The 976,620-nt window shown below is 36.7% G+C and overlaps 12 protein-coding genes, 1 long non-coding RNA gene, 1 other non-coding gene and 6 pseudogenes across 78 annotated transcripts; 12 read left to right on the top strand and 8 right to left on the bottom strand.

The window, feature by feature from the left end:
* The first annotated feature begins 16,275 nt into the window (after positions 1–16,275).
* Positions 16,276–17,893, top strand: Gpr33 (G protein-coupled receptor 33). Its single transcript, XM_004864208.2, has one exon. It carries the CDS (start codon positions 16,276–16,278, stop codon positions 17,266–17,268), a length of 993 nt encoding a protein of 330 aa, XP_004864265.1. The 3' UTR covers positions 17,269–17,893.
* Positions 17,894–38,956: 21,063 nt separating this feature from the next.
* Dtd2 (D-aminoacyl-tRNA deacylase 2) lies at positions 38,957–52,550 on the top strand. The gene is made up of 3 exons (XM_004864029.3): positions 38,957–39,140; positions 42,883–42,952; positions 47,719–52,550. The coding sequence occupies exons 1-3, from the start codon at positions 39,030–39,032 to the stop codon at positions 48,042–48,044; spliced, it is 507 nt and encodes a 168-aa protein (XP_004864086.1). The 5' UTR covers positions 38,957–39,029; the 3' UTR covers positions 48,045–52,550.
* A 10,735-nt stretch (positions 52,551–63,285) lies between these two features.
* On the top strand, positions 63,286–64,922 carry LOC147822348 (RNA-binding protein 7 pseudogene; annotated as a pseudogene).
* Positions 64,923–70,946: 6,024 nt separating this feature from the next.
* Positions 70,947–191,206, top strand: Heatr5a (HEAT repeat containing 5A). 16 transcript variants are annotated; one of them, XM_087197245.1, is made up of 39 exons: positions 70,980–71,085; positions 79,460–79,512; positions 80,888–80,968; positions 86,771–86,969; positions 89,526–89,737; positions 91,164–91,272; positions 93,824–93,973; positions 94,862–95,036; positions 102,471–102,631; positions 103,875–104,130; positions 104,618–104,773; positions 106,544–106,794; positions 108,992–109,103; positions 114,927–115,079; positions 116,292–116,391; positions 122,448–122,557; positions 126,463–126,626; positions 126,804–126,979; positions 135,871–135,976; positions 136,593–136,783; positions 138,849–139,005; positions 141,007–141,196; positions 142,399–142,568; positions 145,437–145,463; positions 147,746–147,884; positions 151,264–151,443; positions 153,262–153,501; positions 155,589–155,770; positions 159,158–159,226; positions 165,338–165,517; positions 169,767–169,989; positions 170,723–170,971; positions 173,449–173,576; positions 175,189–175,336; positions 176,139–176,411; positions 179,412–179,636; positions 186,423–186,577; positions 189,280–189,493; positions 189,768–191,206. In XM_087197245.1, the coding sequence occupies exons 4-39, from the start codon at positions 86,844–86,846 to the stop codon at positions 190,073–190,075; spliced, it is 6,165 nt and encodes a 2,054-aa protein (XP_087053371.1). In that variant the 5' UTR covers positions 70,980–71,085; positions 79,460–79,512; positions 80,888–80,968; positions 86,771–86,843; the 3' UTR covers positions 190,076–191,206. The 16 variants fall into 16 exon arrangements, 14 of the variants coding, with proteins under 14 accessions (XP_021099487.2, XP_021099481.2, XP_012920731.2 ...); XM_087197249.1 differs by lacking the exon at positions 89,526–89,737; XM_021243823.2 differs by lacking the exon at positions 80,888–80,968 and having other exon boundaries at positions 70,981–71,085.
* On the top strand, positions 159,279–160,853 carry LOC110345646 (excitatory amino acid transporter 1 pseudogene; annotated as a pseudogene).
* On the bottom strand, positions 176,081–266,564 carry LOC147822346 (uncharacterized). The gene is made up of 5 exons (XM_087197264.1): positions 265,790–266,564; positions 260,095–260,164; positions 254,411–254,474; positions 185,763–185,833; positions 176,081–176,443 (listed from the first exon to the last, which is right to left on the bottom strand). Exon 1 carries the CDS (start codon positions 266,332–266,334, stop codon positions 265,843–265,845), a length of 492 nt encoding a protein of 163 aa, XP_087053390.1. The 5' UTR covers positions 266,335–266,564; the 3' UTR covers positions 176,081–176,443; positions 185,763–185,833; positions 254,411–254,474; positions 260,095–260,164; positions 265,790–265,842.
* Positions 191,312–199,568, top strand: LOC147822347 (BTB/POZ domain-containing protein 7 pseudogene; annotated as a pseudogene).
* Positions 266,482–365,171, top strand: Hectd1 (HECT domain E3 ubiquitin protein ligase 1). 16 transcript variants are annotated; one of them, XM_087197236.1, is made up of 44 exons: positions 266,482–266,620; positions 267,943–268,101; positions 292,589–292,823; positions 297,507–297,734; positions 298,696–298,977; positions 299,076–299,346; positions 300,333–300,409; positions 300,689–300,787; positions 303,958–304,072; positions 304,974–305,148; positions 312,187–312,325; positions 312,528–312,698; positions 318,633–318,855; positions 319,464–319,727; positions 319,827–319,903; positions 325,876–326,010; positions 326,669–326,815; positions 327,997–328,091; positions 329,952–330,057; positions 332,364–332,498; positions 333,501–333,640; positions 333,907–334,230; positions 335,785–335,951; positions 336,044–336,220; positions 339,821–340,516; positions 341,147–341,368; positions 345,291–345,424; positions 345,693–345,785; positions 346,695–346,817; positions 348,059–348,215; positions 351,364–351,586; positions 353,056–353,110; positions 353,323–353,505; positions 354,171–354,378; positions 354,459–354,544; positions 354,746–354,873; positions 356,563–356,764; positions 358,669–358,806; positions 359,127–359,734; positions 361,940–362,018; positions 362,145–362,238; positions 363,043–363,193; positions 363,974–364,118; positions 364,234–365,171. In XM_087197236.1, exons 2-44 carry the CDS (start codon positions 267,962–267,964, stop codon positions 364,369–364,371), a joined length of 7,785 nt encoding a protein of 2,594 aa, XP_087053362.1. In that variant the 5' UTR covers positions 266,482–266,620; positions 267,943–267,961; the 3' UTR covers positions 364,372–365,171. The 16 variants fall into 16 exon arrangements, with proteins under 16 accessions (XP_087053362.1, XP_087053360.1, XP_087053368.1 ...); XM_087197234.1 differs by having other exon boundaries at positions 339,680–340,516; XM_087197235.1 differs by having other exon boundaries at positions 266,484–266,620; positions 267,948–268,101; positions 339,680–340,516.
* LOC147822345 (uncharacterized) lies at positions 289,361–303,515 on the bottom strand. Its single transcript, XR_015445810.1, has 3 exons — positions 302,695–303,515; positions 290,804–290,858; positions 289,361–290,355 (listed from the first exon to the last, which is right to left on the bottom strand). It is a non-coding gene; the product is annotated as an uncharacterized LOC147822345 (long non-coding RNA).
* Positions 310,195–310,301, top strand: LOC147822344 (U6 spliceosomal RNA). The gene has a single exon (XR_015445816.1). It is a non-coding gene; the product is annotated as a U6 spliceosomal RNA (small nuclear RNA).
* On the bottom strand, positions 341,365–431,849 carry Ap4s1 (adaptor related protein complex 4 subunit sigma 1). 17 transcript variants are annotated; one of them, XR_015445801.1, is made up of 9 exons: positions 431,188–431,334; positions 416,153–416,467; positions 404,906–405,095; positions 401,543–401,629; positions 399,356–399,424; positions 391,429–391,497; positions 390,529–390,682; positions 388,969–389,099; positions 358,412–386,268 (listed from the first exon to the last, which is right to left on the bottom strand). XR_015445801.1 is itself a non-coding variant. In XM_087197259.1 (7 exons), exons 2-6 carry the CDS (start codon positions 405,041–405,043, stop codon positions 389,003–389,005), a joined length of 375 nt encoding a protein of 124 aa, XP_087053385.1. In that variant the 5' UTR covers positions 405,044–405,095; positions 431,188–431,386; the 3' UTR covers positions 358,412–386,268; positions 388,969–389,002. The 17 variants fall into 17 exon arrangements, 7 of the variants coding, with proteins under 7 accessions (XP_087053389.1, XP_087053385.1, XP_087053387.1 ...); XR_015445802.1 differs by lacking the exon at positions 416,153–416,467 and adding an exon at positions 423,288–423,418 and having other exon boundaries at positions 431,188–431,332; XR_015445803.1 differs by lacking the exons at positions 416,153–416,467; positions 431,188–431,334 and adding an exon at positions 431,677–431,849.
* Positions 411,213–414,085, top strand: LOC101700015 (uncharacterized). Its single transcript, XM_087197251.1, is given in 1 exon segment — positions 411,213–414,085. A coding segment is annotated over 1 exon segment (1,788 nt). The 5' UTR covers positions 411,213–411,703; the 3' UTR covers positions 413,492–414,085.
* Positions 430,582–526,829, top strand: Strn3 (striatin 3). Of its 6 annotated transcripts, XM_087197250.1 has the most exons (19): positions 430,582–431,071; positions 469,484–469,553; positions 471,304–471,407; positions 471,858–471,931; positions 475,864–475,945; positions 478,354–478,527; positions 485,486–485,615; positions 487,592–487,733; positions 493,086–493,196; positions 501,498–501,638; positions 505,667–505,800; positions 507,121–507,296; positions 507,457–507,504; positions 507,773–507,894; positions 516,806–516,973; positions 518,294–518,434; positions 520,615–520,722; positions 524,863–524,949; positions 525,121–526,829. In XM_087197250.1, the coding sequence occupies exons 1-19, from the start codon at positions 430,893–430,895 to the stop codon at positions 525,288–525,290; spliced, it is 2,361 nt and encodes a 786-aa protein (XP_087053376.1). In that variant the 5' UTR covers positions 430,582–430,892; the 3' UTR covers positions 525,291–526,829. The 6 variants fall into 6 exon arrangements, with proteins under 6 accessions (XP_087053376.1, XP_004864092.1, XP_004864094.1 ...); XM_004864035.4 differs by lacking the exon at positions 469,484–469,553; XM_021243898.2 differs by lacking the exons at positions 430,582–431,071; positions 469,484–469,553 and adding an exon at positions 431,418–431,563.
* LOC147822343 (NADH dehydrogenase [ubiquinone] 1 alpha subcomplex assembly factor 4 pseudogene) lies at positions 438,688–469,477 on the top strand (annotated as a pseudogene). Its single transcript, XR_015445809.1, has one exon. The product of XR_015445809.1 is annotated as an NADH dehydrogenase [ubiquinone] 1 alpha subcomplex assembly factor 4 pseudogene (transcript).
* Positions 526,830–529,709: 2,880 nt separating the features above from the next.
* Coch (cochlin) lies at positions 529,710–543,241 on the bottom strand. 3 transcript variants are annotated; one of them, XM_013065263.3, is made up of 12 exons: positions 543,135–543,241; positions 542,736–542,792; positions 542,594–542,641; positions 540,541–540,697; positions 539,532–539,665; positions 538,984–539,046; positions 537,357–537,401; positions 537,121–537,268; positions 534,604–534,707; positions 533,707–533,933; positions 533,010–533,526; positions 529,710–530,681 (listed from the first exon to the last, which is right to left on the bottom strand). In XM_013065263.3, the coding sequence occupies exons 1-12, from the start codon at positions 543,211–543,213 to the stop codon at positions 530,506–530,508; spliced, it is 1,755 nt and encodes a 584-aa protein (XP_012920717.2). In that variant the 5' UTR covers positions 543,214–543,241; the 3' UTR covers positions 529,710–530,505. The 3 variants fall into 3 exon arrangements, with proteins under 3 accessions (XP_012920717.2, XP_021099559.1, XP_087053378.1); XM_021243900.2 differs by lacking the exon at positions 543,135–543,241 and adding an exon at positions 542,917–543,086; XM_087197252.1 differs by lacking the exon at positions 538,984–539,046 and having other exon boundaries at positions 543,135–543,240.
* A 134,135-nt stretch (positions 543,242–677,376) lies between these two features.
* LOC101717494 (N-alpha-acetyltransferase 40 pseudogene) lies at positions 677,377–678,369 on the bottom strand (annotated as a pseudogene).
* An 85,879-nt stretch (positions 678,370–764,248) lies between these two features.
* Positions 764,249–857,717, bottom strand: Scfd1 (sec1 family domain containing 1). Of its 8 annotated transcripts, none has more exons than XM_087197074.1 (26): positions 857,653–857,717; positions 853,166–853,236; positions 850,330–850,418; positions 849,279–849,361; positions 847,062–847,152; positions 837,748–837,870; positions 836,244–836,331; positions 833,382–833,471; positions 830,604–830,659; positions 829,589–829,674; positions 826,456–826,555; positions 812,933–813,072; positions 804,020–804,110; positions 803,227–803,300; positions 802,209–802,290; positions 791,278–791,374; positions 789,158–789,228; positions 787,258–787,337; positions 784,124–784,186; positions 782,361–782,436; positions 778,168–778,221; positions 775,535–775,587; positions 773,740–773,773; positions 772,944–773,009; positions 769,118–769,186; positions 764,249–764,459 (listed from the first exon to the last, which is right to left on the bottom strand). In XM_087197074.1, the coding sequence occupies exons 5-26, from the start codon at positions 847,095–847,097 to the stop codon at positions 764,436–764,438; spliced, it is 1,653 nt and encodes a 550-aa protein (XP_087053200.1). In that variant the 5' UTR covers positions 847,098–847,152; positions 849,279–849,361; positions 850,330–850,418; positions 853,166–853,236; positions 857,653–857,717; the 3' UTR covers positions 764,249–764,435. The 8 variants fall into 8 exon arrangements, 7 of the variants coding, with proteins under 7 accessions (XP_087053200.1, XP_087053201.1, XP_087053196.1 ...); XM_087197075.1 differs by having other exon boundaries at positions 850,330–850,401; XM_087197070.1 differs by lacking the exon at positions 849,279–849,361.
* A 741-nt stretch (positions 857,718–858,458) lies between these two features.
* LOC147822342 (uncharacterized) lies at positions 858,459–918,569 on the top strand. Its single transcript, XM_087197077.1, has 2 exons — positions 858,459–858,670; positions 918,068–918,569. The coding sequence occupies exons 1-2, from the start codon at positions 858,618–858,620 to the stop codon at positions 918,567–918,569; spliced, it is 555 nt and encodes a 184-aa protein (XP_087053203.1). The 5' UTR covers positions 858,459–858,617.
* On the bottom strand, positions 861,150–918,648 carry G2e3 (G2/M-phase specific E3 ubiquitin protein ligase). 4 transcript variants are annotated; one of them, XM_087197069.1, is made up of 17 exons: positions 918,550–918,626; positions 918,200–918,283; positions 915,508–915,618; positions 903,042–903,082; positions 898,324–898,421; positions 896,224–896,325; positions 893,684–893,808; positions 891,227–891,392; positions 888,006–888,112; positions 887,148–887,264; positions 884,623–884,747; positions 884,399–884,528; positions 877,036–877,340; positions 875,107–875,288; positions 872,182–872,354; positions 864,230–864,420; positions 861,150–863,247 (listed from the first exon to the last, which is right to left on the bottom strand). In XM_087197069.1, exons 4-17 carry the CDS (start codon positions 903,076–903,078, stop codon positions 862,991–862,993), a joined length of 2,115 nt encoding a protein of 704 aa, XP_087053195.1. In that variant the 5' UTR covers positions 903,079–903,082; positions 915,508–915,618; positions 918,200–918,283; positions 918,550–918,626; the 3' UTR covers positions 861,150–862,990. The 4 variants fall into 4 exon arrangements, with proteins under 4 accessions (XP_087053195.1, XP_021099472.1, XP_021099476.1 ...); XM_021243813.2 differs by lacking the exon at positions 915,508–915,618 and having other exon boundaries at positions 875,098–875,288; positions 918,550–918,648; XM_021243817.2 differs by lacking the exon at positions 915,508–915,618 and having other exon boundaries at positions 861,150–863,202; positions 875,098–875,288; positions 918,550–918,648.
* On the bottom strand, positions 882,698–883,566 carry LOC101704521 (claudin-10 pseudogene; annotated as a pseudogene).
* Positions 918,649–976,620: the final 57,972 nt, after the last annotated feature.

Raw genomic sequence — 976,620 nt, 5'->3', positions numbered from 1 at the left:
GTTTCATTGCCTGCTGCGCAAATGCAAGGACCTGAGTTTGATCCCTGGTACCAAAAAAAAAAAAAAATTAACCTTAATATATACTAAGCTTCATAAATATTTAGATAGCTAGTTAACTCTATGCTATTACTATTAAATACTGTTCTATTGGAGGTTTTTTGGATTTTGGGTTTTGGGGGTGTTGGTACTAGGGATCAAACTCAGAACATTGTGCTGGCAAGGCAGGCATGGCACCATTGAGCTAAATCCCCAGCCATACTGTTATACTGTTAAATACTGTTCTATTGTTAGTGGAGGTAAAGTTGTTCCATTTAGTAGATATTTACTGTAGGTCAATATTTGGTCTGTCTTACTGTTTATACTATAATTACAAATCTCTTTATAATGGTAAGAAGGGCAAATTATTAGACAAGTTACAGCTATCTAAAATTAAAACTTAATCCCACTGAAAAATTCTGAGAAAAGAACTATAACACATACCACTGGTTACTCCACCTGAGATGTGAAGAGCTGTGTATTTATATAGTGTCATTCATTGGTTGAGGGAGGGTCCCAAGGGGTGGTAATTTCTTGGTTATTTCTCTGCCACACACATGAACAGAGCGGGCTTCTATGGCTGAAGAAAATTTAAGGGAGGAGTGTAGTAGGTTCCAGCAGAAGAAAGTCTGGCCAACAAACACTAAAATGGTAAGGACAAAGACTCAGGAGTGTGTGTTGAAGATCTGCTACATTTGCTAAAACGTTATTATAGAGTTAGGGATTTACCTCAATGGCACCATGGCGGCTTCACAAGCACAAGGTCCTGAGTTCAAGCCCCAGTACCACCAAAAAACCCCAAAACAACAAAAGGCTATTATATTAGTCCATGCAAGACATAGAGGTGGTATCATGCATGGCGATGATGAAGAGGGAGAGAACTGAAAAGGCTTTGAAGAGGAGCATGTGTGCTACTTTTGTGCACATTGATTTCACCCTCCATTTCATTAATTACAGTTGTTAAAGTTCTTCATTTTCTTTTTATTTTTTGGTACCTGGGATCGAACTCGGTACCGCGCACTTGTGAGGCAGGGGCAGAACCACTGAGCTACATCCCCAGCCCAAGGTTCTTGACTTTTGAGCCTCTTTAAATTGTAAGAAGCTGGGTGTGGTGGGGCATGTCTGTAAGCCCAGTACTCTGGAGGCTGAGGCAGGAGGATCACTTCGAGTTCAAGGCCAGCCTGGGCTACATAGCAAATTCAGGGCCAGCCTGAACTACCAAGTGAGACTCTGTCTAAAAAAAAAAAAAGTAAATTGTAAGATATCCCAGGGAGACAAGAATAAAATCTGTTACTCTTACTCCTGATCCAGATTACTAATACTAATAATTTGCCCTTTGTTGCTTTGCCTTTTCCTCTCTCTTTCCCACCCTTACCAGGTATCCTGGGGTCCTTTAGCAAATAAGCCACTTGCTCTTGAACTCTTGCCCCTGGGACTGCTTTTAGGAGAACCCAAATCAAGTTATTTGATCTTCCCATTTTTACTCTGACCCCTCACAAGTCCAGCCATTCTCTACCTCACAGGGTAGGCTATCTTTATAAACTATCACTATGACCAAATCACTTCTTGCTTAAAACTTTTCGGTGATTGCAATTGCTCTGAGGATAAAGACCATCCAATGCTTTAGTTTCAGGTTTGTTTTTGGTTTGGTTTCACTATTGAGGATCAAATCCAAAACCTTGAGCATGCCAGGCAAGCACTATACCACTGAACTACATGCCCAGCCCATTTTAAAACTTTCATTTTGAGAGAAGGTCTTGATAAATTGTGCAGACCAGAAGGCAGGCATGGTAGCACATGCCTGTAATCCCAAAACTCAGGAGGGTTAGGCAGGAGGATTGCCATGAATCAAGTTCAGACTGGGACACATAGTGAGTTCAAGACCAGCCTGAACTACATAGTAAGACCTCATCTCAAAAAAATAAAGAAAGAAAAGAAAAGAAAGACAATTGTCCAAGCTGGCCTTGAACTTGTGATCCTCCTGCCTTAGCCTTCCAAGTAGCTGAGCTTACTGGCATGTACCACCATGCCTGTCCCCAGCACTCAAGTTTCTTCATGTGAGTTCCAATGACTGCTTTGCTACCTTACTTCTGTTGCAATATTGTAGAGACCTAGCCAGCACTCAGAACTGCTGCACCTCAAAAATGTTAAATTCCAATATCCCACACTTTTCTATGCTTATACAAACATTACTACTCTGCCTGCCAGTCCCTCAGTCTCTCCCTTTCTCTCATCTGGCAAACTCGTCATGGCTTTACACACTCCCTATTCCACCTAATTCTTGGCAATGTCATTTATTCTCCTATCAGCCCTGTCAACTCAGCTGGCTTCCTTCCTTTAATATTACCTTGAAAACCATCAGCCCAGAATATTTGACAATCTGCTTCTGTTCCTGCACTCAGGCTGGAAGCAAATACAATATACTAAAGTGCTCAAAATTTGCATGATGAGGCATATTCCCCCTTCCCTGGCAGGTAAACCCACAAGTAAGTGGTCCCTAATCTCCAATCCTTAACACACTCTGTCATTTTTATATTCTTCATTGCTTTCATAGGAAATCTGAACCATCATCATTTTCCAATATCCTGTGTTTGTTCACTCTCAATAGATTAACTCATGTCTGAAGTTCCAGAGAAACAAACCTATCCAAAGCCTTAACACTGGGACTCTGTACAAGGTCTTCTGCACCTGTACTTCAAAGCCCAACCTTGTTTCCCCTGACACTGACTAGAATCTAAATCCTTTCATAATCAAGGTGTAGGCAACTTCCTCTTCCTCCTCCCTGTTTCTGCTTTAGGTATATCCTGCCTGCAGTGCTGAGAATGCTGTTCAGCATGAACAGGATCTGAGGCTCGACATGGTAGATCATGTCCAATAAGGCTGGAAGCAGATTGTCAGTACAGTCTCCTGAATAAAGCTAAATTTATGCTTCCAAGAATCCTATCATACAAGAACTGTGTATTATTCCACCTTCTGTTACTATACCAAAAGACCAAGGGATAGATAACTTTGACAAGGAACTTATTTAGCTGATAGTTTTGGAGGCTAAAAATCCAAACATCAAGGCTCCAGCTATGGTGAGGAACTCTCTGGCTGCATTACCTCATGGCAGATGTCATCATGGTGGAAGCACAGGGGAGAAAGAATGATCACAGGGTGAGGCAGCAAGCCAGAGCTTGGAGAGGGTCCAACCCTAACAACCCTCTCATGAGAAATAATCAGGGTCCCACAAGCACTCTATCAATTCCTTCTCAGGGCAGCACCCCCAATGACCTCGCATTAAGCTTTATCTCTTCAAGGCTCCACCATCTCCCATTTTGCCATCCTGGGAACCAAGCCTCTACCTCATGAATCTACATGAACCCTTGGTGGACACAGTCAAGCCATATTTAAACCGTAGCATTCTGCTAAGGAAGAGAACTCGAAGCTATAAACCACAGGAGAAATTGAGAAGTCATGCGCCAAAAATTCTAATGAAGAGGAAGGCCCAGTCAAGAGAGCAAGAGCAGACAGGAGGTATAAAAGGGCCAATATGGAGTAAATAGACATGGAACAAGATGCAGGTTCAGGGTAATGCTCTTCCTCTTGATCACTGCTTAGCTGGCTCCTTCCTGTCATTCCAATCCCATCAAATGTCATTTATGGAAAGCCCCTTAACTGCCCTATCTAAAGTAGCCACTTAGTTGCTTATCACATTTTCATGTTTTAATATCCTGCATTGCACAGTAGTGCCAGCTGATGTTTCTTCTTTATATATTTATACACTAATTTATTGTCTGTCTCTTCCCTCTAGAATGTAAGATCCATGAAAATATAGCTCTTCTCATTTACTCTGTATCCTCAGTAGCAAGAATGATGCTTCAAGTACAATATACCCACTAAATAGTGGATGAATGAACTAAAGCTCATGAACACTCCATCATTATTTAAAGATCTTCAGAAAATTCTGGCTTTGGACAGACTGGAAACCACTAGCCTAATACCAAGAGTTCCTTCCTATGCTACTTAACCAATTTTTAAGAAAAAGGAATTTGAGCTGGGTTCTTCTTCCTCACCTTCATTCTATATTTCTTAAATCTATAATTAATACAATCATAAATAACAAATACTTTAGGGATTATGCTTAATTTTCCCCAGAGTAAAACAGGTACTGGGGCTCATACCACCCAAGGTCGCCCAAAACTGAATTCTTTTTTTTTTTTTCTATTAAATTCTTTTATTGGTACATTGTAGGTATACAACACAATTACATTTCTCATTGGGAATTGTACCTTTACATAATGCATCTTGGTTCTTATTTTTTCCCCACTCCTAGCCCTCACTTCACACCCTCCACCCTTCCCTATTTACAAAGACTTTATTTCCATTTTTTCCATTTCTCAGCATTTTTCATTTCCCTTCTTTCCTTTCCCCTGCCCCTCCCACTACCCCTACCCCTTTGGACCTTTTCTTTCTATTTTACATTTTCAATTATTCATTCTAATCATTGGTACATTTTAGGTATACAATATAATGACATTCATCATTGGAAATTTGCACCTTTACATAGTCTCTCTTGGTTCTTATTTTTCACCCTTGCCCAGCCCTCCCTTCAACCCCTCCAGTCCTCCCTATTTACAAAGATTTTGTTCCTATTTTTCCATTTTCTCATGTTAATCCCATTCCCTTCTATCCTTTCCCCAGCCCTCCCACTTCCTTCCCCTTTGCCCCTTTTCTTCCTATTTCACATGACCTATTATACATTTAGTCCTTATTTACACTTTCAGTTTCTCACACTAGAGAAACTATTCAGTATTTACACATGTGTGTCCTATTTATTTCACTTAAGAGTATTGCCTCAATGTGGATCCACTTAGCTATAAATGTCTCTAATTTCTCATGTTTTATGGCTGAGTAGTACTCCATTTTATAAAAAAACCACATTTTCTTTATCCAGTCTCCAGTTGATGGGCATTTGGGCTGTTTCCAAGTTTTAGATATCACAAACTGTGCTGCTATGAACATGGGTGCACATATATCACTGTGGTATGATTCTTTTAATTCTTTGGGGAAGACCCCCAGCAGTGGAATAGCGAGGTCAAGTGGGACTTCCAGTCCTAGTTCTTTGAGGTATCTCCATACTGATTTCCACAGTACTTGCACCAGTCTACACTCCCACCAGCAGTGGAGCAGGGTTCCTCTTTCTCCACAGCCCCACCAGCATTTGTTATTGGTTGATTTCATGATAGCAGCCATTCTTTCTGGAGTGAAGTGGAATCTCAGCATTGTTTTCATTTGCATCTCTCGAATGACCAGTGACGTTGAACATTTTTTCATGTATTTATTTGTTATTTCTACTTCTTTTTGTGAGAAATGTCTGTTCATTTCAGATGCCCATTTTTGGATTGGGTCTTTAAATTTGGGAGGTCTGATCTTTTTAAGTTCTTTGTAGACTCGAGATAGTAGACCTTTGTCTGAGGAAGAGCAGGTGACAATTTTTTCCCACATTGGGGGTTGTCTCTTCACACTGCTGGTGGTTTCTCTTGCTGTGCAGAAGCCTTTTAATAAGAAGAGATCCCATTTGTTGATTGTTTGTGCTAGTTCATGGGCAACTGAGGTTTTGTTCATAAAATCTTTTCCTACACCGATGTCTTCAAGGGTTCTACCTAACCTCTGTTCCAACTGGTTCAGAGTTTCTATTTTAATATTTAGATCTTTAATCCATTTTGATTTTAGTTTAGTGCATGGTGAGAGATATAGGTCTAGTTTTAATCTTTGGCAAGTTGAAGCTCAATTTTTCCAGCACCATTTATTAAAGAGGCTATCTTTCCTCCAGCGAGGATGTTTGGCTCCTTTGTCAAAGATGAGATGGCTGAGTGTGTCTGGCGTTGTTTCTGCATCTTCTAATCTGTTCCACTGGTCCTCTAGTCTGTTTCTTTGCCAGCACCATGCTGTTTTTATCACAGTAGCTTTGTAGTAGAGTTGCAGGTTGGGGATTGTGATACCCCCTGCCATGTCTCTGTTACCTAGAATTGCTTTTGCTATTCTGGGTCTCTTCTTGTTCCAAATGAATTTTTGGATTGTTTTCTCAAGGTCTATGAAGTATGCTGCTGGGATCTCAATTGGAATTGCATTAAATCTCTATAGCAGTTTTGGAAGTATGGCCATTTTCACTATATTAATCCTTCCTACCCAAGAGCAGGGGATGTCTGTCCATTTTCTGATATCATCTTCAATCTCTCTTTTCAGAGTGCCATAGTTTTCAGAGAAGAGGTCTTTGATTTCTTTCTTTAGGATGATTCCTAGGTATTTCAGTTTTTTGGATGCTATTGTGAAAGGAATTATTTGCCCTATTTCTCTCTCAGTGAGTCTGTCATTGGTGTAGAGGAAAGCTATTGATTTTTGTGTGTTGACCTTGTAACCAGCTACTTGACTGAATTTGGTTATTAAGTCTAGAAGACTTTTGGTGGAGTTCTTGGGGTCTGCTATATAGAGTATCATGTCATCTGCAAATAATGACAATTTGACTTCTTCATTACCTATCTTTATTCCTTTTATTTCTTTCTCTTGTCTAATTGCCATGGCTAATGTTTCCAGAACTATATTGAACAAGAGTGGTGATAGTGGACATCCTTGTCTTGTTCCTGATTTGAGTGTGAAGGATTTCAGTTTTTGACCATTTAGTTTGATATTGGCTGTTGGTTTTTCATCGATGGCTTTGATCAGTTTGAGGTAGAGACCTTCTATTCCAATTTTTTGTAGGGTTTTTTTTTATCATAAATGCATGTTGGATTTTGTCAAATGCTTTTTCTGCATCTATGGAGAGAATCATATGGTTTTTGGCCTTGGCTCTATTGATATAGTGTATTACATTGATTGATTTGCATATATTGAACCACCCCTGCATCCCTGGGATGAATCCCACTTGATCAGGGTGTATGATCTTCTTGATGATCTTCTGCATTCTGTTTGCCAGTATCTTCTTAAGGATTTTTGCATCTATGTTCATTAGTGAGATTGGCCTATAGTTCTCTTTTTCAGTTGGGTCTTTCTCTGCTTTGGGGATCAAGGTGATGCTTGCTTCCAGGAATGAATTTGGGAGTATTGCTTCCCTTTCCATTTCATTGAAGAGTTTAAACAGTAGTGACAGCAGTTCCTCTCTAAATGTCTTGTAGAATTCAGCAGTGAAGCCATCAGTACCTGGGCTTTTCTTAGTTGGTAAGTTTTCAATTACATTTTCAATTTCATTGGTTGATATTGGGTTGTTCAGAATTTTTCAGTCTTCTTCATTCAACTTTGGTAATTCATATGTATCTAGGAATCTGTCCATTTCTTCTGTGTTGTCCATCTTGTTGGCGTATAGGTTCTGGAAGTAGGTATTGATGATCCTCTGGATTTCTGCTGGGTCTGTTGTAATTTCACCCTTTTCATTCCTAATTGCATGCATTTGGGCCTTTTCTTTCCTTTTTCTGACAAGGTTGGCTAAAGGTTTGTCAATTTTGTTGATTCTTTCGAAGAACCAACTCTTGGCTTCATTGATTTTTTGTATTGTTCTCTTAGTCTCCATTGCATTGATTTCTCCTCTGATCTTTATAATTTCCTCCCTTGTATGAGCTTTGGGGTTGTCCTGCTCTTCTTTTTCTAGCAGCTTGAGGTTCAGCATCAGGTTGTTTAATTGGGCTCGCTCTGTTTTCCTAATATGTGTATTCACTGCTATGAATTTCCCTTGTAAGACAGCTTTCATTGTGTCCCATAGATTCTGACATGTTGTATTGTCATTGTCATTTAATTGAAGGAACTCTCTGATTTCTTCTTTAATTTCCTCTGTGACCCATTGGTTATTCAGAAGTGTGTTGTTCAATTTCCACATGTTTATGAAATTTTTTGAGTTTCTTTTGCTATGGATCTCCAATTTCATTGCACTATGGTCTGATAATGTACAGGGGATAACTTCAATTCCTTTGCACTTACTTAAACATGTTGTATGTGTGAGTATGTGGTCTATTTTTGAGAATGACCCATGTGCAGCTGAGAAGAATGTGTATTCTGATTTTGTGGGGTGGAAAACTCTGTAAACATCTGTTAAGTTCATTTGTTCAAGAGTTCAATTGAGTTCTAGTATTTCATTACTTATTTTTAGTCTAGTTGATCTATCTATTTGTGACAGTGGGGTGTTGAGGTCCCCCACTACAATTGTATTAGTGCATATATGACTTTTCATGTCCATTAGTATTTGCAAAACTGAATTCTTTTACAACTCTTCAGACATGATCTCAGTAGTATCTTCTTCCAATAAGTAATTAAACCAGTGATATTAGCTCTCCGAAAATACACAGGCTGTGTTTGAAGAATTAACTTCTCTTCTGTGGCTTTAGGGATGTGGTTTCATTCAGTTCACTTCTCATATTTCAAATTAAGCCAGATGATTTCAAGAAAAGAACTCATAGAAATGGAAACTGTTTTATGTTGTTCTAATATAACTACAGTATGAAATATATTAGAAACGCAGAAGTAGATGATCTTCCTGAGAAGTCTTTAAACATACAGTTTCCAAAGCCCAGAATATAATCTCCCCAACATTCCCAGGCTATTTGGTTCAGATATTGTGTTCTTTAATAACTGCAAACATTAAAGGAATTACTGTAGAGCCGAGGATGTAGCTCAGTGGCACCACCCCTGCCTGGCAAGCACAAGGTCCTGAGTTTGATCCCCAGTAAAAAAAAAAAAAAAAAAAAAAAAGGCAATTACTTTAAATTATTTGTTTTCCTTTTCCCAATCTCAAACATTATCTGGTATGCAATAGATACTCAAGAAATATTCCCTGAATTGCCCTGCTCAGATACTTGCTCCAGCCTACTGGAACTGCTAGCATTTTCTCTTAGAACTTGTACAATATTAATATTACCTATCACTTTTTTAATATTTTGTACTAGGTACTATACTAATACCTTATCTATGTTATCTCATTTAATCCCCCCAAGAATACTATTTGTCATTGCTAGACACTGACACTAACAAATGAAGAAACTGAAACATAAAAGTAACAGGGTTTGGATTTTATCTAGGTTTTGCTTTCTATCCTATATTGCCTGTGCAATCAATATAACAAGTACTTTTAGTGCATATTATTTCTGCTTCAACTTCTTCATTAACTGATTAACTGAATCTAGGACAAGTTCTTATATATCTCTAAAGATCTTAGTCTCTTCACCAATAGGACAGGAGTTTGATGAAAACCTATTGTGATTCATTTTACCTTTGTGTGTCTCTTTTTGCTAATCTGCAAAATTAGTAGGTTTGAACCTCACAATACCTGTACTGGCTTCTTGGATCTGTGTATTAACCCAAGAGGCATGAAAACTTGGTTTTAAAAAAATCCCTTTTAAAATGCAGTAGCATGTTTGAAAATTCATTCTCAACCTGCAAAGATCAGTTCCTAGGTTAAAGGTCACAGCTAAAAATGGATTAAGAACTAAAAGGTAAGCCTATTTCTAATAAAGCTTCAGTCTAGAAGTGAAAGTTTTAGAAGTCTGAGTATAATGCAGACTAGATAGCAGTTTTGATTCCCAAGTCTTTTGATGTATTTTCTCCACACCAGTGATGGGATGAAAAGGAAAGAAAGCAGGAAAGAAAGCAGAACACTGAGGTCAGCACAGAGGTGGATCCAAAAACTTTCAGAGATGGATTAGTGAAAGGAAAATAGGAAATACAGCACTGAGCCAGTAATGGTTCATAAATGTATGATCTGTATGTTAGTGTTTCTTGTAATAAGATCATCTTCTAAGATGTGGTAGCCAACTCTATTTTTTTCCACTCTTCTCAACAACTGTACAGATGCAGATGATGCTGTCTGCCAGTCATCTTCCCAAAATGAATAATATAAATCTTTCGCCTGTCCTCATGTTTGTTTTCTCTCTCTCTCTCTCTCTCTCTCTCTCTCTCTCTCTCTCTCTCTCTTTCATTTTTTGAGACAGGGTCTCACTATGTAGTCCAGGATCTCACTATGTAGCCCAGGCTCACAGTGGTGATCCTCCTGTCTCAGCCCCCTGAGTGCTGGGATTAAAGACATCCACCACCATGCATGGCTCAAACATTCCCTTTTAATGTGAAACTTGGTGTTTAAATTTTTCTCTGTAACCATTTCCTTTGAAGATCAGGTAGCTCACTTCCAGGTTCTATTTTTGTCTATGGCTGATATTTACCACCTCCCTACGTACCCAACGTCATCCATCCATATGCCAATAAAAACCCTAGAATTGAGGCAGAGTGGGTGCCTGGTGGGATGACTGACTATGAGAAAGTAGTTGTTAATCAGTATTTTAATACCTGAAGTTAGCTTATTGACATTAAATAGAAATTACTTTGTTAATGCAATTTTTAAATCCTCCTTTAAAATGAAGAAATTATTTGAAGAAGTAATACTCTCTCTGCTTCCACCTTATAGAAGTACTTTCCCCAAAAATACGGAAGAGCAAGAAGACTCACAAAATATTTAAGCTTAAGGTTGAGACGTTACATCAGCAAGAAGAAAGGCAGATGAAATGAAGACAACATGTCACTGATTTTTGCCTCTGTCCCCAGGAAAAAAGATTGCTGATTAAAGTCACTTTGGCACACTCAAGGCCATCTGACTTGAAGACTGATTTTGGAGGTAAGATTCCCTGGGCCTGCAGGTTTCTTTCGTGTTATTTCCTGGATAGATCCTCTAGGCTTACTCCTGATTAGTTTCTTGGGGTCCCTGTGACCCTTCCCCCACAAAGTAGCTCAGAGTACTTTTGTGAAAGTAGCATCTTCCTGCAAGCCACTTGCACCAAAGGGTATCATTACATCAAAGTCTCAAATAACTCTGAATCTGAGAGCTTTACCAGAGGAGATGGACATGTAGATTTTTCAGAAATCCCTGGAATACTTCAGAATTCAGTACCAGCACCTTGAGGAACAAAGAAGTGGGGCCTATAGGATTCAAAGGTCAAGATGAGGCTATTATCATCCTTAATTTAACAAGTTGAACAAAATAACAGGATGAAAAAATTACTGAACATTTACTATATGCCATGAAGGAAGCTAAATAATTTAAATGTATTTTCTTAGACTTCATAAAAACTCATAGATTCTGGAGAAAGAGGATTAAGATTTGGTGAAGAGGTTAAGCTCACAGGGCTAGTAAGAAGGTCAGACCAAACTGAGGACTGTGGGATGCCTGGGCCTGAGCTCTGTCCCAAGGACTTTATAACCATCTGAAATACTCAAGGACTATAAAACCATCTGAAAAAATGTTTAAGAATGAAGACTTCTCGTGGTTCCAGAGAATACATCAAAGTTCCCAGGAAATGTGAAATAATATTCAGAACTACTACCAATCCAGATCAGAAAAGCTTCACTTTGATTTTACTCATGCCCTCTAGTATTTTCAGATGCCTTTCTGGAGCTTGGTCATGCAGTTTTTTTTAATCCCCTAAAATTCAGTTGCTCATATGTATGTACACAAAGAGATCCCCATCTACACACAACACACAGGTACACAAACACCACACACATCGTTCCACAGATAAATACAGACAGCAGGCACACCACACACACCATTACACAAATACATTATAGATACACATAGACTGTACACACACATATATACACGCACAGATGCAGAAAGCTTCAAATATAGATTCATTGATAAAAACACACTACAGAGACATAGTCAGAGATCATATTCCCGCCTGCATACACACAAATGCACCACAGATACAGAGAGAGACCAGACATAACCTACACACACACACACACACAATTGGAAAATCTCCAGGAGATTTTATTTCTTCTTGTTTTCTCAAACCCCAATATCTGTCCAGTTTCCACCATATACATCACCTCATTCACATCTCACCTCCCACTACTCTTTTCTCTCTATCTCACTCCATTCCAAATAGGTAACACAAGCTCTCTTCTTTGATTCTCCAGAACAACTGCCAACATGACAGTTGTAAGTTAATCAAAAGAAAGGACATCACATCATATCAAAGCACAGCAAATAGATTAAAATGGAGTATTAAATACCAAGTTTTACACCTTTGTGTCATTTTTGCTTCTCAAAATATCCCATTGACCCTTTCTCCTCTTCAGGCCTTTTAACCTTCTGCTGAGACCCTTCCTCACTTGAGACCATCCTCAATTTCCTTCCCTTCTTGAGGTCCCAGGACCTCCACACAGTCTCTTTCGAGAATTTGCACTCTTTCACTGGGCATTGACTATTCATTCTATACCCTATGGACTTCACTTTTTATTCTCAAAGCAAACTATTAAGGTATTTTTCTGATGAGGGAACCACTTTTCTACTTTAAATGAAAATTCTGCAACTCTCTTAGCAATTATTTTCTTTTTTCTTCATATTCTTAGAATATTTTTGCTTAGTGAGAAAATGCATCATTAGTCATTTCTACTGCTTTACTCAATTTATCAAAAATGAATTTGTTGATATGATTCTGTTGTAATAGCTGTTTTCCAAAAACCATTCTCAGGTTTGTATTTTCAATATTATCAAAACCATTAACCAAAAAATTGGATATTTCAGATACTTTGATATTTAGAGACTCTGATTCACAGAGCATTATCAGAAACACTCCATACAAATTACCAGTTTTCAAAGATGCTGTATAAAACATTGTAGGGTTCTTCACCTACCATAACAGAAGACGCGTGGTAGAGATATGGATGGATACAAGAAATCTAACCTTTTTAAAAATGTTTTTATTTTATTAGTACATGTTACATGAAGTTTACATTCTTCTCAGGGAGTAGGTACATGTACTTAATATATCTTGATTCTTTTTTATTCTCCTTACCCTTCCCACACACTTCCCTTTCAGTCCCTAGATCCCTTTTCCCCATTTTTATGTTTCCCCTATTATTATGCTTAATTCATATTTATGACATGAAATGTTTCTAGTCATTGTATTTGGTACATGTACTTGCCACATCTTCAATTTTTTTATGTCCCCTTCCCATCCTCCCCTCCCCATACCTTTGGTCTCTCAAGACCATTTCCATTTGCAAAAGATCTATCTTCCTGTTTCCTTTCATCAATCTTTTATTTTGCTCTTTATTTGTACTTTGCATTACTCAAATGAGAGGAATTACATGGTGTTTAAGTTTGTGTATCCAATTTTTTACTTAACATTATGTTTTCCAGGTGTATCCATTGTCCTACAAATGCCTCACATTTATCCTTCTTTTTAGACAGGTAGTATTCCATTATGTATAGGTACCACATTTTCTTTAGCCATTAGTCTGTTGATAGACATATAGGCTGTTTCCAGGATTTAGCTATTATGAGTTGTGCCTCTGTAAACATTAGTATCCATGTATCTCTATAATATGATGTCTTAGCTCTTTTGGGAAAATACCTAGAAGAGGAATAGCTGGGTCAAATGGGAATTTCTATTTTTAGTTCTTTGAGAAATCTCCAAACTGATTTTCATAATGGTTGTATGGTGGTACCTTGGTTCATGACCTTAATTTGTCCTACAATTTTGGAAAAGATTATCACATTTGTATTTGTGTGGGAGAGATGACCATGGTTGTGTTTGCCATCCAAAGCACAGTTTGCAAACAAAAACAAAATTTTGCCAAATGCTTCTGTTTGCAAGCCAAATTGTTTGCAAATGAAAGTGTTTGTGAACTGATACACCACTGTACTGATTTATATTCCCACCAACAATGTAGAAGGGTTTCTCTTTTCACGGAAGTCATATTAGCATTTATTATTTGGTTTCTTGATGATACCTGTTCTTTCTGTTGTAAGATAAAACCTTAATGCTATTTTTATTTTGCATTTCTCTAATGGCCAGAGATGTTGAACATGCTTTTGCATATGCTCACTGGCCATTTGTACTTCCTACTCTTTTTTTTGGTACTGGGGATCAAACTTGGGTCCTCGCACTTGCGAGGCAGGTGGTGGAACCACTGAGCTAAATCCCTGGCCCATTTGTACTTCTTCTTCTGAGAAGTGTCTATTCATTTCACTTGCCTATTTTTTGATTGGGTCTTTTATTTTATTTTATTTTATGCGGTCTAACTTTTTAAATTCTCTATATAGTTTAGATATTAGTCCTCTGTCTAAGGAATAGCTGGCAAAATATTTTTTCCCATTCTGTAAGTTGTCTCTTCACTCTGAGAGAAATCTAACTATAGCATCTCTTGATTACTAATTTACAACAGTTGCTGTTATTTTTGTTGCTTAGTTCATTAGCAACATTTGTCCTCACCAAGTCCTCTTAGTCAAGTAAAACTGATTCTAAATTCCCTTATTCAAGAAGTTTGTGCCCATCAAAAAGGGCCAGACTTCTGGTTCATGCCCAAATAGAAGATTCTTAGCCACCTAAATTACTTAACAATTGTCAAAATGTCCCAACCTTTGTCTTTCACATTTTTTTAAATGGGGTCTTTCCTCAAATGTTCATCATTTTTTAATGTTGAAAATCCTTTCTTCTTGCTTTTTTTTCCCCATTAAGTTTATTGGTACATTTTAAGTATAAAATACATTTACATACATCATTGGGATCTTGTACCATTACATGAGCACCTTGGTTCTTATTTTTTCCCCCTTCTCTTACCCTCCCTTCACCCCCTCCACCCTTCCCTATTTGCAAAGACCTTGTTTCCATTTTTTTCCTTTTCCCATATTTTTTCTTTTCCCTTCTTTCCTTTCCCCTATCCCTCCCACTTCCCCTGCTCCTTTAGACCTTTACTTCCTATTACACAATATCAATTATACATTTTTTAAATTAAAATATCAAGACCTAGGAGACATTACCACAGATTTTTCATAATTTAAAAGGATATAGAAAGCATATTACAAAAATCTGTTTTAAAATAAATTTGACAACTTCTAAGAAGTACCTTGGAAGACAAATTAATGAAACTAACTCTGGAGGAAATATAAAATTTGAATAGCACCTATTAAAGAAAGCATATTCCTAGCTTGAAAACCTATCTATATGACAACAGGCTCATATACATTTTAACTGATAAATTATATCAAACATTTAAAGCAGAAAAAAATAGGAACACTTCTCCCCTCATTTTAGGAAATCAACATTGTGCTAAACCTAAAACTGGGTAAAGATAATAGAAGAAAAAAATATGAACATAGATAGAAATTTGTTTAACAAAACAAACTATTAGAGTCAGATCTGGCAGTATGTAGAAAGTGGTTTTATTATAGGGATGGCAGTGTTGGTTCAGCACTGGAAGATCCACCCCCAAAAGTCATCATTTTAACAGAGGAAACGCAAAAGCCATATGATCCTGTCACTAGTTGGAGAAAAAGTATTGGACTAAATTCTACAGCTGTTCATGGTAAAAGCTATCAGGAGACTAAAAGTAGAACAGAACCTTCTCAACAGATTAAAGACATGTACTCCATGCTTTCAGCAAGAATGCCTTATATGAACGGAGAAGATACAATGCTTTCTCCTTAAGGTGGGGAACAAGGGCTCCCCCCGCCACCATTCCACACTCCTAGAGCAGAGAAGGTGAGCCAGTCCCAGCACCCAGAAGGAGGCTCCCCCACCACCATTCCACACTCCTAAGGCAGAGAAGGTAAGCCAGTCCCAGCACCCAGAAGGAGGCTCCCCCGCCACCATCCCACATTCCTAGGGCAGAGAAGGTGAGCCGCATGTGCGCCAGAAGCACCAGCCCCCCCACCATGGAAATGAGAAGACAAATAAACAAGCCTCAAAAACAGACTTCCAGATCACCTACAGCAACCCCAAAGGGAAACAAGATGGAACAATCTGATACTCAACCACCTGGATTCTCTGAACTGGCAACGAAAGAGGATCTGGGAAAAATGAAATCAGAAATAATTTCTTACATAACAGTGAAGATTGTGCTCATAGTGCAAGACATGATTAATCAATCTAGAGAGGACACAGATAAAAAAATAGAGGATCTGAGGAACATGATAGAATCCCAACATAGGAAACAAATGGAATCCATAAAACAGATGCAAACAGATTTCACATTTATTTTACCTATAATATTTCTATTTTTCATGTTCAGATTACTCTGATCTTAACACCTCATATAGCATTAAAATATAGGCCTTAGACAAGTATTTGAATTATTGTAGAAATATTATGTTTATACTCTTAAAAACATTGTCATTTGTGGACTATTGCTATGCAAAAAATACACTTTAATTTCTATATTTAAACTTTTGCTTTGTAGTTGTAATTTTAACTGTTTCTCTCTCCTTAGGTAATTATGGATGTGATCAACTCTACCAATTATCTGATCAATGCCTCTACTTTAATAAGAAATAGCACTCACTTTCTGTCTCCTGCCTCAAAAATGATCATTGCCCTTCTTTTGCTCATATCATCTATAACTGGTACCATCATCAATGGACTCTACCTATGGGTGCTAAAGTTCAAGATGAAAAGGACTGTTAATACCCTCCTATTCTTTCATCTCATTGTCTCATATTTTATTTTAACATTGATCCTGCCATTTATAGCCGCCTCCTATCTTCAGGATCACTGGAACTTTGGAACTGCCTTGTGCAAGGTTTTCAATAGCACTTTGTCTGTGGGGATGTTTGCCTCAGTTTTCTTCCTCTCTGCCATCAGTCTTGATCGATATCTTCTCACTCTTCATCCAGCATGGTCCCAGCAGCACCGAACCCCACGCTGGGCTTCCAGTATTGTCCTGGGAGTCTGGATCTCTGCCACTGCCCTTGGGGTACCCTATTTGGTTTTCAGGGAAACACATCATGACCATAAAGGAATGGTGACCTGCCAAAATAACTATGCTGTGTCCACTAATTGGGAAAACAAAGAGATGCAAACATTAAGGCAACAGATTCATATAGCCTGTTACATCAGCCGTTTCTTGCTGGGTTTCTTTCTGCCTTTCTTCATCATCATCTTTTGTTACAAAAGAATAGCCAGCAAGATGAAAGAGAGGGGTCTGTTTAAATCCAGGAAGCCCTTCAAAGTTATGATGACTGCCATTGTCTCTTTCTTTGTGTGTTGGATGCCCTACCATGTATACCAGGGCTTAATTCTCACTAAGAACCAGTCGCTACTTTTAGAGTTGAGTCTGATAATGACGGTGGTGACAATTTCTTTCAATAATATCTTTTCTCCCACACTCTATTTATTTGTTGGGGAGAATTACAAAAAGGTTTTCAAGAAATCCATTCTCACTCTGTTTAGGTCAACATTCAATGATGAATTTTCTTCAGAAAGAATATAAAACCTATATTCAGAAGGTTAAATTTAAGTTCTGGACCCTTAAACAAACATGGACTCTATTAATTATATCACTAGAGCTATGCCCTCTATTTTTGTATACTATACACCCTATATTAAAGAGATAGCTAAATTGTACTATGGCTAGATCTATGAATATTGTCTTAGTTACTTTTCTTATTACTGACACAAAATACCTGATACCCAAAGTTAAAGGAGAAATGGTTTATTTGGCTCACAGTTTGTAGAGGTTTCAGTTCATAGTCAGCTGGCTCCTAGGCAGGGTGGCATGGCAGAGGGGCATCGTAGAGGAGAAACAGTTCACGGCAGGCAGAAGACAGCAAAAACAAGCAACCAGCAACAAGTGACAATAGCGGCTTCTTTCTACCCCTTTTATATTCTGTCTAGGCTACCCAGCTTAGGGTGAAGTGCCAAACCAATCAGTGGACTAATTTAGTAATCATACACCCTTAATCCTAGCACCCTTGATCCTAGCATTACACCATGAATCAATCACACACTCTAGATCCAGTCACCTCTGAAAAATCCTCATCTAAGATCACTTGAGGCTTTGTGGGGACATCTAGACACAAGCCATACAAATATTAAAAGGGCTTCAAGGAAACAAGCAACAGGTCATATTGCAAATGTGATTTTTTAAACTTCTAAAATTATGATACAATATATGTAACATAAAATTTGCCATTTTTGCCATTTTTAGAGTATACTTTGTTGGCATTAATTATATTTGTTATGTTGCACAACCATCACCATTATCTAGTTCTAAAATTTTTCATCAATCCAAAGAGAAATTTTGTAGCCATTAAGTAATAACTCCCCATTCCTCTATCCCCATTCCCTAGCAATCTCTAATCTGCTTTCCATACCTATTATTCTCCTATTCAAGATAGTATATACAAGTGAAATCATACAATATTAGTCTTTTGGGGTCTGGCTTATTTCACTTAGCATGATCTTTTCAAGGTTCACACATGTTATAACATATATCAGAACTTTATTTCTTTTTATGTCTAAATTATATTCCATGGCATGTATATGGCACTTTTTAAATCCGTTTATCTGTTGATGGAGACATGGGTCATTTCCACCTTCTGACTATTGTGAATAATGTTACTATGAACATTTTTGTGCAAGTATCAGTTTGAGCTGGGGATTTAGCTCAGGGATTCCACTGCCTGACTTGCAAGCGCAAGGTCCTGAGTTCAATCCCCAGTACCAAAAGAAAAAAAAAAAGCAAATATTGGTTTGAGTTCTCTTTTCAATTATTTTATAGCTAGAATGAAATTATTGTGTCAAATGGTAATTCTATGTTTAATTTTATGATTAAACATGTTACATTCACACCAACAACATACAGAGGTTTCAGTTTCTCCTTATCTTTACCAAAACTTATTGTTTTCCTTTTTAAAATTATTGTCATAAGGGTTGAAGGTAGGGGAGGAGAATGGGAAAAAAATAAGACATATTATACAAGGACAAATTCTCTATGATGAATGTGATCATTATGTATGGCAAATATGGACTAATAAAAAATAAAATTATTGTCATCCTCATATGCTAAAATGGTAGCCATGAGATTCTTAACCTTTAATTTTTAAAGTTAAGAATATCGATTTCTAAATGTCAATAGTATCTATGGATTTAAATTTTCTGTCCCAGAATCTTCTAGCAAACAGACAATATAGCCCTTTATACTTTAATGTTTTAAATATAAAGATATCTTAAGTGTTTTGTAAAATAATTATAGATTAAGCTGTCTCTAAAATACAGAACTAAGACATTTAAAATATTTAAGAATCTGCCTGTAATAGTATATTTACTTTTGTAATAGCAATAACAACAGTAATTTGTCTTCCCGGGTTTTCAAGTTTTGCTTCAAGCTTTTTACAATACATTAAAGCACTAAGTTATATGGGACCACATAGTATTATAAACCTATTCATTTAGTTTTAGTTAGCTTTTGATCCCTGTGACCAAATACGTGATATAAATCAACTTACAATGAAGAAACCAAAACCAAAAAAAAAAAAAAAAAAGAGTTACAGAAAGGAATAGAAATTTGATTCTATGATCAAGTTTTTACAGAAAAAAAAGTAACAATAGTTTGATGCCCTAAAAATCCTAAGTGGCATGGTGTTGAGGCTTAATAGGACAACTGGGGATTCAATCTTTCCCTCTTGAAATATGACCCAAAAAACCCCTTCAGATAGATTAAAAACTTTCATTGTTACTCCTTATTTGAAGTTTTGGAGCTCGAACAGTTTTCTCAGAGGGAGGGTTGTGGTTCTGAATGGCCCTGCAGTGAGAAGAGCTAAGCACATCTTCCCTCCCCATATTCTCCAAGTCCTCCTGACAAACCCACTGAAGTTTTATAATTCAGGTCTAAAGAAGAAAGTTACTGGGTAGAATTTAGGATCCTTTGCAACAAAAACTGTACTTTGGAAATGATGACGGAGAGTGCCTTTTGTCTCCCTCTTCAGACCTGCTACAATAAAACAAACATGCACTGGAATGTGTTGCTTGGGTTGTTTGTTAGGCTTATGGCATCATTCCCTGCAGATGTCTGTTTACACTTATCTTTTTCATGAGGGCTAGTTTCAGGGATCCGTGTGTGTGTGTGTGTGTGTGTGTGTGTGTGTGTGTGTTACTGGAGACTGAACCTAAGACGTTTGCACTGAGCTAAATTCTCAGCTCTTTTAAAAATTTTTAATGTGCTTTGTTCCATCTCTCAGCTCAATTAGACTGTAAACTCCTCCAAGACAGAAAGAAGAGTATTTCTTTTCTATAATATTATATACAATTGATATTCAATAAAAATATTTAATGAAAGTTAAATATGGGAAACCACAATATATAAAACAACTATAACACAATACACTATAATACGCTATATAAATATAAGATATTATTAGACTTTGTTTTAAAAAGAAGTCACTTTATGTGCAAGAAAATAGGGTATAAATTTAAGAAAATTTTTCCCACATGCATTTTTAACCTCCTACGAAATTATGGTTAACTTTTAGAAAATCTACAGGTTGATTTCATCAACCTCCTTGATATTTTGAATTCACGGGACCCAAGAGGTTTATAAACAATTAGTGGCTTTGTTTTATGGAACTGGTGCATGGAGACAGTGTTTTAATATGATGTCTGTATTAGTATCCAATTATATAAACCTGCTTTGTTTTATTAGCATGAAACTGGCTCAGAAAACAGGGGTGATTGGAGATGTTTCATGCTAACCCAAGTTCTTTCCTGAAGGCACAGCTCTTTGTTTTAATGAGATGAGTAGGCATCTATATATACAAAAGTTAGTGTATAAGGTAAGATGGTATATACAATACAAAACTGATTATATATTCCTGAGAAGCTAGGGCCCACACTTAGGTACTACAGTAGTGTATGTACCTGGCACTATGGTAAGAACTGGGGCTACAAGAGTAAATAAGACACAATCTCTGTCCCCAAGAAGCTCAAAATCAAGTGTAGCTGTTTTGAATTTGGCTCTGCTTTATAATCATCTGAAATAATTTTGTTAAATTCCAATATCCAGGCCTTACCTAAATCAATTAAAACCAAAATTTCTAAGGGCAAGACATAGGAATCAGTATGCTTTTTAAACTCTCAGATTAACTCTAAAGTACAACCAAGAAAGAAACCCCTGTTTAATAGAAATGGAAAAGGAGTATAAGGTAATTATAGCACAAAATAGAAAGCCATGTTGGGGATACTAAGGGAATGTCCTTCAACGCAGCCTTTGCCAATCAAAAAGCTTTCCTAGAATAGTAGTTGGCACATAAAGGAGGCTAGTTTAAAAGAGGAAGCGGACTGTGTAAAACCCAGGGAAGAAAAGAGTACAATGCTATAAAGCAGCAGTAATGAAATTTCAGTATGCAAATGAATCACTTAATGATCTTGTTAAAATGCTGGTTCTAATTCAATAAGTCTGGAATAGGGCTGAGATTCTGCATTTTTAACAGGATCTCAGGGGATTCCATTGCTCCTGGTCAAACTCAGCGAAAAGGATAATTGGAACATAAGTATGGGAAGCAGGCTGGTGAAAATGAAATAGAAAGGTCAGCCAGGGCTAGATTCTGACAACCTGTGCTAAGGAATTTAGATGTGAGCCTCAACTTTATCCTGAGGGCATCAGTCACCGAAGGATCTTAAGCCAAAGAGTGATAGAATCAGATTCGCATTTTAGAAAGATCTCTCGGGCTGCTATTATAGAGAGAGGTCATAACTGGAGGTGAATCCAAGTATAGTGGTACATGCCTGTAATCCAGCACTCTGGGAGGCTGAGGCAGGAAGATCCAAAGTTTGAACCCAGCCTGGAGGACTTAACAAGACCCTGTCTCAAAATAAAATTAAATAAATAAATAGAATTGGGGGTGTAGGCTTTGGAGCGAAGGCTCTGAGTTCAGTCTCCAATAACACAAAGAAAAAAAGAGAAGGGGGAAGGAGGGAGGGAAGAGAAGAGAAGGGAAGAGAAAGGAAGGGAAGAGAAGAGAAGGAGGAGGAAAAGGAGAGAGAGAAAGAGAAAGAAGAGAAGAAAAGAGAAAAAGAAATACTGGCGATAAAGGGCTGGATGGAAGCTCAGTGGTAAAGTGTGTGCTTAGCGTGTGCAAGGCCCTGGGTTTAACCCCAGCTCTGTAGTGTCCTATAAATTCTGTTGGCTTTGGAGTAGAAGGAAAGAAGGTTGAGGATGATTCCTGTATCAATTAATGGTTTTTGTTGCAAATAGATTTTATTATGCTATTTTAACCAAAACTAGTTTGTTAACCACTTAACAGTTTACCTCAAGCACCACTCAGGCAGCACGTTTATGTCCTGACTTCCCTAAGCATTTCTTGGGCACATGGCATTTCAACCCGTCAATTCTTGTATTGAATAAATTTGAAAAAAATTGTCATTTTTTATATTTCCTATTATATTTTCTTATAAAAATTAATGAAAAAAATGTCCAATTTTTGGTCGTCCTGTATTTAAATAATTGGACTGGTAAGTGGTTAAAAGATAAGAAGTAACTTACAAAAGTTTTGGGAAAACTGGAGAAATTTTCAAGGCAAAGCTCCCAGGAACAATGCCCAAAACATGTCATAGAATGATTTTGGATCAGGAATTTGTCACTGGCATTCCTTATTTCAGTAAATGATACCAACTGCTACTGCTGCTGCCACTGAACCCAGCAACCTTGGTTTTACTGCAACTGCTACTGCTACCAATATCATTTCTGTATCTGGTCTTGAGTCCCAAAAGACTGACAGTTTCACCAGCAAGATGGAAGACACATGAGAGCCTGTTTGTTCACATTGTTCATATGAAATTTTAGTTTTGGATGAATGTGGGAGACCAGATAGGAAGATTGAGGCCTAACTGGCCCCCTCAGTGAACACTAAGAAGAAAGGCAGCATGCAAGTCCATTGACATGCTTGCAGGGAAAAGTAAAAACAGCTGAGATCCTAATGTTTACCCAGACAAGTACCATGGCAGGTAGGAGACAGATGAATCCTGTGTAACTCTAATTGCTTCTACTCGTATCTGAGTGAATAAAGCCTAGGTGCACCAGTCACTCAGGGCTCTCTGTCAAAGGAAGACAAGAGCCCCTATGCCTTCACATCTTAAACTGATTCTGTGTCTCTTTTCATCCTTATCCCTCATTGGTCAGGTCTGAGTTCATAGGATAGTTCCTACACATGAAGGTATCTAATTGGGATGCTTGTATCCTACCTGCAAAGGAGGCTGGGTGTCTGAGTCCTGATTTCTACATGAATGAGAAAGGATTACTCACCATGTCGGAATTTCCCCAAATATAAAAGCTATTTGAAAGATGATGAGTTAAATATGAAAAATGTGCATTTTCCTATCTTGGGAGACATATGGTGCTGTCATTTTCAGAAATAAAGAATGAGAAAGACAGAGACAGAAGGAGAGAGAGAGAAACTGAACAATGGGTTCAGTTTTGAACATATGACATATAAAATTTCAGGTTCTTGTGGCACATCCAAGTGGGTTATTCAATAGGATTTTATCAACTTAAAAATGGGAAAGGTTTATTTGGCTCATGGTTTTGGGGGTTTCAGTTCATGGCTGATTGGCCTTGTTGCTTTGAGGCCCATAGTGAGGCAGCATATCATGAGAGGAACACATGGCAGAGGCAGCTGCTTTCTTCATAACACCCAGGAAGCAAAGAGAATGTTGCCAATGACTGAACTTCCTTCCCATTAGGCCCTACCTCTTAAGGTTCCATCAACTCCCAGTAGCACCACCAGGTAGGGACTAAGGCTTTAACACATAGGCTAAAGCATAGTAGGATCTAAAGTTCAAGAGATAAATTGATACTATACAAGTTTATAATCCTTTACTCCATTCAGACTGATCGGTTGTCATCTTTCCAAGGGGCCCTGTTGAAAATGATACTTTTACACTGCTGTTTCTCTTCATAGCCCTTATCACTACTTAACATTGTATTAGATTACTGTTTATTTGTACATTGTCTATCTTTCCCAGTCTGTATAATCACTTCATGTGCACACATTTGCAGTTGTGTTCATGGCAGTATGTACATTGCTTATAACTATATTTAGCACACTGTACATACCCAATAGCTATATGTTGAATGAGTGAATGAATGAATACATGAATGAATGACAACTAAAGCCACAGGAGTAGACAGAGAGTCTCTGGTGAGTGTGCATGGTGAGAAATCAAGGCCAAAACTGGAATACTGACATTTAGAAACAAGCAGAAAAGGTGTTCCATTGAAGAAAACTTCAAGATGAGTATGAAGAACAGAGAGAAAGAGAAAGAAAACCAAGTCTTCTGACAGGAAAAACAAGATTTCAAGACAGTACGCAGATCGGTCAAGGATAATATCTGAAACATGTCCATTGAATTTAACCTCAAAAGGCTTTCAACAAGATTACTTCAGGAAAACAAATAAAATTCCACTGTGTGGAGAAGTGACTGGGAAATGAGACTCCAAACACTCTAAGAGTAGTAACTCTTCTAAAGTCAAGAATTGAAGAATAATTCCCACTCTTCTTCCCACAATAAAGTAATTCACACAGTCTACCAGTTAGCAATTAATTTGTGTTAAAGGACTGCTATTAAAATGCAAATATAAGAAGGGTAAGTTTCATTCACAGGATATTGGGAATTACTTTAATCAGCTTCACACCCAACAGAATACAGCTAGATACAGTGGTATTTAAAATATTAGACTTTTGATTGTAGCCTAAAGGAAGGAAACAGTTGGAGGTAAAGGTTAAGCCTGGAACAAATTTTGGACACCCTGAAGACAGGTGAGTACTATGGAAGAATAAAGAAGTAGAAGTGTATTCTGAAGAGAAAAGCTGCAGTTGACTAAGAAAAAATTTGCCCAAAAGTGACATAATCCCAAAAATTCATTTTGTGCCAAACAGTTTGGGTCACAAGCCTTATTTTTCCCCAAGTAAGGGTCAGTCACCCCAGTTTAGTCCACATCGTGCTTTACAGGATATGGCTCCCCTTCTAAGTCCTGTTCTTCCCTTATTGAGAGGCTGAAGGGAGGAAAATAATTCAATGCTGGGGGGAAAAAATAAATTTTTCTAATACTCTCCATTGTTTTCCTTTGTCTTGTCATTAAGTTTTAAACTTCTTGAGGCAAAGAATATCATCGTGTTCCTTACATATCTCCAATACATACTTCAGGATCTGGCATGATGAATGAATGTTTATTAACAATTGGATAAATACATAAATGCATTATTCATTAATTCTATATTTGAAATTTTATATTTGTGGGATCTTTATTTTTATTTTTTTGTGTGTGTGGGGTCTTTATAATGTCCTTACTCAACCATATTGAAGACCTATGATACCTCCTTTGCCGAAAGTAACAGAGAGCTGCCATCTGATAATACTACCCTCTTTTCCATCTCAAGCAAATATACTTGAGCATTCAAGTATATATTAGCAATTCATTATTGAAATTTATTTTATTTGTGTATGTCCTTCTGGAGTAAGTAAAATCAGAATAGTATAGCCAGGCATGGTAGTGGTACATGCCTGTAATCCCAGCACTCTGGGAAGCTGAGACAGGAGGACCACAACTTCAAGCCAGCCTGGGCAATTTAGTGCTCTCTCTCTCTCTCTCTCTCTGTGTGTGTGTGTGTGTGTGTGTGTGTGTGTGTGTGTGTGTGTCACCCTCTCTCACCCTCTCTCCTCTCCTCCTTCCTGGCTGCCATAGGTGAGCAGATTTCTCTGCCATAGCCTGCCACCATGATTTTCCCTTTCCACAAGCTAAAAACAATGGAGTCAGCTAACTATGGACTGCAACCTCTGAAATCATGAGCCAAAATAAAAATTCTCCTTCTTTAACTTGTTTTTCTCAGGTATTTTGTCATAGTGACAGAAGCTAATTAACACAACCAGTAATAGAGTACAACTAGTTCAAAAGAGAGCTCAGGGGGCCAGGGATTTAGCTTGGCAGTGCTGCTGCCTGCCTCACAAGCGCAAGGTCCTGAGTTTGATCCCCGGTACCAAAAAAAAAAAAAAGAGAGAGAGAGCTCAGATTTCCTGTACTTAAAGAATTCCAATCATTTACATACATATTCCCTACTCAAATAGGTATTTTTACACCCACCCCTTGAGTATTGACTGTGCTTGGTGATTTGCTTCCAAAGAGTAAAGTATGAGGAGCAAGGGTTTAACTTTACAGTGAAAAAATCTGACAAACACTACCTTACCCACATGATCAATGTTAACATCACCAGCAGTAAGATAGTTAACAGCATGTATCCTTGATATGAGGTGATAACAATGGCACTTCACTCCTGTGATCTTCCTCTGAAAACCTATAACCCCAGTCTAATTTTGAGAAAAAAATCTCCAATTCTAATAGAAGAGAATCCTATAATATACCTGACAAGTGCTTCTCAAAACAAGGAGCAAAAGTCATTAAAAACAGGGAAAGTCTGAGAAACTGTCACCGCCTAGAGAAACATGATAACTAAGTGGAAGATAGTATTCTGGGTGAGATCCAGAAGAAGACTGTTAGGGGAAAGCTAATGATATCTAAATAGTGTATGAAATGTAGATTCTGTAGTCATTATAAATGTATCATATCAGCTTGGGGTGTTAAATTTGGTTTAAAACTGGGAAACTGAGTAAGGGGCAAATGAAAATTCTCTGTACTAACTCTGCAACTTTTCTGTAAATCCAAATCTATTCTAAAATAAAAGGCTTTATTTTTTTCCCATTAAGTTTATTGGTACATTTTAGGTATAAAATACAGTTACATTCATCATTGGGATCTTGTACCATTACATGATTATCTTGGTTCTTATTTTTTTTTCCCCTTCCCCTGCCCTCCCTTCACCCCCTCCACCCTTCCCTATTTGCAAAGACTTTGTTTCCATTTTTTTCCTTTTCTCATATTTTTTTCTTTTCTCTTCTTTCCTTTCTCCTTAAAATAAAAAGCTTTAAAAAGGAGAACTCAAAGTAGTTTACATTTATATTCAGGTAAAGAATGCTGAGATGAATTTACAAATGAATGAAAAACTGGCAAAGGCTGTCAGTATCCACAGAGTAATAGTCGCATTCCATTGGAGATAATTTTACATTTTTATAGATAGGAATAATTTGAAAAAAAATTATCATCTGTCTCTATATAGAAAGTTATTATGTAGTCTGGTCAAAAACAAACACATCTGGGCTGGGGATTTAGCTCAGTGGTTCCGGCACCTGCCTCACAAGCAGAAGGGCCCGAGTTCAATCCCTGGTACCAAAAAAAAAAAAAAAATGGGCTGGGGATTTAGCTCAGTGGTTCCACTTCCTGCCCTGCAAGCAAAAAGACCTGAGTTCGATCCCCAGTATCAAAAAAAACAAAAAAAACCCCACATCCCATATGGTCCTATAGGACCAAGTAGATCCCAGAGACTCCAGCATTCCACTAACAAGATATCCAAAAATCTCTTTTGCCCAATTTACCATCTTTCACAAAGATTTTTACAATCTTTCTAAAAGGATACAGGTACCAAAATTATAAAACAGACTAGCATGACTTGGCAAAAAGACTAACAGACATATACAAATATTAAAAAGGTCTTGGAATGTTTTGCTAAGTTATCACAACACTAGAAACTTAAACAAAAAAAACTAAGATCAAGATAATTTATTTGCCTTCCCTAGGGAATCCCTACAGACTGCCAAAGTTACACATCATTGCCTTAGCCTTAAAAGCACTTGCTATATTATGTTACCTAGACAACACACTAGCAAATAAATGCAGTAATAAATTGAACAAAAGAACAATCAACACCAAGTTCCAAACTAAATGCTGTCCTCTACCTAATTTTACAAATTATTCATGTGAAAGAGAGACTCAACTATCAGGTAAGAACTGACACTTTCCAAGCCTCATATTTCCAGATGGTGGGGCTTCAACCAGACTAACATTTCTGGCCTCAATCTCTGCCTATGGTAAAAAGCAGCTCCGTGACCAAAGTTGTGATTGAGGTTTGAACCATTTACCCTTGGGATTTTTTATTTCAGATTCTTATTTGAATCTATTTTGTCAGGCTGGCTCAATAGTACAACATTTCCCTAATGTGTGCAAAGCCCTGAATTCAATCCTCAGTACTGAAAGAAAAAAAACATAAATAAATCTGTTTGTTTCTTCTTTCCTCAGAGTTGTAATGGATATGGCAAGTGTCTACAAGTTAGAACTCACACAGGCCTTTCACACTTCAGTTTCAGATGCCCTGGTGGAAAACTGATATGCTAGCCAGCTTTCTCTTGCTGTGACAACATTTTTGAGAATGACAACTTAAAAGAAGAAATGTTTATTTTGACTCATAGTTTCAGAAGTTTCAGTTGATGGTCACTTGATCCCTTCATTTCTAGGCCATGATGTGGTAAGGCCACATCATGGCAGAAAGGCATAGGCAGAGAAAAGCTTGTGACAATTATGAAGCAGAGAGAGGAATAAAGGACCAGAAACAAAATATACCCTTTCAGGGTGTACCCCCACTGACCTACTTCCTTCAACTAGGCTCCATTTCCTACAGCTCCTACTACCTCCTAATAGTCCATTCAATTATGAACCCATCAGTGGTTTAGTTCATTGATGAAATAAGAACCCTTAGGATCCAATCACTTCCCAAAAGCCCCACCTCTGAACATTGCTGCAGTGGAAACTAAACCAACAGATAAGCTTTTGGGGAACCATAACAACTGTCTATCTCCTGGTGACTCAGTTGGGAATCCCCTAAAGTGAAATTTGCACAGGCAAAATCAGATTATCTCAAACATTCCCTATGATGTTGATGTGATGCAATAACAAACAGAAAGTTAATTTCACTTTTCTAAGTACAATTTATCTGACTGGTTTCAATAAATAATTGTTCTATGGGGCCAGGGATTTAGCTCAGTGGTTCAGGCACCTGCCTCTCAAGCGCAAGTTCCCAAGTTCGATCCCCAGTACTCCTCCCCCAAAAAATGGTTCTACAGTCATAAACTAAAATAATTATTCTTTACCGATGTCATCCAAAATTTAATTATTTCACAAAATGACCCCTTGTAATTAGACAGCTGGGTATGTAGAGGTGAGGGATATGTTTTTGTAATTAAACAATCCTGCAGGAAGCCAGGCATGGTGGCACATCCCTGTAACCCCAGCACAATGGAAGGCTGAAGCAAGAGGATCTCAAATTTGAGCCCATCCTGGGAAGCTTAATGATTTAGGAAGAACCTATCTCAAAATTAAAAATAAAAAAGGATTGAGTATATACCTCAGGGTGAAGGGCCTGAGTTCAATCCCCCGTACCAAAAAAAAACAAAACCTCCTGCAGGATAAAAAACTAAACGTTAATATTTTTCTCTGGCCGTGGAGTGATTCCAAGAGCAGTTGCTTCACTGGGTGTTCTCCATAAATCCTTTCAGATACACTCTTTATCTTTCTGTATCCTATTCTGTATCACAGGAGGTTATTCTTTCTACACTGAATCAACTCTTGCTCTCTACCTTCCTGCTGGGTTCAGCCAACAGGAGAAATGGCAGGAAATCAAAAAGCAGGAAGAGAGGGAAAACAGGCTGCAGATTGGGACAGCATTTCTCTATAGGGGCCACAGGTCCTGTCAAGTGTCTAGTTCCAGGTCCTACTTTTCTTGAGAAAAACTATTTCTTCCACTTACCCTTTCAGAATGGTAATGACTTCCTCCTTTTGCTAACCCTAAGTCCTTCATGATCCTGTTGGTTTACCTTATGCTATCCTTACATAAAACATACTCGCTTAATGGTTCTTTCATTCAACTCTCCTCAGCCACCTCATTAAAGCGTACTATCTGTCTCCTGTCAAGAGAGCTGCCTTGACATATTGTTGAAGCCAAAATTATTTCTACCATTGTATGGAACTTTAGGAACCTAATTTTTCATTTGCTATATGTGATAATGGACACAGTGCAACTTCAGAAATCCTTCACTTCACCTTCATATATTAGAACCAGTATGAAATTCCTAAGTTGACTTTTCACTTTTCAATAAAAAGTGTATCCTTGCCATTTGCTCTTTTGATCTCTAAATTGGGTCAATATGGAACACACTACTCTGTAAACCCTTGACAGGGCTTGAGTAATCTTGAGTGATCCCACTGTTCAACCCTTCTCAAAAGACCAGGTGAAAAAATTAAGATTGGGTAAAGTATAAAAAAGGCTATATAATAATCTACTAGAGCAGGAATGCCAGATCAGTATATTGAGACCGTGTTACCTCTGAGGACTTGCTTTCATTTTAGGAGGTTGTATGAAGAGAATCTAATTGTATTAAGAGACAACTTAAGATATTGCCTTAGAAAATATGGTATTACATTTGCTATAGGGTCATGGTTCACAAGATTTCTCACTGTTTCCTATGGTTTGTATTTGTGATCATATTTAAGTGTCTCCCTCGGAAATTGTTTTTCTAACCTCCCCCCTTGTTTTGATTCCACTCACCAAGAAATATTTTGATTTTTGTGTTATTCTGCTTACATAAAATGTTGTAAATATAGACTTTAAGTATTTTTCACAGCAATTTAAAAAGAGATTTTTGAATGTGATCTAGTACCCTATGCTTAACCATAGGAGGAAATGTGCCAAACATACCATTTGAGAATACACACCGTGTCATGGCAATATATCTAATTATACATGACTAAATTAGTATTCTGGATCTACTCCAATCTCATAAGCATTTTATTCATGTAAACTGATTTCTCAGAACTTAATCATCTTCCAAACCACTGAAAAAAAAAAATCTCTGTGCTTTGAAGAGGAAGGCTAGATTTCATCCAGCCTTTCCTATGATAAAACATCTACTCTTCCAGATGCACGTCTACTTATTAACATACGCCTCTGCAAAGTTTCAAGAGGCTCATTTTAGAAGTAAGTCTTAGGAAAGTTGTGCTTATCCTAAGAATTATGAAGTAGATATTTCCCTTTTTAAAAAATTATTTCCTCTTTATAATCAGGAAGCTTTGTGTCAACTGTAAAAGATCTTTTAGAAGTGGCTCTCAAACTTTTCATGTTTGTGAAACAGTTTTGGATTTTTTTTTTCTTTTGGTGCTAGGGACAGAACTCAAGGCTATGCACAAGCTAGGTAAGTCCTTCACTACTGAGCTACATCCCCAGACCCAGGAAATACTTTTGAATATTAGAATTTGGAGCAGCCAATTTAAAAGAATCAAATAACTGGATTTAGCTCAGTGGTTCTGCTGCCTGCCTCGACAGCACAAGGTCCCAAGTTCAATCCCTGGTACCAAAAGAGAAAGAAAAAAAAAACAAAGAATCAAACAACTTAAAAATAATTCTAAATCAATTGTTATACCATCTCAGAAGGGCTAGAATGCATCCATCATTAATCCACTGTCCATATGGTCCCCCTTCTACACTGCAGTTGTTTGAGAATTATCCCTGTCCAGACAATGATATCTCAGATACCCCTTCACCAAAGCTCTCTTACATTCCAGTGAACTACCATCTTCTTCTTTAAAGCCAATTTAACTCTGTGCTTTGCCTTTACTTCTAACTTGGAGTAAGTTGTACAACCTGCTCCACCTCAGCATTACATATGATGGACATGACTGTTTTATAGCAAAAATTAAAGTACATATCTATAGAAACTTTGCTACATCCTCCATCAGAACACTAGTCAGGAACCATCATCTCAGCTTGTTTTCAATTTCTCCCACTGGGAATTCCTGACATAATTCTATTTTCTTTATTCCAGGCACCTTGTTTTCATTCATATTTTACTATCTCCTCACATGTGTGACTTGCTTTCTTAAATTCTTTGTGGAATGAGAGTAGGTTTCACAAGATAAAAGAAAAAGGAAATGCTTTATCTGCCGCCTACTCTCTACTGTCCTCTGCAGGTTGAAGAAAAGAATACGTGAGCCCGACAATATTGTACATTCCTCCAGCAATGTAGATTCTTAACCATCAGGAAGATTTAAAGTAATTGGTAATTTTTGAGACACTAATCATTATTACTCAGACTCCATCTATTAACAGAAAGTTTTCCAATTATGACAGCCCCTCGACTGTGGGATGATCTCTGGAAACCATATACCCTATTTTCAATAGATATTCCCAGTCCCTGCACCTATAAGCAACTATTTGCATATTGCCTAAATGTTCATCACTGAAGTCCTGTCTTATTCTAAGACATAACTAGAGTCTCCATGTACAGATCCTTCAAGACTTGTACATTCTGCATCTGAGAGAGAGAATAGCAGCTCAATCCTTACAACGATAGGACAGTGCAGACATTGTGCTGTGCAGACAAACACCAACAAATGTCAGGACCCTTGTAATACAGCAACAAAATAATGTGAGATTTTGCTTTGTGCCTTTACTAAAAGGGCAAGGCAGGCTGCAAGATAACCATAAACAGCTTCAATTTTATTCACAAAGGACCACTGATTATGCATGGATTATTTTCTTCTGACACACTATTTTGTATGGATAGTAACACTGCCAGTGATGTCATCTTCTAACATAGACCCGAATGTATAGACATATTGTACCAAATGATCTCAAATCAATGACCTGGATAATGCAATCAGGGTCACACTATTATTCCTTGTCTAAACCTTCCAAGCCTGTAGAAAAATAAATGCTAATCCAATGCAAGTTTAAGGAACGCATTGCATGGGAAAGGAAATCAAGTCCTTTTTACTTTTATTTACATTCTAACAAATACTTACAGAAAATGATTACAGAATTTAATATGACTGTGGCTATCCAAATATGTTGTTTTACTTTTGTTTTAGTGTCAGGTTAAATAACTTCTGAATAATCACAATGCCTAGGATAAAGGTTTTTTTTCCTAAAGAATTGATCTCCAACTATGTAATCATGTAGTAATACCTTTCTATAATTGCAGAATCAGAACAATTCATAGCATTCCTGATAGAGCAGGCATTGCTGTTTTATTGATTGGGTAAGAAAATTTTTTGAAAGATATATAGCTTCAAGTTCTGTCTGCAATTGCTTTGTGTAGCAGGTGATTCATTCCATTTATCTTCATAATGAGTACAATATGAGCTTAAATCAAGCAGGCTTAAATTTTTCCAACTTATGAAATATGAAAGCCCAAGCTTTCTGAAGTGAAAAATATTTCTTCAGAAGGTTTGTAGGAAAGAGATCCATTAGGTCTTTTCACTCATTTCAAAGAATACACTGAAGCCTGTAATCCCAGCACTCCAGAGGCTAACACAGGAGGATCTACCCAAGTTCAAGGCCAGCTTGGGCAACATAGTGAGTTCAAGGCCAGACTGAACTGCATAGTGACATCCTGTTTTTAAAAAACAAACAAGCAAAACAAAACATAGTGAGACCTCGCAAAAACAGGATAGAAAACAGGAAACAGGTCAGCATGCCATAGCTCCCAGCACAGAGGGGGCTTCCAGGTCAGCATGCTACAGAGGAGGTGAGCCACACAGAGGAGCGCAGAGGAGGTGAGCCACACAGAGGAGGTGAGCCACGTGGGCGCCAGCAGCATCCCCCCTCCAGCAAAATGAGAAGACATGTAAACAAGCCTCAGAATCAGACTTCCAGATCATCTACAGCAACACCAAAGGGAAACGAGATGGAACACTCTGATATTCAACTACCTGGACTCCCTGAACTAGCAATGAAAGAGGATCTGGAAAAAATGAAATCAGAAATAATTTTTCACATAACAGCACAGATTGTGACCATAGTGCAAGACATGATTAATAAATCTAGAGAGGACACAGATAAAAAAAATAGAGGAGCTGAGGAACATGATGGAATGCCAACATAGGAAACAAATGGAATCCATAAAACAGATGTAAACAGATTTCCAAGAGACTAAAAACTCCATTGAAAGTCTATGCAGCGGAAGGAACCAATGTGAGGACAGAATCTCAGATAAAGAAGATAAGATTGCAATTAGTGACCAGGAAAAGAAAAATTGCTTTAAAATTGTACAGGACCATGAGAAATCAATCTGGCAGCTGCTAGACAATGCAAAGAAAGATAACATAGGACTGACTGGAGTCAAAGAAGAAACAAGAGAGAGTGCAGATGACATAAAAAAAACTGTTTACAGAAGTAATGGCAGAAAACTTCCCAAGCAGGGGAAAAGAGCTTGACATACAGATAAGTGAGGCATATAGAACTCCAAATAGCCTTGATCAAAAAAAAAATCTACACATAGGCATATAATTGTTAAGATTCCAGAAACCCAACAGAAGAACAGAGTTCTAAAAGCAGTTAGGGAAAAGAAACAAATCACATATAAAGGAAAGCCCATCAGAATCACAGCAGACTTCTCAGTGCAAACCCTCAAGGCAAGAAGAGCTTGGAGTGATGTATTTCAAGCCCTAAAGGAAAACAACTTCCAACCCAGATTGATGTACCCTGCAAAACAATCTTTCAAAATTGATGGTGAAATAAGATACTTTCATGACAAAGAGCACCTTAGGAACTTCATGAATACCAAACCAGCACTCCAAAAAATTTTAGACAATATCCTAGGAAAACACAATGAGGATCAAAACCAAAGGAAGCCCAGTAGAATGAAACTACTGGGCATGACAAGAAATTAAAAGCAAGGGGGGAGAATCCAACAAAAAGAAAAAGTCATGACAATGATAACTCCATATGTATCAGTTATAATCATCAATGTTAATGGTCTCAACTCACCAATCAAAACAAATAGGCTGGCAGAATGGGTCAAGAAGCAAGATCCAACAATATGCTGCATACAAGAAATATCCTTAATTCAAAAAGAAACTCGTAGACTGAAAGTTAAAAGATGGAAAACAATACTCCATACAACAGGAACCCAAAAAGAAGCAGGAGTAGCTATCCTCTTTGCAGACCAAGTGGATTTCAAACCTACACTAATTAAGAGAGACAAAGAAAGACACTACATCCTTGTAAAGGGAACAATCCAAGAGGAAGAAATGACAATCATTAATATATATGCACCAAACACTAGTGCACCCAACTATATAAAATAAATACTAATGGATATGAAAAATCATATAAGTACTAATACAATAGTAGTAGGGGACCTCAATACCCCACTGTCACAAATAGATAGATCAACTAGACAAAAAACAAGCAACGAAGTACTGGAACTCAATCAAACTCTTGAACAAATGAACTTAACAGATGTTTACAGAGTGTTCCAACCCCAAAATCAGAACACACATTCTTTTCAGCTGCACACGGGTCGTTCTCCAAAATAGATCACATACTCACGCAGAGAACATATTTAAGTAAGTGCAAAGGAACTGAAGTTATCCCCTGTATATTATCGGGCCATAGTGTGATGAAATTGGAGATCAATAGCAAAAGAAACTGCAAAAATTTCATAAACATATGGAAATTGAACAACACACTTCTGAATAACCAATGGGTCATAGATGAAATTAAAGAAGACACTAGACAGTTACTTCAGTTAAATGACAATGACAATACAACATATCAGAATCTATGGGACACAATGAAAGCAGTCTTATGAGGGAAATCCATAGCAGTGAATACTCATATTAGGAAAACAGAGCAAGCCCAATTAAACAACCTGATGCTGAACCTCAGGCTTCTAGAAAAAGAATAGCAGGACAAACCTAAAGCCCATAGAAAGGAGGAAATTATACAGATCAGGACAGAAATCAATGCAATGGAGACTCAGAGAACGATACAAAAAATCAATGAAGCCAAGAGTTGGTTCTTCAAAAGAATCAACAAAATTGACAAACCCTTAGCCAACCTTACCAGAAAAAGGAAAGAAAAGGCCCAAAGCCATGCAATTAGGAATGAAAAGGGTGAAATTACAATAGACCCAGCAGAAATCCAAAGGATCATCAATACCTACTTTGAGAAGCTATATGCCAATAAGATGGAAAACACAGAAGAAATGGACAGATTCCTAGACACGTATGAACTACCAAAGTTGAACGAAGAAGACCTAAAAATTCTAAACAACCCAATATCAACCAATGAAATTGAAAACATATTTAAAAACTTACCAACTAAGAAAAGCCCGGGCCCTGATGGCTTCACCACTGAATTCTACAAGACATATAGATAGGAACTACTGCCATTACTGTTTAAACTCTTCAATGAAATTGAAAGGGAAGCAATACTCCTGAATTCATTCCTGTAAGCAAGCATCACTTAGATCCCAAAGCAGAGAAAGACCCAACCGAAAAAGAGAACAATAGGCCAATCTTACTAATGAACATAGATGCAAAAAATCCTTAATAAGATACTGGCAAACAGAATGCAGAAGATCATCAAGAAGATCATACACCCTGATCAAGTGGGATTCATCCCAGGGATGCAGGGTTGGTTCAACATACACAAATCAATCAATGTAATATAATATATCAATAGAGCCAAGGACAAAAACCATATGATTATCTCATTAGATGAAGAAAAAGCATTTGACAAATCCAATACGCATTTATGATAAAACCCTACAAAAAATTGGAATAGACGGTCTCTACCTCAATCTGATCAAAGCTGTCTATGAAAAACCAACAGCCAATATCAAACTAAATGGTCAAAAACTGAAATCCTTCACACTAAAATCAGGAACAAGACAAGGATGTGCACTATCACCACTCCTGTTCAATATAGTTTTGGAAACATTAGCCATAGCAATTAGACAAGAGAAAGAAATACAAGGAATAAAAACAGGAAGTGAAGAAGTCAAATTGTCATTATTTGCAGATGACATGATACTCTATATAGCAGACCCCAAGAACTCCACCAAAAGTCTTCTAGACTTAATAACTAAATTCAGGAGTGTAGCTGGAAACAAGGTCAACATACAAAAATCAATACCTTTCCTCTACACGAACAACAGACTCACTGAGAGAGAAATAGGGCAAACAATTCCTTTCACAATAGCATCCAAAAAACTGAAGTACCTAGGAATCAACCTAACAAAGGAAATCAAAGACCTCTTCTCTGAAAACTATAGCACTTTGAAAAGAGAGATTTAAGACCATATCAGAAAATGGAAAGACATCCCTTGCTCCTGGGTAGGAAAGATCAACATAGTGAAAATAGCCATACTTCCAAAAACTGCTACATAGATTCAGTGCAATCCCAATTGAAATCCCAGCAGCATACTTCATAGATCTTGAGAAAACAATCCAAAAATTCATGTGGAACAAGAAGAGACCCAGAATAGCAAAAGCAATTCTAGGTAACAGAGACATGGCAGGGGATATTACAACCCCTGACTTGAAACTATACTACAAAGCTACTGTGATAAAAACAGCATGATATTGGCAAAGAAACAGACCTGTGGAACAAATTAGACAGATTAGAAGATGCCAAAACAACTCCAGAAACACTCAGCCACCTCATCTTTGACAAAGGAGCCAAACACCCTCACTGGAGGAAAGATAGCCTCTTTAATAAGTGGTGCTGGAGAAATTGGTTTTCAACTTGCCAAAGAGTAAAACTAGACCTATATCTCTCACCATGCACTAAACTAAAATAGAAATGGATTGAAGATGTAAATATTAAAACAGAAATGCTGAACCAGTTGGAACAGAAGTTAGGTAGAACTCTTGAAGACATTGGTGTAGGAAAAGACTTTATGAACAAAACCTCAGTTGCCCGTGAACTAGCACAAACAATCAACAAGTGGGATCTCTTCTTATTTAAAACCTTCTGCACAGCAAGAGAAACCACCAACAGTGTGAAGAGGCAACCCACAATGTGAGAAAAAAGTTTCACCAGTGGTCCCTCAGAGAAAGATCTACTATCTAGAATCTATAAAGAACTTAAATTAATCAGACCTCCCAAATTTAAAGACCCAATCCACAAATGGGCATCTGAAATGAACAGACATTTCCCACACAAAGAAGTAGAAATGGCAAATAAGCATATGAAAAAATGTTCAACATCACTGGTCATTCGAGAAATGCAAATGAAAACAACACTGAGATTCCACCTCACCCCAGAAAGAATGGCTGCTATCAAGAAATCAACCAATAACAAATTCTGGCAGTGGCTGTGGGGAAAGAGGAACCCTGCTCCACTGCTGGTGGGAGTGTAGACTGGGGCAACCACTGTGGAAATCAGTATGGAGATACCTCAAAGAACTGGGGCTGGAAGTCCCATTTGACCCAGCTATTCCCCTGCTGGGTATCTTCCCCAAAGAATTAAAAGAATCATACCACAGTGATATATGGGCACCCATGTTCATTGCAGCACAGTTTGTAATAGCTAAAAACTTGGAAACAGCTCAAATGCCCATCAACTGGAGACTGGATAAAGAAAATCTGGTTGTTTTTTTTTTTATAAAATGGAGTACTACTCAGCCATAAAAAATGAGAAATTAGAGACATTTATTGCTAAATGGATGCACATTGAGGTGATACTCGTAAGTGAAATAAATAGGATACACATGTGTAAACACCAAATAGTTTCTCTAGTGTGAGAAACTGAAAGTGTAAATAAGGACTAAAAGGTATAATAGATAATGTGAAATAGGAAGAAAAGGAGCAAAGGGGAAGGGGAAATGGGAGGGGTAGGGGAAAGGAAAGAAGGGAATGGAATTAATATGAGAAAATGAAAAAATTTAAACAAAGTTTTTGTAAATAGGGAGGGATGGAGGGGCTGAAGGGAGGGCAGGGAAAGGGGGAAAAAAGAAGAACCAAGAAAGATTATGTAAAGGTGCAAATTTCCAATGATGAATGTCATTACATTGTATACCTAAAATGTACCAGTAAAAGGATACACAGTTAAAAAAAAAAGAAAAGAAAAGAAAACAGGAAACAGGGAGACAGATCTTTTGCAGTGGGGAAGGGGATGGAGAGATGAAGGAAAGTGAGAAAGGAAGAGACATCGGGAAGTAATAAGAATCAAGATGTTCTATGTACGTGTACCAACTTACCAAGTAATTGGGAACTTTTCCTAATGTAATCATTGTGGACTGCAGACATGTATTGATCTAAATTTAAAAAATAGATAGCTACTGATTAAAAAAAAATAAAGTTTACACTGAGCACCTGCTACACACGAGGCCCGTTCCAGAGCGGCTCTGAACACTATTGTCTTGGGAGATGGCACATCCGGGGCTCTTGGAGCAGAGACACCCACCCTTTTGGGGGCGGGGCCATGGGCCGCTAGGACTGTCCCCCACCCCGTCATTCCCGCCCATGTGCCGGGGGCGTGGCTTGCGCGGAGAGTGGGCGGAAGCCCAAGGAATATACAGCTTCCAGCAATGGCTGACGGAGGCTGCACACCTTTGGCCCGGGCGCTCCTGCAGCAGTGCCTGCACGCCCGATTACAAGTTCGCCCAGCCGAGCAAGACGCCGCGGCTCAGTGGGTGGAGGTAATGTCAGCCTGGCAGCAACTCTCGTTATCCTCTGATGAGCAGGGTCGGCTCTTTACCCGTCGTCTGTGATTCGCATCTCCTGTATCCTCCTTCGAAGACCCTGGGAGCTCGGGCTTGTGCCGTGGGATGCACAGGACTTCGGGCCGGTGCTCCGGACACGGCCCACGGGGGCCTGCCTGGCTGCAATTCTTTCTGCGGTCCTGCACCTCTGTTACGGGCGCCAGACCTTGGGACAGAGGCAGAGGATCTCTCTGTCGTGGATCTGAACCTACTCTCACCCTCTGCCTACCTGAGCTCGGTGGACTTTTGGCCCGAGTGTCTCACCTGCTTGTGGCATGGACAGGTTCAAGTTTATAGGTTAGATTTGCTCCAAGAATTTAAGACCTGCAAACTGCTTTGACTTGTGTCCTATCTAATGTTGACTGTAACTTGGTGTTAGCATAGAAATGAGATTTCCCAAGAAACAATTTATTTTGTGTGTGTGTGTGTGTGTGTGTTGCTTTGTTCTGTAAGTTTTTTCTTTGTCTTGGTGCTGGATGATCAAATATAGGGCCTCACACATGCTGGGCAAGCATCCTACCATGGATCTTCAATCCCCAACCCAACAAACTCTTAAGTTTTTTACTTATTTTAAACTAAGAAACAAAGACTACTACTTTTATTATAATGTTGCATTATCGAACACATTTCCTCCAATGAAATTTAAAATATGTACAATCAATATGAATTTCTTATTGCATACTTGCCTTTTTAACACAGCCTGCCCCCTCTCCATTGCTAAAAGAAAATATTAAGTCCCTTGACATATTTTTGGAGTAAGTTGAAATATAAAGAAAATGTTAGGGGCTGGGGATTTAGCTCAGGGGCACGGCATCTGCCTCAAAAGTGCACGGTCCTGAGTTCAATGCCTGGTACCCCCCTCCCAAAAAAAGAGAGAAAAAAAGTTCATAATTAAGACTTGGAGGTACTCAGAATCTTCAGTGTAGAAGCTCATTCACTTATCTTCTCTGCTAAATTGGGTCCCAGATTTAGCACTTTTAAACACAATTCTAGTCGTTAGTTTAAATACTATCCATGAATTGTGATATGTGGCTATTCTTACATCGGAATTTGTTACCCTATGCTAATTTGGAAATATTTATAAACATTAAAATTTCCTGTATTTTCACCTCTCTTGAGATATTCTTTTTCCGTGTATCTTGTTTTTGTTAGAACTTTTCAATGAAGTTTTGATTTCTCTTCTGTATTTGAAATTTTTGGTTTTTAAACTAGTTATATTACCTATTTTGATTGTTGCCCTGTAGTGCTATAAATTCCTGATTATTAATCATTCAGTCTTTCCATGCTGCTTTATCTTTTTTATGTTCTTCGTGCCACATTTCCTCATTCAAAATCACAGATCTTTTATTGAAGCCTTCCAAACTATCAGTTTGTGTTTGTAAACTTCAAAAGCTGTTTTCAAAGGCTTTCCCTTCCACTCCCACACACACTAATTAAAGAGTTGACAAGTAATTAGATGGTGAGAAAGTGTAAATTCTTTCGTCTTTCTCACACATCCTGTACCTTGTTCTATTATCAAAGTTATTGTTTTTTAGAAATGTCTTAATTGTTAAAAGATTTGAAAGTTATTCTCCTTGTTCTTAGTTTCATTCATGTCGAATTTTGTTGTCATAGATTTTTTTCTTCCAGGGAATTGAACATTTTTAAGCTACAGTATGAATTGTGTGTATTTTTCTATAAATTTGAAATGTTTTATACCAAAGGAGCTACAAGGAAAGTGATTTTGACTTGAAGGAATCTATAAGTCACAATTTAAGATCTATTACTTGAATAAACAAAAACAAAGGAACGTAATGAGGAGATAATGTAGTATGTGGAAAGAACAAGTATCTATTTCTGCAAATAAATAAGTACTTAATTCTGACATTGCAAGTGTCCAGCTATGAATGTGCTGAAGATTAGGGTTTATGCTGGAAATAATATCAAAGGAGAAGCCTGTGATAGTGAAGTAGATTATCTGAATCATTCAGCTAGCCAGTGCCTTGTTATGAGTTGCACTGGAGACCCTTGTCTGACATTCCAGAAGCACAACTGCACAATGTTAAAACTGACTCCTTTAGGCTGGGTGAGGTGGGTGAGATTGCATCTGTAATCTCAGCACTCTGGAGGCTGAGGTGGGAGGATTACTTCGAGTTCAAGGCCGCCTTGGGCTACATAGTGAGTTCAAGGTTGTTAGCCTTAGCTATATATTGAGAAGCTGTCTCAAAAAAAAAAAAAAAAAAAATCAAGTGTGAGTACAAAGCTACTTTTACATTGACATAGAAACCATTTATATAACATGTAGAGCCTGGAAGATACACTTGAATTTTAGTGCCATTAACAGATAAATCAGATCCCCACCCACATAAAAGTCTGTAAAGTGCTTGGAGGGTTAAAATGTGAAATAAATTGTGTTTATACCTTTAAATTTAATTTTTACATACTAATTTTTTGGGGGGGTACTGGGGATCGAACTCAGACCTTCTGCTTTCGAGGCAGACGGTGGAACCACTGAGCTAAATCCTCAGCCCTTTATATACTAATAAACACACATGAGCCAGGTGTAGTGGCACATGCTTGTAATTCCACTACTATGGGAAACTAAAATAGGATTCCAAGGTCTAGCCCAGCATGGGGAACTTAGTGACTTAGTGAGATTTTTGTCTCAAAAATTTTTAAAAAGTAAAGAAGAACTGAAGGCCGGGGATTTAGCTCAGTGGCCTTGTACCTGCATCCCAAGAGCAAGGTCCTGAGTTCGATCCCCTTTACCAAAAAGAAAAAAAAAAGAACTGAGAGTGTAGCTCAGTGCCAAGACCTGGGTTCAATCCCTAGTACCAACAGGTGGATGAATATATAGATAGACAGAGATCACCTACTATGAACCTTGCACTGTTCTAAGCACTTTACAAACATTACCTTGTTTAATCTTCTTAATAGTTCCTGGAGTCAGTGAGGCTTTTGGAGTTATCTAAGTTAATACACAGAATCAAAAGTGAGTGATTCACTTAGCAACAGAATCACATTTATCAAGTGTTTCTTATGGTCTCTGTCTTACAAGAGATAATAAATAACCCAGGCATTATATAAATTAAGTTTATGCTCCTGATGACATCCAAGCTGTCCTGTAAAACTTATTATCATAAATGTAACTTTCAAAGCCTGATCGTTATGTTTATTTAAAGCTTTTACAACAATACCAAAAAATAATTGGACAGTTTCCTGGAGTTGATAAAAAAAGAATCAGACCCTTATTTTGCTATCTGCAAATAAATAAATTAGGAAGAATAAACAGACAAAAGACATCAGTCACACTGTTGCTTATTCATCGGTCCTATCTGGTTTAATGGGAATTCATTTGGTATTGTATAAGCGGTCTTTGCAAACTAAATGTTTCTGAGTCCCAGTATCACTTTCTTAGTGGGAAGGAAACTGGTTGAAACTTCTACTGATGTTGAATAGAGGCAAATATTTGAAGGTATAACTTTGGTATTCACTGCTCTTGACTATTGAAGTTTAATTTTTGAAAGAAGTAATTCAAACTTGAAAAAGACTTTTTTTTTTCTCATACATTTATTTAGAAACCAAATCTATTGTAAATCTGATTTCTAGGATTGCTTGTAACCTCTGTGTTCATAATAGTTGTACCAAACATCTCTATATAGAATCTTTTCTAATTTGAGTTTACTGTGATTTTTCATAGATTCAGAGAGGATTAGTGATCTATGTGTGTTTCTTCAAGGGAGCTGACAAAGAACTTCTTCCCAAAATGGGTATGTTTGTCTGTCTTTTCTTTCTTTCTTTCTCTTTCTTTCTTTCTTTCTTTCTTTCTTTCTTCTATTGAAAAAAAATAGCAACATACATTTATGAACAAGGACCAAAAAGCAAAATCTTTTTTCTTTCCTTTTTGGATGTGTTGGAAGTTGAACTCAGGACCTTATACATGCTAGACAAATGTTGTACCACTGAACTACATCCCTACTCCAAGGAACACAAGTTTAAATTGTCCTGGTGTTTAAGTTATTAACTACTTACTTCCGTCTTGTGTTACTGGCTTTAGCTGTTCACCTATTGGAAAATTTAAAACATGCATGTATTGTAGACTTCTTTTAAAACACTACAACATTTCAGATGGTTTATAGATTGATTTAGAAGAATAAATACATGTAAACATACATATAACATAATTCAGCCAAGGATACAGAAAGTTGTTGGAGGCATAGTTGCCTTATAGAAAGAATTAGATTCTGCATTTCTTAAATAGTTTTCCTTATCCTCCAGATAAGAGTCCCTAAAAGAGCAGAAGATGACATGAGATGTATAAGGTGTGGGTCCCATCAAATCTGGAATAGCTCAGGCTTATATCATTGTTACAGAAGAATTTACATTAACCAGTTATGTACTTCTTTGTAGGAGATATGTATAAATACAATTCTCCTATTCTTGAACCACACTCTGTTGTGATAGCCACATCCCCTGCAGGGGTATAGAAAGATTCAGGAATCTTTAAACAGTAATTTACTTGGCTGCAGCCTTCTAGTATCCTGGACAATCTATAGTACTGCACATTCTATCTGATAATTTACACATTCATATAGACCAAATCAAATCACATGCTGTCTCAAAGCAGTACTCAGTTCTAACAATTATGTCCAGAAAACCCCCCAAAAACTGGGCATAGTGGTACATGCCTGTAATCCCAGCACTTTAGGAGACTGAGACAGGTGGATCCCAAGTTTGAGCCCAGCCTGGGCAACTTAGTAATTAGCAAGACCCTTTCCAAATAAAAAAAGGGCCGGGGATTTAGCTCAGTGCAAAGGCCCTGGGTTCAACCCTTAGTACCACAAACAAACAAAAAACTGAAGTAATTAATGGTGCTATCCCTAAAGTTAGGGACAATTTAAAGGGCAGCACCCATTAGCTATTTTAATAAATATAAGCTGGCACAGTGGCACTTGCCTGTAGTCCCAGCTACTCAGGAGGTTGAGGCAGGAGAATCTCTTAAGCCAAAGAGCTTGAGGCCAGCTGGACAATATAAATAAATATTGTCACAAATAAATAAATTATACAAATACATAATTGAAGTTTACAGAAGTTAACCTGGGAGAGGTTCAAATAATAGAACTCAGACAGACAGCCCTTTGAGAAACACCTTAGACAAATACCTAAAGCCTACAGAGGAAATTTTATATTGATAGATCAACATTTTTTTTTTTTGGTACCAGAGATTGAACTCAGGTCCTTAGCTTGCGAGGCAGGTGATAAAACCACTGAGCTAAATCCCCGGCCCCATAGATCAACATTTTTGACAACTTTGTCAAAGCATGAAAATGATACTTAAGAAAAGACATATAAAGATGAAAAACCAATAACTGTAATAGTTTGAAATTTTAATCCAGAGGATAGCAAGGAACCTTGGAAGCATTTAAGAAGAAAATGAGGATTAGGCCTGGTGGTGCATGCCTGTAATCCCAGCACTCAGGAGGCTAAGGCAAGAGGATCACCATGAGTTCAAGGCCAGCCTGAACTATGCAGCCAGACCCTGTCTCAAAAACAAAAAGAAAGAAAAGAAACTAAAATGAGGGCTTCTATTGTGGAGGGTAATTTGTAAGGTCCTTGTGCTGGAGTGTTACATATTCTTTTCACCCTTCTGAAGATATTTTGCCTTGGATTAAATCTTTATTGGCCATAAAAAAGTAGAATTCTGCAAGAGCAGAAATAAAATTTTTGTTATTCTGACATAGGATTGATTTTCGACGTTATTTCATGAAGGGTTAAATGGATCTTTATCATAATAGGATAAAATAAACCCACCAAGGGCTGGAGATTTAGCTCAGTGGTGCCACTGCCTACCTTGCAAGCACAAGGCCCTGAGTTCGATCCCCAGTACCGCCAAAAAGAAAAAAAATATATATATATAATAAACCCAGCAAATCCAAGCTGTATTTTTGCCGTAAATTCCTGTGTGCCTCTATATATGTCTTTGTGAGTTCACTGCAGATACATCCATAAGATTGTGGTGAATTAAATCACTTAGGAGGTCTACTTTAACTCTTTTAGGGAATAGTATAACACAAAGGTTTATATGTCATGATTCTCAGTAAAGAATTATGTGACTATAAGAATCACATTCTGGGGCCAGGGATTTAGCTCAGTGGTTTCGCCACCTGCTGTGCAAGCGCAAGGACCCGAGTTGGATCCCTGGTACAAAAAAAAAAAAAAAAGAATCACATTCTGGCCGAACATGGTGGGGTACACCTATAATCCCACCACTCTGGGAGGCTGAGGCAGAAGGATCAAGTTTGAGTGCAGCCTGGGAAACTTAATGACTTAGCAAGAACCTGTCTCAAAATTTTAAAGGGGCTAGAAATGTAATTCATTGTGAAGGCCCTGGGTTCAATCCTCAGTATTGGAAAAAAGAATCACATTCTGCCAGTTTGAGTTACAAGCAAAATAAATACATCTGTTATTGATAGCATTGATACGTACTCCCTTCTAGCTGGCAGAGTATGTCAATGTGATGGGATTTTCTTAAATCCCACTTTATATTTATTACATGGATTCAAATCTTTCCAATCAAATCTTATATCCCTTGGGAGTATAACTAGTTGTATCCATCAAGTCTGAGATAGTATAGCTAACAAAGAGATGTTACACTCTTCCTCAATTCATCTTCAGTATAATTGGCTGAGTTCCAGGGATCTGTTGAAACTGCCCGTATACATCATTGGAGATATGTGATTGAAAACCTATCTTAGGATCTTTGAGTTTCCAGCATGATGTTAATTTATTGTCGCATTTTAATTCTATTTACTTATATTTATATTTTTTATTTTTATTAATACAGATTTACAGTACTTAATGATTATACTCATTATGGGGAGCTGGTGCATATACATAATACATCTTCATTCTTTTAATTTCCCCTTGTCCTCCCCACCCTCCTCCTTGTTTGCATTGTATTCACTTTTACATGCAGATATTTTTATGCTTACAGCATTAATTGAGTTCTCAGTTATAACCAGTAGAGGGAGGTATGTGAAAGTATAATAAATTGTATTATCGCTCATGGCCTATTATTCCAAAATTGCCTACTTTGTCACTAGCTTGAGGCCTAGATAGCAAGATAGTGATTTCCATTGGCATGGGAAGTGTTCTGGAGATCTACAGTTTCCTTAGGAATCAATAAGGATTCCTGGCTACATAGCAAAATCCTATTTGTAATGGAGAAAATTAGAGGCGTTTAAAAATAGATGTTAAGTGAAAATTGATGGTGTTTAAAGCATATCTTAGGAATTCATTTGAGTGCTTACCTTAGAAGATTTTTACCAGGTTAATTCTACAATTTATTGAATGGAGTAACCATACTGAATCATTAATAACATTTACTACTGATCCTCTAATAACTGAAACCATTGACCACACTGCCAGAAGGCATGACTCGTAAAGCCTAATTGGAGGCCAGGAATATGAGTATTATAAATTTCTATACTATTTGTCCTCTCAAGACTGTTATTTGCATGCAGAATTCATTTATACCTCTAAGAAATAGGAACACCCAAAGCTTATTTATACTAGACAGTTCTTTTGGTTATTGTTTTGAAAATGATTAATGTAAGGTATAAAAGCTAAGTTTAGGTTTTTAGCTACACATAGATATGTACAGTGGTTTTGACACTAGTTATGGTCTTATAGTGCTATAAAAATATTACCATGTTTTCTTGTATACATATGAAGATAGTGCCAGTAGCTCTGTACTTTTTACTTTTTCATTTGTAACAATGAATTTCATTTGTATGCTTCTTCCATGGGTTATATTTGTAAAAGAATTAGTCCATGTTAATAGTACCTTTAAGGTTATAAAACTACAAAATTAGCTAATTTATAATGGAATTGAACCTGGAAACTTTGTCACAGCCTAAAACTCTAGGTAGCCAAGTTTAAAATAATAGATGCATTATAATTTTTATTTAATATTCTTTGTTATAGAGCAGAATTTGGTATGAGAAGGATTTATCAGTCTTTTACAGTGAGATCTATTTTTGAAATAAAAGGAGCAAGGAGACAAAATATTTTCATATATTCCCAAGGAAACAATATTTAAGGTTCCATGTGCAGTTAATTCTTTGAAGTACTGAGGATTACTGAACCCAGGGCCTTCGCACTGAACTACATCTCCACCCCATCCCCTTTTTTAAACATTGAGACAAGTTCTCACTAATTCACTAAATTTCCCAGGCTGAGCTCAAACTCTGCAAGATGTGTAGTGCCTAGCTACCATTCTAGATGAATTTATTGTTAGGCAATGTTAACTGCCAAATCAGATTTAATAGCATGCTATTTTCTACGTGAAATTTGCATTATTTTTCCCACTTGGGTTAGTGTAGTAAAGCAGTTTTTAAAATTTAAATAAAGACTGTATGAGGATCAAGAGCTAACAAATTGAGTTCTAAACATGAGCTTTGCTAACTAAAAAATTTATGGTTTCCTTCATGTTTGTTTTTCACTTCAAAGTGTTTTGCTTTTCTTCCCCACCCAGTTAATACACTGTTAAATGTGAAGTTGAGTGAAACAGAAAATGGCAAGCGTGTCTCTGTACTGGATCTCCCTGGCAGCGTTCTTATCATCCCTCAAGCCACCCTTGGGGGCAGAATAAAAGGAAGAAACATGCAGTATCACTCTAACTCTGGAAAAGAAGAAGGATTAGAACTTTATTCTCAATTCGTGTCTCTATGTGAAAAAGAATTAGCTGCTAACAGCAAGTGTGCTGAAGCTGGGGTTGTAGTGGAACATGGCACTTACGGGAATAGGCAGGTATTAAAGATGGATACCAATGGACCTTACACACACCTAATTGAGTTTTGAAAAATTAAAAATTAATTTCCACAACAGTTTTCTAGTGTATAATGATCTGAACTATAATTTCCTTCCCCTTCGTTTTAAATATAATAATCTGCAACTTTTTTTTCTTTGTTGTAGTGGGGATTGAATCTAGGGTCAGGTAGACACTATGCAAGTGCTCTATCACTGGGCTATATCGCCACCCACAGTCTGCAGCATTTTTAGATAAGAACATCCTGGGTCCCCTAAACTACTGCAAATTGCTAATTAGATGACTTTGCCAAATCACCTAGGCTCTGGATCTCAATCTTTTGTCCTGCTTTCCTCCACCTTTCCCCTTGAAAACTTGAAAAATGCTGTCTGTTCATTTCACTGTCACTAAAAAAATCTTAAGCATGATTTTAAAATGATGAAATGGGAGCCGGGGATTTAGCTCAGTGGTTTCACCGCCTGCTGCGTAAGCAAAAGGACCCAAGTTCGACCCCCAGTACCAAATAAATAAATAAATAAATAATAAAATAAAATGATGAAATGTATATAATCAAGAAAAATAACATTTCTTATACCCTCAAATATATGCATATGTAATAAAAATAAATGTTTGTGTTAAAATTAAGTAAAATCCAGCAAAAATTATAACTTGGCCAATTTTATTTTACTATTTCAAATTTCTGGTTTTGTCGTTGTTGCTTTGTGGGAGTGTTGAACCCAGGGCCTTTGCAATAAATTACATCTCCATCCTTTTTATTATTTTTTATTTTGAGACAGGGTCTTGTTGCGTCACGAAATTGTCCAGGCTGGGCCTGAATTTGCCTCCCTCCTGCATCAGTCTTCTAGAATGTCGGAATTACAGGCATGTACCACCATGCCCAGCTAAGTTTTTTTGTTTGTTTTAGATTGTTTGTTTTCCAAGGCTTTGTTGTTTTTTTGGCTTTTTTTTTTGCTTGGTTTGGTTTGGTTTGTGGTGCTAGGGATGGAACACAGGGTCTCACATGTGCAAAGCACATATTCTACCAGTGAGCTCCATTTCCAGCTCAGTTCTCTATATTTTGAATGAAAGAATATATGACTCACTATTCCTTTTTATTTCTATGAAAATGTTATATGGTAATATTATGTATTGTATTACTTTCCATGGATATCCAAATGGTTTATTTTAAGAATCTTTAATACCCTATAAATATATATAATTATTATGTGTCAATTAAGATTTTTTGATGTTGTTTTGAGACAGGGTCTCACTATGTAGGTCAGGCTAGGCTTAAATTCACCATGTAACCCACACTGGCCTAAAACTCATGGCAATCAGCCTTCCTGCCTCAACCTCCTGAGTGGTGGAATTACAGGAGTACACCATCACACCTGACAAGGTTATTTTAAAATAAAAAAAAAAATCTTTAGTTCATATAGGAATAAGGTATAGAATATTCATAATTGTTTTTATTAAGCATGCCCACAAAGATAGATTAGTATTAGGGGGCTGGGGATTTAGCTCAGTGGTTTCGCCACCTGCTGCGCAAGCGCAAGGACCCAAGTTCGATCCCTGGTACCAAAAAAAAAAGATAGATTAGTATTCTTTTTCTCAGTTTTTACCCAAACCATATATGTCACAATTTCCATCTTTGGTTTTTAAAAAATTTCATAGAATTAATGCTAGTTCATAAAACTTTTTAGGAAGTTCTTTTCCTGTTGAATTAGATTGATATTGAAGGAAGAAAAAGGAAAACTTTCTACAAGAGTAGTTTGCTTTTAATTAAATTGTATCAATTGTTTTTAATCAGTTTTTCATCAGCCTGATGATTTGGAGCCATTTTGAGTTTTTCTGTTAGTACATGTTACATACTGACATTATTGTCCTCCCCCAAATTCATATGTGCACATCCTAATCCCCAGTGTGATAGTATTTCTACTTGAGGCCTTTGGGAGGTGATCAGAGTTGAGATGAGGTCATGAAGATGGGGCCCACCTGATGGGATTAGTGCTGAAGACAGGAGAGTGCCAGCTGTTTCCTCCCACCATTTGAGAAGGTAATGAGGTGTCCATCACAAGCCAGGAAGAATCCTCCCCAGAAACAGACCACACTGGCACTTTGATCTGGAACTTTGAGCCTCCAGAGCTGTGAGAATTACATTTCTGTTGTTTAAACCACAGTCTTTTGAGCTGACCCAGACAGTGACATAAGATAAAGTGGCTAACACGCTTTTTAAAATCAAGAGAGAGAAGTATATAAGAAATTGAAAGAATAAATAAGTCTGTAAAAGGTAGTATGTTTTTGCAAACTCATGTGACTTAAAAATATTTTTAAGAGTGGAAAATTCATTAAACATCCTGAGTAGCTGCTGAAAATTCTTGTCTTATAATTTTTTTAAGTCTGTGTTCCTAAGATATTTAAAATTCTTATTACCACAAAAAAAATCCTATTTTCTCTATAACCTTCCTGTACTATTCTATTTTGGAACTTGAGAATCAATAACTGGCTTGGAAATGAGCTCATTGTCCTTAACTTTTGCTTTATTGATTCACGATATACTTATTGAAATGTAATAAACTATTCATAAACTTGCAAAGCCCAATTTTTCTCACAGCTTCTCCAAGGAGATGTATATGTCTTTCAAAAAAGATTATATTACCTATTCTAAATCATTTTGATTTTTATGTCTAGGTAAAATGCTGACTCACAGCCCTAGATTGCTATTTTATAGTTTAGGCAATTTTTTAAAAAGTCACTTGAGATTCTTCTGGAGAACAGCAATTTCAAGTGCATGAAGGGGTATTAAGCAGAAGGTGATAACCTACTTTGCTTCATTTTCAGGGAAGCTACAAGAGGGAAGAGACAAAAGAAATAGTGGATATGAAAATAACTTCATCTTGGCTTTCTGTGGCTCTTCTGGCCCAAAGTGCTTTAAAAAAATCATAGATATGCATAAATATATGTTTATGTATACCTTAACTTCACAGTATATCTTAGGAGGATAGCATTATAGAAAGACAATGCTTAATTTCCGCAAGATCATACAATAGGAGGAGTAATTTCCATCTTCTAACTTTTCTTGTTAAAATTAAATTCATCTTGGGCTGGGGATTTAGCTCAGTGGTTCCACCACCTGCCTTGCAAGTGCAAGGACCCAAGTTCAATCCCCAGTACCAAAAAAAAAATTTTAAATCATCTTGATAAAGTCTTAGGATCTCACAGAGTAGATCACTTAGAAAAGGATAGCAAATAAATTCTTTTATTTACTAAGTTAGGTAAGTTTGCACCTAATTTATGTACTTTTTGCCTGTGTTTTTCTAAGATCTTAGGATGTTTCAAATAGAATATAATTCCTAAATATTTTTAATCTATTTAGAAAAATCCTGGATTCAATTATAAAAAATATTGTATATAGATTCACAATGGATATGGCTTTAATATCTTGAATATACTCATATAAAGTAAAAAGAAATGCACTTTTTTTGCTACTGGAGACTGAACTGAGGCCTTCACACATCCCAAGCCCTTTTTAAAAATTTTTTATTTTGAGAGAGGGCCTCACTAAGTCACTGAAATTGCCCAGGCTATGTTCAAACTTGCAGTCCTCCTGCCTCAGCTTCCCACAATACTGGAATTACACAAATGCACCACCACACTCAGTTAAGAAATACATTTTTGTGGGGCTGGGGATTTAGCTCAGTGGTTTCACCACCTGCCTCCCAAGCACAAGGTCCCAAGTTCGATCCCTGGTGCCCAAAAAAAAGAAGTACATTTTTGTCATTCCTTCACTAGTTCAAGTTCTAGGAGAAGGCATTCCATTTTTGAATAATATCCCTACTAATGATTTGTTGACCACATATGAAAGAATTAAATGTATCAAACACCAAAGTCAAATACTACAGAATTCTACACCACTTGTTTTGGAGAATAAGAATTCAGTATTAAAGAAAACAATGTCATGTCAAATTATTATCTGTCCTTACCATTGCAGAGGACCTGGAGTGTTATAGGACCTGATGTGTTTATTTTTTTGTTTGTTTTGTTTTTGCCATACCAGGGATCAAACTCAGGACCTTGTGCTTGCCAGCCAGGTAGGGCACCACTGAGCTACATCCCCGACCTCTTGTGTATTTTTGATAAATTTATTTTTTTAAAAAGACCGAATAATGAAACTCCAATGTATTTAGAAGTGTCTTTCTGATTAACTTATGGAAATAAGACTAGCTTCTGAAAGAGAAGAACTACTAGACAAGTAACATTTTCATTCTGAAGCCACATCTTGGTGACAACTTTAAATGTGTATTTATACTGCTAATCTCTTATTTGTCCTTCTTCCTATTTTTCTTATCTTTAACCCCTTACTGCAGACTGTGTCCAAGGCATGGTGACACACATCTATAATCCCAGCCCTTTGGGAGACTGAGGCAGAAAGATCACAAGTTCAAACCCAGCCTGGGCAACTTAATAAGACCCTGTCTCAAAAGGCCTGGGAATGTAGCTCTGTGTGAAAGCCCTGGGGTCAACCACCAGTAGCAAAAAAGGAAAAAAAGAGGGCAAGGGAGTGAATGTAGGGAAAGAAGAGAAGTAGAGAGGAAATAGGGAGGGAAGGGAACAAAGTGTGAAAGGCCAGTGGAGACTAGAGATACCAGAGGCAGAGAGAGAACAAGAAAAGTTCATTCATTGCTAAGCAAACATACTTTGAAGATGTAAATAGGCAGTGACAAAGTCAGTGCCAAAAACTGAAGAAAAATTGGATAACACAAGGACTGAGAGACCTCTGGCCTACCAGTGAGGTGTTTTCAGAGTTTATGAGGAATTTGGGTATTTGCAATGGCTGACAGTAGGGATTCTTAATCTTTTATCTATGAAGTGTCTCAAAGTGTGTCAGTGGGCCACTTTGATCAGAAACACCTGGGGAGCCTGTTAAAAATGCAGTTTTCTGGAACCATTCTAAAGATTCTAAGTTAGAATCTTAGGAATCAAAGTTCTGTTTTGTCCCATAACTCCCTTCCAGGTGATCCTTGTGAACACTGGAATCTCAGAGCCATTGTTATGCAGAATAAAGCCCAAATTGCTGAGAGGCTGGTCTCAGGGCTTTATAACCTGGCTCCAGCTCAACTTTCTAATCTTTTCTCCCACTAGTCTCCTACAGAAATTCTAGTACAGCTCTAAGTATATTTTTCTTAAGTAATCCCCTTACCTAAATTACCTTCTGCTCTCTAAGTCCACCGTCATTCAAATCTAGCCCAAGTCAGTCTCATGGCCCCACAGTAATTTTCCCTGCCTCTGTCTTTCTTGGCATTATGGTTGTGCCACTCTTGACACTGTGATGTGTCTTATGAGATTGAGTACTTTGTATTTTTTGTATATTTCTATATCTTGATTGTAAGAGTGTAAATAATAATGTGAAGAGACAGAATAATAATGGACAGACATAATAAAGTGTAAACTTTTTATCTTCCACAGTTTCCATAGTGCTGGGCCTGTTCACGCTTAGTTCTCAGTGAATGTTATCTGAATTAATTTGGATATATGTCAGTGAGCAGAATACTCCTCTTGATTTTGGTTGAGTATTGCTACTAGTTCACACATAGATTTCTTGGTTAAGGAATACAGGTTGGGTATGCAAGAGGCAAGTTTAATACAGCTACATTTTGCTTTTATATATAATACCAGAAAAGTTGGGTACAAGCTAAAAGGAAGTGCTTTTGAGTACTTCAACACAAATATGGGCATTATTGTTTCTATTTTATTATTGTATTATATCAAATGTTCACTTTACATTTTCTAAGGTTCACTACAGAATCTAATAGAATGCAACTGCATTTTCGTAAGAGCTCTATACCTAAAATGGTCTTCAAAAAGCAAACTATTCTTAAAGTGCAAAAATGAAAAGTTGTTTCATTTAAGATAACCTGTATGTGAGTCTTTCATAAAATAAACTTTTTTTGAAACAAAAATGTTATTTATTTTGTTTATAAATATAAATTTTTGATGCAGCAAGCTTTATAACCCCCCCTATATTTAATCACAAAATAAAGAGGATCTGTGGGATGCGTCACAAATAACCAACTTTGAGATAATATGGCCCTTCTCATTATTGGACTTTTCCATATGAATGAATTCTTTCCACTGTTAGCCAGCATTTTTCTCTTTAAATCAATTATGTATTTTTAATACATATTTATCAGTACATAATGATTACATTTATTGTGGGGAATTTGTACATATACACAACACATCTTTTAAGAAGTTTAATAAACTTGACCTATTATATCAGCCTTTTATCTGAATGCAAAAAGAATTTATATACAGAATATATCATGCCTTATGTAACAGTATTTGGGAGCTATTAGCTATTATTCTTACAACATTTGTGGTTGGGAAAGTAATTATAGACTATTTTGGGAGGAAGTATAGAGATTTTTTAGGATATGACTGACCATATTAGCAAAATGTAATTCTTGGCTCCAACTTTGGGATATTGTTTACTTAAACTTTCTACTAATGTAGATAGACTGAACCATACTTTCCAGGCAGGCGCTGTGCCACTGAGCTACATCCCCATGAAGCATACTTTCTATTCCTGGCATTCTTTTGATTTACTTTCAACCCCAAGGTAAGTCTTTTTATGAGCAGATAAGATCATCTTCAAAGTATAATTTGCTCAGTACCTGGAATTTGCTCAGTATCTTATCTTTTCTCCTGATAATAATCAGATAGTCCTCAAGACTTTTATTTCTTTTAATTGTATACATAGTTACCTTTTTTACCCAGATGTTGAAAATGTTCTAACATTTGGAGATGTGACCCCAAGCCCCCAAGGAACTTACTTCCTACAAGAGAACATGTTAGACACAGAAATACATAAGGGAATATATGGTCTGTGACACCTGGATGATGATGTCTATGAGGTATAAAACAGAACCAGAGGGAAAAGCTACTTCTGGCTGGTGTGGTAAATCTCTGTGTTTAAAAAGGCATGGCAAACAGGGCATGGTGGTGCACTCCCAGCACTGGAGGCTGATTCAGGAGGATTACCTTGACTTTGAGGCCAGTCTGGGCTGATAGTTCAAGGCCAGCTTGAACTACGTAACAAGACCCTGTCTCAGAAAACAAACAAAAAAAAAGCATAGCAAACCAAACCATTCTTTGAAGAATGGAGAAAATTTTTACAGGTATTAGAGCTGAGGGAGGGCATTTTAAGCTTTTGACTAATAGGTAATAAGATACCACTGAAAGCTTTTAAAGAAAATAGTGACATAGAACAGTTTTTAGGAGGATTCACCTGATAGTGATACATAAGGATTATAGAGAAAATAAAATTTGGTGACAAGAAGAGATTTTTTTTTAGTAGATGTAAAGGGATTAGGGCTCACATAAAAGGCTGAGGGCTGTAGAGATGGACGTAAACATAAATGGAAATATTGACTGAGATTGTGCCCATAGTGCAAGACATGATTAATAACTCTAGGCAGGAGCTGAGGAACAGGATGGAATCCCAACATAGGAAACAAATGGAATCCATAAAACAGATCCAAACAAATTTTCAGGAGATTAAAAACTCCATTGAAAGTCTATACAGCAGAATGAGCCAATGTGAGGACAGAATTTCAGATATAGAAGATAAGATTGCAATTAGTGACCAGGAAAAGAAAAATTGCTTTAAAATTGTAAGGGACCACAAGAAATCAATCCAGCAGCTGCTAGACAATGCAAAGAAGAATAACATAAGACTGACTGGAGTCAATGAAGAAACAGGAGAGAGTGCAGATGACATAAAACTGTTCACAGAAGTGATGGCAGAAAACTTCCCAAGCAGGGGGAAAGAACTTGACAAACGGATAAGTGAGGCATACAGGACTCCAACTAGCCTTGATCAAAAAAAAAAAAACTACACATAGGCATATAATAGTTAAAATTCCAGAAACCCAACAGAAGAACAAAGTTCTACAAGCAGTTAGAGAAAAGAAACAAATCACATACAAAGGAAAGCCCATCAGAATCACAGCAGACTTCTCAGTGCAAACCCTCAAGGCAAGAAGAGCTTGGAGTGTTGTATTCCAAGCCCTAAAGGAAAACAGCCTCCAACCCAGATTGATGTACCCTGCAAAACTATCTTTCAAAATTGATGGGTAAATATTGACTGATGTTTTGAAGAAAAATACACTTCATAGTAGCTGATTTGTTGTGATGAGCTAAAGAAAAAAATTTAAAAGTCACTCTACAATTTGATATATTGGAGAAGATGGATTCAGATTTTAGCATGTTCAGTTTTAAGGCCACTGTAGCTTTATTCAAGTAGAAATGTGAAGCAGATTTGAATTTGAATTATCAAAATTATGGTTAAAGTTAAGACAAAATTAACCATCCAGTCTTCACTGAATGCCTACTCTGGTAAGTGTAAGGAGACAAAAAAAAAAAAGGTACAGTTTCTATGCTTTTGTGGAACATACAACATATCTAGGGTGTTAAAACAGTTAACTGGAAACACAAAGACAGTAATTGTTCCAAAAGAAATGTAAAAAACTGAAACACAGAAGATTCCATCTGATTAAGGAAACATTGACATTTCAACATAATTTTGAAAATCAGGATCTAAGGCAAAGATGACATAGCAAACAAAAACAAAAAAATAGAGATCCAACCAAATTGAGAGCTACAAGAGGAAGAGAAAAAAAATGACAAAGAGAAAGAATCAGGAAGTCAGGGAAAGAGGAAATAAGTGGAAACACCGGTGTCCTGGAGTTTGTTTCAGAGGAGTTGGGAAAGTGGGTACAAACAACAAAGTTGAAAACATTGTATAGTTAACATCCATATAGCCACCACCTAATTTTACAATTAGCATCTTATATTTATTGCCTGTATACCCATCTGCCCATTCTAAGAACAAGGTTATTTTGTTTGCCAGGTTTTAAATTCATTTATCTTCTTTCCTCTCCTTTTGCTCCTATAGGTTATCTTCTGTTAAGGGCCAGATTCTGTGTGAGTCTGCTGCATTTCACAAAAGCACCTAGATTCACTATACTTAATCATAGGAAAGCCTCTCTACTTAGTGTGTCTGTTTATCTTTTAAGAAAGGTCCCAAGTGATGGTCCATGGGAGAAATGACTCCTCCACCCTCCCAGTATGGTTAATTAGCTATCCCTGTAAGTCTGAGCCTAGAAATAGAGATGAGCCTATGTCTAAGTGACCCTGTGATTTGTCCAGCTTTCCACTACTCTATCAGAGTATGATCTGAAGACCCATCAGACCTAGTAGAACATGTTAAAAAGGCAAATTTTTGACCCAGATATCCTGAATTAGAATTTCTGAGAGGGGTCTTAGGGTCTACATTTTAGTTCTGCTTCATTTTTTGTAGTGCAGGCATTAAGCAAGTAGATACTATCAAGCCTGAGGGAAAATGGAGGAGTCTGAAATAGCTTGCTTTACCAGTTATAGTTAGGTAAAGAAACAAAGTCTTCAATGTATAATACATTTATAATCATTTATTAGATCTCAGACCCAAAGACAGGGCCACACCAGTGACTCTTACAGGGACCAGCATGCCAGAGCTGGCTGTACTAGCGTTGATGACGCTGAACTGAGAGTCAAGAGGCCTGACTGTTCAGAGTCTCAGCTTTCCCGTGGACTGAATGTTACTCAGTCCCTCTAGGACTGGTTACAAAAGGGAGGGAATTGTACTTCATAAATTCTGAGATCCCTATTAGCTCTACCATTTTGTTGTACTAAGCAAACTGAATCTTTTATACTAGGAGTTAAGCGAACTGAAAAATGTTATATTTGTGTTCATTTGGGCTACTGTTGTTCCTTTCAATTCAACTAGTGTGTGAGTTAATTATTAAATAAGTATGTATTTATTATATTGTAGGCATTTTCTCTTGGTTTTTTTAAAAGCTGAAGCACAGAACAAGTCCCAGGCATTTCACATACACAGCCTTTTGCCATTTCATAGCTCCATGTTTCCTTGGTGATTCAGTGTTTACAGTCTGCCAGGCCCACTTTGAGCCACTGTCGCTCCACATTCCTTTTCCATTGTTAATAATATCCTTTTTTACATTTTCTTCTTCCTATAAAGAAACTGATTTGTTTTCTTAGGGCTCTGAGTTGGCAGAAGTGACTGCAAGTTTAAAGCTGTTTACTAACAAAAGAGAAAAGTGTCAAATAGTGCTTAAACAGTGATTAAATTTTGTACACTCAGTCATTTTGGCATTAGGCAGGGTTTTTTTCCCGTTACAGATATGAGTAATTTTAGTTTCAAGCTGATTTCAGAATATTGTTTAAAAGGTCCATCAGTGCTTTTGGTACCTTGTTGTAAATAATAATAAAGTCCATATCCTTCAACAAGTTTCTTTTAAAAAATGCTTTTCTTCCCCCAGTGGTAATATAAATTTGGCAATGGCTAAACTTTTCATAAAATTTTATTGGCATATTTGATTTAACTAAGGACATCTAGTATATAGCTCATATATTTATCTTAAAATATGCGTAGGATTATAGTAATACCATATTAATTCCTTTATTTTCCTATTCTTTTTCCTCCCATATTTTCACTAAGAAACAGGAAAAAATATGCAAATCTTCAGTCCTAGGCTACTACCATTCTGTTTGATAAATATTTGAAATCAGCACCTGACTTAATCAAATAGTTACCTCATATATGCAAATTAATATCTATTATGTGCAAAGCACTGGTAGGCATTATAGGCAAATAGCAAAGTATATTGCATGCTGCCTACCATTAAAAAGCTTACAACATGTCATAGTGGCACAGTTTGTAATAGCTAATACTTGGAAACAGCCCAATTGCCCATCAACTGGAGACTGGATAATGAAAATTTTTTAAATAAAACAGAGTACTACTCAGCCATAAAGAATGAGAAACTAGAGACATTTATAGCTAAATGGATGCACAATGAGGCCATACTCTTCGGTGAAATAAATAGGACAGACGTGTAAATACTGAATAGTTTCTCTGGTGTAAGAAACTGAAAGTGTAAATAAGGATCAAATGTGTAATAGGTAATGTGAAATAGGAAGAAAAGGTCCAAAGGGGAAGGGGAAGAGGGAGAGGTAGGGGGAAGGAAAGAAGGGAAAGGAATAAATGTGAGAAAGGAAAAAATGGAAACAAAGTCTTTGTAAATAAGGAGGAGTGGAGGGCTTGAATGGAGGTCAGGGGAATGGGGGAAATAATGAAGAACCAAGAAAGATTATGTAAAGGTACAAATTCCCAAAAATGAAGGTCAGCATATTGTATACCTAAAATGTACCAATAAAATTAATGAATGGAAAAAAAGCTTACAACAGTAATTCATCTAGATTCACATGATAATTGGTAGAAAAAAAAATAGACTTTGGCTCTCTAGCATACTTTGGGAAATGCTCAGAACATCAAAGGCATAGTCTTTTCAGTACTGAAGTGTATACTTTTTAAAGTCACCAAAGTAGATAGCATTGCCCAGACACAGAGTATGTGTGTACAAAAGATGTCTATGAAGAAGCAGTAGGAAGGTGAATATTTTAAGAAAAGATTTAAAAGACATCATCAAGAAGATAATGATCAATGGCAAGAAAGGAAAAAAATTAGAAATGTATTCTCATGGAATCCAAGAAAAGCGATCATTTCTATTCAAATAGGTTGTGATGAACAATGTCTAATCCACCAGCAAGGTCAAATAAGAAAGTACTGTAAAAAGGATTGGCTGGGAGGCATTACTTAGTGGTAGAACATTTACCCGGCATATTTAAGGACTTGAATTTGATCCCCAGCATTGGAAAAAAGTTGAGATTGACAATAATCATTATTGAGTGCAAGTGTCTTAGATTACATGAACCAAATCTCTTGAGAATTAAATAGGACTTAACAAATTTTAGTAAGGGTAGACAACTCTTTTTTTTTTTTTTTTTTTTAGTACCAGGGATCAAACTCAGGACCTTGTGCTTGTGAGGCAGGCGGCGGAACCACTGAGCTAAATCCCCGGCCCAGGGTAGACAACTCTTTTAGAAAGTCAGAGATGAAGGAAAGGAAATAGAAGATCAATAGTTCTGTAGGAGTGACATTTTAATTTTAATTTTTTGTTTATTTGTTTCTGTTTTTTTGGTACCGGGACTCAAACTCAGGGCTTCTGCTTGCCAGGCAGTCATTGTGCCACTGAGCTACATTCCCAGCCCTGAGGTGACTTTTTTAAATGCAGAAAATCTCAGCATTTTTTTACAGGAAGAAGTCAAAAATTTTAAGAAAGGAGAGGCAAAAACTTATGGAGCAGCCTGAAGACATAGCTCAGGGTTAGAGCATTTGTCTAGCTCGTGCAACACCCTAGATTTGATCTTCAGTACAATAATGATGTAATAACCCCTATCAAAATCATATATATCATATATCAGCTTCCTTGTTACTGGGACAAAATAGCTGACATACACAAATTTAAAAGACAAGGTAGCTGGGTGTGGTGGTACACACTTATAATCTCAGCACTTGAATTTGGGAAGCTGAGGCAGGAGGATCGCTGTGAGCTGGAGGCCATCCTGGGTTACACAGTGAGACCCTCTCTCAAAAAAAAAAGAAAAAAGGAAAGGTCTATGGCTTACAGTTTAAGAAGTTTCAGCTCATGGTCTTCTGGCTCCAAGGCAGAAACATTATGGGAGAAGGGCACAGCGGAGGAAGGCTGCTCACCTCATAACGACTGGGAAGTAGACCAGGCGAAGAACCAGAAAGGAAGGAGCTGGGATCTGATATAGTCCCCAGGCCACACCTCCATGACTCACCGAGATGCACCCAGAGTGCACTTTACTAATCTCCTAGGTGTCACTCAAGACAAATTGACAGTCATGCTGGGCATGGAGGTGCATGCCTGTGATCCCAGCACCCAAGGCAGGAAGATTGCCACAAATTCAAGGCTAGCTTGGGCTGCATAGTGAATTTGAGGCAACCTGGGCTACAAAGTCAGTTCAAGACCAGCCTAAACTACATGAGACCCTGTCTCAAAAACAAAAAAAACAACTGTCATACCATAGATGAAGGGATGCTTTTGGAAAATGTTAGTTATACCCTGAGATGAGAGGAAAAGATGCCTAAGTTTAGATGAAAAGGGAGCTCTGAAGGAGTTCAGACATTATGCCTTCTACTTTTACTATAAAACACAAATCTTAATTATCTTTCAGAGAAGAAAATAACATGGAGTATTGGCTTGAGGACTGTAGTGAATATTGGACATAGCCATATAAGATATGGGCTAGTGAGCCAACTAGCTGAGGCTAAATCATAAATAATGCAGTAAACTAGAAAGCACTGTTACACAATTTTCTTGGCAATCCAAAACATATTGGGAAAAGCAGATGGTTGTGTTGATCCACATTCAGGGATTGGAAGAGACTTGAGGCATTAAGGTCATGAAGTAGAAGAAATTGTTACCAGGTAGTTCCTTCTAAAAGTGGCTTGCCAGATAAATCTTACTGGGTTCTGGGTTGCTCACCTCTCCTTCTAGAGTTGGATTCCAGGTTGTTCTTGTTGAACAAAGAATTGAACATAACGAGCAAAAAAAAAAAAAAAAAAAAAGTGACAAAATTTATTTTAAAAAGTGAAGAGTGAGGGAGAGATTGGCTCAGCAGAGTGAGCTTGGGCTGAATAAAAGAGGAAAAAAGCAACATAAAAGTACATCCCTGAAAACACAGGGAAGGCTATCCTGAAGAAAGCCACAATAGTGGTTTCTGGGTGCCTGTGTCCTTTTATGCCATCCAAAGGAGAAAAACTGCACTAAGAAATTACAGAGAAAACTTTAAAAAATGTTTTCCCAGCTGGGCATTGTGGCACACACCTGTAATCCCAGTACTCAGTGGGCTGAGGCAAGAGGATTGCCGTGAGGTTAAGGCCAGATTGGGCTACATAAAGATTTCAAGGCCAGTGTCTTGGTTACTTTTCTCATTGCTAAGACAAGGTATCTGTCACCCAAAGTTAAAGGAGGAAAAGTTTATTTGGCTCACAGTTTGTAGAAGTGTCAGTTGATTGGCTCCAAAGCAGGGCGGCATGTCAGAGGGGTATCACAGAGGAGAAACAGTTCATGCAGGCAGAAGGCAGCAAGGCAGCAAGTGACAAGCAGCAACTCTCTTTCTGTCCTTTATATCCTATCCAGGTTACCCACCCTTAGGTAGCACTCACACCTAGGGTGGGAGAGCCTTAACCCTAGCATCCCACCATGAATCAATCCTAGATCCAATCATCTTTGAAAAGCCTCACCTATAACCCCATGAGACTTTAGGAGGACATCTAGGTACAAGCCATAACAGCCAGCCTGAACTACATAGTGAGGCACTGTCTAAAGAAAAAAATTCCTTACCTTTTTATAAAAGCAACATAACATTGAAAAACATTAAAAAGATTAAAAAAGTACATAATCTTATTGTTCAGATATAATTATTTCATTTTTAATTTATTTCCCTATAATCTTTGTTTGTAATTACATATATTACTCAGCGAAAGGAATTATATATTTTTGCTTTTTAAAAAGTTAATATTTATCATATATAAGAAAATTTCTGTCTTTTTGATCTCAGAGAGTGTAAGAAAGAGGAAGCAAACAAAAGGAAAAATGTGTAAGTCAATAAAATTTTATTAAGATGAGCAAGTATGGTCTATAAATGGATTTGTGCTCTGCTCTGTCAATGCCTGTAGGTTCACAAATTGAGTTCAAGAGTATATAATTCTATTCCAAATTATTAGCAATTTTCTTTTGCTCCCTAATCTATGAGTCAGGCTCCACTGATTATCTTAACCATATTATATTGGTAATTTAATTTCTAGCTGTTGTTTATACTGGTCAGTTAAATTGCATCTAGATAAGTTTCTTTCCTCTTTTAGTGAAAGAAGAGGTTTGACTAATATAAACTAATTTTTATTAGAATTTTCCTCAAGAATAATGTATCCTAAAGAAGTAAATAATAGATCTATAGTCATAAAAACAGTAACTGAGAAGAATTTCCATGGGTATTTTTATAATATTGTATAGTTTTTCCTCACATATGATAATTCAGCAAGAAAACTATCAACTAATGTTGAGTTTTGCATTTTTACTAAGTTCAATTTCTTGAACTAGACAAATAATATTAAATTGTGAATTTCATTACAAATTATTTGAGTTAATATTATCTTGTATTATTCCAGTATATTTGATTTTTAAGTGAATGATCATTTGTCATCAGTTTTCACCTTCAAGTAAATCTCTAATTGGTAAATAAGATTTCTTTGGGAGGTCCTATATGGTTCTTATAAATAATGAACCATCGCTAAATGAAAGCATTAACTTATTTTCTGAAGTTACCTGTCTACAGGCAAATAAGTGGATAAAGAACTTACAGCAGAAGTCAAGGATTTGTGTGATATTTAAAATAGCCCTCCTTCTCATTCTACCTCTGGCTTGACCTATTCCTCCTTGGGTTTTGGCTCATGTTTAGAATAGAGCTGCTAACATCATTATATTTTGCTGTTCCTTCACCTTGATAGATTAACTCTGTAATTAATTTGGCGAAGGATGCTGTTTCCCGTGGTTTCCATCAGGGATTTTGTGGCAGGGAAAAATTGACAAGCAGACCAAGGACTCTCTTCTAATTCCTTTCAGCTCCACTTCTATTGATTCCCCACAGACATCTCCTGCTCCCTTCTTAGAGTCTGCTCTAGATCTCATTATCCAAAGACTCCTCTCCCTGGCCACTGCGGGTGTGTGACTGCTTGATCTTGTCCTCTCTGCTGGAATATTCCTGTCCTGCTGCTTACCCTACCCTTTCAGGGTCACATCCTCCACATCTTCCAAGTTGAAAACTATATTAAAGCAATAAGCCAGCTGCAATCTCCAAGGTCTTCTCTCCAAGCCCAGGTTACAGCATCCTAACATTGGCTTCCTAAAGTTTCTCTCCCTGACTTTCTTAAAAACAAACAAATAACAACAACAACAACAAAACAGAGGAATGGTTCTACGAGATTTTAAGCCCAATATCAGGGAAAGGGGTAATCATAGCAGCGTTCAGAATCACTTTAAATTCTATTTACATTTACTTACATGTTTTTCTCCTATGTATAAATGATCAAAGTAACTTTCCTTTCTCATCAGACTCAGGTCCTTGCATTTGCTAGTCTAGTCCTCTACCGATGAATTTCATAAATGCAATCATAAAGATAATCTATTGTTTTCGGTTTCACATATGAATGCTGGTTGGAACGTAAAACCATTGCATTAGATGTGTTTGAACTGTAAATTAACACAGGATGTCGCTGCATCTTGGCAGAGACCCTTCGGCCTGAGTGGGGAAGGGGCAACCTTGAGATGGGGGCAGTGGCTGGAGAAGTGGACTCCACTCTCTTTGTGGGCAACCTTGAAACTAAAGTGACTGAGGAGCTGCTTTTCGAGCTGTTCCACCAGGCTGGGCCAGTAATAAAGGTGAAAATTCCAAAAGATAAGGATGGTAAACCAAAGCAATTGGCGTTTGTGAATTTTAAATATGAAGTATCTGTTCCTTATGCAATGAACACTTAATGGAATCAAACTTTCTGGAAGGCCCATCAAAATTCAGTTTAGATCAGAAAGTAGTCATGCCTCACAGGATGTCAGTTCATCATACCCCCAGCATCATGTTGGAAATTCAAGCCCTACCTCCACATCTCCTAGCAGATATGAAAGGACTGGAGATAACATGACACCGTCATCACAGATAATTCAGAGATCATTCTCTTCTCCCGAAAATTATCAGAGACAAGCGGTGATGAAGAATGTTTTAAGACAGATGCCATATGGTGGGAAATTTGGTTCTCCACATATGTGTATGGATCAATCAGGATTTTCACCATCAGTTCAGTCACATAATTATAATTTTAACCAGTCTTCAAGCTCCCAGTGGCGCCAGAATACACCACCATCACCGCGTAAAATCAGACAGAATTCTCATCCCTACCTAGCAGATAGACATTATAGCCGAGAACAGAGTTACACCGATCATAGGTCTGACCACCATTACAGAGGAAGCAGAGAAGATTTCCTCTGTGACGATAGGAATCATGATGGCTGGAGCCATGATTATGATAACAGAAGGGACAGTAGTAGAGATGGAAAATGGCGCTCATCTCGACACTGGCAAATATTAAAAGGACATTGTTTTATAGGGCCATTTTAGGCTCTTTTGACTAAGTTGAGCTGAAAATATTTTGAAAAATTGTACAGAGAAACTTTTCCAGTTGCCACATTTGTTTTTTTAAAAAACGTATTGCTGGGGCGGGGATTTAGCTCAGTGGTTCCGCTGCCTACCTCGCAAGTGCAAGGTCCTGAGTTCAATCCCGGGTACCAAAAAAAAAAAAAGTATTGCTACAGTTTAATACAGAAATGAGAAAAATTGTGGTTCCAGTCTAATTTCATTAATAACCTTTCACTTCAGGGTTTTATGAAGAGGAAAGGGTTTTATGCAAAAGAAAGTGCCACAGTTCCTAATTAGAAGGGTAGATTGTATACCAGGCATGATTTTAAAAAATAGTGTTTAGATTTTGAAAAAAAAAATTTATGGTAAAAGACATATCTCTATAATGCCATAATAGCATTGTGTCTTTTACTGTAACAAATTTTAAAAATCTAAACATTCCTATATACTTTGATCAGACCTCATAGATGGTTGTATTATAAAACATGTATTTGAATTTTTTGTACTGCAAGAAATTCTGTGCTAAGTGAATCCAGTTTTGGTTTATATAATAGGAAGTTCAGTTTCGCCTCCTGCTGCGCAAGCGCAAGGACCCGAGTTCGATCTCCGGTACCAAAAAAAAAAAAAAAGGAAGTCCATATTGACAGCTACCAGCTAATCAGATGGCTATCTGTATTTTGTTAATAAATTAGAAAATATAATTTTTGAGTGATTTGTTTTCTTAAGTTTCAGAAAGTTATTGGTTGTTAGAGGATAAATCATTTTGGTTTACTTAGAGAATTTAAGTATAGGTTCTGTGAGATGCTCTTTGTAGCTTTACCTTGTACAAATATAAATCTACATATGCTATTTCATTATAAAATTTTAGAAATTTTTTATTAAATCATGTTTGATGTATGACTGGTCACACAGGAAGTTAAGTATCTGTATGTGAAATATCTGTATGTGTATATTTTTACATGGAAAACTACAGTATTAATGTAAATTCACTTTTTCAGGAAGAACAAAAATCAATGCATACTCATAAAATAGTAAAATATTTTACTGAAAGTATTCTTTTTGGGAAAAAAGATTCATGAAGTCTTTATATGCTGCCTCCATCACTCAAATTTCAGAAATTTTAACATTTTCCAAGTGCCCAAGACCTGTACCAAGGACACATTTTATTACAGAGATTATACAAGTTGATTTTTGTTTGAACATTGAAAAGAATTTAATGTTAACATTTTTCTGCTTTTAAAATTTTAAAATCTTAAAACTTTATGTATCAAGATGCTATTTCCATTTTACTACAAAATTGTTTATAAAATTCATTCCTTGAAAAATTTGGATCCTTTTTAAATACTAATCTCAGCATTTGTACCGTTACTTTTTAATATATTTCTCCCCCCCCCCCGACCCCGCCTTTTTTTTTCTTTTTTGGTGCCGGGGATCAAACTCTGGTCTTTGCGCTTGCAGAATCACTGAGCTAAATCCCCGGCCCTTACTTTTTAATATATTAAAAACATAAAAAGGAAAAAAATAAATTAACACAGGATATCACATAGCAAGCTAAATGGGTAACTACTGTCTTCATAATTTTACGTAGGTCATTAAAAACCAATAGTTCTGCTTCTGAGAATGTCTCACATATTGGTGAGAAATTATTTTGTTATAGAAAGCCGAGAAATGCAGTATAATGTTTTATAGTGATCAGAAAATAAATAAAAAGTTTATACAATGCTCCATTTCTATAACAAATCTAATGATTGCCTTCCTATGCCAGAGAGTAATAGCAACTGAAAAATTGGAGTAAGTTAGGGTGAGAAGTTAAGGTAAGTGCCTAATAATTCTAGCTATCATTTGACAATAGACAACATGCTATTTATATTGCATCTTGACTCCTCAGAGCATCTCCATAAAAGGAAATGGCATTCTCATTTTATGAACAAGGAAACTGAGTTTAAGAGATATGAAGTAGTTTTTCCTGGGTTATGCCTAAGTGGTGAAATTAGAATTTGAATATGTCACTGATTCCAAAGCTACGTTCTTTCCAATAATTATACAGTTTCTTCTTCTTCTTCTTCTTTTTTTTTTTCTTTTGGTACCAGGGATCGAACTTGAGTCCTTGCACTTGCGCAGCAGGCAGCGAAACCACTGAGCTAAATTCCCGGCCCTATACAGTTTCTTCTTTATTGTGACTCACAATTTCAATTTGAGATTAAACGAAGTATAATAGTAGATGAAAGGTGGAATATATTTCTATTTGGTTAGGACAAGGAAACTGGTGCTTTTTTTTTTTTTTCAAGAGTTCTGTCCTTGTCTTCTTGTAGTTTGTTTTTATTTTTATTTTTCTCTCTCTCTCTTTCTCTCTTCATTGTGTTTGTTGTCAGGTCCAGGTGGAAAAGTTCTTAATCTGTATCTCTAGCTTTGACTCATATTCTAAGCCATAGGTCCACATTTCCCCTTTCACGCCTTACTGTGACCTCAGCTGTGACATGTTCAAAGTTAAACATCATTTTCTGCTCCACGCTGACTCCTTCTAATTTCATTCTCTTTGTTATTTAATTGAAAATTTGGGGACATCTTTGAATACTTTGAAAAACTAGTGATTGTACTTGATGTATCATATCATTTCCAGCTGAAAATTCTACTGTTGTGACTTTGTACCATTTACTCAGTCAAAAAAGAGTTGTTTTTTCTGCTGTGGACCTACACAAATTATTTTCTAGGGTTTCAATATTTAATAAAGTATAAATAATATCCTATTCATCCATGCTTATCCATTTTTCAAAGCCTATATTATTTGTTTTGACATGGAGTCTCACTATGTTGCCTAGACTGGTCTCAAACCCTGAGCTGAAGAGAATGTCTTGCCTTAGCCTCCTGAGTAGCTGGGACTACAGGTGTGCACCTGGCATCAAACTCCACTGTAAATGTCATCTCTTTCTTAAATCCCACATTGCCTCCCAGCTGGACTTCATAATAATTGCTCTCTTTCACAATCCCATAACACTTTTGTACCTTTCTCAGGGCATTTTACAGTAGCCTACATACCTCATATGTGTAAATATAACATTGGTACCCATATTATATTCTTTAGAGTAGCCTATAAACACATACTGTAATATAAACACACATACAAACACATAAATACTATATGCACATATATAGGCATACATATACACACATATATTATGTATGCATATATTTATGTATATGCAATGTGTATGTAGAGTACTGTAAAGATCAGTATATAACTATATTTGATGCATAACTAGTTTAAATAGTATGTATTTATAAAGTGCTTTAATGACTGACTATACAAATATATATATATATATGAATAAAGAGACTGCCAAGGGGGATGAGTGGCAAGGGACATTGGAGACTGAGCAGGATGGAAAGGGATTATATGCTGGGCATGAGCACAGGAAGTGGGACCAGGGGTAAGGAAAGGGAATGGGGGTGGGGCTTGAGGTGACTGACTTGGGGATTTCAGAACCATCCTCCAGTGGAACAGAGGGCAACTACAGGTATTGTTTACAGGTAGAGGTTGCTCAAATAAGTAAACATCTTTTTTTTTTTTTTTTTTTGAGACAGGATCTCACTATGTGGTTTAGGCTGACCTTAAACTTACTATGCTGCCCACGCTGACCTCCAACTCACAGCAATCCTTCAGCCTCAGCCTCCCAAGTCCTGGGACTACAAGCGTATGCAACCATGCCTGGCTAAGAAAACATTTGAAGGATATTAGGAACCAGGTTACTCCACAGGAGAGAAGACCTACAAATGTGGAAGGACTGAAACTAGAATGAACCATGTGATGCTGGATTATAGGTATTAGTGAGAAAATATGGATTTTCAATACAGATTATTAAAAAACAGAACTGTAAATATGTGTGTTGAGTATACATATATAGATCTGTATGAGTAGGAATCTATAAATATTCCCAAGCTGCATGCATTGAGGCAGCTTGGCTGTAACATCTCAATAGCAGTGAGCAAACCTAGTACTCTACATTCTCGACTAAAAATAACCGGACTTCTGGAGAAGTGGCTGCATCTAGGCTGGGGCAAGATGAGCCTGTAGTATCTTGTTCAGCGAAAAAACAAGGGAATGCTCAAAGAATGACGTTTAAAGATGTCTAAAGGGCTCAGAATAGTAAAATGTTAATGTAGAATCTCAATGATGGGTATATGGTATATAATACTTTTTTTTTTTTTTTTTTGGTACTGGGGATCGAATTCGGGTCCTTGCGCTTGTGCAGCAGGCAGCGAAACCACTGAGCTAAATTTTTCCATATTTTTAAAATGTTTTACAATAAAATGTTGGGAAAGAATTTAAACACACACATGCAGAGAAGCCAGAATGAATGAATCTCCTATTGACCAAATTTAAAACAACTTGAGCATCAAAATGTATAATGATAGAGGGCCGGGGATTTAGCTCAGTGTCACCTGCCTCACAAGCACAAGGACCTGAGTTCGATCCCCGGTACCAAAAAAATAATAATAAAATAATAATGATAAAAACATATTATAATCTATTTGATGAAATAGGAAACTCTGAATATATACTGATACAAATATGTTAATTGTAAGTTTGATGAGAAACAAGATTATTTACAAAATACCTTGAAACAAGGTAGCTTCAAAGAATCTCCCTGGCCCCAAACACACATTCATTATAAAGGTTTAGAAAGTAACTTGACGGTGGAAAAGCCTGGCAGGCACCACCTTATTAAGATAAACATCAATTATGAGAGAAATTAAATTGTGCCACCTGATAGGATGTGATGAAAAGAACACCCTATCACTTCTGTGAGAGTCCTAGCAAAGATATCTATCCTAAATCTAATAGGAGTGAATATCAAGACAGACCCCAAGTGCAGGCCATTCTGTAAGAATAATTGGCCAAGGCCAGGCGTAGTGGCACACACACACGTAATTCCAGCACTTTGGGAGGCTGAGGCAGGAGGATTGTAGGTTTGAGCAGGATTCTCCAAACTGTCAAGGACATAAAATTCAAACAAAGACTGAAAAGTGTTCCAGATTGAAGTCAATTAAAGATAGGTGGCAAATAAAACGCTTGATTCAGAATTGAATTTTTTTTTTACCATAAAGAACATTATCGTGACAACTGACAAAACATAATGTATCAGATAAATAATTTTATTCTGATTATGATTCTGATTATTGTGATTATATAAAAGGTGCTTAGGGACCGTGTGGCTTGGTAACAACAACTTAAATCTCAAAGGGTTCAGGAAACAAATGTTCTTTGTACTGTATTTGCAACGTTTGTGTGACCTCGAGATTGTTTCAAAATAAAAACTGAAAAGTGGGAAAACGGACATGACTCAGGGCCTAGAGGTTGTTAGTCCCAGTTTGGCCATCCACTCAGTGTGTGACCTTGGGCAAGTCATTTTACTTCAGTCCCCAGAGTCAAGCCTCTGTAGGGTCCATTCCACGCGGAACATTTCACCATGTAAACCCACAGCACTGGTCCGGCCTGAATTTCTCCAGGCTCCAGCTGTGTCCTTGCCTTCAGATGCCCTAGTGTTGTACCCACGGATTCTGGCTGGCTATACAAACAGCCAAAAATAGTTGTGGCCGGAATCTCCGGACTGCAAAGCCACTGTCCTAGACTCAACTTGGGCCTCAGGCGCCTCCATCGTTCTTTCGGTGGTGGAGCAGTCACGCCTGCCACAGTGGGCGCTCGATGGCTCGACGGCCGGCTGTCGGGGCTTCGGACCTGCGGCGCGGCCCTGGGCGCGCTCCCTATCGCCAGCCGCCTCCGCTCCCCAAGGAGAGCTTTCCGGCCCCGCCCCACCCGCCCCTCCCGCCTGTCTCGCAGCCTCGCAGTCGCCGCCGCCCGCGAGACCAAGTGCTGACCTCCTTTGCGGAGGAACCTGTAACGTGGCGGGACCCACTCAGGTACTGAGTCTAGAGAGATCCCTGAAGGCAAGCTGTCGGGGATCCTGGGACAGGGGACGCGAGGGGGCGGTGTCGCCCTGCCAGCCTTGAGGGACAGCGCACCGGGTCCTCACGGTTTCAGGAGCAGCTCTGGGGTCCCGGTGTGGTCGCGGCAGCAGTGTGTCGCTGAGGACGCCGGGACTCCGCTTTCGGGGACTGGTGGAGGGGTTTGGTGTCGTGGCCCACGGAGCCAGAGCCGGCTTCAGGGGTGCTGACGAGGGCACGGGGCCGGCCGGTGGCCGGTGCGAGCCGTACTTCCCGCGGGCTCTGAGAAAGTCTGGCTTCCCCCAGCACAACAGGTAGGCGTGGACCGAGTGCAGCCGGGACGCTGGCCGGGCGTGTGGGGAGGGTCGGGAGGTCGCAGCTCGCCGCGCCCGCGCTGCTCCCCGGACCTCCCCGCGGCGCAGTCAGCCCTCCTGGGCTTCTGGGGACATTCCTGCAGGCCGTCCTGAGACGAATTTCCAGAAGGAGCGGTGCAGAGGGGGTAAATACTGCCTTCCGTGTGGAGTACTATTTCCAGTCTCCTCTCAGGGAACCAAAGGCCTTGCTGGTTGTGGCATTTGCTTAGTATAAGAAAACATTTCTTTTGCTCTACTGCCAGCCAGCACAACGTCGTTTCAAGTGATTTATACATCTTTGGAAAGACCATAAAGCGCTTTGTGGTACTTATTAATCACAATAATGCATACGTCTGGCAAGTTAAGATAATTTGAACTGTCAAGTCAGATAAAAGTCAGATGGTCTGAGCGCCTTCCTTAAAGGCCATAATTATATGTTGTTATATGGATTCATTTATTCAACAAATATTTAGCACTTTTTATGTGCATACATGGTTCCCTTACGGAACTTACAGCCTGAAGGAGTCGTTAAAAGTTTAAGGAAGAAAAAAAGGGACCTACAAGTTCAGTCAAGAACTTTGAAAAAAAATACCTTCTGGGAGATTATCGAAGGTTAGGGAAAGCAGAAGTGTCATCAGAATTGGGCATTAGAAGACTTGGGTGAGGAAAATTGTTTCATTTTCCAAACCTTTTAAAAAGTATGTCTTTGAGAAATTGATTTTATTTAAACGTTTTTAAACTATGGACTTTTTTTCTTTAATAAAATGGATAAGAATGGTGACAGTTGGCGAATACTGGAGGTTGGATTTGTAGTTCTTTAGGATGCACCTATTTACTTAAAAAGGAAATAAAATAGGAAAAGACCCCTGGACATAGGAAGACCAGAATTCTAGCTTAAGCTTTTTTACTACTATTTGTAGATCTTAGAGTAAGTCGCTTTTCCTTTTTCTTTGCTCATTATTTTACTTTAGTGACACAAAAATATATACTTCCAAAATACCTTTTAAATTTTTAACCAAAACTAACTACATGAAATTAATAAATATATTCTGTACAGAAAAATTATTTCTTTACTTGTCTTTACCCAGTGCACTTTTTTTTTCCTTCTTTCCAAATTTATTTCAAAAAAGGGATTGAAGTACCTTAATTATGAATAAAATAAGAGGTTAAAGTCTAAATTTTTTTTAATTATAAAATTCTTTTATTCCAATGGTATATTCATTTTTTTAAAAAAATATTGAGTCTTGTGTTTATTAATTATCTCACAGAATTGGAGAGTTTAAACAATTCTTTAATGGGACCATAGTTCCCTTAAAAAAAAAAAAAAGCACTTCTCCATTTTAAGGAGATGTGGAGAAATTGTTATAGGTTTCACTTAAGAAGTGATTTTACAGGGGCCCAAGGAATTAGTAATAACTCCTAGTTTTTTCATTGAATCCATTATCTAGTTCTAGTGTGAAGTGTTTTTTTTTTAATTTTTTTGGTAGCGGGGATCGAACTCAGGACCTTGTACTTACGAGGCAGGGATGGGCCACTAAGCTAAATCTCTGGCCTTCTAGTGAGAAGTGCTGATTAAAACAGAAGTTAACCATCTACAGCCTGTGGATCAAATCCATCCTGCTGGCAGTTTTTGTAGACAGTTTTACTGGGACACCGCAAGGCTCGTTTGGTTATGTTTTGTTTATGGCTGTTTATATATTGTTTATGAATAGTTGTGATAGAGCTGTATTCCCTACAAAACCTAAAGTACTCTTTGATCCTTCATTGAAAAAAGTGGTGGATCCCTCAACTAGAACTCTAAATGCTTAATCATGAAATCCTTTGTAGGAGGAAATAGGTTAAATTCTATTTTAATTCTTTTTTTGTTTTGTTTGAGACAAGATCTAGCTGTATATTTTAGGCTGGCCTTGAACTCACTGTGTAGTACTACTGCCTTAGCCTCCTGTGTGCTGGGATTACAGGCATGTGCCACTGGGCATCTATTTTAATTCTATTAGATAATGCAGGATCCATAAATGCTGCTTCTTCCTAGATGTGTAATGCTAGAATAGGGGTGTGGCTTTTTTCCTGCATTTTGCTGGTATAAAATTTTCTCATTTCAGCAACTCTGGTCTTTTGGAAGGGTAGAAAAGGGGACCGATCTTTATGTTTACTCTTAGCTACCTTCTGATTCATAGTTTTAATGTAGATACAGTGTGGAAGAACAATTTTTGTCATTGCTTAGTAGACTTTACCATTCAGATGTTTATCATAAGCAAAACTACTTTGTTTTCAAAACTTTTTAACCTGAATCTAGTGACAGCATGGGTTACAAGATCAGATAGAATATTACTGAAAGTATAAATATAAACATGAAGTCAAACATGTATCTATAGTAAGACTCAAATAAGAAATTAGAATTCTGAGCAAATAAGCAGCAAATTAAAATTGTACCATGTATATACCATCAATCTTGGACTTTAAAAGAAATCATAACAACTTAAAAGGTTTTTAGAGAAGATATGTAATAGGCAATATTAAAGCACTATATTATCTGCCTAAGAAATTAGAGCTGGTTGTGTGATACAAAAGAAAAACTTGGGAGAGGTGATAATATTTAAAGCTGTATATATACTTTTCTATTAAAATAATATTGTGCCAGTTTTACTAAAAATATTTTGTGTATGTTTTCCAGTATTTCCCAAGTAATGGTTCTCTGGGTAATAACAACAACAAACAACAACAACAGTGTTGATATCCTTTACTGTTGCATTTTCTTTTCTTTTTTTTGAGACAGGGTCTCACTTTGTAGTTTGAGGTAGCCTTGAACTCACTATGCAGTCCAGGCTGGCCTCAAACTCATGGCGGTCTGCCTGCCTCAGCCTCTGTAGTACTGGAATTAAGGAGGGTACCACCATGCCTGCCTTGAAGGTTTCCATATGAAGAATATATGGATGTTTAAGTAAAATCACTAGAAGAGTGAAATTATCCACTGAAACACCAAAACTTCAAAAAATATATATTTTAGGAGGAAAGGGAAAAAACCAGATATACAACTACAAAATTCTTCAGTCTTAATTCCAGAGTCCAAAAGCCTCCGGAAAGCTTTATTCTTCATTAATTAGGCAGCAAACTATGGCTTGAATTGATACAACTGCTATTTATAATCATTATTTATCCCATCTTATGTGAATGTGCTTATTTTTTGCTGCAGAAATGTGAGTTAATGACAGAGTGCTTCTCAAACCAAATCTGGGTTGACATAACAATAGATAGCATGTTCATTCTGTTGCATGTGTGGGCCATGGCAGTGACAGCCAGAAGGCAGAGTAATATGGAGTTATTCCAGAGAGCTATACTTGCAGAATGAAGAGGCTAGCTAGATGTCTGGCTGGAAGTGAGAAGAGTGTCTGCCAAGGAAAGCCCTTCGGTCGGACTCCAAGTGGTCAAAAATAAAGCTAAATTCTAGGCCAAGTGTGCTTTTTTTTTTTTCTTCATTATCTGAAAAATGCATTTTCTTTTTTTTCCTACTACATGTTTCCACTACATAATGTTTACATTTATCACAGGGGACTTGGACATGTATATAAAACATCTTAATTCTTTTTTTTTTGTTCCCACTGCAGGTCTTTTTCCCTTCCGCATTTGTAAAAGCTCTATTTCATTTTTTTCTTCACCTTTTTTTTTTTAAATCTCTTTTCCTTTCCTTCCCTCCTTCCTCCCTTTTTTTTTTTTTTTTTTCTGATGCTGGGGATTGAACTCAGGATGGAACATTCTTGATATGAACCATAGAACTTCATTCAGGACAATAAAAACAGTAAATTGCTGTATAGACCTTTTTTGTTTGTTTTTTACTTCCTGGTTCCAGATTCTCAACTAGGTGCCAAGTAATGAAACTCTTGGGTAGTGCCTTTAGATGAGTATGGTAGGAGCTACAGAAGACTAAAGCTTTTCTTATTTTAAAATCTGCCACTGAGGCAGATATGGTAGTGCTACACACCTGTGATCTATCCAGAACTCTGGGAGCTGAACATAGGAAGATCTCAACTTTGAGCCCAGCCTGGGCAATTTAGTGACTTAGTGAGACCCTGTCTCAAAATAAAAAATAAGGGCTAGGAATATCGCTTAGTGTGTGTGTGGTGGTGGTGGTGGTGAGGTGCCTCTGGCTTTCCTAAATGTCCAGAATGAAATCTCCTTTCCTAGGAAAAGGTGGAAAAGTTTGATATGTGGAATGGAGAGTGAAAAAATTGTCAAGAATAACCAAAGACTAGGGCCGGGGATTTAGCTCAGTGGCACCACGCCTGCCTTGCAAGTGCAAGGTCCTGAGTTCGATCCCTAATACTGGGAAAAAAAAAAAAAAAAGAATAGCCAAAGACTAAACTAATACCTTCAATACTTACTGATTTACTGTCCAGGTAGAAAGGTCTCTTTGGAACTAATGTCTCTAGAAGACCTAACACTTAACAGAAAGCCTTGAATTACTGGAGATGTAGGAGGAATAAAGGGATGAGAAAGAACTACAAAGTTACAAGGATTAGATGCTTCAGCAATTGTGGTAGTAACTGTCAGGAATAGCAGTGATTAGAGATTGTATGAACTAAAAGAACATGGACCTTGAAACTAAATATGGTGTTAACTTTCCTCCACTTTAATATCATTTTAGCCTTGGACAAACTTTTTTCTTGTAATTATTATTATTATTTATGTGTGTATATATGTTGGGGATCAAACTCAGGGCCTTGTGAATGCTAGGCAAGCTGTCTACCACTGAGCTACATTCCCAGCCCAAGGACAAATTACTTAATTCATTGTTTTTGTAAAATGACAACCTTAATTAAATCCAGCTTCTGCCATTTTTTTACATCCCTAATAGTAATAGAAAACTTGCTGTTGCAGTACTTTGGAAAAACAAAAAAAGGAAAGCAAACCACTTTTGACCCTTCCTTAACCCCAGCTTCTTAAAATTCTTTGTTCTGTAACCCCTCTACATGTCCTGTTCCCTCCTAGCTTTTCTGCACTGTAAGATAGGCTCCCCATCGCTTCTTGGAGCTTGATGTATTTGCTCTTCCAGTTGCCTCATATTTTTCAATGGAGAGAAACAACATTCTTCCCATTTCTACCAGGTTTGAGGGAAATATTCTTGGAAACCTTGGTATAATGAATGCAGTGAATGTCTGTCTGTCTATTTTTTGAGGCAGGATCTTACAGTGTAACCCAGACTGGCATCAAACTCACAGTGATCCTTCTGCCTCTGCCTTCTGAGTACTAGGGTCACAGGTGTGCACCACCATGCCCAGCTTCCATTATGTATTGAATTAAGGTATTAGTGTTCTTCCTGGGCATATTACAAGTTAGGCTTTTGTAGTATGACTAAGGAAACATAGATTCATTTGATTATGTGGGAATTTATGTTCAGAATTTCAAAAATCAAATTTTAAAATTTATGGTGCAACAAACCTTTTTGGAAAAGATGTACATAAAACTTAAAAATATGAATAACAAATTTTTATGTGAACTCATGAATTTTGAATATATTAATTAAAACTTCATATTCTAGGAGTAGTGAAGAGAATATTCTGTTTATATGTAGGACTCTTAATGTTAGATAATTTGATATGAAATATTAATCACATATGACTCCTTTGAAGTAGAAGTATGTTATATATCCGTCATTGTTATACGTCCTCCTACTTCTAATAAAAACTATCATAGTATGAACAAAAAGGAATTTTTAAATTTTTTTAGTCTTTATTGATTGTATTCTATAGAATACTAGTTACGTGAGATATTCCCAGCAGGTATAAGATGAAAAAGGTAGTAGTGGAGGAGAGATCTGTAGTTAGACTGTGTTGAGAAACATGGTGATATATCATGCTACATCAGAACATGTGTATGGAGAAACCCTGGTAAAAAAACTACTGACCTCAGCATTTTCCAAAAGTATTTCAACTTGGAATCTCCCCACCCCACCCTCCTCCCATGAGAACACTTGTTCTCATTCAGAACAGTGTTGTTCTCCAGAACATTGCTTTATCTGTGTCTCTTGGCATGTAAAACCTCTGTCCTTGTAGTTTTCATAATTATAATTTTTAATAAAAACTTAATATTCTTTGAGTATGTCAAATTGTAACCATTTCTCTAGTATTAGAGTTTTAAGTTTTCCAGTTTTGGCTTCTACATTGCTATAATTAACTGAATTTTCTATTTTCTTTCTCACAAAATTCTCAAAAATTGGACTCTTAAAAAAAATAAAAAAGGGCTAGGGATTTAGCAGGGATTTAGCTCTTGAGGCCCTGAGTTTGATCCCCAGTACCAAAAAATCTCTTGCCTAATGGTTTTGATAGTTTTATAACTTTTGATACATTTTGTTGTTTTGCAAAAGAGCTGAAACATTTACCACTATTCATATAAAACTATTAGCTTTTCTAAAATCTCGGTATTGGCTCAGAGTTTTTATATTTATCATATTTAGGTTTCATGTATGTGTAATTTTGAACAGTTCAGTTAAGTCAAACTTTTTTTATTTTTTTGACTCAGGGTCTCGTTATGTAGCCCAGGCTGGCCTCGAACTCGCAGCAATACTCTTGCCTCAAAGGCCTCCTGAGTGCTGGGATTACAGGTGTGCGCCACTGCACCTGACAAATTATTTCTTATTAAGTTTAAATCACTAACATTTTAAAGTATTAACTAATAATGACCAGTTTATATTTAGGGTTGTTACAGAGCATATAAAACAAACCAAGTTCATACAAAATGTCATAAGTTTGAATTTCATTGTCAGGCATTTCTGTATTTTCTGATGCAGTTGATTTTTTTAAGGTAGATTTTTAAATAGTGAATTTATTATGGAAAGAAAAGAAAAAAGAAAAGAAAGAAAGAAAAGAAAAGAAAAGAGAAAGATTCAAAGGTGGAATAAATGCAGACCAGATTTTTAAATCATCAAACTATAACTTGAACTCTAAATGACTTACTTTAGTGTATATTTTACCTAAAAGCCAGAAAAGGTAATGAATGAGTCAGCAAACCAACTTTAGGATCATGCCTAGAGATGGGTCCAGTAGGGTAATAAGAACACCTCATTTTCTCTTTATGAGAGGGGCACAGCTTCCCTCAGGCAACATTTCAAGCATGACCTAATGACCTAGATAACCTATAATTTTGCAAAGCCTAAATCACAAATGGGAACCTGAGAACAGGGTAGAATGATTCAGCTTCTTTCTAGATTAAATAATTACTGTATTTTTGGGAAAAATTATTTGGATTTTAACATTTATGAATGTTTCCTAAAGTGTGAGTCTAGAGAGTTGGGTTTTTTTCTTTATTTTTTTAAACAGAGCCAGAAAAAGTAGGCTAGAAACTGAGTGGACGTGTTATGTCTTTAGAGAAGAGAGAGTCGGAGAAAAGTAGTTGAAATTTAATATGAAACATGTTCAAAACCTCAGGCACTTGATACATTCTTGAATTAGTTTCAATTACTGTTTAGTAATTTTGTGAACTACTCTTTTTGAACTTTAGAAGGAAAAAACAATAAACAATATTTATTGTTTATACAATAAACCTATCTTGTGTCTGTGTTCTCTTTGATTAGTTGTAATTTTCCTCTTTTCCTCTTCAAGATGATTTTAGGAAACAAAAATGACCAAAACGATTAGGAATACTTCTTTCTCCCAATAAATTTCAGCATATTTCCTTCTCTGCCACTGTGATGGCGAACCTTTTAATGATGAGTGTGCAAACTGCAACCCAAAACTCACTTATTTATTACAAAGTGCTAACAGTGCAATTAAACTGGAATACTGACATTTTAGTTTGAAAAAACAAAACAAAACTCATACCTTGACATCTTTTGTCTTAAAAGAAAAATAACGTGTGCCATATGTTCGCTACCACTGATGTATAAACACTGGGTAGAGAAAATTGTGTTTGGTTGTCAGGACTGGCATCAGCAGCCTGTATCAGTTTGTTGAAGGTACTTACATTAACCTGCCTACATAAATTTGATACTACCTCATTTTCAGATGGAAAAGTAATTCTTGCTGATAATAGCTGTTGACTGCTCTTGGACTTTGAGGTGAGTTACTTTAGAAAACTCTGGTCCTGGAAGATTGACCCTCAGCTCTTTTCTAACAATAGTCAATAATATCTGTCTGTTTAACTCTAATCTGGCTAATAAAGTCACCAGAAGTAGCATGCCAAGTGTAGTCATTAGCCTCTCATACACTATGCCTGATCTTTGAAGGCTGATTGTGGGTTGAATCATGAGTTGCCAACATTCAGCCACTTTTTTTGCCTATATGAATGTTAATTTCATACATCAACTTAGGGGTTGATTAGTGGTTTTTTTGTTTTGAGACAGGATCTTACTTTGTTGCCCAGGCTTGCATTAAACTTTAGACTCAAATGATCCTCCTACATTAGCCTCCCAAATAACTTGAGACTACAGGCGTACACTACTGCATCCAACTTAGCTTGATGATTCTTAAACTTTTCCATTAAACTAGTATTCTTATCATCTAAGGGTAGTTGTAGGGAACAGGGGAAGGGGATGTTACCAGAACCTCTGCAGTAAGTCCTAGTCTCCTGTGAGCCATGGCAGCACACGGTGAATTACAGGAAAGGTAGACAAATGAGACTGAGAAGAAGCTGAGCTTTGGGTCTGATCAGTGCTGCTCTGGGCAGCAAAGACAAAAGCCCCCTAGCTTGCAGCACCTTTTATTCAGTACATGGGGAAATAGATGTAACAAGTGAAATATCAAGTTCAGTACTTCACATTGGGATAAACAAGGTGTAACAAAAGGCTGGGTGGGGGCTGCTGAAATTTAAGAACAATGAGGAACTATGCAGATGAAGATTTGGTTCCTCCCAGGGCCTCTCTCGCAGGTGTGGTCTTGTCCTGGAGCATTACAGCATCACAGGATCATTGAGATCTCCCTTGTGACCTCAGGCCAAAATGGAATTATGTCTTGGAGTGTTATAGCTGGCCTGTAGGCAGGAGAACCGGGCCTACTCAAATGATTTTTCCCTAGAATTATGTAGCATTGCTCCCAACAGGTAGTAATTTTGTTAGAGGAGCTCTAGAAAGACACTGTCGCCAGGTGTGGTGGCTTGGTGGTGCACATTTGTAATCCCAGCACTTGGGAGGATGAGGCAGGAGGATCACTGAGTTCAAGGCCAGCCTGGGCTACATACTGAACTCAAGGCTAGCCTGAACTATGCAGCAAAAAAAAAAAAAAGAGGAAGGAAGGAAGACAAGGTCATGCTCAAAATTTCCTTGAAATCACATATTTTTATCTTGAAATATTTTATTAGTTTTTGCTTTCTGTTGCATATTATGTGTATTTTGTTTATATATAAAATGGTGTTTTAAATTAATGTCAAGAGAAAATCTTTAATGTTTGTTCGTTTTAAGTCTAGTAATACGCCTCTTGTTTGTTCTGTTGTGTAAGACCGAGGGCCTTACCAAACGCTCCGAGGAGCTGACTGCAGCGACGATCACCCGGGAAGGAACACACCGGACAAGTTGGAAAGTAAAACAGACCTTTATTAGTCTGGCCAGACGGCACTCCCAAAGCAAAGTAGCTAAGAGAGGCAACTGGCTCAGAGTCCGAGGCTGTTTTTATAGGGGGTTGAGGGGGAGGTTAACATGTAGATTTACGGAAAAAAAAGGAACAAAGGTTGGTGGTCGACTGTCACGTACTAACGGTCAGCAGACACACAGTAATGGTCACGACCATATGGTCACGACCGTCACGTACTGATGATCAGCAGACACAGTGATGGATTGTTCTACCGATAGTGGGTCCGGGAATTTTTGTTCTCCGGACAAACAAGGGGTTGAATGATTTACTTAGGAACTTTGCTTTGTTACAGATTTTATCTACTATTTCAAGACTAACAAGCACATTTTAACCATTAAATTTTAAACATAACAGAGGCTAGGGGAATAAATGAATTTTGAATCATACAGTCCCACAGTTGGCACACTGCTATGAACATCTGTTTGAGAAACATGATCTGGACAATGTCTTAGTACCTTAGGTCTAGTTCACAGTGCTTTGTTCAATGGAGAAGACCTTAGGGGGGAAAATTATAATTACTACCAAAGGAGTATCTCCCATACACAAAGTAGAGGCAGTATTGCTAAAGAAGTAAATCCTGCGCAAGAGAATCATTTAAGAAGCAAGGTCCTGAGTTTGATCCCCAGTACCAAAAACCAGGGCAACTAATACTAATTTATCTTCATTTTGTTTGTGAAAATAACCTATAATTTTGTGCTACAATCTATAAACACTCTTTATCATAAGTACATTACATATAATTTTTATACTTCTCAGGGTCGGGGATGTAGCTCAGTGGTTCTGCTGCCTGCCTTGCAAGCACAAGGTCCCAAGTTCAATCCCCAGTACCAAAAAAAAGAAAGAAAAAAAAAAGAATTTTTATACTTCTCCAGAACTCAGTGAAACTCTTTTTTTTGAGACAGGGTCTTGCTATGTCTTGAACTTGTAGTAATCCTCCTGCCTCAGCTTCCTGAGTGCTGGGGTTACTCAGTGATATTCTCTTACAATACAAAACTGACATATTTGGGACATTGAGACTGAATAGGAAGGAAGTACCAACAGATCTACAAAAGAAAAAATTGAAGAAGGGAGAAATGTTAGCATATCTAAGAAGAAAAGTCTGTGCTATGAAATGGAAAGAAAAAAAGACATCTCCTTGTTGTCAACTATCCATAATGTAGAAATGATAGAACTTGAAAGAAGAAATGAAACTTAAAAAATTCCAGTAGTGGTCAGTAATTATAATAATTCTATGGGTGGTGTTGACAGAGTTGACCAACATCTAACAAGCTAGCCTGTAATCAAAAAGTGAGGGGAAAAAGTTTTACTTTATTTTATTTTATCACATTTTCTCAGGCCCCCTACCCTCCCTACGTACAAAAGCTCTGTTTCCATTTTTTCTTTCTATTTTCTCTAGGAAAATAAGTATTATAAAAATTTTTTTTTTTTTTTGGATATTGGAGATTGAATTTAGGATGTTGTGCTTGCAAGGCAGGCATGGTGCCACTGAGCTAAATCCCTGGCTCCTAAAATTTTGTTTTTTGAGACATGGTCTCATGTAATTCAGGCTGGCCTTGAACTCAGCATTCCTCCTGCCTCAGCCTCTTGAGTGCTGGGATTATAGGCATGTGCCACCATGCCTGGGTGTTATAAATTATTTATGGACCTTCTAGACCAGACAATATGGAACTCGTTATTTGTTCAAAAGGGGATTCAAAAAGTCATTTACAATTTAGATTAGGTCTAATAGACCAAATAATTGAAAAATCCAGGATAGCAAAATGCAAACCAGAATGTCCATCATCAATGTCTCCCCATCACTGTTTAGTGGGTAGGCATTTTATTGAAATTATACTACCCACACAAAAAAAGGAAAGGCCAACACCATAGTGTAAAGTGTATTGTTCAAAGAAAGACAGTAATGCAAAAAGAATTTGGAGAGCCAGGGATTTAGCTCAGTGGCACCACGCCTGCCTGGCAAGTGCAAGGTCCTGAGTTTGATTCGCTGGTACCAAAAAAAAAAAAGTAATTTGGAAAGAGACTAGATACTATTGTTCAGATTGTAATGTTGCATTATGTATTGAATGTTTTAAGATATACTATACACAGAAAAATTATTGAATAAATTTGATAAAATTATTGTTTTTAGATTTTTGTATTCTTATAAAAATTAACAAAAAATATGCAATATTTGGTCATCCTGTATTTAAGTAATTGGACTGGTAAGTAATTAAAATTTGCAGCAGACTGCATTTGTATCTGTCTTCCTGAAGTGGGACCTAGGTAAGAGCAAGAGTATCTGTTATTTGCAAAATGCATTTGCTTATCCCATTGATAGCACATTTGTACTTTAGACTTGGGGGTTTAGAAGTGAGATTTCCACTGTGAATTGGCTGCTTCTTTTAGGAGTAATTTATATGAGGAATGTATTGAGGGTATTAGAGGTAGCTTTTTTGCCCTGCTTATATCTGAAGCTATTTATTGAATTATTTATTATCACTCTATTAGCTATTTTGCTTCTTGATAGATCATTTTACACCACAATGTTGCTGCTGCCTAAGGAAAAAAATGTCTCTTCAGCAGTCCTAATGACCTCTAGAAAGGGTAATTTGATTCTTACAATACAGTTTTCATTTGCCCTAGTGGTTATAAGAAATTTTCTCTGTGATACTAAGGTTATTTTTTCCACAATCATAAATATTGTGTACAAATTTGCTTTTCACCTTCTGTATACTTAGTAGATTTCTTCCAGAAATTAGTTCTCTAGCATTTATTAGCTTAATTGTGAATATTCTGGCCAGTTCACTTTAATAATTTAAGAAAAGAGGGTTTCTTTATTTTTTAGAATGTTTGTTTTGAGACAGGGTCTCGAGCTATGTATTTCAGGCTGGCGAAGATCCTCCTCCCTCAGCTTTGAGCAGTAGTATTTTAGGTGTGCACCACCATAGCCAGCAGGAGGGCTTTTTTAAACCAACCAGAAACTAGAATTCATGTTGCCTCTGTAAAAATGAGTTTCATGGCAGCATTCTTGTTTTGCTCTCTGTTCTTTCCTCAGCTCTTTTCTTTTCTCTCTTTTTTTTTCCTCTCAGTACCAGGGATCAAACTCAGGATTTTGCGTTTGCCGGGCAAGCACAGCACCACTGAGCTAAATCCCTGGCTGTTCTCTGTTCGTAAAAGTTACATTTCCGGGGATTTAGCTCAGTGGCACCGAGCCTGCCTCATAAGCGCAAGGTCCTGTGTTCAATCCTCAGTACCAAAAAAAAAAAGTGACATTTCCAAAAATAATCTAAATTGTGTTTGTTTGTTCTTGTTAAAGGACTGTCATTGCCAGGTCATAGGCATAGATGAACAGAACTTCCTGGGAGGGGAACCACCCAGATCAGATATCTAGTTCCTTTTTAAAAAAATTTTTTGGTACCTGCAATTGAATTCGGGTCCTCGCACTTTCGAGGCAGGCAGCGGAACCACTGAGGGCCAGATCAGATATCTAAAGCAGAGATTTGAGAAGATAGGGATCACTGGTGAAAGTGGTTCCTTGGCCTCTGGGATTAGTGTCCTATAATCTAGATTAGCCCAAGGCAGAAGACACAAATAAGACACGAAACAGGAGTTGAAAATTTAAATAAAAATCCAAGCTAGATACAGTAGTTCAAAGCCCTTGGGTTCAGTGCCTAGTATAGCATGTGCGCATGGACACACATACACATATCCATGGAATAATTTCTTTCTACTTTTTATTGTGATCTTTTTTAAAATGCAGAAATAATTGAAGACTAATAAAATGATTGTTCACATGCTCACTAATTACATTCACCTGTTAATATTTTGCAGTTATTTTATGGTTGATTGGTTACTTAAAAGTGCTTTATAGCAACATATTTGAGCATGTACTCCTAAAAATTGAAGAAATGTCCCATAATCACAATGCCATCTTATAGATGTGTATGTTTTTATTTTATTTATTTATTTATTTGTTTATTTTTGGTACTGGGGATCAAACTCGTGACCTTGTGCTTGTGAGGCAAGCAGCAGAACCACTGACCTAAATTCCTGGCCCTTATAGATGTGTATGTTTTTATATAGACACTATTTATATATTTATGTTCTGGAATGCTTTAGAGTATTCATAGGAGATACTGATGAATAAAACAAACAAAAACCTGCTGTTGATTATTTGCTACAGCAAAATTAAAGCCACATTGGCTCTGGGTCATAACAGATATAATCTACAATGGACCCTTGACTTACGAACTTGTAACTCACATTGATCAGTTGAAGACTCAGGCTCCTCTACACAGCCTTCAGAGTCTCTCCTGTATATAGGCAGATCTCAGTGTCCTTAGACATTGGCCCAGGATTTCTCAACCCCACATAAGAAAGGATGTTGTGCTGTTCTTTCCAGAACAGTTCTTGCCAGGGTTAAATCTGTATCTGAGACCATCTGGAAGCACAAGCAGCCAGCATTGGGGCCATAACTCAAGACTTTGGTCATAAATTAAAACTAAAATTCTGGTCATAATCCAAGTTGTTTGTCAAGCTGGTTGTAACTCGAAAGAGTCCCCTATACATTGTTAAAATTCCTAGACAACATCCTCCAAGTGCCATAAAAGAAAAGTTTGCTTTGCTTTTATAAGAAGACTCACAGAGATAAAAACACTGTCTGCTAGCTGAGATGGAACTGTTTCCTAAATTCTTAGCCTAAAACTGTTAAGTAGTATCATTATTAGGCTAGGAAATATGTACTAATGAGTGTAAGTCCCTCTCTTTCTGGCTTGATATCCAAGTAATGATAAGGCAAAGACCCAGGAAAGAGGCAAGCTTTACTAATAGAATTGTAGTAGGAGATCTGGATATTGGTTCATTTTATAATATATACCTATCACCCATTTTAGTAAAAGGATATTTAGGAAAAGAAAGAAAACTGAAAAAATAATCCTGAATAATCTGGCCTTAACTGTAGAATTTCCTATAATCTCAGCACTCTGGGAAGCTGAGGCAAGAAGATTGCAAGTTTGAGCTCATCCTGGGCAATTTAGCAAGTCTGTATCTCAAAATAAAAAAAAGGGCTGGAGATGTAGCTAATTAAAAAACCTTGGGCTCAGTCCCAGGAACAACAACACAATCTCTACAATTTTAGTGGAATATCTTTTCTGTTTAGCAAGTTTTTACATGTAATGCTAATAGTGCTGTTCTCCTTTGTCTAGTCTGCTCTTTAAAAAGAAGCACTGAACTGAAGTCTGCTGGAGCAGTGGTGGTGGCACACATGTGTAATCTCAGCTAATTGGGAAGCTGAGGCAGGAGGATTGCAAGTTTGAGGCTGGCCTGGGCAATTTAGCAAGACTCTCTCAAAAAGTAACAAGCTGAGGGTGTAGCTCAGTGGTAGAATACCCCTGGGTTAGATCTCTGGTACCACTAAAAAAAGGAAAACAACTAAATACAAAGGTAGACGTGTGTCAGTGTTAATGATAACTTATTGAGGTTTTCCCAGATTTACCATACACCAGTTATAAAAGATGTACACATTTAATTATTGTATTTTTACTTTTTTTCTTTTGAGACAGAATCTTGCTATGTAGTTCAAGCTGGCCTTGAACTCATTATGTAGCCCTGTCTGACCTTGAACTCACTTCTGGCCTCAGCCTCCCAAGTGCTAGGATTATAAGCGTGCACCACCATGCCCGGCTGTTTTTACATTTTGATATAAGATTTCTAGTGTTTTCATTGCTTCCTTCATACACTCCTTTTAAAATATGTTGTTTTCTTCTTTTGCAGATTTTTGTTTGTAGATATACTGACCAGTTCAGTGAGAAGAATCGGGACCAGCTAGGAGAATTTGCTGCAAGGAATGGAATTAGCTCATAGCTTATTGCTGAATGAAGATGCGTATAGCCAACTAGGAGAAGTTCCGAAGGCTGAGTTTATTTTTGAATGGCTGAGATACTTGGAGAAGCTCTTGATAGCAACTAGCAGGGTGGGTAAAATTACAAAAGATTTGTGTGTGTGTGTTTGCTTATTAAGTGCCAGATAATTTTCAATTCCTTTAATTTGCTTTTCCAGTTCTGTCCAGAGTAGCCTGAGTTAGCTTTAAAAAGCTAGACTTTGTAAAGACTTATAATAAAAATAGTAAATTTTGCCCCTTCCTAAATTGACATTTTCATTATTATGAGTTTACTGTGTTCAAAAAAGCAAAGATATTAGCCAATACTTTTGATACTACTTTATATGTGACATCTAACTCCAGCCTCATTGTGTTAAATTTTTATTATCTTCTGCATCTTGTGTTCCTTTGTATACATAAATTTCTGGTACAGCATAATGCTAAATAATCTAGTGGAAACTTCACCTGAAAAAAGCCAAGTGTGGTGGCTCACACCTGTAATCTCACATACTCAGGAGGCTGAGGTAGGAGGATCACAAGTTTGAGGCCAGCCTGTGCAACTTAGCAAGATCTTGTCTCAAAATTTTAAAGGGCCAGGGATTTAACTCATTGGCACCGCACCTGCCTCATAAATGTAAGGTCCTGAGTTCGATCCGCAGTACCAAATAAATAAATAAATAAATAAGGGCTTGAGATATAGCTCAGTGATAGAGCACTTCCTCAGCTTGCTTTAGACCTTGAGTTCAGCATTTTTTTTTTTTTTTTTTGGTACTGGGGATCGAACTTGGGACCTTGCGCTTGCAAGGCAGGCGCCAGAACCACTGAGCTAAATCCTCAGCCCTGGACCTTGAGTTCAGTAACCAGTACTGAAAAAAAATGATATGAAGAGTGTAGGAAAAGATGAATTATAAAGCCTTTGGATAAGCATATTCCCTTTTTAAAGAGCTCATGGAATAGAACAAAAAAAACCTGGTCATTCATACTGTTGAACTACATTCTGTGGCTGCTAATGGTTTCCCTTGTTTGATCCGAGGTGGCACTTCTAAATAATCTAGCACACATCCAAAACTAAGGACATTCTCTTACAAAATTACAGTACGTATTTTTTTGGTACCAGGGATTGAACTTAGAACCTTGTGCTTGAGAGGCAGGTGCTGGCGCCACTGAGCTAAATCCCTGGCCCTACAGTACCATTTTTTTTTGGTACCGGGGATTGAACTCGGGTCCTTGCGCTTGTACAGTACCATTTTTAATACATAAGTGGTTTTTGATACATTTCTTTTGGTACTGGGGATCGAACTCAGGACCTGCGCTTATGAGGCAGGTGGTGGAACCACTGAGCTAAATCCTCCAGGCTACATAAGTGGTTTTTAAGACATTACTATTAACCAGATGGTGCATGACTGTAATTCCATCACTCTGGGAGGCTAAGGCAGGAGGATCACAAGTTCAACCCCAGACTGGGCAACTTAGTGACTTAGTGAGACCCTGTCTCAAAATTAAAAATTTTTTTAAAGCGCTAGGATGCAGCTCAGTGTGAAGGCCTTGAGTTTATTTCCCAATACTGCGAAAAACCCAAAAATACACACACACACACACACACACACACATACACACACACACACGACCCCATGTTAGGGCCTGCCAACACTGCCAAACAAAACCCTACTCTGTGGAGAAATTTAGAACTTAACAAAAGACAGATTTTTGTCAAAAGACAAAGAAGAAACAGCAGCATTACAGAACACATTCTTGTTGTGAGACGGGGTTGACTAGTTCCCATGGTGTAAGACATTTGTCAAGTTTGCTGATTTTCGCTGGAGATTTAGCTCAGTGGTTTCGTCTCCTGCTGCGCAAGTGCAAGGACCCGAGTTCAATCCCCGGTACCAAAAAAAAAAAGTTTGCTGATTTTCAAGAGAAGAAAGAATAAAAGCAACTTCTGCATTTGAAAAATAAATTTAACCAAAGACAAATTCTGTATACTAATTTCTTTGTAGAATTAGGACTCAGTAAACATCTGAATACCAGTAGCTTTCTAATGACATAATCTACTCTTTTTTCCAGAGGTTAGACAAGTAAAATGTATTAACATTGCATATAATAATTATATATATAGTAATATTGCAAAAAATTGCAATAAATTTAGAAAAAAACTGTATAAAACAGGAAACCATTATAAGATTAGTTCTTATTATAGATTACTGCTTTATGCAGATATATTTGGAGGAGATAGCTCTAGTTAAAAATGCAAATTTATTCTATCCTTCAAATATATAAAGAAAGATTTAGAAGAAATAGCATACTTGTCCTTTTTTTTTTTTTTTTTTTTGGTACCAGGGATCGCACTCAGGACCTTGTGCTTGCGAGGCAGTCATGGTGCCACTGAGCTAAATCCCCGGCCCAGATCCTTGTCTTTGTTAACAGAGATTGGCATATTGTGATTCAGCATTTATTTTTTGGAGATAATCAGAAAGACAGCTACTTGTTGATAAATGTCCTTACCATCAATTTATTTGTAGCTTTTATTCAAAATAATTTTGTACAGTATTTTCCTAGAGTCTTTAGTTCTTAAATAAATGAAAGAAAAATTTGAGAATTACATATAATTAGGTTGACTTTGAATTGCCTTTATGTCACCTTTCTTTCCAGAATGATTTAAAGGAGAAACAGAAGATCCTTGTTGAACAGCTCCTGTCTTTGTTAAACAGTTCTCTGGGGCCTCCTACTCGCAAACTCCTTGCAAAGAATCTAGCCATACTTTATAGTATTGGAGATACATTCTCTGTTTATGAAACAATTGATAAATGTAATGATCTTATTCGTAGCAAAGATGATTCTCCAAGTTATCTTCCCACCAAACTGTAAGTTGAACATTAAAACTGAGCAGAAGCTGGGCATTGTGGTGCACACCTGTAATCCCAGCACTCAGGAAGCAAAGGCAGGAGGATTCCCACAAGTTCAAGGCCAGCCTAGGCTACATAGTGAGCTCAGGGATAGCCTGTACTACAGAGCGAGACCCTGACTAAGAAAGAAAAAGAAAAAGAAAACAGTATTGCTTCCTTAATTGTGTGATTTTTATAAAGTACATAGCCTACTTGGCAGTTATTTTGAAACTGGATACACATTCAGTTTAACTCATTTTTTTAATCACTTAAAAAAAAAATACCATTTTTCCCTTGACTGAAAAAGTCTTTTAAAAAATATTTTAGCTGTATTTGGGGATTCAAAAATCTTAAGATTTTTAGCAGTTAAATGTTTAAAATATATAAGATAAATAATTCAAATTTTGGATGTTTGCCATTTTTTAGTTTCTATTAGTGAAAATTGATAATAAATAGAAAAGTACCCTTCTAAGATTCTTTTTTTTTGGTACTGGGGATCAAACTTGGTTCCTTGCGCTTGCACAGCAGGTGGCGAAACCACTGAGCTAAATCCCCAGCCCACCCTTCTAAGATTCTAAAAACAGCTTAGCTTCTTTCTTCATAGGATTCTGACCATTTTATCACCTGTTATTTCAGAGAAGGTATTGAGCCATGAATGGTTCCATGATAGTAATTGTATATAGATATTTTTGTTGATCTAATATTTAGCTTACAGTAGACTGTATTCTTCCATAAAGTTTTCAAATTTAAAACTTGGTAATATTATTTGTTTTTCTTTTATGTTAAAGTCTGTTCTTTAAAGTCTGTTCTTGATTATCTAATATGAAATTATATTAAAATAATTTTGCAGAATTTTGTCTTGTAACAAATTTGAGGGGGTAGAATCTGAGCTAAGATTAAGATTAATTGAACATCTGTTTATCCATTTAAAATTCTTATTAAAAATATTATTTCATTTTCATCTAAGTATCATGCCTCATGATTTAATAGAGTAGATTCTTGGAAATTTTATCTTTTCAAAGTAAAATTAGTCGCTGGCATCAATATATAATCCTGGGGCAACTGGATATTCATATACAAAAGAGTGAAATTGAACCCTTCCATCATGCCATATACACAAAATTAACTCAAAATGGATAATAGGTCTAAATGTTATAGCTAAAACTGTAAAACTTTAGGGAAGAAAAGCATATTAAATACCTGTGGCCTTGGATTAGGCAATCTTTTGTTAGATATAAATGACACTTTATGACAATTGAAAACATTTGTGTTTCAAAAAATGCTCCCTTGAAAGTAAAAACAAACAATAGAATGGGAGGAAAATTTTAAGTCAATTTTATATAAGATTTCTCTTATTCCTTTTTTTTCCAGCCATGACTAATTTGTAATTTAAATGTCATTTCAGTGCTGCTGTGGTATGTTTGGGTTCCTTGTACAAGAAATTGGGTAGAATACTTGGTAACACCTTTAATGATACAGTGGGAAATATTCTTAAAGCTATGAAGAGTGCAGAGGTAAGTAACTATAAGTTTAACTAAATAATAGCAACATGATAGCATTTTATAGATTTATGCTTTCTTCAGCTAATAAAAGAGCTTTATGTACTACAAGCATGCATAGATGCCTATGTAAATATATCTAAATTTTTTCTTTTATCTTTATATATCTATAAATTAAATATTTCTAAATTATGCATAGTATATACTCTGTATATTGAACCCTTATTATAAAAGTAATAGTACAGAACTTTGTATGTTCATATAAATCCTGTTGTGCAGAAGCTATTCCATTGAACAGATCCATCTCTACTTCTTCCTTTTACTCCACCTTTTCCTTTTATTTTTTTGGTACCAGGGATTGAACTCAGGACCTTGCACTTGGGAGGCAGGTGGTGGAACCACTGAGCTAAATCCTCAGCCCCCCACCTTTTCCATTTAATACTACTTATTTACTTGTACCAGAGCAAGTAGTTATTACTGGAGACTTTGTATTTGGTAACTAATATAAACCTAGTGAATGGATTAATTGCTATACCAGCATTAGAAAGGAATAAAGAATATTGTCAAGAAGAAAAGGCATAGAGGAATTAGGTGACCTTTTAATTGCCATGGGAGTATATCCTTAGCCTTGTCCTCATTGATGAGTTTGCATCATTTACTTCCCTGTAGCATTGTTTTAAGACTTGTCTTGTCATTTAATTTGCAAGATACTCCAATCTCTTGATGACTGTTGTTTCACCACTTTTGACATTATGTTACACATATTTCAAAAAATTTAAATCTGTGACTCCTAATATATAAAGGTAACTCAGCACCTTTAAATATAAAAAACCCCCACATCTGTTACTCTTCCTGCCTTATGAAGAATAGTCTAGAAATAGTTTATAGACATGCTTCTTAGTAGTACATTTTTTGGCATGTAACAAGACAGAACATGAAAAAACTATAAGCTGTTAAATTTCAAAAAGTATATAACTGGGCTGGGGATTTAACTCAGTGGTGCTGCCACCTGCCTCAAAAGCTCAAGGTCCTGAGTTAGATCCCTGGTACCAAAAAAAAAAAGTATGTAACTAATTCACAATGTCAAGTCATAACCAGTAAGGGAATCTGCTGAGTAGATCACTTCTCAGCAGTAGTTTCCTGAAAGATCGAAGATGATTCAGAAGAGATTTTTTTTTTTTGGTACCGGAGATGGAACTCGGAACCTTTGCTTTTGCAAGGCAGGAAGCAGAAACACTGAGCTAAATCCCCAGCCCCAGAGATTTTTTTTTTAATAAGTATAAATTGTTTTCTTAAAAAGTGGATGTCTATAAAAACTTTTATTTACTGGGGTATAGCCATTTAAAACATTTTTCTCCCTTTTATCTCCATTGATTGAGCAATACTGCTTTTTAGGCCACGTGGTTAATAGACAATTATTCTGCTTGTATCAAAAAATTTAAAGTTGAGTATTTTATTACTTATTTTTTTACCTTTGTGTTTTAGTTGCTCAGGTACTATACCATTTCATTGATATCGAAAGGAATTCCTACTTTTACCCATACTCTTCAGTGATACACAACATTTGAAACTGATAAAAGAGAGTTCAGAAGTTTTCTAATAGCAATCATTTTATTATGTCCACCTATGACTATTGTGCTTCTTTATTTTTCTTTCTTTTTTAAATAAGTTTTATCCCATCCCCTCCAAGCTCCTCCCTTTTGTGCTCCTTTAAACAAAAATAATGTTACTATGAAAGTGATGCTTGCTACTGATCTTTTGTCTTGTTCCAGTTTCAGTGACCTTAACTTCTAGGGATATAAAAATTATTTTGGGCATTTAATAAAACATCAGTAATACAAGCACAAGCAGCTTAATTTCTTGCTTATTTACTGTACATCAGATGCAGTAGTGAATGTCTTATCCTCAAAAGCGTATTTATTTCTTCCACTAGTTCTGTGACCCTCATCTTAGTCTCATTTTATAGATGAGGAAATTATAAGAACAACTTAAAAGTCATACAGCTACTGAGAGACAAGATTTAAACTTGAGTCTTTTTAAATTCTGAATTAAATTATACCACCTGATAGAGTATTAATAGCTGCTAAATCTATTGAATTTTTGCTTTATGTTTGTTATTCTAAGAACTTCACATTTATTAACCCATTTGTTCATTATAAACAGACTATGAGTTGGTTTCTATTGCCTCCATTTTATAGATTTTCCCAACATTATGTAGCTAGTAGGTAGCTAACCCTGCATTCTTACTATGTTATCTTTTATTATAGTAGCCATTTATTAAATTCTTAATGGTATACAAGCTCTGTGGTAGGCACTTGCCATGTAATTTCATTTGATCTTCACATTAACCCAGTGAATTGTATGATTTTGAAATGTTACATATACAAATAACACTTTTCAAGTAGTAAATAGAATTATTGGTTTTTTTGATGTCAGAATGGCTTGATTAATATGGACAAAAACAAGTATTTTTGTAATATGTGAGATAAATATCAGTGCTTCCTGCAATATTCACAGTGGATTTTTTTTCCTATTCTTCTTTGAATTTTTCTTTTTCTTTTGGTAGTCTCAAGGGCGATATGAGATTATGCTGAGTCTTCAAAATATTTTGAATGGGCTAGGAGCTGCTGCCACATCTTGCCACAGGGATATTTATAAAGCTGCTAGATCCTGCTTGACAGATAGATCCATGGCTGTGCGTTGTGCTGCTGCAAAGGTAAAATATCCAATGACAATTAATATAAAGAAAAGTAAATTGGATAATCTCTGTAAAAGTATTAATAACAGCTACATGATTGTTAGAGTTTCAGCTTTGGTAATCAGCTAGGACTGTCTCATTTTAACATATGAGAAAAGTAAGGCCCAGAGAGTTATATGGATTTCCCAAGGTTCAAGCAGTTAGTAACAGATTGTCAGAGGGTGGGAAGTTAAGGGCTTAGGTTCTTTTTAGGTATTTATTCTACTCTACTATTCTCCCTCTCCATATATAGGTAAACTAAAGTTTATATATAAGGTTTACATTTTGAAATTATTTTATTTTTGTTTTTAATCTTGGCTTCTTAACATAGTTGATTTGGTAGTACATTAAAGAGTGTGTGTGTGTGTGTTTGTGTGTGTGTGTGTTTAATGTTGGAATTATTCTCACGTTTGCTCATAGCCAACAGATTTATTGTAAAGGCATTTTCATAAGCTACTGAGTTACAAGTGGTTACTCTTCCCACCTTTTGTGGTTTTATATAGTATAATCTTTATGGCTTTTAGTAAGTATTCATTTGTTATTTCTACAGTCATTATATAGATACTTTGTACCTGATAGCAGACCCTGCTTTCTTATTGTATAACCTCATATTTTAGCAGTAATTTATTGAATGATTAATGACAGGCAAGCTTTGTCTTAGGCACATTTACATGTAATTTCATTTAATCCTCATAATCTTCTTATTGACCCAGTGAATTGTATGGTGTTGAAATTAATATATACAAATAACACTTTTAAAATAATAAAATTGTGTATTTCTCAGACTCATAATTTCTACAATTTATACAGATTGAGCCTAGCACTGTATTTTATTTTTCATTAATTTCTGTTTCTCTAATCAAATAGTGTCTTCTTGAGCTTCAGAAAGAGGCCACCTTTATGTGGAGTACAGACCTGGACAGTGTGGCCACTCTATGTTTTAAGTCTTTTGAAGGTTCCAATTATGATGTGCGGATTTCAGTTTCAAAACTACTGGGCACAATATTGGCTAAAGCTATAATTTCTAAACATCTAGGAGCAGGTAAAGTCATGTAATCATTTTCAAGATATCTTCTGTAATTTTTTCCCAGTTGATTTAAACAAATACGGACAAATACAGATAGCATTACAGCTACCCATTATTACTTTTAAAAGAAGCAGAATATAAATCAAGTTGAATTTATAAACATTGATATAGATTCCAAGACTTATTTCTCAAACAGTTCAGTAAAAATTTGAGGAAAAAAAATACAAGGACTCTTGAAGTATATTTATTTAATCATTGTCTTTTTAAAAAAATAAATTGTAGAATAATTGTGCAGTCCAATAAAAGATCTAAATCTCAGATTTCTTTTTTAAAGCAGCATATATCTGATTACATTTTTCTAACCATTTTCTAGATTGGTACAAGGAAGCGAATAATGTAGGTGTTTGATATTTGAAATTACTATATTTGGAGAATTTGCTTTGTGTTAGATTTTATTCCCTATTTATACACTTCTAGGCAGTAAGCAAGAATGGACTATTTTTAAAAACAAGGAAGTTTGTGTTTAATTTATAGTATACATAAAGCAGTGGTGAATAATTGAAAACTTACTTTATAATTCTGTCTCCAAAGAGTAGACGGTTTTACAAATGAAAATGAAAATGAAACTGTCCATAGACCCTTCCTTCCTCTCCTAAACATTCACATTCCAGGGGCACTGGCATCACCTGGAAGTTTATAATAAAATGCAGAAACCCAGGCCCCACCTGATTCACTGAATCACATTCTCATTTTAACAAGATCCCCAGGTAATTTGTATGCACATTAAATTTTGATAAACGTTAGAGCCAGGCATGGTGGCATATGCTATAATCCCAACATTCTGAAGGCTGAGGCAAGAGGATCACCATGAGTCCAAGGCTAGCCTCTGCTACATAGTTCAAGGCCAGCTTGAATTACATAAAGACCTTAACTCAAGAAGGAAAGAAGGAAGGAGAGAGAAAGAGAGAAAGCAAGCAGGAAGGCAGACCTTGATGAGCATTGCTGTAGAAGTCATTCACTGTGACATAATAAGTGGATTGTAGTTTTTTTGAAAGCAATGTTTATCAACCAGAAATGAGAGAGAACAGAGCATACAACATATCAGAGTCAATCAAAAAACATTAACAAACTATACAACTTATTTATTCTCAAAACCTTTAAATTTAAAATTTAGAATGAGACTGTTTTTACTGTGGTTCTTCCAATCTTTTTTACTTATGGAGGGGGTGGGGTGCAAAGGAAAAAGCCTCCAAAACAACAAACCCAGACCAGGAGTGGGAAAAAGGAAAAAAAAAAAGAATTATATTTAGAGGTGAACTTTTTTTTTTGTATCGGAAATCGAACTCAGGCCCTTGCATTTGCCATGGAAGGTGCCATGCTGCTATAAGTAGGAGACTGAATTAACACAGTACTGTATTATTTTTGAAAGAAAACATGATGAGAGTTTGAACAACTCAAACAATATACAAAAGGTATAAGGTAAAAAACTAAAATGAAACTTACAGACTTTATATAGATAGTATGTTATAGCGAGGCACTTAAGAAAAAAAGGTACGACTAAGGACATTTTCCTGATGTTCTGATAAGTTGACAAAAATTTATGATGTCTTTGCAAATTACTTCATAACTGTGGCTTATAGTTGCATTACTATTTACCCAGTCCATTCAGTCTCTTCCTTTCCTAATTGTCTTATACCTTCTGCTTGCCTCAAACCTCTTCCTCCATCTTATATTTGTTTAATAGCCTATTTTCACTAGGTTCTCCTACCACATCCTTACTATTAGCATCTGGACCTACATAATCCAGCTTTCCCACTGTTAACTAAAGATGAATTATCCTGTCTTTTAGTAGAGTTCATCCTCTGACCTGCTCAAGGACATTGTTCTCAGAAGTCTCTGTTTTGTCTTTCACATCAGTTTTTCTCTTTAATGAATTGTTCCCTACAAAAACATACTTTTGTTTTTCCATCTTAAAAAGTCTTTTTATCCCTCTGCTTTTCCAGCAAGCAAGAGCCATTATTTCTCTTCTTTCCTTCCCAAAAGAATTCCTCAGAAGAGTTACTTATGCTCACTGTCCTTATTTCCTTCTCTCCTACATCTTTCAAATGCACATCAAATAGAGTTTTTTTCACAGTAACTCCATCAAAAGTTTTTGTTAAGGTGTCCAGTAACTTCCATATTCATTCATTCATTGCACAGATTTGTGTGTGTATGTTAAGAATACTTAACATGAACTCTACACTCTTCACAGAATTTAAGTGTATAATGTAGCATTGTTGACTGTAGGTACAATGTTATGCAGAAGATCTCTAGAATATATTCATTTTGCTTATCTGAAACTTCCTGTCATTGTTTGGTAATTCCCTATTTCCTCCTCCTCTCAGCCCCTGGTAAGTACTATTCTACTTTTTTTTTTTCTCAGTACCAGGAATCAAACTCAGGACCTTGCGCTTGTCAGGCAGGCCCCTGAGCTATATCCCCAGCCCTTCTACTTTTTTTTTTTTTTGGTGCCAGGAATCGAACTTGGGTCCTTGCGCTTGCGTAGCAGGCAGCAAAACCACTGAGCTAAATCCCTGGCCTCTACTTTTTGATTCTATGAATTTGACTACTGTTTCAGATACTTCTTTTAGATGGAATCAAGGAATATTGTCTTCATATGACTTATTTTGCATAATGTCCTCAAGGTTCATCCTTGTTTTCCCATGTTATGTAATTTCCTTCTTTTTTTTTTTTTTTTTTTTTTTTTATGGTACCGGGGAATTTCCTTCTTTTTAAGCCATTCATGTGTTGATGGGCATTTAGATTGTTTCTTTTTTTTTTGTACCAGGATTGAACTCAGGCAGGACCTTGCGCTTTTGAGGCAGGTGGCAGAACCACTGAGCTAAGTCCTTGGCCCTAGATTGTTTCTAGATGTTGGCTACTGTGAATAGGGCTGCAATGAGCACGGGTATTTGAATATCTCTTTGAAATCTTGGTTTCAATTTTTTGGATAAATATAAGTGGGATGGCTGAACCATGTGGTAGTTATATTAATTTTTTAAAGAACTTCCGTATTGTTTTCAATAATGACTATTATTTTCTACCAAAACAGTGTACCAAGGTTTCACTTTGTCCATATCCTCACCAATATTTTTGTTGTTGTCTTGTGTTTTTTTTTGTGGTACTGGGTATCAAATCCAAGGCTCACACTAGGCAAGCACTCTACCATTGAGCTATATCTCCAGCCCAAACATTTGTTTTTAACAGCTTTTCTGATAATAGCCTTCTTAACAAGTGTGAGGTAATATTTCATTGTAGTTTTGATTTGTACTGTAGAACACGTTTTCTTATTCCTGTTGCTTATTTGTATGTTTTCTTTTCACTCAACAGTTTGTTGAGTGCTGATGCTGGGCCAGGACTTGTTCTGAGCATGTGGAATATGTTACTGAACAAAACGGATAAATGTCTTTGCCCTTGTGGAGCTTGTGTTCTTATATTTAACCTTGCTAAGAGGTGGGCAGTTCTCAGTCATCTTATGTGACCATTCAGCAATATTTAGTTCAGTTGATCCTCTTCCATATCCTTTTTTTCCCCTTAGCTTTTGTGCCCTTAGATGCTCTCTTGGTTTTCCTTCCCCCTCATTAAAAATTTCTCTTTAGTCTAGTTCATTTGTCAGATTTTTCCTTCCTCTCTCCCTCCCTTTGTTCCTTCTCTCTCTTTAATTCTTTCGTACTGGGAATCAAACCCAGGATTTTTGCACTGAGCTGTGTCTCTGGCCCTTTATTTTTTTTATTTTGAAACAAAGTCTCATTAGACTGACTGTCTTTTAGTCTCCTGGAGGAGATGGCTCATGCCCTAGTACTTGGTTTTGTGCTCTCCTCAACATATGCTTGCTCCCATGTTCTTATTCAAACTCATGGCTTAAATTTCGTTGAATATCAGGGATTCCTAAATCTTTTAGCCTAGTCTTCTCTTTTGGGTGCCTGATTCCTATCCAACTGCCCATTTGACATCTCATTTGGATGGCCTTTTAAGTTTCAAATTAACTTGTCCTAAACAAAGTGCTTGTCCTCTTGCTCCCCCACACATACACATACTTGCTCTGCTTGCACACTTAACTATCTGAAAACACCCAGAATTGGGACTCCTTGGAGAGTGGTTAATTCTGGGATTAGGACAGAAAGTCCAAGTTGAGCCTGGAAGTTTGGAACATCTTAGGCCAAAAAGGAAGAAGCTCATGCTACTAGCATTCTTTTTTTCTGGTACCAGGGATCAAACTCATCTGCACTTGCCAGGCAGATGTGGTGCCACCGAGCTATATCCCTGGCCCTTAGCTACCACCATTTTATAGAGACTTCCACTGGTTAAATTCAGGACAGTGTTAGCATGAAAATGAATAATAAAAGAAATGGATTATAATCTATTAAATAGAACAGGAATCTGTGCACATATAGTTAATATAAAGAAAAGGGAAACTTTTATGGTGAAAGATTAATAACTACCAAAAGAATAGTTGGTAAATATGATCTTTTTTAGCTGTGCCTGATGGTGTATGCTTGTGATTGAAGCACTTTAGAAGGCTGAGGCAGAAGGATCACAAGTTCAAGCCCAGCCTGGCCAACTTAGACTCAGTGTCAGTCACTTTCTTGTCACTAAGACACAAATCCCAATACCTGCAACTCAGCTCAAAGGAGGAAAAGTTTGTTTTGGCTCACAGTTCCTAGAAATTGCAATGCATGGTAGGCTGGCTCTGAAAAAGAAACAGCAGGGGGTTGGGAGGTGGTTAAGGAAAAGCTTCTCATGTCAGTCAGGAAACAGAGCATAAAGGGAAGAGCCAAGGAGAGAGATACTGTATACCCTTCCCGGCCACGCCCCCAGTAACCTACCACTTCTACCAAACCCCACCTTCTAATAGCACATTTAGTTATAACATCATCATGGACTAATCCACTTGTGAGTATGACACTCGCATTACCCAATCACCTCTCAAAAGCCCCACCTATAACCGTATGAGTCTTTGGGGAAATGTCTATATAAAAACTATAATACTGTCTCAAAATAAAAAACAAAAAGAGCTGGGTATATAGTTTAGTGAGAAGGCCCTGGGGGGGCCGGGGATTTAGTTGGGTCAGGGATTTAGCTCAGTGGTGCCGTCACCTCCCTCAAAAGTGTAAGGTCCTGAGTTCAATCCCCAGTACCAAAATAAAAGAGAAGGCCCTGGGTTCAATTCTTAGTACTGCCAAAAAAAAAAAAGACCTTTTTTACAATCATGGTAATAATTTATGATTGTAGGGATCCTCAATATATTCTTGAGGAAAGTCTGATGGGTTTTTTAGGTCATTTTTGCCATCTTCCAAATGGTAAATTTACAGTGAACCCATCTGGCAGGCTGAGTTTATTTGTATGTTCCAAGCTAGTATCACCAGTGCAGGGACAAACCAGTACCTTGCTTGACAGTGTTTTCTGATGTTAGATATTGAGGAACACACAGTTATGACTTAATGTAGCTCTCTACCAGAATTCTGAGGAAATGCCAGATACACTCACATCAAGAGTCATTCTATAAAACAGTTGGCCATAAATCTGTTCTGCACAAGAGAGAAATGACAAAAATATGGTGAGTTAGGTGAAAGGAACATGGGAGTTTATTGTACTATTCTTGCAGCTTTAAAAAAATAATTTTGAGGGTTTTAATTGAAAAAATATATATATATATATATTTCTAGATATATATCTCCAGACTCTTGTCAGTCTTCTTCACTGAACCACCTTGATCCTCTTGCCTGAAATAATCACTCCTACTGGGTCTCCCTGGTTTTGCCTTTGCCCCCTTTATAATCTGCTATTAGCACAACAGCTAAGTGACATATTTTATCCTTCCTTTCTCAAGGTCCTCCACTGGTGCTTCATTTCAGTCATGTCCTTACCATACTGATCTACAAGGTCCTGTGTTCCACCCTCTCCCATCTATAGGCTCTAGTCCACCTCCTAACTGGACCTCCTCCATTCACACTGCTTTGCTTGAACACATGGACATCATATCCCTCCTCAAGGCCTTTTTGCCACAGCTGGTTTTTCTGCCTAGAAACTCTCCAGATATCCTCATGCCTAATTTCTTCAATATACTCAAGCCATGTTCAAATAGCACTCTTTCAATGACTCCTACCCCAACAACTCTATTTCAGATAACAATATTTCCTTCTACTCTAGTATTCCTGGCCTCATTTACTGTATTTAGTGCATGGTTTTTAAACACTATTTAATGACTTAGTCTCTTATTACATTTATTGCCTCTCCCTAGAATTTATGATCCATGAAGGGATTGATTGTGTACTATTTAATAATATTTCTCTTCCAAATGCTATGATAGATTTTCATTTGTCTCAGATGTTTTTTTCCTCTTTGGACTGGAGTGTACATTTTATGTTGTTGTTTATAACATTAATGAAAGTTTATTTCTCTTCTGCTGTACGATTTGAGTCTGTAACAAAGGTCAGAGATTGTTACTGTTAATTTTCAGAAGAAAAATGAAAAGGGTAATGTGGAGTCTTTTTTTTTTAGAGAAGATAGTATTCTGTAGATAGTCACAGTGAGAAATTCAGCTGTGTCAAACTGAAGTCAGTCTTGACCATTCCTGCCCTACCTAATCTTTCATTATAATCTGAGAGCCAACTGAGTAGTTTTGGTAGTATTTAGCTTTGATTTCTTCACAGACTGAGAGAATAACAAAAATTGTATTGCCAATTGAGTCTTTTTAGAGACAAAATATGGTGGTTATTTTATATAACTTTTATTAAAAGTACAGAGCATTTGGAAAAAGAAAATTATATTTTGGCATGTTTAGTATTTCAGAAGAATTTTTAAAGCAGTGTATACTATTTTCATTTGTAGAAAAGTAGAGCAGCTTTATTTATGTTTTCTTTTATACCTGAACTAGGGATGTAGCTCAGTGGTGTAGAGCACTTGCCTAGTATGCACAATGCCAAGGGCTCAATTCTTACAGCAAAAAAGATTAGCCTCTTAAATTCTTGTTTGAGGAAAGGGAACAACGAGTCAGGATCTTAAAGAAACATACACTTTTAAGATGTCCTTTTTGAAGCCCTGTCTGACTTTTTTTATTAATGTATAGAATGGCCTGTAAATTTTGTATTTTGTTTGAATTTTTAATTTGCTTGTTAATATTCTGGCTCTTTACAAATCAAAATTAGTCATTAATGAGGCTTGGGTGTAGCTCAGTGGTAAAGCATGTGCTTAGCATATACAAAGCCCTGGGTTCAATCCCTAGCATCCCACCCAAATAAAAACATGCACTATGGGCCGGGGTTTTAGCTCAGTGGTTCTGCCACCTGCCTCGTAAGTGCAAGGACCTGAGTTCAATCTCCGGTACCAAAAAAAAGAAAACATGCACTAAAATTTAGTCTCATAAAATATAAATCATAAATCATAGTTTTGTTTTGTTCTTTGTCATAGCAGCCTCACGTCAAAGCATTCGCAAAGTGTCTCTGGAGGAAGTTTTGGAATTACTAGGAACAGGGTTTCTACGTGGGAGTTCAGGATTTCTTCGAGCCAGTGGAGATATGCTGAAAGGAACCAGTTCAGTCAGTAGGGATGTTCGAGTTGGAGTTACTCAGGTTGGAATTACAAATTAGTATCTAAATGTAATTGTCATAGGCTGTAATGAAAGTTTTAGTATCTGACTCTACAGTAATACTATGTGGATCACTCCTTATGTGCTCATATTTATAAATAGGTAAAACAAGGCCAAAATATTTTTTAAAACTAGGTTATAATTAAGAAAATCTTAATACCTACAATATGTTTAAGTTCCTAATAAATGGAGGACTTTTATTTCCTTTGAAACATGGATAACATTTTTCCAGCCCTTGAACACCAATATGACTTGTGATTTAACATTTCTTCCATTGTGTTTATCTGTGCTTATACTGTTCATTTTAAACTATTAGGTAATTATTATTTAGCATGGGTTCAATAAATGTTTTTATATGGTTAACTATTTCTTTTCTTTTTTTTCTTTTTTCTATTTGTTTTTACATACAGATAACTCTTAAGTAAAGGAAAATGTAATGTATTTCAGTGCTTCAATTATGGTCCTAAACAATTTTAAAAACTAAACCCTTAGAAGAGGTATCTTAGAATGAAACAACACAAAGTTCCCTGTGTTCTTTCCTCGAGTTATCTTTTTTTTTTCTAAATGCCATTATGATTTTAAAATCTTACACTTTAAAAAACTTAGTATTGTTTTATACTGTATGTAGACCTCGAGAATGTCAGTTTCATAGTGCATTCACCAACTATGTGTTTCTAAGGAAGAGATTACATATTTACTAAAAGTACTTGTCTTTGTACATATGAAGTAAGACAAACCATTAACATTGATGACAATAAAGAGCAGTGATTTATCACTATAAACATTCCTCAGATTCCTAGAACTAAATTCCCTCAGTTTTGGTGTTGGAGCGCAGTTAATTCTTAGAATGTTTTCATATGTTTAAACTTGAGTTTTCCTGTCCAGAATGGTAAATAGCTTGGAACTTTTTTCAGAACAGCCATAGGCACATCTTGCAAGTTAGCTGGCAATACCAGCTATCCTGAAAATTTAGAGTCTGACCAAAATAAAACAGAGGGACAGCATAAATGAAATTTCACTTGAAAGACTATGCTGTTCTGTTTTGTCTTTAAACAAACAAATAATGCTGTGTTTATATTTATCAAGTGGCTGTAAATGAGGAAAGAGTACAGTTTGTGGGGAATATTTTATGTATTTTTTTATTTTACGTATTTTATAGAAAAGAAAATATTAATACAGAGTTGAAATGATTAAATTTTAAAGATAAAACTCCTTTCTTTTTTTAGGCTTACGTGGTATTTGTTTCAACATTAGGAGGAACATGGCTAGAGAAAAATTTTGCTGTTTTTCTTTCTCATATCCTGAGCCTTGTGTCACAGTCACACCCTAAAGCCACCCAAACTCATATCGATACTGTCTGCTGTCGCCGATGTGTTTCATTTATCCTCCGAGCTACCATAGGAGGCCTTCTTGGAGAAAAGGCTCAGATGGCTGCTGCAAAGATTATCTGTCAGGCCATCTGGAAGCAGAAGAAAGTTGTGGGTATGAATCTATGAAGGCAGTCTGTTTTAACAATGCTACAGCTAGACTGACACATTACTATATTAGTAAGAAAATCTTGAAGGCTGGTGATAATGGTTCCTCAGAATTCATGTTGTGCTTCCTATAAGAGGTAAATTATTTTTTGAAACAATTAGTCCATTTCAGATCCTATAATACTATTGTAAGTCCACTCAGCTTATCTTGATGTCAATAATATTGGAATATTTTTTAGTTTCCCATGAGTTCTCCTTTTCAGTGCCTCTTTCTAAAAGTAATAAAAGATCAATGATCAGGCTGTGTTAGTTAATTTAATCTGTTGTATTCAGTTCATTCTCCGTTTAAGCATTTTCGTTACTGCCTTAAGGGTTTCATATTGATCAAGTGGCATTGTATTAGTATTTGCCTATTTTTCCTACTCCTAACACCTACTCCCTTTCTATATTTTTATAAAACAGTGATGCATAATTAATTCTTATATTTCTGTCAGATGCTGTATTGAGTGAAGGTAATTTGGAAACCCGGTTTGGTTCCACAGATGTATCAGCCAGTCAGCATATGCTAGTATGTGCTTTACAAGAACTCGGAAATCTCATACATAATCTTGGTACCACAGCTGCCCCTTTGCTGCAGGACTCAAGTACAGGTATACCTATTGTGTACATCTGAATACCTTATATTTTGTTTACATTCAAGTAAGGAAATCTTCAGATACCTTACGCATTATAGATTGCACTGTAGACATAAAGATTTTTTTAAATTGTGATCAGGATTATTTAAAACATGAATATATATGAGGAGGTTTTTGCCTATTTGTCTTGCTTTTGTAATTAAAGGCTATTCTCAAAGTCTTTCTCTGTCCCTCTTTCTTGAAATGTTTAAGATAATATGGAAAAACTTAAAGAGAAATAAACCTGAATTCTTGACTCTCAGCTGCAGTTAAAACATTAATATCATATGGCACATGTAAGTCAGTTCCTTAAAGTTCTTTTAAAGCAGGCTTTGTTTTCTTTCTCTGAAAAATTAATAATTTTTAGAACAATTTTATTGAGATATAATTTTATTGGGATATACTGTAAAGTTCACCCTCTTAAAAGTATATACTTCAGTGATTTTGGTGTAGAGTTGTACAATTACTACCACTGCTATCATCACTGCTACCACTATCATCACCCCAAGAAGAAATCCATTAGCTGTCATTTTCATTTATCTTTCCCCTAGATTCTGAAAGACGAGTCTACTTTCTGCTTCTATGGATTTACCTATTTTGGACATTTCATATAAATCAAATCATATAATATATTGTCTTTAGTGAGTAACTTCTTTTTTATAGTCACTTTTGAAAATCACTTTTTGTGCAAGGCATCATGGGGGTTGCCTATAATCTCAGTATGCAGGAGGCTGAGGCCGGAGGATCACTGGGAGTTTGAGGCCAGCCTAAGTTATGTAGTGAGTTCAAGGTTAGCCTGAACTTGTATATAAGGAGACCCTGTCTCAAAAAAAATAAAAAATCAGGGCTGAGGATTTAGCTCAGTGGTTCTGCCACTTGCCTTGTAGGCACAGGGTCCCAAGTTCGATCCCCAGTACCAAAAAAAATATCATTTTTTGTGGCTTTTGTCCTTTTTGATAAACATTTCCTGCTGAATGAGGTTTGTGCTTATATTTGTAAGTAATATAAATCTGGAACACGTTATTTAAGAAGCGGTTGATGTGAAATATGTTTTGTTCTTGTTTTGGGGTGCTAGAGCACCCATGAGCTTGTGCATGCTAGGCAAGCACTCTACACACTTCTTTTTTTGTTGGTGGTGGGAGGGAGGGGATTAAACACAGTAGCACAGCTGTGTCCCCAGCCCTTTTTTACTTTTTATCTTGATCAGGGTCCTGCTAAATTGTCCAGGCTAGATTTCAACTTGCAATCCTTCTGCCTCAGCCTCCAAAGTGCTGGGATTACATATGTGCGCCACTGTGCTTGACTTGAAGGAATATGTTGAACCATAAAAAGTATAGACTTTTTTTTTCTTGCTGTTGACTGTATTCCATTTCCTTTTTTTTTTTTTTCTCTTGGCAGTTTTGGGGATTGAATCCAAGGCCTTCATACTGACCTACATCCCTAGTTCTTTTTATATTTTTTATTTTGAAAAAGGGTCTTGCTAAGGTGTCTAGGCTGGGGTCAAACTTGCAATCCTCCTGCCTCAGCTTCTGAGAGCTAGGATTACAGGTGTGTGCCACCACACCTGGCCTTAACTTCTAGGTTTTAAAAAAACTATTTTTAGTTATATATTACTTCAATTTTTTTTCAATCTGACTGGCTTTTAATAATATCTTATATCCAGGTGGCTATTTATTCTTTTGACAATTTTATGGCTGAATTTTATCTGTGTTTCTACATCATTTTGTATTTGTTCTGTTCTTTCAGGTCTTCTTGACAGTGTCATTTCAGTTGTTCTTCATCCTAGCATTTCTGTTCGACTAGTGGCAGCTTGGTGTTTACGCTGCATTGCTGTCGCATTACCTTGCTACTTAACGCCTCTCTTAGATCGCTGCCTTGAACGGCTTACTGTACTGAAATCTTCACCTGAAGCAGTGACTGGCTTTAGTTTTGCTGTGGCAGCTTTGCTGGGAGCAGTGAAACATTGTCCTTTGGGAATTCCTCATGGAAGGGGCAAGGTAATAATTTCATCTTTTATATATAATAATAATGTTTCAGGTTTTTCCTAAAAACATCATAGTCTTTGTATATAACATAGTCAGAGCCATGCAGGACAACCTAATGATTAGTTAGCTCAGTTTTAATATAGAAAGAATTTGGGCCAGGGATTTAGCTCAGTGATTTCACTGCCTGCTGCGCAAGCGCAAGGACCTGAGTTCGCTCCCTGGTACCAAAAAAAAAAAAAAATATATATATATATATAAAGAATTTGGGAGAGAACTTAAAAAAAATTATGAAATATAGAACATAAAATAGGCAAAGTATAGTGCTTTTTTAATAATTAGGAATTGCAAGGTTGGTTGGTTTGTTTGTTTTCCTGGTACTAGGAATAGAACTCAGGACCTTGCACTTGTGAGGCAGGCAAAGCGCCACTGAGTTAAATCCCCGGCCCAGAATTGCAAGTTTTTGAAGAATTGTTTGATAGTACATTATAACTGATACCTCACACATTTTTGAGAAAATAAATCACTATTATTTCTTCCTTTCTCATTGTCACTTCTGTGTCATTGTTGAATTTTATAGTATGTCCTCCATAGCAGAGGCTCTATGAAAGATAATTTTTTAAAATTAAACTTTATTTTATCCCATCCTTCTCCAAGACAATTTTACAACTTTAGAAATTCCAAAAATATTTGAGTATTGACAATGCCATTGGAATAACATTGCATAGACAATGCATTGGTTACAACTTTAGGAGGTCATATTCCTCATTTAAATTTACTCATTTAAATTGGTTGAATGGACAATGCATTGGTTGCAACTTTAGGAGATCATATTACTCATTTAAATTTATTATTTTAGTTATGTTCTGAACTATCACATTATATGTTTTTAAGAGTCTTCATTGCATATATTTAATTAAACTTATCCTCACATCTCATTAATTCAGATGAGATTCTCATCCCCACATTGTATTTGAAATTAATTAGATAATATCCACTTGTCCTGATTTGAACTAAAATGGTTTATTTTGTCCTTATTTTTTTTGTGTGCCATCTATTAATATAGAGACTGCAGGTAGTCCTAAATTAGTAGTAAGTTAGTTGTTTTAACATGTTTTCCTGGCTTGAACCACTGATGCTACATGTATGACTGTTCTATTGGGCAGCTTGTACCCCTGGTGGTACAAACGAATCTAATAACTTTCATCAATCCTTTTACTAATAAAGTTAATAAAAAGCCACCCAATGGGACAGTTGTGTATGTAAGACCAGTGGTTCAATCCACTTGGGAGCAAGACATATGAATCACAGCCCCATCATGAACATGTTAAAATACATTAGTCTTCCTCTTTATGAAGCTATATACAATTCTTAATACATCCTGCATTGGTGATTGGTAACAGAAGTTTCTCAAGCATATTACATCTGGTTCTGTTGTTTCATACTTTTTTTACTATGACATTTTAATGAATTTCACTCTATTCTAAAACTTATCTCAATATAAGACTATTTTGACTGCTTTACCCTGGTAATATACTGCCACTGACGTATCACAAGTTGTATTGTCAAATTTTAAAAAGAGTGTTATATAATCCCAACACTAAGGAGGCCGAAGGCTGGAGGATCCCAACTTCGAAGCCATCCTGGGCTACTTAAAAAGTTCAAGGCCAGCCTGGACTATATAATGAGACTGTGTCTTAAAAATAAATAGAAAGGAAGATTATTATATGAAAGAAATTTTTCTGGTAATTCTGATCAAGAAGATAGTTGGTAATTAATGATCCAAATGGATAGTTGATTAACAGTACACAGCAAGGCCAGGTGTAATGACTCATGCCTGTAATTCCAGCACTCTGGAGGCTGATGCAGAAACATCTCCATAAGTTTGAGGCCAGCCTGGACTACATAATGAAACCCTGTCACACAAAAAAAAGTCTATACAGCTATGTTTGAAGTCTTATGATATTGTCACATATGCTCCACATGAAATTATAGAGTTGCTGAGATGCTCTAATATACCTGTATTTAATCTTAAAATTTTAGTATTTTTATACTTTTCCTGTATATTTATCATGTAGTCTGCATGAATGAATCTTTCATTACTTTATTATATGTAAAAATTAATTTTTCAAGAGCTTATAATTAGTTGCTGTTATTTGTCCACTAAATTATAAAATGATTTTTATTGCCTTATTCTTCCATACATAAACAGATTATTATGGCATTAGCAGAGGATTTGCTGTGTTCTGCTGCTCAAAACAGTCGCCTTTCAGCTCAGCGCACACAAGCTGGATGGTTGTTGATTGCTGCTCTTATGACATTAGGTAACAGTCCTATAAAAGGTTGATAGAATTATGAAATACTTTGTTTTCTGAGCAAAATTCTTAGTAGATATTATTTGTGGAGGTTAACTTTAATATGTATCAAGGCCGGGAATTTAGCTCAATGGTTCCGCCTCCTGCCTCACAAGCGCAAGGACCTGAGTTCAATCCCCAGTACCAAAAAAAAAAAAAAAAAAAAGGAAAACTTTAATATGTATCAATTTAAATAGCCACACAAATATTTTCCTCCTAGTGGTCACCTTAAAAAAGACATTTACTACCGTACACCCTGACACAGACCTGTAGTCTTAGCTACTCAAGAAACTAAGACAGGGGCTGGGGATTTAGCTCAGTGGTGGCACCACCTGCCTCACAAGTGCAAGGTCCTGAGTCAGATCCCTGGTACCAAAAAAAAAAAGCTAAGGCAGGAGGAGGATCACTTGAGGCCAGGAGTTCAAGGCCAGCCTTGGCAGCATAATGAGAGCCTGTCTCAAAAAAAGAAAAATCACATTTACTTTATTGCTAAAAAATGTTTTCAGATATCTCATTTGAATTTCATTTCTCTTCCAGATCAGTTTATAAGCCTTAAGTAGGATAAACCAACTTAATCATTTTTCAGGCTTAAAATGACTTGAACATTTCCAGACATCATTCACATCTATCTTCAGAAGAAACACTTCCACTGTATAAGGATAGGCAAGAGAACACACCATAGTCTAAAATTCAGTTTTATAATTAATTTTAAGATTGGTGCTGGGCGTGTTGGCACACATATATAATCTCAGCACTCCAGAGGCAGAGGCAGGTTGATCACCGCCAGTTCGAGGCTAGTCTGGGCTACCTAATGAGTTCAGGGCTAGCCTGAACTACAAAGTGAGACCGTATCTCAAAAAACCAAGAAAAAAAAAAAGATTGGTAACACCCAATAAATAAGTTTACAACATTCAAGAGGATAGGGTTCATTTAAACTGTATTTATTAAAAATCTGTAATTGCGGGCCAGGGATTTAGCTCAGTGGTGCCCACACTTGCCTTGAAAGCACAAGGTCCTGAGTTCAATCCCTGCTGCGGGGTGGGTAGTGGGGGAGATCTGTAATTGAGCCCAACAGTGTGGCACATGCCTGTAATCTCAGCTAGTAGGGGTTAAAGGCAGGAGATCACAAGTTCAAGGCCAGCCTGGACAACTTAGCGAGACCTTGTCTCAAAATAAAAAAATTTTAAATGAGCTAGAGATGTAGCTCAGTGGTAGAGTGCCTTGGGTTCAATCCTCAGTACCACCACCAAAAAAAAAAAAAATAAGTAATTGCATTGTGGTCGTGACCATTTACATCCTGTAACTTAATTTTATTATTTTATCATAGTTTTTTTTTTTTTTGGTACCTGGGTACCTGGAATTGAACTTGGGTCCTTGCATTTGCGAGGCAGGCAGCAGAACCACTGAGCTAAATCTGTGGCCCCTATCATAGTTGTATTTTAAGTTTAGTATATGAGTTAGTGCTAAAATATGAAATAACTGGTTAGATTTGATAAATAAATCATTTTGGAACCTGGCTGTCTATGGAATAATTTGATCTAATGGGATCTTAAAATAAATAATCATTAATAAAAGAGTACTTTAATACTTTTTAGGATGATTAAAGAAATTTATTGGACTAGATCAGGTTCAGCCCAGAGGTAAAATCTGACTTGCCACCTGTCTTTTGCCAATTTTTTATTTCTTTTTTTACAAAAACACCCAATTGAATCTTTATTTTAACAGGGCCTGTTCTCTGGCACAGAGGGATAGTACACAGGACCTAATAAACTAAAACCCAAGAAATGGCTGGGGAGCACTGCCTACATAGTAACTTGCACACCTGTTTCAGTGAGGGTCAGGGCTGAAAGCTTACTATGAATGTTATAAGGTCTGTGAGCCAAGAATGGCTATTAAGTTTTTTAATAGTTGCAAAAAAAACAAAAGGAGAATATTTTGTTACATAAGAATTATATGAAAGTCAGCTGCTGTGTCCCTTCACTGTTGCCCACTCTCTCTTGTAGAGCGTACTTATTTTCCTACTTTTACTTGGCCCAAACTCACTCTGTGGAACCTGTTTCTTTTCCTGCCTTTAATAAATGCAAACCTTGGGCCAGGGATTTAGCTCAGTGGTGCTGCACCTGCCTTACAAGCACAAGGTCCTGAATTCAATCCCTAGTACCCCCCCCCCAAAAAAATAAATGCAAAACTGTGCTATCATTAAAAAAGAAAGTAAAATAAAATTTTTTAAAAAATTATATGAAAAAAGGGGCCAGGGATTTAGCTCAGTGGTTTTGCCGCCTGCTGCACAAGCACAAGGATCAGAGTTTGATCCCCAGTATCAATAATATATATATTATATGAAAAAAAAAGAATTACATGAAAGTCAAATTTCAATGTCTAGAAAAAAGTTTGCCTGTGGCCATCAGGTACTGCAGTGAAAGGTTGAGTACCTAATTGTAAGTATATGACTTTCTAAGACTAAGATACTTTCTCAAAGAAAATGTTTGTTGGCCCCTAGCATAGACCATTATTTCACAATATTATTGAGGTAATGTAGCAAGCTTTTATTTACTGTTTGGTAGGTGTTTCCATGCCTGGCATATTGATATTGTTAGTGAATTTAAATGGGAATAAACTAATAAATATAATATTTTAATAAAAGCTCTTGAAACCAATGTCATTCCATTTGAAGACTACAAGAGATACTTTCTCCTTTTAAAAATTAGAATATCATATTGTATATAATCACTATAAAAGATTTAAACTTTTGACAAATGTTTTAATTACATTTTCTGGGGCTTTACTTATTTTTCTTATGCATTTTTCTTTTCCCACATTGTCTATTTTTAGACTACAGTATATTAGAGTCCTAGCAACTCTCAAAAGGGATCAGTGAAGTTTTTAAGTATCATGAATTCCAAAGTATCGTGAAATTCCAAGTTTTAAGTATTGTAAATTCCAATAATAGTTATTATTTCTTTGATCCTCAGTTTGTCTCATCTTTGGTCATTGGGAACGTGGTTCATGTGTCCTTTTAACATGAACCTAGATTCTTTGATAAAAATTTTGTTTTTGTGTGATGGGATATCCCAAGTGTTATGTGGTGCATTAACTGCCTCAGGCTTGCCATCAGCCATTTCTTCAAGGAGCCTTGATTCATTTTTGAAGGAAATTTTAGCTAACAGTCTGAATGCTTTATTAATTCTTGCCTTTCAGGTTTAATATCTCTTCTGTATTTTCATCATTCCCTTCACAATTTATAATTTCTTCATTATTTTAAAACAATATAAACTGAAGTAAACCACATCAAATCTGCTCCTTGAATGTGCACTACAGCAGTTTGTAAGCTTTCTTATTATACTTTCCAGTTTATTTGATGTCATATAAAACAAGGTGGGTTCACCTACAGATATCTCTATGTCTTGTGTATCTGTGGATGGCTCATGAAGTAGGTATATGTTGTCTTTGATAGATGTAGAATTTAACCTTGCAATTACAGTATACTCATTTTTAGTTACTTAGTTCGTAGGCCTCTGAAATGACATTATCTTAGTGCTTCTTTAGTAAGACATGGTATACTGTCCAGTATTAATCTTGTGAGATATTGTGAAGGTACAAGGTAAATACTGTACATATGAAACTCAATTATGGGTACTTTCAGTGACTGCACACTTATTTTGTTTTCTGGTGTGTGACTAAATTTTGCTTTCAGAGTTTTCTGTTCCTATTAGTTCATTGTGTACAAGTAGCAATGTGCATGCCTACGTAGTTAGAATGCACACAAACCTTTTACAATCACTTATCCTTCATTACCTCACTTTTGTTTCCTTCTTTTATTCCAGTTCTAGTTTGTTGGGTATCTTGTTTTGTTGGTACTACTTTATTAAGGAAGTAATGAGTGGGCTGGAGATGCAGATTATTGGTAGAGGACTTGCCTAGTTGCATGAAGCCCTGGGTTTCATTCCTAGCACTCCCACCCCTAAAAAAGTAGTGAGCAGCAAGTGTTTTCCCTTTTCCTAAAAATCAAGTCTGAAGAAAAATGTACCTGTTATTCCAGCACTCTGAGAGGCTGACACAAGATCATGAGTTGAGGTCTAGCCTAAGCAACTCGGTGAGACCTTGTCTCAAAATACAAAATTAAAAATGATCAATACGGAGGCCTTGGGTTCAAGCCCCAGTACAGAAAAAAAAAAAAAAGAAAAATTGAGAAATTTTTAATCTACTAAATTGCATATATTAAAAAATTGACTTGCAATTGCTTTTTCATTTTATGATTAGGCACACTTGTTCCTGTAAAAATAAATGAAATATTTGAGTGATGATTGCATGTCAAGTATTATGTAAATGCTTACAATGAGCCAAACATTGTTCTGTATATAAACTTCTATAAGCCTTAGGAACTCATCTGTGAGGTAGATACAGTTATTATCATGGGGGAAGAGGCACAAAATAGTCGTTACTCTTTCAGGCTTACAAAACTAATAAATAGCCAGAGCTAGGTTATTAATCTAGGCCATATCCTTCCAAGGCCCAATTGAGTTCTATGCTCTGTGGCCATAGTATGGAAGGAAGATCTGCAGTCAACATTATGTGGGAATAAGAGAGGAGTGCTTACTTATAGGAGAATTTTAAGGTGACCCCATGATATTGCTTGGTGAGAAAAGCTGTGGGTTTTACTTTTTATGTTTCTTTCCTAGTTTCTTTCTCTTTTTAAATTACTAATGTTATCACTGTACATTGCCTTTTATTACTGGGATTTTATTACTGGGTATTCATATCTCAGTTCATTAATGTGTTGCTCTCAAATATCTCACATCTAATTCTTTGGGGGGTATTGTTTTTGTTTTTTGAGGGGTTTTTTTTCTTTCGGTTTTTTTGAGACAAGGTCTTGCTTTGTTGACTGGCCTTGAGCTCACTGTGTAGTCCACCCTGCCCTCAAACTCGTGGTGATCTTCCTGCCTCAGCATCCAAGTGCTGAAATTACAGATGTGTGCCACTTTGGCCACATCTGATTCTTGATCTGAACAAGTTATGGTCAGAAGTTAACATTGGAGGCTAAGGATGCAGCCCAGAAGTAGAGTGTATGCTTATCAGTCCCAGCACCAAAAAACAAGTACCATTATTCTGAAGATTGGGAATATATTATTTGTTAACTTAACAATTATATCTTCCATTAATGTAATGTCTCATAGATTTTCCAAAAACTTGCAAAGGGTATGCTGTCATCTGTATCTGACAAATGCTTGGAGACAAAAAGCGCAGGTGGTACCAGCTTTATTTTATACATATAATAAACTGAGTCTCAAATGGGACACAGCAGTAGTGGAAGAGTTTACACAGAACCCAGGTTTTACCCTTTGTTCCTTGCTATTCCTCTCTGTCTCCAGCACTTTCTCATAGTAATTCATTCAATGGTAGATTCATTTAGAATCAGAAGGTTAAAAGAAACTATTGTAGTAGTAAATTAAAATACATTTTGGGTTTTTGTTTGTTTCTTTGGGTGTTTGTTTTGCTAAGATGAAATCTCAATATGCAGCCTAGCCTGGCTTCAAACTTGAGATCCTGCTATCTCTGTCTTCTGAGTTCTGGGATTAAAGGCATGTGCCACCATGTCTAGCTAAAATATATTTAAGAGGAAAATTCCTGTTTAATAATAGAATTTTAAGGGACTGAGATTTAGCTCAGTGGCACTGTGCCTGCCTCACAAGCACAAGGTCCTGAGTTCAATCCCTAGTACCAAAAAAAAAAAAAGAATTTTAAAGAGTAACTTCTTTGAGTTATTTTGTAAGTGATAAGTTGAATAATTTGCAGGTCCTGCAGTTGTCAGTCATCACCTTGCTCGAGTTCTGCTGTTGTGGAAGTGTGTCTTCCCAGCATCTCCTAAAGATCTGGAAACAGAAAAGAGCCGAGGAGATTCATTTACATGGCAAGTAACCCTGGAAGGACGAGCTGGTGCACTCAGTGGTAGGTTCAGTTTAGTCTTTTATCTCCCTTTTCTTCGGCTTTTTCTCCACCCTTTGTCTTCACATGTACTGTATATTTCACTTAATTGGGGGAGGGGGGAAATCTACCTCAAATGATTTTTGTAACAACATAGTTGATTGGTGATGGTAACTGAAGAATGAAGTAATAAGCCAAACTTGAGAGTTCTAATGTTTAGGCTAATCCGTGGTGCAGTCCGGTAGAGAACTATCAAGATTGCTTTCTTTATCTTAAATAGATCTCCACCTCTTTTCATAAATAGTAGGCTTTGATTTAAATAGCACTAATGAAGCATAGTTTCCATTTAATCTGTACATGCATGAAAGTTGTGCCTTTTGACAGTACAGTATATGTAGAGTGTTGAAAATATTCCACCATTAAAATTTTAACAAAGATGGGTTTTCTGGAAAGTCTGAGAAACATTGATTTAGGTTTTGTTTGCTCATGAAATTTTTACACTCTTAAAAGTGAAAAATCAGCTGGGTGTGGTAGCACATGCCTATAGTTCCAGCTCTCGGGAAGCTGAGTCAGGAGGATTGCTGTGAGTTCGAAGACAGCCTGGGATCCATAGTGAGTTCAAGGCCAGCCTGAGCTACATAGTGAAACCCTGTCTCAGGAAAAAAAAGTGAAAAATCAACTGTGAATGTTATCTTGAAATTCATACTCATATAAAGTAACTCCTGATAGAAGGCTCCTGGTTTCATAACATCTTTAAATCCTAACCTGCTCAGTGTTGGGGATTTATCTCAGAGGTGCCACGTCTACCTCAAAAGTGCAAGGTCCTGAGTTCAAGCCCTGGTACCAGGGGGTGAGGGGGGGAGATCCTAACATACAGACTTGAGTGTAGAACTAGAACTAGTGTGAAATTGACAAACTTGAAAGTCTAAGCTCATTTGTTTTTTAACCTCTGACCTCAAAGGCTGAGTAAAGCCCCAGGAGAGCAGCATTGTCTTAGTTATTGATCCCTTTTAGTAGGCCTAGAAAGGTTTTTTTGATTTTTGCTTTAGTTGTTTTTGTTGTTTTAATGATTAGGGATAGAAAGCACTAGCTGCCTGTTTATACTAAACTTTCAAGAATTGTTTTCTGGTTTGGGGACTTTATTTTCTAATAAAACTGCAAATGCTGTACCATAATCAAATGCTCTTTTCCTGGTTGATTACACTATGCTGAATAAAAGTATGTTTTCTTTTTCAGCTATCAAGAGCTTTGTTTGCCACTGTGGTGATCTCCTTACTAAAGAAGTAATTCAGCATCTTCTTCCACCACTTCCTTGTGCTGTGGATTTGTTAACTCAGTAAGGATTACCTGTTTGTTTGTTTGGGGTTTTGTTCTTTTGTTTTGGGCTTTGTTTTTTTTTTCTTTTTGGTACTGGGGATCAAACTCAGGACCTTGCGCTTGTGAGGCAGGAGGCAGGCGGCAGCACCACTGAGCTAAATCCCCGGCAGGATTACCTGTGTAGATTGATAAAATTTTCTAAGAGCAATTAGTTGTTACCCTCTGATTTTGTAATATCTCTTGAATGCACTGATAGAGCAAGTATCTATGGTTGGATAATTTTCTGTTTGCAAAGGAAAGCAATCATTTAGTTGTGTTTTTAGGATAGGATCTTGAGAGAAAAATATGTATTAAAAGGGAAGGAATGAGCCTGGGATTTAGCTCAGTGGCACCATGCCTGCTTGGCAAGCGCAAGGTCCTGAATTCAATTGCTGGTACCAGAGGAAACCAAAAAAAAAGGGAAGGAAAATTATTTGGGGAATAATGTACTTTTCTTACTGGTAGATTTAACAAGAAATTAAAAATTAACCCTGTTAACCTTTTCAGGTAGGCATTTTATTGGTTTGTTAGTGCTGTTCTGTGTTCATAAGAGCCAGATACTTGTTAATAGGTTCAGTTTTTTGTTTGCTTGTGTTTTTAAGTTTGAGTTATACGTATATGACAGAAATAGAAAAAAGGCAATATATATCATGAATACTTTCCAAATTAATAAAATGTATAGAGAAATTCTTCCCTCAAAGTGTTTAATGATATAATATTTTACACATATAAAAATACATTTAGATAGGGTTTATAAAGCATAATAATAAAATGAACTCCTGTGAATCCAGCATATGAGGTGTGATCAAAATACAGTGGTACATTGGATTATGAACTTAATTTTGTTTTACGATTTGGGGGAAGATGACTGTGTTTGTGTTTGTGTGGGGAAGTTGGCCATGGTTGTGTTTGTCACCCAGTGCATTTTGCATACAGAAGCAAAAATTTGCCAAATGCTTTGTCTGAAAACAGAAGCATTCATGAACCGAGTATTACTGTATATGGTGAACATTAAATTTTTAACATTTATTACAATAAAAGATAGTTTGCTGTTAATCCCCCTCAAAATACTCGGCCTTGCTGCAAACACTCTTACCATTTTTGCCAGTTTTTTGAAGCAATTCTAGAAGTCCTCATTTGGGTCTTTATACAGTGTAATCAAAAGTATGGTGAATGCTACTGCCAAGTGCTATCCAACAGATAGGCAGTCTTGTAAAAACATTATGCTGTGTCATCATCCACATTATTTACCAGATCTGGTACTATGCAACTTCTAGCTCTTCCCCAGAGTCAAAATAACTACAAAAGGTAAATGTTTTGAATTGATTCAGGACATTAAGGCAGCCATGATGGTGCAACTAAAGAGGACTTCTAAAACTGCTTCAGAAAGTGGCAAGAATGATGGGATCACTGTGCTTTGACAGGGTGGAATATTTTGAGGGAGATTAGTGGCAACATGAAAATTTTTAAACATTCACCATAATTTTCAGTCATCCTTATAAGTGAGCAAGGGCTATAAAAGCTCCTATAAAGTGCCAAATAATAAATATTTTAGAGCTTTTATAGGCTACAGTGTCTATGTTACAATTGCTAGACTCAGTCACTGTTGCCCAAAGGTAATTGTAGCTACTGAATGTGGCTATGTACATTAACACTAAACATATCTTTAACCTATTTCTCTTTTAAATTGTCCAGTTCTTTTGCCATTCACCAAAATACTAAAATATCTTATAGTTTTTTTGATAAATAGGCATTCTTGATTTAAATATCAGGTGTATCAATCTTTTACTTTTTTGGTTCATACTTTTTGTCTTTTGGTTTAAAAAATTTTACTGCAAGGTTATGTTTTCTTATATTTCTCTCTGAAATGTTTCAAGTTTTGTCTTTTCATATTTAAGTCTTTAATCCATCTGGAACTGATTTTTCCTCTTTGGAGTGAGAGAGAGATCTGTCTTTGTTTGTGCTGCCACAACAAAATACCTGAGGCTGGGTGATTTATAAAGATCAGAATTTATTTCTCAGTTCTGAAAGCTAGGAGTCCAAGATCAAGATGCCAGCAGCTTTGGTATATAGTGAGAGCCTGGTCTCTGCCTCCAAGAAGGCACCTACTGCTGCATCCTCTGGAGAGGACAGATGCTGTGTCTTCACATGGCAGAAAGGACAGAGGGCAAAAAAAAGACCTATATGTCCCCTGTCAGACCTTTTGTAAAGACATTAATCTCTTTGTTGAGATTATTAAGTAACTGGTCATGTGTTGTGTTTATGTTTATTGCTTCTATATTTGGTCTGATATCCAGCCACCTTGCTAAATTCTGCTAAACATAAATTTGTAGAATGTTTTGGATTTTTTCTTTCATATTCTCTGTCTCGCATTATGTGCTAGCTAGATAACTGTCAATAAAACTGGCTAGAAGCTACTTGCACTGGCATATACCTGTATTGTCCCACCTACTCAGGAGGCTATGACAGGAGGATCACTTGAGGCTAGTTTAAGGCCAATATAGTGAGATCCTATATTTTTTTTAAAAAGAGAGAGAGTAGAAGGGGTTAAAGGGAATGCTTTGTATATCTCACTAATAAGTACGATGTTTACTCTGTACTGTTAGTAATCAGGCTAATGTTCTTATGTTCACCATGTTTTTGTTTTTTATCGTGAATAGATTTTGATTTTTATGAAATAGTTTAATCCAATAAACTTTAACGCAAGAAAGTCTTGTGATCAAATTTTTAATTTAAATAAACTGAGCTTGGAAATACTACCTTTTAAAGTTTTTTTTATTTTATTGGTACATTTTAGGTGTACAATATAATGACATTCATCATTGGAAATTTGCACCTTTACATAATCTCTCTTGGTTCTTATTTTTCCCCCTTCTCCTTCCCCTGCCTTCCCTTCAACCCCTCCATCCCTCCCTCTTTACAAAGACTTTGTTTCCATTTTTTCACTTTCTCATGTTAATTCCATTTCCTTCATTCCTTTCCCCTACCGCTCCCACTTCCCCTTCCCCTTTGCCCCTTTTCTTCCTATTTCACATTGTCTATTATACCTTTTAGTCTTTATTTATACTTTCAGTTTCTCACACTAGAGAAGCTATTTGGTATTTTTACACATGTGTGTCCTCTTTAGAAAATATTACCTTTTTTTAATAAACTTTGGAGATTTCTATGCAAATTCATTAGTGGGACAGTCCTAAAATTTTCTTGCACTGTCCTTGTCAAGTTTTTAATGAATTTCATTATTATCCTCATAGAATAAGATGAGTATTTCATCAAGTTCTTTGGGAGTGTTTATTGAGTTAGCTGTCACAGTCATTTGTCTGTAAAACAGTCAGTAGTTGGTTTTTTGTGGAGGGGGAAGACTTTCATTTCAAGTTATATATTTCATTTCTTTGGCTGCTTTTTCTTTTAGTTTACAAGTTTTATTTCATATCAGTAATTTGTATATAAAACAAGTATTTTGGGGAGTAAAAAACAAATATAGAGAAGGGACAGTTTCCACCCAAGTATAATTATAATTCAGTGGAAATGCTTAGAAACATAACCAGTATTATATACAAAACATTTTAAGAGGTTTACTGTTATTAAAATATGTATCTATGGAAAGCAAAAGGTTTATTTACAGTGTAATATCAATACTGTACCCCCCTTATGATGCTAAATACTGAATGCACAAAAAGGTGGCCATCTTCCCAACACTTCATAATCCTATAATCTTCAAAGTGATGTATATTCATTCATTCAGTCTGCTTATGTGTAGAAAGCACTGTGAGAAGCAATTTGAAGGATGGAGGCATGATTTAAACATAGTTTCTGTCTTCTAGGAGTAAGGAAATAGCTGGCAAGCTAAGTGGAAAAGAAGTATCAGTAAAGGGCTGCAGAGAACACTCAGAGTAGTTATTATGCCCTGGGATTTGGAAGGGCTTCACAGTAGAGTGGCACTTGAGCAAAACTTGTAAAAGTGAATAGCCTTTAATGGTAGAGACAAGGGGAGGGCATCTCAGAAAGAGAGATCATTGAAAATCAAAGTACAGAGGTATGAAAATTAATGCTTTGGGAAAACTAAGCAGACTGGTGAGGCCAGAGCTGGGAATTGAAAAAGGGTAGAGGGAAATGACACCAAGAAGTTGAGATACAGCCGGTGTATGGAGGGTTTGATGCCACATTAAACCTACTAATTCTATTCAGCTAACAGTAGGGTACCAGTGGATATTCAAGAGGATGAGAAAAAAATCAGGGACTATCTATTTGATATCAAATGTAACTTCTTGGGCTGGGGATTTAGCTCAGTGGTTCTACTGCCTGCCTCGCAAGCACAAGGTCCTGAGTTCGATCTCCGGTACCAAAAAAAAAAAAAGTAACTTCTGAAATTAATGACTGGCTAAGGAATATTCAAGTAGGGTGGAAAGAATTAAGACACCAAAGTATAGGGGCAACAGGAAATGTTGTGTGGGGATGTATTAATACACTTCAACTAGCCAACTCCAATCTGCTCTTTGTTTCTCAAAGTGACTATTTCTCTACTTTGAACCAAGTTTCTCTATTATGTACCCTCAGTGGTCTCTGTACTTTTTCTTTGTACCCTATAGCAGATTTTATAATTATACTGTATACTTACTTGCATGTAATGAGTGTGAATGACTTCCATTGATCTGCTGTTTTTCTGTAGATTACCCACTGTGCCTGACCCAGAGGAGGGACTAAAATATTCAACAAGTCAATGAGTGAATGAATGAATGAATGAATGAAATGTTGGAATGGGCACACTGTGTTGAAGGATGATGAGACAAAAAAATTAAAAATTAAGACAAGTATTATGTCTCTCCCCCTAATGTATTGTTGAATTCGGTTTGTGAATATTAAAAATTTTTGCATCTATGTTTATCAAGGACATCGGTCTATAGTTTACTTTTTTATTGTTCTTGTGTCTTTGTCTAGTTTGGGTATCAGGATGATATTAGCCTCATAGAATGAGTTTGGAAGCATTTGTTCCCTTTCTATTTCATGGAATAGTTGAAGGAGTATGGTATTCATCCTTTAAAGGTCTGATAAAATTCACCCATCTATCTGGTTCTGGGCTTTACTTTATTGGAAGTCTTTTTTTTTTTTTTTTTAATAAATTATTGCTTCATTTCATTGCTTATAACTGATCTTTTTAGGTTTGTTATACCTGCTCCCTTCATTCAGTTTTGGTACATCATATGTGTCTAGAAATTTATCTATTTCTTCTAAATTCTCCAGTTTATGAGAATATAGTTTTTTCAAAGTAGTTGCTGATAATCCTTTAGATTTCTGTGGTATCTGTTATAACATTCTTTTTCATTTCTAACTGTGTTGATTTGGGTCTTCTCTCTCTTTCTTTTGGTTAGTTTAGCTAAGACTTTTTCAATCTTGTTTATTTTGTGAGGTGGGGAGCTTTTTTTCTGGCCCTGCCTGTTTGGACGTCTAAATGGCTCCTGTACCTACCTGGACGTCTGTATCTTTCCCAAGATTTGAGAAATTTTCTGTTATTATTTTATTTGTACCTTTATGTTCATTAAAGAGATTGGACTGTAGTTTTCTTTTTTCTTGTTCTTTTTTATTTTTGGTACCAGGGATTGAACTTGGGTCCTTGTGCTTGCGCAGCTAGTGCACTGAACTAAATCCCCGGCCCTAGTTTTCTTTGTTAATTGAGTCCTTGTCTGGTTTTGGAATCAAGGTAATGATAGCTTCCAGAAATGACTTTGGCAGTACTCCTTCCCTTTCAATTTTGTTAAAGAGTTTGAGGAGTATTGGTGTTAGGTCTTCCCCAAGGTTCTTGTAGGATTTGTGGTAACTCTACTGGGTTCTAAGATTAGTTCGTAAGTTTTTTATTACCTATTATTTTTATTTTTTATTGCCTATTATTGAATTATTCAGGGTTTTTACATCTTCTTAGTTCAGTCTTGGTGATTCATATGTATTTGGGGTATATAGCTAATGTATTTGTCAACTTGTTCAATATTTGTGCACTGTCATATAGCCGACATACTTAAGATACACTTTTTCTTTCATTTTAAGGCTTTCTTCTATACTAAAATCATATGGAAATCCCTTGAAAACACCATCAGTAGTTTACAGACAACGACTTTATGAACTGTTGATTTTATTACCTCCCCAAACCTATGAAGGTATGTGCTTTAGACCAAAATGTTTTATTGTTCGTGGGTAGTCTATAGTTGCTCATTAAATACTTGAATAAATGAATTATGACATTTATTTAGTACCTTGTTTCTAGGAGGTTTAGACAATCCAATCTTCTGTGTTTAGAATTTTTATAATAAGTAAAATATATTTTTATAAAACCTACTTCTTTATAGCTTGCTTGCTTCTCTCCTCTGAGGGAGAAACAATCCCTAATTTTATTTTATGAGAGCACATGAGTCACAAACACTGATCTTAATTTTACTCTAAAAGTTTGTACAGAATGTATAATGTAAATCTGATACAAATTTGGCTACCCCTAATTTCCTTCTGGAGAGATTATCTATAGTAATCATTCCTTTCCATTATTCTGTTCATAACTCTGCCAAGAAAAAAGTTTAATATTGAACTATCAAGTTGTAATTGCTCTCTTATATAATTTGTAATTAACTTTTGCTCTTATTAGGTTCAGAAATGACTTGTTTACTACAGTGATAAAATAAACTGGCAATAAATAAAATAAACTTGTTCCTCCTTTAAAATTAGTCTTAAAATCTTTACCCTAAATATTAAATATAGTTTTAAACATATATATTGCTGCTACAATAATTCAGGATGTTTGTTCTAAAAGTTGACACTTAGAAATTGTCTTCAATGGGAACTTTTATATTTTTTTAGTATTGACAGTTTTCAGCCAAAAATTATTAAACTGAATGCTACTTAAAATATATTTCTTGTACGGGCTGGGGATTTACCTCAGTGGTTCTGCCACCTACCTCGCAAGTGCAAGGACCCGAGTTTGATCCCCAGTACCAAAAAAATATACATATATATTTCTTCTAAAAATACTACATTTATTTGCTTATGTTCTTCTGCAAATAAATCCAGCATAATAAATAGCATATTAATTCAAAATATTAACCTATAGTTTCTGTCTTAGCCTTTATCTTTATGTGAGTGGTACTGTACCCACTTTCTCCTGGTTCACAGATGTACTTATAAAATGTTCACTATAAAGTAAGCATTTAGTATATATGTACTTCTAAAGAACTGAAAAAAAAAATGTAATGCCATTTCTCAGAAACTTCAAAGAACCATTTCTGTATGCTAGACACTGCTACAAATTGTATATAACATATTTAATTTATACATTGACCTGGTTATAGTTTCCTAACTTGGCAGATAAAAGCTAAGTCAGTAGCCAGGTGTGGTGGTATGTTTCTGTGTTCCAAAGTACTCAGGAGGCTAGGACAGGTACATCCTTTGAGCACAGGAGTTCCAGACCAGCCTGGGCAACGTAGTAAGACCCTGTCTCAAAAAATCAACTGAAGAATACATATCCAATAAGTAAGTAGAATCAAGACTGAAACAAAGGTTTACGTCATGCTATGCTGCCTCTCCACTTACAAATAACCTGCTAGAGAACTAATTAATAAACAGTCACAGCTTAATGACAGGTGTGTCTTATCTGTGTTTCATTACGAAAGTGACCATTTATCTACTAAAAAACTGAGTGGTAATTTCTGTGTTTCATGGCTTTGATACCTGTTAGGTTGTGACAAAAGTAATTCTCAGGGGCCAGGGATTTAGCTCAGTGGTTCCACCGCCTGCCTCACAAGCGCAAGGTCCCGAGTTCGATCTCTGGTACCAAAAAAAAAAAAATTGTCAGATTTTTTACCATAGTATAGTACTTTGCAAATTATTTTCAAACTACATTTTTAAAAACATTAACTATTTAGGAATATAAGAAGATCAGCTTAAAATCTACAGCGTTATCTTCTAATAAATGATGTAATTAAATAATGTAAATCTACACTTTGGATTTAGGGAGGATGAAAAGCATTTTCTCAGAATTGGAGTTGAGGAATGCAACAAATATTGTGAATGTTACATCAGTTCCAAGATGTTCATAAAGAGACCAAGTTAGGGCTTACTCTAAAGAAAGGCAAAATCACCAGGTATGGTGCCACATGCCTGTAATCCTAGTACTCAAGAGGCTGAGGCAGGAGGATTGCCTTGAGTTTGAGGCCAGCCTGGGCTACCTGGTGAGTTTAAGGACAGCCTGAACTATACAGCAAGACCTTGTTTAAAAAAAAAAACAAACAAAAAGAAAACACAATAAAAATTAAATTTACCCTCTGTGTCTTTTCATGTAGATCTACTTTTATAACATGTTAAAGAAAAATGATTGATAGACAAATGGTAACGTAGTTGTGTTATGTTTATGTTTCAACCAAAAGTAAGCATTTTCCAATTTTACAACTATACCAATAGAAATTTTTTTTTTTATCTCCCACCCTTAGGACTTCAATTTAAGAAAAAAAAATTTGTTTTTTCTTTTTTGCAGGGACAGTGCTAGGGATCCAGAGTTTTACACATGCTAATCAAATGCTATATCACTGAGGTACATCCCTAGTGCTGTTTCTATTTAATGTATTTGTATAATGTGAATGGAACACAATAGCTAGAACTTTACCATTAAAATATTGACATTTTGAATAATATAACCCATAGTGTAGTAATAGCTGATAGTAACTTACAATTCTTAACATACAAAGAGTCTTTAAATTTGCTCATCTAATTAATTTGGAAAATGAGATGAACAAAACAAGTTTAAAGTTCTGATCATATAAGCTACTCCAACATATTGTCAAAAAGTTATCTTATAAAACATTAAAAATATTGCTTTTATTATATGAAAATACTTAAGAATTGAAAGAAACAAGGGAGGGGAAAAAAAACTAAGTCCAGTGATCCTGGCCAACTGTCAGGGAATACTAAGGGCACAAATCAAACTGCCAGCTCCTTTTTCTGAGTCAGATCTTTCACTTGTTTACTAAAAGCTTCAGCAGTGTATCTGGGAAAAAGATCATTAATAAAAAGTTATTCCAATTCTTTTTTTTTTTGTTATCCAGCAGATAGAGACTTTTGCATTAAGAAAGACTCAGTTTTCCAAAGGTTGTAGAGTAAAAATTGAGTTCTTAGTTTTTATTTGCTATCTTAGTTTTGGTGTAGATGTCCTTCAGATATTTTAATATTCTTCTTATTGAAAATAATTCCTCATTACCATTAGAAAGCCAATGAAGAATTTCTATAACAAAAGCATGTTTGCATTTCAAATTCTAATCATCTTTAAGTACTTTGTCCAGTGACAATCAAACAGGTAGCGAATGAGTAATTCTATTCCAGTTTCATCTAGGAGGTTTGTATATAAAGCTTTTAGAAATTTTTCTGACACATATTAAGTCTTTAGTAAATGTTTGTTGTTACTAGTGTTACTGCTAATAATGATACAAAAAAATAACAGGCACTGTTGCCTGTGCCTATAGTCAGTCCCAGGTACTCAGAAGCCTGAGGCAGTAGGTTTGATTAAGGCTAGCCTTGGCAACATAGTAAGACCCCTTCTCCAAAACCAAAAGAGAGAAGGGGGGAGAGGGATATGATGACATTATAGCATGTGAACCCTTCCTGCTGCTTATAATAGTAGACACCACATCCAGTATTCAGTTCACCCTAAGGCTATTGCTCAAAGAAATATTGCTCAAAAGTGAATATTTCTCTATGATGATTTTTACTCATTTTGGTAGCTTAGTGCTAAAAAACTGGCAAAAGCCAAATTTAAGCTCAGCCCTTTTTTTTGTTGAGACAGAGTCTCACTAAGTTTCCAAGATAGCACTAAATCAGCTTCAGCTTCCCTAAATCTGGGATTATGAGCAAACCTGGACTCTTTTTTTTTTTTTTTGGTACTGGGGATCGAACTCAGGACCTTGCCCTTGCAAGGCACCACTGAGCTAAATCCCTGGCCCAATACCTGGACTCTTTTAATCCCATACTCTCACCAGTCAGCTGCTAGTACTAAATTGCTAATTGCTCTTTCTGTCTGACTCAACAGGAAACCTCTGTGCTATCCTCAGAGAGCTGGCTGCTGACTTGACTGCCCCTGATATCCAGGTGGCAGCATCTACATTTTTACTTCCACCTCTTTGTCATCATGATGATCTTTTGATATTAAGTCCTTTGCTACAAGAGACTGACCATAGATTTATTGAAGAACAGGTATGGCTGGGGTTTTTTTTTGTACCAGAGATCGAACTCGGGTCCTTTCGCTTGAGAGGCAGGCAGCAGAACCATTGAGCTGAATCCCCACCCCTGGCTATTTTTAAATAACTCTTGAGTAGATTCAATCTTTGAATAGTAATTTTTAAAATTTAATATACGCTTTTTTCCTTTTAGCTCCTGCTTGGTAATGGGGTTGCTTGTGGAAGCCTTGAATATGACCCTTATTCCATTTATGAGAAGAATGTAGAGGGAGATTCTATACCTAAGCCCCTGCCTCCAGCACTGTCAGTTATTAGCTCTGCAGCCAAACTCTTTGGGTTTGTCTGTGCCCATGTGGGAGAAACTCAAAGGTAAATCTCTTCAGTGGTTTACTTATCCTCAAATATTAATATATAACTGACTCAGTGAATGCTTAATGGAGCACTCATGGGAAGAAGAATGTTGTCAGAAGATCTTATTAACATAAAAAATTTCTCATAAATTACAGGTAAAGGTAACATAAAGGTTCTTGTCTGTTCATGTGGCAAAAATGAACAAGAAATTATTAAATCCCCCAAAACATTGGGTACTATTGTGGATACAGTACTGTGCCTGCTATTAGATCATTATCTAGCTGAAAATATAAATTAAAAGGTCAATAATAACAAAAGATTATTGATTTATGAGTAATTGTTATAAAGAAAAACTAATTTTTTTGCGTACACTAGGTCTCCCAGGCTTACTTTGGAAATTTTATGCAACCATTACAAGTTCAAGTATTAGTCTTCATTTGGGTGGATTTCAAAACATTGATTCTGTCAGTTCACTTAAAATGAACCTTAGACCACAAATAAAATGAGGTGATGGATATGTTGATTAGCTTGATTGTGAAAATCATTTCACAGTAAAACATATTGTATACCCTAAATGCCACACAGGTTTTATTTCCCAATTGTACCCCATTAAAACTAGGGAAAAAATTAATACCATTAAAACATAGTATTCCCCACAATCAATGTATCAACATATACTAATTTTTTTAAAAGGAATAAGAAAAAAAATTATGTTATATAGGGATTTCCATCTTATGCTATTTTAAGAAAATTAAAAGGGCTGGGGATTTAGCTCAGTGGTTCTGCCGCCTGCTGTGCAAGCGCAAGGACCAGAGTTCGATCCCCGGTACCAAAAAAAAAAAAACAACAACACCAAAAAAAGAAAATTAAAAATACAGGATGCACTCCCAAAAGAGAATTGTGGTTTTTCAAATCCAAAGACTGAATCCAGACATGGTGGCTTATAGGCACAAGCTTGTAATCTCAGCACTCAGGAGGCTGAGGCAAGAGGGTTGCTGCTAGTTCGAGGCTAGCTTGGACTACATAGTGAGACTGTGTCTCAAAAAAAAGAAAGACTGATAATGCTTTCTCATTGAGAATGATAGTTTCTTCATTAAAAACTAGGTGTATACCTTTCTTAGGAATCAGAAACCACTGTCCAGGAAATTCTGTTATCTAAGAAACTAAATGAGAAATGAACCTCTCCCATAGATTATTCTAATAGTTGATAAATTATTACAGTCCTCATGCATTTATATTCTCTCCCTCACTCCATTCCTCTCTATTTCCCTCCTTCCCTCTTTCCCTCTCTCTTCCTCCCTCTGTCTCTTCCTTTCTCATGCTAGGCCAGCAATGCTTTTGACTATATCATTTTATCTAGTTGTATCTCCCAGAGGATACCAATTAGGTTGAGATTTTACCTTGGCCTCATTTTAAAGAGTTAAATATTTTAGTCTTATCAGCAATATATTTCTGAAACAGGTCTTGGAATAGTTTATTTTCATTTCACAGAAAAGTGAATGAAAATTATGTTGAAGTTTATTGGCTTCAGTTTCAAAAGAATGTTTTCCCAGAATTTATTTGTAGCTTGTAATTCTGTGTATATACTGTAACTATAAAGTTATAGTCCTATGATACTTAAGATAGTATGTAAATAATAAATGAATAAAAGATATGAGGAAAATCACAGAGTCTGGAATATTCAAAGAAAGGTTCATGGGAAGGATGAGATTTGAATTAGTTTATGCTATTTTATAAAACATACAATTTTGTATAATTTAGATTAATGTAACAGTAATTAACTGTGGATGAAACAGGGATGGCCTTTTAGGCAAAGGATTTAAATTAAGCATGTTCATGAGTAGCTCCACTCTTCTATAGATCTGAGGTAAAAAGCAAAAAAAAACAGTGTACTTTTTACAACCTTTCCTTTTAAAAATAATGATTTCATTATTCTCCTAGAGAATCTTTTCTTTTCAGATTTGTTACCCAATCGTAGTTTCAATCAGATGCATTCTTAGGCATGGTGGCACATACCTGTAATCAATCCCAGCCACTTGGAGGGAGAGGTCAGCCTTAGTAAGATGCTGTCTCAAAATAAAATTGAAAAAAGTCTGGGATTACAGCTTAGCAGTAGAGCACTTGCCTAACATATGCAAGGCCCCAAGTTTAGTCCCTAGTATCACAAAATGATGGGGGCAGGTGATTTCTTGTTTTATTATATAAGTTTAATGAATTTTAAAATGTGCTTATAGTTCCCCACCATAACCAAGATTATAATATTATAATAATATTCAAGGAAGGGGAAGTTTTATTTTAATAAAATAGTTAAGAGAGTTCGATCCCCAGTACCAAAAAAAAAAAGTTAAGTCTTAATAAAAGCAAAACCTAGGACCGGGGATTTAGCTCAGTGGTCCCACCGCCTGCCTCGCAAGCGCAGGGTCCCAAGTTCGATCCGCGGTACCAAAAAAAATAAAACCAAAACCTGTCATTCTGTTTTGGATTAAAAAATAGTCAATGGTGTGGGGTGTGTGTTTGTGTGTATTGGGGATGGAACCCAGGCCGTTTGCTTGTTTTTATTTTTTATTTTGAGACAAGGTCTAAATAGCCCAGGCTAGAATTGAACTAGCAGGTCTCCTAATTCAGCCTCCCTGTATGTTGGGATTACAGGCATGAACCACCATGCCTGGCTTGGAGATTTTTAAAAGAGATGGTCTGGCAGGATACCAGATACTACAAAATAGGTCATAACAACTATCAGCAGCAAACAGTTAGTAGCAAGAGGCAGAGGAGAGAAACTTCATAGTAATGTTATCCCAATTTTGATACTTGTTTATGGGATAACTTGTTTTTTTCTTTGGGCCTTGTATTTGCATTTCTAGATATGAAAGATTTTAAAGTGTCCTTTTTTGTTTGTTTGTTTTTTGAGATGGAGTTTTACTACGTAGTTCAGGCTGGCCTTGAACTTACTATGTACCCAAGCCAGCCTCAAACAGCGATCCTCCTGCCTCAGCCTCTTTGAGTGCTTTTAAAGTGTCCATATTTCTAGCACACATAAGGCCCACACATAAGTTCACTTCCCAGCACTGCAAAAAAAGAAGAGAAAAAAGAAAAAAAGTGTCCATGTTTAATAGCCCAATACTTCAAAGTATTTTGTGTTATTGTGGTATCATGTGTAAACAGTTTAAAAGAAATCTTTTATGAGATTACCTTAAATTTGGAAATAAGCTTTTTATGTATTCTTTTTTGGGGTTTTTTTTCAGGTTTTTTTGGTACTGGGGATCGAACCTCGGGTCCTTGCGCTTGCGAAGCAGGCAGCGAAACCACTGAGCTAAATCCCCGGCCCTTTTATGTACTGTTTTTGCATTTAGATACTAAATTACCTTTAAAAATAGTTGATTCATGATGGGTGTGGTGACACATGCCTGTAATCCCAGCACTGGGGAGGCTGAGGCAGGAGGATTGCTGTGAGTTCGAAACCAACCTGGGCTACAGAGTGAGTTCAAGGCCAGCCTGAACTACATAGCAAGACCCTATCTCAAAAAGCAAAAAATAAATAAAAATAGTTCTCGCAAGCGCAAGGTACTGAGTTCAATCCCTGGTACCAAAAATAAAAATAGTTGATTCTCTCTATTATGACTGTAGAATTCTCCACCCCCCACACACACACCCAACTGGGGATTGAACTAAGGCCTTCACACTGAGCTATATCCCCAGCCCTTTTTAAATTTTTTGTTTTGAGACAAGGTCTTAAATTGCTCAGGTAAAACTCAAACTTACAGTCCTCCTGCCTCAGCCTCCCAAGTCCTGGGATTATAGGTGTGTGCCACTGTGCTTGCTCTGACTGTAGAATTCTGAAAATAAGAAAACTTTGCATTGTTAATATTAAAGCACTAAGATTAGAAGGACAAAATATTTTATACAGAAAAGAAGTATTAATCTTGTTCATGTGTTGTCTTGACCTATGAATGTGATCAAAAAAGTAATACAGGTATTTCTGTTATGATTTAGATCTACAATTTCCCCCAAAGTCTCATGTGTTTGGAAGGTGATTGAATCATAGGGGTGCTATACTTATTAGTGGATTCATCCATAGAGGAGTTCATTTGCAGAATGTGCTGTTAAGAGGTTGGGCATCAATGAGAGGTGCATGCATTGGGGGCATGACCTGGAAAAGTATGTGCTTGTTCCTAGCTCGTGTTTATTCTGTCTGCTTCCTGGCTTCCATGAGTTGAACAGCTTTTCTGTTCCAGGCCTTGGATTGAAACTATGAGCCAAAATAAACCACTCCTTTAAGTTATGGGTGTTGGGCAGTTTGTTTCATAAATGAGAAAGTGACAAAGATAAGGTCAAATTATATAATATTATAACAAAATTCTCAAGCTCACACCTTAAGCAATTGTAATAACATTAGACAATTACATTATAACATATCTAGTATATGATCTAATAATGTTTTAGGTCTTTAAACTTCTGAGCTTGACCATACAGTTAATTCTTCCTTTACATCCTGTTTACCCTCTATAATCTTCCTAAAAGGCAATTCAGCCATAAATATGTCCTTGAAAAAAAAAATGCCTTAAACAACGGGCAGAGAATTTTTTATTTTGGTACTGGGAATTGAACTCAGGTCCTTGCGCTTGCGCAGCAGGCAGTGAAACCACTGAGCTAAATCCCCGGCCCTGGGCAGAAAAATTTTTATATGTAAGATATTTATTTTTTCTTTTCTTTTTTTTTCCCTAGTACTGGAGATCAAACTCAGGACCTTGCACTTTCGAGGCAGGCATGGTGCTACTGAGCTCAATCCCCGGCCCCTATTTTTTCTTATAATAAAAATTAAAAGTGGCCTTTAAGTCCCAAACTAGGGAATTGGTTAAATAAATTTATTACCACACTAGTACTGAAAATTATTTTACCACAGTAGTTAATAAGATGAGAAAATCCACAGTAATACTGTTTAGGAGGAAAAACAAGCAAGTTATTAACAAAGTATGTATAATGTTTTGTTTGGTTAGGTTTTGGTTTGTTTTTTCTTTTGATACTGGGGATCAAACTCAGGACCTTGCGCTTTCGAGGCAGGCAGCGGAGCTACTGAGCTAAATCCCTGGCCCCGGTATTGTTTTGTGTGTGTGTGTGTTTTTTTTTTTTTGAGACAAGGTCTCACTGTGTAGTTCAGACTGGCCTTGAACTCACTATATAGCCTAAGCTGGCCTCGGAACTCATGGTGATCCTCCTGCCTCAGCCTTCCAAGTGCTGGGATTACAGACAGGCACCACCACACCCACAGAGTATATATAACGTAACCCCAGTTTTTTCTTTTCCTTCCTTCCTTCCTTCCTTCCCTGCATTTTTCTGTCTTCCTTTTCTTTCATTGGGGATTAAACCCAGGTCCTCAAGCACACTAAGCAAACACTTTACCATTGATCTATGTCCCCAGCCCTTTTATATAATTTTGAGACAGGGTCTCACTAAGTTGTCTGAGGTGGGTTCAAACTTGGATCATCCTGCCTCAGCCTTCCAAGTAGCTGGAATTATAGATATCATTTTTCTAAAAATTACTTCCATAGGCCATTGAGAAAGTTAAGAATGAAGATGCCAAAATGTTAGCGGTTGCTGTTAATACATGGTAGGATAATTGATGAATTTTGGAATAGTGTGGTTTTCTAAATTCTTAGTGATCCACCATTTTTATTGTACTCTGTGAATTGATTTTATATATACTGCTTTGGGGAAATACATATGATTTGCACATAGCCTCACACCTTCCTTTTTCTTTTAACTTCTTGCACAGTTGGACTTTTTATACCATATCCATTTTGCTTTAATAACAGAATTGTCATTTGGAACAGAACTATATCTAAGCCTTTTAGCCTCAGCACAATGATAGGGATCTAGTTCAGGACTCAAGGATATGATTAGAAATTCACTAAGGTTAAATAAAATACTCAGTTTTTACCTACTCAGTGCAGTTGCCTTTTATGTTCTACAAGTACATTTAAAAGCCTGCTGGGCCAGGGATTTAGCTCAGTGGTGCTGCTGCCTACCTTGAAAACCCAAGGTCCTTAGTTCTGTCCCTGGTACCAAAAAAAAAAAAAAGCCAAACACAAAATAATAGAGGAATGAAGATAAATTATGAAGTATTATTACTACTATCAAGACAGTTCACACCCTGCATAATAATCTTCAGTATTATTTCACCTTTCCTGATGTAAAGGGAGAGAAGGGATGAAAGGAAATACTTGAGTTAGAAATAGTATTTTAAAGAAGAAATTGATAGAAAAATGAGGTGGTTTGTTTCATGGTTATGTATCTTTAATCTCAAGGAATTTAAACCTCTGTACTATAAGGACATGAAAAATGATTAATATAAGCTGTATAAATAGCTGTTTCAACATTTAGACCAGTCATTCAACCCTAGACCAAAAATGATATGTATATTTATTTTTTTTGATATATATATTTATAATTAGGATTGTGATCATTGGAAAATTCCTCTCACCAGTGGGAGAATAGCTAATAAATTATAGAAGGTATGTACAATGAATTTTAGGTTCACCAAAGGTATCAAAAAATAAAATTATTTGAGAAGTGCTAAAGAGGTAATGTTAAATGAGAAAAACAAGGTTAAAATTGTATTATATATGGTATGATCCCAAATACATTTTTAAAGTATAGTTGGGGTTAAAGGGTTGTGCTGCTTCTCCTTAACTATAGATGATATAAGTTGGTGCTGTGTTTAAAATGAAGCAGTGGGCCGGGGATTTAGCTCAGTGGTTTTGCCGCCTGCTGTGCAAGCGCAAGGACCTGAGTTCAATCCCTGGTACCAAGAAAAACAAACAAACAAAATAAATAAATAAAATGAAGCAGTGCATTTGGAACTAAGAAGTACTGGTATTAAAATAAATAGTTGGCCAACAGTAAAACTTACATAGAAATGCTTATTGGGCAATAGACTTTTGAGTTCCTCATAATCTATTTCTTTGTTGAATTGGCTGAAACTTGAACTTTTGATAATTTTGGGTTCATGTGTTTTTGCTGGGTGACAACTGAGGGGTTTTTTTTTAATTAAGAGGAAAAATCATCTGTTTTAGACACCTAGTAAAAAGCTATGAAGTGTTGGTTCCAACACTTTCTACTGGTTAGGGCACAAAAACAAAGAGAGATTTATATAAGCCACCTTGTAAGAAGGCTAAATTTGGTACTATTAAGCATCATATGTTACATATAAATTTTTGTGTAGTTATATCAAGATTGAATAAATTTGTGGGTATAATTGAAATTTTAGCTTCCCACTTGTGTTAGTCAACTTTCAGACTCTATAACAAATACCTGAGATAATCAGCTTATAAAGAGGAAATGTTTATCTCGGCTCACAGTTGTAACGATTTCAGTCCATAATTACTGGCACATGGCTTTGGACCTATGGTGGCATATTATGACAGGAGTGCATGGCAGAATAAAAGCAAACATCTCATGGTCAGGAAGTTAGAAGGGAAGAAGAGACCAAGTTCCCATAATCTCCTTCAGGGGCACATGTCCAGTTACCAGGAGACCTTATAAGGCCTCACTTCCTAGTAGCTCCAAGCTGGAAACCAAGTGTTTACCATGTGGACCTTTGGGGGACACTTACCTCAACCATAGCACCAGTTATTGAAATGGGTGTTCTCACCCTTAGATTCTACATAGTAGAGCCAGGAGTGGTGGCACACACCTGTAATCCCAACTCGGGAGGCTGTGGCAGGAGGATCAAGAGTTCGGGAGTAAATTTAAAGCCAGTCTGCACTACATAGTGAGACCCTGTCTCAAAACAAACAGCAAGGCCAGGGATTTAGCTCAGTGGCCTGCACCTACCTCAAAAGCACAAGGTCCTGAGTTCATTCCCTGGTACCAAAAAACAAAAACCCCACAGTTCTACAATAATTTGTTTGTTTTCCACTACTGGAGATTATTTGTAAAAAACTACATCCTCAGTATTTTTTTTTTAGACAGGATCTGGCTAAATAGCTGAGTTGTCCAGGGTAGCCTCAGCCTTTCACAATGCTAGGATTATAGGTATACGCCAATACACTTGGCCTCTGCAGTAATTTAAAGAATTTAGAATATGAGGTTTAAATAATGTTGAGCACTTGGACCCATTCCTTCCCAAAAATGTTCCTGTTTTAGAAATCATAGATAAGCCAAGGTTAATGATGTTAGCTGTAATACCTATGCTACATGCCCCACTTCCCTATTGGATCAATATTACCTAAGTGGCTATACTTGTAATCTTTTTGGTTGATTATAGTTTGATCCATGTTGTACCCACATTGTGACTTTGCTGTATAAATTACCCCTGACAAAGGGCCTCGGTGGCAACCCACTCAGGACTCCTCCTGTCTTTCAGGAGCTATCTCTCAAGAAACCTTTCCTGCTTTTAGGTAGGTAGCTAGGTAGGTAGGTAGGTAGTTAGAGATAGATAGATAGATAGATAGATAGATAGATAGATAGATAGATAGATAGATAGAGTTGAGGACCATTCTGCTTTTAAGCATCCCTTGTATCCAGTTTTTAGAGGGGAAAATAACTAACTTCTATTGGAAGTTAGTTACTCAATGCAAGTAACTTCTACATATTTTTTGTTTAGAAAGTAGTTACTGAAATACCTTATTTTGCCCAGGTAAAATCTTTAAGTGATGCATTTGTAATTAGTTTTCACAAAATAATACTTTTTCCCTACTATCAGAATGGCCCATAATTAAAATATTTTTCTGTTGCTTATTATGTTTTCTCTTTGTAAGGTATTGTGTTCAATGATAATTTGTCTCATTTTAGTAGTTCCAACAAAATAATGCAACAAAGCAAATTAGCAGTAGATACTCAGCTTCCCTTTGACTTATTTTATCTTTTAAATCTTATCACTTGCATTTAAATCTTGTTCTTTCTCATTTTAGGCTTCTTATATTGGAACAGCTTACAAACAGTATAAAGCACACAAAAGGAGCTCGTCAGCAAATAGTTCAATTACATATAGTTTCTTCCATTTCTAATTTCTTGAAGGTAATTCTTTTTTAAAAAAAAAACTAAAATTCTGTTTAATTTTTTTAAAAACATGGCTAACATAGGTTTGGGTATGATTTTTTTTTTTTGTACCAGGGATCGAACTCAGGTCCTTGCGCTTGCACGGCAGGCGGCAAAACCACTGAGCTAAATCCCCGGCCCTGGGAATGATATTTTTAAAGAGCTTTGTTTTCCTCGTTTTTATCTCTTGAAGAAAATGTTTCAGGATTTGTGATTCTCCTTTTACTTTTTCTCCACATGAAAGTAGACCAAGAATTGATGAAACAAATCCAACTTGCGGTTATATTTATGACTTAACTGTTTCTAAGTAAAATATTGTAAGCTTCATTGATCATTCCTGTTATAGACTATGAATGTTCTGAACATTTTTATGCTACCATGATAATTGATTGCTATATTGTTTGCCTGAAGATAAAATTCTAAAGTGCTTTTTGGGTGATGGGGAGGATCAAAGTCTATTTATATGGTCAATGTACATTTTGTGTTCTGATTTTTTAAAAATATGAACATACTTGGTTAACCAGAATATACATTCTAAGCTAGATATGAGAATTTGTTGCACATGTAAGTTTGGATTCTTTTTTATGTACTTCAGTACATGGCTGGTTCCAAGGGAAGTTTAGCCTCAGAAGAAATGAGAAGACTTGCCCTAACATTAGTGATGGGAGCCCTAGAAAGTCATAACCCCCTTTTGAGGTGTGCAGCTGCAGAGGCATGGGCTAGGCTAGCCCAAGTGGTTGATGATGGAGCTTTTACTGCTGGATTAGCTCAAGTTAGCTTTGACAAGTAAGTGAATTTCTTATTTTAATACTCATGAGCTACATGTCAAAACTGGACATAGCTTGCTGGTTTGTTGGAACTAGTTAGAACTTCATTCTAAGATTGAGGGGGAACAACAAAAAGATTGCGGGGGGAAAGATTGCCACAGGTGGTGGTGTATGCTTGTAATCCCAGTTATTTAAGAGGCTGAGGCAGAAAGATTGCAAGTTCAAAGCCAGTTTATACAGTTTAGGCCAGTTGCAAGTTCAAGGCTAATTTACACAATTTAGTGAGACTCTGTCTAAAAATAAAATTTTGAGGGCCGGGGATTTAGCTCAGTGGCCCCACACCTGCCTCGCAAGCACCAGGTTCTGAGTTCGATCCCCAGTACCAAAAAAAAATTTTTTTTTAAATAGGACCGGGGATGTAGCTCAGCACTCCCTGATTCAATCCTCAGTGCTGCAGGAAGAAAAGAAAAGAAAAACTGACATATATGAGTGCTTTAAAACAAAGGAAAACCCTCTTAGCTTGCTGTCTTACTTTTCTTGTTGCTGAGACATACCCAACACCCAAAATTAAAGGAGGGCAGTTTTATTTAGCTCACAGTTTGTAGAGATTTCAGTCCATAATCAGCTGGTCCCAAGGCAAGGTGGCTGGCAGACAGGCATCATAGAGGAGAGACAGTTCATGACAGGGAGAAGGTAGAACAAGGATCAACCATAGCTCTTTCTAGCATTTATATCTTATCCAGGGTAATTAGGGCAGTAGCACTCATACCCTTAATCCTAATGCCCTTGATCTAGCATTGCACCATGAATCAATCCCAGCATCACACACTCTAGATCCAAACATTTCTGAAAAACCCCACCGGTGACTTCATGAGGCTTTGGGGGACATCTAGACCCAAGCCATAAAACCTGCTGATTTTGAAATTTAAAATTATTACTTCAAGCTAGGTGTCGTGCCACATGCCTGTAACTCTAGCACTCAGGCCAAGGAAGGATTGTGAGTTCAAGGCCAGCCTGGGCTACATGGTGCAAGACCCTGTCTCACATCCTGCCCCCACACACATACACAAAAGATACTACCTCAGCTTTAATCTTTGTATATAGCAAGAGAAAGATCACTGTTATGTGAATGTTAACTGACCATCAATGGAATGGACTTTAGGTTAGTGAGAAATTTACTCAATGTTATATTGTCAGATATAGATGATAGTAAGAATAATCTACAGGAAGAGGAAAAGCTGATGAATGTAGACCAGGAAACATAAGTAGCTTTTGGTAGGTTACTTTATCCTCTCACCCAGTTTTTCTTTATTCCAACTAGAAGGTTGTTAATACTGTATTGTCCAGTCTCCTTAGGAATATTAAGATAAAGGAGGTGATAAATATAAAAGTAATATGAAAAAAACCAAAACAATTACAAATAAAAGTTTATGGTTTTAAGATACGGTTTTGTATAGATCAGACTTCAGTGACACATGCCTGTAATCCCAGCCATTGGGAGTCAGAGACAGAAGGATTGCTGTGAGTTTCAGGCAGTCTCCAGTTCAAGCTGGCCTTGAACTCACTATGTAGCCTAGGGTGGCCTCAAACTTGCAGGCATCTTTCTGCTTTGGCCTCCCAAGTGCTGGGATTACAGCCATGTCCCACCATGCCTGGCTGTCAGCATGTGAGTTTTTAAAATGTAACTTAATGGTAAAGTAGTAATAATGCCTACCTTATAAACTGTGTCTATGTGTGTTTACATCTGAAAGACATAAAACTGGTTATACTGAAACAATCAATAATGTGAAGACCTTTTTTTATTTATAATGTTTTCCTTTGTAAGATACCTGTCAGCTTATTTCAAAATTTTTATCAGTTTGTAGTAAATGTATTTCTTAATTTTGTAAATATTCTTATAAAAAGCTTTACCTAGGTGGAGGATTTAGCTCAGTGGCCCCACGCCTGCTTTGCAAGTGCAAGGTCCTGAGTTCATCCCCTGGTACTGAAAAAAAACCTTTGCCTAAGTGACAACATAGATGCATTAGTTTTTGCTTTGTTTTGTTTTCAGTGCTTGTCATTTATTTTTGTTTCATAATTACCAGATTGAAATCAGCAAGAGATGTGGTTACCAGAACAGGACACTCATTGGCATTGGGATCTCTACATAGATATTTAGGAGGAGTAAGTTCTCAACACTTGAACTCTTGCGTTGGAATCCTTTTTACTTTGTCTCAGGACAGCACTTCTCCAGATGTGCAGGTGAGTGCCTTATATGATATCTTCCTTGAAGCTCATGCTTTTTATAGATTATGCAGATTGTTTTTACTGACCACTAATAACCTGTGAATAATATTTCCCCCATAGTAAATGTCAAAAATTGTTAACTTTGGTGAATTTTAAAATTCAAATCTATATTCTCATACTCAAAGTGTCTAAAGTCAAGTTCAGTATCTTTTTCTGAAAATGAATCACCTTTCCATCATAATAATAGCTCCTATTATTTTGGAGAGTTTAATAGATACCAATCATTACATTATATTCTTCTAAATATTTAGCATAATTATCAAGATTATTTTACATACATAGTCCCTTAAAGGGAAATTAAAACTGGGGATTATAGAATGTAATAAGTAACTTAGTCATAGCTAAAAAGCTAATCATGGAATCTGGTCATGACATAGATCATATGCTCAAAACCCATGTTCTTTGCCACCATACCATATTATTGTACATATATTACCTGTTTCAATAAAATATCATAGTAGCTGGGTTTGATGCTCATCACTTGAGAGGCTGAGGCAGCAGGATACCCAGCAGTTCAAGGCCAGCCTGAACTACATAGTGAGACGCTGTCTTAAAAAACCAAAAATATAAAATAAAATACTGCAACATTACCCATGGTCAATAAAATTATTACTCTCTTGATATCATAATCAACTGGGATGAGTTGATTCCTCCTATTCTTTTATTTTCCTTATCTTACCTCTTCTTTAGTTTCACATGTTATCTGATTAACTCTTAATGCCTCCTAATAGGTAATGTTATTTCTAGATTCTTTTCTTTCCACCATTCTCTAGAGATGAGCTCAAAGTTGTTATTTTAAAAAACTTTCATTTTGCCACTCCCCTACTGAAAATCTGGACAAACTGCTTTTTGCTTCTTTAGTCAACTTCTCATTCCAGTCCCCAAAACCACCTGTTATTTCCCCAAAGTACTGGCGTCTACAGATGATCTATCCACTTCCCTTCTACCCATGTCATTCTGATAATTGCACTTAAGTTGTTTCCTTTTACTTTTCTCCTTCCCTTTCTTACCTGATAATTCAAATTTTTTAGTATTTTAAAGATTGAAGTTAACCTCCATCTCATCAGACTTTAATATTTCTAATTTGGTTTTCCTTCTCTGAATTAGCACATTATTAATAGTGTCCTCCATATTGTCTCGTACCTAACTGAACCTACTTAAAATTCAGTTTCAGTGAATATGTGGCCAGTTTTGGTTCATTTAAACCAGAATATGTACTAATAGATGTAAATGATAGTGCACTTGTCATAAGTGTAATGTATATGAATACAGTGTATAAACTGGGTACACTGTATAATGAGCACCTAGGTCCCTAAACAGTGTATTATCAGTACCCCCAGTCATTCTTCTCATGCTGCCTTCTGGTTAACTATATGACCCATCAAGAAGAGTGACCATCTTCATTTATAATAGCATAAATTATTTTTGCCTTCTTTTATACTTCACAAAGTGGAATTATACAGTATGTTGTCTTTTATGTCTGGCTTTCTTCATTCAACATTATGTTCAGGGAATTAGTCCATGTTGCACGTAGTTGTAGATTTTGTTGAATCTTTGTGTGTGTGTGTGTGTGTGTGTGTGTGTTGAATCTTTTTGAAAATTTGAATTTGCACTTTTTCTATAGATTAAACAATAAACACTTTTCACCAAAGTATATTTGATTCAGGCTATTAGCTAAAATACCAGACATTATCTTGGAATTATAAGGCTGAGTTATAAGGCTTAGTTATATCATTCTAAATTTGATGATTGTCTCTGAGTTGGTTTTATACTGGATATAATAGATATTTAAAGAAGAGAATTTTCTCAGACTCTTAAGGGTCTCTATTTCTCTTTCCAAATTAGTAGTAGAACACACATACTTTGCCATTACTTTATCACTTTCTTTAACAAAGAACAAGTGAATGTCCTTTATGTTTCTAAATGCTAATATGTTGTTTCTCTTTGTCTTCACAGACCTGGGCCCTACATTCTCTGTCACTGCTAATCGATTCTGCTGGCCCACTCTTTCATGTACATGTGGAACCTACCCTTTCTCTCATTATAATGTTGTTGTTAAATGTGCCTCCTACTCATGCTGAAGTTCACCAAAGTCTTGGACGCTGTTTGAATGCCCTTATTACCACATTAGGTCCAGAGCTGCAAGGTATGCATAGGCTGCTTTTGTGATGTTTTACTTAAAAAAATGTACACATAATAATGAATTTGGTTCTTAGTCTGCTTGGCACATGGTAGATGCTTAGTATCTTTTGTTAAATAAATGTATAAATGTCACTCAGCTTTATTTCTTTTACCATATTTAGAAAGGTAAGATATGTCCTAAAGATGCTTCCTTGTTTATAATCCCATCTACTTGGAAAGCTAAGGCAAAATGAGCCCAAGTTCAAGGCCAGCTAGCTTGAGTAACTTAGCAAGATTGTTGTTAAAAATAAAAAATTTAAAAAGTACTACAGATGGCAATTCAGTAGTAGAACACTTGCCTAGAATGCACAAAACTCCAGGTTCAATCCCCATTTCTACCACCAACAAAAAACAAGAAACCCTTAAAAATTACAGACATGAAGTAGAGTAGTTTAAAAAGCTCTGATCCCTTTTTAAGAAGTAAATAAGTCCAGGGCTGGGGATTTAGCTTAGTGGTTCCACCGCCTGCCCCACAAGCACAAGGATCTGAGTTCAATCCCCGGTACCAGTAAATAAATAAGTCCAAAAACTCATGTTCTGATCTATTCAAATTACATGGTGTATGATTATAATACATGAAAGTAACTCAACTAATATAAGCAGGGCTAAATTTATTGGCAATTTCTAATTCCACTTTTCATGAAAATTTGTTAAAACTTATAATCTTAGGTTGTTCTTTGCTTAATGATTTTTGCTGTAATAAACATCTCAATTAAGAATAAGAAAATTGGGCCGGGGATTTAGCTCAGTGGTTTTGCCGCCTGCTGTGCAAGCGCAAGGACCCGAGTTTGATCCCCGGTACCAAAAAAAAAAAGAATAAGAAAATCTGGGGCTAGGGATTTAGCTCAGTGGCACCATGCCTGCCTCGCAAGTGCAAGGTCCTGAGTTCAATCCCTGGTACCAAAAAAAAAAAAGAGTAAGGAAATCTAAATATTTGTGACCTACATCATCCTTGCTGTTTGGGAGTGGGGGGAATTGAACTCACGGCCTTGCACATGCTCTACCACTGAGCTATGCCTCTAGCCCCTATTCCCACTTTTGTAGCAGAAATTTTGCTTCACATGGATCCTTAAATTTAAAGCTTCAAATAAATTTTAAACTGATAATGTGTTCAAAGAGTAATGATTTTAGAGATCAATTATTAAAAATTTTTGGCATTTACTTTAGTTAACAGTACTTCAGTTTCTACCTTGAGGACTTCCTGTCTGTTGGGTTGTGCAGTTATGCAAGATAATCCATACTGCCTTGTTCAAGCCCAGGCCATCTCTTGCCTTCAGCAACTTCATATGTTTGCTCCACGACATGTCAACTTGTCTAGCCTGGTTAGCTGCCTCTGTGTGAGTATAAAATTATAAATGAGCTCTCAGTTTCTTTTATTTGAAATTTAATTTATTCAAGTTTAATTATTTTTTTAGTCTGTGTGCAAAGTTATATGTTATATACCTGTTTTCTTTTGGTGTTTTTTGGAATGGGGAAGCAACTTTCATATAGTCAACACTTAAATCATATAAATTCATTCCCCCCATTAGTTTTTTGAAATACTTATTTATTAAGCAGTAAGCATATATTGGGTATTTATATTGACCCAGGCAGTGTATAAATGCTGTAGGACATGCAAATATTTATGGTAATCTCCTGTCTGTTTTTCTTCTTCTCTTCTAAATTATTATATACAAAGTTCTTTCCATCTCAGGTGGAGAAATACTTTTCTTTAATATTTTAGCAACATATGCATCAATATCTGTATTCTAATAATGTATCCAACAAATGTAGAAAGATGCAGGCATCCAACTCAAAAATTCTAGTGAAATGATTTGTAAACATCATTAGTTTTAAATTTTTCCTTGAGTATGACCAATTTCTTTATGTACTTGCCGCAAACATTTAGTTGCATTTAGGATTGTAACCTGACACCATTGCTTTTCCATTTTTCTGCCTGTGTAGCATTCACAGCAAACTTCATTAATAACATGGTAGTTTGGAAGCATTACTTTAAACAGTCCTTTTATTTTCAAGATTGAGCAAAAATAGGCAGAATTTCAGAGACTGAAAAGACCTCACAATTTGAAAATCTATCACATAGATTACCCCTGTTTTTGTAAAATGATGTTTGCATCATTAAAACCAGTCTCAATAAAAAGATTATCTAAGGACCACAAAGGCAAATAACTTGCTCAAGGAACCATATCTAGGTAGTTAGTGGTAGCTAATTCTTAGACTCCATGTTTTTGGACTTCTCATTCAGTCATCATTTCATTATTTTATATTGCTTTTATGGATTTGTTTGACTAGATCACACATCTGCACTCTGTCAGCCCCCTAGCTGTGTGGCTGTAGGGAAGCCCCATAACCTCTTCCAGTGTCACCTACTTTATCTGTTGAACATAAGGATTACATAAGATGTTGCATATCCCAAATATTTAGTTAGCACTCAGTAGTGATAATCATTTTTATTGTGTTGACATATATCTTAAGCATACGTGGTATTAATTGTTGATACTGATAGTCATATAAAACTTGAAAAAGAAAATGTGACCAACTTTTCTAGCAGAGAATTCTGTTTATTTTTTAAGATTAGGTCAATTATGTATTTAGGGGAAATACCACTTAGAAGGAAAGAATTTTACCTTTTCACTTAAGCACTTTAACCCAGTAATGTTACTCTTTATATTTGAAGAATCACTGCCAAAACCAATTATTGAAAAAATTTCCCCTCCTTTGCAAGTTGATCTGACTTCTGGTCTCCATCTAAAATTGATACTGCTATTTTTTCTTCATGAATTGTAAAAAATTTTCATTAATGGCCTTTTAAAATTTCTCCTTTAACTTATACTGAATTCATTTATTAAAATTTACTGAGAGGGCCGAGGATTTAGCTCAGTGGTTTTGCCGCCTGCTGCACAAGTGCAAGGACCCGAGTTCGATCCCCGGTACCAAAAAATTAAAAAAATTTTTAAAAATAAAATAAAATTTACTGAGAAATGAATGAAGGATAAGACTAACAATAATTCATGATGAATAAGACCTCGTCAAACTCATTAACTTTTTTCCTTTCTCAGACTAAAAAAAAGTACATATAAAGGGCTGGGGATTTAGCTCAGTGGTTCCGCCTCCTGCCTCGCAAGCGCAAGGTCCCAAGTTCGATCCCTGGTACCAAAAAAAAAAAAAGTACATATAAATGATAGAGACTTATTATGAAGATTTTTCTTTTAGCTATATTGAGCAGTTAAAGAAATTAGTAGTAATCATTATGAATCTTATTTAACTCATAATATTCAAGCTGTAAGTTGATTGTTTTCTTACTTAGAAATCATATTCAAAATAACAATCACTCCAGGCCTGGTGGTGCACTCCTATAGTCTCAGCACTCGGGAGGCTGAAACAGGAAGATCACAAGTTCAAGGCCAGCCTGGACTACATAGTGAATTCAAAGCCAGCCTGAACTTTGTAGCGAGATCCTGGCTCAAAAAAAAGCATTACACTGTATGTCTTAATATTTTAGTTAGTAATTCTAAATTTACTAAAGTATTCTCTGAAGTAAGGAAATTGCATTTCATCATTAGGCAAGAACCATACTATAAAGATTTCCTTGTAACTACATGCTGTTTATCTTCCATTCTGAACTTGGCCTTAGCTACACTAACAGTTCTGATTACTCTCATTTTTAAAACTTGGCTTCCAAGCATTAAAAAAAAAAAAGTCTAGGGCCAAGGATGTAGCTTAGTTGCCATGCGCCTGCCTGGCAAGTGCAAGGTCCTGAGTTTGATCCCCAGTACCGCCAAAAAAAATCTATAATTAACTTTTGGTGAGGTAAACCATTATTTTTATCTCTTGCCAGACACCTGTTCTTGGGAGTGCAGTCCAGATCATTCCTCTCATAGACATGTCTGCTTGATCTGGTTCTGATACTGAGGCTTAATCAGAGATTCCAAAGGAAGACCTGTTTATTCAAATGTAGATCTTAAAATTGTCGTGTATTTTATATCTTTACATCTTGAAAGTCTTGAGTTGACTATTTTTAAGATCTTACCTCAACTCTTAAGTTGGGAAATAAAGTATTTATGCCATATTCTTAAACTGGAGCTAAGCCAATTTGAGTAACTATCAGCATTTATATTTTAATGCTTAGGTGATTGTTGTCAAAGTCATCCTAGTACTTATCTTTTGGTTTTGTCATGACTGGTCTGTCATTTGTTTTTGTACAGGAGATCTTGTTGGATAATTCTGTGTTGGTAGGTCCCTGACCCTTGATTCCTAACTTTTTTTGAAGTTTGCAGTGCTGTTTCTTTGTGTTGTTTTTGATTGTAGATGTCCTTATTATCCTCTGCATCTGCTAACCATCAATGTAAATTCAGAATGTATAGCATGTTACATGGTGTTTATTTAATACCAATACAAACATATCCTGCCTAACCTTCTGCAGCTGGAGCACGCACTCCTTGCACTGCATTTTGCATCATTTTGATTTAATATGTTCATTTCAGAAAGGTCTTGTAGTTAACAGTTTGATTTAATTTCTGCATTTTGCCTGCTTTGTTTGTTTGCCTTAATTTACTCTGTTCCTCTTTCCAGTTTAAATGCTGGAGAATGACTTGGAAATATTAAGCCTCCTGTTCTGCTTTGTATGATAGCCTCCAGTCTTTTTTCTACCAGAGTAGACCTAAGCATGCTTTTTTAAAAGATTGTTTGACCAGCCTAAATAAATGCCACACCTGCGTTGTATTATGTGCTTGTAAAGCTCCAGTTAAAATAGCTAGTAGATTCATTAACTTTTTAAAAAAATTGTCTTGTAGAATGCTTTGTCATTGTTAAATACAGCAGTAATCTTGGGTATGAGTGAGCTTAATCTTTTTATATTTTAACTTCTCTCTTATCCTTTGTGTTAGTTTCTAACAACAGAAGTTCCTAAACATGACTGGAATTAACATTTACAATGAGACTACTGTGAATGGTATTCCTCTCTATCCACTTTTGAGTTAATCATATGGCTTGAGGGAATAATAGAACATACTTACAAAGCAGTCCCCATCCATATGTTTCAGTAATGATACATTAACTTTTTCTGGTTTTTTGACTTCTGATAAAATTTACAATTCAGCTCTATTTGCATGTGTTTCTTCTTAAACATTGAAAACTAGCTGCTATCAACTAGCCTTTTTTTCCCTCATAATTTAGAAACTACTTCTCACTACCTATTTTTCCCACATAGCCCAAATCACCATATATCACTAGCAAAATTATGCCATTATTTCTCAAATTTTGCTTTGAAAAAATCACTATCAAAGATACACATTATCTAGCCATGGTGGTACACAGCTGTTAATCCCAGCAATTGGGAGGCTGAAGCAAGAGGATCACTGGGAGTTCAGGGCCAGTATCGGCTACATAATGAGTTCAAGACCAGTCTAACCTATGTAGCAAGACCCTGTCTCGAAAAAATTAAAAGATGCACATTGGGCTAGGAGTGTCACTTGGTTGTAGAGCACATGCTTAGCATGTACAAAGCCCTACATTTGATTCCCCAGCACACCCCCAAAAAAGTGCATATTTATTGTTATAGACTACATCAAACTCTGCTAGTTAGGACAAAATGTATTTTTAATTTCTAGACCTTCCTTATTTCACTTACAAAATTACTGAGTAAGAGTTTGTATCCAGAAACCTCAGACTTAAAATTGATCATTTGAGGTATATCACCAAGCTTATCATTTGCCATAGGTAGATAAAACTTACTGAAATTTACATTGTAACTCTGTGGGTCTGTGTGTGTGTATGTTTATATATATATGAAATTTGCTGTTCTGTAATGTTTCTAGAGAGCATTTTTTGGTGAATATATTTTCTGAATAAAATTTTTTTATTTGAAAATACATTTACTTTGTATGTTTTCTGAATAAAATTATTGTTAATACTTTAATAACAACATTGATTGAGCATTACTATTTGCCAGGTTCTCTGATAAGCACTTTGCACACTGTTTTAACTTCAAAACAGTCCTCTGAAGTGGGATAGTGTTACAAATAAGGAAACTAAGGCACAGAGAGGTTAAATAACTTGCTCGAGTTGCAGAGCTATTATTAATTGGTGGATCTAGGATTCAAACTGAGACAGTTTGATTCCTGGGCATCGGATTTGACCAATATGCTATATTGTTACATTTGTTTGCTATGTAGAGAACTACAAAATATAGTTGCATGAGCACAAATATATAAACCCTTTTTATTGTGTTTCTTTTATGTCAAAACTGTTTTTACTCAAATTCTCTGTCTTCTAACATTGTCGGGAGGCTTTTGCTTGGATTTGTTTATGAATAGCACATAATTTAGCACATGTATTACTCCTTAAAATAGTTTCAAGTTATATAATCACATACTAGAATAATTTTAAGAAATTTCTATGTATGTAATAAACGGGGCTGGACAAAATCAGAAGAAAGTTTTTATGAATACTTGTTGGACTTATTAAATGCCATCAAGAGTTTTAGCTCTTTCATTCCTCACATGGTATTTTTCAGGTGAATCTTTGTAGTCCCTATTTGTTACTAAGAAGAGCGGTTCTGGCTTGTTTACGGCAGCTTGTACAGAGAGAAGCAGCTGAAGTTTCAGAACATGCTGTTATGCTTGCTAATGAAGGCAGACAAGAGTCGACTCCAGGTAATTCTTTTTTATCAACATTAGGTCCAGTTCAAGTGACTGTTTAATCTTAAATTTTGCTTATATCTATGTAGAGTTTTTTAAAACAAAATTTAAAGTTAATGTATGTTTTAAAGTACTACAAGAAATTTCCAGCAGGTATTCCATCAAGTAATTTTACTGATTTATTGGCAATGATTCTCAAACTGAGGTCTCCAAACCAGCAACATCCACCTCACCAGGGAACTTTTAGAAATGCAGATTATTGGCCTCAGATCTACTAAGCCAGAAATCTGGGAGTGGAGCCCAATAATCTGTGTGTGCAGTTATATTCCTACCATCATTATGTTAGTACTAAAGTTGAGAGCCATTATTAGTTTACAACAAGATTTATTCATAATAATCAATTAAAATTGTATTTAGCCCTGAGGTAATTTATTACATATGATTCTTTTCCCTTGAACTCTCATTTTAGTAATATTTATTACAGGTGAATCTTATAACAATTTAATTGATTTTTATGCCCCCCTTCAACATTTTAGACCTGAATTAAAAGATTTCTTAGCCAGTAAGATTTAAGTATATATCTTTCATTTTAACTATGATATGAGTAACACAAATGTGTATAAATTCAAAGAAACTGTTAGCCTACAAGAATAGTAACAATGATATCTTAAACTAGTACGTGTATAGTTTCCAAAGTACTTTTGTGTGAAGGTGTGGGGTTTTTTTGAGACAGTCTTGCTATGTGATTCAGGATAGTCTCGACTCCTGGTGATCTTCCTACTTAAGCCTCCCAAGTGCTGGGATTATAGGCGTTCACCATCACGCCTGGCCAATTTAATACTTTAAGAAAGTCACAGACTTCACAATTCTTTCCAACATCTTAAAGATCCATAATGTGCTTTACTGTCAATATTCTATGCTCTTCAAATAAGTTTTATTATTATATTAACACATGTGCTGGCTTGGGTTAATCAGCATGACTGGACTGATACAGTAATCATTACACAGGTTGCAGAACTCATTTTCAAATTATTCTGTGATAGCTGGCCTTAAAAGGAAAATTTTTAATTTTCTAACACTGTCAGATATTTTCTCTAAAAGGACCTTCAGTGTATATTCACCACTGAAATTATCCGTGTCTGTGCCTTAAGACTTTGTGTCAACATGCTGGCACATATTCTTAGAAATACTATTGAATTGGCTTTTGAGTAAAATTAGAGTAAGTCATTATGTTAATTACTTTTTAAAAGTTTTGTAATTTTTCAAGCTCATAAGTTGTAAGAACCATGAAACAAGCACATAGGTTCACCTACTCTTTTTTCTTTCCTTTTCTTTTTTCTTTTGTCCTTTTTTCTTTTTGCTTTTCTTTCTTTTTTGTGTGCATGGGTGTGTGTGTGAGGGGGTGTATGTGGGTGTGGTACTGGGGATTAATCCTTCCTTTTGTGCTTGTATATGTGTATGTGTAGAGCCTTCACACTGAGCTACATACACAGCCCTTGTTATTTTTTATTTTGAAACAAGATCTCACTGAGTTGCCCAGGCAGGACTCAAAACTTGTGTTCTGCCTGCCTCAGCCTCCCAGGTCCTGGTATTATCCCAAGGTGTATTGTGACACACAGATCCAAATTTTGGTCAAGTCATTTCAAAGCAGGATACAGATCTGACAGTTCACTCCTATATACCTCAGTTTACATTTACCAAGAAGGACCTTCTGTGTAACCACACATCATTTCTACACCTAAGAAAATCAGCATTGATTTAGTAGTATCATAGAATTTATAGTCCTCGGATTTCCCAAGATATCCCAAAAATGTCCTTTTTGTCTCCTGCCCCACCCAAATTTCAGCTCTAGTCATTACTCACACAGTGCACTAATGGTTATATCCTTATAGACTGCTAATATGAAACATTACTTTCACTTCCTTCTGATCTTTCAACGATCCACTCTTCGGCTGGGGATTTAGCTCAGTGGTGCTGCCGCCTGGCTCGCAAGCACAAGGGCCTGAGTTCCATCCCCAGTACCAAAAAAATAAAGATAAAAGATCCACTCTTAAAATAGTCTAACATAATCTGTAGAATCTAAATGATTTCATGAATGCTAGATGATTTAAATCTTTAAGATGAAATTCATTTGGTTGGGCTTTTTGTTTCTTTTGCATTTTCAGAATTGAAATGATATTAATCAAGGCTGGTATTTCCTTTAAGATGCTTTATTGCCTTGCAGTGAGAATACTGTATAGTGTTAAAAAAGTTAGAAGCTTCATACCAGAATGGGGGAAGTTATTATGTTTAGTGACTTGAAATTAACTTTAGAGAAGAAACTAAATAATACCAAGACACAGTAAATAAAATTTATATGTACTATATTGAACATTAATTAGATAATATTTAACTATTTTTAAAAGCATATTAATGATTTTTAATAAAGACATAGTCAATGATAATGTTATGAATGACGGGTCCTGGAGGAATTCTTTCCAGGTTCTTGGTGTCCTGAACAAATTGGACAAGACACACAGAAAAAGTAGCTTAGGGGAGGGGAGATTCCAGGTATGGTAGTGCACACCTATAATCCCAGCATGTAGGAGGCTGAGCCAGAAGGATTGCTGGGAGTTTGAGGCCAGACTGGACTACATAGTAAGTTCAAGATGAGCCAAAACTACAGAGCAAGACCCTGTCTCAAAAAACTAAAAGAAAACGAAGCAGGGATGTACATTTGTTGAAGGTGGAAGAGCAGGGCACCTGTTGTGAATAGACTCACAATACCCACAAGGGTAAAGGAAAGGGTTCTTTTGTATTCATAATTCCTGATTTGGTTTCTTCCTCATGCAAATAAGACATTAGGATGATTGTCCTATCAAAAACTCACTTGGCCTGCCAGATTTAAACTGTCCTATTGAAGTCTTATTTTGTTTTGTGAAAGTATTGAAAATAGCACTTTTCTGATTAGGTCCCTGTACAGGGCACAGGAACTGCAAAGTCATCCTGGATCCTGTGTTCTGGACAAGTGCCCTAGGTCTGCGTGACTTTGACTGATTTTGCCCAATTGTTTGAACAGTTTTGTCCAGCTCTAATCTCCTACTTCAAGATAAATCAGGGCTGGGGATTTAGCTCAGTGGTTCCGCTGCCTGCCTTGCAAACGCAAGGTCCTGATTTCAATCCCCAGTTCCAAAAAAAAAAAAAAAGATAAATCAAAAAATAGCTATACATAATCAAAGATGATCCCAAAGTTCAGTTGTGAACTAAAATTGACCTCAGTAGGTTAAGGTACAATATTTAGGATAGTTCTTTAAAATATATTTATATGTAATATTTAATAACTACTGAATGTGTGTGCCTGTCATGGCAGTATTGTTTTCTGTATTACTTAGATCATCGGTTTTCTTCTTGTCAGATGCTAACATCAGAGAAGTGGGCCTTGAAGGGGCATTATTGATCTTACTAGACAAAGAGACAGATCAGAGGTTATGCCATGACATCAAAGAGACTTTAAATTACATGCTCGCATCTATGGCAGTGGAAAAACTCTCCCTTTGGTTAAAGCTTTGTAAAGATGTACTTGCTGCATCAGCTGGTAAGTACTGGGGATTAACAGTTTAGTAATAAACTAAAAGTAAAAATCATATTAAGGAAAAAAAATCGGGGCTGGGGATTTAGCTCAGTGGTTTCACCACCTGTTGCACAAGCACAAGGACCCGAGTTCGATCCCCGGTACCAAAAAAGAAAAGAAAAAAAATCATATTCATTGTTTGCCAGTGATAATTCATCAGTCTTACCTGACTCTTTGAATTATAATTGTCTGATCCTTGCTTTTTTCAAATGAAGATTTTTTTACTTCTAGTGTTTAGAATTTTAATTTGAACATTAAAAAGTCTAACCCTGAAGGTTGCTTTTCCCTATTGTGATTGTCTTAAATAATTTTTCTGTATCAAAATAAATTTAACAGTAGAGCTACTGTTTCTGCTCTAAAAGGTCTGACCTAATTTATAATGGCCCTATTATTTTTTTCACACATGATAAATATTTGAGGGATTGCCATGAATCAACATAATAGAAAACTTACCAAAGGTGACATTTTGAGAAAACTAATTTTTCCACATCTTGTGGTGTTAATTTCAAATATAGTGTTAGAAAGTAATGTATCCCTAATGTCTTTGCTAATACAACATAATTGTAAAATGTGTATTTGAGCTTTTAAAATATATATCCTTGGGACTGGGGATTTAGCTCAGTGGTGCCACCACCTGCCTCGAAAGCACAAGGACCTGAGTTCGATCCCCGGTACGAAAAATAAATAAATAAAATATATATCCTTAAAGTAAGAGAGAAAATAAAATGAGAGGAAGAAAAAAGATAGACACTAATTGTGTTCCAAGAACTGTACATACTTTATGTTTTAATCCTTTAACCTAACCTATGAATAAGCAGGTCACTCCATTTTACAGAGAAAAAACAGACTGGGAGAGATAAGTAATATATCTGAAGACACAGATTCAATTTTAAGCCTTCATAACTTTTAAAGCCATGAATTTTCTACTACTGTATACTTCATTAGCTCCCAATTTAGTTATACAAGCTTTATAAATTAATGTAGCTCTCATCTCTGAATTATGTATAAAGGAAAAATCTATCATAAAATTTCTGCAGTTTTTTTATTCTGTCTGCCTTGATTTTTTTCTCTTTTTTTTGGTACCGGGGATTCAACTTGGGACCTTACGCCTGCCTTGATTTTTATTGGCTTTCATCTTTTCTAGTGATCTATACCTGCTCTTTCAACTATAGGTTCTACATGTTTTCTGTCTTTAATGCTGTCTTCTATCAACAGTAAAGAATTTACAAGAACCTCTCCTTTAAAGGAAAATCTATGTCCATAAGTAGACGGGTATTTCATCTTATTTTAATTTTATATTCATACTTCTTGAGCTTGCTAGCTCAATTTTATTTTGCCATTAACTTCTTGTGTTCTGTAGTTTGGCTTCATTCTTTCTTACTAGAATCATTAAGATATAGTTTACCATAACTATATTAGTGACATCTTTGCTATCGTAATACACAAAAAAATGTCAACATACAAGATAGTTTAAGAAAAGCCAGATGGTTTAGATTCATTTGAAGTTGAGTAACATGCAAGAGATTGATAATTATTTTAGGCTCTAATATTGTATTTTCTTTTTCATTTGGATTATAACTTAATAACTCATTCTGACCTGGAATAGCTCTTATTTCCTATAGACAACATTGTTACCTGTAGAACTATTAGACTTAATTATTCGACATTATTATATATGACTGATCAGTAGTAATTCTAGACTACATTTGAAGTCATTTTGTGTTCCTTTATAAATATATCTTCCCATTGATTGTAATTATCTGTATTCTCCCCTGATAAAAGATTTTGCAGCCGTATCTTGTGTGGATACAATGCAAGAGGAAGAAGGAGATAAAGGTGATGATGCCCCAGTCCTGACCACCAGAAATGATGAAAAATCTCATCCTTTTATTAATCCCCGATGGGGGACTAGAGTCTTTGCTGCTGAATGTGTCTGTAGGATAATTAACCAGTGTGAGAATGCAAATAGCATGCATTTTGACATTGCATTAGCACAAGAAATGAAAAAAAGGGATTCAAGAAGTAAGTGCCGTATTAATGAAAATACCAAATGACATAAGTAATGATGCTGTCTGCTTAAGTTTTTTTTTGTTTGTTTTGTTTTGTTTTGTTTTGTTTTGTTTGTTTTGTTTTGTTTGTGGTACCAGGGATCAAACTCAGGACCTTGGAGCCACTAAGCTAAATCCTTGGCCCAGCTTAAGTTTTTTTGTTTTTTTGGGTTTTTTCTCAGCTTAAGTTTTAATATTAACTCAAAAAATAAAACTAGGGCTGAATATACACCTTAGTAGTGGAGCACTTGTCTAGCATGTCCATGGCCCTGAGTTCAGTCCCTTGTACTGGAAGCATAATAATAAAACTAAAAGGTTATTTTTATTCTTTCAATCAGTTATGAAACTTGGTTACAATATTTATGAAAGCCATAGGTTAGTACATTTTTAATTTTCTTTTTTTTGGTACCAGGGATCGCACCCGGGTCCTTGCGCTTGCCAAGGCAGGTGGCGGAACCACTGAGCTAAATGCCCGGCCCTTACATTTTTAATTTTTAAACACATTTATAATGATTCAGCTTAAATTTGCATTCACTTTTACTTAATGAGTATGTGAAATGAGTTAAGTTTATAGAAAATAATCTTGGGAAATAGTGTATACATTAAATAATTCCCAAAAATTATTCTGTGTATTGTAACTTCTACCAGTTTTTGCTTATAGATTTTTTTGGTTGTGGCATAGATATTACCTAGAAACATTTGAGCCTATCTCAGTGTAAACAATTCCTGAATATAAGACCATTTTGACCTCTTGTTCAATTTTATTTTTACCTATATGTGTATGTATTTATGGGTTGATTTATAATTTTTAAAATTCATGTAAGGACATATGTTCCAAGTCACAATGCACATTTCTAAATGCCCTTGGAATATTTTTATCAGATAGAAGAATCACAAAGCAGGTCTGGGGATTTAGCTCAGTGGCACCGCGCCTGCCTTGCAAGTGCAAGCTCTTGAGTTCGATCCCTGGTACCGAAAAAAAAACAAACCAGAATCACAAAGAAAAATGTTGCTATTACTAGTCTGAGTATGAATTCAGTACCTGATTTAGTGAGATTCCCCCAGCACCAGAGATCGAACTCAGGACCTTGAGCTTGCAGGGTAGGCACAGTGCCACTGGGTTTAGTGATTTTTTTTTTAAGCAAGCATGTATTGAGACTCTTACTTGGGATCAGCACTTGCAAGATTATTATGGGTATAAAATTAGTATGCCAAAGTTACTAATTCCTGTCCTCCCAACTAAAACTGTAGTTGAGAGCTGGTGTGTGGCTCTATGTAGAGTGCTTGCCTAGCATGTGCAAGGCCCTGGATTTAGCCCCCAGCACCACAAAAATAAAATATGGTAGAATAGAATCAAGTAGTAGCTGACACTTGCTAAGATACATTAGTTCTTCAATATGAGCTACAACTCTGTTCTTTGAATTAGTCTCAGATATATTCCTGGCAAAGATTGAGTGTGTCCCTAAACATTACTGAAACAGTTAAATTATTTTCTTAAAATCTCTTCCCAGAATTTTCATACCAAAGAATGTTGTAGGAATGAAAGAAATTTTCATTATTTCTATTGCTAGAGGTGTTTTTTATACTCTCATCATTTGTGTATTTGCCAAGACATGCAATAATAAGATAATCTAGTCCATATAAAGAGCCACATGATTTTTTTAAAGGAAGATTAAGTCTCTTAGCTTCAGTTTAACAAGAAGAGAATAAATTACTGTCTGACTCATCAAAACTGAAGGACTCTTTAAGTACCAACTAATGAACTTTTATCAGAAAGTCTGAATGAAATATTTATTGAAGAGTCTGTTAGTACTCTTTGTAAAGCATAGTGATTCTGCTTTTGGCTTTTGAATAACTCCATGTAATTATTTGGTTTGAGATGTGTGGGTATGTATTTGAATGTACGTTAAATTCAATTTTAAAGCTTGTATTTAACACAGAGTAAAACAGTCAAGTCAGGTTTACCTAAAAGGTCTAGGCTATGAAATTGAAAGGAGAAATTATCACTTAACACAAATTTCAGCAACTCTTTTTCTTAATAAGATACCTTTAATCTTGTAGGTGACTTTCTGGTGCTGCACCTTGCTGACTTGATTCGCATGGCTTTTATGGCTGCCACAGATCACAGTGACCAACTCCGTCTTTCTGGCCTTGAAACACTATTAGTTATTATTCGGCGATTTGCAGCTATTCCAGAACCAGAGTTTCCAGGTCATGTGATTCTGGAACAGTATCAAGCCAACGTAAGTATTTTCGGTTAGAAAATTTTCTTATCAAATAACACCAATAAAAAGTCTGTATTGGGACGGGAATTTAGCTCAGTGGTGCTGGTGCCTGCCTTGCAAGTACAAGGTCCTGAATTCAATCCCCAGTACCAAAAAAGGGTCTGTACAAATATTTGACATATCATCTCTTACTTCAAAAATCTCTTCTAGAAGTTAAACTGTCATTATTTGCTGATGATATGATACTTTATATAGAAGACCCAAAAAACTCCTCCAGAAGACTTCTAGACTTAATTGACAGATTCGGTAGAGTAGCTGGATACAAGGCCAACACTCAAAAAACAATAGCCTTCTTGTACACAAATAACACACTCACTGAGAGAGAAATTAGGGAAACAATTCCTTTTACAATAGCATCCAAAAAAATGAAATATCTAGGAATCAGTCTAACAAAGGAAGCAAAACACCTCTACACTGAAAACTACATCACTCTGAAAAAAGAGATCGAAGAGGATACAAGAAAATGGAAAGACATCCCTTGGTCCTGGGTAGGAAGAACCAATATAGTGAAAATGGCTATACTTCCAAAACTACTATATAGATTCAATGCAATGCCAATTGAAATTCCAACAATATACTTCACAGAACTAGAGAAAACAATCCAAAAATTCATTTGGAACCATAAGAGACCTAGAATAGCTAGAGCAATTCTAAGCAACAGAGACATGGCTGGGGATATCACAATCCCCAACTTGAAACTATACTACAATGCTACTGTGATAAAATCAGCATGGTACTGGCAAAGGAACAGACCTGAGGATCAGTGGAATAGATTAGAAGTTGCAGAAATAACTCCAGACATGCTCAGCCACCTCATCTTTGACAAAGGAGACAACCACCATCATTGGAGGAAAGATAGCCTATTTAATAAATGGTGTTGGAAAAACTGGATTTCAACCTGCCAAAGATTAAAACTAGACCCATACCTATCACCATGCACTAAACTAAGATCGAAGTGGATTAAAGATATAAATATTAAGACAGAAACACTAAACTTGCTGGAAGATAAGTTAGGTAGAACTCTTGAAGACATTGGCATAGGAAAAGACTTCATGAACAAAACCTCAGCAGCATGGGAACTAGCAGAAAGAATCAACAACTGGGATCTCATCTTGTTAAAAAGCTTCTGCACTGCAAAAGAAACCACCAACAGAGCTAACAGACAACCTACAATATGGGAAAAAAATTTTAGCAGCTGTACCTCAGACGAAGGACTACTATCTAGAATATATAAAGAATGGAAAAAAAATCAGACCCCCCCAAATTCAAAGACCCAATTCAAAAATGGGCATCTGAAATGAATAGACATTTCTCAGACAAAGACGTAAAAGCATCAAACAAATATATGAAAAAATGTTCAACATCACTGGTCATTCTAGAGATGCAGATGAAAACAACACTGAGATTCCACCTCACCCCACAAAGAATGGCTGCTATTAAGAAATTATCTAATAACAAATGCTGGCAGGGGTTGTGGGGAGAAAGGAACCCTTCCATTGTTGGTGGGAGTGCAGACTGGTGCAACCACTGAGGAAGTCGGTATGGAGATACCTCAAAGAACTAGGACTAGAGGCCCCATTTGACCCAGCTATTCCCCTGCTGGGTATCTTCCCAAAAGAATTAAAAGAATCATACCACAGTGATATATGTGCACCCATGTTCATAGCAGCACAGTTTGTAATAGCTAAAGCTTGGAACCAGCCCAAGTACCCATCAACTGGAAACTGGATCAAGAAAATGTGGGTTTTTTATAAAATGGAGTATTACTCAGCCATAAAGAATGGAAAACTAGAGTCATTTATAGCTAAATGGATGCATATCGAGGCCATACTCTTTAAGTGAAATAAATAGGACACACGTGTAAATACTGAATAGTTTCTGTAGTGTGAGAAACTGATAGTGTAAACAAGGGTTAAAATGATTAAAATGAATAATTGATAATTTGAAATAGGAAAAAAAGTCCAAAGATGAAGGAGTGAAGGGAGGGGAAGGGGAAAGGAAAAGAGGGAAAGGAAAAACTATGAGAAAAGCAGAAAAAGTGGAAATGAAATCTATGTAAATAGGGAAGGGCAGAGGGGGTGAAAGGCGCACAGGTAATGGGAAAAAAAATAACCAAGATATATCATGCACAGGTACAAACACCCAATGATAAATGTAAACAAATTGTATACCTAAAATGTATCAATAAAAGAACTAAAAAAAAAATCTCTTCTAATGTATCACTGAATTCACAGTGTATAGAAAATACATTTGTGAACGGAATAGAATATTTTATAAAGCTTTAAGTAAAAGCAAAATAGTGCATAAAAGAGGCCTTTTATAACTTTAAGGTTTAAAAATCTTTTTGTTAATTTGAGGGAATAGAAGACTTTAGTAATGAAATTTTCTGTAAAATGTCTCATTAAACAACGTAACACTATATTCTACTTAGGCTATACATGTTTTATCTTCATTATTTCCAGAATAGAACATTATGTGTAATGTCCCTTACTATTTTTTTCTAGATTTAGGAAAGAATTCAGATTTCTTTTACTACTTTTATAATCTTTTTAGCTGATTGTGTTCGTGTGTTGAACAATCTTGGAAAAATAAAGAAGACAACAAAATCATTATGTGTCTTATAATCCTCTAGCAGCATTCATCCACTGATATATCTCATTGTGGTTCAGATGCACCTTCTGATGTCTAACAGTCAGGCAGACCAGAACAATTTACTAGTTTGTTAGCAGTCTTCACTTCTTCCCAGCAGGTAATGCCAGCGTATGCTTAGGGAGACAGCAAAAGGAAGGGATTGACGTTATAGAGAACTACAGTATACTGTTAGAGTAAGATATTATAACTGAGCTAAATTAAGGGGAGCTCTTATATTTTTAGCCCTCTTACAGTTGCAAATGCTAAAAGTACAATTATAGCTCACTTAAGCAGCAGAAAGAAAATTATTGTCAGGAATCTCTTAGTTGGCTTGCTTTGATCTACACTTTATTTATTCTCAGATTTGCTTTTTCCAGGTGATAACAAGATGGCTATCTCAGTGCCCAGGTCCTTATAAAAAGATAGTGCTTCTTTCCCACTATTTGCAGCAAAAGTCTTGAGAGCTTTCAGTATCCCAGTATGGGACAGTGCTGTCAGCTCCAGAGCAACCACATGGACTAAGAGTTGAGGAAAGAGATAGTTCCCCAACGGAAACACCAGGATGCCATTATCTAAAAATAAGGGAATCTATGCAGGGCAGGTAAAAAATAACACAGCCTATAATAACTTGTAAATAATGTAAAAGTAACATTAAAAAGAGGGGAAAGCTTGTGCTCTTTTATTGATGTTTGTTATGTCATAATTTCTTGCCAGGTAGGAGCAGCACTTAGACCAGCCTTCACTTCAGAGACACCACCTGATGTCATTGCCAAAGCATGTCAGGTAAGTAGGTAAAAAGATGATGCTTAAGAAATGATCTTGAGAAACAATTCAGTTAGTGTTTGATACCAGTGTTCCACTTTATAGTTGACTTACTATCACTCTCAGCTTACTGTTTCCCTTTTTAAATATAATTTCCTCTTTTAGAGAACTGCATGGTAACCTAATATATGGATGAATCATAATTTATTTAAACAGTTCCGTACCTGTATTGATGGACGTTCAGGTTTTTTTGTCTTTTGCTATTACAAATAGTGCTTCTGTAGGTGATCTGCATAGGTCCTTTCACTGGAAACAGGTATATCTGTGAGATAAATTCTCCAGACTTGAATTGATGGGTTAAAGAGTATATTATAGGAATTTACTGATTTAAACTCCCACTAGCAGTGTATGCAAGGACCCATTTTCCTAAAGTCTGAGAAACACTGTAATTGTCAATTTTTAGTTTTTAATCTGGGCAATAAAGAGTTAAAATGACAGTTTCCGAGCACATGCAGATTGCCCGGGCTAGCCTGCTGCTCGCTTGGCTTGCCGAGTCCTACTACTCCATCCTACCTGCCCAGAGTTCACCTTGTCATTGCCTGGGCTGTCTTCCACCCGTCGGAAAATCGGAGAAGTTGTGTTCTCTCATGCCAAAGAGGAGATTTGACTTTGTGAGTTGGTTCCAAAACACTGAAGTACAAAGAAGAGACACTCTCAGAAAAGTAAAACATGACCAAAAGCAATGGGGAAGAGCCTAGGATGGGAGGCAGGATGGAGAGATTCCAGCAAAGAGTCCGTAAATGCACACTTTTGGCTAAGAAGAAAGTGCAGAACATCACAAAGGAGGATGTTAAAAGTTACCTGTTTTGGAATGCTTTTGTGCTGCTTACTGTCACCGCTGTCATTGTGGGTAAGTCCTTTGAAAAAAACAAATACAAACACAAACAACAACAACAAAAACCCTGTATCTTGTTTCTCTGGGGCATCTGGCTGCCTGACAACATTATTACATGGATTGATCATAGATATTCAAAATGATAGCCCAGGTTCTCCTTTGAATTTGTAGATTATTTTTTCCAGCAAAATTAGCTATTGACATGTTTGTAGCAATAGATGGTAAACACGTGAAAATCTGAAAGAAGCCTCACTCGGCATTATGTAAATCACTTGATTGTGAGGTGAGGGGAAAAAAATCAAACATTTTCCCTATTAGGAATAAAGGACTATTTTAATCATTAGGGATGAGCAGTTAAGTAACAACAGAAACAACCAAACATGCTAGATTTGGCCAACATCTAATCATTATACAGTGTCACTTTTACTTAAAACTAATTTATACAATTAGTACCCCCAAAATGAGATATGGTTCCTTAATAGTAATTATATTCTAATTGGTACTGATTTGGAGGTGAGCATCAGTGCTTAAACACATAAGCCATATCTTTTATGTTTTTCCATGCTCTCACCCAGTGGCTGGAAAAGAAAGGTAAATTGTAGTTCAAACTGGCCTTGAACTCACAGCAATCCTCCTGCCTCAGCCTCCAGAGTGCTGGGATAACAGGAATGCACCACCTTGGCCGAAACCCTCCTATATCTTTTTTTGAAACATTTCAGTCCCTTACTAATTTAGCAGGTTGACAACAATCTGTACTAATAAAACATTGTTTTCTTTAGTTTAAAAAAAAAAAAAGTTAAAATGATATCTCAGGAAAATTTAGATTGGTATTTCAAGTGAGGTTGAGCATTTTTTGATATCCTAAGAGCCAATATAATTCAGTCTTAATTGCTTTTCTTAGAGTGGATTGTCAAACACTCAATATCCAACCCTAGGTGATCTGACATAATTAAAAGTAGGACTGGTATGAATAAGTTAATTATAAACATAGTGTACCCACAACAAATGTAATCATTATGTAATGCAAACATGTACTAATAAAAATGAAATCTGGAGAGCATGACAAAGTGGATGCGGAGACTGAAGTGATGTGGTCTTGAGGTAGAAGCACAAAGGAACAAGAAATTGATTTTTCATGAGAGCCTCTAGTAGGAATTGGCCTTGCTGACATCTTGATTTTAGCCTGGTGACTAAGCCAGAAGACTTGGGTTTTTCGATGTCCATGAAATGCTGTATTAAATAGAAGTGGTAGAGAAGCTCAGCCGGTCCCAGCACCCAGAAGGAAGCTCCCTGCCTCCATCCCAGGCTCCTAGGGCAGAGAAGCTTAGCCGGTCCCAGCACCCGGAAGGAAGCTCGCCCTCCTCCATCCCAGGCTTCTAGGGCAGAGAAGCTGACCCGGTCCCAGCACCCTGAAGGAAGCTCCCTACCTCCATCCCAGGCTCCTAGGGCAGAGAAGCTGAGCCAGTCTCAGAACCCAGAAGGAAGCTCCCCCACTGCCATCCCAAGCTCCTAGGGCAGAGAAGGTGAGCCACGTGGGCACCAGAAGCATCCCCCCTGCCCCGTGGAAATGAGAAAACACATAAACAAGCCTCAGAAACAGACTTCCAGATCACCTACAGCAGCCCCAAAGGGAAATGAGATGGAACAATCTGATACTCAACCACCTGGACTCTCTGAACTGGCAACAAAAGAGGATCTGGGAAAAAGGAAATCAGAAATAATTACTCAGATAACAGTAAAGATTTTGCTCATGGTGCAAGACATGATTAATAAATCTAGAGAGGACACAGATAAAAAAATAGAGGAGCTGAGGAACATGATAGAATCCCAACATAGGAAACAAATGGAATCCATAAAACAGATAGAAACAGATTTCCAAGAGATTAAAAACTCCATCGAAAGTCTGCACAACAGAATGAACCAATGTGAGGATAGAATTTCACATATAGAAGATAAGATTGCAATTAGTGACCAGGAAAAGAAAAATTGCTTTAAAATTGTAAGGGAACACCAGAAATCAATCCAGCAGCTGCTAGACGATGCAAAGAAGAATAACATAAGACTGATTGGGCTCAATGAAGAAACAGGAGAGAGTGCAGATGACATCAAAAAACTGTTCACAGAACTGATGGCAGAAAACTTCCCAAGGAGAGGAAAAGAACTTGACATACAGCTAAGTGAGGCATATAGGACTCCAGCTAGCCTGGATCAAAAAAAATCTACACATAGGCATATAATAGTTAGGATTCCAGAAATCCAGCAGAAGAACAACATTCTACAAGCTGTGAGAGAAAAGAAACAAATCACATACAAAGGAAAGCCCATCAGAATCACAGCAGACTTCTCAATGCAAACCCTCAAGGCAAGAAGAGCTTGGAGTGATGTATTTCAAGCCCTAAAGGAAAACAGCCTCCAACCCAGATTGATGTACCCTGCAAAACTATCTTTCAAAATTGATGGAGAAATAAGATACTTTCATGATAAAGAGCACCTCAGGAATTTCATGAATATCAAACCAGCACTCCAAAAAATTTGAGACAATACCCTAGGAAAAGACAATGAGGATCACAACCCCAGGAAACCCAGCAGAATGAATTCATTGGGTGTGACAAATTAAACGCAAAGGGGGAGAATCCAACAAAAAGAAAAAGTCATGACAAGGCTTTTAAAACTTTTCACTTCATCTCCCTAATGAGTGTATAATTCAATCTTGTTATTGTACTGATTAGTATTTTTCTGACTCTAGAGTTTCACACATTTCCTTGTGTTGTACTAGCTATTTATCATCTTATGTCTACTTTTTAATTGGGTTGTCTATTAATAAGCTCTAAGAATTCTTTATATATTCTGGTCATAGGTTGTATGTATTGTAAATATGGTCTGTTTAAGGACTACTTTTCATTTTAATGATGTCATTTAAAGTTCTAAATTTTGATGGAATCTCATTTATCAATTTTTTTCTTTTATACATCATGTCTTTTGTATCCTAGGTAGTTCTTGCCTACCCTGAATTCATAAACATTTTCCCTTATAATTTCTTCTTAAAGTTTTATACTTTTAGGCTTTCATATTTAGGGTCATCGATCCCTTCAAGTTATTTTCATGTATGGAAATAAAGGGTTGAGGTTAATTTTTTACATATGGATACCAGGTGTTCTAGTGCTGTTTGCTGAAAACACTATTTCTTCCTTGGCTCTTGAATTGAGTTTATATTCTATAAAATGCTAATGTTAAATAATCTTTCAAAACTCAGTGGACCATATATGTGTGGTTCTATTTCTAGATTCTCTGTTTTATTCAACTGATCTATATGTCTTTCCTTACACCAACACTGCCTTGATTACTGTAGCTTTAGAAGAAGTCTTAAAATTAAGTACTAAACATCTTCCAACACTGTTTTTGTTATTTTTTTTTAACTTTTCTAGGTCCTTTGTACTCCTACATAACTTTTAAATTTCAATGTCCAATTCTTCATTTATAGCAAGTATGCACAGACCTGAATTTTTATATATACCTTGTGTTTTCTAATCCTGCTAAATTCAAATACAAGTTCTAGGGGCTCCTATCTTAGTCTTTTCTCTGTAGATGATCATTTCATCTACATATAAAGATTTTGCTTCTACCTTACCAATCCTATCCTAATTGTGTCATTTTATTGCCAGACTATTTTGGTTTGGGCCTATGTTTCAAAGTTTAATGGACAGATGAAGAGTAGACATATCTGCCTTTGTTCCCCACCTTAAGGAGAAAGCATTGTATCTTCTCCATTCATATAAGGCATTCTCTCTGGAAGTATGGAGTACATGTCTTTAATCTATTGAGAAGGTTCTGTTCTACTTCTAGTCTCATGATAGCTTTTACCAGGAACAGCTGTAGAATTTAGTCCGATACTTTTTCTCCAACTAGTGACAGGATCATATGGCTTTTTCCTTTCCTCTGTTAAAATGATGACTTTTGGGGGTGGATCTTCCAATGCTGAACCAATACTGCCATCCTTACAACAAAACGACTTTCTACATACTGCCAGATCTGACTTCTAATAGTTTGTCTTGTTAAACAAATTTCTATCTATGTTCATACTTTTTTCTTCTATTATCTTTATCCAGTTTTAGGATTAGCACAATGTTGATTTGCTAAAATGAGGGGAGAAGTGTTCCTTCTTTTTTCTGCTTTAATTGTTTGATATAATTTATCAGTTAAAATGTATATGAGCCTGTTTTTGTCATATAGGTAGTTTTTCAAGCTAGGAATATACTTTCTTTAATAGATGCTATTCAAATTTTATATTTCTTCCAGAGTTAATTTCATTAACTTGTCTTCCAAGTTACTTCTTAGAAGTTGTCAAATTTATTTCAAAACAGATTTTTGAAATATGCTTTCTATATCCTTTTAAATCCTGTAAAATCTGTGGTAATGTCTCCTAGATCTTGATATTGTAATTTAAAAAATGTGTAATTGATATTGTGTAACGGGAAGAAAAGGTCTAAAGGTGCAGGGGAAGTGGGAGGGGTAGGGGAAAGGATAAACGGGAAAAAAAAATGAGAAGAGGAAAAAAAATGGAAACAAGGTCTTTGCAAATAGGGAAGGGTGGAGGGGGTGAAGGGAGGATAAGAGAAGGGGGGAAAAAAAGATCCAAAATACTCATGTAATGGTAAAAGATCCCAATGATGAATGTGACTGTATTTTATACCGAAAATGTACCAATAAACTTAATGGAAAAAAAAAAGAAAAGAAAGGACAAGAAAAAAAAAGAATGGAAGGAAAAAATGGAGACAGCTTTTGTAAATGAAGGGAAGAGATGTTGAAAAGGAAGGAGGGAATGGGGAAAAAAGAAGCAAGATATATCATGTACAGGAACAAATTCCCTATGATGAATGTGATCATTATGTATAACTAAAGTGTACCAATAAATGTTTTGCTTCAAAAGAAGGTTAACCCAAACATTTATGATTATGATTTCATAATATCGTTTCTCCTTATTAATAACATCTGAAATTCCAGTTTACATACTAAATAACATTTGTTTCTTCACTTCTATCTTTGATGATATCCCTTTAGAAAATATGGCTTTTGACTCATTGTCAGCTGCATTCCATTGTGTTTCTTAATAGGAAGATAGTTTTGATGACCAGTTTTTTCAGATACAGATGAGCTTTGCTTTGGGAGATATTTATACTTTCTAAATGAAACTTTTTATTTATTTATTTTTTTTAACTTTTTATTTTCTTAAAAACCAGGTTTGTAGTGCCTGGATTGCAAGTGGAGTTGTAAGTGACATTAATGATCTACGAAGAGTTCATCAGTTGCTTCTTTCATCATTAACAAAAATACAGGCTGGAAAAGAAGTTCCAAGTCATTTATACAGTGAAAGCGCTTCTACCATGGAGATTTTAGCTGTTTTAAAAGCCTGGGCAGAGGTTGGTACTTTTTAATTAATAATTGGGATTTGGGAAGTTGTTAACAAACACTTTCAGCCAAAAACTGAAATGCTGTTTAAAATTAGTCATTTTGTTTGTTTATTTATTTGTTCATTCGTGTTTAGACACAGGGTCTCACTGTGTAGTTCAGGCTGGGCTTGAATTCACTATGTAGTCCAAACTGGCCTTGAACACACATCAATCCTCCTGCCTCAGCCTCCCAGTGCTGAGATTATAAATGTGTGCCACTCCTGGCTAGTAAATTCATTTTTAAGGTAAACAAAAAGATTTCCCACATGAGATTTACTTACATGTTAATTGACCTGTTAAGCAAAGCATTCTAAAGAATCCATATTGTCTGTCTACTGCTTTAAGCAGAGGCAGTTCTCAACCAGTGAAATTTTATTAAAATCAGTTCATGGACAGCTGTAGAATTTAGTCCAATACTTTTTCTCCAACTAGTGACAGGATCATATGGCTTTTTCCTTTCCTCTGTTAAAATGATGACTTTTGGGGGTGGATCTTCCAATGCTGAATCAACACTGCCATCCTTATAACAAAACCACTTTCTACATACTGCCAGATCTAACTTCTCATAGTTTGTTTTGTTAAACAAATTTCTATCTATGTTCATACTTTTTTCTTCTATTATCTTTATCCAGTTTTAGGATTAGCACAATGTTGATTTCCTAAAATGAGGGGAGAAGTGTTCCTTTTTTTTTTTCTGCTTTAAATGTTTGATATAATTTATCAGTTAAAATGTATATGAGCCTGTTGTTGTCATATAGGTAGGTTTTCAAGCTAGGAGTATACTTTCTTTCATAGGTACTATTCAAATTTTATATTTCCTCCAGAGTTAATTTCATTCATTTGTCTTCCAAGGTGCTTCTTAGAAGTTGTCAAATTTATTTCAAAACAGATTTTTGAAATATGCTTTCTATATCCTTTTAAATTCTGTAAAATCTGTGGTAATATCTCCTAGATCTTGATATTGTAATTTAAAAAATGTATAATTGATATTGTGTAACAGGAAGAAAAGGTCTAAAGGTGCAGGGGAAATGGGAGGGGTAGGGAAAAGAAAAAATATGAGAAAAGGAAAAAAATGGAAACAAAGTCTTTGCAAATAGGGAAGGGTGGAGGGGGTGAAGGGAGGGAGGGAAGGGGATTAAAAAAAAAGAACCAAGATACTCATGTAATGGTACAAGATCCCAGTGATGAATGTAACTGTATTTTATACTTAAAATGTACCAATAAACTTAATGGGAAGAAAAAAAATCAGTTCATGGATGTATGTGTCTGCTTGTCTATCAGCTGTGTGCCACATACTTTAATGTTTTTAATTTCTCTTTATAAATCACTTTGAAATATTAAGTAGCTATAATTTTCTTAAAAATGAAGAAGTCTTCGTGAACTAGCACAAACAATCAACAGGTGGGATCTCTTTGTACTAAAAAGCTTCTGCACAGCAAGAGAAACCACCAGCAGTGTGAAGAGACAGCTCACAATGTGGGAAAAAATTTTCACCAGCAGTCCCTCAGACAAAGGTCTACTCTCTAGAATCTATAAAGAACTTAAAAAAAATCAGACCTCCCAAATGTAAAGACCCAATCCAAAAATGGGCATCTGAAATGAACAGACATTTCTCACACAAAGAAGTAGAAGTGACAAGTAAGCATATGAAAAAATGTTCAACATCAATGGCCATTTGAGAGATGCAAATGAAAACAACGCTGAGATTCCACCTCACTCCAGGAAGAATGGCTGCTATCGTGAAATCAACCAACTACAAATGCTGGTGGGGCTGTGGGGAAAGAGGAACCCTGCTCCACTGCTGGTGGGAGTGTAGACTGGTGCAACCACTGTGGAAATCAGTATGGAGATACCTCAAAGAACTAGGACTGGGCGTCCCACTTGACCCAGCTATTCCCCTGCTGGGGATCTTCCCCAAAGAACTAAAAGAATCATACCACAGTGATATATGTGCACCCATGTTCATAGCAGCACAGTTTGTAATAGCTAAAACTTGGAAACAGCCCAAATGCCCATCAACTGGAGACTGGATCAAGAAAATGTGGTTTTTTAAATAAAATGGAGTACTACTCTGCCATAAAAAATGAAAAATTAGAGACATTTATTGCTAAATGGATGCACATTGAGGTGATACTTTTAAGTGAAATAAATAGGACACACATGTGTAAATACCGAATAGTTTCTCTAGTGTGAGAAACTGAAAGTGTAAATAAGGACTAAAAGGTATAATAGATAATGTGAAATAGGAAGAAAAGGAGCAAAGGGGAGGGGGAAGTGGGAGGAGTAGGGGAAAGGAAAGAAGGGAATGGAATTAATGTGAGAAAATGAAAAAAAGGAAACAAAGTCTTTGTAAATAGGGAGGGATGGAGGGGTTGAAGGGAGGGCAGAGGAAGGGGGAAAAATAAGAACCAAGAGAGTATGTAAAGATGCATATCTCCAATGATGAATGTCATTATATTGTACACCTAAAATGTACCAATAAAAGTATATACAAAAAAATGTATTATATATAAATCTACAAAAACAAAAAGAGAAGAAGTCTTGGGCCCGGGATTTAGCTCAGTGGTTTCGCCGCCTGCTACGCAAGCGCAAGGACCTGAGTTTGATCCCTGGTCCCAAAAAATAAATAAATGAATAAGTCTTATAGTAAAATACTTAGCTTTATATAATTTCCTAATCAGGAAAAAGTTATGTCATTTTTAGTCTACTATGGAAATGTTTAAACTTATACAAAAGTAGATAGAATAGTGTAATGAACCACATATAATCACCCAGGTTGCAAAGTTACCAACCATGTGCAGTCTTAGTTCATGTATCATTTTAATCAAAGTACTGTATATAATTACAGACTGAAGCTCAGAATTAACCAACGTGTACAGAAGGATTTCCTTTAGTACAGCTATTTTAAATCTGCAAGTTGTAGTATCTCTACTTTTCTTGTTATTTAGAGGTTGACAAACCTTGGTTAGGAAATAGTTCTGCCTAGATTTAGTAAACTAGATCTAATTAATGTTAAAAATCAGTTCTTTATGTTTTTAAACATAGATTTTAGTAAAGCAAAGAGAAATTCTCTGTAACCTATTTTACAAATAATTCTTTGCCCAGATAGTGTTTAAAACAATATGAATCTCTTGATCAAGCCCATTGCCTCTTCTTATTCTTTCTTAAGTAAAGATAGTTATTGACCAACATATTCTGTGTAATTGAGGTCCATAATTCCTTATCTGAAATCCTTGGAGCCAGATATATTTGGAATTTATTTTTTGTTTTTGTTATTTTGGTATTTGAGACAGTATCTCACTTTGTTGTTCTGGCTGGCAGTGAAATCACTGTGTAGCCCACCTTGGCCTCAAACTCAAAGTGATCCTCCTGCCTCAGCCTCCCAAGTAATAGGATTACAGGCATGAGCTACCATGCCCAGCTATATATTGGGAATTTCAAATTTAGGGGACTTTAGAAAAGTTATATAGCACATCATTGTATGAATCCTAGGAAATCTGAAACAATACCATAAACTATAATCAAATACATTAATATATCTATGGTAAAATGTTTGAATATTCAAAGTCCAGCCAGTTTTGCCAATAGATTGGTTTACTATAATATTACATTTTTCAGTTTTTTGGATTTTAGAGTTGTAGATAAAGTGATAGTACATATCATACGCTATGTTGAGAAGTTTAACATTCTATAGTCTGTGGTAAACCTATTCTGTAAATGTTTTGTCTTCATTTAGTAGTAAGTTTTAATAAAAATATTTCCATTACTTCAGCTTTTTTCAGTTGAGAGATTGTTGCTGATAGCCATATTGCGAGATGGATTATGAAGCCACAACCTAGCTTAGTGAGAAAGAGTACTATGATCAGTTATTTGTAGTTGTCATGGTCGTTAAAGTACAAAATGATAACATATTTACTACATAATTGTTAATCCTGATGGATCTCAGTGAAGATGATGTTTTTGGATCTTTTTATCCTACTTTTTTTGTGTGCCTTCTTGATTCTACAATGCTTTTCAAGTTCAATATGCTCAAAGTTAACTCTGCCTCTTTAGGAAGACATAAAAATATAGCACCTTTTCATCAGACATAGGATTTTCCTAATTATAAATTAGCCTTCAAGGGGCTGGTGGTGTAGCTCAGTGGTAGAGCACTTGCCTGGCTTTCGTGAGGCCCTGAGTTTGATCCCTGGCACTACAAAAATTAATTAACTTTTTACAGGTCTACATAATTGCTGTACAAAGACATAAAAATCACAAACAAACTCTGAAGACTGGCACCTGTTTAGAAGACAGTGTTAAAAGTGGGTCCCACTCACCAGATGGACTGCTTGACCTAGTCTGCACTGACCTTGGCACACTGAGCAGACTTTGGCTTGCTGCACTTCAGGATTATGCTCTCTTATCTTTGCCTTCAGAATTTGCTGCCCAACTTCCTGCTGAAGGTAAGGAAATAAAATAATCACATAATTCCTAGAGTAACTGTTTTTATGCTTCCAAAGCTTCTCAGCACCAAGGTAATATTTGTCTGTCTGAGGCAGGAGGATACTGTGAGTAGAACCTGTCTCAAAAAAAACAATAAATAAATAAATAACAAGGCGCTTGCAAGGTAGGTCAGTGCAGAAGCCCTGGGCTCAATCTCCAATACAAGAAAAAAAAGAAAGATTTAAGAAAATAAGGCAAAATACTAATGTCAACCTTGAAGTTGGATAAATGGTATTGGTATCATTTTAAACATATATACACATATTTTTAAGTATTATGGTTAAATTGTAAAAAGTTAGGAAATAGCATGGAAATTTTTAGAAGGTTAAATAAATTAGCCCTGTAGCCCAACAGTTGTACTCCCAGAAGAAATAATATTGGTAACAAAATATTGATAGAATAGCAGCATGAATGAATCTCCAAAAGTATGATTAGGCAAAATAAAGTCAGTCACAAACAAGAACATAGTATTGATATGATTTCATTTATATGAAGCCTAAGAACAAACAACTCTGCTGATAAAATCAGAAGTTGCTTTGAGATATATGAACTTTCAGAGTGATAAAATGGTCTTGTAACAAAGAAAAAGGAACGTGTACTTGGAGAAATCTTTTTTTCCACCTGAAACTACTTCCTTTTCTTTTTGTTTTTCTTTTTTGTTGTTGTTTTGTTTTGTTTTGTTTGTTTCTGTAGGTGGCACTTTCTATACAGCAGAGACTACTGAAAATGCAAAACTACATTATTATAACTCCTGGGCCCTCATCCTCCATGCTACGGCACTGTGGCTTACAAGCACAGGCTTTGTTGTTGCTGACCCAGATGAAGGAGCGTCTAATCTCTCTAGGCCTGTGACACCAACTTCCATGTGTCAAGGTTCATCCTCCCGGGCTGCAGTCAAGTCCCCTGAGGAAATCTACACTGATAGATTCCATCTGATTTTAGGTCAGTAAAAGGCTTATAAATTTACAAGGCTAGGCTAGAAGCGTTCTTCCTGAGTTATTTCTCCTTGCCTGTGTCCTTGATTGTTAGTGATAGCCTTGTTGTAAGAAGGTAAATTTGTATATGTATATATTTTATAAACTTGCAGATTTTATTATATTAAGTGTACAGTTCTATTACAAATTGACATGATGTCTGCTGGGTGTGGTAGTGCACACCTATAATCCCAGCATTCAGGAGGTAGAGGCAGGAGGATGGTGGCAGGTATGAGGCCAGCCTGGGCTACATAATACATTCAAGGCCAGCCTGGCCTACCTAGCAAGATCCTGTCTCAAAAAACAAAACAAAAAAAAAAGGTTGACTTTAGTGTCAACTTGAATAAATTATAGAAATTGCAGGAGAGGCTTGGTTCTTTCCACAGAATTTTCAAAAGATCCTTGTGGTGTCTATAAATATTCTTAATTTCTTGGGCCAGGGATTTAGCTTAGTGGTTCCACTGCCTGCCTTGCAAGCTCAAGAACCCGAGTTTGATCCCTGGTACAAAAAAAAAAAATTCTGAATTTCTTAATACATACACCAAAAAAAACCAATAGTTGGCTGAGGGGTTGTCCCCCTGTTCTCTTTTTTTTAAAATTTTAAAACAGTTGTTTTTTTTTATATAACAAAACCTTTATTGGTACATTTTAGGCGTAGATAATGATAACATTCATCATAGGGTATTGAGGTTTTAAGAAAGTGTATGTTCAAGCCAGGTATAATCCCAGCACTCAGGAAGCTGAGGCAGAAGGATCACCCTGATTTCAAGGCCAGAGTGTAGCGAGTTCAAGGCTAACCCGAACTCTATAGCAATACCCTGTCCCAAAACACAAACCAAAACAAAAGTATGTTTAAGGTGGACAAGGTGGCAAACACCTGTAATCCCAGCACTCTGGGAGTCTGAGGCAGGAGGTTTCCGGATTCAAGCACAGCCTGAGCATTTTAGCAACTAAGTGTCTCAAAATAAAAAATATAAAAAAGGGCTGGGGGTATAGTTTAGTGCAAAGGCCCTGGGTTCAGTCTCTCATACTGGAAAAAAAAAAGTATGTTCAATGGTGTGGAATTGCAAATAAATATTAAAGGTCATAGTTCAGAAAATTTGAGATTTATAAAGTTGAATCCGTTTTTTAGTTTGTGAGAACTTTTTTTTTTTTTAGGTACCGGGCATCGAACTCCGGTCCTTGCGCTTGCGCAGCAGGTGGCAAAACCACTGAGCTAAATCTCCGGCCCCTGTGAGAACTTTTTTTTCTTTTTCATTGTTGGTGGTAGTGCTGGGCCAAAGCTTCGCACATGCAAGAGCTCTACCAAAACTACATTTTTAAAAAAGGGTTTTTGTTTTGTTTTGTTTTGTTTTTGGAGAGAAGGTCTTGCTGTGTAGTCCAGACTAGCCTTGAACTCACTGTGTAGCCCAGGCTGGCCTCAAACTTGTGGCAGTTCTCCTTCCTCAGCTTCCCAAGTGCTGGGACTACAGGTGTGCGCCGCCATGCCCAGCCAAAACTACATTTTTAAAGTAAGATGTTTTTCTAAGATAACACAAGTTTGTAGGGTAAATGGAATAAAATTTTAATTCTAAGGAAACAAGGTGTAAGTTTATTACCTATAAAGAACTTACTTAGTAAATGAAATACGAGGATTATAAAGGTAAATAATTGAAGATTCTTGGCTCATACTGTTTCTATTAATTATTCATTCCCAGGTGAGACATGCCAGATTCCTATATCCTTGAGCCTATTAAAAAGGTATTTTCAAGGGCTCGAGGTGTAGCTCAGTGTTGAAGTATATGTTTAACATGTGTGTGGCTCTGGCATCAAAAAAGTTGTCAGTTGCCTTAGTATGAGAGCTTTTCTTAAAACAATCTTTAAAGAACTGCAGGTGTGGTTCAGTGGTTGAGCACTTCTAGTACACTGTACAAGATCCTAGCTTTGACCTCCAATCCAGCAGAGTCAGTTGATAAATAAATAAAGGTAATAGTAGTGTCTGCTTCCAACAAGTATTATGAGAATTTAATAAACCAATTTATGTAAAGCATGGTGCCTGATACATGGTAATTACTCAAATTTTAGTCGTTAAATAGTACAAAGTTCTTTAATACAATTTTATTATAATTTTTGCATCTTTGAACTGTGGCATAGCAAGTAAGCAAATTGTATACAAGCCTGTTTAAGATTATTTTTGGTGTATGTGTAGATTAAAAAAAACAAGTTTTAAGAGATTTGCCTTATAAGCTTTGCACAGTGGTGGTATCAGAGCTAGTGAAATTTATGCAAGGTGTGATTGTTGCTAATTGAAGAGATTTGCCTTATCACTTATGTCTAGTCTTAAATTTATTGTAATTTAACTTGTACTACCTTTTTGCTAAGCTTATTTGTATAACTTATAAAAATAAAAGATTAACTTCATAAGCTAAGAATCTCAAAGAAGCCTCCTCTTTTTGCTTTCCACAGGAATCAGTGTGGAATTTCTGTGTTCATTACGCTCAGATGCAACTATGGAAAGCATTACTGCTTGTTTACATGCATTACAGGCTCTTCTAGATGTTCCCTGGCCCAGATCTAAAATTGGCACTGATCAGGTGATTTCTTGGTTTTTGTTAGGCTTCTGTAGATTCTAAGGGAACAGGAACATGTTCAGGTTATAGCAGTGAATAAAGAGAAGTAAAAATTAAAGAGCTACAGAGATAGGCCTTAGAACTGGAATGCTGTTAGCATATGTGCTACTGACTCAGGAGTAATCATGCCTCTGATTCTGTTACTTTCTGTCTTTCTGCAATGATGGGAAGGTTCTCTGTTGCTTTGTTCAGTACAGTAGCTACTAGTTATATGTGCTGTTTATTCTTTGCTCCATTTCACTGAATACTGATCTTCACATTTATGTGTATCTTTTTTTTTTAATCTGTATCTTATATTCCATTTCCCCAGGAGATATTGTTCATTAGTTCTTGTAATTATTGCCAGTTACAAAGTATTCCTCTTGGCTGTGTTCTTCCCTCCTAGTTTTCTTCCCCCCACCCCCAGAGACAGGTCTGGTATGTCACTCAAGCTGGCCTTGAACTCACTCTGCACTCCACACTGGCCTAGAATTTGTCTCATTCTTCCTGCCTTAGGCTCCTGAGTCCTGGGATTACAGGCATGTGCCACTATGCCTGGCTGTCCCTCCAGGTCTTTTTAAGACTGCTAGCTAGCCTGTAGATGGAGTCAGATACTCATATCTGACCCAGTTGTGGCCTTGGTAAAAGGATTGCTGCACAAAGTGTGGCACTTCTTTTGACTACTCTCCTCATGGGTAAATATGCATTTGTAGGTCTTAGCATCATGTATTATTCAGTATATTAATTCTGTTGTCATTAACTTGAGTGTTAAGGTAAATGGATACTATGATTTCCTTTCTACATAGACTAATATTTAACACTATCATTTATTATATTTAAAGCATTAGTCAAGTTCTTACTTAACTTAATTGGACATGGATAAATCCTCAACTGTGCTTGTTTTCTCTGTATGTTAAAACAAGCATAATGATAGATTTACTGTTATTTTCAAAGATGAAAGAAAGTGATCAAAGTAACTAATAAAAAGAGAACATAAAATAAGTGATTTTATTCATTAGAGAGACATCTGTTTTAATGCCATACCTCTCCCTCATTTTGTTTGGTTTGGTTTTGTTTTTTGAGACAGGGTCTCATGCTGGCCTTGAACTTGCAGTGATCCTCCTGCCTCAACCTCCAGAGTGCTGGGACTGCAGGCATGTGCCACCACGCCCGGCTACTCCCTCATTTTTTATTATTACTAGAAAACCTTAATATAAATTTAAGAATCAACATGTCAGCTCTTGTATTCTTTTGCCGAATTTCCCATTGTATTTTGGGAATTTCTTTTTTCTGTTTTCCCATTTTAGAATTTGTATGAAAATGACCTTTCATCATAATATCAAAGATTGGACTAAAAGAAGTTTAGAGTTGGTTTAAAGTGTTATTGTGTTGACATATTTTTTTTCTTCTTTGTTTTTTTGGATGCTAGAATTGATACCAGGGCCTCATGCATGCTGGGCAACATCTTTATTTCTTATGAGAAATTTGTCATATTCTCTTTTTCTGAATTTGGTCAAAATAATTTTGCTATATTTAACAATAAAAAAAATAGTGCATAGTTTGCCTTACAGTTTCCACTACATGTTTTCTATGATAGGACTTGGGTATTGAGTTGCTGAATGTTCTACATCGAGTAATTTTGACCAGGGAATCACCTTCCATTCAATTGGCTTCTCTTGAAGTGGTAAGGCAGATTATCTGTGCAGCTCAAGAACATGTGAAGGAAAAAAGACGAAGTGCAGAAGGTAAATATTAACCCTTAATTCCAAATTAGTCACATAGCATTATTATTTTTAAGGTATTACTTAATATATCTATGAAGTGTAGATAATCTATTGTCTATAGGACAAATGGAAAATCTCTAGGTATGGCTTTAAATCTTCTTGTTCTTTTGTGCATGTTAGTACTGTTCTTTGGGAAAATGAGAATTTTAGCAAAACTTGGGAGAAAAAAAATCCTTTATACCAATAGAGTACTTATTTTAGCTCTGTTTACTGACATGCATAACACAAACAACTGATAATTTTTTAGTGCCTTGAGTTGACAGATTGCTTGTTTATAAGCCTAATATGGTATTGGTGAGTTATCATTTAAGATTATATTTGGCTACATATAATAGAAAATTCAATATAATGTAGATTTAAAACACAAGAATTTATTCTCTCATCTAACAAGAAATTCAGAGGTAGGGGATCCAGCAGTAGGGCTGGTATGGCAGCTTCTTAAAGACATCAGGGACCTAGGTTCCTGTCTTTGTGCCCAGCCACTGCTAATACCTAAAGTGCTTATATTCCTAACAGTAAGGAAGAGTTAACCAAGCAATATTTTAAAGCTGATGAGGTTACAAGGATTTTTTTTCCTTATCCATTGCAATAGTAAATCATAATAAAGATAACTGTTAGTACCTCCATAACTGCTTTCTCCTTAAACAGATCCACAGTTTTAGCCATTAAATATGTTACCTATAACAGAAATGAATGATTGCCATCTGCCAGAAGCAAAATAAGCACAGAGTATTTATTAAGTGCTGTTCTTTCTGTCTTTTAGTTGACGATGGGGCTGCTGAAAAGGAAACCCTTCCAGAGTTTGGAGAGGGAAAGGACACAGGAGGACTTGTGCCTGGAAAGTCTTTGGTCTTTGCAGCATTGGAATTATGTGTATGCATTCTAGTTAGACAACTCCCAGAACTAAATCCTAAGTTGACAGGTACCCCAGGAGTGAAAGCTACAAAGCCACAGATTCTGTCAGAAGAGGGAAGCCGGTTGGTTTCAGCTTCATTGGTTATCCTCTCTGAACTTCCTGCAGTGTGCTCTCCTGAAGGTATGCTGTGGTATGTGAAAACTTTACTTGACCTAGAAGGAAGAAAAATGGCTTTAGTAAATGGGGCCTAAAATAGAAGGAAAAAATGGAAACAAATCTTTTTAACATAGGGAGGGGAGGGGGTTGCAGGGGGGGAATGGGATAAAATAAAATTTATTTTAAAATAATAACAATTAGGCCTAGTTGCTAATCTTTTTTTTTTCCTCTGTATTGACTGAATACAGGACCTCATGCATGCTAAGCAAGCATTCTACCACCAAGCTGCCCTCCATCACCAAGTCCATACTCTGTAATTAACATAGGTTTTAAGGCTTTCTATAAGGCTCTCCTGAGTCTCTGCCTTTACCATCTGTGCAAACGTAAACCTAGAAGGCTTCACGGTCATCCTTCTATACCATTATCTATGCTGTTACTTGATCTGCAAATCCCCGTCCTCTCTTTGCTTTTTAAAAGTTTTCATCCTTTGAAGTTCAGCTGGAGAGCTGAAGCTGTAACCCAGTGGTAGAGCACTTGCCTAGCATGTGTGAGACCCTGGGTCCGATCACCAAAACAGAAAAAAAGAGGGGCAGGCTTTGGTGACTCTAAATAACCTCTGGCTGTTCACAGGCCCCCTGTGGCAGCAATGACCCATTTGAACGGCTGCCCTATCAACTGTCAATGGTAGTAGCCATGCCGACCTTAGTGACCACAGGTGACAGAGAATCAGGGTTCAATTCCAGAGAGGGAGCCTGAGAAATAGCTACTACATCCAAGGAAGGCAGCAGGTACACAAATTACCCACTCCCCACCTGGGGAGGTAGTGATGAAAAATAACAATACAGGACTCTTTCAAGGCCCTCTAATTGGAATGAGTCCACTTTAAATCCTTTAACAGGGATCCATTGGAGGAAAATCTGGTCCCAGCAGCCGTAGTAACTCCAGCTCCAATAGCATGTGTTAAAGTTGCTGCAGTTAAAAAGCTCATAGTTGGATCTGGGGGGGCAGGTAATAATAATAGTAGCTCCATTCCAGGCCTAACCCATCTGTAAAGAGTTCCTTTAAAACTTAACCTCAGGAAGGCACAGTAGTAAGTATCTACAATACCAGCTACTAAGGAGGCTGAGATAGGATCTCAAGTTTGAGCCAGCCAGCCTGGGCCAATTAGCAACACCCTTTCAAAACAGAGGGCTGAAATTGTAGCTCAGTGGTAGAATGCATAACTAGCATGCACAAGACCCTTGGTTCATTGCCAGTATTACAAAAAGCAAACAAAAAACTCAAACTTATACTGAGGTTTGTGAGATAGATAGGTGTGTGTGTATGTATAAATAATTTCTGTACATAGGTATATAGTTTTTATCTGTCTGAGAGGCATTATATGTAGTTATTTTATATGAAAAAATATGCACACACAGAGATGCATGTGTCTTCATTCCAACTTAATGTTGTATACTCTATAAAATACACCATATAACAGGTATTCAGTATTTAATAGATACTTAATTGGTAAGCATATTTTTGCTTAAATATGTCTCTTGTACTTCTTGTTTTCACACAGTCTTAGACCAAGAGTTGAAGAAAAGGTGATTAGCAAAAGATTAGAGGGGAAAACACACAGTATTGATTTTGCTGAGTAGGCTTCAAGAAAATTAAATACATTTTAGCTTTAATTTTTTCACATTCATTTGAAACTTAAAACTAATTTTTCAACTCCTCAATGGCCAATGAATAGATCCACATACTCTTTGAAAAGTGTCAGGTAAAAAAGCCAAAAACCAAGACCAGACCAGGCCACAAAAAGCCTTTATTACAGGGACGATCTGCTGGGCTGTCTCTGAACAAAGGAGAGACAAAAGCAATATGGCCAGGACAGAGCGCTGGGGTGAGCCTTGTAGGAGCTGGGGGGGGGGGGGTGAGGGAGGTAGTGGCTAGGGACTAGAGGAGCCTGTGACGTCACTAGCTGTTAGGAGAGCAAGTATTAGGTTACTCTTTTGGTGGGAGTAGGGGCATGTTGGGAAGAAGGTTGTCCTTTGGTGGGAGAAGCCATCTTGGGGTGGCTTTAGGTGGGGAGCAGGGCATTATGGGAATAAGAAGGCATCTATTATATATAGCAGCCACCCTACATTGGAGGGAAATCTATCAGAAAGGAGTTTAATATAAAATGAATACAAATAGTACTGTTGTTATACCACATTGTGAATAGATATAATGACACTAGACTATACTTAAAAATGATCAAAATGGGAACGTTTGTTATTTATGCTTTACCACAGCAAAAGTAAATTATTTATTCACTACCAAATAAAACAAAACGAGACAGTATAATAATGCTAAGTAATAGAATTTAAATATCTCTAGAGCCAGGCATGGTGGCACATCCCTATAATCCCAGCACTCAGGAGACAGGAGGATCACAAACTCAAGCTCAGCCTGGACAATTTAGTGATTTAGTGAGACCCTATCTCAAAATAAAATTTTTAAAGGGCTGGGGATAAAGCTCAGGGCAAAGGTCCTGGGTTGAATCCACAGTACTGCAAAAAATAGTCATAAATAAATAAAAATAAAAATATCTCCAATTCTAGTCATCCAAATTTAATCCAACCTTAGCATGGCATGATGGCACATATCTGTAATCCCAGCACACTGGAAGACTGAGGCAGGAGGATTACAAGTTTGAGAACCTGTCTCAAAATTACAAAGGGTTGGAGATGTAGCTTAGTGTGAAGGCCCTGGGTACAATTCCCAGTATCATCATCATCCAACCTGAATAATCTTAATAAATTACTTAAATTACGCCAGGTATTGTGGTGCATGCTTATAATCCCAGCACTCAAGAGGCTGAGGCAGGATTGCTGTGAGTTCGAGGCCATCCTGGGCTACATAGTGACTTCAAGGCCAGCCTGGAATACACAGCAAGACCCCATCTCAAAAGACAAAACAAGTTAAATGATACTAAGTTAAAATATAAACATTCTGGATTCAGCCTTTATATATAGTGTGTTTAAAATTTTTATCTTACAGGAAGCATCTCAATTCTCCCTACCATATTGTACCTCACAGTTGGTGTCCTTAGAGAAACTGCTGTGAAGTTACCTGGGGGCCAGTTATCTTCAACAGTGGCAGCTTCCTTACAGGCTCTAAAAGGAATATTATCTTCCCCCATGGCCCGTGCAGAAAAGAGCCACACTGCTTGGACGGACCTTCTCCGAAGTGCTTTAACAACAGTTCTTGACTGTTGGGAACCAGGTAATTAAAGCTGTTGGGAAACATCTGCTCAGTTTATTTTAAAAAGTGAGAGGAACAGTATTTTGAAGCTAAGCTATTTACTTGATCATAGTTGGTCACCTGGAGACCATACAGTGTGTTTAGAGAATATGTACACATTTTAATATTTTAACCTTTAATATAAATGACCAGAAATCTATATGTTGTCAGTGAGAGACCTTTAAACCTAATAATCTGTTTATCTTAAAATGTGTGATCATCAGTGATGATGAACCTTTTAGAACATTCAATGATACAAACAGCCCACTGCAGCACATGTGCTGTAGATTTTCCACCGCTGATCTATATCTGACAGAACTTTTTAGTATACACAGTATACTGAAAAGTGTATAAGCCATACGTTACAAAGTGGAGTTAATCTGGTTCATCACTCCAGTATTTACTAGCTAAATAACTGGCCAAGTTACCCAGTTTTTCTGAGACTTACTTTTCTCATTAACAAATAAGGATATTATTTTTTGTTTTAGTTTTTTGGGGGGGAGGGTTGGGGATTTTTTTGTTTTTTGTTTCTTTGTTTTTTGGGAGTTTTTTGTTGTTTTTTTGGAAATAGGGTCTTCCTATGTTGCCAGGCTAGCCTTGAATTCACAATCTTCCTGTCTTAACCTTTTGAGTAGATACAGGCACCACAGCTCCCAGCAAGGACATTATGTTGCAGGAAATTGTTAGGTTAACATAAAATATAAAAAGCATCTCACTTATTACCTGGCATATATCAATAAATGATAGTATTATTTTCCATATCCATTAAATATATTTTGTCTTAAGTCTGTATGTGGGCGTTGTTTTGGGAATGTTTTGTTCTGTGGTGTGAGCATTAAATACAGGACCTTATGCATACTATTAGTGGTAAGTGATGTACCACTGAGCTGCACTCTCATTCCTGTTGTATGGTTTTTTATTCCAGTAGTATGTTATAGTGGTTGTTAAAAGTCTTCTGACATACTAGACATTATTCTGCCTTTCTTGTCCTGTTATAAATGTCAGTTTGAGTTTATGGAGCAAGAAGAGGACCAAAATCAAGATGGAATGAAATTTAGAAGATAGTGTAGTCACAGAAGCCAAATAAAACTTTTAATAGAGAGGGGATGGTCAGCAGTGTGAAACACAGTAAAGAAGCCAAGCAGTGTAGGGGATGGGCTTACAGTGTAAGAGACAATGAGAGCCAAGGAAGGGGAAAGACACAGACTTCTCTTGATAGAAAGAAGAAAAATAGCTGAAAGGAAGGTGTTGGACCAAGGAATAGTTTGTTTTAAAGATGAAACTAGTATGAGTTCATACTTACGGGGTAAAAAGAAAGTGGAAAGGGAGTTGCTAATACTAAAGAGGAAAGCAACATCCCCATGACAGCACATTCAGGATTAACCTTTGCCAATATAAGAGAAGGAAGATAAGGTAAGCATGAAAAGTAATAAGTTTTTATACTGAAGGTTTTAATGAGCTTGCCACTTTTATAACATACACAAAACAGTTTTGGGATTTTTTGTTGTTGTTGTTTGTTTTTGGTTGTGTTGGAAGGAATAAGGTAGAACTTAGAATTTAGACTAGTTACTGAGAGAAGTTAAAAGAGCTGATCATGGCAGCGCATACGTATTCTGTGTAACATATTGCCTCAAAACTTAGTGACTTAAAACAGCAAACATTTACCATCTGACAGTTCCTATGGGTTAGGGATTTAGGAGCACCTTAGCCAAGTGGTTGTGGCTTAGTGTGTCTTAGGACATTACTGTTAAACCATAGGCCAGGATTCCAGCTGGAGGATCCATCTCCGAGATGACTCACTAAGTCAGCTGGTGACAAGAGGCCCCATTTTCTTAGGACAAAGGCTGCTCCATAACACTAATACTAAGGGAACTTTACATCTATCCAAGAATTTTAGAAGAAATGGAAAGAGGAACCCAGAAAAACTTTGTCTTACTGAGAATAAAAAGATAGTTTTACCAAACTAAATATGATGCAGTTTCCATTTGCCATAATAATTTAAATTTGCTGTATGGGGAGCAATATAGCTGCTGTCTGAATCAAACTGTCTGCCTTACTAACTATTTGGCTTTGGCAAGTGACCAAATTTCTGTTTCTCATCCATAAAATGGAAGGGAGTAGAGTACTTATTTTGTGGCGCTGTCTGTTGTGAGGGTTAAATGTTTAATGCTTGTAACATAGCTATCATTTGAACTTTAAATTTTACCTGTGTACTAATTATACCTTAAAACTACTCAAATGTTTGATCCTCGGTACCAAAAAAAAAAATTTTTTTTCAAACATCTTTTTTTTTCCCTCAGTACCAAGGCTCAAACTCAGGATCTTGTGCTTGTGAGGCAGCCACTGTGCCACTAACCTAAATCCGCGGCTCTCTTTTATTTTCCCAGTTTATAGTATATCTTCTGTATAAATTATATTCTTGGTGCCTAAAAGAGGGCTGGCACTTTATTGTTTAAATATTTGTTGAATGAGTTTGACCAAATGCATCAGTCAGCCTTCTATCACTGGAACAAAACACCCTCAGTTCGGAGGAACAGAGGTCCTTCTTAGCCTACAGTTTCAGTGTGTTCAGTCCATGATCTGCCAGGTCCAAGGCAGAAGTGGTTTGGTGGAGAAAAGCTACCTATATTATGGCTGCCAGGAAACAGAGAAGGGAAGAGCCAGGGTGAGACTACACTCATCCAAGGCATGCCCATAGTGATCCATTTCATTGAGCCCCTATCTCTTAACAGCACATTCTGCTACTGAACCCATCACTAATGAGCATAGCACCCCCACTATTTAATCACCTTCTAAATGCATGAGATTTATCAGGCATGATGGCACACATCTGTAATTCAAACACAATACTTTTAGGGGACATTTTAGGTCTAAACCATAACTTTCTGCCCCTTATCTAAAATGCTTATGTCCATTTCATTATGTAAAATCCATTTAGTCCATCTCTAAGAATCACCAAAGGCTTAACAACTCTGGATTTGCTGAAAAGTCAAATCCAAAGTCTCCTCTGAGATTCAAAGCAAATTCTTAGCTTTGAAAGGTGGTGTGATGCCACCTATAATCTTAGCACTTGGGAGACTGAGGCAGGATGATTGCTGTGAGTTTGAGACCAGCCCAGGTTAGTCAGTTAAGACCACTCTGAACTATATACTGAGACCCTGTCTCAAAAAACAAAAAACAACTCTTAGCTATGAGCCTCTATAAAAATCAAAAAGAAAGTTAAATACTTATAACATTGATGCAGGGCAAACATTTCTATTCCAAAAGAGAGAAATAGAAGGATAGAAATAGTAGGACCAAAGCAAGACCAAAACCCAGCAGGGGAAACATGAAATCCTGTAGCTCCCTATCTAGCATCTGGGGCACATAACAGTGAGATATGACTTCCAAAGGGCTTGAGTTGTGTAGCCCATCCCTGTAGTTTTGCTGATTGCAGCCCCCTCTCTTGGGCTGGCTTTGTTTGCTGCCTGTGGCTTTCCTCAGTAAATATTCCACGTTGCTGGCATCTCCAAATTCCTAGCGTCTCCACTGCACCTTTGGCTTCATTCTCACAGCTTCACATACATCCCTCTGAGAATAGCTTCCCAGGTATTCTAAAGTCTGGGTACAAGCCTCCCTGGCCCTACAACTCTTGCATTCTGGATGCCTAAAAAAACAGCAACATATCGATGACATCAAGGTCTACCACCAGCTCCAGTGGTAGCCAGCTCCCCTTGGACCATGGCTGCGGTGACCTCTGAATGCTTGGCTGAGCACAGTGAATTGAATCCTGGGAATCAATTCCCTAGGCCAAGAGTCCCCAAGCCCTGGGTCACAGACCAGTCCATGGCCTCTTAGGAACTCGGCTAAGCACTTCTTAACAGCAGGAGGTGAGCGGAAGGCAAGCAAGCAAAGCTTAATCTGTTTGCAGCCACTCCCAATCACTCACATTACCCCCTGAGCTCTGCCTCCTATCAGATCAGCAGTGGCATTAGATTCTCATAGGAGGACCAATTCTACAGTGAACTGTACATGTGAGGGATCTAGGCTATATGCTTATGAGAATCTTAATGCCAAAACTACCACCTGCCCACTCAAACTTGGTCCATGAAAAATTTGTCTTCCATGAAATTGGTCCCTTGTGCCAAATAGGTCAGGGACCACTGCCCTAGGTGACCCTTCTCCAGCAGGGAACCCAGGGACTCTTTTCAGAGCAAAGCTTTATAATTTTATACCCTTACACCTATAAAAGGTAGGGTCTGGCTAATTATGAGCTGCCTTCAAGCCATCTTTCTTGTTGTCCTAATGCAAAGTACTTGGCTTCTTTTTAAAATACTGATCTTTTTATGATGGCTAATCCTTTTTTTTTTTTTTTTTTCTTTTGGTACTGGGGATAGAACTCAGGACCTTACCCTTGCAAAGCAGGCGGCGGAACCACTGAGCTAAATCCCCGGCATAAAATACTGATCTTTTTAACAACCATGTTCTCTTTAACTCTTCTGGACCCCAGTTTTACAGGCTCTTCTGGCCATGCTTCAAACTTTTTTGTATCTTTTGGCTTTGCTGTATTGCTCCTGATTCTCACCATAAATCTGGCTGTAAGCAGCCATAAGTATTGCATACCACAGCCTGAATGCTGGGCTGTCTTGAAATTTCCTCCACCAAATCAATTAGTCTCTTGCCCTTAATCACTCTTCTCCAAAGTCTCAGGATATGGGCAAAAAACAGATCAATTTTTTGCCAGAGTATAACGCACATGGCTTCTAGTCCAAATGCCACCAGAGAGCTTGTTCCTAAAATGTCCTGAGTCTGACTTTTACTGTCCACATTCCTATCAGCATTCTGGTCTTCTGAGCTCTGACCAGGACCATGCATCAGACTGTGTTTACTGTATTCTAAGACGTCTCTGGCCAATCTCTTTCCAGACTCCTCTACCAAACCATTTCCAAAGGCTTCTAAATCACACCATCAGGTATGATCACATCATTGACATTATTCTAGGTACCAATTTTCTGTACCAATCAGCCTTCCCTTCACTGAGACAAAACACCTGACACTTGCAACTCAGAGGAGGAAAGGTCCATCTTGGCCGATAGTTTGGTTGGTTCAGTCCATTGTTGGCTGCTCCAAAGCAAAATGGCATGGTGAGGGCTGGGGATCTAGCTCAGTAGTTTCACCACCTGCTGCACAAGTGCAAGGACCTGAGATCAATCCCTGGTACCAAAGGAAAAAAAAAAAAAAAGCACGGTGAAATGGCATGAGAATGGAAAGCCATCCATATCATAGTGACCAGGAAGTAGATAGAAAAGGGAAGAGCTAGGGCAAGAATATACCCTTCTAAGTCAGGGCCCCAGTGAACCACTTCCAACTAGGCTTGACCTGCAAGCACCACGTTCAGCACTGAATCCACTGATGAGTATAGCATTCCCATGAGTCAGTCACCTGCCAACCACCAGAAACTTTTGGGGGCAGTTTAGTGTAAAAAATAACACTAAAGCTACTATATTTGTATGTTATTTTTCACAAGCAACAGTTCACTCATAAACAGTTTAATGAATTGTATTTGCCACACTTCTTTCTCAGATAACATTAATTTTTCACAATAGGTTCATTTAAATTATTCAGAGAGCATTACTTTGAAAAATGAAACAGTATAAGATTACTTCAAATAGAAAAGTCTTCATAAAATTGTGGCCTCCACAGCTATTTTGTCTGATTTTCTCTACTATTAAAAAATGGTGGGCTGGGGGTTTAGCTCATTGGTTCCGCCACCTGCCTTGCAAGCGCAAGGTCCCGAGTTCAATCCCTGGTTCCAAAAAAAAAAAAAGAAAGAAATGGTATGTGGCTGGGCATGGTGGCACATGCCGGTAATCCCAGCATTTGGGAGGCTGAGGCAGGCATCCTGAGCTACATAGTTCAAGGCCAGCCTGAACTACACAGTGAGACCCTGTCTCAAAAACCAAAAAAAAGAAATGGTATGTGTAAACAAAGTGCTAAGGTATTTTTACTTGGTACATGCATTATCTAATAGTAAAGAAAAAAATAATTGCCCAAGTATTTTGGAGTTGGTGCATAGTAGAAATAATAACCCAGGTACCATAGCACACTACTATAGTCCTAGCTACTCACGAAGCTGCACCAAGAGAGTCACTTAATCATAGGAGTTCAAGGCCAGCCTGGGCAACATAACACAACCCCATCTGTAGAACAGAACAAAAGATACTGTTATTAATAATATAATAGCTAATCCATATTGAGGATTATGTGTAGCATGTATTCTAAATGCATCACATAGTATGGTTTCAGATAATGCAATTCTTGCCTTTTCCTAATGTCTCACATAAGTTGACTCATTTATTCTTCATAACCCAATCAATATGAATACTGTTAATTCCCATTTTACAGATAAGAAAACTGAAGAAAAACTTCAATATCGAGGATCACAGAACTAGTGGATGTGTTTACTAATGTCTTTACCTTTGAAGATAATTGCTTTGCTAATTCTTGACTCTAGAATTACTTAAAATGCACATTTGCCAGGGTTCTTGTTTTTGTTTTTGTTTTTTTCCAGTACCAGGGATCAAACTCAGGACCTTGTGCTTCTGAGCCAGGTGCAACACCACTGAGCTAAATCCGTGGCCCTTCCCAGGGTTCTTAAAGTCTTGTCAAATCAGTGTTTATTCTCTGCATCTGTTGTATACACAAAAATAATTGTTGCTACCAAAAACAGTTTCATATATGTGCATAAAGCTTGAATATGATCTGTTCTAATAGATCATTTCTCTTTAGTCAGTGGAGCACATGAAGACCTTGATGAAGTCAGTCTGCTTACAGCTATCACAATATTTATTTTGACTACCAGTCCAGAAGTAACTACCATCCCATGCCTTCAGAATCGCTGTATTGAGAAATTTAAGGCTACTCTCAAGATAAAAGATACTGTGGTGAGTATCTTTTAGCAGAGAAGGGTTTGTAATAAGAATGTGTTCCAGGGCCAGGGATTTAGCTCAGTGGTTCCGATGCCTGCCTCGCAAGCACAAGGACTCGAGTTCGATCCCTGGTACCAAAAAAAAAAAAAGAATATGTTCCAGCTTTTGCAAAACTTTGTACTTTTGCTGACTCCAAAAAGAATTAACTATAATTTTTGGATTTGGGATTAATGCTTTTTCTTGTGGTAACAAAACCAGATAATAATGGTATTTATTCTTCTACTCTATGGGTAGAAATAGAGAAGAAATGTTAAAAATCTAAATTTGAAATGAAGAATGAATGTCTATCTTAAAACTGATGGACAGTATATCCCCATAAAGTCACGGTTCAGAGTTCAAGGCCTCAGTCGTTGATAGATTTTTCCTTAGAGCTTAACTAATTGTTTGTAGAAACCAGAAATATCCTCTGCAATTGTTTTTTTGGTAAGAGGTTTGCAAGTAGCCAGTCCAAGGGCATTACTCAGTTTTCTTTCCTGATTGGCGGCTGCCCTGTAACCCATCTCTGGCAGATACACCACCATTCCTGCATCATAACAGGTTGCTATTCCATGTGTAGCTATCTCAAGTGTTCTCAGTTTTGTTCTTCTTAAAGCCTGAAGATGTCCCAAAATGTCCTGCACCTTCTAAACTGTAAAAATAGGCATTTAAACTGTAAAAGTAGGCATTTTTAAACTGTTTAAACTGTAAAAATAGGCATTTTTCTGACCATATATGAAATTTGCAGTTTTTCATAATTCACGGGTACTCTAGGAACATAACCCCCGCAAATTTCAGGGGTCCACTGTAGATCTAGAACTTTTATTAATACAAAGTTTTATTGATAGAACTCTGTAGAACAAAGAATTTTTAGAAAATACTTTTGTGGCCAGGTGTGGTATTGCACACTTGTAATCCCAGCACTTTGGAAGGCTGTAGCAGGATGATCACCAAGTTTGATCCCAGCCTGAGCAACTTAGTGAGACTCTGTCTCAAAATTTAAAAAATTTAAAAAGGGCTGGGGATGTGCTTCAGTGCAACAGCCCCTGGGCTCATTCCCCAGTACTGCATAAAAAAAGGCTCTAGGGCCAGGGATTTAGCTCAGTGGTTCCACCACCTGCCTTGCAAGCACAAGGTCCCAAGTTTGATCCCCGGTACCAAAAAAAAAAAAAAAAAAGAATAAGGGAAATATTATAACTCTCAACGTGCTAGATGTCTGATTTGCTGAGTTCATGTTCTCTAAAATCAAAGAATGAATTTTAGGGACAACTGAGCTTTAAGTGTAGGAAGAATTTATTGAGAGAAAGATAGCTTCTAAGAGACAGAAAGGGACCTGTAAAGTGGATTGCCTGCAGACCCTGCTTTCCAAGGGAGTCTTACAGAGCAAAACCACATGGTAAGGCAGATATAAAGTGGGACAAAACTATAGCCAACTAAGATTAGAAGTATAGTTACTTAGGTAACAGTGGTTAAATGGGGATCAAATGGGGAAGCGGTAGCAGGCATACATGGAACAAACACTTTTCCAGGAAGGGATGGGTTAAGGTCTTGGTCCCCCACCCAGGTGATTGATGCCTATTTAGAATGTCAGTTACTGCTGTTCATCCCTATGGGAAATATGTAGGTATAGCCAATATTTTTTGTTTTAAAACCTGGCCTTCAATGAACTTGCTTTCAGCCACAGCTGTGATGTGTTTCCATCTTCTACATTGACTTTTTCGAGGGCCCAGCCCTGTCTGATTGCCTATAATATTTCTAACTTAGCTGTTTATCCTAATGTGATTGTGAAATAATGGGACCCATTTCAAAAACAATACATACAAATTGATTCCATTCCCTTATGGCCATTTCATTTATTAGATTAATTTCCTATTTTATGGATATGTAGCCCATGCTCACAAATATATCTAATCCCAAAGATATAGAAACCAAATTTTCTCTTAGAAAAAGATAATTATTCAAATACAATCATAAAATAAAGGATGACTCATGTATTTGATATATACTTGTTTTCTTCTATTCTTCTGTCCCATCTGTTGCCTGCTGCTTTCATATTTACATAACAGTCTCCACATAGTGGCTGTGATATGTGATCACACATACATGATTCCTTAAAACTTTCATGCCATGACATTGAATGTCAAATGTGTGTGACATGTCTTCAGTATTTTCTGAAATCACCAAATACTTTATAAATTTGTGTGTGTTGTTGTTTCTATTTGTTGTTGTTGTACATTATAGAGAGTGATATGAGGGAGAAAATGGGAACTAGGAAAAGAAGAAAAAAGCAACCATTCATAGTTACTCTTCCCTATTGTACTAATGTGCCTCTCTCCCACTCCAAACTGTTACAACCACTATTACCATCCAAGTTTGACTAACAATTGGTATTTAGACTTCCAAAATTAAAGATGAGTCAGAAATAAATTTTAATATCTTTGCTAATTTAACTGCAGAGAGTCTTCAGGGACTCTCCACCCCCCCCCCCTTTTTGAGGGAGGATCTTGCTGTGTAATTCAGACTGACCTTGAACTCACTATGTAGCCCAGGCTGGCCTTGAACTTGTGGCAATCCTCCTGCTTCGGCCTTCCAAGTGCTAGGATTACAGGAGTGCATCACCACACCCAGCCTTTTTTTTTTTAATTTACAGTTTATAGTATTCTTATCTCTTTCCTGACTAGGTACAAATCAAGACCTATCAGCTCCTACATTCCATTTTTCAGTATCCAAACCCAGCTGTTTCCTACCCGTACATTTACTCTTTAGCATCTTCTATCGTGGAAAAACTGCAGGAAATAGACAAAAGAAAAACTGAAGATATTACTGAGCTTCAGATTTTTCAAGAAGGCATAAAGATCTTGGAAGCATTGGTTACCATTGCTGAAGAACAGCATCGTAAGTGTCAACAATGAGTTCATACTATCTCCGAATCTCACCAGACTCTGAATTTCAGTATTAAATTGTAAAACATTCACTTACATTATGTATCAGTATTTCACATTTATTAAAAGTTCTAGATATTGATATTAATATTATTTAGTATTAATTTGGCAGAAGAGATTGGAAGAACTGTTTTCTCCCTAAGGGAAAAATGTGTACAGTTGGAGGGCTTTTGCATCCTTGTATAATAAACATTTATGTTCTGAACTTGCATTTATTTACTTTCTAGGCTCTCAGCTGGTGGCCTGTCTCCTGCCTATCCTCATTTCCTTCCTTTTGGATGAGAATGCTCTGACATCAGCACCTTCAGTAATGAGAAATTTACATGATTTTGCTTTGCAAAATCTTATGCAGTTTGGGCCTCAGTATTCATCAGTTTTTAAAAATATAATGGCTTCTTCTCCAGCCCTAAAAGCCCGCCTGGAGACTGCTATAAAGGGCAATCAGGAAAGTGTCAAAGTCAAGTTACCATCATCTAAGCATACTAAGCACTCTGGAAAGAATTCAAGCATCCAATTAAAGACTAATTTCTTCTGATTTTACTTGTTTTTGGAATAGTAAGCACCTTAATGTAATACTTGATCATTTGCTTCTCTTTGGGGACAAAAGAGAAAGTTTAGATACAAGTGCACTTGAAGATCTAGTTGATCGTTTTAACTTAAATAGCCCTGACTCTGAAATTGACAGCAGACTTAACATTTTGTGGGATTTTTTTCCCCCACTTAATTAGGCAATTGAGCTATCAGAACTTTAGCTGGAATTCAAGAATATCTAAATAATTAAATTTACTAAACAGTCCAGTGCTTTAAAATGGATTTCTTCTGTGAGCCCATATACATGTCATATACTTAATTCTTGACAGATATAGATTTAACTCTAGTATAAATTATCTGCACATGTATTGTATCCCAATCACTAATAGAAGATTCTGCTTTAATCAGTAATATTATTAAACTTCTTTAGATTTCTCCAGCAAGATTAATGATAGGAAAGCTATTTAGGAAACTTGGATTAGAATTATCCAGTATATTATGGTAAAAATTAATTGCAGCACTACAGTTTGACATGAGAGTTCATGCCCATAAATAGGACTTTACACCATCTTTTGGGTTAGTTTATATTGTGTTCACAAAATGAAAATTTTACTTATTTTAAATGGAATAGAGCATCTTCACTATTTCTTAAATGAATCTGTTACCTCTAGACATTTATGGCAAACATTTATTTTGATGAGTTTAATATACATTCATATCTATATTGTAAATATGGGTTTATATGAACGCCATATTTATACAACAAGTTTAGATCATCAGTAAATAAGTTTTTTTTAATAGGGAACATATTTTAATACAGAAAAAAACTAATGATCGAATCATTGGTTGAAAAATATTTTTTAACTGTGTTTATGATCATTGATTCTCCCTCCATTTTAGTGTTATACTGTGAATCACAGTACGTAAAGCATCTCCCTGTTAAAAATCACAAACTGAAGTAATAGGCATGTTCAGAATTGTGAAAACATGTTGATTGAAGCAAGGGCAATGTGATATACTCTATTTTATTATGTTTGTATCTACTCTTGTAAATTGTTCAGAATGGAAAACATTTGACAAATCTAATACTATAATCAATTTTTCTAAATTACATAAATAAAACTAATTTTCTTTATCTTTTTGTGTTTTAAATTATTTTACTCAGAAAAGATGACAGATTTCAGAAAAATTAATTCTATGGAGTAAATAAGATCCCTGTGTAACTTGGCCTTTTTTCTCAGAGGAGCCTTTCCTAGAGCATTCTTTGCAATGATGTAAATTCTGTCTTCCTAGATGTCTCTAGGAATTGAGTATCTATTTCTTACTCCCTTCACCCAGTATGCTCCTTTTTCTCCCATGTTCTATCTGGTGAACTGCAGGCCTTCTAGGCCTGGTTTAAATGACACTCCAGTTGTTAACACTCCTCAACACTATCCTCCTTACACTGAAAAAATGTAACAGCTTCCTCATGTGTGTTCCCATAGTAGTTAATACCTTCTTCAATGTATGAAACACCACAGTGCATTTCAGTATCATCTTAACTCCACTTACACTGTTCATCCTCATAGGGAGAAATGTTATCTTCTGTAACTGCCTCTGTAGAATCAACTAGGTGCTTAATAGCTGGTGAACTACACTGCTATGTATGGGTTGGATTTGGACCCAGAAATAACACTCTTTTGCCAAGGCAAGTCCTGGTCTGCACTGTTTTCTGGAAATAATTTGACTTGGATTTTTTTTTTTAATCTGTTTCAGTTGGTTCTTATGGTTTGTTCTTAATGTTAAGATTTTCTTTTCTTTTTTTTTGTACTGGGGATCGAACTCAGGACCTTGCGCTTGCGAGGCAGGTGGTGGAACCACTGTGCTAAATGCCCAGCCTAATGTTAAGATTTCTAATACTCATCATTTAGTGGCATGATGACCTGAATTGTTTGGGTTAAAGATTCTGTATGAAAGCTGGGCGTGGTGGTGCAGGCCTGTAATCCCAGGCAGGAGGATCACTGCAAGTTCAAGGCCAGCATGGGGTACATAGTGAGCTCAAGCCCAGTCTGAACTATATAGCAAGACTATATAGCAAAAAAAGAAAAAAAAATTCTGTATGACTGTTAATAGTTATAAAAAACTATTATATCCAGCATCATGGGGTTAGGAACTTTGAGTTAGGCAGTATCATCCAGCCTTTTAATATAGAGCCATAATAACACTGAATTACTGAATGTTTCCTTACTGATAAGGAAGTTAAGGATTAACTGCTGAGGTTTGAACCCATTTCTGTGATGCCAGCATTCATGCTGAGACAGGCCAAGTGCTCTTGAGGTCCTTACTCCCCAGCACTAATAAATAAATAAACAAAGTTGATTAACAACTTCAAACAAAGTAGTATAATATCTGTCTTGAGGTTTTATTGTTGGTTTTTGTTTTGTTTTATTTTTGCTTATGGGAAGAAATAGACATAAAGCTACTAGTTGTTATTCTGTTTAACCTATTACTTAAAAGTTTATCATGAAAACATTGGTTATAACAGATTTCTCCTTTTTTTGATGGTACTGGGGATCGAACTCAGGACCTTGTGCTTGTGAGGCAGGCGCAGCACCACTGAGCTAAATCCCCAGCCTGTAACAGATTTCTACTAATTAAAACTAAATTTTACTTCTGTAAACTTCACCATCAACTCAGTAGGAACATTAAGGCACTTAAAAAGATATAAATAAGTGGTATTAAAAAGGCTCCATGTAGAGGCACATGCCTGTGATCCCAGCACTCCAGAGGCTGAGGCAGGAGGATCACCGTGAGTTCAAGACCAGCCTGAACTACATTGCAAGATCTTGTCTCCAAAAAAAAGAAAAGACTCCATATGAGACTGTGAGAGCCCAGAGAAGAAAAGTAGAACTTCCAAGATGAACTTTATGGAAAGAGTATCAGATGATACAGGTTTAGGGAATAGCATTTACTTGATGGAAGAGATAACCCAAGAGTCTTCAGCAACACTTTTGAAGGGAAGAATTAACTTTATTCTGTTACTATAATACTACCATAGATTTACATTATGAGGGAAGAAATTCAGCCTTCAAACTGTGATGTTAATACAAAACCAACAATATATGAATTAACTCTAGACTCCAACGAGCTATAAAGTTAAAATGTTGAATCACTGTTGACAGTTTAATGATTGTATTCTCTTATTTTGGCCACAATAGTAAAGCCTTACGTGTATCTTTCCAAGGCTCATTACTCTTCATAACTGTAAAATTGGTGTAATTACATACATTGTATTTTCTTCATCAATTGAATCTACTTTCTCCATTACAAATAACTTGCTAACCCTTATAGGGCCTCAATTTATCAAGAAAAATTTACCTTCATGTTTGCTAGAAATACAGTTACCCAACTACTGGCTGACTGACAGTGATCAGCCAGTAGGTAAATTGTGCCATTGTTGACTTAACTCTTCTTAGCCACAAATACAATCCCAGGTTGTGTAAATTCAAAAATGCTAGCTTCCCTTAATTGTATTTTCCTTTGTTTGGTGCCCCTGTGGTGTTCCACTGTGGAGTTTTTAAATGATTCCACAGGCTACTTGGGGAAAATTACTTTTGATAGCCAATCTTACATGTCCACATGTCATGTAACTCTTTAACATGTCAATTCTTTAAGCAGTATATTTTTCTTAAACTTTTTTTGAGAGAATACTATTCCTAGCCAAACATGTTGGCACACAACTGTAATCCCAGCACTCAGGAACCTTATGCAGGAAGATCTTGGCAAGTTTGAGGTCAGCTATGTAGGTCACTACATAGTGAATTCAAGGACAGCCTGAACTACATAGCTAAACTGTCTCAAAAAAATTCTATTGCAAGTATCCTTTTTTTTTGGTAATGGGGCTCGAACTCAGGACCTTGCACTTGTGAGAAAATAAAAAAAAGATATATATATATATTTTGTACTGGGGATCGAACACCTTGTGCTTGCAAGACAAGCGGCGGAACCACTGAGCTAAATCCCTGGCCCAAGAGTATGTTTTTTAAGAAAAGGTTATTGCTATCAGAAACTGATATTGACAGTATCTTGCATAATGAGATTGAAATTTAACTTTTTATGAAAAAATATAGAGAGGAAGACAATACACATACTTCTTAGAAATAGCAGTATGTCTTGTATTCCAAGAAGAAACAAGATATTTTTTAAGTAATTTAAAGTATGCTAGTGACACAGCAAAAGCAGTTTTAGAACTCTGTTGGAGGAAGTTCAAGCGTCCTTGGGGGGAAAAAGTGTGTAAATGCAAACAAAACTGAGGCTTTCTGGTGGACAGTGAGGCCTCTCAACCCCAGTGGTCCTCTGTTGATTGTTTCTGATCTTCACTGAGGAAGCTTTGGGCCTTCTACTATGATCTCCACTCCCTGCACTGCCAGGGTGACTGCAGTCCCCACATCCTTTCCTCCCTAGTAGTGTCAAGTACAAGACACATCATCTAGGCTTTTATTTAAACACAAAAGCTTTTTAAAATAGACTTTCTAAATTATGGAAATACTTTTGTTTTAGCAGACCCATTGTGAGTCAACATCAAATGAGAAGGGATTAGACTGCACTTCCCATTCTCCAGTCAGCAGTATTGTTTGCCTGTCATTTGCTACAGTATTCATTGCAGATGCTTTCTCTTTAACAACATGACCATTTTGACTTCTCATGGCTTTCTACAAGATAAAAATGATTCCTTATGGTCTGATTTTTTGGTTTCTCTTTGTGGTACTAGGGATTGAACCCAGAACCTTTGCTCTAAGCTGTATCTCCAGCCCTTTTTAAATTAATTATTTTGAGACAGTGTTTCATTAAGTCACTAAATTGCCCAAGCTGAGCTTGAATTTGTGATCCTCCTGCCTCAGTGCCCTCAGAGTTCTAGGATTACAGGTGTATACCACCATGCCCAGCTCTGATTTATATTCTTAACATAGTACTGGAACTTCCAGAATCACCTTAGAACTTCTCTCTAAACACATGCCAAAACCATTTAGAACAATTTATTCTATTTCAAGAGACTGGGAGTTTCCATTGTTCTTTCCTGTTAAACTGTGCCATATCACTTAGTTTCTCTCTTTTTTTATTTTGAGACAGAGTCCGCTAGGTAGCCCCACACAGGCGTGTGCCACCACCCCCAGCACTTAGTTTCATACTCTTCTACAATCATTTAAAATGCCCACCAGAAATCAGCCTGAATCTCAGGGGACTGCTGCTGGGTTGCTGAGACTAATTGACTTAGATCTGCACACTGCTGCCCATGTTGTCTATTGTGACCGCAGAGACATACCCTGAAGGAGGGCCTTCATTTTTATTTTCAATTTCTTTCTTATTTTTAATTTTTTTTTACTTTTTTCTTCTCTTTTCAAAAATCTTTTTCTTTTTCTTTTTTTCTTTTCTTTCGCTCTCTCTCACTCTCTTGCTCTCTCTTTCCCACCTTGTTCTTCATCTCCCCCAAAAGTTCTTGTTCCTGCCCTAATTCAGATTTCTTTTTTCTTCTTCTTCTTTTTCCTTCTTTCAATTGTCATTAGTTTGAAAGGAAAGTGAATACAGTTTCTAGCTTCCCTGTTGCTGTTAGGTTGTTCTGTTCTTGTCTTTGTTCTTTCATTCTGTCTTTTCCTCTTGTCTTCAACAGTTTCCTAGAGTTTGTGTGATCTTCCTGTGTCCTTTGGCCTCACTTCTAACCTTTCTCTATCCCACCTATCTATCACTCCCCAACTGCTTCTAAGTCCCCATCCCAAAGGATAAAGTTGCTATACTGAAGAGTTTATTCACTATTAACATATTTTGGCCTGGTCCTCGATTTTGATTTAATTCACACGGTTAAAGTTTAGATTAATAACTACCATAAATTGTCATTTTCCAAGCTGTGCTTGATGCTATTGTTGTTGCTGATTGTATCACTTGGGCTAAGCTGTTGTGGTTGATCTAATCAGTTGTCCCTGGTATACTGAAAACGAGATTGCCTCAGAGTCATTAGAGACTCAAAACCTAAAGACCAGCTATATCTGGAAGACACCTCTGAGAAGCAATTGTTCCATAAGGGTTCTAAATACAAGGAACAAAGATACTTACAATAAGCAATATTGAAGTATCAGCCCAGGAATTAAACCAAAAACAGTACCAACAACAAAAATAGAAATGAGAAGACATTTAAGCAAGGCACAGACCCAGATTTCCAGCTCACCAAAGGCAAAGCCTGGGGGAAACGAGGTGGAAAAGTCTGATAATCAACTACCTGGACACCCTGAACTGATACCACAGGAAGTAACAAAACAGATGAATGAGGCTCTAGAAAAATTCAAAACAGAAATAATAACTACAGAGATGGTGAGTAGAATGAATGACATGATTAAAGACTCTAAAACAGAAACAGATTTTTAAAAGATGAGTTCAGGACCATGATGGAAGCCATGAATGCCCAGCATAGGAAAGAAATGGAATCCATGAAACAGATTCAAACAGATATCCAGGAAATTAAAAACTCTATTGAAAGTATTCACAGCAAATTGAACCAATCTGAAGACAGAATATCAGATATAGAAGACAGGATGGTGGTCACTGACCATGAAAAGAGAGATCTCTTAAAAATAGTAAGGGACCATGAGAAATTGATCCAACAGCTCCTAGATGACACAAAGAAGAATAAGATAAGACTGATAGGAGTCCACAAAAAAGCAGGAGAAAGTACAAATGACATAAAAAAAAAAACTGTTCACAGAATTAATGAAAGAAAACTTCCCAAACAGAGCAAAAGAATTTGACATACAGATAAGTGAGGCATATAGGACTGCAACTAGCCATGCTCAAAAAAAATCTACACCTACACATAATAAGATCCCAGAAACCCAACAGAAAAGCAAAATACTACAAGCAGTTAGAGAAAAGAAACAATTCACATATAAAGGAAAGCCCATCAGAATCACAGCAGACTTTTCAACACACACCCTCAAGTCAAGGCAAGCCTGGAGTGAGTTATTTCATGGCTTAAAAGAAAACAACCTCGAACTTAGACTGATGTATCCTGCTAAACTATTTTTCAAAATCGATGGGGAGAGGAGAGAGGGTGGTGGGGGCAGGAGGAGGATGGCCACGGGTGCTGATGCCAGTGCGGACAGTGGTGCTGGTGGCGGCAGTGGCGGCAGGGGTGACAGCAGCGTCCCGAGCAGCAGTGGTGGGAGGAGCCTCCGGGAAATGGATAAAAAGAGGCTGCTGGATCCAGGGTTGAAGGTTAATAAAGGCCTCTGGGATCACACTCTGAAGAAGCAGCAGATCAAATGTCTGAGTGACTGAAGAAAATGGGTGCTAATGCATCTAACTATCCTCATTCATGTTGCCTGAGGGTAAATGGAAATTCACAAGCCTGGCAAACTTTTATAAGGACATCATCCTATTCTCAACAAGGCTATGGTTGTGAGTCAAAATTGTAGAGCCTTGACCATGGCCATGAGAAACCACCCAGACAAAAAAAAGAGAACCTCTGGCCTTGCTACCCTCAAAAAGAAATTTATTAAAATCTAATCAAAAATCTAATAGGTCTGCCGATCATGCCAAGCAGATGCGAGAACTCCTCTCTGGATGGGATGTTAGAGATGTTAATGCATTAGTAGAGGAATATGAGGGACGTTCAGCCTTAAAGGAGCTTTCTCTACAAGCCAGTTTGTCTAGACCAGAAGCCTGGACATTGCAGAAAGATATGGCTGATCTTTATGAGTATAAGTATTGTACTGATGTGGACTTAATATTTCAAGAAACTTGTTTTCCTGTTCATCATGCCATTTTGGCACCAGGGGGTCCATTTTTTAAAACACTGCTTCCTTCCTCGCCTGAGTATGGGGCAGAGATAACAATGGACATCAATACAGCTGGTATTGATATCCCCATGTTTTCTGCTTTGTTACACTACCTTTATGCAAGAGAGTTCAGAATGGAGAACTCAAGGTTTCAAAATGTCGACATCCTTGTTCAACTTAGTGAAGAATTTGGAGCACCAAACTCCCTTGACGTAGATATCCATGGACTCTTTGATTACATGTGTTATTATGATGTTGTCCTTTGTTTTTCTTCAGACTATGAAATGGCTGAAGCTTTTGGGGGAAATCCTAACTGTTTAGATGAAGAGCTGAAAGCCCACAAGGCTATTATTTCTTCACGGTCTCCATTTTTTCAAAATTTATTACAAAGGAGGATATGGACTGGTGAAGAAATCACAGACCAAACTTTGAGGACTCCCACAAGAATTATATTAGATGAGTCCATTACACCAAAAAAGATACTCAAAGGTGATACTACACTGTATGTATACCGACATGGTAAACCTCTCTGTTTTACACTGTAACCCCTCTGTGGGAGTCTCAGTGAAGTTCAGGCTCTAGTTGCAGGGAAGCCAAACGTAACCAGGGCAGAAGAAGCCATGGAACTTTACCACATAGCACTGTTCTTGGAATTTAACATGCTTGCACAAGGTATGAAATTCTGATTTTTATTTGTGAAATTACAAATTTGTCTTCCACTTTGAAAACAGCCAATTTGTTCTATGATATCAGTGTTTGGGATGTATAAGGTCAGTTTTTTTGAACCTACAATTATGACATCTGAGACAGATGAAGGGTCAGTATTAATGTGACTCTGTTTTTAATATTAAAATCAACCATTTAGGGGCCAGGGATTTAGCTCAGAGGTTTCGTTGCCTGCTGCGCAAGTGCAAGGACCGGAGCTCAATCCCTGGTACCCACCCCGCCACAAAAAAATCAAGCATTCAGTTCTAACTAAGCATTAAATGAGACTTCAGACTCTTTCCTAATGTAAAATGATAGGTATGAAATATATAATTATCCAACTACACTCTCCACCCAAGCTTTGAAACTAGCCCAGTTTTCCTGATTGCAAGGTTAGATTCTCATATTTACATTCACTGCTTTGTTAATGTTTAAATGTTTGGAATTAGAATAAATTCATTATAAAAATGAAGACAGCCACATTTATATATAAATTTATTTGGATGAGAGAATTGAGTAGGCCTTCTGATTTAAATTTTAAAGTACCTTGTATCTTTTAATCAACTTGTATATCAGACAATAGCATACAGTATATGAAGCACAGTGCTAAACACACATACCTTATTAAGTTACTTTCAACCTAAAATTTTAAATTAGGAACAGCATATTTTTTGTGATAGGCAAATGAATATATAAAAGTTACATTTGAAAAGTAAATATCTGTTGATAACTATTAAGAATCTTGATATTGGCCAGGGATTTAGCTCAGTGGTTTCGCTGCCTGCTGCGCAAATGCAAGGACCTGAGTTCAATCCCTGGTACAAAAAAAAAAAAAAAAATGCAAAGAATCTTGATATTTCAGAGCTGGAAAGAGATCTTTCATGAGAGAATAAAGGACTTTGCTGGCCTACAGAAAGGGAGAATACAGTTTTCTGTGACCATATATTAAACAAGCTATATGACCTGACATTACTTTAGAAATGTAATTAAGTTAGTGCATGTTAACTAAAAGAATGTTACAAGCCACCAATTACAATGTTATCAGATAATAATCAAGCCAGGCACAAGGACACAGAGAAAGGCCCAACCAAAAAAGAGAACTACAGGCCAATCTCCCTACAGGCCAGCTACTGTACTTGGAAGGCTGAGGTACAAGGATTGTAAGTTTGAGGCCTGCCTGGGCAACTGAGCAAGACATTACCTGAAAATTAAATTTAGGGCTGGGGATTTAGCTCAGTGGTTCCGACGCCTGCCTCGCAAGCACAAGGTCCCGAGTTCAATCCCCGGTACCAAAAAAAAAAAAAAAAATTAAATTTAAAAAGTGTTGAGGATGTAGCTCAGTGAGAGTGTTCTTTTCTAGCATACTGGAGGACCTGGGTTCAATCCCCATTACTGCAGAATATGAATCATGTAATAAAAGACTATTTAGATATCAGACCATAGAAAAATATGTTGTCAAAAATAACCTAGCAGGGCCAGAGATTTAACTCAGTGGTTTTACCGCCTGCTGTGCAAGCGCAAGGACCTGAGTTTGATCCCTGGTACCCAAAAAATAAATAAATAAAATAAAATAACCTAGCAGTGTGACCTACCATCTTTAAAATCAAATTTGTCAGAAAAAGCTTCTACAGAAAAATTTGAAATCTGCAACAGTACTAAAAAGGTACAACAATCTTTATTTTCTGTAATAGTTTTTTAGTTTTTAATGTGCTTAAACAGTTAAAAATAATGAAATGTTTCCATTCAACTCAGCTGTTCCCCTTCTAGGTATCTTCCCAAAAGAGTTACAGACATCATATTACAATTATACATGTATACCCATGTTTATAGCAGCACAAGTAATAATAGCTAAATTTTGGAAGTGGCCTGTATGTCCATCAGCAAATGAGTGGTTAATGAAAATGTGGTATTTATACATAATGGATACTGCTCTACCATAAAGAAGGATAAATTTTAGTCATTTGTAGGAAAATGGATGCACTATAAGACCATAATGTTAAGTGAAATAAATCATACATGAGTATAAATATCACAGTTTTTCTCATATAAGAAAACCCAAATAAAAATAAAGAGCAAAAAATAAGTTAATAGAAATGGGGAGGTAGATCTTCCGGAAAAGGGAAGGGGATCAAGAGATGAAGGGAGGGAGAAGAATGGAGAGGAGAAAAAGATGAAAAAAAGAATTAAAATGTGTTTATCATACCAGCTCCCTACAATAAATGTACTTATGTGCCACAAACATGTACTAATAAAAATTAAAAATTTAAAGCATAAAAAATAACCAAAATGTATCATATATAGCTTGCATATTTAAAAAATGAGAATATATTCCTTAATGTAACTTTTTAAAGTTTTGAGTGAAAAGTAAAATTGTGAGGCAGCTCTTGAAAAAAAAAATTGATGGGGAAATAAGATACTTCAATGACAAAAAAATACCTGAGAAACTTCATGAATACCAAACCAGCACTCCAAACAATTCTAAATAATATCCTAGAAAAAGACAATGAAAGTCACAACTCCATGAGGCCCAACAGAGCAAATCTGTTTTTTTTTTCCCAAACAGCAAATCTTTCAGTCAAGGCAAGAAACTAAAAGGAGAGAGGGAAAAATAAAAAATAAAAGACCCAACAACAGGAAAATAACATGACAAGGATAAGTCAATACATATCAGTTATAACCATCAATGTTAATGGCCTCAATTCACCAACCAAAAGAAATAGACTGGCAGAATGGATTAAGAAGCAAAATCCAACAAAATGCTGTATACAAGAAATGCACCTAGTTCAAAAAGAAACCCATAGACTGAAAGTAAAAGGCTGGAAAACAATGCGACAGAAACCTGGAAAAAAGCAGGGGTAGCAATCTTATTTGCAGACAAAGCAGATTTCAAACCAAAACTAATTAAGAGAGACAAAGGTCACTACATCCTTGTAAAGAGAACAATCCAAGAGGAAGAGATGACAATCATAAATATGTATGCACCAAATACAAATGCCCCCAACTATACAAAACAAATATTAATGGACATGAAAAACCAAATAAGCACTAATGCAATTATAGTGGGGGACCTCAATACCCCACTGTCACAAATATACAGATCATCTAGACAAAAAATCAACAACGAAATGCTAGAACTGAACCAAGCTTTTGAACAAATGGACTTAATAGACATCTACAGAGTGTTCCACCCCACAAAATCAGAATATAAATTCTTTTCGGCTGCACACGGGTCATTCTCCAAAATAGACCACATGCTAGCTCATAGAACATGTTTAAGTAAATGCAGAGAAACTGAAGTTATTCCCTGTATATTATCAGACCACAGGGCAATTAAACTGGAGATCAATAGCATAAGAAACCGCAAGAATTCTACAAATACATGGAAATTTAATAAAACTCTCCTGAATAACCAATGGGTCACAGAGGAAATTAAAGAAGAAATAGATAGTTTCTACAATTAAATGATAATGCCAACACAACATACAGGAATCTATGACACAATGAAAGCAGTTCTACAGGGAAAAGCATAGCAGTGAATGCCCATACTAGGAAAACAGAGCAAGCTCAAATAAACAACCTAATGCTGAATCTTAACCACCTAGAAAAACAAGAGCAAGACAAACCCAAAGCTCATACAAGGGAGGAAATTATAAAGAGCAGAACAGAAATCAATGTAATGGAGACTAAGAGAACAATACAAAAAAAAATCAACAAATTGAAGAGTTTGTTTTTTGAAAGAATAAATAAAATCCATAAACCCTAGCCAACTTTATCAAAAAAAAAAGGAAATAAAAGGCTCAAATTCATGCAATTAGGAATAAAAAAGGTGAAGTCACAACAGATCCAGCAGAAATCCAGAGGATCATCAATACCTACTTCAAGAACCTGTACTATAAAACAATGGAAAACAGAAGAAATGGACAGATTTCTAGATACATATGAATTACCAAAGTTGAACGAAGAAAATATAAAAATTCTAAACACCTTAATTACAATCAGAGAAATTGAAAATGTAATTAAAAATTTTCCAACTTCACTGCTGAATTCTACAAGACATTTAGAGAAGAACTATTGTCACTATTCTTTAAACTCTTCAGTGAAATTGAAAGAGAATCAATACTTCCAAATTCATTCCTGGAAGTAAGTATTACTTTTGATTCCAAAAGCAGAGAAAGGCCCAACCAAAAAAGAGAACTACAGGCCAATCTCCCTAATGAACATAGATGCAAAAATCCTCAATAAGATACTGGTAAACAGATTAGAGAGGGTCATCAAGAAGATCATACACCCTGACCAAGTCGGATTTATCCCAGGGATGCAAGGATGGTTCAACATGTGTAAATCAATAAATGTAATACACTATATTAATAGAGTCAAGGACAAAAACCATATGATCATCTCAAAAGGTGCAGAAAAAGCATTCAACAAAATTCAACACCCATTCATGATTTAAAACCCTGCAGAAAATTGGAATAGATGGTCTTTATCTCAAACTGACAAAAGCTATGAAAAACCAACAGCCAATATCATACTAATTGTCAAAAACTGAAAACCTTCATGCTAAAATCAGGAACAAGACAAGGATGTCCACTATCACCACTGCTGTTCAGTATGGTTCTGGAAATATTAGCCACAGCAATTAGACAAGAGAAAGAAATAAAAGGAATAAAGTTAGGAAAGGAAGAATTTAAACTGTCATTATTTGCTAACGATAGATACTCTACATAGAAGACCCAAAAAAACTCCACCACAGGACTTGTAGAGTTAATTGACAGATTCAACAGAGTAGGTGGATACAAGGTCAACACTCAAAAATCAATAGCCTTCTTATACACAAATAACAGACTCACTAAGAGAGAAATTAGGGAAACAATTCCTTTCACAATAGCATCCAAAACAATGAAATATCTAGGAATCAATCTAATGAAGGAAGCAAAAGACCTCTACATTGAGAACAATAGCACTCTGAAAAAAGAGATTGAAGAGGATATAAGAAAATGGAAAGACATCCCCTGTTCCTGAGTAGGAAGAGCCAGTATAGTGAAAATGGCCATACTTCCAAAACTGCTATACAGAGTCAAGGCAATCCCAATTGAAATCACAACAGTATATTTCACAGAACTAGAGAAAACAATCCAAAAATTCATTTGGAACCAGAAGAGACCTAGAATAGCAAAAGCAATTCTAGGCAACAGAGACATGGCAGGAGGTATCACAATCCCCAACTTGAAACTATACTACAAAGCCACTGTGATAAAAACAACATGGTACCAAAGCCACTGTGATTAAAAAAAAAGAGCATGATACTGGTAAAGAAACAGGCCCAAGGAACAGTGGAATAGATTAGAAGATGCAGAAACAAGTCCAGACATACTCAGCTACCTCATCTTTGACAAAGGAGCTAACCATCCTCACTGGAGGAAAGATAGCCTCTTTAATAAATGGTGTTAGAAAAACTGGATTTCAACTTGCCAAAGAATAAAACTAGACCCCTATCTTTCACCACGCACTAAACTGAAATTGAAGTGGATTAAAGATCTAAATATTAAAACAGAAACACTAATCTTGCTGGAAGATAAGTTAGGTAGAACTCTCAAAGACACTGGCATAGGAAAAGACTTTATGAACAAATCCTCAGTAGCACAGAGACTAGCACAAAGAATCAACAACTGGGATCTCATCTTACTAAAAAGGCTTCTGCACTGCAAGAGAAACCACCATTAAAGCTAAGAGACAACCTACAATGTGGGAAAAAATTTTTACCAGCTGTTCCTCAGACAAAGGTCTACTACCTAGAATATATAAAGAACTCAAAAAAATCAGACCCGCCCAAATATAAAGACCCAATTAAAAAATGAGCATCTGAAATGAACAGATATTTCTCAGACAAAGAAGTAAAAGCAGCAAATAAACATATGAAAAAATGTACATCACTGGTCATTTGAGAGATGCAGATGAATACAACACTGAGATTCCACCTCACCCCAGAAAGAATGGCTGCTCTCAAGAAATCAACCAATAACAAATCCTGGTGGGCTGGGGATTTAGCTCAGTGGTCCCAGTACCTGCCTTGCAAGCACAAGGTCTCGAGTTCCATCCCTGGTACCAAAAACAACCTCAAACAAATGCTGGTGGGATTGTGGGGAGAAAGGAACCCTTCTCCATTGTTGTTGGGAGTGCACGCTAGTGCAACCACTGTGGAAATCAATATGGAGATACCTCAAAAAACTAAGATTAGAGGTCCCATTTGACCCACCTATTCCTCTGCTGGGTATCTTCCCAAAAGAATTAAAAGAATCATACCACAGTGATATATGTGCACCCATGTTTATAGCGGCACAGTTTGTAATAGCTAAAACTTGGAAACAGCCCAATTGCCCATGAACTGGAGACTGGATAAAGAAGATGTGGGGTTTTTTGTTTTTTGTTTTTATAAAATGGAGTACTACTCAGCCATAAAGAACAAGAAACTAGAGTCATTTATAGCTAAATGGATGCACATTGAGGCCATATTCTTAAGTGAAATAAATAGGACACACATGTGTAAATACCAAATAGTTTCTCTGGTATGAAAAACTAAAAGTGTAAATAAGGATCAAAATGTATAATTGATAATGTGAAATAGGAAGAAAAGGTCTAAATGAGTAGGGCAACTGGGAGGGGTAGGGGAAAGGAAAGAAGGGAAAAGAAAAAATATGAGAAAAGGAGAAAGTGGAAACAAAGTCTTTGTAAATAGGGAAGGGTGGAGGGGGTGAAGGGAGGGTAGAGGAATGGGGAAAAAATAAGATACATCATGTAAAGGTACAAGATCCCAATGATGAATGTAACTGTATTGTATACCTAAAATGTACCAATAAACTAATGAAAAATAATAAAAATAAGTAAAAGTGCCCATATTAGTTTCCTAGAACTAGTATAACAAATTACTACACATTTGGTAATTTAAAACAATCAAAATTTTAGCCAGGCAAGGTGGTACACACTTGTATTCCCAGTACTTAGGAGCCTGGGGCAGGAGAATCATTGCAAGTTCAAGGCCAGCCTGGGCTACATAGTGAATTCAAGGCCAGTCTGTGATACATAGTGAGTTCAAGGCCAGCGTGACTACATAACAAGACCCTACCTCAAAAAACAAATCAAAATTTCATTTTCTCACAGTCTGGAGGCCAACAGTCTCAAATCAAGGGCCATGCTCCCCACAAAGACATTAGGGGAGAATCCTTCCTGGCCTCAGCTTCTGGTATCCTTGCTATTCCTTGGCTGGTATTCCAATCTGTCTCCCTCCGCATATGGCCTTGTCCATCTGTCTCTTCCTTTTTTTGGTACCAGGGATTGAACTCGGCTCCTTGCGCTTGTGCAGCAGGCAGTGATGTCTCTTCTTTTTGATGCTCCTCTAAGGATAGTTTTTACTGAATTAGGGCCCATTTAATCCAGGATGATGTTATCTCAAGATCCTTAGTTACATCTGCAAAGACCTTCTGTCAAAGTAAAATCATATTCACAGATTCTGGGACATGGATATACAATATCTTGGGGGGATCATCCAACCCACTACAGTGCCCTAATTCCTAAATTAAAACCTAGCATTCCAATGAATGCAATTCTTATTCATCAAATACATCATTTATTTTCATTTGCTCAAATAGCTTTCAGCTAAGCAATTTATGAGGAATTCAGTTATAAGCTGAGACAAGCGGATAGCTGCATGCAAAAAAAAAAAAAGTGAAGTTGCACACTTATACCATATACAAAGTAATCCCAAATGGATCAAACATCTTTTAGGTAAACTAAAATTATAAAACTTGTAGCTGAAAACACAGATGTAAATCTTTGACTTGGATGTTACAGAAGAAAATAAAATGGACTCAAAACTTTTGTCCTTTGATGAAGAGCATCAAGAGAGTGAAAAAACCCACAGAATGGAAGGAGAACTTGTCTAGTCTCCAAAATTCCTAAAATTGAACACTGAAAAGATCACCTAATTTTAAAATGGCAAAGGACTTCAATTAACATTTGTTCAAAGAAGATACATAAATGATCAGTAATCAAATTAACAAATTATCAGTATTATCATAGGTCATTGGGGAAAAGCATACCCACAATCTACTAGGATGGCTATCCATTCCTCCCATCCACCAGCATGGCTGTCATCAAAAAGCACAAGAATTAGGAGAATTTGGAGAAATTAGAACCTTTGATGATAACAATTTAATTGTGCAGCTGCTTTGGAAAACATTTCTCAAAAGTTCAACAATTATGATTCAGCAATTCTATTCCTAGGTATGAAAGAACTGAAAACATTCACACAAACACGTGGACATGCAAATTTATAGTTGCATTATTCATAATAGCCAAAAAGTGGTGACAACCCAAGTGTCCATCTATTGATGAATGTATAAAAATGTGCTATATCCATAAAGAATATTACTCAGCCATAAAAAAGAATGATGTATTCATACATGCCACAATGTGGATGAACCTTGAAAACATATACTGAGTGACAGAAGCTAGATGTAAAAATCTTCTTACATGGTTTGTTTTATATGAAGTGTCCATTTATATGGACAAATAGGCAAATCCATTCAGTCAGAACGGTTAGTGATTGCCCAGGGTTAGGAGGGAGGCTTGGTAATGAACATGGGGTTTTCTTTTGTAATTAAGAAAATGTGCTGAGTTAAATAGTGGCAGTGGTTGCACAATCTTGTAAATGTAACAACCACTGAGCAAAATACATAGGGGGTTCAGACAGGGTCTTGCTGTGTAGTCTCGGCTGGCCTTGTACTCACTGTGTACCCCAGGGTAGCCTCAAACTCATGATCCTCCTGCCTCACCCTCCTGAGTGCTGGGATTGCAGGTATGTGCCCTCATGCCCGGCCACAAACAATGTATTTTTAATAGAAGTCTTTTATTGCTTCATTAAAATGTCACAGATTGGTCTTAGTATATGTGCTGCTGAAGCGAGCACTATCACAGATTGGTCTTAACAACCCTGGATCTTATTTCTACAGTTCATCAGCCTGCTGAACTGTTCTTTTTTCAAAGATATAGATGCCATCCCCAAATCTCCTAATACTGTATACTTGTTTAACTGCTGTGGCTTGCTGACTCAAAGCAGCTGAATTTGAAACAAGGATTCAAGGATTAACTTATTTTTCTTTCTTTTTTTTTTTTTTGGTACCAGGGATCAAACTCAGGTCCTTGTGCTTGCGCAGCAGGTGACGAAACCACTGAGCTAAATCCCCGGCCCTATTTTTCTGCTAAATGTACAGTGCCTGGTCTCAACCAAACCCTGCAGGTGTACTTTTCACCTAAGAAATTTCAGATTTCAGCAAGAGACCCAGTGCTGAAGATGTGTAGCTCAGTGGTAGAGTGAATGACACCATGGATTCAATCCCATACTGCATAAACAAAACAAAAAAACAAGACTCATCTTCTGAATAACAACCTTGATGGAGAAGTGAGCGCATGTAGACCTCACCTTGTAGTGGAAGCCTGGTGTAACCACCCATCAGATTTCATGCACAATTACAGAGAGTGTGAATGGTAGCCAGCTCTGTTTTCTTTCCCTACTATTTGTTACTTGGAGTCTCTCCTTTTACTTTCCAATAAGACTGAGTTTTACATTGATGTGAATGAAGTCCCTTCAAAGGTTTCCTCTAGGGCCCTTGACAGTAACTTCAGAGTAGTGCCAACATTTCAGACTGTGCCATTCAGCTGAGAATGGTCTGCATTCTCACAGTCTCACAGCAGGCTGAATCATACACTTCTACAGGGTGAACCTTAGGTGTGTGAATTTGTTTTGGATTCAACTATATCTCCCAAAGAGACAGGTTGAAGTACTAACCCCTAGCACCTAAGAATGTGATCTTTTTTGAAAACAAGGTTGTTGAAATGACATCATATTGGAGTACAGTGGGCTCTTATGCTCATCAGACTCAATTTCATGTGAGAAGATAACACCAGGTGAGGACTCTGGCACAGATGCAGAGAGACGACGCCTGTGTGAAGGTGGAGCAGAGATTGCAGTGACACTACCACAAACCAAGGATCACCTGGGACTGGAAGCTGGAAGAAGCAAGAAGGGCCTCCCCTGGAGCTTCTGCTGAGAGGACTGCCAGCCTCTCTTTTTGGAGTTGTACACTTTAGTACTGTGTGATGATACTTTTTATTTTATTGATCAAGGGTTCAAGGCCAGCCCGGGCTAAATAGCAAGACCTTGACTCAATAAATAAATAAACAAACAAATAACAAAATTTGGATTCAGTATATCTGGGGTAAGATCTGATAATCTGCATTTTTACTCAGCACTCATTTCCCTTGCTATTTTTTCTCCCTTTGCCATTCTGGGAATTGAACCCAGGGCCTCACATATGCTAGGCAAATGCTGTTCCCCTGGGGGGCAGTCAGATAGGGCTAGGTCCTTGAGAGAGTCAGGACAAAGGTAAAAACATCACAACCATGGCCAGAGACACATCTGTTAGAGACCAGGTCTCAGATAAAGACAAAATGACCAGGTCTGCCTTCTTTCTCAGAAGATAAACACCAGGCCTAAAAAAGTCTAGATAGACATCAGTCACGGAGGTAGGTGACCAAGAACTCCGGACCCATCATTTCCTAGAAAAAGTCCTTGTTCTTTCCATGCACCCTTGATATGTGATTTATTTCCCCATTGGGTCATTATTACCTAAGCAACTATACTTGTAACCTTATTGGTTAATCATAGCTATAACCCACATTGAACCCACGTGGGTCTTGCTCTATAAAACTTCCCTGTGTAGTGGGGTCTCTGGCTACCCATTCCAGTCCCTTCTTGCCTCTCAGGAGCTATCCTCTTAGTTACTAATAAAATTACTAAGTTGATAAATATTAATAATTACTAAAATTAATAAGTTACTCTCAACTTTTGTTTTTCCTAGAATTCATTCTTTGATTTTAGAGAACACAAACTCGACCTGTCAGACATCTAACAGATTGGGAGATACAATATTTTCATATTTCATCTCGTATCATAAGTACCAGTGCTAAGTCATCTCCCAGTCTGACCTTCAGCCTAAAGTAGAACAGCTGTGAAGATAACCACTGCCTTCAGTCAGTTTGGTGACTGGCACCACAACTGGTATTCACAAAGTAGGTCAACTCAGCCTCTGTTCATCTGCATTTTTAGAGATTAGTCAGAAGAATGGGTAACTTGCCTTTGTCACCAGCAGGAAAAGGTGTGGCTAAATAGACAAGTAGGTACCTGGCTTCTATTTTGGGAGTAACACCCATTGTAATGAGTGTCAAAACACCTTAGTCACTTCTATTTTGTTTAAGGAAGTACCATCTTCCTTAGGCTCCATCCCAAAGAAAAGAAATCAAGCACCAAAGCACAGCCCTACAAAATGAGTTGGTGAAGATGGCCCTAATATTTATTTATTTATTTATTGGTACTGGGGATCAAACTCAGGACCTTGCGCTTGCAAGGCAGACACAGTGCCACTGAGCTAAATCCCCAGGCCCGGCCATAATATTTTAAATAAAGTTGTTGCTGGGCACTTGTTTCCAATAGTCGTTCCTCCAGTTTTAATCCTCAACAAGTCACTACCTTAATGCTTTGTTTCCTTTACCTAGCACATCTGTGCCTCTTGTTGGTGAGGAGCCACCAACACTGAAGAGCATAGAAGAGAATACAGCAGTGTTTAAGTGATCACAAAGATCTATGCATAACAGACTAATGATTCTAGCAGTTTGCACTACTTTATGAAAATTCAGTATCCAGGGGACAAAACTGGCCAGGAAAAAAGGGTAAATCTCAGATCTAGGAGGACAAAGAGTACTTCTGGGAGTTATGTCCTTTTGAAGACCTTGAAAAACATATAACCATGAATGTTAAGTGGTATCACTTTTCATTACATGGTCCTTACTAAGAGGGGATGGTAGGGCTATGTCTTGGTTACCTTTCTTCCTTGTCAGAAGAACTATAATAACATCCTTTTCCTCTGAGAAGAGGGAAATAATACTTCCTTCTCATTAGTGTTTACACTCCATGTCATATTTTCTTGCTAAAGTGTTGTTCAATCAATCTGCACACATAGGTCTCTTCATCTTTGCACAATGGTTGTTTGCTTAACTACTTCTGTTATTACTCACTGAGCTTCCCACCTCTTTGTTCACACTCTTCAGAGTCTAGAAGTTGAGACCGAATTTCACCACTGGTTCATGATTACCTCAAGATCCATTGGTAATTAGGAATGGTCATATCCGAAAAATATGTCCCTTGAACTCAAAAAAACAATAGAAATGCCAGGTGTGGTGGTGCACACCTGTAATCCTAGCACTCTGGAGGCTGAGGCAGGAGGATCACTGAGATTTCAAGGCCAGTCTGGGCTACATAGTGAGTTCAGTGCCAGCCTGAACTACAAAGTGAGACCCCACCTCAAAAAAATAAAAAAATAAAAAAAATTTTAAAAACTTATCTAATAAAAAATGTATTGCAAAAATAAACAAACAAACAGAAATGTCAGCACCTATTTTGTATAATGCACTGTGGGAATAAAAGAAAGTTCCAGCATAAAAGAGCACTAAATCCTAGCACTATCAGATCTGGATTTGAATCCTAGACTTGCCACTGACAAGTTGTGTGAGTTTGGGCAAATGAAGCTCCTGGGAGTTTCTTCTCTGCAAAATAGATGGGAACAGTGTGACCATCTGTTTCCATTTGCCTAAGATTCCTCATTTTAGGTCCAAAAGCTCTGTATCCCAGGTAACTTCTCAGTACAGTGGACCCTTGACTTATGAACTCAATTTGTCCCCGAGGACTGGTTGTAACTCAAGTTGGTCAGTTGCTTTCAGAGTCTCTCCTGTATGCAGACAGATCTCAGTGTCCTTTGAGAGACATTGACCCAAGATTTCTCAATTAACCCCACACAGGAAAGGACATTGTAATGTTCCTTCCAGAACTCTTTAAGGGTTAAATCTGTATTTAAGACCACCTTGAAGCACAAGCAGCCGGCATTCAGGTCATAACTCAAGACTCTGATTGTAAATTAAAACTAAAATTCTGTCATAACCCAAGTTGTCCGTATGTCAGGCTGGTCAAAACTCAAAGGTCCACTGTTCTCGGCAAACCATCCTTTCTGGTTCTGATACTGTTGGCTTTAAGCCTCAGGTGCTTCTCAAGCATGCTGTCTGTGCCATGGGAGAGTATGGACTGAGTCACAGAGAGGGAGGGTGGAGGCTGAATGCAAAGCACTTGGAAGGCATCCGCTTCCTGACCTCTGACTCACATGGGGTTTGCCAGAGACCATTCTTAACATCTCATAGGAAAAGACATTAGCTGAGAATGGCATTCTCAGGCAAGAGACATTCTCCAGTTTCCCAGTGGAAAAGAAATTCAAAAACAATTGACTAATGAGAAGAATTTGTAGCAAATGTTGAGTCTGCGAGCATTCTTGCAAGTGAGCCAATGACCTTTTAAAGCTACATCTACAATTGACTAACTTCTTGGCCATCATCCCATTCCCAGTTCATACTGTATTCAGAACTGGCTAGCAGTAAGGCTTTCAGCATCCTCAGATACAGATTCATTCCAGCACGGGATCATATGAAATCAAATCTCTAATAAAGACCTTAAAAAACAACAACAAAGACAAACAGAGCGAGCGACTTCCAGGGCCAGTGCTGACAATTGAATCTGTTGTCCTTATTGCCATGACTTTCAAGAGAAAGATCCTTGGATGACTTGAATGAAGGAAAAAGACAGCTGAACTAAAAGTCTTGAGCACATTTACCACACTGCAAGGAATGACGGAGCCTGGAAGCTGGCTCTTAGCTGACTGAAAGAACTGCAGCTTGCTGCAGATTTATATTTAATTTGGAATCAAACTTCATAATCACCTTGTGCTCTTTCTGTGTGCCTGACTTTATTTTGGCTTCATGTTTAAGTCACTGCTATTTCAGTTTCACCTCATAGAATAAATTTTGCCTAACTTGTTTCTTCTCAATCATTTTTTCCTCAGCAGCTGGATCTAAAACATAGCTCCAAATAATTATTAAGCAGTGATTGAAGGCTCATGGAAAAAAGTCAAAAGAGCTAAATTAACACAAGCTATTTAAGGTTACTAACAAGTCAAAGAACTTCTCTAACTCAGCAAATTAAGACGCAGTTATTTAAAGACTCTTCCTGCTCTTGACCAATCAAAAATACCGTAAAAATCAAGTCAAATTGGTTCAAATACACAGTAAAATCCAGTTAAACTTTTTAAAAAGGTATATCAAATAGTAATATTTCCTCCAACTAAATATTCTCTTTCCCTTTTTGTGAGTTTAGTTTTGGTGGAATCTCAGGCTATTAACAAAGGTGATTTTCAGCCACAAGTTCATAAATTAATTATTTGGAGATTAATTAGGACTCAAACGAAAATCCCTCCTTACACATAACCAAGATCTAGTCTCATGAGTATCTACAGAAGGTGTTTTTAGTGATGCATGGTCAATATGGGAGAGACAGACAACATAAGACTGCCCAGGCATGCAACTTGAAATTCTTTCAGTGGAAGGATATTCCATGTTAACTAAAGGATTGTGCAGATGAAAAGATGTGTGTTCATTTGCTTTGTACACTGAGGCAAGTAGCCAAGGTTCTCATAATTGGCAAGACTGGTCCACCTGCCTTGTACCCTGGACCTTGAGTTTGTTAACTTCTCATCCATGGAGCTGGAAGAAGGGTGGGGAGAGATTTTAACTTCTTTAAATCTTACCAGAAAGGAGTTTCTGACAATAGGTCAGATAACACGAAAGAGGCCCACAATCAAAGCCTGATTTGGGGGTGTGGGGAAGAGAATGGAGGTGTAGCTCCATGGTGAGATGCTTGTTTAGCAAATGAAAAGCCCTGTTCATATGCCTGTTCAATCCCAGCGGCGCGCGCAAACACACACACACACACACACACACACACGCACGCACGCACGCGCGCGGCTAGGGATGTGGCTTAATCCCCAGTACTGGAAAACAAAAAACAAACAAACCCTGATCTCTGACACTTGATACTCAGGGGTTCTGTACCCTATACAACTTCATCCTAGGCCTATGAAAGCAGTTTTTGTTTCCTTAAGTCATTCAAGTTAATTTGCATACCCTACTTTGTTCCCCTCCAAATCTAATGCAAACCTTAGGCACCATATTGTAAAGAGGAAAAACAGACTAAACTCATGCCCAGGTTGACTGGAAATGAGGAGGTAAGGATCTACTACACTAGAAAAATGCCATTCATTCTGGGTCCACCTGCTCAAGGATGGGGCTTGTGGTGTACCCACCACAAACACCTTCTAGTGCCAAGCTCTGGAACTGCAGAGTGTAAAATGCAAGAGACTGGATCTACACTGTGCCTCCCAAACGGGAACATATATTTTAGTGTGCTTCCAAATTTTCCAGGAGAAACTAAACATTATTTTCTGCTGGTCAGTGACTTGGCCTGTTTGATCTGAAAGTCCTATAAAGTTCTGTTTCCAGTAGCTGACTAAAACAATCGCCAACTGCTTTTGAAAGTTACAGCTGTTCATCAATATGAATGTGAGGCTTAGTAATTAAATAAAAATGCTGTATTAGGGAATCCCACAGATCATTATTCCCTTCTCATTTTTAGGGATGAAAAATAACAAAATATCATTCTTGGGGGTCAAGGATGCAGCTCAGTGGTAGAGTACTTGCCTAGCAAATATCTCAAAAAAAAAAAAAGTTTGATCCCCGGTACCCAAAAATAAATAAATAAACAAAAAAATAAATAAAAATGTAGAAATCACTCCTTCCTAAGCAACTCAATCTTACTAAGTTATTTTGGTTTTTGTTTATATATATATATATATATATATATATATATATATTTTTTTTTTTTTTTTTTTTTTGTACCAGGGATCAAACTCCGGTCCTTGAGCTTGTACAGCAGGTGGAGAAACAACTGAGCTAAATCCCCGGCCTTGTTTGTTTATATTTTTAAGTAGAGTTTCCTTGGAAATATCCTATATGGAGAAAGAGAAAAGAACTATATTCTCTAGTGGTTACATCTAGTCCTGAGATTCAAAGTTTCTGAAAATTTAGTATAAAAGAATAAATTCAATAGCACTTATGTTTATGTATCTTTTTTTTTTTTTTTTGGTACCAGGGATTGAACTCAGGACCTTGCGCTTGTGAAGCAGGTGGCGGAACCACTGAGCTAAATCCCCGGCCCCATTTATGTATCTTTTTAAAAAAATGTCTTATATATATTGACAATGTAGATTGTCTGTACTGATATGTGTAAATGTCCAACATAACATAATTGTATAACAAAGGTTGCAAAACAAAATGAATAATATATTTCTATTTTTTATTTTAATTATACTTATACATTTTTTGTATATAAATTTGGGTTGTTGAAGCCAAATTATAAGTAGAGTAAGGATATATAAGAAACTACTAATGGTGGCTAAGGGTTCATGATCAGGAAATCACCACATAACCTTCTTTATTATTGAATTCCCTTACATGGGCATAACTTCTTTTTTTTTTTTTTTTTTGGTACCGGGGATCAAACTCTGGTCCTTGAGCTTGCGCAGCAGGTGAGGAAACCACTGAGCTAAATCCCCAGCCCAACATGGGCATAGCTTTTTAATCATTTAAAATAGTAATTAAGCTGAGTGTGGTGGTGCACATCTGTAACCCCAACACTGAGGAGGCTGAGGCAGGAGGATTGCTGTGAGTTCAAGTCCAGCCTAGGCTACATAGTGAGTTCAAAACCAGTCTGAACTACATAGTGAGTCCCTGTCTCAAAAAATCTAAATAAATAAATAAAGCCTGGCATGGTGGCACATGCCTATAAATCCAGCACTCTGGAGGCTGAGGCAGGAGGATTGATAGTTTGAGGACAGCCCGGAATACATTCTGAGACTCTGTCTCAAAACAAACAAACAAAAAAACTAATTAATAAACAAATTTAAAATCATTTAAGTTGTTACATTATTCATCATTCTGGAAATAATAACCAGCCTTCCTAATGTTAAAAATGAAGAACTGAGAGCTGGGGATTTAGCTCAGTGGTTCCGCCACCTGCCTTGAAAAAGCTCAAGGTCCCAAATTTGATCCCCAGTACCAAAATAAAATGAAGAACTGAGAATTGGGCCAAAGTTTAATTAAATTTGGCCTTTTGATGGCAGTGTTTAAATCTCCATCAGTCTACTGAAGCCCCAGTGAGAAGCATTAGTGCACCAATCTACTACTAGCTTCTGTATTTGAGTAAATCAGTGTAATTCTCACATCTGGAAATGAGAATGTGTCCATCATGGTGTTATGAACCACTATATACACATCCCAAAACACACACCTTTTAGTTTAGATGTTTAGATGTTTTCAATGCCCTTCTCATGAGGCAACCAAGGCATATGAGAAGATCCTTCTGGATGTTTCTTAGAGAGGAGGGTAGTTAGGTCCCTAGATGACTGTGTTTTCCAAGTATCCCGCCAAGCCATTGAGAGACTGAAAGAATCAAGAGGACTGGGGACTCCTGGGGAACTTTTTCCATATTGCTGAGTCCTTTTAAATATCTCTTACTTCTTTTTCTTTCTTTTTTTTTTGTGGCACCAGAAATCGAACTTAGGACCCTGCACTTGAGAGGCAGCCGCCCACACCACTGAGCCAAAGTCCCAGCCCTCTCTTCTTATTTCTAAGGTATTGATTTCTTCTGCCTCCAAACTATGTTTTCATAGCGGGTTATTTATATAATGATAACAATTATTTGCATGAAATATTGCTCACCGGTCCTGAGGAACTCTATTGATTTAAGTGCTGTGTCAGGCAAAGAGGCTCACACTGTCTCCCTGCTGTCTTCCCACTGCCAGTGAACACAAGCTCGGAGCCAGGCTGGTGAATGAAGAAAGTAAGGACTGGCACCCAGACAGCCAGGGAGCACAGCCTCATAGCTTAGCTGCTTGGTTGAGGGAGGAACCTCAACAGAGGCACCTAGCTCTGCCCCGCCCCCCCAATCCTGGGGGCTGCTGAGAAAAATCACACAGTAGGATCTGACACAGTCACACACAGGCCCACTGAACCCTGGTGATGAGCCAGCCTCTGGGCCCCAGATCAAATCTGGCACTGGGCCATTATCCACTCAGCACACTGGCTTTTTTGATCTACTTTTGAGGACACCAGAGAATTCTAATCTAGAATTTGTTTTTCTTTGTTTTTGGAAGTACTGGGGATTAAATTTAGGGATCACAGAGCTTCATTGCAAGCACTTTTTATGTATTCTGAGAAAGAGTCTCGTTAAATTGCCCAAGCTGGCCTTGAACCTATAATAATCCTGCCTTCTCTGAGGTAGGTGGGGAAATAAGCATGGGCTACTGCACCTGATTGGAACTTGTTTTTAAACTGAGTTATTAATCTGGGTAACAGGAAAAGTAACTGGGATACTCATCTGGAGGCCTCACAGTGCTGACTTTACTATTTGTCAGGATATCCTGTTCTTCTAAGTATACTTGAGGTGCCGAGTCTCACATACACACTGAAGGGTCATGAGGATGAAGTTCCCCTAAGGTGTTTCTCCCTCTGGCTTTAGACACAAATTCCCAAATCTGCTGGATTTTGGGTTATAGAATATAATGGGTTTGGGCTGAGGATTTAGCTCAGTGGTTTTGCCACCTGCTGTACAAGCGCAAGGACCAGAGTTCGATCCCTGGTACCAAAAAAAAAAAAAAAAAAAGAATGTAATGGGTTTTTATTCTGTCCCCAAGGAACAAGTTTCTTATTGCACTTGGTAAAGTATTCTGAAAAATAAATGAAATAACAGACAGACCAAAAATAAATTGGGCAGCTCAAGAAACTAATGAGTCTGAAAAAAAAATTTTTTTTTCCCTGCTAAAGAGTTTGCATGTGTTTCTTGCTTTTTTTTTTTTTTTGGTACTGGGGAGAGGATCGGACTTGGGTCCTTTCGCTTGCAAGGCAGGCGCCAGAACCATTGAGCTAAATCCCCGGCCCTCTTGCTTCTTAAATTATGATAATTTTATATTGTACATTCTGTTCTGAAACTTTTCCCCCTCTCATCTCTTATTTTGCGTTTCTACTTTCATCTCTTGTCTTTGCTTTATTCCAGCTCTCTTTCTTTTCCTTCTATCCTCAATCTTTTGTTTGTTTTGGTACCGAGATCGAACTTGGGAACCTTGTGCTTACGCTTTTGAGGCAGGCAGTGGAACCACTGAGCTAAATCCCTGGCCCTGTTTTTTGTTTGTTTTTTTTTTTGAGACAGGGTCTCACTATATAGCTCAGGCTGGCCTTGACCCATAGCTGATCCTCCTGCCTCAGCCTCCAGAGTGCTGGGATCACAGGCATGCACCACCACGCCTGGTTTATCCTCAATCTTTTGTGAAAGAGCAAATCTGCCACCATGTTCAGAACAGAGAAGCAAACTCAAAAATAGTACACATGAGGGCCGGGGATTTAGCTCAGTGGTTCCACTGCCTGCCTCTCAAGTGGAAGGACCCGAGTTCGATCCCCGGTACCAAAAAAAAAGTTACACACAATGAGAAAGAATATTGTTAACAGCACAGATTCTGGACTGTTTAAGGTTGACCCCCAGCTGTAGCACCACGCTGGCAAATTATTTAACCTCTGTATTTCTGAATTTCCTTAGAAATGGAGTTGAGAATGGGGATGTAGATATTAGTGACCCTGCTTTATGAGTATGTTGAGTAGATTGAACAACACATTTAAAGCAGTTAGAGCAAGCCTGGAGCATGAGAAGTGCTCAATATGTTTCAGTTCTCATTCACTAAGTGCTTCCCTTTCACTGTCTGCTTGTTTTAGTGTAGCAGTTCTTGAAGCCAGGCATTGTAATGCATTCCTGTAATCTCAGCAATCTGGGAGGCTAAGGCAGGAGGATTGCAGATTTGAGGCCAGTATGATCAATTTAGCAAGACCCTGTCTCAATAAAAAATAAAGAGCTGGAGATGTAGCACACTGTGAAGGCCCTGGGTTCAATCCCCACTACCTCAATCAATCAATCAATCAATCAATCATAGCAGTTCTCTTTCTAGCTATCTCCTATTGGCAACATAAACCTTTCCAGGCAGGAAACATGCTGACTTTACCGGACAGGGCTGCATCTCTGATCTTGTGTTCACAGGTTCTCATTATACCTAGGAGTTTTCCAAGCCTTTGCATCTCAAATCATCAGTCTTCTTTTTGGACACCAATCATTTTCATTCAACATTTACCATCTCTTCATTCCAGGGATCATTCCAATCTGGAGAATCTGGACCTGTCAGGTTATTTCTTGCCAGAGCTAGAAATGCCTACAAATACAGGGCAGCCATCCCCCTTACTTTCTCTCTCTAATCTCATGACCAGAAAAGCTCATAGTTGGAGAAATGGAAAGAAAGTGACGATAGGGAAATCATCTACACTAAATCACACAGAGTATCCTGGCTAAGAGCACAAGCCTTCAAAGCGCTAGTTTGTGGGTTGTTTTTTTGGGGTACTGGGGATCTGACTTGGGACCTTGCACTTGTGGGGCAGGTGGAAGAACCACTGAGCTAAATCCCCAGCCCTGGGGTTTTTTTTGCTTATCTGTTTGTGGTGCTGGGTCTCATGCATGTGAGACACTTTATCACTGAGCTACACTGGTAGTCTTCAAAAGCTAGTTCTAATCCTGACTTTGCCATTTACTAGGTCTCTGAAAGCAAAGCATCTGTCCTCTCTCATCTGCCCATCTATAAAATGGGAAAAATCATAATAGCATCATCTACCACATAAGGCTGTCAAAGATTAAACAAGCACCAGTAAATGTGGAACCAGTAAAGTTAGGCCTACAAATTCAGATGTAAGAAGCAATATTTATAAAAATATTTATAAAGCAAGTTGGTATCTGATCTGGCCCCCATTCTCCCATGGTGATCATTCTGGAGGTTTCCCTTGCTCTTCTGTGGGCTTATACCAGCGACATGACAAAGTGGTCAGGTTGATGTATGTGTATGTGTATGGGTTTCCTTTTGAGCAATAATCACAAATCCCATAAACAACAACTGAAAAGTCTGCTTTCCCTGTCCCTCAGCGCTCTGCAGCTCCTATACCGAACTATAGAAATGATCCCTGAAAGTATAGCCTTTGCAGCTCCTAAACCACTGTCAAAGCAATGGAAGCTTTTGCCAGAGTTTCCTATAGTCTCCCCAGTTCCACTATGCAGCCATCCCTTTGGGGGTTTTGTTGCTTCCCCCACACCAGTACTAGAAAGTAGCCCCTTTTCTCTCCGCAGGGACTGATAGGAATTCCTTTTCCCTCCTGCTGTGTACTGACTGGGGGAAACATCTTTAGCTATTGTCTCTGCTTCTCCACAACACTCTGGTTTAGTGGTTTTCAAAGTGTAGTCCACAGACTCCCTAGAATCTCCCAAAGCTTTTAAGGGGTTGGGAAAGTCACAACTATTTTCATAATTTCAATATAATATTATTTGTCCTCTTTACCATGTTGGCATTTCTAATAATGACACAAAAATAATGGTGGGTTAAACTGTTGGTGCTTTTCACTACTGAAGACAATGACATCAAACTGCATTCATAGTCCTTGTATTCTCTATTGCCTCACAATTTCAGGAAAATAAAAGTTAACAAGGGCTGGGGATTTAGCTCAGTGGTTTCGCCACCTGCTGCACAAGTGCAAGGACCCAAGTTCGATCCCTGGTACCAAAAAAAAAGTTAACAAGACTAGTTGCATTGAAAAATGTCCTTGATGCCAAGCATGGTGGCGCATGCCTATAATCCCAGCACTTGGGAGGCTGAGGTGGGAGGAATGCCTCGAGTTCAAGGCCAGCCTGGACTACATAGCAAGACCCTGTCTCAAAAAACCAAAATAAATTATTTAATTCAATTAAAATAAATAAAAATGATCTTGATGAAGTAGTAGAAAGTACTGATTTTATTAAATGCTGATCTTTGTGTGGTGAAATGAAAAATATACATAATGTGCTTCTATTATATATGGTAGTATAAATCACTTAAGCAATTGAGTCGTGAACTAAACTAGCTCATTTTTTTTTCATGGAATACCATTTTAATTTGAAAGAATTACAGACAGGTGGGCATGGTGGTGCATACTTATAATTCCAGCTACTTGGGAGACTGAGGCAAGGAAGATAACAAGTTCAAGTCCAGTCTGGGCAAATTAATGTGACCCTATCTCAGAAAATTTTTTTAAAGGGCCAGGGATGTAGTTCAGTGGTAGAGTACTTGCCTAGCATGTGCAAGGCCCTAGGTTCAGTCACCAGCAGTGCAAAATATTACTGACAAAGATCTTAATCAGACTAGGGCAGTGATGGTGAACCTATGGCATGCGTGCCATAGTGGGCATACAGAGCCCTTTTTCTCAACATGTGAGCCAAGTCTACTAGTTGTTTTTCTAAACTAAAACCTCACTATTCAGGTTTAATTGCAATGTTGGCATTCTGCAATAGAAAAGTGGGTTTTGGGTTGCAGTTTGGGCACTCAGTCTCTAAAAGGTTTGCCATCACTGGACTAAGATATGAAGCACACATATTTTTAAAACGAATGATATATAGCCAGGGATTTAGCTCAGTGTTTCTGTCGCCTGCCTCACAAGCACAAGGTCCCAAGTTCGATCCCGGGTACCAAAAAATAAAAAAATAAAAAGAATGATATAAACCAGGCATGGTGGCACACACCTGTAATCCCAGCACTTGGGAGGCAAAGGCAGGAGGATCGCTGCAAGTTTGAGGCCAGCCTGGGCTACACAGTGAGTCCAAGGCCAGCCTGAACTATACAGTGAGACCCTGTCTCAAAAAATAAACAAACAAAACCAAAAATGAATGAAATGAGCCTACTCCTTCAAAAAATAGTCTTCTCTCAGTATTCATGGGGGAAATTGGGAGGTGATTATAAGTAATTGCCATTTATTTAAAAAACTGTCATTTATTATTGCCAATGAAAAAATTTAGAATTTTAGAAAACCTATATCCAGTATCTTGTGTTTGACATTTTTCCAGTGAAATAAATGATAATGATAATACATTTGATCTTTTGATGTTAGAAAATAAAATATAAAATTTGGACTGCATAATTCCATAAGCCAGTATTTTTCATAAGGCCAGTAAATGATGTCATAAAATCATGCTGGCTTAAATGAGCCACTCAAAGTACAACACAGACCAGTGGATTCTAAAGTAATGGTATATAAAATGTTCACACATCTGGTTTCAGATTCCACATTGCAATTAAAGTATAAGAAAATTACCACTTGTTGAATTTTAGTATAGTACTCAAAAGGAATAGCACAAATTATCTGAAAAATCTATTAAAATATTACTTCTTTTTCCAATTGCATATCTGTGTAAGGCTGGATTTTTAAAATTTTTTTTGGCTGGATTTTTTTTTATATATACTTCAACAAAACATATTACAACAGACTGAACACAGAAGATGAATATCCAGTTGTTTTCTATTAAGGTGGACATAAAAGAATTTTCAAAAATGCAAAATACCACCATTCTCCTAATATATTTTTGTTTTGAAATTTTATTTTTCAGAAAAATCTGCTACTTATTCTATTACTTTCTAACCTAGTAAATAATGGTAGATATAATCCACAAACAAGAGCTGTTTAGAACCCTCGGTAATGTTTGTTTGTTTCAGACAGGGGCTCACTATCCAGTTCAGGCTGGCCTTGAACTCACTATGTAGCTCAGGCTGGTCACAGCCTCCTGAGTGCTACGATTATAGGTGTGTGCTACCATGCCTGGCAAATCCTCAGTAATGTTTAAGAATATAAAGAGGGAGAAAAAGAGTACAGATGGGTCCTGAGACCAAACAGTCTGAAGCCGGATGCTCTAACTCATCTTGGAAATCTACTACTCCCTTTATATCATAACTCTCCATGTTCTCTTGAAGACTTAAGGTAAGCAAAAGCCAGAGAAACTTGCAGGCCACTTTTATTATTGGTCCTGATCATTACCTCTTCTGAAGCAACAAATGAGAGGCCTCATTAGAATAAGAGAGGAAAAAAGGAAGAGAAGGAAAAAAGTTAATGTCTCACAATATTATACACACATGTAAAAAGCACTTTGCCGAATGCCTACTCCTAGTAGCACTCAATAAAGCCTGGTATCATCGTAATCATCACTGTAATCACCATCATTTTCTTTTTCCTCATCATTATTAATTCATCTTGTCCATGTTTCCCATAGTCTTTATTTACAGTAATTTTTTTTTTTTTTTTTTTTGGAACCGGGGATTGAACTCGGATCCTTGCGCTTGCACAGCAGGCAACGAAACCACTGAGCTAAATCCCCGGCCCTTTTTTTTTTTTTTTTTGAGACAGGGTTTCACTACACAGTGCAGGCTGACCTCAAACTCAAGGTGATCCTCTTGCCTCAGCCTCCCAAGTGCTGGGATTACAGGCGTGTGCCATGATGCCCGGCCACCAGTCATTCTTAAATTTTCAAACTCTTAAGGCAATATATCCTACAATCCTTAATGTAGATCTTGCCTTTTCCTTAAGAATCAAAATATTCACCTATCCAGAGTGACAGACCCCGGCGTGGTGATGCACACCTATAATCCCAGCACTCAGGAGGTGAAGACTGGAGGATTGCTACAAGTTCAAGGCCAGCCTGGGTTACACAGTGAGTTCAAGGCCACCCTGAACTCACAGTGAGACCGTTTCAAAAACAAAACAAAATAAAACAAAACGAGAGTGGGAGCCTGTGATGCTTGTGAATAAACCATGCTAGCAGACATGTTTCCTTTTTTAGCAGTGGGGAGAAGTTGTTAGTTCTCTGGATTTCTTTTAAACTAGGCGATAGTCTCAGGAGAAAATAACCATCAAGACAGCTAGAATCATAAATGAAACCCTAAAAGCAGTGAGGGGGTTCAGAATATGCCACTCTAAAATACACAAAACTTGCATAAAGATTATTTTGTCCTAAGATTTGATAGATGCAGAAAAAAAGCTTTCTCAAAGCTTCTCTTATCTTTTTTTTTGGTACCAGGGATCGAACTCAGGTCCTTGCGCGGCAGGCGATGGAACCACTGAGCTAAATCCCTGGCCCTAAAGCTTCTCTTATCTGATTAAAAGCAGCAACTTTTGGGAAATAAGGCTACCATAAATTTTGGGGGGAAATTTGAAGGCCCTGAAGGAGACAAACCACTTACAGTTGTGCAGACAAACATTACCACAAACTTTCATTTCTTGTCTGCTCTCTCAAAGACCCATTTGTCTTTCCTAAAGAAGCTTATTTTTTCTACCAATAGGAGTCTTTTCTTCTCAGTACTTTTCCCTTAGTAAGTCTGATGTGTAAGCCCCAAATTCTAACCACCTCTTTGAGTTACACCCCACTCAGCACACTAACGTGTATGAATGTAAACTTGTGCTTTTCTCTTGCAACTCAATGCATAGGCCCCAGACCCTGAAACTAAATATAGTAAAAGATCTTCCTTCCCTACAATAGCAGGACAAGGAAAGAGTTCAATAAATAATTTCCTCCCATTCCTGAAAAAAGAGGATTCTCATATTGCAAACTCATAACTAAGGAACAGCTATTAAGAATGTGACTTTAGGTCGGGGATTTAGGTCAGTGGCACCTCATTTGCCTCACAAGCACAAGGTCTTGCGTTTGATCCCTGGCACAAAAAAAAACAAACAATGTGACTTCAGCTGGGCATGGTGGTGCACACCTGCATTCCCAGCACTTGGGAGGCTGAGGCAGGAGTATCACTGAGAGTTTGAGGCTAGCCTACACTACATAGTGAATTCAGGGCCAGCCTGAACTATAAAGGGAGAACCTGCCTAAAAAAAGAGAAAAGAATGTGACTTCCTGTTATGGTACAATTCAATGGCATTTTTAGAAGCATAACTCAGTAATTGATTTCTGAGCCAAGTAACATTTGTTAATTTAAAAAATGACAAGTTTTGAAACTGGAAAGGCCTGGGTTCATATTCTGCCCTTTACTATTTGTGTGATGCTTGCAAAAGACTGGCTCCCTGAGCACTATTTTTTTCAACTTTTCAGTATAGACTCCACATGGCTCAATCTCATCCTAAAAGAAACCGTCTGAGGGCCAAAATTGTTTTATAAGGAATTCCTATCTTTACTTGTTTTTCTCAAAAAAAAATTAAGCTGTATGAGGTGGTGCATGCCTGTAGCTCTGAGGTAGGACAGAAGAAATAAAGACAGGTAGACAGGAGACTAGGAAACTTGAGTTTTCCCCTTAATACCTTTAAACTCTCAGATAACTGCTCAGCTCTGCCTGTAGCCAGGAGCACTGTTTATCAGCCTTAAATTTACCTAGTCCATCTCATGTTCCTTCAAGCCTCGGGACACCAAGTTAAGAGTGCTAAAGTAACTTTCAGAGTTTGCAGGAACACTCAATCACAACATCCAGTTCCAGACCTGCTGGAGCAATGCCAAAATTTCTCCAAACACAAACACTCCAGGAAAAGCAGAGCCTCATGAAACACCCAAGAGAGTATCACTTCCCCTGAGCAGAGCAATGATCCCAGGACAGGATCTGAGGCAGCCCCCTTCCAAGCGGGACCTCTCTCTACCCTGAGCTAGGAAACCACAATTGAGATAATGACCCACCAGACTCTGGGCCACCTCTGCTGGTCCATAAAAGCTGGCTCATGCTTTTCTCAGCAAGCAAGCCAGTCTGAACTGCAGCAGAGTGAGCCCCTTCCTAGAGCTCGAGCTCAAGTCATTTTCCTATCCTCTCTTACTATCCAACTCTCACAATCCTCAAATTATTTTTCCATTACAAGCGTCAAGAATCTATTCAGTCTGGTGGGAGGGGGGTGCATTCCTATAATTTCAACAATCTGGGCAGTTAAGGCTGGAGGATCTTAGGTTGTAGGCTAGCCTGGGGCAGTTTTTGATTAGCCAGACCCTCCTCTCTCAAAATAAGAAACACTGGGGATGTAGCTCAGTGAGTGCAAAAGCCCGGGGTTCAATTCCCAGTAGTGGAAAAAAAAAAAGGGAAGCTATTTGGAGGAGGTCACCATCTTCTCTTTGGGAAACTACCTCAAACCCCAGCTACTTAAGGGGGATCATTTTGCTCAAGTCAGAAATTTAAAGCCAGTGCGGGCATCATAGCAAGACTCCCCCACCAGAAAAATTTTAAAAATCAAAAATATTTAAAAGGACCCAATGTGTCACCCATAGCAATATTTAAATTTCTTCTTTTTCTTCTCTTTTTCCAAAAATTGCTCCAAAGCTCATCCATTTTCTAAACTTCCACATATTAATAAATCTTATATCTGCTTCAACCTCCAAGAGCTGTAAAGATTATGTGAAATGAACTACTATATAAAACTAGACATATAAAAGAGCTTCCATACATGTGTGACATTTTCCTCATTCTCAATCCCTACCAGCAAACTTTTTTTGAGGGGACAAGGTCTCACTATGTAGTCCAGACTGGCCTTGAACTCACAATGATCCTGCTGCGATTACAGGCATATGCCACCATACCTGGCAGCAAACATTTATTGAAAGCCTATTTATACTACAAATAAAAGAGTGAGTAAAGCATGATCCTTTAAGGAGAAAGTTAGAAATCAAGCCTCAAGACAAGAAGACCAGTTTTAAAACTGTAATTGTTCAAACTTGGAAAGGAGTTCAACTAGGAAATGAGAGAGAGAGACTGACTAGCAGAGACACTGGGGATTGGACCTGAGTAATGTTTAGAGGTAGAAAGTGGAGAAAATAGGGAGTTGAGTTTCAGATTGATAGCCTGGTTTGAGAGAAGACTGAAGAAGGAGCTGTTTCAAGTATCAGCAGCATCCTTACATAGCTGCAGTTGAAATGCTCTTTTTGAACTTGGAAAAAGTGGTTAAGTCTACTCGACAAACTTCTATTGCCAAGCCATTTATACAGGGAGCCCGACAGGTCTAGAAGTTATCAAAATGAGTCTTGTGCTGAATTTTTTTGTGCTAGAAATGCAAGTGTGCATTTTAGAGTTTTTTCTCTCCAGTACTAGGGATTGAACTCAGAGCCTTTGCATGCTAGGCAAGCATTCTATCACTAAGCTATATTCCCACCCGTTTTTCATTTTATTTTGAGACAAAGTCTCAAGTTAAGTTGTCCAGCTGGCTTCTAAATTGTCATCCAACTGCTTCAACCTCCTGAGTATCTGAGATCACAGGTACTCTGCCCACTCAGCTGTATCTTAGTTATTAATGTGTAAGGTAATGACAACATTCACCCAGTTCCTAGAAAATGGGCATTGTGGAAGGTCACATGAGATTTCTTTTTAATTTTTTACATCTTAATTGGAGAAAAATAATTATTTTATAAAAAATGTTTAAATCAAATTTGCTGGTCACCTGAGGCAGGACAAGGTCACTCTGTGTGACCTCTTCTCCAGGGCTGTACTGTCCTTGTCCTTGATGCCGGCTCTGCAAGAGCTGCCCCTATGCAGGCTTCCCCAAGCTCTGCTGCATTCTGAGTGTGAACCTCACCCTCATCAGTACAGTCCTTGTTGTGCAGCTTCTGTGCCATGCTTTCCTTGTGTGTGGCACTGAGAAGGCTGTACATGTCCCTGAGTCACAGTGGCCACAGAAACTGGGAGAAGTCCTCCTGACTCTGCTTTAACATTAAGTATCTCCTATGCTGAAGTCAGAAAAAGCCCAAGTGGACCTTTCCTTCTCTTCTTCTGAAGCTGTTGTTTAGGAATAAATCTCGATGAGACAGAAGATTTTAATCAAAACCATCACTACCATGGCCACAGATATGGCCAAGGTGGGTCTGTAGTTACAGCCCTGTCCTGGAACTTCTCAGTGTGCTCCCTTTGGGAAGGAGATAAGGGTGTGAGGGAGACTGGCTGGCAAAGTGGGTGAGGTCACATGATGAGATGCCCTGAAGGTTTCTATGGTTAGGTTATAGTTTGAGCGTATCCCATAAGGAGGGTTCATGTGTTGGAAGGTTGGTCCTTACTGTGGCATCACTGGGTAATAGTGGATTGTTGTTGTTTTTGGCAGGACCTTGTGCTTATAAGGTAGGCAAAGCACCACTGAGCTAAATCCCTGGGCCAATAGTGGAACTTTTAAGAGGTGGGGCTTAAAAGCAATGTAATTAGATCCCAGGGGGCACTGTCCTTGCAAGAGATTAAGATAGTCACAGAGAATCCCAATTAGTTTTCAGAGAATATGAAAGAACCAGACCAGACCCTCATCCCACTTTCAGGCTTTCTGTTTCATCAGGTGACTTTTCCCTCTTCAGGGTGTTCTCAACATGATGCCACTAAGCCATAAGGCCCTCACCAGAGACCAAACAAATGGGTATATCTGATCTTAGATTTTAGTTAAACAAACCTCTTATCTTTATAAAATACCCAGCTTCTGTTTTTGTTTTTGTTTTGTTTTTTGGTATTTTGTTATAACAATGGAAAACCAACTAATACTTTAATAATTAATCCTTTTTGGATTTTGCTTTTATAGACCGATATATTAGGACTGGCTGAATCATATGCAATGAATGACTTTCTACCATTTTGATCTAGAAAAAGGACAGTTTCCCATGTGTATTAGTTCATATTTGGTTACCATAATGAAATGCTAGAGGCAGGGCAATTTGCTCTTACAAGAACTCAGGCCAGGCGTAATGGTGCAAAACCTGTAATCCCAGCACTTGGGACCCTGAGGCAAGAGGATCATTGCAAGTTCAAGGCCAGTCTGAACTACCCAGTCTCAAAAAAAAAAAAAGAGAGAGAGAACTACCTCAGCAACTACTTTAATGCCTCCCAAAGGCAGCACCTCCATCTGACCTAAGGACTTCCCAGTAGGTCTTACCTCTGAAGGATTCCACACCTCTTTCACACTGCCAAACTAAGGATTACCCTCTAATATATGAATCTTTGTGGGACAAATCATAGTTCCATGGTTTTCTTGAAGCATGCTCTGTAATGCAGAATACTTTTTTGAGTGAGGAGTATCTGATTATGGTCACATTACTTTCCAAATCACTGCAGTGGGCACTGGTCCCAGAAGGTTATTACCAGAGATAGTTTAAGACTTCATTTGAATTTTAATACACATAATCATTATAAAAGATTGATATAAAAATGTACAAATTTTTGTCTAAAATCACAACACACACATACACACACTCCGCCCAGTACCAGTATCAGGGATCAAACCCAGGACCTGGCACTTGCCAGGCAGGTGCAGTGCCACTGAGCTAAATCATCAGCCAACATTTATATTTTGTTTTATAATTTACAGAAAGTTTCTTATGCTTACAACTACACTATGAGATAAACTATGCCTATTTGCCCCCATTTAATAGATAAGGCAATAAGTTGAGTGAGATGAACTGACAACAATTAAAACCTAGGTTTATTGTTGTTTGGTGTTTGGATGCTGAGGACTGAACCTCAGACCTCATGCATCGAAGCCAATGCTGTACCACTGACCTATATCCCAGCCCCCTAAAGCACAGATTGTAAGTAGCAGGGTCAGGACTTGAAGCGCGGGTTAGAGGTCCACATAGACAAATGAGAAATAATGATACACACACACACACACACACATACACTTTTAAAATAAAAAGCTAGCTGGGCTGGGGACTTAGCTCAGTGCCTGCCTCTGAGCACAAGGACCTGAGTTTGATCCCTGGTACCAAAAAATAAAAATAAACATAAAAAAAGGAAGCTATAGACTGCTGGTTTGGGAGTATTGGTACCTTTGAGATGAGAGCATTCTGAATGGAGTGTTGTGTTGGGAGGAGGGGTGTAAAGGAGGGCACACATTGTTCTGAGGTAAATACTTATTATCAGGTCTTCCTTCCCATATACTGTCTTCCTTTTTTCAACAGACTGACGCTTTCCCTTTGATCAAACTTCACTCAGGCTTATCTGAACCCTTTTCTCAACTAGGCCTTGACATTTGGACTTCTATGTCCTGCTTTACATCATCAGTTTTAGCAAGATTTCTTCCAAAAATGACAACTGCGGATCTTACTCCTTTTCACTAGAGACCAGAAAGAACTCGGGGATGAACTAGCACCTAGGCATCTTATGGATATATCCTATAGAATGATTTAGTCAAGGTAAAACTGAACACAACAAAGACCCTCTTATATCTCTTCTATTTTTCATTACTAAGACAAAAATCTCAACACATTTAGTTAATTTATCTAATTGTTTTTTATTTGTGATTCATGAATCAGGTCACATCTCAACAAAAAACAGAGAGCTGCTAAACTGGACATGTTGGAATAATTGGTTTTTATAGGGTAGCTTGAGCAGAAACAAAGGAACAGCATAATACAAAAAAAAAAAAAAGGAACAGCATAATACAAAAAGACAGAATGGCTAACATCAGGTTTTATGAGGTTACTTTTCTTGTAAGGGATTAAAGCAGAGGGGTCAGCCTTATCTCAGATAAAACTAGCTTGTTCGGGAATGTGGCTAGTATCTCTCTCTCCTGATTTCTTGGAAGGTCAGATAAATAGCTCAGTTTTAGTTTGGTAACACGGAACTTTTTTTTTTTTTAGGCAGGTCCCTTTTTAAAATTAAATTTTATTTTATTTTATCTCTTCCCCCCTCAACCCCCTCCCCTCCCTATGTACAAAAGCTTTGTTTCCATTTTTCCTTCTATTTTCACTTTTTTTCTTGTCCCTTCCTTTCTCAAGGCAGGGACTATGTAGTTCAGCTTGCCTCAAATTTACCATGTAACTCAAGCTGGCCCCAAACTCACAGCAATCACAGCCTCCCAAGGGTCGGGATTCCAGGCGTGTGCTGCCATGAAACTATCACATGAGTGACTCCATTTTCATTTGATTTGTTGGGGTCTAGTGTTGGAGCTCAGTCCAAATCAATGACCTCCTGTAAGTTTTATTTAAGAAGTGCATCTTGGTTAAATCTTTGATAGCAACTCTGTGAGTTTATCTTTAATGAACAGAAAAGTCTTCTTTGCCCCCAAAATTCCACAAAAATTCAAGTGTTGGGTAGTTCCAGCTTCACAATTAAAATTAGTATTAGGGAAGGGCTGGGGATTTAGCTCAGTGGTTTCACCACCTGCTGCGCAAGCACAAGGACCGGAGTTCGATCCCTGGTACCAAAAATAAAATAAAATAAAATTAGTATTAGGGAGATCCTTAAGGAAAGTTAGGGCTTTGTGTTTCCCATGATCTCTACCACACTCTGTAGTTCAAATGCTGTCTGGAGTTTACTATTGTTTTTCAAGCCTGTGTGTGGGTGATGTGTGTGGGGTGTGTTTGTGTGCGTGTGCATGTACGCGGGTATGTGTGTCTGTACCCTTGTGGTCTAGCAAAGAATAGACTGTCAGGGCTGGGGATTTAGCTCAGTGGTTCTGGCGCCTTCCTTGCAAGCGCAAGGTCCCGAGTTCGATACCTGGTACCAAACAAACAAACAAACAAACAAAAAAAGAATAGACTGTCAGGTGAAAAAGCCACTTATTGTATTACTTCTGCTTCCTTTCTCCAAGAGCTATTAAGCTACTAAAACGGCCTTTAATTTTAATATAGATCAAGATTTTCTTAGATGATTTCCTTGTGAGCCAGAAGCAAAAGACTTAGGAAATAAAATGTCACTGTTCTTAAAAGAAAGTTAACTTATTATCCTTACTAAAGTTTTTGCTTATAATTTGAAGTTATATGTTACAGGAAATTTAGAAAAAGACAAAATAAAAATGACCCATAATTTCACCACCTGAAGAAACCTCCATTAACATGTGTACAATATTCTATTATTTTTCTACTGATACATACATAAAATTTCAAAACTGGGATCAGGTTTCATTTTTTTCCCCCAGTATTGGAGATTGAACCCATGACCTTCATGCTGAGCTATATCCCTAGCCCTTTTTTATTTTTTAAAATGTTGTTTTTATTAGTATGTTTCCCATACATAATGGTCACATTCATTATGGAGAATTTGGACCTGTATATAATATATCTTAACTTTTTTCCCACTCCCCACCTCTCCCCTCCTGTCAACCCTCTTCCCCTCCTGTTTTCAAAAGCTGTTTCCATTTCTTCCCCTCAATTCTCTATTTAAAAAACCCTTTTCCCTTCCCTTTCTCCCCTCCCTTGTTCCTCTTCCCATTTGAACAAGTTCTTCCTACTTCCTAGTATCTATCCTGTAGTTTGCTCTTATTTATATTTTGGGTTTCTCACACAAGAGAAACAATGCAATATTTAGACTTGTGTGTCTGATTTATTTCACTTAAGATTATGGTCTCAAGATCCATCCATTTACCTAAAAATATCTCAAGTTTATCCTTTATGGCAGAGTAGTACCCCACTGCATATAAGCACATTTTCTTTACCCATTCACTGTTGATGGGCATATGGCCAGCCCTTTTTTATTCTTATCTATTTATTTTTGGTTTGTTTTTCTGAGACAGTACCTTGCTGTGAAGCCCAAGCTGGCCTTGAACTCATGACGATCCTCCTGCCTCTGCTTCCTAAATGCTGGGATTACAGGTGTGTACCATCATGCCAGGCTTCTTCTTTTTTTAGTTTGAGACAGTCTTGCTAAGTCACTAAGTTTCCCAGGCTAGGCTCAAACTTGTGATCCTCCTGCCTCAGCCTGGGATTACAAGTATTCATCACTATGCCCAGCAGCTAACTTTCCTGTTTTTAATGAGCTTTTCCCATTTGTAATCATATAAGCAAAACTTGATTTTTGAGCTGTTCTGTATTGTATCCTACTGAAAAAAAATATGTATTTAATTATTCTCTGGCTTTGGGTTGTGTCAAGTTTTCAGTATTGTATAAAAAGCTGTGATAAATGCTCTTGTACATCTTTGTTCATGCCTCTAATTTCTCATTAGAATAAATCCCCATGGATGACTGATTAAATCAGTGGTACAGTGCTACAGTGGTACAAATCCTTTATTTGAAAGGATTTTGATACAAATTGCTCACCAAAATGATCATTCTCATCAATGATGTCTAAAAGTTCCTATTTCATTGCAATTACCCAGCACTGAGTATTTCATTATTCTAAATTTTGAACAATTTGTTGGTGGAACAATAGTATTTTGTTTTTGTTCGCATTTCTTTCACTATTACTTTTTTTCATATGTTTGCTGGTCACTTTCATTTATTATTTTGGAATTCTTTAATATTTTTGTGGTTGATTAACTAATGGTCAACTTGGAACGCCCAGCTGAACTGAATCAGTGTGGTTCTGGGCTGGAAGACCCACCTGAGGATTGCTGCCAACAGCATAAAAAGAGAACTGCAGAGCTGGGAATGTAGCTCAGTGGTGCTGTGCCTGCCTGGCAAGCGCAAGGTCCTGAGTTCAATATTGGTTACCGCAAAAAAAAAAAAAAAAAAAAAGAGAGAGAGAGAACTGGAGAAGATCATTTGCTGTTGATTTTCTTGGAGAAGCTTGCCACAATTGGTTTTCCTGATGTTCACTGTCACTGGGAACAGCTGCTGTTCTCTTTTCCTTGAGTGTCGCTTCCTGTCTCCAGTGTAGATCCCTCAGCCTGGTAGCACAAATCCTCTACCCTGCTGGCACAGGCTTTCTAGCTTCCACCACTGGCCTTTGGGCCTTCCCACTGCAGATCATCAGTAAGGACTTGCACAAGACATTGCCGTAGGCTCGAGGCCTTTAGCTGGACCTGTGCGGGACATTGCCATGGGATCCAGGCCCTCAGCTGAATTCTTTGGGTCTCTAGCATGTGGACAGATCTCTTGCACTCCTCTGCATTTGATATTTTTGGTGATTATTATAAAATAATCCTATAAATTATGTGTCCTGTATTAAATCTACTCCCTTGCAAACCCTGACTTCAACAATCATTTTTATGTTACATGTTTATTTAAAATTTTTCTTTTTCACATTTTATGTAGTCAAAATTATTATTATTATTATCATTATTATTATTATTTTGCAGTATGAGGGATCAAACTTAGAACCTTGCACTAGCCAGACAGGCATGGTGCCACTGAGCTACATCCTTAGCCTTAAATTATTTTTTAAATCATTTGCTTTATATTTTTTTCCTTTTCTTTCTTTTTCTTTTTTGTTTTGTTACAGTGATGAACCTTTTAGAGACAAGTGCCCAAACTGCAATCCAAAAGTCACTTAGTTATCACAAAGTGCCAACACTGCAATTAAACCTGAATACAGAGGTTTTTTAGTTTAGAAAAAACAAATCCTACTTTAACTTTTTTTGTCTTAAAAGAAAAACAAATAACACACATGCATAGGTTTGTTATTACCGGATTAGCAAAACTCTACCCTGGTGTCAGATTTATATTCATCTGTAAGTTCTTCTAAACATTTCTATAATTTTTCTTTGTGAATAGTGTCTAGAATTTCCATTATAAGATTAATAAGGTAGGAAGCCTTGCTTTATCCCAACTTTGCTTATCATAATTTTAATTGTTTTGTCAGTTAATATGATGTTAACTATTGGTCTGAAATTCCTCTTTGTTGTTATTGTTTTTCGTTTTTCTGTGACAAGGTCTTGCTATGTAGCCCAGGCTGGCCTCAAACTCATAGTGATCCTCATGCCTCAGCCTCCCAAGTGGTGGGATTATGGGTGTGCACCACCAGGCCCAGCCCCAGCACTTTTTATTTTTTATTTGAAGTCAGGGTCTTGCTAAATTGCTAAGTCCCCCAGGCCAGGCTTCAATTGCAATCCTTCTGATTTAGCCTCTCATAACAGGTATGTACCACCATGCCCAGCTTCCAAAAAATTTTTTGAGACTAATCTGATATTTTTCTGTATTTTAGAGTGAGAATTTAACCCAAACCACTGATAACCAACTACCTAAACATACATTAAAAAGAGATGGGGCCAGGGATTTAGCTCAGTGGTTCTGGCACCTGCCTCACAAGCACAAGGACCCGAGTTCGATCCCCAGTACCAAAAAAAAAAAAGACATGCTGAATATGAAATTTTGATTATTTTAATAGCTTTCATAAAATGCAAAATATACATATAGTTTGTTATTTGGTTCTCAGTCCTTATGTTATTACTGTTACTATTGTCACTACAACAGAATATTAGTATATTTGCAACATATTTGATGTTTTACAAATTAGCTCATCTCTATTTCATTTTCTCTGGGTTAAATATTATGTTCAAATTTTAAGAGAGTATAATAATAATAATTATTACTATTATTATATTTGTGATACTGAGGATATTATATTTGAGGTACTGAGCACCCAGGGGTGCTCTGCCACTGAGATCCATCTCCAGCTCTTTTTATTTTGTTTTGAGACAGGGTCTTGCTAAATTGTTGAATTTTGCTTGCATTTTCCACCCTCCAGCAACAGCCTCCCAAGCAACAGGGATCACATACATGCATCATGGTGTCTGGCTCATATTAACTATTGAAATGTATAATATCCTGAATTATTATTGGTAGGTTCTTTAATATGGCAAATTTCTGACAGCTGAGGTAGAAAAATGAGATGAAAGATGCCAGGGAAACTTTGTCACATATTACTTAGTTTCAGCAATAAGTATTTTAGTAACAGTCATTTTCAAAGCGGTTGTCAGCTACAAGGAACTCCGTCACTGTGCCAGACAGCAGGTTAACATTAACTAGAACTTCAGACCCATTTTCAGAAGGGGTATTTTGCTTAGTATTTTCCCAAGCTACATTAATGCAAGGTGAATTTTATTTTTATTTATTTATTTGTTTTTTTGTTTGTTTATTTATTTTTTGGTACCAGGGATTGAACTTGGGAATGGAAGGTGAATTTTAATAACTGCAGTGTCGTCAGACTCCTTCTTTTCAGGCTCCACTTGGCTATTTCTCCTTTAGTGTTGCTTCTCCAATCCTTGTCTTCTAGCTTTTCTTCTTAACCATTCATTTTTCCCATTTCTCTTCTTGATAAAAGTGCCTCTAAGCTTGGTGATTTTTGCTTCAAAGATGATTATTGTGTAACCAGTGCTATGCAGCCAATGGATGGATGCAAAACAATTTCAAATACTGTATCAAGATCACAGACAAGTGCACTACTTAAAATGGAAAAGGAGAAAGACTAGGTGTAGCAAAAGCTAACTGAACTCTAGTCTTTGTGTCAGACAAAATACATTCACTTGCACTGATCTTATATCTAATTATTTTATCTCGGCCAATAGTAAATGAAAATCTATCACTAATTGGACACAAATAATTAAAGTGCTCCTAGACTCCACTCTGAGTAAGTGACTTCTTCCCCTGATAATAACATTTTAGTGGTGTGGTAAAGAACTGGGTCTTTCCATTCTCATCCAGCAAAACACTTCATAATGGCTTCTACGTGGAGGATCCAAAATGGATGCACAGCGGGCAGCGTAGCCCAGCGGTTCCGGCGCCTGCCTCGCAAGTGCAAGGTTCAGAGTTTCATCCCCGGTGCCAAAAAAAAAAAAGAGGAGAAAAGGAGATATTTAGGGGCCGGGGATTTAGCTCAATTGTTCTGCAGCCTGCCTGCTAAGCGCAAGGACCTGAGTTCGATCCCCGGTACCAAAAACAAAACAAAAACAAAAAACAAAACACCAAAATGGATGCCCACCCCACACCTCAGTATTGAATAAACATAAACACTGGAAAATACAGGAATCCTTGTCTACCACTTCTTTCCCAGGCATTTATCCCCGGAGTAGGATAGTGCCTCTCACGTTTAGGATACCAAAAAGTTATCTAGGGTACTTATTAAATTGTAGATTCTTGGGCACTACACACACAGAATCTGATTCACTAAGTATCAAGTAGGGTCTGGGAATTTCTAAGTTTACTCTACAGCTGGTTAAAACATTTGTGAGTTTTACTTGTGATCTGAAGACCAACCATCCCTATTGGTTCTATTATTGGCCAATTCTTAGTATTACTTTTGGCACTGGGGATTGAATACACAGCCTTGTGTATGCTAGGCACAAATTTTACCACTGAGCTACATACCCAGCCCAATTCTTTTTAGATAACTTTAGTTTCTCAATTTTCAAAACCAATAAGATAATTCTGACCAATCTGATTCCTTGGGGGTCACATAAAGATGAAGACACTTATGTTGGCATTTTTTCCAGAAGACAGTTACCAATAAGCTTGGGAAAGAGGTTTTTTTGGGGGAGGGGGCTAGAGATAGAATCTAGGGCCTCATTCACGCTAGGCAAGTGCTCTACACTGACCTATGTATGTCCTCAGCCCCAGAACTGCCAATTTTTAAGTGAATAAGTGATTAAAACAATAGCATTCAAACAATAAACTAAAAATTAAGGAATGGAGGAGGACATGGAATGGAGGAGGAGGAATGGAGAGAGGGTAGAGAGGAAGAGGATAACCCTTTCAAAGATAAAGCAGAATTTGTTCCTTCTCTAGGGTAGAAGCTCTCTGGCCCCACTCCCCAATGCCCTCATGTTGCAGAGAGTTGTCACAGCATACTTCTCAGGAGGCCAGTGTTTCTCTGGTCTATCAGCCCACCCTATGTATTTGGGTGTGTCAAACCTGGTAATTTCTGGAATAGAAATGTAAACCCATGTTTGCCACAAACAACAGAGACTAGCTTGAGAAACATGCGACCTACTTACCTTAACTATCAAATTCTTCTAGAAAGAACCTATCCTATGGAAAAATCTAAAATATAGAAAAATTATGCAATAAACAAAACATTTAGACTGGTGGTTAATCCCATGGAAGAAGTGAGCTTCTAAATTATAAGCAATGTTTTATTTCTTACATCAGAAGTAAATACTTGGAGCCAAGAATGGTGGCACATACCTTAATTCCAGCACTTGGGAGGCTGAGGCAGAAGGATCTCTGTAAGTTCAAGGCCAGCCTGCACTACATAGTGAGATCTTAGAGAGAGAGAGAGAGAGAGAGAGAGAGAGAGAGATTCTCAGCTGTTTTATTCTTCTTCTTTTTTTTTTTTTCCATACCGGGGATCAAACTCAGGACCTTGCACTTGCAAAACAGGTGCGGCACCACTGAACTAAATCCCAGCCCCTATTATTATTCTTTTTAAGCTGTTTATAGATGTGTTATACAAGTTTTATTTATTTATTTTGGGGGGTACCAGGGATCGAACTCTGGTCCTTGCACTTGCGCAGTAGGCAGTGAAACCACTGAGCTAAATCCCGGGCCCTACAAGTTTTATTTTTGATATAAATCAACTGAAATTTATTTTTTTTTACTTTTATTCTTTTATTTACTATTTTAACCAATTTGCATTTACTGTGCAATACAAACATTCAGTCCAAAAAGAAAAATTTCCTTCTTTAGAACTTCAAATTAGAAAATAATTAAGGAACTAAGAGATATAAAAAACACTAAAGACAGCTATATTTCAAGTTATGTTCACATAAGTGTTATTAGTAATAACAATATAAAGTAAAAATAATCTATTTGTTGCCTTAATTAGAATGAACCTTAGTGTCTGGGGTGTGGTAAAACACTTGTTTAGTATGTGTAAGGCCTTGGGTTTGATCTTTAGCACTGCAAAAATAAACTAATCAATCAATTAAATTAATTAAAGTGAACATTAGTTCAAACACATGCTGAATGGAATATTATTTAGTTATTTAAAACATGATTAGGTAGACTATAAGGAAAAAATCTTATAAATTATTCCCAAATCACATGACAAGTATAAACATGAGTACAATCATGTAAAAAAGTTCTAAGAATAAAAATGCATGTTCTAGGGCCGGGGATTTAGCTCAGTGGTTCTGCTGCCTGCTTCACAAGTGCAAGGACCTGAGTTTGATCCCTGGTACAAAAAAAAAAAAAAATGTATGTTCTGGGGGCCGGGGATATAGCTCAGTGGCGCTGTGCCTGCCTTGCAAGCGAAAGGTCCTGAGTTCAATCCCTGGTACCTGAAAAAAAAAAATGTATGTTCTATCCTAGCACATGGGAGGCTGGGGCAGGAGGATTGCCATGAGTTCAAGGCCAGCCTGGGGTACATAGTAAGTTCAAGACCAGGCTGAGCTACACAGCAAGACCCTGTCTCCAAAAAAAAAAAAAAAGAATTATGTTCTGATAATACAGTTGGCTTTTTAACAAAAAGGATTATGTTTTTCTAATTTTCTATAGTATGGTTATATTATTTTTAATAATTAAAAATTTTATTACCAAAAGAAAAAAGTTTTTTCAGAGAGTATATTTTGGTTCCACTACAAATTAAGATGGCCAGAAACTGCACTGGCTCCTAAGATTTTATGCAGAGGAAAGTTTTCATGGGAAACAACAAAAAGTCAGAAAATGTTTGTCTGTAGTTTCTGTCCCTGCACCTCAGAGATCAAATGCCTGGTGCTAAATCAGACTCAAGTGTTTGCCAAGAAGTGAATTTCCCCTCCTTCTGGTTCTTGTCATTGGCCAGCCTGCCTTTCTATCACCACCAACCTCCAGTATCTTGGTCACACACATCTCACAGCAAGGAGCTGACTAATCCCAAACCCGAGTGACTTGTTAGGCAACCTTTCACACAGTGCCCATGGCTACCCATTGCACAACATGTTTGACTGGGAATGATAAACGCCGTGGTTTACATTTGACTCCAGTCACCCTGTGGGTGCCTGCAACTTAAGCGTGTAAACAGCACCCGCTGCCTTTGAAAGACTTTGACATTATGTTCCTGGCTCCTAACATTGTGTAACGTTGGGGAGGAGTGGAGGAGGGGAAGAATCAGAAGCAGATGAGGTTGCAAACTTATAACCACTTTCTGGATTATTTTTGAAAGAAATGAAAAGCTGGATTTACAGGTTGTAATTTCAAATAAACTTAATTTAAGATTTAGAACTTAAGAACTAGAACAAGCTAATTAATGTTTTTTTTAATCCATCAAGAAAAAATAAATCTGGCTGAAGTATGTACACTTTTTCAGCGCCTAAAATAGGTTAGTAGGAAAAGCAAGCAATTTTCCTCATAAAAATTCTGCTGTAATTTCACCAATGTTACAGTTTAGAATGTATTTAATTGATGACAGTATTATGAAAAGTAGGTTCTATGTTTTGTTTCTTGAGACTGAAAGTTGTCTTCATTCAAAACAAAGTGAAAAAACCCTGGGTCGGGGATTTAGCTCAGTGGTTCTGGCACCTGTCTCGAAAGCCCAAGGTCCCAAGTTTGATCCCTGGTACCAAAACAAAAAACAAAAAACCCTGCAGCTGCTGGCTATAGTGGCCACACCTATAATCCCAGCCATGTGGGAGGCTGAGGCAGGAGTCCAAGTCCAGCATGGGCAACTTAGTAAGACCTTGTCTCAATAAAAAGGCTTGGGATATAGCTCAGTGGTAGAGTGCTTGCTTAGCATATATGAGGCCCTAGGTTCAATCCCCAGTAGTCAAAAAAACAAGCAAAACAAAAACCACTACAACAGCTATGCCTCAGACTAGGAGGAAACAAAGAGGGGAAAACCCTTATTGCTTGTTTCAGAAACAACTATTTTCTTACTTAGATCTTCAAGTCTGTGGGAATATTCAGTGCACAGTTTGGTCCACCATACCCCTGAGTATGGTGGTATAGTATCATGAATATAAAAGCCTCATGCAAAATCTGTTTACTAATGATTCCAGACTACTATTGAAAGGACAGAAGTTGTTATAGCTAAAGAAAACAAGTCAGACTATCTGTATAAGATTCTTTTTAGTGTGAAAAAAGAGCAAAATGTTTCATTTTTATTTGGCTATAAAGGATTTATTTTTTTCCATTTATTAATTTCTTCAGTGCTGGGTATCAAAACCAGGTCCTCAAGAATGATAGGCAAGTAATTTAGCACTGTTCTACAACATATATATATATACACTTTTTTTTACAAAATATATATATATATATATTTTTTTGGTACCGGGGATCGAACTCAGGTCCTTGCGCTTGCAAGGCAGGTGGCGGAACCACTGAGCTAAATCCCAGGCCTACAAAGAATATTTTTAAATAGCTGGAAGTGAGTATAAAGCAAAGGCTGGCTACCCACTCATAAAGTAGGATCATATGAAAAAAAAAATCTTTTTGTTTTGTTTTTTGCAGTGTTGGGGATCGAACCCAAGCCCTTGTTCATGCTAGGCAAGCCCTGATACAGAAAATTATACAATGGTTACTAAGATTACAAGATAGTAATTTAGCTACCTTTCCCCAAGATGGAGCAGGTCAATGAGAATGCCTTAGAATGAGTATCATTGCATAGTAAATTTGAATCATATAGTCACATACTTACAGGTCATCTATTTCACTTGCTTGTTTGTTAATACTTAGGAATTTTTTTTTTTTTTGTACCAGGGATCGAACTTGGGACCTTGCGCTTTTGAGGCAGGTGGTGGAACCATTGAGCTAAATCCCTGGTCCTGTTAATATTTAGGAATTTTGGTGGTCAGAACCTCATTAACCAACAACACTCATACTGAGGGTATTTCTAGATTGGACAGGACCAAAAGGTCAAAACTTACCTTCTGAACAATGAATAACCAACAACTACCTTGTTATTTTAGGTAGAACTGGTATTCCTACTAAAATGTAATCTTTAAACGTGTATGATGGAGAACTTCACCTTTAGCTCTTAAGTATACAAGACATGTTTTCAACTTCATTTTACCAGTTTTGTGTGTGTATGTGGGGGTACTGGTGAGTTAACCCATGACCTTTGCACTGAAAAAAGAGTCCCACTCTCCTTTTTTTGGTTGAGGCAAAGTCTCACTATGTAGCCCAGGCTGGCCTCAAACTCACGGCAACCCTGCCTCAGCCTCCCAAGTGCTGGGATCACAGGTGTGCACCACCCCCAGTCCTTTATTGTGAGACAAGTTTTCGCTAAATTGGTTTGTTTTTTTGGTACAGAGGATTGAACTCAGGACCTTGCACTTTCGAGGCCAGCACCACTGAGCTAAATCCCTGGCCTAGTCTTGCTAAATTGGAAAGTTGCCCAGGATGGGTTTGAACTAACCTCAGCCTCCCAGGGTGCTGGGGTTACAGATGTGTGCCACCACACCTAGCTACTGGTTTTTGTTTTGTTTTAAATGGCGCAAATGAAAATGGCTTAAACAGATTTTATAGATTACTAGGTTACACACTCTAAATGATACTGCTTTATCCCTTAAAAACTAATATCTTACTTGTTAAAATCATTTTCAAGGTGAAGATGACTATTTCCTGCCTTTAAGAAAGTTAACAGGAATTGTTGACCTGAGACCCTTAAAAATTTCAGATTAAAACAACATGTTGGGTCGGGGATGTAATGTAGCTCAGAGGCACAGTGCCTGTTGGGCAAGCTTGACGCCCTGAGTTCGATTCTTGGTATAAAAAAAAAAGACAACATGTTAAATTTACTCTGGAGAATCAAGTATTTCTCATCCTTATGGTGAACTATAGCTATATGTTTTAAATAAATGTACCTGAGGAATGGGCATTTATGATATTGTTGATAGCAATCATGAGTGGATACTTTTAGTTATATTTAGTTATATTTGTTTTCATAGAAATGTAACAAGAAAGCAATTTGCAAGATGAAGGTTTTGTATTACAGCATATTACAAATAGCAACAGACCATCTGAAATAGCTTTTGTGTTTTCAAATTTGTTCTTGAACATTTCTCTCTTTATTGTTGAACTACACTTGGTAACGCTTTGACCTTTTCTCTGGACGTCAGCTTATACACCAGAATTACATCCAAACTTGTCTAATCTGTAGTAGGACCTATAGTTGAAAAGTATTACATTTGAGCTCAGCAGGCATACACTGCCAGATGCTATTCTCTCCACCTTTGAGTCAAGGAAATTAGTAATTAGAGGGCTTAGTTCAGATTATAAAATCAGTCGATGGACTGAAAGCCATTGGTAGATGCTAGGACTTCTGATCAAAATCCATTGGCCTTTCCCTAAACCACACTACTTTATATAATTACAGTATAAAAACTATTGAAAGGGGAAAATATCTGGAACAAATAGTAGATATAAACTTCATACTTTAAAAATTCTAATAACAGCTTAAAATAAATACGTATTTATTTAATACAGAGCGCTGGTAAATATACAGTCAAATATAAAGGACAGTGAGCCAAGGATTTAGCTCAGTGGCACCGCACTAGCCTCGCAAGCGCAAGGTCCTGAGTTTGATCCCAGGTACCACCAAAAAAATATATATATATGTATATAAGATAGTGTAAATATATTTTTATTTGCAACTCATTTAAGAGAACTACATAAAGTAATAATCATAAAACTATGTTGACTGGTGTACAATGTATAAAGATGTAATTTGCATGTTGATAATAGCAGAAAAGAAGGGAGAGGAAACAGCAATATTGGTAATTTGTTTTGTTTTGTTTTTTGAAACAGAATCTCACTTTGTAGTTTAGGCTGGCCTCACTATGTATCCCAGGCTAGCTTTAACTCTTGTAGATCCTCCTGCCTCGACTTCCCAAGTGCTGGAATTACAAGCACGTGGCACCAGGACCAGCACTGGAAAAAATGTTTCTACCGCTGAGCTATACCCCCAGCCCTGAACTAGATTTTTTTTAAATTAAGATGTTATCACTGGTCATTTGTGAAATGCAAATTAAAACAACACTGAGATTCCATCTCACTCCAGAAAGAATGGCTGCTATCAAGAAATCAACCAATAACAAATGCTGGAGGGGCTGTGGGGAAGAAGGAACCCTTCTCCACTGTTGCTGGGAGTGCAGATTGATGCAACCATTGTGGAAATCAGTGTAGGAATTTCTCAAAAAACTAAAACTAGAGGTTCCATTTGACCCAGATATTTTTCTTCTTGGTATCTTCTCAAAAGAATTAAAAGCATCATAGTACACCAATATATGCACATGCATGTTTATAGTGGTACACTTTGTAATAGCTCAATCTTGGAAACAGCCCAAATGGCCATCAACTGATGAATGGGTAAAGAAGATGTAGGGGTTTTTTTATACAATAGAGCGCTACTCTGTCATAAAGAAGGACAAGCTCAAGACATTTCTAGCTAAATGGATGTGCCTTGAGACCATACTCCTATGGGACATAAATCCAACACACATGTTTAAATACTGCATTGTTTCTCCGGTGTGAGAATAGTGGGATAAGGACTAAAATGTATAATAGATATTGGGAAATGGGAAGACAATGTTCAAATGGGAAGGAGAACAGGGAGGAGGGTAGGAGAAAGGAAGGAAGGGATAAAAAAAAAAAAGCAAAAATAGAAGGAAAAAATGGAAACAAAGCTTTTGTACATAGGGAGGGGAGGGAGCTTCAGGGGAAGTGGGGAATGGGAAAAAAGAGACCAAATGTATCATGTACAGGTACAAATTCCCTACAATGAGTGTTTTCATTATATATGCCTAAAATGTACCAATAAATGTTTTAAAATAAATAAATAAAGATGTTAATTGTAATCCACAGGACAACCACTAAAAAAAAATTCAAAGCATATAATAAAAGAAACAATGGAGCATAGCTACCACACAATTCTCTCACACCTGGTCTTCCACACTTTCCATTGTCCTCTGAGCCAGCTGACTGAGAAGAGGCAGCTGTTAGGTGGTGATATGGAACACAGTGTTTTCCATCAAAACCAGAGAGGACTAGGTAGGGATGGGCAAACTGAAAAGGGGTGGAAGGAGCTAAGGGCCTCTGTGGGCTCCCTTGACTGCCAAACCCGTGGCTTCAGTCTTCCTGCCTGGAGTCCCCAAAATTGAAAATCTCGAGTGCCGAGGAAGGCAAGCTCTCTCCTCCTTCCTGGAATCTGTGGAGTTGACTCCAAGGACTAGTATGTTAAAAAAAAATTTTTTTTTTTGGTACTAAGAATCGAACTCAGGTCCTTGCGCTTGCAAAGCAGGCAGCTAAACCACTGAGCTAAATCCCCGGCCCAAAAAAATGGTTTTTACCTGAGGAGAGAGTGTGAAATTAGTGGCATCCAGGCAAAAGAAAATGTGCGTGAATAATTTTGGCTAACTGTTCTTTGTGGAAACCTTAAACCACATATGGAATTGCCTCTCCTAGGAGGAGGAGGTTCTAGTGAGTGTGTATTGGTGAGGGTGGTGGTATTGTAGTTAAATATAACTCTGTTGTGAACATAAAGCATTCACTGTACTTATTCATGAAGGCCTACTAGAAACTGGACTCCAGAAAATTCTAGAAATAAAAAGAGAGAAGTAGAAAAATCTGTATTGAAAGGAGTGCTTGAGGCCCTGAATATTGTGGTTTTGGACCACTATCTGCTTCTGAATTGTGAAACTTTGCAAGAATCACTAGGTCACTCATTTTGAATCACAACTTCCTTATCTACAAAATAGGCATAATTAATGCTAGGAACAAAGATGATATGTATTGTGCTGGAAATACATAGATTTTATAACCAGTGTAATAAGGCAAGAAAAAGAAAATGCACCCAGATTAGAAAGAAATAAATAAACTAAATTTAGTAATAAGCAATTTAGTAATCACTTATATAGAAAATCTGATGAATTGTTTTAAAAAAAGCTACTAAAAGTACTAAGTGAACTTTGCAGGGTTCCAAGATGCAAGAGCTGTATTGGGCAAAATTCTAAGTATTAGCAATAAACAATTGAAAATTGAAACTCAAAATATCAATATAATTTTCATAATATCAAATTTATGAAATATTTAGAACCAAGTTTGACAAAAAATGTGGAAGACCTGCACACTGAAAACTACAAAATAATGGTGAAAGACATTAAAGAAGATATTTTTAAAACAGACACCACGTTTATTAGAAGATTCAGTTTTGTTAAAATTTTTGTTTTCCCCAAACTCATATGTAGATTTCACACAATCTCCAATCAAGATCATAGGGGCTGGGGATTTAGCTCAGTGATTCCGGTGCCTGCCTCGAAAGTGCAAGGTCCCGAGTTCGATCCCTGGTACCAAAAAAAAAAAATTCAAGATCTTAGCATACTTTGTGTGTTTGTGCGTGTGTATGTGTAGAAACTGACAGTTACAAATATGGTGAAGGGCCAGGGATTTAGCTCAGTGGTTCCTCTGCCTGCCTCGCAAGTGCAAGGTCCCAAGTTCGATCCCTGGTACCAAAAAAAAAAAAAAAATGTTGAAAATTTTACCAGGGACAGTACTTAATGAAAAAGACAAATCACAAGCACATGAAAGACATCCAACATTTTTAGTTAGGTAAATGCCTATTAGACCCATAAGATATTATATGCCCGTTAGAAAGCCTAAAATGAGGAAGACTATTTCAAGTATTAGCCAGCATGTAGAGAAACTGGTACTTGAATATATTGTATGTAGGTAGCAATACAAAATGGTATGACTGCTGTTGGAAAACAGTATGGCTGTTTCTTTTTTTTGTTTTGTCTTTTGGTACCAGGGATCGAACGTGGGTCCTTGTGCTTGTGAGGCAGGAGGCGGAACCACTGAGCTAAATCCTCAACCCATTTTTTTTTTTTTTTTCTGTACTGGGGATCGAACTCGGGTCCTTGAGCTTGCAGGGGAGGCAGCGGTCCTGGCTGTTTCTTAAAACATATGCTAGATGCCTACCATATGACCCAGCCATTCCACTTATAGATGTTGAAAAATAAGATAGGTTTATACTAGTACAAAGACTTGTAGTGTGTTGTTTATGGTAGTTGTATTCAAAATATTCCACACTGGAAACAACCCAAATTCCATCAACAACTGAATTTACAAGTTGTTACACAATTTAATACTTTTCAGCAATAAAAAGGAGTTAATTTATTTATTTTTATTTATATATTAATTGGTACATTTTAGGCATACAATACATTTACATTTATCATTTGGTGTTTGTACCTGAACAAGATGTATCTTAGTTATTTTCTTTTGTTTTTTAGTTCTTTTATTGGTACATTTTAGGTATACAATTCATTTACATTTATCATTGGGTGTTTGTACCTGTACATGATATATCTTGGTTCTTTTTTTTTTTTTCCCCATTACCTGTGCACCCTTCACCCCCTCCACCCTTCCCTATTTACATAGATTTTATTTCCATTTTTTCTTTTCTTTTCTTTTCTAATAGCTTTTCCTTTCCTCTTCCCCTCTTTTCACTCCTTCGTCTTTGGACCTTTTTTCCTATTTCAAATTATCAATTATTCATTTTAATCATTTTAACCCTTGTTTACACTATCAGTTTCTCACACTAGTGAAACTATTTGGTATTTACACATGTGTGTCCTATTTATTTCACTTGAGCATGGCCTCAATATGCATCCATTTAGCTATAAATGACTCTAGTTTTTCATTCTTTATGGCTGAGTAGTACTCCATTTTATTAAAAAACCCACATTTTCTTTATCCAGTTTCCAGTTGATGGGTACTTGGGCTGGTTCCAAGCTTTAGCTATTACAAACTGTGCCGCTATGAACATGGGTGCCCATATATCACTGTGGTATGATTCTTTTAATTCTTTTGGGAAGATACCCAGCAGGGGAATACCTGGGTCAAATGGGACCTCTAGTCCTAGTTCTTTGAGGTATCTCCATACTGACTTCCACAGTGGTTGCACCAGTCTGCACTCCCACCAGCAATGCAGAAGGGTTCCTTTCTCCTCACAACCCTGCCAGCATTTGTTATTAGTTGATCTCATGATAGCAGCCATTCTTTGTGGGGTGAGGTGGAATCTCAGTGCTGTTTTCATCTGCATCTCTCAAATGACCAGTGATGTTGAACATTTTTTCATATATTTACTTGCTGTTTTTATTTCTTTGTCTGAGAAATGTCTGTTCATTTTGGATGCCCATTTTTGAATTGGGTCTTTGAATTTGGGGGGTCTGCTTTTTTTCAATTCTTTATATATTCTAGATAGTAGACCTTTGTCTGAGGTACAGCGGCTAAAAATTTCTTCCCATATGGTAGGTTGTCTCTTAGCTCTGTTGGTAGTTTCTCTTGCAGTGCAGAAGCTTTTTAATAAGATGAGATCCCAGTTGTTGATTCTTTGTGTTAGCTCCCGTGCTACTAAAGTTTTGTTCATAAAGTCTTTTCCTATGCCAATGTCATTGAGAGTTCTACCTAACTTATTTTCCAGCAAGTTTACTGTTTCTGGCTTGATAGTTAGCTCTTTAATCCACTTCGATCTTAGTTTAGCGCATGGTGATAGGTATGGGTCTAGTTTAATCTTCGGCAGGTTGAAATCTAGTTTTTCCAACACCATTTATTGAACAGGCTATCTTTTCTCCAATGAGGGCGATTGGCTCCTTTGTCAAAGATGAGGTGGCTGAGTAAGTCTGGAGTTGTTTCTGCATCTTATAATCTATTCCACTGATCTTTGGGTCTGCTTCTTTGCCAGTACCATGCTGTTTTTAATCATAGTAGCTTTGTAGTATAGTTTCAACTTGGGGATTGTGATACCCCCAGCCATGTCTCTGTTGCCCAGAATTGCTTTTGCTATTCTTCCAAATGAATTTTTGGATTGTTTTCTCTAGTTCTGTGAAGTATATTGTTGGAATTTCAATAGGTATTGCATTAAATCTATATAGTAGTTTTGGAAGTATGGCCATTTTCACTATATTGATTCTTCCTACCCAGGGACAAGGGATATCTTTCCATTTTCTTACATCCTCTTCAATCTCCTTCTTCAGAGTGCTGTAGTTTTCAGTGTAGAGGTCTTTTGCTTCCTTTGTTAGGTTGATTCCTGATTTCATTTTTTTAGGTGCTATTGTAAAAGGAATTATTTCCCAGGGCCAGGAATTTAGCCCAGTGGTTCTGTCGCCTGCCTTGCAAGTGCAAGGACCTAAGTTCGATCCCCAGTACCAAAAAAAAGGAATTATTTCCTGAATTTCTCTCTCAATGGGTCTGTTATTTGTGTATAAGCTATTGTTTTGTGATTGTTGACCTTATATCCAGCTACTCTACTGAATCTGTCAATTAAGTCTAGAAGGCTTTTGACAGAGTTTTTTGGGTCTTCTATGTAAAGTATCATATCGTCAGCAAATAATGACAGTTTAACTTCTTCCTTTCCTATCTTTATTCCTTTTATTTCTTTCTTTTGTCTAATTGCTATGGCTAGTGTTTCCAGAACAATATTGAACAGGAGTGGTGATAGTGGGCATCCTTGTCTTGTTCCTGATTTTAGTGTGAAAGTTTTCAGTTTTTGACCATTTAGTATGATGTTGGCTGTTGGTTTTTCATAGATAAGCTTAATCAGGTTAAGATAAAGACCTTCTATTCCAATTTTCTGTAGCGTTTTCGTCATGAATGGGTGCTGGATTTTGGCAATGCCTTTTCTGCATCTATTGAGATGATCATATGGTCATATGGTTTTTGTCTTTGACTCTGTTAATATAGTGTATTACATTTATTGATTTATGGATGTTGAGCCATCCTTGCATCCCTGGGATAAATCTGACTTGGTCAGGGTGTATGAAAAAAAGGAGTTAATTTATGCAATGGGAATAAATCTCAAATAATCATACTAAGTGAAGAAGCTAGACATTCCCACATAGAAAAGTACAGTTGTACTCAGTATTCATTTCACATCTGTGGATTCGACCAACCTTGGATTAAAAATATTGGAGAAGGTTGAGGGTAAACTTAGTGGTAAGGTACATGTTTAACATGTCCAAGACCCTGAGTTTGATCCCCAGTATCCCACACACACAATATATACATTTATATACTGAACATTTTATAGTCTTTATACACAAATTACATTGTTAGGTATCAGTATAAGTAATCTAGAGATGATTTAAAGTATGCAAGAGGATTGTGTAGGTCATTCACACAAATACTAGGTCATTTTATATAAGGGACATGAACAGTCTCAGGTTTAGGTATCTGTAGGGGTTGGAGGTGGAGGATTCTTAGGCCAATTCATGTATTATATGTGCTATATGTTGTATGTCTCCATTTTTATAAAATTCTAAAAAACATGAAATATTAGTTACCTGGAGATAGGAGGTTGTCTGGAATAAGGAAAAGAAGCCTGAGGACATTTGGAGGAATGGTAGTATGTATAGGAAATAGGGTCTTTGCAAACTTCATCAAGTTAAGATCAGGTCATTAGTATGAACCCTATTCCAAGACTACTGGCATCCTTCTAAAAAGAGACCGTATGATGACACAGAGACAAGGAAAATCCCAAGTGAAGATAGAGTTGGAGATTGGAGTAATACATATGCAAGCCATGGAATGCCAAGTTTTCAGGCCCTCACCAGAAGCCAGGACAGAGGCATGGAGGAGAATCTCCTTCAGAGTCCTCAGAAGACATCAACATTGCTGAAACCTTATTTTGGACTTCTAGCCTTCAGAACTGTTGGACAATAAATTTCTGTTATAAGACACCTAGTTTGGGAATGTTTTCTCTAGTTCTGTGAGGTATGCTATTGGTATTTTGATTGGGATTGCATTAAATCGGTGTAACAATTTTGGAAGTATGGCCATTTTTACTATGTTGGTTCTTCCTACCCATGAGCAAGGGATATCGTTCCATTTTTTTGATATTCTCTTCGATCTCCTTTTTCACAATACTGTAGTTTTCAATGTAAAAGGTGTTTTACTTTGTTAGATTGATTCCTACATATTTCATTTTTTTGATGCTATTGTTAAAGGCATGTGCTTCCTAATTTCTCTCAGTAAGTTTAGTGTAGACTGGTGCAACCACTGTGGAAATTAATTTGGAGAGTCCTCAAAAAACTAGGAGTAGAGGGCCAGGTATTTAGCTCAGTGGTTCCGGAGCCTGCCGGGCAAGCCCAAGGTCCCAAGTTCGATTCCCGGTACCAAAATAAAAACAACAACTAGGAGTAGAGGTTTCATTTGACCCAGCTATCCCCCTTCTCAGTATCTTCCTGAAAGAATTAAAAGCATCATACCACAGTGATATATGGACACCATGTTCATATCAGCACAGTTTGCAATAGCTCAATCTTGAAAACAACCCAGATGCCCATCAACCAATGAATGGATAAAGATGTGATTTTTTATACAATGGAGTACTACTCAGCCATAAAGAAGGATAAACTTGATACATTTATAGCTAACCAGATACACCTAGAGACTATACTCTTAAGTGAAATAAGTCAGACACACGTGTAAATATCACATTGTGTGAGAAACTGAAAGTGTAAATAAGGATCAAAATGTATAATAGATATTGTGAAATAGGAAGAAAATGTTCAAATGGGAAGGGGCACAAGAGGGAAGGGAAGAAAAAAGAAAAAGAATGAGATAAAATGGAAACAAAGTTCCAGTAAGAAAGGGAAGAAGGACAAATGGGAGGGTAGGGGAATGGGAAAAAATATGAATCAAGATATACTATGTATAGGTACAAATTCCATATGATGAATGTGATATCATCATCATATGGAATTTGATACTAATGATTATGTATATCTAAATTGTACCAATAAACTTAACAATAAAAAAGAAACAATGGAGTAATTAAAAGCAATATACCAGAAAATAACTAACACAAGAGAAAAATGTAATTGAGAAATAGAGGAACAAAACAGATAAAAGACACACAGCAAATAAGTAACAAAATACAGATGTAAATCTTATGCTATTAATAATTATATTAAGTGTGGGCTGGGGATTTAGCTCAGTGGTTCCAGCGTCTGCCTCTCAAGCGCAAGGTCCTGAGTTCAATCTCTGGTACCAAAAAAAAAAAAAATTATATTAAGTGTAAATGGGCTAAATGGTATGATCAAAAGCAGAAATTTTTAGAACAAATTAAAAAATGATCCCGCTGGGCTGAGGATGTTTCTCAGTGGTAGAATATATACATAGCTTGCACAAGGCCCTAAGTCTGATTCCCAGAACTATGCCCCCCTCAATCTAACTATGTGCTGTTCATTAGAGACAGACTTTAGCTTCAAAGAACAGGATGAAAGGAAAAGGAAAAAAGCTACACTACTCAAACAGTACCCCAAACAGAGGTTAACTAACTATACTAATATCATTCAAAATAGAGTTTAAGACAAAAATTGTTACAAGGGCCAAAGAATGATATAGTATACTGATAAAAGGGTCAATAGATGAGAAAGACTTAACAACTATACACACACACACACACACACACACACAGACACACACTAACAGAGGGCTGAAGCTGTAGCTCAGTGCTAGAGTGCTTGCCTAGCATGTGTGAGGCCTTGGGTTCAACCCCCAGCACTACAAAAATAAAAACAGAAAACAAAAATAGACCAAAAAAAAGCACTAAAAGAATTGAAGGGAGAAATAGATAATTCAACAATAATAGTTCAGGATTGTAATACTCTACTATTCAAAAATGGCTAGCACAACTAGGCAAATGATCAATTAGGAAGGAGAAGACTTGAACAGTATTATAAATTAACTAGACCTAACAGACACCCACTCAACAAGTCCAGAATGCTTATTTTTCTATTATTATTATTATTTTTTTTTTTTGGTACCAGGGATCGAACTTGGGTCCTTGCGCTTGTGCAGCAGGCGCCGAAACCACTGAGCTAAATCCCCAGCCCAAGAATGCATATTCTTCTAAAGTGCACATGTAAGATTCTCTAGGATTAAAAAAAGAAAAAAGCAAGCACAAGACTCATATATTGAAAAATTTAAAGTATCATTGAGAGATTAAAGAACTAAATAAATGGAAAGATGCAAGGATGCAGTTTGACATGACTGCAGTCATCACAAGTTGCACCTGTTATGATTGCACCAAACTAACCCTAGCTAGCTGCATTGTTTCCCAGCAAACTACAAACAGACAGAACAATTAGAGAGGTATGCGGAGGTTTACCCTGGACCCTGGCTCCCAGAATGTACCTGACTCTGATACTGTCTTAAGATAAACCAGGTACAATCCAGTTAGGATGAAGTCACTATTTTTGCAACCGATAAACAAGCTCCTCTTTCTGACTCAAACTCCAGGGATCCAAATGGTTTTTCTATCACCTAGGACCACTCTTCTATCAGTAAGTCCCCCAGTAAACTTTACTCTGTACAATCCTAGATCTGACTGCTTCTCTTTTTGGTCTCACAGCACCTTGGGGCTTATCCTCAAGAACTAGGATGGGGTTATAGTGCAACAAAAGGTGTTCCGTACTCATGAATTAGAAGATTGAATACTGTTAAAATGTTAATACTTCCCTAACAGATTTTTAGATTTAGTGGAATCGCTATAAAAATCATAGCTATGATTTTTTTGGGGGGGGTTCACAATTGACAAGCTGATCTGAAAATTCATATGGAAATGCAAGGAACCTAGGGTAGCCAAAATAATCTTGGAAAAGAAAAACAAAGTTAGAGTCACACTGTCTGATTTCTTAACACACTAGAAAGCTGTAGTAATCAATCCAGTGTGGTACTAGTATAAGGATGGAAATGCAGATGAATGAAACAGAATTAAGAGCCCAGATAAACTTTTATACTTATAGTCAACTGATTTCCCCCTCGGCAATTCATGGCAAAAGAAAAGTCTTTTCAACAAATGGTGCCCAGATGCTTGGATATCCATGTGCAGAAAAAGAATGATGTTGTATTCCTGCCTCACAACATACATAAAAATGAACTCAAAGCCAGGCTCAGTGGCACAGGGCTGTAATTCCAGCACTTTAGGAGGCTGAGACAGAAGCATTCCAAATTTGAGTCCTGCCTGGGCAACTTAGCCAGAACTTGTCTCAACATAAAAAAGCAGGGAGGGCTCTTTTCAGTCCAAAGACCTTGGGTTCAAACCCCAATACCACCAAACAAATACAAAAACCTCCAAGTGGATCCTAAAACTATAAAACTCTTTGAGAAAACATAGATGTAAATCTCTGTGATCTTATATTAGGAAGTAGTTTCTGGGTTTTTTTTTTTGGTACCAGAGATCGAACTCGGGACCTTGCGCTTGCCAGGCAGGCAGCAGAGCCACTGAGCTAAATCCTTGGCTAAAATTAGTACATTTTTCTTTCTTTCTTTTTTTTCCTCTCTTTTTTTTTGGTACCGGGGATTAAACTCAGGACCTTGTTCTTGCAAGGCAGGCGTGGTTCCGCTGAGCTAAATCCCAGGCCCGGGAAGTGGTTTCTTAGGTACAAAAAACACAAACAAACAAATAAAAAGTAGATAATTTAGATTTCATCAAAATTAAAAACTTTTGTGTTTCAAAAGACATCAATAAGTACTTGAAAAGACAACTCACAGAATAGAGAAAAATCCATTTTCTCTACTGCAAATTATTTATCTGTCAAGAGACATATCCAGAATATATAGAGCTACTACAACTCAACAATGGAAAAACAACTCAATTTAAAAACCAATAAAGGATTTGAATAGAAATTCCTCCAAAGAAGGTATGTGAATAGCCAATAAGCACATGAAAGACACTCAATAATCAATATACATTAGAAAAATGCAATCAAAATTGCAATGATTCTCATCATGGTGACAATAACAAAATTACATTGAAAGGGCTGGGGATATAGCTCAGCAAGAGAGTGCTTGCCTAGCATGCACAAGGCTCTAGGTTCAATCTCCAGCACTGCATAAAAACAAAACAAAATCATGAAACTCTACTTTACACCCATTAAGCTGAATATAATAAAGGGCTGTAACTTAGTGGTAGAGCACCTGGCATGTGAAAGGCCCTAAATTCAATCCTCAGTGCTGAAAAATATTTGAAAAGTCAAAAGCTGAGCACTATGGCCAACGTGCCTACAGTCTCAGCTACTCAGAAGGCCGAGGCAGAAGAATCATTTGAGCCTATGATGTCTAATCCAGCCACAGTAACTGTGCGACCCTGTATAAGAAGGAAGGGAGGAAAGGGAGGAGAAAGGGAGGAAGGGAAGAAGTCAGATTAAAACAAGAGCTTAGGGTTGAGAAATTAGAATTCTACACACTGGTATTATACTGGGAATATAAAATGGTACAGACACTTTGGAAAACATTTGGCATTTTTGTGAAACGTTAAACATACAGTTACTCTATATCTCAGCGATTCCATTCCTAGGTATATAACAAAAAGAAATGAAAAATATACACTTACCTAAAATCTTATGCATAAATGTATATAGCAGAATTATTCATAATAAGCAAAAAGTAGAAATGACCTAAAAATAAAGAAATAAAAAAGAATAAAAATTTTAAAAAGATACAATAAATATCCATTTATAAATAGATAAATAAAATAAAGTGCTATACACCCATGAAATGAAGTATTATTCACTCCATAACAGGGAATAAAATTCTGATACAAGGGATTCAAGGGATGAACCTTGAACATATTATGCTACATGAAAGAAGCCAAATACAAAAGACTACATATATATTATCCTATCCACATGAAATATCTATGTAATCCATAGATACAGAAAACAGATTAATGGTTTTCAGAGACTGGAGGTTGGGGAGAATGTGGTGTGACGGCTAATCGGTATGGGGGTTCTTTTTAGGGTGATAAAAATGTTCTCAAATTAGATAGAGGTACCTAAAACACAACTGTGTTACTATAATAAAAATCACCAAACTATATACTCTAAAAGAGTAAACTTCATGGTATTTGAATTATATTTTAATAAAACTATTATATCTTTATCAATATCCCATCCACATATCAGAAAATTAATGTAAATATAAAGAAATTGAGGAAACACTGGAAATCATATAGTTATGAGGATTTTCAAAGAACCACTAACATAGATAATAGTTCCTTGAAAGTTTGTTAGGTAATTTCCTTGGTGAAGAAGTACCTGGCCTTATGGAATATCTCAGCATATCCACATTTCTACATTAATAATATGTATCTGTAGTCTGCAGGTATTATCAGCCATTGGCATTTACCTAGTAAATCAAACATTATTCCCTGGGCTCTGAGTTTACATTAAATTTTGATCCACCTACCTAGGTCTTATAATCAAGGATTCAGATAATTTATGGCAAATGACCTCCAGGGAAGTAAAAGATAATTTGTGTTTTGAATAACCTAGATGGTTTTTTCTGCTAAGCAGCTTTCTTGGATAAGAGCTCACCACTTTAACTCTGCTATCATAGACATACTGATCTCTGAGGGTAGAAGTGTAATCCTCATGGCTGAAGTAAAGTTGCTACTTTTTTGGATTCTTCTCAGAAACCCTGGGCCTTAGGCTTCTTTAGTTAGCTGATAGGAGGGATAAAAATGATCATAGAATAATAGATGAGCTTGGATGGTGATATATAGATGAAGTTTGGACTTTGGTGATTAAAAAAAGTCCAAGAAAAAAGCTCAAGATTTTTAAACTCCATATTACTTTCATATTGCTAAACAACATGATTATAGTTTAATATATAAAATATTATTTTATACATTTATATTTATACTTAGAAAATAGAGTATAGAAATAATACTTTTATTCTATATGAATTTTTCTATTCACTTCTTTAGATTACAAAATGATTATGAGAAGTCAAATACTACAGAGGGATTATAAAATATCAAAATTCTCTCCCTTATTCCCCTTCTTACACTATACCTTTCAGAGGAAATCACTTAATATGTATACAGTCTTTTAAAGTACCCCATTATGTTTATGCAAACTACATACAATATAAAGCTTTTTCTTTTTGTTTTTTGCAGTGCTGGGGCTGGAACCCAAGCCTTGCATATGCTATACCCCTGAGCTATACTACCAGTCTCAAGAGAAAGTTAAAAATGGGATCTTTTTGGGGATGGGGGTGGGGGGGTGGGGGGGGTACCAGGGATCGAACTGGAGTCCTTGCGCTTGCACAGCAGGCGGCGAAACCACTGAGCTAAATCCACGGCCCTGCCTCTGCACCAGGAATTCTGTTGCAGTTTTTTTTTTTTCGTACGGGTGATCGAACTCAGGTCCTTGCCCTTGCGCAGCAGGCAGCGAAACCATTGAGCTAAAAATGGGATCTTTAAATGTTTGATTCTGCAACTTTCCATTCTAGTTTAAAGTAATTGTAATTTTTCTAAATCAGCCTTTTTATTTTTAAACATTTTCACAGGTTTCTTCACTCTGCCACTGTTGTGATATGTAGCCTTTTCCAATATTCAATGAATACAAAAATGCTACAATAAACATTTTGGTGTATTTACTTTTTGCATTCATACTATAATTTCTATAGGTTTGATTCTCCACACTTTACTACTTTTTCTTTTTGGATTTTTGAGGCAGGGTATTGCTATGTAGTTCAGGCTGTCCTTGAATTCACTATGTAGCCTAGGCTGGCCTTGAACTCGAAGCAATCCTCCTGCCTCAGCCTCCTGAGTGCTGGGATTACAGGTGTGTACCACCATTCCTGGCTAAATTAATTTTTCACATAATCATTCTTTTTGTTTTCCCCTAGAATAATGTTACCTCTTTACTTTATAAAAAAGTAAATACTATATAAGAACATACTTACTGAAAATACTTAGAAGTTTAAGAAGTTGAGTGTGGTAGTACACGTCTGTAATCCCAGCACTTGGGAAACTGAGTCAGGAGGATCACCAAGAGCTCGAGGATAACCTGGGTTATAGAACGAGTTCAAGCCCAGTCTACACAGAGACCCTGTCTCAATAAAATATATATGCATATATATGTATTTACATATATATTTATCTCTTTCCATAAATATTACGTTAAATGATGCTTTTTATGTCTTAAGACATATTTCTATCAGATTATCTCAAAATAATGATGTCAGTGTTGCTCCTCTTATTTTGGTTTTGGTTTTTTGTTTTGTTTTGAGATAAAGTCTCACTATATGGTTCAGACTGGCCTTGAACTCACTATGTAGCCCAGGCAGGCTTCAAACTCATGGTGATCCTCCTGCCTCAACTTCCCAAGTAATGGGATTACAGTTGTACACCACCATGCCCAGCAGTACTGTTTCTTTTATCCTCCCTAGTCCCATATGGAAAAAATTTTTATCATGAGATTTCCAGTCATACACAAAGTACAGTCACTAGTATATTGAACTAGGAGGCAGCCATTACCCGGATTTAAGAGAAATATTTGTGTTTCAAGTGTTCTCTACTCATTAGCCCTTCAGATGATCTTGGAGCAAATTCTAATTATCATATCATTTTATCTGTAAATATTTTAGTATGTATCTCTAAGCAATTAGGACTCTTTCAGAAACCATAACCATAGTGCTATTACTGTAGATAAAAAATAATAATCCCTTACTATGAAATGTCCAGAAGGAAACTTTTCAAAATTAGGTAATATAGTAATTATATATAACTTTCCCCTCAATATACATTTGGCAATCCATAATAAGAAAATATTTCTTAGAGAAATTTGGATTTTGAAAGTTTTCTATTGGATGAAATTTTGAAAATTAGATCCTACTTTTCCTTTAACTAAGCTTATAAAGTAACTATTATGCATCCAACTATACTAATGCAGAGTAACAGTCTTTTACACTTGATCTTAGCCAAAAGGCCGAGAAGTGATAACAATCTTTTTATTTGCTAGCAAGAATAATTTTTCTCAAGACAAAATGGACAGGATGTTAGCAGCTTATAGAAGGATTTATTTGCCTTAGAACAGGAACAACTAGGGAACATAAAGCATACAGCTTTTACAACTATTATTTGTGTTTTGTCTTTATTACCAAGGGATATGCTAGGTATAGTGAATCATGTAACAAACTGTAAAATTTCTAGAATTTATTTTTAAATACATCAATTAAAAAGTCTTTAGAAAAAATAGTGATTCCTAGAAGACAGCCTTACTAAGAATTAGTCATCCTGAGCTAAACTTTCCTAATTTTTAATTCTGAAATAAGTTCATATTTACAAGAGTTGCAAAAACAATTTTAAAATTCCCTTATAGCCGGGCATGGTGGTGAACACCTGTAATCCCAGCAACTTGGGAGGCTGAGGCATGAGGATCATCAGGAGTTCAAGGGCTACATAGTGAGTTCAAGCTCAGCCTGAACTACATAGCAAGACCTTGTCTCTAAATAGCAACAACAACAATGAAACAGACTGTTCAGAGAATACATGCTCAAAAAATTAGTTGCTGCATCATCATCATCATCATCATCATCATCATCTTGACATAGGCCAGTAGTTCTTAGCTCTTCAAAAATTTCTGGGGGGCTGGGGATTTAGCTCAGTGCTTCCACCACCTGCCTCTCAAGCACAAGGACCCAAGTTCAATCCCTGGTACCAAAAAAACCCAAAAACAACAACAAAAAAATTTCTGATTCTATGTTGAGACAACAGCTATGGACATAATACCATCATATGAGCTTAGAAGGGTAGAAAAGCAGAAGTCTGTAAAGGGCATTGAGTATGATGTTGACAGCTTTTGATGTCTTTTTTCCTTTTTCCCACTGTGGTAAAGGGAATGGAATCCAGAGCTTCAAGACAGATTTCATTTTTTTTTTTGTAAGATTTCATTCTTGAAGTGGAGGAGCTGTGTAATAGGTATGGGTAGAGATGTTCAGGCAGGGAAATAATACTATTCAATTATTAGATGTTTATATTTTATAAATTTAACTAAAATTATGTGGAAGATATATAAAATATAGAAAGTTTAGTATTTTTCAATGCCAAGACTTATTTAAAGAGTATATAAGAGCTAAGTATGGTGACACACACCTGCCATCCTACCACTCTAGTTGGCTGAGGCAGGAGGATCATAAAGTTTAAGCCCACCCTAGGCAACTTGGTGACTTAGCAAGACCCTATCTCAAAATAAAAATTTTTAAAAGGCTGAAGCTGTAGTTCAGTGTGAAGTCCTTGGGTTCAATCCCCAGTAACCACCCTCCTCCCAAAAAAAGAGTACATAAAGAAAAAACATATACTGATGATTGAGTCCTGCCTTCAGAGATTCTGACCAAGGTGCTGGTCAGAAGAATGGCTTGCACATCTAGAATTTTCTAAGTTCCCCAGGTAGAGAATATATTTGCCAACATATCTGACAAAGGACTGTTACAAAAATATACAAAGAACTCAATCCTTTTTTCTATTATTTTTTCAGTGACAGGGATTGAACCCAAGGCCTTTCCACATGCTACACAAGCACTGTACCAGTGAGCTACAACTCCAGCCCTATAAATAACTTTTTTTAAAAAAGATACTAGAAGTTGAATCCAGGCATGTTCTATAACTGAGCTACATCCCCAGCCATTTAATATTTTATTCTGAGACAAGGTCTTGATAAGTTGCACAAGCTGGGCCTTGTTGCCTCAGCCTCCTAAGTAGCTAGGACTACAGGGATGTTTCAATACACCTAGCTTCTTCAAAGAGCACTTAAAAGTCAACAACAGAAAAATGAATTCCCTGATTTAAAAAATGGTAAAAGGGGCAGGGATTTAGCTCAGTGATTCCGCCCCTTGCCTCACAAGCACAAGGACCTGAGTTTGATCCCAGGTACCAAAAAAAAAAAAAAAAAGGTAAAAGATCTGAACAGATATCTTACCAAAAAGATACACAGATGGCAAATATGCATATAAAAGATGCTTAATATCATGTCATTGAGGAATTGAAAATTAAAACAATGAAATATCACTAAACGTCTATTAAAATGATAAAAATGAAAAGTGCTAATAAAACCAAATGGGAAGGATGTGAAGCAAAAGGAACTTGCTGGAGGGAGGACTGCAAAATGGTAAAGTCATTTTACAAGACAGTTTAGCATAAAATTAAACATAATCTTATCAAATGATTCAACAATTACCCTTCTCGGTATGTACCCAAAGAAGCTGAAAACTCATGTCCACACAAAAACTTACACAGACTTGGGAGGCTGAGGCAGGAGGATTGCTGCAAGTTCAAGGCCAGCCTGAGCTACACAGTGAGGCCCTGTGTCAAAAACAAAAAACAAAACAAAACATAAACAAACAAAAAACCCGATGTTTATAGATGCTTTCTTTTTTTTTTTTTTGGTACCAGGGATCGAACTTGGGTCCTTGCGCTTGCGCAGCAGGCAACGAAACCACTGAGCTAAATCCCCAGCCCTATAGATGCTTTCTTCACAATTGTTAAAACTTTGAAGCAAGAGGTTGGGGGTGTAGTTCAGTGATAAGAGTGTGGCATGTACAAGGCCCAGTGCCAAAAACAAAACAAAAATGAACAAAACTTTTAAAAACAGCCAAGATGTCTCTCAGTAAATAAACTGTTGGACATCCAAACAATGGAATATTATCCAGCATTAAGAAGAAATTAAGCCGGACACGGTGGCACACACCTGTAATCCCAGCACTGTGAGAAGTCTGAGGCAGGAGGATCACAAGTTTGAGCCTAGGCTGGGCAATTTAGTGATTTAGAGAGACTGTGGCTCAAAATAATTTTTCAAAGTGGGGACTGCGGATGGGGATATAACTCAGGGCAAAGTCCCTGGGTTTAGTCCCCAGTACCAGAAACAGGAGGAGAAGGAGGAAAAAATGAGCTTCGAACCCATGAAAAGTCATGGAAGAGCCTTAAATGAGTATTACTAAATGAAAAAGCCAATCTTAGCCAGGCTTGGTAGTATACACCTGTAATCCCAGCACTCAGGAGGCCGAGGTAGAAGGATTGCTGTAAGTTCAAGGCCAGCCTGGGCTACATAGAGTTCAAGGATAGCCTGAACTGCATGGTAAGACCCTGTCTTAAAAAGAAAGAAAAGGTAAAAGAGAATCTGTAAAGGCTGTATGATTCCAACTGTATGACATTCTGAGAAAGGCAAAACTGTAGAGAAAGAACTATAGAGATCAGTGGTTGACAAGAGTTGTGGGAAAGAGATGAACAGGCAGAGCACAAAGGATTTTTAGGACAGTGAAACTATTCTGTACATTATAAAGCTGAATACATGTCATTAAACATTTATTCCAATCCATAAAATATACAACACCAAGAGTGAACCTTCATGTAAACTGTGGAGCCTGGCTGATAATGTGTTGATGTAGGTTCATGTAAATTATATGGAGAAGGCTATCGTGTGGAGGCACGACATATATGGGAACTATTCAATCTGCTCTGAACCTAAAATTGTTTTAAAACTAGTTTATTTTTTAAAAATAAGTTTGTTAGATGAATCTAAAGTGCAGCTAAGGCTGAGAACAAACAGCCTAGGATCTCTATATGTATAATATCCAAGAATCTGCGACTGGGATGGGTTAAATAACTTCCCCAAGTTCACCTAGCAAGCAAGATGAACGCTGGTCTACTGATTATCATGTGTATATCAGATCACTGTGTAATAACTGAAGCTAGTACATCAAAGTAAAATGCATTGCCTCATTAAATAGAATATTTCAACACGGGAAATACCATAGAAGAGACTGGATAGAGTCAGAGATGAAAAAAAAAACAGAGATGGAAAGAATACTGAATTGGGGTGTGTGTGTGTGTGTGTGTGTAGTACTGGGAGTTGGACCCAGGGCCTCATGCATACTAGGCAAGTGCTCTGCCACTGAACTACATTCCCAGTTCTTTTTAAAATTTTGAGACAGGGTCTCATCATGTTGTCCAGCCTGGCCTTGACTTTACAGTCCTCCTGCCTCAGCCTTCTGAGTAGCAGGGATTACAAGTATGTGGCTCCCTTCTTGGTTATTGTGTTGATTTTCTCTGAATGAGAGAAAGTAGAGCTGATACCTATTTTTTAAATGGAATTGGTTTTTAAAACTGGAATTGGTTTTTTTCAGGAAGAGGGAAAGTAGAACAGATACCAATTCCAGTATTGGTATTGTCTTTATTTTACACAGAAAGAAAAAGAGAGAAACTAGGTGGCTTGCTCAGGGTCTCACAGCTAGTAAGGGGTAGATCTTATTTTTTTTTTTTGTACTGGGGATCGAACTCTGGTCCTTGTGCTTTCAAGGCAGGTGGAGGAATCACTGAGCTAAATCCCCGGCCCCAAGGGTAGATCTTGTTTTTAAACTCAGGTCCTCCAAACCTCAGTTTGGAAAATTACATCCAATCAAGCTCAGTGTTCTCTTTCAGTCACTAATACCATTCCAGTTTCCAGTCACATACATTTATTTATTATCATTATTATTATTACTCTATTGGCTTTTTTTTTTGGCACCAGGGATCGAACTTGGGTCCTTGTGCTTTCGGGGCAGGTGGCAAAACCACTGAGCTAAATCCCTGGCCCTGTATTGGCTTTTTGAAATGGAGTCTTGTTATGTAGTTTAGGTTAGTCTTGCACTCTCTAGGTAGCCCTGGGTGGCACTGACCTCATAGCAATCCTCCTACTTTAGCCTCCTGAGTGCTGGGATTACAGGTGAGCATCATCACATCGGCTGTTAAGAGTGTAAATGTGTATGATGAATATTCTTCTTTCTGGTCCTGTGAGTGGATGCCAGTGACTGTATGTATATTGAAGATCCGTCATGAAGGCAGAAGCCAAAAGGTAGTCCGTTGATTCCCTTCCTGCAAGAGGAGCCCTCCACACACCTGCCCACATGGTCTTGCAAATATCTGGTCAGTTGACTCAACATCTGAAATCTAATACATACATCATTTTTTAAACCTTTCAAGATACCACCTCCTGATATTGGTAGAGTGTACTGACAACATCAAGTAATAGTACTGTAAGAAAGGAGACACAAGAGAATGTTTGTATTTATTTCCCCCTACACTTTTTTCAGTTTACTGAGGATGAGGTTGGTGACTTACTCAATGGGTCTTACGCTGTAGCTGGCACACAGCAGTTCTCAATAGGCTGTGATTCTTGGGATCAAGGTTGAATATCAACATATAAACACTTCCTGGTTTCTGTCTTTCTGTTGGGGGGGATAGTGATGGTGACCTAACCTGGGCCTCATGCACAGTAGGAAAATGCTGTATTACTGAGCTACACACCCAGCCCTTCCTGGCTTCTTCGGACGTGTACTCAAGTATGGTCAGTTGCCTTCATCTGGATCTTTTATTTTCTTCAGGACTTCACTCCTTTCTGTTAATACTCTTGTTTTGACATTTCATATGTGAATTCTTTCTTCATGTTTGAGTTTAAAATAAAAACATGGGCTGGGATAAAGAATGAGAAACTAGAGACATTTATAGCTAAATGGATTCATATTTAGGCCATACTCTTCAGTGAAATAAACAGGACACACGTGTAAATACCGAATAGTTTCTCTAGTGTGAGAAACTGAAAGTGTAAATAAGGATTAAAATGAATAATTGATAATGTGAAATAGGAAAAAAAAGGTCCAAAGGGGTAGGGAAGTGGGAGGGGAAGGGGAAAGGAAAAATTATGAGAAAAGGAAAAAATGGAAACAAAGTCTTTGTAAATAGGGAAAGGTGGAGGGGGTGAAGGGAGCACAGGGAATGGGGAAAAAATAAGAACCAAGATGCATCATGTACAGGTAATAGCACCCAATGATAAACGTAAACATATAGTATACCTAAAATGTACCAATAGAAGAATTTAAGCAAAAACAAAAACAAAAACAAAAAAAACATGGGCTGGGGCTGCAGTTCAGTGGTAGAGCACTTGCCTGGCATGATGAAGGCTCTGAGTTCAATCTCCAGCGCAACACACAACACAACAATTAACATCATAGGGGCTGAAGATATAGCTTAATGGTAGAGATCATGTTTAGCATATGCAAAGCAAAAGTTGTTTTTTAATCCCCACAACAACAACAAAAATATGTATATGATAATACATCCTTTAAAAAGCACATCCAAAGTCACAGCATGCTTGGCCAGTTGTGGTGGCACACACCTGTAATCCTAGCCCTCCAGGAAGCTGAGGCAGGAGAATCTCAAATTGAAGACCAGCCTGGGTACCTATCAAGACTCTGTCTCAACATTAAAAATTTAAATAAAGGACTGGTTATATAGCTTAGTGGGAGGTCCTTGAGTTCAATCCCCAGTACCACACACACACACACACACACACACACACACACACACACACACACAGTCACATTTTTTTTTAGACAGGGTCTCTATTAGTTCAGGCTGGCCTTGAATTCATCATGTAGCCCAGGCTTACCTCAAACTCATAGCAATCCTGTTGCCTCAGCCTCCCAAGTCTGGAATTACAGGCATGTGCCACCACGACCATCGATGACATTCTCTTAAAGCACAGTATTATTATTAATCTTGGGAATAGGAAATAGAAAGTGTAGGTAGAGATGGTGCAGGAATAAGGAGACATATACTTTAAAAACTTTAGGCCACTTTTTTTTTTTTGGTACTGGGGATCAAACTTGGGACCTCGCGCTCTGGAGGCAAGTGGCGGAACCACTGAGGAAAATCCCCGCCCTGAGATCACTTTTCTATTTTCTGTTAATAGCATCAGAATTTTCCTGACTTCCAAGAGGGTAAGGGTTAAAAAAAGTCATTTAAATTCTGATGTATGTTTTTCTTTGTAGTGCCAGGAATAGAACTAGAGTCTTGTGCTGGGTAAGTGCTCTACTTCTGGGCTATATCCCCAGCTCCTAATATGTCTTCTTTTAAAATGTTTTTTATTTTTACTTTTTCTCTGTCCTTGTTGCCAGTATCTGTGTGCTTTCCTTTTCTTCACTGTTAGAGCATTTCAGCAACTCCCACCTAATCTCTTGTTTATGTAGCTCCATTTAGCCATTCTGGACACTCTTGCTAAATAAGTCCTCTGAAGCCTTATCTAGATTTTTCCAGTATTCTAGTCCAGAATTTGTTACTTAGCTCAGCCTAGTTTCTGCATTCATTCTATAGCCTAAAGGCCCTTCATACTATAGCCCAAACTTTATCTCCCTCCGGTTGCTTCATGCTGGCTCTCTGCTGAGGACTCGTCCTTTTCCCTTTCCCTTTCTTTTTAGTGTCCATTCTGTGCCCTTGCAAGGTCCAGAAGGAAAGCCTGCTACTTCCTCCTTTGAAGATTTTCCTAGTAGCTGCAACTCGCACTCACAGCTTCTAAAAATTGTTATACTGAGATAACAGTATATATTATCTTATGTGATAAGAAAGTTAAATCTTCTATCAAGTTCTTTTGATTCAATTTGTTATGGGAGACTGAGGGATCTATTATTACCTGTGATAGTGGGATATGTGCCCATTGGTATCTGAAGTGCAAGTCTGTAATTTCCAAATATTGTTTCTTTAAGAATACATAGCTGCTTACATATAAAAAAAATATATAGCAGCTTCTTCTGATTAAGGGATCCTGTCTCAAATACTATCATGAAATGAAATATTTGGTTTAAAATATGAAAAAAATTAAAGTACAGTAGAAGCCTGGGGTAGTTTCACTTATCTCACAAACCTAGGGAATTAATTTTTTGATTTAAAAAACTATATTCAGTTAATTACATACAAGTACATCCTACAGAAGGCATATTTTATTTTCAAGGTGTGTGAAGTAAGTTTGAAGAAAATAACCATGAAGTACTTGTGACCACAAACCACAGAAAAAGGAGCTGAAAATGCACTCCGGGGCTGCTTCCATCGACCCTGAAAGTGTGCTTCCATCTCCTCATCTGTGCAATGGCGATAATACCGTAGTCTACCACACCGTACCTACTTCCCGGTTCGTCGTGAAAGGCTTTCATTCTGTTGAACTGCAGGGCGGTTTAGAGGACCAAAGGGAGGCGCTTTTCCTCACGCGACGCACTTCCGTGCGCGCGGAGAGGCTCGCGGCAGAGCGCGGTCGCCCGCGCGGGGCAGGTCGGGCTGCAGCCCCGGTACGGAGCGGAGAAGCGCCAGACGCGTCGCAGACCCAGGAGGACGTGCGCGCGGGGTGCTGGGGGTGCACTCGGTTTGATATCGAAGCCAGAAGAACTCCGGGGCGGAGCGCAGAAAACCCTCAGCGAGGAGGACGCGGGAGGCCGAAAACGCTGGGCTAGCGCGCCCGGCGCCCGCGGTTGGCGCCCCAGCGCCCCGACAGGCAGTCTCCGCAGCGCCCCGGGTGGCCACCCGCAGGTCGTCGCCGGGAGAGCCGAGTCGCTCCGCCTTCGCCGACCCCGTGGGCCTCGTCCGCTCCCCCGCCCGGAGCTCGCTCGACCCGCCTCCCTTCCCCCTCCTGGGCCGCGATGGACGCGGCCTCCCCTTGCCTCCGCCGGCATCCTCACACGGGCCTCCCTCTGAACTGCAGGGCCTGAGGAGCCGCGTGCTGGGGCCGGGGCCGGGACCTGCGCTAGCTGCCGCCTCTCAGGAGGAAGCTCTCGCTTCCCTGTCACCAGGCCCCCGCGAAGGAATAGTAGGGGCGAGACGCGGCTTTTCCTGTGCCGCCTGCCCGGCCTGACCCGCGCGGCCTGCGGCTTCCTGGGAACTCGAGGGCCGCGGCCGGGCCTGGCTCAGCCCGCGGCCTGCTCGGATCTGGACCGGAGCAGTTTGGGAGGACTGGCCTGGGTAAGAGACTGCGGGAAGGGAAGGCCAGAGCGCCTCGGGGCATGAGAAGGGCCGGGCCTGGGGCCGGGATCTGCAACCCCCGCGGCGGGCGGGGACGAGACCCAGGCGGCGGGTGAAGTCCACCGTGCCGCTGCCGACACCCAGGTTTGCCCCCTTTGTTCCCCTCCCGGCCCCTGCCAGCTGCCGGGCCTGGCTTGTCGGCGCCTGAGCCCACGCCGGGCTCCCTGTGCCCTTGAGAAGGGTCTGGCTCCCAGAGGGGACCAGGGACGTCCCGCCGGGCCTCTGAGTTCCGGGCGTCCGGCTTGGCGGCCACGTTTGGAGCACGCAGACTCGGTGCTTCTCCACAACTTCCCCCCTCCTATACACAGGTAGTAACTTAGTGGGTTTTCTTGCCAGCGCCTCCGGGTCAGGGTCGGCTGGGCCCAGGATGGGTCATCCCCTCTGGTGGCCGCTGTTGGGTGCCCAAGGCGACCCGCCGCTTGGTTCCCGCATCTGCACCTGGGTTACGTGGGACACAAGTCTGTCTTCCAGTCAAGACGTTTACGAGGAGCATTTGTGATGGCTTTACTGTTGGGGTTGCTTCTCTGTTTTTTTTTTTTAAACTGCCTCATTCCTTGGGGATGGAGAAAAGGCCATAGATTGACCTATATTCTGATTTGTAACGTGTTAGTACGTTCATTGCATTTATTTTTAGCATTTCTTTTTTAAAGTTTTAACAGTGGCAAGGTTACCAAAATTCCTAACCAAATTTTTATTTGTACATGGATTTTGTATGTAATTATTGTTTGTATTTGAATATCTTTAAAATGCAAGTAAATTGAGAATTTGTGAAATTGGAGGTAATTTAAAGAAGAAACTCACAGTGCTTAGTCTCCTTGGAAATACCAGATCTGACCTTTTTATCTGAAGATAAGTTTTGGGTGAAGAGGGGAAGAAGCTTGTTGGGAAAAATAAAAAAGAACCTTTCGTAGGTGTTCTTTGCCTTTTGGCACAGACGTTAGTGATAGCAGTAGTGGGATCCAAAGCTTGTTTGACTGTCTTTGACAGAGACAGATCTGGTTTCTAGTTAAGCTGCAACCTAATCAGCTTATACTGTTGTGCAAAACTGGTTTTTATTTAGTATATCTGAACATTAAACCCAGGGATTCGGGAAAGTTGGAAACTACGTTAAGCACTTTATTCAAACGTACTTAGGAGTTTTTGATTCCTAGGAGAGTATCACAAAAGTTTGGTTCTAATAAATGTGAGAAAAAAATGTTAAACTCAAGTTGATCAGTCCTAGATATTTAAAGGACTTTTCCCCTGTACTTTTTAAATTTAAGCACAGGCTTTTAAAAAACCATGGCAGATGTGGATCCAGATACATTGCTGGAATGGCTACAGATGGGACAGGGAGATGAAAGGGACATGCAACTAATTGCCCTGGAACAGCTATGTATGCTCCTTTTGATGTCTGACAACGTGGATCGTTGTTTTGAAACGTAAGTACATGCCTTCATCTTCCTTTGGAGTTGGTGTAGTGTGACATCTGTTCTCAACCATTTGCTGATTTCGGTTTGTGTAGCAATTTCTCTAGTGAATTTTAGAACATATCCTTCAAATTTTTTCTGCAGTTTTGTATTTATACTTTTCTAAGAAGTAAAGACAAGGGCCGGGGATTTAGCTCAGTGGTTCCGGCACCTGCCTTGAAAGTGCAAGGTCCTGAGTTCGATCCCCAGTACACCCCCCCCCAAAGAAGTAAAGACTAGTGGATGAAGTAACTCTAGTAATGAAAATTGTGATTATCCGAATACATATTTGTTAAATGACTGGGAATTAAGAATACTAATATTAGCCCCCAGCTTGGATGATTCATTTAAAAAATATGTCAAAAACTGGGGAGAATACAAATATTTATCTTTTTAAAATATTTCTGTACTATAAAATTGACTTATAGAAGAAGAGAAATGATAATGAACCTGTTTTGAATTGCCTATTTCTAAATTGGTGTGTCATATGACATTATACTTTTGCCATTGTTTTATAAATTTTATTTTGTGAAAGTAAGTGTGATGTCAAACATGTAGAATACTTTTTAGTAGAAATGTTCTCAGGTAGAGAGCTTAAACAATATATTTTTTTTAATTTGGTACTGAGAATCAAACTTCGGACTTTGAGCTTGCAAGGCAGGTAGGGCACCACTGAGCTAAATTCCAGGCCCTTAAACAGATTTATTCAGAGATTAAAATCGAGAATTTGTGCAAAAATGTAAAAGAGAATTCATTAATAGATAGGTTATTAAAGCCATGATGCTAGTCCAGTCAGATTAACAATTTTTCTGATTGCTGAACATGCTTGGGTTTTATTGTTCAATTTATATGTACAATTCTGAATTCCAATAATAAGTAATTGAAAACTGTTTCTGTATTTGTTTTAGTGCAATTTTAAGGTGACTAGTAGAAAATGTTTGAGATATTGACCTAAAATTTAGGATAGCTGTCTTAATGTTTTTGAGGGGGAATAAAGATAGTATTACTCACTAAATTGACAAAACATTTCTGTTTTTAAATTTTTTTGTGGTGTTAGGACCTCATGCATGCTAAGTAAGTGCTCTACCAGTGAGCTACATCCCTGGCCCTGACAAAGTCTTTTTATTTGTTTTTGTTTTTAAAAAAATAATTGTTATGTTAGTTGTAAACCTATTAAAACAGTATTATTTTGATAAAAGTCTTTATAAATGAGGTTTCCAAGTCACAGAGTTCCATTTCTTTTAACTACTTTTTGTTATCAGCAGACTGAATGCTAAGAATTATTTAGCCCTTCTTGACACCATTTTAGCAAAATTTATAGAAAAGTGAAAAATAGTCTTGAGTATTCATGTTTCATTAGAGGGTCTTAATTATCCTGAGAGTTATTTTTGGTATTTTAGAACGTTCTGCTTGGGGCTAGGAATGTAGATCTTTGTTAGAGTGCTTGCCTAGCATGTGCCCAGCCCTGGGTTTAATCTCTAGCAAGACAATAAAAAGTTATCCTTGCCAGTCAAATCAACTATCATCTCATATATCCTATTTAGTACTCACATATAGTAGAGGTATGTGTAATGGCATTTTTTGGTATCAGGAATTGAACTCAGGACCTTGTCAGGCAGGTGAGTGCCTCTAAGCTACATCCCTGGCCCCCTGTAATGGGATTTTATTTTTTTAATTTATTTTGTACCAGGGATCAAACTCGGGACCTTGTGCTTGCAAAGCAGGTGCTGCACCACTGAGCTAAATCCCCGGCCCATTGATTAAGTTTTTGTAACAATTTTGGTTTTTTTTTCTTCATTCTGCAGCCATATTTTCTTGTCACAAGGAATAACTATCTTGGTTCCTTCTTTAAATCAGAGAAGCGGCATAGTGAGATGGGAAGAATTGGTTGTATCATCAGAGATGTGGGCTCAAGTTCTTAGTTTGCTTGTGTTACTTAACCTCTGAGAGCCTTATCTTATTTCAGTGGGTTTTTTTGTGACAGTGAAGGTGGGAATTGTGTGTGAAAACTACTATGAGTAAAGTGGTCTACTCATCATTATTAGTAAGTATCTAATTTTGAATTTTATTTGGACACTTATTCCTTGAAACACAATGACTTTGGAGAGTCTTTTTTTTTTGGTACTGGGGATTGAACTCGGGCCCTTGCTTGGCACAGCAGGCAGCGAAACCACTGAGCTAAATCCCCGGCCCCGGAGAGTCTTAAAATGCTTTTAAACAATCAGTAAGGCAAGTGAAAAGCAATAATGTAGTGTGTATATTTTTAATATTGGTGAGAATCTTCCATACTAATAATTTGATTTTATAAGACAAATGGCCCTTGGTTATTTCTAATAGAGCAAAAGAGGCCTGTATATTCAGATAAAGCGTGATTAAAAAAAATACAGTATGTGTTTAGCTTTTAAAACATTACAGTAAAAAACATACTAATTGCCTTCAAAATACTTCCCCATTGTTCTTACCACTTCCCAAAGCAGATCTGGAAATCCTTGTTTGTGAATCTTTAGTTGTGTGCCTTGGTGGTTGCCTTGATGTCCTGAATCAATTAAAAACTTTTACCTTTCATGATCATTTTGACTTTGGGGAAGAGCCAGAAGTTGCATGGTGCCAGGTCCATTCAATAAGGTGAATGAAGATGAACTTGTAATATTTTTAGAAGCCTGCTTTTCCGCTGGATGACACTCAGTAGCAGCATTCACCATATTTTTGGCCATATCTTATAAAGACACAAAAGAGGACTTCAGAGTGGCAAGAATGATTGGATAAGTCCATTCAAAGCAAGGGGAAGTATTTTGAGAGGGATTAAGGGTAATGTGCCTTTTACTATAATAATTTTTTGAAATTTACATTTGCCATATCATCCCTTGTTCATTTTTGCTTTGTTGCTTGTATTAAGTGTACATCTGCTCAGTTAAATACAGGTGGTGTATTAAAAACAATCACATTAGTAATAGACTAAACCTGGGTTCAAATGCCTGCCTTTACTGCTGAATAACTAGGTTATACGATAGCCTTTCAAGGCTGTTTCCTTATCCTTGCAGGGGTTTTTTACAAAAATTAAATGGGCTAATACATGTAAATGGCCCAACACAGTGCTTTTCTAATAATATTTGTAGTTTTTTTCCTTAAACTTGGTGTTATTCATGCCTCCTCATTTTTTGTACTGGTTTTGACAGTGTTTTAAATTAAGGAATATAACTTTCATTTTTGTTGTTGTTGTTTTTGGAGACAGGGTCTTGCTATGTAGTTCAGGCTGACCTTGAACTCATTGTATAGCCCAGCTTGACCTCTAACTCTTGACAATCCTCCTGCCTCAGCCTCCTAGTGCTGGGATTACAGGTGTGTGCCACCTCACTCAGCTGAGGAATGTAACTTTCTGTGGTACTGCAGTCCTTCCTATTAGTACCTGAACTTAATAAGAAAAGTAAAATGGATTCACTTAGTTTTTTGCTTTTATCTGTGATATATCACTAAGGTCTAAAATATAATATGAGTTATTCGGGAATGAGTATGTTCTTTTGCATTCACATCAAAATAGGTGTTTATTGTATGTATTAATTTATAAGTAAATAATAGTGTGTCTTCTGGGAAAGGGATAGATTTCAGAGAGATTTAAAAGGTAGAATGGTCAGGATTTGCTGAATGATTGGGTATGAGAAAAAGTAAGGGCTGGGTGTAGTGGTGCATGACTGTAATCCCAGCACTCCATAATCAGAGGCAGGAAGATTGCTGTGAGTTTTCAGGTAGCTTGGGTTACGAAGTGAGTTTAAGGCTGGCCTGAACTGCATAGGGAGACCCTGTCTCCAAAAAAAAGCAAAAACAGTAAGAAAGTAGAAAGAGGAATTATGAATAACACAGGTTACAGTGAATAATGATGCTATTCACTGAGAAGAAATTAGAAGGCTACGCCATGGTGTGTTGTGTCTGTCGGTCGCTACCCCCCCCCCCCCCCCCCCCCCCCCCCGCCAGTATCGCTCAGCTTTGAACTCAGGACCTTGTGGTTGCCAGGAAGGTGTGGCACCACTGAGCTAAATCCCCCACCCAAGGCTATGTCTTTTGTTGTGGTTTTTTTTTTTTAAACAGATATTTGCTTCTGCATTTAGTCTGTTACATTATGTTGTTTTGATTGAATTATATAAAAATCATCTTCTACAGATGTATTTGGAACATTGTAATAATTTTATATAATTTTACGTGTCCTGTTTTTGTTTTTGCAACATGTCTTGCTATTAGTCTAGGTTAGCCTTAAACTCAACCATGTACATCAGGTTGACCTCAGACTTGGAATCTCCCTGCCTCAGCCTCTTCAGTGCCAGGGTTAGAGGCATGTGCCACCATCCTGGATAGGTGTTGTTCTTTAATACTATATCAATACAAAAGTCTATTTTATTTTTATCTTCTAATATTCGAAGACACAGAGCCTTGATATTACTGGATTCAATTTTAGGTAATGTTAATTTTTAATATTGGAATATACACAGTGGAAGAGGGTAGGATATGGGGATCAAAAATTAATTTATTGGCCAGGGATTTAGCTCCGTGGTTTCGCCGCCTGTTGCGCAAGCTCAAGGACCCGAGTTCAATCCCTGGTACCAAAAAAAAAAACAACATTAATTTATTTCCAAGACAGCTATTTTCTTAAAACTCCTGCTGTTCACTTTCCCCCATCTTTCAATGAGAAGGTTATCTTTCAGTTATTCAAATTGACTCTCCACTTCCAAATAATTTTTCCCAAATGGATGATACCTTTACAAAAGAAGGAAACGAAACCTTGGTTGAAAAAAAAAAATTAAACTATTTTTAAGTGGAAAAGGAAAGTAATTACAGAGTATAAAGAGATATCAAATGAGAGTGAATCCATTTTTTAGTATCAAAGAACCTAGGAATGGTCTGGACAGAAGAGCAGAAAGGAAAGACTTCCTGAGGTTATGAAATGCCAAGTGCTTTTGAAAGCAAGTCAGCCTTCGGAGTAAAGGGATCCCTTGCTGCTCTCACTGAGTTTACAGTGTTGAGTACTTCACATAGTTTTAATGAAAGCACTTATATCTGCAATAGTTTTATTAGAAAACAAAGTTTCTCTTAATAAAGATCTAAAAAGTATTTTTTTAATCCTTTTTAATCCCCTTTCTGGGAATGAGGAATAAAACAATATATTTCCCTTTAAAGAAAACATAGTTTTTTTAACATTAGATTGCTAGAAGAAAAAGAATCAAGACTACTAGTGATATTTTTAATTTTTAGTTTTCATCTGCTTCTGAGGAAAACTCCCTTTACAAAACTTTTTAGTCTTATGTATGATCACAGTTGCTTAGAGTTCCAAATAAATAAAATACTCACATCAGAAGGCATATTTAAAGTTCAAATGGTTAGCCACATTATCTGTTAACATTTTTGGATTTTCTAAGAGGGTTGTCCAAGTCTGTGTAATACGTATATAATACAGTTTAAGTCAACATGTGTCATCTGGTTTGCTCATGACTTACAACACTGATGATATAAAAAAAAATCCTGATTTGGGGGAGACGGGGATATAATAAACATTTTAAACTAGAAGAGGTAATAGGACAGTAAAGTATAACTACACAATTTAAAATCTCTACTCTTCATCTACCACTATTGTCTCTCCTCTTCCAATGGTATTTAATACTATATCAAAACACAGCAAGTGTTACCTGCTCAAGATTTAGTTACAGTGTAGATTCTGATATATCAGCAGACTTTTTGCCTTGCTACATTACATCTATTGGTGTATCTTGTACTTTGAATATCTTACACATATTTAATTTGTTAAAATCTTCTGTTGGTCAGATATTCCAAATGTTGACATATGTCATTCCACAGTATTAAAAAACCTGTGTTTGTTAGTATGACTGCTAATTTCATCAGAAAAATTTTTATTGGGATGTTATCAAGCTCTTGGTAGCAAATTTGTTTTCCAAAATTGTAATTTTTGTTTTAGAGCATGAATATTATGAAGAGCAACACTTCATTGTTTTACTTGAGGTGAAAGGCATACTTGATTAATTTTTGAGACGTTGCTACCAGATATCAGAGTATAGTTTGATATTCTTTCAAGGAAGAGTGGTGTTGCAAGAAAAAAGGTACTTCTGTGGCTCTGAAACAGGTGTAGAGGTGGCTGGACATGGTGGCCACAGCACTTGGGAAGCTGAGGCGGGAGAATCGCTGTGAGTTGGAGGCCAGCCTGTGCTACATAGTGAGACCCTGTCTCAAAAAAATCAAAACAGGGGCTGGGGATTTAGCTCAGTGGTTTCGTCACCTGCTGCACAAGCGCAAGGACCCGAGTTCAGTCCCCCATACCAAAAAAAAAAAAAAAATCAAAACAACAAAATAGCGCTTGTCTTTAACACAGGCATTGTGCTTTTGGTAAGTGGAACTGCTTTATGCTTCTTATTTCCTTAAGTAGAATATATGTATATTCAAAGGCTTAGATTTTTAAAAATTAATTTTATGACTTCATTAAGGTTATTGTTTAGTGAAACTAGTGCTTTTTTAAATGCCAGTTTTTCGCAGTGCAGAGTACAATTAGTAGTAGTACAGTTTAGTGCTACTGCCTAAATTTATTCTAGGGCACCAACAGTTTTATCTAACATTGCTTATGCATTGTTAGTACCCATATTGACATAAGAGACAGTGAGTGATTTAAGAAGAAAAAGGGCAGTTGTGTTGAATACTAGTAAAAGGTCAAGTCGGGGGAAGACTGAAAGGTGTCCTTTGAATTTTGGCAACATTCTCAAGGTCATTGATCTTAATGAAAGCCAAGTGGACTAGCATTGAGGAGCAGATTTGAATGGGTTGAAAAGTGGACATGTGGAAAACTTTGTGATTTATTGGAAAAGGAGTATGGGACTTTTGTTTGTTGTTGTTGTTGTTGTTGTTTTGTCAGAGAGCTAGGAGAGAAAATAATCCCTAGAGTAAGGATACTGAAAAACTGGAGACAATGGGTTTTTGTCTAGACAAGTCCTTCTCAAACTTTAATATATATAATGAGAATCACCTGGGACTCTGGTTAAACTGCATATTCTGATTCAATTGGTCTGGTGTGGTGCCTGATATTTTGCATTCCTAATGTGCTCAGAGATAATGCTGAAGTTTTGCATTCCTAATGTGCTCATAGATAGTGCAAAAGTATTTATTTGGTCAGAAAGTCCCCTATTTACCAGCAAAGCCTTTTGGTAGAGAGATTGATTTTAGCTAGAAAAAGGTTTTATACTCTGTTGAAACAAAGAGAAGGTGAAGAAGTTAGGTTTGATGGTAAGAAGTGGAAGGGATTTCAGTTTGATAACTTATGTTTTCTTCCTGAAGTAGGAGATTAGTAGGACTGGTATGAGGAAATGTGTATCCTCAGATAGCTTCATAACAGATAGTACTTCCTCTAAGCTATAACCAGAGTTACGTTCTTAAAATACTGATTGGATTTTACCATTACCCTTTGCAGAATCGTAATGGGTCAAATTTAAATGCCTTCAGACCCCACCCCACCCCCCATCTCACAGACATACATAACTACTATTTTACTCTGCTTTTGAATTCTCTGCATGACTATGACCTCATCTTTTTTCCTCCCATTGCTAAGCATAGTACCTGGCACACAAATATCTAATATCCATATAGTGAACGAATTGAAGAAATTCTTTATGTTGGACCTGTTTTCCACTTCTTATCCCTAAAATGCTTAAAATATTTCTGGAGTTGTGAAACTGGGAGTGTGCAGGAGGGAAAGTGTAGGATTCTTTTCTGTAGTGGAAATAGTAATAATATCAATGTGTATTTTCCCTACTCTTTTGCAACAGTGAACCTGCTTTTTATGTTTTTGTTTTGTTTTGTTTTGTTTTTTGAGACAGGGTCTCACTATGTAGTAGTTCAGGTTGGCCTTGAACTCACAGTGATCCTCCTTACCACAGCCTCCTGAGTGCTGGGATTATAGGCATGTGCTACCATCGGGCTGATGAACCTGCTTTTCCATATGACCCCTTTTTCTCCTACACAATGGCAGAGTAATAGGCAAGTTAAATTACTTTCATTGATTAATCCTGCCAGCTGATCTTTCCTTGAATAAGGAGTGTTCATTAATAAATCAAATATATATAATCTTGTAAAGTTAAATAAATTAATTTCTATAAATAGACAGCAACCATGAATGCACAGCAGAGGAAAGACCTGGAATGAGAAATGTTCTCTGTCAGGGTTCTTAATCTGGGACTCGAGGAAGTCCATAGGTGATGAACTTCAGGGAGCTTTTGTTAAGATTACTAAAGTGTCTGTCACCTAAAATATGTTAAAAAAAACCACAAAACCCTAACAACAACAACAAAACACCACCAAAATACTGTTCTAATTTCAAGAGAAAAATGCAATAAAAATTTTTGGAAGTTTTAAACTTCTGACATTTTTTTGTATACATGTGACCTTGTGTTTGTATATATATCTGGTTTACTTAATTGATTTGAGTTGTCAAAGACTATTGAGTTCTTTAAAGTCCAGCACTGTATCTTACTCATCTTTTTGTCCTGCCCCCAATACCAAGTACAATGTTTCACACAAAGAGATATTCAAATAAGCAAGGCATGGTGATATACACCTGTAATCCCAGTGCTCTGGGAGGCTGAGGCAGTAAGATTGCAATTCAAACCCAGCCCAGGCAATTTAGTAACTTAGTGAGACCCTGTCTCCAGAAAAAAAAGGGAAGGGTTGGAGATATAACTCATTTCAAAGGCCCTAGGTTTCAATCTCACTGCTGCCCCAAAAGGTTACTAGACATGTGTTGGATGAATTGCAGCCAAGGTTGTGTGTATGTATTTTAATGGAAGAAAATCAAGTTTTACATTACTTATCTCTTATTCCTTTTTGTTGGAGAGTGAAAGCAATAATTTTCAGCTAGTATAACCAGTAGTCACTTTCAGTTGAGTACAGCAAGTCAAGGCTGGGAGCAGAGGCAGAAATTGAATAAAAAATTAAATGGATCAAAACATACCATTTATTATCTTTAAACTAATATTAATATTTGGTATGTTAATATTTAATATTAATATACTAAATATTTGTTACTAAATATTATTAAATATTCACTTATTTTTAAATACAGTGTTCCCCTTACAGACTGTAGTTTTTAAAAAATAAAGTGAATGGCCCAGGATTTAGCTCAGTGGTTCCGCTGCCTGCCTCAGCAAGGTCCTGAGTTCGATCCCCAGTACCAAAAAAAAAAAAAAGAGAGAAATTTGTTCATGTTATCAGTCTTCTGAAATCATGGCCCAAATCCAGCTGATGTCTGGAAAAAGCATATGGTAGTTACAGTACAGAAAATATTAGCATTCCTAGGGAAACTTTCTCTTTAGCACCTCATGAAATGCTTTTGGTTTGGGGTTTTTTGTTTGTTTGTTTTTAAGATACTGGGCTAGATAGCAAGACCTTGACTCAAAAAAACCAAAACAAGAAAAGATACTTCTACTTCTGTATTAGTTAGGGTTCTCCAGAGGAATAGAATCAATAGAACGTATATGTATAATTATGCAAAGGCATTTGTTAGGGAAGCTTAAAGGATCAGAGGCAGGCGACTCCATGGTGGCTCTCTGGATGATCAGAGGCGGAAGAATCCTTAATGGCTGTATGCATGCTAGAGCTAGAGGGTCCAGCAAGCTGTTCAGCCCAAGAAGATACAAGCCACAAAACAAGAGGGATCAAGGATGCAGCAGTAGTCCAAGGTCAAGGCCTGAAACTTTCACTGTAGCGTCACCAGTGCAAGTCTGCATTGGAAAGTTGAAAGAACTGGAGACTGATGTTCAGAGACCATATCAAAGATGGGAGCTCTGTAGAAATATGCACACTGTCTTTCTCTTTTTATTCCATCTGAGCTATAAGTCTGTTGGTTGGTGCCACCCACATCCAGGGTGGATATTCCCTCAGTTTTCTGGCCTACGTGTCAATCATCCAGTCATACCCAGAGCTGTGCTTTACTAATGCTAGGCATTTCTCTTTTTTTGGTACTGGGGATCAAACTCACGACCTTTCGATTGTGAGTGAGCTGCCACTAAGCTAAATCCCTGGTTCCATGCTAGGCATTTCTTACCCATTCAAGTTGATGCAATTAATGTTCACAACTTCCATTGAGGAAAGATTCTGATGTCATTGCAGGTAGTATTTTGGAAAATTGTGCTTACATTTGAAGTCATCTGAAGATTTTTCTTCATCTCATTAATACAGTTGACTAGTCTGCCACGGGTTCTATATGTTGGGGATAATCTAAAGTTTGCTAATTAGATTAACAAGGTCCATCGGTTGGTATTAATAGTACTGGTTTTACAATGTGCAACTGGTTTCTACTAAAATATAAGGGGTAAATATTTAGCAAGTTAAAAAATTTCGAGTGACTGTAATTATATATAAAATTAGTAGCTCCCAACCTTTTTGATACCAAGGACCAGTTTTGTGGACGACAGTTTTTCCATGGACTTGGGGTTGAGGGTAGGATGGGGTAAAGGATTTGGAATGATTCAAGCACACTATAATTATTGTGCACTTTTTGTATTATTATTGTATTGTAATCTATAATGAATAATTCATACACCTCACCATCATGCAGAATCAGTGGGAGTTAAGATAGATAGGGTCACACTGTGTAATTAAGGCTGGCCTTGCATCATGACAATCCTGCCTCAGCCTCCTGAGTGCTGGGATTACTAAAATATGCCAACCACACCTGGCTCTAGTAACTATTTTTCTTTTTTTCCCTAATGACTGTTGTTCTAAAAGAAATCTCTGTAGTAGCTCTTGAAACTCAAAAACTCTGGCCAGTAATCTACCTTAGAAAGCCATCTTAGTTCTGTGTTTAAGAAAAGACGTGTGGGACTGTGTGGGACTGGGGATTTAGCTCAGTAGTGCCCTGCCTGCTTAGTTTGCCCAAGGTCCTAAGTTCAATCCCCAGTACTGCCAAAAAAGAAAAAAAAAAAGACTTGTGTACTCTGTGTCCATCTCCTGTACTTTTATGTAGTTGACTTATTTTTTGATTCTTTTGAGACAGGTTCTTGCTAATTTCTCCTGCCTCACCCTCCCAAGTGCGGGGATTACAGGTGTATGCCACCATGCCTAGCTTGTAGTTGATATTTTTAATCATATCCTGTAAAACATTGTTACATTTAGGTGACACTTTTTGGCTAGCCAGCACTTCTCTATGGATGACACAGTACTCAGATTCAGAAGTGACCTCTTTGACCTGAATTGTGAAACTGAAATCCAACCGGTTATGGCATTTGTTCTATCTGTGCATACCAATACAAAATGACCAGTTCATTTTTCCTGGTATGTAATCATTCAGAGATTTGAATAGTTTTATAAGTGTGGTGTTGGTTGGCAACAAAATTGCATATATCCTCCTGAACCTGAAATACATATTGCACAAAAACAAGTATTGCCTTGTCTACATCAGATTTGTCAATCTAGATTGTATACCACAGTGACTCATTAATCCTAATAATTGTGCCTCAATATTCTGTGTTACAGCGTTTATCTAAATGTCTCTCCAAAGCCTCACGTGGTCATAGGTGGGGCATTTCAGAAGTGGCTGGAGCTAGGGTGTCTGATGCTGGGATTAAGGATGTGATGCTGGGATTAAGGATGTGATGCTGGGATTAAGGATGTGGTGCCAATCAATAGCCTTACAGCTTGGATAGAATATAAAGGGACAGAATGAAGGCTGCTGATGCTGTTTCGCTGTTTGCTGCTTGTCTGCTACTGCTTTCTGCATACTCTGAGATGTCCCTATGCCATACCACCCTATTTTATGAAGCCAGCCAATTATGGACTGAAACTTCTACAAACTGTGAGCCAAAATAAACCTTTCCTCCTTTAACTTTGGGTGTCAGGTATTTTGTCTCAGCATTGAGAAAATAAGAGAGATTATTTCATCAATTTGTGTAGTTACAGTGCTAGCCAAAAGAGGAACACATACCGCCTTTCCTAAGAGTTCACACACCTCCTTAGCAATAGACAGGATCTACTCTTCACAAATAGTAAAGAGCTTCTTAGCTTTAGCAGTGGGTTAGACACTTAAGAATGCCTTCAATGCAAAAACATTTGTTCATGATTGCTTCTTCATGTTTATATGTTTTTCTTTTGAAAAGCTCCAAAGAAGTGTGTCTAATACAAAGTGCTTACCATGAAGCAGTTTTCAAGGTTTTATGGTTTTGTTGGCTAGCTGGTTTCTGGCTGTTATAAAAAGTAGACTTGGAAAATATGAATCACCTGTTTCACTGAACCCAGAAATTTAAGAAGAACTCTTGATATTTCTTTTAAATGCAGTTTTGTTTTTATTTGCAGTTTTAGAATCTTCTGTCTCATCATTGGGTCTTTCTCTCTTTTCAAAGAACTCTCCGGTGATGTTTGCTGTTTACTAATTTTGGCTAGGGTTAGGATCTTGGCCTCCTTTGCAAAAACTGTGACTGAGACAAGTGAGCAGTATAGGAAAGAGGCAAGGGTGGAAGTGGTAAATAAAATAATGGGCAGCCCATGAGCAGACTAAAGTGTTGGATTCTGACTTAAAGTGTGCTGCCACCAGATGTACTGTACAGTTGAAATATATGAACTCACTTGCCACTGTAGAGACTACCAAGAGATGCAGCTAATTGTCACTGATAGGATTTTGATATAAATTTGTAAGCAATTGATTTATTATGGTCTCTGCATAGACAAACCTCTCTGCTAATGTTTTTGTTGTTTGTTTTGGTACTGGGAATTGAACTTGGGACCTTGCACTTTCAAGGCAGGTGGCAGAACCACTGAACTAAATCCCCGGCCCCCGTTGTTTTGTTTTTGTTTTTGTTTTTTGAGACAAGCTCTTGCTTTGTGTTTAGGCTGGCCCTGAACTCACTTTGTAGCCCAGGCTGGCCTTGAACTTGCCGAGATCCTCCTTCCTCTGCCTCCTGAGTGCTGGGATTACAGGTGTGCACCACCATGCCTGGCCATGTTTTTGTTTTTTGAGACAGGGTCTCACTATGTAGTTCAGGCTGCCTTTGAACTCACTGTGTAGCCCAGGTTGGCCTTGAACTTGCCGAGATCCTCCTGCCTCAGCCTCCTGCCTCAGCCTCCTGCCTCAGCCGCTGGAGTGCTGGGGTTACAGGTGTGGACCATGCCTGGGTCTGCTAATGTTAATTTATAGTCACTCCTGAGGGTTAGCATCACTACCTCAGCTCTACTTCAGATCATCAGGCATTAGATTCTCTTTCCTTTTTTTTGTTTTTGTTTTTTTCAAGACAGGTTGTCAGTTCAAGCTGGCCTTGAATTCATTATGTAGCCCAAGCTGGCCTTAAACTCTTGTGGCAGTCCTACTGCCTCAGCCTGCTGAGTGCTAGGATTACAGGTTTGCACCATCACGCCCAGTGTTTTTGGGTTTTTTTTGGTACCAGGGATCAAACTCCAGTCCTTGCACTTGCGGGGCAGGTGGCAGAACCACTGAGCTAAATCCCGAGCCCATCCAGCATCTGGCGTTTTTTTTTTTGAACTGAGCATATTGCATTTGAATTTCATCTACACTGCTGTCTTGTCTTGTCTTTTCTTTTCTACTATGAATCAAATCCAGGGTCTTCACAGTGAATTATATCCCCCCTTCTTTTTTTCCTTTTTTTTTTCGGTACTGGGGATCAAACTCAGGACCTTTTGCTTGTGAGGCAGGCAGTGGCACCACTAAGCTAAATCCCCAGCCCCTTTTTTTCTTATTTTTAAGACTGGGTCTCACTAAGTTGCTGAGTTGTCCAAGCTGAGCTTGAATTTTCAGTTCTCTTTCCTCACCCTCCCACAATGTTGGACTTAGAAGTGTGTGCTGCCATGCCCATCTTGCTCTTTGTTTCAGTAGTTCATTCCCTTTAATTGCTAACTAATACTCCAATTTATAGATGTTATCTGTTCATCTATGAAAGGATATTTGACTTTTTCTAGTTTGAGTGATTATAACCAAGTTGCCATGGACATTAGCATATAGATTTTTATGTGAATATGAGTTTTCATTTCTTCCGAAATACTTGGATATAAATCTGAAAAGATGTAGGAATTGAAAAATTGATTTCAGAATTCCTAAGAATATGTAAAGGCCATAGAATAACCAAAACAACTTTAATAAAGAACAAAATTGGAGCACTGAGATTACCAAATTTCAATACTTAGTATATAGCTATAGTAGTCAGCCCACTAATATTGATACAAAGATAGACAAATAGATAAAAAAAAAATACAGTTCAGAAGTAGATTCATATATATGGATAAATGGACAAAGGCAGTTTAGTGGAGAAAGGATAGGTTTTTTTTTCATAGTGCTGTAACAGTTGGGTATGTATATATGAAAAAACAGTTGATTCATATGTCATTCAGAAATTAACTCAAAATCATAAAATAAATATAAAATATAAAACAGACTAAAAACAAAATCTTTGTGACCTTGGATTAGGCAAGTGTTTAAACACCAAACATACAATCCATATGAGAATAAATTTACATGATTTAATTTCTTTTACTACTAAGATACAGTTTTATTCAAGTTATCTTAATTCTTCTTGAGTGAGTTTTGGTAGAATGTCTTTAAAATTTAGTGTATTTAAATTAAAATTGATACTCATAGAATTTGTGATATCCCTTTCTGTCCTTTTGTTATCTGCAGTGTATGTAATGATAAATTCCATTTTCATCCTCGTAGTAATGTTTATATATATATATATATATTTTCTTTTGTAATTCATTTTATTTTTGTTTTTAAAAATTTGACTCAAAAATTATTTTACAAATTCATAGGCATTTTAATATATTAAGGCATTAATCCTATCCTAGTTGTGTCATTTTATTGCCAGACTATTTTGGTTTAGACCTATGTTTCAAAGTTTAATGGACAGATGAAGAGTAGGTATATATGCCCTTGTTCCCCACTTTGGGGAGAAAGCATTGTATCTTCTCCATTCATAGAAGGAGTTTTTGTTGGACGTATGGAGTACATGTCTTTGATCTTTTGAGAAGGTTCTGTTCTACTTCTAGTCTCCTTATAGCTTTTACCATGAACCGCTGTAGAATTTAGGCCAATACTCTTTCTCCAACTAGTGACAGGATCATATGGCTTTCTCCTTTACTCTGTTAAAATGATGACTTCTGGGGGTGGATCTTCCAGTGCTGAACCAACACTGCCATCCCTATAATAAAACCACTTTCTACATACTGCCAGGTCTGACTTCTAAGAGTTTGTTTTGTTAAACAAATTTCTATCTATGTTCATACTTTTTTCTTCTATTATCTTTATCCAGTTTCAGGATTAGCACAATGTTGATTTCCTAAAATGAGGGGAGAAGTGTTCCTTCTTTTTTCTGCTTTAAATGTTTGATGTAATTTATCAGTTAAAATGTTTATGAGCCTGCTGTTGTCATATAGGTAGGTTTTCAAGCTAGGAATATACTTTCTTTCATAGGTGTTATTCAAATTTTATATTTCCTCCAGAGTTAGTTTCATTAATTTGTCTTCTAAGTTACTTCTTAGAAGTTGTCAAATTTATTTCGAAAAAGATTTTTGTAATATGCTTTCAATATCCTTTTAAATTCTGTAAAATCTGTGGTAATGTCTCCTAGATCTTAATATTGTAATTTAAAAAATGTATAACTGATATTGTGTAAGAGAAAGAAAAGGTCTAAAAGAATGGGGGAATTGGGAGGGGTAGGGGAAGGGAAAAAAGGGAAAAGAAAAAATATGAGAAGAGGAAAAAAATGGAAACAAGGTCTTTGCAAATAGGGAAGGGTGGAGGGAGTGAAGGGAGGGCAAGGGAAGGGGAAAAAAAATAAGAACCAAGAGACTCATGTAATGGTACAAGATCCCAATGATGAATGTAACTGTATTTTATACCTAAAATGTACCAATAAAGTTAATGGGGAAAAATATATATATAAAGGCATTTTATTTATTTATTTTTTCTTCAATTCTTTTATTGGTACATTTTAGGTATACAATACATTTACATTTCTCATTGGGAACTTATACTGTTACATGATGCATCTTGGTTCTTATTTTTTCCCCATTCCTAGCCCTCCCTGTAATGTGTGTCCCTGTAATGTGTGTGTGTGTGTGTGTGTATATATATATATATATATATATATATATATATATATATATATATTTCTTTTTTTGTACTGGAGATCGAACTTAGGACCTTGCGCCTAGCCCAGTGCCACTGAACTAATCCCTGGGCCAGTGTTGTCTTTTTTAATGTATATGTGTGGTCAGTCTGTTTTAAGAACTAGGATTTGACTTTGTTTTCTCTTATTTTTCTATTTTAAATTTCATTGATTTCTGTTATTTCCTTCTGCTTTGATTTTGGGCTTTAAATCCCTCCTCCACTTTTTTGTTTGATTTTTGAGACAGTCTCATTATGTAGTCCACACTGGCCTTGAACTTATGTAGCCTAGATTGGCCTTAAACTCATGGTGATCCTCCAGCCTCAGCCTCATGAGTGCTGAGATTATGCTCTTGCACCACTGTGGCTGGTCTCAGTTCAGGCCAGTCTTGAACTCACTGTGTTATAACCCAGGCTGGCCTTGGACTTGCAGTGATCCTTCTGCCTCAGCCTCTTGGGTGCTAGGATGACAAGCATATGCCACCATGCCCAGCTTCCTTGAAACTTTTTCTTTCATTGGTTTAAGTTTTTTTATTTGTTTGTTTTTTAGGTTTTTTAAGACAAGGTCTTACTAGGCTGTTCAGGCTGTCCTTGAAGTTGCTGTGTAGCAGGTCGGCCTTGAATGCAGGTCGACCTTGAATTCACGACAGTCCTCCTGCCTCAGCCTCTTGAGTGCTGGGATTACAGGTGTGAGCCATCACGCCTGGGTAAAATTTTGTTTGTGGCCCAGGATGTATGAGCAATTTTTGGTGAATGGTCCACATAATACTTGAGAAGATTGTGTATTCTGTTGTTTTATGGCAGAAGTTTCTGTGTCACATTGAGTCAAAATGATTGATCATGTTCAAGCCTATATCTGTGTTGGTTTTGTTTGTTCTGTGGGTTACTGAGGGGCAGGAGATTGAAGTCTGCAAGTAGTAGTGTGGCTTTTTCTATTTCTCTTTTCTGTTCTCTCAGTTTTTGCTTTATATAATTTGAAACCCTGTTAGGTATAGTCAGGATTAATTATAATGTCTTCTTAGATTGACCCCTTTATTATTATGTAATGTCCTTTTTTTCTCCCCCGTGCTGGAAATTGAACCTAGGTTGTCATACTTGCTAAGCATATAACATCTGCAGTTTGTAATGCCCCTCTTTATAATTGGTAACTTTCTTTGTTGTAACTTTCCTTGTTCTAAAGTCTGGTTTTTCTAATATATAAATGTAAATACTAGAACTTACTTTTTCTTCTTTTGGCTGTACTGGGGTTTGAACCCAGGAGCTTTCAACATGGTAGGCAAGTGCTCTATCACTGAAGCACATCCCCACTCCCTGTATTTTTTATATCTTTTTTTGGTTTGGTTTAGTTTTGTTTTTTAGATGGTCTCGCTGTATAGGCCAGGCTGGCCTCAAACTCACAGCATGATCCTTCTGCCTCAGCCTTCCGAGTGCTGGGATTACAGGCATGTACCACCATGCCTGGCTGTATATTTTTTATTTCTTAAGTTTTTGTTGTTATTTTTCATATTTTCTATTCTTTGTTGAAAAGTTGTTTCATGGATGTTCACATTTACCTCATAGAGTAGTTATATTTGGTGTAAAGTCTTATCTGATAATTTCCACATGTTAATTGTTTGGCTTGCATCTGTTGATTGTCTTTTTCTTTAAGTTCATTATATTTTCCTGATTCTTTGTATTTCTTCCTTCCTTCCTTCCTTCCTTCCTTCCTTCTTTCTTTCTTTCTTTCTTTCTTTCTGTCTGTCTGTCTGTCTGTCTGTCTGTACTGGGAATCCAACTCAGGGCCTTGTGCTTGCCAGGCAGGCTCTGTGCTGCTGAGCTACATCCCTGGCCCTGATTCTTTATATTTCAAGGCATTTTGGATTGTACTTGGACATTTGGAACATTATATTACTCTGGGTTTTATAAAAATTCTTTGAAGAGTGTTTATTTTGTTGTTTTGCTTTAATATGTAGTCAACCTAGTTAGATTTAGACTGCTAGTTTTCTCTTACTCTCTCTGGGTGGTGTCCAGTGTCATTCCAGTTTTCAGTCTTTGCTGTGTTGCTGGGGTCTCCTCTATGCATATGCCACTCATGATTTAGTCTGGCAGAACCTTGCGCTTTCGAGACAGACGCAGTGCCACTGAGCTAAATCCCTGGACCTGAGAACTGCTTTTTAGCCTCAGCCTTTGTAAGTGCAGCTTGGAGATGAATTTGGGACTTGTACAGTATCGCAGATTCCTTTTTTAGTTCTTTTTCTCTCCAAGTGTGAGGGCCCCTCCAAATTCTTCAGCTCCCCCGAATCCATTTTATTGGTCTTCTGATTAGAAAACTGAGACTCTGAGGTTTTAGCCACTCTCTCCTTCACTCTTCACTCATTCAATCATCCCCTCCTTTGTGCTGTTGTACAATTTCTGACACCTGGACTACTTTCTGGGTAAAAGTCGTAAGGGAAGGAGAGATTAAAAAAAAATTCTTCTCACGCTTTTTGAACCTCTGGCACTCCTTTTCACATTTCCCCCGGGTTTTGAGGCACAGGTAGTCTCCATTGCCACGAGGCATATATCATTCAGGATTAGTTGGAGATTTGTACCTCAGGGCCATTCTTGGCCAGGTTAGGAGGTGAAGACCCAGGAATTTCTCCCCGTACCCTTTGGCTTATAGTGGCCCTCCCAGTTTCTGTTGTGTTTCTGCTACATAGTTTTGGGACTTGGCCTATCCAGGGTCGTGTTAGTGCTCTATCACTATGACAGAATACCTGAGAAAAACAACTTATAAGAAGGAAAGATTTATTTTGCCTCATGATTTTAGAGGCTTCAGTCCATGATCACTTGCCTCCATTGCTTTTGGCCCTGTGGTGAGGCAGAACATGATGGTGGGGAGCTCATAGTAGAGCAAATCTGCTTACTTCATGGTGATTGAGAAGCAGAGAGGGGAAGGGACTGATGTCCCAATGTCCCTCTCAAGGGCACACCCCTAATAACCCTACATTCCACTAGACTCTACCTTCCCAAGACTCTGCTACCTCCCAGCAGCACCATAGGTTGGTGACTAACTTTGAGCACATGAGCTGTTTGGGGACATTCTGTCCAAATAACTGCTAGGAGTCAAAAGTCTGGAGAGAAAAAAGGTAAGAAAAACAACCACCACCACCTTGAATTTCATTTCCATTGTCTATCTGCTCTTGGCTGCTTCTTGGAGAGTCTTGGGTACCTGCTTTTTGTGCCCTAATCAAGGTTTTTGGTTGTAATCATCAGGTATGATAGATTGTAATAAGCTTACTCTGTGCTGACTGGCCCCAAAGTTTAAATTTATTTTTGTGCATGACTAATTACATATATCTTTGACTTAAGATGTGTTATATCCCATTAAACCTATTGTTAATTGAAAATAACAATCAAAAAATGCATCTAACACACCCAAACTACCAAACATAGCTTAACAATGTAATACACTGTGGAGTATGGGTTGTTTACCCTTATGGTTGTGGGGCAGACTGGGAGATGCTGTAGCTTGTTGCCACTGCCCAGCATCATAAGAGAATATTGTACTGCATATTGTTAACTCAGGAAAAAAAATCAAAATTTAAAATATGGTTTCTACTGAGTACATACTGCTTTCATACCATTATGACATCAGTTGTTTTTTGTTTTTAATTACTATTTTTTATTAGTACACGTTTGTGATTACATTCCTCCTGAGGAGCTGGTTCATGTACATAACATAACTTAATTTCTTTTTCATCCCCTTCGTGTCTCCCCTCCCTCCATCTCTTGGTCCTTTTCCTTTTGCAAAAGATCTGTCTCCCTATTTCCTATTATCTAGCTTTAATTTTGCTCTTTATTTATATTTTAGGTTTTTTTATATGAGAAACCATGTGATATTTAAGCGTGCAAGGTCTGATTTATTTCACTCAGCATTATTGTCTCAAGGTGCATCTGTTTTCCTACAAATGACTCAAGTTTATCCTTCTTTATGGCAGATTGTAAGTTGAACTATAGTAAGTTGAGGACCATCTATATGTTTATTTTTCTTTTTCTGTATATTGAAAGCCATGAGTTCATACCAGTATCTCCAGTTCCAATCTGATGCTTCAAATTCATGGTAGTTTTCTTTCAATATTTATTTTTATATCTCATTCCCTACAGTGAGAAACCTGGCCCCCATTATCCTTTATTTATTTATTTGAGGTATTTCCCCACACGGTTGCCCTCCTCACCTTGTTCATGGCTCTGACACCCTGTGCAGAATGACCTCCTTCCCACGAGTCCCTTCCTTGTCACTAGTTCTGGATATATCTTTTATGTGGATGTCTGAGGCATTATTTCAATAGTCTGTAAAAGACTTGGAAGTTGACTTAGATTGGGGTTATAAAAGAGGATGTGGAGAGAAGTGGAAAATGTGAGATTTATTTTAGAGGGCTTAATTGATGGGATTTAACTGAGAGATTGGCTGTGTAATGCTAGGAAGGCAGAGGAAGAATCAAGGATGGTTCTTGGGTTTCTGGATTTCTGGATCATTGACACGTATGATGGAAATTTGGGGGTAGAGCACAAATCAGGAGTTTTGTTTTGTGTGTATTCGTTTTCAGATGGCCATGGTAATTCTAAATGAAGAAAGTGAGTTGTTCTGGGTTGGAGATAGCACTTGAGCTTTTATGGACTCTAGATGAGATACCTTTGGTGTCTGAACTAAGGGAATGGATTAGATAATCAAAGACAAATAGCAGAAATGAGAAGGGAATCTTAATAGTGATAGCCACAGTATAAAAACTAAAAGAGCCAAGAGAAAATTGAAGAAAAGGTATGAAAGAATCATTGTAGACAGTAGAATAAATGTAGGGGTATTATAATCATAAAGCTCAAGTTGAATTCAAAGACCAAGTTGGATTATATAGTAACATAGGGTCTGTATGAAAAGTAAGCATAAAAAATTTTCTAACTAACTGGGCATGGTGGTATGCACCTATAATCCCAGCACTCTGAGGCCAGCTTGGGTTGCATAGTGAGTTCAAGATCAGACTGAACTACATAGGAAGACCCTGTTTCCAAAGGGAAAAAAGTTCCCTAAACAACTGAAGGGTCAGTTTTAAAATCTGATATATTTATATTACAATGGCTATATTAAAGCAGGATGTCTAGCAGAATATAAATCAGGCAATAACATTTGTTAGTAATTTTAGGTCCAATATGAGCTTTTAGATAATCTAACCGTATTTCTTTGAATTATTCTGTAATTTAGAATTAATTTACATAGACCTGTTTTTCTGTACCTCTTTGCTCAATTTATAGTTAATTTGTGTCATTGAAGTTTTGTAATTGGCTTTTTGGTTCTGAACAAATATTAATAATCTGTATTTTAATTGAAAACTATTACTAGGAATCCTGTTATAGTGTTTCCAAGTTTTTAAAAAGTTTTTTAGGGCTGGGGATTTAGTTCAGTGGCGCCACCCTGCCTCTAAAGCACAAGATCCTGAGTTTGATCCCCAGTTCTGGGTGTGGGGAGTTGGGAGGTGGGTTTAGAACTGTATATGATTATGTCTCCTGTTTTCACTTGAGTGTAGTATGTTGTAACCACTTACATTTTTATCACTTCAAAGGTTCAGAGATTTAAGCTGGCTAGTGATGATTTTTTTTACTTTTTCATATGTAAATTGTAGTTATTTTTCTTTTTTACTTTATTATTAATATTATTATTTTGCAATAGAGTCTCACTATGTGGTTCAGGCTGGCCTTAAACTCACTGTGCAACCCAGGCTGGCCTTGAATCCTCCAGTTTTTGTCTCTCAAGTGTGTGTGTGGGTTACTGGCAATTACTTTCCATTAAAAAAATAATTTTCAAAAATTCAGCTGTGATATATTTGCCTTAAATCAATTGTTCTATTACAGGGATATTCACACAAATGAAATTTGTCTAATCTAGCTCTTCACTACTTATTACCTTTCAGATTGACAATTGATGTATGGATAATAGATGCATATAGTAATGCGGGTTCTTTTTTGTTTTGAGAGAGGGTCTCACTATATAGTCCAGGCTGCTCAAACTCATGATTCTTCTGCCTCAGCCTCTCAAGTGCTGGGATTATAGGTGTGTGTCACCATACCTGATGTAGAAAGAGAAAAATCATTATTAGCTAACTAGTTCTGTAGGAATGCGGAAGACATAACTGTAGTTCTCTTTGAAGCTTAAATACAAATCAGTGTTATTACATACATAAGAGTATACTATAAATATCTTCTCACTGTAGAAAAAGTAGCTCAGGGTAGAAAAGCAGTTTTTTTCATTACTCAATAGCCAAAATACAATAGATTCTTTGTATTTCATTATACTTGCATAAAATAAGCAAACTCCTACATATTATGTAAACTCTTTTAGTTTTTCTCTTAGGTATAACATTAATCACAATTAAAGTGAGAGTATGAGATAAGAACTTAGTTTCAAAAAAAATTTTTTGTGATGCTGGAGATTAGACAGGGCCTCATTAAGTGCTCTACCACCAAGCTACATCGTCACCCCTGTTTGTTTTAAATTGGTTCTTTAACTGTACGTACTTGTTTAGGAGATCATTTACATTTTGATGGACACAGCAGGAACCAGCATCATTCCCTAAATTAACAAAAACAATGAAATGTAGAAATTTTATACATTTCTCTTAATACTTTTTGATATGCTGTTTTTGCACTGGATAAAAAAGGGTAGATGGATAATTTTCTTTTTAACATAAATCATAAATCATAAATCTATTCTTGTCATTTGATGTGAAGACTGTCAACTTCATTTTATTCTATATTCAAAAGCTATTTCCTAAAGAAAAGACATTACTCTTTTGGGACTATGTTTTTCTATACACTTTCAGTCTTATCTATTCCGTTTACTACAAATGGGTACATACCTGCTATATAGAGAACACCAATATAGTCCTTAAGATTCTGGTATGCTAGACATTCTTGTGATTTTACCAAAAACTAAGGGGTGAGCTCTTGTAACTTGGCCCCAAAGGATTTGATTTTTAACCTGGGAATATTGCAAGAGATTCTATTGTCATAGGTTGCCAGTGTTGTTGTCTAGTAAAAAACCATTTACGTTTAGTTATTGCTCAGTCATGATTAAGAGAAGTCTTCTAAAACTGTCCTTGATAATATTTCAGCTGCTGGACCCTGTAAGTTAAAAATTAAGTATATAGGAAAGAACAGATTTAGAGATACTCTGACATGTGTACAGGTATTTTTAAAAATCTGCTGAAGGTATGAGAAGTACTTAATTGCACACACTGAAAGTTGAAGGAAAAATAATTCCAGTAAAATATTAAAAGTACCATATATATATATTTTTTGTTGTTGTTGTTGTTATCGGGGATCAAACGCAGGATCTTGTGCTTCTGAGGCAGGTGGCAGAACCACTGAGCTAAATCCCTGGCCCCAAGAATACTACATTAATCTATTCAGAGTTAGAGTAATATATTTGATGTAATGTAACAAATTTCTACTAAATGTAGACATTGAGCTTTCATATTTTAGGTGTTAATAAAATATGTCTTATTGGTACCTCACAGATTCTGTTTTTGATAAAACTATCTTATATAGGTATGTATAACAGATATTAGACTATTCATACCAGCTAAAGTTAGTTTAATATGGTACCAGGAACTGAGCTAAGTGTCCTAATGTCTAGGATTTTTAATATGTATGATTTAATTTAACCTTTATAACAGTCACATAAAATAGGTATTGCTTAGGTGTTTGCTGTACAAATGAAACAAAGATCACACAGCTGCTGTTTTCTGTTTTACTCTGGTCTTTTAGACTCAAGGTCAGTGCTTATTCTCATAAAACATGAACTGGACCTTCAGGGACTCTTGTATAAGTAAGGAAATTAATACATTAAAAAGTGTGTACACTGATTTTATGAAGTTTTGGGAGTGTGAAAGTACCATTTAACCATTTGGGAAGGTTAGGGAAGGATTTACAGATGGAGTTGATGCTTGAGTTGAATAAGAATTGTTTTAGAACATGGTTTCAAGTTAATGCTGCTACTTTAAACTATTTCTGTCTTCTTATTTCCAGTAATGATGAAGTTTGCATCTGAGGATTGTAAAGGAAGCAAAAACTGAAAATATTACCTAATGAACATTCAGATAGGGTATTGAACACAATGTTAAAGTGTTTTTATTATTATGTATTATTTTATTAATGTTTTGGGGCCAGGGATTTAGCTCAGTGGTTCCACCACCTGCCTCGGCAAGGTCCCAAGTTCGATCCCTGATAACAACAACAACAAAAATTCTGTAAATGTTTTGTTTAGTGATCCTAGGTATAATATGATTTCTTTTGTTACAGATGTCCACCTCGCACTTTCTTACCAGCCCTCTGCAAAATTTTTCTTGATGAAAGTGCTCCAGACAATGTGTTAGAGGTGACGGCCCGCGCCATAACATACTACCTGGATGTATCTGCAGAATGCACCCGGAGGATTGTTGGTGTAGATGGAGCAATAAAAGCACTTTGTAATCGTTTGGTTGTGGTTGAACTTAATAACAGGACTAGCAGAGACTTAGCTGAACAATGTGTGAAGGTAAGTATCATTAATTGACCTATTTGAACATCATTTAGAAAATAAAAGTATATTTTACTAAAAAATTAAAATTATTCCTATCATCAGTCTTACTTTATTCAGAGTGATTGAGAACAATGGAGAATACAAACCTTTGGGGCATCAAAGGAGGTCCTGTAAGGCCTGGAGAAAGAATCGTTATCTGTGAACAAAAATTGTAGACCACTAATATGCTTTTTTTTTTTTTTTGGTACCGGGGATCAAATTCAGGACCTTGCGCTTGTGAGGCAGGCAGCGGAACCACTGAGCTAAATCCTCAACCCCAAGCACATTTATATTTTGTTTTATTTTTTGAGATGGAGTCTTGCCGTGTTGCCCTGGTTGGTCTTTAATTCCTAGGCTCAAGTGATTGTCCTGTCCCAGCTTCTCCAATGATGGGACTACAGGCATGTGCCTAGTCATGCTTCTTTTTTTTTTTTTTAATGATTTCTGCTTTACTCTTTTTTTTTTTTTTTTTGCTTTACTCTTTTTATGATTCTTGTTGCTTTAGGTTGGCAGTTCTCAAAAGTGTTTTATTTCAGGATTCCTTTACAAGTCTTAAATTATTGAAGTTCTTTAAAGAGTCTGTGTTTCTGTTACTTTATATTTGTTTTTTCCAATTATGTTAATTTATATTTACTCTTAGTACAACTAAGAAATTTTAAATATTCATTAATTTCTCTTAAAATAACATTACATATTAACATGCAAACAATTTTAATGAAAAATAACTTTACAAAATGAAAAGAACATTAGTAAGAGACTGACATTGTTAGGTGTTTTTGGAAATCTTTTGAAAAATCCCTGACTACAGTAGCTGAATCTTCATATCTGCTTTTCAGTGCAGTCTGCTGCAATATCACATCTTATCACATCTACAGTTGGAAAGTTCTACCCCATATTCTGAGAATGAGAGCGAAGCAGACTAATAATTTTATAATGTTATTATGAAGCAAATTTAACATCAAGACTCCTTGAAAATGTTTTGAGAACCCAGGGTCCTTGGACCATATTTGAGAACTTCCTTCCTCTTTGCTTGTAGAAAATTACTTTCTTCACTGACCTGTTTTCTTTCTCTCTCTCTCTCTCTCTCTCTGTCTCTCGTTTCTTTGTTTCTTTTTTTTTTTCCCCCAGTACTGGGGATCGAACTCAGGATCTTGTGCTTATGAGCCAGGCACAGTGCCACTGAGCTAAATCTCCAGCCCTTCTTTTCTTTTTTTTTTGGTAGTAGTAATAGGAATCAACACCTGGGGACTCTTTCCATAGTTACAACTCTAGCCCTTTAAAAAATTTTTTTTGTTTTAAGACAGGTTCTTGCAGAGTTGCCCCAAGCTGATCTGGAACTCATAATCCTCTTGCCTCAGCCTCCAGAGTAGCTGGATTTCAGGCCTGGCTACGACCCATATTTTCAAATTCTTTGTTACCTGTCCTCACATTTCATATTTGTAGCATATAAGCATGCTGAAGTCATGAGCAATCTCTTTTTTTGTGTTTTGTTTCCTTAGCTGTGTGTGTGTGTGCGCGCGCGCGCGCGCGCGTCTGTGTCTGTCTGTGTTAGTGTCTGTTGTCTGTGTGTTGTGTGTGTATGTGTATGCTGGAGATGAAATCTAGGACCTTGGGCTTGTTGGGCAAGCACTCATCTACTGAGCTAGCCTACTAAATCTTATTTTTTATAATTTTAAAATCTACAGTTGAAAGACCCAGTATAGTTTACACCTTACATCCACACAGATTTGCCAGTTGTTAATATGTTTTTCCTCCTTCCTACCTCCTCTCCTCCCTCCTTTTGTTTTCACTGAACCTTTGAAAATACATTGCAGTCATCATATTTCATCCCTAAATATTTTAGCATTGTTTAGTTTATTAGCATATTTAGTTTTTATCCAAAGACAAGAATGTTCTACAAAAACATAATGGCATTATTCCATGTATAAAAATTAACAATAGTTCAATAGTATATGTTGTGCAGTTTATAGGCCCAGTGGTTCCCAGCATATCCTTTATAACTTAAAAAAAAATAAAATCCAAGCCAGGTGTGGTGGCACATGCCTGTACTCTCAGCACTTGAGAAGCTGAGGCAGTAGTAACACCATGATTTCGAGGCCAGTTTGGGCTAGTTAAAGTCCAGCCTGAACTACTTAGCAAGACCCTGTCTCAACACAACAAAAGCAAAACGGATGTATATATTACTTTTTTCTTTTTTGTTTCCAGACTGAGAATTGAGCCCAAGGTCTTCATACTGAGCTACATTCCCTTTTTCATTTTTATTTTGAGGCAGTCTTGCTGAGTTGCTAAGTTACCCAGGCTCAAATTTGAGATCCTCCTGCCTCAATTTTCCAGAGTGCTGAGATTATAGGGATATGCTGCCATGCCTGACTTACACATTGCATTTTGTTATTCTTTTTATTCTCATGTAATGAAGAATAGTCCTCTTCCATGATACTAACCTCTTTATGAAGTCTAGGCCATTTGTCTTGTATAGTGTCCCATATTCTGCATTTGTTTTTGTTTTACTATTGGTGATCCACCACTTTTTTTTTAAAAAAAGCAAAAATAGGGCTCTTTGACTGGATTCTGTTTCAACTGTCTTCCTATTCATAGGCAATCTCCTAGAAAGAGTACAAAAGGTTTGCATTTGCTCTTCGGCCCACTAAAATCAGTACCATTCTTGCTTCCTTCTATCTAAAACTGTGGGGGATAAGGTCACCAGCTGAGCATGGCACAAGCTTGTAATTCTAGCTGTTGTGGATGCTGATGCAGGAGATTTGGACGTTCAAGGCCCTGATCAAAAATAAATTTTAAAAAGAGGTAGAGTTCCCTAGTACTGGAGAAAAAGATGTAGAGAGTCTGGGATGTTGCTCCATGGTGGAGTGTTTGCCTAGCATGCATGATGCATGAGATCCTGGACTCAGTCCCCAGTGCAGGGGCACAAAAGGTCATCTGTGACATCACTGTTATAAACTGTGGACTCTCGGCAGCCATTAATTTATTGGATCCTGATGATGTTTGATATTGTTAACTATTTCAGTCTTTTTGAAACTTTATACCCTTTAGATTTGGCCACGCCCTGCTCTCATTTTTTCTCTGTCTCTGAAAATTCTTACTTAGTTCATTCTTTTTTGTTTGTTTTTTGTTTTTTGAGGCATAGTCTTGCTATGTAGTTCAGGCTGGCTTTGGACTCACTATGTAGCCCACGTTGGCCTTGAATTTGCAGCAGTCCTTTTGCCTCAGCCTCTCTAGTATTGGGATTACAGGTGTATGCCACCATGCTTTGGTAGTTTGTGTTTTTTTTCCCAGTACCGGGGATTGAACTCAGGACCTTGCATTTTTGAGGCAGGTGCAGTGCCACTGAGCTAAATCCCCAGCCCTCTAGTTCCTTCTTAAATGATAGTATTTTGTGAGGTCCTATTTTACTTCTTGAAACTATATTACAAATATTTTGCCTAGGCAGTCTCATCTATTACTTTAATATACCATTCGTACACATTTATCTCTCATCTTTAGCCTTTACTTCAGTCTTGAGTTCTAGACCCCATATTCAAGACCCGTCTGGACATCTCTGACACTGTTTTTCACTGCAATCCTATTTTGTTAATCTACTTCCATCCATTCATTTAAGACAGAGCAGTGTTTTTGTCCTTTACTTTCTTTCTTCTGCTCCACACTTGTAGTTGATGGTCATTTTCTAGTTTACTTCTTCCTGTTTGTCCCTGCTGTTACTGGCTTAGGCAGACCCTGGTCTCTTACATGATAATGCTTAAATATTTGCATTTGCCTGTAAACTTTTCCTTCCCCTATTCTGCATACCTTTATTGACTAGAAATTTGATTTTATTGTTTCTCTGCTTAACACATTTTTCTTGCCTTCAGAATAAAGTGTAAATTTTGGGTGTAACTGTAAGGTTGATAGACCCTGTTAACTTCTTAGTTGTACCTGAACACCTTAAATATCGATATAATTTAGAAAATAAGAATGAAGTTTTTGTCTTGATGTGGTAAATTGAGTGAGGATCATGAGTAACAATAATAATAGCTAGAATTTGTCCAACTTTTTTTTTTGGCAGTACTGTGTGTTAGACCTAGAGCCTTGCACATAGTAGGCAAGCACTTTACCACTGAGCTACATCCCCACCTCTTTTGAGACATACCTAGCTAAATTGGCCTGGCTGGCCTTGAATTCATGATCCTCCTGCCTCAGCCTCCTGAACTGCTGGGATTACAGGCTTGTGCCACCATACCCAGCTCTTTTTCATAAAATGTTTAGACACTTACATGCTTTGCTAAATTACAGGTAGTTCCTTAGCTTGCTGTGCAAGTTTCACAATTTAAACCTGTGATGTTCAGTATGGTAGCCATACGTGACTATTGAGAGTGTCAAATGTGACGACTCACAATTGAGATGTGTTGTAAATATAAAATACACATATGAGTTTGAAGTGAGAACATAAAAGAATGTGAAGGATATTAATTTTTATATTGCTTTTATGTTGCAATGATTTGCCTTAGATATATTGTTAAATTAGAAAACATTGTTAAAATTAATTTCATGTTTCACTTTTTAAAATACGGCTACTGGTAAATTTGGAGGGAGCATTACATTTTCCATGATTCTAGCAAATTAAAATTAGACTTGTATTCTTGTGTGAATTTTGTTTTATTAATGTAGGTGTTGGAACTGATATGCACTCGTGAGTCAGGAGCAGTCTTTGAGGCTGGCGGTTTGAATTGTGTGCTTACCTTCATTCGCGATAGCGGACACCTGGTTCATAAAGATACCTTGCACTCTGCTATGGCTGTGGTATCAAGACTTTGTGGGAAAATGGAACCTCAAGATTCTTCTTTAGAAATTTGTGTAGAATCTCTTTCTAGTTTATTAAAGCATGAGGATCATCAGGTAAATAAATAGCTATTGTATACTCTTTTTCAAAAAGTGATTTCATAATGTTTTGTATTTAGAACTATGATAACACTGTTTTGAACTTCTCATTTGATTAAGTAGAGATAATCCCATCTTTTCTTTCATGTTATATTTCTTCATATGTATCTTTTTGGATGTTTTTTGTTTTTTGAGATAGGATCTCACTATGTAGTCCAGGCTGGTTTTGAACTCACTATGGAGCCCACACTTGCCTTGAACTCACAGCAGTCGTCCTGCCTCATCCTCCCAAGTGCTGAGATTATAGGCGTATGGCACCCTGTCTGGCCTCATATATCATGTTATATCTTTCTTGGTGATAAAATTTTTTTAAATTATAAAAGTGATAATGTATTCCTACAATTTAAACGTTATATAAATATGTAATTTCTACATATACTTTTACTTATTATATTTTACATTTACTTATATTTTTTTGACTCTGCAATTTGCTTGACTGAAAATAAGGTCTTACTAAAGTAACAGCATTTATGATCTTATTTGTAATCTTTTGTTGAATTAGCATACTTTAGAAAATGAAATTTGACTTTTCATGCCCTTTTACTATTTAGATACTATTTCAGTGGTTAAGTTGGCAAAGTTGTATATAGTAGTATTAATAGTAGTTAATATTTTTGAGGTTTTATTTTCTATCTATATTTTATATAGGTGTTTTTGCATGTAAGCTGACACTGAAATAAAGGCACAGTGATTATTATATCTATTTTATATGTGAAGGAACTGAGTCCTGTAGCAGTAAAGTAACTTCCTCAGGTTATATAGTTAGCAGATTGTAGAGCCATGCTTCAAATGTAGATAAATTGTAGACCTCATCACTTTGCTGCTACAGCTACCTTTCTTATAGTGTTAGTATTGAAATGATCAGTAGTAGTGCTTTTTAGGTGAATTTTATCCATGTGTATAATCTTTATATCATTAGGTTTCAGATGGAGCTCTGCGATGTTTTGCATCACTAGCTGACCGATTTACCCGTCGTGGTGTTGATCCAGCTCCATTAGCCAAGCATGGATTAACTGAGGAACTGTTATCTCGAATGGCTGCTGCTGGGGGTACTGTATCAGGACCATCATCAGCATGCAAGCCAAGTCGCAGCACCACAGGAGCACCTTCCACAACTGCAGATTCTAAATTGAGTAATCAGGTGTCAACCATTGTAAGTCTGCTCTCAACGCTTTGCAGAGGCTCTCCAGTAGTAACGCATGTAAGAATGTTTTCTGAATCTTTGTTTTCTGATCTTTTAGAAAAAATGCTTTTGTACTATACAGTGTGTTAAACTTTTATCTCTCATTCTCTTTGTAGGATCTCTTGAGGTCAGAGCTTCCAGATTCAATTGAAAGCGCATTACAGGGTGATGAAAGATGTGTGCTTGATACCATGCGTTTGGTTGACCTTCTCTTGGTGCTATTATTTGAAGGACGAAAAGCTTTGCCTAAGTCTAGTGCTGGGTCTACAGGCAGAATTCCAGGACTCCGGAGATTGGATAGTTCTGGGGAGCGCTCACATCGGCAGCTTATAGACTGTATTCGAAGTAAAGATACTGATGCACTTATAGATGCAATTGACACGGGAGGTCAGAAAATATTTTTCAAATATAAAAACTGTGAGATAAGCAATGACAGATAATTTCTAGTTTCTTATTTTTGGATAGTATTCTCAGGAATTGTGGCATGCTGCGGCCAGTTCCTTCAAATACTCTCCCCCGCTCCTCATGTATAGTTGCATAATTGTCAGTGGAGTGCAAAACCTGAATAAATGCTTTATTGAATGAGTAAAACTTCTACAGAGTTGGAAATTTGCCTGTTTTTTTTTTTTTGTAAATCCTTTTATTGGTACATTTTAGGTGTACAATATAATGGCATTCATCATTGGAGACATGCACCTTTACATACTCTCTTGGTTCTCATTTTTTTCCCCCTTTCCCTGCCCTCCCTATTTACAAACACTTTGTTTCCTTTTTTCATTTTCTCACATTAATTCCATTCCCTTCTTTCCTTTCCCCTACCCCTCCCACTTCCCCTTCCCCTTTGCCCCTTTTCTTCCTATGAAATTTGCCTGTTTTATTACCTGAAGGAGATTTTGCCAATTCTAAGTTGAAGTGTAGGTTGAATTTAGCTCTGTTTTATTGATTAATGGAAAGTGACATGAGTAAATTATAATAATACATGGTAAATTTTTGTAGATTACTCCATGAGGTGAGGAGCAAATGTAAACTTGTGAAAAGTGCTGTTTAGTCATCAGACTACATTTTAATGCAGCTAGTACTGTGAACTGTGTTATACTTCAGTTTTTTTCTTCCTTTCATGTAGTATTTTTAAGGTTTAAAGCCTTATAAATCCTCAGTGGTTTAAAAGTTTTAGAATATTTTTTCTCAAATTATCTTAGTTTTGCTGATTATTTGACTGCTTTATGGTTGACCTCAATATTTAAAACTTACCTCTTCATTTTGTATTTAGTGGACTATTAATGACAATCTTTAAATGAGTCAAACTGTAAAAAAGTTCAGTATTATTTTATTGGCTTTAAAAATAAGGTTTTTTTTTCCTTTCAAACTTTCAGCCTTTGAAGTAAATTTTATGGATGATGTTGGTCAGACTCTATTAAACTGGGCCTCTGCTTTTGGAACTCAGGAAATGGTAAGCTAATAAAAGCTAGAATTTTAAAACCAAGGATATCACCTATAATCCCAGTACTTTGGGAGGCTGAGGCAGGAGAATTGCAAGTTCCAGCACAGCCTGGGCAATTTAGTAAATTAGCTAGACCTTGTCTCCAAGTAATTAAAAAGGAGTGGGGATGTAACTCAGTGCAAAGGCTCTGTGTTCAATCCCCAGTACCACAAAAAATTAACAATAAAAAAAAAAAACAAGGATAGAAGTACTAATGAAACAACTTTATGATTCTTTACTGTTTCACAGGTGGAATTTCTTTGTGAGAGAGGTGCTGATGTTAACAGGGGTCAAAGATCATCATCATTGCATTACGCTGCATGTTTTGGAAGACCTCAAGTAGCAAAGGTAAAGTCTGAGTTTTTAAAGTACTGATTTCTAACAATTATGTGGTTCAGAAATTAGACTGATGTACAAACTTTTATTCTGACAACTTGTGCTAGCCAGCTGTGGTGGCACACATCTGTAATTCCAGCATTTGGGAGGCTGACACAGAGGATTGCTGCAAGTTCAAGGCCAGCTTAGACTACATAATGAGTTCAAGGACAGCTTTAACTATATAGTGAGACCCTGTCTCAAACAAACAAAGAAATGATGCTTCCATGTTGTCTCCATGTACTCCGTTCTTCCTTTTCTACTATATATGTTTTTTTTTTTCCCACTATACATATTTTTTTGCTTATCCTTTATTTCTTAATATAGATTCAAGTATAAACAATATATATGCTTATTTCCTCCTTTGCATATGCAAAATAAAATATATACACTAATCTGCACTTTGTTTTTTTAACTTAATATATTTTGGAGACTGCTCCCTATTAGTACATAGAGAAATTCTTTACATCTGCATAGATAATCCACGTGGTTCATACTATAAGTTAATTCAACCAGCAGTTATTAGTGAACATGTGTTTTTTTCTAATTTCTTAGTCTTGACCATGAATAAGTTTGTACATTTCTATGGTTTCTGTTCATCAGTTAAGCAAATACTCTTGTTTGCAGAAGAATCTGTGTCTTTGACTACTGTTTTGGAGATTTCTTTTTACAGTTAGAAAATTAAGATTCAGAGAGGTAAAATGAAAAAGGTCAAATCAAATGTATGACCCAGGACTCTAGAATCTGTCTTTTGTGAACTAATTTGGCATGGTGGAAGGTAGTCCACTCTGAAATCAGGCATACTTGGATTCAAGTTTCAGCTCATGTACAATTAAGGCTGTGTGATGTTGGGCAAGATTTTAAAGTTTGACTTGAAGTTTTGTCTGTAAAACAGACATATATATGTATTTTTTTCTAGGGGTATATATATATTTTTTCTATGTATATATATATTCCTAGTGAGATTATTGTGACAATTAGGAAAAAATACTTGTAAAGCACTTATTGTAGTATTCAGCACATTTTACATGTTCAAATGATAGCTGCTATTATAGTTACTTTTATACTACAGATAGATAGTTTAAGGACTGTTTGGACTTATGACCTGTCTCTTTTTTTTTTGGTACAGTTTTGTACATCTTGTTTATAGAGCCTCAGTGGTTTTTTTTTGTACAGTATACTTTGTTTATACAGTACTGTAATTTTTGTTGATTGTACTGCACTGTGGTGTTGTTATACATTACAGTACTGTGTGTAAGAGTTATGCCAATAAAAGCAAAGTCATCAAAAATGTTTCCTTTGACCGTTTCTTTGTTCTGAATATTGTAATGTACATACTACATACAATTCCTTATTTAGTCACTGATTTAGTTAATGACTAGTTGCAGGAACAGAACTCAGTCATTAGATGAGGAATATCTGTATATTAAAATTTTTTATAACCACTTAGTAGCTTTCTGGCCTGAGAAGGTAGTCACTTCAATTTTTTTTTTCCCCATCAAGTTTATTGGTACATTTTAGGTATAAAATACAGTTACACTCATCATTGGGATCTTGTATCATTACATGAGTATCTTGGTTCTTATTTTTTTCTCCTTCCCCATCACTGCCTCCACTCTCCCTATTTACAAAGACTTTGTTTCCATTTTTTCCTTTTCTCATATTTTTTCTTTTCCCTTCTTTCCTTTTCCCCTACCCCTCCCACTTCCCCTGCTCCTTTAGACCTTTTCTTCCTATTACACAATATCAATTATACATTTTTAAAATAACAATATCAAGATCTAGGAGACATTACCACAGATTTTACAGAATTTAAAGGATATAGAAAGCATATTACAAAAATATTTTTTGAAATAAATTTGACAGCTTCTAAGAAGTACCTTGGTTTTTGTTTGGTTTTTTTTTTTTTGGTACTGGAGATCGAACTCGGGTCCTTGCGCTTGCAAAAGAAGTACCTTGGAAGACAAATTAATGAAATTAACTCTGGAGGAAATATAAAATTTGAATAACACCTATTAAAGAAAGTATATTCCTAGCTTGAAAACCTACCTACATGACAACAACAGGCTCGTATACATTTTAACTGACAAATTATATCAAACATTTAAAGCAGAAAAAAGAAGGAACACTTCTCCCCTCATTTTAGGAAATCAACATTGTGCTAATCCTGAAACTGGATAAAGATAATAGAAGAAAAAAGTATGAACATAGATAGAAATTTGTTTAACAAAACAAACTCTTAGAAGTCGGACCTGGCAGTATGTAGAAAGTGGTTTTATTATAGGGATGGCAGGGTCACTTCAATTTTGAATTCTGTTTGAATCAGTTTGAATTGATTACTTAATAGAGTGATGCTTCTATAAGGGTGATTAATAATACTGAATAAGGGGCTGGGGATTTAGCTCAGTGGTTCCACCGCCTGCCTTGCAAGTGCAAGGACTAGAGTTCAATCCCCGGTACCAAAAAAAAAAATAATACTGAATAAGCAAAGCAGGTTTTAGAGTTTCTATTTTAGGGTAATACTCAGTGCTAGGCATCAAATCCAGGGTCTTGTGCATGCTAGGCAAGTACTATACCACTGAATTACATCTCCAGCTCTATTTCAGATATTTTTTAAGTCAACCATAGAATTAAAAAGTTAAATAGTCTCAGTAAAGGATTGTGAGAGGTTTAGGGTGATACTAGTGGTAATAGGGGAAAGAGTTCCTGTTAACTTTTTGGGTCAAATAAATAAATTGTTTTTTGGTACCAGGGATTGAACTTGGGGCCTTGCACTTGTGAGGCAGGTGCCAGAACCACTGAGCTAAATCCCTGGCACAGAAATAACTTAATTGACATTGTATAGGAATTGATGAAGGTGATTGCCAGTTGAAAAACTGAATAGTATCTCTAAAGAAATTGGGAGTACAGATTCAATGGAGGAGGTGACAATAGATAGGAACATAAGAAACTTGATGGATAATAACCAAGTGAAATTAACCTATAATCTTTAAAGATATGAATAGCTGCTTTTAAGGTGATTAGTGTAAAAGCAGAGGTTTGAGTTAGTACTGATAAACTAATTCTGGAAAATCTTTAGATTGTAGAGTTGAATATCAAAGAAATAAGCTACTGTATTCAAATTAAATGCTTTTCTTCTCAAGACTCTGTTACGGCATGGTGCAAATCCAGATCTGAGAGATGAAGATGGGAAAACTCCATTAGATAAAGCTCGAGAAAGGGGCCATAGTGAAGTAGTAGCTATTCTTCAGTCTCCAGGTGAGTAGTGAATTCTTTCCTTCTAGGCCACCTGGTATCACTTTTCAGTTTCAGTTCCATAGAAGTAGCTATTTGTAGACACATTAACAGAGTGAAGTAATCAACTTAGAGTCAAATAGTCATATACATACATGTATTCTTACTTTTGAGGAGTCTAACAGTTTTTGTTCTTTTTTTTTTTCCCTTGGTACTGGGGATCAAACTCATGACCTTGCACTTGCAAGGCAGGCATGGTGCCACTGAGCTAAATCCCCAGCCAGGTTCTATATTAAGACTATGGCTACATAATTCCAGAATGACCAAAACCTAAAGTTCAGGGGATTTAGAGATAGCCGGAGAAAGAATATTTGGATATTCTGTAGATGAAGTAATCCGGCCAAGTTTTGTTTTATTGTTGTAGTTGTTTTTGAGTTAGTCTCACTTTGTAGTTCAGGCTGGCCTTGAACTCATTGTGTAGCTCAGACAGGCCTTAGACTTGAAGCTATCCTCCTGCCTCAGCCTCTCAAGTGCAAGGACTACAGATGTGCAGCACTACACCTGGCAATTTGACCAGATTTTTAAGTTTTCACAGAACTGATGAATGCAGAACCTCTGAAATAATTTATAAAATTATATGGAATATTTGGAATTCTCCTTTAAAAAACACCGTCAGTAGATACAATGCCCTGATTTCAGTTTATTGTTAGTCAGAGATCATCATAAGTTGTTTTTTTGTCTTTTGTTTTCTTAGTGCTGAGAATTGAACCCAAGGCTGCTTGTATGCTAGGCAAGTGCCTTACCACTAAGCTATATTCTCAAATCTTAAATAATCTGTAGTTTGAAGTGGGTATTATCTTAAGGTTTATTTTCCTTAGAGAAAAATTTCTAAAAAAGCATGTTTTAAACAATACTTTATCTGCAGGTGACTGGATGTGTCCAGTTAATAAAGGAGATGATAAGAAAAAGAAAGATACAAATAAAGATGAAGAAGAATGTAATGAGCCCAAAGGAGATCCAGAAATGGCACCAATATACTTGAAAAGGTTATTGCCAGTGTTTGCACAAACATTTCAGCAGACTATGCTGCCTTCAATAAGGTAGATATTTGTACTATTTGTACTTGTTACTAAAATTATACCAATTATATGGTTTTATTGCCATTTTCCAGAAGGATTTGAGCTTTAATGTTAAAAAGATATAGTAAGAATAAAAATTAGATTGGATCTTTGAAAGTCATAATATCTTTTCTTCTAGTGATCTGTTTTAAGAGAAAGTGTTTGAAAAATCAGGATCAGATTCTTAGCCTATTTTTTAGCTCTTTGAATACTAACTCATTAGAGAAACTTGAAGTATAGCAAATTCGTATTGAGCTCTGTGGAGGCCTCCACACACTTAACAGGATCAGTGTGAGATGGCCACTGGAGGAGTTACACACTCAGCTGGGCTCATTTTCACTGTACCTTTGCAAGCTTGTGGGGAAATAAGTAACAATACAGGGTGGTAGGTGACAGGCAAGACATTGTATTCCCAAAGAACTGTCATGAAATATCTTACCACTCTATTGTTACTTATTTCCTCACTATCTTGGAAAGAGTTAGGGTTAAGGGCTACTTACTAATTTTCTAGGGAGATGTATTTGGAAGTATGGGTGGGAAGCAGTGTGGACAGATAATACTAAGTTGTGAATTAATCCATCAGCAAGTCCTGGTGGCTTTCCTTTTATCTTATATCCACAGTGTGTGCCATTTATTCCATCTTTTTGGGGAAGGGGGTGGGTAACAGGGATCCAACTCAGGACCTTGTGCATACAAGGCAGGCGTGGTGCCTGAGCTAAATCCCCAGCCCTATTCCATCTTTTGTCAGTAATGTGGTGCAAGCTGTAGAGTAGCTTGGTTGCTATAGTATCCTTTTAACTAGTCTATTTTTCTTTTTCTCTTGCCCTTTTATAATCTGTTCATACATTTTAGGCTGAATTATATTTTTAATTACATTGTGTCACTGGTTCTGTTTCAACACTGTATAGATTTTGTTTGGCCATGAGTAAAACTTACCTCCTTAATCCTCAGGCTTGCATGGTTTTATGTTATCTTCAGCCAGCTCTTTAATTTCATTTATCACTGTTTAACTCTCAACATATTACACTTAAATTATGCTAGCATTTTTTCTGTTTTTGGAACACTGTAAGTATATCTCTGTCTAGGGATTTTGTACTTGTTTTTCATCTGCTTGAGATTTTTGTACCCAGAACTTTTGAATAGATGGTTGCTGGGCTGGGGATTTAGCTCAGTGGCACTGCTACCTGCCTCAAAAACTCAAGGTCCAAGGGCTGGGGATTTAGCTCAGTGGTTTCACTGCCTGCTGCGCAAGCGCAAGGACCTGAGTTCGATCCCCTGTACTCCCCCCCCAAAAAAACTCAAGGTCCTGGACTGGGGATTTAGCTCAAAGGTTCTGCCGCCTGCCTTGCAAAGGACCCAAGTTCGATCCCCGGTACCAAAAAACAAACAAACCTCAAAGTCCTGAGTTTAATCCCTGATACCAAAAAAAGAAAAAGAATAGATCGTTGCTTCATATTCATATCTCAGTTCAAATGTTAACATCCACTGAAGTTTGTTCATCCAATTTAAATTTATTCATTAGTAATGTTTTACTGTCTTCACAGAACACTATCTCAAATATTGTCCCTTCTTTGTTTGGTTCTTTTTTTGGAGTCTCTCTTCTTTTACTGTGATGCTGGGGATTGAATCCAGGGCCTTGGCACATGCTAGGCAGGTATTCTGCTGTTGAGCTATACTTTGGTCCCTCTTGCTCTTCTTTTCTTTTGTTTTAGTCTCTGTCTCTCCTCTAACATAAGTACCATGAGCGCTGGCTTTGTATATGCAGTATTTCTACGGAGGGCCAGGAGATAGAGAAATGAGCCTGATCCTTTTGTTCACAGTAGATATTTAATGAATGATTAAATAAATATTTTGTTAGGAATTGCAAGTATTTTATTATTAATGAAGTACAGGATATATTTAGAAAGCTCAGTGAATAATATTAAGAAGGTAAACAGGAGCTTTTTATCACCTATGAAGGCCTTTGTAGCCAAGATAATGAGTGTGGACTTGGACTCAACAGTTAAAGGATTATTAAAGATCTGTGAGGAAATTTGACACAGTTAGATTTCTGATTTATAAAAGCTAATTTGGCAGCCGGGGATTTAGCTCAGTGGTTTTGCCGCCTGCTGCGCAAGTGCAAGGACCTGAGTTCAATTCCCCGTACCAAAAAAAAAAGCCCTTCTAAAAGTTACTTTGGCAGCCTGGTGGAAAGATTGGAGTTGGTTAAGAATGGAAACAGACTTCTTAAGTGTTCATGCAATAGAAACTTTAGGCAGTAGTAGCAAGTACAAATTCAAGAGTTGGGAGATTGATTGCATAGGGATTGGTGACCATTAGATGTGAAGGTTGAAGAAAAAAATTGAAGAGTAACTACCAGCTTTTTAGTTGAGTGATTGGGAATTTGAGTTTAGTCGTTTTATGTTTAGGAGGTTTGTAATTTTTTAAGACTCAGGTGCCAGTATTATGAGTTGACATTGAAGTTCAGGCAGTATGCTTTAAGTAGTAGAGAAATGGCTGCAGAATAATTGACTGAGCATTTAAGAGCATAGTTTTTTAGGGCCAGGGATTTAGCTCAGTGGTGCCACTGCTGCACAAGGTCCTGAGTTCGATCTCTGGTACCGCAAAAAAAAAAAAGAAAAAAAAAGTTTTTAGTTCTTCTCTCCACATAGCTGCAGGGCTGCAGGAGTTAGTCAGAGCTTTTTTTTTTTTTTAAAGACTTGTATTGTTCGATCCCTGGTACCAAAAAAAAAAGAAAGACTTGTATTGTTTTAAAAAATGAAGTTTAATTTTTTAACAAGAAAATTTTAGAGGACTTGCCATCCTGCCATTAACAGAATATTGAGATGTATTTGGAATAGAACTGCTTTGTGAAAAGATATATACTTAGCACAGTTCCTAATATGTTAAAAGTCTATGAAAAATGGTAGTTCATTTTTGGGAATTACTTAGCAGTATTAAACAAAGGAGAATAGGTAGGCTGAAGTTTTACAGTTTCAGATTAAAATTTTTTCAGAAGATTATAAACAGTTCTGAGTCAGATAGTTAAAGGAATGTCTGTATATACTGACATTAACTATTTATATTGCCTGTGCAGTATACAGGAAATAAAAGGTAAACAGCAGATCAATGAAGTCTTCATAACAAGATAGCAGTGTCAGCTGGGGAGCAGTTTGTAAAAAACCTGATTTTTCTTTTTCTTTTTCTTTTTTTTGAGACAGGGTCTTGCTATATAGCCTAGGCTGGCCTTGAATTCATTGCAGTCCTCCTGCCTCAGCCTCCCAAACGCTGGAACTACAGGGATGCGCCACTACACCTGGCCAGAAGTTGTTTTAGAATATGACAGACTCCAGAGTCATCTGAAAAAAATAGATGAGATTATTCAAGAAAAATATTGAATAGACTTAAACCTTTAATAATGAAGTCATTATAACTAGCAGAAGAGTGTATATACATCAGTGGAAAAATAGTCCCTCCACAAGAGCCAGTTATACATATAGGACTTGAGTTTATTTATTTATTTTTCCTTTTTTGGTACCAGGGATCGAACTCAGGACCTTGTGCTTGGGAGGTAGGTGATGCACCACTGAGCTAAATCCCCGGCCCCAGAACTTGAGTTTATTGAATGAATTTTTCTCAGGTTATTTAGGGGAAGGTTATTCATTAAATGGTACTACAATATCTGCTTTGTAGTTTGACTTAAAAAATTAATTTAGTTCATTACCTTATATTCTAAATGGAAAGGAATTCCTGAGAATTCAAAGTATATTAAGATGGGTACAGTGGTGTACCCCTGTAATCTCAGCACTTGGGAGGCTCAGGCAGGAGGGACATGAGCTCAAGGCCAGCCTGGGCTACCTGGTGAGTTCAAGGCCAACCTGAACCTGTCTCAAAAAACAAACAAAAAAATTAAGTAAAGTACAATAGAAAACTATAATACATAAATACCAATTTTATAACTGACTAGCTATTAACAAAAACTGGTAGGAACTAATCCTGTTAATTAAGGGAGTTTCTCCTTTGTCCACCCATGATTTTCTAGACGATACTTGAATTTGTAATAAAACACATTATTTCATTACAGAAAGTTGAATGTTCTAAATGGAGCTTGAGAGTTAGAAAATACATAGAAATCCCATGCCATAGAAATAGCTTTGTTAGGTGTTCTCTAGGATGTTAATAGGAAATTTTGTCTCTCTTTCCGTTCAGTCAACTCAAAGGTAATGATATCTGCAGCTTGGTTCCTAGAATATTGTTAGATGATCAGAAAATAATTATTACATGAATTGATTATTTACTCATATAATAGAACAGTCTCTTTAGTCTAGTGCAGTGGTGGCAAATCTATATGCACCTGTGCCCCAGCAGGCTGTTTGTATCGTTGAAAGCTCTAAAAGATTTGCCATCACTTGTCTAGAATATTTTCAGTGTTTGTATACTTTATTGTGTGGCTTTATGAGGTATCTCCTTTGTTCAAAACAAAGCAATGAGTGGACCAGGGATTTAGCTCATTGGTTCCGCTGCCTGCCTCGCAAGTGCAAGGTCCCTAGTTCAATCCCAGGTAGCAAAAAACAAAACAAAGCAGTGAGTGAATAGAAGGAAACAGGCCTATCAATTGTTAGCAATGGGAATATTTTGGGGTATGGGATTATTAGTTTCTTATTTTTATTTATATGGGAAATAGGTGTAGTGAGCATGAATTTTAAAATTGACAAGGCCAAAAATACTTTAATTCACAATTTCTTTTTTATACAAACTATCAGGTGTTTAAAATTTAGTTTTGTATTGTGTTATAGGAAATTTTAGATTAGTTACAATTTATATCATTTATTTTTGTAGTACAGTAATTATATTGCTTTTTACTTGATTTTCTAAAGTTACGAGGTGTTAAAAATAATGCTGGTTAAATGTAAAATAGAGTAGCACCTTTTAAAAAAATTACAGAAATGGGCCAGGGATTTAGCTCAGTGGCACCACACCTGCCTCACAAGCACAAGGTCCTGAGTTCATTCCCCAGTGCCAAAAATAAAAAAATTACAGAAATGATAGGTGCTTGCTTTGGCAGCCCATGTACTAAAATTGGAGCAATACAGAGACAATTAGCATTTCCCCTATGCAAGGATGATGCGCAAATTCATGAAGCATAATGTATTTTTCTGGAAGATAAAATAAGTACAACCCTTGAAGACATAGATGCAGGCAAGGACTCTGAACAGAACCCCAGTGGCAGAAGAAATAATGAGAATCAACACATGGGATCATATCAAATTAAAAACCTTCACAACAAAAGAAACAACCAACAGAGTGAAGAGACAATTTACAGAATGGGAAAAAAGTTTTGGCAGTTATTCCTTGGACAGAGGACTAGTATCTAGAATACATAAAGAACTAAAAAACAAAAAATATTAGACCCCTCATAATAAAAGACCCCATTCAAAAAAAAACAAAAACGGGCAACTGAAATGAATAGACACGTCTCAAAAGAAGTACAAATGGCCAATAAATACATGAAAAAATGTTCATCAGTGGTCATCAGAGAAATGTAAATTTTAAAAACTACCATGATATACCATATTACCCCAGAGAGAATGGTTATCACTAAAAAATCCAATTACAGGGACAGGGATTTAGCTCAGTGGGTTCCCCGCCTGCCTTGCAAGTGCAAGGTCCCGAGTTTGATCCCTGGTACCCAAAAAAAATCCAATTATAAATGCTGGTGAGGATGTAGGGAAAAAGGTATTCTGCTACACTGTCGATGGGAATATGAACTAGTACAATCACTATGAAAATCATTGTAGAGATTCCTCAGACAACTAAAAGTAGAGCACACCTGTAATACCAGCACTCGGGAGGCTGAGGCAGGAGGATCGCTGTGAGTCCAAGGCCAGCCTGGGCTGCATAGTGGGTTTGAGGCCAGGCTGAACTACATAGTGAGACCCTCTCTCAAAACAAAACTAAAGGTAGAAATTCCATTTGACCCAGTTATTCACCTCTCCAAGGTATCTTCTCAAGAGTTAAAATCATCATATTATAGAGATATATGCATATCCATATTTCTAGCAGCACAATTTATAATAACTAGATCTTGGAAACAGCATATATATCTATCAACAGATGAATGGACGAGGAAGATGTATACGCAGTGCAGTACTACACTGCCATAAAGATAAACTTGAGACATTTGTAGGTAAATGGATGCAACTTGAAAACATAATGTTATGTGAAATTAGCTACACAAATTCAAATACGTCATGGTTTCTCTTTCATGAACCCCCCCCACACACACACACGCAGAGCAATATAGAAGCGATAAGTAGAAAGTAGGGAGAAATTGAAATACTTCCCATAGTTAAATATTCTGTTGTTTAAAAATATTTCAGTATATGCTAGTTTCATTTATACTAAAAGTTTATAAAGTTTATTGAAAAGAAAGTTTGTGTTATCTTTTTTTTTTGGATATGGGGATCAAACTCAGGACATTGACCTTGTGATGCAGGCACAGCACCACTGAGCTAAATCCTTGGCCTCTGTTTCTTTTTTCGTAAGAATCTTTTGGCTTATATCTTGTACTGGTAACTATTTTGAAAATGATGATACACAGTGTAATAACTATTGTTCTCATTATTTGCTTATAAAATGTTTTTTTTTCATAAAAAGGAATAACAAATCAAGTCCATTTAATGAGCTCGATGTAGTAATAATGGAAAGAAAATTACCTCAAAAATAGACATAAATTATTGTGCTAGTATTTTTTTCCATCCTAACCCCTGTGCTAGTATTGTCCTAACTTTTCTGTATTGTTTTATTGTTTTTTTAGTGTACTTTTTTTTTTTTTTTGATACTGAGGATCAAACTTGGGACCTTGCGCTTGCAAGACAGGCAGCAGCACCACTGAGCTAAATCCCTGGCCCCTTTTATTGTACTTTTTAGCAGAGTAAATAAAACTTAGTATTGGACACTTTGGTTTTTACTAAAGCACAGTTGCATTTTGGTATAATTTAGTTTTATAACTTGGCTTTATAAAATTCTTTTCTTTTCAAGGAAAGCAAGTCTTGCTCTAATCAGAAAAATGATTCATTTTTGTTCTGAAGCACTGTTAAAAGAAGTTTGCGATTCTGATGTTGGTCACAATTTGCCTACAATATTAGTGGAAATCACTGCAACTGTCCTTGATCAAGAGGTCAGTTTTTCATCTTCCTTGAAACTCTTGTACCTTTAGTTCCTTTTAGATAATAGTTAGTGAAATAAAAATTTTGTTTTAATTCCAGTAAACCATTTTGTCTGTTCCCATTACTGAATTTGTCTGTTTTATGAAACTTGTTTTTATCTTATTTCCTTAATTTCCTTGCTATCATGTACTCCTTTTCTTTTCCCCCCTCCAGGATGATGATGATGGCCACTTGTTGGCTTTGCAGATCATAAGGGATTTAGTAGATAAAGGAGGTGATATTTTTTTGGATCAACTAGCCAGACTTGGTGTAATTAGTAAAGTGTCAACCTTGGCAGGTCCTTCCTCTGATGATGAGAACGAAGAGGAATCAAAACCAGAAAAAGTAAGTGGTCTTAATTGTAATAGTATCAGGAACAGTGTTTTGAGGAAATGAATTTACAATTTATGACTGCTCTTGCTAAAACAATGGCAATATGGAATAGTACTACCTGTACTATTTTAGTTGATCAGTTTTCTTTTTAAAGTTTTTTATTGATAGGATTTGAATTGTGCAAAGTTCCAAATATAGTTAAAAGGGTGTCAGGATACACTCTGCATTCACTCGTTAGTAACATTTTGCCCCATTTGCTTTATCATTTTCATAAAACCTATCTCTACATTTTAAGAATATTATTTGAAGATAAGCTGAATATAGTGTGTCCATTTTGTGTCTACTTTACCCAAAATACAGCATGTTGTGCTTGCTTCGGCAGCACATATACTAAAAAAACCCCAACAAAACAGCATATTCTTGATAGGCATAGTCATGCATATTGTGATCCTAGCACTCCAGGAGGTGGAGGTAGAAGAATTTCAGGTTTGAGCGCAGCCTTGACAATTTAGCAATTTAGTGAAACCCTGTCTCAGAATTAAAAAATAATAATAAAATGGACTGGGGATATAGCTTACTGTGAAGGCCCTGGGTTTAATTGACACTACCACTACGATAACCACAGTAAAACGCAGCACGTTTTCTTGTGTAGTCCTGATACACTTAACAAAGTCAGAATGTTTAATATTTAGGAGCTGAGGATATTGGTGATACACTTGCCTAACTTACTTGAGGCCCTGGGTTCTATCACCTACATTATGAAAAAGTTTTCTTTAAAATACTTATAGAAAAGTAATGCCTAATCCAGAGACTGTGTTAAACTTGACCATCATCCTTAATATCCTTCAAAACAAATTTTTTTCTGGTCCAAAATCCAATCCAGGCACACATATTACATTTACTGATCATGTTTCTGCCAACCTACAGTAGTTTTGACAGCCTTATTTTTTCTTTTCTACCCTTCAAAGAGGGCAGACCAGTAATTTGGACAAAGAGCTTCACTTTGGATTTGTGTTATATTTTTTGTGATTAGATTCAGGTTATATGTTTTAGTAGAAGTACTATAAAAGTTATGCTGAGTTCACCTTGCATATAAAATGTTTTCCCTTTTGTTGATGATGTTAACTTGCATCACTAGGTTACACCACTTGATTTTTTTCCTGTATTCTTTTTCCTTTGACAATTAATAAGTTTGTAAGGAGATAACTTGAGATTATGTAAATATGCTGTTTTTATTTTATATACTAGTTCCAGTATTTTTAGATAATTCTTTCTTAGACTGCAATTATGATATACCTCATCTATCACTACTAATTACTAGCAAAACTTATTCCTAACAATTGGTCAATATTTATTTTATATTTATGCAACATAGTAATATTTTTGAGAAAATGGTAGGGCTAGGGTTTATGATTCCAAAATTCTAAGGGAGGTGAAAGTGTGTGTGTTTCCTAAATCTGGTTAATGATTGACATTAATGGGAGTTTTAAGAAAAAACAAAACAAAAACTATTGTCAGTGTTCATTCCTTGTTTTGTTTTGTTTTTTGTACAATTGTGGGTATTGTACCCAAGAATTTGGACATACAAGCAACCCCCTGGAATTCTTTCATTCGAGAAATAGGTTACTGCCAGACATGGAAGCACGTACCTTGCTGAGTAAAGAGGATTGCTGAGAGAGTTCAAGGCCAAATGTACATATAAGCCAGGTGTGGTGATGCATGTTTGTAGTCCAAGCACTGGAGGCTGAGGCAGGAGGATTGCTGTGAGTTCCAGGCCAGCCTTGGCTACATAGCAAGACCTTATTTCAGAAAACAAAAGATAAAAAATAGGTTATAGCAAAACCAACAGAGACTTTGAGCAATCTTTTTTTATATGTAAATGCAAAGGATTTATAACAGCCAAAGCTACCATGAAAGGAACAAAGTTGAAAGATATACACCAATGAATTTCAGGTCTTTTATTTTTTCCTTTTTTTGCAAGTCTTCTATAAAGCAATAATCAAGGCAGTATAAATGACAATAGTATAAAGGTAAACTAATGACCACATATATGTGGTCAGTTGATATTCAGCAAAATTGTCAAGACAATTCAGGAAAGAGGGTGATATTTTGAAAAATGCATAGCATATGTACAACATTGAACCCCAACAGTTACCATATACAACATATATAAAGATTAACAATGGGGCTGGGGATTTAGCTCAGTGGTTCTGGCGCCTGCCTCACAAGCGCAAGGTCCTGAGTTCGATTACCGGTACCAAAAAAAAAAAAAAAAAGATTACAATGAATCTACTAAAGGAAAAAAGATTTTTTAATGGTTTTTGGCCTTGGCAAACTTTTCTTAAATGGATCTTTTTTAAAAAATACATTTTATTTTATCCCATTCCCTCCTCAAGCCCGATCCCTTCCTTCCCTATGTATGAAAGTTAAAATGGATCTTTTAAAGGTTATAGTATAATTTAAAAATCAGTAATGTGAATTTCATCAAAATTTTGCTCTTCAAAATCACACTTAAAAGCCAGTGGTGGTAATGCATGTCTGTCTTCCCAGAACTTGAGAGGGTGAGGGAAGGCCTGCCTGGGCTGCATAGTAGTTCAAGGCTAGCATGGACTACACATAGCAAGACTTCTCAAAAAAGTAACAAAAAAATTGTTAACTAGAGAATTTTGCCAGATTTTTCCTATCTGAAAATATCTGGATTTTTTTGTTGCTGTTTTTTTTGTTTGTTTTGCTGGTGCTAAAAATCAGATGCAGAGTCTTGTGCATGCTAGGAAGAGCTTTATGACTGAGTTACATCCATAGCTCCTTTGGCTGTCACTGTTCATGGACAATGAAGTGCCTATGAAACTTATATTTGATTATTTTCCAAGCTGGTCTTGAACTCGTGGTGATCCTTTTGCCTCAGCCTCTCAAGTCTTGGGTGCTGGGATTTGAGGCATGTGCCACCACACTCATTTTCCAGATCTTTAAGAATGTTTCATTGTTCACTGACTGGCATAATTTTCTTTCCTTCTTTCTCTTTCTTTTCTTTCTTTCTTTCTTTCTTTCTTTCTTTCTTTCTTTCTTTCTTTCTTTCTTTCTTTCTTTTTCTTTTTTCCTTCCTTCCTTCCTTCTTTATTTCTTTTGAGATTTTACATTTATTTATTTTATATGCAATTGCTTATTATTTTTATTTTTTAAAAATTTATCCCATTACCCCTCCCAAGCTCCCTTCCCCCATGTACAAAAGGTTTGTTTCCATTTTTTCCTTCTATTTTTACTTTTTTCTTGTCTCTTCCTTCCTTTCTCCTTCCTGCCATAGTTTCTGATGAGAAATTTCTTGTATATAATGTATCTTTTCTTCCTCTACCTCTTTTTTATCATTGATTTTTAGCATTTTCACTTTGATGTGCCTTGCTATGTTTGGGGGGCAGTACGTGCACTTTCTGTACCTTTTTGAATGTGTGTACTTATGCTTGGTATTCCTCGATTTTCTTTGATTTATGGACTAAGTTTTGGTCAGATTTGGAAAATTTTTGGTTGTTAGTGCTTCAAATATTTTGTCTCTTTTTGTTTGACTAGTTCTCAAATTAACTTATTAGACTATACTGTCATACAGGTCAGTGAAACTCTGTTCTCTTTCTGTTTTTTCTCCAGTTTTTATTTTTGTTTATTTATTTTTTGCTTCATGTCTGATTGAGTCTACAAATTGTTTTCTTTGCATTGATTTGTTCCAGTGAGATTTTAATTTTATGTATTATATTTTCATCTTTTTTTCTGTTTTTCCATTATGTTGATATTTCCCTTTAAAATCTTGGAAATAGTTATCTTTTAACATTCTTGCCTCATAGTTCTATCAGCTCTTATTTCTGTGTTTCTTTATATTGACTGACTTTATTTCTAATGACGTGTCATATTTTCGTGCCTTTTTAGTAACTTTTTATTAAGTACTGGATATTATAAATGTTATATTGATGAATTCTGAATTTTGTCATTTTTCTTAAAGAATGTTGAGGGCAAGTCATTACTCTTAGTAAAGAATAAATTCCTTTTAGGGCTGATTATAAGATTTACTCAAGTAGATGTAAAATATTTAATGATCCCTAATACGTACGTCCTCTGAGATCTTCACTGCCTGCCCTGGATGATCCATAAGGGCTTTCTGTTCTGGCTCTCTAGAACAACCCCGTTGGCTGCCTGGCCACCTTTGATGACCTCTGGAAATTGTTCAGCTGACAACTTTCCAATTGTTCTTTTCTCGGTCCTATAGAGTATCATTCTGTGCTTACTTCCTTCCGCAGCACATACGCTATCGTATACCCATGAGTGGTCTGCTACTCAGTGGAAATCACTCTGCTGACTTCTGTAGGTCTTTTCTGCTTAGCTCCCTAACCCAAACCTAACCCAAACTCAGTTTCCACATAGACCAACTCAAACTCCAATCTCCGTTTTCTCATTTTACACTGCTGTACTCTGTTCTCACTCTTCTTGATCCCAGTCAGAAAACTGTCTCTGTGTCTAAGAGGCTTATTTTGTTTCCATTTTCTTGGAGATCACAGACCTGTGTTGCTTACTGCCCATATTTGAAAACACTTATTTTTCATATATTTTGTAAAATTTTTAGTTCATTACAATGGATAAAAGACTTGGTCCTTGTTAATCCGTCATTGCCTGGAGCAGAAATTTTTATGTTTAGAGAAATTCATAATCCTCATTTTGTGTAAATATTCTCAGTCTTTCAATGTCACTATAAACTTTTAGAATCTTAGGCTAGGCTATAAAATGTTTACAGTCTAATTTTATTCCATGTTTTGAAAAACATGCTCTAAACAAAATATCAGAATGATCATAGAAATGACCCTGTATATTTGATTTACTTGACTAAGGGATGGGTCCTTAGAATTTATTTTTCATTGACACATAATCATTGTGCACATTATATTATGGGTAAAGTGTGATAATTTCATGTATATGATGTATATAATGATCAAATCAGGGTAATTAGCATTTTGATCTCCTTAAACATTTGTCATTTCTTTGGGTTGGGAGCCTTTAAACTCCTCTCTTCCAGTTATTTTAATCAATTTGTTGTACACTTTAGTCTCTCTCTTATGCTACAGAACATTAGCATTTGTTCTTTCTATCTAACTGTATTTTGTTATCTGTTATCCAACCTCCCTCTATTCCAACTGTCCTCTTTTCTCTCTGCTAGTGACCACTATTCTACTCTCTTCTTTTAGAAGGTGACTGTATTTTAGCTGTCACCTCTGAATGAGAATAGGCAGTATTTGTCTTTTCTGTGGTTGGCTTTATTTGGCTTATTTCACTTAACATAATGTCCTCCATTTCCATCCATGTTGCCATAAAATACATGATTTTATTCTTTTTTAATGGCTGAATAGTATTCTATTGTGTATATATACCACATCTTTTTTTTTTTCACATCTTATTTAAAAATTTGTTTTTTTGTTTTTTTGTTTTTTAATGATGCTGAGTATCAAACCCAGGGTTTTGTATATGCTAGGCAAATGTTCTACTTCTCACTTACATCCCCAGTCCAGAATTTACTTTTGAAAAGCTTTTCTGATGATTGTTATATCTAATAGTTTTTTGGTGGTTTTTTTTGGTACTGGGGATCAAATTTGGGACTTTGGGCTTGCGAGGCAGGCAGCAGAACCACTGAGCTAAATCCCCAGCCTATACCTAATAGTTTGAATACCAGTGATCCAGTCTAAGCTTCCATTTCTTATAAATAATGAGTTAGGTCCAGAAATGTAGTGAGTTTACCAAAGTCTTGGAGTATTAAGTAAATATATTAACTAAATGTATGTAGAGCTCTTATCCATTGGTATTATGCATAGGATGTTTAAATTCTAAATTTGATTTATAGTCATGTTTTTAAAATACTTAAGAATATTTGAAATAAGATTATTTTTCATATTTTATTGACTAATTTTATGTATTTAGGAAGATGAACCACAGGAAGATGCTAAAGAATTGCAGCAAGGTAAACCATATCATTGGAGAGACTGGTCAATCATAAGAGGAAGGGACTGCTTATATATTTGGAGTGATGCAGCAGCCTTGGAATTATCTAATGGCAGTAATGGATGGTTTAGATTTATATTGGATGGAAAACTTGCCACCATGTATTCAAGTGGTAGTCCTGAAGGTGGATCGGATAGTTCAGGTAATACTTTGTTTCCATATTTTCTTAGCTTCTATAATTTGTTTTTATGCTTATATTTTTGCTGCTGTTGTTGTAGGAGCAGTGTATCCTTGATGATCACATACCCAATTTAGTAATAGAGAAAAATCAGTATACTATGAAAAAGTGTTTCATAAATACTTTTTATTGTATGAGACAAGGAACAGCACTGTAACTATTTTTAATTTCCCCAGTCTTTTAGATAGGACCGTTTTTTGGCATTTAATTGTAAATTGCATGGGTATATTGCTATCCCAAGTTATATCTTTTCTCAGAAATCTCAATTTAAAAAAATTAACACCTGTAGAATTGGTTTTATATCTTAAACTAAATAAATCAAACCAGTGAGAAGATGTCAAAGAACAAATCCTCATTCTTATTTTATAAAATGGATATTCCAATAAGTTTCTATTTTCTTTCTTTTTTTCTTTTTTTTTTTTTTGTGGTACTGGGGATTGAACTCAGGTCCTTGAGCTTGTGAGGCAGGTGATGGAACCACTGAGCTAAATCCCCAGCCTAAGTTTCTATTTTCTAAATTATGGAATATTTAAAAGGAACGAGGTTTTAAAACAAGTATTTTGTCTCTGTAGAAAGCAGAAGTGAATTCTTAGAAAAGTTACAGAGAGCCCGAGGCCAAGTAAAACCATCTACTTCAAGTCAACCTATACTCTCAGCACCAGGACCCTCTAAACTCACTGTAGGGAATTGGTCCTTAACATGTTTGAAAGAAGGAGAAATTGCCATTCATAACTCAGATGGTCAGCAAGCTACAATATTGAAAGAAGATTTACCTGGTTTTGTATTTGAATCTAATAGAGGAACCAAACATTCATTTACTGCAGAAACTTCTCTGGGTAAGTATTTAGCTTATGTAAGTTTAGCAAGTAAGAATAAATATGTTAAATTGTAATAAAGTGTGTTCTATGAAATGTTTTTCTGTCCCCCTCCCTAAGGTTCAGAATTTGTGACTGGATGGACTGGAAAAAGAGGAAGAAAACTGAAATCCAAATTAGAAAAAACAAAGCAAAAGGTATATTTGTGGAATGTGCTTTTTTTGGTCTTTTATACCGACTAGGTAAATTTTCAAAGATAGATAATAAGCATTGAAGAAAATGAGCCGTATATCATAAGCTTCCCAAATAAAACAGTTTTACTTGTTTTGTTGTTCAGTATTTTCACAGTATTTATAATTTAATAACTACAAGTATATTAAGTACCAACATTAAAACTGAAGCAAAATAGAAATTAATGAGAAAAAAAATTTAAATTGGTTTAAATTTTTTTACTTATTGTCACAAACCTTCAAAGATATTGAGATTATTAATATTTTGATATCATGATATTTTTTGGTAATATAAAGGGATAAAAATATTTTAGAATCTAGAATTAATAGTGATGATATAATTTAACTGCCTAGTTCTAAATTTAAATTATGTTAATGCTTAGTATGATAGCCATCTTAGATGAAGTCTTTACAGTTACATACCTTGGTACTCAGTTGCCTTGAAACTCGTCAAATTTGGTACTCATTTTAACACCAAAATTTTGTCTCTGTAATCATTATTTGGTTGGTGCTTAATGCGAATGCTGAAACTTATCAGTGAGAGGCTCACTCAGCCAAAACTGATTGGTGCTTGTTGGGTCTTTTAGTGCCCACCATACTTCAAAAAAAAATAAATAAATAAAGAGCTCAATATATAGCACCGTGGTAGAGTCCTTGCTTAGACATATACAAGACTCTAGGTTTGCTCCTTGCCATTTAAAAATATCAAGGGATCAAATGTATTATTGGCTCTCCAAATGCATTATTGAGTTTGAAAAAAATCATAATTTTTATATTCTGTTCTCTGGGTATGGATTATTCTTTTAAAAGAATAGCCCGTGTAGTTCCATCTTTATCAAGTATTCATTTTTTTTAAGAAAAAAATTAAAATATCAGTTCGCTGGGCCGGGGATTTAGCTCAGTGGTTCTGCTGCCTGCCTTGCAAGCACAGGGTCCCAAGTTTGATTCCTGGTACCAAAAGAAAAGAAAGGTAAAATATCAGTTACCTTTAACTAGAAAATTGAGTATTTTATAGTGATAAATATGTTTGTTTTAGCTGGGCTTGGTGGCACACACCTGTAATCCCAGCACTTGGGAGGCTGAGGCAGGAGGATTGCTATGAGTTTGAGGCCAGCCTGGACTACACAGTAAGTTCAAGGCTAGCCTGAACTTCATAGTGAGTCCTTATCTCAAAAAAACAAAACCCAAACAAAATATGTTTGTTTTACCTATAATGGTAATATAAAAAAGTTTTAAAATATAATATATAAAGAATGCATGTAGGTAGTTCGAATTAGGGGAGAGTATAGTACTGGCTTTGTTGAGAGCAATTTATTTTCCATTTTTTAATATAAAGAGGCTCATGTCTTCAGTTTTTGTTGTGAGTGAGTGTTCTGGGTTGTCTGGTTGTCTGAATGCTATTTCCTACAGCTAGAGTTTGGAAAGAACCTAGCTTCAGTTTTTTTAATGCTTAAAAGTTACCCCTTACAGCTAAGTAATTTTTTGATTGATTGTCCCTGTGGTGTTTTGTTTTGTTTTGTTTTGATTTGATTTGTTTTGTTTTGTTTTTGAGTGTAAGGTCAGAGATTAGTTCTAATTTAAAATATATTGAAAATGGGGCCGGGGATTTAGCTCAGTGGTTCCATCGCTTGCCTTCCAAGTGCAAGGCCCCGAGTTTGATCCCTGGTACCAAAAAAATATATATTTGAAGGGCTGGGGATTTAGCTCAGTGGTGCTGTGCCTGCCTCACAAGCTCAAGGTCCTGAGTTCGATCCCTAGTACCACAAAGAATATGTACATTTTATATACATGTAAATTATATAAATGATATACATAAAATCATATAAAATATATATCATATATATTTAATATATAAAAATATATATCACATATATTTAATATATAAAAATATATATCATATATATTTAATATATAAAAATATATATATTGAAGATGTTTGAGCAAACCTCCCTCAATTGAGATGCTAAATGGAAGTTAAATACAGTCAGTTTCATTATTCTGCTTTGTCACCTGGTGTGTGTATGACCTTGTTTTATGTATATTTCTGTGTAAAGACACCTGTTTAAAGACACCTTGTTTAACTAGTCAGCAACACAACTAGTTAACAGTAAACTGGCCAACAGCACTGTCATGCCTCAACCAACCATTGTTTTCTATAAGATATATCACAGTCTTGTATTTAGAAACGAGACAGGCTGTCAGAACAATATAGGTGGGGGATTTTAAACAGTGTACCTTCAGAGCCTGAAAATATATATATAACATTTAAAATTTTATACATAAAACAAAGTTTCAAGGTATAGAATGATGTCATGTTGGCACTCAAAATATGTTGGCATTTTGGAATATTTTGAATTTCAGATTTTAGGATCCAGGAATGTTTAATCTATATGTTGTATTGATCAAATAAATTTAGACTAACAGAGAACTGAGATTTAATAATACCAATGACAGGGCTGGGGATTTAGCTCAGTGGTTTTGCCGCCTGCCTCATAAGCACAAGATCCCAAGTTCAATCCCAGGTACCAAAAAAAAAAGAAAGAAAAAAGATTAATGAAAAATACCAATGACAAATCAATGAGAATGTTATTCCAATCCTATATTTTCATTTCTTATAAAACAGGATTGGTAGCCAGGCATGATGTTCTCATTCATAATCCCAGCATTCTAGGAGGCTGAGGAAGAAGGATCAAAAGTTTGAGCCCAGTTTGAGCAATATAGTGAAATCCTGTCTCAAATTTAAAAATGGGCTAGGGATATAGCTCAGTGCAAATGCTCTGGGTTCAAGCTCCAGTACCTGAAACAATACTAAAAAATGAAACCAGGATTGATAGGCACAGTGATCCAGGCCCATAATCCTAGCTACTTAGGAGGCTGAGGCAGAAGGATGGAAAGCTCGAGGCTATCCTGAGCAATTTAGCAAGACTCTGTCCCAAAATAAAGAAAGGCAGAGAAGGTGCATCTCAGTGGTAGAAGCTTACCTGGATTACTGATTTACTTTCACCTTTTTTTTTTTTTTTTGGTGGCACTGGGGGTTGAACCTAGGGCCTTGTGCATGTTGAGTAAGCACTGTACTACTGGACCATCTCTCCAGCCCTTGATTCACTTGCTTGATTTGAAATCGGTAGCAATTGACCAGCTGGCTATTCTTTTGCATATAAAAATGCATTATGTTGCAAAGTACACTTATTTAATTTTTTTTGGTACCTGGGATCGAACTTGGGACCTTGCACTTGCAAAGCAGACAGTGGAGCCACTGAACTAAATCCTTGGCCCTACATTTATTTTAAATAGAAGTGATTTTAACTTTTAGTTTTTGCCTCAGGTTTATTTATTAACACTGTTTTTTAAATTTTCTCAAATAAATATCCTTTATTAAAAAAGAAATATTGTTAAGCAACAAAACTATATGTTATTACGTTGCATTTACAATAAGAGAAAGGTGATTGCAATACCTGGTATACCAGTACTGAACTCTGAAGTCATGAGTGTGAAAAACATGAAATATAAAGCAATACAATAATTACAATGCAGAAAATTTGTGCTAATCAGCAAAAGGCAGTGTTGTAGATGTCCTAGTATTGCTATAAATGCTTTCTTAGTGTTTTCTTTTTACTTTTAATACTTAAGAATGTTAATTGAGCATATTTCTTGTAAATCTGCAGAAGATGCATTTGCAGTCCACTATGCACACTGTCCGTTTAATGTTATGGTGAGAAAGCCATCCATAAGCCAGGCACAACATTCTAGTGTTTCTGTTTCTACCTTTATAATATTGTACAAAGCTAGTAAATCATGAATCAGTTTGCCAGCATACTTTTAATGTACCCAGAATGGGTAGAAACATGTCAGTTTTGTTAGCTCTATTCATGCAAAATGACTTGTGGCCTTTGACTTTTCTTGAACTACATCTGGCTGCATGCTTGGCAAGACACATAGCTCAGTGAGAAATCCCATGAGCCAGTGGGGTTTTGACAAAGCTGCAGAAACCAGAGGTCACTGGGTTGCACTGTCTTGAAAATGCCACCTTGTGATTATGGAGACTTCTTAAAAATAATGAGTGTTGGGGGAAGCTGGAATGACTATTTACATTCTTTGATAGTTAACCATAGAACATGCACATTTTTTAAAAAAAATGCCCTTGGGCTGAGGATTTAGCTCAGAGGTGCCACCTCCTGCCTCACAAGCACAAGGCCCTGAGTTTGATCCCTGGTACCCGCCCCCCCAATGCCTTTGTTAAAACTGAACTCTATAACCCAATGCCATATGTTTTTACATCTAAACATTATTTTTCATCTTTCCTACACACCCTAACCTCCCCAACTGAGTCACACTTTGTTATAAATGAATTAAAAAAAAAGAAACTTCCCCTAACTCTCAGAACATGACTTGAGATTCATTGTGATCTAACATCCATAAACTCTTCCATAACTCTTCCATAACTTCCATAACTCTTCCATAACTCTTCCGTAACCTCTTCCATAAACTCTTCCATAAACTCTCATCCATAAACTCATCCATAAACTCTTTAATATTAACACTGTTATAAAGGAATAGTTTCTTTGAAGTTGCCCAGTTTCCAGGATTTGCCATCTTTTAATTCTGAAGGACATGCCACAGTGGAGTGTACTTATGGAAGAAAAGATTTTTCTGTTGCATTAAAGTTGTGTTCAGTTAGTTGATGATTAAAATACAATCAGAGACTGTGAATTTACATTACTTAACATTTTTTTTTTTGGAGGGTACTAGGATTCGAACTGAGGTCCTGGCACTTGCTAACCAGGCACTGTGTCACTGAGCTACATCCCAGGCTACATAACACATGTATTTACAGACAGTGTTGATTAATAAAATTCATTGACCTAAGTCTAGGTCATTATTCTCCCAGATAACTATTTTAAATTGAATGACAGATCATTAATGCCAAGACTGACAGTAAGATCATTTTTTCTTATGGTAAAATATGGAAATTTTATGAGTATCATGTATACTATGTGTAAATAATATTTAAAAATTAAGATATATCCCAGAATGTTATTAAAAGGGTAAACCTTTGTTGATGGGATTATAATTGTTTTAATCTTCCCTTTTTGAGGGGATGGTGAAGTAAATACTTATTTAGCATGTTAATATGAAGTTTAACCAAAAAGTACAAATTTAATACCAGTTATTTTAGCTAACATTTAAAATCTTTTAGAGTACCCTTTCAACCATCACAACCTTGGATATACAAACAGACATGGTAACAATTTTGGGAAGTTGACATGGCACAAAAATCATATTTCTTTTTTTTTTGGTGCTAGAGATCAAACCTAGGGCCTCTTGCATGCTAGGCAAGCATTTTACCACTGAGTTATAGTCCCCAACCCCACAATTTTATTTTTTTCTCCTTTCTACCAGGGATTGAACCCAGGCCTTCATGGTTGCTTGGCAAGCACTCTAGTACTGAACTAGAGCTGAACAGTACATTACTAGCCCTTTTTTATTTTGAGACAAGATCTTACTTAATTGACTTTTTTTTTGGTACCGGGGATCGAACTTGGGTCCTTGCGCTTGCACAGCAGGTGGCGAAACCACTGAGCTAAATCCTTGGCCCTTAATTGACTTACAATGTAGGCTCCTCTCCCCTCAGCCTCCTCATTAGCTGTGATTTTAGGCATGTCAACCTAAATTTTTATTTCTTAAAATTGCACGTATCTGAGCGTGGTGGCACACGCCTGTAAGCCCAGGACTTGGAAGGCTGAGGCAGGAGGATCACTGGGAGTTTGAGGCCATCGTGGGCTACATAATAAGTTCAAGGCCAGCCTGAACTGTATATCAAGACACTGTCTCAAAGAACAAATAAAATTATATATATGAGTATAAAATAGAATAGTAAAATTGTTAATTATAGTGAAAATTTACTTTGTTTTGCTTATTTGCTTTGATTACTTTGGTAGGTACGAACCATGGCTCGAGATTTGTATGATGACCACTTTAAAGCTGTTGAAAGTATGCCACGTGGAGTAGTGGTAACACTCAGAAACATAGCAACCCAGTTGGAATCATCTTGGGAACTTCATACAAATAGACAGGTAAAATCAACTTCTTGATTTTATGACACAGTGAAATTTAGTTCATTTCTCCCCCTTTATCCTTTGTGTCCTGGGTAGTAAGTATCAGTAACCTATGGCCCACAAGTCAAATCTGGCCTGCTATCTGGTTTTATATGGCTTTGTGACTTAAGAATAGTTTTTATATTTTTAAGTGATTAAAAAATCAAAAGAAGAAAAATATTTTATGGCACTTGAAAGTTATATAAAAAATTTATATAAAAATCAAGTTTTTATTTTCTTAAATAATTTCAGTGCACATGGCTGTGTTCATTTATGTAGAGTCTGCGTATGCTTTGGTATGTTAAAATGCAGGGTTGAATAGTTGTCACAGAAACTATATGGCCTGCATAAAGTATTTTATAAGGGCCCTCTACAAAAAAGTTTGCTAATCTCTGGGAGAGATAATTTGAACTTTTAATCTTGCTTGATATCTAATTTATATCATGAAAATTGGTGGTAATGGTGATGATAACAGGTGGTAGTTATATGGGAGGGGGTGTGGTGCTGGGGATAAACCCAGGGGTCTAGTGCAGGCTTAACCAATCACTACCACTGAGTTACATCCCAGCCCTGATAAACTATTATAAGGACAGTGATTTTTTCTTTTATTGTCCTCACTAATTTTTTTTTCTTTCAGTGTATTGAAGGAGAGAACACTTGGCGAGATTTAATGAAAACAGCTTTAGAAAACCTAATTGTTCTTTTGAAGGATGAAAACACAATTTCACCATATGAAATGTGCAGTAGTGGTTTAGTACAAGCACTTCTTACTGTTTTAAATAATGTAAGTTTATTAAATATTAGAGAATAATAGTATAATATAGTTTTCGTATGGTTTTTTCAAACAGTTTAAAAATCATGGCTGTACTTTTGGTAGTTATTTTTCATATTAAAAAACTGAGTAAATGTTAATATTTCTAATTTCTTCTGCCTTTTAAGTTGTATCATTAACTTTAATGAAATAATTGATTGGGTATTTTTGGTACCAGGGATCGAACTCAGGACCTTGAACTTGTGAGGCAGGCGTGGGGCCACTGAGCTAAATCCCTGGCCCTTGAATGAAATAATTGAATGTATTTTGACTTCTAACTTCTCCAATTATAATTTATACAAGATTTTGTTAAATGAAACACTGGCTAGTTTCCTCATAAATTATGTAAAATATGGTAAATCTTAAATTCCTAAACTGTATACATAAAATAAATAATGATGTTTAGGAATTTTATGTGAATATTTGGCAAGAATTTGGTAATAGCCTAATACAACTCTTTACCTTGAAGATATTTTTATTGTAGTACATTTTTTCCCTATTTATTTTATTATTATTTTTTGGTACCGGGGATCGAACTCGTGTCCTTGCTCTTGCGCAGCAGGGGATGAAACCACTGAGCTAAATCCCCAGCTTTTCCCTTTATTTTAATGAAAGAAAAGGTTTCTATTTCCGTTCTATTTGTCATTTTACTTTCTTGATTTTAATATTTGTATATGATGATATACTTTGAAATTTCTTAGTTTACTTTATTTTCAGTGAGTCTCATATTTCCTTCATAAATTTTCCCATTTGCATTTGTTCCCATTAAAATTAAAGGGATACATGACGTATCAGTTAGTAATATCTGTGAAACAGTGATATTGATATATTAGTTTTTTTGTAAGGCTCTTTAAAATATTTAGTATTGTAAAAATAGAAAATGTTCATTTATATATAACCTGAAATCACTTTGCATGCTTTGGGAAACATTGATTTAGCAGCCCAATTCCTGACTACTTAATAACAGTAAGAAGGAAAAGTATCTGTATGTAAAGTAAGACCTACTAGCTATACAGTAAAAATAATTTTTATTGAAAGAATAAATGATTAATACCATCACTCAAATGGATAACTTTGTAAGATTCTAATAATAATAATTTTTTGTCTTCATTAGTTTTTGATAAATTTTTGTTCTTTGTACTATTCTCCTTTAGAGCATGGATTTGGATTTGAAACAAGATTGTAGTCAACTGGTAGAAAGAATAAATGTTTTCAAAACAGCCTTTAGTGAAAATGAAGATGACGAAAGGTAAAATCCAGGGGCTGGTGATGTATCTCAATGGTAGATCAGTTTTGGTGAACTTATGGCACATGTGCCACAGCGGGCTGTTTGTATCATTGAAAGCTCTAAAAGGTTGCTATCACTGGTGTACACAATGTGCTTAGCATATAGAAGACCCTGAGATCAATCTCCAGCACCAAAACCAAACAAAAAGCCCTAATTTTAAAAAATGTGATGTTTATAATATTTACACAGTTGTTATACTTCTTTAAGTTTAATACAGTGTTTGTCAATACAAAGACATTTATTTAATTAAAAAGTAGCTTTTATTATAAATGTATAAGGAAAAAATTTAAAATATTTTCTTAATCCAACAGAACAAAAGAAAATTTAAATTACATATCTAGTATAAATATAGCTGATTACTTATAGTACATGATTAAGAGAATTTTTTTTTTGGTACTGGCGATCAAACTCCTCGGGTCCTTGCACTTTCGAGACAGGGGCCATAACCACTGAGCTAAATCCCTGGCCCAGTAAAGTACCTGATTAAGATACAGTTGAAAATTGGAACACTGGCTAAATATTTAATGATAGCATTAAGTAGTGTTCGTTTTATTTTTAAAGAATTCTTTTAAAGAGTTTCTGTAGGGCCGGAGATTTAGCTCAGTGATGCCACTGCCTGCCTCACAAGGGCAAGGTCACGAGTTCGATCTTCAGTACCAAAAAAAAAAAGAATTTCTGGAATACTCAAACTATTTCTAGATGATATGATAGACAGTCTTTTTCTTCAAGATATATGGGAAGGATAGATTACTGGAGTATAAATAGAAACAAATTAGCCATTGGTAGCAAATTGTTGCCTCTAAATAATGGGTCAGTGAGGATGTATTATATGTAATATTTTGCTACGTTTTTGTTATTTAATTTTTAAGTATTTTATTAGTACAAAACGTGTACATTACACATCTTAATTCTTTGTATTTCCCCTCTCCTCTCCATTTTGCCTACTTTTGAATGTGATTGAATTATTTTAATAAATGAAATTCAACTAGTTTTGTACATTTCAATTAACATTCTATTGAGTATATAAATCTATGGATAATTTATTGAAATATTACTGTACTGGGCAAGGGGACAAAAAAGAATTAAGATGTATTATGTACATGTACTAACTCCACAGTGAATGTAATCATTACATACTGCAAACATATACTAATAAAAAAAGATTAAAAAATACTGCTGTTCTAAACATTTTAAGTCTTTGCAAATTATTACTAAATACTAAAATATACTAGTCTCAGTGGAAATAACTTTTTACATAAATTCCTCAAGTGGTATTACTATGATAAATGTTATTGGTAGTTTTAAAAGTTCTTCCAGGTGGGGATTTAGCTCAGTGGTTCCGCTGCCTGCCTCGAAAGCACAAGGTCCCGAGTTTGATCCCCGGTACTAAAAAAAAAAAAGTTCTTCCAAATTTTCAAATTTTTTCCAGAAATATGCCAATTTATGCTTTCATAATGTGTGAGAAAGAGTATAAGAGTATAAGATACTTCCGTGAGGTATTTTCATTTTTACAACTTTAATGTTTTATATTCTTTTTATGTAACAAATAGTAGATAAGAAATTGTTTAAATGTTAAAAAAAACTTCTACATCTGCTTTGAATCCAATTAATAATTTTATTAGAAAAATGAAATATTCTTAAATGAACAAAATTGAATAATGAGCATATCTCTGACTGCTTGGAAGTACTCTATTACCAAATCAAATTTGGGTTTGTACTCAATGAAGCAGAGGAGTATGTCACCTTGGTTACAGTAATTTCTGTGTGAGCATTTGTGTGCAGTTATAAATAAGCTCTTAACAATTATTTTTTTCTTCACAGTCGACCAGCAGTTGCATTAATTCGAAAGTTAATAGCTGTACTAGAATCAATTGAACGTCTACCTCTCCATTTGTATGATACACCGGGATCCACATATAACCTCCAGGTAACCATGAAAAAGGCAGTAGTTAATGTAGCTGATATAAATAATGATATAAATAGTGATATGTTTTTCTTTCTTAAGATAAGAATGATTTGCTTAATCTTTAAGATTTTTAGAATAAATGCCATTTGATTGATCCTTTTGGGGGGGGGTGCGGGGGATTGAACTCGGGACCTTGTGCTTGCGAGGCAGGCGTCAGAACCACTGAGCTAAATCCCTGGCCCTTGATTGATCCTTGAATCTATTGGCATTTCAATTTGTCTTTTTTTAAGTCTTGTTTTTTGTTTTGTTTTGTTTTTTTCTTTTTTGATACTGGAGATAGAACTCGGGACCTTGCACTTGCAAGGCAGGTGCCAAAACCACTGAGCTAAATCCCCAGCCCTTGTCTTTTTTTTTTTAAATGAGGTAACTGTAGAGTAAATTACATTTATGCATTTAAGAATATTTTAAATAATGAATAACATTTTACAGGTCATAAATCAAAAAATATTTTATCAGTGGGAAATGCAATAAGAGAGTTGGTCTAGAATTTTGAGTTGAGTTCTGTCTTAGTCCATTTGGGCCGCTGTAACAAAACACCTTAGAGTGAGTAATTTACAAACAGCAGTCATTTAATGGTCACATTTCTGGAGGCTGGAGAGTCCTTTGTCAAGCACCAGCAGATTTAGTGTCTAGTGAGGCCCTCTTCTTAACTCTGTGTCCTCACTGCTGCAGAAATGAACAAGATCCTGAAGTCTCTACACTTATGACTCAATTACTTCCCAAAGGCCCTGCCAACCCTTACCATTGCACTGCATAGTAAATTTTAATATATCAATTTGGGCTTGGTGGGGGTGGGAAACATTCAGAGCATAGCAAGTCTTTTCTTTGTCTCTGTGCGAAATATGAAAAAAAAGCGATAATATTTTAAGTATAGTTTCTTTCATATCTCTCTAGAGCCAGATCACACAAGCCTTTGGTAATTGTATTGATCACATGGCTTGATCCCTGTTTCTTCTGTTTGTGTGTCTCTCTTTCTCTCTCCCTCTCCCTCTCTGCCTCTCTCCCCTTTAGAATTTCTCATTTATTCATTCCATTATGTTTTTGTTAGTAGCTAGGCTTAAGATGTGAACAAATAAAACAAACTTTGACTACTAATATCCCAGCTCAGATTTTTACCATATCTTCTGTGGGTTGCTTTAGTTTTTCCTTGCAAGTCATCTGCTTTGAATATTACCTTTAATTTCTTTTAAATACAACCTTTAATAAGTGACTGAAGATTTGTATTTTCTAAAGCATTGCCTATTTAAAGGAAACAAAACTTGACATATGCCTGAGAACCTGGTAGAGTTGCCAAATGCACTAGATTCAAACACTAGTGAACTTATCCATGGAGTTCCAGTGTAGTTGGTGTACCCAATATGTATAAATATTTAAAATTATAAAGTGCTACTTTGTGTTTTGTTTAGACAGAATAGTTAGGACCATGGGACTATATATAGCACATCCTTTTTAGGCTGTATATCCTTGGTAATTGAATTGGAAAATAGTCTCAAGGACTGGAAGCTCACCTGCTTATATAGTTGCAGGAGTATCAACATCTTTTATTATGCACTTTCTGATGGAGGAAATTATGCAGGCTCCAAAGACAGGAAGGCCACAGTTGTGTTCTTTGGTAATTTTGAGTATACAGTGCTACCAAAATGCACCTATAAATATTTAATATTGTATCTGTAGGAGTCAGATAAGATTTATACAGAAAAAGCTACTAGAAATTGCTAATTCCATACTTGTTCCTTAGTAAACTGTATTGGATTAAAAATTATCTATTTCCAAAAGTTTATTAGCCTTAGATCGCATATAAAGGCATAGCTACTTTTTAGAAACTTACCTAGAAATTGAGTTTTAACTTAGAAATTTAATACTTCTGTAAAATGCTTTATAATAATTTTTAAAACTACAGTTGTAGCTCAGTTTACAAACTTAATTTATTTTACGATTTTGGGGAAGACGGCTGAGGTCATGTTTGTCACTTGATGCAATTTTCAAACAGAATTGTTTGCAAACAGAAGCATTTGTGAACTGAGATATTACTGCATGTATATTTGAAGTTACTTAGAAATCTTAGTTAACTTTTTTCTCGATAGGCACTATCACTTATTCAGTGGTTCTTTGTATAAAAAACATTAGAAAATGGGTATACTCATTTATCTTTCCTTTATGATTATACCTTATAAATCTCAGTTGTATGGTTGGTATTATGTGTCATTTTTATAATTCTAAGAAAAAAGAGAGATATTTTCTAAAGAATTTTGATCATTTCTGTACAGATACTTACAAGAAGATTACGATTTCGGTTGGAACGGGCACCTGGGGAAACTGCATTGATAGATCGGACTGGCAGAATGTTGAAGATGGAACCCTTAGCTACTGTAGAATCTCTGGAACAGTATCTTTTGAAAATGGTGAGCTTCTTTCTGGCAAAGGCATGGTGAAATAAGCATTGTCTGCTGTGGTTTAACCCTTTAGAATAGTAGTTTGGGAAGTATGTATCCAGAATATGATAATATATTTGATCCAATAATTCTAATTTTAGAATTACATTTGTTTGTTTTTTGAGACAGGGTCTCACTTGTATTCCAGGTTGGCTTTGAACTTACCACGTAGCCCAGGCTGGTCTTGAACTCTTGGTAATCCTCCCACCTCAACCTCCCAAGAGTTGGGATTATAGGTGTGCACCACCAGGCCCAGCTTATTTTTAGGAATCTTTTAAGAAAATAATCTTATACACTGTATAAATGCCTTCTACATAACAGTGTTTATTACGATTTTTTGTAATGTTGGCATAGTAAGTAAAACTCTCATACCAGTCTGATGTGATGGCACAAACCTGTAATCCTAGAATGCAAGAGGCTGAGGCAGGAAGATCCCTGCACGTTAAAGGTTAGCCTGAAGTACATAGTGAGACCCTGTTTCAAAAAACTGGGAAGGAAAAAAAAAAAAGTTACTTTCATGCCAATCCAGAAAATAATACTAAGTAGATTTCTTTTACTCTTTTTTTTTTTTTTTTTTGGTACTGGGGATCGAACTCGGGTCCTTGAGCTTGTGCAGCAGGTGGCGAAACCACTGAGCTAAATCCCCGGCCCCTTCTTTTACACTTTAAATTGATTGATGATTGTTCGTTTGTTTTGAATATTATATAGCTCCAATAGTGGAAATGTTTTTATATACCACAGTCAAGCCTGTTTTATTCTGTCCATTGAAATAATAGACTAAAAAAATATTGTGAAATTTTTTGGTTGTGGAATTTAAAATTTTTTGTATAGTGCTTTTTGTGGTGACATTATCTTTCAAATATGAGCAGTTGTTGTAATAAAACAATTTAAAGAGAGAGGAAAAAAAGTGGCTAATATGTTTAAAAATAGTGCTAAAAAGGTGAATATCTTCCACTTTTTTTCTTGGTTTAGGTAGCGAAACAGTGGTATGATTTTGACCGATCTTCATTTGTTTTTGTTCGAAAATTAAGAGAAGGCCAAAATTTTATATTTCGACATCAGCATGATTTTGATGAGAATGGAATCATTTACTGGATTGGGACAAATGCAAAGTAAGTCGTTCTGTTTAAGCTAAAGTGACTATTTATCTGGAAAAGAATACTAGGTGTATGATAAAATTATTAGCAACTCCTTGAGTATCTTGCGGTTATTTTGTGTTATCAGTTAAAAAGATGATTCAAATTACTTTCTGTAAAGGAAAAAAGTGAGTTGTTAATTGTAGAAATTTATTTAAATTAATATAATTTTATATTTGAAAACTAATGTGACCAAATGCAATTATTTTAAAATTATTAATTTCTGGGTTTTTTTTTAATAGAACTGCATATGAATGGGTAAATCCTGCTGCTTATGGACTTGTAGTAGTAACATCGTCAGAAGGCAGAAATCTACCTTATGGTCGCTTGGAAGACATACTAAGTCGAGATAATTCAGCTTTAAATTGTCATAGCAACGATGATAAGAATGCCTGGTTTGCCATAGATCTGGGTCTCTGGGTGGTACCATCAGCATATACACTTCGTCATGCTCGAGGTTATGGAAGATCTGCACTGAGAAATTGGGTTTTCCAGGTATCCAAAGATGGACAGAACTGGACTTCTTTGTATACCCATGTTGATGACTGCAGTCTCAATGAACCAGGGTTAGTTGAGGAGTCTTTGCAAATTGGAAAGCTCAATAAAGAGTTTGGCATATTTTTATAATTGTATAATGTAGAGCTCTCTTCTTTGTGAAATATTGAAACAAAATTTTCTTTCTAAAAAATTATTTGATCTCAGGTTCAGGTTACATGTGACTGTGAAGCTAGTATGTGTGTGTGTGTATATGTGTAGCACACAAAGAGAAATGGAATTAGCTTTTTGTAAACTTGCCATATAGTCACTTAATACACATGGACATTCAACGAATTAATGGTTGCTATTGCTGGTTATAGGATTATGGCTGACTTGCAATTTTATTTTTATTATCTCCCCAAATTTTGTGTATTGGCCACATACACATACCTATATATCTGTAGTTTTTGTTTTGTGTGTGCTCTTTTTTTTTTTTTTTCTGTGCTGAGATCAAACCCAGGGCCTCATACATACTAAGCAAATATTCTACCACTGAGCTATATCTTCATACTAGACTGTATATTATTTAGTAATTATATTTCTGAAAGATTAGTTATACTAAGTTTTAATTGTATGGCCCATTTCAGGGGGTAGAGTTCAGTTGCTTTCTGCATTTGATACCTTATGAAAGGAAATTCTTATTGTTAAGATTAATAGGTAATGTTTTCAATTTTCTTAAGCTTTAATGTTAAAAATTTTAATACATTATTTTAAACTGGCTGGGTATCACATGTCTGGGGAGGCTGAGACAGGAGTATCACCACAAGTTAGAGGCCAGCCTGGGCTACATAGTGAGACTCTGTTTCAAAAAACCCAAAGGGCCAGGGATATTGCTTAGCTGCACAGAGCCTGCCTGGCAAGCACAAGGTCCTGAGTTCAATCCCTGGTACCAAAAAAAAAAAAAAGCTTTGTAAGAATTTTTTAAAATACCTTTTCATCAAAAGCATATTTCTTTTTCTTTGACTATTAATGTTATTAATCATATTAATACAATTTCTCTTTTTTTAAAAAAAAAGTACTGAGAATCAAACCCAGCATCTTGTATGTGCTAGGCAGTTGCTCTTCCACTGAGTTATATCCTCAGCCCTCTTTTATGTTACTTTAATTTTTTATTTTTAATTTTTTTTGGAACCAGGGATCAAACTCTGGATCCTGCACTTTGGAGGCAGGTGGCACAACCACTGAGCTAAATCCCGGAAACAGGGTCTTACTTAATTGCCTAGGCTGGCCTTGAATTTAGAATCCTCCTACCCTGGTGCCTCAAGTACCTGGGATTATAGGCATGCACCACCATGCTGGGCTGTATTTTATTTTTACCATATCTGCCTTCCATTTGTTTTCCATCAATTTCTTGATTCTTTTTGTTTTGTTTTGTTTTGTTTTGGGGGGGGGTACCAGGGAATGAACTTGTGCTTGTGAGGCAGGTGGTGGCACCACTGAGCTTAATCTCCAGCCCGATTTCTTGATTTTTATAATAAATAGTTGAGTAAATACAAAAGTTCTCTATTATGTAAGAAATATTCCCCACTCTGAACATCTTGTTCATCTGTTTTAAAGCATTGTTTTCTGTTACACATTTACAGGTCAACTGCAACTTGGCCTCTTGATCCACCAAAGGATGAAAAACAAGGGTGGCGACATGTGAGAATTAAACAGATGGGGAAGAATGCTAGTGGACAAACACACTACCTCTCACTATCTGGATTAGAACTTTATGGCACTGTAAATGGAGTATGTGAAGATCAGCTAGGTAATAAGAGGAAATGAGGTTTTTCCAACTTTACAACATTTACATTTATAAAAGGTGATTTGCTGTCTTTTTCTCTCATTATTATCTTATAGGGAAAGCAGCGAAGGAAGCAGAAGCTAATCTTAGAAGACAGAGACGTCTAGTACGTTCCCAAGTTCTGAAGTACATGGTTCCTGGAGCTCGTGTTATCAGAGGCCTAGATTGGAAGTGGCGAGATCAGGATGGCAGCCCACAGGGAGAAGGCACCGTCACAGGAGAACTACATAATGGTGAGTAGGTGCTTAGCACTTGTGATATAGAGACCAGGAACTTAAATCATAAAATACATTTTCTTTTGTTATCTTGTGATAATTTAGGGTTGATTGTATAAACATCAGAACTATATGGAACAACTGATAACTTACATTAAAGCTGGTTTTTTCTGAGACAGAGTCTTGCTATATAATTCAGACTGGCCTTGAACTCAGTCTTTCTGTGTCAGCCTCCCAAGTGCTTTAAGTGGGATTAGAGGTGTGCCCCACTTCGCACAGCTCTGGAAAAAATTAATTTAGAAATGAGGGAAATATTTAATTCTTGGGTTTTGATTAGAATGTTGTTGCTCATATTTCTAAGTGATTATTGAGTTAGTATAAGTTGAATATATTCAAGACATTTTTTTTTTTATTTGCAAGTTTCCTTTGGATTTGATTTTAATTTCTCAAGGTTTTTATCTTGTTTGCCTCACAAGAATCAGGTAATTTTTTTTACTATATTAAGATCATATAGAAGTCCTTTTAGTAGATGATTATTTCAGTGTTTCTCAATCTGCCAGCTTTTTGGGAGTTTAAACTTTCATGTTTAGTAGGGCTTATTGTGTAAATCAAGTTCACAATTAGGTTTGTTTTTTCTTTTTGTTTTTTTTTTTTGGTACCAGAGATTGAACTCAAGACCTTGTGCTTGCAAGGCAGGCGCAGAGCCACTGAGCTAAATCCCCAGCCTCACATTTAGCTTTTGATTCTTAGAGATTTTAGTGGTGTTATTTCCACTTAATAAGTTGCTGTTAACTCCCAAAGCAACTGTACTGACCAATTTTTTTTTTTTGGTACTGGGGATCGCTTGCGAGGCAGGCAGCAGAACCACTGAGCTAAATCCCTGGCCCTAATTTTTTATAACTATATGATTTATCAGGAGATAATTTGGCTAAACAGTAGTGGGTTTATTCCTTTTCATTTGCCTTTATTAAATTTAAAAAAAGAAAATGTTCATTTTTCAAAACTTACCCCAAATATTTAAAAAGTCTTAATAGAAGTGCTGGTGCTTAGGAGAATAGCTAGTATTTAATTTCATAATATATTCTTGTATTATATGATAAAGCATTTATTTAAAGAAATCCTATTTTATTGTCTTTGAGATTTTGTTCCTTGAATTGCCACATTACCTAATTTCTGTAGCATCAAATCCTAATTTTAAATTACTATAAATCATTATAATCAAATCAGGTTTACAGTCAGGCAAAATTTATAAATACCAGCTCATATGATAATACTATTCAACTCAGAAATTTAAAATGTTATCCTGGTGATTCTTAAGTTCATAACCTGTCTCCCACATTGTTTTGGCCTTGAAATATGTAACTTGGTGAGAGGCTAGTTTGGGTCATGTTAATGTAGTTCATTTTTCTCTGGATGGAGTCAACCTGGGAAGCAACCATAAGAAAATCAGATTCTTAATTCAAGAAAGCCTGTTTTTGCTGATTTACAAATGTAGAGATTGAGTTTTGACTTAAGTCCTTATGTTACAGAGGGTTCTTAGTTTTAAAACTTGAGTCAACCATTTCTAATAATGATTAGTCTTTACTATTCTCTGTATGTATCTTTTGGGCATAGGTTGATTTTTAATTTTTTTTTATTTTATTTTTTTAATACTCCTACACTTGGTTGTAGTATGTATGTACTCCTTTTTAGTTACATTAGAAGTTTGAGTACCAGTTTAAACAACGTTACCAACTTTAAAATAAATGATTGAAATTTTAAATTATTTTTCCACATTATATCATTTACTTCTGTTTCTCTTCTGAAGTATGTGTGTTGGTAGAATATACATTTATTCATTTCCAAAATATTTAATGCCTACTATGTAAAACTACTTTGTTAAACTTCAGATATTCAGTGATCAAGAAAAAGTATGAGCCCTTGTATTCACAGTAAAACAAACTACAATTAGAAATTTTGGTAAGTGCTGTGAAGTTATCAGTATATTTTTGGATCATTTAATATAATACAAAGCTAATTTTTATTTAGGATTGGGATATGTTCTTGAACCTTTCCTTTGCTCATACTTTACTGTATAGCAAGAGAGCTAGGTAAATGTTGGTTCTTCAGAGGTTATTTCAGCATACAGAATAATTTGGTTTTTTTGTTGTTGTTTTGGTTTTTTTTGGTACCAGGGATTGAACTTGGGACCTTGTGCTTGCGAGGCAGGTGGCTGAACCACTGAGCTAAATCCCCGGTCCTATACAGAATAATTTGAAGCAGTTGATCTCACCTAAACTACTTAATGTAGATTTGAGGCAGCCACTCTTCCTTTCAAAGAACTCATTTACAAATAATCCTCATAGGTGATTCGGTATTACTTATGCCCCTCTGAGCTTCATCATAAACATATGTATGGGTGGTTGGATAGCTGGATATGTTGGTGGGTGTGTTAAGGTGGAACTTACCCTCTGTGGATGTGTGCGTAAAGTATTTTTAAATTTTATAAAACCTTGTTATACTTTAAAAAATGTTTTTATGTGTTATGTTTTTCTTGGAAGTAGTTTATAACATGGAAGAAAGATTGTAAAATTTCTACTAATTTCTTTGTAGTAGTCAGTTTACATCTTTGCTTTAGAATTTAGGAGTTTTGTTTATTATTTTGAAAAGAATATCATTTTCCAAGTACAAGTAAATATAGATTGAATATCATTCTTGTCATTAGTTCTTTACATGATAATAGCTTTAGCATATAGATTCTAATACAAGCTCAGCATGCTTTTTAAATTTTGTTTTAAAAATTTTCTATGTTTATTCATAGTTATTGAACTTAATCATAAAAGAATCAAGTAAACACTGAACTTTGAGAACACAACCGAAATGCTTAGTGTTTTATTTGAGCTAGTAACCTGAAAATTTCTCCAGGTGATATATGAATATTTTATGTTATTTAGAGGGGTTAGCTCAACCTTAGAAATTAATGGTAAGCCAGCACTTTTTCTAGAAAGAACATTCAACCTTAGTAATTTAAAAATTTTTTCATTTACTTGCTGAAGTTGCAGTATGAAAATACTTGTATCAGTCTTAACAATTTAAAAAATATTCTTCCATTTAAATATAATACAATAAATGTAAACATGACCCTTACATTATTTTTAAATATCACCAGTCTTTAACAGTTCAGAAATAAGGAAAATAAAAGGAATTTTAAAGGTTTCCCAGAAATGTGTACAGTATATTTATCTTTCTTTCCTTAGTATAATTGTCATTAGAGTTAAATAATAGAGACCTTCAGATAGCTAGCATAATTATAAATAGTCAAATATCATTTCAGTTGATTGGCATCCAAAAATTTACATTTTAGCTAACACGTTAAATAACTAGAAATTCAGAGAAGTTCAACACTGATGGAAATGCTGATCCCATATTGTGGAGCTACTGTCTGACACGCTCCTGTCTGCTTTCTGCTGGGTCTTACAAACTCCTGTCCCTTTCCAGGCTGGATTGATGTCACCTGGGATGCTGGTGGCTCAAACTCTTACCGTATGGGCGCAGAAGGAAAATTTGACCTCAAGCTTGCACCAGGGTACGACCCTGATACAGTGGCATCACCCAAACCTGTTTCATCCACTGTTTCAGGCACAACGCAGTCATGGAGCAGCTTGGTGAAAAACAACTGTCCAGACAAGACATCTGCTGCTGCAGGCTCCTCAAGTAGAAAAGGAAGCAGCAGTTCTGTGTGTAGCGTGGCCAGTAGCAGCGACATCAGCTTGGGTTCGACCAAAACGGAACGGAGATCAGAAATTGTAATGGAACACAGTATAGTTTCAGGAGCTGATGTCCATGAACCAATTGTTGTTCTTTCATCTGCTGAAAACGTCCCTCAAACAGAAGTAGGGTCATCTTCCAGTGCAAGCACCAGCACCTTAACAGCGGAGACGGGAAGTGAAAATGCTGAAAGGAAGTTAGGCCCTGATAGTTCTGTTCGTACTCCTGGAGAGTCTAGCGCAATATCCATGGGAATTGTTAGTGTTAGCTCTCCTGATGTTAGTTCAGTATCTGAATTAACTAATAAAGAAGCAGCTTCACAACGACCCCTTAGCTCTTCAGCAAGTAACAGACTATCAGTGAGTTCTTTGTTGGCTGCTGGGGCCCCTATGAGCTCTAGTGCAAGTGTACCTAACCTGTCCTCAAGAGAAACATCTAGTTTGGAGAGTTTTGTAAGGAGAGTGGCAAACATAGCACGGACTAATGCCACGAACAACATGAATCTAAGCCGAAGCAGCAGTGATAACAACACTAATACTTTGGGGAGGAATGTGATGAGCACAGCAAGTAAGTGAGCTTTTCCTTCTGGAACTCAATGCTTTTTCCACTCTGAGGGATACACTCTTGTTCAGTGTGTTCTGGCTGCTGTCTTTAACTAGATAGTTAACCATGTTAGAGACAACTACCTCAAATTTAATGCTTCAGAGTTATGAAGTTAAGTTGAACAGAATCATATTTTAAAAATTGAGATCAGCTATGAAGATTCTTATTGTGAAAGGATAAAACAACACCTGCTTTTTTCTCTTTTACGATAAATGGTTAAGCAAAGTTGCATGAAGAAATATGTAACTATTAAACATTGAAACCAGAGCTTCCACCTGGATACAACTTTTATTTAGCCCCTAAATTGAATGTAGCCCCTGAAAGTTATTTAATTCTAATTTAAGCTACTAATGGGTCAAAGTAAATATATTTGAAAATATATTGGAAATTATTTTCATTAAGCTAGGCTTAATATTTTGAAAATAACAGTGCTTTGAAAGCAAGAATTTTTAGTTGGATTTCAGTTGGGTTCCCAAAGTTGTTGTTTTTCCATCTTTTCATTATTAGTGTGTTTCATGATCTCAAAAATATAAATCTTTGTTTTAATAAGGTTATCCTACTACTAACATTGATTTGCTTTATTTTTATCTTTAGCTTCTCCTCTAATGGGTGCTCAGAGTTTCCCTAATCTGACCACACCTGGTACCACATCCACAGTGACTATGTCGACATCCAGTGTTACTAGCAGCAGCAATGCAGCTACAGCCACAACTGTTTTATCAGTTGGCCAGTCATTAAGTAATACTTTAACTACCAGCCTCACGTCAACATCCAGTGAGAGTGACACAGGGCAGGAAGCAGAATATTCCTTATATGGTGAGTTACACTTTAAATAAATAGATGTAAATATTGATAAGATGATGCTTTTATGATGTTTTTCTCCTGGGAAAGTTTTACCATTTGCTTAAAAAAAATTCTCTCCTCTCATAAATGTGAAATCGTCCTTTAAGATAAAAAAGCTCATTGATATGAAAGACTTAAAAATTATGAGCTGGGCGTGATGATGCATGCCTGTAATCCCAGCACTCAGGAGGCTGAAGCAGGAGGATCACCTTGAGTTCGAAGCCAGCCTGGGCTACATAGCAAAATCCTGTCTCAAAAGAAAAAAAAAATTACGATTATAAAAATCCAGACATCACCAGCACCTGCCTCACAAGTGCAAGGTCCCGAGTTCGATCCCTGGTACCCGCCCCCCCCCCAAGAAAATCCAGACATCTAGGGAATTTCATGTGTCATCTTTTTTTCCTTTTGTCACTAATGCAGTTTTGATAACCTTTTGGAATAGAAGTATAATAGATTAGTAAGCTTTGTACAGTGACATTTCTTATACTCTATTGTGGCCTTTTGGAAATAAGTCCCTTGTTAGGTAACATTTGAATTTTTCAAATCAATTAAATTTTGCTTAGAAAGTATTTTTTTTTTGGTACCGAGGATCAAACTCGGGTCCTTGTGCTTGCGCAGCAGGTGGCGAAACCACTTAGCTAAATCCCTAGCCCTTGCTTAGAAAGTTTTATAGTTCATCATCATAACTTCTATGCTGTAGCCAGAGGTAGAATTATTTGATTCAATTAAAATCTCTTTCTTTTGACTTATCTGAAAGTAATTTTTTTTCTAATTTTTTTTTGTACTGGGGATGGAGCTCAGGACCTTGTACTTGCAAGGCAGTTGCGGTGCCACTGAGCTAAATCCCTATCCCCCCCCCCCGCCCCCTTTCTTTTTTTTCCCTAATTTGATGGTGCTAGGTTTGGAGCCAGGACCTCCTCATACATGCTAGGCAAGCACTGTCACTGAGCTATATCCTGAGCCCAAAGTAACACTTTTTACAGGAAATGCAAAAAGTAATTAAATCTATAATTACTACCTTCCAAATCTGATTTGCTGCGTATTCCATTTTTTTTTTCTTTTTAACAAAAAGGGTTATATCCTTTCAGCCAGCTGTTTTTACTAAATACATTTAATAATATTTTCACCTTATTGGGATGGTTTTGACAACATTTGAAATGGCTGCCAAACATTCCACAGTTTGTATGGTCACTGTTTAATGAATTCTCTATTTTGTATATTTAAGTTACCCGTTTTTCATTCTGTATAAATACAGATGTGCATTGCAGAATTGTATCTTTAGATTTCCTCAAGATAAATTCCTAAATTGCCTTTCAAAAGGTTGTGCTCCCATTCTAATTGAAAATACCCTTTATCACACATTCTTGATCACATTGTCTATTTATTGTTTGTTTTGGTGGGAGGGGCCGGTTCCAGGAATCAAACCCAGGGCCTTGCACATGTTAGATGAGCACACTTCTACTGAGCTGTATCCCCACCCCTCTATTTTTTTGAAAATTATTTTTGATAATTTTAAAGATAAGAAAATTTATATGAAGATACATTTTAAGTATACCTCATTTTAATAGGTTTTCTTTTTTTTTCTGAGAATATGGCCTCCTATTTCAAGCCAAAGGTTTGATTTGATATTTTATAATTTTAGGATAGTTATCACATTTCTGTTTCTATGAAGTATGGAGTGTTTTCTATTAAGTGGTGCAAAATGATGGTGATTATTACAACAAAGTCTTTTAAACTCATAGAGAAAGTTATTTTCCAACTTATTATTTCTCATGAAAGAGATTTTTCATGTTTGCCTTCAGTCATTTGTTACTACTTTAACCTGAAGCTTTAGTTCCTGATCATGTAATGTTTAAAAAGGCTGTAGATGTACTAGTGGGTAAAACTACTAAAATGTTAGGGCTACTGGTCGACTTTTAATAATTAAGTGATGAAAATTTCCTTTTCTACTCAAAGAAGCTTTAAGACTTAGTATGAAGGATCAGAATGACATCAGTTCTCATAACATCTGTATATATAGTGCAGATTTTTACTTTTCTACATGTTGAGATACATGATTTGACTTTATGATGTCAAATCTATGACATATGGAACTTTTATGGTCTTAAATGCTGATAAAACAAAAGGAAGATGAGAAAAATGGACTTGGGGTAAATTATAACATATAAGAGATAGAATTTCAATACATGAAGTTAGTGTGTATGTTCCTCAAAAAATAAATCATTCTGGCTGGGTATAGTAGCACACAACACTCTGGAGAATGAGGCAGGAGGATTACAAGTTCAAACCGAGCCTGGGCAGTTTAGCAATTTAGTCAGACCCTGTCTAAAAACAAAAATTTTTTGTAAAAAGCTGAGTATATAGCTCAGTATGAAGGCCTCGAGTTCAATCCCCAGTACCACCAAAAAAAGGTGAAACATACTGGTGTGGTGGTATACTTGTAATACAACCCACTCAGGCGATTATAGCAGTAGAATCACAAGTTCAAGGCTAGCTTGGGTTACATAGCAGTATCCTAGCTTAAAAGAAAAAGATAAACCTACAGTTTTGATTGGTTTATTTTGTGTACCACCTCATTACCGTCATGAGAACCACAACGTAAATTCAAAGATGGCCCTTCACTAAATTGAAAGATAGCCCTTCACATCTGTAAAGGGTAAAATATTTAAGATTCCATTAGTTATAAAACACTATTTTTTTGTCACTAAAGCTAAAAATGTTAGCTCCCACTTGATACTGATTGCAAAACACATTCTGATTTCAGAACATTAAGTGTTAAAATATATACTTTAGAAATTTATTAAATATAATATCAGGCCTCTATCTTATATAAGCCACCCAGTAAATGGCACTAAATATGTAGTCCTTTGTAATTATCAAACTAAAAAATATTTGGTTCAAAGGTCTATAAATGCAAGTTTCTAAATAATCTCTTAGATGTTCTTCAGGAATATATCGTGTTTCCTTCCTTTGTTTAATTCTGGTATTATGTTAGAAGAGGGTTTTTTTTTTTTTGGCAGTACTGATTGAACCCAGGGCCTTCATACTGAGCTACACTTCCAGCTCCTTTTTTATTTTTTATGTGGAGACAGGGTCTCGCAGTCATTTTGTTGTATTGGTTGGTTCAAACTTTAGATCTTCTTGGCTTAGCATCCTAAAGTGCCTGCACTACAGATGTGTGCTGCTATGCCTGGCTTTGTTAGCAGGTTTTTTTCCCCTTCCAAGTCCAGTTTTAATCTCATTAGTCCTTTTTTTAATTCATTTCTATGAAGAACAGCTTGTCAACCAGATCTAAGCCCAGGTTTCACTGGATTAACTTAAATTCTGTTTTCCTTTATAAGCTCTTTCATAGCTTATACATACATACTGGTTTGTTTATTTGTTAGATACTACTGTCCCCTGTAGGCTACATAGAGACTTAGACCATATCTATTCTGTTTACAACTATATGTATCAGGTGCCTGACACAGTTCTTGGCACACAGTGTGTGCTCAGTATATATCTGTGGGTAGAATGAGTGAGTCCAAAGTATTTTCTTTGAGCTTCCTGATACTTAGAGAATAGCAATAGCGTTTTGGGAGTGTTTTTCTGTTGTTGTTGTTGTTGTGTGTCTTAACCCACGTAGTTGACCCTTTATGTTATACTTTTGTAGGTTCAAATATAGTTTATGGTCATCTGTTATCCTGGGTTGTTTTTTGCCATACTTACAACTTACTGTCCATGGTTAACTTATTCTGTATGTGTGGTAATAGACCATGGGTGGCATCATTAAGTGTGGTCTTTATACTTAAATCTTTTGAATTTTACCTTTGTTTTGTGTAGCCCAGAATGCAAATTTATCTTGCTGTCCTTTGTCAGTCATGTTGATAATAAGGTTGTTGGTTTTATTTTCTAGATTTTCTTGATAGCTGTCGTGCCAGTACTCTGTTAGCTGAGCTAGATGATGATGAAGATTTGCCTGAGCCTGATGAGGAAGATGATGAGAATGAAGATGACAATCAGGAGGACCAAGAATACGAGGAGGTTATGGTAGAGATAGTCTCCTATTTTCTTCCCTCAGATAGGGTATTAATAATTGAAGGGAGCAAAAGCTAAGTCATAATTAAACTTTGAAGGAAGGATATATGGCACCAGTACCAAAAATGTGCTTAATGAAGAAAAGCACTCTTATGCTTAGCATTTATGAGACTCTTTGTATTTGAAAAACACTACAGTTTACATGTTGATATTTTAAGGCTTAGAGGTGTGTGAAATTAGAGAAAACTACAGTAATCTTACAGAATATACTTTTTTGTAGTTCTTAGGCATGGTGATGCATGCCTGTAATCCCAGTGCTCAGCAGTCTGTCAAGGAGGATCGCTGTGAGTTTGAGACCAGCCTGAGCTACACAGTAAGACCTTGTCTCAAAAAACAAAAACAAAAAGCAACAACAAAAAATTTTATATTTCAGTAACAATTTTAGAAAGGATATTTTAGGGCTGGGGATTTAGCTCAGTGGTTCCAGCACCTGCCTCGCAAGTGCAAGGTCCCGAGTTTGATCCCTGGTACCAAAAAATAAATAAATAAATAAAAAGGATATTTTAGTACTTATTTTACAAGCTGTATTCGTATATATTCTCATTAATCCTAACACAGATGAATGGGGTAGAGGCATAAAAAAATTAAAATTGCCCATATTATCAGAGTTAAGTAGAAAAGTGGGGACCCAAGGCTAGGCACTGTGATTTAGAACTCTCCGTGTTTAATCACTATGATTATCTTCTAATTGACAGGTGTGCCTTAAATACCCTTTATTGTAACTTCTGTATATTTTAAGTTTCTCTGTATAACCAGGCTTGGTGGTGCTTGCTCATAATCCCAGAACTAGAGTCTGAGGCAAAAGATCCTAACTTCTCGGTCACTCTTAGACCCTGTCTCAAAATGTAAAAAGGAGTCTGGGTGTGTAGCTCAGTGCTGCCTGGGTTGAATCCCCAGTACTGCCAAAAGAACAAAACAAAAAACCTGTTTAATATTTTTAAAATTGAAATGCTAAGTTTAATGAGGTAAAAAAATTTTAAATGCTTTGAATATATGTTGCTTACAAACCACATTATTATTTCTTACAAACAGATTAGTATAAAATGTATGATGCATTAAACCATTCAATCTATGACTTCTCTGAAGATGGTAATGAAGAAAAGATTTTTCAGTGACACTTGTAGATACAGATTGATAGTTTCAGAGCAAGGCAGAATGTTGGCGATAAACATGATTAAAGTAATTAGACATATATCTCTCGACATTTTTTTTTTTACTTCAGATTCTGAGACGTCCATCCCTGCAACGTCGAGCTGGCTCCCGCTCTGATGTAACACACCATGCTGTCACCTCACAGCTACCACAGGTCCCTGCTGGAGCAGGGAGCCGACCTATTGGAGAGCAGGTGATACTGTTGTGTTTGTTGTCCCTACTGCATACTTTTACTTTCACAGGAAAATACCAAACAAAATGGCTAAATACCTATAATCGTGTAGGTAGTGTGGGGAAGAGGAAAAGGGAAGGGAGCGACTAGTGTTACAAAAATAAACTTCCCCTATTGCATAGGTTCCATATTCCAGCTAGAATCCTTGATTGCTCTGGCATAATGCAAGTGCCAGTTACTTACTTGAAACCCCTTCATTTTGGCCTTTAGGTAATAGTAAGCACATAATAACAGGTATTTGTTGTAGTAGTGGTGCTGGTGGTGATAGAATATGTAGCAATAGTCTTACAAACATTGGTAACTAATAAATGATAGGCATAGTTCTCAACACTTTGTATGTATTGGCTTATTTAATTTATTCAAGAACTCTTTGAATGTTTATTATTAGCTCCAATTTTCAGATGAAATGATTGCTAAAAAGCACAGATTTGGTGGCTCCTAGATGCAAACCCGGATGTTCTGATTGCAGAGCTGTCAAATGGTGGTTTAATCTGTTGTAAAAGTTAATTTCAATTAAGTATGCAAACTATGAGGATGTGTGTATCTATCATCTGACTGACAATTATCAATACTTTGTCTATCATATCATAACTTAATGCAACTCTGAGGGATTCTTTTTTTGGTTTTTTGAGGCAGGGTTTCCCTTTGTAATTCAGGCTAGCCCTGAACTTACTATGTAGCCCAGGCTGGCCTCAAACTCAGTCTCCCAAGTGCCTGCTGGGATTATAGGCATGTGCCACCATGTCTGGCTGAGGCATTCTATTTTGTATGCAAATAATTCAGTATGAAATGAACTTTATAATTTAAAAAAACTTACTTTGAAATAATAAGCTCATAGGAAGTTGTAAAAATAGCACAAAAAGGTCTTATGTGTCTTTTATCCAGTTTTTCCAAATGGTTAGTTTCATGTTTCACTATAATATCAAAGCTATGAAATTGATGTTGGTACAGTACATGTGTATGGTTTTTTGTTGTATTACCACATTTGTAGATTTGTATAGCTGTCACTGAATGCCATTTACTTTTGATAAACTGAAACCATTAAGCAAAATATATACCTATAAATGTTTATGTTAGCTTATTCTGTACTTACATAATATGGCAAAATAAGGAAGTATAGAGAATATAAAGAACTTTACACATCACTTTTGGAATAATAGTTTTCATCTTGTAATGTTTAATTATATATGGAATTTTAATAGGAAGAAGAAGAGTATGAAACTAAAGGAGGACGCCGGAGAACATGGGATGATGATTATGTGCTAAAGCGGCAATTTTCTGCTTTGGTTCCTGCTTTTGATCCTAGACCTGGTCGTACTAACGTGCAACAGACAACTGACCTAGAAATTCCACCCCCAGGTACAGTATATTTGAGTTAGATGATTTAATTTTAAAAGATACCTACTAAGATTTATATAGTTTGAAAAGTAAGGTGCTCCTTATGCATGCAAGTTATAAGTAAAAATTTCCTGAAAAGCCCTCTTACTAGTTCTCCAAAATATATATATTTTAGGAGGATCACCTTAGTTTGAGGCTCGCCTGGGCTACATAGTGAGTTCAAGGCCAGCCTGAACTACAAAGGGAGACCCTGCCTCAAAAAGAAATGGGCCAGGGATTTAGCTCAGTGGTTCTGCTGCCTGCCTCACAACCATAAGGTTGTGTCCCAAGTTAGTAAGGTCCCTGGTACCAAAAAAAAAAAAATTACAAATTTTTTATTTCATTTTATTTTTGTGTTCCTGGAGATTAAACCCAGGGCCTAGTGCATGCTAACCCTGCATTCAATCATAGTCTACATTGATAACTCACAAATCATTTTAAACTAGGCCTGGTGGCTCATACCTATAATCCCAGCACTCTGGGAGTATGAGGCAGGACGACTGTAAATTTTGAGTCACCCTTAGTGAGACCCTGGGTCAAAATGTAAAAAGTGGGGATTGGGGTTATAGCTCAGTACAAAGGCATTCAGTCTCGAGTACACAAACACATGTATGTGTACAAAAAAAAAAAAAAAGCACCGTGTGTTTTGTATTTTCACTATCTTTAATGCATCGTGTCCAAATGGGAAATTTTTTCTTCTGTTTTCTCCTGGATAAAAACTGTTAAGAATTTATTCCTATCAACTTTGAGTAGTGCTCCATTGATTTTAGGAGTCAGTTGGCCTGGGTGACACCTTGATCACTTAAAACTTTTATAAGGTATGATAGGCACCTTAATGGCCTCCCTAAAGTTATCCAGGTCTTGCCAGGCACAGTGGCTCATGCTTGTAATCTCAGCAGTTTGGGAGATGGATGCAGGAGAATTGCAAGTTTGAAACTACCTCGAGCAATTTAGTGAAACCCTATCAAAATTTAAAATGTAACAAAAAGGGCTGGGGATGTAGCTAATTGCTTCCTGGGTTCAATCTCTAGTACTATAAAAAATTTGAAAAAGGGTGGGGTAGATTTCCAGGTCCTAACCTCTGGAACCTATAAATATGTGAAGGTTTTCTCAGTATGACAAAGAGACTTTGCAAATATAATGAAGTTAAAACTTCTACACATGGGGAGATTATCGTGGATTATCAACTGGCCCCAGTATAATATAAAGAGTCCTTATAATTAGAGGGCAGAGGGATGTGACAAAAGATCATTGAGGGGCCAGGAGCTAAGAAATGTGGATAGTATTCAGAAGTGAGAAAAGGCAAGGAAAGAGATTTCCCCAGAGCTTGCAGAAAGAATGAGCCATGCAAGTCCATTTTAGACTTTTGATCTCTAGAACTGTGAGATAATCCCAGTAAACTTGTGTTTTTTAAACAACCCAATTGATAGTAATATTTTACTATCAATAGGAAACTAATGTAGTTTAGGTACATCCCCTAAACTGTCTAATCCTTAATTTTCATATCTCTTACATAGAGGGAATGATAGTCTGTTTGGCAAGGGATAGTCTGATTATACAAGGTAAAATATTTAAAGGGGTTAGCATGGTGCTTGATGTGTGCCTCAGTAGGTATTAGATACTGTTAACTAGGTCATAATCCTTACAAAAGAAGACTTAAATTATTAAGTCTGGAGTGTGCTTTTTAGTTAGTAGATACTGTTTTAAATATGAATGTAGGTACACTTTATAGTGTACTATTCCATGGATGAAGGTGAATTTAGGTTGAATTAAGATACTTAAGGGTCTCTTCAAAAAAAAAAACCTAGCTGAGCATGGAGGTGTATGCTTATAATCTCAGCACTTGGAGCCGTGCCTGGTGGTGGATGCCTGTAATTTTAGCATGGGAGGCTGAGGCAGGAGGATTGCTATGAGTTCAAGGCCACTCTGGGCTACATAATGAGTTCAGAGGCCATGTTGAACTACATAGGGGGACCTTTTCTCAAAAACAGAAATATAGTCTCAGCACTTAGGAGACTGAGGTAAGATTTCCACAAGATCAAGGCCAGCCTGAACTACATAATGAAACCCTGTCTCAAAATAAAAAGCCGGTGCAGTGACACATGCCTGTAATCTCAGCTGGTGCTGTGTCACTGAGTCACATCCCTAACCCTAAGAATATCAGTTTTGAGGCCAGGCTGGGCTATGTAGTGAAACTCTACCAAAAAAGAAGGAAAGAAAAGAGAGAGGGAAGAAAGGAAAGGGAGGAAAAGCAAAAAGGAAAGGAAGGCAGAACCTATTGTAGGGATTATGAATAGGTATAGACCTTTTGTAGAAGTTTTTGGCAATGTATTTCATATATTCTAATGAAGTATTTTTCCCACTAGTAATTATACTAAAGAATATTAGCTGTTCATTGTTTTATATACATTGATGACTACAAATTATACTAATTATGTTATCAAAATATTGAAAATGTCCTTATGTCCAGTAACAGCTGTATATGATTCAGTTATGGTACAGTAGGATGTCATGCATGAATATTTTAGAGTGGCTATTATGATAAAGATTCAGGACCTAATAAAAAAAGAGAGCTCCCCAAATACATTATCAACCTAATTATATTTGTGTGTGTTTACCTTAAAGCTAACTTATTCACATAGTATAAGTAAAAGTTTGACTGGTCTTTGGCCAAGAATAGTTTTCTCTGAATACAGATATTTTTAGTTTTCTCATTAATAAAATAAAAAATGCTTCCTAAGTATTTGTAGAGTTAATCTGCTTCCAAAAAAAAAATTCGTATCATACACATATATTCTGTTCTAGCACTCTGTCTTTAAAAAAGTTATGTGTAATTATTTCCAGTTTTGAGGAAAAAACGGACCAGAAATGTTCAAGCCAGAAAAGTCTTAAGTAGCTGACATCATTTAGCTAATATATGCCAGAATCGTTTGGCTTTCTCTCCCCTGCCCCCACCACTAGAAATTGAAGTCAGGACCTTATGTTTGCCAGGCAGGCACAGCATTCACTGAACTACATCTCCAGCCCTTCATTTGCATTTCATGTTACCTTTTCCTGCTTAGTACAGTTTTCTTTTCTGGACTCCTTTTTTCTGATATGATTTTTTTTTACATATCTTCCCAATTTTCAGGAACACCTCATTCAGAGCTCTTAGAAGAAGTTGAATGCACTCCATCTCCTCGATTAGCCCTCACTTTGAAAGTAACAGGTCTTGGAACAACTCGTGAAGTTGAATTGCCACTCACCAATTTCAGATCAACCATCTTTTACTATGTACAAAAATTGCTTCAATTATCCTGTAATGGCAATGTGAAATCAGATAAACTTAGACGTATTTGGGAGCCAACATACACGTAAGAGATTTTAACTTTTAAGTAGATATCGTCATAACATACGAGCCAAGAAGCATTGTGCTCGTGTATTTCAGATTGTAGAAGCAGATAAAAGCACTTTTGACTGATGTAGAATGGCTCAGTTTTAGAACTAGAAGGGCATTTAGAAATAGTGATAATCATTGAAAAGAGTGCTATTTGAACTCTTTGATCAATATTGTGTATGAGATCCTAAATATTTTGTTTAGTCTTTATTTTGATTGTGTGTGTTAAACTTACTCTCTTCATTTGTTAACAATTATCAGCGACCTTGGGCATATTTAACATTTGTATGTCTCATATCTGTAATTGTGAAATGAGAGTCGTTGTGAGGAGTTGATGAATTAATATATGTAAAAAGTTTTTAGTATTTTCAAGGATGTAGTAAGTGGTCAATAAGTATTACTTAAGATGGGCTTAATGGTGCACACTTGTAATACTGTCATTCTGGAAGGCTGAAACAGGAAGATTTAAAGTTTGAGCTTAGCCTGTGCAATTTAGCAACTTAGCAAGCTCCAGTCTCAAAATAAAAATTGAAAAAGAGCTGGGCATGTAGCTGAGTGCTCTGGTTTCAATCTTCAGTACCACAGAAAAAAAGTATTATAAAATACTCACTTTCATCATAATAATGTAAACAATAAATTATTGCTTTATAATAATTGTTGTTTAACTTGTTAATGTTTTTTTATATTCTCTTAACATCATTGATAATCATATAATGTCCAGTAAAAGTAATTTAAGTTCTTTTGAGATAGAACAGAAGATAATCATATTTTCCCTCCCTTCAATTTTTCTTAGATTTTAAAAACTGACTTCAATCTCTTATATGAATATAAGCACTCCTGATCATTGTTATTCCTAGCCTTTTCAGGTAGACACAGAAAAAACATCCCATTTTATTTTTACAACAATATATGAATGTCATTTTGCTTTTACAACAATATATAAAAGTTATTAAACTTGGCATATAATATATAACATTATATTTTATCTTGAAAAGGTTTAGATTTGATGAGTCCTTTTTTTGCAAAAGTGCTAAATTTATAAATCATAATTTGGGAATATAGTTTCTGCTACTTTTATGTTTAACAAGTTGATACTGTTCTCTTAAAAAATTTTCTTAAAGCTGTGTGGCACACAGCTATAAATCTTAGCTTCTCAGGAAGCTGAGGCAGGAGGCTCACAATTTGGAGCCCAGCCTGGGCATCTTAGTGAGACCCTAATTCAGAAAAAAATAAAGAAGGCTGGGGGTGTAATTCAAATGGTAGCATGCATAAGGCCCTGGGGTTCCATCCCAAGACTGAAAAAAAATATCTTGAGTTCAGTGTTTAATGCAGCATAATATCTAGTGAATGATATCATGCATGTATTTTTTTAAAGAATTGGAGCCCTACTGGAAGTAACTATAAATCATTTGATTTATGAATTAACTTTAATATCTTCACGTTTAGAATCATGTACAGAGAAATGAAGGATTCTGACAAAGAAAAGGAAAATGGGAAAATGGTAAGTTATTTTTAGAAAATGCTTATTACTCTTGACTACTAAAATAAAAGGAAAAACTAACTTTGTTGCATTTGAACTTTGAGGGGAAAAGAATGACTAACTGGAATTCTTTAGATTATGTGCATGATCTTAAATCTATCTCATGTAATGCATGTGAACTATTATAGGCTTTATATTTTGGAAAGGCCAACATTTGGTTTTTCCTGTTGTAGGGTTGCTGGTCTATAGAGCATGTGGAACAGTACCTTGGCACTGATGAATTACCAAAGAATGACTTGATAACCTACCTGCAGAAGAATGCAGATGCTGCTTTCCTGCGCCACTGGAAATTAACTGGCACTAATAAAAGTATTAGGAAAAACAGAAATTGTTCTCAGCTCATAGCTGCATATAAGGTATATATTGGCATCAAAACACTATTTTGAATGGCTTTATGCTTTGTTTTGCGGCTTTAAAAACTTATGGGGCCGGGGTTGTAGTTCAGCAATAGAGTGCTTGCTTAGCATGCATGAGGTATTGTGTTTGCTTCCCATCACCACACACACACACACACACACACACACACACACACACACACACACACACACACACACACACACACACACACACACACACACACACACACACACACACACACACACACATTTAGGGGAAAGGTACATTGGGACGTTCTTTAAAAAATGAATTTGTAGGGCCAGGGATTTAGCTCAGTGGTTTCACTGCCTGCTGTGCAAGCGCAAGGTCCCAAGTTTGATCCCCGGTACCAAAAATAAATGAATTTGTATAACATTGTTAATAGGCCAATGCTAAAATTTCAAATATGGTTTGTGACATTGGATCTCAATATGGAGTTCTTTGACTCTGGATTTTAATGGTTTTATTTTGTCATTTTTAATGGTTTATAACACATTGATGTTTTGTGTGTTACGTGGTACTGTGTTTATATTTTAAAAGGCAGTTCTGTGAAAAATTCCAACCTTTTCAAAGTAATACCAACAAAATGACATAATGCATTTTTGAAGATATGATTAATGGACAGTTTTGCTAATTGTTTCTTCAGGATTTTTGTGAACATGGAACAAAGTCTGGATTAAATCAGGGGGCCATTTCTACTCTTCAAAATAGTGATATTCTTAATCTGACAAAAGAACAACCTCAAGCCAAAGCAGGCAATGGACAGAACTCTTGTGGAGTAGAAGATGTTCTTCAGCTTCTGCGCATTTTGTATATAGTTGCAAGTGACCCTTACTCAAGAATATCCCAAGAAGGTCTGTAAGAATCCTTATTTTATTTTTATAGCATTTTTAAAGTCAGTTTATTTCATTAATTTTGTTAATCAATTTTATAGATGGTGATGAGCAGCCTCAGTTTACTTTTCCACCAGATGAATTTACTAGCAAAAAAATCACAACAAAAATTCTGCAGCAGATTGAGGTAATAAAATCACCTCGATGAACTTTTCATTCTAAAACTGTTGGACTTTTCACAGTATTCTCTTTCCTTCCTTTTCTGCCTCTTATAATACTTCTTTCCCTCTTATTCATTAATTTGGGCCATATGGTCTTTTGTAATTATTACATTAAAGAATTGAGATTGCCTTTTAGTATTAAAATATTGTTATTTGTTAATTTGCAGGAACCGTTGGCATTGGCTAGTGGGGCTCTGCCAGACTGGTGTGAACAGTTAACCAGCAAGTGTCCTTTTCTAATACCATTTGAAACTAGACAGCTTTATTTCACATGTACAGCATTTGGTGCATCAAGGTAGGGAGTGCATCCTTAATGTTTTTAGAATAAATAATGTTTTTTTTGTGTTACATAAATTCAAAATGTATAAATACACTTGTTTGTGGTATGGCAGATTGAATCCAGGTCCTTGTGCATGCCAGGCATGTCTTCTACCACTGAGCTATATCCCCAGTCATTCTTAAAATTTTGAGACAGAATCTTGCTGAATTGTCCAGGATGGCATCTGGCAAACACATTATTAAGACCAGTGGCAATGCTAGGTGTGGTGGTGCAGCCTGTAATCCCAGCACTCAGGAGGCTGAAGCAGGAGGATCACTACAAGTTCGAGACCAGCCTGGGTTACATAGTGAATTCAAGGCCCGCCTGAACTACATAGTGAGACCCTGTCTCAAAAAAAAAAGAGAGACTGCTATCAGGCAGGAGTAAATTTTGTGTTCTTGTAAGAAGTTGTTGTTTAAAATTTTCCATTTCAAGTTGTAAATATGCTTTATTGGAGTAGTATGGATTGAGTCAGATACTTCCATCAACTAAGATTTAGTAATCTCTACTAATTTTTAAATATATCTTCTTCCTTCTGATCATCATTTATGTCTTATAGACTATACTAGTAGTATGCTACTTAATATATTACATATTTTATTTAGTTTTGTATCTGTCTTCCATTCCTAGATTAGAGTTTCATGAGGGCAGGAAATTGTGGTTGTTTCCTCTTTGGTTTTGCCAAGGGCATAAAACATGTATATATAGCACATTATTGGTGTTCAATATTTTGTTGAATGAATACTCTGTCAAAGTAGATATAAAATCATAACTTAAAATTTAGCTGTTTTCTTTCCTGATAAGTTATGTTTTTCTAAAATTTAATACCATTTACAAAGCATTTGTATCAAGAGAACTCTAGGCCTGTTGTGATAAATGGCATTGCTTAGGATTTCTGTTCTATAGATGAGGATATTGATTCTCAAAATACATAGTTGATTTGCTTGAGATTACAAAAAAAAATAGTAGCACACATGTGTAGGACCTTCATCTTATTCTGAGTTAGAGGTTCTTTCTTTTACCCTAGATGGATTAGCTTTGTGTTGTGTAACCATTCTTATGGTGCTTTTCAGTTTGTGTCATAGCACTAAAGACAAGTATATTTTAGTTTCTCTGATAGGAACTGTTTGTATATTTTTGCATTATTATTGTATTTGTTTGCATTATGTGTGGCTGGAGCACAGACTTCATTTAATCACTATAAAATAAAGAGGGAAAAGGTAGACCCAGTACTTTTCTCAGTTTAAAGGAGGTTATAATAAAAAGAATTTTATACATTTTTACATATAATGGAACCAGTAGTTTTTATGCAGATAAAAAATTAGTATTTAGCTGGGTTGGTGGCATATGCCCATAATCCCAGCACTGAGGAGTCTAGGGCAGGACAGTTACAAGTTGGAAACAAGCCTGAGCTTCATATCATTTAAGGCCAGCCTGGGGGATTGTATAGTGAGACACTGTCTCAAAAAAGGTGGGAGGCTGAGAATATAGCTCTGTGTGAAGGCTCTGGGTTCAATCCCCAGTACTGCAAAAAAGAAAAAAAAAGTTAACACCCAAGTAAATACTATCCTTTAAAATTTATTGTCTTTATATTATGTTGCTAGTTTAGTAGTATATTCAGCTGTCAAAGTATGGTATACCTACATGCATATTTTTCTATTTCAGAGCAATAGTGTGGTTGCAAAACCGACGTGAAGCCACTGTAGAGCGAACAAGGACCACAAGCAGTGTAAGGCGAGATGATCCAGGCGAGTTTAGAGTTGGTCGCCTTAAGCATGAAAGAGTAAAAGTTCCACGAGGTGAATCACTAATGGAATGGGCTGAGAATGTCATGCAAATACATGCAGATCGGAAATCAGTTCTTGAGGTAACTCATATAAAATAACATTGTTTTAGAGAGAAGAAATGATACTTAGTGAACCATTCAGTCTTTACTTTCACTGCTTAAAAACTCAGGTAAACTTGAAAAGGATTTCTACGAGGAGGCCTTCTTTTCTGGCAGAGCATCTCACAAGAGGATGCTGGCCCACCTCCTCAGGAGTCAGGATCTTTTGAAGTTTTCTTTTATGGAGGGTCTGGAGTACTGGAGGTTGAACCCAGTGCCTCATGCTGAGCTACGTATCCATTTATTTTTTATTTTGAGATAGACTGACAAAGTTGTGTAGGCTGCCCTTGAATTTACAGTCCTGTTGCTCAGCCTTCCAAGTAGCTGGAATTACAGGCATGTATCACCATGCAAGGTTTAAGATCTCATATACTTAATAAGCAGCAAAGAATATTTGCACTTGTACTGTGGCAAAGTCTGAAGACCACTACCCACTTCTTAACAAAGTTGAACTGAATAATATAAAGGATTCTTTTCGGTTTTTGAGACATGGTCTCGTTACATAGCCCAACCTGACCTCAAACTTGAGGCAATCCTCCTGCCACAGCTTCCTGAGTGCTAGGATATAGGCATGCGCCACCATGCCCTTCAAGGATTCTTTTTGATAGTCTAAATTTTGTTCTGTTAAGCTGTTCTATTAGATAATTTGCATTTTTGTAGTATACTGTTTTGTCATTTTGTTTCACCTACACTGTGCTTGGTATTTTATCATTAGTCTGTATTAAGAGGTGTTATAGCAAATGACAGTATGGAATTTGATATATTTACTATACAGATGCTGTTGTAGATATTGCTGATTATGTCCCATAAACACAATATTCCTTATTGGAGGAACTGTGGAAATATTTCTGTCACAGATGTGAACCAGCAGCTGGTTTGATCTTTTGGATCTCAAACTGATTGTGAAAATGTCTTGAAGTCTAGAAAAAGCTTTATTGCTTTCACTTTATATACAGACTTTCTTTGCCTTTATCTTATTTCTCTTATCTTTGTATTCTAGCCTAGATAATCCTCAGTTTTTTATTTTACCATGTGCTGTATGTTTTTTGGGTTTTTTTGGTACCAGGGATTGAACTCAGGATCTTGCACTTGCGAGGCAGGAGGTGGTGGAACCACTGAGCTAAATCCCTGGCCCAAGCTGTATGTTTTTATAAGAAATTTCAAATCATTTTTTGAAGAGATAGAATATGATCAGAAACCTTTAAAGTGATTGACTAAAGTTGCAAATAAGTGGAAGAATTTAGGTATTGGTATCATGAAGACACATATAATAATCTGTACACCATCATTTTCATAGAGCTAATGATTTTAACTTTTATCTGAAATTTGTTTTTCTTTGGTGTAAAAAAGCACATACAGTGGTACTTTGGTTCATGAACAGTTTTGTTTGCAGACAGCTTGGTTTGCAAACAGAAGGACATAGCAAAATTTAGTTTTTGTTTGCAAACTCTGCCATGAGTGACAAATACAATTGAGGACATCTTTTCCAAAATCGTAGAACACATTACATTAGTGACCTGAGGTACCACTTTAATTATTCTGCAGGGTTGTTGCAAGAAGTCATTAACGTGGGGACAGTGCTTAAATGTGTAATTGTAACAAATGGCACTCTTCTCTAGATACGCTAGAATAAAATTCTTACTTTTTTTTTTTTTTTTTTTGGTACTGGGGATTGAACTCGGGACCTTGTGCTTTTGAGGCAGGCAGCAGAACCACTAAACTAAATCCCTGGCCCCTTATATTGTTTTTAATGTACCTCACTGCTGTTGTTTACAAAAAAGCTATGCCACTGGATCAGATATGACATTTTAGCATATTTTAAATATATTAAAATAAAGAAACAATACTTTAAGTTCACCTTACTCCATCATTTGTTCATATTTTAGGTTGAATTCTTAGGAGAAGAAGGTACTGGCTTGGGACCCACATTAGAGTTTTATGCTCTGGTGGCAGCAGAATTCCAGAGGACTGACTTGGGAACATGGCTTTGTGATGATAACTTCCCAGATGATGAATCTCGTCATGTAAGATTTATTTCTCATTTTGTGATCTAAGTCGTGATTCTGCTTTTGGAAAGTGTTAGGTTTTTTAGAACTTAGCCAGATTTTCTGACTCTGCTTTTCCTATTAAGTACTCTTGACATTACTAAAATAATCTCTAATGGATAAAATTTATTCAATAAAAAGTTATTTAATAAGAATAGGTATAAAATTTTAGAGAGGTGAATTCATGAAGATGTTTAATGTTATGGGTTTTTTCCTTTGGTAAGATGATGATGATGATAAGTATAGTTACTGTTACCTTTTGTTTAGTTTTGTTTGCATTTCTGCCACTAAAAAATTAGGTTGATCTTGGTGGTGGAGTGAAACCTCCTGGATACTACGTGCAGAGATCATGTGGACTGTTCACAGCACCGTTTCCACAAGACAGTGATGAGCTTGAAAGGATCACAAAACTCTTTCATTTCCTTGGAATTTTCTTGGCTAAATGCATTCAAGACAATAGACTTGTAGACTTGCCTATTTCTAAACCTTTCTTTAAACTTATGTGTATGGGTGACATTAAAAGCAATATGAGTAAACTGATCTATGAGTCACGAGGTGATAGAGACTTACACTGTACTGAAAGTCAGTCTGAAGCTTCGACAGAAGAAGGTCATGATTCGCTCTCAGTAGGAAGTTTTGAAGAAGATTCAAAATCAGAATTTATTCTTGATCCCCCTAAGCCCAAACCCCCCGCTTGGTTTAATGGAATTTTGACTTGGGAAGACTTTGAACTAGTGAACCCACATAGAGCCAGATTTTTGAAAGAAATTAAAGACCTTGCCATCAAGAGACGTCAGATTTTAAGCAACAAAAGTCTTTCTGAAGATGAGAAGAACACTAAATTACAGGAACTAGTGCTGAAGAATCCATCAGGTTCTGGACCTCCACTTAGCATAGAGGATTTGGGGTAAGCTTTGTATATGCATTTTTCAACCTAACGAATAATTTCTAAAGCTTCTGTTTTCTCTGTCCCCATTGGTTTGTAGTATATGAGTAAACTGTCAACAATAGTAATGTGCTGTAAGAAATATCTATTTGAACCTTGGTTTAGTAATACTCTAATGATAATACTTAGAATGCCATAATATAGCTTACTAATCATCAAACCTCTGGAAGGTTATCTAACTTTCCAAATTAATAAGTTTATGTATCTTGTGCAAAAAGCCTAAAGCCAACAATATTTGTATATATCATACTTGGCAAGGCTTAAAAATAGTTTGGTTGAAGTGTAAGCTTTCTAAACTGCTGCACATCTTTTTTTTAAATTTTTTTGGAGATAGGATCTCACTATGTAGCCCAGACTGGCCTTGAACTTGCAGCAGCAATCCTCCTGCCTCAGCCTCCTGAGTGCTGGGATTACAGGCATGCACCACCATATCCAGCCTTTTATAATTCTTTTATAATTATTATACCTTCCAGCATGGTTTCCTGTTTTGGAGTTGACTGCAAGGTTTCATATTTTTCTTTTTTATATTTCCTGGTAATACTGGAAAGTTGTTGATAATTGGAAAGATGGAAAGTTTGATAAATGGTTATACAGTTATATGCTACAATACAATGTTTCAGTCAACAGTGTACCATATATACCCATTGAGGGGGGGTTCCATAATACTTTACTCTTTTTTTTGGTACCGGGGATCAAACTCTGGACCTTGCACTAGTGAGGTAGGCACAGTGCCACTGAGCCAAATCCTCAGCCCCATAATTTTTTTTTTTGTACCGGGGTTTGAACTCGGGTCCTTGTGCCTCAGCAGAAGGTGGTGAAACCACTGAGCTAAATCCCCAGCCCGGCCCCATAATATTTTAATTGAGGGCCAGGGATTTAGCTCAGTGGTTCCTCTGCCTGCCTCAAAAGCGCAAGGTCCTAAGTTCAGTCCCTGGTACCAGAAAAATATATATATTTCTAATTGAGCTAAAAATTTCTATCAGCTGGCATTTTTGCCATACCTTTTCTATGTCTAGGCATTTTTATTTTTTAATTTTTAAAATTTTTTTGGCTTTTTAGGACAGGGTCTGCCTGTGTAGTTCAGACTGGCCTTGAACTCACTATGTAGCCTCAGCTGGCCTTGAACTCAAAGTGATCCTCCTGCCTCAGACTCTCAAGTGCTGGGATTAGAGCCATGTGCCACCATGCCTAGCTGTTTAGACATTTTTAGACACAAACACCATTATGTAATCATTGCCTATAGTATTCAAAACATTAAGATGCTATATATTTTTCTAGCATAGGGGCGATAGATTTCATACCATATTCCTTAGGTGTATAGTAAGCTATATACCATCTAGGTTTGTGTAAATATACATATGTACAACAACAAAATCTTATCCCTCTGGAGTAATGAAGACCTACTTTTATATCTCTTCATTTGTAAGCGGACATAAGGTTGCATACATTCTCTGTTAAAAGATGAATTAAACCATGAGAAGAAAAATATATTAGACTGTAAATCACATGTAAAAATGAGAACACAACTTTGTTTGTGTGATACAGAGCTGGTGAGCTCCAGGCTGGGTAGTTATAAGACACTTCTCAGAATGTTTCCTCATCACTAAATGATACCTATTTAAGGATTTTTTTCTAAATATATGTATTTTTTGTATAGTGTGCATATAGTGAAGCAATAGTTTTTTCCTGAGGGAAAAAATCTCAACTCTTATAAGTACTTTTTTACTGTAACTCATGGCAAAAATCTTTAGTCCATTTATTTTCTGCCATCAGGGGGAAGTGAAATATGGAAAGGTGTTAGTTTCATGCAATCAAAGTCAAACAGGTTTGAGAACAATTGATGTAGAAGCTCATTTGTTTTTTTCAATCTGTTTAAAAATCTTGCAACTTTGGGGATCAAACACAAGGGCCTTGCACATGCTAGGCAAGTGCTTTACCACAGTTTACATCCCCAGCCCTGCCCTAGTAGATTCTGTACATACAATTTTGCATTTAATCCCCAGCACCACTAAACAAACAAATACAGGCCTCATGTTTCTGTCTAAGATGGTATAATGATCTTATTGTTGGAGGAGGGGGCCCTTCATAGTTTTGGCAGCCATGTTATGAAAATTAAATATTAGTAGTTGCTGAGTGTCATTTTATCTAATATTTTTATCCTCTCAGTTTAAATTTCCAGTTTTGCCCTTCCTCAAGAATATATGGTTTTACAGCTGTGGATCTCAAGCCAAGTGGTGAAGATGAGGTAAAGATTTTGCAATTAATATAGTTGTTAAGTTGTAAAACATCCTCTTAACAAGACCAATTGTATTAGGTGCTACTGAATTCATCGTGAATAATAATAATAATATTGGCAATTCTTCTTTTGCAGATGATAACAATGGATAATGCAGAAGAGTATGTAGATTTGATGTTTGACTTCTGTATGCATACAGGTATTCAGAAACAGATGGAAGCCTTCCGAGGTAATTTGAAAGGGTAATTCTTCCTCCTTTTACTTTGAGACAGTGGAAATTAAGGTCAAGATGGCTGGTAGTCACTATACCTGTCCTCTAGAGCTTTAGATAGTTAGGTCCTACAGAGTACTCATAATGGGTTGGAACATTTGCAAGGTGTACTCTATTCTCATTTTGCACTTGTGGAGTTAAGGGGACCTGGTTTTGATCCTTCATTTGTTGCATACATTCTGTATTACATGATGAGGATGAATTAAACCATGAAAAGTTCATCAGGTGAAGATGGGACGGACAAAGGTATATTAGATTGTAAATGACTTGGGAAAGAGAACACAACTTTGTCTACTTGTATGATACAGAGCTAGTGAGCTCTAGGTTGGGTAGTTATAAAAATTTGGCTTGTGACATAGTGACTGAATATTCTCTCTCTTCACATTTTTCATGTTAAGCAGAGATGTCTGTACTTAAAACCATAGCACAGTTTTAATTTGAAACTATTCTAGTTTAAACATTTATGAATTGGGGCCGGGGATTTAGCTCAGTGGTCTTGCCGCCTGCTGTGCAAGTGCAAGGACCCGAGTTCGATCCCCGGTACCAAAAAAAAAATTATGAATTGTACCCGTCTTTTTTTTTTTTTTTTTTTGGTACCAGGGATGGAACTTGGGTCCTTGAGCTTGTGCAGCAGGTGGTGAAACCACTGAGCTAAATCTCCAGCCCCTCCATCTTTTAATTGAGTTGAAATTTGGTCTTTTGTAATCATAACTTTTTAGAAGCTGAGTTGTATGTTTTCTTTTTTCTGTATGTATCATGTAGATGGATTTAATAAAGTTTTTCCAATGGAGAAGTTAAGTTCCTTCAGCCATGAAGAAGTCCAGATGATTCTTTGTGGAAACCAGTCGCCATCCTGGGCAGCAGAGGATATTATCAATTATACTGAACCTAAGCTGGGCTATACACGTGACAGGTATGTGTTGATAATTTTGAACATCTACAAAATTGTTTATATCTAAAAATTCTCTAAAGAACAATAATTCAATTAATTACATTCATAAAATAAATGAGAAAGCAGTGAAGATACCAAGATACATATCCTTTGATAAGGCTGAGGGTATACAAAGTCAATTGAATTGAATTTATTAACATTCCTGTTCTCCTTATGTTCTGATTGTTCATTATTTTTTAAATTGTATATATGTCAAACTTTTTACTGAACAGAAGTATACAGTTGTGTATGTATCTTAGAGAATTTTCACAAAATGAATCTATATTCTTTATGATTTCAATTAATAGTATGATCATGAATTTCATCCATGTTGTGCCATATAGCAATAGTACATTTCATTGATAGGAAGTATTTTGTTACATAAATTTATCACAAGTTAATCACTTCATCAGAACAAAAATTGGTTATTTTGTCCCTTTTAATTTAGCCTCATAAGAATTAATTATGCACGTGTATCTTGAGCTTTTCTGATTTCTGACTATGTAGCATGTCTGATCTTATATTCCATTGCTGTTACTGTTTGTAAGTGTAAGACTGTCTTCCGGGGGCTGTCTAAGGTTTTAATAGTAGCATATATCAGCCTATTGCATACTTACCCCATAGTCTTTAGATACTTCTATTCTCTGGATATGTGGGTATTATTTGGGGGGATTAGTTAATTGCTGGCTTTATAATGTAGTGGTGGTGTTTTCCACTTAAACCTGCTGTCAAATCGATGTAACTAGGCTTTTGTTCTTTTAGCCCTGGTTTCCTGAGATTTGTGAGGGTTTTATGTGGCATGTCTTCAGATGAAAGGAAAGCATTCCTGCAGTTTACCACTGGTTGTTCGACTCTACCCCCAGGCGGACTGGCTAACCTGCATCCCAGGCTCACAGTTGTACGCAAGGTATAGACTCTCTAGCAAATGAAGAATCTAAATAGAATTTAGTTACTTAAGGTTGAAAGGAAGAATAAAATATTTGAACTGACAGTCTTCTGTTATTTTCACTTTCTTTCCATAGGTTGATGCTACTGATGCAAGTTATCCATCAGTCAATACATGTGTGCATTACCTGAAGTTGCCAGAATATTCTTCTGAGGAGATCATGAGAGAGCGCTTGCTAGCTGCTACAATGGAGAAAGGCTTTCACCTCAATTGAGTTTTGAAGTGCAATGGGAGACATCAGACTTTTAAAATATTAGTGAAGCCTATTGTATTTGTGTGCAGAGAAGTGTATGATCCTCCACGCTAATGACACATGCCTTTTTTCCCACCATTAAGGCTTTCAGAACATGTGGAATAAGTTTCTTAGCTGCTAATGACAAAGTCCTTTACCCAGCCAGCAGGTGTGTAGCACAGAGAACACTGTGTTGCTTTACAAGGGCTTATGTGACTGGAATAAGGTGGTCCTACTTGACTGTCCCAAAGAGCAGCTTCTCAGACTTCAGTGTTCACTGGTAAATTTCTAACTGTATTTGTGTAGTTTGTCATTTCATTCTCAATACACTACAGTTGCCATCACTGAACTCCATTTGCTGGCTTTTAAGCTACTTGGTCAAAAATCTTTTGTTCTTAAAACATAGAGAGTAATGAGCATCTCAAGCGTTTTCTTTTCCTTTTTAATGATGCCTGCACTATCAAATTATTCTAGTGTTTTCTCTTTTGTTTGGCATATAATCATGCAAAACCTTTTTATTTCTTTGAGGTGGGAGTATATTTTTATTTCCTAAATGCCATACTTTAAAGATCAAATTCTTAAGTGTGTTTGTGCAGCTCAAAAATAAAGATATAAGGGGGGAACACTGGTCTAGGTGCAAGGCACACTTAAAGCAAGTTTTATGTTTGGTTGTATTTTCTTTGTATATTATAAACATTTATTTAACTTGTTGCAATTTGAAGTAAAAAATTTCCAAAATGTATGCTCAACAATAATCATTAAAATGTTTGCAGCGTACAAAATTGTGTCATGTGACTAATTCAATACCATAATAAGATCTAAAAGTTTAACCAGATAATTTTCATTCTGAGTTTTGGGGGGTGGTTTTTTTTTTGTTTTTTGAGACAGAGTTTCATTTTGTAGTCCAGGCTGGCCTTGAACTCATGGTGATTCTCCTGCCTCAGGCTCCCAAGTGCTGGGATCACAGGCATGCGCCACCACACCTGGTGATAATTTTCATTCTGAATCATTTAGATTTAGTTTTCTGATAAATCAAATACACATGTTTTAAGTACTGCATTGTTTCTCTGGTGTGAGAAACTAAAAGTGGAAATAAGGACTAAAATGGACCTAGACATTGGGAAATGGGAAGAGAATGTTCAAATAAGAAGGGGAAGGTGCGGGGTGGGGGAAGGGACAAGAAAAAGAAAATTGAAGGAAAAAATGAAAACAAATCTTTCATTCCTGTGAAATTTTTTTTGTACCAGGGATGGGAATCGAACTCGGGACCTTGTGCTTGCAAGGCAGGCAGTGGCACCACTGAGCTAAATCCCCAGCCCTAAATCTTTTATTCCTAAGGGGTGGGGGGAAAAAAGCAGCAAGACATATCATGTACTTGTACATATTCCGTATGATGAATGTTATCATTATGTATATCTAAAATGTACCAATAAATGTTTTGGGAAAACAACAAATTTAGCTTTCTGAGATTATGACATGAAGAAATATACTTTTCTATAGTAAATACACTTACTGAAGTTGGAAGACTAGAAGAAATATTCACGTACTTGTGATCTACTTATGTTCAGTTGCAAAATATTCTTCAGCTAGAAATTGTCAGTTTTGTATGTTAACTTTTAAAATAACAAGTCCACCATTACCACTGTATCTGCAGCACATCTAAAATAAAAAAAAAATTTTTGAGACAGGGTCTCACTGTGTATCCCAGGCTAGTAGCCTCAAACTCAGGATCATGTTGCCTTAGCTTCCCGAGTGTTGGGATTTCAAGGGATGCCACCACACCCAGTTCAGAATGATTTTTAAATGTTAGTGTGAAAAGAAACCACTAGAATATTTCTATTTTCTGGTTTTAAAGAAGAGGTTATATTTACACTTCAAGCTCCTATAATTAACACATCTATGCATATAGGTGGAATAAATGTCACTAGGCCTGCTTTGTCCAAATAGCTTAGCTCTTAGTGTCCAAATGGCACTAAGAGCCTGTTTGAAATATTTTACCTGTTTAAAAGGTGCATTATGACCTTTCTGCATTAGAGGAGATAACTCCTAGTCAATGATTTGAGTACAGTTGTCCTTTGATAGCCTCACAGGATTGTTTGCAGGATCCCCTATGGATATTAAAAATCAAGGATAGGGCCGGGGATTTAGCTCAATGGCAGTGCACCTGCCTCACAAGCTCAAGGTCCCGAGTTCGATCCCTGGTACTAAACAAAACAAATCAAGGATACTCAAATCTCTTACATGAAATGGTATAGTGTTTCTGCCTGTAACCTATGGGAGTGGTGGTAAACCTATGGCACGTGTGCCATAGCCAGCAATTATTGAAAGCTCTAAAAGGTTCACCATCACTGACCTATCCACATCCTCCTGTATGTATGTATGTTACTTAAGACAGGGTCTCACCGTGCAGTTCAGGCTGGCCTTAAACTCAATATGTAGTCCAGGTTGGCCTCGAAGTTGCAGTGATCCTCTTGTCTCAGCCCCCCAAGTGCTGAGATTACAGTTGTGTGCCACCATGCCTGGCAACCTCTTGTATACTTTAAATCATCTCTAGGTTACTTAATATAGAATACAGTAAGTGCTATGTAAATATTTTTTATCAGTACATGTTTTAGTATAAAATGATTACATTCATTGAGGGGTGTTGGTACATGTACATGACATCTTAATTCTGTTTTTTATCCCCTTTCCCTCACCTTTCTCCCTCCATCTCTGGGACTCCTTTTTTTTTTTTTTTTTTTTTGTCTTATGTGCATGACTTATTTCACTTATTATCATCTCAAGGTGTATCCATTTACCTACAAAGACTCAAGTTTATTCTTCTTTGTGACAGTAGTACTTCAGTGTAAAAATTTCACATTTTCTTTATCCAGTCATCTGTTAATGAACATATATAGGCTCCTTCCAAGATTTAGCTATTGTGAATTGTGTTGCTATGAACATGTGTATGCATGTATCACTATAATATGATTGACTCTTTTGGGAAGATACCTGGAAGGGGAATAGCTGAGTCAAATGGAATATCTAGTTTTAGTTTATTGAGGAAGCTTCATACTGATTTCCACAGTGGTTGTACTAGTTTATACTCCCACTGACAATGAAGAAGCGTTTCTTTTTCCCCACAACTTCTTCAGCATTTGATCTCTGGCCATTCTTTCTGGAGTGAGTGGAATCTCAGTGTTGCTTTAATTTGTATCTCTCTTAATGGCCAGTAATGTTGAATTTTCATGTATGTATTGGCTATTTGTACTACTTCTGAGAAGTATCCATTTCAGTTGCCCACTTTTTGACTGGGTCTTTTATTTTGAGGGGTCTAATTGTTTTTTTGAGTTTTTTATATATTCTAGATACTAGTGTCTCAGGAATAACTGGAAAAAATTTTTTCCCTATTCTATAGGTTGTTTCCTCAATCTGGTGGTTTCCTTTGCTGTGCAGAAGATTTTTAATTTGATAGGATCCAGTTTTGATGATTCTTGGTATTATTTCTTGTGCAACCAGGATTTTGTTCAGAAAGTCCATGCCTATGCCTGTGAGTTTGAATTTTACCTATTTTGTCTTCTAACATTGTTTCTGTTTTAACCTTTAGATCTTGATCCATCTTGATTTTTAGTTTAGTACATGGTGAGAGATATGGGTCTAGTTTCAATCTTCTGTATGTGGACAGCCAGTTTTCCCAGCACCATTCATGTAAGAGGCTATCTTTCCTCCAGCAAAAGTTTTTGATCCCCTTGTCAAAGATCAAGTAGCTGAGTGTGCTTGGGTTTGTTTCTGCATCCTCTATTCTGTTCCATTGATCCACGTCTTTTTTTCCCAATACCATACTGTTTTGATCACTGTCATTTTGTAGTAATTTGAACTTTTTGTAAAACTTACCATTTTGTAGTAACCAGGATTTTTGTTATTGTTGTGTTTTTTTTGTTTGTTTGCTGGTACTGGGGATTGAACTTAGGACCTTGTGCTTGCAAGGCAGGAACAGCGCCACTGAGCTAAATCCCTAGCCCAGTAACCAGGATTTTGATGTCTCCTGCCTTATTCTTGTTGCCAGAGATTACTTTTGCTATTCTAGGTCTAGTTTAGTTCCATATGAATTTTAGCATTGTTTTCTCTAGCTCTGTGAGGAGTGCTATTGGCAATTTGACTGGGATTGCATTAAATCTGTGTATCAATTCTGGAAGTACAGCCATTTTGACAGTATTGGTTCTGTCTATCCAAGAACAGGAGATAACTTTCCATTTTCTGATATCCTCAATTTCCTTTCTCAGAGTACTGTTGTTTTTGTTGTAGAGATCTTTCACTTCCTTGCTTAGGTTAATTTGTAAATATTTAATTTTTCTTGATACTGTTATGAAAGGTATTGTTTCCCTAATTTCTTTCTTAGTGAGTATATTATAGGTGAAGAGGCACACTATTGATTTTTGTGTGTTGACTTTGTATCCTGCTATGCTATTGAATTTGGTTATTTATTGGTTATTGGCTATTTGGTTACTTATGGAATTTTGGGGGTCTTCTATGTAGAGTATCATGTTATCTACAAATAGATAATTTGTTTATTGTTTATCTGCTTTTTTATGTCCAGTTATGTTTGTTTTACTAAGTTGGGTGTGCCAGTATTTGGTTCATAAATGTTTATAGTTATATCTTCTTGTTGAATTGTTCCCATAACGAATAAGTAGTGAACATCTTTGTCTCTTTTGGCCAGTTTTGGCTTGAAATCCACTTTGTCTGGATATTAGGATATCCATTAGGATAGCTACTCCTGCTTTTTTCCAGGTTCCAGTTGCATAGAATTTGATTTTTAATCTGAATTTGTGTGCATTTGTGTGTGAATGTTTTTCGAAAGTATTTTATGATATAAAAATTATATTGATATGTATAAAATTTCAGTGTCCATAAGGTTTTATTAGGACAGTCATGTTTGTTCATTTACATACATTTATATTTGCTTCTGCCCAGGGACTTGGCTCAGTGTGCCTGCCTCACATGCACAAGGTCCTGAGTTCGATCCCTGGTACCAAAAAAACACCCCGTGAAACCCAGTATATTTGCTACTGTATTACAATGGGAGAATACAGTAGATAGCAGAGACCATGTGTCTCACACAAACCCTAAAATATTTACTGTCTGGCCCTGTATTGAAGAAGTTTGCTGAGCCCTATTCTAGCAAGGTGTCAGAAGGTATATTTTTTTCCCATTAAGTTTATTGGTACATTTTAGATATACAATACAGTTACATTGACCATTGGGACCTTGTATCATTACATGAGTATCTTGGTTCTTATTTTTCCCCATTCCCCTACCCTTGCTTCCCCCCCCCTCCACCCTTCCCTATTTGCAAAGACTTTGTTTCCATTTTTTCCCTTTTCTCATATTTTTTCTTTTCCCGTCTTTCATTTCCCCTACCCCTCCCACTTCCCTTACTCCTTTAGACCTTTTCTTCCTATTACACATAGCAATTATACATTTTTAAAAGTTACAATGTCAAGATTTAGAGGACATCACATTTTACAGAATTTAAAAAGATACAGAAAGCATATTACAACAATCTTTTCTGAAATAAATTTGACAACCTCTATGAAGTACCTTGGAGGACAAATTAATGAAACTAACTCTGGAGGAAATATAAAGTTTGAATAGCACCTATTAAAGAAAGTATATTCCTAGCTTGAAAACCTGCCTATGTGACAACAGGCTCATATACATTTTGATTGGTAAATTATATCAAACATTTAAAGCAGAAAAAAGGAACACATCTCCCCTCATTTTAAGAAATCAATGTGCTAATACTAAAACTGGATAAAGATAATAGAAAAGTATGAACATAAATAAAAATTTATTTAACAAAACTATTAGAAGTACGATCTGGCAATATGTAAGTGGTTTTATTATAGGGATGGCAGTGTTTTTTCAGCATTGGAAGATCCACCCCCAAAAGTCATCATTTTAACAAAGGAAAGGAAAAAGCCATATGATCCTATCAGTAGTTGCAGAAAAAGTATTGGACTAAATTCCACAGCTGTTCATGGTAAAAGCTATCAGGAGACTAGAAGTAGAACAGAACCTTCTCAACAGATCAAAGCCATGTACTCCATACTTCAGCAAAAATGCCTTATATGAATGGAAAAGATAACAATGCTTTCTCCCTAAGGTGGGGAACAAGGGCAGATATGCTTACTCTTCATCTGTCCATTAAACTTTGAAACATAGGCCCAAACCAAAACAGTCTGGCAATAAAATGACACAATTAGGATAGGATTGGCACGGTAGAAATAAAATCTTTATATGTAGATCATCTACAGAGAAAATACTAAGAAATCTCTAGGAGCCCCTAGAACTTGTATTTGAATTTAGCAGGATTAGAAAACACAAGGTATATATAAAAATTCAGGTCTATGAATACTTGCAATGAAGAATTGGATATTGAAATTTTAAAGTTATATAGGAGTAGAATGGACCTGGAAAAGTAAAAACAAAAAAAATAACAGTGCTGGAAGACATTTATTACCCAATTTTAACACTTCTTCTAAAGCTACAGTAATCAAGGTAATGTTGGCATAAGGAAGGACATATAGATCAATGGAATTAAACAGAGAATCTAGAAATAGAACCACACATATATGGCCCACTGATTTTTCAAAGATTATTTAACATTATCGTGGCTAGTTGGAGTCCTATATACCTCGCTTATCTGTATGTCAAATTCTTTTCCCCTGCTTGGGAAGTTTTCTGCCATCACTTATGTCATCTGCACTCTCTCCTGTTTCTTCATTGACTCCAATCAGTCTTATGTTATTCTTCTTTGCATCATCTAGCAGCTGGTGGATTGATTTCTCATGTTCCCTTACTATTTTAAAGCAATGTTTCTTTTCCTGGTCACTAATTGCAATCTTATCTTCTAAATCTGAAATTCTGTCCTCACAATGGCTCATTCTGCTGCATAAACTTTCAGTGGAGTTTTTAATCTCCTGAAAATCTGTTTGCATCTGTTTTATGGGTTCCATTTGTTTCCTATGTTGGGATTCCATCATATTCCTCAGCTCCCCTATTTTTTTTCTGTGTCCACTCTAGATTATTGTGTCTTGCACTATGGGCCCAATCTCTGCTGTTATCTGAGAAATTATTTCTGATTTCATTTTTTCCAGATCCTCTTTTGTTGCCAGTTCAGGGAGTCCAGGTGGTTGAGTAGGGGAGAGTTTCATCTCGTTTCCCTTTGGGGTTGCCTTAGGCGATTTAAAAGTTTGGTTTTGAGGCTTGTTTACCTGTCTTCTCATTTCAACAGATGCAGCCTGCTTTGCCTTTGTTGGGGCAACTTTTTGCTCACCCAGTGGTCTTCAATTCTCAGTAAGCCACAGAGCTGCCTTTTCTCTGCTGTTCACCAGTACACTAATTCCTGGCTTCAGAGTGGTGGCCTCTGGGTCCCTGAGCTGACCTGTTGTCTGGGTGGGCTTCTGGCTGGGGCCTGTGCACACTTGGGATGATATCTAGGTGTGCCACTGGCTAGGTCCCCTATGTAGCTGTTGTCTGGGAGGGCCTTTGGCTGGGGGCTGTGCACCCCAGTTCCTGCTGGGTGAGCAAGCTTCTGGCTAGGGTCTCACGCACTTACTGATGGTACTGGGGCAAATCTCTGGCTGTTGCTTATATGTCTGTGCAGCTCCTTTCCAGGCAGGCCCTTGGCTTGGGCTGGTGTGCCCTAGCCTCTGGGGATGGGGCTGAGCCCTGGCTGGGATCTGCTTGCAGTCGTGCTGCTCTGGTCCATACTGCTGCTCCCCCAACTAAGGTGGTCTGGTGTGCCTTTATTGCAGAGATTTTCTGTACTTTTCCAGTGGGCTTTAATTTTCATGAAGGGGCCTCAGCGAGGCCCTCTTTCTGTTGTTCACTTCTACTCTATCTTGTCAAGCTTAGAACTATGTCCTTTATGACCCCTGCAATTCTGTGGTGTGGATCCAGGTAATGGCTTGGAACAGCCATGGTGGGGGGTGGTGCTGGGACCTGTGTGGCTCACCTCCTCAGTGCTCTGGGGTGGTGGTATGGTGGCCTGAGAGGCTCACTTCCTTGGCCCTCTGGGGTGGTGGCACGGTGGCCTGAGAGGCTCACCTCCTTGATGTTCTGGGGTGATGGTAAGGCAGCCAATGGTCAGAAGGTATATTGATGAGTCTTATAAAATCAATAACTTTTACATAACTAGGTAGTTTATGAATATGAAAAAATCACTGAAGTGAAATGATTTTACGGAAGTGAAATGATTTCACAGCCTGAAGTACAAATAGTCACATTACAGTTTGAGTTATTATGTGACATGGTCTCCAAGTATGCAAGTTCTTGAATAATTTTTCCTATGATACCTGTTTTTTAAACTCTTACTATTCTCTCAAGGTGCTAAAATCTGTGCCAAGATGTATTTCAGCTACTATTTTCGTGTGACCCCAAAATTAATTTTGTTCACTCCCTAGCTACTTCGGGTGTACCAGTTTCAGCAGTTACCTGAATGTACTACTGATTAAGTGCCTACCAACTAGGGCAGTGTTTCTCAACTAATATGTCTCAGAAGGACCTCCAAAGGACTTTGATATAGGGTGGGTTTTCCCTAGACCTTGGCTGCTTAGTAAAAAGATGGATCTATATATGCATATCACTTATTTGTTCCCACAGGTCAGAAGCCTGTCCTCCACCTTCCTAAAAATATTCAAAACAATGGGTTTGCTTTTGAAGTCCAGTCTAACAAGTCATCTGGGTCTTTACAGATTAAAAACTTTGAAATATGTAAGTAGATTTTTAGCAAAGGGTAAAGAACTTAAAGCATCCTCTTTCCCTCATCACACAAATACACAAAAGAGAATAGCACAGTGCTAAAGGGTCTGGCTTAGAACTTGGGATCCAACTAGCTTAGCCTCTCAAGTAGCTAGGAGTGTGTGCCACCACACCTGGTTTTTTTTTTTTGGAGATGGTCTCACAGTGGAGACCAGGCTGGCTTCGAACTCATGGAGATCCTACCTCAACCTCCTGAGTCCTGGGATTACAGGCATGTGGCACCTCCATGCCTGGCTTTACTAGGACTTATAAGATACCACTCAGAAGATAATTTTACTCAAAGTGATAATATGTTTGTTTTAAAATTTTATTGGCTTACAGATGACTGCCACACATTCTTCTCATCACCATCTTGCTATTTCTGAATGTAATTTGCAAAAGGAAGCACACGCCAAAAAGGGTTCCTTTAAGGACTCAACAAAATTTAAAATGGGAAAAATATGCTTCCAGTCAGAAAACACAATTTATCTTTCAGTTAAGAAAAAATTTTAATTTGTGCAGATTTTTAAAATACAGTTTTATTTTCCATTTAGGAACTGGGAAAAACAGCCATTTATTATGTTTGGAAGGATACCCCATTTTGCAATGTGCGGTCTTCCAGGTTCTTTTGGGCTATACCTGTTAAGCGGTATTCCATGGTGTTCATATTTCCTGTAAATCCATATTGTCTGGTAGAGCTTTCCATTCAGCTTTCTGACATTTTATCAAGAATTAGTAGAGGGGCAAGTATTCTTGCTCTGTTAGTTTCCACAATGCAGCCATTTAATACCATCTCATCCAAAATGATGTGTACTTTATCTAAATTAAACATTATCTAGCATCATATTAAGGAAATTAGCTTTCAAATTATAAAAAAAAGTTAACATTCAGTAAATAATAACATACAGCTTAGCATGGAATTTCCCCATATAGGCCTAAGTATGAGGGGTTTTTTGTTGTTGTTTCTGGAAGATCGAACTTGGGACCTTGTGCTTGAGAGGCAGGCAGCAGCACCACTGAGCTAAATCCCTGGCCTATGAGGGTTTTTTTTTTTTTTTTTTTTTGTAGAGAATTATCAAAATTGAAGTTGGTATCCATATGAGAAATTATTACCTTTACATATACATACCTACTCTTTCCTTGGTTAAGCTAACAATACACATAAAAATGAAAGAGCTACATTTTTTAGCCAAAAGGATAGCGTATTAAGAGCTAGAGAAGAAAGCAAGTAATCTTTGGCAAGAGAATGAACTTCAGGAACAGTGTTGTCTTCTGAGATAACAACAACAGCAATGATGTGTTAAATACTCCTCTTGTTCCAGACATTGTATTGCATGCTTTACATATTTTATTCTTCTCTACAACTCTGATGTACACATTATGTACTATCCTCATTCATCCAGGAGCAAATAGCTGAAAGCCATTGGAATTTAAACCCAAACTTTGGGCTTGACTGCTGTTTATTCTAGGCTTCTCAGAAGGTGGCTGAGGCTACCAAATAGACACCTTCCTTCAGCCCTCAAATCTCTACTCCAAAACAAACTGCCTTTATAATCCGACATCTTCACTTAATTCACTGTCAGACTGAAGTAAAAATAATGAGAAATGATTAAAGGAGTTAAGGTATGTTGAGTACATTCCTAAGGAAGATAAAAGTTCTGAATTTCTTTTACAAATGGAGTTATGAGAAATCATTTGTGAATCATGGAGCCATTTTAGCTTATTGGTGTTCTTACTGAACAAGTTAGTACATAGGGAAAGAAGAAATAAACAGTAATATCTGGCAAACCAGAAAGAGCCATATTCTTCCCTCAGGAACCTTCTTATTTGAATACCTAATTTTTCTTTTGTGAGAGAAGGGGAACTGGAATCAGATTATGGCAAAGGTGGAATGTTTCTCAGTTTTACACATTAAAATCTGAAGTTTCCATCTTCAAAGAGATCTGTATAAAAAAAACCCAGCTTGCTTCTAATAGACAAACTTCATTCAACAAACAGGTGATTAAATACAGTAGGGGAGTTCATAATTGAACTCATGGTAACAAATTATTACCACGTGATTTTTCTCTATTCCAGATGCTCACAGTTTGTACTGTATTTGCTTAGTGAAGTACATCTGTAGAGAATGAGACAATCTGTGAATGATTTCTAAGTTTCCATTAGATTCTGTGTTAACATCTCATTAAGCTCTGTGCAAATAGCTGGTCAGCAGAAAAAACTGTTTCAGGAACCGATGGGAACTATCCTTAAGTGACCCAGAAAAATTTTAAAAAGCTTTACTCTGATATACCTATTAATAATGTCTTCCAATTACATAGATGATTGCTCTGTCCCATGGCCAAACTGGGACTGGAACAAATGTTAGGCCTTTGACTCAAACCTGTTCACCAGCCCCAGAAGCCAGAATTTACAAGACTAAATTTGAGACTCAGTGGAAAAGACAACCAGGTAAACAAAAAGGCAGAGTGGAGAAGCACAGGTATTTGTATGAAAACAAACCCCAAAAAGCCTGCAAAACATGATTGTATTCGTTAAGGGAAATGGAAGCCTTAGTGCCTTTGAAAATGCTGATTATTTTCTTTGAGACAGAAGGAATTCGAATGTTAACCTATTTGAATTGGTTCAGGGATCAGGCTGCTCTAGAACTGCTCCATCTCTTACAAGCAGATGATGTGAAGTTTAGATGTCCCTTTGAGCAACTGCCCAAATGTTTTAAAACTGAGCTCAGAATTTACTGCTGAATGCTATCAACCACTGGCATCCCCACATTGCAAGGATAAAAGTCCTTCAGCAAGTCTGAAGGTCTCAGTATCCTGGAAACGGAGTTATTCAGCGAGGCGATTCTGTACTGTGGGCATGTGACTGCCTGTCTGTATCTGGCTCAAATTCCAATAATCATGCAACTTCTGGCACTATATGGGAAAACCACAGACCAAAGCCAATGTGAGGCAAGGCCTGATAGCTTATCCTGGGATCATGTGACTCCTTGAAAATAAGAATCCAGCTGTTGTTCACATCTTGATTTGGTTTATGAGCAACTTGTACACACTGGTCAAGCCACTTTGGGCATTTGGGCCTTGTGCCAGGAGAGCAGGGACTAAAAAACATATCCTATATGCCAAGCCCCGTGGCAATAAACATAGGCAAACATACTTCAACCCTGACATATTTGGAATAGGAAGAAACAAGAAAGGACTGGGCCGGGGATTTAGCTCAGTGGTTCTGCCGCCTGGAGCTCAAGTGCAAGGACCTGAGTTCGATCCCCAGTACCAAAAATAAAAAGAAAGAAAGTACTGGACTATTAGTCTATTAATTTAGTCGGCTTAGAATGACCAGTGCAATAGGAACTTACCTTCAGGCTATATTGAACTTAACTGACTAAAGATCCTAAGGCAGTTTCTTTCTTTTTCTTTTTTTTTTTTTAAGGCAGTTTCTTTCTTTCATGGGCCTTGTGGACTTGACATGAACTAGAAACAGTTTCCCAAAGAGCAGAGTTACTCAAGAAGCCTAACAGCCTTTCTGAACTTTTATGTAATGTGGATTGGAGTTGAACATCATAAGACCATTAATATTAGTGCCACTTAAAAATTTTGGAGGGGCAGTACTGGTGATGAACCCAGGGCCTTTGCATCTCATTCCCGGCCCTTTTAAAATTTTGAAACAAGTTCTTACTAAGTCACTAAGTTGTCCCGGTTGGGCTCAAATTCGTGATTTTCGTGCCTCAGCCTCCCAGAGTGCTGGGAATTCAGGCGTGTGCGACCATACCCAGCTTGGAATCAATTTTTTGGTGTTTTTTTTTTTTTTGGTACTGGGGATCAAACTCGGGACCTGGAGCTTGTGAGGCAGGCGGCAGAACCACTGGGCTAAATCCCTGGCTCTGGAATCAATTTTTAATTAAAGTGATTAAAATGTTTACAGATTAAAAAAAAAAACCCCAAAAGCAAAAAAGCCATGTGTGATGGCAAACACCCATAATCCCAGCACTCAGGAAGCTGAGGCAGGGGGATCACATGAGTTTGAGGATATCCTGGGCTACATAGTGGGTTCAAAGCTGGCCTGAATTACATAAGGAGACCCTGTCTCAAAAAGACAAAATGACAAAAAAGTTTACTGAATCTTCACTGGAATTTTGAACTCTGGATCACAAAACACTTTTCCAATATGGTATTTTAATGCCACTGTGGTGGTCTTGTTATCCTTTAATAAGTGAAAAAAACAAGTAGCATCAACTAAAATGGAACCTTCAAGGCAATTCAAGGGCAGAGCCCAGCCTAGAAATTAAAATTCCTAAGTGTAAACTTCAGTCTTAGGTTCCTTGGCTTCTCATTCCATCCCAGCTGAACAGAATTCTTTAACACAAAAGTAGGGTGGGAAGATACTTATGTCTTATTATTATACTGAAATTCAATTTTCTATGAAAGTAGAAAAGCTGCTGAGGGCCATTGTGTTCATGTTTCCCGTGAGAATTCAAACACCGCTGCAGAGAATGAGTGCTCCACAGCCCTGAAGAGACTGCTGCAGCAGAGGCTTTGGTTCATGTTTAGGCTTTGTGTGTCTCTTCTCAGGCCAGCCACTGAACAGGAGAACAACAGGACACTCAGGTTTGCTTACAGTTTCTATATAGGCTTATGCAAAATTAAATAAAATGTTCAGTCAAATAAGCCTGTGATATGACTAAAACAGAACCCAGAATCATGAAATAAAAAGAGTGGGGGAAAGGCAGAGGGACTTGGTGGGGAAAGAGAGTAGTGAGTAGTAGATGGATATGGTACCTGGAGGACTCAGAACACAGTGAAAAGAAGTAGAGTGGCTAATGCTAGTGGGAGCCAGAGAAGACAGGAAGGTGGAACTTGGCACTGCAATAGTCACAGCCCTTTCCCAAGGGAATGGCTGGCTGCCCCAGGACGGCTCATGACAGTACTGGCTAGCACACATGTCCTGGTCCCCTGTCCCTCAGTGTCTGCCCTTCCCAAAGACAGCTGCCTGCATGCAGTCCCTCAGGCTCCTCAGCCAGTTCTCAGCCCTTATATCTTAACTTTTAGTTTTTCATATTTTCAAAAGGAAAAAAAAGATGCTTAGAAATCTCTGAATGTGAATTCCACTTGTGGAAGTTATCAAGCCATGCTCTTGAAAATCATTCACAGATACTTTCTTTGAGATTTTTCATCCTTTCTGACTCTTCCAGCTGAAGACATGTTTCTCTAAAACCTCTCATTCATTAAAACAAACAAAACTTTAACACCACCAAGATGCCATAGCAACAAGTACTTTACAAATGTTTCATTAGAGACTAAATTGCCACAATCCACTCCAGACGATTAATAGATTTTTTTTAATGTATCAAATTTAGCTAGGCACAGACAGGTACAGTGGCACCCACCTGTAATCCCAGCTCCTCAGAAAGTTGAGACAAAGGACTACAAATTCGAGGCCAGTCTGGGAAATTTAGTGAGACCCTGTCTCGAAGCAAAAAAAAAATTTAAAGGTCTGAGGATGAAGTTCAGTGCAAAGATCCTGCATTTAGGGGCGGGGATTTAGCTCAGTGGTGCCACACCTGCCTCACAAGCATAAGGTCCCAAGTTTGATCCCTGGTACTGGCAACAAAACAAAACAAACAGACAAACAAAAAGGTCCTGAGTTTAACCACCAATACAGGAAAAACAAAAAAACTGGGGTCTGTGGCACAGATGAAGGAGGAACATCACTGGAGCCCAGCAGTTGGATGCCAGTCTGGGCAGCTCAGTGAGATCCTATTTCAAAACAAAACAAAATAGTATCAAGTTTAATCTACCTAGTCTATATCCCTCTAGTCAAGAGCCCTGGAAACACAAAGACCAGTACCAGCTCTGCCCCAAAGTAGCTCTATGGATTGGGGTGCATCAGAGAATGTCTCTGGGTCTCAGCTTCTTCATCTAAAAAGTGATGTTTGGGTCGGGGATTTAGCTCAGTGATTCTGCCGCCTGCCTTGCAAGCACAAGGAACTGAGTTCAATCCCCGGTACCAAAAAATAAAATAAAATAAAAAGTGATGTTTAACAGGAATTGTTTAGGTTTTTTCCAGGTCCAAAGTAACTCAGCCCCTATGATTCTAAATATAAGCTCTGAGGAGAGGCCTGGTTTACCCCTTTCTATTAACATCAACCTATTCTTGAAACAGTCATATGCTCCAGCTACCTCAGAAGAAATCATTTAGTAATCACGCCATTGATTATGATTGTAACTCTTCTGAGAGAACATGCAGAGAATTTCAGTTCATTGAGTTCATACTTTGCTATGTGATGGCTTCTCTGGAGAATGTTTCTTCTAGACAGTATTTCTGTAGCTCCTAGTTTAAATGAGTACCTTTGCAATTTCTCAGTAAATCAGGATGAGGTTATATCCTACATAGAGAAGCTCTATTCTGGGTTTCTGGACCTCTACAGGTAGGCGAGATTTTAGGAAATGGAGAAAGGAAATGGAGGTGAGCCCTGGGTCCTGACCACAGCCTGCCCATGATTCTGGGTAGTGCCCATCCCTGTGGTCTGTATCCTGTTACCCGACCAGGCAGCACCATGTTAGGTGGGGGCTGAGTCACAGGGAGGGTACAGCACTGTAGCCCTTCCTTATACATCTGCATTTGGATGCAATAGATAGAATGAAGTATGCTGCTGTCATGTCACTTGCAGGAGCTTCAAGGTTTTAGAATCAATAGCTCGGGCCTTGGGGCTTTAGAGGTTTAGAGAAGAAAAACAGAAATGTTCTAAAGAGGTTTTTAAATCAAGAAAACATTCTGTGTACCCTATATTTGTATAGGGTGAGAGCACAAGAATACTAATAGGGATGCTATCCTGTTTTCTGCTTCTCTTCCCGTGCATGTATGTGGGATAGCTCCGATACCTTCCCCATCTAACTATTCATTGTTCCTGCCCCTAGTCCCAGGGTGAGGGAGGAGAAGTGTCCACACACCCTAGGAGCAGACTCTGGGATGTCTGGGCATTAACTTTAAAGACTCCAAATACCAAAAGGCTGTTGTTCTCTGTATCTTTGTGCTACAGCAGGTGCACCTGAATTGAAGAGTTGGTAAATGTTGGCCACTGGTGCCATCCATTGACCATTTAGCATAGAGGCAGACCCAGTTCCTTTGAGTTAGGAATTATCTGGAGAACACAAGCTTTCTGGGCTTCTGAGCTGGGCACAATTTAGGAAGCTCATTAAGTATTTCTTAAAAAACAATCTTAGGAGACACATGGTGACTATTGGTGATCCCAGAGGCCTCCACAGAGAAACACACCAGTGGAACAGAGCAGTGGACAGAGCAGACTGCAGTGGCTTAAGAGTTATATTTGGGTTCAGATGTCCCCCAGGAGAGATGGATTGGCTGGTAGCCATTTTGGAGAGGGGCCAATTGAGCTCAGAACTCGGAGCAGGTGTGGGCTGGCTCTATCAGGGTGAGGCAGAACAGAGTTCAAGTCTGCAGAAGGTCAAGGAGCCAAGTTCAAGCCAGCAGGGAACCAAGTTCAAGCTGACAGGAGACACACTGAGTATTAGAGACAGAACAAATCAGGTTCCAGCCTCACAGCCAGAAACCAGCCCAAGGCTCAGAACTAAAGATGCAGGCTTGGGGCTGGGAATGTAGCTCAGCATTACAACACCTGCCTGGCAACTATGAGGCTGAGTTCAATTCCTGGTACCCCGCCCCCCCAAAAAAGGTGCAGGTTTGTTGAGATTACCCACTACCTTGGGGTACATTTACAGCTGCCTTGTTGGAATTAATCAATACAGATCTGGGCTCTGTGCACTCATTTTGTCTAGTGACAGCAGAGACATGCCTTGAAGTGGACATTGTTTTTCTTATTTTTTTTCCTTTTCTTGTTTTTGTTTTGTTTTGTTTTTATATAAGTGTGAACATTGTTTCTATGGTTTTTTTTGGTTGTTGTTCTGTTCCTTTTTTTTTTTTTTTGGTACTGGGGATTGAACTCAGGATCTTGTGCTTGCAAAGCAGGTGTCGGCACCACTGAGCTAAATCCCCAGCCCCCCTATTCCTATTTTTATTTCTTCCCTCTCTCTTTCTCACCTGTCTTCTTCACCAGTTCCCCCAAAGTTTGCATAATCTTACTTTGTTCTCCAGCCTTGCTTCTAATCTCTTCCTCTTCTTCTATTTCTCTATTTTGTCCCTCTAACTCCTTTTAAACTTTCTCTCCTAAAGGTAAAATTGCCATGCTGAGGGCAAATTTACTGTATACAATTTTCTGGTTTGTTTTAGACTTTGTTATATAACAACAAATCTTGTCCATATGGTTAAATGTGGCAAATAATAGCTACCATAGTTTGTCATTTTCTAGGCTGTGTTTGATGCTATTGTTATTGCTGATTTTATTACTTTAGCCAAGGTGACATAATTATTCTAATCAGTTGTTCTTTCTGGTATGCCAAGACTGAGATTGCCTAAGGGTCATAAACAATGCTAAAGTCAGTGCCAAAGAACCAGGGGCTAGGCCAAATAGGCAGCAATTTCTAATCTCCAATAAATTGAAGAGATAGGATTTTGCAATAGACTCAAAACTCAAAACCCAGCTACACGTGGAAAACATCTCTGAGAAGTAGTTATTTCCTAAGGGTCCTAAATGCTAGCAATAAAGCTATTTGCCATATACAATTTACAAGCATCAATCCAGGAATTAAATGAAAAGAAAAGAAAAGAAAGGAGAAGACATTTAAGAAAGATGCAACTCCAAACTTCCAGCTTACAAAACCCAGGGGGCAATGAGGTGGAACAATTTGAAACCCACCCACCTGAACTCACTGACATGTTAATGGCAGAGGCTCTAAAAAAAAACAGATCAGAAATAATTTCCCAGATAACTACAGAAATGATGACCATAATGAAAGACATGATTAGTGACCCTAGAGCAGATACAGATAAAAAAAAAATAGAAGAGTTTATGAAAATGATGGAAACCATGAACACCCAACATAGGAAAGAAATGGAATCCACAAAACAGATTCAGACAGATATCCAGGAGAATAAAAATTCCATTGAAAGTATATGCAGCAGAATAAGCCAATGTGAGGACGAACTATCAGGTATAGAAGACAGGATTGCAGTTAGTGGTCATCAAAAGAAAGATCTCTTAAAAATAGCAAGGGACCACAAAAAATCAATCCAACAGCTGGTAGATGATGCAAAGAAGAATAACAACATAAGATTGATCAGAGACAATGAAAAAGCAAGAGATCACTCAAATGACATAAAAAAATCTGTTCATAGAAGTAATGGCAGAAAACTTACTAAGATGAAAACAGAATTTGACATACGGATAAGTGAGGCATATAGGACTCCAATTAGCCATGATAAAAAAAAAAAAACCTACACCAAGGCATATAATAGTCAAGATTCCAGAAATTCAACACAATACAGAATATTAAAAGCTGCTAGAGAAAAGAAACAAATCACTTATAAAGGAAAGCCTATGTAAATCACCACAGACCTCTCAATACAAACACTTGAATCAAGGAGAGTTTGGAGTAAAATATTTCAAGCCCTAAAAGAAAACAACCTCCATCCCAGATTGATGTTCTCTACAAAAATGTCTTCCAACATAATAGAGAAATAAAATACTTCCATAATAAAGAACACCTGAAGAAATTCATGACCGTCAAACCAGCACTCCAAATGTTCTGAAGGATATTATAGAAAGAAATAACAAAAACTACAATTCCATGAACCCCAATAGAATGAATCCACAAGGCAAGGCAAAGAATTAAATAGAGGAGAAAAAAATAAACAAAAATCAGGAAAATAATATGAGGATAAGTCAATACATATTAGTTATAAACATCAATGTAAATAGTCTCAATTCACCAATCAAAAGAAACAAATAGGCAGAATGGATCAAGAAACAAGACCAAACAATACGCTGCATACAAGAAACACTTAAACTCAAAAAGAAATTCATAGGCGGAAGGTCAAAGGATGGAAAACAATATGCCAGGTGACAGGAACCTAGAAAAAAAAAAAGCAGGGGTAGCTATTTTATTTGCAGACAAAGTAGATTTCAAGCCAGGACTGATAAAGACAGACAAAGAAGGTACTGCATACTTGGTAAGGGAACAATCCAAGAGGAAGAGACAACAATCATAAATATATACGTGGCAAATACCAGCACACCCAACTACACAAAGCAAATATTAATGGACAGGAAAAATCAACTAATCACTAATATAGTTGTAATGTATCCCACTTTCACAAATCAACTAGGAAAAAACAATCAACAAAAATATCAGAACTGAACCAAACTTCTGAACAAATAGACTTAGTAAATGTCCACTCCACAACATCAGAACACACATTGTTCTCAGCTGCACATGGGATGTTCTCCAAAATATATCACATACTAGCTCATAGAACATGCTTAAGTAAATGCAAAGGAACTGAAATTATCCCATGAATATTATCAGACCATAGTGCAATGAATTGGAAATAAATGGGAAAAGAAACCACATGAATTTCATAAACACATGGAAATTAAATAACACCCTCCTGAACAATCAATGGATAACAGATAAAATTAAAGAAGAAATTAGACAGTTTCTACAATTAAACAATAATGCCAATTCAGCATATTGGAACTTATAGGATGCAATGAAAGCAGTCCTATGAGGGAAGTTTATAGTGGTGAATACTCCTATCAGGAAAACAGAGAGGGCTCAAATAAACAACCTAATGTTGAACCTCAAGCTTCTAGAAAAAGAAGAGCAAGTTAAGTCCAAAACTCATACAAGAGAGGAAATGATAAAGATCAGAGCAGAAATTAATACAATGCAGACTAAGAAAACAATACAAAGAATCAATGAATCAAAGAGTTGGTTCTTGGAAAGATTAAATAAAATTCTCTACAGCCATACCAACCTGAATGCGCCTGATCTCATCTGAAAGATTAAATAAAATTGACAAACCCTTAGCCAACCATATCAAAAAAAAGAAAGAAAGAAAAGATTCAAATCCATTAAACATTATCTAGCATAATGAAAAGGGTGAAATCACAACAGATTCTGCAGAAATCCAGATCATCAATACCTACTTCGAGAGCCTGTATTCTAATAAGATAGAAAACACAAAAGAAATGGACAGGTTCCTGGATATATATGCATTACCAAAGCTGAACCAGGAAGATATAAAAATTCTAAATAAACGAATATCAGTCAATTAAATTAAAGATGTAATTAAAAACCTATGACAAAGAAAAGCCCGGACTCTGATGGATTCACTGTGGAATTCTACAAGAAATTTAGAGAAGACCTAATGCCACTACTTCTCAAACTCTTTAATGAAATTGAAAGAGAAGCGATACTCCCAAATTCATTCCCGGAAGCAAGCATTACTGTGATCCCAAAACCAGAGAAGGATTCAATCAAAAAAAGAGAACTATAGGCCAATCTCTCTAATGAAGACAGATGCAAAAATCTTCAATAAGATACTGGCAAACAATGCAGCAAATCATCAAAAAGGTTATACATCATGAACAAGTAGGATTCATCCCAGGGCTGCAGGTTCAATATATGCAAATCAATAAATGTCATACACCACATTAACAGAGCCAAGGACAAAAGCCACATGATCATCCCAATAGATGCAGAAAAAGCATCTGACAAAGTCTAACACCCATTCATGACAAAATCCCTACAGAAAATTGGAATAGAAGGTCTTTATCTCAATCTGATAAAAGCCATCTATGACAAACCAACAGCCAACATCATACTAAAGTAATGAATAAAAACGGAAAGCTTTCACTCTAAAATCAGGAACAAGACAAAGACGTCCACTGTCACCACTCTTATTCAATATAGTTCTGGAAACAATAGCCAGAACAATCAGAGAAAAGAAAGAAATAAAAAGAATAAGGATAGGAAAGGAAGAAGTTAAACTATCATTATTTGCAGATGACATGATACTCTTCATAGAAGACCCAAAAAACTCCAGCAAGAGATTTCTAGATTTAATAACCAAATTCAGTAGCAAAGCTGGATACAAAGTGAACACTCAAAAATCAATAGCATTCCTGTACACAAATAAGACTCACTGAGAGAGAAATTAGGCAGGCAGCGGAACCACTGAGCTAAATCCCCCGCCCTTGAGAGAAAAATTAGGAAAACCACACTTTTCAAAGCAGCATGCAAAAAAACGAAATACCTAGGAATCAATCTAACAATGGAAGTAATAGACTTTTACATGGAAAATGATAGTAGTCTGAAAAAGGAGTTTGAAGAGGATATCAGAAAATGGAAAGATATCCCTTGTTCTTGGATAGGAAGAACTAATATAGTGAAAACAGCCATACTTCAAAATTGTTATACAGTTTTAATGAAATCCCAATCAAAATACCAATAGCATATCTCACAGAATTACAGAAAATAATCCTAAAATTCATTTGGAACCCGAAGAGACCTAGAAAAGCAAAAGCAATTCTGGGCAACAGAGGCAAGGCAGGAGGCATCACCATCCCTGACTTGAAATTATACTCTAAGTTATTGAGATAAAAACTGGCAAAAAAAAAAAAAAGTGAGGATCAATGGAACAGATTAGAAGATGCAGAAACAACTCCAAACATACTCAGCTACCTTGTCTTTGACAAAGGAGCCAAACACCTTCACCGGAAGAATGCCACTTTAATAAATGCTGCTGGAAAAACTGGCTTTCCACATGCCAAAGATTAAAACTAGTCCCTTATCTTTCACCAAGCAGTAAACTAAAATCAAAATAGTTCAAAGATCTAAATATTAAAACAGAAACAGTAAATCTGCTGGAAGATAGAATAGGTAGAATTTTTGAAGACATTGTCTTTAGCAAAGACTTTATAAACAAAATCCTGAAAGCATAGGAAATATCACAAAGAATCAACAACTGGGATCTCATCTTATTAAAAAGCTTTTGCAGGCCTGGGGATTTAGCTCAGTGGTTCCGCCACCTGCCTCACAAGCACAAGGACTTGAGATCAATCCCTGGTACAAAAAAAACAAAAAGATCTACAATCTAGAATATATAAAGAGGTCAGGGGCCAGGGATGTAGCTCAGTGCATGGCGGCTGCCTGGCAAGTGCAAGGTCTTCAGTTCAATTCCCTGTACCAAAAAAAAAAAAAGAAGAAGAAGTAAAAAAAAATCAGACCTCCCCCAACTTTTTATATTGTCCAAACATTTTTTTTTAGGAAAAAAATTTAGTGGTACATTTATGTACAATGCTAACATTCATCATAGGGAATTTGTACCTGTACATGATATATCTTGCTTCTTTTTTTTTCCCATTCTCCCCTTTAATCCCTCTTCCCCTCCTTATTTACAAAAACTTTGTTTCCATTTTTTCTTCTTTCTTTTTTTTTGTCCCTTCTTTCCTTTCTCTCTCCCCCTTCCCTTCTCATGTGAACATTTTCTTTCTATTTCCCAGTATCTTTTATACATTTCAGTCCTTATTTTCACTTCTGGCTTCTCACATCAGAGAAACAATTCAGTATTTATTTATGTATTTATTTATTTTTGTAACAGGGATTGAACTCAGGACCTTGCACTTTCTAGGCAGGTGCTGGAACCACTGAGCTAAATCCCTGGCCACAATTCAGTATTTGAACATGTGTGTTGGATTTATGTCCTTTAGGAGTATGGTCTCAAGGCACATCCATTTAGCTAGAAATGTCTTGAGGTTATCCTTTTTTACGGCAGAGTAATATTCTATTGTATTTTAAAAAACCCACTGCATCTTCTTTATCCATTCATCTGTCAGTGGACATTTGGGCTGTTTCTAAGATTTAGCTATTATAAACTGTGCCGCTATAAACATGAGAATCCCCAGATTTAAAGATCCAATCCAAAAACAGGCACTTGAAATGAATAGACACTTCTCAAATGAAGCAGAAATGGCAAATAAACATATGAAAAATGCTCACTATCACTCATCATTCAAGAGATGCAAATTTAAACAATTTTGAGATTCCATCTCACTCCAGAAAGGAAGGCTATTATTAAAAAAATCAACCAATAACAAATGCTGGCAGGGCTGTGGGGAAAAAGGAACCCTTCTCCACTATTGGTAGGAGTGCAGACTGGTGCAACCACTGTGGAAATCAGTGTGGAAATTCCTCAAAAAACTAAAACTAGAGGTTCCATTCGACTCAGCTATCCCCCTTCTTGGTATCTTCCTGAAAGAATTAAAAGCAGGGTTAGGGATGTAGCTCAGTGGCACTGTGACTGCCTGGCAAATGCAAGGTCCTGAGTTTGATACCTGGTACCAAAAAAAAAAAAAGAAGAATTAAAAGCAGCATACACATTGGTATATGCACACCCATGTTTATAGTGGCACAGTTTGTAATAGCTAAATCTTAGAAACAGCCCAAATGCTCATCAACCGACGAAATGGATAAAGATGTAGGTTGTTTTATACAATGGAGTACTACTTTGCCATAAAGAAGGATAAGCTTGAGACATTTCCAGCTAAATTGATGCACCTTGAGACCACACTCTTAAGTGACATAAATTGAACACATATGTTTAAATACGACATTGTTTCTCTTGTGTGAGAAACCAAAAGTGGGGATAAGGACTAAAATGTATAATAGATACTGAGAAATGGGAAGAAAATGTTCAAATGATAAGGGGAACAAGGGAGGGGGAGGGGGGAAAGGAAAGAAGGGACAAGGAAAAAAAGAATAGAAGGAAAAAATGGAGAGCTTTTGTAAATAAGGAGGGGAAGAGTGGTCAAAGGGAGGTGGGGAATGGGAAAAAAAAAGATATATCATGTACAGGTACACATTCCCTATGATGAATGTTATCATTATGTGTATCTACAATGTACCAATAAAAGTTTGGCTTCAAAAAAACAAAAACAAACAAAAAAACCAAGCAATCTTAGCTCATAAAATTTGAAGGTTTAAGTAAGTCTACCAAGCTATGTGATAGAGCAAACTTTCCCTATAAAATTGGCCTCCAGGGCAGTGGGGGTGGGAGGGGATGGAAGCTGGTACAGCTTATTGGAAGCATGTGAATGATTTAGGCCATTGCTGTGCTTGGTCCTGAGGGACACTCAGCCCCACCTGACACCACTGCCCCAGAGGGTTTCCACTTACTGGGATGGAAGGGTTTAAACAAGCCAGAAATTCTGTCCTGGTTTCCTGCACTTGGGTCATTTTCTTTTTAAAATCTCATCTGCCTTACTCTGTAATGTTAGTCTTATTGGAAGTAGCACAATCCCATTACCAGGGAGAAATGTAAATAGTACTCTCAGTCGAACCCTGAAGGCTCTGAAAAACTTCCCCATCCACGGCCCGGGGATTTAGCCCAGTGGTTCTGGCGCCTGCCTCGAAAGCTCAAGGTCCAGAGTTCGATCTCCGGTACCAAAAAACCCCAAACAATCAAACAAAAAAACCCACTTCCCCAGCCTTAAAAGGCATCAAGGTGGAAAAACTTCTGGAGAAAAAGACTGAGTAAGGGGCTTCTTGGCACTTCCCTGAGGTTTTAACTTCCTTCCTGAGCTTTAAATCATGTCTTCTACAGGGGGGCTGACAAGGAGGGGTTTCCTGTGCCTAAACAAATAAAGATTATGTGCTCTGAGTGCTAAGAGAACCCCCTCCAGGGTGCAGTCATGGGAGCTGCTTGTTTTCACCCTTTCCAGCCTACCAAGCTTTCCTGCCAGCACAGACTACAACAATGCTAGCTGCTCTGGCAGGTCCTGGCTGTGTGCTAAAGAACAGAGACACAATTCGGGAGCCGACCCAGGGGAGCAGGAAACTGCAGCTGAGCCTCTACAAGGCCCTCTGTATTTCTGCTACATACCTGGTCTGTGCACGTCCTCCTGGACAGGTGAGACTTAAAAAGGATTCTGTGTGGAGCAGAGGAGAGGCGTGGGCTTTTAATGTTTTGTTTTAGCTTTTGTATTCATTTTCCACATGGCTGGAGGTGGTAACCTTTTCAGAATGCAATAGAAGAGACGTGCCCCCATGAAGTCAAATGTGGAAGAGTGAAAATGAAACCAGGTTAAAAAAAAAACAAAGGGAAAAGATACAAATTGTGTGTTTTGGTGTGGAAGTTACATTCTAACTAGAACGCTGGCAGTCACTCCACAGACATTTGCTATACAGCAAAGGGATACAAAGTGCACTTAGCTGCACATGGTGGCAACACCTGTAATCCCAGCACTCTGAAAGGCCGAGACAGGAGAATTACAAGTTTGAGCCCAGCCTGGGCAATTTAGACAGTTGGATCCTATTTTTATTTTTATTTATTTATTTTTTGGGGGGGATCAAACTCAGGTCCTTGTGCTTGAGCAGCAGGCGGCGAAACCACTGAGCTAAATCCCCAGCCCTAGATCTTATTTTTAAAAAAGAAGAGGCTGTGGATAAATTTCAGTGTGAGGCCCTGGGTTTAATTCTTAAAAAGAAAAAAAAAAAAAGATAAGCACACCTGTCTCTACTTCCAGTAAACGTCTAATTTATGTACTTTATGGCCTATTACAACTCATCCAACTATAATACATATCCAATTACCCTATTACATCTGATGGCCTTTAATGCTGTGGGTATCTGAACTTGTAACTCTTCCTGCTTAGGTGTAAGGTTACTCAACTCAGTTACCTGCAGCCATGGCAAGGGCCCAGAGGCTGAGAGGATATTGAAGCGCTTGTGGTCTATTTCTCTTACTGTGTGAGGGGGTTGTGTGTCTTGTCCACGACACACGCCAAGGTAATGGTGAGCCCAAAGTGGGTCTTGGCTCTCCAAGTCCTTCCAACAAAGTGTTTATTAGTCCTTTGTCATCTTCCTGATAGCTTTTTGAAAAGCACCCCCCCCCACACACACTTTTTCTGGTACTGGGGATTGAACCCAGGGCCTTCCAACTGCTCTGCAGCCCTTTCTGAATTTTTCTTATTTTGAGATAAAGTCTCACTAAATCACAAAGTTGCCCAGGCTAGGCTTGAACTTTTTTTGTTTTTATTTTGAGACGGGGTCTTGCTAAGTTGCCCAGAGTGGACTTGAACTTGATTCTTCTGCCTCAGCTTCCCAGAATACTTGGATTACAAGTGTGTTCCACCACACTGACTTGAAAGTCTCTCTCTCTCTCTTTTTTTTTTTTTGAGATAGGATCTCACTCTGTAGCTCACATTGGCTTTAAACTTGAGGCAATCTCTTGCCTCAGCTTCTAGAGTGCTGGGATTACAGGCATGTGACACTACTCCGGGCCACAAAAGTCTTTTTAAAAAACTGAGCTGTCCAAGCAAAAAGAGATTTATTTTTAATTGCTTTAAACAGCTTAGTTAAAGAGAATGTTGCATGCTGAATAAAAAAATAGACTTAACGGCTTGGTCTTGTGTCTCCTAGGTCATAGATGTAGGTCACTCACCACTAGAGGGCACACAGTTTTTCTCAGTTAATTTAAAGAGGCTTCCAAAATCGGCCTGCAAATGAGTTTTATCAACATGATGACATTTCCCATCAACCATAACAGGTAAATGGCCATTTCTCCAGGATATTAAGTTGATGCAGACATACTGGCTCTGGACATAAGTACACACACACACACAGATATAAATGTATGGGATAATTCATATACAAATTACACACTAAGTATATATTATACGTTAATAAACATTTGTCACAATGTCATTATTTTAGATTCAAGCCTGCTATGTTCTCAAAAGACTTCTTATTTTCAGGCAGCAGGCAGATTTTTGAAGTAAAAAGCTAATTTTGAAGCCAACATGCTTCCGGAGCACTCACACAAATTCTAGTGGGCTCCTGCCAAGATGTGCAGGCCCACAATATTCCAATTCCATCTTGCTTGTTGTTGGGGGTCCTCGAGTACTTTTGATTTAAAAGACAGCAAAGGAAAGGAGAATTTATTCTGCTATGAAAAGAAGTGAACACAAGCTAGGTAATTTCCTTAACCCTCCTTCTTACTGATCCTTAGGTCCTTCTGATCAGAAGATTGGAGATTTATACCTGGAGCCCTAAAAATCCAGCCTCTGAGAAGTCCAACCATTTTCTGGCTGCATTATATAAGTTTTAGACAAACTTACCCACATATTGACAGAAGTTAAATTACTATATACTATTTTTATCAACTACTATCATAGCATCATCCTGTCCATTAAAAAAAAAAAAAAAGCCTTAAAAAGAATTGTCTTTTGTAAACAAGGGAGGGTTGGGGACTTTGAAAGTCTGGTGCCTCTGGCTGCCTGGTCAGAGCTGCTCGTGACATTCTGGGTTCTGCTGAGCGGTTTCCCTGCTCCATGGCACTTACCTCACTGGAACTGCAGTTGCTTTCCCATGCCCTGGAAGACATATTGAAAAAGGATACATCTAGTTCACTCTGGAAAAGAGAAAAAGAGTGCACAGGTGAGAAGGAGGCCAGAGGGAGAGGGTGCTCTGAGCCTGACAGCCCCTGCTCTACCTCTGACCCGGGAAGCAGAAAACGGGATAGGGATTTTTTTTTTTTTTTGGTACCAGGGATTGAGCTCAGGACCCTGCACTTTCGAGACAGGCACAGTGTCACTGAGCTAAATCCCCAGCCTTTTGTTTTGTTTTGTTTTTTTAAGTTATAACCTGCAGAAGAATATGAGAGGTCAGAATAATTTCTCTTGAGAAAGTTGAGGGAATAATAAACTAATTCAACCTTTACAGATGGTAGGGCATTTGATACACATATCAGAAATCCTAACAATGTACCACATGCTTTGAATCCATCGATTTTACTTCTAGAAGTTTATCCTAAGGAAATAATTGGACAATGGCACAATGATATGTGATACAACATTCTGGGGGAGGTTGTTTATAATAGCAAATTATTGATAACAACCTATCTATTAAGGGATAAGCAGTGAAGCAAATGATATCTTATCCACAAATGATGATGCAGACATGTAAATACTGACATATTGCTAAATAAAGCAAGTTAGGAAATGGTGTACAGGCAGTCCTCTGTCTCCATGGATTCTACATCTGTGAATTCAACTAATCACAGGTATAAAATATTTGGGGGAAACTGTGTCTGTATGAAACATGCAAAGATACCTCCCCACCCTGTGCTGTTATTCCTTGAGCATAACTATTTACAGAGAATTTCCTTTGCACTGGCTTTTTTTTTTTTTTTTTTTTGGTACTGGGTATCAGTGTTTGTGAGGCAGGCTCAGTGCCACTGGGCTAAATCCTTGGCCCTGTATTGGCTATTATAAGTATTTTTTTTTTTTTTTTTTTAGTTCAGGCTGGCCTCAAACTTGTGGCAATCCTCCTGCCTCAGCCTCCCAAGTGCTGGGATTACAGGCGTGTGCCAGCATGCCTGGCTATTATAAATAATTTAAAGATGATTTAAGGTACATGAAAGGCTATGCATAGGTTATATGCAAGTACTATGCCGATTTATGTAAGTGACTTGAGGACCCAGACATTTTGATATCCATGAGGGTAGGGGGACCTAGAACCAATCCCGCAGATATGGATGGATGACTATGTGCAGTATTAGCCCAAATACACATGTGCATATAGAAAGGTGTATGGTTTCAGGGATAGAGGTAGACATATAAAGTCTAAAAGGAAATGTACCTAGCAGCACCTATCAGTAAGTGATGGAGTTACTGATGATCCTTTTCCCACTTAAAAAAAAAGCTTAATTTTTTAGAGCATTTTCAGGTTCACAGCAAAGTCAAGAGGAAGGTACAGAGATATCCCACACATACTGTACCCTGTCTCCATACACTCACAGCCTGGCCCCTTGTCAATATCCTGCCACCAGAGAAAAACACTTGCGCCAGTGTTGTTCAATTTATGGATCTAGACAAATGTATAATGACAGGTATTTACCCTCCCCTTCCTTTCTGTTCATATGTATTTTCCATTTTTTTCAAGGAAAACATGTTTATAACATGAAAGTCATAGGGAGAAAATGCTAAGCAGAAATAAGTTCATCTGTGTGTGAATGGACATCAGTTTGTCAAATGTAGCATGGAAACCCTTCTGCCTCTGCCTCAACTGTAGCAGCCCTCACCTCTTGAGAAGCTGCCTCCTTTGAAGCTGATTTGGATTTTGGTTTTGAAAATGTGATACTGAGATTCTTCTCTCAATGCAGACAGCATGAAACCAATCTCCAAGGTGAAAATTTGGAAACTCAAATATTAAAAAAAAAAAAAAAGTCCCCAAACATTTACAACTCACAAATCTAGCTGGGTGTGGTGGTGCACACCTGTAATCCCAGTACTTGGAGGCTGAGTCAGGATCCAGAGAGTTCAAGGCCAGCCTGGGCTACCTAGTGAGTTCAAGGCCAGCCTGAACTACATAGCGAGACCCTGTACCAAAAATAAATAGATACAATAAAACTCACAAATCTAAATATAAATCTCAGCTGCCCAGGCACTCCGTGAGTGGGGCTGATCTCATTTCCCTCCTTAAGGTACTCTTCCCTCTTGCCTTCTTTTTGCAATGGTCTGATTCTGTACTGGGTCATCCTTCGTACAGTCAAAGGCCTGCACAATCAGCTTTCTTAAATTAGATTCCAAGCTTTACTTCTGTGGTTTATGTGGTCACTGACTCCCTAAAATTATAGCAATAATTCAGGAATGTGCTATTTATTTTTAGATACTGAATATAAGAATTTAAAAAACCCCATAGCAATGATAGTGCTCATACCCACTTTTTATTCTCCTAGGTTTAAAACATTGTTATTTTGGGAAGGTATACTCTTCTCAGTGGGTGTGGTGTTAAAGTGGCTAATCATGGCCAGCTGTGAATTGCAGACCCTGACTTGCAACTAGTTTACCTTCACATGAGAGTGGTCATCAGGAGATAAGCACGAACTACACCTACAGGGTCAACATGGTAACCACCAGCCTGATGCAGTGATTTAATTTTAGTTACAATTAAATAAAATTTCAAAGTAAATCCCTCAGTTATACTAACCACATTTTCAAGTGCTCAAACCACACATGGCTAGTGCTACTGGAGAGCAGGGGTACAGGGGATTTTCACCGCTGCAGAAAGCTTTATGGACAGTGCTGGTCTTTGGTGCTCTCTCCAAGCAATGAACACAGAGCTAGATTTTATAGCCAGTCCCAGTCCTCTGCCCCTTCAAAGCTAGTCTTGGACTGGCCTGACCTCTTGACCTCTCCTACCTTTGGAGGCATTAACCTCTTCCTGTACAGATGCCCTATCTCATCGCAGGCCACGGGCCATCTTTCCAGTTCCAACTCCTAAATTAGCAAGTTTCTGAGAGCAAGCCTCATGCATTAAGGAAATGGCTCTCAAATGTAAGCATGCACCGAAGTCACCTGGGAGGTTTATAAAGCATAGATTGATGGGCCTCAGACTACAGTTTCAGACTCAATAGTCTGGGTTAAGGCTCAGAACTTATGTATCTTTTTTTTTTTTGGAACCGAGGATTGAACTTGGGTCCTTGTGCTTGCGCAGCAGGTGACAAAACCCCTGAGCTAAATCCCTGGCCCTGTATCTTTTTTTTAAAGACCAGGTCTCTCTATGTAGCACAGTCTGGTCTTGAACATGCAATTCTTCTGCCTTAGACTCCCAGGTGCTGGGATAACAGGTGTATGGCATAACACCTAGCTTCAAAATTTGTACTTTTAAAACTATATATTTTTATTATATTTCATTTTTTTCTTAAAAGACATCACCTTTTTTGAAGTATAACTTAAAATAAGTGTGCAGATGGGTGACTATTCCCATGTGTTCACCATATACCACCAAGGTGATGCATTTCCTAGACCAAGGTGATGCTAGAGCATTTCCAGGACCCCCTCTTGCCATCTCCCCATTGACATGGCTTATCTTGCCAGTCCAGGAACTAGACTTTGGGAACCAAACACTGCACTCAGTTGCGAGGATGGGCTGGTTGACTGTTCCATGAAGGAGTTTGCCAAAATTCATTTCTGGCATTAGGAGCTGGGCTGAGATTATAGCTTCTGAATACATGGTTTGCCCTTAGCAGGTTGAAGTGCACTTGATTTTACTAATTATGGTAGATTCTATTCTGCCTCAGGAAACAGAAGCTTGGAAACAGTTCCTTCCTAATCTTTTATATAAAAGCAAGTAAAACAACTTTGAAACATAGTGAGCTTATACCACTGCTACTCCTTGAAAATATCTATTCAAGCCTCAGGAAGATCTGTGGCTGTAAAGAAAATCAAACTCAAACAAACAAACAAACAAACAAAAATCCCAAAACCCAAAAGACTGTTGGGTTTGAATTTTCACTACAAAGCTAGGTAATGAAGTTAGTGTAGTTCTGAATGACAGCATTTCCTCTCAAGTTAGGAATGAGGTGAGGATGTCCACTGTCACCACTCTTAACTCCATGCATTTTATTTTTATTTTATTTATTTTTTTGGTACCAGGGATCGAACTCGGGTCCTTGCTCTTGCACAGCAGGCGGTGAAACTACTGAGCTAAATCCCCGGCCCGTATCCACATTTTTATGCAGAACCATGTTTTCAGTTCTCTTGGGCATATCCCTAGGAGTAGAACTGCTGGGTGATGTGGTAATTCTATATTTAACCTTTTTATTTTTTTGGTACCAGGGATCGAACTCAGGGTCTTGCAAGAGGCAAGGCAGGTGCAGTGCCACTGAGCTAAATCCCCAGCTCATATTTAACATTTTGATGAACTGCTGAACTGTTTTCCAGTGTCTAGATTATTTAATTTCCCATCATCAGGGTATGAGTGTTCTCATTTCTCCACATCTTCACCAAAACTTAGTATCTGGTTTTTTTATTATAACCATCATTGTGGGTATAAAGTGGTATAGAAGTTGATCAGTTATGGTTTTGGTTTGCATAATGATCTTTAGCATTTTTTCATGTGTTTATTGGCTACTCATACATCTTCTTTGTAAAATAAAAAAGTGCTTAATCCTTTGGACAAATCTTGCCCCCTCTTTTTGGCTTCCCCAAACTGGATTTTGAACCACAAAGCCTCACACGTGCTAGGCAAGTGATATGCCCCAGTCCCCCCCCCCCCCCCCCCGCCATCTTTTTAGCTTTGAGACATGGTTTGGCTAAGTTGACCAGGCTGACCTCAAACTTTCCGTCCTCTTCCCTCAGCCTCCCTAATTTCTAGGATTACAGGCATATGTGTGCTACCGTGCCTGGCTCCTTTGTCCATTTTTATTGCATTATTTGTTTTTTCATTGTTGAGTTGCAAGAGTTTTTTATATATTGAGAATACAAGTCCCTTATGATTTTGAAAACATCTTCTCTTTTTAATAGTTTAGCTCTTACATAGGTCTGTGTTCCATTTTGTGTAAATTGTAGGTCTAATTTCATTATTTTTGCATGTAGCTATCTAGTTGTCCAACAATACAAAATGGGGCCGAGGATTTAGCTCAGTGGTTCCGGCGCCTGCCTCACAAGCACAAGGTCCCGAGTTCAACACATGTTGGTGAGGGTGCTTGTACACTATTGTTAAGAATGTTAATTAGTACACCCACTGTGGAGGCTCCTCAAAAAATAGAGCTACACCACCCCTTGGTATATATTTGAAGTAATTAAAGGCACCACACCATAGGGACACCTGCATACCCATGTTTATTGCAGCACAGTTCATAATAGGCAAGATATGGAACCAGCCTAGATACCCATCAAGTCATGAGCAGGTATATACACAATGGAGAATGTAGTGTATATACACAATGGAGAATTATTCAGCTATGAAGAAGAATGAAATTCTGTCATTTACAAGAAAATGGAAGACCTGGAGGCTATCCTATTGAGAAAAATAAGGCAGACTCAGAAAGACAAGTATTGTATGTTCTCCCTAATATGTGAAATCTAAAAAAGATGACAAGTAGAAGGGAGACTTATTAGAGAAGGGGAAGGGACTAAGAGAGAGGGGTTGGGGTGTGAGGGCAAGTAATAGGGGGATAGATATGAGTAAAATGTATACATCAATAAAACTGAGGGGGTACGGCAGAAAAGAGGGTGGGGTGTGAGAGTGATCAAACTATGTTACATGCATGTAGAAATCTGCCAAAATGAAACCCATAATCTGCATGACCAGTAAAAACAGTGGAAAAAAAAAGGAGGAAGTGCTATCAAAAGGCAACAATAGGGCTGGGGATTTAGCTCAGTGGTTCTGCTGCCTGCCCTGCAAGCACAAGGACCCGAGTTCGATCCCCAGTACCAAAAAAAAAAAAAAGGTATTTTGGTACTGGCATAAAGATAAACATACAGACGAATGGAACAGAACTGAGAGTCTAGAAATAAACTCTTACATTTATGGTCCATTGATTCACAATGAGGGTGCCAAGACATTCACTGGAGAAAAAGAATAGTTTTTTCAATAAAACAACATGCAAAAATAATGAAATTAGACCTACAATTTACACAAAATGGAACACAGACCTATGTAAGAGCTAAACTATTAAAAAGAGAAGATGTTTTCAAAATCATAAGGGACTTGTATTCTCAATATATAAAAAACTCTTGCAACTCAACAATGAAAAAACAAATAATGCAATGAAAATGGACAAAGGAGCCAGGCACGGTAGCACACATATGCCTATAATCCTAGAAATTAGGGAGGCTGAGGGAAGAGGACGGAAAGTTTGAGGTCAGCCTGGTCAACTTAGCCAAACCATGTCTCAAAGCTAAAAAGATGGCGGGGGGGGGGGGGAACTGGGGCATATCACTTGCCTAGCACGTGTGAGGCTTTGTGGTTCAAAATCCAGTTTGGGGAAGCCAAAAAGAGGGGGCAAGATTTGTCCAAAGGATTAAGCACTTTTTTATTTTACAAAGAAGATGTATGAGTAGCCAATAAACACATGAAAAAATGCTAAAGATCATTATGCAAACCAAAACCATAATTGATCAACTTCTATACCACTTTATACCCACAATGATGGTTATAATAAAAAAACCAGATACTAAGTTTTGGTGAAGATGTGGAGAAATGAGAACACTCATACCCTGATGATGGGAAATTAAATAATCTAGACACTGGAAAACAGTTCAGCAGTTCATCAAAATGTTAAATATGAGCTGGGGATTTAGCTCAGTGGTACTGCGCCTGCCTTGCTTCTTGCAAGACCCTGAGTTCGATCCCTGGTACCAAAAAAATAAAAAGGTTAAATATAGAATTACCACATCACCCAGCAGTTCTACTCCTAGGGATATGCCCAAGAGAACTGAAAACATGGTTCTGCATAAAAATGTGGATACGGGCCGGGGATTTAGCTCAGTAGTTTCACCGCCTGCTGTGCAAGAGCAAGGACCCGAGTTCGATCCCCGGTACCAATAAAATAAAAATAAAAATGTGGATACAAGTGTTCATAGCAGCATTATTTATAGCTCCAAACTGGAAATAACTCAAATGTCCATCAATCAACAAATGAGTAAAGAAAATTTGGAATATCCACACAATAGAATATTATTAAGCAATAAAAAGGAAAACAGTACTGATTTATGCTATAACATGGGTAGCTTAATAACATTCATAAATAACATTAAAAACATGTCTTAATAACATTATGCTAAGTAAAAGGCATAGTCACAAAAGACCTTATAATTGCATAATCCTATTTATCTGAAGTGTCTAGAACAGGCCAGTGTATACAGACAGAAAGTAGATTAGTGGTTGCCGAGGGCCTGGAGTAGGTGGAGGGGGATATTAGGGGAAAATGTTAATGGGTATTATGTTTATTGAAATTTCCTTAAATTCATTATGGTGGTGGTTGCACAATTCTGTGTAGATACTAAAAGCTATATCTTCTGAGTGAATGGATTGTATGGTATGTAAATTCTATTTCAATACAGCTATTAAAATAAAAACGGATGGTTTAAAACAGACTCATGGATTCCTATAGAGAAATCTAAAAGCAAGGTTTTAGATGGAAATGATACTTAAAGTGAAAAGGGTTCAAGTGTCTTAGTAGTGAAAGTAGAATGAAGAAAAGAGAGAACAAGCAAGAACAAAATTTTGTAACTGAGAGAACTAAGAAGTATTTTGTCTTTTTAAGAGCCAGTTCTTTATAAAGATCTAACACATACATAGGCTTGTAATTCTTCGGATGAACCAGGAAGAAAGATAAGGAAAATCTGGCATCATTTGAATTTTAACCTTTACACATTTAAGTTCTATATTAACACATAATCTTGATATACACCTACAGTGACTCAATTTCTAGAAAAGTAGGCTGAGGCAGCCTATCATGTTTTAGTCAGTAGACTTACCACTCGGCTGAAGTACTCATCTAAAACTTCCACAAAATTGTGGATGAATTCATAAATGGCCATCTCATTCTGAAATAAAGAGGAATGCGTGCAATTAATTTTAGCATGGCAGCTGAGCACGGTGGCACAAACTTACAATCCCAGCACTCTGGAAGGGTGAGTCAGGAGAATGGCAAGTTTGAGCCAGCCTGGGCAACTTAGCCATTTTGGGAGACTCCGTCTCAAAAGCAAAAAGAAAACAAAGGCTGAGGATGTATACAGCTCAGTGCAAAGATCCTGGGTTCAATCCCCAGTATTGAGAAAGAAAAAGAAAAAAAAATTAGCACGGTCCTCCTCATGTAAATCAGACATAGAAATTTTCCCAGTCAGCAACCAGGTTTTAGAGTATGTGGCTTAGCAAACAATAATGCAAGCAAACATCCAGAACAGACTTATTAATGGCTTATTTAAAAGATGCTTATTTAGCTGGCTGTGGTGGCACATGCCTATAATCCCAGTTGCTTGAAAGACTGAGGCAGAAGGATCACAAGTTCAAGCCTAGACTGTGCAATTTAGTATCTTATTGAGACCTTGTCTCAAAATAAAAAAAATTTTTTTTGGTACTGGGGATCAAACTCAGGACCTTGCACTTTCAAGGCAGGCAGCAGAACTACTGAGCTAAATCCCCGGCCCAAAATAAAATTAAAAAAAAAAAAGTCTGGACCTAGGGCCGGGGATTTAGCTCAGTGGTTTCACTGCCTGCCTCACAAGTGCAAGGACCAGAGTTCAATCCCCAGTACAAAAAAAAAAAGTCTGGACCTGGTGGTGGACGCCTGTAATCCCAGCACTCTGGGAGGATGAGATAGGAAGCTTGCAAGTTGGAGCCTAGACAAGGCAACTTAAGAAGACCTTGTCTGAAAATTTTAAAAAAGGCTGGGGATGTAGCTCATGGCAGAGGCCCTAGGTTCAACCGCTACTACCAAAAAAAAAAAAAAAAAAAGGCGCAGGGCTGGAGCTCGGGGTGTGGTTGGGTATGTAGCTCAGTGGTACAGTGCTTAACTAGGATACTTGAGGCCTTGGGTTTGATTCCCAACATGGAGGGAAGGCAGAAGGTGCTTCTTAACGGAGGAAATATAGTGTAGACAACCTTAATCTCTAAGACTGGCTTTTGAATTTATTTAGACCATAATGCATCTGACCAAAGTGAAACTTCAGAGTCCAGTGTGTAGAGTTTTAAACTCTACTCTCTTTTATCACCAACTGGCTTAAGCAATTTTTCAGGTTCAAAGTGGTTCATGGATAAAAACCATCCACTGAGATTTTAGTGTTTTTCAATCTGAAACACCCTTCAGGGTACCACATGTGCCTTTGATCTGGGGCCATCTTTCAAGAGATGTAAATACAATACCATCATATTTACAGATTACTGTAACTTTGATATGTCAGCCCATGTTTAATGTGATGACTGGCCTCTGCCCTCATCTGAGCTGCCCCCATTGTGTGAACCAGGGCAGGACACTGGAATGGCTTAGGATAAAGGCAGAGATTCTAGGTGGGTGCAGTGGAGCATGTCTGCCCTCCCAGCTACCCAGGAGGCTAAAGTGGGAGGTCAATTGAGTTCATGAGTTTGAGACCAATCTGAGCAACACAGTGAGATACAGTTTCATTAAAAAAAAAAAAGTCAGCCAGGTGTGGTGGTGCATGCCTGTATTCCCAGCACTTGAGAGGGTGAGGCAGGGGAATTGCCAGGAGTTTGAGGTGAGCCTGGATTATACAGAGAGTTCAAGGCCAGCCTGAACTATATAACAGGATCCTGTTAAAGAAAGAAAATCAGCTCGGTCTGATCCCACAGGCCTATAATCTCAGCTATTCAGGAGTCTGGGCAACATTGCAAGACCTCAAAAAAAAAAAAAAGAAAAAAGAAAAAGGCTCGAGATGGCATGAACCAACCCCTAGGTTTAATCTTCAACACTGCAAAAAAAAAAAAAAGGTTGCACAATAATTCTTATGGAGATAGGTAGGAGAAGGAATAAAAATCAGAGGGATCCCTAATATCCTTATTTTCTTTTCCTTCCTTCCTTCCTTTCTTTTTTTTTCGGTACCGGGGATTGAACTCAGAACCCTGCACTTGTGAGGCAGGCACAGTGCCACTGAACTAAATCTCTGGCCCTTTCCTTGTATTTTCTATGGGCTCTTCTAATATCTTACCTCAGTGTCATTAACTCCAACCACAATGAAGAGAGCTGCATACTGCCGATATATCAGCTTAAAATCCTTATATTCAATGAAAGAACACTAGACAAAACACAAATAGATATTAATGTCCTTGGGTGACAAGAGATTTCTTTAAAATGGCATGCATAATTTCTAAATTCTGGTTTGAGCATCTTCCACACAGTCCTAGAAATATAGGACAGTGGGGCCGGGGATTTAGCTCAGTGGTTTTGGTGCCTGCCTCAAAAGCTCAAGGTCCTGAGTTCAATCCCTGGTACCAAAAAAAAAAAAAAAAAAAAGAAATATAGAACAGTGAAATGTTATACAACCTTTATTGGTCTTCTCACAGCATTCGGAGGACTCCTTGGAAGCATCTCAAGCAGGAGTGGAGAAGTAGAACGGGAAAAAGTCTGAGATCATGTGGCTTACCATTTGTACTCTTTCCATTCATTTCTCGGTTCTGTGTGGAACTAACTCACCAGGCAAAGCTAATGAATAATGAGCATTTTAGATTGCCTCCAATGTGAAGATACACAAACATGATAAAGATTCTCTTCTTTCCACCTCCCCATGGCATCTTGGGAAGCAATTAGATACACTCAGTTGTGTACTATTTAAGTCACTGAGAAGGCAAATACAATAAAAGCAGCATTATGTGTATGTATGTGTGTGTGATATGTGTGTGTATATATAATATATATGTATTCCTTTTTCCTAGACACACAATAAGAATCAATGCAGATTCTTCTATAAATTATGTCAAGATAGCCTTTTTGTGGTGGATGCTAGACAAAATCTCCCACTGTAAACACTGATTCAGATGAATTAATAACTAGCTTACCAGGACAGAGTGGTGGATGCAACAATTTCCTTCTCTCTCCTCATCTCTCATCTCTCTACTAAAACCACCTCAGAGGGCTGTGTGTCAGCATTGGGAATTAGACAGCAGGCTGAAGGTGAAGAGCTACTCTTCCTTTGGACTCTCTCAGGGTGTGCTGACTGGATATGACTGAATATAAACTTTACGGTCTTTGGTATTGTGAGATGTTGCTGTTGTATTAATAGATACACCTGCCACTGAAGCTGCAAGGTTTTTTTGTTTTGTTAGTACTGAGGATTGAACCCAGGGCCTTCACACTGAGCTACAGCCCAACCCCTTCTATTTTTTATTTTGAAACAGAGTCCCACTAAGTTGCCCACCCTGGGCTCAAACTCATGATCTTCCTACCTCAACTTCCCAGAATCCAGAGATTACAGATGTGTGTCACCACACCCAGCTGAGGCTGTAAATTCTGATTATGGAAATTGCTTCATAGGAAAGCCATTTGATAATATAAAATGAGGGATCTGAGGCTTATATTTAAAATTAGAATAAAAGTAGTAAGTACAAGACTGTTCTGCAGCTTAGGGCTCATGGAAGGACCAATGTGATTTCTGCTCAGTTGGATCTTTCAAGGAAACACAACTCATTTGAAAGAATTAAGGGACATTTTTCCTTTTTCCCCCCATAGTACTGGAGACTGAACCCAGTCCTTTTTAAATGTCCTAAAAATTTGGAACAGGGTCTTGATAAGTCACCCAGCTAGGACTCAAACTTGTGAGCTTCCCTCAGGGCTGGTATTAAGGCATGCACCACTGAACCCAGATGAGGGACATTTTTCAAAGTCTTTTAGCAGTTTTTGATGTTAAGAAAAAATCATCAAAGCGCCCTCGTGGATAAAATAAATACTAAGCTAATATTATGATAATTTAATGCCTGGTTATGCCAAAGGACCAGTGGGTTTCTTTTAAATAAAATTTAGAATGATTTAAAAATTTCTAAAAGTGGTGCATGCCTAATAATCGTAGCTACTTGGGAGGCTGAGGCAGAAGGATCTCAAGTCTGAGGACAGCCTGGTAACGTGTGAGACCCTGTCTCAAAATAAAATTTAGAAAAGGGTAGGGATGTAGCTCATGGCAGAGAACTTGCCTAGCATATGGGAGGCCCTAGATTCAGTACTCGGAAAAAAAAAAGGTTTGTGTTTCAGTGAAAATGATGTTTGATATTACAGTGACTATTCTGTAGAAAGATTCAAACAAGAATGCTTGTCTATTTACCTTTACTTGAAGTGTGTGGCTAATAACGCAGCCCCTTACACCATTTCCATTCAAAGCAGTGCACCACAAAAGGCCAAAGTAGGAATTCAAAGAGGAACTCTGAGATGTCCCAATTAGAAAATAAATATAAAAGCCAAGGGAAACACATTTGCGCCATGTAACTTCTGAGCTCTGATGTAGCTTAAGAGCTTATGACTTCCTACCGGTTCCCACTGGTAGCCTTTCTATATATGCAGGGAAATGGAGAAGTGAGGAAACTAATGGGTGATTTAAACACAACTTCTGATTTTGCTTCAGCTGTTGAGTTGCTCAGTTGAGTTGTTCAGTTCTTCAGTTGTTGATTTAAAACCTGGATTAAATAATTCTCTAAAGTTCTTTGTAAAAAATTGGTTCAGTTTAAAAAGTACTATTTATGGGCTGAGGTAGAGCAGTAGGGGTAGAGTGAGTGTTTAGCATGTACAAGGTTCTGAGTTTGATCCCCAAATCCACATCCATATAAATTCCAATTATTCTAATGATTTTACTTAACCTTCATTTTGGAAGGATGGGGCTGGGGTTTAGCTTAGTGGTAGAGAGCTTCCCTAATATACTCAGGGCCCAGGGTTCAATACCTTAGAGCCACAAAAGAAAAAGAAATTTTGGCAGGATGGACAGATATGTTGTTTTATATGACTCTTTAACTTCCATTTGTCCTCATCTACATGATAAAATAAAACAAATTCATATCAGATTTGTTTTGTTTCCAAATCACTAGTGCTAGCATTATATTGGTAGTATATTTACAAAAATGATAATCAAGAAAAAATACTATCCCCACATGGGAATCATATTATCCTCTGGCACAAAATGATATAATTATCCTTGAGTATTCACCTTCATACCAGTCATTTGACCTTCAATTCTGGCTTACAGAGAGCCACCTGCTCCAGGCACTCCTAAGAATTCCAAGGGCTGAATTCATATGAACAAAAAAAGATTATGTTTACTAGCAGGAGTAAATTTAGCTGCCACTTCTATGGTATACTGAGACAAATGTACTGACCTAAGTAAGGACCCAAGACTATTCTTGCTTTTCTTGTTTTTATTTTCTTTTGGGGATATAAAGAAAGCTATGCTTCCTTTGGTTTTCATTCCTTATTTTCCCTAATAGCTGTTGAAGGAACATAGTTCAGAGAAGATGATGACCATTGAGACTCACTAATAACACATTTGCCAAGGCCAAGTTGACTACAGAGATGAAAGAGAACATCAGAAACTTACTTGTTCACTGGATCGAGAGAGACAGCTCTTTATGACCTCTGTTTCCAGAAGTGTTCGCCTGTTAATGTCCACATGTTCATAGTACTTAGAAAGTCGGGTCTGTCCTTGTTTATTCACCATAAGGAAAAATTTTATCATTTTTTTCCTGGCCAGTGCCTTTCCAAATATAGTTCAAAAGTTATGGCTATAACTGGAACATGGAAGAAAAAAGAACAAAAGAAAGCCAAGATTTGGTTTCTCAATCATATCAAGTCTGTTCTATAGATGAATCAGATGTAAATAAAATATTATCTGGTAACATTGGTTTTCAATGCAGTGAACTAAATGAGGTTTTCATATATAATAACCAAATGTAAATTTTCATTGGTTATCTTCAAAAACAATTTTTTTGGTACCGAGGGTCAAACTCAGGTCCTTCCACTTGTGAGGCAGGCAGTGGAACCACTGAGCTAAATCCCTGGGCCCTTCAAAAACAATTTTGACCTGCCTCACAAGCACAAGGTCAATCCCCAGTACCAAAAACAAAAAAACAAAAAAACAAAAAACCCAAAAACCAATTTTGAGCAACAGTAATTCTATTCATATTCATTAAATTTATGCATCAGTTTTTCTGGGCAACAACTATATGTCAAGCACCAGAAGAATATAGAGATGAAGAAGTGATGATTTTGTAAGTCTTCATTTCTTTATTGTGTGTTGTCTCATAAGACAGTGTCTTAGTTACTTTTCTTGTTGCTGAGACAAAATGCCCAACACCTAAGTTTAAAGGAAGAAAAATTTATTTTGGCTCACAGTTTATAGAGAAGCTGGCTCCAAGGCAGTGTGGCATTGCAGAGAGCATCGGAGGAGAAACAATTCATGGTGGGCAGAAGGCAGCAAAGCAGTGAAGTAGCAAAGAAGTAGCAAGCAAAAAGAGACTGGGTCGGAGATTTAGCTCAGTGGTTTTGCTGCCTGCTGCGCAAGCACAAGTACCTGAGTTCGATCCCCGGTACCAAAAAAAAAGAGAGAGAGAGACAGCAGCAGACCTCTTTCTGTTCCTTATATTCTGTCCAGGCTACATGCCCTTAGGGCAGGTAGCACTCACACTGAGGATGGTTCTTCTCATTATCCACACTCAGAACTCTGCCAAACCAATCAGTGGACTAATTTAGTAATCATACACCTTTAATCCCAGTGTCACACACTCTAGATCCAGCCACCTCTGAAAAGCCTCACCTGGGCCGGGCAGTTAGCTCAGTGGTTTCACTGCCTGCCTCACAAGCGCAAGGTCCAGAGTTTGATCCCCAGTACCAAAAAAAACCACAAAAAACCCTCACCTATGACTGCATGAGGCTTTGAGGGGACATCTAAACACAAGCCAGAGCAGACTGTAAGCTCCAAGAGACAGAAGAGCTGCGTGTTACAGTGGGATCCCCATGTCTCCTGCTGAAAGGCCTGGAACCCAGGAAATATGCATAAATACTGACAGCATGAATTCGAGAGCTGACAGAGCTCTCCTTACTTTCCTGCCACCTGAGCTGGCCCACATCCCACAGGAGGTACTCCATGGATCCTGGGCCTTCACCCATTTGAAAGTCCAAGGGTTGTCCAGACAATGGTTCTTAACCTTTTCAGGGTTATGTATCTCTTCAGGTGTTTGATAAAATCAACCCATTCTCCTTCCCAATAGAACACAAATATGCTGGCCGAGCATGGTGGCTTACGCCTGTAATGACAGCACATGAGAGGCTAAGGCTTAGGGAGGAGGATTGCTGTGAGTTCAAGGCCAGCTTGGGCTACATAGTGAGTTCAAGGCAGTCTGAACTACATGAGACCCTGTCTAACAAAAAAAGAAAACAATACATATATGCTCTCAAAATTCTACTTTGGGGGCCAGGGATTTAGCTCAGTGGTTTTGCCACCTGCTGCGCAAGTGCAAGGACCCGAGTTCGATCTCCAGTACCAAAAAAAAAAAAATTCTACTTTGATGGTGTGGAGACTTCTAATGCCTCCTCCCTGCAAAATAATAAAAATCAAATGGAGGAAAGGAACTCGGAAACCAAGCTTGAACATCACAACATCTTAGGAGAGAACTTTTAAAAGGAGACCTGCTTGAAATGAGATATGCTTTTGTGTTGCAGTTTATGGTTAAAAAGAGAAAGAAATTAGCTCAGTAGTTCTGCCAACTGCCTTGCAACCTCAAGGTCTTGAGTTTGATCCCCTGTACCACCCTCCCCCCCAAAAAAGAAAAGAAAAGAAAGAAAGAAATATATGGGTGTTGGAAGGAGGGTTAAAAATCCTGCTATTTCTAGCCCAACAAATTAGTAGTTGCTCCCTCCCTATTTGGTCCAGGACACATCTGCCTTCTGAACTTTTCTTTTTTGTACTGGGAGTTCCAGGTGGAACAACTCTTGTGTTTCTAGCCAGGGCGTACCTGCTGTGGCCAGAGGAGAGGAAGAGGGAGGGAAGGAGGAGGAAGAGAGCAAGGAGAAAGAAGAGGAAGAAGAAGACAAGGGATGATTTTTTTTTCTTTCTGGTTCTGGGGATTGAATTTGGGACCTTCATGCTAAGCTATGTGCATCTTCATTGTTTTTCATTTTGTTTTGATACAGGGTATCACTAAGTTGCCCAGAGTGCTACATTTACAGCATGTGCCACTACTCCTAGCTCAGTGAAGATTTCTGATCTTCTGATTTTTATACCTAGCAAAGGTGCTAGACAGATAAACAATAGCAGTGCGAGGTGCTGAGCTATAACTGGTCAGATGCACCTCCATGTGTACACAGAAGGGGGGGACCAAGGAGGGTCGAAGGAGTTCAGGACTTCTCAGAGAGGGGGCAGTTAGCAACATATTCAAGGATGACCTAGGAGGAGACACTCAGGTAGAGAAAACAGGGCTGTCAAAGCTCCAGAGAGTTCTCTATGGCTGCAGTTCATGGGGCAGCAAGAATGGTCACAGGAAACCAAGCTGCTCACAGTAAAACTGGTGTTAGAAATTACAGAAAAGGCCTGGTGCAATGGTGCATGCCTATAATCTCAGCACTCAGGAGGACTGCCTTGAGTTTGAGGGCAGCCTGGGCTACATAGTGAGTTGAAAGCATAGCAAGACCCTGTCTCCAAAACAAAATAAAACAAAACAAAAAGACACAGAAGGGAATTTGAGCTTTATTTATGGGCAATGTAGACAAGATCTATAGTGAAACTCTTTTCTTCTTTAGTGGTGGAAATAGTAAACTTCTTTGTCAAATTCTTCTAAGGCCCCATAACAAATCCTATAAAGTCCTATGCTAGGCAGTTTATGAATATGTAATTCTCATAATTGTTTTGAGGCACTTTTTTTTGTATTTTTTGAGAGAGGGTCTTGCTATGTAGTTAAGGCTGGCCTTGAACTCACTGTGTAATGCAGGCTGGTCCTGAACTTGCAGCAATCCTCCTACCTCAGCCTCCCATGTGCTGGGATTACAAATAGGTGCTACCATGCCTGGCTTGAGGCAGACATTTTTATTGTCTTTATTTTAAGGTCAAGCAAAGTAAAAGTTAGGGACATTAAGATACCCCAAAGCCACTGCATTACCTTGTGTCAGAGGTGCACGGCCCCTCAGAGACTAAGAACATGCATAGATCTGTGATACCTCTAACTCAAATTCATCAAGTTATAAAATTTGGAATAATCTTAGATTTAAGGAAAAGTTACAAAAAATAATGGTTAACAATGGTTGTTAGCACCTTACATTACCATAGTATATTTGGCAAAACTAAGAAAAAAAGAAAATGGAAAGACATCCCTTGTTCCTGGATAGAAAGAACCAATATAGTGAAAATGGCTATACTTCCAAAACTACTATATAGGTTTAATGCAATGCCAATTGAAATTCCAACAATACATTTCACAGAACTAGAGAAAACAATCCAAAAATTCATTTGGAACCAGAAGAGACCTAGAATAGCAAAAGAAATTTTAGGCAACAGAGATATGGCTGGGGGTATTACAATCCCCAACTTGAAACTATACTATAAAGCTACTGTGATAAAAAACAGCATGGTACTGGCAGAGAAACAGACCTGAGGATCAGTAGAATAGAGTAGAAGATGCGGAAACAACTACAGATATGCTCAGCCACCTCATTTTTTCTTTTGGTACCAGGGATTGAACTCAAGACCTTACACTTGTGAGGCAGGTGGTGGAACCACTGAGCTAAATCCTCAGCCCAGCCACCTCATCTTTGACAAAGGAGCCAACCATCCTCACTGGAGGAAAGATAGCCTATTTAATAAATGGTGTTGCAAAAACTGGATTTCAACCTGCCAAAGAGTAAAACTAGACCCATACCTATCACCATGCACTAAACTAAGATCGAAGTGGATTAAAGATTTAAATATCAAGACAGAAACACTAAATTTCCTGGAAGATAAGTTAGGTAGAACTCTTGAAGACATTGTCATAGGAAAAGACTTTATGAACAAAATCTCAGTGGCACAGGAACTTGCACAAAGAATCAACAATTGGGATCTCATCTTATTAAAAAGCTTCTGCACTGCAAGAGAAACCACCAACAGAGCTAAGAGGCAACCTACAATGTGGGAAAAAATTTTCAGCAATTGTACCTTAGACAAAGGACTACTATCTACAATATATAAAGAACTGAAAAAAATCAGACCCCCCCCACATTCAAAGATCCAATTCAAAAATGGGCATCTGAAATGAACAGACATTTCTCAGACAAAGAGGTAAAAGCAGCAAATAAATATATGAAAAAATGTTCAACATCACTGGTCATTCGAGAGATGCAGATGAAAACAATGCTGAGATTCCACCTCACCCCAGAAAGAATGGCTGCTATCAAGAAATCAACCAATAACAAATGCTGGCAGGGGAGTGGAGAGAAAAGAACCCTTCTCCATTGTTGGTGGGAGTGCAGACTGGTGCAACCACTGTGGAAGTCAGTATGGAGATACCTCAAAGAACTAGGCTTAGAGGTCCCATTTGACCCAGCTATTCCCCTGCTGGGTATCTTCCCAAAAGAATTAAAAGAATCATACCACAGTGTTATATGTGCACCTATGTTTATAGCGGCACAGTTTGTAATAGCTACAGCTTGGAAACAGCCCAAGTGCCCATCAACTGGAGACTGGATAAAGAAGATGTGGTTTTTTAATAAAATGGAATACTACTCAGTCATAAAGAACCAGAAACTAGAGACATTTATAGCTAAATGGATGCACATTGAGGCCATCCTCCTAAGTGAAATAAACAGGACACACATGTGTAAATACCAAATAGTTTCTCTAGTGTGAGAAACTAAAAGTGTAATTAAGGATACACATGGATGAAATGGCCTAATAACATATTTCTCGGATTGTGTTTCCATCACGTGTTACATGACTGTATTAAAATTTAAATTAGGGAGAAGTTTAGCTTATGTGCAGTATGCTAGCTAACTGGAGATTTTTTTCCAGACTATTATTTGTTCAATGTTGGTTTTGGGGATCTTTCTGAAACAAATCACATCCTCTGATGTTTTGCTGGTGCTTGAGATGTTTTTTTAGTTATACGGAAAAAATGTTTAAGTGCTTTTCAGTTTTATTTGGTTGAGCTCTACTATATTTGAATATTATTGTAGTTTTTTTCCTTGCATTGTTCTTCTTTGAATGGTTTTAATTTCTGTATGTGTGTTTGATAATAAAGTAATTTTTAAATTAAAAAAACTACAAAAAATACATTTGTATTAACTCAACTCCAGAATATATTTGGAGTTCACCAATGTTTTCATAATGTCTTCTTTTCTTTTTGTTCCAGCATTCCATTCAGGATACCACATTGCATTGAATTGTAATGTCTTTTTCATCTCTTCTCAGTCTTTTCTTGTTTTTCACGGCCTTAAAAGTCTTGAGGATACTGGCCAGATGTCCTGTAGAATGTCCTCCACTGTAGGTTTTCCTAATGTTTTTCTTATGATTAGACTTTATTTTTTGGTACAGGGTATGGAACTCAGGGCCTTGTGCTTGGAAAGCAGGTAGCAGCAGCACCACTGAGCTAAATCCCCAGCCCATGAGTAGACATTTTTGGGGAAAAAAAGCCTTAGGGGGTAAAAGCCCATAGAAGTGAAGTGCACTTCTCAACACATCATATCAGTGGGGATATGATAGTCACATGACAATATTGGGGATGTTACAGGGTAAGAATATTTGAGTTCTTTTCCTTAAGTATACTAAAGATACTTCATTACTTCTGCTGTCTTGCCACCCATAAAATAGTTTTAGTTTTGTTTTTCTTATGTCAAGCATTAATATTTATGTATTACTTTATAAATTCCTATAGAATTCTTAATGTGTGGCATAAGGCAATCCATAAACAATGGTATTATCTTCTTCTATAACACAAATGCATTAAAGCCAGAATATACACTCCTAAGAATACAAAGAAAGCTAAAGAACATTTCCAGAAAAATGCAAAACAGAGAGGCAAGTATTGAAATGTTGTAAAACAACCTCTGGGCATCCATAGACTTCCCTGATACCTATCCAGGGGTCTAGGCTGAGAATCCTGAGTACTATAGGATCATTCATAAAGTCCCTTAAAAATGAACAGACTTGAGAATTCGCCTTAGCCACGTGTAGATCTTGCTGGGTTCACAGGGGAAGCAAGTCCTGCTCCCTGGAGCAAGAACATTCAAGTGACATTTCCTGGATGTGTATATCATCATTTCTTGGGATACCCTTGACCAAAGATGCAGATTTCTAAGTAAAAATTTAAGGCAGATCCAGAAGATACTAAAGACAGAGTATCTCAGTTATTGGATGTTCCTAAAGTAGAGGAAAATGACAAAGGCCCAGGAGTCACTATCACTGGAGGATGTGGCTGTGAGGTTCACCTGGGAGAAGTGGCAGCTCCCAGGCCCTGCTCAGAAGGACCTGTACTGGGATGTGATGCTGGAGAACTACAGCAGCCTGGTGTCAGTGGGTGAGGACAGCTGCCCCTGTCACTTGGAGGGTGCCCCATCAATGCCCTTTTCTTTCTCAGCTTCTGGAAGCTTTGTGTTTCAAGCCAGCTGGGTAGATGTCCTCTCCATGTTGGAAGGAGGAGAGCCACTGTGGACATTAGAAGATGAAATCCACAATCAAGTCCATCCAGAAATTGAGAAAGCTGATGATCATCTGCAGCAGCAATTGCAAAACCAAAAAAGGCCAAAGAGGGTGGAACAATGTTATGAACAGAATGCACTTGGAAATGTTCAGAGGTGCAAACATCATTTTCCTTTAAGGCCAAATCATGACATGTTTGATTTATATGGAAAAATTTTGAAACCATAGTTAGGTTTATCCAACCAGAGCAGAAGATATACCATAAAAGAGCTTGCTGAGTTAAATGCAGATAGGAGATCCTTTCTCTGTGATACTCATGAGCAAACTCATACTAAAGTTAAATCTCATGAAAGTAGAAAACCTACCAGCACCGAGTCACAATTCCTTAAAGACCAACAAACATACAAAATAGAGAAAGGCCATGAATGTGCTAAATGTGGGGAAGCTTTCCTCGAGAAGTCTCAGCTCACTGAACATAAGAAAATTCATTTAGGAAAGAAACCCCATGAATGTAATACCTGTGGGAAAACCTTCTACAAGAAGTTCAACCTCACTAAACATCAGAGTGTATGCAAGAAAGAGAAACCCCATGAATGTGGTAAATGTGGGAAAGCCTTTTTCAGGAAATCTCAGCTTACTCAGCATCTGAAAATACATACAGGAAATAAGCCCCATGTGTGCCCCGAATGTGGGAAAAGTTTTGCCAGGAAATCACTGCTCATTGTGCATATGCCAATTCATATAGAAGAGAAACCTTATTTATGTAGTGAATGTGGAAAAGAGTTCATTCAGAAGGGCAATCTTATGATACATCAACGAATTCACATGGGAGAGAAACCCTACAGATGTACTGACTGTGGTAAAGCCTTCAGCCAGAAGATCTGCCTCATAGCACATCAGAGATACCATACAGGAAGGATGCCCTTTGTATGTACTGAGTGTGGACAATCCTGTTCACAGAAGTCAGTTCTCATTAGACACCAGAGAATTCACTCTGGAGGGAAAACCTATAAATGCAGTGACTGTGGGAAAGTCTTCATTACAAAGGCAAAGCTCATTACCCATCGTAGAACTCATACAGGAGAGAAACCCTATGGATGTGATGAGTGTAAGAAAGCCTACTCTTACATGTCTTGCCTTGTTAAACATAAGAGAACACACAACAGGGAGAAATGCAGTGATTCAATGAAGGTAGAAAATTCTACAGTGAGTCACACCTTATTGGACAGTAGTACACTCCTGCAAAGGAGAAACCCTGTTGATGTAACAGTGCAAATACCTTCCGTGACCCCTGATACGTCAAACATCAGTGGGCTCCTAGCAAACAGGAGTGTGGTCCCTGTGGGACAGCCAATGGCCAGATGTCCACCCTCAGGAGAAAACAGAGGATTTACACCAGAGAGAAACCAGTCATTATGTATTACTTTATGTCACAAACATGTAGGGAAAAAAAACCACCCGTATATTCAATGTGGAAAAGCCTTGCTGAATATTTGCTTAAGTGTCACCTTTGAAATCCTATGAATAGAGAAGCTAGGAAAGCTTTTTCTGAAATAATGGACCTTATTGTGAATAATCACCGTGGATTATCATGGAGCACGTAATGATGTAATGATTGTGAGGAAACCTTTGCCCTCAAGAGGTGATATTACATACTGGAGAGAAACTGGGAAGGTAGTACCTGGCAGGACCTAAAGTGGTATCTTCTACCTTTCTCATTAGCAGATAAAATCATACAGAAAAAACAGTGAACACACTAACTGTGGAGTGCCTTTAGTAAAAATATTACAGTAATTTTGAAGCAAACAAGTCCTGTGAAAGGAAGAATGTTTAAGCTTTCTGTTCATTTCCAACCTCATACTGGACAGGATACCTTGAAACATATCCCTATATACTATGTTAGTGATTCCATAATTAAAAGAGCCTCAGGGACTGGGAGTACAGCTCTAATACAGCAGTTGCCCTTGCCCACTATGCCCAAAGCCCTGTATTTGATCCCCAGAACTGGAAAAATAAATAAGCCTCTGCTTCACATAAGAAAAAAAAAATAACAAAAACAGACTTCTAGGATTTTTGTTTTAATCCTCCCAGTCACTTTATTACTTTATTACTACTTGGTACATGCAACATACACCATATATATATAGTTTTGTTTTGTTTTGTTTTTTGGGTACTGGGGATTGAACTCGGGTCCTTGCGCTTGCATAACAGGTGGCAAAACCACTGAGCTAAATCCCTGGCCCGATACACTATATTTTTATATCTAGAGTAAATGAGTGAAATGTTGTAAGATGAACATGGCATACAGATCAATCTGAATTCTTTGGAAAAGTCTGATTTTGATGTGTAATTACTACTTGCTCAGAAATATTAGCTGTCACTTTAGCAGCTGCAATTACAGAGCTTAGTTTCCCAATATGCTGCCTAGGAGACTGAAAAAAAAAAAAAAAGAAATACAGGATCATTACAAGGGTGCGTCAGCCCAGGTGAACATTTACAGCTATTTCAACAATTGTTAGAAAGTGTCTGCTAAGAGTCAGCTTGTAAAAGACTCAGCTGTCAGGACATGAGAGAGAAGATGACTTAATAGGGTTTGATCTACTTCACAACTTCTTTAAACACAAAACATTAATTATCTTTTTCATGAAGTATTCATGTTGGCTCAAGTCCCAATACTGTGGGAGGCTGAGGCAGGAAGATTTCCAATTTCAGGCAGAAGTCTCAGCAAGACCCTGTCTCAAAATTTAAAAAAATTTAAGAAAGGCTGGGGATGTAGTTCAGTGCAAAGGCTCTGGGTACAATCATCAGTACAGAAAAAGCCAAAAAAAAAAAATGAGTTAAGACTCCATGATAAACTAAGCTCTATTGAAATATGCACACTTCATGGAAGAATTGTAGGAGGTGTGATATAAAAATACTGAGTTTAAATTTTTAAATATTTATTACCGTGAAAAGTACTTTGCCATTAATCTCCCTCAAAATACTCCCTTGCACTTTAAAAACATTTCTATCCCATTGTTCTTGCCACTTTCTGAAGTAGTTCTAGAAGTCCCTTTTCATGAGTGTCTTTAGATGCACTAGGGTGGCTGCTTTGACGTCTGGAATCAGTGACTTTGTTTTTTTGTTTGTTTGTTTGGTACCAGGGATCGAACTTGGGTCCTTACGCTTTCGAGGCAGCGGTGGAACCACTGAGCTAAATCCTCGGTCCATTGATGTTTGGAATCAATTCAAAACATTTAGCTGTCATGGTCATTGTGACTTTGGGGGACAGACACAAATATGATGGTGCCAGGTCCAGTGAGTAAGGTGGACAAGGACATACTGTGATGTTTTTAGAAGCCTGCCTTTCTGTTGGATGGCACTCAGCAACTGCATTCCCCATAACTTGATCATACCTCATAAAGATACTCACGAAAGAGGACTTCCAGAACTGCTTCAGAAAGTGGCAAGAATGATGAGATGAGTGTTTGATGGCTGGATTAGGCGACTGGGAGATTCAGATCACCCACTACTGCCCTGTGCTTCCCCTTCCTGTCCCTCTCAGTCTGGTGTCTTGGATTTGGCCCTGTGTTGCCCACTCCTACTGCACCTTATCCAGTGGAGACAGGAAATGTCTTGATATCTTCCCAGGGAAGAAAGGCAGTTCTGAAAGCACAAATCCAAGACTGCCAGAGGCTGTGGACACTGACACCTGGAGGGGTCACTCACACACTGTTAAGAGCCAAGAAGACCTGGGGCTCAAACAGGAGAAACATGGCCCCAACAAGGGTGGAATGACAGTGACCCCAAAAGCCATCTACATCAGTTCCTAGGCAGCCCATCCAGGACCCACTGAGTGGAAGATAACGTGGTGGCTGCTCTTTCACTTTACAACTACAGAAGTTGGAACAAGGGCCTGAGAAGCCAAAAAAGCTGCACAAGTCCAGTCCCAAAGCAGTCAGAGTCACTCTGAGAGAACTGTCTACTGAATTATGACTGGTTGCTCTGACAGACACTGTGAGAAGAGACCTTCCTTCCTTTTGGCTCCTGTCACATCTGGTTATCATTCCTCCTGGGATCTGGACCATCTTAAATCTACCTTTGAGCATCGATTCTTGTTTCAGCTGTGAGAGTTCTGGTCAACTTTCCCCTATGAGGAAGTCTTCACTTTTTCCCCCTCCAGAGTTCTGGATTGGACTGTCTTACCTGGAAAAGGGTCCCTTTCAGCAGAAGCAGCCCTGAGCATTCTTGTTTCTCAGAAGTTGTCACGTTCACATCACACTGTCTCACTGGGGACAGGAGTCCACTTCTCGCAGAGGCTACCTGGCCTGGTCAGTGTGTCTCATGGTCAGCTGTTTGATGCCTTTGTCCCCTCCCTGGCCAACCTAGGTGAGACTTGGCCAGTGGTGACTCTGTCTTCTCCTGGTACTTTAGATATGGTGAAAGTGTGGCCTAGGACTGGGGATTTAGCTCATTGGTTCCGTTGTCTGTCTTGCAAGCAAAAGGTCCTGAGTTCGATCCCTGGTACCAAAAAAAACAAAAACAAAAAAAACAAAAAACAGTGTGGCCTGGTGGGCCTGGCATCTTTGTCAGTTTGGAGGCAACTGGGGCATGGCTCCGTCCTGGAAAGAAAATTGTTCCCAGGAGGCATCCTTATCTCAGGTTCTGCCTTGTTCTACTCTCATGACCCCATTCTTGCCTTTGTGTCTGTCATAATCCAGGATAGTTTTGCTTTTCTTTTTTCAATTAAACATAATTTTGGCTATTTTCATTATTATAAAAACGTCAGAAATATAGGCAAATAGAAGAAAAACAAAAGAAAAAAACTATCCCCAAATCTTACCCCAAAGAAAAGATAACCACTGATTCACATAGTTATATAGTATTGTATATATACTATGTACATTTATATATTTAAATGTAACTAAAATGCCACACTACTATTTAAATTCTTTGATAACACCTGATGTCATTTAGTGTCTTATGAATAGATTGCGGTAACAACAAGCTCAGGTCTACTGAAATTATAAGAGTATTCAATTATATAGATATCTCATCATTTACTTACCTCAACTCATATTGTTTATTTTTATTTTTTATTTTTTAATTTTTTGAATATATATATTTATTGGTACATTTTAAGTATAAAATACATTTACATTTATCATTGGGTGTTTGTACCAGAACATGATGCATCTTAGTTTTCATTTTTTCTCCCATTACCTGTGCACCCTTCACCCCCTCCACCCTTCCCTATCTACACAGAGTTTGATTCCATTTTTTTTTCTCATAATTTTTTTCTTTCCCTTCTTCCCTTTCCCCTTTCCCTTCCACCATCCCCAAATCCTTGGACCTTTTCTTATTTCAAATTATCAATTATTCATTTTAATCATTTTCATCCTTATTTATACTTTCAATTTCTCACACTAGAGAAACTATTCAGTATTTACACATGTGTGTCCTATTTATTTCACTTAAGAGTATGGCCTCAATATGCATCCACTTAGCTATAAATGTCTCTAGTTTCTCATTCTTTATGGCTGAGTAGTACTCCATTTTATTAAAAAACCACATCTTCTTTATCCAGTTTCCAGTCGATGGGCATTTGGGCTGTTTCCAAGCTTTAGCTATTACAAACTGTGCCGCCATAAACATAGGTCCACATATATCGCTGTGGTATGATTCTTTTAATTCTTTGGGGAAGATTCCCAGTAGGGGAATAGCTGGGTCAAATTCATATTGTTTAATATTTAGGTTGTTTTCCTACTTTTCTATATTGTAAGCAGCATTAATGAACATGGTTTTAATTTTTTAGAAAAAGTCTGTTTTGCTGGGCGTGGTGGTGCACACTTGTAGTCCCAGCACTTGGGAGGCTGAGGCAGAAGGATCACTGTGAGTTCAAGGCCATAGTGAGTTCAAGACCAGCCTGAATTACATAGTGTGACCCTGTCTCAAAAAACAAAATGAAACAAATAACAATAAATAAATTAAAAAGTGTGTTTAATGAGAGGGCAGTATTTTGAGGATTAAATTTTGGTTTTTTTGAGACAGTGTCTTGCTCTATAGCCCAGACTGGCCTTGACCTCACAGAAATTCTCCTGCCTCAGCCTCCTGAATGCTTGGTGAATTAAAAAAATTTAGACATTCTCCATATATTTTAATGATACTTTGTACCTTTAGTGAATGAGTGGTTCTGGAACTAATCAGAATCCCAGCAAACTACAGAGGCTGGAGGATACCTTCATAGAGCAAAGGTCTAGTTAGGTTCATGCTAGACAGTTAAGTATTTAGAGCAGCTAAGCATTTTTCTTTGGAGATCTTGCCAGCTTCAGGAGATGGAGAATGTGCTGCCTAAAGCTTGGACGTGAGTAGAGAGACCTAGCTCAAGGTGTGGCTGTGCCACATACCTGCTGTGGGACTCCATGTTTCTTGGCCTTCTACACCAGCTGGGCAGCTACCTCTGAGGTGTGAGAATGAGAGGCGACCACATGCAAACAGCACTCAGCAGAGTCTGGCCTAATGTAAGTGTTCACTTCATGACTGAGGTGATCTTATTATTCCCTGCTGTGACTAGAAACACTGTGGGATAATTCTTGGACTATGTTTTATATTATTCTTGTTTTTTGCCCTCCAGATCATGTATTTCCTAAGCGCTATCAGACAGGTGGTTACCTCACAATTCCAAACAGTTCCAAACAACCATGTTATACAGAGCCAGGACCAGTATAGGAAAGTCTGGGGTTGCCGAGTTCATTTACTGTGCAGAACAGGATGTTATCTAGACCAGCTCAGCCAGGGCTAGAGCAGCTGGGCCACGGGGGAGGCCTGTCATCACCCGCTGCCTTTCCCAGGAAGATAACCTCACTGCCATGGGTGAGATTGCAACACACTCTGCGGTGTTTAAACATTTGGAATGAAGTGTTACTTTTATTCTCCTGACAAACTGTTGCCAGTAAATTATAGCAGTTAACTAGAAAGTTAAGATTATCAGCCTTTCTTTCATTTCCTTTCAGCAAAGTTATTTATTTTAAAAGAGACTACGATGAAGTTGGTCATGGTGAGACATAATATGTTCAGGGCCAATCTAGACTACATAGCAAGACCTTATCTCAAAAGAAGAAGAAAAAGAAAGAGAAGAAGGAAGAGGAACAAGAAGAGGAGGAAGAGGAGGAACAACTTTATGGTAATCAGGAATTCTAATCATATATCTTGGATTTCAGCTGTCAGGTAAAAGAAAAAACCAGTTTAAAGGTACCCATGGCCACACTTTTATCTTTAATGTCCTGGTTGCAGTAAGTGTAAAATGAAAAGTAAAAAAAAATCCCATTGAAATGTTACAAGGGAACAAAGTGGTTTCCACCTTACAAACATGGCATTCCTTCTCACTGACTTCAAGAGCAAGGATGGCAAACAAGGACATGTTGAATTAATACTCATTAGGATGCAAGTTTTCAAGAGACTAGCTAAAAGCATCTAGAGATTTGAATACATCTTTTTCTTTCTTCTTTTTGCATGCTCATGAACAATTATACAATTTACAATTGTAGGATTACACTGTAGGAATAAAGCCGAGAAGCACAACTATACTATAAAATATACAATGCCAAAATAAACAATCTGGAGACTGAAAAGACAAGTACTTGAGAACTGAAGATGAATGTGTAAGTACCCATCCTGGTTAGTAATCATCATGGAGGTGGAAGACCAAATAATTCTGAGACTGAGGTAAGACAATAAGATGAACCAGGCTTAGACAAAGCTGGGAGTGGCCAGGGAGCAGGTATGAACTTCCTCTCTCTGAACTCATTGCATTTAGCAATGAGGCTGGGGAAGGTGTTCTGATAGCCAGGAAGTCAGGAGATTCCACACTCAAAAGCTTATGTGAATGTGTATGAAAAACAAGGTAGAATAAAGAAAGGAAACTTCACTGGGGAAAGCACCACTGCACTGAGGGTACTAAGATGGTCAAAGCAGAAAACCTAGAAAGGTAAATAAATCAGGAAAGGTAAATAAACAACTTTCCTTAGGTTGGCATGGAAATGCTTTGGAGGCCAAGACTGGTGAGGTTGGTAGAGTCACAGTAGGATAGGAGCACGTCCATGCCCCGGGATCCTGAAAAGAGATACTGAAAAGACCTAAGGACATTCTAAATTGGGCAGTTTTCATGTTTCTGATAGTGTGTTCTGGGAGTTAGAACTGGAAGATCCTTTATAGACTGTCATAGCCAGAGATAGCAAATAGGTTTCAACTTGGGTGTCAACTGTGACTAACTGGACCAGCTGCTTTGGGAAGGATTCCGGACCTGCATCCAGGTTCAAAAGAGAAGGATGCTATAAATGATTACTGTGGGTTGTGGTTAGGAAGCAGGGAGTGGCAATTATGCACCTCATATGTGTCATCGTGATGTGTATGCCCTTCATTTTGCAGACAGGAAAACTGGTAATCAGAGATGTAGCTTGAAATCCCAAATTCTGTTCTCTTGACTCATAATGCTGTGTTTATCACGTCACCTTTCTGTCTCACTGAGTATATTAGTGTCATTTAAGTTTAGTAAGCATTAACTTCAAGTAGATTTGATAATGATCAAGTTAATATTCTCTTTTCTAATGCTGCTCTACAACTAATCTGAAAAATACCAAATAAATCACCAGAAGTAAAATAGAGTAGCCACGTGTGGTGGCATATTCCTTTAAAATTCCAACACTCTGGGAGGCTGAGGTAGGAAGATTGAAAATTCCAGCCCAGGCTGGGCAATTTAGTGACTTAGAGAGATCCTGTCTCAAAAATAAACAGAAAAGGGTGATATGTGACTCACTCTCTGAACTTACAGGTTTTTACTGGTTGGATTTTCAGTTCAATTATTGAGCAAAGTTACAAACACCAAGCAGACTTTTTTCAAACTCTGCTGTTGGAGTAGTGGAAAGTTCAAACTTGGAGCCATTTGACTATATATATATATAAATTTTTTTTTTCCCTCTCCGTACTGGAGACTGAACCCAGGGGCACTCTATCACTGAGCTACATACCTAGCCCTCTTATTTTTAATTTTTTTTTGTACCAGGGATCAAACTTGGGTCCTTGCACTTGTAGGGCAGGCAGCGGAACCAGTGAGCTAAATCCCCAGCCCACTAGCCCTCTTATTTTTTATTTGACAAGAGGTCTGGCTAATTTGCCCAGGCAGAACTCTAACTTTCGATCCTCCTGCCTCTGCCTCCCTCAGTACTAGGATTACAGGCACACACCACTGCACTCAGCTTGAAAGTGATATTTAATGATGGCTAACATCTCTTCTAGCTCTTAATGGTTTCTATGTACCTCACGAACTTAATATCATAACATACACAGGTAATGCACAAATGTGAAGGTAGTATCAGACAAAAACATTTCCTTTTTTGGCTCCTGAAAAAGGATTTAAATAATGTTCTCCAAGTTAAAAAGCAAATTTCCACCTAGAAAATTAGTAGTAATTTGGGGTGTAGTACTAGTACAGTTTAATAGTCAAGAGCATGAAGCAGGCCAAGTATGGTGACACGTATCTGCAATCCCAGCAGTGGGGAGGCTGAAGGAAGATGACTGCACATTCGAGGCCAGCCTCAGCAAGTTAGCAGGACCCCACTTCAAAACAAAGAATAGAGGGCGGGGCATATAGGATGTAGCTTAATAGTAGAACTGTCCCTCGGTTTGATCACGGTAAAAAAAAAAAATGAACTAGAGATTGACTGTTTGGCTCTACTATTTCGTAGCTTTATGACCCTGAGAAAAACACTTAATCTTTTTGAGCTCAGTCTCCTGTACAATGGGAATAATAATAGTACCTATCTCCTAGGTTGTGAGGATTAAAGGAGTTAGTATACGTAACAGTTTTAGAATAGGGCATGCATCAAGTGCTAAAGTATTAGCCAGTGCCATGACAACACACTGCCTTTTCCATCATGAAACCTTTCCTGACCCTCCCAATCACATTCCAACTAAAAGAGCTGATTATCCTGTGTATAAACTATGTAACCATTATTATTATTATTATTATTTTTGGTACCAGGGATTGAACTCGGATCTTGCGCCTGCGAGGCAGGCGGCAGAACCCTGGAGCTAAATCCCAGGTCGCTGTAACCATTATTTGATTACATGATAAGATCCTTTACCGGAATTGTAATTTATTATTTATTTATTTATTTTTGGTACCGGGGATTGAGCTCAGGACCTTGTCCTTGCAAGACAGGCATGGTGGCACTGAGCTAAATCCCTGGCCCATAGGGTTTTTTTTTTTGTTTGGTACCGGGGATCGAACTTGAGTCCTTGCACTTGTGCAGCAGGCGGCGAAACCACTGAGCTAAATCCCCGGCCCACCATAGGGTTTTTAATATGACTGTAAGAGAGAAATTTTACATTGTGATCCAGTGTCTAAATAGGTATATATTTCAAACAGAAGTTCTCTGCTTATCCTACTACATGTGGTACAAGCTGGTTTGGCTTTTTTTTTTTAATTGACACTTTTTTGGTAAAAAATGTAGTTGTGCAGGGCATAGTGGCATATGACTATAATGGCAACACTCTGGGAAGCTGATGTAGGAGGATCATAAGTTTGAGCCCAGCCTGGGCAACTTAGTGACTTAACAAGACCATGTCTCAAATAAGAAAAACAAAGGGCTAAGGATGTAGCTTAGTGCAAAGGCCTAGGTTTCAATTCCTTGTACTACCAGAAAAAAAAATGCAGTTGTGAGGGTCTGTGATATACAGATGTATGGATTTGCCGAAACTCAGCAAACAGCAAATATATTAATAAATATTAACAAATAATCCATTTTATTATATGTAAATTTTATATCAAAAGAAAAAACTAAAAGTAATTAATGGTGTGCATGCTGAACTATTTGGAAGTGATATCTTTGAAAAACACTAAAAACCTAAGATAAATTAATGGATGGATAGAGAGATAAATGGGTGGCTAGACAACAAAGCAAGAATAATAAAATGTTAATGGTAGAATCTAAATTGTGAATATATAGGAATTCACTGTGAAATTCATTCAACTTTTGTATTTGAGAATCACTAGTAATAAAATGTTGGGGGGAAATGTTATTTATGGCCTACTTTGAAAAAATATCAATAGATCTCATTACAACAGTTTTAAGATTGTAGGAAAATTATAACAATAATACAGAAAGGTCCCCCCCCAACAAAAGAGTTCTTATACACCTCATACCCAGTGTCCTCTACTATTACTGTTACTTCCACTATCATTCTCCTCTAATTACCCATAGTACACCAGCATAGTAAATTTGTTACAATTTATAAACCAATATTGATACATTAAGTCCATATTTTATTCAGATTTCCTTACTTTTTGTCTAATTTCCTTTTTCTGTAGCAGGATCCCATCTAGGATACCACATTACATTTAATCTTCCCATGTCTTTCAGATCTTCCTGGCATGGTGACAATTTCTCATAGTTTCAGTCTTGAGAATTTATCCTAAGGTGTAATTAAAAATATATGCACCAGCTGAGGATGTAGCACAGTGGTAGAGCACTTTCCTAGCATGTGTGAGGCCCTGGGTTGAATCTCTAGTACTGCCAAAAAAAATTTTGTAAAAACATCTGTATGAACATAAATGTTTCTCACAGCATTATAATAGTAAGACACAAGCAGGGTATGGTGGTATACACCTGTGATATCAGAAGCAAGGGAGCCTGAAAAAGGCACATTGCAAGTTCTAGTTCTAGTCTTGCCTGGGCAACTTAGCAAGACCCTGTCTCAACATAAAAACTAAAAAGGACTGGGAATGTAGCTCAATAGTGGAACCTCCCTGGGTTCAACCCTAGCACTAAAAAAAAAAAAAAAAAAAATGAAAGAAAGTGAAACATGGAACAAACCTAGATAGCACTGTACAAATTGTGAGATGTTCAGTGTCAAGGGAATACTAGGTTGATGTCATTTACCATTAAAGTGGATATGCAGCTGTGTGCGGAGGTGCATACTTGTAATCTCAGCACCCAGGGAGCTGAGGCAGCAGGATTACAAATGCAAGACTGGCCTGGGCAACTGAGCAAAAGCTTATCTCAAAAAGGGCTGGGGATGTAGCTCATTCCTCCCTGGGTTCAATCCTCAGTATGGTGGAGGGAGAAGGTATGCATGCAGACTACATAGAATGAAAAAATGCATATAAAATACGTAATATTATGTCACAAAATCAGAACACCAAATTTTGCATTCACATGGATTACAACTATGTAAAAGGATCATCTAAATAAAGATTAAAAATACAGTAGACAGATGAATCTTGAAAACATTTTGTTAAATGAAAGAAGCCAGTCACAAAGTTATGACATATTATATAACTGCATCAACTACACAGAATAGGCCTCTAAAGAGGTGGAAAGTAGATTCAGGCTTAAGGAGTAGGGGTTTAAAGGGTGATATCTAAGTAGGAAGGGGCTGTAGGGATATTTGCAGAGTATGTGAGCACAGAGTAGCCAGTGAATTATATAATTTGAGTGAATGAACTGTCTAGTTTGTAAATTGTATCTTGATAAAGCTGTTAAAAAGAGATACAGACAGACAGATCAGACAATCTGGAAGAACTCCCAATAGCCAAATCTGGAAAAATCTGAACAATAATACTGGATTATAATTGAAAATATAAAACAAATATACATGACACATAATAATATAAATACATGATTAAATAAAGACAGAAGACTCCCAAATTCTGTAGATTGTGCTCATATAACAACTCAATTCACCAAGTCAGGAGAGAGAATGGCAATGTTTCCATAGAGTTTAGTAGGTACCCGGTGCTGTTTTGAACACTTTACCTACTTCTTTTAGTACTCCTAACAGCTCTGTGAGCTGGGCTGTTTCTTCACTTTACAGATATGAAAGCATACTTGACAAAGGTCACTCAGTAAAGTGGTGAAGGAAGGACCCAATTTCAGTTAGTCTGGCTTCAGCAGGTACGTTCTCATTTAATGCCATTACCTCTGAGTCCTCCTCAAGACTAGTAATTCAGTGACGGCTATAGCAAGACCATGAATGGACAATTTCACTCCCCATTCACTGGAGTAAATTGAGCTCTGAGCAGTTGTGCTCTATACCAAAGCTTTTACTACCTAAAATGTATGTTTTGGGAGTTTCTGTCTTGGCCAGGAATACATCAAAGGGAACAATTCTAACAGATTAGTCACTTCTCTTTGATATCAACATGGAACCTAAAATGCCTAAGAAGTGGGCCAATCTGACAACATGAAAATTTAGGACAGTAAAGCTCAATTGTTGCATTTGATAGTATGTTTAATATTTGTGGTTAAATCTAATACTTATAAAATTCTCAAGTCTGATTTGTTCTTTCAGAGAGTTGAGCTAATCTTCCTTTCTACTTCTAAAAAATAAAAAAACACCACCAGGCAAATGCCCATAAAGGCAAGTTTCAGAGAAGAATCTGAATCTTGTTCAGATCAGATGTCAGGGTGGAATACAACCTTTTAAGTGGCCTATTTGGCTGCCCTTTGCCCAGAAGCACTTTTTTTTTTTTTTTGAATTTTACAATAAAGTACAGCAACAAGTGCTACAAATGTAAACAGGAGATTAAAGCTATCACACAAGAGCCTGTCCCTTTGCCAGTCCAAACGGTACTCATATTTAAACTAACACTCACCTATATCTCACAATCTTTGAATAGGAAAAAATGTCAAAATTAACCAGGTGTGGTAGCAATGGCTGTAACCCCAGCACTTAGCAAGGTGAGGCAGGAGGATCAAAAATTCCAACCCAGCCTGGACAACTTAGCAACTTAGGGTGATCCAGTCTCAAAACAAAAGAAAGGGGGGTGGGGTGGGTGGCAGGGATGTAGCTTGGCGGGAAGGCCCTGGGTTTAATTCCCAGTAGCACAAAACCAAACCCAAACAAACCACCTCCAAAAGTCTATGGACAATACAATCTAAAATATTCAATTGCTATACTAATCCGTAAAGATAACAAAGTACAATTGGAGTTATTTTAAAATGATCTAAAGAATTCTTCAATCTTTTTTGTGGGGTAAATGTACTTAAGGTTGGCCTATGCACAGTAAGACAAAACTAAAGGGCACCATCATTTAAAAATATATTGTTATTGGGCTGGGGATTTAGCTCAGTAGTTCCGTCACCTGCCTCACAAGCGCAAGGACCCCAGTTCGATCCCTGGTACCAAAAAAAAAAAGAAAAAAAAATATATACACACATATATATGTGTATATATATTGTTAGTGGGCCGGGAATTAAGCTCAGTGGTTCCACTGACTGCCTCATAAGCTCAAGGTCCTGAGTTCGATCCCTGATACCAAAAACAAACAAACAAATAAAAATATATTGTTATTATAAATGTTTTTGTGAAATTTTGCTAATTTAAAACATTTTCCAAGGACTGTATGTGTGCAGCTCTGGGTTCAATCTCTGGCACCAGAGGAGAAACAAGAAATAGTCCTCCAAAGTGAACTCTCTAACACAGTTCCCGGACTGGCTGTCCATGTCTGGTACCATTCTTTTGAAGATTCTCCCCTGCTGCTGTAATAGACGACAGACCACATTTCCAAGCTTGTTAAATTATTACCTTGGAAGGTTTTGGCAGTTTCCCACTCAGTCACATTTTCCAGTCATTTTGCTCTCCTGTTTATAGACCTGCTAGTTCATGCTTAGCCAATGTCCAGGAGGGACTTGGCTTCAGGCAATCCTTTTTTTTTTTTTTTTTTTTTTTTTAATGCTTTTCAATTTTGACATCTCTGTGTTAGCTATTATACAATATTGTTACAGCCTACTTTTTTCTGACTTGTATTACCCAGGAGACAATTCTGGAATGAACCTGGACTAGAATTTTACATAGTATCCTGAGTTTCTTAAAGGTTTTGGTATTATTTCCTATAAATCCATAAAGTCTTCCCTTTTCTTTTGTATACATACATGATTTGAACAATTCCTGTGCTCTGCTTGTATTCTTGTAACTTTCTTAGCCACAGGCAATTACTATGAGAAGTAGGCATCTGATCTCAGTTGGCAGGTTAGACCTCCATGCAGGTCAAAGCTGCTTCCTTCTTTTCTGTTCCATGGGCATTTTGTACTTGGTTTGGTCCTTTGGTTTTGAACGAAAGTCAGTGCTTCTCAGAGATATTCCCCTGGGCTCTAATATCTGTTCTCTCTGTTTATAAATGGAAACACCTTGTCATTTTTCCTGAGTGACTGAATCTCTCTGGAACTACCAATCACGAAAATGATTCTAGAACCAGAGACAGTAAAATGGCCCACTGATAGAACAGTAGGAAGCAAAAAAGTGAAGGGAGATTTTGTTTCTAAATATTCATACACACTCACTGATATAAAAGTGGCAAGCAATTCCAGAAACTAAGGACTTGCTAAAATGACCAAGGGAAGGGCTTATATACTTAAAGTATATACTAATAAAAAATAAAATAAAATGGCCAAGGGCTCTTTATTTCAGCTTTCTCCATACGCCAGACTCCAAGGAGATAAGAAAACATGTCACAACTTTTGTAGACGATGCAAAAATTAGTGTTTGATGATTAGTGTTTTAGATAATGACTAAAGTAGTGTTTATGAACCGGTTTGTGCTCTTTGGTAGAAGGATGCCAGGTACTGTACACGGTCAACATGGTATAAAATTGTATGTTTAGCTAAGTAATTACAAGAGTATTTAATTCTCAAAGACAGTCAAAACTCTTTCTACATCCATTACTGAAATAACTGGTAATAACACTGTCTGTTTGCTATTCCTGATTTATTTAAAAGCCTGGACTGCCAGCCATGGTGGCGTAAGCCTTTAATCCCAGCACTCAGAAGGCTGAGGCAGGAGGATTGCTTGAAGTTTGAGGCCAGCCTGGGCTACACTGCGAGTTCAGAGATAGTCTCAAGTACACAGTGAGACCCTGTCTCAAAAAAAAGGCTGAACTTCACATATTTTGCTAATGTAATATTATAACCTGCATGGAAAACCAGAACATTAAAGGTTAGTTTTTCCTCTGGACACAAGTGGCTTCTTTAATTTCTTCAGGCCTACAGCATAAATTGACACCCCCACCTCTCCTTAGTCCAGATGAATGGAAGAATATGCAGATGCTGGTACCAGGAGGTCAAACTCTAGCTTCATTTCCACGGGGAAATGAGGGAGGGAGCAGGATCTAGAAAGGAATGAAGCAAGCATGGACAGGTCTATTATCTCATTGGTCTATCATCTCTCTCCGCCGAAACACACTTGTACATGGAGAAATGGTGATATGGGTGCTGAGGATTCTCTATTTCCTTGGATCTAGCTTTGAGATAAATCCTTTTTACCAAAATAAATGGCCTCCTTTGCTTTGGTCAGAGGCACGCAAATGAACCTGAGCATACGAATCTAAGTGGCTGGTAATAGCATATGTAAATAAAATATGATGAGTCTCTCTGGGTCAAAATTAGAATAAGTACACAGATGTGAAAGATTACCTATGGGAAAGAAAAAAACCCCCAACTAAACAGATCAAAGATATAAAGCCAGGTGTGGTGGTACACAATTGTAATCCCAGCACTCATGGCTGAGGCAGGACTGTCATGAGTTTGAGGCCAGCCTGGGTTACATATTGAGTTTGAGGCCAGCCTGAACTACACAACTAAACCCTGTCTCAAAAATAAATAAATACAAATAAAAATAAGGATTCTTGAAGCTTGGCATGAGAATAGGAGATTCTGTGGGCAGGGAGGAGGTATGAACAGGACTGATGAAAGGATAGAACAAATAGCAAAGATGAGATTGAACAGAGGAAATGACTCAGCCACAGATTAGGGAGGAAATTCCAGTTAGGTAAGGTGTAGGTGACAATGTAGGGAGAGCTCATTTTTTATATAGAAGAAAATTCTGGAAACTCACTACCATGTCCTCACAAGTCATGGACACAAAGTGCAAGGTGAGTAGTCTACAAAACATTCCAACAGAAAAGAACATTTTACAGTTCTTTTTTGGGGGAATAAGGTCTCCCTATTTAGTTCAGGCTGAACTCACTATATACCCTAGGCTGGTCTTGATCCACCTGCCTTGACCTCCCAGGGCTGGGATTACAGGTGCAAGCCACCAAGTCCACCTGGCCTGTACTTTTAATGCTCAGGCAGTTTTGGTCCATCTTACTTTTCGTTTTGTTTTTTTGGTACTGGGGATAGAACTGGGGATCTTGTGCTTTGGTGGCAAGCGGCAGAACCACTGAGCTAAATCCCCAGCCCCTTGTTTTTGTTTTTTTGAGGCAAAGTCTTGCTATGTAGTTCAGGCTAGCCTTTAACTCCTTGTGATCCTCCTGACTCAGCCTCTGGAGTGCTGGGATTAGAGGCATGGCCACCACACCTGGCTTTTTCTTTTTCTTTTGAGACAGGGTCTCGCTATGCAGTCTAGGCTGTTCTGAACTTGAGATCCTCCTGCTTAGCCTCTCAAGCAAAGGGGTTAAAGTCACGTGCATATTGTTTCATTCAAAAAACATTTAATAACCCAAGAAAACATCTTTGGCTATTCATATAGGATTTTATGTTGTAATCACAGTATTTTTCCTTACTTAAAAAAAATTTTTTTTTGCGGTACTGTAGGGATTGAACCTAAGTGCTCAACCGCGGAACTATATTCCCGTTCTTTTCTTTTTTTGGTACCGGGATCGAACTCGGGTCCTTGCGCTTGGGGGGCAGGCGGCGACTGAGCTAAATCCCGTGCCCTATATCCCAGTATTTTCTATTTCGATCCAAACATCCTACCATTAATGGTAAGCTGTGAGTTCATTCACTTCAAAAACATCAAAGTGTTAGTTTAATAAGCCTCCTTCAAAGTTATTTTTACTTCTATCCATCATCCTCAAGATCTAAAGGATTTCACGACCCTCTTCTCCCAAGAAAAAAAAGGAAAACAATCGCTCTTGGTCCTCTCTCAAACTCCCACAATACAACCCATCCCAGAAGAGGACAGAGGGGAACAAGTTACGACAGACGGCTGGGTGCAAGGAAACGGGACCAGAGCCCAGAAATCAGTCACCATGTCCGGAAGGACCTGGGCTATTTGCCAAAAGAGAACATTTCCCAAATCCTGGAAACCGGTGCTAAGAAATCAGAGATGGAGCGAGTGACAGGGAAAGAAGCCCGACCCTTTGGGACTGCCCGAAACATGCCAAGAATGCAGGAGAAACGTTAGGAATCCAGGGCGCGCCAAGAACAGAGGCAAGCAGGGCTTAAAAAACCCAGCTCCACAGGCAGGCACAACGCCGAGACCGTGAGGTAGAAAGCGGCGCCCGAGGGCTGCCTGTGAGAGAACAAGGCAGCGCGAAGACAAGCCAACTCGCTCCCAAAAGCCCGAGTCCGAGACACAGCACCCGTAACTTTGCCGCCGACCGGCGCCGGTCCGGGGGCGGGATTGAGGGCGGAATTGAGGGCGGGGCCCGAGCCCTCTCCGCCCCCCAGTGACGCCTGAGCGTGCCCAGTGCGCTTGCGTAGGGTGAGGTCGGACTCTATTTGGCTATCAAGCGAGTGGCGGCAGCGGCGTTCTTTACCCGGCAGGCTGTGCGAAGCGGCGGCCCTACGTCTATCCCTTTCCCAACCCTGCCCCTTCCCCCGCTCCGCCGCGGCCCCCCTTTCCCCAAAGTGAGTGAGTGAGGCGGGCAGATGGAGGAGGGACTGTAATGGCGGCGGCCGGCAGCTCCTTGCTCTGACCCACAGCAGGCACACAGCAACGACCCCCCTCCCCGCCCCTCTCCCGGCCGGCCTCCGCCCCGCCGTTGGCGCGGGGCCACTCTCCCCGGCCCTTCCCCCAGCAGTCGGCGTCTCGCCCTACGCCCCGACCGGGGCCCCACACACAATGGACGAGCTTGCCGGAGGCGGTGGTGGCGGCCCGGGGATGGCGGCCCCTCCCCGGCCTCAGCAGGGACCAGGGGGGAACCTGGGCCTTTCGCCAGGGGGCAATGGAGCGGCGGGCGGCGGAGGTCCTCCGGCCTCCGAGGGAGCGGGTCCCCCGGCAGGCCCCGAGCTGTCCCGGCCACAGCAGTACACTATCCCGGGGATACTGCACTACATCCAGCACGAGTGGGCTCGGTTCGAGATGGAGCGAGCGCACTGGGAGGTGGAGCGGGCCGAATTGCAGGTACCTGGCCGGGGTCGGTGTGCAGGACGGTGGCCGCGGTGGGGTTCCCGGCCGGGGGGTGGGGTCGGGACTCCCTCCAGCCGGAGCCCGCGTCCAGCGAGGCCGAGGAGACCTACCTGTGCGACTCGGGCAGTGACAGTCCCGGCGACGGCTCTTCCTCGAGCCCCCTCCCCCTTTCCCGAAGATGCCTCTTCCCCAGCCCTCACTAGCTACGCGGTGCGGGCTTCCTCGGAGCAGCCATTTTGACTTTTAGTATGGCGTCTGCGGGGGCTCCTCCGGAGGCGGCCTTCCCCGGATTCCGGGACTTGGGGCCGAGCTCCTCTCTGGGAGTCTGGCGTGGGGCTGCAGGGCACTGAGTTTGCTCTTGTTTATTCTCCTTGAGATGGAGAACCCGAGGAGACGGACGGACTGGGATGGGAATGTTACCACCTTTTCCTGGACCCCCCTCCCCGTTCGGATTTGGCCTGTCTTGCCCCCTTCCTCCGCGACTTGGTAGGCAGTTGCCCCTTGACAGCTACGCTCCTTTCTTGGGCTCCTATCAGGCTCTAGAGTTGCGGCAGACCTGTGAAGTTTTCACTTCCCACCGTCAACTCTTGAGTACCTACCTGGGATGCTGCTTTACTCACTTGGATTCCTTTTAGTTCTTTACTAGCTCACTAACGCTTCGAACACCGAATTTTTCTTTCTAGAGAGAGTACTCTTTTCTAGATCTCTCTCCTTCCACTCTTTTTTGTTACAAAGCCAAATTGATTCTCTGTGCTGTATTTGTGAAACGACTGAGAATTAACATTAGTTTGAAGTATAGCGTTTTTTTCTCCTCGTAATACTAACTTATGAAGCAAAGTTAAATGTACTTAATAATTGACAACCTCAGGATCTTTTGTAATTGAGTAGTTTTCTGTGTGCGTAGAGAGGTTAGTAGAGCTCGTTGTTCTTAATGTGAACTTTTGTTAAGCTGCGATACCTAACCTTTGGAACATATTAGTAGTTTGGGGTTCATGTCTTGGATTTCAAAATTGTTTCATCTTTTTGAAAAGATTATTTAACTTTGGTTTATTTGTGTTTATTTTTAAATTCTTTTCTGGCGCAAATTTAGGCTTAGAAGGAAAACGCATTTAAATAGTGTTGCACCTGTTCTTCATACTGCTTTATATTTGGGATGTAACTAGTTTTGTTCGTTGTCCTATAAAACCGTATGGTGAATAGTTAGGAATGATGGAGTGTTGAAAGAAGGAAGATTGAATTCATATAGAAAGGCCATCCTCAAATACAAATACCTTGTTTGATTTTTGAACTAGTAAACTTTTGACTCTACAAAGTGGGTCAAGTTAAACTTTTAAAAAGTAAAAGATACTTAAGTATTTACCCCCACACGGTACTGGAGATTGAACCCCCGGGCCTTTGCACAGAGCTGCATCCCCAGCTCTTTTTTATTTGAGACTAGTTGCTAAGTTGTCCAGGCTGGGCTTGAATTTGAAATCCTCCTGTCTCAGCCTTTCAGAGTGCTGAGATTATAGGCATGTGCCACCATACCTGGCTAAAATACTTACATGTTTTGACATATTTAGTTAATTTGATTATTTTAGAATCGTGCTTTGCTATACTATTGAGCTTTAAAAAATACAATTTTTAGTAATCTTTAGTCAAAATTGCCTGTGGCTGTGTACATTCTGCCTTAAAATACTGTACTTGGGATTTATATAGTTGCTGGTATACAGTTTTCAAGTACACTGCTGGAAACATCGTTTTCTGTGTGGATAGAGAAGTTAGTAAAGCATTTATTTAAAAAAAAAAATTGCATTGGGGTTACAGCTCCCTAATGCATCGTCAGTTTCTGATAGGGTTTTTGAAGTTTGTTCTGTTGTACATAAATTTTATTTTAACACTTTTCAGTTTAACATTGCATTTGTCACTCGTAAGGTTCATTAATGTTAGTAGCTGAGAAAATTTATTTAAATTAGTAAAACTTTTACATTAATAAAAGTATTTTCTGCCTCTCGTTTTCCCTTCCTTTTCTTCTCCTATTAATAGTAATGGAAAAGTCTATTAAGGAAGATTCCTTTTGCTTGCTAGCTTTCAGGTGATCTATTGGAGTGGTAGTTCTGATATAGCAGTCTAAGGTGGTTTTGAAAAAGTATTGCTACAGTATATCTAGACTTTTAATTTTTTCCAGGGGTTTTACATTATTTCATACAGGCTTCTTTTGGAATAAAATATTTGTGGATTTTTGTGTGCTATATATTTCTTTTAAATGTTTTATTGAGTAACAGAGTTTTAGGTTTGTGTCTAGAAAATTGAATTTGCTTTAGGTGCCTTCAGAGCCTACAAGGTTGCTTGTGAGATACATATTTAAAAATGTATGTGTTGGGCCGGGGATTTAGCTCAGTGGTTCCTCCACCTGACTCGAAAGCACAAGATCGCAAGTTCAATCCTCGGTACTAAAAAAAAAAAAAAAAAGTATGTGTTGATTGTATATGTATATGTAAAAATGTATGTTTGGTTTAGTGATGCATCAGTAGGTTTCACCTGTAAACGTAAACTTGCATTTGAGAAAGATCACAAAGGAATAAGACACCTTTGTATCATTACTACATATAGTCATGGGTGCACAAAGTGTCCATTATTGAACCATTCAATAATGAACGCGAAGAGCTTTAGGTATACCTAATTTTGGTCTACAATTTTAATATGGAATATTTCCCTAGCTTTGGAAAAGATATTAAAATGGAACTTTGTAGTATGATTCTATTCTCTGTGTAAAGAATTTGGTATAAAAGTATGTCTTAGAAATTTGAAGCAGAACCATTAGATCGTGTCTTAAGCTTCCTTATTTCTGTGATGCTTCTTTTCCTTGGGACTCAGCTAAGGCATTAATGGTTGCTAAACATCAGAGTCAGAATAACTTATGGAACTTTAAAACAAGTATACTAGCCATTGCCTTATCCTCCAGAGATGTGGATTGATTTGCTATAGGGCTTTAAAAAATTGGACTTATTCATGGGTTTTGGCAGTTCCTGTTATATACAAATTATAACTCATTTAATCAGCACTATAGCCTTATGAGGTTGGTATTACTCCTATTTGCAGATGAGACAAATTGATAGATTAAATAACTTTTCCAAGCTATAAATTATTGCATGTGAAGTTTGAAACCAGGTTTGTGTGATTCCAAAGACTAGTTTTATTACCCTTGTAGCCACTTAATTATACTGTCTTATCTTAGCTTTGGTTTTTTGTTGTTTTTGTTTTTACTTCAACACTGGGGATTGATCTCAGGTCCTTGTGCATGCTGGGCACATACTCTTATCACTGAGTCCCCTCTACCCTTCAGCCCCTTAGCATTTTTTATAGAAATGGAATTTGACTTCTAATTCTGTGTCAAACATGTTGCCTGCACCACCTGATTATGACAAGTTTTATTGAAGCCCCAAGATGTACTAGGCCAAATATGTCACATGCCTATAATCCCAAGCCCTTGGGAGGGTGAGGCAGGAAGATCACTGTGAGTTCGATACCAGCCTGCCTCAAAAAACAAAAATCAAAACCAAATATGTCCTTAGGTTTTCCATAGTTAGTATGTAATGAATGTATATATTACGTACAAAATGTTTGTTTGCCAACAGCAGACATATAATGTAGCTAATAAAAATTTTAAAATACAACATAGCAAATACATAGAAAATTGTAGTTCAGGCTGTTATAAAACTACTGGTTATTCAGCAAGTACAAGTTTTAATTTCTATTTGCATACTCTGGCAAACAGATTGGTCATAACATGACATATGTTGGTGTCTAAAGATTTTCTGGTTAATAGCCAATATTTTGATTGGATTCTTCATTTCTAAGGGAAAACCTGTAACTTTTCCTTGTATTCTTTATTGTCAGGGTTTCATAGGCTAGTCTAGAGTAAGGATTTGCAAATCCTGAGTGCCTTTTTATGACAAGATTTTTATGAATCTACTGTGACATTACAAAAAAAACTAGTGATTTTTTTCATAAAAGCATTCCCTTTAGTCTGAGATTTAAGCCTACATTTTTGCTGTTATCCAGTTTCCTGTTGAGATGATGGTAATAATAGTTAAACTTTGGGCCGGGGATTTAGTTCAGTGGTTCTGCCACCTGCTCCGTAAGGACCTGAGTTCGATCCCTGTACCACCCCCCCCCCCATAGTTAAACTTTAATAAAATTAGAGTCTACAAATTTAGGTTTTCTTTTCTTTTTCTTTTTTTTTTTTGGTGCTGGAGATTGAACTGAGGGCCTTGAGCACACTAGGCAAATGCTCCATCACTAATCTGTATCTCCAGCCCTTTAAAAATTTTTTTTAAAATCTTTAAGACATAGGCCAGGGATTTAGCTCAGTGGTTTCGCCAGCTGCTGCGCAGCGCAAGGACCTGAGTTTGATCCCCAGTACCAAAAACAAAACAAAACAAAAAATTTTAAGACAGGGTTTCGCTAAGTTGCCCAGGTTGGGCTTGAATTTGCTATCCTCCTGCCTCAGCCACCACAGTCGCTGGGATTACAGATGTGTGCCACCATGCCCATCTGGGGCTTAGAGTATTTTTAATGCTCTTCCACTTACACACTTCACTTGAGTCTGCACTTTTGTTCTACTCTTCCCCTTAACCTTTAAATGCTTAGCATTCCATTTTTGGAACACCCACAACAATGGAATGTAATAAAAATTTTTTCTCTTCATATTTTTGTTCCTTGAATTTTCTACGTACCATGTATGAATTTTGTGTAAAAAATTTCTAAAAACTTACAACCTTCAGGGTAAAATAGGTTCTTTGTTTCTGTGTATTTGTAGAAACTTTTTTCTCTTGATGATAAGCCTTCAAATTGCTATATCCTGTGGCCAGACCATATGTTTTTAACCTATACTTTGTACTGTTGACTATTTCTTCCTCAGAATTCCTTCCTTTGGCTTCCTCTTTATTCTCCATTTCCCTTATGATCTGCTTATCACTTTTTAAAATATGGTTCTTGGGGCCGGGTATTTAGCTCAGTGGTTCCGCCGCCTGCTTTGCAAGCACGAGGACCCGAGTTCGATCCCCAGTACAAAAAAATAAAAAAACAACCTACCTGCATAAAATATGGTTCTTTTTCTTTGTTCCCAGTTTTTAACTAGGGTTCTATTTTTCTTATATTTTTAGTGTATATTTTATTTGAAATCCGATTTTTAACAACCGTTTACCGTCTTAATATTAACCTAACATTTATTGCTTATTGTTTGCTGTTACTCCAGTGCTTCAGTATTTGCCAATTTAATCTTCAAAACAACCAAGTGAGTTTGGCACAACTACCCGCCCCCCCCCAACAGGCTGAGAGATTAATCTGCCCAAGATCATGCAGTTAGAAGGCTGCGGAATCACTGGGATTTAAAGCTAAACAGCCTGCCTCTAGAGGCCATGTTCTTAGCCAGTACATTCTTTTGGCTTCCAGGTGTCTCACACACATTTCTAACTTCCTGTTTAACTTTTCTACCCCAAATTCAGTACATCTATTCAGTTTCTCTCAAGTGCTTGCCTCTTCCACCCTGACAGAATGTGCTGTACTTGTTCATTCATTTATTCTGTTAACATTAATGTTATCACTATCCTTCCAAACACCAGGTACTAGACAGATATCTAGTCAGTGGGTCCTCCCCTTGTATATGTATAGTATCTGAATTTTATTGATTCTAGCAAAATTATTTTTTCAGTGAATATATTGGAATGCTACTTTTGCTAGGTACTGAGTATAATTATGTATAAAACAAAGACCTTGCCCTTACGGAGCTAGAAATAATAAAATACCTACTATAAATGGCAAGTTAACCAGATGCTCAGAATAGATAGTGATGGGAAACCTGTATATGGGATTTTGAGTAATTGCAAGTGTTTGTTCAGCACTTCCTATCAAGGCCTTCGTACTAAGCTACATCCCTGTCCATTTCTAAAAATTTTGGAAGCAGCAGCAGAGGCTCTAAAGCAGGCAAGAACTTCGTTGTGAACTGAATTGTAATGATTAAAAGAATGGCCCGTGTAATACAGTCCCACTCTCCTAAAGTAGATTCTAATTTAGTGATTCTTAATTTGGAGGGATTATAATTTCCTTTGCATATACAGTGAGAGCTATGATGTCTTTTCCAGTTTTGTTGCATTTTGTTTGTTTTTAGGAGGGTAAAAAAATTTTGCCTAGGGCCAGGGATTTAGCTCAGTGGTTTCGCCACCTGCTGCGCAAGCGCAAGGACCCGAGTTCGAACTCCGGTACCAAAAAAAAAAAAAAAGGCTTTGCCAGGGTTTTAGCTCAGTGGTTCCACCACCTGCCCCGCAAGCTCAAGGACCCGAGTTTGATCCCCGGTACCAAAAAAAAAAAAATTTTGCCTGAGCTGGACTTGATGGCCCAAGCTTATAATCCCAGCACTTGGGAGGCTGAGGCAGGGGGATCACTGCAAGTTTGAGGCCAGCCTGGGCTACATAGTGAGTTCAAGGCCAGCCTGAACTACATAGGGAAACCTTGTCTCAAAAAAAAATTTTTTTTTTTTTTTTGGTACTGGGGAAACCACTGAGCTAAATCCCCAGCCCCCAATTTTTTTTTTTTCCTGGACTGTCATGACACCTGACCACTGACCTAGGGAAACAATCCTGATTTAATTTCTTTTCAGTTCATTACTACCCCTCTTAGTTCAGGATCTTTCTCCAGTCTGAATTTTTTGGGATAATCTCGTTTATTTCCATCCACTCCTCCTCTTTTTTAAGTTTATCCTTTATATTATAAATAGCATTATTTATGACGTTGCTTTAATACTTCATTATGAAGGGGATGGGGATTTAGCTCAGAGGCATAGTGCCTGCCTGGCAAGCACGAGGTCGTGAGTTCGATGTATTTCATTATGAAGAATTTCAAACATATACATGAATAATGCAGTATTGTGATCCACCACAATCTGTAACTCATTTTAAATAGTGACCAGTGTTGTTTTACCTGTACTTTTATCCACTGCTCCTCATCCCAAACTACAGTGGTACCTCAGTTCACGAACTTAATTCTTTCCATGATTCATATGCTTGCAGTTGGGCTGTGACCAGAATCATGGAAAGAATTGTTTGTGAACTGAGGTACCACTGTGCTGTAATTTGAAGCAAATCTCAGAATCATATAATTTCATCCATGAATATTTCAGTACATACCTAAAAGATAACCACTTTGAAAGCCAACTGAAGTATTTTATACCTCATTGTTAAGACATAGCAGTTTTTTAATATTACCCAACATTCATGTTCAAATTTCCCATTTTTTTTCATTTCTACTTGAACAGTTTGCTTGAATCAGGATCCAAATAACATTGTGATTGGGACCCTCTCCATCTTTATCTTTTTTTTTTTGTTGAAGAAATCAGGCCAAGGTTCCTTTAGAGGTTCCCAGAGTCTGGGTTTACTGAGCACTTCCCTGTTGTTTAACATGTGTTTGTATTCCTGAAAACTTAATTTGTTGAATCTAGATTCTTCATCAGAATTGGTTTATTTTCAGGTTGAGGATTTAGCTCAGTGGTTCCACCGCCTGCCTTGAAAGTGCAAGGTCCTGAGTTCAATCCCCGGTACCAATAAAAAAAGGTTTATTTTCTTCTTTTGCGGGGTGGGGTGGGTGGGTGGGGGGCTGTGGAGACAAGACAGTTTTCCAGGTGATGATGTGCTCTATTGGAAGGTACATAACAGTGGTTGTCTTGTGATAGTAGCAACTGTTTGATGTCAGTGCTTAGGGATATCCATTCATTAGGACCACCCACAGTTTAAAAAATCTTCAGATGCTGGGTGTGGTGGTCCATACCTATAATCCCAGCATTTGGGAAGCTGAGGTGAGAAGATTGGACTATATGGTGAGACACCATCTCAAAAAACCAAAACAACCAAAGCTAAGATGTAATTTATATAAAAGTCAGCCTTTTAAGGTGTGCATTTCAGTGGTTTTTTAGTGTATTCACTATGTTGTGCTAGACATTACTAATTTCAGAACATTTTCATCACCCTATAAAGGAAACCTGTACCTAGTAAGCAGTTAGTCCCAGTTCCTTCCTTTGATAACCAGTATAATCTCCTTTTGTCTGTGAGATTTGCCTGTTCTGGACATATCTCATAAACAGGATATTATGTGGCATTTTCATTCACTTAGCATGTGTGTTGTACAATATATCAGTACTATATATCTTTATATCTTTTTAGAGTTGAATAATAACTCTATATCTACATCCATGATGGATGTTTGGATGGTTTGCATTTATTGGTATTATTGTGTACAGTATAATGCTGTTACGACCATTTATGTGCCCTTTTCTTTTTTTTTTTTTTTTGGTGGGTTGTGTATTCAGTTCTCTTGGGTATATATCTTGGGTTGAATTACTGGTTCATGTTTAATTTTGAGGAGCCGCCAAACTGTTTGCCCAAGTGGCTATATCATTTTACATTCTTACCAGTAAGATAGGAGGGCCCAGGACTACTTTTTTTATTTAAACCTTTGAATTGTATTTTTATTATTAAATATATTTTATTATTTTCTTTTCTAAAATGCTTTTTCTGTAAATATATTTAAATTTACTTTTGATTCCCAAATGTGTGTCTTGCCTCTCTCAGAGGCATACATTCTCTCCCTTTCCCTATCTCTCATAGACTGCTTTTTAAAGCAGTTGTAGGTTTACAAGGCCAGGTGTGGTGGCACGTGCCTGTAATCCCAGCCCTTAGGAGGCTGATGCCCAAAGATCCGAGCGAGTTCTGGGTCAGTCTGGGCTACATAGCAAGTTTAAGGCCAGCCTGGAATACACAGCGAGCCCCTGTCTCAAAAAACAGATTAAAAAAAAGCAGTTTTATGTTTACAGCAGCGTTGAGGGGTTTTGCATAACCTCAACCCCTCAGCCTTTTCCATCAACATCCCCCCTACCTTTGTTACAATTGGTAAACACTGACACTTTATCATCACTTAAATGTCATACATAGTTTATGTTAGGTTTATTCTTTGTCTTGTACATTCTGTGAGTTTTGATAAATGTACACTGACATTTATCCACCTTTATGATATACAGAATAGTTTTTTCTGCCCTAAAAGTCCTGTGTCTCTCCTGTTCTTTCCTCCCTCCAAATCCCTGGCATTGATATTTATTTTTTGCCTCTGTAGTTTTGTCTTTACCAGAATGTCGTGTGGTTAGAATCATATAGTATATAGCCATTTTACGAATATGTATTGAAGGGTCTCTCTCCCTCCCCTCCCCGTTCCCCTCCCCTTCTCTCTCTCTCCCCTTTTTTTTTTCCTTCTGTACTGGAGCATCAAACTCAGGGGTGATCCACTACTGATGTACATCCCCAGCACATTTTTAAAGTTTTCATTTCGAGACAGGATCTTGCTAAGTTGCCCAGGAGGAACTCAAAACTTGTGATTTGCTCACCTCAGCCTTCCTAAGTGTTAGGATTACAGGAATATGCCACCATGCCCAGTTTCCTCTCTTTTTTGTGGCCTGATCATTTCTTTTCAGAGCCCAGTAATATTCTGTTATGAATGGACCATAGTTCATTCACTTTGGTTCCATGTTTTGGCAGTTCATATATGAAGCTGCTGTAAGCATTTGTATTCCAGGTTTTTGTGTGGTTGTAAGCTTTCAAGTAATTTGGGTAAATACCAAGGAACTTGATTGCTGGATCATATGATAAGAGTATGCTTAGTTTTGTCTGAAATTCCCAGACTGTCTTTCAGAGTGGCTATACTATTTTGTATTTCAACCAGCAATCAGTGTCTTTTGAAGTCCATACTCAATTTGGAGTAGCTAGTGTTTAGATTTTGCCGTTTCTGATAAGTGTGTAGTGCTATCTGGATGTTTTAATTTACCTTTTCCTAATGAACATGTTGAGCATCTTTTTTTATGCTTGCTTACTTACTTGCTTTAGTGAGTGTTCTGTTTACAAATTCTGCCCATCTTAAAATTGTTTTCTCTGTATCTCCTTCCTCCTGAGATTATTTTTGAGTGGGATAATGTTAGGTAATATTTCAGTCATTTATAAGTAAGTATTCATTAAATAGCAGTCAATTATTTTTCTTTCTGGCACTGGGGTTCGAATTCAGGGCCTTGTGCTTGCCAGGCAGGTGTGGTGCCCCTGAGCTATTCCCCCAGTCCACAGTCAAGTGTTTTTTGTTCCTTCAATACCTGTTACATATTTACCTTTACAATACTCTTTAATGTCTTAATCTAAAGGAATGATTAATTGAAATATCACTTTGCTTTTGGGCCTCCTTTCAGTGAAGCCACAAAAAGCAATGATTAAATAAATTGCTAATTGTAAGAATGAGATCTGTAATGGCTCCCAAACCTAATCAATCATCATAATCACTTACAATGCTTAAAAAATACAGATTTTTAGATTTCATTGTTGGTCATTGTGATTAAGCAGCCTGAAGTGAAATCTGTGTTTTTAAAATGCTTGCCTGACAATTGTGATTACCACCTAGTTCTGTAAACTAAGAAGCTGCATGGCCAAAGAATGTGTGTGTGTGTGTGTGTGTGTGTGTGCGTGTGTGCGCGCGCGCGTGTATGTTTTGCTGGGGAGCCAAGGCAGGACCTCATGAATACTGAGCAAGTACTCTACCATTGAGCTGCATACAACGTTAAAAAAAAATTTTTTTTTTTGCAGTACCGAGAATTGAACTCTGGTCCTTGTGCTTACCAGGGAGGCACGGTGCCACTGAGCTTTTTAAATTTTTTAATGCCGGGCGTGGTGGCACATGGCTGAGGCAGAGGATCGTGGTGAGTTTGAGGCCAGCCTGGGCTATATTGTAAGATCCTGTCTCAAAAAAAAAAAAAATTGAGAGAGGGCCTTGCTCAGATTCTTAGCTTAGCTTCTAGCTTCCTCCTGTCTCTGGAATAGCTGGTATTACACCTGGGTAAATCACTTCCTCTGTGTGTGTGTGTGTGTGTGTGTGTGTGTGAGAGAGAGAGATTCTACCTAGGACTTCACTCATGCTAGGCAAGCTTTCTACACAGGGCTACACTCCCAGCCCACTCATACTGATTAGTATTTTAAATTTCAGCAAATTTATCATTTCTTTCTTTATGATTGATGATTTGCACTGCACATGCTTGTATTGTTGCACTTTTATTTTCATCATTTTTAAATTTTCTCTTTCCTGGTGCAGTGAAACCACTTGTTAACAGGAACTCACTGATTCTCAATATGCTAGGACTTTCTTTTGGATTTTTTTTTTTTTGTACCAGGGATCGAACTCCGGACCTTGTGCTTGTGAGGCAGGCAGTGAAACCACTGAGCTAAATACCAGGCCCATGTTCGGTTTAATTGAAACGTGCTATAGTGTTTGATTACTTAGATGAAAGCATTAGAGAACTGTTAGTAACACTTGTTAACATTTAATGAGTATTTTCTCCACACGAATTATTCTAATTTTCACATCCATCCTATGTCATAAGTAACTTATTTTTATTTTAGAAAGAAACATTGACAGGAAGTTAAGTAACTTCACTCACCATTAAACAGTTAGTAAGAAAACCAGGAGCTGGTGATGTTTTTGAATGTGTAGTCTCAAGGTAATACCCTCTGCTTTGTGTTCACTGGAAGCACCTAGGTGGTGAATTTTAAAGTAATGATTAATGAATAGGCTTAGTATGACAAGATTTAAAAGACCAGAGATGCAGTAATTATAAATATAGGTTTGTATTGAAATTTTAGGCAATCACTGGACACCCTTTGTAAAAAGATACATAAGAATTCTGAGCCATGTGTGGTGGCACATCTCTGTAATCCCAGCACTTGGCAGGCTGAGGCAGGAGTTCAATGCCAGTTTGAATTTCATAAAGAGACTATATCTCAATAAACTGAAAAACTGATTAAGACATTTTAAACTGTGTATTTTGAATAGGTAATGCATGGTTCAATAATAGTCATACTCATCATACTCTTCTTGCCTGCTCTGAATCCCACAGTGTTAACTAACCATTGGCCACTTTTACTAGTACTTCTTTTTTTTTCTGTGGATAGTTAAAAATATTTGAATCATTTATTTTCCTCTGCTACAACATATAGTAAACTATTTGTCTTTTTTTCACTTGTTTATCATATCTTGGATATTATTTCAGACCTGCTAAATAGAAAGCATCCTCCATTTTAATGACAGCTGCATGGTATTCTGTGTGGATGGCTCATAGATGATTTAACTAGGCCACTGAAACTGGGATGGTTGTGTTAAATTTTCACAAAATGCTTGTAGTTTCTTAAAATTGTGATTTTTGTTCTTTCTTTTCTTTTTTGGTACTGGGGATTGAACTCGGGACCTTGCACTTGCGAGGCTGGCGGCAGCACCACTGAGCTAAATCCCTGGCCCCCTTATTCTTTCTTAAAAGTGTGAGCAACCAGCCTTGCTGCTCCTATTGAATTGCCTTTTTTGTTGCTGCAATTACTAGCAGTTGTACAAAATTTAGAATTTAAAATTTTTGTATACTAGTTTATTATTTCATAGCTTTCATTTAAGTCTGAGATTAGAGGTCATAGGATGCTTTAACTTTGTCGTTGTGTTTTGTTTTGTTTTGTTTTGTTTTAAGATAGGGTGTTGCTATGTATTCTTGTGATCTTTCTGCCTCAGCCTCCAGAGTGCTGGGGTTACAGGTGTGCGCCCACCACACTGGGTTTGAGACGTAGGGATTAACTTAATCCCCTCTTTGTTTTTGCACTCATGTATATGTATATATGTGTGTGTGTATATATATATATATATACACACACACATATATATACACACACACATATATATATATATACATATATACACATTGTGAGAGTGAAGAGCTCGACACATAATAGGTGTTTGCTAAATATTAAGTGTGGTGGTGCACACCTGTAATCCCAGCACTTTGGGAAGCTAAGGCAGGAGGATCACAAGTTGAAGTCTAGCTGGGAAACCTGGGCAATTAGTACTAGCTTAGTGAGACCCTGTTTCAAAAAAAAAAGACTGGGGATGTAAAGTAGCTCAATGTAAAGGCCCTGGGCTTGATCCCCAGTATCATGATCGATTGATCAGTTGATGGATAGATGGATGATTTATACTGCTATTTCTCTGGCAATGTTGAATATTACCTTTTTATTTATACTTGTAGAGAATTTATGAAACTTCTTTCATTTCTCTTTGTATTTCATGATAATGATGAAATTAGTCAAATCATTAGGTTTTACATTACCAGCATGTAAGTAAGTTCCTAACAAGTAGACTGTGATTTTATTTCCCTTTCCTATACTTTTTTCCTGTTTTTCTTGGAGTTATTTGTCTCATTATTTTATTTATTTATTTTGAGGGAGCAGGGTCTTGCTGTATAGTCCGGGTTGGCCTTGAACTCATTAGCCTAGGCTAGCCTTGAATTTGCAGCTATCCTCTTGCCTCAGCCTCCTGAATGCTGGAATTTATAGGCATGCACCACCATGTCCGGCTTGTCTCCTCTTTAAAAGGTGCCTAGTTTTCTGTATGTGTATTGCTATAGTTCCATGAGGTCCTACAACTGCTGGGTTTTTTAAGCTCTCGAACTTATCTCATTATGTACTAGTTCTGCTTGTTATGTGTATGCACAGAGGGAGAGGGACAACTTTCCTTCCAGAGCTTATCCATCTCCTTCCTCTGATCTAGACTTCTTCTTCCCTTTTTTAAAAAAATTCTTTTATTGGTACATTTTAGGTATACATACGTTTACATTTATCATTGGGTGTTTGTACCTGTACATGATGTATCTTAGTTCTTATTTTTTCCCGCATTACCTGTGTACCCTTCACCCCCTCCACCCTTCCCTATTTACATAGATTTCATTTCCATTTTTTTTTCCTTTTCTTATAATTTTTCCTTTCCCTTCTTCCCTTTCCCCTTCGCCTCCTACCACCCCTACACCTTTGGACATTTTCCTATTTCAAATTATCAGTTATTCATTTTAATCCTTATTTACACTTTCAGTTTCTCACACTAGAGAAACTATTTGGTATTTACAGATGTGTGTCCTATTTATTTCACTTAAAAAGTATGACCTCAATATGCATCCATTTAGCTATAAATGTGTCTAGTTTCTGGTTCTTTATGGCTGAGTAGTACTCCATTTTATTAAAAAACCACATCTTCTTTATCCAGTTTCCAGTTGATGGCCACTTGGGCTGTTTCCAAGCTTTAGCTATTACAAACTGTACTGCTATAAACATGGGTACACATATATCGCTGTGATATGATTCTTTTAATTCTTTGGGGAAGATACCCAGCAGGGTGGGTAGTAGCTGGATCAAATGGGACCTGTAGTCCTAGTTCTTTGAATACAGATTTCCTCAGTGGTTGCACCAGTCTGCACTCCCACCAACAATGGAGAAGGGTTCTTTTCTCCCCACTCTCCTGCCAGCATTTGTTATTGGTTGATTTCTTGATAGCAGCCATTCTTTGTGGGGTGAGGTGGAACCTCAGTGTTGTTTTCATCTGCATCTCTCGAATGACCAGTGATGTTGACCATTTTTTCATGTATTTATTTGCTACTTCTACTTCTTTGTCTGAGAAGTGTCTGTTCATTTCAGATGCCCATTTTTGAATTGGGTCTTTGAATTTGAGGGGGGTCTGATTTTTTTCAATTCTTTATATATTCGTGATAGTAGACCTCTGTCTGAGGTACAGCTGCTAAAAATTTTTTCCCACATTGTAGGTTGTCTCTTAGCTCTGTTGGTGGTTTCTCTTGCAGTGCAGAAGCTTTTTAATGAGATGAGATCCCAATTGTTGGTTCTTTGTGATAGCTCCCGTGCTATTGAAGATTTGTTCATAAAGTCTTTTCCTACGCCAATGTCTTCAAGAGTTCTACCTAACTTACCTTCCAGCAAGTTTAGTGTTTCTGTCTTAATATTTAGATCTTTAATCCACTTCGATCTTAGTTTAGGGCATGGTGATAGGTATGGGTCTAGTTTTACTCTTTGGCAGGTTGAAATCCAGTTTTTGCAACACCATTTATTAAACAGGCTATCTTTCCTCCAGTGAGGATGGTTGGCTCCTTTGTCAAAGATGAGGTGGCTGAGTATGTCTGCTAGACTTCTTCTTGAGTTGACTTAAAGAGTTACTGTTTTTGAAACTATTTTTTGCTGTTCTGCCCAGAATCCCTTTTTTACTGGATCCTGTCTTGGCTTATTTTCTTATTTTGTCAAAATACCTTGTCTAATTGATCATAGAGAAATTGGATAGGCAGCAAGTTTTAGGGACGTGAGTCCTTTTAAGTTTGTCTTTTATTCTCACATTTGACTGGTAGTTTGGAAATAAATTTCCTTTAACATTTCGAAGTAATTTTTCTTTGAACTGTCAGTGTTGCTATTGAAGTTTCTTGCTGTTCTCTTTTTCTTTTTGGTATTGTGTGATTTGATTTTTTTTTCTGATAACTTGTTTATCTCATTCTGCAATGTAAAAATGCATAGTATGTCAGGCACAGATCTATTTATTGCATAGATCAGTGTTTCTCGAAAGGGGGGTACTACAGGCATACATGTGTCCCCAGGCATTTCCAAATAGCCCCTGGGGAAGGCAGCACTAAACTTTCTAGAGGTCCCAAGTTCTTAGGGCACTTCTGCTGTAGCTAGAGGATGTTGAGCCACCTGCTGATCTTAAAATTTTCTTTTCTCATTTTTCTTCCTTTTTTGGTCTATTTTGAGATAATTTCTTTTAATTTTTCAGTACTATTATCTGAAACTTGTTTGTAAAAGGATTTTCTTTTGAACTTAAAAAAAATGGTATTCTGAAGGCAGGTATGGTGCCACATGCCAGTAATTCTAACTATGTCTGAGGCAGGAAGATTGTAGATTTAAGACCACCTGGGCAACTTAGTGAGACCCTGTCTCAAAATTTAAAAGGGAAGGGTTATAGTTCAATAGTAGAGCACCCTGGGGTTCTGTCAACTCAGCACTGGAAAAAGTATGGAATTTTTTTGACCTTAGTGGAGTTCCTTTCCCTGAACTGTTGGCTTCCTCTGAGTTTATTTCTTTTATTTTTCTTCACATCACATGCTTTCCTCAAATATCATTAATGCCTGGAAGCTGAGTAGGAAGATTGTGAAGTTCCCAACCAGCCTGAACAATTAGGGAGGAGACCTCCTTGTCTCAGAATAAAATTTAAAAAGGGAAACTGTAGATATATCTCAGTGTTAGTGCACTTGCCTAGCATAGGCAAGGCCATGTATTCAGTCTTCATTTTTTTTCCTGTAGAGGAAAACAAAAATTGAGGTACTATAAGGCTACATGGTACTTATGAGCTTTGACTATTTTCTTAAATGGTCAAACTCATTTTTATTTCTATTCTTCACATGGCCTAATTTTTAAGACAGGCAGCAGAACCATTGAGCTAAATATCTGGCCCCGCATGGCCTAATTTTTAAAAGATCATTGAGAGTGATTTTTAAATTGTATCTGCCTTGGTAAGCCCATAGGTTTGCTTTCTTAAATCATTTGTTATTCCTTGTGCTGTCTTTTGTTTTAGGGGCTACCCACAGGGTAATATTTTATCTGCTGGACCTTTAGAGTTTGTTTTCTTCAAGTCTCCTGTGAATAACTGCTTCTCTCTCTCTCTCCTTCATTTGTTTGTTTGTTTTTTGAAACAGGGTCTTGATATGTAGCCCAGACTGGCCCTGAACTTGTGGCAGTCCTCCTGCCTCAGCCTCCCAAGTACTGGGATTACAGTTGTGCACCACCACACACGGCTACAATTCTCTTTCTTACATCTTTATTAGTGTGTGACAAGTTTCTCCCTAGAGTCTTTAAAATTTTTTATATATTTCAGTTTATCAATTTTTTAAATAGTAGTTTTGGTGTGTGGGGGTGGGTGGGGTGGGTGTGTGGTGCCTATATAAGAAACCCTCTCTTTACCAGCAAATTTTTCTTCTAGAAACATTATGGTTCTAGGTTTTGCAATATGTCTATATCCAGCATGGATTAAAATTTTCTTCAATATTTTATAGTGGTAAAATACATACAACATAAAATTACTGTCTTAACCATTTTTAAAGGTACACTTTAGTGGTATTAGATTCAGTACTTCATATACCTGGATTCATTGCAATATTTATCTTTCAGTGAATTAGTGCTAAGTGTTTTCACTTAGCATTAATTCTTCAATGTTCAGACATCCTAGCTAGTGTGTCAGAATTTCCTTTTTCAGGCAGAATAATATTCTGTTGTATTTGTATATCACCTTTTCTTTATGTGTTCACTTGTTGGTGGGAATTTAAGTTGTTTTTACAGTTTAACTATTGTAAATAATGTTGCTGTGAACATAGGTGTATAAATATCTCTTTGAAGCCCTGCTTTCAATTCCTTTGCTATGACTTCTTGTTACTTGATAATGAAATTGAAAAATTCAATGCTTAGGTGATTCTTCTCTTTTTCATCTGCTATAGTCCTTTTCTCAAAATCTAAGTTCAGGTCCTTAAGTTATTTTTAGTTCTGTTAAAATTTTAACACTTTAAAATTCTAAGAATGCATGAATTATTGATGGACAGTTTCACGTGACTACTGATAAAAGGCTGTAACTCCTAGTAAATATACCAGAATTTGAATCTGACTCAGGCATTATTTTCAACACTAGCATCCAAAGTTGCTGGCTACTCTATAAACCTTCAACCCTATCAGATCTGTCTGTGACTCATCATATGTCTTTACCTCCTACCTAACAGGAAATGTATTTGAATCCCATCAGATTGGGGGTTCTTTATATTTTTGCTACCAAATCTATAAATTGTGTATGTGCACATTTCCGTTTCTCAAGCTGCTCTTAAAATGAGAAGGACTTTTCTGTTCTTACAAGGCTTATCAGTAGTATGTTACTTATCAGTGGTATGTGGTTTACTCATTTTATTCAGCACTTACTGTGGCACCAGGCTCTGTAAACAAGGTAAAGCCTTTTCCTTGTTGGAGCTTAAGTTCTGGTGGGTAGAGAAAGAAAATAATGTCAAATGGTGATAAATGCTATAGAGGACAATAAAGCAGAGAAGGTTGATAAGTAGTGGATTGATACCTAAGAGTTACTATTTAAGTAGGATCCCTGGAAATTCTTTTGTTTTCTTGCATCCTCCATTACTGCTTTCTTTTGCATAAATAGGGTATTTTCTGTTGTACCATTTTAACTCTTTTTTTACTTTGTTTTAAAAAAATTTTTCTTAGTGGTTGTCCTGGGAATTGCAGTTAACATCTTAATTTACAACAATGTAGTTTGGATTAGTACCTGTTGAATTACAATCATTTATAAAAATTGGTCATGTAAACCTTCATTCTTTGTTCTTTGTGCTGTTATCTTGCCAATTACATTTATCTATTTATACATAGTCAACAGGTTTCTAATTATTGCTTAGTGGAGTTGTCTTATAAATCTGGAAGAAAAACTTAGCAGAAATACATTTATGCTGTCTTTTATGATTAACTATGAAGTTACCTACACTGGTGCCCTTTAGTTTTTGTGTGGATATGAATTACTGACTGGTGTCCTTACAGCCTGAAAGACTTCCTTTAATACTTCTTTTAGAGAAATTCTACTAGCAGCAAGTTTTTTGAAGTTGTGTTTTATCTGGGAACATTTTAATTTTTCCTTCTTTTTTTTTTTTTTTGGTACCAGGGATCGAACTCGGGACCTTCTGCTTGCAAGAAGGCAGGTGGCAATACCACTGAGCTAAATCCCCAGCCCTTTTCCTTCATTTTTTTTGGTACTGGGGATCGAACTTGGGTCCTTGCGCTTGTGAGGCAGGCGGCCGAACCACTGAGCTAAATCCCTGGCCCCCTTTCCTTCATTTTTGAAAGATAGTTTTGTTGGATGTTGATAATCATTTTTCCTTCAGCACTTTGAATATATCATCTCACTGCCATCATGGTTTCTAATGGGGATTTAGCCATTTATCTTAAGATCTTTTGTCTGCAATGAGTCAGTTCTCATGTTTTTAAGATTTTCTTTTTCATTGGCTTTTGATGTTTTAAGTATGGTATATCTTGGTGTGGATCTCATTGAGTTTATCATACTTTGTAATTCATTCAGCTTCTTAAATGTGTAGGTTAATGTTTTTCATCAAATTTTTGGACAGTTTAGCCAATAATTTCTTCAAATAGTTTTGTTATTTTTACTTCCTTTATTCCCACTTTACATAAATTAGTGTACTTGATGGTATCTTACAGGTTTCTAAGGTTTGTTCATTTTTCTTTTTGTTTCTCAACTATAAAATCTCAGTTGATCTATTTTGAAGTTGGCTGATTCCTTCTTCTGCTTGTTTAATCTGCCGTTAAGCCCCTCTATTGAGTTGTTTTTTGAGACAGGTCTTGTTGTAGTCCAGTCTGGCCTTGAACTCACTGTGTAGCCTAGGGTGGCTTTGAACTTTGCTACAGTCCTCCTGCTTCAGTCTTCTGAGTCCTGGGATTAAAGACATGGACCGTTCTATTAAGTTTTTAATTTCTATTTTACTTCTCAAGTCTAGAATTTCTACTTGGTCCTTTTTCATGGTTATCTTTTTTTTTTTTTTTTTTGGTACCAGGGATTGAATGCAGGACCTCATGTTTGTCAGGCAGGTGCTGTGCTGCTGAGCTAAATCCCCGGCCTTCATAATTCTTAGTCTGAGTTCAGTGTTTTGGCTTCCTTAGAAACTATTTATATTGACTTTGTTTTCCCCTTGTGTATATGCCATATTTGTTTCTTGCATGCCTAGTAATTTTTTGTTGACTAATGAATGGACTTGGTGGAGGGCAGTGCTGGGGAATAGAACCCAACACCTTATACCCAGTGAACAAACTCTGCCACTGAGTTTCACCCTCATACTTCCCCATCTCTGCTCTGTCTCTGCCTCTCTGCCTGTCTTTTTATGTATAAATAATATGGTAACTGGAAATGAAATTCTCCCCCTCCTCAGGATTATTTATTACTATTTGTTTGCTGAACTAATTCTGTATAAAGTCAGTATATTTTGTTGTGTGTGTGGTTACTAAAATCTCTTGAGTTAGTTTAATGATTACACTGTGAATCGGCAGAGAAGCTAATGAGTAAGCAGAGATTTCCTTGGATGCCTAAAACATGAAAGTCTTCCAGTCTTTGCCAAGGGGTCTTAATTGTGTGTTGAGTCATGACTTCAAGTTTAGCTGGCCAGTTTACAATTCTACCTTAGCTTTAATTTCCTGCTTTTTCAGAGCCTCAAGATTGGCTAGAGGTGAGAGTGTAAGAATTTATCTGGTCTTTCTTGAGGAAGTACATAATGCTGTGCATAAGCTTGGCTTTCCAGAATTCCAGAGTATTTTGAAACTTTGAGAGCCTCTTACAGATACCTCATTTCTCAGTGTTTTGAGTATGCTTTTTAGTCTTTTGTTTATCTCAGTATCAACTACCATAGGCAGACCAAGATTTGGGCAGTTGCCTCTAATTGTTTTTGACCAAAGATTCCCACAGAAAAGCCTGCTTGCACTGGATGACTTCAGTGCAGATAAAGGCAGTTTTGCTAATACAGCCTTCTACCACCAGCTCTGAACCGCCAGACAAGTCTTTGGGACTGGAGTTTTGGAGGAACCCCATCTCTGTTCGGTGCTCCCACTAGCGTCTGCTAGCTTTCACTGTTAACTGTGGGCTATTGGTTTTTATGGTGTGGAACTGGGAAGGAATAAAATGGGAATATAGCAAGGTAAAACGCCGTAAGCTTGTTGTACTTATCAAGATTCAACTGTTATTTGTTGAATAAATACTCCTCGGATTGCCTCAATTTTTTGGTTAAGTTGTACAGTTCTGTTATTTTTAATTATTACAATTTTTGGCAGTGTTCTGTGTTACTTTTATATAGGTGTGGATTTCAGAGTTCTTCACTGTGCCATTTTTACTGACCCTCTTCGTTACTGTAAAAGCAAGGATGGAAGAAACACCATTCATTAGTAAAGGATGTGTAAGTTCCTTCTCCAAGCTTAGATACGTCAAAAGATCCAAGGTGTTTTGTGTTCTTTTATGAAATGGTTTGTCAGGAAAGCCCACAAGAAGAGACACAGGAGAGGCTCAAGAAAACAAGGTTTATGATATTCTCAGATTCTACAGACAGGTGGCACAGCATGCCATGCAGGGCCTTCTAGGGGGGTCAGGAGGCAGAAGATGTGAAGGGAAAGAAAGGAAAGAAAGGAAGGGAAGGCAAGGCAAAGCCAGAATCTTTGTTGAGTTTCTACAAAAAAGGTAAGGCAAGTAAAGATAAATAGTTTAGGATTGGCTAGTTTGAATAATTTTGGAGGGCTCTAGGTAGGGATGGTTCCCAGTTGTGTAATACTTGGCACTAGAATGATTAAGGCAATGGAATATTACCACCTGGGGTGTACAAGCCTGATAGAGAAGGTGTGACTTTGGAATGGTTAGTTTCAAAGGCAGGCTCCCTGCTTAGCCCTTGCTCTTTTAAAATAGACTAGCCCATGAGGGGACATCTCCAGCCAGAAAGGTGTTTCAAATATGAAGGAATAATATACCAAAGAAAGAATACATGTACACACTACATTGAGAGTTGAAGATTTTCAAGTTAATAAGCTTGTGTCCTCATTCCATTTATCCGGATTTTAATTCTTTCCTTTTTCATGTGCCAGCCTTAACCTTGCCATAACAAATGTGTCTAGATTGAGAATTTGCCTGACTTTGGCTCTCTGCTACCCTCTCTGTTATGGTTATATCTTTTGTCCTGGTCCTTAGCCTTTTCTGGCCTCTTGCTTCTTAGAGATGAGTGTCTTTTTATTCTACCAAAGAATCTTCTTAGTTTCTCATTTCATTTTTCATTACCTGTTACTCATACTTTTTGTGTTTTTTCAAAGGGTCAATTGCCTTTAGGAACAGCAACCTAATTTCACAGTCCAATACAGAAATTGCCATTTTCCTCCTGTTTCAAAGATACCTAATTCATTCACCTCAGGAGAAGAGGTTGGCAAACTATGGCTTGCAGGCCAAATACATTCCAGAGTATCTGCCTTTATGGTGGCCCTTTTTTTTAAAGAGATGCAAAACAAAACAAAAGAAGCCTATGAAATAGTGCAAAGCCCAGGTAAGATGTTTACTGTGTGGCCCTTTATAGAAAAGATTTGACAGCTTCTACATCCTCTTCCACTAGAAAACTACCTAGTTGACCAGAAGTGAAAGTTTTATCACTTCCACTGTTGCTTCTTGCTGGGGGCTCTCTGTTCTACTAATCACCAGTAATGGGGTTTTCTCTTTGTCACTTGGTGACCCAACTTCACTTGAAAGCCTGCTTCCTAAACCATCCCCTTGTCAGTGCTTGCAAGTTAGGTACCTTAGGGTAGTTAACTGAGACAGCCGTTAGCATGTAAGAACTTTATTAGAGAATCCTGTTGGAATCAAAGAAGGAATAGAGCTGCAATGCAGTATTGACCAGAAACTCAATTGACCCCAGTTAGTAACTTTGTAGCTGGTGTAGCTGTCAGAGTTGTCCTGTTAGGACAAGGGGTAGGGCTATTTGATCCTGTAATCAGTCATTGAATGAAGGCCACTTGGAAAGGCAGCTGAATTTTGCTGAGGCAATTCCTGAAGAGAACCAACAGCTGAGGGCTGTTTTCAAGTAGTGCTCCCAGCAGCTTGGACAATAAATCCTTCATTTCAGAAGGGGGAATATGAGCAGTACCTCACAATATCTGCTATATATATCTTTATATGATTTCTTCTGATTATGATTTACTTATTTTTTTAGTTTTTAAAAATTGTGGCATTTAAAAAACAAATTAGTTTTTCTTATGGAGAATCTGAAACATGATTGAAGTTCTGTGCATCTTAATAAAATAGTTCTTCCTAAGGTGTTTTTGAAAAACACAATGTTTTTGTTTTGATGTGTGTAAATGAGTTGACTTTTATTTTAGTACTAGAAATGTCATCTAATTGAAATGCGTAGCTAGCAGATCTGAAGAAGACATCTACTTCAGCAATCTCATTTCACATGAGAAAGCTGAGAATAAGAAATAAAGGTTTATAAAGCTAGTTAGTGGCAAGGATTGGAATATAGATCTCCAGACATCCAAGCTAGTGCCCTTTTATCAATGCCCATTCTTTCATTTAATTTTTAAATTTTTATTTTTATTAGAATATGTTTGCAGTACATAATGATCACATTTATTATAGGGAGTTGACATCCATACATAACACATCGTAATTCTTACTATATCCCCTTCCCCTCACCTCCCTTCCTTTTTCCTCCATCTCTTGGTAATTAATTTCTTATAATTTCTAAGACAGTTCTAAAACTGAGCAGCTAGACGGTGTGTGTGTTTGTTTGTTTGTTGGTACCTGGGATCGAACTTGGGTCCTTGCGCTTGTGCAGCAGGTGTCAAAACCACTGAGCTAAATCCCCGGCCCCTGTTCGTTTGTTTTTAAATGGCCTGTAGAGTCATATTTTTGCTCCTGGGAACAATATTTAACAATATGCAGATGTTTTAATAACCACCATAATAGTCTACTTCTGGAGTTATATCACTTTAGATAGTTGAATCAAATTTATTTTTAACCTTCCTGGAAGATGATTCCACAGTTAACTTTGGAAACTTCTTCCTAATGACTGAATTATCAGGTAATGGAAACTCTTCACTATTAATTTGCTGACAGGATCATACAGTGAATAAGATTTTTAAATGAAGTCCAGATGCTGTTAGAATTTTAAAATTTGTATTTCAGTGGTGGATTATCTTAAACATATTCTAGATCATTGGTATCATGATTGTCACTTGACTTTGGGGTCAGAACTCGCATTTGTATTTATGTTTGTGATGGTGCAAGCAATACTGGGTTTTTCTTTTTTGTTTGATTTGGTTTTTTGAGATAGGATTTCACCATGTAGTCTATGCTGGCCTTGAACTCACTACATAGTTCAGGCTGGCCTCGATCTCCCATTGATCCTCCTGCCTCAGCCTCCCGAGGGCTGGGATTACAGGTGTGCACCGCCACCCATGCCTGGCTCATTCTTTTAAATATATAACTTGTTATATTTTATTTGGAAGTTTAGTTTTTAGTTTTTTTGGGTTTTTTTGGTTTTATGTTTATATAAGATCTGTATGTATACAGTTTATTTTCAGGTTTATGTTATGTGTTGGCATAGATTTAATTAACCTAAATCCTTTGGATCTAACACTGAACCGGACAGTGCAGTATCCCTGGTCCTGTATCCTTAGATTCTTCTGGGGCATGGCAATGGGAGGAGACAAACGATAAAAGATAAATATAGCTATATTACTGAATTTTTATTAATAAATAAGAATTATTGTTTGGAAATGATTAAAACTGTGATAAGAGGAAAAAGTAATTTGTAGCCCCTGTACAAAGGACACAGAACACATGGTAGAACCTCGTTAATTCAAGGAATGGCACATGTTTAGGCCCAGAGAAGTATGATGCATGGATAGGTGAAGGCCACATTGCCAAAAAACCTGGAAGGTTTTTTTGTTTTGTTTTGTTTTTTGGTAGAGAAGAATAACCAATGTAGGGTTATGAATAAGAGAAATAATAAGGCAGTGTTTGAATATAGGCCAAAAATTTCCCAGGAGTGAAGACAAATATGAGCATTCAAGACCTTTTCAATTATAAAGTTATCCTCAAAAAGGTCCAAATTTGAACAGATGTTAAACTTCCAACAAAAATATTAAGAAAAATAATCAACTGTAGAGAAAGCTTCCTGAAAGTGAAAAGGAGATAGTGATGAGGAAAAAGAATTTGACTGAATTCATTTGTTTGTTTGTTTTGATTTTTTGTTACCAGGGATGGAACTCAGGACCTTATGCTTGTGAGGCAGGCAGCACATTGTGGCGCCACTGACCTAAATCCCTGGCCCTTGACTGAATTCTTATTCCCAGCCAAACTAAAAGGCAGAAATGAAGGAAAATAAGAGTAGGATAGAGAGGGTTTGAGAGTAAGTGGGGATGTAGGACAGTTCGTAGTTTTTGAAAAGATGGTTTTAGGATAGGTTATCATTGAGAACATGGTGCTTCAGCAGAGGTTTTGTAAGGGAGTTATATGGACATATCAGGGGAAAAAGTTCACTGTTAAAGCAGGCAGCTAATGCACAGGCTCTGAGACAGGTGCTTGATGTGTTCAAAAACTAGGAAGGCAACTGATGTAGATGACGGTGGAGTGAAGTAGTAGAATAGTGGAAAAGGAGATCTGGGTGATAAGCCGTATAATTAGGGCTCATGTAAGCCATTTGAGGACTTTGTTACTGTGAATGAGGTGCATTCTGCAGGATTTTGACTATAGAGGAATGACATGATTTGGCTTTTGTCATGAGTACACTGGCTGCTGCATTATTAGTGTGGTTGTGAGAGAGATTCTTTAGTATGCAGAATAGAAACAATACATTCTTACCATTTTTGTAATTTTAAAATACAGTGCATTAAGCCTGGTGTGGTAGCACATGCCTGTAATCCTAGCCCCCAGAAAATTGAGGCAGAAGATCAAAGTGAGTTCAAGCCCACCCCGAACTTCATAATGAGATCCTGTCTTAAAAACAAGCAAAATACAATGCTTTAAGCTTTTAGTAATTTTAGGGGGTTTAGAATCAGTTTTTGTAATGTAGATATGTTTAGGATATATATTAAGACATTTATGTATATGAAAAACTTTCATGGAGCCTTTCAAGCCATGTTTATTTAGATTCCGATATTTTAGTGTGAATTGTAATTGTATTTATTCTTGTCAACAGTAGGCACCTTGTGGCTGCCCAGGACACATTTGTTAAATATATTTATTTTTTGTTCTCTCCAAACCCCTCTAACTTTAATTTGTAGGTGATCTTGGAGGAAAAAGTGCTTAAATACTTAGCAACCTTTGAGATACCTATTCTAGTTACTTAAAATAGTTATTCATCCATAATTATGTAGCATTCACTGACAAACCATGTGAATCTGCAGTTATTCCCAGTAAGAGTGAAAGAATTGATTTAAGGAAGTGTAATGGGCAAAAAGTTAAGGGATTTAGAAGGAAAGAAGATAATTTGCAAATGATTAGTGATTCCTAAATTTGCTACCGATTGAGTATCCCTTATCTAAAATGCTTGGGGACATGAGTGTTAAACAATTCTGCGTCTTTCCGTCTTCAGTGGTTGAGTACTCCTTTTTAAAATTTTATTTTTGTGGTGCTAGGGATTGACTCCTGCCTTTGCATTGAACTACATCCCCAGTCCCCCCTCCTTGTTTTTGTTTTGAGATAAGAACTTGCTGCTATGCTAAAGATTGCCCAGGTGGGATTCAAACTTGCCTTCCTTCTGCCTTAGCCTCCCTGAGTAGTTGGGATTAGAGTAGGTGGGATTATGGTGCCATCACACCTGGCAGTTTTCCATCAATAAACAATTTTTTGTGCTATTAAGATTCTTCACATTTAAGAGACATAACCAAATGCAACATGTAAATCTTACTTGGATCCTGATTTTATAAAAATCATTTATAAAAAGACATTTGTGAGATACTTGGTGAGATATGAATACGAACTAGATATTTGGTAATATTAAAGTTTTTGTTAATTTTATTAGGTTTTTGGCCATGTAAATGAAATATCCTTATTTGTTAGCAATATATACTGAAGTATATCTGGGTGAGATAATATGTCAGAAAATTTCTTTAAAATACATGATTGAGGGGAGAGATGAAGCAAGATAAGATGAGACATTGATACTCTTGGGAATCTAGGTAATGAATATATAGATACATGAGTCATACTGTATTTTTTTTTTAATTGTATAGAAAACATATAACGAAATTTGCCATTTTTCCAAGTATACAATTCAGTGGTATTGAGTATACTCACGTTGTTTTATAACCAACTCCAGAATGTTTCGTATGGCAAAACTGAAACTGTACCCATTAAACAACCTCATTTCAAAAAAACCCGCATTTCCACACCTTCCTAACCACTGGCAACCATCATTTTTCTTTCAATGAATTTTACTATTGTAGATACCTGGTGTAATTGGAAACATACAGTATTTTTCTTCCTATGACTTTTTTTTTTTTTCCTCAGAACAGCATCCTTCAGCTTCATCCATAGTATATCTTATGTCACAATATCATTTTTAAGGTTGAGTAATATTTCATTGTAATATAGCACGTTTTGTTTGTCCATTTATCTGTTGACACTTGAGTAGCTATTGCTTTTTGGCTATTGTGAATGGTGAACAAAGATGTTGTGGCCATGAAGTACAAATCTTGATAGGTAACTGCACATGAAATAAAATATAGAAGAGTGATGGCAAACCTTTTAGAGCTTTCATTGATAACAAAAGGCCAGCTGCGGCACATGTTCCATAGGTTCGCTACCAGTGATATAGAAGAATCATGAAAAATAAATAGAGCAGTGATAGATTGGAGAGAGCTTTGAAAATAGCAAATTGGGGCTGTGTATGAGCCATTCAAGACTTAGCAGAAGCGAAATGACAGGATTGCTCTTTAATTGTACCATGCCTTCATTTTCTCTATTAATTATTCTTTTTAAAAATGTTCACATTCTAGGGCTGGGGATGTAGCTCAGTGGTTCTGCCACCTGCCTCGCAAGCGCAAGGTCTGGAGTTTGATTCCTGGTACCAAAAAAAAAATTTTTTTTCACATTCTAGAAATTATAAATCTGCATTCCAACCAAGTCTTGCTGTTTTGTCTCTCTTTATTGATGAACTTTAATTTTGTTGTAGATTGGCTCAGTAGATTGCTACTTTGTAGTGTCGAATACAGAAACATGTGGCTAAGGAGAATTTAAAGGTTGGTTTGATATGCAAGGCATTCTAAGAAACTAATTCAAGAAGTAAGAAAAAATTATATTCAGATGGGTAGATGTTGAAAAATCTTGAAGGAGGTTCACAGTGAGTAGCTAGAATAATCTTTTTGGAATGCGAATCTTGGATTCACTCTTATTTTTTCATTTTCCATGGCTCTCCCAAATTCCTAATGTAGTCTTCAGAATTCTTCATGGTTCTAACCTCTCTGTCTAGCCTCTGTCTAGCATTGTATTTTGTGTTTTCTCCTTCCTACTGCCATACCTTTCTCTATGTTAGTTACTCTTCTTCCTTTGGACTTTTACTATCCTTTTGTATCATCAGTTTTAGTATAGTGTATGTACTAATACACAATATGTGTTTGAAGGACAATATATCCTATTGTACCATAGAAGATGTGATACAGATGTTGAGATGGAGGAAAGGTTATGGTAATTGGAGCTTAAGTACTGTTTTTGACTCATCTTCCATACTTTGAAATAAGTGGATGTGCCAAAGCAGAAAAAAAAGAATCTTCTTGCTTTATAGAATTGAGAGCAATTGTAGAATAAATTAAGTGGGAGAGAAAGCTTGAGGAAATTCAGCATTATTTTTTCCCCTTTGGTTTGAGAGTTTAAACTTGTGTTAAATTAAAATTAGTCAGCATTGTTTACTACTGAAAAAAGTATTGTTACCTTCAGTTTAGGAGTGGAGCTATATTATTTTAAAATGTGTGAGGCAGAAAGAATTACACTTTTTTTCCTGTTTATTTCCTGGACTTAAGGAAACAGTAGTTTATTCAACAAATAACTATTTGACACATTATGCATGATGCAAAATTGATTTGAAAGATGCTATGTATCACTCTAGTCTGGAGATACAGTGATGTGGCTTGTTTTCAAGGAACCTTCTGCATAATATAGAAAGTAAATGTAGCAATAGTGATAGCAGGTAGGAGGTTTATTACCTTTTAAGTACTGTCTTATTTGCAAATCTTGCTACTACAATAACATTCAAATTACTGAGAAATGCTTGGGTTCTTGAAGATGTTTCAGCCAAATGTACATAATTTCTAAGAAAAACTTGGACTATTCCTTTGTAGTTTTTTTATCTTGATAAGTGGGCTTTTTTTTTTTTCCTGTGCATTTTAGGTGAATACTCTACTTCTGAGCTACATCTCCAGCCTTTTTACAGTCTCACCCCACCCCCCCTGCCCCCGCCCCCTGTGTGGTGGTGGCGGGGGTGGGGGGTTGATGGGGACTGTTGAACTGGGGACCTTGCGCTTGCCAGACAGGCATGGCATCATTGAGCCACATCCCCAGCCCCTACAGTTTCATTTTGAGCTAGGGTCTCACCATTATGGTCTTAAACTTTTGATCTTCCTGTCTTAGCCTCTGAATATCTGAAATTACAGGAGTGTGCCATCATTCCTGGCTCTTTCTCTTAATTTTCTTTTGATCCTTAAGCAGTCTAAAGGCAGGCCAACATTTTTCTTCCTTTAGTCCAACCCTGTTTATTAGCATTTAGAAGCAAACCTGTCCCTCAACACACCCATCCAGTAAAGCTATGCACAGTTACAAGGAAGATAAAAAAAGAGGGAACTTTTGTATTTTATACCTTCACTCCTGTCATTGTAAGATCATTATTTCTTTCCCTGGGTTTCACAGTTGGTGTTAGAGCTAAGAATTCCTGAGAGAGAAAATGCTTATGTTGAGAATAAGGGGAATGGGCCTGAGAAGGCTTAACACTTTCCCACTGGCTTGAACAGCTAGAGAAGTAAGGACGTACAAGGGTAGACAATCTCATGATGTTAGGAGTTCCCCTTCACACTGAAAGTTAACAAGATTAACTTCACCTCTGGATTAGAGTTTTGAACTTAGTCAATTAGGCAGCCTCACAAAACTATCTGAATTAACAAGCAGCATGAAAAGTATTTGTCAGTCCAATGTTACATTTGAAAAATTGGAGTATTAAAACCAAATCAGTATAGGCTGGAGATTTAGCTCAGTGATTCTGTCGCCTACCCTGCAAGCGCAAGGACCCGAGTTCGATCTCTGGTACCAAAAAAAAAAAAAAAAACCCAAATCAATAGTCCTTGTTCTACCATTTGTTACATTAGATAAATGCTATCGGAGTATAAGCTTCATAAAAGTATGAATTTTTCTCCTCTGTTCCCTGATAAATTCCTGATATCCAAAATAATGCCTGGCATATGTAAAACCTCAATAAAATTTTTTTTGCTGAATAAATGATGTCATGTAAAATATGGAATGACTGGATGACTATATATTATGTATATGACTATATATATAATATATAATCTCTTAATCTCAAACCTGGGAGTACTTATTTCACCTATGATAAATGACATACTAAATTAAGGCAAAGATTCTTTAAAAAATATGAGTAGAGGAGAATTTATTATGGTCAATTAAGTTATCTTCATGTTGGGAAGCAAAACTGTCTTAATAGGGCTGGGGATCTAATAGCTCAGTGATAAAGTGCTTGTCTTTAATGCAAGAGGCCCTGGAAAGAAACACAGCAGTCTTAATAATATAATTCTGCCTTCTAGCAAGAAGTTTTTCCTCACTGATAAAAAATATTATAGAAACAATCATATTTTATGATAGTACAGTAATCTTTCATTTAGCCCAAGAATCGATTTATCAGTAGTAAAAACAAAAGATGAAAGTATTTAAAAAAATTTATATCCTACCATATTCTAAAATGAATTTTAGGGCTGAGGATTTAACTTAGTGGCATTGGACTTGCCTCATAAATGCAAAGCCCTGAGTTCAGACCCAGTACCAAAAAAAAGGAATTTTATTCTCTCTTCAGAGGTACACAATAAAGTAAGTTAGAAGTAGTAGAGTCTGTGTATTCTTAGCTTAGATATAATTTGGATTCTCAGCTAGCTTGCTGGAAAATAGAATGGGGAAAGAAGGAATTGGATTGTCAATCCTCAGTACCATAGTATAACATGCATCATTAAGATGCATGGGGGGGGTGTAATTATATTATTCTGCAGATTCTGAATTGGTGCTGTAACACCATGCTGGTGGCTTTTGCAATATTTAGGAATTTTTATGAATTTGTATATGATATTATTTATAACATTTAAGAGACAGCTGAGGATCTGAATAAGTAGTAGGTAGAGTGCCTAGCATGCACAAGTCACTGAGTTCCATCCCTAGCATCACAAAACAACAGCAAAAAGATGGTCAAGATTTTGGAAAACATAATTTTAGAAAGTACCATTAAAATGGTTTATTATTTTGGGCTGGGGATTTAGCTCAGTGGTTCCACTGCCTGCCTCGCAAGTGCAAGGTCCCAAGTTCGATCCCCAGTACCAAAACAAAAAATCGTTTATTATTTCATGTGTTGAAGGAAAAATGTGCTTACCCATGGCTTAAATGCCTTCAAATGTCAGATGAATGAGAATTTATACAGTTAAAAGTTGATAATTGAGGACAGGCCTATTGGTACATACACGTCTGTAATCCTAGCTACTCTGGAGGCTGAGACAGAAGGCTTCATAAAGCTCAAGGCCTGCCTGAACGGTTTAGTGAGATCTTGTCTCAAAAAGTGTTTTGGGGCCAGGGAATTATCTCAGTGGTTCCGCCACCTGCTTCACAAGCTCAAGGTCCGGAGTTTGATCCCTGGTACCAAAAAAAAAAAAGTCACAATTATGCCCACACCAAGCTGCAGTGCAGGCTATAAAGAGTTCACTGCACGATTGGCTTGTTTTGAGAAGCAAGTACACCCAAAGCCTAAGTGCCAAAGTCAGAGTAACTCGCACCTGAATTCCATTCCCACAACTAAAACCTTAATTAGAAGGACGAGGTTCTAATTACAACCCTGTGTTTTCTCTCTGTTCCTAATTTGAGAATACTTTGTCTTTTCCTTTACAAGCCTTGCCTGCATCAGTAACATGTCCATAGCAACTGCACGTCCCCTCATGCAGCCCTTTTACCCCAATTTGACCAAGATGTCATCAATAAATAGCAGTGGCTTGGACTGGCCAGAGCCTTTGCTGGTTGCTCAGCACTGGCCGTCCTGGCTCCCCATTTCTCTATTTCTTTAATTGTGTCTTTGAGTCTTCAGCCCTTCGTCGTACACTGGGCAGGAGGCTGGGACCTACTACAGACGTCTCCAGTAACAAAGGACGGGGGAGATAGCTCAATGGTAGAGCACCCCTGCTTTCAGTCCCAGTGCCACCCCCTCAGTTGAAAATCAGTGATGTTTTAAAGGACTATTGCCATGTAAAATGACATTGGGATTTTAGAGGATGATGGTTCTTTTATAATTTACTAAACCTTGCTTTAGTCTGTGTTATGGTAAGAAAAGATAAAAATAAGATCTATTTTATTTCTTTTTTGGATGTCTTTAGTATTTTCTTTATGTTTCCCTTTTCCCTGAAGTTCTAATCAATTAAATTGAAAAGTAATGAAAAATCTTATTTTGCAAGCATCCCTTGTATCCATTCTCCTTGAAAAAACAAATTATGTATGTACTTTTTTAAGTGGGGACTGTTTATAATTACCAGATGATTGGTTATGCAAAGGTTTATTTGTTCTATGTCAACGTTGAATTACAGAGTAGGATGTGTGTGTTTGTGTGTGTTTAGTGGGAGGCATCACAATCCTGGACTTGGTGAAGTTATATCACAAAGCTCCTGTGATAAAAATGCATGATACTGGCACAAAAACAGATAGGATCAGTGGAACAAAAGAGGAAGCAGAAATAACCCCAAGCACGTTGAACTATTTGATCTTTGACAAAGGAGCCAAAAACATACACTGGGAAAATACGTGGTGTTGAGAAAACTGGCTATCCAAATGCAGAAGATTGAATCTTCACAGAAGTAGTAATACAAATGGTTGATAAATATATGAATAGAGGCTCAAGATCACTGGCCATTAGAGAAATGAACATTAAAAATAAAAAAACACTGAGATTCTATCTTAACCCAGAAAGAATGACTATAATCAAGAAATTGAATAATAACAAATGCTGGAGAGGTTGTGGAAGAAAAGGAACCCTTCTCGTTGGAGGAAATGTAAACTAATAACAACCACTGTGGAAATCAGTGTGGAGATTCCTCAAAAAAGTAAAACTGGAAATTCCATTTGACCCAGCTGTTGCCCTTCTAGATATTTTCACAAAAGAGTGAAAAGACACTATTATTACATTGATCATGTTTATAGCAGCACAGTTCATAATAGCTAAATCTTGGAAGTGGCCTATATGCCCAGTTGACTACTCTGCCATAAAGAAAGATGAACTGAAGTTATTTGTAGGAAAATGGATACATCTTGAGACCATAATGTTAAGTGAAATAAATTAGTCACACAAACTTAAATATTGCATGATTTTTTTAATATGAGAAAGCTAAAATACAAATGAAGAGCGTATTAAAAGACAGTAGGAGGGCCAGGGATTTAGCTCAGTGGCACCAAGCCTGCCTTGCAGATCTGGAGTTCAGTCCCCTGTACCAAAAAAAAAAAGATAATAGGAAGTAAGGGAAAGGGGATCAACAGACAAGAGATGGGGAGGGAGAGGAGGGAAAGGAGATAAATTAAGATGTGTTATGTACATGTACTAACTATACAAGTAATATAAACATGTTGCAAACCTGCACCAAAAAAAGACAATCGGGATCCAGAGGGGAGGGAAAAGGGATGGAAAAAAGGAATTAAGATACATTATATACATTTAATCAATTCAGCATAAGGAATGTAAACAAACATGTACTACAAAGGTACTAATAAAAAAATAAAAATCTGAGCCCCTTGGTGATTCTTACAATTAGTTAAGTTTTGAAGCCTTTGTATGTGATTTTTTTTTTTGGTATTCTTTGTTTTGTGTGTGCAAAATGCCAGTGTAACCTTCCTATCTTAAAAGTGAACCTTGCTTAATTCTAAATATTTAAGTGCTTTGAATTCATATGTTTGAGTTCACATACCAGAATTTTATTTGGCCACTAAGGGAAGAATACTAACATTTTCTGAGAACCTACTATGGTGGGTTTTTGTTTTTTTTTTTTTTTTGCTACCTGGGATCAGACTTGAAACCTTGCACTTGAGAGGCAGGCAGTGGAACCACTGAGCTAAATCCCTGGCTCCGAGAACCTACTATTTTATTTTATTTTAATTTTTTTGGTACTGGGGATCGAACTCAGGACCTTTCCCTTGCAAGGCAGGCTGTGAAACCACTGAGGTAAGTCTCTGGCCTGAACCTACTATTTTAAATAGTAGCATTATCAGTTTGTTATTAATTGCTATTACCTGAATTTGTCTTTAACTTGCTCCTAAATTTAAAGTATTTAAAAATTTCTTTCTAAATGTCTTGAATGTTAAACTTTGCTCCCTAATGCTGTTGATGTTTCTAAATATTTCTCAGCTCTTAAATAAGTGCTAAAGAATGTTTTAAAATCATTAAACAAAACTCACTTCTATCTAGTGTAAGCTTTTGGCTAAATAATTTCAGAAAAATCTTGCAATAGAACAAATTAACTATTTTGGGCAAGATAGTGTTATTTTAGAAACAAACTGCAATAATGTTTGTTATTTAGGTTGGTAGGTGTTGAATCAGTCTTCAAAGTTTTGCACTGATGACCTCTAGTGGTCTTGCAGCTAAAAATTATCCGCTGTGAAATATCAGTAAATAGTAATTCTCATATGATGATTATGTTCTAATTGTTGAATAAATTCAGACAATATATAAAATATTGTCACAAATGAACACATTACCTGCATTCAAAGGAAAAAGATAAGCTGGTCATGGTGGCACACACTTATAATCACAGTAGTTCATGAAACTTAGGAAGATCACAGGTTTCAGACTAGCCTGGACTACGTAATGAGACCCTGCCTCAAAACAAAAGGATCATGAAAATCAGTAAAAAAAAGATTTGTTACCAACTGAAATTGGATATAGCAAACAAGTTAACATCTTTCATACTTTTCAGATTAGAGTAATTAAAAGAATTATTTAACTTAGTTGGGCAGATTAAAAATGAAATTTTTGGAGAACCTGAGTGCATCATGTTATAGAGTATGGGGGCAGTGGTGCCTTGAGCGATTAGGAATTTCAACTTAGAGAACCGAACAGAACAGGAAATCAGCAAGATGAAGCCGTCTGCGGCCCGAGGCACCTGTCTACCAGCAGCATCCTGCGAGAGCAGATGAGTGACCATCTGAAAATTAAGAGAGAGATTGCTAGGAAAAATGTCAAGCTGCTGTCATTACTGAAAGATGTATATGTTGATTCCAAAGATCCTGTATCACCTCTGCGGGTAAAAGATTCTGAAACATGGCAAGAGACAAAGGAATCCAGATTGCCAAAGGGCCATCACTTTGGTATGGATATTAAGAACATTCCCAAGGGCAAGATTTCCATTGTAGAGGCCTTGACCCTTCTCGATAATCATAAACTTTATCTAGAAACCTGAACTGCTGAGAAAATAGTACAAGAATACCATTTAAAACTGGAAGGTGTAAATTGGCTTCTCAAGTATCTTGTAACTTTTGAAGTCAAGATCTTTCCTCCTGAAAACAAGAAAGCAATAGAATCAAAATGAAAATCACGAAATTACTTTTTTTATGTGTACTTCTCATCCCCTTGCCTGCTTATTTCCTCAATTTTAGCATATTAAATTATAGAAATTTTTTTTAAAAAATGAAATTTTTGGTGCCCCAGAAAGTCTTTGCTGAGGATGTAGCTCAGTGGTGCAGCTCTTACCTTGCATGGGCTGCGTTCATTCCTCAGCTCTGCAAACCCAGGGCCTGTGCATGCCAGACAAGTGCTTAGTCACTGGGCCAACCTCCTAGCCCAAGTCTGTCCTATAATGAAGCAACCTCACATTCCATTGTAGAACCTTTTTCTCCTCTTAACAAAAAGACCTAAGTATTTGACCTTCTTTTCTTTCTTTCTTTTGACCTTATCTCCGTAATAAAAATATGCTTCTTTTTAAATAAAAAACCGAGTGAGGTTTTTTAACCTTTTAAAATTATGAAATATAATTAATGCGCAGAATAGTGCTTAGAACATAATTATAGGTCATTTTGGATAGTACTGACATTTTAACAGTATTGTCTTGAAATCTATGGATATGGGATATGTTTATGTTTAATTTCTCTCAGCAATGTTTTGTGTTTCATTATTACAAGTCTTTAACATTCTTGGACAGTTTAATTCTTAAATATTTTATCTTTTTGATGCTGTTATAAGTGGAATTGTTTTAATTTCCTTTTCAGTTAGTCGCTAGTGTATAGAAATGTGTGTTTCTGTATTACTGTATGTATTCTAACATTTTTGTGGATTCTTTAGGGTATCTATATAATGTCACCTGCAAACAAGTTGATTTTACTTCTTCCTTCCAATTTGGTTGCTCTTTATTTCCTTGTCTAATCAGAACTTAAGTACTATGTTGAGTAGAAGGGATAAAAGTAGGTATCCTTGTCTAGTTCTAATCTTAGAGAAGAGTTTCCATCTTGCATTATTGAATCTGATATTTTCTATGCTGTTTTCATGTATGTCTTTTATTATGCTAAGATAGATACTTCTATTCCTAGTTGGTTGGATTTTTTCTTTTCTTTTTTTTTTCCCTTGGTACCGGGGATCGAACCCAGGACCTTGTGCTTGCTATGCAGGCATGGTGCCACTGAGCTAAATCCCCAGCCCTGGATTTTTTTTTTTTTTAAATTGTGAACAGGTGTTGAAGTTTTGTCCAGTGCCTTTTCTGTATGAACCAAGATGATTGTGTGATTTTGTCCCTTTGTTCTGTTAATGTGGTATCGTGTATATATTAAATTGTGCTTGCATTACAGAAACAAATCCCACTTGGTTAAAATGTATAGTTCTTTTAATATGCTGTGGAATTTAATTTGCTAGTATTTTTTGAGAACATTTGAGTCAGTGTTTATAAGGAATATTAGCCTATATTTTTGGGAGGTGTTGAGATATTGGAGATTGAACCTGGGGCCTTTGCATTGAGCTGCATTCCCAGCTCTTTTTACTTTGTCTCTTACAACGTTTTTTTGATTCAAAGTCTGTTTTGTTTGAGCTTAGTATAAGAGGATGACAAACTTTAAGAGTGAATATATTAGGCTCTGTGAGCCATGCAGAGTCGCTGTTGCCTATTCATTACTGTTTTATGACCTTTTAAAAAATGGAAACATTTCCAGTCTGTCTAAAAAGACTGTCCAAAAACAGGTCTCAGATATATTGCTAGATTGATTGATCAATTGATCAATCATCTATTGTACTGGGAATTGAAACCAGGGAATCTAAACTAAATCCTCAGCCTTTTTTTTTTTTTGGTACTGGGGATTGAACTCGGGACCTTGAGCTTTCGAGGCAGGCGCCAGAACCCCTGAGCTAAATTAAATCCCTGTCCCCATCCCCAGCCTTTTAAAAAAATTTTGTCCAAGCTGGCCACAGCTTGGTCTTGTGAATAGCTGGGATTATAGGCAAGTGCCACCATACCTGGCTTTCTGCCTTATCTTTACAGAATTTTATTGTAATAAAATTTTAATCCTTTTCTTTATGGCTGATGTTTTTGTCTTGTTTAAGAAATCTCTCCTTAATCTGAGATCATGAAGATACATGTTATTTTCTAAAAGCATTATTGTTCTACTTTCACATTTAGATCTCTGATCCTCTTGGACTTGTATTTTACGCAAGTTCATTCTCATTTTTTTCTCATATGGGTACCTTGTTTACTGAGTAGTTTTTTTGTTTTTTGCTTTTTGTTTTTTGATCCAGGATCTTGGTATGTAGTTCAAGCTGGCTTGAATTCACTGTGTAGGCTAGGCTGGCCTTGAGCTCATGGAGATCTTCCTGCCTCAGCCTCCTAAGTGCTGGGATCACAGGTGTGCACCACCACTCCTAGTTTAAGTAGTATTTTTGAAGTGACCATTCTTTCCTTTTTGCACTATCATCTTTTGTGAATCATGTGACCTTTGATGCATTAGTTTGTTTCTGGGCTGTTTCTTTGGTACATTTTTCTCTCTTTTTATCAATCTTTGTCTTTTATAATGTATCTTAATATCAGCTAGAGTGAGTTCTTTCACCTATTAAGATTGTCATGGCTGTCATGACAGTTTGAATTCTTTTGTAAAGTTTAGAATCAACTTGTAAACTTTCACTCACACATGAAGGTTTGATTAGAATTAAATCTCTTGATCAGTTTGGGTGAAAATTGATGGTTTTGTAGTAATGCATCTGCTAGTCCATTTAGGTTGTTGTTAATGAGATTGTTAAATTTCTAAATTTTCCATGCAGACATCTTACATGTTTGTATTATTCTTAGGTACTTTTTTTTTTTTAATTATTTTTTTTGGTACCGGGGATCGAACCTGGGTCCTCAGCTTGTGAGGCAGGCAGTGGAACCACTGAGCTAAATCCCCAGCCCTTACTTTTCATTTTTTTGATGCCACTGTAAATGTTTCTTGTAAATTGGTTTTTAAATATTCTATTTGGAAGAGCTGGGGATTTAGCTCTGGTTTTGCCACCTGCTGCGCAAGCACAAGGACCTGAGTTCGATCCCTGGTGCCAAAAAAAAAGAGAGAAGAGTAAATATTCTATTTGCAGAGATGATGCTATATTATGACTTATAAGAATAACTAGAAAGTCCATTGTCCATGATCCTTTACTGAGTGCTAAGTCTACATTTATTTATTTAGGTCGGGGATTGAACTCAGGCCCTTGCGCTTGCCAGGCAGATGGGGTACCACTGAGCTATATCCCTGGCCCGTAAGTCTATTATTTAATTGGTCATTATTGTAACTATCAGATGCAACATTTACCTTTTCAGTCACAGTGCCCTCTACTTGGTGATCCTAACTCATAAAAGGTCAGTCCCAAGTCTTGTGGCTTCTCTTTCATCTGTTTCCCTTCCCCATGAATTTTTGGTGAAGCTCCCTCCCTCCCTCTCTCTCTCTCTCTCTCTCTCTCTCTTGTTCATTTTTCCAGACAGGCTTGCTCTGTACCCCCAGGCTGGCCTTGAATTCTCCTGTGTCAGCCTCTCAAGTGATGCACCACCATGTACCCCTACTTTTTAAATCTTATATGATTTTTCACTGAGTTTGCAATACCTTTCTCAGTCAGAAAACCACCCATAATAACTAAACAGAATAAAATGAGTTTCAGCTTTTCCAGTAATGATTGTAGAATGCTTATGAGATCTGAAAATTGGAACCACACACTAGCTCTATAGTATGTGATTCATTTTAAAAAACAAACAGTATTGGAGGAAAACCCAATCAGGAATCTTTATTGAAACATGTATAATGAAACTGACACACCTTACCTTTATTCAGAGCTTAAGAGACTACTAAGTGATGCTGGTCTCTCTAGGATAAGACTATTAAGTTCTAAATCTACCATTTCTTTTCAGCCTTCGTTTTTACTTGGAAACTTGTATTTATAAGTTTATATAGCTGTTTTTTAGCTTCTCAAATGTTATGGAGTTGTGGATGATTCCATGTGAATTGTTTTAGGGTAATGGAGAATAGTTTTTGATGACAGTGGGCATTTGTTACTTAGGTGTTTTATTAATCAAACTGAGCTGCTCTTTTTTTTTTTTTTGGTACTGGGGAACGAACTTGGGTCCTTGAACTTGCGCAGTAGGTGGCGAAACCACTGAGCTAAATCCCCAGCCTGAGCTGCTCTTCTTGCTAGTATATTTCTATTATAGAAGTCAACACATTCTAAATTAATATATTAATTAATGTATTAAACATCTAGCTGAATTTGATGGCTTTGATTCCATGTTAACTGTAATTTTAGAAAGTTCTTTCTCATAATGAATAAACGCATCTGAATCACCTCAGCAATCACATTCTCCCCTGTGAAGGTTAGTTTGGTTGTGAATATGTGCATGATGGGTAAGAGGCTGACATAACAGGAGGGGGCAGGAGAAGGCAGAAAGTTGACTTTCACAGTAAGTCAATTAAGAAAAAAAGTATTCCTTTTCCAATAGAAAATAGTGAGGTCACAAAAGAAGTGATAGCCTGACAATATTTTCAGTACTCTGGAGTGGGGTGGTAGAGTAAAAAGAATTATGCATTTTTAAGTATTTCAGGAAATAGGTGCTTTTGAGGTAGTGTTACTTTTTTAAAAAACAGCTAATATCTAATATTCTGAAGCATTTCTTTTTTGTGACTCTAATCCCAATACTTTGTGACTTTTATGTTAGGAATTGGGTGTAATGTGTGCTCGTGGGTGTGTGATTATAGGGCCATAGGTGTGATTTTTGTGTATAAAAGTTTCCCTTGAAGATTATGTAAATATTAAATAGTAATATTAGGGACCTTAAAGGATTATAAGCAAATAGCTAATTTATGGTTATCTTTATTTGTAAAGTAATTGTGTTATCTGAGAAAATATTGCTGAATTTTAAATTTTGTAGTCATGAGTCACAGTACAAAAGCTTACCGTTTTTTTGTAGTTACTTGTATATACTTAAAGAAAAATGAAATGTATGCATATTTTATGTTTTTAGGCACGGATAGCATTTTTACAAGGAGAAAGAAAAGGTCAAGAGAATCTGAAGAAGGACTTAGTAAGAAGAATAAAAATGTTAGAGTATGCATTAAAACAAGAAAGGTATGTGTGCCTTATTTCCTTGTATGAATAAAATAAAGCAGCTTTGATTTTTTTTGAAACCAGGAGAAAGTTATGTGGATTTATTTGGGTGATTTACCTATTTGTTTTCTTTTATAGCACTATGTTCTTGAATGTTCTTTGCAAATAAATTTCACACATACTAGTTTTTTGGGTTTGGTTGTTTTTTTGTTTTTTTTGTTTTTTTGAGTCAGGGTCTGAATAGTTCAGGATGTCCTTGAACTACTATGTAGCCCAGGCTGGACTTGAATTCATGATGATCCTCCTGCCTCAGCCTCCTGAGTGCTGGAATTACAGCTGTGCACCACCACACCCAGCTGCAAATTTTAAAGAAGACATTCATACTACTTTTGTTATTGGAGTAATATATAGCAACTTAACTTTAGAAAAGGGATTAGTTATTCTTTTATTAATTTATTATTAAAATTTCAGGGCAAAATACCACAAATTAAAGTATGGCACAGAACTGAACCAAGGTGACTTGAAAATGCCAACCTTTGAATCAGGTAAATTTGATTTTTCTGTTACTTTTTTTAAGCCAATTTTTATGTAACAGACTTGTTCCCTTCCTCCTCATTTTGCTTTGATAGCATTAGTATTATAAACTACCTAAATTTGGAGAAAATATTAAGTGTGGGTAAAAATCAATAGCTTCATCTACATCCTAATTCTGAGGTTGCTGTTCTATTTCTCCTGCATTGAAACCTGTGTAAAAGTGTGGGTACATAGTAATTATAACTGGATAGCACTAAAGATTTTGGTCCTAAGATCTTGGAAATTTGACTAGATTTGGAAAGTATAGAGGCAGCCAAATAAGATTAAAAGAGAAGCAAAAAATTATCACCAATTGGCTCAGCTCTTACTAGTGAGTGCCAGCATAGTGTCTGATGAATAATTATACAACAAAGAGAGAGGGTTGGAGGTAGGAAAGAGCTAACAGTTTAATGTTAATTTTAGGACTCCATGTGATTACAATTTGAGAAGTTTAGGAAAATAAACATTTTGATTTACTTTATACAAGATCTGGGAGTATTGAGAGCAATTTCTTATTTTTCAGTATATTAGTTACATGTTTTTGATAAGGTAGTCAAATTGAAGCCTGTGCTGATCTTGGATGCTGGCTACTAAGGCAAGAAACAAACGTGTTCTTTCTTTATTTGGATGTATAGAGTTCTTTTATAGTTTTTTTGTGCATAATAAAATAAAAGTATGTATGGTAGGAAACTCAGGCATTGATTTTTTTACTTAGGTATTACAATGAAATTTAAAAATCAAATTGGTTTTTAGTTTAATATTAGGTATCTAGGAAACCACTTGAAATTGGTTTATTTTTTAATCCTTTCCACTTTCACTTCTATCAGTAGAACCATTTATTACATGTGTAAATTGTCAGGTAAATAATGTCAAGATCAAGGTAGGAGTGGCATGGGTTTTCTTTAGTCAGGCTTTTCAGTGGTTATGGAGGTTCATTCTGATGCTAGGAAATAATACTATCATCTCCTCCTTGGAAAAGCAAGCATAAATGATAGAAAATTTGAAGGCTGATATATTCTGAGCCATGTTTACTACAGCAGTCATATTACAGTTAGAGATAGTACATGGCTTCACCAGAAACTTGATGAATTCACAGATTTCAGACATTTTCTTTCCAATAAGGCTAGCACATTCACAAAATAAGCACTTTTAAAACTAGAGGGCTGTCCCTGATGTGTAATCATTGTTCCTGGGATAGAAGCTAAGCCAGAGTCAGAATTGGCTAAGTGGTCTCAGTGCAATTGTTTGTATAAAGTAGATCAGGTAAATCTCTCCTGCCCACAACTAAAATTGTGGTAAAATAACTTTTTTTTGTCTGTATAAACTTAAATTGAATAAGATAAAGTGTTCTATTTACAGGAGACACAACACATCATTTACAGTTAAAATCTGAAAACGAGAACATCCTGCATTAAATGGATAAATATATTGTGATATATTAGCATAGTGAAATATTGTTTAGTGACAAAAGTGAACAAACTACAACGAAATCTGACATTGTGGATGGATCACATAAATGTAAAAATTGATAGAAATCATTTATATCAAATTTTAAAATATTTAGAAATCAAGATAGTATGGATCCTATTGATTGGTTGATTGAGACACAGTCTCACTGTAACCCAGCCTGGCTTTGAACTCCTAGTGATCCTCCTGCCTCAACTTCCCAAATGTGTGAACCACAACACCTGTCTGATAGAGTGGATATTCTTTTTAGAGTAGCTAGTGACTGGAAGAAGGGATAAGAAAGGCTTTTAGAGGCCCGGAATTTAGCTCAGTGGTTCCACCGCCTGCCTCACAAGTGCAAGGTCCCAAGTTCAGTCCCCGGTACCAAAAAAAAAAAAAAGAAAAGAAAGGCTTTTAGCAGTGCTAATTTTTTTCCTTCATCTAGGTGCTACTTACTTGGTATGTTAAAAAAATTCATTAAGTTGTAGATTTATGATATATTTCAACAGTATTTCTTGGAACTATTTATAATAGTGAAAGAACAGAAATTAATTTCATCATTAAAGGACTGGCTAAATTACATAGGTGTACAATTTCAGTAGAATATTCCGTAGTATTGGTGGTGTGTGTCTGTAGTCCCAGTTATTCGAGAGGCTGAGGCAGGAAGATTGATTGAGTTCTGGAGTTTGAGGCCAGCCTGGGCAATATAGGGGGCCCCCATATAAAAAACAAACAAACAAACAAGGGAAGGGCAGGCAAGAGAAAGATGAAATGAAGGCAAGGAGCAAAAAAACTGTTTTTTGTTTGTTTATTTGTTTTGTTTTTGGTGGTGCTGGGGATTGAACGCACGGCCTCTCACATGAGAGGCAAGTGCTCTGCCACTGAGAGATACCCCCCAATCCAATGTAATCATGTTCAAATGATGTTAAATGATGTTGGCATAGTCTGTTCAAGATGACATTAAACAACAAAAGCAAATTATAGTGCAGTGCACACACTGGCTCTTTTTTTTTTCTTTCGTGGTCACGTATGTTTTCTCATGTGGAAAATATAAACTCAAATACTAATAGTAGTTGTTAACTTTTGGTGATGGTGATATTCTTTTTTTAAAAGTTATTCTACAGTGGTTATGTGATTTAAAAATAAAAATCCTGTAGAAAAGGAAACAGAGGAACTATTAGAATGAGATAATTATTTTTAGAATTGCTTGTATTTGGAGGAAGGATGAGATAATGCTAATAATGATATTGTTAGGGTGAGACAAGTAATGCTTGAGGAGGATATTTGAATTACTACAAATAGATATTAAGTGACTGAGGAGTGTAGGAGCCCAATAACTATGCACCATTCTGACAGTTTTCAACATTAAGTGTGGAGATTAATCTTCCAAACCTCTCTCTTCTTCAGTATTTTTATTTTAAGAATGAGAATTTATGGAAGATGTTTAGATAATATTAGTGCCAAAACGGTTTTAAATTTCACTCTAGGGATACTTGTTGAGAGCCTAACTTACTGAAATTACACTGTTATAAACTTTGTGTGTGTGCTTCAACCCAGGGCTTCATGCTGCCTTATTGATACAGGTGGGTGGGTGGGAGAAAGAGAGAGAGAGAGAGAGAGAGAGAGAGAGAGAGAGAGAGTGTGTGTGTGTGTGTGTGTGTGTGTGTGTGTGTGTGTGTCTCATTAGTGGAGTGCTAGCCTGGCATATGTGAGGCCCTGGATTCAGTTCCTAGGAGTTAAAAAAAATGAATAGAAATAAAAGGAATTAAATGCATACACTTTATTGTCTGAGAATAAAAGTTTGTTCTTTAATAAACTTGTTTTCTGGCTTAACTTTTAGTTTTAAAAATGAAATTGACTAGAAAAAGTCTCATGATACAGACTTCAGTTCTACATATATAGACTCAAAGTTATTTGATATTTTTATATGTGCTCAGTATTTTAGCTGTTGATTTTGTTTGTTTTTTTGAGACAGGGTCTCACTGTGTGTAGTTCAGGCTGGCTTTAAACTTCTGTGTAGCCCTGGTAGCCTTGAACTGGCAGTGATCCTCCTGCCTCAGTACCCAGGGTACTGGGATTACAGGCTTGTGCTGCCACACTCGATTTAACTGTTAATTTTAAATAGCTTATGTAATACAACTTTTTAATTTGACATGGATTTGATGTAGTAGCATTCAAGTAGTACAGTATTAATTCTAAAAACATTTCATCTTAAAGCCTAGGCCTTTGGCTTTTGAATTCTTCATAGTGATAAAGTACACTTGGATTTTCCCAATTTTCCCAATTTTCAAATGGGTAAGGAAGAACCTAAGTGATGATTCTAAATACTCTTAATTTTTTCTTGTCCTTTATAAAATGTTTTAGGTATGTTTTGTGGGAACTTATCCCTAAGAAAACTTTGGCAATGTTTTTAAGAATTGAAATAATATATGTAAAACTTCTTTTCCTTAATTTTTAGAAGAAACCAAAGACACAGAGGCTCCCACAGCACCTCAAAATAGCCAGTTAACCTGGAAGCAGGGCAGACAGCTGTTAAGACAGTGAGTAATGGTTTTATTTTCCACTTTCTTTAAGGAACTAGGTATGAAAGTACCCTGATTTTAAAAAATCATTTAATTGTAGTGGGCCAGTGTATATAATCTTCATATTGATACTCTTTTTGCCTTGTAGGTAGTTGGCTCTTTTAAGTTTATTTCCTCCAAGTTTTAGAATGATGATGATTTCCTACTGTTGGGTAGAATATTTAAAAGACTAGGTAATTTAAAGGCCAGAACAATATAAGACCCCTTGAATCCTGTCACTACAAAACTCATAGATTTGATTTCTCTAAGTTGCGTTGTGACTGGTTAAGGGAAGGTATTCATCTGAAGTTTTTCAGAAATGTCTTGCTAATCCTTTTAGTTGAATTTGTGGAGAAGCTTTCATGTTTGAATTCTTTTCTGTGTTAGAAGTACTTCCGTGTCAAATCTGTTGGTTCTCTTGTCTGCTTGTTCTTTTACTTATATCTTAAAACATTAGTGCTTTCATCCTACTGATACACTGGGTAATTTACAATGAATCAACTTTCTCAATTCTGTACACATTTACCTTCATTAACCCCATGGTCAGACTCGATCTTATTATTACTCAGAACTACTGTACCTCTGGAATATTCTGTGATCTCAGTAGTCATCAGGTATTCCACCTCTCTCATGCCAGATATCATGTTATTTGCCCTGTGGCCTTTCCTTGATCTACTTCATTTTCTTTTTTCATCTTCCCTACCTGTAGGTGGTTTTGTTTTCTTTTGTTAGTGGTACAGGGGATTGAACCCAAGACCTTGCACATGCTAGGGAATGTGCCTTGCTAACTGAGCTATAATCTCAGTCCTTTTAAAATTTTATTTTGAAACAGAGTCTCACTAAGTTGTCCAGGGTAGCCTCGAATTTGTACTCATCCTGCATTACCTTCCCTAGCAGCTGGAATTTATTTCTGTTTCCTAAGTTCCTCGTTAGAGCCCTTGATCCATCACCCTTTTCTAGTACAGGAAGGTTTGTTGCTGCCCACTTGATCACCATTTTAGTACACCTTCCTGTAAAACTCCAGCTCTAATTCCTTCTGTCTGCTTCTATTTCTGATTAACTCTTGGATCAAAAATATAGAATCGTGAATGATAGTATTTGTTCACGGCTTCCTCTTCAAACATTGCAGAGAAGTGTTTTGTTTTTGTTTTACCCATATCCCCAGTCACCTCCTGTTCTCACTGTTCTCAGTGGATATTCTTAACTTTTACTACAGCTGAGCCCATTCTCTTTTACTTTTATTAAAATACCTCTGGTTCTGCTTCACTGAAAATATGAAGACTACCCAGTGAAAACACCCTTAATTTTTTACTTTTCTTTCTGTAAATTTATTTTTTTATTCATTACCTCAGTTTCCAAACTCTTAATATAAAAGTGACAGAAACATGAACAACAGATTTTTGATTGGAAGCTTCCAAGGTGACCAGCAGAATTGAAGGAGATGTTTAACAATAAGCTGTCAGGAAGTTGGGCAGCTTGGAGGACCTCTCAAGAGACTGAAAACATCCAGGATATGTTCTTATTCTCTGGTTTTCTACTATTCCGTGTCAGCTTTATTCTGTTTTGTTGACAACTTCCTTTTTTCCATATGGCAACCTCCTGGCTCCCATCAGAACAATTCTGAGAAGGATTATAATTGGCCTAACTTGATCAAATAACTGCACATAAGTTAGTAATTTTTACCTAGATTGTTTAAGATCTTGGGAATTCATTCAGTGTTGACTCAGGGGCGAGGGAATGTTTACCTCCAAAAGAGGATTGCATGTTTTAGAAGAGCAGGGACAGTTTTAGAGAAATCAGGTGCATAGTATTCCTCTTATAAACGCCTAATCCTGTTGCTTGGATTTATAATCTTATCTCTGCTCAGCCTTTTCTTTCCCTTTGACTTTATAGTCAAATGTAAGGATAGTTTATCTCCAGTCTTCCTTGTTGTTCATTTCTTTGCTGTTTTGTCTGTTTTCTGTTTCGATTCTGACACTATCTTTCATTTTAGATTCCTTCATTAGCCTCTTAAATACTTCTTTTTGGTTTGGTTTGTGTTTTGTTTTGTTTTGAGACAGGGTCTCACTATGTAGTTCAGGCTGGCCTCGAATTTGCAGCAATCCTGCTTCAACCTCCTGAGTGTTGGGATTACAGGTGTATGCCACCACACCTGGCTTTAGAGCTTTCAATGATAGCAAACAGTCCATTGAAGCATGTGTGGCATAGGTTTGCCACCACTGCATATTTAAATTTTGTTTTGTAATTGACTGTTTTCTTGAAACAGGGACTGTTCAGTAAAGAAGAAAGACAAGAATATAATTTATTAGGATTATGAGTTTTCATATGGTTTTAAGTCTGCCAGGTGTTAACATGTGAAATTTAGTACTTTTAATTTTCTCTTATAGGTATCTTCAGGAAGTAGGTTACACAGATACAATATTAGATGTGCGGTCTCAGCGGGTAAGGTCATTACTTGGACTGTCTAATTCAGAACCAAATGGATCAGTAGAAGCAAAGAATTTAGAGCAAATTCTGAATGGTGGTGAATCTTCTAAGCAAAAAGGACAAGAAATCAAAAGGTATGAGTTATACTTATAGGTAAACATTATTTAAATAATGGATATTATAAATTTCTTTTTCTTAACAGCTTTTAAAGCAGTATTAACAGCTTTTAAAGCAGAATTCAGATTTAAAGATCCCCCTCCACCTCTAAATGTCACTGTAGGCAAATATATTTTTCACTTAGGTGCTTTTTAAATTTATCTGTTGGGTGCCAAGAGAACAGCTCCAGTTCTGAAACAGGTGTAAAATTAAAATGAAAATTGAAATTGATTTCATGTGCTGCTAAAGTATTTTAACATTCATATTTTAAAGTTTCTGTTAGAATATTTTTAATAAATTGTAGCGTTGTGCTCTACTTCTAGAATGAACAGTGGTTATTTAGAAACAAGGCTTTATATGAGGTTCAGACTCAGGAAGCTACTAGACATACGTTTTTCAAAAACATCTTTGAGATACAGTATATAATTCATACACCATAAAATTCACAAATTGAAAGAATATGATTTAATATAATTTTAGAATACTCAGAATTGTTCAGCCATTACTATAATCTATGTTTAGAACATCATCATCCTAAAAAGCCTTATATCTATTTAGCAGGCACTTGCTGTTCTCCCATACCCCAGCTCTGGGCAACCCACTAGTCTACTTTTGTTCTTTTAAAAATTATTTTAATTGGTACATTTTAGTCTACTTTCTATTTCTTTAGATTTGAGTGTTCTGGATATTTCATATAAGTGATCTTTTGGGAATGGCTTGTTTCACTTAGCATATTTTGAAGGTTTATTAATACTATAGCATGTGTCAGTACTTTGTTCCTTTGACTTACCAAAAATACTCCATTCTATGGATGATATACCACATTTTGTTTATATGTGAATATATATATTTTGTACCGGGAATTGAACTTGGGACTTTGTGCTTGTGAGGCAGGCAGCGGAACCACTGAGCTAAATCCCTGGCCCTATATATGTATATTTTTAAATCTAGTTGTAGGGCATGTAGGTTACATTTGGGAATACTGAGTAAATCTGAGAAACTGTCAAACTCTCTTTCCAAGTGGCTGTACTATTTTAACATTCCCATTAGTAGTATTATAAAGGTTCTGCTTTCTCCACAGTTGTGATTGTCTAACAGATATATATACTTTTTATTGATACAAACTTGATAAATGTAAGGAGTCAAGCTGGTGAAACTTTTTTCATTTTATACCATGAGATGTCACCCTGAGTAACAATAGGTTAGAGGGAAAAAGAAGAGAAAAGAACAGAAAGTACCAAATGAGTAATGATTTAAAGCTCTAAAATAATATATACAGTTTATAAACTAACATTATTTCGTACCATGTATTTTATGACATTATGCAGTTGTCTGTCTATAAACTTGGCAGTTAATACATGCCTTTAAGATTTTTTTTATTTCTGGGATTTACATTCATTAATAAAATCAGTTTGACATCATACAGGGTCATTTTTAAAAACAAAACCAAACCTCTAATTTCAGGAAATGTATTTTGTAGCAGAAGAGAAAAATTTGGTATATTACCATCATGTGTTTTTAGCCAAGCTGCTTAGTTAACCAGACAAGGTTCATGAGATGTATAAATACTTAGTGCAGTTTGTTTTAGCACACCTGAACAGTTCAATGATAAACTGTTTTCTCCTTATAAAGCTTCTTAATTTGCAAGATTAAGAGTTCAATAGGTTTTGGTTTTTGGCAAAAATAATATGATTTACCTTCTTAAAAATTTTAAGTGTGTAGTATAGTATTACGGTGCATAATACTGTCCAGTATCTCTAAAACCTTTTCATCTCATATAACCGAACTATACTCATTGAACACCATCTCCACATTTACCTCTTCCCTCCAGCCTCTGGCAACTACAATTCTACTTTCTGTTTTTGAGTTTGACTACTGTAGATACCTCACCTAAGTGGAATTGTGTAGTAGTTATACTTCTATAACTGGCTTATTTTAGGTAGCATGTCCAGAAGGCTCATCCATGTTGTCACATATAATAGGATCTCCTTTTTCATGACTGACTAATACTCCATTGTATGCATACTTCACATTTTCTTTATCCGGGGCTGGGGATTTAGCTCAGTGGTTCTGGCGCCTGCTTTGCAACCACAAGGTCCTGAGTTCGATCCCTGGTGCCAAAAACAAAACAAAACAAAAAACCTAGACATTTTCTTTATCCGTTCATCAGTGAATGGTGTTTCAATCAGTCACTGAATCACTGTTTCAATCAAAGCTAATTTTCTGGGCCAGGGATTTAGCTCAGTGGCAACTCACCTGTCTTGCAAGTGCAAGGTCCTGAGTTAGATCCCTGGTACTGAGGAGGAAAAAAAAACTAATTTCCTTCATAGTGAGCATACTTAGGTTTTCTGATTCTGCACAAATGTAGGTGTATTACGATTAAGCCATTATTAGGACTATTTGAAAAATTTAGGAGTAAGAAAATGATCTAACATGTTGATAGAGCTTTCAGCAAAATAGTATTTATCACATTCTGATTTATGATAGAAAAAAATTAGAAACAGACTTACTGTCCCTTAGTAGAGCAGTGATAAGTTTTAGACTCAAAATATTAGAGACAGTATAATGCCTGATGGTTAAGAATATGAATTCTGAAGACAGATTGGATTTGAATCCTGTACCACTTTCTAATTCTGAGTTTGGGCGGAGTACTTTATTGTGCCTACATTCTCTGGTTTGTAAAATGGAGATCATAAAATTGATGTGACAATGAGATCGTTTAATATAAAACACTTAGGACAGTGCCTGCCACATAGCAAGTGCTATGCACTTGCTTGCTAGTATGAATTATTGTGTTAAAGGGTGACCCCACCAAGAGTAGTGTTTACAAGATTGTGCTAAATAAATGTCACTGATATATTTCTTAATTTATGATATGAGGATAATGTAGGTTTGTAGTACATCGTAATATAAAGTATCTACTTTATGAGGCTTCATTGAGATCTTGTAACTGGGAAAAGCTGTGCCACTTCTTAGTAATGATCTGACTTAGTTTGAACCTCTAGTTACTGGTCCTGTTTTCCTTTTTACTCTTTGGAATTTGCTCTCCTCTAGAAAATTTACTTTTTTAATTATTATTTTACTTTCCAACATTAACCCTTGGCATCATTTTATTTGCCCTTTATGTGAGTATATTAATTTTTTTGTTCTGCTTTTGCCTTTTTAGAATGAGAAAGAGGAATGAATAATTGCATAGAAAAAAATTATACCATCGACAGAGACTTGCCTTTAAACACAATAAGTTAAAGGCACATTTTATTTGTGTGCCTTCCAGAAATTCTGACAAAATGACTGAAGGGCTTAAGTGCATTAATATTATCAGAACCAAAAAACATGGACATATAAAATAAATGAGAGAACATACTGTTTGTGAGATAGGGAGAATTTAATAGCTTTGGAAGCTGGGAAGAAAACGGAAGAATTACAACTGATTTAGTGGTAAGATAAAAGCTTAAATGTAAGTGCATTTGGGAACAGTAGAGTGAAAAAAAGGAACAGGCCAGTTCTAGTCCCAGTATTCCACCAACCATAAAAGGTAAGGAATTAGAGCTATCAGGTGAATCTGGAATCAGAGATTTAGATGACACTGAATACAGCATTGATTTAAAGATTTAAAGTTTATTTAAGAAGCTTAACCTCAAATCCCTTCTTCCATCCTATACAGCTGGTTGAACACTTCTCCCCTACACCAAAGAATGGAAGTGTATTTTCTGGTAGAGTTGAACCAGTGATGTCTGACTTTGTTTTTTTTTGAGAAACGAAACAACTGAAGGATGGGTTATTGTACTGAATGAAAACAGTTATGAGGTTATGTGAACGTCAGTGACTGAGCATTGAGATCCCATTTCCTTCTGCTGTTTGGCTTCCAGCTTGTTGGCAGCTGTTCTTATACTCATTCCAAGCATGATATTTGTCTTAGTTACTTTCTTCACTGCTGAGACAAAATATTCAACACCTGAAGTTAAAGGAGGAAAGGTTTATTTTTGGCTCACAGTGTGTAGAGGTTTCAGTCCATAATCGGCTGGCTCCAAGGCAGGGGTAGCCTGGCAGAGGGCCATCACAGAACAGGCAGGAGGCAGTAGCAGCAGCAGCAAGTGACAATAGCCCTCTTTCTGTGCCTTATATTCTGTCTAGGCTGCACACCGTTTGGTTCAGTCCCACTCACACCTAGAGTGGGCCTTCCCATTATTCACACCCAGAACCATGCCAAACCAGTCAACGGGCTAATTTAGTAATCACACACCCTCGATCCCAGCATCACACACTCTAGACCAAGCCACCTCTGAAAAGCCCCACCTATGACTGCATGAAGCTTTGGGGGCACATCTAGACATAAGCCAGAACAATACTGAAATTTATCGTGTTAATAGAAAAGATCTAATTTACTGACATTTGGGATATGCTGAAGTGGCTGGGCCTCTATCCTATCCTATAAAAGTGAAGCGAGCTACTTGAAAAGACTCATCCATTTTCTTTGTCCTTTTGGGCTGGTTTAACAAAATACCAGAGACTGGGTTGCTAATGAAAGACAGATTGTTTCCTACTCTTTTGGGTGCTGGTAAGTCTTAAATGATGCTGCTAGCATGATTGGGTTCTGGGGAGGGCCCTTTTTTCCGATTGTAGATTGCTTATTTCTCATTGTGTCCTCACATTGTGAAATGCATAAATGTCTTCCTAGCCTCCTTTACAAGGGTTTTCATTTATGCATTCCTAGTCACCTGCCAAGGACACACCTCTAACACCATTACATTGGGGATTAAGTTTCATTATAAGAATTTTGGAGGGATACAAGCCTGCAGACCAAGATGTCCATGTACACAGTATAAACTTAGTATAAGTTAGCTTGGCAGTGCCTCTTAAATGTGAAAACTTAAGGAAGACTTTAAATGCGAAAATTAGAAACCAAAAAAATCAACCAAACAAAAGAGAACTCACAGAAGACTTAGAAAACTTTACTGTCCTGATAAGATTAAGAGAAAACAGTAAATCCATAAAATAAATTGGGTACATATTTTAAAATATGCAACTAGATATCAAAAAAGATTGAAATAGAGAGTGATAAAAATAATATCCTTCGGCTGGAAAGTAGCTCAGTGGTATAACACTTGTCTAGCATGTGCAAGGCCCTGGATTTGATTCCTGTCATCACTAAAAAGAAAACCTTGAAAGATAAGGTGGAAAGACTCTCTTGGTAAAAAGAAAAATAGGACTGAAAAAATTAATTCAAAGCTCAGTCAAGGAGTGTAGTGTTCAACTAGAAGTTTCAGAGAGAGAGAGAGAGAGAATGAAGAAATGGTGTTGAAAAGATTAAGTAGTACGGGCTAGGGATTTAGCTCAGTGGCACCACACCTACCTTGCAAGCACAAGGTCCTGAGTTCAGTCCTCAGTACAAAAAAAAAAAAAAAACTAGTAGTAGTATGAGGAAATTTTTCAGAATATCTTTCCCAAATGTATTTCTTTTGGAGCTGGGGATCAAACTCGGGTCCTTGCACTTACAAGGCAAGTGCTGGAACCACTGAGCTAAATCTCCAGACCCCAAATGTATTTCTAAGTATGTTTCTAGATTGAAAAGATTCTCTTCAAGTAATGTATAAAAGTAATGAAAAAAGGATAAATACAGAGGCCTTCATTATGAACACTAAAAATTAAGAGGAAATTCTAAAATATTTCAGATAGGAAAATCAGAACACATGGAAAAGATTGGGAGCCAGATTAGTAATAAATTAATATTCAAAGCTAGAAAATAGTACAGTATAACAGTCTTTCAGGGTTCTCAGGGAAGGTGATTTTCATTTAGTTTTGTATACTGAAGCAAATTACTATATCGTTTGTGAATATAGAGGAAATCTCAAATTTACTGTTGGGAGCTGTTGGAGGATGTGATTTAGCAATCTGAGAGAGTAAACAAAGGAGAGTACAGCATCCAAAAGTGGTCTAATACAGAAGAGAAGCAAAGAACTTTCAGAGAACACTTGTGCAGTGCACCTGGAGAGGAGCAAGAGTAAAATGGAAGAAAAGGAACTAGAAGAAAAGTTTCCTAGCAAAAAAATGAAATTAATACATAGCATGATGTGTTTAAGGATTTTGAAAGAAGATACACAGTCCTGCTAGGAAATTTGGAAGAGTGGTAACATGATAATATCCTTGTAAAACTAGTAACACACTAGGCAGTTATTTTAGAAAAACCATATGTAAAAGAGAAGCACTGACATCATTGTTTAATGTGACTTAAATGGACATAATATGTACACATAGTTATAATAGAATGTTTAGATAAAAGTGAATTGACATCATTGTATTATTATTATTGGGGTAAGAAATGTAGGTATGGGGCCAGGGATTTAGCTCAGTGGTTCCACCGCCTGGCTTGCAAGTGTAAGGACCCGAGTTCAATCTCCGGTACCAAAAAAAAAAAAAAAAAAAAAGAAATGTAGGTATGAGGTAGAGACTGTAAGGGAACTAAATTTTCTTCAAGAAATCACAGTCTTAAGGGACTGGGGATTTAGCTCAGTGGTTACACTGCCTGTCCCGGAAGTGCAAGGTCCTGAGTTTGATCCCCGGTACCAAAAAAAAGAAAGAAAGAAATAACAGTCTAAGGATGTTGTTTAGAAATAGAAGAAAAAAAAAAAGAGAAATAAATAACAAAAAAATTAAGTCTAAAAATGGATTGTTCCTAGTGTAGAGAAGTCAGAGGTAGGGAGAGTGAGTCAGGAAACTATGTTACTCATCACAAACTTGTAAAATTCTTTAGAACTATGTGCTCCCCAACCCATGTATTTTATAGCAGAACTAATATAACAAATTCTATAGACCACCATGCTGATGACCCTCAAATTATTCTTAGGTAACCTCAGTAGAGCACTAAAAGTTAACTGGCGGTTCTTTTCTTTGAATCAGCTCTTGTGCGGTTGGATTCACCTTTTTCCCTTCTTGCAGGCCCTCTGGTGATGTTCTTGAGACATTCAATTTCTTAGAAAATGCTGATGACAGTGATGAAGAAGAGGAAAATGATATGATTGAAGGCATCCCAGAAGGAAAAGACAAACATCGGATGAATAAACACAAAGTAGGAAATACATTTTATGTTCTTATTAGCTATATATTCTTGTATTTGGATAGTAATTTTTGAGATGTCTGAGGTTTCTTTGGGAACGATTGATCATTTTATTGTATCACTTGAAAATTTTATATTGTCAGCTCTTACTGCATTATTCACATATAGAAGGAATCATCTGTTGCGTTATTCACTAAATGAACAAGAAAGGGTCTATTTTGAGAGGACTGTACCAGTGGTTTTGAAACCTTAAAAAAGTTACACCCTTTCAACTCCTGCCACAATTAAGAAACACTGCTGTCTCTTCATACACAGTACACAGGTGATAAATTAACTGAGCTACAGTGGGTTTAACTCCTACCCTGGGTGGATGGTAAATAGGTGATGACATTCACATTCTTTGGTAAGAATTAACAAAAGTTTACTTTTGCTCATAATCTAAGAAATTGATTGATTTATTTACACACACACACACCGAGAAGCAAACTCAGGACCTTGTACTAGCTAGCCAGGCAGGCACAGCACTACTGAGCCACATCCTCGGCCCTTTAACGCGGGGCCTTGCACTTGCCAGGCAGGTGCTAAAGAAATAGATTTATCTGTTTCAATGGTGACAGAGGTTCTACAGGAGGAAAGGTAGAGTACATTATCAATTTGTGAATTACCAGAGTAGTGTTCAGTATATTGAAGTGTTTTTTTTTAAAAAAAATAAATTAAGTTATGATACTTTGAAATTTTATAATAATTGGAAGAAACAACAATGTTCCTCAAACTTCCAACGTACCAAAACAGTTTTCAGAATTTCTCCCACGTTGTGTAAGTGTAATGTACTCTGTTAAGTAAATAGACATTTTGATTCTTTCCTATATTTTTTGTTCTTGGAGATAAAACACTTATATTACACTTATGAACTTAACATTATGTATTATGCTATTTCCCTATGAATGATGGAACCAGTATGTAGATCTCATTGAGAAAGGTCAATTGAAGATAACCTATCAGAATATAAGTGAATGAATGATTCTCTTTTTTTTCCGTTAAGTTTATTTATTGGTACATTTAGGTATACAATACAGTTACATTCATCATTGGAATCTTGTACCTTCACATGATGTATCTTGGTTCTTAGTTTTTCCCCATTCCCCTGCCCTCCCTTCACCCCCTCCTCCCTTCCCTATTTACAATGACTTTGTTTCCATGTTTTTCCTTTTCTCATATTTTTTCTTTTCCCTTCTTTCCTTTCCCCTACCCCTCCCATTTACCTTACTCCTTTAAACCTTTTCTTCCTATTTCACAATATCAGTTATACATTTTGATCTTTATTTACACTTTTAGTTTTTCACACCAGAGAAATTATTTGGTATTTAAACGTGTGTCCTATTTATTTCACTTAAGAGTATGGCCTCAGTGTGCATCCACTTAGCTATAAATGTCTCTAGTTTCTCATTCTTTATGCCTGAGCAGTATTCCATTTTATTAAAAAACCACATCTTCTTTATCCAATCTGCAGTTGATGGGCAGTTGGAGAATGAATGGTTCTTTAAGGGGGAGCAACTGTGAATCTACTAACATTAAAGATATTAACTTTTTTTTTTTGATACCAGGAATTGGACTCGGCCTCGTGCTTGCCAGGCAGATACTGCACTGCTGAACCAAATCCCAGGCCCTAAGAAGTTAACTCTTGAGTTAACTTTAATCACTTTTAGTGCCGCATTACTTTGGTCACATGTTACAAATGATCTTGGCACAGCAATATTGAATCATTTAGGGTATACAGGGGTACGAGGGGGTCATGAATTTAATTCTTTCCACGATTCTGGTTGCAGAATTCGTTTCGACTGTGCAGCCAGAATCGTGGAATGAATTCTGTGACCATAATCACAGAAAGAACTAAGTTTGTGAACTGAGGTACCAGTGTAGTTTGAAATTTGTGAAATACATGGAAAATCTAAAATTTAGGATAAAAATAATTCTTGTTCATTTTTCAGATAGGTAATGAAGGTTTAGCTGCTGACCTAACTGATGATCCAGATACTGAGGAAGCACTGAAGGAATTTGATTTTTTAGTGACTGCTGAAGATGGTGAAGGAGCTGGAGAAGCACGGAGTTCAGGGGATGGCACAGAATGGGGTAAGGAGATAAAGAAATATGGGGGTGGGAATAAATCTATTTAAAGACAGATTATTGTGAAATATTGTATGTGTAATGTGTGCATCTGAATGTATGGTGGAAGGTAAAATGAGAGCAAGAAGAAGTATTAAATAATTTCAGGGTATTTTGTACTAATTTATTTAGATTTGGTGACTGAATTATTTCATATATAACTTCTGATTTTTAAATTTATCTTGATTTAAAATTGAAATGCTTAGTTGATTTGGAAATTATTCCTTTTCCTTTTGCAGAGTTTTTAAAATAAGTTACTTATTTTTTTAAACATTCTGTTGTTTAGTTTGGTAATGTAGGTTACAAGAGGACTTAACTCTCAGTGTGCCCATATTATGTTATCTGGCTTATTTTTAGGTAGGAATAAAATTCTTGTTTCTGAGTGTTAGCTCTATATTGAGCAGAATCGTAGCTTTATATTGAGCGGGATTTAATGAAGATACTAAATTTTATTGTATAGAATATTCAGTGTGCAAGTGTTAGGCCTAATAAGTTTCAAAAGTGATTCATAATGGTAATAATCCAATCATAACCAAGAGTGAGAACAGTTCTATCTGGACAGGGTTAAGTGAACCCCATTAGAGAATAAAATAATAAAGTATGAAAAATATTTTAAGGTAATAGCTGGTGTCCAATATATTCTATTAAATATGTTCATTCAATCATCATTTAATATCAACATGTTACTGGTAGGTGGTAGAACTCAAAGTGTGTTTACAGGGCTTTATTGGAGATTAATAAGTTTTTCTTAATTGTTAAGAGGAATGATCACTAGAATTATTTTTAATTACTTTGGTGATAGAAAACACACTTGGATTTAAAAAACCTCATATTGAAACTATTACCAGTAGCAGGAGAAACAAACTTAATAAATAATATATTTATTGACTATCTTGATATAAAGATGAAGTAGTAACTTAAAAGGTTTTGTTCTCCATTTATAATTTCAGAACATCATTTTCAGATCTTTATTTCTCTCTTCTAAATGGAAATAGAAGAGGTGTTTTAATTCAGAATATTAGCTCCATGGTTGTTTTCCATCTTTTGTATATTTTTCTAGTTATTTGAAATTAGTTTGCTTTTAGTAAATTTTTTTTTTTTTTTTTTTTTTTTTTTTGGTACCGGTGATCGAACTCGGGACTTTGTGCTTGTTCGGCAGGTGCCGGAACTACTCAGCTAAATCCCCGGAACCTTTAGTAAATTTTTTGAGGCAAGGTCTTGCTAGCCTGCCTCACTTTCATGAGTGTGGGATTATAGGCATAACCACACCACCATTCCTGGCTTTGAAAATGACTATATATTTTAGAAGTTTACTCTTGCTCAGCAGAAACAGTAAAATATCTAAGGTTTTTTTTAATGTTTGTTTCTGTGTATAACCTATTCAATGTTGGGAATACCTTTTTCCAATAATTTCAAAAGTGTTTATTTTTTTCCTGAATATTCTAAATTTTATAAAATATTATTTTATAATGCAAGTGTATTTTAGAAGATTTAGAACCCACAGATAAATGTTAGGAAGAACATTAAAAATCACTTGTAATGCTACTTTGAAGAGAGAACTATGGTTAATATTTCTATAAGTATATAAATACGTACAATTTATTAACAAAAGATTTAGAGTGAGCATCTGTTTGGCTAAATCTTGACACACATTCACTCCAATTTTTTTAACCTAAAGTTGTGAGAATTTAAATCTCAGTTAAAAGGATAAACAAAAATTTCAGAAATTTAAGTTGTAGGGCTGGGGATTTAGCTCAGTGGTGCCGCCGCCTCCCTTGCAAGCGCAAGGTCCCGAGTTCAATCCCCAGTACCAAAAAAAAAGTTGTATCAAATGACATTATTTCTGTAAAAATAAAGTATCCAGTTACATATGACTCATTGGTCCTTCTCTCCAAAGACTTATCTATGCTTTAAGAGAAGACTTAGTGAATCACAGCTGTCATTACTTTATTTTATACTGTATTTGATTGACCTAGGCATCTCCTTTATATAGATAGAAGTAACCAACACAGCCTCTTACTTCCAGACAGACGTAAAACATTAAGCATCCTAAGTTCTTCATGATGAAGAAAAGGACTCTTACATATGAAACGGTTCAAGTGGTTTCTTTCTGTAAGAATAAAACTGTCAGGATCTAGCAGTGTTTCTAAAAGTTCATCATTTCTACTCAAGCAGTTATTTATACTCAGTTTTTCTGAAACAAAGAAGTAGATGTACAGATACTCCTTTTATATTGTTTAAAAATTCAATATATTTATAAATGAGAAAGTATTTTTTATTCAAATTATTGGAAAAAGAACATAGATTTTAAAGAAAGCAAGCCTTGTTTTAATGAAACACACTTTAGTACTTACCCACTTTAGATAATCTGTTATTTTTTATTTTGTATAATAAGCAATCCTGCATAGTTTCAGTTTTGAGCCCCTTTTATCCTAGGAAACCATTGCTCTTTTTGGAATTTTTTTTATCCACCTTTTCTCTGTTGTCTACATTAGGTGGTCTGAGTTAATGTTACGAATTTTTGTTCTTCTCATAATAAAAAAATTAGTGGGCATCTCTAATTTTGTTTTGTTTTGTTTTCTCATGGAGACTAGGCATTTTTAAATGATGTATGTTTTCTCCTGTCCTTTCAGACAGTGATCTCTGGAAATTCATAGGACTACAAAATGCAGCCAATACCTGAATGTTCATAATTAAGTACAATGGATAAAGTGTTGAATATTTGCTTGAAGTGAAGTTAGTTACATATTTATGTTACAATTAGTGGATGTATATAATTCTTCTGCTTTGCTAATCAGAATTACTACAAGAGAATTTCATGTTTTTGTGGTTTTGAGTTGTTAGGAGTCAATTTTTTTGTGCATGTTTTTGTTTTCTGTTAGACAAAACACGTTCCCACAATTGATTTACCCTCATTTCTTGGTATTTTTTCCCCCCTAGATTTTTTTAAAAACAGGATTAATATATAGAAGATTATGCTGCCTCTTCCCCTTTGCTCTTGTCTGTTTCTTATAAGCAATGTCAAATCAGCTGTTACTCACCAGGCAAGTTTCAGGATGTTGTTTGTGCACATATGCATTCACCAACCTGTTCTCTGTGCTGCCTAAGTTTACCTTTGTTTTCTAAAATTGAGGTTATCTTGCAAGTAATATTGTTTTCCTCAAGCTTCTCCTTTTCTTCATTCCCTTTGCTTTTTTACTCCACTCTTTTGCTACATTAGTGAGAACTATTCACAACTTTATTTTTTTCTTCAAAAGTCCTAAAAGAACTTGGCTATCTTAATTAAATTTTTCTGTCCTAATCTCCTATATCAAGTTTATACCAGTTAACTGGTTTTTGGTTTCTGAGATACAAAATGTATTTCCTTGAATTGTGTCAGTTTGTCTTTAGTTCACAATAAGAATTGTTACTTTTGTTAAAAAGAATGCAGATTTCTTAGATCACATTTTTCTTGGTGTATTCAATAAATCAACAAGATTCCCGATGTAATACAGTTTTTAGGAAACCATGATTAGTGTACATGAAAAGTTAATTTTCTGTTTAAGTCAGTATTACAGCTTTATTACAAACACTATTGCATCTTGCAGATTTGACAAATCTTACGTGTAAATTTAGTTGTGAGTAATCTAGCTGCTAATTAATTCTGGTTAGCAAATTAATTGAAAGTGTTGGCTTTACCTTTTCACATACTGGCCATCTATGATCATAGGTTTAATTATGGAAGAAAAAGTCACCACAATTGCAGTAGGAGACATGCATTGTACAGTAAATACTTGCATTTCTGTGTAATGTTCAAATATGACAATTTTGCTACATAGAGCAGTCTATAAAGGAAAAAAAGGCTTTTTAATGTCTACTTCGAAGACTAAGTCAGAGAAGCCTCGTGAACTTATGACCAGAACATAATGAGCTATTAAAAATTTAACAGGGCCGGTATTTAGCTCAGTGGCACCGCACCTACCTCACAAGCAAGTTCAAGGTCCTAAGTTTGATTCCCGGTACCAAAAAGCAATAAGTATGTTTCCACTAAAATCTCACTGTTCAGTCTAATCGAGTGACTTAGCATAGGAGTTTGAGTACAGTTTTATTTAATTAAATTTAAGCTAAGGTGCCAGGGATTTAGCTTAGTGGTTACACTGCCTGCCTCGCAAATGCAAGGTCCCGAGTTTGATCCCTGGTACCAAAACCAAAAAATTTAAGCTAAGGTTATGAAAACTCATAGTTTTTACTTATAACATTGTTAAACTTCATGTAGCATAGCAGCTTTAAAACTGAAGAAAAACCTGCAATACTTAAAATAATTATGAAAGACATTTTTATACTGCTTCTTATTTATTTATTTTTATTTATTTATTTATTTATTTATTATTTATTTTTGTACCGGGGATTGAACTTGGGTCCTTGTGCTTGCGCAGCAGGTGGCGAAACCACTGAGCTAAATCCCCGGCCCTATACTGCCTCTTTTAAATGCCGTCCTCCTATTTTTCTATGAATAAAACTTTTCAAGTACATTTACTTAAATCAGTTATTATTCAGCTAAAATAGCTGAGGTGTCATCTTTAGGAGATGTATACAGTAATACGTGTTTTCACTTCTCTGTGCTTGTCACTGCTTATCTTACCCTGAAAAAAATCAACTCCTAAAAATTCTTCAGTGGATTTTGAGTTTTGTTTTTGTTTTTGCTAATCTTAGTTGTAGACCAATGGAAGAAGGTAATGAGATATTGAACTCTTTGGGTGGTGGAATAGATGTGGGATTCTCTGAGTGCTTTATATAAATTAAATAAGAAATTGTATTTTGGAGCTATCTGTAAGTATGATATTGGAATAGAATGCCTTTTCATTAGTACAGTTATCCTGTGCATGCAGAATCAGTGTGACAGATGGTGCATGAATATTTTCATCAATGAAATGGCACTGACCTTTCCAGCTTGCACTTTTATGAGTAGTTCGCATGTAATTCATTCATTTGCTTTTATGATGCTGGCTGAATAATTTTTATTAACATTTTTATAAAGATGCAGTGATCTATTTTTATGACATTAGATTTCTAATGTCAGTTCATTGAAAGAATAACTTTCAAATTGTGATACATAAAATGTGAAGCACCATTTAACTGTCATTGATATTAAATGTTCAGAAACTTACGGGCATAGTTTGAGTTGTGAACACCAAAACTGAGACTGCACCTTTAAAGTACTTTGAGTGTATGCTATTAAAACATTTTTATTATAATTATGTAAAACTATAACAGTTTACTGCCAATAGCTTGCATTGCCAACTGCTGATTTTTTTTCTTTCAATAATATGCTGCATGTAGATAAAGATGACCTCTCCCCAACTGCTGAGGTTTGGGATGTAGACCAGGGACTAATAAGTAAACTGAAGGAACAGTACAAGAAGGAACGAAAGGGGAAGAAAGGGGTGAAGAGTAAGTGCAGATTCTGACTATTATAATTTTTGTATAACAATACTGAGAAAAAGTCAATTCTGTTTTTTCATGTAATTTTTTTTTTGTTTCATAAAGGGAGCAACTAACTTTAAACTTTGTCTGTTGTATAATTGAAACTTACTTGGATAATATTTAGAATGTATTATTCATCAAGTAGAAGATCATTTACTTTATGTGCATAAGGGGTGAAGGGAAGATTTTGAGTTTTTTTAAGATTTAAAAAATACACCAAATTGTAAGGAATATTGGCCTTGGAATTAAAAGTAATAGAAATTTGTTCAAATGGGAGAAAAGTATAGATTTCTCTATTTTCTGATACGTGAGTTATTATTTGAAGCTATACCCAGCTCATATCCAGGTTACATTTCTTAGTCTGGGAATCCTTAAACATGATGAGCAGGAAAGCTTCTCTGATAGGTTATGTTATGTTTTCTGGTCATAATCCAACCACAATTAACAGCTGCAGAATTTTCTCCTGGGTTTTCTTGATTACTCTAGTGGAGGAAGTTCTCAGGAGAGGGTAGTGGTAACAGTAGGGTTTATTTGGTCAAGAGCTGGGTGTCTTGGTGCCAGAGCATATTTTTCACTGTTATATTTTGATGAATTTATTGCAAAAGTATACATGCAGCCATTTCTTTCAAATAAGTAATTTATTTTCATTTTGTGATTCACACTTAAAAACACCCACATGCAAAACATCTTCTATGATGTTAAATGGACAGATTTGAGACTTATTTTGGGGAAACTTAGTTTAGAACTGGCTGATTTCTACTAACTTTTTTACTCTTTGAAGTAGAAAATAATGCATGACAAGAGCAAAAAACATTCTTTCATATTTCTGTGGTGACAGATATATTTACTAAGTGGCAGGTGTATGAGAAAGAATGTGAATTTCCTTCAATAAAGGATATTTTTGGTGATTTTATTTATTTGGAGGCTAAGAAGCAGAGTTTAGAGGATTTTCACCTGTTGACCAAGTTTCTTTGATAACTATGCTACTATGTTGCTGCATGTGAATAAAAGGATAAATTGTTCTATAAAGTTTCAGACTGTACTGTGAATTGCTGATTTTTTTAAAAAGCATTTAATGCTAGGCTGGAGCTGAATTCAGTTTTAACATGATTTACTTATAATGTGTGCATGTTAAGTATGAAAGTATTATCACATGACTGACTTTTAGTATGGTAAAATATCATTAGCATTTTAGGATTTAACTTTTTTCCTCTTTAAGAAAATAATTTTTAAAATACTGTATTGCTTAGTGTACATGTTATATTAAATGACAATCTGAAGATTTTGTTAATATGCAGCAAGTTTCTTTAGAAAATATTAGATAATACTGCTTCTAATTTAGAGCTATCCCATTTATTTTTTTCTGATAGTCTTTTTTCTGATAGTCTGTGATTAGTCTGTAGGTTTTTGAGGTTCAAAAATAAAATTTAAGTCGACTAATGGTCCTTTTTAGGTGTAAGTTTTAAATTATTCTTAAAAACTTTTTTTAAGTTCCTCTTTGAGAAATACTAAAAAGAGCTGAATTGCAATTAAATTTTTTAATCTTCATAAATTTAAATTTATTTTTGTGGTTTCTTTTTTTTTTTTTTTTGAGACAGGGTCTTGCTATGTAGTTGATGCTGGTCTTGAACTCACTGTTAACCCAGGGTGGCTTTGAACTCACAGTGATCCTCCTGCCTCTGCCTCCAAAGTGCTAGGATTATAGACCTGGCTTATTTTTGTTTTTTAATAGGACCATAGTATTTTTGTAATTTCCCTATGTAGCTAACAGTTCATAGAAAATAGCACTTTATGTCAATACGTATTCCTCTGTATGTTTTCAACTTTTTCAGTTTAATTAAGCTACTTTATTGTTCAATAGTTTTTGTTAAACCTAATGTGTGAATTCAGTACAAGGGAGTTGTGATTAAATCAGGATCTAGGGACTCAGTGTATAGACCAGCTTGGCCTTGAACTTGTGATTCTCCTGCCTTAGCCTCCAGAGTGCTGGGATCACAAGCCTGTGCTTTTGAATGTAGAGTTCAGTATGAATGTTAACTCTTGATTCCTTGGCATGCAGAATAAAGTTTTTAAAATTCACTATTGCCCTTTTATCTCCAGAGGATATGTTCTAACTGCCAGTGAATCCCTGAAGCTTTAGATAACACCGGATCCTACATATTGTATCTTTTTTGTATACATATATTCCTGTGATACAGTTTAATTTATAAATTAGGCACAATAACAGAATGAAAAGAACTTACTGTATATTTCAACATAAATTTTTTTTTAAAGTTAGAACTTTTACCTTTTTTCTTAAATAAGAGTCTTTAGTTTCTCTGACATAGCCAGATTGCTTGCATTGCTATTCTTTTGCATTGGGCCATTATTAATTACTAAAATAAGAGTTACTTGAACATAAGCACTGTGATACTGTGATACGTGATCTTATAACTAAGAAAACTGAGCACATACAGCATGGGTATGCTGGACACAGATAATACATGGGCAGGACAGAACTAGATGGTATGAGATTTCATCACACTATGAATGGCATGAAATTTATAATTATGAATTGTTTCATTTAATATTTTTGGGCTGTGGTTGTCCATGGGTGACTGGATGTTCATAAAACAAAACCACATATAAGGGGGCATTACTATGAAAAAGAATTTATTTTGTTTTGGTACTGAGAATTGAACTCAAGACCTTGCACTTGTAAGGCAGGTGCGGTGCCACTGAGCTAAATCCCCGGCCCTATGAAAAACCATTTTAATGAATCAAATCACTGATGTTCTTGATTCAGGTAGATTATGATATTAATGCTAAGCTACAATTTTACATGTAAAGATAGTTCATGAATTGACTTGTTTTTATTACCCAGGCTCTGTTGGTTATAATTCTGTTTTTTTCCCAGATGGAGCTTTGTATAAAATAGGATAATTTATAAACTGTAGGCTTTTCTTTTTTTCTTTATTCCAGAATATGAATAAATCATACCTACTGGATCACAGCACTGTACAGTTTTTTTTACCCTTAGCTTCTTAGAAGGAAAAGTACCACTTGCTAACTTTACCATATGGAATCAACAGATGCAATCTAATCTTTTTTTCTCTTTTTGAAGAGAAAGAGAAAAGTAGTAAGAATGTTGAGCTTTTAACTTTGTGAAGATTCACCCAAGATTTGACTCTTAAATGTAAAGGCTGTTATCTAGTGCCAAGCTTGTTCTGGCTTGTTTACTCTATTCTTGCCCTCAGAGGCAAGAGAAAAATGGGTTGAAAGTGACAGTCTTACATTGAGTGTGCATAGACCCATTTCAGTGAGTTTATCTTGCTAAGTGAGATATGTTTGAGATATGCTTTATTTATCTAAAACTTCTAAAAGTCAAGACCATGAAACCAGAGAGATTTTGTGATAGTTATTTTGGTCTCAGGAATCAAAGGTATAAACTTCCTTTTCCTTTTTTAAAAAACTGTTTATTTGGATAAAATTTCTTTTCTTTCTTTCTTTGGTATCAGGGTTTGAACTCGGGACCTTGAGCTTGCAAGGCAGGCATGAGAACCACTGAGCTAAATCCCTGGCTATAATTTCTAGCCTAAGAAAAAGTTGCAAAAATAGTACAGAAAATCCCATATACTTTTTACCTTGCTCCTTTAAGTGTTAACACATTCCCTCCCTCTTTTTTTGGCGGGGGGGTGGGGGCAGTACTAGGGATTGAACCTAGGGCTTTGCATGGTATGCAAGTGCTCCAGCCCTTGTCATTTTCTTTCTATAAGTATACACACATTTTACTTTGTTTGTTTGTTTGTTTTGAGACAGATTCTCACCATGTAGTTCAGGCTGGCCTTGAACTCAGAGCAATTCTGCCTCAGCCTCCTGAGTATTAGGATTATAGGCATGTGCCACCATGCCTGGCTCAATATTTTACTCTGAACAGTTCAGAAAATTAAGTTATAGGCATGTTGCCCTTTAAATACCACAATACAATAGTGAAAATCAAGAAAATAACATTGGTATGATCCTATTATCTAAGTACGAACTCAGTTTTAAAATGATCTCTAAACTTTCTGTAATTTGAGAATGAAGGAGAGTACTCAACCTTTTTGTTAAAATCCAAGAATTTTCTTTTTGTGGCCTCTATTTTTTGCTACATTTTTTTTAATCTCAATAAAAACATGTAAATTGATAATGATTAAAAAATATCACCCAGGCCGGGGATTTAGCTCAGTGACACTGCGCTGGTCCTGAGTTCGATCTCCGGTACCAAAAACAGAAAATATCACACAGTGTGTAGCATCTGAAATGTGAAGCACCTGAAATCTAGAGCCTTTGTTTAGAATATGTGAGGGAGCTGAAAATCTTTTAAAAATTTCCTTTGGTTGTTTGTTTATGACTTTGAACATGTAAAGTTTCAGTTGTCTACAGTATAATAATCAATTTTCCTTTAGATGCCCTTATTCATATAGCTTATTATTACTCCTATGCTATATTATAACTACAAAATTTAGGTTTATCAAGAAGATAAGATGACTTCATTTTCTTTCTTTAAAAGGCTTATAGCCAAGCTAGGGATTTAGCTCAGTGGTTCTGCCGCCTGCCTCACATGCACAAGGTCCCAAGTTCGATCCCCAGTACCAAAAAAAAAAAGAAAAAAATGGGCTTATAGCCTTTCCCCATTTAAAATACATACATATTGGGCTGGGGATTTAGTTCAGTGGTTCCGCCACCTGCCCTGCAAGCTCAAGGACCTGGGTTTGACCCCCGTACCAAAAAAACAAACAAACAAAATATATATGTACATATTATGAGAAAATGTATGTTTGCAGTCTTAGTTCTTCATGGATGAACTTGTCTTAGTTTTTCAAATTATTCTCACCCTAACTTTGCTGTCTTTGCTTTGTATAGAATATGGTTTTTGGTCTTTATTTCCTTTACTGGTGTTACAGGATTGGCATATATTTTCTGATTTGACTATCAATACATTGGAAAAAGAAAGTCTTGTTAAACATTTTCCCCATATTACTTTTTTTCTATATTTTAGCATAAATTATAAGTAAGCTTCCCTAGATCATATTCTAATTTGCATTTTCTGAATATCGTAGTAATATTTGTCATTTGCTATTCCAGATCCAGGACAACAGATTGTCACCAGGAAATATAATATTTTTAAAAGTATAACTTCAACTGGTGGCAATCCTCCTGCCTCAGCCTCCCAAGTGCTGAAATTACAGTTGTGAACCACTATGCTGAGCCACCATAGTAGTTTTTAAAAATTTTTTTGTTAGAAGAATTAGAAAAAGTATTTCTCAGCCTGGACTACATCGTGAGTTCAAAGCCAGCCAGAACTACATAGTGAGACCCTGTCTCAAAAAAAATTTTTTTCTTCTATAAAATTAGTGTTTAATGACATTAGAATTAATGTGCAGTCATCTTTTACACAAATACCATTGTAATTTTCTCATTACTGCTAATCAGATTTCAAATATTGAAATTGTCTTGTTGGATTTATTATATTTACAATATTGAGTAGGTTTAAAAAGAAAATGAAGACATATTAAATTTGCCTTTGAGAGATGTTCTACACAGTAGGACAAAGACTGTAATTTCTGGTTGTGAAATCTTTTGACAGTTTGAGAAACTAGGATTAAAGCAGAGGAGTTCTGTCTTTTCCTGAACTTGGTACTGTGCCACACAGACTGAATGTAGTGTGTAAATAATAATTATATAATTTGAGATCTTAAGTTTGAAAAATGACTTTCATATTGTCCCTGCTTTCCTCCCCTTCTACATCTTATGTCCATGTGTCCAAGAAGATTGCTACTTCACATTATTTAAAAACTCCAAACCTTCTGGCTTCTTGCAGGTCTTTATTATGCTTTGTATTATCATATAACTATTTATAAGATAATGTTTAATATAGTCAAATTTTAAAGTACAAGTATAATAGTGAGCAGAGAAAGAACAATAGACTGTACAGAGGAGATGGAATTGGTGTGGGAGAAATGAACAATTTGGAGGTGCATGTTAAATGATGGTGTGTGAGAATTCTCACCTTTCTGAGTAGTGAGGTTGGACATGATAAATATGTTGGAAATAAGCCTCAGTGAACACTGATTCTGTGTGAAAAGCACTTTGACTAGAAATTTGAGGTGATTTAATTGTGTATCATTAAAAGATTGGATAGAAAATTAAGATCAGATCATGAAGCACTTGCAGAGTTAAATACAAGATTTGAGTTAACCATCCAAACAATATCAAACTGCCACTGTGGTTTCTGAGCTCAGAAGTGATTATAAATACGATAATTTTGGAAAAATTAATTTAGTTGTATTCAAATTTGAGAGCCAGTAGAACTTAGAGATAGAAAAAATATTAAGAATCTATTGTAGGGCCGGGGATTTAGCTCAGTGGTTTCGCCGCCTGCCTCGCAAGCGCAAGGACCCAAGTTCAATCCCTGGTACCAAAAGAAAAAAAAAGAATCTATTGTAGTAATTCATAAGAGTGAAAGCCTTGGTTAGAATAAAGTTAATAGGAAAAGATCTGAAGAATATAAGATTCTTAGAAAACAACCTTTTCTTTTTCTTATTTTATAAATTGTAGAGGAATTGCTAAGACTTGACTGCAGAATTTTAAGAACAGAAACTAAATTAGTGATGGTGATAAATATACAAGTGAGAAAGCTATTAAGGGGAGCTACTTATGAGAAAGTAATGTTTTCTTTCTCATTGAATTTAACTGGTGGTAGGACATCTAGTTATTTTTTCAGTTATTAGAGAATTTGTTCATTATCACTTCATTGACAAAGAGAAAATCCTCATGTAGCTCTGAGTTTCTCCTTTATAATTGTTTTAGAAAATTTAGAGTATGTGATATGTTACATACATTAAAAAGTTGAGTTGCATAAGCATTTTTTTAGAAGTTAGGAGCTACTGTAAAATAAGCTAATATGGGCCGGGGATTTAGCTCAGTGGTTCCAGTGCCTGCCTCGCAAGCGCAAGGTCCAGAGTTCAATCCCCAGTACCAAAAGAAAAAACAAAAAAAGCTAATATGTAAGATTCCGTCTTTCCATTAAGGCTTACCATGTTATTGCCTATATTTCTATTAGATACATAGAAGAATGCTATTTCCTGCATAGTTACATATATTTAAAAAGCCAGTGAATAATCATATAGCAGTCTTATTAGTCAATTAATGGTGAAATTAGTGAATATAAAATATTTCCCTATTTTTTACTTTGTATTGAATAGAATGTTGTTTTTGTTTGGGGGGATGGTGCAGTACTGAGCATTGAACTTATCCTCAGTCCCTTATCTAAAATTTTGAGACAAGTTCTCACTTAAATCACTAAGCTGCCTGGGGCTTGAATTTTTGATCCTCAGTCTCCCAGAGTACTGAGATAATGGGTGTATGCTACCATGCCTGACCTTTTCTGACAGTCTTATAAACTAAATTTTCTTTCAAAATATGGTTTAAATAAATGATTCTTCCATTTCTGAAGTCCAGAATTTAAAGTACAGAATATTCTGCAGTACTTCAGAAGCTTTTCAGTTTTGTATATTTTGGCCTTAGTTATCCCAGCAGTAGCTTGCAGTTCCTTAAATTTATGGCCTTTGATAGTGTTGAATTTTCATATCCTTCTGAGAAACAGAGCTCATGGGTAAATCTGCAATATAAAAATTATTTTCAGCATTTTCAATTTTGGAAAAGTGAAAAAATTTTGAGGAAAATCAGGGTTGTTACTGAAAGATTTGTGCTAATGTGGCAGGAAAATAGCCATGGAAACATCAGGGAAAGTTATTGTTTGTTGCACCCTCATGAAAGTCATTTGTATTTATTTCTTTAACTTTTAAAAATAATGAATTAAGTTGAAAGCTCATGTTTTATTCTTTACTTCAGTAAACATTAACCTTAAATACCAAAATTTTCATTTGTTTTAATGGTATCTTCTGTGTCTATGACTTTACAGAACTTGGGCTCAATAACAGAAGTTCTCCCCTCTCTTCTTCCCCTTGACCTCTCCTACTCCTCTCTCTTGCCCTCACATATTTAAAGTACACAATGGAAATATATTTCCACAGAAATCCACAGAACAGTGAAATCTTTAAGTATTTAAGCTCTTTTAATGTGTTTTGGGGAATTGTATAGAAAATTGAAGACATCTTTAATGATACTTTAATAACTGGGACTTCTTAAAAGTCTGTTTTTTAAGTAAACTGGTTTACTAAAAGGCTGCTAGCAAGTCAAGCGGTAGCCATTAAATGAACCTCTACTGCTGACATTAATTTACAGGGGTCAACAGGACAAAACTCTGCGACATGATAGCTGATCTGGGAGATGATGAGCTGCCCCACATTCCTTCAGGAATCATTAATCAGTCTAGGTCAGCCTCTACTAGAATGACTGATCATGAAGGTGCAAGAGCAGAGGAAGGTACAAAATTTAGCTACCATGTTTATTTACATTGCAAAAGACCTTAACTCCAAATCATATCTTAATTGCAAATTTTCTGCTGTTTAAAATGCTGAAGATCACTTTATATGATCTTCAGAGAAGGTGTTGGGCAAGCTCTTGGTGTAACTGTCTTAAGGATTTTGAATGTTTTGGCTTCTAGTTCTTCATATTTGTGTTTGTTTTTAATGTTAAATGGAGTTGTTTTCATCATAGCTAAGTTCAGGGTATTTTAAATCTAACCAGTATCTAGAAGGAGAAAAATTTACAAAATTACAAAATTTATAGAAATAAACTTTAAATTATGGAAAAAATCATTTTGTCATATGGCTTGAATTTAGCAACTGTTATTAACTACCACTTACTAGAAGATAATTAAGTAGTAGGCATTGTGCTTTGAACTGTACATGTATATTAATTTGAAAAATACATATAACATTTTGCTAGTTTAATCACTTTAGAATAAGACAACATTATTATTCTTTAACTTGGCAGCAAGTATATACTCAAGTAATGAATTTTCTAAAATTTGCCTAAACTGGAAGTGTAGGAAGTGAAAGTACTACCTAAACATATTTTCCAAAATTGATTTTAGCTGAAGATACTTGAGTAATTTATAATCTTAGGCCTAGATAGATAATTCTAAGTCATACATCTGAATCTTTAATCAGATTATTTTAATATATGGGATATGCAGTTCATATCTAATAATTTGACAGATTGAATTTTATTGATGTTCCTGCATCTGTTGTATAGGGAATTTGTTTGCTTTAGTCAAAAAAATTTTGGACTCATATTTTTTTTTTTTTTTTTTTAGTACCAGGGATCAAACTCAGGTCCTTGGGCTTGCGCAGCAGGCAGCGAAACCACTGAGCTAAATCCCCAACCCTTGGACTCATCTTTAGCACTTCCTTAATCTGTAGGAAAATTTGAAGAAATCTAAAAATTACTAAAATAGAACTAAAGAAGGAATGAAAAATGTTGATTTTTCTGGATCTCATCTCTAGTAGTGAACTATTTTATTGTTTTACATTAGAAATTTTTTTTTTTTGGTGCCGGCATCAAACTCAGGTCCTTTGGCTTGTGAGACAGGCGCCGGAACCACTGAGCTACATCCCCGGTCCTAGAAAATGTTTTCTAAAATGCATATACCAACTCTTTATATTTCATTATTTTTCATTTTGTACGCTTAGCACTTTAGCTTAACTTTTTTTTTAACCACATAATGCATAGTACAATTTGCTAAAATTTGTGTAATTAAGGTAAATTTTTAAGGTGAAGATTTTGCAGTTCATGACAAAATCATAGCAGTAATATGTATGGATCCCTTTATTTTAAAAATATTTCAAGTCCAAAATTTATGGAAAAGGTGAGACAAGCCTCACCATATCAATTTAGAGCTCTCTGTGTGTTTGTTTATGTGTATGTGTGTGTTTTAAAGAATAGATGTCAGTAACCTCTTTCCTGCAGTGGGAGGAAGGAAATGGGGGAGCTTGATAAACATGAATTTAATTATACCTTTGCAACTGTAAATCTTCCTAAAATTTGTTATTTAAGGAGATTCTAACTGACTTTGAACTTCAATTGAATCCATAATCTATTTCTTTTGATTTCCGTTTTACACCTCAATTTATAAAGAAAAAATGTCTTTTGTAGGAGAGCCACTTGTACATTACAACCTTTCAGACTATTGTTACTAAAGACTTAGCATAAATTGTGCTGCCACTGAGTCAACCAAAATCCTTAATTAATTGTGTTCTTTAAGTTTGGTAAAATTGGAAGAGAGAGGGAGAGTTTGTTATGTGAGCTACAGATTTTCTTGGCCATAGTGTCCATCCAAAGGAGGACTCGTGGGGCCAGGAATTTAGCTCAGTGGTTCCATTGCCTGCCTCCAAAGCGCAAGGTCCTGAGTTTGATCCCCAGTACCAAAAAACCCAAAAAAAACAACAAAAAAAAAGAGGACTTGTTACAGACATAAAAAGAAGCTTTGTTAAAAGATCTCATTTTGTACATCCCAAAATCGCCATAATTTTTATTGCTTGCTTTAGTATTTACTAATAAAGTTTTGTTTCTGTCATTAAAAACTTTTAATATTTTCTTTGATAATGACATTTTAATGCCCATATAACCATATGCTTTAGGTAATTATATTAACATTAACAAAATGAATTATTAGGCTAGAAATTAATCCTTTTGGCAGGGAAATGAGCAAATTGAGTAGTTACTCTGATTACCATATGCCACAGTGATGGGTGATATGGAAAGCAAATAATATGTTAAAAGATTTTTGTACATAGATATACGTAAATGTTAAGTAAGCGCAGTAGCTTGCTGTATATGTGTGTGTAGAGAAAGGGATAGAAATCATAGTCGCATGATTAATTAGAAATGAGTATAATACTAATTTTTTGTTAAATGCACTTGATCTGAAACTTCAATTAAAATAGTTAATATTGCCAGGATACTTTCCTTTACCTGCCCCTAAATTGGTCTGTTAATAATCCTGCAAAAAGAATATGTAACAGAGCAAAATAGTTTATGTTAAAAGTTATTTTATTAGCCTTTTAAGATTTGTGTTACTGAATATTTTTGTAACTGTTAGTGGGAGGAATTGTGACACTTTAACTTGTTTAGAAACAAATTAGAAGCTTCAAAAAATTATACTGGCAGAAATGCTTTTGATTATATTTTACTCAATGACTTTATGAAATTATAATCATTGAAAAATAAATGCTACTTAGTTTCCCTATATATATTTTTTCCTGTCAAGTGTAGCCAAATTTACTTTAGATCAGTTGTCGAGTTATAACTTCATTTTAGGGCTCTGTTTGAGTCACATTATATAGTTAACTTTGATAGGATAAAATAACAAAATATTCTAAATAGAGAATTATTTTACTTTTTCTATGGTATATAAATTATATCTTAAAATTATTTTTAGTATTAACAATTGTCTGATTTCATTATACCTGTGTTCCTGTAGCATATTGAATTTATATCATTTTTCATAGGAATTTTTTCAAATATCAGGTTGAATTTTTTAACCATCTCCCTTTTAAATCTGTTCATAAATTTTAAATGGTTTGAAATGCTAGGTTGTGTATGACTTAAGTATTTCTCTTTTGCCATCTTAATATTAATATGTTGCTTTCAAAGCAAATGTTTGAAGTGATATTTAGAATTATTGCTTACACTGCTAACTGTTAGAGCCAAATAGTCAGATAATGATGTAGTCATTAATTCAAATTATGGCAGTGTTTAATTGGTCAATAGTATGTATAAAAAAAAATTTTAAATTAATTGGTACTGCTAATGTAAACATAGAAAGCTGTAATACCACACAAGATACAGATGAAGAAAACAGTAAAATGGACATTTCATTTGTATTTTGTTTGAAATTGAAATGACAATTCTGATTAGAAATTTAAAATTCTATAGTCAACATATATTAGTTTCTTCATCTTAGAAGTGTCACGAGAAGCAAAATAGGACATTAAAATAATAATAAAGCGTTAAAGCTGGAAGCCATTTTGAAGATCACAAGGATTACATTTTTAGGAACTGACATTTTTAACAGAACTTTTTTATAGACCATTGCACTGAATGAACTATTTTAAGGTCAGTGGTGGAGATTTGTTCCCGGAGGAATAGCTGAAATCTGCTCTTTAACTTTTATTTAATTACCATTTGTCCTGTTTCTTACTTAACATATAAACTATAGTTATAATTTAGTGAAGTGATGAGGGATTTAAATAGACAAAGCTTTTGTGCCCTACCTCCTACCCCCACTAGTATATTTGGTACATATTTGATTTGTGGAAAATAACTACACTGTAATCAACAAATTGTTCATTATTATTCAGTAATAGAAATTTTTTAGCAGAAATGGGAAAATAGAAATTCATTATATTACTGAATATTATAACTGTTAAGTGATTAAATTTCCCCCACAATATTGTCTTGTACTGTATGATTTTTCAGCATTTAAGAAGCGGTTTTGTTCTTTATAGCTGAACCAATAACGTTTCCATCTGGAGGAGGCAAGTCATTTATTATGGGTTCTGATGATGTTTTGTTAAGTGTACTGGGCCTTGGAGACCTTGCAGACTTGACGGTAACAAATGATGCAGACTATAGTTATGATGTAAGTGCAGTTTTATTTTTAATTTTTTAATGATTTAATAGAAGACTCATTTTTGGGAATCACTTATAAAACAGAATTAATGTCAAGGTGCATGGAAAAGATAAGTTTAAGTGTGTCAATGTGTTGATTTGAAGTGACATGAAGTTTTTCTTTGTAATTTTCTTTGCGGTTTTTAAGTTTTTCTTAGGTATTTTGGTGGATTAGCTAGGAATTTGGGATTATTGCCTTAAAATACTGGTCAATAAATATATTTTGAGTAGTCAACTCTCAATTATCTGCTCAAATTAAGCCATATTTTCGTGTTAAGAGAAAATAGCTAATCTAAATCAGTTAATCACCCTTTTAAAAGCATGTTTTATATTTTTGAGCTTTTATTTTCTTAAGGATAATGTTAAAGTTAGCGTGCATCATTTCCTGAATATTTAACGCCATTTGTTGAAGGGTGGAGAGAATGGAGGAGGTAGGAATGACAATGTTAGAGGTGAAACTAGTCTTGGATTAAATTTTTCCTGGATATTTAACACTCAGTTGAGAGTTAACTATAGTATTTGTTTTGATTTTTATTTTAATGAATTGCAGTTTTTTAGCAAGTCAATTCTTTTTTTGTTTTTCTGCATTTTTACTTACTTTAGCATGTTCCTTAGAGTCATCAGTCAGCTTTGGTGGGCTGGATTATTCTCATTAACATTTTAAAAGTATATATGCAACTAAATTATAATAAATTTGTGATTTAGAAATGGTTTCATAGCTTATCTTTACAGATGGAGAAATGAGGGTAAAAAGATCAACCTCTTATCAGTATCAAGAGTTAGGAAGATGGTATGAAAAGATTCTTGAAGGGCCTTTAGTTCAGACTTTTAGAAAGACTTTTAGAAAGTATCCTGATTTGCTGCCTTTAAAAATTCCACTCACATGCTAGTAAACTTCCTAAATGACAGCTGTACTGTTTACTACTGTATCCTAGGATATTTGGTAATTTTTATTTTTTTTTGTTATTTCATTTTCATGTAAAGTTGCAGCAATGGTAGTTATATTCTCATCTGACCTTTATTAGGAGCTTTGGGTTTAGCTTCACAGTTAGGTAAAGACAGAATAAGAAGCTCTTCATTTGACCTAGGTATTTAAAAGCCTAATGAAATTATTCTTTTGGATTCTTAATAAATGATGAAGATGTGTTGTAAAGTTTTTAAGGTTTATTAAATTTCCACGGGACATTTAGCTGAACAGTTTTAAGTTTTATACACACCAAAAAAAAAAAACACTCCACATCCCTACAAATGTACTACTTTTACCAGTGAATAGTATGCTTTTTCTTTTTAGTTGCCTGCCAATAAAGATGCCTTTCGAAAAACATGGAACCCCAAGTATACACTACGTAGCCATTTTGATGGAGTACGAGCATTAGCTTTTCATCCAGTAGAACCTGTGCTGGTTACTGCCTCTGAGGACCATACCCTGAAACTTTGGAACTTGCAAAAAACAGTTCCTGCCAAAAAGCAAGTATTTTCATATTCGCTCTTTTTTTCTTCCAATTTTTGTTTGTGTGAATAATTATTCCTCTTTGTTGTCCCATATCTTTTATATGCACATTTGACTGTGATGTATGGTTATTTAATTGTATTCTTTTCCCCCCATCCTTTTTTGTCTCCATTTTAGGAGTGCCTCTTTAGATGTAGAACCTATCTACACATTTAGGGCCCACATGTAAGTTTTATTGAATTAGTACTTAACCATAGTTTTAACTATTATTAATCCAGAAACCTGATAATTTTGTCAGTGTTTGAGACTAGAAAAGACATATTATTTGAATAACACCTCATTAGGTCAATAATTATAATAGGAATGTTCAACTGTACATGTTTACCTAAAACAGTTTTTGGGTATTATATAAATTCAGAGATTGGAGGGATGGGGATTTGAGTTTCTTCTTAGGATGTATAAGTAATTTTTTCCCCTTCTTTTCCTATAATAGTGGCCCTGTTCTGTCATTAGCTATTAGTTCTAATGGAGAACAGTGTTTTAGTGGTGGTATTGATGGAACCATTCAGTGGTGGAATATGCCTAGTCCTAATGTGGATCCATACGACACATATGGTAAGTAAAAGGATCACAATGTGTTTTTTTAAGGGAATACAGCTGACAAAAGTAAATACCACAAATACTGTGGAAGTTTTTTGTATATATGATAGTCTCTTCATTTAGATCTTCTATGTGCTATCAAGTTCCTTCATTAAAGAGAAAAATCAAGAAACATCATACCATGACTTCTGAAGTCTGTGAATTGGTACTTTCTCCATGGTGTCTTTAAAAATATATATATTAGGGTCCAGGGATTTAGCTCAGTGGCCCTGTGCCTGAGTTCCATCCCTGGTATAAAAAAAATAAAAATAAAATAAAATACACACACACACACACACACACACACACACACACACACACGTATATATTAATTGAAATGTTTATTTCAGTACTAGTTAACTTAAATAGTGCACATTCAAAATACTAAGTGAGGGCCAGGGATTTAGCTTAGTGGTTGGTCCTGAGTTCCGATTCCCTGTGCCAAAAAAAAAAAATACTGAGTGAAAGACATTGGAAACAAATAGTAATGGTGAGGGTGTAAATCATTTTCGAGGGGCAAAACTAATTTCAAAATGGAGAAAAATTATATAAGTGACACTTTTAGGAATTTTTTCTATAAGAAAACCTGCATATGTGTTCAAATATATTTACAAGAGCATTGCTTATAGTTATAAAATACTAAAATGAAATGTTTATGGATTATTTGTTCTTTCTTTTTGACACATACTTAATACCTACATTTGCCAGGCATAGTGGTAAGCACTTTCTCAATAAATAAGATTGTCTAATGGAAAAGGTAGACATTAAACAAATGAGCAAGGGGTTGGGGTCTATGGTTACAAATTGTTGTAAGTGATAAAATAATTACAGAGGATAATAGGTGATTACCTTCTTTAGAGATCAGGAATGGTCTATCTAAAATAATGACATTCAAGCCAAAATTTAAAGGATAAAAGGTAATTTCAGTAAAAAGTTTTAAGCTAAGAAGTGATCTCAAAAATTACGGTTTTTTTTTTTGGTACCAGGTATCGAACTTGGGACCTTGCACCTGCAAGGCAGGTGGCAGAACCACTGAGCTAAATCCCTAGCCCAAAAATTACATTTTTAAAAAGTAACTGACTCTTGCAGGCAGAAAAAATTGAGGGTTGGGGAGAGTGAGTACTGTTACTGTAGTAGGCCCGTGGAGTTGATGCTGTCAGGATTAGAGTGGTGGTGGTGGTATTAGGGAGAAGTAGGTTTAATACATATTAGGGAAGTACAGCAGGATAGACAGGACTTATTGATATATTGTATTGAGTGGATGAAGTAATAGGTGAGTGACCTTGATTTGAGTATGCTTTTTAATTAACAGCTTTATTGTGATATAATTCACATATCATAAAAATTCATCCCTTTAAAGTATATGATTTAGTAGTTTTTACTGTGTATATCAAGTTGTTCAGCTATCACGTTTCAGAACATTTTCATTATTAGTACTGGGTTTTAGCATTAGCAACTAAGTACATAATGGTAGTTTCTGTGGAGATGGAGGTAGAACAAGTGTAAGGAGGTGTAAGTGGGTGAGATGAATTTTAGGTATGTTAAGAGATGGCACTATCTGATCACCAGAGGAAACCACTAACGGTGAACCTGCAGAATGGGAAAAATTTTTTGCCAGGTGCTACTCAGACAAAAGACTAATATCTAAAATATATAAAGAACTCAAAATGATTAGACCCCCTTAATTTAAACACCCAAAATGGGCATCTAAAATGAATAGACACTTTGCAGATGAAGAAATACAAACGGTCAATAAATCATGAAAAAATGTTTAGCATCACTGGCCATTCGAAAAATGCAAATTAAAACAATACTGAGATTCCATCTCCAGAATGAATGGCTGCCATCAAGAAACCAATGATAAATGACAGTGAGGCTGTCAGGAGAAAAGGACCCTTCTCTATTGTTGGTGGGAATGTAAACTGATACAACCACTATGGAAATCAGTATGAAGAATCCTCAAAAAATTAAAAGTAGAAATTCCATTTGACCCAGATACTCCCCTTCTAGGTATCTTTCCAGAAAAGTTAAAGACATCGTACCGCAGTGATGTATACATACTCATGTTTATAGCAGTCCAATTCATAATAGCTAAATCTTGTAAACAACCTATATGCCTGTCCATAGATGAATGAATAAAAAATGTGGTGTTTATACACGATGGAGTACTACTCTGCCACAAAAAGGATAAACTTGAAGGCCAGGGATTTAGCTCAGTGACACAGCGCCTGCCTGGCAAGCGCGAGGTCAAGTTCAACCTCCGGTACCAAAAAAACAAAACAAAACAAAAAGGATAAACTTGAGTCATTTGTAGGAAAGTGAATATACCTTGAGACCATAATGTTAAGTGAAATAACTCATGCACACAAGCTTAAATATTGTATGGTTTCTCTTATATGAAAATATGTAGACAGACAGAAATAAAAGACAGAAATCGGGAAAAAAGAGAAAGAAAAGGTAAATCTAGAATGTATAATGTATTTTAGAATGTACCTTGACTAAGTACAATTATCCTACATGTTTTATATGTTCTTCATCAGTCTGTGTATATGATAATTAACTTTATAAGGTCTTATAAATAAATGAATCTGATGCTGGAAATGTAAAAGGGAGTGGAGAGAGTAGGGAAAAAGAATTGAAATGTGTTATGTACATGAACCAATTCCCTACAGACATGTACTAATAAAAGTCAAAAAAAAGCAAGAGATGAACCTATCAGGTAGAAGGTATGCAAATATGGAGCTCAAAGATATCAGGGTTAGAGATAAAAATATGGGGAGTCCTCTCCATGAGGATGATAAAGCTATGAAAATTGATGATACAGCATGAGACTACGTTGTGTAGTGTAAGAAAACAGCATGGTGGCAGAGGAGGTGAGCCAATCCCAGTGCGCCCAGGAGGAAGCTCCCTGGCCACCATTTCACGGCTCCCCGGGCAGAGGTGAGCTGTGCAGGCACAAGCAGCACCCCACCCCCCACCCCGGTCTAAATGAGAAGACATGTAAACAAGCCTCAAAACCAGGCTTCAAGATCACCTAACGCAACACCAAAGGGAAATGAGATGGAACACTGATACTCAATTACCTGGACTCACTGAACTGGCAAGAAAAGAGGATCTGGAAAAAATGAAATCAGAAATAATTTCTCAGATAACAGCACAGATTGTGCCCATAGTGCAAGACATGATTAATCAATCTAGAGAGGACACAGATAAAAAAATAGAGGAGCTCAGAAACATGATGGAATCCCAACATAGGAAACAAATGGAATCCATAAAATGGATGCAAACAGATTTCCAGGAGATTAAAAACTCCATTGAAAGTTTACACAGGAGAATGAGCAATGTGAGGACAGAATTTCGGATATAGAAGATAAGATTGCAATTAGTGATCAGGAAAAGAAAAATTTCTTTAAAATAGTAAGGGACCATGAGAAATCAATCCAGCAGCTGCTAGACGATGCAAAGAAGAATAACATAAGACTGATTGGAGTCAATGAAGAAACAGGAGAGAGTGCAGATGACATTAAAAAAAAAAAAACTTCACAGAAGTGATGGCAGAAAACTTCCCAAGCAGAGGAAAAGAACTTGACATATAGATAAGGGAGGCATATAGGACTGTAACTAGCCGTAATAAAAAAAAAATCTGCACACAGGCATATAATTGTTAAGATTCCAGAAACTCAACAGAAGAACAAAGTTCTATGTGCAGTTAGAGAAAAGAAACAAATCACATACAAAGGAAAGCCCATCAGAATCACAGCAGTCTTCTCAACACTAACCCTCAAGGCAAGAAGAGCTTGGAGTGATATATTTCAAGCCCTAAAGGAAAACAGCCTCCAACCCAGATTAATGTACCCTGCAAAAGTATCTTTCAAAATTGATGGAGAAATAAGATACTTTCATGACCAAGAGCACCTTAGGAACTTCATGAATCCCAAACCAGCATTCCAAAAAATTTTAGACAATATCCTAGGAAAAGACAAAGAGGATCACAACCCCAGGAAGCCCAGCAGAATGAATCCATTGGGCGCAACAAGAAATTAAATGCAAAGGAGGAGAATCCAACAAGCAGAAAAAGTCATGACAATGATAAGTCAATACATACCTGTTATAACCATCAATGTTAATGGTCTCAATTCACCATTCAAAAGAAATAGACTGGCAGAACGGGTCAAGAAACAAGATCCAACAATATGCTGCATACAACACACTTAATTCAAAAAGAAACTCATAGACTGAAAGTTAAAGGGTGGAAAACAATACTCCATGTGATGGGAACCTGAAAAAAAGCAGGAGTAGCTATCCTCTTTGCAGATCAAGTGGATTTCAAATGAAAATCTGAAACACTTCTGCTCCCCAGAATTTCAGATAAGGGATAGTCAACTTGTATGTACAAATCTATCGTGAACAACGTGTTTTCTTTCCTCTTAAGTAAAAACTTAAGAACAGAACTGTTAGTTCTTAACAGTAATACAAGTAATTTCTATCTTGTTCCAAAATGGTTTTATCATCTTACATTCACATTAGCAGTATTTGAAAGTTCTAACTGGTTCACACCTAAGTTGACATCTGTTCTTTTGAAACTTTTAGCTTCATCTCCCTAATGAGTGTATATATAATACGATCATGTTACTGTACTGATTAGTATTTTTCTGATCCTAGTGTTGCACAGCTTTCCTTGTGCTGTACCTGGCTATTTGTCATCTTCTTGTGTCTGCTTTTTGATTGGGTTGTCTATTAACGAGATATAAGAGTTCTTTATATATTCTGGCCATTGGTTATATGTATTATAAATATAGTCTGTTCAAGGACTACTTTTCATTTTCTTAACGAAGTCATTTTAAGTTCTAAATTTTGATAGAATCCTATTTATCAATTTTTTTCTTTTGTACATCATGTTTTTTGTATCCTAGGAAATTCTAACCCTAATTCTACCCTAGGAAATTCTACCCTAAATTCATGAACATTTTCCCTTATAATTTCTTCTTAAAGTTTTATACTTTTAGTCTTTATTTAGGTTTGTAGATCCTTTCAGGTTATCTTTATTTATGGAAATAAAGGGTTGAGGTTAATTTTTTACATACACATAATAGGTGTTCTAGTACCATTTGCTGAAAACACTGTCTTTTCCTCTGCTCTTGAGTTTATGTTCTATAAAATGTTAATGTTAAATGATCTTTCAAAACTCAGTAAACCATATATGTGTGGTTCTATTTCCAGATTTTCTGTTTTATTCCAGTGATCTATATGTCTTTCCTTATGCCAACACTGTCTTGATTACTGTAGCTTTAGAGGAAGTCTTAAAATTAGGTAATAAGGGCCGCGGATTTACCTCAGTGGTTCTGCCGCCTGACTCGCAAACACAAGGTCCTGAGTTTGATCCCCAGTACAAAAAAGAAAAAAACAGGTAATAAATGTCTTCCAGTACTGTTTTTTTTTCTTTTCACTTTTCTAGGTCCTTTGTACTCCTACATAACTTTTAAATTTCAATATCCAGTTCTTCATTTATAGCAAGTATTCATAGACCTGAATTTTTATATATACCTTGTGTTTTCTAATCCTTCTAAATTTAAATACAAATTCTAGGGCCTCCTAGAGATTTCTTAGAATTTTCTCTGTAGATGATCGTTTCATCTACATATGAAGATTTTACTTCTACCTTGCCAATCCTATCTTAATTGTGTTATTTTATTGCCAGACTAATGGACAGATGAAGAGTAGGCATATCTGCCCTTGTTCCCCGCCTTAGGGAGAAAGCATTGTATCTTTTCCATTCATATAAGGTGTTTTTGCTGGAAGTATGGAGTACATGGCATATCCGTTGAGAAGGTTCTGTTCTACTTCTAATCTCCTGATAGCTTTTACCATGAACAGCTGTAGAACTTAGTCCAATACTTTTTCTCTTTAACTACTGACAGGATCATATGACTTTATCCTTCCTCTGTTAAAATGATGACTTCTGGGGTGGATCTTCCAATGCTGAACCAACACTGCCATCCCTATAATAAAACTACTTACTATATACTGCCAGATCTGACTTCTAATAGTTTGTTTTGTTAAACAAATTTTTATTTATGTTCATACTTTTCTATTATCTTTATCCAGTTTTAGTATTAGCACAGTGTTGATTTCCTAAAATGAAGGGAGAAGTGTTCCTCCTTTTTTCTGTTTTAAATGTTTGATATAATTTTTCAGTAAAACGTATATGAGCTTGTTGTTTTCATATGGGTAGGTTTTCAAGCTAGGAATATACTTTCTTTAATAGATGATATTCAAATTTTATATTTCTTTCAGAGTCAGTTTCATTAATTTGTCTTCCAAGGTACTTTTTAGAAGCTGTCAAATTTATTTAAAAAAAATTTTTTTAATATGCTTTCTGTATCCTTTTAAAATCTTTAAAATCTCTGGTAATGTCCTCTAAATTTTGATTTTGTAATTTAAAAAATGTATAATAAATATTGTGTAATAGAAAGTAAAGGCCTAAGGGAGTAGCGGAAGTGGGAGGGGTAGGGGAAAGGAAAAAAGGGAAAAGAAAAAATATGAGAGGGCTGGGGATTTAGCTCAGTGGTTCTGGTGCCTGCCTCGCAAGCACAAGGACCTGAGTTCGATCCCTGGTACCAAAAAAAAAAAGAAAAAAAGAAAAAATATGAGAAAAGGAAAAAAAAGGGAAATAAAGTCTTTGCAAATAGAGAAGGGTGGAGGGGGTGAAGGGAGGTAAGGGGAAGGGGAAATAATAAGAACCATGATACATCATGTAAAGGTACAAGATCCCAGGGATGAATGTAACTATTTTATATCTAAAATGTATCAATAAACTTAATGGGAAAAAAAGTAGAATACAACATGGGACTAAACTCTTCAGTAACCCAGACATTGGAAGGATGATTAGAACAAGAGAGCCAACAAAGGAAACTGAGATGTACCCCATGAGCTAAGAGAAAGTACAAGAGTGTGTGGAGACATGGAACCATAGGTAGAGGAGGAGAGCCATTCTGCAAAGAAAGTAGTCTATATTCCAGTGTTGCTGAGAGATTTAAGTAATAGAAGGATAAAAAACATTCCTTTTTATAAGTATTATATATGTCATTTGCAACTCATTCAGATAGCGATTTAATGCCAGGGCCAAGACCAGTGGCTGAAAACATGCCTTGATAATCTTTCAAGTCAGAGCATGGATGAAAAGCAGTATGATGGGAATAGCAAAGAAGGAGTATGTGTTTTGCTTTGTGTTTTAAAGGAGGAAAGCTTTATTTTGGCTCACAAGTTGTAGAGGTTTCAGTTTATAGTTGGCTGACTTCAAGGCAGAGTTGCATGGCAGAGTGTCTTTGTAGAGGAGAAACAGTTCGTGACAGGCAGAAGATTGAAGGCAGAAACACAGCAAGCTACAAGTGACCAGTGTTTTGTATCATCGAAGAAAAGTATGAAATTTGTTAGCGTAGAAGTCTTCATTGGAGATTTTGGCAAGGGTTATTAGAGTGATTTGAAGAATGAACAGGAGGGGAAAAGCATATGAACTTAATGTTTTTCTGCTGTTTAGCAGGAGGACACTGAAAAGTTAAATCTGATATTCGGAAACTTTTTGGGGGGGTTATGATCATGATTTGGAGGAGAGTTTGTATAGTAAAAAAATGTGAAAGCAAGGTAGTGAGTTGACTGGAATTCATAATGTACTTGGTAGCTGTAGTCTTTGATAGGTAAAACAATTCCTTGTATCCAGAGGCAAGGAGAAGATATCCTTTAGACGCTAGTGGATACAGATTGGGTGACAGGAGGGATTCCTACTTCAAGGCTGTATTTTCTTGGTGAAGTATAAGGCATGATCGTTCTCGAGGAAAGGAAGTTGGAAACTACAGGGTTGGAGAAGTGATGATAAATATTTATGGAAAATGGGAGGAGTTTAGTACATAAACAGGATTGTCAGATAATGATGGTGAATGATTTTCACCTTCAAATATCCACTAGCTGATCAATGGATAATTTGTGGTAATACCTACGCAGTAGAATATTTGGCAATAAAAATGGGAAGTGCTGATCTATGAATGAACCTTGAAAACACACTCTGTGAAACATGCGAGTCACAAAAGGTCACATTTTATGATTCCATTTATATACAGTGTTTAGAATAGACATCTGTGGAGTCTGAACAGAGTAGTAGCTGCCTAGAGCTGCAGAAAGCTGGGGAGGAGGAATTGGGGGAAAGTGGCTAATGAGTAGTAAAAGTGTCCTAAAATTGTGATGATGGTTACACAACTCTGTCAAAATCAAAAAACTGTTGATGTACACTTTAAATGAATGACTTGCATATATAAATTATATTTCAAGCCAGACATGGTGGCACACACCTGTAATCCCAGCACTAGGGAGGCTGAGGCAGGAGGATCACTGAGAGTTTGAGACCAGCCTGGACTACATAGTGAGTTCAAGGCAGCCTGAATTACATAGTGAGATTCTGTGCCCCCCGCCATGTATCCCAATAACTCTTTTTTAAAGTATTATGTTCTTTATAGAAAATTGTGAAAATACAGAAGAATTATTATTGTTGGGGTGGGGAGAAGTTATAAAAATAACCCATAACTCCACTGCTTAAGAAGAGATAGTCACTGTGTATACTTTGGTTTATCTTCTGTGATCTTTATATGTGTTCTTTATATGCAGTTGTGTGGTAAATTATCTTTTTTTTCTTTTGGTTTTTTTTAAGAGAGTCTCACTGTGTAATTCAGACCTGGCCTTGAACTCACTATATAGCCTGGGCTGGTCTTGAACCTGTGGCAGTCCTCCTGCCTCACCCTCCTGAGTGCTGGGATCATGAACTGTACCGCCATGCTGAACTGTAAATTATCTTTAGACCAGACTTCTTTTAGTTAATTTTTTGTTTGTTTCTTTCCAGAACCAAATGTTCTAGCTGGCACTTTAGTCGCTCATACAGATGCAGTCTGGGGTCTTGCCTATAGTGGCATAAAAAATCAATTACTGTCTTGTTCAGCAGATGGCACTATTAGGTTATGGAATCCACAAGAAAAATTGCCATGTATTTGCACTTACAATGGAGACAAAGGTAAGTAAATTTTGTCTTATGAGAAAAGCTAATTAAAAAAAAACAAAAGATAAAAAGGACAAAGCATTTGATTTATTTATATTTGAAGTGCTTTGTATATACATCCTATAGCTTAGTGCTTTTTGGCCAGAAGATCATGTTTCATTTAAGCAAGCAGTAGAATGCTTACTTAGAATGCAGGAGACCCTGTGATTGATTCTCTGCACTGCAGAAAGGATTTTAAAAAATAAGTATTGCATTTAACTGTAGAGTAAACAAATGATAAACAAAAAGAAATACTCCATCTGATCACTTCTAAGCATACCTGTAAATCTTGAGCATAGAACTTGGGGAGTCCAGCCATAATCATTCAAGTAAACCCTTAACCAGAACTAGAAAGGGTTACTTTCATGATTTCAAACCTTTATTAAAGAGAGCTTTAACCAGTTTACATTTTGAAGACATTTGTATGAGTATATATGTAGATTTAGTGATTTTGCTTTCTGAGTCTTAGACTTTTTTATCAGATATTTCATTTTATTTAATTTATTTATTTTGGTACTGGGGATCAAACTCGGGTCCTTGTGCTTGTGAGGCAAGTGGAACCACTGAGCTAAATCCCCAGCTTATCAGATATTTTATTTGTATTTAAATGTGTTGTTTTAAAATATTTTAAGTAAGTGGTATATTTTATGTATCTTTTTGATATGTTAGTGATTCTACTTTTTAGTTCCCAGGCTTTAGAGGTAAAAATTCATTTAGATATTTATTTTTTGCTTTATCTAGATAATTAATTGCTAGACTTCAGGTTTTATCTAATTGTCTTATCGATCTGGCTAGTTGAACTTAATATGCTAAAAGGAGAAATTGCTGCTCCAGCCACTTTAGGATACTTGTGCATCAGTGTGGATTTCACAATCCATGCTTCATTTTTATAGATTGAAAAATTTGACTTATATTAGCTGTTAAGTAAGGCTTACAGATTGTACAGCTGACCAGTCTCCCAAGATGATGTCAGAATGCCAGTTTTTCATGTGTTTCCTAAGAAAATAGGCGAGTGGACCGATAGACTGAATTCAGAACATTTTTCTACCTTGGAAGAAAATGCATAGGAGAACAAATAAGTTTTGCAAATATCTATTCTTTAGTTGCATTTTTTGTTAAATAGAATGTTATAAATAAAAACTAAATAAATGATTGAGAAGTTGCTTCCTTACCATCCTAACACAACTGCTTTTTCAATGATTGATATTATCAAGAAAATTTGAATTCTTTTTTCTTACTAAAGTGGAAATTTAAAAATTGCTGTTTTTATACTATATCTCTTTGGGCCTCTTTCAGAGCATGGAATACCTACATCAGTTGACTTTATAGGCTGTGATCCAGCCCATATGGTGACCTCTTTCAACACTGGTAGTGCAGTAATTTATGATTTAGAAACATCACAGTCGTTAGTGATACTTTCATCACAGGTAGATTCGGGTAAGTTTTCATGACTTTCTTTGAAACCTTAAAAAGGATTCTTATATGAAAGGTAATCTTTTAGCCAGTTTTTACATTTTGATTTTGTGACTTCAGGATATAAAAACAGTTTCTTTATGTTACAGTTACACTTATTTTTACTGTTTCCACAAATTATGCCTTATGGCTATGTAGGAGCAGAAGAATGAGTAATGTGAAAGTGAAAGTAAAGGAATAATTTTGAACTTTCTATGTAAATATATGTGAAAGTAGAAAAAACCAAATATGATATACTCTATCCAGCTTTAATAAGTATCTATAAATGTTGTAAGTGTGGTATGTGATATATGTTCTGTAGTTTCCTTAAAGAGCAATCCAGGGAAGGTTCATGCATCATGATTGGTTGGTACGTCTTCAGATCACTTTTCATCTTCAGGTTACCTCTACATCTCTGTCATTTTCCTTCCTTTTTTTTTTAATTGAAGAATTTGGCTAATTTATCAAGTTTCACAGAGACTGGATTTCCAGGTTTGCATCCTTGTGTATCCTTTAATGAGCTCCTCTGTCCATTTTATTTCCTATAAGTTGGTTATAGTCTCAGGCTTATTCAAATTCAGCTTCAACTTTTGTTGTGTTTTGTTTTGTTTTGTTTTGTTTTTGTTGTATTTTTGCGACAGGGTCTTGCTGTGTAGTTTAGGCTGGCCTTGAACTTACTATGTAGAACAGGCTGGCCTCGAACTTGAGGTGATCCTCCTGCCTCAACCTCCACAGTATTGGGATTACAGGCATGCACGACCATACCTGGCTCAGCATTTTATTTTTTCTTTTCAAAATTTTTAAATGTTTTGGCAAGACTACTTCGTAGATAATTTGTGAACTTTTATCAGAGTATCTTTTTGTGGTTTTCAGTGTTGATCATTCATTCATGAACTCTTTAAAAATAATAAAAATAATTCATTCATGAACTCTTAAAAATAATAAATTATTCTATTTTTCTTCTCCATTTATTAGCTATACTACTTGTATAAAAAGTTCCTTCATCAATAATTTGGTTACCTTGGGGTTAGTGTTTGTTATGGAAAAGCAAGGTAGCTATTTATCTCCTGTATACAAGTTTTCAAAATAATGAAATGGTACTTACTGTTTTCGATTTCATATAATATCTCAGATGTAAATGTATTTGGTGTGTTTCAGTTCATTGCAAATATTTAATGCTGTTTAGATGACCTCATTTTGGCCAAGACCTCTTGATATGATCCTGGTAGTCAGTAGCTTTCTTGCTTTCTGATATGAAAAAATATTCCAGGTTTATCTTGTTTATTTTGTACCTAAGATCTTAGATCAGCCATTTCTCAGAGTTGGGTTGGGAAGTGGACAGAAAATGGCATTTAGAAAACTTCAATCTGGGTAGTAGACTATTTGACTTTTACTCATGGACTATGTGGCTTCTGAGTTCATTGTTTTAGTATTTTTCAATGGACAGAGATAGGAAACATACATTTCTTTAAAAAGTAAAATACTTTCAGTTTAAACTTATCTTGATTCTCAGCAAAATTAATCATCTCTGTCATCTCTTGTTTAGCTTATCTCCTAGTATACACACAGATGTCTCAGTAGTAATACTATCACCACCAATAAATAGTTTGGCTCTTGGTAGTAGATTGTACTTACGATGTAGTCTGCTAGGGATATATAATCTAATTACTATGCTTTAGTATCACTTGGAATAGTTCATTTCTTTGTAGTTACACAACTGTACCACTAGTTTGATAGTTGAGTTCACTTAATTTTGCTTTTGATTTTTAGTAGGTACTTAAGCAGTTTATTGTATAATTATGGTAAAATATTTACATGGTTTCTGTGGTATACTCTCAAACCAAAGGGCTGGGGATTTGGCTCACTGGTGCCGCCGCCTGCCTCACAAGTGCAAGGTCCCAAGTTTGATCCCCAGTACCAAAAAAAAAAAAAATTATAGTACTCTCAAACCAAATATATTCAGTGACTTTAATGTCTCCTCAACCCTATTCTCTTTTTCCCCCACACAGTTAAAATATGTGTTCAAGTTTAGTATCAGAGATCTTATATACTTGTAGAATGATTGATGTGAAGTCTTATAACATTCATTTTGGTAAGACTAAGAAGGCCATTATCCAACTTCTATTTGAAGGTTTGAAGAAGTATTATCTTCCTTTATTTTTCAGGTTTACAATCTGTTAATCATATTAACAGAGTAGTAAGTCATCCCACACTTCCTGTTACAATAACTGCTCATGAAGATAGACACATCAAATTTTTTGACAATAAAACGGGTAAGTTGTCCTTTTCCTTTTAATAGTACTGTAAATTTGAAGTTATTAAAAATGCTCATCTTTTATATATGTTAACTTGTGGGCCATGAAATTGCCAAGTTAAAGTTTTTTTTTCTTCTTCAGCACTGGGGATCAAACCTAGGGCTTTATGCATGCTAGGCAAGCACTCTGCCACTGAGCTATACCCTTTGCCTTAAACTGTTTTAACTCACATTTTTGCTTTACTTAGGGTAACACACTTAAATGTATGTTGGGTTTATCATTAAATATGTGTAATTCCTTGCCTACCTATTTCTTCATGTCATTTTAGTTAATTATAAATCCTTCCATTTTTGGAAATGTTTCCATCATATTCTGTTAGAAATTAATACAGCAGAAGACATCTCTTTCTTGGATTTGACATTTTAGATATGTTTATAAAATTTGATTAATCAAATGATGATACAGTGAGTATCATTTATTATCTTTCCTATAGTCTTACCTTCTTTTTATAAGGAAACTTACTTATCAGTTGTATTGATGTCAAATCAAATTTTAATTTTGCCATACTTGTGTGTGTGTATTTGTGAGTTTTGTTTTGTTTAGCAGTACTAGGGATGGAACCCAGGGCCTCATGCATGCTAGGCAAGCACTGCAACACAGAGCTATATCCCCAGCTCTTTTTATTTTTTGAGAGAGTCTTGCTAAGTTACCCAGGCTAGACTTGAACCTGGGATCATTATGCCTCAGCCTCTCAAGTAGCTGGCATTACAGGCTACGTGCCACCATGCTTGGCTCTGTGTGTGTATTGCTTAAGGACCTCTTTTTCGTCTGTTATTCATATAAAATACTATATGAAATGCTGCTTGCTCTCTTCAGAAGAGGTCTGACAGCAAGGGTCTACTTTGAGAAGAAGCTTAAAATGGGGTATTGGAGGACTTTCAGATAAGAAATTTAAATGTTAACTGGAACATTATTACAGAACGAATTATCATACCAGGCAGCAAACTAGAATTATAGGTTTTTCTTTGGAAGTTATATGGCAGTAAGTTTCAGTCTTCAGTCTTACATAAGATCCTTTTGTTCAAATAACATTTTCATGGACAGATTCCTTTTAACCCAGTAGAACAAATTGGGAACACAGTGACTATTCATAGGTTTTCATATCGCACAGGAAATAAAATTCACATTCATGTACATGTTCCCAGTTTAATTCCTTATATCAGTTCTTTGAATCATTTAATTAAATGTCCTCCTTTGTTGCAATAGGTAATTTCCTTTGTGTTTCTAAAAAGATTTTTGATTAATGAAAATTTACAATATTTTACAGAATTATAAAATTTACAGAATTTTAGTAGTTGTGCACAAAAGCAAAATAAGTCTTTAGAGACATTTTGCTAACAGAAATCAAGAAATAGTCAATAAAAATTCTGTGCAGTGACAAAGACAAGGAGAATATAATCTTTCAAATTTTTTCCAAATCTAAAATTCTTTGGTTAACTAGTCTGGTAACTTACCCATGGTGTGAATGAAGATAGCAACAGGGTTTAAGCAATGAAAAACTTGACCTCCTCTCACCTTTTTAAACTGATCTTGCTGCTCTACACACACATTGGGTTACTGGAAGAGGACTGAAGTTTCATGTGGTCACAAGTAGAAGCCAGCATCCAACATCATTATCCAGCATTGTGTATCTGTTTATATGGTTCATCTGATAGGATTACTCACATTTTCAAGTGACTTTTTGACAATGTGAAGAAGCAGGATAGATTCTGAATTGACTTAAGATACCATGGTGGGCATTAGCTACTCCACAGGCTGGAGGACTGGAGTTAAATTTGGAGCCCTCTATAAGAAAGCTTTTTTTGTTTTTCTTTTGGTACTGGGGATTGAATTTGGGTCCTTGTGCTTGCGCAGCAGGCAGCAAAACCACTGAGCTAAATCCCCGGCCCTGTAAGAAGGCTTTTAAAGAAACCTAGCGATTCTAGTTTAACTCCTAATGTTTTGACAGTATTGTCCTGGAGGCCAGTCAGTTCATATGCTAGGCTCTTATTGTATTGTATTGTATTGTATTGGGTTCTTTTTTAGTAATACTGATCAGAGAGGGATTAATAAGTTGAAGATACTGTGTTAAATGATTTTTCTGTCCTCTATTCATTAATCTTACTATTAATGAGAAGCAACTGTGGTTTCAAATGATGAGACTTCGTTAATATTGTCCTTAACTCATAACTGTTTACTATTGCCAGAAATTAATATGACTTTTTATAATTTTTTGGAATAAAGTTTTCAGAATTGTGAGTTTTTCACTGAGGTCAACAGTTACAGCTTCATGGCAAGTAACAAAAGTAGAACTCTGTAGGGAACAGGGAAAGGGGACATTACTAGAACCTGTGTATCAAGTTCTAGTCTCCTGCGAGCCACGGCAGCACACAGTGAATTAATTAATATATAGACAGAAATAAGACTTAGAGAAGAAACTGAGCTTTGGCCTGGTCCATGCTGCTCTTGGCAGCAAAGACCCCAGACCCTGAGCTTGCCACACTTTTATTCAGAACATCAGCAGAAACAAAAGTAGCAGATGACTCAGAGGGTGGTGGTGATAATCCTAGAACAAGGAGGAACTGTGCAGGTGAAGATTTGGTTCCTCCCAATATGTCTCCAGCTGGTGTAGTCCTGCCCTGAAACATCCCAGCATCACCAGACCGTTGAGATCTAGCTGCAACGGAGGCGTAAACGGAGTTATGTCTTGACATGCCATAGCTGGCCTGTAGGCAGGAAAACTAGGCCCTAATCATGATTTAATTAAAATGATTTTTCCCCAAAATTATGTAGAATTGTTCCCAATAGAATTCATTCATGCCCGAATGTAAAATGTCATAAAGGCCCAGAGGCATGGCAAATGATTGTAACTCTGATTTTAGAGGCTGCCAAGGAATTTAGTAATAGACTCTTTGCTGAGTAAAAGGGATGTAAATTTTACAAGTATCACTATTTGCTATTTTATTACCTTCTTTAGTGAATTTTTTTGTTTTGATTTGGTTTGATTTGGTTTGGGTTTTTGAGACAGGATCTCACTGTATAGCCCAGGTTAGCCTCAGTCAATCTTGTGGCAATCCTTCTTCCTCAGCCTCCTGAGTGCTGCGATTACAGGCATTTGCCACCTTACCCAGCCTGGTGAATCAATTTATTATGTTGCTGTCTATCCACCAAAAGCATATGTTGCCAATGTAAGATGGCCTTGCCCCAGTCTTTGTGCAGCTCAGCTTTGTATCCCAACTTGTTTTTAATTTTAACTTGCTGTTGGAATCCCATTTTCTTGCTAAATCTTCAATTAAAGTATTCATTAGATGACATTTTTTAGAGCAGTGGTTTTGTTAATATCTGGGGGAATCTAGAGTAATTTCTGTGATGTGTTCCTATCTCTTCTTCCCCTTTCTTGTTTTGAATATATAAAAGAATTGACATTTTATAGGATAAATAAAATTGACTCTAGAAGATTTAGGTGTATATTTTCTGGTGATTTGTTTGTTGTTAACTGAAGTCTATAAAATAATCTTAAGATCTTTTACTAAGATGTTAATTTTAATTTTACCTTATATGTCTTAAACCTTTTCAGCCCTAATGTTATGTTTTCCATTGTCTCTCAGATACTGTCAAATGCATGTCACACAGATGTCTTTCCTAAGAGTAACTATGTGGAAAAGTTCTGTGTTAGAATTAAAATTCTCTTCAAAATATTTATATGGTAGATGCACCTTGAAAACATACTTAGTGAAAGAAGCCAAACACAAAAAGCCACATATTATGTCCATTCATATGGTGCATCCAGAATAGGCCAATCTCTAGAAAGAGCAGATTAGTGCTGCCAGGGCTTGGAGGCAGGGACAAATGGGGAGTGATTGCTTAATGGGTATAGTTTCCTTTTTCAGTGACAAAAGTGTTCTGAATGAGATGGTGGTAATAGTTGCACATTGTGAATGTTCTAACAGCCACTGAATTGTACATTTTTGAATGGTTAAAATGGTAAACTTAATATATTGTATGTAGTTTTACCAAAACAGTATTGATAAAGGGATTTTTTTTGCTTGATGCTGCATTGGTCTCAGTCTCTTACTTTAATATTTTTGGAAACTTTATCTTCGCTGTTATGTTTTACAGGTAAAATGATCCATTCTATGGTAGCTCATTTAGATGCTGTTACAAGTCTAGCAGTAGATCCTAATGGAATCTATTTGATGTCTGGAAGTAAGTCTGATCTTTGTGCCTCCCATAAACCTCTTTTTTGGTACTGGGAATCGAACTCAGAGCCTTGTGCTTGCCGGGCAGGCACTGTGCCGCTGAGCTACATCCCCAGCACCCATAAACTTTCTAATAAGAATCATTACTCAATAACAAGCTTTATTTGTCTTTTTACAGGCCATGACTGTTCAATTAGATTATGGAATTTAGATAGCAAGACTTGTGTGCAAGAAATAACAGCTCATAGGAAGAAATTGGATGAATCAATTTATGATGTTGCTTTCCATCCATCAAAAGCATATATTGCCAGTGCAGGAGCTGACGCCCTTGCCAAAGTATTTGTGTGAATCAGTAGAAATTCTCATCATGACAGAAGATTTGCGTGGATGAAAAGGAGGGTCTGCATCACTGCCATCAAAAAGGTTACTGGATATGACACTACATGTGATCTGCCTGGTGAAGGCATTTGGGGCAGGCATAAATTAGTGGAAATCACATCTAAATAATGTTAGGCGAATTGACTTAACTGTCATTACTGTACTTTGTGGGACAAAAAGAAAAAGGACTCCAGTATTTGTACTGGATATGAACTGAGCATATGTTTGGGGTTTTTTTTAGATGTGTGTAAGCCAATGTAGAATCTGATCTTACAAAGACTTTTTTTTTTTTTGGACTCTGTGTGCTGCCTTAGGGTTAGGAATTTGGTGCTCCTGTGGGGGGTCATGATCTCCAAGAGTACCTTATTTTCATCTCTTAGTGATCTTATGTTTATCAGTTGAATGCCACAGATTCCCCTCTAAACTTATTTTGCTTTGAAAAAAAAAAAAGGAAAATTTAACTTAAAATATTTTAGCATTAGTTGCACAAAATGTTTGGATAAAATTCTAGTTTTTATAAGTCTTTTTATATATTTCACCTGTCACAACAGTGCTCAAGATTGAAGTTTTTCTGCATTATACAACCCTAAAACATGAGATCTCACTGACCAGCTGCCCATAACCACTTTCTTTTCTTTTTTTTGCCTAATATAGCTCAGTTAAGTCCTTCATAAAGATGCTAAATCACCTTCATCACATAAATGTCTTCATGAACCAAGGACTATTAAGTGTATTAAAGTAAAACAGTGGGGTTTAGTACTCCAAATGAACTCTTAAAAAACTAATCTTGGCATCCTATCACTATGTGATATTTTGTACATCTTACTGTATTTACAAGTTTATTTATCAAGGATTATCCATCTTGCTAATGGCCTATTATTTATTTCACTTTTTGTTGGTCTTTATATCCTTTTATTAATGTGCTAAAGAAACCTGTATATCTATTTTGGGATTCTTTCAATAGTCTAAAATAGACTAAAAATGCAATATTTTATAGTTTAAGTTACAAATCCAAAGTGTTTCCCCATCAGATACTTATCTTGGTTTACCATGATTCCAAACAGAATTATTTTGTTTAAAAATATTTGGAATAAAATTTTATTTGCATTACAAATAGGGTACAAAAAAAGTTGAATCAGGATACAGAATCTGCTGTGTTTGGACTAGTTTTCCCTGTTTTATTTTTTTAGATGTGCTTAATTTTATGGTGTAATTAAAGATTTTGTTTGTGTAATGCATGGTTAAGACAATAAAAGTATTTTTTCTAGTCTTCCAAAAACCTTTTCTGATCAGTTTGTGAGTTTTGATGAGTTTTGTAAGGTTTTTGTTTTACAAACTATGAATTGGCAAATTTTTAAGATTGTACCACAACACAAAAGTACACCTGTTGAAAAATAATGTATATAAAATGCATATAATAAATATTAAATTGTGTACCTGTATGTTACTGTTGGCCACATCATTTTATGTTAAATAATAAAGTGCAATATTCTCCATAATTAAACTAGGGCAAGGAGATGATTTCTTAGTGAGTCCTTCATTTTTATGCTGTTTTTGTATTATACATTATACTGCTTGTTGGTATTCTATTAAGATTAGAACAGTAACAGTATTAAAAACATCTTTTTGAAGTATTTCACCCCATTTGGCAAGTTTTTAAAAATTATAAAATGTTAGTCCATTCAGAGTAACTTTAAAAAAAGATGCAGTTTTAATAACTTGCTTAGACATTGTTACTCTATTAAATCTGAATTTCAGTTGATGGTGTTGTCCTATCTAGCCATACCTATTTCCATGAAAAAGTTCAGCAAAGAATAAACTGCATTATTCATTAGTTAAAAATGTCCTTGTAAATAAGGTATAGTATTACTATCTTAAAACTTTTTCCTTCCACAGGTAATATCTTTTTTTTTTGAAGGCAGTTGCAAATGGAATTAGAAGGGGGCACTAGAAAATTTACAAATTCTATTTAAATTCCTGCTGCGAAAATTAAATGACATTGTGTATTCATTGAGACACCTGGCAAGTTCTAGTTATTGCTGGTGAAACACTAAGACTTTTCAAAACTTTTTTTTGGTACTGGGAATCGAACTCAGGACTTTGTGCTTGCAAGGCAGGCGGCAGCACCACTGAGCTAAATCCCCGGGCCTCAAAACTTTTTAAGAAAAATCTTTGGTGGTTGTTCTCTGCACTGAACACTCTAATGAACAAATTAAAAGGACACTCTCCCACCTCCTCTTCCAAATCTAGTATTGTTTCTGGCAGCTATCCCAACCCATTACATTACTCTCTAATAGCAATGTAGTTATCATTGTAGTGCCAAAGTATTCACCTCTTTTGGAATATATTAAAACTAGTGAGTAAAAATTAGTATATATGTTCATTTTTCCCTTAACTAGTTTTTTGGCCAGGTATTTAGTATATTTTTTAAAGACAGGGTCTCACTGTGTAGTTTAGGCTGGAATGAACTATGTAGCCCAGCCTGTCCTTGAACTCAATCCTCCCACCTCAGCTTCGTGAGTACTGGGGATTATAGGCATGCACCACCATACCTGGCTTCATGTTATTTTTCTTAATATCAAACTGTCACCTATTGAAAAGTAACATCACATCTAATGTATTAAAATTGTAAATAAGCTAGTATATTTGAAATTTAGGCATGTCTGCTACAGTTAAAATTGTCCATTTAAAAAAATTTCTTTTTGGTTTATTAACCCCTTGATTGTTTTACAGGAATAATTGACAGTAACTTCAAGTTCTTGATTTTGTTCTTGTTGCTATAAGTCATAAAAGTATTACCTTCAAATTCCCCAGAATTTTGTCTTTTATAGAATTAAAGGGGGGAAAAAGCTATTTAGAAGAACTAATGCCTTGGAAGCATCAAGATTTGATTAAAGATTAATATTTCACTCCTGTCATTCCAGCACTAGGGAGGCACAGGCAAGAAGACTGCTACAAGTTCGAGGTCAACCTGGACTACATAGCAAGACCCTAGTCAGACAGACATACCAAGAGATCAATATAGAGATACAGATAGGTAATAGATAATTTGGTACTCCTGGTTGAGAATTTGAGGTTATGTACTGGGGGCGGGGGGGAGAAGTTAAACCCATTTTTGCTCCTCTTAAAATTCTCAATCATATTTGCAGTTTTGTTTTTTGGGGGGTTTTTGTGGGTTTTTTGGTACTGGGGATCAAACTCAGCACCTTGTGCTTGTGAGGCAGATGTAGTGCTACTGAGCTAAATCCCTGGCCCCCCGGCAGCTTTTTATTAATGAGGAGGAGGAGGGAAGTTACTGTCTTCACCATTTGATCAATTTTTTTGGGGGGGGGGTACCAGGGATTGAACTTGGGACCTTGTGCCTGTAAGGCAGACAGTCGCACCACTGAGCTAAATCCCCAGCCCTTTGATCAAATTTTTATATGCTGTCAAAGTTAAAGTTGTGTCTCTTCTCAAACATGCTTTTATTCTCTTTGCAAGGACTGTATAATTGTTGGACTGAAAAGATTTACTGGAGTATTACAACCAATTAATATAGAGGACCCTTGACTTAAACTCAGTTTGTTCACAAGGGCTCGTAACTCAGGTTGGTCAAATGAAGGCTAAGGCTTCTCTACACAACCTTGTCTTGTCTCCTACATACAGGCAGATCTCAGTGTCCTTAGACAATGTCCGAGGATTTATCAACCCCACACAGGAATGGATGTTATGTTTCTTCCAGAACTCTTTACTGGTTAAATCTGTATCTGAGACCATCTAGAAGCACAAGGAGCCAGCATTTGGGTTGTAACTCAAGACTTTATAAGTTACAACTAAACTTACCAGTTGTAACCCAAGCTGCTTATATGTCCAGTTGTAACTTGAGGGTCCATTGTACCTTCTTCAGGTCAACTCTTCTGTTGTAAAGTTTGTTACAAGTAGTATCTGCTTGAAGTGAGGTAGCGATGAGGGGACAGAAAGTCAGGCAAGATGGGGTGATAGAGCATCTCTGTGGGGAGAGTCCCTCTAGGTCATTAAGAGTTTCGATCAAACATCACAAACTTTTTGGTACCGGGGATTGAACTTGAGTCCTTGCACTTGCACAGCAGGCAGTGAAACCACTGATCTAAATCCCCAGCCCTACGAACACTCTTAAGGAAAAGTAACACTAGCTACAAAACATTTCTCTTGAAGCAAATGCTCAAAAGCATGTCATAGTGTTTAACCTGGTAATGCCTCAAAACAGTAGGCATTCAGTAAATAAGTGAAAGGTATTCAGTATTATTGTATGATTTTAAAAAAGCAATTCAGGGCCAGGGATTTAGCTTAGTGGTGCTGCCACCTGCCTCACAAGTACAAGGTCCTGAGTTTGATCCCTGGTATGAAAAAAGCAATTCAGACTGGTCTATGTATCGTAGTAAGTACAGAGTTTTTATTATATCCTACAGAGAAACATGGAATAATAAAGGTAAAGTGGCATAGAGTATGTCACTAGCGATTTATTTCTTCAAACTACAATATTTTTTCTATACTTCTGCTATTTGAATCTCTTCAAAGTCCTTACTATCTTCTCAGTCCTTGGATCATTACTTTTATAGGGTACAAGCCGATCTATACACATATAAAATTAAAGATATAGAAAAATACCTGGCAATCCTCTTTTGTATATTTTCATTTGTAAGTTATGAAAATACACAAAGATTGATACTCATTTCCTTTCTATATAGCCCACAATTACAGTTCTTTAGTATGTGAAGTAACAGCTATCGATTGGTTTTTAAGAAAACATTCACTTGGGTCACACTGTTGATACTTGAACCTTGCTCATTTTCCTTATATAATCAATAGAATAACAGAGAAAGAATGTTGCTTTTGGTCTAAGTATCAGATTTTTTTATTGAGCTATGGCACTTGCATATCTATACATTTTATAGGTACATTAGAACTTTAAGATTTTAATCCATGATATCTTCTCTTCCTCTTTCCTGAGTTTCTAAGGGCCATGACTATAAAGCCTCAGTCAAGTCTTAAAAGTCTAAGTTGTAATTAGAAGGTAATAACTTTAAATGAAGGCTTATTTGCTTAAAATAGCTGTTGACATCTTTAATGTATCTGATCCTAGTATGCTATAGTATTTCAGTATCATAAGAATACAATTCATACATTAGATCTTGCACTTTTTTGTTCAGTTATCAAAATACCACCATTATTGTTGGGATTCTAAGAAATCTCTACAAATGCCTCTAATGATATCAGAGACAATTGGTTCTAAGCCTGTGAACTCTCTCGTGAAGAACGCATGTGACTCCTTTGGTTTAGAGGCCATATCTTTCAGGTCATCCAGAGGTGCCCAAGCCACACCAACAGAGAAAATGGTGATACCTACAACAGAAGTATTTTAAAATGAATTAGAAACCGATCCAGTTTATATATAAAATTATGTGTATATATCCCACATACATCAGTACACAATTGCAGAGAAAACTGCATAATAATTTCTGAAGAACTGAAATTCCCCATACCAAATTGTTGGGTAAGTTTTCACAATCATTGTGATGAGTTATGAAACAGTTTGGTCAAAACCAGAAGTCTCTGCCATCAGTATAGTTCACCATATTAACAGACTAATATTGATGACTAATACCAAAAAAACCCTTGAAGCTTGGTATCCATTTACAACAATACATTTAGTAAGCTAGGAACAGAAACTTTGTTGGCCTGATACACAGTACCTTTCTTAAAAATATCCTATAGGAAACACACATGGTTAAAAAAAAGAGATGATCAAAATTTCCCTTTTGAGGTTGGCATGAGAAAGGACTGCCTGAGCCTATCATCATTGTGTAACTAAACACTGTTAGTCCTAACCAGTACTCAAGCAAGAGAATGACACAAAAGGGTACGTGGTGAAAGTTTTCAAAGGCTGCCTTGTCTGGGGAATGGTATCTAGTCTGCTGTGGATAATGTAACTTATTTCCTTGATTTCAGTCTTTACAGTTACTTTGAAAACGCAATCATAATTTGATAGTCTAATCCTAAACAAGGGATTTATATGAATTGGATAATTTCAGTTTCATTTGAGCATTCCATCTGCATTTCCTGGAGTTACTAGAATTTTAATAACTACATTTTGGTTAGGTGGTAATTCATTAGTTGGATTCATACCCATTGCAATTTGCATCAGTCCTGATGTATTGGTTCAGCAGATTCTTAGGGGAGATTACCGTAGTCCCCTTAGTATCTTTTGAGTTTCACTTCGCTGTTCCAGATTTTATTCCCTTTCTAGTGAAACAGAGTGCTCAGAAAGACGATGTAAAGGATGTTAAAGCTACTTGAAACAATTTGATCACCACCAGCTAATCACCTCTCCCCATTACCACTGCCAGACAGAAAATACTCCTCAGTTTTTCTCACTTCGAGTACTACAGTCTAGCTCAGATTGTTCGTTAGTCCCAGTATATAATTAAAGATTTAAACAAAATTTGTGATCTAGCCCTAAAATCTTACTGTTTTCTAGCTTTTGTGACTTTCGCTAAGATAATTTTATGAAACTTACAATGTAGCCCAGCCTCCTTAAATTTAATCACAGGGTAAATGTGTATTTGAGTTTAGTTTGCTTTAGCTTAAATACAGTCCTGCTACCATAAACTAGTTCAGTATGCTCTGTTTGAGAGTGACAACAGATAGGTATGTCTTCACTTCAACACAGGTTTGTTGCCAATGTGTAAAAAATACTTTCTATAAGTCAGATGTATAGTTTAAATTGGCTGTAGCAGTTTCCGTCATACTTACAGTGGTAACTTGGTTCACGAACACTTTGCAAATAATTTGGTTCACAATCAGAGGTGTTTGGCAGAATTTTATGTGTGCAAACTCTGCATCAGGTGACAAGATTGTGGCCATCTTTCCCAAAATCATAGAACAAATTAAGTCATGAACCAAGGTACCAGTGTATTTTATCAATATTTATAAAAATATATAATATACACGAGGAGAGGTTCTGATGTATAGAAATGAAAGAAAGTCATTAGGAATTAAGGCGGAAAGAGATGGCAGAATATCCAAGAATGTAAGGCTGTTGATTCTCCTAAGTTACTGAGTTATTTCTCCAGAAAGGGAATGTTTTTGCTGGCTTGATTTCAGCAACATAAAGAAATACTAAAGTTGGGGTGAAGAAGTATTATCACCAGTGTATTATCTCAAGAAGGAGAAAAAAACTAGGAAAAGTTTCAGTGGGATAGGATTAAAACTTTTACTGGAGACCCTTGCATCTTAGAAAACTCATGCCAGACTAAAATCTAAAACAGATTAGGATAAAGAATCGAAAGGTAAGTTGTAGGTAACTAATTTATTTGGGATGTAGTCCAAATTTAAGCCAAACATAAACACCAGTAATGTAAGTCCTCAACGTGAGATGGTTGTTAGTGTAGTTCTAATAATCCAGTCAGTGGGTAGGAATGTGGATTTTGAAACCAGAATGCCTGGGTTTCAATCCTTGCTACTTAATAGCTGTCATTCTGGGGAAGTTTGCTCATCTGTACAATGAGATGAATAGGACTGCTCTGATAATTAAGTCAGCTAATGTTGGTTAATGATCTGAGAACACCGTCACACTGCAGGTATACAGTAAAATAAGTGATTAACTTCGTATTTACCTCAAAATAAAACCACTTCTCAGTTCCATTCCCATATGAAGGAAAAGGACCTCACCTGCATCATGTGCTTCAGCAGCAGGGCCTCCGACATCATCATAGGACTGCCCGTCAGTGACGATCACCAGGAAGTTCTTGTTGGGACTATCCCTCACGGGACCAAACACATTTCTAACGGTAAAGGAAATGGCATCACCAGTAGCTGTTCCTCCACTCATATAGCGGATGCTCCTGATAACAGCTAGGACATTCTCTTTGGTGCTATAGTCGGTGAAACTGAACTCTGTACGCTGATCATAAGTGAACTGCACAGCAGCTATCTTGGCACCAATATCTGAGATTTCAAAAGTCTTCGCTATGTTGGAAACAAATTCAAGCACGAGGCGGAAATTACTATCCCCAACACTGCTGGAGCCATCAATTAGGAATGCAATGTTCACCGAGTTATAACAGGTCTTGCTGCACATCATTTGCTCATGAGAGCAGAGCTTCTGTACCAGAGGTTTTACATATTTTGTGGTGCCAAACCAGTTGGGCATGTGGTAAGAGAAGAAGCCATTATTCCGACAGACAGCCTAATGGGGGAGATATATAAAAGATATTCAAAAGAATCAAAAATTGTTTCTTCTGAAATTGTGAAAACATTAAATCTTGAGTGATCAAAGTTAATCTAGATAAAGGCTAGTCAGCACTATGCTTAGAGGTCCAAAGTTCAATCCATATCACCATAACTGAAGATACTCTCACCACCTTACCTTGTCAGCAAATGCAACATCCTGAACCATCCCCAGTTCTTCAGGGATAGGCTTGGCCACAGAAACTATGAATACATTGACTCCAAACTCTCTGGCCACAATTCCTGCTTCTTCAATGTCATCAGAAGGCCAGCCATCAATAAACACCACTACCACTTTGGGGATCCCTTTCCTCATTCCAGTGTCTGCTGTGAAGAATTTCTGGGCAGTATGCTTCAATGCTTTTCCTAGGTTTGAAAATGAAGCAAACCAGCATTGAACACTCTTAAATGACATTTGTTTCCCTGGAGCAATTTGGCATCATTAATTTATATGATACTTGAGTCTATAATAAATACATAAGTTGGGAAAGTTTATCCTTTAGGCCTATTTTTTGTCCTCAACCCAACTACTTCCTCTTTCACCTCCCAGAAGCTTCACATTTCCTTAACCCTACATCAGTCAACAGTCAAAAACAGAACTGACCCCTTGCTCCTGTCATGCTCTCCTGCCCCTTGGTGACTGATGAGTACCTCTAAGGACTCAGAACAAGAATTCTCAGAGGGTCACTTGTGCTACTCTAATTCTTTCTGCCACATCTGCATTCATTAGTCTGTTGACCTTTGCTGCTTTTTAGTGCTATAAACAAGTATTTCTCTGAAGTTATCTCTGACCTGTCCAATGTAAAGATTATATATCACAATGTTTTCATTTTTTAAAAATTATCAATTATCTCCTTGGTATATTTTCCATTATAAATTGAATATTTATCTCTGTTGATCAAATGCAGACCTAGCGATAATTTCAGTGCCAAGAAGAAGAGCTTCACATCTGCTTATACAAAATGACATAATACTGTTTTACATGTCTCATCACTAATAACCTAACTCTTTACTGTATTGCCCAAAGTTTACTTACCTGTATTGGAATTACCCCCTCTGAAACCTACTTCCTTCACGGCAAACAAAACATCTTTGGCTGATGTAAAATTTTTCAGGTAAAACTCTATTTTGGGATGTTCACTGTAATTAAAAAAAGTTATCCAGGGAGTATCACAAAGGCAAAACATGCAACATTAGATGCTTTTAAAAAAAACTTCCAAATCACACAACAACTCAAGTTTCATTTTTAATCCTAGTCAACTAAGACACTACATCATTACTTGAATTACTGGGGCTATTTCAGAAATGCAACATAATTGCTACACTGAGGGTTTATTATATCCTGGATAATAAAATACATGTATAATCTCATTTCATCATGTATCTGAGGTACAGATTATTATCCTGATTATTATATAAATGAAACAGGCTCAGAGAACCTAGGTCAGTGATGGCAAGCCTTTTAGAGCTTTCAATGATAAAACAGCTGGCTGTGGCATGTGTGCCATAGGTTCACTACCACTGACCTAGGTAATCTGCCCAATAAAACAGCTAGATTGTATGGCTCCAAAATCTATGCCTAAACAGTATGTATAGCACCTGAAACCCACCTTGGCCCAGAGGCTCAGGGTTAGTGGAAGGCTGCAGAGCTGGACACAAGGTGCCTAGGAAGAAGCTGGTTGAGACTAGGTCTGCTGCAGTGAGGGACCCTGGACGTACTGAGCAGCCTGAGTCTATTAACCCAGTTCTCTGATCAGAAGGGACAATTTCAATTATACTAAGACCAAAACTATAAAAATGGAAAAAGTTATAAGGACATGAATTATATTAAATTTTTCTTATAATAAATGATAATGACATTTACCAATCTTAAGATTATATGTAAGAGATTTACTATTAGCTGGGTGTGGTGGCATGCACCTGTATGTACTCCTAGCTACTTGGGAAACTGATGTAGTAGGACTGTTTCAGTTTAATAGTTCAAGACCAGCCTGGGCAACACAATAAGACCCTTTAAAAAGAAAAAAAATATGTGCATATAAACATACATATATGTATATAACATACATGAAAATTACTACAGGGGACTTGCCTCATGGGCTGTTAAAATGTACAATAAAGCTATAGTCATCAAAACAGTATAGAGAGGCCGGGTGTAGTGGTGCATGCCTATAATCACAGCACTTGGAAGGTTCGAGGCAGGAGGATTGCCACAAGTTCATGGCCAGCCTGGGCTACATGGCAAACCCTGTCTCGAAACAAACAAAAAACAGTATAAGAGAGGATGTAAAAATTAGCATAAAGCCAGGCATGGTGAAATATGCCTGTAATCTCAGCACCTGGAAGGCTGAGGCAGGAGAATTGCCATGAGTTTGAGGCCAGCCTGAAATACATGGGGAGACCCTGTCTCAAGAAAAGAAAACAAACATATAAAGCTGGGCATGGTGGTACATGTCTATAATCACAGCTACTTAAGGAGGCTGAGGCAGAAGGATTACAAGTTCAAGGCCAATCTGGCAACTTAGTGAAACCCCATTTTAAACAAAAAGGATTTAGCATATTGATTAAAGAAATAGACTTGTGTGTAAAAATGCTACTACAGGGCTGGGGATGTAGTTCCACGAGAGAGTACGTTCCTGGAATGCTTGAGGGCTTGGGTCCAATCCCTAGCACCACACACACAAAAAGCAATAGAATAAAGTGAGGTATAAATAGTTAAAATATATAGAAAACAAAATTAAATAGTCATCTCACACCAAAAAGAAACTCTTAAGAGCAGAGCCAACTGTAAAAAATAACAAATGAAATATAAATTAGTGTTTGTAGTAGTTCTGGTGACTACTTGTACACTGTTCATAGTAGTTTAAAACTAGCTCATCTGTTCAGAAAGCAATTTAGTTATTTCAGAAGCTTTAAAATTGTCAGAACCTCATATATAGGAATCTAGCTAATAACATAATCAGAGATAGGCACAAAGATGGTATAAGGATAATGTCATAGTGTAATGTGTAATGGTGACAAAGCAAGAGAAGAATGGTTAAATCACCAATCACCATACAAAGGAATATATGAAATGTCAGTTTTTGATGAGTACTTATGAGAAAATGCTCAAAATACTATGGAATGAGAGGATACAAGAGACAGTCTTTTGAAGAGAGTAATGGCAGGAGAGAAAAGAATAGACATCACTGCTTCTTCCTTCAGAAAAAGAAACTGGGAACTGAGCAGAGTAGATGTGAGGGATTACGCGAGCAACAGGACTTTTGCATCTACCTTCTTGTCCTCATATATACAGGCAGTCTCTAAATCCTTTTATTCCAAAAGGGGCCCTCAGTCTGCCCAGGTACTATTTTGTGATGCTGGAAGTCCAACCCAGGGCCTCATAATTCACTAGGCAAGCATCTGCCCAGGCAGTCTTCAATCTTGAATTTATAGTTTAGAAATCCACCTTGTCCACAACTCAGCATGATTGTATTAAACCAAAGTGAATGTGCCAGGTTGGTAATTTGTCATTCAATACATCAGTCACGTCTCATTTTAACAAAGTTGGTACCTGGCTTGAACAAGGCCCACGTGAGGTCCTTCCATTCCAATTCCCAACATTAATGCCACCTTCCCAACAAAATTCTTCTGCAAATTAAAGCGGCGCTGCCCAATATTAAAGCTTCCATCAATTAGAAATGCAATGTCTGCTTTACAGTCTGTGAATATCAAACAAGTCCTCTCATTAGCAGTGTCAGGAAAAGGCAGAGGAAATGCTACTTTCACAAATGGATATCTCATTCTTACCTTTATTGCCAGTTTTCTTCTCAGGTGTTTTCTTTAGTTGTTTGCCTGAAACAAAAGCAGTACTTCGCATTAGCAGTAGAAAGGCATTTTGGTTTTGGGGGGCAGTCCTGGGGGTTAAATCCAGGGCCTGGGACATGCTAGGCAAGTGCGCTACCATTAAGCTAGATCCATAACCCTTTCAAAGAATTGTGAAACAGTCTCGCTGCCCAGGCTGGCCTTGAACTTGTGATCCTTTTGCCTCAGCCTCTCGTGTAGAACTGTACCTGGATAGGAGCGTCTTTTTTTCCAGTACTGAGGAGATTATACCCAAGGCCATTGCTACACACTAGCCCTTTTTTGAGACAGAATCTTGCTGAGTTGCTAAAATGCCTAGGCTAGACTCCAACTTAAGACCCTCCTGCCTCAGCCTCTCACAGTGCAGGATTATAGAAAGGCATTAGAAGTGTCATTCTTGAAAAGACTTTTAAAAAAAATTTCCTTATGATTTTCTAGACTGAGGAAGCAATGCCCGAACAAAGAAATGACTATAGAAGGGACTATAGGAAGCCTACATATTTGATATGCCTCTGACTTAAGACTTTTAAAATTCCAAACCCACACTTGATGCCAAGATTGGGAACTCAGAGCCTAAAGTTCTTAATTTCTTTGATTTTAAAATGGCCATAGTTGCTATGTGTGTGATATACTCAGGAGGCTGAGGCAGGAGGATAGCAAAGTTAGAAGCCAGGCTAAGCAACTTAGACTTTGTCTTAAAATTTTAAAAGCCTGGAGGTGTAGCTTAGTGCTCCCTGGTTTTAATCTCCAGTTTTTAAACATAGTCTTAGAAAGGGGGATCCCTGGCTATTTTTTTACAGTAGACACACACAGCAATCCTTTTATTCATATGATAATAAGTAAGACAGTAAATATGACAGTGCAGTAAGGGAATTTAGTGAAGCAAATGAAAGCAGAAAGTTCATGTTCTTTAATGTTGGCAAGTTCCTAGGCACATTCTATCAAGTCAGGTAGGGCTTCAAGAGAATAACTGTCAGCAAAGTTTATAGTCAAAAATACAAGAAGAAATTTTAAATATAAATTTGAATATTTCTGTGCATAATATATCAGTAAACATACAATATTTACTTTGCTTCTTTTTTGTAAGGTTTAATCTTGACTGTCAACTTACTGGAATGAGAAATGCATAGGAAATTAGTAAAGCATACTTTTGGATGTGTCTATGAGGGTGTTTCCAGAAATGACTAGCACATGGGACAGTAAACTAAGGAGGGAGACCTGCCCTGACTATGGCAACACTATTCAATTGAGTGGAGGCCAGATGAACAAAAGCAGGAGGAAGCCATTAGCCCAAGCTCTAGCTCTCTCTCTGCTTCCTGGTTGCCCTGAGGCAGCAGCTTTCCTCCACCAGGATGCTTCTCCCTTAACACAGGCCTAAAAGCAATGAAACCAGCTGACCATGGACTGAAATCTCTGAAACCCTAAGCCAAAATAATTCTTTCTTCCTTTAAAAGTTGTTTCATCAAGTATTTTGCCACGTTTTTAAAGGAAAGCTTCCATCAGTAACATATTTCTTTATAATTTCCAAATGCTGTGAAAGGCAACAAGGAGATATAGATTCCATGTTTCATACCTGTTGGTGGACGTGCTGTGGACGCTGCCTGTCCCGTGGCTTCTTGGGTACTAGTTTTGCCTTCTGTTAAAATAAAGATAAGTCTACTTGTTCTTCTTCCTTCATCACCAAAGCATTATGAATCCAATTTAGGGTTCGGATGATAAATGTAATAGGGTAATGGTGATGATCAGTAGAAACGTGCTGCACATTACTTTCAGAGAACTCAAATAGAATCTCATCTATTATATTTAAAAGGATCATCAAAAATGAATTCACTAGCTTTGCAGGTTAGTGTTACTTGGTAAATGTCCAGGCATTCTGACCATAGGCGATTCATATTTCTACTGCTACTATCTCACAGCAAATTGTTCTTTCCTTATTCACCTAAGTTTGGCTTGTGTGATATGTGACCTTTCTGGTTTCCTGGCTGTACCCCACAGTTGACCTCTTCCTGACCACAGATTTTTCCCATTAGAATCAAAAAGTTTGGCCAAGGAAAGCAGAAATTTTTTTTTTTTTTAGGGAGGGGGCCAATATTTGTCAAAAGTGAGAACAATTGTACCTACTAGTTACTGTGAAAGAAGCAGACCATCTGGAAAGCGCTTGAGACCGGATCCCATTGGCATCCACTGAGGAATAGTTTTCTCGACCAGGTAGGCTATACATTCGTACAGGTCCCCCTGAGATGCTGATTACTCCTCTGCAACATAAGAGTAACAACTGAGACACTATCTACACTTTTTCAGGGCATCCAACTGACTTATTGTGCCATGCTGCATCTATTGCTCTCATTAATCAAGAAAATAGTTCAGCAAGGAAGTCATCTAAGCATAATGCCAGTCTTTTCAAAACTTGCCTACACTGGAACAAAACCTGTTGGGGAAATGGTTATATGCTGTCAAATTTCTTCAGTGTTGATAAGAATACAAATGTATTAGCCTGTTTCCTACAGCTCAGAAATGTAGTTAATAAAAGGTGCCAAATGGGCTGAGGATTTAGCTCAGTGGTACCGCCACCTGCCTCACAACCGCAAGGTCCTGAGTTTGATCCCCGGTACCAAAGAAAAAAAAGGGTGCCAAACAATTGGGTCCCTAAGATACTCCACATGTGCTTGGATTGCATTTTTTAAAAGTGTCTCACACGGGCAATTGTACTGAAGGATACCATGGCACTGGCTAACAACTGTGACTTGGGCAAGATACTTAACAACTGTCTAAATTCAGTATCCTCATCGCTAAAATGGAGTAAAATTGTACCTACCTTGTAGAATTGTGGAAGTTAAGAAAATGGCTGGCACACAGGACAAAACTTCATAATACATGAAATAATTAGAGCTGTTTCAGAACCACCAAGGAGTCTAACCACCAAGAAGTAATGCAATATGCCCTGTCAGAAAGCTTCCCTTGTGTATTTGATGTTTCAAGGATACCCAAGAAAACTTTGAAACTATATCCATCTTCTATGGCCACAACTGGCACCAAAGGAAAGTGAGGAGGAAGGTGGCCCAGATGGCTTACAGTGGGAAAATAATTATGTTTGCATCTCCCCCACCCCCACAGCTGCCTTTGTGCTTACCTATGGATAGCGGCACCACATATGCTGGATACTGAAGCATAAACTATGTTCCCGAACACAGAGAATTCCTCAAGAGGGCAGCCCCCTGGGCAGAGGACATCTGCTTTCTCTTTCCTGATGTCCAAACCTCTGGTAAAGCATGTGATAGGAATAGGAACTGAAGAGAAAGGGGGGAATGGGATAAGCACCCTTAGGACCTCTTGGGGAGTCGTGGAGGAGGAATTAGGGAATGAAATTTAAGTTTTACTTCCCTAATTTCTACTCTTCTACCAACAATATTGACTTACCCACCATTCCACACCATTCCAGATTTTAGGGAGCCAAAAGCTGCTTTTGCAATTTAATTTAGTCCCCAGCCACTATAGAAATCTAATGTCACAATTTTCTCAGTTCTAGCTGTTTGAAAGCACATAATTGGAAATACATCAGATCTAGAAAATAACAGTCATTGAACACTTATTCTAGAAATGTAAAAATCTCAACTTTGATAAAACTGTGTATATAGTTCAAAATAGTAAATTTGAATTGAGCTTTTTGGAAACATTTTCATAGGTCTGTGAAAAATCTAAGTTATCTCTCCCTTCATAGGGCCATTTGTCTTAGTTATCTTATAAATGTAGAGCCTTAAAATCACATGTTCACTTAAGCAAACCAGTAAAACGATCCTTAAATTCACAGAATGTTATTTAGCTCAACTGTTCATCTTACAGATGAGGAAATTAGAGCCATGTGTTCAGAGAACTGAACACAGGGAAGTAAGTCCCACTAGAATGGAGCGTTTTCATCTTAACTGAACCTGATTATTTCTGCTCCAGATCTGTCCAAAGAGATGTATCAGCCAATGAACGCATTTTTAGAAAGCACTGTTAACATGCTCAAGTTTTAAACAGTCAACTTGACTAATAATAAAAAATTTTACTAAAAAGATGCTAGACAGAGACAAGCCCTTGGCAATGCGTGACAAGATAACATAATACAAAACATTAATCTGTCAACTTAATATAGATATTGAGATTAACGTTATTAAACACCATTTTCCAAACGCAAGAAAATGTGGTTATTGAAAACTCTCTGAAACAACAACAACAAAAAAAAAACCCTCTCTTTTTCTAAGAGGAATACTGTCTGGATAATGCCCAACCGAGCAGCTGCCTCTGACAAGGACACTCTTCGGTGGACTCTGTTTTGGACTAGAGAAGTCCATGGAAAGGGAAGAGAGGATGCTGGGTACAGGGCTGACTCCTCAGCTCCGAAACGCTCTAGAGAACCCGGGAAGTTAAAATCCTTAAGGAAAACAGGAACCTCCTGGTTGTTAACAGTCTAGATCCTCCTCCCATTTTTGGCTGAGGAAGGGGCAGTATTGGAATTTGGGTCAGAAACTGCCTTCAGCTGCTAAGACTGACTTTGCTGAGGGAAGGATGAGAAATGCATTCGGGTACAATACTTATCCTCACGTCTACTTTTCAGGGAAAACAAACATATTTTTGAAAAGAGTTTGTCTTTTACATTGTAGGAAAACACACCGAACCACACCCTCGGACCGGGACCTCTACTCGTGCAACAAAAACTCTTAAAACTGTGGGCAAGCGAATGGGACTGCCAAGCTGCTTTTCATAAAGATGACATCTAGAAACCCACCTACGTGGGACAACATCAGCCTCCCTCTCTCGGGCACGACAATCTAAAGGCTTCGCCTCGACCCCAAGCGCTGCGGAACCCCCTGGGACTGGTGTGTCCCGCAATGGAGCTCAATGAACACCTCTGCCTCCACCTCCCTTTTCGGCACTGGGGGAGGTCACTGGGAGGGGTGGGCGGGCGTGTGGCAAGGCTTCCTTCTCCCCCATGCGAACTCGGATCTCTCTCGTGTGGGAGAACTTGGTGACCCCGAACACATCAGGGATCCCGAACACATCAGGGGCCCCGACGTGCGCGCCCTCCGCCTCTAGTCCAGGACCGAGGTCAGGGGACTCGATCTAGACCCCGCTGCCAAAACTGCTGGTGCTCGGCTCCTCTGTCCGCCCGGACCAACCTCTCCCTGGAACCCACAACTCACCGGCTCCCTCGCTGCCCGTGGGATCCGGCAGTAGCAGCAGCGAGACACCTGCGAAGAGAGGAGGAGAGGAGAGCACGAGGCTGGTCCGGCCGCACAGCGCTCGGCGCTTGGGGAAAGGGGAAGGGAAAGGACGCGTACGCACCGAGGCAGAAAACTGGGATCCAGGCTGCAGACATGGTAGTTGAGGGGGTGTGCGGACCTAGGAAAGAGCGAGACAGAGGGAGGGCGTTGGGCGCGCGGGGGAGGGTGGGGCGTCCTAGTCTCTAGCGCACAGCGCCCCGCTGTCCCCTCCGCACCCAGGGCGGCCCGGACAGGGAGCAGACCGGCAGGCGAGCTGCTGCTCCGGGAGGCGGCGCCCCGGCTGCAAATGGAGCCAAACCCAGAATCGAGGTGCAGCCCCGGAGTGGGAGTGGGAGTGGGGGTGGGGGTGGCGGTGGCAGTGGGCAACAGGAAGGCAGAGAAGCTGGGAGCTGCAGAAGGTCGGGACCGACGCCCATCAGGGATCCCGCCCGCGCGCGCCGGCCCGGGGGTGCTGCTGCACCTGCGTGGGAACCGCCCGGCTGCGCCCGAGTGCGGAAAGCGGGGCTGGGGCTGCCGCTATAAAGGCCGGGCGCGCGCATGAGCACTGCGCGAGGGACGCGCGGGAGGCAGCTGCGAGCGGGTCCCTCGGGCCCGGGCTGGGGCCGCGCAGCCCCGCCCCCTCCTGCGGCCCCCGGAGGCCGGCGTACAGGCGCCTGCCCCCGCGGCGCCCAGCCTGGCCCCTTGACGCGGCGTCCCTCGATCCTCAAGGAGTCCCGGAGGTCCCAGAGTCCCGGGAACGGGGTGGGACCAGGCTTTCGGGCGCGTGTGGGAAAGGGCGGGAAGGATCTCCAGGGCGCACGCGGGACGGCGTCGGGCGGGACGGCAGGCGGGGGTGGCGGTCCCAGTGCATGGTCCCCGCCGTCATCTCCCTGGCTCAGCTGGACCAAGGCAGCTGAGCAGCGCAGGGTCCGCAGGAGAGCTACCAGGTCCTCAAAACTTCCCAACCTCCTGCTCTGCTGGGATGAATTCCAACTCCTAAAGCGCAACAAACCTGGATTTGCCAAACGCGTGCCCTCTGTTCGCTAGAAAGTCTGCCCAGCGCCTGGCTATTTGTTGGGGGTTCAGACTTCGACTTCGTCTCTGCTGGCGGTCCGTTGCCCCAGGCGGACTACATCTACGGTAATGGGCACAGCCACGCCTCCAGTAGACCAAGAACCATTTATTTATACCTGATTGCCCTTTCAGGTTCCCAGACCTGGTGTCTGTGGTGGTTGCACACATTCTTGGATTCTTAATGTGTGATAGCCTCCAGCCCCACCCCAATTATAGCATTTATAGGTAGACAAAAAGAGGGCCAGGCATTTAGCTCAGTGGTTCTGCCACCTGCCTCACAAGCACAAGGTCCCGAGTTCGATCCCTGGTACCAAAATATATACATATGTAGACAAAAAGAGAAAGCAGAATTCATGAGGCAAATGAATTGGTATGGTAGCTACCAGCCCCAGATAGGGACAACCATGAACTTCCTGGTACAATATCTTTTTTTTTTCCAAATAGGTTTCCAAATATAGTTTATGTATTACAAATTCATCCATTTTAAGAATATAATTCAATGCTTTTTTAGTATATATAGTTGTGTAACCCTCATAATCCAGGTTTAGAACATTTCTAGCACTCTCAAAATGATCCTTTCTGCAATCTCTTTGCACACTCTCAGTCCTAACCACTGCCCTACTGCTTCTCCCTATGGACTTGCCTTCTGGATTTCTTATAAATGGAATCATACTGTGGGGCATCTTTCAGTAAGTCTGTTTTTGAGGCTCATCCACTCTGTAGTATATATGAGTACCTCCTTTGTGTTGCTGAATGCTATTCCTTTTTTTTATATTGAGAAACACGTCACTACCACTTGGAAGCAAAACAGTGTAGTAGGATTGCAACCATTTTCTTGATTAGAATGAATCACTATTTTCACCAGGCAGCTGGGGAATATTTTCATTCCTCTGACTACCTGAATGTCTTCTGAAGGAAAGAGACATTCGTGATCTGGATCATTTTTGATGCTTCTTTTCATGATTGCTTTAAATGTGGTACTAGAGAGAGTCACTCTTTTCTTAGAAATCCAGTAATCTGGCCACTACCCCCTTGTATTTCAAGCTTCAGGGAGAATTTCAGGCTTGAGGACAATTAAAGCTGTCTTTTTCATTATTGTTTATTGAATGTCCTCAATCAGGTTTAGATAATCTCTTCCAGGTAGGCTGGGCAAATTGTCCTGTATAGCTCAGGAGACTTCGCAAACTGGAAAAAGCCACCTCTCCACAGCTCAGCAGGCAGGTGCCCAAATGGCCAAAGAGGTACTTGCCATTCAGAACTCCCACACACCATGGGTCACAGGCAGCCCTCCTGTAATGTAATTTCACTGAGTGATTTGGCAGAGGCAAAAGAATGCAGCTATTTCCATGATAGACCCTGAGTCTGTGACTATTAAAAAATAAAGGAAATAGCTCATGGAGTTTCATGGTTGTTTACCCAAAAAGTCATTTTAATTATTTTGTTTTGAAACATTTAAGAGAAGTTAGTCTTTATTTGTTTTCTCTTCTGGAAAGGCCAACCAAGGAGGCTGGAGGAGTGGAGATGAGATTTTTTTTTTTCTCAGTTTGTATCTCAAGCTCACCACAAGTATATGGAGAAATCTTAATTTAGGAAGTTATTGCCTCTGCTTTGGAAATGTCTGGAGACAGGAAAGTCACAGCTGGGTGCATTTGACTGGAAAAGAAAAAATTGTTAAAATCACAGAGTTTTGTATCCAATTGGGTGACATTTCAGGGTATTTACTCCTAGGTTGCCTGTTTAGTTTATTCTGCTTTCATTAAGAGTATTTGATATTCAAAACTGAGACTAACTCCCTATAGAGCAGTTCGTTCTTAACTGGGCTGCACATTGGAACCACCCTGGGTGCCTTAAAAAGTGCTGATGCCCAGGTCCCATCCCTGAGATTGGAAAGTCCTGTGATTGCCCTGGGACGGAGCCAGAGCAGTAGGAATTTTTAAAGCTATCCAGGTGATTCTCCTCTCCAGCATACATAAAATTTAGCTCAATGTTAGAGGTTAAGCTAATAAATCTAATTTCTCATTCATCTTTCATTATCTTCTCATTAAAATTTCACCTTCAGTGTGCTTACGGTGTTCCCCCTGTAAAACGAAGGCATCTTCTGCCCTGGTGGTTGGTTTAAAAAAATGCCTAAAGGAAGGATTGCAAACTCAATTTCAAAAGTAATTTTCTTTGAGTGTGTTCTCTGGTTACATTCCTGACTTTGTGTAGAATTATCGACATTGTTGGGGAATAAGCTGGCTCTAAAATTGATATCGTAGGTGCATCTCTAGGCTTCAGGATGCTGCTAATACCCCTAAAAGAGTTTCTCAGGAATAGCATGGTTATCTGCTTGTATTTGGTTTAAGTCAAGCTCGAAGTTTACAGGAACTCTTTGCTCTGTTTTTACCTAAGAATTGAGTCTGGCATTACCCTGAAGATTTTAAATTTTTGTTATTTGCCTTTTTTTTTTGGTGCTGGGGATTGCAGGCGGCAGAACCACTGAGCTAAATCCCCAGCCCTGTCTTTTAGTCTTCAAAGGAGTATCAGCCCTGCCCCATCCCTTATACCACTTGCACTCTTGTAAATTGTTACTTAGCTAATGCGTATGCAAAACATAGTCACTTGATTTTAGTTATGGTGACCTTAAGGCCACCTTAGTTATCTTGTAGCATCCCAGAAGTTTCTATAATTAATTATACGGAGCAAAATCAGCTTGTGAACTCTTATCACCTGTTATTGAATCCACAGTCGTATTTATTGTATAACTACCTTTTCTGGTTCTTTTCCATTGTTAATATCTTATTCAAAGCAAGTATGCACATCTAGCCTTTCATTTTTTTCTTTTTTTTTCAGCAGTACTGACAATTGAGCCTCGAGCCTTGCACTGAGGTACATCCCCCGCCATTTTTATTTTGAGACAGGGCCTTGCTACATTGTTCAGGCTGACTCAAACTTGCAATCTTCCTGCCTCAGCCTCCTGAGTAGCTGGGGCTATAAGTATAAACTTTCAGTTTTTGCTGATGTCTAGCCTCAGAATAAATATCCACAGCCTCTGAGGAATAAAATTTTTAAAGTTAATTTAGGGGCTTGGGATGTAGCTCAGTGGTGGAGCACTTGCCTACCATGCACAAGACCATGGGTTAAATCCCTTGCACCTGGGGAAAAAAATTCAAAAAATTAGATTCAAAGATGGCACTGTTGTGGAAGGGCCACTCTCCATGTCTGGGGTGGGGGGGAGCTTTTTACCATGTAGTGATATCAGCCTCTGTGTAGTTCTGAGGTAACTCTGTAACAAATTATTCCCAACCAGACTATAGAATGTTAGTGTATACCCAACCACACTGTAAAATGTTAGTGTATGCCCATATAGGAGACAAAGACACAAGAATTGTGTGAAAGGGTGCAAGGACGCCATGTTCGGCACTCAGCCTTTGGATGTGAATCTGCTGTCAGTCCTGGCAGGAATAAAGCTGCTTCCTGGGAAAGGGCCTTGGTGTCCAGTCTCTCTACATGAAAATCCCACAGCACTGTGACCACCAAGCCTCAGTGTCCTATCCTGTAAAGTGAAACAGACCAAGCAATTGGAAGGACCTTTCCCCTGGCTACCCTCTGTGCCTGGGCCTATGTATGCTCCCTGAGCAAACATTAGGTTATAGGGGCTGTGTTGTCTTCCAGGGGTCAGGAGGTGCACTAGGAACTGCATACTGGCTATGCCACTTGGCTCCCAGCTGTTCAAGCACCCACTTCTTATGCAAAGTCTCTTTTTATTCACCCCTTACTGCTAGCAATGGCTTGGATCTTGTCTGTCCCTCATTTAACAAGAAATAATGAGGTCACATTGTCACTGGAATACCACTTGGACTTCCTTGGTAAGGGAGGGCACTGCGACAGGGAACACAGATTAGCTCTGTCAGATCAACACATTCCATACATGGTCCTCAAGGGAAGGATCTTTCTTCCCCTTGTGCATTGCTCTACCCTGAGTCCTCAGAAAAGTGTCAAGGGGGCTGAATGGGTAGTTCAGTGATGGGGCACTTGCTTAGCTTGTGCAAGATTCTGGGATCAAGCTCCAGCACCAAAGGACAAAAAAGAATTACATCAACATAAAATGGTTCCTTGGGGGACTGTGGGGGTAGCTCAGTGGTATAACACTTGCCTAGCATGAGTGAGGCCCTGAGTTTGAATCCCACATCACAAAAAGGAAAAAAAGAATGTCAAGCACACAGATATTTAAAAAATATTTGTTCATTAAATGAATAAGTCCCATTCTGTCTTGCCATTTTCTAATTTGTACCTTTTTTAAACTTTTTATTTTAGGTTTACAGAAAAATTGATAGTACCGAGAGTTCTTGTATGCCCCATGCTCAGTTTCCCCTATTATTAACATGTTACATTAGTATGTTTAAGTTGTCACAATTAATGAACCAATGTTGATACATTTATTAACTAGAATCCATACTTTATTCAAATTTCCTTGGCTTCCACCAATTCTTTTTTCTGTTCTAGGACCTCATCCACAACACCACATTATATTTAGTCATCAAAATACCTCATTAGATATAGTCATCAGATCTGCTTAGGCTCTCTTGGCTGTGGCACTTTCTTAGATTCTCCTTGTTTTTGATGAGCTTGACAATTTTGAAGTATACTGGCTTGGTATTTCCTCAATTGGGATTTGCTTGATGTTTTTCTCATAATTTGAGGTTATTGTGTTTTGGGGAGTAAGATCACATCATATCAAGAGGATACTTTTCTAAAAAAGTAACTGAGTACAGTGATTTGGATAGTTTGAGAGTGTTTCAGGTGTTGGCGGGCTTAGTCCTCAGTCTGGCAGTGTGAGAGCTAATGGAGCCTTTAAGAGGTGGGGCCTTGTGGGAGGTACCTAGGTCATTAGGGTTGTGTCCCTGAAAGGGAGTGTAGAACCCAGACCTCCACTGGCTTCCAGTCTTGCAATGTGATCTCTCCTGCCTGCCATGCCTCCTACCCTAAGGTGACCCAACTGAGAGGGGCCCATAACAGAGCCTATACTATGCTGTTTGGACTTTCAGGATCCAGAACTGTGAGCTAAATAAAACCTTTTTCTTTATCCCACTTCAGGTTTTTCTTTCTAGTAACAAAAAATGAACTAATACATTGTTTATCTACTTTGTACCCTAAAACATTGTACACATTGTTGTGGACAAGAGGTAGGGCTTTTGGAAGGTGACTGGATCATGAGGGGTTCTGTACTCATCAGTGGACTAGTCCACTGATGAACTCCTAGTTAAATGTGCAGTTAGGAGGTGGGGCCCAATTGGAGGAGGTGGATCACTGAGGACATGACTTTAGAGGACATATCTCTTGCTGTGGCTTTTGCTCTCTCTCTGCTTCCTGGATTCCATTGGTTGAGCAGTTTTCCTCTGCCAGGCACATCTATCATGCCATTTCTGCCTTGAAACAACCCAACTATGGACTGAATCCTTTGAAACTGTGAGCCAAATAAATCCCTCCTGCTTTAAGTTGCAGGTGTCAGGTATTTTGTCCCAGCAATGAAAAAGTAACTAATACATAGTCCTAGAAAGTAGAAGGATTCAGATTTATGTGTCTATAGCCCATGCCCTAACCACCAGATTATACTGTGTTTTCCGTCATAAGCATCAAACAAAGCCACCCAAAAGTGTGAATAAATGCCAGATGGTGGAAATGACAAGCACTGTAGGAATATGGAAAAATTAAAAATAAAACAAAAAAATCCCAAATATCCTTGAGTGGGGAATGGCTAATGAAATCTTCCAGGCATGTGTGGCCTTAAGTTCTATGAAATTGGTGCATCTTTGGGAGAAACATATAATTTGTAGGTTAACATAATAAAAATAACATTATTATCCTGTGTTTTAAACACAAATGCAGCAGATTCTGCTCGTATTTTTAACATTCAGGTCAAATAATTTCTAAAACAAATTTATATAGAGCAAAAGCCTAATGTAAGATTCTGTTGATTATAAGGTATGTAGAAATTAGTGCTGATTGCAACCCTTTAAGAATTGCTGTAGAAATAATTTTTCTAATATTCATACTATGAGACTATTCATTCTTCCTAAGAGATGGGGTTAATTTATGGTGTGGTGGTCAACTGGTAGTGACAGTAGTGGTTATCTGAAGTCATTGATCCAATAAGCTGTCTCACATTGAGCTTTTAGGAGCTGAAATATCTTGTATACAGGGCCCTTGGGAATTATGTATCGATGATATTGTGAAAAATGTGAGGCTTACATAACATTTTTTAACATTTTCATTTGAAACAAAGGTTATAAACTGAATACAAAATGTTTCCCAATAATTATATAGAAAAAGCCAATTCCTTCATTGTACATTATTTTTAAAACGTATGGACATGAGAAATAGTTCTTTTGAAATATATATGTGTACATATATATATTTAAATATAATGTTTAATAAGGATTAATTCCAGCTCTAGTTTCCAGTTTTACTCTTCTGTAATATTATTTTCAAGATAATCATGGAACACATTTTAATATTTTGTCAAATATAGCCTGCCATAAAATATAAGACACACAATTATTAAAATAATATTTTTGTGTTGTACTGGGGATTAAACATAGGATCTTCACACTGAGCAACTTCTCCAGTCCTTTTTATTGTGAGACAGGGTCATGCCAAGTTGCTAAGTTATCTAGGCTGGGCTTGAACTTTCTATCCTCTTGCCTCAGTCTCCAAAAGTGCTGAGATTATAGGCATACATCATCATGTATGGCTTTTAGTGTAATTTTAAATAAGAAAAAAATGCTTTTGGGAAAACTATGGTGTTATAAGCTGCATCACAATTTCAGAGGTGTTAAAATGTGCATAAAATGTGTATTTTAGAATTAATGACATATTATTCCTAATTCTAAAAGTATACATTTTTTATCATAAATGGCTCATATTTTTTAATATTTAAAGAATGTAAAAGGGAGAAGGTATCTAAAAAGTATTAATTAAATTTAGCTTTGAGTTTCCTGGAAGAGTAGGTAAAAAAGAAAATTCATTATACTATTTACTGCATGATTAAAGGGGTTTAGCCTCCTCAGGGAAGACAAATTATTTTTCTGGAACTGACTTATGAAAAGAACTGCAGTATTAGAAACATAAAGTGCTCAAGGCAATGTAAATGTCAATGACTTCAACAAGAGTTTTGAAGAAAACAAATATTTTCATTTGGCCATTTCCCTTGATAGTACAGAACATGAGTGAACATTTGACCAATATTTATACAAATTTTATTTTATTTATTTACTTTTTGGTACTAGGGATTGAACTCGGGACCCTGTGCTTTCGAGGCAGACAGTGGAACCATACAAATTTTAAAATCCCCAACTATACAAATTTTAAAATAAAATAAAATTTACTGAAATTGCTTAGCCAACATTTCACACTAAAGAACATCTTCAATAGTAATGTGCTAAGTATAGCAATGAGATTAGCTCAGTTTATAGTGCCTAGAAAAGCCACAGTTGTGGACATTAATTGGTTCTACAAATCATTTTCATAGATGGTGGAAGAGAAGCACAAATTTCAGCTGGTCTTTTAGATTGAACTATTTACAATCAATAGTGGGGGGTGGGTTGTGGCTTTGGGCAACTAACTAGGGCCTCATGAACCTGAGAATGTGCTGTACTAGAGCCACACCCACAATCCTAGATTAACAGTTTTTGTTTTTGTTTTTCTTTTCTTTGAGACAGAGTTTTGCTATGTACTTCAGGCTGGGTTTAAACTCACTATGTAGCCTAGGCTGTGAACTTGTAGTGATCCTCCTGCCTCAGCTTCCTGAGTGCTGGGATTATAGTCATGCACCACCATGGCTGGCTTCAATCAACAATTTTTTAATTGTAGTAAAGCTGTTTGTTATATGGGCAAAACTAATTGATTATGCATTAGGCCCCCAGAGTTGCATTTTGGGTTTTAGATTTCTTCCTTTTCTTTAACAATGAAAATATTTTGTTATATAAATTTTCAAACATACCCAAAGTAGACAAAAATCATACAGTAAACTCCTTTTTATTTATCATTGAACATGAAACAAGGATTATTTAGCCATTTTTGTTTCTTTTATGCCTATACTCTGTACTGATTACTTTGAAGGAATTCCAGAAAATTTCATCTTTATAAAGATCTTTCTCTAAGATAAGAACTCTTTTTTCTTATAAAACCATATTACAATTATATCTTTAAAAAACCCAATTCCTCAATATCATAGTCATTCAAAGTTTGCATTGCTTTAATTGTCTTTTTTTTTCTGAGACAGGGTCTCGCCATGTAGTTCAGGTTGGCCTTGAGCTCACTGTGTAGCCCAGGCTGGCCTCGAACTCAGGGTGGTCCTTCTGCTTCAGTGTTCCCAGTGCCGAGATTACAGATGTGCGCCACCATGCCCAGCACCTGTCTTATAAATTTTTTTTTGTTTATTTTTGAGGCGGAGGTCTCACTAACTTCACCAGGGTGGCCTCGAATTTGTCACACACTCCTGGCCTCAGTGTCCAGAGTAGCTGGGATTACAGGTGTGTGCAGCCATGTCTAGCTTATTTTTTTCTTAAACAGGTAAAAGAACATGCAAATTTTATTACATGCCTAAGTCATGGAGGTATTCAACTGTATCTTGTTTGTTCACATTTTTTGAGATGGGGAGATCTCACTACTTTGCCCAGGCTGATTTTTTTTTTTTTTTTGGTTCCAAGGACTGAACTCGGGTCCTTGCGCCTGCGAGACAGGTGGCAGAACCACTGACCTAGATCCCTGGCCCATGCCCAAGCTGGTTTTGATCTCTGGGGCCCAAGTGATCCTTCTGCCTCAGCCTCTTGAGTAGCTGGAGTATGCCACCATGGCCAGGTTTAAAAATTTTTTTCCATTAAGTTTATTGGTACATTTTAGGTATACAATACAGTTACATTCATCATTGAGATCTTGTACCTTTACATGATGTATCTTAGTTCTTATTTTTCCCCATTCCCCTGCCCTCCCTTCACCCCCTCCACCCTTCCCTAGTTACAAAGACTTTGTTTCCATGTTTTTCCTTACCTCATATTTTTTCTTTTCCCTTCTTTCCTTTCCCCTACCCCTCCTACTTCCCCTACCCCTCTAGACCTTTTTGTTTTTTACTCTAACTTTTAAATTTTATTTTACTGGTACATTTTAGGTATACAATATAATGACATTAGTCATTGGAAATTTGCATCTTTACATAATCTCTCTTGGTTATTATTTCCCCTTCCCCTGCCCTCCCTTCCGCCCCTTCATCCCTCCCTATTTACAAAGACTTTGTTTCCAGTTTTTCATTTTCTCATATTAATTTCCTTCCCTTCTTTCCTTTTGCCTACCCTTCCCACTTCCCCTTCCCCTTTGCCCCTTTTCTTCCTATTTCACATTATCTATTATACCTTTTAGTCCTTATTTACACTTTCAGTTTCTCACACTAGAGAAACTATTCGGTATTTACACATGTGTGTCCTATTTATTTCACTTACGAGTATTGCCTCAATGTGCATCCACTTAGCTATAAATGTCTCTCATTTCTCATTTTTGATGGCCGAGTAGTACTCTATTTTATAAAAAATCCCCACGTTTTCTTGATCCAGTCTCCAGTTGATGGGCATTTGAGCTGCTTCCAACTTTTAGCTAGTACAAATCGTGCTGCCATGAACGTGTGTACACATATATCACTGTGGTATGATTCTTTTAACTCTTTTGGGAAGATACTCAGCAGGGGAATAGCTGGGTCAAATGGGACTTCCAGTCCTAGTTCTTTGAGGTATCTCCATACTGATTTTCACAGTGGTTGCACCAGTCTGCACTGCCACCAACAGTAGAAGGGTTCCTTTTTCCCCACAGCCCCACCAACATTTGTTATTGGTTGATTTCATGATAGCAGCCATTCTTTCTGGGGTGAGGTGGAATCTCAGCATTGTTTTCATTTGCATCTCTCAAATGATCAGTGATGTTGAACATTTTTTCATATGTTTATTTGCTATTTCTACTTCTTTGTCTGAGAAATGTCTGTCATTTCAGATGCCCATTTTTGGATTGGGTCTTTAAATTTGGGAGGTCTGATTTTTTAAAGTTCTTTATAGATTCAAGATAGTAGACCTTTGTCTGAGGAATGGCAGGTGAAGATTTTTTTCCCACATTATGGGTTGTCTCTTCACACTGCTGGTGGTTTCTCTTGCTGTGCAGAAGCTTTTTAATAAGAAGAGATCTCACTTGTTGATTGTTTGTGCTAGTTCACGGGCAACTGAGGTTTTGTTCGTAAAATCTTTTCCTACCCCAATGTCTTCAAGAGTTCTACCTAACCTCTGTTCCAGGCAATTTAGCATTTCTATTTTAATATTTAGATCCTTAATCCATTTCGATTTTAGTTTAGTGCATGGTGAGAGATATAGGTCTAGTTTTAATCTTTGAAAAGTTGAAACCCAATTTTTTCAGCACCATTTATTAAAGAGGCTATCTTTCCTCCAGTGAGGGTGTTTGGCTCCTTTGTCAAAGATAAGGTGGCTGAGTGTGTCTGGAGTTGTTTCTGCATCTTCTAATCTGTTCCACTGGTCTTCAGGTCTGTTTCTTTGCCAGTACCATGCTGTTTTTATCACAGTAGCTCTGTAGTATAGTTTCAAGTTGGGGGTTGTGGTACCCCCTGCCATATCTCTGTTACCTAGAATTGCTTTTGCTATTCTGGGTCTCTTCTTGTTCCAAATGAATTTTTGGATTGTTTTCTCAAGGTCTGTGAAGTATGGGGCTGGGATTTCAATTGGGATTGCATTGAATCTATATAGCGGTTTTGGAAGTGTGGCCATTTTCGCTATGTTGATTCTTTCTACCCAGAAGCAAGGGATGTCTTTCCATTTTCTGATATCATCTTTAATCTCTCTTTTCAGAGTGCTATAGTTTTCAGAGAAAAGGTCTTTGATTTCTTTTGTTAGGTTGTTCCTAGGTATTTCAGTTTTTTGAATGCTATTGTGAAAGGAATTGTTTGCCCTATTTCTGTCTCAGTGAGCCTGTTTTTTGTGTAGAGGAAAGCTATTAATTTTTGTGTGTTGACCTTGTATCCAGCTACTGTACTAAATTTGGTTATTAAGCCTAAAGGCCTTTGGTGGCATTCTTGGAGTCTTCTATATAGAGGATCATGTCATCTGCAAATAATGACAGTTTGACTTCTTCATTTCCTATCTTTATTCCTTTTATTTCTTTCTCTTGTCTAATTGCCATGGCTAATGTTTCCAAAACTTTATTGAACAGGAGTGGTGATAGTGGACATCCTTGTCTTGTTCCTGATTTGAGTGTGAAGGATTTCATTTTTTGACCATTTAGTATCATATTGGCTGTTTTTCATAGATGGTTTCTATCAGATTGAGGTAGAGACCATCTATTCCAATTTTTTGTAGGGTTTTTATCATAAATGTGTGTTGGATTTTTGTTGTTGTTGTTGTTGTTTTTGGTACCAGGGATCGAACTCAGGTCCTTGCGCTTGTTCAGCAGGCGGCAAAACCACTGAGCTAAATCCCCGGCCTGCATGTTGGATTTTGTCAAATGCTTTTTCTGCATCTGTGGAGATAATCATATGGATTTGTCCTTGGCTCTATTGATATAGTGTATTACACTGATTGATTTGTGTATGTTAAACCCTCCCTGCATCCCTGGGATGAATCCCACTTGGTCAGGGTGTATGATCTTCTTGATGATCTTCTGCATTCTGTTTGCCAGTATCTTATTAAGCATTTTTGCATCTATGTTCATTAGTGAGATTGGCCTATAGTTCTCTGTTTCAGTTGGGTCTTTCTCTGCTTTGGGGATCAAGGTGATGTTTGCTTCCAGGAATGAATTTGGGAGTATTGCTTCCCTTTCAATTTCATTGAAGAGTTTAAACAGTAATGGCAGTAGTTCCTCTCTAAATGTCTTGTAGAGTTCAGTGGTGAAGCCATCAGGACCCGGGCTTTTCTTGGTTGGTAAATTTTTAATTACATTTTCAATTTCATTGGTTGATATTGGGTTGTTTAGAATTTTTGGGTCTTCTTCATTCAACTTTGGTAATTCATACATGTTTAGGAATCTGTCCATTTCTTCTGTGTTTTCCTTCTTATTAGCGTATAGGTTCTGGAATTAGGTATTGATGATCCTCTGGATTTCTGCTGGGTCTGTTGTCATTTCACCCTTTTCATTCCTTATTGCATGTATTTGGGCCTTTCCTTTTTCTGATAAGGTTGGCTAAGGGTTTGTCAATTTTGTTTATTCTTTCGAAGAGCCAACTCTTGGCTTCATTGATTTTTTTTGTATCATTCCCTTAGTCTCCATTGCATTGATTTCTGCTCTGATCTTTATAATTTCCTCCCTTGTATGAGCTTGGGTTTTTCCTGCTCTTCTTTTTCTAGAAGCTTGAGGTTCAGCATCAGGTTGTTTAATTAGGGTCACTCTGTTTTACTAATATGCGTATTCACTACTGTGAACTTCCCTCATAAGACTGCTTTCATTGTGTCCCATGGATTCCGATATGTTGTATTGTCTTTGTCATTTAATTGAAGGAACTGTCTGATTTCTTCTTTAATTTCCTCTGTGACCCATTGGTTATTCAGAAGTATGTTGTTCAATTTCCACTTGTTTATGAAATTTTTTGAGTTTCTTTTGCTATGGATCTCCAATTTCATCTCACTATGGTCTGATAATACACAGTGGATAACTTTAATTCCTTTTCACTTACTTAAACATGTTCTATGTGTGAGTATGTTGTCTGTTTTGGAGAACGACCTGTGTGCAGCTGAAAAGAATGTGTATTCTGATTTTGTGGAGTGGAACACTCTGTAAACATCTGTTAAGTTCATTTGTTCACGATTTTAATTGAGTTCTAGTATTTCGTTGCTTGTTTTTTTGTCTAGTTGATCTATTTGTGTGACAATGGGATATTGAGGTCCCCCACTACTATTGTATTAGTGCATATATGATTTTTCATGTCAGTATTTGTTTTGTATAATTGGGTGCACTAGTGTTTGGTGCATAGATATTTACCACTGTCATCTCTTCCTGTTGGATTGTTCCCTTTACAAGGATGTAGTGTCCTTCTTTGTCTCTCTTAATCATTGTGGGTTTGAAATCCATTTGGCCTACAAAGAGGATAGCTACTCCTCCTTTTTTCGGATTCCTGTTGCATGGCATATTGTTTTCCACCCTTTAACTTTCAGTCTATGAGTTTCTTTTTGAATTAAGTGTGTTTCTTGTATGCAGCATATTGTTGGATCTTGCTTCTTGACCTATTCTGCCAGTCTATTTTTTTTGATTGGTGAGTTGAGACCATTAACATTGATGGTTATAACTGATACATATTGAGTTATCATTGTCATGACTTTTTCTGTTTGTTGGATTCTCCCCTTTTACATTTAATTTCTTGTCACACCCAATGGATTCATTCTGCTGGGCTTCCTGGGGTTGTGATCCTCATTGCCTGTTCCTAGGATAGCATCAAAAATTTTTTTGGAGTGCTGGTTTGGTATTCATGAGGTTCCTAAGGTGGTCTTTGTCATGAAAGTATCTTATTTCTCCATCAATTTTGAAAGATAGTTTTGCAGGGTACATCAATCTGGGTTGGAGGCCGTTTCCTTTTAGGCCTTGAAATACATCACTCCAAGCTCTTCTTGCCTTGAGGGTTAGTGTTGAGAAGTCTGCTGTGATTCTGATGGGCTTTCCTTTGTATGTGATTTGTTTCTTTTCTCTCACTGCTTGTAGAACTTTGTTCTTCTGTTGGGTTTCTGGAATCTTAACAATTATATGCCTTTGTGTAGATTTTTTTTGATCAAGGCTAGTTGCAGTCCTATATGCCTCCCTTATCTATATGTCAAGTTCTTTTCCCCTCCTTGGGAAGTTTTCTGCCATCACTTCTGTGAACAGTTTTTTGATGTCATCTGCACTCTCTCCTGTTTCTTCATTGACTCCAATCAGTCTTATGTTATTCTTCTTTGCATTGTCTGGCAGGTGCTGGATTGATTTCTTGTGGTCCCTTACAATTTTGAAGCAATTTTTCTTTTCCTGGTCACTAATTGCAATCTTATCTTCTATATCTGAAATTCTGTCCTCACATTGGCTCACTCTGTTGTGTAGACTTTCAATGGAATTTTTAATCTCTTGGAAATCTGTTTGTATCTGTTTTATGGATTCCATTTGTTTCCTATGTTGGGATTTCATTATGTTCCTCAGCTCCTCTATTTTTTTTTATCTGTGTCCTCTCTAGATTTATTAATCATGTCTTGCACTGTGGGCACAATCTGTGCTGTTATCTGAGAAATTATTTCTGATTTCATTTTTTCCAGATCATCCTTTGTTGCTAGTTCTGGGAGTCCAGGTGGTTGAGTATCAAAGTGTTCCATCTCGTTTCCCTTTGGGGTTGCTGTAGGTGATCTTGATATCTGGTTTTGAGACTTGTTTATGTGTCTTCTCAGTTCAGTGGGTGTGGGGGGGTGCTGTTGGTGCCTGCATGGCTCACCTCCTCTGCACTGGGAGCAGTGGATCGGTGGCCCGGAATCCCCTAACTCTGGGCTGGGAGCGGTGGAACAGCAGCCTGGAAGCCCCCTTCTCTCTAAATTTTGTTTTTCAGTGGGTCATTTCCTGAATCAAAAGGTCTACATTATAATTCTTTGATATGTCTCTTAAGCCTCTTGGTACATAGAGGGTTTTTCTTCATCTCTTAAATTTTTTCTTTGTTTTTCTCTCTTTTTTATTTTCTTTTTCTTTCTTTCTTTCTTTTTTTTTTTTTTTTTTTTGGTTTTAACTGTAAAATCCAGGTCACTGTCTATAATTTTCCTCATGGTCTGAATTTTGCTGATTGTATCTCTATGTGTCATTTAATATGTTTTTCTGGCTCCTGTATTTCTTATAAATTTGAATGTTTGCTAGAGGCTTGATCAGATTCAGGCCACTTTTTCTAAATGATAATAAAAATATAGCATTGAATTTATCATCTTACCCATTTTTAAGTGTACAGTTCTGAAATGCTAAGTATATTCAAGATTTGAGTAATTTTGTTGTTTCATGTGTATGTGCTATTTGGTAGGTAGGAGTTTGTATTTTAAAGCACCAGGGGGTATAAAAGCTTCCTTTTGTGATGCCATCTGCCATTACTTATCATTGCCTTGTAAAATGGTAATTTTTAAATTTTAGCATTCTTTCTTCATTTTTGAAGAAAATGCCTTCATTTGGCTACTCTGAGGTACATGTTATATAGGAAAGACAAGGTAAATAGTTTATTTATTTTTTAACCTTTATTTACCTATTCAAAAATAATAGGTTGGGCCAGGGATGTAGCTTAGTGGTGCTGCTGCCTGCCTTGCAAACACAAGGTCCCGAGTTCAATCCCTGGTACCAAAAAAAAAAAAATAGGTTGACAGGATTTCAGAAATTTTTTTTTTGGTACCAGGGATCAAACTTGGGACCTGTGCTTGTGAGGCAGGTGCCAGAACCAATGAGCTAAATCTTTGGCCCAGGAATTATCTTTCAATGGGTATGGATGTCAGTTTAGGCAAGTGAATGTTCTGAACAGGGGTGGTGGTAATGGATGGATCACAATCTTAATGTGCTAATGCCACTGAACTAAAACTTAAAAATGGTTAAAATAGTGATTGTTCTATTATAGCTGTTTTACCACAATAAAAAGAAAAACAGTTCTTCTTCCATTCTCCAAGAGTGACTGAGCTTTCTTTTGGCTTTAAGTATTCTTATAAATTCACAGATTTTAACATATTTGATTCCTTTCAGTCTGTTGCAGTCCTTATGCTAACTGGCCTAGTTTTGTTCTGCAAGTATTTTTCTAGTTTGTTCCTCAGTCCTTTTGGCATTCACCCTAGTAATTACTTGATAGTTTCCATATTCTGTGCTATGACAAGGTGTTCCATGCTCATCTTGGAAATTTCCCGTCCAAGGCATGGAATTAGCAAGTTCTCCAAGAAACTCTGGTTCCTTTTAGTGAAAAAAAAAATTATTATTATTATTCAGGATAACAGAGATAATAATAACAGAGATAATAATCCAGGTGCTAGACAATGCTGATTCACACTGGATTGGTCATATTCAGACACCTTTTTAGTAGAAAGAGCTAAAGGTAGACTTTCCATAAAGTATATTACTTTTTCTATGGGGATTTCTAATTCCAGTTCTAGATTGTAGGGTGTTTACTTAAACTCACTGATGTTATATGTTTATTGTTTTTCGAATGAAGCTAAAATCTCAATTCTCAGCACTGCCTGAGTTGCTAATTTATGCCAGCAGAGCATATTTCTGTAGGTTTTGAGAACCATAAACAACTGTAGAAAAATGAAGAATAGAGAGCACTAAATATTGAGTCTGTTAAGTAAGCCTTTCTGCACTCCATTCCAAAGTGACTATTTTCTTAGTTCTCTCAAGAATGGTACATGATGCAAAGGAGAAAAAAGATTTTATTACATACACTGGATGCATTAAGGAGTTAGAGTTTAGAGAATGGGCTACAGAGGGCTGCTTTAGATTATTCTGGTAAACTTCAACCCTTAGGCAGAAGAAGTTTAAGATTAAAAAGGCATGTACTAGAGTAACTTGTTTTTACAAAAGTTAAAGAAAGTTCTGATCTCTTCCTGTTTGTCCTTTGGAGCAATATAATTTCCTTCTGTCTAAAAATTTGCTTTGGATTGTGGCATAATTGAGACAGTCACTTCTGTACTCAGTGACGTCTGTTTGCTTGGACCTGCTGGTGGCCGAGATTAAGTAGCCCAAATGTGGCATGTTCCTCACCCATTACTGCATTTGACAGTTGGGAATTTTGCTGCTTGGTGGTCTTTTTTCCCCTTGATTTCTTTCAGTCATTTTGGTAGTGAAGTTAGCCTTTTAATTTTAATTTTAGTCTTATAAAAATAGTCCAAGCTGATTGTGCTAGCCCATGCCTGTAATACCAGCTACTTGGGAGGCTGAGGCAGGAGAATCGCAAGTTTGGGGCCAGTCTGGGCAACTTTGTGAAATCCTATCTCAAAAAAAAAAAAGAAATTAAAAGGCTTGGTCTATGGCTCAGTGATAGAGTGCTAGAGTGCCCCTAGGTTTAATCCCCAGGACTGCAAAGGAAAAAAATGTTTTTAATAAAATTCTAGGTGTTAGTGTGTGTTGTGTGTGTGTGTGTGTGTGTGTGTGTGTGTGTGTGTGTGGTGTGTTTGAGACAGAGTTTCACTGTGTAATTCAGGCTGGTCTTGAACTCACTTTGTAGCCCAGGCTGGCCTTGAAATCATGGCAATCCTCCTGCCTCAGCCTCCCAAGTGCTAGGGTTATAGGTGTGTGCCACTTCACTCAGGTATTGTTCTTTGTTTTGGGGGGGGGGTTTAGTACTAGGGATTGAACTCAGGACCTTGCATTTGCACTTGTGAGGCAGGCTGCAGCACCACTGAGCTAAATCCTCAGGCCTATTGCTGTTTTTTAAAAGACAGAGTTTCACTTTTTTGCCCAGGCCAACCCCAAACTCTTGGTCTCAAGAGGTCTTCCTGTCTCAACCTCCCAAGTAACTAGGAGTACAGGTGTGTGCCACCATTCCCAGCTTAATTTTTTGTTTTGTTTTATTTTTTGTTGTTGTTGTTTTCAGACAGGGTCTCACTATGTAGTTCAGGCTGCCCTTGAACTCACAGCAATCCTCTTGCCTCAGGCTCCTGAGTACTGGGATTACAGGCATGCACCACCACACCTGACTCCCCAGTTTAATTTTTATTTTAAAAATTTATTTTGATATTGTCCCTTTTGCTTCTTTGTAATGGAGATGAAGAAAATGGGCCCCAAACTCTTGAGCATAAAAAAACAAATTCCCTTAGACAGTGAATAAGACTCAGCCTTTAAACTCAAAAGTTTCTGAAAACACAGAAGTAACAAATACAGTAAATATTGCTCTTGTCTCCATCTCCCCCTTTGAACAGTAGTTGTTTTTCTAATTACAGTAACTGTTAGAGACTCTGGTGCCCTGACTGGAGCCATTGAGTGATGGTATGGTGGCATCCAAGAGCCAGATTTAACTCCCTCCTTTTACAATGGAGAAGCATATGAGGAGAAGCTGGGTCAGAACTAGCCTGTGATTCTGGGCCCTTTCCAATACACACTGCTGCCTCTGCCAGCCTGTGAGCTCAAGCACTCACTGGAACACAGCACCAAGGACTGCTATCTGTTTACACATTTGGACCAGAGTCTTGTGAGCAGATCAAGAGATGTAAAATAAAGCGCAGGAAGCTTTTGGTTGATGGTGGGTGTTTTGTGTTAGATAACAAAAGATAACAATACAAACGTGGCGACCACTTTTAGGTCCACAAAAACACGACCCTTCTCACAGTGGGTACATTGGACATTAAAAAAGAGAAGGATAAATGGAATGTCTTCCTCCTGCATGGTGCCAAGGAACTAGTTTCTTGCTGAGAAGGGACAAGAATGGCTGTTGTCTGTTGCTATTTCTCAATCTCTGAACATTCATGTCCTCCACAGTATTAGCTGGGTGCCCACAGGGGAAGGCACCTTGCTGGACTCTGGGGAGCAACAATGAATATAACCAAATCCTGCTGTCAAAGAATGCATAGTTTGCTGCAAGGGAAGGAGTAACTGAATACGTTTGTTAGTAGGAAATGTTCAGCAGTCCTCATTCTCAGGAATTTTTCTCCATATTTAATGCAAGTCCTTCATTTGAAGCCTGTTTCCATTCTTTTTGTCCTTAGTGGACAAGAGTGCACACCAGTGTGGACTGTTAGCAGTTGTTTTTGTTTTCTTAGGGGTGAGGTTTCTGCTTGTTTTTACTTCATTGATTCTCATTTTGCTTTTACTCGTCTGTCTTTTGGTAATCTTTGTAGCTCTCCTCTGTGATGTCTGTCTTGTGTGTGCTATGTAGCCATACAGTTTGTGAAAGACTCTGCCTTACAGTTACATGGTAGACATAAGATCTGTTTTTCTATCTAGGAGAATTAACCTAAAATGTCTGTTTTGACAGATGGTCCTTGAACGCACAAGTATTTCCATAGAAACAGTGGTGGGGATTAAGTTAGAATTCAGAAGAGGTGCTTTACAATGTACAAAGTATAAACAACATCATTTAAATGTTTTAAAGTACTTTCTCATCTATTATCTCTTTATTCTTTCTGTAATTCTATGAGTTACAAGGACAAATATGATTAACTTTATTTGACAGATAAAAAGTTTAGCACTAAGAAATTGTGCTGTATAAGGATACATAAAAAGTTAGAATGGGGCCAGGCTGAGAGATTAGTTGTAGACCTAAACCATACTCCTCCAAAGGTTTCTATTTCTGTAGTGTTTTTATAACATTACTTAACACAGGCTGTACTTTGACAGGAGAGGAAAGAACTGCCTTCTCTAACACAAGCACACAGGTCATTTTGTTTTTCTAAATCAGCAGATCAACCTAATTACTGTGCCCATCCCAGCCATACCTAATTGGCCAAAAAGTAGACACCTGATTCTTGGTGTAATAGGCTCTTTCTCCTAGAAATTTGAAATTGGCTTATAGGAACTACTCAGCATCTGTTTTGGGCTCTTAAACAAGGAATATGTAAAGCTAGGACTGACCAATGAACAAATTCAGAAGGAAAGCTGGTTGTGACAAACAGAAGCCTAAAGCAATTGGGCATTCACCCTGTGGCCAAGTTTTGTTCCTTGTGAGGCCATGTATATTTCCTAGCTGTGAGACAATTGGTATCCACCTGTTACAATTGATAAAAAATATCCCTCCAAAGTCTCATTGTTCAGAACTGTGGCTTTTGGATGGTGACTGGCTCACAAGGGCTCTAACTTTCATCAGTGAATTAATTCATTAAAGAGAACATAATTTGATGGCATTATTGAGAGACAGTGGAAACTTAGGAGATGGAGCCTCACAGAAGGGAATGGGGCATGAGAGTATGACCTTGGGGTCTATATTTGGTCTCTTGCTCATTCCTCTTTGATTCTTTCACTCTGTCTCTGCCTCCTACCTCTTATGCCCTTTAATCATGAAGTTTCTGTGCTAAAATCAATGGAGCCAGATAACCATGGACTGAAACTTCTGAAACCATGAGCCAAATTGAATCTTTTCTCCTTTGTTTTTCTCAAGTATTTCACCTCAGGGATGGAAAGCTGACTCACACAGTGCCATCCAATAAATTCCTTTGTTGCTGAAGTACCTTCCATGGATTTCAGTATTTTAAAATGAAATGAGCTCCGTGACCTAATAAGATGTCTGATTAAGGAAATCATCCTAAGGTGATTTGACTTGGAGCTTTTCCTTTGGAGTAGAGATGCCATTTGTGTGAGTGGTTTTATTTATATTTTCAGTGGTACTGATAGTGATTTTTTATTTCCTTAGAAAAATAGGGAGAAGAATTTTAATCATTTATAACTTTCTCAGCATTCTAGATCTGTAGAAATTGCAGGGAAAGACTATGATATGATTCTTACTTCCAAGGGCTATTCGCTGTGTTCATCTCAGACTGGCCTTGAAAATGGTGGTGCTCAAGCTCCAGGGTAGAGCTGCCCCATACCTGGGTGGAGTGGACTTCTCTCCTGACCCGTGTTACACTTTGGAGTTTCTGTTGAGTAGTTCAGAGTGGTTCTTTCAGACTCTTCACCTCTCCTATATCTTGTCATCTGAGCTTAGGCTTCCAGAAGCCTCAAAATTCAACATTTAATTCATAGATATCTTATTTCCTTAAAACAACAACAAAAACTTTGGAAGGCATTGTCCTCTGAGCATCGTTCCCGATGGTGGGCGTCACGGCTCTCCCCGAAGTGCTCATCTCACCTTGCCTGTGTGGTAGCCCCTCCCCAGTCAGCTTGTCGAGCTTTGCACTCCAATGTACGGCATGCACCGGGTGACGGTGGCTCTTCAAGGTCCCCAAAGCCGAAGGCTCTTGTATTTTTGTGAGAAATCACATTTAATCTTCCCTGGATGTGAAGAAGCAAGTGTTGGGCCCTGGCAACTGCTGGCAGCCATCTTGCCATCATGAGGGAAGCCAGCCAGAGGGTTAGGCAGAAAGCGGAGGAGGGTGAGTGGAGAGAACTGCAGAGGAGTGGAGCTGGAGCCTTCAGTAAACAGTGCCTAATACTTAAACTATCTCTGGACTTCTCAGTTACAAAGGCAGGTGAGTCTCACTGTGGTTTGATCTAGTTTGAGTTCACATTTCTGTTATTTTCATAATAAAATATTCTTATAAATACAGAGCTTTTAATTTAATTTACTTCTCTCAAATTTTGGGTCCCTGTTTTAAGATTCAGATATCTGAAATCTGAAATCAGTTAGCATCTTCAGTTTTCTAGTACAGCACTAGGTACTTTCCACATTATCTCTTACCCTCAACCTTTATGAGCCAGATACTCTGTTACTGAGTTGTCATTTTTCAGATGAAGAAACTCAAGTTCTTAGAGATTTTAATGTCTGTAGAGACAAAAATCCTATAAGGAGCAGTGCAAATTCCATATCACATCTATTTCTTTTCTTTTCTTTTTTTTTTTTTTTGGTACTGGAGATCGAACTCAGGACCTTGTCCTTGCCGGGCAGGTGGTGGGACCACTGAGCTGGTGCCCTGCCCCAGCTCACATCTGTTTCTTATAGAAAAGATACTAAGGTTCAGCATTCAGCTTTGAAGGCAGCTGGTGATGATAGCTCATATTCGTGGAATGCTACCTATGCTAACGGATATTAGAACCTATGCTACTGCCATATTGACAGGCATCAACAGTATATTCTGACTGACAGAGGTCTGAGTCAAGGTCTGTTAACTGATACAGATGGAAGAAAGTGCTATCAGAGAGTGATAGAATGTTCTCCAATAGACACAATATATTAATATTTGGTCTCCCCCAAAGACTTCAGTATCACTGCATATAATTAAGTCCAAGTAGGTGATGATTACTTTGGAAACTGTGGAAAGTTCTCACTGATCAAAGAGCAGAATCTCCCCTGCCTCCAAGCCTTGCTGCATCTCCCCAATCAGATCTATGCCAAGGAGCACCATGTTAACAGGATCCCAGAGACTAGCATAACACAGTGTGCCCACGCATCAGTGCACCCTCATCTAGCATCTTCCTTCTTCCCAGCCTCCCACAGTCTGTCCCACATCCTTTTTTTTTTTCCAGTACCAGGGATCGAACTCAGAACCTTGCACTTTCGAGGCAGGTGAGACAAAATCCCCAGCCCTCCATATCCTTTTTTGATCCTTGTGTGATTCTGAAGAATTAGAGCAAGGGTCAGTCATCCAGATATCTCCAAGAATCTTCCAAACCCTCAGACCAGCAATAGGTCTGTCAGAGTAATTGTTATCCTTTTACAGATGAGAAAGTTAAGACTTAAATTAGAGAGGTTCAAATTATTTGTCCTCCAAATGCACAAAGCTAGGTGGTAGAAGGTCTGAATGAGAACATGAGGTATTCTGATGTGCAGTTCAATCTTTTTTTTTTTTTTTGGTACTGGGGATCAAAGTCGGGACCTTGTGCTGGCGAGGCAGGCAATGGAACAACTGAGCTAAATCCCTGGCCCTGCAGTTTAATCTTTGCCTAACTACAATGCATTAGCTTTTTACCCACAAAAGTTACCTAAGCAAATTTTCTTGTAAACAAAGTTCAGAATTAAAGTTAGGAATACCATTGGGAGATTAGGCTTAAAATATGAAAGGATTAAGCCTGAATTTGTTTGTGGTAATTAATACTGAAGAGTTGCTAATGACACTAGGCCTGTTGTTTACCTGGCTGTCTTGCTAATTCAGAAGGAACATGTCATGATGTCTGTGACCCTAATTATTTCTAAGACAATGGTGGCTTCCCAGCAGGGTGAGAGGCTTTAGGACCATGAGATTTTCTATGATCTTCTTTTGTGTATCTTGATTAGTGAGTTCTGAAAAAGTGGCTAATAGTTTCTTTTCTCATTGCTAAGATCTTTTTGGCATGCCAGTAGGGCCTCAAGAAGTCCTCTGCCACCATAAATTCTAAATTCTGTTTGCTAAATTCACCTAATTAGATAAACTACAACTGGGGATATCTTTAGGTAGTGCATACTTTTAGGTAATTTCTGCATCTCACTTCTCATTCACTCAAGAACATTTACTGAATACATTCTATGTGTTGGGCACTGTGCTAGGTCCTGGATATAGAACTGAACAAATACATATGGTCTCTGTAAAATTAAAGTGTGTAGTTTAGTGGGGAAGATAACACTGAATGAGGAAGCACACTTAAATGTGCAATTATAAAACAACAGGATGAAATGGAAAAGAACTCAGTGCTATAAAGATATTATATGAGGAGGCCATGTTTTGGATCAGGTAACACTTTCTGAAGGAATTCTATTTATGCCGAGAACTGAAAGACAAGAAAGATGTTCTGACAAAGGAAAGAACTTGTTTTGTCAGAATCATGAGGCTGGAGTATGTGAGTGAGGAGGGAGGAAGATGAACTAGGAGCAGTAGGTAGGTATAAGCTCATGAACTGTGGTTATTGGAGCTTTGGGATTTTAAGGTATCTAGATTCAAATCTTGGCTTCTACTCTTATTAGACATGCCACTTACCTTTTTTTTTTTGGTGCCAGGAATTGAACTCAGGACTTGCACTTTCGAGGCAGGCGGCAGAACCACTGAGCTAAATCCCCGCCCCCTCATACCACTTACTTTTGATGGGAATCAGTTTAGATTTCACTAAAATTATCTACCACAGTAGATTAGGTGCATCTAAAGGTCACAGCAGTGTGAAATGCTTTTCTCTTTCAGCTTTTTTTTTTTTTTTTTTTTTTTTGGTGCTGGGATTGAACCCAGGACCTCCATGTATGCTGAGCATTTGCTCTACCACTGAAATACAGCTCCATCTTCTCTCCCTGCATTTTTATCCAGAGTTGTTGATGTGGTCTGCTTGGTTAGTTATTTATCTTGGGTTTTCTTTGCCCTCATTCATGATCTGGGGTGGAAGTTGCTTGCAACTCAAATAATCAAAAGCTGAATAACCTAGAATTGACTATTTTTAAGAAACTCCAGTTACATATTGACACTACTTTTATTAATTATAATAGATGGATTTAGAATCAATCGTCAAAGCTTGGTGTCAGGTCTGACCTTCAGAGATGCTCAAGTTCATGTTTGCTTAATGTTTTGTTTATAAAATAGCTGTCATTTCTTTTAAACTTGGAAAAGATTTTCTGTTTTGATGCATAATATGAAAGCTGAATGTGTGACTTAGCAAAGCAAAAATATTTATTCAGAAAATATTTCATTTCAGTTATCTGTCACAGTGAGAAAGCAGGGTTTTGTTTCAGAGTAATCAGCATAGCACAGTATGTTTTAGTTTATCAGCTCTGTTGGTTGTGAGTGCTTATATGAAAACACTTGGGCACCTATTCCCAAATATAACAAGTGCCCCAGATTTTCAAAAGTTGGGAAGATGTCACAGGCTGTATCCATTTTTCTGTTTTCTTTTTTTTGTATCCATTTTTCTGAGTAAATGAACTAGACCTTTTCTGTGTCTTTCCTTCCCCAGCCTTATGATAATGAAGCACATGGTAAATGAAGTTTCTGAGGTAGAAACCAGGACTAATGCCTTTCAAAAAGGCTTTTATAGGGAGTTTAAGCTTCACACCCACTTGGTAGCTACCTTAGTGACGTAGGACTACCCTCTGGCTGTGGGCTTTAGTGTCAGCAGGACCCTGTATGTTTCCTATCAACCTCACAGGTTGGCATGGGGTTAAACCAGATGTCATTTACAAAATAGTTGACAGTGGTGAGCATTCATTCAACAAATTCTACTGAGTGAGAAGAGCTGAAAGAGTTCTTTCCCACCCTGATCCAGGTGTATTATCTTACTTGATACTTGTCACAACTCCATAAAATAGATAGGACAAGTGATGGTAAAGTGCTAGATAAAAGGTAGTTCCTGTAATATAATGACTTTTCAGCTTCATATTTTACATTTTTCCAAAATAATTAAACTCCACAACTATGCTGTAACTTTTTGATGTTTATCAACCCATACTCTCTGTAAGCTCTTTCCCCCTTATAATCTCCAAACCTTCCATTGTTTGCTGTGTGCCTTCTCCTCTGTCCCCCTTTTTGGTACTGGAGATTGAACTCAGGGTCTTCACATTCAGCTACATCCCTGCCCTTTTTTATTTTTTATTTTGAGACAGGGTCTCACTATATCTCCACATTGCCCAGGATGGGCTAGAACTTGCTTTCCTCCTGGCTCAGCCTCCCAGAGTCCTGGAATTACAGGAGTATTCCACCACACCTGGCTGCCTTCTTACCTTTTTTAGTGAATTATAAAACAGCTCTCAAAGACCTCAACACTCTCATGTATTTCTTAGCCTTCTCTTTTAAAAGGGGGTAATTATATCACATCTTGTACAGTTTTTTTTCCTAATTCTTTTAAACTTTTTGTAGTTTTCTTGCATGTTTCCTGAGCTTTTTCTCCTAGATCTTACTAATTAACGAATTAATTTTTACTTATTGTCTTTGTAGCTCCCTCCTTTCCTTCCCAGAAAGCTGTGCTATTTTCGTTTTTAACCATTGGCTTGTACTCCAGTGACTTTTCTGGCACCCTGCACTGAACACTGTTGAGTGGTTCTGAAGGGCCTGTGTCTTTGATGGAAAACTACCAGTCCCGCTCAGCCTGCTCTGGGCTGGGAAGCCCCTTGGTGTGAGGTGCCCTCTTCCTAGGGCCTGGTGATGTTCTCCTTGTAGGACAGGGTGGCTGGATGACAGCGGTGCAGTGGGCAGTGGGTGAGTCGTGTCAGGGGCTCTGTCCTTCCCCATAAACACCCATCTGATGGTGTCATTCTCAGGGAGAAGGCAGAGCCAAGGTGGGTTGTGTTGCTGTTGTTGACTCCGCAGCATCTGCTTTTCCTGGCAGGGCTGTTGGGGGCACACTGTTCCCACTCAAGTCCTCATGTGCTAACCAAGCACCCTGTCCTGAGCTTGGCCCTCAGTGATTTGTTCAGCAGCCACCAAGATGATAAAGAGAAGGCAAAGGAAGCCTTCCACACCTGGCAAGGGGGTCACAAAAACCAATAAATGAAAGTCCTGAATCTTACCTTCAAGTAGGAAAGATGGAAATTCTCTGAATCACACCTTGTAAATACTTTCACCCTTAGGTTATTTTCCTCAGACCTTTTGTCAGGGAAAAACAGAAAGAAAAAAAGAAGAGGTGAGAGAAGAGGGAAGTTTAAGAAAGAGGGGGAAATTGACTTCTAGATACAGCGGATTCAGAGATACACATTTAAACATCGCAGAAACCCTCTCTGAAGGCAGGAAGGAGCGAGGGTACCACATTTTACCAAACTTGTCGCTGGAATTTCAATGTAAAATACATATAAATTGGTTTGTTTTGGACATGGCAAAAGGATGAATTCAATTTCAAAATAAGCAGAATAAACTCCAAAGGTTAAAATACTTAAAGAATAGAAATTGCCTTGATTTTTGACAAATATACACTTTAATGGTAATAGTAACATACTAGCTCTGGTTTTTGTTGTTGTTGTTGTTGTTTGTTTGTTTGTTGGTACTGGGGATCGAACTCTGGACCTTGGGCTTGTGAGGCAGGCAGCGAAACCACTGAGCTAAATCCCTGGCCTTCTAGTTTTTAAAATGAAGTACTATTTATTAAAATTTAGATTTTGAGAAAAGTAAGAAATATAGAACTTATCTCTAAAAATAAAGCTCTCCAACCTGTAATTTGAGAACTGTACAATTTTAATATGAATTTTTTTTGACAAGCTCTGTTTCCCTTGTGACAGAATGTCTCTTTTCAGTTTGAGTCATCATCGCACACTTATGAAATCTGATAATGCTGTTTTCACACTGCCTTAGACATTTGGGTCAAGGTGATGAGTGGGACATTGCAAAGGTGGAAGAATGTGACAGATTGGGCGTGGGTGGTGATGAAGGGTTACCAGGATGTGGGCGAGGGTTTCAGAAAGAAGGGAGTGAGAGCACAGGGGATCGGAGATGAATTTAGTACCTTTTCCATTTTGCCTGCCACTTGAGTTCACAGATGCCAGAGCTGTTGAATCTAATCTTTCATTCATTTTTGGAATTACCCTGGAAGGACTTTTTTGTAGCTACATCCCAGATTCTGAAATAGGGGCTACAAGTCTGTTTGATTGTAAGCTCTGTATTTCTTAACCAAGTTAGCCATGTATCCTTTTTTAGTTAGTAATGACAGTTATCTTGGAGGATGTCATTTCTTATTGTTTGTTTTGGTTTTTGTTACTTTGTTTTTCTTATTTTTATCGACAGAATGTCAAGGGACCAGATTTCCTGCACTGCTGGGGTCTGAGAGCTTATGGAAGCTACTACAAAGGAGGACAAAGGAGGCTTTTCTTGTGGCTCTCACATAGAATGTTCTACTGGCAGCCTAATGAGTCACAGCGTGGGGAAGGCCACAGCCATGGATGCAGTTAGTGGCTCTTGCATTTGCAAAAAAGCAGAAGTCTATAAACTGCAGTCATGTCTTTTTAAATGTGTGCCATATTTGGGGGCAAAAGAATAATTTACAACCAGGGTGAGATTGTGCTTAAAGCAGATGGGCATGTTTTTATTGTGCCATGGTATGGGGTGGAGCATGAGAATACCCAATTCTACCATAAAATATTAAGATCTTCTGACTTTCGGGAACTTTTGCGATCATTTCTCTGGACTCTACAATGCCCCTGCCTTCTGTCCAGATCTGGACACAGATTCTGGCCTGCTGCTTAGCACAGGGAGCTAAATGGTTCAGTACGTTACCAGCACCCAATTCTTAGAAAAGAAATAAACAAAGAGGAGTTGAATGCTTTACTTTCTACATTAGTTTGCCATGTCCTTTCAATTTTTTGGTGTGTTATGTACAAGACTGTTTACTATTATGCTACTTCTTTATAATGGTGACATGTCTTTTTAGGATGCTTTTGATCAAGAGTTCCCAAGCTTTAGTGTGCATTAGGATTACATAGAAGTCTTGTTACCTACAGACTGCTGGACATCACTCATGTAATTTCTGACTCAGTGTGTGTGAAGTGGGAACTATAGTTTGGATTTTTGATAAGTTCTCAGATGATGCTATGGGGCTGGTCTGGGGACCACGCTTTGAGAAATACCACTTCACATCTCTTAGGAATTAATTCAGATCTTCTGTCTGGATTTTTTTTTAATTATACTCCTTAAAATGCATACTCTTTTTTTTTTTTTTGGTACTGGGGATCAAACTCGGGTCCTTGCGCTTGTGCAGCAGGCGACGAAACCACTGAGCTAAATCCCCGGCCCTAAAATGCATACTCTTAATAAACATCTTCAAGAACTATAATACTATAAGTTAGAGAAACTGTATCGGTTCATAAACTTCCAGAACTTAGCAACATTCCACTGGACAGGTTTTAGGAGCCTATGTTAACCATGTGGCATCTTCTATGCCTTGGGTTGAAGTATGTCAGGGTCCTAGAAAGAGCTTGAGTTGCAAGGTCAGAGATGTTAGAACTAAATGTTCCATCACACTCAGAAACATCAATCACATCCCACAGGCTGGACCTTGAAAAATCTCAACTGCGAGTAAACTCTGTGTGAGGAGCCCTCATAGTTGGGATTGTGTTTTGTTTGATCAGCATAGTAAACTTGTAATGAGCAGCTTTTTAGAGATTAATAAAACGAAAGTCTTTGAGTTTCTTTCTGTTTAAATAACAGGTGGGTGGAATTGTTGCTTTTGTTTTCAGTGAAGCCATGGAAAAGAAATATTTGTCAACCATTCTCGTGTGGCATGAGAGGGAACAAATAAGTCAAATTGGAAGTTTGGAACTCAATTTCTTAATACCTGTTTGGAAATTAGGAGAGGAAGCTTGGAATTTTTAATACAGACCCCTGGATGCAAAGAGAAAAATTCTATGTTTATCTGAATATCTTTAGAAATAACTAGCAAAAATAACTAGTGCTGGTGGGTCTCTTCCTTAGCCTGGCTTACTTTTTCTATAGTACTTATTACATCAGGACCTAGTGACTTATGTATTTCACCATTGAATATATACACCTCCAGGGCAGCAACTTTTTCTTGTTCACTATTGTATCGTCAGTGCCAAATGGTTTCTGACATATAACTGTTGCTTCATGAATATTTGATAAATGAATGAGTGAATGAATCTACCTTTTTCAGCAACTTATCTCATTCCCAAATGGACAACCCACCAATAGATTTGGTACTTCCCTTAAAAGAAGCAGTTTACCTAAAAGCTCTAAGTCTAGAGGAGTAGCTCCTATCAACGGTAATTGGCAATTACTGAAGCTAGCAAATTGTGGAGCTCTGGCAGAGAATGAGAAAAGGTGGCACCTTGAATTCTTTGAATTATTGAAATCCTTGCATTTATTGTCAAGGCCATGAAAGTATTAAAACATTTCACTCTAATAATAACTCTCCTTTACCCTATACAATTTCTCAAGTTAATGGTCTTCCTTTGGGGTTAAATCAGATCAAATAATTGCTTCAGTAGGCAGGATTATTGGCTATTAAAACTTTTACACTTTTACCTGAGAATTTCTTCTTCACCATGCAACCTGGGTGCAGACCCACAATGCCGTGCATTCACCTGGGCTCTGCTCAGCAGCAGAGAGGAGGTGGCTCATGAGTCATCTGTGAGTTTAAAAATTTTGTAGTTTTCATTTTGATGATACTTTAAAAAGAAAGAAATGTAAACATATTCTAGGTCATCAGGCTGATCTCATAACTAAATTCTGTCATTCAGTGCCATGAAAGCCTGTGTTTATGATGGTTGTGCTGGGTCCAGGCATTCATGAGAAACTGTCATATATTTATGAGAAAAAAATGATGGCAGCTTGCTAGGTGAGGATGCGCTTGTGCCAGGTGAAGATCAGAGCAATGAATGTGGAGACCCCACATCCAGCAGCTCAGATCAGATCCTCCGATGACTCAGACCCACTGAAAGGACTCAACTATGGTGGAGGTAATAAAGATGGAGAGAGGAAGAAAAATTTATGGTGTCAAGTCAACATGACATAGTGGTTGTTTGTCTCTTGGAGAAAATTAGGATGGTACAGGCTACTAGAGCTAGTCAAGGAACACAGCCAGCATTTCTCAGGACTGAGCAAGGAAGTGATTCCCCAGAGGAAAAAATTTTGGTGTTAACTTGAATTAATATAATAATGTTACTTAAATGTGTATATTCAGAAAATTAGGTATAATTTTCTTTCATTAGTCTTATAAAGCCAAAACATATTTACAAATTAAATATAAACTATAAAACCAGTTAATTGCAAATTAACAACTTTAATTTAATATGACAAATGGTACTGTTTTGGTAAAAACTAGATCACTATTTATAAACTAAATATAGCACAAATTGCCACAGTTTAGGATGTTTAGAGCTAGGATAGAGGAAAGCAGAGAAAGAATTGTCAGTACACAGCTAATAGCCAAACCAGCTGATGAACAAACCAAAATATCTTTAAGCAGACTTACACTTACAAAGTTTGAGAGGCTTGTTTTAAGACTCAGTTCAAAGGTTACTTCATGTGAAAATCTCCTCTGACAAACCCAGCTTGATTCCATCTTCTGGATCTGTGCAGAATTTCATTGTTTAATTGATCTTATAATGTCTCTGTTCATCTGTATTTATCCTTGAAAGCAATCTTTCAAAATGTCCCCAGAGACTGCCACGGTGTGTAACACACAGCAGGGATGCAACAAAGTTTTGTTGGTTCAAACAAAAAAAGTTGGTAGAGGCATTTTGGGCCTTCTCTTTTTTAAATGATTGATTAAACTAAATGTAAAAAATCATGAGGTTATACTCAGGGCTTAGTCTGCAAAGAAGACTCATAAGTATTACAGGACATGGGATCTTGTAGGAATTAGATCTGACACAGTTGAAGAAGACGCTGAATCAGCCTGCTGCACACAGGCAGGTCTGTGCACGCCCTACCGAGGTACTGAGTCGTGTGGAACACTCCGAATCATCCCACTGCAGACAGGCAGGTCTGCCCATGCCCTACCAGGGTCCCGAGTCACGCAGAAGACACCGAATCACCCCGCTGCACACAGGCAGCCACCTGGTTCCACACTACAAAGACGCAGAGGACACCAGACCACCAGACCAAGGTACTGAGTCCCACTGTTCCCGGCCCAGAGGTAGGGGCTTCTGAGCCACCGTCCTATTCCTCCTGGCCCAGACGAAGGGGCTTCCAGGCCAACATCCCTCCCACCACTCCCAGCCCAGAGGTAGGGGCTTCTGAGCCACCATCCCACTGCTGCTGATCCAGAAGAAGGGGCTTCCCGGCCACTATCCCTCCAGCTGCTCCCAGCCCACAGGAAAGGGCTTTTGAGTCACCATCCCTACTGATGCTCCCGGCCCCTGTCCCACCTCTCCCAGCTCAGAGGAGGTAATCCGAGCAGGCACTAACATCCCCCCGCCCCAGTCAAAATGAGAAAACACAAAAATAAGTCTCAAAACCAAACTTTCAGATCACCTACAGCAACCCCAAAGGGAAATGAGATGGAACACTCTGATACTCAACCACCTGGACCCACTGAACTGGCAACAAAAGGGGATCTGGAAAATATGAAATCAGAAATAATTTCTCAGATAACAGGAGAAATTGTGCCCCTAGTGCAAAGCATGATTAATAAATCTAGAGAGGAGCTGAGGAACATGATGGAATCCCAACATAAGAAACAAATGGAATCCATAAAACAGATGCAAATAGATTTCCAGGACATGAAAAACTCCACTGAAAGTCTACACAGCAGAATGAGCCAATGTGAGGACAGAATTTCAGATATAGAAGATAAGATTGCAATTAGTGACCAGGAAAAGAAAAATTGCTTCAAAATTATAAGGGAACATGAGAAATCAATCCAGCAGCTGCTAGATGATGCAAAAAAGAATAACATAAGACTGATTGGGCTCAATGAAGAAACAGGAGAGAGTGGAGATGACATAAAAAATCTCTTCACAGAAATAATGGCAGAAAACTTCCCAAGCAGGGGAAAAGAGCTTGACATACAGATAAGTGAGGCATATAGGACTCCAAATAGCCTTGATCAAAAAAAATCTACACATAGGCATATAATTGTTAAGATTCCAGAAACACAACAGAAGAACAAAGTTCTCCAAGCAGTCAGAGAAAAGAAACAAATCACATACAAAGGAAAGCCCATCAGAATCACAGCAGACTTCTCAACACAAACCATCAAGGCGAGAAGAGCTTGGAGTGACATATTCCAAGCCCTAAAAGAAAACAGCCTCCAACCCAGATTGATGTACCCTGCAAAACTATCTTTCAAAATGGATGGAGAAATAAGATACTTTCATGACAAAGAGCACCTTAGGAACTTCGTGAATACCAAACCAGCACTCCAAAGAATTTTACACAATATCCTAGGAACAGACATTGAGGATCATAACCCCAGGAAGCAAAGCAGAATGAACCCATCTGGCATGACAAGAAATTAAATGAAAAGGAGGAGAACCCAACAAAAAGAAAAAGTCATGGCAATGACAAGTCAGTACATTTCAGTTATAACCATCAATGTTAACAGTCTCAATTCACCAATCAAAAGAAATAGACTGGCAGAATGGGTCAAGAAGCAAAATCCAACAATATGCTGCATACAAGAAACACAATTCAAAAGGAAACTCATAGACTGAAAGTTAAAGGGTGGAAAACAATACTGCATGCAACAGGAACACAAAAAAAAGCAGGAGTAGCTATCCTCTTTGCAGATCAAGTAGATTTCAAACCAACACTGATTAAGAGAGATGAAGAAGGACACTACATCCTTGTAAAGGGAACAATCCAAGAGGAAGAGATGACCATCATAAATATCTATGCACCAAACACTAGTGCACCCAACTATATAGAACAAATACTAATGGACATGAAAAGTCATGTATGCACTAATACAGCTGTAGGGGGGATCTCAACACCCCACTGTCACAAATAGATAGATCAACTACACTAAAAATAAGTAATGAAATACTAGAACTCAATCGAACTCTTGAACAAATGAACTTAACAGATGTTCACAGAGTCTTCCACCCCACAAAATCAGAATACACATTCTTCTCAGCTGCACATGGGTCATTCTCCAAAATAGACCACATACTCACACATAGAACATGTTTAAGTAAGTGCAAAGGAATTCAAGTTATCCCCTGTATATCATCAGACCATAATGCGATGAAATTGGAGATCCATAGCAAAAGAAGCTCAAAAAATTTCATAAACATGTGGAAATTGAACAACACACTTCTGAATAACCAATGGGTCACAGAGGAAATTAAAGAAGAAATCAGACATTTCCTTCAATTAAATGACAATGACAATACAACATATCGGAATCTATGGGACGCAATGAAAGCAGTCTTATGAAGGAAATTCATAGCAGTGAATACGCATATTAGGAAAACAGAATGAGCCCAATTAACCAACCTGATGCTGAACCTCAAGCTTCTAGAAAAAGAAGAGCAGGACAACCCCAGAGCTCATACAAGGGAGGAAATTATAAAGATCAGAGGAGAAATCAATGCAATGGAGACTAAGAGAATGATACAAAAAATCAATGAAGCCAAGAGCTGGTTCTTCGAAAGAATCAACAAAATTGACAAACCTTTAGCCAACCTTGTCAGAAAAAGGAAAGAAAAGGCCCAAATCCATGCAATTAGGAATGAAAAGGGTGAAATTACAACAGACCCAGCAGAAATCCAGAGGATCATCAATACCTACTTCCAGAACCTATACACCAATAAGATGGACAACACAGAAGAAATGGACAGATTCCTAGATACATATGAATTACCAAAGTTGAACAAAGAAGACCTAAAAATTCCGAACAACCCAATATCAACCAATGAAATTGAAAATGTAATTAAAACCATATCAACTAAGAAAAGCCCGGGCCCTGATGGCTTCACTGCTGAATTCTACAAGACATTTAGAGAGGAACTGCTGCCACTACTGTTTAAACTCTTCAATGAAACTGAAAGGGAAGCAATACTCCCAAATTCATTCCAGGAAGCAAGCATCACCTTGATCCCCAAAGCAGAGAAAGACCCAACTGAAAAAGAGAACTATAAGCCAATCTCACTAATGAACATAGATGCAAAAATGCTTAATAAGATACTGGCAAACAGAATGCAGAAGATCATCAAGAAGATCATACACCCTGATCAAGTGGGATTCATCCCAGGGATTCAGGGATGGTTCAATATAGAAAAATCAATCAATGTAATACACTATATCAATAAAGGCAATGACAAAAACCATATGATTATCTCCATAGATGTAGAAAAAGCATTTGACAAAATCCAACATGCATTTATGATAAAAACCCTACAAAAAATTGGAATAGATGATCTCTACCTCAAACTGATAGAAGCCATCTATGAAAAACCAACAGCCAATATCATATGAAATGGTCAAAACCAGAAATCCTTCACACTCAAATCAGGAACAAGACAAGGATGTCCACTATCACCACTCTTGTTCAATACAGTTCTGGAAACATTAGCCACAGCAATTAGACAAGAGAAAGAAATATAAGGAATAAATATAGGTAATGAAGAAGTCAAATTGTCATTATTTTCACATGACATGATACTCTATATAGAAGACCCCAAGATCTCTACCAAAAGTCTTCTAGACTTAATAACCAAATTCAGTCAAGTAGCTGGTTACAAGGTCAACACACAAAAATCAATAGCTTTCCTCTACACCAATGACAGACTCACTGAGAGAGAAATAGGGCAAATAATTCCTTTCACAATAGCATCCAAAAAACTGAAATACCTAGGAATCATCCTAATGAAAGAAATCAAAGACCTCTTCTCTGAAAACTATGGCACTCTGAAAAGAGAGATTGAAGATGATATCAGAAAATGGACAGACATCCCCTGCTCCTGGGTAGGAAGGATTAATAGAGTGAAAATGGCTGTACTTCCAAAACTGCTATATAGATTTAATGCAATTCCAATTGAGATCCCAGCAGCATACTTCATAGACCTTGAGAAAATAATCCAAAAATTCATTTGGAACAAGAAGAGACCCAGAATAGCAAAAGCAATTCTAGGTAACAGAGACATGGCAGGGGGTATCACAATCCCCAACCTGCAACTCTACTACAAAGCTACTGTGATAAAAACAGCATGGTACTGGCAAAGAAACAGACTTGAGGACCAGGGGAACAGATTAGAAGATGCAGAAACAACGCCAGACACACTCAGCCACCTCATCTTTGACAAAGGAACCAAACACCCTCACTGGAGGAAACATAGCCTCTTTAATAAGTGGTGCTGGAAAAATTGGGCTTCAACTTGCCAAAGATTAAAACTAGATCTGTATCTCTCACCATGCACTAAACTGAAATCAAAATGGATTAAAGATCTAAATATTAAAATAGAAACTCTGAACCAGTTGGAACAGAGGTTAGGTAGAACCCTTGAAGACATCAGTGTAGGAAAAGATTTTATGAACAAAACCTCAGTTGCCCATGAACTAGCACAAACAATCAACAAGTGGGATCTCTTCTTATTAAAAGGCTTCTGCACAGCAAGAGAAACCACCAGCAGTGTGAAGAGACAACCCACAATGTTGGAAAAAATCTTCACCTGCTCTTCCTCAGACAAAGGCTTACTATCTCAAATCTATAAAGAACTTAAAAAGATCAGACCTCCCAAATTTAAAGACCCAATCTGAAAACGGGCATCTGAAATGAACAGACATTTCTCAGACAAAGAAGTAGAAATAGCAACTAAATACATGAAAAAATGTTCAACATCACTGGTCATTCGAGAGATGCAAATGAAAACAACGCTGAGATTCCACTTCACTCCAGAAAGAATGGCTGCTATCATGAAATCAACCAATAACAAATGCTGGTGGGGCTGTGGGGAAAGGGGAACTCTGCTCCACTGCTTGTGGGGGTGTAGACTGATGCAACCACTGTGGAAATCAGCATGGAGATACCTCAAAGAACTAGGACTGGAAGTCCCATTTGACCCTGTTATTCCACTGCTGGGGATCTTCCCCAAAGAATTAAAAGAATCATACCACAGTGATATATGTATGCCCATGTTCATAGCAGCACAGTTTTGTAATAGCTAAAACTTGGAAACAGCCCAAATGCCCATCGACTGGAGACTGGATAAAGAAAATGTGTTTGGTTTATAAAATGGAGTACTACTCAGCCATAAAAAATGAGAAATTAGAGACATTTATAGCTAAGTGGATGCACATTGAGGCAGTACTCTTAAGTGAAATAAATAGGACACACATGTATAAATACCAAATAATTTCTCTGGTGTGAGAACCTGAAAGTGTAAATAACGACTAAACATACAATAGGTAATGTGAAATAGGAAGAAAAAGGGCAAAGGGGAAGGAAGTGTGAGGGCTAGAGGAAAGGATAGAAGGGAATGGGATTAATATGAGAAAATGGGAAAATAGGAACAAAATCTTTGTAAATAGGGAGGACTGGAGGGGTTGAAGGAAGGGCTGGGCAAGGGTGAGAAATAAGAACCAAGAGAGACTATGTAAAGGTGCAAATTTCCAATGATGAATGTCACTATATTGAATACCTAAAATGTACCAATGATTAGAATGAATAATCGAAAATGTAAAATAGGAAGAAAAGGTCCAAAGGGGTAGGAGTATTGGGAGGGGCAGGGGAAAGGAAAGAAGGGAAAGGAAAAATGCTGAGAAATGGAAAAAATGGAAATAAATTCTTTGTAAATAGGGAGGGGTGGAGGGGGTGAAGGGAGGGCTAGGAATGGGGAAAAAATAAGAACCAAGATGCATTATACAAAGGTACAATTCCCAATGAGAAATATAATTGTGTTGTATACCTACAATGTACCAATAAAAGAACTTAATAATAATAATAAAAAATGATCTGACACAGTTGAGAAGACACTGGAAAGTGAAGGTCCTGGAGGGGAGGCAAGGTCATCAGCCAGGGTCTAAGAAGCCACATCCAGCATGGGAAACCTCATGGGAAGGTCTGTGGGAAGCTGTGTGGCTGCCATCAAGGTATTTGGTCATAGTTGTCGGGCTGCTCTAGATCAGAAAGAAGAGGTAGACACAGCCTTCTTTTAGAGCACAGAACTAGGAAAAATGGGACACCAGGGACACCTTTGCATAATTCTGTCACCATGTCTGGTGACAAAATTTTAGAGAGTGATGGCTATTATTTCACTTCTGCTTTTTAATCTCACACAAGTTCTTCTTGGCCAATCAAAGCCACAACCATAGAAGAGAGAGGATTTGGGGATATACATGTCCAGCTTAACCAAATCAACACAGAACAAACCACAACTGATTCCCATTTCCAGCAGTCTTGCTCGCTAGGATACACCCTTCCAACCACCTCTGGTCTCAGAAGAGACAGTAGAGGTCTCTAAGGATCCTCTCAAAACCAACACAACAGAGCAGGGTGGGGTTTCCTGCCAGCAGATGTCAGCAGTCAGGCTGTGGGCAGGAGACAGCCTGTTGGCCAGGTTAGGAAACCAAGCCCGGAACATCCAGTTTGAGCTGAGACTGTGAAAAGGGCCTGATGTTATCCCAGGGAGGTGTTGCCTCTGCTATTGGCTGAAGAAGAAATAGAAGTAAATTGTCCCTGGGCAGGAGATTTAGCTCAGTGTAACTGCACCTGCCTCGAAAGCACAAGGTGCAGGTCCCCAGGACCAAAAAATAAAAAATACATTGTGCTGAAGAAAGGCATCAACAATTCAATCTGCCGATTAAGCAATAATTTTACAGCCAAAGTTCACTATGTCACACATTGTAAAGTGAGCTATCATGAGTTCTTTATTTTGCCCATTAAGTTTATTGGTACATTTTAGGTATAAAATACAGCTACATTTATCATTGGGATCTTGTACCATTACATGAGTATCTTGGTTCTTCTTTTTTTCCCCTTCCCCTGCCATCTCTTCACCCCCTCCACCCTTCCCTATTTGCAAAGACTTTGTTTCCATTTTATTGCTTTTCTCATATTTTTTTCTTTTCCCTTTTTTTCCTTTCCCCTACCCCTCCCACTTCTCCTGCTCCTTTGGACCTTTCTTCCTATTACACAATATCAATTATACATTGCTTTTTTTTTTTGGTACTGACAATCGAACTTGGGTCCTTCACTTGCGAGGCAGGTGGTGGAACCACTGAACTAAATCCCTGGCCCTATCAATTATACATCTTTTAAATTACAATATTAAGATCTAGGAGACATTATCACAGATTTTACAGAATTTAAAAGAATATAGAAAGCATATTACAAAAATCGTTTTTGAAATAAATTTGACAACTTCTAAGAAGTACCTTGGAGACAAATTAATGAAACTAACTCTGGAGGAAATATAAAATTTGAATAGCACCTATTAAAGAAAGTATATTCTTAGCTTGAAAACCTACCTATAGGACAACAGCAGGCTCATATACATTTTAACTGATAAATTATATCAAACAATTAAAGCAGAAAAAAGAAGGAACCCTTTTCCCCTCATTTTGGGAAATCAACATTGTGCTAATCCTAAAACTGGATAAAGATAATAGAAGAAAAAAGTATGAACATAGATAGAAATTTGTTTAACAAAACAATTAGATGTCAGATCTGGAAGTATGTAGAAAGTGGTTTTGTTATAGGCATGGCAGTGTTGGTTCAGCATTGGAAGATCCACCCTCAAAAGTCATCATTTTAACAGAGGAAAGGAAAAAGCCATATGATCCTGTCACTAGTTGCAGAAAAAGTATTGGACTAAATTCTACAGCTGTTCATGGTAAAATCTATCAGGAGACTAGAAGTAGAACAGAACCTTCTCAACAGATTAAAGACATGTACTCGATACTTCCAGTGAGAATGCCTTATATGAATGGAGAAGATACAATGCTTTCTCCTTAAGGTGGGGAACAAAGGCAGATTTGCTTACTCTTTATCTGTCCATTAAACTTTAAAACCTAGTCCTCACCAAAATAGTCTGGCAATAAAATGACACAACTAGGATAGGATTGGCAGGGCAGAAGCAAAATCTTTATGTGTAGATGAAATGATCATCAACAGAGAAAATACTAAGAAATCTGTAGGAGCCCGTAGAACTTATATTTGAATTTAGCAGGATTAGAAAATATAAGGTATATATAAAAATTCAGGTCTGTGTATACTTGCTATAAATGAAGAATTGGATATTGAAATTTAAAAGTTATGTAGGAGTACAAAGGACCTAGAAAAGTTAAAAACAAAAAAAGGACAAAAAACAGTGTTGGAAGACATTTAGTACCTAACTTTAAGACTTCTTCTAAAGCTACAGTAATCAAGGCAGTGTAGGTGTAAGGAAAGACATATAGATCATTTGAATAAAACAGAGAATCTAGAAATAGAACCACACATATATGGTCCACTGAGTTTTGAAAGATTATTTAACATTAGCATTTTATAGAATATAAACTCAATTCAAGAGCCGAGGAAGAGATAGTGTTTTCAGCAAACAGCACTAGAACACCTGGTATCCGTACATAAAAAATGTACCCTTCTTTTCCATACATGAAAATAAAATGAAGGGATCTATGAACCTAAATATGAAAGCCTAAAAGTATAAAACATTAAGAAGAAATATAAGGTAAAATTTTTATGAATTTAGGGTAGGCAAGAACTTCCTAGGATACAAAAAACATGATGTATAAAAGAAAAAAATTGATAAATGAGATTCCATCAAAATTTAGAACTTTAAATGACATCATTAAAATGACAAGTAGTCCTTAAACAGACCATATTTACAATGCATATAACCTATGACCAGAATATATAAAGAATTCTTACAGCTCATTAATAGACAACCCAATTAAAAAGTAGGCATAAGAAGATAAATAGCCAGTATAGCACAAGGAAATGTATGCAACTCTAGAATCAGAAAATTACTAATCAGTACAATAACAAGATTGAATTATACACTCATTAGGGAGATGAAGTTAAAAGTTTTAAAAGCCTTGTCATGACTTTTTCTTTTTGTTGGATTCTCCCCCTTTGTGTTTAATATGTCATGCCCAATGGATTCGTTCTGCTGGGTTTCCTGGGGTTGTGATCCTCATTGTCTTTTCCTAGGGTATTGTCTAAAATTTTTTGGAGTGCTGGTTTGGTATTTATGAAGTTCCTGAGGTGCTCTTTATCATGAAAGTATCTTATTTCTCCATCAATTTTGAAAGATAGTTTTGCAGGGTACATCAGTCTGGGTTGGAGACTGTTTTCCTTTAGCGCTTGAAATACATCACTCCAAGCTCTTCTTGCCTTGAGGGTTTGTATTGAGAAGTCTGCTGTGATTCTGATGGGCTTTCCTTTGTATGTGAGTTTTTTCTTTTCTCTCACTGATTGTAGAATTTTGTTCTTCTGTTGGATTTCAGGAATCCTATTATATGCCTATGTGTAGATTTTTTTGATTAAGGCTAGCTGGAGTCCTATATGCCTCGCTTATCTGTATGTCAAGTTCTTTTCCCCTATTTCGGAAGTTTTCTGCCATCACTTCTGTGAACAGTTTTTTATGTCATCTGCACTCTCTCCTCTTTATTCATTGATTCCAATCAGTGTTATGTTATTCTTCTTTGCACTGTCTAGCAGCTGCTGGATTGATTTCTCATGTTCCTTTACAATTTCAAAGCAATTTTTCTTTTTCTGGTCACTAATTGCAATCTTATCTTCTATATGTGAAATTCTATCCTCACATTGGTTCATTCTGCTGCACAGACTTTCAATGGAGTTTTTAATCTCCTGGAAATTTTTTTGCATCTGTTTTATGGATTCCATTTGTTTCTTATGTTGGGATTCCATCATGTTCCTCTGATCCTCTATTTTTTTAGTCTGTGTCCTCTCTAGATTTATTAATCATGTTTTGCACCATGAGCACAATCTTTTTTGTTATCTGAGAAATTATTTCTGATTTCAATTTTCCCAGATCCTCTTTTGTTGCCAGTTCAGGGAGTTCAGGTGGTTGAGTATCAGATTGTTCCATCTCGTTTCCCTTTGGGGTTGCTGTAGGTGATCCAGAAGTCTGCTTTTGAGGCTTGTTTCCATGTCTTCTCATTTCCACAGAGGGGAGTGTGTGCTTCTGGCACCCGGGCGGCTCACCTTCTCTGCCCTAGGAGCATGGGATGGCAGTGGGGGAGCTTCCTTCCAGGTCCACTTTGATTTTTAAATATCAAAATATTTTTTAAAATATCCTGGAGCACTCTTGCTTTGCAGCATGTGGTGGTCTTCCCCTGAGACAGTGTGGTGCTGGCTCCTGTAGCATGCCTGTTCACATCTCCCTGCTGATCTCCTGGTCTCCCGCTTCTCTCTTCTGGTGCATTTTCCACACTCAGAACTTTCTGAAAAGCCTGCCACACTGAAGAATTTTGATTTGGGTTCCCCTTTAAATGGGGATTCATTTGCAAGCAGTTTCATGGAAGGCGATTCCAGGAAACACTAGTTACAGCTATAGTCTTTTTCTGGGTTGGCTGTCACTGCTTCTTTGGCTCAGGAAGGCCATTGATCCCCTCTATGTTATTCTTCTTTGCATTGTCTAGCAGCTGCTGGATTGCTTTCTTGTGGTCTCTTACAATTTTAAAGCAATTTTTCTTTTCCTGGTCACTAATTGCAATCTTATCTTCTATATCTGAAATTCTGTCCTCACATTGGCTCCTTCTGCTGCATAGACTTTCAATGGAGTTTTTAATCTCCTGGAAATCTGTTTGTATCTGTTTTATAGATTCCATTTGTTTCCTATGTTGGGATTTCATCATGTTCCTCAGCTCCTCTATTTTTTCATCTGTGTCCTCTCTAGATTTATTAATCATGTCTTGCACTATGGGCACAGTCTGTGCTGTTATCTGAGAAATTATTTCTGATTTCATTTTTTCCAAATCCTCTTTTGTTGCCAGTTCAGGGAGTGCAGGTTGTCGAGTATCAGAGTGTTCCATCTCATTTCCCTTTGGTGTTGCCTTAGGTGATCTGGAAGTCTGGTTTTGAGACTTGTTTATGTGTCTTCTCATTTCAACAGTGGGGGTGGGGGTGCTGCTGGAGCCTGCGTGGCTCACCTCCTGTGTACTGGCAGGGGTGGCATGGTGGCCCAGAAGCCTCCTCTTGTGTGCTGGGAGCGACTCACGTCCTGTGTGCTGGTGGGGGTGGCACTGTGGCCTGGAAGCCTCCTTTTGTCAATCTATCATGAGTTGGATCATCTGACTCTAAAGCAATAAATAACAAATGTCCCAGAGACATTAGTTCTTAGAATTGTCAGCTACAGAACATAGGGAAGTTCTGTTAAAAATATTTAGGGAAATAATAGGCCCTGTCACAAAGATGAGTAAAAAAAGACCATAGAAATTAATAGGTGAACTTGAAAATAAATGAAATTTAAAAGCTCAATGAATGGATTTAACAGCACATTTTATATAGCTATAATCCATGCAGGAAAGAGAGGAAAGGAATTGGAAAATGCAAAGAAGTAGGTATATGAGGAAATCTAATATATATCTAATTGGAGTCCCAGAAAGTGAGAATAAAGAAGAGTGTTATGTACTATTTAAAGAGATACGGGCCTTAAGTTTTTTAGACCTAATCGCCATAGGTCCTAGAAATAAACTTTCAAAAAGAAACGGGACTATAGTTAATGTATTCTTGAAAATTGATGAGAGTAATTTAAAGTGTTTGCATCATAAAAATGGTAAGTGTAGAGATATTGCATATGTGTGCATTAATTAACTTAATTTAGCTGTTTTACAATGGATACATACAATATTTGAATACATCATGGACACAGCAAATATATATATTTTTTGTCAATTAAAACAAATAAAGAAAAATTCTGAAAAGAACTAGAAAGCCTAAAAGTCCTAAAACTATTTTAAAAATCAAACTGGCAGTCAATTTTTTTTAAGAAAAAAAGTTCTGATCCAGACTCTTTTACAGGTTAATTCTGCCAAAATTTTAGAGAGCATATTATTTCAAATAAATAATTTCTTTCAGAGAATAGAAAACTCATTTTATAAGACCATGGCTTGCCTTGATGCTACATCCAGGCAAGGTCAATATAAAAAAGGGATTATATGGGTCAGTATTTGTCTTAGTTACTTTTCTCTCTGCTGAGACAAAATATCCAACAGCCAAAATTAAAAGAGGAAAGATTTATTTGGCTCACAGTTTGTAGAGGTTTCAGTTCATAGTTAGCTGGATCCATGGCAGGGTATCATGGCAGAGGAGCATCACAGAAGAGAAACAGTTCATGGGAGGCAGAGGCAACAAAAGCAGCAAGCAGCAAGTGACAAGCAATGATGAAAGCAGCCCTCTTTCTGTCTCTTATATTTTCTCCAAGCTACCTGCCCTTATGGTGGGTAGCACTCACACCCTTAATCCTAGCATCACACTGAATCAATCCCAGGATCATATCCTGGATCCCAGCTTCACCCACATTAGATCTGACACCTCCAAAAAGCCCTACCTATGGCTGCATGAGGCTTTGAGGGGACATGTAGATACAAGCCATAATAATATTTCTCATTAACGTATTATAGACCCAGTTGATAAGGAATTCCAAAGGGCTAATCCAAAACTGAATGAAATGGCTAGAGAGAAATAAAAACAAGGAACAGAAGTCACCAGCATTGAAATCAGGGTACACTGCCAGCTATATTTTATGACTTTCTGCTTATAAGAAAAGAAAACATTTCTTTTCCTTAAATTCTTTCTTTCTTTATATATTCATTGGTACATTTTAGGTATAAAATACATTTACATTTATCATTGGGTGTTTGTACCTGAACATGATGTATCTTAGTTCTTATTTTTTCTCCCATTACCTGTGCACCCTCCACTCCTCCACCCTTCGCTATGTACACAGATTTTGATTCCATTTTTTTTCTTTCTCATAATTTTTCCTTTCCCTTCTTCCCTTTCCCCTTCCCCTCCTGCCACCCCCCAGACCCTTGGACCTTTTCCTATTTGAAATTATCAATTATGCATTTTAATCATTTTCATCTTTATTTACACTTTCAGTTTCTCACACTAGAGAAACTATTCATTATTTGCACATGTGTGTCCTATTTATTTCATTTAAGAGTATGGCCTCAATATGCATCCATTTAGCTATAAATGTCTCTAGTTTCTCCTTCTTTTTTTTGTATTAAATTCTTTTATTGGTACATTGTAGGTATACAACACAATTACATTTCTCATTGGGAACTGTACCTTTACATAATGCATCTTGGTTCTTATTTTTTCCCCATTCCTAGCCCTCCCTTCACACCCTCCACCCTTCCCTATTTACAAAGACTTTATTTCCATTTTTTCCATTTCTCAGCATTTTTCCTTTCCCTTCTTTCCTTTCCCCTGCCCCTCCCACTACCCCTACCCCTACCCCTTTGGACCTTTTCTTCCTATTTTACATTTTCGATTATTCATTCTAATCATTGGTACATTTTAGGTGTACAATATAATGACATTAATTATTGGAAATTTGCACCTTTACATAATCTCTCTTGGTTCTTATTTCTCACCCTTGCCCAGCCCTTCCTTCAACCTCTCCAGTCCTCCCTATTTACAAAGATTTTGTTCCTATTTTTCCATTTTCTCATATTAATCCCATTCCCTTCTATCCTTTCCCCTAGCCCTCCTACTTCCTTCCCCTTTGCCCCTTTTCTTCCTATTTCACATTACCTATTATACATTTAGTCCTTATTTACACTTTCAGTTTCTCACACCAGTCTAGTTTCTCATTCTTTATGGCTGAGTAGTACTCTATTTTATAAAAAAAACCACATCTTTATCCAGTTTCCAGTTGATGGGCACTTGGCCTGCTTCCAAGCTTTACCTATTACAAACAGTGCCACTATAAACATAGGTGCATATATATCGCTGTGGTATGATTCTTTTAATTCTTTGGGGAAGAGTCTCAGTAGGGGAATAGCTGGGTCAAATGGGACCTGTAGTCCTAGATCTTTGAGGTATCTCCATACTGATTTCCACAGTGGTTGCACCAGTCTACATTCCCACCAACAATGGAGAAGGGTTCCTTTTTCTCCACACCCCTGCCAGCATTTGTTATTGGTTGATTTCATGATAGCAGCCATTCTTTGTGGGGTGAGGTGGAATCTCAGTGTTGTTTTCATCTGCATCTCTTGAATGACCAGTCATGTTGAACATTTTTTCATATATTTATTTGCTGCTTTTACTTCTTTGTCTGAGAAGTGTCTGTTTACTTCAGATGCCCATTTTTGAATTGGGTCTTTGCATTTGGGGCGTCTGATTTTTTTCAGTTCTTTATATATTCTTGATAGTAGACCTTTGACTGAGGTACAGTTGCTAAAAATTTCTTCCCACATTGTAGATTGTCTCTTAGCTCTTTTGGTAGTTTCTCTTGCAGTGAAGAAGCTCTTTAATATGATGAGACCCCAGTTGTTGATTCTTTGTTCTAGCTCCCGTGCTACTGAAGATTTGTTCATAAAGTCTTTTTCTATGCCAATATCATCAAGAGTTCTACCTAACTTATCTTCCAGCAAGTTTAGTGTTTCTGTCTTAATATTTAGATCTTTAATCCACTTCAATCTTAGTTTAGTGCGTGGTGATAGGTATGGGTCTAGTTTTAATTTCTGACAAGGTGAAATCCAGTTTTTCCGACACCATTTATTGAACAGGCTATCTTTCCTCCAATGAGGGTCATTGGCTCCTTTGTCAAAGATGAGGTGGCTGAGTATGTCTGGAGTTGTTTCTGCATCTTCTAATCTATTCCACTGATCTTTGCATCTGTTTCTTTGCCAGTACCATGCTGTTTTTGTCACAGTAGCTTTGTAGTATAGTTTCAAGTTGGGGATTGTGATACCCCCAGCCATGTCTCTGTTGCTTAGAATTGCTTTTCCTATTCTAGGTTTCTTTTGCTTCCGAATGAATTTTTTGGATTGTTTTCTCTAGTTCTGTGAAATATATTGTTGGAATTTCAATTGGCATTGCATTAAATCTATATAGTAGATTTGGAAGTACGGCCATTTTCACTATATTGGTTCTTCCTACCCAGGAACAAGGGATATCTTTCCATTTTCTTTATTTCTTTTTTTTTTTTTTTTGGTACCAGGGATTGAACTCGGGACCTTGCGCTTGCAAGGCAGGTGCCAGAACCACTGAGCTAAATCCCCAGCCCTCTTTCCATTTTCTTATATCCTCTCCTATCTCTTTTTTCAGACAGATGTAGTTTTCAGTGTAGAGGTCTTTTGCTTCCTTTGTTAGGTTGATTCCTAGATATTTCATTTTTTTAGATGCTATTGTAAAAGGAATTATTTCCCAAATTTCTCTCTCAATGGGTCTGCTATTTGTGTATAAGAAGGCTATTGTTTTTTGAGTGTTAACCTTGTATCCAGCTACTCTACTGAATCTGTCAATTAGGTCTGGAAGACTTTTGACTGAGTTTTTTGGATCTTCTATGTAAAGTATCATATCATCAGCAAATAATGACAGTTTCACTTCTTCCTTTCCTATCTTTATTCCTTTTATTTCTTTCTCTTGTCTAATTGCTATGGCTAATGTTTCCAGAACAATATTGAACAGGAGTGGTGATAGTGGGCATCCTTGTCTTGTTCCTGATTTTAGCATGAAAGTTTTCAGCTTTTGACCATTTAGTATGATGTTGGCTGTTGGTTTTTCATAGATAGCCTTAATCAGATTGAGATAAAGACCTTGTGTTCCAATTTTCTGTAGCTTTTTTATCATGAATGGGTGTTGGATTTTGTCAAATGCTTTTTCTGCATCTATTGAGATGATCATGTGGTTTTTGTCCTTGACTCTGTTATTATGGTGTATTACATTTATTGATTTACGGATGTTAAACCATCCTTGCATTCCTGGGATAAATCTGAGTTGGTCAGGGTGTATGATCTTCTTGATGACACTCTGTATTCTGTTTGACAGTATCTTGTTGAGGATTTTTGCATCTATGTTCATAAGGGAGATTGGTCTGTAGTTCTCTTTTTGGGTTGGATCATTCCCTGGTTTGGGGATCAAAGTACCACTTGCTTCCAGGAATGAATTTGGAAGCCTTGCTTCCCTTTCAATTCCTTGATGAGTTTAAAGAGTAATGGCAATAGTTCTTCTTTAAATGTCTTGTAAAATTCAGCAGTGAAGCCATCAGGACCTGGGCTTTTCTTTGTTGGTAAGTTTTTTATTACATTTTCAATTTCACTCATTGTTATTGGGGTGTTTAAGATTTCTATATCTTTTTCATTTAATTTTGGCAATTCATATGTATCTAGGAATCTGTCCATTTCTTCTGTATTTTCCATTTTATTAGAGTACAGGTTCTCAAAGTAGGTATTAATGATCCTCTGGACCCCTGGATCTGTTATGGCTTCACCTTTTTTGTTCTTAATTGCATGGATTTGAGCCTTTTCTTTCCTTTTTTGATAAGATTGGCTAAAGGTTTATCAATTTTATTTATTCTTTCAATAAACCAACACTTTGATTCATTGATTTTTTGTATCATTCTCTTAGTCTCCATTGCATTGATTTCTGCTCGGATCTTTATAATTTCCTTTCTTGTATGAGCTTTAGGTTTGTTATGCTCTTCTTTTTCTAGGAAGTTGAGGTTCTGCATTAGGTTATTTAACTGAGTTTTCTCTGTTGTTCTATTATGAGCATTCACAGCTATGAATTTGCCACGTAGAACTGCTTTCATTGTGTCCCACAGATTCCTGTATGTTGTACTGGCCTTATCATTTACTTGTAGAAACTGTCTAATTTTTTCTTTAATTTCCTCTATCACCCATTGGTTGTTCAGGAGGGTGTTATTCAATTTCCATGTGTTTGTGGGAGTTTTGCAGTTTCTTATGTTATTGATCTCCAATTTTATTGCACTGTGGTCTGATAATATACAGGGGGTAATTTCAATTCTTTTACATTTACTTAGCTATGTCCTGTGAGCTAGCATGTGATCTATTTTAGAGAATGATCTGTGTGCAGCCGAAAAGAATGTGTATTCTGATTTTGTGGGGTGCAACACTCTGTAAACATCTATTAAGTCCATTTGTTCAATAGCTTGGTTCAGTTCTAGAATTTCAATGTTAATTTTTTTTCCAGTTGATCTGTCTGTGATAGAGGGGTGTTGAGGTCCCCCACTACAATTGTATTAGTGCTTATTTCATTTTTCTTGTCCATTAATATTTGTTTTGTATAGTTGGGGGCATTCATATTTGGTGCATATATATTTAGGATTGTCATCTCTTCCTCTTGGATTGTTCCCTTCACAAGGATGTAGTGACCATCTTTGTCTCTCTTAATTAGTTTTGGTTTGAAACCTACTTTTTCTGCAAATAAGATTGCTGTGCTTGCTTTTTTCTGGGTTCCTGTCACATAGAGAACTGTTTTCCATCCTTTTACTTTCAGTCTATGGATTTCCTTTTGAGTTAGGTGTGTTTCTTGTATACAGGGTATTGCTGGGTTTTGCTTCTTAATCCATTCTGTCAGTCTATTTCTTTTGATTGGTGAATTCAGGCCATTAACATTGATAGTTATATTTGAGAGATATTGACTCATCCTTGCCATGGTGTTTTATTGTTGTTGGCTCTTTTATTTCTTATTTTTCCCCCTTTCCCTTTAGTGTCTTATCTTGCATGGTGTCTTCTCTCTGTTGGCCCTCATGGAGTTGTGACCTTCATTGTCTCTTTCTAGGATATTGCTTAAAATTGTTTGGAGTGCTGGTTTGGTGTTCACGAAATTTCTCAGATGTTTTTTGTCTTGAAAGTATCTAATTTCCCCATCGATTTTGAAAGATAATTTTGCCGGATACAACAGCCTAGGTTGGAAGTTATTTTCTTTTAGGGCTCAAAATACTTCACTCCTGGCTCTCTTTGATTTGAGGGTTTGTGTTGAGAAATCTGCCGCGATTCTGATGGGCTTTTCTTTGTAGGTGATTTGTTTCTAGAAAAGAAAACATTTTAACATAAGGACAAGATGCATTAGTAGTTATAATTTTTTGACAATGTTCTCTTTTTCTCCCCCCCAAACCTCTTTTTGAGGCAGTGTCTTGCTGTGTAGTCCATGCTGGTCTTAAACTTACTATATTGACTAAGCTGGCCTCAAATTCATGATCCTCCTGCTTCAGCCTCCCAGGGGCTAGGATTACAGACATGTGCCATCATGCTCAGCTGCAATGCTCTATTACTTAGATTGTCAGGAAAATAGTATACTTTGTCCTATTTTGCTTAAAACTTACATACATATTACATATATTCCTATGAAGGGCTGGAGGTATAGCTCAGTGGTAGAGTGCTTGCCTAGCTTGCATGAGTTTCTGGGTTTGATCCTAACCACTGCCAAGAAAATAAATAGATAAATAAATAAATAAATAAATAAATAAATAAATATATCCTTTGGATTATATTAAGAATTATGTGTAGATATTTGTGTGTGTATATATATAAACATATTTGTGTATGTTTTTCATTAATGTAAATATGATAACATAAACATAAGCTTGCAGCAGCCAAAGAGAAATAAATAGAACAAAACTTCATTGGCCCTGAAACTTGGAGACAGTGCTCAGATAAGCTATGCACTTTTGGGAATTTCAACCAGAGAAAATACAATTTGAGTTGAAGTGATGGAAATTGCAGCAAATGAGCTGGCTCTCAAATGCCTGTTTATAAGATCAATTCAGTGTTATAGAAAATAGGTGGGAGGATTTCTCCAAAAATTTCCAACAATTCTTGTTCAGTGATTCTTAACTTTGCCAGAGACCCAGGCTTTCAGAATTCTTGAGAATTTTCCATAGATACACACATGTCTTCAATGGTTTTTGATAAATGCTCTTCTGTGAGATTCACAGCTTTCCATTGAAATGATTTAAGGCTGGAGCAGGGGTGCTTTAAGGGCAGGAATCATGGTGGAAGTACCTCTCTCTATGTTTCCATGAGCCTGGAAGGGGAAGTGAACTGTATTTTCCTGTTGACCTCACATCTGCTTTGTGTTTGCCTCAATGGGTTGGTGGGGTTGGGTATGGCAGTGCTGGGCCTGCTAACCTTGAGTGATAGGTGAAAGACCTGGATCCACTCCATCCTATCCATGTGGATTTAAGCAAGTCATGGTTTCTATCAGACCTGTTTTCTCGACTGTAAAATGGGGAAATTAATTTTTACCTAGCAGAATTTTAGTGGATTAAGTAGGTGGATTAAGCTTTTAAAAACTTAATATGGAACACGAAACATCATAAACCATCAGCAAATAAAATTAGTTTATAACACTGAAGGTGTAATGTCACATACCGCCCCACCTGCCAAAACCCATACAACCACACAACATAGGGTCCGAAGCTGGGGAGAGCAGTGGGAGATGAAGAAAATTGGAAAATAATAAGAAGGCAAAATTATGATTTATAGCTGGGACCATGTGGGACCATAGCCTGATGAGCTAATGGCTACCTGGCATCCAGTGTGCTCTTTATTTATAGTGTAGGGCAAACAGGTAGGGAGGGGTAACTAGTACCATGTGGCCCATGTGGCCCACATGGCCTAGGCTGAATGTGATTGTCTCATGATTGGGCTATGCACAGAAAAGGAACAAGGATACATAATGTAACCATCTCCTGGGCCTGTGCCATCCAGGATCTATACAATCTTAGTCAGACTACTCCTTTTGACTATCTAATCTATGGAGGAGAAAGGAGTAGGGATTAGGTGAAGGGCCATCTTCAGGCTCAGCTGCCGCACCCACCCTGTACTTTTTTCTTCTTTTGCAGTTCTGGGATTGAATCCAACACCCCACCCTACCCCTTTTTAAAAAATTTGACCTTGAGGCATACAGTATCTAAGTTGCTAAATTTCCCAGGCTGGCCTTGAATTCATGATCCTCCTACCTTAGCCTCCCAAGTACCTGGGATTATAAGCATGCATCATTATGCCTGGCTTCATAAACCCTTTAGCATGTCATATTTATGTGTATGTATTCATATCAATACACGAAGGACAACATTTGTGTAATAGATTTGAATTGTTTTGCATGTTCAGCAATTGTTAGCACTGTGGTTGGGACCCATTCAGATGTAGTACTTGCTATAGAACTTGGGAAGAACTTGAACTAGTTTATTAGAATCTGGGTATTGCCAGCAAACCAAGCAAAGGATTGATAAATGGTCCTCAAACTTCCAATTTGAGGTTCTGAAATGGAGCCCAGAGGTGGAGCTTCTGTGGCTCAGACCTTACTGACTTTGGGACGGGGACATGGAGCTGTGTCTTGGTGTCAAATAACTGGATTTGACAGCTATTTGATCTGATGTGGCTCTCCCTGGCAAACCTTCTATCTTTTATTGCATTGGACATTCACAGGGGTGCCAGTGTAGTTGTTGATTTCTTTTTTCAAAATTTTCTTTGAATTGCAGAAAATCAAAGAGAGCTTATTGAGTTCAAATGTCTACTATAATTTCTTTGCAAATATATTAGATGTGGCCAAAAAATTAATCAAATACAGAACTTAAAACAAACAAAACAAAAAGAATGGCAAAAGAAGCTAAGCTATGCATGAAGGCAGATACTTTACCTCTAAGAGTAATTAGACCCTGAAGTATTGAGATTCTCATTTTGTCCTTCAAGTGAAGTCAATTTATCTTCTTCTGAATTCTAGCCTCATTGGGTTTTTTTGTATTAAATTCTTTTATTGGTACATTGTAGGTATACAACACAATTACATTTCTCATTGGGAATTGTACCTTTATATAATGCATCTTGGTTCTTATTTTTTCCCCATTCCTAGCCCTCCCTTCACGCCCTCCACCCTTCCCTATTTACAAAGACTTTATTTCCATTTTTTCCATTTCTCATCATTTTTCCTTTCTCTTCTTTCCTTTCCCCTGCCCCTCCCACTACCCCTACCCCTTTGGACCATTTCTTCCTATTTTACATTATAAATTATTCATTCTAATAATTGGTACATCTTAGGTATACAATATAATGACATTCATCATTGGAAATTTGCACCTTTACATAGTCTCTCTTGGTTCTTATTTTTCACCCTTGCCCAGCCCTCCCTTCAACCCCTCCAGTCCTCCCTATTTACAAAGATTTTGTTCCTATTTTCCCATTTTCTCATATTAACCCCATTCCCTTCTATCCTTTCCCCTAGTCCTCCCACTTCCTAACCCCTTTGCCCCTTTTCTTCCTATTTCATGTTACCTATTATATATTTAGTCCTTATTTACACTTTCAGTTTCTCACACCAGAGAAACTATTCAGTATTTACACATGTGTGTCCTATTTATTTCACTTAAGAGTATCGCCTCACTGTGCATCCACTTAGCTATAAATGTCTCTGATTTCTCATTTTTTATGGCTGAATAGTACTCCATTTTATAAAAAAACCACATTTTCTTTATCCAGTCTCCAGTTGATGGGAATTTGGGCTGTTTCCAAGTTTCAGCTATTACAAACTGGGCTGCTATGAACATGGGTGCACATATACCACTGTGGTATGATTCTTTTAATTCTTTGGGGAAGATCCCCAGCAGTGGAATAACAGGGTCAAATGGGACTTCCAGTCCTAGTTCTTTGAGGTATCTCCATACTGATTTCCACAGTGGTTACACCAGTCTACATGCTCACCAGCATTTGTTGGTTGATTTCATGATAGCAGCCATTCTTTCTGGAGTGACGTGGAATCTCAGTGTTGTTTTCATTTGCATCTCTCGAATGACCAGTGATGTTGAACATTTTTTCATGTATTTATTTGCTATTTCTACTTCTTTGTCTGAGAAATGTCTGTTCATTTCAGATGTCCATTTTTGGATTGGGTCTTTAAATTTGGGAGGTCTGATCTTTTAAAATTCTTTATAGATTCGAGATAGTAGACCTTTGTCTGAGGAAGAGAAGGTGAAGATTTTTTCCCACACTGTGGGTTGTCTCTTCACACTGCTGGTGGTTTCTCTTGCTGTGCAAATGCCTTTTAATAAGAAGAGATCCCATTTGTTGATTGTGCTAGTTCACGGGCAACTGAGGTTTTGTTCATAAAATCTTTTCCTACACTGATGTCTTCAAGGGTTCTACCTAACCTCTGTTCCAACTGGTTCAGAGTTTCTATTTTAATATTTAGATCTTTAATCCATTTTGATTTCAGTTTAGTGCATGGTGAGAGACATAGGTCTAGATTTAATCTTTGGCAAGTTGAAGCTCAGTTTTTCCAGCACCATTTATTCAAGAGGCTATCTTTCTGCCAGTGAGGGTGTTTGGCTCCTTTATCGAAGATGAGATGGCTGAGTGTGTCTAGCATTGTTTCTGCATCTTCTAATCTGTTCCACTGGTCCTCAAGTCTGTTTCTTTGCCAGTACCATGCTGTTTTTATCACAGTAGCTTTGTAGTATAGTTTCAGGTTGGGGATTGTGATAGCCCCTGCCATGTCCCTGTTACCTAGAATTGCTTTTGCTATTCTGGGTCTCTTCTTGCTTCAAATGAATTTTTGGATTGTTTTCTCGAGGTCTGTGAAGTATGCTGCTGGGATCTCAATTGAAATTGCATTAAATCTATATAGCAGTTTTGGAAGTACAGCCATTTTCACTCTATTAATCCTTCCTACCCAGGAGCAGGGGATGTCTGTCCATTTTCTGATATCATCTTCAATCTCTCTTTTCAGAGTGCCATAGTTTTCAGAGAAGAAGTCTTTGATTTCTTTCTTTAGGATGATTCCTAGGTATTTCAGTTTTTTGGATGCTATTGTGAAAGGAATTATTTGCCCTATTTCTCTCTCAGTGAGTCTGTCATTGGTGTAGAGGAAAGCTATTGATTTTTGTGTGTTGACCTTGTAACCAGCTACTTGACTGAATTTGGTTATTAAGTCTAGAAGACTTTTGGTAGAGATCTTGGGGTCTTCTATATAGAGTATCATGTCATCTGCAAATAATGACAATTTGACTTCTTCATTACCTATCTTTATTCCTTATATTTCTTTCTCTTGTCTAATTGCCGTGGCTAATGTTTCCAGAACTGTATTGAACAAGAGTGGTGATAGTGGACATCCTTGTCTTGTTCCTGATTTGAGTGTGAAGGATTTCAGTTTTTGACCATTGAGTATGATATTGGCTGTTGGTTTTTCATAGATGGCTTCTATCAGTTTGAGGTAGAGACCATCTATTCCAATTTTTTGTAGGATTTTTACCATAAATGCATGTTGGATTTTGTCAAATGGTTTTTCTGCATCTATGGAGATAGTCATATGGTTTTTGTCATTGGCTCTATTGATATAGTGTATTACGTTGATTGATTTGTGTATATTGAACCATCTCTGCATCCCTGGGATGAATCCCACTTGATCAGGGTGTATGATGTTCTTGATGATCTTCTGCATTCTATTTGCCAGTATCTTATTAAGCATTTTTGCATCTATGTTCATTAGTGAGATTGGCCTATAGTTCTCTTTTTCAGTTGGGTCTTTCTCTGCTTTGGGGATCAAGGTGATGCTTGCTTCCTGGAATGAATTTGGGAGTATTGCTTCCCTTTCAGTTTCATTGAAGAGTTTAAACAGTAGTGGCAGCAGTTCCTCTCTAAATGTCTTGTAGAATTCAGCAGTGAAGCCATCAGGGCCCGGGCTTTTCTTAGTTGATATGGTTTTAATTACATTTTCAATTTCATTGGTTGATATTGGGTTGTTCGGAATTTTTCGGTCTTCTTCGTTCAACTTTGGTAATTCATATGTATCTAGGAATCTGTCCATTTCTTCTGTGTTGTCCATCTTATTGGTGTATAGGTTCTGGAAGTAGGTATTGATGATCCTCTGGATTTCTGCTGGGTCTGTTGTAATTTCACCCTTTTCATTCCTAATTGCATGGATTTGGGCCTTTTCTTTCCTTTTTCTGACAAGGTTGGCTAAAGGTTTGTCAATTTTGTTGATTCTTTTGAAGAACCAACTCTTGGCTTCATTGATTTTTTGTATCGTTCTCTTAGTCTCCATTGCATTGATTTCTCCTCTGATCTTTATAATTTCCTCCCTTGTATGAGCTTTGGGATTATCCTGCTCTTCTTTTTCTAGAAGCTTGAGGTTCAGCATCAGGTTGTTTAATTGGGCTCGTTCTGTTTTCCTCATATGCAGATTCTTCCACGTGTTTATGAAATTTTTCTAGTTTCTTTTGCTATGGATGTCCAAATTCATCACACTATGGTCTGATAATATACAGGAGATAACTTCAATTCCTTTGCACTTCCTTAAACATGTTCTATGTGTGAGTATGTGGTCTATTTTGGAGAATGACCCATGTGCAGCTGAGAAGAATGTGTATTCTGATTTTGTGGGGTGGAAGACTCTGTAAACATCTGTTAAGTTCATTTGTTCAAGAGTTTGATTGAGTTCTAGTATTTCATTACTTATTTTTAGTGTAGTTGATCTATCTATTTGTGACAGGGGGGTGTTGAGGTCCCCCACTACAATTGTATTAGCGAATATATGACTTTTCATGTCTGTTAGTATTTGTTTTATATAGTTGGGTGCACTAGTGTTTGGTGCATAGATATTTATGATGGTCATCTCTTCCTCTTGGATTGTTCCCTTTACAAGGATGTAGTGTCCTTCTCCATCTCTCTTAATCAGTGTTGGTTTGAAATCTACTTGATCTGCAAAGAGGATAGCTACTCCTGCTTTTTTTGGGTTCCTGTTCCATGGAGTATTGTTTTCCACCCTTTAATTTTCAGTCTGTGAGTTTCCTTTTGAATTGTGTTTCTTGTATGCAGCATATTGTTGGATTTTGCTTCTTGACCCATTCTGCCAGTCTATTTCTTTTGATTGGTGAATTGAGACCATTAACGTTGATGGTTATAACTGAAACATATTGACTTGTCATTGCCATGATTTTTCTTTTTGTTGGGTTCTCCCCCTTTACATTTAATTTTTTGTCATGCCAGATGGGTTCATTCTGCTTTGCTTCCTGGGGTTGTGATCCTCAATGTCTGTTCCTAGGATATTGTGTAAAATTCTTTGGAGTGCTGGTTTGGTATTCACGAAGTTCCTAAGGTGCTCTTTGTCATGAAAGTATCTTATTTCTCCATCCATTTTGAAAGATAGTTTTGCAGGGTACATCAATCTGGGTTGGAGGCCGTTTTCTTTTAGGGCTTGGAATATGTCACTCCAAGCTCTTCTTGCCTTGATGGTTTGTGTTGAGAAGTCTGCTGTGATTCTGATGGGCTTTCCTTTGTATGTGATTTGTTTCTTTTCTCTGACTGCTTGGAGAACTTTGTTCTTCTGTTGTGTTTCTGGAATCTTAACAATTATGTGCCTATGTGCAGATTTTTTTTGCTCAAGGCTATTTGGAGTCCTATATGCCTCACTTATCTGTATGTCAAGCTCCTTTCCCCTGCTTGGGAAGTTTTCTGCCATTATTTCTGTGAAGAGATTTTTTATGTCATCTCCACTCTCTCCTGTTTCTTCATTGAGCCCAATCAGTCTTATGTTATTCTTTTTTGCATCATCTAGCAGCTGCTGGATTGATTTCTCATGTTCCCTTATAATTTTGAAGCAATTTTTCTTTTCCTGGTCACTAATTGCAATCTTATCTTCTATATCTGAAATTCTGTCCTCACATTGGCTCATTCTGCTGTGTAGACTTTCAGTGGAGTTTTTCATGTCCTGGAAATCTATTTGCATCTGTTTTATGGATTCCATTTGTTTCTTATGTTGGGATTCCATCATGTTCCTCAGCTCCTCTCTAGATTTATTAATCATGCTTTGCACTAGGGGCACAATTTCTCCTGTTATCTGAGAAATTATTTCTGATTTCATATTTTCCAGATCCCCTTTTGTTGCCAGTTCAGTGGGTCCAGGTGGTTGAGTATCAGAGTGTTCCATCTCATTTCCCTTTGGGGTTGCTGTAGGTGATCTGGAAGTCTGGTTTTGAGACTTATTTTTGTGTTTTCTCATTTCAACTGGGGCGGAGGGCTGTTAGTACCTGCACGGATTACCTCCTCTGAGCTGGGTGAGGTGGGACAGGGGCCGGGAGCATCAGTAGGGATGGTGACCCAAAAGCCCTTTCCTGTGGGCTGGGAGCAGCTGGAGGGATGGTGGCCGGGAAACCCCTTCCTCTGGACCAGGAGCAGTGGGATAGTGGCTCAGAAGACCCTCCCTCTGGGCTGGGAGCAGTGGGAGGGATGGTGGCCCAGAAGCCCCTTCCTCTGGACCAGGAGCACTGGGACGATGGCTCAGAAGTCCCTACCTCTGGGCTGGGAACAGTGGGATTCAGTACTGTGGTCTGGTGGTCTGGTGTCCTCTGCATCTTTGTAGTGTGGAATCAGGTGGCTGCCTGTGTGCAGCGGGGTGATTCGGTGTCTTCCGCGTGACTCAGGACCTCAGTAGGGTGTGCGCAGGCCTGCCTGTCTGCAGTGGGGTGATTCGGCGTGTTCTGTCGGACTCAGGACCTAGGTAGGGCATGGGCAGACCTGCCTGTCTGCAGCAGGGTGATTTGGCATCTTCTGCAGACTCAGGACCTCAGCCTCATTGATATTTGGGGTTCTTAAAATTACACTGTAATATTGTTAAATTGTTAATGGTATAAAATCATTGTAACAAAATTATGGCAGTTTTGTCTCTAGAAATTAAACATTTTAAATTTGTCTGCTAAATTTGCCTTACATTCTTTTATATCTGCAGAAGTCATTACAAAATCATAAAATTCATAAGAAAGATACATTAAAATAATTAACTTTTTAGAAGGCATTTCCTTTAAAGCTTTTGTTAGAAAGTATACATTAAACTCTTGCTTGTTTTGATTACAAATTCTAGGACACTTTATATATTTTCTAGTTCTGTACCATCCAGCCCTTTCCTCAGCATAGTCAAGAAAACTGAGGGGTACATTTGCTTGTAAAAGGGTAACATTGGATGTTTATTATATCCAATAATTACTCTGGCTTTTACTTTAGTTACTGAATTTCCCCACATGTATTCTCTACTGCTGTGATATTGAAATAGTTATTGTAATAGATAATGCAGTTAGAGGAAACTGCATGAAACAAATGTGCTACAATGAATTATTATTAGTTGAATATCCTTAAAACCATATTGGTGTTTTAAAAAAGTGAATTATATTAAACTCTGTCTCAAAAAACCCCCCAACAAATAAAATAAAATAAATTGTGGCAGAAGACTGTTGAAGGGGCATGGGGAAAGGAGCAGGAAAAGGATATGATCTGATATATACACTTAAGCTTTTATGTTGTAATATTTCAAAGTTCCAAGTATAGTTTAGAGAAATAACCCATACCTTTATTCAGACTTGTCATCTTTTAGCCTTTTGCCACATTTGTATTCTCACTCCCCCGTACAGTGGACTCTTAAATTACAACCAGCCTTACATATGAACAACTTGGGTTATGACCAGAATTTTAGTTTTAACTTTTGACCAAAGTCTTGAGTTATGACCTGAATGCCAGCCACTTGTGTGATTGTAAACAAAGATTCTCGATGCCAGGAAACATATGTAAACATCAGTCTGAGGCCAAATATGTGTTTGTGAACATGATTTTTGTCAGTGCTTTATATAATTGCTACAATTACTGCTATCAAAATGGCCCCCAAAATACTAGAAAAGAAGCTTAGGAAGGAAGGGTAAAGAAAGCAATCACAATCGAGAGCAATCACAGTGAGAGTTGCATTCCTGTGACTGATCTCACTAATATGTACAGCATGTCAAAATCCATCATCTTGACAATCTTACAGAGAGAAGATTTATATAAGGAAGCTAGTGTTGCTAAAGGTGTTACTCAAATTTGTAAGTCACGATCAACAGTGTTAGATGAGCTAAAAAGACTATTATTAGTGTGGATAAACAAAGGCAGATGGCAGCCTATCTGAGTCTATAATTTGTGAAAAAGCTAGGGCTTATAAACGCAGATCTTGTAAAGGATAATCAATCAATGAGTGATAATGGTGAAACATTTCATGCCAGTAAGGGGTGGTTTCACAATTTTAAAGCAAGAACTGGGGTTCATAGCATAACTAGCCACGGTGAAGCAGCCAGTGCTGATAAAAGGGCTGCTGAAAATTACATACACCACTTCAAAATGATGACACAGAGAAATAGCTTTTGTTCTCATCAAGTTTTCAAGTGTGATTAAACTGGCTTTTTCTGGAAGAAAATCCCCAGGAGAACGTACATTACCCAGGAAGAGAAGAAAATGCCAGGCCACAAGCCTATGAAGGATAGGCTAACCTTATTGCTGTGTGCCAATGTGAGTGATGACTTTAAGATAAAGCCTATCTTGGTTTAATACCCCTAGAGTGTTCAGAAAACATAAAGTCATGAAGGATAGGCTAGGGGTCGTGTGGCGATCTAACACAAAAGCCTGGGTAACAGGTACTTTTTCTTGAGTGGATCAGGGAGGCTTTCTGTCCTACTGTTAATAAATATCTAGAGGACAAAGGCTTACCACTCAAGGCTCTTCTCATCATAGACAATGCTCCTGCTCACCCACGAGATTTGGAAGAATTGGTTGAAGAATTCCCATGGCTCTCAGTTGAGTTCCTCCCACCTGGTATAACTTCTCTACTGCAGCCTATGGACCAGCAGGTTATAGCTAACTTTAAGAAGCTATATATCAAGGAACTGTTCCTGAAATGCTTCCAGATGGTCTCAGATACAGATTTAACCCTTAAAAGGGTCCTGGAAGGAACATTACTCTATTCTTTCCTGAGTGGGGTTAATTGAGAAATCCTGGGTCAATGTCTCTTTAAGAACATTAGATCTGCTTGGAAGAATGGCCTAAAATTATACAGGGGAGAGACTTTGACGGCTGTGTAGAGGAGCCTGAACCTTCAATTGACCCTGTGGTTGATGACACTGTCACTATAGCAGAGTCCATAGGCTTGCAGGTACACAGTTTTGATGCTGAGGAACTGGTAGAGGAACACTTGGAGGAATTGTCTACAGAGGAACTTCAGTAACTTCTGGCTGAGCAACAGAAAATGAAAGTTGAGGAGCTTTCTGAAGAGGAGGGGGAGTATCAACAATCAGTGCAGCAAAATCCTTCTTGTGAAATAAAGGAAATCCTGAAAAAATGGACAGAGCTACAAACATTTGTAGAGAAAACCCACCCAGACAGAGAAAAAGCCAATTGTTGCATTCACTTGCTTAATGACAATGCCATGTCATACTACAGATAACGTTAAAGAAAAGACAGAAACAGACAACCTTAGACCAGTTTTTAGCTCTGAAAATGTTGAGACCTAGTGAGCTAGAAGCAGGTCCTAGTGGGCTACACACTCTCCCAAGGAAAGAAAGACACCAGAGAGCCAGATTCCTGATGATCTTATGGAAAGGGACTCTCCTTCCAAACAATAACCACCTTCCATTTCATCCTCCCTTCCTGCAAGCCAAAGATGTCCACTTAAATGGTGAATACAGTTTGAAATTACTGTTTCTAGTAAACTAGGCACATTTAATAACTTTTTGGTGAACACACTAGAAAATTATTGGTGTTTCTGGTAAATTATAAACATTATACATTCTTTTTTATTATGAAAAGGTTAGTTAAGGGGTACTATGGGAGGTTTGGAATGCATTATGGGTATTTCCATTATTTCTTATGGGAAAAATAGTCTTTACTTATAAGCAGCTTGAGTTACAACCAGCCCTCGAGAATGAACTGAGTTCGTAAGTCAAGCATCCATTGTACATATATATTAGATCTTATATAAAGTCATATATACATCTATCTATCTATCTGCAAGCAACTGGAGTGGCAAGGATTGACAGATGCACATGCTGTTCATATCTCCTCTGCGTACACTTATGCTCCATTACCCTTAGAACTTCACTTAAAAAATACAGGTACAAAAATGAAATGGATGAGTTTCAAGGTAGCAGCAGTAGAACATGATCCGAGCTTGGGGTCTGTCTGAGCTTGCCCTCCACTTTTATCAGTCACCACTCTAGTCTAGATCTTCTCTTCTCTATTTACTTATCTAGGTGTACATTTATTAACAGTATGGGCATAGGATGTTCTATTTTTTTCAGTAGGTTATATTAATGTATTTATTTTGATAATCAAATAGATTTGTTTGGAATTTACACAGATTTTTTTCAAATGCTACCTTTTCTTTTTTAAGCACCTACTTTCTGATTTAAAAAAAAGATGTTTCAGGCTAATCTTGTTTCTTTTCCCTGCACTCCTGGAATCAGCTTTTTTTGCTAAGGATTCCTTGCCTCTTTTTGTGGGGAAAGATGCTCAGAAATCATGACCTAGGTGCTAGGTTTGCTTATTGTTTCCAGGCCCTTTTACAAGAGAGAGGTGGTGGTGGTGAGAAACTGTTTTCTTTCTTAGAAATCATGAGATCAGGAGAATCACAAGTTCAAGCTCTGCCTGGGCAAGTTAGCAACTTAGCGAGACTTTGTCTTAAAATATAAAATGAAAAAGGGCTGAAGATACAGCTAAGTGCTAAGGCCCTGTGTTCAAGCCATAGTAAAAAAATAAATAAAAAAGAAAGAAAGAAAGAAATCATGAGATCATATTGATACTTGCAACTCAGAAACTCTCAGTTCCCTAGGGTTCTTCTTTGCCATTTTCTTCCCTTGTTTGTTTCTCTTTTCTCTCACATCCTGGTTCCCAACAATATAATGTATTTGCTCATTTGTTCTGTCCTATATTACATTGTACAGCTATAATGTAATTAGTAATAATAGCTTAAGATTTGAGGAGGACTCTTTCTGCTAGACTAAAGATTTTATATAATCAAGTACAATGTTTGAAGTTTCTTGGATAATCATCCTTCAGTATGGTTATTTATTTGAAATACAGTAGGAGCCATTTGTTTTGTTTCCTATTCAGTTTTAGGCTTTTCCATATTCCCTTGTCCTTGTTGATTTAACTTTTTGTATTTATTTATATTTCAAAACATATTCTTTTTTGTACTTACTTGTATAGAACATTGACCTATTTTCAAGAGTCAGACTCTATAAAAAGTTCTGTTAAGAGCTGTGTAATTCTTCTCCTTTGTGTGCCACTGTTGCACCTTCCCACCCACTTCTTGGAGACAATCAATTTCATTGTTCTTTTTTTTTAACCTTTTCTGTCTTTCTTTTTGGAAAAGTAAGCATATATGTGTTTGTATTTTCTTTTCTTCTACAAAAAGAAGAGGCCACAAAAACACTTTTAAACTTTGACTTTTTCCAGTACAGTTATCCCAAAATCTCCACATGTAAATATATTGAATATCTTTCTCATTGTTTTAAAATAGTTGCATAGTATATATACTATATTTTTTCTAATAAATATCCTTTACTTGGTCGTTTAGATAGTATTCTAGTATTTTGTAACTACAATTATTTCTACAATCAGTAACATTTTGGGTATGTATTTTCATATTGCTAGAGTTACATCTTTAGGATAAATATCCAGTAAGAGGAATTGTTGAATCTCAGTGTAAATACCTATGTGGTTTTGTGTGATATTGCCAAATTTCCCTTCAGATGTGTTGTACCATTTTGCCTTCCCGCCAGTGCCTATTCCTTCACAGCATTGCCAACCGATTATAGTGATGCTTTTGAATTTCTAACAATCCAATGGGAGAAAAATTATAATTAAGTATAATTTTAAATTGTATTTCTTTTACTATGCATGACTGAATATATTTTCATATGTTTAGGGGGTATTTTATATATTTCTCTGTTCATTTATTTTGCTCACTTTTCTATAGAAATATTTATATATTCCCCAGATTGTAAAAGTTCCTTGTATATTAGTCCTTTGTTTAACACACACACACACACACAAACACACACACAACATAATTTTTCCTATTAGTCATTTGTCTTGTGTTGTGTGTTTTTGTCATGTAATAATTTTTAATTTTTACAGTGTTAAATTTGTATGCTTTATTGCATTTAGAGTTTAAGTTACAGGTTAGAAAGTCTTTTCCTAAATTCAAGCTTGGAGGAATTCACCTACATTTTCTCTTTTGTCAGTGTGTTTTTGGTGCTGATGGTTGGACCCAGGGCCTCATACACGTTAGACAAGTGCTCTACCACTGAGCTACATCCTCCAGACCCACCTGTGTTATCTTTTAGTATTTTTAATATAGTTTATTTATTAGTATTTAGACCTCTGATTCATTAGTTTATTTCTGTGCATGGTATGAGGAATGGAATGTAGTTTTATCTCTTTCCAAGTGGCTATTCAGTTGTACCAGCAATATTTATTAAAAAGTCCATCTTTGACACAGTGATTTAATATGTCATTCTTATTATATATTAGATTACCATATGTAGTTGAATCTGTTTCTGGACTTTGAATCCTATTCCCCTAATCTGTCTGTCTGCTCATTTTAATTAAGGAGGCTAGCTGGTATTCACAAGTACTGCTGCTGCCCTTCCTGGTTTCATCACGGCCTGTTAACATTTGGGACATTTTACCTTCTGGGCCGAACAAAGATAGATCCCAGTCTACACCTCTTGGGTGGGCTACTGTGTACCCACTCCTACCTGAGTAGGTGTTATTCCCTGAGAATGTTAAAACTCTTTACTCAGATTCAATTCTTGAAGGACATCATGCTATGAAATTCTTGGCTTATATATATTTTTCAGTTTCTTAAAAATAGTGCCCCCTTGCTTTACTGGTTGTTTTTGTGAAACTTAATGCCAGTCTAATTTTTCTTATGCCTGTTAATTTGATCTTTTTTTCTGCTTGTAAACCCAGGAATATTCTTAGCCTTTAAATTCTAATACTTTTATTAGTATATCTTAGAGTTAATAATTTTATTTAAATGGTCTTAGGTAAATGTTAGGCCCTTTAAATACATAGTTTAAGTTTTTGCTGAATTTCAGAAAGTTTTCTTGGGTTGTACTGTTAAATAATAGTTTTACCCTATTCTCTTGTTTTTGTCAGGAATACCAGCTATCCATATTTTGGAACTTCTTTTGCTTTTTTCATATCATTTATTTTTTACTTTCTCTAATACTTTTGCATCTTTCTTTTACTTCGTGTTCTTGCTACTGATTTTGTAGTTGTGTGTGTGAGTGTGTGTGTGTGTGTGTGTGTGTGTGTGTGTGTGCATGCTAGGGATTGAAACCAGGTCTTTACATGTGCTACCACTCAGCCACATACCTAGCTCAGAGTTGTTTGTTTTTGAGATGCAGTCACGTTATGTTGCCTCAACAGGTCTTGAACTCCTAGGCTAAAGTGTTTCTCCTGCCTCAGCCTCCTGAAGAGCTGGAAATATAGCATATACTACTATGCCTGGCTTTCTTTTTAAATTCAGTTTCCATTCAAATATATTTTCCCTTGATCATCTTTCAAAATAGTTTTCATTTCCAAGATAGTTTTCCCTCTTCCTTTGTTTTTATGGGTTGTTTTGGTTTATTTCAATCCATTTTCTTATATATTTTTCCCTTGCATAGATCTTCCTGGGGCTATTCTGTTATTTACTTTGAGATTTCTGATTCTATTATTTTTGGTCTTTTTTTCCTTTTGCCAAACTTTTATTTTTTAATTAATTAATGTATTTATTAGTACATGTTTGCAGTAGTTTTTATGCTTCTTATGTGAAGTTCATACACGTAAATAACACATTTTAATTTCTTTTCTTGTCCCCTTTTCCTCCCCTCCTTGCTCCATCTCTAGATCCCTTTCCCATCTGAGAAAGAGCTATTTCCCTACTTCCTATTATGTATCTTTTATTTCGCTTTTTTGTTGTTGTTGTTTTTTGAGGCAGGGTCTCCCTTTGTAGTTCAGGCAGGCCTTCAACTCACTATGTAGCCCAGGCTGGCCTCGAGGGCAAACCTCCTGCCTTAGCCTCCTGAGTGCTGGGATTATAGGTGTGTGCTACCATACCAGGCTGTATTTTGCTTTCTCTCTCTCTCTCTCTTTTTTTAATAAGCTGGGTTTCTAAGGTATTTTTTGTTTTGTTTTGTTTTTGTACCGGGCATCAAACTTGGGACCTTGCACTTGCAAGGCAGGTGCTGAAACTACTGAGCTAAATCCCCGGCCCAGATATTTTTTTTTTATACCGGGGATTGAACTTGGGACCTTGTGCTTGCAAGGTGGCAGAACCCCTAAGCTAAATCCCCAGCTAAGCTGGGTTTCTCATATAAGAGAAATCTTAATCTTTAAGCTTGTGTGTCTTATTTATTTCACTTAACATTATGGTCTCAAGGAGCATGCAGTTTCTGATAAATGACTTGTTTATCTTTCTTTATGGCAGAGTAGTACTCCATTGTATGTAAATACCACATTCTTTGTCCACTTATCAGTTTATGGACATATAGGCCACTTCCAAGATTTAGCTATTAGAAATTGTGTGGTGTAAACATAGGTATTCATGTATCACTGTAATATGATGTCTTAAACTCTTTCAGGAAGATACCTAGAAGTAGGTCAAATGGAATTTCTAGTTTTAATTTTCTGAAGAATCTCCATACTGATTTCCACAGTGGTTACACTAGTTTATATTCCCACCAACAATGGAGAAGGGTTTCTTCTTCCCCACAGCTTCCCTAGCATTTGTTATTATTTTATTTCTTCATGATCGTCATTCTTTCTGAGGTAAGATGGAATCTCAGTGTAGTTTTAATTTACATTTCTACAATGGCCAGTGATGTTGAACATTTCTTCATGTATTTATTGGCCACTTGTACTTCTGTGAAATGATCATTTATTTCACTTGTCCATTTTTTGATTTGGTATTTTATTTTGGGATCTAATTTTTTTTTTTGATACCAGGGATCAAAGTTGGGACGTTGCACTTGCGAGGCAGATGCTGGAATCACTGAGCTAAATCCCTGGCTCTGGGATCTAATTTTTTGGGGTTCTTTTTTTTCCCCATTCCCTGGACTCCCTTCACCCCCTCCACCCCCTTCACTCCCTCCACCCTTCCCTATTTACAAAGACTTTGTTTCCATTTTTTCCATTTCTCATTTTTTGAGTTCTTTATATATTCTAGATAGTAGTCTTCTGTTTGAGGAAACACCAGCAACAATTTTCCCATTCTGTAGGTTGTCTTTTCACTCTGTTGGCTGTTTCTTTTGTTGTGCAGAAGCTTTTTAATTTGATACGATCCCATTTGTTGGTTCTTGGTGCTATTTCCTGTGCAACCAGGCTTCTGTTTAGAAAGTCCTTTCCTAGCTGGGCATGGTGGCACATACCTGTAATTCCAGAACTTGGGAGGTGATGGCAGGATCACCATGAGTTTGAGACCAGCCAGGGCTACATAGTGAGTTCAAGGCCAGCCTGCACTAAATAGTGAGAGCCTGTCTCAAAAAAAAAAAAAAAATCCTTGCCAATGCCTGTGACTTTAAGAGTTTTACTTATTTTATCTTCTGGCACGTTGCTTCTGTTTTAATATTCAATTCTTTGATCCATTTTGATCTTAGTTGAGTACATAGCAAATGCTATAGGGCTAGGTTCAATATTCTAAATGTGGATAGCCAGTTTTCTCAACACCATTTATTACAGAGGCCATCTTTTCTTGGCCTCTTGGTCAAATATCAAATAGTTGAATGTGTTGGGGTTTTTTTCTGCATCCTCTATTCTGTGACCTTGATCCACATATCTGTTTTTGTGCCAGTCCCATGCTGTTTTAATCATTGTAGCTTTGTAATATAACTTCAAGTCTGAGATTTTGTTGCCTACCACATTGTCCTTGTTACTCAAGATTACTTTTGGTATTACAGGTCTCTTCTGATTCCATGTGAATTAGGATTGTTTTCTCCAATTGTGTGAAGAATGCTGTTGGTGTTTTGATTGGGGTTGCATTAATTGTATATCAGTTTTGGAACTGTGGCCATTTTGACTGCATTGGTTATGCCTAACAGGAATAGTTATGCCTAACATTTTCTGATGTTCTCTTTGAGTTCCCTTTTCAGAGTACTGTAGTTTTTACTGTAGAGGTGTTTCATTTCCTTAGTTAGATTAATTCCTAAGTATATAATTTTTCTTGATGCTTTTGGAATCACATTTCCCCCCTAATTTCTTTCTCCACTCTCTGAAGTCTCAGGATCCAGCCAGTCACAAGCCTAGCTTTAGGACCTGTGGGTTTTTGAGTTATCTTCCCTGCACCACAGACCCCTCTGTTCATTCACCCCATACTGTGGTTACTGCCCAAGCTAAGGTACGTCTCTGCTCCCATTGGTAGACTGGAAACATGATATGCCTTCTGCTCTCTAATGGATGTTGGCCATTGAATTTGTGTTCAAGTGGACTGTTGGACTTAATGTTGACAGCTTTGGGGTCTGGTTGTTCCCACAGGTGTTCTAGCACAGGATCAGGTCAGTTGATGAGTCCTCATCTCTGCTGCCCTGTGCCAAGTGGGAGCAAAATGTAGAGCTACCTTGCAGTTGGTGGATGGTCACAGCCTCGTGTCTGGGGGATGCTGCGTGTCCATCATGGGCCTGCTTGCTCATGTTGGGGAGGGGACACAGCACCAACACTTCTGGTTCTAAACTTTTCAATATCTCCATATGTTTGTTTGACATTATTTAAATCAGCTCAAGTGTGTTAAGTTTTGTGATTGGCATTTTTTAGGAGAATTTTTTCAGTTGAAACATTTTGACTTATATGTTGATTGTATTTTTCCTTACAATAGCTTTGTATGGTATTGTTTGATTTTTTTCCTATCCTAACCCATTTCCCAGACAGTTTTTGGTTCATGAGTTCTTTCTTTCATTTAGTGAAATGCATTTTTTTCCCTCTGAGTAGATTATGATATTGGTGATGGGTGTAAGTGGGAGAAAACTTGGCAGGTCTTCTATTTTATTTCCATGTTAATTTTGGTATTTTCATTTCCCTTCACTGAGACACTCCAAAGGACCTTATCCCTTTTATATTTTTCTCCTTTTCTTTCAGAAGTACTATTCCTCTTCTTCTCTTCTGGTCCCACTCATTTTCAAGTCCCTTTCTCCGGTCAGGTACCATGAACTGAGAAGTGTTGGCATTTTGATATTTTGTCATTCATGTTGTACTTCTCTTTCTCTGGGTAATTTTGTTTGTGTTCTAAGTCTTCATCTGTCTTCTCTTCTTTTTGAGTGTCCATGTTACTTTCTCTGTATTCACAAACTTGCATTGCTGGTGGGAGCTATATTGTCATTTAAGTGTTATTTCTCTACTTTTGGGTATAGTCATGTACCATATAAACATGATCTAGTCAGCGATGAACTTCATATATGGTGGTGGTCCCATAAGATTACATTGCTTAAACATGGCAGAGCCATCTTAGTTGGTATAAGTACATTGTATCTTGTTCACACAATGAAATCAATGTGCTGCTTAGAACTTACCTCTCTTGTTAAGCAACATATGACTATGACTTGAAATTTATGATATTATCTGGTTCATAAGGATGTGGAAGGTGTGTGTCACACTTTGTTTTATTTTTACTCTTTGGTAATCCTAATGTTTTTGTTACTATTTTGTTTTTAATGTGTATGAAGAGATTTGAATTCAGGTTGCCACCATTATCCTCCATTTAATTCCTCTGAATTACTTTGCAAAGATGACTTTTGATGCTGAATAGTAGGTGATTTTTAGGGATCGAGAGTAAAGGCTGTTGTGGTAGTACAAGTGAGAGATGATGTTGACGTAAGTCCTAGGGAAGTCTAAAGTTATAGATAAAAAGAAAATTAAGACATACATCATCTAAATTCAATGTGTGAATTTGAATTGGATTTTATTCTCAAAAGTATCTCAGTTTGGATAATAAATTGTACAGTCATTCCATTTATTTATCAATTTGCATGATGAATGATGAGTTGGTACCTAGTAACCTTCACATGACCAATGTATTTTTTTGTCCTTTCTTTTTATTTTCTTTCATTATGAACTCATGCATTTTATACTGAAAAAGAAATTTTATACTGAGAAAGAAATAATTTGTAAATAATTTGTAATCTCCTTAACAGAGCCAGTTGCCATTTTAATTTTTGCACATTCTCTTCTGATTTTATCCATCAGCTTACATATTTTTACAGAGCTATAATTAACAGGTACAGTAGATTTTATACCCTGCTTAATATTATGGGATGCAAACAGTGAGAGTAGGAATCTTATTCTCTTTATTTCACTAATATATCACTATCATCTTCAATAGTGACTGCAACAGAGTAAATTCTCAATAAAAGGTTTTTGATGAATAAATGAATTAATTTGCTTCAAAACTATTCCCTTTGGGCTGGGGATTTAGCTCAGCGGCATATCACCTGCCTGGCAAATGTGAGGTCCTGAGTTTGATATCTGGAACCAAACCCCCACCACCACCAAAAAACAAAAAAAATCCTATTCCCTTTAAGTATGCTTTTATTTTACTTTATTTTTTAAATTTATGTATTATTTTATTTTTTACTTTATTTCATTTTTTATATATATATTTATTGGTACATTTTAGGTATAAAATACATTTACATTTATCATTGGGTGTTTGTACCTGAACATGATGTATCTTGGTTCTTATTTTTTCTCCCATTACCTGTGCACCCTTCACCCCACCACCCTTCCCTATTTACACAGACTTTGATTCCATCTTTTTTTTCTTTCTCATAATTTTTCCTTTCCTTTCTTCCCTTTCCCCTTCCCTTCCTGCCATCCCTACACCTTTGGACCTTCTCCTATTTCAAATTATTAGTTATTCATTTTAATCATTTTCATCCTTATTTACACTTTCAATTTCTCACACTAGAGAAACTATTCAGTATTTACACGTTTGTCCTATTTATTTCACTTAAGAGCATGGACTCAATATGCATCCATTTAGCTACAAATGTCTCTAGTTTCTCTTTCTTTATGGTTGAGTAGTACTCCATTTTATAAAACAAACACATCTTCTTTATCCAGTTTCTAGTCGATGGGCACTTGGGCTGTTTCCAAGCTTTACCTATTACAAACTGTGCCACTATAAACATAGGTGCACATATATCACTGTGGTATGATCCTTTTAATTCTTTGGGGAAGATTCCCAGTAGGGGAGTAGCTGGGTCAAATGGGACCTGTAGTCCTAGTTCTTTGAGGTATCTCCATACTGACTTCCACAGTGGTTGCACCAGTCTGTACTCCCGCCAACAATGGAGAAGAGTCCCTTTCTCTCCACACCCCTGCCAGCATTTGTTATTGGTTGATTTCATGATAGCAGCCATTCTTTGTGGGGTGAGGTGGAATCTCAGTGTTGTTTTCATCTGCATCTCTTGAATGACCAGTCATGTTGAACATTTTTTCATATATTTATTTGCTGCTTTTACTTCTTTGTCTGAGAAGTGTCTGTTCATTTCAGATGCCCATGTTTGAATTGGGTCTTTGAATTTGGGGGGTCTGATTTTTTTCAGTTCTTTATATATTCTTGATAGTAGACCTTTGTCTGAGCTACAGCTGCTAAAAATTTCTTCCCACATTGTAGATTGTCTCTTAGCTCTTTTGGTAGCTTCTCTTGCAGTGCAGAAGCTTTTTAATATGATAAGATCCCAGTTGTTGATTCTTTGTGCTAACTCCTGTGCTACTAAAGATTTGTTCATAAAGTCTTTTTCTATGCCAATGTCATCAAGAGTTCTACCTAACTTATCTTCCAGCAATTTTAGTGTTTCTGTCTCAATATTTAGATCTTTAATCCACTTTGATCTTAGTTTAGTGCATGGTGATAGGTATGGGTCTAGTTTTTGTGTGGTTTTTTTTGTTATGGGTCTAGTTTTAATCTTTGTCAGGTTGAAATACAGTTTTTCCAACACCATTTATTAAATAGGCTATCTTTCCTCCAATGAGGGTGCTTGGCTCCTTTGTCAAAGATGAGGTGGCTGAGTATGTCTGGAGTTGTTTCTGCATCTTCTAATCTATTCCACTGATCTTCATGTCTGTTTCTTTGCCAGTACCATGCTGATTTTATCATAGTAGCTTTGTAGTATACTTTCAAGTTGGGGATTGTGATACCCCCAGCCATGTCTCTGTTTCCTTGAAATGCTTTTGCTATTCTAGGTTTCTTCTGCTTCCAAATGAATTTTTGGATTGTTTTCTCTAGTTCTGTGAAGTATATTGTTGAAATTTCAATTGGCATTGCATTAAATCTATATAGTAGTTTTGGAAGTATGGCCATTTTCACTATATTGGTTCTTCCTACCCAGGAACAAGGGATATCTTTCCATTTTCTTATATCCTCTCCTATCTCTTTTTTCAGAGAGCTATAGTTTTCAGTGTAGAGGTCTTTTGCTTCCTTTGTTAGGTTGATTCCTAGATATTTCATTTTTTTAGATGCTATTGTAAAAGGAATTATTTCCCAAATTTCTCTCTCAATGGGTCTGCTATTTGTGTATAAGAAGGCTATTGTTTTTTGAGTGTTAACCTTGTATCCAGCTACTCTACTGAATCTGTCAATTAGGTCTAGAAGACCTCTGACTGAGTTTTTTTGGATCTTCTATGTAAAGTATCATATCATCAGCAAATAATGACAGTTTCACTTCTTCCTTTCCTATCTTTATTCCTTTTATTCCTTTCTCTTTTCTAATTGCTATGGCTAATGTTTCCAGAACAATATTGAACAGGAGTGGTGATAATGGGCATCCTTGTCTTGTTCCTGATTTTAAAGTATGCTTTTAAATACATCAAACATATTAACTATATTGACATAATTAAAGGGTAGTGTTGTTTATTCCCATAGCAGTTCTGTTAAATATTTCTGAAAGTAGTGTTTAACAGTGACATCCTGGGAAAATGCACTATTACATTTCCTAGAAGTAATTAAGAAAGTTATTATTTGTGTCATGTCAATATGGGATGAACATAAAAACGGGTGTTTTAGAGGTCTTTTTTTTTAAAGTTTTTTTGAGACACGGTCTCACTATTAGTTCAGCATAGCCTTGAATTCACTATGTAGCCCAGGTTGGTCTTGAACTTGTGGTGATCCTCCTGTTTTAGCCTCCCAAGTCCTAGGGTTACAGGCATGCACCACTACACCTGGTTTAGAGGCCTTATTTTTAAACTGTGTTCCTTGATATTCTTATTGATGCTTGGAATGATATAATGGAAGAAATAGTACAAGCTGAAGGTGGTTGGTACCTGGAAGAATATTATTAGAACTCAAAATGGACTTAGGAATTGAAGAAGTGTGAACTGTGGTCAGAATAAAGCACAGTGTGTTTAATCATTGGTTGGAGGAAAAAACAAACTACCCTAATATATAACAGGGACTTATAGACAAATGTAGCTAGCCTGGGGAGGTGAGATCCAATTTCAAGGGTATGGTAAATATACCCCATTGAAATCAGCAATGCTAGTTCAATATGTTTGGAAGAAAATTATGATATTAAAAGGCAGAATAGTAGAATATTATATAAGTGTAGGGACCAAAGCGGTGTTAACTTCTAGGGCAAAAGTTACAAAGCAAGTTATTTTCCAAATTTTAGAAAGTTTCTTTTTCTTTCTTTCTTTCTTTCTTTCTTTCTTTCTTTCTTTCTTTCTTTCTTTCTTTCTTTCTTTCCTACTTTCTTTCTTTCTTTTTTTCCATTAAGTTTATTGTAACATTGTAGGTATAAAATACAGTTACATTCATCATTGGCATCTTGTACCTTTACATAATGTGCCTTGGTTCTTATTTTTCCCCCTTCCCCTGTCCTCCATTTGCCCCCTCCACCCTTCCCTATTTACAAAGACTTTGTTTCCATTTTTTCCTTTTCTCATATTTTTCCCTTCTTTCCTTTCTCCTACCCCTTCCACTTCCCCTGCTCCTTTAGACCTTTTCTTCCTATTACACAATATCAATTATACATTTAAAAAAATAACAATATCAAGATTTAGAGGACATTACCACAGATTTTACAGAATTAAAAAGGATATAGAAAGCATATTACAAAAATCTTTTTTGAAATAAATTTGACAACTTCTATGAAGTACCTTGGAAGACAAATTAATGAAACTAACTCTGGAGGAAATACAAAATTTGAATAGCACCTATTAAAGAAAGTATATTCCTAGCTTCAAAACCTACCTATAGGACAACAACAGGCTTATATACATTTTAAGTGATAAATTATATCAGACATTTAAAGCAAAAAAAAGAAGGAACACATCTCCCCTCATTTTAGGAAATCAACATTGTGCTAATACTAAAACTGGATAAAGAGAAGAAAAAAGTATGAACATAGATAGAAATTTGTTTAACAAAACAAACTATTAGCAGTTAGATCTGGCAGTATGTAGAAAGTGGTTTTATTATAGGGATGGCAGTGTTGGTTCAGCATTGGAAGATCCACCTCCAAAAGTCATCATTTTAACAGAGGAAAGGAAAAAGCCATATGATCCTGTCACTAGTTGCAGAAAAAGTATTGGACTAAATTCTACAGCTGTTCATGGTAAAAGCTATCATAAGACTAGAAGTAGAACAGAACCTTCTCAATAGATCAAAGACATGTACTCCATACTTCCAGCAAAAATACCTTATATGAATGGAGAAGATGCAATACTTTCTCCCTAAGGTGGGGAAGAAGGGCAGATATGCCTACTCTTCATCTGTCCATTAAACTTTGAAACATAGGCCCAAACCAAAATAGTCTGGCAATAAAATGACCCAATTAGGATAGTATTGGCAAGGTAGAAGTAAAATCTTTATATGTAGATGAAGTGATCATCTATAGAGAAAATACTAAGAAATCTCTAAGATCCCCTAGAACTTGTATTTGAATTTAGTAGGATTAGAAAACACAAGGTATACATAAAAATTCAGATCGATGTATACTTGCTATAAATGAAGAATTGGATATTGAAATTTAAAAGTTATGCAGGAATAGGAAGGACCTGGAAAAGTAAAAAGAAAAAAGAACAGTGTTGGAAGACATTTATTACCTAATTTTAAGACTTCTTCTAAAGCTACAGTAATCAAGGCAATGTTGGCATAAGGAAAGACATATAAATCATTGGAATAAAACAGAGATTCTAGAAATAGAACTATACATATATGGTCCACTGAGTTTTGAAAGATTATTTAACATTAACATTTTATAGAACATAAACTCAATTCAAGAGCAGAGGAAAAGATGTTTTCAACAAATGGTACTAGAACACCTGGTATCTGTTTATAAAAAATTAACCTCAACCCTTTATTTACATACATAAAAATATCTTGAAAGGATCTATGAATCTAAACGTGAAAGACTAAAACTATAAAACTTTAAGAAGAAATTATAAGAGAAAATGTTAATGAATTTAGGGTAGGCAAGAATTTCTTAGGATATAAAAAACATGATGTATAAAAGAAAAAAATTGATAAATGAGATTCCATCAAAATTTAGAACTTTAAAAGAAATCATTAAGAAAATGAAAAATAGTAACAGAACATATTTATAATATATATATCCTATGACCAGAATATATAAAGAACTCTTACAGCTCATTAATAGACAACCCAATTAAAAAGTAGACACAAGAAGATGATAAAACCAGGTAGAGCACAAGGAAAGGTGTGCAACTCTAGAATCAGAAAAATACTAATTAGTACAATAACAAGATCATATTATACACTCATTAGGGAGATTAAGTTAAAGGTTTTAAAGGAACAAATGTCAGCTTAGGTGTGAACCAGTTAGAACCTTCTAATTCTGCTAATGTGAATGTAAAATGATAGAACCATTTTGGAAAACAATATAGAAATTTCTTGTATTACTGTTAACCAACAGTTCTGTTCTTAAGTTTTTACTTAAGAGAAATGAAAACACATGTTCACAATAGATTTGTACATACAGGTTGACTGTCCCTTATCTGAAATTCTTAGGACCAGAAGTATTTCAGATTTTGAAATCTACTTGATCTGGAAAGAGGATAGCTACTCCTCCTTTTTTTCAGGTTCCTGTCACATGGAGTATTGTTTTCCACCCTTTAACTTTCAGTCTATGAGTTTCTTTTTAAATTAAGTGTGTTTCTTGTATGCAGATCTTGTTGGATCTTGCTTTTTTTTTTTTTTTTTTTTGGTACCGGGGATCCAGCTCAGGACTTTGCGCTTGTGAGGCAGGCAGTGGAAACACTGAGCTAAATCCCCGGCCCTGGATCTTGCTTCTTGACCCATTGTGCTAGTCTATTTCTTTTGATTGGTGAATTGAGACCATTAACATTGATGGTTATAACTGATACGTGTTGACTTATTCTTGTCATGACTTTTTCTTTTTGTTGGATTCTCCCCTTTGCATTTAATTTGTTGTCATGCCTGATGGATTCATTTTTCTGGGCTTCCTGGGGTTGTGATCCTCATTGTCTTTTCCTAGGATATTGTGTAAAATTTTTTGGAGGTCTGGTTTGGTATTCGTGAAGTTCCTAAGGTGCTCTTTGTCATGAAAGTATCTTATTTCACCATCAATTTTGAAAGATAGTTTTGCAGGGTACATCAATCTGGGTTGGAGGCTGTTTTCCTTTAGGGCTTGAAGTACATCACTCCAAGTTCTTCTTGCCTTGAGGGTTTGCACTGAGAAGTCTGCTGTGATTCTGATGGGCTTTCCTTTGTATGTGATTTGTTTCTTTTCTCTCACTGCCTGTAGAATTTTATTCCTCTGTTAGGTTTCTGGACACTTAACTATTATATGCCTATGTGTAGATTTTTTTTTAATCAAGGCTAATTGGAGTCCTATATGCCTCACTTATCTGTATGTCAAGTTCTTTTCCCCTCCTTGGGAAATTTTCTGCCATTACTTCTGTGAAAATTTTTTTAATGTTGTCTGCAGTCTCTCCTGTTTCTTCATTGACTTTGATCAGTCTTATGTTATTCTTACTTTCATCATCTAGCAGCTGCATGATTGATTTCTCACGGTTCTTTACAATTTTAAAGAAATTTTTCTTTGACTTGTCACTAATTGCAATTTTATCTTCTATATCTGAAATTCTGTCCTCATATTGGCTCATTCTGCTGTGTAGACTTTCAATGGAGTTTTTGATCTCCTGGAAATCTGTTTGTATCTGTTTTATGGATTCCATTTGTTTCCTATGTTGGGATTCCATCATGTTCCTGAGCTCCTCTATTTTTTTATCTGTGTCCTCTCTAGATTTATTAATCATGTCTTGCACTATGGGCACAATCTCTGCTGTTATCTGAGAAATTATTTCTGATTTCATCTTTTCCAGATTCTCTTTTGTTGCCAGTTCAGTGAGTCCAGGTGGTTGAGTATCAGAGTGTTCCATCTCATTTCCCTTTGGGGTTGTCTTAGGTGATCTGGAAGTCTGGTTTTGAGGCTTGTTTACATGTTTTCTCATTTCCACAGATGCAGCTTGCTATGCCTTTGTTGAGGCAACTTTTTGCTCACCCAGTGGTCTTCAATTCTCAGCAAGCCACAACCTTTTCTCTGCTGTTCACCAGTACACTAATTCCTGGGTTCAGAAAAGTGGCCTTCTGGATCCCTGAGCTTACCTGTTATCTAGGTGGGGTTCTGACTGGGGCCTGTGCACACTTGGGATGGTATCTAGGTGTGCCACTGGCTAGGGCCCCTATGTAGCTGTTGTCTGGGATAGCCTTTTGCTGGGGGCTGTGTACCCTAGTTCCTGTTGTGTGAGCAAGGTTCTGGCTAGGGTGTCACACACTTACTGATGGTATTGGGGCAAGTTTCTGGCTGTTGCTTGTGTGCCTGTGCAGCTCTTTTCCAGGCAGGTCCTTAGCTTGAGCTGTTGTGCCCCAGCCTCTGGGGTCAGGCTGGAGCCCTGGCTGGGATCTGCTTACAGCCGCACTGCTCTGGTCCACAATGCTGCTCCTCCAACTAAGGTGGTCTGGTGTACCTTTATTGCAGAGATTTTCTTCTCTTTTCCAGTGGACTTTAATTTTAATCAAGGGGCCTCAGAGAGGCCCTCTTTCTGTTGTTCACTTCTACTCTATCTTCTCAAGCTCAGAATAATGTCCTTTATTACCCATGTAACTCTGTGGTGTGGATCCAGGTAATGGTTTGGCACAGCCGGGTTTGGGAGTGTGCTGGCGCCTGCGTGGCTCACCTCCTCAGCCCTCTGCCGCAGTAGTACCTCTTTTCTTTTCCCTTCCTTCCTTCCTTTCTTCCTTCCTTTCTTTCTTTCTTTCTTTCTTTCTTTCTTTCTTTCTTTCTTTCTTTCTTTCTTTCTTTCTTTTTCTTTCTTTCCTTTTGAGACAGGGTCTCACTCTGTAGTTCAGAGTGGCCTTGAACTCACTATGTAGCCCAGGCAGGCCTCAAACTAGTGGTGATCCTCCTGTCTCAGCCTCCCGAGTTTTGGGATTACAGGTGTGCACCACCACACCTAGTGTGAGTTTCTATATAAAATCCAGATTTCCAGTGTCTCTTGAAAGCTTGAAAATTTGACAACACTGTGCCATTGTGACTGATTTGCAACAATAGGCTAGAGCTCTATGACAGCTGCCTACTTAAATTGGGACATGTTTCACTTCGGCCTCCATGGTCCCTGACTGTCTCCAAGGCACTAAGGCCAGGCCTTGTTAGAATTTGTTCGCTGGCAATTGTTTTTCCCATCTCAGATCCATCTCTGTTTTAATCATCTTCTACTCCTTGACCTAGGGTTTGGGGAATAGCTGGACATTTGGCATCTAATATTGGATAAATGAGATCAACAGAAGTTTATTACTCATGAGGGATGGAGGACAATGAATGTCACACAGGATCACAAGGGAGCTGCACTCAGGATCCCAGTGGACAAGCAGGGACTTGAGAGGCAGGCTTTATAGCATCAAAAGGGTGAGGTGACTCTGCCTTCTCCTGGGAAAATGTGGCTGGCTCATTGGGATAATTGCACAGGCTGACAGGAAACAAACTCACTAGTTAGGGACAAGCAGGAAGTGTCCCTGGCTTCCCTGATAAGGACAGTTGTTTGACCAAGGTACCTGATCCATGGGAGCAGAATGGGGATGGGAACTGGTAGGTAGACCCTTCAACACCCTCTATGTCACCAGATATCAAGGCAGCACATAACACTGAGCCTTAGTGTTGGGCCTTGGCCCAAGTTCCCCTGATTTACCCATTTACCTTGTTTGCATCCCTCATGGAGGTATGTGCATGGAGCCTCTGTGTCTAGAGATCTGTGAAATTGAAATACATCTGCAAGGATGGTTATATAGCTTTCTTTGGTTAACATTAAGAAGAAATATAATGAACAAAAGCAAGAAAAGTATTTTTAATGCATGTCTAGCCAGCCTGGGTAACTTCTAGAATCTTTTAGAGAATTTTCTATACACAAGAATTTCCTGTACACAACTATTTAAGCAGGTGTTATGGTTTATATCTAAATGTCCCCCCAAAGCCTCATGTGCTCATAGATGGGGCTTTGGGAGGTGACTAGATCATGTGTGTGTGATACTCATCACTGGATTAGTCCACTGATGGGTTTATAGCTTGGTGTGATGTTGAGAGGTGAAACTTGGTGGGAAGAACTGGGCCACTGGGGAATGGCCAGGAAGGATGTATGTCTCCCGTCCTTGATCCTGTTCTGCTTCCTGAAGCCTTGGCATGAGCAAGCCTCCTCTGCCACGCCCCTCTTCCATGCTGTGCTGCCTTGGAGCCAGCCAACTTTGGACTGAAACCTCTACAGACTGTGAGCCAAAATAAACCTTTCCTTCTTTAAGTTGTGAGTTTTGAGTACAGTGGACTCTTGACTCATGAACTCAATTCATTCATGAGGGCTGGTTGTAACTCACACTGGTCAATTGAAGGCTCAGGCTCCTCTGCACAGCCTGTACACAGGCAGATCTCAGTGTCCTTAGAGATACATTCCCCCAGGGCTTCTAAATTAACCCTGCACAGGAAAGGACATTGTAATGTTCCTTCCAGAACACTTTAAGGGTTAAGTCTCTGTCTGAGATCATCTGGAAACAAGTAGCCGGCATTCAGGTCATAACTCAAGACTTTGCTCATAAGTTAAAACTAAAATTCTGGTTGTAACCCAAGTTGTTCATATGTCAGGCCAGTTGTAACTCGAGGGTCCACTGTATTATGTCCCAGCGATGAGAAAGTAACTATGGGAGTAGGTATGAAGAAAAACCTCATGATAAGACTGATAATTAAGTTACCAAGGAAACATATATTCACTCAGCCAATATTTTTCCATTTGTTCAAAAATGTTTATTAGCACATCAAGGCTTTAAAAATCAGACTCATTTTCAACTCTCAAGGAGCTCACACTATGCTTGATTAACAATTGCTATTCAGTGTGGGAGGTGCGAATAAGGATGTAAACAGGGAGCACACAGGAAGAGGAGGCCATCATGATCTGTTTGGAGGTTTAAAATTAAAAAAAACCTGTTGAGTATCTATCTTGACTCATGTAGTCTTCAAGGTGAGAAATCTCTCAAGGTCTTTCCAAGGTACTGATTCTGAAATCCTAAATTTGAGTATTAGTGCTTTCTATGTAAAGTACTACTAGTGTAGTTTATGAAATGAAACGACCTCAATGATTCAGCAGTTTCCATGCTTTCTCTTTGATAATTTGTCTACAGTTTGTTTTTCCTTTGTCCAGGTGGGGCTTTTGTATAGCAGATCTCCCTGGCCAGTACTAACGGGCTATAAGCGGCACATGTTTCTTGCTTTCCCTAATTCAGCTATATTGTTTTATATCAGGAGTCAGACTGAAGTCCTATGTGACTCAAATGGGCATGTCACATGGTGGACTGGACAAGTATAGCACCTCCCCCCAGGGCTGCCACTGAGGCCTAAGCACTGGTCTGTGAAGTGGCAGGGCTCTGCTGAGTTACGTGCAGCTGCGGTCAGTGTGACCCCAATTAAAATTCTTTCCCCTGAATTATGCTTCTCAATGACCCGATGGGTTGCTTGCTAATTGTACCCAGTCCCAGTACCTGTTTGTTCTATCTAAGCAAGATAAGCAGTGCTCACTCCCTAACAGCCCTGCCTGGCACCATTATGCCAGGTGTTCGGCAGTATTTCACTAGATGCCTTCAAAGCATACTGGGTTCCCAACTCCTTCCCATGGTTGTGTTCAATAAATACTGGATGCACTTGGGGGCCTTTGTCTTTGTTGCCCAGAGCAGCCCGGATCAGTCCCAAGACCCAGCTTTTTCTCTAGGTCTCATTTCCTGCCTTTATTCTTTAATTAGCTTTGTGTTGCCGTGGCTCTCGGAGACCAGCACCCACTGCAGGGGTCTCTGGTGACGTCCCCTTTCCCGTTCTCTATACTTCTGTAAGCTGCAGGTTCAGGACTGCATGTCTATGATGACAAACACCCTGAGTCAGCTGTCTGTGGTGACCCAGGTGATGACCTTTCCACAGAGAGGTGGGTTCTGGGTGTTAGCAGGGCCCCAGCCAGGTGTGGAGGGGCTGTGTAGGTGACGGAGCTGTGTGTGCCCTGCCACCATCAGGTGAGTGGCTGGATGTATTTTGAAGCTGAAATATAAGCAGTTTGAGTCTTCTATAAATTGTGTTGTGCTACATATATCTTTCTTCTCTTCTTTCAATTGGTATAAATCAAGATTTTCCAAGTAGGAAACTGAACGCTAGTTCTAGATGCTCTTAAAAAAAAAGAGGAAAGTTCTATGATCAAAAAGGGATGTGGGCCAGGGATTTAGTTTAGTGGTTCTGCAGCCTGCCTGGCAGGCACAAGGACCCAAGTTCAATCCCCAATACCAAAGGAAAAAAAAAAAGGCCTGAGAAATGCAGCATCCAATATATATATATATGTATATATATGTGTAAGTATGTATGTAGGTACGTATGTATTTGCCATACTGGGGACTGCATCCAGGAAGCACTAAGTTACATCTCCAGCCCTTTTTATTTTTTATTTTGAGACAAGTTCTTTCTAGGTTTCCCAGACTGGTCTCACAATTTTGATCCTCCTGCGTCAGCCTTCTGAGTACCTAGGATTGCAGAAGTGTGCCAACATGGCTAGCGCCAGGTGAATTTTTTCTTTTAGACATTTTCTAATAAATGTTTTTTAAACAAAAATAAAACTTTATTGATTCTTCTCATTTATTATAGTTTTTGAGGTCTTCATAAAATTGTGCAAATCATTCAGAAAGCCTTTTTTTTGTTTTGAGGCAGGGTCTCGCTATGTAGCCTAGGCTGTCCTCGAACTCACAGCGATCCTTCTGCCTCAGCCTCCCAAGTGCTAGGATTACAGGCATGCACCACCACATCTGACCTAGAAAGCCATTTTTTGAACTGTGGTGAAATTTCAAAAAAATTTCAAAAAAATTTCATTAAGTTCTTTGTACATAAAAACTTTTTAAAGTATAAAGGCAAACACTGGGAGATGCTACTGTGCTGTTCTTCCTCGAGGACATTTTGTATAACACAGAATGAGAAGGTAAAGGCATTTTTTCACTCAGGAGTATTTTCAGAGCAGTCTAATTGTGACTTCATACATAGCCCATATGGTACTTTTCAAAATAATATCTTTAAAAAGAAAATACTTCCTTTCTCTGACCTCTCTCCTCCTGTCACTCCATTGGTACCTGTTTTACTAGTAGTTTTACTTTCTTTTGGAAGCTCAGAATATATTTAGAAAACAAAATGAAATATACAGCTCAAGTGCCAGGGCACTATTTTGGGAGCCAGGAAGGTGGTTTTGAAGTATGGTTTCCTTTTACAGGGCTGTCAGAATATAATTATATTCAATGTAATAATTTTTTAGAGCCTTCTGAAGATTTCTTTTTTTATTGGTACATATTTGTCATACATAATGATCATATTCATCATAGGAAATTTGTACCTGTCCATAATATCTTAATTCTGCTTTTTTTCTCATTCCTCTCCCCTCCCTTCAACCCTTCTCCAACTGCCCATTTACAAAAGCTTTTTCCATCTTTTCTGCCATTCTGTTTTAAAATTTTATTTATTTATTTATTTTTGTTTTTTGAGACAGGGTCTTCCTGTGTAGTTCAGGCTGGCCTTGAACTCAGTATGTAGCCCAGGCTGGCCTCAAACTCATGGCAATCTTCCTGCCTCAGCCTCCTGAGTGTTTGGATTACAGGTGTGCACCACTATGCCCAGCAAGTTTATCTTTCTTTATGGTAGAGTAGTACTCCACTGTATACAAATGCCACATTTTCTTTATCCATTCATCTGTTGATAGGCATATGGGCTATTTCCAAGATTTAGCTATTATAAATCGTGCTGCTATAAACATGGCTATGCATACATCACTGTGGTATGATATTTTTAACTCTCAGGAATATACCTAGAAAGGAAAAAGCTGAGTCAAATAGAACTTCTAGTTTTAGTTTTTTTGAGGAATCTCCATACTGATTTCCATAGTAGTTGTACCAGTTTAAGTCCCACCAACAATGGAGAAGAGTTCATTTCCCCCTCCCAACCTCACCAGAAATTGTTATTGGTTGATTTTTTTTTCTTTTTTTTTTTTGGTACCAGTGATTGAATCTTTTATTTTATTTTGGGTTTTTTTTTTGAGACAGGGTCTCGCTTTGTAGTGCAGGTTGGCCTTGAGCTTACTATGTATCCCAGGCTGGCCTTGAACTTGAGTGATCTTCCTGCCTCAGCCTCCCAAGAGCTGAGATCGCAGGCATGCACCACCGTGCCCAGCTCTGGTTGATTTCTTGATGATAGCCATTCTTTCTGGAGTGAGATGAATCTCAGTGTTGTTTTAATTTGTATTTCTTGAATGATCAGTGATGTTGAACATTTTTTCATATTTTTTTTGCCATTTTTACTTCTTTATCTGAGAAGTATCCATTTCAGATGCTCATTTTTGTGTTGAGTCTTTAAATTTGGGTTGGTCTGATTTTTTTAAGTTCTTTATATATTCTAGATACAGTACAGTATCTTGGTTGACGAATGTTTCTGTTTGTGACTAATTCGGTTTCCAAACAGAAGGGTTTGGCAGAATTTTGCTTCTCTTCATGAGCTCTGCATCAGGTGATGAACAAGATCATGGCCATTTTCCCTGCATGAACACTAATGCAATCATCTTCCCCAGAATCATGAAATGAATTAAGTTCATAAACTGAAGTATCACTGAATTAGTCCTTTAAGGATTAGCTGGCAAAAAATTTTTCCAGTCCTATGGGTTGTCTTTTCACTCTGTTTCTTTGTTTTTGTTTTTTTGGTACCAGGGATCAAACTCAGGTCCTTGCACTTGCAAGGCAGGTGGTGGAACCACTGAGCTAAATCCCTGGCCCCAGTCTCTTCACTCTGTTGATGGTTTCTTTCACTGTGCAAGAGATTTTTAATTTGATTAGATCCCAGTTGTTCTTTGTGATATTTCCTGTGCAGTTGGGATTTTGTTCATAAAATCTTTGCCTATATCTATGTCTTCAAGAGTTCTACCTGTTCTATTTTTCAGCAGATTTAGTGTTTCTGTTTTAATATTTAGATCTTTGATCCATTTTGATTTTAGTTTAATGCATGGTGAGAGATATGGGTTAGGTTCAGTCTTCCTTTGGCATGTGGAAAGCCAGTTTTCCCAGCACCATTTATTAAAGAAGTTATCTTTCTTTCAGGGAAGGTGTTTGCCCCCCTTGTAAAGATAAGGTAATTGAGTGTGCTTGGAGTTTTTTCTGCATCTTCTATTCTGTTCCATTGATCTTTGGGTCTATTTTTTTGTGTGCCAGTACCATGCTGTTTTTATCATGGTAGCTTTGTAGTATAACTTCAAATTGGGGATTGTGATGGCCCCTGCTTTGCCCTTGGTGCCCTTGCTGGCCAGAATTACTTTTGCTATTCTAGGTCTCTTCTGGTTCCATATGAATTTTAGGATTGTTTTCTCTAGTTCTGTGAAGTATCCTATTGGTATTTTGATTGGGATGTTTCTGTTTGTTGGTTTTTTTTCTTCTCAGTCTAAGCAGAACAGAGAATGGCAAATGTTTTAACTTCCACAAACATGTGTGTGTGTGTGTGTGTGTGTGTTTCTGGGGATTAAATCTAGGGCCTCAGGAATGTTAAGCAAGTGCCCTATCACTGAGTCACACCCCCATACTCACAAACAATTATTAAAAATTTATAAAAAACAATTTTTTGTTTTTGTTCTTTTGAGACAGGTTCTCTCTGGCCTTGAACTCATTATGTACCCCAGGCTGCCCTTGAACTCTCAGGGTTTCTCCTGCCTCAGCCTCCAGAGGGCTGGGATTACAGGCATGCATCACCATATCCAGTTAAACAACAGAAAGTTATCCTCATAGTTCCAGAGACTGGAAAGTCTGAGATCAAGACATCAGCAGATCTAGTCAGTCTGGTGAGGGCCTCTTTCCTGGCTTGAAGGTGATATGCCTTCACATGGTAAAATGGGTCAATAAACTTCCTTAGGCCTATTTATTTTAAATTGGCAAATTGAAATTGCACTTATTTATGGTGTATGATATGAAATTTTAATATATGTATCCATTGGGGGTGGCTAACTCAGGCTATTTAACTTCTGTGTTACCTCTCATACTTCCTTTTATTATGATGGGAACGTTTTAAAATCTCTCAGGCTGGGCATGGTGTTACATGCCTGTAATCCTAGCACTCTGGGAGACTGACCAGGAGGATTGCAAGTTTGAGCCCAGCCTGGGCAATTTAGAAATTTAGTGAGATCCTACTCAAAATAAAAAATAAAAGAGGGGCTGGATATGTAACTCAGTGGGAAAGTCCTGGGTCCATTTCCTCGTACCAACAAAACAAAACTATTCTCAGCAATTTCAAATACACAAAATATTGTTATTATCTATAGTCACCAATATATACAATATACACAATAGATTTCCTTCTAACTAAAATTTTGTATCCTTTGATCAACATCTCCCCAATCCTCAACCCCAACTGAGTTATTGTGGAAGGAAATTGGGGTACCATTGCTTCTTATTACTAGGAAAGATAGCAGATGTTTTTGTTGCCGTTCAGCCTGACCTAATTTCAGACCAGAATGTTGTTATTGCTCACAATTGTCACATGTTCAAAAAACACAGTGAAGCTGAAACAAGAAGAGGTCACGTCTTTGGATGGTAGCAGGAGAGACTGCTGGCTGGCTGCAAGATCCATTCTCTCCTTTTTCCATAGTGACAGGATAATAGCTACATGATGAGTCGAAGCGAGGTGTGCCCTTCTGCACTGGAGCTTTTGAGAGAATCGAAATTCTTCCTTCACACTCTCTTTTGTGGGTTGAATGCAGGTGAGAACAAGATCATTGGGAAGCTGTGGAATGGAAAGCATGTGGGCTCCTGAAACAATGCATGGGGCAAAAGCTTCCAGCTGCCCCACACACCTGTTCTTGGATACTGTATAAACAAGAAGTAAAGTTCTGCTGTATTCAAGCCATACAGTATATGTGTTTATTTGAGTCAGTAGTTTATTTAGCTTACCAAAACTGATGCAGATATTTGAGCTTTAATTTCAAATATTGTATTTATTTTCTAAATATTTAAAGACCCCATGTAATGAGCAGGGTAGGCCCCTGTTTTGTAGGTGACACAGTGTGGGGCCTAAAGACAGTCCTTAATTCTTTCAAGAAATACTTTTTTAGCCATTAGTAAAATTTGCTGAAAACCATTTTGGAAGGATATTCATTCATTCATTCAATGAATATTTACTTGGCCCTTTTATTATATACTTCAACAAGTCCCAGTCTAATATAAGCAATAGATAGTAAATTTCTCTCTCTTTTTTTGTTTGTTTGTTTTTTTGGTCCTGGGGATCAAACTCAGGATCTTGCACTTGCAAGGCAGGCATGGTGCCATTGAACTAAATCCCCAGCCCAATAGATAATAAATTTAAAGAAAATTAAAATGTAAATTACTACAGTGTTTATTATTCTTGAGAATAATGTGGTCTAATAGGGGAATGAACACATAATAGAAGGACTTCACTTAGTCAGATAATTAGGTGAGGGCATGCTGAAGGGCTGAATACAGTAAGATGTCAAAGAAATGTGTGTGTCTAGTCCAGTAGAAAGAGAAAGGAACTTTCCCAGAATGCTATATGTGGAGGACTTTGGTTGGATGGAAGGGCTGGTGAATATGAGGAGCAGGAAGAAGGCCATTGGTATTGAAGCAGAGTGAAGAGTAGCAAACATTTAGAACTGAAACTTGAGGAACTCTATACTTAAAGTCAAGGGGGCTTAGAAAGGATTTTAAATGTTCTTACCACAAAGAAATGATAAATATTTTTTTCCATTAAGTTTATTGGTACATTTTAATTATACAATAGAGTTATATTCATCATTGGGATCTTGTACCTTTACATGATGTATCTTGGTTCTTATTTTTTCCTCATTCCCCTGCCCTCCCTTCAATCCCTCTACCCCTCTCTATTTATAGAGACTTTATTTCCATTTTTTCCTTTTCTCATATTTTTTCCTTTCCTTTACATCTAAATATTAAAATAGAAACACTAAACTTACTGGAAGATAAGTTAGGTAGAACTCTTGAAGACACTGGCATGGGAAAAGACTTTGTGGACAAAACCTCAGTAGCACAGGAGCTAGCACAAAGAATCAACAACTGGGATATTATCTTATTAAAAAGCTTCTGCACTGCAAGAGAAACCACCAACAGAGCTAACAGACAACCTACAATATGGGAAGAAATGATAAATATTTGAAGTGAAGATATGTGAATTATACTGATTTGATATAGGTGTGTGTCTGTTGAAATTTGGAGAACACATCAGTTGGCCTTTGTGCATCCATTGAATCAAGGATCAAGATCCTAGAATGGAATTTAGTTTTTAAAAAAATATCAGATAATGATAATATACTAAGAAAACAGAATGTTGGTAGACCAAATAACAGGACACAGTGAAATACTATTATCTCTTCTGGAATATAATTTCTTAAAAGGTACATGTACAAATGTGCTGCTCCAGAAGTCAGAAGTGGGATCTTGTATCAGTTGCGGGTACAGTATTAGCCTTTTCGTTGTCAGTTTTCTCACATGTACAATGGGGTGTTACTGAGTTAGGTTAGATCTTTTCCAAAGTTCATTGTAGAAATCCTATGATTGCCTGGAGAATGAACTGTTTTAAGAAAACTTTTTATTACAAATAATTACTGGCCATGTTTTATAGCTTGAGTTTAGGAAGTCTGTGCTTGAAATTTTATACAGTGAACCAATGTAAATGGAGGGGGGATAGGTAATTCTAAGTAATGACATCTTTTGGTTAATAGCTTATCACTAAAAACGCCAACACAATTTTTAAAACCTACAGTTTTCAAAATTAATATCATCTTAAAAATGCTGCATTGGACACAGTTTTTACTAGCTGATTCAAAATGTCTTTTAGAATCTTGTGTTTTTCATGCAAGCATTATGTTATGAATTATCATGGTATTTTGATTTATAAGGATACTGGTTGATAGGAATTTCTTGTTGCTAGAGTCTTGTATAAGCTACCATTTACATTCCTTATTTTCAATAGTTTAAAAATATCACTGACATCAAAGAACAATAGCTGATGAAAGTCAACCTCATGCAATCTTCTAAGTTATCAGTTACTGGTTTCTTTTTAAAATTTAAATTATCAGTTTCTAAGTGACATAATCTTTTTATTTCTTACTGTATCATCAAATTCTTAAAGACCACATATGATTCTTCAAATTTCAAATTCAAGAGATATTTTATAACATAAAAAGCAAAATAATTTTATTTTAGAAATACTTCTGGGATACTGAGTGTGGTGGCACATGCCTGTAATCCCAGCACTCAGGAGGCTGAGGCAGTAGGATCATTGTGAGTTCAAGGGCACCCTGGGCTACATACTGAATTAAGGAAAGAAAGAAAGAAAGGAAAGAAAGAAAGAAAGAAAGAAAAAGAAAGAAAGAAAGAAAGAAAGAAAGAAAGAAAGAAAGAAAGGCTATTTGCCTCACTTATCTGTATGTCAAATTCTTTTTCCCTGTTTGGGAAGTTTTCTGCCATTACTTCTGTGAACAGGTTTATTTATGTCATTTGTGCTATGTCTTGCTTTTTCACTGACTCCAATCAATCTTATGTTATTCTTTTATGTATCATCTAGCAGCTCCTGGATTGATTTCTCATGGTCCCTTGCTATTTTAAGAAATCTTTCTTTTCATGATCACTAACTGCAATCCTTTCTTCTATATCTGATATTCTGTCCTCACATTGGCTCATTCTGCTGAATATACTTTCAATGGAATTTTTAATCTCCTGGATATCTGTTTGAATCTGTTTCATGGTTTCCATTTCTTTCCTATGCTGGGCATTCATGGTTTCCATTATTTTCCTGAGTTCCTTTATTTTTTTATCTGTATCTGCTTTAGAGTCACTATGCATGTCTTTCATTCTGTTCACCATCTCTGTAGTTATCTGAGAAATTATTTCTGCTCTGAATTTTTCTAGAGCCTCGTTCACTTCTTTGTTGCTTCCACTGTTACCATTTCAGAGAGTCTAGGTAGGTGGCTTTCAGACTGTTCCACCTCATTGACTCCTGGGTTTGGCTTTGGTGAGCTGAAAGTCTGGGGGGGGGGAGGTGTTGCATCTTGTTTAAATGTCTTCTCATTTTCTATTTTTTTAAAGTTTAATTTCTGGGTTGATGCTTATAGATGGCTTATGGTGAGTAGCTTTATTGCCAAAATTCAGAGCCCTTAGGAAATGACTTCTTCTCAGTGGTGTCTTCCAGGTGTAGCTGGATTTTGGGTTTTGAGTCTTTTGCAGAATCTTACCTCTTCAATATATTGGGGATGAGAAGTTTCTGCCTATTTGGCCTGGTGCCTGGTTCTTTGCACTGGCTTATAGTATGTTTTAAGATCCTTAGGCAATCTCAGTCTTGGTATACCAGGAAGAACAACTGATTAGCACAATTATGTCACTTTGGCTAAAGTAATACAATCAACAATAACAATAGCATCAAACAGCCTAGAAAATGACAACCGTGGTAATTAATTTGCCACCTTTAACCCTCTGAAATAGATTTGTGGTTATATAACAAAATCTCTGTGGTTATATAACCAAAAAAAAAAAAGCCAGGGTGCTGGGTTCCATGGACACAGTCCTTAGACTGGCTTCCAGTGCAATGTGACTTCTGCCTCCTGCTTGAGGCATCCAGGAGATTCAGGGATACACGTGTGCCAGCCCTGGGCTGGGGCCAGTGCATCTGAAACATTAGTTTTTAAAGGGACATTATACAGATTATAACCTCTTATTTTTAAACAATTTTATTTTATTCCTACATGTTGAATTTTACATTCAGCTTAGGGAGTAGATACATGTACTTAGTATATCTTAATTCTTCTTCTCTTTTCTCCTTCCCACCCACTTCCCTCCTCCCCATCTCTTGATCCTCTTCCTCATTTTCATTATTATTATCATTATTATTTTAATTTTATTTGTGACATATAATATTTACACTCATTGTAGGTATTTGATACTTGTACATGACATATCTTAAATTTTTTATGGCCCTTCACCCATCTCTTGGAGCTCTTCCCATTTGCAAAAGATTCATCTTCCTGATTCCTTTTATCAGTCTTTTAAAAATTTTTTCTTTATTTGTACTTTGCATTACTCAACTGAAAGAAACTATATGGTATTTAAGCTTGATTTCACTTAACATTATGTTTTCCAGGTGTATCCATTTTTCTTTTTTTTTTTTTTTTTGGTACTGGGGATCGAATTTGGGTCCTTATCTTGCAAGGCGGGCGGTGGAACCACAGAACTAAATCCCCAGCCCTGTATCCATTTTTCTACAAATGTCTCCAATTTATCTTTCTTTATAGCCAAGTAGTATTCCATATTTTCTTTATCCAGTTATCAGTTGATGGATATGTAGGCTGCTTCCAGGATTTAGCTATCATGAATTGTGCTGCTAGAAACATTGATATGCATATATCACTGTAAAGGATGTCTTTAGCTCTTTTGGGAAGATGCCTATAAAGGGAAGAGATCAGTCAAATGAAATTTCTATTTTTAGATCTTTGAGAAATCTTCATACTACATTCCATAATGATTGTACTATGGGCAAGTGAAATCAATAGTCATTTCTCAGACGAAGTACAAATGGCCGATAAACATATGAAAAAATGTTCAACATCTTTGACCATTATAGAAATGCAAGTTAAAATAACATTCAAATTTCATCTTACACTGGAGAGAATGGCAATCATCAAGAAATCAAATAATAACAAATGTTAGAGGTGCTGCAGGGGAAAAGGAATCCTTCGGCACTGTGATGGGAATGTAACTACTGTAACTCATTATAATTTCTTGGCATGACTTTCCGTCTATGGAATTTGAAAATTGATGGTTTCAAAAATTTAAGCAAAGCTTTGGGGGAGGAGTTTATGCACACTGTTCATGTATTTTGCTTCATCTTATAGTTTTCTGCACTGAGAAACAGTCTATCAAAATATTTCTTATGAATTAAGGAAAACTCACCAAATCAGTGAGTTTCGTTCAGAATCTGGTTCAAGTTCATGGCAGGAACAGAGACATCTTATCTTGTCACTTTGTGTCCATCCTGAAGCCTGTCATTTTTGCCTTTTTAAAAAAGTTATAATAAAATATATTAAAAGTTTTATTTCTTATATACATTAACTGTATGATTTTTTTTGTGCAGCCTAAGACAGTTCCTCTTCACTCCAAGGAGAAAGAAGAAAAGGGCAGGGGGCAGTGTGGTGGTACACACCTGTAATCCCAGCACCTGAGGCTGAGGCAGGAGGATCACCCTGAGTTCGAGGCCAGCCTGAGATACATTGTGAATTCAAGGCCAGCCTTAACTACATAGTGAGACCCTGTCTCAAAAAACCGAAAAAACAAAAAAAAAGGTGGGTCGGGGAGTGGAGGAAATGCAGCCCCAGGTTTGACACACCTGTGTGGCATCCATGTTCTGATTCTGTAATTCATTTGCTAGTTTTTCCTGTCAATATAAACACAGCAATCATAATGACACTATCAAAATGTAAGTTAGATTGTGCTGTTCTGCCTAGAACATTCTTTTGCTTTCCTTCTCAGAGCAAACACCAAGGTCTGCAGAGTATATCACCTCATTCTGCTCTTCCCATCCACTCTTCACTGACTACTCACCTTGTTAACAGTGATTTCCTAGACCCTGTGGCTTGTTTTGTCTGCCTCTTCTGTTCCCTCTCTCCCGAGTACTGTTACCACATATCACCATGTTTTCACTCTCTCACCGACTTTGGGTCTTTACTCTCTAACCTTTTCAGTAAGACCTTACCTGATAGATCTATTTAAAATTCTACCTTCTCTTTATATGTATGGAATTTTTATTGAGATAATTATAGATTCATGTGCAGTGGTAAGAAATAATACAGAAAGATCCTGTGTACCTTTATCATTTTCCCCAATGGGTGCATTTTACAAAACTAAAGAATAACACCACTACTAGGATGTTGACATTGATATATAATCCACCCATTTTGTTTAGATTTTTTCATTTTCATTTTAAAATTATAATTCATTTTTATAGTACTTCTTACTGTCTTATATATTATATTTTACTTATTGTCCTACTCTCCTTTATTAGGACCTGAGCTTCAGGAGAACAGTAATTTTTGTCTGGTTTGTCCACATCACTGTCTCAGGAAATGGAACAGTCTGGCAGAGTGGGTCCTCACACATCTTTGCTGTCTTAACGAATGGCTACTCCAGTATAAGTTCATACACTGGGCTGTGTGTAAGGGCTGGATACAGTGCAGCAGCAAACACCTGGCCTGTCTTTGAGCCAGTGCAGTGACACTGTACACTTAAAGGGAGTGAGTGAGACTTTTTTCACTGAAAGCTGCTTTGGTTGGCGATAAGCTCTATTGGCAGCAGCAATCATCTCCAAAGCACCACCTAATTTCAGATCTGTAGTTCAGAAGAAGCTTTGCTCTTGATTTCCAGAAAACTCTCTTTCCAGGGCTTAAAAGGGGATAAGCTGATGAAGGATCTTGGCAATGCATTTCATTTTCATTAGCTGGCATAGCAGCCTAGATACACATGCAGCCAATCAGATCCTGAGGGCCAAGGTAGTTGGTCATTAGAAGACTGCACTAAGTACACAGCACAACAAGGCCACCCTTATTTTATTTATTTATTTATTTGGTACCAGGGATTGAACTCCAGACCTTGTGCTTATGAGGCAGGAGTAGGAACCACTGAGCTAAATCCCCGGCCCTGCCACCCTTATTTTAAATTCCCAAGTCTTCCATTTGTCCACTGCTGTAATTAGAACTGGATAGCCAGTTCTTAGAGAATGTTGGTGAAAAAGATACTGATGGAACTGCACCTTTCCCAAAGACTTTTTTTGGCTGAAAGCATTGTAGTGAACAATTCTTGACTCATCCCTCATAATGTGAAGGAAACAAATACTAGACCCTATGTCACACTTTGACTATAAGATAAAATTTGTTGATAATGGACAAATTATGAAAAACGTGGTGAAGACAGGTACCATGAACAACTTTAGAAAATATTTTGACATGTTTAAATTAATGCAGGTGTTCTTTGAATCAGCAATTAAATTTCTAGGAACTTAGACTTCCTTGCATATTTGCTATAAGAGGGATAGATCTCAGCTGCTTTTCTTGACAGTTCTAAATATGGGACTGGGTTGTAACCAATAAAAACTTTGCTAAGGACAAGACATGTGTATATCAATTTTTAAACTTCATGTGCTCTGCAGAATTCTGTAACCTGCCAGAAGCATTATCTAAATAGCTCTAATATATGTACCCAGAAAGGCTGGAATCACAATTAATCAAAAAGGCTTTTCCTGATGACATCTGAATTATTTATTTTTTTTGTATTAAATTCCTTTATTGGTACATTGTAGGTATACAACACAATTACATTTCTCACTGGGAATTGTACCTTTACATAATGCATCTTGGTTCTTATTTTTTCCCCATTCCTAGCCCTCACTTCATGCCCTCCACCCTTCCCTATTTACAAAGACTTTATTTCCATTTTTTCCATTTCTCATCATTTTTCCTTTCCCTTCTTTCCTTTCCCCTGCCCCTCCCACTACCCCTACCCCTTTGGACCTTTTCTCCCTATTTTACATTATCAATTATTCATTCTAATCATTGGTACATTTTAGGTATACAATATAATGACATTCATCATTGGAAATTTGCACCTTTACATAGTCTCTCTTGGTTCTTATTTTTCACCCTTGCCCAGCCCTCCCTTCAACCCCTCCAGTCCTCCCTATTTACAAAGATTTTGTTCCTATTTTTCCATTTTCTCATATTAATCCCATTCCCTTCTATCCTTTCCCCTAGCCCTCCCACTTCCTTCCCCTTTGCCCCTTTTCTTCCTATTTCACATTACCTATTATACATTTAGTCCTTATTTACACTTTCAGTTTCTCACACCAGAGAAACTATTCGATATTTACACATGTGTGTCCTATTTATTTCACTTAAGAGTATTGCCTCACTGTGCATCCATTTAGCTATAAATGTCTCTAATTTCGCATTTTTTATGGCTGAGTAGTACTCCATTTTATTAAAAAACCACATTTTCTTCATCCAGTCTCCAGTTGATGGGCATTTGGGCTGTTTCCAAGTTTTAGCTATTACAAACTGCGCTGCTATGAACATGGGTGCACATATATCACTGTGGTATGATTCTTTTAATTCTTTGGGGAAGATCCCCAGCAGTGGAATAGCTGGGTCAAATGGGACTTCCAGTCCTAGTTCTTTGAGGTATCTCCATACTGATTTCCACAGTGCTTGCACCAGTCTACACTCCCACCAGCAGTGGAGCAGGGTTCCTCTTTCCCCACAGCCCTGCCAGCATTTGTTATTGGTTGATTTCATGATAGCAGCCATTCTTTCTGGAGTGAAGTGGAATCTCAGCGTTGTTTTCATTTGCATCTCTCGAATGACCAGTGATGTTGAACATTTTTTCATGTATTTATTTGCTATTTCTATTTCTTTGTCTGAGAAATGTCTGTGTTCATTTCAGATGCCCATTTTCAGATTGGGTCTTTAAATTTGGGAGGTCTGATCTTTTTAAGTTCTTTATAGATTCGAGATAGTAGACCTTTGTCTGAGGAAGAACAGGTGAAGATTTTTTCCCACATTGTGGGTTGTCTCTTCACACTGCTGGTGGTTTCTCTTGCTGTGCAGAAGCCTTTTAATAAGAAGAGATCCCACTTGTTGATTGTTTGTGCTAGTTCATGGGCAACTGAGGTTTTGTTCATAAAATCTTTTCCTACACCAATGTCTTCAAGAGTTCTACCTAAACTCTGTTCCAACTGGTTCCGAATTTCTATTTTAATATTTAGATCTTTAATCCATTTTGATTTTAGTTTAGTGCATGCTGAGAGATACAGGTCTAGTTTTAATCTTTGGCAAGTTGAAGCCCAATTTTTCCAGCACCACTTATTAAAGAGGCTATGTTTCCTCCAGTGAGGGTGTTTGGTTCCTTTGTCAAAGATGAGGTGGCTGAGTGTGTCTGGCGTTGTTTCTGCATCTTCTAATCTGTTCCCCTGGTCCTCAAGTCTGTTTCTTTGCCAGTACCATGCTGTTTTTATCACAGTAGCTTTGTAGTAGAGTTTCAGGTTGGGGATTGTGATACCCCCTGCCATGTCTCTGTTACCTAGAATTGCTTTTGCTATTCTGGGTCTCTTCTTGTTCCAAATGAATTTTTGGATTGTTTTCTCGAGGTCTATGAAGTATGCTACTGGGATCTCAATTGGAATTGCATTAAATCTATATAGCAGTTTTGGAAGTACAGCCATTTTCACTCTATTAATCCTTCCTACCCGGGAGCAGGGGATGTCTGTCCATTTTCTGATATCATCTTCAATCTCTCTTTTCAGAGTGCCATAGTTTTCAGAGAAGAGGTCTTTGATTTCTTTCTTTAGGATGATTCCTAGGTATTTCAGTTTTTTGGATGCTATTGTGAAAGGAATTATTTGCCCTATTTCTCTCTTAGTGAGTCTGTCATTGGTGTAGAGGAAAGCTATTGATTTTTGTGTGTTGACCTTGTAACCAGCTACTTGACTGAATTTGGTTATTAAGTCTAGAAGACTTTTGGTGGAGTTCTTGGGGTCTTCTATATAGAGTATCATGTCATGTGCAAATAATGACAATTTGACTTCTTCACTACCTATCTTTATTCCTTTTATTTCTTTCTCTTGTCTAATTGCTGTGGCTAATGTTTCCAGAACTATATTGAACAAGAGTGGTGATAGTGGACATCCTTGTCTTGTTCCTGATTTGACTGTGAAGGATTTCAGTTTTTGACCATTTCATATGATATTGGCTGTTGGTTTTTCATAGATGGCTTTTATCAGTTTGAGGTAGAGATCATCTATTCCAATTTTTTGTAGGGTTTCTATCATAAATGCATGTTGGATTTTGTCAAATGCTTTTTCTGCATCTATGGAGATAATCATATGGTTTTTGTCCTTGGCTCTATTGATATAGTGTATTACATTAATTGATTTTCGTATATTGAACCATCCCTGCATCCCTGGGATGAATCCCACTTGATCAGGGTGTATGATGTTCTTGATGATCTTCTGCATTCTGTTTGCCAGTATCTTATTAAGCATTTTTGCATCTGTGTTCATTAATGAGATTGGCCTATAGTTCTCTTTTTCAGTTGGGTCTTTCTCTGCTTTGGGGATCAAGGTGATGCTTGCTTCCTGGAATGAATTTGGGAGTATTGCTTCCCTTTCAATTTCATTGAAGAGTTTAAACAGTAGTGGCAGCAGTTCCTCTCTAAATGTCTTGTAGAATTCAGCAGTGAAGCCATCAGGGCCCGGGCTTTTCTTAGTTGATATGGTTTTAATTACATTTTCAATTTCATTGGTTGATATTGGGTTGTTCAGAATTTTTAGGTCTTCTTCGTTCAACTTTGGTAATTCATATGTATCTAGGAATCTGTCCATTTCTTCTGTGTTGTCCATCTTATGGGCGTATAGGTTCTGGAAGTAGGTATTGATGATCCTCTGGATTTCTGCTGGGTCTGTTGTCATTTCACCCTTTTCATTCCTAATTGCATGGATTTGGGCCTTTTCTTTCCTTTTTCTGACAAGGTTGGCTAAAGGTTTGTCAATTTTGTTGATTCTTTCAAAGAACCAACTCTTGGCTTCATTGATGTTTTTGTATCGTTCTCTTAGTCTCCATTGCATTGATTTCTCCTCTGATCTTTATAATTTCCTCCCTTGTATGAGCTCTGGGGTTGTCCTGCTCTTCTTTTCCTAGAAGCTTGAGGTTCAGCATCAGGTTGTTTAATTGAGCTCATTCTGTTTTCCTAATATGCCTATTCACTGCTATGAATTTCCCTCATAAGACTGCTTTCATTGTGTCCCATAGATTCCGATATGTTGTATTGTCATTGTCATTTAATTGAAGGAACTGTCTGATTTCTTCTTTAATTTCCTCTGTGACCCATTGGTTATTCAGAAGTGTGTTGTTCAATTTCCACGTGTTTATGAAATTTTTTGAGTTTCTTTTGCTATGGATCTCCAATTTCATCACACTATGGCCTGATAATATACAGGGGATAACTTGAATTCCTTTGTAGTTACTTAAACATGTTCTATGTGTGAGTATGTGGTCTATTTTGGAGAATGACCCATGTGCAGCTGAGAAGAATGTGTATTCTGATTTTTTGGGGTAGAAGACTCTGTAAACCTCTGTTAAGTTCATTTGTTCAAGAGTTTGATTGAGTTCTAGTATTTCATTACTTATTTTTAGTGTAGTTGATCTATCTATTTGTGACAGTGGGGTGTTAAGGTCCCCCACTACAATTGTATTAGTGCACATATGACTTTTCATGTCCGTTAGTATTTGTTTTATATAGTTGGGTGCACTAGTGTTTGGTGCATAGATATTTATGATTGTCATCTCTTCCTCTTGGATTGTTCCCTTCACAAGGATGTAGTGTCCTTTTTCATCTCTCTTAATCAGTGTTGGTTTGAAATCTACTTGATCTGCAAAGAGGATAGCTACTCCTGCTTTTTTTTGTGTTCCTGTTGCATGCAGTATTGTTTTCCACCCTTTAACTTTCAGTCTATGAGTTTCCTTTTGAATTAAGTGTGTTTCTTGTATGCAGCATATTGTTGGATTTTGCTTCTTGACCCATTCTGTCAGTCTATTTCTTTTGATTGGTGAATTGAGACCATTAACATTGATGGTTATAACTGAAATGTATTGACTTGTCATTGCCATGACTTTTTCTTTTTGTTGGATTCTCCCCCTTTCCATTTAATTTCTTGTCATGCCAGATGGGTTCATTCTGCTTTGCTTCCTGGGGTTGTGATCCTCAGTGTCTGTTCCTAGGATATTGTGTAAAATTCTTTGGAGTGCTGGTTTGGTATTCACGAAGTTCCTAAGGTGCTCTTTGTCATGAAAGTATCTTATTTCTCCATCCATTTTGAAAGATAGTTTTGCAGGGTACATCAATCTGGGTTGGAGGCTGTTTTCTTTTAGGGCTTGGAATATGTCACTCCAAGCTCTTCTTGCCTTGATGGTTTGTGTTGAGAAGTCTGCTGTGATTCTGATGGGCTTTCCTTTGTATGTGATTTGTTTCTTTTCTCTGACTGCTTGGAGAACTTTGTTCTTCTGTTGTGTTTCTGGAATCTGAACAATTATATGCCTATGTGTAGATTTTTTTTGCTCAAGGCTATTTGGAGTCCTATATGCCTCACTTATCTGTATGTCAAGCTCTTTTCCCCTGCTTGGGAAGTTTTCTGCCATTATTTCTGTGAAGAGATTTTTCATGTCATCTCCACTCTCTCCTGTTTCTTCATTAAGCCGAATCAGTCTTATGTTATTCTTCTTTGCATCATCTAGCAGCTGCTGGATTGATTTCTCATGTTCCCTTATAATTTTGAAGCAATTTTTCTTTTCCTGGTCACTAATTGCAATCTTATCTTCTATATCTGAAATTCTGTCCTCACATTGGCTCATTCTGCTGTGTAGACTTTCAGTGGAGTTTTTCATGTCCTGGAAATCTATTTGCATCTGTTTTATGGATTCCATTTGTTTCTTATGTTGGGATTCCATCATGTTCCTCAGCTCCTCTCTAGATTTATTAATCATGTCTTGCACTAGGGGCACAATTTCTCCTGTTATCTGAGAAATTATTTCTGATTTCATTTTTTCCAGATCCCCTTTTGTTGCTAGTTCAGTGGGTCCAGGTGGTTGAGTATCAGAATGTTCCATCTCATTTCCCTTTGGGGGTTGCTGTAGGTGATCTGGAAGTCTGGTTTTGAGACTTATTTTTGTGTTTTCTCATTTCAACTGGGGCGGGGGGCTGTTAGAGCCTGCACGGATTACCTCCTCTGAGCTGGGAGAGGTGGGACAGGGGCCGAGAGCAGCGGTAGGGATGGTGACCCAAAAGCCCTTTCCTGTGGGCTGGGAGCAGCTGGAGGGATGGTGGCTGGGAAGCCCCTTCCTGTGGACCAGGAGCAGTGGGATGGTGGCTCAGAAGCCCCTCCCTCTGGGCCAGGATCCATGGGAGGGATGGTGGCCTGGAAGCCCCTTCCTCTGGACCAGGAGCAGTGGGACAATGGCTCAGAAGCCCCTACCTCTGGGCTGGGAACAGTGGGACTCAGTACTGTGGTCTGGTGGTCTGGTGTCCTCTGCGTCTTTGTAGTGTGGAACCAGGTGGCTGCCTGTCTGCAGCGGGGTGATTTGGTGTCTTCAGTGCAACTCAGGACCTCGGTAGGGAGTGCACAGACCTTCCTGTGTGCAGCAGGCTGATTCAGCGTATTCTGCACGACTGGGGACCTCGGTAGGGCGTGGGTAGACCTGCCTGTCTGCAGCAGGGTGATTTGAAGTCTTCCCCGAGACCACGTCTGAATTATTAAGGGTGATATTTATTTTGATTTGCTTATCATAGCAAAATTGAAGATAAATTCCTAAAACTTCTGAAAATGTATATGTGGAAAAGGGAGAATATAAAATTATTTATGTATTGTGGTTACTTATGTATCATAAATATTCATAGCCTCATATATATGTATAAATACATATATATGTATAAATACATATATATGTATAAATATATATAGCCTCATATATATATAAATATGAGGCTATGAATATTTATGATAGCATGTTTGTAGTAACATAGGAATATGAATATCCTGTATGGGACTGGTGAAAAAAGTAGTATTCATCCATACAATGGAAAATTGTACAGCTGTGAACAAAAAAGAAGTCTTATTTGTCCTGATTTGAAAAATCTTCAAGTTATTTTGCTAAAGTAAAAGAGTTGCTTGTAGCATAATGTGTATGGTATGGCCCAATTTGGGTTAAAAATGTCATATATGAGCTGAGTGTGATGGCAGATACTTGAAATCCTAGTTACACTGGAGGTTAAAGCAGCAGGATTGCAATTTTGATTTCAGCCTGGGCAACTTAGTGAAACCTTGTCTCAAAATATAATAGTAAAAAGTGCTGGGGATGTAGCTCAGTGCTCATTGGATTCAATCCCTAGTAATCCTTCCCCCCCAAAGTGATACATACACACATATATGTGTGTAAATGTGAACATGTTTGAAATTCATACAAAGAATACTTTCAAAGGATATACTAAACATATACTGATGTTTGCCTGTGAGAGAGGAGGAAGATGTCTTAAGTTTTAAAATTTAATATTATTTTAACTGATACATAAAAACATAAAAGTTATGCATATTTATGTGGTACCATGTCATATCTTAATACATGTATACACTGCTTAATGCTTAAGTCAGGTTAAACATATCTGGCTCCTCAAACACTTATCATTTGTTTATGGTGAAAACATAAAACTCCTTTTCGGAATATACAGTACATTACAATGAAAAAAATGTACATATTCATCTCACTATGTAATAGACCACCAGAATTTCTTCCTCCTATCTAAACTTAATACTGATCAACTTCTTCCCATTACTACCTGCCTCTACTCTCCCCAGCCTCTGGTAACCACCATTCTATTCTCAACTTTCATGACATCAACTTTTTTAGATTTCCCCTGAGTGGGATCACATGCTAATTGTCTTTATATGCCTGGCTTATTTCTCTTAACATAATGACCCAATTTTCATTCATGCCATTGCAAATGACAAGATTTACTTTTTTTTTTTTTTTTTAGAAAAAGAAAGACTGACTAGTATTCCATTGTGTTTATGTTCCACATTTTCTTTATCCATTCGCCAGTTGATGGGCACTTAGGTTGATTTTATATCTTGACTATTGTGAACAGTGCTGCAATAAACATGGGAATATTGATATCTCTTTGACATACTGATTTCATTTCCTTTGGATCTATTTCCAGTAGTGGGATAGCTACATCTTATGGTAGTTCCATTTTTAAGTTTTTTGGGAACCTCTGTACTATTTTCCATAATGACTACACATTTCACCAACAGTATATAAGGGTTCTTTTTGCTCCAAATCCTTGATACTGCTTGTTAATCTTTTGTCTTTTTGTTAGTAGCCATTATTCTGGAGTACTGTGATATTTCAGTGCAATTGATTTGCATTTCTCTGATGATTAGTGATATTGAGTGTTTTTGCATGTACCTGTTGTCCATTGTATCTCTCTTTTGAGAATTGTCTCTTTAGATCTATTGCCTACTTTTTAATCAGGTTGTTTGTTCTTGCTGTTGAGTTGTTTGAGTTCCTTATATATTCTGGATTTTAACCTCTTTGCAGAATGAGAGTTTTCAAGTATTTTCTCTCATTCTGTAAGTTGTCTCTTTACTTTATTGTTTTCTTTTCTAAGCTGAAACTTTTAGTTTGATATAATCCTGTATATATTTTCTTTTTTTTTCATATGCTTTTGAAGTCTTGTAAAAAGAAATCCTTGCCCATTTGACTATCCTGAGGCATTTCTCCTGATTTCTTCTAGTAGCTCCATAGTTTTAGGTCTTAAATTTAAGTCTTAAATCCACTTTGAGTTGATTTTTTTAATTGGTGAGAGAGAGGGGTCTGGTTTCATTCTTCTGTATATGAACTATTGGTACTCTTTTGTATATCATGTGTGTCTTTTTATTTAAAAAGAAAAGACATAGTTTCACCTCAGGTAAGGATATCCACAGAGGAAGAAGAATGGGATTCTCCCACACGAATATCAGGGTATGCCAATAGATAGAAGCGGTGGTTATAAATAGTGAAAAAATAGGTTTTAAAAAAAGGTTCTATATTAACTGTTTTTAAATAACACAGGTTAATGAGAGGTTTTTGTTGTTGTCACTGGGTTTGGTGAGAGTGACACGTGACATTCTTGTGGCCTGGGGCTGCATTCATCTGAGTACGACCGGAAGTGTGAGGAATACTTCGGACTTGCTGGATTCAGTGCACCAGATCGTATTTGGAGCACTATTTAAAAAACACAAACTCTTAAAAAGATTAAAAGATGATTCATCAATAGCATTAAAGAAGAATCTATTATTTACTCGCTACAATTACTCATTTAAATTTTTCATGTTAATTCTGACTTTTTTATGAGCATTTACATTTTTTCTGCAACCATAACATACAAAAACAATCTTGTATGGCATACATAATCATCTTAATCATTATTTGTAGGGCCAAATAATTTTCTGTCATGCTGATGCACCATAATGTAAAACACCAAATTGTTGGGTACTCACCTTAGTTACCTTTTCTTTCCGTTGTATGAAAATATCATTTTGATTCATTAGGAATTCTAACTTTCTTATGTAGGAAGTGTTATGGTTGTTTCAAAATGGCTCTGGGCTGGTTTTAGAGTTTTTCAGGGCCAGTGAAAGGAAAAGGGTGTGAGAGAACATTTCTACATTTCTTCTTTATTCTGATGGGTTTTGCATTGGTAAAGGCACCTGATGTCAGCGACAAACATACCAAAGATTGACTCAGTATATGAAGAAGCCCAAAGAACCTCACTGTGTTGGGTGAAAGAAGCTGGTTTCTTCCCAATAGAGTAACTGCAAACCAGTTAGAGTAACTGCAAACCAGTTAGAGTAACGGAAAACCAGTTATCCACGGATGACCACTGTGATGACTTAGACTGGTCTACGGAAATTAGGAAGAAGCAAAACCTGAGAATTATTTCACTCCCTGAGCAAACTCAGCTTGATCATGGTATTTCTAAAAGCCAAACACTCCCTTGTCCATTGATGACCTTTCTTTAGAAATCAGCTTGGTGGTCACTGTCCTTGTGAGCTTTCTTCTCCCTTCCCAGCATAGAATGCTGTGATAACTTGCTTTTCATTCTGCTCCTAACACAACTTTGAGTACTACTCAGTGTTTTCCAGAATAAACTATGAGTTTCTTTTCATTCTAGCCTCATACATCATAGTATATGGCATTTGGTAATTTTTGAAAATTTTAATTTTATTACCATATGTTTGCAGTATATAATGCTTACGTTCATTGTGGGGAGGTGGTACATTTACCTAACACATCTTAATGCTTTTTTATGTCCCCTTCTGGTTTGCAAAAGAACTATCTCCCTGTTTCCTATTATCTATCTTTTATTTTGCCCTTTAATTTATTTATAATATTCAGTAATTTTTAAAAGTTTAATGTCAGCTTGTTGAATGTATTACAGTGTGAACATTTTCTGTTCTTTCTCATGTAATTCCCACCCCCCACCAGTGCTGGGGATTGAACTCAGGGCTTTCATACTGAGCTATTCCCACAGCCCTTTTTAATTTTTAAATTTTGAGACAGGATTTCACTAAGTAATTAAATTGCCCAGCCTGGACTTGAACTCGAGATCTTCCTGTCTTAGCCTCCAGAGTGCTGGTATTACAGACATGTGCCACCATGGCTGGCTTCTGTTATGCTTTCTTCAACAATTTAAACATCAAGGAAGGGGCTAATTCTTTTTTAAAAAATTAATTTTATTGGTACATTTAAGGTATACAGTATAATGACATTCATCATTGGAAATTTGCACCTTCACATAATCACTCTTAGTTCTTATTTTTTCTCCATTCCCCTGCCCTCCCTTCAACCCCTCCATCCCTCCCTATCTACAAAGATTTTGTTTCCATTTTTTCATTTTCTCATATTAATTCCACTCCCTTCTTTCCTTTCCCCTACCCCTCCCACTTCCCCTTCCTCTTTGCCCCTTTTCTTCCTATTTCACATTATCTATTATACATTTTAGTCCTTATTTACACTTTCAGTTTCTCACACTAGAGAAACTATTTGGTATTTACACATATGTGTCCTGTTTATTTCACTTAAGAGTATTGCTTCAATGTGCATCCATTTAGCTATAAATGTCTCTAATTTCTCATTTTTTATGGCTGAGTAGTACTCCATTTTATTAAAAAAAAACACATTTTCTTGATCCAGTCTCCAGTTGATGGGCAATTGGGCTGCTTCCAAGTTTTAGCTATTACAAATTGTGCTGCTATGAACATGGGTGCACATATATCACTGTGGTATGATTCTTTTAATTCTTTGGAGAAGATCACCAGCAGGGAAATAGCTGGGTCAAATGGGACTTCCAGTCCTAGTTCTTTGAGGTATCTCCATACTGATTTCCACAGTGGTTGCACCAGTCTACCGGCAGTGGAGCAGTGTTCCTCTTTCCCCACAAAGGGGCTAATTCTTAGTTTTCAACACCAAACACACACACACACACACACACACACACACACACACACACTGCAAGGGAGAGTTAGAGAGAGATTTTTTGGCCTGTATGTCTTCCTCTGTGGAAGAGGAGGGTGAGAGGAAGGAAGCTGGGAAAGGGAATACGTGAGCCATCCTACCATATCTGATACATGTCCTTTCATAAGGGTTCATACCAGCACCTAAAACAACTCCAGCCCCTGCAGAGTTACAGAGCACACCTCTTAGAGCATGTCATTTTATACATATAAGATTCTCTTCATTACTTAAAGCAGTGAGTGATTCACTTCCCGCAGTCTCTATACCTTTGTTAAAGCTGAAAACATGTTTATTCATGGTATCCCCTTGCAAGCTAAATTGTTTGAGGTAGTTTATCTTTAGAAAGTAATGAGATGTAAAGGAGAGGATGTAAGGGTCTGTGTATTAACAGGAAGGAAGACCCAGACATCCAGAGAAATTCCTAGACTTACTGCCAGCTTTCTTTTTTAGAATTCCTTTAAAAAACTTTTCATTTATATTTCTAAATCTGTCATCATGTCCAGACATCTATTCTGATACTAAGAAATAGACTTGCCCTCGTTCTGCCTTTCCAGCTTTATTCAGAATCAGATCCCTTTTCTTATGTCAGCAGCCTGAATCTACATTCTTTTTCCCAAATGCACATTTACATTTTTACTCTATTATGGGCTTACAGCCTTCCTGTCTTTGCCACTTTAGTGTTTCAACTCCTCTGATCTTAACAAAAAGCTGCTGATTGACCACAATGATTGCCTTAAAATTTTGCAAGACTAAGCTACTATTTGACACCTGAGATGTTAAAACCTCTAATTATTAGAGACTTCAGGGTTTGATGTCTCCTACGGCATCTATAATTCAGGATACCACCATGTTCATATAGAAGTCACAAGTGGGACAATATGCAAGGATATACCAGACTCATCAAAAGAAGTCCAATAATGGTCTATATCTGTTAAATTCCCTCCTAAACACGACTGGATTTTAACAAGCACTCTGGGGTTCAGGCAGTAATGAATATGGTGGTCCCCACTTAGCCACAGGGAATAAATTTTAAGATCTCCAGTGGGTGCCACTAGAAACCACGAATAGTACTGAACTGTATGTAGCATATTTTTCTAGCTATACACAACTGTGATTGATTTAAAAATGAGGTACAGTAAGATATTAATAACAAAAAGTAATATAACAATATACATACTAAATTGCTGGCATGATAGCTCTTGTGCTCTGAGTCCTTTATTAAGTGACCTAGGAGTAACTTGAATAAGGGCACTTAGATACTGTGATGTTTGATCTGATAACTAAGAAGGCTACTAAGTGACTGTCTTAGTCACTTTCTTTTTTTTTATTTATAGAAACTAATTATAGATTTATTTATTCATTCATTTTTGAGACAGGGTCTTGGTATGTAGTTCAGGCTGGGCTTAAACTCACTATATAACCCAGGCTGGCCTTGAATGCACAGAGATCCTCTTGCCTCAGCCTCCTCAGTTCTGGAATTATAGGCATGTGCCACCAAACCTGACTTAGTAAATTTCTTGTTGCTGATATACAATACCTGGAACCCACAAGGTAAAAGAGGATGGGTTTATTTTGGTTCATATTTTAGTCCCTGGTTGGCTGGCTCCTGGGAAGAAACTGCATGGCCGAGGGGCATGGTGGAGGAGAAGCTGCTCATTTCATGGCATTGGAGAGAGAGAGAGAGAGAGAGAGAGAGAGAGAGAGAGAGAGAGAGAGAGAGAGAGAGGCAGAGAGAAGTTGCTGGGGAGGGAGGGAGATAAACCCTTCCGGGTCAACCCCCAGGCCCTGCCTCTTCTTACTAAACCCCATCTCCTAACAGCAAGTCAACTATGAATTCTATAATCCAAACACCTTTCAAAAGCCACACCCAAGAGTGCATGTAGTTCTTGGGCGACATCTAGATATAAGCAATGACTAATGGGTAGGTAGTGAATACAGCACAGAAACGTTGGCTGAAGGGGAAATTCATGCCCTGAGTAGATAGTGAGGTGGTGCAAGATTTTTTTTTTTTTGGCAGTACTGGGAATTGATCCCAGGGCCTTCTCACTGAGCTACATCCCAACCCTTTTAAAATTTTGAGACAGAGTCTTGCTAAGTTATTAAGTTGCCCAGGCTGGGCTTCAACTTGCAATCCTTCTGTCTTAGCTTCCCTAGAGTGCTGGGATTACAGGTAAGGGACCAACAAGATTTTATTATATTATTCAGAATGGCCTCAATTAAAAATTTATAAATTGCTCATTTATAGAATTTTCCATTTAATATTGTGATTGTGGATAAGTGAAACTGGAAATTGAAGCTGTAAGAGAGACTATTGTACTTTCTACAGGACAACGGCTGTGTACTTCATATCAATTCCTGTCAAATTGTAGAGTGATTAAATAAAGGAAAAATTTTTTTTAGTATGAAAGAACGTTGCATAATTCTACAAACATGTCACACTACTCTAACTACTTTTCTTTTTTGGACATAATTGCTAAACTGTAGTTAAGAAGAGTGACAAGAGCTAATAGTGGTGGTACATACATGTAATCCCTGCACTCTGGAAGGCTGAGGCAGGAGGATCTCAGGTTTGAGTACAGCCTGAACAACTTAACAACTTTAAAAAAAAGATTTTATTGGCCGGGGATTTAGCTCAGTGGTTCTGCCACCTGCCTTGCAAGTGCAAGGTTCCGAGTTTGATCCCCGGTACCAAAAAATAAAAAAAGATTTGATGATATGTGTGGCATTGAAGATTTTAAATTTTTCTTTGATTTCTTTTTGAATAAATTAGAAATAGACTAATAACAGTAAAGCCAAGGACTCAAAATTATTGAACAACTTTATAGAAAAATGTTTATTAAGGATCAATTTTAGTTTGGGGAATTTATTTAATACCAGGTTTCAAGACTGACTAGTTGATCTAATCAACATTTTTCTAAAATCCAAACCAGATGTTGGCATCTCCTCATTCTGTTCTGTCACACTTGGTGCTGATTACCTTTTACTAGAGAATCCACTCACAGAAAATCATCTGCACACCGAAGGAGTCAGCACAGTACAGGAACAGCCTTCATGCTGGGAGAGAACATTTGCAAACCATACGTCCAATAAGGGTTAATACCCAACATACATAAGGAACTCCAACAACTCAACATTAAGGAAAACAACCTGCTTTAAAAATGGAAAATAGACCTAAAAAGACATTTCTCAAAAGAAGATACAAAAATGGCCAACAAGCATATGAAAAAGTGTTCAATATCATTAGACACCAGGAAATTGCAAATCAAAATCACAATGAGACAGCACCTTACTCCAGTAACAATGGTTATAAACAAAAGAATGAAAGATAATAAGTGCTGGTGAGGATTTGGATTGAAGAGAACCCTTGTACCTGTTGCTAGGAATGTAAATTGGTATAGTCATTATGGAAAAAAGTATGGAGGTTCTTCCAAAAATTAAAAATAGAACTACCATGACCCTGCAGTCCCAGTACTGGGTATACAGTGGGCCCTTGACTTATGAACTCAGTTTGTTTGTGAGGGCTGGTGGTGACTCAGGTTGGTCAAGTTTGCTCATGAGGGCTGGTTATAACTCAAGAGGCTCCTTCCTGTACACAGCCTTCAAAGTCTCTTTCCTGTATACTGGCAGATCTCTGTGTCCTTAGAGAGACACTGGCCCAGGATTTCTCAATTAACCCCACACAGGAAATGATGTTGTAATGTTCCTTTCAGAACTCTTTGGGGGTTAAATCTGTATCTGAGACCATCTGAAAGCACAAGTGGCCAGCATTTGGTTCATAGCTCAAGACTTTGTTTGTAAGTTAAAACTAAAATTCTGGTTGTAACCCAAGCTGTTCGTATGTCAGGCCAGTTGTAACTTGAGGGCCCACTGTATATCCAAAAGAAATGAAATCAGTGTGTCAAAGAGGTATACACACTCTTTATAGCAGCTCTATTCATAATAGTCAAGATATGAAATTAACCTAAGTGCCCATTTAATAAATGAACAAAGAAATATGGTACAATGGAATACTATTGTGCTATAAAAAAGAATGAGCTATAATTTACAACAACACAGGTGAACCTATAGGACATCATCTTATGTGAAATAAGCCAGGTGCTGAAAGACAAGTACCACATAACCTTACTTACATGTGGCGTATAAAAATGTTGAACTCATAGGAACACAGTTAAATGGTTACCAGGCACTACAGGGAATGGTTCTGGGGTGAAGTTGGTCAAGGGACAAAAAATTTCAGTGAGACAGAAGGGATTAACGAGATGCGTTAGACATCATGATGGATACAGTTAGTAGCAATATCTTTTATAATTGGTAGGCTAGTAGATGTTCACATACACACCCACAAATGGTATGTGCAGTGATACCTATGCTTTTATAGCTTGATTCACCGTGATGCTGTATATATACAGTCACATGCTCTGACTTGAAAGGATCTGTGAGCCATGAGGAGGGTGCAAATGTGGCTGAGATAGCAAAGAATTTTAACCTGGTTGTGGTTGTGGACATGAGGATGATGTGGAGGAGCTCCTAAGGCGTCCCTGAGGATTTGACTAATGAGGAGTTGTTGGCACTGGGACACATGCACAAGCTAAAGAAGAAGTGAGAGAAAAGGAGCAGGAATGAAAAAAAAGATGAACCTTTAAGAAGATGCACAGTGAAAGGTTAGCAGAAGCTTCTGCAGACTTCAGTGAGCTTCTCAAGAGGTCTGAAAAATATGGACTCTAAGACTGAGGTTTTCCTTAATCAAGAGGGACGTTCACGGTGCGTTATCTGCTTACCAGTGGCTCTATGATGAAAAGAAAGAAACTAACAAAACCGCCATGGACATATTTCTGAAGAGTAACTCTGCTCAGGAAGAGCCCAGGCAGGTCCTTCAGGAGAGATTTCAGAGAGGGCACTGTCATCGCAGGAAGTGACAGCGCTACATGTATTGTTGCCCTGGAGACCTTCCCGTGGGCGAGATACGGAGGTGGCATGTGGGCTTCTGTCTTTGCTTTTTTAATTAAAAATTTGTGTGCTTTTGAATAAAAACCCTTTCAAAGTAAAACAAATTTAAATAGAAAAAGCTCATAGAATAAAGATATAAAGAAAATTTTTTTTGTACAGGCATACAATGTATTTTAAGCTATGCTATTATTAAAGAATCTGGAAATTAATACATTTAAGTTTATAGAGTAAAATATTACAGTAAGACAAGTTAGTTCATTATTGAAGAAAGAACATATTTTAAAATAAATGTAAATAAGCTAAGTGCACAGTGTTTATAAAATGCACAGTCACATACATGATACCCTCAGACTTCACATTTCCTCACTCCTTATGCACTGATTCACTCACAGCAACTTCCAATCCTGCAAGCTCCAGTCATGGTAAGTGGCCTATACTGGTGCTCAATTTTTGCAGCTTACATTCTATTTTTATGGTTGGTCAAGGGACACAAAATAGTATTTCAGTGATCAAATACTTACCACCATGTGACAGTTGCCTATAGTATTCAGCACAGTAAGGCTATATTGTTCAGATCTATAGGCCAGGGGCAGTAGGCTGTAGCCCAGAGCCTGTGTGTGTTGTAGGCCATACTGCTCAGGTTTGTGTAGGTACCCCTGTGATGTTCACACAATGGGAAAATCACCTAACATCACGGTTTTCAGAATGTATACCACTGTTCAACAATATACGATCGTAGCTATCAAAACATCAAGTCATAAGCCATAAATATGCACAATTTTTACTTATCTGTTTTAAAAAACACTCATATCAGAGAGTGAGTGATGTAGAGTTTACTTAACATTTAACAAGTCGGGAACGGTTTTACTTTGTATAAAATTAATCCTTCTATCTCTTCTGCTATGCCACCACTGTGATTACTTTTCAATTTTTCTGACACTTCTTCAGCATTCTGAGCTCTTGTTTCTCCTCTTTTCTCAATTTTCTGTAGGCATTTCAATTTTTTTTCTCCTTTATAAAGCAGAGCAACTTAATTGTACTTCTGGGTCCTTTTAAAGTACTAGGCACTGATTAAAGTAAGAAATATGGGCTGGCAGTGTTGCTCAGTAGTACAGCACTTGCCTAGCAAATGCAAAGCCCTACATTCAATCCCCAGCACTGCAAAATCAATCAAGCCAACCAAGCCGATCCAATCAATCAATCAACCAAACAAATATAGGATGCACCCTCTTTTGAAAACAGGCAGAAATATAAAAAATGAAATTTCTGAAACATCTGTGATTTACATGACAAAAAATTTTAAAACATAGATAGAATGGAATGATGAGGGTAGCAGGGGGCACAAAACCATGTTGTTCTTGTTATATACTGCCATGTTGTGAACATCCTAAAACACTGTGGCTTAAAATCAACAATTTGCTGTGTCCTCCCCAGTTCTGAGTTAACCATGCCCAGCTGGGCTGGTCCCTCTCTCACACATAGTTGCACTCAGGTCTGGCCAGGACTGGAGCTACTGCAGACTTGACTGAGCTGGATCTTCACCCATCTGGTGCCTTGGTCCTTCTCCATACACCTCTTTTCAGAAGAGTAGCTTCTGAACCCATCCTCGGATGTTATGGGACATCATTTTCATTGTACTCTAGTGACCAAGACGAGTCATCAAAGCTTGCCCGAGACTGCCTTTCATCACTGTCTGCCCTCTTGCCACCACATTCTCCCTATGTGAAAAGTTATGTACTCCCTAAAATTCCCCAGTGTGTCCTTTTATTTCAGCACTGAGTCCAGGATCTTGTCATCCTGCAAGTCCTTTGGGTACTACATCTTGAGAATGTTTTCTCTTAAGGTGAAGAAGTTGAATCCTCTGTGCTCCCCAGATCAGTGGTGAGGCCGGGCTGCCATGAGTATCCAAAAAGCAGGGAAGCAACATGGAACAGCCGCTCATCTCAGCACTCCTGAAGTGCAGCTGCATCACCATCACTGGTTCTTTTTCCAAGTGGGTCCACTGTTGCTTCTTGGAAATCATTCCTCACCCTTCTTGGCATTACCTCTGGGTCACCCTTCCCTTTTTGTAAGAAGTGGCTGATGTTTGCAACTGAGTTGTTTTCTCAGCATGCTTCCTCGTAGAAGTTTGGGAGTCCGAAGACTGGTTTCTTCATTTTTATGCACTACAAATGGAATTAGAAGGCATATACTCTTCTGTGAAACTTTAAGAGTTGCCAATTGAAGAGTATAACTATGTTTTATTGTGGTTTTAAATTGCATTTCTCCAATTACCGTAAATAAGAATGAATTTGAAGATTTTTAGTGTTTTGGGTTATTTGTATTTCTTGTTCTGCGAAGTACCTATATATGTCTCTGGCTTATTTTTCCTTATTAGAATATTCTAATAGATTTGTAGCAATTTATACATTCTGGAGTAAAATCCTTTATTGGCTTCATATGTTGAAATACTTCTTAGTTTTTGGCTTTTTACTTTATTGTGCTCTTTGAACAGAACTTTTAAATTTTAATGTATTCAAATGTATTAGTTCTTTTCTTTATGATTGTTCATCCTGTTTCTTATTTAAATTATTTTGCCCTGTCATTAAATAGTCTTCCTTTTCTTTGAAAAGTTTTACAGCTTTGATTTTCATACTGTCATTAGTCCATACATATGGTGCAACTTGCTTAGTTTTTAAAATTTAATATGGAAAACCTATTTCACCAGGCTCACTTGTGTGCCTTTTCAACACTAATTGCAATTTCAGCTGTGCCTTAAATCAGGTTTCCATATGCAGTGGTACCTTGGTTCAGGAACTTATTTCTTTCTACAATTCTGATCACAAACCAAATTGGACAAGTACTGAATCAAATTCACTGCTTAGGTTCAATATTGATCAAATGGGGAAATTTGATTCGGTTCTCAACCATTCGGTTTGTGACCAGAATCATGGAAAGAATTAAATATGTGAACCAAGGTACCACTGTGTTTGTATGTCTCCTTATAAGCCCTCTATTTTGTTAGGTATCTGTGGCCAATACTACGTTGGTCCCTGTGAGCCATACTGCACTGCTTTAATTACTATATTTTCTTTTTTTCCCCATTAAGTTTATTGGTACATTTTAGGTATAAAATACAGTTACATTCATCATTGGCATCTTGTACCATTACAAGAGTCTCTTGGTTCTTATTTTTTTCCCCTTCCCCTGCCCTCCCTTCCCCTCCTCCACCCTTCCCTATTTGCAAAGACTTTGTTTCTAGTTTTTTCCTTTTCTCATATTTTTTCTTTTCCCTTCTTTCCTTTCCCCTACCCCCACTTCCCCTGCTCTGTTAGATCTTTTCTTCCTATTACACAATATCAATTATACATTTTAAAATTACAGTATCAATATCTAGGAGACATTACCACAGATTTTACAGAATTTAAAAGGATATAGAAAGCACATCACAAAAATCTTTTTTGAAATAAATTTGACAACTTCTATGAAGTACCTTGGAAGACGAATTAATGAAACTAACCCTGGAGGAAATATAAAATTTGAATAGCACCTATTAAAGAAAGTATATTCCTAGCTTGAAAACCTACCTATATGACAACAACAGGCTCATATACATTTTAACTCATAAATTATATCAAACATTTAAAGCAGAAAAAAGAAAGAACACTTCTACCCTCATTTTAGGAAATTAACATTGTGCTAATGCTAAAACTGGATAAAAATAATAGATGAAAAAGGTATGAACATAGATAGAAATTTGTTTAACAAAACAAACTATTAGAAGTCAAATCTGGCAGTATGTAGAAAGTGGTTTTATTATAGGGATGGCAGTGTTGACTCAGCATTGGAAGATCCACCCCCAGAAGTCATCGTTTGAACAGAGGAAAGGAAAAAGCCATATGATCCTGTCAGTAGTTGGAGAAAAAGTATTGGACTAAATTCTACAGCTGTTCGTGGTAAAAGCTGTCAGGAGACTAGAAGCAGAACAGAACCTTTTCAACAGATCAAAGACATGTACTTCATACTTCCAGTGAGAATGCCTTATATTAATGGAGAAGATACACTGCTTTCCCCCTTAGGTGGGGAACAAGGGCAGATATGCCTACTCTCTTGATCTGTCCATTAAACTTTGAAACATAGGCCTAAACCAAAGTAGTCTGGCAATAAAATGACACAATTAGGATAGGATTGGCAAGGTAGAAATAAAATCTTTATATGTAGATGAAATGATCATCTACAGAGAAAATACTAAGAAATCTCTAAGATCCCCTAGAACTTGTATTTGAATTTACCAGGATTAGAAAACACAAGGTATATATAAAAATTCAGGTATCTCCAGCAAATCTATCTCACCAGCTGTTGAGGTGGGTTTTTCCTTTTCCCTTCTGTAGCCCTGGTAGAATATAAATTGGTTCCCCCCTCACCTCCTCTCTGTGGTATGATTCTTTTAATTCTTTTGGGAAAATACCCAGCAGGGGAATAGCTAGATCAAATGGGACCTCTGGTCCTAGTTCTTTGAGGTATCTCCATACTGATTTCCACAGTGGTCGCACCAGTCTGCACTCCCACCAACAATGGAGAAGGGTTCCCTTCTCCCCACAGCCCCATGGACATTTGTTATTGGTTGATTTCTTTCTTTCTTTCTTTCTTTCTTTTTTTTGGTACCAGGGATGGAACTCAGGACCTTGTGCTTGCGAGGCAGGCGCAAGAACCACTGAGCTAAATCCCCAGCCCTGGTTGATTTCTTGATAGCAGCCATTCTTTCTGGGGTGAGGTGGAATCTTAATGTTGTTTTCATCTGCAACTCTCAAATGATCAGTGATGTTGAACATTTTTTCATATGTTTATTTGCTGCTTTTACTTCTTTGTCTGAGAAATATCTGTTCATTTCAGATGCCCATTTTTGAATTGGATCTTTGAATTTGGGGGGTCTGATTTTTTTCAGTTCTTTATCTATTCTAGATAGTAGTCCTTTGTCTGAGGTACAGCTGCTGAAAATTTTTTCCCACATTGTAGGGTGTCTCTTAGTTCTGTTGGTGGTTTCTCTTGCAGTGCAGAAGCTTTTTAACAAGATGAGATCCCAGTTGTTGATTCTTTGTGCTAGTTCTCGTGCTACTGAGGTTTTGTTCATAAAGTCTTTTTCTATGCCAATGTCATCAAGAGTTCTACCTAACTTATCTTCCAGCAAGTTTAGTGTTTCTGTTTTAATATTTAGATCTTTAATCCACTTCGATCTTAGTTTAGTGCATGGTGATAGGTATGGGTCTAGTTTTACTCTTTGGCAGGTTGAAATCCAGTTTTTCCAGCACCATTTATTAAATAGGCTATCTTTCCTCCAGTGAGGATGGTGGGCTCCTTTGTCAAAGATGAGGTGGCTGAGTATGTCTGGCATTGTTTCTGCATCTTCTAATCTATTCCACTGATCCTTGAGTCTGTTTCTTTGCCAGTACCATGCTGTTTTTATCACAGAGGAATTAACTTTTCAATATTAAAGTCTGAATGAGAATCATTCGTAACTTTGAAATACATACTTGGTTCTTTAAGTGTTCAGCCTCAGGTGTCTGCTCCGGTAGGCTTCTTCCTCCTCAGTGCTTGCCGGGTGCTAGGGTCCATGGGTGAGTTCATGGCGCAGCCCCGCGCTTCCCAGCTGGACCCCTAGCAGGCCAGGAGACAGCCCATTCAACTGACCCCGGGGGTGTGCCCTCCTCACAGAAGGGAACTGCGCACAGTCGCAGGGTCCGAGCTCAAACAGCCCTTCGCAACGCCCGCCCAGGGCCTCAGCCCACGTGCCACTTCTAATTACTATATTTTCATAATCTTTTTTTTTTTTTTTGCTACCAGGGATTGAACTCAGAACCTTGCGCTTGCAAGGCAGGCATGGTGCCACTGAGCTAACAAATCTTGATATCTGGGGTTACATCCCCCAGCTTGTATCTTCAGTATTGCCCTGGCTCGTTTTGAGTGTGTGCTTCCAGGCAAATTTTAGATCCGCTTGTCAAGCTCCATGAAAACAGCACAAAACAAACAACATCCCTCATTGGTACTTTCATTGGAATGGCAGGGGCTTCACTACTTTTGCACTCAGGCCCTCATTTCCTTCCTTGCCTAACTTCATGTATAATAGCTTCCTCACAAATACACCAAATTCTCTTGTCTCTCTCACTTCTTTATGCTTCTGCCACAGAATTGCTTACTCTGTGTCTGTACCAAGTCAGTTAAAATTGCTAGAGAAAAACAAATAACTAACTTGAGTGGGTTCATATAAAATCCATGATCACAGACCTCAAACTCAAAACTGTCAAACCGTCAAACTGTCAAACTGTCTAGTATTCTTGCCATTCTCAAAATTACCAGTAGCTTGTTTTCCCTCTTCTCAAGCCTCTTACTTCATTCCCTCCTTTCCTGACTCTCACCTGATGATCTTGCATGACATTTCATTTAGGAAGTCAGAGCAAAGAATACAAACTTTTATTCATCTACCACATTTGAATCCATAGTTCTTCTCTCCCTGCTGTTATTTTTTTTTAAATTCTTTTATTGGTACATTTTAGGTATACAATACATTTACATTATCATTGGGTGCTTGCACCTGTACATGATGAATTTTGGTTCTTATTTTTTTCCTCATTACCTATGCGCCCTTCACCCCCTCCACCCTTCCCTATTTATGTAGACTTTGTTTCCATTTTTTTTCTTTTTTCATAATTTTTCCTTTCCCTTCTTTCCTTTCCCCTTCCCCTCCCACCACCCCTACACCTTTGGCTCTTTTCCCATTTCAAATTATCAATTATTCATTTTTTTTTTTGGTACTGGGGATCAAACTCAGGTCCTTGTTTTTGCACAGCACGCAGCAAAACCACTGAGCTAAATCCCTGGCCCAATTATTCGTTTTAATCATTTTAATCCTTATTTACACTTTCATTTTCTCACACTAGATAAACTATTTGGTATTTACACATGTGTGTCCTATTTATTTAGCTTAAGAGGATGGCCTCAATATGCATCCATTTAGTGATAAATGTCTCTAGTTTCTCATTCTTTATGGCTGAATAGTACTCCATTTTATAAAAAAAAACCCATATCTTCTTTATCCGTTTCCAGTTGATGGGCACTTGGGCTGTTTCCAAGCTTTAGCTATTACAAACTGTGCAGCTATAAACTCAACAGAAGAACAAAATTTTACAAGTAGTTAGAGAAAAGAAACAAATCACATACAAAGGAAAGCCCATCAGAATCACAGCAGACTTCTCAGTGCAAACCCTCAAGGCAAGAAGGGCTTGGAGTGATGTATTTCAAGCCCTAAAGGAAAATAACCTCCAATCCAGATTGATGTACCCTGCAAAACTATCTTTCAAAATTGATGGTGAAATAAGATACTTTCATGACAAAGAGCACCTTAGAAACTTCATGAATACTAAACCAGCACTCCAAAAAACTTTACACAAAATCCTAGGAAAAGACAATGAGGATCACGATGCCAGGAAGCCCAGAAGAATGAATCCACTGGGCACGACAAGAAATTAAAAGCAAAGGGGGAGGATCAAACAAAAAGAAAAAGTCATGACAATGCTAACTCAATATGTATCAGTTATGACCATCAATGTTAATGGTCTCAACTCACCAATAAAAAAAAATAGACTGGCAGAATGGGTCAAGAAGCAAGATCCAAAAATATGTTGCATAAAAGAAACACACTTAATTCAAAAAGAAACTCATAGACTGAAAGTTAAAGGGTGGAAAACAATACTCCATGTGACAGGACCCAGAAAAAAAGCAGGAGTAGCTATCCTCTTTGCAGATCAAGTGGATTTCAAGCCCACACTGATTAAGAGAGACAAAGAAGGACACTATATCTTTGTAAAGGAAACAATCCAAGAGGAAGGGATGACAATCACAAATATCTATGCACCAAACACTAGTGCACTGAACTATATAAAAAAAATACTAACAGACACGAAAAACCATATAAGTACTAATACAATAGTAGTGGGGGACCTCAATACCTCATTGTCACAAATAGATATATCAACTAGACAAAAAACAAGCAATGAAATACTAGAACTCAATCGAACTATTGAAGATATGAACATAACAGATGTTTACAGAGTGTTTCACCCCACAAAATCAGAAAACACATTCTTTTTGGCTGCACACGGGTCATTCTCCAAAATGACCACATACTCGCTCATAGAACATATTTAGGTAAGTGCAAAGGACTTGAAGTTATCCCCTGTATATTATCAGACTAGTGTGATGAAATTGGAGATCAACAGCAAAAGAAACTGCAAAAACTTTATAAACACATGGAAATTGAACAAGACACTTCTGAATAACCAATGGTCACAGAGGAAATTAAGGAAGAAATCAGACAGTTCCTTCAAATAAATGACAATGACAATACAACATATTGGAATCTATGGGACACAATGAAAGCTGTCTTATGAGGGAAATTCATAGCAGTGAATACTCATATTAGGAAAACAGAGCATGCCCAATTAAATGACCTGATGCTGAACCTCAAGCTTCTAGAAAAAGAAGAGCAGGACAAACCCAAAACTCATACCAGGGAGGAAATTATAAATATCAGGGCAGAAATCAATGCAATGGAGACTAAGAAAACAATACAAAAAAATCAATGAAGCCAAGAGTTGGTTCTTTGAAAGAATAAACAAACTTGGCAAACCCTTACCAACCTTATCAGAAAAAGGAAAGAAAAGGCCCAAATCCATGCAATTAGGAATGAAAAGGGTGAAATTACAACAGACCCAGTAGAAATCTAGAGGATCATCAATACCTACTTCAAGAACCTATATACCAATAAGATGGAAAACACAGAAGAAATGGACAGATTTCTAGATACATATGAATTACCAAAGTTGAATGAAGGAGACCTAAAAATTCTGTACAACCCAGTATCAATTAATGAAATTGAAAACATATTTAAAAACTTACCAACTAAGAAAAGCACGGCTCCTGATGGCTGCACTGCTGAATTCTGTAAGACTTTTAGAGAGGAACTACTGCCACTACTGTTTAAACTCTTCAATGAAATTGAAAGGGAAGCAATACTCCTAAAATCATTCCTGGAAGCAAACATCACCTTGATCCCCAAAGCAGAGAAAGACCCAACTGAAAAAGAGAACTATAGGCCAATCTCACCAATGAACATAGATGCAAAAATGCTTAATAAGATACTGGCAAATAGAATGCAGAAGATCATCAAGAAGATCATACACCCTGATCAAGTGGGATTCATCCCAGGGATGCAGTGAGGGTTCAACATACGCAAATCAATCAATGTAATTTACTATATCAATACAGCCAGGGACAAAAAACACATGATCATCTCAATAGATGCAGAAAAAGCATTTGACAAAATCCAACATGCCATTTATGATAAAAACCCTACAAAAAACTGGAATAGACAGTCTCTACTTCAATCTGATAAAAGTCATCTATGAAAAACCAACAGCCAATATCATACTAAATGGTCAAAAACTGAAATCCTTCACACTCAAATCAGGAACAAGACAAGGATGTCCACTATCACCACTCATGTCCAATATAGTTTTGGAAACATTAGCCACAGCAGTTAGACAAGAGAAAGAAATAAAAGGAATAAAGACAGGAAATGAAGAAGTCAAATTGTCATTATTTGCAGATGACATGATACTATGTATAGAAGACCCCAAGAACTCCACCAAAAGTCTTCTAGACTTAATAACCAAATTCAGTAGTGTAGCTGGAAACAAGGTCAACACACAAAAATCAATAGCTTTCCTCTACACGAACAACAGACTCACTGAGACAGAAATAGAGCAAACAATTCCTTTCACAATAGCAACCAAAAAAACCGAAATACCTAGGAATCAACTTAAGAATAAAAAGAAAACAAAAGAAATCAAAGACCTCTTCTGTGAAAATTATAGCACTTTGAAAAAAGATATTGAAGGGGAGATCAGAAAATGGAAAGACATCCCTTGCTCCTGGGTAGGAAGGATCAACATAGTGAAAATGACCATACCTCCAAAATTGCTATATAGAGTCAATGCAATATCAATTGAAATCCCAGTAGCATATTTCATAGTCCTTGAGAAAATAATCCAAAAATTCGTTTGGAACAAGAAGAGACTCAGAATAGCAAAAGCAATTCTAGGTAACAGAGATATGGCAGGGGGTATTACAACCCCCAACTTGAAACTATACTACAAAGCTACTGTGATAAAAGCAGCATGGTACTGGCAAAGAAACAGACTTGAGGACCAGTGGAACAGATTAGAAGATGCAGAAACAACTCCAGACACACTCAGCCACCTTATCTTTGACAAAGGAGCCAAACACCCTCACTGAAGGAAACATAGCCTCTTTAATAAGTGGTGCTGGAAAAATTGGGTTTCAACTTTTCAAAGATTAAAACTAGACCTATATCTCTCACCATGCACTAAACTAAAATTAAAATGGATTAAGGATCTAAATATTAAAATAGAAATGCTGAATCACCTGGAACAGAGGTTAGGTAGAACTCTTGAAGACATTGGTGTAGGAAAAGATTTTATGAACAAAACCTCAGTTGCCCGTGAACTAGCTCAAACAATCAACAAGTGGGATCTCTTTTTACTAAAAAGCTTCTGCACAGCAAGAGAAACCACCAGCTTTGTGAAGAGACAACCCACAATGTGGGAAAAAATTTTCACCAGCTGTCCCTCAGACAAAGGTCTACTATCTTGAATCTATAAAGAACTTTAAAAAAGCAGACCTCCCAAATTTAAAGACCCAATCCAAAAATGGGCATCTGAAATGAACAGACATTTATCACACAAAGAAGTAGAAATAGTAAATGAACATATGAAAAAGTGTTCAACATCACTGGTCATTCAAGAGATGCAAATGAAAACAACACTGAGATTCCACCTCTCTCCAGGAAGAATGGCTGCTATCATGAAATCAACCAATAACAAATGCTGGCGGGGCTGTGGGGAAAGAGGAACCCTACTCCACTGCTGGTGGGAGTGTAGATTGGTGCAAGCACTGTGGAAATCAGTATGGAGATACTTCAAAGAACTAGGACTGGAAGTCCCATTTGACCCAGCTCTTCCCCTACTGGGGATCTTCCCCAAAGAATTAAAAGAATCATACCACAGTGATATATGTGCACTCATGTTCATAGCAGCACAATTTGTACTAGCTCAAACTTGGAAACACCCCAAATGCCCATCAACTGGAGACTGGATCAAGAAAATGTGTTTTTAAAAATAAAATGGAGTACTACTCGGCCATCAAAAATGAGAAATTAGAGACATTTATAGCTAAATGGATGCACATTGAGGCGATACTCTTAAGTGAAATAAACAGGACACACATGTGTAAATACCAAATAGTTTCTCTAGTGTGAGAAACTGAAAGTATAAATAAGGACTAAAAAGTATAATAGATAATGTGAAATAGGAAGAAAAGGGGCAAAGGGGAGGGGTGAATGGGAGGGGTAGGAGAAAGGAAAGAAGGGATTAGAATTAATATGAGAAAATGAAAAAATGGAAACAAAGTCTTTGTAAATAGGGAGGGATCGAGTGGTTGAAGGGAGGGCAGGGGAAGGAGGAAAAAATAAGAACCAAGAAAGTATGTAAAGGTGCATATCTCCAATGATGAATGTCATTATATTGTACACCTAAAATGTACCAATAAAAGGATATACAAAAAAAAAAAAGAACAAACTCATTGATTCTGTGAAAGCCTGCTTCCTTCCCTTGTTCCAGGATTTCTTCTCATATGTTCAAGCTGCCTCTTTTTTCCATCCTTTCTTTTCCACATCATCTGTTTTTCCAATCTCCATTTACTAATTTCCATCAGCATGAAACTCTGCTCTAATTATCAAACTAACAAATTTGCAAAACCTCTTAGTACCCTTGCTTTCAGCCTGTTTGCTAGTAGAAGCAGTGGTAGTTATGAGCACACATAAACTCTGACACCAGACTTCTTAGGCTCAGCTTTTTCTTCCAGTATCCTTGTAAGCCTTGGTGAGATCTGCTGTTCAGTGTAGTAGCCACTAGTTGAATGTGGCTATTAACATTTAAGCTTTCATTTGTTAAAATTAAATAAAATTGTACGTTTAGTTCTTCATTTGAACTAGTCAGGTGTGGGCAGCTTCGACCATGTAGAACTGTTCCATCATTGCAGGAAGCTCTGTTGGACTCCTCTGGTCTACAAGAGGCACATTCCTGTTTCTAATTATATTCCACCATCTCACCATTTTAATATTATAGGACTTGTTGTCACGTGATATAAATACCCATGTATTTGCTTAGTGCCTATGTTTTCTATGAGAATGTAAACTCCATTACATTGGTGAAGGGTCTGCTTCACCATTTGATTCCAAGTGCCTAGAAGAGGCTACTGATGTCAGTGAGTATTTATTCCGTGATGGATGACAGGCATTAAAAGCTTTGGGCTGAGAGGAGAGATGTTTACCTAGACACGGTATACTCATTTCTCCATTGCTAGTTATTAGCTGCAGTATACTGATAGTGAGGATATAGTTCTTAGTAATGTTTTTGAGATTGGTGGACTTCAGGAAGGAGCAACTGTACTGAGCCCAGGAGAGCAGGTCTTTGTCTATCATATGCTACATCAGCTGTGGAATATTATGAACCAGCTCAAGGCCTGATTAGAGTATTTGAAAAATTAAAAATTAGAGGACGTATGTGAACAATTGCTTAGGAATTACAGACTGTGTGGGTTTGGTTGTTTTGAAGTAGGCTGCCTTGCATTCTTGAGAATATTCATTACCATGCTGCTTATGATAGCAAACAATTGGAAACAACTTAAATGTTCATCATCATGGGAATAAATAAATGCATGATGTTACAATTTTACAGTGAAGCATTGTGAAGCAGTGAAATGACTAAATTGTATCTCCATTTCATCAGTACAAATGGATCTTAGAATTGAACAATAAGTTGTAAGGAGCAATTAGTTGATGAATAAACATGATATAATCATTTATTTGAAATTTAAAAGCAAAAAGCAGCATCTGTGGTTACACGTATGAGGTAAGGTTTAAAAACATTGAGAAGAACACATCTCAGTGAATATCTTTAATGCCAGAGGACAGAGAATGAGGTCACAGAGAAGTAAATAGTCCTTAATAACATTTGCAAGGTTTTATTTCCTTAAAAATTTGGAATACCACCATGATACTATATTAACATTTAAAAAGCCAGTGTTTGTTGTTATTCTCTAGGGTTTGCTGTATATTTGAAACATTTTATAATTTAAAAAACAACAAAAGTAAGCTGTATGTTTATCAAGTGATGACTTGTGACATTCATTAAGTAGTATTCCTGATAACAACTGTGTGTGTTTGTTGGGCATTGAGGGTTGGAGGGAGGAAGGTTGTTGAGAGAAAGTAAAATCGTTGAGTGGGAACTTGAGATACTTAATGCTAGGTCTACAAATACAAACTTCAGCTAATAAGTAAGTAGAGAATTGATGACAGCTGTGAGGGAATAGGAGCGGTGTGGTTGGTTTGATTATTTTGAATATTAGTGTGTTAATGATGTATAGGGTAGACTGGAAGAAAGGAACACTAGAGGCAAGGAACTCACTAAGTGTTGTTTCAGCAGTCTAGCAGTTGGAAGACGATGGCCTCCAGTGAGCTAGCAGAGATGGGAAATGGAGAAAAGAAGGAACTAACCTTCTCCTGCAGGGTGGGTATTACTGGACACATTTCACAAAGGCACAGGGAGATACTTAATTAGTACAAAGGCCTCATAGCTATTAAATGTCAGGACCTAGAATCAAATCCAGTTTTCTTTCTCTCGAAAGGTGATATGTTGAGATTTTGAAATATGGATCAACAGGACTCGAGGAGCAATTGCATTTAGAGGATGACAGCAAAAAAAGGGTGAAAGAACAAGGTTTTGATTGCCAGTAGAGTGCTTGATGGAAATGAAATTTGCAAGGGTAAGCTGGTTTGGTGGAGAACAAAATGAGTTCAATGTGAAAGATGGAAAGTTTCAGCTGTTGGTGGGCCATCCCATGCAGATGGTTGGTAGATGGTTGGAGCTCTCAGACCTAAAATGTTGAAAGTCATCAGCACAGAGTGGAAATTAAATTATGAGGACAGCAGTTCCCAGAAAGAAAGAGTGGGAAAAAAGAGCAGAGTGTCATGAAGAATGTCTACATTTCAATTGGTGAAATAAGAATGCCAACAAAGAAAGAGAGAAGCGATCAGATAGAGGAAAAATCCAAGGCTATTGGCTTGTCTTGTGCCACTAAAGTCTGTTCACTGAAGGGAGTTGTAGGGCGAAGGGGTGTTGAATACGTCAAATACAGTAGTACTGGGCAACTGGTCCTGGTTGCTTGCCATGTTCTATGATACTAGTCCCCAAAAGTCATGGCCTTAAGAAGATATCATGAAAGTGCGGTTCCAAAACTTATAGATTTCATATAGACTAGTAATACTTCAAAAAATATTTGGGAGAACTAAATAAGACCACTAAAAACATCACACTCTCTTATCAGTCTTACTTTCATAGAAGAAAGAAACTCTTTTCCACATAAACTTAGAAGGGCATGATTGCAGGATAAAGAATGGGTCATCCTCAGTGCAGTCTTTTTTATGTAAACTGGTGCCAACTCTATCCTAACCAGAGCAGATACACAATATACACAGTGTCCACTCTGATTCACACTCTTGGTAAATCCGGTGTTGTTATTTTTAAGACTTTTATTTGTAAAACATCTTTCTTCAAAGAGAAAACTCCAAGGAGTTTAGGAGATGGTTATACATATAATGGAGACAGATTACAACTAACCAAATGGGAGAGGGTGCTTGGGGAATATTCTTCCTGGTCAGAGCAGTTAGGGAGAGAGAGAGAGAGAGAGAGAGAGAGAAAGGGGGGGGGATTGTAGAAATAATGAATAGTTAGTTCACAGTTGAATTATCATATATGGCCAGAGCTTATTTATTCTTTGACATTTCAGGGTACGTTCAGTTCCCAACAGGCTTCTAGGATTCTGATAATTCCCCAGAGCCACTTCTCCTGGTTGTGACAGAAAGCCAATCCTAACTCTGAGAAGTAGCTCCTGAAATACTGTCATTTTCTATAGTTATCTTCTTCCTGTTGTGTCTGTCTGCCCCAACCAGAATGGAGTACTGGAAGGAGATCATGACTTTATCACAACAGCTGCACACACTGGCAAACTCAGACCTGGACAGGCCTCAAGGAGTGGGGCTGGCTTGGAGCCAGATCAGATTCAGATATAAAAGAAAAAGGCAATAACTACACTGTGATCAACTGCAGCAAGGCTCTGATGGGATGTTTACATATGGACCCTAAAGATTGCCAGTATTAAACTGTTTTTTACTGGTTCAAGAAAGAATAAGAGAAAAACTATCCAGGCTTAACTAACAACAACAAAAATGCTTTATGCATTAAAATCTGTTTTGACTTTCTAAGACAAATAGCTCTTAGGCAGACACTGAAACTAACAGATTTCAGTGCCAAAAAAGTTCAAAATTTCCTACCCACTCACCAAAAAATATTATTCTTTATCTATAGCATGTTTCTATTAGTTTTACGATTATATTTGGTGATCATTTTTTTTCCCACCAGTGTTCCTCTTAATTTTGAAAATGCTGGCTTTGGTCAAATTTCTTCATGTGTGTAATTTACTAGAAGTGAATATTTCTAAGTTCTGGAGAAAACTTTCTGCAGATCAAAATAACACTATGATAATGCTAATGAAACCACCAGGGTGAAAAACATTTTCTCAGAAAGTACTCTTTGTCACCAAACAATTGCTAAGGAAAAAACCAACGGCACCACATGCAAAACACATTTTAAAAGGCACCACTTGTTTCTCTTTTTTTGTACAATGTAAATATATAAAGAAATGTACACACAATGTGCATGTCAGTTTAATGAATAGTTATAAGACAACCACACAGTTAATCACCATTCAGATTAAGAAACTGCTCAGAGCACCAAAGAAGTTCCTTTCTTCCTTTCTCATCACATCTTCACATCATCCTGTCTAGAAATAGCAGGTGTCTTAAATATTTAAATAGCAACTCCTTGCTTTTTAAAAAGTAATATTGCCTAAGGCTGGGGATTTAGCTCAGTGGCACTTTGCCTGCCTTGCAAGCGCAAGGTCCTGAGTTCGATCCCCAGTACCAAAAAAAAAAGTAATGTTGCCTATATCCCTGAACAATACAACTTACTTCTTGTTTTTGAATTTATATCTTCAGCTGCTATTAAGATTTTCTTTTTGTCTTTGACTTGCAGCAGTTTTACTAAGATATGTTTTGGGGTTTGTACTTTCTGAATCTTCTCTTGGTTCTCCATTATGTCTTTAAATATGCTTCTATCCCGTTTTCTCTTTGCTCTGGTTCTGAGCTGTAACTATACTTATATTAGACCTCTGTGCTGTTTCCTACATGTTTCTTACTCCATTTTGTGTATTTTTAATTCCTGTTTTTCCATTTGTCACTCTGGACTTTTTTCCTGACCCATCTTTCAAACCACAATTTTTTTCTTCAGTTTTATCTAATTTGCTGTTAAATCTACCCATTGATTTCTTGATTTCAGATAATGTGTGTTTAAGCTCCAGACTTCCCACTGATTGTTTTTAAAAGTCATTTTCTAATCTACTGAAATCCCCTATCTTGCCACCTAATTTCTTGAACATATTAATTGGTTATCTTAAAATCTATATTTGATAACTTCAGCACTTAGATTATTGATGGGTCTATATCTATTTGCTGCTTGTTTTTCCTTTAGGCTTTTGGTTATTATTATTATTTTTTGTAATTTGCAGCTTTGTTACAAATGGATTCTAGGCAGCATATGTAGAAAGTTGTAGGGATTATTTCAGGCTTTCCATGATTTTTATCTTCTTCCAAGAGAAAATACTATTTCTTCTGTCAGTCATTTTAGTTACAGACTTGATCATTTTGATTTGATTAACTTTTGAGCTGACTGAAAACTGGGCTGGGGTCCAGTTCTAGTTTTTCCTTATTCCTGAAGTGAAACTGTGGGGGTTCCAACCATAAGCTTGGGGTACTTGCCAGACGCTCTTTTCTTCAGCTCTGGACTTCAGTCCCCCAAGTTCTGTGGATTCTGCCCTGCTTTGGTGTCTTAGCTGCCACTACTTTCTGTTCAGCTTCTCATTCTCTCGGTCATCATTTTCCTCCATGCCTGGAGGGCAAAAGCAGTTCCAAAATTTGGGCTCCCTTCTCTGTGTTATCATTCACTCCTGAGTCTTGGCCAAGTCCTTGGTGCTTTTGGAGAGTTCTAAAATCCTGCAGAACACGTTTTCTGGCTTTTCCAATTTTTCTCAGTGGGGAAACTCACCAGTAGTAGATGTGTAACTATGTTATTATGTACCATCATTTAGATTGTATAATTACTTACAAATCATACTTCATATATTCTGTCTTTCAATTCACCCATATTTTGCATATAGCTGTAGATCCTCATTTTCTTTACATTACACATTAACATTACATGTTATTACATTAGATTACAGTGTCATATTAACTTCTTTACTCTACTGTTGGTTCATTGTATAACAAAATGTCTACCAAATATCCAAAAAAAAGAAATCTTACACATTATTCCAGAGAATAGAAAAAATTTTATGAAGTTGACATAATTTAAAAAAATTAATTTTATTGGTACATTTAAGGTATACAATATAATGACGTTCATCATTGGAAATTTGCACCTTTACATAATCCCATCTTGGTTCTTATTTTTTCTCCATTCCCCTGCCCTCCCTTCAACCATGCCATCCCTCCTTATTTACAAAGACTTTGTTTCCATTTTTTCTTTTTTTCATATTAATTCCATTCCCTTCTTTCTTTTCACCTACCCCTCCCACTTCCCCTTCCCCTTTGCCCCTTTTCCTCCTATTTCACATGACCTATTATACCTTTTAGTCCTTATTTACACTTTCAGTTTCTCACACTAGAGAAACATTTTGATATTTACACGTGTGTCCCATTTATTTCACTTAAGAGTATCGCCTCAATGTGCATCCATTTGGCTATAAATGACTCTAGTTTCTCATTCTCTACAGCTGAATAATACTCCATTTTATAAAAAACCCACATTTTCTTTATCCAGTTTCCAGTTGATGGGCAATTGGGTGGTTTCCAAGTTTTAGCTATCACGAATTGTGCTGCTATGAACATGGGTGCACATATATCACTGTGGTATGATTCTTTTAATTCTTTGGGAAAATACCCAGGAGGGGAATAGCTGGATAACATGGGACTTCCAGTCCTAGTTCTTTGAAGTATCTCCATACTGATTTCCACAGTGGTTACACCAGTCTACACTCCCACCAGCAGTGGAGCAGGGTTCCTCTTTCCCCACAGCCCTCCCAGCATTTGTTATTGGTTGATTTCTTGATAGCAGCCATTCTTTCTGAGGTGAGGTGGAATCTCAGTGTTGTTTTCATTTGCATCTCTTGAATGACCAGTGATGTTGAACACTTTTTCATATGTTTATTTGCTGTTTCTACTTCTTTGTCTGAGAAATGTTTGTTCATTTCAGATGCCCATTTTTGGATTGGGTCTTTAAATTTGGGAGGTCTGATTTTTTAAAGTTCTTTATAGATTCTAGATAGCAAACCTTTGTCTGAGGAACAGCAGGTGAAAATTTTTTCCCACATTGTGAGTTGTCTCTTCACAAGGCTGGTGGTTTCTCTTGCTGTGCAGAAGCTTTTTAGTAAAAAGAGATCCCACTTGTTGATTGTTTGAGCTAGTTCACGGGCAACTGAGGTTTTGTTCATAAAATCTTTTCCTACACCAATGTCTTCAAGAGTTCTACCTAACCTCTGTTCCAGGTGATTCAGTGTTTCTATTTTAATATTTAGATCCTTAATCCATTTTAATTTTAGTTTAGTGCATGGTGAGACATATAGGTCTAGTTTTAATCTTTGAAAAGTTGAAACCCAATTTTTCCAGCACCACTTATTAAAGAGGCTATGTTTCCTTCAGTGAGGGTGTTTGGCTCCTTTGTCAAAGATAAGGTGGCTGAGTGTGTCTGGAGTTGTTTCTGCATCTTCTAATATGTTCCACTGGACTTCTTCAGGTCTGTTTCTTTGCCAGTACCATGCTGCTTTTATCACAGTAGCTTTGTAGTATAGTTTCAAGTTGGGGGTTGTAATACCTCCTGCCATATCTCTGTTACCTAGAATTGCTTTTGCTATTCTGGGTCTCTTCTTATTCCAAATGAATTTTTGGATTGTTTTCTCAAGGACTATGAAATATGCTACTGGGATTTCAATTGGTATTGCATTGAATCTATATAGCAATTTTGGAAGTATGGCCATTTTCACTATGTTGATCCTTCCTACCCAGGAGCAAGGGATGTCTTTCCATTTTCTGATCTCCCCTTCAATATCTTTTTTCAAAGTGCTATAATTTTCACAGAAGAGGTCTTTGATTTCTTTTGTTTTCTTTTTATTCTTAAGTTGATTCCTAGGTATTTCGGTTTTTTTGGTTGCTATTGTGAAAGGAATTGTTTGCTCTATTTCTGTCTCAGTGAGTCTGTTGTTCGTGTAGAGGAAAGCTATTGATTTTTGTGTGTTGACCTTGTTTCCAGCTACACTACTGAATTTGGTTATTAAGTCTAGAAGACTTTGGTGGAGTTCTTGGGGTTCTTCTATATAGCGTATCACGTCATCTGCAAATAATGGCAACTTGACTTCATTTTCTATCTTTATTCCTTTTATTTCTTTCTTTTGTCTAATTGCCATGGCTAATGTTTTCAAAACTATATTGAACAGGAGTGGTGATAGTGGACATCATTGTCTTATTCCTGATTTTAGTGTAAAGGATTTCAGTTTTGATGATTTAGAATGATAATGGCTGTTGGTTTTTCATAGATGGCTTTTATCAGATTGAGGTAGAGACCATCTATTCCAACTTTTGTAGTTTTTTAAAAATCATAAATGTGTGTTGGATTTTGTCAAATGCTTTTTCTGCATCTATTGAGATGATTATATGGTTTTTGTCCTTGGCTCTATTGATATAGTGTATTACACTGATTGATTTTCGTATATTGAACCATCCCTGCATCCCTGGGATGAATCCCACTTGATCAGGGTGTATGATCTTCTTGATGATCTTCTGCATTGCATTTGCCAGTATCTTATTAAGGACTTTTGCATCTATGTTCATTAGTGAGATTGGCCTATATTTCTCTTTTTCAGTTGGGTCTTTCTCTGCTCTGGGGATCAAGGTGATGCTTGCTTTCAAGAATGATTTTGGGAGTATTGCTTCCCTTTCAATTTCACTGAAGAGTTTAAACAGTAGTGGCACTAGTTCCTCTCTAAATGTCTTGTAGAATTCAGCAGTGCAGCCATCAGGAGCCGTGCTTTTCTTAGTTGGTAAGTTTTTAAATATGTTTTCAATTTCATTAATTGATACTGGGTTGTACAGAATTTTTAGGTCTCCTTCATTCAACTTTGGTAATTCATATGTATCTAGAAATCTGTCCATTTCTTCTGTGTTTTCCATCTTATTGGTATATAGGTTCTTGAAGTAGGTATTGATGATCCTCTAGATTTCTACTGGGTCTGTTGTAATTTCACCCTTTTCATTCCTAATTGCATGGATTTGGGCCTTTTCTTTCCTTTTTCTGATAAGGTTGGTAAGGGTTTGCCAAGTTTGTTTATTCTTTCAAAGAACCAACTCTTGGCTTCATTGATTTTTTTGTATTGTTTTCTTAGTCTCCATTGCATTGATTTCTCCTCTGGTCTTTATAATTTCCTCCCTTGTACAAACTCTGGGGTTGTCCTGTTCTTCTTTTTCTAGAAGCTTGAGGTGCAGGATCAGGTTGTTTAATTTGGCTTGTTCTGTTTTCCTAATATGAGTATTCACTGCTATGAATTTCCCTCATAAGACAGCTTTCATTGTGTCCCATAGATTCTGATATGTTGTATTGTCTTTGTCATTTAATTGAAGGAACTGTCTGATTTCTCCTTTAATTTCCTCTGTGATCCATTGGTTATTCAGAAGTGTGTTGTTCAATCTCCACGTGTTTATGAAATTTTTTGAGTTTCTTTTGCTATGGATCTCCAATTTCATCGCACTATGGTCTGATAATATACAGGGGATAACTTGAATTCCTTTGTAGTTACTTAAACATGTTCTATGTGTGAGTATGTGGTCTATTTTGGAGAATGACCCATGTGCAGCTGAGAAGAATGTGTATTCTGATTTTGTGGGGTGGAAGACTCTGTAAACATCTGTTAAGTTCATTTGTTCAAGAGTTTGATTGAGTTCTAGTATTTCATTACTTATTTTTAGTCTAGTTGATCTATCTATTTGTGACAGTGGGGTGTTGAGGTCCCCCACTACAATTGTATTAGTGCATATATGACTTTTCATGTCTGTTAGTATTTGTTTTATATAGTTGGGTGCACTAGTGTTTGGTGCATAGATATTTATGATTGTCACCTCTTCCTCTTGGATTCTTCCCTTTACAAGGATGTAGTGTCCTTCTTCATCTCTCTTAATCAGTGTTGGTTTGAAATCTACTTGATCTGCCAAGAGGATAGCTACTCTTGCTTTTTTTTGTGTTCCTGTCCCCTGCAGTATTGTTTTCCACCCTTTAACTTTCAGTCTATGAGTTTCTTTTTGAATTAAGTGTGTTTCTTGTATGTGGCATATTGTTGGATCTTGCTTCTTGACTCATTTTGCCAGTCTATTTCTTTTGATTGGTGAATTGAGACTATTAACATTGATGGTTATAACTTATGTGTATTGACTTATCATTGTCAAGACATTTTCCTTTTGTTGGATTCTCCTCCTCTGCTGTTATCTGAGAAATTATTTCTGATTTCATTTTTTCCAGATCCCTTGTTGTTGCCAGTTAGTGGGTCCAGATGGTTGAGTATCAGAGTGTTCCATCTCATTTCCCTTTGGGGTTGCTGTAGGTGATCTGGAAGTCTGGTTTTGAGACTTATTTACATGTCTTCTCATTTCAAGAGATGCAGCCTGCTGTGCCTTTGTTGAGGCGACATTTTGCTCACCCAGTGGTCTTCAATTCTCAGCAACCCACTGATCAGCCTTTACTCCACTGCTCACCAGTACACCAATTCCTGGGCTCAGGTGGTGGCCTTCTGGATCCCTGAGTTGACCTGTTGTCTGGGCAGCCTTCTGGTTGGGGCCTGTGCACACTTGGGATGGTATCTAGGCGTGCCTCTTGCTGGGGTCCCTATGTCTGGGAGGGCTTTTGGCTGGAGGTTTACACCACAGTTCCTGTTGTCTGCACAAACTTCTGGCCAGCGTCTCCACACACTTATCAAGGGTATGTGGGTGAGCCTCTGGTTGTTGCTTGTGCACCTGTGTAGCTCTATTCCAGTCAGGCCCTTGGCTGTGGCCGATGGAATGAAGGGCCTCTGGCTGAAGCTTATGGGCCTGTGCAGTTCTTTTCTGGGTGGGCCTTTAGCTTGGGTGGGTGTGCCTAAACCTCTGGGGTCAGGGTGGAGCCCTGGATGGGATTAGCTTGCAGCTGTGCCACTCTGGTCTATACAGCTGCTTCCTAGGATGTGCATGCAGTTACCGATGGTATGGTGGGCCTATGGCTATGATGTTAATATAATTTTGATATCAACTTCTAATGAAGACAATATTGAAAAGGAAAATCATAAGTGATTGTGTTACTAGGTCATCCTAACTTATCTATTCTTTTTTTTTTTCTATTGAATTCCCACATAGGCACTGGAGTTTATATTTAGCTGCAGACATCAAATGTCACAATGCCTGGCTTGAGACTTGCTTCAGGATGCAAAGCAGAGGCCCCACAGGAGAACATCTTTGACCTCTACCCTTAACTTCTGGGAAATAGCCACAAACACATACACTGGGTCTGCATCCCCTCTCTGGCTGCTCACCTCATATTCTGAGACTTCCTTCACAAGAACGGGTGTGAGGCCACTATAGCCATTGCCTCTCAGCCTTTAGGGTAAGCCTAAAGTACCCATGGTACCCCAGCTGCTGAACAAAGTGTCTTTTGTGATGTACAAATACAACCAATCCAGAAAGAGATCACTTTTTCCCTTTGATTCCAATGAGTGGTTGAAGAAAAAAATATATGTATCTCAAGAAATTTATCTTCCAAATTTTCTCTTTAAGGCAGGGGGGTGTTAAAAAGAACCATAAACATGTCATGTATGCAATTTTTTTTAAGTTTTTTGAGACAGGGTCTCACTATGTAGTTCAGGCTGGCCTTGAACTCACTATGTAGCCCAGACTGGCCTCAAATTTGCAGCAATGCTACCTCAGCCTCTGGAGTGTTGGGATTACAGGCATGTGCCAGCGTTCCTAGCCAGTCATAGACACACTTGACACCAACAAAAAAATTTGAAATAGGAAGAATACAACTAGGAAAAAAAATCTTAATTTTTTTCTTAACAAGTCCCAAACAAAAAACAACAAAAAAGTCTGGTATAAAAAGTCTTTTCTCAAAACCAAGACCTAGAGGAGGTGGAGGAAGACTGATGTTTGACACATTAGTAGGCTCACGAGCCACAAGAGTGGCTGACTGGTCTCAATCAGCACTCCTCCTGCCAAGCTGTGACTTCCTGAGGAGTTCTTCAGGGAAGGTAGCCTGCAAAGGCTGGGGGAAAAAGGCATGACACCCAGTACCCCATGTACCAATGGGCTTGGTGCTAAGTGTCCAACTGTAAAAAGAAAACACACACTGAACTCACATTTCATGGGATTTACACAGGCTTCCTTTTGGTCCCCTTGAATGGGAGGTAACAGAAATCCATGATGTAAGACAATAAATATTTATCATTCTTGTGTTGAGACAGGGATTAGAGGAAAAGCTCTTCTAAATGTGCGTCTGTTGTTTCATGATTCTTGGAAGGAGTCTACCAATCTCCTCCCAGCAACTCCACCTCTCATCAAGGGTAGAAACCCTGGCACCAACAGGGGAGGCAAGGTTAAACTTATTCCAGTGTAAAACTGGAAGGCTCTCTCCAAGAAGTGCCTAACCCCACTGCTGGTAGACTCAAGAACAACACAAGGTGCTCAGTGGGGGTCAGACTGGGTAAAAGAGGCTCCTGCACAGGCAGGAATCTAGGTGAAAAGCAAGGACCACTCTGGAGAGCTCTGCCGGGACAAACTGCCTGAGTTGGGCCAGAGGGTGGGGTGAGCAGGCTCTGAGGTTGGTCGGGTCACTGACGGACCCCATGACAGCAACTGCACAAAGGCGGGAATCTTCACAACACTCCCTGAAGCAGAGCTCAGGGATGTCCAAGGGGAAGTGTTAGGTACTTTCATCTAGATAAGGATTTAGCTTTTCTTCCTTGAAAGAGGAACAAGGCCTAGACATTAGGATGAGAATGAGTTCTGAGCCCACACCCTCTTCACTCTCTGAAAGGAGAAAGCCCATCTCCTCCCCCTGTTCCACCCTGCTGCCACAGGGTGATACCAGAGAGAGAACAGCAGCTGTTTGGGCCACTAACAGGCATTCTTGCTCAAGCCTGAGCTGTGCCCAAAATGGGCCAGGACAGTGGCACCAGTGCCTCATCGAGGCTGCAAAGGGCAAGGCTGGGGAGTGCAGGCAGAGGAGCCTGCTGATGGCTGGGGGCTCTCTGAAGAGGCAGGGTAGTAGGAGGGTCACCCCACCTTCAGAGAACTATCAGCACCAAAAAAGTGAGAGGAGATGGCATTAACTGTACCAGGAACAATGGGTCCTCCAGAGGAAGAGGGCTTCCCTGATGTTACTCCCGCCCTGAGATTAAGAACAGAGGTATCTGGAGTGAAAGCAAGAGGCTGGGGAGAGAGAGTGGTGGGGGCAATGGAGAGGAACAGACAGGACCTCTGGCTTTCTTCTGGAGTGAAAAGCTCAAGTCACTGCCATGAGATCCAGAGGTTAAGCTGAGAGTGCAGCAAAGTCCAAAGGCCCAGAGAAGCAGTCATCCCCACTACAGTCCCCTTAGCACACGTGTTCCTGGTCCTCTCTCACTGATAGCAGTGGAGAGAGGCAGCCTTCCCCCCAGAGTTGGCTAGTCCCCTGAGACGACACCATTCTATGGATCCATAAAAACACAGCTAGAAAGAGCTTCTCTGTATCCTAGCATCAAAGGCCTATATGGTCTCCATGACAGTGCTCCATCCATGAGAATGAGTTTCTTCAAAGCCTTGCTCTGTGCCCAGATCTTAAGAGTCCAATACTCTTTGGGGACCAACAGAGCCCAGAGTAAGGACTTTGACAAAGGTGCATATAAACATTCCATTTGTCCAAGGCGGGGGTGGGGGAGCCTGTTGGGAATCCAGCTGCAGAGAATTTGAGGAACTTTCACTTGAGGGCCCAAGGGCCAAGTGAGGAGACAGTTCCTGTGAGGATGAGCTTCATGGTGGAGCCTCCATCAACTCTTCCTGTAGCACCCTCTTCTCTGCACTCATTCCCAGTACACTGCTCTTCCAGGAAAGAGGAGGAGGGGTGGTGTAGCCCACTCCTCCCCAGGGTTCTGAGCTCTCAGGATGCCACCTGGCACATGCAAGGCTGAGAAGACCATAGCTCTGAGAGCACCTGGCAGTTAATGTGAGAACAGAGTAGAGGACAGATCTTAGGAGAGAGTTCTGACTTGCAAATGGCTTTAAGAGTTCAGTAGCAGAAGCCACCACAGTGCCCACCCGCATGGGAGTGCTGGCTGTCCCCAAACTTGGTCTTCTGGCTCAGGATCTTGTAGGAGCAGTCCTTTCCACAGCAACCAGACATGCTGGGGTAAGAGTCATCAATTTCAAATTCCAGCACTTCTTGGAAGAACTGATAGGCGCCATGATTGTACTTACATACCGTTAACATCACCTTCTTCATCTGTGTGCTGTTGGCCTTGAGCTGCAGGATCTATATGAGGAACTTCCCCAGGCCTTTCCACCGCACTTTGCTGTCCAACTGCAACTCTTAACAGTAGAGGACTTCATCCCACACTCCACAACAAACCGGAAGTGAGAGAAGGCAACAGGGACGCAACAGGAACACAACTGTTTTCCTAAGCGATAAGGTACCACGCTCGATCATCTGTCATTTCCTCCCGTTTCTGTCGGTCTTTCCAGCCCCACTCACTTTGCTCATACATGCTTTGCATATTCATTTTGGTCAGGTCAAAGGCCCAATCCACAGTGGCTGGCTCCAGTCCAGACACTCGCTTACATTCAATGGAGACATTTGACCCATTCGTGTCGTATTTCTTGACTACTGGGAAAGCTTCCAGAGGGTCTCCAAGCCTGTTGGCAGCATCTACTTTGGCACAGGCGGCGCCTATGGCTGCACGTTCCTCCAACCGCTTCTGCTTCTCCTTGGCTTTGCTTGACTTTCTCCCCATGGCGCCGGAGGCGACCCTCAGCTCCTCCTTCGCACACTTGCCAGCAGGGAGGCGGCAACCCTAACTTATCTATTCTACTGTTGATTCATTCTTACACAGGTATGAGGGTGTACATCTCTAGATAAATATTCCAGGTAATTACATTCTTGTACAATTCTTGGGTTATTGGGAACTTGACTCTTCAACTTTAATAGTGATAGTTGTATCAATTTGTACTTAATTCAGCAATGAACCATTATTCCACATTTGCACTAACAATTAAGTTTCCTTAATTTGTACGAGGCACAAATGGTGGTTTTAAATTTCCCACGTGTCTGACAATAGTGAAGTGATAGAACATCTCTGTATTTAATGGATTCTTTATTGTACAGTTCCTGATCAAGTCCTCTGTTCTTTTTCTGTCAGTTTTTCTGCAATTTTATTGTTGGTTTGCAATTGTTCTTTATATATTCAGTTATATGTGTGTATGTCTTCCTCCACGGTGTGATTTTCTTTTTATTCTCTTTATGTTATTTTTTGGTGAACAGAAGGGGATCATTTTACTATAGTTGAATTCATTGGTATTTGCTTGTATGCTTAATTCTATTACATCTTATTAAGAAATATGTCATAAAGATATTCTTCTGCCTTACCTTTTAAAATTTTAGTCTTTTCATTTTCATATTTAAATCTAATTCTACCTGGAAACAAAGACCAAGGAGTACGGTTTCATTTTTGTATATGAGACTTTTGTATAGTCAGTTGTTTCAGCATCATTTATTAAAAAGTCTGCTTTTCCCCACTGATTATTAGTGTCATATCTGTCATTTATCACAATGCCTTATTTCCGTTTGTGTATCCATCTATCCTTAGACTAATATTACACTATGTGTATTACTATGGATTTAAAAATAAATTAGTATGTGATACGACAAATTCACCTATCTTCTTTTCTTCAGGGTGTTTTGGCTCATTGAACTTCCATATAAATTTTAGAATTAGCTTGTCGATTCCACCAAAAAGATTACAGCAAAGTAAAACCAAACTACAAATCAAAACAGAATTTTTTTTATTGGTATTATATTAAATTGCTGCTTGATGATATTGAGTTTTTAAATGCATGAATATTATATATTTCTCCACTACATATGTCTTCCTTACTGCCTTTCATAAGGTTTTATAGCAGTAGCCAGAAAGATCTAATACATCTTTTGTTAAATTTATTTCCTAGGCATTGCTATTAGTAGTATCATACTGCTTTTCTCATTTCTACTGAGATCTTTCTCTTCTAATCTCAATAATGAGTTACATTAACTAGTTTCGAAAAGCCAATCTTTAATTTTTGAATGAATTTTGTCGTGAAACTAATTGGAATTCAATGTCTAGATCAGCTTGATATTCATGTATTCAGTGTGTTAATGATTTGTTCAGAATTTGGGCATCTATGTCCATAAGTAAGATTCACTTGTAATTTTCCCTTTTTATATTTTCCTTATTAGAATTTTGTCTCAAGGTTATGTCAATGCCATAAAATGAGTGAGCATGCTCTGTGAAATGAAAATTCTCTGGAATAATATGTGTAAAACTATCTCTTTTTTGAATATTTGGCAGATATATAGTTATAGCCACTTGGGAATATATTAAAAAATTTATTAGTGTATATTTGCAGCACATAATGCTTACACTTCTTGTGTGGAATTGGTAAGGTACTGTATCAGTCAGTATTTACAGAAACAGATATAACACAATATATATAGATATATATGAGAATTTACAAGATTGGCTTACAGTAGCCACCCACAGGGGCCAATGAGGAAGAGTCCAGAGGGTCTGTCTGCACACTGGGGATTGAAGGATTCAGTTGAGTTCTGGAGCTCACTGAGGTGTCTTGCGGGGGTCTCAGGAGGCTGCTGGGTCTGTGATGGAAGGCTGAGGAGTCTGCCCTGGAAGGCAGGAGATGAGCCTATGCTGGAAGGAAAAGACTGGAGCTCCTCTAAAGGAATAGAAGCAGCAGTGTCCTTCCTCATTTCCCCTTACAACAGTCAGGAGAGGAGCAGCCCTAGGGTGGATCTCCTGCGCCCTAAGGTGTGGAATTGCTGAGCCCATGTAGCTAAGCTTCTCTTAGCCAAACTTCCCAAGTTGACACAATCGCTTAGCCATCACAGGTACATGACACATCTTCATTCCTTTTTTCAATCCCCTTTCCCTGGTTTTCTTTTTCTCTTTAAATTAAGTATGCTGTATATTTTATGTTCATTTTATCTAAATTATCTAATAAATTAGTATAAATTTATTCATAATAGATTTTATCATTTTGGGGTTTTTTTTTTTTGGAACAAGATCTCTCTGTGTAGTTCAGGCTGGCCTTGAACTCACTATGTAGCCCGCGCTGGCTTCAAACTCATGACAGTCCTCCTGCCTCATCCTCCTGAGTGTTGGGATTACAGGCATGTGCCACCACATCTGCTTAATCTTTTTATATTTATGGAATATAATTTTCTTTTTGTTCCTAATATTCATTATATACATCGTCTTTCCATTTTCCTCCTAGATTAATGTCACTAGATGTTTATCAGTTTTGCTATTCTTTTCACTTCACTTTATGTGTGTTTGTGTGGGGGGGGGTCCATGATGATGGGGATCTAAGCCAGCACCTTGTGGATGCTACACCCTCAGATCTCTTTTGGCTTTCTTTATCATCCTTTCTATTGTATGTTTGTTTCATTAGTTTCTGCTCCCAATTTTATTATTTCCTTTGGGTTTATTTTGCCATTCTTTTTGCTTATTAAATTAATTTTTATATATTTTTAATAGCAAGTACTTGTATAACACCCAAAACATCCTTTCAAACACTGAATTACATTTGCTCCAGTTTTTACATATAATATTCAAATACAGTATGTCACAAATTTTGCCAAACTGATTGTATCAGTTTATATGCTAGGCAGAAGAACATGAAAAGTTCAGTAGCTCTAGCCAGTACCAAATATTGTCACTTCTTAGTTTTAGCTATTTGTGTGTTCATTTAGTAGTATTTCATCATTATTTTATTTTGCATTTCTATAATAACCAAGTTTCATAAATTAGTTGGGTATTTTGATGTGGATTGTCTAATTTTCAATAGGGTTATTTTTTCTTAACTCAGAAGTTTTGTGTCTAGATACAAGTCTTTTGTCAAATTCACTCTACAATATGCTTTTTCATCTGCATAATAGAGATTTTGATAAATAGAATTTATTATTTTAATGCAATCCAGTTATCATTTTTCTGTTTATGGTTAATACCTTTTATGTTTTTGTTGTTCCCTTTACAAAGGCAGTGAAGAAATTTTCCTATGTTAACTTCTAGATGCCCAAAACAGATTTTGGGGTCTAGTCTGTCCTCCATTCCTATGGGTTCTGCATCCACATATTCAACCAACTGAAAATATATGAAAAAAAATGCACCTGTACTGAATGTGTACAGACTTTTTTTCTGTCACTATCCTCTAAGTAATACGGTATATCTATTTGGTAGGAATCCTTTTATTATAGTTAAGAAATTATCTTCTATTCCTATTTTGCTTAGAGTTTTTTTGTTTATAAGTTTAAATCGTGAATAACTGTGATGTTTATCATGTGCTCTTTTGGTATCTTTTAAGATGGTCATTTGGTTTTCTTCTTCTACTCTATATATGTGGTGAATTCCACATAGGATTTTTTAAAAGCTTACTTCTGCTATAGACAGAAACCATATGTTATGATTTTTACAGGACAAAATTTGTTGAATTTTCTTAATGAATGGACACGGGGTCTATGTTTGTAATATGCATCCTGTAACGGTTTAGTATAGTGTTTTATATTATAGGCCACGTAGGCGATCAAGTTTATAATATTGTTCAAATCATTTCTACCCCTACTGATTTTTTTGTATACTTACTGGGGCATTATTCTGAAGTATGTTTTAAAATCTTCCACTTGGATGATAGTTTTTCTGTCCATTTTCTATTCTTCTAGTTTTACTCTATACTGTTTTAGGACATGTAATACCTGACACATAAATTTGAATTATTTATGTTCCCTGTTATACTTACTGGTGCTTTTGTAATAGCTTTATTTAGATTTAATTCACATGCCATAAAATTTATGTTTTTAAAGTATACAATTCATAGTTTCAGTGTGTACATAGAGTTGCATAGGCATTGCCAAATTCTAATTTTAAGGCATTTTCTTCACCCCAAAGTGAAACCCCAAGGCATTATCAATCACTCCCTGTCCTTTCCCCTTTCTTCTCACCCCCAGCCTTATCAACCACTAATCTACCTCCTGTCTTTAAAATTTTAACTGTTTTTTCAATATTAATAGAATCATGCAAAATAGCCTTTTCAGGACTAACTTCTTTCACTTTTCCTAGACTCACACGGTGAGTGTAAATGTGGGCATGAATTTAAAACATACCTTAACTCAAGATTACTTTGAAGGAATTGGATGTAATACACAGAGGAACACTTTCACATGACTCAGAAGTAAGAGTAATTATGTTGTAGATGCTGATAATTGAAAAGTTGCAATGAAACTGAAATGTGAAAATGGAAATGTTGTGGATTTTAAATATGTATACTGAAGGTAAAGCATCATAAATATATATAAGGTAGTGTGATGCAGTTAGTATTTTAGTTGATCAAAACCTCTTTTGGGGGTCTTATTTGAAAGATGGAAGTTCACCTTATATTATAGCATATAAGCATATCAAAATGCATACCACCTAGGTCATTCCTCTGAATAATTCACCTCAACTCTCTGTGTAACTCTTTTTCAATAATACATAATAAAATATTTTTGTGGGAGTGTGGAGTGTGTATGTGAAGGGGAAGAGAGAAAAAAATTCTAGGGTGAGAACCACTGAGTTTGGCTCCTCATACATGATTGAACAGTTATCATTGCTGGAAACAGAGCTAAGTGGTCATTTTGCATTTTCTGGCTTAATGATCATAGTGCCTCAAGAAAGTCGGTGCTTTATTTTTTATTACCCCCATTTTACATACTGAGCAACCAAAGTATAAACAAGTTAAAGAACTTGCAAAAGTTGCATAATCTTTTAATCATTACGGAAACATACAATGAAAGCTATAGTAGATACCACCTTAAACCCAATAGGATGGCTACTATCAAAAGAATAGAAAAAGGAAAGGTGTTGGTAAGATTGTGAAGACACTGGGTCCCCTGTGTACTGTTGGTAGGAATGTGAAATGCCTCCTCTGCTCAGTTGTCATTCTCTGCCTGAACCTGTCTGGCTAACTCTTTTTCTTCCTCAAGCTCGTTAAATGTCTTCCCTACTTCCATAACCGTACTCACAACATTATTATGAGATGTAGTCAGGAAATAAGTTATCCACTTTTTCCTCCTTGTGCCTATTCAAGTTCTTTCTCTAGAGCTAATTCTTCCCTAACACTCAGATGAAGTTATAGCTAATTGTCTTTCTGGTTATTTCAGGTAATGAAATGTCTTCTGTTTTGCTTAGCCCTTCAAATTGTCCAGCAATTAAAATGCCCATATAACAGTAAAAAATTATAGCGTCTTTTAAAATTTTCATTTATAGCTATATTGAGGTATGATTTATGTGTCATAAAATCCATCCACTTTAAATGTACAACTTGCTCTTTAGAAAATTTATGCAGTTGTGCATCCATCAGCATAGTCCAGTTTTAGAACATTTCCATCACCCCAAAAAAGTGCCCTTATGCTTATCTACAGTCAGTCTTCATTCTCTCTTTCAGCCCCTGGACAACCACTCATTTGCTTTCTGACCGCTTTTTTATTTTTTCCTTTTATATAAATGGACTTTGAACTTTATACAAATGGAATAATGTAAATGAAATATGTAATCTTTTGTGTCTGGCTTCTTTCACTTAGCATGGCATGTTTTAGATTCATCCAGTTCTATGGTTTGAATGTTGGTGCCCCTTCAAAATTCATGTAATAGATTTTAAACTCCAAAGTGATGGTATTGAGGTGGGAAGTGATGAAATCATAAGAGTTCCACCCTCATGAATGGGGTTAATACCCTTATATAGGAGGCCTCACTAAAAGAAATTGGCTTCATTGAAGCAGAGAGGAGGGGTTACTAGGGTCTGAGAGGGTAGATTTTGCAGGGGATAGGGAGAGGACAGTTAATGGATACAAGGGTACAGTTGGATAGGATGAGTAACTTTTAATGTTCTATGGAAGTAGGATAACTATAGCTATTTCAAAAGAGCTAACAGAGAGGATTTGGAATAGTCCCCACTACAAAGAAATGATAAATGCTTGAGGCAATGGATATACCAATTATTCTAATCTGATCATGTCACATTATAAGCATGTATTGAAATATCACACTGTACCTCACAAGTACAATTATTATGTGTCAATTAAATTTTTTTACAACTATAATTTTCTACAACTATAATTAAGCTCCAGAGAACCACTTGGCCTTTTAATCTCACCATGAGAAGACACAGTGTACATCCCTCAAGAAGTCTCAGCAACAAGGTGCCATCTTGGGAGCAGAGAATGAACCCTCACCACAAACTGAATTGGTGGCACCTTGATACAGGATTTCGAACCTCCAGACCTGTGAGAGATAAATTTACACTATTTAAAAGGATCCATGTTATGCCTTCTATCTAGATGTCCCCCCAAAGCCTCACATGCTCATCAGTGGGGCATTTTTGGAGCTGGCTGGATCTAGGGCATATGATACTGAGATAAAGGGTGTGTGTGTGGTATAAAATTAGTCCACTGGTTGAAATTAGCGTAGTTTTGGGTGTGGATAATGGAAGGCCCCCTGCCTGAGTGTGGGTGGCACCAATCAATAGGGTTATAGCCTGGATGGAATATAAAGGGAGGGATGAAAGGCAGAGTTGCTGCTGCTACTTTCTGCTTTGCTGCCTCCCACCTGCTTTTCCATGAACTATTTCTCCTCTGCGATGCCCCTCTGCTGTGCTGCCTTGCCTTGGAGCCAGCTAGACTGAAACCCTTACAAACTGTGAGCTGAAATAAGCCTTTCCTGATTTAACTTGTGGGTGTCTGGTACTGTATTTTGTCTCAGCAATGAGAAAAGTAGCTAATACAATCCAGTCTGTAATATTTTGTTATAGCCATACGAATGGAGTGAGACATACTTGTTGTTGCACATATCATTTCAGTTTTCTCCTTGCTATTGCCAAGTAGTATTCTGTGGAATACCACCTTGGGTTTATCCACTCACCAGTTCATGACATTTCTGGTTTGGGGCTATTCTGAATAATATGGCTACTATCATTTCTGTAACAATCTCTGTGCAGATGTATATTTTTTCTCTTGGGTGAATAGGAGGTGAATTGCTGGGTGATATAGTTAAGGTTAACTTTGTAAGAATCTGACAAACTTTTTCCAAAGCTGCTGTATCACTTTACATTCCCATCAGCAGTGTAGAAGCATTCCCCATATCCTTGCGAACAAGTGTTATTTTCTTTATAGCCACCTTAGTGAATCTGTAATGGTACCTCATCATAGTTTTATTTGCATTTTTCTAGTAATGAATGATGTTTAACATCTTTTCCTATACTTATTAGCCATTCATGTATCTTTTCCGGTGGTATCATTTCAAATCATTGCCCATTTGTTAACTGGATTGTCTTCTTATGGAATTACAAGAGAGTCCAGGTGGTTGAGTATCAGATTGTTCCATCTCATTTCCCTTTGGGGTTGCTGTAGGTGATCCAGAAGTCTGTTTTTGAGGCTAGTTTACGTGTCTTCTCATTTCCACGGGGATGGGGAGGGTGCTTCTGGCACCCGCATGGCTCACCTTCTCTGCCCTAGAAGCTTGGGATGGTGGTGGGGGAGCTTCCTTCTGATTTCTGGGACCGTCTCAGCTTCTCTGCCCTAGGAGCTTGGGATCTTATGGAATTATAAGAGCATATACTATGCTTATACACATTCACTGGTTATATGTCTTTTATTAGATACATTATTTCCAAATATTATTTCTCAACCTTTTCATTTTCTTAATGGTATCTTCTGAATTACAAATATTTGTAATTTTGATGAAGTTCAGTTTATCATTTTTTCCCTTCATAAGTCATACTGTTGGTGTGATTTTTAAGAAACTAATGCAATGTCAGAGGGTTAAGAGAAAACTGGTGTCATGGAGCCCTTGGGAATACATGGTTTTAGGAAGAGAGGTAATAGTCACTAGTGTCAAAACCTGTGAAATGTTCACAAAGGCTGAATGAAGCTAAAAGGTCACCAGACCTGGATGATAAGAGCAACAACTAATGTTTGAAATTTATTGAATGTTTGTTTTATACCAGGAAGAATGATCTCATTTCTAGTTTCAGTAACTAGATGGAGATTACATACTTTTTGTGGTTTTCTGTTTTATTAGCATTATCAACACATTTGTCCTTAATCCTTAAAAATATGTAACATAAGAATTAGAGATAGGAAATTATTTCTACAAGTTTTTAGTTACGGGGAAGCCATTTACCTTTTCTAAATCTCTTATCTCATTTGTAGAATAGGAATAATCATTAGTAATTTGCAGGTAGAGCTGTGATGAGAGATAATGTATGCAAAGTGCCCAGAATATTACCTGGTCCATGGTGCATGCTTAAAAGCAGAAGTTGCAATTTCTAGTTGTCACAGTCAGATAAAGATCTGAAAATATTTTGTGAATTCTTACACTCTATAGAAGCTGTTTGAACTACTTAGTACTTTATGGAGTTATAATGTGCCCTATAATATATTGTTCTATTTTGAATCCTACTTAGGATTTAAAAATCCTAAAAACTTTGCTCATAAATAAAGAACATTAATTTTCCTCCTATCTTACCACACCAAAGATATAACCAATGCTCCTTTTCTAACAGCTTTATTAAGATATGATTCACCCATTATACAATTCACCCATTTAAAGTGTACAATTCAACAGTTTTTAATGTACTCACTCAGCAATTAACACAGTCAATTTTACATTTTCATCACCCCAAAAAGAAACTGTATTACTGAAAACTGTCCATTATCCCTAAATCCCCTATCCCTTGACAATAACTAATCCACTTTCTATAGATTTGCCTATCCTGTATTTGTCATATAAATGGAACTGTACAATATGTGGTCTTTTGCTGCTGACTTCTGTTAAAGAAAACCAGAGCCAGACAGTAGTTAAAACTGTAAAAAGAGAATTTATTCAGAAATTCCTGCAATATGGGGAAAGAGACCTCAGCATAGGTCTGGGCTTAATTCCAAATACTACAAGGACCCAATTCAGGATTTGTGGCCCAGGAGCAGACTGGGGGGCAGGTAGATAGACAGTTATTAAGATGAGATATGAAGGGTAGAAGGGAATTCTTGCTAAACTGACCTAACAGAATTCTCCTTGTCCTTCTCCCTCTCCCTCTCCCTCTTCCCTCCCCCCTCCCCTTACCTCTCCCTCTCCCTCTCCCTCTCCTCCTCCTCCTCCTTCTTTGATTTTTCTCAGGAACTTGCATTTTCAAGGTCTTTCTTCTTCTGAAGCTGGGACTGAACTCGGGGCTCATCTTTCTTCTTCTGATGCTGGGATTGAACTTGGGGCTCACATTCTACCCCTGAGCTACACCTCTACTCCCAAGAGTCTTGTGGAAGACCGACACACATCTCCTGGAGGTGGTGAAGGATGAGGAATTTGATCAGGCATTGTGGGTGAGATATTGATTTGATCAGGTTTTGAGGTGGAGGTCCTGCTAAAACTGGGCTGTGTAGACCTGAGTACAAAATGTGAGGATGAGGCCTGGTTGAGAAAAAGGCTTAGAGGAGCTTGGCTAGTTTGGACACTTCTTTCATTTGGCATACCCATCCCTATGGGTAGCATGTATGCTACTTCTTTCCTTTTTATTGCTGAATGATAAATATCCTACTGTATGGATAGACGAGACTTTATTTTTCCAGTGAATGGGCATTTGAGTTGCTTCTATTTTTTTTCTATTAGAAATGATGCATTTATTAACATGTGTGGGTAAGTGTGTACACGTGTTCATTTCTCTTGAGTGTACGTCTAAGAGTAGAATTATTGGGTTATATAGCAATTCCGCATTTAACTTTTTGAGGAACTGTCAGATGGTTTTCCGAAAGGCTGCACCATGTTGCAATTTCACCAGCAGCGCATGAGGATTCCAGTTTCTCCACGTTATTCTCAACACTTGTTATTTCTTTGGCAGTGCTGGGAATCAAACCCAGGGCCTCACACAAGCTAGGCAAGTGCGCTACCATTGAGCTACACCCCCTGCCTCTTCCAACACTTATTTTTGTCATTTTGATTATAACTATCCTAGGAGGTATAAAGTGGTATCTTGTTTGAATTTGTATTTCCTAATGACTACTAGTGTTAAGCATTCACCAATATTTCTTTAATCCCAGTATAGCCAGAAAGTGGAAGATTTAAAAGATGAAAAACAATCTCCAAATGGCCCATTGCACGTTGTTGTGAAATCCTGTTACCTGTGCCTTCAGGGTCTTTCTGGGATGGGCACAGACAGTGAAGGCCTATGGATTTACTCATTTCCTTCAACTCCTATAATCTCAGTAATTTAGGTTCTGAGTCATTGTTTCTGACCTAACACACATGTTGGTCACACGTAAGTACATATCACATCACTCATACTCTGTCCAAAGTTATGAAAATGAAAAGGACAAGAAGAGAGTTTGTAACTTAGACATCATAGAAATTTATGACTTGATTTGAAAAAATAGATGCAATCCTGTATTATTATAGAAATGTTGACTCATTGGTCAAAAGCCACTTGTCATGGTCAGTGGTAAATAAAGAAAATTCTATTTGTGCAGTCAGGATCAGCAAGCATTTAAAAAAATTCATTAGTTTTATTAGTACATTTTAGGTATACAATATGCTGACATTCATTATTGGGAATTTGTACCTTTACGTAATCTATCTTATTTTTTCCCCATTCCCCTGCCCTCCCATAAATCCCTCCAACCTTCCCTATTTACAAAGAGTTTGTTTCCATTTTTTCCTTTTCTCATATTTATTCCTTTCCCTTCTTTCTTTTCCCCTACCCCTCCCACTTCCCCTTCCCCTTTGGATCTTTTCTTCCTATTTCTCATTATTTATTACACATTTTGATCCTTATTTACACTTTCAGTTTCTCACACCAGAGAAACTATTTGGTATTTACACATGTGTGTCCTTTTCATTTCACTTAAAAGTATGGGTTCAATGTGCATCCATTTAGCTATAAATATCTCTAGTTTCTCATTCTTTATGGCTGAGTAGTACTCCATTTTATATAAAAAAAAAACAAACCACATTTTCTTTATCCAGTCTCCAGTTGATAGGCAATTGGGCTGTTTTCAAGTTTTGGCTATTATAAACTCTGTCGCTATTAACATGGGTGCACATATATCATTGTGGTATGACTCTTTTAATTCTTTGGGGAAGATCCCCAGCAGTAGAATAGCTGGGTCAAATGGGATCTCTTATCCTTGTTTTTTGAGATATCTCCAATCCAATTTCCACAGTGGTTGCACCAGTTTACACTGCCACCAACAGTAGAAGGGTTCCTTTTTCCCCACAGCCCCACTACCATTTGTTATTGGTTGATTTCATGATAGCAGCCATTCTTTCTGGGATGAGGTGGAATGTCAGCGTTGGTTTCATTTGCATCTCTCGAATGACCAGTGATATTGAACATTTTTTCATATATTTATTTGCTATTTCTACTTCTTTGAGAAATGTCTGTTCATTTCAGATGCCCATTTTTGGACTGGGTCTTTACATTTGGGAGGTCTGATTTTTAAAGTTCTTTATAGATTCTAGATAGTGGACCTTTGTCTGAGGAACAGCAGGTGAAGATATTTTTCCCACATTGTGGGTTGTGTCTTCACACTGTTGGTTTCTCTGGCTGTGCAGAAGCTTTTTAATAAAATGAGATCCCACTTGTTGATTCTTTGTGCTAGTTCACATGTGACTGAGGTTTTGTTCATAAAATCTTTTCCTACAGCAGTGTCTTCAAGAGTTCTACGTAACCTCTGTTCCAGTTGGCTTAGTGTTTCTGTTTTAATATTTAGATCTTTAGTCCATTTTGATTTTAGTTTAGTGCATGGTGAGAGATATAGGTCTAGTTTTAATCTTTGACAAGTTGAAACCCAATTTTCCCAGCACCATTTATTAAAGAGGCTATGTTTCCTCCAGTGAGGGTGTTTGGCTCCTTTGTCAAAGACAAGGGCGGGCCAGGGATTTACCTCAGTGGTTTCGCCGCCTGCTGTGCAAGCGCAAGGACCTGAGTTCGATCCCCGGTACCAAAAAAAAAAAAAAAAAGGTAAGGGGGCTGAGTGTGTCTGGAGTTGTTTCTGCATCTTCTAATCTGTTCCGCTGATCTTCAGATCTGTTTCTTTGCCAGTACCATGATGTTTTTTATCACAGTAGCTTTGTAGTATAGTTTCAAGTTGGGGGTTGTGATACCCCCTACCGTGTCTCTGTTGCCTAGGATTGCTTTTGCTATTCTAAGTCTCTTGTTCTAAATGAATTTTCGGATTGTTTTCTCAAGGTCTGTGAAGTATGCTGTTGGAATTTCAACTGGGATTTCATTGAATCTATATAGCAGTTTTGGAAGTACGGCCATTTTCTTGGGGTCTTCTATGTAAAGTATCATTTCATCTGTAAATAATGACAATTTAACTTTTTTGTTTCCTATCTTTATTCCTTTCATTTCCTTCTCTTGTCTAATCAGCAAGCATTTTTGTAAAATAACTAGATATCTTCATGCTCATATAGTTTCTATTTCAACTACTCTGCAATATCAGTGATAATGCATAAACAGATGGGTGTGGTTGTGTTCCAATAAAACTTTACTTACAGAAACAGGTGTTGTGCTGGATTTGACTGACAGGGTCCAGTTTGCCAATTCATGATGTAGAAAAAAGAGGAGATTCTCATTTTTGTAGCAACTTGAAAATGAACAAGAGAGAATTCTTTTTATTTTCCCCACACAGATGTTTTACAAGTGGACTTGGCTTCTCACTACCCAGGGTGGGACAAATGATGGATTTTGCAGAAGTTATTTGTCTCTTTTCTTAAAGTTTTTTAAAACTTTTTTTTTTATGGCTAGGCTAGCATCTTTGAGGCATTTAAATTAGATCATAGAAAATTTCAGTCACTTTTAGAAATAAATTATTCTCATTGCTATGTTTTGTTTTGTTTTGTGGCACTGGAACCCAGAGCCTTCACAATGAGCTACATCCCCAAGCCTTTTTTATTTTGAGACATGATCTGGTTAAAATCACTAAATTTCTCAAGGAGGGCACAAGCTTGTGATTCTCCTGCCTTAGCCTGGCTTCATCACTACATTTCAACATTTTTTAAAAATTTGAGGTCACAGAAATTCTTAAATTATTCTATTAATTGTATCAGTTATTTTTAATCAGTTTATACTGTCATATACTCTTCTTTCTATTACAGTGAAAGAGCTCATAAAATGACACTAGTTATTGGTATAACTAGTAAAAGGACAGACAACTAGGGGGAAACTTACAGCCCATTTCTATGTCTAGATTGCAACAGCTTATGTTTTTAAAAACACTCTTTATGCAGCTTTCAAAATTAAAAATTTTTTATTTATAAGATGGTGTCTGGATAATTTGCCCAGACTGTTCTCAGACTCCTGGGTTCCAGCAATCCTCCTGCCTCAGCTCCAGAGCAGCTGGACTATAGGTGCTTGCCACTTCACCAGGCTCTGAGCAGCTTAACTGAATCAAAATGTGGAGTAAAGAAGAAGCATAAAGGAAACAACCCATTGGTTTGACAGGCTACGCTGGGGCATGTGCTCAGGAAGTGTTGAATCTCCTCTGTGATCTATCCTAGGATTCTTCTGAGCTATATAACCAAACTAGCTCCTTAAGGTAGTCAAGACATATTTGGTCTTAAGGTAGTCAAGACATATTTCAGGCACTGACAATTTAAAGATCCCTGGCTATTGTAGACTTCTTCATATTGGAGGTGAGATGTGAAAGGTGATGCCAGGGTATTTAAAGAACAGGAGCTGTGGTGGCGAACCTATAGCATGCATGTCACGGGGGGTTGTTTGTTATCACTGAAAGCTTTAAAGGTTCACCATCACTGGACTAGGGTTTGGCAAAGAAGAGTACAAAGTAGAAAGTGGACATGAGAAAACTGTGTGTCCTGGAAATGGCAAGGACTTCATTATTATCAGGAATTAAAGTAGAAACAATAAAGGCTGTGCACACAAACCAAGTTACTAAGGGCCTTGCATTCCCTGTAGTGTTTAGGGTTTTATCCTGCAGGCTGTAGGTAACCATTAAAGAATGATGAGAAAGGGAGGGAGTAAGGTGGGCTGACTTGTGGGCCACGGGGATTGTTCTATAGATATAGAAAAGACCCAGGATGGAGGCAGAAACCCCACACATGGGTCAGTTGCAGTGCTGTGGTGAGAAATGGATGGGCCAGGATGCCAACAGCAGAAATGGAAAGAAGGGAGAATAATGAAAGATATTAAGGAGGAAGAGTTAATATTAATAGGGGTGACTGCACGTGGAGAATAACGGAAGAATCTGGGATGATACCCAAGTTTCCAGTTTGGATAGTTGAATTGATGAAGGGCTAATTATCAAGATAAAAAAAATAAGTGCATTGTGAGTACTAAGAGACCGATGTAAGGAGGAAGGAAAATGAGTTTAATTTGAGAGACTGAGCTACAGGTGCAGGGAGTTCAGTAGTTGGACTTTGCAGGAGGCAGTTTGACAATTGAATATAAGTGAAGATTGTTGGGGAGAATGCTAAGAGAGAGTTCATATGGTAAGAAGAAAAGAGGTGCTGGGCACTGGGGACACAGCCATTTAAATTGTGGTTGGAAGGGGGCAGACAGGGAAGACAAGCAGCCAGGGGGAATGTAAGTAACTAAAGTCATGGGTGAAATAACTCTGAGGCAGGGTTAGGAGGACACAGCATACTGGGGAGTGCAACCTTTATAAGGGCTGAAAAGGGTGCATTGAATTTGGCCACTAATGGATAACTAACTGGTGGTCAAAACAGTTTCAGGTGGCTGCCTAAAGGGAGGCCCAGTCTGCAGAGTGTGGAAGAGGAAGTGAGCGATGGGGCTCTGTAGGACCTCTTTGTGTTTCACTTTGAAGGACAAACGAAAAAGCAGCCTAGAAGTTGGGGGCACACAGGCCTGGAAATGGTAGTTGTTTTTAAGTTCTGGAAGAGATGAGGCTTACTCATGGGTATGGGGGAAGCATCCCTGGCAAACGAAAGGAAAAATATAGAGGGAAGAAAAGGAATATTAATGGAGCAAAAGCCAAAGACTGAAGGAGAGAATACCAGTAGGTAAATGGAATTGTCTTGGTGCTTGTTTCTTTTCATATAATTGTATATTTATATGGTACATGGGTGGGCATGCTAAGTACACAGGGAATAATGATATTGACAATTATTGCAAAGCTCACTTTAGCTGCAGAGACAAATATGAAATAAATATTGACCAGCACATAGCAACCGACAATGCATAACAAACAATGAGAGTCTTGACAGGAATGGCAAGAATACAGTGCTTACCCTGGCTCATTTATTCCATGACAAAAAACCATAGCATGGCGTCCTTTGTGTGCTCAATCTTGACTCAGAATTCAGCAGAGAACTTTACATAGCCTCTAAGAGCTTATGAGAGTTGGCACTTGAGTTGAAAGCTATTTGCAATCCTTGGTGCATGGCAAAAATGGCAAGTACCAAAGGAACTTGAAGAAAATTATATTGTTTCTCAGAGAAGTTGTATGCTTTTCAAGGAAAAAGATGGTATATTCTATTTCTTTAGTAAAAACTACACTATGGAAATCTGAGGCTTAATCAGGGTTGTTGATTTAATTATATAATTTTAAAAGAACTTATAAGGAAATGTCATTTCAGTATAGGCAAATGCATTATAGATAGCACTTTGTAAGACTAAAAAAGGCATAGTCTTTCTCTAAAAGAATTTATATTTCAGCATCTGACAACTTTTTCTACTGCAATTTGAACTCATTTTCTCTTTCCTTTGTTCTTATGGAAGATGGAAAACAGCTGGTCAGCATCCTCAGCTAATACTTGTTAAATGCCTTCTTAAAAATAATCCTTTAGCTTGAGAACATTATGCTAAATGAAAGAAGCCAGTCGCCAAAGGATAAATACTGTATGTTTCCACTTGTGTGCAGTGTCCAGAGCTGTCAAATTTGTAAATTTGGAAAGTAGGATGGTGGTTGCCATGGGCTGGGTGAAATAAGAAGTTAATGTTTAACGAATACAGAGTTCCAAGTTTTCAAAATGAAAAGAGTTTTGTGGATGAATAGTAGCAATGGCAGCACAACAACATCAATATACTTAATACCACTGGATTTTACACTTACAAATGGTAAAGACAGCTTGAAAAATATCCTTTATGTAAGTGAAGGGCCATGAACCCTATGGGGATATGAGAGAAACCATTACCTAGCAGACACATCTTCTACAGGATTGTTTGTTTTGTTACATTTGTTTTTCATCTTTCTTTGTGGCCCCTCTTTCCATTCCTCCAGAAACGTCTGTTGCTTTTCTTTGGACCATCTTCAAGTCTTCCACAAACCAGATGTAGTTTTAGAAAGATAGCCAAGTCGGGAGGCCATGCTATGATCTTGTGCGACATTAGGTTTCTGTGGGTGTTTGACAACACCTCTGCATTGCCTGTTTTATCCTAATTTATAGATATGACTTTTATTCTTTCAGGCTTTTATAAAGTTGGGATGGGTGAATTGGATGAACTTTAATGAAATTTGCAGCTCATCATTATCTTCAATCTTTTCATTGTGTGTTAACTTTGCTATCATTTCTAAATATATATATAAGATATATATAAGATAATATAATATAAGATAATAAAATATCACATGTTGGTTTTTCAAAAGTATGAATTCAGTACAGGTTCAAGGCATTGAACTTATGAATATATATTTCCATTTCCCTTTCTTCTGTACTTTGTTGGGATGTTTTTAAAAATAAAACTCTTGCTTTATGGTTAATGACTATGATTCCTAAATAGATCACCTGAATATATGTCTTAATTGGTATGCTTTTTTTCCCCCTCAGAAACATTGAACTGAAAGTCTTAAATTTCCTAGTTTATAATTTACAGTGAGATGTTATGAGTTGTAGGCTGTGTTGTATTGTCAGTAAATTAGCTCAGTCTTGCTTAGCTATAAACTCTTTCCTTTGCTCTTTTCTAGAAGAAAAGCCTTTTGGTGAAAACTTGGAAACTTGGAGAGGAATCCTTACTCTGTTACACTGAGTGCTTCACTATTTTCCATTATCTCTAGAAAATGAAATCACATGGAGCAGATAGGCTCATCAGCCCTTGATTCTTTGATTTGGTAAATACCACTATTGGTTTGACTCAGCGTTTACTTTCCTCCTCAGCTGTTTCATGGAGGATTAGAAGAGTAGGATGAGGAGGTATTTAGATTAAATAATAATATCTAAGATTTATCCAGCACCTACAAACAAACCCAAAACCCAACCCAAACTTTCTAGTTCTCATTCTAAGAAAACATTAAGGTGAAATTGATGTGCTCGTTAGAAATTGTTTGTGTGTGTATGTGTGCATGCATGTGCTTATGCACACTTGTGTTTATTTTACGTCTGTAACCACAGTACCCCCCTCAGGTTACCTAGCAATACTCCCCTAAAATTACTGTTGTCATTTTGTGGTGGTTGTCCAGTCTGTGAACTTATACTAAATTATGGCTCCAGTTTTGGTAAAACCAACCACATCCCACGTCTTGAGTGACTTTGGATGTATCCTACTATTTAATATTCAGGAGTCCTGAAAGGCAACACCACAGGGGCTGAGATGTCATATGTGGCATCTATGGTAGGTTCAAGTTTTACCCTGCCCTGGGAGAGGTTACATGCTACTTGCATTGATTTATAGAAGCTGATGTTGGTCTGGAGCGTGATGCTGTTCTGGCGCCATGCTGTCTGCTGGCCTTTCAAAGGGAATTCTGGCCTTCTTAATTTGGCTTCATATTTCTTGGATGACCCATGTGTTTTGGACCATACACTGCCTGTGTGGCAGAGTTCAGCAGCACTCTGTTTTTGTTTTTTGTTTTTTGGTTTTTTTGGGGTACCAGAGATCGAACTCGGGACCTTGTACTTGCGAGACAGGCACCGGAACCACTGAGCTAAATCCCCGGCCCTAGCGGCACTCTTTAGCTCTGGATTACCAGAAAGCATTCCTGGCTGAGTCCTTGTATGAGCTGAGTGCTGTGTGACCATTGTTGGCCTTAGGCTTTAGTCTTTGTTACCTTGCTAAATAAGCCTGATTGTTTTTCTTCAGGTCGTGGACAATCAACCCAATAGGGCAATAATCTTAGTAGACTAAGGAGAAAACTGCTTCCTGGTGTCTGGAAATGTGCACTCAAGCTTGTACCTTTAAGTGAGATGGCATAACATATGTTACATAAAATCTATTACACCATAGTATTGTGCAGATAAAGTTGCAGGAAGCACTCTAAGCATGTAGTCAGACAGTGCTGGTGAAAATTTTTTGCTGGGAAATACATCACAGGGGCTGATCTGGGGCCTCTAACATAATGGCAATGATTATGCACTCAAGATCTGTGTGAATAGTTGTGTGAACAAATGGGGCAAGTGTAACTAATGGCTTTCAGAGTCTACTTCTGCAAATTGTGTTGAAAATTTTCATAAAGTCTGGATATTGCTTCTTGCCATTTTCCTCTACCTGTTATATAGCAATTATTCTATCACCCCGATTATTTTGTAGTCTGAAGCTACAATGTTTCTCAACCACTGAGATCGAGAAACCAATTCAATAAACTTTTTCCTGGGATTTTAGAGAGAAAAGGAGCATGACTTCCAGTCCCTGCTGAACATTTAATTGAGATGAAAAGAAGGCTACACATCTCAACGCTGCAGAAAATAGCAAAATAGCTCTGAAAATTCCGGAGAGTGGATTCAGCAGTAGCTCACACATGGAAACCATCAGCTCAAAATGTGGTACCCTTTATGAATAACTGCTAAATTCACAAGTGGCATATCAAGACACATAGTGTTGTCCATTTTTAACTTTTGAGGGGTGCAGGTACAGTTTTCTCTGTGTGAAGGGCACAGGCACTTAATAAGTGTCAGAGAAACAAGGCATTCAGGAGCAGTTGTAGGGATCACTCAGTACATCAGCTGCTATTTTGGAAGAAAGAGTGACCAAAACGAATGTCACGTGTCTGACTCTTCTCTTCCCCCTCATATTTGTTTTGGTCCTAATTTCACCAAATATTGTGTGGAAGGGACAGAGAAGAAAACATTAATCTTGAAGACTAGAGAGACAGGGAGATGTGGGTGATTTCAGAGCAGTGCAAAGCAGCCCTTTAAACACTGCAAGCATAAGATCTGCATGTGAGGCACATCTGCTTTACACTGGAGGAGGATCCATTTTCTTTTCTGTTTCAATCAATTTGATCACAAAGAGTTAACACAGGTTTGATAGAGTGAGAAGTAGTAGTACAGCTGTTTGGTTTCAGTTATTTCTCTCATCAGCGTAAAGAAGCCCTTCCTTAGATGTGTACCAAGGGTCTTTTGAAAACCAAAGAAACAGTGGGAATCCAGGTGACTGGGAAACAGTCAGGTATTGTATCTGACAAGCCTCTAGCCTCAGCAGGCCATCCTGCATTCCATTACTCTGTTGTCTCTCCTGGTCTCTACTTCCCTCTTTGAAGTGGCTGGGCCCATTGCCTACACCTGGAAGCTGATAAGACATACTCTCTGCCCACTCTCATGGGTTTCCAAGCAAAACAGCCAAGAATGCACTTGCATTGAGGTACAGGTGTAGCTGACTGGCAGGGTCCCTAAAGAATCAACATGCGCACATTTCTGCCTCCTCTCATGTTCCTGAGCTGATTCTCAGTTCAAAACTAATAAAATCTATGCGTTTTTGTAAATTAACAAGTACAGATCCTCTGCTCATTCTTTAAATCCTGATGTACCAATTTAATAACATTCCCCTCAGCTCAGAAGATTACTTTGTGGACAGAATTTGCAGGAAGGGTTTGCTTCAGAAAGTGGCTGTAACTTTGTGCCTGTTTGTTCATACTGATGATGATTCAGCTAATATTTGTTCAGCATCACTGTGGGCCAGGCCCTGGGCTGAGTGGTGGGATTACAGCAGATTACAGTCTGCTCTTGAGAAGCCTCAATAGCCAATGGAAGGGTAGTTATTTTTGAGAGGATACTGCATAGAAGAATCAAACAGGGAAAGTGTGGGTTTAAAAACATCTGGCATTAAATGCTACATATAATTTTTCAAAGATTTGCTTTTCATCCTTTTGTTAGGGAGGCACATTTAATATCGAAATTACTATGCTGAGTGGCCATAATTAAAGAGAAGAAAACTCACTGCACAGGCTTCTGATTTAGCAGGATTTTTTGTTTTTTTTTTTCAAATATCTCCCTTACAAAGAACATTTGTGGCATGGATTCTTTTTTGAAGAAAGTTTAGTCATGGGTTTAGAGCTACTTGTTTTGTGTTTTTGGATGGAGGAGCTTACATTTGTAGATGTTTCTGTACTTATATTCCAAGCAGATTTACATCAGAGCATAAGCTCTATGCACTGTTCAGGTTCCCTTTCCACTGGGTTATATCCTATTATTTTGCATAATATAACCACACTTCAGAGCAGCATTGAGTCTGTAGTCATTTCCTCTGGCTAATTGGAAACAGCTCATTTTTGATTGAGTAGGGAATGTTAGAGGTAGAACTAACCAGGTTCCTGTGGTGTGTCCACATTTAAAATTACTGTTCTCTTATAGCTTTCTTCATTTCTTTTTGTGGTGCATCCATTTATTGGAAGTACATAATAACCTCTAAATAATTAACCATCTTGCTGAGTTTTGCTTGGCCGTTTACCATTTCTCTCCTTTTGCCTTGACTCTCTATACTGGCAGGATTAATGTGCCTTTTGTGTGTATCATTTCTTGGTCAGCTTGACTGATCATCCATCTTTGTATCCATTAGGGGAGAGATTTGATTCAAGGAAATAGGGAGCAAGTGAGTGAGTGGGCTGCTTCTCCTTGAGAGCCACCATGAATCAGCTCCAACAAGCCCAGCTCAGGTGCAGTGATCTCCAATCCTGAGCTCATTTTTATGTCCTAAGCAAGCCTGCATAATCTTAGACAAACAAACAGTTCTGCCAAGAAGGGCATCCAACTGCTCTTCAAGACAGAGCCACAATTCTTGGCTCTTGGATCAGTAAAATTATCTATTTTCAAAACAACTCTAAAAAAGAAAAAAGAGACTAACAAAGGGGATAGTGTTATTTATGTAACTGTTTTGCAAGGTTATAAAAAGTTTTTTCTCTTGGGGTACAAAGTGGGTATGGTATGTGTTCCGAAGAGAGGCTGTTTCCAAAAGCAATGATATCTCTTGGGATTTTCCTTTGCTAATTATTTCAGCCTTTCTTTCTTGTGATTTTTTTTTTTAATTTAAATTTTTTATGTTTTGCTCTGAAAGTTCTTAGGAGCAGTTATTGGGAACTGGTAAGTTGGATGGTCTCTCTTGCCTCTGAGCTGTTCTCAGGGACCATGAGGTGGACGGGCAGCAGGAAGTGGCAATGCAGCAGTAGATCCTCCTTGTCACCAGGGGGAGGAGGGGCAAGGCAGTTGCAGCCATCACCTTGGCTCCTGGCCGATGCTGTGCCCCCTCCACATGCCCACTGTGACTCATTTAGTCTGCCCTGGACATGTTTCTCTTTCTGATTTTTTTTTCTTGCCACCTCATGGCCATCACTGTTCACTAGGAGCCTGTCACTTGAAATTAGCACTACTGGAGCCCACCTTAAAAGGGAGCAAAATGCAAATATACTAGAGAAGGAAAGGACTCCATCACAGATTTCCAAGAATGCTTAAAAATGAAGCTCAAAATGGAAAGATCCACAAATAAGTTCAGAAACCTTATGTGCCCAGAAGGCTAATTCAGAGAGAAAAGCAGAGATGAAAGAGATCAAAAGGCATGTGGCCATTTTAAACAAGGAAGGCAGAATAAATTATCATGAAGGCATCTTTGTCGAGAGAAGAATGTCCAACTAACAAGAGGAATAGAAGGCAGCCTTAGTGTCAAGGTCAAATGGAGTTGATCTGTGAATTCTCACCTAGCATATGTACCAGTGACACAGCCTGGGAAGCAGTGGGCTCTGTCTGCCTCACCAGGGACTCTGGCCATTCCCATCCCCAGAATGTTCTTCCCTGGAATGTTATCCTGTTCATGTCTCATGTGGTCACTTGGGTCAGTTAGTGGGAACAGAAATAAGACCAAAGCAATTATTTGAGTTTGAGATCAACCGTATCTATTAGCTGTATTTTTTTTGTTTGTTTTGCAGGAAGTAATTTTGGATCTTCAATCTAATTGTTGACTCTGCTTATTATCAGTGAGAAACATTTTGCAATGTATTTCAGCTGCATGCTGTGTTCCCATCTCAAGATTAGACTGGACCTGGACTTGGCCCCTTTGGGATCTGAGGATGTTTCATTTTCCTGTGTTTCTTGGCTTAGAGTTTTCAGATAGATCTTAACTTTTCTTATTTGCTCAGGGACACAGGAGTAAGGATATTGGCTTAAAGGTCTTTTGTTGGTTCAGGCTTTCTGGAAGATACCCCAAATTTCGTTGTCTCTCCTTTTTAGATGGGCTTCTCACTGTGCTGCCCAGGCTGATCTTGAATTCATGGGCTAAAGTGATCCTCTTGTCTCAGTCTCTTAAGTAAGTAGTTGGGACTCCAGGTATGCTACCACACCCAGCTTCTTTTTTTCCCCATTAAGTTTATTGGTACATTTTAGGTATAAAATACAGTTACATTCATCATTGGGATCTTGTACCATTACATGAGTCTCTTGGTTCTTTTTTTTTTTCCCCTTCCCTTGCCCTCCCTTCACTCCCTCCACCCTTCCCTATTTGCAAAGACCTTGTTTCCATTTTTTTCCTCTTCTCATATTTTTTCCTTTCTCTTTTTTCCCTTCCCCTACCCCTCCCAATTCCCCCATTCTTTTAGACCTTTTCTTCCTGTTACACAATATCAGTTATACATTTTTAAAATTACAATATTAAGATCTAGGAGACATTACCACAGATTTTACAGAATTTAAAAGAATATAGAAAGCATATTACAAAAATATTTTTTGAAATAAATTTGACAACTTCTAAGAAGTACCTTGGAAGACAAATTAATGAAACTAACTGTGGAGGAAATATAAAATTTGAATAGCACCTATTAAAGAAAGTATATTCCTGGCTTGAAAGCCTACCTATATGACAACAGCAGGCTCATAAACATTTTAACTGATAAATTATATCAAACATTTAAAGCAGAAAAAAGAAGGAACACGTCTCCCCTCATTTTAGCAAATCAACATTGTGCTAATCCTAAAACTGGATAAAGATAATAGAAGAAAAATGTATGAACATAGATAGAAATTTGTTTAACAAAACAAACTCTTAGAAGTCAGATCTGGCAGTATGTAGAAAGTGGTTTTATTATAGGGATGGCAGTGTTGACTCAGCATTGGAAGATCCACCCCCAAAAGTCATCATTTCGACAGAGGAAAGGAGAAAGCCATACGATCCTGTCACTAGTTGAAGAAAGAGTATTGGTCTAAATTCTACAGCTGTTCGTGGTAAAAGCTATCATGAGACTAGAAGGAGAACAGAACCTTCTCAACAGATCAAAGACATGTACTCCATACTTCCAACAAAAACTCCTTCTATGAATGGAGATGATACAATGCTTTCTCCCTAAGGTGGGGAACAAGGGCATATATGCCTACTCCTCATCTGTCCATTAGACTTTGAAACATAGGTCTAAACCAAAATAGTCTGGCAATAAAATGACACAACTAGGATAGGATTGGCACGGCAGAAGCAAAATCTTTATATGTAGATGAAATGATCATCTACAGAGAAAATACTAAGAAATCTCTAGGAGCCCCTAGAACTTGTATTTGAATTTAGCAGGATTAGAAAACACAAGGTGTATATAAAAATTCAGGTCTATGTATACTTGCTATAAATGAAGAATTGGATATTGAAATTTAAAAGTTATGTAGGAGTACAAAGGACCCAGAAAAGCCAAAAACAAAAACAAAAACAAAAACAGTGATGGAAGACATTTAGCACCCAATTTTAAAACTTCCTCTAAAGCTACAGTAATCAAGGCAGTGTTGGTGTAAGGAAAGACATATAGATCATTTGAATAAAACAGAGAATCTAGAAATAGAACCACATGTATATGGTCCACTGAGTTTTGAAAGATTATTTAACATTAGCATTTTATAGAATATAAACTCAATTCAAGAGCTGAGGAAGAGACAGTGTCTTCAGCAAATGGCACTAGAACACCTGGTATCTGTATATAAAAAATTAACCTCAACACTTTTTGTCCATACATGAAAATAACTTGAAGGGATCGATGAACCTAAATAAGAAAGCCTAAAAGTATAAAACTTTAAGAAGAAATTATAAGGGAAAATATTTATGAATTCAGTGTAGGCAAGAACTACCTAGGATACAAAAAACATGATGTATAAAAGACAAAAGTTGATAAATGAGACTCCATCAAAATTTACAACTTTAAATGACATCATTAAAATGAAAAGTGGTCCTTAAACAGGCCATATTTACAATGCATATAACCTATGAGCAAAATATATAAAGAATTCTTAGAGCTCATTAATAGACAACCCAATTAAAATGTAGACATAAGATGATAAATAGCCAGTATAGCACAAGGAATGATGTGCAGTTCTAGAATCAGAGAAATACTAATCAGTACAATAATAAGATTGAATTATACACTCTTTAGGGAGATGAAGTTAAAAGTTTTAAAAGCCTTGTCATGACTTTTTCTTTTTGTTGGATTCTCCCCCTTTGCATTTAATTTGTCACGCCCAATGGATTCGTTCTGCTGGGTTTCCTGGGGTTGTGATCCTCATTGTCTTTTCCTAGGGTATTGTCTAAAATTTTTTGGATTGCCAGTTTGGTATTCATGAAGTTCCTGAGGTGCTCTTTATCATGAAAGTATCTTATTTCTCCATCCATTTTGAAAGATAGTTTTGCAGGGTACATCAATCTGGGTTGGAGACTGTTTTCCTTTAGGGCTTGAAATACATCACTCCAATGATAACTTCCAAAAATGGCTCTTTTTGGCTTACCTGCTACATGTCAAGCAGGCAACATGCTGAGTACTCTGTTCAGTAAATGTGGATCGTAAATGAAATTGTCGAGATGCAGAAAGAGGCTCAGAGAGGTTAACAAAGTTGTTCAAAATCCCAGAGCTGACAAATAAAGAAGTTTGGTCTGACCCAGATCTTTGATTTCACAGCCCAACGCTACTTCTTTTTTTTTTTTTTTTTAATTTCAAATATACATATTTAATGTTATCATTTAAGAAATTTCTTTGGGATGGAGGAAACTGAACATGAACTTACCACTGAGTGAATAGCTCTCCTGGCAGGCCAGGAAGTGAGGTCCCTGCTGGTTTAATGGGCGGAGACCTTTGTCCCCCTTTCCTTCCTGGGTAATAGAGGAGTTGGAACCTACAGCACACTTCTGATAGGATTCATAATCTCCAGGCCTTCGGATCAAATGCAGGTCTGATTTTCCAGAAGGGGACAATGAGCACTCTTCCAGCGGCAGAGTTCAGGCCCTGAGGCTGTCATTTGTAACCAGCACCTTCCCACTTGGTTCCTTAGTGGCCACCTGGTCCCCTTAGAGGAGCTCTGTTGGTTGGCAACTACAGTGCTGAGTAAATGTCACAGGAAAGATGGAATTTACCCCTTGGAAAAAAAAAAGAAATACATCACTCCAAGCTCTTCTTGCCTTGAGGGTTTGCATTGAGAAGTCTGCTGTGATTCTGATGGGCTTTTCTTTGTATGTGATTTGTTTCTTTTCTCTCACTGCTTGTAGAATTTTGTTCTTCTATTGGATTTCTGGAATCCTAACTATTATATGCCTATGTGTAGATTTTTTTTGATCAAGGCTAGCTGGAGTCCTATATGCCTCCCTTATCTGTATGTCCAGTTCTTTTCCCCTCCTTGGGAAGTTTTCTGCCATCAGTTCTGTGAACAGTTTTTTAATGTCATCTGCACTCTCTCCTCTTTCTTCATTGACTCCAATCAGTCTTATGTTTTTCTTCTTTGCATCGTCTAGCAGCTGCTGGATTGATTTCTCATGTTCCTTTACAATTTTAAAGCAATTTTTCTTTTCCTGGTCACTAATTGCAATCTTATCTTCTATATGTGAAGTTCTATCCTCACATTGGTTCATTCTGCTGCGCAGACTTTCAATTTAGTTTTTAATCTCTTGGAAATTTGTTTGTATCTGTTTTATGGATTCCATTTGTTTCCTATGTTGGGATTCCATCATGTTCCTCAGATCCTCTATTTTTTTATCTGTGTCCTCTCTAGATTGATTAATCATGTCTTGCACCATGAGCAAAATCTTTGGTGTTATCTGAGTAATTATTTCTGATTTCATTATTCCCAGATCCCCTTTTGTTGCCAGTTCAAAGTGTCCAGGTGGTTGAGTATCAGATTTTTCCATCTCATTTCCCTTTGGGGTTGCTGTAGGTGATCTGGAAGTCTGTTTTTGAGGCTTGTTTATGTGTCTTCTCATTTCCACAGTGTGGGGGGGTGCTTGTGGCACCCATGCAGCTCACCTTCTGTGCCCTAGGAGCTTGGGATGGCAGTGGGGGAGCTTCCTTCCAGGTGCTGGGACCGGCTGAGCTTCACTGCCCTAGGATCCTGGGATGGCAGCGGTGGAGCTTCCTTCTGGGTCAATTTTACAGAATTTAAAAGGCTATAGAAAGGATATTACAAAAATCGTTTTTGAAATAAATTTGACAACTTCTAAGAAGTACCTTGGAAGACAAATTAATGAAACTAACTCTGGAGGAAATATAAAATTTGAATAGCACCTATTAAAGAAAGTATATTCCTAGCTTGGAAACCTACCTATATGACAATGACAGGCTCATATACATTTTAACTGATAAATTATATCAAACAATTAAAGCAGAAAAAAGGAACACTTCTCCCCTCATTTTAGGAAATCAACATTGTGCTAATGCTAAAACTGGATAAAAATAATAGAAGAAAAAAGTATGAACATAGATAGAAATTTGTTTAACAAGACAAACTATTGGAAGTCAGATCTGGCAGGATGTAGAAAGCAGTTTTATTATAGGGATGACAGTGTTGATTCAGCATTGGAAGGTCCACCCCCAGAAGTCATCATTTTAACAGAGGAAAGGAGAAAGCCATATGATCCTGTCACTAGTTGGAGAAAGAGTATTGGACTAAATTCTACAGCTGTTCATGGTAAAAGCTATCAGCCGACTAGAAATAGAACAGAACCTTCTCAACAGATTAAAGACATGTACTCCATACTGCCTTCTATGAATGGAGAAGATACAATGCTTTCTCCTTACGGTGGGGAACAAGGGCAGATATGCTTACTCTTCATCTGTCCATTAAACTTTGAAACATAGGTCTAAACCAAAATAGTCTGGCAATAAAATGACACAATTAGGATAGGATTGGCAAGGTAGAAATAAAATCTTTATATGTGGATGAAATGATCATCTACAGAGAAAATACTAAGAAATCTCTAGGATCCCCTAGAACTTTTATTTGAATTTAGCAGGATTAAAAAACACAAGGTATATATAAAAATTCAGGTCTATGTATACTTGCTATAAATGAAGAATTGGATATTGAAATTTAAAAGTTATGTAGGAGTACAAAGGACCTAGAAAAGAAAAACAGTGTTGGAAGACGTTTAGTACCTAATTTTAAGAGTTCCTCTAAAGCTACAGTTATCAAGGCAGGGTTGATGTAAGGGAAGACATATAGATCACTGGAATAAAACAGAGAATCTAGAAATAGAGCCACACATATATGGTCCACTGAGTTTTGAAAGATTATTTAACATTAACACTTTATAGAATATAAACTCAATTCAAGAGCTGAGGAAAAGATAGTGTTTTCAGCAAATGCATGCCCAGCCTTTTATACTTCTTTTGACTATAAAAGCAGTTTTTAAATTAATTTTATTTTTATAGTATAACTGGCTTAGTTAGGAAGCTGCTTCTTCAGTTTTAGAGAATGGTAATTCTCATCCACCAAGCATTTATTATCTTAAGACCTGCTAAATGATATTGTAGAGTAGTGTGCAGCAAGTGACTGGTTTGTGTTACTCAGGGACTTGGGTAAGGCTTCCTTGAGTGGGTTTTGGCAAATGAGGGGAGCTCTTGCCATAGAGATGGTGGAGGAGGACATTTCAAGCAAAGTAAAATGCCAGAGCTAGGGGAATGAGAACTTGAGAGCCAGCTAGGTGAGAGGGAGGTACAGAGATTAGGAAGACAGATTAGGGGCAGACTTTGTATAAGTGGAGAGTTCATATTTTGTTCTTCTAGCACTGGACTTTAATGGGAGGTGTAGTAAACTTTTTTTTTATTGTTCTTGACTACCTAGCAAAGGATTCTATGGGGGGACAAGGTAGGGAACTTGCTTACCATGTCAAAGGAGTTTTCCCATTTTAGGATGCAGACTCTGCCCCTTTGTTGGAAGCTGACAGTGTTGTCCCAGTCTGATTTGCAGTTCATGAACTGGCACATGACCTGGTGCTGCCAATCAGATGTCTCCATTCCAGAATTCCAATAGTGAGGTGAAGAGGCAGGGGGCTGAAGCAAAATCCATTTCTGAAGATAGAGCTGTCAGTTTCTGGAGGCAGCAAGACTCCGTCAGGGTCAGGTGTCCACAGGTAGAGGGTGGGGGTGGAAGCTGTGGTGACTCTGCCCAGCAGCAGGATGAAGTCCCCATGATTCTAGGCACTGCTGCTGGTTGTGAGGCCTCGCTCTCCAGGAGATCCTGTGAGCTGATAGTCCTTTTAAAATTTTTATTTTAAAAAGTCATGTCTACTGAGGTGTAACTTGCCGATAGTAAGATGCTTCCTTGTAAAAGTTATTGTCTAATGAGTTTTGACAAATGTTTTCAGTTGTGTAGCCATCACTATTAAATATAGACTAATTCAATCACCCAGAAGTCCCCTTGTGTACCTTTAAAATCAGTCCTCTCTCACTATACCCAAACTCTGGTATTATAGGCAGCAAAGTTAAATAGAAATTAATATACAGTCAGAAAGGAACTGGTCTCAAGGCAGTCAGTGAAAAAGACATCAGAACTGTGGCTGGAGGCGCATCTGAAAAAGGCAAGGCTTCAAGTCACAATGGCTGGACTTGCATACTTCCCTAATGGATAGATGGAAACTTGAGGTTATACTGTACTTGGCACCACTCAGTCCATTAAGTCCAGATATGCATCAAACACTCAGGTGGGTGACAGCTGGACCCATCCCTTCTCAAAATTGTTGGGGCTTTAGGGATCATACATAAGCTGAAGTTAATGATACTTGCCATATGACCTTGCTCTGTGCCCTGCTTCCTTATTGGACCAATATTAGCTAAGCGACTATATTTGCAATCTTATTGGTTGATGATAGTTTAACCCAGTTTTACCTACATTGTGACTTTGCTGTATAAATTACCCCTGACAAAGGGCCTGGGTAGCAACCCACTCAAGGCTGCTCCTGTCTCTAGGAGTTATCTATCAATACACCTTCCCTACTCTTAGTTTCTATTGTCCTTTGGAATGCATTCTTTGATTTCAGGGGACACAATCTGTGCGCATCTGACATCTAGCAGATTGGAAGTTATATTTCTCCTCTATCACTGGCAACCTCTGACCTGAGTTTTTGCCCTCTGTTTTGCCTTTTTTGCTTTTTTGAAGTGCTCCTATAAATGGGATTGTGCAGAAACAGGGTATATGTCTCTTTTTTTCACATTGCATAATGCTTTTGAGATTCATTAATGTTTTGTGTATTAGTTCATTCCTTTTTATTGTTGTCAAGAAGTTGCCAAACTATTTTTCAAGGAGTCATACCATTTTGTGTTCTTACCAGCAATATATGAATGTTCTATTTGCTCTGCAATCTTCAACAGCACTTTCAGTAGGTATGCAGAGTTATCTCAGGGTGGTTTTAAAGTGTATATTTAAATATTTTGCCCATTTTTATTGTGTTGCATATTATTTTATTGAACATTTTTAAATATCCCAGATACAAGTCTTTTATCAGATGTTAATTTTTTTAAGTCCATGGAATGTGTTTTCATTTTCTTAACATTACCATTCAGATAGCTGAATTTCAAAAGAGGTATAATTCATCAATATTTTTATAGCTCATGATTTTTTTGTATCCTGTCTAGGAAATTTTTGAATAAAATCACAAAGATCTTGTATTTCCTTCTAGAAATGTTACAGTTTTAGGTCTTATATTTAGGTCTATGATCCATTTTCAGTTAATTTTTTTTTTGTTCCAGGGATCAAACTTGGGCCCTTGTGCTTCCAAGGCATTCAGTTAATTTTTGTACATGTTAAAGGTAAAAATTAAAAAATTTAAATTGGAAAATAGATGGATTTTTGGTGGATTATTCTAGCACTGCTATTGAAAACACAATTCTTTACCATTGTGTTACACTGGCATCTTTGTTGAAAATTAACTACATATACAAGGTGTGCATTTGGACTACTTGTTCTATTAAAATGTTGTGATATCAACATCAATGCCATGATATCTTGAAGACAGGTAATATGAATTTTTAGTTCTTTTTAAAAAATTATTTTAGCTATTATGGATTCTTTACATTTCTATGTAACTTGTAAAATAATTTTTTTCAATTTTTACATTAAAAAGGCTAGAGGGATTTTTACTGGGATTGCATAGAATTTGTAAGAGTTAAATGTCATAATATTGAATCTTGTGATCCATAGCATAATTTTATCTTGCCATTTCTTAAGGTCTTTATTTTCTCTCAGTAATGTTTTAGTATTCAGTGTATATAACTTGAAATATTTTAAAAAATTAATTTATAAATATTTCATGTTTTATAATATGCTTATAAATGGTGTTGCTTTGGTAATTTCAAATGGTATCAAAATGGTAAATTTTAATTTCTAGTTGCTCATGGCTAATACATGTAATTTATTTCAAATATATAATCCATTTTATTGAAGTTATTACATTTTTTTGCCTAAAGTTATTCCTAATTTTTCCTTATCTTTTAAATTTCTGTAGAATCTGCAATGATATTTCCTCTTTTGTTTCTAATGTTGAAGATTTATATCTTCCTTCTTTTTCTCCATTGATCTGGTTAAATGTTTATAAACTTTGTTGAAATTTTAAAGGAGTTGTTACATTTTGGTTTCATGAATTTTCTGGATTGATTTTCTGGTCCTATTTCATTGGTTTCTGCTCTTTATTTTTATTTTTTATTTTTTGGTACTGGGGATCAAACTCGGGACCTTGCACTTGGGAGACAGGTAGTAGAACCAACTGAGCTAAATCCCCAGCCTGGTTCCTGCTCTTCATTATTTCTTTCCTTCTATTTATGTGATGTCATTTGGTCTTCTATTCCTAGGTCCTAATGTAGAAGCTGAGATCATTGATAAAAGATCTTTCTTCTTTTTAAATACACACATTTAATGCTGTAAATATCCATCCAAACACTTTTATCTGCATTCCACAGTTTTGATATGTTGTGCTTTCATTTTCATTACATTAAAAATATTTACTAATTTCACTTTTGATTTCTTCTTTGGCTCAAATGTTATCTAAAAATAGGTTGTTTAGTTTCCAAATCTTTGGGTCTTTCCCAGATGTCTTTTCATTATTAACTTCTCATTTAATTCCAATCTGTTTATAGAACATATTTAGTTCTTTTAAAGTTATTGATTTGTTATATGGTATAAAAGTCTATTCTTATGAATGTTCCATTTATATTATTATTATTTTTTGTTTAAATTCTTTTATTGGTACATTTTAGGTATACAATACTTTACATTTATCATTAGGTGCTTGTACCTGTACATGATGTATCTTGGTTCTTATTTTTTCTCCATTACCTTGCGCCCTTCACCCCTCCACCCTTCCCTATTTACATACTTTGTTTCCTTTTTTTTTCTTTTCTCATAATTTTTCCTTTCCATTCTTTCCTTTCCCCATCTCCTTCCACCACCCCTACCCCTTTGGACCTTTTCCTATTTCAAAGTATCAATTATTAGTTATTAATCCTTTTAATCCTTATTTACACTCTGTTTCTCACAGTAGAGAAACTATTCAGTATTTACACATGTGTATCTTATTTATTTCACTTAAGAGTATGGCCTCAATATGCATCCATTTAGCTATAAATGACTCTAGTTTCTCATTCTTCATGGCTGAGTAGTACTCCATTTTATAAAAAACCCGCATCTTCTTTATCCAGTTTCCAGTTGATGGGCACTTGGGCTGTTTCCAAGCGTAGAGCTATTACAAACTGCTGCAATCAACATGGGTATACATATATCTCTGTGGTATGATTCTTTTAATTCTTTTGGGAAAATAACCAGCAGGGGAATAGCTGGGTCAAATGGGACCTCCAGCCCTAGTTCTTTGAGGTATCTCCACACTGATTTCCATAGTGGTTGCACCAGTCTGCACTCCCACCAACAATGGAGAAGGGTTCCTTTCTCTCCACACCCCTGCCAGCATTTGTTATTGGTTGATTTCTTGATAGCAGCCACTCTTTCTGGGGTGAAGTGGAATCTCAGTGTTGTTTTCATCTGCATCTCTCAAATGACTGGTGATGTTGAACATTTTTTCATAAGTTTATTTGCTGCTTTTACTTCTCTGAGAAATGTCTGTTCATTTTAGATGCCCATTTTTGAATTGGGTCTTTGAATTGGGGGGGGTCTGATTTTTTTTCAGTTCTTTATATATTCTAGATAGTAGCCCTTTGTCTGAGCTACAGCTGCTAAAATTTTTTCCCCACATTGTAGGTTGTCTGTTAGCTCTGTTGGTGGTTTCTCTTGCAGTGCAGAAGCTTTTTAATAAGATGAAATCCCAGTTGTTGATTCTTTGTGCTAGTTCTCGTGCTACTGAGGTTTTGTTCCCAAAGTCTTTTCCTATGCCAATATCATCAAGAGTTCTACCTATCTTCCAGCAAGTTTAGTGTTTCTGTCTTAATATTTAGATCTTTAATCCACTTCGATCTTAGTTTAGTGCGCAGTGATAGGTATGGGTCTAGTTTTAATCTCTGACAGGTTGAAATCCAGTTTTTCCGACAGCATTTATTAAATAGGCTATCTTTCCTCCAGTGAGGATGGTTGGTTCATTTGTCAAAGATGAGGTGGCTGAGTATGTCTGAAATTGTTTCTGCATCTTCTAATCTGTTCCACTGGTCTTCAGGTCTGTTTCTTTGCCAGTACCATGCTGTTTTTATCACAGTAGCTTTGTAGTATAGTTTCAAGTTGGGTACTGTGATGCCCCCAGCCATGTCTCTGTTGCCCAGAATTGCTTTTGCTATTCTGGGTCTCTTCTGGTTCCAAATGAATTTTTGGATTGTTTTCTCTAATTCTGTGAAGTATATTGTTGAAATTTCAATTGGCATTGCATTAAATCTATATAGCAGTTTTGGAAGTATGGCCATTTTCACTATATTGATTCTTCCTTCCCAGGAACAAGGGATGTCTTTTCATTTTCTTATATCCTCCTTGATCTCCTTTTTCAGGGTGCTGTAGTTTTCAGTGTAGAGGTCTTTTGCTTCCTTTGTTAGATTGATTCCTAGATATTTCTTTTTGGGGGATACTATTGTAAAAGGAATTGTTTCCCTAAATTCTTTCTCAGTGAGTCTGCTATTTGTGTATAAAAACGTTATTTTTTTTTGAGTGTTGACCTTATATCCAGCTACTCTACTGAATCTGTCAATTAAGTCTAGAATTCTTTTGGTAGAGTTTTTTGGGTCTTCTATGTAAAGTATCATATCATCAACAAATAATGACAGTTTAACTTCTTCCTTTCCTATCTTTATTCCTTTTATTTCTTTCTCTTTTCTAATTGCTGTGGCTAATGTTTCCAGGACAATATTGAACAGGAATGATGCTAGTGGGCATCCTTGTCTTGTTCCTGATTTTAGTGTGAAAGTTTTCAGGTTTTGACCATTTAGTATGACGTTGGCTGTTGGTTTTTCATAGATAGCCTTAATCAGGTTGAGATAAAAACCTTCTATTCCAATTTTCTGTAGCGTTTTTATCATGAATGGGTGTTGGATTTTGTTGAATGCCTTTTTTGCATCTATTGAGATGATCATGTGGTTTTTGTCCTTGACTCTGTTAATATAGTGTATTACATTTATTGATTTATGGATGTTGAACCATCCTTGCATCCCTGGGATAAATCCGACTTGGTCAGGGTATATGATCTTCTTGATGACCCTCTGTATTCTGTCTGCCAATATCTTGTTGAGGATTTTTGCATCTATGTTCATTAGGGAGATTGGCCTGTAGTTCTCTTTTTGGGTTGTGTCTTTCCCTGGTTTTGGGATCAAAGTACCACTTGCTTCCAGGAAAGAGTTTGGAAGCCTTGCTTCCCTTTCAATTTCCTTGATGAGTTTAAAGAGTAATATAATGGTGTTAGTTCTTCTTTAAATGTCTTGTAGAATTCAGCAGTGAAGCCATCAGAACCTGGGCTTTTCTTTCTTGGTAAATATTTTATTGCATTTTCAATTTCACTCATTGTAATTGGGGTGTTTAGAATTTCTATATCTTCTTCATTTAAGTTTGGTAATTCATATGTATCTAGGAATCTGTCCATTTCTTCTATGTTTTCCATTTTATTGGAGTGCAGGTTCTCAAAGTAGGTATTGATGAGCCTCTGGATTTCTGCTGGTTCTGTTGTGACTTCCCCTTTTTCATTCTTAATTGCCTGGATTTGAGCCTTTTCTTTCCTTTTTTTGATAAGGTTGGCTAAAGGTTTATTGATTTTATTCTTTCAAAAAGCCAACTCTTTGATTCATTAATTTTTTGTATCATTCTCTTAGTCTCCATTGCATTGATTTCTGCTCTGATCTTTATAATTTCCTCTCTTGTGCGAGCTTTGGGTTTGTCATTCTTTTCTTTTTCTAGGAGCTTGAGGTTCTGCATTAGGTTATTTATCTGGGTTCTCTCTGTTTTCCTAATATGGGCATTCACTGCTATGAATTTCCCACATAGAACTGCTTTCATTGTGTCCCATAGATTCCTGTATGTTGTACTGGCATTATCATTTACTTGTAGAAACTGTCTAATTTCTTCTTTAATTTCCTCTGTCACCCATTGGTTGTTCAGGAGGGTGTTATTCAATTTCCAGGTGTTTGTGGGAGTTCTGAAGTTTCTCATGTTATTGATCTCCAATTTTATTGTGCTATGGTCTGATAATATACAGGGAGTAATTTCAGTTCTTTTACATTGACGTAGACATGTCCTGTGAGCTAGCATGTGGTCTATTTTGGAGAATGACACGTGTACAACCAAAAAGAATGTGTATTCCGATTTTGTGGGGTGGAACACTCTGTAAATATCTATTAAGTCCATTTGTTCAATAGCTTGGTTCAGTTCTTGAATTTTGTTAATTTTTTGTCTAGATGATCTGTCTATTTGTGATAGTGGAGTATTGAGGTCCCCCACTACAATTGTATTAGTGCCTATTTGGATTTTCATGTCCATTAATATTTGTTTTGTACAGTTGGGGGCATTAGTATTTGGTGCATATATATTTAGGATTGTCATCTCTTCCTCTTGGATAGTTCCCTTCACAAGGATATAGTTATCATCTTTGTCTCTCTTAATTAGTTCTGGTTTGAAATCTACTTTGTCTGCAAATAAGATTGCTACCCCTGCTTTTTTCTGGGTTCCTGTCACATGGAGAGCCATTTTCCATCCTTTTACTTTCAGTCTATGAATTTCTTTTTGTGTTAGGTGTGTTTTTTTCTTTCTTGTAAGCAGTAAGGATTTTATTCATGGGAAATGAGTAAAAATGTAGTCCAGACAAAATTAAAATGTGAATATTGAGTATTACAGGTAGATCTACAGAGAATTAGTAATATGTGCTTTTTTGTATTTCATTGCATGTTTTTTTCTTAGATACTACATTCTAAACAAGAAGTAAAATACAAAATTGAATACAGGAAGAAAATCATAAAAATCCAGAAATAGTATTCTAATAACAATTATTGCCACCTTTGAGCATTTACAGTAAGGTGTGTTTCTTGTATACAGCATATTGCTGGATTTTGCTTCCTAATCCATTCTGTCAGTCTACTTCTTTTGACTGGTGAATTGGGGCCATTAACATTGATAGTTATAATTGATAGATATTGACTCATCCTTGTCATGATGTTTTACTGCTGTTGGCTCTTATTTCTTTTTCCTCCTTTCCCTTTAGTGTCTTTCCTTGTCTGGTGGCTTCCCTCTGTTGAGCCTCATGGAGTTGTGACCTTCGTTGCCTTTTTCTAGGATATTGCTTAGAATTGTTTGGAGTGCTGGTTTGGTGTTCATGAAATTTCTCAGGTGTTCTTTGTCATGGAAGTATCTAATTTCCCCATTGATTTTGAAAGATAATTTTGCAGGATACAACAGTCTAGGTTGAAAGTTATTTTCTTTTAGGGCTCAAAATACTTCACTCCAGGCTCTCCTTGATTTGAGGGTTTGTGTTGAGAAGTCTGCCGCAATTCTGATGGCCTTTCCTTTATAGGTGATTTGTTTCTTCTCTCTAACTGCCTGTAGGATTTTGTTCTTCTGTTGAGTTTCTGGGATCTTGACTATTATATGTGTAGGTATAGATTTATTTTATCATGGCTGGATGGAGTTCTATATGCCTCACTTATCTGTATGCCCAATTCTCCACCTCTGTCTGGGAAGTTTTCTACTATTACTTCTGTGAACAGTTTTTTATGTCAATTGTACTTTCTCCTGTTTTTTTGTGGACTCCTATCAGTCTTATGTTATTCTTCTTTGCATCTTCTAGCAGTTGCTGAATTGATTTCTCATGGTCCCTTACTATTTTTAAGAAATCTCTGTTTTCATGGTCCTTCACCGCAATCTTGTCTTCTATATCTGATATATTCTGTCTTCAGATTCTCTTAATCTGCTCTGCATGCTTTCAATGGAGTTTTTAATCTCCTGAATATGTTTGAATCTGTTTCATGGATTCCATTTCTTTATGTTGGGCAATCATGGTTTCCATTTCTTTCTTTTTTTCTTTTTTTTTTTTTGGTACCAGGGATCGAACTCAGGACCTTGTGCTTGCAAGGCAGGTGCCGTAACCACTGAGCTAAATCCCCGGCCTTCCATTTCTTTCTTATGCTGGGCATTCCTGGCTTCCAGCATGTTTCTGAGCTCATCTTTTTTTTTTTTTATTTTTATCAGTTTCTGTTCTAGAGCCTCTAATCATGTCTCTCACTCTGCTCACCATCTCTGTAGTTATCTGGGAGATTATTTCTGCTTTTAATTTTTCTAGAGCCTCATTCATCTGTTTTGTTACTTCCTGTGGTATCAGTTCAGGGTGTCCAGGTGGTTGATTATCAGACTTTTCCACCTCATTTCCCCCAGAATTTGCCTTTTGTGGGGTGGGAGTCTGGGTTTGTGACTTGCTTAAATATCTTCTCATTTTTGTTTTTCGTACTGTCCTTGGTTTAGTTCCTGGGTTGATATTTTGAAGTTGTTTATTGTAAGTATCTTTGTTGATGTATTTAAAACCCTTATGGAATAATTTCTTCTCAGAGGTATCTTCCAGGTATAGCTGGTCTTTAGATTTTGAGTCTCTAATGACTCTGAGGCTATCTCATTTTCATTATACCAGGAAGGACAACTGATTAGATCAATCACAACACCTTAGTCCAAGTGATACAATCAGCAACACCATAACATCAAATACATCTTAGAGAATGACAATTTGTGGTAGTTATTAATCTGTCACCTTTAAAAATGAAGGGTCTCCTTCAGGGTATGTCTCTGCTGTCACAATAGACAACGTGGGCAGCAGTGTGCAGTTATAAGTCAATGAGTCTCAGTAAGCTAGTCCGAGACCCATGAGATTCAGGCAGATTTCTGGTTTCAAGTCCCAAGTTGAGCTCCCTGTCCTCCCGCAGGGTTGCACTCTGCAAGGTTGTACTGCAGGTTTCAGCTGCTTTTCCCCTGAAGAAAGTCCAGGTTCTGATGGGAGCTGATGATCCCTCCAATTTAGCAATCACGGTGGCCTGCTGTGCCTTTATTGCAGAGATTCCCCTCACTTTTCCAGTGGGCCTGAGACAGGCCCTCTCTCTGTTGTTCACTTCTGCCACTCAGGACAATGGTTTTTATGTATCCCTGAGCCTCTGCAGTGTGTAACCAAGTAGCTGCACAGCCAAAAGGCCAGAGGCCAAGGTCAGGGGTAGGGGCTGTTGTTGGAGGCGCCCGTGGGGCCAAGCTGTCAGCTGGTGCGTGGGCCCGGGGGTGGGGGGTGGGGGGTGGTTCCTCCTCACCCTGTCCTCGTGGCAAGCTGGTGGAGCAAACTGGAGGAAGCAGGTCCCGGTCAGCCTGCAACCACTCGGCCCCCTCCATTTATATTATTAAAAAATTGTTTATTCTGCTCCTTACTGTAGAATTCTATGAATAGCAATGAAGTCCAGAGAGTTGATAGATGGTTGTTTTTTTTGTTTTTGTTTTTGTTTTTTTGGTGCTTGTTCTATCAAATAGTAAGAGAAGAGCTTGTTAAAGTCTCTGTGTATCATTATGGGTTCGTCTATTTTTCTTTTGATTTCTATCACTTGTATTTATTTTCATGGATTTGATACTAGGTGCAAAGACATTTAGTTCCTTGAGTCTCCATGGTAAACTGACCCTTTTATAGGTAATGCTTCTCTTTATCTCTGGAAATATTCTTTGTTCTGATGTCTAATTTGATATTAATATTTCTAACCTCTTTTGGAATACTATTTACATAGCACAAAACTTTTAATGTATCTATATCTAAATTTCAGGTTGTTTTTTTGTAGATGGATATTTCTTTCAATTATAAAACATCCACTTTTTATTTGTAGATCATTTCCATTGGATATAACCATTCTTTTTTAAAAATATTATTTTATTGGTATATTTTAGGTATACAATATAATGACATTCATTATTGGAAATTTGCACCTTTAAATAATCTCTCTTGGTTCTTATTTTTTCCCCTTCCCTTGCCCTCACTTCAACCCTTCCATCCTTCCATCCTTACCTATTTACAAAGACCTTGTTTCCATTTTTTCTTTTTCTCATATTAATTCCATTCCCTTCTTTCCTTTCCCCTACCCCTCCCACTTCCCCTTCCCCTTTGCCCCTTTTCTTCCTATTTCACATTATCTATTATACCTTTTAGTCCTTATTTACACTTTCAGTTTCTCACACTAGAGAAACTATTCGGTATTTACACATATGTGTCCTATGTATTTCACGTAAGAGCATCACCTCAATGTGCATCCATTTAGCTATAAATGTCTCTAATTTCTCATTTTTTATGGCTGAGTAGTACTCCATTTTATTAAAAAAAACACATTTACTTGATCCAGTCTCCAGTTGATGGGCATTTGGGCTGGTTCCAAGTTTCAGCTATTACAAATTGTGCTGCTATGAACATGGGTGCACATATATCACTGTGGTATGATTCTTTTAATTCTTTGGGGAAGATACCCAGCATGGGAATAGCTGGGTCACATGGGAATTCCAGTCCTAGTTCTTTGAGGTATCTCCATACTGATTTCCACAGTGGTTGCCCCAGCGTACACTCCCACCAGCAGTGGAGCAGGGTTCCTCTTTCCCCACAGCCCTCCCAGGATTTGTTATTAATTTCTTGTTAGCAGCCATTCTTTCTGGAGTGAGGTGGAATCTCACCATTGTTTTCATTTGCATCTCTCGAATGACCAGTGATGTTGAACATTTTTTCATATGTTTATTTTCTATTTCTACTTCTTTGTGTGAGAAATGTCTGTTCATTTCAGATGCCCATTTTTGGATTGGGTCTTTAAATTTGAGAGGTCTAGTTTTTTAAAGTTCTTTATAGATTCTAGACAGTAGACCTTTATCTGAGGAAGAGCAGGTGAAAATTTTTTCCCACATTGTGGGTTGTCTCTTCACACTGCTGGTGGTTTCTCTTGCTGTGCAGAAGCTTTTTAATAAGAAGAGATCTCACTTGTTGGTTGTTTGTGCTAGTTCACGGGCAACTGAGGTTTTGTTCATAAAATCTTTTCCTATACCAATGTCTTCATGAGTTCTTCCTAACCTCTGTTCTAGCTGGTTCAGCATTTCTATTTTAATATTTAGATCTTTAATCCATTTCAATTTTAGTTTAGTGCATGGTGAGAGATCTAGGTCTAGTTTTAATTTTTGGCAAGTTGAAACCCAATTTTTCCAGCACCACTTATTAAAGAGGCTATGTTTCCTCCAGTGAGGGTGTTTGGCTCCTTTGTCAAAGATAAGGTGGCTGAGTGTGTCTGGAGTTGTTTCTGCATCTTCTAGTCTATTCCACTGGTCTTCTTCAGGTCTGTTTCTTTGCCAGTACCATGCTGTTTTTATCACAGTAGGTTTGTAGTATAGATTCAAGTTGAGGGTTGTGATACCCCCTGCCATGTCTCTGTTGCCTAGGATGGCTTTTGGTATTCTAGGTCTCTTCTTATTCCAAATGAATTTTTGGATTGTTTTCTCAAGGTCTGTGAAGTATGCTGTTGGAATTTCAATTGGGATTGGATTGAATCCATATAGCAGTTTTGGAAGTATGGCCATTTTCACTATGTTGATTCTTCCTATCCAGGAGCATTTTCTGATATCATCTGATATCATCATTTTCATTTTACCCATTTTCTGATATCATCTGCAATCTCTCTTTTCAGAGTACTATAGTTTTCAGAGAAGAGGTTTTTGATTTCTCTTGTTTTATTTTTGTTCTTAGGTTGATTCCTAGGTATCTCAGTTTTCTGGATGCTATTGCGAAAGGAATTGTTTGCTCTATTTCTGTCTCAGTGAGTCTGTTGCTTGTGTAGAGGAAAGCTATTGATTTCTGTGTGTTGACCTTGTATGCAGCTACTTTACTGAATTTGATTATTAAGTCTAGAAGACTTTTGGTGGCATTCTTGGGATCTTCTATATAGAATATCATGTCTGTCATCTGCAAATAATGACAATTTGACTTCTTCATTTTCTATCTTTATTCCTTTTATTTCCTTCTCTTGTCTAATTGCTGTGGCTAATGTTTCCAAATCTATATCAAACAGAAGTGGTGATAGTGGACATCCTTGTCTTGTTCCTGATGTTAGTGTGAAGGATTTCAGTTTTTGACCATTTAGTATGATGCTGGCTGTTTGTTTTTCATAGATGGCTTTTATCTGATTGAGGTAGAGACCATCTATTCCATTTCTTTTAGAGTTTTTATCATAAATGCATGTGGGATTTTGTCAAATTCTTTTTCTGCATCTATTGAGATGATCATATGGTTTTTGTCCTTGGCCATATTGATATAGTGTATTACATTGATTGACTTGCATATGTTGAACCATCCCTGCATCTCTGGGATGAATCCCACTTGGTCAGGGTGTATGATCCTCTTGATGATTTTCTGCATTCTATTTGCCAGTATCTTATTAAGGAGTTTTGAATTTATGTTCATTAGTGAGATTGGCCTATAGTTCTCTTTTTCAGTTGGGTCTTTCTCTGCTTTGGGGATCAAAGTATTGCTTCCAGGAATGAATTCAGGAGTATTGCTTCCCTTTCAATTTCATTGAAGAGTTTAAACAGTAGTGGCAGTAGTTCCTCTCTAAATGTCTTGTAGAATTCAGTGAAGCCATCAGGACCCAGGCTTTTTCTCAGTTTGTAACTTTTCAATTTCATTGATTGATTCTGGGTTTAGAATTTTTAGGTCATCTTCATTCAACTTTGGTAATTCACATGTGTCTAGGAATCTGTCCATTTCATCAGTGTTTTCCATCTTTTGGCATATAAGTTCTTGAAGTAGGTATTGATGATCCTCTGGATTTCTGCTGGGTCTGTTGTAATTTCACCCTTTTCATTCCTAATTGCAAGGATTTGGGCCTTTTCCTTTTTCTGATAAAGTTGGCTAAGGGTTTGTCAATTTTGTTTATTCTTTTGAAGAACCAACTCTTGGCTTCATTGAATTTTTTGTATCATTCTCTTCATCTCCATTGCATTGATTTTTTTGCCCTGATCTTTATAATTTCCTCCTTAGTATCAGCTTTGTGTTTGTCCTGCTCTTCTTTTTCTAGAAGCTTGAGGTTCAGTGTCTGGTTGTTTAATTGAACTCACTCTGTTTCCCTAATGTGAGTATTCACTGCTATGAATTTCCCTCATAAGACTACTTTCATTGTGTCCTATAGATTCTGATATGTTGTATTGTCATTGTCATTTAATTGTAGGAACTGTCTGATTTCTTCTTTAATTTCCTCTGTGCCCCATTGGTTATTCAGAAGTGTGTTGTTCAATTTCCACATGTTTATGAAATTCTTGCGGTTTCTTTTGCTATTGATTTCCAATTTCATTGCACTGTGGTCTGATAATATATGGGGGATAACTTCAATTCCTTTGTACTTAAACATGTTTTGTGAGGGAGGATGTGGTCTATTTTAGAGAACGACGTGTGTGCAGCCAAAAAGAATGTGTATTCTTATTTTGTGGGGTGGAACGCTCTGCAAACATCTGTTAAGTTCGTTCAAGAGTTTGATTGAGTTTTAGTATTTTGTTGCTTATTTTTTGTCTAGTTGATCTATTTGTGAGAGTAGGGCATTAAGGTCCCCTACTACTATTGTGTTAGTGCTTATATGATTTTTCATGTCCGTTAGTATTTGTTTTATATAGTTGGGTGCTCTAGTGTTTGGTGCATATATGTTAATGACTGTCATCTCTTCCTGTTGGATTGTTCCCTTTATAAGGATGTAGTATCCTTCTTTGTCTTTCTTAATCAGTGTTGGTTTGAAATCCACTTGATCTGCAAAGAAGATAGCTACTCCTGCTTTATTTTAGGTTTCTGTTGCATGGAGTATTGCTTTCCTCCCTTTTACTTTCAGTCTATGAGTTTCTTTCTGAATTAAGTGTGTTTCTTGTATGCAGCACATTGTTGGATCTTGCTTCTTGACCCATTCTAGCCAGTCTATTTCTTTTTTGTTGTTGTTGTTATTGGGGATTGAACTCGGGACCTTTTAGTTGCGAGGCAGGCACCAGGACCACTGAGCTAAATCCCTGGCCCTCCCAGTCTATTTCTTTTGATTGGTGAATTGAGACCATTAACATTTATAGTTATAATTGATATGTATTGACTTATCTTTGTCATGACTTTTTCTTTTTGTTGGCTTCTCCCCCTTTGCATTTAATTTCTTGTCGTACCTGATGGATTCATTCTGCAGGGATTCCTGGGGTTGTGATCCTCGTTGTCTTTTCCTAGGACATTGTTTAAAAATTTTTGGAGTGCTGGTTCCTAAGGTGCTCTTTGTCATGAAAGTATCTTATTTTTCCATCAATTTTGAAAGATAGTTTTGCAGGGTACATCAATCTGGGTTGGAGGTTGTTTTCCTTTAGGGCTTGAAATACAACACTCCAAGCTCTTCTTCCCTTGTAGGTTTGTGCTGAGAAATCTGCTGTGATTCTGATGGACTTTCCTTTGTATGTGATTTGTTTCTCTTCTCTAACTGCTTGTAGAATTTTGTTTTCCTGTTGGATTTCTGGAATCCTAACTATTATATTCCTATGTGTAGATTTTTTTTGATCAAGGCTAGTTGGAGTCCTATATGCCTCACTTATCTCTCTGAACAGTTTTTTTTATGTCATCTGCCCTCTCTCCTGCTTCTTCCTTTTCTCCAATCACTTTGATGTTGTTTTTATTTATATCATCTAGCAGCTGCTGGATTGATTTCTCATGGTTCCTTACTTAAAAATTTTTCTTTTCCTGGTCACTAATTGCAATCCTATGTTCTATATCTGAAATTCTGTCCTTGCATTGGCTCATTCTGCTGTGTAAACTTTCAATGGAATTTTTAACCTCCTGGAAATCTGTTTGCATCTGTTTTATCAATTCCATTTGTTTCCTATGTTGGCATTCCATCATATTCCTCAGCTCCTCTATTTTATCTGTGTCCTCTCTAGATTTATTAATCATGTCTTGTACTATGGGCACAATCTCTGCCGTTATCTGAGAAATTATTTCTGATTTCATTTTTTCCGGGTCCCCTTTCGTTGCCAGTTCAGGGAGTCCAGGTGGTTGAGTATTGTTCCATCTCGTTTCCCTTTGGGGTTGCCTTAGGTGATCTGGAAGTCTGGTTTGGGGACTCATTTACATGTCTTTTTATTTCAACAGATGCATCCTGCTTTGTCTTTGTTGAGGCGACTTTTTGCTTACCTGGTGGTCTTGAATTCTCAGCACACCACCGATCAGCCTTTACTCTGCTCCTCACCAGTATACCAATTCCTGGATTCAGAAAGGTGGCCTTCTGGATCCCTGAGTTTACCTGTTGGCCTTCTGGTGGGGCCTGAGCACACTTGGGATGGTATCTAGGCATGCCTCTCACTGGGGCCCCTATGTAGCTATTGTCTGGGAGGGCCTTTGGTTGAGGGCTGTGTACCCCAGTTTCTGTTTTCTGCACAGGCTAGGATCTCCTTGCACTTATCAGTGGTACGGGAGTGAGCCTCTGGGTATTGCTTCCTGCCTGTACAGCTCTTGTCCAGGCGAGTCCTTGGCTGTGGCTGATGGTATGGCCAGCCTCTGGCTGAAGCCAATGTTCCTGTGCAGCCCTTTACTGGGCGGGCCTTTGGGTTGGGTGGGTGTGCCCAAGCCTCTGTGGTCAGGGCGGAGCCCTGGCTGGGATCCACACCCAGCCATGTTGGCCAGGGCCACACAGTTACTCCCTGGGATCTGCAGGCACTTAGGGATGGAATGGCAGGCCTCTGGTGGGAGCCCTTGTGCCCCTGTAGCTCCTCTCTTGGCAGGCTTCTGGCCTGGGGGTGTTTACCTGAGCCTCTGGTTTCGGGGTGGACCCCTGGCTGGGATCCTCCTGCAGCTGTGCTGGTCTAGGCCACACAGCTGCTCCCCGGGATCTGCAGGCACTCACCAATAGAATGGTGGACCTCTGTTGGGAGCCCACATATTTTGGTTTGTTTGAAAAAGTCTTTATTTCATTATTTTTGGAGGATTTTTGCTAAGTAAATTCAGCACTAAATATTTCTTTCCTCTCTGTGAAGAAACAATATCTTCTTTATTAAGTAATATTTCTTATTTCTCTGGCCACTGTCTAGCTTTTCTCTTTGACATTGATTTCCAGAAGGTAGTTTCTGTGTCTAGGAGAGTATGTGTGTGTTAAATTTATGATTCTGTTTGGGGTTTTCTGGGCTTCTTGGTTCTATGGTTCATGAATTTTGGAAAATATATGGCCATTATAATCTGCACATATTTATTTTGCCCCATGCACTCTGTTGTCCTTTGACATCTTCAATTACTCCTATTTGATGTTCTTGCACAGTATCTTAAATGCTCTCTCTTTCCTCTTTTTCTTCTTGTGCTTCAATATGCATAATTTCCATTTACCTATCCTCATGTTCACTGATTCTTTCCTCTTGCATGGTTCGTCCTCTGATAAATGTATTAAAGGAGCATTTTCTCTGCTATCATGTTTTTTTCCCTCCAGAATTCCTATTTGAGTTTAAAAAGTTTTTTTGACCTGTTGAAATTCATCATCTGATTCTAGGTGTTATTTTTTCCTACTAGCTCTTTCAAAGATTAATTACAGCTATTTGAAAATTCTATTCTTATTAGAGTCAATATTGGGATCATTTGTGAGTCTGGTTCTGTTCATTGCTTTGTATCTTGAAAAGGTATTTTCTTGACTCTTGTGGAACTTGTAATTGTTGTTGGATGCCAGACACTGTATGTGGTGTAGTAGAGACTGAAGTGAGTCAGAAGGCTTGGCTGTGGATAGCTGGGTCAGTCTAGACAGTAGTTTAGTTGAGCTTGTTGTTCCTTTGGTTACTTTAGTGCACTGCAGCCTTAACCTTCCTCTGCTGTTATCTTATACTTCATGAGGGGCCCAGATGCTGGAGGGCTTTTATTAGTATATGTTCTCTACCTGTAGCTTTTAGCAAGCCCTTGTGATCTGACAGGCTCAACAAAAGTTAACATTTGAAAATCTCAATTATTAAGTTTTTCTAATTCCAGGTCGGGGACAATATTCTCTTGTGGTTTTCTACGTCTTAAGTGGAAGCAGAGCTATACTTATTCTTTTTTTTAAAAATAACCTTGTTTTTTTGGTTTAAATTATTTCTACACAACAAAGAACTATGCCTGATAGAGGAGGCAATGTGTGGTACTAGTTAAGGGCAGACCTAACACTGTTCAGGCACAACTGGCTTTGAATCTCAGCTCTGCCACTTACTTATTACTAATTTTGGTAGCTAGGTGACCTTGAGAAAATTATTTAACTGTCATCTACTTTCTTCATTTGTAAGGCTGAGGTAGAACGAATAATATATTTAAAATACTCAACACAATGCCTGATCCATAGAAACTACTCAGTGAGAGGCATTATTATCAGATTTAGATTTTACATGAGTAAGTCTGGTGACTGATTAAAGGGTGCACCCTGTAGGGAGGAGAGACTGGAGGCTGGAAGGCCAGTTAGCCAGTAAATTCGGGAGTTCATGTTAGTTATAAGGGTCTTGAAATAGGCTACAACAAAGGAGATGAAAGAGGTAGATTTAAAAAAGCTTACACATAATCAGTCCCCACCTGTGCTGTCATGGGCTTGTGAGTCCATCCTCCCCATACTTTCTACCTTTACCACTAACTTTTGTGCAGTTTGGAGCTACACAACCTTGTACTTGTTTATTTGGCTGCCTTTATTGCCCCCATTAAGTGTAATGTAAATCCTTTGTGAGATAGGCCGTTTGGTTCTCATTATTGTATCATGACTGTCCAGCATATAGGCATCAATTTGTTAAATTAATCTTAGCAGGAAAGTTGTTTGCTGTTCTTTCTCACTACTATACATACTGTGCAAAGTGCCTGGAGCTGAGTACACAATGGTTGGAACATTTCCATACCAGTAGCTATGTCACGTTAAATCACTCATCCTTTTTAAAAAAAATTTTGTGTTTTTTGAGACAGGGGCTCACTATGTAGTTCAGACTGGCCTTATACTCACTATGTAGCCCAGGCTTGCCTCAAACTCACAGCAGTCCTCTTGGCTCAGCCTCTCAAGTGCTGGGATTACAGGTGTGCGCCACCAGGCCTGGCCGCCCCTCCTTTTTTATTTCTAACCAGGTCCTGGATTATCTGGTGGTCTTGTCCTAACTCATTGTTCTGTGTGAGAGACAAGGCCAGTTCAGGGCTAATCACGAGACGGGTTGGGGACCTAGGCCTCAGTCAAACAGTTAAAATTAGCACATTGCTTTGATTTGTTGGGAAGCTTTATACACTTTTGCATCTATTTATGTCAGATTCCCCAAAGATTCTTAAAAAAAGTTTAGTCTCAATTTCACCGACTATTGGTGCACAGTTGACAAATGGGTTCCCCCAAGGGCTGAACTTACTTATGCTGCCAGTATGACTGTCTTGCCTCTTCATAGGAAACCCATGTTGGTGTGTGCTTTCTGGCTTCCTGGGTTTATCAGTGTGAGCCTCAGGCCAGTTTGGCAAAGGTCCTTATATAACAAGGTGAAGAAAATTGTATTCAGCAGAATTCCTTTCAGCAAGAGGGTTGTTTTTGTTTAGAAGTATTTCCTTCATACACCTTCTTGTAGTTAAGAAGGGAGTGGGGAAGGAGAGAAACTGACTGACAAGACCTTAGGGGACCTCACTGGGAAGAGAACAAGTCTGAGTGAAAAGGTGAAAAATTTGTCTGTGGCTCCTGCAGGAACTAAGGGCCTGAAGCTGGAGAGATGATGGAAGGCAGCTAACTCTATAATGCCCCTTCCTCGTGATGTTCCATTCCATCAGTGACATTACCACCTTCATATCATGCTGTCAGTGAGAGGCTTAAAAAATCAATGTAAAAAAGAATCAAAAACAGGTATTCAAAAAAAACCTTGTACGCAGATGTTCATACTGCTCCCTGTAGCTAAAAGATAGAAATAAACAAAATGTCCACCGATGGATAAATGGACAAAAATGGTATATCCACACAACCAAACATATTCAGCCAGTGAAAGAAAGTGTGCTGTCACATGCCACAACATGGAGGAACCTTTAAACACTGTCATTAAGTGAAAAGAAATCAGGCACAAAAGTTCACATGTTGTATCACTCTGTGTATGTAGAATCCTAGGAATAGGCAAGTCTATAGTCTGAAAGCAGATTAATGGTTGCTAGTGGGTAATACACAAAAACTGCTTAATGGTTATGAGGTTTCTATTTGGAATGATTTAAAAGTTCTGGAACTATATAGTGGTTTTGGTTGCATGACATGGTGAATATATTTCATATCACTGATGTGTATATTTAAATGGTCAAAATGATAGTTTTTATTTTTGAGACAGGTTCTCACTATATAACTCACCCTGGCCTTGAACTCATGGTGATCCTCCTACCTCAGCCTCCTGAGTGCTGGGATTATAGGCATTTGCCACTGTATCCAGTTTAAAAAGGACAAATTTTATGTGGTGTATTTTATTACAATTAAAAAATAATGCAGGGGCTGGGATATGAATGCACATAGGTTGAAGAGGAAGAGCAACCAGGGCAGATAAAGGGTTGTGGAATCAGTGAAAAGAAGGAAGCTCTTCTAGAAAGAATTGGAAAGCTTTCACTACTTCAGCTATGGCACTTGAATTTGGATCAAGGTTAACTAGGTGGCTGGCTACCCTGTGGGAAACCCAAAGAGAAGGGAAAATATTATAAAAGTTTTTTTAAATTTGAAAGTATAAATTATGGCTGAGTAATGTGTGATATCATGAAATTCAAAGGTATAAATATGTAGACTTTCAGTCTAAGTTTACAATATTGTTAAAATGATTTTTATAATGCTGGGTGAGTACTTCATTTGCTAACCATTATCAAGTTTGTTCAGTGGCAAAATTTCCAAATCAAAGTTCAGTTTGTGAATATGGAAATATGTGCTGGTGTCAGCTCTCATCACTGTTAGTTGTATCAAGTATAAATTGTTTAATAAGAATGAACCTATTGTAAGATTCCCTTACAATTGACCATAGAGGATGTTTCTAGAGACCTAAAAATCCTAGAAAAGCAGCCAATGGCAGTGGAAAGAGAAGGGCTTTGTCCTGAATCACTTGCTTGGCACCTCCATGCACTAGCAGGACTCAGTGGGATCGGGGAAAATTGCTGAACAATGGGTGCACACTGAGACTAGCATCTCCCCTGAGAAAGAGCAAAGAAATGCTAGACTCTCCCCATTACTTCTTATCATTAGCCCCAGTGTTTCCATTAGAATCCTGAGGGCTAGTTTATCCTATGTGCTCAGGTCAGGGTGGCAAAGCTCAAAAGATCTGAAAAAAATCACACAACATGTCAAAGTTTCACCTCCTTCACACATTTCTTAAACTGTGACCTTTTTTCAACTATTTAATACTATTCTTCCCAACATATTTCCCATTCTTGACCTTGCAGGACTTTTTTTCAATAGAATTTATAATCTTTTATAATAATAAGTAATTTATCAACTTTTTCTGTCTTCTCTCGAGAAGGCAAACTCCTTGAGTGATCTACTTGCCCTGTAGTTGGGAGGAATTAGTGTGAGGGCTCTAACTTCATCAGTGGGTCAGTCCATTGAGGAAATCATAATTCTTTGGCATTATTGGGAGGTAATGGAAACTAAAGAGGTGGAGTATGGTTGAAGGGAGTGGATCATTGGATGTGACCGTGGAGATTATATCTTATTCCCAGCTCCTCCCTCTCTGGTGCACTTGCTTGCTCTTCTTCCTGGCTACATGAGGTGAGTAGCTTTCCTCCTCCATATTCTCTCCACCATAATATATTGTCTCACTATAGGCCTAAAAACAATGGAGCCAACTGACCATGTACTGAAACCTCTGGAACTGTGAGCCAAAATAAATTTTTCCTCTTTTAAGTTGTTTTTCTTAGATACTGTGTCACAGGACTGGAAAACTAAACAACACAACTGCCATGGTGTTGCTGGCTACTTGCTATCATGGATAGTTAAGGTCTCATTATTCATTTTACCAATGTCATTCCAATCAGATATCTTGTTCAAAGCTTGCTTTCTTCTGTAGAATTCTTCTTAGCAAAAACCAGCTTTTATTTTTTCATCTCAATGTTGATCTTGAACTTCAGTGAAACAGTTGAAAGTGCAGTGTGTACAATTTTTCAACCACATTGGAAATACTAGACAATGATGTTGCCAAGTCTTAAAATAGAGGTTGTTTGGCTAGTAAGAACCATTATTTAAAAAAAGTTTCAGCTACATAATTTAACATTTAAATTTTAGCTTAAAAGTAATTCACATGCCTATTATAGCCAGAGTACCTCTCTTCTAGAATGACACCCAGTGGGGGCTGGGAGAACGTGGTTAGGAGGACACCCACCAACACCACACAGTGCAATGACATCTCTAAACATATCCTTAAAAATGCAAAGAGAATAGCTGTACTGTCAGAGACACACAAACTGGTCAGCTCTGGTCCTGCTTGGCACTGGGAGCCTTGTCAATTTAGCCATTTTCCCCTTCACCGCAGAATTTACACTTCTAGTGGATTATTTGACCTGAAAGAAGCTGGTGGTTGGGAAAAGTCAGAACCAAGATGGGCAGTTTGTGGTTCATCTCCTTTTTACATGGTGATGGACATATTTGGGAGACTCTGTAGTATGAAATTCATGCTTTTGGTCACTCAGTGCTCTCTGCTCTTCTCTTTCTCATTCCCTCTATCATTTTTTTTCTGGTGATTGATTCCGTTGTTGTGGATTCTAGGTAAGAGTTCTACCACTGAGCTATATTCACATTAGAGATTTTTTTTTTCAAAAATCATGTATCAGGCATCACACCAGGTTATAAGGAGATAGATGGATAAACTTTCATAATATTCTGAAGGAGCTTATGGTTTAGTTAATATCCTATGACTTACTAAGTAGATAAGTTTGAATATTACTGATTTTTAGCATATAGATTGTGAGACATCATCAAGATCTGGTATGATGGAGAGAGGAGATTTAGGAATAATATATGTACAGTAGTCTCAGAAATATTAAAGCAACATCATTTTCTTCAAAATAAAATTTTAAATAGTTTCAGACCTTCCAGATATTAGCAGAAACACAGAATCCAGGCTTAGGGGTTACTGAAACTCCCTGGCCCCATAGTCATCCAGAGTTCTTGGCATGAGAAACATACAACATTGTTAGTGGCCAAGGCCAGCAGTGTCCCTTGTAGATGGGAGAGCAGATTCATGTCTGTTAAAATTTAAAAGAGTAAAGATGATGACAGCAAACCTCGCACAGCACGGAATATACTGCAGTGCCTGGAAAAGAGGCCAGACTGTTCGTGGCTTTGTTTTAGTTGTAGATTGGCCCGGGGACATAGAGAAATGCCAACACACATAGCAACAATCTGAAGAAAGCGATGTCAGCAGAAAGCTCTAGTTAACGCAATAGTTTTCTATTCGTGCTTTTTGCTGCCCAACTCCCAGAAGTGTTAGACCCTCATTGTCAGATGATAAACAAGGTCGTGAGAGTGATTAAATTGATGGAGATATAGAGGCAACAAAGAAATGCTCATGACATTTGGGATGAGGACCAGGAACACCAATAAAGCAATACTAGCCCAGCAAAGCCATACCAGAGGCATTCCCCATAAATCATGCTGTCTGTAGCTATCATTTTCTTTCTGCTCTGGTGCTGCTAAGTTGTGAGGTTGTGTTGAAAGTAGTGACCATTCCCAAATATTTCATCGCAGCAGAAACCAAGCCTGGTCAATTGCACAATCACTCAGACTAACCCAAAGACTGGATGGCTTCACTGTGAAGATTTACGTGGATCCAGTCTACAGGCATATTGAAGACCCAAGGATAGTCCTATAGCCAGGACTCCTGAGTCTGAAACAGTTTAGTCCTAGGACCTTGGTGAGGATGCTGTGATTTGAGGAGACAGACTTCTCATCTCAAAACCAGGACTTCATAAATCAGACTAGTTCTTCACGATCAGTGGGACTCTGACTCTCATCAGTTCTCCTCATTTGTTAAATGAATACATGAGCGCCTGCCTCATGGAGTTGGTGTGAAGGCTGGAGGTGGGGAGATAAGTAACTTGGATATTGTAACTGGAATTAGGCTTCCCCTGCTCGGTGCAAAATATATAGTGTGCTTGATGCCTCTTATATCACCTGGACAAGCATTCAATCCTTGTTTCTGTGGTCATTTTGGAGTCCCCTAGTAGGGTCTAAGTTTTTCATCTACTTCCTGGGGCTCTGTAGTCTGTTTTTACAGTAGTTATTTTGCCACTTGGCCATCTTTCTACTGAACATCTTCCCATTGAACTCTTTCTCTCCAACTAGAAGGAAAAAACCCCTACTTAATCATTATGTCCAGTTCCGGTTGGGAAGTAGGCAGGACCCATAGGGGCAACATGGATTTTATTTTAACTACTTTGCCTTTTCTTCCATTTATTAATAATAGAAATTTATTTCTCAAAGCACTGAAGGCTGGGAAGTCCCAAGATCCAGTGCCAGCTGATTAGATATCTTGCGAGGGCTTATCTCTGCTTCCAAAATGGCATCTTGTTGCTGTATTCTCTGAAAAGGATGAACACTGTGTCCTCACATGGTGGAAGGGATGGTACTTTCTTCAACCTCTTTGATAAAAGCACTAATCACATTTCATGAAATTGGAATACTCATGACTTACTTCCACAAAGACCCCACTTCTTTTTATTTTATTAGTACATGTTTGCAATTCATGCAGTCTACAATCATCATGGGGAGTGGTTACATGTACATATTATAGGTTGTATGTTTTTAAAAACCTCTTCTGTCTCCCTCCCAGCACTTTGGGTTCTCCTATCCCCTTTTTCGTACTTGTTATTTGCCTTAGCTCATGTGGTCATATAGTGTTTACATGAATTGGGGTTATTAGGTTCCTGTACATGGCATATCTTTATTCATCGAATTTCCACCTCCCCTCCTCTTTATCCCTCCCCTTGTTCCCTTGGACTACCTCTTTATTGCAAGAGATCTGTCCCCTTGTCTCTTCCATCCTTTATCATCTTCTCTGTTTGTCCTTTGCCCCACTCCAATGAGAGATACCATACAGTATTTAAGCTTGTGTGTCTGGTTTATTTCACTCAGCATATTTTCCGGGTGAATCCATTTCCCACACATGTCTCAAATGTTTCATTCTTTATAGCTGAGTAATAGTCCATAATATATAAATACCACATTTTCTTTATCCAATCGTCTGTTGATGGGTATACAGGCTACTTATAGGATTTAGCTGTTACGAATTATGCTGTTATAAACATTGGTGTGCATGTATCACTGCAATATGATGACTTAAGCTCTTTGGGGAAGATACCTAGCAGGGGGATAGCTGGGAAAGATAGTACTTCTTAACATTATCCCATTGAGTAGGTATTAGTTTCCAACATGCCAATTTTGGGAAGACACACATATTCAAACCATAGCCTTGCATCTGTCCTCTTAAACAGGATGTCCTAGAACAGGATGAGATGAGCTAGAGCCTTTGGACTTTCTTGGGCCTTGCCAACCCATGCTAGCCATAGGGGCCTCTTTGGAGAAATGAATCAGGCAACATTCTTTATACAGAATTTAGTCCTCAGCATCAATGCAATGGATTTTTGAAAAGTTGAGTTTGGCTGGAAAGATATCTTATTGTTAACAACAGCCGTGCAAAAGAGGGGGAAAAGTGACAACAGTCCATGACAGGGGACCGTATATGTAAAAGCTCTTTGGACAAGGAGATCTCCAGGTTGTTAGGATGCACGCAAGGGGAGTGTAGCACACATGGTTTATTGGTACTAACAATTTACCCCTGAGATGCCCAGTTTGTTTAACAGGCAGGCATGGGCTTACAGTAGCTGGGGCACACAGATATGGGACAGAATAATCTGAATACAAAAGAGACAGAATGGAGTGTGATGCATATTCAAGGAACTGTCCAGAGGCAGACATGCAACAAACCTGAGGCCTGGGCAGAAAGGAAAGATCAAATAGTCTTAGGGAAAGGAGTCAAGAAGAAGTCAGCAATTTCCAAAGGCCAAAGAGTACTGCTGACTTGACCCAAAGTTCAGGTCAACATGGAGAAGCCAGATTCATTTTTCTTTTCCTATGACTGCTGCTAAGAAGGCTTGTCCTAGTAGTTGTGAAAGAAATAGCTCAGGCTCTACATCTGATATGAAGTCACCGACAGAGGCATATATTATTATCTGTCCAATTTCTTATCTAACTAATGATCTTTATCTTGGGCTCTGAAACTTAAAAAGAGAAATCACTAAGAAGGAGGCCCTAAGCTGAAATCTGATTCAGATTCTTCCATTATGCCAGAGAGAGCAGAACATCGGGGTGAGGAGTCAACTCTGGGGTCCTTGCAGGAGGGTGTTGGTTCAGGCAACTAAGAGGGCATCCTCCTCAAAATAACCTGACAGCTTATATAGTCACTATTGCTTTAGCATTCCTCAAAATAATTTGACATTCTATATATTGAAGAGGACTCAAAGTTTTTTCTTGTGGTATTAAGGTTTGAAGCTAAGCCCTTCTCACGGAGTTATATCCTCAGCCCTTTTTATTTTTTATTTTGAGACAGTATTTAGCTAAGTCACTAAGTTGAGCAGGCTGGGCTCAAGTTTGTAATTCTCCTGCCTCAGGCTTTCAGAATACTGGGATTACAGGTATGTGCCACCATACCTGGCATCTATAGAAAATTTGTTGGAAAATTTCTCCAATGAATTCCCTTCCAGTTGAGTCCTGGTTTCAAAACAGTTGGAGCAGACATGAGTCCTTGAGCCTGTGTCAAAAGAAACTGCAAATGGTGGAAATGCTGGTCATATAAATTCTGAAAGTGCCAGAGCTGGTGTCCACATTCTATTGCTAATAACATACACTGCCAGCCTGGGCTGCCTTGCCTTGAAACAGGTGCTTTCTGTTAGAACGGCTTAGGATCAGTATCATAATTTTTACCCCAGAATCTTTCCTTTCCAGGACCTTCAGAGATTCTATAGAGGGTTGATTTTTCTATATTTCTCTCTCATTTAATGGTTATTTTCTTCCTCAAGTAGCGTGGCCTCCACCCTCGTTTGTTACCCATGTCCAAACACAAGTTCTGAATGGAATTCAGTTCTCTTTCAGGCTGCTCAGAGAAATCCAGAAGAGTGCTCAGGATTTGCAAGGAAGCTTTGGCTGTGCTATGCACAGAGGAGATTTGAAGTGTGGTGCTTTAACTCCACAGTGAGCACATTTAAATCCTTTTGCTTGGTCAGCTGCAACCCCAGGGTACATATGAAAAATGCTGGGCCAGTTCCAGGCACATGTGCTATCCTCAACAATTGGTTGTCATAACCATTATTGTTGCTTGAGGTTGCTTTGAAATTATTTCTTTCTGGTTGTAGCATGCAGTCTTCTCCTTTTCCTCCTTTCCTTGGCCTCTGATGTGTATGTATAAAAATCCATAATCCATATGCATATATGTGTGTATTAATACACATACACACACATACATTATGCCCACCACACAATCAGTTCTTTGAAATTACCACCCCTGCTGGCTGCTGATAATATTGAGTATTTTTAAGGTTATGTGGGCCATGTTCAGCTTTCATTACTTTAGCAACTCTTATATGAGACACAAGTTTCTTAAAGAGGAATTAAATGAAAGATCTTTGTCATTGTGTGTGTATGTGTGTTTGCACATGCATGGTGTGTGTAACTGATAATTTACAGAAATATTAATGTAGGAAGAACCTTTTCAGGGAATTTGGAGTTTCTTCTTTCTGTTCTCTTTTGTACACAGCTGAAATCTCTATCAAACTTAAAGTGCTTGAAGTTCTGAGCCCTGCTGCAATCTTTGCCTTCCCGCCCGCCACGGGCCACTTCGGTAGGTGCTGGGAGGACCAGAGGAAGCATCAGACAGGCTAGAATCAGGGTGGACGCAGCCCAGTGCCCAAATTCTCTTGTGATGACAAAGCGCTGCTAGCGTTTGCCCCCTGATGAGATCAATGTGTGCCTTCCTCTGGGAGAATGCCAGCAGGACCACATGTACAGGACATCATAATTGCATGAGCATTGGTAGATTCTTTTCTCACATGGACCCAGACTACCTGACACAGGAGGTGCTTTTTGGCAAGTGGAAGTCATAGACACTGTTTTGGAATCCACAGTGGCTCTGTGAAAATGAAAGCTCTTGGAGAATGAATGAGGCTTTCTCTGCAGAAAAAACTCTACTTTTATGCTCACATCAGCAGTTGCTGAATCACATGCTCTCTGAGGTTCAGTTGTTAAACATTCCCTTCAAGCCAGATTGTCACCTTTAGAGTAAGGTAATGGGAAGATGCATGGTGGCATAAGTTTGCCTTCCTGAGTTTTTGAATAGTCAGGCCCAGCTTGTCCAAAGATGCCTCCACCCACTTTAGGAAGAAAGTACAACCCTGACCTTGTGGACTGCTGCCTGGGAAAAGCCCCTTTGTTGAAGTGGTTAGAGAGGAGATTTGAGCAGTCTTTCTGAGTCACTTTGGGTCCCCTTCATTCCTGAGCTTCTCTATTCCTCTACTGCAGTGGTGGTAAACCTATGACACATGTGGCCAGCTGTTTGTTATGAAAGGTTTGCCATCACTGCTCTAGTGAATTAACTTTGCATTACTGGGACCAAATACATGACAAACACAATTTAAAGGAGGACGGGTTTATTTTTGCTTGTGGTTTCAGAGGGTTTAGTTCATGGTTATGTGGTTCCAAGGTGGGGACATCATGGTGGAAGGACATGGTGTAGCAAAGCTGTGCACATTGGGAAGCAGAGCAGAGAACAGCACCAGAGAGGAAGGGGTGAGGGACCAAATATGAACCCCAAGGTCATGCCTCTGTGACCCACCCAGACACACCCAGAAGTGTGCTTTATTGAGCCCCTCAATTTCTCCCAAGCCAATCAAGTTGACAGCTAAGCTTAACCACCTCATATAGTTAGAGGGGCTTTTGTCCAAGATGATGTGGCAGTCCATGCCTGTGATCCTAGCACTCTGGGAGGCTGACACAGGAGGATCACAAGCATGGACCCAACCTGGGCCGTTCAAGCAAGACCTTGTCTTAGAATGAACAATAAGAAGGGGAGGAGAAATGCTGGGGATGTAGCTCAGTGTGAAAGCCCCAGGTTCCATGCCCAGGAGCACACACACTCACACACAATGGTCAAGCAGTGATTCCCAAATTGATTTCAGGATACCCCTGGATGCTTCCTATTCACTTAAATGCTAGCCCTATTTTTAACTACTTTTGAAATTAGTGATAAAATAATTTTTGAAAACAAGATGTGAAGTCCTTATAAGCAGAAGTGAGGACATAACTCTCAGGTCAAATGAAGAGATGCTATGATTCCCTAACGAGTGTACGCAGGTACACCTGGGCTAGAAGGTAAATTAAATTGAAATATTTAAAAAGAGTTGGGAGAAGTTCCTTTAACTTTGCTTCTCCATGGACATTTATTTTCTGGATTTATCTGGGTAAATCTATCAACCCGTGGAGTTCCTTGCTGATATGAAAGGTGGGTGTGAGTGAGGAGGTGGAGAAAAAAACATTAGGTAAGAAGAGCAATTGCTGGAAGAGGACAAAGGACAAAGGTCTCTTTGATGTGGGAGTTTATTTTTACTTTTTAATAAATGTTATCTTCATTTTTACCAGCTTCAGATTTAAAGTGGCCTCCTTCACTCTTGCCTTTGGATTGGTTTTCCCCTGAACATAAGCAGCTGATTAGAAACCTGAGCAGCAAGTGCTCTAGAGCCAAAGGATTGTCTCCCGGCTGGATTCACTCTGATGTCAGCATCAGGGTCACTGGCCTCGGAACATTCCCCTGAATGCAGGGGCCTGAATGCCAGGGCTTGTTAGGCTGAATCCTAGTCTTTGTTGTGACTCTGGAGCAGCCTCCTGATGTTAGGATCCCGAATCGGTGCCAAGGCAGATGCGTGGGGTGTAGACACTGGCAGATGTGGCCACAGGGACAGCCAGGAGGAAGATGGCAGCTGGCATGCATTCTCCACACACTGACCACACGGGGGTGTTCATCATTTGCTGGGCCAGCAGGGAGGCTGAGCAAATCACAGATGACACCGGAGGAAGGAGAAAATCAGTTGACTTGTTTCCTCCCTTCCTGTTACTACAGCTTGGGGACAACTTGGGACATTTTGTGGTTCCCAGAAAGGAGACGATTGAAGTGCTGCCTCCATGGAGGCTAGTGAGAGAGACTTGCTTCCTGCCTGGGGGAACTGATTGTGTACACAGGAGACTGCACCTTCAGCCCCCACTGTAGCAGCGGGTGAGAGGTGCAGAATGGTCGTGCAACTTGCGCCTGTGCGGTAGAGTGTCTTGCCCCAGCAGGCATTCTGAACAACAGGGATAATAGTCTTCGTGGCTTTACATAAGCTCATAGGGAAGAGTCTGATGTAACCACGTAGAGTCCAAAGGTGGCATTGCCAAGGGACTGGCTTCTAGATTCTTGGTCAGAACCACTCCAAGGTGGTTTACCTTCGGGCGGTAAAGACAGAGCTGTGTGAATGAATAGATGACAGAGGTCTGCCCTGGCTTTCAGTGCAGTGGATATTAATAGTAAATTTGCAATGGGCCAGGGATTTAGCTCAGTGGTGCCACTGCCTGCCTCACAAGTACAAGGTCCCAAGTTCGATCCCCGATACCAAAAAAAAAAAGGAAATATACACTGAGCTGCAGATAGAGGGCCTGGCGTGCTCCATGGAAGTGCTGTTTAATCTGCCCAGCAACCTAGTGAGGTTGGACAATTATTCCCCTCCTTTTAGAGCTCGAAGATGTTGAAACTTGCAGAGAGTGCTTCAAGACAAGATGAAGCTTGCTCAAGGCGGCACAGCCAATGGGAGATGAGACTGAGACTGAATGCAGGCAGCCAGGCTCCAGGTGCTCAGCTATGGATTAATAATTTTTAATGTGGACATTAGTAAGAACCTTATACTAATGAAGAGCCATTCTTAATTTTTCACCAATGGCTAGATATAGTGAAACTGGATGTTTCTATACAAAATATTTTATGACAAATCCAGTAGTTTCTTTTAACCCTGATTCTTACCCAGAATGTCTGAATCTCATGACCTGATGGGGACAGACTACGAATGACCCTAATTTGGAACATACTTTTAAGCCAATGATATCAAAGAGTGTCAAGAAGGGAGTAGACAACAATGTTAAAGCTACAGTTCAGAGGTGAAATACGGTGAGAACTGTAAATTGGCTTTCCTGTTGATGACACAAAATATCTGACACCTGTGACTCAAAGGGGCCGAGGTTTCATTTGGCTTATGGTTTCAGAGATTTCAGCCCATGGTCAGCTGGCTTCAACACAGGAACATCATGGCAGAAGGACTTAGTTCATGACAACCAGGAAGCAGAGCAGGGGAACAGCACCAGAGAGAAGGGGTGAGGGACCAGATATGTTCCCCCAAATCATGCCCCTAAACCCACCCAGAAATGTGCTTCACTAATCTCTCAAGTCAATCAAGTTGACAATGAAGAACTTAAACAATTTGCACTTAGATTCAGTGAGCTAAACTGTTTTCCTTATGTATCAAAAAGGATTTTTTCAGTACATGGTATTAAATTAAAAATATATGAAAGTTATACCCTGAAGTCTCTAAGTCTTCTTCCCAAGCACCCCGAGCACTTCCTTTCCAGGAAGAAAACAATAGTACCATTTATTATGTATCCTTCCTGACATGCTGCATATGCATATAATAAGGGCATGTGCTCTCCTTCCTCCCTCCCTCCCCTTCGGTATCATACTATATGTAATGTTCTACACCTTTATTTTTGAAACTAACAATACATCTGCCGCCTTGTAGGCCGTTCCACAACACTGCAGCCAAGATTTTCCTCATTACTTTTGGCAGCTGCACAGGGTTCCATAGTACAGATGTGTTATAATTTATTTAATGATGGTATGTTTTGAGCTGACTCTGAAAAGGCACCAACATCTAGGAAAAATGGTGGAGATGATCTTCTCTTTCAAGGTCAGCCTACTCACTTCCTTGGGGTTTGGCAGGGTAGCCATCTGGAGCAGTAGAAATGACTAAGGGCCAAGAGGTCCGTATCAGATCTAATTGAATCTGATAAGAATTCAGTTATTACTAGGGGGCTTTCTCACAACCTTCATCCCTCTGTGAAGGTTTAGAAACTTCATGTCTGAAAGTGGCATAACTCTTCATACATCAGCTGGAAGCAATTGTGATACTGACTCAACCTTTTTAGAAATGAGGGTGTTATAAATCTGTCCTTCCATCTTGAATTCTAGCTTCCTGAGTACTTGCGCATAACAGGCATTCGTATTTGTTTACTTGAATGAATGAAGGTACATGGCCACATTGGAATTTTTAAGTAGCAGCAACAAACAAGGGTTTGTGATCAGAATGTGCCTTCATCTGTCATTTCTCCTTCTATCAAATGTTTTAAGTACAGATTCTGCTAATGAGTCCTGGTTACCTAGCAGAAATATACCCAGACAAGTCATGGGCTGAGATAACTTGGTAGAGGTATATCTTGGCCACCACTTCTCTACTCTCTGATTCCTCATTTCAGATGGAAAAAATTCTCGACTCAGATCTGATCAGTTCAAATCCTGCCACTCTTTATCCTTGCCGGGACAAGGGCTGAATTCTACACTTAAACATCCTCATCTGTAAAGCAGGGACAGTATTACCTTTTTCTCAGGTTTTTATTAAGATTAAATGATCTAGCATTAATTTAGCTGAGCACCTAAGTCCCTAGTAAGTAATAGAGGGACAGAATGATTAATTTTCTTTTCTGCTCCTTGTAAAGTATGACACATATAATTGATTATTGCTCATTCTTGGTATATGTTAACTCATAGATAAATTGGACACAGATTTATATGTCAGTTTTCTCTGAGTTTGGTTGGAATCCTAGAATATTAATGACAATGGGTACTCAAGGATCATCTAATTTAGGTTTTTTGTAAAAAGCAGGGCATACCTGATCATTTGTAAAGTTAAAAAATAATTACTAACAGAACCAACATTTCAAAATATGATAGCCTCCCCCTACAAAAAATAGTCTAAAACCATTTGGTCAACTTTATTCTCAGAAAGGTTCTTATTTGTGGGTCTGGTGTAAATAATTGGTCAAATGTAATAAAATCACTGAAAGCTTTGGTATCTGATAGACAAGAGAGTTGTTGAACAGTGACTTTTGTTCTGTGGGCACATCTCAATTCTGAATCCATGGCTATTGTGTGTCTGCCTCAGTTGGTGGTTCTGAGAAGGAGAATGTGTGTTCTCAGAACTATTAGACTGATATAGTATCCAGAATCTGGCAATTATTGCAAGACTTGTTTTTGTTGTTGTTGTTCTTTTTTCACAAGTGGCAATCTTCTCAAACTGTATAAGTGATAATGGGAAATTTTGAAGTACCTGACAAAGAGAACTTCAAGGACCTCTTTATCTTGTCATTGTAAAGTTTTGGACACAAAAATAATGAGCAAGTTTTGTTTAAAAAGTTGACTTGGGTCATTAAAGCCAAAGTGAAACAAAACCCAGTTCTTCCTAAACATTACATTCAGTTAACAGGCATTATTATTTTAATATATCTAACACATTTTTCACCTTAGGCACTGAAATTTTAATTTCCATGAGTTGGGCCTTTCTTATACCTTCTGCATCTACTTAAAAATGGTCAAATTTTCTGGGCATGATGGCATATGCCTATAATCTTAGCTACTTTGGAAGCTGAAGCAAGAGGAATGCAAGTTCCATGCCAGGCTGGGAAACTTAGTGAGATCATGTCATCTCAAGCAAAATTTTTTTTAAGGGCTGAAGTTATAGCTCAGTGGTAAAACACTTGTTTAGTGTGCATGAAGTCCTGGGTTTAATTCCTTGTACACAAAGCTGAAGTTTTCTTGAATGTGCAGAATATAGTTATAATTGTTTTAATGTTCTTATCTAATTTTATTATGTGTTGCCTTTCTGAGTCAATTTTTTATTGAAAATTGTTCTGTTTTTACAGTTTTAAAAATGTATTAAAACAATATAGAAACAAAAATCATACATATTTATGGGGTATCTTGAGATGCTTTAATACATGTATATATTGTATAGTTTTCAAATCATGGTAAACATAACAGTTTCCTCATACCTCTTTATGGTGAAAATATCCAAAATCTTATATTCTAGCTTTTTGAAACATAACATATTATCTAATGTCACTCTACTGTATAGTAACCCACTAGAACTTGTTAATCCTGTGATGACTTAGAATCCATTGATCAACTTTTTCCAAGGCCCTTCCACCTGCTCTTTCTACCCTCTGGTAATCGCCACTCTACTCTCAACTTCTATGAGATCAGTGTTTTTAGGATCTACATATGAGTGAAATCATGTGGTACTCGTGTCTCTGTGCCTGGCTTATTTCACTTGTTAGAATAATCTCTGGTTTCATGCATGTTATAAATGGTTTCATCCTTTTTATGGCTGACTAGTATTTCACAAGGTATATGTACCACATTTTCTTTATTCATCAGTTGATGGACAACTACGTTGATTTCATTTCATTATAAATAGTGTGTTAATAAACATAGGAGTTATATTAGCCAGCTCATCATTATTGCTTGGATACTGTATTCAACACCCACAACTTTTAAAGGAGGAGAACTTTAATTTGGGTCCATTGATCCATAGCAGAAACATAATGGTGGAAGAGCATGGTGCAGCAGGGCCGCTTAGCTCATGGTGGCAAGGAAGCAGAGCAGGGAACAGTGCTACAGGGAAGAAAGGGTCAAGGCACCAGATATAAAACCCAAGGTCGTGCCTTTATGACCACCAATACAATTTAAAAGTGTGTCTACCAATTCCAAGGGGGCTTACAAGCCAGTGAAGTCGACACAATCAAGATTAACTCTTTATCCCACCCCTTGTCAACTCAACACCCAAACAAATCTCCTTAAACCACACTTAACCCACAAATGAACACAGGGTCATAATTGTACCTAACATAATCTTGTGTTCAACCAAAAATGCATAATCACCTCCCTAAAGTCTCAACAGTTCCAAAATTTAAAAAAACTGAGTCCAAGCCTATTCTGGGACTTAAGGCAAACTCTTAGCTGTGAGCCTCTGTAAAAATAAAAAACAAGTTACATAATCCCAAGATACAATGTCACAGGGTAAATATTCCCCATTCCAAAAAATGGAGGAATAGGAGGATACAGAAGAATAAGACTGAGTTGCATTGTTTGCTCTTGATTTTCAGTACAAACCTGGCTGAAAACACCAAGCAATATTAGTACTACAGATTGGACATTGGACTGCCATAAAATTTCCTCCACCAGATTAGTTTGTCACCTTTAATCTCAATCTCAAAGTCTGAGGATGTGTGCAGAATGTAGACAGATTTTCTGCCAAAGCATAACTCACATGGCCTGGAGAGCAACTGCCAATGGAGTCCTTGATCCCAACTGAAGCCTCCTGAGCCTGTTCTTTACCATCAAACTTTTTATTAGCATGCTAGTATTCTGAGCTCTGGCCAGAATCTTCCATCAAGCTTGGCTTACTAGGGCTGCTTCTCCAGATGGCATCTCCAAGCCTTTCCAAACTCCTGTTGAACAGTTCCAAAGGCTTCTGAGCCACATGCTGAGGTATCATCACAGCAAAGACCTGGCTTCTCTGGTACCAAAATCTGTCTTAGTCACTTTCCTCATCACTGGGATAAAATACCTGGCACCCACAACAAAGAAGAGGAGGTTTATGTTGGCTTGTGTTTTAGAAGTTTTAGTCTTTGTATAATCAGCAGCATGGAGGAAGGCCCTGGGAGGAGGAGAAACTGATCACCTGATGGTAGGCAGGAAGCAGAGAAGGGAGGAGTTTGGGAGGGAGATGAAACCTTCCAGGGCTTGCTCCTAGTGACCATCTCCTCAGACCAGACCCTACTCCCAACAGCAAGCCAGCTATACCACTCTCCTTCACCCAGTCCAATCACCTTCCAAATACATGAGGGTTTAGGGGCCAGTTTAGATCTAAACCATAATATGGGGAACATATAGACAATTTTTTTTTTGCTAGAGTGCAACACACATGGCCTCTAGTCCAGTTGCCAACGAAGTTCTTTTTCACTACTCAAAGCTCCTGAGCCTGACCTTTAGTGTCTACATTCCTGATAGCATTTTGGCCTTCTAAGTCCTGACCAGAATGACACATCAGACTCTAATTATAGCACTCTATGGGTCCTCCAGCCGGTAATTCTAAATCTTTCCAAACTCCTCTGACAAACAGCTCCAAAGGCTTCTTTCTACACGTGGTCAGGTATAGTCATAGCAACAACCCACTTCTTTGGTATCAGTTTTCTTCTTTGGTATTTTTTCATTGCTGGGACACAATATCTAATATCCACAGCTTAAGGAGGAAAGGTTTAATTTGGCTTGCAGTTTCAGAGGTTTTTCAGTCCAGGGTTGGCTGGCTCCAAGGCTGGAATCTCATATGGATGGGTGTGTTGGAATAAAGCTGCTATAGTCATAGGATGTCTTTCCAGTTTCTTGAGTCTTCTTCAATTTCTTTCATCACTGTTTTTGTAGTCAAAATTATAAGGATCTTTCACTTGTTTGAGTTAAATTTATTCTTTGATATTGTATTTTTCTGTATTTGTTGTAAATTGGATTGCTTTTTTAATTTCTGGTTTTGATAATTCATTATTGGCATATAGCAACGGCACTGGTTTATGTATGTGGATTTTTGTTTCCTCCAATTTTGCCAACTTATCAGTTTAAATAGTTTTTTGGTGGAGTCTTTAGGGTTTTTTATATCTAAGATTGTTACCTGAAAGAGTTACAATTTGATTTCACCTTTTACAATTTGGATATCCTTTATTTCTTTCTATTGCCTGATTGCTCTGGCTAGGTCTTCCAGTACTATTTTGATTAAAAGTGATGAAAGTGGGCATGTTTGACTTGTTACAGATCTTAAAGAAAGCTTTCAGCTCTTCCCCATTCAGTTTATCTGGCTGTTGATGTATTATAAATGGTTTTTTTTTTTTTTTTTGGTACCGGGGATCAAACTTGGGTCCTTGAGCTTGCGAGGCAGGCAGTGGAACCACTGAGCTAAATGCCCAGCCTATGAATGGTTTTTATTATGTCATGTTCCTTCTAATTTGTTCAACATTTTTGTCATGAAGCGGTTGAATTTTATTAAATGACTTCTATGCATCTATTGAGATGATCATATGGTTTTTGTTCTTCATTCTGTTGATGTGGTATATATTTATTGATTTGGATATGTTGGACCATCCTGTGTCCCTGGGATGAATCCCACTTCATCATGGTGAATAATGTTTTAAATGTGCTATTCGTGACTATTTTATTCAATTTATTGAAATTTTGTTGAGAATTTTTGCATGTATGTTCAAGGATATTGGCCTACAGATTTTTTTCTTTTTTGTTCTTATCTGATTTTTGCCTTAGAGTCATGTTAGCCTTCTAGAATATATTTGGAAGAATTCCCTTATGTTCATTTTTTAAAAGAGTAATTGAAGAATAATTCAGAATAGTTTTTTCTTTAAATGTTTGGTGGAACTGAGTATAGAAGTCATCAGGTCCTACGGTTTTCTTTGATAGGAGACTATTTGTCACTGATTATTGTTTGAAAAGGTCTTACTACAGACATATTGTAACTTGTTCTCTAGTTTTACTGTACTTTCACTCTCTTGCAATAATTCTTTGTGGTTAAGTGATTTACTTGAAGTGTTTTTGATTCCTTATTTTTAGTTTTTCTATCACAGATTATTGTTTTGTCATTGCCATGTGGCTAACAATAAATACCTTTTGATTGTAGCAAACTCTTTTAAAATGGTAACATCTCATTATGATTATAAAGGTAGATTGAAAAGGAGAGACAACAATAAATGACTCCACACTTGCACTTCACTCTTTTCAACATTTTGAATTTTAGGTGTCCTATTTTACATCTTCCTATATTGTTTATTTCTTAACATATCAAGATAATTATTGAAATTTTTTTCAGTCTTCATACTAAAGATATGGTTTATGCACCACATTTGTCTAGTTACTTTTATCAGTATGTGTTACACCTTCTGATGTTTTCTTCTTGCTCATTATAATACATTTTGAGATACACTCGGTTGAAATATGGTGTCTTTTGACAGTTCTATATCTGGATATTTGTATCCACTAAGTTTGGGAAGTTTTCTGTAATTATCTCTCTGAATAAGCTTTTTTATCCCTTTGTCATTTTCAAGTTGGTCTTAAATTCCAGTAACCTGGATATTTGCTCTTTAATTCTGTCCCAAAGTTTCCTGATCTCATTACTCTTCATTCTTTTTTCTCTTCTGATTGGATTTTTCCAAATAGTATGTCTTTGATCTTATTAGTTCTTCATTTGTTCTGTTCTGCTACTTTTGGTATCATTTTTCGTTTATTTTATTTTGCAGGGTTGGAGATTGAACTCAGGGCCTTGTGCATGCTGGGCAAACACTACCACTGAACTACAACTGCAGTCTCTCTATGATGTTATTAATTTCACTTAGTGCATGTTTTAGCTGAAGGATTTGATTTTTAAAAATTGCTTCCCTTACTGTTTTGTTTTTCTCATAAAGTACTGTGTTCCCTTGTTGCTCATTAAGTTTCCTTAAACCATCTTTTTAAATTCTCCACTTGAGAATGTACCCATTTTGATTTCTATATGGTTGGTTTCTGGTGCCTCATTTTGACGATTAGGTGAGGTCAAGGTGTCCTGAAAGTTCTTAGTCCTTGTTAATCTGTGATGTCATCTGTGCACTGAAGGATTAGGCATTTATTACAGTCTTCATGTGCCTGTATTTCCAAAAATTATAAGCATTCTGCTTATTTTCCTTGTGTCTGTATTCACTTTGTCTATTTCAAACCTGGAAGTTGCCTTTAATTAAGGTTGTTGTGATTTGGATTTTGGTGTGTTATTGGTGCTTCATCACTAGAGGGCCCCGATTTGTCCCAAATCCACAGTTGGTGCATTGTTCAATATGGACTAGAGAAGTGCTTTAAAAAGGTAGTCTGGGGCAGGGGATTTAGCTCAGCAGCACAGCCCCTGCCTGGCAAGTGCGAGGTCCTGAGTTTGATCCCCAGCACCAAAAGAAGGAGGAGTAGAAAGGGTAGTCGGTCCCCAGAAGCCTCTTCCTTGGGTTAGGGCTCAGTGCCTTCTCCACAGTCACTAGCAGAATCCCACAGTGCCTGACCATAGGCCAGTGATTGTGAATAAAGTATCTTGTTGAGTGTTAGTTTTTGTTCCTTCGTGTTTGTGCTTTCGTGGATAGTTTAAATTCTTGGTAACACTTTAATCATTTTAGGTATTGCTAGTAAGATTTGTTAGGTGAGACCAGAATAGCATTTAGTATAGGGCTTATTTTCCCCATTATTGAGGAATACCCTGTCCATTACCCCATGAACTAAGAGGTCTTCTACTCTGGTTGGTGGGAATAGAGAACTCTTGGGCCAGCCTGAGCGCAGAGGATTGTTCACTTCTCTCTAATTCCTAGATGGTCCCTTTAACCTTGGTTGGTTTCCTCACACACATGGCCTGATTAGTGCTCAGCAGAACACTCAAGGGGGCTTTCCGCAAATCTCTAGAACTCTCTTCCTCTGTAGCTCTCTTCTTTCTGGTACTCTGCCCTGTGATTTCCAGCTGCCTTGACTAACATGGATGCCAAATTCTGTCTTCTAAACTCAGGGAGACCTCTGGGTTTGCCCTGCTTGTACTGTAGCTGGAAAAACCTCTCCAGGAAGTACACTGGGGAGACTGTGGGTCTCATCTTGTTTTCCCTTCTTAGGGATTACTGTCTTATGCTTCCCAATGTTCAATGTCTAAAAACACATTGTTGCTTATATTTTGTTTGTAATTCTTTGGCTATATAAGGGTGTTTACCTAACCCATTGGATGCTAGATATCTCTTGAGGCATTGTCTGTCTCATAGTTGCAAAACTCAGATTATAATAATGATAGATCCAGGGTATTCAGCTGACATTGGGATACCTCTGGGGAGTGCACTAGCTTCATTCTCATGTTTCTTGGGTGTGACATCCACAGCCTCATGTTTAACGTCTTCCACATTAAGTCCAGCAGACAAGACGGTGTCCACTTTGTGCCTCTCTAGCAACGAGATCAGGAATCTAATTGCCTGTCATTGGCTGTATTTAACCTGAGTCTGTCCTTTATCAATTACTATTGTCAGAGATGGCATTAGCTCCACCTGAAACACAACTGAAAGCAGGCCCAGAAAAGACTGGGTGACAAAAAAAAAAAAAAAATAACGCTGGTAGACACGTCATCACATCATGACAGCTGTAACCTCAGTAGTCTCAGAGTTCATATCACTGCCTCTGGATTCTTAGGATGCCCTGCTGTCTTGGTACATAGAGCTTACTTTAGCACAGTTAGCTGTTCTTCTTGAAACTGAGCCATGGTGATGGGCTGGTCATTTAGAGTCATCCTGAGATTTCCATTGTAAAAGCAGCTACAAATATTAAAGGCCAGACACATTCAAGATCCAGTGATCTCCTTGGATATCAATATTTGAAATTCCACAATTCTGTTGAACCTAGTGCAATCCAAATAGTACCTAGTTCTCTCTGCTTAATCTATGTTTATTTCATATAGTCACTTAAACCAGAAATTCAGCTTTTAGCTTGCTTATTTATTTTACAGGAAAAAGCTTTAATTAGAAAATAAGAGAAAATGGTAAGGGACTTTAGCTTGAGGGGCTGACAGAGATCAGGCTGGCCTTTAATAAAAGAGAATAAGAAAAATAGGAAATGACTCTAGCTTGAGCAGCTGGAGGGTCTGATGAAGGGGATCAGACTGGCCCCCAGCTTTCATCTTTCTGTATTCACATGTCCAGTCAGTACAGTTTTATCAGCCCCTCATCTTATACCAAATGAATTGATATTTCCCATGTTTATGCCAAATGACACAAATCTTTTCAGACAGGTGTCTAAACCTGCCAGTTCACATGCACAAGCTCATTTGGTAAGGCATTTGTTTTGTTGGTGGCCATCCTGAGCTGCCTGGCTCACATGAGCTGTGTGGCCTCGAGGGCCTCATGTTGGGTGCTCCCCTATGTATAGCTGTCATTCCATGCAGGAGAAAACTGAGGGGTGAAGGGACTGATTCCTGTGATTGGTGAGTAGCAGTTCAGCAAGACTTTTAGCCCCCTGCTTCCCTACACAGAATTGTGAGCAGAGGAAAGAGGATGGATTTGGAGCAAACAGATGTGTATTCCTACTTTGGCTACCACGTACCAAGTTGTGACTTTGAGTAAAGATCTTAACTTCTCTGAGTTTGTTTCCATCTATAAATTTACAGCTATAACTTCCACTTGGTAGTAATATTGTGAAGGTTAACTGATAGAAGTTTTTTTCTTTGTTGTCTCTATTTTAAAAATTTTTTAAAATTTAACTTTTTATTAGTACATTTGTAGTGTAGTTCATGGAGTTTACAGTCATCTTGGGAGTGATTACATGACCACACCACAGCTTTTCTTTTTTAATCCCCTTCCCCTTCTCTACCCCTCCCTCCTCCTCCCCTAACTTCTCTATCCCATTTTTCATTCTTATTAATATTATTAATCTTAGCTCATGTCTTATGGTGTATAATGTTTACATTGATTGAGGTTATTAAGTTTTTGCCTGTGACATATCTTTATTTTACTTATTTCCCCTTCCCCTCCTCCCCACCCCTCACATTTTCTTCCCTTGGATGCCTTCCCTATTATTGCTAGAGAGCCATTTCCTTGTCCCCTTCTATCCATCCTTTCTTATTTTCTTTCTTTGTACTCTGCCTCACTTGTGTGAGAGATACTAAACAGTATTTAATCTTGTATGTCTGGTTTATTTCACTCAACATTATATTTTCCAGGTACATCCTTTTTCCTATAAATGTCTCAAATTTGTCATTCTTTATAGCAGAGCAGTATTCCATTATATACAGATACATTTCACTTATCTAATCGCTTGTTCATAGATATATAGACTGCTCCCAGTATTTAGCTATTACAAGTTGTGCTGCTATAAACATTGGTATGTGTGTATTGCTGTAGTATGTCTTAAGTTTTTGAGGAAGATACCTAGCAGGGGGATTGCTGGATCATTTGGAATTTCTAATTTTAATTATTTGGGAAATCCCCATACTGATTTCTATAATGGTTGTGGTAGTTTACATTCCCACCAACAATGAAGGAGGGTTCCTTTTTCACCACAGCCTCTCACCAGCATTTCTTATTGTTGGATTTCCTAATGATTGCCATTCTTTCTGGAGTAAGATGAAACCTTAGCATTGTTCTAATTTGCATTTCTCTAGAAATGCAAAGAGGCCAGAGATGTTGAACATTTTTTTCATATATTTGTTGATCATTTGTATTTCTTTCTCTGTGAATTACCTGTTCATTTCTCTTGCCCATTTCTTGACTGGGTCTTTAATTGTAGGTGTTTTAATTTTTTTGAGTTCTTTTTATATTCTCCATATTAGTCCTCTGAGGAGTACCTGGCAAAACATGTTTCCCGTTCTATAGGTTGTCTCTTCACTCTACTGATTGATTCTTTTGCTGTACAGAAGATTTTTAGTATGATATAATCTCATATGTTGATTCTTGCTGTTATTTCTTATGCAATTGAGGTTCTGTTTAGAAAATCCTTTCCCACACCTATGTCAAGTGTTATACCTGTTTTATCTTCTGATAGGTTTAATGTTTCTTTTTAATGTTTAGATCTTTGAACCATTTTGATTTTAATTTAGTATATGGTGAGCAGTAAAGGTCTAGTTTCAATCTTCTGCATACAGATAACCAGTTTTCCCAGCACCACTTGTTGAATAGGGTGTCTTTCCTCCAAATATGATTTTGGACCATTTGTTGAAGATCAAATAACTGAATGTGTCTAGGGAAGTTTCTGTATTCTCAATTATATTCCATTGATTTAGGTATTTGTTTCTTTTCCAGTCCCATGCTATTTTTATCTTTGTATTATAGCTTGAAGTCAAGTATTGCAGTGCCTCCTACTTTGCTCTTGCTGCCCCAAATTGCTTTTGTTATTCTGGATCTCTTCTGGTTCCAAATGAATTTTAGGATTGTTTTTCTAATCTGTAAAGTATGCTACTGGTATTTTTATTGGGACTACATTGAACCCGTGTAACAGTTTTGGGAGTATGGCCATTTTGACAATATTTATTCTGGCTATCCAGAAGCAAGGGACATCTTTCCATTTTCTGATGTCCTCTTCAATATCCTTTTTCAGAGTAATGTAGTTTTCCCAATAGAGGTATTTCACTTCCTTGGTTAGGTTAACTCCTAGGTATTTCATTTTTCTTGAAGCTACTGTGAATGGTATTATTTTATAATTTACTTATCATCCCATTCATTGTTGGTGTACATAAATGCTAATGATTTTTGTGTGTTGATCTTGTATCCTACTACCTTGCTGAAGTTTGTTATTCTAAGAGTTTTTTGGTGGAGTTCTTTGGGTTGTCTATGTAGCATATCATGTCATCTGCAAATAATGATAATTTGAGTTCTTCCTTTACTATATGTATCCTTTTATTTCTTTCTCTTGCCTAATTGCTCTGGCTAATAATGTTTCAAGAACTATGTTGCATAGAAGAAGAAGTGATAGTGGACATCCTTGTCTTGTTCCTGATTTTAGGGTTAATGCTTTTAGTTTTTTCCCATTTAGTATGATTCTGGCTGTTGGTTTGGCATATATAGCTTTTATCATATTCAGGTTATGGTCCTTATATACTTGTTTTCTTTAGGGTTTTTATCATGAAGAGGTATTGGATTTTGTCAAAAGCCTTTTCTGCATCTATTGATATGATCATATGATTTTTGACCTTGCTTCTGTATGTGATATATTACATTTGTTGTTTTACATACATTGAACAATCATTGTATCTCCAGGATGAAACCTACTTGATCATGATGTATGATATTTTTGATAATGTGCTTCATTCTATTTTCTAATATCTTGATGAAGATTTTTGCATCTATGTTCATTAAGAAGATTGATCTGTAATTTTCTTTAGTTGGGTCTTTATCTGATTTTGGGATCTGGGTGATACTGGCTTCCATAAATGAGTTTGGGAGAACTCCATTCCTTTCAATTTCTCTGAAGAGCATGAGGGGTATTGGTGATATAACATCTTTACAGGTTTTATAGAATTCAGCAGTGAATCCATCAGATCCTGGGCTTTTCTTTAGTTGATAGTTTCTTTATTACCATGTCAGTTTCATTGCTTGTTATTGGGTTAAGCATATTTATGTCTTCTTGGGTTAGTTTTGGTAGTTTGTGTGTGTCTAGGTATCTGTCTATTTCTTCAAACTTTGTTAATTTGCTGGAATATAATTTTTCACAGTACTATCTTCTGGATTTCCAGTGTCTCTTGTGATTTAACCTTTTTCATTTCTAATTGCATTGATGTGAGTCTTTTCTCTTGGGAAATCTGGCTAGGGGCTTATCTATTTTATTTATTCATTCAAATAATTAGTTCTTTGATTCATTAGTTTTACTTTTTTTAAAGTCTCAATTTCATTGCTTTCTACTTTCATCTTTATAATTTCCCTTCATTTTGGTTTGGGGATGGTTTGTTGTTGTTTCACAAGTACCTTAAGATTTCTTGCCGGGGATTTAGCTCAGTGGTTTTGCCGCCTGCTGTGTAAGCGCAAGGCCTTGAGTTCAATCCCCGGTACCAAAATTTACAAAATCTTTGTAAATAGGGAGAACTGGAGGGGTTGAAGGGAGGGCTGGGCAAGGGTGAAAAATAAGAACCAAGAGAGACTATGTAAAGGTGCAAATTTCCAATGATGAATGTCATTATATTGTATACCTAAAATGTACCAATGATTAGAATGAATAATCAATAATGCAAAATAGGAAGAAAAGGTCCAAAGGGGTTGGGGAAGTGGGAGGGGCAGGGGAAAGGAAAGACGGGAAAGGAAAAATGATGAGAAATGGAAAAAATGGAAATAAAGTCTTTGTAAATAGGGAAGGGTGGAGGGGGTGAAGGGAGGGCTAGGAATGGGGAAAAAATAAGAACCAAGATGCATTATGTAAAGGTACAATTCCCAATGAGAAATGTAATTGTGCTGCATACCTACAATGCACCAATACAAGAATTTAATACAAAAAAAAGATTTCTCATAAGGTTGTCTATTTGAACTCAGTCTGTTTTCCTAATGTGAGCATTGACTGTGATGAATTTTTCTCTCAGAGCTGCTTTCATAGCGTCCCAGAGGTCTTGGCAAGTTGTACCATCATTCTCATTGGAATTTTAAATTACTTCTTTGATTTCTCCTGTGATACATTTGTTATTGAGGAGAATATTGTTAATTTTCCAGGAGCTTTTGCCTCTTCCAAAATTTCTTCTGTCATTGATTTCTATTTTCATTGCACCGTGGTTTGGTAATAAGTATGGGGTAATTTCTACTCTTTTATACTTAAGCAGGCTTTGTGGACTAGTATGTGATCTATTTTAGAAAAAATATAATGGGCTGCTGAAAAGAATGTATACTCTGTTGTAGAGGGATGGAACACTCTATATATTCATTACGTCCATATGTTCAAGGGTGTGGTTCACCTCTGACATGTCTTTATTGTTTCCTCGCTTAGTTGATCTATCTCTTTGTGAAAGTGGGATGTTAAAATCTCCTACTATGATTGTGTTAGTGTTTATTTCATCTTTTCATTTCAACAGTTTTTGTTTTATGAGGATAGGTGCTCCAGTATTGGGGGCATCTATGTTTATCAACGTTATCTGTTCTTGTTGGATTGTTTCTTTAACTAGTGTGCAGTGACCTTTTTCTCTTCTAATAAGTTTTAGCTTGAAGTTTACCATGTCTGATATTAGAATTGCTACCCCTGTTTGTTTTGGGGGTTTTTGTGCATGAAATGTTTTCCATCCTTTAATTTTTAGTCTATGAACATCTTTTTGGATTAGATGAATTTCTTAAATACAACAGACTGTTGGATTCTGTTTTTTGATCCAGTCTGGCAATCTGTGTCTTGATTGAACAGTTGAGGCCAGTAACATTGAGGGACACAGCAGTACCATGGTTCACAAATACTTTTGTTTGCAAACATTTTGGTTCACAAACAGAAGCATTTGGCAAAATTTTGTTTTTGCTTGCAAATTCTGCATCAGGTGACCAACATGACTGCAGCCATCTTTCCCACACAAGTATGAATGTGGTTATCTTGTGCAGAATCATGGAATGAATTAAGTTTGTAAACTGAGGTACCACTATACCCCAAGCTTTTCTGGCCATTAGGATTTGGGTTGAGAAGACTGTTGTGATTCTAACTGATTTACTTTTTTTTTATATGTGACTTTTTGTTTTTTTCTGATTGCCTTTAAAATTCTGGTTTTTTGCTGGATATCTGGCAATTTATTTATTTATTTATTTTTGGTACCAGGGATTGAACTCAGGACCTTATGCTTGCGAGGTAGGCAGTGGTACTACTGAGCTAAATCCCCAGCCTTCTGGGCAATTTAATAAGGACATGCCTTGGTGACCTTTTTTCATCATACTTGGTGTTCTGTAAGTATCACTTACTTGTATTTTATTATTTTCTTTGCTTAAATTCTTTTATTGGTACATTTTAGATATACAATACATTTACATTTATCATTGGTTGCTTGTACCTGTCCATGATGTATCCTGGTTCTTATTTTTTCCCCATTACCTGTGTGCCCTTCCCTATTTACATAGACTTTGTTTCCATTTTTTTCTTTTCTCATAATTTTTCCTTTCCCTTATTTATTTATTTATTTTTTTGGTACTGGGGATCGAACTCGGGTCCTTGTGCTTGCCCAGCAGGTGTCGAAACCACTGAGCTAAATCCCTGGCCCCATCCCCCATCCTTTCCCTTCTTTTCTTTCCCCTTCCCCTCCCACTTCCCCTACCCCTTTTGACCTTTTCTTCCTATTTCAAATTATCAATTATTCATTTTAATCCTTATTTACACTTTCAGTTTCTCACACTAGAGAAACTATTTGGTATTTACACATGTGTGTCCTATTTATTTCACTTGAGAGTATGGCCTCAATATGCATCCATTTAGCTATAAATGTCTAGTTTCTCGTTCTTTACGGCTGAGTAGTACTCCATTTTATAAAAAAACTACATCTTCTTTATCCAGTTTCCAGTTGATGGGTACTTGGGCTGTTTCCAAGCATTAGCTATTACAAACTATGCTGCTATAAACATAGGTGCACATATATCACTGTGGTATGATTCTTTTGGGAAGATCCCTAGCAGGGGAATAGCTGGGTCAAATGGAACCTCTAGTCCTAGTTCTTTGAGGCATCTCCATACTGATTTCCACAGTGATTGCACCAGTCTGCACTCCCACCAACAATGGTGAAGGGTTCCTTTCTCTCCACATCCCCACCAGCATTTGTTATTGGTTGATTTCTTGATAGCAGCCATTCTTTGTGGGGTGAGGTGGAATCTCAGCATTGTTTTCATCTGCATCTCTCAAATGACCAGTGATGTTGAACATTTTTTCATATATTTATTTGCTGTTTTTACTCCTTTGTCTGAGAAATGTCCATTTCAGATGCCCATTTTTGAATTGGGTCTTTGAATTTTGGGGGGGTCTGAGTTTTTTCAGTTCTATATATATTCTAGATAGTAGTCCTTTGTCTGAGGTACAGCTGGTAAATTTTTTTTCCCAGATTGTAGGCTGTCTCTTAGCTCTGTTGGTGGTTTCTCTTGCTGTGCAGATTTTTTAGTAAGATGAGATCCCAGTTGTTGATTCTTTGTGCTAGCTCCCGTGCTATTGAACTTTTGTTCATAAAGTCTTTTCCTATGCCAATGTCTTCAAGAGTTCTACCTAACTTATCTTTCAGCAAGTATAGTGTTTCTGTTTTAATATTTAGATCTTTAATCCACTTCAATCTTAGTTTAGTACGTGGTGATAGATATGGGTCTGGTTTTAATCTTTGGCAGGTTGAAATCCAGTTTTTTCAACACCATTTATTAAATAGGCTATCTTTTCTCCAATGAGGGTGGTTGGCTCCTTTTTCAAAGATGAGGTGGTTGAGTATGTCTGGAGTTGTTTCTGCATCTTCTAATCTGTTCTGCTGGTCCTCAGGTCTGTTTCTTTGCCAGTACCGTATGGTTATCACAGTAGCTTTGCAGTATAGTTTTAAATTGGGGATTGTGATACCCCCAGCCATGTCTCTGTTGCTTAGAATTGCTTTTGCTATTCTAGGTCTCTTCTGGTTCCAAATGAATTTTTGGATTGTTTTCTCTAGTTCTGTGAAGTATATTGTTGGAATTTCAATCGGCATTGCAATAAATCTATATAGTAGTTTTGGATGTATGGGCATTTTCACTATATTGGTTCTTCCTACCCAGGAACAAAGGATGTCTTTCCATTTTCCTGTATCCTCTTCGATCTCTTTTTTCAGAGTGCTGTAGTTTTCAGTGTAGAGGTCTTTTGCTTCCTTTGTTAGATTGATTCCTAGATATTTCATTTTTTTGGATACTATTGTAAAAGGAATTGTTTCCCTAATTTCTCTCTCAGCCAGTCTGTTATTTGCGTATAAGAAAGCTATTGTTTTTTGATTGTTGACCTTATATCCAGCTACTCTACTGAATCTGTCAATTAAGTCTAGAAGTCTTTTGGCGGGATTTTTTGGATCTTCTATGCAAAATATTATATCGTCAGCAAATAATGACAGTTTAACTTCTTCCTTTCCTATCTTTATTTCTTTTATTTCTTTCTCTCTTCTAATTGCTGTGGCTAATGTTTCCAGAACTATATTGAACAGGAGTGGTGATAGTGGGCCACTTACTTGTATTTTAAACTCTCATATTTGGGAAATTTTCTTCTTTGATTTCTGAAAGCATCCATTTGTGCTATTTTCTAGTTTTTCTTTAACTTTGATTAGCCCTAGATTGGTCTTCTTGTTGTCATCTAGTAGCTTCGGTATTGTCCTGTCTTATTTTCTTTTTGGCTTCTTTGAGCTCTTTATTGTTACTTACTATTTTGTACTTAATATAAGATACTCTGTCTTTACTTTGGTCATTTCTGCGATGTATGAATTCTATACAGTTTTTTAAAAAATTCGTAGGTATTCCTACCTGACATATTTTCAAGGATTCCATATCTTTGTTGAATCTGTCACTCAGGTTTTGAACTGTTTTGGTTACCTCATCTGTTTTTTTACTGATTTTCCCCTAAATTCACTGTGGGCATATTGAATGAAATTGCTGTGAACTTTTGGTTCATTTCTTCTTTGAATTCATGTATTTTCTTCATCCCTTCTATGAACTTTTCATGTGTTTCTGCTACCTCATGTTTGTTTTCTTCTCCCTTAGTCTGCCTTGGGAGAGTTGGGGGGATTTGGAGATCTTCTGTTTCCTTGCTTCCTCATTCTCCCATGTGTGTCTGAATTTTTTGTGTGTATACATACACAGAGATACAGGCTGGGAACTAGAAAACTGACAAGTTTGTGGCTTGTGTGGAGCTTTTTAGTAGGATGATGCCTCTCTGTGAATAACTTTCAGCTTTGTGTGACCAGTGGTAGTATTTACTCCTTCTATTATTTACTTTAAATGATTTCGACTCTGTCTCTATGTTTTGCCAGAAGAATTCCTTCTGGTTATAACAGGATCCAAAGATTCAATCTTACAACACTTCTACATGATAGTCCTTGCAGTTACACTTCCTCCCTTTGCCTATTCTCTATGCACACTCTGATAATTTGTGGTTGTTCTGCAATGAAGTATGGGAGGGGTTGGATGAGGAGTGTTAGACTCTTAAGGTGGAGGCTTGAAGAGGGATTAGTGGTGGATGAGAGGAAAAGGATGATGTGGGGTCTGATTTTATTGGAGTGCTTTGAGTTGAAGGGTTAATACTGAGCGTTTTTGGAGGGTATTTTGTGGGGACAGTGTGAGATATGGGATAAAGGGGATTGATTTTATGAATGAGGAAACCTATGTGGTTATCAGAACTTGCTGATAGGGAGGATAATAAGTTAGGTAAGATATGGAAGGCTATAATATGAAGGAAAGATATAGAGGATAGTAAGTTAGGAAGGCTTAGGATGGGGAGGATTAAGGATTAATACTAGAGAAGATAGGAGTGACTGTGAGTTTCTTAGTTACTTTTCTCATTGCTGAGACAGATACTCAACACTCAAAGCTAAAGGAAAAAAGGTTTATTTAGGTCACAGTTTTTACTGGTTTCAGTCTATAGTCACCTGGCTCCAAGGCAGGGTGGCATGGCAGAGGGGCATCACCAAGGATAACTAATCCATGGCAAGCAGGCAGGAGATAGCAAATAAGCCAGCAGCATCAGCAGAAACAGGACCACCTTCTTTGTATCCCTTTATATCCATCCAGGCTACCCATCCTTTGGGTGGTGCCACCCACACCCAGAGTGGGCCTTCCCATTATCCACGCCCAGAACTACATCAAACCAGTCAGTGGATTAATTTAGCAAACACATATCATTAATCCCAGAATCACCCACCCTAGATCCATCCACCGCGGAACCACCTATGACCACTTGAGGCTCTTTGGGGACATCTAGATATAACCTGTAACAGTGAGGGAGCCAAGTATGGGGGAATTTTAAAACTTGGGAGGAGTTTGTGTGTTTGAAAAAAGAATAAAGAAATATGTTAATATTGTCTCAGGGGTTTGAGGTGAAGAAACTAGATTGGGAGCTGAGACAAGGGAGAGAACCTTGACACCTATTAAATCAGAGCCAATGAAAGAACAAATACACAAAGGTAACAACCTAACAAACACAGAAAACCATTAAAGAACATAGCCTAGCCCCATATTAACAAATAAATCAAGAAATATACAAAAACTTAAACCTGTAAGATGTCTAATGAGAACACAGATTAGATATTCTAAGGAGACATTGTATATGTGATTCCTAAGTAGCTTCTTGCCAGAGAGTCTGAGTGCTCCCATCCCAATAACTCCTTGGATCCTTCTACTGTAATACTGAAGCTAACTTGCACTCTGGACTTCTTTTTGCCAGGTTGCAAACATTCTTCCAGAGTCTGATCCAGTCTGAGTTCTTGGGTTAAGAGCTGTTGGTGTCCCTCTCCCTGGGTGTGATGGTGGATTTGGGAGATTTACTAGCATGAAATTGTCCACTGAGTCAGGATTATTCCTATGCCAGTAAAGCAGCTATAGTAGCCACAGGCTAATTCATTACAGTTGTATCTATCTGGGCTAGCTGAGATATAACATACCATGAGACTCGGTTTTCAAGTCTTGACCCATAATTAGTGTGGCCTAAATGTGAAGGCTTTGTGTCCTCTAATGGTGGAAAACAGCATTCAACAGTAATTTTATAAAATCAGTTATTTAAACCCCAGGGGGGTTGGGGGCTGGGTAATTCCAGAGGGGATAAGAGAAGAGAAAAAATAAAAATAAAAATCTTCTGCTTGTGCCCCAGATACTTGTGATAAGAGGTGCACATCAAGACAACATGAGAACACCAGCCAAATGATAAATTTTTAAGTCTGGGAAGGAAGAAACAGGAAGGGCAAAAAAACCCTAATGATAGTAAGGGTATCAATATATTTAGAAGGGGATAAAAGGGAAAACTGGGTACAAAATTGGTAGTGAGAAATAGGGATGGGAGAAGATTCCATGACTGACATAAATATTAGAGTAGAAGTTAAGGGGAGACAAATGAAAAGGGGGAGAGGAAAGAAAAACTAAGAATGAATAAGACACAGGAGAAAGAAGTCAGGCAACAGATATAGATAAAAATAGGAGGGATATAAAGTGACAAGGGAGGATTCCCTTACCCTCTGTAAACTGTACTGGGAGAAAAAAGGCTAGAGGAAGGGAAGCACACATACACAAACAGTTATAAGAGAAAAAAGGGTAAAATAATGGACTAAATGTGGAGGGGGAATATACAGGAGGAAACAGCAAAGAATAACAAGAAAATTAAAAATAAATGAAAAAATACAATCAAAGAATAATAAAAGAAAATTTTCTTTTGTTTTGGATGCGTGGCTCTTCTCCTCAGCCTAGGGCTAAGAATCAGAGCTCAAGTGAGGATGTGTGTCTGTCTGTGTTGGAAGTCTAAGGCGGCAGTCCACCCCCAGAACGGTGCTGGATGTAGAGATCTGCTTATAGTGAGAACACAGTGCCCATGTGAGCTTGCAATCCTGTGTAACGCGGCCTGTACTTTGCCTCTGACTGCAGGAGCTGGGCGCATGTTCACCAGCTCCTGCCCCTCAGTGGGACTCCCCCCAGTCTGCTCTCCAACTGCTGGCTGTCTCCTGTGGCTGTCTTTCCCTCATCCACTCTGGAAACTTGGCTGTGTGCAGTGTGGTTTGGGTCAGGGGAGTGCATTGGAACCCAGGTTCAAACACTCAGCTATTCCCTACAGTGGTGTCCCGTTCAGCTCTTGGTCTGTGATTGTGGCTGCAGGCACTGTACCGAGGTCACTCATCAACTATTAACTATGGAAGGCCACTCTGGAAGCAGTGTCCCATGTTTTCCTTGCTGGTTCTAACTGTTGATGAGTCTTTCAGCCCCAGTGTAATTCTTGGGCTGGGGGCTAGCCAGCCAGTGTTAGCAGCGCCGCGTGGTCTCACCTCCGCAGTGTGCTCTATTTCTTCTCTGTCATTTAATCCTGTTTTCTTCTCCTTGGTCAGTTCCCTTGTGGTTCCCGGGTAACCTCTAGTCATTTCAATTCCTCTCCAAGTCAATGTTTTCTAGATTCTAGACCCTTTGTCCCGGAGAAGCTGAGTTCCTGCCACTCACTGCTCCACCATTTTGAGACTTTCTTTCTTTTTTATTTTTCTTGGTACTGGGGACTGAACTCAGGTCCTTGCACTTGCGAGGCAGGTGGCAGAGCCACTGAGCTAAATCCCCGGCCCTTTGGGCCTTTCTTGATAAAACTTTTCTAAAATTTACCTGGCAGAGCAGTTTCCTTTCCTATTGACCTCCATCCGAACTGAACTTTCCCAGAGCACGAATCAGTTCTGAGGAGAATCACCCTTAGGAGGCAGATTTCTGAATTAGCCAAACTGTGGGCTTACTAGTACAGGTTCCTTGACCCACCAGCCTGAAGAGCAGCGATACTGGGGGTGGCCATACTGGGTAACCCACTCTAGGACAGACAGGACTAAGCTGTGGACAGTCTGAGGCGCCAAAGTTTCCCCATTGACACATTTTTAAAAAAGAATCAAAAACCTTGTAGGTCCCAGGAATGCCTTTTAAAAATATCTACCAAACTGTTTATGTGAACTTAAGGTAACCTTGAAAAAGATTGTATTTATTGATATGTCTCTTTCTTTCCAAATGAAGAGACCTTTTGCCTTTTGCATAGTTTTCACCCAATAAAGATTTTCTGAACTGATGTTAAATACAGTGGTACTCAATTCATGAGCTTAATTCTTTCCACAATTCTGATCCCAAACTGAATTGGACAAGAACTGAATCAAATTCAATGGTTAGGTTCAATGTTGACTTTATGGGGAAATTTGATTTAGTTCTCATCCAATTCAGTTTGGGACCAGCATCATGGAAAGAACTAAGTTTGTGAATTGGGGGTAGCATTGTAGTTGAGGTATTAACATTTCCATTACTGAGGAAACGGGGATATTGCTTTAACTCTTTAGTAGCTTAACACTTAAATTAGCCTCATGGTCTCTATGTAACATTCTTTCCTGAAGCTCTGGGTATGAACAGCTTTGGTCACTTTGAGATGACATGGCCTTTGCTTTGTAGGGAAGGTGGGGTGAGCATGATCCCACCCCTTCTCTTCACTGAGGTAATTCTTTACTTCCCTTCCTTTCCTTGTTGCACTCAACCAAGGTACACAGTGGATCATACACTTTTTGTTCTATGGCTTGTCAAATTCCCCTTCTTAGGGAATTGTCCTCAGCCAGAAATAGCCCAAAGGGATACCTGGTTTTTGAGGGGCAACCTGTTCCAGTTACTTCTAGGCAAAGGGTATGAAGGATCCACATCTTCACAATTCAGAAACGCTGTCTTTGTTTTAGTGTTTGAGGGTCAGCTGGACCTTGGTGGTGACAGAGTCTTCCTTCTCCCCAGGGTGCTGACCCCCCAAACACTCCCCAGTCAGCATGGCCATCTCTGTCTGGATCTGCTTTCTGGGGAGCCATCTTGTGACAACTATGTTCCAGATTTCTGCCACTGATTTCTTATTTTAAAATGTGAGGTAATTTAAAATTCACTGAGACCTTTTTAAAGTTTCAGAATACGGTATATTTTAGTCAATGTCCTGAATGCACTTGAAAAGAGTGCTATTGATTTTGGGTGGAGTGCTATAAAGAGATTATCCTAGATTAGTCTGTAGGCCCAGAATAATCACAAAGGTTCTTAACACATGGAAGGAGGGAGAAACGGTGGCAGAGTGATATGATGTGACAAAGACTCGACTGGTCAAGGGGCTGTAAGCCAAGGATGACTGCACCCCTAGAAGATGGAAAGGCAGGCAGCCCTGCCCATTTTCCGGTTTAACTGCACTGAGACTCATTTGGATTTCTGACTTCCAGAAAAAGATAGTAAGTTTATGGTGCTTCAAGCCACCAAATTTGTGGTACTTTATTGCAGCACTAATAGTGAATACAGACATTGTAGGTTTTGTCTTTAGAAGTTCGAAATGCATCTTTAATCCTTCATGCTTCTACTAAAGTTTAGTTTTTGTTTCTTGAACATATGGAACTGTTGTAAGTAATGTCCTCATCTACTAATTATAGCATCTATGACATATTTGGTCATGTTTAAATAGACTTTTTATCCTCTTTATAGGTTCAAATTTTCTATTGCTTTGCATTTCTGATTTTAATTTCAAATTCAAATTTCACTTTGTTGGGTGCTGGATATTTTAATAAGAATATACCTACATTCTTGAGCTTTGATTTGGGATATGTTTGTTACTTTAAAAAGTTTGATCTTTGGGGGCATTGCCCTTGAGCTTTGTTAGGTAGGACCACACCATTGCTTTTCTCATTTCATTTTTAAGGCAAAATGTATGTGTGTATGTGTGTCTGTATTTCTATGTGAAGTTTTAGTTTTTCTCTACTCTTTGGTTCCTGGATTATGGTGGCTCTGAGGATTGTTCCCTAATTGTTGTGGATGGTTCTTTCTCTAGCCTCAGGTAATTTCTTCCCTTGCATACACTTAAAAGTACTCCACTGAATAAAAGAGGACCCTGTGCTGAGCTCCAGAGTTCTGTGTAGCTCTTTCCTGCATGGCAGTGTCCCTGGAAAGCTGGTCATCTTCCTTGACACCCAGAATGGTCTCCCCAACTAAGGGAGACAGCAGTTTCTACTTGGGCTCTCTGTTGTTGTACTTCGGTCCAGGCAATCCTAGAAATCTGTTCATTTAAGGACCATAATCTTTCTTGCAGTCTAGCATCTTAAGGTCTGTTGTTTCAAATATTTTATCCAATTTTAAAATTACTTTTAGTGGGAAGGTAAACCTTGTTCCAACTTGGCTAAAAGCAGTGATTCCGTGGTAGTTATTTGATGCCTGCAATACTATTAGGAATGTCCCTTTTATCATTTAATATTGGGGTTTTGTGTCTTATTACTTTCTTTTTCTTCATTAGTTCTACTAGAAGTTTATTCTTTTCTGTATTCTTCAACTCAGGTTCCCATAACAAGCTACTACAGACTGGTTGCTTAAAGAACACTTATTTTCTCTCCTTTCTGGAGGATGGAAGTCCAGGATCAAGGTGCCAACACTGTGGCTCCTGATGAAGCTTCTCTTCCTGGCTTGTAGATGTCCACCTTCTGGCTGTGTCCTTACATGGCCTTTCCTCTGTGTACATGTGGAGAAAGGCAGAGCTCTCTGAAGTTTCTTCCTCTTACTACCAGTCCCATATGATTAATGCCCCACTTCTTTGCCCTCATTTAATGTTAATTACCTTCTTGGAGGCCCTATCTGTAAATACAGTTACATGGGAGGGGGTACAGCTTTCACATATAAATTTTGGGGGAACAATTCAGTCCATAAGATTACCACTGATTCTGTTTCATCAATTTCTCCTTTTTATTTCACTTTTCCACTTTTTGCACATTGATTTTATTAGTTTTCTTACATCTCATAGTGGATATTGTATTAGTCTGTTTCTGCTACTATCATGTAATACCTGAGGATAGGTTCTTAAAAAGCAAAAAGGCTCATTTAGGACTCATAGGTTTAGACATTCAAGGGCATGGTGTTGGTACTGGCACTGGCTTTGCTCTGAAGGCCTCATTAGAGATGGCATCAAAGGCAGGCGTGTGTGAGAAGGAGTTGTCACGTGGTGAGGGGAAGCCAGAGGAGCAATTCAGGGGTCAGGCTGTCCCTTTTTAAACAATCCTCTTGTGAGAACTAAGCAGGGCTCTCATAAGAAGTAACTTAGTTCCTTCTTAGGGCAGTTCCCCTAAGGGCGCCACTGACCAGTTCCATTCTTAAAGGTCCCATCACCTCTCAGTATCACCAGAGGATCCAGAGGTCTCAGAATCACGAGAGGGAGGGTCTGGCTTCTAGCACATGAATCCTCTGGGGATAATCCACATCCAAACCACAGTATATACTTACTTTTCAACCTTAAAATTTTTCTTTTGAACTTTAATGTGTCTTAAACTCTCCATTAGTTGTATCAACACATTTTAATATGTAGTATTTTTGTGACTGGCTATTCATTTAAAAATATTTTCTAATTTGTAACCTAATAGGTTATGTAGAACTATGTCTCTCTTTTCCAACACAGGCTTTTGGACTGGAAATCTGTTGCTGATTTCTGACTTCAATGATGATGTGAAGATGCTCAAAATTATTTCAATCATTTGATTTTCCTGAAGGGAAGATCATATTTCTAAAATGTTCCATATATTTACTTCAAATAATTGTATGCTCACTAACTGTTGATTGCAGGCTTACAGTAGTTAGTTAGGTAAAGTTTACTTATTATGCTTTCAAATTCTGTGCGTGTTCTGAACACATCTCCATAGAATCTTTCCTTTGTAACCCAATGTATATGTTTCATTACATTTCATGTAAGTTAATCCAGGTTATAATTATTGGTGCTAAAAAACTTTAATAACTCAATTACTTATTTGTGCCTGTATTAAAATGAATTAATGAATGCATGATTGATCAAAATTCCTTGTTATGGGCTGGGGATTTAGCTCAGTGGCACCACGCTTGCCTTGCAAGCTCAAGGTCCTGAGTTCGATCCCTGGTACTGAAAAAAAAAAATTTCCTTGTTAGTGCTACATATGAAGAAGCTTAGAATCAAATTTAACACTTAATTTTACTATTTAGAACTTTATGTGATGACTGTTTTGTATTTTTCCATTCTAAATTTTGTTAGTTTCGTTCTGTCAACATTAGATAAAAGAGAAATTTTATTCAGGAACATACATGGATGTGCTAGAAAGGGAAAAGATTTATTAAAGTAGTTTTAAAATCTCCACTTAAAATCTAGAAGCAATTTAGGAAACTAATAAACTATGGGAAAGTAGTTTTATGATTAAAATGTATGTATGTAGGGAATTCATGAGATTATTAATATTTGTGTAAGATAACCTTAAACGTTCACCAGTTTCAACCATAACCTATTAGCTATATTAATATTGTAATATTATGATCAGATAGAGCAGTGATGGTGAACCTTTCAGAGCTTTCAATGATAACAGTCAGTCCACTATGGCACACATGCCACAGGTTCGCCACCACTGAGTTATAGCTTTAAAGTACTTTTTCATTTGTCAAATATAACAGGAGCAAGAACAATGTTACAGTTATATTTCTGAAATGGTTTATTCTTTTGATCAGTATACATTATATTAAGTACAGAATTTCCTTAAAAATTAATAAATCTGAGTTTCACTATTAGAACATTGTTATGGAGAGGGAAATATCTAGCTCTTTTGACTTTTTACATTTATCCAAGTTCCAAGTAGATTCTCATATTTAGGTTCTTCTGTGTTATTTCTGTCCAAGTTGTGATAGCTAGAACAAAACAAAATTATACATATGAATTTCTAAAAGCTTATATATTTAAGCATATTTGTAGATAACCTAAGAAATTCACTTTTTTTCACGGTAAAATTTAGGCTTCCTTTTTCATTTATTACTTTCCTAGGATAATTTTAATTTAATTAAATAATTAAAAACCCCAAACCCTGGGAAGAAATTAGTACTAACTCAGTAGGAAAATGTAGAGAGAATTGTCTTAAGTAACTTCACTGTGGATAGTTTTTTGTTTTTGTTACCCGGGATCGAACTTGAGGCCTTGTGCTTGCGAGGCAAGCAGCAGAACCACTGAGCTAAATTCCCCAGCTGTTTTCTTCAAACATTTATATTTCTAAAACATCATTAAATGAAGAAAAGGCTTTTATTTCTGGAAGGCTGGGTAAACTCCTACTGGAGCAACTTTTCCAGAGAAAGCAATATAAACTTTAAATAAAATGCAAAAGTCAACAATCCACGGCAATGAAGAGCAGCTGACAGCAAGCAGCTTCTACAGAAGAGTCACACTTGGAAGGAGGGCAGAGCACTGGGTGACTGCCTGGCTCTGTGCTCTTGGTCTGAAAACAGGGCAGGTGGTGTTATACTGGGCATCTGGAACTGTGACAGAAAATTTGCCGTCTTGTCTGAAGAATCAGAGGAGAGTGCTTAAGGCAACAACTGGAAGGGTGGAGGGGTCTTGGAAAGGAAGGACAGAGTGAAGGAGACTTAAATTTTGTGTACAGATTTTTTTCTAAATTTATCATAAAACCCTGAACCACTCAAGAATGGGTGAGACTGGAAAGTGATATTTGAGCTGTTGCTCAAAAAACATTTTGAAGTTGGAGTCTAATCAAGGCAATTGCCTAACAAGTCCTAAACAACACTCTAGAGAAAAGGAATTCAGTCTCCAAAACATAACATCTATAACGCTGAGGATGCAATGTAAAATTTGTTAATATATGAAGAAAAAGGAAAATGTGGCCTGTTCTATAGAGATAACCAATGGTGACTGGGAGGGAGAGCACCCATGTTTATAATTAACAAGGTTTAAAACAAGCTTATAAGTATTTTCAATGAAGTAATGGAAAATACATTCCCAAGGAACGAAAAGATAAATATCAGCAGAGAAAATAACAGTATCCTCAGGAATTTGTGGAACAATATAGAAATCAAATATACAGTTATATGTTACTTAATGATAGAGATACATTTTGAGAAATTTAAGGTTGGGTGATTTCATCATTATGCAACACCAGTGTGAACTTAGATAAGCCTCAACAGTATCACCTATGGCATATCTAGGTCATATGGTATAGCCATTGCTCCTAGGTTACAAACTTATGCAGCACATTATATATTGAATATTGTAGGCAACTGTAACAATAGTTAAGTATTTTTATACTGAAAATAGAAAAAGTATACTAAAGGTAGTATAAAAATAGTATTCCTGTATAGAGTTAGCTTGCAAGACTAGAAGTTGCTTTGGGTAAGATAGTGAATGTGTATGAAGTTTGAGGACATTATTGTAGATTTTATAAACATTGTACATCATAATTTTAACGAATTTATTGAGTATTGTGTATTATACATAACCATATGTGCTGTAGTTTTTACATGAATGGCAGGGAGAGCAACAGATTTGTTTATACCAGTAGCACCTGAGATACACAACACACTGCATTATAATGGTTTCAACATCAAGTGATAGGAATTTTTCAGCTCTATTATAATTGTATGGAACCATCACTGTATATGATCTGTGGTAAACCAAAACATAATTATGTGGTGCATGTATGTAAATGAAGTCCAAAATGGAGAGAGAAAATTGAATATAAAAATATTTAAAGAAGTAACGACTGAAAATCCCCCAAATTTGATAAAGATATAGAAACCTCAAGTGTTCCCCAAGCAATATAAATTCACAAAAAAGCATACAAAGACACATTATAATCTTGAACGAAAACCTGGATATAAGACAAAGAAATGGTATATTAGTTATAGTGAATTTGAATGACTACTATCACAAAAAAAGGAAGCCAGAAGACAGTAAAGTATGTTTAAAGTATTGAAAAACTGTCAGTCTAGAAGTCTTTAGAGGAAAAAAAAACCATTTAAGAATAAAGGTGAAATAGACATTTTTATATAAAAGGAAATTAGGAAAACTCACTAGCAAATCTGAGCTATGATAAATGCTAAAAGATGTTTTTCTGTCAACAGAAACTAAAACTTACTGGAAATAGACATGAAGGGCATGGAAAATCAAACGTTTGTGTAAAAGCAAAGGATTTGTGTCTTTATGATACAGATGGTTGTTTGAAGCAAAAATGAGGGTATATGTGAAATGTGTGATAATCACAACACAAACACCAAGAGTTCAGTCCATAAAGTTGCAGGATTTCCACACTTACTGCAACTGCTGAATTAATAATGCAGAGATATAGCTAAACAATCTGTGGATGAATTAATTCTAAAGTTCTCAAAAATCCAAAGAAAGAACAGATGAACCTCAAACAAGAGACTAAATAAAGTAAAATGACAGACATAACTCAAATCAGTAATTACATTAGAGGGCAATAGATCAAAGACTCCAGATAAAGGCAGTTACTATAAGAATGATTAAGAAAATCCAAACATGTATTGCCTATATGATAAACTCTTTAAAAATTGAAGTAAATAGATGGAGAAAGTTATAACATGCAAACAGTAAGTATAAGAGGCTAGAGAGGCCACAGTAATATCAGGTAAAGTAGGCTTCAAGACAAAGGAGATTACCAGATTTCTAGAGGAATACTGTACTGAATAATGATAAATGTCCCTTTGGGAGATGATGAATCATGTATGTGTTCATTCCTAATAATAGCTCCAAATACAAAGAGCAGAAAAATTAATAGAACTAAAGGGAAAAAGAATTCCATAATCCTAGTTGGCAATTTTAATGTCACTCTTCAGCAGATTATAGAGTAGATCTCTCACTGAAAAACAAACAAAACTTCCCCCCAAAGCCAATAAAGACAGAGAATTTGGGCCATCCTATCAGCCTGACCAAAATGATTATTTATGGAACTCTACACCCGACTTCTGCAGAAGATAATTTTTTAAGTGCACACGGACTGTTAAGCTAGAGAGACCATATGCTGGGCCATAAAAGAAATTTCAATAGATTTTAAAACAGTGAAATTATGTAAAGTATACTGTATGACTACAAGAAAGCTAAGAATTAGGCATCTAGAAAACATGTGGGAATGTTTAACAATAATAGACCTAAAAATTATACTTGGTCTAAAGAACAGATCACAAAGAAAATTACAAAATATTTCAAACTGAATGATAATTTAACATACACAAATTTGTTGAATGCCAATGAAATATCTGGAAGGACATTTACTGTTTTAAATGGTTATTTTAGGAAAGAATTACAATTAATAAGTGAGCTTCCAAATTAGGAAGCTAGGAAAAATTAGAATGAAAGACATAATAAAAGGTAGAAATCAATGAAATAGAAAAAAAAATTGAGAAAAATAACAAGACAACATCTGATTCATTAAAAAGAGGAAGAAAATTGAGATTCATTGGTTAGCCTAACAAAGGAAAAAAGTGCCATTTCTATGATGGTTTAAAACAGATAAAACTAACCAATAGTGGAAAAATATCAAGATAGGATTTGGGTAGGGACTGACTGGGAAAAGGTTGTAAGAGCTTTCTGGGGTAATGGAACACTCTTGATAGGGGTTTGGGGTACTCAAGAAATTACATCTGACAAGACTTAAAGTACACTTAAGAATTTATATATTTCATTGAAAATTTTACCCCTGAGAAGGATTAAACACAAAAAATGAACTTTAGCTAATGACACTGGCATTGTTATAATATACTTTGAAATAAAGTTGGAGCAATTAATAGATTGTGATAGATATAAAGCAAGTACAGGAGAACACTTAAAAGAGAATTTGCAGTGAACACCTGCACATTTTCCATGAACTTTTCTCACCAAATTAAATTGATTAAAAAATGTATCAACCACATTAGGGTAAGGAAGTGCTGGAAAATCAATGCCAGATGATTGTTAAAAGTAGATGATGGAGGCTGGGGATTTAGCTCAGTGGTTCCACCACCTGCCTCGCAAGTGCAAGGACCTGAGTTTGATCCCCTATACCAAAAGTAGATGGTGGAGTTATGATTTTTATGGTAGTGAGTAGACATTACTGGTCAGGGTACTGAACATCCTAGTTAAGAAAGTTAAGATCAATGTAATTAACGGAGAACATTAGTGAGAATGACTCTAAAAGGACAGTACAGACACAATTGTATAAACACACCTCAGCTACTGCTGTCATCAATTTTCAAGGTAAATATAATGTTAGTGTATCAACTGAGAACATACTATTGCTCAATAAAGTTACATATATAATGTGTGGCAAAGTGAAGACATGTGAACAGTATACAAGGAAATGCTGAATTCAATCTTGCCTAATTGACTTTATTACTTCAACTTTAAAGAACTGTGATAAGGAAAATAATGTTAGATGGAAAAACTTAAACATCTGTATGGCTTTTGATTTTAGCTGTTTTGGATGAATAAAGGCTCCTCCTCTCTTTAGAAAACTATCCACAGTGACTTGGATTATCTCAAAAGAACAGATTGAAAAGGTGCACTTTACCTGTCTCATGAATTGCGTAGCATTGAAAAGCTCACTGCAGCCATACAAAATGTGTTTGCCTTGCTTCCCCTGCAAAAGTCAAGAGACAGAACTCAGATGCAAGTAACAAGAAATGTTTTCAATATTCCTAACCTGCTAGGACATTTTTTTGTTTTGGGAGGGCTACTCTTAAAAGTCTTTTTTTTGGGTGGTGGATTTTGGTGTACATGTGTATCTTAAAATTACATGAAATAAAGAATAAAGTGGTGAAACAGGCATAAAATGCCTTTTCAAAAATTAATACATTTTGACACACTATTGGGGCTGTTTCTTACATAAAAAGAATGTGAGAATTATCACATTTCACGTGGGCAACAATTAATTATCTGTAAAATCTTAGACCAATATTTTTCCATTGTAGGCTCTGTGCTACTTAAAGACAGTTATTAGGCTGAAAGTAGAATATAATGCTGCAGAATGGACTGTCTTTTTAATCTTGTGTAACACGGTATATGTGAATATATCCTATTCCATATTGTAACTGTATGAATCTTATTTCTGACTGACAGAATGCTGGAACTCAATGACAAGTCAAACTTCTTCACTAGAATTTGTTAAGTTCTTTATGCTGAAATTCTTTATTGTAAGCCTGAAGGAAAATTCAAGAGACAAGGTTTCACGCTGTAGTTCAGACTGGCCTTGAACTCACTAACCCAGGCTGGCCTCAAACTTGTTGGTGATCCTCCTGCCTCAGTCTTCAGAGTGCTGGGATTACAGATGTGTGCTACCATGCCTGGCTGAGAATTCGTTTATAATGTAAGTATATATTATTCCATAAAGTAATTTGATAATTCATGAAGAACATAAGAATGATGGCTTTGTAACACAAGAGGACATTTCTGTGATGTATAAAATGAATAAACATCACTGATTATCATTGGAAAAAAAATGTCTTGAACAAATAAAACATGAGTCACATTTAAATAATGAGATGGTATTGCAACAACTACACAGGGTCATTATAATTGGGATTCTTGAGGCTACACAGCATATACTCACATGAACCATTAGTCAAGGTAGAGATTATGGTATATATAGAGAAAGAAATCACAGAAGCCTTAGAGAGGTCCAAACTTGTAAGTCAGCTCTCAGGATCTTAGTAGCACAGAATGCATTTCATTTTCAGCTGGATACAATACAGTGGTCTCAGGGGACCCCTAGTCTTGTTCAGGGAGAAGTCTTTTATACCTCTCTGGTCACGGAGGCAAAAAGCAGGTAACATGCTATCTTCAACAGCAAAAACCAAGAGAACATGACAGAAAACTGGCAAAGTATCAACCTTTACATGTCTATTAAAGCTAGTGTTAAGTTGCCCCCAATCTATCTTGGACCCTAGGAGAGAACTAGATTCATTATTAGTAAGTACATTTCGTTCAGGTTTGGCCAAATGTCAGCACCGTATTTCCTTAATTTTTAGAAATAACCAACAGACCAAGGGTTGCAATAGACCATCTGAGATTAATCCTCTATTGTACAGTCACTCGTCCTCCCTCACTAGCTTGGACAAGCTTTGTTAATCAAATTATCCATCATTATTCTTCTTCTTGTATCTCTTATATTTGCAGAACAGAAAAACAAGGAACATCAAAATTCGAATCATTTACATCATCCAATAAGGTATAATTTTAAGCACTGTAGTTTACCAAATATTCCAGTATGAATTTGTTCATAATCATGCACGTGTGACAGCCCCTTTACTTCCTCCCCTCCATAAAGACTGAACTTTATGAAATGTACCGATACACTGATTTGATGTGAAATTATATTAACTATGTCCTTGAATGGTCATCTAACACAAAGAATATGCTGCAGTGATTTTAAGTCAAATTCTCAATATGTTTGGTTATCAATATCAGCACAGAAAATGCTTTGGTAAAAGTCAACTTTACGAACTACCTTCGAGTTATAACAAATAAGCAGTTAAATTAGAAATCATATTAATATAATTACTTAATAAATCAGGAATATGGTGGCATTTTGTCATTCCAACAAAAAGTGGCACTTGCCCATTGTGTCAGGGACTAGTATAAATCCAGGGCCACATTATTTGTTTCACATTGTAAGTTTGTACTGGCATGGGTTCCTAACGATGTGAGGAAGCCGGCACAGCCTTACTAGTTCAGTTTCTCCTGAATCAGACTGGATGGCAGAGAAAAGACTAAGATTATTTAGAAGGAAAAAATACGATTAAAGAGATTAAAAATCCTCTTTGAAAAATCAAGGCAGGGGGCTTAGTAGCTACTCAAAATTTAATGGATCTAAAAGGCATTTATGAAAACACTACAACAGCAATGCTGATTTTTTTGGGAAAGGTGAAAAAAAAATCTGTAAATCTAATTTAATAATGATCATAATCTAAATTGTAATGCAATTGCTGTTTGGTACAATCCTGCTATCATAGATATGAAAGAAAACACATTAGGAAACTGAATAAAACTCCTACAAAATGTTCTTCTGATGGAAGGTGAGTGACCAGACAGAACTAGGTTTAAGTAATAACTAATTGTAACACTGAATCAATTAATCTATTTCACAAAATTCAACTTTCTAATAGTTGTCAAACTTGTGCATGATTAAGAATAGGTTTTCACTGTGATATCTGGTAAACTGCAGTATTTAAGTTATATTTACACTTATGCTTAGTATTCTGGTGTTTATTCTTGTTTTTCTATCCTATAAATATTGTAAAAGATGCTGAAAGAAGACTGGCAAATGATTAAAACACTTAACTGAGTGTGGGAGTGTACGAAATGTGTGTTTCTGTTGCAGCCCTGTATTTAACCCTGGGAACCCTTGGCCAAACCTAAGCACAATGTACTAAAGAGCTATTAACATAGTTCTGTGTTTAGAATCAAACTACTGGGGGGTAACTTATACTAGCTTGTCATTGTTTACAGAGATGTTCTGCCATCTGGTTTCCATCATGTTTTCTTGGTTTCTGCTTTGGAGCCTGATCATGTAGCCTCATTTTGACTATGGCACCAGAAGGGTATTAAACCCTTCCCTGCACAAGATACCATGGTATCTTACATATGTACCGATGGTTCATGGAAGATGAAGTATGTCCTGGGCTACTGAGAGGATACTGGGAGTTGTACTAATTAGTTTTGGAACTCTGTGATGCTTGCCTGTATGTTTTTTTTAAGGTTATACCATAATCTCTACTAAAGCCTTATGTGACTATGTGAGGTGAGGATGTGAAGAGCATTATTTAATGTTAAGTGAATAAATGAAGATTACAAAATGCTGCTCTAACAAGCTAATTCTGCTGCTCCCACATTTTAAATGTTTTTGTTCATCAAACTATGCTTTATTCTTCATTTATTTTTTGGTACTGGGGATGTGAACCTAGAGGCCTCATACATGCTAGGAAAGTCCTCTACCACTGAGCTATACCTCCTCCACCTCCCTTTAAATTTTTTTTTATTTTGAGACAGAGTCTTGCTAAATTGTGCAGGCTGTTCTGGAACTTGTGATCCTCTTGATTCAGCCTGTGTAGTGAGGATTACAGGCATGTGCCACCACATCCAATTTCCTTCTTATGTTTTGGTTACATTTTTGTTATCCCTGACTGGCTACAAACTCCTGGGCTCAAGTGATCCTACCTGAGCCTCCCAAGTACCTGGGACTACAGGCACGTGGACTATGTCTGGTCTACATACACGAGTTTTAAATTGCCACATAGAAAAGTAATTATATAAGGGTCAAGATAGCCACCAGAGAATGTACTCTAAAGATGTAAAACTGTCAAATCACCAAAGGATAGGATAATAAGGCTAAAATGTACCTTTATGTAGTCAACAAGATTTTGATATTCAATGTAGTTGCCTCCTCCCACCACAAAAACAATTGCCTAAAATTGTAAACAGAAAAAAAAATAGTTAAGTTGAAAGAATAGAAAAGCACCATGTATTTTAGACTGGAACCTATTCTCCAATTGAGTTAAGTATATTACCTAGCCACAAGCTGCAGTCTAAGCACCTGCTACTTAAGAACTTTATTTCTAAAAAGTATATATGTTTAAAATTTTAATGTCTGTTGAATAGTAAAAAGATTTTTTCAGACACTTCAGAAGAAACTTAACTATATTATTCAATTAAGTAATAGAAAATAAATAGCAAATCCAAATGGCTTTGTTCAAAGGACATTTTCAAATTTGCATATATTTATTACAGATGGGAAATCAGAAAACCTAGCATTTATATAATCTCCAACATATTATTTAGTATATAATATTTACTTTTACTGAGAAGCTTCTTTGTATTTCAAATGAAACTATAGTCATGGTATCTTTACAATGTTTGCAATACAATTTTAGAAGGTCCAAACACATAAAATTCTCATTGTAATCCTTTTTCTGTGAGTTAATTTTATCATTTTAAAGCTTAAAATACTGTAAGTTTAAACAGAAATTCAGGAAAATATATTTGCTAAGAATTTACAAAATCTTGGGTGTATAGAATTGAATTTATCAAGATTACACTATACTAATCGTAAGTCATATTTATGAAAAATATATCCAAGATGGCTTCGTTACCTTATCTTTCTTTTCTAGGAGCAGAGAATTTTTATACAAACCTTACCTCTTGGAATGGATTTTTGTTTCTAGGAACTGAGCTGTAATGAAGAAAAACTGTACTGAAAATTTCACCTGTGGTTTTTATTACAAGTAGAACAGAAATGGGAAATACACACTCTCAAATACTTGTGAGTACAGGTAGGTAGGTATTTGTAATTCTTTTACCCTCTGAGGAGGGTGGTGGGTCCTTTAGTTTCCCAGAGCAAGAAGCTAGAAGAAATGTCTAAAAGGAAATGGGACAATCTATAAATTCTGAAATATAGTTTTAGAAGCTCGAACAGCAGCTATCATGAGGAAGAGTAGAAGTGTGGACATATGTGAAGTGATGAAGCTGGTATTTCATGTGGTAAATTTTTTGGTACCGGAGCTCGAACTCGGGTCCTTGTGCTTGCAAGGCAGGTGGTGGAACCACTGAGCTAAATCCCCGGCCCACAGAAGTAATTTTTGAAAATCATTAAGAGGAAAGAGCTAGTGTAATTTCTTAATTGTTCAGCGGCTAAACATAGCTCTTCTATTTTTCCTCATTTCTACAGGAGGTCTAAATTCTCCATAGATGTAGCTAGAAGTCCACCTGATCGAAGTGCCTCCAAAGTGGTTAACTTCCCTCTAGAACACTTTAAATTTCTCTGAGAGTACACATAGGATGAGCAGAGGTAAAACTAAAGTAGCACAATATTGCTAGTTATTAATAACAAAAATTTAACTATGGGATGGCTCAGAAGTCTCTATTAAAAGGAAACTCTGAGCTTATCTGTCACATCAATGCTAATATTTCTCCTATCATGCAGATGCTAAATTCAAGATTAAAAATTTCTTAGCTCCCACAAAGCAAAGCATATCTACTTGTTAAGGGAGAAAATAATATAAGCTAGAGAATTATGAATATAGGAAAACAGATATACAAAAACACTGTTTTGACATGTATAATGAATAGTTTTTACTGTATTTATAGAGTTGTACAATCATCATTCTCTAATTTAGAAAATTTTTATGACTGCTAAAACACCCCTGTACCCAGTGGGGGTCACTGGGTAGTCATTCTGCCTTTCCATAATTTATTCAGTCAAATTCTATTACCAACTATGGATATTATTAGCAGCTTCTTATGCAAAAACATTTCTGGCAAGCTAAGTTACAAAACAGTTTAATAAACTATTAACTAGGTTAGGTGTCCTGACTACCCACAATGATGTGAAAGCTTGGGGTACAGCAAGTATGAAGTTCTAAAAATCCCAAACTAAGGGATAGGCAAGGAGATATCTGCCCCGCCCATTCCACCTATTCTTTCTTCTGTAACCTGGAGGCTGCTTTTTCATATCACCATGCCTTGTCTGTCTTAAAATTCAGAAGTTTATAGACTGTTTCATTGCCATAAAGTGTGTTTATATTAATGGTTCCCAGGGACTTGGATTTCACATACTAATTACATTTAAAAATAAGTAAATCACTGTTACACAGTATAAAGCTTCTTTCATTTGGTCCAATAAGAATATTCATTTTAAAACACATCTTATCCAAATTTCTGTCCCCCACACTATTTTGTTTTCCTTCCAAGTATACGTACAGAAATACATTTAGCTGATTACTGTTTCTTTATAAAATGGTGCTATTAAAAACTATGTGTAATTATCAGTGATTATCTCTGAGTGATGAGATTAGAATACATACTGTTTCCTTAGCCAGTTTTCTATGTAGTTTGAAATTTTAGTAATAGTCAGTATTGCTTTGTAATAAAAATCAATTATTTCATTCTTAGGTGGAAATCCCATAACAAATCATGTAAGACAAAAGTTGCTTACCTGTCACTGCCCCGCAGCATTTTGGGATCAAAATATCGATAGTCATCAGTTTCCTATTTAAAAAATGAAACAGACTTTACAATGACTATGGAATTTCTCTTTGGAAGGTCACTGTCTGACATATTGTATTATGTTAAGGAATCCAACAATTTTGCAGAATGTATAACCACCATCCCTAAAGTTTAATGTGCAGTTATTAAGTGCTAAACCTTAACTGCTTTACATGAAATTCCTCAATCTCCAGTCTGTCAGTCAGGTGGTTACTATTATCCCATTTCTCAGATGGGCAAGTTGGGGTATGAGGAGGCTATGTAATTTTTCTAAGGTCATATATTTAGTTAAGTATGGGAAGTCCAGTATTTGAACCCAGGGAGTCCAACTTCACTGCCCAAGCTCTTAATCACCATGGTTCTCAAAAACATATTTTATATTCTTGAAAAAAGTTAATGTACTTTAAGTACTTTTGTTTTATAATTTTACCTTTATAAGTCCATGATTTTATTGATTATACAGAATACTTAATACAGGTTCACAGTCTTTCTTATCTGAAACTTTTATTAGAGTCAGCCTATTAAATTGGAAATGTCTTAATAGTAAAGGAGCTGGAAAGTGTACTGCTCTACTATTTGATATAATTACTTCCCAAACTCTGCCCTCTTCTCCTTCCATAGAAGAATCAGCCAAAGAAACTCATCTTTCCCCCCTGGCATATGAATGGTCTCACCAAAACCTGATAAATAACAAATATACTACATGTGTTTCTACTATTTAGACCTGCACCCAATGGTGGCTACTTTAATCAGTCACAGCAGTCTCAGTAAACCCAAATGTAGTGTCAGAATCCTTCATCACTTTGGCTCAAGGGAAACACCACAAGGAAGACTTCAAGGCAAGATGAAACCTATTTGATACATTTATTATGTTCTGCTTTAATTTGTCCTAATTGAATTGAAATTAACATATGGTAAGTGATACCAATGCATCTAAAATTAAATTTTAACAAAAAATTAAACTGTAACATTTTGAAGCATTTGGGATGCGATACATTTAGTTACCTGTCAGGTCTAACCCAGTATACTTTGCTAATCTCCTCAGCATTTGGCTAGTCTCACTCAGTGCCTCAAATCAACCTGTCTGGGCAGAGGGAAGGCATAAGAGTTCAGGGAGCTACCTCAGTGAGCAGATGAATGAGGAATGCTTTCTAAACAGAAAACGTTTAATTTTTCTAATTAATTAAAAGGTATGTAGTAATGTATCTTCAGTTATGAAGTCAAGAGAACTGATAAATGAACTTTTACAATGTGGAGAAACATTTGAGTGAGATGATTTAGGCATCCATGTATTTGTGACAGAGAAATGTGGAAGAAATGTGTTTGGAGGAATGAGCACCAGGCAGGAGTACAGAAGCAGTAGGTCTCTGGTTCCAATTCTGCTGCTAATAAGTAGTGTGACTTGGGAAGTCAATGTCTCTTGGTTGCCTCTTCTCCGCTGTTAAAATGGCTTAAGTTTCTTTAAACTCTAGAATTCGGTGATTCCATTATTGTATGGGATAATATCCAGAAGTTTACTGCTTTTTATGAAGCTGTATTCTCTAAGACAGTCATAAATTTATACTTTCTGAGGCTTTTCAAGAAGAATCCCTTCCTCATATGTTCCAGGTTGCAGTGACAAAGTCTATTACTTTATTAAATATCACCATATTTATACTGATCCTCACATAGAAGCATCTGGGCCTTGTTAGCTTATCAATACACATAGTTCTCCCATTACTTTCATAATAGAAATTGGCCTTTTTGGGATGTTTTATTATATGTATCTTTGTTTTCTCAGGAATGAATTTTAAAATTTGTTTTTGTTAATTTCCTGTTATAATTAATTTTATCAATTACCAAAACAGTCATATTAAGCTGAAGATTCTGTTCTCTTTTAAGTCTAGGACTGTAAGCCTGCACTGCAAAGTCTGTGGTGATTCAGATCAACCAAAACTAGGGTTTTGATGGGGATGGGATCATGATGCTTGATTCTACACTCTTATGATGATAATCACCTACTGGTTGCCATAGTATCATGGTAGTACTTTTTGTGAAACAGATTGGGAAGATTTTTTATGTTCCTTTCTTCAGTTGTCAACAGATAGCTTGGAAATCCATTCTTTAAGTAAATGTTAATATTTATTTATTTGTTTATTCAGATGACAATTTCTCTTATTATCGTCAGCAAAGAGAATTTAGTAATCTGAATATATTTACTTAAAAATTATTTTTATGCTTTCCTCTCCAAGTTTAATTTTCTTAAAATAAGACTAGTCATCTTTACACTACACCAAATAAGGGGACTAGTTATTTTTCACTTACAGAAACTTATACCATGGGATATTTTATATTTAATTACAAATATAGGATGTAATCTACATTTAATGTGAGAACTGGACAGAATGGTTTTGGCAGCTGAGAAAATCAATTCCCAGTTATCTGTGATAATGGTTAAAAAAGGATTTCTGAAAACATGGATTCTTTCCTTTCTCTTACATACTCCACTATGATTAAGATCACACACTAAAGTTTACTTTATCATCTTTCATATTAGTCAGTTTGACTCAATAATTTACAAGTTCAATGTAAAATGCTACTCACAGGGTTTGACTTCATTTCCATGAGATTGTCTAAAATACGAGTAACAGGAAGATTCTGTGGAAGAGATTAGTATTTTGTTAAATATTAGAGTAACAAAACAATCTATTTGATAAATATGCTTATCTTTCAATTAAACACACTCTAAGATTACATATTCTGTGAATGGTAAAGATGTTATAGATGTAAATACCCTTGACATTCAAATTACCATAGACAAATACAATTCTCAATGAAAAGCTCCTTTCAATATTCAGGTTTTAGTAGAAATATGTTTGGGCTTTTTGCTTTGTTAAATGTTTGTTTTTTAATTAAATCTTTTGATCAAGTAAGAATCCCAGTTTTAAAACAAATGTTTTTTATGGACTCTAAGTTTTCTTTAAAAATGCAGTAACTTCGTTTGTGAAAAACATGAAATTAGATTCAAGTTTTATCATCTTTCTAAAATAATACATGGAATACAGAAAATTTACTAAATGACTATTATGTCAATTCAAAATGTATTTCTACTGGGACAGTACTCTGCCTGTTTTGAACTGATATTTCCTTTGTGAACTGTACAAGATGTTCTGGAAATAATAGTTTTGTATCTTGGAGACTTCACATAACAAAAGCAACATTACTAAATCTGATTATTACAAAAATTATAGCTAGCACATTGCTATTTCACAAGGATTTTCATTTTCTTAGGTCATAAAACATTTTAACTAAAATAGAACTAAGGAAAATGATGCTTTCCTCAGATAGAAAATATGTGTTTTCTCTTTTACTAGATTAGTAAATAAAAACCTTCAAGAGAGTCTCAGGCATGTAAAATTAAGGCTATTTCATTATTCTCTGATATCAGTGTTGGCTGGAAACTTTTAAATATAAATACAAATACCAGCTGTTCAAGCTGACTGTACTTCCTGCATACTCTTTAGAATTAATATAAAAAGGTGGCTCAAAATTTTACCTTTTATGTTTTGTTTCTAATAAAAATTTTGTTCATTTGAGAATAAATCTGATCTATAAATTTCTCTAAAGAATAACAGGATGCAGATTAAAATATATAATAATTCTTTATCCAAAGGAGAAAACTATTACCATTATGTATTTCTCCCAAATAATACTAGCAGATGATGAAGTATTTTGCAACATAATAGGTGGAAATAAATTCTTTAATTATAGGATTTTACTAAAATTGACAATTTAATATCCTCTGCACTGAATTCTGTTTAGCTTTCTGAATTACACTATTAAAACTATACATGTAGAAAAATTAAAGATTTTATATGATAAACAATTACTTTCATTATACTTGTGAAAATAAATGGAAATTTAATCAATATTTTATGATAAATCTTCAGTTAGCATAGAAATGAGATTTTCCTAATCTTAGTAGTTTGCAGTTTTTGCTGTCATTATCTTGAGACAAATTTCTTTCAAACAAAATTGTTCAAAAATTCAAGAACCCAGACACAATTCTTATGTTTTTGCCTGGCCTTTATAATCGTCTAAAAGCATCTACTACTATACCATGCAATTCTCACAGACTGTCACCAGAGACTACAGGAAACTTCAGGTGTAGAGAAACATAAAGGAAATAATGTATTTAAAAGTGTAAGAAAGAGTACCTAATTAAACAGCTTCTGAGCTTTGTCACAAATTGACACTCTTCCTAGCTGTTCTTTGCCTCAATGAAGGCTTGAGTTAATAATTTTAAAAATCAATTGCATATTGAGAATAAATTACATATGAGGTTAATCAATTTTTACTGATTAAAAAACTGGATTGAAGCACCTCACACAATAGGAAATTGAAAACATCCTAACAAAACCATGTAATTCTCTCTTATCAGCAAATAATGTATTTGCCATTAGAAACAAATTTTGTGTACCTCAATAAAAAAGGTATAAATGAAATTTAATCAAATTAAATATCCACTGTTTCAAAGATTCCCAATCATACTTTTCTTTGTTCTTGGAAATTGCAATTTAGAAGCAAAATGGGTAACATGACTGTACTAAACTAGTACCTACATTTTTATCAGTAGACAACCATTAGAGATAAAGATTTCAGAGACCTATACACATTAAAACAACATGTTCAAATTTCAAATATATGAACTAGAAATTCATCTGGGAAAAAAATTGAGAATTCTACTTCCCAAAACCTTGCATTTATGTCCTTAGTTATGTTTTATGATTTGTCATTGAAAAAGTTTTAGATTAAAACAATGTTAACTTTATCTCTGATGGTGTAATTGCTTAAAAAAGAGGTGAAATAAAATACACACAAAAATGAAAAATAAAGCATCTCACAAATGTAATACAGCTCTATAACCAAAACAGACATTTTTTTCTTTGGAGCTCCTAGAATTTCTTCTTGTTGACCTCACTGCCAACTTCTCTCTGGTTACTATTTCTAACTTCCCACTGCACTCCTGGTCTTGAGATGTTATTCTGACTTTGATGCTGGTTGGGACCAGGATTGCTGCTGTCCTGATTATCGGAGCCCTGGAGATGAAAAAGGACTGTATCGACTTCCTGGAGAACAATGCTCATCTAGAGGGTTGTTATTAGCCAAGTAAAGAACAAGACAGAATGTGCAGACACTGCGGATGTGGACTATATATTAATGCTAGAAAGGGTGGGATGTTGGCAGTGAAATAAAGATACGAGTGGGAATGAGATGGATCATCTGTTACCAAAATTTTAAAATTATAAATCAGATGAGTATCTACACAGTGAGTATAATACTCATACTACCGATGAAACCATAAAATATACAGTGATTTTTTCCCTCAAGATCATAGCATGATAGTGCCAATAAAATCAAAACAAGATTAATACAACTACTTCTCTATCACCCAGCTTCAATAATTAGAAAATCATGGATAATCTTATTTTGCCTATACTTTTATCTATTAGCCATTCCCCTAGATGTTTTGTTTTTGAAACAGGGTCTCACTATGTACTTCTGGCTAGCCTTGAATTCAAGGTGATACTCCTTCAGCCTCCCAAGTGCTGGGATTACAGGCATGTTGTACCTACCATGCCTGGCTACTAGAAATCTATTTTATTCAAGTGCTATGGAAAATCCAAAAATGGGGAAAAATTCTTTGTACTCAATTTATCAAGAAGTAGTACAATGCAAAGAAAGTATAAAATAATACTAGACAACATAAGATAAACTGGAGGAAGTTCAGAAAAAAGCCTCATTTTTTGGAAAACATTTAATATTCAGATCTGGGTGTGGTAGTTCAATCCAGTAATCCCAGCACTCGGGAGGCTGAGGCAGGAGGATCACTGAGTTTGAGGCCATCCTGGGCTACATAGTGAGTTCAAGGCCAGAATGAAACTCAGTGAGACCCTGTCTCAAAAAACAAAAACAAAAACAACCCAACAACAACTGATCTGGATAACTGATTAACCCTTGTTAGCTTTTAAATCTTTCTCATTACAGACTATTTATATGAAATAATGTATCTCAAAATTGCCATATGATATTCCTGTAAAAGTAAATAGAGTAAAAACAAATTGGCAGATGAAATAAGAACAGGAGAATGCTGAGAACTGAAGGGTTCAGGAATGTTTGATATACTAATGTATATTTGAAAAGTTCTACAATAAAAAGTAAAAAGCAAGTTATTTTTGAAAAGGAACCAAATCAATGAACAATGACTCTGAAGCAGAGTATCTATACATTGGTAATAGAAAAACCACAGAACCACAAAACTCATTTAAAAATTTCCTGTACATACAACTAAGAACTAAGAAATGAAATGTGAAATCAAGCAATAATTTCCTTACTCAAAATATATTTTCTACCTAAAATAGCTTATTTATTCCAATTTACACAGGACTTTAGACTATGAAGCTCATTAGAAAATTACTATTCTTAGTATATGCTATAACAATATTCATTATACAGTAGTTCATTATTCTAAATAGGTTAAATTCACTTTCTCAATTAACATACTTTCACAAATATGATAGTAAAGTCCAACAGAACAAATCTTTTTTTAAAAAAGCATAAAATCATGGAACTCTACTCATGTAAAAATACTCATATTCTTACATCTATCAATGAAAGATTTCATTTTGCTTTATTTCTAATATTTATTAAGCCTAGAAACTGCTTTAACTCTGCAGTCAGCCTGTCAGCATTTATGTGTAAAAGTTACTAGTGTGTTTTCTAATTAGTGTACTTACTTGTTGTTTCAACACAAGGTTCTTCACTCCTTCCATCACAAACTGTGATCCTGTATTCATGACTCGTGATAAGAGACTAGGAAAGGCAAAAAAAGACGACCACACTAAGTACAAATTGCTTCTTCCATTTGTTACTTGTCCAATTATTCACCTCGTGCCAATAATTACTGTACCTACCACCTTTGTTTTCACTGAACAGAAGAGTCTTGAGAATTTCTGCTTCTTGGGGTATCATTACTGCAATTTTATTTAACAATAAAATAGTAATACTCTGATCAATATTTAAAAATATAAAAACACAAAACTGCCTTCAAAATAAAGTTTTGTGTAGGTTTAAGTATAATTTTTAAGCAAATTATAATTTGAGAATTCCTTGCCTTTCTGATCGCCTTAATGCAAAAATAATGAAATTAAAAGCCATAATCAATACCTTGCTGTAGGAGTTCAAACACATGGAAATGCATGGTTAATGTTATGAGCAGGTCAAATGTTGCTGGGTTCTCTATATTATAGCAACTGGATCTAATCCTGCATTGTATACTATCTTCCCTCTCTATAAATAAAATCTATAATATAAAAAATGAAGCATGATATACTTAATTTTGCCTCAATTCTTAAGAATTTTTTAATCTGAAATTTTAGCTACAAAAAGAACTCTAAAAGAGGACTTGCCGTACTAGGTTTATCTTTATAGTTGAAAAGGCTCTCACATGGAGTCAGAGGATGCTCTGTGGCACAGAAAGAACAGTAATTCTTCACTGATATTAGAAAGCTTGGAATAGCCTTCAAATTATCCAAGATTTTCTCATAAGTTTCTATTACAATTCCCAACTAAAAAATTACACAAAAATCTAATAGGCTTTATTTAAATATTTCATAAAATTTTAAAACATGAAACTGGAAAATCTATACTATTAAATATATGGGAATTATTTTCCAAAAATATTTTCCTTTTCCCTATCTTGTCCTTACTTCCCCCCTGAAATGGAGAGGGACAGGATGAAAATCCTTCATTAACAGAAATAAGAGAAAGTAACCTCCTTTGGAAAGTGTAACTCTGGGGCCATTCCCTGCAACAGCAGCTCTGAAGGGTGTGTGATCCTGCATAGCACCACCTGTGGTGAGGTCAGCTGCACTCATTCTGTCCAGCACTTTACAAAGGTTTTCAGGACTTTTGTTTTTAGAAACTGTTTCATTAAACCAGTAGTTCAATGTGGGGCCAGGATAAATCTGTCTTCCTCTAGGCTTCATAATTCATTCTAGCTCTAAAAAATAAGTTAGAAATTTGAAACTTGCAGAGTACCAAAAAGAGAAATCAGGATTACCTGTTCAGTCTTTGAAAATCACACAAACTTTAAGGATTCTCTGGAATAAAAAGTCAACCTCAACCCTGGGGACAGACTAGCTACCATCTGGCACTATGCCTGGATCTGTCCTGTAGCTAGGTCCGAGAGCTTAGCCTCAAGTCCACATTAGTTACCAACATTATTATAGAAATAGTTTTATCCATTCAGTATGTTTGGAAAATGAAAAATGTAACATGTTAAAAACAAAACATATGAAGCCAATATCTCATACCATGTAAGATATTACCTTATATTTTAAAGAGATTTTAAGTCATCTAAGGAAAGGCACATTGATATTTTTTCTGTACAGCATGAAAGCACTCTGTATTCCAAGTGTCAGACACTAGGTTTTTAAAAAGCATGAAAATCTAGAGTTTGGAGTACAATGATTTGATTGGCATTATTAAAAACACTTACCCCATTGGTTTAGCGGTGGTGTTGCCATAGCTGGCAGGAGCTGAGGCCATCTTGGCAAAAGCCCTATGAAATAATAAAATTATTAAAAGGAGTCTATTAGTGTCACCTCTCAGTATCATGGTATTAAAATATCGACTCTAATTTCTACTATGCAGGTATTTTCTGAAAAGATAATTTTTCAAATAATATACAGTACAATTAGTACTGAAACACTGAGAATCTTTAAAGAATACAAATGCATCCCAAACTTCACAATTTTTTTTTCTGTCTGATCATTAAGGACAAGAAGTGAGGTAGAGACCTGCTGACTTAAGAGAACAAACCCATAATGATTAAATTTAGTTTCCACATTGTTCTGCATGTTTTCCTTGCTTATCTTGCTCACTATCAGAAAATACAGTCAGGCTTCAGCATTCATACAGAATTGGTTCTACACCCTAAAGAATACAAAAACCTGTGGCTGCTCAAGTCCCTGTATAAAATGTCTTGGTATCTGCCTAGAACCCACACACATCCTCCCATATACTTTAGTACTTTAATCTCTAAATGACTTATAATAGGCAATCCATGGTAAATGCTATATAAATAAGTGTTATACTGTATTGTCTGGGAACAACAACAATGAAAAAAGTATGTACATTTTCAGGGATTGTTTTCTTGAATATTTTCAATCTGTGGATTTGGAACTCAAGGATATGGAGGGCCAACAGTGTTTATCAATGTTGTAAACAGTTTTTTCTCCTTACCAAATAGCACGAACATTTCCCAATGTCATTCTATGACATAATTGTTAATGACTCAATTATATTCTGTTTTATGGAAATGCTACAATTTATTTATTAATCTTATTGCTAGACATTAAGGTGGGTTTTCAAAACTTCATCATTACAATTGCTTCTAAGATTTTACAACTCCAACGATTACTTTGGGATAAATCCTTAAGGATAGAAGTATTAGGTCAAAGCTATTTAAAAAAAAATTATTAGTGCACATTAGTTGTATACAATAATGGTCTTCATTTTGGCATATTGGTACATGCATGTTGACTATTTTTGGCTTCTTTCTCCCCACTCCTGCTTCTGTCCCTTCTTCCCCTGATCCTTTATTCATCTCTAATAGTCTCCCTTCTTGTCATCTCTCTGTTTTTGTAAAGATTCCACATATGAAGTCTGGCTTATTTTGCTTAACGTGATGGCCTTTTGTTCCATCCATTTTCCTGCAAATGACATTATCTCTTACTTCTTTGTAATGGCTAAATAATATTTCAATTTGTGTACATATACCACTTTTTCTTATCTATTTACCTATTATGGGCACCCAGGCTGTTCCCATAGTTTAGCTATTTTGAAATGTAGTGCAATAAACATGGGAATAGACATTTCACTATAGTATGCTATCTTTAATTCTTTCTGAAATATTCTGAGATCAAACTGTTTTCTCCAGTTGAGGAGGCTCCATATTGATTTCAATAGTACATATACTAGTTTATATTCCCACCAAGAAGTGTAGAAAGGTCCCTGTTTCTCCACATTCCCATTAGCATTTACTGTTTTTTGTATTCTTGATTACAGCCATTGATAAGATAGAATCTCAATGCAGTTTTAATTTCTATTTCTCTAATGGCCAAAGATACTGAATATTTTCTCACTTATTGGCCATTTGTATTTCTTTTTTTGAGAAGTATCTGTTCTTCATTTCATTTTCCCACTTTTTAATTGGGTTTTATCTTTTTTTTTTTTGGTGTCAAGTCTTTTGAGTTCTTTTCTTTACACATTGTTGGTATTAATCCTCTTTTGGAAGAATAGCTGGAAGATTTTCTCCTTCTGCTATCTGTCCCTTCTGTCTGTTGATAGTTTCCTTTGCTGTGCAGAAGCTTTGATGAAATCCCATTTCTTGAGTCTTACTATTAGTTCGTAAGTTATTAGAGTCCTGTTCAGGAGATCTTTGCCTGTGCTGGTGACTTCACTCCTTTATGTTTTTCTTCTAGCAGTTTTTAAGTTTCAGGTCTTATATTTAGGACTCTTGATTTGTTCTGAATTGATTTTAATACTGGGTGAAAGATAGGGATCTAGTTTAATCCTTTTTATATGGATAACCAGTTTTCCCAGTATCACTTGTTAAAAGAGGCTGCATGTGTTTTTGGCCTCTTTGTTCAGTCAGATGGCTGTAGTTGTGTGTGTAGGCTTGTTTTTGTGTCCTTTATTTTATTCCATTCCTATCTATTTTTGTGCCAATATCATGCTGTTTTTGTTACTATGGCTTTGCATGTATTTTGAAATCAGGTATTGTGATGTGTACAGCATGTTCTTTTTCTTCAGGATTGCTTTGGCTACTCTACATTTTTTTGCGTCAAAACTATTTTGAAAAACTTTTATACCATCTAGAAAACTGTGACAATTTATATTCCTAATAGCAGAGTATGAATGTACCAATTGCCGGGGATTTAGCTCAGTGGTGCCGCCACCTGCCTCACAGGCGCAAGGTCCCAAGTTCGATCCCCGGTACCAAAACAAACAAACAAACAAACAAAAAAACCGTCTCAAAATACAAATTAAAAAAAAAAAGAATAGGCTGGGGATTTAGCTCAGTGGTTTCGCCACCTGCTGCGCAAGTGCAGGGACCTGAGTTCGATCCCCGGTACCAAAAAAAAAAAAATGTACCAATTAATTTTCCTGTTTCCTTGGGACAATATTTTGTAAATCTTTGCATTCTATTAATCTACATTTATCCAGTTAATAAGGAAATTAAAATTTCTTTTTAAGGCCTTTTAGAAGTCCAAAACATTTCAGTATTTGACTGTTTTCCCTGTTATCAGTGGAGAAAATGTAAAACTTGTCTAAGAAAGATAGTTTTATGTAATTTTACACCGTGCATATAGTGGGCCAGATAAGGAAATGCTATGCCACTGTATATGAAAATCCACCCTTCCATTGTTCAACTGCCTTATTAGCATTCCATTTTGGGTGGAACAAAACCTCAATTGTGTCTTTATCTTTTTTTATTTTTATTTTTTGGTATGGGATCAAACTCAGGACCTTTTGCTTGTGAGGCAGGAGGCAGCACCACTGAGCTAAATCCCCGGCCCTGTGTCCTTATCTTAAATAACCGGAATTAAAGAAGAAAATGAAACTTACTTCCATTGTTTGATATATTGTAAAGGGTTAAGGTTGCATCCTGCATCTGTTAAAGCTTTTTTATATTGCTCCAAATCAGCCTGAAATAAGAAAATAACTAAATGACAAAAAATTAAACTTTTATGAAAGACAGTTGTCATTTGCTTAATCAAAAAATTATACTAAAGGGATGCATTTAAATTTTAGGCACCCAAGTTGAATGGAGCTGCATCTTAAATGACTACCCAAGGAAGGATCTGAGACAAAAATCACATACATTAAAAATTATTTTTCAATAGGCTTCTAAATCACCTTAAAAGTATAATACTTTTAAGTACAGTACAGTAGTACTCTGTTATACTTTTAAGTTTGACATTCAGTATTTTCGCTACTGGTAAAACAGACTGTCTTTCTCTGGGACAAACACCAACTGATTTGGCTTAAGCAAGAATATTTCAAAACCGGTATTATGAGGAGAATGACATGAACTGAAAAAACTGCAGATTTAGATTTCCCTTCTCATATTCTGAGTCTAGGGGTCCAGATTCATTAACTGAATAAACAGTTGTTCCACACTTGTGTGGGTTTTTATTTGTAATGTTGGGATCAAATGTCCTACACATTTTAAATTTTCTTTACCTTACTTTTAAAATTTCCTGATGAGTAAATCTAGGTGAATTTGTGTAAGTTTAAGAAGCCTAGTCTCCCAGTGACTCCACTGTGCAAATGTAATAAGGGAGAAACTTTTAAGCTCACCACCAGCGATTTTCACTATTTTGAGTTTTTAGGGCTATTAATCTGTTATTAGTAGTCATAATCTGCTTCACACTTCTTAGTCTTTACTGAAGTTTATGAACAGACATAATCATTATCAAAAAATAAATGAAAATCAAATGATGAGAAATGGAAAAAATGGAAATAAAGTCTTTGTAAATAGGGAAGGGTGGAGGGGGTGAAGGGAGGGCTAGGAATGGGGAAAAAATAAGAACCAAGATGTATTATGTAAAGGTCCAATTCCCAATGAGAAATGTAATTGTGTTGTATACCTACAATGTACCGATAAAAGAATTTAAAAAAAAAATGAAAATAATGTAGTCACATTAAGGGAAAATTAACTTAAGTTTTAAAATCATATATTCTTAAAAAAATATTATACATAGGGTATGAGAATTCCCCTAGACATAAGTAAAGCCTCATTGATGAGAGAAATATTTCAAAAAATAAAAACCACATGTTCTTATTAAGTCAAGAAATGGATATATTCCTCCAGTAAAGCAGAATTCCCTAAAGCAGATACTTAACGTTCAGTTTGCTATTTTAACATGGCCAAGATTTTTGACCAACAGAAACTTTACAATTTACCAGATTTTTAAAAAATAATTGCTACCAGCAAAGAAAAGTAACTTAAACGTCCAAGTCATTCTAGATGATCAGCTATTAAATTATACTGAGTTAAAATAAGAGTCAATGGTTTATAACCCAATCTGATACCAAAATCATCACTTTCCTTTATAGAACAGCTGAGACAGGATATCTTCTATAGTGAACATTACTTTTCAAACATTGCTAAATTGGTAAGACCAACTTTTCAAAAAGCCCTAGCAAATCTGATTAACTTGGTTTAGAATAGTTATTTTCCAGAAATAAAAATTTGGCCACTTGAATTCCAACTGAGATTCCAAAAAGTTAAAAGTGGTCAGACATTTCCTGAGTGGACAGTTTCCCCTGGTGAAAATAAGTATTGCTATAAAACTCAGTAGTAAATAGAATTAGCCTTAACAAATTGTTTTTCTTTTAAAGATAGGAATGAAGTAGATATTTAGCCCTAGTGACTTTTTACTTCAACTTCTGAAATTCTACCTGTAGTAATTCTGCAAACAGACATTTCCCTTTTCTTCTAATAACTCTATAGAGCTCTTACCTCAGAAGGTGCTTGCTGTGTGCTTATGTAATAGATAAGAAACAGCCTCATTTTATCTTCCGGAGTTCCTGCTACATAGGAGAAAGTTTAAAAAAAAACTTTCATTAATTGTGATTATTATGTATTATAGTGAACATTTACAAGTTTATTAAAATTCAAGGCATATATAAATGTGAAAAAACAAAATAATAGTTCTTGATTCAACAGGTATTAAGTACTATAATTACAATAATGTAAAATACAAATATGGAAAAAGATTAGATTTGGGAGTAGAGGGCTGTGATTACAGAAACACCACTATTCTATATTCCAAACTATCTAGAATGTTAAGATTTAGCTTTTAGATATAAACTCCAAAGAACAGAAAGGATTTCACAGGGCAATGATAATTCTAAAACAGGACACTTCTGAGATGGCAAGCAGCTGTTGGTCACAACTGCATAAGGACAACTGGTAATAAAAATAGGACTGTCTGGGGAACCAGCTGTATGGTCACTCTAGGTATAGGGTGATGACATCTGCTGGCTAAATAAAATCATCTAGATAAGCCTAAAGTGATAGTCCCCTACCTGGAGCTCCTAAACACAGATGTTCTCTTTCTGAAGTGTCTTATATTGCTATATGGTTTGGGAAAACCATACTTTTACATAAAAACATATTATACAGTAAAATATATTTGCCTCATACTTTAAGATAAAATGAAAGATTTCAAAGAAATTTCTTGTAGTGAGGGCTTTGAGCTATTATTTCTGCAATACAAAGCCTTAACTTTCCAGAGAAACTCATTTATTCTTTATTCCTTCTATAGGATGCACTTTGGAAGTAATAAAGCACTGGTCTAAACAAATAAAGCTACTCACTCTCACTCCAAAGTTCTGATATAAGGACTCAGAACTATTATATATATTACAGAATAAAACTAGTGGGTTTTTCAAAACATGATGACTGGGAATCCAGACACTCTTCAATTTACCCATACTCCCTAAGTATGACAAAGAATGGTAAAATAAAGAACAACAACAAGGTCTCCCAAGTTGTCATGTTCATTAATATTACACCTGCAACATTTTGAATATGAGGTTCTGAAACTCAGAGTTTTGCACAAATCCTAGGAGAATGCTGATATTTTTGCATTATCCTGACTGGTTCCTACCATTCTTTTTCAAGTTGTGCTTCCATCAATTCTTCTATTTTCAAATCCTTTTGTAGTGCTATTGGGATCTAACCCACTGGCTAGTCGACAAACTGGGAACTGGGAAGTGGTCTAGACCTTCACCTCAGTCTCTGGAATGTTCTTGGGATCATATTTATGCACATGCAGTTCACGGATCAGCCAAGGAATTCATAAACAACTTTACAGGAGCACTTTTTGAGCTCCTTCCTCTCCACAAGCTCCCTGGTATTTTCCCATTTCCTTGGCTTTTTTTGTGGTCCAGGCAGAAAGTTTTGGCTTTAGTTATCCTGCTCTAACATGAATAGCTTACAAGCAAAATGGATCCTTGGCCTTTCATTCATGTTGGAAAACAGATTTGCATTCAAAACTATTTTGAAACGACTAAAACATCTCTAAAATTAAGAATTTTAGAGACTAAACCACTATATAGATCCCATGATTATAATTAAAAGCTATAATTACATTTGTTAATTACAGATATATTTTGCTTTAAGAAAATTTAACATATATTTAAATACAAAGGGATTGGTTATAGGGTTTCTTAAAAGTGAATTTCTTAGATATGTAAAATATAACTTGGTTTTAGGTACTTACTTTTGGGAAACTCTCTGGGGTAAACCAAAGTACTTAGGAAACATTATTAGAGACACTTGTTTTGAATGTTATTTCTTCTAAAATTCTTGAAAAGGAAAGGCACTGGACTTTAGATATATCATGTTAAACAAATGAATATAAAAAGTGCTTTAAATACTGTCAGAGAAAAAGTTTAATAAAATCATTTTTCACTTGAGGAATTGCTATGTTGAAAAATTTTCAACAGAACAGAGCTGATTTTATTACCTTGGTATTAGCACTGACTGCCAGAAAAATTGTATTCCTCTTTAAATTATATTCACATTGAAAATGCTGGAATCATCTATGTTAACCTCACATTTATAGTACATACCATCAGGATCTGATATTATATCTAGAAGAGACTTATCCAGAGTAGTTTTGCTCATTATCTTTTCTTCATATTCAAAATATACATCCAGTTTCCTTGCCTGTCTCAAAATAAACATTAGATGAGAATACATTAATAAAAATATACTGAGTCTCTTTGCTTACAAATTTTTATTTTCTATGATCAATTTTAAAAACAAATGTTTACTTCCTAGTAGAATTTAAAGTTTCTAACTTTTGATCATACTTAATCTAAAAAAACAACCAAAGCAATATTATTGTTTCTCACAACAGAATGAACTCTGTATGTCATATATACATATAAAATACCACACAGTTCAGAATTATTTTATTCATTAGTAACTAGAACACAAATCGTATTGTAGTCCATGCAAAGTAATGTCAAGTGATCATGTTATGTTTATTTCTTTGAGTGTGCAAAACCACATTTTTTTACCTTACCTGACAGAAGTCACCCTAATTTATTTTCAATTTTAAAAAAAATAACACTTTTCTAATTCTCCTTTTTAATGCACTGAAATTTCATATAGTGGAAAAGTAGCAAAATTTTTCCAAATGATATCTTTTCTGGCTATCATGGATTTCCTCATGACAGCCTGCCTTGCTTCCTCCCGGGTATATTTTTATCTTGATTTTTTCCTCTTTTATTTGGCCTGAGCTCGCTCTGCAGAGCCAGTTTCTCTCTTCATTTTTACTTTTTCAAATAAACTTTGCCTTTGCTTTTAAAAAAAGGGATATCTTTTCTAATTTAAAACCTGTTGATTAAAATTATCCAAATGAAGTAACATATTAGGATCCTCTAGAGTAATGGAGATGAACCTATGGCACACATGGTGCAGTGGGTTATTTGTTATCATTGAAAGCTCTACAAGACTGGCTATCACTGCTCTAGAGTAAATAAAAGTATCAAATATCTATTAAACTGTATTTGATACTACAGAAGAGAAAATTCACTTCTTTCTAACTTGAAAGTATTGACAATTAAAAGAGGAATAGGAACCATTCATGACATAAATCTGGATACTTAACAATAACATAAAATATAGAACATAAATATTTTATGCTAAGATGACATAATAACATAATTATAGAGGAAGTGATGAATTTTGAAAATGATTTGGGGACAAAGATATAGTTCATTTCAGTCAAACAAATTATACTAAGGCGCAGAGGAGTATAGACATCTAAATAGTAGAATGATGAGTGGATTTCATACATGGACAACAGGAAATCAGAGTGCTCTTAATTCCACCCTTGCAGTGACACATAGGGCAGAGTTTGAAATAGATAAAATATTCAGATAGTTGAGAAATAAAAACAACACAGAAAGGTATTCATTCAGAAATCTCAGCTCTCACCAATCTTTTCTACCCCAATTCTACCTGCTCTAGTAGGCATTTATTAATTCTACATTTCCAGTTTGCAAATATAAGCAAATAGAACCTGTATTTTAACATCCTTCCCCTTTCTGACACAAAAAGTAATATACTATATTCTTCTGCCCTTTCATTTCACTCAGTAGTATAAACAACAGAATTTTCTTGCCAGTAAAATCTTGATTAGAATTAATGAAGCAAGCTTTTCCTAATTATAAAATCCCTGGCCCTACACAGTCTTCAGACTTCTTGATATAGGAACTGCGATGGTTAATCTTAACTGTGTCGACTTGATTGACTTGGGATCTGCCCAAAGGGTTAGTGAAGCACACCCTTGGCTGTGTCTGGGTGGGGCATGGAGATGTGACCTTGAGGTCTGTAGTACCTGGTCCCTCACCCCTTCTTCTCTGGTTGGCACTATTCCCGTTCTGCTTCCTGCCCACCTTGAACTAAACATCTTTGCTCTGCCATGCCTGTAGGCCATGAGGTTGCTACCTGAAAGCCAGCTGATCCTGGATTAAGTCCTTGGAAATCATGGGCCAAATTAAACCTTGCTTTCTTTAAGCTGTGGGCATTGGGTATTGCGTTAAGCAATGGTAAAAGTTTACTAACACAGAAAATTCCTACTAGAGAAGTTGGGTTGTAGCTGTGACTGTATGGCTGAGAAGAAGCCTTTGGACTTGTTTGCAGGAGGAATTTGGAAAGGTCTGGAGATGTGGGCTAGAGAAACCTTGAGTCTGAGGTGCATGACTCTGGTCAGAGCTAAGAAGATGAGAATGCTGCTAGGAATGCAAACAGTAAAGGCCAAGGAAAAAGGACTCCACTGGCAGTTGAACTAGAGGCCATGTGTGATGCACTTAGGCAGAAAGTCTAAGTTTTGTCCACATCCTGGGAATTTTCAGGAGATTGAGATTAAGGGTACGGGCTAAAATTTCAAGCAGCTCTATATTTAGGGTGTGGCATGGGCACTGCTTAGTTGCTTTTAGCCAGATTTATAGTAAAAACTGTGGGTTTAAAAGCAGAGTAGAAAAATTTGAAAACCTTAATTTGGGCCCCAAAGGAATCGTGTAAAGTTGGGTTGGGTCCAAAGAGTGTGGCTGCTGAAGAGACTAGCAACATTAAAAGAAACCAAGTATTTTCTTCCTGTAAAGGGTTCAAGGAGGAGACTGCATTGAGGGCATCTCAAAAATCAGCAAGATCCCACCCCGAAGGATGCAAAAGTGTAAACCTTTCATTTGAGAAAAGAGTCCCCAGGAATTGGTTCCGAGGATTCATTTCACAGTGCTCAGCCATCCAGGCACTCAGGGGTTGCTGCAGCCAGAGGCCAAGGAGACCCAGGTACTGCCTGTGCTGGCTGCAGATGTTGACATTACCACATGAGGCTGATTTTATTGGCATGCAGAATATAAAAATTGTGAGGTCAAAGGAGGTTTCCACCTAGATTTCAAAGGAAGGCCCGGGAGGTCAGGCAAGGAGCCCCTGAAGTGCAGTGTGTATGGCTATGGGAGTCAAGTCAAATGTATAATGGAGATCCCAGGAACCTGGGACATGTGCAGGGGAAAGCTGCAGCCCTGAAGTGGACTCTAGGCCTCTGGAACTCTCATTTCATCACCATGTGCCCTGGATGCCAGATGCAGATCTACAGGACCTAATGTTTGCTCTCCCCAGTTTTGGTCTTGTTTGATCCTATTTTTTCTGTCCCCCTTTTCCTCTTTTTTGAAATGGGAATGATTGCCCTGTGCCACTGTATCTTGGGATTATATAACTTGTTTTTTGATTTTTATAGGAGTTCACAGCTGAGTTTGCCTGAGTTTCAGAAGACATTGACTTGGGCTTTTTTCAGCAATGCTAGGACTGTTAAGAGTTTGGGAAGGGATTACTACATTTTTAGTTATACACAGGACAGTTGTATCATGTTAGGTAGATTTAAGAACGTACTATTGTCTTTACTTGGCCATTAAGTATTAGTTTAACTCTGTGGAGATCATGGGTCAGATGTTACCCCTTAACAATATGTAAGAAGAGTTTGTATCTATCATATCAACTGTGATATCAGCTCCAAAAGTTTAAGGAGCTGTGTTTGGATGTCAAGTGACAAGGGGTAGGAAATATTGGTTAACCTTAATTTTGTCAACCTGATTGGCCCAGGGGGTTAGTAAACCAAACTTCTGCATGTGTCTCAGTGGGTCAGGAAGGCAGAACCTTGAGGTCTCTATGTGGTTCTCTTCCCTTTCCTCTCTGGCACGGTTCCCCCGATCTGCTTCTTGGCTACCATGAACAAAGCATCTTTGCTCTGCTATGCCCATTTGCCATGATGTTTCTGCCTTAGAGTCAGCTGACCATGGACAGAACCCCTGAAACCATAAGCCAAATTAAATTTCTCTACTTTTAATATGTGAGTATTGAGTCTTATGTCCAGCAGAGGGAAAGCTGACTAATACAGGCACTGTGGAACTATTTTAGCTACTGTATAAAGCTAATTTGAGTATTAAACTAGGTAAAAAGTGAAGTCTTAGGTATGACAAAGTCCTAAAAATATTAAAAACAGACAAAAGAAATATAAGAGATAGTAAAGGAAAAACTGGATATTTAATAATTAACATAAGAAAGGATACAGGAAGAACAGTAGTGAAAGAAGTCAAAGAAAACTCATAGGGAACTAAGATGATAGTAGGAACTATATTAATAGGAATATTAGAGAAGAAAAAGCTGTTATCTTTATATTAAAGTCAGGAATGGGGAAAAACAATTAAAACATATAAATTTATTACAGTAGAAGACATATAGCTATTAACCCCCCTCAAAATACTATCCCCCATTTCAAACACATTTATCATTCTTGTCACTCTCTGAAGCAGATCTGTACTTTTTTGTGAGTACCTTTATGAGGTATGATCAAAATATGGTGAATACTGCTGCCAAGTGACACCCAAGCAAAGGCAGGCTTGTAAAAATACAGTGTATCCTCATCCATCTTATTCACCAGATGCTGCACTGTGTGACTTCTGGCTCTTCTCCGAAGTGAAAATGACCGTGAAAGGTAAATGCTTTGAACTGATTCAGGACACTGAGGCAGCCATGACAGCATAACTGAAGACACTCAAGAAAGACGACTTCCAAAACTGCTTCAGGAAGTGGCAAGAATGATGGGGTGTGTTCAGAGAAAAGGAGAGGAATTGGGAGGGGACTTAATGGCAATGTGACTTACTGCAATGATTTTTAAAATTTAAACATTCACCATAATTTTTTATTATACCTCATACACCTTTGACTTCTGAAAATCCATAAATAAATACATATTTTTTATCAGCCCTTGTCATACCTGTACTTTCCTGTACTTCTTCAATGAGTCTTAGGAACTGTCCATTATGGTAAAGGAATGAACAAACTAGTTTCAGAAAGTATTCCTTTTTGTTGTACTTTTCAAATCTAATGGGTGGTACCTAGATTTCTAACATATTCTGTGTATATGTGTGATTTTAATTTGACATAAATTTTGAGGCAACATAATAAAAAATGAAGGACCTTGGGCTTCTTGCCCACTAATACCACTGAAATTTGGCAAAAAACATTAGAATTTTAAAATATCAGATTGTCCATTAGAAAGCTCTTCTAAGGGAATTCTTGACAAATGCATGGTTGAAGTTTATAGTCACTGTACATTGTCTATATTTTCAGTAATAGCCCTCTTTTACTCATGTATTATTGGCATTTATTGAAGGAACCAAAAGTTTTATTGTCCTGATCTTGTAATTTTGTTGTATAGTTTTTAAGTTTTTTTCTGTGTTATTCTTATATAAATTGTATTCTTTTGAGCCCCCCCCTTTTTTGGAAGCTGTAACAAATTTACTTTTAGAATATAACCTATACATATGTTGAAGACTCTTTATACCTTACACTTTCTTGTTCTTGCTTTTTCACATGTTTAGTTTACACCATGTTTCAGGGCTGGACCTGGATATCCCTTAGTCTAGGTGAGTAGCACCGGTAAAGCTGTACTACAATAGTCCATGGTTAGTGTATTATCAGTAGAGAATAAATGCCTTAAAATTGTTTGTTCATTTTTGTATGCATGCGTGGGTTTGCCAACATGAAAAATTATGTTGCCCAATAACCAGATGAGTCATGAAACGTACTATGTAGCCCAGGCTGGCTTTGACCTCATGGTGCTCCTCCTGCCTTTGCCTCCCAAATGCTGGGATTACAGGCATGCACCACCATGCCCAGCCACATTTTATATTTTGGACAAGGTCTTACTAAATTGCCCAGGCTGGGCTTAAACTTGTGGATCCTCCTGCCTCAGCCTCCCAGAGTGCTGTGATTAATGGCAGGCGCCACCACTTCAAGAACTATCTTTTATCATACTAAAGAACATTTCTTCAGGTTCTGATAGTAACTAATCTTATTTGGGATGAAAAGGGGTAAAATAGAGTGGTAGCCTCTCAGTTTGGGACTTTCTGGTACAGAGTACATTTTTCCTCCGTCTCTAAGAAAAGACACCAAGGTCATATGATTGTTTACGTGGTATGTAAGAGGTCATTTTTAAAACAGATCAGCACAAATCCAAGAACTGTTCTGTTTCTAGTACAGTAAAAAAACTCAAGTGTGATTTGGAGTAGCAGTGATTAAAGGCAGTTATTATAAGGACGGTTAACAAAGGATTTATGCTGTACACATATACATTTTAAATATTCTCTTTTAATTCAAACCTAAAATGTACAGCTGTCTGTCAAGCACTGAGGTAGGTCTACGATCGCTTTTTTTTTTTTAGTATAGAAGTTTACTGCCTGAATTTATTTTTTAAATTCTTTTTTTTGACTGAATTTAATTTTTTAAAACTTTTAATGTAATACAAATAGATATTAATTGAAATTTTTTTTGCATAAAGCACACTTATCAGAAATTACCTACAATTTCTAAGTTCAATTTTTTTTGAGGCAGAACTAAAAATTTAGACAGTGCAAGAAACTGGAGTATTGTATATTATTTTCCAAGATTTTCAGTCTTTTATGGTTTTTTATGTACAAAGTAATTCAGACAATATTTCAATCACCATCTTTACTGAGTCTCTTTTCTTTTTGGTACCGGGGATAGAACTCAGGATCTTGTGCTTGCGAGGCAGGCGGTGGGACCACTGAGGTAAATCCCTGGCCCTTTACTGAGTCTAAGATGTGCAATTTAGTTTTATAGACACAGATTTTCATACTCTTACAACTGACATAAATAAAATACAGATAATCTATAGGTGAGTAAAAAAATTCAACCTAAAGGAGCAGGAAAGGATAACAAGAAGTACTAGCTATGAGGAGTCAGCAGGTCAATAATATGGCCTTCAGCTACTTACTATGTTTCATAGAGGAACGGGGCATCAGTTGCTTGAGTGTGCCGACCAGGTGGAGACAATTCAGAGTTTCTATTTTTCCCCAAGAAGGATAAAGCAGTTAAGCCATAGAAAAATTAACCCTCATTAGAAGGAGCTCTAGGTAGAAGCTAGCTTTGCCAACAAGGGGTAAGCCTTGTTTTGAGTGTAGACCTCGTCCCTTCATCCCACGATGTCTTTAGATTCCATTCAGTCCCTCTCAACTTTCTCCACAGCAAATCACAAGTGAGCAACTATTAACAACCAAGTCCTCCGCCACACAGCTCATTAATAGTTTATTCTCCGCCATCTATGTCTGGAAGGAACATTCAGATGTTTAATAGTTCTTCCTCTTAGATGAGAGAATCAGGGAGAACATCTAATGTTATTTCTTTCTTTTACTTACTATTCCTTGCAAGTATGCTTTTTTTCCTTTTCCTAGGTATCTGGTGCTAACAAGTACTCAAACTATGCAGACTGGCTAAGTACAATTAAAATATGCTGTCTCCAAATTGAGTAATCCCAGAAGCCATTTCCAAACAATCAGCAAATGGGAAAGTCATATGTGCATTAGAAAGGAAAGTACCACTAAGATTTAAAAATACAGATTACTCAAAATAAATGAATATCAACAACTCACTTTTCAATTTATTAGACCAAAGTTAGCTGCCAAAGCCAGATTTGTTATCTGATTTGATATTTATACTCCTCAGAGTATCAATAAATGAAACAGAGAATATTTGCCAAAGTTGTAGCCAAACTGGTGCTTTTTTTAGCTTTCCATCAAAATATCAATTACATAGCTCCCAGAATTTCTGAAGAGATTAATTTCTTCTTATACTTGCTTCAGAAAATTATCTAAGAAAATTATCAAAAGCAGCTATAATTTTAGCATCCTTAAAGAAGAAATGTGTTAAACTACAGTAAAAACAAATATCAAGAGAAATGCTCTGAGAACTCTGCATGAGAAGATACAGTGTTCTTGTTAATAAAAAAAATTTATTTTTAGGTTAGGTGAATAAGTATTTACAAAAAAGGTCAAGAAATTCTGATAAAGGAGCAGGCATTACAGAGAATTCTTTAATTATGTTAACAGTATAGCCAGAGGTAGATGGTGTAACTTAATGTGAAAAATAAGGAGGCCATTTGAAAGTAAATGCTATAAAGTTGGAAATTTAATAGTCATGGAAAACTCTTAAGAAGAAATTTTACAACTAAGAGTAATAAGATGAAAACAATGAAGTTTATGTGCTCATTTTGACAAGGGAAAAGAGAAGCTCTGAAAAGATGGTCAACATTAAAAGACTCTTCCTAGAAAATATCCTAATTTTTCTACAATAGAAATTATTATTTCTACAATAGAAATAGGAGTTACCTTGACTCCTACATGTGACTTACTAAATACAAGCACAATTTACATGTAAATACTGAAATATGCTCCTTTATCTGATCTTAAAACTCTTGATATTAATTTGGTTTCCTAGAACAACTTAACTACAGTGTATCCTATATACATGCCATTACTTTCTTTCTGCACAGTGTATACTTAATAGCAGTTACTTTAAAATCAGATAGCATTAAGAAAAAGGGAATCTTTCTTAACACTTTTTTCATAAGACCACAAAGTCTTTAAGCAGAATTATTTAGGTCAAGCATGGTGGAATATTAAATAATCTCAGGCAGATGACCTCAATTATCACAAACTGATTCTGAAAAATTCACTTAAAATCATTAGTGTAAAGCGATAAGTAATCATCACAAAGAATTTCATAAGTAAACTGTACTTTATAAAGCACTATTTCAGCTAGACAGCTAGAATATCTGTCTTCCACTTCCATTCCCAGTATTTACCACCCCTCAGATTCCTTGGTCCACTCTCTGATTAAAACACGTCAGATAATGTAATTAACTTTCAATGACTTCCCTACTTAAATTTCTACCTTTTTTGACTCTTTTTTGTATTACTTCTTTCTCAATAAAGCACATTAGTCTTCTAGGTCCTGAAACATACTAAATGTGGTTGTCTTAATGGCTCTGTGCTTATTATTCCCCTTGCCTGGAATGGCTGGCTCTGAGATCTTCACTAACTTGTTTTTTTTCCTGATTCTGGACTCAACTCAAGCATTATCTCTTAAGCACTCAACTCCAGAGCAGGCCTTTCAACAATTCTTTATCACCTCACATAACTCTGTTCTTATTCTCATATCATTAAATACATGAAGTTATTTTGTTTTCTACTATTTGTTACTACACCATATGGTCCAAGAGAAGAGAAAATTTACCTGTTTTGTTTATTGCAGTATCTTAAGGACTTACTACAATACATTCTAGGAACAATAAATAGTTATTTTAGGTCATGTAATTTAGTTTGGTAGCAGGGACTGAGCTTAGCATTTTCCTGATATTACAGCGATGAGAACTGAGGTCATAAAGTAGAATGTAAGAATTAATAAATTTTTAATAGTGAAAAAAAGCAAAACAAACTATAAGTAAAAAAACCACTTGTATGACTATTAACAATTGTCATATCTTCCTAGTAGTGTTTATTTTTATTTTTTTCTGGTACTAGGGATTGAATCCAGGGCCCTGCACTGAGCTATATCCCCAGCGCTTTTATTATTTTTTATTCTGAGACAGGGTCTCAGTAAGTTGCCCAGCTAGTACTTGAACTTGTGATCCTCCTGCCTTAGATTCTCAAAGGCTGGGATTATAAGAACACACAATTTGCCTGGCATCAAATTTGTTTTTTTTTTTTTGGTACCGGGTATTGAACTCGGGTCCTTGAGCTTGCGCAGCAGGCGGCGAAACCGCTGAGCTAAATCCCCGGCCCTCAAATTGGTTTTTAACCGTCTGTCTGCAAATAGTACCTTATATAAATAAGCACAGTATGTGACACAGAGCAAGTATTCAAAAGATGTTTGCTAACTGGATCATGGAGTCCTAATTATATAATTATAGTTTAATAGATATAAGCTAGAACCTACATTTTATTTGTTTTAGGGTAGTAACTTTTTTTACTTTCTGTTATTAGATTCATAGTCTTCATATTTAGACATATAAGAAAAGCGTTTTTTCTCCTATGGAAGGAAATTCTCAATAAAGTTCTGTGTTATATTTCATCTGGGTTTATATGTTATCTCTCTAGTAGGCAACGATCTCATGTAAAAGATTAAAACAGCTTTTTGGCATTTTATAGGGGTGCTAAATAAGAAAGTGAAAATATTAGCAGAATCACTTATAGATTGTACAGGTATAGTTCTATTCTTATAAGGACATGAAAAATATCAAGTATCAATATCAAGATGTGGAACAAAGATTTAGGTTGTTGGCTTAATAGAAATTACACAGGTTTAAGTTCCTTTCTGCACAACATCATTTATTATGTCCTTTCTAACACTATACGGCTTTTTAAATAAAATAATAAGACATGTATGTCTCATCTCCATAAATCCAACATGTCATCCACATCTTTGATAGGCAGCAATTATACTCATCTTTTTAAGCAGTTTCAAATGTATTATATCAAATGAAACACAGAAGTCTTAGCATATGATCAATTTACTATTGGAATTCAGCTCCAAGTCTAAAGAATAAATGATGTAGAATACTGAAGGACTGATTAAAAAAGCTGATATGGGATAATCATGAATAAGCTTGTGAGAAAAAGAACTACGATAACAATATTTAGAAACCCTAATACATTTGTTTTAAAATCACAGTCCAGTGAGAGATAGTAAGGAGCTTTAATGTTAACGGATTCATCTAAAATCAAAAAAGATTAGAACCAAGTCATATAAATGATGTTACTAAGAGATATTTCAGACATTTTTAGATAGATTTCTAAGTCCACATTACTGATGGTGAGATATGTCTATTATTAGTAGAATAAAATGTACAGAATGGTACTGAGGCAGTGCAACATAACAGAAATATCACAGATTCTAACTTCTATTTATTAAAGTGATTTTCTTGCGCAAATCACTGATCTTTCTAGATTCTTAAACTTCCTTATTTGCAAAAACAAATGAAAGTAACATTGTTGTCTAGATAATGAACATTTTAATTATGCTTCAAAATGTTACACTGAGGGCTCAATGAGATACTGAATATGAAAGCATCTTACAAAATATAAACCCTATACAAATATAAGTCATATTACAGGGGAAAAGTTAAATTTACCTTTATATGTTCTAAAACGGCAGTGGCAACATTTGTATGGAGATCAATAAGTCTTTTTTTTTCAAGAAGTTCTGGCAAAGAACTATAAGGACCAAAACATTAAAAATTAATAATAAAATTTTCTAGGAAAATGATATAAATTTTAATGAAACCCACACCTGGTGTTTGGGAAACTTGGAACACTGAAACAGTGTCAAAGTGGCAAGTTAAACTGTCTATCACTGAATGTAATCTGCAGACTTGACCACATATAGCATGTATTACTTTATTAAAGGTGAAATGCTTCTTATTTTAAAATAATCTGGCTCCCAAATATCATTATTTCTACCATTTTTTTTTCTGCTTCCAAAGTTTAAACTAAAATCAGATTATTGGAAATAAGCTTGTACCCACATTTCTGAACCACGAAATCTCCCTCTGTCTATAAAGGCAAAGTACTGAAAACAGTGCTTAACCCTCAACTAGTGAAATAAGAGTAGCAACAGGAAAATCAGTAATAATTCCTCTGCTTTATCATTATTTTCCTAGTGAAATTACTATCATCACTTATCAGTACATATTTGTGATACATAATGAATACATTCATCATGCAGAGTAGAGTTGGTACATATGCATATTGTATCTCAATTCTTTTTACTTTCCCTTCATCTCCCCTTTCTCCTTATCCCTAGGTTCCCTTCCTATTTCCAAAAGGTCTACTTCCCCGTTTCCCATCATCTATTTTTATTTTGCTCTTTAAATTATTTATACTTTGGGGTTTCTCACATAAGAGAAACCATGCCATATTTACTCTTCTGCCATCACTTTTTTCTAATTGGTAAAAGAAGCAAATGTCTTGCTGTATCTAAAAGAGAACTGAAATTAGTTGAACACATTAAAAACACAATTTAGTTCTTTATGTTCAGGTATATTTGCTATATCTACTATTTCCTATTATTAAAAACATTAACCATTTTTCAACCTCCAAAATAAACCTCATCAACACAAAGACTTCAAAGAGGATATACTGAATATTTACCTCACAGCTGATGTTAACTTAGCAGTATTGTCAGAAAGCATACTTATGGCTCCTTCATCTTCCCCTTCTAGCCCCTGGGAAGAAAAAAATAGTGCTAATAACTATATTTATAATTACCAGGCCCAACCATACAAATCAACTCATATCTCTAAGATTACTGATAAACAATAGGATTATGGTTACCTAAAGTAACAATTCTTCTCTTGAGGAGTAAGCATATGTTTTTTGTATGTTTTTGAAATAATGTCTAGATAGGTAGCACAAGCTGGCCTCAAATTCAAGTTCCTCCTGCTTTAGCCTCCTGAGTGCTAGGATTACAGATCTGCCACCATACCCAAAAAGCATATGTATTTTTGACAGTTACAGAAAAGGTTTAGTCACCACTAGTGTAATAAATCATTGATTTAGTAATTAAATAAGGATCAGCGGACATTTTCAGATAAGAAAGCAAGCCCAGAGATTTGTCACAGGTCACACAGTAATAAACAGTACAGCTGAAATGTGAACTTGGATCATGCATGGTAGGAGGAGAAGTATTACAATATTTATCTCTAAAATAAAGTCATTATTTTTTCAAATCATAACTTCATATTATTCTTTTATAATTTTTTGATCTCAGTATTTAGGTTTCTTTTTTGAAAAAATATCACTTGAATAAACTGAGTATAATTTTGCTATTATTAAAGCAATAAATGGCCTTAAACTTTTAGGTAAGGAAAAAAAGTGAACCTCTTTATCCCTGCAGACACCCTTTCTTTTCCCTGTAATTCTTAGAAAGCAAACATGATCTTACCATAATGCTTTTAAGTCGTTTGACCTCATCTTCTTGTGCTCTATAATATTCCAGTTCTTGCTGCACTGATTCTGCAACTTCTGGGAATGGACTAAGAGAAAATTGCACAAGAGGAACTATGAGTATAACAGTAAAAGACTAATTTTTGTGTGAATTGTGAAATATTTACAAGGAAGATTATTTCAAATAAACTTATTTGGATTTGTATATTTAAGAGTCAAAACATTCAACATAATCTTGTTCTTTAAACACATACCATAATATTTATAAATCCAAATAAATTTTACTTAAGTGACATCATGTTTTCCCTTCATCTGTACGCTGTTACAACAAAACATAAAATATTTATGTGACTGAAAATATTTAAGAAATCATGGTGTATCAGGGCTGGGGGATTAGCTCAGTGGTTCTGCCACCTGCCTCGCAAGCGCAAGGTCCCGAGTTTGATGCCTGGTACCAAAAGAAAAAAAAAAAAAAAAAAGAAATCACAGTATATCAATATCACCAAGATTAACACATAGTGTCAAAGGGTCCATTCAACTACAATGATGGTATTTAAGAAGTATCACCTACAAGTAATTGTGAGAAAAAAAATACTGTAATTCAGTATTGTTAATATCCTTGTTGGTAAAAATAGTACTTGCCCAGTTTTGGTGGGCTTTCTGCTTGATATCTTCCTCAGGCCATGGCAGTTCATCGGTCCTTTCTGTAGACTTCAGATATATCTGCAATCCTGAAGCAGCTTAGGTAGAAGTGTAACATAAGACTAAACTTGAAAAATTCTAGATGTATACTGACCATAAAGTGGTTTTAAGATGAGTATTTTTCAACTATACCAGTGAAGACAAACCATTTAGAGTTTGCAAAGATACAAACAGCCCTCGTTGGCATTCGTGGGGTAGGTTTGCCACCACTGCTCTACACAGCCTTTCAGAAGGCCAGGTGCTTTCTCCTCTTTCAACAGTGAAATAAAAACCTTCCTTTCTTCAGCTCTGACATTTGAAGACATCTTACTAATGATCAGCACATTTCATCCAATGGAGATGGGCAGAAAAGACAGTAGTTCAGAAAGGATTTGGAGGAACATAGAACAATTTTACCCAAAAACTCCTGGCACTTACTCTGACTCCAGCAGTATATGTTGGTGAAAAATAGCATCGAGGCCTCAGCACTACACTGAATGGTCAGAAGTCCTTGTTCCATCTAATTATAATGAGAACTACCTTTTATAAGAAAGCCCTTATTCTATGAGAAAGCTTCATCTATAATGTGCTGGTTTAATTCCAATAGCCTCAAAATCTCCAATGTCTTTTGGTTTCAGAGCTAAGAAGGGCAACTCCTTACATTTATTGAATATTTACTATATGTCAAATATGTTAAGTGTTTATCTCTATTACTTTACTCCTAACCAATCTGTTGTAGGAATAGTAATATATATTAGTTAAGACAAAGCACTTTTTTGGGATTTGACAAAATTGAGTTGCATTTTTGTCTTTACCAACAGGAGGTACATAACTGCAGATAAATTTTTATAGTCATTAACTCATCTAATCTTAAAAAATCTTGAGATCAAGGCAAAAGGTAGAATTATAACCTCAACCATTTTACTGACGAGAAAATGAAGTGAGAGTGAGTCAAGTCATTTATTGAACTCTGCTGACTCAGGGTCCTTGTCCCCATCTTTATTGTAGTACAATTTGCAGGGTAAGAACTCAATTTCTTCATAAAAATATACAGTTTTCAATATTTAAATGTCCTCTTAGATTGTTCTAAATGTGATATACAGAAGATAGAAAAAAGTTTTCATTCTTTTTATAAATGAATTAAGAGTTTTTTCTCTGTTAGGGAATGTCAATTTTATTTTGCTCTTAATGAGCTTTTTGGACAAGATCAGGTGCATTCAGGGTGGCATGGCTGTAGGTTTAATGAGCTTTTAAAAATGTATTAGTATGTTTGTGATAATGAATATTGTGGGATATTAATTAGTACATATACCTATCACATCCTGAACCTTTACTTCCTCTTCTCCTCTCCCATCTCCGCTACCCCCAGATCCTTTCTCATGTCCAGAAAGTCTACCTCCATTTCCTATCTTCTTTTACTTTGTTGTTTATTTATACTTTGGGTTTCTAGAAGAGAAACCCTGTGATATTTAATGCTCAGTGTCTTATTTTTATTCCACTTAACATTATGAACTCAAAAGGCATCCATTTTCCAAAAATGACTCAAATTTATCTTTTTATGGCTGAGTACTACTCTTACGTATATATACATTTTTAAAAACTCCATTCATCTGTTGTTGGGTATACAGGCTACTTCCAAGATTTAACTACTGTGAGTTGTGCTGTCATAAACATGAGTATGAATATAATATGAGGTCTTTTAGCTCTTCTGGGGATATACTCAAAAGAGGTATAGCTGGTTCAAATGAATTTCTATTGTTAGTGTTCTGAGGAATCTATATACTGATTCTCATAGTGGTTGTACTAGTTTACAAAGCCACCAATAATGCAGAAGTTTCCTTTTTTCCCCCCCTTATCATTGCCAGGACTTGTTTTTTGATTTCTTGATAACAGCCATTGTTTCTGGAGTAAGATGGAATCTCAATGTTGATTTGCATTTCTCTAATGGCTACTGATGTTTTTTCATGTACATATTGGCCATTTGTACTTCTTTTGAGAAGTGTCTATTCAAGTTTCCACTTTTTTTTGATTGGCTTTTTACTTTGGGGAGATCTAATTTTTTTAGTTCTTTATATATTCTAGGTATTAGTCCCCCATTTGAGGTGTGGTTGGCAAAATTCATTTCCCATTCATTGTTGTTTCCTTTGTTTTGCAGAAGCTGTTTAATTTGACCTGATACAAGCTGACTGTTGGTGCCATGTCTTGTGCAACTGGGGTTCTGTTCAGAAAGTCCTTGCACATTCCTGTGACTTCGAGTCATTTTTATCTTCCAGCAGATTTAGTGTTTTTGTTTTTATATCTAGGTCTTTAATCCATTTTTATTTTAGTACAGGGTGAGAAATATGGGTCTATATTCATTTTTCTGCATGTGGATAACCAGTTTCTTCCAGCACCATTTGTTGAGGCAATCTTTTCTCCAGTTTATATTTTTGGTTCCTTTGTTGAAGATCACATAGCTAAATAGGCCTGGGTTTGTTTTTGTATCCTCAGTTCTTTTCCAATGATTCACATGTGTTTTTGTGCCAGTACTATGCTGTCTGTATCACTGCAGCTCTGTAACAAAACTTGCAATGAGGGATTGTGATGCTTCCTACTTTGCTCTTGTTGCCCAGGATTTCTTTTGGTATTCTGGGTTCCATATAAATTTTAGGATTGTTTTTCTAGTTCTGTGAAGAATACTGTTGGTATTTTGATGGGATTGCTTTAAATCTATATATCATTTTTGGCAGCGTAGCCATTCTGACAATGTTGTTCTGCCTATCCAGGAACCGGGAGATGCCTTTCCATTTTTCCTCTTCAATCTCTTTTTTCAGAGTACTATAGTTTTCATTATACCCCTGGTTAATTCCTAGGTATATAATTTTTTCTTTTAAGCTATTGTGAATGGGATTGTTTCCCTGATTTCTTTCTTGGGGTTTCGCTATTGGGGTACAAGAACATTACTGGTTTTTGTGTACTGATTTTGTATCCTGTGTCTTTGCTGAATTTATTAATTCTGTGAGTCTTTTGGTGGAGATTTTTGGGTCTTCTATGTAAGCAATCATGTCATCTGCAAGTAAGAATAGTCTGTATTTTTCCCATCCTATTCAAATCATTTCTATATCTTTCTCTTGTCCAACTGCCCTGGCTAAAGTTTTGAATACTATATCGAACAGAAGAGGTGAGAGTAGACACCCTGGTCTTGTTTCTGATTTTACAGTAAAATTTACAGCTGAGTTTAGCTTTCAGTTTTTCCCTATTTAGTATGATGTTGGCAGTGGGTTGTCATAAATTGCTTTCATTTTTTTGTCAGGATTTTTATCTTGAAGGGTGTTGGATTTTGTCAAAGGATTTTTTTGCATCTACTAAGATGATCAAGTGATTTTTGTTCTTGTTTCTATTTATGTATTGTATTATGTTATATTTATAGACTTACGCATGTTTCATCCCTGGAATAAAGTCAACTCAGTCATGATGCATGCGTGATATTTTTAATGATTTGATACTTTGTTTGCTAATACCTTGAGGATTTTTGCATCTATGTTCATTAAGGAGACTGGCCTGTCATTTTCTTTTATTAAGTCCTTGTGTAGGATTTGGTTATCAGGGTAATGCTAGCCTCCAGGAATGAGTTTGGTTGTGCTCCATCCCTTTCAATATCATGGAAAAGTTTAAGGAGTATTGGTGTTGGATCTTCCCTGAAGTTCTGGTAGGATTATACAGTGAATCCATTAGGTCCTAGGCTTTTCTTGGTAGGGTTTTTGTTTTTTTTTAAACTGGGGATCAAACTTGAGACCCTGTGCTTGCGAGGCAGGTGCTTGAACCACTGAGCTAAATTCCTGGCCCCTATTTCTGTTTTCATTTCACTGCCCATCGCTGCCTTGTTGAGGGTTATCTTAGCGCAATTTTTGTGATTCGTATGCATCTAGGCATTTCTCTATTATAAGTTCTCCAATTTATTGGAATGATTTTCTAAATCATTTTTATAATTCTGTGGATTTCAGTGGTGTCCACAGTGATTTTACCTTTTTCATTTCTATCTGCATTAATAAGGGTTTTTCTTTTGTTAAATTTAAAATTGTTTACCAATCTTGTTTATCCTTTCGAAGAACCAATTCTATTATTCACAGATCCTTTGTATTGTTTTTTTAAGTCTCAATTTTAATTTCTAATCTTTACTTCTTTCTACTAGTTTTGGGTTGGATTTTTTTTTCCAGGACCTTGAGGTACACCATTGTGTTTTTTGGCATCACCTCTGTTCTTTTAATGTGTGGGTTCACCACTATAAACTTCCTTCTTAGGAGTGCTTTCATTTAGTCCCATAGGTTTTGGTATGTACACAGTGCTTCCACTGTCATTTGAGTTTAGGAACTTTTGATTCCTTCTGTGAGCCACTGACTATTCAATAATGTATTCTTTAATCTCCATATGTTTGGGGTTGATTTCTGGTTTCCTTCCATTATAATCTGATAGCATGCTGTGGATTATTTCAGTTCTTTTGCATTTATTTAACCATGCTTTATGATCTAAGATATGGTCTATTTGGAAAAAGTTCCATTATGTTGTTGGATGAAACACTGTAGATTATCTGTTAAGTCTTATTCAATGGGATCATTTAACTCTGGTATTTCTTTGTTGATTTTCTTGTCTAGTTGACCTATTTGTGAGAATGGAGTATTGAAGTTCCCCACTATGACTGCCTTAGTGTCTTTTTATGTCCTGTGGTTTTTGTTTTATGAAGTTGGTTGTGCCAACGTTTGGTGCATATATAAAATTGCTCTCTCTTCCCACTGAAATGGTCCCTTTACAAGTATATAGTAGCCATCTTTGTCTCTTCTGATCAGTTTTGGCTTAAAGTCTACTGTGTCTGAAAATATTATGGCTATTTCTGCTTGCTTTTGGGCTCTGGTTGCATGGAACCATCCTTTCACTTTGTCTATATGCTTCTCTGTGGATAGTGTGTCTCCTATAGGCAACATATAGTTCCATTTTGCTTCTTGATCCAATCTGCTAGTCTTTGTCTTTTGGAGACCTAAGACCATTGATACTGAGAGTTATTGTTGTATTTATTAAGTTTTATCATTGCATTATTTTTCCAGCACTGATTCCTTGATTTTTTTCCCTTTCATTTAACTACTCTTTCAATTAGATCTGTATTTTCCTTATGGATCTTTGGAGATGGTGGAATCATTTCTGTCCAGGATTCCCTGAAGTATTTTCTGTAATGCTAGTTTACTGGTACTTCTTTACAATTTCTTTGTTGTGAAAAGTCTTTACTTCTCTGTCAATTCTGAATGCTAAATGTGCAGGATTATAGAAGTCTGGGTTGGCAATTGTTTCCTTTTGGAGCTTGAAACACTTTACTCCAAGCTCTCCTGGTATTTAAGGTGTCTGCTGAGAAATCTGCTGTTACTCTGGTGTGCCTGCCTTCATAGGTTACTTGTTTTCCCTAATGGTTTTTAGTATTCTTTCCTTTTGTTCAATTTCTGGAACTTTGATTATGAGGTGTGGTAGGTAGATTTTTTTCTGGCCATGACTATCTGGGGTTCTTATATACCTCTTGTACTTGAGTACTGAATTGTTTCCCTAGATTTGCAATTTTTCCTGCTATGACTGCAGTGAATACATTTTTTATACCTTTTGAGTCATCTTCTAATGGTTCCTTATTCCTCTGATTCTGAGGGTTTGTTTTTTTTTTTTTTTTTGAGTCATATAGCAGTTATTGGATCCAGACATCATGGTATCTTGTCATTTTTAGGAGTTCACTGAGCTTATGATTTATTACTTCCAACTTGTTTTCAATTTCTGAGACTGTTTTCATATTCATCAAATCTGATACCTGTGCTTTCTATTAAATTTTTCATATTTTTTATTTTTGCTTGCTTTCCTTTCACAATTTCTAATTCTTTACCAAAATGGTCACTCACATTTTTTAATTAAAAAAATTTTTAAATTTTATTAGTACACGTTTATTTATATTCTTTGGGAAGTTGGTACATGTATGTAACACATTTTAATACTGTTTAACTTGATTTTTTAAGCTCAAATATTTTATTAGTAAAATACTGTATTTGTCTAATGAAATCCTCTTTAAGCTCACCAGTCATCTTATGAATTTGCTTATGTGTTTCTTCTTTGATCTCTTCAAACATTTTGGACATTTAGTTTTTGAATTCTTTGTAATTTGTCTACATCAGTGTCAAGATCAGCTTTTGGGGAGTTAAGCTTTTTGGAGGCATCTTGATGCCTTACTTTCTCATATTTCTATTGTTTTTGTATTGCAGGTTGAAGATCAATTAGGGTCACTACTATGGAGATGGCTTTAGTTAGATTCTGTCTCAGCTGTGATGGGGATGTCAATTTTAAAACATCCTATATCCTGTAACAATAATGTCTCCCCAATGAATTTCAATTTCTTGTATTCCACCATTCTGGAGGGGAATGTAGACTGTAGAATTCCAAAGGAAAGAATATTATTGAAAGTAAAATAAATTTTAGTAGTACTCAAAATAGTCAGAGACAGTACCTTTTCCTTGCAGAGAAAGTAAAAACTTATTTTAAAAAAACCCCACCATGTTAAGCCAAGTTTGTATCCTATTTCTCTTTAAACATAAAAGTTAAACGAGGCCCCAGACAACAGTTACATGAAGTATGCAAATAGATCTATATTGTTATCTATATTTATTTCAAATATTAATATTCCTGTAATTGATAAATAGCATTCTATTTCTCTGAGAAATATTTTCTCTAACCAAATAGCTAGATAACTTTTATAGCAATTACCAATCCTATCAAGTACTAACATTTAAAAACACGTGGGATATATATATCTGCCTACAACAAATCACATGGCAAATCACTACAATTATTTAACTCATAATTTCTAACATACTTTGAATAAGTCTTTGGGGCACTCCACCTACAGATATATAATACGAGGCTTAACATGTTCCCACCGGCTTGAATCACCAGGCATGACTGTCCCATCAGGCAGCTTGTACCACTGGTGGTACAAACAGATCTAATCACTTTTAATGGTCTTTTTACTAATAAAATTAACAAAAAGTCTATAAATGGACCAAATCTAGTTAGTTCTTTGATTTGAATACTGTCCAAATATAAATGTTAATACTATTCATACCAATTAAATTATTATAATAATCAACAAATTTATTTCACTAAATTAAAAGAAATGCATTCATATTTTTGAATAGTTTATCCATAATTAATTCTCTAAATTTTAACAAGGAAATCTTACAAGTACCCCATTGCTGGTGTGTATAATATGCATTTATAACAGCTGTACCTCAAATTAGCTGTATCAGAATTTTTTATGCCATTTTAATGTAAGGAACTATAGTATGATGACATGTAGTCTGCTAAATTGATGCCTTTCTTTGCATCACTGTTATCAAAGACCCCTGAGATTACAATTTTTTATACCATTTTAATATTTTTCTTAAGGGACTATATATGATAACATATGGTCTGCTAAATCAGTGCTTTTTTTTTGCGTTACTGTAATCAAAGACACCCAAGAAGCGGTACAAGCTGCCCAATGGGACAGTCATGCATGCATCACTGGTAGTTCAAGCTGGTGGGGAAAATCGAATTCAGATCAGAGCTACCTGAGAGGGAGACATATGAACGACGGCGTTGCTGTGAATGTGTTAGTGAAGGAAATCATGGACCAAAAAGGAAAAATCTCATTTCAAAGTCCCCTATCACAAAAACTCATTTAAACAAAGGTAGAAGCTAGGCATGGTGGTTCCAGCACTCTTGGAGGCTGAGGCAGGAGGACGGCAGGTTTGAGTCCAGCCTGGGCAACTTAGTGTGAGCCTATCTCAAAATAAAAAATAAAAAAGGACTGGAGATGTAGCTCAGTGTGAAGGCCCTGGGTTCAATCCCCAGTACTACAAGGGAGAAAAAAAAAAAGAAAGAAAGAAAAGGATGGTCTTGTAAAGGGTCACTGTAGTCAGAAAGAGTATCTGTGAAATTTGCAAAATCTAATGGGATGAGTTTATTGAAAAGAGAAGTGGCCCCTACAAAATAATTACTAACAAAAACCACAGGAAACAGGAATAAATGAAGCAATAAAGATATATATCTATGGGCTATTTAATTATAGCTCCCGTTCATTATGAGAATGAACCACCATGACCTTTTGATATTTTTCTCAAATTCATTTAGGTTATATACCATCTTCATTTCTCTTTAAGGGAAAAATCTTAGTGATATTTTTCTTATTTACCTTCCTTTATGTTTCTGCCAAAATTTATCAACTGGAGTTAAATCATAAGACTTCTTGTTTTTTCTCTTTGGTCTAGCACCAGCTGGAGAGTTTTCCACTCCTGAAGATTCTTCCAAATTTACTCTGTTTAAGTGGAAATCCTATGAAAAAAGTAATCCTGTTTAAATAACTATTTTCTGAGTTTAAGAGCCATAACATTTTCTACATGGAAAATGATCAACATACAGTTCTGGCTACCCTTCCTAATATTTCTGAGGACAAAATACAGATCTAAAATTTAAAAAGGAATTCCTCCACGCTTTTATATATATACAAATGTACTTATCATTCTTATAAAGTTTATCAGTTTAACAGAACTAGATGTGATTAATATTTTAATTATATAAAGAAAAAAATCATGATAAGGCCCCTTATGTGTCCTTTTAGAAAAATCTTTATATGCATTTTATATTTATACTAGCATAAGCATATTCTTTTAATTTTGAAGATGGATGAAGATGGGAATGTGTGTGTATATATATACATTCTTTGGGGGGTGCTTTCTAGATCTGTAGAGTTATGGTTTCCTCATCTTTATCATGGCCACTCAGTAGGTCTCTATTTGGCTTTATCAATTTATTTGACTAAGCTTCTTGGTGCCTGGTTGTTTCTAGTAAAAAAGAAATAATCATAAATATATATATATTTTTTTTTTTTCATTTTTTGCGACAGGTTCTCATTTTGTAGCTCAGACAGGCTTCAAACTCACACTGTGTGCCAGGCTGGTCTCAAACTTGCAGTCCTCCCACCTCAGCCTCCCAAGTGATGGGACTGTAAGTGTAATTCTATATAAATATGTAAGTCTGGAAAAAATGTAACATTTAAACTCTGAGACAGTCTTAACATTCTGGTGTTGCTTTATTGATGGACTATATTTTTTAAAATATTAAAGTAGAAGCTACAGTAATTATAGCATTCCCTTTTACATAAATACTAAAAGCCAGCAAGATAAGTAAAAACTTTTTGAGTAAAAAAAGCAAGATGAGTAAAAAGTTTTTGTTAAAACTTTTCTACTTCAGATTAATTTACTCACGTGATGCTTGATTTTTTAAAAATCTTTCTCAAAAAAGATAAAAAAACCAAACATACAACAGGCAAACACAGAAGTATCTTTTCTCTCCTTTCTACACCTTCTTGCATTAGACTTGTGTTTTTCCCTATGTAACAGGAGTATTCTATAGTTCACCTTTATTCAATAGCAAGTTAAAAAAAATGGCTATTAACAAGTGAGATAAAGAATGATGAGCAAGAAACTACATGGAGAAATTACTAAGTTTGCCTGTGACAGAAACATCTTAGTTCTAAGGCACTGAGGTACATTTTAAATTAATGATATTCTAGCTCTTGGCAATCTAAATATATTGAATACAGAGAAGACCCCCAAAATTCCAGCAAAAGACTTCTAGACTTAATAACCAAATTCAGTAGCATAGCTGGATACAAAGTCAACACTCAGATCGCTTCTCCTCCTTTTGACTAAGATGAAGTGCAAAGTCAGCACTCAAAAATCAATAGCATTCTTGTACATGAATATCAAACTCACTGAGACAGAAATTAGGGAAACAACACCTTTCTTTTCAAAATAGCATTCCCCCCGCCTCCCAAAAAAGAAATACCTAGGAATCAGTCCAATGAAGGAAGTAAAGACCTCAACATTGAAAACTACAGTACTCTAGGGTCGGGGATTTAGCTCAGTGGTTCCGCCGCCCGCCTCGCAAACACAAGAACCTGAGTTGGATCTCCGGTACCAAAAAACAAACAAAATGAAAACTACAGTACTCTGAAAAAAGAGATCAAAGGGGATATCAGAAAATAGAAAGATATCTTTTGTTCTTGGGTAGGAAGAACTAATGTAGTGCAAATGGCTATACTTCCAAAACTATTATACAGATTTAATGCAATCTCAATCAAAATTCCAACAGCATTAGAGGAAAAGATCGTAAAATTCATTTGGTACCAGAAGAGACCTAGAATAGCAAAGGCAGTTCTAGGCAACAAAGGCAAGGCAGGGGGCATCAAAATCCCTGACGTGAAATTATACTACAAAGCTACTGTGATTAAAGACAGCACGGTACTGTCAAAAAAACAGACATCCAGGATCGATGGAACAAATTAGAAGATGCAGAAACAACTTCAAACATACTCAGCATGTTATCTTTGACAAAAGAGCCAAACATCTTCACTGGAAGAAAAATAGCCTCTTTAATAAATGGTGTTGGGAAAACTGAGTTACCACACGCCAAGGATTAAAACTAGACCCATATTTTTCACCATGCACTAAACTAAAATTGAAATGGATCAAAGATCTAAACATTAAAAGAGAAATGCTATATCAGCTGGAAGACAGATTAGGTAGAACTCTTGAAGACACTGGTATAGGGAAAGACTTTATGAACAAAAACCCAACTGCACAGGAACTATCACAAAGAATCAACAACTGGGATCTCATCTTACTAAAAAGCTTTTGCACAGCATGAGAAACCACCAACCAAAGTGAAGAGACAGCCCAGTGTGGAAAAAAATTTTTTGCCAGCTGCTCCTCAGACAAAGGACTATCTAGATATACAAAGAACTCAAAAAAAATCAGACCCCTCAAATTTAAAAACCCAATCCAAAAAATGAGTATCTGAAATGAACAGATAATTCTCAGACGCAAAGCAGAAACAGCAAATAAAATGTGAAAAAACATTCAACACTGCTGGTCATTCAAGAGATGTAAATTAAAACAACACACACAGGGTATTTAGCTCAGTGGCACCACCCCTGCCTCGCAAGCGCAAGGTCCTGAGTTCGTTCCCTGGTACCAAAACAAAACAAACAAAAAACCCCCACTGAGATTCCACCTCACTCCAGAAAAAATGGCTGCTATCAAGAAGTTAACCAATAACAAATGCTGGCTAGGATGTGGGGAAAGAGGAACCCTCCTCACTGTTGGTTGGCATGCAGACTGGTGCAACCACTGTGGAAATCTGTGGAGACTCCCCAAAAAACTAGGACTAGAGGTCCGATCTGACTCAGCTATTCCCCTGCTGGGTATCTTCCCGAAAGAATTAAAGGCATCATACCACAGCAATATATGCACACCCATGTTTATAGCGGCACAGTTCATAATAGCTAAATCTTGGAAACAGCCCAAGTGCCCACCAACCGATGAATGGATAAAGATGTAGGGTTTTTTATACAATGGAGTACTACTCAGCCATAAGGAAACGTAAACTTGAGACATTTATAATTAAATGGATGCACCTTGAGACCATACTCTTAAGTGAAATAAATCGGACATACATGTGTAAATACTGCACCATTTCTCTGGTGTGAGAAACTAAAAGTGTAAATGAGGATAAAAATGTATAAGTGTTATTGTGAAACAGAAGAAAATGTTCAAATGGGTAGAGGAACTAGGGAGGGAGGTGAGGGAAAGAAAGGATGGAAAAGAAAAAAAATGAGAATAGAAGGAAAAAATGGAAACAAAGATTTTGTACATGAGGAGGGGAAGAGGGGTTGAAGGGAGGGTAGGGGAATGGGCTAAAAAAAAGAATCGAGATATATCATGTACAGGTACAAATTCCCTATGATGAATGTGATCATTATGTATATATAAAATGTACCAGTAAACTTAATTAAAAAATGTATACTGAATACAATTTAATTTCCACATAAAACAAGGCTAACAATACCTAGAGTATACCCTGTAACTTTCTAAATAAATCTTTTATAATAGCTTATTTCCTGCCACTTTCTCCTTTGACATAAAAGAGTGTGAAATATATATATATATGTCTAACTGCCATAATGGAGCAACATATCTGTTTTCTGTTAAAGTACAGAAACAATGAGGCAGTCTTCTTATATAAGTAAAGTCCATCAGAGAAAATTCAGAAAAGCTGTCTTTTATGTGCAAGATACTATTCTTAGCACTTTATACTAAGTCACTTGATTTTTACAATAATCCTGATTCATAGTTCAAATTCCTACTTCAAAGATGAAAAAACTGAAGCACAGAGAAGTAGTTTATTACCCAAGGTTATATAGAAATATGTGGCAGAACCAAGATTAAATCCCAGCTGTCTGATTTTAGGGGCACTGTTTTTAGGCATTATGATTATTCTATCATAGAAAGAACAGAGCTGCTTAGAATCAGATCCTTTCACTTGAAATCACTGCAGTGTAGAAAATGGTGGTTACAAAATAGGCATTTTAAAGAACAGAGTTACAACAAATGATCAGGATGATAAAGAATATACTGTTATATTTCAACCTGTTAATATTGTCTTTCCTATAGACCCACTCATATTATAGATCAAGAATATCAGTGATCTTTTTAAATTCCTCTGAGTTTCCCATATGTAACCTACACTTTGCAAAAATCACCCATATGATAAGGTAAATATAGCAGAACTGTAGAAAAGCACTTTATGCAATAAATATAAATAACAAACAGATAATAATAGTTACATCTGAGAAGAATCCTAGCTTTAAAAATTATCTAACAAGATACTGATGGGAAACATCTTTAAATAGTTAAGCTTTATTAACTAGAATTTCTAGCAAAATACTATTTCCATGGTGATGACACAGCTCATTCAAAATAAAAGTAACTTGTTAGCAAAATTACTGATCTAAAAATAGGGGAGCATATCATTACTGAAGTATTGATGAAATACTTAAAACACAAAATGAAAAAGAATAAAAGATGTTAAGAGCTCTGAGAACATAATAGCAGTAAGAACATTTCCATTGTTTGCATAATAGCAAGGCAAATAAGAGAAAGTAATTTCAACCTTGAAAATTGGGAAATTAGAACACTCTGTGCTGAGCTCAATCATGTTAAAGCAACTGAACGTTTATACGCAAACAAAAGACAACAGAATTGGTTTTAACATGGTTTCCACTGAAAGTCACATTTTCCTGACTTAAAAGACTGGACAATAGTGCCTCAAATCACCAAATAAAAACAATTTGCACTGACAAGACTTCAGCAGTCTTGTTTTTCTTTCACAATAGAGCCACTGATAGTTATGTTAACAAAATTACCTGTGGATAATAGAGGTGACATCTATTTATGCAGAACTAAGATTTATATTCACACATTAAAAAAGCCAAGTAAAATAAAGATAATTTTTATTCGGCAAGAATTTATTACTCTTTTAACTTCAAACAGTATTACAGTAATTATTAAAAAACCAGTTGATTCAATTAACCTGTACTTTGGAGTCATAAATAACAACCAGATTTTCTTACTGAGGTATAATAGCTTACCCTAATGAGATCCCTTAACTTGTACTATCAAGTTAATCAATAAGAAGGAAACTGAGTACAGCAGGAAAAACATATAAAACTATGGAACACACACACACACACACACACACACACACACACACATATATTTTGTAATAATGATGGAAGTGGACTGAACTGAATGATGTAACGAAGAGGAAAGAAAACTACCCATCAGCTGCATTATCTCCCAAAGCTCTGGTTCCTAGTCTGTCCTACGGCAAAGCAACATGCTTTCAGTCATTTGAAGATGAACGCTGATGTTTTCTCACACAAAGTTAAGAAGTCTAATCTCCAAAAAGGAGTGCACCTTCTAGAGAAAATCTTCATCTTAAGAGTGTGGGGTCTAGGGATAACATCAGTGAAAAAAATGATAGAAAGTGTGAAGACACACGTGTATTTTCTCTAGAGCAGGCAAATACTTCTATAAGTCACAATTTCCTTTAGACTTGAGATTTACTTTAACAGTTAATGAAAAACTGAGTTTCATTGCTTTTTGTCAACTACAAGGCAATCTTTAAAATGTTAAACACAAGACAAATCTAAGACAGGTATAAGTATCATTGTCTTCTTAAAATGAATCAATAGACTAACAAAACATCAGGATTGATCTAATACCAATGTCTCTGACAAAATTAAACATTATTTGAAAATTTAATTCTTCAAAGATCTTCCTTAAAACTTATTTCCGTGAGGGGAAATTTTGGACACTAAATTCCTAAGCAAGAGGTAGTCTAAATTTATTTCTACTGTCCCTGAATGATCTACTAGTGATTATGCCTCTAACAACACAATTTAGAGGAAGTTCCTGGAAACTGCAATTCTATTTCTCACTGAAAAACTAATTATATACAACTATTAAACAATCTCCTACTTCAGTGAGCATGGATAACTATAAAGCTCAATGAGAAGAGTCCAGAAGCTTTGGAAGAACCACAAGTTACACGCTAGACCTTGTATTTAACAAGAGACACATACATATTAATACATGGGCTTATAGCTAAAATTATATAAATCATTTGTAATAACACTTCTTTCTTGAATGGCTGAAGAAACAAACATTCATGATGATGATGATGATGATGATGATGATGATGTGTGGATTTTAAATCATCCTACAATTTAAATCCAAGTATTTTCTGCTTTACCTAACAGTCACATGGTTTCTTTGGCTCATATAAATTAGCCTGTCAAATAAAACTCAAGGACAACAAAGATTAAAGCATACTCTTTAGAATGAAACAGAGAATCAGCCCTACATTGAGGCTTTTAAATTGTATGCAAAATTAATGGCCGCTAATACAATTTTACAATTTCATTTTATTACTGTGATTTATAACAAAATGAGTTCTTTAATTCTAGAGAATGGGAAACATCATAAAATATTACCACTGAAAGTACAGAAGCAAAGATATTTCAGTAGAAATAAGCAGCATCCCAGATTGTGGTCTCCAAGTACTATTTGTCACTCAAGGAACTAAAGCTTTTGGAGAAATGACTGAGTACAGGTCTGAACCATTTGAAATAAGCCAGGAACTTTATAGTACCTGAACCTAAGAAGCTATCAAAAACTAATAGAGTCATGTAAAGAGGACACTGAGTCCAAAATGACAGACTAAAAAGGGGTAATTTGAGCATCAAAATGAATAATAGTTTGAATATATCTCAAATATAAAAATTCATTAGTTGATAAAACAATACTAAAAAACTGAACAACTAACTTCACTGACAGCCTTCATAGATTGTTAGGGAGTTAGCTCAAACTAAAAGTTCACAAATAAAAAGAATCAAGCATTTGTTCTAAGTAGTTGAAAAGGAAATTTCTGTATATAAGCATGTTAATAAAAATGCACATAGAATAACAATAGTAAGGAATTGCTATTTGCCATTGTTAGTTAATATAACAAAGAGAAAACAATTGTCAATGACACCAAAACCTTTAGCAAAAAGATTTATGGAGGGCTGGGGATTTAGCTCAGTGGTTCTGCTGCCTGCCTCGCAAGCGTAAGGTCCCGAGTACCAAAAAAAAAAAAAAAGATTTATGGAGAATTGTGTAATGGTTAGGCTGTGTTGATAATAAACAAACCCACTGTTCAATGTCATCGTTAACATTGGGACAAACTGACATTGTACCTTCTGATGCCATAAAATACAAACTATGTAACCCTGCTCTTAGTGGTCTTTACAAAGAATTGACCCAAATCTGACAAATTTCTAGATCTGTGGGTTCACTGGAAATACTAGGGATAGAGAAGCATGTTAAATTGTACTATGAGGATAAAATCAGTCAAATGTAGAAATATAGTAAAATTCTATAGAATTCTATAGAAAAATGACCAAATTCCCTGGACCAAAATATGGCAATAAAAAAGGGTGGAGAGGGAAGAACTACAAACTGAGAATTATGAAAGATATCAACCAGTGTAACCTACGGTTATTATTTATATCCTTATCTGAACAAACTATAGATACATAGCTTTGAAATGATTTGGAAATAATTAGGAACACAGAGCTTGCACTGGATATTGCCGAGGAATTATTTTTAATTTTGTTGGGCATAATAAAAATGTTTTTTTTTTTCTTTTTTCAGCACTGGGGATTGAACCCAGGGCCTTCATGCTCAGCCATATCCCTAGTCTCCCCCCACCCCACTTTTTTCTTTGAGACAGGGTTTTGCTAAGTCACTAAATTTCCCAGGGTGGTCTTGAATTTGAGACCCTGCTGCCTGTCTCCCAGACTGCTGAGATATGAGTGTGGCACCATACCTGATGAACTATCTTTTTAAAACAGATACATAAAAGTATTCATACATAAAAATCAGATAATAACAAGAAGCTGAATGATACACATGGGGGTTCAATATAGGATTATTTAATTTTGTTTTTGAAATATTCCCTAAGAATTAAAAAAAATCTGAAGTGCAAACCATAATTGTTTTTGCCATAATGACTGTGAGATGGTTTCATCATCCTAAATATTTAAATCATTATGATTGATAAAAGCTTCCCCTTAGAGACCCAGATTATACAAGGAACAAGAGCTATTTTGAATAAATACTTTATACAAAAGAAGTTTGAAGGTTGGCTTAGACTAAGCAGCTCAACCTCATCTACTTCAGAGCCCCAGGTGTTCTGTAAGCATCAGCAATGTCTGGGAAGCTTGCTCACTCATTAAAACAAGTATTCTTTTTAACTTTGGAATCATTAGCTGGAAACCCTGCCACAGACATTGCTGGCAATATACAAACATTTTCTGTAATCATTATGTGGTAATTTCAACTCATAAGCCATTTATTCAGTCTCTAGACTAGAGGTTAGGAAAAACAGATGTTTGAGTCAGGCATGGTGGTATGCACCTGTGAGTCCAGCATTCTGGGAGGCTGAGGCATAGGACTGCAAGAGCAAGATCAAACTGGGAAAATTAGGAACGAGGTAAGGCCGTGTCTCAATAAATGGGGCATGGGGGCCAGGGATTTAGCTCAGTGGTGCTGCCGCCTGCCTCACAAGCACAAGGTCCTAAGTTCAATTCCTGGTACCAAAAAGGGGGGGGGGTGATGACGGGGGGCTGGGGATGTAGCTCAGTGCAAAGGCCCTGGGTCTAATCTCTAGTATTGGAAAAGAAATATATAATATATGCATATTACATATTCCTGTTGTACTCGTGTGTATGCCTATTAGTGGAGATTGAATTTAGGACCTCTGCACTAAGGCACATCCCCAGTCCTTCTTATTTTTTTATTTGAGACAGAATCTCTCCAGTTGTGCAGGCTGGCTGGCCTCAAACTTGTGATCCTCCTGCCTCATCTCCTGAGTGACTGGGATTTTTTTGTTGTATTCCTGAGTGGCAAAAAAAGCATGCTTTATGAAAGTGCCTATATATTAGAATAAATTCTGTTTCACTGTTTCTAGTAAGAGTCACTAATAGAGGACAAAAGATATAAAGAAATTCCAAGATTTAAAAAAAGGAACAATCAAACACAGCTGAATAATCAAATCTACCCCTTCCACAACCTAAATAAAATAACAAGGAACAATGATTTTCTAAGTACTGATTTTGCTTACATCCCAATAATAGGAAATGGGTACTGTCAAGTTTTTCATCAGAACAATGTATTTTCCAGTTTAAATAAAAATAATCTTTCTGACATACAGGCATGCTTTCTGAATGTTTATAGTTGTTTCCAAGGTCAAATATATATAAATTATCAGTGTTTCAGATTTTCAAAGATATTTGATATAGAAAGCAAACTGCAACTCTACTTAATTCCTTTCTAAACTTTTACTCCATCTTGTGGAGGCAAAGGGTAAAATAAGAATTTTAAAAGCTTCGAAGAAACTTCAAAAGTAGTACATTTTAAAATCAATAATGCCATAATTATATATTCTATAACACCTCAGGTGTAGCTTATTCATATCTAGAAATTGAATTAAAATTAATAGAATCACTGTAAATTGTGCAGTGTAATGAACCTCTTCAAAGACTGCCAACTTTTTATTATGTGAAGATTAAAACAAAAGCAACTCTACCATCTACTTTTACCATCTTTTATTTGTAAAAGGATATTTTGACTTCAAAGAGTAGGAAATAAAAATTAGTATAATGGCCAGTATAAAACTCATCTCATGCTTATTATTATTTTCATTTCATGCTGGAACAGTGGAAACCCCACTAAGTATGTTAGATTTGGGGAATGTCTGTTCTAAGTCATGCACCTCACAATGAGGACTCAGCATATTCCTTTACACTGAAAGTACCTCTACATGTGTCTTATCTCCTATACTGTACTATACTCACAGCACCTTGTATTTTAATTTTCTCTACCCGAGGGAGTTAGACATGGGTCAGGAAACATCAGGCTCAGGAATTAGAAAGTACCCCGAGGTATCTCCATGTTCTAGATATCCTCCACACCATCACTGGGAGGAGTGAACAGGTGACCCCTAATCTGTATGCTCTCAGTAAGCCCCTCACCCCTTGCATCACCCAAGAGTCAGTCCAAATACGATTTGAGACTCTCAAGTCTATCTCATTATGTCCATTAAAATCCCTGTATGACTCCTTTCCCTCTGTCCCTTTCATACGCCCTCGCCCATTCTTAGTCAACAGTTGAAATCCTGTAATAACATCTGGAACTCCTACTTAGTCTCTAGCAAAATCTCCCACTTAAAACATCCCCTTCTAAACTTCTCCTGTACTTTTTTGCTATAGCCGAACTCCAAAAGGCTATCCTCTGCAGCTTTCTGAGACAACTGGTCATTTCAGGGTTGTTGTTTTTTTTGTTGTTGTTTTTTTTCGGTACTGGATTAAACCCAGGGACTCAGGACCTTTGCACTGAGGTACATCCCCAGTTCATTTTCTTTTGATTTGAGACCAAATTTCTCTTTATATGAGACAGAATCAAATTTGTGATCCTCCCTCTTCAGTCTCACATGTGACTGAGATTTTCTGTTGTATTCCTGAGTGGCAAAAAAGCATGCTTTATGAAAGTCCCTATAAATTAGTATAAATTCTGTTTCACTGTTTCAAGCAAGAGTCAGTAGCAGAGAGCAACAGCCTCATTTTTTTTTTTTTTCTAATTTTGAGTCAGGGGCTTGCTAAATTGCCCAGGCTGGGCTGAAACTTGTAACCTTTCTCCCTCAGCCTTGCAGAGCGGGTATTATTGGAATGTACCACCATGCCTGACAATGATTTGTTTTTCATTTCTCACACAACTTGTATCAGTGGGCCTGGGGTTGAAATTAGGTGTCTTTGTTGGTATTCCAACACTCTTAACTGCCCTCTTTCCTAAAACAACTCTAATTCTGAAACTTACATCACCAGCCTGAAGCAGTGCGGTTCTATCAGGGGCAACACTGCCCCTTCCTATTCTCCTCCCTTGGGGTATATGTGGCAGTGTGTGAAGACATTTTGGTTGTCACAACTGAGGGAATGCTAATGGCACTATTACACAGGACTGAGGCCAGGGACAACAGTAAACATCCTACAATGTACAGGACAGCCCCCCACCCAATGATCTGGTCCAAAAATGTTAATGAGGAGATTGAGAAAAACTGCTCTATTTTACTCATTAATGCCACCTGCAGGACACTCATCTCCTGCATCAATTTGTCTTGATCATTCCAACTGGTACATAAACACGCAATAATATCTCTCATTTCAAAAAAAGTATTTTCTGACCTCACTCTTCCCTTTGGGCAATCACTGTCTTTCTTAGCTATCCTACACAGAAAAACATTTTTACAGTTCTTTTGTTTGTTTTGGGGTGGTTTTTTTTCTTTGTTTTTTGAGACAAGGTCTCCATATGTGTAGCTCGGGCTGCCCCTGAACTCATGGTGATCTTCCTGCTTCAGCCTTCTGAGCGCTGGGATTACTGGCATGTGCCACAACGCACTTTTCCAGTTTTAAAATGTTCCTCTATCTATTCTCTCTTAAAATCATTTCAATGTTTTGCTCCTGTAGTATGGAATCTGCTTTTATTCAAGTCACTAATGACCCTGATATGGTCATGTGGACAGATGACTTCTTAGTCAACAGCTTTCCTTGCCTCCTCCTTGAAACACGTAATTCATTAGCTTCCAAAAATAACACAGATATAGTTCTCATATCTCACTGGCCACTCTTTCCCATACTACACTGCTGGTTCCTACTCAGAAACCTGACTTTTAAATGTAGAAGGCCCTCAGAGTTCAGTTCTTGGTACTCCACTTTTTTCTATCTATATTCATTCTCCAGGTGATCTCATTGTGTGTGTGTGTGTGGTGCTGGGGATTAAAACCAGGGCCTCAAGCATGGTTTTAAGCATAGACAGGTGCTATACAACTAAGCTACTAGGCTATGTCCTCAGCTCCTCATTTTTATTTGTGTTTATGTATTACTGGGGATTGAACTCAGAGCCTTTGTTTCCCTCCCTCTTTTAATTTTGAGGCAGAGTCTTGCTAAGTCACTAAGTTGCTTGGGCTGGGCTGGAATTTGTGATCACCCTGCCTCAGGCTCCCAGAATGACAGGATTACAGGAATGTGCCACCACATACAGCTTCCATTTCCTTTTATATGCCGTTCCAGACAATCTTTGCAATAATGATACTATTATATACTACAATCCCTGGGCTAGGAGTTAGTAAACTAGTGAGTATCTTAGAGCCAATGACCTGGGTTCAAATTCTTTGACCTCTATGTGTTAATTTTCTATCACATGAAGACTATTCTGCTATTACATACTATTTGATAGAAATTACCTGTGTATATATTTATTTTCTTTCCATAGCCTTTGAAGATTGGGGCTATTTATCTGTGCTTATCACATGCCAAACACAATATTTAGCTGATGAATATATGCCAAGTAAATACAAATTTTTTGCATTATGCATAAAATTAGACATGGAGAATTACTTCAGAAAACTTAGAATGTAATATAAAAAGTACTACTTATTTTTACCATGAGGTTTAATTGATTCTCAGAGAAAAGGGAGCAAATGGAGCTTTTCTCATCGGGGAGAAAAAAATAGACACACAGCACAGAGTCCACTAAAAAATGTATACACACTTTAGGGAAGGAAAAACAGTATGATGTTTTTTCAACCGATGGTGTCACCCTCCTATGGGGACCTTAGAGGATGTCATATACTACAGAAAACTCACTACACTGCTGGCCTTTAGAGAAGAAATTCAAAATGTATGTGCAGCAATCTCAATGACCAAGGTAGCCTAAGCAGCAGTTCACCATATTAATAAATGCCTGGAAGCTAATGGCCTCCATTTTGAGCACCTCGTGTATTTGTAGAAGCCAAAGGTAACTTGCATTAATCTTACAATGTAATAAATTTAGTATTAAAATATTTATACAAGTTTTTCTTTTCCTGAAGTGTGTATACATTTTCTTGGTGGACTGTGTATATGTAAATACATTATGTATTTTTTTTACTTATTCACTATAAAAATTTACAAAGATATGCTTATTTTCCTTCATCCTTTTACCTCATCATTGTCAAAAATACCACTAATATATCCTATAACTTAAAGATCATAAATTTGGAACTTTAAACTTCAACGCTTCACTCTTTTCCAACATCCACAACACTAATTTTTATTCATATTTTTTAGCTTCATCCTTCTCTTCTTTGTTTCTGTAGCATGGTGTTAGTTTAAAATTAAGGGCACCACTGAATGTTACCAGATTTGGGTAGTAAGTACTGTACTTATCCTCTTACCAGTACATCATGCACCAATGCTTGATATGTCCAAGTATGGTGTAAAGGAGTTGCCAAATCTATGTTTCTGTCAACGAGGACTAATAAAGGCCTTTGGAAGCTGTAAATATATTAAAAACAATTTTTTGATAGCAATTATACACTTACAGTTTTCTAATACTTTGTATGTGATATTTAGCAACTTGATAAAAACAGAATGCTAATACTGAACCTCTATAATACTTTACATTTCTTTTTAATATGGTCAGTTAATGAAAATGGAAATGGATTGGACTCCTCAGAACCTATAAATAATGTTAGATCGTACATCTTACTCAGGAAAATTTCTTAAAGGGAAAAAAGTCTACATGAATACATTTACAGAATAATTTTTGTAGTAAAAACAAATTGCTTCTAAAATATAAAATATACATTTCATATTTTTCAAAAAGGCCAAAAAGAACACTTACTGTCAGATTCAGGAAAAAAATTTAAAAAGAATACAATCTCATAAATATACACAAATGTTTGACAGTTTCATTAATTACAAATTACAATGTTTTATACATACAAATTCAAAAAAGTAGACTCTAGAGCTCTAGAGCAGTAGTGGTGAACCTATGTCACATGTGCTGCAGTGGGCTGTTTGTATCATTCAAAGGTCTAAAAGGCTTGCCATCACTGCTCTAATGCCTCAAAAACCTTATCCCACTATAATATACAAATGAAAACATCATGTCACAATAATATTGAATTATATAATTATTTACTTAACAGACAAGGCATGTGACTCTTCATAAACTTTAACTTCATTATTAACTACTAAGAGAAAACCGAGGCACAAAGTTATGCAGTTATCATGTGTCTACAGAAATTTTAGGGATTTTCTTTAAAGGTACTATTGTTAGCAGAAGCACATGCCAGTTACAGTAAGGACATGCCACTTTTCAATAGTCTCTACTATCTGATTATATTAGCTACACATTTCTTCCTGCAACAGATCTTGGACCATTTTAGTTAACTCACTACCATTTTCTGGATATCTCCACTGACTATGGGCTAAAAATTCTAAGTGGCACTCTTACCACTTACTGTCATTTATTATTCCACAGTGAGGCGGAAGGGAAGGGATGATGGCCTACAGCAGGATTTCTTAGCTTTGGCACTAATGACATTTGGGGCTAGAAATTCCTTGTTATGGGGTTTGTTCTGTACCTTGTAGGAAGTTTAACATTGTATGACACTGCTAAGCATTTACAATTCACCTCACTAAATTTTATCTACCTAGCTGTGACGACCAAAAATGCCTCTAGACATTATCAAATGTCTATGGGGGACAAAACTGCCTTGGTTGAAGATTCACTATAGTTGTATTCAGCAACAATAGTTCATCAAGTTGCTGATTAAATTCACAAATGCATCCAACAAATTAATAAACAACTATACTATGACAAAACAATTTAATAATTATTCAAATAAAATAGTGCCTTTATATTGGTTTCAAAGGTCTATACCAAAGCACTATAAAAGGAAATTATGACAGTGTTTGCTTCTGTTAAAATAAAAGCAAGTGACAATTGGACATTTCTGTTCTGCTTAATTTAGACAAACACTCTGAAAAATACTCAAGATCAGCAATGAAATCAGAAGGCAGTTTAAATAATGGAGGAACTGAGGTGGCTAAAAATTTGAAACACAATGTTATGAATTTTAAATTATAGCACTATATAAGGCTATAGGAGGCATCAAAACTGACTTGAAATGAAGTACAAGGTATGATAAAAAATATGGTGAATGTTTAATTTTTAAAAAAATTATTACAGTAAAAAACACATTGCCATTAAGCCCCCTCAAAATACTCCCCGTTTCTTTGAACACATTTATCCCATCATTCTTGCCACTTTCTGAAGCAGTTCTGCAGGTTCTCTTTCGTGAGTGTCATTAGTTGCGCTGTTGTGGGTATCTTAATGTCCTGAATAAATTTGAAACCTTTACCTTTCATGGTCGTTTTGAAGAGCCAAAAAGTCGCACACTGCCTGATCTGTGAGGTTATTGAGGACACACCTGCCTTTCCAATGATGTCACTCAACAGCAGCATTCACCATATTTTTTTTTTTTTTTTTTTTTTTTTTGGTACCAGGGATTGAACTGGGGACCTTGCACTTGCTAGGTAGACGCCAGAACCACTGAGCTAAATACCTGGCCCAGCATTCATCACATTTTTAATCACATGTTATAAAGACACAAAGACTTTCAGAATTGTTTCAGAAAATGGCAAGAACAATATGATAAACGTGCCTTTCATGGTATAAATTTTAATTCAAATATTCATTGTATACTTTGATCACCCCTTGTGTATGGCCTAGTTATAAAAGTTTCATTGCTGGAGGGCTATTATTTTCTGGGTATCATGTTTTTTTCTCCTACAGCCTTTATTTATTAATTCATGTAAGCTGAGGATAAGAATGAATTTTCTACAATCCTGCCTCTGCTTAGCAATTCTCAGCCCTTTGAGTAGGTTTCATTTCAATGAAATGTACTATTATGTATAGGGTTTTTTAGTATTCTTATTCAAAAACATTGACCAATTACTTTGTATTACCTACTCATGCTAGAAATGGTAACAATGAAAGAAATTCTTTGCAACATTATTAGTATTCAAATGTAAAATTGGAAATTTAATATAAAAACAGGTGAGTATCGAGTTTTTCTATTGTTTTTAATACCAAGAGGTTTAATAACCAAAAAGAAATGGCTTCTGATCTTCAAATCTTATGAATAGTTTTTTATAGTGAAAACTTTCTTTAATAGTGATAAAATGTAATAGAATATTCTACCAAAATAAGATAAATTGAACGAATATTCCATTTGAATTTCTTTTCTTTTTTTTTTCTTTTTTTTTTTTGGTACCGGAGATCGAACTCGGGTCCTTGAACTTGTGCAGCAGGTGACAAAACCACTGAGCTAAATCCCTGGCCCCTATTTGTATTTCAAGAACTATCTGAGTCAAAATCTTGAACCTGATGACCTGATTTAAAATAAAAAGAAACAAACTGTTACCACAAGTATAAGGATATTCTATCATATAAGAAAAACAACAATAAAAACTCTACACATTTTATTTCCAAGTCTTGTAAGTATATTAACATAATACCTGAACTGGCCAGCTCCCAGTGTGTCACCTGTAAAAAGACTATTTCTTGCATCTCTTAGATTTTCCCGAAGTTTCTTATCTAGTTTCTGAAAAATCAAATTTTAGATTAACTCAATATTTTCTTTTAACTTTATGTAGGGTAATACATTGTATTTTTAGTTTCATAACCAAGAAGGTTGGAATAGCTCTATAAAATAGCAACTCTAAAATCTGAGCATTTTAGCTCCTTACCTATTTCAATACCATCATAACTTGTACTTGTAGCTGGGATTACAGATATATGCCACTACATCCAGCTAATCAGCACTCTCCATTGCCCAATTTTACTTGAGGTACAGGAAACATTTGCAGTAATGACTCATGCTCTCTCTCTCTAAGCATGACTTTCTTATAAACAGATGCCTGACTAAATGGAAAGAATGGTGATTTGAGTGACTGGGAGTAAAGAGTACAGGGTACAATAATCCCAAAATGGATACGGGAGTATGTGAAGGAAATCAGACTTCCAGCAGTCAGTAAATCAGTTGAGCTAATAAAGTTTCAAAATGTCAAGGAATTTTCTAGTCTTTCCACATTACTTACTCTCTTTTTCAGTACTTGTTTAAATTTTCTTTTATTTCTTAATCTTTACAGAATATTTGTGAATATTCAATTTATACTGAACATCTTATACTCCAATAGAGTGGGACATTTTTAAAATGCACTTCACCCCATTTAAAAAATGGTTATGTTTAACAATAAATACTTGCTAAATGAAACTTAATAATATATAATTTGGGGAAGAAATAAGTATAGTAAGTTGAATGAGTACTATAGATTTTAGCAAAAAAAAAGGAAATAGGTTGGAATGATTGCTTTCCATCTTCAGTGGAATCCCAATGTAATAAAATATCTGTAACTAGTACTTAATATATAACCTACAGTAACCAGGTGCTTAATATTAACAAAAACATTTGAGAGGTTTCTGAAAAACACAGTATTAATTTATACTCAAGTGATGGATGCATGAACTCACCACTGACACCATTTCTGCTGCAGTTCCTCTTGAACATCTGATGATAGGAACAGCACCTATTTTCAGAATATTAGCAATGATTTTAGCTCTTTATTAAAATGAATATTTATAAAATACGTCAGCATCAAAAAATAAGACTAGGTATATATAGTTTCAGGTTACAGACATAAAAGGACTTATAATCTCAAGACGAAAGCAAGGTTTCAGAAATGAACTCTTCTCATTTATGAAAACAGGCAGAAAAAACTTTATATGGAGCTGAACAGTATAATCCATTTTTCTCAATGAACTGACTTAATCAGTATTTTGACTGCTTTTAAATAGTTTTAAAAAGTAACAGTATTTTCAGAGAAATCACTTTAATTTGAGTAAAAGTAAGAATGAAAGAAGCTTAGCTAATTTTGTAGTTTAGATTGCTAGTTTTTATTTTACAAATTAACAATAGAGCATCTTAATCTTTTAAAATTTAAAAGATAACAGAAATTTTTTTTCATGTAACATGAAATGCTCCTAAAACTTGGCCACAATTTGTTACCAAATCAACTCACTGGCCCTCTTTTTTTTTTTTTTTGGGCCCTCTTAATTTCTCTCTTCTTTTATTACTGCAAATAAATGTTACTAAAAGCTAAAAAAATAAAATTCAATTGCATTGAAAAATCTTAAAATGAAACAAACTTGAGAACACTGTAATCATGTGCCAAAATTGTTGCATTTCAGATTTTATAGCAAAGTACACTATGAACTGCAAAGTAAAAATGTGGAATATTAGCAAATTTGTAAAATTTTTGTTTTATTCTGATGGCCTAGGTCAGTGATGGTGAGCCTTTTAGGGCTTTCAATGACACAGCCTGCTGTGGCACATTTGCCATAGGTTCACCACCACTGGCCAAGGTTATATATGTTTGACATAAAAAAATTTAAACAACATTAGAAATGCAAAAAGTTAACTCTCTGGATTCTAGGTTCTCCAAAACAATCCACATTAAGTTACAAATAGATGCCTTCCTTTTGTTTTTCATATGCTCTAGTAAGTGGGAGTATGTGTGTATATGTATATGTTTGTGTATTAAAAAACAAAAATAGGATATTATACATATTATTCTGAAAATTGCTTTTTAAAATTTAAAAATTTAGCGTCAATATTCTTTGTCAAGAGTGCCAGTATGTTCAATTTCCTCTTTGAAAAATAATCACTTTTCCTACTCTACACATAAAGGTGTTTGTAAAGACTCAGTGGTCATTATAAATCTCTTTCCCATTTTACTATTACTTTGAAATCATATCATGTATCACCAAGCAAAATAATGTGCATGCCCACAATAACCCTAGCAACAGGCAATTACATAGGATGGCGAAACAGAATGATGATTATGTTTGCTTAGTGAGTAAAAGTTATATACATGTGCTTTTTTAAAAAAACAATAGCTAGGTGCAGTGGTGCATGCCTGTAATCTCAGCACTTGGGAGGCTCAGGCAGGAGGATTGCTCCAAGTTTGAGGCCAGCATGGGCTACATAGTGAGTTCAAGGCCAGCTTGAACCGCATAGTAAGATCCTATCTCTTGTTTTTTTGTTTGTTTGTTTTTTTGGTACCGGGGATTGAACTCGGGACCTTGCGCTTGAGAGGCAGGTGGCGGAACCACTGAGCTAAATCCCTGGCCCAGCAAGATCCTATCTCAAAAAATAAAATAAAATACAACAAAACCCAACCCATTTGAGGGCACTGAGCCCAAGCAGAAATTTGACAGAGATAAAACTCTTTAAAGAAGTGAATCAAACAAGGTGAGCTACATGTTATCAAGCTTTTCTGCTGAAGATACTTTCTACTTTCCATGACACAGGACAAAGCATAAGCAGAAAACAAGAGACTTACTGAAGTGAGAAATAAAAGGGTTGGAAGTTCAAGGGAAAAATCTCTGAAAGTGAGCCCTAAACCGCACACAAATTCTCCTTAAATATTTTTCTAAATCTTATACTATGCATATCTTTTCTTTAATTTTCTCATTTGTGAAATGGAAAGAGTTTATCATTCTATGGTAAGGATCATTTTAATTAAAAGGTTTTTTAAGTGCCTACGAAATTAAAATTACAATCAGGTTTCTAAACAGATCTATTAGTAATGGTAAGCATAAAGACATACATTAAACATTAAATAAAATGTAGCTATAGGCAATTTTAGATAATTCAAGGAAATGTTTAAAATTTTTAATATATAGGTAGATTAGCATTATAGGTAAATTTAGTGTTCTCTGGTGGCTTTAGAATTTGCCTCAATAATTTGCCTGGTAATAATTACCAGGCATATATCTTTCTATTTAAAAGGATGTTTGAAATATTTTATAATGAAATATTTTTAAAAAGCTAACAGGCACATAGGTGAATTTGTCATCAAACTACGTAAACAATATATTAGAAAGTTACAATTACCAAAGACATCTAAGGAAATAACTCAAAAAAACTGCGGAATGATAACTCAAGAGGATTAAGCACATCAAAGTATCAGAACTGGGTTTTAAAAAATAGTAGAGATGGGACAGGGATGTACTTAGTGGCGCCGTGCCTGCCTGGCAAGCTCAAGGTCCTGAGTTCAATCCCTGGTTCCACAAATAAAAAAATAAAGAGAGAGAAAAACAAAACAGTAGAAAATGTATACTTTACTCCAACTTTGGAGAGATGCTACAGAGTCAAATAGGTGAAAGGATCACATTACAGTGTTACAGATTAAAGTAAGTTGTTAAATATTTATTTTGAAGAATAGCCAGAAAGATTTGAAAACTTACCCAGTGTAACAAAAAAGCAGAAGAGGCTGTCAACAATAGTGTCCATAACTGTTTCCATTTCTGTGTCTGTGATATCTGGTCTATTAATAGCTAAAATGACAGCAGTAAAGGAGAAAAGTAATGACTAAAATTTATTTCTTATATTTATTAAACTCTTAAATTACTAATTAATATGCAGTTAGATAACATAATACTTGAGTGAAATTTTCAGTTATAAGCTTGCATACATTAAAAATTATACATTAAAAAACCTTACAAATAAAAACCACATATAGGGCCAGGGATTTAGTTCAGTGGTTCTGCCGCCTGCCTTTAAAAACCACATATAAAAACCATCTCAATATCAGAAGAATGGTAAAAAAGAAAAAAATTTCACCATACAAACTATATAAAATTTTTACCAGAGCCAATAGGAAAATAAGTATTATAATCCATAATTTTATTCATAAACACTAGATGGCCTCAAGAAATCACTGATCCTATTAACCAAAAATGCCAGAAAAAGATAATGTAAATCAATAAGGCAGAACCAACAACACATATCATTTTCTTTGTATTATAATAAGCTACATGAAATTCTTTTCTAATTCTTAAGACTGTACATAAGTAGTTCCCACATTTTAGGAGGTGAAAGAATTACTCTGGAATTTAGGGGAAGAAATAAAACTATTTCTAGAGACTTAAAGGTTAAAGCATCTTAGCCCTTTCCACAGGGATTCAATTCAATAGATGGGAGATAGATAATTCTAAGAAATAGGCAATTGTGACAAACACCTCCAGAGGGTTCTAACCCAAAGAATCCTAAGGCTACAGTTTAAGAAACACTGCTGTGAAGAATATCCTTGAGAGTCAAAGACTGATTTATTTTTTTCTCTTTCACAAAATGTAGGCTTAGTATCTGACAAAGCAGATGCTCGCTAACCATATGTGGAAGGACTGATCTAAAATTTTATCTACATAGTATTTTTAATTTGCCAAATACCTTGAATACAAAAAGCAAATGTAAAATTTTAATGTAACTTGGGCTTATCATGAGAGGAAAGCAGAATCTAATTTGATATATCAAAATATTTAAAGAAAGTACGGTCTGTCAGGAAAACATAAAATTAACAGAGTTCAAGCAGGCAACAGAATTGAGATGGGAGAAATGTGCTGTCATTAAGATGTTCCATGCTGTCCTTAAAATGTTCCATACTGTCATCTATCCAAATCAGATGAAACAAATGGCAAAAGGATACAATGTGAATTACTTGATTTCACAGAACATGAATTCTGTCAATAATCTGGCAGCAGTATAACCTACAAAGAAGCACTCAGCCCTTTAGCCCTAAATCTAGCTTCGTCCCTATGAATGAGAAATAATTTTAAGTCACAAACTGTCCATTAGTAACTTCAACACAACTTGAGACAAAAGCTGCTCTGTCTGAGACAACTGTCTCAGTCTATGATGAGAAATTTGCTTCCTTTATTAAGTCGCAAATCCATAGGGCAGAATTAAAGATAGGGAATAAAAATCAAATCATGGTATTAACACAAGTTTAAGAATATCTGTTTAACATTTTGGTTAAAGCACTTACACTGCTTGAGAAAATGTGGTATATGATTACACAATAGTTAAGGACACTAACTATTACTAGAGGGTGCACGCGCTATTTCTGGAGTAATCCAGCTCTGCCACTTCCTGATCCAAAAGTAAAGGTGCTTGTTTTTTTAATAGCTATGCCTCATTTTTCCACTCTGGAAATTGGAAGTAACAATACCTACTGCCCAAATGTCTTCTCATGTACAAAAGAGCTTATACAGTAAAGTGCTTAGAACTGATTGCCAGAAAACAAGCAATTACAACTATTATTACTATCTGGGTGATTAGCCATGTGACTAAAATTAGTAAATAATTTCAGACTTGGGATTTTTTTTAAAGTTGACAGATAAAGGAAAATTTAATTACATTTCTAAGCATATGAACATTCATTATATGACAGACTCATTAAAATATACTTAATTTTAAAGAATTATGTATTTGGGTAGCTTTTGCTTGATTTATAAATTTATCCGGTTTAACATATGAAGTCTTTAAAAAAATGTACTAAATTATAAATGCAAAATATTAAGAGAATTTAAAAAATTAAATTTGATTAACTTGTTAAAGGGGACTGATTAGAAGACTAATTCAATTTCAATTTTATTCAATTTGAGTTAACTGACCAAGAAAAAGTAAAGGTGCATGTTTTTACTAGATTTTTAAATAATATAACAAAATTTGTAAATTTAAGAAAAACTAGGCTTTAAACATGTAACTTAAGTAATTTGCTAGTTTATTTAAAATTCAATTAATTGTGAATGGAGTTCTATGAATAACCACCACCACCAAAAATCTCTCACATGGACAGCTCAGCAAATTCTTACAGTCCTCCAGGAATTTTGTTTAATTTCATCAAGAAAGCATGCTACAAAATATAGATCTCAAAGAAACCAAAGGGTCTTCTCTCAGAGAGTTTACCATCTGGGCCAATTTTTTTAAGTACCCAGAAGTAAAACATCTTATTTTTGTCTAAGGTTATATGAGACAGCTCTATCCTGCATTAATATATTGTCTTAATGGCCTTGGTGGTGCATTCCTTGTAATCTCTGCAGTCTGGGACGCTGAAGCAATAGGATTGCAAGTTTGACCTCTGAGTAGGGACATTAGTGACTTAATGATATCCTGTCTCAAAATAAAAAATTTAAAATCTCAGCAGTCTGGGAGGTTGAAGCAATAGGATTCCAAGTTTGACTTCTGTGTGGTCACATTAGTGACTTAATGATATCCTGTCTCAAAATAAAAAATTTAAAATAAAGAATTGCAATCCTATTTTTACATACCACGATATGAAACAAGTTCCTTATTTTGATTACATAATACAAACATATCATCCTCCAAAGTAATAAAATTGAGATACTGATCAAAAACCTAGAAACAAAAGAAAAAAAATTTGTAATGAATTTTATCATACATTCATATTAAAAGTAAATTTAATTTGATTAAACCTACTAGTAGTAAAAATGAGGAAAATTCTAATTCCATTCAATAACTAAAAATTGTACTTTGTGGTAGCCTGGCTAATGGGGTAAAAAAATGAGTTAAGAATATTAAAAAACAATGAAAACAGTAAGTATCAAGGAAGAGAATATTTTCAGAAAACAAAATTTAAGCAGTATAAAAACTTTGTGACTATAATGAAGATGGATACTAATTGTGATGGAAAACCACAATTTTAAGTTTTATATTTATTGTAATTATATGTTCCCAAAAAGTCACACTACCTGTTTTTATACAATATGTTTTAGTATATATAGCACAGAAAAGTTATGCCAGTTCTTAAGTACAAATGAAGAGAAAAATTAAATTTAAACTGAAAATCGTTTCTACTATTTTATGTAAAATGCCAACTGGTTTTTTTTCCCCCGGTACCAGGGATCGAACTTGGGACCTTGTGCTTGCGAGGCAGGCAGTGGAAAAATCCTCAGCCCCCATATTTTATGTAAAATGAATGAGAAATTTTGAGCAAGAACATTAAGGTAGAAACCCTAAAAATAATCAGAAGTAGTAGCAGACTATCTAAATTTAAGAATGAAAACTCTACCAGTGGACAAAAATATGGGAAGTCCTATACAGTTCCATAGACTTTTCATTTATTTCTGTTTCATATTTAAGAAGCACAGGGCACAAGAAAGCTAAAACCAGGAATATATTTTACAAATTTATTTATAACTTAAGTAAAACATGTCTAAAGATTACTATAAGATTGTTGGCTCATTGCAACCCCTTTCTGTCTTATAATACACTACATAGCCTCTTTGGATCCTCTCAATACATTCCCACCAGCTTGAACCACCAGGGGAACGCATGCATGATTGTCCCATTGTGTGACTTGTACCACTGGCGGTACAAACAGATCTAATCACTTTTATCAGTCTTTTTACTAATAAAATAAAAAGCCACCTGATGGGATAGTCGTGTATGTATAACCAGTGGTTTAAGGCACCCAGAATTACAGCCCTGTGGTGAATGTGTTAAGAAAAGACGTGGAGATAATATGTTGACAACAGTATTATAAACAAAACAATGTCAATATATTCTGAATACAATTTATGACAACACAATTGTGAAACTGTTTCTAAACTGAGCTATAAAGACTATCATCTTTTTCTAGTTTAAGGCGAAGATAATTTACATTACCGGAACTCATTCTAGAAGTATTGAATCTAACCATTTTTTATTGTTCTGGTCATTTGTAAAATAAGATACGTATGTCAATTAACAGCTTTCAGAATACTGTTAAATATTACATTCACAAAATGTCATTCATCGACCCAAATCACTTACCTTTGCTACTTGTGTTACTGCACTAGCTGCTAATGCTGCATTTGCAATATCTTCCAATTTACTTCTTGAAATAGCAGAAATAAAATTTAAATAATATGATTCATACAGCTGATTACGAAGATCCTATAAATACAATAAATATTTCATTCTTATAGAATTCTATAAAGAAATAGCATAAATAAAAATCTTTAAATACTATAAAAATAAGGTTTTGGAGGATAAGACATATAAAGACAGGTTATATAACTGACAAAAAAGTATCCTAAGAGAACAAAGTTATGAAGAAGTACTGGCTATCTGGTCACTGAAACTTATCTTAACAAAGTTATAAAATTATATTAACAGATTCCCATTGACTGCAATATACCATAGCACAAAACTAATGTGAAATAGTCTCAGTGTATTTTTTCTTAAAAATATCCAGGAGTAGACACTATACTATCTAACATAATGAAATGCTTATTATATTTGGTAGAGACTAACTTCTGCTGGTCATGTAATCACACAACAAATACTTCTGTTACTGCACACAGAAGTGTTATAATTCCAATTATCAATTACAAAAATATTTCTTTTCAATCACTGAAAAGTAGTGCGATTTAAGCTATGCAAATTCTTAAATATAATTATTAAACTCTAGGCATAGATATTTAAATAACTATATTTCCTCAAGTCTAAGATATTATCAATTATAACAAGCATAATCATTCATCTATCACTAAGTAATAACGAATGCTACCAATAAAATTTTATGACACATGATGAATTTTAGGATGCATTTAATTTCAGAGATGTTAAAATGTGAGAAACTGAGGGGCTGGAGCCTGTGTGAGGCAAGAAGCTCAGCAGGGCAGTGGTTCAAAAGGGGTAGGGAGATTAGTTATGCAGAAAGACTAAGTAAATATATTCAGGGTACTGGCAAGCATGTCTCTTAGTGTTAGAGTAAAGAGTTGCAAATTTATAAAGGGAAAAAGGAGAAGCTAGACTAAATCATATGTTGAAGAATACAATGATTGTGCAGGTTATCTATTTAGACAGGTGGGGAGGAGAAGGAGATTTATAGAAATAAGTGCAGATACAAAACTGTATGTGTGCGCCTGTGTGTGTGTGTGTGTGTGTGTATACGTAGGTACGTATTTCCTACTTTTGTCCATTGAGAGGAACTAAAACTGGCACCAGTTATGCCTAATGCTTAGAACCTAATTTTTAAAAACCATTCCTTACAGAAAACAAGGCTCCTTTAACAAACAGCTGAATTCATGGGTGGCCAAAGAAATTACAAAATGCAACTGGAATATCTTATGCCAGAAAGAAAGTGGTCAGAGAATGATTGACACATTTCTAAAGGACACAGAAGTTCAGTAAGGTGGTAGGATGCAAGAGAAGTATATAAAAACTCATTGGATTTGTATACACTTACAATGAACAATCCTAAAAGTGGAATTAAGAAAACAATTCAATTTATTAAAAAATATGAAGAAATGTATCTAACAAGAGAAGCACAAATATTATATTTTAAACACTACAAAACATTAAAAGAAATTAATGAAGGTTTAAATTGATAAAGCTATACCATGTTCCTACATCAGAAATTACATAATTGTTAACACTGTATTACTAAGAAATTAATCTACAGATTCAACATAATCTCTATAAGAACCTCAGTTGGCTTCTAGATACAGAATCGGACAAGCTAATCCCAAAATTTATTAGAAAATTTAAAGGACTCAGAATAGCCCAAATAAAATTTGGCAAATGATTACAATGAAATATTGACCATAGAAAGGAATAGTAGCCAGGTGTCATGGTACAAGACTGTGATCTCAAATACTTGGAAGACTTAGGCAGGAGGACTGCAGGTTCAAAACCAACCTGAGCAAACTAGTGAGCCCCAGTCTCAAAATCAGAAAAAAGAAAAAAAAAAAAAGGGCTGGTGATGCATCTCAGTGGTAGAGCATACTTGCTCTGTATGTGTGAAGCCCTGGGTTCAATGCACAGTACTAAGAAGAAAAAAAAAAACCAAAAACGAAACAAAGATAAACCCTGAAAACATTAAGCTAAAATAAAGAAGTTAGATACAAAAGATCACATATTATGAGATTCTGATCATATGTAATGGCCATAATATGCAAATCTATAGGAACAGAAAGTAACTTAGGGACATGAGAGGGATAAGAGTGGGGTCAGAGATATAAAAGTTAAAGGGCAAATGTCTTTCTGAGGTGACAAAAATTGACGGTGGTAATGTCTGCACGATTTTGTAAATACACTAAAAATCATCACCTATACAATTTAAATGGATAAATTGCATGGCATGTGAATTACATTTCAATAAAGTTGTTATTAAATAAAAAAGGAAGGAGGAAGAGACTGGTAATATAGTACCTCTTTAAAAAAATGGCATAGGTTTGTGCAGGGTAAAAGAGGAATATGGTTATCATAACCAAGACACAAAGTATGTGACCTTCACTAACAATTTAAGCAGCAATTTGATTCAAGGGTCAATAACAAGTAAAGTTATTGTGACTTGTGGCAGATGCTGGTAACTACCTATCCAACATCCATTTAATCCCTTTTCTTTGGTAAAAGAATCCAAATTTTCTTTGGGGTGACAATACATTCATCTCACTACTAACTTTCACAGTCTCTCTTGAAGCTAATTCTACCCAGGGAGACCTAAAGGAAAGCCTTCTGGGAGTTTCTGGGAAGATTTAACTTTCTTGATCAGTGTACATTTCGGGCTGGCAGAATTCATTTACTATTTCTTCTAGCTATGAACACTGATGTGATGTCTATGTCTGCAGCTGCCACCTTATGTGAAGCAACAAGACAATGAAAACAACCTAAAATAAAGGATCAGAGAGACAGAATGAGCCTAAGTCTTTGATTATTTCATCATGTTGGTGCATGGACTTCCTACTTTCAGCCTTCCTATTATCTAAGAAAATGAAATCTTTACTTATTTATTAGTACCAGGGATCGAACTCCGGACCTTGCACTTGTGAGGCAGGCTGCCGGCAGCACCACTGAGATAAATACCCAGCCCTGAAATCTTTATTTTTAAAGCTAATATAGTTAAGCTTTCCGTTTTGTAAAGCTGACTTGGTTTTCACCAATACATTGGTTCTTGGGACCAAAACATTTAAAATCATTAGAGCTATTTAAACTTCAAAGATGGTCTCAAAAATCAAAGTGAGAAACTGAGTAAGGGAAGTTTTGATTCTTTACACTGTATATCTAAAATATTCTGTGAAAAAAGTTTGAGTTGATATTCATGTATCAGGTAGGATAAGAATGCATATTACGAATCAGCCCGCTGCACACAGGAAGGTCTGTGCACGCCCTACCAAGGTCCTGAGTCTTACGGAAGACACCGAATCACCCCGGTGCAGACAAGCAGCCACCTGGTTCCACACTACAAAGGCACAAAGGACCCCAGACCACCAGACCAAGGTACTGAGTCCCACTGTTCCCAGCTCAGAGGTAGGGGCTTCTGAGCTGTCGTCCCACTGCTCCTGGTCCAGAGGAAGGGGCTTCCCGGTCACCATCCCTCCCGCTCCACCCAGCCCAGAGGAAAGGGCTTTTGGGCCACCTTCTGTCCCGCTGCTCCTGGCCCAGAGGAAGGGGCTTCCAGACCACCATCCCACTGCTCCTGGTCCAGAGGAAGGGGCTTCCCGGCCACCATCCCTCCAGCTGCTCCCAGCCCACAGGAAAGGGCTTTTGGGTCACCATCCCTACCGATGCTCCCAGCCCCTGTCCCACCTCACCCAGCTCAGAGGAGGTAATCCGTGCAGGTGCTAACAGCCCCCCCGCCCCAGTCGAAATGAGAAAACATGTAAATAAGTCTCAAAACCAGACTTCCAGATCACCTACAGCAACCCCAAACGGAAATGAGATGGAACACTCTGATACTCAACCACCTGGACCCACTGAACTGGCAACAAAAGGGGATCTGGAAAAAATGAAATCAGAAATAATTTCTCAGATAACAGAAGAAATTGTGCCCCTAGTGCAAGACATGATTAATAAATCTAGAGAGGAGCTCAGGAACATGATGAAATCCCAACATAAGAAACAAATGGAATCCATAAAACAGATGCAAATAGATTTCCAGGACATGAAAAACTCCACTGAAAGTCTACACAGCAGAATGAGCCAATGTGAGGACAGAATTTCAGATATAGAAGATAAGATTGCAATTAGTGACCAGGAAAAGAAAAATTGCTTCAAAATTATAAGGGAACATGAGAAATCAATCCAGCAGCTGCTAGATGATGCAAAGAAGAATAACATAAGACTGATTGGGCTCAATGAAGAAACAGAAGAGAGTGCAGATGACATAAAAAATCTCTTCACAGAAATAATGGCAGAAAACTTCCCAAGCAGGGGAAAAGAGCTTGACATACAGATAAGTGAGGCATATAGGACTCCAAATAGCCTTGAGCAAAAAAAATCTACACATAGGCATATAATTGTTAAGATTCCAGAAACACAACAGAAGAACAAAGTTCTCCAAGCAGTCAGAGAAAAGAAACAAATCACATACAAAGGAAAGCCTATCAGAATCACAGCAGACTTCTCAACACAAACCATCAAGGCAAGAAGAGCTTGGAGTGACATATTCCAAGGCCTAAAAGAAAACAGCCTCCAACCCAGATTGATGTACCCTGCAAAACTATTTTTCAAAATGGATGGAGAAATAAGATACTTTCATGAAAAAGAGCACCTTAGGAACTTCGTGAATACCAAACCAGCACTCCAAAGAATTTTACACAATAGCCTAGGAACAGACATTGAGGATCACAACCCCAGGAAGCAAAGCAGAATGAACCCATCTGGCATGACAAAAAATTAAATGTAAAGGGGGAGAACCCAACAAAAAGAAAAAGTCATGGCAATGACAAGTCAATACATTTCAGTTATAACCATCAACGTTAATGGTCTCAATTCACCAATCAAAAGAAATAGACTGGTAGAATGGGTCAAGAAGCAAAATCCAACAATATACTGCATACAAGAAACACACTTAATTCAAAAGGAAACTCATAGACTGAAAGTTAAAGGGTGGAAAACAATACTCCATGCAACAGGAACCTGAAAAAAAGCAGGAGTAGCTATCCTCTTGGCAGATCAAGTAGATTTCAAACCAACACTGATTGAGAGAGACAAAGAAGGACACTACATCCTTGTAAAGGGAAGAATCTAAGAGGAAGAGATGACAATCATAAATATCTATGCACCAAACACTAGTGCACCCAACTATATAAAACAAATACTAACGGACATGAAAAGTCATATATGCACTAATACAATTGTAGTGGGGGACCTCAACACCCCACTGTCACAAATAGATAGATCAACTAGACTAAAAATAAGTAATGAAATACTAGAACTCAATTGAACTCTTGAACAAATGAACTTAACAGATGTTTACAGAGTCTTTTACCCCACAAAATCAGAATACACATTCTTCTCAGCTGCACATGGGTCATTCTCCAAAATAGACCACATACTCACACATAGAACATGTTTAAGTAAGTGCAAAGGAACTGAAGTTATGCTCCATATATTATCAGACCATAATGCGATGACATTGGAGATCCACAGCAAAAGAAACTCAAAAAATTTCATAAACATATGGAAATTGAACAACACACTTCTGAATAACCAATGGATCACAGAGGAAATTAAAGAAGAAATCAGACAGTTCCTTCAATTAAATGACAATGACAATACAACATATCGGAATCTATGGGACACAATGAAAGCAGTCTTATGAGGGAAATTCATAGCAGTGAATACACATATTAGGAAAACAGAACAAGCCCAATTAAACAACCTGATGCTGAACCTCATGCTTCTAGAAAAAGAAGAGCAGGACAACCCCAGAGCTCATACAAGGGAGGAAATTATAAAGATCAGAGGAGAAATCAATGCAATGGAGACTAAGAGAACGATACAAAAAAATCAATGAAGCCAAGAGTTGGTTCTTTGAAAGAATCAACAAAATTGACAAACCTTTAGCCAACCTTGTCAGAAAAAGGAAAGAAAAGGCCCAAATCCATGCAATTAGGAATGAAAAGGGTGAAACTACAACAGACCCAGCAGAAATCCAGAGGATCATCAATACCTACTTCCAGAACCTATATGCCAATAAGATGGACAACACAGAAGAAATGGACAGATTCCTAGATACATATGAATCACCAAAGCTGAACGAAGAAGACCTAAAAATTCTAAACAACCCAATATCAACCAATGAAATTGAAAATGTAATTAAAAACTTATCAACTAAGAAAAGCCCAGGCCCTGATGGCTTCACTGCTGAACTCTACAAGACATTTAGAGAGGAACTGCTGCCACTACTGTTTAAACTCTTCAATGAAATTGAAAGGGAAGCAATACTCCCAAATTCATTCCTGGAACCAAGCATCACCTTGATCCCCAAAGCAGAGAAAGTCCTAACTGAAAAAGAGAACTACAGGCCAATCTCACTAATGAACACAGATGCAAAAATCCTTAATAAGATAATGGCAAACAGAATGCAGAAGATCATCAAGAACATCATACACCCTGATCAAGTGGGATTCATCCCAGGGATGCAGGGATGGTTCAATATACACAAATCAATCAATGTAATACACTGTATCAATAGAGCCAAGGACAAAAACCATATGATTATCTCCATAGACGCAGGAAAAGCATTTGACAAAATCCAACATGCATTTATGATAAGAACTCTACAAAAACATTGGAATAGATGGTCTCTACCTCAAACTGATAGAAGCCATCTATGAAAAACCAACAGCCAATATCATACTAAATGGTCAAAAACTGAAATCCTTCACACTCAAATCAGGAACAAGACAAGGATGTCCACTATCACCACCCTTGTTCAATATAGTTCTGGAAACATTAGCCACAGCAATTAGACAAGAGAAAGAAATAAAAGGAATAAAGATAGGTAATGAAGAAGTCAAATTGTCATTATTTGCAGATGACATGATACTCTATATAGAAGACCCCAAGAACTCCACCAAAAGTCTTCTAGACTTAATAACCAAATTCAGTCAAGTAGCTGGTTACAAGGTCAACACACAAAAATCAATAGCTTTCCTCTACACCAATGACAGACTCACTGAGAGAGAAACAGGGCAAATAATTCCTTTCACAATAGCATCCAAAAAACTGAAATACCTAGGAATCATCCTAACAAAAGAAATCAAAGACTTCTTCTCTGAAAACTATGGCACTCTGAAAAGAGAGATTGAAGATGATATCAGAAAATGGAAAGACATCCCCTGCTCCTGGGTAGGAAGGATTATTATAGTGAAAATGGCCATACTTCCAAAACTGCTATATAGATTTAATGCAATTCCAGTTGAGATCCCAGCAGCATACTTCATGGACCTTGAGAAAACAATCCAAAAATTCATTTGGAACAAGAAGAGACCCAGAATAGCAAAAGCAATTCTAGGTAACAGAGACATGGCAGGGGGTATCACAATCCCCAACCTGCAACTCTACTACAAAGCTACTGTGATAAAAACGGCATGGTACTGGCAAAGAAACAGACTTGAGGACCAGTGGAACAGATTAGAAGATGTAGAAACAACGCCAGACACACTCAGCCATCTTATCTTCGATAAAGGAGCCAAACACCTTCACTGGAGGAAAGATAGCCTCTTTAATAAGTGGTGCTGGAAAAACTGGGCTTCACCTTCCCAAAGATTAAAACTAGACCTGTATCTCTCACCATGCACTAAACTAAAATCAAAATGGATTAAAGATCTAAATATTAAAATAGAAACTCTGAACCAGTTGGAACAGAGGTTAGGTAGAACTCTTGAAGACATCGGTGTAGGAAAAGATTTTATGAACAAAACCTCAGTTGCCCATGAACTAGCACAAACAATCAACAAATGAGATCTCTTCTTATTAAAAGGCTTCTGCACAGCAAGAGAAACCACCAGCAGTGTGAAGAGACAACCCACAATGTGGGAAAAAATCTTCACCTGCTCTTCCTCAGACAAAGGCCTACTATCTCGAATCTATAAAGAACTTAAAAAGATCAGACCTCCCAAATTTAAAGACTCAATCCAAAAATGGGCATCTGAAATGAACAGACATTTCTCAGACAAAGAAGTAGAAATAGCAAATAAATACATGAAAAAATGTTCAACATCACTGGTCACTCAAGAGTTGCAAATGAAAACATCACTGAGACTCCACTTCACTCCAGAAAGAATGGCTGCTATCACGAAATCAACCAATAACAAATGCTGGCAGGGCTGTGGGGAAAGAGGAACCCTGCTCCACTGCCGGTGGAATGTAGACTGGTGCAAGCACTGTGGAAATCAGTATGGAGATACCTCAAAGAACTAGGACTGGAAGTCCCATTTGACCCTGTTATTCCACTGCTGGGGATCTTCCCCAAAGAATTAAAAGAATCATACCACAGTGATATATGTGTGCCCATGTTCATAGCAGTACAGTTTGTAATAGCTAAAACTTGGAAACAGCCCAAATGCCCATCAACTGGAGACTGGATAAAGAAAATGTGGTTTTTTAATAAAATGGAGTACTACACAGCCATAAAAAACGAGAAATTAGAGACATATATAGCTAAGTGGATACACACTGAGGCGATACTCTTAAGTGAAATAAATAGGACACACATGTGTAAATACCGAATAGTTTCTCTAGTGTGAGAAACTGAAAGTGTAAATAAGGACTAAATGTATAATAGGTCATGTGAAATAGGAAGGGGCAAAGGGGAAGGAAGTGGGAGGGCTAGGGGAAAGGATAGAAGGGAATGGGATTAATATGAGAAAATGGAAAAATAGGAACAAAATCTTTGTAAATACGGAGGAATGGAGGGGTTGAAGGGAGGGCTGGGCAAGGGTGAAAAATAAGAATCAAGAGAGACTATGTAAAGGTGCAAATTTCCAATGATGAATGTCATTATACTGTATACCTAAAATGTACCAAAGATTAGAACGAATAATCGATAATGTAAAATAGAAAGAAAAGGTCCAAAGGGGTAGGGGTAGTGGGAGGGGCAGGGGAAAGGAAAGAAGGGAAAGGAAAAATGCTGAGAAATGAAAAAAATGGAAATAAAGTCTTTGTAAATAGGGAAGGGTGGAGGGCGTGAAGGAAGGGCTAGGAATGGGGAACAAATAAGAACCAAGATGCATTATGTAACGGTACAATTCCCAATGAGAAATGTAATTGTGTTGTATACCTACAATGTACCAATAAAAGAATTTAATACAAAAATAATAATAAATTTTTAAAAAAAGAATGCATATTACCTGGCACATTCTATCAATATTTTCTTCAGTTGGCATTACAAAGTACACTGCAGGAACATCTGGAATAGGGTCTCGATCAGAGTGCAAAAGCCTAGAAGAAGTAAAGGACATAAAACTCACTTCTTAGTCACTTTACTGATTAGCATATGCTTGTAGTATGTAATATTTACATTCTTTGTGTGGTGTTGGTACAGGTCCCTAATACATCCTAATTGCTTCCTTTGATCCCTTGCCTCCCCTCCTTCCATCTCTTAACCCTCTTCCCATTTAAGATCTATCTCCTGGGTTCCTATTATCTATTTTTATTTTGCTCTTTATTTATAATTTGGGTTTCTCATGTAAGAACAGTCATGCAATACTGAAGTTTGTGTTACTTATTTCACTTTCCTACAAATTTCTTAGTCACTCTTTTTTTTTTTGGTACCTGAGATCCAACTAAGGACTTTGCACTTTCGAGGCAGGTGCAGTGCCACTGAGCTAAATCCCTGGCCCTTAGTCACTTACTTTTAAAAGACAGTTTAAAACAGTATTTCTCAAGCTCCTGTCACTCTTAATCAGTTAATCCAGCTTTTTCCTTAAAAAACATAAAAGAAAAATGTCTACCTAGTCAATATAAATATTATTTATTAGTAAAATGCTAATTTCTCATTAGTTTTTATTTTTTCTATTCAATCTGACTTATTTTTAGTTATCGCTTATGGTCAGACATTCTCCTCTACCACCATTCTTGAATAAAACTAAAATGCATTCAAAATAAATTTTATATTCAGTTTTCACGGAAGTATGAGCGGTTGGGGATGATACTGGTGAAAGTGCAGGTCTCCCCAAAAGGGAAAACAGAAAGTTGGTGGCGGCTTTAGAAACAATGCAAAAATTAAACTAAACATGAAATCAAATATATTTTTAAATCAAAGGTAAATGAACATTTCCTAAAAAACTTAATCAATTTTTGTTTGTTCATTTGTTTTTTACAGGGTGCTAGAGATCAAAACCAGGGTCTTGAATACGCTAAGTTGTACCACTGAGCTACAGCCCCAGCTCCAACTGATATTTGTGTATTTATTGCTTCATTAAAGAATGGACAAGAGACCATCTCAGAATCCTATAGAATCTTAGAATCCCATCTTAGAATCCACAAACTGAAGAGTTTTGTCTTTTTATAACTCAAGGGAAGTTTTCATTCAGCTATCCCAATATCAAATTGCAAAATCTCTTTATTCTTCAAGAGTTACTATCATGTTCTATCAGGGAACATGACTGACACTCTATTTCTAGAATATCACCACCTCTAGTCATTTTTCTATAATCAAGAAGAGTGAAAGGGGCACATGCTGCCAGTTCCTAAACTGTCCAGACAGGGCTCCTACTTGCAATCCTCCTGCCTCAGCTGTGGAGTGCTGGGATTATAGGAGTGCAGCACCACACCTGGTTAGGTTGCTACAGGCTAGTCGTCCAACTACCTCTTAAAGGGCTACAACCACCACTTCATATTCTAGAAACTTATTATTACTGTTTCCTACAGTGAGCCTCAAAGAGCTCTCAGAGCATAAAGTGACTGATGCATTATTCACCAGCAAACAGAGAAAAATGGTCAGAGGCAAGGTTTGCAAGAGTTCACCATAGTAGTTATGCAACCTTTCCTGGCCCTGGTGGTAACAGCTCTCTGTCTCTTAGACTCTCAAACTGGTAGGCTCTCCTGTTATACCTTAAGGAAGTGCTGTGTTGGGTCTCAGTTCTACTAGCCCCTGTAACTGAACCACTGTGATTCAGTAGATAAATATCACAGAACTGGTGGTAAAGCAATCTGGCCACAGTTCTGTTTTTAATTAGTTGTTCAAATGTGAGATACTTACTTAACCTTTCTAAACTTTAATCTTTCCATTAGTAAAATAAAAAAGCAAAGCAGTATCAATGGTAAATCGTGCTAATTAATAATCCACTATTTACAAGGATAGCAGTAAGCTACATTTCAGTTTAGTTCATGAAAATTAACACATTACCAAATCAAACTTCTGTTTCAAGTCTAACATTAAAATGAAAGGAAAAAAATCTGTCAAATACCCTATTTCATCAGATCTATGGTGGTATCAATTCTAAAACCTATTTTGTACATCATTTAGAAAAAACGCTATCCACTATGACATGTCATCAATTGAAATATAGATTCTAATCACAGAAACACAAAAAAGTATGTAATGTATTTAGAATTGATGCAACTGGGGCTTGGGGTGTAGCTCTGAGGTAAAGTGCTTGCTTAGCACACATGAGACTCTGGGTTCTTCAACCCTCAGCACTCAGCACTGCAAAAAAAAAAAAAAAAAGATAAAAAGTAGAATTGATGAAACACAATACTCTATTAATTATAGACAAATTACAGTTGGATAAAATACTTATGCAATTAAGAATTTAAGCTGATCAAACCAGATTCTGATATGGTAGTCCCTGAAAATCTAAAACCATAGTCCTAGTAAAAGACTGCATTTCAAATTCAGTATGTTGTAACACCATAATACTGGACTCCTTCAGTACATAAAAGTTTTAGTACGTATTTATTTAAGAACATAGCCCCTCTTCAAACAATTCTACTAGACAAAATTATAAAATAATGCAACTTATTTCTACCAAACATATCAGAAGCAATATAATCACACAATATTTAAGAAGACAATATAGCCTTTTATGATAATTAACAGTCAACACTTTATGTAGTCAGTTAAATTTTTCAAATTGATAAATTAACTCACTTTTTTAAAAGAATATTTAAATTAAAGGAATAAAACACTTTTGGCCAGGGATGGTGGCACATGCTTGTATGTAATCCCCGCACTTGGGAGACTGAGAGGAGGGTCGCTGAGAGTTCAAGACCACCATGGGATACACAGTGACACCTTGTCTCAAAAAAACCCAAAAAAATTAAAAGGGGGGGGAGGGAAGCAAGTCACTCCTAGAGCTGAAATGGAGTTGAGACACCTATCACTTTTTCTTTACAGACAGGGCCAAGTAAGTCTATAGGAAAGATATGAGAGACATTTCATTTTAAAATTTGAAATTATATGGCCTCAGAGTGAGGATTTTTTAAAACCTCAGAAATGAGGGTTGAATAAAAGAAGACATCAGAGAAAAATGTTCTGCACTACTTAGATACTGCAACCTGACATCACTTTTCTCTGTAAATGTTCTTTAGTAATTTGACTTCAGGGTGGCTGAAGAAATCTTTCATAATATATTGGAAAATAAATACAATTTCTAGAAATACATTAAAACTCACAGATGCAGAGTGATTCCCATATCTCTCAGTTCCTTCACAGATAGCAGAGGAGAGATTATATCTTGACCAAATCTGTCATAAATGAGAACCTTAAAAAATGTATTTTAAAAACATCATTATCACTGAAAAACTAATAATGCTGAAGCAAATTTTATTTTAAATAAATCACTTATGCAGAATTCTTTTCCTTGCCTCAATTTAATATTTTCCACCATTATTCATCAAAATGTCTATGTATGAAGTAGCATTAGTAGTTAGACTAAAATAAATCAATAATTATATAAATTTCTTACAAAATGTTTTTTCTAAATTAAAAAATCCAAAGACTATAAAACCTTTATCTTAAGCTTTAATAAAGGATTTTGAACATATAGCAAATTCACACATTTTCTACTTGTTTTTCTTCCAGTTCACATATATCCTTTCTAAAAACAGGGGTATAAAAGTTAGCAACCTTCAAACAATACATAACAAGGGCCACTGCCATAAACAAAATTTAGTAATTTAAATATCACAGGTAAATTAGATATCTATTTGAAAAATTAAGTCCCTAGTCTATCAAATGCACTTTCTCACATTCTAAAAATATTAAAACTGACACCTTTGAGAAATGATAAGAACTCCAATTGGGCCTTCTAATTCAAAATTAGTTTTAGAGTTAGGGCAAATAAAAGAGATTTTCAACTGGTAAGCATTTTCACAACTACCTCAATAATTCCTTATGGAGAAAAAACTGCAAATGAGGATAAAATATGCTGTTATAAAACATGTTCTTCTTAAGTGCCAGGATTTCCCTTGGAGAAGCTAAAAATCTTTCTGCTGTAGCTATAAGAGGTTAGATGTTTCTCGCAAAAATCTTGCTTTAAATCTCACTATATGGGAGTCCCCTCTTACCTGCAGGTTCACTTTTTGTAGTTTTAGCTACCTGCAGTCAGTCACAATCAGAAAATATTAAATGGAAAATTCCACAAAAATTCATAGTTTTTAAATTGTGCACCCTTCTGAATAGCATGATGAAATCTCACATGTCCTACTCTTCTGTCCTGTCAAAAATCTTTTGAGGTCCTGTTTTATACCACCCAGGACATGAATCCTCCTTGGTTCAGTGTATCCATGGGGTATACACTGCCCACTTAGTTACTTAAAAGCTGTCTTGATTATCAGATCTACTGTCAAGAGTATCACAGTGTTTGTTTTCAAGCATCCCTTATTTTATTTAGTAATGGCTCCAAAGTGCAACAGCATTGACATTGCCAAGGTCATTACAGTACACTGATTTAATTGTTCTGTTTATTATTGTTGTTCACCTCTTTCCATGCTTAATTTATAAATTAAACTTTATCACAGATATGTATGTATAGGAAAAAACAATAGTATATACAGTCATCCTTGGTGTCCTTGGGAATTGGTTCCAGGATCCTTCACAGATACAAAAGTCCTTGGATGCTCAAGTCTCATATTAAATGGTATAGTATTTGCATATAATCCATGTAACTCTCCTGTGTAGTTTTAATGCTAAACAGTTGAAATAATGAAAAGTTTTGTGCATGTTCACTATACATTCAATTTTAAAAAGTCTTCTGATTGGTGATTGTTTGAATCCAGCATGTGGAATCCACACATAAAGAGGGATGATGGTACAGAGTTTGGTACTCTCTGCAGTTTCAGGCATTCTTAAAATGTATCTTAGGGGCCGGGGATTTAGCTTAGTGGTTCCAGCACCTGCCTCGCAAGCACAAGGTCCCAAGTTCGATCCCCGGTACCCCCCCCCCCCCGCCAAAAAAAAAAGACTAACAAAGGAGTTCACTTTAAAACAAAAACACACAAAAAAATGTATCTTAGAATGTATGCCCTGCAGACATTGGAAGGGGGCTGCTATTGCACCCCCTTATTATTCATCTTGTGATATAAAAGTGATGGGTAGGGAAAATATTTGACACAAATGGGTACCCAAGATATTCTCTAGCTATTTAATTCTAAAGCTCAACATAAGCCTTCAAAACAAATTGGTTTATACAAGGAGCACTAAGAAAATGTCCACAAAAAATAGAAAAAGAAAACATTAGGGGACACTGAGACTGTAACTATAAATTCAATAGAGACAATTCAGCCATCTCAAAATCTAACTCAAAACTTATACTCCTAAAAGTTTTCAAAACACTCAAAATTTCAATGAAGTTGACATGTTTTTAGTTTTTCTCAAGAGTTCAATATAAATTGCTTATAAACTAATAAGTTTAAATGTAATCAATTGTATTATTATCTCTCTGAAGAAAGGGAAGCTGAGTCAGCATAAATTTTCAAATGAAGAAGCCCAAAGAATAGGAATTATAAAAGCTCTACAGCATTTCTCAAAAGGGAAAGACTAGATTGCTTTTTGGTTCATGAACAGTTTTAATAATAGTTTTATATCTCATAAATTAATAAACTGTCATTGTAGTTTACAGGTCACTGTCCATTGAGTTGGTTAGAATGGATCAACTCAGTGAATCTATCTAACCCTGAGAAAGCTTATGAGATCCAAAGTCTGGACTTGCAAAGCTAAGGAACAAAACATTAATCAGGTAAAGACCTATCTGTGAGATCCCACCCAAGAGATCACTGGATGCACTAGATGAATATTTACTATTTTATTGTCTTGTTTATTTCATAAAATGTTTATCAAAATAATTCATATTAAGATGCTATTTTAAGTAAAAATAAAATATCCATGAATTATAACTAAAATGTACTACAGAACTAGTTCAGTATTAACAAAAATTCCCTCCAATTACCATCAATATCATCAATAAAGGCTGAGACACAGGAAGTAATTCCCATTAAGAAAAGCTCTTACCTTCCATACTGGTTCTCCTGTGCTGTTTTTAACATGAGGCACATTGAAATTCAACATACGCTTCAAAGCAACTGAAAATAAAAAGCTTTGTCAAACATTAAAAAAAGCTTTGTCAAACATGTTTTCTTAGGATTTCATTTTCCCTCCATATTATTTACTACCTAAAGATAAAATGTACATATCAACTCTAGCAAAACTGATTAATAAAAAAACTGGTCGTATAGAACATGGGGTCAGACCTTGTGAAAACATTCCATCAATAGCTAACTGGTAAGTGTTTGGGAAACTGTCAAAAACATAGGGGCATCTGTCCCAGATAAAACTGTAGAAAACATTCAGGTAAAAGTGTTTTTTCATTTGTCCTAATAATTTTGCACTACATTTTATATAGTTGCAAAAAGAAAAATTTCTTCAATCATGGTCTTGCAATGGCCTTGGTAGTAATTGGTCTACTTATTGCCTGACTGAAAGCACAGATTAAAACGAGTCTTTCTATAAACAAAAATCATCTATGGCATATTTAATTGGAACATGCGCACAATCTTCATACAGTAGGTCTACTTTTTAGTTATCTAAGAGAATATTTTACAACTAATTTATCTTATCAGATTTAAAACTTATATGGCTGAAAATACTGTTCCCGAGGAAAAATATTTTCCTATAGATATAAGTTGACTGATAATTCCAACTAATAGGCAATTTCAAAAGTCACAGTAATTATAACCTATAATAACAGCATTTTTGCACTTTTTATTGCTCATCTGTTCACATGTCACAGTAGACTCAACATTTTCTAAGGAAAATGATAATCTCTTAATGTCACTCTATGTGAAACTGAAATGACCAAATATTCAAGACAGTGTACTAGTTAGGTCAGTGGTGGTGGCTCCATGGCACATGTGCTGCAGCCAGCTGTTTTCATTGAAAGCTCATTGAACCTTTTAAGGTTCGCCATCACTGAGGTGATATAATTTTTAAGACTAGCAACCTTGTAATCTATTTGGTTAATTTTTAAAAGCAATTAGATCAGGTCTTATTAAAGACTCACAGATGAAAAATATGCATAAATAGAGAACACTTCAGTGCCTATAACTAAAACAATACAGGAGCCACAAAGGGCAACATTCTGTGCATTAGCAGACCTCTTCCTCCCACCTCTAGGCAATAAAGACACCATCAATCTGGCATCTAAGCCCCAAAGAGAGAAAACCTGGTTTTTAGGAAAAGTTATTTACCCTCTTGAAACATGACAGCTGGGAAGAACTACAGCCTGGGTTGCCACCTGAGTTTCAGGTTTTGTATGTTTTCTACAGTTAGTCCTTAATTAAGTGAAAGAGGCAGTGCCAGCAGATAGACAAAAATCTCACATTCGCCTGTTTGGGAAATTTCTCCAACTCCTGAGCTTGCTTAACTTTTTCAGATATATTCTGATCCTGTGGATTTGTTACTGAAGTATATGGCCTATGTTCAAACGGTGTATAAGAATGTGATTTTATGTTGACAGGGTTTAACTCCCCAAGGCTTACTGCTTTTAACTGAAATGATAAAATTTTTTATTGGGTCTGAATGTACTATCCATATTCTTATCTTAGTTAATGTAGTTTCACTCTTATCTACAATGTTTTCTCACTCACTGAATAAATACTGCCATCTATATTTACTATTCATTCATTCAGCAAATGTTCAGTGAGTGGTCACCATGTGCCTGATCCTACTCTAGCTTTTGGGGATCCAGCAATGAACAAATTAGATCAAATATAAAATTACCTGTCCTTAAGTAGCTTTCATTTTAGCTAGGCAACAAATACAATTTAAAAAATGAGTAAAACAAGGTAAGTGAGATCATGGTAAGTGCTACAGAGAAAACATGATTGAGAAGGCAGAAAAAACTTCAAGGATCAAGGAAGGCCTCCTCAGAAATAAACATTTAAGGCTTAAAAAATGTCAGGAAGTGAGTCCATCTGTGGAAGAAGAGTCCAATAAAAGGAAACAAACATAAGAGGCTCTGAGGTGGAAACATTCCTGGTGTATCCAAGGAAAGGGGAGAAAAATGGGGAGTGGGATCAGAAAGGTAAATGGATGGAGTTAAGATCACACAGGACCTAGTAGGCCAAGGTAAGATCACTTTGCCTTTACCATGACTGAATCGAGAAACTACTGAAAAGTTTTGAGCCAGTGTACGGCATATCAGTTTTGGTATGGATAAAAGAATGAGGGGGGTTGTAAAAGCAAAGAGACAAATAGGTTATTGCAGAAACCCAAGGTGGACTGGACCTGGGTGATAGCAATTTCAATAGTTATGTACTGGATACATGTTTAGAATAGAACTGACATTTGCAGACAGATTTGACATGAATCATAAAAAAGAAATCAAGAACATTACAAGATTTCTGACCTGAGCAACTAAAAGGATGAAGTTGCCAATATATGACGTGAGGAGGGCTGAGTTCAGAAGAGTGGTCCAAACTAACAATATAAACCTGGGAATCATCAGCATCTCTAACACATAAGGAGGGTAGATGAGATAATGACAGGAGAAAAGCAGTTAGTTTGGGGTTCTGCAATGTTGAGAGGCAGGGAACAAGAGCAAGAGTGCAATAGCCACACAGAGGAGGCAAATTACTCCTCCTACTGAATTGAACGCAAGGATAGAGAGGGGAGGAATCCACACAACTTTCATAAGAAGATGGCATCTGGGGTGAATTTTATAAAAGATTAATAAAGATTTTTGAGACAAACCAAAAACACGCATGCCAGTTAATCACTTTGTGTCTTAATTTCCTCATCTGTAAAGCAGAGATAATAAGGCTTACAGAACCACTTAAAACAATGCCTGGCAACAAATGCTCAATGAATATCAACTATTATCTCATCTACCCCAACTGAGTGAAAATTCTTTTATATCAAAGTGTCTTCTATCTAGAATATTTGAGGGTTGAGAGTTATTTCCCAAACATCAGGGAAATGTTTACTTTTGCAACTATAACACATATAAAAGGATTTACTCTCCTCTGAAAATAAGACAAAATATAGTGATGGTACTAATTTGATAAATAATTGATCCTGCATCAGCTATCTAATAATGATGTAAAATTTTGCTGTAATGAAATTTATTTCCACAGAAATAAAAAATAGGTTTTAACACTCTACAAAGTTTCTGCATATAAAAATGTATTAACATACAAATTTAACTTTTTTCAACTTTTTGGTACATTTCATTGACATGCTATTTAATATATAGTAAGATCTAATTCATTTTGTTTAACCTATCAGAACCACACTACTAAGACAAGCAGGTCTATACTACTAAAGACAAGCAGGACTACCTCCGCTTACAAATACCATGCATGCCAAGTATCCCCCAAACCTTACAGGGACTTTCCCATATTTAAGTTATGCTTGACTTCATCTAAAAGGCTATATTAAATTATCTACTGAGAAAAGCAAAACATATAGGCTTTGTGTGTCATTACTTGACTGAAATCCATCATCTTTTTTTTTTTTCAAATGAGAAGGAAAACAATCAGGTACAGCCAAAATCAGGTAAAGCTGAAGGCCATATTAATTGTAACTAATTATTTTCCATGCAAAAAGAGGATAATTTCAGGAGACAGAATTTCCAAATATAAAAAATGTTGATGGTTTATTTCCACTGGCTCCACAGGAAAGATTCATAAGACAATTAGCTAATAGGTATAAACAAGACATCCGAAGTTTACAGAGAATATGGTAAAATTGAAAAAAATCTAAGATGTAGAAAATATCAAAACTGAAAGAATGAAATATTTATCTTTACATTTCGCTGCAGAAATGGAACCTATATAAACATGTTCTATTGAAGACAAAACTATGAACTGTCCTAAAACACTAATCTTTCAAACAACTGAAATGGGTAAGTCATTAATTCGTTCTGCCACTCTCCATTTCCCTCCAGCAAACTGAGGGAAAAAAATCTTCATCCTTAGGCATTTTTCTTCGGGTTTCCCCAAAAGACTGGTGCAAATGAGATGGCACAAAATAAGGCACTATGAAAAATGCCATCTAAATTTCGTTACTATGGTGTAAATTCCAGAAAACAGAGTTCTTTAAATATTAACGCTGGGAAAGGTGAAAATTAAAAACTCGGATATGTGAAATACAAACAGAAACAAATCTAGAGACCTCTTAAGTGGCAACACAAGGAAGAACATACCAGCTGCCAGATCTTGTGAAGATGGCCTTCTAAGGCTCAGTAATCTAGGTTGGACCACTGCAAAAGCCCATCCCTGAAGCCCATTTTCTTCCACTACAAGAGCGGGGCCGAGTCCTGAAGCTTAGGGCATCTCTTTCACAAAAACTAAAAGGGGAGGGGTTCCTGATGCTCTAGGTCACTAAACTCCTAGAGGTCGGTCTCTGAACTGCACGCACCACGACCAAGTGACAGCGACGAGTAGAGGAAAAGCCTGTCGCTGAGCAGAACGAAAGTGCACAGAGAAGTAAGCCAGTACCTGTCTGCCTCTCCCGAATACTAGCTGCCGCCGCCATCTTGCCTCCCACCATCCACTGCTAGGGTGGCGAGCACAGCCCGAAGATGACGTGGCCGTTCCTTCCGCCCCGGAAGCTAAGCCTGAGGGGGCGGAGCCAAAAGCTTTCTCCCGGGCAACCGACCCACGCCCTAGAGCCCTGTAAGGCTTCTATACTGCAGAATTTGAAGACCCAGTGGAAACAAATTTCTGAATTGCTAGTAGTGTTTCCAATCTAATCAAGCCACAGTATGCTACTTTAGTCTGATCTCAGGGTAGGGGCGTAGTGTGGTGCTGAGAACTTAATTACTAATCCATTAGCTTGGTTTTTACAGATTTAAGTGGTGACAATAACTCTAAGGTTGTTAAGGGTCCCCCAACTAAAGTAAAGGCAACGAAGTTTTGCTTTCTCCTATTTCCCAGCACAGCAGTGGTCGCCTATTTCTTCTCTGCTGGAAACACGGAAAGCTTTGGAGTATTGCAGTAACCGGGAAAATCTCTCATCTCATCTCACGTAAAATGGTCTAAATCTATGATGGTTTTGCCTACACAGGAGCCAGGGAGGTGAAAAATGGCAATTTTCCTTGTTCCTTTCAGTAGTGACAGACTCATGGGGGGTTGGTTAATAGTGCTGGCGTTTGAATATACACGTGAAGCCATGTGATCTCAAGATATATTTAATATTGATTTCTGCATTTGATGTATTTTATTGAATGTCAAATGGATACAGTGACAGTTGGGTGTGTGCATATGCTGTCACGGCTACCTTGATGTCTTGAATCAACTCAAGATATTTACTTTTCATTGTTATTTTTACACTGAGGAAGAGCCAGAAGTTGCACAGGGCCAGATCCAGTGAGTAAGGTAGATGAGGATACACAATAATGTTTTTATTAGGCCACTTATCCATTGGATGGCCTTATTTTTTTTTTTAATCACACCTCGTAAGGATGCTCACAAAAGGACTTCCAGAACTGCTTCAGAGAGTGCAAAGAACAGTGGGGTAAGTGTGTTTTAAGTGTGTGGGGGGGATTTGAGAGGGATTAATGGCAATGTCTTTTACTATAATAAAAAGTATTTAACATTCACCATATTTTTATATATGTATGATATAAAATAGACTGTCCTGACCAAGAGTGTAGGCAATAAATTTATAGGAAAATGTACTAATAGAATATGAGCAGTAGACAGTCACCGAAGGTGAGACAGATTAAGTTATTTGTCTTGTATTAGAATCAGAAAGAAAAAAAAACTCTAAGGCTTCTGAGTGTTAACCTAGGTTATTATATAATTTATCCAGGTTTTGAGCTTAAATAATTTATTTTGGCAAAATATTTTACATTAAGCAAGTTGTCTCAGAATATGCTGAAACAGCTTATTTCCAGAGCTTCCTGGTTATCTACTAACAACTGCTATAGGATCTCTCAAATACGGAGAGAAAAGGATCTTACTCAATTTTGTCTGAATTTTAACCTTGTTAAATCCCAGCAAGTTAGTTTAATTTATACAAGCATTTCACATTTAGTGGGATAAACAATTTATTTAGAAAACTTTGTTATAAATGCCATGCTTTTTTATTACATCTGGCCATCTTTAAAAGGGGGGGGGGGATAAGCCAAAATATAAACCACCACCTAGCATAACACCAGGCATAACAGAAGGTATTGAAATGTACTTGGAATTTGGAAAAGATAAGGTTCAAAATCAGAACTAAAAAACCGTATCTTCTCAAGGCAATCCAAATTTTTCTAAATTACAGGCAATACACATTCAAGTAATTCATCATTAAACATGTTTTTATATTTTGTATTACTTGAAGCACAAAAACTTTGTACTGCATTACCTGAATCATGAAACAGTTTAATAGCTTATTGTAAAATAACAGTGAAGTACGTGATGGTCACTACATAAAGAATTACATATTATCAACAGAATCTTGTTCTGATTATTTTCTTATAATGACTTAATACCAAAGTCAAAGTCATTGAGAAAGCTTACCCATATATCCCCCCTTTACTTAGCCTTTAGTGCAGAAATTCCAATAGCTTGCACATAATTGGGGGGGGGGGGACTGTATTAATACATAAAATAGAAATCAAAGTGAATTCTGATTCAGTAATCAAATGAAGGATTTTTATTTAACCAAAACAAAAAAATTTAACATAGAAAGTAAATATTACAAAGTATAAATCATAAGGTACTCCTGATATTTTAAAGAATATTTACCTTAAATACTAAAACAGGAAAATGAACAAGTACAAGAATACGTAGTTTTGTATGAAAGGCCTTAAGATAAAGTTCCCATACTAAAAGTTTAAAAACTGTTTTTAAATGATGAATATAATACTAAACCATTAACAACAGATGTATGATAGTTTTCACCAATATTTAAAGAGTAAACAAACTTAAAATATATGGCATTTAGACAGTTGAAATATTTAAGAAATACAAACATATAAAGGTTTATAGCATGATTCCATTTAAAAATTCAGTATCAGTAAGAATTATGCTATAACATGAACAGAAAATTATAATATAAAGTCAGCCATCTGACAGAGTTACACTGAAGAAAACAAATAACCAATAAGTTTCTCTGATATGGCTTGCCTATACAGAGTAACCTAAAAAATCATACTAATGGAATATCCTTCAAACCAGAAAACATTTTATAGTATGAATATTTATATTTCACTTTGAGGCAGTGTGCTAAATTATTTATACCTCTTACCACTAAAGCCCTATCTACACATTTTTGTAATGAGGAACTGAAACAGTGTTTTTAATTGTAGCTAACCCCCAAACACATCCCAACAAAGTACACAAGTGTTGTATCAGTTTTACTACTCTAGGAGAAACTAAAAACACAAACCAGAAAATTAATTAGTTTGGGGAGGCTGTTGCACTGATTTAATGGTCTTTTAAACTTTAGAAAAACTAGGTAGAACTATCCAATTTATCAACACATTTGGAATAAAAGCTGTATACTGAGTATAAAGTTTAGAAATTAAAAGTAGGTTTTGATAATTGACCCTTTAGTTACTTTTGACAATCTAACAGAATTTAACACAAGACTTAAGAAGTGGCTGGTTTAATTTTATCAAATACAAGGATATCTTGAAAAAATAAGAGGGTAATAAAATTACACTAGGATTATATTTTAGCTTTCCTTTTGTATTAAGATATATTATATATATCAAATTGACCCTATAATTATTTAGTGATCATTATGATTAGCAGAAAACAGTAGCATTGTCTCATTTCTGTTTGATAATAGACTTGGGAGATTATTTTTTTCTAGTTTTTCCTTTTGTAAGGCTATAAATCTGGGGACATGACTATGGGACTGTATATGTTCAAATTATTACATGATAGCATTAATATAGTTAAAAATAAAGAAAACGTAAGAGTTTATAGAGGAATACACAGACACACAATACTTCCTTGTGTGGTAAGATTATAGTGGGTTTTTCATTCTGTTTGTATTTCTCTTTAAGTTTATTTATACATTGCTAATACAAAAACAGGTATGTTTCTTTTTTTTCCTTTTCTTTTCTCTCTCCCTATTTTCCTTTGAGACAAGGTCCTGTGTCAGGGTCTCCTTGGTGAGAGACTGGAACCTGAAGACAGTATCTGACGAAACTTATAAAATGAAGGAGCACAGGGGGACCAGAACTCTGTGTGGAGTTAAGGCCAGGTTTATTGGTAATATTCTTCTTTTATACATTTTTCTGTAGGATACATCAGTCATTAACAATTTACAATGCTAGTCAACTAACCACCAGTTATATCTGTGAGTACATAAAGCATCTAAAGAACCATCTATGCTCTTTTAATCTTAGTGTGTCTTATCTAAATCATCTTGGTTAGTTAAAGCTTCTAAAAGATTAGCTACTCTTACCTATTCTTATGTCAAGCAAATGTTTGAGAGTCTCAAGGGACCCCGTTGGAACACTGTGGGATTGACAAACAGCCTTCTGAAGTTATCTTTAACTTCTCTATCTGGGCCTGCCACAGACATCAGGACAATCTGTCTTCCCAAGGCTGTCCGAGGGCCAGAGAACTTCTCATATCCTCTACAGTCCTGCAGTGTGGTTCAGGGATGCCTTGAACTCACTATGTAGCCCCCCAGGCTTGGCTCAAAGTTAGGGTGGTCCTCTTGCTTCAACTTCCCAAGTGCTGAGATTACAGGCTTCTGCCTCAATGGCCAACTAAAAAGCGGTATATTTCAAGACCAAAGAAGATAACTGTTATAATGCTATGATACCAGCTTACCTATGATAGAACCATGTTGATAACAAATGTCAAATAGCAAATCAACCACATAATAATCCACATTCAGATATATACACTGACTATGGCTAAAACATACTGAATGACACACATAGGATATAGAAAAAAAACCTCAATGATTAAAATCATGGCTTTAGGGCTGGGGATTTTGCTTAGTGGCACCACACCTGCCTTGCAAATGCAAGGTCCTGAGTTTGATCCCCAGTACAAAAAAATACCCCACAAAAAACCATGGCTTTAAAGATTTTAAAAAAAAAATTTTTTTTTTGGGTACTGGGGATTGAACTCGGGTCCTTGCGCTTGCGCAGCAGGTGGCGAAACCACTGAGCTAAATCCCTGGCCCAAGAAGATACATTTTCTTAAGTATTTTCCACTACATTTTATTCACCTCAGGAAGTGTTTTCAAGCCCATGGAATGTCCATTCCAGAATAACTGCAATTCTGCTTTCTATTTAATACTTCCAATAAGGCATAATATAATTGCAGTGTGGATCATTTATGTATAAATCAGTGATCTAAAAACATCTTAGCCATGAATTTAGTGCCATCCTAAAAAAGCATACATATACTGCATACCCCAGAATATGTACTTTTTATTTATGAGGATTTAACTGTTTAGCTTTTCTATTTAATGCTTTAAAATAAAGCATAATTGGGAAAAAAAGAGTAATTTGAAAATTGTATAAAACCAGAAAAATCATGGAATCCTATAGGCAATTCCAATTTATAAAAATAGTAGCTCTTTCATATTTACCATGCTGCTACACCTGTTTAAATCTGTACAATCATTATAAAAGTATTTATACTGGTTTGTTAAGCATGTATATTAAGAAAATAGAAAAATACCACCAATTTTAACAAAAATTTTTTTTGTTTAAATGGCCAAAATATTCTTTTACGTACATATCCTAAGTTTCATTGGGCCAAGAAGATGAAAAATTTGTTGCAAAGTGCTGATTAATAGATTTCTGAAACAAAGGAAAGTTATCAATAGCAGCTTTTAAAGAAGCATTTCTTTGTTCAAAGAAATATTTTAATGTCCATTGTAGTGAGAACTTTTTTCCTTTTCTAGTCGTAGAGTGTTTCTTAAGGCAAAGTCCATATTTTCTTGAAATTTTTTATATGTACTCGTCATTGGAAGAGCTAAACAGTTATTACACTTGTTTCCAACAGGAAAATCCATATGCAGACATTCAGTTGAAGGAGTGGGTTTAAATCCAGCAGGTGGAATGGAACTGCAACCAGCTGCAAAAATAAGAATGTCTTCCATTGTTATTGCAGATTTACCATCTGAAAAGTTAAACAGTAAAAGTGAAAACCAAAACAAAAAACCAAAACAAAAAAAATAAGAATAAAGCCATATTACATACTGCTATCATCACTTCCTCTTCCCCAACTAAACTGGAATACTGAAGGGCACAGACTCCCACTGACATCTCGGGCAAACTAAATCACTTAGGTATAGTAATAGGTGAACAGTACTACTCATGAAATGAATCTCAATGTAGAAGGACTCAAAATTATTTTGCCCAACTATTCACTATATATATAACCACTTCTAGATCATTACTAATTAATATAAGTTTAACAAATGAAGGGAAAAAAACTAAATGATGAACAGCTAACTGAAGTTAAAAGTTTTTCCAGCCTATTAAATGGAATAATCTTACATTGCTAATACTCAATGACAAATCTCACTGTCATAGTCCTAAAGAGTAAGTAAAGAATAATTCAGTTTAACTTCAAACTGAAAAAAGATAAACTAAATGATGAGTTTTAAGACTGCTATATGCTCTTGCCCAGGTGTACTGGTGCACACTGTAATTTAAGCTATTCAGGAGGCCACAGCAGGAGGATTCCAAGTTCGAACCTAGCCTGGCAATTTAGCAAGACTATCCCCAATAAAAAGCGCTAGATGTACCTCCTTGAGTTCAGTCCCAAATACTACAAAAGAAAAAAAACCCACTGTTTTGTGGTGTTGCAATCATCTACATATTTAAGGTTGTTCTATCCTCTATATATTTCAGATTTTCTATGAAAAATGCCTTTTAGCTCAAATTATATAGACAAAAATTGCAAAATATAAATTTACTCTAACTTTCTTTCATTACTTCCAATTCAGTCATGTAAACTTGTTTTGAAATAAATTTCTTTTGTAAATTTGGAGTTAGCAAATGTATTTTATTTCATTAAGCAGCAAAACTCTGCAAGAAATAAATATGCTGAAACAAAAACTCTGAGATAATTAAATAAAAATAAAATATCCACATACCCTCAACACTCTGTAGGTAACTGTTCCAAAACCCCAACACTTGCACATCAGGTAATATGTGTACTGTAAAAAGATCTCTAAGGATTTTTGCAGAAAGATTCTCAGGTTTATGACAGAGGATTTTACAAAATGCTTCTGGGCACGTCTGAATTTTCTCCAAGACACCAAGTGTTTTCAGACCCTGCTTAAAACTTAAGAAAAATGAGCCAACATTCATACATGTGTTTAGTCTTACATGATTAGGGAATTAACATTTGCATCTAACTTACCTGGTATTTCTCAAATAGTTGATTTAAAAACCCCACAAAAACTACCATATATGTTCAGACATAAAACAAAAAGAAAAAATGGACATACAATATATAAAATACATAAGCAAATGCATTAATATAAAATGAATATATGACTACCATTTGGGTCTATAGTTTTCAAATTAAGTTAACACTGTCATTAAGAGAAACAGCAAACATTTGAAGTATTTTATACCTCAATGCTACTATAGAAATGAAAGTTTTTAGAAAGCCAGGCAAGATGGTGCACACCTGTAATCCCAGCACTGTGGGAAGCTAAGGCAGAGTTCAAGCCCAGCCTGGGCAACTTAGTGAGACTGTGTCTCAAAAACAAAACAAAACAAAACAAAACACCCCAAAAAACTGTAAGTTTAAAGATAGGGCTGGGGATGTAGCTGAGTACAAAGGTCCTGGGTTCCATGCCACACATACACAAAAAGTTTTTTAGAGATTACAAAGAAAAAAGAATGATAGCCCTGAACCACATAAAAATGTGAAATGTATGCATTGCTAAAAATAAAATAACGAAGTATGAAAATATTTTAATATACATGACAGAAAATGAATTCTTTCATATATAAAAACTATAAATAATTTCTCTAAAAGATCAATTATTTACTCTGGGAGGCTGAGGCAAGAGGTCTGTGAATAGCAAGTTGCAGCCCTGCTTGGGCAACTTACGGACTTGAGTAAGACCCTGTTTCAAAAGTAAAACATTTTCAAAAGCAATGGGGATGTAGCTCATTGCAGACTCTGGGTTCCAAAGGAACTCATGTGTAAAAAAAAACCCCCCAAAACCCCCAAACAGAATAAATACAAATAGGTTTTATTTCGGCATATGTGTATATGCATATAACATACTTTTATAAATAAATGAATGTTTTTAAATAAAAATTTTTACTACTAAGCAGAGAAAAGTAACATTTTTGTCTGTAAGACTGACTTTCCGGATTTCCCACCATTTTCAGATAATCTGTTACACTGATTTATCTCCTCTTTCTATTGACTTTTTCTTGAGCACCTAAACATGCTGTTATAATTTGAATGTTTTTATCCCTCTCAAGATTCATGTTGAAACTCAATCCCCAATGCAACAGTATTGAGAGCTGTGGCCTTTCAAGTAATCAAATCACCTTACTACCAAAATGTGAACCATTTATAACAGTCAATGGATCCATTATTCATATAATTGGCACAGCTCAATTTAAAAGCCATACTAAACTTTCTTCTTACTAATTACCAAATCCTGTACATTTCCTTTCCTGAAATCTCTTTTATCTGTTCATTTCTCTATATACCCCTGCTACAACCCTATTATAAGTAATTTATAATGGAACTGTGTACTCAGTGTGTAAATCTCCAAGTCCATTTTCAATGCCGTAGCCACAGGAAGTACCAAAAATAAAACTCAACACGGTCATTATAAGATGAATGGTGGCTCCCCTATCCTATTCTCTAGACCTTGTGAATGTGACCTTTTATTTGATAGAGGGTCTTTTTAGATTGTTAGTGGTAAGGATTTTGAGATATACTCCTACTAGATTATTCAGAGCCAATTCTAAATCCAATGACAAGTGTCTTTGATACAGAGAAGTCACACATAGAGCAAAAGGGCATGTGATATAGTCAGGCTGGAATCACAAAACCACAAGCCAATTAATGCTTGGAGCCATCAGAAGCTAGAAAAGGCACAGAATGAATTCTCTCTCTACATAGAAAAAGTGAAACGTTATGGACGCAGTGATTTGGGGTGTGTGGCCTCCAAAATGGTGAGAACAAATTTCGTATGTTATGTATGTATGTATGCTTTATGAGACAGGGTCTTGCTATGCAGTTCACGCTGGACCTGAACTCACTATGTAGCCCAGGCTAGCCTCAAACTCTCGGTGATCCTCCTGCCTGCCAAGTGCTGAGACTACAGGTGTGTGCCACCATGCCCAGCTAAATTTCTGTTGTTTTAAACTAGTCAGTTTGTGATACAGTAAACTAGTATGTACCCTATCCATAAAACAAAGTCCAAATTCCATAAAATGGCTTCCAAAGCCCCCCACAGCATAACATTTGCACTTTTTTTCTAGCTTTGCACTTCTTTCTACCTCTTAACTTTCATTTTCTGCTTATTTTTAAAGGCTATTTCAGTCAAATTAAAGTTTGCCTTTAAAAAATTTACCTGTTTGTTTATAATACTAGGTACTGAAATAAGGGCCTTTGCAAGCCCTTTTATTTATTTTTATCTTGAGACAGGATCTCAAAAAGTTGCTAAATTGACCAAAGGGGTTCCAACCTAAGGATCCTCCTGGCTCAGTCTCCCAGTGCTGGGATTACAGCCCTGTGCCACCACGCACAATTTTAAAAGTAACTTTTTTTCATGTTTGCTCAGAATTTGTAAAGAACAATCTTCTATTCCCTTGATTAAATCTTACCTACTCATTACTTTCCTTCTCCTTCTACAAAAATTAGTATTAGAAGTTGTTATTTAACAACCATCCTGTAATCTCTACTATAGTCTGCATTTCATTTTAGTTTCCCTGTATATGAATCCCTAAATAATAGCTATTTTTTGCTGTTTGTTTGGGAATTTTCTATAAATGACTTCACACTGCATATTTATTTTACTGTAACTTGCTTTTTTCAGAGTAATTTTCACTTACTGTAACTGCTACTATATTAGGAAGCCTATTACTTTAATATGAGCAATTGTACTGCCTTTTAAAATATTTTATTCCTTGCCAATTTCCATAGTTATATTGATTTCTAAATTCCAATTCACCTGTTTAATACATAGAGTAATTCTTAAAGTTACTCCTCCCTCAATATTTTAATAGGCATTTTGAAATCTATACTGAATCAATATATTTACTCTCTTTCTGAAGAATAGAAAGACTTAATAACACGTATAACTCCAACAGCTATCATCCTTATGCTACTTCAAAATTATTTCTCCTTGTTTTATAATTCCCCATGTTAGGCATTAATTTTTTGCACAGCCAGTGTTTGGTCTTAAACCAATTTCTTTTTTTACTATTTCTTGTCACTTCCAAATTTCCCTGTTAGAATCCTTTTTATCTCTTATATCTAGTAACCGTGCTGAGCTCTTTATACAAGAATTTCTTAAACTGTTTTATGTAGACACAACCTGCAAATGCTAATTTTAGTCCTAACTGGTAATAATGTTTACTTGTTCATTGTCTTGTTGCTCTATGACCTCCAATATACATATGATTAAAGGAACAGGCCTACACTTGTGATAGCCTTCAGTAGAATGCCTATAACATTTCACCACTATGTATAATGTCTGCTCAGTGAGATTTCTTTATCAATTAGGATATTTAAATTTTACATTTTATGAGATTAAAATTATGCATTCCATTCTTCAAAAGTTAGCTTAAATTTATACATAAATGTTTAAATGTAGCAAATGCTTTTTGGGGGTCTCTGGTTGTAGGTTAATCATATGGTTTCTCTCCTTTAATCTATTAGCGGGGTACGTTACATAAGATTTAATGTTGTACTTAACTTGCTTCCTGCTATAAATATTCCTTAGAATTGATGCTTTTATTCTCTGCTCTTCTAGGTTCTCAATTCATTATTTGTATGCTTACACTATTAACTCTTCAGATCTTTGTTTCAAATATCTTAATTTTTCCATATATTTAGCAATTTCTTCTTGTTACCCTTAAACTTTGGCTTTATATATTTTGAGGCTGTACACTTACGTGAGATTCAAAACTGTTTAATATTCCTAAAGAATTTATTCTTTTGAAAACTATTAAGAGTTTTTTAAGATTAGGCCTTTCTGTGTCATTTATATTAATCTATTTAGAGTTTTGGACTATATATATGTATATATTTTTTTAACCTTAAATTATGCTTTTCTACTTTGCTTTTTCTGCTTTTCTACTTTATGTGTTTTTCTTGGCTAGTATTTATCTCTTTTTTTCTTCCCACTGTGAGACTTTTAAATACGTTTTGACTCCCCCACTTCATTCCCTCTCAACTGGTTTGGAAGTTACACATTCTATTCTTGCTATTTTAGAGTTTTTCCTTAAAAGATTTATACTTCCCACTAGTACTTAAACAATACAAGTTCCTTAAAATGATAAGTCTACTAACTTTCCCTTGTATATTACAATCTTCTTTCTCTCCTATTTTAATTACTTTAATTCATTTCCTCTATAGTATGAAACACATTAGATAATGTTTTATTTTTTCATCAACCATCAAACATAATTTAGATAAGAAACACATTTATATTCTTTTCACTGTTTTTCCTGATTTAAGATTCAATTTTGAATTATTTGGTTTCTATTTCAGAAACTCCCTACAATCATTTTTTTTTTAGGGTATCTGCAGGTGGCAAATTCTCTTAGTTTTCCTTCACATAATAATGTCTAGATTTCTCCTTTCAGTCTGTTGTATCATTTTTTTGGGTCCCAACATCCCTAGCTAATGTCTTTATCTCTCCATCTTTCAAAATCTTCTTAAATTCATTTTATGTATAAAATCCAGAGTTTTAAAAAAACTACTTAGCAGGAAGAGTAGAGATAAGGGTGTCTATACCATCTTATCTAGAACCAGAGGTCTATGATAATTTTTTAATCTAGAGATACTATTTGATTCATTTCATATTTTGTATTTTTTCCTTTGAAAAATATTTTCAATAACTGTGAAAGTACTTCTTAATTCAGTATTTTCTGTTATTTAAATCTTTAGTGTGCTTTATCTTCCAATTCTCGCTTTCTTCTAAAGTTGTAAGTTTTGACCTTTTTGTAAATGGGAACTTCCCTTTTGTAAGGATTGCTCTATCTTCAGCATTTCCATTCAGCTTGAGCTGTAGAAAATTCCCTATGCCACTGCTATGTATTTGTTTATGTGTGGCACTCTATAGGTATCAATGACTTCCAGGACCAATTAATTTAATATTTCTGCCTCAAATTGGGTTTCACAGAGAAACACCAAAACAAGTTTGGAGCAAGTGGAAGCTTTTGATTTTTCTACATGACAGCTAGAGTACTTTAGCATTTGGTTTTTTTGTTATTTCTGACATCTGCAGGTCTATTTTCTTATAAGCTCAAAATATATCTTGCTAATTTTAAAAAATCTTTTACATAAAAGAAGGGACTAATCTTCAACTTCTTTCTTCTTTCCTCTTCATCTTGATCTTCCTTAACTCCTATTTAACCTTCAGGTTTTAATTTAAACACACTTATATGGGGAAGACTTTCTTGACCTCTAGATTACTCATCTATAAAAACAAAAAACCCCACAAATGAATGACAATCCACTCTCTTAGCAATGAGAAAAACCCATTTGTTGATAGAGAAAGTACAGTACTTGGAGAAAAAATATTGTGTACATCTGCCTCATTAAGAGATGCTTTGTTTGTGTGTGTGTGAGAGAGAGAGCCAGGGTGTATTATAGCCTGGCTTTGAATTTACTATGTAGCCCTGGCTGGCCTCAAACCCTAGGCGACCCTTCTGCCTCTGCTTTCTAAGTGCTAGGAGTACAGGAGTGTACCACCATGACCAACAAGAGATGTATTTTGAATAAAATTTTATTAATGATATACTCATAAAAAATGTTACTACTCAGAGAAAATCTGGATACACTTAAGAGTTATATAACTGTGATTTAAAAATTATAATATTAAAAATACACTGGAAATCATATCCTTTGTAATTATTCAAGAGTATGTTATTAATATACTTTAGAAGAAAGTTAGGGAGCACTCTAAATGTCCTTTAACAGGCAACTAGTTGAAAACAACAATATATCCAAAGCAAAAAAAAAGAGTGTGTAATGACGAATATGTCTATTTACTACTAAGGGGACCTATAGAATATATTGTCAAATGAAAAAACGGTGGCTATCTAACAAAAGGAAAAGGAGTAAGTAAACAGACAGACAGACAGACAGACACACACACATATCTTGTTATTAAAAAGAAAAATAATGGGGGGCTGGGGATTTAGCTCAGTGGTTCCACCACCTGCCTTGCAAGCTCAAGGACCCGAGTTCGATCTCCGGTACCCAAAAAAAAAAAAGAAAAGAAAAATAATGAAATGAGAAACCATGTTTTTTAAAAAGGCAAAGTGATTACCTCATAAGGGGATGGAAGGTGGATGTGCTAAGCATTAATGCTGTACTATTTTGAATACACTGTATCACAGAGCTAGCCACCTTTAATATGCTTTTACTGTATATTTGACTTTTGAGCCATGCAAATACTTTATATAATTTTAAACTAACATTTTAATAAAATCTCTAAAAATAAAACACAAAAAAGTGAAATGGAAATGTATATCCAGTTTACAGTATAACAACACACAGAATAACTATTCTAAGTGGTTTAAAAGGACACTAACGATATAAAGTCTAGAAAAAAGAAAAATAATTTTAATTTTTTTCAATAATAATAGGTTTTTGGTGTAAATGTTAGTGCTGTTATTCTGAGACTATTGCATATGGAATGTGTAATAAATCAAGTGAATAATGACTCCATAACCTAATTTACCAGTGCTCTTAAAACTGGGATTCTCAATATGAGCTAAAGAAAAAGTTAAGTAAAAATCATATAGTAGTAAATTTGAATTAGAAATCAGTATAAACTCATGATCCATTTTACCTTAAAAAACTAAACCAAAGCAAAGTGACAAAAGAATCCTGTATTTTCTATTTTGGTCCACTGAAAAGTCCTAGACAATTAAAGCATCATATTCAGAGAACTCAGAGAAAACAACATAAAGAGGTTTATTTACTCAATAAGGCAATATAAACACAGTAAGGATAATAATTATAATGGTTTTAAACACATCAACTATATTTAAATCTGTGGGTTAATCAGTATCAGTGCTGGGGATCAAACCCAGGACCTTGTGCCTGGTAGGCAAATCCCTTACGGCTAAGCTATACTCCTAGCCCAGATATTGAAACTGTTAAAGAAATGAATCCATCACTTCTGAGATGATATTGTATGTGGTATTAAGATTGGACACAGGCTGATAACAGATCTAGGTAGTGATCATACAGGTGCTACTTTCATAGATATTTGGTATTTTCCATTACTTTAAAAAATATGGATGGGCCGGGAATTTAGTGCAGTGGTGCCGCTGCCTGCCTCGCAAGCACAAGGTCCTGAGTTCGATCCCCAGTACCAAAAAAAAAAAAAAGGATGAGTTTGAAGAGATATGTAAGTTGTCAAACTTCTTTTAAGGGTTACTGGAATTAAACGTTTGAAGGTCAATGTTCTAAACTAAAGAAAGGCAAGAGCCAGATCTACTTTTTTAATCAAAGAATAGTTACAACCTCTATTACCCAGCAGATGATGGTGCTCAATAAATACTTATTAAATGAATAAGTAGAGGTGGAATAGTTAGCCCATATGTTTAAGAGTTTTTAAAATAATTTAGAAACATCATTATAAATTGAAGTAATGATTACTTTTTCTACCTAAACATCATACATTTAATACAATTTTGTATAGAATGTTCAGAGCAGTGATCATCCTTGAGAGGTTAATTTTAAAAAGTTATTTAAAAATAGCATTTAAATTTTCCTGAAACACATTTATATTTATTACTATTTATATCTCACATTACAAGGTAATTAACTACTTTAAACATATCATTTGAGAGAGTTTTAACATATAAACAAATGGCTTACCTTTCAAAGGGTACTTGGACTCTCTTAATTACATGGTAGACAAGTATGTCTTCTACCAACATGTATTTATCAGTTGATGTTGTTATAAGTCTTAGACATCCAATAAGTTCTAGGTAGTTATAGTATTCATTTATTACTGAGTTTAAGTCATCTATATTTGTTGCAGTATTTATCTGAAAACAAAGGAGAAAATATATCCACTTTACCCAATTATTTGTGAATGATATTTACATTTCAAATGACACAGTACTTTATACTCAATTTTTGAGTACCTCAGAGTGGATTGAAAGTATACAAGGAAGTATTTTTCTAGAATAAATGCCCAACAATCTAGTTCAACAAATACTGTACACCGCCTTCAAGATACTAAGAGTATAACATCACTTTAATACAGAAAATTACTTATATAAAAAAATAGAAAAGTTACATGCCACTGAAGAGGCGAGAGAGATGATCTGAGATTTCATGAAAGAGGAAGATCAGCTAAGACCTAAAAGATGGAAAGAATTTTATCAAGAGTATTTTAAGAAACAGTATAAACAATGAAATCATTATGTGCCAGACACTTTCATATAGGTTAGCTCTTAAAGACACAGAAAGAGAAATATAAAAATAGGAGCCAACCAATAATCCATTAATAGAAAAATGAACCAAAACAATGTGTCAAATTTCCCTGCTCTCCACTTTCAATAATAATAGACAATATTCTAAGTGATTGGACAACAAGCAGAAAGAACCCAATTTCCTAGATGATTTTATAAATCACAACTCTACCTTTAAACTATGGGCCAGTTCTGTAAAGGAATAGTTTGCATTTTATGCTTTGTGAATCACTTGGTCTGTTGCAACTATTCAACTCTGCCACTGTAGTGTGAAAACGATATGCAGCAAATTGGCATGAGTGGTTTCAGTAAAACCACTCACAGAAAAGGCAGCTGGCCAGCGCCTAGAGACCCTAATGGAGGCAACAAATTTTAGAGGGCATCATAAGCATCTTCCCTTTTTCAGCCACTGTCTTGGTCTCTTTGTTAAAGATGCATAGCCTAAACTATACCTTATATGTACCCTATTACACAGCTCCTCTTAAAAATGATTCTGTGTGTTTATATTTAAAATGTTTGCTACATCATGGTTTATTATATTTGTTTCTCCTCTGTATTTCTTCTAAAATGTAAATTCTGATAAAATAGGAAAGGGTGTATACTATTTGTTGACTAAATGTATGAACAAACACTGGATAGGAAGTATTGGAGTACATAAGCCATGAAAAAGAGTTGAAAGTTTTAAATGCCTTTATAGAGAGTTTGAATGTTGTTTAATAGGCATTCCTGAGGAAGAAAGCAGTATGGTCAAAACAGAACTTTTGGAAGAATCACTCAATATTAGAATATCCTGTTTGTCTACGCCTAGATATAATTTGAGTTTGGTTTAGTAGGCACACTAGAAGTATACAAAGGAAAGGTTGAAGATTGCCACTTTTACAACTTGACATATAACTGTTAAATGAACTATGGAAGAATAAAAATGACTCCTTTAGGATAGCCTGAAACAAGAAGTCTCTTAGAAAACACAAAAAATTGAAGTGGGGTGCTTTTGTTCAAATAGAAAGGGGCTCAAAACACAGGTCCATGAATCATTCAGAAAAGTTATTAAGACAGAAGAGGCTCTCCAAAGAGTATAGAATGAGGGTTAGGACAATACTGTAAAATGCTTAAATTTCAGGGGTAAGAGAAAAAGCATTAAAGATAGCAGTAATCAAAAATAGAAGTACAATATAAAAGAAAATAGTAGAGAAGAGCTCTAAGAAAGTGGTGATTACATCTGTCAGAGAAAAATGAAGAATTAGAAAAGAAGATTCTCTAGATATGAAGATTTAGATCCTTGGTTAGAAACTATGGAAAAGCCAAGTTAGGAGAGTGGTAGTGGGAACAGAAGATTTATTACAAGAAGTTTAGAAATGAATAGAAAATGGAAAATAGAGAAAAAGTTAAAGAACATTTTTTAGTAAAGAGAATTAAAGGAAAAATCAAGTATTAAAGGGTCAATTTAAAGTATGATTTTAGGATGAGCAGTATTAGGCCAAATAAATAGAACTGTTGTTAAATTACAATACAATATATAGAAACTTACACTTCCATAGTGCCTACTTTGTGCTTTAGAAACTGAGGCTTAACAAGTTTAACATGTTTAAAATCACAGAGCTTATAGCATTTATACGAACTGGCACTCAAACTAAAATCTCATTTGTAAGCCTATGCTTTTAATCATTAAACTATACTATTAATTAATGGATAGCTACATGCTTAAGTATGAGAAAAGTTAAGAAGGAATCAGTAACATGTAAGCAATGATACTTAGGATATTAGGAGAAAGGAGTCTGTATGTTTGATATAGGCAGTACAGAACCCACTGTGAGAGCTCAACTAATGGCAACTATTGTTATGTGGGAGCATTAAGACCTCACACTTGTTTTCATAAGAAAGAAATTAGAGTTGGTCTTTCTGTCATTCATACTTCCGCATAGTAGGAAGGGTAAATATTCTCACTGGTGAGGCAAATCTTTTCTTTCCTCAGATCCACCTGCATGTAGGAAAGTGCACTTTCAACTGTTCTCTAACATCCAATAAGGAACCTGCCTTGTACTGTCTCTGACAGGATAGATTAAACTCTCTAGTTCACTTTGAACACAAATCTAACATTATCTAAATGGATTTATCAACATTAAATCTGGCACTTTGATCTCTAGTTATCTGACTTTTACTTCTATCTCTTAACTGGTTCTGAACTCTGTTGGTAAACATAAATACCATATGTTGACAACTGATGATAAGTACACCATGCGGTCTATTATTCTGTTGCAAATCATTTATGTTACCATAACTCTACAATGTAGTCTACATCTTAATAAATACGTACATTTCTTACCCTGATTATAATCTGTGCCACGTCAAAGTCTGACACATCATCTAAAATTGGTTGGGCATTTTCTGGTCCATAAACAAGGCAGTTAAACAGGGTTTTAGAAAAGAAACCAGGTGAAGGACCACCATGAACCAAAGAAATGGCAAGCATTTTGCCAGCTTCAAAATAAAGATTCTCTTCTAGAGCTGTAAATACAAATGAAAACACATCAAATACATGTCTTTTATTACTGTAAGATAATTATCATTTTAAGTGAATGCATATTTAATTACAAATCTAAAAATCTAAACTTAGATAAATGTAAAATAGCAATCATTAGAAGCTATTACTCTCTATATATACTTTACCTAAATTATATAAAAATGTTTTTTCTGAATATAAATAACTAATTGCTGAAAAAAAAGAAAAATATAGAAAATCTGAAAAAAACCTAAAACACCTATAAATCCCACAATAATAATCACTGTAAATCCTTTAGTGTATTTGTTTGTACATAAACATACATAAAATAGCTTAATTTCTGCTTTTTTTCCACTTATATTGTAAAATTTTTCTTATACTATTCAAAATTACCTGTTTATATTTAAGGAATACATTAAGACAAACATTGTACAAACACTGCGATGTACTACAAAGTAAAATCTCCCTATTACTGGTTATCCAGATTGAGTGACATTTTCAACTATCTGTGATATAATGTTACAGTCAATATCTATTTACATATTTTTGTTTACACATTTGATTTGATTAGGAGAGAGTCCTTAAACTGTATTAATGGGTCAAAGGATGTGAGCATTTTTAAGGTTCTTGATGTATATCATTAAATTATCCTTTCAAAAGGCACAAATTTATTCCCAACAGTATATTCTATCTTACTATACCTTCATAGCTTTAAATTAAAACTGTCACTCAAAATATTTTAGTAACTTTGATAGTCAAAAAGAGAAAATGTAAAATTTCCTTTGTTTTTCTATTAACTGCTCAAAGAAACTTATTAATCAGTAATATTTATAGTAGTTGAACTTGTAAAAAGATCTCTTCAACAATGACCTTATTAGTTATATGTTACAGATAAAAAATAGCAGAGGTCCTGACAGGGTAATTAATGTAAGTATGTAAAACTAGTGAAGTAAATGTGTATAAATTTGAATTCAGACTTTGTAACTTAATCCATTTTTCACTGTACTAAAGTTGTCTTCAGTTAACATTACTTCTTATTTTAAAAGTGAATTTAAAGGGAATTTAACATTACTGATAATTTTTAAAGGAATTTAATAATCTTTGTAGTACACATAGTAATAATACTTCAGGCAAGGTGAGTAAGCTCTAGGAAACATAAAGAAAATTCCTACATTATGAAATAAACTCTCTTACATAAGTGTATATTAAAAAAACTTCTTTAAAACAAATTATATTTAAAAATCTTACACTTGAACCAAAAAACTATTTTAATATAAATCCAATGTTGTAAAGAAATATGCCAATGCCAAATTTCAAGTATATGACTACAAGAGAGGTCCAAATAATTATCTGTCCAATTTGGCCATAGTATTCAAGTGAAATTTGAATGACTATAAAGTTTAAATGAAGTTAATTTTAATTATGAAGGATTTTGCTATAAAGTATAGATATTCTTAAACAATGTTTCACTCCCAAGACTTTCTGCTCCCCTTTCCTTCCTTCCCCTCTTTATTTTTATCAGTGCTGCAGAGTGAACCCAGGACCTCCTCACGCATGCTAGACAACGGTTATACCATGAAGCTATGACCATGGCCCCAACAAAACTTACCTTTAAAAACATCTTTTCATCCCTCTTTCCTAGGATTCTATCAGTAGTTTATTAAAGTAAATTATATATTTAGACCATGGTGAATATTAAATTTTAACCTTATTTCTATATATGCTATATTCATGTGCAATAAATAAAATTACCTTGAGAATTTAGAGATAAGTTCTTTGATAAGGAACCTTCAAACAATGGACAGTTCTCAAGATGTTGCATTAAAAGACTCAGAAATTCTTGCTTTGATCCTGGATGTTCTCTTCCAAAATTATCATTCTCAATAAATACTACTTCAATCATGTATGAAGGACTGAAGTTTTGCTTTCTGAATTCAACTAAGGCACTGGTCCAGATATCAGCTTTCTTGATACATAATCTTTTAAATTTTTTCTTAATTTGAAATCCTAACTCTATCAATATTGTTGAAATATCTCTTCTAAACTTGCTGCCTTGCCTACAAAACACGAATTTTAACACAGATTTACTTTAAAGTACTTTATGTGAAACAACAGTTATATAGACAACAAAAAAGAGAAAATAAAGTTTAAAAGGAAACACCTCCCCAGCTTTTACCCAAAAGCTGAACGAATAATGTCTGCTATTCGAACTGAAAATAGTTATTTGTTAACTTTAGGCTTTAAATTTGATTCCTTACCCCAATCTTCTACTAAAGTCATTTATATTAGCTCATTTACATTAAGGTTGATAAGTGATTATCTCAAATTTGATCAATTCAGGGACCAAAGGTTTAAGCGTCAAAGGCTCAGGGGCCAGGGATTTAGCTCAGTGGTTCCGCCACTTGCCTCACAAGTGCAAGGACCCAAGTTCAATCCCCGGTATCAAAAAAAAAAGTCAAAGGCTCAAATTTTTACTTCATGACCAATGGTTAAAAAACTGACTTAAATGTGTCTTATTTCATATTTGCTATATCCATTAACAAATAAAAGTAAATTTAATCTTTGCATATAGCATGTGAGAAATGTATGACTTGGAGAGATGATACAATGTACTTTTAATTATAAAATTATAATTAACAATGGAGTTAATATTATAAGCAATTCACAATCTCTTAAAAGTATATCTTTTGGTCTAGACCAGTGATTCTCAAAATGTGACCCAAAGCAGCAGCAGCAGCTACAAATCTACACAACCAGAAGCTCCATGTTAACAATCCGGGTGGATTTTATGTTCTAGCTCAAATCACTGCCTACATCACTTTCCCTAGCTATAATTGGAATTAATATACTCAATGACCATGGATAGTATTTCTATAGCAAGTATAATTTTTTCACATTCTAAGACATAGTGCCCCATTGTGGTCCAGGGCTTTGCTTTTCCCTTTTTCACAAAATGTCCTATTTGCTAGCCTACTTTGAAGAAAAATCAAATAGCAGGTTGATTCCCTGTTCCCACCTGGATTGGTAGGACAACAATGCTACTCTCCTAGAGTATGATTACATGTTAAAGTAGAAGCAAGTGTCAAGCTTCCTTGGGAAAAATTTTTGAAAATCTAAATATTAAAATTATTTAAATAGGAATTTTATAGAAAAAGTATTATAACAAGTAATTACAGATAAACAGATTTTTCAGTTGCATTAACAAGTGACATTTTTCCACCTAGGAAACATGGCCTTCTTTAATGGCACTTAATAGAGTATTGAAAAATGAACCCTAAGCAGTATTGTGAAGCACATAAAGGTGTTTCACTTTTGCAGCTAAAAAGTAACCTGCCATTAATGTCATAAAGTGTTTGCTTCAGATGGTACTTTAGCAATAAGTGCATTTTTTCAATTAATTTTTAAGTGAAAAACTTTTTTAACTTTAGCAGGTTTTACTTTGAATTATTAGAGCATTTTTGTATCTTCTGGATATTATCATATTGGAAGTACTGATATAAAATTCTGTTAGTGTCTTTAAAATGGAGTTAGTGAGCAATGAAATCTTGGAGACTTAGGTGATTACTGTTCATATTAGAAGTTAGAATACAATAATTAGGCCCATGTTAAATACATCTTTCTAAATTATCTTGATCATATTCAGCTTTGAGTCACTGTAAGCATGGTGCCACTAATAGAATCACATTATGGCCACTAATTTTCTGTGCTATAATCTTTTATCCTTGTTATTTTATAAATATAATGTAGCTATTTAAAATGTCAATTATCAGAATACGAAGATTGATTCATTACTGAATCACATGTGGTTTTTAATTTAAAGCCCCAACTTTATCATAAAGTACCTCAGAGCTAATTTATATTACTGAACAATGACATCGTTAAAGGCCAGAAAGTTCATATAAAATGTTTTTTGCATTTTTAAATACTTTGTGTTACTATGTGCACTTAGTTTCCAAAGAAAGATCTCTTGATTTGTCAAGCTTACCAGTAAAGCCTTCTATCAGACCTTTGCGACTGTGGCTATCAGAGATGATTTCTGAGTTGCATTTATACTTTTGAGGGGACTTAACCATGGGAGAGACTTGGCTTGGTAGCTACACCATGTAACATCCTGACCTCAGACTAAATCTGCTTCCACCTCCCTAGGGTCCTTTTTATTTGTGTCTATTCTAACTTTTTATTTTAGTACATGTTTGCAGTATATAATGTTTACATTCCGTGTGGAGTTGGTATATGCACATAACACATCTTAATACCTTTTTCATCCCCATTCCCTCTGCTCTCTACCCTCTCCCTCCACCTCTTAATCCTCTTCCCATTAGAAAAACAGCTATCTCCCTACTTCTATCTTTTATTCTGCTCTATAATTTGCATTTCTCATATAAGAGAAACCATGTGATATTTAAGCTTGTGTGTCCAATTTATTTCACTTAACATTATGGTCTCAAGGCGCATCTGTTTTCTTACAAATGACTACTTTATCTTTTATGGCAGAGTGGCACTCCCGTGTATGTACATACATTTTCTTTATACATTCATGTTGATGGGCATACAGGCTACATCCAAGGATTAACTATTTTGAGTTATGCTGTTAAAAACATGGGTATGCATGCACCACTGTAATATGTCATCTTTAACTCTCTCAGGAAGATATCCAGAAGGCTAATAGCTGGGTCATATGAATTTCTTTTAGTTTTTTGAGGAGTCTCCACATTGATTCTCATAGTGGTTGTACTAAGTTTACATTCCCAACATGTAGGAGGGTTTCTTTTCCCCCTGTAGCCTCCTCAGCATTTGCTATTTGATTTCTTGATGGCTATACTTTCTGGGGTAAGATGATATCTCAGTGTTATTTTAATTTGTATTTCTCTAATAGCCAGCAATGTTGAGCATTTCTTCATGTATTTATTAGCTCTGTGTACTTGTGTGATGTGTCTATTCATTTCACTTGCCCATTTTTTAAAAATTGAGTCTTTTATGGGGGGGTTAATTGTTTTGATTTTATATATTGTAGATACAAGTCCTCTTTCTGAGGAATAGCTGGCAAAAATATTTTCCCATCCTGTAGGTTGTCTTTTCACTGCTGGTTTTTTTCTTTTGCAGTGCAGAAGCTTTTCAATTTAATATGATCCCATTTAATTTTCAGTACTATTTCCCGTGCAATCGGGGCTCTGTTCAGAAAGTCCTTGCCTATACTTAAACTTGTAAACATTTTTTCCATCTTCTTGCAGGAGGAGCATTTTTGTGCAGCTATACTCTCTATATTCTTTTTCTAAAAGTATTTCTAAATGATGAATCAAAGTTTCATGCGGAAGGACAGAGAAAACCTACAAAAACTGTGTGTCTGAGATAGCATACATTGTTTTGTTCATCCAGTCATTTCTGCAACAGATATTTATTGAGCCATTTGTTGTTGTTTTTTTTTTTCCGTACTGGGGCTTGAACTCAAGACTTGCACCTGTGAGGCAGGTGGTGGCACCACTGAGCTAAATCCCTAGCCCCTGAGCCACTTGGGTTTTGGTTTTTAACCTATGTTAGTTCATTTAATTGGAACTACATTGAGATGTGGTCATTTTTATAATCCTCATCCTAAAGGTGTGACAGTTGTTAAGTAACTTGCCAAAGACCATACACATAATTAGAAAGTTATAACAGCAGCCTATAAACCAATATCTTCCAGGTTCCGAGTCTTCGGTCTTTAGCAGAAAGGCTGGGGAAAATATAAGGGTCCTCTGCTGTAAAGTAAACCCAACATTTAAATTAAGTCAGTGTGTTTGTCACAAAAGCCAATCTTTTAACTTATCTTTATAGTCGTATCATATTTTGTTTTATTCCTTTTCCTTTGGACCACTGCCTTCTATTGCCCCTCCCTGATGCCCAAACTAACAAGTTTCTGAGTACTAACAGAGTTTTTCCATGCCTCACACTCTACCTGAAATTTTTTGGTATATTATTTTAACCACCTCAGCTTTAAATTTAAAAAAAATTTTGTTTTAAATGCATACCCACAGCCCTGTCCCCACATTAGCCTAAAGCACTCATCTATCTTTATGCCTTTTAGTTAACTAACTCTGGAAAAAGATATTTCAAGTACTAGCATGGAACTAAGTAGTATGAATTTTAAACAAACTTGTTTGCTTCCTCTTCTTTCCATTTGGAACCTCTGAACAATGTGATTTTTCATTTCAGATCTTTTATATTTCAGGAAAATGATGATTCATCCACACAGCTTCTTCTTACAGATAACACAGGTAGCAGTGAGCTGTGTCCTCACCCCTCACTGGCACCTTTTCTTCTCTTTTTCCTTTTTTTTTGGTACCGGGGATCGAACTTGGGACCTTGTGCTTGCGAGGCAGGCGACAGAACCACTGAGCTAAATCCCTGGCTCTTTCTCCTCTTTTGTGGTACTTAGCCCTCACTCACACCAGTGCTTACAGGCTAAACTGTATTGTACCCTAAACTAAACCACCTCAGTTATGTTGTCACTATTGTGACAAATTATTAGAATTCTGCTATAATTTCCTTCTCTGTAAATGTAGGATAATAAAACTACATGCTGCATAGGGTGCCTGTGAAGGGTGAGGTAGGGTACATAAGGTTTGTGTTAATGGTGATGACTACAACCCTCATGGCATGTTATATATAGGGATGGCCCCAGAAATAAATCTGTGTCCTTATTCCAAAATCACTGAAGAAACTCACATGTTTTCAAAAATGACAAGTCTCTCAATTATCCAGTTAGTTACCTAAATAGGAACTGTAAGACACTCAGATCATCAGTTCTGAGTGAGGCAAGTGCCATGCTGGCTCTGGGACTTCCTTTGCTGCCTTCAGAGTTAACCAGTCAGTGGGCCCAGTTCAGCTCACGCCAATGCCCTACTCTCTATGGACTCTACTTTCTATGTCAGAGAAGCCTCAGCAGTTAATTAAGGGGGATGTGCCACATAAAGGGCAATAACACTTTGGCCTCATTAGCCCGTCCTTAAGGCATCCTAAAGAATGACTGTTATGAGACAGGGTCTAAGAAACTACAAGACAACTCCATGTAGCAGCCAATAATGTGTTTTTAACTTCAGTCTCAGATTGTCCCTATACTATTTAGAAGACACCCTTCTTTACATGTTTCCAGTGTAATATATGAAACAAGGAATGGGATCAGATATCTCAAGTATGAATGATCAAAAAGGCTATATTACAAATACTTCTTGAACCTTTAGTCTTAAATGCTTTATATGTCCTCCAAATATATAAATCCTGTAAATAACCTGTTTATTTTTTTTATAGAAAGCCATAACAGAACGTGATTAGTACACAACCATGTAAGAACATTCACATCCATACAATCAACAAATTCTTCAGCTTATGTTAGAAATAGCTTGAGTGTTAATTTTAGGAAAGCCTTGATAGGATCGTTTTGAGAACAGTCTGCTTTGATAACAAACTCAAGACACAGCTTGCCAGCAGAGTTCTTTAAAATGTAAATATTTTTATCAAACTGTTTTGAAAGGTTTGTGGATTTACAGTCACCTTCTCTTCATGGTACTTTGGGAAAACATGACAAATGTGGCCCTGCTGTATGTGTATCACATTCTGGGTATTTTGTTATTGCCAGATATTGAAAAGCAAAATAAGATACCACCAATTATGCAGAATGAGTGAAGCACCTGTCCATTTAATAAACAGAGCCATTCCTAATTCATACTTTTGTTCCACAGAGAGAGGATCAAAGAATTCTGTTGTAATTTTGTTTGCCTACAGGGAACATCCAGTCATTGAGCACAGCCCTGTCAGTATGAATACAATTCCAGCCAAATAAGCAATTTTAGCTTAGGCTTTATCTGAACCTCCAACTTTGGTACACTTCATTCCAAAGAGTGCAAATAGAGAACCAAAAAAGCCCAAGCTGACAGACGCAATCATAAGTCCTCTACATGTCAGGATATAACTGTCCAGCCCCAGCATGGAAGGGAAGTCCTCGCAGTTGGAGACACCCATGAAGTCAGTAACACAAATCTTCCACAGGTTGGCCCAACAGGTGGTGGCGGTGATGACTGTGCCGTTGATGGTGGACACCTTCCAATAGTAGGTGGGCAGCATGGAGGATACCAGTACACAGCCAGAGATGGAGACCATGAAGGTGATGCTCTCTGGGGCCGTGAAAGCCACACTGCCAGCCGCAGCCACCTTCATGCTGGCGCTTGCACTCCCACTCGCAGCTGGGCCCCCAAAAGTGGCATTTTAAAACTGTAATTCCTTACGGTTTGACAAGTAATAGTCTACCTACCTGAAAAATGAAGTATCCAAATACTTTCAGAAAAGATCTCTTTTACATCTTCTAAGTTTTTAAACTTGAAACTTAACATGACAGAACTTCATCAAGCTTAGCTACTGTTATTTTCCTACTGGATAAAGCAAGGCTCTAAAAGCATTTTTGCAGTTACATAAACTCAATCATAACTACAATTGAACAGATACCTGATACAGTATAAATATGTAATTCCAGTCATATTTAAATATTTAAGAATGATTTTGAAAGATACCTATTTTGCTATTTTGTGGAAATAGTTAAGAATATGGTAGTATTTAACAGGTATGCTTTAAACTTTCTAAAGGGAAAAGTTGACATTTAGATTTCTGATATTGACAGTGAATATATTAAGCAAACAATGATTACAATATTGAAAAATAAACCATCTTTGTATTAAATAGGATTCCTTTCATTTAACAAAGTGACGTGGTACGCCTGCTATTTCAATTCCCATCTTATTCTATAATCAAATGACATTTTAAGGACATTTTCCAGGACAGCATTTTTCAAACTACTTTGAAAATAATATATAACAAATATATTTTATGACTCAGTTCACAATAAAATAATTAAAACAGATTTCAAATACATTCTTCCTATGTGCAGTACAATCTGATAATTTGCATTCTACTTTATCCCATTTGATTTTTTTAAAAAAATGCTGGTTGCATTGATTTCATGATCTAATACTGAACTCTTTAACACTTCTAGACTACTCATGATCAGCTAATATCCTAAGTGTATACGGCATTTGCTGTCATAGTTTTCTTCAAATATATTTTTATATCTCAAATTTAAAATACACACCTCAGCAGATCTTTACTCTGGGCTCCAGGTGACTGTCTGGGTAACTTAGGTGATGATTCTTCCAACAAACAATCAGTAATTGCCACATTATTAGAGTTGGATAATGTGTGTTTTTTGGCTTTTCGGAAATCTACAGATTTAAATCTCAATGTTAACATTAGAGAAATTTAGGTAAAAAACTTTATTAAAATAAAAAAATTCTATTCAAAATTATAAACAATTACCTGAATTGTAGATAATACTTCTACATTCCAAACACTCCCAATTTTGTTCCCATGATCTTAGTGAGGAACAGGCTAAATGTGTTCCACTGGAACCACAGCACTGACAGCGTTTTATTTCCCATTTGCTGAGGACATAAAAAAAGTAGATGCTTATGTTTGATACTAAATCTAATTCCAACCACCTGTGCCACCACAGGTCCTGCCCTCTGCCACACACACAAAAGCAACCTTTTTACCACAGGGAAAACAGATTATCTGCGCTTCAATACTGCAATATTTTTTTCTACAGCTTTTTTTCTATTTAATTTATTATGTGTGTAACCATCTCCTGTAAATAACCTCCTAACTTAAAACCCTAAGCCAGTAACAACATATACACATATACAAAGAATATGAACATCAGATAGGCTCTGATTAAAAGTTTCCTTTATATTTGGAGAGGACTATGCTCACAGGGAGAATATTGTAACATTATGTCTAACGTGGAATACGTACTCAATAAATATTAAGGTAAAAAAAATAAGCTTGCTCAGACACTTCAAGTGTTGTGTGGGACAACAGGTTCCAGACTTCCTAGCTGGCTCATACTATGCATAGTCTCTCTCATTTCCCTTTTCCATTGGTGTGTGACATGTGGCAGTCTATGTTCGTATTTTCTGTATGGATGTGGATATGGGTTGTGTTATAAGACTCCCCCTCTTTGTGTGGGTATAGCATACTCTGTATAGAAATGGAAATAGCTCCTGAGTGAATGGAAATGTTGGTGACAAAGAGAGGTAGCTTGGTACTCCCCCAGCTCTGTAGAGCCCAGTTCTTACTCTTTAAATGCAAAGTTTAGTCCTCACAATTTTAATTGTTATTCCCATTATTAAGAAGACAAAACCAAAGTAGAGTGGGATAAATTACTTGCCCAGCTAAGATCACACTGATTAAGCCTTAGAGTGAGGTTTCCAACCCAGTTTACCTGGCTTGAGACCCATGTCCCTAATCACTACATAGTGCTGCCTTTTACCAATACTACCTTTTCTGAGATGGAGGGAATAAGATTACATAGCAAGTGTTCAGGTAGCAGATATCTGTGTCCCAGAAGAAAGAACAAAAGTTAATATCAATTTCAAAAAGCAAATGCCAAAAGGAAAGAGAAGTTTTGTAGCTACTGATTTGGTAATCAACAATACACAGGCTATATACATTAAAAACCACCTAAAATTAATGTAGGGAATATCAACTTTAATGAATGTATTGCTTCTTAGAACTGTATATACATTATCTCATATGATCTGTTACTTTTCATACATCTTAAATGAAGACTCTCTTGAGTCCTAGTGCAATATATATTCTACACCTAAAAGGTACAAGATGACTGAACAGAACAGCTGGATACTGACATTACAAAAGGGTAATCAATAAATTTCCAATGCCAAACCTTTTATTACTGCTCCAAAAGAAATAGTACTAGGGGTTGAAAGGAGGGCAGGGGAATGGGGAAAAAATAAGAACCAAGACAGATTATGTAAAGGTACAAATTTCCAATGATGAATATCATTATATTGTGTACCTAAAATGTACCAATAAAATTAATTAAAAAGAAAAACAATGCCAGGTTAATCTAGCTAATTATCCCCCACAGCAGCACTGTGTCCAACAGAAAATACAATACCAACCATACATGTAATTAAAAATGTTCTAATACCTCCATTTTAAAATGTACAAAGAAACAGGTGAAATTACTTTAAATATATTTTATTTCCAAAATACACCACTTTGTTCAATATGTAATCAATATAAAAATTAACAAGATATTTTAAGTTCTTTTTTTCATATGATTATGGGTTGATTTGTACCCATTTCCCAAATTCACATGTTGAGGTAAATCTTAACACCTAGTATATCTCTGAATATAACTGTACCTGGAGAAAAGGCCGTTAAAGTGGTAATTATAATAAAATGGCACCATATGGGTAGGTTCTACAACAGTATAACCTGTGGTCTTTATTTAAAAAAAGACATGGACAAAACAGAGGGACAACCATGAAAAGACACAGCTAGAGGGCAGCATTCTACAAACCAAGGAGAGGCTTCTGAAGAAACCAAACCTGTTAGCACCTTTTTCTGACATATCTAACCCCTAAATTGTGAGAAAACAAATTTCTTTTGTTTAAACCACTTAGTCTATGGTATTTTGTTAAGGTAATCCTGTTGATCTAAGTCACTGATGTATTTTTTGCATTTACAGCACCTTCTCAATTTGGAATAACCATATTTTAAAAGTTTAGCAACCATATGTAGCTATGACTATCATAGGACACTGTAGCTCTAGAAAACAGACCTTCATGAAAATAAACGAGAGAAACAGGTTATAACTCTAGTAACAGCAAAAATTTCTCTACACAAAAATGTAAACAGAAGTTTAATAAGTATACTTTATCTCAAGTTAAAACTTCAAACGTCCTAAGAGCAAAACTATGCTTCACTACTTTCCAATCTCAAGGCTCACATAAGCACAACTCAACTTTGAGAAATACCTATCAGGTGCATTATAGTCTCGCCCTTCTTTGCAACGACATCTTCGTATATCACAGCGTTCATAGGGCTCCAAAAGCTCTTGATAAGCATTTTCCTCTAATTCCCAAGATGCATCTCTAAAAATGAAATAATGTTACATAAAAGGATTGGTAATGCATCTAAAAGTAAAAACCTTTCACATACTTAGGAACAAGTATAAACCATCCCTTTTAGTATATTCTCTTTATATATCCAATACATACTTAGGAACATGGATAAAAACTTTCCTTTTTTTAAGATATTCTCCTTAGTATAAACTCTAATATGTAATTTTATTCTGTTAGTCTCACAGTAAATTTTCAAATGCTAAATGAAACATTAAGCAAAAATTTTCTAAAACTTACATTCTTTTAACATTTCACTCCCAGTTTTTAATTTCAAGTTTAATATCATCACTTCTGGATTCTTTACCTTGAAGTATTAAGAAAATTTTTCTCATTCATTTTAAACCCATCTTGATTCTCCTAATTTATAAACACCATTTCAAAGGTGATTATAGTTATATATAAATCAATCAAAATTGAATACCACTGAAGTACTTAAGAGACTTTCAGTGACAGCAAACCTTTTAGTGCTTTCAATGACAGCAAACAGCATGTGTGCCACAGGTTTGTCTATCTAAATCAATGAACGGGACACTGACAGTTTCTTTTTTCTATGAACTAGAGATCTGGGAAGGAGAAGACTTCACATTTCACCATCTGAAATGGCTAAATGTCCACTGACCATTTAATCAGGCATAAATGATTATTTCTACTGTTATTAAATCCTGAATTTAAAGTATCTTTTTCCTGGTTGAAATGCTAAATATTACTCACTTTTCAGGAATATGAATTCCCATTCTCAACATCTCTTTCTGAAAGATGTCACTATTATTGCATATTGTACACCTAAAGAAAAATACTCCTGCATTTATTGCTTGAACCTACAGTGGAAAATGGAAAATCTATTGTTAACAACTTAAGTCTGTCATCAGGTTATGAATATATAACTAATAGAATATGTGCTATGTTTTACTTTATATGTTATGAAAACATCTTCTACACCCATCGTTCTCAAATCTTATAAACCCAGTTATTCAAAACTGTTGACATCTGGAAAGCTTTTTATCCCATGGTCAAAAAAAAAAAAAAAACCTACTGAATAGACAGCTATTCACTTTATAGCCATCATATATTTTTCTCCACCTCTGATACCTAATGTAATTTTAGCTCCTAAATATGTTATTTTCCATACTATGAGAAAAACAGTGAAAATCAGTAGTAACTTCATCAAGAAAAGACAGGTAATTGTTAAAATCATTTCTAGCTGTTTTTAACTTAACCTGACTTTTCTACCCAAAAGGAGAGAAACACAAAACATGTTCTCAATGGTACAGGAAATACAAAGAAGGAAGCTGCAGGTAGAGGGTGCTCAGAAATAAAGGAAAAACTAAAACCTTAGTAGAAAAAGTAGCCAGTCTCAAAACAAAACAAAAAACACAAAAGAACAAACTAGTAGCACACGTTCATTTAAAAATATTTTAACCCTGTTATGGCTTGTGTCTAGATGTCCCCCAAAAGCCTCATGTGGTCATAGGTGGGGCTTTTTGGAGGTGGCTGGATCTAGGGTTTGTGCTGCTAGGATCAAAGACACGCTGGGATTGATTCATGGTGTGATGCTAGGACTAAGGTTGTGAGTGCTACTCCAGGGTAGCCTGGATAAGACATAAGGGACAGAAAGAGTTGTGCTCAGGGCTTGTCACTTGCTACTTAGATGCTTTTGGTGCCTTCTGCCTGCCACAAATGGTTTCTCCTCTGTGATGGTCCTCTGGCATGCAACTCTGCCTTGGAGCCAGATGATTTGGACTGAAATCTCTACAAACTGTGAGCCAAAATAAACCTTTCCTCTAACTGAATGTTGGGCATTTTTTCTCAGCAGCAAGAAAATTAAGACAAAAACCTACAAACCCCTAAGCAATTGGGCAAAAGTTACTGAAATCTCTGAAATTAAAACGGAGCTTTTAGCAACTGCGAAGAGATGCTGAGATGTTACTAAATATAAGAAATGGTACAAAGGAGTATCTGGTATAGAGAAAAAAACAGCATAGGACACATAGAAGATAGCGACAAATTTAGAGAATGTTGGAGAAATCCAAACTGAACAAGATTAGTGACAATTCAAGATTAGTGACAATTAGATACATAAAATGAAAAATTCCTAACAAATTTCTTTGTTTCTAATCTGCAGTCTTTTTTTCACCAAAAAAAAAAAAAAAAAAAAGACATTTGTTTAACCACCTATAATAGCTATCTGGATTGGGTAGACTATTAATAATATTCAATTAAGATTCTGGCACCAAAGTAGAAAAGCTACTTGGAGACCCTTTAGTGAAAATGACTCAAGAAGTAGCCATGTCACAGTTTGCTTTAATCAAGTAATTGCTTATTGATATTTATATCACAGATAAGTGTTAATGTTGCTGTGACTCTTTTCATAAAATAATAATTTTTTTAAACTAGGGAGTGAACCAAGAGCCTACCACTTAGCTACACCCCAGCCCGTTTTCATAAAATTCTAAGACAGGTTCTCCCTACATTGCCCAGGTTGGCCTTAAACTTGTGATCTTCCTGCCTCAGCCTTCCAAGCCACTAGGATTACTGGCATGAACCACCATACCTGGCAGCCCTACCTTTTTGTTACAAATATATTTCTAATTTCTAACAATTAAAACAGTATTTTTAGAATTAACACACAAATGAAGCAAATCTTGCTTTTCCCGAGAATATTTTATTACAAAATTAAGAAGACAACACATTTGGAAGTGATTATATTCATTCAAATACAAATTCTTAAATTAAGAAATCACTTTTTAAAGATTCTCATATAATGTGAACTTCTTCCTCAACAGGTAAGGATAAACACTTCAAGTTGTTTATTAAATGGACTCTCTCTCTGGTCCATTTCTCTGCCAGAATTAACACAATTCCTAACTCTCCCAACAAAATAGGCTCCAATCTTTCACTTTTAGCTGAGTAATCCTAAATATAAAAGTTTAAGCCCTATACAGAAAAGAGTAATCAACCGAGATTAAATACTTTGATTACTTTTAGAGTTTACTGAAATAGAATTTCACTGAAAGAGAATTTATACCTAATTTTAAGACATGTAAACAATTAGCAATCAGTAATAACATTTCATTTTAATAAACAATGAAATCTAAACTTTAAAAACAGTATTAGGACCAGGGATTTAGCTCAGTGGCACCACACTTGCCTCACAAGCGTAAGGTCCTGAGTTCGATCCCTGGTACCAAAATAAATAAAATTTTTTAAAAAACTATTAAACATAAGCATATTCTTTGTCTAGTAGGTACCACTTTCATACATGTATATTACATATTTGATATTATTGATAGTTGAGATCTTTTTAAGATAATCAAGAATTTTCCAAATCAAAGAAATAGTACATTGTTTAATGTTGTATGTGAGGTTTTTTTCCTTTTTTTTCAGTGTTGTGGATTGAACCTAGGTCCTAAAGCAAGTACTCTACTACTAAGCTATATCCCCAGCCCAAGTGTGTTTTCTGGTATTCTATTTACTTGAAAACTAGTCACCAGGTTTGATATACAATATGTCTCTCAAAGAATCAATACTTTTAATTTTCTTTGACAGTAATAGGCTTGTCAAGGAATTATGATAAAATATTTACAAAATTATGAAAAAAATAACCTTTTGACATTTCTTATTATCAAGCTTATTACTTCCACTTTTCTCGTTTAAATGTATAAACAATTTAGAGTTAAACTCTGTGTTATTGTGAAATACAAAATTCTTAGGTAAAAACAATTTTATAAGCATAAATATACATTGGAAGGTTGCATCTACGGTATTTATTAAAATGTTAATTGTACACTTAAATTGGGTAAATTTTATATGTAAAATATACTACAAATTGCTCTATAGTTGTTTTAAAAGAGCTAATTTATAGATCAATGCCAATTCAAAATTCAAATCAGCAAGCAATACACTTTTATCAAAGTTTATAAAATATATCTTACCTGTACACAGTCTCTATGAAACCAAGCATTCTTGCAACAAGGACTTCGTAATACACTGTAAGTAGGAATAGGTGTAATAAATTCCAAACAAATGGTGCATGGTACAGAGTCTCTATAATTATTAGGTGTAATAATTTGAACAGGACGATGTTTCCAACAAAATGACCTAAAAATGTAAAATATTTAAGAATAATATCTAATGAATTGCAAAATACAATTAGGCTAGCATTGTAATTGACATATTTAAGAGAAAACTCATTTATATCTGTCTCATAACCTACAACAGATCAGAGCCTTGGCCCTAGAAATTATTCTATGATCAAATATAAGGGTCCTTCAAAATGTAAACATTTTGGTGTTAAGACCTCATACAGAATTTCAGTAACTAATATTGAGAATCCTATGTAACATTATTAGCAATGAAGTATATCTATCTAATTTTCAACAACTGAATATATACTATTATATTCAACATTGTATAAAATCAGAGGTAATAATTTATAGAATATTTTAATCATATAAACATAAATCATGCAAATAATAACATATTTCCAATCCATTTTATTTTCATTTGTATTTTCTTAATGACTATATTTATGTTATTTAGTAGACATTTACTTTAGTACTGTGGTAAAAGCACTTAACATGTATTCTCTTAATTTTTTCACATCATTTTTTATTAATCCATATTAGTTATGCAGATTAATGGGATTTATTTTGGCAGGTTCATACATGTACATAATATACTGATCATTTTCACCCCCCATCACACTCCTTGGCCCACCCTCCCCAAGTTTCACATTTCCAGAGGGGATTTCAATGTGCTTAACATCTTATGGTGGTATCCATACCTGCCTCTTATTCCCTTCCTCTCTTTTAATAATAATCTCCTTTCTAGTTTGTCATTTTTTAAAGATTCCACATATTAGGGAAAATAAGCGATATCTGTCTTTCTAAATCTGGCTTCTTTTGCTCAACATAATAATCTCTAGATCCATCCATTTTTCTGCAAATGTCAGAATTTTGTTCTTTATGGCTAGATAATACTGTATACTTTTTAAATTCATTCATCTGTTAATGGGTACCTATGATGGTTCCATATCTTTGTTATTGCAGGTTGTGCCCCAATATACCAAGGACTGGTATAAGTGGATCAAATGGTAGCTTTAATTTTAGTTTTCTGAGGAACCTCCATACTGATGTTCATTGTATTTGTACTAATTTACATTTTTCTAATTTGTAGTTTTCTTACATAGTAACAATCCATTGTCAGGTCAAAATACAAGGACTTAAAGAAATGGAACACTCACGGCATCAAATACCAAAATTCATGTCTGAAGCTGTACTCACGAAACAAATACTTTCAAGGTATCCCATGGTATATCTTATGGGGCTTGTGTCTAGATGTCCCCCAGAAGTCTCATGTGGTCATTAGTGGGGTTTTTCAGAAGTTGCTGGATCTACAGTGTGTGATGCTGGTATTAAGGGTATGCGATTACTAAATTAGTCCACTGATTGATCTGGCATAGTTCTGGCAGTGGATAATGGGAAGGCCCATCCTGGGCCGATTATAGACTGAAACCTCTATAAACTGAGAGCTGAAATAAACCGTTATTCTTTCTAACGTCAGGCGTCAAGGCAATACTCTTAAGTGAAATAAATAGGACACACATGTGTAAATACTGAATAGTTTCTCTAATGTGAGAAAATGAAAGTGTAAATAAGGACTAAAAGGTATAACAGATAATGTGAAATAGGAAGAAAAGGGGCAAAGGGGAGGGAGAAGTGGGAGGGGTAGGGGAAAGGAAAGAAGGGAATGGAATTAATATGAGAAAATGAAAAAATGGAAACAAAGTCTTTGTAAATAGGGAGGGATGGAGGGGTTGAAGGGAGGGCAGGGGAAGGGGAAAAAATAAGAACCAAGAGAGTATGAAAAGGTGCATATCTTCAATGATGAATGTCATTATATTGTACACCTAAAATGTACCAATAAAAGGATATACAAAAAAAAAAAGAAAAATAACTAAGACAATATAATATTTATTTTTTGGATTAAAGCAAATTTATATGCCTTCAGTGAGAAATACATATTGCTCCAAGACAGGAAAGTGCACTATCAATTCTTAACAATGACATAAAAATCCAGAATAGTGTGAGGTAGAAATTTTCACTGAATATAAATTAACAGTTCAATGTTATAGGCCAGAGCTGAAAGTTGAAGGTTAATATTATAATCATTAAGCCTATTCTAGACATTGCAATTCTCAATTCAATTAGTAGGCAGAAATAACTCCATGGTGAAAAATATGTCATATCTAGTGTATATGTATAAACTTCAGTAATGTAGATATATAAACCCAGTGGAACTTTAAAAAGTAATGTAACAGGGAAATTATATCTTTGAGATATCCATTTGCCATTGTTCTTTAACATTCATATTTCACAGTTATAACTCACGCAAAATTGCCAGTAAACTGGAAAATACACTCTCTTTGAAGTCCACATGGGAAATGGTAACTTCGTTTACATCGAGGTGCTACACATCCAATAGAAGCACCATTTTTCTTGCAAACAGAGCATTTCTACAAGAAAATATGAAAACAGGGCCACATCATAAAAAACTTGACTACTATGATCAAGGCATTAACAAATTTACTTGTGAGGAAACTGAAAATTATTTCCATTATAATAGTTGTGATGACACTACATTAAAGAAATTTCCTAAAAAACCTATTCTACTCAGAAACCATCTAAAGCCTCAACAATTCATTGCTATAAGAAGTCCCTTTTCATTCCTATCTGCTAAAATATGTTAAACTGAAGAGTTTATACACACAATATCTATACATGAAAGCTGCATTTAAATTTAAACAGAAAGCATAAAATTTAGGAACTATTCACCAAGAACAGGAAAACAATAATAAAAACCAATTTGTATGACTGATGTCTTTACAAGAAAGGAGAGGCAAGATTTAAGATACACAGAAAGAAAGGCCACTGAAGATGGAAGCAGAGTTTGCAGTTATGTTACCACAAACCAAGGATACCAAAGGTTGCCGGCAGCCACAAAAAGCTAGAAGAGACGGATAGAAAAAATTCTGTCTTAGAGGCTCTAAAAGAAGTCAACCCTTCTGATAACTTGAGTTAGGACTCTGGCTTCCAGTATTGAGAGAGTAAATTTCTATAATTTGTAATGACAGACCTAGGAAACAAATACTGTAACTGCCATTAACTGAAACATAACAGTGGTACCTAAACAGAAAGACTGTGATAGTCAATCATTAGAAAAATATAGAGTGTACCTTAAACACAATGGAACCCTTAAATGGCTATTATACCAGTCACTGATTCAGGATTACAGGTTTATTGCTAATGTCTCAACTACCACCAGCCAAGTAATAGGAAAACTTTTGACCAATCTGACACTCTCCCAGTGAACTAACACAAAGGAATTCTAGTTTAATGTAAAAAATGAGAACTCTTCTTCAGAATTGAGGTTGTCTCAAAGGTTCACAGTGTACTCAGTGAAGACTCCAATGTTTTAAGAAATGGATAGCTCCAAACCATCAAAAGTAGTCCAGAGATCACCCTTCACCACAAACTGATCTATCATTAGTAGATTAAGAACTTTTGATGCTAGTATCCTCACATGGTCTTAAGATTGGCCCTTAAATGGTCCTTTCAACTAGGGTTTTCTTTTGTGCCTCAGAGCCTCTATTTTATGATCAACTATCATGGTCCCTCAACATCTTAAAAAATAACAGGGGCCAGGGATTTAGCTCAATGGTTCTGCCACCTGTACCACAAGCGCAAGGACCCGAGTTCGATCCCTGGTACCAAAAAAAAAAAAAAGAAAAAAGAAAAGAAATTGCCTATACTCCTTTGCCTTATCTAAATAAAAGTTTTTATGTTTACTTTGTAAACTTTCTTGAGTGAAGCTTGTTTTCACATCCTCCTTAATTTCCAGATTTGGCACAGGGTTCGAGTAGGACATACACAAGAGCAGGAAGGGGAACAAACAGTATTATTTTAGTTCCCTGATGGGAGATTTTAGGACACTATTCTATCTTTATACTTAAAAAAAAAATTCTAGTAATCTAATGACATCTATTCTTCTATTACCTCATAACCTCCTAATCAGTCTTCTACCTCAAGACTTTGGCCCTTGAATCATAGGCTTTCTCTATATTTTAATTCTTGCTAACATTCTAAATAACTCCACTTATAAAACAACTTTTATGACTTTCTCAAGTATAATTTGTCAAAGCCCTTTATTTCCACTTCAATGTTATGATGAATTTCTTCATCACCCAAAATGCTCCACCACAGAAATCAATTCTAGTATGACATTCTCTAAACAGAATTCCCCAAATTTTCAATTTTCTCATTTTCTATTACTATTTCTACTCAGACTATATGGAGACCTAGAGTCCTTTCCTTGTAGTACCTAGCATATAAATCAATCATACAGGAAAGCATAAATAATAACTGAATGAACAAGAGATTCAAGTTTAGCATATCTGTCATGGAGAACAGGAAAGCACTAAACACAAGTGGAAAATGTCACAGAAGGGTCCTAAGAGTCATGGAAATCATAAAATCACATTTGGTTAATTTCTACCTCAACCTATTGTTCCAACCTTAGTAGTAGAGGTATAAGAATTTAAAAAGTAAATGGCTGGCTTGATTCAAGATTAACGGTTTGCTGATTAGAGGAGTGGAACTATGGTTGTTATCTGATGTAAGAGTGGGTGAAATGATGGATAGGGTGAATAAGATAAAGTAATCACTACTGTTACATGTTTAAGCAAGATCAGTTAAGCTTGCATTTGCAAAAAAAAAAAAATACAAAATGTTGTACTAAAACGTACCATATTTGACAAAAATACACATTAGAACATAAAACTAAAGCCATAAATTTCTTGTGCAGAAACTACAAAAGACTTCTCAAGTACTGACATTTATGGAATACAGTATGAGTAAAACAATATACTTACCAGTTTAGAGGCTCTACTCACTTCCTTCCTGATGTCTTCTATGAGAAAACCATAAACTCCTTCTTCTTCTTTACCTCTCTGCCAAATTCCACTTGACATCAACTATAAATATATTCTCAATTAGAAAATAAATTCTAGGAAACTAGTTTGGATTTTAAATATTCACTCCAATAAAACAACTCAAATTTCCAAGCACCTATCTATAATAATCATTTTTCATGGTCGAAATAAGACTATTCATGTCCTTTGATTTGGAAGACACTGCATATTAACAGCTCATATACCAAACTAGATTCTAAAACTATTTTAGGAAGTAACAGAAATTGAGAAAGGTGGGAAGGTAGTACATAGGTGATTGGGAAGGAGGAAAAAAGGGAAAGAATATATAAAATTACGCTTCAGAAAAAAGGAACAGGAAATATGGATGGTTGTGAATGTAATAACAAATACTATTTTAGGCTAACTTTAAATCTATCTGAATTCTCAATCATTAAAGGAATTTTTAAAGGGACACATACTGAGTCACAGTTTATATGTGTTCGGCTTTTAAAAAAATCTCATTTTAACTTAATAGTTGAAATATGCTAAGGAAACATGAATTAAGAAAAAGTGTGGAATGTGAATAAGAAATCCAGCTTGCTAACAAGTGCATAAACTTCTGGAACTCTAAACAAGTTATTATGTCATTGACCTTACACATGAAAATAAGAATATTGGAGCAGATTGCCTCTAAGTCTCTTTCAGCTCTATCATTATATTACCACTTGTAACATTCATTACAATATTTTGCTGTTCATAATGAAACAGAACCTTAAAATAGGAGAGTCTGGGGCCAGTACTTTTTTTTTTAAAGGATTATATTCATAAATAAAATAAAGAGAGTATTAAGGAATTCCTAGACCAGTCTACCAGTACATTTAACCCACAGAGTACCTGAGAGACAGAAAACCACAAAGGAATACTTTAGACAGTTTCTCAAGGAAGCACTGAAAAACTTAATTTGGATGATAGTGAGCTTCAAAACATGTCCTTCAAAACATGTGTTACTTCTACTTCCTTTAAGAGGTGGCGTGAACCCTCCCCTTGAGTGTAGGCTAGTCTTGCCTCTAACAAATAAAGCAAAAGTGAAGGTGGTGTGTGGCTCTGAAGATTTACTAATAAATTCACCCTCTCTTATTATTTGCTTTGGGGAAAGCCAGCTAACATACTGTGAGGATCTCTATTGGGAGGCCTAGAAGGTAAAAAGCTGAGGCCCCTTGCCAATTGCTAGGAGAAACTGTAGCTAAAAACCAAGAGCCTTTGGAGAAGGATTCTTCAGCCTAGTAAAATTTTCAGATGGGCTGACACCTTGACTATAATCTCTGAAGCCTCTGAGCCAGAACCATCCAGTGTAGCTGAAATAAGAATTGTGACCCTAAGAAATTACATGAGATAATAAATGTTAGTTTAACCTACTAAGTTTCAGAATAATTTAAGCAGAAAAAGAAAAATTAAGTACAAATAAATAATGTATTAGTACAATCTTGGTATGCTAAGGTATTAATGATGCCACTATTAAGGCTCAGATAGATTCACGTGGAATGAAAAGGTCTTTAAAGCAAGAGGCAACAAATGAGGGACTGACGCTCAGGATCAAATCACTCTTGCTTTCATCTGAGTGACCCATACCTTAACCTTATTCTTTTCTATTAATGTGAATTACTTTTAGCCAGAACTTTTTCTTCCAAGTTCTCTGTGCAATAAAACACTTTCTTTTACTCCCTGAACCTTCAAACAAGTCTTTTCAGAGATTAATCAATAGCAACAAAGGAAAGAAAACAGTGTTAAACAGAACACTTCCCTTATAGAACCAGTTTAGTCCCCTTTTTTTGCAATTAGACAAAAGCAGTCAGGTAATGCTGATAGATCTTTGTATTTACCAAGTAATTTCAGAAGCTTAGAATTAGATATACAAAAGAAAAAAAATCTTATTTTTTTTACACACAGGCAAAACAAAATCCAAAAAAGTTAAATGATTTATCCAATTATGAGAAACCAGTATCAGCATTTAATTCTTTATAGAGATCAAATTTCTAGAATTTAATTACAAATTATACTCACCAAACAATAGTAATGTACAGTGAGATTCCATTTCTCATTAGTTTTCTTTTCTCCATATTTAATAGCACAGTCATCGTTTTTTCGACAAAAAACACAAGCTAACAGTGAAAAAGTAGATATAAAATATATTTTAAAATTTCAAAATAATTATGTAATTGCTGCTTTTCAATTAAAATTCTTTCTAAAAGAGGAAATCACATTTGATTACTATCAGTAATTTTAAATTTCCAATATCTATTTCTAATACTACATTAATGTAACTTTATTATTTTTCACCAGTCTTCAGTGATAAATTCCAGTATATGGCTAAAATGGCAATTGTAGGGGTAACATCACTGAAAATACTGAATTAGGAAACTCCCAATCTACTACATTCTACTAAAGCAATGATTGAGCTGCCAAAAACTCAGAATTAACTTTTTAGAAGCCCTGGAATATTTCTCCATAGCTCAATGGAGAAATAAGCTGCTAAATTCTAATGAGAATATTTTAACTTACTATTCCCCACTCACAAGCTAAGCAGTGGCCTTGGGTAGCCCATGTTTCTTGTACAGACTGCAGGTCCAAGAGGAGATAATATATGGAGCCTGTTGCCCCAAAAAAGTGATTGTTTCAATCTGTGTGACAACACCCTGAGGGGTGGATTCACTTGCTTGCCTTTGTCTTGCTTGGCTGGGAACTTTTTCAGGGTTAAAACAATATACTAGTCTAACATTCTACAGTAAAGGACAACAGACAGCTTCAAGCAGCTGACAGATTAAGAAGCACAGGAAAGAAGAGGCTGGGAGAAAGGGATAGATGGTGAAGGAAATAAGTGCTTTGAAAAACTCCAAATATACTAAAGAATCCAGAGGGCCATGTGGATACCTGTGGATGTATGCATGCTCAGAAAAGACTGAGAAACCTCTACTTAATATTTAGTTTGTGCAAGCCTATATTAAAAAAGATCTAATTGATAACCTAATTTTACATCTTAAAGAACTGGAAAAAGGAGGAAACTAAACCCAAAGCTAGCAAAAGCAAGGAAGAAAGAAAAGATTAGAACAGATAAAAACAATCAATAAAAACAAAAATTGGTTCTTTGAAAACAACAAAATCTACAAATTTTAGCTAGATTGAGAAAAAGACTAAAAACTTACAATAAAACTACAGTGATCAAAACAATATGGCACAGGGATATATAAATCAATAAAAAGGAGGATCCAAAAATAAAATTTTTATTGCTTCTCGGCCTTTTGGCTAAGATCAAGTGCAGAAATAAAATTTTACATCATAGTCAATTTATTTTTGACAAGGCTGCTGATGGAGGAAAAAGTGTCTTCAATACATAGTACTGGGACAACTGGATAACAAGATGCACAAGTATAAAGTTGACCCTCTACTTCACACCATATCTAAAGATCAACACCGGTAAAGTACCTAAATGTAAAACCATGAAACACTTAGAAGTATAGGGGTAAATCTTCATAACCTTGAATTTAGCAATAGTTCATTACAATTCACAGACACCAAAAAAAGTACCTAAACAAAAAACAGATAAATTAAGATTTCAAACTTCACTCTAAAATAGAAGAAAATATGTGGAAATTACGTATCTGATAAAGGTCTAGTATCCAAAATGCATAAGATATTCTTACATCTCAATAACAGAAACCCAAAACTACCCATTGTAGATGGAAAAAGAATCTTGATATTTCTCATTCTCCAAAGATGATATACAAAAGCCACTAAGGACATTAAAAGATGCTTCATTAGTCATAGTCAACAAAGAACTGCAAATCAAATCCATGAGATAACTACTTCACACCCCTGAAGAAGACACAGCAATTCTCTTCCTTGATTTATAAACCAAAAAACTAGAAACAAACATTCAAGCAAATACTTGCACATTAATATTCACAGCAGCACTTTTCACACAAAATGGAAACAAATCAAAATCCATGAAGTAGATAAACAAAATACGGTATTCTGTACAATAAATTATTCAGCAATAAAAAGGGATAAGGTACTAATAAATGCAATAAAACAGATAAGCCACAAAACATTATGCTAAATGAAAGAAATCAAGGTTACATATTATGCGCTATCATTTACATTATGGATTACATTATCCAGAACAGGTAGATCTTCTGAGACAGACAAAAAGCAGATTACTGGTAGCCAGTAGCTGGGAACAGGAAAAATGAGAAGTGACCACCTAATGAATAGTTTCCTCTGAGACACTAAAAATGTTTAAGAAGACAGTGGTGAAGGTTTCACAGCTGTGAAGAAACTATACATTCAAAAGTAGTTAAAATGGTAAATTTTGTTATGTGTATTTTAACACACACACACACACACACACACATTGTGGAGTCAGGGAGAACTGAGTTAAGACTTTGCTCCGTAATCTTTTTTTCTCCATTTATGTATTTATGACATATAGCGATGTTTTGAAATAATGTATATATTTCAGAATGGCTATCAAATGTACTAGTTCACATACTCACCATGTATTTGTGGTGAGAACACTTACAACAGACTTTTTGAACTTACTCCCTTTGTCTAACTTAAATTTTGTATCCTCTGAGAAGCATCTTGCCAATATCCACCCTGCTCCCAAGTCTAACCACCATTCTATTCTCTGCTTTGTTGAGTTCTACTCTTTTAGATTCCATATCAAAGCGAGATCATACTGTATTATCTTTGTGTGCCCGGTTTATTTCACTACGGTGTTTTGTGACTCTGTTTCTTCAACTTAGAAATAAGGACAACAATATCTATCTCAAACTATGTCTTGATGAAGATTAAATGACAATACACATTAATATAATTAACAAGGTATGACATGGAAGTGAGTGAGTCTTAGTATTATAGTTACTAATCTTTTCTGTCTTATGTTTTTCTTATGTTATATGTAATTTAGAAATTTTTATTAATATGCTAATAAAACAAGGAAACTCTTACTAACTACTAAAGCAAAAGGATCCTGAGCATCTCAAGGCAGCAGATACACACAAGATGGAGGGTACACGAATCTCAAAATGACTTCATGAAGCAAAAACTCCGTAGGCCTCATCTTCCCTAATCAATCCACACTAGATTCTAACTTGACAAAGTAATAAACTTTTATTGCGTCAAACCATTAGGACTTCAGATTATACCTATTATAGCAGTGAGTGGTATTTACCTTGACTAACACATGTAATTAAGAATGGATGTTATGTGCTGAAAAGAACTATTTATTAACAGGCTGCTCACAAAATAGATTCCAGAACCGGAAAGAAACAGGACAAACATCCTTACTATACTGACTTCTCCCTTACTCCAGTTGAATGAGATAAGTTATAACTTAAAGGTTCTAACCCCTAACCTTTTAAGAGATTTTAGCTTCCCCTCTTTCTCCACACAAAGGACCTGTCCAAATACATCAACACTAGCAATCTGTCATTTGTTCATATTGGACCATCTTACTTTTGTATTTATTTGTACACTGATATTTAAAAAAATTTTAACGTTTAAGATCACCTGCTACTGTAGCAAATAATCTTGGTTTTTGTAATTAAAGTTTCCACTTAAACACATTCATACAAATGAAAAATGGAGTTAGTCTTAGAAAAAAGCAAGTAAGTAAAGGGTTCAGGGATATATTTCCACTTGACAAATGCATTTTGGTACTACACAAATTACTAAAAATTCAGAACTATTAGCATGGTCACCTGCCCAAGTTCACAGAATTAGTAAATAGGAATAGACTAGCCTATAGAGAAGTGACTGCAGAATATACTGTGCCAATTCACTTGGAAATGATGAGAGTACCAAAAAAATTTCAGATTACAATATTAAATATCAACACAAGGACTAAACCCACACGTAAAGACTGCAGCATATCATCCAATTTAAGATCCTCCAAAACGCAGATACTGCAAAATTTCAAAACTATTAGCATAGCTGATAGATGTCTATAGATAGAAGAAAAGAAAGGAGGAGGTTTATGAGCAAATATCCAAAATGAGGCGGAGTCAACAGATATTCTCAGAGTGATGGATAAAATACAGAATTTTAAGTATAATATTTTCATCAGGAATTTTTTTTAAATCTAAAAAATTGTGTTAATGTCAGAAGAATACAAATTAACAATTTAGATTTCTCATCCTTTATGGTAGCAAGTAAACAGATACTGCAAATAATAAAGAAAACAGCAACCAAACACCTTTGTTAAAAGGACTGCATCTATTTGAAAATATTTTTGTGAAGACTTTAGAGGTAAAATTTCCTTTTCATGCTAAATTATTGTTATTAAATTGTTCCTGCTTGCATTTTTCATTTGGTAAGGAAAAGCCATGCAAAAAGGTGAGAAAAAATCTCTGGGTGTGGTGGTGCAAGCACGTAATCCCAACCCTCAGGAGGCTGAGGCAGAAGGACTGCTCTGAGTTTAAGGCCAGCCTGGATTTCATAGTTAGTTCAAGGCCAACCTAAACTACATAGGAAGACCTTGTCTTAAAAAAACCCAAAAACAAAAAGTGAAAAAATTTTACTTATTAAATATTTTATTCAGACAGATAAATATATATACAGAATACAAATAAAATTTAGCAAATAGATTCATCTACAGAAATAAATATATTTAATATACTTTAGTATGCAGAACTCAGATGAATTAGAAAGTTCATTCCTAGTGGATGGGCAGCATTCTAAAAATTTACTATCTTTTAAATATTGTAAATACAGTTACTTACCAAGGTTCTGTGAGTCACCAGGTTTATTTTCATTCATTTTACTAGGAAAAATAAAAATATGTCAATACAGCCATCTTAATTTTAAAAGCCTCAAATTAACCATTTAAATTAAATTTATTGAGTGTATAATTATAAATGGTTCAAGTAATCATTTCTTACTCTAGTACATAATTTTCTTACCTTTCACACATGTAAGACCAATAGTTCTCAACAAGAGTGGTAGTCTGGGGACTTTTTTTAAATTGGAGGGAATGTTTAATTATCAAAACATGTAATATGATGTTGATATCAGGATTGTAAGTCACTGCAATGCAGAAAATCCCACACAACAATGAAGAGTAGACTTTCAAATTTTCAAGTGGATATAAAAGTAGGTTAAAAAAAAAAAACTACCTTTAATTATACTGACCTAGAACTCAAGCCTTGTTACATATAAACATCAAGTCTTTTTTCTTGCCATGTTAAGACAAAATGAGTATATCTAAAACTGTAACTTCTATATAAATCAACTTTGTATTTAACTTCTGTTCAGAATTTTATCAAGAATTATTTGTAATTCTTTTAAATATTTTAAAATATTAGCAATGTGAAAACAATTCTTTTTAAATTTGTATTTGTAGCTGTTGCACTTGAGGGATTCTATATAGTGCTGCAAGCATCTCACTGCCTCATTACATTTTATAGTATAGTAGTGTTCAACCAATGAAGGTCACTGATATGTTCCTATGTCCTCACCCCACACTACTTAATAAAATTACTTACAATCATTACTGAAAATCTTTCTTTCTCCTACAAGATCAAAGTGAGGAACAATGCAATCATATCTTATAGTTGCAAATCCAATGTCCAGGAAGGTTAAACACCTGTCCAAGTTCACAGAGGCAGTAAAAGAATAGGCTAATCCACAAAGGCATGACTACAGAGTAAATGGTGCCACTTCATGGGAAAATAATAAGAATACAAAAAAAAAAAATCTATAGGACATAGTATATTACATGTCTAGGCAGGACAAAACCCACAAATACAGACTGTTAGCAAATCCCCCAATCTAAGATACTACAAAATGTATCATCTCCTTTTTTTTAGTACCAGGGATCAAACTTGGGTCCCTGCACTTTCAAGACAGGCAGTGTAACCACTGAGCTAAATCCCCGGCCCGATACTACAAAATGTAGGGCACACACTAACTTATGAATACTGACCAACCTAATTAAATTGATATAATTCTCCCCTACAACCTATAATTTGCATTTTACACTGCCTATAAGAAAGAACTGTTCAGATTTAAACATGAATTTTTCTCATATAATGCTTTTGTGCTTCCACATAGTTACAGGCCAGCTCTTTTGAATCGCTTTGACTCTAGGACTTTTAAATTTGATTTAGTTATTACCTTCAAATATATGAATTTTAAGATTTCCTAAATGGAATGAGGAAAACAATGATGTGTTTAAGTACATATCTCAATAGATCAAAACAATTTTTTTAATTCATTGAGTTTATTGGTACAATTTAGGTGAACATTATGGTCACAATCATCTTAGGGAACTTGTACCTGTACATGATATATCTTAGTTCTTATTTTTTTCCTATTCCCCTTCCCTCCCTTCCACCACTCCCTATTTACAGTTTTGTTTACATTCTTTCTTTCTTTTCTCATTTTTTCTTTCCTTTCTCCCACCCACCTCCTTAGTTCCCCCTCCTCTTTGAACATTTTCTTCCTATTTCCCAATAGCTAATATATATTTTAGTCTTCATTTACAATTTCTCACATCAGAAAAACAATTTAGTATTTATACACACATGTCCTATTTATTCCACTTTAAAGAGTATGGTCTCAAGGTGAATCCACTTAGCTATAAATAACTCTAGTTTATCATTCTTTATGGCTACATAATACTTCATTTTATAAAAGAACATCTTCTTTATCTAATCACTGGTTGATGGGCATTTGGGCTATTTCCAAGATTTAGCTATTACAAACTAAAGCTGCTATAAACATGGGTGCACTTATATTGCTGTGGTATCATGCTTTTAATTCTTTTGGGAAGATATTAAGAAGGGGAATAGGTGGGTCAGATGGAATCTCCGGTTTTAATTTTTTGAGGAATCTCTACACTGGTTTCCACAGTGGTTGAATCAGTCTACACTCCCACCAACAGTGGAAAAGGGTTCCTTTTTCCCCACAGTCCTGGCAGCATTTGTTATTGGCTGATTTCTTGACAACAGCCATTCTTTCTGGAATGAGATAGAAATCTCAGCATTGTTTTCATTTGCAAATAGATCAAATTTTAATAGAGGTCTTAGTCTTTAAAATATCAAATTGTTCCCTTTCTGAGGAAATCATTAACAATTTAATGAAGTTTTAGGAAGCCACTGTCAAGAGGTATTCTAAGTCTTTTCCATTGCTTACTCCAGCTGATCAGTCAGTAATAAGGTTTGATACTTGTTCCATAGGTAGAGACTGGTGGCCATTCCCCTTGATTGTGAATGTGCTTAGTGCTTGGTACTTTGTTTATACCAAAAAGCTCACGGTAGAAATGACAATGTATGCCTATGTCATAAAAAGGGTTGTGATTTCCTCCTTGCTCTATCATGGATCATACCTCTGGAGCAGGCAGTTGCTATGTCACAAGAACTGTGAGGATGCTCCATGGAGAGGTCCACTAGTTGGTAAGAAAGTCTTTCTACCCTCAACCATGTGAGCAAATTCTCAGAAGCAAATTCTCCAGCCCAAGCAAGGTTACATTATGACCGCAGCCTGAAAGCAACTTCATGAGGTATTCTAGGCCAGAACCACAAAGCTATGGTGCTCCCAAATTACTGATCTACAGATGCTGGTTAGATAATAAATTTTTGTTGTTTCAAACCACCAAGTTTTAGGGTGACTTGTTACACAGCAACATGTAGATTACTAACATAAGAAAGTAAGCCAAATTCTGTTAGTCCATCTGATAGCTACTTTTGTATAAATGAACATCAAGTCTTACCCACTTAACATTTCCTGAAGCTCATAATCCTACTAATTATAACAAAGCTCAAATAAAAGATGATACTGAGTATACAGAAAATATGCTGGAATCAAACATTTGAAAGAAATTATTTTAATTTTTAATCTGGCACTTAAAAATAAGTATTCTTGCTAAAGGAATGATTTGGTTTAAATCACTTAGAAGGCTCAAATTAATCTATACAAAGCAAATTGTTTGATGTGTTCTAAATTCGCTTCTTTACAACTCTGATGTTATTATTTGGATGTCCTATTCATAGCATTAATTTTATTTTCTGATTTGTCATGATTAATTTTATTTACTAAAAGTACATAAAGCACCGAGTTCCATCCCCGGTACCAAAAAAAAAGTACATAAAGCAAAACTGGCAGAGCATAGAGCTCTGGGAGTCCGTGCCTCTTTAGAAACAGAAAAACTAAGCAAAAACTGCCTTAATTAACAATGTCTCAACAAAGAATACCAATAGAGACTGAAATGATAAAAAGAAAGCAAACAAATTTTGCAGCTGAAAAGTACAATAACAGAAATGGAAAATGTACCACAGGGGTTCTGTAGTAAATATCACATTTAAACAGGCAAAAAAAAAAGTCAGTGAACCTGAAGATAAGGTAATTGAATTTATCCAGTCTGAGGATCAAAAGAAAAAAAGGAAAAAGAAAATCTATAGAGCCCAAGAGACTGTGAGATACTACCCCAGTGTGGCTGTATATGCTTAATAGAACATACCAACATGAGTAATGTAAGTCCAAGATAGACGAGATAGGAGCAGAAAGAGCACTTGATAAAATGGACAAAAACTTCCCAAATCTGATGGAAGACTTCAATCTGTACATTTTCAAGCTACCATGTATCTCCAGTCAGGATAAAGTCAAGATCTCCACCTTAAGATGCAGTATAGCCAAACTGACAAAAGCAAAAGAAATCCTCGGGTAAGACTGACAGCCAATTTCTCATTAGAAACCAGGACTTCCAGGAGAGAGAAGGAGGGAAGGAGGAAGGAGGGGAGGGAGAGATGGTGAGAGGGAAGGAAAGAAGGAAGGAAAGAAGCCCTGTAAACCAAAAATTCTATATACAGCAAAATCATACTTCAAAAAATGGAGATCAGTTCATACGATTCACATGGGAAGCAGGTAAGTTAACAAATTTTTCACATACATACAGTACAGTATATTCTACACAGAGGGAATGGCTGGCTTCATAGTGAAGATGACATTGTAATGATCTTCACAGGGCTAGATACACTGAGTGGACAAGGCAGGAAGGGAATTCTAAGCAGAGGGTATATGCAAAGGCATGGTTGTGTGCTAGAGTATGGAATGTTTGAAGAATGCCAGAAACTTCTGGGAGTTCCTCTTGCTGATTCTACCATATGGTTGAATTATATGCATCTCTTTGGATTGGGTAGTTAGATAATAATACAGTCTCCTCCATTGGCTAGATATTTCCCCCCTAGCCTGGACTCTGCTAAGTAGGCAAGGTATAATTCCAATCCCAGCCACTTCCAACTGACCAAGTCAAGCTCTATATAACCACCCCACCCAGGCTCCAAACTTCTTGAAACAGGTGGTATCTTCACTACAGATCAGTGTTTGGGCAATACAGGAAGTTAAGACACCCCACAGGACAAGGTCCTCTTTTTCCTAAAAAAATTATTCCATAATTATTTTCAAACAAAAGAATTTTTCTGCTGCCTCATGAGACAGAGTAACTAAATTCAAAGAATTCTGAATAGGAACCAGGCAAGGAAACATGGCAGAAAGAATACTAGCATTGGGTCACACAGTCCTGGGCTTGAACTTCTGGTTCTGCTTCCATTCTTGAGCAGTCCGCTACTCCCTCAAATTCCTCAGCTGCAAAATGGAGATACTACTCCTTACCTGTTAGAGTTTTTATATACAAAGTGGCAGGCAGATGTGTATGTGGAGGTATAGAAGAATGGAAGGAGATAAGCAAGGATCTGAGGCTTCTGAGCTCAAGACTAATAAGGTTTCCAGATCTTGGGCTTTGCTGAAGTTGTAGTTTTAGTGTTTTTCGTCTGTTCATGTTTTCATGTTTTTGAGATGGCCCTTACCTGTGGACCACGCTAGTCTCAAATTGGCCATGCTCACTTTCAAGGCCGGGTATTTAGGTCAGTGGCACCATGCCTGCCTTGTAAGTGCAAGGTCCTGAGTTTGATCCCTGGTACCAAAAAAAAAAAAAAAAAAAAAAAAAAGAATAAGTTACTTTCTGAATGTAATTTTGGACCGGGGATTTAGCTCAGTGGTGCCACTGCCTGCCTCGCAAGTGCAAGATCCCAAGTTCAATCCCCAGTACCAAAAAATAAAAAAAATTTGCCATCCTCCTTCCTGTCTCAGGTTCTCAAATGCTGGAATTACAGACAAGAGCCAAGGCACCAGGCTTCCAGGTCTCTAATTACCAACAGTGGTTATCTAATAAGGACAGACTGGGTGAAAGGGAGGATGACCTTTTTAATTTTAGAAACTGGTAATGTTTGAATGTTTTTACAACGAACGTGATTTTATAATTAAAATATACTCTATCTGGATATTCTAAGTCAATAAAAAGTTTATTAAAAGCTTATATTATGTGGAAAGTCATTTGGGAGTGATTTCTACAGAGCACTGGAAGACCTGGGGTCTAGGGCAGAAAGCAGACTTGTATTGTGTATTCTTTTGTGCTGTTTGAATTTTTCTATCATGAATCTGTACTACTTTTCTATTAATTATTACTCTTTTAAAGTTTTAAAACTTTTTTAAAAAGTTATTTTAAAGAATTTATAAAAAGGAGAAATTAAGACATTCTCCAATAAACAAAATTAAGGTATTTCTTTGATAACCTGCCTATTAAACATGGTAACATGATACTAGACAGTTACTCAAAGCCATACGAGGAAATTTAAAAAACCGGTAAAGGTAACTAAAAAGATAAACATAAAAACCAGAAGTATTGCATTTTTGGTTAATTATTTCATTTCCTAAATAATTTAAAATAAAACTGCATAAAATAATTATAAAGCAATATCACAGGGGCACGTTACATATAAATATAAGGACATTGAATATAAATATAAAGTGGGCATAAAATGTATAAGGATGTAATTTGTCACAATAACAGCATAAAGGAGGAAGCAGAGAACACACAGCAATGTAATTTTTATTATAAAAACTAAGTGAGTATAATTCAAACTAAGTTGTAAAGAGATCCCCAAAATAATCACTAAGAACATAACTAAAAATATAGATGGAAAAGGTAATGAGAAGGGAATCAAAATGATACACTATTAAAAAAAAAGATGTAATGGAGGAAATGAAAAAACAAGATATAATATAGAGAAAACTAAGAAAATAGCAGAAATCTTTCTTTATCAGTAACCACTTTTGGCATAGAATAATTATACTTTCCAACTAAATAGCAGAGACTGACAGAATGGATTACAAAAAAAGGGGATACATCTGTATTTTGCATATTAAGAATTTCCCTTGAGCTCCAGAAACACAGACACAATGGAATAAGGCATTCCAAACAAGCAGTAAACTAAAAGTGAGCTTGGCTGGCTAGTAATGTGAGACAAACAGTAAGTCAGAGATAGTTACAAAACTCAAAGAAAGATATTAAACACTGATTTAAAGCTCATTCTATCAAGAAGGTACAACCTGACTAATCAGAGCTCCAAAATATGAGGCAAAAATTAACAGAAATCATTTTAGACTTACACAGAGCATTGCTCCATTCAAAAACAGAATACAAAAAGTTCTTCTCAAGTGAACATAATATTTTCTACGGATAGACCGTGTGTCAGTCCACAAAACAAGTCTCAATTAATTTAAGACTGGAATCACACATAGTACACATCTTTGACCACAACGGAATGAAACTAGAAATTAGTAATAGAAGATCCACAAACATGGAGATTAAACATAATCTTTAATTCTTTTTTGGGGTTTAAAAATATTAGTACGAATTAAATTTATCATAGGGAGTTGGAACATGTGCATAACACATCATAGTTCTTTTTTTGTCCCTTACCCTTCCTGACCTATTCCTTCCAACTCTTAGTCCCTGTTTCATTTGCAAAAACTCTATTATATTTCTTCCCTTTAATTCTTTTTTCCATCCTCTTGGAGACGGGGGTCTTACAGGTAGTGGAGGCTGGCCTTGGACTTCCTGCCTAAGCCTCCAGAGTAATTACTGGGAATATAGGCATGTGCTACCACATGTAACATAAATACAATTTTAAGCAGCCAAAAGGTCAAAAAGAAATCACAAGGGAAATTAGTAAATACTTAAGGAAAAGTGAAAATTAAAATATAACAAAAATTAAAACAATATAACACTGACAGTAGTGGCACATGCCTGTAATTTCAGCCTCTGGGAGGCTGAGGCAAGAGGATCTCAAGTTTACAAGTTTCAGCCCAGCCTGGGCAACTGGACAAGACTCTGTCTCAAAAAAGTAAAAAAAGTGTTGGGGATGTAGCTCAATGCAAAAGCCTTGGGTTCAATCCCCAGTAAAATGAACACACACACACACACACACACACACACACACACACACACACACGTATGCACATTATACTAAAACTTACGGTCTTTGGCAAAAACCATGCTCTGAGGGAAATTTATACCTACACAATTCCACATTTTTTTTTTTTGAGACAAGGTCTTGCTATGTCTTCCAGGCTGGTCTTGAACTCACTAGGTAGCCTGGGCTGGCCCTGAACTCATGGCGATCCTCCTGCCTCAGCCTCCCAAGTGCTGGGATTACTGGCATGCATCACTATATGTCCACATTTTTAAAAAAGACCCCAAAGCTGGTTGTGGTGGTCCACATTTGTATATCCTAGCACTCGGGAGGCTGCCAAGAGTTCAAGGCCAGCTTTGAAGTGTCCAAAACAAAAACAAGACTCCAAACAATCATCTAACTTTATACCTGAAGGAACTAGAAAAAGAACAAACTGAGCCCAAAGGTAATCAAAGGAAGGAATAAAGATTAGAAAGAATAAGAGAACCAATGGAATAAGAAATAGCTACTTGAGTGCCGGGTATTTAGCTCAGTGGTTCCGTCGCCTGCCCCACAAGCGCAAGGACCTGAGTTCGATCCCTGGTAACAACAACAACAACAAAGAAATAGTTACTTGAGTAGAGCAACAAAACTGAAAAACCTTTAGCTAACCTGACCAAGGAAAAAAAAAGACTCAAGGTTACTAAAACCAGAAATGACAGAGACTGCTACAGATGTTAACAGAAATAAAAAGGATTATAAAATTCTGTGAACAGTTTTATGTTACAAAATTAAATCAAGAGTAAAACAAATTAGATAAACAAAACTGACAAAAGAAGCCTACAAGACATAGGCACCTATCTTTCTCAAGCCCCTTCAAAAAAAACAGAAGAGAAGGGAGTATAAAACTCATTTTACGGAGCTAACAATTCCCTGATACCAGTCAAATAAATACATTTTAGAAAACTACAGACCAATACTTCTATGGCTACAGCTACAAAAATATTTACCAAAACAGCAGCAAACTCAATCCTCCTTATTAAGAGAGTTATCTATAAGAATCAAATGGGATTTATCCCAGTAATGCAAAGATGGATCAACATATGAAAATTATTGTAAAATACACAAACAGATTAAAGGAAAAGGGTTACACACTCATCTCAATTTTCTCATGATACAGAAAGGCATTTTACAAAATTTAATACTCCCTCATGATAAAAATAATCATTTAGGAATACAGGGGAGCTTCCTCAGCATGATAAAGGGTACCAATAGAAACAAATCCATAGCCAACAGTATACTCAATGGTGAAAGACTTATCTGGAACAAAACAAAGATAACAACTATTACCACTTCCAGATTTAGTGGAGGCAAGGAAAGAAATAAAATACATCTAAATTGAAAATAAGTAATTATTTACATAAGACATGATCTTATGTGTCAAAATATCCTAAAGAATTCACCAAAAACTGTCAAGAGCTACTTACTGAATACAGCAAAGCTATAAGATATAACATGAACTCCCCCAAATCAGCTGTATTTCTATACAATACCAAGAATCCAGAAAAATGGAAACAATTTCATTTACAGTAGCATAAAAACTTCCTAGGTAATAAATTTAACCAAGGAGGTGCAAGAGGTGGGTACAGAAAACTATAAATTGTGTTGAAAGAAATTAAAGAACTCTAAATAAGCCGGGGATTTAACTCAGTGGTTCCGCTGCCTGCCTCACAAGCACAAGGAGCCGAGTTCGATCCCCAGTACCCAAAAAAAAGAAAAACAAAATTCTAAATAAAAGACTGTTCAAGTCGAAAGACTTTCTATTCTTAAGACATTACTCCCCAAAGTGATCTATAGATTTGATGCAATCTTAATTGGAATAGAAAACTTGATTCTAAAATTCATATGGAATTACAAAGGACTCCAAATACAAAGAAAAGTTGGAAGTATTCATACTTTCCACTTTCAAAGCTTATAACAAAACTATATTTAAAACTGTATGCTACTGGCATGAAGTTAAATATAAAAAATCCATGGAAAAGAACCCAGAAATAAACAGTATGTTTACAGTTAATTGCTTCTAAGGATGCCAAGACCATTCAAAGCAAAAATAATAGTCTCTTCAAATGTACTAGGACAACTGGAAAGCCACATAAAAATAAATGTTTGACCCCTACCTCACACCATATACATTAATTCAAAGTGGATCAAAAATTTAAATATAAAAGTCCAAACTACAGAACTTTATAAAAAAATACTGGGTAAGTCTTCATGACCTTGGACTCGGCAACAGTTTCTGAGAGGGCATCAACAGCACTAAGTAATAAGAAGAAAATAAATTGTATTTCATCAAAATCTAAAGTATTTGTACATCAAAGGATACTATTAAGAGAATGAAAAGTCCATGAAACTGAAGAAAATATTTGGAAATTGTGTATTTGATAAGAGTTTAGTATCTAGGATATTATTAGAAAATTTTAAAATTCAACAACAAAAAGGCAGGTAACCCAATTCAAAAATGGAAAAAATGTCTAAATAAACATTTCTCCAAAGAAAGTATTCAAATGATCAATAAACAGGTAAAAACAAGCTCATCATCATAGGGATATGCAAATTAAAACCACAATACATCATTCTATGCCTACTAGGACAGCTATAATTAAAAAAAATAAGAAAGAAACAGAAACTGGGTATGGTGGTGCACACCTGTAATTCCAGAACTCTGGAGGTTGAGGCAGGAGGATTGCCATGAATTTGAGGCCAGCCTGGGCTCCACAGTGAGTTCAAGGCCAGCCTGAACTACATAGCAAGACCCTGTCTCAAAAAACCAACCAACCAACCAACCAAACAAACAAACAAAGAAACACAACAACCCAGAAAGAAAGCAAAGGAAAATAACAAGTGTTGGTAAGGATATAAAACTTGGAACCTTCATATGCCATTGATGGAAATGTAAAATGGTTCAGCCACTGTAGAATACAGGCTGGAAGTTTCTCAACATGTTCAACAGAACTACCCTATCACCCAACAGTTCTGCTATGTATATACCCAAATGAATTAAAAACAGGTATTCAAACAAAGACTTGTACACAAATATTCACAGTAGCTTTATTTACAAAAGATACCACTAGAACATACAGATTGAAACAACCCAATTGTCCATTAACTGATAAATGGATATACAAAGTGTGATGTATACATACAGTGGAATATATGGGAATAAAAAGAATGAAATACAATTGTCCATTAGTATCTGTGGGAAGACTGGTTCCAGGCCTCATTATCTAAATGGCAGGTAGCAAAATCTTTGGATACTCAAGTCTATGATTTAAAATGGCACAGTGTTTGCATACAACATACCTTAAACCTCCCATATACTTCATCTCTAGATTACTTACAATACCTAATACAATATAAATACTACGGAAATATGCTATATTGTTTATAGAATGACAAGAAAAAGTCTGTGTGTGTTAACAGACATGTTATTTTCCAGATATTTTCAATATCTGGTTGGTTGAATCCATGGATGCAGAATCCAGAAACAAAAAGGACCAATGCAATGTTACATTATGAGTGAATCTCAAAAATATTATTCTAAGTGGAAACAGATATTAAATGTCACACATTGTATAATCTCATTTATGTAAAATATCCAGAATAGGTAAATCCAGCAGATAGCAGAGTTTTCTTTTTTGGTGATAAAATGTTTTTGAATTAGATAGATACGGTCACACATTATGAATGTACTAAATGTGACTGATCTATGGTTAATTTTATGTGAATTTTACCAAAAAAATGTCAAATGTATACTTATTTTACGTCAAATATACATATGAAGCCAAGAGAAATGAAGACATATATCTATTGTCCACAATTGTCCAGAGTAGCTTTACTTCTTATAAATAAAAATGGTAAGCAACCTAAAATAGCCATCCATTGGTTTTAAAAGTTGACATATATTTATATTTACTGATATATATATCAATATATTTACTAAAACTTTGAACTGTACCCTTAAAATGGCTGCATTTTATTGCTTACAAACTAAATTATCAAATGGGTTTTTAAAAGTTAAAGACATATGTTTAAATTAAAAGAAAAAGCAATAGTTATTAAGCTTATATTAACTTAAAATATATATAAGCACATTGGCTGCCTATGCCTATTATTCAAGTTTCTTTAGGATTCCAATGTTATCCCAACCTATAAAAAGACCTTTTCAGTTTTGCTTCCGAAGTCTTGCACGTTAACTTAAAAATTCATGAAATCATGTGAATAGTCTAGACCAGCAGTCTCCAACCTTTTTGGCACTAGTTCTATGGAAGACAATTTTTCCATTGGTAGGAAGCGGGTGGTGTTTTGGGATAATTCAGAGGAGAGTGCAAGCCATGTACGTGCACAGTTCACAGTAGGGTTCATGTTCCCAGGAGAATCTAATGCTACTGGTAGTCTGAAAGGAAGCTGAGCTCAGTGAGCGATGGGAAGCTGGGGTAAATACAGATGAAGCGTTGCTGGTCTGCTGTGTGGCCCAATTCCTCTGAGTCCATGGCCTGAGGGTTGAGGCCTACTTCACAAATTCAAATTTTACTTTGGCTGGAGAAAGCGTGCTAGATAGGATATTAGTATCATGTGCTCTTTAGACTAACCCCATTTACTAGTTTTTGGAATGATGACCCTACAATATTGGGCAGGTTTTTATAGAAAGGAATGTGAACAAGGAGGTTAGATAAGTCTTAACTGAATGCGACAAACAGGAAAAGTAAACTTTCTTGTCTAATTCCCTCACACTCTGAAAAAATTTATTCTTTAAATAATAACAATATATCACTCTTATAGTTTAAACACTGCACAGAAAGGAAACCAAATATTAAACTTGATCATAGCCAAAAAGGCCAAGAAGCAATGGAGAAACCAAACATTTAAAAGTTACTGAGCTGGGCAAAGTGGTGCATACCTCTGATCACAGCATGTGGAAGGCTGAGGCAGGAGGACTGGATCACCATGAGTCCAAGGCCAACCTGTGCCACATAGTGAGTTCCAGGTCAACCTGAACTACATAGGGAGACTGTCTCAAAAAGGAAAACAAAACACAATCAAAGTTACTAAATTCTTTCTTTGGTACCAGGGATTGAACTCGGGACTTTGCGCTTGTGAGGCAGGCGGTGGCACCACTGAGCTAAATCCCTGACCCACTTAATTTGTTTTCTATCTCCTTCCTTCCCCATTCCATTATGTACCTGTACCAACTCCCCAGGAGGAATGTAATTCTTATATACTGCAAATATGTGCCAATAAAAATAAAAATTTAATTTTAGAAAGTCTCATTAAGAAACAACAAAAAGTATTTTAGTACCGCTGTTCTTCATGTTAGTGTCGAGATAATAATAAACAGTTGCGAGAATTGAGGAACTATAAAGCATTTAGAATAACATGAATACTAGCAAATATTCCTCCTGATTTTTCTCCATTGAATATCTTCTTAGCTTATGATTTTAATACTTATTTTCCATATTTTTGAAGTTTATTAACTATGTATCACTAAAATCTCTATTCAACTACACAGGATTGTATTATATCATCTCAGGAAAAAAACCCAGCTTCTTTTTTAACTTTTTCAGTCATTAACTCAAAACACAATGCGCTAAATTGTTAAAATAACAAGTACTCATCAAGCATACACAATTTTAGAGTATAAAGGCACTCACTGTTTTGTACTAAGCAATGCAAACATAAAGATGAAAAGGACAAGAGCTCTCAATCTAGTGCTATGTTTATAACCAGATTTGCACTGAAGAAGAAGCACTGTCCAGGAAGTCTAGAAACCATCTGGGTAAAATCTTAAGTGGAAATTAAAAAGCAAATGGCAAAGTATGAATAAAAAAATAGAAAATATATTTGCAGAACTATAATAATTATGATGGAACATCAATCAGCAGGTCAGATAAGAGTGTGGGAATATTATTATGCTTGGAAGCAGAGTTTGGATACAGTCTGTGAAGGGATTTAAGAAGCTGAGATTTGAATTATAAAGTGTAGACAATGTGAAGTCATTAGAGATTTTTTTATGGAGCAATTTATTTGGAAGAGGCAAGAATTACTTTTTAAAAGGACATAAATTTTTAATCTAGTTTCTGATTTTGGTTGAAGCACTTTATTAGTTGGGTGAGAACGAAATTACTGACTCTCTTAACCTGTTTTCTTACCTGAAAATAACTACTTCAAGTGATATTGTGAAGATTGATAACGTACATGATGGCTTGTACAATCTTACTCAACATACTAGGAGGCATATGTATCATTCACTATATACCATCAGTGTTGCAGTCTTTACACATTAACTCATTTAATTCTCACAATAATCCTACAAGGTAGGTGTTTTCACCATTATAAAGTAGAGAACTGACACACAGACAGGTTAAATAGCTTACACAGGGGACACATTAACTAGTAGGTGACTGAGCCAGCACTCAAACCAAAAGCAATCTGGCTCCAGTTCAATGTCCTTAATATATTACAACACTTTTCTAGGAAAGACCAAGTCAGTGTTTTTAAAACTCTGGTAGAATTTTCTAACCTTTCAATTTAATAGGCAGATTAATTACTCAATTGATTAGAATCTATGAGACTTGAAGTACAGGAATCAGCATTTAACAAACCTTCAACCTACTGTACGCATAACAAAATATGAAACATTTATTTAGATAAAGCAAAAATTCAAAGAGCCCGTGTAGGGAAAAGTAACAAATTATGATGTAGAAATGAATCTACAACAGATTTATTACTTGCTGGTGGCATATATGAAACAAGCAGATTGTATACAATCCTTAGGAAAGGAGAGCCAATGTCTTTGTCGCAATTTTATGAAAAAATGTATTTCAATGTTTGTTTCTTCCTGACAAATAATTTTTTAAAAGCTCATTAGTAGTGGTGGAGGAGCCAGCAATAGATTAAGGAATGTTTTTATTCTGAATATTATTAAGTCCTTTTAAAAAGATATGAATACATTCATACGGTACAAAACCTTGGTATTAAAATCTTAAAAGAAGCTTAAAATATCTTTTCCTATAAAGCAACATAAAATGAAGCTGATATTTTTTCAATAAGGCAAGATAGTTTATATTTATGCATATGTAAAATATTTTAAAAGACATGACTTTATTACAGGGTTTGGGAGTTCTGTCCAGTATTAAAAATGAACCCTCACTCCCCCAAAACCCCACAAACAACAGTAAAACCCGAAGGAAAACGGATTCTTGCATAGAGTTCTTCTAAAATGACTCTAAGAACCCATTTGGCCAATGAGTGTAGAGGGTGAAAAGGTAGGCCGGCGGAACTAACCTTAACCCTATTGTTTGCAAACTAAGACCCCCGCGAATCACCGCTGTTATTATAGCCAGTTTAAATGAGCAAGAGTCTCGGATTTTTGCGGCATTTGAAAAATGTCAACAGTGAAAAGAAAAATATCCGGGTTTAAAATACAAAGGGTAATCAGGTTTCATTTAAATCCCCACCAGGCATTTCAAAGACTGTCACTCCCCTGCGGTGCAGGGTAATAATAAAGCCTCCTCCAGAGCCTTCCAAGGCACCTCGGCGTTGGAACCGCGCCCTCCCCCACCGTCCATCTTTAATAAAGAAGATTCGGTTACCTGTGGTAACGCGCCCGCCGCGAGATTCCTCTACGCAATCGGCTTCAACATTCGAGCCGAGCAGGGAGAAACAAGACACTGCGACTATGGAAAAAATTCAGAGACAGCGAAGGAACAAGGTTTGATTTCCCCTCGCAACCCTCGATACCCAAGACGGCCAGGAGCGGTGGCCCGGGAGAAGCTCCCCTGCGACTTCCCACAGTCTCCACGCCAGGCCGCAGCCCCAGACACCCCAAAAGGCGCCCCGAAGTCCTCGCTAGGCTGTCCGGCCTCCAGACCCGCTATTGCATCCGACGGTCCCGTTTCTCGCCCTGGAATACTCGGTTTCTCGCCGGTCCCCACCTACTCACCAAGGCACGCTCAGCCCTAAGCCGCAGGACGACCCTGTCACTTTTTGCGGCTAGCGCAGCACCGCTGCCTCCAACGGCTGGCAGGATTCAAATTCGCCCACTTCCGCTCGCAATCCGGAAAGAGCCGTCGGCCCCCTCCTCTGTGGGGTTGGCCTCCTGGGCTGGGGCTGGAATTGGGCTGGGCTGGGCTGTGCTGTTGCTGCTTGGCTGGGGCTGCCTCTGGCTGGCTCTGGCTCCCTTCGCTGTAGTTTCTTTTGTTCAGGTCCTCAGAGGGGTCCGAGACGTGGTGGCTGTTTCTACAGGGTGACTCTCGAGAGGGTCCACTTGTTCCTGACAGGGACAGAAACGTGCCTGAGTTGCCTTACCTTCCCGGAGTGGGGCGGATGTGCGCGCTTAAAGCAGTCGGGGAGACTTTTACTCCGCCCCTCGCCTTGGAGTAAACAGCAGCAGCAGCCCGAATGGAAAAACACTCTCCAAGTTCCAATTAGCACAGGTTTTTCACGCCCTCCTTGTTCTGGGCCAGGCAGTAAGGACTTGGAAACCTTTTTTCATCCCTTATTTAAGGAAGACAAAAAGCCTATCACACCAACCGCCCCTAATCCAGCCACAAATTGAAAATTAGGGATCATTTTACAAAACCAGTACCATACCGTCCCTTGAGATTCGTGGGACAGTAGTTATTTTCTTTTACCAAAAACAATATTATTTTTGATCCCAAATGTCTGAAGCTTCTGAAAGGATATATTTGGGAGCTTTAAGAAATTAAAGGATTAGACAAGAGTTTAAGTGGGCTGGTGGAAGAAGGGAGAAAGTTAACTCAACCTTTAAGGCTGTGATTATGCTCACATCGAATAGCATTAATTTACCTAAACTAATAACACTCAAATCAAGCCATGACAGCAGTCCTCTAGCACCAGTCGAAAATACAGTTTGAAGATGTGTTATGTACATGTACCAACTCCCCACGAGAAATGTAACATTAGGTGTTGCAAACAGGTACTAATAAAAATTAAAAAATACAATTTGAAAGATGCCTTAGATTTCTGGGAATTTACCTTATAGATAATCTGATACAGGAAGAGTATCGAGATATTTATCAATTGATACACTGTTTTAACAGTGGAAAATAGAAAGTAATCTGTGTCTACCAATAAAGAAATGGTTACTTAAAATTTAGGATCTAAAAGATTGACACTGAAGGCTCTAAAATAATAAAGATCATTAAGTACTAAAATGAAAAAAGCTTTAGAATAATCATAGTATCCTATTAAAGTGTGTATATATTGGGTTAAAATTTTTCAGGATTCATAAACTGAACAGTTATCTCAGGGAATGGAATTAGAAAATAGGGGTGGTAAGGATAAAGGACTTTTTCTTTATAACCAGTTGAAATTTTTAAGTAATAAAAATTTACTTCTGCAATTTTCTTTTTAATGGAAGATTATTTGAAATTGACATTCTGGATATATAATCAGGTTTAATAATAGTATAATCTTTGGATAGTGTGTGTTCATCTATTCAACAATTACACAGTAATAATTTGAGCATCCATTGTGTCATCATGAAATGTATTATTTAATGTCCATATTTATACTATGTCCTCATTAAATATATAGCTCCGTGAAGTTCTTTCAAAGGTAGAAACTAAGTCAGGTGTGGTGGTGCATGCCTGTGTTCCCAGTACTTGGGAGGCTGAGGCAGGAGATTGCTGCAAGTTCCAGGCCAGCATATGGGCTACATAATGAATTCAAAACCAGCCTGAACTGCATAGTGACACCCTGCTTCAAAACACCAAACAAAACAATACAAAACAACAAAACCAACAACAAACAAGGCAGAAACTAGATCATACATTTTCCTATGTCTGTCATAATTCTTGTCACCTTCCTACAGTTTAGTTTCATGCTTCATAGGAGTTAAATTCTCAAGTTGACCCAAAAGCAAAATTAAATCGTTTCAAATTGCCCTGAAAAACCTCCCCAAATATAAAATAGTAAATATATACACCTACACTTATGATTGTCTTTATACAACTCTATAGACAAGTTTATAAAAAATGTGTTGCCTATTTTTAGTTGGTTCTTTCCTAGGACTTGATGAATTTTTCAATTTCTTCCGCTAAAATGTCAACAAAGGTATCATCAACCAGCAGCCTAGCCACCAATCAGACCAATTGGAATTCATTTCTCATCAGGAGTGGAAAACTGCAAAGTCATTCACACATTTTTCCCCATAAGATTACCCAAGCTTAATCATTTAAATTGCCTAGCGCTGGTGTGAACTGAGTATTATATTCAGTTATTTGTACTATTTACTTTTCTCCCACCACACAGTATGCATAGGTGATTTTGAATACAATCAATAACAAAGTAATGTTACAGCACTTGATGAACAAAGATCTCCAATAAACTTCTACTGATTAAATCAAGCAGGTGGAGTAAACAGAGATTTAGAAACTTCTTTCATTACAAGACGTATTTAACAAATCTGACCATCATACATTCTGATAGCTGATAAAATTTTAAATGAAATATAGGAGTATTTTATTTAATAAAAGCTGAAAAACTGAGAAACAAAAAACAAAGAATTTGGTTTATCATATCTGATAACTCCTCATTAATCTCAATTAGCTGAGAACTGAATCCATAAAAAATCTGAATCATAGCTAATGGCCCTGCTTTCCTCTTACTATTCACTACACATGCACCAGGAAATAAGACAAAACCATTCTTGCGACCAAGAGCCATTCAGCCTACATGCAATGGCCAAATACTAAACTGCTTTGGCAGAGTTCCTTGAATCTGCTTTGAAAAGTTCTTAGCACAATCAACATAGGTGACAAAAACAATAAAGTATCTAGAATAAATGTTAAAGAAAGATATAGGACCTGTTATTTTAAAAATATAATTGAAGAATATAAGTGATTTAAATTTTGGTAAAGAGAACAATATACATGAATTGTTAAAATATTGAGGGGAAGTGAACAAAGGCTGGGAGTAGATAATTTATCATACTAGATAGTAAAACTTAACACAAAGTTACTACAAAGAATAAAAGAATAGAAAAAAAAGATGAGAAAAATACATAGAGAATCCAAAAAAATTCAACTAACAGAATATTAATATGTTGTAAAGGTGGTATTTCAATTTCAGGAGTAGGATACTTTCATTTATAAATTGATCAAAACTGAAAATAATAATTGGCTATTTAAATGAAAGATACAAACTTAGGCTTGTATCCTGTACTATTGGCCAATAAAATCCTAGAAGGAGTAAAAATTTAAATATAATGTATATATTACCCTGCAAAAGAGAGATTAGAAGATTAATTATGACTTTAATATGGAAGAGCTTTCTTAAAATAAGACAGGACTCCTATAAGCCATAAAATAAAATCAAACACCTATAATCAAAGTTAAAATTATTTGTATGGGAAAAGTCACCATAAAACATCAATAGATAAATGAGATGCTGTAAGAAAATGTTTATAAAACTTATGACACTAGATTAACAACCCTGATGTCAAAGCTTTTTATAATTTGATTGTTTCAAAGTAAAAATAATAAACTACTTGTTCATTTTTCTGTCCATTTTTACTTTTGAAGGCCGGGGATTTAGCTCAGTGATTTCGCCACCTGCTGCACAAGCGCAAGGACCCAAATTCAATCCCTAGTACCAAAAAAACCCCCAACCAAGCAAAAGAGTAATAAGACATTAAAAAATGTACTAACCTCACTACCTCACTTTCGGGATACAAACGAAAAACATAAAACAATTTTCTTTCATTGGATTAGCAACAATTAAAACAATTTGTAACATTTCATGCTGATAGGCTGGGGTTATAAAATGTGCCCTTTCAATCCTCAGGAGCAGAAATAGCTACAATTTCTCTGGAAAGTAACTCTGAGCAAATTTTCTCAATTTTAGGAGGTTCCAATAGACATAAACATAATCATGCTTTTTTGAAGCACTACCCATATTGACTCCTAATTGTAAACAATTACCAAGAGGAAGATAAATAGGTTAAATTGCAGTATACTATTAGGAAGTCTTCCAAAGCTGTCTTATTTTGCTCCCTAAAATTGCTGCCTCAAAAATTAGGGCTATTGAACTCCCAAGGACAGAAAAGAAACAATTAGAAAAGTAACAATACTCTCCAGTAATGCTATAAACTTGGCACTTGTTCTTTAACTAGCACTCAACTAGAATGAGTACATATTGTTGGATTAAATCGGGCTCTGGCTCCAAATTGTTTTCTCCCGTGTGTTAGCCACACCGAACTTCTGGTATCCCTTCCTACCTTTTAAGAATCATTTGTCTTGACCCTCATCTCCTTTTCATAGAAGAAGCAAGTACAGTATTTGCCCCATACATATGGTAGCTACTGGTAATTTTCTTTTTCCCAATTAATAAATTTTAAGTATTCCTGCTGTACTCATGATTTTGTTATTGCTTCCACATTTACCTCAGGTTTATTTCATATCTCCATTTAATGATCTTTTTTTCCTTTAAACTTTTTTTAACCCTCTCTGTGCTCATTTCTGTTGTCTGTTCCTTAGCCCTTCTATGATTCTCAGAAATATTGGAACATTTTAGAATATATTAATATCTCTAAGTGCTATGAAATTTTCATTCTATGGTTTCAGAACAAATTAGTCCATCTTATTAATCACCTCATGTGTAAGTTATATGAGAATATTGTACAAAATAATTATTTGGTGTTAGTGTATGGCATATACTACGATATCAGTAGTGCTGATAAATTTCTGATTCTTTATATAGCATATTTCTTTGGAGGTGTTGAGGATTGAACCCAGGGCCTTGCGCATGCTAGACAAGTGCTCTACCTGTGAGCTATATCCCCAGTGCAGTAATTCTGGATGGAGTATTATGTATTCTCTAAAATGTTTCTTTTGTTAGTTTGCCTGACCATTTTTTTTTTAACTTGAATCAGAATACATTTTAGGAAAAGTAGTTTGTTTTGCTACCAAATGGAATTTTTTTCTCATTGTCTCATTCACTTGAATGTTTTGATCTAAAATTGTAATCTAACAGTGGTTAGGTGTCTTTTAAGCAAAACATACCACCTCCTGACAGCAGGAAGCATCACCCAAAACAATAAATTTCAGGTCTCTCGTTTCAGGGTTGTTTGGGTAATAAGTAGGTACATTAAGAGCAGTGATTTGGAATGATACTATTCCCACTGAGTAACTGTGGTTTTAACAAGAACAGCTCAAGGTTTACTTGTAACTAACATGAGACATGGTGTTCTAATGCAGGTCAGAAGTACGGTTGTTTATGTTAACATTACCCTTCTTCAGATTGGTGTTTCAAACAAATTGTTGTCTGGATTGCTTTTTTAAATTGCTGTCTTTTGCCTTGCAGTGTTTACATATAAATCACAGCTTCTTTACAGTTATAAGTAACTCCAAATGCAGGAGCACACACTAGTAATGCCACCCAGAATAAATCGAGTAGTAAACAACATGCTTGTACTGAATCTTAAACATTCTTGGATATAATTGCTGGCAATCAAAATTGTTTTCAGTTTATTTTGTGTATTTTGATTTTTTCACTTCCTCCCAGAATAGTAGAGGCAAATACCTTCTCATCTGAGTTGATAAAGTGATCAATTATAATAAGCCCAGTTCTCACCTGTGTGTCTTGATGAAGGTAGAAGAAAGCATGAAATTCTCATAAGTGTCTGGACTACAGAATTACCACTTCAACTCAGAGGCATCCTGTAGGAAAAATTCAACAAAGCCAAATAGTACAATGTCCAGACTTTAAAGCTGAACAGCTCAAGGTTTTAAATACTATCTTTATTATTTTGCAGCTAAGTATGAAACACTCAACCCTCTAAGCTTCATTGCTTTTTTGTAAAATATAAATAACAACTGCCTTGTAGGTTTCCTGTGGCAAGTGAGAGAACATTTATAATGGTAATTACGATTAGACAAATGGGTAAAACAGAGTTAATGCCCCTTCCTTCTGCTTTTAGTGGCATGCGGTATTTCCAGCCCAGTATCCTAAAGCTAGTGATCCCCTGAGAGTTACGTAGGGACTGTCTTCCTAGATGGATCTTAGCCCCATGTTCCTCTACCCTGCAGAACATATCAATTCCTCAAAGACCTGCTCTTGGCTTTACACCTTGGGAGCTAATTAAAATTTAACCCATGTTCTATAAAGTGCTAATGGATTAGTTCTAACAGGCTCTCTCTGAAACTAAAATGTATAGTAGAAATTTGGGGATAATCATATATGATATTTCATATCTAAACCCCTTCCATTTTAAAAAATGTTAGTTTGTGTTTGTTGTCTCAGAGGTGACTCATTACTTTGGAGTTTAATACTTCAGTACTCAGAAAGTGATCTTAATGAGGTAATAATACTTCTTGCAGATCAGGTTTCCTAAATAAAGATGATTAGAAAAGGGAAAGAGAACTAAAGAGTTATTCAATACTTTCTACAGGTTAAGCACTGTGATAAAACTATTTAAAAGTTGATTTACTTAATCCTGACACATAAAATAGATGGTGAAATTAGGATTTAATGCTATGAAATAATGTTGCTCAAGGTCACAGTAGGCAGAATTGGTATTTTAACTCCAGCTTGTTTGAATATGAAGCCTGTTCTTTTTCCGTTAAATATTTCAATTCATGTACCCTGCGAGAGAAATGAGTAGCTAAAAGAAACCTAACATTAACCCCAAACAATCAGCTGATAGTATATTTTTTATGGACAATCTGTTTATTCATCTGTAGGATTGTAGGATATTAACGTGGTAAGAGAGCTAATTTATTACCTTGTCTTATGTAGAGTCTTTATTAATATTAGTACGAACACTCTAGTAAGATGAAAAACTCAGAAGAAATGGGCAGATTCCTACATGCATATGAGTTATCAAACTTGAATCAAGAAGATATAAAAATTCTGAATAATCCCATATCAGCCAATGAAATTGAAGAAGTAATTTAAAAAACTACCAACAAAGAAAACCCCAGGTCATTGCTGAATTCTACAAGAACTTTAAATAAGATCTAATGCCACTACTTCTCAAACTCTTTAAGGAAATTGAAAGGGAAGCGATACTCCCTAATTCATTCCTAGAAGCAAGCATTACCCTGATACCAAAACCAGAGAAGGGTCCAACCAAAAAAGAGAACTATAGGCCAACCTCCTTAATGAAAATAGATGCAAAAATCCTCAATGAGATACTGGCATACAGAATGCAACAAATCATCAAGAAAAGATAAAAGAACCAAGACCAAGTAGGATTCATCCCAGAGATGCAGGGATGGTTTAACATACACAAATCGGTAAGTATAATACACCACATTAAAGAAACCAAGGACAAAACCACATAATCATCTCAATTAGATACAGAAAAAGTATTTGACAAAGTCCAGCATCAATTCATGATAAAACCCTAAAGAAAATTGGAATAGCGGGTCCTTATCTCAATCTGATAAAAGCCATTCATGACAAACCAACAGCTAAAATCATACTAAATGAACAAAAACTGAAAGCTTTCACTCAAAAATCAGGAACAAGACAAGGACGCCCATATCACCCCCCTGTTCAATATAGTTCTGGAGACATTCATCAGAGCAATTAGACAAGACAAAGAAATATAAGAAATAAGAATAGAAAAGAAAGAAGTTAAATTATCATTATTTGCTGATGACATGATGCTCCACATGTAGAAGACCCCAAAAACTCCACCAAAAGACTCCTAGAATTAATAACCAAATTCAGTAGCATGCTAGGATAGAAAGTCAATGCTCAAAAATTAATAGCATTCCTGTACATGAATAGCAAATTCACTGAGAGAGAAATCAGGGAAATCATACCTTTCACAATAGCATCAAGAAAAATAAAATATTTAGGAATCAATCTAACAAAGAAAGTGAAAGACCTTTACATTGAAAACTATAGTACTCTGAAAAAAGGAGATTGAAAAGGATATCAGAAAATGGAAAGACATCCTTGTTTTTGGACAGGCAGGCCAATGTAGTGAAAATAGCCATACTTCCAAAACTCTTACGCAGATTTAAAGCAATGGCAATCAAAATACCACTAGCATAACTCACAGAACTGAAGAAAACATGCCTAAAATTCATATGGAACCAGAAGAGAACTAAAATAGCAAAAACAATTTTGGGTGCCAGGGGCAAGGCAGGGGGCATACAATTCCTGATTTGGCGCTATACAGTACTACAAAACCACTGTGATAAAAACAGCATGGTACTGGCAAAAAACCAGATCTGAGGATCAATAGAACAGAATGGAAGATGAAGAAACAACTCCAAGCACACTGGGCTACCTTATCTTTGACAAAGGGGCCAAACACCTTCACTGGAAGAGAGCCACTTTAATAAACAGTGCTGGGAAAAATGCTTTCCACATGCTGAAGATTAAAACTAGACCCATATCTCTCACCATGCACTAAACTAAAATCCAAATGGATCAAAGATCTAAATATTAAAACAGAAACACTTAATCTGCTGGAAGATAAAATAGATAAAACTCTCGAAAACATCGGTGTAGGCAGAGATGTTATGAACAAAACCCCAATGGCACAGGAAATACTATAAAGAATCAGCAACTGGGATCATATCAAATCAAAAAGCACACCAAATGAAACCACCAACAGAGTGAAGAGATAATCCACAGAATGAGAAAAATTTTTTTACCAGCTACTCTTCAAAGGACTAACATCCAGAATACATAAAAATTTTAAAAAAATCAGACCTCCCAAATTTAAAGACTCAATCAAAAAATGGGCATCTGAAATGAATAGACACTCTCAGATGAAGAAGTACAAATACCAAATAGATTTATGAAAAAATGTTCAACATCACTGGTCATTTGAGAAGCGCAAATTAAAACAACACTGAGATTCCATGCCATTCAGAAATGGCAATCATCAAGAAATTAATCAATAAAAAATGCTGATGAGGCTGTGAGAGAAAAGGAACCCTCCTCCATTGTTGATATGTGTGGAAATGTGTGATATGTGTTGATATGTGTGAAAAGCCACTATGGAAATCAGTATGGAGATTCCTTACAAAACTAAAACTAGAGGGCCGGGGATTTAGCTCAGTGGTTTCTCTGCCTGCTGTGCAAGCGCAAGGACCCGAGTTCGATTCCTGGTACCGAAAAAAACAAAACAAAACTAAAACTAGAGGTTCCATTTGACCCACGTGTGCTGCTTCTAGGTATCTTTGCAAAAGAGTTAAAAGCATCATACCACAGTGATATTTGCACACCCATGTTTACAGAAGCACAATTTATAATACCTAAATCTTGGAAACAGTCCATGTGCCCATCAACAGATGAATGGATAAAGAAAATGTGGTATTTATGTACAATGATTACTACTCTACCATAAATAAGGATAAACTTGAGTCATTTTTAGGTAAATGGATGCACCTTGAGACCATAGTATGAAGTGAAATAAATCAGACACACACGTTTAAATATCACATTGTTTCTCTTGTATGAGAAACAAAGGATAAATAAGGAGCAAAACGGAGGATAGATATTGGGAAGTAGGAAGAACATACTCAAGTGGGAAAGGGAACAAAGGAGGGGGCAGGGGAAAGGAAGGAAGTGAAAAGGGATTTTTAAAAAAGAGAATGGAAGAGAAACAATAGAAACAAAACTTTTGTAAATGGCAAGGGTAAGAAGGGTTAAAGGGAGTACAGGGGAATGAGAAAAAGAAAAAACAAGAAGAATCAAGACACATTATGTACAGGTACAAATTCCCTGTGATAAATGTGATCATTATGTATGGCAAATATGTACTAATGAAAATGCAATTAAGACATAAAATAAAAAAGAGAAAATTAAAAAAATTAATATAGAGAAGATTCTAGTACTTGACTGGAGGTTGAATTAGATCAGCAACTCTCAAAATTCTTAGGAAGTGGTGCTTAATGAGATGTTTTTGAGTCATGGGGGACGTGCCCTTGAAGGGGGTTATAGGTCCCTTGTCTCTTCCCTCTCTCTCTTTTGTTTCCTGGCCATGAGGTGAGTGGATTTGCTCTGAAACACCCTTCTGCCATGAAGTTCCACCACAAACCAAAAGCAAGAATGCCAACTGACCATGGACTGAAAGCTACAAAACCTCAAGCCAAAATAAATCTTTCTATAAGTTGATTACCTCAGGTAATTGTTGTGGAACAGAAACTTAACACATTAAGTCATGCCATTTTCATAGTAATACTAACTTTTCATTTTTATTCTCTCCCAGGTGTACAGTGAAGCTTTTTGAGGCTACATGAGGTATGATTTTGCAACAGATTGAATGTAGAAATTGATTTGCATAGATGTAAAACAGTGCCACTCTTCTCACTAATATTTTTTAAAAATTGAAGTATATTAACATGAAATAGTTTCACTATTACTTTAAAAGGATTGGTGTGCATTTAAAATTTTCTTAGCTTTAACTTATATTAAGGTAAGTAGCCACATAAAGAAAAACTTTTGGGGCCCACAATTCTTAAGAACATGAAGAAATCCAAAAAGTTTGAGAGCTAAAGAATTAGATAATATCTAAACAGTAGGTTCCAGGCTAAAGGTTTTTAAGGACCAGTAAACATAACACCAACAAAAGAAGAAAATTCTCAAATTTTTGGAACTGACACTTTTTATTTTGTTAGGTGTATGGCTTTGCTAGGGCTGCAGTAACAAAGCACAGCAAACTGGATGGCTTACACAATGGAATGTATTATTTCATAGCTCTGGAGGCTTGCAGTCTGAGATAAATGTGTTGGCAAGTTGGTTCCTTTAGAGGAACGTGAGGAAGTACAGTATTTGTGCTATGATGGTCTTCTAACTTCTAGTGGTTTGCTACCAATCTTGGCTTGTGGATTATTACCATATCGTCTGCCTTCACCTTCAAATGGCACTTTCCTTATGTGCACATCTCTGTCCACTTTCCACCTTTTTACAAGGATGCCCATCATACCGGATTAGGATCTACCTTGACAATTTCACTTTAACTTCATAACTAAATAAGGTTATTAATATGTTTTATTTTGAGGGGAATGTAATTCAATCTATAATACCAATCAAGAACATTAAAAAGAAAACAAGCTTCTTCTGTCATTTTCATGAACAGTTTACAAAAGGTAGAATATTTTACTACTAAAAAATGTGGAAGAAACTAAAATATCATACTTTAATATGCTTATGTTTCAGGAAAAATTCAATATGGTGAAATCACATCTTGCAAAGAAATTAAGTTCTTCAGTGATGAAAGTTAAGGTTAAGCATAGTAAACATTATTCTAAAAATTCCATTTAAATATCATGTACAGAAATATGAATACACAAATGAATAATGAATACTGTAATACAAGGGATAATTCCATAATGAGATGTTATTAAAAATTAAGTAATTCAGATTTTTCCATGTTGAAATCCTTCAAATGTATGAAGATTCCGTCTTGCTGGATCTTTTCTCCATGTTTACCATTTGTCTTTTGTAGATAATTTCATCAGCTCCTCTAACACTTTCAGTTTTAATTCTTCTATTTAACAAACGTTTACTGAGCTGTCAGTATTGTCAGGCCTGGTCCAGGCAATGTAGATTCTGTGATAAACAAGGAAAGTTTGACCTCTGTGCTTGCAGAGCATATAATTCGTGGAAGAGAAAAATTACAGTCAGATGTAATATTATGAGTTCCCCCCAAATATTGCCAAATAACCTCTTGGTAAGATAAAATTGTGTCTATCTTTACCATAATAAGGGAGAGGACATCTTGAAGTAGTGTTCATGCTATTGCCAAAGGGGAAAGACAAGAGCTTTTAGAGATTGGGTTAAGTGGATCTTTCAATGGGGTGAGTGACATTGTTAAGACTGGACCAGAATCAGTTTCACATTATTGGACACAAGCAAAGTGAAGATTTTCAGTCAAGAGTTTTGAAGACATTTGGGGAGCTAAGAGTTATTTGATACTATCTTGGAAATTTGATGAGTTTGATTTCATTTCAGTGAAGTTTTTCTTCAGGTAGTTCCTGAAACAAAAATAAAATAATTCCCATGTTATCTTCCAGGATAAGAGATTCCTGAAATTGTGAGATAAAATTGAAGAAGACAGTGGGAAAGTTATTTGAGTAAAGACAGCAGAATAGTAAAGTCATATCAATGTGATCAGCAAGCTGGGTGCTTGTAGATGGCTCCTGTCCTCAGCATTTTCTCCTTGTGGTCATTGTTAGCCTAAGCTGAAGGATAGACCATTCATTTCTTGGGACATATCAGTTCATACCTTCCACACTATTTGGGGTGTTGTAATGAATCAGATTTGTGAGTGATACCATTTTGGTTTCTCTGTGTCCACAAATATCATGGGTTCATGGTGATTTTCTGTTGTTGATGTTTTTGTTTTGTTTTAGTAACATCATTTGTTGAATCATTTGACTGCATAGTGGCTATGCAGCAGCACTGAACTAGAGACACTAGAGACAAAACATCTGAACACTACCTCACACAAAAATGCTGACAGAGGGGTTATGACCAGTTTAAAGCTCACTTCTTACCAGGAATCAAGAATATTGAAATTCCACCAGTAGGATAGATTGAATCCCCCATCTGTAGATACCACAGATTGTCTGTTTGCTTCCCCAATAATTTTAATAACATTAAATACGCCAAAGATGTTTTTAGGCACATCAACATTCTTTCCTTAAAACAGCATACGTTACCCTTTGAAAAGCCAATATTGCATCCATGTGGTTTTTCTCTGAAACACTGCCTGTCCAATTTTATGACCCTTCCAGGCAAGGAATTCAATGGCCTAGATGGCATTATCTTTCACTTCTGCTATTCTCTGAAACCCAAAATGTAATCCAAAATTTCTGGTACTTTTATAATGCATATACTACAGAGAATTTAGAACAGAAAGGAGTCTAGAATTCCCCTTCAGTACATCGGTTTGGATCTTAAATTGAGCTCCAGGTTTCTTTTTAGTTATCTAAAGATTTCTCTATCCAAGAGGGGAAAGTTATTTTCTAAAATGAACCCCAGGTAATGTCTGACATTGTTGCCAAGGTAACATTACCAAGGTACCAATTCTTTGCCCAATTTGCAGATAGTACCCAGCAGGCTTATGTACGACAAACACAGCCTCAGTCATTGAGGAACTCTTAATGCTCTGTTTTCTACTAAAACATCCTTTCAGAAGTTGTCAAATAGCTGGGAGTGGTGGCACATGCCTATAATCTCAACACTTGGGAGGCCGAGGCAGGAGGATTGCCATGAGTTTGAGGCCAGCCTGGATTTCACAGTTAGACCCTCTCTCAAAAAAACTAACCAGCCAACCAACCAACCAACCAAACAAACAGACAAAACAAAACAAAAAAACCCATAAAAGCAATAGCAACAACAACAACAACACACACACACACACACACACACACACACACAAAGAAGTTATCAAAGAATATGGTAACATTTTGACATTTTGACCTCACTAATGATCTGGCAACCAAGCAATGCCATTTATGGTTCTGAGATGCTTAAGTAGACCTAAAATAAAAAAGAAGTAATATTTTTTTCTTGTATGATCTGAAGGTGAAACAACCTCCAAATATATACTGTGTACTCACTTGAGCACTTCAAAATTTTACTTCTACAAATGTTTCGTTACAAGAGCTAGTTTCTATGAAAGGTCCTGAGTATTGTTTCAGTAAATATAGGAAACTCCATTTTATCATAGGGGTAATATAAAAGGGGATTTTAGATTTATGGTTCTCTAGTTTGTTATTTTTTTTTACCACCTAGTGGTGAATTTAATGATCCACCTAGTAATTAAGTCCAATCACCCAGGAAACGAACTAAAATTCATTTCAAGAAACTGTTGCCAAGAAAAGCTGGGTGTCTCTCAAAGGAAAATGTATACAAACTCAACTGTCAGGTTATATATTTCAGCCAGTTCCTGAGTAGACCGAAGCCAGGTGTTGGATTCGTACCAACAAATAATTAAAGATGCAAAATTCAATAGTAAGAACAAAGGTTTGGAAGAGGAACAAAAGGTATTTAATGGGAGAGAAAGAATAAAACTCTGTAAATAATATTATTATCTATGTAGCAAACCTGAAAGAATCTACAAACAAGAAATTAGGACTAACACATATGTTTAACAGGTTTCTGGATATAAGATCAATATGCAAAAATAATTTGTATTTCTATACATTAGCAATGCATGATTAGAAAGTACAGTTTATGAAATAGGAACAAAAATATGAAATCTTATGGATAAATGTAGCAAAACTATGCAGAATTGTATTTGTATGTCAAAATCTATGACACATTGTTGAGAGAAATGAAAGAAAAGCTAAATAAATGTAGATATACCATGTTTATGGTTGAAAGACTCAATAATGGTAAGATGTCAGCTTCACCCAGTTTAATCAATAGGTTCAATAAAATCTTTTTTTTTTGGTTCCGGGGATTGAACTTTGGTCCTTGCACTTGCGAGGCAGGTGGTGGAACCACTGAGCTAAATCCCTGGCCCTCAATAAAATCTGAATTAAAATCCCATCAGGAGTTTTTTTCCTTTTTTGGTAGAAACTGAGAATGTGATTCTAAAATTTATAGAGATGCAAATGATCTAAAATGGGGAAAAATACTAAAAAGAAGTACAAAATTGGAGGACTAGGACTGCATGACTTAAAAGTTATAAAGCTACAGTAATCAAAAGCATGGTACCTACTGTAGGAAAGACAACTAGATCAATGGAACAGAATAAGTTCAAAATTAGACACATCTGTGAGGATAATTTATTTTTGACAATGATGAAAGGCAATTCAGTAGAAAAAGAAAAACATTTTCAATGAACGGTACTGAAGCATCTGAATATCTCTATGTAAGAAAATGAACTTCAATAAAATACAAATCAATAAAACTTTTCAAAAAAAATAAGAGAAAATCTTTGTGACTTGGGATCAGGTAAATATTTTTTTAGATATAATAGCAAAAGCACAAACCATAATAGGAATATTTAATGAAATAGTTTATAAAAAATTAAAACATATGCTATTTAAGACTTCAAAAAGTAAGAGGGTAAGTTATAGGTTGGTATTTGTAAATCAAGGACTTGTGTTTAGAATACATAAAGAATACTGAAGAATCAATTAGCAAATCCAATCAATAAATGGACGAACAATTGAACACTTCACTAAAGACAGATCTATATAGTAAATAAGCATTCATGAAAAATATCAGTCATTAAGGAAAATGAAACTAAGCAAATTAAAAAAACAATGAAGTACTACTTGCCTGTTAAAATGACTAAAATTAAGGGTTAGGATTCTTCAAAAAGATAGACTAAGAAGCATGAGAAATTTGTCTCTCTACTTAGAATAACAACTGCACTGAAAGAATTTGTCTAATGTAACTTTTTAAAACTAGAGTTTATCTACAGCTTGTGACTTCCAAGAAAAGTGTTGGATGATACACTGTAATTACTTATAGTCAATTTCAGCTCCTAGCACAATAGCAACTACCCATTCCTTACCCCTTAATCCAAGATTTCACAGCTGTACATGTGTTTCTGAAACACTTTCGAAACAACTTGTTAGGAACTGGGGTGGGAAAAAAGGACCCTATCTTGCAAATATTGAGGATCTCATTTGGTTAATTGTTGCATCTGATCACAGAGGTACAAACTACAAGGTGGTGGCCCTTATGATTGCACCAAACTCCATCATTGCAAATACCTTTCTCTCTGGCTCAAGTCATGCCTAGTCTATCCCAGTGCCTTTAGTCTCCTTTATTTTCCCCTTTTCCCTCTCTGGGATCCAGAAATCTAAGACTAGGACATTCAAAAGCAACCATAAATATGAGGGAATGAGAAAGTCATCACGCATGTCTGAGAAGACTTTAAGTTTACACCTCAGGCTGATCCTCAGCACAGAGACATCTTACAATAATAAAACACTCAAAACAAAAAACCAGTAGACTTGGGCAAGTGGGAGAACCTAATTCCCAAAGTTACTGTGTTGTTAAATTCAAACATCCAGTTTACACACACACACACACACACGCACGCACGCACGCACACGGCATGCACAGAAACAGAAAAGTATGACCCATAGAAAGGGAAAAAAATTAAACCCACACATTACACCTAAAAAGCCTTGATAGTAGATCTACTAGACAAAGACTTTAAAATTACTGTCTTAAAGGTACTCAAATAAATAAAGAGATGTAGACAAAATCAAGAAAATGATGTATGAACAAAATGGAAAAATCAATAAAGAGAAAGTCTGAAAAACAAACCAAAGGAAATTATGAACTGAAAATTATAATGAAAAAAACTTAAAAGGATTAAAAGGTATATTTGATCAGGCAAAAGAAAAAATTAATAAATGTAAAAGCAGGACAGTGAAAGTTACTGATTTTGAGAAACAGAAAGAAAAAGACTGAAGAAAAGTAAACAGAGCCTAAGGCACCGGAGGGACACTACCAACCAGACCACAGAATGTTTGAAAGAGAAATGGCTGAAAATTCTCCAAATTTGATGAAAGACATCAGTATAAATATTCAAGAAAGACCCAGAAGGAAGCTCCCCCGCCATCATCCCAAGCTCCTAGGGCAGAGAAGGTGAGCCAGTCCTAGAACCCAGAAGGAAGCTCCCCCGCTGCCATCCCAAGCTCCTAGGGCAAAGAGGGTGAACTGCGTGGGCGCCAGAAGCACCCCCCACACCATAGAAATGAGAAGACACTTAAACAAGCCTCAAAAACAGACTTCTAGATCATCTACAGCAATCCCAAAGGGAAACAAGATGGAGCAATATGATACTCAACTACCTGGAATCCCTGAACTGGCAACAAAAGAGGATCTGGGAAAAATGAAATCAGAAATAATTACTCAGATAACAGCAAAGATTGTGCTCATGGTGCAAGACATGATCAATAAATTTAGAGAGGACACAGATAAAGAAATAGAGAGTCTGAGGAACATGATGGAATCCCAACATAAGAAACAAATGGAATCCATAAAACAGATACAAACAGATTTCCAGGAGATAAAAAACTCCACTGAAAGTCTGCACAGCAGAATGAACCAATGTGAGGATAGAATTTCACATATAGAAGATAAGATTGCAATTAGTGACCAGGAAAAGAAAAATTGCTTTAAAATTGTAAAGGAACATGAGAAATCAATCCAGCAGCTGCTAGATGATGCAAAGAAGCATAACATAAGACTGATTGGAGTCAATGAAGAAACAGGAGAGAGTGCAGATGACATCAAAAAACTGTTTACAGAAGTGATGGCAGAAAACTTCCCAAGGAGGGGAAAAGAACTGGACATACAGATAAGTGAGGCATATAGGACTCCAGCTAGCCTTCATCAAAAAAAATCTACACATAGGCATATAATAGTTAGGATTCCAGAAATCCAACAGAAGAACAAAATTCTACAAGCAGTGAGAGAAAAGAAACAAATCACATACAAAGGAAAGCCCATCAGAATGACAGCAGACTTCTCAATGCAAACCCTCAAGGCAAGAAGAGCTTGGAGTGATGTATTTCAAGCCCTAAAGGAAAACAGCCTCCAACCCAGATTGATGTACCCTGCAAAACTATCTTTCAAAATGGATGGAGAAATAAGATATTTTCAGGATAAAGAGCACCCTAGGGACTTCATGAATACCAAACCAACACTCCAAAAAATTTTAGACAATACCCTAGGAAAAGACAATGAGGATCACAACCCCAGGAAACCCAGCAGAATGAATCCATTGGGTGTGACAAATTAAACCCAAAGGGGGAGAATCCAACAAAAAGAAAAAGTCATGACAAGGCTTTTAAAGCTTTAAACTTCATCTCCCTCGTGAGTCTATAATTCAATCTTGTTATTGTACTGATTAGAATTTTCCTGATTCTAGAGTTGCACACCTTTCTTTGTGCTATACTGGCTATCATCTTCTTATGTCTACTTCTTAATTGGGTTGCCTATTAATGAATGAGCTCTAAGAGTTCTTTATATATTCTGGTCATAGGTTGTATGTATTGTAAATATGGTCTGTTTAAGGACTACTTTTCATTTTAATGATGTCATTTAAAGTTCTAAATTTTGATGGAATCTCATTTATCAATTTTTTTCTTTTATACATCATGGCTTTTGTATCTTAGGTAGTTCTCGTCTACCCTGAATTCATAAACATTTTTCCGTATAATTTCTTCTTAAAGTTTAATACTTTTAGGCTTTCATATTTAGGTTCATAGATCCCTTCAAGTTATTTTCATGTATGGAAATAAAAGGTTGATGTTAATTTTTTATATATGGATACTAGGTGTTCTAGTGCCATTTGCTGAAAACACTATCTCTTCCTCAGCTCTTGAATTGAGTTTATATTCTATAAAATGCTAATGTTAAATCATCTTTCAAAACTCAGTGGACCATATATGTGTGGTTCTATTTCTAGATACTCTGTTTTATTCAAAATGATCTATATGTCTTTCCTTACACCAACACTGCCTTGATTACTGTAGCTTTAGAAGAAGTCTTAAAATTAGGTACTAAATGTCTTCCTACACTGTTTCTGGTTTTGTTTTTTTTTAACTTTTCTAGGTCCTTTGTACTTCTACATAAATTTTAAATTTCAATATCCAATTCTTCATTTATAGCAAGTATACACAGACCTGAATTTTTATATATACCTTGTGTTTTCTAATCCTGCTAAATTCAAATACAAGTTCCAGGGGCTCCTAGAGATTTCTTAGTATTTTCTCTGCAGATGATCATTTCATCTACATATAAAGATTTTGCTTCTACCTTGCCAATTCTATCCTAATTGTGTCATTTTAGTGCCAGACTATTTTGGTGGGGCCTAGGTTTTGAAGTTTAATGGACAGATAAAGAGTACGCATATCTGCCCTTGTTCCCCATCTTAAGGAGAAAGCATTGTATCTTCTCCATTCATATAAGGCTTTCTTACTGGAAGTATGGAGTACATATCCTAAATCTGTCGAGAAGGTTCTGTTCTACTTCTAGCCTCCTGATAGCTTTTACCATGAACAGCTGTAGAATTTAGTCCAATACTTTTTGTCCAACTAGTGACAGAATCATATGGCTTTTTCCTTTTCTCTGTTAAAATGATGATTTTTGGGGGTGGATCTTCCAATGCTGAACCAACACTGCCATTCCTATAACAAAACCACTTTCTACATCCTGCCAGATCTGATTTCTAATAGTTTGTTTTGTTAAACAAATTTCTATCTATGTTCATACTTTTTCTTCTATTATCTTTATCCAGTTTTAGTATTAGCACAATGTTGATTTCCTAAAATGAGGGGAGAAGTGTTCCTTCTTTTTTCTGCTTTAATTGTTTGATATAATTTATCAGTTAAAATGTATATGAGCCTGCTGTTGTCATATAGGTAGGTTTTCAAGCTAGGAATGTACTTTCTTTACTAGGTGTTTTCAAATTTTGTATTTCCTCCAGAGTGAGTTTCATTAATTTGTCTTCCAAGGTACTTCTTAGAAGTTGTCAAATTTATTTCAAAAAAGATTTTTGTAATATGCTTTGTATATCCTTTTAAATTCTGTAAAATCTGTGGTAATGCCGCCTAGATCTTGATATTGTAATTTAAAAAATGTATAATTGATATTGTGTAACAGGGAGAAAAGTTCTAAAGGAGCTGGGGAAGTGGGAGGGGTAGGGGAAAGGAAAAAAAGGAAAGGAAAAAATATGAGAAGAAAAAAATGGAAACAAGGTCTTTGCAAATAGGGAAGGGTGGAGGGGGTGAAGGGAGGGCAAGGGAAGGGGAAAAAAATAAGAAGCAAGATACTCATGTAATGGTACAAGATCCCAATGATGAATGTAACTGTATTTTATACCTAAAATGTACCAATAAACTTAATGGGAAAAAAAAATAAATGTTCTCTTGTGCCTGGTGAACAAAGCTTACCCACCTGGCCAAAAAAAACACACAAAAAATCCAAGAAATCCAATACATTATGAGCTCAAGGTAAATTATAATAAAAATATTGAAAAGTCATGTAGAAAACACCGAATCAGCCCACTGCAGACAGGCAAGTCTGCGGACACGGTCCCGAGGTCACCAGTTGTGCTGAAAACACCAAATCAGCCTGCGCCCCAGCAGCAATCCACTGCTCCCCCACTCCTCTGGCCTCTTCTCTGTACAACCACCTGGTTCCACACTACAAAGACGCAGACACCAGACCACCAGACTACTGTACTGGAGTTAATCAAGTTTTCAGCATTTGAAGAATTCCTGCCCAGAGGTAGGGGCTTCTGAGCTGCAGTCTCACTGCTCCTGGTCCACAGGAAGTTGCTTCCCGGCCGCCAAATGTCCCGATGCTTCCGGCCCAGAAGAAGGGGCTATTGGGCCACCATCCCTACCGCCGCTCCTGGCCCTTGGCCCACCTCTCCCAGCTCAGAGGAGATGAGCTGCGCGGATGTCAACAGCACCCCCCCTACCCCCCCAGTTGAAATGAGAAAACATCTAAATAAGTCTCAAAACCAGACTTCCAGATCATCTACAGCAACCCCAAAGGGAAATGAGATGGAGCACTCTGATACTCAACCACCTGGACCCACTGAACTGGCAACAAAAGGGGATCTGGAAAAAATGAAATCAGAAATGATTTCTCAGATAACAGGAGAAATTGTGCCCCTAGTGCAAGACATGATTAATAAATCTAGAGAGGAGCTGAGGAACATGTTGGAATCCCAACATAGGAAACAAATAAATCCATAAAACAGTTGCAAACAGATTTCCAGGAGATTGAAAACTCCATTGAAAGTCTACACAGCAGAATGAGCCAATGTGAGGACAGAATTTCAGATATAGAAGATAAGATTTCAATTAATGACCAGGCAAAGAAAAATTCCTTCAAAATTATAAGGGAACACAAGAAATCAATCAAGCAGCTGCTAGATGACGTAAAGAAGAATAACATAAGACTGATTGGAGTCAATGAAGAAACAAGAGGGAGTGCAGATGACATCAAAAAACTGTTCACAGAAGTGATGGCAGAAAACTTCCCAAGGAAAACTAGGAACAAAATCTTTGTAAATATGGAGGAATGGAGGGGTTGAAGGTAGGGCTGGGCAAGGGTGAAAAATAAGAACCAAGAGATATTATGTAAAGGTGCAAATTTCCAACGATGAATGTTATTATATTGTATACCTAAAATGTACCAATGATTAGAATGAATAATCGATAATGCAAAATAGGAAGGAAAGGTCCAAATCGGTAGGGGTAGTGGGAGGGGCAGGGGAAAAGAAAGAAGGGAAAGGAAAAATGCTGAGAAATGGAAAGAATGGAAATAAAGTCTTTGTAAAGAGGGAAGGGTGGAGGGGGTGAAGGGAGGACTAGGAATGGGGAAAAAATAAGAACTAAGATGCATCATGTAAAGGTACAAGATCCTAATGAGAAATGTAATTGTGTTTTATACCTACAATGTACCAATAAAAGAATTTAAGAAAAAAAAATATTGAAAGCCAAAGACAGACTTTTCAAAGCACCAAGAGAGAAGTAATTTGATAAGATCAAGTGCAGATTTCTCATCAGATATTATATTTCAAAATTACTAAAAGAAAAAAAGTCAAAGCAAAATTTTCCTTAATTTAGGAAGAAATTAAGAAATTCCAAGAAAAACAAAAGTTGATTTGAATTCATCTACACCAGACCTTTCCTGTTTTGTAAGAAAAGGTAAAGGGAGTCCATCATGTTAAATTGGAAAGACGTGGCTCCCAGCACAGAGGAGGAGTCTTCTGGGCCAATGTGCCACCACTCCCAGCACAGAGGAGGTGAGCAGCGTGGGCACCAGCACCCCTGCCTCAGAATGAGAAGAAACACATCAAGCCTCAAAACCAGACTTTCAGATCACCTATAGCAAATCGAAAGGGAAATGAGGTGGAACACTGATACTCAACCACCTGGACTCCATGAATTGATAACAAAAGAGGATCTGGAAAAAATGAAATCAGAATTAATTTCTCAGATAACAGCAGAGATTGTGCCCATAGTGCAAGACATTAATAAATCTAGAGAAGAGCTGAGGAACATAATGGAATTCCAACATAGGAAACAAATGGAATCCATAAAACAGATGCAAACAGATTTCCAGGAGACTGAAAACTCCATTGAAAGTCTACACAGCAGAATGAGCCAATGTGAGGACAGAATTTCAGATATAGAAGATAAGATTGCAATTAGTGACCAGGAAAAGAAAAATTGCTTCAAAATTATAAGGGAACATGAGAAATCAATCCAGCAGCTGCTAGATGATGCAAAGAAGAATAACATAAGACTGATTGAAGTCAATGAAGAAACAGGAGAGAGTGCATACGACATAAAAAACTTCACAGAATTGATGGCAGAAAACTTTCCAAGCAGTGGAAAAGAACTTAACATACAGATAAGTGAGGTCTATAGGGCACCAAATAGCCTTAATCAAAACAAATCTACAGGTAGGCATATAATTGTCAAGATTCCAGAAACCCAACAGAAGAACAAAATTCTACAAGCAGTGAGAGAAAAGAAACAAATCACATACAAAAGAAAGCCCACCAGAATCACAGCAGACTTCTCAACGCAAACCTCAAGGCAAGAAGGGCTTATAGTGACGTATTTCAAGCACTAAAGGAAAACAGCCTCCAACCCAGATTGATGTACCCTGCAAAACTATCTTTCAAAATGGATGGAGAAATAAGATACTTTCATGACAAAGAGCACCTAAGGAACTTCATGAACCTCAAACCAGCACTCCAAAAAATTTTAGACAATATCCTAGGAAAAGATAACGAGTATCACAACCCCAGGAAGCCCAGCAGAATGAATCCATTGGGCATGACAAGACATTAAATGCAAAGGGGGAGAATCCAACAAAAAGAAAAAGTCATGACAAGGATAAGTCAATACGTATCAGTTATAACCATCAATGTTAATGGTCTCAACTCACCAATCAAAAGAAATAGATTGGTAGAATGGGACAAGAAGCAAAATCTAACAATATGCTGCATACAAGAAACACACTTAATTCAAAAAGAAACTCATAGACTGAAAGGTAAAGGGTAGAAAACAATACTCCACGTGACAGGAACCCGAAAAAAAGCAAACACTATGCACCAAACACTAGTGCACCCAACTATATAAAACAAATAATAATGGACATTAAAAATCATATATGCACTCATACAATAGTAGTGGGGGACCTCAATACCCCACAGTCACAAATAGATGGATCAACTAGATAAAAAATAAGTAGTAAATACTAGAACTCAATCAAACTCTTGAACAAATGAACTTAACAGATGTTTCCAGAGTATTGCACCCCACAAAATCAGAATACACATTCTTTTCAGCTGCACATGAGTCATTCTCCAAAATAGACCACATACTCACTCATAGAACATATTTAAGTAAGTGCAATTTAATTGAAATTGTCCTCTGTGTATTATCAGACCATAGTGGGATGAAATTGGAGACCAATAGGAAAAGAAACCACAAAAATTTCATAAACACATGGAAATTGAACAACACACTTCTGAATAACCAATGGGTCACAGAGGAAATTAAAGAAGAAATCAGACAGTTCCTTCAATTAAATTACAATGATAATACAACATATGGGAATCTTTGGGACACAATGAATCCAGTCTTATGAGAGAAATTTATAGCAATGAACACTCATATTAGGAAAACAGAGGGAGCCCAATTAAACAACCTGATGCTGAACCTCAAGCTTCTAGAAAAAGAAGAGCAAGACAAACCCAAAGGCCACAAAATGAAGGAAATTATAAAGATCAGAGCAGAAATCAATGCAATGGAGTCTAAGAGAACGATACAAAAAAATCAATAAAGCCAAGAGTTGGTTGTTTGAAAGAATCAACAAAATTGACAAACCCTTAGCCAACCTTATCAAAAAAGGAAAGAAAAGGTCCAAATCCATGCAATTAGGAATGAAAAGGGTGAAATTACAACAAACCCAAGCAGAAATCCAGAAGATCATCAATACCTAGTTTGAGAAGCTATATGCCAATAAGATTGAAAACACAGAAGAAATGGATAGATTCCTAAATACATATGAATTACCAAAGTTGAACGAAGAAGACCTAAAAATTCGAAACAACCCAATATCAACCAATGAAATTGAAAATGCAGTTAAAAACTTACCAATTAAGAAAAGCCCAGGTCCTGATGGCTTCACTGCTGAATTCTTCAAGACATTTAGAGAGGAACTACTGCTGTTACTGTTTAAGCTCTTCAATGAAATTGGAAGGGAAGCAATACTCCCAAATTCATTCCTGGAAGCAAGCATCACCTTGATCCCCAAAGTAGAGAAAGACCCAACTGAAAAAGAGAACTATGGGCCAATCTCACTAATGAACATAGATGCAAAAATCCCTAATAAGATACTGGCGAACACAATGCAGAAGATCATCAACAAGATCATACACCCTGACCAAGTGGGATTCATCCCAGGGATGCAGGGATGGTTCAACATACACAAATCAATCAATGTAATTTACTATATCAATAGAGCCAAAAACCATATGATCATCTCAATAGATGCAGAAAAAGCATTTGACAAAATCCAACATGCATTTATGATAAAAACCCTACAAAAAACTGGAATAGACAGTCTCTACTTCAATCTGATAAAAGCCATCTATGAAAATCCAGTATCAACAGCCAATATCAAACTAAATGGTCAAAAACTGAAATCCTTCACACTAAAATCAGGAACAAGACAAGGATATCCACTACCACCAATGTGTTCAATATAGTTTTGGAAACAGTAGCCATGGCAATTAGACAAGAGAAAGAAATAAAAGAAATAAAAATAGGAAATGAAGAAGTCAAATTGTCATTATTTCAGATGACATGATACTTTATATAGAAGACCCCAAGAACTCCACCAAAAGTCTTCTAGACTTAATAACCAAATTCAGTAAAGTAGCTGGATACAAGGTGAACAGAAAAATCAATAGCTTTTCTGTACATGAACAACAGACTCATTTAGCGAGAAATAGGGCAAACAATTCCTTTTATAATAGTATCCAAAAAGCTAAAATACCTTGGAATTCACCTAACAAAAGAAATCAAAGAGCTCTTCCAAAAAGAGAGATTGAAGATGATATCAGAAAATGGAAAGACATCCCCTTCTCCTGGGTAGGAAGGATCAACATAGTAAAAATGGCCATACTTCCAAAATTGCTATATAGCTTCAATGCAATCCCAATTGAAATCCCAGCAGCATACTTCACGGACCTTGAGAAAACAGTACAAAAATTCATTTGGAAAAAGAAGTGACCCAGAATAGCAAAAGCAATTCTAGGTAACAGGGACATGGCAGTGGGTATTATAACCCCCGGTGTGAAACTATTATACAAAGCTACTGTGGTAAAAACAGTATGGTACTGGCAAAGAAACAGACCTGAGGACCAGTGGAAAAGATTAGAAGATGTAGAAACAACTTCAGACACATTCACCCATCCCATCTTCGACAAAGGAGCCAAACACCCTCACTGGAGGAAAGATAGCCTCTTTAATAAATGGTGCTAGAAAAATTGGATTTCAACTTTCTAAAGATTAAAACTAGACCTATATCTCTCGCCATGCACTAAACTAAAATCAAAATGGATTAAAGATCTAAATATTCAGGCAGAAATGCTGAACCGGCTGGAACAGAGGTTAAGTGGAACTCTTGAAGACAATGGTGTAGGGAAAGATTTTATGAGCAAAACCTCATGTGCCCATGAACTAGCTCAAATAATCAACAAGTGGGATCTCTTCTTATTAAAAAGCTTCTGCACAGCAAGAGAAACCCCCAGCAGTGTGAAGAGACAACCTACTATGTAGGAAAAAATTTTCACCTGCTGTTCCTCAGTCAAAGCTCTACTACCTAGAATTTATAAAGAATTTAAAAAGATCAGACCTCCCAAATGTAAAGACCCAATCCAAAAATGGGCATCTGAAATGCACAGACATTTCTCAGACAAAGAAGTACAAATTACAAAGCAACATATGAAAAAATGTTCAACATCACTAGTCACTGGAGAGATGCAAATGAAAACAATGCTAAGATTCCCCCTCACCCCAGAAATAATGGCTGCTATCAAGAAATCAAACAATAACAAATGCTGGTTGGGCCGTGGGGAAAGAGGAACCCTGCTCCACTGCTGGTGGAGTGTAGACTGGTGTAACCACTGTGGAAATCAGTATGGAGATACCTCAAAGAACTAGGACTGGAAGTCCCATTTGACCCAGCTATTCCCATGCTGGGTATCTTCTCCAAAGAATTAAAACAATCATACCATAGTGATATATGTGTGCTTATGTTCATAGCAGCACGATTTGTAATAGCTAAAACTTGGAAATAGCCCAAATGCCCATCAACTGGAGACTAGTTAAAAAAATGTTGTTGTTGTTGTTGTTTTAATAAAATGGAGTACCACACAGCCTTAAAAAATGAAAATTTATTGACATTTATAGCTAAATGGATGCACACTGAGATGATATTCTTCAGTGAAATAAGTAGGATACACGTGTAAATACTGAATAGCTTCTCTAGTGTGAGAAACTGAAAGTGTAAATAAGGACTAAAAGGTATACTAGACAATGTGAAATAGGAAGAAAAGAGGCAAAGGGGAAGCAGAAATGGGAGGAATAGGGGAAAGGAAAGAAGGGAATGGAATTAATATGAGAAAATGAAAAACTGGAAACAAAGTCTTTGTAAATAGGGAGGGATTGAGGGGTTGAAGGGAGGGCAGGGGAAGGGGGAAAAATAAGAACCAAGAGAGATTATGTAAAGGTACAAATTTCCAATGATGAATGTCATTATATTGTATACCTCAAATATACCCATAAAATAAAATTAAAAAAATAAATTGGAAAGACACTAGATCATTGCTCAAAGCTGTATGAAGATATAAAAATGTCAGTAAAGGCAAATACATAGGCAGTTATAAAATCTAGATGCTCAGCCCTTCATATCAATAGATTCTACATTTGTGGGTCAAAGAACTGAAAATCAAAATATTTTTAAAAAACGTAATCTAGACTGAATATGTGAAGACATCATTTTCTTACTACTCACTCAATAGTACAGTATACCAACTATTTACATAGCATATACGTTGTATCAGGTATTATAAGTAACCCAGAGATGACAAATGTATATAAGAGGGTATACATAGGTTATATTTAAATACACATTTTTATAGAAAGGACTTCAGCATCTGCAGATTTTAGTGTCTGCATATGGGGGTTAATGAAATCAATTCCCCACAGATACTGAGGGATGATTTCATTATTGTAACAAAGGTCTGTAACTCCATTTTTTGTATCCTGCATGATTTAATAGACTGATCCTCCCAAAATTTACTTCTTTAAAAGCTAGTATTATTGTAACCTTTGTAATCTCACACTTTGCTCTCTATACAACTTAATGTACTAATCCATGAAGTTACTAGTTTATGTTTCTGGACACAAAATTAAATAAAAATGTAGTTTTGTGACATTGACAAACTAGAGGGGTATTGACAAAGCTGTTGAAAGAGTGGAATGTTTGTATATTATAAAACTGGTATAATTTCAGATTGAAAGGTTTAACTTTCAATTAACTTTAGAGTTAATAACTTTAGAGTGTTAAATGTAATATTTATGGTAACAATAAGAAAATAGCTATTATATATAAAAAGTATGAGAGAAAATTTAAATATTTCACTACAAAAATCAAACACAAAAGAAGACACTAATGCAGGAAATAAGGAACAAAAAATTCAGTAAGGTATATGGAAGACAAACAGCCAAATGACAGAGGTAAGTCATACTATATCAGTAATTCATTTAAATATAAATATATTGTAATTAAATATAAATATATTGTTATTAAAGAGATTAGCAGAATGAATTATTTGAAAGCCATGGTCTAACTATATACTGCCCATAAGAGATTCATTTTAGATTCAAAGATACAAATAGGCTGAAAATTAAAGGGTAGAGTGAGGTATGTCATGCAAATAGTGGTCATAAGAAAGCAAGGGTGGCTCGTCTTATATTAGAATGACTAAAATTTCTAGTACCAATCATATAAAATGTTAGCAAGGGTACAGAGAAACTGAAACTCTCATACTCTGCCTGTGGAGATATAAAATGATACATCCACTTGGTAAAATGGTTCAATAGTTTCTTAAAAAGCTAAAAACATACCTATCAGACAATCCAGTCATTTCAACAAAGATTTGTATATAAATGTTCATAGCAACTCTGTATGGGATAACCCAAACCTGAAACAGTCTATTAACTGATAAATGTATAATCAAAATGTGACATACTTATATAATGGAATACTGCAACAAAATCAGCAAACTTCTTTATACACATTATTATTTTTAAAATGGACCTAGAAATTACTACACTTAGCAAAAGCCAGAAAAAACAATAAAATAGCACTCATGAAAAATTCTAGAAAATACAAACTATATTGACAAACAGTTATGTGGTTGCCTGTGGATGGGGTAGGAAGTAGAGAAAAATTACAAAGGGAAACAAATAAATTTGGGGGAATAATGTATATGTTCAATATTTTCATTGAACACGGTGATGGTTTCATAGGTGTATATGTCTGTCAAAACTTAACTAGTTCTACTATTAAATATGTGTGACTTATTTTAAGTCAATTATACCTAAATAAAATTGCTAGAAAAAATAAAATACAAGGTTTGTAGATAACTTTTTAAGTTTTCTATTAGTTTCTCCCAAACTTGGTACCTTATAACAACTCAAATTTATTTTATTACAGTTCTTGTGTCTATAAGACCCCATCAATTTTACTCAATTCAAATCAAGGTCTCAGCAGGGCTGGCTCCTTCTGGTTGCTCGTAGGCAGAACCCATTTCCTAGTCTTTCCCAGCTTTTAGAGCTGCATACTTTTTTCCTTGGCTCATGGTCCTTTCTTAAATTTTCAAAGCCAGCAGCAGAGTATGTTCAAAACTTTCTGTCTCCATTATTACATGGCTTTCTCCTCTTAAGAAAGATATTTTGAAATACTAATTCACGTAGAATTAAAACTTCTTCATACAAAAAAAAAGAAGGAAAAAATTTCAAGCCATTGGATCTTTGGGATTTTCTTTCAATTTTGCCTTTAAGTCACCTTTCACCTGAATAATTTTGTTAATGTCAAATTTCCCAAATAGCCATTCTCATTCTAAATTACTTTCACTGAAACTGCGTTAATTACAGCATAAATGCATGTAATAATCAGGAGCTAACCTGAAATTATAGATGTAGGTATGGAACAAGACAAATCCATAAACATCTAGGAATGTTCAAAGTTTTCTTGGGTACCTTCTGAGTCAGGTCCCCCATCTAATGACTGTGCCATCTCTAACTGCAAATCTCACTAACTTGCAGCTTCTGAATAATGAAAAGTTTTGATGAGAAGTCTATCCCCAAGCCAGACACCCACAGAGGAAAAATAAAAAGACTTAGGAAAGCTCACATAGGATTTTAATTGACCTAGGGAACGATTTGCCTAAAGGATCGCAGTCTGTAAAGAAACCTAAACGTTTTAATCCCTAGGACCAGCTTATGAATCATACTTACTGGGCCTACACCAATCACTTTCTCTAGGAACTTTCCCCCAAAGGAATATTCTGAAGAACTTGACAAGGATAAACACAGGTAGCATTATTAGTACAAAGTCAACTTCTACCAAGGATAAAACTTCTTTAAATCTTATCAGAAAATGAAAAGATTCTTAAAATTAGTTTCTAATTAGTAGGAGACAAAATAAATTGGATAAGTTAGGATCTCAACAAAAAAATAGAGCTTGACACTATGCAATTTTTATCTCACTGTTATGATCAGAGAAACTCTTTTCCCACCAATTGAAAGGCTTGACAGATATCTGAGGAGCATTTTGTTCAGTTTTGAGGCCATGGTGATGGGGAGACCTTCATTGGTTTTCAGTGGAGCTTCCAAGATGATCAAATGATGACTCACTGAAAACTCTATCAAAATAATCTGTTGATAAGACAAGGCTGAGTTTATTTTCACTACGGTAAGAGAGATTACAACCCTGTCAGATGCTTTCTAGCAATACTTATTTGAAAGTGGAGAGGACAAAGGTGAGATGAAGTTTTGGGGGGAATGTTAAAGGTAATTCTTTCAATAAGAAGTCATGATCAGGATTGAATAAAGATTGGGATACAATTGTTATTTGAAGCTGTTTATTGGAAAAGTAGAGTTTGGCATTCATTTGAATGATTATTTCAGGAAATTCTCGAAATGAACAAAACAAAATTTTCATATTATAAAGATAAACATATGGACCAGTGGAATCAAATTGAGAGTCTAGAGATACATTTATGCTAATAATAATCTTATTTAAAAATTTTTTATTGAGGTAAGATTCATATAGCATGAAATTAACCACATGAAAATATATAATTGAATGGCATGCAGTGCATTCACATTATTGTACAGTCAGGACCTCAATCTAGTTCTAAGGTATTTTTATCATCTTAACAGAAAAAGTCATACTTATCAAGTATTTATTCCTATTCACACATCCCTTATCCTTTGGAAATCACTAGGTAGCTTTTGGTCTTTACAGATTTTTCTGTTCTGGATATTTCATATACATGGAGTCATATAGTACGAGATATTTTTGTTTGATCTCTTTCTTTTAGCACTATAGCACATGTAAGTACATTATTTCTTTTTACATCTGAATGATTTTTTATTGCATGGAATCATTTCGTTTATCCACTCTTCAGTTAATAGACACATAGTTTGCTCCTATCTTTTTACTATTGTGAATAGTGTTGCTTCAACATTCATGTGCAAGTTTTTGTTTAAATACCTGTTGTGTTAGTCATCTATCCATTACTATGAAAAATACCTGAAGCAATTAATGTAAAAGGAAGAAAGGCTTATTTTGGCTTGTGGTTTCAGAGATTTTAGTCCATAATCACTTGGCCTTATAGCTTTGGGTCTATGGTGGCCTGGTATGTCATGGCAGGAATGTGTGGCAGAGGAGGCTTGTTCACTTAATGATGGCTGGCAAACAAAGACTGGGACCCAAATATATTCTTTAAGGGCATGTCCCCAGTGATCTAACTTCCTTCCACTAGGCCTTATCTTCTTAAAGTTCCACCACTTCTCACTAGTGCCACAGACTGATGATCAAGCCTTTAACAGATAGAGTTTTGGGACACTCATCCAAATCGTTTTCAATTCTTTTGGATATATACTTCAGTGTGGAATTGCTCAATCACATGGTAATAATGTGTTTAGCTTATTAAACTGTCAAACTATCATAGTAGCTGCTCTGGTTTTCATTCTTTTTTCTCCCTCCCTCCCTTCCTTGCATCCTTTCTTTTTAAAGTTAAAGTTATCCTAGTGTATGTGACATGATACTTCATTATGGTTTAAATCTGTATTTCTCTGACAGCTAGTGATGTTGACTCTTTTCATGGGTTATTGTCTATTTATATCTCTTTAGAGAAAGGTCTACTGAAGCCCTTTTGCTCATTTTGTTTGCATGTTTTGTTTTTGTCTTTTTCCTATTGAGCAAAGATTTCCTTATATATTCTGAATAGTAGACCCTTATCTGATATATAATTTGCAAATATTTTCTTTCATTCATTGTTTTTCCCACTTTTCTCATGTATGTTGATACACAAAACTTCAAAATTTTGAAGTTCAGTTTACTTGTTATTTTGTTCATTGTGCTTTTCCTGTCATTTCTAATAATCTATTGCCAAATAAAAGGCCATGGTGAATTAATCTCTATTTTTTTAATAACAGCTTTGTAATTTTAGCTACTTATTTTTTTTTAAGAGACAAGGTCTTGGTATGCAGTTCAAGCTGACTTTGAACTTGATGTGTAGCCCAAGATGGCTTGAAACTCACCACCTGCCCATCTCAGCATCCTGAGTGCTGGGCCTATAGGCAGGCATTCCCTCACCTCTCTGTAGTTTCAGCTCTTATATTTAAGCCTTAAATTTATTCATTTTCAGTAAATTTTTGTAGACAACTACAAAAGGGGGGATCCAACTTCATTCTTTTGCATGTAGCTATTCATTTGTCCTAGCATCATTTATTGGAGAGACTATTCTTTTCTTTTGAATGGTTTTGGCACTCTGGTTAAAAAATTAATAAACTATGTACACATAGGTTTATTTTGGACTCTCATTTCCATTCCATTCACTAAATGTCTATTTTTATGCTAGTACAAGACCGTTTAATTACCACAGCTTTGTAGTAAATTTAGATGTGGGGAAGTGTGAGTCTTACAACAACTTTGTTCGTCTTTATTCATATTGCTTTGCTGTTATGGTCCATTGATTTTTGACAACAAATACTGAGACAATTCAACAAGGGAAGTAATAGTCAATTTAATGATTGAGGCTAGGGCAATTGGATAATCTCTTGCAAAAATGATGAATTTGGATTCCTACCACACACTACACACAAAATTACAAAATGGGAACTTAATTATGGAACTAAAACTTTAATGCTCTTAGAAGAAAACATAGGAGTAAGCCATAGTAACCCTCGGTTAGTTAATGATTTCTTAGATTTAATACCAAAAAACAATGATAAAAAAAGAATTTGATTTTCTTTTATCATTTTATTTCATCAATATTAAATTTTACTTCACTGATATTAAAAGTATTTGCGCATCAGAAGTTACTATCAAGAAAAAGATTCACTTTTTTTTTCCTTTTTCTTGCAGGGGATCGAACGCGGGACCTTGCGCTTGCCAGGCCGGCGCCAGAACCACTGAGCTAAATCCCCGGGCAATATTTAAGGTTCACTTTTTTTTTTTTCGTTTTTCGTCTATCAAGAAAAAGAAAAAACAAGTCTAAAGGCCGGAAGAAAAATATTTGTAGACCATATAATCTGATAAAGGACTTGTATCCAGAATATACTATATTAGGAATTTATAACTGTAGGAAAAGAAAAAGTCTTTTACACTCTACTTTCCTAGTTTTTTTTTTTGGTTGGAACCCTACAAATCAGAGTGAAAAAGGCACATTAAGGAAAGAAAGGAAAGTTCATTAACATATACATTGAATGTGCTTATGGGAATACTCAGAGATGATTTTTTTCAAAAGAATGGTTAAAACTGGGCTTATGTAACATTTTAATGACAGTTTTTTAGAGAAGTGAAAAATCAAAGGAAAGGGACTTCCAGCTTCTAAGGGTACCAAGTGATGTGAGAACAAATATATAGATTTATATAGTAGATACAGGCATGTTTTACTGAGGTTTGTTACTCAGATTCTATCAGTGCCGTCTCTGAGCTGTTCAGGGTTGGGAGTTGACTCTGGTGATTAGCTGTCCTTCTTGGTAGAGAGAAGGAGGCCATCTTAAATAAATGTTATGTCCAACTTTTAGGCAAATGGGGAGGCAGAGAGCTTTTGCTGTGCTTACTTCTCCATTTGCTTTCAGCTCACAATAATCCTCATGCCAAAGTGCCGTATTTTGCCAGCCTTCACAACTGAACAACAAAAAGACGACCCATCTGGGTGCCATGCTGAATGCTAGTTGGGAAGCTGATGCAGGAGGATCATTTGAGCTCAGGAATTAGAAGCTGCCTGGGCAAAATGGTTAGACCCTGTCTCCAAAACAAACAAACAAAAAAGACAAGCCAATTAAAAAGCGGACAAAGTGTTTGAATGAATATTTCTCTAAAGAAGATAAACAAAATGACCAACAAATGCATAGAAGAATGGTCAAAATCATCAGGCAGAAGGGAAATGCAAATCAAAACCACAGAGTATAATTATAAGGTACACAGCCACTAGAAGAATTAAAAAAAAAAAAGTGTTGGTGAAGAAATAGAGGAATCCAAACCCTCATATATTGCTGATGGGAATGTAAAAATAGTGAGGACTCTGGGAAACAGTTTGGCAATTTCTTAAAGAGTTAGAGTTACCTTAGGACTTGTAAATCTACTCCTAGGAATTTTACTCCAAGAGAAATGAGGGTAAATGAACAAAGATTTGTACACAAATGTTTATGGTAGCATTAGTCATTATAGCCCCAAAGTGAAAATAACCCAAATGCCCATCAACTGGTAAATAAAAACACAAAATTTGATATTATGTGCAATGGAATACTATTTAACAGTTAAAAGGCCTAAAGTACAGGTACAATATGGATGAGTCTCAAAAGCACAAAGACCATATATTGTATGATTTCATTTATATGAAATATCCAGAATTGGGCAACCTGTAGAAACAGAAAATAATTAGTAGTTCCCTAGGACTGTTAGGAAGAGATGAAGACTGATTGCTAATGGGAACAAAGTTTTATGGGGGGGGGGGTTGATGATCAGAGTGTCCTAAAATTATATTGTGATTCTTGTACAAGTCTGCAACTATGATAAAACTACCATTGCATTAGATACCTAGCATGGGTGAATCTTATGTTATGGAAACTATATCTCAATAAAGTTACTTTAAATATTATTTACAACTTCTGTCATTTTGGGTGAAATTTTTCTGGAAAAATGAATCATGCCAAAGAAGACAGAGGAGTAATAAGGCTTTGTTAGGAGAGAGAATAGTGAAGTTATATTTGTGTAAATAATAACTTATTGGTGTATATGGTTTCAATTTTCAAAAAAAATATATTTATTTTGCTTCAGAAACACATCAGATTATGATAACTGCAATGCAAGAATTAAAATGTAGAATGTGATAGAGAGTGAATGGTGGCTATCAAAATTAAGCATTTTGAAAAGACTTTTATGAAAAATTGATATTGAATCTTAGGTATGAATGATAAAATGAGCTAGGTTTGTTAATATGGAGGTAGGAGCGAGTGGGGAATATGAAAAGAATTTCAGTAAGGAAACTAGCTGGTACAAATGGGAGCTTTTTGTTAGTCAATAACAAAGACCCTCATCCATTGTTTTAATGTCCATCTACCTCTCTATACATGAGAACAACATATTTCTCTACATTGTTAGTAATAATAACATTTAAATTTATCATGTTTCTAAAAAATCTTAACTTTTAAAAAATAATTTTTGATACGTAATTCACATACCGTAAAATTAACTTGTGTTAGGTATACAGTACAGTAACCATATTTACAGACTTGTAAAAATTACCATGATCAAATTTTTTTCCATTGAGTTTATTGGTACAATTTAGGTATAAAATACAGTTACGGGCAGAGAAGGTGAGCTGGTCCCAGCACCTGGAAGGAAGCTCCCTTGCCACCATCCCAAGCTCCTAGGGCAGAGAAGCTGAGCTGGTCCGAGCACCCAGAAGGAAGTTCCCCCACTGCCATCCCACGCTCCTAGGGCAGAGAAGGTGAGCTGTGAGGGTTCCAGAAGCACCCCCCTCCCCACCGTGGAAATGAGAAGAGATGGAAACAAGCCTCAAAAACAGACTTCCGGATCACCTACAGTAACCCTAAAGGGAAACGAGATGGAACAATCTGATACTCAACCGCCTGGTCTCCCTGAACTGGCAACAAAAGAGGATCTGGGAAAAATGAAATCAGAAATAATTACTCAGATAACAGCAAAGATTGTGCTCATGGTGAAAGGCATGATTAATAAATCTAGAGAGGACACAGATAAAAAAAATAGAGGATCTGAGGAACATGATGGAATTCCAACATAGGAAAAATATGGAATCCATAAAACAGATCCAAACAGATTTCCAGGAGATAAAAAACTCCATCGAAAGTCTGCACAGCAGAATGAACCAATGTGAGGATAGAATTTTACATATAGAAGATAAGATTGCAATTAGTGACCAGGAAAAGAAAAATTGCTTTAAAATTGTAAAGGAACATGAGAACTCAATACAGCAGCTGCTAGACGATGCAAAGAAGAATAACATAAGACTGATTGGAGTCAATGAAGAAAAAGGAGAGAGTGCAGATGACATCAAAAAACTGTTTACAGAAGTGATGGCAGAAAACTTCCCAAGGAGGGGAAAAGAACTGGACATACAGATAAGTGAGGCATATAGGACTCCAGCTAGCCTTCATCAAAAAAAATCTACACATAGGCATATAATAGTTAGGATTCCAGAAATCCAACAGAAGAACAAAATTCTACAAGCTGTGAGAGAAAAGAAACAAATCACATACAAAGGAAAGCCCATCAGAATGACAGCAGACTTCTCAATGCAAACCCTCAAGGCAAGAAGAGCTTGGAGTGATGTATTTCAAGCCCTAAAGGAAAACAGCCTCCAACCCAGATTGATGTACCCTGCAAAACTATCTTTCAAAATGGATGGAGAAATAAGATATTTTCAGGATAAAGAGCACCCTAGGGACTTCATGAATACCAAACCAACACTCCAAAAAATTTTAGACAATACCCTAGGAAAAGACAATGAGGATCACAACCCCAGGAAACCCAGCAGAATGAATCCATTGGGTGTGACAAATTAAACGCAAAGGGGGAGAATCCAACAAAAAGAAAAAGTCATGACAAGGCTTTTAAAGCTTTAAACTTCATCTCCCTCGTGAGTCTATAATTCAATCTTGTTATTGTACTGATTAGAATTTTCCTGATTCTAGAGTTGCACACCTTTCCTTGTGCTGTACTGGCTATTTATCATCTTCTTATGTCTACTTTTTTAATTGGGTTGTCTATTAATGAGCTGTAAGAGTTCTTTATATATTCTGGTCATAGGTTGTATGTATTGTAAATATGGTCTGTTTAAGGACTACTTTTCATTTTAATGATGTCATTTAAAGTTCTAAATTTTGATGGAATCTCATTTATCAATTTTTTTCTTCTATACATCATGTTTTTTGTATCCTAGGTAGTTCTTGCCTACCCTGAATTCATAAACATTTTCCCTTATAATTTCTTCTTAAAGTTTCATACTTTTAGGCTTTCATATTTAGGTTCATAGATCCCTTCAAGTTATTTTCATGTATGGAAATAAAGGGTTGAGGTTAATTTTTTTCTGAGGTTAATTTTTTATATATGGATACTAGGTGTTCTAGTGCCATTTGCTGAAAACACTATCTCTTCCTCAGCTCTTGAATTGAGTTTATATTCTATAAAATGCTAATGTTAAATCATCTTTCAAAACTCAGTGGACCATATATGTGTGGTTCTATTTCTAGATTCTCTGTTTTATTCAAATGATCTCTATGTCTTTCCTTACAGCAACACTGCCTTGATTACTGTAGCTTTAGAAGAAGTCTTAAAATTAAGTACTAAACGTCTTCCAACACTGTTTTTGTTTTTGTTTTTGGCTTTTCTGGGTCCTTTGTACTCCTACATAACTTTTAAATTTCAATATCCAATTCTTCATTTATAGCAAGTATACACAGACCTGAATTTTTATATATACCTTGTGTTTTCTAATCCTGCTAAATTCAAATACAAGTTCCAGGGGCTCCTAGAGATTTCTCAGTATTTTCTCTGCAGATGATCATTTCATCTACATATAAAGATTTTGCTTCTACCTTGCCAATTCTATCCTAATTGTGTCATTTTAGTGCCAGACTATTTTGGTGGGGCCTAGGTTTTGAAGTTTAATGGACAGATAAAGAGTACGCATATCAGCCCTTGTTCCCCGTCTTAAGGAGAAAGCATTGTATCTTCTCCATTCATATAAGGCTTTCTTACTGGAAGTATGGAGTACATATCCTAAATCTGTCGAGAAGGTTCTGTTCTACTTCTAGCCTCCTGATAGCTTTTACCATGAACAGCTGTAGAATTTAGTCCAATACTTTTTGTCCAACTAGTGACAGGATCATATGGCTTTCTCCTTTCCTCTGTTAAAACAATGACTTTTGGGGGTGGATCTTCCAATGCTGAACCAACACTGCCATCCCTATAACAAAACCACTTTCTACATCATGCCAGATCTGACTTCTAATAGTTTGTTTTGTTAACAAATTTCTATCTATGTTCATACTTTTTTCTTCTATTTTCTTTATCCAGTTTTAGGATTAGCACAATGTTAATTTCCTAAAATGAGGGGAGAAGTGTTCCTTCTTTTTTCTGCTTTGTATGATATAATTTATCAGTTAAAATGTTTATGACCCTGCTGTTGTCATATAGGTAGGTTTTCAAGCTAGGAATGTACTTTCTTTCATAGGTGCTATTCAAATTTTATATTTCCTCCAGAGTTAGTTTCATTAATTTGAATGTAACTTTTTTATACCTAAAATGTACCAATAAACTTAATGGGAAAAAATAAATAAAATAAAGGCATGGAAAGTCTTGGACAAAAAATAAATAAAATAAAATTTATATATATAAAAAAATAAAATACAGTTACATTCATCATTGGGATCTTGTACCTTTACATGAGTATCTTGGTTCTTATTTTTTCCCCTTCTCCTGCCCTCCCTTCACCCCCCTCCACCCTTCCCTATTTGCAAAGACTTTGTTTCCATTTTTTTCCTTTTCTTATATTTTTTCTTTTCCCTTCTTTCCTTTCCCCTACTCCTCCCACTTCTCCTACTCCTTTAGACCTTTTCTTCCTATTACACAGTATCAATTATACATTTTTAAAATTACAATATCAAGATCTAGGAGACATTACCACAGATTTTACAGAATCTAAAAGGATATGGACAGCATATTACAAAAATCTTTTTTGAAATAAATTTCACAACTTCTAAGAAGTACCTTGGAAGATAAATTAATGAAACTGACTCTGGGGGAAATATAAAATTTGAATAGCACCTATGAAAGAAAGTATATTCCTAGCTTGAAAACCTACTTATATGACAACAGGCTCATATAAATTTTAACTGATAAATTGTATCAAACATCTAAAGCAGAAAGAAAAAGCCATATGATCCTGTCAGTAGTTGGGGAAAAAGTATTGGACTAAATTCTACAGCTGCACCATGATCAAATTTTAGAACATTTTGACAACTTTGAAATGAACCTTGCAAATAATGGCCCTGATGTTTTTGCTAACCATTTCTTTTCATTTATGTCTCCCCAATAGTTGGTAAAAACTTTGTCATTCTTTTATACCAGCCCACCCTCTAGTCGTTGCAAATGACTAATTTAACAGCATCTTCCAACACAAAATTTTTTGATTCTCTGACTTACTCATTCTTTTAAAAAAAATTTTTTCCCTCAATTTCCTAACTTGTTCTGTAGTTGAAAATGTCATTTTTACTTTATTAAGGAAATCCAAAATTGTTATTGTAGGAATCAATCCAGGTTTTACTGTTTTCAGACTTCATTTAAATCTCTTAGAAATAAAATATCAGGGGTCTGAAGAGTTAGAAACACCTAGTTGACACCAAAACAAAGTTAAGAGACTAATAAAGATACAGATGTAATCTCTTCTGAGGCCACCTTCCTCCTCAGGATACCAACTTCTGCCTGAGATTTTGTTGAGCATCCAATATAATCCATTATAAGACCACCTTCCTCTTATAAACACAGCATTAGTAATGCTCTTCCCTATTGGAGGACGGGTCTTACTAGGTAAGGTCCTCCTCTAGAGACCTCCCAGAGTTCCTCTAGGTGAGGCAATGTGGAAGAGAAAGGCCTGGTGATACCAGACGGGGTCAGAATAGTGGGGGAACCTCCCCTCAATGCAATTCATTCAGTAAATATTTATACCAGGCATTCCAGACTCTGATTGTGTTATGACTTCATGACAGTAAAATCTTAGATGAACAATGTACTGTTAAGAATTATAATTTGGTAGGTTTTGGAATAAATATTCATGAAATTTATTGCTCACAGTATTCTTGAATAAAAGTTTCACTATGTTTCCATCTATTCAAGTAAATTAATGTCAATAGCCTTTGTCAATGTTTTCACACTGAAACTAAGCTCTTTAAAAACTCTTACATAGTCAACTAAATAAATTCCGTATTTCTTCATGTCTTTTGAAAATAGTAAAGTCAGCAGAAAGAGTCCTCGCCAGCATTTATTCAGGTTCCCTCCTGCTGCCCCTTCTTCTCTTTCCTCCAATCAACACTTGCTAACATTTTGTTCTCAGAGAGATGTAAATAAAAATTTTCATTGTGGAAGAAATAACAGGCTTTCACCACCTGCTGTGCAAGTGCAAGGACCCGAGTTCGATCCCCCATACCAAAAAAAAAAAAAAAAAAAAAAAAAGAAAGAAAGAACAGGCTTATTTCAATAAAATTTTTGATTAGAACCCAAAAACTATACATAGTCTTTCTCCAGCCTCCAAATTTAAAAAATTTTAAGTAGCTTCTGCTAGACAGCCAATACACTGGCTTTCCCTTAACACATTATAATCAAATGTGTGATAGAAAAAAATTTATTTTTACTCTACTGTACTTCTTGTGATTTTTTTTTTATGGTACTGGGGATTGAACCCAGGGCCTCATGCATGTTAGGCAAATGCTTTACCACTGAGCTACATTTACAGCTTTTATTCTTTTAAAAACACTTTTATTAAACAGTTACAATAGCTAAATTTTAGAGGGGTACAAGATGTATGAAATGCTAGCTTCAACTAGAGAAAATGACAGCCTCCTCTCTTCTTCATGTTTTTTTCTGACTCCATCAAGGTGTCTCTTTCTTGAGATTTAGTATCTTACGGTATCTTACACATGAGAGTAGGTAAGACAAGAACTGTGCAGAATGTGCCTTAAAATTACATGCTGAAGAGATAGAAAAGGGAGTGTTTTATTCTCAAATTCTAGTTTAACAGGGTTTATCTTAGGTGGACCAGAATGGCTAAGAAGGTTTCTAAAGGGATCTTACATGGTAGCAGAGAGGAAGTCTGGCAGAAAGTAAGAGAGCCATGGTACAGCTGAAATAAGGGGCTACCAAGTGACACCTTCCTAAACTTGGTTGGGGCAGTGGTTCTGGAACAGAAGAGTGGGTTAGGAGGATGTAGAGCTTCCAGCACAGACTCTTCTGCCTTCCAATGCAGATCCATTGGCTTTCTGACATGGACTCCCGCTGGACTCTGCAGTAAGCTCCAGGGCTTTGACCTTCACTGGATCCTCTGGTTCTGTATCTCACAGGTGACCATTTTGCATTATTACATTCCTGATTCAGCAGGTGGCCATTTTAAGCCTACCTAGTAAACCATATATATTTATATATATTCTGTTTATCTAGTGAGCCTTAACTGACAGACCATCCCTCCTGTTTCTCTGTTCCAGTGCCCCACTCTGTCTCAAGGCAACAATTGATCTGTTCCTGTTATTATAGATATATTTACATTTTCCAGAATTTTATAAGATTAAAATAATGAAATATGTACTTGTCTATATAATCTATTTCATTCAGAATAATTATTTGGAGAGACATGCAACTGTATTCTGTTGTATGGACATACAATCTGTTAATCTTATTAATAGGCATTATTTTTCAATTTTATTTACATAAATACAGCTCCTATAACATTTATGTGGATGTCACAAGTATGGACATATGATTTTCTTTTTCATAGATAAACATCTAGTAATGCAATGGCTGGATTACATTGCAGAGTATGCTTAACTTTTAAAGAAACTATTCAATGTCTTTCCAAAATGGTTGTACCATTTTTATATTCCATCAGCAATCTATGAAGGTTCCATTCTTCCATGTTCCCACCAATGCTTAGTAGCAGCCTTTGTAATAGTAACTACAGTAGCCCCTTGATTAATGAACTTGATTGGTTCCTAAGGGCTGGTTGTAATTCAAGTTGGTTGTAAGTCAATACAGCTGAGATCTGGATCTTTACCTCAGAACATGATATAGATAACAAGAGGAAGATGAATCTTCCATTAACATAATTAATCCAAGTTGTTTGTATGTCAGGCCGGTTGTAACTTGAGAGTCCACTGTATCATAATAGGTGTACAGTAACATGAGAGTTCCAGTTACTCCAGTCTTTTTAATTTTCAGCCATCCTAGTAGGTGTTTAGTGGCATCTTATTCTGACTTTAACTTGCACTTTCCTAATAACTAATGATGTTGAGCATAATTTATTTTGATGTGGCAATCTGTTGAAAATTTTCACCCATTTTTATCAGTTGTCTGTTTTCTTATTACTAATTTTTGAGAGTTCTTCATTTACTCTAGAGTTAAGATCTTTATCAAATGTATAATATTTATTCTTTGTAAACATCCTAATAATTCATTGTTTTTGTTAAATTTGATACCAGCGTAATTCTGGCCTTTTAGGAAATGATTCTAGTATAGTCCAGTTTTGTGGAAGAATTTTTGTAGGATTGTCATTCACTGGTCTATGGTTGATGGAATTGAACAGTGATGCTGATTGGTTTTAAGTTCTATTTCTGAAAAGGTTTTTAACTATGAATTCATTTTCTTTAATAAATGTAGGGCTATTTAGATTATCTCTTTTTGAAAGAATTTTGGTAGTTTGTGTATCTGAAGACTTTCTCTGTTTTGTCTAAATTACCAAATTTATTTCATAAAGTTACTCATATTTCTTTACATATGTGTAATATCTTAAGTGATGTTATCTAAAGATATTTCTGATACTGGCAATGTGTGATTTCTTTTCCTCTTTTGTCAGTCTTGTTCAAGGTTTGTCGGGTTTTTTTTTAACTTCTCAAAAATGGTTGCAACAATGATTATTGAGTACCAGGTAATGCTCTAAACCCAGAATACAGAGCAACAAGTAATTGTACTTTCATGGGATTCACATTCTTATGGAAGAAAACACAAAATAAACAGATAAACAAATATGTACATAATATGTCAGATTATGGTACACTATAAGAAAAAAACAACAAAGCAAAATAATAGAGTAGGCAGATTTTATTTTACAGTGTGAAATTGTTGAAGCCTTCTATACCAAGTGATCTTTTCTTTAAAACTGTATATCCTTTTATTGGTACATTTTAGGTATACAATATAGTGACATTCATCATTGGAAATTTGCACCTTTACATAATCTCTCTTGGTTCTTCTTTTTCCCCCTTCCCCTGCCCTCCCTTCAACCCCTCCATCCCTCCCTATTTACAAAGACTTTGTTTCCAGTTTTTCATTTTCTCATATTAATTCCATTCCTTTCTTCCCTTACCTCTACCCCTCCCACTTCCCCTTCCCCTTTGCCCCTTTTCTTCCTATTTCACATTGTCTAGTATACCTTTTAGTCCTTATTCACACTTTCAGTTTCTCACACTAGAGAAACTTTTCGGTATTTACACATGGGTGTCCTATTTATTTTACTTAAGAGTATTGCCATAATGTGTATCCATTTAGAAATAAATTTATGTCTCTAATTTCTCATTTTTTATGGCTGAGTATACTCCATTTTATAAAAAAACACATTTTCTTTATCCAGTCTCCAGTTGATGGGCATTTGGGCTGTTTCCAAGTTTTAGCTATTACAAACTGTGCTGCTATGAACATGGGCGCACATATATCATTGTGATATGATTCTTTTAATTCTCTGGGGAAGATCCCCAGCAGTAGAATAGCTGGATCAAATGGGACTTCTAGTCGTAGCTCTTTGAGGTATCTCCATACTGATTTCCACAGTGGTTGCGCCAGTCCACACTCCCACCATCAGTGGAGCAGGGTTCATTCCCCACAATCCTGCCAGCATTTGTTATTGTTTGATTTCTTGATAACAGCCATTCTTTCTGGGGTGAGGTGGAATCTCAGCATTGTTTTCATTTGCATCTCTTGAATGACCAGTGATGTTGAACACTTTTTCATATGCTTCTTTGCTATTTGTACTTCTTTGTCTGGGAAATGTCTGTTCATTCCAGATGCCCATTTTTGGATTGGGTCTTTAAATTTGGGAGGTCTGATTTTTTTTAAGTTCTTTATAGATTCGAGATAGTAGACCTTTGTCTGAGGGACATCTGGTGAAAAATTTTTCCCCACATTGTGGGTTGTCTCTTCACACTGCTGGTGGTTTCTCTTGCTGTGCAGAAGTTTTTTTTAATAAGAGATCTCACTTGTTGGTTGTTTGTGCTAGTTCATGGGCAAATGAGGTTTTGTCCATAAAATCTTTTCCTACACCAATGTCTTCAAGAGTTCTACTTAACCCCTGTTTCAGCCACTTCAGCGTTTCATTTTAATATTTAGATCTTTAATCCATTTTGATTTTAGTTTAGTGCATGGTGAGAGATACAGCTCTAGTTTTAATCTTTGGCAAGTTGAAAGCCAATTTCTCCAGCACCATTTATTAAGGAGACTATCTTTCCTCCAGTGAGAGTGTTTGGCTCTTTTGTCAAAGATGAGGTGGCTGAGTGTGTCTGGAGTTGTTTCTGCATCTTCTAATGTGTTCCACTGGTCCTCAGGTCTGTTTCTTTGCCAGTACCATGCTGTTTTTATCACAGTAGCTTTGTAGTAGAGTTTCAAGTTAGGGGTTGTAATATCCCCTGCCATGTCTCTGTTACCTAGAGTTGCTTTTGCTATTCTGGGTCTCTTCTTGTTCCAAATGAATATTTGGATTTTTTTTCTCAAGGTCTGTGAAGTATAGGGCTGGGATTTCAATTGGGATTGCATTGATTCTATATAGCAATTTTGGAAGTATGGCCATTTTCACTATATTGATTCTTCCTACCCAGGAGCAGGGGATGTCTGTCCATTTTCTGATATCATCTTCAATCTTTCTTTTCAAAGTGCTATAGTTTTCAGAGAAGAGGTCTTTGATTTCTTTTGTTAGGTTGATTCCTAGATATTTCAGATTTTTGGATACTGTTGTGAAAGGAATTGTTTGCCTTATTTCTCTCTCAGTGAGTCTGTCATTGGTGTACAGTAAAGCTATTGATTTTTGTGTGTTGACCTTGTAATCAGCTACTTGACTGAATTTGGTTATTAACTCTAGAAGACTTTTGGTGGAGTTCTTGGGGTCTTCTATATAGAGTATCATGTCATCTTCATTTCCTATTTTTATTCCTTGTATTTCTTTCTCTTGTCTAATTGCCGTGGCTAATGTTTCCAAAACTATATTGAACAGGAGTGGTGATAGTGGACATCCTTGTCTTGTTCCTGATTTTAGTGTGAAGGATTTCAGTTTTTGATCATTTAGTATGATATTGGCTGTTGGTTTTTCATAGATGGCTTTTATCATATTGAGATAGAGACCATCTATTCCAATTTTTTGTAGGGTTTTTATCATAAATGCATGTTGCATTTTGTCAAATGCTTTTTCTGCATCTATTGAGATGATCATATGGTTTTTGTCCTTGGCTCTATTGATATAGTGTATTACATTGCTTGATTTGTATATGTTGAGCCATCCCTGCATCCTTGGGATGAATCCCACTTGGTCAGGGTGTATGATCTTCTTGATGATCTTTTGCATTGCATTCGCCAGTATCTTATTAAAGATTTTTGCATCTATGTTCATTAGTGAGATTGTTCTATAGTTCTCTTTTTCAGTTGGGTCTTTCTCTGCTTTGGGGATCAAGGTGATACTTGCTTCCAGGAATGAATTTGGGAGTATTGCTTCCCTTTCAATTTCATTGAAGAGTTTAAACAGTAGTGGCAGTAGTTCCTCTCTAAATGTCTCACAGAATTCAGCGGTAAAGCCATCAGGACCCAGGCTTTTCTTAGTTGGTAAGTTTTTAATTATGTTTTCAATTTCATTGATTGATATTGGGTTGTTTAGAATTTTTAGGTCGACTTTGTTCAACCAAAGTGGTCTTGAACATAGGTATAAGTTAGTTCAGGGAAACTAGGAGAAAGAAATGTGGTTTGCAAGTTCTAGAAACAAGAAGGAGGTCAATTGGCAGGACAAATGTGGGTTCAGAGATGAAGTAAATGAGGTAGGTAGGAGGCTAGATTATGGAGGCCTTTGACCACGAGAATGATTGGAATTATGTGTAGGATGGAAAGGTACTGAAGTATACTGGACAGGAAAGGGATGTTATCTGACCAATGTTTTAGACATACCACTTTGGTATGTAGAAGGTAGAGTGCACAGGAGAAAGAGAAGGAATAGGGAGATTTATAGTAAAGATAATTCCATAACATAGAAAAGCTTTAGACCAACTCTATGCATCTTGTGTTCTGCTGATAATATGATTCAAGTGTGTGTGTGTGTGTGTGTGTGTGTGTGTGTGTGTGTGTGTTGAGCCAGGGTCTTGCTAAATAGTTCAATCTGGCCTTGACTTCACTAAGTAGCCCCGGCTAGCCTTGAATTTGTGATAATCTTCCTGCCTTAGCCTCCCAAGTGCTGAAATTACAGGCATGTGTCACCATACCTGGCTCAAAGTATAAGTTTAAGGAGTTATGAATCACTGATACTGTGGAGCATTCTTGTTTTGAAGCTCTCCAAAATGGCCTTGTATGCATTTGGCAGCATATCTAAAGAGCAGTTCTTAGCATACGGGTTGCAGTTCATTTTAGAATTCCAGTTGTTGATTGCTATATAATAAATATTCTCAAAATTTAGTGGCTTAAGACGTGGATTTAGCTCAGTGGTGCTGCCACCTGCCTTGCAAGAGCAGGGTTCTGAGTTCAATCCCCGGTACCAAAAAAGAAAAGAAAATTTAATGGCTTAAAACAGTGACATTTATTTTGTTCCCAAATCTGTCACTTTGGCAGAGTTTGCCATTTCAGCTCTTCTCTCTTTCACTTGGCATCAACTAAGAGAGCTGGACTCATCTGAAGATCAAGTAACCTACATCTGGCAGTTCACACTGTCTGTCAGTTGGGTCCTCAGCCAGGGCCATGGTTAGAATGCTTACTCACATGGGACCTTTTCACATATGTCCATAGTTTTCTCACAGCATGGTGGCGTTGTTGTAAAGGGACAGCATCCCAGTGGTGGCTGGGTTCCTATAGTGAGCGGGTGGACACATGTATAAATATTGAATAGTTTCTCTGGTGTGAGAAATATCAGCTTTTCTAACCCAGGTTTGGAAGATATGCAGCATACTGTCTGCTGTCTTCTTCTCATTAAAAGTAAATTTGTGTTCCAAAGGGGAGGGGGAAGTTTGAGGGGTTGAGAAAAGGAAAGAAGGGAATGGAATTAATATGAGAAAAGGAAGAAATGGAAACAAAGTCTTTGTAAATAGGGAGGGGTGGAGGGGTTAAAGGAGGGTAGAGGAATGGAAAAAAATAAGAACCAAGATATATTATGTAAAGGTACAAATTTCCAATGATGAATGTCATTATATTGTATACCTAAAATGTAACAATAAAATTAATTTTAAAAAAGTAATTTGTAAGTCTGGTCACTATTTGAGAGAAGAATTAGTTACCACCTTTGATAAGAACATCAAAACCTACTATGAGGCAAACTGAATTTGCAGACTGGATGGTTTTAGTAGCATTGTCAGGCCTAGAAAATGCAAACTTTCTTTGCCAGGCTTCAAGAGTTCACAGAAATTTTGAAGAAAAGTATGCGCAGAAGCAGAGGTTTTATAAAAGACAGTAGCAATGGAACTTGATAATTTATTTCTCCAGCAAATACCTGAATGCTTGCCATATTAAAGGAACTATAAATTCAAGTCCTTGAGGAATTCATAGTCTAATGAAGTAAAGACAAATCCTGAAGTCTTCAATAGAAGGGCCCATGTCTCATCCCATATATCCTTGATGTATCCCATGTGTCCTTGATGCCTAGGTCTCATGTATCCTTGATGCAACATAATACATAATAAATGTTGTGTATACTGAATATTCTATTGTCCTGTGATATACTAAGTTACATACAAAGTTTAAAGGAAGCACAGAGGAGCGAGAGTCATACCATAAGGGCATCATGGAAGGCTTCACAGAAGAGGTGGTAAATTAATTCTTGAATAGTTAGGAGTTTGAAGTTAGGGACATCAGAGATATCATGTACAAAAGATAGGAAAATGAATTATCATGGTCGATTAGGGAAACAGTAAGTTCAGATGACTCTGTGGGTGAACTGTATCCTTGACAATAAATATTGCTAAGTAAATTAATGAAGAAAGAGTGTTGGATAATCAGCCTAGAAAAGTGAAGTTTTTGTTGGGCCTTGAATCTTTAAGTCATGTAAAGAAGGTTGGAATATATCCTGCATTCAATATTGAGCTATGTGATGTTTTTATACAGGGAAATGTTATAATTAGAGGTTCTTTTAAAAGAAAGAATGTTTGCACTAACCAAAATGCCTTGAAGAGAAGAAAGATTGAATGCTTCAAGCCCACACCAAGTTTGAAGTTACTATAAGAGCTCTCAAAGGTAAAACACTAGAAATATGGAGGAGAGAGAAGACATGCATAATAGTGTGATGATGGAATTAACAGATTTGATGACTTGATCAAATTATTGAGATTAAAAGTGAAGGATAGTCCTTAGTTTTCTAGCTAGGTGACTAGATGACTATTATGTCACCAATTTAGATAGGATATATTGAAGGAAGTTTAAATCTTGCATGTTTGATGTATGTGTGTGTGTATGATATAGCATGTTTGGTTCTGTGTATTGTATAGTAGGCATTTAAATGCAAAATTGAAGGGGAGATGACTAGTTGACATTTAGAATTGTGTGTGTAGTACCATTTTTCCTAGGACTTACAATCTGGGTCACTTAATAATACTTAAACAAAAAGAGGAAGAGAGGCACTAAAAAGAAACTGTGATTGTTGTTAATGCTTTCAGAGATGATACTATCAAAGACAGAGTGAATTAACAAAATCTCCTCCAGCAGAATGGACAGTAACAACAATAGCATGTTTCAGTGTTGCCTTCAGGTAAAGGGACAAAAAAGTCTCATCTAAGTATTACTACTCTTAAACTGGCCCTTATATGTATATGGGATGAGAATTCCTACTGTCTGTGTAGCTTACTGCCAAAAAATCTAGCATAATAGTTTCCTTACGCACTTTTTAGAAGCAAACTCAAGTCTTTCTGAAGAAAATCCCTTAAATTAAATAAATTTCCTGTACAAACTTCCAACAAGCTTGAGTTTGCAATCAAAAATCATAAAACACAAAAATATGCCTTTCAAGTATGAAAAACCATACTTATAAATGTGAACAAATGGAGGTTAATATATTTCTATACAAGGATTCAACACAATTAATAATTTGGCAAGATGTATGAGTAAAATAAAAATAAAACAAAGAATTATAGACAATTCTATGAAATAAGTGAAAACATTGTGGACTGATATTTTAGTTAATAACACTGAATAAAATGATAAAATTCTTATACTCCGGTTTTTGGGAAAAGAAAGAACATGTGATAGTAATGAGAAGCAATAAGTAATAAAATTAATAAATGCTTCAATGCTTAGAAATGTTTGGAAAATATGCCCCCTAGGAGTACTTATGCTCTCCAAGTGGTAATTTAAAAATCATTTAATAAAACTTCTCTTTTAAAAATGAGTCAAAATTTTATATCTGCAGAAGTTTTGACACTGATGGCTCTAAAAAAGTCTAATACCCTTGAGACTGTGTAACTACTTTGCAAAAAAAATAAATTCAAAAGAATTCATGCCACAATTATAATGTTGAGATAAACATTTGCATCAAAGCAATCTGATTTCAGATGTTGTATCAAATAACAAGCTGAACACTTCACACTGTATTTATAGACCTTCTAAGAGACTAAATTATGCATAATTTAGTATAACTTTGAGTTTGCCACTCATTATGTAGTGTTAGCAGCAAATACTGTGGGACACATAAAAGTATCAAAATAAAATTATGAAGTTGGGAGACGATGTCATTTAAGGCCAAGAACCTCACCCACTCCTCTCATATTTTCTACCAAACAAGAATTAAAACACTGCCTATCAAGTTATCAAATAATCGCGATTAAAATAATCTTATAATTCCTTCTAAAGTTTCTCACGGCAAAGATGATTGTTTCTCTGGGCTATCTTCACAAACACTCTGGAGCTTAAAAGCAACAGGCTTTTCTTATTTTCTCTCTTTCATTTTTTGGGTCTGCTTTCTCTAGGTGCCTTCTGGTAGTGGCATTAGCTGAAAACAGCAACACAAGTTCCGATTTTATTCTGAGCACATGGATGTCATATAAAATTAGTTCGATCCATTGAGGTGTCCTACCAACACAGGCCAGTTCAGAAAACCGCTGAGCCATTCCTTTCAACTGGGGCAAATGTGGGGACAAAGGGCTTGCTCTGGTAGGAAGAGGGAAGGATTGAGGAATTTCAGAAGAGAAGGCAAGAACCGGAGCCTTTCTAACAATCCTAGATGGTCCATGTCAGGGAATCTAATTATGGATGAAGAAACAGAGAGTGACAGAGTGCTCGAGACTAGGACTATGTCAACTGCCTGATGTGTTGTGGTGCTTTCTCTTCGTAAGAAGGCATAAAAGTTGTTTCCCAGAGGGAATGTGCTGTCCATGCAGATCGATGGTGGTAATGCAGAGACCAAAAAGCGGTAAAAATAGATCTGGGCCGAGGATTTAGCTCAGTGGTTCTGCCGCCTGCTTCACAAGCGCAAGGTCCTGAGGAGTTCGATCCCCGGTACCAAAAAAAAGAAGATCTGAGATTTTACATATATGGGTTAGATGTGAAATAGAGAATGAAGACTCAAGGAAGACTTTATAAACTGAGGTGCCAAAAAGCCAATTCATAAAACTCCAAAGAAAACAGAATTGCTTCAAGTATTCTCGGAGAGAGGCAGTGTGCATAAATGATGGATTCCAACAGCTGCTCTCGCTTTCCTTTCAAACATGGGATTCTAGGATCATAGTAAATTCCCTTATAGGCTCTTTTTTCCAAGAGAAATTTAAGTTTACAGATGGGGCGCGTAAGACAACTGGCATGGGTTGACTTAGCACCCAAGGGAAACTGAAATCAAAAAGACTTTATTGCTTTCGTTTTCTCTGTTTTCTTTGACATAGCTAAAGGCTTATTAGAATCATGTGGATCTAGATTGTAGTATTTGTTGATTTGGTTGCACTAATTTTATTTGGGAAATCGTATTTAATGAGTAATTTGATGCTTATATTGTACAGTGATAGAGTAGTGGTCACATTTATTCTGTAATTTAATTGTGTTTTATAATTTTTTGTAAGTATGAGGATTGCACTCATTTTCACGCATCATGCAGAACCTATGGCATTTAGGAAAAGGAAACACATGAAATGGTTAGAATCAGAGAAACTCCATTTCTTTTTTATTTATGTATTTTTAAAATTTTATTTTATTGGTACATTTTAGGCATACAGTATAATGACATTCATCATTGGAAATTTGCACCTTTACATAATCTCTCTTGGTTCTTATTTTTTCCCCTTCCCCTGCCCTCCCTTCAACCCCTCCATCCCTCCCTATTTATAGAGACTTTGTTTCCATTTTTTCATTCAACTCCATTTCATAGGTGCTGAAAGTGCTGCATTAATTCCAATGAAAGAAATTCCAATGAAGGGGACCAGTTTTTAGCATTGTAAATTACATACAGCTGTCATTGTAACACACTGTTCCTCAAACATGGGACACTGTTCTGCAGCATCATTAGTAGGAGTCTTATGGTTGGTCAAACAAATTTGAAGGATGCTGTCTTATGTAGACTTACCCATCATTTCCTTTTTTTCAGGGCATCTCAGTTTTTAGTCTGTGCATGTTCATTTATCAGTGCCAAGAGGGAAATACGCATAATGTATGCCAAGTGAGATCATGTAAGATGACGTATTGGCAGGGTTCAGAACTTGTTACCCCCAAATATGCACACTGGTATTTGAGAAACCAACCAGAACTTGAGGTCTCTCTCACATTTCTCTATTGCTTCTCCTCTGGAGTAGATCATAAAGTTTTTATTAGAGTGCCATCTATGTACCTGGAGGAAAAGAACATCGTTATTCTTACAGACCTATGGATACGGAGAAGAATCTAAACAAAAAGGTCTGCTGAATTCCCCTTACTTTACTGCCTTTAGATCATAAACTTTGTTTAATTATATTTTTATATAACTGTCCACTCTTAATCAAATCTAAGCATACAAATGCACAGATTTTCCTGTTGCTTTGGGTCTTCATTTCTGAAGGCTCCTGTGTCATAAAGCTTACACTTGTATATTTCTCTGTATTTTTTGTTATAGGGGCATGAACCTAAGAAAAATATAATACTTTTTCTCTTCCATAATATCAATTAACATTTTTTTAGATTCTCAGGAAACCAGATTTTTTTTTTTTTGGTACTGGGGATTGAACTCTGGTCCTTGTTGTTGTGGGGCAGATGGCGGCACCACTGAGCTAAATCCCCAGCCCAGAAAACCAGCTTTGGACAACCCAAACTATGAAAAGAAGGTTGGGCATTCATTTCTACTTAGCCCATACACTGGGGCTTGGGGCAAAAGCTTCATTGTAATAAAGAAGGAACCTGACAGAAATGATGCCTCAAGAAACAAGGAAAACTACCTTAATGCTTAGGTTTAATCAAAAGCAGACAGTTGTGTGGAAGAATGATCTCATGGCTATAAACTAGGGAGAACATCAAAGCCTATTTGTTCAGATTCTTTTTTGGCAACATATTCCCATTTTAAGTTCATTTCCTGAGGGTATAAGGCAGAGCACTCAGGGTAGAGATTCCTCAAAAAACTAGGATTAGAGATCTCATTCAACTCAGCTATTTCCCTTTTGGATATCTTCCCAAAAGAATTAAAAGCATCATACCACAGAGATATATGTGCACCCATATTTATAGTGGCAGAATGTGTAATAGCTAAATCTTGAAAACAACCGAAATGCTCATCAACTGATGAAAGGATAAAAAAGATGTGGTTTTTTAATGTAACGAAGTACTATTCAGCCATAAAGAAGGATAAACTTGAGACATTTCTAGGTAAATGGACGCACCTTGAAAACATACTCTTAAATGAAATAAATTGAACCTGTGTAAATATTGCATTGTCTCTCTGGTGTGAGAAACTGAAAGTGAAAGTAAGGACCAAAAAGAATAATAAATATTGTGAAACAGGAAGAAATTGTTCAAAATTATACAGAATGTGAGATACTTTATCAATACTTTTAATGTTTTATGCAAAAAAGATATAGTATTATTAGAAAATGAGCTAAGAGATAGATTAGCAAAAGAAAATATATTCTTTAAGATCATGATACACAGTGTATTTACCATTGTTATTCTCTAATAATTTTTGTTGTGAAAAGTTATTGTTCATAGAATGGCTTTTATATTTTCTTTATTAATATCGACTTATATCAAAATAAAAAATTAAATAAAAATTGAAAATATTAAAAAAATAAAATAAATATGAAAATATTAAAATAAATAAATAAAACACTTAAGTATGTCAGTGTGCCACATTTTGGAGATGGTGTATTTTTTTTTGGTACCAGGGATCGAACTCAGGACCTTGCGCTTATGAGGCAGGTGTGGTGCCACTGAGCTAAATCCCTGGCCCTGGAGATTACGTTTTGAGCTCTCACATTGCCTTTGTCACTCATCTGATTATTAATATGTGTCCACTTTCATTTATCTTTTATACACATCTTTCAAGTCTCTTTAACTAGGTTGTAAACCCTACAATGACAGGGACTGTGTTTCATGCATTCTGGGTTAGGATGAAAAACTGCAGATCACAAAGCCATGTGTCTTAAGACTATAGTGAAATCCTTCAGGAAACGAACAAAATTTAGCTTAATTTCCCACAGAAGTATATTTATTTGACATAATCATGGATACAAAAACAAAATGACCTTTCAAAAAAGTTGAAAAGCATTCTGGAATTTGGGAGACTCACAGCCTGTTTCCACTAGATGGAGGTAGTGATTTTCTTAGTCTGAGAGAATTTGAAGCTTTCCTTTGAAGAATCACAAATGCTTGCTTAGGCCTCAGATGGTTATTGTTAGCAATTTACCAGATTATCAATATTGTCAAAAAGACTGATCTTCTTAATTTTATAAAAAGCATTCTTTACCTTTCTTTCTCAAGCTCTGAATCCTAAAAGAACAAAAGTAAAGCAGACAGATATGACTAGTATACAGTGAAACAGATTAAATAAATTACTTAAATACATGGTTAGACTCGGGGCAAACTTTCACGATTTCCTTGCATGTTAGCATGATTAATAACTTTTTGTGATAAAATAAGATCAAGGTGCTGATATTTATAGACCCTGAGAGATTTCATTGTCTGAGTATCATACTGACTGTATTTATTGCAATTGTTACATGTTTATAACAACTGAATTTTAGACATCAAGTATGAAAACTTTAATTGGTTTTTGTTTTGAAAAATTCTGTTTTGCATTTCTTCCAAAGGGTAAATGTGAAATAGAAAAGAATAAAACCTCTATTAACTGTGAAAATCACTTTTTACTAGGGGCAAAACTGATATCATTGCCATAGGTTAGAAAGTAAAACCCTTACCTTTCTTAATTTCTTTTCATTCTTTTTTTTGGGGTAAATGTTATTACTTTTCTATAACTGTAGCAGAAATGTTAGAATTATCATAAATGAGCTTTTGCTCATGCTGTTATTTCATCTTCTGTAAAAAAATTTCAATCATATTCTTAATGTTTCTGTTTCCAAGCCAACTGTTTAATGCTCAAGGCTTTATTTCAGACTGCAGATCAGACTATTCATTTATGCTAACAGTAGAGCTTGAACAATACTGTAAATTAAAGAAAATGTAATTTTGGGATTTGTCTTATAATTTACCATTTTCAAAAAGCACTCTCTGGAGAAATTAATAGCTTAAATATTACTGGAATAATGAGGATCAAGTTTGAGGAAAATATAGCTTGAAAGTCTATTACTGAAAATGATGGAAATAGGCATTTTTGTATTGCTATCTGAGCAAATATAATACCATACCATTTATCTCTAATTATCCTTAAGAAAAGAACAAGAAGCACTGAAGAAAAAAAAGAGTAAAGATTTAAATGGATTTGTTATTCTCTTGCTTTCCCTCACCTACTATTTCTGTTATTATAAATATTAACAAAAATCAGCAAATAGAACTAGAGAGTAAAAACAGAAGGCTGATACATTCTTTGGGTCAACAAAGAACTTCTGTGCAGCACACTGAAAAATCTTGGGCCTATTATTCCAGGAAAATATCCTCACAGATAATCCAAATGTTCATTTTCAAATCTATTCATGTTCAACGAAGTGTATGATTTTTCTATTCAAGTTAAAGAAAGCCAGATTGAGAATTTATCTAAATTCAGCTAATTATATTTGGTCCAGCATTGTCCTTGGCACAAATGTTCTCTAGATATAAAATTTTTGTACTTTTAATAAGCTGTGGCTTCAGGGGCCATTGGCTGAAAAAGTAGAAATTTTAATTATCCCAGGATACAGTGCTATGAGTAGACCTTTATATTTTGTGTTGTTCTTCCCTGTCCAAATAAATGGTTGGGTTTATGCAACAAATGTATCCCACAGATGTAAAACAGGAACAAACAATAAGGAATAGTTCAGTGAGATTAATTTGTATCTCAGTTCAGCTTTGTAAAGATCAGAGCTTCATTTCTGAATGGTGGATAGCTTCTGACAGCCATTTGCATTTTATGTCTTATGGCACAGTCATCATTTGGGCTGGGTAGCTTCACCAGCACCCAATTAATTTTTAAATTATACCACGAGGAATTGACACATTGTCTTGATGCATTTATATCTGTGATCTTGGAGCTTTGATGCCTCATTTACCACCGCCTTCCCCAACTTGTGAGAAAGACTTCTCTCCTTTATAAATGCAGGCATACGAGACAGAAAAGAAGCAAGCAGAATTTTTACACCTCCTCTTGTCAGTCTGGATGATTCACTAAGCTTGGTAGGCTGTGTGCTCTGTATCAATACAATTACATAATCATTACCTGTAAGTTAAATCACTTCACACACCCACTGGCGAAAATGTAACAATAAAGCTATTTTTATGATTTTATCCTTCAAAGTAATTACATATAGTTGAGAAACTAAACTACATTCAAACTAATGTAACTTCAAACATTACCTTTCCCCTATGAAACTTGTTCTTCTTACCTTATACTATGCTCAGTTGAAAAAAAAAAAGAAAGAAAAATTAGTAGTAATGGAGAGATAAAATGAATTTTTTAGCTATTCAGTGTATATGTTAGGTTGGGGAGAGGAACCTGGGAGTACATATTTGCTTAAAGCCTAGTACATAATACGGGCTCAAGAAGCAACCCATTGAAACAATGTTAAACATATATACTCCCTTCAAAATTATTTGAAGAAATGCCCAGATTTCCAAGAATAAAAGTGTGTTTAGGGGATCACTGTCTTTTAATAAATACGAGCATCAGTAAACTTTCCATGGATCAAGGAAAATGAGTATACCTTCCTCGTTTTTTAATTAGGTAGCTTTGAAAATTAGTGTGTCTGACTTCTGTGCATTTAAAAGATTTAGTGATAGAAGCCAAAGGCGAGTAACCTCAAGGGCCATGGGTTTGAATCCGACACAGGTTGTCACAGAAAGTTGATATCATTTGACAACTGCTTTGTGAAACGAGCTGGTTTTAGTCCAGTGGACAGATGTCCATATTACAAAATGCTCTAATTGGCAATCTTAGCAGAGGAGCCAAGAATTGACTGGGCCTGGAATCTTAACCCTATTCTCACTCTCTCTCAAGGGGCAGACAGAGGTACACTCCTAAAGGAAGCCTAGAATTGCTGGTGGCAATCATATATACATCGTATAGATAAACAGATAACTTCCTGTTTCAAAGCTGTCAGTCTAACTTTTCAATATATTTAAGCAGTCTTAACAAAAACTTTTCAAGTTGATGCAAATGTTTATTAATTTTTGCTACAAATTTATGATCACAAATTGTTAAAGGAAAACCAGAGCTAGCCAGTAGTTAAAGTGATAAAAACATATTTCATTCAAGAATTATTGTAGCAAAGGAAAAGAGAATTCAGAATACAAGTGGTGCAATTTTTTTTTGTATTAAATTCTTTTATTGGTACATTGTAGGTATACAACACAATTACATTTCTCATTGGGAATTGTACCTTTACATAATGCACCTTGGTTCTTATTTGTTCCCCATTCCTAGCCCTCCCTTCACCGCCCTCTACCCTTCCCTATTTACAAAGACTTTATTTCCATTTTTTCCATTTCTCAGCATTTTTCCTTTCCCTTCTTTCCTTTCCCCTGCCCCTCCCACTACCCCTACCCCTTTGGACCTTTTCTTCCTATTTTACATTTTCGATTATTCATTCTAATCATTGGTACATTTTAGGTATACAATATAATGACATTCATCATTGGAAATTTGCACCTTTACATAGTCTCTCTTGGTTCTTATTTTTCACCCTTGCCCAGCCCTTCCTTCAACCCCTCCAGTCCTCCCTATTTACAAAGATTTTGTTCCTATTTTTCCATTTTCTCATATTAATCCCATTCCCTTCTATCCTTTCCCCTCCCCCTCCCACTTCCTTCCCCTTTGCCCCTTTTCTTCCTATTTCACATGACCTATTATACATTTAGTCCTTATTTACACTTTCAGTTTCTCACACCAGAGAAACTATTCGGTATTTACACATGTGTGTCCTATTTATTTCACTTAAGAGTATTGCCTCAATGTGCATCCACTTAGCTATAAATGTCTCTAATTTCTCATTTTTTATGGCTGAGTAGTACTGCATTTTATAAAAAAAACACATTTTCTTTATCCAGTCTCCAGTTGATGGGCATTTGGGCTGTTTCCAAATTTTAGCTATCACAAACTGTGCTGCTATGAACATGGGAGCACATATATCACTGTGGTATGATTCTTTTAATTCTTTGGGGAAGATCCCCAGCAGTGGAATAGTGGGGTCAAATGAGACTTCCAGTCCTAGTTCTTTGAGGTATCTCCATACTGATTTCCACAGTGCTTGCACCAGTCTACACTCCCACCGGCAGTGGAGCAGGGTTCCTCTTTCCCCAGAGCCCTGCCAGCATTTGTTATTGGTTGATTTCATGATAGCAGCCATTCTTTCTGGAGTGAAGTGGAATCTCAGTGTTGTTTTCATTTGCATCTCTTGAATGACCAGTGATGTTGAACATTTTTTCATGTATTTATTTGCTATTTCTACTTCTTTGTGTGGGAAATGTCTGTTCATTTCAGATGCCCATTTTTGGATTGGATCTTTAAATTTGGGAGGTCTGATCTTTTTAAGTTCTTTATAGATTCGAGATAGTAGGCCTTTGTCTGAGGAAGAGCAGGTGAAGATTTTTTCCCACATTGTGGGTTGTCTCTTCACACTGCTGGTGGTTTCTC

This window comes from Heterocephalus glaber, unplaced genomic scaffold (assembly GCF_053883595.1).
Source record: "Heterocephalus glaber isolate CG9 unplaced genomic scaffold, H.glaber_assembly_v1.0 deba00001662, whole genome shotgun sequence".
Taxonomy (NCBI): Eukaryota; Metazoa; Chordata; class Mammalia; order Rodentia; family Bathyergidae; genus Heterocephalus; species Heterocephalus glaber.
The sequence above is the reverse complement of the archived record's forward strand: the minus strand, read 5'-3'. Positions and strand labels throughout refer to the sequence as shown.

Coding starts and splice junctions, on each gene's coding strand:
- Ap4s1 (XM_087197257.1), bottom strand. CDS start 405,043: ATGATAAAATTTTTCCTTATGGTGAATAAACAAGGACAGACCCGACTT. Junction 401,630..404,905: donor TCTCTCGATCCAGTGAACAA/GTAAGTTTCTGA, acceptor TGTTTTGTCTAG/TGTTCTTTCATTGAATATAA. Junction 399,425..401,542: donor TTGGAGTTAATGACACTGAG/GTAAGATATTAG, acceptor TCTTTATTTCAG/AATGAGATGGCCATTTATGA.
- G2e3 (XM_021243813.2), bottom strand. CDS start 903,078: ATGAATGAAAATAAACCTGGTGACTCACAGAACCTTG. Junction 891,393..893,683: donor CAGTTTACTGGCAATTTTGC/GTGAGTTATAAC, acceptor TTACATTTTTAG/GTCATTTTGTTGGAAACATC. Junction 872,355..875,097: donor TTATAATCAGGGTAAGAAAT/GTACGTATTTAT, acceptor CTTTGTTTTCAG/ATAAATACTGCAACAAATAT.
- Dtd2 (XM_004864029.3), top strand. CDS start 39,030: ATGGCTGACGGAGGCTGCACACCTTTGGCCCGGGCGCTCCTGCAGCAG. Junction 39,141..42,882: donor CCGCGGCTCAGTGGGTGGAG/GTAATGTCAGCC, acceptor GATTTTTCATAG/ATTCAGAGAGGATTAGTGAT. Junction 42,953..47,718: donor AGAACTTCTTCCCAAAATGG/GTATGTTTGTCT, acceptor TTCCCCACCCAG/TTAATACACTGTTAAATGTG.
- Scfd1 (XM_087197070.1), bottom strand. CDS start 857,704: ATGGTGGGAGGCAAGATGGCGGCGGCAGCTAGTATTCGGGAGAGGCAG. Junction 836,332..837,747: donor CAGTAACACAAGTAGCAAAG/GTAAGTGATTTG, acceptor TTTTGTTTCTAG/GTTTTTGATCAGTATCTCAA. Junction 769,187..772,943: donor ATCTTGTTGACTACATAAAG/GTACATTTTAGC, acceptor TGACTTTTGCAG/GGGAAGCAAGGCAAACACAT.
- LOC147822342 (XM_087197077.1), top strand. CDS start 858,618: ATGCTCACAAAAGGACTTCCAGAACTGCTTCAGAGAGTGCAAAGAACA. Junction 858,671..918,067: donor AGAGTGCAAAGAACAGTGGG/GTAAGTGTGTTT, acceptor AATCCCCACCAG/GCATTTCAAAGACTGTCACT.
- LOC147822346 (XM_087197264.1), bottom strand. CDS start 266,334: ATGCCGGCGGAGGCAAGGGGAGGCCGCGTCCATCGCGGCCCAGGAGGG.
- Coch (XM_013065263.3), bottom strand. CDS start 543,213: ATGCGCGCGCCCGGCCTTTATAGCGGCAGCCCCAGCCCCGCTTTCCGC. Junction 537,402..538,983: donor CACAGCACGTCCACCAACAG/GTATGAAACATG, acceptor CTTTTGTTTCAG/GCAAACAACTAAAGAAAACA. Junction 530,682..533,009: donor TGCTGAAGCACATGATGCAG/GTGAGGTCCTTT, acceptor CTTCTGTTGTAG/GTATCACCATTTTCTCTGTT.
- Hectd1 (XM_087197234.1), top strand. CDS start 267,962: ATGGCAGATGTGGATCCAGATACATTGCTGGAATGGCTACAGATGGGA. Junction 328,092..329,951: donor GAAAATGAAGATGACGAAAG/GTAAAATCCAGG, acceptor TTTTCTTCACAG/TCGACCAGCAGTTGCATTAA. Junction 363,194..363,973: donor CTGGGCTATACACGTGACAG/GTATGTGTTGAT, acceptor TTGTTCTTTTAG/CCCTGGTTTCCTGAGATTTG.
- Gpr33 (XM_004864208.2), top strand. CDS start 16,276: ATGGATGTGATCAACTCTACCAATTATCTGATCAATGCCTCTACTTTA.
- Strn3 (XM_004864035.4), top strand. CDS start 430,790: ATGGACGAGCTTGCCGGAGGCGGTGGTGGCGGCCCGGGGATGGCGGCC. Junction 507,297..507,456: donor AAAACAGTTCCTGCCAAAAA/GCAAGTATTTTC, acceptor TCTCCATTTTAG/GAGTGCCTCTTTAGATGTAG. Junction 516,974..518,293: donor CACTTACAATGGAGACAAAG/GTAAGTAAATTT, acceptor GGCCTCTTTCAG/AGCATGGAATACCTACATCA.
- Heatr5a (XM_021243822.2), top strand. CDS start 86,844: ATGGAATTAGCTCATAGCTTATTGCTGAATGAAGATGCGTATAGCCAA. Junction 109,104..114,926: donor TGCTGCTCTTATGACATTAG/GTAACAGTCCTA, acceptor AATAATTTGCAG/GTCCTGCAGTTGTCAGTCAT. Junction 159,227..165,337: donor TCATTGCCAAAGCATGTCAG/GTAAGTAGGTAA, acceptor CTTAAAAACCAG/GTTTGTAGTGCCTGGATTGC.